Below are 912117 nucleotides of genomic sequence, written 5' to 3'. Positions count from 1 at the left end.
AGCCAGGCTGGCTGTAGCTGCAGCAACTCTGAGTGAGGCCTCGGGAGGCCGGCGCAGGCTTATATCCCAGAGAGTGATTGACACCCGACCAGGTGTTGTCCTGTCCCCTTACACTCCTGCAGGTGTAGAGATTGCCCCCTGCAGTAGACCGGTGGTGTACCACCACATTCACCCCCCTGGGTTGGGGGGGGCAGTAACAAGGAATCGCACCCACTATATACATACAATATTTATAGTTCTTTTTTTCAAAATTTATTTATAGTATCTCTATACATTCATTTCAAATTGACTTAGTATAATATTAAATAATAGAATCTAAATAATTTTCAAAATTTCACCCCCCCCCCACCTCCCCTAACCCCTTAGGAAACCACCTAGTGGTGGTTAATTCCCAAAAACCCAAATGGGTGTGGTATAAACCACAAGTGGCATATGACTTTCGGGAGCAGAAGTACCACTCCCTCTCCCCCCCCCCCCCCCCCCAGGCAGACAAAATACACGTATAAACCGAAAAATCATCATTTCTTATATCCATAAAACCCCGGTCCATCAATTTAACCAATCTTATTCATAAACTCTTTTTTTTGAAAATCCAAACTTGATATTAAATTTTGTACCCTTTCCACCCTCCCAACACTGAGTTAAACATTGTTTACAGTCAATAAAAGTTTTTTTTTTAAATTTTTTTTCAAGTCTTCCTGAATTTCATCCACTGAATTAAAACAACTCTGAACATCCCAGTTCAACACTGAATCTTCCATTCTTCTCAGTCTCAAGTTGAATTTGTAGCTTACTTTCAAAAAAAGTTTTTTTCAAATCTTTTAAAATTTTCTTGAACATAATTCCTTCGGTCTTGATCTTCTAAAGCATCAATGTTATTCATAAGTTCTTTCTTCTGTGTTTCCCAATTTAATACCAAATTTTCCACTTTGTCAATCTTCTCAATGTTAAGTTGAAATTATTGTTTATTTTCAAGAAAAACTTATTCAAAATTTTTAACTCTTCTTGGACATTGCTCCTTCGACTTTAATTTTATAAATCATCAATCTTGTTCATAGTTTCTTTCTACTGAATTTCCAAATTTAATAATAAAGTTTACGTTTTTTCCAATTTTCTCAATATTAAACTGATAGTTTAAAAAAAACCTTTTCAAAACTATTAAAATCTGTTTGCAATGTATGCATACTCACAGATATTAAATTCACTCTTCCAATATTCCATCCAAAAAAAAATCACTGATAAACCTTATTGCAGGTCAAGGAATTCCATATATATGTTTATCTTCAGAAAATATTTCAAATATTTCAAATCAACATTCGTCGCCATCTTTCAAAAAGGAGTCCGAAATCAATTTTAATAAGTTCTGTTCTTAAGAAAATTCCAGCACCAACTCCGGCTCTGTCTGGGCAAATAGGTCAAATTTCTTCCAAAGTCAAAGAATATAATTTTGTTCTGTATTTATAGATAATAAATTCATCCTTCCGATATTCCATCCAAAAAAAATCACTAATAAACTTTAATGTTATCCGGATTTTTAAAACTCACGGGCAACCAATGCCAATTACTGCAATTTATCTTCATAAAACATTTCAAATCAATATTCATCACCATCTTTCAGAGGGGTGTCCAAGACCAGCTTATCCGACAGTCCAATTAATGAGCTCCGTTCTTAAGAAAATTCCAGCCTTGACTCCGTGGTTCTATCTGGGCAAGTAGGCCGAGTTTCTTCCAAAGTCGGAGAGTGTAGTTTTGTTCTGTATTTGAACTCTATTTTCCTTAATCTTTGTTGCCATTTTAAACTAAAAACAATTGATAAACAAAACAAAGACTTTTAACAGAAAAGAAATATTCTTAAAACAGGTATTTATATAACTGCCTGGGGGAGACCGGGAATGCACGTCCGCTCCCTACGCCATCTTGCCACGCCCCCCCCAATATTTATAGGTTAAGACGACTCGGCAGCCGCCGGGGTCTCTGTGACCATCGTAGGACTGGCTCCTGGTCACTGGTCAGAGGGGAAGTGGGGGGGCTGGTGACAGGGGTGTGTGTGGCTGGTGTGGTGCCGCCCGGAGGGGTGGCCGGGGTCGACGTATGCAGGTTGTATTGGATGGGTAGGGGGGGTGGGTTTGTCTCCTAAGGCTGAAGCGGGCCCCTGGTGGTCAAGGAGGCCCTGCGTGCCCCATAGCTGCCTGGGGACGGGGATGTATGCCCGGTCAGCGTCGTCTTGGGTTGGAGGGTGGTGTGGTGGGTGCTCCTGCTGGTGCCAGGTCCCTGGTTGAGATGGTATCCTCCCTGCCACTGCCGAACCTAATGTAGGCGTAGTATTGGTTTGCATGAAAACCTGTTCTACCAAGGCTTCGGCCTTGTGTGTCCGTACATACTTACGCAGAAGCACCGGTCCCGGGGATGTGAGCCATGCTGGGAGTGACATTCCAGTCATTCCTGGGGAATGAGAACAGGCGTTCATGAGGGGTCTCGTTGGTAGCCGTGCACAGCAGTGACCGAATGGCATGGAGCGCCTCGGGTAGGGCGTTCTGCCAGCACTCAACGGCCCTCCCTTTTGACCTGAGAGCCAGGAGGACTGCCTTCCAGACCACCCCATTCTCACGTTCCACTTGCCCATTGCCTCGCGGGTTATAGCTTGTCGTGCAACTGGTTGCAATGCCCCTCGCCGTCAGGTACTGGCACAGCTCGTCGCTCATTAAACTAGACCTCCCCTCCCCGGTTGCTGTGGATGAAGAGATGGTAGCTAAACATGGTGAAAATCTGCCCCAAGGCCCTGATGACAGTGGCCGTGGAGGTGTCCGGACAAGGGATGGCGAAAAGGAAGCGTGAGTACTCGTCCACTACCGTGAGGAAGTAGACGTTTTGGTTCCTGGAAGGCAGGGGCCTTTTGAAGTCCATGCCGAGATGCTCAAAAGGCCGAGTAGCCTTTACAATGTGGGCCTGGGGTTGGGGGGTGGGGGGGGGTGGAAGAAGTGGGGTTTACACTCCACACAGACCTGACAGGCCTCGGTCATGTCCCTGACATCCCTGATGGTATAAGGCAGATTTTGGGACTTAACAAAATGGTACCTGGGGTCACCTGGTTGTTTTATGAAGATGGCAGAGAGACTCATGCAATGCCTGCAACCTGTCGTCATGCATAGACACGCAGGTGCAAGAGAGGGCATCAGGGGAGTCGTTAAACTTCCCGGGGCGGTACTAGATGTCGTGGCTGTAGGTTGCCAGCTCGATTCTCCAGTGCAGGATCTTGTCGTTCTTGATCTTGCTCTTGTGGGTAGTGTTAAACATGAACGCCACAGCCCGCTGGTCTGTGAGGTGCGTGAATCTCCTGCCAGCCAGGTAGTGGCGCCAGTGGCAGACCACTTCCACAATTGCCTGGGCCTCCTTTTCAATGGTGGAGTGCCCTAGCTTGGATCCGTGGAGGGTCCTGGAGAAGAAGGCGACGGGGCACCCCCCTTGGTTGAGGGTAGCAGCGAGGGCCACCTCGGAGGCATCGCTCTCCACCTGGAAGGGGGAGTCCTCGTCCACAGCCTGCCTCGTGGTGTCCGCGATGTCTTGCCTGATGCGGGTGAAGACTGCCTGTGCCTCAGGTGGGAGGGGAAAAGTTGTGGCTTGGGCCAGTAGGCGGATCGTTGATCTGACCCACACCAGGACCCACAGTACTTACAGGGGCGCCGTACACCTGCTGCAGTGACATTCTCCTCCCCAGCTTGACCTGGGGCTGCAGCTGCAGTGTGAGAGGTCCATGAGGGAGCCTGGGGGAACCTGGAATTGAAGGCTTCAACGTACATGGCTGCTGCTTCCAGGGTTTGGACCACTTCCACAGTTCTGATTAGGGCATAGATGTTGTCTTCCAGCAGCTTCTGCTGGATGGCCCTCGAGCGTAGCCCTCGGACGAAAGCATCCCGGATCAGCCTCTCGACCTCCTCTACACCTACCCCGGGTTCAGCCAGACACAGTCGGCCCAACTCTTGCAAGTGTCCCAAGTAAGACTCAGCCGTCTCCCTGGGTTGCTGGGCTCGGGTGTTGAGGAGGTACCTTGCATAGACCACATTCATGGGGGGCTTGTATAAGTTCTTGAGAGTGTCCATTGTGCTCTTGTATGTGGAGCAGCCTTTGGTTACCTGGAAGGCGCGGGGACCCAACTCTGACCGGAGTAGGCCAACCTCTTCCGATCTGAGTCCAGGATGTCACCCTTGTGTGCCTCGATGATTGCCTCGACCGTGTGCTGCCAGATCTCAGAGCATGTCTGGGCTTCTGGGTGGTGTGGGTTGACTTCGAGGCTCCCTGCGCACAGGTGTTTTTCTATAGCCATCGTGGGAAAATTTTGTGGATTAACTTGTGGTGCACTGTCAGCCAGAATCAAACACACACAAAGATAAAGACTGTACAACAGGCTTTAATTCACAAAGACTTCCACAGAGCCAGGCTGGCTGTGGCTGCAGCAACTCTGAGTGAGGCCTCGGGAGGCCGGCGCAGGCTTATATCCCGGAGGGTGATTAACACCCGACCGGATGGGGCTTGATCCATTCAGGCCGACTGATTGACAGCTGGCCAGGTGTTGCCCTGTCCCCTTACACTCCTCCAAGTACAGAGGTTGCCCCCTGCAGTAGGCTGTGGAGTACCACCACAGATGATTTAGCAAATGCCACAATCCTGGCCCACCCACAATCAGAGGCACCCACAGGCCTCATGGTTGATGCCTCCAATACAACAGTTGGAGGTGTATTAGAACAATTAATTGATGGACACTGGAGACCTCTAGCTTTCTTCAGTAAACTCCTGCTGCCCTCTGAAATACAATACAGTGCATTCGACAGGGAACTGCTTGCACTGTATCTGGCCATAAGACATTTTGGTTACTTACTGGAAGGAAGGAGATTCAAAGTGTTTACTGACTACAAACCACTCACGTATGTTTTCAAAAAGGTCTTGGACCCTTGGTCGGCTAGACAACAACGTCACCTTTCTTATGTCTCAGAATTTACCACAGACATTGAACATATTGCTGGCAAGGTGAATGTCGTGGCAGATGCGCTGTCATCCCCAAGCGTGCTGGCTGTTCATACCACTCCAGGCATTGATTACAAGGCCCTGGCTGAGGCACAGTACTCCAATCCCGACATTGCAGCCTACAGAACAAGGATGTTCCCTTCAGTGCAGGACATACAACTTTACTTTGCGACACTTCAACCGGTAAGCCCCGTCCCATTATCCCCATCACATGGAGGAGGCAGATATTCCAATATGTACACAATTTAGCCCATCCTGCCATCAAGACCAAGAAGGTGGCCAACCATTATTTCTGGCATGGCTTTCGTAAACAGGTCACCAATTGAGTCAGAACACAGTGCCAATTCACTCGAAAGTCCAGACACACATTAAAGCCCCACTCCAAATCTTTGAACTTCCGTGGTGCAGGTTTAGCTATGTTCACGTTACCAGTCTCCCAAGGTGTTTGTTACCTACTCACTATGGTAGACGGGTCTACCAGATGGCTGGAAGTCATTCCCCTACCTGAAATATCCCCTGAGCACCTTACATCAGACCAGGGAACCCAGTTCACCCCCAGTCTTTTGGCGGCCTTAGCAACAACACTTGGGACACAGCTGCCTCACACTACAGCCGACCATCCCCAGACAAACAGCCTATTGAAGAGATTCCATACGCACCTAAAAGCAGCTCTGATGGCCCGACTCACTGGGCCCAACTGGGCTGATGAGTTACCTCAGGTATCTGAACCATGCCGAAAGAGGATTTAGAAGTCTCATCCGCTGAAATGGTATACAGGGTGCCGCTGGTCATCCTGGGTGAATTCCTGGCCACCAACAGGGGAACCGAAGAACAACCCCCCCCCCCCCCCCCCCCAGGGAAGCGCTAGAGTGAGCAGTTGGGAACCCTGGCCCCTTTACCACCCAAAGCCCATGGCCAGCCACACACTTTTGTCCCCAGAGATTTTCAGAACTTCATACACGTTTTTGTAAAATGCAGAGCGCACGGACCCCCGCTGCAGAGACTCTATGAGGGGCCATACTGCGTTGTCTGGAACAATGGTTCAACCTGTGTAATTGACATCGGAGGCCGAGAAGAGACCTTTACCATTGACAGGTTGAAATCAGCCCATTTGGACATCACACAGCCAATTGACCACCCTCCCCTCTGCAAAAGAGGCTGGCCTTCCAAGAATAACAATATTCCGATCGCTGGTTCTTGAGAGGGGGTCGTTTGGCAGCCCTTTGCAGCTCCCCATGGGGGCTCACAAAATGAAGGACAAATGCGACAATCCAGCAGGCTGCACAAGGCCTGCAGTGCTGCCTTTCAATTGACCACACCGAAAAGAGCTCAACTGGCCTATCGGGAAAAGTGGATCACAAACACACCAATCAGTGCTGAGAAGGCTTTGACCATGCCCCTCAACTTGAGAATAAAAGCAGGGCTGTGAGCCCAATAAAGCTGAATGTGTAAACTACAACCAAGTGGATTTGTGTTCTCTCTGGGAATAGTGTGTTCTTTCTAAGCTAACCTGCATACAGCTATAACCTCCCCTCTGCTAGACTCTGTAGACCCATAGCTTGTAGCAGTTAGCTACAAATTGATAATTTTCAATGACTGTTAAGTAAGCTCTATAGGCTATACGACCCAAGGACCTCGCTGCCACGTCCCAGCTTGCTTGGCCACGGCACACGAAGCATGGGTGTAAAGGGTGGGGCCAGTACTGCGCACACTGCACTCCACCTAAAAGCTCCTTTGGACAGGTCCACGTCCTCCCCCTCCACGTCCTCCCCCTCCACGTCCTCCCCCTCCACGTCCTCCCCCTCCACGTCCTCCCCCTCCACGTCCTCCCCCCCAAAAGATGCTCACAAACCACCAGCGTTGTCTCCGCTCCATCCTCAACATCCATTGGAGCGCTTTCATCCCTAACGTCGAAGTACTCGAGATGGCAGAGGTCGACAGCATCGAGTCCACGCTGCTGAAGATCCAGCTGCGCTGGATGGGTCACGTCTCCAGAATGGAGGACCATCGCCTTCCCAAGATCGTGTTATATGGCGAGCTCTCCACTGGCCACCGTGACAGAGGTGCACCAAAGAAAAGGTACAAGGACTGCCTAAAGAAATCTCTTGGTGCCTGCCACATTGACCACCGCCAGTGGGCTGATATCGCCTCAAACCGTGCATCTTGGCGCCTCACAGTTTGGCGGGCAGCAACCTCCTTTGAAGAAGACCGCAGAGCCCACCTCACTGACAAAAGGCAAAGGAGGAAAAACCCAACACCCAACCCCAACCAACCAATTTTCCCCTGCAGCCGCTGCAACCGTGTCTGCCTGTCCCGCATCGGACTTGTCAGCCACAAACGAGCCTGCAGCTGATGTGGACTTTTACCCCCTCCATAAATCTTCGTCCGCGAAGCCAAGCCAAAGATAGGCTATAAAAAAAATTCTCAAGATAATTTTGGTCTCTCACCAAATTTTTTGTATAATTGAAATGATTATTGTATTTTGTAATTTATATAATTACATGTATGGATAAATTTTTAAATAAAATTTTCAAACAAAAAGCTAATTTTGGTGAAAAATTAAAAATAGCAACATTTATATATTTCTCTGGCTTGTTTCATTTGACCCTTTTGAATCAAATTTTAAACCAAATCCATTGAGCATTTGATGTAACAATAATTTACGCATCTCATTCATTCATAGTTTAGTTCTCAATCCTTATTTTTTTATTAGATTAAAGAGATACACTGAACTCCCACATCAAATGTAGCCCTTCTCAAATCAGCTCACAGTATATTTTATTTAAAGATGAGCTGTAAACTGTTGAAAACAATCCTTAGCACATTGATCTTATACAAAACTCCTGAGTAACTTGCATTATTGTTGATTTCATTTCAGATTATTTTTATTCCATCTGCTGAGACTGCCTGATCTATTTAAGTACTTCTGCTTATATTTCAAATTTTCACTTTCTGCAGTGGTTTGCTCATGCACCCTATACTTAATTATTTTTAATTTAGATAAAAGGTTTCCAAACTTTGTTACGTAGATCCCTGGTGGTCTACTAGATATCACTGGGGAGCCAAAGAAACATAGAGTGTAAATACTCTGGGTATAGACCTTAATTAAAGCAATTAATACAACCATCTCTTGAGATGAAGTAATGATGTTAGAATTTTTTTTAAGTGAACCGGTATGGACTTGAAGGGCCGACATGGGCTGTTTCCGTGCTGTATACGGTTATATGGTTATGGTGTGTAGAATTACACAAAGATGAAACGTTACAAAGGCTCGGGCAACTCACAATAACTATATGTTCTCAACTACAAAATAGAGAAAATGAATCCATACACTTTATCATTTCTGGCAACGGTTGCTAATGTTGATGTTGCAGTTTAAATCTGAGAAATGTTTGCTCAGAAATATGTCAAGTTATAAAAGTGCTTTAAGTGAAAGAGAAGTGTATATGATCAAGTGAAAGATTGGGGAGGATTACATTTACTGTAGTTTCGTGAGATACCTGATCAAAAGGAGAAGATCAGATTGAGGTGCTGTTGAAAAAGGAGAGCAAGATTTTTAAAAAATGGACTTTCTTGAAAACACTGCAACAAAACAGAAAATGTAGCGTTCTCATTATTTGATTCTTTCCCCAAGAAGAAACTGGTCCAGGGAGGCGCCCCGGCGGCGTGGGGGAATCCGCAGTAGTTCCAGCCTCCTACCGGCAGGCGGCGGTGTGTCTGGCCGGTGGGCGCGCTTTGGCGGCCGGACAAGGGTGGGCTCATCCTTCAGGCAGCCTTTCCTTTTTAAAAAGTCATTTGTTGTCGGCGCTGTCCTCCCGTGGCTGGAAAAATCCAGGCTGAGTGAAGTGCAAGGAAGGGAGAGCGGGCGAGCGATTGCGAGCCACCTCAGCAGGGGCAGGGGCAGGGGCCAAGTTCGGACATCATGGGGACCGAATGAGCGCCGTTTCTGTGCACCAGGAGAGCCGCGGGCTGGAGTCGGGAAATGTCCGGCAAGCTGGAGAAACAAGGTAAGCGAGAAACGTGGCTGGAGGACCGGGGAGGGGCGGCTGTGAAGGTCACAGAGCCCCGAGCGGAAGTTCGGGCCACCCCTCTCTTCGTCGGAGAGTTCGAGGCCTTTGACGATCGGTAGGCCCCGCTCGGCAGGCTTCGGTTCCCGTGCAGCTGCTCTGGCGCATCATTTATTTATTGACATCATTACAATTGTGATGTGATTCGTGGGTTTGTTTCACAAAGGCCTGTAAAGAATATTTCTCATTGGGGAAGTCGGCTCGCCGCTAACTGTTCATTTTTAAAGAGACTGCCGGGGAGCGCCAGTCCTCTAGCTTTGCATCCGTGCCATCTGGACTGGTTTTCCTGACACACGCCCCCCTGTCTGCCTGGTCCAGTGCATCACTTCATCGGAAGCAGGCGTTGGACGTCCCTTTTCTCAGAAAGAAACGTGAATGAGGGGCAAAGATGTGGTGGTAGAGGGTCTGGGAGGGTGAGGTTGTGGGGTAAGTGAAAGGGAAGAAGGGGATGCCCACCTCGCTTGCAGATTTATGAGGAGCTGGACTCAGACATTTCACTTCGAGATTCTGTGCTGCCTGTTCAAGCCCTAATGTTCTGTACAGTTCGTGTATCGCTATGTACATAGGGCAAGGTTGTTCTGTCTCCGATTCATTGTGTGGGCAGTGATCTTTCCTTACTCCCTCATACTTCAGGCATAGTTTCAGTTGCATTTTTCAAGTTCCATAAGGAACCAAGGAATGATGCAGGATAGCAAGCTGCCATTTGTAATCAATTGTTTTGCTTGAAGTTCTGCATCTTATTCATTATTCATCTCGATGGAAAATAGGTTTAATTTATTTTCCTTGTGACTTTTAAAATTTACTAAGGAATAGTGAACTCCTCTTTTCACTTGTTGAAAGATCATAGCCAGTATTCGTCAGTCAAAATTTGACAGAGAGGAAAGTCAGCTGATTTATTTATATATCTAACAGGATGACATTATGCTTTTGTATATTCATGGTTTATAAAACTTGCCATAATTTCAAAATGTATAATTTACTCCCAATAAGTCAAATCCGATCCAAGCCTGATGCTTCATTGAATCGTTTGAAGATATTGGTGTACTTTGTTGCTAGATCTACTCGTGATATTAGACAGCTGGTACAGATGTTCAAAATTGGTTGCTTTTACATTTATAAAAATTTACCAATCTGCCTGACTGCTTCAAGGAGAAGGGGGGGCCCTTAAACTTTGCTCAAAGAGTCCAACTGGAGCTTGAGAGTGTAACTGCATGTGGTCTCATGTTTATCACACTTGAGATACCTGATCATGAAAAAAAAAGGACCAAGATGCAATAAACTGATACCTCTGGATTTGCAATATTCCATTTATAAGCAAAGTATACATATAGTTTATTTAAAAATTTGACTCACAAGTATCTATTGTCATGTGGCCTCTGCAGATTATGTGGAAATGGAGCTGGCTGTAGATAATGGATGTTTATTGTTCCTTAATAAACATTCAGGTCATCATATCCATATCTAATCTATTAGAGCAACCAAATCACACAGTCCATCTTGTTAATGCTCTATATCCCTGTTTTCTGTTTTCATTTTAAATGTACTGGTATATATTTGTTCAATTTGCTTTCTTAGTAACTAAGATATTAACAGCAACTTTTAGGATGAATCATGATGTCGATGAAATGGCACTATCCTGTTAGGCCATTTTCAAGGTGGATCATAGCAACAAATTTAAGTTCCTGGCATTGTATTTGTGTTTTTATTTTATTTTTTACTTTTAAGGTTCAGTGTTTATCCAAGATAGATAGGTATTATTTAATATGCATTTAATGCAGAAAATAATTTCAAGTTCATAAATGGGAGTTGACACTGATCTTTACTGTTCCACTCACACAATTGACCTCTGGAGAATGTTGAATTCTGAATGTAAAGCTTTTGATGTCGTAGACAGTCAGAAAGGCAAGAGACAATTTGTGGGCTATTGGTGGATTGCCTGTGTGCTTATTGCCTGCTTTCTTATTTGTGGTTGTGAAAGCTCAAGTAGATGGGCCACACTGGGTAATGAGTCTTGTCAATCAGGGATGCTGTGGCTACCAATACTAAATTCTGGATAGCTCATGGAGGAAAAAGTTCAATTTGTACCATTTTTAAAATGCATTGGAGAATCAGTTTGCATCCTGATAGCCTTAAATTTCTGCAGGATAAGTCTAACATCTTGAAAATTTGGGTTAAATGTATTTAAGATATAATACATTTGTATGTCAAGTTTATTGTCATCAGATTGCACAAGTACAACCCAATGAAGCGGTGTTTTCTGGTCCTCAGTGCAAAACATGCACACACACACCAGATATAACACACATACAAACAAACAATACACATGCAGTATTCATATATACAATTAAATATTGATTTGGAAATATGAGAGTCTTGGATGGTTCGTTAGAGCATTTCCTTTAGTTGTTCAGCATTCTCACTGCCCATGGAAAGAATCTGTTTCTCATCCTGGTGGTGCTAGTTCTGATACTCCTGTATCTCTTTCTCGATGGGAGCAGCTTTATTGGCTTTATTTGGTGTGGAAGGGGTCCTCAGTGATTTTGAGTGACCTCTTCAGTCAATGATCCCAGTAGATCATGTCGATGGAGATTATGTCATGTCTAGTGATCCTCTTTGCCATGTTTATGGTCCTGTGGATTGGCCTCCAATTTATTTCTCTGCAGCAATCATACCACGATGCAGCTGGCCAGGATGCTCTCAATAGAGCTCCTGTAGAAAGTTGACATGATAGTCGCCGGTAACCTTGCCTGCTTCAGTCTTTTCAGGAGTTACTTTCAAGTGAAGAGATGTGTGTCCAGGATAGGTCACTAGTTAAGTGAACTCCAAGGAACTTGAAACTTTCCACTCTCTCCACAACAGAGTTGTTGAGGGTGGACGATCCTGGTTCTCCTGAAGTCCACAATCATCACCTTCATCTTGTCCATGTTGAAACTCAGGTTGTTTCTCTCGCACCATTTCATTAGATTTTCCACCTCTTCTCTGTAATGTAGGCTGAGCATCAGGTCACCCCAAGGTTGTGTGCTCAACCTGCTCCTGTTCACGCTACTGAGCCACGACTGCAATGCCAGATCCAGCTCCAACAGTGTAATCAAATTTGCAGATGACACAACAGTAATTGGCCTCATCAGCACTACTGAGAAGAGGTGGAAAATCTCGTGAACTGGCGTGAGAGCAATAACCTCATCTCAGTGTGAACAAGACAAAGGAGATGATTATGGACTTCAGGGGGACCAGGAATGACTACCCTCCACTACATATCAACAACTCAGTAGTAGAGAGTGGAGAGTACCAAGTTCCTTGGAGTTTATTTAACTAGTGACCTATTTGACCTATTGTGGACACTCAACATCTCCTTGCTTGTCAAGAAGGCACAACAGCAACTGCACTTCCTGAGAAGACTGAAATGGGCAAGGCTACCAGCCACCATTGTGTCACCCTTATATAGGAGCTCTGTCGAGAGCAACCTGGCCGGCTCCATCACAGGCTGGTACAGTTGCTGCAGAGAAATGGATTGGAAGTCAATTCATAGGACCTTGAGGATCCCTTCCACCCTTCTGCATCTTTCAGCCTCTCCTGTCAGGGAAGTGTCAGAGCCATCTGATTCAGAAGTATCAGCCAGTACCACCAGGCTGAGGAGCAGTTTCTTTCTGCAGTCAAAGTAACCGAGACTCTCGTTGTTCAAAACAATATTTATTTATTTTTATAGATATAATACTTGTCCTGCATATGTCTTATTTGCCTGTATGTGTGTTAGATTTGGTTGTATGCCTGTGTTGCACCGAGGACCAGAGAATGCTGTTTCATCGGGTTGTACATGTACAATCAGATGACAATAGACTAAACTCTGCTGCTGTTGTGTCTTCTGCAAACTTGATGACACTCACAGTAACTTGAACTTTTCTGACCTATTGCTTCCAATTAAATGCCTGGTATTTTATAATACAAGACTAATATTATTGGAATCATCTTCAACATTTTGCAATTGACCTGGCAAGATTTCTTCATATCAATTCAGTCCCATTTCTACTTCATAATGCAAATAGTTCTTTTTTTTTCTGATGTACTGGCCTCTTCAGTGATTTTGCATCAAAATCCACAATTGTTTTTTTTTCCCCTCCGTCACTTTCTAGCTGCACATTATCCCACAATTATCAGAGGCTTCATGATCTTTCTCATTTCCCTTTAGTTTTGTCAGAATGACCACATCCTTCCAAAACCCAGAGTGTCCACTTTACTGAACTGAGAACTTCCCAATTTGAACCTCATGATTAAGAATTGCATCTAGCTTGTAATTTATCGTTTGTTTCAAATGCTTTCAACCACACTATCCGAGATTTGAATTTGTTTCAACATCGCAAATACTGGTGGGAATGTCACATTGCTTAACGAAACATAAATTTCAACAGAACAACATGCCTTGGTAAAATTAGCAATTTGTTTAATTCAGTTTCCCTGCTGCAATATAGAAAAACATGTATTGGTTGATGGATTACAATTAGTTTGAGATTGTTGTAGATTACACGAGGTAGTTGATCCGTTATCTTTGTATTCTTGTATACATTTTTATTTGGGTTGTATGGAATTGCTCAATTCCAGTACAAGATAAATTTAGAATTGCTCTTTGTAGCTTCCTTTGCTGGTCAAGTGGCCCTTTCAGCAGCTTTCACTTTATTGGCTTTGCTACCAAATGTCTGGTGTATTCAGTTGTGAATGGCCAATTTTATTTTTTAAATGATTGTTCTAGCTTCATGACTCACCTAAGTTGTGCAATACTTGCATTGTGAATTCGTTTCTTTTCATCGTTCATTGTTAAAGCAAGTTGTTGGTTCTGGTGATTTTCATGATCCTGCTTGGAATTGCAAATGAATGCATTGATTACAGACTTTTAAAAAGAAGAGTTCTGATGAAAGGTCTTTAATCTGAGTCATTAACTCTTCTTTATACATGCTGTCTGACTAGCATTTACTATTTTCATTTCATTTGCCAGTATCTGTATTTTTTAGTTTTTAAAAACTTCTATTTGTATAATGACCCCAGATGTGTCCAGCGTTTTACCTAATGGAGTTTTTTTTTGTGCTATTGTAATGTAAGAAATATGACATCTCTGACAAATACAGGGGTAAAGTCAAAAGATCTGTTCAGTGATGTTGATTGAGGTCAGGACTTCAGCATGTTGTGTACTATCTGTGGATAAGTCATTCAAACATTATCTCAGTTCAATTTTCACTGGTGCTGATCTGCTGAGTACTTTGAGCATTTTTAATCACAGAATAATTAACAGCCCTGCTCTTTACTTTTTTTGATATATTTGGATTTTTACTGGCCATGCTCATGAATTTAAATCATCTGAGAGGATTAGCAATCAACCACATTCATCGATCTTGTATTGCTTTTTGGGAGACCTGATATAGATGTCAGATTTCTTCATCCAGAGGATTGCAAGATCTTTTGTATTTACTGAAAAAGTTAAAGGGATTTTGTTTTATGGTTTCTTTAGTAAGATGGTATTTCAGGTAGTGTACCTTGTGACCTTAAATGTTTGCTTTTGTGTTATTGGATTGGGATTGAGCCCTCAGCTTTCTTATTTAAAAGCCTGTCTATTTCCAAGTCAGCTACTGCTGACACCTGATTGACTAACATTCTGCAAGATAATAAGTGGGTATGCTTCCTAAATGGGGCTATTTGTAGTGTTTCACATCTTAAATGATTTTTTTCATTGTGTCGAATGGTTCACATTTAAATATTGTGGTTTTGTATTTAGGCTGTTGCTGGAATGCAATCTCATTCAAAAGCACAAGTTCTATTGATTGTGAGAAAAGTAGTGAAGCTCCCCTCCATTGGTGATATCCTGAATTTACCACATTTTAAATGTCCAAACTGTCATTCAATTCTGAGGCAGTTGTTAAATGACTCTTGGGTAACCTTCAAGAAGGCAGCATTTTCAAACATTGAGCTTAATTTTGATGTTCATTGTGAGATAAAAATGAGATAAAATGTTTGCTTGCCATTGCCACGGTATTTATGTATTTCTTATTCCTCTTCCGAAGATGCTGAGTGAAGCAAGAATGTTGCACTGCAGTTGATTTTTTTACATATTTCACTAAATTTACGCTAATCCCATGAGAGCAAACTTTTAAATGGTTTCTTGCTGAAGTCTGATCCATTTGTGCTCCCTCTGCATGTGTACTCAATGTATAGGCCTTTTCTGTTTATTAGTCCAGTCCAGTGCCAAGTAAACCAATTTGTTTTTTTTGAACAAAGTAAAAACCAAAGATCAAAATTCAGCTTGCTGCTGCAAACTGATAGCCTTTGTTATGTTAATGTTACTCTAGTAAACAGAACTGTTCATGTACTTGCTGTCCTTGACACCCACTTTGAAAATTCCCATGGCAGAATTAGAGTTAAACTCATAGTCAAAAATAGATTCTGTTGCCACATTCACTTACTGACCTGGAATGTGGAATAATGCTCTGACTATTAAGACAGGTATGTAAAAACTCCTGCATCTTGTACATAGTCAACGTGATTTAAAAAAAAATTCTAAATGAAAATTCAGCAAAGAGTGTATGATCAGGCATATTTGAAGATTAAGCAGCAGAAAGGAGGAATGTTGTGACTGTGAGATGATCAGACAGGTGGGGAAGATTTTTTTTAGAAGGGAGCAGCCAATTCTCCTATATAGAAAATGGGATGAAATGGAGCCAGCATTTGGTGTTAATTTATCAATATGTATGTATTGTAGGCATCAATTAATTTATCTTTGAGTGGTACACTCAGGCTTAGTCTTAATAAATCAACCTTTCACCACTTGATGGTGATGGTTCTTGACATCTTGATGAAAAGTTTCAAGGCTCTCCCTCTGGTGACATTATCCACATTTGTTAGTGGAATGTACACTCACACCCTGGTGAAATTTCCAGACATACTTCATTATATTTGTTTATATTCATAGAACTTTTGTTTGTCCTGTTTGTATTTTATGAAATTGAGTTTGAAAAATGCTGCTTAGAGTTTGATGGATTTTACTTTGGTATTTCCATGGGTTCAGAATGATTCCATACATGTTCCCGACAAGCCGCTTTGCTTGCTGAACATGAAGAAACAGGAAAGGATAAAACAGTTTAAAACTGCTACACATCCTGACCCATGATTTCCTAGTCTTCAAGAGACTATTTTCCCACAATTCCAACTATAAATTTGATAAATTAATTGACTTGTAAAATAGGAAAATGAACAGCATTTTCCTTGTAAAAAGATATTATGATATTGTTTTTACAAGAAAATTTATTTGTCAACTACCAGTATATATCCAATAGTTGGTACATTGAGTTTTTACCCTTTCTATTATATGTCAGGACTAGTATATTACAGGTATATTAAAAATGTTATTGAATATATCATTGTTGTTTTTGTAGTTTTGTTCAAATTTAAAAAAGTCTTCCTTAATTCCATTTAGTAATACCTGTATATGCAAACCATTATTTGAGCAAATTGAAGCCATGGGACCCAGCTATGACTGACTTTGGTCAGATTTGTAGTACAGTTCCTATTCCAATCCTATTTGTTAGTACCACTCCCCATTCTTTCTCTGCTACTTGACAACTGTCTCATTCTGCTTTTTGTACCGGTACATAACTCAAATATTTCATGAACTTCACTGCAAACTTTTACCCTTTCCTTAAGTTTCATTAAAGTTGTTTCTGACATTTCTTTCCCCTTTTTGTGCCTCTCTGTCTCCATCCCAGGAGTCAAATTATTCAGACATCTATTACAACTCACTAAGTTGAAGGATTGGGGTCGCATTTGGTGATCAGTGCAACATAAGAATAAATAGGAGCAGGCTATTTGGTCTGTCAAGTCTGTCCTGCCGTTCAATAAGATCATGGGCCGACCTGTCTTTTTGGAATCACCTGACATGCTTAAAGATGGTCGTATAGTAAAATAAGAAATGCAAAGGTATTTTCCTTTTCAATTAATGATTTGGATTTGTTCAATGCTCTTATTGTACTAATAGCCTTTAAATTTGGATTCTCCCCAGATGCAAACCTCTTTTTAAATATGACATGAGAGTTTATTATCATAACCATCAGTACATTGGTATAGCTTCATCCAAATTCTTACTCGCTGCAGCCACACATCTACCCTGATCTCAACTTCACTTGGTCCATCTCTAGCAACACTCTCTTTCCTTGATCTCTGTCTCCATCTCAGGAGACAAACTCTCATCATCTTTTATAAACCCACCAACTCCCACAGCTACCTTGACTACACCTCTTCCCACCCTGACCCCTGTAAGGATTCCATTCTGTTCTCTCAATTTCTCCATTGCACGTGCACTTAGGATGAGGATTTCCATGCCAGATCATCAGACTTGGCACACATCTGCATCTCCTCCATTACCCACTCATCTGCCTGCCCCCCCCCCCCCACCCCCATGCACAACAGGGACAGAATTCCTCTTGTCCTCACCTACCACCTCACCAGTCTCTGCACCCAACACATCCTCCTCCACCTTTTCTGTCACCTACTAAGTGATCCCACCAATAGACATATATTCCCCTCTCTGCTTTCCGCAGCGACTGCTCCGTCTGTAACTCCCTTATCTATTCCTCCCTCCCCACCAATCATCCCTTTGGGACCTACCCCTTTGACTGCAGGAGATGCTTCACTTGCACCCATATCTCCTCCCTCAGCACTGTTTGGGGCCCCAAACAGTCCTTTCTAGTGAAGCCACATTTCACTTGTGAATCTGCAGGGGTCATCTAGTGCATCTGGTGCTCTTGCTGTGGATTCCTCTAAATGGAGAGACTGGATGCAGACTGGGAGATTGCTTTGTTGAACTCCTCGCTCTGTCGTTGCAATAGCGTGAATCTCTCAGTGGCCACTCATTTCATTTCTCCATCCCATCCTCTTACTGACATGTCTGTCTGTGGTCTCATACTGCCAGACTGAGACCACCCGTAAATTGGAGGAACAACACCTCATCTTCCGACTGGGCATGTTCCAACCAGGTGGCATTAATATCAACTTCACTGGCTTCCGAAAATAAAACCCATCCTCTTCTTCCCCTGTCTTCTTTCCATTCCCTGTCTCCTTTCGCACAGATATGATAAATTCTACTTAGTCCCTTATCACATCCAATCCCATATCACATCCAATTAACACCTTTTGTTGGTCTGGATTCCTCCCCCTTTGTTTGAATTCTGAGACTTTCTGATATATCCTGCTTCTGCCTTTTCTGATTTTTATTCGCAACCCCCCTTCCCCTTGAAGGAAGGGCTTAGGCCCAAAATGTCAGTATATTCTCCGCCAAGAATACACCTGCAGAAGTGGAAGTGGCCCTTTGAATTGCCGATCAGGTGGCAGCGTTAAAAGTGCAGCGCTGGCCACCTGAAGGGACAACTGCACTGGATGTGCCTCTGAACACACTCCAGCTCCTGTCCCTTTGGGCTGTCAGGATTGGGATGGCTGGCTGTCAGAGCTGCGGCACCCGGCATAGGCTGTCAGCGCGGGACGTCCCCACACTGATTCCACTGCCCTGCCCAATATGTCCCCACACTGTGGGGCAGCCAGCGTGGGCTGGCAGTGTGGGGACGTCCCTCCCACAGCCCAATATCAGTCCCCACAGATATCGGGCTGTTGAGAGAGAGCAGAGTAGCGGGATCAGTGTGGGGACATTCCGTGCTGACAGCTCACGCCGGCCGCCCCACAATGTGGGGACTGATATTGGGCTGTGGGCAGAGATCGGGGTAGTGGGATCAGTGTGGGGACGTCCCGCGCCGACGGCCCATGCCGGCTGTCTGCGCCGGGGGGCTGGGGGGCAGGGGTAGTTGGGAGGGGAGCTGTTAGGCACTCGCCAGCTGACTGTCATTCCCTTAGCAGCTGCTTTCAGGCGGCTGCATTCATGTCCCGGGGGGGGGGGGGGGGGGGGGAACCTCAGTGCTCTGGCGATTATCCCTCCCGGAGGAGGGTTACAAAGTTTGCCTCACATGCGCCTCCTGCGCTTTCAAGTGGCCTCCTGACAGCCGCATATGTGCATAATATGCGGCTTTCCATCAGGGGATTTTGGCCACCTGAAAGTGCCTATTGTCTCCTATAGATGCTGAAAGAAACCAGCTGAGTTCATCCAGCATTTTGGTGTGTTTACTACAATCACAGTGTCTGAAGCATATGATGTTTCACATAAGATGCACCAACTACACTAATAGATATTAAATTACCAAGATGCCACACGAGATAGAAAATTATACAGTAAATATTAAAAAAAGATAAATATTAACAGTTGAGGTTAGTGTAAGGAAATAAAAAGTGCTGTTTCATTAATGCAGACAAATCTTTTGGTAGTCCTTGAGTAGTTTTGGGTTAATGTAGCACACTGAGGGTTCAAGAGCCCAACAGCTGTTCGTGGTGGGGGTGGAACTATTCCTAAACCAGAGGTGTTTTCACACAGAGAGTGGTGGGTGCATGAATTCACTGCTGCCAACAGTGGTGGAGACAGGTACAATAGGATTTTTAAAGAGACAATTAGATACATGGAATGGAGAAAAATGGAGGGTTATGCAGTAGAGAAATTTCAGGTTATCAGGTTGGCACAACTCTGTGGGCTGAAGAGCCTGTACTATGCTGTAGGTTTCAATGTTCTATGTTAAATCACAGCTACTTATAACCCTGTCTCTTATGAAGATGATGCCTAATATTGTCTAATTCCTCCACTGCATCTGTTCCTGGAATAATCCCTTCCTCTCCATGACATCCAAAATGTTCTCTTCAAGAAATGTGGTTTTCCCCACTGCTGTAATTAGGCAAAAAAGTCCTTTGCTTCATTTCCTCCATTCCTTGTACTTTGGTTCTCACCCCACCTCTCACTTGACAGGACAAGGATAGAGTTCCTTTGGTCCTCACTTTCTATACCCTATCCGCCTTCGCATTTGACATATCCTTCTCCACAACTGGCACCAACTTTGAGTTCCTGCAACCAGCCATACCTTTCCTGCCCTAGTTCTCATTCCTTTTTGCAGGGATCAGTCAAAAGATTAGACAACATCCGTGGATAGAAGTTGTCAGGCAACATTTCAGTCTGGGTCCTTTTATCCTGGTTTGATTTTTCCTTCCCATCCACCTTTCCACTTCCTTGGGCACTTCCCACTGCCACCGCAGAAAATACAAAGCTTGTATCTACGTCTCTCACCTCATCTCTTTCCAGTGGCACAAACAAGCCTTCTAGTTAAGGCAGAGTTTTGCATGCATCTTGTTCAACTTAATCAACTGCATTTAGTGTGGCCTCCTATATCAGTGAAACAAAATGCAGATAGGATGACTGCTTTGCTGAACACCTGAATTCTTTCTATAGATCTAAGCTAGAACTCTCAGTTGTTAGTCATTTTAATTCTTCTCACAATTCCCGCACAGACATGTATGTCATCTGCCACATCGATTGCCAGGGAAAGGTGAAACATAAACTTGAAGAATAACATGCCATATACAGCCTTAAATCCAATGGCACGAATGTTGAATTTCCGATTGTTAAGTAATTCCACCTCTATTCTGTTCCACTGTTTCCATCCCTTGTTTATCTGCTCCTATTTTCACTTTTCTCTCTAATCTTCCCTTGGCCTCCTTACCTACCTGTCTCTTGACAGGACCTTGTCAATTCTTTGCTCATCTCCTAACCTCTCTTTCTTGCCCCGCTTTCTCTTTATATACTTACCATCTTCCCTTCCCATTTAAGCCTCGATAAAAGGACCCAGACTGAAATCTTGCCTGACAATTTCTATCCACGGATGTTGTTTAACCTTTTGAACCCCTCTGACTTTTTAAAGAATTGCTGGAGGAACTCAGCAGGTCAGACAGCATCTATGAGTAGAAATGGTTAGTCAGCATCAGGACTGGACCCTTTAGATCACCGGTGGCCAACCTTTTAATTTTTAATTTGGATAATCGGCAGGGTAACAGGCCATTTTGGCCTGTGAGTCCGTATCGGGGGTGTAGGTTAATTGGGCGACGTGGACTCGTGGGCCGAAATGGCCTGTTACCCTGCTGTATGTCAAAATTAGTCTGCTTTAGACTAAAGGGAAGGATCCAGACCTGAAATGTTGACGATTTCTAACCATGGATGCTGTTGGACCTGCAGAGTTCTTCCAGCATTTCTTTGCCTTCTCAATATTCCTGCATCCGCATCTTTTGTTTCCCTTCAGTTTCTCTTTGTTCACTCGGATTCTAACAGCTGGAGTTTTTTGTTTACCTTCAGCTGTATGAACAGCATGAACTCTTATCTATTTGTGAAAGAGTACTTAAGGGATGCATTTGTGTTAAGTTTTTTTGCTTTCTTTACAATAAAAATATTGCTTGTAGCTACTGTTCTAAGTGAGTATTGTACTAACATGCACCATGAAGAGAACAAGTAGCCAGAAGGCATAAAACTAGTTGAACTGGGTGGTGCTTTGATTGGGCTGTTAAGCAACATTTCAGATAATGTGTGCATCAAACTATTTTGCCTTTCTGTAAAGAATAAAAGATGTCTTGCCCAGATTTCCCAGTTATTAAACCATACTTTTAAAAGATGTGACATTACATGTTCAGTTTATTTTTTTTTTCTCTTTGGCTTGGCTTCGCGGACGAAGATTTATGGAGGGGGTAAAAAGTCCACGTCAGCTGCAGGCTCGTTTGTGGCTGACCAGTCCGATGCGGGACAGGCAGACACGATTGCAGCGGTTGCAAGGGAAAATTGGTTGGTTGGGGTTGGGTGTTGGGTTTTTCCTCCTTTGCCTTTTGTCAGTGAGGTGGGCTCTGCGGTCTTCTTCAAAGGAGGCTGCTGCCCGCCAAACTGTGAGTTTATTACAACAATTGCTGATCTAAAAGTGTTCTATAACCATATAACAATTACAGTACGGAAACAGGCCATCTCGGCCCATCTAGTCCATACTGATTTAAGTGATCTCTAATCCCACTTAACTACACTCTGCCCATAACTCTCCAATCCCTTCACATCCATGCACCTATCCAAATTTTTCTTAAATGACAAAATTGACCTTGCTGCAACCACTTCTTCTGGAAGGTCATCCCAATCAGCTACCACTCTTGGAGTGAAGAAGCTCCCTCTCATGTTAATTCTAAACAGTTGTCCTCAACCCTTAACTCATGACCCCTCATTCTGATATCACCTACCAACAAGGGAAAGAGCTTATTCACATCTACTCTATCAATCCCCCTCATAATTTTAAACACCTTTATCCAATCCCCCCTCCCCCACTCAACCTTCTGTGCACCATTGAATAAATGCCCAGTCTAATTAATCTTTCTTTGAATTCTAGATTCTACAATTCAGGCAACATTTTAGTAAAATTTTCTACGTACCCTCTCTACCTTATTGATATCCTTCCTTTAATTTGGGGGCCAGAAGTGCACACGGCATTCCAAATTTGGCCTCACCAATGCCTTGAATAGTCTCAACATCACTTCCCAACTCCTATATTCTATGCTTTGATTTATAAAGGCCAGCATATCAAAAGCCTTCTTTACTACTCTATCCACATGAGATTCTATTTTCAAAGAATGATGAACTGTTATTTCAAGATCTCTCTGTTCCTCTGCATTCCTCAATGCCCTCCCCTTCACTGCATATGTCCTGTTTTGATTATTCTTCCCAAAATGAAGCATTTCACACTTATCGGTATTAATCTCTATCTGCCATCTTTCAGCGCACTCTTCTAAGCAGTCCAAATCCTTCTGCAATCTCTGAAAACCATCTTCACTATCCACAACTCCCCCTATTTTTGTATCATCTACATATTTACTAACCCATTTTACCACTCCATCATCCTAATCATTAATGTAAATGACAAACAACAAGGGACCCAACACCGATCCCTGAGGCACACTACTCGTCACCAGCCTCCATCCTGACGGACATTTATCCACCATGATTCTCTGGCATCTACCTTCTAGCCACAATTGAATCCAACTGACTATCTCAATATTAATACCTAGCACCCCAACCTTCCATGTGGAACCTTATCGAAGGCCTTACTAAAATCTATATAGACTACACCTACTGCTCTACTCTCATCAACCTTCCTAGTCACCTCCTCAAAAAATATTCAACAAGATTTGTCAAACATGACCTTGCCCGCACAAACCCATGTTGGGTGACCCTGATCAGTCCCTGCCTCTCTAGATACTTATACATTATTATCTATAAGAATATTCCATTAGTTTACCGATCACCGATGTCAAACTTACTGGCCTATAATTGCTGGGCCTACACCTGGAGCCCTTTTTAAACAGAGGAACCATGTTTGCAATATGCCAATCCTGCGGCACCATGCCCCCCTCTAGTGATTTTTGAAAAATCACTGTCAGAGCCTCTGCTATTTCCTACCTGACTTCCCTCAAGGTCGTGGGGAAAATCCCATCGGGACCCGGAGACTTATCCACTTTTATATGCCTAAAAAGTTCCAACACCCCCTCTTTCCTAATCCCTATATTTTCCATAATCACCCCTTTTGCTTCTCTTATCCTACACGATTCCATATCCTTTTCCCTTGAGAATACCGAAGAGAAGAACTCGTTCAATATCTCCCTCATCTCATTCTGCTCTGCACACAGTTGTCCGCTCTGATGCTCTAACTGATCAATTTTATCCTTCACTCTCTTTTTGCTATTTACATAATTTTAAAAACCCTTCGGATTTACTTTCACTCTGTTCACTATAGCCATCTTGTACCTTTTCGCTTTCCTAATTTTTTTCTTAAGCTTTTTACAATTCATGTATTTTCCAAGCATCTCATTTATATCTTGTTTCTTATATTTGATGTAGGCCTCCCTTTTAATTCAAACCAACTTTCTAATCTCCCTTGAACTTTTGGCTTTGCTTTTTAACCGAACAGGAACATAAAAATTCTGCACCCTCAAAATCTCACCTTTAAAAGACCTCCAAATTTCCTCTACCTCCTTCCCATAAAACAAATCAGCCCAAACCACTCCTTTGCAAATCCCTTCTCATTTCTTCAAATCTGGCTTTACCCCACTCAAAAACCTTAATTTTTGAACCAGACCTATCCCTTTCCATAATTATATTGAAACTAATGGTACCATGATCACTGGATCCGAAGTGCTCCCCAATACACACCTCAGCCACCTGATCTATCTTATTCCCCAACAGTAGATCCAACACTGCTCCTTCTCTAGTGGCTGCAAAAAAACTATCCTGTACACATTTTACAAATTTTAATCGATCCAACCTCATCACAGAATGTGTTTTCCAATCTATATTAGGAAAATTAAAATCCCCCACTTACACAACCCTGTGCTTATTACAAATCTATGCTATTTCCTTACACATTTGCTCCTCTATTTCTTGCTCCCCACTAGGTGGTCTATAATACACCCCTATAATTGTAACTTTTCCTTTGCCATTTTTTAATTCCACCCATACCGCCTCCTTTGACGAGCCCTCCAATCTACTTCTCATCTGCACCGCTGAAATATTTTCCCTGACAAGCAATGCCACATCCCCTCTTACCCCTCCAATTCTATTACACCTAAAACAGTGAAATCCTGGAATATTTAGCTGCCAGTCACAACCCTCCTGCCACCATGTCTCACTAATCGGCATCACATTATACTGCCAAATGTCTATCCACACCTTCAGCTCGTACACCTTTCTTGTAATACTCCTAGCATTAAAGTAAATGCATTTCAGAGATTTGCCACATCTTTCCCTCTGTTTGTCCCTATCTTTACAGTCAACTCTATTACTTAGTACCATCATCCCCCCCTCCATCACTGCATCGATCATTTTCCTTCTCGATCACCTGTCTTTCCACCCCAAACTTTGTCTACAAGCCTTCTCTATTTGTGGACAAACCGTCTCTTTGCTGCTCTCCTTTATATGGTCTCTTTCCCCCAACCATATTAATTTAAAGCCTCCTTAGTAGCCCTAGCAAATGCCCCTGCTAGGATCCTGGTCCCTTTAGGATTCAGATGCAACCTGTCCATTTGGTATAGGTCCCACGTCCCCCAAAAATGTCCCAGTGATCCAAGAACTCGAATCCCTGCTCCTTACTCCACCCCTTTAGCCACGCATTCATCCTCCACCTGACACTATTTTTGCCTTCACTATCGCATGGCACAGGAAGTAATCCAGAGATTACCCCCTTTGCTGTCCTTTTTAGCACTCTACCTAACTCCCTGTATTCATTTTTTAGGACCACTTCACTCTTCCTCCCTATGTCATTGGTACCAACATGTACCACGACCTCTGGCTCATTATCTTCCCCACCCCTTAGGATGTCTTGGACATGAGAAGCTGCATCCCGGACCCTGGCACTAGGGAGTCAAACCACCATCCAGTTTTCTGTATCGTATTCACAGAATCACCTATCTGTCCTCCTGACCATTGAATCCCCTATAATTATTGCCCTCCTCTTCCTTTCCCTACCCTTCTGGGCCACCGAGGCTGACCTTGTGCCAGAGGTACAGCCACTGATACTTTCCCCAGCTTGACTGTCCCATGCAACAGTACTTAAGGAGGAATACCTATTGTTGAAGGCTATAGTCACAGGGACCCTCTCTTGTACCTGTCTCTTCCCTTTCCTTCTCCTAACTTTAACCCACTGATCCTCCTCCCATGTCCCTGGTGTGACCACCTGGCTATAACTCCTATCTATGACTGCCTCACTCTCCCCGACCAGAGCGAAGTCATCGATCTGCAGCTCCAGTTTCCTAATGCTTCTAATTTAAAAAAAAGTATTTTCCTGGTCGTTGGCTTTATGAATGTTGGCAGTTTATTTTTGACTGGCTGATGGTGGGGCACCCTTGTGCATTGAAAGCATGTTGCAGTCAGGAGTTGCAATCTAAAGTTTTAGCTTTGGTGTTTAGATCAGGGAGTGGTGGGGAGAAAGTGTGCACGTGCAGTTAAAAATAATTTCTGAGATTGGTACAGGAAAAGCCCATGAATGTTTTCATGTTTCCTTAATTTGAGAAGTTTACTCTAAGCAAATGAGAGAATTTAGATAATATTTCAACCTTGATCCAAGATTGAGTTGTATCCCTAAACAAGAAAGACTACAGATGCTGGAAAACTGGAGCAGCATATAAAATACTGGTTAGGCAGCATTCATGGACAATCAACATTTTGGCCTTAAACCTTCATCTAATTAAGGATATGCCTTGAAGCATGATTATCTATTGTAGCCCAATGTAAACTCTCTACCCACCTCCAACTTGCCTTTTCCCTTTCCATTTTGGTGGAACTTGTAATAAAATTAAAGCATCTTTTAACAATCGCAAATGGCACTCATTTTACAGTGGTATGTCATTGCTTGACCTTTGTAATCTGCAGTACCTGATAGCATGGAACACTTCACCCACTTCAATCATATGCACTGTACTTCTTATCCTGACAACAGTGTGAGGCTGAGCCATACTGTTTATAAACTTGGTGAGACTTAACTGGTGGTACATAAAGCTTTCCCAACTGATGTGGGCTGCAATTCTGACCAAAAGATCTTTGGTAACTGATAGACAAATAGCTAAGAATTTATGTTCTCTATAAACTTACCTGTATACCTAATTAATGTTATGGGGTTTTAAATAGCAATCAATTTTGTGTTTGTATTTGAATAAATATCTAGTTTATTATAATAGAGTAAATTTGCAATATTTTGAAAAAGAAATAGTTTTCAAAATTGGATCAGATCAATTTTGAATCTGATAATTCAGTGGTGACAGTATTAATGGTGAGTTTAGCTTCAAAAAGCTGGAGGTTAGAGGAAAGAGGAGTATTAAGTATGGACTTCTTGGTCATGGGAAGTAATTAGGACATTGGAATCCTTTGGACTCTGACCATTTTTAACCTTGCTCTGGACTGGGTCCATGGGTAAACTGCAGTATGAACACCAGTGTGTGCCAGCTGGTGGTTGGGTAGAAAATAATCCCATAAAACTGAATTACAGAGTATATGTGCTTGTTGGTAGTCCCGGAAAACTGGGTCACAGAGTCCAAAGGATTAACATTGGGGATGCGGTAGAATATAAATTATGGAGAATGAGAATGATATTAGAAAGTAAAGCACATTAGATCATAAGATATTGGAGAAGAAATAGGCTATTCAGCCTATCGAGTCTGCCCTAGCATTAAATCTTGAGTTGATCCATTTTCCCACAGCCCCACTAACTGGCCTTCTCCCCATAACCTTTGATATCCTGGCTAATCAAGAGCCTTAAATACATCCAATGACTTGGCTTCTAAATTCCACAGATTCACCACCCTCTCCCTGAAGAAATTCCTCTGCTGTTTTAAGTGGATGCCCTTCAATCCTGAAGTTGTGCTCTCTTGTCCTAGACTCCCTCCATGGGAAATGACTTTACTACAGCTACGTCACAACCTTACTACATCTTCTCTGTCCTTGCCTTTCAACATTCGAAATGTTACAATGAAATCCCCACTCATTCTCCTAAATTCCAACGAGTACACGTCAAGAGCTGTCAATCGCTCCTCATATGGTAATCCTTTCATTACCAAAATCATTCTTTTTTTTAATTTTTTTATTTTTCACACCATAAACCACACTGACCAAGATGCATACATTTTCCTTTTCAAATATATAGTGTCATTTTCTCCCCCCTCCTTCCTCCCATCCCACCCTCCCTACCTCCCCCCTCATTTATTTAAAGTACAAAATCTAAAACACATTAAACCAGTCAAACAATGTTGTAATTCAATAAAAATAAACAAGAAATTCCACTGAGTCAATTCTTTTCATTTCCTTCTCCTTTCGTTAATTTAGGTGGTAGATGTCCCTGGTAGATTTTCTCTATTGTGTTTCATGTATGGCTCCCATATTTGTTCAAATATTTTAATATTATTTCTTAAATTATGTTATTTTTTCTAATGGAATACATTTATTCATTTCTACATACCATTGTTGTATTCTCAAATTATCTTCCAATTTCCAGGTTGACATAATACATTTTTTTGCTACGGCTGGAGCTATCTTAACAAATCTTTTTTGTGCACCATCCAAATCAAGTCCAAATTCTTTATTTTTTATGTTACTTAGGAGGAAGATCTCTGGGTATTTTGGTATATTGTTTTCTGTAATTTTATTTAATATCTGGTTTAGATCTTCCCAAAATTTTTCTCCTTTCTCACATGTCCAGATTGCATGAATTGTTGTTCCCATTTCTTTTTTACAACGAAAACATCTGTCAGATACTGTTGGGTCCCATTTATTTAACTTTTGAGGTGTAATGTATAGCCTGTGTATCCAGTTATATTGTATCATACGTAACCTCGTATTTATTGTATTTCTCATCGTTCCAGAGCATAACTTCTCCCATGTTTCCTTCTTTATCTTTATATTTAAATCTTGTTCCCATTTTTGTTTAGTTTTACCATTTGTGTCCTCATTCTCCTTTTCTTGCAGTTTAATATACATATTTGTTATAAATCTTTTGATTGTCATTGTATCTGTAATCACATATTCAAAGTTACTTCCCTCTGGTAACCTCAGACTACTTCCTTATTTGTCCTTCAAGTAGGATCTCAATTGGTAATATGCCAACACTGTATCTTGAGTTATATTATATTTATCCTTCATTTGTTCAAAGGATAATAATCTATTTCCTGAAAAACAATTTTCTATTCTCTTGATCCCTTTTTTCTCCCATTCTCTAAAGGAAAGGTTATCTATTGTAAAAGGGAGTAACTGATTTTGCGTCATTATTAGTTTTGGTAATTGGTAATTTGTTTTATTCCTTTCTACATGAATCTTCTTCCAAATATTGAGCAGATGATGTAATACTGCAGATCTCCTACGTTGTACCAATTTTTCATCCCATTTATATAATATATGTTCAGGTATCTTTTCCCCTATTTTATCTAGTTCTAATCTAGTCCAACCAATCTGGCTTTTCCCTTGTTTGATAAAAATCTGATAGGTATCTTAATTGTGCGGCTCTATAATAATTTTTAAAGTTTGGCAATTGTAAGCCTCCTTGTTTATACCATTCTGTTTATTTATCTAGTGCTATCCTCGGTTTCCCCCTTTCCATAAAAATTTCCTTATTATTTTCTTTAACTCCTTGAAGAATTTCTCCATCAAGTGTATTGGCAATGCCTGAAATAGGTATTGTATCCTTGGGAAAATGTTCATTTTAATACAGTTTATCCTTCCTATTAGTGTTAGTGGTAAATCTTTCCAATGCTCTAAATCGCCCTGGAATTTTTTCATTGGTGGATAATAATTGAGTTTATATAGATGCCTGTGATTTTTATTTATTTGTATACCTAAGTATCTGAATGTATTTGCCATCTGAATGGTGATTCCTTCTTAAATTTTGAGAAATCCGCATTATTCATTGGCATTGCTTCACTTTTATTTACGTTAATCTAGTAACCCAACACTTCTCCATATTCCTTCAATTTCTTATATAATTCTTTTATTGATAGTTCTGGTTCTGTTAAGTATACTATAACATCGTCCGCAAATAAACTGGTTTTATATTCCTTGTCTTTTATTTTTATCCCTTTTATATTATTTTCTGTTCTTATCAATTCTGCTAGTGGTTCTATAGCTAATGCGAACAATAAGGGTGATAGTGGGCATCCCTGCCTTGTTGATCTGCTTAAATTAAATTGCTTTGATATATATCCATTTACTGTCACTTTCACCAATGGCCCCTTATATAATGCTTTAATCCAATTAATATACTTCTCTGGTAAACTGAATTTTTGCAATACTTTGAATAAATAATTCCATTCTACTCTGTCAAAGGCCTTCTCTGCGTCTAAAGCAACTGCTACTGTTGGCGCTTTACTCCCTTCTACTGCATGAATTAAGTTAATAAATTTACAAATATTGTCTGTTGTCCGTCTTTTTTTAATAAATCCAGTTTGGTCTAGATTTACCATTTTAGGTACATAATCTGCTAATCTGTTTTCTAATAGTTTAGCTATTATCTTATAATCTGTGTTAAGTAATGATATTGGTCTATATGACGCTGGTGCGAGTGGATCTTTCCCTTGCTTTGGTATTACTGTAATTATTGCTGTTTTACATGAATCTGGTAAGCTTTGTGTTTTATCAATCTGTCCTTTTTCATCTTGGTTACATAACTTATTATTTGCCCTCTAATGAACGCTTTCATTGCATCCCATAGTATAAACTTATCTTTCACTGATTCTGTATTTATTTCAAAGTACATTTTAATTTGTCTATCAATTAATTTTCTAAAATCCTGCCTTTTAAGTAGCATGGAGTTTAATCTCCATCTATACATTGTTGGAGGGATGTCCTCTAACTCTATTGTCAATATCAAGGGTGAATGGTCCGATAATATTCTAGCTTTATATTCTGTTTTTCTTACTCTATCTTGCATACGAGCTGATAACAGAAATAGATGTATTCTTGAGTATGTTTTATGTCTACCCGAATAATATGAATATTCCTTTTCCTTTGGGTGTTGTTTCCTCCATATATCTAAAAGTTGCATTTCTTGCATCGATTTAATTATAAATTTGGTTACTTTGTTCTTTCTGTTAATTTTTTTCCCAGTTTTATCCATATTTGAATCCAAATTAAGGTTGAAATCCCCTCCTATTTATATGTTCCCTTGCGTATCTGCTATCTTCAAAAAAATATCTTGCATAAACTTTTGATCTTCTTCGTTAGGTGAATATACATTGAGTAGATTCCAAAACTCCGAATATATCTGACATTTTATCATTACATATCTCCCTGCTGGATCTATTATTTCCTCTTCTATTTTAATTGGTATATTTTTACTGATTAATATAGCTACTCCTCTTGCTTTTGAATTATACGACGCTGCTGTTACATGTCCTACCCAATCTCTCTTTAATTTCTTGTGCTCCAATTCAGTTAAATATGTTTCTTGCACAAATGCTATATCAATTTTTTCTTTTTTCAGTAAATTTAGCAGTTTCTTCCTTTTGATTTGGTTATGTATTCCGTTAATATTTAAAGTCATATAGTTTAACGTAGCCATTTCATACTTTGTTTATCTTCCATTTCCGTTTCTCCATCATCACCTTTCCTTCTTATGCATTTCTGCTTTCTTGTTTTGAACACTTTATAAGACAACATTTCTAAAACATCAAGCATTTTCCTTATTCTCTTATTTAAAACTTCTTTAACCCCATTCTCCCCTCCCCCTCCTGAGTTGCTCTTTATCCCTTGCCGGGCAACCACATCTCCCCTCTCCATTTGGATTTGCGAATTCACTCGCAAGCGTCAACTGATTTTGCAGTGACCGTAACTTCTCCCCACCCAGCCCTCCCCAGAAAAGATTTCAATTTTCACATATAACAAAGGTCACTCTTTTAATTCTCTCCTTACTTCCTCTGTTCCCTTTCATTCCCTTATTAATTCTTATCTATACTCTGTATTTTCCTCTAATTACGGATACACTCATGTACACACATATCTACATACACACCTATATATATATATATATATACACACATACATAGTTCGTGGTCATTTTTACTCTCATTACATGTCTTCATCTCTCTGCTTGTTTTGTAGTTGTTCTGCAAATTTTCTTGCTTCCTCTGGATCCGAGAATAGTCTGTTTTGTTGCCCTGGAATAACTATTTTAAGTACCGCTGAGTACTTTAACATAAATTTATATCCTTTTTTCCATAAGATTGTTTTTGCTGTATTGAACTCCTTCCTCTTCTTCAGGTGTTCAAAACTTATGTCTGGATAGAAAAAAAATTTTTGACCTTTGTATTCCAGTGGCTTTTTGTCTTCTCTTATTTTCTTCATTGCTTTCTCCAATATATTTTCTCTTGTTGTACATCTTAAGAATTTTACTAAAATGGATCTTGGTTTTTGCTACGGTTGTGGTTTCGGGGCCCTCTCTATTTCCATTTCTTCCTGTAATTCTGGTCTTCCTAGGGCCCTGGGGGTCCAATCTTTTATAAATTCTCTCATATTCTTTCCTTCTTCATCTTCCTTAAGGCCCACTATCTTTATATTATTTCTTCTATTATAGTTTTCCATTATATCTATCTTCTGAGCTAGTAGCTCATGTGCCTCTTTAACTTTTTTATTAGATTCTTCTAATTTCTCTTTTAAGTCCTCTACTTCCATTTTTACGATTATTTCTCGTTTTTCCACATTATCCACTCTTTTTCCTATCTCTGATATGACCATTTCTATTTTATTCATTTTTTCTTCTGCATTCTTAATTCATTTTATCTCATTAAATTCTTGTGATTGCCATTCTTTCACTGATTCCATATATTCTTTAAAGAAAGATATATCCATTGTCTTGCCTTTCTCTTGCATTTCTTTCTGTTCTTCTTCTTCTTCCTCTGGGTTGACCATCTGTTGTTTTCTTGTTTTCTTTTTACCTTCTTTCTTGTTGTCGTTATTTTCTATGTTCTGCAACTGTTGCTGTGTTGCAGCTGTCTCTCTCAGCTGTGGAGATCGACTCCGCAGCTGTTCCCTCCTCCTGTCAGTGTGTTTTGTTTCATGCGTATCGCGCATGTGCGACTCCTCGCGCATGCACGGTTGTGCACTTTTACTCGGCTCTGCGAGCCATTTTTGTAGTCCCGAGCCCGGGACTTCCACTGACCTGAGGGAGCGGGCTTTTCTCTCCGCGGCGGGCCTCCTCGGACAGGTAAGTCCTTCACCTTCTTCCAACGTTCTTTCATTCTTCTCTTCTTCCCGTAGTTTTTGACTTTTCTCTCTTCACTGCCATTTTCTTCTCACCTTTATTTTTACTTTGTTTTAATTTTTACTCTTGTACCTTTGTGTTTTGTGCGTTTTTTTTCAACTTTTCCGGAGAGGGCTGGAATTCCCTGACCGGCCACTACTCCATCACGTGACTCCTCACCAAAATCATTCTTGTAAACCTCCTCTGAACCCTCTCTAATGTTAGCACATCCTTTCTTAAATGAGGAGCCCAAAAACTGCTTACGAAACTCCGAGGTCTCACCAGTAGTTATAAAGCCTTTAACATCACATCTCTGCTCTTGTATTCCATTCCTCTATCAATGTTTCCATCAATTTTTAATTAAAAAAAATAGTATTCAAGAATTTTAAAATGTTGCCATTGAGTGTAAAGTCTTCACGGAATAGAATTTGGCATTGTTTGATTTCAGAGTTTCTGCTTCATTGTCTTTTCTCTATCTCTTCCACCCCACTTATGCTTAACAGGCAGGTGATATCATCTTTCTTTTCAATTAGTTCTAATGTTTGATGGTGGAAAACTATTAATTTGCTTAATGCAAAGCAAAAAAAAACTGCATATCTCAGAAGTCTGACTATAAAATTGGAAATAGGAATTCAAATGGCATCTCTGGGGAATGAAAAATAATTAAAATTTCTGGCCAACAATCCTTCAGTAAAGCCTAAAAGAGAGAATGGATAAGGGGTAGAAGAAGTGCCTGTGAGAGGGCGGAGACGAAGAAAAACTAAATTAAGCATTTGTGGTGGTGCTAGCTGAAAAAGGGTGTTGAAGCTGTAATTGCAGTGTACTTGGTGCCAGTCAAGGGAGAATTAATACTGAGAGAAAAGAGAATAGGAACAAAGAGCAGCAACGGTGAAATAGAGAACACTGCTCAAAATTTGAAATAAAAGAAAATGCTGAAAATACCCAGCAGATCAGGGAGTATATGATAGAGGGGGGGGAAAAAAGTCAACACATTTGATGATCATTCAGATCTGACACAAACTTAAAAATACCTGATATCCAAAATCATTGAATTCATATGGGGAACGAAGCATTGGAGCATGTCTGGTTGAAACATGAGATGCATTGGATTTTGATGGATATATCCACAGATCTCTTTAATCTTGCACTCAATTGATTGCAATTCCTATTTGCTTCAAGAAGGCCACCATTGTATCATTACCAAAGAAAAGCACAAAAGGAGTGAATAACTATCAACCAGTGGCTCAGGCATCCACCATCATGAAGTGCTCTGAGATGCTGGTCATGGCTCACATTGACTCAGCCTACCAGCCAGCCTTGACCCACTTCAGTTTCCTACTGTTTGAACAGTTCTTTGGCAGATACTATCTCTCTAGAACATCAGGATGTCAAATTTGCTTTTGTTAGACTAATATTCAATACCATAGACATAGAAAACTCATTCCCAAACTTCGGGATCTCTGCCTCAGTGCCCACCTCTGCTGTTGTCTAACAGATTGTAATTAATGAACCACATCTCCATGATCACACTCAATATTGTTCCTTCTTAAGGGCATATACTCAGTCTTCTACAGTACTCTCTCTAAAGTCATGACTACAGCCAAATACCTTTCCAATCTTCTAATTTGTTGAAAATACCCCAGTAGGGGGCCAGATATCATATTATGATAGAATACAGGAAAGAGACTGAAATCTAATGGCATGGTGCAAGATAACAATCTCTCTCTGGTCAGTAAGTCAAAAGAGATGATCATTAACTTCAGGAAAGGGGGAAGAGATCACACCCTCTGTTCAAATCAATGGTGCTGAAGTGGAAAGAGAAGATAACATTAAGTTCCTTGGAATAAATGTCTGATCTAACCTGGGGCAACTTGTTGACACAATCATCAAGAAAATGCACCAATCTTAGATGACTAAGAAAGTTCAGCATGCCCCTCTTGCCCCTCTGAACTACACCATTTTTTTAAATTAAATTTTTTATTTTTCACACCATAAACCACATTGATCAAGATACATACATTTTCCTTTTCAAATATATACAGTGTCGTTTTCTCCCCCCACCTTCCCATCCCACCCTCCCTACCTCCCCTCCCATTCATTTAAAGTACAGAATCTAAGATACATTAAACCAGTCAAACAATGTTGTCACTCAATAAAAATAAACAAGAAATTCCACTGAGTCAATTCTTTTCATTTCTTTCTCCTTCTGTCATTTTAGGTGGCAGATGTCCCCAGTAGGTTTTCTCTATTATGTTTCATGTATGGCTCCCATAGTTGTTCAAATATTTCAATATTATTTCTTAAATTATATGTTATTTTTTCTAATGGAATACATTTATTCATTTCTATATACCATTGTTGAATTCTCAAGTTATCTTCTAATTTCCAAGCTGACGTAATACATTTTTTTGCTATGGCTAGGGCTATCCTAACAAATCTTTTTTGTGCACCATCTAAATCAAGTCCAAATTCTTTGTTTTTTATGTTACTTTGGAGGAAGATCTCTGGGATTTTTGGTATATTGCTTTCTGTAATTTTATTTAATGTCAGGTTTAGATCTTCCCAAAATTTTTCTACTTTCTCACACGTCCAGATTGCATGAATTGTTGTTCCCATTTCTTTTTTACAATGAAAACATCTGTCAGATACTGTTGGGTCCCATTTATTTAACTTTTGAGGAGTAATGTATAGCCTGTGTATCCAGTTATATTGTATCATACGTAACCTCGTGTTTATTGTATTTCTCATCGTTCCAGAGCATAACTTCTCCCATGTTTCCTTCTTTATCTTTGTTTAAATCTTGTTCCCATTTTTGTTTAGTTTTACCATTTGTTTCCTCATTCTCCTTTTCTTGCAGTTTAATATACATATTTGTTTTAAATTTTTTGATTATCATTGTATCTGTAATCACATATTCAAAATTACTTCCCTCTGGTAACCTCAGACTGCTTCCCAATTTGTCCTTCAAGTAGGATTTCAGTTGGTAGTATGCCAACACTGTATCTTGAGTTATATTATATTTATTCTTCATTTGTTCAAAGGATAGTAATTTATTTCCTGAAAAACAATTTTCTATTCTTTTGATCCCTTTTTTCTCCCATTCTCTAAAGGAAAGGTTATCTGTTGTAAAAGGGATTAACTGATTTTGCATCAGTAATAGTTTTGGTAATTGGTAATTTGTTTTATTCCTTTCTACATGAATCTTCTTCCAAATATTGAGCAGATGATGTAATACTGGAGAATTCCTACGTTGTACCAATTTTTATCCCATTTATATAATATATGTTCAGGTATCTTCTCCCCTATTTTATCTAGTTCTAATCTAGTCCAATCTGGCTTTTCCCTTGTTTGATAAAAATCTGATAGGCATCTTAATTGTGCGGCTCTATAATAATTTTTAAAGTTTGGCAATTGTAAGCCTCCTTGCTTATACCATTCTGTTAATTTATCTAGTGCTATCTTCGGTTTCCCCCCTTTCCATAAAAATTTCCTTATTATTTTCTTTAACTCCTTGAAGAATTTCTCCATCAAGTGTATTGGCAATGCCTGAAATAGGTATTGTATCCTTGGGAAAATGTTCATTTTAATACAGTTTATCCTTCCTATTAGTGTTAGTGGTAAGTCTTTCCAATGCTCTAAGTCGTCCTGTAATTTTTTCATTAGTGGATAATAATTGAGTTTATATAGATGACTGAGGTTTTTATTTATTTGTATACCTAGGTATCGTATTGCTTGCATTTGCCATCTGAATGGTGATTCTTTCTTAAATTTTGAGAAATCCGCATTATTCATTGGCATTGCTTCACTTTTATTTGCGTTAATCTTGTAACCCGAAACTTCTCCATATTCCTTCAATTTCTTATATAATTCTTTTATTAATAATTCTGGTTCTGTTAAGTATACTATAACGTCATCTGCAAATAAACTGATTTTATATTCCTTGTCTTTTATTTATATCCCTTTTATTTTATTTTCTGTTCTTATCAATTCTGCTAGTGGTTCTATAGCTAACGCGAACATTAAGGGTGATAGTGTGCATCCCTGCCTTGTTGATCTGCTTAAGTTAAATTGCTTTGATATATATCCATTTACTGTCACTTTCGCCAATGGCCCCTTATATAATGCTTTAATCCAATTAATATACTTCTCTGGTAAACTGAATTTTTGCAATACTTTGAATAAATAATTCCATTCTACTCTGTCAAAGGCCTTCTCTGCGTCTAAAGCCACTGCTACTGTTGGAGCTTTATTCCCTTCTACTGCATGAATTAAGTTAATAAATTTACAAATATTGTCTGTTGTTCGTCTTTTTTTAAAAAATCCAGTTTGGTCTAGATATACTATTTTAGGTACATAGTCGGCTAATCTGTTTTCTAATAGTTTAGCTATTATCTTATAATCTGTGTTAAGTAAAGATATTGGTCTATATGACGCTGGTGCGAGTGGATCTTTCCCTTGCTTTGGTATTACTGTAATTATTGCTCTTTTGCATGAATCTGGTAAGCTTTGTGTTTTGTCAATCTGGTTGATTACTTCCAGGAGGGGAGGAATTAATAAATCTTTAAATGTTTTATAGAATTCTATTGGGAATCCATCCTCTCCTGGTGTTTTATTATTTGGTATTTTTTTTATTATCTCTTGTATTTCTACTATTTCAAATGGTTCTGTTAATTTATTTTGTTCCTCTATTTGTAATTTTGGTGGTTCAATTTTAGTTAAAAATTCATCTATTTTGTCTTCTTTCCCTTCGTTTTCAGTTTGGTATAATTGTTCAGAGAATTCTCTAAAGTTTTCATTAATCTCCGTTGGATTATATGTGATTTGTTTGTCTTTTTTCCTTGATGCCAATACCATTTTCTTAGCTTGTTCTGTCTTAAGCTGCCATGCTAGAATTTTATGCGTTTTTTTCCCTAGTTCATAATATTTCTGCTTTGTCTTCATTATGTTCTTCTCCACCTTATATGTTTGTAGTGTTTCATATTTTATTTTTTTATCTGCCAATTCTCTTCTTTTAGTTGTATCTTCCTTCATTGCTAATTCTTTTTCTATATTTACTATTTCCCTTTCCAACTGCTCTGTTTCCTGATTGTAGTCCTTCTTTATCTTGGTTACATAACTTATTATTTGCCCTCTAATGAACGCTTTCATTGCATGCCATAGTATAAACTTATCTTTCACTGATTCTGTACTTATTTCAAAGTACATTTTAATTTGTCTTTCAATTAATTCTCTAAAGTCCTGCCTTTTAAGTAGCATGGAGTTTAATCTCCATCTATACATTGTTGGAGGGATGTCCTCTAACTCTATTGTCAATATCAAGGGTGAATGGTCCGATAATATTCTAGCTTTATATTCTGTTTTTCTTACTCTATCTTGCATACGAGCTGATAACAGAAATAGGTGTATTCTTGAGTATGTTTTATGTTTACCCGAATAATATGAATATTCCTTTTCCTTTGGGTGTTGTTTCCTCCATATATCCAAAAGATGCATTTCTTGCATCGATTTAATTATAAATTTGGTTACTTTGTTCTTTCTGTTAATTTTTTTCCCAGTTTTGTCCATATTTGAATACAAATTAAGGTTGAAATCCCCTCCTATTAGTGTGTTCCCTTGCATGTCTGCCATCTTCAAAAAAATATCTTGCATAAACTTTTGATCTTCTTCGTTAGGTGAATATACATTGAGTAGATTCCAAAACTCCGAATATATCTGACATTTTATCATTACATATCTCCCTGCTGGATCTATTATTTCCTCTTCTATTTTAATTGGCACATTTTTACTAATTAATATAGCTACTCCTCTTGCTTTTGAATTATACGATGATGCTGTTACGTGTCCTACCCAATCTCTCTTTAATTTCTTGTGCTCCAATTCAGTTAAATGTGGTTCTTGCAGAAATGCTATATCAATTTTTTCTTTTTTCAGTAAATTTAGCAGTTTCTTCCTTATAAGTTGGTTATGTATTCCATTAATATTTAAAGTCATATATTTCAGCTTAGCCATTTCATACTTTGTTTATCTTCCCTTTCCGTTTCTCCATCATCACCTTTCCTTCTTATCCATTTCTGCTTTCTTGTTTTGAACATTTTATAAGACAACATTTGTAAAACATCAAACATTTTCCTTATTCTCTTATTTAAAACTTCTTTAACCCCATTCTCCCCTCCCCCTCCTGAGTTGCTCTTTATCTCTTGCCGGGCAACCACATCTCCCCTCTCCATTTGCAGAACAACTACAAAACAAGCAGAGAGATGAAGACATGTAATCAGAGTAAAATTGACCACGAACTATATGTATGTGTGTAAATGAACTCCACAACAGTTTCTTGATGTTAAATATTTCTTTTCATTGCAAGTCTATACCTTGTAAATTGTGCTCTATACATGAATGTATGAATGTTAGAAATAATCTGTTAGACTACTTGCAGAGGAAAGAAAACCTTTTCACTTTACCAGGTATAATGTGACAAATAATATCAAGAAGCTAAAGAGGGAAGTCAGAGTGAGAGGAAGGTGGAGTATTTATGTGGGAGGCAAATAGAAGCTTTGGGTTATCCTTTTGGCCTGGATGGAGATGTTGTGTATTGCAGACACTTGATCTTTATTGGATTTCTCGAATCTACACATTGAGCTCTGAACGTAGTATATTAGTTGGAAATGAGAAGGAATACAAGTAAATAACTATTTCACTTGGAAGGGATGTTTGGATCCCTGCACCATAGGAAGAGGAGGATAAAAGAACCAGTGTTGTATTTCCTATGGTTGCATGGGAAGTTGTTGAGAAGTGTGCTCGTGGTGATGGAATTGTGAACCAGGAAATAGCAAAGGCCATTTATTGAATGCTGATGACAGCAGGTGTTGGAGATGTATCTGATGAAGAGATGCCATTGGATGCCGAAGGAATTAAAAAAAAAAGTTCTAAGTGCATACATTACATCACATACAACCCTGAGATTCTTTTTTCCTGCAGGCCAGGCAGAATTTTTACTTAGCAGAAGGGCAAAAAACTACTAAAGAAAAGATGCATATGAAAAAGAGACAAAAGTAAACAAACTGTGCAATACAGAAGAAAAAAATAAATATTAATTAATAAATCATTTGCAAACTCCTTAAATGAACTTCTTGTTTAGGAACTTGAAGGTGGATGGGTAGCAACTGTTCCTGAATCTGCTGGTGTGACTCTTGTGGCACCTATTCCTCTTTCCAGATGGCATCAGAAGGAGCAGAGTATGCCCTGGATGGTGTGGATTCTTGATTGCTGCTGTTCTCTGAGATCTGGAGGATCTGTTGAATTTGGAGATTTTTTTTTGGGGGGGTGGAGGGAGGGAGAGGATGAAGGTATGGCAAACCATATCCTTGCTTTGAGTGGTAGGAGAATTGATTAGAGGAAATAAAATAGACATTTCATATTTTTGTCTGGTAGTGAAATGTTACAATATGGAAAATAACTGTTAATTGTCAGTAATGATTCAGGTGGTCTAGGCCACCAACAAAAGCTTGAATGCTTCAGTTTAATGACCAAAAGAGATACATTGGCCTCCACAATGTTTGGGGCAAAGAACTTTTTTACCCCTTTATTTAAACCTGCACTCCACAGTTTTAAAATTTTAATCAAACATTTCACGTTTCCAGATTTTATTCAAGGTTTATTTGTGTACATTTTGGTTTGACCATGTAGAAATAAGAGCACATTTTATACATGGTTCCCCCATTTCAGGGCACCATAATGTTTGGAATATTTGGCTTTACAGCTGTTTGTGAGTTTAATTGTTTCATTGGTGCAGGTTTGAGAGAGCTAGGCTTGCTGCTAAGGTTTTGATCACCTTTGGAGTCTGTAGTTGCCATTTTTCAACACGAGGACCAGAGTTGTGCAATGAAAGTCAAAGAAGCCATTTAAAAGACTGAAAACAAGAATAAAACAATAAGGGTCATCACCCAAATCTTAGGATTACCAATATCAACTGTTTGGAACATCATTAAGAAGAGCGTACTGGTGAACTCAGTAATTGCAAAGGGTCTGGTAGGCCAAGGAAGGCCTCCACTGGTGATGACAGAAGAATTCTCATCATAATGAAGAAAAATCCCTAAATGCATGTCTGACAAATCAGAAATACTCTTCAGTGGACAGGTGTGGATGTGTCATTGACGACTATCTGCAGAAGACTTCACAAACAGAAATACAGAGGCTACACTGCAAGATGCAAACTCCTAGTTTACCACAAAAATAGTATAGCCAGATTACAGTAATGTTAAGAGCAAAGTGTGGAGATGTAAAGGAACTGCCCAAGATCCAAAACATACCAAAACATGGTTGATGGTAAGGCCTGGGCATGTATGACTGCCATTGATGATGTCGCTGCTGATTGTAGTAGCAACATGAATTCTGGGTTGTATAGAAACATCTTATCTATTCAAATTTGAGCAAATGCCTCCAAACTAATTGGATGACACTTGACGCTACAGCAAGACAATGATTCCAAACGTATGCTAAAGCTACAAAAGAATTTTTCAAAGTTAGACTGGAAAATTCTTAAATGGCCAAGTTAATCACCCAATCTAAATCTAATTGAGCATGCCTTCCATATACTGAAGAGAAAGCTTAAAGGAACATGCTCCCGAAACAAGCAGGAGCTGAAGATGGCTGCAGTAGAGGGTTGACAGAGCATCACCAGAGAAGATACTCAGCACCTGATGATGCCTGAAACACAGTCTTCAAGCAGTCAAAGTACTAAACATGATAAACTAGTAATAGGGGATTCCATGGATGAGAGGTTCTGTGGAAGATAGTATCCTAGATGGTATGGTGCCTCCCTGGTGCCAGGGTCTGAGATATCTCCGATCAAGTTCATGGTATTCTCAGGAGGGAAGGTGAGCAGCCAGATGTCGTGGTCCATGTAGAGACCAATGACATGGATAGGAAGGGGAGGCGATTCTGCAAAGAGAGTTCAGGGAGTTAGGCACTAGGTTAGAGGAAAGCACCTCCAAGGCATTGATCGTAGGATGTTACCCATGCCACGTGCTAGTTGTGTTAGAAATAGGAAGATAATGCAGGTTAACATGTGGCTAAAGACATGGTGTAAGAGGAAGAGTTTCAGGATTCTGGATCATTCGACTCCCTTCCAGAGAAGATGCGACCTGTTCCGAAAGGAAAGTTTGCATCTGAACTGGAAAGGGATCAATATCCTTGGAGGAAGGTTTCCTAGTGCTGCTCCCTTGGGTTTAAACTAGATTTGCAAGGTGGGGGGGGGGGTGGGGGAGAATCAGAGTGCTAGAGCATTTAGAGGAGTGGAGGAGGGAAAAATGTATGCACTGTTAGAAGTCAACTTGTTGAGTGGTGGAAGTGTTCTCAGGTGCATCTATTTCAATTCAAGGAGTATTATGGGAAAGGCAGACAAGCGTAGAGCGTGGATTGGCATGAGGAATTATATCATTGAGGCCATTAATGAAACGGTGGCAGGACTGGCACCTCAGTGTTCCGGGCTTCTGTTGCTTTAGATGCAATAGAATTGGGCAGGGGGAGGATGCAGGGGGTAGGAATGGCATTGCTCATCAGGGAAAATATCACAGCTGTGCTCAGGCTGGACAGACCAGAGGGCTCATCAACTGAGGCTATAAAGGGTTGTGTTATTGACTGCCCAGTAGTCAGCAAGAATCAGAGGAGCAAATCTTTAGAGCAGGGGTGTCAAACTCAAATTCACAGAGGGCCAAAATTAAAAACTTGGACTAAGTCGTGGGCCAAACTAAATATTTATTGAAAATTTTCAATAACATCTGCATGTTTTCTCTTCTTTCAACATATGTAATGTTAAACTTTTTCTTATTAAAATAAATGTTTAATAATAGCTTTGGTTAAACTCTTTCCAGAAGAAGCATTAACAAATGAGAAATAAAATATTCAATAATATTTCTCTATAGCCTTTAAGCTCCTTTTAAATGTATCTTTTTTTTTCACAAGCCAACAAGTCAAAAAAATAACAACTTGCTTCAATGAAAATCCAATCTTTCAACTATGAACAGTCCAAAGTTAACCAAAGAAAATATGAATCCAAGCTTAGCTTGCTACACTGTGATTTACTCTGATGCACCTGGGTCTAAACCAGATACTTGGCATCTCTTCTTAGATGCAAGTTCATCAAACTGTGGGGTCAGAGTTTGCCTCCCACCTGTCTTGAAAGGTCCTGTTTTCTGTCTTTCGTTTGGCCATTTTTCGTAAGGGGTTTATTACATGTGAGTTCGGCGACAGGTCGCAGATGCTAATGAAAGTAAAGAGAGGAGGTGGGGGCGATTAGCGGGCTGACGCCAACACATTTGCAAAGCATTCTGGGATTTGCAGTATTAGCTGTGCATGCGCTATACTGGCACGGCGGCCAGCGGGCCAGCTCTAATACATATTTGATATGATCTTGCGGGCCAAATATAATTATATCACGGGCCAAATTTGGCCCGCGGGCCTGAGTTTGTGTGCTTTAGAGAGATAGCAGACAACTGCAGTAAACACAAGGTTGTGATGTTAGAGATTTTAACTTCCCACATATTGACTGGACTCCCATAATGTAAAAGGACTGGATGGCTTGGATTTTGTCAAATGTGTTCAAGAATGTTTTCTAAATCAATATATAGTGGTACCTACGAGGGAGTGTGCAATACTAGATCTCCTATTAAGGAATGAGACAGGACAGGTGACAGAAGGTTTCTATAGGTACATTAAAAGTAAAAGAATAGTGAGTGATAAAATTGGACCCCTTGAAGATCACTGAGGTAGGCTCTGTGATAAGTCAGAGGAGATGGAAGAAATTTTAATTTTTTTTTTCTCTTCGGTATTCACTAAGGAAAAGAATATTGAGTCAGATGAAATGAAGAAATTTGGTAGGAAGATCATGGATAATATAAGGATTAATAAGGAGGTAGTGTTGGATATATTAAAAAAAGATCAAGGTGGATAAATCTCCAGGTCCTGACAATATTCCCTAAGTCCCTGAAAGAGGTTAGTGAACAGGGACGTTGACGGAAAAATTTAAAATGTCACTGGCTATGGGGGAAGTGCCAGATGACTGGAGGGTGGCTCATGTTGATCCACTGTTCAAAAAAGGATCCAAAAGTAAACCTGGCAATTATAGGTCTGTAAGTCTGACATTGGTGGTGGGTAAATTAATGGAAAGTGTTCTTGGAGATGGTATATACAACTATTTGGAAAGACAGGGATTGATTCCAAGTAGTCAGCATGGTTTTGTATGTGGTAGATCATGTTTAACACATCTTGTAGAGTTTTTTTGAGGGGGTTACTAAAAAGGTTGATGAGGGGAAGGCAGTGGATGTTGTCTATTTGGACTTCAATAAAGCTTTGTACAAGGTTCCCCATAAGAGGTTAGTAAGGAAGGTGGAAGCATTAGGTATTATGTGGAAGTAGTGAAATGGATTCAGCAATGGTTGGATGGGAGATGCCAGAGAGTAGTGGTGGAAAATTGTTTGTCAAATTAGAGACCAGGGATGAGTGGTGTGCCTGAGGGACTGGTACTGGGCCCACTGCTGTTTGTCATATATATTAATGATCTAGATGATAAGGTGGAAAATTGGATTAGTAAATTTGCAGATGATACAAAGGATGGTGATGTGGATAGCGAGGAAAATGATCAAAGCTTACAGGGTGATATAGGACAGTTAGAAGAGTGGGCTAAAAGATGGCAGATAGAGTTTAATATTGATAAATGTGTGGTGCTACATTTTTGGTAGGACTAATCAAAACAGGTCATACACGTTAAATGGTAGAAAATTGAGGAGTGCAGCGGATCAAAGGTATTTAGGAGTTATGGTACATAATTCCCTGAAAGTTGAATCACATGTGGATAGGATGGTGAAGAAGGCATTTAGTATGTTGGCTTTCATAAATCAGAGTATTGAATACAAGAGTTGGGATCTTGTGTTGAAATTGTATAAGGCATTGATGAGGCCAAATTTGGAATACTCAGTGCAGTTTTGTCGCCAAATTACAGGAAGGATATAAACAGAATATAAAGTGCAGAGGAGGTTTATGAGAATGTGGCTAGGGTTTGAGTTACAGGGAAAGGTTGAGCAGGCTGGAGCATAGAAGATTGAGGGGCGATGTGATAGAGGCATTCAAAATTATAAGGGGAAAAGATAGAGTTAATGTGAATAGGCTTTTTCCATTGAGAGTAGGGGATATTCAAACAAGAGGGCATGGATTGAGAGTAAAAGGGGAAAGGTTTATGGGGAACATGAGGGGGAATTTCTTCACGCAGAGGGTGGTGAGGATATGGAATGAACTTCTGGCACAGGTGGTAGAAGCGAGATTGATAATAATATTCAAGGAAAGGTTGGATAGGTATGTGGACGGGAGAGGTGTGAAGGGGCTGAATGTGGGTTAGTCGGATTAGGTGGGAGAAGATGTTTGGCACAGACTAGTTGGGCCGAACTGGCCTGTTTCTGTGCTGTAAATGGTTAAATGGTTATAAGTACGTGTAGGTTAACATTTTGAGTCCAGTGATCATAATGTTATTAGTTTCATGTTAATTGTGGAGAAGGATGGGCCTGTGCCTTGGGTTGAGATTTTAAATTGGAGAAAGACCAATTTTGAGGAAATGAGAAAGCATCTAGAAGGTGTGGATTGGGATAAATTGTTTTTGTGCAAGGATGTGCGAGGTGAGTGGAGGACCTTCAAAGGTGAAATTTTGAGAGTACAGAGTTTGTATGCTCCTGTCAGCATCAAAGGCAAGGTAAGAAGGCATAGGGAACAACCTTGATTTTCGAGGGATATTTGGGATCTTGTTAAGAAAAAGTGAGAGGTGTATAATAGGCAACATGGAGCAAATGAGGTACTTGAGGAGTATTAAAAAAATTGCAAGAAAAACCTCAAGAAAGAAATCAGGAAGGCTCAAAGAAGACATGAGGTGATTTTGGCAGACAATGTGAAAGAAAATCTTAAGGGTTTCTACAGTTGTATTAAGAGCAAAAGGAGAGCAAGGGACAAAATTCTTCCACAGGAAGATCAGAATGGTCAGCTTTTGTATGGAGCCAAAAGAGATAGAAGAGGTCTTAAATGTTTTTTTCATTCGTATTCACTCAGGAAAAAGGCATAGTTGTGGGAAGTAAGGAAAATAAGCAGTGAGGTCATGGAACCTATACAGTTTAAAAACGAGCAAGAGCTTGCTGTCTTAAAGTAAATAAGGGTGGATATATTCCCCAGGGCCTGATAAGATATTAATTCAGACCTTGAGGGAGGGTGGTGTAGAAACTGTAGGGGCTCTGGCAGAAATATTTAAAATGTCCTCAGCCATGGGTGTGATGCTAGAGATTTAGAGGGAAGATCACGTTGTTCCATTGTTTTTTAAAAAAAAGTCTCCAACAGTAACCCTGGAAATTATTGGCTGGTGAGCCTGACCTTAGTAGGTGAATTATTGGAAGGTGTTCTAAGAGATTGGATAGCCATGGAGTGATTAGGGATAGTTAACATGGTTTTGCGTGTGGTAGGTCGTGTTTAACCAATCTTAAGAGTTTTTCAAGCAGGATACCAGGAAAATTGATGAAGGAAAGGTTGTGGTTGTGGACTCCGTGTACATGGTCCCACATGGGAGGTTAGTCAGACGCGAGGTATTCATGGTGAAGTAGCGAACTGGATTCGACAATGGCTGGATGGGAGAAGCCAGAGAGTAGTGGTGGATGATTGCTTCTCAGGCTGTTGGCCTGTGACTAGTGGTTTGCCACAGGGATCAGTGCTGGGACCATTATTGTTTGTCAACTGTTATGGTTTTTGTGAATCTGCTGCGTAACAGGAAATTTTTGGAAAATTCCTGCAATGCAAGCTGTGTAAAAAGTTTGGAATGGAAAGGAGTGACTCATTCTCATTTGGAAATTTTTCCTGCAGCACCCCTAGACATTTCTTCAGAATGCCTGCAGTCTAAATTGAGCTGCAGGCAGTCCGCAACATTGGGTTAAGGAATAGTTTGTGCTGCCTCTTTACTTACCACACTTCCAGTATTCATTGTAAACTCGCATAAGGGACCAGGAATTTTGAGTTTGGGTTGTTCGTGGGTGAACGACCACACTGGAAGGTAGGAAAAACAAATTTAAATGGGGGAAAAAAATCCATAATTTCTGGATCTGGATGTTAATGTGGTAAATTGAATCAGCAAGTTTGCAGATGATTGGAGGTGGTGTGGACAGAGAAGAAGGTTTTCAAAGCCAGCAGAGGGATCTGGACCAGCTGGAAAAATGGGCTGAAAATGGCAGATGGAATTTAATGCAGCATTTTGGAAGGACAAACCATGGTAAATGCAGATAGATAATTCCCTAAAACTGACGTCATAGGGTTGTAAAGAGATCTTTTGGCATATTGGCCTTCATAAATCAAAGTATTGAGTACAAGAATTGGGACATTATAGTAAAGTTGTGTAAGGCATTGGCGAAGCCAAGTTTGGATTATTGTGTGCAGTTTTGGTCACCTAACCAACAAGATAGGAGTGCAGAGAAGATTTACTAGGATGTTGCCCAGACTTCAGGAACTGAGTTACAGGGCAAGGTTCTTCCCTAGAGTGTAGAAGAATGAGGGGAGATTTGATAGCGGTCTTTAAAATTATGAAGAATAAATGTAGATAGGCTTTTTCCACTGAGGGTAGATGGGATACAAACCAGAGAACATGGGTTAAGAATGAAAGATGAAAAGTTAAGATGGAGCATGAGGTGGGGCTTCTTCACATAGAGAGTGGTGGGGGTGTGGAACCCACTCCCAGCTGAAGTGGTGAATTTTAACAGGAATTAGGACAGTTATGTTTATGTGAGTGGTATGGATTGCTATGGACTGGGTGCAAGTTATTGGGAATAGGCAAAAAAAAGCTTTGGCATAGTTTAGAAGGGCTGAAGAGGCCTGTTTCTGTGCTGTAATGTGTGGTTTTATAACTACTTTAAAATACATACCATTGCTCTGTCGCAATATTATGGGGGCCTAAAATGAGGGGATAATATATAAAAAGTGCTGTAAAACTATATTATCAAAGCAAAATGTACACATATACCCTTGAATAAAATCTGGAATGTGCACTTGAATCACATGTGAATTGTTTGCTTACAAATTTAAAACTCTGGAGCACAGGAGCAGATAAAGGAAAAAAGTGTCTTTGTCCCAAACATTATGGAGGGCATTATATGTGTGGTGAGAGTAAAATTCTAATTACTACACGTTTACCTCTACCAGAAATGCGATAATGTTCCTAAGCACTAGTGTGCTAACTGGAACTGCAGTACTATTTACATGTAGAAGGTATGAACATGTTTATTTTTCTATCTAAGTGAATAATGAAGATTTAAAAAAAGCATGCAGAATTATATGTTTAAATGTGAAAATCAAACAAGATTAAAGAAAAATATAAAATGACAAAAATGAACAGAGTAACAGAATTAGGAATCAAAGTGGACAAGGCAATTAGGGATGAGCAAGCTGTAGTTCATCCTACCAAAATGGGGCATTACATCCTCTTTGAAGAGTTAACCGTCTTCTCACAAAGATTTTCTCTGTGCCTGGAGATGTTGCTGAGCACATTCACTGAGGAACAACACTGACATTCTCTGAAATGGCTCCTTTCCTTTCTCAACCTTTGCAAAGCCTTTCATCTCATTATTCTGGGTTTTTTCCCAGAGATCTTCCTCCTAAGTAATATAAGAAATAAAGAATTTGGACTAGATTTGGATGGAGCACAAAAAAGATTTGTTATGATAGCCCTTGCTGTAGCAAAAAAATGTATTATGTCAACCTGGAAATTAGAAGACAACTTGAGAATACAACAATGGTGCACAGAAATAAATAAATGTATTCCATTAGAAAAAATAACATATAATTTAAGAAATAACATCACAATATTCGAACAAATATGGGAGCCATACATGAAATACAATAGAGAAATCCTACCATGGACTTCCACCACCTAAAATGACAGAAGGAGAAGACAACGAAAAGAACTGACTCAGTAAAATTTCTTGTTTATTTTTATTAAGTGACAACATTGTTTAATGGGTTTAATGTATCTTATAGATTGAACTTTCGGTGAATGGGAGGGGGGGTGAGGGAGGGAGGGAAGGGAGGGGGGAAAAAGGGGGAGAAAATGACACTATATATTCAAGAGAAAAAATGTCTATGTATCTTGGTCAATATGGTTTATAGTGTGGAAAAAAAAAGACATTCTGGGTTTTTTCAAATGGAGTTCCCAATTTAGTGTTTAGTGAATGTTTTTTGGGGTAATTACATAATACATTATTATGGTGAATATTTGAAGAAATGTTGGCACTGATAAATTTACTGGAGATGATGCTGCAACATTCATGAAAGTAAACAGAAGGATAATTATTCTGGTAAGATAACACCTCAAGGATTTTAGTATGCCTGCAACACTGCAATAGAATGGCAACCTTGGTTATAAATTAAATGACTGGCTTTGAGCATTGCCAATAGAGTCATGATGCCCTTTTATGCTAAACTCTTTGGTCACATTTATTACATTGCACCTTCTACATTGTGATTTGCTGCAAAGTTAATAGAAAATTGACTGAAGGATGAGATAAATCAGGTTTGTAATGATTACCTGGAGAAGTAAGTGGCATTTAAATGTCCTTGTTTTTTTCACCAAAATCTTCTAAACTAACGAGCATTTGGAGTATTTCCATAAAATTCTTGATTAAATAAATGTTACACCCACCCAGTTGCCTGTCATTTCTTGATGATCTGCCATTTATGACCTCAAATGCAATGAACTATTTGCAGCCAACTATTGTTGAGATTATCCATTTTAGAACATCCATCTTCTCAGACACTCCGTGTTGGAATAGGAGCAAAGACCTGGAAAACGATGATTTCCTTTGTTTTATTATCATCAAATGATTGACTCACGGTTTTTTTTTTAATCAGTACTTTAAACTTGGATCAAAGTTTTCTTAATATTAACTGTATGTTGTGGGATACCTTCAGTATTTATTTTACTTTTCCAGATACTCAACGCTCCCACCTGAGCTCATTCACCATGAAGTTAATGGACAAATTTCATTCACCAAAAATAAAACGAACACCATCAAAAAAGGGAAAGCCAGTGGAAACAACTGTAAAAACCTCGACAGAAAAACCTCCCAACAAGGTTAGTTTCTCTTATTGGGCATTTTGCAGTGGAAAAGTGAAGACAAATTCTGCTTATATCTATATTTTAACTTTAATTTACAGACCATGCATACTAAAGTTAAGATATTATTATCATAAAGGTTATAAAATTGTTTTCATCAGAAATTTTACTTTTAAGAGTATTCTAAATTTAGCTTCATTTTTGTTTCGTATTGGTTTTTGTTTTCATCTAATTCAGGCTGTACCATTGAGACATTTTATTCAGTCAGCAGCGAGGCATTTCCTGTTGCTGGTAGACGTGACTGCTACATTTGTCTTTGCCAAGTTCACTTTCTTCATGCAAGCATATGATTCTTGTGGCAGAAGTTCAGTGAAGATAACAAGGAAATCAGCTAATTGGTTCGAAGATTGGAGAATCTTTGATTGATTATGATTTGAAATCATAGCTGGCACCTGAGCAAAGCAATACAGTGTACCTCCACACAAGGACAGTTCAGGTAATGAGTAATTCACAGATCACTGCCAAAAACATTTAAGATACAAAATAAAAATGCACTCTAGTGGTATTTATCTGAAGGAAAAAACACACACCAAAATGAATTCCGAGAACTAAATTGGTTTTCAGGGCAGCAGTCAGAGTTTCAAGGACAGCATTAGTAATCTGGTTCCAGCGTCAGCTCAAGAACGAATGTAAGAGGGGGGCATTAGCGTGTTGGGTGGGGGGGGGCACAGTACAAGGCTCAAAAACTCACACTGGGGGTGCAGGGTGATGCTGTTACCATCATCCGCCCCTGCAATGTAGGAGACGGGAGCACTTCTTTTATGGCATCAACCGTCATTTGCCACAAGTGACGCTTGATTAAGCTAGTGACGCTGGAGAGGGTGGGGGCAGGTCTGAAGGTGAGCAATGGCTGTGACTGTATGGGGGGGGCACAGCAACTCGCTTGGGGGGCAATGCCTGCGGATGCCCCCACCTTGGTGCTGACCCTGGCTAGTTCGCAGCTGGAGGCCACTTCAGTTTGCTTTTGAAATTGACAAGGCAATCTCTTCTATAGATATTTGTCCATTGATAGTTTATCAATGCAAGATCCAATCTAAATATTAAGGCAGATACAGTAACAGTCCACAGTACTCTATCCACAAATGTTCTGGGAGTTCAGGAGTCTGATGGCTTGGGAGAAAAAGTTGTTGCCCAATCTGGACATAAGGGTCTGAGTGCTGCGGTACTTTCTACCAGTTGGCAGAAGGAAGAACAGTTTGCAAGAGAGGTGTGTGGAGTCCTTGACGATGCTTATTCCCATTTTCTTTATTGAGTTTTGTATATGTCCTTTGCGGTAGGAAGAGAGCCCCCAGTGACCTTCTTTGCTGACTTTACTATCCTTTGCAGGGTCTTGCAGTCTGAGGAAGTACAGCTTTCAAACCCTGCGGTGATGCAGTTGCATAGTATGCTCTTGATACATCCTCTGAGGACTGCAGTGAGGATGGAGGGTGCGAGATGAACTTTCCTCAGCCTTGACAGGAAATAGAGGCGCTGCTGTGCTTTCTTGGCTATGGAGCTTGTGTTAAGGGACCAAGTGAAATTCTCTGCCAAGTGCACACCAAAGATTGATACTCTTGATGACCTCAACAGTGGAGCTGTCACTGGTCAGCGGAGTATTGTCCCCCCCCCCCCACCGGGCCCTCTTGAAGTCAACAACCATCTCTTGATTTTTTTTAACGTTCAGATACAGATTGGCTGTACACCAGTTTGTTTGCGTTTGCATTTCATCTCTGTACGCTGACTTGTCATTCTTACTGATCAAGCCCATCACGTCGTCAACGAACTTGATGATGTGGTTCGACCTGTGTTTAGCTGCACAGTTGTGGGTCAGCAGAGTGAATAGCAGTGGACTCAGCATGCAGCCCTTGGGGGCCCCCGTGCTCAATGTGATAGTCTTGGAGGTGCTGTTACCGATCCAGAAAGTTGCAAATCCAATTGCAGAGGGAGGTGTTTAGACCCAACAGGCTCAACTTCCTTATTTGTACTGTGGTATGATTGTGTTAATGCTGAGCTGAAGTCAATAAATAGCATTCGAACATGCGAGTCCTTTTTTTTCCCAGGTGGGTGAGTACTAGATGGAGGATGGTGGTGATGGCATTGTTCATAGAGTGGTTGAGTCTGTATGCGAACTGCGGGGGATCCAGTGATGGGCAGCAGGAGCTTGATAAGCCCCATGAAGAGCCTCTTAAAGCACTTCATGAGGATGGATGTGATTGCGACAAGATGGTAGTCATTGAGGCAGGACACAGACGACTCCTTCGCCATGGGGACAATGGTAGCGGCTTTGAAGCACGTTGGGACCATGGCACCTCTCAGGGATGATGAGTTTATTGTCATATACAATGTATATGAAACTAAAAATCTTATTTGTTGCAGTTGAACAGGCATTTTGTTTAAAAAAAATTACAATGGCAAATTAAAAAAATTGTTAAATTAAGAAGTGACAGTAAGTTTAAAAAAAGATAATTAAAAAAATGACATGCAAAGTTATTTTTAAAAGAAAGTAGATAATAAATTTTAGACAAGGTGACAACCATTACTCTTCTGCCTTGGTTATAGTCAGGATTCTTCTGTTTATAGACCATGCATCCATCGGGGGCATTTTTATAAAGAGAAAAACATCCCATTGGAATACATCTCCACCTGGGTTCACGTTACATAAAATTGCAACATGGGCGTTTTTCTGGGAATGTCTTCATTGGGTTAACTTAATACTGGCGCTAGTTGTAGATACCAGTCCTAGACAGACCCCGACTTAAAAGTTCAGTGCCAATTGGTCTTGAGGTTTCCTTCAATTAATGTCTGTCTCATTACATTAACAACATTTTCAGTCTTCAGCGCTCTGCAATTGGTTTTCACTTTTTATATTGCAAGTTGTTAATGATTGTGTTTGTTCATTTTCCATTTGGATTTTGCTGAAGTTTATTCAAGTATGGTTAAGTACCATTGCACTGAAGATATGTGAATCCCTTTATACCTTGTATTATAAGCTCCTGTTTCATTTAGTGTGAGTATCACTTTAAGGACTTGCACCGGCTGCAACCATTCCCAGCTGTGGAGAGACTGGGTGGCAACAACTAGTACAGACTGGACCCTTCTCTACTTTGGAGAGGAGAAGGAACATTTGTTGCTTTTTCCAAGGACACAGTTGGTGAGAGAGCCATGTGAAATACTGAAAAAGCAGGACATTATTGACCACCAGCCATCTCATGGAAGACTGAGGTGGAGTGACTCCGTAAAATGGACAATTTGGCTGTTTCTCCCTGTCAGGGGAATTATTGAACCTCACTGTGACCAAAGGAAAGGTCATTTTGACCTGTACCTGGATTTTGGATGCATTGAGGAAGTCACTCATTTTGTTTCCCCTACGCAAGGAAAAGGGGAGTTGTGACAATTGCTCTTTTGAAAGGATCTTTTCTCTGGAAGAAACTGGATGACGATTTGTGAGTTTTTGGAAGTCTGGTCACTAGGTCTCTCCCACCTCCTTCATGATTACTTCTCTGCATCAGTTTAAAAGTCTGCGTTTTGACAATGGATTTCAAAGACTGAACTTTGGAATAATTTCCAGAATTGTGCCTCAGCTGTAATAGTTTGGGTATTAAATGTGCACACTTGGGGTTGATTTGGCTAATGTGCTATTATTAGTAGTTAGTAATAAAAATTGTGTTTTAAAAGAAAAAACATAAAATTGCCTGGGTGAATTTCTATTGCTACTGGTCTGTGATGTAACAAATTGGGGACTTGTCTGAGAAAGACCAAAATTAGAGCTTATTGATCGATTGATTTTTGATTTGATTGATAGAATTCCCTTTTGCAAGCCAATTAAAAGGCTTGTGTGGATGGGAAAACAGCAGCAATGGATATTGAGTTTTTGAAATTGTCATCCTCTGTGGGTTTGCAGAGGGTGAAAAAGGATGAGTTGGTGGTTATTGCCCAAAAGTTGTGAGTTGGTGCGATAAAACCGTCTCGGAAAAAGGCGGAGATCCGGATAATTACAATAAAAAATTGTATAGCAGCAGGGAAGTTTGGAAAGGAAAAGTTAGAACTGTTTCCCCAAGGGAAAATCCCTTGAGCAGTGGTTACTGTTGGAACAGATATGAGTTTAAAAAAAAACGTAGATTTGAGGCAGAGAGAGAACAAAGACCATTTGAGCTACATGTATTTGAATTAGAGGTAGAAAAATGTAAATTTGAGGCAGAGGAAGCAGAGAAGCAAAGGCAGTTTGTAGAGAGAGAGAATGAGAAATGGAGTTCTAACTTCTGGCCCAAGTGAGAGGTTTATGACGAGTAATGAGGTTAGGTTAGTTCCTCCATTTGATGAGGCTGAGATTGATAAATACTTCCAACATTTAGAAAGTTGCTGAGAGTTTAAAGTGGCCACAAGACCATTGGCCCCTCATATTACAAAGCATGATTAAAGGGAAAGCCCAGCAAGCTTACAACTGAACAAGCTGCTGATTGTGAGACTGTAAAGCAATCTGGTTTCAAACTTGCTGATAACATTAGGGATGAATTCAAATATTTTGTGTCAGAGGGTTTGGTTTCGGTAAAGGAAGAGTCACCACAAGTGACAGTGAAAATCCTTCAAGATGCTGGGGCTGCCCAGTCACTCTTGTTGGAGATTGTTTTGGAGTTTGGTGATGAGACTGCCACGGGTGAAATAGTGTTGAAATCAGGATTAGTTGATGGACATGTTACGATAGGGGTCCGATCAAGTTTGCCAGTGGAGGGAGTTTTGTTGTTATTAGAAAATAACCTTGCAGAGGGTAAAGTTGTCCTTGCGGTGCAGTTGGCAGCAGAGCCAGTCATTGATGAGACAAAGACAGATTCTGATATCTATCCAGCCTGTATAGTGACTCGTACTATGGCTAAAAACTTGCCAGTGCTGGCAGTTCTGTGCAGTCTGATTTAATGGGGACTGGAATCTGTGATATTACAAAACAGCATTCTGGTTGTAATGACCCATCAAAGACTGCCACCTCTTTTATTGGTCCAGAGTTCTGGTGTTAAATCCAAGTGTAAAAAATTGTCATTATTCCGAAAAGCAGGGCATAACAGGGATTCTGATCTTAATGAAGTGAGAGATAAGGCTCTCACTGATGATGAAATTAAGAAAGTGCCAATTGGCTTTTATTTTTAAGGAACAATGGGTTAATGAGGATGTGCAGTTGAATTTGTTAGATTATGTTTCAAAATTTAATGATCGTTTGCAGAAAGTCTGTAAATTAGCTAAAGAGAATTTAAAAACAGCTCAAGGCAAAATGAAGGTCAGGTATGATTTTAAAATAAGGCTAGGATGAGAACTTTTTAAAAATATTTTTATTTTAATAAAGAACTTGTACAATAAGATGATAAATATCGTTATACAAGGTTAGTAAAACTATCAGTATATTAAAAAATAGAAAAGTTGTAGATTATACAGGCAGGAGACACAGAGTGACCTTAAAGAGCGTTATAGAGTCAATGGAATAGACTGTTCTCTGACCCAAAGAAAGCCCAAGAATTTGTTGAACGTTTACAGGACTGGAGAAGAGAGGAGGAGGAGTGACAAGAAGGATGCCCGGCAAGAAAATATACAAGTGAACCGGTGCGGACTCGAAAGGCCAACATGGCCTGTTTCCGCTCCGTAAATGGTTATATGGTTATATTCATATTTCATATTCCAAGTTCTATATATTAAAATAAAAACTAATAACAAGGAAAAAAAGGAAATAGTAAAAAGGACAGACGAAAGGAAAAACGTAAAACCTTTGCCTAACAGTGTTGCCAGATGCTATATATCATTCGCATTAAATGAAAAACGAAGGTAGAAAAAAAATTGAGGAAGAACATGGAAAAAACACAAGCCAAACAATTCAATTACATTGAAATAAAATTATAAAGTAAGAAAGTGAGTCATAAATGACTCCCACAGGGTCTGAAATCTTGTATTTGAATTGTTAACTGAATAATGAATCTTTTCCATGTTCAAGCAAGACATAATGTCATGCGACCATGGATGAGTAGGCAGGGCAGCATCCTTCCATTTATGTAAAATCACACGCCTCGCCAAAAGAGGCAAAAGAAATAGTACAACTGTGAACCAGAGGCAAAGAAGAATTATTTCCTCCCATTGTACTGGAGAGGTCCACCAAAGATTCAGTATTAAATCTATATTAATTTTTTTGACAAATTATGGAAAACCTCTCTCCAATATTTTTCTAGATTAGGACAAGTACAGATCATAGGAATTAATGACGCTTCTCCACTCTTACACTTGTCACAAAAGAGATCCATATCAGAGTAAAAACAAGACAATTTAGCCTTAGGCCTGTGTGCTCTATGTACTACTTTAAATTGTAATAGACAATGATGACCTGTCTAACAAAGAGCTATTAACCAACTTAAGAATTGTGTCCCAATCCACCTTCTAAATGGTCAAATTTAAATCCTCTTTTTAATTTTAATGGATATTAAACTGTTACCAAAGATATTAAACTAAAGGACTCATCTACAATATTTGATTTAGACTCTTTTGGAAAATCAGATAATTGTGATTCATGAAAATGCTAGACTTGCAAATAATGAAAAAAAATTGAGATTTGGGCAGGTTAAATTTAGCAGAAAGCTACTTAAATGATGCAAAATATCCATCAATGAACAAATCCTAAAAACTTTGAATACCCTGTCAATCCCATCTCTGAAAGATAAAGTTGATTCGATACGATAGGGCTTGAGAGAAATTATGAAATGCAAAATATTTTCCAAACTACTTAAATTTTCATAGAAAATTAAATCATTGGATTTTCTATTAACTTAGTTGAAAATGGAAGTGAAGTGCCAAGAAGCACTGAATTAGGAATTTTTTTTTGGGGGGGTGGGGAGAATTCAGCTCGACTGATAGCCATAATGAGCAGTCAGAATCAGTATAGAAAAAAAATGGCCAAAACATAAAACTTTGTATATTGACTGCCCAATAATAAAATCAAAAATTAAGCAGACTAATTCCACTATCTCTCTTAACTCTCTGTAGAAAAACTATATTAAGACGAGGATGCTTACCCTTCCAAATGTAAGACAATATAGCCAAATCAAGTACCAGTAAGTTTTAAAAAAAAAGATTTAGGGACAAAAATTGGAACTGACTGACAAAGATATAAAAATTTAGGTAGAATATTAATTTTAATAGAATTTAACGACCAACTAAAATTGTAGACAAAGGTGACCATTCGGTCAGGAATGTTTCACTTGTTTAAGCATAGCAAGATACTTCTCCTTAAAAAGATGTTCATGATTCTTTGTAATTGTAATACAGATGCCTCACTTTTTATCCGGGATTGTCAGGACTAGACGCCTGCCTTTGTTCGAAATCTTCTGGATTTTGGAATAATTTTGATTTCTGTTCCTTTAAGCACACCCAAGTCACGCTGCCGTCTCTGTCCCCACTCACCCCCCAAGTCGCGCTGCCATCTCTGTCCACCCTCTGCCACCTGAGTCGGGCTGCCATCTCTGTCCCCTCTCACCCCCTGAGTCGCACTGTCGCCTCTCCATCCCCCCTCAGCCGCCTGAGTAGTGCTGCCTTGCCATCCATCCTTGGTCACCCAAGTCGCGCTGCCACCTCTCTGTCCCCCCCTCGACCATCTGAGTCGTGCTGCTGCTGTGCTATCTCACTTCCACTACACCCCCCTGCTGTACCAGCACCAGTAGATCGACTCACCTGTTGGTTTTCCTTCACTGGCGCAGCGGTTTCAGCTGCATGGGGTTTTATGGGTAGTGTCAAAGCCATTGAGCAGTCGCCGGGCCAACTGAAAGTGTCGCAATGTTGGATGGGCGTTCGTATAGGTGATTCAGAGGCATTTATAAAGTAGCAGAATATGACCGGGTATACGGGAGTTGAGCAAGGGTCAAGTTGGGTCATGCTTGATGCCAGACTCCATTTCTGATGAGCAGATGTCATCTACTAAAAAAAGTGCTGTTTTTGGAGGTTACCGGTTTTTGGAATTCTGGATAAAAGGTTAGGCATCTGTACCAAGATAGGCGTTGATTTTTAACAATCTTAAGAGGAGAGTCATCCTATACTGCTGTAGGGGAATTCAGTGGGAGAAGTTCAATTTTATGCACATTCAATTTATATTCTGAAAATTGACTGAATTGTGAAAGTAATGACATCATATGTTGGAAGGAGGCAACTGGGTTCGAAATGAAAAGTAAGAGATCATCCATATAGAGGAAGATCTTATGTTCCAACCCTTTCCTCCGTATCGCCAGATGTCTTTGCACTCACAAAATGCAATTGCCAATAGTTGAATATCAAGATCAAATGATAAAAGACTTAACAGGCATCTTTAATTAGTACCATATTGCAGATCGAAAGGCTGAAATTGTTGTAAATTAGTAAGAATTGTGGCAGATGGCTGTGAATACAATAATTTAACCCATGTAATAAAATCAGAACCCAAATTAAATTTTTCAACAGTTGTAAACTGATATGCCCATTCCATTCAATCAAAAGCTTTTTCTGCATCCAATGAAAGAATACACTTAGGAGTTTTTCCAGGGCAAATAAAGTATAACTCTGTTTATCTGAAAAGGTTGGATTGGACCTATGTCAGATAAATGTTTTTTTTTCCCAGAGAACTGGTCATTTTTAAATAATACCCCAGTAGCAACAGCAAATCACTTGTTGTTTGTTGTTGTTTAAACATTGATACAAGTGAAGGTTTTTAAGCATTAAAATACCGTTTAATTTTCACCAAAAAAGTTCTGGCTGCCTCCAGTCACTGAGATGAACCAAACGTGGCTGCTGATCACTATGACCTACCTAACCACTGCCACTGATCCCCGACACGAACCTGTTGCTGATCCCCGGGTAGTTTTCCCGGGCCTGTTGAACACTCAATTGCGAGTTGGCTGGCTTCTGTTCCCCCGGTCAGAGTCCCGTCTCTGAATCCTCCCCTAGGCCTACCGCACACTGGGGAAGTAGTTTGAGGGGAAAATTTGGAGTTGGCGTCCGGTGTGCTGAGGAGGGAGGGAAGGGGTGGGAACGCCACTGAGACAGAGGTCCCGCTCCTGCATGGGAGCTGCTCTCCTTGATGACGCCAGAACAAGGGATTCTTCCGACTGCTTGCAGCTAGGAGACAGTGGCAGTTTGAGAAAAGTCAATAGGGGAAGGTAAAGGAAAAAATGGAAAAAGAGAGGGAAAAGAGTTACCTCAAATGAGGACAAAATTAAAAAAAATTTTGACAAATTAGGATTTTGGAGAATCCAATTTTGGATAATTGGATTGTACTGTATGTAATATTCATTAAGCAATGAATATTAAAATGGGAATATTGGTTTTTAATAAACCTTGTCTGATCTTCAGAAATGACTAATGGTGAAATGTTTTCTATCCTATTGGCTAAAATTTTAGCCAAAAATTTAGCATCAACATTCAGTAAGGAAATTGGACTATAGGAGGAACATTTGATTGTGTCTACTTTTCTTTGCAATTGAAGATATGCAAGCTTCATTAAATGAGTCTGGAAGTTTTACCCTGTTTTAATGAATTTGCAAACACCACATTCAGATAAAGTGTGAGCAATTGAGAAAATAATTTTTAAAAATTCCACAGGAAACCTGTTGGAACTGGGGGCCTTCCATATTGTAATGAAGAAATAGCAACCATTATTTCCTCTTGCAAGATAGATTCATCCAGTCTATTTTGACCATTTGAAGTAATCTTGGGAATATTCAATCTGTCCAAAAAAATTTTTCTTCAAATTACCATCATTCATACGTTCAGAAGAGTATAGTTGGGATTAGAATCTTTTAAATGTATTGTTCATCTCAAGACAATGTGAAGTCATAATACCATTTTCTTTATGAACTTTTCTAATCTGTCGCTTAGTATCTAAACCTCTCAATTGGTTAGCCCAGTGATTCTCAACCCTTTTCTGCCTTAGGCCCCACTTTAAATTTTCAAAAAAACGTACACCCCACCATTAGTGGAAAAAAGTTGTATATTCAAAAGAAGTTTTAATTAAATCATTTACTGCAAGTGTATTTCAGTGCAATTAAGGATGGGAATACACTGGAACGCATATTTCATATTCAGCTACTACTTCAATATGTCTGCCATGTCAAAAACACATTCAACAATTGTAGTCACTTCAGTGGGAACCTTGCCCCTGACACTGGCTGCATATTTTTTTGATTCGAGGGACTAATTTTGTTAGTTTCAACCTTAAATCTCAAGATTTGTAACTTCCAGTTGGTTTCTCTTAGTTTGCAGCAAATCACTAACAGCACTGAAGCCACATTCTACTAAATAAGATGATGGAAAATATATCAGTAGTTTCCCTTGCTAAAGTAGTCGAGTTTGGGTATTTATTTTTGATCTCATTAGACAGCCACATTATGGTTCCTTTAACTTTGAACAGAGTTTTCACAGATTCATCATGTTGCAACTCAAATAACTCCTCTTGGTATTGGACTGGAACTTCAGGTCAGTCCATCAGCAATGGCTGAGTTAACTATGATAGAAAATCCATTGCCTTTAAATCACAAAATCTATCATTGAAGTCGGTAACTAACATTTTCAAATGGACGACAATGACGCTGTAGCAGCATTAGTTCCCTCACACTTATTCAACCAATAGAATTGACTGAAATTTCTTGCAGAAATATTCTTTTGGCATAATTCTAGAAGTGTCGTGAATCCAAATATCTTTGATTTTGCATCATTGAGCATCATATTTGCTTCTGAGAGTTGCTTGTTCAATGTACTTAGTTTCTCAAAAATATCCCATCAATTAACTCACATAAGCTTTGCCATCTGTTGTTAGCAAGAGCTTCATTTCAAGGTTTGTCCTTCAAAATCTTGCTGAGGAGATCAAACAGTTTCATAAACCTTTTGAAGCAGTTTCCTTTTGACAGCCACCTTACTTCAGTGTGAGGCAATAATCTCACATGTTCTGCATTTTTATTGACACTAAACTGCTTAAACAGATGCTCACATTTGGCATTAGCTTTGATGGCATTGATGCACTTTATCACAGAATGCAATATCTTGGGTAGAACAAGGGACACTTTCTTGGCAACTAAGTTTTCTCAGTGGATTACACAATGCACAACCAAAGTGTTTGGATTTTCATCCTTCATTAATTTTAAACATCCTGTTTTTTTTTATCCATCATAGCAGATGCACCATCTGCAGCATAAGGTACAATGTTTCCTTTTGGTAATTCATTTTCATCTAAATTATTTTTGAGCTTGCTGTAGATATCATCTGCAGTAGCGATTGTTTTTAATAATTCACAAAACAACATCTCTTCTTGAAACTTCCTGATCAATATATCTCGTGTATGCCAATAACAGAGCCTCACTGTCCCGTACGGTAGATTCATCCAGTTGTATTGAGAACTTTCGTGATTTCATCTTCTTAATGAGCTGTTTTTCAATATCTTGACTTGTGTCATCTATTCTGTTGCAGACAGTACTATTATTCAATGGCATTGCTTGAACATCTTTGTCATCCTTTTGCAGAACTGTTTTGAGAAACAGTGATATTGTAGGTTTAATCAGTTCCTCCCCAATTGTATGAATCTTTCCATGTTTTTCTATCAGCAGAGAAATGCCATAACGAGCTTCAAGGGTACGATTCAGGGCTGTAGTTTGCGGAGCGAATAATGAAGTGATTTTTTTGATCCATTTTCAAACTTCTCTTTCATTGATTTAAAATATTCCAATTTAAAATTGACATGGTTAGGATATTCTACCTTCAAATAAACTTCAAGATAGCCTCCTTTCATTGATTCATTTGTCAAACTCTGTTGACATAATAGATACAAATGTGCATGTTCATTGTGTACAGCAGATATAAACCCAAATTTCAAGATCTCAACTGAATATTGACAAACCTTTTGCTTGCTTGGTCTGCTCATTTTGATTACACAACAGCATGAGTTCCCTGAAACAGATTAATACAGCAGTGTGAGGTCCCTGAAACAGATTAATACAGCAGTGTGAGGTCCCTGAAACAGATTAGTCAATATTTTATCATGTCTTAGAATTTTAAAATGTAATAAAAGTAATGATCAAATCAAAGGAAGAATACTGACCCTGAAAAAAAAACTAGCACAGTTTCTGACATTTTTTTCTCAGTGTATCAAAAGTACACTAGCCTTGTACTTTACTTTAAGGGGTCCCTAATTTATTTTTTCTGATTTTTGGCTGGCACCTGGGATGGACCCACCCACTCTTTTCTTTCCCCTGCCCCCCCCCACCCCCCAATCAATACACTAGTGCACAAAGATAGATCCAGATACAGGCCTCTCCCACTACTGAACTGAAAAAGTAAAGGGGTATGGGCAGAGACATGATTGTTCAGATGATTTGGAATCCTCGTTGCCAATGAGATAATTTGGAATAGATGATAATAAGGCTGGTCAGAAAAATATTATTATTATGTTAACCAAGGATAACAACAGTTAAAATAAGAGAAACAACGGAGAAAAAACATGTTATGAAAATAAAAAGAACAAAGTGATTTTACTTGGAAGTTGCCATAATTGCGTTGTACTGACAGTGTTGCCAAGTCACATCTTTCACACCAACATAGAGTTTATTTTTTTGAAACCAACTTTTTAATTATTTCCCAAAAATAATTCCTACACCCCACTAAAATATTTTCAAGTCTCATGTCCCACCAAAATATTCCCATGCCCTACCATGAGAATCTATGGGTTAGCCAATAACTTTACAGATTTATCACCCTAAATGTAAAATTGACGTTGGATTTCAAAAGTTGGCATTTAACTGGATATGTTGAAAGAAGTCTTTATTAGTTTTCCTTTTTTATTAACAGTATACAAAATGATTTTCCCCCTAGAAAAGCCTTCATAGTATCCCATATAACTAAACTAGAGGTCTCCGAGGAGACATTAGTGTCAAAAAAAGAAAACTATCTGTCCTTCCATAAATTTAACAAAGTCCTTATCTGATAATACTGAGTTAAAGTGCCATTGTCTCTTATCTTGAGGAAAATTAGGAAGAGTCAATGACAATGTAACAGGGGCATGATCAGATGTTACAATACTGTCATATTCACAAGAATGAGTTAATGGAATTAAATGATTATCAATAAAAAAAATAATCAATAGACGAGTAAGTGTGATAAATTTGGGAAAAGAAAGAATACTGTTTATTTGTAGGATAGGAAAAAAAAAGCCAGACACCTGAAATGCCATAATCTGATAGAAAAGAATGTATTAATAAGGCAGATTTGTTTAATGTAACTGAAAGCCATTTTATGTCACCAGCCTATGCTTAAGTTACCTGACTTTGAGAAGCCATTTTCTTTAGCAGTAGATGCTAGTGATGAAGCTGCAGGAGTAGTGTTAATACAAAAGATATTGACCATCTAGCGGCTTGCTTATCCAAGAAATTCAATAAACATAAAAAGAATTATATGAAAGAATTATAATCCATTGTACTGGCTTTCCATCATTTTGAAGTTTGCATCTGCACAGCTCAGGGACCACTTGTTGTGTATATTGACCGTAATCCTTTTGTGTTCTCGAGTAAAATTAAAAACAAAAATAGATGATTGTTAAACTGGAGTCTAATTCTGCAGGAATATGATTTAATGATAACGTATTAGAGGCAAGAATAATGTAATTGCTGATTGCTTTTCATGATGTTAATGTTTTGCAGCAAATTGAAACTTATTTGTATTCGTTGCTGAAAAATGTTATATTTGTCTGCATTATATCATGTATATGCATGCCAAACTGCATGAGTTTTTCAAGCTCTGCTGGGACCAAGGAAAGCTGCCTCAGGACCTTCATGATGCCATCATCATCACCCTGTACAAAAACAAAGGCGAGAAATCAGACTGCTCAAACTACAGGGGAATCACGCTGCTCTCCATTGCAGGCAAAATCTTCGCTAGGATTCTCCTAAGTAGAATAATACCTAGTGCCGCCGAAAATGTTCTCCAAGAATCACAGTGCAGCTTTCACGCAAACAGAGGAACTACTGATATGGTCTTTGCCCTCAGACAGCTCCAAGAAAAGTGCAGAGAACAAAACAAAGGACTCTAGATCACCTTTGTTGACGTCACCAAAGCCTTCGACACCGTGAGTAGGAAAGGGCTTTGGCAAATACTAGAGCGCCTCGGATGCCCCCCAAAGTTCCTCAACATGGTTATCCAACTGCATGAAAACCAACAAGGTCGGGTCAGATATAGCAATGAGCTCTCTGAACCCTTCTCCATTAACAATGGCGTGAAGCAAGGCTGCGTTCTTACACCAACCCTCTTTTCAATCTTCTTCAGCATGATGCTGAAACAAGCCATGAAAGACCTCAACAATGAAGACGCTGTTTACATCCGGTACCGCACGGATGGCAGTCTCTTCAATCTAAAGCGCCTGCAAGCTCACACCAAGACACAAGAGCAACTTGTCCGTGAACTACTCTTTGCAGATGATGCCGCTTTAGTTGCCCATTCAGAGCCAGCTCTTCAGCGCTTGATGTCCTGTTTTGCGGAAACTGCCAAAATGTTTGGCCTGGAAGTCAGCCTGAAGAAAACTGAGGTCCTCCATCAGCCAGCTTCCCACCATGACTACCAGCCCCCTCACATCTCCATCGGGCACACAAAACTCAAAACGGTCAACCAGTTTACCTATCTCGGCTGCACCATTTCATCGGATGCTAGGATCGACAACGAGATAGACAACAGACTCGCCAAGGCAAATAGCGCCTTTGGAAGACTACACAAAAGAGTCTGGAAAAACAACCAACTGAAAAACCTCACAAAGATTAGTGTATACAGAGCCGTTGTCATACCCACACTCCTGTTCGGCTCCGAATCATGAATCCTTTACCGGCATCACCTACGGCTCCTAGAACGCTTCCACCAGCGTTGTCTCCGCTCCATCCTCAACATTCATTGGAGCGACTTCATCACCAACATCGAAGTACTCGAGATGGCAGAGGCCGACAGCGTCGAATCCACGCTGCTGAAGATCCAACTGCGCTGTGTAGGTCACGTCTCCAGAATGAATGACCATCGCCTTCCCAAGATCGTGTTATATGGCGAGCTCTCCACTGACCACCAAGACAGAGGTGCACCAAAGAAGAGGTACAAGGACTGCCTAAAGAAAGCTCTTGGTGCCTGCCACATTGACCACGTCTCCAGAATGAAGGACCTTCGCCTTCCCAAGATCGTGTTATATGGCGAGCTCTCCACTGACGACCAAGACAGAGGTGCACCAAAGAAGAGGTACAAGGACTGCCTAAAGAAAGCTCTTGGTGCCTGCCACATTGACCATCGCCAGTGGGCTGATATCGCCTCAAACCGTGCATCTTGGCGCCTCACAGTTCGGCGGGCAGCAACCTTCTTTGAAGAAGACCGCAGAGCCCACCAGACTGTCAAAAGACAAAGGAGGAAAAACACAACACCCAACCCCAACCAACCAATTTTCCCTTGCAACTGCTGCAACCGTGTCTGCCTGTCCCGCATCGGACTTGTCAGCCACAAACGAGCCTGCAGCTGACGTGGACATTACCCCTCCATAAATCTTCGTCCGCGAAGCCAAGCCAAAGAAAGAAGATATCATGTAACAATAATGAATGTGTAGTGGTAACTAAACGGAGACAGGAAGAACAAGACCAATAACCAGAGGGCTCATTCGCACTCTGGTTGTTTATTGAAACTTCCCGCACCACGCCTTATAAGGCCATGGGTAAGTCCCACCCTCGCGCTGGAAATGACATCATGATGTTACCCCGCATGCAAGCGACCCAACCCAGCCGGTGGAAAAGAAGACTCTGGCAGCGCCATTTTGACGTGGCTGCTCCACTGCCGCGATAATAACACGCAGAGCTGGTTCGCCTGCAGTCAGTGATGTGCATTGCCACAAAGGTATTATTTCAGTTATAGTAGGTTGAGTTAAAATTTTGCTCCTGCAGCTTGAAATTTTCTTTGTTGGAGGAAAGTATTACAAGTTCCCATTTCATTTAGTGTGAGTATCACTTTAAGGGCTAGTAGTGGCTGCAACAGTTCACAGTTGTGGAGCAACTGAGTGGCAACAACTAGTACAGACTGGACCTAGCTTCTCTACTTTGGAGAGGAGAAAGAACATTTGTTGCTTTTTCCAAGGACACAGATGGTGAGAGAGTTGTGTGAAACACTGAAGAAACAAGACATTATTGACCACCAGCCATCTCATGGAAGACTGAGGTGGAGTGACTGTAAAATGGACAATTTGTCTGATTCTCCCTAATTATTGAAACTCATAGTGACCAAAGGAATGATTACTTTTATTGACCCATACCTGGGTATTGGATGTATTGTGGAAGTCTATTTAAATATGTAAGGTTAGAATGCTGCCATGAAATCCACTTCTGATTAGTTTTCAGCAAGGCTGTAGAAGTTGTCTGCAGAAGTGAAATGAAATGCATTCCAGACCGGTGAACAGAATCAACTTGGATGTTATTTTTGTTTCAGGTATTGGAATTAAAGAATTTATTAATAGGTGCACATAATTGCTCTCTGTGAATAAAAATGAACTGGCATATTTCTCCATGTTGGTGGATGACAGGATCTCTACCTTCAGCAGTGTAGTGACTACTGTCTATAAAAGGCACTTAGAAGCTAGGTGAGGCTCTACTGTGGCGCATTTTGATATAATTCTCTACTAACATCAGATGAGTTTTTTAATGGATTATTAATTAACACAAAAGGACTTGTTATGTCTGTGGCAACGTTCTTAGTAATATTTAATGTGCTTTCTAACAGTAACACATAACGACCAGTCTCTTCGGTAACGTAATGTTCAATCCACTTGGTAACAATCAACAGAAAATATGCAAGCATCATTCACCCTCCTAGTCTCTGTTGATAAAGAATTCATGCCCCAACAATCCACACCTGCACCAACCGTCCCAGTACGTGAAACCCTCGTGCATGCACCAACCGTCCAAAGAGAACAGCGCACTCATGGAAGCAACATGGCACTGGAAAAGGGCAATGTCGATGGGAACAGCCACAGAAACAACGGCAGCAGCCAGACATTGCAGCCTTCAGACCCTGGGGCACTACCAATGCCCTCAACTAACCCAACAGAGGTAAACAATGAGCCTTTCAACAATAGGCCCTTACAGGTGGGCCCTCCACCTTGAGAGCAGCGGCAGGAGCGCATCTTAACTTGCAGACTAAAAGGCTGCTGCAGTGTTGCCTGGTCCATCTGAAAGGGCCTATTCATATCCAGAGGCACCTTGTAGCGCCTCCGGATCTGATGTTGGCGGGGCGACTGGTGCCACAGCACCACCAGTCATAAATATGCAGCATAACAATGGCCATCTTCCTTACCCATAATCCCCCACGCAGGTGGAACCACTCTGTTTCTCACACAGTTCCAGCTGGGTGGGGGATTATGGGTGGGGAAGACAACCATTACTATGCTACATTTTGAGCTGCAGAGAGCGGCCCAAATGCAGGAGTGGCTAGCTGGGCTGTGCCAGCCTGCACCGGCCGTTCCCCCCACCCCCGACATTCCCCCTCTGGCTGCTCCTCCCCAGAAGGGCAAGGTCTGTCAGGCAGTAGGGCGGGGGGGGGGGGTCGGCTGTCAGGTAGGGGGACTGGGGGTAGATGTCAGGCAACGGGGCGAGGTCCAGCAATCAGGCAGTGGGGAGTTGGGTCGCCAGTTGATAGAATAATCGGCCCGCTCCTGGCCCACTCTGCCGATTAACCCTCCCGGAGGAGGGTGGTGTTGGCGCCTCGGAGGTGCTTTCGGAGTATTCAGGTGAGTATGTCTAGTCGCATGGTGGGGAGATTATGTGGCTTTACAATGGGGTGTTCAGGCCACCTGAAAGGGCCTAATGACTTGAATTAGCCATGTGGCTTACCATTTTTCAGCCGTGACTGGAACAGTAATGTTTTGTGGTGCAATATATCTGAAAGTTTGTCATCCAAAACTTGATTCTCTTTAATTAAAGTCTGCCTTCATTATTTACCTTCTACTGGTGATCTTCCCTCCACCCTCTGTCTTGATACAGGGTCTGTAATGAAATATCAACCCATCTGTTTTCCTTCACAGATACTGCTTGACCTGCTCATTTCTGCCAGCAATTTGAAATCTGGCTGCTTTTTTAAAATATATTTCTTTAGTTCATCAGAAATTATACCATCTATCGTGAGCAATAGTTTAATGTGTTTAACTATTGAATGCAAATAGCTCAGTTCAATGTATTCTCTTCAGAATCATAATTTCATATTTAACAAGTAAATACTGTATCATAGAGCTATTATTTTGGATTGCTCCTCTTTGAAATCAAGCTTCTGGTTTCCAAAAAAAACAAATTGTTTGATACTTTGTCTTTTAAAATGGGGTTTTAAAATAAAAGGAATTTTTTTAAAAACTGAAAAGAAACCAGAACATGTGAAAATCCTTTCTATGTAGAAAGAGGTGTCTCTCAGGATCCTTTAAAATTATTCTACTCTCACTTTATTTTATGCCCTCTAGTTTTAAACTCCCCTACCCTGGGAAAAATAATGACTATTTGTGTTATAACCATGGCACTCATCATTTTACGTACCTCTTTAAGGTCTCCCCTTAACCTCCTACATTTCAGGGAAAAAAAGTCCTAGTCTGTCTCGCCTTTCCTTGTAATTCAAACCTGCCAGTCCTGATAACATTCATGTGAATCTTAACTGCACCCTTTCCAGTTTAATGATATCTTGTAGCGGTTCGCTGGGGGTGGTGGTGGGGGGGGGGGGGGGGAGGAGTGGGCAGAAGCAGCACTAACAGCTCCAAACTCATGATAGCTAGACACAACAGGCTCCTATCTATTGGCAACTAGCCACTATAGCCTCGAGGCATAGTAGGTCTATGGAGAAGCCCTAGCCTACTTATTAGCGTGATTGTCATGACGCCAGGTCACTTGTTGTTTGTCTATATCAAGCCTGACAGCACATCAGTAAATGCTTTTGATCTTCTCTGGCTGAAACGTGAGGTATGGTCTTGTTATTCATCCTATTTCAACATGATGGCATATGTTGATAACTTGCATCTGCCACATTGGTGACCCCGATAAGGGTCTAACTATGCAATGAACTTTGCAAGCCTGAGTAATGACTGCAAATGGCACATCGGTTTCGCTCTCCCTGCACAGTTCTACGCAATACATCTGCACTTGAACAGAACTGCTGAGCCAGTTGGTCGCTTACCACTAGTTCTGGAGGGAGCTGTGTAGTGGTACGCTGTGGGGTGGAGGGGGGGAAGTAGGGAGAACCAGCACTAACAGCTCCAAAATCATGATAGCTAGACACAACTAGCCACGAGGGATAGTGACTCAGCAGCACCCATAGATCTACGGGGAAGCCCTGGCCTACTCAATGTGAATATCATGAGGTTGTACGTACTCTAGATGTCATCTCGCCAGGTCACCTGTTGTTTGTCTATATCGAGCCTGACAGCACGTCAATAAATGCTTTTGCTCTTCTCTGGTTGAAACTTGAGGTGTGGCCTTGTTCTTCTCTTCTTCTTGACTTGGCTTCGCGGACGAAGATTTATGGAGGGGGTAAATGTCCACGTCAGCTGCAGGCTCGATTGTGGCTGACAAGCCCGATGCGGGACAGGCAGACACGGTTGCAGGGGAAAATTGGTTGGTTGGGTGTTGGGTTTTTCCTCATTTGTCTTTTGTCAGTGAGGTGGGCTCTGCGGTCTTCAAAGGAGGTTGCTGCCCGCCGAACTGTGAGGTGCCAAGATGCACAATTTGAGGCGATATCAGCCCACTGGCGGTGGTCAATGTGACAGGCACCAAGAGATTTCTTTAGGCAGTCCTTGTACCTCTTCTTTGGTGCACCTCTGTCATGGTGGCCAGTGGAGAGCTCGCCATATAACACGATCTTGGGAAGGCGATGGTCCTCCATTCTGGAGACGTGACCTACCCAGCCCAGTTGGATCTTCAGCAGCATGGACTCGATGCTGTCGGCCTCTGCCATCTCGAGTACTTCGAGGTTAGGGATGAAGTCGCTCCAAAGAATGTTGAGGATGGAGCGGAGACAATGCTGGTGGAAGCGTTCTAGGAGCCGTAGGAGATGCCGGTAGAGGACCCATGATTCATCCTATTTCAACATGATGGCATATGTCCATAATGTACATCTGCCACAATCTTACCTACAGCTGAGTGAGCAGATCTGCCCACAGAACTCCAAGTGTGGTCTCAACAATATCTTGTACAGGGTGCCGGTGCATTGTGTACAAAATCTGCCGGGGAAGGAAGTGTACAATCAATTGGTAAGCCAAAAAAGAATAATTGGCAACACGAATAAATAGTCTATAGTGCCAATCCCTACGTCTGCTAGGAAAAAGTTTAGAAGGTCTCGTAGCAGCTGAAGCCTGCAATGTCATGCAGGAGCTGGTAGGTAGCACTCTACGGAGTGATCATCCGTTGCTGCTCAAAGCTTGTGGTGTCATACAGGAGCTGGCAGGTAGCGCTCTGCGGAGTGACAGCAAGAGCCGCAAAAAATTTTCTGGCTGTCCGCCTGGCGTGTAGGCAATGCTATGTCGAGCAGGAGACCAAACCCTGTTGCAATGAGCTTTGCCTGCAGTTCGAGGTCTCAGACAGGTGGCTTTATTTAAAATGTTTTATTTCACAGGACAATACCTGGATCAATCCTTCCATCGGGGAAGTGTGGGGTGACTGTCTTCCCTCCGGAACACGTGATAGTCTCTCAGGGGAGTTAATAGTTGTCCCTCAGAACTCGGGCTTCTTCTCTTGGGTAGGGGTCGAGTAACTGGTTGAAATATGGGTGGGGGGGGCCTCCCCCCAGTCCCAGCTAACTGACATACAAACGACTCAAGGTCTGAAGAGGCAAGTTTGAAAAGCCTGTGTTGATGACAGTAGATCTTGCTTATTTATGACCCCTTCAGATACTGGAGTTCAGGGAGTGTAAACAGTGCAAAACTGTGGTTACCATGCTCTGCTTTGTCGAGCATTTACACGCAGCTTTTGATGTATACAAACAGTTTCCCCTCGTCGTTGCAGATAGTTTCCCAATTTGTGAGTCAGAAAACAACAGTTTAGGTCACATAGTTTTGTCTTTCCAAACCTGCTGCATGTTCAATCGAGCATGTAGGGAAGCACTGTCCTCTTGCTTGCTTGATGTCTTTGTTGATGACCTGCTGAAGTTGTTTGTAAAATCTATGGTTGACCAGTTTGTGGCAAGCAAGCCATGTTTTGCAGAAATGTTGCAGTTGTTGCTTAGGCTTGCGACGGGAAGAGACTGGCAGCGCGAGTCGGGCCGGCGATGGGGAGAGACTAGCAGCGTGGACCGGCGACGGGGAGAGACTGGCAGTGCATCGGGCCAACGACGGGGAGAGACTGGCAGCGCGAGTCGGGCCGGCGACGGAGAGAGACTGGCAGCGCGAGTCGGGCCGGCGACGGGGAGAGACTGGCAGCGCGAGTCGGGCCGGCGACGGGGAGAGACTGGCAGCGCGAGTCGGGCCGGCGACGGGGAGAGACTGGCAGCGCGAGTCGGGCCGGCGACGGGGAGAGACTGGCAGCGCGAGTCGGGCCGGCGACGGGGAGAGACTGGCAGCGCGAGTCGGGCCGGCGACGGGGAGAGACTGGCAGCGCGAGTCGGGCCGGCGACGGGGAGAGACTGGCAGCGCGAGTCGGGCCGGCGACGGGGAGAGACTGGCAGCGCGAGTCGGGCCGGCGACGGGGAGAGACTGGCAGCGCGAGTCGGGCCGGCGACGGGGAGAGACTGGCAGCGCGAGTCGGGCCGGCGACGGGGAGAGACTGGCAGAGCGAGTCGGGCCGGCGACGGGGAGAGACTGGCAGCGCGAGTCGGCAACGGGGAGAGAGACCGGCAGCGCGAGTCGGGCCGGCGACGGGGAGAGACCGGCAGCGCGAGTCGGGCCGGCGACGGGGAGAGACCGGCAGCGCGAGTCGGGCCGGCGACGGGGAGAGACCGGCAGCGCGAGTCGGGCCGGCGACGGGGAGAGACCGGCAGTGCGAGTCGGGCCGGCGACGGGGAGAGACTGGCAGCGCGAGTCGGGCCGGCGACGGGGAGAGACTGGCAGCGCGAGTCGGGCCGGCGACGGGGAGAGACTGGCAGCGCGAGTCGGGCCGGCGACGGGGAGAGACTGGCAGCGCGAGTCGGGCCGGCGACGGGGAGAGACTGGCAGCGCGAGTCGGGCCGGCGACGGGGAGAGACTGGCAGCGCGAGTCGGGCCGGCGAGGTGGGGGGAGACTGGCAGCATGACTGGAAGGGGATGGGGGTAGATTCAGCAGGATTCGGGTGGGTTTAAATCTGGCTTTCTGAAATCCAGAAAAATCTGAAATTCCGAACACACTGTCCCCCAAGGGTTCCGGATAAAGGATTGTGTACCTGTACCATGGTAATATGACGTTGTTCCTCCTGTACTCAATGCCCCAACAAATAAACACAAGTGCCAAACACTGCCTTAACCATCCAATCTACCCACGTTGCCACTTCCATGAAACTTTGAATCTGTACCCCAAGGTTATTTTTTGAACAACACACTCCAGGATCCTAATGTTTACTACCAAAGTAAAACACCTTTCATGATTTTAAATTTCATCTGCCATTCCTTGCCCCACTCATCCAGTTTATCGTTATCTTTTTGTAATGTCAGATAATCTTCCCTGTTCACTATGCTATTAATTTTGATGTCATCTACAAACTTCCTACATTGCTAACGACATTGTCATCAAAATCCTTAACATAGATGACAAATATCACAGCACAGATCATGGCTGATTGCCATTGGTTACAAGCATCCAATATAAATATCTATAATCTTCTGACTCAAACCATTAAGCAAGTTCGATATCCAATTGGCTATTTCACTCTGGATCCCATGCAATCTGACCTTCTAGACTATCATACCTTGTGCAGGACCTTTCTCAAATCCATAGATGACGATCTTACCCATAATCATCTTCTTGGTCACTGCATAATATTACCAACAAAATTGAATTCTGTGTAAAGGTAACACTTTTAATTGAATTTTAAATAATTTTTGATTACACATCATATTAAAATCTAAGTTAAATGTTTGAATTTCTTCATTTTTCACCCATGCTACTTTCATGGTTACCAACTGTTTCTGAATTTCATTAATCTAATTTTCTTTTATTTTTTTTTCAGACTTTAAGCCGGCTGGAGGAGCAAGAAAAGGAAGTGGTCAGTGCCCTGCGGTATTTTAAAACCATTGTGGATAAAATGGTAATTGACAAAAAAGTACTGGAGATGTTGCCTGGATCAGCTAGCAAAGTTCTAGAAGCCATTTTGCCATTAGTACAAGTGGACCCACGCATTCAACAGAGGTAAATAAATAACACAGCTTCAAGAATTGAGACATAAACAATTCATTGTTGAAAGAAAGTCAGTGGAGAGTAGAGACTTGTGTTATGTTCCTGGCACAGCAGCTTGTAGCAGATGCCTTATTTTTACAAAAAGAGATGTTTAACCTTTGTGGACCAAGAGGAGTTGTAATGTTTCCATCAAAAATTCCTGTATTTACAATGATATTCTTGTTGACCTACCTTTTATAATTACATAATTATAGTGTCCATTCTGAATAACAACTCAATTGGTATCTCTCTGGTTTTGTGAAGCTATTATAGTTCTGCTATATAAAGATAATGTAAATATTTTTATATCTAAAAATCAAAATACTATTTTGCATTTCTATTCCTTCAGTCATACTCAGTACCACACATCCAAATGCAAAACCTTTTTCCAGGCACTTGGCATGTATATCACTTGTAGGCTTGTTAGCTTTGTATTGCCAGCAAATTGTGCTACAATTCATTTGGTCCTTCATCTCAGTCAGTAGACTGTAAATAGTTGAACTTTAGTACTGATCCCTGCAAAATGCAATGGAGGACAAGATCATGGAATGTATTTGAGATCAAAGGTTGGAATTTAGAAGAGTGAGAGGACATCATATCCTGAGGGTCTTGACAGATTAGATGTTTTCTCTTGTAGGAGAGCCTAGAACTAAAGTCACTACATAAAAATAAGAGCGAAGTCTAACAAGACTTTGTTTTTCTGAATCTTTGGACAGACCCTTGAATATTTTTGACAGGACGTATTTAGATTTTTGATCAGCAAGAGGATGAAAAGTTACTGTGGGTAGAAAGGAATGAAGAGTTAAGCTCAGTCAGATCAGCCATGCCCATATTAAAGGCAGTGTATGCTCAAGCAGCTAAGTGACCTTCTGTTCCCATTCAGGATGTTTTATTTTTTTTTCATGTGAACATTTTGCCATCTTGAGAGTGGCCTATTTATTCTAGCTTTGGTTTCTGCCCCTGAGGCTCAGAAGGGAAGGAGGGATAAGAACAGGCTAATTATGGTTGGGGACTCGCTTGTCAGAGGGACAGATAGGAAGTTTGTTGGATGAGATCGGGGATCCAGGTTGGTCTGTTGCCTCCCTGATGCTAGGGTCAAGGATGTCTCTGATTGAGTTCACAGAATTCTGCAAGGGGAAGGTGAGCAGCCAGAAGTCGTGGTCCATGTGGGGACTAATGACTTAGTTAGAAGTGGGGATGAGGTCCTGAAACAGGAATACATAGAATTAGGCAGGAAGTTTAAAAAACAGGACCTCTAAGGTAGTAATCTCTGGATTGCTGCCGGTGCCACGCGCTAGAGAGGGTAGTAATAGGAGGATGTGGAGGATGAATGTGTGGCTAAAGAGCTGGTGCAGGGGGCAGGGGATAAGATTTTTGGATCATTGGATCTCTTCTGGGGAAAGTCAGATCTGTACAAAAGGGACAGACTCCACTTGAACTGGAGGGGGACCAATATCCTGGCAAGCAGATTTGCTAGAGCTGTGGGGGAGGGTTTAAACTAGTTTGGCAGGGGGCTGGGGAGCAGAGTTTGCGAGCAGTGTCTAGGGTGCATGGCCACCTAGTTTAGAATGATAAAGATAACAAAGGAAGGATGGAGGTTAAGGTAAAAGGTAGAATAGGGAATATATGTGAAGGTCATTCTCTGAAATGCATGTACTTTAATGCAAGAAGTATAGTGAACAAGGTAGATGAGCTTAGAGCATGGATTGGCACTTGGAATCATGATGTGTGGCAATTGGTGAGACCTGGTTACAGGAGGGTCAGGACTGGCAACTAAATATTCCAGAATACAAATGTTTTAGATGTGATAGAACAGGTGGTAAAAAAGGGGGAGGCGTTACTCTGCTTGTTAAGGAGGACATTACTGCCGTGAGGTGGCAGAATGGTTTGGAGGGATCGTCCAGTGAGGCTGTTTGGGTGGAATTGAGGGGTGGAGGAGGCATTAGGGTACTAATAGGGGTGTATTATAGACCACCAAATGGGCCAAGAAAATTGGAAGAACAAATTTGTAAGGAGATAGCATATATGTGTAATAAACATAAGGTAGTGATCATGGGAGATTTTAACTTCCCTCACATTGATTGGGATACCCAGACAGTAAGAGGGCTAGAGTTTGCCAAATGTGTGCAAGATAGTTTTCTTAATCAATATGTAGAGGAACCGACTTGGGACGATGTAATATTGGATCTCCTTTTAGGGAACGAGATAGGTCAGGTGTCTGAGGTTAATGTTGGAGAACAAATTGGGTCTAGTGATCACAACTCTTAGTTTTAGGGTAGTTTTAGGGAAGTGCAAAGAAGGGCCTAAAGTTGAGGTTCTGGATTGGAGAAAAGCAAATTTCGAAGGAATGAGAATGGCTTTGGGGAGTATTGAGTGGGACATGATTTTTTCAGGGAAGGATGTAAATGAAAAATGGAGAATATTCAAAGAAGAAATTTTGAGAGTACAGAGTAGATATGTTCCAGTGAGGATCAAAGGAAAGGCTTGAAGTCATAGGGAGCCTTGGTTTTCAAGGAATATTAGAAATTTGGTTAGGAGAAAGAGGGAGGTGTACAAGAGGTATAAACAGCAGGGTGATGAGAAATTGAAAGAGGACTACAAGGAGTGTAGAAAAAATCTTAAGAAATTAGAAAGACCAAAAAGAGGCACGAAGAGGCTTTGGCAGGCAGAGTAAGAATAAATCCAAAGGGTTTCTATAGGAATATTAAAAGTAAAAGATGAGTGAGGGATAGAATTGGACCCCTTGCAGATAGGGAGGGTAGGCTATGTGAAAAGTCAGAGGAGATGGGGGAAATTTTAAATGATTTCTTTTCCTCGGTATTCACTAGGGAAAAAAATATTGTACCAGTTGAAGTAAAGAAAAATAATGGTGAGGTCATGAATCATATAAGGATACTGAGGAGGTAGTGATGGCAGTGTTAAAAAAGTTAAAGGTGGACAAATCTCCGGGTCCGGACAATGTATCCCCAAGGACACTCAGGGAGACTAGTGTACAGATAGTGGGGTCATTAACAGAGATATTTAGGATGTCACTGGTCACGGGGGTAGTGCCAGAGGATTGGAGGGTGGCTCATGTTGTTCTGCTGTTTAAGAAAGGGTCCAAATGTAAGCCTGGAAATTATAGACCTGTGAGTCTGATGTCTGTGGTGGGTAAGTTGATGGAAAGTGTTCTGAGGGATGGCATTTACAAATATTTGGAAGAACAGGGATTGATAGGAAGTAGTCAGCATGGTTTTGTCAGGGGTAGATCTTGCTTAACAAACATTATAGAGTTTTTCGAGGGGGTTACAAAAAAGATTGATGAAGGGAAGGCTGTGGATGTTGTCTATTTAGACTTTAGTAAAGCGTTTGACGAAGTTCCCCACAGGAGGTTAGGAAAAAATGTGGAGGCATTAGGTATAAATAAGGAGGTAGTGAAATGGTTGGATGGGAGGTGTCAGAGAGTGCTGGTAGAAAATTGTTTGTCAAATTGGAGGCCGGTGACTAGTGGAGTTCCTCAGGGATCGGTCCTGGGTCCACTATTGTTTGTTATATATATTAACGATCTGGAAGAAGGGATGGTGAATTGGATAAGTAAGTTTGCAGATGTTACAAAGATTGGTGGTATTGTGGACAGTGAGGAAGAATACCGTAGCTTAAAAAGAGATATAGGAAAGCTAGAGGAGTGGGCTGAGAAATGGCTGATGGAATTTAATACAGATAAGCGTGAAGTGTTGCATTTTGGAAAGGCAAATCTAAACTGGTCATATACATTGAATGGTAGACAATTGAAGAGTGCAGAGCAACAAAGGGATTTAGGAGTTATGGTAAATAGTACCCTCAAAGTTGATACTCAGGTAGATAGAGTGGTGAAGAAGGCATTTGGAATGTTGACCTTCATATATCGGAGTATTGAATTCAAGAATTGGGATGTTATGATGAAATTGTATAAAGCATTGGTGAGGCCAAGTTTGGAATACTGTGTGCAGTTTTGGTCACTGAATTATAGGAAGGATATAAACAAAATAGAGAGAGTGCAGAGAAGGTTCACGAGAATGTTGACAGGATGTCAGGGTTTAAGTTACAGAGAAAGGTTGTGCAGCCTGGGGCTTTTTTCTCTGGAGCGTAGAAGATTGAGGGGGGATTTGATGGAGGTGTTGAGAGAGTCAACGTGGATAGGCTTTTCAAATTAAGAGTGGGGGATATTCAAACTAGAGACCATGGTTTGAGATTGCAGGGGGAAAATTATAAGGGGAACAAGAGGGGAAATTTCTTCACGCAAAGGGTGGTTGGGATGTGGAATAAGCTTCCGGCAGAGGTGGTTGAAGCAAGGACGTTATTTACATTTAAGGAAAGACTGGATAATTACATGGAGGGGAGAGGATTGGAGGGGTATGGACCAGGTGCTGGTCAGTGGGACTAGAAGGGTGGGGATTTGTTCCGGCATGGACTAGTAGGGCCAAACTGGCCTGTTCTGTGCTGTATTTGGTTATATGGTTATATATGGTCTGTTGGTTAGCTAATCCTTTGCTAACATTATACAGCAAAATTCCCAGTATCAGAAATTCAAGCAAATGGCAAAAGAAAAAGGAAATAAATATATTTAGAATACAGGTACATGATCCTTTATCCGGACATCTAAAATCCAGAAAGCTCCAAAATCTGGCAAGTGGGGAGAGAGGCGGGCGGGCGAGGGGGTGGGGGGAGACCGGCAGCGCGAGTCGGACGGGCGAGGGACCGGCAGCACGAGTTGGGCGAGCGAGGGGGGGTGGTGGGAGATGTCAGGGGGACTGGAAGGGGGTGGGGGTGGATACAGCAGCACAATTCAGGTGGGCTTAAATCTGGCTTTCTGAAATCCAGAAAAATCTGAAATTTGGAACACACTGTACCCCAAGGGTTCTGGATAAAGGATTGTGTACCTGTAAAAGTTTTAAATTGTGCAAGTAAAGTTCTCCGAAGAAACACACAACCACTTGGTGAAGATGGGAGCAAACATTCAGCCAACAGAGTGGCCCAGTCATGCCCCACCTGTAGCAGCAGTTTGAACAAAGTTTGAATAAAGTTGCATTTGAATAAAATGATGCCACCCAGATTAAAGAGCTGGACAATGCCGCTGCTGCCCCTCCCTTAGCAGCTGTTTGAACAAAGTTTGAGTAAAGTTGCTTTTGAATAAAATGGTGACGCCAGGGTGAAGACCCAGTCAATGCAGCTCACCATTGGGGTGACTCTTACAAGGTGTCTCCCTTAACCCTGCTTAGTAAGTCTTTATTAGTATTATGTATATTAGTAAGGCTTTCTCTATAACTGGGGAAAGATTAATTATGACAGCGCACATGGTTAACCCAATGCTGTCACTGCATCAGTAACTGTGTTTTGAATTTAAATTTAGTAAGTTATGGGAATCACCTGATTAAAGTGAACTTTACATAATTAAGGATACAATACTGACTTTTTTCCACATTAATTTACATTTTGCACTGTCATTTGTCTTTTATACTTTATTCTTTTTTTTCTCCCAACTATTTTATGCTCCTCACAATGATGTGTATGGTGCTGACTCTTCCATTACGTAATAAAACATATTTATTGGAGTTAAGCGCAATATCAGACTGTAATCCACTCACCTGGCACACCTAAACTTCTGAATTTATCTGCAACCTTCTATTGTCTTAACATCGCACTGATTTTGGTATCTTCAAATTAATTTTGAAATGCCCATCATTTCTAGGTCATTAATGAAGACCAAATCCCAGTACTCAGGGTACTACAGCATGATCTTCAGTTGTAACCTGGTGTAAGAACCCTCACTAAAAGCTTTTTTCATCCCAATGTGCATCCAGCAGATTTTCCTCCCATACTTTGCTCATAAACAAGTTCACTTCTAATGTTCTGGAAGAGATATTTCTGATTATTTGCTCATTTTCCAAAAACAGCCAGGTAGCAAACAATTATGTCAGGATACGAAAATCAGATTGATTTTTGACAGAGCAAAGATAACCACTCTCTCAACATCAGAAGGAGATGCTTTCACCACTGACCACATTAACATTGCTGAAGTGGATAGAGTAGATAGATCTAATTTCTTAGGAATACACATCTGCAATGACCTGACCTGGATCAAGCATGTTGACGATGGTCAAAAAAGCACACCAACACCTATTTACCAGTATTTAGAACAACAATGAGTTTTGCCATGTTCCCCTTTTCCTTCAACAACTTCTGCAGGTGTACCATCAAAAGCATATTTGGATCATGGGATGGGATCTGCTGTGCTCATTATGAGAAGAAGATGCAGAAAATAAGTGAACGCAGATCAGAACAGGAGTTACCTTTGGTAACCTTGATAATGAAGTAATACTACGAGTTCAGGTCAGCCTTGTATAACATATAGCCCAAGAAAGTTACTGTCCAAGTAACACCTACATTTAAAAGGATTTCAAATGGGACTTCACACTTCATAATACCAAATATAAATTCATCATTTAAGACTGATCTTTTCTGATCATAAGGGTGGCATGGTTGACGTAGCAATTAGCACAACACCTTTACAGCACCAGTGATCGGGACCAGACTGGATTTCGAATCCCGCGCTGTCTTTCAGGAGTTTGTACATTCTCCCCGTGTCTGTGTGGGTTTTCCATGGGGGCTCTGGTTTCTTTCCACCATTCAAAATATACTGGGGGTGTAGGTTAAATGAGCTGTAAAATGGGCGGTACAGACTCGTGGGCCGAAATGGTCTATTACCATGCAGTATGTCTAAATTTATATAATTGTAAAAATTCTTCTTTTTTTCTACTTTGGCTTGGCTTCGCGGACCAAGATTAATGGAGGGGTAATGTCCACGTCAGCTGCAGGCTCGTTTGTGGCCGACAAGTCCGATGCGGGACAGGCAGACACGGTTGCATGGGAAAATTGGTTGGTTGGGGTTGGGTGTTGGGATTTACCTCCTTTGTCTTTTGTCAATGAGGTGGGCTCTGCGGTCTTCTTCAAAGGAGGTTGCTGCCCGCCGAACTGTGAGGCGCCAAGATGCACGGTTTGAGGCGATATCAGCCCACTGGCGATGGTCAATGTGGCAGGCACTAAGAGCTTTCTTTAGGCAGTCCTTGTACCTCTTCTTTGGTGCACCTCTGTCTCGGTCGTCAGTGGAGAGCTCGCCATATAACATGATCTTGGGAAGGCGATGGTCCTCCATTCTGGAGTCGTGACCTACCCAGCCCAGTTGGATCTTCAGCAGCATGGAGTCTACATCACCTTTGTTGACCTCACCAAAGCCTTCGACACCGTGAGTAGGAAAGGGCTTTGGCAAATACTAGAGCGCCTTGGATGCCCCCCAAAGTTCCTCAACATGGTTATCCAACTGCACGAAAACCAACAAGGTCGGGTCAGATACAGCAATGAGCTCTCTGAACCTTTCTCCATTAACAATGGCGTGAAGCAAGGCTGCGTTCTCGCACCAACCCTCTTTTCAATCTTCTTCAGCATGATGTTGAAACAAGCCATGAAAGACCTCAACAATGAAGACGCTGTTTACATCCGGTACCGCATGGGTGGCAGTCTCTTCAATCTGAGGCGCCTGCAAGCTCACACCAAGACACAAGAGCAACTTCTCCGTGGACTACTCTTTGCAGATGATGCCGCTTTAGTTGCCCATTCAGAGCCAGCTCTTCAGCGCTTGACGTCCTGTTTTGCGGAAAGTGCCAAAATGTTTGGCCTGGAAGTCAGCCTGAAGAAAACTGAGGTCCTCCATCAGCCAGCTCCCCACCATGACTACCAGCCCCCCCACATCTCCATCAGGCACACAAAACCCAAAACGGTCAACCAGTTTACCTATCTCGGCTGCACCATTTCATCGGATGCTAGGATCGACAACGAGATAGACAACAGACTCGCCAAGGCAAATAGCGCCTTTGGAAGACTACACAAAAGAGTCTGGAAAAACAACCAACTGAAAAACCTCACAAAGATTAGTGTATACAGTGCCGTTGTCATACCCACACTCCTGTTCGGCTCCGAATCATGGGTCCTCTTCTGGCATCTCCTACGGCTCCTAGAACGCTTCCACCAGCGTTGTCTCCGCTCCATCCTCAACATTCATTGGAGCGACTTCATCACCAACATCGAAGTACTCGAGATGGCAGAGGCTGACAGCATTGAATCCACGCTGCTGAAGATTCAACCAATTGTAAAAATTAAATTTAAATTAAAAAAATTTAAGTTGAAAACTTAGGAGCACTGATCCTCCAGATTTTCTCACAAAATAAATTAAATTCAAGAGCCCTCAGGTTGTGCAGATGATGCACCTTTAAAAGGCAATATCTTTTTCTCACTACTTTACAGTAAAATAAGGCAACATGCTGCAATAATACAACTTTGTCGAGTGCTTCTTCTGGCTTACTGTGAGTAACATTACGTGAGGTCGATTAGAATTTATTATTTTGATTGAGAGGCTGCTGACTGGGACAGTTTGCAATGACCATGTGAGAAAGTTAACCTGCCAGTAATTAGCATCATAGTTCTCCCCAGCTGTACCAAATGAACACTTACATGTACAATCTGACTTAACACAGAATAAAATACAGAATGAGTATACAGTAACATGGTGCCAATAGTTGCAGCTTTACATCTGATATATCATAACATAACATATAACATAACAATTACAGCACGGAAACAGGCCATTAGGCCCTTCTAGTCCGCACCGAACCAAACACCCCTTTCTAGTCCCACCTCCCTGCACAATGCCCATAACCCTCCATATTCTTCTCATCCATATACCTGTCCAACCTTTTCTTAAATAATACAATTGACTCCGCTGCCACTATTTCTCCCGGAAGATCATTCCACACGGCTACCACTCTTTGAGTAAAGAAGTTCCCCCTCATGTTACCTCTAAACCTCTGCCCCTTAATTCTTAACTCATGTCCTCTTGTTTTAATCTTTCCTCCTCTTAACGGAAATAGTCTATCCACATCCACTCTGTCTATCCCTTTCATAATCTTAAATACTTCTATCAAATCCCCTCTCAACCTTCTACGCTCCAAAGAATAAAGACCTAATCTATCCAATCTCTCCCTATACTCTAGATGCTTAAACCCAGGTAACATTCTGGTAAACCTTCTCTGCACTCTCTCCACTCTGTTTATATCCTTCCTATAATTAGGTGACCAGAACTGCACACAGAACTCCAAATTAGGCCGCACCAACGTCTTATACAATCTCAACATCACCTCCCAACTCCTATATTCCATGCAATGATTGATAAAGGCCAGCATACTAAAAGCCTTCTTCACCACCCTATTCACGTGAGTTTCTACCTTCAGGGAACGATGTACCGTCACTCCTAAATCTTTCTGCTCTTCTGTATTCCTCAATGCTCTCCCATTTACCACGTATGTCCTATTCTGATTCTTCTTACCAAAATGAAGCACCTCACACTTATCAGCATTAAATTCCATCTGCCATTTTTCAGCCCACTTTTCTAAGCAGCCCAAATCCCTCTGCAATCCTTGAAAACCTTCTTCATTATCCACTATTCCACCTATCTTAGTATCGTCTGCATATTTACTAATCCAATTCACCACCCCATCATCTAGATCATTAATGTATATAACGAACAACAATGGGCCCAATACAGATCCTTGAGGCACACCACTGGTCACCGGCCTCCAACCTGACAGACAATTATCCACTACCACTCTCTGGCCTCTCCCTTTCAGCCAATGTTCAATCCATTTGACTATCTCAAAATTTATACCTAAAGACTGCACCTTCCTAACTAACCTTCCATGTGGTACCTTATCGAAGGCCTTACTGAAGTCCATATAGACAACATCCACTGCGCTACCCTCATCCACATTCCTAGTTACCTCTTCAAAAAATTCAATCAGATTGGTCAAACATGACCTTCCTCCCACAAATCCATGTTGAGTGCTCCTGATCAGACCCTGTCTATCCAGATGTTTATAAGTACTATCTCTAAGAATTTTCTCCATTAATTTACCTACCACAGACATCAAACTTACAGGCCGATAGTTGCCAGGCTTCCTCCTTGAACCTTTTTTAAATAACGGAACCACATGCGCAATGCGCCAATCCTCCGGCACTATCTGTGCTGTAGAACTCTATAATAATGCAAACCTCCTATTTAAATAACTAGCATTGGGAAGGTATTTTTATATGCCATTTTTTTTTAAATTTGAAGTAATAAAGCGCTAACTAATAGACTGATCAACAGACCTGAATGATGATGCCACGTTGATAATAGAGGATTCTTTGCTGTTGCAGTAATATCCTTTCTGATACTTTAGCAGAGTATTTCACTTCTTATCAAAACACAACATTCAGGATTTTGCTTTGCAGCTGTTATTTCTCTAGGATTTAAGAATGTCCTAATAGATACCAAGGCACTTCACAAAAAAACTACATGCCTTAAGAAGGTAATACGAGATATTTCCACAATGCAGGACTGGTTTCTGGATAGAGAATTCAAGTGGCCAAGCTGGTCTCTGTGGAACGCTGGGAGACAGGTCTATCTGTGAAAATCATTGAATGCTCTGGCAATGATCAGCCTCCTGACTTCACTGGTTCAACCTCCTATTTCATATAACTTAGCATCCCGTAGAAAGTGACCCATGGGGTAATCATTGATGTAGCCATTGCCATCCAGACACTGAATTCCATCCAGGGCGACTTTGGTAGCTGTCTCTGCAGCATAAAGGATTACACCTGCACAATCCTTTGCACTCATGAGGCCCACGACACAGGCTCTTGCCACATTGTACACATACTGTCTGCATGCACTCAGACGTGTATACATGTCAGCCATCTTGCCTTGTAAAAGCTAAAACTCTCCATTCTTGCCAAAAGCCTCTCGAACATGCAAGTAAGGAATGGCATTGTCTAGGACTGTCTGCATGATGCCGAGAGGGCCACCAGCCAGCACCAGCCGCTCCAAGTCCAGACCACTCATCAGCACATAAACACCTTTGTTAAGTTCTCCCAGGATGTTGCTGACTGGCACTTTGCAGTCCTCAAAGATTAGCTCACATGTATTTGAGCCTCTCATTCCCAATTTGTCAAGATTTTGAGCCATACTGAATCCAGACATACCCTTCTCAACAATGAAAGAGGTGATGCCATGAGATGGCAACTTGGCATTAATGTTTTAAACTTTATTCTTAATGCAAGTGCGTTAGTTAGGCTTTGTAAGAATGTGTCTCAGGCAATGGGAAAATTCACCTATCCAGCATCTGCAATCCCCATAGGTGCTGGATACCAGGGATTTTACGATAGTAGTGTTTCTCTATGAAGTAGCCTTTTTTTTTTAAGAGTGTCTTCTGGGAATCCAAATGCACGTTTCTAATTCTCCTTTACCTACCCTGTTTATTGTATTTTTCAAAATTTTAAAATTTGCTGAGCAACTTTCCCTTTGCTGACTCTGAACTGTATTTTAACATCTAAATGTCCTGCTGCTACTTACCAAAATATGGATACCAATAGTTTCCCAATAATGACTGTTGGGCTAAAGTATTACCTCATTCGTCCTTGTTTAAGGATGTCAGATTTTTTTGGGATATTTTCAAATGAAGAACATGTTGGAAGATTATTATTGAACGTTCCATATCCCCAATAGTATCTTTAATTTCTCTTTTTGGTGTCTGGATACTTTTTTGGCCACAGGTTGTGTTTTTACAATCTGTAGCTTCAATTTAAGGGCAACCCGCTCTTCTTCAATACGTATTCTTATCTCCATTTTAATGGTCTCTACAATGTCTTTATGAAGTTGCATCAGCACTGCTAGCTTTAGCTGCTCTAAGTCGCTTTTCTTCCTAGTCTGACATTGAGCTGCTCCAGGGACAGGATCAGGCAAGGCCCAGGGTTTAGTATGCGAGGTAGGGTGCTGCATGCTGTCTCTGCTTTTAGCCTTCCTTTCAACATTTGAAAATCCACCCCTGTAACTTCAAGTTGTTGCCAACTCTAATCAAATGGTAGAACACTGCCTGGATTGCTGTTAAATAATACTTTATTCAGAATATTTGTATTTCTCAGCATTAAATATAATCTCTGACCCATCTCTGCCTGTCCTAATTGTCTGTATCTCCAAGTCTCTTTCTATCTTGCAACTTCAAATTTTATGCCATTTGCAGATTTGGAATTTGTGCCTTCTACACTGATATCCAAATCATTAAAAAAAAAGTATATGTGTATATATATATATATATCTATATGTTTGGCCTGGAAGTCAGCCTGAAGAAAACTGAGGTCCTCCATCAGCCAGCTCCCCACCATGACTACCAGCCCCCCCACATCTCCATCGGGCACACAAAACTCAAAACGGTCAACCAGTTTACCTATCTCGGCTGCACCATTTCATCAGATGCAAGGATCGACAATGAGATAGACAACAGACTCGCCAAGGCAAATAGCGCCTTTGGAAGACTACACAAAAGAGTCTGGAAAAACAACCAACTGAAAAACCTCACAAAGATAAGCGTATACAGAGCCGTTGTCATACCCACACTCCTGTTCGGCTCCGAATCATGGGTCCTCTACCGGCACCACCTACGGCTCCTAGAACGCTTCCACCAGCGTTGTCTCCGCTCCATCCTCAACATCCATTGGAGCACTCACACCCCTAACGTCGAGGTACTCGAGATGACAGAGGTCGACAGCATCGAGTCCACGCTGCTGAAGATCCAGCTGCGCTGGATGGGTCACGTCTCCAGAATGGAGGACCATCGCCTTCCCAAGATCGTATTATATGGCGAGCTCTCCACTGGCCACCGTGACAGAGGTGCACCAAAGAAAAGGTACAAGGACTGCCTAAAGAAATCTCTTGGTGCCTGCCACATTGACCACCGCCAGTGGGCTGATAACGCCTCAAACCGTGCATCTTGGCGCCTCACAGTTTGGCGGGCAGCAGCCTCCTTTGAAGAAGACCGCAGAGCCCACCTCACTGACAAAAGGCAAAGGAGGAAAAACCCAACACCCAACCCCAACCAACCAATTTTCCCTTGCAACCGCTGCAATCGTGTCTGCCTGTCCCGCATCGGACTGGTCAGCCACAAACGAGCCTGCAGCTGACGTGGACTTTTTACCCCCTCCATAAATCTTCGTCCGCGAAGCCAAGCCAAAGAGAAAGATATATAGATATATCTATATATATCTATAGATATCTATATATAGTTAATTTCCTCAAGTCAGAAATTTGGAGATTACTACCTTTGAGGTATGACGTGATCCCTTTCCTAACTTCCTTTAATCTGCCTGCTGTACGGATTCAGACCAGGACATTTAGCTGTTCCCTCAGTTCTGCTAAAATATTCTGAAGCTGTGCACTGCCATTCTTAACCCTGTCACCAAGGAGGCAACATTTTATCCTGGAATAGAGTCTGCAACCTCAAATACCAGTCTAATTTTGTAGTTGTTGAATTTTCCTTTAACTGTTGCTTTCTTGATCGTTTCTTCTTCCTCCTTTCATCTTGGTTTTGGCTGCATTCTTGGGGGATTCTCTTCTCCAGTACTCCAGAAACACACCCCAATCACAAAGTTCTAGAGGATAAAATTGAGAGAGCAAGATATCCTCACACCATCTAGCGATCTGATTGCTCCTGTTTTGTCCTTTTCTTTATATTCTAGAGTTGTGGAAGACTGCCTCTTGAAATGTTGAAGCTTCAAACCATTCAGTCTTATGGTGAGACTATGGTGATATCAGTGATTGAGATCACTTCCTGCAGCTGTGGTTGTCCAAGACAAAAAATATTCTTGAGTATCCCGCATGGCTGCTGCTATTCACTTCATGGGTCAGATGTGATTTTACATTCCTTTGTTTATTAAATAACTATTACTGCTAAATTTATTTTGTATTTATCCTGTAAAAACTCTTAATTCCCCATTTCTATATTGCAACTAAATGCATGTTTAGATTCACTAGGGTCTGTCACCAGTGCACCTTTTACTTTACCAATTACACCCCTTGCAAATACTACTGCAATTTTGTGCCTCTGGTTCCAGCTTCAGCAATGCTCTTGGTAACCCAGTGGGCTAAACTTGGTGAGAGACCAACTGAACTCTTTACCCCATTTCATTGCAAGACTAAGGCCCAAAATGTTGGTTATATATCTTTACCTCCTATGAACGCTGCAAGACCTGCGGAGTTCTTTCAGAATTTTTGTTTTTACTACAATCACAGCATCTGTTGCCTTTTGTGTTTTACTTACAAAATATATTTCACTTTTAAATTTCCCTCTTCAAAATGCTTAAAAATAATCCTGCATGCCTTAGATTCAAGTATTATTTTTTTCTTGCTGACCTTCCCCCATTCATTGCTGGTGATATGTCCTCTCGTGAATTCCAAACACGTATAAACCTGTTGTTGGAAGCTGCACTCTTTGCTCTGCTTTAGTGAATGAGATCATTGTCTTTGTTTTCAAATCCCTCAGTAGTCTTACTTATGAATCACTATCAGCTTGTATGTCATTATTCAAGTTCCTATATCAAGTCTACCAACCCTCTTGAGTTGAACCCTGAGTTGTAGATTCCAACAAGACACTGTGGGGGCTGAATTGAACTCTCAACCCAGGCGCAGTTCATTGCAGGACAAAGCTTTTTCATGTGACAAGTATTGTTCACTAGTATCGTTTTCCTGTATACTTCCTATCTTCATAACTTTATTATATTGGATTCTTCCTCTGCATCTTTGCTTTTACAGTTTTCCTTCCTCCCTGGAGCTATCCTTAATTCACCTTCAAAATCTGTCCCTCAAATTTCGCTTCTTTAAGATCCTCTATTATAGCTCTAACCAACATTATGAAATTCTTTCTGAATTCACCTTTGTCTGAACATGCTTCAGTCTTTGGGGACTTTTTGTTTGATGTATGATGTTAAATAGAAGGCAGTGGTGGTGTTCATCTCATGCTGTGTAAAGATTCTTGAAAAGTGATTTTTCAAATTCTGTTACATTTATGCATGTTTGTATCATCTGTGGGTCAGTTGGTGTAGTCCAAGTCCCAAACAGATATTGAGTAGATTTAGTGTAATATTGAGGAACTGCTACATTAAAATATTATCTTTTGGAGAATAACAAAGCAAAGGCCTTTTTGTTGAGAATGTGAAAGATCCTGTGGATCAGAGGTGTCAGGGCAGTTCCCCCTGATGTCCTGACCAATACTTAACCCTCAGATGACATAGCTTAAAAAAACAAATGATCTTGTCTGTAGCATACCTGATTGTGCAATTTTGTGTCTTAATTGGTTGCTACATTTCCTAGGTTCGTTGTTGATTAGCTCTTTAGGACATCATGAAAGGAGCTATCCAAGATTTTTTTTAAATAAGGTGATTGCTCAACTTGCTCTGTTCTCTGGGCTATTTAATTGAATGATATTGGATTATTATTGTACTTGTATTTATACAAGTAAAAAAAAAATTTTTTTGTACTGCATTTTATGATGTTTATATAAATCTTAACCATAAATAAATTAAGTATACAAGATAGCCATTAATTAGGTAATAGTTTTTTTCTCTCTTGGTTTAATAGAAAATTTATTTTGGGGAAAATACTGAGGTCATTCAAAACCGGCTTCCGGAGACAAGAAAAATAAACTTGGCTTGGATGTTTGTGGGTAGGTGCAAAGGATAATGAAAACCATGATCAGCAACTTGGTTTGACCAACCTGGCCTGTTCCAGAAAAGTAGGGCACATGAATGTAGAATGTGTTTAGTATTGGTGGAAGGTTTGTACCCATAGACTTAAGTTTTTCTTTGTTTCTTTATTTCTCATTTACAGAAAAGACTGGATTGTGAATCTTCAAATTTATTTTCACTATTAGAATCTTTTTAAAATATTTTTGCTGATTTTAATAAATAACTTGTACAAACAAAAAGGGTACAATATCTTATTTAGTTCAAGTAACTATTCAATATTAGAATTAATGTATTCCTGCATAAAATTCCCCTTGAGTAGTTTTAAGATTCTTGTACATGAAACTTAGCTATGAATGGCTCTCAATTGAGGTCTTGGAAGTGGCACAAGGAAATAAAAATACACATTGTTGCGTGGTACAATAGTGAAAGACCCTATTATTCGATCAGGGTAAACTAGTTTTATTCAAGTGTCCATGCCATGATTGTACTTGATATTACAATTTTTCACTATCTTCAGTGTTCATTTGAATAAACTATTACAGGACCCTATTAAACTATCAGGATACTAACCAACGTGAACAAAGTAGTATTTGTGGGCTGAAGCAAATGATTATTTTGCTAAAAGTTATGCAATTCATGGTGTTCTGATGTTGAATCTGTAAGGCTGAGTGTTCAAGACAGACTGCATTTGTTATCTTGGAAGCAATAGTAAGTCTGCAAATATAGATGAATATAGTTTCTACATTATTTATAATAACTAGAAAATGCAGCTAGAAAATATAAAGGATGATTTTAATGAATTAACAATGACATTGTAGATCTTCTAAAGGAATACAAGTAGTTTATATAGAAGCACTGACATGATTGAACAGTAAACAAATTTTGAAGTACAAGGCATGAGTTTTATTTTGTGTGCTTTTGTAATTGAAGAAATGGCAAAGTGAATACACAAAATTGCCAGAGAAACTCAGTAGGCCCTGTAGCCTCCATAGGAGGCAAGGGTATAAAACCAATATTTTACCAATATTACCAAAAAGGTAGGGAGGAGAAGAGGCAGTGGGAGGAGCATTGACCAACAATCAACAGGTCATAGGTGGACATGATTGGCAGAGCAAGGGCTTAATGGTTAACTTTGTCTGGAAACAAAAAGGTTGTGGTCCAGCTTTATTTTTTGTGTAGAATTGGGAAATAAAGGCGTAAAGGATTTTCCTGGTGGGATGGGGTAAAGATGTAGACCAGGGGTGGCCAAACCACAGCTTGCAGAGGTATTTTGGTTGTTCAATGGGTGTGGCTTGCGATCACGCGACCGTGGTGCAGAGTATAAGTGTAATCCAGGCCGCAGTCTGCAGTACTGGCAAAATGGCTGGCTGCCCGCCACCCAGAGCTCTCGATGAAATGACTGGCCACTTGCCCTTCGGAGTACCCGAAGCTATGGCCGTCTTCTCTCTGGGGCATCTGACGCCTGCCCTCCCATTGTCTCGAACGCAGTCTTATCACCTAAACCTTAACAGTTGCCCATCCAAGCTCCAGATGCTTGAAACATCTCCAGTACCTACTGTGGTCAAAAGTTGTATGTGTGTAATCTTTGGCTTGGCTTCGCGGACGAAGATTTCATCCTAAAAATTGGTCCACAAAATGTGACTATTACATGAATGTATGTTGTGTACATTTTGATTATTGAAACTAATACAAATTAGCAGTTTAAAAATGACATACATGAATAAGTATTACATGCATGTATTTATTAATGTTTATAAAATTGTTTGTAACAAAATGTGCACGTAGGAGTAAAAACATGCATGTATTTTTTTCCATATCTTGCCACTCTCATTTGAAGTTTATCATATGTGCCTTTTACCTTAAGAAAGTTTGGTCATCCCTGGTGTAGAGGAATTTTTTAAAGTGGAAACTCTTATCAGTGATTTGATGAATGCATTAGTTAGAATTTTCTCCTGTTTAAAATATTCATATTTTCAAGGTATCCATTGTTTCATACTTTTTTTTTCCATCAAAAATCAAAAATTTGATTATTTTCTAAAAATGCTCAGTTTAAATTTCTTCCTAGGTGTCTGTTTGGAAAAGAGCTTGTGGACTGGTAATATTCTAGATGGAAATGCACTTCATGTCAGTCAGTATCTATAGCAAAAAGATGAATGTTTCTGGCATGCAATATTTAATTAGAACCATGTCTGACAAAGGGCTGTATAACTCCTCAGCAGATACCACCTGATATATGGATTTCCATATTTTCTGGATTGGAGCTTCACTGTAATGCAAAAATGGCATTAGTCTTTCTCCTGTTTTTCAGCTCTGCCATCACATCCTGTTTAAATCAGGTATATCAAAGCCTGGCCAATCTGATTCGCTGGTCTGATCGGGTAATGCTAGAAGGTGTGAATCTAGATGAAAAGGAAATGATTAATGCTATGATTAAGGCAGTGCTTGATGGAGTAAAGGTATGTTACATAAAATAATTAAATCTGAGTAGTTGTATCTTTTGAGTTCCAGTATTTTCATTGAGAAGTGGGAGTAGAAGACTATCACTGTTTGAATCTTTATACCATAAAAGGACATCATCCCCAGAATATTTCTGTACATGATTGCCTTCACTTCCCTTAGGCAAAATACCTGATCTTGAGGAGCAGTACCTAAAGCAGCAGGATTGAGTATGCAGTGAAACCTCATTATAACACTTCAGAATCGTTTATAGCGCGGGTGTCTGTGGACCCCAAACATTGATTTTAGGATGCAAGGCTAACAGCCACAAACTCAAAAATTGACTCTTATGACGGGCAAGGGGGGGGGGGGTGGAAACGGGCAGCGCGAATCGGGCGAGCGGTGGGGGGGAGATGGCAGCGCGACTGGAAGGGGGTGGGGGTGAGCTTAAATTCTGTTTTCCTGCTTCCTGAATCATGACATGTATGCATCTGATCTGTGACTCGGCTGTAACGCATTATGAAATCTTGGTCCCCAACTACCGTGTTCTAACGAGGTTTTACTGTATTTCTATGAATTATGGGTGGAAATGCTTCAGTTCTCATTTGCATCCATAAGAAAAATTGTAGTCGTAATTTGACATGCTTTAAAAGAAACACCGTCTTAATGATATTCATAAATTGTAAAAAAAATTCTACTTTGACTTCAATATAGTTTTAAACAAAACTCGATACATCCCCCGATCCACCTTTGCAAAACTTAAAATTATCAATTTTCTCTCTTCACCAGGTATAGCAAAGAAGCATTGATGTGAAATTTTACCTCTTTCCACAGATGCCCCCTGACCGACTGAGTGTTTCCAGCATTTTCTCCTTTGATTTCAAACACAGAGCTTTTTAAATCAATTTCTTCTAGCAATTTGTTTGATATGTTCTCCAAAATTGAAAAATTAATTGTAATTCATGAACAGAGTGAACTGATTAATCCTTTAAGACGACAAATCTATTTTTGCCATAAATGAAGATTTATTTCAACATTCTTATAACATGTACGTATCTATCCTCCCCCTCCATCCCCTATCCAATAGCCAATCTCTCTAATGCCCAATTTTGCTTTTCGTATATTTGTACCCATCTCCCACTACACTATCTCTAAACTTTCCTTTCCTCTTATCCATGGATCCTCTCTGCCCAACATCCCTCACATCACCTGGTTTCAGCTATTACCTGCCACTCCCTACCTCATCACTCCTTCTCATCTCTTCATAATGACTATCTACCCTCTATATTCCCAGTTTGATGAAGGACCTTGAAATAAAATGTCAACTATCCCTTTGCTGCTTAACTTGTTGAATTCCAGTAGAGGTTTATTTTCTACTCCAAATTTCAGATTTTGCAGTCTCTTGTCTCCAAGTCTTTTTCAGTTGCTTGTTACAATTTAATCAGACACTTTCAGAATTTTTGCACTTTCTGTGTTTACCGTATTAGTCATCTCTTTTTTGATGTAATTTTGACTTTAATGATGCTTAAATATGCGTGATGTTCTTAAGTAACTATCAGTAAAACGATGCTTGGTTTGCTGCTTTTGTATAGGAGCTTGTGAAACTGACGATAGAGAAACAAGAACAGCCATCTCCCACCTCTCCAGTGAAACCTACCCAGCCAACCTCTAAAACTGACAAGTAAGAATTAATTCATTAAGACCATTACATAGATAAGTAACCAATTTGAATCTTGTTCTTCAGCATAAATTAAAAAAAAAGTCATTGCTTTGAAAAATCTGAATTGTGAATTAAATGTACATTTTACCCATCACATCTTAGTGAAAATGCTATTTTGAATTTGTTTATCCATCTGAAGATGTTAGCTTTGAAAGTTAGCTTTGAAAATGAATGCAATTTTGGAAAAATTGTTTTCAAAAATACTTTATTTTAGATTTTTAAAAAATCTGTATGGAACATGCTGAGAAATTTGATGTTGCTGCAGATAAAATATGCATGGTACTTTGACCATTTTAGGAATTTTGTCCTTGCTTCTCACTTCAACATTTTCAATATTTGGTTTTTCTCTTTGCTTGCACCTTCCATAATAATAACTTTGTAGCTTTAAAAAAAGATGCATTTTTGAGGGTAAACCAACAGCATTGTTTCCGACATACTTACCCATTGTTCAAGCTATTTCATTACACGTTGTGCAAAATGTTCTGATTGATGAAAGTTTTGAAATTTTTTTTGAGCAGATTGGCTCAATCTCCTCTGGTTTGTTCTTTCTAATAACTTCTGATTTTGTATATTTTTATTCATCTTCCAGCTGTTTTTAAAAGAAAAACTGGTATCCTGAATTTTTCCTCTTCATTCCACAAACAAGTCTGATTTTTGATAGTTATTTTGTTGTGTGTATTCTGTGCTCTATTTATCAAAAATTAATTTGTCAACTGAATGGAAAAATATTTTGTGTTTGTCTATTGGTCAGCAGAGATTCAATTTAAATATTTCTGTGACATGTCTGATTTCGCCAGTCCTTATTTCTGAGTCTGAATCCATCTTTGATCAATGATTTTATGTTAGTCACCATATGGGAGTCCTTCTCACAACCATTAATTCTAATCCACAATGATTGCCGGCTGACATTTTTAGTTTTTTTTTCAATTATTGCACGATTGCTGATCAATTGATTAATTACATTTAAATTTATCAGTGTTTTATTTGAATGTCAAACACTTACTAAAGCGGACATAATAGCTGATTAAGACTTCAGAGTTGGGGGGCGTGGCAAGATGGCATAGGGAGCGGACGTGCATTCCCGGTCTCCCCCAGGCAGTTATATAAATACCCGTTTTAAGAATATTTCTTTTCTGTTAAAAGTCTTTGTTTTGTTTATCAATTGTTTTTAGTTTAAAATGGCAACAAAGATTAAGGAAAATAGAGTTCAAATACAGAACAAAACTACACGCTCCAACTTTGGAAGAAACTCGGCCTACTTGCCCAGACAGAACCACGGAGTCAAGGCTGGAATTTTCTTAAGAACGGAGCTCATTAATTGGACTGTCGGATAAGCTGGCCTTGGACACCCCTCTGAAAGATGTTTAAAATGGCAACAAAGATTAAGGAAAATAGAGTTCAAATACAGAACAAAACTACACTCTCCGACTTTGGAAGAAACTCGGCCTACTTGCCCAGATAGAACCACGGAGTCAAGGCTGGAATTTTCTTAAGATCGGAGCTCATTAATTGGACTGTCGGATAAGCTGGCCTTGGACACCCCTCTGAAAGATGTTTAAAATGGCAACAAAGATTAAGGAAAATAGAGTTCAAATACAGAACAAAACTACACTCTCCGACTTTGGAAGAAACTCGGCCTACTTGCCCAGACAGAACCACGGAGTCAAGGCTGGAATTTTCTTAAGAACGGAGCTCATTAATTGGACTGTCGGATAAGCTGGCCTTGGACACCCCTCTGAAAGATGTTTAAAATGGCAACAAAGATTAAGGAAAATAGAGTTCAAATACAGAACAAAACTACACTCTCCGACTTTGGAAGAAACTCGGCCTACTTGCCCAGACAGAACCACGGAGTCAAGGCTGGAATTTTCTTAAGATCGGAGCTCATTAATTGGACTGTCGGATAAGCTGGCCTTGGACACCCCTCTGAAAGATGTTTAAAATGGCAACAAAGATTAAGGAAAATAGAGTTCAAATACAGAACAAAACTACACTCTCCGACTTTGGAAGAAACTCGGCCTACTTGCCCAGACAGAACCACGGAGTCAAGGCTGGAATTTTCTTAAGATCGGAGCTCATTAATTGGACTGTCGGATAAGCTGGCCTTGGACACCCCTCTGAAAGATGTTTAAAATGGCAACAAAGATTAAGGAAAATAGAGTTCAAATACAGAACAAAACTACACTCTCCGACTTTGGAAGAAACTCGGCCTACTTGCCCAGACAGAACCACGGAGTCAAGGCTGGAATTTTCTTAAGAACGGAGCTCATTAATTGGACTGTCGGATAAGCTGGTCTTGGACACCCCTCTGAAAGATGGTGATGAATATTGATTTGAAATGTTTTATGAAGATAAATTGCAGTAATTGGCATTGGTTGCCCGTGAGTTTTAAAAATCCAGGTAACATTAAAGTTTATTAGTGATTTTTTTTGGATGGAATATCGGAAGGATGAATTTATTATCTATAAATACAGAAAAAATTACATTCTTTGACTTTGGAAGAAATTTGACCTATTTGCCCAGACAGAGCCGGAGTTGGTGCTGGAATTTTCTTAAGAACAGAACTTATTAAAATTGATTTCGGACTCCTTTTTGAAAGATGGTGACGAATGTTGATTTGAAATATTTGAAATATTTTCTGAAGATAAACATATATATGGAATTCCTTGACCTGCAATAAGGTTTATCAGTGATTTTTTTTGGATGGAATATTGGAAGAGTGAATTTAATATCTGTGAGTATGCATACATTGCAAACAGATTTTAATAGTTTTGAAAAGGTTTTTTTAAACTAAACAACAAGATCAGTTTAATATTGAGAAAATTGGAAAAAACGTAAACTTTATTATTAAATTTGGAAATTCAGTAGAAAGAAACTATGAACAAGATTGATGATTTATAAAATTAAAGTCGAAGGAGGAATGTCCAAGAAGAGTTAAAAATTTTGAATAAGTTTTTCTTGAAAATAAACAATAATTTCTACTTAACATTGAGAAGATTGACAAAGTGGAAAATTTGGTATTAAATTGGGAAACACAGAAGAAAGAACTTATGAATAACATTGATGCTTTAGAAGATCAAGACCGAAGGAATTATGTTCAAGAAAATTTTAAAAGATTTGAAAAAAACTTTTTTTGAAAGTAAGCTACAAATTCAACTTGAGACTGAGAAGAATGGAAGATTCAGTGTTGAAATGGGATGTTCAGAGGTGTTTTAATTCAGTGGATGAAATTCAGGAAGACTTGAAAAAAAAATTAAAAAAAACTTTTATTGATTGTAAACAATGTTTATTTAACTCAGTGTTGGGAGGGTGGAAAGGGTACAAAATTTAATATCAAGTTTGGATTTTCGAAAAAAAGAATTTATGAATAAGATTGGTTAAATTGATGGACCGGGGTTTTATGGATATAAGAAATGATGATTTTTCGGTTTATATGTGTATTTTGTCTGCCTGGGGAGGGGAGGGGGAGGGAGTGGTACTTCTGCTCCCGAAAGTCATATGCCACTTGTGGTTTATACCACACCCATTTGGGTTTTTGGGAATTAACCACCACAAGGTGGTTTCCTAAGGGGTTAGGGGAGGTGGGGGGGGGGGGGTGAAAATTTGAAAATTATTTAGTATCTATTATTTAATATTATACTAAGTCAATTTGAAATGAATGTATGGAGATACTATAAATAAATTTCGAGAAAAAAAAAAAGTCTTCAGAGTTCTTTGGATGCATTATTTACTTCAGCTTTTGGAAAATTATGATTTTCTTGTTATTTATCTTGAAATCTCAACAAATATTTAAATTATTCTGATTCTTGCAGTGTAACAGAGCTTCCTTTGACTGACCGTGAAAAGGAAATTCTAACTAAAACTACTCCAATGACGAGATCACTGGAGATACTTCCAGATTCTGTAGATGGGGAATGTGCTCCACCAAAGCCACCACTGCCTGGTATACGTATCTTGGAGCCTGGGTAAAGTTACACTATATTTTATATGTGTGTGTTTTGAGTTTGTGACTCTGGCATTTGCACTAGGCTCTGGACTAATATTGGATAGGCATAAGTGCTATCTTTAGAGCCAATTAAACCCATAGCTGGCCTATCCTACGTCACCATATAAATTAACAAGGGCAATAATAGAGTTTCCATCGATACCCTCAATTATTATCGTTTTTTTTCCCTTTGGGACATGAGGCAGATGGTTTGAAACTTTCCCTTGAATTTAGTTTATTTTTTGTTATGTTCTTGCTTGAGTGTGCTTTGCTGAGTGCACCAAAAAGGTGGTCACAATACCAATTGGATTTGCAAATCCACTTTGACAACTGCTGAAGGTCTACACCAGAGATTCACTGACTTTCAAATCTATTGCATGTTATTTGCAAACATGCAATAGCATTGGGGCAAATTTAAAAAAAAAATTCAAAACTACTTTTAATATTTCAACTCGTTTAGTCATTTGAAATTTGCTGATCAAAAATTACATAAGAAATAGAAGCAGGACTAGCCCCTCAAACATGCCAAATCATTAGCCCTTTTTCCACTGGCACCTTGTCCCAGGAATTAACTGGGACAGGGTCCAGTGGAAAAAGAAAAATCTTGGCACACTGGCATCAAATCACGTCAGGGATTGACTGCCTCGACCCCTACTCATATCTCCAGCGTCAGCTGATGCCAGCGTTCCGATTAAACCAGTGGAAAAAGAACAGCAGAAAGTCCTCCATTTCTGATTGAAAGTAGATGCTCCTATCTCTGGGAATGAATTATGTTCAATGGAAAAGCAGTCAGTTAGAGGTGTCCCAGTGAAAAAAGCACAAATGGCTTCCTATCCTGGGACTCTGCACGGCCAGTTAACTGGGATGCCAGTGAAAAAAGGGCTGTTCAATATGATCATAACTGAACAATAAAACTATTTTAGATGGGGGGGGAGAATTCTGGCTACTGTTTTCTCTCATTCATTTGAATGAGTACTGTTATGCTGCTGTCAGGTCTAATTTGGTGCAGACTCCACTTGGACTGCAGCTGGTTGTGGGTTGGAAGGTGCCACTAGTAGCTCAGGCCAGCTTTGGCAAGGTGCTGGTATACCTATGTATGTTCAGGTTTCAGCAATTGTGCTGGACAGATAATTTGTCCTGTTTTAATGTATGCACCCCTTGTCATGTGATTCAGCCCCCATCTTGTACCACAGAATGAAAAGTGAAAAGTATTTGCTGGTGTTGTGCATGTCTATTTGTAGAAATGATCAATACATCAGCTGCTAATTATCCAAGTTCTGTCATTAATATTTTTTTTTGGTCCACTGCGTGTCTTCTGGAAACTGTTCAGTTTTGATGCTTTTTTTTTTGCTTATTGACTATTGATTTTTTTTAAATGACTGACCATCTCCTTTATATTCTTTTTAAAACAGTGAACAGTTTGCCTATTGCTATGCTTTCATATTTTTTTTTCCCAGTTAACCATTTTATTTACTGCCCTATAGTCACAATAAGTCCAGAATGATGCAGATTAAATTATTACTTTCTTTGGCCTGCAGCAGTCATATTCCTCCAATCTTACCACCTCTACCACCCAAGAAAAGGCAGTCTGCTCCCTCCCCAACCAGAGTGGCAGTGGTACCTCCCATGAGCCGAGCTGCAAGTGGATCTAGTATACCAAATGCCAAGCAGGTATGGGAAGTTTTTGTACTTTGAGTAGCATTTGACCAGATGAAATAATTTTCACACTTGCTAAAGAACAATCAGTGAACAAAAATATGCAAAAAAATGTATGTTAAATGCTGTATCTGATCCTATTGTTGAACTAGTATTTATATTTTGATGGCTTCCAGCCTGTCTTTGAAACTATGAGCAGAAAATTTGTCATTTAATTTGTTTTCTTTTACTGCTTTGTATAATGGAAGAACATTTTTTGTTTGGCCATGGCCAAGATTATGAATAATGTTTTGCCTATATAAAGCACTTCTCAAACATCCCTATTGTTCTGCTTCTCAGAACAATGATAAATAACACAATTGTGTATGTTTGTTTGGATCACAATTTGAGCATTGAAATGTTATAAAGGAAAAAAAAACATGGATTTGTCAGAATAATGACCAATTTGTATCTGTAGAGGCTCGATCAAAAAAAAATTTCAGTGAAGCAGAAGATGTAACTTGTGAAAATGTTGTTCAATAAAACATTAATTTTATTTGCTTGGAGTTGGTGATTGAATCAAAATTGTGCACCTGATCAGAGAATCTTTTCAGTATGGGCTCAATTGACACAAGGTAATTGAATCAAGGGATCATTGCAACTTTTAAGGGTACCATTTGAGAGAAATTAGAACAAATAGAATGCCTTTATGCCTTATATTTTTGTGGTTCTTGCTGCTGAGTTAAGGATGCATCTTCTTATTTTGGTATGTCAATGACTTGTGATCACTGCACAAAGAGAGTAATGTGGGTTATATCACAGTTTTAAATTTTGCATTGTATTTGTTGATACAGTCGGTGTGCCCAATTTTCAAATTATAATAATCTGGAAGTGGTATTTTTTTTTAAACACAAAAGGATTTAATTTGTGCATCAGGAGTTTATAATTAATGAGCCACAATGTTTGCATCACATATGAAGAGAAAAAGGGAAATTGATTTGAATGTGAATTATTCTTGTATTTGAAGTGCCAAGGGTAATAGTAAAGCAATTAATGTCTTGTATGTTTAGGAGTTTGATGGCTTGGATTGTTATGTACAAAGACGGCTGTCTGGTGGCAGCCACTCCTATAGTGGTGAATCACCAAGGGTATCTCCCTGTAACAGCATAGGAAAGCTGAGTAAATCGGATGAACAGCTGTCATCACTGGACAATGATAGTGGACAGTGTTCACAGAACACAAGCTGTGAAACACTTGGTAAGTTCGCATTTTTTCCCCCCAATATATAATTATTAAATTGAAGCATTGATTATTTTCTTGGCCTTTGTTTAATTTATCTTTTCTCCATTTAAATGCTGTATTACTTATCCCTAACATCATAGATCAATTTCTAGTTGCTTTAAGTGATTGTAGGTTTCTGGTGCCATTGCTGTTGTGCTACTGCTTCAAAGCATGTTGAAAGATGTTCAGGAGGAATATTTGTTTTTATTTATATCTCCGACCCTAACCTTCTCTGCCACTAAAATTGCTTGGTATTTACATGGCTTAAATTCAATGATAATTTCCAGTAAATTAATAAAAATTATTTCCTATAATGACAGGTTAATAAAAAGCAAACACAAATTTGAGGATTGGCAAAAGGGTCAGAGAGGACCACAATGAAACTTTTTATCATAATGATTTTTTTATGATCTAGAAAACCTTGCATGGAAAGTCAGTAGTGGTAGAAATGGGGGTCAGTGGGGATAAGTATTTGAATAATCATCTACAGGTTTATGGGAATAGAATACATGAGTTTGATTAATTAGTTAACTCTCCTAAAGAGCAATGCACAGGCACAATGGACTGAATAGTTTCTCCTGTCTTGGATAATTCTGATTCTTCTATGACTATTTTAAATTTAGACTTACAGCACAGTAACAGACCCTTTGGTCCATGAGCCTGTGCTACCCAATCACATCCAATTGACCTACACCCCCTGTATGCTTTGAACAGTGGGAGGAAACTGGGGCACTCGAGGAAACCCATGCAGACATGGAAAGAATGTACAAGTTCCTTACTGACAGTGTTGAATTTGAATACCGGCCTATGGCACTGGAAAAGTCTCGTGCTAACTGCTATGCAAACTGTGCTTCCTGTTGGTCATAGTAACAAGGGCAGGGATTGTAGGAAGTAGTCTGGCTACCAGCCCAATTTTAACAGGTCCCAACTCTATATATTTTTCAGTGGCTTTATATAGGTCAAGATGATTTGCTTAATGTTAAAGTAGGTGCCCTTTGTCCTCTATGTGCAATAGCACTTTGCATTTGATCAAGTTTTTATTCCTATTTTTCTGAATATTTCCTTGGAGTGAATTGGCATTGGGCACTTCAACCTCTGTCAGGTTTGGCTCAGCTTTAGCTGATTGTTGAGGTCTGACTGGGTATAACATTAAACAGAGAGTAGTTTAATGGAAAAATAGAAAGCGATCTACAAAATATAAAGTGCAAATTGCTTGGTGGGAGCAGGTTAAAAGTTCCATAAAAAGCGATGCTAGACCAGATTCAAAATGTGCATGACTTGAGAATTGGAACTACAATTTGAAATGTTGCCATGAGCATCAAATTAGATGTATATTTAATCATAAGAAAGGGAGTGAGGAAATATAAGATGAAGTTTGCACTCATTCTGCAAAGATTTTTTCATTTCAGTTATGGTTGATAGTAATCCAGCTTTGTTAAAGGTTATAGAGAATGCATGAATAAAACACTAAAGTCTGCAGACACCGCGATTGAAGTGAAAACAATGCTGGAAAAACTTTACTTGGATCCCAAATATCTCAATTTCTGGCAAAGACATTGCAAGTTGAAACAGAATAAAACTATTATTTCAGAGGGTAGCTTTTGTTAAAATTTGGGGTTATACTGTTTGCTTTCCTTAAACACTTCTGGTTTCAATTATTGTTGCTGTTGAATCAATTATTTACATGACTAGGTATCTGATACAGAGTTAAAAGGTATCTGTGTGTCTTGATGAATCTCACTCTTCTTGATTACTTTTCACTTTTTCTTTGCAGACAATCCAGAAAACTATGATCCTGATTATGATTTCCTGCATCAGGATCTTTCAAACTTGGATCATAATCCACAGCACATTTCAGGCATGCTAAGCCCACTACCAGAATCAGCAGTAGAATCCAGTTCGCCTCTTCCGGGGCAGACATTTACTTCACAGTTTTGTACTTCACAAGTAGTGCCTGACTGGCGGTTTGGGCCTCAGACTGGTGCTCAACCTATGCAAATACCACCAGCATTACCAGAGAAGAAACGTAGGAGTGCTGTTTCATCAGACAGTTCAGGATCTAGGGTCTCGTATGAGAGATTTCCTTCACAGTATGACAATATTTCTGAAGAGGAAATGCCGAATTCTGTGGTGCCACCAGTTCAATACCCTCCATTTGCTGTTGTGTCACCAAGGCAACAAGGAGTTCCATCAGTTGGACTTCAGGGTATTGATAATACAGAAGTACCTGAGAAGCCACCTCCGCTCCCAGAAAAAAAGGCTAGGCACAGTGAGTATTTACTTGTGAATTATTTAGATGTTAACTTTAACAAAATAAAAGTGTAAAGTATTCTACCTGTGAATATGTGATGTACATTTAACACTATGCCTTTGGGCTACTCTCTGCAGATGGCATGTTTTAACATGTGCCTTGGGCATAGTATTCTGTTTCTGATAATCATAATTGTTTCTTTTTCTGGACAATTTTTGACTAAAGTGTAATTCAGTTGAGTCTTTGGTTTTTAAAAAATTTAAAATAATAATTCCAAACATGAACCCCTATTGAAGGATGAATTTTGTAGTTGGGATTTTTATAAGAACAAAAGAAATAGGAGCAAGAGTTGGCCATTCAGCCTATTGGGCTTGTTCCGCCATTCAATAAGAGCATGGTTGATTTGGCCTTGGACTCGGCTCCATCTACCTGCCTTTTCCTTATAACCCCCTAATTCCTCTACTATGCAAAAATCTATCAATCTGTGTTTGAAATCTATTCACTGAGGTAGCCTCTACTGCTTCCCTAGGCAGAGAATTTTATAGGTTTTACCTCTTGCTGGGCAAAGCAGTTCCTCCTGATCTTAGTCTAAAATGTACATGAATTGTGAGGCATTGTTCCATTTTTCTGGACTCACTTGCCTTTTAAAATTATGAAAAGAATAGATGTGTTTCTATATGATTCCCTCTGAATTCCAGCAAGTATAGCCCCAGTCAACTCAATCACTTCTTATAGGATAGCCCCCTCATCTCTGGAATCAACCTGGTGAACCTCCTGTGCACTGCCTCCAAAGTTAGCACATCTCTTCTCAAGTAGAGAGCTGCTCACAGTACTCCAGGTGCAGCCCAACCATTACCTGTTGCAGTAGAATCTTCTTGCTCTCAAACTCAATTCCATTAACAATGAAGGCCAACATTCCATTTGCTTCCTTGATAACTTGTTGCATCTAAAAAACAACTTTTGTAATTCTTGCACAAGCACTTCCATGTATTTCAAGTAATAATCTCAAGTTTTTCCGCCAAAGAGGATGACCTCGCATTTATTAATATACTACTTCATCTGCCAGACCGTTGCCCATTCACTTAAACTATCTGTATATCTCCCTACAAGCTCTCCACATCTTGCTTTTCCACCCATCTTAGTGTCATCAACAAATTTTGGTATGTTACACCCTGTCTCCTCTTCCGAATCATCAATATATACTGTCAACAGTTGCAGGACTCCTGTGGCACTCTGCTCACCACTAACTGCCAACTAGAGAAACATTAATTTATCCCAACTCTCTGCTTTGTTGGTTAACCAATCTACCATCTATGCTAATAAATTAAACTCCATGCATCCTTAACTTGTGGATTAATATTAATCTTGTATGTGACACCTAATTGTACATCTTCTGGAAATCCAAGTGCTCAATATTTACCTGTTCCTTTCCAGCCACTGCTCTGCTCAAAGAACACCAGTAAGTTTGTTAAACAGGGCCTGCCCTTCCTGAATCCATGCTGCATCTGCCTGATGGAACCATTTGTATCCAAATGTCCTGCTGTTTTTTTCTTTATAACAGTTTCAAGCCTTTTCCTGACAACAAACGTTAAGCTAATTGGCCTATAGTGAACTGTCTTTTGCTGACATGCATGTTGTATAAGAAGTTCAAAGCAGCATTATTCTTCAGTGAATCTTGATTACAATAGAAAACATAAACACTTAACCTCTAAATAGAAGAACTATAATGTGAAATAAACTTCCTACCTACTGTAATTGATAGTGTCATGTTTTAATGATTCCTGCCATGTGACTAAAGTACAGTAGTGACCATTGGCTACAGTGGAAATGACACTAGTATAAATAAAATGACATTTATTCAACAGGAAAGCTCACTTAGATTTTTTTAAAAATCCAGTGGGTTGCTTGTTGTACGTGTATTCATTTTCAAGCCTGTTTATTTTACAATAAAAACTGCACTGTTGTTTTATACAGAAGTGGTGGAGAAACTCACCAGGTCATGCAGTATCATACGAAGTAAAAGGCAGTCAATAGTTCAGGCCTGAGCCCTTCATCAGACCTGGGTCCAAATAGTCAACTTCTGTTTACATCCTATAAAAGCTGCGTGACCTGCTGAGTTCCTTGCACTTTTGTGTATTTCACTGGACCCCAGTATCTGTAGATTTTCTTCTTTACCTGCATTGATATCTTGATATTTGGATCTTTTGGATATAAAAGCATATTGCAAGTTTCTATCATATTGTGGCAGTGAGAGAGACACAACCACCACGTTGAGGGTTGTTAACGACTGTTTTTATTCAAATTCAGCGCGCCCCTTTAAGGGCAGCATGAGGTCAGTCACCTAGTGCATTGTGACATCATAATCGCTGCTCAGGGTGTGCACTGGAAGGGATGCTGGAGTCAGAGAGTAACCTCTGACGATGCCATTTCCCCATGACTACCCCAGCACATGGCGATACAAGCAGGGCCGGTTCGCCATGTTGTGCTGCCACACAACCCCCCCCCCCAGTGTCCTGTTGTTTTGGCGGCCGGCCCCAGTGCTTGGACGCAGCCGTCTGCACCGGCTGTGATAAGTCCAGATGGCGGTCCACCGTAAAAAGTTGCTGACTCCCCCCAATGTCTAGGGTGAAGGTTCCTCTGGTCCGCTGCAAGACTTTGTACAGCCCCTTGTACAGTCACTGCAACAGTGCGCCCTGCGGCCCCCCCTTTGAACGAAAACTAACTGAGTTCTTTGGGAAGGTGTATTGGCCGGGTGCCGTGGCGTGTTGGGGATGGGGGAGTCAGGGAGTCCAGTCTCCTGCAGAAGTCTGCCAGCAGGTTTGCATTGGTGGCCGCAGTGTCGGGGGTCTGAGCCGAAAGACGTACCCGGTAGGGAAAGCAGTGCACCATACACCACCTCTGCCGCTGAGGCTTGTGGGTCCTCCTTGGGTGCTGTCCTAATCCCAAGGAGGACCCAGGTTAGCTCGTCCACCCAGTCTGGTCCGGAGAGCCTGGCCATGAGTGATGCCTTCAGGTGCCTGTGGAACCTCTCCACCAACCTGTTGGAATGAGGGTGGTATGCCGTGATGTGGTGGAGCTTCAGCCCCCAGGAGTTTCGCCATCTGGGTCCACAGGGCGGACGTGAACTGTGCGCCCCTGTCGCTGGTGATGTGCGCTGGGACTCCGAATCGAGTGATCCACTGGTTGACCAGAATCCTGGCTCACATCGGGATAGCCTCTGGCCACCTTGTGGCGCAGTCGATCGCCATGAGGAGGTAACGAGCCTCCCTTAACACTGGCGGTGTCCAACAATATCGACGTGTATGTGTTGGAACCGGCGAGCCGCCGAGTCAAAGTTCTGTAAGGGAGCCTGCGTGTGTCAGTGGACTCTGGAGGTCTGGCACCTGGTGCAGTTCCTGGTGAGCTCCGCCACCTCTCTCTTGAACCCATGCCATACGAACTGCTCTGCGACCATACGCACCGTTGTCTTCACTGCTGGGTGAGCGAGGTTGTAGACTAGACTGAAGACCTTCGCTCTCCAGTGCGGCGGGACTACCAGACGTGGCGTACCTGTTGACACATCGCAGAGCAGTGTGTCCGGGCTGCTGGGCAACTGGACGTCTTTGAGTTTGAGGCCCAAGATAGCAGTCTGCAAGGCCTGCATCTCCGCATCGTTCCTCTGGGCCTGGGCCAGTTGAGCGTTATCTAGGCCGTGGGCGAGAGTGTTGATGGCGGGTCGTGAGAGTGCATCTGCTACTACATTGTCCTTACCAGCCCTGTGTCAGATATCGGTCGTGAACTCCGATACTTATAAGAGATGGCGCTGTTGTCTGGTGGACCACAGATCCTTGGCCATCGCCAGTGCCTGGTTGAGAGGCTTGTGGTCCGTGAAGACTGTGAACTGCCCTTGAGGAAGTAGCGAAAGTGGCGGATGGCGAAGTACAGCACCAGGAGCTCCCAGTCGAAGGCGCTATATTTCAGTTCTGGTGGACACAGCAGCTTGCTGAAAAAGGCCAACAGGCTCCAGTGTCCATCAAGCCACTGTTCCAGGATCCCCTCCTCCCCTCGCTGTAGCCGAGGCATCTACGGAGAGCGCATTGTGCGCCTCTGGCCGTGGGTGCACTAGTAGTGTTGGCTATGGCCTCCTTCGTCGCGATGAAACTTATTCGCCTCTTCAGGCCAGGATGGAGTCTTTGGTGGCCATCAGCGTGAACAATGGGCGCATGGTGCGAGCAGCTCTGGGGATGACATGATGGTAAAAGTTCATTATCCCCACGAACAAAGGTCTTTTAGGGTGGGGGGTTTGGGGAAACTTTCTCCGGTGCTGGTGTGGCCCTGGCCACCGATTATGGTGTGCCTCAGGAACTCAAGGGTCTCCTTGCCGAACTGGTATTTGGCCACATTGACCATGAGGCCAAAATCCATCAGGCGAGCAAAGAGGGTGCGGAGGTGGGTGTTTTGTTCGTCGCGGCTGTGACTGGCAATGAGAATATCATCCAGGTAAATGAACACAAAGCCCAAATCCCTCCCTACCGCGTCCATGAGACGCTGGAACATTTGGGCCACATCCTGCATACGCAGGAACTCGAAGAGCCCGAAAGGGGTGATAATGGCCGACTTACCCACGTCGTCTGGATGCACCGGGATTTAATGGTATCCCCACACGAGGTCCACCTTGGAGAAGATCCGTGTGCCGTGGAGGTTTGTGGAGAAATTCTATATGTGGGGCACCGGGTACCTGTTGGCTGGTGGTAGTCCCATCATGGTCTCCAACCCCCAGACAATTATGGGACCATATGAACCAGTGATGTCCAGGTACTGTCTGAGCGCCGGACGATTCCAAGTTCTTGGAGTCTGGAGAGCTCCACCTTTGCTTGCTGGAGCTTCTCAGGTGCCAGCCATCTGGGCCTAGCATGCAGCGGGGGGCCTTGAGTGGCGATGTGGTGGAAGACCCCATGCTGGGGCACAGCGGCATTGAAACGTGGCTCTAGGATGGTGGGGAACTTGTGGAGGATGTTGGCGAATTCATCTCTGGCAGTGACTATGGTGGCAATTTCAGGCTTGCAGGCATCTTTTGTGTCCAGTTGTGTGAAGAGGAACGTTCGGGCATTGACCAGCCTCTTGCCCTTCATGTCGACCAGGAGATCGTGAGCCCTCAGGAAGTCAGCCCCCAACAGTGCGGTGCCTACGGAGGCTAGGACGAACCTCCAGTGGAACTTCTCCCTTCCTAACTAGATCTGTGCCCTGCAGGTCCTGACGGTGGAGCTGTTGGCCACCTGCAGGATTGGACCGCGAGATCGGGTGTGAGTCTCTAACTTGGTGGTGGGGAAGGATGCTCAGCTCAGGAATCGACGGCTGGTGGACCTGTCCGTCACATGAAGGAGGCTGTTTGTGCAGCCAGCCGTCGCAGCCATTACAGCGGCTGGCCTGGTCGTTTCCCTGAAACCCACGGTGTTGGCGGCACTTATGGACTTGTGCTCCCCAGCGCTGGTGGTAGAAGCACTAGGGCGACTGGCCCTCCTCTGCCTTGGTCTTGGAGGCGGGCGCCGGTCTGCTAGTTCCCGGACATGCCATCAGGTTGAGGGCTGCCTCGTTCTCCCTCTTCGTGAGTCAGAGGGCGTCTGCACAAGCTCCTGCCTTTTGCGGGTCTGAGAAGTCCTCATCCGTAAGGTGCAGCCGAATGTCCTCTGGCATTTGCTCCAGGAATATTTGGCGAAAGAGAAAGCAAGCCTTGTGGTCTTCCGCCAGGGCCAGCATCTCATCTTTAAGTGCCGAAGGACTATGGTCTCCAAGCCCATCCAGGTGTAGGAGCCTGGAAGCCTGTTGCTGGGGGGAGTGAGCCCAAATGTTCCCAGCAGCAGATTTTTAAGGGCGGTGTACTTGCACACAGCCGGTGGTGGATGATGTCGTCCACCCTCGGGCTGCCATATCAGTCCAGAGCGCTCACAACGTGGTAAACATTGTGGCGTCTGTGGAAATGTTGCAGTGTTGAAACTGGGCTTCCGCCTGCCTGAACCACGTTCTCGGTCACAAGATCTAATTTTCTATACCATTTATTTGTTGCTGTTGACTGTATAAAAAGAATCTCTATTTTTAATTTAAAAAATTTCAGCTCACTCCAACTTATTTCTTTACTATGCAAGAAAAAGGAAGTTTATCATTTCTGGAACAAACTTGTAGATGGTTCTTCCCAATTTGTTTTCTCCTAAAATATTCTCCTGTAATGAACTTAGTGATTGGTGTGTTCTTTTCCCAATCAAGTGCAGTTTGTAACACAAGTTAAGATAAGAATCGGAGAGCAGAGATTTGGTTGTTGCTTTATTTTTCTGTTCCAATTTGGTGAAGTGCACCAGCCACACACTGGCTAACAAACACAAGTTGGATGCTGGGTATTATTTGGATACTGACTTATCTCCTGACACTGCATTACCTTTCCACCTCATAAAAGGCACATCAGGAGTGTTGGAATGCACTCGATTTGCCTGGAGCCATGCAACTACGTTAGCATTGGAAGTCTGACAATATCTAGGACAAATAATTAACTTATTTGGGTCTCCATCATTCTGTGTATTCATTCTTTCCTCCACTGACCCACATTTATGTTTATGCGTAGACTTTGTGTCATTTTACCAGTCTGAAGAATGTCCGACATCTCTGCATTGGTTGTTCACTCGCGAAGTTTCTTAACGCGAGTTTATGCAGCATACCAGAAGTGTGGAAAGTAAAGAGGTGGGACTTGCAACGTCACTGCCTGTTGTACGCAGAATTCCTGCAGTGCACTTTAGGCTGCAGGTGTTCTGGGAAATTGAAGAGAGAAGTCTAGGAGGTAAAATGTTGGAATGGGAATGGCATCCTCATTCCCATTCTGAGCTTTTTACAGAGCATGCACTTCAGGAAAATAGGAATATTTTCCTAGAACGTAGTGGCTTTTTTATTTTAAAAAAAATCATAATTGGTAGCAGCAAATACATTAGCTCATCAAACACACTCTGACTGTATTTCTAAGTGATGATTACTATAGTTTTGAAGCAAGGGCAGTAAGCACATCATTTGTAAGTGAACAGTGCTTCTTGGATATGGGTGTGTTTTGGTTGCAGTCTTTTGAGCACATCTAGTTTAACTTTGAGATTGTCTTTTGTATTAATGTGCCTTGATCAATCTATTGACCTTAAACATAATTCTCTGATCTAATCAAGAAATATGAAGCCAACTGTCAGTTGGACTGTTCTCTAAATGGAAAGTGTATAATTAGTGGCAAAAGAATAAACCCCCTTGGGAAGCTTTTTAAAAAAAAAAAGCCTCTGAAGCGATGCCATTTGATATATCGCATATTTTGGCGTACAAGTCAACCCCCATTTTCTGGCTGCCTGAGTTGGCCTGTTGATCGGTGTATGTCATCCCTCAAAACTTTCAATGCCTGAGATGGGCTGTTGACTGGCGTATACGTCAACTTCCAAAGGTAGTGTAGATTAATCTGCTGGCCATTGGCTGAAAGTTATTGCTATCATGGAGGGACCATCGACACAATGCAACTTGCAAAGAAAATATGAAGCGAGCTTTAAGTTGAAAGTGATAAAAGTGGCCAAGAAAACCAACAACTCTGCTGCAGCAAGAAAATTAGATGTATATGAGAAGTTGGTAAAAGATTGGAGGAAGAAAGAAGAGATTTTAAGAAAAATACCAAAAAGGCAATGTTCATTAAGAAAAGGAATCACTCGGCCAGAGTTGGAAAATCACGTTGCAGAATGGGTACGTGAACAGAGGCAAGATTGCTACATGCTCACCAAAAATAAGAACATTTGCACTGCAGTGGGCAAAGTTCCATCCAGACCTCAGTAAAGATTTTGAGGCTCTAGTTGGCTGGTGCAATCATTTCATGAACAGGAAAGATCTGGTATTACACTAAAAAAAACAAAATTTGCACAGTAGCTACCAAGAGATCTTGATCATAAAGTTGTAAGTTTTCACCAGTTTATTATACATAACTGGTAGAAACACCAGTTTGCATTTGTAAATATCTGAAAAATGGACGAAACCCCCTTGAATTTCAACACGGTAGGCAATAGAACTGTGGAATGGAAAGGTATTAAAACTGTGCAAACCAGAAGTACAGGCCACAAAAGGACCAGGTTTATTGTGGTGTCTTGCATGGCCAAAGGGATGAAGTTAAGACCCATGGTAATCTTAAAACGCAAAAGTAAATCGAAAATAAAATTCCCTGCAGGTATTTTTGTACATTTTCATGAAAAAGGATGGATGAATGAAAATGGTATAAACCTATGGATAGACAATGTGTGGAACAGGGGGTTTACTCAAAGAACGGAGTTTGTGAGTCTGGGATATGTTTCGTAGCCACTTAACTGAGAAAACTAAAAGTAGATTCGCACTAAATAACACTTACATGGCAGTTATCCTGGGTGGTTTGATATCTATATTGCAACCTCTTGATGTCTGCTTGACTAGCCATTTAAAGACCATGTGTGCGAGGAATGGAATACATGGATGTTGAGGGCAGAAAAGTCATTTACAAAGGGCAGGGCAATGCGTGCTGCATCAATTGATGTGCTATGTGACTTTAGGCTCAAGGCATGGGACAAAGTTAGGGACTGTGATAAAATCACTTAAAAAGTGTGGTATTTCTTCTGCAATTGATGGCACAGAAAATGATTTATTGTGGGTCACTGTTGACAAGGCTGGAACTGCTTCATCAGATACAGACTGGGACCCATATGATAACTATTTAAACAGTGAGAGTATGAATGTGCTTGCCGCCATCTTTTCTTCAGACGGTGATAGCAAAAGTGATTTTAAAGGATTTTAATTGTGTTGTTTTTAATAAAAATCTCAATGAAAATCTGTTGCTGTTGGGTTTTATCAAAGGTCGACTTATGTGCTGGATTGGCGTGGATTAGATTTTGAACTGAATTTAAGGTCTCAAAAGTATATCTGGTGTATAAGACAGATTTTTTGTTGAAAATTTTGTAATTTTACAGACTCAAAATTTTACAAACATCACAGAGGATCACTCCTCCTCTTACAGATCAATTTATATTGACCCTTTATTTCCTCTCCTCTCCTTCCCTTCTTTTTCCTCATCCCCTTCTTTCATTCCCCCCCACCCCCCCCCCCCCCCCCCACTCCAACATTAATAAAGAAAGACATGGAACAATTACTAAACACTCTTGGAGGGGAGAAAAAAGGAAAATGGGGAGAGGTGCCAGCCAGGCTTCTAATTTATTTCCTCATTCTTGACATTCCCAGACTTGAATGAGCCTATTGTGTGGACCTGTTGTCCACTATTTCCTTGTGAGAGTGATGTTGGGAGGGTTAATTACATTTGCACCTCAATGTTTTGCAACTATGACTGTCATGCCTTATTGAATATGTCGTGTCTCCCTCTCAAGTTGTAGATAATTTTCTCCAGGGGAATGCAGCTCAGCATCTCCGTGTTCCATTGCGTTGTGCTTAGCTGAGAGTCAGATTTCCAAGTGACCATTATGCATTTCCTGGCCACTGCCAATGGAAACTTCCTCGGACATACATTCATAATATCCCCCAACAAGAACAGCGCTGGATCCTGTCAGTCCTCCATCTCTGTAATTTTTTTCCAGAAAGTTCTCCCATTCTACCTAGAAGGGTCTCACCTTGGCACAAAGCCAGGTTGAATGCACAAAAATTCCTGTCTACGCTGCATCCAAAACAATTTTGAGATTTCTAGTTTAAACTTATACAATTTTTGCAGCATAAGGTAAGAGATTGTATTGCACCAGGTTGTATCTGGTATTAATAACTACCGTCATGCTGTCCGGACAAAAGTCAGACCAGCATTGTTCTGAAATTGTTGTTCCTAGTTCTGACTCCCATCTTTGCCTTGATTTATGGAGACCTGGATTTGGGCTCTCTTTGGAGCAGGGGATACATAGCCGAGATGAATTGGCGTGTGGTCCCCTTTTGAATTAGAGCCTCCATGTCACTACACAATGGCCTAACTTGTTCCTCAAAAAAGATCTTAACTGAAGATAGCAGAAGAAAGTCTTATTTGATAGGTCAGATTTATTTTTTAATTGTTCGAATGACATGAGCTGCCCCTTATAACAGTCCTTGATGCACCTGATCACTTTCTGGCACCAATTGTCCAGGATCCTATTACCCATGGTCATAGGAATTTATTCTGGGTTAGGGACGTTTTGGAGGACAGCCCTACTTTTAATCCAATAATCTGGTTTATCTTTTGCCACGTTTGAATTATGTGCTTTGTTTTTTGGGTTATTAATTTAATATCCCATTTATATACAATTTCTCCTGCTATCTTCTCCCCTACATTTGTGGCCAGGAGGGTTTACCACCGTCCTCAAAGAATGTGTGATAAACCTCGACTAGGCAGCCCAATAATATTTTTTGAAGTCTGGGAGCCTCATTTCTCCATGGAGACTCTGGCCACCTTATTCCTCCAGAGAAACTGTCTGACACATCCATTGTATCTTAAAGAATCTCTGGGGAAATGGCATGGGCAAAGATAGAAAAAAAGTATTGTAGCCTTGGCATCACATTCATTTTAATGCAGTTGACCCTGCCCACCAATGTTATGGGCATGTTTGTCCATCTGCATAGGTCCTCAATCTTCCTAAGAGGTGGAGGTAATTCAGTTTATATACATTTTGTAGATTTTTGTCCACTTTAATTCTGAGATACTTATTCTCCTTTTGTGCCCACTTGAATTTACTTTCCTATTGGTATTCCTCATAATTCCCTTTTGTTAGTGGCATTATCTCTTATAATTGATTTTGTATCCCCTGATTTTACCATAATCCTCCAGTATGGTCTGTAACTTGGCCAATGACCCTACTGGCTCTGTCAAATATATTAACACATCATCCGCAAATAAGTTGATTTTGTGCTCTTCCTGGCCCACTCTAAATCCCTTAATGCCCTTATTCAGGTGAATGGTTTCTGCTAATGGTTCATTGGCTATTATGAATAGAGCAGGGGACATTGGGAAGCCCTGCCTGCTAGACCTAGTCAGTGAGAAAGCTGAAGATATTTGCCCATTGGTAGCAATCTTGGCCTTAGGTTTATGATATAGTGCTTTGACCCAATTATGAATGATTGTCCCAACCCAAATTTTTCCAACAATTTAATCAAGCATTCCCACTCTTGTCTGTCAAAGGCTTTTTCCACGTTCAGTGCCACAACTATACTTGGGTCTGCCCTTGACTGTGCCAGATGTATTATGCTAAGTAATCTACATATGTTGTCTGCCGATTGCCTTTCCTGCATGATCCCCCACCTGATCTGGATTTATTAGCTTTGGCAAATACAGAGCCAATCTATTTGCCAGAGCTTTGGCTATTATTTTATAATCCATGTTTATAAGTGAGATTGGCCTATAGGAGGACAGCTTTAGTGGGTCCTTATCCTTTCTAGGAATTACTGTAATTATTGTCATTGAAAAAGTTTCCGCAAGAGTATGGGTCTCAGCCGCCTGTTCCACCACATCCGTGAACAATAGTATCACCAGGTCCTTAAATTCTGTGTAGAGTCCTGGAGGGAACCTGCCCTCTCCCGGAGACTTATTGGTCTATAGCGAGCTCAGTGCTTTTACTATTTCTTCCTCGGAGAAGGGATTATCTTTCCTGCTCCTTGGGCTCTAAATTTGATAATTCCAAATAAGGCAGAAATTCCTCCATTTTATCAAAATCACCCATTGATTTGGATTTATATAATTGCCTAATGCTTCATTTATTTATTTTGGTTTATAGGAGATTCTGTCTGCCTCTTTTTGGATTGCATTAATTGCCTTTGCAGTTTCCTCCGCCCTTATCTGCCAAGATAATACCTGATGGGCTCTTTCTCCTAGCTCATAGTACCTACGTTTGGATTTCAGTATCACTTTTTTCCATTTTATATGTTCGCATAGTGTGGTACTTGAGCTTTTAATTTTTTTAGCATTTTGTATTCTTCTAAAGAGCCTGATTTTTGATAATCCTTTTCCATTTGAGTTATTTCTTGTTCCAATTCATTGATCTCCCTCATATACCTTTTTTTAATGCCTTTAGTGTATCCAATTATTTGTCCTCTCAGATCATCTTTTAATGCATCAAATTTGTTGACAGTGGAGGTACAGTTTGCCTTGCAAAATATTTCTATTTGAGCTCCAATGGAACTACAAAATTCTGGCTTTTTCAATAGCAATGGGTTAAGGGACAACCTGTACGCCATAGTTTGTCTGTCTGGCATGACAATAGTTAAAGTCAAAGGTGAATGATCTGATAATAGCCTTTCCGTGAATTCAGTTTCTACAAATCTGCCCTCGAGTTGGGCCGAGGCTAGAAGCAAGTCAATTCTGGTATAAGAATCATGTTGCTTCAAGTAGAAAGAGTAATCCTTCCTCAGATGCTATCCATCAGATTTAACTCTTTCTTGAGAGCTAGGGTTTTTTTTTTTGCTGCCCTGACTCTTGTTGCTTTTTCTGCCAATTTATCTAATGCCAGATCCAGGCAGAAATTAAAATCCCCTCCAATTAAGACTTTTTTCCGCCCTTATGCCAAGTGTAAAAAAAATTTTGATAAATTCTTCATTGTCAAAATTGGGTGCGTATATATTCATTAGTGTCCAGGGTTCAGAATATATTTGACAGTGTACCATTATGAATCTTCCCGCTGCAATATTGACTGTGTCTTTCACCCTTACTGGAATATTTGACCTTCATTTTTTGAGAATTTTGGGGTTTCACCACTTTGCTTGTACGCCGAAGTATATGGTAGTTGTCTTTAGATTCTAAGTGAAGGTAACTTTTGACTTGGAACACTTCCATGAAGTACATATAGTTCTTCCTGCTTGGTCTTTACTATCCCCCTCTGACCCCCCCCCCCCCCCGACCGAGACAGAATGCACGGTTCTTAACAGAGTACTTACCGTCGCCCCCCTCCACCCACACCTTAATGGGTTTTGGACATGCCATGATATCATACTCTTCTTCCATCACCTCTGGCCTCACTTCCATGACCATGACTGTCTACCCTTTCCGGGGGCCCCCCCACCCAAGACTAATTCTCCCACTTTAAGCTGCCTTCCTGCTCCTGAACATCTCGTCCTGGCCAGCTTCCCACTCTGGACCTTTTTATTTCCAACTGTCAATGAGACATCAGCTGTCTCAACTTCATCACCTCCTCTTTATTCTAATCTTTCTTCCTCCAAACGCTCTTCCCTCTAGTCTCTCTGCAACAATCCCAACATCATCATCAAACCAGCAGAATAGGGTGGTGCTGTTGTAGTCTAGTGCTCTGACCTCTACTTGCTGAGGCCAGATGACAGCTCTTAGACACCTCCTCCCATCTACCTTGCCCACAGGACCCCACCAGTGCTCATCAAGCCACTGACTCCGACACCATCCCCAACCTCATCACCTCCCCCCACTGCTGCCAAACTAATTGTCTTCCATCTCTGCACTGCTTGTTTCCATGTTATACCCAAGATACACAAACCCAACCATCTGGGTGGACCCAAGTTTCTGCTTGCTCTTGACCTACTGAACTAATTTAATCTTAACCTTGACTCTATCTTTCCTCCCCAGTCCAATCTCTCCCCACCTACATCTGCAATACCTCATATCCCCTCCAACTCATCAGTAACTTTAGATTTCCCGAACTGGACTGCCTCATCTTCACGATGGATGTCCAATCCCTTTATACCTCCATCCCCCATACAGAAGGTCTTAAAGCACTTTGCTTCTTTTTGGACCAGAGACCCAACCAGTCACTCTCTACCACCACCCTCCTCCACTGGCAGAACTTGTCCTCCCTTTAAACAAATTCTCCTTTAACTTATCTCACTTCTTCCAAATCAAAGGAGTATCCATGAATACCCGCATGGGTCCCAGCTAAGTCCAGCATCTGCAGACATTGTGTTTCATTGGATTACCTAAATAGAACATTGCAACACATGAATAGACCCTTCAGCTTTCGATGTATGCTCTAAACATGATGCCCAAATTAAACAAAACCTTGACCTTTACTCTCAACACAGTTCAGGAGTTTTTATAAATTTGTTTGGCACTTCACATGGCATGCTGAAAGCAGTGAATATGACTGTTCATTCAAATATGTCAGGAATTTGTACTTGAGCCAATACAAAAAACATTAGTTGTATAAACATGATAAGTTAGGTAGCTGCTATAGTATTGAGCAATTGCTCAGGAGACAGTAGATTCTCTTCTTCACTCCTGTTGAATTAATGTTTGCAATTTTTTTGCTGTGATTAATTGTTGAGACAAAAACATTTGCTTGATTGCCTTCTCTCACAAGGATACCTGGAAAGTTTAAAACATTCCATGTGTATTTTGAGAGCTGAATATAAAGTGGTAGGAAACTGAAGCAGTACAAGCTTGAAAAATAGGAAAGGATAACTGAGATCAATTTGTATCAGTCACTTAAGATGCACTTATTTTACTGAAGTGGAGCCCTCAGAAAACTGAAAGCAAGAGTTTGTCTTGCTTTCCTGGTAGCCAGTTTGCTCATAGTTTCTTATTGGCAAAAGGTAATGTGATGGGACAGTGCAAACCCCTACTCCAATCAATAAACTAAACTAATGTGTTCTCTCAAATAGATGATGGAGCGTACGGATCAATTTTCCTTCTGTGTTCCATGCACAAGTAACCTCAGCTAACTAATTAAAAGTGAATTTATGAATCCTGACCAAATGCCAAGGATGAGTCAAATTAAGATGCATCTTCTGCTTTGGGTGTACCCTGAAACCAGAAACTGTTCTTGTTTTAATGTGACTAGTTAAGGGTTACTAAATAAATTCCAAGAAAATTAAACTACGTGTTTAGTGAGAAGAAAAATACCCAAATGATGAAATTGGCCATTATATTGCTTCGGGCTGAGAAATAAGAGAAAAATAACTGCTTGGTCCAAAACAATGTTTTGTCCGTCAAATTGCTTTGAAATACATTATATTTTGTAGTAATTTCTTAAATTCAGTTTTAAAATGACCCATTTTAACCATTGGGAAGATGTGATATCTGTTTCTAGCTTTATTATGTAAAGAAAGAAAACAGCCAACTGCATCGATGCTGGAATTGCTAAATACTGAAATATTTCTATTCTAATCCTTGGGAGCTTGACTCTTAGTGGCAAGTTAAAAATGTTCTAGGATTTTTCTTTTTAAAAATATTTTTATTAATATTTAAACAATTGAACAATACAATTATACAACGTGCAACATAATTAAAATAAAAGTTTTTTCCCAAATATGAACACCAAAAAAAACAGAGCTCATTTATCGAAACATAACATCAAAAAAATCAAACCGAAGGAGAAAAAAAGGAAAGATAAAAAAGATGAAATTATAAATTCTTTCAAGTTATAAAATTAATTTTTATATAAAAAGTTTACAATTCTCTTTATAATAATTTTATTAATGTTTACATTATTTGCAATTGAACAAAATAGTTATCTATGATCAAAATCAAAAGGAAAAAAGAAAAAAAAACCTTATAAACCAAAACCCCAACCAGTAAGCAAGGTTTAAAAAAAAAATACACAGGAATCAAGCGACACCAACCTGGAACCAGACAGTGCAGCACCAAAGCATCTAAATACTCTAATTCTTTAGGTTGTGATAATAGTCAATAAATGTGCCCCATGTCTCAAAGTATGCCTCATTATCAGATTATCAGTCAGTTTGTATAAATAAGAGGATTAAAAAAAAGACTCTAGAATTGCCAACATAGATGTGCTTTTAGTAAAATTCATTTCCATTTCTACCCATGAAGGACAGTCAACTAATTTACCAAATTAACAAAAGAAGCAAATTATGTATATGACTTGGACATTAACCCCTCCATAAATCTTCGTCCGCGAAGCCAAGCCAAAGAAAAGAATAAAATCTAAAATTAGGAAATGCCTATTTAGTTTCTGGGACTTTAATTAAAAAAAATTGTACCACATCAATTTAGGAGCTCAACGTTTTGCGTGATATTAGATCCTACAATGTTGTTCTTGTCAGTCACCTTGCATTGATGAAAGGGTTGGGCACTTAACTTTTAAAATACAAGTTGTAAATCTAATAGGAAAATCATTTAGAATTGAATTGAATGGCTCCTAACTTTTGAATTAAATTTAAAAGCCTTATAATTTGAGTTTTAGAATCAAGATTAAAAGTTTGTATCCATCAACAGTTGTTTTTCAAAATACATTGAATATTAATGGGGCCAGTTTTAAAAAATGTTAGAAGTTGTGCATTGACAGACGAATTATTCCCTCAACTCTGATACATAATTTCTTTCATTTTCCTACAATAGATATTGCTGAATATTAATGTAAGAATTCTGTGGGTACAACAGCCAGTAGATTAGGTGTAGGAGAATGGGGAAAAGATCTGCTTCCATTTTTAGTATATGTTAATATGGTGATGAGCAAAGAAATTTAATTAGTTCTTAAATTTCTCATTTTTCAGGAAACAACATCCAAGGCCCAAGTATTTAATCTGCTGATGACTGAGCATTTTCTGAGCCCAGTGATGAAGTTGCTCTAACTGACAAGTGTGTTCATTAGTTTCTCCCTGGACTATTAAAGAATATCATTCAGTATGGAGTTAAAATACTAACTGCCTGCTAATTATGATTCATGAAAGCATTTTTCTTCTTCTTAATTATAAAATAAATTGAACTGAATACATGTGGCATCTTTACATCGAGATATGTGACCTAATCAATGGATAGGAGGAACCTTTAGGGAATTTCAAAAGGGAGGACAATTCAGAGAAGCAAAAATTAGTGGAAAAACAGAGGACTGGGAAACTTTTTAAAAACTTACACAAAGAGGCAAAGTCATTAGGAAGGAAAAGATGAATTATGAAAGGAAGTTGAGAAATAACATACAAAAGGATACTGAGTTTTTAAAAAATATATGAAGAGTACAAGAGAGACACTGGTATAGGACTGATTGAAAATGACGTTGGAGAAATTATAATGAGTAACAAAGAGATGGCAGAGGAACTAAATGAGTATTTTGCATCAGTCTTCACTGAGGAAGACAATAGCGATGTACCTGATAGCCAGAGGTCTCGGGGAATAGGATTAAATACAGTGGAGATTACTAGAGAAAGAGTGCTTAGTAAGGTAAATGGACTAAAAATAGATAAGTCTCCCGGACCGGATGAGGTGCACCCACAGGCAGAGCCTCTGAGAGGAATTTCATTTGGGGGCACAAAGTTTCTTTCAGGCCCCCTTCCCTTCTCCATTATTAATCCTGCTTTTATCCATTACGATTTTATGCCTGTAAGGCCAAAAATGACAGGGAAGATTAGTGAGGGATGGAATGGAGAGCTCTGTTGATTTTCTGCATTGGAGACCTTATGCTTCTATACTCCTTTCATGATAAATATAAATAAAATAGAAGGGTCAGAGAGAAGAAAGCACATTTGTTTTGAACATATTTGTTGAGGCTACAATACAGATAAGGAGTAAGAATTCACATTGAAACATACTTTTATATGATCAGAACATTAGAGGACATAATCATTAGTAAAATTTTTGTAAAAATCTTAACAAAAAGATAGGTTTAGTGTTTGCTTTAAAAAAAATGTTTTCTTGGCTTTGTGAAAAATTTGGAATCACAGCATGAAAATTCATTGTTTTGGCAATGTTTGATTGAATACTTAGCCTAGGCAAATCCACAAGACATTCCTGAGACATTGTAGACCTTAAATAATTCTTAATCAGCTTGAGTTGTCTTCTCTGCAGAAGTTACTGTTGCTCAAATTGTTAATAGCATTCCTTTTTTTGAATATTTTATTTATAATTTTCATACAGGCTTGTAGTCAAATACCGCGACCTGCCAACGATGGCAGTTCACAATCTCCTATATATGTACATATATTCCTTTTCTCTATGTCTATAATCTATATACAAGCCCGTGTCATTGTCCTCCCCCCACCTATAAAACTAAACAATTAGTTCATACTACAATGTCGATATCAATAACAGACACTAACATTAAGAAATGAATAAGAGTACAAATAATAAAAAAAGAAACAGGGACTAACACGGCTCAACGGACGGCTTCCGGGTCGGTGCTCATTCTTGACTTTCCTTGACGGGATCAGTGCGGAAGAGAGGGAGCCTCAGCAGGGAACGGTAGAACAATCACCTCCATGCACCTATGTAGTGTATGTATGGCTGCCAAATCTTCCGAAAGGTGCTGTACTTGTTTCTCAGATTGTAAGTTATTTTCTCCAGGGAAGCCCAACTTTGCATTTCCTTGTTCCATCGCTCGATACTAAGAATAGAGTCGGACTTCCAGGTCACCACAATGCACTTCCTGGCCACTGCCAATTTGATTAACACAAATTGGATTTGAAATTTGGACAGCTTCATTGTAAGCCTTATGTCCATGATATTCCCCATCAGGAACACCTCTGGGTCCTGAGGGAACTGTTTACCTATAATTTTTTCCAGGTCTTGGACTAGATCCACCCAAAAGGACCTCACTGTGGCACATGACCAGGTTGCATGTACAAATGTCCTGGTTGCAACACCACACCTGAAGCATTTGTCCAGGAATTCTTGCTTTGATCTATGGATTTTTTGCGGCATTATGTACAACTGGTGCAAAAAGTTAGACTGGACCAGCCTGTACCTTGCACTAATGACCGTGGATGCTTTTCTGGCACAGGTCAGACCAGCACCTCTCATTAATTGTAATACCCAAGTCCGACTCCCATCTTTCTCTCGACCTATGAAGGCCCAGTTTGGGTCCCTCTGATTGGAACAGGTAATATATTGCTGAAATAAATTTCTTGCCGATCCCCCTTCGAATCAGGGCCTCTATGCTACTGCAACGAGGTAGGACTATACCTGGACCTAATACGTCCCATAGAAAAGACCTTATTTGAAGATAGCAGTGGAATGTTTTAATCGGTAAATCATATTTATTTTTAAGCTGTTCAAATGACATAATTGCCCTTGCTCATAACAGTCCTCTATACACCTGACTCCATTACAGAGCCAGATGTCCAGAATCTTGTTACCACTGTCAGTGGTATTCATTTATTCGGAGTCCAGGGTGTTTTTGGTGACAGCCCCATCTTAATATCCAAATACTGGTTAATTTTGGCCCAGATACTAATTACTTGTTTTAATATGAGGCTGCACTTCTTCCCTGTCAACAATTTATTGTCCTATTTATAAATAAAATCCTCTGCTATTTTCTCGCCCACCAGGGGCACATCAATTTGTGCCCAGGATGGTACATCTCCTCCCTGAAAAAAGGAGGCAATGTATCTCGACTGAGCCGCCCAATAATATATTTTTAAGTCGGCAATCTCAATCTGTCTAGACTATAGTCCCATGTTAATTTTTCCATAGAGACTCTTTGTACCTTACCATTCCAAAGAAACCTCCTAACCATATGTGATAACTGTTTGAAGAAACCTGGGGCAATGGCACAGGCAGTGTTTGGAAAAGATATTGGAATCTTGGCAACACATTCATTTTGATGCAGTTGACCCTGCCTACCAGTGTGATAGGCAGGGGATTCCACCTCTTTAAGTCCTCCTTGACTCTTCCCAGCAGGGGGACATAATTTAACTTGTATAAATTATTCAAGTCACTATCAATGTTAACTCCTAGGTATTTGATCCCCTTCTGTGGTCACTTGAAAGTATTAATTCATTTAAATTGATTATAATTACCTTCAGTGAGTGGCATCACCTCGCTCTTATCCCAATTGATCTTATATCCAGAAAGGTCCCCATAGTCCTCCAGTACCTCATGCAGCCTAGGCAAGGAAGTCACAGAGTCTGACAAATATTAGTACATCGTCAGCGAACACATTAATTTTATGTTCCTCCTGGCCCACTCTATAACCTTATTTGTTGAAAACCTTCATTGATTACCAACAAACCCCTTGTACAACACCCATCAACTCCTTTCCCCAACTCCTGAGCTCACCAGGAAAAACTACTATTACAGCTTTTCATTTGTTCGGTCTAATCACTTTCTCAACTTCTGTATTTATACAATTTAAATAACATAAAAAAGCATCATGTTATTAAAGTCCAAGGCATATCTATATCCCCCTATGGGTCAAATTTGTTACTTATTAAAACTACTGCAAGCGGTCCCCTGACCAGACTTTACATTCTCTTCGTGCTCCCCAACGTGGGTAATCCTGCGGCATATTCCTGGGCATTTTGCGGATCTGTAAAAAAATTTCTTTGCTCCTTCTGGCAATTATATTTTCAGGGTGGCTGGGTACCTCAACACACATTCATATTTCTTCTGCTTGAGCAGTCTCTTAGCTGGTTTAAATGCCTTCCTGGCCTTCAGGAGTGCCGAGCTAATATTTGGGTAGAAAAAGATTTTGTTCCCCTCTAACTCTAGAGGGGATCCCCTTCTCTTTGCCCCGAATGCTGCCGCTCCTAATATTTTCTCCCTGTCCTGGTACTGCAACAGCCTCACTAGAACAGAGTGTGGCCTTTGTCCGGGACCAGGTATGGGGAAGAGGGACCTGTGTGCTCTCTCCAGTATCTCCTTATCCAACACCTCAGGGATTCAGATTTGAAAGAAGCGTGCTGGGTTCTGACCTTCCACCCCCTCCCTTAGCCCCACTATTTTAATATTGTTCCTCCTGCTATAATTCTCGAGGGTATCCAGCTTCTTCCAGATGCTCTCCCTTTCATTTATTAACTTTTCTATTTTATTGAACATAATATGGATATTATCTTCATTCTTATTTATTCTTTCTTCTGCCTCAGTCACCCTGCCCATTAGCCCAGATAGGGTGCTCTGGATCCTGTCCAGTTTTCCCCCATGTCCTGGGCACTTTTGTCCACAGATAGGAAGAGCCTGCCCTCCATCTGCCCTAGCTCATTAATTACATCCTGCAGGGAGGGCTCTGAGCCTCCCTGCTTACTTTTCCTTAACAGTCCTTTTCCCCTGGGGCTCATAGCTTCACAGGGTCTCCCCTGGCCATTGGACTCTTTCTCCTCCAGACTGCAGGACCCCTCTTCACTGCTGCTGGTGCTCCCTGCCTCCTCTGATCCAGCGCTGGACTCACATGCTGCTCTGCATCCTCTGAAGTTGCTTGCTGTTGGGACTCTCGCTGATACTTGCAGTTTCACTCTTGGCCCACTGCCAGGGCAGAGGTAAGTTTCACTCTCTCCCTTAGTGCCGGCAGCAACGCCAGTTTCTTGCAGTTTCCTCTTTTGTCGGACAGGTCTGATCCCCACGGGGTTGCCACTGCTGCCCCGCACGCCAACTTCACCTCGGGCCTCACACCCGCCACGAGCGCGTCCAACTTTGCGATCCTGCTGTGGGAGGGGGGACCCAGCCCTTCTCTCCAGGGGCTTCCAGAGGGATTTCCCTCTGTACCTGTCAGGCATCGTTATTAAAAATTACTAATTAAGAGGAATGGATAAGATAGAAGAGGTGGATGGAAAATTATCCATAAATGGTTTCCAAATATTCTAAAAATTTTCAGCTCGATTCCTTAAACTATATGTAATTTTTTCCAAAGGTATACATTTTTGTATCTCATCATGCCATCTACTTCATAACACTTCTCTATCATCTTTCCATGATATCACCAACATTTATTTGCAGTTGCTACTGCAGTACTTAAAACATTTTCTTGGTATTTGTCTAATTTCAATTTTATATTCTTTTCATAAATATCTCATAGTAAAAATATTCTTGAATCCTTTGGTATCTTTATCTTACAGCTTCAGTTTTGATTGACGCTTCTAAGATGGTGTCAACTCCTGCCCAGACAGCAGGTGCCTTTCTAGTTCTTACCAAGCTAGCTATCCATCTCTGTGACCATTTCATGTTTTGGCATCCTGTAGGAAAGTTTTCGCCACTTCCTATTAGAATCCCAGCCTTCAGCAGGCTTAGACACAGAAGTGCTAGTTTTGACTGTCTTGTGTCAAAATAATAGGCGTGGAAAGCAATATAATGCTTGTTTCTGTTGACTCCAGAAAAGCCTGTCTCTTAAATGTAGTTCGTCATTGATGCTTTGAAATTTCAGTATGCTTTCTGGGAAAACATGATTGCAGGGATCTTTTGGTAATGTTTTAGGCAGAGGGTTGTGACCATTCATAACATAATTTTCCACTTCCTTTTGAGATGGAAACTCAGTTGTGATACATCCAATGTCAAGGCCTACATTATGATTATTCAAATTCACTTTCACATGCACCTGTATGTCTGTTTCTTTCTGTTTTCCATTTTCATTTTCTGCATCTGCCCCTTCATCAAAATCCTGTCCATGATTATCCAAATCATCTGCTCCTTGTTTGGGGATGAGGTTTCCAACAGTTTCTTCTTGCTCCAATTCAAGAGGTGAGTTCAAAGAAATTTTTTTTGAACCTGCACGTAATCCAAATGGAAAGAGTGTTTGTTGACCCTTTATTTCATTTTCCTCTCGTTCTTTCTGGTCTTTTCTGGGCACCTAATTTGTGAGAATACATTTTGAAGAGAGGATTTAGAAATTTATATTTTCATAAATATAAAAATAGGTACACAATCCTTTATCCGGACATCTAAAACCTGGACAGCTCCAAAATCCGGCATGTGGGGAGAGAGACGGCAGCACGTCGGGTGGGTGGGATTGGGGGTGGTGGGGAGACCGGCAGAACGAGTTGGGCGGGTGGGAGACCGGCAGCGCGACTCGGGCAAGCAAGGGGGGAGACCGGCAGCGCGACTCGGGCAGGCGAGGGGGGAGACCGGCAGCGCGACTGGAAGGGGGTGGGGTTGGATACAGCAGCACAATTCGGGTGGGCTTAAATCTGGCTTTCCGAAATCTGGAAAAATCCGAAATTCGGAACACACTGTCCCCCAAGGTTTCCGGATATCTGTAGTAGTAGTAATGTTATAAAAGTAATCTTTGCACATTTAACAAATTGGTAAAAAGTTATCCAATAAAAAGGACCAGTAAATTGTGGACATTTGAATCATGGTGACTACATGAACAGCTCTTCTTTTGTTGCTCTGCACAATGAAAACCATATCAGCACTAACATGGACATGAGGCTTGTTGTAATGGAATAATTTTGAAAAGATTTGTGTGTGAGGTCTACATTTTCTTTATCAGATTCTCACCAATAGCTGCAGATGTGGTAGCGTTATGCTTCCCACACATCGCGGCTTTGTGCGCCGCCATCATACTTCACCTCATCACGCATGCTTGATCCAGCACTCACACATGCGCACGAGAAGAAACATGGCCGCACATATCAAATTAAAAGGTAAATGCCTTTTCTGCCCCTTAATTTGTGCCCCATTTGAGAGTGTAGGGACTGCACCCCCAAATGGAGGACAAATTAACATCTGGCTCGAGGTGGCGCTGGATGGAGGACAGAGGGCTCAAAGCCAGACACTCCGGCCTAAAGCTGGACATCTGGCCATCCTATTCCCCATAGGCGAAGGGGGATTTTTTTGGTTTAGGGGATATGGAGGGGTTGATTTGCCCAAAATTTTAGACATAAAAACACAAGTATTTTCATCATTCAACAGTACACAGTGAGCACACAGTCACAGGTGCAAACTGGATGGTCGTCTGCACCGCTGGAGTGAGTTCTCGACAACATATGAGAGGGGTCTGCCACTGGTCGGGGTCTGGGAGCCGCACCTGCCACTGGTCAGTCGGACCGTATCCGCTGCAACCCGCCAACCACCACCACCACTCTCCCTGCAACCTGTCCACCACTCCCCCATCCCCCCCACACCTGACAGCACTCGCCATGTGTTGCCTTCTACATGAGATCTTGTTCTCCCTGGCTCTGACCTCAGAACCTGGCTATGGTATGCCACTGGCTCTCACCCCCCCCCCCCCCCCCCACCACTCCCTTGTTCTGGCCCTCCTCCCCTCCCTTCTTTTCTGGCCTACTTGCTTATCAGCACTACTCCAGTCGACGAGGAGTCAACAACTGAAACACTGCGACCACTGGACTTTGCGCCAGAAGTCGGTTAGGTGTGCTAACATTCCGGGTCCATCGCACATGCACCTGCCAGTTTGGCTGGAATCTGGGGAGTGGGCTCCTGTTATGAGGGAAAGAGGGAAGGTGAGATTGGGCAGAACCAGGGAGAGGGAGATCTGAATCGTTCAGATCTCCATCTCCCCAGGATTGCCTGATTTTTTCCCCCCACTGATTTGCCCAGGATCCTGGGCCCTCTTTTGTACCCTGGGCCTGCGTATGATGTACCCCCTGCACCACCCCACCCCCTCTCATAAGCACTGCCCACAGGTTCTGAAGGAGGTGACTTTGGAGATTGTGGAGGCATTGGAAATTATTTTCCAAAAATAAATAGCCTCTGCCATGGTTCTGGAGGATTGGAAGGTCGCAAAAGTAGTTCTGCTGTTTAAGAAAGGAAGGAGGCAGAAATAAAGGAAATTTTAGGCCTATTAATCTAGTTGATCCTCAAGGACAAGGTTTTGAAATACCTCGAGGTACATGACATGATGGGTCCAAGCCAGCACTGATTTCCTGAAGGGAAGATCCTGCCTGACCAACCTATTGGAATTTTTTGAGGTAATCTCAAGTAGGCTGTAGATGTCGTGTATTTGAATTTTCAAAGGGCCTTCAATAAGGTGTAGCATAAGAGGCTGCTTAATAAGTGAGAGCTCATGGAATTACAGGAAAGATATTAGATTGAGTGGAGCATCGGCTGATAGGCAGGAAGCAAAGGGTGGGAATAAAGGGATCCAGTTCTGGTTGGTTGCCGGTTACTAGTGGTGTTGCACGAGGGTTGGTGTTGGGACCGCTTCTTTTTACAATGTATATTGTATGATTTAGATTATGTATTAAATGGTACACACCATCTGTACAGAGGACTGATAGAAATATAGTTGATTTCAATATTGAATACATATTTCATTTGAATTAATTCTTGTCCCAGAACACCAGCTCTTCCAGTTTAGTAGCTGAAGAGGAATAAACATTAATAATTAAGAATTTATTGACATTCCTTAACCATATCAAATTTTGAAAATGTTTAGTTCAAGCACAGCATGTGACGTTCATATGGTATTAGTCTCACTGAATAAATAGCAACTTTAAGGGAAAAAAATGCTATTTATTCATTACTCTGAATGCTGAAATGACAGACAAAGCTAAATTTTCTCTGGTGAAATTAGTGGTGTGCAAATTTTTTTTTAAATGCAACATTTTTTTCAAATAAAGGAACTCATAATATTGTTAGATTTGCAGATTGAGACCCAACCATAAGGAAGAAATGGAAATTTACTTTCAAGATTTACTTACTCTGAAATCTAAATTAATAAATCTCAAAGTTGGAATTTTTACCACTTGAAGGGGAATTAGCGCGTAATGATCTTCCCATATTATGTGGTTCCTACATGAAACAAAAATGAACTATTGTTAGTTGTTGCTTGGGGCTGTCAATGAGTTTGGAAAAGCAGAACCCATATTTTAGCACATTATGGTGCAAGGATATTTGCCTTACTTTGTTCTAACTGATCTCTCTTTTGGATTGTGGGGAAAGGTGCAATCTGCAAAGTTGCATTTTGGGATTTCATTAACAAAAAAGAGATGGGTCTTAAAAATGCAATGACATAATTTGTAGATATGTAGCTAACGTGTACAGAATGAATAAAGGAGAATTGAGCATATTTGAGGTCTATGAGACATGGCAAAATAACAAGCAAATAGAAAGTATTCTATATTGGGGAAACAAATTTAGAGAATTGAAAGAAAATGTATGAAAAACAAGAAACGAGACTGCCAGTATCCCTCTCATTTAATTCCTCATCCAGAAATATCAAACATCCTCTCTCAAGTGAATGTAAAATATCCAGTGAGACTACAGGTATTTTGAAGAGAGGGACAGTTATCTCTGATGTCATTTCAGATATTTATTTGTCATTATTTTTCCTAAATAATCTTGTTATTATCATAAGGCTGTTTGTGAAAGTTTGATGTGTATTTGCTGTTATGTCTCCTTGTTAACAATGACTGCACTTAAAGGTCTTTGGTCATGTAAGACACCAAGTGTAACTGCATTTTTGAATTAATTTAGCAAAGCAATGAACTGTAAATAATGAAAGCTGATGGATAAATTAAAGGCTAATTTTGAATCAAAATGTCAGTCTGTCACTCCTACCACACATGAAAAACTACAAATCTGTGTTCCTCAATACACAAAAAAATATTCCATTTCAGGTACGGAAAGGGGTTATAAAAACAATTTGGAAATGGATTGTCATGATCAGTTAAGTAATCGAGACATGTCCTGAGAGGAATGCGAAAAGTAAAACAATTTGTTCTTTTTGGATTCTAATGGATTAAATAAAATAGATTATGAATGACCTTTTCTTGTTATACAGAATAATATGTTGATGCTTATGGACTGCATGTCAAAGTGCAAAGTCAAAACCAAGCAAAAAGAAAAATCTGCCCGTTAGAAATCTGAAATATAAAAAGGAAATATTAGAGTACTCAGTGGGCTTCGGGGTGGCAGAGGAGGCGAGAAGAGTTGATGTTCCAGTTGATTTGTTTCTCTCTCCACAGATTTTGCCATAGTTGATTGAAGACCAATTAGCTAGATTTTGATTTTCAGTAATCTAGCAATTTCAACAGTTTCATGTTTATGAAGCAGCTTTAATAAATGAAAAAATAAATAAAAATTGGAGATTGGGTTGATTAGTTCAACCAAAAGACATTATGGATACAAATCAGAATCTGGGTCTTTGTTATTAATTTCCCTATCTCCCTTGCCTCCCCATCCCCACATCTTTCTCCACCAACCAGTTGCAAGGTGTAGATTGTGAAGTGATGTATTTTGCAGTCAACTAATGATAAGATACAGTAAATGATCAGGCAATAATAAACAGAAACACCTTGTGTTTAAATCCATGAATCCCTGGAAATGGCAACATAGGTGCATATGTGGTTGGATTCCACTTGGAATATTGTCTGTCTTATTGGTTGCCACACTATAGGAAGGACGTAGTTGCTTGTGTCGGAGAGATTGCATTTACCTGATTTCATAAGATAAAGGATCAGAAGTTGGCCTTTTGGCCCATCGAGTCTACTCCACCATGAGCTAAACCATTTCGCTTCTAGTTCCAAAATTGGAGTTCAAGCCTGTGACACAATTCCATTGTATAATTGAAAGATCACAAGAAAAAGGAACAGAAGTAGGCCATTTGGCCCATCGGGTCTGGTCCGCAACTGCACCTTGAGCTAAATCGTTCTCATATTTAGTTCAAAATTCCAGCCTTTCCCCATATCCTTTGATACCCTGACTATTTAGATACCTATCAATCTCCTCCTTAAATTCCCCAATGATTGGGAGCTGCATGTGGCAATGAATTCCACAAATTCATAAGCCTCTGGCTAAAGGAATTTCTCCTCATCTCTGTTTTAAATGGATATCCTTTAATTCTAAGACTGTGCCTTCTTATTCTGGGATCACTCACAAAGGGAAACATCTTATTCACATCTACTCTGTCTATAGGTGACACTTTCCTTATTCTAATATATCCTAATTTCAAAGTATCATCTTCCAAACCATGAGCTGGGATACTGCAAATTTAGATTTCTTTAATCCAACAAATCAAACTCTGTGGCTGTTACTATATATAGTTTCAATTCATTGATAAAGTGGATAAACATTTTGCATAGCTTTGCATTAAGACTTTCATAATGATGAATAACAAAGTATTTACTGTATAATGATACAAAAGCCTTTAAAGAGATGCACAAATTCAAAAAAAATTTTCTTGTTCTCGTGCTTCCTTCACATCTTGTAGAATGCAAGAGCAAGCCATTAGCCTGGGTGGATATTATGACATATTACATCATAGTCACTATGGTAACACTACAAACAATAGTTCTCTTAAAGAGACAGGCACAAAATTAACTAAGAATCAAAAACCTTTACACTGTCCAATCCTTTCAGCTTTCAAAATGTTTCTGTGACATCCCCTCTCGTTCTTCTATACTCCAATGAATACAGTTCATGAGCCGCTAAATGTTCCTCTGTACTCTCTCCAAAATTATTACATCCATTCTAAGATAAAGGGCCCAAAACTGCACACAGTACTTCAAATGAGGTCTCACCAGTGCCCCATAAAGCCTCATTAACACTCTTATACACTATTCCTCTTGAAATTAATGTCAACATCGCATTCACTTTCTTGACTGCTGATCCAACCTGGTGGTTAACCTTTAGGTTTATCCTGCACAAGGACACCCTCAAGTCCCCGTATTTTGAATTTTCTCCCCTTCCAAATAATAACATGCTTGTTTTTTTTTCCCCAAAATGTACAACTGTACATTTCTCAACATTGTATCTCATCTGCCATTTCTTTGCCTACTCTCCAAAGCTGTCCCAGTCTCTCTGCAACCTTTTGGTTTCTTCAACATTTCCTGCTCCTCCACCCATCTTGGTGTCATCTGCAAACTTAGTCACAAAACGATTTAATACATAATCTAAACCATACAATATACATTGTAAAAAGAAGCGGTCCCAACACCAACCCTCGTGCAACACCACGAGTAACCGGCAACCAACCAGAACTGGATCCCTTTATTCCCACCCTTTGCTTCCTGCCTATCAGCCGATGCTCCACTCAATCTAATATCTTTCCTGTAATTCCATGAGCTCTCACTTATTAAGCAGCCTCTTATGCTACACCTTATTGAAGGCCATTTGAAAATTCAAATACACGACATCCACAGCCTACTTGAGATTACCTCAAAAAATTCCAATAGGTTGGTCAGGCAGGATCTTCCCTTCAGGAAATCAGTGCTGGCTTGGACCCATCATGTCATGCACCTGGAGGTATTTCAAAACCTTGACCCTGAGGATCAACTCCAATAACTTTCCAACTACTGATGTCAGATTAATAGGCCTAAAATTTCCTTTATTTCTGCCTCCCTCCTTTCTTAAAAAGGAGAACTACTTTTGCGACCTTCCAATCCTCTGGAACCATGCCAGAGTCTATTGATTTCTGGAAAATAATTTCCAATGCCATCACAATCTCCAAAGCCGCCACCTTCAGAACCCATGGGTGCACTTCATCCGGTCCGGGAGACTTGTCTATCTTTAGTCCATTTACCTTACTAAGCGCTCTCTCTCTCTAGTTATCTTGACTGTACTAAATTCTATTCCCTGAGACCTCTGACTATCAGGTATATTGCTATGGTCTTCCTCAGTGAAAACTGGCTCAAAATACTCATTTAGTTCCTCTGCCATCTCTTTGTTACCCATTATAATTTCTCCACCATCATTTTCAATTTGTCCTCTATCACTTGTGCCTTTTTTACTCTTCATATATTAAAAAAAACTCTTAGTATCCTTTTGTATGTTATTTCCCAACTTCATTTCATAATTCATCTTTTCTAATGACTTCAAGTTTCTTTTTGTAAATTTTTAAGTTTCCCAGTCCTCTGTTTTTCCGCTAATTTTTGCTTCCTTTAAGGCCCTCCCTTTTACCTTTATTTTAGCCTGAACCTCTCTTGTTAGCCACATTTGTTTCATTTATCCATTCATAATTTTCTTTTTTCAATTAAGAGGAGAGATTGGATAGGCTGTGCTGAATTTTTCCTGGAGCAAAGGAAGCCAAGCAGTGGACTGAAGAAGGGTAGATGGTCAGAATTTTTTCTCCGATGAGAAGGTTATCAAAAATCAGGAGACGTAGATTTAAGGTGTGAGGCAGAAGTTTTAAAGGGGATATGAGGACAGTTTATTTTTCATATAAAGTGGTTGATATTTGAAGCAAACTGAGAGGTGGGGGTGAATTAGTTACAATCATGATGTTTAGACCATAAGACATAGGAGCTGAAATAGGCTACTCTTTCCATTGAGTCTGCCTCGCCATTTAATCATGAGTAGATGCATTGTCCAGCACCACTGCCTGGCCTTCTCCCCATAACCTTTGATACCCTGGTTAATCAAGAATCTAGCAATCTCTGTTTTAAATTCAACCAATGACCTGGCTTCCACAAACGTTTGTGGCAGCAAATCCCAGAGTTTCACCACCTTCTGGATAAAGAAATTCTTACGCATTTCTATTCTAAGTGAATACCCTTCAATTCTGTATTTGTGGCCTCTTGTCCTAGATGCATGGAAAACAACCTTTCTACATCTACTCTGTACATGCCTTTCAATATTTGAAATGTTTCAATGAGATCTTCCCCCCCCATTCTCCTAAATTCTAACAAAAACAGGCCAAGAGTTGTCAAACGCTCTTCATGCTCAGAATGCTCTCAATACACCCTCTGTAGAATGAAGTGAGGATGGAGGGTGGGAGATGAACTTTCCTCAGGCTTCACAGAAAGTAGAGGCGCTGCTGGGCTTTCTTGGCTATGGAGCTGGTGTTAGGGACCAGATGAAATTCCCTGCCAAGTGCACCAAGGAACTTCATATTCTTGATGACCTCAACAGTAGAGCTGTCAATGGAGAGTGATTCTGCACACCCCCCCTCCCCCAGGTCCATCCTGAAGGTGACAGCTATCTCTTTTGTTAACATTCAGATACAGGTTGTTGACTCTGTATCAATCTGTTAGTGACTGCACCTCATCTCTGCACACTGACTCTTCATTCTTACTCCTAAGGCTCACCACGGTCGTGTTGTCAGAGAACTTAATGATGTGGTTTGAGCTGTGTTTTGCTGGATAGTCATGAGTCAGCAGAGTGACCAGCAGTGGACTAAGCACACAGCCCTGGGGTTGGGGGGGGGGTTGTGCTCAGTGCTGTTTCTGACCCGGACTGCCTGAGGTCTCCCTTGCACTCAGTGTCACTAAAACTAAGGAGCTGATTCACAATCCAATGATCAATGGGAGATCAGAGGTGGAGATAAGTTCTTAGGAGTCACTATCTCATACGATCTTTCCTGGACTGAACACGCCAAAGGCATCGTGAAGAAAGCACATCAGTGCCTCTACTTCCTCAGGAGTTTGCAGAGGTTTGGAATGACACCAAAATTCCTGCCAAATTTCTATAGCTGTGTGGTGGAAAGTGTGCTGACTGGCTGCATCACGTTATGGTATGAGAACACCAATACTCCTGAGTGTAAAGCCCTGCAAATGGTAGTGGACATCTCCCAGGACTCCACAGCAAAACCCTCCCCACTGTCGAGAGCATCTACAGTGAATACTGCTGTCAGAGAGCAGCAGCAATCATCAAGGATCCACACCACCCAGCACACTATCTGTTCTTGCTGCTGCCATCAGGAACAAGGTGTAGGTGACACAAAACCCACACCACCAGGTTCAGAAACAGCTGCTACCCCTCCACCATCAGACTCCTCCAACACCAAACTCAATCAGGCACACATTTAAGGACTCGTATTTGTGAACTTTATTAATTTTTAAAATTCTCTCTGCACATTTGGTTTTGTTTACATTTGTTATCTGTTTACAGTTCTTTATTTGTTTACATGTATAGGCTGTGTACAGTTTTTTTTTGCACTACCCAATATATAATAATTCTGCCTTGCCTGCAGAAAAAGAATCTCATGGTTGTATGTGGTATCATGTATGTACTCTGAATAAATCTGAAAATCTAATGTACAATATAAAAAGAAGCAGCCCCACCACCAACCCCTGTTGAATACCACTAGCAGCTATGATCCTTGAATTCCAACTCTCAGCTTCTTGCCAATCAGTCAATGCTCTACCTGGGCTAGTATTTTTCCTGTAATACCATGGGCTCTTTTGTTAAGTAACCTCATGTATGGCACCTTGTCAAGTGCCTTCTGAAAATCCAAAGACACAACATCCAATACATCTCCTTTATCCAGCTTGCTTAACGCTTCTTAAAAGAATTTCAATAAGGGGCATTTAAAAGGTATTAAGAAGCATTTAGACAAGCATCTGAAAAGGTAGGCAAAAAGGTTGACAAGGATTTGATCATTTTTTTTCTGAACTGTACAACTTGACTCGGACTCTCTTTGCTTTTCTTGTAACAATAAACATTTTTCTCTGTTGAATGTACCAACTGGGAACCTAATCCATTAATAAAATAATACAAGATTTCTACCATAGCTATGTTTCAGATTTCTCAGTGTTGTTAACTGGGACTGGTTTGTCTTAAAGTTTGCTGATTATGTCTTAAAGTTTGCTGATTATGTTTTTCTACTTTACCTTCTCCCCTTATTTTAGTCCTTGCATACATGCAGTTTGTGGAAGACTATTCTGAGCCACAGCCTCACGTTTTTTATCAGACACCACAGAATGAACATGTATATGAGCAGCGAAACAAACGATTTCAGGAAGTCTATGGATTCAATGAATCCTTCAACAGCACTGATTCCTCTCTGGAGATTCTGCCTCCTCCAGCTCTACCACCCAAACAAAGACAACTGGTGAGTTTAACTTTATTTTTGCCTGGAATTTGTAAAATCTCATGTCAAGGTTCAGATGCATAGCTTGTAAACCTAAGGTTTTGGCAGATGAAAGGATTGAAGTGTAGTGAGTAGAAGGATTGGAGTGTAACTGGAGAGCAATAGCTATTTCCACTGGAAAAGCTTGGCACAACTTCATCCCTTCCAGAATGTTCCTTTTTATTTTAGGGGGTGGTGGGGAGATGTTGGATATTGGATGACTAGGATTTGCATTTTTACCATGTACATACCTTTTAACTTACAATGTCTTTTGTTTTTCATGGTTCTTATATGTTGAATCCTAATTTTTCACAACATTAATTGTATATTTTGCAAATTATTTTGTTAATTTCATATGCAGAAATATTTGTTATAGAATTAACCACATGAATTGTAATTTTAGTCTTTATTTCTTAACAATTGCTTTCATGTTTTTTTCACTTCAAAGGAAGGATTTTTGAATCCTTTGATTTCCTTTCATATTCACAGTTGACCATATATTTTCTGACCACTAATTTGCATGTGGCAGAAGGACATATAATGGGGAAAAATAGATATTTAGGCAGGGAAAGGAAAGTCACCTTGGGCAGGTAACTGAACTTTGGAACTTCTAGAATAATGGCCCTTGTGGCACTTTAAAATCCTTGTTTAACTTTGACTTATCTCTTCACTTAATAGGACCTGTCTGTTGACACAAATGCTAGTAGCTGCCTTTTTGCGCACAGCAAAAAAAATGTATGGGTGTGGCGACTGCTGTGGCAGCGCTACAAAATGAAGAGATGTCCACACTGTTCGAGGGTGAATCAAAAACAGACTTTATTATTTGAATTTGCAGCGTTGCCCTGTGGGGAACGCCCACTTCTAGTGACGTATATGCTGGCTTCCAGAAGTGACATCAGCGTGATGCTGCATTATTCCTTGTTCGGCGATGCGCCACATGTAAGTGGGGGGTTCCCTTAGCTCACACGTGGAGTCAACTGTGGGCTTCTTTTCAGTTGTGAAGGAGGGCCCGCGCCATCCTGGGATGGCCAACTGTTGTGGCAATCTGGCCCATCCACCCACGTGGTCTCTTGTTCCGCTACACCACCACCCCACCCCCCTCCAAGAATTGGTGACGACCCCTGAGTAGTTTAACTTAGTCTCTTGGCATTTGGCCTCTGCATCTGACCTGGGGGACTGGGGCAGGCAGGTCGGAATCCAGGTGCTTGGCTTTGAGGCGGTCGACTGAATCTAGTACTTTGAATGAGCCTTCGTACTGGTACTGTAGGTGTGTTCCTTGCTGACCTCTCCTTACGAAAACTTAGTGGGTGGACTGCAGGTCTGCAGGGACGTGGCTTGATGGCCATCCGTGTTGAGATGGGGTTGGGATGTTCACCCTCTTGCACCCTCAACCTCTGCAGGATCCGTGTTGAGATGGGGTTGGGATGTTCACCCTCTTGCACCCTCAACCTCTGCAGGATGTCTAAGGTGGTGGATGTCCCTGGGAATGGTGAGTGGGAAACTGTACACCATCTCTGCGGATGAGGCTGGCAGGTCCTCCTTTGGTGCTGTGCAAATTTTTAGGATTACCAATGGGAGCTTATCCACCAAGTTTGAGTCATGTATCCGGGCTTTCAAGGTGGCCTTCAGGTGGTGGTGGAAATGGTCGACCAGGCCATTTGCTTGGGGGTGATAGGACGTGGTGTGGTGTATTTGACTGCTGCAGAATTTAGTCAGGTTGGACCAGAGTGAGGAGGTGAACTGTGCCTCTCGGTCTGAGGTGATGTGGGTTGGGACTCCAAAGTGCGTGCAACCCAGGATAGGAAAGACCTGGCACACGTCTCTGTATCGCACGCAGGCAAAGATATTGCCTCCGGCCAGTGGGTAAAAAGGTCAATTGTCGTGAACAAGTGCTACATTCCTGGCTCATGGGGAGTGGGCCGACGATGTCTACGTGGCCATGCTCAAACTGGCATTGCACAGGCTCAAAAGTCTGGAGAGGGGCTTTCGTGTGCCGGTCAGTGTACCTTGGTGTGCTGGCACTGTAAACAGGTTCAGGCCTACAGAGTCACGTCTTGGTGGAGGCCATGCCACATGAATTTGTTGGATAATAGGCAGACTGTGGACCTTATGAAGGGGTGGGATATACTGTGGATCTGGTCGAAAACCTGCCATCGTCAAGTTGCAGGTAAGATAGGTCTGGGAAAACCTGTGGAGACATCGCACAACAGGGAAGGGCCTCCTTGTGAAGGGAAGAAATCGCTAGCCTTCAGGCTTGTGATAGCTGTCCGGTAGGCCCAGATGTCGGAGTCCTCTGTCTGGTCCTTGGCGAGCTGGGCGACATCGAGTCCTCCTGAGGTTGTGGTAATCATGGGTCTCGACAGTGTGCGTAAGCCATCACATTAGAATTGCCTGTGATGTGGTATACTCTGAAATGTAGGATAGGTGCCACTGTTGTCTTGCCATGGGTCCGAGACCTTGCCGAGTGCGTAGGTTAGCGGTTTGTGGTCTGTGTAGTCGGTGAAAACCCTTCCCTCTAGCATGTACCAGAAATGCTGTATCGCCAAGTACGGGGCCAACAGTTCGCGAATGAATGTGCTGTATTTTAGCTCTGGCGTTCGAAATTGGTTACTAAAGAAAGCAAAAGGGTGCTCCAGCACTGTGCCCACTGCTCTGTCTGACACATCTGTTGTAAGGGCCGGGGGGAGGTAGAGTCTGGGTGCATCAGCATCGTGGCCTTTGCCAGTGCCGCTTTTGTGGCGTGGAAGGCTTCTGTGGCATCTGGCATCCACTGGAGCATCTTGTCACCGAGCTTGACGAGGTCGAACAGGGGCTGCATGAAGGTGGCTGCTCTCGGTAGGAAGTGATGGTAGAAGTTGACTATCCCCAGGAACTCCTGCAGACCTTTGGTCGTGCTCAGCCTGGGGAAATTTTGAATGGCCTTTCCCTTGTCGGGCAATGGCACCCTCTGGGGTGATATAGTGTCCCAAGAAGTCTATTGTCTCTAAGCTGATCTGGCACTTGGCTGGGTTCATCGTGAACCTGAACTGCTGAAGTCTGTTGAACAAGAGGGTCAGATGTGCCATGTGAGTGCTGGTGTCGGGGCTGGCAATGAGGATGTCATCTAAGTAGACAAAGATGAAATCAAGGTCCCTGCCGACCACATCCATTAGTCGCTGGAACGTCTGGGCTGCGTTTTTTAGTCCAAAGGGCATCTGCAGGAACTCGAAAAGGCTAAAGGGTGTGATGATTACTGTTTACAGAACGTCGCTGGGGTGTACCTGGATCTGGTGGTATCCTTTGATGAGGTCCATCTTGGAGAAAACTTGGCAGTCTTGTAGTCTCGGGGCAAAGTCCTGGACGTGTGGGATGGGATATCTGTCTGGGACTGTCACCTCATTCAGCTGTCTGTAGTCACCTGCACTATGTGGAGTGGGGAGGCCCATGGCGGCGAACTTGGCCTTGGCTTGTTGGAGCTTGCCTTGCGGGACGCTCTGGGCCCGTGTGTACACTGAGGGCCTGGTGGTCTCTATATGGTGCTCCATACCATGTGGCGGGTTAGAGCCATGAAAGTTTTGGGCCAGTAAGGCTGGGTACCTGCCCAGTAGACAGGTGTACTCATCTCGGTTCAGGGCATGGATCCCTAACAGCAGGAAGGAATGTTGCTGCAGGGTGAGTGGGAAAGACTGGAAAGTGATAGCATTCACTGACCAGCATCTTCTCATGTCCACCAGCAGTTCATGTACCTGTAGGAAGTCCGCTATGAGTAGTGCCTGTCCCATGGCCGTGATTGTGCACTCCCACTGGAAGACAGTGTCTGCGATGTGGATGGTGACCAGGCAGGTCCCATAGCTCGGGATGGAGGGTTGGCTGCTTGCAGGGGGAGGCCCTTGGGGTTGTGTCTGGCCTCAAAATACGTGGGTGGAACAAGGTTGATTTCTGCCCCCATGTCAACTAGGAAGTCCCTCTTTGGTCTTTGTTAGAGTAGGCCTTTCAGAGCGCCAACCGCCGAGGCCTCTATCGGTGGCCGGCTTGCCTGTTTTCCTTTGCCGTATTGGGTTTGGTAGTGGGGTATGAGCACGGGTGATGGGGTGGGGGGTAGTGCACCGCTGGGTATTCCAGCCCCATCGGTGGTAGTAGAAACAGTATTCACTGTGCTTCTCTGGGAGCCCGTTGCGTTGCTGCTTTGTCACAGCCACTGTTGTGGATTCCGGTGGGCTGGTCGCAATGGCAGTGGCACAGACAGTGTGGTGTAGACGGGGTGCACGTGGAGGGTGCTCTGCTCTGGGGTGCGGAAAAGCCTATCTGCCTCCTTGGCTTCCAGGTGCGGGATGCTGAAATCCATGTCTTAAACCACCGAGGAAACGTGCATCGGCAGCTTGGAGAGGAACAGGGCCTCAAAGAGGAAACAGCCTGTATGCCCATTCACTAGGGCCACCATCTTGTGCATGAGTTTGAGGGATTCCTGTCACCCAGGCCCTACATGTTTAAGATCTGAACAGCGCACTCGTGTCGACTGTGTTCTAGGAAATTAAGGAGGAACTGCCAGAACTGCTTTTACTTGTGCTCCATTGGCGGGTTCTCCATGAAGGAGCTTACTTTGGGAGCAGTGGCAGCATCCAGATCGCTGACAATGTGCCAGAACCTGGTGTCATCTGAGACAATTCCCCCGATGTGGAACTGGGACTCAGCCAGTTCCTGGGCTGGTTTGCCCAGAAATGTGGTAAATACACGCCCACCACGTTAGTTGCAGCTGTTATGATTGTAGTAGTAGCGAATTCTTGCATTCTGATGCGTTCGATGCGGGTTCCAAGACGTTGGAACTATTGGTCATCACTCTAGTGACTGCAGCAGCAGTGCTACGAAATGAAGAAACGTCCACACAGTATGAAGGTGAACCAAAAATTGACTATTATTTGAATTCGAAGCGTGGCCCCGTGGGGAACATCCACTACTGGTGACGTATGCACCGGCTTCCAGAAGTAACATCAGCGTATTGCTGCATTGCTCTTCGGCCGGCGATGCGCCACACAGAAATGGGGGGTTCCCTTAGCTTGCAAGTGGCCTTCTCAGTAGTGAAGGAGGGCCCACACCATCTTGGGATTGCCAACTGTTGTGGTGATTCGGCCCATCCACCCTCGCAGTCGCTCGGCCCACTACAATTCATTGAATTACAATTCAAAGTCTTCAAAATTACAAAATTCTGAACAATTCAGCTTTGACTTTAATAACTTATTAATGTTATTTCTACAGCCCATTCCACTATTTTAAAGGTACATCCTATGGTGGGCTAGTTGATGTTCAGTAGTAAATTTGCTTCATGTTCATGGAAGATATATTTATAATAGAATTGTTTGAAAAGGTGCAAAGGAAAGCCTAAATTCATTTAAACAGACATTAAATTTATTTATTTTGTGCCTTGTTAAGCTAGATTGTTCATTTATGAAGTGTTTCCTTGTAATTATTTTTTTCTGGCTTTGAGACACAAGTGCTGTATTTATTGTACTTGTGATTTGTAACATGAATCCCATCACTTAAGTTGTATGATTACTTGATCTTACATTTGAGAGGAAATAACACATGAGCATGTATAGTTGTCCCTTCTGTAAATATTGTGCATCATATATTTATGTTCACATTCTTGCCTTTTAATATCCCTGGATTTAAATGCATAATTTTTCCCTTGTCATATTTTTTTATAGTCCTATTGAGGCTTTTTTTATATGTATTGCAGAATCTTTCAGTGTCTTATTCTCCACACGATGTAAAATGATGCTCATTATGTCATTCTGTACAACTTGTTAAATCTGCATGGACCTTTTTGTTTTGGACATCCAGACAAAGCAGTTAAACTAAAGTAGTGGTATTTGATACTGTCAAAGCAATAGCCAGTGCATTCAAAATTGTGTCAGTATTTTTGGTTTTGAAAATTTTTAAACTGGATACAAGAATCAATTTGGACTTTATCTTACAAATTATATCAGTGATGCATTATACAAATGGGAGTCAATGAGATTGGAAGATGGTCTGTAGTCTGAGTTCTTATATCGGACAATCCGAAACTTAACCATTTCACCTTAAAACCGGTTTATCATATACAAAGAGTCTAAAATTCTTATCTTGATGACAAAATCATAATACCACTGCCATCTTACTGCTGGCTCCGATGTAATCTTGCACATGCCCCTTTAGTTATTTGCGGCGTCTCAGCATTCCTCTGCAGTGTCCATCTGCCTGGTCTGACTCCTGTTGGCTCTGTACAGGTTTTAAACATCCTGTTACAGGAGCCGACAGTGGTTTATTTTAAAATATTCAAATAAAATTTAAACTTTGAAATGATAATTTGTTATTAAAATAGATAATGGGACTACATAAAGGATTCCTTTATGATTGTGGATAATAAAGTTTCTCATTACCTGAATAGTTGTTTATTTGATAAGTAATCTTTGCATTCAATTTCCTTTGCACCTTCTAATTAACATTAGTGATTTGTGGACATTTTGAAGTTACAGTTTGAAAGTTCAAAATTGATATTTAGTTGTTGCTTGGAGTAATTCTTTACCAAGCTTGATACTTCCATCATGTACTTTCGAAGCCCTTGTTTTCTTGAACTCTTAATTAGTTTCTTTTTTAATGCTATTTATTTATTTTATTGGGAATCCATCTCCCTGTCTGCACATTTGGAATTTGAATTCTTAGGTTTCTATGGAGAGCTTTTAAAATTGATTTTTGCATTTAATTATGGTGCTATCATTCGCCTTTTTTAATCAAATGGTGCACACTTTCACTAACAATTCCTTTCTTCAGAAAACAAGGTCTAGATTTCTATGGCTAGGCAGAAAACTGTTAATTTGTGCAGCCCACATCCAGCACTTTATAACTTGATTATGCTATAGTAGAGACCCTGTCCTGAAATAATGAGGGTGCTGAAATAGTAAGATGAAATGGCTATGATCACTGACACAACCAAGTTTACAACACAACTGATGTTTCACTAAGTGAAATGTTAATCTGCTAGTGCTGGAGACCATCCAGTTTGGAGCAGAGGCATGATTTTGACCCAGTACCTGTTTTTGTAACCTTGCATACACTTTGTGCTTTCCTAAAATGTTTGTTATTTTTCTTTTCACATAGTTTTAATTTTATACAGTCAAACCAGTGTTTGATTATCAATGAGAAACCAATGCTCCAACTAAATTCAATTATTGTAAGTCTTTCAGCTTCAGAAATGAAGTGTTATGGCTAAGGGATATTCAAAAGATGCAAAATAAGATAAACATTATGGCTTGGCTTTGACCAGCTTGCTAGAACACAGCACATTTGTAAGATTTAAGTTGCTTGCTCCGTCAGTATCTTTTTTCATTTAGAGCAGCCATTTTCAATGGGGACCACAGCATATCAAAGTAAAAGCCTTGTGTTCTTTTCACCTCGCATAACAAATATTTTTTGTTTTTTTTATGTAGTTGGTAGGAGAGAAGCACCAAAGAAACCAAAACTTGACTGTTTCACAGGGAAGGGGCCATAGATGTTGAGCAGAGTCCGGGGGCGGGGCGGGGGGGGTGGGGTGGTGGGGGGGAGGAGAGGGGGCATGGCCAAAAAAAGAGGATGAGAATGGCTACATTATAGCATTGCTATATTTTGGTCGCACAGATAAAATACTAGGCTCAATAGAAGATGGATGCTTCTAGGTTCCTAAAGTGGCATAAGGAGTGACTATTGTACCATCAGAAATACTTCTACACACATGTAGATAGATTCCCATACAGATGACAAGCTAGGGCTGTTTTCCTTGGAGGAAATAGATGAGATTAAGGGGAGGTTTATCAGAGTTCAAAATTATGAGGGATTGGTTACGATAAATGCAGAAAAGTTCTGTTGGTAACCTCTGGATGTGGATTTGACACATTTGGTAAAAAAATTGGACAGATGTTAGGAAATTTTCTTCTAAAGCAATCTAGGACAGTGCCTGAAAGGGAAGTGATAACAAATTTAATAATATTTAAAATGATTTGGTGATGGTTTATACAAGCCTCAGATAAAACTACTTGGATTCAAACTACAACAGTTGCAATATTTTGGAACAGGAGATGTACTACTGGGCCTAGAAATCTTGTCTACTGATGACTAGTCATTATCTGTAAGCGTTGATTTTTATCAGTTGAGAGTCTACAAAGAATAGATGAATAGCTTCAAATAATTAGAAAGATTTCATTGAAATCATCTAGCAGCTGACATGATACTAAAGAACTTTAGCCAGCAATACAATGCCTCCATTGAGGACAATTTTATTTCAACTGAAGGTGACACGCAAAACCAAGAACTTGGCTCGGTATTAAAATTTTTCTCAAAATGCTGTTTTACAATCATTTTCTATTTTGTTTGGAACCCAGTGATGTCATTTATAATGTCAATGTGCCATCACCAAATTCGATTCGGTTGAGGAATAGTATTCCTGATCTTTTGAATTAATTGTACCTATTCAAAGTTGTATTGAATATCTAGTATATTGAACAGTTTTAACAGAAATTTGGGATTTCAAACACAAAAGTGGGTCATGTGTTAAGATTTGTATAAAGCAAAGAATGGATTATACTGCATTAAAGAAATGTTGCTAGGACCATTTCTACTTACAATGACCAAATTCTGTGTCTAATAATTTGAATAATCCCAACATTAACAGTTCTTTACTCATATTTTGAGTAAGCAATTATGTTTATACAATGAAGTTTGCAAAGTGGGAAGGTATGCCATGAAGATGAAACCATATATAAACTGTTTCAACTGAGACATTCTGGGGTAAGGTGGGGACTGAAGGGAAATTTTGAAATACCAGAATAAACGCCACAAAATCCTGTATCAAAGGATCTATAGAACACCATTTGTGACAGTCAGTGGAATTGTTACAGATTTAAAAAATCTTAATCTGCAGAATTCTGTAAGCATTTTAGATGCTATAAATTATTATGTAATATCCTCTAAATTGTAGTTTCTCTTTGCTATTGACTGTTTCTATTTCTCATCTTTCTCTTTCTCCTATTCTGTCGCTTTCTTGCTCTCGCTTTCACTCTCTCTCGCCCTGATGTTCCATTCAGGTATCCTATGCTGCAGCATCATCTTCATCCTCCTTCTCGTTCTCTTTCTCCTCCTCCTCTTTCTATCTTCAACAGTCGAAGGTCCTTGTCTTGCCTGAGGGCGTCAATACTGCTGCCAGTATCAGCATGTCCGTCTCCAATTCCTTCCTGAGTCGTCACAACTCCTTATCCTCGTCTTCGGTGAGTGTGCTGACTAAAGCTTGTGCCTTATGATCTGGTGTGTGTGTGTCTGTGTTCTTCAGCTGCCTTGACTAATCAAAACAAAGCACCAAACTTGTTTGTTGTAGTTAGGCCTTTTTTTAAAAAAAATACTATGTTTGGATCTTAGAATCTTGTTGGCTATTAATTTGGCGTGATCCAGAATGTTATTTAGGCATTTAAAAGTAAGTAATAGTGGGAGGAGAGTCTTGCAACAGATTCATATCCTAATTTTTTGATTAAAGGGAGCAGTCTTGCTGAAAACCTGCACTATATATTTTTTTTAGAATGCAGCTTTTCTAAATTTTCTGTACTTTTTTGAAATGCCATGTTACCAATGTGACCATTACTATAATAATTCCCAGTTGCACACTCTAAACATGAGCAGCATGTTTTTACATGTAACCTAATTTCTTACAAACCTTTAATATGTTGTCATGGTTGTCTCCTGAAAGTGGAGGGTTTTGCCTCATTTGAAGTCTTTTTCCTTTCAAATTTTGGATAATGGAAGCTTCTCTTTTTTTTAATTGGACTATCTAATACAGTAAGAATTTGTATCTTTTTAATGATTTGTTTATCCTTGTATTTTTCCAATTGTTTTAAAAGTTTTTATTGTATTTAGACAATTAATTGTACATAATTAACGTCTCCTACACTAAATGTTTTGTTTTCAATTTACTTTGGGTGCCATAAAGTGCAGTGAATTGAAAGCTATTCTAGATGAACTGCAAGTTCAAATATGGCTTTGTGAAATTGTGTAAGGGGAATAAAGCTGGAGCTTTTTTAAATAAGCAAGCCATTGCAGAGGACTGTTGGAGCAGAATTGCACTACAATTGTAATAAGAAGTTTATACTCAAGACTGGATCAAGATTATGATTAAAACTTCTTTCAAGAGCAACTGTTGTTTGAACTTGAGATGTTGAGCTTTATTACTTAAGAAATGACATTTTAAATTGCCATCTGTGCTTATGCATAGAACTATGCTGTATTCTAGATATTCCCTAGTAATTTCAAATTGTACACAAAATGTGAAACAATTAAAATAAAACATATCTTGGTTATTTTAAAGAAGTCCATGGCAAGTTATGAAGTCGGAGTAAGCTTGTCCACCATTTAATGAGATGGCTGCTCGGACTGTAACTTCTACTCTGGATTTCTGAGTAGCTATGGTAACCTTTCACCCCTTGGTTGCAAAACACTTTTCTATGCCTTAAGAATCTATTTGCACCACTCTTGGAGGAAGGGAGTTCCAAAAGCTTGTTACTTGCTGAGAGAAACAAATTTTGCCCTTTCATTCTGTTGAATGAGCAATCATTTAATTTTAAATAGTGACATTCAGTTTTAGATTTTTTTGCATGAGGAAATATTTTCTCCATGATCACACAGGATCATGTTTGCTTCAGTTCCTCTTTCACTTCCAAATTTGAGGATAAAGATTATTTATTCCAATCTTTCCTCAAAACATAACCTGTCCATTCTCATACTAAGTCTAATCAAATTCTCTGAATGGCTTCAAAAGCTTTAACATCCTTCCTTAAACTTGATGACCAATATTCAACATATGCTTAAAATGTAATCTCAGATGTTTTATTTTCCTTGATAAGATGAATAATTTCACACTTTCCCAGATTTTACCCTCTTACTTTATATTTCTTTTGCAACCTCATTACGTCCTCTTACTTTCCAGCTTGTCTTTGTGTCATTGATAAATGCATCAATCAGACTTGGTCCTTTCATCAAAGATATTTTCTTAATAACATTACTGTACTTAGAATTGAAGCAGTAATTAACAATATGCCTTATTTGTGTGATTTGTAATTTGTTATTGCCACAATGAGTGATTGGATTCAAAACATTCCAGCTTGTTCCAGACTGTCCATTTTGATTTCTATTTTGGATTGGAATTGAGATCTTGTCATAAGCTCATAGGAAAGTGATTGGAAAACAAATTCATTTCTGGGTTTTAGAAAGTTCTTAAAATACTTACTTCTCATATATTAAATGTTATAATTTTGCTCTGTAATTTTTTTAACATAATTTTTTAAATCTAATTTTAGCAGTAATTTCAAATTAGTAGACTTAATGTACATTATTGGAGAGAAATTGCCACTTAAAACATAGAAACATAGAAGATAGGAGCAGGAGTAGGTCATTCGACCCTTCGAGCCTGCTCCGCCATTCAACGAGATCATGGCTGATCATAAAGTTCAGAACCCCGTCCCCGCCTTCTCTCCGTAACTTTTAATACCCTTATACTGAAGAAATAGATCTAATTCCCTCTTAAATAGATTTAATGAACCTGCCTCTACTGCCCTCTGTGGCAATGAATTCCACAGATTCACCACCCTCTGGGTCAAGAAATTCCTCCTCATCTCAGTCCTAAATGGTTTGCCTATTATCCTCAAACCTTGGCCCCGGGTTCTGGCTTTTCCCATCCTTGGAAACATCCCATCTGCATCCATTCTGTCCAGTCCTGCCAGAATTTTATATGTCTCTATGAGATCCCCTCTCAATCTTCTAAACTCCAGCGAGTACAATCCCAATTTGCGCAGTCTTTCCTCATAAGTCATTCCTGCCATTCCAGGTATCAGCCTGGTGAATCGCCTCTGCACTCCCTCCATTGCAAGAACATCCTTCCTTAGATCAGGTGACCAAAACAGCACACAATACTCCAGGTGGGGTCTCACCAAGGCCCTGTACAGCTGCAGTAAGGTATCCTTGTTCCTATACTCAAACCCTCTTGATATGAAGGCCAACATACCATTTGCCTTTTTAACCGCCTGCTGTACCTGCATGCTCGCCTTCAGAGACTGGTGTACAAGTACCCCTAGGTCTCTCTGCACTTCCCCATCTCTTAGTCTATTGCCATTCAAATAGTAATCTGCCCTCCGGTTTGTATTACCAAAGTGGATAACCTCACATTTATCCACATTGTAGTGCATTTGCCATGTATCTGCCCAGTCCCTCAATTTATCCAAATCACACTGGAGCTTCCTGACCCCCTCTTCCGTGCACACAACCCCTCCTAGCTTAGTGTCATCTGCAAATTTGGAGATATTGCATCCAATCCCCTCATCCAGATCATTAATGTAAATTGTGAACAGCTGGGGTCCCAGTACAGATCCCTGTGCCACTTGAGGTGGTTGCTATGATATTTATTGCACCTGTTTTAGTTTTCTGTTTTACCATGTTTAAAGGCAGAATTTTTAGAACACTACATCTTAATCTTAACTCAACAATTTAAACACATTCCTATTTATGTTTGCCCTTCTCTTGAGCATAATTAAAATAAAATTCCCTTTTCTTTAATGCTTGAACCACAAGTGATAAATTGCCACCTGGTTAATGCTATTTATGAATCGAGGTGCTAGGTCTTTGAAGATGGTTTGGATTAGCTTTTCTCTAATAGTTTCCCCTAACTCAAATTAGAAAATGCACGCGAGTTATTTTATTCACAGAACGATTTAATGCCAGTTGGCAGTGACTAAAACCCATTTTTATTTGCCTTGGTTTGTGCTTTGTTTAGATACATAGTTGCTAGATTTTTTGAGTCATGATTGTTTTAGCCAATGGCATTAATGCGATGATAGGAATAAAATGCATGTTGTTTAGGTAAGAAAAGTGGTGCCGTATATGAGAAACTCCTGGCTTATTAAGCATCTTATTGATTTTGTTGTGGTCAGATTCTTGATTATTTAAAGTAATTTCACTTTGCTGCCTTTTTGTTCTGATTTTTTTTCACTTGTTTATTTCTTGAACTTTGTGATGCATATGATTAAAAATCTGCACAAACTATGAACAAGTTAGCTTTTGTGAACAGGTAAACTGGAGACTTTTAGCACAGAGTTGTAAATTAAGATAATTTTTGCAGTGGAGATTTTTTTAGACCTTTACGTGATTAATTGGTGTTAGTAATATATAAACGTTTGAAATTCTTAAAGGAGAAATGTATGAGGATAAGTGGAGGGAAGGGAATAACTCCATTGTCATATATTGAGGTGCCAAAATTAAATGGTTAAATGGAAACCTTTGAGACAGCAAATAAGAATTTCATTTGGTAGAGACTTGGTGCTGATGGAAGAATCGCTTCAGTGATTAAACTTAATTGATGGTTGGATCAAAGAATAAAACCACCTTTAAGTTTAGTCTTGGCACTAAAATCACATTGAAATCCATTCTTCATATTGATAAACAAAATGAAATGTGTGGAATATCTTAATGTTAGATTTAACAAGGTGAAAAAGTTATTGTATTGATACTAATAAAACTTTGGGTTTTATTATTGGGCAGTCAGTATACGAAACCTTCCTACATTTTGGTTATAATAATCACGAAGACTGCCAATATGGATATCTCTGGAATCTAATTCTGTTCCAAAATTTTCTTCTTGAATCCATCACTTCCAATATCTCTAAATAAATTGACTATATAATCTGGGAATTAAACATACTTTGAAGATATGGATACAATTTAAAAAACATTTTGGTTGCATAGATTTTCTCTCTCTTGTCCTATTTTTTCTAATTATTTATTTAATCCTTCCATAATGTAACTTTTAATGAATTGTATAGATTGGGAATTAAACGTTTGAAAGACTTACTTGTCAAGGAGAATCTCACTTCCTTTGAACAACTTTCAGTTAAATACAGTCTACCAAATACTCATTTTTTTGCATTATCTATAGATTATAGATTTTTTTTTTTTTTTTTTTTAAATTTTTTATTTTTAGATTATAGATTTTTTAATGATCTCAATTACATACATTTCCTAAGAGGACTGATGAGAATTTAATTGATGTCATTTTCAATTTACAAACTGCTTCAATATCTAACATTTCTGATCTGTTGTTGGGAATAAGAATTTTAAAACAAGCCTGGGAACAGGACCTACAACTTTTAATTCCTGAAGTAACTTGGAATGTAATTTTCAAATTGGTTAATACCTCTTCTTTATGTGCCTGCCACTCTCTCCTATAATTTAAAGTAGTCCGTAGGGCTCACAAGTCCAAAGTCAAACAGTCTTGTGTTTTTAATGTGAATATACCTCCTTGTTGTGATAAATGCAACAATGGAAATGTTTCATTAATTCATATCTTGTAGACATGCCAAAGTCTTGAGAAATATTGGATCAAAGTATTTCAAAATTTCTCTGCAATTAAAAAAAATATTTTATTTATAATAAGCACATAAATACAGTTTTCATATATCAAAGTATTATATAAAAAGTATGATTAAATACATGTTTATTTTATATAAGGAAAGGAAAAAAAAACTAATACACCCTCCCACCCCTGCCCCCTCCCCAAAAACCCCTACTACCTGCCCTCAAAAAAAACTAAAACCACAAAAAAAATAGAAGAAAAAACCCACTAAAATACTAAGAAAAATATAGTGAATATACATTATAATGTTGGATTGCTCTTGGAAACGCTTGAAGATCTCACATAAAAACATTTGCACAAAAAAACATAATTTATTGAGGGAAAACTTCATGGAACCAGAGGAATCAAAAGAATTATTTATAAATTCAATCCTAATGTTTAAGCATATGTAAATAAACCTGTAAAAAAAGTAGAATATTTACCTTTCAAATTATATGTAATTTTTTACTAATGGAATATAGCTTTGAATTTCTGTTTGCCTTCTTCCTAATGTTAAAGAAACATCTGATTTGCAAGTAACAGCAATGCACTTGCTCGCTATTTCCAGAGCTAATTTAACTTCTCTACACTTTTTAAAGTTAATTTTAAACCAAATCCCTTAACTGCTTTATTTGGTATTGTTGGAGAGAGAGATGTAACTTTAACGATATCTGAGCTACATGTATTAGCTTTTATTTCTCTCGTGGCTTGGTGGGCAGTGTTGATCAGATGTAGGGACTTTACCCTGCCTAAACATGCTCAATGGTTATGTAACATCATGTCATCTTTAAACTAAGAGAAGATTAGATGCTCAATTTCTGATTTGAATTTAAATTTTCAAACACTGGGGATGCTTTTTGAATTACTTTTATAATTGTTATGAAGGTAGAACTGTTGACTAATTAGGTAATTTACCACTGATATGGATTCTCTTTATTTTTTTGGCCAAACAGCTTCTTTCTTGGTAGTGGGTTAAGATTTTTCCTTTTTTTAAATAATAATGTAATGAATACTATATAATCTCTTTGATTAAAATGTGGAGTACCTTGGATGAAATAATATAATTAAAATGTAATGTATCTTTTTGAATTTTAACATATCTGTATGTACTTTGTACTTTTGGATGTGAAATTTCAATGTTAATAAAAATATTGAAAAAGAAAAAAGATATCATCACCAGTCAGGAATCAGGAGAGGGTTAGTGTTATTGGATGTGATTAAAATTTAGACTCGACACACTAAAACTTGGCAATGATTGGTTGAATGATCACAAAACTAAAAATGGATAGCTTGGATACTTTAATTTTAAAATTTATAATAGACACAGGTTTTTATTTAAGATAAAGTAGATGGTATATATGGAGTTATTTTCCTACTACCATTCGAGCATTTTTGGCAAATTCAAGATTTTCTATTTTTCAAAATAGGTTTGGGACAGGCAAAGGAAAGCCTATCTATATTGGCTAAAAATTGAAGGCGAAATAGATTAACTGTGGCTTATTTAAGTACACTTTAAGCAATTGAGTTAGAAGTATATTATGAGGGAAATTGCTGATAGGTTTTCTAAACAGACAAAACTGCAAGTTCTTGATCCCTTAGATGGGGAATCTGTCAATTTGCATTAGGAGAAGGCAGAGACATCAGATGCTTGATTTTCGCATTGACAGGACATAACCATATAACCATATGGAAACAGGCCATGTTGGTTCTTCAAGTCCGTACCGGTTCACTTGAACAACTCCACCTATTGGAGATTGTAGATCCATTGGAGATTGTAGATCCATTGGAGATTGTAGATCCATTGGAGATTGTAGATCCATTGGAGATTGTAGATCCATTGGTGATGATCTACCAGAAATTGATAGACTCTGGAGATATTCCAGAGGATTGGAAGGTTGCCAATGTGGTTCCGCTGTTGAAGAAAGGTGGGAGACAGAAAAAAGGAAACTATAGGCCGATTTGTCTGACGTCGGTTGTTGGGAAGATATTAGAGTCGATCCTCAAGGATGAGGTGATGAAATACCTAGAGATGTATGACAGGATAGGTCCAAGTCAGCATGGTTTTTTAAAGGGTAGATCCTGCCTGACCAATCTATTAGAGTTTTTTGAGATATTTTATTTTTCAGTTAGTGTGGTTTAATAGCTGAGTGGACATTAATTGTGTAGACTTAAACAGAACATCTAGTTTGGATGAAATTAGGTTGTAATTGCATGCAATAAGTTCAATAGGAAAGTTTCATCCCAGAGGATGAAACCAGAGGTTTCATCCCAATTCATTCATGAGGGCTTAATTGTCACAACTAACTATTGTAGGTCAATTTACATAACATTTTTAATAAACTGGGTATCATAAGGAACTTCACATGGGCAAAATTGAATAGAATTTGAAACCTGAATAAGTAAAGAAATATTAGTATAAATGACAGAGGGTGGCCAATGCAACACATTCAGAAGGCTACTTTTCATCAACTACAACTCAGCTTTCATCACCATCATACCCTCAGTACTGGTCAGCAAGCTTAAAAATCTGGGGCTCTACTCCTGCCTCTGCAGCTGGACCCTTGACTTCCTCATCGGAGGACCACAGTCAGTATGAATTGGAAACAAAGTCTTCTCCTCACTGACAATCAACACAGGAGCACCTCAATGATGCGTGCTCGCTCTATAGCCTTGAGCGTGTGGCTCGCACAATTCAAATGCCATTTACAAATTTGCATTTGACATCGTCGTCATTGGCAGAAGCATGGATGGCAATGAGCTGGAATAAGATCAGCTGGTGTAGCAAGGCTAATGAATTGATTGTGGACTTCAGGGTGGGGGGGGGGGGAATTAAGAGAACACAAACCAGTCCTTACCGAGGGGGTCAGCAGTGGAAAGGGTTAAGAACTTCAAATTCCTGATGTCAACATCTCTGAAGACTTGCCAGCGGCTATACTTCATGAGGAGTTGGAGAAGATTTGGTATGTCACCTGAGACTCACAAATTTCTACATATGTACTGTGGAAAGCATTCTAACTAGTTGCATCATTGGTATGGAGGTGCCAATGAACACGACAGGAAAAAACTATAGAGAGTTGTGAACTCAGCCAAGTGCCATCATGGCATCAGCCTTCACTCCATTAAGAACAATTGCAAGAGATGGTGTCTCCCTTGCTACCCAGCCATACTGACTTCCCACTGCTACCATCAGGAAGGAGGTACAGGAGGCCGAAGGTACTGAAACACCTTCTTCTCCTCAGTCATCAGATTTCTGAATGGACAATGAACCACAGACACTACTTCACCTTCTCTTCTTTTGCACTCATTGATTTATTAATTATTTTTTAAATGTTATTTATAGTAATTTTACATCTGTGATGCCTGCTGCAAAACAGTTTTGTTCATGACAATAAATTCTGATTCTACTGCTTGTATTGATGCGTGGTCTTTTGTGTTGATTCTCAAGACTGAACACTAAGTAAAGCAAGATCTTACAAGTGCATTTCTTCATTTCTTTCCTTCACACACTTTATAACTGATTGTAATTGAATCTGCAAACCAGTCTTTTTTGCAGGTTGTAGGCAACTAGAGCTTTAGCTATGTTCATACTCTCCAAACCTAACCATCATAAAGCAATGAATTCCCCCATTTAGTAACTATTTTTAATTCATTTGATGCAGGAAAATTATCTACACAAGTTTAATTTTAAAATTCTTTCAAGCTGTAACTGTGGTTTGTCTACAACACAATGGTAGATACATAGAACTTAATATGTGGATAAACAGTGCTGTGAGATAAGATGTTTTTGATATTCAGAGCCCCAAATCAATTAAAACACCTTAAATAATGAGTAAAACACAATAAAATCATTTGTGGGAATATGGCATACCGAGATGGCTGATAATCTTCATAAAAGTTGCATTCTTCAGGAAGTTTTTTAAGGTGATCATATCAGGATTTGAATTTCATTTTAGAAATACTTCACTGTTAATGAGAATTGTGATTAAAAAGTTGTTTTTAAAATCTTGCTCGTTAGCACAGAACTGCAGTTCATCTGCCATTTTGCTTTCACAGATTTCACAATCCTTAGTTCAATCTGGAATTATTTACAAATGTTGAGAGTTTTCTTTTTTTGACTATTATGCCTGTAAATGGTAAGTATTGGTTAACATTTTTTATTAACCAATATAATTTTAACTTTTATCAGACCTCATCAGATGTTTATTTGTCTTTGGATCTAAGATATGTAAGACTGTATTGTGATTTGCATTTCTGAAGTTATTTTGGTCAGTTTCATTTTCATAGATGCTGTTTTGCATTGATCAAATTATTTTTAATTACTTTGCAAGGTTCTTGTTGTCCAAAACATTTGAACAAATCTTCCCATTATATTTTAATGCATCTTTTACTTTGGTGTATCCCAAGGAAATTGATCATGTGATCATGTTTTACAGAAATAAGCCAATGCTCTGTCCACCATTCACTATTGGTTGATGACCTTGATCAAGTCTGCTATCTTCTACTCCTCAAACAAATGGAATCAAATGCCAGAGAATTAAATTCATTAAGCGAATGGAAGAGCACAAAATTTTCAGTTCATCCAGTGGCACCATTACATCTCCAGTCTCCACATTCAAAGGATTATCTGTCATTTCTGTCACCTTTTTTATTATAGTGGCTCCATCTTATTTCTGCTTTCCTCCTTTTTGCTTCCAGAAGTCCCTGCTTCATTCTTTTACCTTCTCCAATTCCCCTTCATCTATGACCATTAAAACAACAGTTTGCTTATACGACTTCCAATTCATTGTGTGTATAGAAGAAAAAAATTTCTTTAGGAACTCCATGTGGAACAATATCTGTGGAGATAAAGGAGAGTTAGCCTTTTGGGTTGAGATCCTAGATCAAGACCATAAAACATAGGAGCAGAAATAGGCTATATAGCCCATTGAGTTTGCCATTTGCAGTCTCTTGCATTCCCAAGGGGCGGCATAGTTGGTGTAGCAGTTAACGTAATGCCTTTACAGTGCCAGCAATCGGGACCAGGGTTTAAATCCTGCGCTGCCTAAAGAATTTGTATGTTCTCCCCCCATGTCTTTTTTAAATTTTTTATTTTTCACACCATAAACCACACTGACCAAGATACATACATTTTCCTTTTCAAATATATAGTGTCATTTTCTCCCCCCCCCCCTCCTCCCATCCCACCCTCCCTACCTCCCCCCCCATTCATTTAAAGTACAAAATCTAAGACACATTCTCCCCCCATGTCTTCGTGGGTTTTCCCCAGGTCTCCAGTTTCCTCCCACCATTTGAAACATAGCGGGGGTGTAGGTTAATTGGATGTAAATTGGGCGGCATGGACTCATGGGCTGAAATAGCCTTTTACCGTTCTGTATATCTAATTTTTTTAAATTATTTTTTAAAAATTAATTTAAAATGTAAAAAATTTAGTGTATTGCATTTGGTGCTTCCATTGTGGTGTCTTATACATTGGTGGGGCCAGATGCCAATTGGAAGGCAGCTTTACAGAGTACCATAGGGTGGTCCTCAACTGGAAGCTTTGCTTTGATTTTCTCACCCTCTCCCATTTCAACCTCTGATCCATTACACTGTTCCAGAAAGGCCCAATATAACCTCAAATAACATCTCCAAAGGTGCCTGCAATGCACAAATGTGCTAGAGATGATGCTGCTTGACCTGCTGAGTATTTCCAGTAATGGCAGTATTTTGTATCTCTGAACATCAGCCTTTTTTTAAATTCTCCATTCCTCAGTCATCTTCTGAGACCCTTCCAAGGAGTTTAGCTGTTACTTACAAGCCTTCACCACCTAGTCAGCCAGTGGCAAAATATCTTGTATCGCCTAATCTCTATCGGTCACTGCACACACATTTGCAACTTAAAATGTGTTTATTTCTAATATTTGACGAAAAGTGATCAAACTAAAATTGAATGTTTTCCCTTTTCACAGAAGCTACCTGATCTGACGACTTCCATTATTTTCTGTTTTTATTTCTTTGGCAAGATCTGCTAGATTATCCCCTGAGTGCAAGCAAATTTTCTGTGGGAGACTTTTTGAGTTTGAAAGTAACCCCAGAAAATTTAGAATAATTAGCATTTTACACATATCTGACACTACTTGGTACTTGATTGTTTGCTTTGTGTGAACCTGTGATCTGAACAAACAATGCAGGCTAAATGTTGCCATTGACTGAGGAATATGTAGTTCAATTTATTTGTGAAATTGATTATTGATGAGAAATCAAGTAGTCAGAAATGTAAGGTACATGGGAGGGGAGAAATTGCAGATGACTTGCATACAAAAGATTTGCCTGAATTTTTATGTGACCTATGAACTTCTCCTTTTTCTTTCTCTCTCCTCAGTTCAAGTCGGTTTTTAGATCCTATTCGCAGGACTTTGTTGCTCACCATCATACCTCTGCATCTCCTTCTCTTTGCACTATCTCCTCCCACTTTCCAGCTGTGCACCAATCGAGGAGCTCCGATCTAACTTTGCCAGGCTCAGCTAGCATTGTGAAAGCTACGGAACTGCTGGACTGCTCTCATGACAATGCAAAGCCTGTTCCTGTCTGCCTCCCTCCTGAATCTGCTTTCCCCACCTCTCTCCAAACTACTTCGGTGAGAATTTCTTATGATAACTTCAGTGCTTTTCAAAGCCTACACTCTTAATAAACCATCCTAAATCAGCAACAGGCATCAAAGAACTTGATTTATACCTTTATATCTATTCCCTAAACCAAATAATTGAACACTCTAAATGTAAAGCATGCAAATGAAGATGTACTCCATTGAAAATGTATTTTGGAAAAGGGTGGTTTCAAAATCCAGCTTTGTTTTTATAACAACATGGAATGTTGGTAAGAAATGAAATTTTAATGCTATTTTAATGGTTATTTCGTCAGGGCCAACTTACCATGTAAGATAGAAGTCAGTAAGACCCAAAAAGTGCATAAACTATTAATCCACTGATTTTATTTGCCACACCAAGCATTCTTTGGTTCCATGTTTGTGCTGATATGTATGGAAGTTGTAGAAGAAATAAGTAGCGCTGAATTTGAATTATGAAAAGATGTGAATTGTACTATTTTGGATTGTGATCAATAGAAAAGGTACTAAGGAGAAAGGAAATTGTAGTTAGAGTACAAGTAATAAAAGAAATAAAGGACAGGGCAATGTAAAAGTGCCAGGGTTGCAAAAGTAACTTGAAACATCTATTGCAAAAGGAGAGTAAGAGTAATGTTGTAGCTTGATAGTGGCTTGGTTTACCAAGACAATTACTTAAATAAACTTAGCTACAGCACTCCAAGGTGGCAGGATATGGTTTGATCTCTGAGGCATCTTGTTACATATAAATTATTCAGACATGAGAGAAATATTGGCATCACATTCAGTTTTGCCTTCTAGCAGGAATGTATTTAATCCTGTATCCTGAGGAAGAGAAATCATTGATGCAGTTGTCAAAAGCTGAAAAAAAGCTTTGATTATATTGGCAGCATCATGTAAATGCAATGGCCCAAAATGTCACTAAAACATAGTGTTGTGAGCAACAGGAGATTTAGGGCAGGTGGTCTAAGACCTTGGTTATGTGGTAGGTTTTAACAAGAGAGCAGGGAAAATGCATGTAATTTAGATCAAGATAGGAAGAAGTATGGTCGTCAACAATGAAGTGAAGAAATCAAGAATTGTCAGAGCAAAGATCAAGAAGACTACCTGTGCTGTTGTGGAGTTAGAAAAGAAGGGGATGGAATGGTGTATTGGATTTAACATTATGGCATTATTAGTGGGAGCCAGTGTGGGATAGAAGTGAAGGCATAAAATGTGATTCAAACATTGAACAAATTTTATAACACTAAGAGTTTTATGAGGCGAAACACGGCAGCCTGCAGTTGCTGTGATTGTAGTAAAACCACAAAATTGCTGGAGGAACTCAGCAGGTCTCACAGCGTCCATAGGAGGTAAAGATATCTAACCAAAATTTCAGGCCTGAGCCCTTCTTCAAGGTACAAAGAGCTCAGGCCCAAAATGTTGATAATATATCTTCATCCATGGATGCTGCGAGACCTGCTGAGTTCCTCCAGCATTTTTGTGGTTTTACTAAGGAGAGTTTTATGAGCTTATTTTTGTAAAGTAGATGATTATAGATTTATCAGAGGAACATGGAATGATGAAAAGATTTGAATGGTTTAAAAAAAATAATTGTATGAATAGTAGCAGAGATGAGCTGAATGTCAAATGATGTTGAAGTAGTCTACTACGGAGATGGAGAGGGTATGGATGAAAATGACGAACAGCACAGCTTTAGACAATTTCTAGATTTGGAAAAAAAAATTCTGTGCAAATGTTAATCTTTAAGTAAAATCTTGAGCTCAATAGTGCCTCTAGTCTAGATGTTTAGAGAAAACACACCACAAAGTAGCAGTTTCTAGCTATTGCTGCTTGTTCCATCTTTCCAATTTAGCAAGTGCTGGTTGTATGCAATTCAGTGCTTACAATTTTATATTGGAAGAGAGCTGCAGAACTGGTTCATATCTTGCACTGAAAATTTTCACCACCATTAGAAGAGTATTGGTTCATTGGATAAAAGACCATAAGATACAGGAGCAGAAGTAGGCCCGTTGAGTCTGCTGTGTCATTCCATCATGAGCTGATCCATTCTTCCACTCAGCTTCAGGCCTATGCCTTCTCCCCATAACCTTTGATAGACTGACTATTCAGATAAGTATCAATATCTGGCTTAAATTCCCCCAACAACCTGGTTCCACAGCTGCTTATGGTAACAAATTCTGGAGGTTTGCCACTCTGGCTAAATGCTTTAAATGGGTGCCTTCAGTCCTGAAGTTATATTCCTTGTATACTAATTCCTTCATTTCAGCCATTATTCTTCTCTAAACCCTCTCCAATACCAGCACACCCTTTCTTAAATAAGGAGCCCAAAATTGTACTCTGTGCTCCAAGTGAGGCCTCATCAGTACCTTATAAAGCCTCAGCATCACATCTATGCTCTTGTCCCCTATTCCTTGAGATATGAATGCCAACATTGAATTTGCCTTCTTTGCCATCGACTTGACCTGGAGGTTAACTTTTAGCGTATCCTGCACTAGGACTCCGAAGTCCCTTTGTATGTCTGAATTTTGAATTATCTCCCCATCCAAATAATAGCCTGCCCTTTTATTCCTTCTACCAAAGTGTAGATCTGTACACTTTCCAATATTATATTTAATTTGCCACTTCTCCCAATCTAAGTCTCTGCAGCCTCTCTGTTTCCTCCTCACTACTTGACCCTCCACCTATTTTTGTATCATCTGCAAACTTAACTACAAAGCCTTTTATTTCACAATCGAAATCATTAACATACAACTCCAAAAAAAAAATGTGGCCCTACCCCTGCGGTTCACCACTGGTAACTGGTAGTCAACCAGAACAGGATCCCTTTATTCAAACTCTCTGTTTCTTCCTGAACAGCTAATGCTCTAGTATCTTTCTTGTAATTCCATCTTGTTGTAGCCTCATATGCAAAACATTGTCAAAGGTCTTTTGTTTTGAAAGTACAAATATACAACATCCACTGCATGTCCTTTGTCTAGCCTGCTTGTTGAAGGAAACCATGCTGATTTAGGACTATCTTGTCATGTAATTCCAAATACTCCATAACCTCATCCTTGACATTGACTCCAACAACTTCCGAACCACCAATGTTTGGCTAACAGGTCTATAATTTCCTTTCTGCTGCCTCCCTCCCTTTTTAAATAGCAGAGTGAGTTTTGCAATTTTCCAGTCCCCTGGAACCATGCCAGAATCTATTGATTCTTGAAAGATCATTAGTAATGTAACCACAATCTCTGTAGCTACTTCTTTAAGAACCTGAGTGTGCATTCCATCTGGTCTGGGAGACTTGCCACCCTTGCGCCTTTTAGCTTCTCAAGAACTTTCTCTTTGGTGATCGTGACAACATCCACCTCTCTTCTCTGACACCCTTGAAAGTCCAGTATACTAATGTCTTTCACAGTGATCATTCATTTGTCATCTCCTTGTCACCGTTACAATTTCTCTAGTGTCATTTTCTAGCAGTCCTTTATCTGCTCTTGCCTCTTTTTTATTCTCAATACAAGTACACAATCCTTTATCCGGACATCTAAAATCCAGAACGATCCAAAATCTGGCAAGTGGGGAGAGAGGCGGCAGCATGAGTTGAGCGGGCGAGGGGGAGAGACCAGCAGCGCGTCGGGCGGGCAAGGGGGAGAAACCGGCAGCGCGAGTCAGGCGGCCGGGGGTGGGGGAGAGACAGGCAGCGCGAATCAGGCGGGCGGGAGACCTGCAGCGCGAGATGGGCGAACGGGAAACCAGCAGCGCGAGTTAGGCGGGTGAGAGGGGGTGGGGGGAGATGGCAGGGCGACTGGAAGGGGATGGGGTTGGATACGGCAGCACAATTCGGGTGGGCTTAAATCTGGCTTTCTGAAATCCAGAAAAATCTGAAATTCGGAACACACTGTCCCACAAGGGTTCCAAATAAAGGATCGTGTACCTGTATACTTAAAAAAGCTTTTAGTATCTTTTTTGGTATTATTTACTAGCCTCCTTTAAAGTTCATATTTTCCTTCCTAATGACGTTCTTAGTTGCCTTCTTTCCTTTCTGCTTTTAAAACCTTCTAAGTCATCTATCTTTCCACCAGTTTTTGCTTCCTTGTATGAACTTTCTTTTGTTTTAATTTTGGCTTTAACTTCTCTTGTTAGCCATAGTTTTGTCATTTTTTTCTATTCAAATATTTCTTTTTTGGAATATACCTGTCCTGCACTTTCCTTATTTTGCATAGAAACTCCAGCTATTGCTACTCTACTGTCCTCCCTGAAAGTGTTCCTTTCCAATGAACTTTTGCCAGTTCCTCTTGTATCTCTGTAGTCCCCTTTATTCCACCAATCTTGCTTTCCTGCATTTGGTCTGTAATCCCGCTATTCTTTTTCTGTTTTCTTGTCATTGCTTTATGAGCACAGTGCACGTCCCTGCCTTTACTACTTCCTTTGGCAGCTTATTCCATAAACCCAGCATCCTCTGGAAACATGCCCCTTGGATCTTCCATTTCCCGTCTCACCTTAAACCTGTATCTCTTATGGGACAAGGAGGGGGGGTAATGGGGGAGAAAAGACGGTGACTACTTGCCCTATCTATGCTTCATATTTTATAAACCTTTGAGAGCATCCCTTGGCCACTTTCAGTGAGAACAATCCCAGCCTATCCAATTTCTTCTTGCAACTAAAGCCCTCCAATTTAGACAATATCCTGGTGAATTTCTTCTTGTACTCCTTCTGGCACTACTATGCCCTTTCTATAGTATGGTAACCACAACTGCTAACACTCTCTATCTAGAAATTACTGCAGTTTCCACAGGTGACTACTGATCCCATTGGTGTAGCCCACAAATGCCAATGAGATTCAGGTTATTATCTTGTGACCTGTTAGCATGACCTATTTATTCTTGACATTTGTGTTGAATTGATTGTGGACAACCATGTATTTGATATCTTGAACTCTTTAGTAGGCTGATATTTTTAATATATGATTGACTTTGAATGTAAATTTCAAAATTAAGTCAAGAATCTACTTATTGCTAAATTATTGTAGTTTCTTATTAAAATTCATGATTCAACTTCCAAGGTTCATAGTATAGATTGAAACTCTCTAGTCTGGCACCTTTGTAATCTGACTGGTAGTGGACCACAGAATATCCAGGCTGCAGACATTTCCCCGATCATCATCCTCTGGGGAAAAGAATTGTTATTTTTAACAGGTCACGTAAGTTCTGAGAATTAACCATAACCCAATGTTTTTTTTATATATGTCTGGAGTGCTGTATGTAGGCTGAAATCATAAAAGTTGCACTGGTGGGCAAATTAGTTCTAGATTAGTACAGATCTTAGTTAATTTTAGATCTTAGTTACATTTTGGTTAGAATTAATACTACAGATTTAATACTTGTTGGTTGATGGGAGTTGTTTGGACCACAAAATACCAGACTAGAGAGTTTCAACCTGCATAATCTTTAATTCACCACATTCATTATTGATAATAAAATCTTCTGTGGATTATTTAGATATTTATAGAATGAAAATCACCTCTTCCTCTGGAATGAGGAATAGAAAAACGTTTCAATGCACTCATGTAAAATCTGTGTGTAAATTTTATTTACGATTGGGGAAAATAGGTAACCATAGCATTTAAATTGACCGTTCATTTTGAATATGATTTTGATAAACAATGTCACAAATTATGAGGACTTGAAAAATGTGCTTTATTATGCCAAATATCTGGTATCTTTGATTTGTTTTAAACTTTAATATCAGTGAGGCTTTCTTCATTTGGTTTAATTTTATTGCAAACATTGTGGAAAGTAATCATACATAATCCAGATAGAAATAATATCTAAATTAAAATGTAAAATGATAAAACAAGTGCAAATTTAACAATATTCTGGAAAAGTTCGTTAATAATTTGTGTGAAGATTATTCATCAGGACTTGAAATACAGCTACTTGAGTATGGTCTTGAAGAGAAAGCTACTTACCACGCAGCCAAGTATGTGTCACGACAAGCAAGGGAGAGGCTAAAAATGAAATAACCAGTTTCTGGTGCAAAGCTTTTGGCATTAACAGTATTGTTAGGGTAAAAAGCAAATGCATCATCTGGATGTTTTGTTCTCCCAAGTGAAATAAGGTGCATATCATTTAAACATGCTAAATGGGTGAGTGGATGGAAAAATAAACTGTGGCAGAGCATTTCAAGTGCCTTTTGGAATAAAAAGAATAAAAATGGGAGATTGAGCTCAAAATCAGAGTTTGAATAATGGGGATTAGCTAAACTTTGATTATTGTCTTGAGTTTGAATACCATTTTGCACTGAAGTGGGAGTGAATATCTTGAGACCTTATGGTCTTCTCTCCTGTAGAGCGAGAGCAATAGTGAGGATGCTGGTGAGGGTGAATATGTTAATCTGTATTCGTCCAACCAAACCAATGGAGACCTCTCTCACTCTGAAGCAGTAAGTAGCATCCGAAGCATGTTGAGTCTTTGGTGCTTGGCTATAGAAGAAAGCATGTTGGAATGGTTTTCTATTGTGCTGCTCATTTCATTGTGCTGTGATACTCATCATTAATAAAATTAACACCCAACCAACTACTCACCCAGTATTTGCCCCATTGAGCAAGTAGGATATCACATGACCAATTTGCTGGACAGCTACGATCCAAGTAGGCAGTGTTGCTTTTTTCCACCACGAAAAGTTAGCTTCACCTATTGAGATCTATTTGCCATGTCTACCATTGGCAACTGACAGAAATAAAAGATAGGCTAACTTCTGTAAATGGGTAAGAGTGCAAAATATTTTAAACTTGCATCTCCAAAGACTAGTCATCTATAAAATCACGAGTTTTGATACTTTCATTTCCAGGCACATAACTGTAACATAAATACTTCTCGAATATCATGCTTATATACTTGCAACTATAGCAAAAATTCAAAAGGGCTTATACCAGTGTGATAATGTGGTATTGGCCCAACATCTAGCTTCTTGTTGCCATATTCATTTTATTAATTTTAAGGTGTCATTTATCTCTATCTTAATTCACAAATAATTCCTTTTTAAAAAATCTCCATTGACTCAAAGTTGTGCAGTACTTCAATTAAAGGCATTAATTCTGTTTTCAATATTCTTGTGCTCTCCCATCCCTAGCTCTTTGCCAACCAAAAACTGAGTTATACTTTCCTTTAATTTGCCTACTTCTTCATCTATCAATGTAATTGCTTCACTCGTTGACCTCTTTTGCTTAAATCTTCTGCTGGAATTCTTTTCCTGGACAATTTGATCCTGCTGTCCCTTCATTATGATAGTCGAAGTCTCTTTTTGACCATGCTTTAAATTAAATGGAGTAAAAATACCCCATTCCTCCTCTTAATCAGGTTACCAAAAAGTCAAAAGGCACTATACAAGAGCCAGTTTCTGCTTTGTTTATTTGTTGGCTTGTCACGCAAAATCAAGTTGAAATAAGAAATACATGGCTATTATATTAGTACCCAGCAGGTCTATGCAGAAAATTTGTCTTGTATTACATCATTTTAGACATTTAACATAGAATAAATCTTGTTCTCTTTGGGTACACACCAATGGTTCAAAGTTTAATTACTGCCTCAGGTTCAGTTGCATACAAAATACTGGACTGCTTTTTAGTTCTCCAGTCATTAAAATTGTAGTTGTGAAGTCCATGGTTGTTGGTCATGGTGTAGTTTTCAGCTTCTAAAACATATGCCTTTAACGTGCTTCATACTGCTAAACATATAGTGCTTGTATAGAGAATCGCTATTTCTTTCATATGGCTGGAGTCATAAAAATCGATTAATTGCCATTTTACTCTAGCCTTTTTGCTTGAGAATTTTGAGAAAACTGTAGATCTTTGAAGAATAGTGAACATGTAATTTGTTACGGAGTATCCAAAGTATAATCCATTGATGTTTCTTCTATTGAATTCTAACCACCAGTTTCACTGTTGTGCATTGTTTTTCCTTGAATATGGGCCATGTTATTCTTAAATGAAACATTTCTAATTCCTTTTGAGATTGAGGACCAAATAAATGTAATTAATTTGGGACAATAATTGATTAACCTTTAGTAATTGTATAACTATTGTAAGCACTGTAGTCTTTTGTAAATGCACTCTTTTAAAGCTATGGATAAAATGCTCTCACCCTGCAGTTTGAGTATCCAATGTAATTTATTGTGTGTGATAACAGATGGTGCAAATTTCAGACCTACAAAAGTTAGCTAAGTAATTTTTCCTCCACACTACCTGGTGGGCTATAAAGCAGTAAGTTTTATGCCTCATTAGTGGCTGCTTCTACTACTAATTTTTGAAATCTATTTTGGGTACTAAGTATTTCATGGTACTCATGCAAGAACTGATGGCGATACTTTCCAAAAGTGGTTTTCTGAAAATTTACATAACATTTAAAAATAATTGAGTGATAAAATTAATGCAACAATTTTTTTTATGGATTTAGAAATATATTACTTTTTAAAGGGCTTAAATTGATTAGATGATTGACAAATTTACTGAAGGTAACCCATGAAATCATTCCATAGTATTTTCCCTAGTTTAATGTTGGGAAATTCTGTTGCTTTGAACATTTTTTTTCTAATTTGTAATCAGTACTGGATTTTTGCAGATCATATTTTTGCATATTATACAGTAGCCATTTGATACTTAGTACTTAAACTTTTAGTACTTGCTGGGAAAAATAACCCAGTGTTAGATAGTTATCGACCATTGTTATTCTTTTTTTTCTGGCTATTCAGGAAGTACCGATATATGCTGATACTGTAAGTGATTCCATCTTTAACATTTGCTTAAATTACATTATTACAACTGTGCTTAACAGCTTTTAAGCAAATTTTAGACAGTATTATCATAAATCATAGATAATACTTAAAAATCTTTGCAGATTTTTTTTTTAAAAACTGTAGGTGATGAAATGAGTGAGAGTCCATCTAATTTGAATGTGCTGCTTTCCTGTTAACCAAACAATGGTGTTCATTAGCAATAATCATTCCTAATGTTTCTTTCCCAAACATTGCATAACTGAATTAATTTCATTCTAGGAGCCTGTAGAATCCCTGAACGAAGAAGACATACATCACAGTGATTCCTCAGTTTCAACTAATGTAAAGGAAAACCAAGATAGAAGTGACAGGTAGGATTATGGATTTAAAGACCTCTGTGCTCTTGTAATCAAAACAAAATCTTGATTGTGAAATTCTTCTGGATTGTAATAATCTACTTGATCACAAGCTATCATTTATTACAGATGGAATATATATAGATAATATTTATATTTTTAAAAACATTACATAAATGGACCTCTTCATTGGGAAAATACAAGTGCCACGGATTCTGGAATTTTGAGTAAACAATGACAAGCTGGAAGGTCTCTGAGTCAGGTGGCATCCATAGATGGAAACGGTCAAATCAATATTTTGGATTAGGACCCTTTATCGACTAAAGTGGAAAGGGGAAATAGCATGAGAAAGGATTAGAAAGCTAGAGGTTATTTGTCCAGTGTCCTAACATATCTTTGCCTCTTTAATCTTGACAGAGGGTCCTGGTCCAAATTGTTCACAGACCATAACTCACCCTCTCTCTCCATGGATGCTGTCTGACTTGCAGTGTCCTTCCAACTTCTCATTGTTTACCCTTACTTAAATTACATGAATAAAAGAGTGTGGTCTCATCCAGGTTGTAAATCAGGTTGAAGGAATTGAAGCAATGAGTTGTACAGGATTGGGAGATGGCCCATTGAAGGACTGTGAAGAATAAAAAAATTGAGTTAGAATATTTATTCAGGATGACTTTTACATACATACAAACACACCAGTTAAGAGTAGGCCATTTTGTCCATCTAGCTTGATTTGTGTTTTAATAAGATTGAGTGTTATGACTGTAATGTTAACTTTGCATTCCTATCAACCCTTCATGACTTTCTCCCCTTGCATATGAAATTTCTTTCTACTTTAAAATTATTTAAACATTTCCACCACCCAAGAGGAAAAGACTTCAAAGATTTCTGAACTTCAGAATAAAGGTTTCATTTAATTTGTCTTAAATTGGAAATCCATTATTTTTATACAATAACCCCTAGTTTTAGATAGAACCATTGAACAATTACAGCACAGAAACAAGCCACCTCGGCCCCTCTAGTGTGTGTTGAACCATTTTATTTCCAAGTTCCACTGACTTGCATCCAGCCCATAGCCCTCTATACTTCTTCCGTCCATGTACCTGTCCAAATTCTTCTTAAATGTTAAAATTGATCTGCATTTACCACTTCAGCTAGAAATGTTATCCCACAAAGGGCAATATTCTCTCTGCATCCACTCTTTTGGCCATAAATATGGAGAGAAAGCAGAAATAGGGTATTGTCACATGATCAGCCATGATCACATTAAATGGTAGTGCAAGCTCGAAGGGCTGAATGGCCTACTCTTGCACCTGCTTCTTCGTCAGTTGAGCTAATGTCTTATTGTCCATGCTATTGTCCCTTACTTTAAATTGATTTTTGTTTGTCCTGGGATCAACCAATCCTGGAAGTAAAACATGAAAATCTGCAGACACTACTTGAAGTAAAAACACAAAGCTGGAGAAACTCAACAGGTCAAGCAGTGTTCTTTATATAGTAAGGGTAAAAATAAATAACTGACATTTTTGGGCTTGAGCCCTTCATCAAGGTATGGAAAAGAGTAGGGGAGAGGAGTGGTCACTAAGGCAGGAGGTGATAGATGGGGAAAGGAGGGAGGGGACAGCAGTGATCAATGGGAAGAAGGATGGCTAGGTGAAGGGAGGAGAACTGGGAAGGGGAGGAAGAGGAAAAGTTGATTAATGCCATCTGGCTGGAGAATGCCCAGATGTAAAATCAGGTGGTGTTCCTCCAAATTATGGGTGGTCTTGGGGGGGACAGTACATAAGGGCATGGATAGACACATGACACAGAACTGAAATGGGAGGTATCTGTCACTGGTGAGGACAGAGTGAAGGTGCTCAGCAAAGTGATCTCCCAGTCTGTGCCCAGTCTTTCTGATGTAGAGAAGGCCACAAAGGGAGCTCCGATGCAGTAAATCAGTTATGTGGATACACAAAATGAAGTGTTGCTACACTTGAAAGGACTGTTTGGGGCCCCAGACTGTGGTAAGGGAGGAGGGTGGGCACAAGTGTGGCACATCCTGCTACTGCAATGGGAGGTGCTGGGGGGTGGAGGGGGGGCAATTGGTGGGAAGGAATGAGTGCATGAGGGAGTCATGGAGGGAACAGTCCCTACGGAAGGCAGAGAGGGGAAGATGTGTCTGGTAGTGGGATCCTGTTGTAAGTGTCGGAAATTCAGGAGAATAATGTGTTAGATGCGGAGGCTGGTCGGGTAGTAGGTGAGGGCATTTGGGGGCAGAGGGGCCCAGGGCAGATGAGCGGGAAACGGAGGAGATGACCTAGAGATTGCTGGATTGGATAGTAATGAGTTTTCTGAACTTCCAGGCATTTACATTCAGAAAACTATGCCTGTGCAAAAAAAAAAAACATCCTATATCAAAATGACATTGAACCATCGATGTATTTGAAAAATGTACATTTACACAACATCGACTCTGAAATTGAGTTGCTAATTGGTTCAAATGTACCAAAGGCTCTGGAACCATTGGATAAAGAGTGAGAGAGTTGGACCTTATGCTGTCACTACGCTTGGTTGGATGATTAATGGGCCATTAGAAGAAAGAAGCTTGATAAACTGTGGGAGCAGCAGTTTAAAAATGACTTTCCTGAGTGTATCAAGGATGGCCAAGAACCTTTAAAAGAGGACCGGCAGTTCTTGGAATCGGTGTCGAAAGGAAATATGTATGTCTGAAAATAGAAGTGTTATCGAGCAACATACACTGAATTTAAAGAGAAGATTCGAGAAAGATTCTTCCTTTCATTCAGAGTGCATCAAATGCGTGTCTGATATGATCTCCGAAGGATATGTGGAGAAAGTTCCAGATAATATTTTGAAATGTAGAGATGGCAAAAACTGGTACTTACCACACCATGGAGTTTTGCATCCACAGAAGGAAAAACTCTGTATGGTGTTTGATTGTGGAACAACCTTTCAGGGAGTTTCACTAAATTCTCAACTCTTACAGGGTTCTGATTTGACCAATACGTTGATAGGAGTCTTAACGAGATTCCATAAAGAACCTGTCGTCATCACGACAGATATTGAAGCAATGGTCAACCAGGTGGAAGTACCAAATGAAGATCGTGACTTGTTAGAACATGGTAGGAATGTAGAATGACAGGGCATCTATTTGGAGCAACTTCATCACCAAGTTGTGCAAATTTTGCCCTTAGGAAGTGTGTTGATATAGCCTTCAAGCTATAAGCACCATCAAGAATAACTTTTATGTGAATTACTTCTATGTGGATGACTGTCTCACTTCTGCAGCTACAGTTAAAGAAGCAATAGCTCTTTAACAAGAGTTAAAGGTGATATGTTTCAAAGGAGGTGTTTCTACTTACCAAATGGGTAAGGAATAGTCACCAGGTATTGACTGCTATACCTGAAAAGGAGAGGGCAAAACAAATGAAAATTTTGGACTTCGATCATACAACATTCCCGTTGAGAGGGTGTTAGGAGTACAAAGTTGTGTTCAGGCTAATGTTTTTAGTTCAAAATAACTTTGAAGAACCGACCTATCACTAAGCGGGGGATTCTATCAACAATCAGTTCGATATATCATCCTGTAGGAATATTGGGACCAGTTGTTCTGATTGCCAAGAAGATCATGAAAGATTTGTGTAGAAAATAGATTGGTTGGGATGATGATACAAAAATGGACTTGTTGGATGCATGATCGTTGGAAGCTCAAAGACTTCAGATTGACAGACACTTCAAACCACAAATTTTGGAATTGCATCATTTTGTAGATGCACGTGAGGATGGTTATGGAACTGTTAATTATCTATTACTGCATGATTACAAAGATTACATACATTATGGATTTGTAATGGGAAAAGCCAGTGTGGCTCCATTCAAACCAGTTATTATCCCATGAACAGAGTTGACAGCTGCTACCATGGCAAGCAGGGGGTGGACATGATGTTGAAGAAAGAATTGCAAATGAAACTAACTGACTCCATATTATGGACTAATAACACCCCTGTGGTCAAATCTTTCTTCTTCTTCTTTGGCTTGGCTTCGCGGACGAAGATTTATGGAGGGGGTAAATGTCCACGTCAGCTGCAGGCTCGTTTGTGGCTGACAAGTCCGATGCGGGACAGGCAGACGAGGTTGCAGGGGAAAATTGGTTGGTTGGGTTTTTCCTCCTTTGCCTTTTGTCAGTGTTCGACGGAAGTGTGTGCATGCGCGACGGAAGGCTTGCCTGTGGTCAAATACATCAACAATAAAACCACAACGTTTTGAACTTTTTTGGCTAACAGAATCACAGAAATGAATAAAGTCTCACGTCCAATACAGTGGAACTATGCTAATACAGTTAACAATCCTGTGGATTTGGCTTCTTGAGGTTTGAAAGCCGAGTCTTTTCTGAAGGATGGGATGTAGATGTCAGGGCCACAGTTTCTTCTATGGCCTCAAAATGAGTAAACTCAAAATCCTGATAAAAGAAACTTTACAAGAAGACCCTGAAATTTAAAGCGAATACCCCCACAATCAATCTGAAAAATCGGGGGTAAAACTGCAAATGCTGTTCAAATAATGTCTGAATGAAATGATTTAGTTACTTGCTTAATCCATTACTTTTCATCCTGCAATTGGTTTGAGAAAAACAACAGCATGGCTCCTCAGATTTAAAAGATGGAATCCGAATCGTTACAAACGATGTTTCTGAAACACAAGAAAGAAGACGTCTCACAGTTAAAGAATTAATTGATGCTGAGGTGGAAATAATCTGCTCTTGCCAAAGGAAAAATTTTGCAGATGAAATTTCAAGTTTGAAAAAAGCAATGAATGTCAAAAGGACAAGTCACACTGGTAAACTCAACCCTATTCTCGTGAATGGTGGGAGCCTTAGTAGGGTAGCAGTGTCAAAAGAAATGAATCACCCTGTCATACTGGCCAAAGAATTTTGTATTTCAGAGCTAATTCTTCAACATATTAACAAAGAAATAAGTCGTGGTGGTTGTAACCATATATTCCAACTACGAGAAAAATATTGGATTTGTGGTACCACTAGATTAAGCAGAAAAATCACAACAAAATGTGTTGTTTGCTGGTGTGTAAATACTCCTCCTGGACAACAACTGATGGCAGATTTGTCTCTGGACAGTTATTCCAGATGAACCTCCATTCATATATGTTGGAGTTGATTATTTTGGACCCTTTGAAGTGAAACGAGTAAGAAGTGTTGTGAAGTGCTGTGGTCTCATTTTCACGTTTAGCCTTAAGAACAATTTACATTGAAGTGGCATCATCCCTTGAGACAGACTCTTTCATCAATGTCCTTCGACGTTTTATTGCAAGACGTGGGCAAGTGAAGGAACTATGAACTGACGATGATACTAATTTCGTGGGAGCTCAGTGTGAATTAAAAGATGCAATTGCAAACTGGAATCAAACTCGAATTCATAAAGAAATTCCTTGAATCTTCAATCCCCCCACTGGATCGCACCATTGAAGTGTATGGGAAATATTCATTAGACAAATATGAAAAATGTTTAATTCAATCTTGGATGGTCAAAATCTTAATGAGGAGATTCTTCAGACAGTTCTATGTGGAGTTGAAGCAATCCTCCACATTCATCCAATCACTACTTCAACAGATCTAAATGATCTCGAAGCACTTACCCTGAACCATCTTTTGCTTCGTAAAAGTAAACTTTCATTGCCACCAGAACCGTTTCAAAAGGAAGACACGTATGCACTCCGCAGGTGCAATTTATAATGGATTTGTTTTGGAAAAGATGGGTGAAAGAGTATCTTCCACTATTGCAAGAGCAACAGAAGTGGTTTAAGATCGAGTACAATTTCATGGTGAGAGATGTTTTGATCATCATGGACCATTCAGCACCATGGAATTCCTGGTTAATGGGAAATGTTGTTGATACAATCCAGGACAAAAGAGGACTTGAATGTCAAGTTCAGATTAAAACTGGCTTTCTAAATAGACCAATTGCCAAAATCTGTCTTTTACAAGAAGCAGAAAGCTTTAATGATTGACTTTCACTTTCTTTTGAATATTTACCTGATGTATTATTATGTTTGATTTTCTTTGTAGTGGTAATTATTATTTTTTTGATATAATAATTAGGGGCCAGTATTGTAAGGGTTAAAATTACTGCAAGTAACTTGCAAACGGTATTTATTTGCAAGAAACTAGCAGCTGGCATATTGTTTACAAATTTGTGGAATGTCTCTATAGTAACAGCGTGTAAGCCAAGTTTTTTTTTCTCTGCTTGTTTAATATAAACAACGTTAGTTTTGAATTTGCATGAAGATGCTCCAAATAATTTCTTTGACTTTGAACCTTTGAATGTATTAATATTTTATTGTCCATTTATTAATTGTTTTAAATATAGTTTATCATTTTAAGAGTTCAAATAAACAGTGGAAAAACTCCATACTACTTTGGAATGAACTTTTCATTTTTAACGAGTCAAAGCAACGAGATCTGTATGTTTCTAAGTGATTATAAGGGAAATAGCCAGAATGTAGCTCTTTCATACCCCTATATTTAATATGAAAATACCTTTTCAAAAAAATTTTTTTTGCCTCTTCTTCTCTCCCTCAAATTGAATGTGAAATCAATTATGATCACTGCTGCAGACATCACCTTCACTGTGAGATCACTAATTTCTATCAAATTGCACAGAGCCTAGAACACCTGCTCTCTGGTTCAAAACGTTCTGGTTTCAGAAATCCTGGAAATGCCTTGAGCTCATGAGGTTGGTTTTGATTTTTGCTTGTCTACCTGTAGATTAGAATATCTCACGATTATCACCACACCTTTCTGATAAGCTCCCATTTAGTTCTTCTAGTGGTATTGTATCTCTGGGAATGGAGTCCACTGGGATTAAACTGACCATAAATTCTGGAAGGTGGTGATTGTATGACAGTAAATGCACAGTTTTGACTTGCTGATTTTATGTTACAATTGAAAATCAAACCCAGAGTAGTCATTTCTTTAGTTAAACTTGCCTTGCTTTTAATTGTTATAGAGAAACAACTCCTCAACTAATTTATTCTCATCAACATGGGCCACAAGATAATCTTGCTAGATAAGTGTATATTTAGAAGGTATCAGATTCAATGAACTTTGCTTTTGAGGTAAACTGAACAATATTTTGGTGTACATTTATGCCTCCTTTTTATGGAACTTGACATTGTTTTGTCTCGTATACCTATTGAGTATTTCTGTATTGTCTTTTTCTTAGGCGAGCAAATACACCTGACTTGGATCAAAGTGATGAAACAGATGAATTGTCCCTCATCGACCATGAAGAAATTATGGCTAGATTAACACTCAAACAAGAGGTAATGCATTGCTTATCATTGCTGTTTATATTTAACAGTGAGATCCATATGGAGAAATTCCCCTGTGAGGGGACTGCTCATACCCACTCCTCATAGCAGCGAATGATTGTTTGAAAAGAAATATTTTAACCTGTGGGTCTGAAGATGGGTGATGAGGCAAATTCTCCTACAACTGGCCTTAGATTTCCATATAGCTTTGGGTCACTTTTGTTTGCATTCTCACTACTTACTACATATGCACTTTCTTGGAGTGCATCTTCTGACAGCTTCTCAAACAAATTGAGCATAATTGACCAGCATAAAAATGGCAAGCCCCAAACTCGGAAATAATCTTCTGTCACAGTGTCACTGAATCGAAACATTAACTCTGCTTCTCTTTCCAAATTCTCTCTGACATGCTGAATATTTGCCATGTTCTGTTTTTAATCCTGTGTGGCGAGCTGCGTCACTCCATTATCGAACTGGCGTTTGTAATTTCGGGCCCCTGCAAGATCAGGAGGGTGGGGGGGTGGGGGGGCATAAAGAACCCTGGGAGGCATGTGACTTCAGAGGTTGGGTGATTTTGATAATGCACCAACTGTCATTTTTTAAACTCCTGTGAAGGTTCCATAAAACAGTCTGTTGGTTCAGTTCATAGACAATTTCTGTTGTGTTTTATTCATTGCACCACTCGCTACATTGATGATCCCGACAGACATTTTGGACCTCACTATGGATGTGCAGAATGCTGTTGCACTCATACTTCCAGTATTTTGGACCTGGTTCGACTAGGCAGAATTCTAGTTCCATCTTCGCTAGATTACCATTGACCCAATGAAGTTCTACTATGTTGTTGCATCCCTGGGCCAAGACATCGCAGGGTGTATTGTCGATTTCTTATGCCAGCCTCCAGCCAACCACAGGTAGGAAGCCATCAAAGTCCTGCTCATACGTATTTTTGGCCTTTCCTGATGCAACAGGGCAGCACGATTTCTCCATATGAACGGCCTAGGTGACTGGACTCCTTCCGAACTAATGAACAAGATGCTGACATTCATGGACGGACACAAACCCTGACTGTTAGGTGGGCTCCGTAAACCAGTTCTATGGAGGATGTAGATAGATTTCCTTTTGGTGCAGTACCGATGCCTATAAGTACTCAAGGCAGTTCATCTATCCAATCTGGTCCCTTCAGACATGCCATGAGAGCAGTTTTCATATAATGGTGAAAACATTCCACTAAACCATTGATTGGACTGAGGATGATAGGCCATCATCCAATGCAATTGCGTGCCCAGCAACCGCACGACTGTGGACCATTACCCAGACGTAAACTGAGCTCCTCTGTCAGAGGAAATATGCATGGGTAGTCCAAATCACGCTATCCAATTGACGATGAGGGCTCTCATACAAGGTGAGGTGGGGGTGTCAACCTCTGGTCATCTAGTGAACCTGTCTACTATTGTGAAGAGGTGGACGGGGGCAAGGGGCTGACAATATCCACATGGATATGATCAAACCTGCACTGCATGGGTGCAAAAACCTGTAGTGGAGTTTTGGTGTGGCACTGAACTTTTGAGGTGTGGAACTAGTTGCATGTCCTTGACCAAGTGCCAACTTGCTTGCGCAGGCCATGCTACATGAATTTGCCTGCCATGAGCCTTGTTGTCTTAATTGAAGGGTGAGCCAAACTGTGTATGGCATCAAACACTCGACGTTGCCACTCAGCAGGTACAATGGGCCTTGGTTGGCCTGTGGATACATCACAAAGTAGGGAGGTATTTGCTGGACCGAAATGTATATCCTCCAATTTCAGCCCCGATATGGCCGTGTGATGCATGGCCATCTCTTCATCTTCCTGCCTAGCTGCTGCCAAAGCCGTGCAGTCTATAATGGAAGCAGTTGAATGGAGGGAAGCAGTGGTGGTGTGGGATAGCTTGCCAGCGACTAGATTGTTCTTCTCGGTGATGTGTTTTATCGTAGTTGTAAACTCTGAAATGTAGGAGAGTTGTCATTATCATGCTGACCACGGATCTGACATCTTGGCAAAGGTAAAAGCCAACGGCTTGTGATGTGTAGACCATGAACTCTCTGCCCTCTAGGAAATAGCAAAAACGCCATATAACCAAGTAGAGGGCAAGGAGCTGCCTGTCAAAAGCACTATACTTTGTCTCCAGTGGTCTCAAATGATGACTAAAAAAAGCTAGGGGTTTTCAGATGCCATTGATAAGCTGCTGTAGGACCCCGTCTACAGCAGTGCCTGACACATCCACTGTCAGTGCTGTTGGGATGTCAACCCTCGCTATCGCTCCCTTGGCAGTCTCGAATGCGACCAGGGCCTCGTCATTCCATTTCAGTTCCTTGGGATGTCTGGACAGGAGTTTGAAAAGTGGTTATCTCTAACCTGTGGTCATCTAGCCACTGACATAGTTGGCGAAGATGGGCCCAATGCTGCTGTGGTGAGTGGCTGGTGATAAGGATGTCATCCAAATAAACAAATATGAAATCCAGGCCCTGGGTATCTGTGTCCATTAGGCGTTAAAATGTTTGGCCGCACTTTTTAAACAGTAAGGCATATGGAGGAATTCAAATAGCCCAAACGTGGTAATCAAGGCAGTCTTAGGAACGTCGTTTGAGTGGACTGGGATCTGATGGTGCCTGCGCAACAAGTCAATTTTGGAGAAAATCTTAGTGCTATGAAGGATCCCGTATATGAAGAACCAGGTAACAATCTGCCTCAGTGATGTCATTCAGACGCCGATAGTCCCCACAAGATCTCCACTCTCCAGACGCCTAGGGCACCATATGCAGCAGTGATGCCCAAAGGCTGTTGGAGCGGTGAACAATCCCTATTTCCTCCATGTGTCGGAATTCGTCTTTACCCAACCGCAATTTATCCAGAAATGGCCTGCACGCTCAAGCATGCAAGGGGTGTCCATGAGTCAGATCTGGTGCTGTACTCCATGTTTCAGTTGGGCTGTCAAGAACTGCGAAGTAATAATGCTGGGGAATTCCACTAGGATCCTGGTGTATTCATTGACTGAGAGCATCACCATGTCAAGGCGAGGTGCCGGCAACGCCACAGGATGCAAGGCAAGGGACTCAAAAGTCTTCAAATTAACTAGACAGTGACCTTTGAGATCTACTAGAAAGGAGTGTGCTTGCAAAAAAATCAATTGTCGGCTTAAGGTGATTTACCAAAACCATGTTTTGCCTGCCACCCATGTCTATAACAAACATGGAGCCATCATTTTATACCAGTTTGAAAGGGCCTTCACGTGGCCGTTGCAACAGCATCCAGTGCACATCCCTGCGCAAGAATACATAAAGGCAATCCTTGAATTCAGGCGGAATGTATGAAGTTGTAGACCATGTTGGGTGGCCGGGATAGGCACCAGTGTATCACCTTCTTTCTTAAACATGTGAGTACCGAAGTGGGAGATTTCTGCTGCCCACATGCTTCCGGAATGAAATCCCCTTTTCTCTCCCATTCTCTAAAGGAAAGGTTATCTATTGTGAAAGGGATTAGTTGATTTTGCATCAATAATGATTTTGCATCAATAATAATTTTGGTAGTTGGTAATTTTTTTTTCTCCTTTCTACGTGAATCTTCCAAATGTTGAGCAGATGGTGCAGTACTGGTGCACCAGTTTTTCATCCCACTTATAAAATATATGTTCTGGTACCTTCTCCCCTATTTTATCCAGCTCTATCTTGGTCCAATGTGGTTTTTCCCTTGTTTGATAAAAATCTGATAGATATCTTAATTGTGCTGCTTGGGCATGTGAGAAAGTGAAAACATTTTGGGAAGATTTAAATCAGATATTAAATAAAATCACAAAAAGCAACATACCGAAAAATCCAGAGATCTTTCTTCTAAGTAATATAAGAAGTAAAGAATTAGGCCTCAAACTGGATGAAGCGCAAAAAAGATTTATTATGATATCCTTAGCTGTAGCAAAAAAATGTATAATGTCAACTTGGAAATCAGAAAGATTTCAGTAGAAATCAGCCTGAGAGTACAGCAATGGTACATAGAAATGAATAAATGTATTCCATTGAAAAAAATAACATAAAATTAAAAAAATAAAGTCACATTATTTGAACAAATTTGGGAATTGTACGTGGAACACAACAGAGTGGGCCTACCGCGGACCTCCACCCCCTAAAATGATAGAATGAGAAGAAGACAAAATGAACTGATCCAGTGTGTAAAAGTAGATGACACAATTTATTTTCATTGTGTGATGACATTGTTTAATGGATTTATTGCATTGTATAGTTGAACGTTTAATGGGTTTGGAGGGGGGGTGGGAAGGAGGGAGGGAAAGGAGGGGGGAAAAAGGGGAGATAATGACACTGTGTATATTCAAGAGGGAAATGTGTGTGTGTATGTATTTTGATTAATATGGTTCATAGTGTGAAAAATAAGAAAAAATTTAAAAATAAAATAAAAAAAAACAAGATATTGAAGCTTAGTAAAATGAAAAAGGGACCATATGTAAGGTTTAGGAAGCCAAAATCAGACACAGCCCTTAAAGGAAGCAGGAAAACAGTTTATAGCAGTATGAAGAGGTGGGTGTGTGGAATAGAGGCTGAAAGGTGGAACCAGATGGGTATATGATAGGGGATTGGCATCATGGACAGGCAGATGGATTAATTTAGGTTTGACATTAATATTGGTGCAGACGTGATGGCTGATGAACCTGTTTCGGTGCTATACTATTCTGTGCTTTAATTCCATGACCTACTTTATCAAATGCCTTTTGAAAAAATCATAAATATCATTTCAACAGTATTTTCTTTATTAATCCCATCTTTCCTCGAGTTTCTATTGGGGTAGTTGAGGTCTCCCAAAGTTGTAATTCTGAGGCTTTTGCACATCTTTGTGAATTCCCTGTAGATTTGTTCCACAATTAATAAAGCCTCACTGAGATGCTTCCAGGAAAGATGTTACTATAAAGAAGCTTGCCTATAACTTTGTAACACAGACAGACGCACTTTTCCCTAACTTATGACTTCTTATGAGAAGTTTTGCCACTGTCCAGAATACTCTTGTTAATAACTCTTCACTAATAAATCTATCCTGGAGTGGTCCACAACATCCCTTCTCCTCAGCATTCCAGTATTCTCATTGCTCAGTATTCCCATCCTTCCTCATCTTTTCTGAACATCTTGTATTCAGAATATTTTAGGCTTTGTCTCCATTATTAGCACATCATTATTCCATTCACCTTCAGTTCTTTACTCTTTAATATCTTTTATATGTTTATATGCAAACATTTTAACCATAATATCTCAGCCTTGGCTCTTGTCATTACTTGCTCTGATATGTTCTATCTCCACTACTTTTGGATGTCTTTATTATTCTACTGTTAAATGCTGAAATTACAAACACCATGTTAAATATCACTTTAAAATTATCATGCAGAGAAGGCAAAGATTTATGGCAATTGACAAAAGTAAGAGATAACATTGTGGAAGAAGTTGGTGGGTTTTGACATTTTGTGCAGGAAAGAATGAATTGACATTTGGATACAGACTTCATAGGGAACTGAATAACTAGTTGGAGGGGGAAAAAGTATTTGGGAATGGAAGTGGAGGTTAGGAAATTACTCCCTTGCTCTGCAGAAGCCAACTTGGATTCAATAGACTAAGACCTCGAGCAATGTACCAGGCTGAGATTCCATGATTTGGGCTCCTGCAGCAGAAATGACAATATCCAAGGTGGATATTGGAGCAGTGTAAATCCTTCAAAATGATTGTTTTGTCACAGTGTCCGAAATAATGGATTTTGATCTTCTGAATAAATCTTTTCACCTTTCTCACTGAACCCAACCTTCTCTCAAGAGAACTAATCAGGAAATACTTCACACTGAGCTCTCTAAAACAATTAAATCATTTGTGGGCGGAGGAAAAATACTTTCTTTACTACTTTGTGGTCTATTTTGAAACATCACCTTAAGTAGCACCCAGAATAGAGCAACTAATGTTTCTTATTCCACATATGGTTGAACTTTAATAAAATTATACACTTCCATGTGTGATTGGTAAGAAACAAGCTATGAGCTCACAGTATATTGATACAGCAGTGATTCATGTTGTTATAGATCGATGTAGCTGTCACATTCATGGAAAATTTGACCCCTTTGCTGGTGTGAGAAAACAGTAAAGATTTCTTACACCAGACTTCACCACAAAGTAATCTTTAGATAATATCATTACTTTTGAAATAATTTAAAATTGAGGTTCCATTTTTTTGACATTTTCAACTCTTATTCTAGGGGGAAGATGGTCCGGAGGTACGAGGAGGTTCAGTAGATATCCTTATAGTGCATGCTACTGAGACAGATCGTAAAGGTAATTAAATATATATTATAGGAAATGCTCCCATAGAATTGAGATAATTTTAGTGTTTGTGATTCAGATTTTGACAGGAAAATTAATTATCTTTTGCTTTCTACTGTTGGAATATTGTACCCAATTTATAATTTGCCATTGAACTTCTCCATTTTGAAGGCAAAGTCGGTTTGTCTTTAATTGATCATTTTAATTAATTTTTAATGCTGCTTTAAATTTAATGTAATTTTCAAAATCCTTGCTGCCTGTTGTGTCCTTGCAATATGTTTGCTCAACTTATTACATTAAGAGGTATTGTTTTTCGGTCTACAACTTGACTTGGGCTGATGGATAAGGTCAAGATTTGATTAGAGTAAACTAAAGTTATCTAAAGGAAGTCAAACAGATTCCATAAAATTAGTACCATTCTTTGTTTGGCTAAAGGAACATATTTTGTGCTTTTCAAATTAATCATAATATTGAGGTATAGTGGATAATGTGAGGCTATTCAGCATTCAAAATCTGTTTGTTTAATCCATACCTCAATTTAGCTGTCTATCTTCCTTAGATTTAGTCCTTTACTGTGAGGCGTTCCTGACCACCTATCGAACATTCATTCCACCTGAGGACATCATCAAGAAACTGCACCATCGATATCCTTTTAATAATTTATGCAAGATTCCCATTTATAACCTATCATTAAAAGAACAATAATGTAAAGCCTCACTGAGATGCTTCCAGGAAAGATGTTACTATAAAGAAGCTTACCTATAACTTTGTAACACAGACAGACGCACTTTTCCCTAACTTATGACCACTTATGAGAAGTTTTGCCACTGTCCAGACACTTTCAAAAAACGGGTGAGCAAGAATACATTCTTCGTTCTGGTACGCGTGGTGGATGAACTCTGGTGAGTAATATTGGCAATTGCTATGTATGAAGGTGATTCCTATTTTTCTCTAGCATGTTACGGAACATCAAAGTATTGTTTGTCTACAAAGCCCCCATCAGCCCTATGCTTATCAATTTTTATTAGCTTGTAGGTTTAGTGATTTCAGAAGAATTTAAATGTCTTATCTTTGTTTATAATTCTAACAATGCCTTCGTCCTCCCTGCATCTAACTCCTGGCATTGCTACAACCTTCTGAAATACGTATACTCCTTCAAATCAGGCTCCTATGCACTCCCCAGTTTTAATTACTCCCTTGACACAACTGCTGCTCCCTTGAAAGCATCCACCTGTCTGGAAACTTCCTTTTTTAAGATGCTGCTTTAATCTTTTCCCATAATATATTCTTGTGTGGCTTTCTATTGCATTTTGTTTAATTAAAGCACCCTCATAGGGATGTTTCACTATATTAATAGTAATTATCGATCAGCTAATGAACTACATTTGAAATGTAATCAGTAATTATAATGCTGGAAGTACTTGAGTTAGTTGGGAAATCAGTTCTAAAACCAGACTCTTGAATGCCATGAAAATTACAGATCGTTGTGTTGCAAGCGTTAAATAATACTAATTGCCTTGACTTACGGCTGCCTTCAGAGCATTAGCATAAATGACTGGTAGCTAGTGACGTAGGTTAGAATATGTAATATGCAAGTCACGTATGTGCCCTTTTTGATAGCTTTTTTAATAGCTCTTTTGTCTTTTACATATTTTTATTTTATAGTTTATAATTATTTTAAAGCATGGTAAATATTAAAAATCTGCACTATGGATCTAGAAGTGCTGTCTTTTATGCTATACGTTACATGTTATCTGATCAATTCAATTTTGTTTCTTTTTCCAGTCTGGTAGAGCTATCAGATGACATCCTGAAGTTGCTAATGGAACTTGTGTTCCGTTTAGTGTGTAGTGGTGAGCTGAGTCTGGCCCGGGTTCTAAGAAAGAATATTCTGGATAAAGTGGATCAAAAGAAGACTGTGAAATATGCTGGTTTGATGAAGCCATTGGCTGCACGTGGGGTAGCGGCAAGGTACAGGTTCTATTTTGTTTTATTTTGGACTGTACATACTCGTGTGTAAAAGTAAACCCCCCCCCCCCCCCCCCCCCAAATTGTGTATTTTCAGTATATCCCGTGTAAAAGTCGACCCCACTAGTTTTTGGGCTCAACCACTTGCCCCTCTGAGTTACCGATGCCCCGACCGCAGCTCCTCGCCTCAGCCACTCATCCATCTGAGATCCCAACAGCCCGACTGCCTGCCCACCAGAGCTTCCGATGCCCCGACTGTAGATCATCAACTCAGCCACCCACCCAAATTGATGGAAATGGGTAATCGCTGTTAGTTTTAGGTCCTTGGGTGAATTTGTGGTGTGAATTGCAATCTTTCCTGTAACACTTTCAGTGCTGTCTTTTTTTTCCCTGCAGGCCTGGAACCCTTCATGACTTTCACAGTCATGAGATTGCTGAACAGTTGACACTGCTAGATGCAGAGCTGTTTTACAAAATTGAGGTAATGATCTTCCAGAATAACCTGCACATTGTGCAGGTTATTACATTTTCATGAACTACACTGACATTAGGTTGGCTGTCAAGTTGAAACACAGTCTTATCTATCTGAATTATTGAAAAAAATGTGGACCAGTTGAAAATTGAATATTAGAGGATTGTGTTGAGAAAAATAATTATTTGACCAATCGTGTCTGATCCAATTTAAAAGAGAGCTGTCCAACCACTCAGTTGAAGCCTAAAGCTCCTCGAGCATACATGACTTTTTTTGTGTCAGGGTTTCTACGTCTACCACTTTTTAAGGAAGTGGAATCTAACCCCCTGCTAATGTATTTCCTATAAAGTTGATGATTATCATAGTTATTGCATTCCCTTCTTGGCTCTATCCTATTTACTGTGTATAGACCCCTCAAGATTTTATAGACATAATTAATGTCTCCCTCAGTCTCATCTGCTTCACAGAAAGCCAATTAAGTATATACAATCTATCATATCTTAAAACATTATCAGTCACGACCATGTCTGCACCTTCTCATTGCAGTTGCACCTTCCTTGTAATGTGATGACACTTTGCTCAAGCAACAGTTTTGCTGCACTTGGATCCATACATCAGCTTGTAAGGCAAAACACATGTCCTCTGTCTTTCTAGAGTGACTTCCAAATAATGTGTATTTCAATGCCATTTTACATCTTCCAAATGCATATCTTTCTCCAGATTGAATCCCTTTTGCACATCTATTCAATTGAACAAGAATCTATATCTTGATTTCCTCCTCAAGGTCAATCCTATATCTAAATCTTGAATCAATTTCAAGCTGTATTATGCTCCTTACATGTTCATTAATATATACTACAGAGAGCAAGGACTGAGGACGAAGCCCAGAGGAATCCCACTGGTAACTCAATAGCATTAGATTAATGTAAATGGACAATGTGTATTTGCATATTGGGGAAAACTGAGAATTGAGTAGAAGTCTTGGTATTGAGATTTGTAGTATAAATAATTGACTGGAGCAGTCACTGTCATGGTAATAGAGCATGGAATAGGCCCTTAGGCCCAACTTGTCCTGGCTGACCTAGTTGATATTATGGGCTAGTCTCATTTTGCCTGCGTTTTGTCCATGCTCTTCTAACCCTTGCTCGCTCTATATCTGTTGAAATGCCATTTTGGCGTTACAATTGCACTGGCTTCCTTTAACAGCTTATTCGAAATATGGACAACCATATGTTTAAAGGATGTCAAACCATTCTCCAAGAAGGAATGCTGATTATAAAATGAGTTTGTCCACAAATCAATCCTTGAGATTCTATTCTCCAAGTTAATGGCTAGAGTGTTGTAAAATTAAATTCTTTTAATGATTCCTTTGTCCTGGAGTTTACATTCTAATCCAAGCTGTATAATGTTAGACTCGCAAACTTGTCTCTGTTTTATCACATCACTTGATGACAGATCCCTGAGGTTTTACTCTGGGCCAAAGAACAGAATGAAGAGAAGAGTCCAAACCTAACACAGTTTACAGAGCACTTCAACAATATGTCCTATTGGTGAGCATTAAGCAATGTTTCTCAGCTCTTCTATATAAAAATGGGTTAAGATAAGAAGAGCCAAATTCTGTGGTAAAATACCTAAACAGTCTTGATGTCTGTGATGAGATGGAATAAAAGAGGCAGTGCAAGATTGGGAATAAGTTCTGCTAATGAATGCCATAACAGGAATGTGTGTAGTAGCTTCTAGAAATGGGATTAACGATGGCCTGGAAAACATTGATGGCTCAGTGTTTGATGAAGGGATCATAAAGCAAGGGGAGGTTTGAGGAAGTTTTGAACCGCTGGCTTCTAGTTTGGTAAAAGTTAGTCTACCAAGCAATGATCCCTCTAATCTTTAGTCGTCAGTGTGCACAAAAATCTTAAGTTGGCAAATTTTTTTCCTGTGACAAAAGTAAGTGTGCATGGAATGCTTGTGCAAATGTAAACTTTAAATTGTTTCAAGATCATTTTGGCACAGCCTATCTCTAATGGCTGATAAAAATGCATTGGCATGTTTTAATATCATACAGGTATGATGGCATTCTATGAAGTAATGCATTTAGTTAAGATTTTATTCTATATTTTGAACTACTTATGATTGTTCCATTAAATAAAACATCAAATTGAGTAAGTATTATTAATTTATTTTGGCTTCTTCGCCTTTTGTGCGCACGTTAATTTCCTTTGTGTGCTGGTAGCAAAGGGTTTGTGCCCGCACACAGCTTAGAGAAAAATGGTGCTAACAAGCTCGGCAACAGGTTTAATTTCTTTTTCAAGGTTGGATTGGAGAGAATGAAATGCTGAAGATGGCAAAGGAACTGAAATGTTTCATATGAGGCAGTAGTTTCCAATAAAAAGGTGGTGAGAGAAAGGAAATCAGGTTTTAGGTGGAGAGATGGGGGTTAGAAGGCTGCTTTTAACCAGGAAGCAGGAACAAAAAAGGAGTGAGTTAGATTTCAACATCATGTCAAGCTGTATGCATTAATATTATGAAGGATCAAAGAGGGAATAATTGGAAAGTACAGTGAAATTGATCAAAGAGCACACCAGTGTTATTGAGACCAAGACTGAACACTTTTAAAAAGCTAATGTTGGACACAGGGTAATATTTGTAAGATTCCAGATCTGAGAATTTTACAGTGGGAATAAAGTAAAAAGAGTAAGGATAAGTTTGACTGATCAGAGCCAACTGGATTCATATATCAAAACACAAAAGAAGGTTATGATGATTTGCTTGCAGTGCTGTCGCTCCTCTCAGGGAATTTATCTGCTCTAGATTTTTGTTGCTTTTAGCAGTATGTTTAAGATCGAGATTTCATTTTGTGCTGGTGCTGGCATTGTTTCTTAGAAGTAATTACACCAGCCCATCATACCCATTTTTTGTTTACTTCCTATTTTGTGTTGAATGTGTGAACTCCCCAAGAGACTTGAACAAACATAAAGCAAAGTTTTCATATTAAATTCTTTGGTCTTTCAGGGTCAGGTCAATAATTATTCAACAGGAAAAGGCACAAGATCGAGAGCGATTACTGCTCAAATTCATCAAGATTATGAAGGTTTGTAAACTGATATTCATTGTGACATTTCACTTGTGTCACAATTCTAAGCAATGTAAGATTTGCTAATGGATCAATACAATTAATAACATTTCTGGCTCCTTGGATGATCTGACTGGACAAATGTATGATTGTGTGTAGCAAAAATCTCACAAAAGTGTCTATTGAACTCTGTATCTTTGAAATCTTGCAGTCCATGCTGAAATTCAAACTTTTTCTCTCTCATTTTTAGCACTTACGCAAACTGAATAATTTTAATTCATACCTGGCTATATTGTCTGCATTAGACTCGGCACCTATCCGAAGGTTAGAATGGCAGAAGCAGACTTCAGAGGTAAACATGATTCTTTCAATTAATTCATTTTCACAATATCTAGCCTTCAATCCCTGACGTGATTAGAAAAACTTATCCACAGATTGGTGCAAAATACCTTCAGTGCATCAAAAGCTAGATTTAAGGTGAATGTCACCCCAGTTTTATGGGGTTCCTGTAACAACATGCCCATATGACATTCTGAAGATGAGTAACTTTGTGTATATTTCGATGTAAAATGTATGTTTATAAACAAACTTGGAAATGAGTGGTTTGAATAATATACTAATTACAAAATTCAACAAGATATTTGATACAATTGGACTGCTTACCTGCAGAATTGGATTTGATGTGTGTGATTTGTGCGGTTAGCATAGCGGTTAGCGCAGTGCCCTTACAGCGCCAGCAATTGGGACCAGGGTTCTAATTGCTGTAAGGAGTTTGTATGTTCTCCCCATGTCTGCATGGGGTTTTTCCGGGGGCTCTGGTTTCCTCCCACCGTTCAAAACTTACCGGGGATGTAAGTTAATTAGGTGGCATGTGCTCGGGGGTAATTAGTCAATATTGTCATTGTAGAGTGTGAATAAATCCTTTTCTGTACCTGTGTCCTTGAAATTGAAGAACAAAGTACCAGGGAGGTTATTTAACAGCAAGAGTTGAACTTGACCTTGGAACAGCATTTTTTAACTAAATGTAGTAAATTGCCTGGAATGGCAATGTGTTGCTGTTGGGAATGTGCTTCTGTTTTCACAGTTGGATTTCATTATCCACTCTTTTGAAGTAAATAGTAAGCCATGAATATTGGAATTCAGTGTTAAAAAGATACAATGATAGCCATTCTGAATTTGAAAGATAGTATTATTTGGTTTTGCTTTTCAAATAAAAACTTCAGAACTTTAATGTCCATGGAATCTTTGCTTTAGCTGATCACAACACTATTTTCATTTTATTGGCATTAAGTCGGCAAAATGGAAAATGGGACCAAACTCTGTATCAAAGTGTACTCCTTTAAATATAAGGTCTGTAACCAGACAGTTGGTACTATTCCAATGAAGGATTTCCAAATGGAAATATTAACTCTATGGTGGCCTGCAATTGCGGAGTTCGGGCCGGCACATCATGCGGCAGCAGACACGGACAGAGATCGCTAAAGCAACTCCCAGGACAACAAACCAGCGGGGGAAGAAGCTGGGGCAGCATCAGACTTTTCTTTGGCTTGGCTTCGCGGACGAAGATTTATGGAGGGGATAAAAGTCCACGTCAGCTGCAGGCTCGTTTGTGGCTGACAAGTCCGATGCGGGACAGGCAGACACGGTTGCAGCGGCTGCAGGGGAAAATTGGTTGGTTGGGGTTGGGTGTTGGGTTTTTCCTCCTTTGCCTTTTGTCACCTCACAGCATCAGACCAACAGCCCTAAAATGGCATTGGTCAAGCTGCCCAGCTAACTCAGCAGAAACAGGCTGGGGAAGAAGCGCATTCATGTGCATGGATGTTCCTGCCCTCTATTGTTATTCATATGGTTGACTCAGTCAATCAGCAAAACGGCGGGAACTTGAACAGTATAAAAGCAGCCTTACCAGCCCAAATAAAGGAGTGAGCTTAACCTGCCACACACTGTGTCTCTTTCCATGCACACTGCCCAATTCACTGAATGTTTGTCATAGAGCCCGGGAATTAAATCAAATTTAGGAAGATCTAATTGAGAAAGTAATTCCAAAAGACATGGAAATAGTTGCAGAGTATAGTTTAGGTTATGTGGATGGCCTTCCCAACACAATAAATTTCTTCACACCAGGTTGTAAATCTTTGGAATTCTCTATGTCCAGGATGTTCAGTAAATTCAAAGCTGAGATTGATAGATTTCTTAATGCTAAAATAAGCGAGATACTGAGATTGCACACCATAATGGGTTTAGGGAAAAATATCTGCCATGATCTTGTTGAATGAAGCTCTTTGGCCTCATGACTTGTGTTCTTTTGAAACCATCTTTTTTTAAACAGAAGATGAAGGTCTTAAGTTCAAGTTTATTGTCATGTGTACTGAGATACAGTGAGAAAGTTTGTTTTAGGTACAATCCAGCAAATTAACACAAATGGGTCTTTGCTAGTTCTGACAGTCGGTCAGAAACCCAAAATGTGGATTGTTCCTCTTACCTCAGTTGCTGCCTTACCTGTTTTTCCCAGTGTTTTCTGTTTTCATTATAGCAAGTGAATATACTGTCGACTACATAAATTTGATAAAGTGAGTACTGAAATATTGAGGTAAAACACAGGATTCTGTTGACACCGTGGTTGTGAAAAACATAAATGCTGGAGAAACTCAGCAGGTCAAACGGTGCCTTTATGTAGCAAAATACATCACCAACGTTTCGAACAAGGCACATAAAGTGCTACATAAAGGCACTCTTTGACCTGCTGAGTTTCTCAGCATTTGTGTGTTTTTTCACTGAAATATTGAACTTTGTTTTCCCTCCATAGTACTAAGTCAGGCACATAAGCACATTGCTCTGCCAAATGTCTTGAATAAAGACAGTAAGTAACTGGTGACAAACTTTCGTACACTGCTTTGACTTGTAATCTCCAGCATCAAGGTGTTTCTGTATTACAGGCATAGATCCTACAATCGTGGTGTAAGCAGATACTTGCCTTATGTCTGATTTTTTATTTTTTTTAAAAAACAACTGACAAAAGCACACCAAGACAGTGTTCCCCAGTGTTTGCCAAACATGACTAGTCTACAGAGATGACAAAATTTATTAAGTCTTTACTCAATAGATTAGAGAAAGAAGATTAGTAGGGGGAAGGCAAATTTTGAGATAGTGACAATGAATTTTTTTCTAACATGAGGGAAATTGATTATGAGGGGAATCAGTTGAGCATTTTCTTTGTACCTCTTTCTGTCGCACAAGTAGCTCATTTACGCTCTCCAGCAATTGCTGTACCAAATAGCTGGCAAAAAAAAATCAATTAAATAAATAGTTTGCATGAATAAGACTGGGCGGATGGACCCCGCAGGGGATTGCTGAGACTTTGTTGGTCACATAAGCTTCCCCTCTGAACTAGCAATGCCCCACAATGTACACTCATTCTTTTCACTGTTGCCACTTGTGTGGAGGTAAGCCAGATTGTCAGCGCAATGAAGGTGCATTGAGGGCCTGACCGGGACACTTGTGTGGCAGTGAATTGGGTTGCCTGATGAATATAGGAGCAAACATGCAGCACAGAGCACCCCGATCATACCCCACCCACAGCATCTTTATGAATAAAGTTGTATTGCAATGAAATGGTGGCGCCCAGGATGAAGGGCTGGCTGATGCCGCTCCCTGCTGGAGCGACTCTCCCAAAATATCTCCCTATTCCTGCCTAATAAGAGGATTTATTTTTGTTCGAATTAAATATACTAGTAAGACTTTATCTGTAAACCTGGGGAACGGAGTAAATTATGGCGGTGGCATGGTTAATATAGTGACTGGCTCAACACTATTACAGCTCCAGCAACGGGATTCTAAATTAAAATTAAATTTTACTTGACAAATTAAACTATACAAAATTAAAGATTACAATACTGATTTTTTTTTTCAAATTGCATTTTGCACTGTCATGTTTTGGAATTCTGTTGTTTCAGACCTAATGGGGGGAGGGATGAAATGAGTAGGAATGATGAAAGGGGGAGGAATGGCATTGCTAGTCAGGGAAAGTATCTCAGCTGCATGAAGTCAAGACAGCCGGGTTGGAGGGGTGGGTGGGTTTGTCGACAGGGACCATTTGGTGGAGTTGAGGAATGGGAAAGGTGTGCCCTCACTGATAGTGTTGTATTATAAACCGGCCAAGGAGAGAAGATGCAGTACTTGATCTCCTATTAGGGAACAAGACAGGTCAGGTGACAGATGTATGTGTAGGCGAACATTTTGGGTCCAGTGACCATACTGTCATTAGTTTCAAGTTAATTATGGAAAAGGATAAGTCTGGTCCTCATATTGGGATTCTAAATTGGAGGAAAGCAAATTTTGTGGAAATGAGAAAGGAGCTGGGAAGACTATATTGGGATATGTTGTTTTCTGGCAAGGGTGTGTTAAGTAAATGGAAGGCCTTCAAAAGGTAAAATTTTGTGAGTGCAGAGTTTGCATGTTCCTGTTAGGATTAAAGACAAAGTTAACAAAAGTTAACATACATATAAGGAATCCTGGTTTTCAAGGGATATTGGTGATCTGGTTAAAAAGAGGGAGGCGTATAGCAAGGATTGGCAACAAGGAACTAATGAGGTACTTGAAGAGAACAGAAAATGCAAGAAAATACTCAAGAAGGAAATCAGGATGACAAAAAGAGGAAATGAGGTTGCTTTGGCAGATAACGTGAAGGTAAACCCAAAGAGGTTCTACAAGTATATTAAGAGTAAAAGGATAATAAGGGACAAAATTGGTCCTCTAGAGCAGGGGTGTCAAACTCAAATTCACGGAGGGCCAAAATTAAAAACTTGGACTAAGTCGAGGGCCGAACTAAATATTTATTGAAAATTTTCAACAACATCTGCATGTTTTCTCTTCTTTCAACATATGTAATGTTAAACTTTAGGATATAACTTTAGGAGGATAATGTTACAGGTCAGGAGTAGGTAGCTCAAGTTCACCCTTTGCTTGACCTGAGGGAAACATATTTGGTCCCTGTGGAGATGTTGTCACCATTCACAGGCTGTGTCCATTTTGGCCTGCATCAGGACTCAGCATTTCCTGCTCACTCCTCAGGCTCTAGGCGTCTATTCACCCTCGACCCACCATCCCTCTACCTGACCAGTCCTTTACCCAACCTCTACTCACCCCTCACTCCACTCGCTCTGCCTCTACCCACCCCATCCTATACACGCCCCTCTACTGCCTCTCCCCTCAACCTGTTCCTCCCTCTACCCGTCTCTCACCCTCTAATCACCCCTCCCCTACTCACCCTGCCCCTCCCCTTTTACCTCTTCCCTATCCACCCCTCCTTCTACTCATCCATCCCTCTAACTGGCCCTTGCACCACCATAGCTTCCCCTGCCCATTACTCCTCACCTGCACCCTCTGCCCACCCCTGCTTACCCACCCACTCAGGCCCACCGCGCTGCCGATCAGCCTTTGTGGACAGCCACCATCTCTCTCTTCACGTGCAGGGCCGAAGCAGCTGTCCCTGGGGTCCGCGCGGGTGCAAGCGCTGAAGGCTGTGGCGACCGGGAGAAGTGCGCTCGCGCTGTGGAAGGGGCTCGCGCTGCCCGGGGGCCGTGCGCAGCCTGCCATGTCCGTCGCGCCGACAGGAAATCACAGGCGCTCGCCCATCCACCGCACCGCTCGACAGGTGGGAGAAGTGACTGGTTGTGTGGGGAGCCTTCCAACTGGCTTGCCGGCTGATGACATCGACAGACTTCTCGTGTTACAATTTCTCGTGTTACAATGGGGAAGGATGTCCAATGAAGGGGGAGGATGGTGGGGGTGACATTACCAAATAACAGCATCGGCTCTCGCTGCAGGGCGGGCCACCTCTAATACATTTTTGAAATGATCTTGCGGGCCAAATATAATTATATCGCGGGTCAAATTTGGCCCGCGGGCCAGAGTTTGACGTGTGCTCTGGAGGATCAAAGTGGTCAACTGTGTGGATCCTCACGTAGTGGGGGAGATCTTAAACAGTTTTTTTTGCACCAGTATTTACTCAGGAAACTGGCAGAATGCATGAGGAAGGGAAACAAAGAGAAGTATCATGGAACATGGAGATTAAGGAGGAGCGAATAAAGGTAGATAAATTCCCCTGGGCTGGATATGATAGTTCCTTGGACCTTGAGGGAGACTAGTGTAGAAATTGCAGGGGCCCTGGCAAATATATTCAAAATGTCCTTAGCCACATGTGAGGTGCCAGAGGATTGGAGGGTGGCTGGTGTTGTCCCGTTGTTTAAAAAAGGCTCCAAAAATAAACCAGGTAATTATTGGCCGGTGAACCTGATATCAGTAGAGGGTAAATTATTGGAAGGAGTTCTGAGAATGAAACATAGGTGTGTGGAGAGCCATGGGCTGATCAAAGACAGTTAGCATGGCTTTGTGCATGGCAGGTCATGTTTAATGAATTTTGTAGAGTTTTTGGAGGAGATTACCAAGAAGGTAGATGAAGGAAAGGCTGTGGATGTTGGTCTACATGGACTTTAGTAAAGCCTTTGACAAAGGTCCCACATGGGAGGTTAGTTCAGAAGGTTAAAACCTAGGTATCCATGGAGAGGTTGTAAACTGGATTTGAAATCGGCTGTGTGGTAGAAAACAGTGATAGTGGATGATTGCTTCCACTATGACTAGTGGTATGCTTTAGGGGTCTGTGTTGGGACTATTATTGTTTGTTGTCTATGTCAATGATCTGGATGATAATGTGGGAAACTAGAGCAGCATGCTTGCTGATGACACTAAGATTGGAGGCATTGTGGTCAGTGAGGAAGATTTTCATAGCTTGTAAAGGGATCTGGACCTCTGGGAGAATGGGCCAAAAAAATTGCAGATAGCGTTTAATGCAGAGGTGTTGCATTTTGGAAGGGAAAACCAAGGTAGAGCATACACAGTAAATGGTAGGGCACTGAGGAGTGTAGAGGAGCAAAGAGATCTGGAAAACGGATACATTGCTCCCTGAAGGTGGTTTCACAGGTGGACAGGGTTGTAAAGAAAGCTTTTGGCGTCCAAACTTGGAATATTATGTGCAGTTCTGGGTGCCTAACTACAGAAAGGATTGAAAGAGTGCAGAGAAGATTTACTAGGATGTTGCCAGGTCTTCAAGAGTTGAGTTACAGGGAAAGAGTAAACAGGTTAGGACTTTATTCCTTGGAGTGAAGAGGAATGAAGGGAGATTTGATGAAGGTTTACAAGATTGAGAGGTACAGACAGAGTGGATGCGAGTAGGCTTTTTCCACTTGGGTTGGGGGAGATAAATATGAAAGGTCATAGTTTTAAGCTGAAAGGAGAAAGGTTTAAGGGAAAGTTCTTCACTCCAAGAATGGCGGGAATGTGGAATGAGCTGCCATCTGATGTGGTGAAGGCGGGCACGATCTTAAGTTTTAAGAATAAATTGGATTGATACATGGATGGGTGAGGTCTAGAGGGTTATCAAATGGAACCACAGGTCCCAGTGCTTGTTTCCCTCTTCAAATATTATGCATTTAGCATGATATATCTGAAATTCTACTAATACTGAATTCCAAAATGCATTTTTCTAATGGAAATTATGCTATTTGTTCTTGAATAAGTAAACTGCTACTTTCCATTTGGAAACACACTCTACAATTATTTTGAATTTACTCATAGAACTTGGGTTGTTCCCTTTTGTTCTGCTTTTCTGGAAAAGATAAAACAGCATTTCCAGGTTGGCTTTAGAATCTACTTACAGAGAGATAGTATTCAATTTATTTTCTTCAGAGTCCACTTTCCCTCATTCTGACTCTTTAATTCTGCATCCTTCTGCATTCATTTCATGAAAAAAATTGTTTGGATCGATCAGGTATCATTGAAAATTGCCAATTGTTCACAATTTTCTCTAATAGGCCTGAATGCTAATCTTTGAAACTCCCACATGAACTACAGATAGCATTATGCTCAAATCAGCGATTCAGTAATTCCATGATAATTTTTGCAATGTTCCTTCCATTTAATTTTACGATGAAGCAAATATTTTCTTTTCCAAATTGCCTTAGATTACTGATATTTGTGGTGTTGATGGACAAATTAAGCTGCTCTATTTAATTTCAGGGTCTGGCTGAGTACTGCACACTCATTGATAGCTCTTCATCATTTCGAGCGTATCGAGCTGCTTTGGCAGAGGTGGAACCACCTTGCATACCTTATCTGTAAGTATTATAAAGCTGTTGTTCTGAAGATTACCTTAAAATGATTGTTCTCAGAATCAGGTTTTTTAGTTCAAATACTGAATGTTCATACAGTAACATTTTGAGAAAAATCGCCAATGGAAATTACTTGTATAGCATATTAGGATAACATTCATGAAACCGAGGAGCATCATTAGTTAGAATTTAAAAAGGGGCGAGGCGACAGCTAGAAGGTGATTGGATGAAGAAGCTGAATGTCACTATATCAGTGAGGGACTGTGTAACAGAGTGGTCTGATTGAGAGTGGCAAGGCTTTGGCTCAACAGGCTTCAACGAGATCAGGTAAGAGGTGAGGAATAGTAGGAGTTGAAGTAAGAAAGGGCCATCCTTTTCAAGGAACAAAAAGGATTCAGCAGGTAGGCACAGGTAAGGGCAGATTTCATATCATATATTTTGTTCCTCTAGTCATAAACAGTGGGAATGGCAGCTAAGGCAGGGGAATGAACCTCTTGCACAATGTGGAAACCAGCAGTGTCCCTGACAACTTCATCTGTGAGAAGTGCATTCAGCTGTAGTTCCTGACAAGCCAAGTTAAGGAATTGGATGAACTCCGGATCATTTGGGAGGCAGAGGGGTTGATAAACAGGAGTTACAGGGACACTAGTACATCTAGGAGGCAGGAGAAGGGTAGATGGGTGACAGTCAGGAGAGGGAAAGGGAACAGGCGGGTAGTGCAGGCACCCCTGTGACCGTTGTCCTCAATAACAAGTATGCCATTTTGGATACTGTTGGGGGAATGGGACCTACCAGGCTCAAACCACACCGATCAGGTCTCTGCTCAGAGTCTGGTCCTGTGGATAAGAGGGAAAAGAAGGAGAAGAGACAAGCTGTAGTGATAGGGGATTCAATAGTTAGGGGGACAGATAAGAGGTTCTGTGATGCCTGGGTCCAAATGATCTCAGATCAAGTTCACAACATTCTCGAGGGAGGGCGAGCAACCAGATGTCGTGGCCCATGTAGGGATCAATGATGTGGGTAGGAAAGGTGAGGATGTCCTGCAAGTAGAGTTCGGAGAGTTAGGCGCTAGGATGAAAGACAGAAACTCCAGGCTTGTGATCTCAGGATTGTTGCCTGTTCCATGTGCTTGTGAGGTTAGAAATAGGAGGATAATGCAGCTTAACATGTGGCTAAAGACATGGTGTAGGAAGGAGGGCTTCAGGTTTCCGGATCATTGGGCTCTCTTCCAGGGAAGGTGGGACCTGTTTCAATGGGACAGTTTGCATCTGAAATGGAGTGGGACTAATATCCTCCTGGGAAGGTTTGCTACTGCTACTCCAGTGTGTTTAAACTAGATTTGCAGGGGGATGGGAACCAGAGTGCCAGAGGAGTGGAAAGATGATGTAAAAATTGCATGCACTGTTAGAAGTCAATGGATTGTATGTGGTGGAAATTTTCTAAAGTGAATCTATTTCAATGCAATGAGTATTGTAGGAAAGGCAGATGACCTTAGAGCATGAATTGGCACATGGAATTTTGACAACGTGGTCATTAGTGAAACTTGCATGCAGGAGGGACTGGTAGCTCAATGTTCCGGGCTTCTGTTGCTTTCGACGCAATAGAACGGGGGTTGAAAGGGGGAGGAATGGCATTGCTCATCAATGAAAAAATCACAAGTGTGCTCAGGCAGGACAGGACAGAGGGCTCAACTACTGAGGCAATATGGGGTGGAGCTGAGGAATGGGAAAGGTATGACCACACTCATGGGGTTGGACTATAGACTGCCTAATAGTCAACAAGAATTGGAGGAGCAAATCTGTAGAGAGACAGCAGACAGCTGCAGGAAACATAAGGTTGTGATAGTAGTAGATTTTATTTTTCCACATATTGCCAGGGACTCCCATGCTGTAAAAGGGTTGAATGTCACATGTGTTCAGGAAAGTTTTCTAAATCAATATATAGAGCTACTATATGCAGAGGCTCTGATAGCTCAGTGGTTAGAGCCCTGGTCTTGTAAACCAGGGTCGCGAGTTCATTCCTGGTTGGGGCCTCATTTATGTGAAGGACTCTGGACAAAGTGGCAACTCTCTGTCATCGTTATGGTCGACAAAAATTTTTTAATTCCTGTATGTTACATTCTAAATGCAGTATTACGTGACAATAATGGAACCTTTACCAACTGGAGCAAATGAAATACTGGATCTCTTTAGGGAATGAGATAGGATAGGTGACAGAAGTATGTGTCGAAGAATATTTAGGTCCAATGATCCTAATGCTATTAGTTTAAAGTTGATTATGGAGAAGGTTAGGTCTGGGCATTGGGTTGAGATTCTAACTTAGAGAAAATGAGAAAGGACCTAGAGTGTGTGGATTGGGATCAGTTGTTTTCAGGTAAGGATGTGTGAGGTAAGTGGATTTTTAAGAGTGCTGAGTTTGTATGTTCCTGTCAGGATTAAAGGCAAGGTTTAGCAGGCATAGGGAACCTTCATTTTTGGTTTGGAAGAAGAGAGAGGTGTATAGCAGGTGTAGGCAACATGGAGCAAATGAGGAGTATAAAAAAAATGCAAGAAAAACCTCAAGAAAGAAATCAGAAAAATAAAGGTTGCTTTGGCAGACAATGTAAAGGAAAATCCTAAGGGTTTCCACAGGTATATTAAGAGCAAAAGTAACAGGCAAAATTGGACCCTGAAGAGATCAGAGTGGTCGACTTTTATATGGAACTAAAAGAGATGGGGGAGATCTTAAACGTTTTTCATCAGTATTCACTCAGGAAACTGGCAGAGTGGTGGGGAGTAAGGAAAACAAGCAGTGAGGTCATGGAACCTATACAGATAAAGAGGATGGATGGACATAAGTCGCAAGTCAGGGAGTACCTGTAGGCAAAAAATTTCCACAACTTGATATTCATTTTTTTTCTATCTTTTTGCTAATTTTAAAATGCAAAATAGGAAAATTTGTCAGAATATTGGTTTTTTAACATGACTGGCCGGCTCTGAGTTGAGTGACCAACTTTTGTGCCATACGTATTTGTTTTCTTTCCTGTAACGCGTTCAAGGTAGCCAGTGCATGTTTCCATAGCTGTGCGTGTCTGCGATTTAATAACAGTGCGACAGAAACAATACAATCACTTATCCCATTTATCCTGCTGCTTTGACCTGATCAGAAATCTCCCAGATGCCTTTTCCATTTTTCGATCCATTAATCAGATAAAATTACCTTGTCGTTTGCTGGTGGGTTGCCAAAGAACATATTAAAGGGAGCTGAAGGAGAATAGATGATAGAAAAATGAGAAGTCCCAGGGGCCAGTATGGACTGAATAGCCTGCCTACTTTGTCGACATAAATATGTAGTCTTACAGATGTTTTGCCTCGGAAGTCCCAGTTTCTAGTGCTGGTCTCGGTGTGAATTAGGTGCTCCAGTCAATTTGTTGTTGACCTTTGATAGATTTCTCAGCTAAAGCTGGAAAATATGGCTGTGAGGCTGCTCTGGGTTAAGCCTGGCAGCACACACCCTTTTTTGAATATTTTATTTAGAATTTTTCAAACTCAAACAGTGTCAACATTACATAATAAGAAAAAAAAACACACTACATTCTCCAATTATATACAAGCTTCACTGTTGAGTCCAATTTTCCCCCCTCCCACCCCCCTATTTCATAAATACTGCATATACAAAGACCAAATTAAATATATAATCACCTCAGAGAAAAAAATGCAATAAATTAGCCCGTGCCTCTTATTCTTATAACATTTATCAGTGTCCCTTTATCTTTCTGACCAGTTAGAGACATAAGGACAGTTGCAAAACAGAACCATTACACTTAATAAAAACAAATCCAAAGAAAAACCTATAATCTTAGGATTCGTCGGGACCTTACCGCCGGCCCACTGGTCTTTAAAATTTTGTGGTTCAACCTGATTAAGATGGATCCCCCCTCAGGGAGAGGGCATATAGGGGTAGATAGAGCGATGAAGCACAAGGAACCGTACTATATCTTCACACCTATATGTTGCAGGTAAAATTATAGGTAATTTTCTCCAGGGGAACATAGCTCTGTATTTCTGCATTTCAACACGCAATGCCTAGATGAAAATCAGACTTCCAGATAAACGCTATGCACTTCCTGGCCACTGGATTTAAAATTTGGACAGCTTCATCATAAGCTTTATGTCCATGATATTTCCCAACAGGAACAATTCTGTGTCCTGCAGAAACTCTTTAAGTATGATTTTCTCTAGGACTTGGCCTTGCTCTACCCAAAAGGGCCTCACCCTGATGAATGACCAGGTTGAGTCCCATCTCTATGCCGCACCTCAAACATTGATCCAAAATTTCTGGCTTGGCCTTGTTCAATCTTTGAGGCGTATATTACAACTGGGGTAGAAAGTTTATACTGCACCAGCCTATATCAAGCATTAATAATTAAGATTATGCTGTCACGACACAGGTCTGACCAGCACTGTTCGTCAAACATTACAATTAAGTCTGACTCCCACCTTTGCCTTGATGTATGAAGACCTGGTTTCAGGATTTCCGCTTGGAGTAAGAAATACATTGTTGAAATAAACGTGTGCTCCATTTTTTGCATCAGAGCCTCCATGCTACTGAACCATAGCTAGACCTAATTTGTCCCTTAAGAAAGACCTTAACTGATCCCTTTCTGGCACCAGGTGTCCACGATCTTGTTATCTATTGTCCATGGTATTAAGCTGTTCTGAGTCAGGTGTGTTTTGGGAGACAACCCCAACTTAGGTCCAATACATTGTTTAATTTTATTTCCACACATAAAGTGAATGTTTTAATAAGGGGAAATCTTTGTCACCAGATAAAAAAAATTCAGTACCATTTGTAAAAAGTCTCCTGACATCTTCTCATGTATCGTGTGCAGGCCAATTTTTGCCCAGAGTGAAGCAATATACCTCGACTGAACTGCCCGATAATATTTCTTAAAGTCTGGTAATTTCAGCCTGCCCAGACTCTAATCCCAGGCTAATTTCTGCAGGGAGATCCTGGCCATCTTCCTATTCCAAATAAATCTACTTACCTGTGAGTTAATATTCTGAAAGAGTCTATGGGGCAGTGCCATGGGCAAAGTCTGGAAGAGGTACTGAAGCCTCAGCAACACATTCATTTTAACACAATTGACTGCCCACCAATGTGATGAGCAGTATCATCCATCTGTTTAGGTCCTCCTCCATTTTCTTTGAGCAAGGGGGTATAATTTAGTTTATATAAATTTTGCAGATTATTGTCCACCCTGACTCCCAGGTACTTGATCCCCTTAAATTTACTGTTTTCTTTAAATTGAGTATAGTTCCCTTTTGTAAGTGACATAATTTTTCTATTGTTCCAATTAATCTTGTATCCGGAGACTTTCCCGTAATCCTCCAGAGTGGAGTGGAGCTTGGTCAGCAAACCTGTTGGGTCTGTCAGATATATCAGCACATCATCCGCAAATAAATAGACTTTGTGATCTTCCCGGCCCACTTTGAATCCCTTGATGTTTGGATCCTGTCGTATGGTTTCAGATAACAGTCCTATGGCCAAAATGAATAGACAATGGACCTAGATCTCAATAGTGGGAAGGCTCGAGATATTTGCCCATTGGTCACAAGTGTAGCCTTGGGCACGTGGTACAGTGCCCTAATCCAATTTATAAAAGTTAACCCTAGCACCAGTTTCTTCAGTACCTTAAACAGGAAGTCCCACTCTAACCTATCAAATGCCTTCTAAGCATCCAGGGTCACAGGTACACTTGGGTCATCCCTTAACTGTGCCAGATGTATAATACTCAGCAGTCTGCTTATGTTATCTGCAGCCTTTCTCTTTTGAACAAAGCTCGTCTGGTCTACATTTGTTAGCTTTTGCAAATACTTTTCCAATCTATTTGCCAGCGGCGTAGCAAATATCTTATAGTCCGTATTCAGCATTGAAATAGGTCTATAAGAGGACGGTTTCAATTGATCCCTGTAATAATTGCTGTTGAAAAAGATTCTGGGAGTGTATGTGTTTCAACCGCCTGATTTACCACCTCCAAGATGGGCATTGGAAGGACTTTGAATTCCCTATAAAACTCAGGGGGGGGGGGGTGGGGGGAGAAAGAGAACTCATCCTCCCCCACAGACTTGCCAACTTTTCCTATTCCTCCTTCTGTGAAGGGAGCCTTCAATCCCTCCTGATCTTCCTGATCTAAATTTGGCAACTCCAATTTTGACAGGAATTCATCTATTTTCTCAGGCTTCCCTAATGATTCTGATTAAAAAAAACTTTTCATAACATTGTCTGATGGCTTCATTTATCTCCTTCAGCTTGTATGAGATCCTGTCATCTCTTGCCTGGACTGCATTAATTGTTCTTAAGGCCTGCTCTGCTCTCAGCTGGCAGGAGAGGGCTTTATGGGCTTGTTCCCCCAGCTTGTAATATCTCTGCCTCGAACTTAATACGGCCTTCTCCATCGTATATGTTTGGAGTGTATTATATTTGTTTTATTTTGTCAAAGCCTGATATTTTTCTAGTCAGCAATCTCCTGTTCCAATTCCTCTACCTCCCTTAAATATTCTTTCAACTGCTTTTGCGTATCCAATTATTTGACCTCCCAAGTATGCCTTAAGAGTGTCCCAAAGAAGGAATTTTTCCACAGTTGAGTTGCATTTGGCCTCACAGAACATGTCTATCTGTGTTCTAATAAAGCTAGAAAATCTCGGCTTCTTCAACAATGGATTAAGGTGCCACCTGTACGCTGTCTCCTGTTTATCTGGCATTGCAGTACTCAGTGTCAAATGGGAATGGTCTGACAAAAGTTTTGCCGAGTACTCGGTTTCCATTATCCTATTTTGGCTGATGCTAAAAATAAATGATCCTGGTGTAGGAATCATGCAATCTCAAATAGGAACAGTCTCTCTCCTTTGGATGCTGCCGCCTTCATGCATCTATTAAGTTCAGCTCTGTCAGGGTAGTTTTAGCCGCCCTGACTTCAGTTACCTTTTTCGATGACTTGTCCAAGACATCTTCACCACAACCAGAATTTTTCCTCCTCCCTCTGCTAATTTCAAAAGGTATCTTGTATAAACGTTTCATCATCCAAATTCGGGGGATTATGTTCAGTATGATCCAGGACTAAGTATATCTGACAGTCATAGACGTACCTGTTTATGACCAAACTCTTCATCCTCACCGGAACATTTTTTCCAATCAAAATTGCCACCCCCCCCCCCCCCCCCCCACATTAATTAGAGGAGGATGCTATTACCTGGCCCACCCATCCTCTCTTCAGTTTTTAGTGTTCATGTTCTATTAAATGTGTTTCCTGAAGAAAAAAAAAAGCTATATCCACTCCCAATTTTCTTATGTGTGCCAAGATTCTTTTCCTCTTCACTTTCCCATTCATCTAACCCATTCACATTAAAACTAAGGTATGTTATACAGTTAGTCATTGCCCCAGTGATTTCTCCCTTGTAACCCCAGCACCCCCCCTCCCATCTGATGTTCATCTAATCTTTTATCCTTGACCATTCAGACTAGCCCACTGGTTCCATGACAAATCCTAAGAAAGAAAAAAGACAAAGAAAACACAGAATACAACAACAACAAACCCCAATCCCCCCATCCCCCAATATTCCCCTCTTCTGTTTCACCCCATCTTCTCTCCCCCACCCTTCCTTCCCAACCCAGTAATCACATCTCCCATGCCATCACCATTTCCCTCCATTGTTTGGCCTACGGTCTCTACACCTTTCCCTTCCATTTTCCCCTACCACCCTCACCGCAGAGTCCTCCCAGATCCCTCCCCATTTCTCATTTCCAATACGTTTACATAAAACTGGTGTTTACATATTTATCAAAATACTTTCCATCTTACATGTTACGTACAGTAAAATACATTAGACCCCCTTTTGCAAAATCAATTTCTGCAAACTTAATTTCTTTCCCCCCCCCCCCCCCAAATACTACTTTCAGAGTAGCTGGGTGCCAAAGGACACCCTCTTATCCCTTTTGTATGACTTGACCGGTTCAAATTCTTTTATGCACTTTAAAAGCGCTGCACTAATATCGGGGTAGGAAAAATACTTTATAACCCTCGAGCTCCATTGCCCCCCCCCCCTCCTTGCACCGACTGCCACCACCCCCAAATTTTTCTCTCTATCCTAGTGGCGCAGCAGCTTCACCAGATGGAGCAGGGTTTCTCCCTGGGGCCCGGTTTCAGAAAGGGTGACTGGTGTGCCCCTTCCACTACTACCATCTCTCCCAATGTATCTCTACCTAGCACTTTGGGATCCAGCGCTGAAAAAAACGCACAGGGTCCTAAAACGAAAATCATTAATAAAAATGACAAACAACAAAGGAACTAACATCGATCCCTGAGGCACACCACTCGTCACTGGGCTCCATCCTGACAGATAGTTGTCTACCATGACACTCTGGTGCCTATATTAATCCCTAGAGACTGAACCTTCCTCATTAACCTTTCATGTGGAACCTTATTGAAAGCCTTACTAAAATCCATAGATTTTTACCTTCATCAACCTTTCTGGTGACCTCTTCAAAAAATTCAACAAGATTCGTCGTACATGACTTTCCCCTCACAAACCCATGTTGAGTGTCCCTGATCAATCCCTGCCTCTCCAGATATTTACCCTTGATGCCCTCCACTATTTTTATATTATTCCTCTGACTATAGTTTTCTAGAAAATCCAACTTTCTCCAGATGTGTTCCCTCTCCCTCACCAATGCATTTTCCACCCTGCTTATTCTATCCTCATTTGTAGCCACTCTGTCATTCTCCCTGTTAAGCCAGAGAGGGCACTTCACATTTTATCCAATTTTCTTGCCATGACTTCCAACACAGCATGCAGAGGGCTCTGAGCCCTCCTTCTCCCTTTGCCTTGCCATGAAGTCCTTCCTAGGCCTCCTGGCTTCTGCAGCTGCAACGCGTTCTGATGCGTTCAGCGTGAGAACACTTGTCTTGGCGCTCTCGCCGAGGGAGGGGTTGCACCCATACGTTGGCTTAACAGAGAAGTAAACAGCTGTTTTTATTTAAAGTTTTGGTTAATTTTTAGATCTTAGATGTGCACATTAGCTTCGCAAATATAAAGATTTTTCAATTGATTTTTTTTTGTATGTCCTCCTATTAAAAATGTTCACAAACATTCATTAGTTTTGCCTGCACTGACAGCTTAGAAGTCCTAAGTCTTGGTGGTTGGAAGTCATTGTCTCAGCTGCTACCTGAGTGAAGACTGCACCAATGCTGCAAATATGGTAAAGTTCACATGAAACAAACATAATGTGCCCAGGAGCTGGCAAACACCATTATGGGGCAATGGCATATCTGTTCCAATTCCACGCATCATTTCTTTGGAAGGGCTTTGAGTGCCTTAATTTAAATACAATTCAATATTTCCTCATACAATTATGAAGGTTTTTAAAGCTAGAGGATGGATAGAGCTTCAAGTTCAAGTTTCATCCACAATAGCTTGGAGCACCACACCATTTGTACTGAACTGCAGCTTTTCTGTTATGTGCAACTTGACCTTTGGTGTTTTGAGCCAAGATCAGCAGCTTGTATTTGTAGCTGCCCATTAAATGATGCAACATTTTTCCTTATGAAGTAATAATGTGGTAAATTATGGAGATTGCGGAATATCTATAAGCGCTCTATCAAGTTTTCTTGTACTCTTGAACGTCCCCATTTATAATGGGAACTATACCATTATCAACAGGAAGATGCGTTTTTCAAGTTGATACAGAGAGCTTCTAAAGTGTGACTGAAATGGAGACGAAATGAGAGGGCAACGATTATATTTGTATTTATGCATCTAAAAAATAGTGATTTTTTTCAAAAAGATATCCATCTCTGTGCACAAAACAGGCAGAATATTTTTTTTCTAATGAAGAAAGATTAGGAAATGGTTTTCAAAAGAACTTGGGTGCCTTTGTGTACAAAAGTTCAAGAAAAAAGGAAAGCAAGTCAACATGAAACAACAAAGGCGGCATGTAGTTTATTGACCTTTATTATGTGAGAGTCAAAAGACTGTAGGGAGGGCCTCCAGTATCCGTACCTAAATGCCAGAGATAGTGCACAACAAATAATCACCAAAGCTGTTCCAGGAGAGTCAGGTTTGAAGAGAGAGCAAGTAGACAGAGGCTGTATGCACTAAAGGTTAGAGGTATGGGAGGTAATCTCATTGAAAGTTGCTACATTCTTGTTGATTCAACAGGTGAGACAGAGAGAGACTGTTTCTTTTTGAGGGGTTTAAAGCCAGGGACCATAGTGACACAATGGCCTTCAGAACTGAAGTATGGAGAAAATTTCAGCACAGATGTTTGGGAATATCTGGAATTCATTGACAACAGCTGGATGGTTCCATCATTCAAAACGGATTTCTGAATATTAAGAGAATCAAGTGGTGGTGCAAATAGTGCAGAAAAATAGAACTGAAGTTGATTAGTTTTGATTGTGTGGATGCGAGCAGCTAAAAAGACCAGGTTGTCTACATCTTCTGCTAATTGCTTGGTGTTTCTGTCATCTTTTTGGTGGGTCAGCATTTCCCTTTGATTGTGCTTGGCTTCAGCTGTTTTATCTCATTGATTGTCAAATAGAAATTAAAAATCCACCAGTATAACAGGGCAAATGGCAGCAGGTGACTGGAAACCTTGAAAAATCCAGCTATGTTGTAAGCTACAAAATAAGTTTTATATAACATAAACCACACTGATTTACGCAGAACTCCACTTATATTACTCCCTACAGTTTTGCCCCCTAACCCTTAACTTATGACCCCTTGTTCCAATTTCCCCTACCCTCAGGGGAAAGAGCCTATTCACATCTACTCTATCAGATCCCCTTTACCTTCTACGTTCCAATGAATAAAGCTCAATCTTTCTCCATATTCAAGATACTGAAATCCAGGCAACATTTTCATAAATCTTCTTTGCACCCTCTCAACCTTATTTATATTCTTCCTATAACTTGGAGACCAGAACTGCACACAATACTCCAAACTTGGCCTCACCAATGTCTTAAACAGCCTCAGCATTATCCCCCCAGTTCCTATATTCTATGCTATGATTCATTAAGCATAGTATGTTGGCACATACCAAAAGCCTTCTTCACAACCCTATCTACATAGGAATCCACCTTCAAGGAATGCTGAACCATTATTCCAAGATCCCTCTGTTCCTCTGCATTCCTCAATGTCCTCCCCTTCACTGCATATGTCCTATTTTGGTTATTCCTCCCAAAATGAAACACCTCACACTTATCTACATTAAACTCCATCTGCCATCTTTCAGCCCACCTTTCCAAACAGTCCAAATTCTTCTGTAGTCCATGAAAACCCTCCTCACTATCCACAACTCCCCCTGTTTTTGTATCATCTGCATTTTTGCTCACCCAATTTACCACCTGTCATCCAAATCATTAATATAAATAACAAACAACAAAGGAACCAACATCGATCCCTGAGGCACACCACTCATCACTGGGCTCCATCCTGACAGATAGTTGTCTACCATGACACTCTGGTGCCTATATTAATCCCTAGAGACTGAACCTTCCTCACTAACCTTTCATGTGGAACCTTATTGAAAGCCTTACTAAAATCCATAGATTTTTGCCTTCATCAACCTTTCTGGTGACCTCTTCAAAAAATTCAACAAGATTCGTCAAACATGACTTTCCCCTCACAAACCCATATTGAGTGTCCCTGATCAATCCCTGCCTCTCCAGTTATTTATACATATTATTCCTAAGAATTCCTTCCATTAGTTTCCCCACCACCGATGTCAAACTTAATGGTCAATAATTGCTTGGCCTTCACCTTGCGCCCTTTTTAAACAATGGAACCACGTTTGCAACCTGCCAATCCCACAGCACCAATCACATCAGGTCAGGAGACTTATCTACCTTTATATACCCCAGCAGTTCTAAAATCCCCTCTTTACTAATCCTTATCTTTTCCATAACTAACCCTTTTGCCTCACCTATCCTACACAATTCAATATCTCTTTCCCTTGTGAACATGAAAGTCAACTCCGAACTTTTTGGAATCTGTATCAATAATTTTATCTATTTTTCTTAGCCTGAAGCCACATGCCGCAGACAGCTTGTGAAAAGTTTGTAACTTTTGCCTTGGTTTTATTTCTTCAAAGGGGTCTTATTCTGCAAGATTTGACCTTTGTTCATCTTGGCAACCCAGATCTAATTGATGGAAAGATCAACTTTTCTAAACGGTGGCAACAATTCAATATCTTGGATAGTATGCGACGGTTCCAGCAGATGTAAGTATTCAGAATTGAATGAATTTCCATAAAAATATACCTCACCCTGAAGTATGTGGCCACGATATGTGCACTTTATAAATGTACTGCGATGCCAGACAGGCAAAGAAAGCTGCCTGTTCCAAGGGCTTTGTCTAGCTGTATTCTTAATTACTGGGGGAGGTTGGAGTGTGTGGAAGAGGTTCAAATGACTTTTCATTCTAAAGGAAGATTTAGCCTTGTTCCATATCTTCTTTAACCACATAATCCAGTTAAAAGTCTTGACGTGATAGCATTGAGTGAGAGTTCTCACGATTCTTTTGTTCATAAAATGATTAGAGAGGCACTGGGTTTGTATCAAAATCTTTTGCGCCTTTGGTCATGCAGTTTTTTGAGAGTAACTATTTTTTATCTTTTTCAGTCATTATGAACTAAAACGAATTGATGATATTGTTACGTTCTTCAATGATTTTGGGGACCATCTTGCAGAGGAAGCACTGTGGGATCTTTCACTAAAAATCAAACCACGTAATATTCAACGACGGAAAACGGAGCGGGAAGAAAAAACCTAAGATTCGCCTATAGAGGCTCGATCTTAGATGGCAGCTAATGAACCTCATTAAGTGACTTGCTTAATTTTGCTACAGAAGTCTGTTCATGCCATGGTGCTCCACCTTCAGAGCTTCATTTAAGCATGAGCAGTAAACAGGCAGTACCTCTCTCGGGAAATGTTCCAAGTTTAATGCCATTGCCTGCAGATTTCCTTTCCTACCATCGTGCCAAGCCGTTCCAGGTGTCCTACATTGGACCTACTCACGCAGCTCAATTTATCCAGCAGACCCAGGTTGACTTGCAGACAAACGGCTTTGGAGACTGAAATTGTTGGGTAAAAAGGTACGGCAGTTCACTGATTGGGAGCAGGCTTTTGTTTGTAGAATAGCAAATAGCGGTACTAGCAATTGCACAGAAAACCTTAAAATATTCTGTACTGTAGGAGAAATACTGGCTCACTGTAAATACTAGGTTACTCATTTGATGTGTTGTTTTTTTTTTGCATGTTTATGACTGAATGCCAGTAATTGAAGATTTGATGATGGGGTGGCAAAGCTAACTCTGCAGCAGACTGGTATTTTGGCCAGGATTGTTCAATATCTTCATACACAATATCCTCAGCAGGTGGCACAGATGCTCTTTTACATTTTCTGCACGACTTTTTTAGGGTCTGGAAAAAGCATTTTTAAAGGACTGTATCTCGGTTTATTGCTGTAAGCTGAGCTGCATTTGAAACCTTTAAAATGGGAAAAGGTTGGCGTTTGTCTAGTTTGTATATAGCAAATCTACTAATTAACTTTTTAATCCATGAAATAGTGAATTCATTTTTATTCGACAGGTTGTCTCACCAATGTGAACCATAGATGCTTCTGTGCAGAATCCCACCTTCATTGCTTTAGGTTGTTATTAATGTTGTCTAGGTTTGCACATCTGCAAGGGAAACATTGTGTGCTTGTTTAGTTTGCAGTAATCATCAGGTAAGCGATGTTACCTTCCAGCATTTAGGGGAATGAAAAGCGATCAATAAAATGCAACACAATTGCAGATAAAACAATACATAAAAACCCAAAATATAGAAATTCACTGGTAGTTTTTGGAATTACCCTGCCGATTCTATTATTGTATAGGTTAAAGCAGATGACATTTAGTTCAGCTATCACCAGTAGACTTAAAATGTGCTCATTGGTACAGGGGATGTTCTTTTAACTAAATTGATATGAAAATCATTCAGCCCAATTTTCCGTGCAGTCCCTGTTCTTTAGCTGATGATTGGGTTGCAAGATGGCCAAGTCAAAGGTAAATTAATCAAATGAGAGTTGCATGAACATTAAAAGCCTACTAGATATTTTAATAAATTAATGGTGCAAACTTTTGCTTATCACAATTATCCCACAAACATAAGAGTACAGATAATTTTGGAATTTCAATGAGATCAGCTCCATGTGAGCACTTCAATTGCTGGCCCACATTATTTCCTTGGAGAGGGTGTTCCTAAAACAATGGCTACAATAATGGACTAAGAGTTAAAATATGAATATAGAACTTGATTTCTTTACCAAATAGTTGGATGCTAGTTTTGTTTGATTTTTTAAATGAATCATGGAAAATCAAAGAGGCTAGTTCTCCTCTTCCCTGTTGGTAAATCACAGTATAATTAAATAAAGGATACATATTCCTCTTTTTGCTTGTCTCTGGGGAATAGTTGGTCTACATCAAAATAAGGAGAATGCACAAATAGCCAAATATGACCCATTATTCTAGCCAGTCATATTTTAACAATTTAAATTCATACTGATAGCTTTACAGTATCAGGAATCAAGGCAAGAATGATTCTTATACTGTCCCTGTTGGAACTTTATATCAGCGGGGACAGTTTGAGAATGAAGACCTGTTCTCCATGGGAGGTTTGTCATCACAGGGAATTGTTGGGCTATTGAGAACTTCTGTATCCAGAGAGGGGAAAGCCTTCAGTTTCCATCACATCAAACAGGTATTGAGACACGAAAGTATGTGCCAGCATGGTTGCGAGTCCCAAGCCTGACAGCTCAAATTGGAGTGGTCTTGTTGCTTGCCCCAACGCTCAGGCAAAGTTGGTCTATTCATCCTGAGCCAACAGAGATGAGGCCTGGTGCTAGATTCCCATCACAGCTGTACGATCCTGGGTTCACCAAGTTCCTATATAGCATACAACCTAAGCAGATTTTTTTTCCCTAAGTGAATGGGGCAGCCCAGAGGATGACTGCTAAAGTCAATCTACTTTATGGATATTATAAAAACTGTTTTTTTTAAAAAAAAACATGAATTCAAACAGACTTTTTTTTCTTTTGAGATTTGAAATAGTGTTCAGTTTCCTGGCCTGCAGGTTGAATGACTATGTAAAGTAAAGAATCACTTTCTGTGTTGAGCTGGATAGGGGATTAATAGAATATCCCTCACCTTTTATTATTTAACAAAATCTGTAAACCACTGATCCTGGACTAGGAAGGATTAGTTTAGTATTTCAATGAGTCTTTTATTTTCCATTAATTTTGCACATTGAACTAAACACAATTAGTTAAGAACATTTTAAAATGATCACCTATGGCAAATAGATTTATGATTATTTTCTATTTACTTGGGCATCAAAAGGGACAGTTTTGACAGGGTGGGGGATTAACATTCCCTGAAGTAATGAGTCTTTTACCATATTTTTAACCATAATCATTTCCCTTAAGTGGTATGTAATTTTAAGTTGCTGTCATCAAAAATGCTGTTCCTTCTTAAGAAGTGGAACTAATAGCTTTCTCTTCAATTCTGCTTGTGGTCTCCTTATAAAAAACCACCCCCCCCCTCCCCCCGGCTTTTAGTCATTGATCACTTTCCATTGATGTTTCTTTCATTCGTTTCTATCTAGTTGCTGTGCTCTTTCCATTAATTTTCCCATGATGAGCTGAGGACTCATCACCATCTTGTTAGTTTCCCTTCTTTTACTAAAATTGTCCTGATTGTACCTCGGTCAATAAAATATCATTGTTTAAACTTCATTTGCGAGAAACTAAAATTGAGCTTATCTGGAATGTTATGTACAATTCTGTTCTTTCCCAGGAATATTTTCAATTGAGAGAGGCCAGTGTAGATTCATTCGCTTTATTCCTGCAATTGGGGGGGGGGGCCAATACTCTTTGGACATCAGAAGAATTAATGGTGATTTTATTGAAACAAAAATAAAGTGTTTGAAGGTAGATACAGGGATAATATTTTTGCTAGCTGGAATTTGAAAAGCGTGGAGAGTCGGTCACAAAATAAGTATTCAACTCTTCATGACGAGAAATCACCAGACGTTTGAATCTGCAGGAGGATTATTGTGTTGGCACTTCTATGGAAATTTTGAACAACATGGAATGGAGGATCTATCAATGATGGTGTTCAGGAAAGTAACATGATCAGTCATTGTCTTGTTGAGTGCTGAATGGCTTTTTCCTGCTTTTGTAATAGAATGACTTCTAAACCACAGGTTTTTTCAGGTGATAATGCTAATGACATTCTTTCAACATTTATTCTTGTAATTAAAGTTTAATCCAAGCCCCTTCGTGATGGTTTGCCATTCTATCAGTGAAGACCTGCAGTCTTTCACTGGTGTGTGGTAATTGTGTATTTCAAAACCATGTTATTCTACTCTTTGTTCACAATGCAATGCTGCCAATTTTGTATGTATTCATTTTATTTGGGGGGGGGGGCATCAGCAGCAAGGAATTTATTGCCCTCCTTAATTCCCTTTGAGAAGTTGTTGGAGAGTATTCCATCATACTCTTGATTTTGTGCCTTGCAGATTGTTGAAAAGGGTGTTGGGATGTTATTTGCTATGCCTGCCCTCTGACCTATCCTTGTAGCCATGGTATTTGTGGTTTATTTAGTTAAAATTGTGGACCATAATTAAACATCCTCAGATGATGCTAATGTTATTGCTTGGTCCTCTTTGTGGCACAGTGGCCTGCCTTACTTGCCATCTATCAGTCCATGCTTGAATGTTGACGAGCTCTTTCTGCATGTGGGCATCATTTGCTGTTACAGGAAATGGAATTTAATACTGTGCAATCAACAGTTAAATGTCCCTGCCTCTGACCTTGTGATGTGCTATTTAAGAAAATTTTAAAGATAAAAACATGGAAATGCACCATCCATAGCCTGATTAACATTATTACTGCAGTCCCCTGTTGTTTTGTAAAATGGCCTATCATTTCAATTCTGGCATTGTTTTGGAACATGCCTCCAACCTCCATGTGATTGAGTGAAGTGCAAGGTGTTTTATGTTTAAGTGGTGCAGTTTGGAAAGGATAAGCTGCCAATGTAATTGTGTTGCCTTGGATCATGAGCTGAATCATGGCCCAAGTCTTTTCTTCACTATATCTAAATTATACTCCATTTGCCTTTTTTTAGAATTTCATTAAATTTTCTCCTGCCCAGCCAGGTCAAAGTATTTCCTATGGAAAATTACCTACAAACTCTATAGCAGTTTTCTAAACTAGAGGAACCGAAAATGTCTTGGTCAGATCTATATCCTCGTACAATGAATGTTGTTAATAATGCTGAGCAGTATATTAACCAGTACAATGATTGCAAATATTTAGGGCCTATCTGTGGCCAAGATCCAGATTATCCTTTGAACTTTGCTTGTGATCAGTTATTTATTTATTGTCACAGTTTTGTTGAGAATAACACAATTATATTTGAACTGTATTTTCTATTGACTACGAGATTAAACTCCAAGAGGTAAGAATTTATTCGGCCCTGTAGGAAACTTTTCTGAGAGAATGGTTGCATGGAGCAAACTTCAGTTGAATACAATGTCACATTGACAGGTTCCTAATCAGAAATGAACGTATTGATGAAGACCACTCTTCAGGGCCGTTTATTTTTAAGCTAGCCTGATCCATTGCTTGTTTTTTTTTAATGGAGTTTGAATTTTGCTAAGAGATCAACCATCTTTTTTGGAGAAAACGTTAATCATTTCCCTTAAGTGGTATGTTAATTTGGCAGTTGAAATTTTATTTTTTGTGCTGTCTTTTTGAAATGGTATTGGCAAAGCAAGAATTAAGTACAAATTGCGGATAGAACTAAAGTTGCATGATAGTGTGAAATGTGTGAACTTACAGTCTCCCACAAGGAAACAAAATGCACTTGCAAGTTGAGTTTCTGGATTATGTCCATTTTTAATTTTACTTTTGAACTAATCTTGTATATTGTGAAAAGTTGCATTGTTTGTTAAAAATAATCCTTTAATTTTTTTTTATAAATAAAAGGGAGCATAAGGCATTTTGACATGCAGGGCCGCCCACTGAGTCCTTACTAAGCACCTTACTTTAATTTGTGGTGTTGAACTTGCACCAGCTGTGGGCTGATAGTATAGATGGTCACTTAATGTTCTCAAGTTCTAATATAACATATGGCATGGCACCTATTAATAACCATGTGACCAATTGTTTGTCATAAACCATTAATAAATGATTGATTTATATGTTTTTAATCGGTGGCTGCTTTAATCTAGATGTGGGGGCTGGTTAACTTAAACCCATGCAAATACATGTTGTCTAGTCTTAGTTTAGATCTGTCTCATATTGTTACTGCACTGTTATATTGTGCTCATTGATCAAAGAATTTATAAAATCAAATTCAATGGTTGCTTTAGAAATTGTCATAAGTGCCCTAATTTGAAGAAATCCTCCCAGAGCCACAAGCTAACACTGATGCCAGCCTCAACCTTGCTTGAATATTACTCGTTTATTATAAATGTAATGTTCCTACAACCGTTTCAAATGTAACTTTTTAAAAAAAAATAAAAGCTAACATTTATGTTTACAGTGCATGCAACAGACTGCAGATTAAAGACAATCAAATTCAGTGGGAACCTGGTGCCTCTTCATTTTACAGATGTGCAGAGCTTATACTGAAGAAAACGCAAATGGATACACTTCTCCTTTGTGATCTTAGTTACCAAAAATAGTGCAATGGAGAACATTTAACATGTTACCCAAAAAATACCAATCCATGCTTTTGAGTGATCTTAAACTCCAAAAAGTAAATTGGGCTGCTTATTGCTTAAAGCAGCCATTTTCAACCTTTAATTTTGGCCTATGGCCTCTTAGGACTCTGCACTTCTCTCCTACTAACTCCATAAAAGTTATGATTTAAGTCAATGGCCCCTGTTGAGAATGGCTAATTTAAAGCAATATTATCATAGCTGGTAATGGAGTGAACTTGGAATTAATTAAAGCCCTATCCCAGTTAAAGGAAGACTTCAGATTGCTCTTGCTAGAAGACATCCATAACAGATTCTGTGCACTTAGGGGAAAATCCAGATGAAGCTACCTGAAATAAGACAGGTAGTGAATAAAATCTCTCAGTAAATTGAAAATGATAAAAGAATTGTTTACATCTTAATCACAATTATATATGGATATTCCATAACACATTTTAAAAAAATATCCTGAAACACCAAGTCAAGAGCATTTTAGACCAGTTTGCTTAAAATGTCTGGTAACAATAGAAGCAAATCAATCAGCTCAAAACAATCCTCCTGATTCGAAAGGAAGGAGACAAGAAAATATTTGCAGGGAGTGCAAAAATTATAATTGCTGTATTTTTACAGAATCCCATACTGTAGAATGTAAAAGTATTGTGTAGAAATGTCAGTATGGCCTCCAGTAACGAGTGACAATTTAGTTGCTGCCTGACAAACAAATCTAAGAAACTCGCTCAGTTCAAAGCAATTTCGATCAATTTATTCATGAATATTTAACTAACAAGAATTTAAATATTGGAATAAAGTGAAATTAAACTTCTGACCTATTGAATAAAACTGGAAACCAGGATAACAACACAATTCAAATGGCAATCTTGTAGTTCTGGTATGCAAGGTCTTGGGTATTTACAGGTAAAATGAGCAACTTGCATACACATGTGCAAATAGTGTTTCTATACAAGTATTAAACAATCACACACACTCCAAAAAATTCTTGAATAAGGGCACTAATTTAAAAAAAAATACAAACTGGATGAATCATCAATCTTCAGCATTGAGAAGTGTTAATATTTAAAAATCCAATCTACGCTGATCATCCACCAGAGTTCAAACATGAATTTCTTCTCAGTTATTTATCAAAATATCACAAAAAAGTTTAAATTTGATACAATACTGCTCAACTTATTGACTATTTTCACGCCCTTTTGCTTGTTCAAACATATTGTTAGGAATTCACGTTTCAATGAATCCAGCTTTAATTCTGGTTGGTTTCGCCTCATAGACCAATCGCAAGACATGATATTAATTCATCAACTTTCTTTTACGCAAATTAAAAATGCATATACAATCCTTTTAATTTCAATTCTACGGTGAGTACCATGAAAATACCAGTAATTTTAACCTTGGTGCCATCTGTTTAAGCTATGCATCTAATTCAACTAAAGGTGTCTTTGAAAAAAACCTGCAAACTTAAATTCCCCATTATTTGTAATTCAATCAACTAGAAACTCAAAACAGGCCAAAAAAAAATTCAAATGATTAAGACTGAGCAGATGTACCCCACAGCTGAGTCAGGTTTGCCCTGCTGAACTAGCAATGCTCCTCAATGCACACATGCTCTTTTCACTGTCACTACTTGCATGGAGGTGAGTTGGGTAGTCAGCACGAGGAAGATACGCTGAGGGCCCGACCGGGACACGAGAACAAATGTTCGGCTAGCAGAATTCCACGGCATCTGTTTGAATAAAGTTGTGTTGGAATGAAATGGTGATGCTCAGGATGAAGAGTTGGCCTATCTCTGCCTTGTAAGGGTCTTTATTTTTATTAGTATTAAGTACATTAGTAAGGCTTTATTTATCTGTAAACTTGGGGAGGAGGTTCATTATGACAAAGGCATGATTAGGCTCACAAAAAACTGCCAGTGACCGACATAATTAAAAACTACAATACTTTTTTAAAAATGGTGTATTGGTATTCCTAAGGCATGTGATTTGTTAGGCTTTGGAGGAGGAGGTCTCAGTCAACCAGAAAATTTGCATTTCTGGTGTCTGCAATCCCCATAGTGCAAAGTAGTTAAAAGTTCAGTACATCTGTGGCTTGTCCTTAGCCTTGCTGATTTGTTAGAATCTTAAATTAGGAGCCCACATAACAAAATTTTCAATATATTCCTCTATGTTTTAAATACAGACTGGCTGTTATAGAGCCACCATGTCTTGAATCAAACAATAGTCTTTCCAATTGGGTAACATAAATGATGTTCCATGATTGAAATTGTAACATGCATGCTTGAATCAAGATGTCTTCTGCTAATTTCAATGCTAGGGCATGGTAAAATAATGTTGAGAAAAATTGACTTAAATAATTTTCAGTTAAACCCCTACCATTCTATCCATTAAACACAACAGATTGTTCAAATATTTGCTTGTAATAATTTTTGTTAACATTCTTGGCGAGCCTCAAAGATAAGGCCATTTAACTTTAGGTAAATGCGCATATAATCTTCCTTAATAAAGTAATAAAGAAGTAATCAATATAAAACCCCATAGTTTCTACTTTCTCATTTTAGACCTAGCAGATGAAAAATGGTCCACTGTTGCTTTGAATCATTGTCAATTGGTACAAAATCCCTCGAATGGAAAGGGCAGTGCCTTTCAACTGCTAAAGAACATTGCTGCAGTCTTCAAAGCTCTAAAAAAAACCCATTTTTTAGTTCTGACAAAGAAATATTTTACTTATCTGAACCACAAGGCTTGCTTTCAAGTGACTGAAATTGCATTGCTGAAACATTTTTCCATCGGTCTCAGAAAAAGTTTCTGCTACTATTTCTTTGCTGTTCTTGTCAATCTATAAAATGGCAGATAACAATGAACAGTAGCAAAGCAGCTGGAAAGACGTATTCAATCTTATTTGGTAAATTCTTCAAGAAAAAAACCCAAGTGATGAAATACAGTGTGTACATATCGTAATAAATAGCTGTAAACTTTAATGGCACTACCAATGTGGAATGCAGTTTCTTGATAGCAGAAAACAGAAGTAACAAATGTTTGGAAAATTCAGGGCCAATCAGGTAACCCTTTGTTGTCATTTAACTTGAAAATGTTTAAAATCTTTAAGAAAACAAGTAGTATAAAAAATATGGCTTAGGATTTTTTTTTAACTCTGCCTTTCACACAATTCTAGAGAGAAGAAGGTTTCAAGATTTCTTGACAAGGTGTAGATCTGTCACATGCATTGATGGATGCTTTATACATTTCTTCAGTTTAGGAACAGCTGTTATTTATTCTAATAGGCTACTATGTTACATTTTGTAACTTAATTTTAACTATAGCTTTGAGGGGCAAGTGGTACTTCAAAAAATTTACACAAAAATGTGTTTTCGATAATTTACGTACCAATTATTAACACCAATCCATCCATGGAAACATTAGCTTTGGTCAGTAAAAAGCAGAATGACATTGAAAAATATTACAATTTTAAGTTATATATTTGCCCAGAGCTGCAAACAAATCTTATCATCTCTGGATTTGTCGAACAAAGGCCTGGACCAGCTGTATCAAGGGTTCCTGGCTTTCAGGACATAACTTGGACATGGAGCATGTCGATTTGTTTGGAGGAGACAGCAGTAATACTGCAGCAGGGGATGATGGTGCTCCACGACGAGAATAGCGAGAAATACTAGTCAGAACTGTACTCTGAAACAGTAAAAAAAAAGTAATTAAGTGATGAAAATTACTTAATATTTCAATAGAGCTGAATTCTAAGATGCATATATCCTAGTACTTCAGTGGCTCATTTCATATTGTACTTGTGCTACTCTAGGATTTAAATTATACCTGAGCCTATGGTATACAAGTCACATCATTAAATTGCAAGACCACTAAAATGCCATAACCATACTCCAATTTCCATGGGGAAGGGATTTATCTAATCTGACATATACAAATTAACCAACTGGAAGGATAGTTATTCTGCCTATATAACAACTTCTGCACATCTGTAAAATTAATAGAATCTCAAATCCAATGGTGTCCTCTACAGTACAGAGATTATTGTCATCCATAAACTTGTATGAGTATGACTTTAATCCCTGAATCACAATCTGGAAAAATCAAATTGTTGACCAGGATACAGAAAAATTTTCCATCCATGTGACAATAAACTGAAACCCACCACCCCAGTTATCACATTTTGGATTCAAAAACTTCTTAATCAAAACAACAATTTATTGGGAATAAACTAAGTACTTTGAAAGACGAAAGAAAAGAGCAGAGGAAGACAATAGCTTGAAATTAATTGCAGTAGAACATAAAAAAACTCAAGTTACCAGTTCCGAGCTCAGTTCCTGCTTCATTCTCTGCTTGTCCCGTGAGTGGACAGATGGATCCTTCAGATACCGCATTGCTTGTGAAATCAATGCATAGAAACAATTTTCCATGGTGAACCTCAAAAGGGCCCTTCAAAATAAATAAAAATGGTTAACTTTATTACAGAAGGAATCAATGGAACTTCCCTCTTTGAGGCTACCAATAAAGTCACAAAATTCAACCATTAAAATTGTGTTAGCTAATCTCAAGCAGAGAATGCAAGTATTTTCCTTGATTCAAACGTTTTCTTATTTGTACGGCTGCCAGTTTGCATTCTTGAAGAGATAAATGGACAGGTAATCTTTTTAGAATGATGTCAGTTAAGAACCTTCCTTATCTTTACGTGGTGCCTAAAAACTTTTACCCAAGAGGTTAAGATGTAAAGTCTCAACCAAAACAAATGATCAACTAATGTAACTCAGTCAAAAAATGGCTAATGTTCTCACATCTCTAAAACAATACCACAGCCGATGAATTTCAGGCTACAACAGATATCATATAACCATTTACAGATATTTAAAAGATATCACTATTACTGATACACAGGATTTTATTACAGTTTGAATGGTGGACCTAATGTTTACTAAATGTTGCTAATTCTTACCAAAATACTCCAAATAGAAGATAAATTAATACATAAAACTTTCAACAATTACTAACTTTGCAGAAAACCTAAGAACATCTAGTATAGATTAAATTACCCTCTTCAGTCACAAAATTCTGGCTCTCTGCCAGGTATTTTGAGCTATACCACATGTGTGGTCTGGAAACAACAAAAAAAATCAATGAATCTCCAGGTTCAAGATACCATGGAAACAAATTCATCTAATCATGAGATTTTGCTCATTGCATGAAATTAAAATAAAACTAACAGTACAATTTAATTATACTTATGTATAATTATAACTGCTGTGGCCAAGGATAAGAGAAGATACATCTTTAGGCATTTCCAGTACGCTTCTCTTGGGCACCTAAGGCATCTTTACCATCAGTTACAAACTATCAATGGGACACAAAAAAAACCCTCAGCCTGAAGAGCAGAAGTAATATTCAACTGGGAGGATGTCATGAGATGTTGAGAATCTGCCTTAACCACTTCCCAGATGAAATCAATGGATAACCACATAGTTTTTACTATGATTCATGATATAAAATTGAAACAAAGCACATCAAATCCTTTGTACATTAACTTGGAAAAATAATCTTCAATTTGTGTTATTCTCAGGGTGAACCATTGGCTGCAGTAAAAGTTTATGGCAACACAAAACTACCAAAGCAGAATTCTGGAGTTCAAATTCCACAGTAGATGTGAAACTATATCCAATAAATCTAGCAAATCACTGCTAGTGCCAGAATAAATGACCACATATGCTGGATTGTTGTTCAACAAATTTTAACTCATTCCCCACTACCAGTCAGGTCAGTGGTTTCTTGCTTCTTTCTTTCCCTCTTTAAATGGAGCCACTATTGCTACAATGTTGCACATTAGCCCAGAAGGCATGCTCAATAATAAATGCGGTATTCATTGTCGAGCATATTTCTGGGACAATTTTCACTTGCCACCTATCAGCCCATGACAAAATACTGTTCAAAGTTTGGCAAGTTGCAGCAAATGGAATTAAACATTGTGAAATCAACTTCATGCCACTGATGAGGCAGTGGAGAATGATTCTTGCTGCAATACCCTCGAGCTGATGTGATATATTCCCAACAAAGATTAACTTTCTTTGTGTGAGATATGATTCCAAAAATAAAGGATTTTATTGCAGCATTTCTTAAAATTACCTGCACAATCGAGAAATTAACTTCAGAATTTTTAAAAACGCTTTATTTTTTCCAGTAGTCAACCATGCATAAACCATTCCATCATTTGCAACCAATGCCTGCAAAATATTATGAAATTGAAGTGTTGGCTCTTCTTCTCTCAGCAAAGGTACAGCCTAACTTGCTGAACATTTTAAGGATTTTCTAATGTAAAAAAGGCTTTACTGCAAGACAGTGATACAAAGGCCATTGTTTCAATAAAAAAACAAGAAAATGCAAATAGGCAAATGCAATCAAGCTTCGGTATACAGGTGAGGCCCAAGTTATAGATTTATGGATACGATTTCCCAAAAGTCTGGCCTTATGGTAGGCTCAAACAAGCAAGCTTCCTTCAATACTGCAACAGAGGGTGAAATATTACACTTGTATTTTTAAATTAAAAAATATTTTATGAAAAACGCCCACCCTTTTCAAACTTACTTTAAAGATTTTGTCTCTTCAGATGAAGTTAATGGTATAATGTTTAACGACATAGGTTCCTTCTTCTTATCAATCTAGAAATAAAGGAAAACAAAATAGGAATTCTGCAAGCTTTGCTACACCAGAAAAAAACTGCACAAGGACTTTAAAACAATATATAATAATCCTTCAATAATTTCCACCACCTAATTTCTCCACCAGATTTATAGTGGCTGCCATTTGTTATCATGCGGTAAATATCCTTTACTTTTGTCTGAATAAATGATTCGATAGTGTAGCATCACATCTGAGTAGGTTTTGAATTAATTTAAAATCCACATACAGTTGCAAGAGGAAGTCACTTGATAACTATTCACAATCAGAAACCAGGATAGATTTTCAACCCTCTGTATCTTCCAAGGCTTTTGAAACCAATTAAAAATTTTGACCTCTTAAAATATCTGCCACAGACTTCTACCTTTATTGAATTCTTTTTTTTAGAACTAACAATCCTAAAACAAAAATGGCCTTCCAACCAGGCACTTTTGGTTCAACAATTTCAGGTAGTCGGCATTTCTAGAATATTTGTTTTTAACATTCCAATTTTCAGAGTTCCTCCCATTTACATCTTCTCCAGAATGACCTTTTATTGTGCCACCACTTTCAACTTTGCACTGACATTCCCTTTGTCCTTTAAGATCTCCTCTCATCCAACCTAATGTTCGATGGTTCTAACCTGTACTTTACAACAGGTTTCTTTTTATATTTTTTCTATTTTAGTGGAAGGTCATCAACCTGAAACATTTTTCTCTCCAAATACGCTCCTGGATCTGCAGAATATTTCCACCATTTTCTGTTTTTTTTTGTAATATTTATCATTTTAAATATATTTAACAATCAACAACTGTACAAAATACCAAGAAAATGTCAAGAAACCCCCCCCCCCTTTCCTCTATATAAATCCAATTAAACATGAAAAAAAAGAAACAGAAAAGTCCCATTGTCAGAACATACAGTAAAACAGAGACATGATGGTACCACAGTGTTAAAATCTTTACAGAGATCTGGTGGCTAGTTAGTACCCTCGTGTTGCCAGTGAAGTACCTATATGTTCTAAATAAGGCTTCTAGATTTGTAGGAAGGGGTTATATTCTTTCTTAAGAATATATGTGTCCTTTTCAAATGGAATGCATCTGTTCAATTCTGAAGACCACCTATCAATGGGAGTCAGACTTCCACGTACTGCTATACATTTCCTGGTCACACACAAGGTCATTTCTGTGAATTTAATTTGGAACTTAGTTAGCAATCTACCAACACTTGTAAAGTTCCCCAGAAGATAAAGGTCTGGGTCTAGTGAGAAGTTGACTCCTGTGATCTTGGTTAGGATGTCACAAAGGACATACCAGAAGGGTCTCCACTTCGTGCAGAGCCAGGTAGAATGTAAGAAGGAACAAACCTTTCTATACCACACCTAAAGCACATCTCTGAAAACTCAAGTTTATATTGGTGTAATTTCTGTGGGGTGAGGTATAGCTGATGGAGAAAATTATAGTGGATCAATCTATACCTGGTATGGATGGTTGCCAACAAACTTCCCTGCCATAGATCAGACCAGAGTTGTTCATCAATTGTTATGTCTAAATCTGACTTCCATCTCACTAGATTTATGCAAACCTGACTTTGGGTCCTCACTCATCAATAAAAAGTACATTCTGGAAAAAAATTTATATAAATAAATGGAATCTGAGAAAGCCTTTGACAGACTGGAGTGGCAGTATTTATTTAGTGTCTTGGCCAAGCTCGGGTTTGGGCAACTGCTTATTATCTGGCTTAAAATTCTTTATCATAGACCCAAAGCCAGGGTCGCCACTAACGGACAGATCTTGGCAATTTTCCCTTTAAGCAGATCAAGTCGACAGAGTTGTCCCTCATCTCCAGGACTTTTTGTCTCAGCTATTGAGCCCTTAGAAGAGACAATTAGGCAAGTCCCAGAGATAAAAGGTTTTATGGTGGGTCAGACTCATCACAAAATTTATCTTAAGGCAGATGATGTAATCCTGTACTTAACAGATCCAGTTAATTCCCTCACTAAATTACAGACTTTTATTAAAAGTTTCAGGATACAAGGTAAACTGGGAAAAAAGTGAAATTATCCCACTAACAAATTTTGATTACAATGACTACCAGCAAATAAGCCCATTCAATTGGCCCTTGGGTGGTATTAAATACTTTGGAATAATGGTAGATAATGATGTTCAGAATTTATACAAACTTAATTACCTCCCGTTACAGTAAAATTGAAGAAAATTTGAGTAGGTGGGTGAACTTGACCATCATTCTAATTGGAAGACTCAACTGTATGTAGACGAATATATTGACGAGATTGCAGTATCTTTTCCAGTCCTCGTCCATTCCACTACCCCAAACCTTTTTTTAAAACCCTTAACAAGCATATTGGGCAATTTATATGAACTGTAAAGTACCCATGGAAAAGTTAACATGGGATTATAGATTAGGAGGCGTCTGGATGCCGAGTTTCAAAAAACATTATTTGGCAGCCTAAATGAGATTTATTTCTTTTTTTTGAGGGTGATGATACCCTCTCCTGGGTACAAATTGGACTGCACTCCCTAAAAGAGAATGTGTACAATGATTTTATTTATAAATGGAAGTCAGAATTATAGCCAAGAGGACAGACAACCCCATTTTAAAACACTTGGTTAGAATATGATGCGAGACCTATGGAGACTCTGGACTGAAAAGAGGATCACCACCAAAAACATCTTTAAGGCAAAATGAACTTGTACTCATGACTTTAACAACAAAATTCTGAAAGCCTGATATCATATGTCTGGAAGGACTTTCATGTCATTTGAACAGTTGAAGAAGAAATAGGTCTTGCCCAACAAGACCTTCTTTTGTTATCTTCATCTACGATTCCTCAAGGCCAACTTGGGCCCTGAAATGACTGTACCGGGACTCAATGAATTCGATAAACTACTCCATGAAGGAAGTGTATATAAATTTATTTCTGCTTTTATTTCAATGCAACAATATTTGGTTGTAGGGGAAATGAATTATAATTTTAGATGTTTCTGGTACAATAAGAACCAAATTTACTGGTTATGATTAAACAAAAATCTTACCAGAATAAAGTTGATATTTTCCTAAAATTTATATGTTTTGACAAATAAACCTCAAATTAACCATACTATTTTTGTCATACAATTTTCTATAAAGCTATTGGAAAAAAAATTCCCAGGTGCATTAAATGAATATACTAATGCATAAAGATTTTGTCGAATCTCATCCATAATGACCAATTTTTCATTTTATAGAATATGGGCATTGCTGCCAAAGCCAGTATTTATTGCTCATCTCTAACTGCCTGTGAGAAGGTAAGAGTCTGTACCACTAGTCTTTCCAGTGAAGGAGCTCTTCAGTGTTGTGTGACTGAAATCAATTGAAGGCAACTTTCCAAAGTCAGATGTTTCATTTCGTAATTTTTCCACTTCAACAAAAACTTGAAAATGCCCAGCACAAAATGATTTTCTCTCTTTTAGTAAAATCTGATAGTCATATTAAAAAAGATGTAGCAGAAATTGAAAACAAATATAATTGGCAACTACCAGTAAGCTACTACATGTAAATAGCTTTTATTTATCAAAAAAGATTACTTTTGCAATTTCCCAATGGATAGTTCAGTTCACCTTCTGAATGATATTGAGCACAAGATCTGCACAAGATCTGGCCAAGTTTCCAGATCTCATCGACTATAATTTTGCCTATTGCAAAACAATCAACTTATCAAAGCTATTTAATACCTTGAAATAATAATCATCTTGTTATCCAAGGTATAAATTTACATCCACCATCATAGAATGAGAAGCATAGAAACAGGCCCCTTTGGCCATTTTTTTTAGCCTAGTTCCACCGACCCAAACCCAGTCCATACTTCTTCCATCCATGTACTTGTCCAAGTTCCTCTTAAATATTAACATTGAGCCCGCATTCACTACCTCAGCTAGCAGCTCATTCCACACTCCCACCATTCTCTGTGTGAAGATCCCCCTCATGTTCCCCTAAACTTTTCCCCTTTCACTCTTAACTCATGTCCTCTGGTTTGTATCTCACCTACTCTCAGTGGAAGAAGCCTATCAACATTTACTCTGTCTATCCCCCTCATAATTTTAAATACCTCTCTCAAATCTCCCCTCATTCTTCTACGCTCCATGGAATAAAGTCCTAACCTATTTTACCTTTCCCTGTAACTCAGTTCCTGAAGTCTGGGCAATATCCTAATAAATCTTCTCTGCACTCATTCTATCATATTGATATCTTTCCTGTAATTTGGTGACCAATACCCCAAATTTGGCCATATCAATGTCTAATACAACTTTACCATAACATCCTAATTCCTGTACTCGATACTTGGACTTATGAAGACTAATATGCCAAAAGCTCCCTTTACAACCCTATTCACCTGTGTCGATACTTTCAGGGAATTATATATCTGTATTCCCAGATTCCTCTGTTCTATTGCACGCCTCAGTGCCATAACCTTTACCGTATGTCCTTTTTTGGTTTGTCCTTCCAAAATGCAACAACTCACACTTGTCTGCATTAAATTCCACCTGCCATTTTTCCAGCTGGTCCAAATCCCTCTGCAAGCTTTGAAAACCTTCTTCACTGTCCACAGTGCCTCCAATCTTAGTGCCATCTGCATACATGCTGCTCCAACTTACCCATTATCATCCAGATCATTGATCTAGATGACAAACAACAAAAGTTCCAGCACTGATCCCTGAGGCACACCACTAGTCACAGACCTCCAGTCTGAAAAGGAACTATCCACCACTTCTCTCTGGTTTCTCCCATCCAACATGGTACAGACCATCTTAAGGTCAAACTCGCATACTCTTACCTCCCCTTGCATATTCAGAATCACATTCACAGTTGCAAGCAGAGTTCCAAATGATGGAGCAACATCAGAATCAAAAGCTGGAGTGGTAAAGCTCAGGATGAAAAGCATATCATATTCAGCCAGATCCAAGGACTGGGGGAATAAAATAAATTAGTTCAGAAATGAGGGTTCAGCTGGGGATATCTATTCTGCTCACATATTAAGGCTAAGGTTGCCCAGATTCATAATTTTTCTTAGTCCAAAAAAACACCTTCTATCTAAATGTAAGTCAAGAAAGAGCAAACTACATAAATGCATGAAAGAAATTAAAATCTTACAGCATATTTTGTCACGATTAAGGGATGCTGCAAATCTTCAGGCAATTGCAGAAATCAAAGAAAACCACAAGGCTTTTCTTTAAAGCTGACACGAATGTTAAGTGAAACAAACGTATAACGAAATCCAAAGAATACACAGTAAAAGAAACAAAAAGTGTTCTAACGAGAAAATTATTTGTTCATAATATAAGAAATGTGGCTTTAAATTGCAACTACATTAAACTGAGGAATGGGTTTTGGTCCTTCCATATTTTAATAAAGTTGATAGCACTGATTTAAACTTACTCTCCACCTGACCTGGCTCCATCTGTCCCCACTCATCGCTTTCTTTTCCTGTGATTTGTTCCACCTATCACCCACCTGTTTGCCTGTCTTCCAACTCAACCCCTCCTGCTACCTTCAGCCCTCATCCATCACCTACTTTCACCCCTATCTCCATGCCCTTTTATACTGGCTATCTTTCCTCTCTGTTCTGATGCAGAATCTCAACTCGAAACATTCGTCATTTCTTCCATTGCTGTTCCTCCAGCAGACTGTTTGTTTCTCCAGATTCAAGAATCCTCAGTCTCATGTCTGCTTTCATACTTATTTGTTTAATACTAGGAATACATAGATTAAAATAATTTACCTGGTCTAGCATTATCTGGCATAGATCTGGGGTAAAGTGTCGAATAGCTGCCAATGTTTTACTCAGAATCCTGAGTAGACTGGATTGAACTTTCAACATTGCACGTTGTTCCATTTCATCTCTTTCTGTGCTTTGCTGTTTTGTTGGTGTCTGAGCAGGTTTTGACTGCCGAGGAAGAATTGCAGGTGGAATAGTTTCTCCATTTTTCACCTATAGAATAAATTACAACCATATTTAATTCCATCATTGTGCAGATTCCCTTTAGATTTTGCCTCCAGTCATCAACATGGTCAGAACTAGAGTCATCACTCTGCAGCCCATATGGTCTGATTCAACCTCCAAACTCCTGCTCAGAACTGACATTAAAGAGTCCCTTGTTTTCACATAGGCAAGACATGAATTAAGTGTTTTGGAAGAAATATGGCCCTTTCAGGATGAAATTTAGATGAAATAAATGGAATTGTTGATTTGGCAATTGAGTTCAACTGTTGAAGACAAAAGAGCGAGCCGTCATCGTCGGAGGGGCCTGAGTCAGAGAGGTAAGGCTTTGGCTCCACAGGCTTCGACGAGAACTGGTAAGAGGTAAGGAATAGTCGCAGTTTAAGTAAGGAAGGGCCACCCTATTCAAGGAACAAAAAGGATTCACCTTTTTGTAGGCACAGGTAAGGACAGGTTTTTTAGATATTGTGTATTTTGTCAAGATAGTTGGAATGGTAGCCAAGGCAGGGGAATGCTCCTCTTGCAAAATATGGGCTGTCAGTATCCCTGACGACTCCATCTGTGAGAAGTGCATCCAGCTGCAGCTACTGACGAACCGAGTTAATGAATTGGAACTGAGGTTGGATGAATTCTAGATCATTTGAGAGGCAGAGGGGGTGATAGACAAGAATGAAAGGGACACTATCACATCTAAAAGGCAGGAGGAAGGTAGATGTGTGACAGGAGAGAGAAAGGGAACAGACAGGCAGTGCAAGGCACCCCTGTGGCCGTCCCCCTCAATAACAAGTACAGTTCAACTCCAATTGGTCAGGACTGGGCCCATGTGGGATAAACTTTTTTTTTGGATAACCAGTCATTTTTTAAAAACACCCCAGTAGCAACAGCAAATCACCTGTAACAGTGTTTAAACAACAGCAAACAACAAGGGAAGGCTCTTTAAGCATTAAAGTAATGCTTAATTCTCACCCAAAAAATGCTGGCCACTGCCAATCAACAACACCTCCTCACCAAGGCTTCGCTCATGCCAGGAGCCCGAGGTCCCCGCTGCTGCCGGAAGCCCGAGATCCAGTTAGTTTGGCTCCAAATAAATTTCGGATAAATGAGGATTTCTGATTTGTTTTGGTTATCCTCATTTATCCAACATTTTAAAAAATATTTCAGATAAATGAAGATTTCGGAGAATCTGATTTTGGATACGTTGGTGGAGGGGGGAACCTACCAGGGACAAGCATGGAGATCAGGACTTCAGCATGGAGTCTTGTCCTGTGGCTAAGAAGGGAAGGGAGGAGAAGAGGCGTGCTGTAATGATAGGGGATTCCATAGTTAGGGGGATAGATAAGAGGTTCTGAGGAAGAGATTGAGTTCATGGCATTCTCAGGAGGGTGGGTGTGCAGCCAGATATCATGGCCCACGTTGGGACCAATGACGTGGGTAGGAAGGAAGAGGAGGTCCTGCAAAGAGAGTTCAGGGAGTTGGCGCAAAGTTGAAGGACAGGACCTCCAGGGTAGTGATCACAGGATTGCTACCAATGCCAGGTACTAGTTTGGTTAGAATTAGAAGAATAATGCAGCTTAACACATGGCTAAAGTCAAGTTGAAGTCAGAGGACTTCAGATTTCTGGATCATTGGGCTCTCTTCTAGGGACGGTGGGACCTGTTCTATCAGGATGGTCCGATCTGAACTACAAGGGGACTAATATCCTTGTGGGAAAGTTTGCTAGTGCTGGTCCATGAGTTTAAACTAGATTTGCATGGCGGATGTGAACCAGAGTGCCAGGGCAGATAGAGGAGTGGAGGACGGAAAAGATTATGCTAAAATTACATGCACTGTTAGAAGTCAATGGGTTGAACATGGTAGAAAATTCCCAGGTGTTACTATTTCAAGGAAAACAGCACTGTAGGAAAGGCAGATGAGCTTAGAATGTGGATTGGCACATGGAATTATGACCATTAGTGAAACCTGACTGCAGGAGGGGCAGGACTGGCATCTCAATGTTCTGAGCTTTCCTTGCATTAGACTAGTGGTTCTAAACCTTTGAGTGAGTGGGAAAGGAAGGTTGAGAATCACTGCTCTAGACCCAATTGTTACTGAAATATTTTGCTTGAGAAAAATTGTCATTGGCCCATCACATTTGGAGATATGAAACTGTGCATATAACGAGTCAATTAGGTACGATTAAAACAGTGGTTTTCAAAACCTTTTATTTCCACCCACATACCACCTTAAGCAATCCCTTACTAATCACAGAGCCCCTATATAGGGAATACTTAAAGTGGTATCTGAGTGGAAAGAAAAAGGTTGAACCACTGCATTAAATGCAATAGAATGTGGGGGTGGGGGGGCGGTGGGGAGGGCATTGCTTGTCAGGGAAAATACAACAGCTGTGCTCAGGCAGAACAGACCAGAGAGGGCTCACCTACTGAGCCTATATGGGTGGACCTGAGGAACGGGAAAGGTATGACCACCCGATAGTGAGAAATGGAGGAACAAATCTGAAGAGAGAGAGCAGACAACTGCAGGAAACATAAGGTTATGATAGTAGGAGATTTTAACTTTCCACATATTGACTGGGACTCCCATACTGTAAAAGGGCTGGATGGCTTGGAGATAGTCGAATGTGTTCAGGAAAGTTTCCTAAATCAATATACAGAGGTAGCAACTAGAGAGAATGCAATACTGAATCTCCTATTACGGGAAGAGATATGACAGGTAACAGAAGTATGTCTAGGGGAATATTTTGGATCCGTGATCACAGTGCCATTAGTTTCAATCAAGAAAGATAGGTCTGGGCCTCGGATTGAGATTTTAAATTGGAAAAAGGCCGATTCTGAGGAAATGAGAAAGGATCTAGAATGTGTGGATTCGGGTAAATTGTTTTCAGATAAGGATGTATGAGGTAAGTGGAGGAACTTCAAAGATGAAATTATGAGAATACAGAATTTGTATGTTCCTGTCAGAATCAAAGGCAAGGTTAGAAGGCAGAGGGAACTTTGGTTTTTGAGGGATATTGGGGATCTGCTTCGGAAGAAGAGAGAAGTGTATAACAGGTATAGACAACATGGAGCAAATAAGGCACCCGAGGAGTATAAAAAATGCAAGAAAACTACAGGAAAGAAATCAGGAAGGCTAAAAGAAGACATGAGGTGGTTTTGGCGGACAATATGAAGGAAAATCCTAAGGGTTTCTACAGGTATATTAAGAGCAAAAGGATAGTAAGGGATAAAATTGGTCCCCTTGAAGATCAGAGAAGTTGGCTTTGTATGGAGCCAAAAGAGATGGGAAGGATCTTAATTGCTTTTTTCCCCCCCAACAGTATTCAATCAGGAAAAGGGCACAATCGTGGGAAGTAAGGAAAATAAGCAGTGAGATCATGGAGCCTATATTAGATTAAAGAGGAGGAAGTGTTTGCTGTCTTAAAGCAAATAAGGGTGGATAAATCCCCAGGGCCTGACAAGATATTCCCTCAGACCTTGAGAGAGGCTAGTGTAGAAGTTGCAGGAGCTCTGGCAGAAATATTTAAAATGTCCTCAGCCATGGGTGTGGCCCCAGAGGATTGGAGGGTAGCTCAGGCTGTTCCATTGTTTAAAAAAGGCTCCAAAAGTAACCCTGAAAATGAGCCTGGGTGAGCCTGACATCAGTAGTAGGTTAATTATTGTAAAGTGTTCTAAGAGACCAGATATATAATTATTTGGATAGCCGTGGACTGATTAGGCATAGTCAACATGGATTTGTGCATGGTAGGTTGCGTTTAACCAATCTGATTGAGTTTTTAGAGGAGGTTACCAGAAAAGTTGATGAAGGAAAGGCTGTGGATTTTGTCTACATGGACTTTAGAAAAGCCTTTGATAAGGTCCCGCACGAGCAGTTAGTCAGGAAGGCTCAGACGCTAGGTATTCATGGTGAAATAGTGAACTGGTTTCAACAATGGCTGGTTGGGAGAAGCCAGAGAATATTGGTGGATGATTGCTTCTCAAACTGGAGGCCTGTTCTAGTGGTGTGCCTCAGAGATCAGTGCTGAGACCTCTGTTGTTTGTCATGTGTATCAATGATCATTGGATTAGCAAGTTTGCAAATGACACTAAGATTGGAGATGTTGTGGACAGCAAAGAAGGTTTTCAAAGCTTGCAGAAGGATCTGGACCAGCAGGGAAAATGGGCTAAAAATTGGCAGATAGAATTTAATGCAGACAAGTGTAAGGTATTGCATTTTGAAAGGAAAAACCAAGAAAGGACATATACAGTAAACAGTATGGCACTGAGGAGTGGGGAGGAATAGAGGAATCTGGAGATACAGGCACGTAATTCCCTAAAAGTAGCATCACAGATGGATAGAGTTGTAAAGAGAGCTTTTGGCATATTGGTCATTAAAATTCAAAGTATTGAGTACATGAGTTGGGATGATATGGTAAAATTGTACAAGACATTAGTGAGGCCAAATTTGGAGTTTTAGTCATCTAACTACAGGAAAGATATCAATATGATAGAAAGAGTGCAGAGATTTACTAAGGTGTTGCCCAAACTATAGGAATTGAGTTACAGGGAAAGGTTAAACAGGTTTGGGCATTATCCCCTGGAACTAGAAAAATGAGGGGAGATTTGAGAGGTATTTAAAATTATGAGGGGGATAGATAAAGTAATTGTAGGTAGGCTTTTTCCATTGAGGGTAGGTAAGATACAAACCATGGGTTAAGGGTGAAAAGGAAAAAGTATAGGGAAAACATCTTCATACAGAGAGTGATGGGAATGTGGAACGAACTGCCAGCTGAAGTGGTGAATGTGGGCTCAATTTTAACATTTATGAATTTAGACAAGTACATGGATGGGACCCAGGGGTAATGGCTGAAAATGTAAAGTTTGCTACTTTTAATACCAACGGCTTAAACAGTCCAGTGAAGCAGAAAGGATCTTGGCACACATTTAAAAAATGGGGATAGATTGTCCTGATCTTGGATAACCTATTAATTTCTTTTAGTATGATAACAATTGGGAAATTGTTTTACAGACATTTTTGACTGAGCATCTTGAAATTAATTAAAATAATTGAAATTAAACCATTTATTGTTCTCAAATGAGTTTGATTTTCTTCATTTCTGAACTGGAAAAACAAATTCTACAATTAAGTGTCTGAAACCCAAGATTGATGATTCTGATAAAAAATATTTTGAAGAGGTGACCAAATAGATTGTCTACATGTGACACACTCTTGTTTGGGAGAGGAGTGTGGAAAATTAGATCACATGAATGGCATCATGAAGAAAGCCCCTACTTCCTCAAGAGTTTGCAGAGGAGCTAGTGGAGTTGTTCAAGTGAACCGGTACGGACTTGAAGGGCCGACATGGCCTGTTTCCGTGCTGTAAATGGTTATATGGTTATATATGCCCTTCCTTCAAGAGATGCATTTAACTGAGCAGGAACATCAAAGTCAGGTTATATCCTCCTTATTTGGCTCAAAAACAAGTGGAGTGACACTTCTAGAGGGGAAGAGTGTTGCAGTGAAGGTGCAGGAGGTGATTACAGATAAAATGGGAAGATTTGTTCTGGTGCACTGTCAGATATATTCAGAATTCTGGACCCAAATGAATGTGTACGCCCCCAACTATGATGATGAAAAATTTATACAGGACATTTCCCTATGATTAGCAGAGGGGAACAAAAATATTCTAATGGGGGCAACTTTAATCTATGTCTGGATCCTACACTGGATAAATCCACAAATGAATAACTAGGACCAGGGCGGCGAAAGCCACCACTGACTGCATGTGGGAGCTGAATTTGACAGATGCGTGGCGGAGAAAGCATCCAAGAGAGAGGGACTACTCATTTTACTCAAAGCATCATGACTCCTACTCTAGAATAGATCTTTTTCTGGTTTCATCCCATTTGGAAGGTAGTGTATAGGGCAAAGACTCCCTCAGACCATTCCCCCTTGGATTTGACTATAGATATGCCAGATAAGCAGGACATGGGATATAGGTGGAGTCTTAACACTTTGCTGTTGAAAAAGCTGGAGTTTTGTGGTTTTATAAGAACTCAAATAGCTCTGTTTTGTGAGGACAACTGCCCCTCTACTCCAGATAAATTTCTTCTGTGGAACACCCTTAAGGTCTACTTGAGGGTCCAGATAATTAGGTATACAAAGACAGTGAAGAAAAATTATGTGAGGGAAGTGGAAGAATTGGAAAAGGACATTACCCAATTAGAGAAGGATTTTCAGGAATCAGGCTCAGAGGACCATTATAGAGCTCTTACAAACAAGAAATTGGAATATAATACACTTCAAACGTATAATATAGAGAAAGCCATTATGAGGTCAAGACAAAAGTATTACGAGTGGGGGAGAGAGCTCACAAGGACCTTGCTTGGCAGTTGAGGGCAGAACAAGCCTCTAGAACAATTAATGCAATACAAACAGGGAATGGCCAGGTCTCGTTAAACCAAACGAAATTAATGAGTCCTTCAGGGAATTCTATGAAGGATTGCATAAATCTGAATTGACTGGGGATCCCAATCAAATGGACGAGTTCCTGGCCAGATTAAATCTTCCACATCTGAATCCAGAGGAATAGGTGGGATTAGATCTTCCTTTTACAGAGGAAGAGCTGGGTAATGCATTGTGTGTGCTACAAGCAGGGAAGTCTCCGGGGGAGATCAGATTCCCGCCTGAGATCTATCGAGAATTTAAGGACTTATTAATGCCTCTGTATATGGAGGTGATAGACCAGGCTAGGGAAACATGGACCCGCTCGGAATCATTCACAATGGTGATTGTTATGACAATTCTGAAGAAGGGTAAAGATCCTCAAGCCCTCTTCTTATCGGCCAATTTCCCTGCTGAATACTGATTACAGGATCCTAGCCAAAGCCCTGGGAAACAGATTAGCGTTGCATTTGCTGAAAATGATAAACAAAGACCAGGCAGGCTTTGTGCAGGAGAAACAAGCAGTGGACAATATTGGCAGATTGTTGACTATAATGCATCTGGCACAATCTAGAAATGAGAGGGGATCGGCCATTTCCTTGGATGCAGAGAAGGCTTTTGAAAGACTGGAGTGGAAATTTTTATTTAAGGTGCTGGAGATGGTAGGGTTGGGACCAACTTTTCAAAATTGGATCAGGATGAACCCAAGGCAAAAGTTGTAACCAATGGAAAGGTGTCTTCAGCCTTTCTCATTTACCAGATCTAGTAGATAAGGGTGCCTGCTGTCACTGGCTCTCTTTGTGCTGGCAATGGAACCTCTGGTGGAGGCCATTCATCAGGATCCAGACATTAAAGATTATAGAGTGGGCCAGGAGCACAAAATTAACTTATTTGCTGATTATGTACTGATATATCTGTCAGACCCTGCGACTTCTCTGCCTTGACTGCATGTCAAGGACTATTGGAAACTCTCTGGGTACAAGATCAATTGGGAAAAGAGCAAGGTGATGCCACTCACCGAGGGTATAGTCAATTTAAAGAAAATAGTAATTTAAAGTAGCAACACGAAAGGATCAAATACCTAGGAGTTAATATCGATGGTAACTTGAATAATCTATACAAGTTAAACTACACCCCTTTGCTGGAGAGAGTCGAGGAGGACTTAAAAAGGTTGATGTCCCTGCCCATAACATTGGTGGGTAGGGTTAACTGCATCAAAGTGAATGTGTTGTCAAGATTCCAGTTTCTTTTTTCAAACATTGCCTGTGCCGTTGCCCCGGGGTTTCGTTAAACAGCTGCTACATTCGGTTAGAAGGTTTCTCTGGAGTGGTAAGGTGGCAAGGGTCTCTATGGAAAAATTAACTTGGGACTATAGTCTAGGCAGATTGAGAATGCCAGACTTCAAAAAATATTATTGGGCAGCTCAGTCGAGATACATCACCTCTCTCTTTCAGAGAGGAGGTGTACCATCCTGGGCACAAAATTATCTGCACTTTGTGGTCAAGAAGATAGCAGAGGATTTCATTTACAAATGGGACACCAAATTGCTGTCAGGGAAGAAGGGCAGCCCCATACTAAAACAAGTGATTAGTATCTGGACCAAAATTAATCAGTATCTGAATGCTAAAGTGGAGCTATCATCAAAACCGCCCCTGACTCCTAATAAATTAATACCATTGGGTAGGTAACAAGATCCTGGACATCTGGCACTGTAATGGCATCAGGTGCATAGAGGACTGTTACGAGCAGGAGCAATTAATGTCACTGGAGCAGCTAAAAAATAAATATGCTTTGCCAAATCAGACATTGCACTATCTTCTAATAAGGTCTTTTCTACGGGACGCATTGGGTCCTACGTCGATGCAATAATATAGAGGCCTTGATTCAAAGAGGGAGCGGTAAGAAATTAATTTCAGCAATGTATTGCCTGATCCAGTCGGAGGGACCCAAACCGGGCCTTCATAGGTCGAGAGAAAGATGGGAGTCGGCATTGAAATTGATGAAAGATGCTGGTCCGACTTGAGCTGGGAAAGCATGACCATGGTCATCAATGCAAGGTACAGCCTGGTGCAGTATAACTTTTTTCATCTAATGCAACAGAAAATAAACAGGTCAAAACCTGAACTCTCGGACCAATGCTTCAGATGTGGTGTCGCGACCAGGACGTTTGTGTTCGCAACCTGGTCACGTATCAAGGTGAGGCCCTTTTGGGTAGATCTAGACCAAGTCCTGGAGAAAATTATAGGCAAACGATTCCCACAGGACCCTTTCATAAGATCAGGCAGCCATATATGCACTACATAGGCGCATGGCAGTAATTGGTTTCTCCCTTCCTTGCCGCAGCTTTCTCTCCCTCGCACTGATCCTGATCAAGGAAAGTCAGGAATGAATATCGGCCCAGAGGCCACCCACTGAGCTGCAACAATCCCTGCCCCTCATTATTTATTTTCCTGGTGTTAAAGTTTTGTTGTTATTGGTTGATGCTTAAATGAGTACTCTTGTTTCATGTGAGGGGGAAGTGGGGGGGGGGGTTAGTAGAGACACAAGCTTGTATATAGTCATGTCTTGGGTAAACTTAGAATCTTCCATTACAAGTCATAAAGAAAGTGAATACACGTACTTTCGAATGTGAGCTGCCATTGTTGGCATGACACTGTATATGGCTGTACAAGCTTGTGTGAAAATATTTTTTTAATAAGTACATGGATGGGAGTGGTATGGAGGGCTATGGGCCTGGTGCAGGTCAGTGGAGCTAGGCTGAAAAATAGTTTGGCACAGACTAGAAGGGACAAAGGACTGTTTCTGTGTTGTAATGTTCTATGGTTTTTATTCATGGACGAAGCTCAATTTAGAGAAACAACTTCATACTGACCTGTAAATAATGCTGAAGCACTTTGGGGCTATGAAGCAAAAAGGTACATGTCTGGCATAGGTAACATAGGTTCACCTGTACAAAAAGAACAAGCAGTCATCTTCAGCCTACGGAGCATCCTTTCAACAAATCTAACATTTTTGAACCCATTGGATGATTCTGTTCACTTGTCATCTACCAACAATCCATATCCTGCTAAACTGAACAGAATCAGCACCCATAAAAACCAGGGCAAGAATACAAAACTTTCTTAAAATAGTAACATCCTGACTTGCATGATACATAACATGCTACACAACATATTGATTTAACACACTCCACACAGTTATTACTTGAAATGTTTAAGCAGATTGCTATTGAATGATCTAATCTGAAAAATGCATCTCCCAGAATTAATCCAAGATTTACGCTACAGAGATGCCATAATTTTAAAAAATCTGCTTTCTGTGCTGTGTGAGGTAAATCACAATTAGTTGACCCAAGCTAGGCTAAGTAAGAGTCTCAGTTCTTGATTTACTTTTGATTAATTAGCACAGTTAAAGCACCCACAATCTTAGGATTTCACTCTCTGGTATTCTGTTAGAAGCAATAATTTCTCATATTGACAATTTTATCTTTCCTAAATGAAGTGTACCTGCACATCTCTAAGCAGCTGTGGCAGATGAAACCGCCACTCCTTGATGAAGTTGGAAAGTTGAAGAATAAACCCAACTGTATGATCAACTTCATCGAGGCAAGCCAAGCTCTGCACTTTTCGAACTGCATCCAAACACTGTAAGAGTGGGAAAAGATAATGACAGATATCCTGACATGTCTAACATCAGTATGCAATGTTTAACATAATAAAATCACATAAACGTATGGCACAGTGGATAGCTAATCATGTCCATAGTGCTGTTATTTTTAAAATTACTTAAAGACATATAAAAATAAAATAACATTCTTCTTCGGGTGTGATGGCAAGAAAATTAAAGAATAAATTTTTCCATGATTTTCATGCCAATCCTGGATGGTAAGCATAAAGTAACCTTTCAGGATCATATAACATTGAAGTCTTGGTATTATTCTGCAAAGTGCTCCATCTGGTGGCTAAGACAGATAAATCAACTGAACTACTGCATGTGAACTTGAATTACAAGCAAACAGGTGGGTCAACAGGCATTTATAATCAAGCCTTAACAAAACCACACAAAAGCAAGGGAATCACCAGAAAAATTAAAATAGCAATATGTTTTAGACATGCATACCTTTCAAGCAATTTATGATTCAACAGGTGAATTAGCTGTTCATTTACCAACCCCATGAATCAGATTATGCACAAGGCATTGAAACAAATTAGAATATTCATTTATAGAAAGGTTTTTATACTTTATGGAAGGAGTGGTCAGTCCGTCAAGAAAATATAAAGTTGGTGCAGATAAAATTTTAAAAAGCAGGACCCTACCTGAAGTATTCGCTCTTGATGGACCCCAACAAAGTCTAATGCTTCTGTAAGGAAGTTGTAACGTAGTGATTTTAAAAGTCTTTCCATCAGCGACATAGTGAGCCGATAAACACCTGGCCACGAGGGTGCATCTAGAGATTTTCGTGAAGATCCCAAAGTCTGGATTATAAAAAAGAAAAATGGAAAATATGAAAAGGAATTTAGTGGAAATTAATTCTCCACCTGAAACATCAAAAATGTATTGTACACAAAATCAATGAAGACAAAAATTGGACACCTGATACACATTATACAAGTTTCAGGGTGTTTGTGAAAGTTGAAAAGCTACCTGATTGGTTCAATTGGAAAACTTTAAGATTACAATTAAACTTATAACCACCTGCCGAAGATTTGATATGTGATACAAGCTATGAGTGAACTGAAATAAAACACCTTTCTTCCAGTAACATGCTTGTTTTGATTCTTTGCATCATGCTGACATGTTAGTTTTGAATAAAATTTTGTGACAGCTGTTGGATCATAGGATTTCTTCCACACAAAGAAAAGGATATTAATCAATCTCATCACTTGAAAGGAAAGAAATGGAACTTAGAAAGTTATAAACTTAAATAGCAGATTCGGATAGCCAAAATTGTCAAATTTAATATTCTTTTAGAAATGAATTTGTGTCTGTTGTAATGTACAATCAGAACAAAATAATTAACAAAGCAATAGTTTGAAATCAAACTATAATTTTGTCATCACACAAGGATTATCCAGAAGGGAACATATAATCTAACCCAATAATTGAATATTAATTAGTTTCATTTCAAAATATTCCTAGAACTTCCAGTAGTAGCTATGAAGTATTTGGCTTATTCCAAACCAACCATTCTCAACCTTTTACCGGCTATGACCCAACCCCACCCTCCCCCCACCCCTCCAACAGGAGTCTGCTCAAAGTTTATGGCCCCTTTCCCTTTGAAGCTGTCTGGTTTTGGTTTCTTCTGTAGTTCTCTCCTACTAACAACATTAAAAAAATATTTATGTTGCCCAAGCTGAAAACAAGGCCCTCAGACGGTGTCGGGCTCCCATTGAGAAGAGCTGCTCTCGACATTCATAATATTTTGATGTTATTATTTCTTGATATTTCCCCATGAAATTCTCAAAAGTGGATACAATTTAATATTAGATTTAATTTAAAACAAACATTCTGAGTAACACATTGAGGTGTCTGTTTTACACATACATGATACACTACTTGAATTACAAAGAAACAATTCTCTTAAGATCTTGAAACAGTTATGAGGTACAGTACCTGAGTGGTACCATTGGCACTGAGTTGATAAACACTTAGAAGTGGCAAACAAATGCTTGGTAGGACACCAGCTCCTCCCACTGCAGCTGCTCCCTTACAGAACAAAATTAGAGAAAAATTATAGAATTTAACATAAGCATATTTTGTTTTCAAAATTATCAACAATTTTTAATGGATCTTTGAGTTTATTCACATCTTTAAAACAATCACATCACTGTTGCTGTGTCTGGAAAACTCTCCATTTTCATGTTAATGTATCTTTAAACATGATCAAGTTAATTAATGTAAACAAAGAACATTTGAAAGGACTTGGAAACAATGTTTCCAGAGACTGCTAATTTCAAAATCTATTACACAGTGAACATCAACCAAGAATGTACAGACAATTCAAAATTTAATGTCAAGCATAATACACATTAAAATGAAAGCTGAAGTTCCAGAACAATTTATTTCCAAAGCATTTAAAAGTGCAACATTCTGAACTATACAACAGACTGCCCAAATATAATTTTGCCTTTAAAATCCAGAGAAACAGTAAATACAGTGAAAGGAATATCAACATCATTACCAACAAGGGAACTAAAGAGGTATCAAGATCCCAACTGCACTAATCCCATTTTATCATCCCCACACTCCCATCGACTCTACATAAATTCTACCACCAACATACAAACTGAGGGTCAATTTACAGTGAGCAATTAAGCTATCCATCCACACATCTTTAGGATATGGGAAGAAACCAGAGCGACTGGAGAAAATCTATGCTATCAAAGGGAGAATGTGTAAACTCCACAGGTCAAAACTGAACCTGGGTCGCTGGATCTGTAGCCGCTTTCAGGTGCATTCTCCACCAAGAATCCGCTTGCAGAAGCGGATACAGCCCTGTGGAATGATCTTTCAGGTGGCAGCCCTGAAAGCACTGCAATATCCACCTGAAAGGGACAGCTGCAGGAGAGGCGCCTCGGAGGGCACTCCAGCTCCTGTCAGTGCGGGACGTCGAGGCAGAGGCAGCGGGGAGAGGGGCTGTCAGGCGTGTGGAGGGGGGCTGTCAGGCAGCGAGGAGGGGGGCCCCAGGAGTGCGGATTTGAGTCGCGGGCCCGTTATTCAATTCAGATGCCTCAGGGTACTGCTCAGATGTGGAGATTCTACCTCCCAGAGGAGGGTTGGTGAGTACTCCTCCAAGCCACATCAGACTCTTTCAGGTGGCCTTCCGACAGCCACATTCGGGTAGAATATGCGGCTTTACATCGGGGTATTCTGGCCACCTGAAAGAATTGAGATTTCAACTCTACTAGAGTTCTGCTCCTCATTACTGCCCTTTTCCATTTAGGATATCATGGACTCCACCCTATCATCAGCTTTCATTTTGTTCTCTCCAAGCTTGATTTCCAACTTTGAGTTTAGATCAAAAAGTTATGAAAATTAAACTTCAAATCCCATTCCTTCTCCACAGACCCTGCCTGGCCTGCAGAGTATTAGTAACATGTTTCTATAATTTTGCTGAATTTATTGTTTTTCCTTTAGGATTTAGTAGCTCTGCTTACTTGTTGAGTTCTGGCCAGGCCCAAAAGCAAGTGCAGAGATGCCTCTGTAAAATGTAGATTCTGTTTCACTCGAAGACTAAGTTCCAAAGTGCTAAGCATTGCAGGAAGAAATGGAACCTTTCGAGTAATTGAGATTAAATGATCACCGCACTCATCCATTTCACACAGTTCCTTAGCAAGATAGAGAGCGAGCACACACACCTGGAAAAGAAAAGACTAGTTGTAACTGAGGCCATAAAATGCTTATGTTGTCAGTTCAACCCTCTGCCAGGTATACAATTAAACAGTTTTCTCCCCTTACCCCATCTTTCTGGTCCTTCTGCTGAAATCGTGGTGCACAATCCATTTCCATACTGTCTTTGTCATCGAACAAGCCGGCATCCGTTGTAAGTGCATGATGTGTTTGGTCCAATAGAACAATTGACTCATTGTGTACGGTTTCACACACAGTTAGCAGCATTTGCGAATACTGGGGGAAGTCACTAACTAAACAAGAGATTAGAGATGTTGTAAATGAGAAACACAAAAGCTGCAGATGCTGAAAGAGCGAGCAAAAAATTGCTGGAGAAACTCATGTCTGTTAGCATCAATGGGTAGAAATGGTCAATCAGCTTTGAGTCAAAACCCTTTGTCAAGACTAAGATAAAAAGGTGAAATTACATATGTAAAAAGGGAAACGAGCTGGGGAAAAAAGGTCCAGAGGTAATAGGATAAGGTTCAACATGTGGAGTAACAGATAGAGGGAGAATACATTCAGAGGAAAAGTTAGATAAAGATTTTTTTTCCCTTTTTATTCTTTGTCTGCATTAGAAACATTGCAAAATCTACAACAGTATGATAGGAATGTATTTACAAACAGTCATAAATTGGATGGATTTTCAGTTTAAGTCAATTATACTCTATTTTAATTCAGATTTATGAAACTCCCAAGCAACATTAATTCATATATGAGCATAGAAAAATCTGAATGCAGACAGCATCACACCCAAAACCAAGATGCCTGTCACATATATCATCCACATAGAGCTTTATATTAATTACATCACACACGTCCATAAAGCAGAAACAAATTACACTTCTCTTCTGATTTTATTAAGTGTTTAGTTTCACTCTTTCCTCTTGGATAACATTGCAGAATGCACATTATCATTATAAATGCAAGTCGGAACACCTAACTAACCACAAAATGGGAACACCTGCACCACAAATCTACAGTGGTTCAAGGAGACAAAATAGGAGTAATTAGGGAAATATAAACAGTTTGCCAACAAGAAAAAGCAATTGATATTGCAGATTGGGCCGGGGGGGGGGGGGGGGGAAATAAATCATTGGCCTATTAGAATAAACCTGACTACATTCCATACAGAAGCAAATAATAATGACCCAGTTTTTTGGCAAAAACTGAAATCACCATATCCATTATTTGCTCCCCTACATCCGATGACCTAAAGAGTGACCTGTTGATCTCAAATATTTTTTTGCCTCCTCAGAATGTTGATTCTTAACCACCATGCACATATCTTAATTTTTAAAAGAAAATCAAGAAAAAAGAAGTCCTACCTCGTAGATGCTTGATCTGAAGAGTAATAATAATAGCAGAATATATTTTTGCTTTTGTCTTCTCCATGAAGTACTGGTTACTCTGTGAGAGGCTTTCCAGAATTTGATCCAATGGATCCAGGATTTTGTACACATTAACAATTATGCTGAGAAAAAAACCCAGAAATTATTATTCGGTCTCATTAATCCATTATTAGACATGCAAATGAAATAGGATAACTTCCTTAAAAATAAATAATAGCATCAGATCCAGGACAATATCCAGAGCCATAATGCTTTAGGTATGCTTCTGAATCCAAAACAGAAAGAATAAATAATGTTTACTCTTCCTTTACCAAATACAGGCATACCCTATATAACAAAGCGCAGGTTTTAATATAACACAGTTTGAAATTTCTGACCCGCAGTTTTAAATTTGCAACGTTAAAGTTTTATTGTTGTTGCTATTTTAACCCCCTCATAATACTTTGCACGACTCTAGTTCAAAATATAGACGCTGAGCTGTGGAGTTTAAGTGGCTGTGTTAAAACTTATTGCTGTCCCTACTGTGATTGGACTCCCTGCACTATCCTGCAGCACGCTGGCTTACACTGATGGGAATCTGTTTTTTTAGTTTCTGCTCTGATGTGGCAGACCAGCGAGTTTCCAAACTACTGAACAACATCAGTTTGTGGGGAGGTGAACCCCTGGAATTGGCTATGGAATAAAGTTAAGTGACTGCATTGAAAGTTATTGCTGTCCCTGCTACAATCAGGCTCCCTGCACTAACCCGCAATGCAACTGATCTAACTTTGGTGAAAGTCTCATGAGGGCAATTTGACACAAATCTACATTAGACAAATATTTTCTTAAATAAACGATGTTCACTTATTGCCAATAAAGATCAGTTTTATATATCCCTTTTATAGGATTGGAAGGTATTAAGTTTGTAATAATGCTTTGAACAGTGCAGTTTTCCATTGCACTGAACGTGCTTGGAACTCATTAACCACGGTATGCCTATATACAGGATGGATAATTTTATTTTAACATTTCTAAGAGGAGGCTACAGCATGATAAAATGACATACAGTGAAACCCCTAATATCTGGCACCTTTGGGGATTGATAAAAGCTGCATAAGTATATTTTCCAGTTGCTTGAGATTGCATGTTGCATGATTGGTGAACTAACAGTGAGGAGCACCAATTTTAAACTTCCATATTTTTAACATTTATTTTCCTCAATATTTTTACAGTTGCTTGAAATCTGAATTAGATTGCAAATGTTTGTTCAAAAAATATTTAACACTTAGAAGAAATCTGATATAATTCCAAGCACATTGTACACTATCATCAGGTGGATCTTCATGTTTCGTACCTTTTCCATTGTTTCAATAGGATTAAAAGCAGTGTTGCCAGCATTGATCCCATACGCAGACATGGAGCAGATGAGGGAACTGTCAACTAACAGAAGAATATATATAATTATGAGAGTCTAGCAAAAGGATGGTCAAGCAAGCAATTAGCACACTTCCAAAAAGTCTCAGGTATGAAGTGCTCTTCTGGAAAGGTACAAGGTGATTCAAAGTGCTGGATACACACTCAAATCTCATTATCATAGCCAAGACAACAAATATGCATGCGATTCATTACAAGAAACTTACCAAAACTTTTGTTGCTTCAAGAACATCATGAAGCAATTGCAGGCGTAGTGAACAATCACATAGTTGCATCACCTCTTCCTGTGGAATAAATAAAGTTCAAATTGGCAAAGAATGCGAGAGAAGGCAAAAGAATGTTTGGCCTCAGAATTCACATTGCATTGGAGACATTGCTAACATCAGTAAAACTAGGGAACTGGTCATAAATTTCAACAAATGGGATGAAGTACACTCCTGTTCAGATGAGGATAGTAGAAAGGTTCCAGTTCATCTCCAACCACACTGATACGATGAGCAAGAAAGTGCATCAACGTCTCCTCTTCCTCAGAAGCCTCAAGAAATTTGACACATCACCTGCACCCCTCAATAACTTCTACAGATGCACTGTGCATCACCACTTAGCATGAGAACTGCTCTGCCCAAGACCACAATAAACTGCAGGAGTGTGAACACAGCTCAGACTATCACACAGACCAGACCCCTCCCTCCATCTACACTTCTGGCTGCCTCAGAAAAACATGCAAGAAAGATTAACAAGTAAAAGATTGGGCACAATAAGAATCAAGGAGAGTCTTCCCACCACCCCCCCCCATCCACCCAAACAGACAATTATCAGATTCCTGAACAAACATCACAGTAGTAAAATAATGTTGCCGTTGCTCCTGCACACTACTGTTTTTACTGCTGAACCTCGTATGGATTTTTTGAGCTAGGATACTCACAAAATGAACCTTCTAACTGTATATTATCTTGCTCAGAAAATAAAATTTCTAACTGTAGTTTGGATCATGTGACAATAGACTTAAAGTCCAATTTAATATCAGCATTCAAAAGAGAGCTAGGCAAGTTAGAAACATACCTGTATGGCTATCAGGGAAGGGGAAATGAGTGGGTCTAGACTCCTGTTATAAAGATCCAGTATAGACTTGATGGCCCAAATGCCCACCCTCCATGTTGAAACCAGTGAGTGAGACTTTGCTCCTCGTATCAGCAAATTAGAATGAAGATATTGAATTCCTTCAACCCCGATGCACAACTTCAATTCAATTGATTGAATTTATTCTGAATTAAAAGTCAGTCATAGAAACTCTGAAACTTTCAGATTGTAACAAAAAGCCCAATTTCATTTAGGAAAGAATATCTGCCATTCCTACTCTAAATCCGAAGTGATTGATTCTTATATACTCTTTGAAATGGTCCAGCAAGCCACTCCATTGAGGGTGCAATAGAGTTGGAGAGTGACCTCTACATTCCATCAACAAATATGTAAATTAGAAAATAATATAAAGCAATAGGCTTCTCCAATTTTGGAGTAACTCATCATCATACCATCAATAACTTTCTTACAAGTTTTAGCATATATCCATTGATTTAATTCTGCATTTATAATCTTTATCAGATATCAGAGCCCCGTACATAATATAGGAGATACCCATCATTCTGTGGCAAAATTTCAAACAAAGCATGAAGATCAAGGAAAAGTCCAGATTCTGACAATAATCAGTTGATTTAATTAGATGCCAACAAATGTCACTGCAGTTATGTCCATCTGTACAATAATCATTGAAGCTGCTTGTGAACATCAAGGAGCTTCAAATTTAGCATTCCTAACATATATTTGTATGCAAGATCTAAAACTTTATTCTTACATAGCTAGTAGCCAGAACAAGAAACATTCTCCACGCTGATATCAGTTTATGGAATTCAAGAAATGTGGAGGTCCCATCAGTGTCTGCATCCGCCATATATATAACAAGAGATTTGATATATTCAGACCAATATTCATATCGCTTCTTATCAAAGAACATCTTCAAAGTGTTCTGCAAGGTCTGGTCCAGAGAACCCCTGAGAGAGAAGAAAAAAAATTAAACAAAAAATCAACTCAGATAAACTCAACCAGAAATGATTCCAGAACTCAATTTATTTAATCCAATGGTTTTGGATAGTTATGAGTTCTCCAGCATTTTTTTTATTTACAGATAACTTTTCTTTATAAATATCATTGATCATAAAGGAAAAGGCTGGTATTCTTGAAATAGTAATTATTGTACCTGACAACATAGTATATTTCCAGGCAGATGATCTTCAGGGTGAATGCACAGGTTTCTAAGACACTCTTCTATAGAGGATAAACCAATATTAATTAAAGCAAAACATGTTAAAAATATAAATTGTGCAATGGCAGCAAATATGCTTCAAGTTTTAGAGAGAGTGGAAGATAAAGAGTTTTGAAAGGTGAGCTTTCAAAGCAATTTTAATATGGAAAACATCTCAAATTTTACTAAGACCACAGCAGATGTGGATAATTGCCTTTTAAGAAGTATTCATTAACACAGTTAGGAAGCTGCAACTCTAACCTTTCCAACTATTTTATTAGCTGTGAAACTAACAGCTATATCTTGCCCTTAATGTTCAGATGCTGTGTACCTCCATGGAGATAAGGACATTTTTTGGAGAGCAAAGGATTAGAATGCTGAAAATTATATCATACCTCTGTAATATCAGAAGGAGCTGGTAGTTCTCCAAAAACTACAGATGTCAAATATTCCCAGAATCGATCCCTGGAAAATACAATCAACACAATAATGAAAGAAACAAAGAAAATTCTACATCGTTATAGTACAGGTCAAGTTTAAAAATTACATTAAATGAGCTACCTGCTGTTCTGCTAGCATTCTTCATTTGAATGCATGTGAATTAATAGTAAAAACAGGAGAAAATGGATACAATCTAGCAACCAACTCAGAGACATAGGGTTTTAAATATTTCAGGATACGGTAAAATCCCCATTATCCAGCCCCTATAGGGATTGAATAATAGCTAAAGAGCCAGTAAGAAAGATTTCCTTTTCTGTTAAAAGCCTAACTGATTTGAAATTGATCAAATAAAACAAGATTTTGGTCACTGATTTACATCCTCCACACAGTTAGGCAAATTAGAATGATTGTTGATGTGGAAAAAGCTTTGTTTCAATTCTTCCTCTATTCCACTGATGACAGCTTCTATGATGTTTCCTGCTTTTACTGACTGTGAGAATGTATTTACCAATGTTTCCACTTTCCTCACATCCTTTACCAAAATGCAGTGCACCCAAGTTCTTGCCTTTCCTAATGCCATCCCTGCAAAAGGACTTTTGCATGTATATATGTTCAAGCACCAAGTACCACAGACCAACTCGATGGATTGTGCTCCATTTATTTCAATTTTTCTGCTTTGTTATTCACTGATGATGGCTTTTCTCATAAAATTAACCTAAAGCCCTTATAATTTTAACTGTCGTCAACAGGACCGCAGCTTTGTATTTTGTATCCTTTATACTTATCTTTCCATCTTCCTCATTGCAGTGGCGTACCTTCATACTAATCCCCATAACAAATCTGATAATGTTCCAGCATTTCAGTCACCCTCATGATCAAATAAAGTACCCACAAATAACAAGGAATATAAAATATCAAAAACCATCGTACCTTTCGTGTACTTTCCCAATTAACCAAAGCTAATTAACCTTGCACACAATCTAGGTACAAGATCTTACTTTTGAAATACACACTATAATATTCAACCGCAATATAAACTGCTATCATGGGTGGCATGGTTGGTGTAGCGATGAGCGCAATGCTTTTACCGCGCCAGTGATCGGGATCTGGGTTCAAATCCTGCGCTGTATGGGGGTTGTCCATTCTCCGTGTCTGTGTGGGTTTTCCCTGGAGGCTCCAGTTTCCTCCCACCATTCGAAACATACCAGGGATGTAGGCTAATTGGGTGTAAATTGAGCAGCACAGACTCCTGGGCTGAAATGGTTGTGCTGCCCGTCTAAATCTAAACACAATGATTATTCTTCCCCAAAAACTTCTTTACAACAAAATTAACAATCACAGTGGACGTACTTGGTTCGTAGGACAGTCATAGCACTGTCCCTGCGGTCCTGCCACAATGCATGCAGAAAAGCAATGGCTGCACGATGGATAAGAGGAGGACACCAGTATTTTCCTTGTTGCTTCGAATCGATAAATTCCAATACTACCTGTAGACAGCTCCATTCTCCCAAGATAAATTCCTACGAACACATGCCACAGCACAGAATATTAATTTAAAATTAAATATTGTTGCTTTGGACATTTTTAGTTATGAAGACTGTTCCCCAAAAACATAATTTTAATACATCACCTTTGATCCAACTGCACCATCTTTTACTTCTAGATTGAGGAAGAGTTCAATCAAGCCTGGCTGGGTTTGAACAGCAACAGTTAAAAATTCCAGCATCATTACTTTAATCCGCATGTCCTAAATCACAGAAAACAAAAGAGTTTTGTAACTGCACCTGGAGAATCTGTTTCTTCTTACAGTTTAGTTCATCCTTCGCTTCCCTTCAGAATGTTGATTGCCACATCAACGGAATCAATATTATAAAGGCATAAGAGAATAGATACCTCTGTCCTGCTCTGCAGCCTATTAAGAAATGCATCACGAATCGCAGCTGCATCACTTCCAAGGCAGGCATAAACTGACATTGGAGCCACCTAAAGAAATAAAAACAGGAAATATTATTTCAGTGCATGTCGGCCCTTTATTACTGTTTTCTTAATGAATCTTCCACAAGTGTGATCTTCACACTGCTCTCCATCAGCAGAAACCTTGAATTATTTTGTCCACAAATTATCGATAATGTGCATTATGCAAACACACTTACATGCAGGTAAATGATTATACCCAGCACTATTTTTGTACTCTTTGGGAAAATTAAGATAAATGTCTGCTAATTAAGTATTTGGGATTTTAGCTCTCAATCAAAATATCATCTCAAGTGATAAGATATGCATCAGTAATTCAGATTTTATCATTCAACACATTCAGATTTCATTTAAAAGGAGGACGTTAAGTTAACATGAAATTCTAAGTCATAATGCCAATAAGCTTCTTTGGCTTGGCTTCGCGGATGAAGATTTATGGAGGGGTAATGTCCACGTCAGCTGCAGGCTCGTTTGTGGCTGACAAGTCCGATGCGGGACAGGCAGACACGGTTGCAAGGGAAAATTGGTGGGTTGGGGTTGGGTGTTGGGTTTTTCCTCCTTTGCCTTTTGACAGTGAGGTGGGCTCTGCGGTCTTCTTCAAAGGTGGTTGCTGCCCGCCGAACTGTGAGGTGCCAAGATGCACAGTTTGAGGCGAGATCAGCCCACTGGCGGTGGTCAATGTGGCAGGCACCAAGAGCTTTCTTTAGGCAGTCCTTGTACCTCTTCTTTGGTGCTCCTCTGTCTTGGTGCCAATAATAAATAAGTTACAAATCACCAACAATGGACCTCTGGTCAATAATATACTCAAATGCTTTGCCAATCGCATTGCAGATACAAAAACTATTATCCAGAAAACATAACCATCCTAACAGGGACAAACATGAGCCACTCCTTTAACCTATTTCTCCCTATTTAAACTGAGCTCCATTAAACTGTCCTTTTTCAATTACACCAACCGTGAGATAGCTGGGGGGCATGTAGACATGTCTAGAATGGGCTCTCCGTGATAAGATATAGAAAGACAGTTTACAAGTTTAAATAAAGATTTTTTCAACTACGGATTTAAAAAATGACTAGCAAGAAACCGAGAATGCAAAAAAACAAAATCTGAAGAGTTACTCAGTCCACTGAGATTTTCAAGTGAAAGCCCGAAAGGGAGTGGCACAAGAGCTGCCTCTCAAGACCAGTTGAACACAGCAGTGCTGGCAAAAGATTTAAGTAAAATCCTGGAGAAGATGGAGATCTTATGTACATGTTTTACAAGTGTGGAAAATGCTATAAACAATATCAGAGGAGAATGGTGAACTCCCAGAAACAATTGATGACATTGAATAGGCCAAGTGGAAATCGGCCACTTGGTTACAAGAAGAAAAGCTGAAATCTTTACAGATGATGGGACTCGGACAGGGAAATGCTGCTGGACAAGACTGACCACAGGGAAAACTTTAGCAGACGCAAAAATGTTCAGATTATTGGATTAAAGGAGGGGACTGAAGGGAACAATCCCATGAAAGTTCGAAGAAAATAAATTTAATGAGAAGCTACAAGTAGAAAGGGCTCATCAGACCCTTGGTCCCAGAAGACCTGAGGAGCAGTGACTACGGTCAGTCCTGGTAATATTTATGAGTTACTGGGGTCAGGAAACAATTTTGAGAGCAGCATTTGATTATTCTAAACAATATGGCGGCCCATTTGAGATCAACAGCAGAAAGGTACCATTCTTTCAAGACTTTAGCCCAAGTTTGATCAAGCAAAGGAAGAAGTTTGATGATGTGAAGAGACAATTGTGGTCAAAAAATGAGATATTCAATAGTATACTCTGTGACACTGAGGGTTGAAGTAGCAGAGGGAAATCAGGATTTTTTTTTCAAGTCTAAGAAAGATGTGGAGGAATTTCTATGAAGATTATGAGAAGACTGAAGTCATGAAATAAGCAGACTGAGAAGAATGTTTATAATGGGACTAAGTAAAAGTTGTATTTTTTATTTGAATGTTATCGCAATTTGTACGGAGAGCTCAAGAAAAAGTGAGAACTTGGCAAAAATAGTAAGTCTAAGGGGGTAATGGCACCAGGAGAGGAGCATTTTTACAAGATGATGCTAAAGGGAAGGGTTCTTCTTCCTCAGAAGATTCCGCAGGCCTTTTCCATGGGATTCTGGGGTTTCTTGTTTACGTCACCATCAGACCAGGAGCACTATATGTGTTTTTTAAAGGGGAAAGATCACTATTATTTGAATAATCAAAACAGTTTTATTGCTGAACAATATTTGTTTAAGAACTGGTATGGATAGAACATTAAAAGTTTATTAGTCTTAATGTTAACAGGTTGAACAGTATGGTTAAAAAAAGGGTATTGGCACATTTTAAAAAAAACTAAAGGTGGACATAGTTTTTCTGCAGGAAACATAATCTTACTTAATTGGAACATGCTAAATTAAAAAGAGGATGGGTAGGGAAAGTAATATCATTGCTTTTAATTCAAAAGCGAGATGGTAGCAATCTTAATTAATAAAAATGTACCGGTAAGAGTAGAAGATATATCGACTGATCAAGCAGCAAGGTTTGTAATGGCACATTGCAAGGTTTATGCAGAACCCTGGACGTTTATAAATATTTATGCTCCAAATTATGACGACGAATCCTTTATGAAGGATGTCTTTTTAAAAACAGCAAAGAGAATTTTTGTTTTGATCCGATATTGGATAAATCAGCAAGGATGGTAATGAGGGCGAAAGCTGCAAATGTGACGCTATGATTTATGAAGGATTAAATTTGATTGATATCTGGAGGCAGCTCAACTCCACAGAGAGAGATTACTCATTCTACTTAAGTGTCCATGACTCACATACAAGGATTGATTTATATTTAATGTATGCAGTTACAAAGCAGAGTGATAAAAACGGAGTACTTGGCAAGACTACTCTCTGGCCTTAATCATTTTGATATTGGAAAAACAAGAAAGTGTGTATAGATGGCGTCTTAATGCCACGTTTTGAAAAGGACATACTTTTGTGAGTTTATTATGAGACAGATAGAACTGTTTTGTGAGACAAATCTCTCTTCCATCAATAACAGTTTTTTGATAAAGGATACGTTTAAGGCTTATCTGAGAGGGCAAATTATACAAAAATTCTTAAAAGAGAATATGCCATGGAAGTGGATGGTTTAGAGAAGGAAATAACAGAGTTGGAGAAAGCATATCAAAGGATGAAAATAAAAAAAATTTAAAAATCGAGATATAATTATGTTCCAAATGTACAGAACATAAAAAAAAACTTCAAATCTAAGCAAAAATATTATCAATTAGGAGAAAGAGCACATACGGTTCTGTCTTGGCATGTGAAGGTAGAGGAGTCATCGAGGATGATAAATGCAATCAAAACAGATGCAGACATGCTAACCCACAATCAGAAAGAGATCAATGATATTTTTTAGACAATATTATACAAAGCTGAAAATCAGAAATATTAGGCGATGATAATGAGATGGACGAGTTTCCTGTGACTGTTGAGCTTCCAAAATTGGAGGCCAGAGATCAGACGGAGCTAGATACCGCTTTCACAAGAGAGGAAATTGAGAAGGCTCTGAGCATTTTGCATGCTAATAAGTCTCCAGGGAAGGATGGATTCCTGCCCGAGTTCTATAGACAACTTAAGGATTTGCTGATGCCTCTTATGATGGATGTATTGGACTGGGCAGTGGAGACTCAGACACTTTTGGACTCTTTTCAACAGCTATTATTAGTGTTGCCAAAGAAGAATAGGGACCCATTAAAAACTTCATCATATAGGCTGATCTTGCTTCTGAAAGATATTATAAGATATTGGTGAAGGCTTTAGCCAACAGGCTGGAGCAATTTTTACCTAAACTGATACATTCAGATCAGGTAACAGATCAGGGATTTGTTAAAGGAAGATAGTCTGGGCAGACTATTTAATATACACATGGCCAAATAAAAATTGAATTCTATTATGTATTTTTGTATGCTGAAAAGGCATTGAACTGGTTAGAATGGCCTTTTTTATTTAAATGTTGGAGAAATATGGTATAGGTAGAATATTTATAAATTGATAAAAACTCTCTATCACAAACCACAAGCTAAAATTATAACTAATAGTCATATGCCAGCAAACTTCAAGTAGGCAGGGGTTTCCACTGTCCCCAGGATTTTTTATCCATGTGATTGAACCACTGGTGGAGATTATAAGGAGAGATCAGGATTAAAAAAAAGGCTTCAAAGTTGAACAAGTAGTATATAAAATCAGCCTATTTGTTAACAACGTGCCACTACATATCCGACGCGGTTGAGTCCTTGGAGAAATTACAAACAAAACTAAAAAAATATGGAGGAGTCTCAGGTTATAAAGTTAATATGGATAAAAGTGAGATAACGCCACTGACAAACTTTGATTATGAAAGATATCAAAGAGGAAGTTGATTTTAATGGAAGGGAGATGAAATTAAATATTGAGGAAATAATAACTGATAATAACTTGCAGAATTTGTAAATATTATACTCCTCTTTTAGGGAAGATAGGGAAGGATTTGCAGAAATGGAAAAATTTGCTATTACCTTGGTGGGAAAGGGTTAATTGTGTTAAAATGAAAGTGGTGCCAAGATTACAATATCTTTTCCAATCACTGCCTATTTCTTTGCCGAAAAATTTCTTTAAATTATTAAATAATTGTATTAGGCACTTCCTTTGGAATAATAAGATGCCAAGGCTTTTGTTGGTAAAATTAATATGGGACTATAAGATGGGGGGACTTAGGCTATCGGATTTTGAAAAATACTATTTGGCTGCACAAGCTGGATTCATCTTTCTTTGAAGAAGGCAGCCCCCACCCCCACCTCCGGATTCAAATGGGACTGTACCCAATGGGAGAGGGGGCAGCAAAAGGTTTTATTCATAAGTGGAGCATTAAGTCAATAACAAAAAGGACGGATAATCCTATATTAATACATATGATTAGAGTATGGCAAGAAATCAATGAGTGTTTTGGGGGAAAAAAAAAGGGATATCATTAAGAGCACCATTATGTAAGAATGTGTTGATGCCTATGAATCTAGGTAACAGAAATCTAAACTCATGGTGTGTCAAAGGAATAAGATACATTGAAGATCGCTATGCAGTAGGAGTTCTTATGACTTTTGATCAACTAAAACAGAGGGCCAGCGTTGGTCCCACCTGAAAGTGAAATGGAACTAATGATTTGGCTGGAGAGTGGACCTAAATTTATAACAAAATTGTATTTTGCTTTCAAAATCAGGTTTGCAGAGATCGAGATAGAGAGATGGGAGTCGGACTTAGGTGTTGTAATATCTGAAAGATGTTGGTCTGATTGATGTTTGGATAGTAATGAGATCAATTATAAATGCAAGAAATTGATGGGTTCAGTATAACTTCCTACTTCAATTATATCTTATGCCCCAGAAGTTACAAAGGTCAAAATCTGAAATATCGGATTTGTGTTTTAAATTTGGGATTGAAACAGGAATGTTTTTATATGCTACGTGGTCGTGTGTGAAGGTGAAGCCTTTGTGGCAGGATATTGCAAGTTTCAAGTTTCTGGATCACTGGGACCTTTCAGAATGGACAGGTTGTACTTGAATCCCAGGTGGACCAGGATCGTGGCAGGGACATTTGCTAAGGCTATTCAGAAGACTTTACACTAGAATGGTTGGGTGGAGGGAACAGCAAGGAGAAGGTTAGATTGCAAACAGAAAGCTTGTAGACAAAGTTTGGGGCTGGATAGGCAGGTGATAGAGAAGGAAGATGCTATGTACGAAGATGGAGGGGAAATGATAGAAAAAGAACATAATACAGTTGTTTGTAAAGATAGGGGCAAACAGAATAAGTAGTGGGAAAACTCTGAAATGCATATACTTTAATGCTAGGAGCATTAAAGGTGGATGAGCTGAGGGTGTGGATAGACACTTGGCAGTATGACACAGTAGCGATTAGTGAAACAGGGTTGCAGGAGGGATGTGACTGGCAGCTAAATATTCCTGGATTTTGTTATTTTAGGTGTAATAGAATTGGAGGGGCAAGAGAGGGTGATGTAGCATTGCTTGTCAGGGAAAATATTACAAAGGTGCTTAAGCAGGATAGATTAGAGGGCTCGTCCAGGGAGGCTGCATGGCTAATGGGGAGCGAGAACTAAAGGAGCAAATTTATAGGGAGATAGCAGATGTTTGTAATAAGCACAGGGTTGTGATAGTGGGAGATTTTAATTTTCCAAATATAGGTTGGGAAACCCATTCTATGGAAGGGATGGATGGATTAGAATTTGTAAAATGTGTGCAGGATAGTTTTTTATAGCAACACGTAGAGGTACCAACTAGAGAAGGGGCAGTGTTGGATCGTCTGTTGGGGAATGAGATAGGTAAGGTGATAGGAGGTATTTGTTGGGGAGCACTTTGGATCCAGTGATCATAGTGCCATTAGCTTCAATGTAATTATGGAAAGGGATAGGTCAGGACCTAAGATTGCTGTTTTTGAGTGGGGAAAAGCTAGATTTGAGGAGATGAGAAAGGATTCACAAGGAATGGATTGGGACAATTTGTTTTATGAGAAGGAGGAGTAGAGAAATGGAGGTCTTTTAAAGGTGAGATTCTGAGAGTACAAAATCTTTATGTTCCTGGCAGGATAAAAGGCAGGGTCCAAAGTTTGAGAGAGCCATGGTGTTCAAGGGACATTGGAAACTTGGTTCAAAAAAAGAGGGAGACCTACAATAATTATAAGAAACAAGGAATAAAGGAGATGTGTGAAGAATACATTGAATGTAAAAAGAATCGTAAGAAAGAAATTAGAAAAGCTAAAAGATATGAGGTGGCTATAGCAAATGGTGAAAATAAATCCAAAAGGTTTCAATAAATATGTTAATAGCAAAAGGAGAGTGAGGGATAAAATTGGTCCCTTGGAGAATTAGAGTGGATTGTGTTGAGCCAAATGAGACGGGGGAGATTTTGAACGTTATTTTCTTTGGTATTCACAAAGATATTGAATTGTGCGGGGTAAAGGAAGCAAAGTAGGTAATTATGGAAAATGTAGTGATTAAAAAAGAGGAGTACTGGAGCTTTTGAAGCATATAAAGGTGGATAAGTCTCCAGGTCCCGATGGGATTTTCCCCAGGACCTTGAGAGAAGTTAGTGAAAAAAAATAGCAGTGGCACTGACAGTGGTTTTTCAAATGTCAAGAGAGATGGGTATAGTGCTGGAGAATTGGCATATTGCTAATGTGGTTCCTTTGTTTAAAAAAGGTACGAGGAGCAAGTCTCGCAACTATGGGCCTGTAAGTTTGACGTCTGTGGTAGGTAAGTTAATGGAAAGCGTTCTTAGAGATAATATATATAAATACCTGGAGAGACAGGGTCTGATCAGGAATACTCAACATGGGTTTATGCGTGGAAGGTCATGTTTGACCAATCTTGTTGAATTTTTTGAAGAGGTGACTAGGAATGTTGATGAAGGGAAAGCAGTGGATGTTGTCTATATGGACTTCAGTAAGGTTTTTGGAAGGTTCATGCAGTAGGTATTAACTTTGAGATAATCAAATGGATTCAACAGTGGCTGGAAAGGAGATGCCAGAGAGTTGAGTGGATAACTGTTTGTCAGGCTGGTAACAATCAGTGTGCCTCAGGGTTCTGTATTGGGTCTTTTGCTGTTTGTCATTTACAGAAATGATCTGGATAATGAGATGGTAAATTGGATTAGCAAATATGCGGATGATACTAAAATAGATGGAACTGTGCTTAATGAAGGTTTTCAAAGATTGGAAAAGGATTTGGACTGCTTAGAAGAATGGGCTGAAAGATGGCAGATGGAGTTTAATGCTGAGAAGTGTGAAGTGTTTCATTTTGGAAGGAATAATCAAAACAGGTCATGAACAGTAAATGGGAGGGCATTGAAAAATTCAGTGGAGCAGAAAGATCTTGGAATAACGGTTCATTGTTCCCTGAAGATAGAATCTCATGTGGATAAGGTGGTGAAGAAGGCTTTTAGTATGCAAGTCTTTATAAATCAATGCATAGAATACAAGAGTTGGGAGATTATGTTGAGACTGTTCAAGGCATTGGTGAGGCCAAATTTGGAATACTGTGTGCAGTTCTGGTCCCCGAATTATAGGAAGGATATCAACAAGGTAGAGATAGTGCAGAGAAGATTTACGAAAATGTTACCTGAGTTTCAGAATGTAAATTACAAAGAAAGATTGAGCAGATTAACTCTTTATTCTTTAAAGAGTATAAGGTTGAGGGGATGGGGATATGATAAAGATATTTAAGATTATGAGGGGGATAGATAGAGTTGATGTGGATAGGCTTTTTCCTGTGAGGGTAGAAGAGATTGAAACAAGAGGTCATGAGTTGAGAATTAAGGGGCAAAAGTTTAGAAGTAACATGAGTGGGAACTTCTTCACTCAGAGAGTGGTGGCTGTATGGAATGAACTTCTGGGAGAAGTAGTGGTGGCAGGGTCCATTTTGTAATTTAAGGAAAAATTGGATAGGTAAATGTTTGGATGGGGAATGGAGGGTTATGGGCAAGGAGCAGGTAGGTGGGTCTAGAGGAGAGTACTTGGTTCGATGTGGACTAGAAGGGCTGAGATGACCTGTTTCTGTGCTGTAATTGTTATATGATTTTATATATATTATATAAACAAGGGCAACCCGGAGCTTTATCTTTTGGGTAACTTTATTGAAATAAGTAATACATTAACTAAATACCAAATTTCTTTTGTCAAAGAAGTTTTAGTAGTGGCTAAAAAGTGTATTGCAACTACTTGGAAGTACGACTCTCCCTTACTCATAGCACAATGGACTGTGGAGATGAATAGTTGTATCCCTATGGAGAAAATGACATTTAATCTAAAAAAAAACAAGTATTATATATTTGATAAGATATGACAGCCATATTTGGACCATATAGGGGCTCAATTATAATAATGATAACAATAGATGCTGTTACAATATAAGCAGATGTGACTTCCCCATAGATTTTTTATGAATAGTTTAAGTGTGAGCTCTGACAGTGTGTGGATTTATATTTGGTGGGGGGAGGGGAGGGTTTTTTCTTTGTTTTTTGTATGATAAAGTTTAATATATTGTGATATTGAAGATCTTACTATGTATATTTATGCTAAATGAAAAATAAAATATTCAAAAAAAACCATGAGATAACTAATTTCCTTTTATATCTTCAGGGGGTTTGAAATTGACAAAGACTCCTCAGTTTGAATGTATACCCTCTAAAATAACAGCTTACCATTGCAAGTCTCTTCAGAAGCTGGATGGCAAGACGTGGCAATGCAGGATCGTGCCTGTGGTAGATATACTTTGCCAAAACTGCTATCAAATTATTACCATGGGTTCCTGCAAAATAATAAACAGGAAATTAAAAAAAAAATTAAAGGACAAACCAAATATGTAGGTAAATTCTGCTGCTTGTCCTTTGTTAGCATTTTAATTTTTTTTTAAATTTGGAGATACAGTATTGTAACAGCCCATGCCTCCCAAATACACCCACATGACCAATTAACCTACTAATCCAATACGTCTTTGGAATGTGGGAGGAAACTGAAGCATCCAGAGGAAATCCACACAGACACAGGAAGAACATACAAACTCGAACCCGGATTGCTGTTGCTATAATAGTGTTTGCCTATCACTACACCAACAGTATAATTCTTGAAATTCAGTCAGATGTTAAGAGTTTACATTCCACTTCAGATAATAGAATAATCCAGTCATCCCACAGAAAAAGAATATGATTTGGCCCTGCTCCAACATTCAACATAATCATAGCTGATCATCCACTTCTGTGTCCAGTTCCAATTTTCTTCCTCTATCATATTGGCATTAAGAAATATATCGATCTCTTCCTTGAATGTTTATTGACACAGTCTCCACTCCCTTCCATTGTAAAAAATTCCATTTACTCAATTCTAAAGGCGTATCCTATACCAAGTCTACGACCCCAAATTTTAGAATCTTCAGCAACTCTGAAATCTAACCAGTATTGTGTCTCCCAGATACATTAGAATTTTATAGGTTTCTATGAGAACCTTTCTCATTTTAGTAAACTCCACTAAAATCATGTCTACCAAATGTCAGTTTGTTGTATTCCTTCCATGATTAGAATGTCTTTCATCAGATATGGAGACCATATCTGCACTCAAATGTCTTGCATTGAAGCCAACAAATCATTTGCCTTAATAACTGCCTGCTGCATCTGAATGCTTGCTTTTAGCAATTATATACAAGGATGCCACAGTCTTGTACATTCCCTTTTCCCAATCTATTGCTAAATAGAAAATGTCTTCACTATAACTTTTCGTTCCCTAATAAATGTATCATTATTAGGGTCTTCAAATGTGGAGGCAGAACCAAAATACTCAGGAAACATTGCTCTGTCGGGAGAGCTCTCTTTGTCAGATAGATGTTAAAATAGTGCCACAGAAACTTTTTTAAGAGTACAAAAGTGATGCCCTGTAAGCTGGCCAACATTTATCTCTGTACCATACTTCTAAAATAGAATTGTCTGGTCAGTATCAAATTGCCACTTGTGGGAGCTTTTCGTTCACAGCTTTGTTGCCTTGATACTTCAAGGATATTTCCTGAATGTACAATGCATAGGGATATTCTGAAAGTGATGTAAAATGTGATACATAAATGCAGTTCTGTCTTCCATGGATGATTGCAGAAGATCCAGTATCTGTTAGAATAACATGACTTTGCTCAAAGCTACTCGCAACAACCATAGAGTCTTGTTCTGTTTGCATACTGTCTATTCAAAGAAATGAATGACAAAGTTTCTACCAATAACATCAATTTCTTTATTCTTTTTTTTCAAAATGTGGTTTCATAGTTGTTTTCTAACGTGCTATCACCCAATTAATTTAAAAGATTAATTTTTCATCCAAATAGCCAATTTGATTTCTGAAAGCAGTGGAACTCCAAAATAGCATGGAATAATAAACAAATATAAAGTAGCAAAATTTGCAATACAAATTATGCTTTCTTATAATTCCACACAAAATTAAGAACATGACATTTAAGTGTGTAGAATAATGGTGTTGAATGGTTAGTACTTCAATGGAATGTTAAGAGAAGCCGTTTTCAGGTGGCCACAAAGCCCAACTGTAAAGCCGCACAGAATACCCCTGTGCAGCTGTCAGGTGGCCATCTGAAACCGGAAGAACCGGCCAGGAGGGATACTTACCTAACCCTTCTCCAAGAGGTATAACTATCCTGCTCGGAGTATCGATTGTGGCAGCTAAAAGCAGCCCAGGCTGCCAGGAGGCGGGCTGATGACATTGTGGTGACGTCGTCAGCCATTGACTCCTGAGACAAGGAAGTCAGACTGAAGTAGACTTCTTCAAATTTTATTTCGCATCCTCTCCCGCTGCTGGTTTCTTCCCCCCACCCTCACCTGCCCGACTCCTGTTGCCGCTGCCAGTCTCCCCCCTCCCCCACTTGCCTGCCCGACTCCCGCTGCTGCTTCGGGGGGTGGGGGGGGAGGGAGATCGGCAGTGGGAGTCAGGCGGGAGGGGGGGGAGGGGAACCGGCTGTGGCCATGGGAGTCAGGTGGGGGGGGACCACCGGACACAGGAGTCGGCCGGGCGAGGGGGGGGGGGGAGAACCGGCAGCGGGAGTTGGGCGGGAGAGGGTGGGGAGACCGGGAGCGGGAGTCGGGAGGGTGAGAGTGTGGGGTGGGGAACCGGCAGTGACGATGGGAGTTGGGCAGGCAAGAGTGGGGTAAACCAGCAACGGCAACAGGAGTCGGGCAAGCAAGGGTGGGGGGGAGACCGGCAGCGGGAGTCAAGTCATGCCCTGAGTTATTTGTCAGGCATGCCTTGACATGCTGCTATGACGTGAGGTCAGCGTGGGCGGGAAAGGCACCTATCCGGAGTAGCTGGCTTTCGCTGCTAGACGGCTAGCAGTCAGCTGGCACATTTAGGTGCCAAAAAGCCATCCATTCTGTGGCCACCTAAATGTGCTAGCTGAACTCCTCTAGCCCCGCCTGCAGGTGCCTAATCTTCTATCAGAACACCTGAAAGCGGCTAAAGGGGAAAACAAAATCAAAGCACAAGGTTAACAACAATTCTAACTCTTTAAAATATGATTTTTCATTATTCATTGTATATCATTACCATGTTGAGTTAGAGCCTGCTCCAATGGTGAAATCCCTTCTGATGATGGTTTCAATTTGATGACATTGTTAGTTATAGAAAATGCCAGCTTGATCGTCTGAGTGAGAGTCTGGCCTGATCCTTCTGATCCACTGCTACAGTTATATTTTTGGATGTTGGTTGGAAGGGAAAGCAAAAAAACGGCAGTTAGTTAAAGTTGATTTTTTAACAAAGTTAGAAAAGCAATAAAGTTTAAGTGGATAGTTTTGCTTTTCTTTGTTTTTCTTTCAGGTCTAGGCAACTTTGGATGAATAGCATTTCTAAATACCTTTCTCACCAAGTCTACAACTCCAATTGAAAAATACCACTCGACAATAATAAATGTCCCCATACTGCAGTAAAATATAAAATAATCCCTTGTTTTGAAGAATTGTCAGTAGAAAGATAGTGAACATGACAATTTAATTCCGTTTAAAATTTGTAAGCCCAGCGAACAAAATATTGCTTTGACTTTACAAATCGTGTCTGCTTTAAAAAAAATTATAGTCAAAAGTTAATAAAATCTGACAACTTCAAGATCTCATGAAAAACAAACACCATTAAATAAATATTTCCAGCTGCTATAAAGGATGTTATAACCATCTCCATTTCCAGACCCTCCTCATTTGAATTGGATACATTTTACAAAAGTCTGGATATTCTAGTTTAGTTAACAAACTTCTTCTTCTTTGGCTTGGCTTCGTGGACGAAGATTTATGGAGGGGTATGTCCATGTCTGCTGCAGGCTCGTTGGTGACTGACAAGTCCGATGCAGGACAGGCAGACACAGTTGCAGCGGTTGCAAGGGAAAATTGGTTGGTTGGGGTTGGGTGTTGGGTTTTTCCTCCTTTGCCTTTTGTCAGTGAGGTGGGCTCTGCGGTCTTCTTCAAAGGAGGTTGCTGCCTGCGAACTCTGAGGCGCCAAGATGCACGGTTGGAGGCGATATCAGCCCATTGGTGGTGGTCAATGTGGCAGGCACCAAGAGATTTCTTTAAGCAGTCCTTGTACCTCTTCTTTGGTGCACCTCTGTCTCGGTGGCCAGTGGAGAGCTCGCCATAGAACACGATCTTGGGAAGGTGATGGTCCTCCATTCTGGAGACGTGACCCACCCAGCGCAGTTGGGTCTTCAGCAGCATGGATTCGATACTTGCGGACTCTGCCAGCTCGAGTAGTTCGATGTTGGTGATGAAGTCATTCCAATGAATGTTGAGGATGGAGCGGAGACAGCGCTGATGGAAGCAATCTAGGAGCTGTAGGTGATGCCGGTAGAGGACCCATGATTCGGAGCTGAACAGGAGCGTGGGTATGACAATGGCTCTGTAGACGCTAATCTTTATGTGTTTCTTCAGGTGGTTGTTTTTCCAGACTCTTTTGTGTAGTCTTGGAAAGGCGCTATTTGCCTTGGCGAGTCTGTTGTCTATCTCTTTGTCGATCCTTGCATCAGATGAAATGGTGCAGCCAAGGTAGGTAAATTGGTTGACCGTTTTGAGTTCAGTGTGCCTTATGGAGATGTAGAATGATGACTATTCACATCTACAATAGGAACTCAATCCAAAATGAAAGATTATCCATACTCAAAGAAATAAAATAAATTATATTCAAGAAATAGCCATCGGATCCATTAAGCTCATTTCTTTGACACCAGTATACAATTATTCTATTGCAGGCGTAATCATTTAATTAAATAAATCCTTAAAGAACAGTGTTTTTTTTAAATAGGAAAGTAAATGGTGTTCATTTCATTACAGCCTTTTGTCCGTTCCAAGCATTTTTCTTCCCAAATAGTGTCAGCTTTAATAAAATATATTTAATTAGGAGTGTGTTCAACATATCTGGGGGTGGGGGGTTGGTATATCAATACGTTGAGACTCAAATGTTTTACTGTTTATCTAAATAGTTTCTACACCATTTTAACAAAGCTTCAATATAATGAGAGAATCTCCAAGGAATTTCACAGAAATCCAATTAATGCAAAAATTAACAATTGGGAACACGTCTGCCAAACAAGCTTTGAAAAAAACTTTAAAAAAGAAAAAGGTGTTTAGTAGACATAAAGAGTAGAAGGATGAAGATGGGCCAAAGTTAGATAAACAGTGAGACATCAAAGGTGAAGCAGAAAAACATGGTATTAGAGATGGCACAAATGTGACACCAAGATTATATTTATTCAGATTTAGACAATTACTAACAAAAGCGATACAATTACTGACAAAAGGTAGGAATATGCAGTGGTTATCAAAGACAAAGATACAAAATTCATTTGGAGAAAATCTATGTTGTTCATCTAATTCTCAATGCTGCTGAAGATCCAACTGCGCTGGGTAGGTCACGTCTCCAGAATGGAGGACCATCACCTTCCCAAGATCTTTCCACTGGCCATCTTTTTCTTCCTCTGCTTTTGACTTCTATTCCCCTTTTTTAATCTTTAGGTATCTATCTCCCTCCTTGTCCACTTTATGAACTTCGTCTTCTCAACACTTTTTTGTGCTATGTGGCAATTTGAAATTGATGATTGAGGAATTACCTATCCTCCAGTGCTTTGTGAGACTTCATGTCATGATTAAACTAAAAAATATGAATCCCATTTTCAGCAAATTGTAATCTGAAGATTAACACAATATAAATCATACTTGTTCCAATTTATATGCAAGCTATGTTTTGCAAAATCATGTAAAAGTAGAACCTTCGCAGAAGTAGCATTGCACAGCAAATTACCATACCTGCTGGGTTGTGCTGCCATCACTGTATCAATGGTGTCCACTCCAATAGCCATAATATTTACAATGGCTTGTCCTGCTTCAGTGTTTGCCAAACAATAGGTGCATATAGTCTGAAGATCGAGAGGACTAGCAATGGAAATAAAGAAAAAAAACTTTTACAATTCCTCTGAAGAATTTACTAGAAACAAATTCAGACTACAAACATGATTCTGAGCACCATACCTTCCTCGAGATTCCTCTTCAGGATTCAAATTCAAGATGGTATAAATAAGCTCAAGAATCAGACAGCCTACAGCAGATACAAAAACATGAAAGTGCAAACAGATGAAAATTAAATCACATACAGCTGTTGACACATCTATGTGCATTGCCCATTTAACTAAATCAAGATATTTTTGTAACAAAAGGGAAAAATTGCTCCAGATATTTTCTCCATAATTTCTTAATATTTAATCTCTTTCCAAAAAAATTACAGGATATTGTACTATCATGATATGTGACGTGTGTTGGCAAAGGATAATGTAAGTGGTTCAATTCCTCCCCAGAAGTCTACATTTTGCTCACATTCCACAATCTCCTGTATCTTATTTTCCCTTCAATTCCAGTTCCTTGTCTGGCATTTAATAAAATCAGAAGCCCTGCCAGGCTTCATATAGCAAGAATTCAGTCACGTTTATTGTCATCTGATTGTACAGGTATAACCCAACGAAACAGCATTCTCTATAATGCAAAACATGGAGACACACAACCAGACATAATACATGTACAGACAAATAATACATATGCAGGACAAGTATTTTATCTATATAAATAAATATTGATTTGTACAAATGAAAGTGTCAGATAGTTAGTGTGAGCAGTTCCTTTGGTCGTTCAGCATTCTCACTGCCCTTGGGAAGAAACTGTTCCTCACCCCGGTGGTGCTGGCTCAGATACTCCTGTATCTCTTCCCCAAACGGAGCAGCTGGAAGATGCTGTGCACAAGGTAGAAAGGATCCTTAATGATTTTGGGCAATCTCTTCATACAAAGATCCCAGAAGATCACATCAATGGAGTGGAGGGAGACTCCAGTGATCCTCTCTGCCACTCTTATGGTCCTGTGGATTGACCTCCAATACATTCTCTGTAGCAACCATACCATACTATGATGCAGCCGGCCAGGACGCTTTCGATAGAGCTCCTATAGAACGTTGACATAATGGTGGCTGGTAGTCTTGCCCATTTCAGTCTTCTCAGGAAGTGCAGTCGCTGTTGCACCTTCCTGACAAGTGAGGAGATGTTGAGTGTCCACGATAGGTCACTAGTTAATGAACTCCAAGGAACTACAAAGTTGTTGATGCATAGTGGAGGGTGGTCATTCTTGGCCCTCCTGAAGTCCATGATTATCTCCTCTGTCTTGTCCACTTTGAGACTCAGGTTGTTAATCTCGCACTATTTCATGAGATTTTCCACCTCTTCTCTGCAGTGTGACTCATTATGTTGCTGATGAGGCCAACTGCTGTTGCGTCATCTGCAAATTTAATGACGCTATTAGAGCTGGATCTGGCAATGCAATCATGGATCAATAGCATGAACAGGAGCAGACTGAGCACACAGCCCTGAGGTGCGCCAGTGCATAGCTTGATGGTGCTCATTATTCTGATATTGACCCGGACAGACTGTAATCTTTCCGTTAGGAAGTCCAGGATCCAGTTACAGAGAGGAGTGTTGAGTCCCAGTGACAACAGCTTCTCCACCAGTCCCTTCAATCAACAGAATCATTGCTCAACTTGCTCTCCAGTCTACCTAGAGTAAATGTTCACTCTCTATTTTGAATCGATTTCTACCTCAAAAATATTAAAAATTCTGCTTCCACTATCCTTTGAGGAAGGTTCATGGGCATTTTAAAAAAATCATCTAATTAATGTCTTAAATAGGTGAGATTTGTTATCTATTTTTTTGATACATCTTTGTTATATTACATTTTTAACACAACTGAATAACCAAATTTTATAACATTGGGATACTGTACAAGCTTCATTTTCTATGCAAATGTAAAAATAGAAATAATCTAGCTGAGGAAGATTTAGTGAGATCCACAGATGCATCTTTTGTGGAAAAATTGAAGTATCAAAAGCTGAATTGATCTGTACATTCCATTCTAGATTAAATGCCCTTTATTTGGTAAACATTATTTATTTGGTTAGACAAAATGGAGATAATACAGGAAAAAGCATACCTGAACTGGTGTCTAAAAATTTCAGTTTAAAGTCCAAAGGGACATTGAAATCAAAAGTTATATAATTTCTAAAATCAGATTTTTTTTCTAATAACATTCTGATACTTTCATTTGTTAGCTACCATCCACTTGCAGCTAACAAAGATATTAGAAAGGAATGGCAAATATCTAAGACATAGGTACAATAGTTTATGGTTATGCGAAACAATCTAATCTGTAGTTAAAAATGAAAATCTGCTGACACTGTGGTTGAAGTAAAAACGGTGCTGGAGAAACACAGCAGGTCAAGCAATGTCCTTTATATAGCAAAAGTAAAAATACATATCTAATGTTTCTGCCTGGAGCCTTTCATCAGGGCATGCAAAAATGTCCTTAAGCATCTCTACAAAAGAGATGGGGGGAGGTGTAGTCGCAAAGGCTGGAGGTGATAGGTGGAAAAGGGAGGGAGGGGACAACAGCGTTCAAGGGAAGGAGGGATGGATAGGTGAATACAAGGGGAAGGGAGGGAAACAACTGGAAAGGGTAAAGGGGAGAGGAGAGCAGGTTAGCAGAAACAGGAAAAGTCGATGTTAATGCCATCTGGCTAGAGTGGAAAATCAAGTGGTGTTCTTCTAAGTCGCATGTGATCTTGGTGGTGGGATAGTACATGAAGCCATGGACATACATATGAGTATGGGAGCATGATCCAGAACTGAAATGGTGAGCTGCTGGGAGATCTCTGTCACTGGTGCGGAGGTGCTCAGCGAAGTCATCTCCCAATCTTTGCCCAGTCTCTCTGACGAAGAGAAGACCACAAAGGGACCACCAGGTGTAGTAAATCAATCCTGCAGATACACGTGAAGTGTTGCTTCACTTGAAAGGCCTGTTTGGGGCCCAGACCGTGGTAAGGGAGGAAGTGTGGTGCAAGTGTGACATCTCCTGCAGCCACAGGAAAAGGTGCCGGGGGGGGAGTGGGATTGGTGGGGAGGGATGAGTGTACGAGGGAGTCACAGAGGGAGCAGTCCCTATGGAAGGCAGAGAGTGGAGGAGAGGGGAAGAAGTGTCTGGTAGTGGGATCCTGTTGCAAGTGCTGGAAATTCTGGACGATAATGTGTTAGATGTGGAGGCTGATGGGATGGTAGGTGAGGATAAGGGGGATTCTGTTTGTTGCATCTGGGGGCATAGGGGGCCAGGACAGATGAGCGGGAAACGGAGGAGATGCAGGTGAGGGCTGACTGGATGATGGTGAAGGGGAAGCCAAATTTGTGGAAGGCAGCAGTTATTTCGGAAGATCTGGGCTGGAAAACCTCATTTTGGAAACAGATGTGGCGGAGATGGAAAAATGGAGAGAAGGGAATAGAATCCTTTCAGAGGACAGGGTGCGTTGAAGTGTAGTCAAGGTAGTTGTGGAAGTTAGTGGGTTTGTAATATATTTTGGTGGAAAGCTTGTCTCCTAGGATGGAGACAGAGAGATCCAGAAAGGGGAGTGTTGTCAGAGATGGACCAAGTGAGTCTGAGATTGGGATGGAAGTTGGCAGGAAAGTGAATAAAGTTGATAAGCTTATGGCGGGTCCATGAAGCAGCCCCGATTTAGTTATCGATATACTGGAGGAAGAGTTGAGGAGTCTTACCTGTGTAGGCTTGCAGCATAGCCCACAAACATAAAGGCGTAGTTGGGGTCCATACAAGTACCCAAGGCTACTACTTTGATTTGAAGGAAGTGATACAAGTTAAATGAGAAATTATTTAAAGCAAGGACAAGTTCTGCCAGGTGAAGGATGGTGTGGTAGAGAGTGACTGTTTAGATCTCTGGTCCAGAAGGAAGCAAAGTGCTTTAAGACCTTCTGTATGGGGGATGGAGGTATAAAGGGATTGGACATCCATCATGAAGATGAGGTGGTCCAGTTTGGGGAATCTGAAGTAATTGAAGAGGTGAAGGGAATGTGAGTTATAATTTATATTAGTGGGGAGGGATTGGACTGGGGAGGAAAGATAGAAAAAAGGTAAGATGAAGTTAGTTCAGTGGGACAAGAGCAAGCAGAAACAATGGGTCTACCAAGATGGGTGGGTTTGTGTATCTTGGGTAAAAGGTAGAAACAAGCAATGTGGATATGGGAGACAATGAGGTTGGTGGCCATGGAAGGAGGTGACTAGAGGTGATGAGGTTGGAGATGGTGTTGGAGATGTGACAGTGGCTTGATGTGCCACGGTGGAGCCCTGTGGGATGGTAGATAGGAGGAGGTGTCTGAGAGCTGCCACCTGGCCTCAACAAAGTAGAGGCCAGTGCACCAGACTACAACAACAGCACCCACAGATTGGTGGAACACCACCAGATTTTGTGTCTAGGCACTCTCCAGCCAGATGGCATTAATATCAACTTTTCCAGTTTCTGATAACCTGCTCTCCTCTTCCACCTCCTCCTTCCCTTCCCAGTTTCCCTCCCAGCCTTCCCCCTTAATTCACAGCCATCTTCCTCCCCTTGATTGCTGCTGTCCCCTCCTTCCCTTCCCCACCTATCACTTCCAGCCTTTGTGACCACATCTCTTCCTCCACTCTTTTGTTTGGATACCTGTTGACATTTTTGCATACCCTGATGAAGGGGTCTAGCCCAAAACATCAGTTATGTATTTTTACCTTTGCTATATAAAGGACACTGCTTGACCTGCTGAGTTTCTACAGATTTGTTTTTACAATCTAATCTGTTCCATATGCTAGAAATCATAAAAGTCAGGTTACAGAGTTAAATTAATGAAATCAGTGTTGGAAAAAGTCATACTTCTCCATCTCTCCTCTAACATCTTAAAACCTCTCCATTTTATAGAAAATCATGGAAAATTGGCAGCCTGTGAGATGGTCTGTGTAAATTGGAAAAGTGTGATCCATTTTATTTTGTTATTCCAGTATTTGGTCAGTACCCATGTAGGTCATAGCTCTTTAAGTACATGTCCAATGTGATGGAGGTTCAATCAAATTTTGGACACAGGTCCAAATGCAGTAAAATCCCCATTATCCAGCACCTATGACTGAGACTCACTTTTACTACATTAAAAATACAGTGAAAAATGAAAAGTCATTTGAAAAAAATCAGTATTGTAGTTTTTAAATATGCAAAGTTAAAGTAATTCCTGTAAGTTACAAAATTTAAATTTGAATCCTGGTCACTGGTGCTGTAAGTGTTGTGATAGCTGCTAAGCAAATCATGCCACCATCATAATTAACCCCCCCCCCCTTCCCCACCCAAGGTTACAGATAAAGCCTTACTAATATACATAATACTAATGAAGATAATGATTCTTACGGGACAGGGATAGAAAGACAGGGATAGGGAGACACTTTGGGAGAGCTGCCCCAGTGGCAAGCGGCATCGGCTGGCTCTATATCCTAGGCGGTGCCTGTCCGCAGGGCAGGGCGCGACTGGGACACTTTGTTGGCTGAGCGTTTGCTCCCAAAAGGTTGCATGTTGCGTCGGAGAACATTTACAATTTTGAACTTAAAAAAAACTTTATTTATTATTATTTATTTATTTCCTCAGTTTTCTTTCCAGTTGATTAACTGCTGGAAAATGAGGATTTTACTGTATTTCCTTATGGCCAAATTCAGTTTCATAATGCTACTGTAAAGCACCTTCAATGTTATTTTACCTCAAAGAAGTTCAAATTCAAGTAGTCATCTCCCTGAACCTAGGTTCACAGTTCACAAGGATATTGCCAAGCTAAATTGTGCAGGTCCCTCTCTTTTAACCTCAAAATGAGAGAAAGTAAACAAAGGCCATTGGGAGGCAAAAATATCCCAGAATCCACTGAGTAAACACTCAAACCACAGGATTTCCAGTTTCATACAACTGCAGTTGAAAAACAATTTCTCCATTCTCAATTATTTTTCCAATTATAAACTTCAGATCAGAAACTTAGAACATTATAAATTTAGACAAAAACTTTTTTCACAATAAAATACTGCTGAACAAATGGCTAACTAAAAATAATGATTCTGATAATCTCAAAACAGATTTATTTCTATATTGCACATTATAGATCCTTGAATTATTCAAATATTTCCTTTGGTATAGACTATTAGGAAACTGTTGTATACTTGCAAATTGTGTCTAATAAATTATTAACTTGACACAATGTGAGAGGTTGGAAGAATACTCTCTATGACAGATGGACAAATGTAATATTCTGATGGACTTTTCTATGTGCATAAAGAAATAAGAAAATATAGATCACAAAGTAATAAGAGCAATTATATTTAGTCTGTGTGCTTGAAAATCAGCATCAAGAGACAATTACCGTATTTGTTGTTGCATAGAACAACCCTAGAACTTCCACTTAAAATGTTGGCTTTAATGTGATACCCTCTCTCCTTGACCCTGCCCCTCAAAAAATCTGGCATTTACAGCTGACCAGTGGATGCTGTTAAAAGAAAATCACAATATTTTAATAACAAACGATAATTTAAAGATTTTAATTTTATTTGGATATTTCAAAATAAAGCTTGTACAGAGCCAACAGCAGTTGAACTGGGCAGATGAACCCCGTAGAGGAGCACTGAGACTCTACAAATAATCTGCGTGTGCAAGATTACATCGCAGCCAGCAGGAACATGGCGGAAGTGTTGTGACTCCATTGTCAAGGTGAGAATTTTAGACTCTTTGTATAGGACAACCCCGATTTTAAAGTGAAATTTTTAAGTTTAGAGGACTGTCTTATACAATGGCATATACGGTAATTTTTGCTTGAAAAATAATTATAGCCATGCATCGCTTAATGTGCATGATGCGTTCTGTGAAATAGGACATTTTGCGATTTGGACATTGTGCGAACACCATATTATATACTTAGCAAATCTATATGGGGTACTGTAGTGTACCTGTATTGACTAAAGAGCCAAGATACTATGCTGCATTTTAGCAAATTTATCTGGCAAGGTAATATATGGGTTAAGCCAAGCATGAACAGAGTCGAACAGGACAAGCGGACTGTGTCATTGCAAACAAATGGAACAAGTTGTTCAAGTGAACCGGTGTGGACTTGAAGGGCCGATATGGCCTGTTTCCGCACTGTAAACTGTTATATGGTTATATGGTTAAGACTGTACAATAAACTTTTTATTTGTAAGTGGAGGAAAGTTCACATTAAAATAATGATAGAAAGTACAGTACATATACAAGACAGTAACAAATGTTTATTATGACTATTAAGACATATGTATTATAGGTTATATATGTACTGTATCATTATACACCAGGCGGTGCAATCACTTTGTATACAAGAGACATGGGATACACGTGTTGCATGCAGGAAGCTGTTGCATTTGCTACGTCTAGTTACCCACTCCGTTCTGTTCTCCAGTTGGGATTTCTGAACACTATTATAACCTTATGGGGCCATGAACATATATTTAGTCGGACGTTATGCGGCACATGACTGTATAGATTATTTTTACAATCATTAACTATACGATCACAGTGGACAATTCAAATAAAATTTAGTTTCATCATTCAATACCTTAGATCAGCCATTCTCAACAAGGGCCCTGGGGACCAGAGCATATTTAAGTAAAAACCTTGCTTTCTTTTCACCTCACTAAACAAATATTTTTTATATGTTTTTAATGTAGGAGAGACGTATGGAAGAAGTCAAATTTTGACTACTCAACAGTGAAGAGGGCTCAAACTTTAAGCAGAGTCCTGGAGGGAGGGAGGCACACCACAAAAAAGGTTGAGAATAGCTGCCTTAGATACTTTCAGAATATAAAGTTAATGCATTAACAACAGACTAATTGTACCAATCATGGATACACCATGATATATCTTAAGAACGATACCACAGGATGCACCAAAACACAATCACAAACTTGAATATGCCACTCTGATAATCAAACCACGAGATCTCAGAGTATACGGAAAATTAGATGGTTCAGCATGTGGCTCACCACTTCGTGTTTGATGTACACCCCTCTGATTACCCAGACCCCATTTCATTTATTAACATTCTACTTTTCTGATTGGAAAATTTATAATAGTAAACCCCCCCCCCCCCACCGGTATCTGGCACCAATGGGGATTTGTAGATGCTGGATAAGTCAATTTTCTGGATGATTGAGATTGTGTCATTGGCAAACTAACCACTAGGGGCAGCAATTTTAAACTTTTGTATTATTTACCCTTTTCTGCAGTTCTGTGATTTTTTTTGCCGGTTGCATGAATGGGGGTTTTACTGTACTATGTAACATCTTATAAAAACAAAGTCTATTGGGCACAAACCCTTACCAATTTCTTCTCGCATGCCATAGACATTATGACGCCATTTATGGTAGGTTGGCAGCAACTCTTTCAAGACAAAGACCACACAAGGCATAAGACCTCGGCTCTGAGTACTTCCCAGTTGTCCCTATTAAAATCCAAAAGAAATCAAATATCAAGCAGTTCTACTTGATCACAATAATGATAAATCTCTTCATAACTAATCAAATTAATTCCAGTAAAAACCCCTAGTATATGGCACTTATTAGGATTAGTAGAAGCCAGATAAGTGTATTTTCCAGTTGCTTGAGACTTACTCTTAAAATCCCTAATACACCTACATTTTTTGGTTATTTACTCAATCTCGACATCTAGGAAAGTGGAGGATGTTATTGTGCTGCCCAGGTAGAAAAACTTGTTGGCAGCATTGAGAAGAGTGTCATCAATGAGGACAGTTGGTTCTTCATGGCTTGAGCCAGGGGCCAGTTGGTACAAAACTACCATCTTTTTTCATCCTCAGCTTCTCTAGATGTAGAAATTGAGTCAAGAACCAGAAAGGCCTGCTTTGCCTTTGGTAAGCTCGGGTTAGGTCACAGAACATCAGGTTGGCCACCAAGTGCAAGGCGTACAGGGCTGTTGTCATATTAGCCTTGGTATATGGATATAAGACGTGGTGCCCATATCAGAGTCATTTACATCAGCTTGATCAACTGCAGCAGCATCACCTATGTTCTCTGATGAAGATCACCTGGCGAGACAAGATCTCATCGAGGTCCTTTCTTCAGATAGAATGCCAGCAGTTTCAATCTTGGTAATGTCGGCCCAACTACACTGGACAAGACATGCTGTCAGAATGCCTGATGGAAGATTGCCCAAGGGCATCTTGTACTGCCAAATGTCCAGTAGTGTACAAAAATTAGGCCGGCGTTTCTCGGTACAAGGATGTTCTGCACAGGAACCTCAAGAAAGCTGACATTGCCCCATTAACATGGGAGGATCTGATTCAAGATTCCTCGCAGTGGAGGGACGCCATCAAAAAAGGCATGTGGTCGGTGCTGAGAAAAAGATCAAAAGCACAGGAAGTGGCACAACAGAGCTTCTGATCCTGTTGCCCCTCCAGGCCTCACCTGTCAAATATGTGGCCAGCAGGGCCTGTCAAGGATGAGCTGTTACAGCTATTCAAGGACATACCTATCAAACCCCACAAACTGACTGAAAGGAATCATCATCCTCCTACGGGATTGATAACCAGAAAAAGAATAAACAGTTTAAAAGACAATAATGTTACACTGTATTTACACTGAACAAACCACTTTCATGAATATATAAACCTTAAAGCATTTTACTTTATTTTCAGTTACATTCTTTGTAAATATTTAACCATCACTGCATCAGCAGGTTCCTCCTCCTCTACAGAGCCTCCCAAATGATGAATAATAACATTATAGATAATTAACCCACCCATCCCCCCCAAAGTCTAGAATCAGAATTTATTGACATGAACAAATCACAAAATTCGGTGTTTTGCGACAGCATCATTGTGCAAACATTCATATAAACAACCTTACAACAATAAATAATAAGGCAGTATCTTTGGTTGATTGATTATTCAGAAATCTGATGGCAGTGGGGAAGAAGTTGTCCTTGTGTTGCTGAATGTTCATCTTTAGGCTCCTGTACCTTTTTCCCAATGGGAGCTGAGTAAAGAGGGCACAGTCTGGGTGATTGGAGTCTTTGAGGATAGAGGCTGATTTTTTAAGGCATGGCCTCTTGTACATACCCTCAATGGAGTGAATTCTGATGCCTGTGATGTTGCAGGCCAAGTTAACAACCCTCTGGAGTTTTTTCTTGTCCTGAGAGTGGGCACCTCCATACCAGACAGTGAGGCAACCAGCCAGAATGCTCTCTAAGGTACATGTAGACGTTTTCGAGTGACTTCAGTGACATACCGTATCTCCTCAAACACCTACAAAGTATAGCCGTGGACGAGCCTTCTTTGTGATTGTATCAACATGGAGGCTCCAGGACAGATACTTGGCAATGTTGATACCCAGGAATTTGAAGTTCTTGACCCTCTCCACTTTTGGGCCCTCGATCTTCCCCTGACTTCCTCCTGAAGTCCACAATCATCTCCTTGGTTTTGCTAACGTTGAGCGCAAAGTTGTTGGCGTGACACCACTCAACAAGCTGATCTATCTCCCTCCTGTATCCTCATTTGCCATTTGTGATTCTGCCAACAACTGTGGTGCCATTGCCAAATTTGTAGATAGCATTGGAATTGTGCCTGGCCACACAGTCATGGGTGTAGAGTGAGTAGAGCAGTTGGCTAACCCCGCTGAACAGCGGGGTGCACCACCTCCGACGTCCCCCTTTCTCGCCTCCCCCCACGGCCGGAGTGTAGATCCCGGACGATCCCCCAAATTGTCAGAAACACAAATTCTCACAAATGAGTCTCTTTAAGATCGGTGACACGACAAGCTTTATTCTCAAGACTGCAGAGTTGGACTCAACCAGCTTCTTGCCAAGTCGAGCCCTGATACATACAGTGCATTGTTTTTTATACAATTTGCTTGTCCTTCGGCATCTCCACTACACTGCTTTAATTGGTTAGTTTTTGCAGAATCATCCTGATTACTGTTAGTCACGCACACCACAATCATTCATGACCTCTGCTCACACCAAATTCTGTTTTTCACTCTTTATCAATCTTTGGCTCCTGCATGTCTCTCTGTAGTTAAATCTGTTGCAAGTCTTTTGTAACATTTTCCAGCTAAACTCCAGTGGTTAGCCCCCTTTTATGACTAATCATCACATTTTAACTTAAACCCTTTTTAACCCAAATTCTCTATCTATAACACTTTCCATATAGGTACGATGGGCGCTGCCCAATCGCTGTATTCTATTGGTTCTAATAGGCCTTCATCTTTTAGTCTATTTAACTCAGCTTCAATTTTTCCTTTCAATGCAAATGTAACTGTTCTGCCTTTGATGAACTTTGAACTTTGATGAAAATCCTTCATAAAAGCATTTATTGACTGGATAAAAACCATTTATCACAAGCAACAGGCCAAAATTATAACTGATGGTCAGATGTCATTGATGTTTCCTTTGAGTAGATCCAGCAGGCATGGGTGCCCATCATCTTCAGGTCTCTGTATTGGGCACTGAACCATTAGCAGAAGTTATAAAGGAATTCAGATTCACCAGGAAGAACATAAAATTAATCTGTTTGCAGATGATGTGTTCTTGTATTTATCAGATCCTGATGAGTCTTTGGCTAAAATACAAACCACACTGGAGAAATATGGACAGGTTTCTGGTTACAAAATTAATTTGGAATAAAGCAAAATTATGCCATTAACAAATTTTGATTGAGAAAGATACCAAAAAGGAATTCGGATTAAATGGAAACTGGAAGGAATTCAATATTTAGGAATAATGTTGAAAAATAACTTACAAAATCTGGATAGACTTAACTATTTCCCAATGCTTGGAAAGATAGAAGACAATCTACAAAGATGGAAGAACTTGCCTATTACTTTAGTTGGGAGGCTCTGCTCAAGCTAGATAGTCCGGCTCCGAATATCTTTGCAAAAGCTTTGGGTAGTGCCCAAGGGACTTCACTAATGTAGATTGTTGTTTTGAAAACCGTAGTCTGTCTGAGTGGAGGTTGCTGTTCTAAGAGGGTCATGTGGTTTTGCAAGCAGAGAGAGAAAAAAAAACAGGCTTTTCTCTGAGAGGGAGAGAGAGAATTCAGTTCAGCAGCAGCAGCTGGGACTGGAACTTGTGGAATAACCCCATTTTGAAGATGGGTTGTAAGTTCTTAGTTCAGCCTGTTCAAAGCCCTTTTGGTCCATACAAGAGGAGAAGACTAGCTGCCTGATGTTTCACTTGAAATAAGAGAAACCATTTACGGAGCGGAAACAGGCCATGTTGGCCTTTCGAGTCCGCACTGGTTCACTGATTTTGTGCGCCCTCTTCAGGCATTGGTCCCGGTAGATCTCCTGCTCCCTCCAATTCTTCATACAAAAAGGAACTATGTGGTGACCTGAAAGAAAGAGGTTTTATCATCTGGAAAACCCTGATGGGGCAAGTTTCTTTGGCAAGTTATTGACATGACTGATTAAAAGGAATCAGTTTGTGTCCAGGAATAACAAATCTCTCTCTGAAAATGGACAAGAACCTGAGCGGTAACCATTTACCTTTCAAGCACCAAAGTCTGGCGAACTTCATAAATGTTAAATGCAGTGCACAGTATAAGAATTGTCTGCAACCAAAGAACTTGGAGGAGATTGGACTGTAAATCAAATAACTTTTCTAAACTTACATACACATTACATATACGTGCACTTAGAATTAGAAGGGGGTTAAGTTAATAATAAGTTAAAGTTTGATCCTGTTGTCATATTTAAAAATAATTAAAAGCAACTTTTGTTTAAGTAACCATTTGTCTTGGCGAATATCTATTGCAGCTGGGTTTTGGGGTCATCTGGGCTCATAACAATAGTCCCGCCTTCAAGTAATGAAGTGGAAGGGATGCTTCAGCTGGGAAATACACCTTAATTTATAACTAGGATGCATTTTGTTCTCCAAGTGCTAAGCTGGGCCTAAAAAGGTCGAGAGAAATGTGGGAATCAGACCTGGGTATTATAATACCATCTGATTGGTGTTTGGACAGTATAACATCAACGATCAATGTGAGATATGGATTGGTTCAATACAATTATTTTACATCAATGATATCTCACTCCACAAAAGCTACATAAATCAAAATCTGAAATATCTGCTATGTGCTTCAGGTGTGGTGTTTACATTCTACCTGATTGTGTGCAAAGGTAAGAGCATTCTGGTATGAAATCGCTGAATCACTAACAAGAGTAACAGGAATGATCTTCCCATACAATCCAGAGCTGTACTTTCTGGGCAACCTCATGAATATGAGCTACAAACTGACTAAATTTCAAATTTACTTTGTTAAAGTAGCTCTGGCTAGGCCAAAGAAATGTATAGCAATCAGTTGGAAATCTGACTCTCCCTTTCTTTCTGCTTGATGGGCCGCGAAGTTAAGTGGTTTTTACATCCATGGAAAAAATTATTTATAAAGAAAAAAATATGACACATTCATTAAAATAAGGCGACTGTACTTGGATTATGTAGGGGTCCAATTATTAATTGGACCCCTCAATTTATGTAATGATGTGATATCCCTGAAAAAGAATTATGAAAAAATGAGCTCTAATGGTATGTGAAGTTATATTTTTGTATTTGTGGGAGGGGGAGTGAATTTTGTAAATATTCAATGTGCATAAAAGTTTAAAGATTGTGTGAATATATTTATGGAAATGAAAAATAAAATATTTGTTTAAAAAGGTACTGCTTGACATATATCTTTTGGTATGAACCAGAAATAACATGCAAGATAGCATGGTCTTGATCTCCAAAATTTAAACATATATAAACTAAAAGAGAGAAAAATTATACAAAAATTGTTTTTTTATGCTTTGAAAATTGTTATCAATGTTCGTTTGCTAAAATTTCTAGGTCTTACTTTGTCATGCCTCACCACAGAAACCTTACACATGTAATGGAACTCCATGAACTTCCTAGATATACAACTGTGAATCAAGGTAGACTGTAGCGACGTCCACAAGGAATTCATAAATCTTAGGACAAAAATAATAAGTTGCTGTTTTAGATCAAGCATTTTAACTCTAGGAAACTAGCAGAGGAGGTCCAGCAAAAACCTGGGCCCAAGCATCTTCTATTAATTAATTGATAATCTAGCCTTTTTAACCATTTGTTAATTTGCTAATAATATAGATTATGTTTCTACATTCCTCTTCCATTCACAACTCTTAGGTTGGCATTGTGGTACAGCAATAAATCTTGCTGATTCAGAGTTCCAGGGACCAAGTTTTGATCTTGACCTTAAATTTAGTTTGTTATACCATTATCAATATAGACCAGTGGTTCCCAAACTTTTTTCAGGCTGCCACCCCCTTGGCCTCCAGACCACATCCCGAGTGCCCTCCATACAATGGCGCTGGGGGAGCGGGGTGGGGGGCAGTGGTGGCACTGTGCATGGTTGGGGGCTTGTGGCAGCGCTGGGCATGGGGGGGGGCCTTGTAGTGTTGTGGCGGCGCTGAGCAGAGGAGGCTAGTGGCAGTGGTGCTGAGCTGGGGTGTAGCATTGGCGCAGAGTGGGGGGTGGTAGCGGCAGTGGTGCTGAGTTGGAGAGGGTAGTAACACCAGCATAACATGGCAGCCACCAAGACCAGCTCTCATGAGAACGTCCTCTTGCCATTTATTTTGTCCACTACTGCCACCCCAAGTCTGGCCAGAAAATTACTGCACTGGCTTCTTCATTAAACTTTGCTGCAGACTGAGTAACAAGACTGAAGGTTCGGAACATCCCCTTTTTCCTCACTGCCCCATGTCCACCCCTTGAATCTTTCCAATGTCCATGAGGGGGGTGGGGTCGGCAGCGCCCACTTTGGGAATCACTAATATAGACTTTTAGGGATTATTTAACTTCCACAGGCAAAGCTAAACAATATAAAATTTATTTTTTACCTTAACAAGCGTTATAACCAGTCGCAGAAAAGCTGTTGTGACACTGTACTCGCCCTGTGGTCTCTCAATGCTCAGCAGGAGATTACCGTAACTACCAGCTTGCATTCCTTCCGCCCTGTGTGGAGAAAAATAGAATGACTATTTTGTGTCCATTTCTTTCATCAATAAAATTCCAGCCAGAGGCAACTTTTCTCAAATAGTAATTTACAGAGAAATCTTCAATGGCCAAATATAACACCTGAGAGGAAATGATGATCCTATATCCTCAGTGCTGCCTCCCAATACAGGACAGGACAGTAATGAAAGCTAGAATAATGTTTTTTTTAAAAAAAAAACCCACTGAATGGTTAGAAATTCAATAGGAAGTTAGAGAATAAAATATGGTACAAATCCTTAATCCTGAATCATCATAGCCCATTTCTATGCTACAATAAACATTCAACCAAAGCAAAACCAAGGTACGCATAGCACCACAATCCATCTTACAAAAACCTGAAAGGATATATTCCATTCAAAGTACAATAGAAGTCCAAAAATCCAGATGACAAAATCCAGACCACCTGAGAATCTGGACTTTTTGAAAACTCTCAAACATATTAAATTTAGCAGGCATTTGTGTGTGTGCATGCATGCGTAAGTGCCACAGATGTACAATGGCAACAAGCGACCCCCCAACACAGGAAATCTTATCACAAAGAAATTCCTTTGTATACTGTATTTTTCTTTTACAATGTTCACTTTTAAAGACAATTTCAAGCATGACCTGCTTTTGTTTTCACAGTTAAAAAAATTGTTTATATTTTTGTTAAGTGTTGACTTTATTTTTCTTTAAACTGCTTGTTTTGATAAATGAAGCAAGCTATATTTGGAAATGAATAAATGTCCAAAATTTACATGTTCATCTTTTCTTTATTCCTCCTTAAATTTGAATATTAAAAGTACTGTCCGAGAGTCCTGTAAATCTGAAAAACCAGTCCGACTCAATCCCCAAGCACTCTGGATTTTAGGATTTTTACTGTAGTTTATCAAGAAGCTCCATGAGAACAATTAGAACACTTTTTTTATAGCAATCATTGTAACTAAAGCTTCTCTTTTTAGATATATCATATTAATTTAGATCCTAAAGACAACAAAATTATGTACACCTCTAATTCTGCCAAGACTTTACAATAAAAATTTCCTCCAAGCATTTTGTTTTATAACATCTGAGGTTCTGCTTTATATTCTCTCAAATATCACTATAAATCGTGCATTTATGTTTGATCTCTGAATGCACAAGTGGGTTTGTGGATGCTGGAATCTATACAAAGAAACAATCAACAAGGGTTCCAATCCAAAAAATTAGCAATTCTATTTTCCCACTAATGCTGTTCCACCTGTTGAGTTATCCCAGCAGAATATGTTTTTTGTCATTTTATCCATTCTCATTTATAAAATTTTGTATGGGAAAAATTCATGCACGAAAATCTATCAGGAAAGGTATTATAAAAATATACTGAAATAGTGGAAATAGGACAAGAAGTATCTGTGATGGTAGACTTTGGTAACATTTTCAACATTTAGAAGATAAACAATTTAAAAACAAATTATTTCCATTGTTCGCAAGATAGATGTACAAAGGCAGCACATGGTAAACAATAAGTGGAAAATAGAAAATGTAAGAAATTCATGGCATTAAGTAGTAAGTCAATAGCATTCTACATAACAGAAGTAATTTATAATCCAATACCTGATGGACTGAACAATCCCAGTGATTTGTGTCACACAGTATGGCAAGAAGCCAGTGTGCTGCAGATCTGCCCACACCTAAGAAAAATAGTTAATCATGTTATTTTTCTCTCAGGTACACAATTATCTATCTTTGTTCTTATAGGCAGTTACGCATTCTGACAACCTTGCAACCAAATTAATCATCCAATTCACTGTAATTTTTCCAACTAAATTTTAATTCATTTAACCTGTGATCTATATATTAATATTTTTTTATTTTTCTAATGCGCATTTGAAACAGTGCCAAGAGTTTACTTAATCCAATAGCAAAACTGCAGTTTAAAGAATTGTTTATTCTCAGTGACCAGAAGATTAAAAAAAAGCATATTTCAGATCAAAAGATTCATGGTTTCTCTTTGGAAACTAATAGGTCATGGAATGAGAAAATAGTGCAAAAGAAACAAAATACTTTAACACATGAGATGAGCTCATACACGCAATTCCTCCCATGGCGAGTTACTAATCTCACCTGTGCTGTCAAGAGGAGTTTGTCAAACAAGAGACTTAGTGCTTCCCCATTGATTGAACAGGATAAGAGGAAAAAAGAAAAAAAGCGAGTCAACCTCCGCTGCATCCATGACCTTCCTAAGAGTGGAACTGCAGAGGACTGGGAACAGTTAGCCTGTCCACACTCTCAGGCAGTAGAAGTTGTATGGCGCAGGGAGACCTAAAAAGATGGGAGAAAATAAAAATTCCTTGGCTTCCACAGGACCTTAACAACACACTCTACATAAAATTGCTGTTATTCCCATCAAGTCTTACCTTGGCTGGCATCCGTGTGGCCAGAACAGTTAGGGTATTTACACAAGAAGCAATCACTTCCATTGGTGGATTCGTCACTGAAGTAAGTCTACAGTAAGCATAGAAACTATTACCATCAATTAAAAAAAAACAAGTTCTATCACACATCTAACATTAAAATGCCTATATCCATGAAAATGACAAGCCCAACACTAAACAGAAGGTATATTTTTTTTTACATAACTGAGGTAAACCACAATGTTGCTCTTTGGTAAAATGTATACTCTTAAAATACCAGTCTCAATACTAAATTTTACAATAATTTTGGATTAAATGTTATATTATGGCTACACTTTTTCAACTCTTTAAAGCAATGACAGTTAAATAGCAACAAAGGAAAGACGTGTTCATGAATATAAATTTTTGAACTTTCTTACCTTTGAATTAACATGTACAAACGTGAAGTGATTGGCAGTAGACAATCAGTAATTGACCAATCTGTGCTGACTATTTTATGTACCAAATCAATAATAGGTTTGACCCTATGACAGTGAAGGAGAACATCTGATACAAAAAAAAACAAAATTATACATAAAATTCTATAGCTGCATGCCAAAAGATTTTATCATAAGAGATACTGCAAGATTTTGTAACAAAATTAAATTACTCCATATGCAAAATTAACAATTTGCTTTTCGTGACAATTAAATTAATGGAGCTACCCTTGAAATTTAAATTATCTCATGAAAATTATTTACGATGAATATCTGAAAGGAGAAGGATCATTTTACATCAAATGATAGCAATGACTTGCAATATCTTTGTAGTTCCATCAGTTCTAGACTTAAGCAAGCAAGACCAGTACCCACAAGAGGTGCTTCCAGTGTGTGAAGTAAAACACAAAAATTTGCCGACACAGTAGTTGAAATAAAAACACAATGCTGGAGAAACTCAGGTCAAACCGTGTCCTTATGTAAAAATACATCACCGAAGTTTCATACTTGAACCCTTCATCAAGGTATGGAAAAATATTGGCAGGTCTTTAAGGCAGGTGATAGGTGGAGAAGGGAGGGGTCAGCAGCGATCAAGGGAGGAGGGATGGCTGGGTGAACAGAGAGGGAGAGCTAGAAACAAGAAGGGGTATGGGGGAGCGGGAGGAGAGGAGAGCAGGTGAGCAGAAACCAGAAATATTGATGTTATTGCTTCCTGGCTGGAGAGTGCCCAGACAGAAAATTAGGTGGTCTTGTTGGGATAGTACATAAGGCCATTGACAGACATATGAGTATGGGAATGTGACACAGACCTGAAATGGTTGGCTACTGGGAGATCTGTCATTAGTGCGGACAGAGCGAAGGTGCTCAGTGAAGCAATCTCTCTAACTGAGCCCAGTATCTCCAATGTAGAGAAGGCCACAAAGGGAGAACTGGATGCAGTAAATCAGTTCTGTGCATACACAAGAGAAGTACTGCTTCACTTGAAAAGCCTGTTTGGGGCCCCAGACTGTGGTGAGAGAGGAGGTGTGGGCACGTGCAGCACCTCCTTCGGCCACAGGGGAAGGTGGTGGGGAGGGATGAGTGCATGAGGGAGTCAAGGAGGGAGCGATCCCTATGGAAGACATAGAGGAAGATGTGTCTGGTAATGGGCCCCTGTTGTAAGTGCCAATGCATATCCAACACATTATCCTCCAGAACCTTCACAGTTCACACCAGTGACAGAGATCTCCCAGTAGCCAAACATTTCAGTTCTGTATCACACTCCCATACTTACATGTTTGTCCATGGCCTTATGTACTATCCCACCAAGACCACCCCCAAATTGGAGGAATAACACTTGTCTCCACCTATCACCTCCTGCCTTTGCAACCACGCCTCCCCCACTCTTTTGTTCGAACACCTGCCGACATTTTTCCATACCTTGATGAAAGGCTCAAGCCCGAAACACCAGTTAAGTATTTTTACTTTTGCTATGTAAAGGACACTGTTTGACCTGCTAAGTTTCTCCGGCATTGTGTTTTTACTTCCAGTGTGTGAGCGACTCAATGTAGGTGTGGGTCTTTAAGGCTTTGCCTTGAGAGGCTTCAGCGATGAGGTACTAGTGCAGAGTAGCAAAGGCTTTTTTTTGTAGTGGTTATATAAAAGTAAAATTAGAGGCAATTAAATAAAGTAGGCATGCAGGATCAAATGTGTTGTACCTGCAAGATGTGGGAGCAGGTAGACCCCGTTGTGGTTCCTGATGACCACATCTGCAGCAAGTGTTGGTTGCTTGAAGAATTTAAGCTCAAAATTCATGACCTGGAATCTGAGCTTCAAACACTACAAAGCATTAGGGAGAGATACCTGGACCTATGTTTCAGGAGGCAGTCACACCCATTGGAATAGGTGCCTCAAATTTGTCCTGTGATCAGGGACAAGGGATGATGGTGAGTAAGGCAGGTCAAGGCATCCATGAGACAGTGTTGGAGGAGCCTTGGGCCTTGATCTTGTTTCACAAGTCTGAGATAAGAGTGGGGGGAGGGGGATGTAGGAAGAATGAACAACTTAACCGTGGCACCATGATTCAGGAACCCATTCAAGAGGGGGAGGAAGAGAAGAGAAATGCAGTGGCAATCAAGGATAGTACAGTTAGGGAAATAGAGAAAGTTCTCTATCTCAGGGATAGAGCGTCCTGAAGGCTGTTTGCCTGCCTGGTGCCCAGGTTTGGGACATCTTATCCAAACTGCAGAGGAATTTGCAGTGAGAGGAGTAAGATCCTGTTCTCATGGTCTTTGTGGCTACCAACAACGTAGGTAAAACCAGGAAAGAGGTTCTGCTAAGGGAATTTGAGGAGCTAGGGACCAAATTAAAAAGCAGAAACAAAAATATGGTAATCTCTGGATTACTCCTGAACCATGTGAAAATTGATATAGGGTCCAGAAGATTAGAGAGTTAAATGCGTGGCTCAAGGTTTGGTGTGGGAGAAGTGGGTTCCAATTCATGGGGAAGGAAGGAACTATTTAAAAGGGACGGGCTCCAGCGGAACTGTGATGGGACCTGGACTGTAGACAATGCTTTAATAAACTAAATTGTAGGGAAGGTGGGTTCAACAGATTAGAGAGGGATGGATGAAGTAAAAGAGATTGTGGAAAAAATAAAAGTTTTAAAAAAAAAGAGAAAGAGTAAAGGTGATAAAAAATCAAGTGCAAAAGAGGCAAAGGTTACAGGATTTTAAAAGCACAACAGGTATAAGGGCACTTTATCTGAATGCCCATAGTATTTGAAACAAGGACAGTGAACTTGTGGCACATCAGTACATGGGCGGATGATTTAGTGGCCATTACAGAACCGTGGTTACAGGGTGAATAGGATTGGGAGGAAGGCAAGGAAGGTGGGGTACAGCTCTTAGTAAAGGATGAGATCAGGACAATAGTGAGAGATGATGCAACATCTAAGGAGCACACTGTTGAGTCTATTTGGGTAGAGATTAGGAACAGTAAAGGTGAAATCACTCGTGGGAGTTGTCTATAGGCCACCCTGTAATAACATTACAGTGGCACAGGCAATAAACCAAGAAGCATCTGAGGCATGGAAGGATGGAGTAGCTGTTATTGTGGGGGAGTTTAACATGCGCATTGGGTAAATCAGATTGGTCGAGGCAACCTTGAGGGAGACTTCATAGAATGTATACGGGATGGATTTCTTGAACAGCATGTTACTGAACCTACAAGGGAACATGCTGTCTTGGATCTGGTCCTGAGCAGAAACAGATAAAATTAGCAATCTTGTGGTTAGGGATCTTCTTGGAATGAGTGATCACAGTATGATTGAGTTTATCATACAAATGGAAGGTACAGTAGTTTGGTCTAAAACAGTTGTGTTACGCCTAAACAAGGGAAACTACAAAAGGATGAGGGCGGAGTTAGCTTGGGTAAATTGGGAATGCAGACTATATGGAGGGACGGTTGAGGAACTGTAGAGGACTTTCAAAAAGATTTTTCACAGTGGTCAACAAATGTTAAAAGCAAGGAGAGAAAGAGTGGGGCAGCCAGCCTTGGATAACTAAGGAGATTAAGGAAGGCATCAAACTAAAAGCTCATGTGTTCAAAGTCGCCAAGAGCAGTGGGAAACCAGAAGATTGGGAAACCTTTAGAAGCAACAAAGAACTACATAGCAAGCAATAGAGAAAGGGAAGATAGTGTGACAGAATATAGATATGTCTTTGGGAGATAAATTGGGGCAGGTTTGATAATATAGGTCACATACAAACAAATCTTATTTAAAATACTGGAGCTCTGCTAATGCTAGACATGTCGGCCCCAGAGCCTTTGCAAAAGCTTTGGAGAGTGCCCAAGAGACTTCACTAATGGATTGTTGTTTACAAAAAGGAAACAGATGAAAGAACTTGTCAGAGCCGCATTCTGTCTGGAGTGGAACTTGCTGTTCTTGGAGGATCATGGGGTTTTGCAACCAGAGAGAGTCAAACAGGCTTTCTCTCTGAGTGAGAAAGAGAGGAATCAGTTCTACAGCTTTAAAGCAGCAGCAGCAACTGGGACTGGAACAGGACAGGCTGCCAAGCTTGTGAAAAACCCCATTTGGAAGACAGGTTGTGAGTACTTGGTTCAGCCTAGTCAAAACCCTTATGGTTCATGCAAGAGGAGAGGACTGGCTGTCTAATGTTTCACTTGAAATAAGTGAAACAAGAAGGAACTCTGTGGTGAACTGAAAGAAAGAGGTTATCATCTGGAAGTTTCTTTGGCAAGACACTGAAGTGGCTGATTGAAAAAGAGTCAGTTGTGGGTGTACAGCATACAACAAATCTCTCTGAAAACTGACAAAAACCTTCCTGAGCGATAACCCTTTACTTTTCAAGCACCAAATCCTGGTGAACTTCATAAATATTAAATTCTGTGCACTGTATAAGAATTGCCTGCAACCAGTAAACTTGGAGGAACGAGAAGTGAGATTGGACTGTGAATCAAAGAACTTTTCTGAACTTAGAAAAGTTTAGAATTAGAAGGGAGTTAAATTAGGTTAGTTAAGTCAATAGTGATAAGTTAAAGTGTGATTCTGTTTTCATGTTTAAAGATAATTAAAAGCAACTTTTGTTTAAGTAATGAATTGTCTTGGTGAATATCTATTGCTGCTGGGTTTTGGGGTCCTCTGGGCTCGTAACAATAGACTAAGAAAAGATTAGCACAAAATAGAAAAAGATAGTAAAAGTTTTTATAATTATATAAAGAGCAAAAGGGTGACTAAAGGTACACCCCATGTAGGAGATGAGATTGGAGAATTGATGAATTAAGAAATGTATTCACAGTGGAGGACACATTGAACATGCCAAAGATAAATGTGGATGGAATGGGAGGTGAGGACCTGGATGTAATAGCTATCACTAAAGAGTTCATACTCAGAGGGCCTAAAGATAGATAAATCCCCTGGTCCTGATGGAATGAATCCCAGGGTACTGATTGAAATGGCAGAAGTTATTGTCCCAGCTCAAAATTCTCTGGACCCTGGTAGGTCCCAGTGGATAGGAAGATGGCGAATATAATATCACTATTCAAAAAAGGAAGTAGGCAAAAAGCAGTGAACACTAGGTCACTAGATGCGAGGCATCTGGAGTGAAATGGATCCAACAGGTAGACGCAGCATAGATTCAGCAAAGGCAGGTCCTATTCAACAAATTTTCTGTTCTTTGATGATATGAATGAGGTAGGTAGAGGGGAGCAAATGGATGTTGTTACCTGGATTTTCAGAAGGTGTTTGATAATGTGCCTCAGTAATAGACAAATACAAAATAAGGATGCATAGAATTGGGGGTGATGTATTAGCATGGATAGATGATTGGATAACCATTAACAAACAAAAGGTTGAATGCAGGGGCGTTTTCCTGGGGGGTGATCAGTGATGAGCAGGGTTCCACAGGGCTTGGTGCTGGGCCCGCAACTGTTCATGATATACATTAACAATCTGGAAGAAGGGACAGAGTGTAGTGTATCTGTTTGCTTATGATACTAAATTGAGTGGAAATACAAATTGTGCAGAGGATATGTAGAATATCCAGAGAGATATAGATAGGTTAAGTGAGTGGGTAAGGGTCTATGCACCGTGGTTCTCAACCTTTTTCCACTCCCCACTTTAAGTAATCCCTATGCCATTGGTGCTCTGTGATTAGTAAGGGATTGCTTATGGTGATATGTAAGTGGAAAGGTTGGGAATCAGTGCTCTGGACCCAACTGCTACTGAAATATTTTGCTTGAGAAAAATTGTCATTGGCCCATTTCCTTTGAAGTTATGAAATCGTGCACATAACAAGTCAATTAAGTATGATTAAAACAGTGGTTTTCAAACTTTTTCCTTCCACCCACATACCACCTTAAGCAATCCCTTACTAATCACAGAGCACTGATGGCATAGGGAACACTTAAACTGGTATGTGAGCAGAAAGAAAAGGTTGAGAACCACTGGTCTAGCAATGTTGATAAATGTGAGGTTATCCACTTTGGAAGGAAGAATGAAAGATCAGAATATTATTTAAATGGCAAGTAATTGCAGCTTTCTGGTGTGCAAAGGACTGGGAGTGCTTGTGCATGAATCGCAAAAGTTTGGCTTGCAGGTGCAGCAGGCTATCAAAAAGGCAAATGAAATTTTGGCCTTCATTTCAAGAGGGATTGAAGTTAAGAGAAAGGAAGTTGTGCTGCAACTGTACAAATTACTGATGAGACTGCATCTGGAGTAGTGCATACAGTTCTTGTCTCCTCACTTGAATAAGGATGTACTGACTTTGGAAGTGAAGCAGAGGAGGTTCACCAGGCTGATTCCAGGGATAAAAGGGTTAGCCTATGAGGAGAGATTGAATTGTCTAGGACTGTAATTGGTGGAATTTATAAGAATGTGGGGGGATCTTGTATAAACATATAAAATTATGAAAAACATAGATTAGATTGAGGTAGGTAAGTTGTTTTCATTGGTAGGGGAGACCAGAACTATGGGACATAGTCTCATGATTCAGGGTAGTAAATTTAGGATAGAGATGACGGGGATCTGCTTTTCTCAGAGGGTGGTGTATCTGTAGAATTTGTAGCCCAGTGAAACAGTGGAGGTATCCTCAGTAAATATATTAAAGACAAGGTTGGATAGATTTCTACATTGCAATGGAACTAAGAGATATGGGGAAAAGGCAGGTAGGTGGAGATAAGCCAATCATCATTACAATGAATGGTAGAGCAGACTTGGCAGGCCTATTCCTATGCCTATTTCTTGCGTTCTTATCCAGCTGTAGCTCCTTACAGACAGAGTGGGGAATTGGAGCCAGAGATGCATGAACTCCAGATCAGTCAGGAGGCAGAGTGGGTGATAGACAGAAGCAATAGGGAGACAGTCACACCCAAAAGGGAAGAGGCAGGTAACTGGGTGAGGGAAGGGGAATATGCAGCCTGTGCAGAGCACTCCTGTGGCTCTTCCCCTCAACAACAAGTATACCATTCTGGATACTGCTAGGGGAGATGATCTACCAAGGACAAGTCACAGTGGACACTCTTTGGCACAGAGTCTAGCCCTTTGGCTAAGAAGGGAAGAGGGGAAGAAGAGGACAGCTATGGATTGGAGATTCGATAAGCAAATAGATAGGAGGTTCTGTGAACAAGATTGAGAGTCCAAGAGGGTATGTTGCCTCCTTGGTGCAGTTCGAGATTACAAAGTTTGAAGGAGAGCAGCTGAATATTGTGGTCCATGTTGGTACCAATTATATAGATAGGTGAAGGAATGTGAACCTGAAGAGTGAATATAAGAAGTCAAGAAGGAAGGTGAAAAGCAGGACCTCAGATTACAAATCTCAGGATTACTCCCTGTGCCACACTCCAGTGAGGGTAAGAATGGGAAGTTATGGGAGATGAATGAATGGCTGAGGAGTTAATGCATGGGTCAGGGGTTTAAATTTATGGATCACTGGGATCTCTTCTTGGAAAGCATGACCTGTACAAAAATAATGGGTGGTACCTTAATTGGAGAGTGACCAATATCCTGGCAGGCAGGTTTGCTAAAACTATTGGGGAGAATTTAAACAGTTTGGCAGGGGGGTGGGAACCAGAATGTGAGGGCAGAAAATAGAGCAGAAGATGAAAAGGATGACACAATGTGTTATGAGTTTATGAGAAGCCAGGCAGGGAAAGAAGCTTAAATGTAGTCAGTTGTAGGGTTTGAAATGTGTCAATTTCAATCCAAGGTGTATAAGGAATAAAGGAGATAGAGGACGGATTAGTACATGGAATCGCAATGTTATAGCCATTACAGAGACATGGGGGATGTAAGGGTGTAAGGACAAGATTGGCTGATTCAGGTACTGGGGTTTAGATATTTTAAAAGGGATAGGATGAGGGGTAAAAGAGAGGGGGTGTAACCTTACTGGTCAGACATAGTATCAAAGCGGCAGAAAGGGAGGACACTGTGGAAGGAGTCAGTGTGGGAGCAATCACTATGTATAGAGTAGTCTATAGGTCCCTAAATAGCCTTCAGACATCGAAGAACAGATTAATAGGTAGATTTTGGAATGAAGCAGAAATAACAGGGTTGTTGTTATTGGAGACTTCAACTTTCCAAATATTGACAGGCACCTCCTGACTGCAAGAGGGATAGATGGAGCAGAATTTGTCAGGTCTGTCCAAGGATTCCCAACAGACCACCCAACTAGAGAGGCCCTACTGGATCTATGAATGGGTAATGAACTTGGTCAGGTGATGGTCCTCTCAGTGGGGGAAATATTTCAGTAATAGTGACTGCAACTCCCTGAGTTTTAGCATATTACGGACAAGAATAAAATCAGACAAAATGATAAAAGTGTTTGACCATTGAAGGGCTAATTTCGATGGGATGAGGCAGGAACTAGGGAGAGTAAACTGGAAATGGATGTTTCCAAAAGAAAGCACAGAAGTCACTTGGGGTATGTTTTGAGACCATTTGCGTGGTGTTCTGGATAAGTTTGTCCTACTGAGATAGGGAAAAGATTGTAGGAAAAGGAAACCATGGATGACAAAACAGGTGAGGCAGCTAGTTAAGAGGAAGAAAGTATACATTAGATGTAAGAAGGAAAAAAAAAAACAAGGGCCATGAGAATTATATGGTAGCCAGGAAGGAACTGAAGAAAGGTCTTAAGAGAGCTAGAAAGAGGCTTGAGAAACAAGTGGAAAGTAAGATTAAGGGAAAGCCCTAAGATGATCTATGCTTAAGTGAAGAAGAAAAGGATAATAAGAGTGAAGGTAGAGCTGCTTCAGGAGAAAGGAGGAAACGTGTACCTGGACGGCGAGAAGGTTGGGGAGATCATAAATTAATACGTTGCTTCAGTATTCACAGAAGAAAAAGACCTTGGTCAAGGCGAGGTCAGAATAGAACAATCTTGTGTGCTGGACATTAAGAAAGAGGAATTGAGATTAAGAAAGAGGAACTGCTGGATCTTCTTTCAAACACTAGGATTGATAAGTCCCCAGGGCTGGACATATGAAGAATGGCAAATGTGGTCTCTTGTTTAAAAAAGGTAATAGGAAAAATTCAGGGAATTATTGACCAGTGAGTCTGGCATCGTGGTGGGCAAACTATTGGAGATGACAGGATTTATGAGCATTTAGAAAAATACAATCTTTAAGGGATAGACAGCATGGCTTTGTGAGAGGGAGGATGTGGCTCATGACCCTAATTGAGATTTTTGAGGAAGTAACAAAGAAATTGATGGCAGGGCAGTACATTTGACAAGGTCCCCCCCATGGGAGACTCATTCAGAAAATCACAAGGCATGGCATCAATGGCTGTATGGATTCAGAATTGGCTTGCCTGTGAAAAGCAGAGATTAGTAATAGACAGAAAATATTCTGCCTGGAGGTTGGTAACTAATGGAATTTGGCAGGGATCTGTTCTGGAACCCTGCTCTTAGTGAATTTTATAAATGACCTGGATGAAGAGAGGGATAGGTCAGTAACTCTGATGATACAAAGGTTGGAGGAGGTGCTTAGGGTAGTGTTAAAGGCTGTCGTAGGTTACACTACAATATAGACAGAATACAGTGTTGGGCAGAAAAGTGGCAGATGGAGTTCAATCTGGATAAGTGTGAGGTGATGCATTTTGGTTGGTCAAAAGGCAGAATACATTATTTATGGTAGGATACTTAAGAAGCTGGAAGAACAGAGGGACATTGGTGTCCAAATCCATAGATCTCTCAAGGTCTCCGCACAGGTTTAGAGGACAGTTAAGAAGGCCTATGATATGTTGGGCTTCATTAATCAGGGATTTAGTTCAGGAGTTGTGAGGTAATGTTGCATCTGTGGCAGCCCACAACCGCGGCATAACTCACTATCATCGGCATAACTCACTAACGCGACCCTTAGCATAGTGAACCAGTGCGGTTGGATTTTGGGGCAGTACAAGACCAGCAGCCCTAAAATGGCACTGGCCAGGCTGCCCAGCTAACACTAGGCTGGGGAAGAAGGGTATTCATATGCAAGAATGTTCCCATGGGAGGGAAATCCCATTTTTGTTATTCATGCAGCTTATGTCAGCCAATCAACCAAATGGTGGGAACTCGAACTGTATAAAAATTGCATTTCCAGTCTCAATAAAGTCAGAGCTTAATCTTCCCACACTGCGAATATATGTGTTTCTTCGTAGCAGACGGCTACAATTAGAGACCCCGACGGTTTAGACTGAATCTAAACCCAGTGATGGATAACGAAGCAGCCATCACCACAGTTGGCCTCAAGCTCCTGAACTTCTGGACAGTTTGACCCAGTGTGTGGTTCAACCAGGTTGAGGCTCAGTTCCAGATTCGGAACTGAGACCACATGGTATCATGTAGATCCAGAGACTACAGACAGAGTGGCCAACTTCATCCACAGGCCACCATCGGAAGGCACTTATACTGCCTTCAAAGAGCTATTGTGGAGAGAGAGAAAGGCACAGCTGCTTCTCCTGGATGGGCTAGGGGACAGATCCCCATCAGCGCTCATGAACAAGATGCTGGTCCTCCTGGGAGACCACGAACCTGGCATCATGTTCGAGCAGTCATTCTTGGAGCAGCTGTCCGAGGACTCCCAACTGCTCCCGACTGACGCGGATTTCAACGACCTCTGGAAAGTCGCAGCACAGGAACTCTCTGTGGAAGCAGAAACAGAAGTGCTCGGCTCCCATGGGGCTCATCAAGGAGTCTTGCAACCAGACCAAGGCAGGCCAAAAAAAGGAGCGGCAGGCAAGAGGCAGGGGCAAGTCCAAAGAGAGATGGTGTATCTACCACCAAAGATGGGGCACTGAGGCCCGCCGATGCCCGTCATCCTGCGAGTTTCAGGGAAACAACAAGGCCAGCGCTCACTTATGACCACAGCGGCTGGCCATCAAGGGTGCCTCCTGTCTGGAAGACGTTTCTTGGTGGATACAGGAGCGGAGGTCAGTGTAATGCTCCCGACAGGGGTTGCACACTAGACACAGGAAAGCAGGCCCTGCATTGAGGGCTGCCAACAACAGCAGCCAACAAGGCACTCATAGGGCCGAGCTGCAGTCGGAGCCAGTCACTTCTCAAGGGAGTTCATGCTGGCCACAGTGGAACAACCACTCCTTGGAGCAGACTTCCTGCGGGCCCAGAATCTCCTAATGAACCTTAAGGGCAAGAGACTTGTACACACGGAGACCTTTGAAACCTTCGCACTGAGGGGCACCTGGACTCCATCCACAGCTCAGTTAACAAGTTCTCCAAGGTGCTAGCCGAGTTCCCGACAATCCTTTCCCCTCAATTCATGGTGGAGATGCCCGACAGTGTCAGGCATCACATCCTTACCAAGCGTCCACCACTCTACGCAAGGGTGAGACGACATCCCCTGGAAAAATTCTGACTGGCCAAGGAGGAGTTCCGCAAACTCGAGGAGTTAGGTATCGTTTGGCAGTCAGACAGTCCATGGGCTTCTCCCCTGCATATGGTGCCTAAAGCATCTGGGGGCTGAAGACCGTACGGCGACTACTGGCGGTTCAACGAGATCACCACTCTGGATCATTATCCCATGCTGGCAAGCCTGCACGGAGCAACAATCTTCTCCAATGTGGACCTGGTGTGAGGATACCACCAAATCGTGGTTCACCCTGACGACATCCCTAAGACAGCCATCATCACTCCATTCAGGCTGTTCGAGTTCCTGAGTATGCCATTTGAGCTCAAGAACATGGCACAGACCTTCCAGCGACTGATGGACGTGGTGGGCTGACAGCTGGACAGCACCTTTGTCTACTTAGATGACAACCTGGTGGCAAGCAGAACCTGGCAGGAACATCTACAACACCTCCAAAACCTTTACAATCACCTACGTGAGTTCGGCCTTACTATCAACCTGGCCAAATGCCAGTTCGGACTTAGCACAATCGACTTCCTGGGCCATGGGATTACCAAAGATGGGGCTATGCCATTACGCAGCAAGGTGGAGACCATCCACAACGTCCTGAGGCCCATTACGACTAAAGAACTACAAGAGTTCACGGGGATGATCAACTTTTAACACAGGTTCATCCTTGCAGCTGCTCGAATGATGTGCCCACTTTTCACCCTGATGACTGGCAAAGCGAAGGACTTGACCTGGAACGACAACTCCACACAAGCGTTCGTGGAATCAAAGGAAGCCCTGGCTAGACGCACCCACAGCCAACAGTGATTGGTGCAGTTCTGGAGCAGCAGATAGAAGGAAATTGGCGTCTACCAGCTTTCTTCAGCAAGCATTTACGGCCCCCAAAACTAAAGTACAGTGCTTTCAACAGAGAATAACTGGCACTGTGCTTAGCCATCCACCACTTCTGGTACTCCCTTGAGGGAAGAGCTTTCACGGACCACAAGCCACTGACGTTCGCTCTGGCTAAGATCTCTGAACAGTCCGCCAGCAGAGATACTTGTCTTGCGTCTCAGAGTACACCACCAATGTGAGGCATATCAGGAAAAAAACGTGGTTGCGGATGCCTTGTCAAGACAGAGCATCCACTCTCTGGCCAATGTACTGGACTTCGTGGCATTGGTGGAGGCACAGCTCCAGGACAAGATACCTCAGTACAGGACCTGCATCAGGGGGCTGCAGCTTCAGGACATCCCAGTTAGAACAGGTAACACTACCCTCCTGTGCGACAGGTTCAACCTATCATCCCAATGGCATGGAGGCAACTTTTTTTTGACTCCATCCATGGGCTGGCACATCCATCGATCAGAACTACGATTCAGTTGGTGGCCAGCAAGTACACGTGGCATGGATTGCAGAAATAAATCAGCGGGTGGGCCAAGACATGCATGTAGTGCCAAGCATCCAAGGTACAGCATCACACAGCCTTTCAAGCCAACGGAACAGTTTGACCACATTCACGAGGACATAGTGGGGCCCTTATCAGTCTCACAGGGTTTCCGCTACCTGTTCACAGTGGTCGACTGTTTTACCCAGTGGCCAGAAGCAATCCCCCTGGCCGACACATCTAACAGGTCCTGCGCCAAGGCACTCCTCTCGTTCTGGGTAGCAAAGTTCAGATTCTTTCTTTGGCTTGGCTTCGCGGATGAAGATTTATGAAGGGGGTAAATGTCCACGTCAGCTGCAGGCTCGTTTGTGGCTGACCAGTCCGATGCGGGACAGGCAGACACGGTTGCAGGGGAAAATTGGTTGGTTGGGGTTGGGTGTTGGGTTTTTCCTCCTTTGCCTTTTGTCAGTGAGGTGGGCTCTGCGGTCTTCTTCAAAGGAGGTTGCTGCCCGCTGAACTGTGAGGCGCAAAGATGCACGGTTTGAGGCGATATCAGCCCACTGGCGGTGGTCAATGTGGCAGACACCAAGAGATTTCTTTAGGCAGTCCTTGTACCTCTTCTTTGGTGCACCTCTGTCATGGTAGCCAGTGGAGAGCTCGCCATACAACACGATCTTGGGAAGGCGATGGTCCTCCATTCTGGAGACGTGACCCGCCCAGCGCAGCTGGATCTTCAGCAGCGTGGACCACGCCACATAACCTCCGAAAGACAAGTACAATTCACCTCCAGCCTTTGGACTAATGTTGCCAACCTGTGGGATGCTCAGCTACACCACACGACAGCATACCACCTGCAGTCCAACGGGATGGTGGAGCGCTTCCACAGGCACCTCAAGGCAGGCCTTATGACCAGACTCAAGGGTTTCAACTGGGTGGACGAACTGCTGTGGGCACTGCTGGGCATTCATACAGCACCAAAAGAAGACCTCCACCATCCTCCACAAAACTCGTCTTTGGAGCACTACTCATGGTCCCCAGGGATTTCGTCCCACTGGCCAGAAGTCAACAGTAGGAAACAACCACTTTCCTGAATAGGCTGCGTGAAAAGGTTGGTAATCTGGCTCCAACCCCACCCTCCAGACACAGGCCAGCCAAATTCAACATCTCCAAAGACCTCAAAGACTGTGAGTATGTGTTCGTGCGCAGAGGGCCACACTGTCCACCGCTACGAAGGCCCCTTCTGAGTCATCCAGAATAACGGGGCCACCTTCAAAATGGACATCAGTAGCAAACCAGAGGTTTTCACCGCAGACAGACTCAAGCCTGCACAAACGGACCCAACACAACCTGTGAAGACACCAGCACCTTGACGCAGAGGCAGACCACCAAAGACATTGGGGACTCCATCTATGGACACTAGGAACTGTAGCATTGGTTCTTGGTGGGATGGGTGAGGTCACGTGGCGGCCCACAACCATGGAGATGGTGCCTGGCACAATGTGCAGTAATAAACAGCGGCATAACTCACTAATGTGACCCCTAGCATAGCGAATCAACATGGTTGGATGTTGGGTCTGTACAGGACCAGCAGCCCATCTAATAGAGCAACACCGGGCTGGGGAAGAAGGGTATTCATATGCAAGAATGTTCCCAGGGTCAGGGAATCCTGATTTTGTTATTCATGTGGCTGATGTCAGCCAATCAACCAAATGGCAGGAAGTCCAACTGTATAAAAGGAGCATTTCCAACCTCAATAAAGTCAGAGCTTAACCCCCCCCAACACTGCGAGAGTGTGTGTTTCTTCATAGCAGAATGCTGCACATCCCTAGAAATCTCAATGGAAGCTTTGGAGAGGGTGCAGAGGAGATTTATCAGGATATTGCCTGGATTGGAAAATATGTTTTATGAGCCAAAATTAACAGAGTTAGGCCTTTTCTCTTTGAAGCGAGGAAGGATAAAAGGTGACAAAAGAAGTCTAAAAGATTATGAGAGGCATAGATAAGGTACAGAGTCAGCACCTTTTTCCCCAACGCAGGAGTAGCAAACAACAGATTTAAATATCTTAACAAAGTGAAGGCAGGAAACTTCAGGGGAGATGTCAGGGTCAAATTTAAAAAAAAACAAGAGATTTGTGCCTGCCTGGAATGCTTTGCCTGGGGTAGTGGTGGAGGCTGGAACAATGGGGCCAGTTATACCATATAACCATAACCATATAACCATTTACGGAGCGGAAACAGGCCATGTTGGCCTTTCGAGTCCGCACCAGTTCACAGATTTTGTGCGCCCTCTTCAGGCATTGGTCCTGGTAGATCTTCATGCAAGAGACACTTACATAGACACGTGGATGAATGAAAAGTAGAGCATTATGAAGTAGTGAAGGTATTTATGGGTCAGCACATTATCATATGCCTATGGGCCTGTACTGTGCTATAATGTTTAAAATTCTAAAATTCACCAGTGAGTTGTTCAAATACTTAAGCAAAACATATAACCAACATCAAAATCGTTTCACATAAAAATACTTAACAAATATTAGCAATTACTGCTCCAAAAACTCAATAAAATGAAGATACTGTACTTTTTTTTGCAGGATAGATATGGAAATTATAAATAGCACAGGAAAATAAACACCTTAAAAATCAGAATTGGGGAACTATGAACATAGTACATTTGCAAAAAGCAAGGGTATGTTGATTTACCAAAATTTAAATGCAGACATTTTCCACATCGAAACAGACAGAAGACCATTTGGCTCTCATGCAAAGCAAGTGGTAGATTACCTGCTGTTGAAACCACATGTAGCAGCATCTCAATCTCACAAGTGAAAATTATCCAGGCGCTATACGAGTAATGCCAACGTACAAGGTAACCTTGCGTTGTAGGCATCACAGTTCCATAAGTACCTTGGGGCATGCGTATATTGGTCTGACCCGATCCTAAATTTAGATGAGATAATACCAATCATGTAATGAAAGTTAAAAATATTGAAGGAATATATAGCACCTATTTCAAAATGTATTCCTTCTTCATTTAACATTAAATGTCAGTTCATCAAATTTGCTGTTCCACCAACTTTTTCTTACTTCTTATTTACTCTGAAATAACATATTGACATGGTGAAGCTTAGTTTCTGTGATTAACTTTAGAATTCACCCAGTTAATCTAATAAAAGGCTAGAAAAATAAGATAACCATGGAGAAGCAGTAATGTCAATTACCAAATTAAATCTTGAGGGAAACTCTACTTCTGATTGATTTCAAAGTCACACATTATTCCCCCAGCAAAATTACCTCCGTTTATTTGAAATTGAACAGTGCAGAATTACTATATTTTCCACTCATAAAAAGTGCACACCCATATAATGCGCAGAAAATCATAAATTGTGTAAAAATATTTTTTTGTATAACATGCAAACACATATACCATGCAGGTGTAGTATTCTAAATTCCAATTGGCAAAAGCAATTTGCATTTAACATTGATAAGGAACAGTGCCCCAGCCAGAATGACTTGTTTATAGGAATACCACGGCATTCAGTACAAAGATAGTCCCAAAATCAAAATATTTCATGCCCGCTATAAATTGTGTGCATTCTTTCATTGCCACTATTACATTCTCTTGCTTGCTATAACATTCCCACACTCATTATAAATTGTTGGAGTGCCTTTGCCATGGCTACTATAAATTGTGAGCGTTCTTTCAATGTCGCTATTATATTCCCAAACTCGCTTTAAGTTGCCGGTTTGACTTTCCCAAGTCCGCTATTAATTGTGCTTGTTATTTAAACAAGTAAAAATATTCTTGTATAGCACGCACACCTATATTACGTGCAGGGGGTGCCTGATTTGTAAAAATATTCTCGTATAGTGCACACGTGCATAGAAAGGCACGTGGGGAGGTGAGTAGTTTGTAAAAATGTATACAACATGCACCTTAGATAAATGAAAATACAGTATTCTTTTGTACCCAAAAGATGCATCCCAAATATCAGATTATCCAACAATAATTATACATTCATTTTACATGTGCCTTTAATTTTAATAAATTAGATTTATTATGTTCGAGAATTGTACTAGGATTCGAGACCATCAATCCCCAGTGAGATGATGCCATCTTACACCAGCGTTGAGCTGATTTTGCTTTCACAATGGACACTTTAAAGGCCGATTGGCCGTTAATTCCTGGGGTCACTTGCAAGTGTGAAAGAGGCTTTGTATGTTCCAAGATTCTCTGAAACTTACCAAGGGGATACAGAAGTTTTGGTGTTTGCCTTCTCCACTGGGTTTCATCCTCATGTGAAAATACATCATTTGGTTTGTGCTTGTACAGCTCGGTGTAACATGACATTTTGTCCAAAAAGCTGTAAACCTTCAACAGAACACAAAAATGAGAATGAACTCGACAAGAATGTTTTGCTGTAATAATAGATTTCAAATGTAATGTAAAAATAGAAGCTGGATAAGAATCTGAAAGGAAAGAATGTGCAAAACTAAAGAGGTCAGAAGACTGCGTCAGCTGGATTGCCTTTATATTCAAGACGACGCTGATGGACCAAATGGCCTTCTTTCGTTTACCTTTGATCTCTTGAAGAAACTGAAGGTTAGTTATCAATATTCTGCATAATTTAAAACTACACAATAAACATTTCATTTAATCTTTTCATGTACATTTGGTGTTAGAGGCAGCACAGTTAGTGTAATGGTTAGTGCAACCGTGTCTGCCTGTCCCGCATCGGACTTGTCAGCCACAAACGAGCCTGCAGCTGACGTGGACATTAACCCTCCATAAATCTTCGTCCGCGAAGCCAAGCCAAAGAAAAAAGAAGAAAAGTGCAACACTGTTATGCTAGTAATTGGGTCAGGGGTTTGAATCACACATGTCTGTAAGGAGTTTATACATTCCCCCTGTACCTGCGTGGGATTTCCCTGGGGGCCCTGGTTTCCTCCCACCCTCCAAAACGTACCGAGGGTGTAATTAGGCAGCACAAGCTTGTGGGCCAAAAGGGCCGGTTACTGTGCTACATGTCTAAATTTTTTTAAATTTCAAATTTCCACATACTGCAAGAACATAAAACCATAATTTGTTACTGGATTGAGTCATCTGATTATTTTTGAATTCTTCTTTGGCTTGGCTTCGTGGACGAAGATTTATAGAGGGGGTAATGTCCACGTCAGCTGCAGGCTCGTTTGTGGCTGACAAGTCCGATGCGGGACAGGCAGACATGGTTGCAGCGGTTGCAGGGGAAAATTGGTGGGTTGGGGTTGGATGTTGGGTTTTTCCTCCTTTGTCTTTTGTCAGTGAGGTGGGCTCTGCGGTAAAGGCAATATTCTACTTCATTTCTCAGGAGTTACCCCTATTTTTCTCATTTCTCTTATATTCAGAAATGTATCACTCTTTTTCAAATGACCAAGTTTCACAAATGTTTCACTATCTTAGTATAGTGTATAAATTATTTCTGGTATCATCTCATCAAGGACCTCCTATAATTGGAGTAAGATATATTTGTTCCTGTTTAGGAATCCCTCTTGAATTCTCCCAACTGATCCCACAATGTCTGTGCTAGTCTTTGTTATTTGAAAGAAAAAAGATAGCCACGGAAGCTGTTAATTTTTGTTTTTGTTTCTTGCCAGTTTATCCTCATTCTTTCTTCCTTCATCAAATCATTGATTTTCATTTATAGTACACTATTATGCTACCAATCTAATATTCCAAAAATAATCTCAATCCTAAAAGCACCCTGTTATTATGAATTATTTCTTTAAATACTTCTCATTGTTTATCCACCTTTGTGCTTTGTCATGCAGTTACCTCATTAACTACAGCTAACTTGCCTCTCATAGGTCTCTTTTGACTAGATGATTGTTCGACATCACTTTGAAAGTCAACATAAAATGGTCATTTTTTCTCACAACCCCATTTACAAAATTATGCATTAATTCTCGCAGGGATCTAAAATAATTGTCTCCCTTGTTGGTTCCTCAACATATTAATCAAGAAAGCCATCTAGTATACAGCATACAAATTTGCCTTGCAACTTATAATCATAAATTGATTTCCCCAATAAGATCAAAATACCCCATGATTACTACATTATTTCTTCCACAATCATTTCTAATTTCCTCATTTCTGAGACTTCAGTATTACAACTATAGTGACCTATGAACCAATTTTCCAGCCCTTTGCTGTTCTTTAACTGCACTCAAACTGATACTATATCATAATCTGATGAGCCAAGATAGCTTCTTATTATCATTTATTTATAGTTCTACTCCACCTTTCCCTTTTTGCATGTCGTTCCTAAATATATTACAATTACCTGCTGTATTTAGTAAGAGCACTTCATTAGAATTGGAACCTTGCATGCATTTTTTGGGGAATCTCTTTTTAAAATATCAGTACCTTTCTAGCTGTGCTTTTGTCAGATATAAGCCCTGACAGCAGCTGAAGCAGTGGAGCCATAGATTGTGGGAACATTCCACAATTGTTGTCCAACAGAACAGCAAGACCTGTTGTGGGTTCCTTAAAAAAATACACAAGGAGAATCAGAATTGACATAAAATGAACATCTATTTTAAAAAGTACCATTCATTAGTTTACCCTTTATATCCTCTCACAGCAAGCAAGTTTGATTCCACAAACAACTGCATGATCTGAACATTTAAAATCTAACTCATGAAATAAAAGGAATAAGGTGACGATGATGAGTTTATTGTTATACACATCATAGAATGTGCATATGCATCAAAATTCTTACTTTCTGCAGAAGAACAGATATTTGTGACATGTAACAACTGTGTCACAGTGTGAAATGAAGAACAAGGAAATGATCAGACGTGGTCGAGTCAAAGTTCAGTAAAAGTCGTTTTACTCAGTCACACGCAGCTTTTTAAAACCCTATGCGTTCCAAATGATGTCATTACATCGAGACGTCATAACATCACTCGGAACCTGCCAAGCTGGTTCGATTAAGCCTACGGTGAGCCGCTACATGGCTCCCACCCCCCGTCCCCTCACCGACAACCGGAGTTAGGAGGCTAAACCTCTGGTACCATTACTGTTCTTCATTTTTGGGCGGTCGTGGCAAGGACCAATCAAGGTTGAGATGAGCAGGCTTTAGTCAATCAATCGTATATGTCTCTGGATGCCACCCAATGTCCAGTACACAAGTTATATGTTTGTTTCGTAGTACTCTGTGAAGAGGCCCTCATAAGGCCTCTGTAAGGGTGGCCCGTGTGCTCCTCCACACTGTTAGGTCTGCTTTGTTCATGAATGAGTGAGACAAACACCAGACTGAGTCGAAATCAGGGTTCTTTGTTCTTTATTACCGGATTGTAACACTTGCAACTAACAATGTTAGTTGGAGAATGCATTCTGCCGTTATCAGCAAAATGGTGATTTTTTTATACCCTTGGATACGTGCTTAGAACATCATCATATCATTACTTGTCCAATGACTAAAACTGTTGCTATCCTTTCCCTGCTAGCTTCCTGCCTCTCAATCCATCAATGTCTCTCTTATCTTGTAAGTACAAGGATGCATTCACATCTTGTTACAGCCCTGCACAGGGTAACTCCTTACACATTCCCATCTCATGATGTTTTACCTTACAACACACAAACACAAACTTACAGTCCCAGAGTTCCTTTGGCTGAAGGGAGTCATTGTCCCATCCCTGGATGTGGGAACTGGGATCAATGTTCCAAACCGCTCCCACAGCTGCCTAAGACTTCAATCAGTAGCACCTCCTAACCACGTGCTGCGGGCACGAACTCCCCAGGTATAATGTGCGGGGCTCCATAAACCAACGCAGCTGATAAGGAGATGAGATCTTCCTTGGATGCTGTTCTTATTCCCAGGAGGATCCAGGGCAGCTCATCCACCCAATCAGGACCCTGGAGGAGGGCCATCTGTGCAGCCTTCATGTGCCTATGGAATCGGTCCATCAGGCCATTCAACTGTGGGTGATAGGCTATTATGAAATGGAGCTGCATTCCCAGCAGTCACAACAAAATGTCCAAGAGTGCGGGGGTAAACTGTGGGCCTCTGTCAGAGGTGACGTGAGTGGGTAGGTCAAAGAAAGATACTCAGGCAGAAATAAAAGCTCTGGCGCATGAATCAGTCAATGAGTCCATCATAGGAACCGCCTCCAGCCACCTAGTGAATCTGTTGATGACCATTAACAAGTATCTAGACCCTCGTGACACCGAAGCGGGCCAACAACGTTGAAATGAACATGGTTGAATCTGCATTGCAATGGCTTCGCATGCCTTTGCACTTTTGCAGAATGGCAGTCCGTGCATATCTTTGCCCAGCACATGATCTGCTTTTTGAGTCCATGCCATACAAACTTATTGGGTATCAGGCAGACCATTGCTCGAATGGAGGGGTGGAAGAGTCCGTGAATGGCAAAGAAAATGCAACATCTCCATGCAGCAGGGACAATAGGCCAAGGCTGACCTGTGGAAAGGTCACACAAGAGAGTGGTAACTTGTGGCTTAAAGGCTACATCCTTGAGTTGCAGACTCATGACAGCAATTCTATAAAGCCGGGAGTTCATCGTCCTGGTGCTGAGCGCCATGTAGTCTACACCCGGAGAGAGGGCAAGTACTGCTCGAACGAAGGAGCGGGACAGGGAATCAGCCACCACAGTACTCTTATCGGAGATATGTTTAATCCTGGTTGAAAACTCAGATACATAAGATAGGTGGTGTGGCTGGCAGGCTGACTAGGGATTTGATGCCTTCGTGAAGGCAAACATTAGTGGTTTGTGGTCATTAAAAACCGTGAAGTCCCTGCCTTCCAAAATATAAGGAAAGTGTCTGACCGCTAGGTACTGCACCAGCAGTCCCCTATCGAATGTGCTATATTTTGTTTCCAGAGGGCGGAGGTAGCTACTAAAAAATGCTAGAGGCTTTCAATATCCATTGGTGTACTGTTCCATGACTCCGTCTACTGCCGCGTCAGATGTGTCTATTGACAAGGCGGCTGGGGCATCCATTTGTGGATGAACAAGCAATGTTGCCTTCACTAGGGCATCTTTGGTCTGCTGGAATGCTAGCTCGTCTCCTTTGTCCACTCGAGTTCTTTGGCACTGCTGGACACAAAGTCGAAGAGGGGTATGAGCTACAGAGGGTAGAAAGTGGCAATAGAAATTCACCATCCCCACAAATTCCAGGAGTCTTTTGATCATATCGGGCCTTGAAAGTTTGAGGATGGCTTCCACCTTGCTAGGATATAGGACAACACCCTGGTGATCTGATGTCCCAAGAACTCGATAAAGGACTGCCCGAATTTGCATTTGGCAGCGTTCACAGTTAGCCCAAGCTTTTTTTACATTTTATATAATTGTTTGTATCATTACAGGAAAAAAATGAATAAAACATTAATCAAATATCCAGAGCCAATGATACAAAAAAACTTTTAGATTTTTCTCCCCATCCCCCCTCCCACCCAAAAGAAAAGAAACACCTATCATTTAATACACAACAATATTAGCATATACAATCATTAATTGTTATTAAAAATTATGAATGAATTAATTAAGAGGCATGGATAAGATAGAAGAAGTGGACGGAAAATTATCCATAAACTTAACCCGAACTCTTGTAGGCAGCGGCAGAGCAAATTGCTGCAGGTGCTCTTTGTGGGGGTGGCTGGTGACGAGTATGTCATCCAAGTATACGAAAAGGAAGTCATGCCATGCCCCACTGTGTCTATTAGTCGCTGGAATGTTTGTGCAGCATTTTTGAGCCCAAAGGGCATTCTTAAAAATTCGAAGAGGCCGAACAGTGTTATGATGGCGGTCTCGGGCACATCCTCTAGGTACCCACGCACCAAGTCAATTTTAGAAAATATCCTTGCCCCATAAAGATTAGCTGTAAAGTCCTGAATAAGGGGCATAGGGTAGCAGTCTGCAGTGGTAGGGTCATTGAGATGCCTATAATCCCTGCAAGATCTGCAACCTCCTGTGGCTTTGGAAGCCCATGAGCTATCAGACCTGCATATGATTCCAAGTTCCTCCCTTTTGTGGAACTCTTGTTTTGCAAGTCACAACTTGTCAGGCAGCAGGCATCGGGCTCGGCCGTGCAGAGGAGGTCCTTGGGTGAAGATGTGGTGTGCGACATCATGATTGGGTGTGGCAGTGGAGAAGGACAATGTCTGGAAGCTCCTCAAGAAGTTTGGCAAATTCATTGTTCAAGTTGTTCAACGGTGTCTGTCATGATAATGAATATGTATGAGATGTACCGGAAGTCACGTGGTATGAGAGAGAGATAAGAGCACCAGCAGGAGAACAAAGGAAACTGGAGAATAAAGACTCTGAGAAGTTTACCTGATAAAACTTGTGTTCGATGTTTTATTAACTTCACATTTCGGGCCACAATGTGACATTGGCGACGAGGATGAAAGAAGCTTGAAGAAAATTAAAGACTAAAGAAGATTACAGAGGATTACAGAGAACTTCAAGGTGATAAGAATTTTCTCTTTGACTCAGTACTTTTCGGGTTGGAATATTTCCTCATGGCTGGGGCAGACGGTGACTTTCTAACACATAGTGGAATTGCTCATTTTGACCCAACGGGTGATGCAAGCACTGTAAGTGTGAAGTGGAAGGGATGCCTGGAAGAATTTGAATCCTACGCCGACAGTAGTGGCCTATTTCTAGATACCGGTACGGTTGAACAAAAAGCGCAGAGAAGGGCGTTACTTCTTTTCACTGCGGGACCCGCAGTTCGGGAAACATTTAAGACACTTTTGAATACTGGAAGAAAGGAAGAGTACCGGAAAGCGGTAGATGCATTAAATGCACACTATGTAGTGACACCGAATGCTACATTTCAACGCCATTTGTTTCGGAGAACGAGACAAGAAGATGGCCAGACAATTGCTCAGTACGTGACGAGACTACGCCAGCTAGCTGTTGGATGCAATTACATGCCAGCTGATTTGGACAACCAATTATTGGATCAAGTTGTACAGCACTGTAGATCAGATAAACTCAGAAGACGTCTACTGGAAAGAGGGAGTGAGTTGGAACTCACCGATGCTTTAGCCATTGCTGCTGCATTAGAGGCTGTTGAAGGGCAATTTCATACCATGACCCTGAAAGACAACTCAAGCCAGCAAATTAAGAGGCTCTCACATCGCCATAACCAGCCAAGATATACTTCGACACAGGACGTGGAGTGTTATCGATGTGGAAACCGAGGTCACTTTGGAAAAGACCCATATTGCCCGGCCAAAGGCAAAGTTTGCAGAAAGTGTGGAGGTAAGGACCACTTTGCAAAGAAGTGCAAAAGCAAGTCCAATGCAGACCAGAAGAGGAAGAGTACAACTTCCAAAGGCAAAGCCTGGGGGAAAGGAAAGTATCCTGGAAAGAAAGATACCATTCGCCAGATAGACGGTGATGATGATGATACCCAGGAGGGACAGAGTTGTTACCAATTTACGTTGAATGATGTACGTCATGAGAAGGTCCCAGTGATCATTGGTGGAGTGACAGTGCAGGTCATTGTAGACTCAGGCAGTGACAGTAATGTGATTGATCGACATTTATGGGAGAAGTTGAAAAGGAAAAAGATCATCTGTACCTCAAAGAAATGTTCCAAGAAACTGTATCCATACACAGAAACCAAGCCATTGCAGACCATTGGATGTTTTACTGCAACTGTTGAAGCTGAAGATAAGTACACCGAAGCAGAGTTTATGGTCATAGAAGAGAGGGGAGAACCATTGCTGAGTAGAAGCACAGCGCAAGACCTGGCAATACTTCATATTGGAGCTTGTGTCAATTCAATTCAGTCATACGAGGATATGAAGCAAGAATTCCCCGCAGTCTTCCAAGGAGTAGGAAAGCTGAAAGGTCGACAATTGAAGCTAGCGGTAGATGAAACGGTCAAACCCAAGGCACAACCAATGCGCCGAACTCCGTTTGGACTTCGTGGGAAAGTCGAAGCCAAAATTAAAGAATTGATCGAACAAGACATTATTGAACCGGTGGAACATTCGACACAATGGGTCAATCCCGTAGTGATTGTGCTCAAACCAAAGGGTGACATAAGACTATGTGTTGACATGAGAATGGCCAATGAAGCTATAATTAGAGAACAACACCCTATACCAACAGTGGAGGAAATACTTCAAGAACTAACTACCAGCAAGGTATTCTCAAAAATTGATCTGAAATGGGGCTATCATCAATTAGAGCTGGATCCAGGTTCCCGAGATGTAACAACATTTGTGACTCACTGTGGATTGTATTGTTACAAGAGACTATCATTTGGAATTAATGCAGCTTCGGAGATCTACCAGTATGAAATCCATCGAGTGATTCAAGGCATTCCTGGAGTTGCCAACATTTCTGACGACATCATAGTCCATGCACCAATGAAGGAAGAGCATGACAAACGGTTGAGGCGTGTACTATCTAGACTACAGGAGGCAGGCCTTACCGTGAATGGAAACAAGTGCCAGTTCGGTGTGTCAGAAATGGACTTCATGGGACACAGACTTACACGGGAAGGACTAAACCCTGCAGAGGCCAAGGTGAAAGCTATTGCAGAGGCACGTGCACCTCAGAATGCAACAGAGGTGAGGAGTTTCCTGGGATTGGTCAATTTTTGTGCAAAGTTCATTCCTAATTTCGCTACAGTGGCAGAAACACTAAGGAAACTAACCAGGAAAGGTGTAGCATTTCATTTTGGATCTGAGCAGAAGAAAGCGTTCACAGCGCTGAAGCAAAGCCTGACAGATGCACAAACTCTTGGATATTACGATCCGGCGGCATCAACCAAAGTCATAGCGGATGCCAGCCTGGTTGGTTTAGGAGCCGTGTTGGTCCAGATGCATGATGGAGGACCAAGAATCATTGCCTATGCCAGCAGATCGTTATCAAATGTGGAAAGAAGATACTCTCAGACAGAGAAAGAAGCACTCGGACTTGTATGAGCCTGTGAGAGGTTCCATGCATATTTATACGGCATTGAATTTGAACTCATCACAGATCATAAGCCATTGGAGGTGATCTATGCACCTAGATCCAAACCATGTGCCAGAATAGAGAGATGGGTACTCAGACTACAACCCTACAAATATAAAGTAATCCACATTGCAGGGAAAACAAACATTGCAGATCCGCTGTCTAGATTGGTGAAGGATGGTGGTCCACAATCCAAGTCAGAATTGGGAACAGAAACAGAGAGCTTTGTACGCTTCGTAGCTATTCAGGCGACACCGAAAGCTGTGACTACGAAGGAAGTCGAGAGAGAATCCGAACGTGATCCAGAACTCAGGGAAGTAAGAGAATGCATACAGAGTGGACAATGGGACAAGTGTACTCACAAGGCTTACATTCCCATTAGAGACGAACTTTGTTGCATCGGACAGTGTGTATTAAGAGGTTGCAGATTGGTGATACCGCAAAGATTGAGACCGAAGATCGTATCCTTAGCGCATGAAGGACACCTAGGTATTGTTGGTACCAAGCAAAACCTCAGGACCAAGGTATGGTGGCCAGGTTGTGATAAAGACGCAGAGAAATTTGTTAAAACTTGTCACGGATGTCAAATCACAAGTAGGAGTAATCCGCCAGAACCGATCCGGAGTACGCAACTCCCGACAGGACCATGGATCGACATAACTGTTGAGTTTCTTGGACCTTTACCGACGGGTGAATCAATTATGGTAGTGATAGATTACTACAGCAGAATCTATGAGTACGTGGTGTTGAAGTCCACAACCACTGAAAAAACAATACAAGCATTAGCAGAGATATTCACAAGATATGGATTACCTGTTACATTATACTCTGACAATGGTCCACAATTCATTTCAGAGACATTTGCGGAATACGTGAGGACCACAGGTATCCACCATCATAAAGTAACTCCGAAATGGCCGCAAGCCAACGGAGAAGTAGAGAGACAAAATCAGTCCATTGAAAAACGATTGAGGATTGCACACGCAGAAGGACAAAATTGGCGAGAAGCATTGCTATCTTATGTGGCTGTCTATCGAGCAACGCCTCATACAACCACCGGAAAAAGTCCCGCAGAAGCATTTTTTGGGAGAAAAATCCGCACAAAAATGCCAGAAATAAAGGAAATCCGAGACGACCAGGAGATGAGGGACCACGATGCTGAAAAGAAAGGTGCAGCAAAGCTGTACACAGATTCGAAACGTGGAGCCAAGTACTCAGACATCATGCCAGGAGATAATGTTCTAGTGAGGCATGAAACTGGTGGTAAGCTAGACACACCTTATTACCATCAACCCTATACTGTCGTATCCAGAAGTGGCAGTATGGTGACAGTCAAGTCTCTGACTGGAGTCCTGTATAAAAGAAATGTATCAGGGGTGTAAAAAGGTACCAGTCCAGAGATACATCGAGCGAAGAGGTTGAAAGGCCAATATGAGATGCTGAAACTGAGAGACCTGATGATGTTCCAGAGGCAGTTACCAGCACTCCTGATGAAGTGACTAGAGCGCCAGAAACACCCGAAGCCGTGGCGAGCAGTATTTCCGACGCTAAGAGTGAACAACCGAGAAGCGACGACAATATCGCAGGCAGGCCGAAACGAAACCGGAAAGCGCCCAAACAATACGAAGACTTTGTGCCATAGTTTTAATAAGAACTTTGGGACAGTATTTTAATCTTATATCATAAAGTGCATGTATGAGTGCTGTAGGAAGTAAATTTTATGTAGTTGAGTTATAGTATTACCATTAGTTACGATGTTTGTAGGTTTCCAAGGGATATTGGTAGGTGAAGGTAAAGTTTATTTCTGATTAAAGGAGGGATGTCATGATAATGAATATATATGAGATGTACCGGAAGTCACGTGGTATGAGAGAGAGATAAGAGCACAAGCAGGAGAACAAAGGAAAATGGAGAATAAAGACTCTGAGAAGTTTACCTGATAAAACTTGTGTTCGATGTTTTATTAACTTCACATTTCGGGCCACAAATGTGACAGTGTCTAGGTGCGGAGCGGGTAGTTTGGCTTTCCAAGGCAGAGAGTCTGGAACATTGTAGTGTTCACCAAGTGGCGCCCTTTTAAGTCCACTATCAGTGAGTGGGATCTGAGGAAGTCGGAACCCAGCAATGGCCGGGACACAAAAGCAAGAATGAACTTCCATGTGAACTTATTGTTACCAAATTTCAGGGGTATAGTTCATGTACCATAGTGCCCGACTCACACTCCTTGTATAGGTGTCAAAGCCTGAAGGAGGAAGGACATTAACATACAGACCTGGGTCGACTAGAAATTTGTGCTGGGAGAGTTCATCCCAAACTTAGGATGTTACAGTGGCAGCTGCCGTATCCAGAAACAACTGGCCATGGCGTTTTCCAGGAAAAGTGCAAGGGGGTCGGCAATAGCGAGCTGCAGAACCCCAGTGTTGATGGTAAAAATCATGCTTGTCCTGTACTTGTGGAGTCTGAGCCTTTGGATGTGACGCAGCACTAATTTCCTTGCACCTCGCTGTTTCGTGCACCACAAAATGTCTGCACAGGAAGCCACTCTTTGAGGGCGATCAAAGTCCTCGTCAACCAACATGAGGCAAATGTCTTCTGAAATATGCTCTAAAAAGAACTGCTCGAAGAGCAAGCAAAGCCTATGGCCGTCTGCCAGCGCCAACATGTTGTTCATTGACTCTGAAGAGGTGCGGTCCCCCAGTCCATCTACATGGAGGAGCCGTGCAGAAGCTCACTCGCATCATGAGATACTGTAAATTAAGAGAAGGAGGGCTTTTAGGGCTTCATACTTGCCGAGAGCTGGTGGGTCCCAAAGGACCCTCGACCGGCCGCGTCCTTGTTGAGGGTGCTTACCATATATTTGCGTCCACTTCTATCTTGTGAATGTGGAACTGCGCCTCAGCCTGCCCAAACTAAACTTCAGATTGAGTGGTCCAAAAGACGGGCAGTTTGAGCGTGGTCCATGTTGGGTCCAAATTCCGTTTGGCCCCACAGGGGTCATCAATGTAGCAACTGAGTCACAGTGCGAAACGAAGAACGAGAAAATAATCATAGTCGAGTCAAAGTTCAGTAAAGTCACTTATGCAAACAGTCACACGTAGCTTTTAAAACCCACGTGTTCCAAATGACATAATCTCATTCTGATGTCATGACATCACTCAGAATCTCCCGAGCTGATTCGATTAAGCCTCTGGTGAACCGCTACAAAGGGAAATTATAATAGTAAATTGATTGAATTAAATTAAAACAGACAATAAATACCTAAGATAGAAATATAGTAATCCTAGTGCAAAAGTAAATGACTTGCAATAGTGCATGATTAGTGCATCAAGGGGAGGATCAAATCTGATAATTGTTGGAAAGAAACTGTTCTTGAACCTGGAGGTGCCAGTTGCCAAGTTTCTGTACCTTCTGCCTGGAGGTAGCAGTGAGAAGAGGTTGTACCTTCTGTTGCCTGCATTCCTAGGCAGTTGAATTCCCAAACCAAGCTGTGATGCAATTAGCCAGTATACTTTCCACAGAGCATCTGTAGAAGTTTGATAAGAGCATCCAAAAAATGCCAGATTTCCGACTCCTTAAAAAGTTGCCTCAAATGTGCTGGGTCCAGGGAAGGTATTCTGATTATCTTGACCATCTCCTATCAAAACTGACAGGTGCATGGCCCCTTGGCCTCTCCTCACTAAAATCAACAAATAGCTTCTTGGTCTTGGTGAGATTGAGAGCAAGACTGTTTTTCTGGCACCACCCAATCAGGTTCCCGATCTCCATCCTGAACTCTGACTTATCGAATCCAGTTATTTGGCCAACAATTGGTCATGTCATTAGGGAATTGGTAGATAGAAATGGAGCTGAAGTTAGCTACGCAGTCATGGGGTGTAAAAGGAATAGAGTGGGAGTAATAATATTGGAGATGATGACTAGTTAAAATTGAAATGTTTTCAGCATGCATCTTTTCTGACAATGTTTGGGGATAAAGTTTGAATGTACTTAAAGATACTTAAAAAAATTAGAAAGAAAGTAGAGTAAATTTAAAATACCTAATTTCCACTACATTTTCAGAATATAAAAATAATTTAATTTTTTAGACCTCACTTGAGAATGGGCCATCAGCTAAGGTATGATGAGAAGATGCACTCAAGCCAACAGAATATCTTTCATTATAAGCAAGTGCTATTTACATTAATTTTAAAAATTATTCTATCTCAACAGGCTACAAACTACAAGTATGCGTTGTTCAGGCAACATCTGACTCCATATACATCCATCGTCCCATAATGTTATAATAGAGTTCAGAAATCCCAATTGCAGAACAGGGTGTAGCGAATATAACCGGACATGTGCAACAACTTCCCGTATGCAACATATGTAGCTCGTCTTTTGTATACAAAGGCTTATGTATGTAGGCTTTGTACTATATCATGGCTCTCAAACTCAACAAAACCAGTGCTCATGATAGCAGCAGCAAGAGGCAAAGGAGAAGTATTGATTTGGAAGTGAAACAAAAGGTTATTAAACAACACAAAGGTGGAAAAACAGTGAATGCTATTGCTCCCGATTTAGGCACGCCGCACTTGACAATCACAACGGTCCTCAAAAACAAAGAAAAAATTCTCTAAGCTATTAAAGGATTGGCTCCACTGTTAACGAAAATGCAAGAGGGACCTATATCAGATATGGAGACATTGCTAATGACGTGGATTGAGGACCAAACAAAAAAATCAGGTCCCTCTCAGCACGTTGACGATCACTGCTAAGGCAAGAAGCTTTTTCCAGATGCTTTAAAAAAAAATAGCAGGACTAGACTATGATAGAGTTTAGTGCTAGCTCTGGGTGGTTCACGCACTTTATACAACATTTTTCCGCTGCATTGCGTGAAAGTGTGTGGTGAGTCTGCTAATGCTCAAGAAGGATTTGTTGAAACCTTAGATAAACTAATTGTAGAGGGAGGCTATTTGCCCCAGCAATATTTTTTTAATATGGACGAAACCAGCTTATTCTGGAAGCAAATGCTTGAAAGGACCTTCATCCATAATCAATGCCAGACTTTAAGGCCTTTAAAGACAGAGTGACAGTGTTGTTAGGAGGTAATGTTGCTGGGTACAGGTTAAAGCCATTTTTTATTTGGCATAGTGAAAACCCCAAGGCTTTCTAGAACATTAACAAATATAGCATACCAGTTTATTACAGGAGTAATAAAACATCCTGGATGGAACAAATATTGTTTCAGGATGCCCTTCTCAATTCCTATGCCACTGAAATGGAGGAGTTGTTTGGAAGAAGGCATGCCTTTCAGGATTTTGCTAATTGTAGACAATGCTCCAGGACATCCCCCTTACATTGGTGACCTCCTTCCCAACATCAAAGTGGCATTCCTCCCATAAAACATCACCTCTTAAATCCAGCCAATGGACAAAGGGGTTATTGCAGCTTTCAAGGCAGGCCTTTGCTCAGCCTGTTGTTGCAATGGATGACACTGGTAAGACACTGATGCAATTCTGGAAGGAGTACAACATTTTCCACTGCATAAAGAACCTTGCTTGGGCCTGGGATGATATGACCAAAGAATGCATGAATGGCATATGGAAAAAAATACTGAAGCAGTTTGTATGTGCATGACTTTAAGGAATTTGAGTAAGATTATGAGATTGCAAGGATTAACAGAGCTGTTGTCGACATGAACAACAACCTGAACCTAGACATAAATGATGAGGACATTGAAGAACTCCTATAGGTGGTTCCTGAGGAACTAACGAATGAAGAGTTGCTGGAGCTAGAACAAGAGCAAATAGTTAAAGACACAAGGGAAAAGGAAACTGCAGAAGAACAGGTGCAGAAGAGATGGGACTCAAACACTGAGCACTTTTCACTAATAGAGAGGAATGCTCATCCAGTGTTTGCTGCATATAAATTTATAAAGAAATGAAAAAGTAAACTAGGCAAACAACACTGGACATATTCCTGAAGAAACCAACACCTCCCCAAGAAGAGCCTCAGCCAGGTCTCTCAGTCATTACAGAGTGACAGTTCATCAATGGGGGTTATTCGACCTGAAACTTTTTTCCAGTGGAACATTATGAGGAAGTTGAGAACAATGATGTGGATAATCCTGATCCTCTTTGTTAAACTGATTAGGCTGAGAAAGTGTTTGCATAAAAGTTTAAAAAGTGAAAAAAAAATTAATTTAGCGCAAGTTCAGTATCCCATATAGTTTTGCTAAGTATATACAGTAATATGATGTTCACACAATGTCCACATCACACACCACCCAATTTCACAGAACATATTGTGGACGTTAAGCGGTGCATATCTGTACTAACAATTATTTCTATCATCCAATTAATACAAAAATAGTTTGCTATATAATCTGTGTAATTACTTCTAGTATGCCATTCTCAAAGTAGCTAAATGATATAATAGCAAAAAACTCCCCATCCAAAATTAGATAAATATTATTGCTATTTCCAGTGGGGTTATAATGTCTTCTTTTCTATATTCAGATAATCACAAACTGATATACTCACAGTATCCCAAAAAAGTTCAGCCAGATTAGGGGCTGCAAACACTTCACAAGATAAGTTAATCAAGTGCTGGAACAGAAAAAAAAAATTATGGAGAGTGCAATAAGCATGCATCGAGGCTTGACAATAAATTATACTGCCAAACTACATATAATATAAAGAACAGCAGAAAATTTTACTCTTGATGGAAAAATATCAGGATTTTGCAGCATGGACCTCAAATAAAAATCATCATAAAGGAGTTAAGAGAAACAAAGGACTAGAAAAGCCACTTTAGACCCTGAAATAGCACTGAAGACACACCAAGGGTGGAGAATCAAATTTGTAGAGGATTAGTTGAAACTCTATTACGGCAATTTGATCATAACCAAGTAGATTTTAAATGTGATGAAAGGTTCTCTCATCCGTTTGAGCACCGTCTTGATTACAAATAAGTCTAATCTAATTTTTCTAATCCTTAACCTGAGGAAGACTGAAGCAATTTTACCAATAACAGAAATAATATTATTCAAGAATACTTTGAAAAGTTTTTTTTTAAAAATATGCCCTTTGAAAAATTTTCAAAATGAGTCTTGACAATAATATGAAATTTATTTGGGTGTCACTTTGCTCATGCCAATGGAAAATAGAGAGGCAATTTTTTTCATGGTTAAAGTGTTAGATATCCATCTGGTTAGTTTTAAATTCTCTACTGGCAAGAGTTAACATCAGAGCAGGAGGATGGAGTATGCCAGAAGTTAACAGTAATGAGGCTCATAATTGATTTCTTAAAGGGTTTACATCAGCCATTGTCAAACTTTTGTTCGGCTATGCCACCCCCCCCCCCCACCCCTTAGGAATCTGCTCAAAATTTAGGGCCTCCTTCCATGTAAAGTAAAGTTTAATTTGTTGCTTCCATGCTTCTGTTCTACTGACTACTTAAGAACATTAAAAAAATTTAATGATTTCAGTTTGTACATCCCCCCTTAATGTGCTGTGGCCCCCAGGGGAGATCATAAAGAATGGCTGCTCTACACCTTAGTCATCCAAAAGACACAAGCAGTATCTGAATAGTTGCAGGATTAGTATAGTCAAGAGGTGGTTCCAAGTCATGATTTGACTCCAGCTGGTGTAATGACCAGGCTTAAAAAAAAGATTGGCAGTTAAGTAAATACAAAAGAAGTTTATTTTCAAAAGGAATTTAACTACTGCACTAGTAAAATGTTACTTTTAAATAGAAATGGTCAATACAATTGCAAAATTTAGTACCTGTTGATCTCCCAAGGTTTCTTCTTCAAAAGATGTTAAAACAAATGATAAAAGTCCATAGATGCACATTCGTGCAGTACTTGCTGTACACTGAAACACATATAAATACAATTCTGACACTGTACGTTGCATTTCAAGAAGTCAATGTCCTTTCATTCAAAAATCAAACTAATACAGGGAAAATAATGGCAGTGTAGATCTAATGTTAAACTTTTATGAAGTGATTATAATTACACAAAGCATTCTTCCACTATTTGAGAATTATTATTTTTGCTTTACAGAATAAAACAAGTCATGAGGCATGGGATTCATGGAAACTTGGCTGTGTGGATTAAAAATTGGCTTGCATGTAGAAAGCAGAGCATAGTGGTGGACAGAAAGAATTCTGCCTGGAGTTCAGTGACTAGTGGAGTTCCGCAGGGATCTGTTCTGGGAATCCTGCTCTTTGTGATTTTTATTCATGATCTTGGTGAAGCAGCAGAAGGATGGGTCAGTAAGTCTGCAGATGATACGATAGTTGGAAGAGTTGTGGATGGTGCTGAAGGTTGCCATAGATTACAAAAGGATAGAGACAAGATACAGAGTTTGGCAGAAAAGTGGCAGGTGAGGTGATTCATTTTAGAGGCTCTAACCAGAAGCCTGAGTGCAGGGTTATGGTTGGATACTTGACAGTGTGGAGGAACAGAGGGACCTTAGGCTCCAAATCCATACATCTCTCAAGGTTGCCGCAGAGGTCGACAGGAAATTTAAGAAGGCCTCTGGGATATTGAGCTTCATTAGTCAGGGGATTGAATTCAAGAGTCGAGAGATCATGTTGCAAATCTATGAATCTCTGTTCAGTTCTGGTCACTTCATTATTGGAAGGATATGGAAACTATGGAGAGGGTGCAGAGAATATTTACCAGGATTGGAAAATAAAACTTATGATGCAAAGTTAGCAGAGCTAGGACCTTTTTCTTTGGAGCAAAGAAGGATGAGAGGAGATTTAATAGAGAGGCACCTTTTTCCCAGGACAGGAATAGCAAACACCAGGGAGGAAGCTTTAAAGGAGAAATCAGGGGTAGGTTTTTTTTAATATAATCACAGAGAGTTGTGGGTGCCTGAAATGCCCTGCCAGAGGCATTTAAGAGACCCTTAGACAGGCACATAGATGAAATGAAAATAGAGTGTTATGAGAACAGTTTTTTGGGTCAGCAAAACATCAATGGCGAAAGGGCCTGTACTGTGCTGTAATATTCTATGTTCTAATATTTCAAATTCATTTAAAATGGATTAAATACTTGTGAAATGCCTTGTGGTATTTTTTTACATTTAAGTTGTAATACAAGCACAAGTTGTTACTGAAAAATTTGATTCAATGTTTTTCCTCAGAAACATATTCCAAAAGCATGTACTGGATCTTCACTTTGTTTAAATGCTCCAAACTGAGTCGGTCAGTTCTTTCTTGGTAGAGAAATGGCAGATTGAGTTTATCCAGTTAAGTGTGACATGTTGCACTTTGGCAAGTCTAATGTAAAGAGGAAAGTATTCTTTAAATGACAAGACCCTTAGGAACACTGATAAAAAGAGGGTTATTTGGATGCAAGCCTATAACTCCCTGTAAGAGCCAGCACAGGTTGACATGAGTTACAAAAAAATAGCAAGCTTGCCTTCATCACTTGGGATGTTGAGTATAAAAGATGGGAAGTCAGATTGCAATTGTATTAAAAAACCAATTAGGTACAGTTCTGGTTCATGCACTTCAAAAATGATGTGGAGACAACTGCTCACTTCGGTAGCACATATACCAAAATTGGAACGATAGAGAAGATTAACATGGCCCTGCAAAAGGATGATATGCAAATTCGTGAAGCGTTCCATATTTTTTTTTAAATAAGAAAAAAGGATGTGGAGACTTAGATGAAGATGCAAAGAAGATCACCAGCATATTGCCTGGATTAAAGAATGTTGTTAAGGAAAATTTGGACAAACAGATTTTTTTCTCTGGTGCATCAGAAGCTGAGGGAATGGATAGGGTAAAAAATCTATTCCCCACAGTGGAATTATAAATATTAGAGAGCATAGCTTGAAGATGAAAGGGTTTTTTTTCTCTACACAGTGCTTGGAAAACCTGACCAGAAGAAATAGTGTAAGCAGAGAGAACAGCAACATTGAAAAGGCATTTAGTCAGGCACATATACAAGCAGGGAATGGAGGGATATAGACAATGTGCAGCAGGTGTCTGATTTAAATGATCATAATGGTCAGCACAGACAAAGGATCGGTTGCTCTGCTGTACTATTCTAGTTACAGTATTTTTCTAAATCATTCTCTTTCAGAGGTTTATATATCAGAAAATTCTATTAAGATTATGCTTCAAAGAATGTGGTTGGACTCTATTTGCTCATATGCATGATACTGTGAAGATTAATTGTTCTTTGTAATAGTGGTATTATTTCATTGGAAATAATATTGCTATACACTGAGCGTTCATGGACTTCAGGTTTTGCTTCCCCACCTCCATTTCTTTTACAATTGCCACTACAAATATCACATGCTGCACAATAATATCTCACATCTATGAAGCTGTTATGAGAGTGATGCCATAATGATTCTCCCTCAGTTGAATAGCAAAATACAGGTGAGCAAATGAATCTACATACAGTTTTTGAGTTTACTTAGACAGATTTTTGGGGAGAATAGGAATTAGAGATTAGGGAACAGAAAATAATGGTTGCACCATGATGCAATAAATGCAGGAGCTGGCTTGAAAGGCCATGTACCCTTCTCTTTCTGACTTCTACTCGATCAACACTGGAATCAATAATTGTACAAGCCTCATAGAATCTTTGCATGCCAATATAAACACAAGATCATAATCCTCTAAACCAAGTGCTAGAAGTTTCCATAAACAATGATATTGTAACATCCTATCAGACTACTCACATTGTTTCCACCACTGCCAAGAGCCTTAAGCATCTGTGTCATGTACTGGAAAACATTCTGTTGTATAGCAATGCTCCCCAAGCGCCTGATTATATGACTTGATTCATCCAGGCATAAAGAATGACGCAGAAGAGCCCAGGACAGTAGCACTGGAGCATGGTGTGGTATGTCACCCAATGTCAACAGCAGCTTATCCATCTCCTGCAAGATTTATTTTTGATAGAAAATAATTTCATACTAATGGGAGTACAAAATTCTTCTCAAACATTACATTGACTTATTTCAATTAATACAGTGACCACAAAATATTATTTGTTAACTGAATTTGGTTAATATAAAACAAATAAAAATCATTCACAGCTAACTAGGTTTTAATCATTTTTCTTTACCAGTTCATCTGCAGCAAGTAAGAATTTTAATGCATATATACATTGTTCAAAGTGTAAAACAATAAGATCATGATCCTTAAATTTATTCTACTCTGTCTGTAATGTTCATTACACTTTTCAAAAAGACATTTTTCTTCATATTACATTGCCCATTACATGGAAAAGAAAGAAAATGTAAATCACTGTAATTCTCTGACAGATGAATGAAACAAACAGTGGATTTGTGGACACCCTCAAACATTATTTTTTGATTCCTTACAAGAGGTCTCAATCAGTCAAAACCATATTCAGTAAAAAAAAACCCTGCTATCTGAAATTCAAGCAACTGACAAAAGGAAAATCCATTTAAAAATTGAAATAAATAAAAGTTTAAAATTGTAAAAGTAAATCTTCTTCGAAGTAACACAAAAATGTTGGTGAAGATGTGAACAAATATTCGGCCAGTGGAGTGCCTTGGTCATGCTTTGCTCATAGCAGCTGTTTGAATAACATTGCATGAAACAGCAATGGCTTTGCCCAGGATGAAGAGCTGGTTGATGCTCTCTTGATTAGAAAGAGTCTTTATCTTTATTTGTATATTATTAAGTATATTAGCAAGGTTGTATCTGTAAACTTGGGGGATGGGGGTTAATTATGATGATGGCAAAGTTAGTGCAATGCTTTTACAGCACCAATGACCAGAGTTCAAGTTTAAATTTTGTAAGTTACAGGTATTACCTGATTAAAGTGCCTTACATAATTAAGGACTACAATACTGTATTTTTTTCAAAATTACTTTACATTTTTCACTGTCTTTTGTCTTTTAAACTGTTTATTCTTTATGCTAGTATATTAGTTAGGCCATTAGTTAGTGAGTCTCAAGCAACTAGGAAAACTTGAATATCCGACATCTACCAATCCCCATAGCTGGCTGGATACCAGGGGTTTTATTGTATAAACTTTACATTTGTAAATTTTACTCTGGTTTGAGAGAATGTAAACGGAAATCCAAATGATAATTTCAAGAATTTAGCAAAATGTAACCAATATATTTCTTAGAATATCAAAAGAACAGCGCAAGGACACAAAAAATTGGATCCCTGGAGTCAGCTCTGCCATTCAGTAAGACCATAGCTAATCCAAATTTGTCCTCAACACTTTTCTCACTCGCTCCACACAACCACTGACTCTCTTACAATTCAAAAATCTACCAATGTCTACCTTGAATGTATTCAATGATTGCTCCACAACTCTGTGGTAGATGATTCCAAAGATTCACTACCCTCAAAAGAAATTCCTCATCATCTCACTTAAATGAGTGATCTCTTATGCCAAAACAGTACTCCCTAATTCTTGATCCTCCCATCAGTTGAAACATCCTCGTAGCATTCACCCTGTCAATTCCCTTGAGAACCTTTTGTCTCATTCTCAATAAGATCACCTCTTCATTCTTATATACTGCACTAAACATACTAGATCTGCTTTCAGAAATCACAGCAATTAACATACTGAACCTAAGATTAATGTGATTTCGAATTTCTGCCAGTTCCACAGTTCCCATTAATTCGCCAATCGCATCCTGTCTTCCTTTTAATGAAGTTGACGAAGCACTTAACAGATTCTTTAAAAACCATAACACATGGAACTAGTATCAGATACCTGAACCAATTATGCTTATTTGTATTTAAACTGTACAAAACATATTACTTCCTAAAATTTCACAGTGGTAACCTCCATCCACAAGCTATCTTTACACTTTGTGAATTGAATTAGCCATGCTAACAACTTCTTTGTACTATATAACATTTGGTATTTCAATCAAAGGGAAAATAGTTCACCTGGCAAACTTCTTGAGTGTTAGCAAACTGATGTCGGTCAACACTATCCTCTAGAGCACATTTGTGTAGGAAATCGATGTCCATTCCCTCCACCAGGATCAATGCACTGAAATATCTGCAGGGGAAAATGCAAGAGATAATATGCTTGTATGACCTGACAGAATTAGTCAAAGGAACTATACAATACACTACAGTATTTGGAATTTGACAAAAGCCTTTATTTATACCTTTAAAGGCTTAAAATTTCTCAGATACAAAAGAAAAACAATCAAAACAAATGAAATAAAGCTAATTATACAATTCTATTTCAATATTTACATATTAATTCTTCACATAAATTTACTCTCCTTTCCAAAGGCATTGAGAATTTACTAATAGATTCAATCAGTGCATTGTACATCCAGCAGAAACAGAACATTACAACTCCTGGGCTACTAATTCTTATTTTTGCTGCAAAAGATAACTATATAAACAAGTCTTTGCAGGTATTGCAAAACAACCCAATATTTCTAAACGTAACAGTGCATATCATCAAAAAACCTAAAATGTGTCCTCTCATTTCTTCCTAATTTTCAAATTAAGTGACCTTTCGCTCAGGACAGACAATAGTGGTGGAAGCAGATACAATAGTGGCGTTCTAGGTAGACACATGAAAATGCAAGAATGGGGGATATATAATTGGCATCAAGTTTGGTATGGGCAAAGTGGGCCAAAAGGCCTATTCCTGTGCTGCACTTTTACAGGAGGCGGCAACGCAGCGTCAACAATTGGGACCGGGGTTCAAATCCCACGCTGTTTGTAAGGAGTTTGTACATTCTCCCTGCGTCTGTGTGGGTTTTTCCCGGGGGTGGGGGGGGGGTCCTGCTTCCTCCTCTGAGGTGCAGGTTAATTGGGAGTAATTGGGTGGCACCAACTCATAGGCCGAAATTGCCTGTGCTGTATGTCTAAATTTTTTTTTTTTTAAAGGATTTTTTAAGATACCACAAATTATGTTTATTAAAATTACATCCATAAGTGTATAATTTAAACATTTAAAACAGTTGTACGATTCAGTTTACAAATCTGTAGTTCACAAAATAATTAAAGATGGAAAGTTTCCGATGCTTTCTATCAACTCTTATCTTTGGAATGATCTATCCCAGAGAGTTTTGAATGAGTTTATTAGATGGAGTCAAATTAAGACCAAGAGTGGTAATTTTTGGGCACAATGGAATGCAAAGGATATGGAAAAATAATTAACATTTATTCTCATAAAAGTAGTAAGGGCAAGAAAAATAGTTCTAGAAGACACCTGGAGTTCACATATTTATGTACAAAATTCAAGATTATTTTTGGACATAGCAATAAAACATTTGCCTGAAAGACATCCAATGGATGTCTTCTGTCATAGAATTTATATTAATTCCATATTCCAAAGATATATCAAATTTCCTACTCACAAAAGATTTAATCACAAACCCAATCCAACAACCTTGCTCTGAAGGATCAATCTGAATTGATTTTTATCCACTGATGACCATTTTGCTAAATCTTTCTGGCATTGTTCACAAGATTCCTAACATCTACGCTATTTTGCTTTCCAATAAATCTCATCAGAAATGTCATCAATCTCCACAGCTTAAAATAATATTTAATTCACATAACAGATTTTGGATTTATCACAAAATTGAATTTACTATTTCTCTAACTACATCTACCCATTCATTAAAAAAACCTGCTCAATCAAGGAAGCCCAAAAACAAAGAAATATTAGATGCCTCAAAATTTAACAAAATTGTTAAAGGTAATTTAACCATGAACCTGTTATATGCAATTACTATATTTGATAGATATAAATTTTTCACAAATCTGTTTCTGCTGTTAGAACAATTATTCTAACATTTAAAGTCGTCATTAGATGATAAAGTCAAAATTTAACAAGGTCAAAATTAGTGGAAAACATATGAATATACATCTTAAACACCTGCTCAAGCTATATCAATTTGCAAAGCACTTGTGAAAGCAAAAATATTTTGGTTAAAAGAAAGGAACAGAAATCTGAAAGAAGAAGAAATCTTACTGCCACGAGAATAAACTGTAGCATCACTGGAACATTATCCAAATGTAATTTCAAAGAATTAGAAAAATGATAAAAATCATCCTCTACTACTTTCAAGTCTGTTGCTAGATTTTTCAACAAGTATTCGCATAATACCACATTGTAAAGCCAACATATTTTGTAATTTTTCTTCAAATATACAGTTTTAATAATTTGCATTCTTTAAATTCACCAGCATATACTCACCCAATACGATCAACTAGTCCATCCATGCTTTCATCTACAAGATGTCTATTCGTTTGCCTTGCTCCAAAACCTTGCTCCTTAAATATTCTTGCAAAAGACAGGAGATCTTCCGGTCCCATTTCAAAATAGGCATAGTATAGGAAGATAATTTCTAAAATAAGCACCTGCTCTCTAAGGCATTGTATAAACCAACGAGATACCTGACGGTCTGTCTGTAGAAAAGCAATGAAAGTCAATTATAGAATGTGATCTATTTAACTTGAGTGAATTTTTTTTTGGAACAAATGGCTAAAAAAAAGAATGCATCCTTGGAAGATTTCTAAAAAAAAATTGGATGGTAAAATGAATAGACTGTAAAATAAAATACATAGGCATGCACAATCAAGCCAAAATACTTAGAGGAATGGCTCCATAGTACTGGTTACAATGTACATTGAAATATAACTGGTTTATAGGTTAACCATATAACAATTATAACACAGAAACAGGTCAGTTTGGCCCTTCTAATCCATGCCAAGCACCTTCTCCCACCTAGTCGCATTGACCTGCACCCAGCCCATAATATAAATATTAAAATCGAGACTACCTCTACAACTTTGGCTGGAAGCTCATTCCACACTTCCACCATCCTCGAAGTGAAGAAATTCCCCCTCATAATTTTCTCCCTTCAATCTCAATCCATGTCCTCTTAATTAGAAATTTGTACTTTCTTATGGAATTACAGGGATGGAGAAGAAAGCCAACTGAGCCACTTGGCCCCACAAATATACTTCTCAGCATCAAGCCATGAATAATGGCTTTAATGCTTCTCTCTTCTTAAGTATTGCAGGAACCAAAGCAACAGGATCTAATAGCTAGGATGATGGCTGAGTAAACAACATAAAAATGAATCTAAACAAATAGAAAAGCAGATTACAAACCATAAGATTTCCATGAGATTCCCAAGTTGGAGCTTCAATTCTGAACAATTCCTCAAACTGCATCCGATAATTCATAACCAGTTCCTTCTCTAGCTTGTCCACACATTTAGAGTATTCTGCCTATGAAATAAATCAAAATATATTTTCAACTGTCACAATTTAACCAGCAAGACTTTTGCTCAGATCAGATAAAATCAATGAGATGTGTGCATTGATCAGAAGCACTGCAAACAGAATGCACTTCAAATGTGAATATATTCAGCCAATCAATAGTAGATGTATATTATTGGTCAACAACTTTAGATCATCAGAGCAGTTATTTCATGCAAAATGCTCATTTGTGCATTCCTTCAACTCACCCTATAAGGATGTCGCTCATCCTGAAAATACGTCAGTAGGTATAGAACGCAACGTAGAGTATAGAGTCTTTCTTCATAATAGTATTCTGCAATCTAAACACAGCAGGACAAGACACTTGCAATTTTTTTTAAAATAAATACTTATGGTGTAAATAAAGATCTTGCAAGAATTCAGTTAATTTTGAGTAATTTTAATGTTTACAATAGACAATAGACAATAGGAGCTGGAGTAGGCCCTTCGGCCCGTCGAGCCAGCACCGCCATTTTACAAATCATGGCTGATCACTACCATCAGTACCCCTTTCCAGCCTTATCCCCATAACCCTTAACTCCTTTGCCCACTAATGTTTACTGTGTAGTCAACAAATTCTTTTTACCTTCTACAAATTTAAATTCACTGAAAAACTAAATTATCTAAACCACACTCGTAATAACCAGGAAAGACAAAAATGGTCAACCTGTATTTTTTTAAACAAAATCACAACTCTGAAAATGCTACAACTCAAAAACACCACCAAGATCCCTGAAAAATTATGGTTCTCAAATGCTTATCACAAAAAAGGAATTCTTAAATGGTTATTTTGTAGCGGGCTAAGTGGCCACATAGCGTGATGTTGTGAACTGTTGCCAGGGCAGCTCGCCGAGCGGACGTGTAGAGCCATGGGCCGGGCGCTGCTCACTCACCTAGACAAGGAACCGCGGACACACAGAGCTTTAAGCCGAGTCGTGACAAACTGGACCGTTGTACTTCTTTCTAGAGGGCATGGAACTCCCATTGTATTTACTTTAAACACACAACGTCCGCAGATTAGTGGCAGGCATGTGGTGACGTCACTCCCAGTCTCGTGGGGCCCAGACCGGGAGGGATACAAAAGGAGGAAGCAAATTCGAATAAACAGTCTTTGCTGACTAACCTGGTGTATATGTATTCATTTAGTAGCTCTACCGGAGTAGTCACTACAATTGGTGACCCCTGCTGCAAGATTCAGCCGAAGCTTGAATCTACAGTCACCATGGATGCAACAATAGCTGCTGCTGCTGCTACAGCTGCAGTTAACGCAGTGGGAGTTCATTTGCCCCCTTTCTGGACCCACCAACCTCAGGTATGGCTTAACCAGGCCAGTTTCATCTTCATGGCATAACAGCTGAGGACTCGAAGTTCTGGCACGTCGTCGGGGCGTTGGACACTGCTACAGCAGCTAAAATTAGTGAATTTATTACACCCCCCCCCCCCCCCCCTCCAGCAGACAACCAATACACCACCAGTTCCTCCTGGACACACTGGAATTAACCAGGCACAAGTGGGGCATGCGGCTTTTGAATATAGAGGGGCTAGGCAACGGGATTCCCTTTGATCTGATGAATGAGATGCTCGCGTTAGCAGATGGCCATTCTAAATGCTTATTTTTCAAGACTTTATTCCTGTCGACGATCCCAGGTCGTGCCTCCAAACCAATAGCAAACGTGGATTTCTGCCGAACCAATGACATAGCCCGGGAGGCTGACAGACTCTTCCGTATGCCAACGCAAGAGTCTGCCCACATGCAGCCTGTATTCTCTGCGGATGCACCTCCCGTGCTCTGCGTGCCAACTGTGTCTGTGGTTCAAACAAAAAGGAACATACTGACGGGCACCGAGAATAGTGTTTTTACCATTGCTGGTGGGGGGAAACGCCTGTAGATGCGTGCCCTCATGTGGCTACCACAAAAAAGTGTCAGGAAATGACAAAGCCAGCTGCCAGTAGTGGCCTCAGCAGCTGGCATAAGTACTGACCTCCTCTAACTTCAAAATGACGCTTGTAAATGCAAGTTTCTCATAGACACAGGCATTGAGCTCACTTTGAGAGGACATATAAGCCACAGGACCTTGCTCTTCAAGCAGCAAATGGGACTTTTGGAAGTTACCTGGATGACTGCAGAGGCAGAACTTGCATTCACAACTGCCAAAGACGGTCTGACCAATGCAGCAATGTTCGTTCATCCTAATTCCACTGACGCCCTGGCACTCACCACTGATGCCTCAGATACAGCAGTGGGCACAGTTCTTAAACAGTCCATCAATGTCCCGCATCGGACTTGTCAGTCACCAACGAGCCTGCAGCAGACTTGGACATACCCCTCCATAAATCTTCGTCCGTGAAGCCAAGCCAAAGAAATGGCCATTGCCAACCCCTGGCTTTCTTTAGCCATTGGAAATTAAATACAGCACATTTGATCGAGAGCTGTTGGCGCTATACCTGGCCACACGACACTTCCGATATGTTTAGAGGGCCACCATTTCACCGTTTTCATAGACCATAAGCCACTCACTTTTGGCTTTAGTAAAATATCAGACCCATGGTCGGACAGGCAGCTTCGCCACTTGTCGTACATTTCCAAATTCATAACGGATGTGTGTCATGTCTCAGGGCAAAACAATCTGGTTATGACATGCTATCCAAATTGACTGTGCATCTCATTGATATTTTTAACTTGGCGAGCGCACAGGCCATGGATCCCGATGTTCAGGCATGCAGTACTGCTATTACAAACCTGAACATACAACAGGTGGTACCACAACTACATGGGCCAACTCTGCTTTGTGACATGTCTTTGGGCTACCCCAGGCCTGTAGTTCCAGCATCTTGGAGACGACGTATTTTTGATGAAGTTCACAACTTGTCTCATCCCTACATCAGAGTAAGAGTCAAGCTCATGGCAACTAAATATGCATGGCATGGACTTAAGAAAGATGTTGCGCTGTGGGCCCGGTCGTATACTCATTGCCAAACTTACAAAATTCAGCGGCACACCAAGGCACCCTTCCAGCCTTTTCCAGTGGTATGCCGTCATTTTGAGCATGTGCATATAGCCCTGGTCAAGACCACTGCCAGTGTCTCAGAACATGAAATACATCCTGACAGTCATAGACCGATTCATGCGATGGCCAGAGGCCATCCCATTGCCATCCAGCAACACTGAGACACGTGCCAGTTTTAACTGCCACATGGATCTCGATGGTTTGGAGTTCCCACACACATCACATCAGTCTGCGGAGCACAATTCACCTCCACATTATTGACTGCCTTGTTTGCGTGCTTTTGTGGCACACAACTGCATCACACTAAAGTCCAATGGTCTTGAGGAGCGTTTCCACCGGCAGCTCAAGATCGCACTCAAAGCCTGACTCACCAGGTTCAATTGGATAGATGAGTTGCCCTGGGATCTGCTGGAAGTGTGCTCTGCCCTGAAGGAAGACATGCCAGCATCATCCGCAGAGATGGTTTATGGTTAAGTTCTCTCAGTTCCGGGTGATGTTTACTTCTCATCCAACTCCTGCTTCAGCAGTTTTGACACAACGTGGCAGTAAGGAAACCCATTCCAAACAAATGGCATGGAACCCCCCCAAGCAGCATGTGGCTCCAACTCTCCTCGACACTGACTTTGTGTTTGTGCATAGACAGGCCCCAGGAATGCCATTGCAACGGCCGTATGATGGCCCTTTCCGTGTGGTAAAAAGGGACAGGGTTGTGTATACTTTGGACATTGGGGGACATTCGAAACTGTTTAGTGTGGATAGACTCAAACCAGCACACATGGACCTTATTGCCCCCAGCCGAGAAGACGAGGGCAACCGCCCAAGGCATGTGTGGCCAGTTTATCTCTTTTGGGTGACGATTCTGGGGCGGGGCGAGGGGGTAGTGTAGCGGGCCGAGCGGCTGCGTAGCTCAGTGTTGCAAACTTTTGTCAGGGCAGCTTGCCAAGCAGACACAGAGAGCCACAGGCTGGGTCGCTGCCCACTCACCTGAGCGAGGAACCATGGACACGCGGCGCTGCAAGCTGAGTTGTGACAAACTGGACCATTGTACCTCTTTCTAGAGGGCCCGAGACTCCCATCGTGTTTACTTGAAACACACAAGCCCCGCAGATTAGTGGCAGGCACGTGGTGACGTCACTCCCGGTCTCATGGAACCTGGACCGGGAGGGTTACAAGAGGAAGCAAATTCATATAGTCTTTGCTGACTAACCCTGTGTATGTGTATTCATTTAGTAGCTCTACCAGAGTAGTCACAACAATTTAATTATTTATTTCAAAAATATTGAGACAAGTATGGAGGCAGTCTTGTGTTTCCACACTGTGCAACACTGGGTACATTCATCTCTCATGCAAGAAATAACATTAAACTTTTTGTTTTATCCAATATCACATGCTGCAAAATGACAACAGGCAACAATACTTCACAGAAAGCTCCCAAGATGAATGAACAATAAATAAAAACAAATCAATTACTGCTGAATTCATCTTTTAACACTGGGAAAAGTTGCAAAATGAAGAGCCTGGAAAACATTCCTTGAACTGCTTTAATTTTAAAAAATCTTCAAATTTATGTCCTTCTTTTGTGTCCCATTCAAGTCTACTTTACACACATCAGGAGACATGAAATTTTACACAGCAACTGCTCTTTTAATCTTCGACTCCATTGTGCAATGTCACATCTGCCTTGTACATTCTCCCAGCAGCTTAACTCAGACTGGGAACAAGGAGTGCTGATGAAAAACAAAGTGGGGGGTTCATATCGAGATTCTACATCAATATCTCTCTGGTTCTATTCCTCTCGAACTGCTAAATATCTTCTGCATTTTTTTTAAAGTTTACAAATATAACCACTTACCTTAAGCTGCAGGGCTTGGCTTTGTCTCTCATCCTGCAAAACTATCTGAAAAGGGCAAGTACAAATAAACCAGATACACCATGATAAAGTTGTGAACATGATACTTTAAAAGAAAACAGTATGATTAACTCTTGTGCAAAATTTACACAAGAACTGAGACTGAATCAGACCTCAATTCTGACCTTCAGTACTATTTCCAGATGTCAAACCATTTATCAATTACAAAAATAAAATTAAGATTATTACTTCTCCCCTTACAAATGATCTACTGTTTCTTATAAAGCTGGACTTCTCTAATTGTCTGATTAATCCATTACAATCCCCTTGCCAAAAGAGCAATACCTTTATTGAATCCTTTGTGCCCCTGTAATCTTCTTGAAGATATGATTGCAATATTTGCACACTCTGCTGCTCATCCAAACCCTGTTAAAGAATTAACCAATTATTAGAACGGACAATTATTATAAATAAATGTCATCATTCACACTTTTTATACTTACAAACAGAAGTTGTGAAAAGTCAAACACAATGGAATTGATCTCTAAACTTCTGGCTTGAAATAAAAATCACACAACATGATCTTCTCAAATACAAAAAAAAGTTATGATGGACATTGCACATAAAACTAGATTATTCCAAAATTATCACAAGCTTTAACAGTTAAGCCCCACCAATTTTTTCTTCTATTGCTATCTAATGGCCTCAAACATCCTCACCTTTATCTTCGACTCTATTGTGCAAGTGCAAGGAGCTCATAGGTTTATGGGTAATATTTGCCATTTCCTCTCCTAGCCTGAACATCTGATGCCTTCCAACCCCACACCCATCTGTTTTCTTTCACACCTTCCCTTGACCCTGCTCTAAGCATATTTTGTCCTCAAAATTCACACTCTGCTTATAAATAAATGTTTATTCTTGGCTCTTACATCAGCTATTGCTATGTAATCAGTCACAAGTTATAGTTATCCAAGATTCGCTGCTGAGTCTGAGCCATCCCGCCCCCCCACCCCCCACCCGCCCTCTGCCCCAACCCTCACAATTACATATAACATTCAAGACACCTACAACAAAGGTTGAAAACATATCAGGGATTTGTCACAGCCTGACAGCCAGTGCCCAGGCTTTTACATTTTTCTTGACCCTACATGATTGGGCTGGAATGGACATCCCTCCCACCCTTCCCTCAGTAGAAGAATAGATGGGGAAGGCAGGGCAGTGAGGCATGCAGATCCACACTGTAACTGTGTTCCCATGAAATTTAAATATGGTTGCCAAATTTTTACAAAAAAATGTTATATTTTTTCCTTATAGGTAATTTTTTTCCAGGGGAACACAGCTTTGCATTTCCACATTCCAGCACATAATGCCCAAGTGAGAGTCAGACTTCCAGGTAACCATTATACACTTTCTGGCCACTGCTAATGTGATCATTACAAATTGGATTTGAAATTTGGACAGCTTCATCTTAAGACTTACATCCATCATATTTCCCAATAGGAAAAGCTTTGGGTCTGTGAGAATTCTTTAACTATGATTTTTTTTTTTAGGACATGGCCTAGTTCCACCCAGAAGGGTCTCACCTTGGTACATATCTGGGTTATGGGCACAAAGTTTCCTGTCACAATGCCACATCTAAAGCATTGGTCTGAAATTTCTGGTTTAGCGTTATTCAATTTTTGCAGTGTCAAATATAGTTAGTGGAAAAAGTTATACTGCATCAGCCTATACCGTGCATTAATAATCGCGGACATGCTATTCTGACACAGATCTGACCAGCAGCACTCACCAATCGTTGTTCCTAAGTCTTAGTCCCACCTTTGCCTTCTGCTTGGAGTAAGAAATACATCGACAAGATGAACTTCCCTGTGCTCCCTTTCTAATCAGGGTCTTTATGTCACTGCATATTGGTAAGGTCACGGATGGACCTAATTTGCAGAGGAATGTCCTTTTTCATTTACATCATCATTAGTTCCAAACTAAAACCCTATGTTTCAATGTCCACTCAAACTTGAATGAACATATTGTAGTTTCCAAATTATGTATCACTCCCACCCCAATTAATGATCTGAATTTGTCTAATTAGGTTACTGGAAATGACCAAAAATAGCATTAATTAATTTCAGTGCTCACATCCTATTTCATTGTGAGAAAGATTATCTATTTGCCCTTGTTCTTCTAGAACAGCGATTCTCAACCTTTTGTTTTCCACTCATATACCATTTTAAGTATTCCCTTTGCCATAGGTGCTCTGTGATTAGTAAGGGATTGCTTAAGGTGGTATGTGGGTGGAAACAAGAAGTTTGAAAACTACTATTTTAATTGTACCTAAGTAACTAATAGCGTGTATGGTTTCATAATTCCAAAGGAAATGGGGCAATGACAATTTTTCTCAAGCAAAATATTTCAGTAACAATTGGGTCTAGAGCAGTGAAAAAAACACACAAATGTTGGAGAAACTCAGCAGGTCAAACAGTGCCTTTATGTAGCAAAGATCACCAACGCTTTGGGCTTGAGCCCCTCATCAAGGTGAAGGGGAACATGAGAGGGGGGAGATGAGAGGTGGAGAGGGGGGAGATGAGAGGTGGAGAGGGGGGAGATGAGAGGTGGAGAGGGGGGAGATGAGAGGTGGAGAGGGGGAGATGAGAGGTGGAGAGGGGGGAGATGAGAGGTGGAGAGGGGGGAGATGAGAGGTGGAGAGGGGGGAGATGAGAGGTGGAGAGGGGGGAGATGAGAGGTGGAGAGGGGGGAGATGAGAGGTGGAGAGGGGGGAGATGAGAGGTGGAGAGGGGGGAGATGAGAGGTGGAGAGGGGGGAGATGAGAGGTGGAGAGGGGGGGAGATGAGAGGTGGAGAGGGGGGAGATGAGAGGTGGAGAGGGGGAGATGAGAGGTGGAGAGGGGGGAGATGAGAGGTGGAGAGGGGGGAGATGAGAGGTGGAGAGGGGGGAGATGAGAGGTGGAGAGGGGGGAGATGAGAGGTGGAGAGGGGGGAGATGAGAGGTGGAGAGGGGGGAGATGAGAGGTGGAGAGAGGGGGGAGATGAGAGGTGGAGAGGGGGGAGATGAGAGGTGGAGAGGGGGGAGATGAGAGGTGGAGAGGGGGGAGATGAGAGGTGGAGAGGGGGGGAGATGAGAGGTGGAGAGGGGGGAGATGAGAGGTGGAGAGGGGGGAGATGAGAGGTGGAGAGGGGGGAGATGAGAGGTGGAGAGGGGGGAGATGAGAGGTGGAGAGGGGGGAGATGAGAGGTGGAGAGGGGGGAGATGAGAGGTGGAGAGGGGGGAGATGAGAGGTGGAGAGGGGGGAGATGAGAGGTGGAGAGGGGGGAGATGAGAGGTGGAGAGGGGGGAGATGAGAGGTGGAGAGGGGGGAGATGAGAGGTGGAGAGGGGGGAGATGAGAGGTGGAGAGGGGGGAGATGAGAGGTGGAGAGGGGGGAGATGAGAGGTGGAGAGGGGGGAGATGAGAGGTGGAGAGGGGGGAGATGAGAGGTGGAGAGGGGGGAGATGAGAGGTGGAGAGGGGGGAGATGAGAGGTGGAGAGGGGGGAGATGAGAGGTGGAGAGGGGGGAGATGAGAGGTGGAGAGGGGAGAGATGAGAGGTGGAGAGGGGAGAGATGAGAGGTGGAGGGGGGGGGGAGATACACCGTGGGAGTGGGGAGGTGTTTAGGCTAGGTGGAGAGAGAAAGGAAGTAGGAACTGGAATAACTAGTTAAAGGGTGGGGGGGGGGGGGGGGGGAGGGGGAAAAAGCAAGCTGATTAGTGGAATGCAGTGAACTCAATGTACATGCCCTGGGGTTGGAGAGTGCCCAGACAAAAAAATGAGGTGTTGTTCCTCCAATAGGCTGGTGGTTAGGGTGGGGTAGTGTGAAAGGCCATGGACCATGAGCTTGAGAGTGTGACTCAGAATAGAAATGGTTGGCTATGGGGAGGTTGCTTTTGTGGTAGATGGAGAGGAGATGCTGGGTGAAGCGATCTCCTAATCTGCGACTGGTCTCTCTGATGTAGAGAAGGCCACAGAAGGTGCACCGGATGCAGTAAATAAATTCTTTGGAGGTACAGGTGAAGTTTTGCTTCACATGAAAGGTATGTTTGGGACCTCGGACCATGGTGAGGGAGGAGCTGTGGATGCAGGTATTACACCTCTTATGACCACAGTGGAAGGTGTCGGGAGGGTGATGGATGGGGAGGGATGAGTGAACAAGGGAGTCACAGAGGGAGCAGTCCCTATGGAAGGCTGAGAGGGGAGGAGAAGGAAAAATTAGTCTGGTGGGGGGTCCTGCAGTAAGTACCGGAAATTCCGGCAGATAATGTGTTGGATGTGGAGGCTGGTGGGGTGGTAGGTGAGGACGAGAGGGATTCTGTGCTTATTGTTTCTGAGGGCGGGGGGTGGGGGTGTTAGGGCAGATGAGAGGGGAATGGAGAAGATGCGGGTGAGGGCCGAGATAAGTGGAAAAAGGGAGACATTTCAGAGGATCTGGACTGGAAAACATAATCTTGGGAGCAAATGCGGCAGAGACGGAGAATAATCTTGGGAGCAAATGCGGCAGAGACGGAGAAATTGAGAGAAGAGGATAGAGTCCTTGTAGGGATAGGGTGTGAGGACGAGTAGTTCAGGTAGTTGTGCGAGTTAGAGTGTTTGTAATATAAGAAGTCTTTTGTGGGGGGTGGCATTAGTAGCCGTGCACAGCAGGGACCTGGTAGTGTGCAGCACGTCCGGGACCCCTTCGCACAGTTCGCACAGGCAAGGAGAGAGCTGATTAGAGCCTGCAGGCAAGGAGAGAGCTGATTAGAGCCTGCAGGCAAGGAGAGAGCTGATTAGAGCCTGCAGGTGTACCGCAGTGAGTGCCTCCAAGTATGCCGACGAGCTGATACGGCACAGACTGCTGACAAACATGTTATCGACCCAGCACCATAAAACTGCATCGTTACACTTTCCAGCTGACACTGGAAGTCTAATCCCAGGATAACCGACACACAGAGTTTCGGCAATACCATGATTTTCAACCTTCCCTTCCCACTCACATACCACCTTAAGCAATTCCTTACTAATCAGAGAGCACCAATAGCATGGGGATTACTTAAAGTGGTATGTGAGTGGAAAAGAAAAATGGTTGAGAACCACAGTTCTAGACCAATTTTTACTTTAACTTAACTTATTTCTACAAACATCTAGCTGAAGTGGACTGCATTTGATTGGCTCTATTCCTCTCGAGACAGTGAAAGCAATCTGCAAGGGCATCTCTTCTGCAGAGGCAATCCCAAGGATTCATCCTCCCCCTATTTCTCATCTATACACTAGGTTTAACATTGCACCCAAAAGGTGATGACTCATCCAAAAAGGCATCTAGAATGTCTTTCCTTTAAAAGATAAAGAAGCAAATTTGCCAAATGGTTTTCATGGCCACTGGAAAATGTTAGATTAACTAAAAGATCCATGATTCAAATGCATTGATCTCTTCAGATTTCCACTCCGATTAAATTTTAATACAGTACTCACACATGAGACTGCACATTAATCCATTATGATAAAACAAAATAACAGTCATGGTACAAACCAAGAATTTGCTAATCGTAGTCCAAGTTCTTTCAATGGTGCCACCACCTCCTTATCAGCCTTTAGCTTGCTTCCAGAAGATTTACTGTAACAGAAACAATCAATGTTTTATTTCCATCAATTACTTTAATCAGTATTTGCAGTTAATAAGCCTCTTAAACTTGATGGCTATAAAAAAAAGCTTTTCCTATACCAATGTTGGTCAAACCGCGGCTCTTCAGAATCAGAATTTATTGTCATGAACAAGTCACGAAATTTGGTGTTTTGCGGAAGCATCACAGTGAAAGCATTCATATTATGAACTATCTTACAATATATATAAAAAAATAAAAATAGCAGTGCATGAAAAGTCAGGCAGTGTCTTTTGTTCATTGATCATTCAGGAATCGGATGGCAGCAGGGAAGAAGCTGTCCCTGTGTCACTGATTGACATATAACATGCAGCTTGCAGAAATAGGTTGGCTGAGACATCCGAGCTCCCAACACCCTGAACCTGGACTCTAGCCTCGGCCCCCGGCCAACCACCATCTGACCTCCCGACGCCCTGGCCACCTCCCATTTGAGCCCCCAACCTCCCAACCACAAACTCACCTTGAACCCGGCTGCCTGCCCACTGGAACTCCAAACACCCCGACCGTGAACTTTTGCCTAAGCCACAGCCGCCCGCCCATCGGAGCTCCCGACGCCCTGGCCGCCCGCCCATCGGAGCTCCCGACGCCCTGGCCGCCCGCCCATCGGAGCTCCCGACGCCCTGGCCGCCCGCCCATCGGAGCTCCCGACGCCCTGGCCGCCCGCCCATCGGAGCTCCCGACGCCCTGGCCGCCCCGCCCATCGGAGCTCCCGACGCCCTGGCCGCCCGCCCATCGGAGCTCCCGACGCCCTGGCCGCCCGCCCATCGGAGCTCCCGACGGCCTGGCCGCCCGCCCATCGGAGCTCCCGACGGCCTGGCCGCCCGCCCATCGGAGCTCCCGACGGCCTGGGCCGCCCGCCCATCGGAGCTCCCGACGGCCTGGCCGCCCGCCCATCGGAGCTCCCGACGGCCTGGCCGCCCGCCCATCGGAGCTCCCGACGGCCTGGCCGCCCGCCCATCGGAGCTCCCGACGGCCTGGCCGCCCGCCCATCGGAGCTCCCGACGGCCTGGCCGCCCGCCCATCGGAGCTCCCGACGGCCTGGCCGCCCGCCCATCGGAGCTCCCGACGGCCTGGCCGCCCGCCCATCGGAGCTCCCGACGGCCTGGCCGCCCGCCCATCGGAGCTCCCGACGCCCTGGCCGCCCGCCCATCGGAGCTCCCGACGCCCTGGCCGCCGCCCATCGGAGCTCCCGACGCCCTGGCCGCCCGCCCATCGGAGCTCCCGACGCCCTGGCCGCCCGCCCATCGGAGCTCCCGACGCCCTGGCCGCCCGCCCATCGGAGCTCCCGACGCCCTGGCCGCCCGCCCATCGGAGCACCCGACGCCCTGGCCGCCCCGCCCATCGGAGCTCCCGACGCCCTGGCCGCCCGCCCATCCGGAGCTCCCGACGCCCTGGCCGCCCGCCCATCGGAGCTCCCGACGCCCTGGCCGCCCGCCCATCGGAGCTCCCGACGCCCTGGCCGCCCGCCCATCGGAGCTCCCGACGCCCTGGCCCAGCCCGCCCATCGGAGCTCCCGACGCCCTGGCCCGCCCGCCCCATCGGAGCACCCGACGCCCTGGCCCGCTCCGCCCATCGGAGCTCCCGACGCCTCGGCTGCCCTCTATCTGAGATGCTGATGTCCCAAACTCAGACTTAGCACCAAGTCATGGCCACCTGCCCACCCAACTGAGTTCCCAATGTCCAGAACGCTGTTATGAAATCTATCCTTGAAATTACACTGGAGCTTGAAGATAAGCTCAATGGTTTATTACTACTGCAGTGTGAGATGGTTGTCAAGCGCAATGTCTGAGTAGGTTTCTTGAAAAAAAAAGATTCTTTCCTCAACTGGAAAATGAGGAATAGATGCAAGACTAATGTTCTTTACTGGCGCTCGAAGGGAAGAATAGATTGTTTCTGATCTTATTCAGACAATTTTCAGCTTTCAGATGAAATAAGTTTTTCAAAGAGAAATACAGATCTATTTAGCTTTAGTCGTGGCTAAGAAATGTATAGCACTTACTTGGAAAGATAAAAATATATTAACTTTAGATAAGTGGTATTGGAGATGAAGTTCTGTTTGACTATGGAAAGGATATCTTTTTCAATACAGGATAGGATGTCTTTTTATAAGTTAAAGTGGACTCCGTTTGCTAATTATATGCATTTTAAGTTTGATTTAAATATATGTTTAAGTGTGATATTTTAGTATTGATAATTTTTTTTGTTGTTAGTATTTTTTTTTAGGTTAAGTTTTATCTCTTTTTTTGTAAGTGGGTATTTTTTTCCAAAAATAATATTGTTATTTTATAACTCTTCACTCTTTATTTGGGGGGGGGGGGGGGAGGGTTGGACTAATTTTAGTTAGATTACTAATATTGTGTTACAATTAACGGGGGGGGGGTTATTTTGTGTAGTTTTCTGATGTAATATTGTAATCATACCATTTTAATTTTAAAAATTTTTCTTTAAATGTAATTCTCTATTGTATTCATGTTATAAATTTTAAATAAAGTCTTCAAGAAAGAGAAACACAGTATTGTCAAGAAACTTCAGTCACTTTCAAAACTCTAAAGGAGAGAGAATACATTCCCTGATATTAAGTAAAAGACCACAAACTGGAAGAATACAAAGATAAATTACAAGATTGATTGATAACTTCTTTCCCAGGTTTGAGGACTGTTAAAAGCTGAACCCTGCTTCACCTTTTTTTTAATCCATATGTGGCACTTACGTTTAGCAAGTTTGGTCACCTACATCCTATACCAATGGCTACATATATGTTATTTTTCTTATGTCAAAATATTCTAAAATGTACCAATATATTCAATAGAATAATTTATATTATTATATTACTTTCATTATTATTTATAGTACATTTCTGATTATGCAAAATGCTTGGGACCATATGTGTATCGGCTAACTGCATTTTTCAGATAACTGAGAAATGGCTTTAGGCAGACCAGTAGCATTTGTAGAATACTTGTATTGGCCGCCGTTGATCCCCGACACCTCACCCACCGCTGTCACCAATCCTGCCCAAGTCCTGCTCCTGCCCTGGGCGCCAGAAGTCCCCACTCTTGCCACTGTTGCCAACACCTCCCACCACTGTCGCTGATCTTGCCTGGGAGCCTGAGGTCCATGGTCCTGCCACTGACACCTCCCCTCCACCATCGCTGATCCTGCCTGAGAGCCCGAGGCTCCCGCTCCTGCCCAGAGAGGCCACTCTTCTTGATGACGCAGGGACAGCAGAGAACTAAGTACAGTGGAGGGTAAAGAAGAAATGGAAAGAGACAGGAAAGGACATCTCCCCATGCACTGCCTGAACTGTCCAACTTCTTCCAGCCGTTCACATCTGCCTCCCGGCTGGTTCTAAGCTCTGTTGTTACCAAACTGAGGCAAGTCGGGCGAAATTTTTTCCCCCCCCAACTTGTGACATCATGTTGCCACAGAATTTTTTCCAGATAACTGATATTTTCGGTTAAATGGTTTTCGGATAATAAGAAATATACTGTATTACTTTCATTACACTGTACAATGATGGCTGACTTATTTATTATACTAAAAGTAAATTAAGCAATCAAATTCAAATCAGAACTCAGCATAAAGAGTTCAATTTAAGTATCTCTTCATGCTGACCTTCCAGCAATATGCATATATATTCTGAGATATATTATTTTCACACGTCAAAGCAATTTACTGATCACTAATTACTGCAATGTATAACCTATCCCCACCCTCCAAATATCTCAAACTATGAGCAATGTAGCCACTTTTACAACAAACAAAAACATTCAAACTATTCAACTATTAATGAAAGCCTTATTATGACTAGATCATTTTATTTAATTAGGATAATGTTATCCTAATTATTAATAATAAGCAAAAATGTTGGTCTCCGTATTACCTGGGAGGCTTGTAGTAAGAAAGTCCAGCCAGTAAACGGTCACTATGTCGGTCCCAGTTCAGCTTCAATCTGAGCCTGAAAGAAAATCCAAACATATAGGACGGTTTCACAGACAGGAGCCAGGAGTAGGCCTTAATGTGTACTAGTTAAACTAGGACATTTAAGTAGCTTCCATTAACATGTCTTAAATTTGGCTTAGTTAGTCGAAGATGATGGAGTTCTGAATAGGGTAAGTAAAGCCTAAATGAGAACACCCGGGTTAAGCCTGATTAGGTTATGTATGAGTTATGTTGGTCAAATGATGCTCATAAAATGATGTGAATCTGTTCAAAAATTTGTTCAAAAAACTTTATTGAGTATGAAAAAAGAGTCAAACCATCCAGTTATTAAAAGTAAAAACTGTACTACTACTACTGAGCAAAGAAAAAGAGTGTTGGGCCACAATTTGCAGTGAATTCAATGTAAATGAAAATGTAACTACAAGAAGAGTACAACAATTTCAGGTGAGATATCTACATTATTATAGGTATTTCACATTTCTCTTATTAATATTTTTATAACATCACTTATATTGAATGATATGTGCCTTATAGACTCTTTATAGAACCTTAAACTGGCTTTAAGAGAGAATGCAGAATCAGAAGAGAGTGATTAAATACTGGTGGTGGGACCACCAAAAAAAGACAAGACTGATGAATTGAGTAACTTACTGTCTGGAATAATAGAGCACCAGCAACCTCTGGATGGTATACCAGACGACAACCATTTGGACAGTTCAGATGAAGAACTGAGCACAAATGGTAAATGTACCAAAGAAAGTAAATTGAAAAAACACACAAACACTGGAGAAACTCAGCATGTCAAACAGTGCCTTTATGTAGCAAAGGTGAAGATACAAATGCTTTGGGCTTGAGCCTTTCATCAAGGTATAGGGGAACATGAGAGATGTCTGAACAAAGGGGGAGTGGGTGGTGAAGGTGGGAGATGATAGGTGGAGAGGAGGGAGAAATACCGCGGGGGGGGGGGGGGGAGGAGTCTAGGCTAGGTGGAGAGAGAAAAGAAGTAGGAACTGAATAACTAGTTAAAGGGTGGGGGGGGGGGGGGAGAAGCAAGCTGATTAGTGGAATGCAGTGAACTCAATGTACATGCCCTGGGGTTGGAGAGTGCCCAGACAAAAAAAATGAGGTGTTGTTCCTCCAATAGGTGGGTGGTTAGGGTGGGGTAGTGTGAAAGGCCATGGATAGATGTGAGTTTGAGAGTGTGGACTTAGATTGAAATGGTTGGCTATGAGGAGGTTGCTTTTGTGGCGGATGGAGAGGAGGTGCTGGTGAAACTGGGTGAAGCTAATCTCCTAATCTGCGACCGGTCTCTCCGATGTGAAATTCTGCATTACCTTTGAAAGAGGTACCAGATGCAGTAAATGGGTTCTTTGGAGATACATATGATGTGTTGCTTCACCTGTAAGGTCTGTTTGGGACCTCAGACCGTGGTGAGGGAGGAAGTGTTGGGTGCAGGTATTACACCTCCTACTTCCTTTGGTAAATATATTCCACTGTCTGTACCAATCTTTATTCTTTTTTTCATTCTAAGAACCATGAGATTATTTGTGCTTCTAATGGTGTTATTTTTCCAGAGGAAAGGAATCTGAACAGGTTGGAAGAGCCAATGCCCAGTAAGTGTGTACCCTCCACATCTGCTATAGCATCCCTGAGAGAGAAGATGCTGCCACCACCTTTTAGTAGAGAACAACAAAAATGACCATGCGTGAAAAGTTAGGCAGAGAATTTCATGAGTATAAAATGAAATATCTGAAGGAATAACATTAAATGAAAATGAAAATTCTACAGTTTGAGTTAGATATGAAGTTGGAAGACAGAGCTATGATCAAAAAAAAATACAGTAATGAGACAATTGTGATTACCAGCCATGGTGAACAATGATAGGTAAAAAAATAATTTTTTTGTCATTTGGATATTCATCAGAGTGTTAGAAATTAAAGTACCTTTAAAGAAATTGCTCGAGACAAAAATTGAGAACAAAGAACATTTATTACAACAACAATGCAAAGTTGGGTGCTTCCCCTTACCCTGGGAATACACACATACACTGGGGCTCACCCAACTTTTATACAGTAAATTTCAGTATCAGAATACCCTCCCCCTTACATTCTTCTGCCCCCTAGATGGGTTTGGCATAGGTAATCCTTCCTGCCTACGTGCAGTTTCAGTACACTTGGAGGACCAGGGGGTATCCTGTGGGTGTCCCATCATGTCATTGTCCTTATTCACACCTTCCTGATTCTCGGGGCTACAATCTCTTGGTATGCGGAGTTGACTCATTCTATCTAGGGTTGGCTAATTTCATATGTATAAATCTGTGTATGGTTAGCTAATTAGATATGTAGGACTTGGTACTTCTGTCCAGGGCTAGGAGACCTTTATCTGATCCAGACTACCTCAACTTCCTACATTCTATTGTACCTTACCATTCTTTTTCTTAGTCTTATGGTGGCTCTTGTCACAAAGAGTAGAAGATTCTTATGTTAATCGTGCTGACTCTGCTTTCCTGCATCCTAATCCCCAAGCTCATTCTGTTTGTACTGGTTACAGCCATTAACTGATGTATGAATTTTAGTTTCCTTCATGTTCATAATTTTAGATCAGTTTTCCCATCTCTCACAAGAGTGAGTATTTTACTCACAACAAACTACACTTTAAACCAGCCTTGATTTAGTCATTCATTTAATTTTGCTGGAAACTATTTCAATTTTGTGCAGGATAAACATTATCAAAGCAAAAATAAGCCATAATTAATATATTCCATATTTAAATGCATCTCATCTAGTTGAAATGCTGTAATGTGAAAGCTTTTCTATATAACCCTTGGTTATCATGTCCAACATGATATTGGTATATACCAAATGAAAGGAAGAATTTCTCTTGAATTTTCTTTTCAAATTCAGCATACACTGTTCTGCAACTATTTTATTATCTGGCAGACAAATTTCTCTTTCAAAGGTAATGCTACACAGTGATGACCATCAATATGTTTCACAGAATTTCAAACTAAATCCAGAAACTGTTTAACCTCCTTCAACAGTTCTTGAATATCTGTGCGACTTTCAAGGAAACTGTTGTTCCCACAGATCATTAAGTTTGACAACTGAAATTCTGTTAACATTTACATTCGACATCTCTTGATCATTATTCATTTTTCTTCCTAATGGGCCTTTAATTGTCTATCCAAGCAACTTTCTCACGGCACAAGGTCTGTCATTTTGACTCCTTATTACTTCTAGCGGTTTGAGAGCTTTTGGTGGATCTAATCTAATTAACATCTCGATTTCAGCATCAATCTTGGGTAAGAAAACATCTTTTAGATGATCCCACTGTTTGATATCATTCTAATGTGGAATATTCTCCTTATTCACAGGCATAGTCTTCTGAGTATATACACTTGGAAGATCACAAAATTCATTACTATTCAATCCAGCAATCTGTAAACCTAAATCTATATTAGTTTCAATGTTCATCATTCATTGTTTTCAACAAAATCTGTGATCTTTTACCATGAAGATTAAGTTTATTCATTAAAACGATGCGGTATTTTTTGGATCAAGAAATGCGTAGGTCTTCAGTATGAAGCTTCCTTTTTTAGCTTTAACCTGCACATGAACTATTGAGACAGCTTTGTCACTGGCCGCAGTAAGACTGTTTGTCTGAATCGAAGCTGAAGCATTTTCTCTGATTGTGCCTTTAGTCTTGGATTCAGATTGTTTGACATCCTTCTCAACTTTACTTTGTTGAGTATGCAGTAACTTCTTCTCTTTCTCTTTGGCTTGGCTTCGCGGACGAAGATTTATGGAGGGGGTAAAAAGTCCACGTCAGCTGCAGGCTCGTTTGTGGCTGACAAGTCCGATGCGGGACAGGCAGACACGATTGCAGCGGTTGCAGGGGAAAATTGGTTGGTTGGGGTTGGGTGTTGGGTTTTTCCTCCTTTGCCTTTTGTCAGTGAGGTGGGCTCTGCGGTCTTCTTCAAAGGAGGTTGCTGCCCGCCAAACTGTGAGGCGCCAAGATGCACGGTTTGAGGCGTTATCAGCCCACTGGCGGTGGTCAATGTTGCAGGCACCATACTTTAAACTGTATATATCACAAATGAGTCGCTTATTACAAGTTTTGTTAATGTGTCCTTTACACAAGCAACAGAAACATATTCCATTCTTCTTTAAAAAGGTTAATTTCTCATTATACGAGCTTTTCTCCAATCGTGAACATTTTTCTAAAGCATGCTCATCTTTGCAATACAAACAGCTTTCCTGAACAGTCTGATCTTCTTCTTCCTTTGTTTCCTTGTTCTTTCTTGTGTTTGTATCTGACACAGCAATAACAAAGGTACCTCCCTTTGGTTTCTGTTGAGAAAATGATTTAGACTTCTCAACATCTCTAAGAACTATTGAAGTATCCTTAATATTTCCAAATACTGGTACAATATTAACATGCACATGCCATTCCAAGAATTGGACAATATCCTCAAAAGTGGCGTCTCTTCCAGGAATCATTTTAAGCTTTAGTTTCCATAAATCCTTCAGCTTATAAGGTAATTTATAAACAATAATCAACAAATTAGCAAGCAAATTCAGCTCTTGCAAATGTACACTACTTCCCATTGCATTATAACATCCTGTCAAAAAGAGTGCATATGCCTTTGTGTCGTCTGATTTTATTGATGACCAAGAAAGAATCTTGTCAATGTGGGCACTTGTAATTTAATTCATCCCCATAATGATGACCCAATAATTCTTTTGACCTTTTAAAACCTTGGTCTGGATCCATATATTGGCAACTTTTAACTCCTTCACCTGTCCTCCAGTATACTGTTCTAGATAATACAGACAATCTTTATAGTGTTTTTAGTATTACTTTCAATGTTCAAAGGATTTCATGAATGTCAGATGTTGCAATTGATCTCCATGAACACCTGGAATTTCCTTAAATAAATTATATGTTAGCTGTGCTAACGTAACTGAAATTTCATTTTGTTTTGCTATGAGTAATATATGTCTTGTCCACCATGGCTTGTGACTGAACCATATGGAACTTGAATTGGTGCAATAGCCATAGGACCTTGAGTTGTAAGTGATGGCATTGATGGAAATCCTTGATATGCAAGTGATGGCACTGGTGAAGATCCTTGACGGCACTGGTTCTTCAGCAACACGAAGTGACATCAGTGATTGAGTATGATCAACTCACACGGTTGAACTTTTTCAAAAGACTCTCCTTTTGGGAAGATTCATATATTGTGCGCTTGGAAGAGATTAAATGTCGTTAGCTCTTTCCACAGGGTTGGTCATTGACATTTGAGCACTAGCAGCACCACCCATGGTCTCCTTCTCGAGTCTACTCATTTCTTGTGTCTGTGGTACCCATTGATCTGCTGGAATGTTAGGTGCTGGCCCTTTGGGTATTTCACTTTGAGTGATAGATCTTGTAGAAGCCTGAGCTAATGCTTTTACTTTGGCCATATTCATAGCACATTGTTCCTCTTTTTTTTTCTCTTTTATTTTCCTCCCTTCAATATTCTATTTTGTTCTTCTTGCTGAATCTACATTTCAGCTTCTTGCCTTAATTGCTGATTCTTCATTTCAGCTTCTATATCTTCTAGAACATGTATTTTCTCAAACCACACATGTTGTGCACAGATAGTAGCAAAGTCTGTTAGCGCCTTAGCATACACAGCTGATATGTTTGAAGCACGCAAAGTTGTACTTACTCTAGATGCCTTTGAAGACTTTGAAGATCTTCCTGCGCTCATAACCTTGGAAATACCATCATCAGGATTCACATCTGAACTTTCAGATACCACTGATTGAGTCTCTATCTTCTGCATTTCGCTCAGTACAGCAACAGTGGGGCTTTGCAACGAACACTCATCTGTTCCAGTTCCACTAACCATTAAATCAGCTAATGAGGCCTGTAGTACCTTATTGGAGTCCTCTTCTTGCTTGGTAGTTGAAGCCGCTTCTTCTTTGGTGGCTGGGTCCAATCTCCTGCCAAGCATTGTCAGTCCACCTTGCTGATTCAACTCGTAACCAAACAGTTCTTTGAGAAGAGCTGTTTGCTCAAGGTATTAGGCCAACGAGACTACTTCTTATCCATCTTGGGTTCTTCACACCGAAACCTGGCTTCTCCTGGTTCCTGGGAACTGTAAGCAAATTTGTATCTTGCATGGTCCCTTGAAGATGATTGTTCTGAATTGTCTTGGATCTGTGGTACTTCAACAAATTCTGGGCTTCCTGCCAGATTCTGCAAACCAGAGTTGTATCTCATCTTCCCAAGGTCACATGTTTCTTGCAGTCCTTGGCTTGGTTTAAACTGCACAATTTACAGACAACATGTTCCCAAAGACTTATGGAATATTCTCTTTTTACAGTGAGAATGTCTCTTGCTTTTAACAAGTTGAGTTCTTTCAAATTTTATGAGCCTTTCAAACAAAGTTCACAATTATAATTTTCTTTGAATCAAAATATAGACGACACTTTACAGGTTCTAATCTATACTCATTTCAAAACGTGTCATCTTCAAGGAAACGCAAGGACAATATTCCGAATTACTATCTTATTAATCCAATAAACCAAACTTTGTAGATGCAACTTTATGTAGCATTAATTGGTTGATAAAATGGATAAACATTTTGCGTAACTTTGCTTTAAGATTTTCATAACGATGAGTAAACAAAGCATTTGGCTATATTTAAAGACAATGATATTCAACTTCAAAGAGATATACCGGAAGAAATAAGAATTCAAAGAAAATTATCTCAAGCTTATGTCTCCTTCATGGTTCTTCAAAGAATGAGATGCAAGCTCTTAGTCTACATGGATATTATGACATATTATGTCATAGTCACTATGGTAACACTAAAAACAATACTTTTCCTTAAAGAGATAGGCACAAAATTAACTAAGAATCAAAAACACAAGGTTTTAACCTTTACAGTAAGACCTTAACTCAGGAAAGGGTGGGGGGACCCCAGCTCACAGAACTGGCTACGGTAGCACTCATGATTAAAGCAACAAAAGGTTCGCTCCAAATTTACACATACTTTTGGGCAGTAGCGAACAGGATGGCCGTGAGGATGCCTCATTGGCATGTCATGGGCTGGGAGATTCACAATCACCCACTGTGGGGTCAGCAGCACTGGAGGTACATCTGGGAGAAGGCTGGGAGAGGGCACTCATGGTCCAACATGAAGATGCCCACACCAACAGGACCACAGCAGAGATCATACAGAATGCAGCCATGGACCGCGCAGCACAAATCTGCACAGCCTCTACCTGCTCCGATGGTGTAGATTCCAGAGTCCTGGCAATGTAGGCCCATAGGAAGAACAGTCGCTTGGGGTCCAAAAGAACACGTTAGGCAGAGAGCTTAGGGCTGGCATTAACCCAAGATCAGGCATGGATGGCAGTAGACAATTGGCCCACATGCCAGCAGGTTAAAATGTGGGGCTGGACGACGGATACACCGGGATGCATTCGGCGCAGCATGAGACTGGGCCAAATCTGGTAAGTAGACTATGTCAACCCTCTCCCACTTGAAGCATGAACAGCACCCTGGTATCAGACAACAGCCCAGAAAAACGGGACGCTCATAAGAATACTGGTACACCCTGGATACACGCTTGTCGGTCTGTTCCCTGCCTCACCAAGGAATAAAACAGCAATGGGTATCATTTGCCGTCTTTCCCCGTTTGTTTCCAGTGTGTTCAATAAAGTTACTGTTGATTATAACACTTGTGTCCAGACTCACTTTTCTGTGAATCCACTGAGCCTGATACTTTTCCAAACACAAAAGAATCAGAATATATTGCCATGGACAAGTCATGAAATTTGGGGTTTGCAGCAGCATCAAAGTAAAAACATTCATATTATAACCATCTCACAACAATAAATATTAAAACAATAAAAATAATAAATGCACAAAAAATAAACACTGACTTTGGTTCATTGATTATTCAAGAATTTGATGGCAGCAGGGAAAGAAGCTGTCCTTGTGCAATTGAGTGCTTGTCTTTAGGCTCCTATACATTTTTCCTGATGGTAGCAGAGTGAAGAGGACATGGCTTGGGTGTGGGGTCTTTTAGGATAGAGGCTGCTTTTTTAAGATACTGCCTCACGTAGATGTCCTTGATGGAGTGAAATCTGGTACCTATGATTTCATAGGTCAAGTTAACAGCTGTCTGGGGTTTTTTTCTTGTGCTGAGATTTAGCTCCTCCATACCAGACAGTGATGCAACCAGCCAAAATGCTCTCTATGCTACACCTGTATGTTTTTGAGATTTTTCAGTGACATACCAAATTTCCTCAAACATCTCACGAAGTATAGCCGCTGGTGAGCCTTCTTCATGATTGCATCCACATGGAGGCTCCAGGACAGATCTTCGGAGTTGTTGACATCCAGGAATTTGAAGTTCTTGACCCCTCCACTATTGAGCCCTTGATGAGGACTGGGTCATGTTCCCCTGACTTCCTCCTGAAGTTCACAATCATCTCCTTGGTTTTGCTAACATGAGCAAAAGGTTGTGACACCACTCAACAAGTGATCTCATCTCCCTCTTGTACGCTTCCTCATTGCCGTTTGTGATTCTGCCAACAACTTTTATGACCAACCTCTCAATTGCAAATTCTGGGGAAATATCAAAATGTTAAAGCAAAACTCAGCCGAATGAAGTAAACTTACAGTTTCTCTTAGTGCTGACCTTCCCAGTAATATTGTCCATAGCTCTCGACTGCTCCTGTTAACAAATGAACAAGAATTAAGAATATACAAAAAATTTGTACAAAATATTTGTACAATATCTCATTATCCTATGAACAAATATGCACAAGATACACACCAAAATTAAAAGAAAGCTTCAATGTTGCCTAAAGAGATAATCATTAGGCATTCACTTTACCTTTAAGTTCACTGAAACCTCAGTGATGAACTTAGTTACACTATAAACTTGCACTCGAGGAGCAAGAACACCAGTTCTCAAACTAATCTAGAGAAGACATACAGCTGGGGTGATATTGTTATCCAACTATTATGAAATTAATTCAAATGTCCATATTGCTTCTTTTTTAAAAATATATATATATGTATATATATGTATATATATATATTTTCTTTGGCTTGGCTTCGCGGACGAAGATTTATGGAGGGGGTAAAAGTCCACGTCAGCTGCAGGCTCGTTTGTGGCTGACAAGTCCGATGCGGGACAGGCAGACACATTTGCAGTGGCTGCAGGGGAAAATTGGTTGGTTGGGGTTGGGTGTTGGGTTTTTCCTCCTTTGCCTTTTGTCAGTGAGGTGGGCTCTGCGGTCTTCTTCAAAGGAGGTTGCTGCCCGCCAAACTGTGAGGCGCCAAGATGCACGGTTTGAGACGATATCAGCCCACTGGCGGTGGTCAATGTGGCAGGCACCAAGAGATTTCTTTAGGCAGTCCTTGTACCTCTTCTTTGGTGCACCTCTGTCACGGTGGCCAGTGGAGAGCTCGCCATATAACACGATCTTGGGAAGGCGATGGTCCTCCATTCTGGAGACGTGACCCACCCAGCGCAGCTGGATCTTCAGCAGCGTGGACTCGATGCTGTCGACCTCTGCCATCTCGAGTACTTCGACGTTAGGGATGAAAGCGCTCCAATGGATGTTGAGGATGGAGCGGAGACAACGCTGGTGGAAGCGTTCTAGGAGCCGTAGGTGATGCCGGTAGAGGACCCATGATTCGGAGCCGAACAGGAGTGTGGGTATGACAACGGCTCTGTATACGCTTATCTTTGTGAGGTTTTTCAGTTGGTTGTTTTTCCAGACTCTTTTGTGTAGTCTTCCAAAGGCGCTATTTGCCTTGGCGAGTCTGTTGTCTATCTCATTGTCGATCCTTGCATCTGATGAAATGGTGCAGCCAAGATAGGTAAACTGGTTGACCGTTTTGAGTTTTGTGTGCCCGATGGAGATGTGGGGGGGCTGGTAGTCATGGTGGGGAGCTGGCTGATGGAGGACCTCAGTTTTCTTCAGGCTGACTTCCAGGCCAAACATTTTGGCAGTTTCCGCAAAGCAGGACGTCAAGCGCTGAAGAGCTGGCTCTGAATGGGCAACTAATGCGGCATCGTCTGCAAAGAGTAGTTCACGGACAGGTTTCTCTTGTGTCTTGGTGTGAGCATGCAGGTGCCTCAGATTGAAGAGACTGCCATCCGTGCGGTACCGGATGTAAACAGCGTCTTCATTGTTGGGGTCTTTCATGGCTTGGTTCAGCATCATGCTGAAGAAGATTGAAAAGAGGGTTGGTGCGAGAACACAGCCTTGCTTCACGCCATTGTTAATGGAGAAGGGTTCAGAGAGCTCATTGCTGTATCTGACCCGACCTTGTTGGTTTTCGTGCAGTTGGATAATCATGTTGAGGAACTTTGGGGGACATCCGATGCGCTCTAGTATTTGCCAAAGCCCTTTCCTGGTCACGGTGTCGAAGGCTTTGGTGAGGTCAACAAAGGTGATGTAGAGTCCTTTGTTTTGTTCTCTGCACTTTTCTTGGAGCTGTCTGAGGGCAAAGACCATGTCAGTAGTTCCTCTGTTTGCGCGAAAGCCGCACTGTGATTCTGGGAGAATATTCTCGGCGACACTAGGTATTATTCTATTTAGTAGAATCCTAGCGAAGAATCCAGAATCACAGAATCATATATATATATATATATATATATATACACATACATATAAAAAAATATATATAAATATATATATATTCTATATATATATATATATATATATATATATTCTATAGAAAGGGCTTGACTTTGCAATCAACAACAAACCAATAGGATTCACAACTGACCATGAAAAAAGTATTTCAAAAGTAAAGTATTTGCTATGTTAGGAGAACAAGGATTCACCAAAAGCAGTTTTTGGATTTTTATAGAAAATGGACTCCAGAGGTCGCTGTCGGTATCATGGTGCAATGAAAGCAAATGGCAATAATTTTGCCATCACTTCATGAGCAAAATCTAAGAACATTATTACAATTTCAATAATACAATAGGGTTTTCATGGTGCTTGACTTTTTGAATGGTACTTCTATTAATCACAAAACATTTTAATTCACCCTTTTTTTTCCCAAGTTACATAGTTTTATCATAATTTTTTTACAATGAACTGGCACCACACGAATTGGGCCACCAGAAAGGTGGAAAAGAATGTGGAAAATATTACCCATTAGCAAATTGCTTTGAGACTTTCTAATAGTCATACTCTGTTGGTGCTGTGCAATTGCTCAGCAAAAGGAGGTGTAAGCCGCTCTTTCCATCCAAAAGCCTACAGGCCACTCTTGGGCAAGGTGTAGAACCTGTTTAGCCTCCCAATCAGGGCCACATGAAGCCATGGATTCAGATGGTGGATGGTTTTTACAAGCAGATTCTACAAATTGGACTTTATGGTTGTAAAACTAAAAACGCTGGGCAGATGAATCTGCTGATCAATGGCCAAGGGTACCCATCGTGTATGAACACTGCAACTGAAGAAGGCAATGGGAAACCACTTCAGTATTTTTTCCATGTATAATCATGAACTCAACATCAGCTATGGTCTCAGCTCAAAGAAGAAGACTTCATCAAAGGAGAACAGGGGAAGCAATAACAGGGTGAGAGATTGTGATGGACGGTAAGACATGATTGCCCACGCATAACAGGAAGGCCCCTGAATGATGAATCGTCATAGTGGAAATTTTACCACACTGCTGCACCAGAAAACTTTTTACATAAATAGATTCACAGGACGTGGCAGGATCAGTATACAATCTCCATCCCTCAATGCCTTCAAGATGACATTATCGACCTACTGCAGGTAAATGAAATTACTGTATATTTCGGTGTACAAGATGACCGGTGTATCAGTCGATCTCTCTCTCCCCATCCCCGCCTTTTCAGCCTCATTTTAAGGATTTTATATTATATCCGCTGTACAAGTTGATCCCCATTTTCTGGTTGCCTGAGGTGCCCCGTTGAACTTCGTACAAGTTGACCTCCACAGATCACATGGATTGATCTACTGGGTGTTGGCTGGAGGTAATTGCTATCGTGGAGGATCCATCAACACAACGTAGCTTGCGACGAAAATATGAAGTGAGCTTTAAGTTGAAAGTGATAGAAATGGCCAAGAAAACTAACAACTGCGTGCAAGAAAATTTGATGTGCACGAGAAGTTCGTAAGAGATTGGAGGAAGAAGAGGCTTTAAGAAAAAATACCAAAAAGGCAATGTTCTTTGAGAAAAGGAATCACTTGTTGTTCTGAGTTGGAAAATCACACTGCAAAATGGGTACATGAACAGAGACAAGACTGCTACATAATCACGCAAAGTAAAATAAGGACATTTGCCCTGCAGTGGGCCAGGTCACACCCAAGCCTCACTGATATTTTTGAGACTGGTGCAATAGTTTCCTGAACAGGAAAAATTTGGTATTAAGCCAAAAAACAAAAATTGCATAGAAACTACCAAAAGATCTTGATCATAAAGTTGAACATTTTCACCATTTATTATACTGAACTGGCAGAAACACCAGTTTGTATTGGAAAATATCGGAAACTTGGACAAAACCCCCATGAATTTCAACATGATAAGCAATACAACAGTGGAATGGAAAGGTATTAAAACTGTGCAAACCAGAAGTACAGGTCAAGAAAGGACCAGGTTTACCGTGGTGTTAATGTACATGGCTAACAGGACAAAGTTAAGACCCATGGTAATCTTCCAATGCAAAAACCAAAAATGAAATACCCTGCAGGTATTTTTGTACATTTTCATGAAAAAGGATGAATGAATGAAAATGGTGTAAAACTAAGTAAAACTAATGTGTGGAACAGGAGGCCAAGCTGTTTACGCAAACAAGAGTTTGAGAGCTTTTGTTTGGGTTTTACGATTCAACTTGTATGCCAAAATATACAGTAGTGTAGATGGATGCAATAGTCAGGATAGGCAAATGCTGCACAACACAATGAGAGCAGTGAGTTGCATTCTTTAAATCTTCCTGTCTGTGTGTTGGAAGTACTCCCAAGATTTTGATTCAAATACCTCCTCCTTTCCAGTATAATACAGATCTCATGCCTGCTATATTTATCCTATAACCTTGTGGTCATACATTTGTTAGGTGCTGCATGTACCAGAAATCTGAAATAAAAGAAGAAAATGCGAGGAAATTCTCAGGTTAGCAAACTTTAATTTTTAATTCTTCCTAGTTCTAATTAAACACGTTAAAAATGGGCAGGAACAGAGAGATAACAAGGGAATGCTACATCAGGGTGGTGAACAGAGAGTTTGTTCTATTCAAGGGTACATAATTCACATACAAGGACTGAACTATTTTTAAAAGTCTGCTCAGTTACAAAGTAGAGTGGTAAAAATGGAGTTTTGGGAAGACTTATCAGACTGCTCGCCGTTAATGTTACCTATTGCGATAATAGAAAAGCAAGAAATTATGCGTCTTAATGCTACATTACTAAAGAAGGATTTTTTTTATATTTTATTTGTAAATTTTAAACCACAAATACAATTATCTATTAATAATGAATTATATATTAAAAAAGGTAACATATATCCTTAATCCCTCCCTCCCTATCACCCTCCCCCCTCACACACAACTTCAAATCAACAACTGTAGAGCTGAAAACCACCATGAGGATGAATTATTGAGAGTTCTAAATCTTCAAACCAACAAACTGCAAATACAGGCAGTATATGATATTTATCACATAAACTAGAAGTTATTTTTTCAAGTGGAATAGAAGATCATAACTCTGTATGCCATCTTTGCATTCCTAAATCAATATTACATTGGAAAAGTTAACATGGGACAATAAACTGGGAGGACTTAGACTTACAGATTTTAAGAAGTATTATCTATCAGCACAAGCAAGATTTTTTATCTTTGTTCTTTGAAGAAAACAGTCCACCTTTGTGGATTAGAATAGGATGGAATTCAATAAGAGGAGATAATGAAGGACTTGTTATATGGAAGAATTAAGAAACCATTAAGAAATAAGTATGGAGTAGCTAATGGGACTTTCTTTTGCCTTCTCCAGTTAAGAATGTTCTTAAGAGAAAGATGGGGACCAAACTTGGGCCCATCTGAAATTAGTGAGATGGAATGAATTATTTGGCTGGGGAACACACCTAAATTTATATCTAAAATGTACTTCACTCTCCAAAATGAAAATGCAAAGCCAGATTTACAGAGATCACAAGAGAGATGGGAGTCGGATTTAGGTGTTGCAATAATGGAAAGATGCTGGTCTGACTGGTGTTTGGATAGCATGATGTCAATTATAAATGCAAGATACAGATTAGTACAATATCAACTATACCTCACACCACAGAAATTACATAAATCAAAATTGGAAATATCAGAGATGTGTTTTAGATGTGGAAGGTGAGCCCTTTCTGGCATGATATTACTTAAATACTAACAAGGATAACAGGGGTGGCCTTCACGGATAACGAGGTGCTTTATCTTTTGGACGACTTTATTGAAATAAGTAATAAACTTATTTCATTTGTTAAAATAGCTTTAGCTGTGGCTAAGGAATGTACTGCGATTACTTAAGTCAAACTCCCCTCTACAGATAGCACAATGGAAGACATATGTGAACAGTTGTATCTAAAGAACAAATATGATGCATTTAAAAAAATATGGCCACCATATTTGAACGATATAGGGACCCAAATATAAAAAGGTGCTATTGTAACTTTGTAGCGTGCGCACTACAACACACACACAGTCGGGCCATGATCGAAGACTGATTTATTGCTCTGCCAGCTCTGGTTAGACTCACACCCTGCCTCTTAAGACAGCCGTGATGTCATCACAGAGCTGGCCTCCGATTGGCCGGTATTCCTGCTGTTGCCCACTGTTTTGCACCGTGCGTTCATGCAGGACAACAGCCAGTCGAGGGGCTCTCGTGATCGCTGGCCCTTTTGTGAGCCAGGATGCGACTCAGTTTGTGGACCGCTACAGAACAACCACCCCTCAAGAACCGGCAATCGAGTGTCAGCTGCCACTTTGGGCGGCCTACCTCTGCTTCGTGGAGGCCGAATCTCAACTGGCTGGCCAATTCCAACATGGGCCAGTTGAGGTTGAAGGTTTCCTCTTTGCCAGAAATGTCCAATACACACGTCAACCTATTATGTCTGACAACTCTGTACGGCCCCTTGATAGCCATTGGAGGGGTGCCCAGTGTGCTTCCTTTCGCACAAAAACAGATTCGCAAGTCATTTGGGGACAAATGATTTGGGCTGGCTATGCAGCGGGGGCTGTGGAAGGGTTAAAGTATCCAGTATTTCCCTCAGCTTCAGTGGCACCATGGGGTTTTTTGGATCCTTGGCAGTGGCCAAGATCTACCCCAGGATTACCAAGGATGCGCCATAGACCAGTTCTGCTGTGGAGGCATTAAAGTCCTCTTTTCGCGGGGTGTGTATCCCCAAAAGGACCCAAGGCAGTTCATTCGCCCAGTTTGGCCCCTTGAGCCAGTCCATCAGGGCTGCTTTTAAGTGTCTTTGGAACCGTTCCACCAACCCTTTGGCCTGCGGGTTCTATGTTGTGGTATGGTGAAGTTTGGTTCCTAACAGATTGACTAGCGCCGCCCAGAGGCCTGTCGGAGGTGAGATGTTCCGGGACTCCAAATCTGAACACCCAGGTGTTGATTAGTGCCCTGGTGCAGGTCTCTGTGGTCGTGTCAGCCATCAGGACTGCCTCCAGCCACCTTGTGGAGCAGTCAACCATAGTGAGGAGGTATCTCGCTCCATGGGAAAACCAATAGCATCCCCACAATGTTAACGTGGATGTGTCTGAACCTACGCCGCGCTGGTTCAAAAGTCTGGGGAGGTGCTTTAGTGTGAGTTTGCACCTTGGATGCCTGACAGAGCATGCAGACCTTGGCCCACTGACCGATCTGCTTGCGGAGCCCATGCCAGATGAACCTGCTGGCCACCATCTTTACCGTGTTTCAGATGGCTGAATGCGCCAAGTTTTGCACCACTTTGAAGACCTGCCAACACGATGGGGCAGGGTTTGCCAGAGGAGACGTCAGAGGAGCATCTGGTTGCCAGGGACGATGACAAAAATCCACCAGCCACAGTCCGGAAAGTGCCATACTGTATGGCAGGACCTGAAGGTCATCGTGTTGTGCCCTGGCTAGGGCTGAATAGTCTATGCCCTGGGATAGGGCACAGACAGGCTCGATGGTGGGACAGGAGTGCATCAGCCACCATGTTGCTCTTGCCAGCGATGTGCTAGATGCCTGTATTGAATTTGGACACGTATTCTGCTGCCTGGCCAACCACAGGTCAGACACTTTGTGGAATGCAAAAGTCACTGGTTTGTGGTCTGTGAAGACCTTGAATTGTCTGCCTTCTAGGAAGTATCAGAAGTGCCTGACCGACAGGTAAAGTGTCAATAGCTCCCGGTCAAAGTTTGGGTGACTGGAGAACCCCTCCAACTGCTGGTGATGGAGGCATCCACCATGAGGGCAGTCAACACCTCCAGCCTGGGCACTGCAACCACCATGAGGGCGATCAACACCTCCAGCCTGGGCACTGCAACCTCCCCAATGAAGACTTTCTTTTTTAAACCCAATTGTAAGCCCTGATGATGTGTGGATTTATACTATGAAGGGGGAGGGAGGGAATGGGGTTCTTGTGTTTTGCTTTGTATGAAAAAGTTATATACATATATATTTATAAATTTTGAAAACTGAAAATTTTGATATGTATATTTATTGAAAAAAAAACAATAAAATATTTTTTAAAAAGCAAAGAATCCTATATTAAATTGGATATACAATCGTTAATTGCTACTTCAGCTGGTTGGACTGTTCAGGTTCCTAGTTACCAGGAAGAACAAGTAGAAATAGGCAGGTGCACATTTTCTGCATTTCTAAGGGAAACACCTGAGAAGAGTAGGGAGCAGATCAAAGCACTGCAGAGGAAATAGCCATTCAGAATGCTAAAGGAGATGATGGAAAGATTTACCTGATGGTGGTAGCATAACAGATAATCAGAATCTGTTGAATTAGAAGCTAGATGGTGAACAATAAAGACAAAGGGAATCTACTCTTGTTTCAGATGAAAGGAAATAGAACAAATTTGACTAAGAGCCCAATCAACCACAGAATACAGAGCTCTCAGTTATGTTTCATTTCTACTCTCATCACCTTTGCTCGCATCCTTTGTCCTCACCTTCCACTCTATCAACTTTCAATGGACAATCCTCTCTAACTTCTAGCAAGATGAAGCAATCACCAGTTTAATTTTCCTTCCCCTTTCATCGTTTCAACAGAACTATTTCCCTCCTGATGCTCTGGTTCACTCTTCCATAACCATTGCTATCTTCTGATTTTCTAATGCAATATCAAAAAAAGTAAAACCTTTCATCTCCTCCATTCTTAGGATCCAAGGAATTAAACACTCCATCCAGCAGAGAAAGTAGGAGTTGAGTTTTTAATTGAGAGAAAACAAGGTAGGACTTGAGGTTTCACCCAGGGCAAAATAAGGGCTTGAGAATTCATCAAGGGAAGGGATAAAAGTATCATCCTAGTTCCGATGCCTTGTCTTAGATGGTTGTTAAGAGGGGAAATCCCTCACGAGAAAGTCAGGGCCCTGGAGTGGGACCAGAGGAACAAAAGGACAATATGGGACAAGTGTGTGATAAATCAGGAGTAAACACTCTTTGGGTAAAATGTCAGAAATGAATGATGTGGGGACCCTGGACAACCAATGTGTTATTTGGTAAAGATTAAGGATAGACATTCATTTCTTCCAGAAGATTAAATACTTTAGAACTCTTTTTCAAAAATAAACAAGATAGAAAAGGGAACATAAATAGATATAGAATCATGTGATCACAGGAACAAATAAGTATAGGATGTTGTCATTTGTAAGTTGTACAAACACCAAGTTTAACAATTAGGTTCAAACTTTAAGTTTAATGATTCAACAATTTCTGCTGTTGTTATCCTCAGTCAACAATGTGAGCCGAATGCTAACTCAGAGAGAGAAAAAGAAACCGCCCAGCCTCACGATGCCAATCTGCTGCTTGGACCCCATCATGCGCTGGGCTCCTGCTCTAATGAGAGCCTGAACCTCCGAACAATGGTTCGAGAACTAAGTGGTGCAATCTGCCACAAGGAAGAGGATGCAGAAAAGACTGGGAAGTCCTGCAGGCTGAATGTGAAAGTAATCGGACACCAAATGGTTAACAAACAGAAGGTGAAAGCAGAAAACCCTGGGGATGCAATGTCAGGCACGGTGACCCTTTTGCAGAATGATGAAGATGAGAAATCAAAAGATTCCTTGTGGGAAAGACCACGCCAACATATACCCTAGCAGCCACAGTCACCAGTCAGGTGTCTCACTAGTTACGATAAAGAAAAGGTTTCAGAGTTAGCTGTGATGGAGAATTATTGCTCATTTTGGAAAAAAGAAACTTGAGAAAGTTTGCCTCCACCTTCAAGCACTTTTGTTTGCGTAATGAGACTATATGTGAGTGAGGAAGAAGGGATTTTTTAAAAACTTGCAGCTTCACAGCTATTGGACATTAAAATAACAGTTAAAAGTTCAACTCCTTCATTGTTATAGTCTCACTTGCAATCTCAGTTACAACCCTCCCCAAAGACATTGCACAGGAATTTTGGAAGCACACCAGATTTATACCCCTTTCACACTTGTATCCCACTAAATTGGCTGTTCAGTGTCTTGGGATAGGAATGGGGTTTGGCTTTTCACACTTGAAAAGGACCCATCCCCAGTGTTAGGATTACTCTACCTTCTACCAGTGATGTCATGATGCATCAAGCTATGGTGGACCTGGCCCTTGTTGTTATGCTGACCTTTATAAGGGTCTGTGGGAATGTGCTAGCAATAGCAAACAATTTTTAAACAGCGTGGGAAAGTTGGTTGTGCTATAGCACACAATTTATTCAGCATAAGAAATTCGGTAGTTTTTTCCCATGGTCTTTATAAATTGTGCGCTATAGCACTACCAACTTACCCACACGGTTTCAAAATTGTCTGGTATTGCTTATTTATTTCCTCTCTCTGTCCCACTGCGACTTTCCGATGGCAAAGTTTATACCTTCATTTTAATCTTTTCTTCTTTCATGTTCTTGCACCCATGCAAAAAATTGGGTCATTTCAAACCTACAACTCAATTACCCGTTTCAAACTGCCAATCCCCGATACATCTAATGCCAGTGTTGAGCTGATTTTCCTTTCACACTAGACACTTTAAAGGCTGATTGGTCATTAATTCCTGGGATCACTTGCAACTTGACAGCCTTTTTTTTTTTAAACATGGTCTCCAGATGAACTTGAAGAACCAGATTATGATTGTTTGCAGTGTAATTATCTTTTGTCTTCTGGCACAAGAAGATTTAATAGACAGTCCCATTGAGGAAACTACAACTTAGTTTATTGCCTTTGTTAATGATAAAAGTCTACACTGTACAGGTTAGGCCATTGTGAAAAATACAGATGAAGTAATAAAGACTTCCACCATCCAGATTTCCCAGCAATTTGAACTGTTTGACCTTATTAGATCCTACACAAGGAAAGGAATATTTATGGCCATACCAGAACCCTGTAGCCCTAGGGAATGTTTATGCAGATGCTGCTGTTATAAACGGTCCCTTCACTGTTTATTCAGAAAGTGATAAACTGCTTCAATATTAGCACAGTTTTGTCTGATATGGGGATGTAACATAACTTCAGGGGGACACCCCTGCCCTGCCATTTTCATTATGATCTATAAAAAGAAGGGAGTGTGGCGATGATCCAGACACTGAATTATGAACAACCTCTGCTGGACAATTTCTGTACCTAATGCAATTTTTTTTACCTGTACTGCTTAATTATATACATGCAATAATATATTTGACTAAGGAGGAATGGTAGGAGTGACACATCACTAATTTGAGAAAATAGGCATGTTTAGGAATGTATCAACTGTCAGTAAAATAATCCTGGTAAAGAAATTAAGTGTCCACAGGGAAGGACATGAATGCCTACCATTTCAGAGAATAATACATTGATTTTATAGAATTACTTGCCAGTATGATCCTTTATCTGGAACTGTTGGGGGACAGTGTGTTCCGAATTTCGGATTTTTCAGGATTTCGGAAAGCCCACCTGAATTGTGCTGCCGTATCCACCTCCACCCCCTTCCAGTCACCCGGCCATCTCCCCCAACCACGGTCCCTCGGCTGCCTCCCCTGACCGCCAGTCCCCCAGCCCCCCAAACATCTCCCCTGACCACGGTCCCTGGCCGCCGGTCCCCCCACCGCCCGCCTCCCCTGGCCGCGGTCCCTCGGCCGCCTCCCCCGACCGCCGTTTCCCACTTGCCGGATTTTGGAACTTTCCAGATTTTAGATGTCCGGATAAAGGATCATGTACATGTATAAATATTGTCTTTTTTTATTATTGATCTACCTGGACCTTAAAGAATAACTTGGCTAAGCTGTCAGAAGAAACAGGGTTGAATTGGATAAAAGTATTGCTGTTGGCTTTATCTGAAATGCATATAATCCCACATGGCAATAAGAAGACTGACGTAACATTACTTAAGATTTACATGCGTTAAGTGACAAAATGGTCACCTATGTACAGCAACTAACCAAAGCACTGTTAGTCCAACACTCACAGGTGAAAGAGACATGCAGAGGCATCCCAAGGAACCCAGTGGTGAGAAACAGATGCCCCTCCTCCAGCCCTGTGACCACATGCTTTGAAGTAGAACAATGCTTGGTAATCATTGAATATGCATCACGACAACCTAAACACTTCAATTTTTTTTAAGCTTAGGACTCTTTAAGGTCAATCATGTTCATGCAAACCATCAAAGGTAATGCAATTAATGTGGTTAAATTGAAAATTAACAAGATCATACAATTTGTGAATTCATTGAAAAGCAGCAACAGAGATAAGATAACTGAACAAAAAATGCAAACAGCAAGTTTTACAGACAAATACTCAGTTATAAGATTATGCCAGCTGGCCAAACATGTGTACAGTACTTGACATCTTTGTTACTTGATTATATGCCCAATGATACCCGCATTGGAAATGATAAATCTTACTGCAAAAAACCTTACCACAGACATGGTGGCATCCAAATTTTGGGTAAAGGCGCATGATGCCAGCAGATACGTACTTCTTGTCATTTTTCATGAACTATTTTCTTTTTATTTATTTAAAGACAATACTGCCTTGACTGTTAGTTAAGATTTTTCTTTACTGCTTTGACTAAAATTTTGTTGAGGCACTGAGTTAAAATAATAGTCCTCACTTTGTAGCCAAGATAAATGAAGAATTGTATAAGGAATTGGGCACCTTACAGTGGTTCCACAACTCGCATTAATCCCAGGCAAAAGGAATAGTGGAATGTGCGAATGAAACATTAAAAAATTAAGCTGGCAAAATTGACTGATGAAACAGTGCTAAAATTGGTAAAACAAAATGCTACTCCTAGGATTGTTTAAAATGCGGGAGACACCACAAGCTAAGTCAGGGCTATATGTTGCAGAGATGGTCCATGGACCACCCCTTGGGAGCAAAGCCTGCACCTCCAGGAGGGATGGGTTTATTATCATTAGGCAATGACATGAGCAAATATTTGAGTAATTTAACAAACTTTTTTGAGTGACGCATTCACAGGTACAACAAGCAACCTAAAGGAGGGTGATCCAACAGATCAAAATGGTGAATATCCTAATGTCAAACCTGAAAATTACATTCTGGTATAAAATTGGCATTGGAAGTGTAATGTGATAGTATTCAGAGACTTGTGTGTAACACAAACACGCTTTTATTAGCTTACAATTAATGGCCGGTATCTACAATTGTCTTCAGGTAAATTGGAGGTAAGGCAAGAAAACTGATGGGAGTGAAGCCAAGAGGGGGAGCCAGTCATCTAATCTACCCATAGACAGTCAACTCCAGTTCACTGCAGGAAGAAATTTGGAACTCGCTGGAAAGGGAAATTTCAGGACCCATTAATAACAATAACTGCAGTAAAGCTTGAAGGACAGCCTCACTATATATACCAAACAGACTAAAGGGAAAAAGCCCAACTAGACTGAGAAAAATGACCCACCTACAACATGAGAACTTTATTATTATGCCTTATGTCACCTTGACGTTTGAACTGAATACCAGAGTTGTGACTAAAAAGAGAAATTTTGGGCAGAAACATAATACCTTTTTAAATGCATCTTATATGTTGATAAGATTAATATTTATAGCTGTTGAATCTATTCCCATATTCAAACCAACTCATCAGATAGTATCCCTTCAAGACCAAGCTCCTACCCCATACAGGTAGTAATAGAATGGATGTTGAGATAGAACCGATCACAGACAAGTGAAAGTAAGGATACAAGTATGTGGAGGACAGCAAGGTATAACTTGACATCTTTTATTAAATGATGCCAAATATAACCATACCAAAGCTTGGAAAAAGTTGATGTAAAACTTCTTCTGTATACAATGAGGCTTATTTTTTTGACATAAGGCATATCTGTGGCTGACTACTAATTGGACAGGAACCTTTTAATTGGGATATGTGGTTCCCTCTACACCAATACCCTGTTTAGCCAGCTATAGCCAGATTAAAGACAAAGAGAGGTATCTCTAAGATGGAGCAGGTCTTTATGATTCTGTAGGCATCCAAAGAGCTGGTTCACCAACTCAGAAGCTGGGGCTATTGGCTAATGAAACGGCTAAGTGGCTCCAAGCAGCTAGAAAGGTGGTGTCAGCAGAAATGGTAGCCATCCATATAGTGACAATCCAGAACTTAATGGACGCTGAGGAGAACTGTAAGATTATAGGTCAAAGCTACTGTACAAACAGCTCTGACAACATCACTAAGTAGGTCAACCACATGCAAAAAGAGTGATACAGGACTCACGAGAAATTGATACGAAATGCCTGACCTTCACACATATCACTTTGCACAATGCTTTGCTACTGGATGGATCCAGTGGCTGGAGAAAAAAAACTTTTATGCTCCTATCTATCCTTGTAGATTTACTGTTTCTATACTGTCCTTTTACTAGTTATCATGAAATGATAAAAGGAGGGAATGACATATCAATATTCACTATTGAGATCCTTGGGAGCTTGCTGGGACTCATTGTATGGTGGGGGGGGGGAGGGTGAATGGTTAAAGCAATGCTATGTGTTGGTGCTGTTCTCACACTGGCGGGGACTGGAACAACCTTGGGGTACTTGGGCAGGGAGTCAAAGCAGATGGCACAGGAATGCAAGAAGAGATAAAAAGGATGTCGTTTCACTGAGTTTTAAGAATTATAAAGTCTTGTTCTAAAAACATGCTTTTAACCTTGTATTATAATCTACAGAACAAGGTTAAAAAGCAAGGTGGATTGTCACCTTGTTGTGGTGGAGAAGCTTGTGTGGTCCTGTGATCCCGAGAGTAATGCCATCTGGCGCTATGCTCCTGGTAGGTAAGGTCGAGGGTGAGGTCCCTGACAAAGAACAATCCAATCAAGACCTTAATGGTGGAAAAGGCAGACAAAGTTATTTCTAACCCAACGGCTATGAAGGCAGACGAAGACTGAAACAAATCCAAGCAGCTAGAAATCGTCGTGGTTTTCATGCCATTGGAATTAATTGATTGATTTGTGAAGCATCATGTGTTTCTTGGAGTGCAACATCAAGTACATGTTATACAAATATACGCACAGGCATCTATGGGAAGAAGAAAGGAGTGCCTATGTGTAATGCTTTATTTTGAGATCACGTAAGTTTGAGACTGATGTAACTTTTTTCCAACTTGCTTAAATGTATAAATACTTGATGCATCCCTTTGTTGGACAGAGATCCTACAAGACTCCTTCCAGTGTGATTGAAGGAGAGGGCTCTTCCAGGTAACTGCTACCTAACAAAGAGAATTCTGTGTGCTGTGCTTGATTGCATTGGGTGCGACAGAAACCCACAACAATATTATGGTGAATAGGTTATGGAAATTTACCCTTATAAAGTTCAAAATCACTACCCAAACATCTGAGTACAAAAGAAAATTTGCTCTAACTGAATTTATGTAGGAAAAAAATTTAAATAAACACAAAATACAGATGAAACAAAATAAATCTATTTTATGTTTTTAAATTCATATTTTGACCCATGTGCAGATAAAGTTGAGAGGGATAGTTCAGTGCAGTAAATTTTGCTGCCTGGCAATTCCCTCCAACTGAGTTTTCCCATGTTATTTACCCTCAAGTTTAAGTGCAAGTTGTAAACCTGAATGACAACTGTCATTTGTACCAAGCTATCTCATTAAACCATCTCATCTATATTTAATAATGTATTTAAAAGTATATCTCCATTCAAATTTAACCCATCTTCATTTTTCTGGGGATGCAAAAGATCCCATAGTATCACTTAAAGCAGTATTCTTGATCTCTCAATATTTACCTCTAAAGCAATATTGCAAAAGTATAGATTATCTATACATTATCATAATATTGTTTGTGGGAGCTTGCCTTGCACAAACTGGTTACCACATTTCCTAGTAAAAGCACTTTGGAACCCTAAGTTTATAAATGGCATCTGAAGGTTTTCTTTCTCCCATCTGAATTAATTATAATTTTGAGCTCTGCCAAAATCTTGAAAATACAATCAAAACTGCTATCACAATAGTGTTGGAGTCAAAGATTTAAACAAGTCATCTTTGTATGACAGATAAACATGAAAAAATTTTTTCACATCACTCTTAAGTGATTGGGACCTGACCAAAACATGTTCGTAACACCATCTTTTTAACTATCTCAAACAAAGCTCATTTTTTCCTATCCCTGCTGTGTTAAATGTGGATAAAGCATTAATGTTTTCCAATGAAAGAGTAATCTTAACCCAGCTAATTTTCTTTTCCTAAAACTCTGTTTATTTCTACTTCATTTCAATTTTATTCTTGTAACTCTACATTTCATAAATATTTAATATGTTTGTCATCCCAGGAAAAATTCATTCATTCAAATTCACCCACTTCCTCCATTTTTAGCAATAACAATAAGCCTTCTTGATAGCCAAATTATAAAAGTCACGTGCTATTAATGATCAAAAAGAGATAAATGGGCATGATCTGATTACCATAGTTGCTAATTCAATACTCAACGTAGGTACATGTAAAAATATGGAAGACTTAATTTTCACATAGGATTAGATTAATCACATTGGAGAGGGTGGATACTAGAAAGAACCACGTTCACGTTGACCATTATTCCAACTGCTTTTTCCCCATATAGGTTTACACTATAGTAATGGCTTGAATGAAGTGATGTATCAAATTTGTTCTTGACACAGTATAGGTGAGAAAGCAAACAAGATATGCATTACAGAGAAACATTATGATATGCAAGTGAGCAAAAAGTTGGCAAATAGAATTCATCCAGAAATTGTGAAGTTTGTCCACTTTAGAAGGAATGTATGATAGCTAAATATTTTAAATATCCTTAGTGAGATGTCGAAGGATTAGCTCATGTTGTTGTGTTGTTTAAAAAAGGCTCCAAAAGTAAACCAGGAAATTACAGGCCAGGGTATTCTGAGAGATCGGATATACAAGTATTTGGACAGCCAAGGGCTGATTAAGGATAATCAGCATGGCTTTGTGATAGTCAACATGGTTGGTCATGTTTAACAAATCTTAGTTTTTTTAAGGAGGTTACCAAGAAAATAGATGAAGGAAAGGCTGTAGATGTTGTTTACATGGACTTTAGTAAGGACTTTGACAAGGTCCCACATGGGAGTTCAGAAGGTTCAGACACTAGGTATCCATGGAGAGGTTGTAAAATGGATTTGAAATTGGCTGAATTTTAATTTTTGGGTTAAGAAGTGAAGGTTTTTTTATTATTTTTTTTAATAAATAATTTTTTTTTAACTCTTTGTTTTCTGATTGTAATTGAGAGGGAATTAGGTGGTTTTTTCTCTCTCCTTTTTTTTCTCTTTTTTTGGGGGGGTTTTCACTTTTTTCTTTCTTTTTTAAGAGGATGATGTCACAGAAGATAAGTCAAAAATTGAGGATGTTGAATTAGATGAAGAGGAAGATGAAGGGAAAGGTGATAAGAAGAAAAAGAAGAAAATTAAGTACAAATACATTGAGGGAGAAGAGTTTAATAAAATTAAGTTAATTTCGATAGAGAATTTTGAAGATGTTATAAATGAAGAATATGGAGAATTTTATAAGAGTTTGAACTTTTTTCTTTTTTTATATAAGGGGAGGGGAAGGGAATAAAAAGTTTATCTGATTGTTTTTCTAAGGGATGTTTTTGTTCTCTCGATGAATTATAAAGGAAACTTGGTATTAATGGAAATTCTGTATTTATGTATTATTAATTATGATTGTTTTGAATAACAGATATGTGGTTGATATATGATTTTAATATTTGAACTTAGTTTTAAAGTGGATTTCATTTGTTAAATACATGTATTATGTTTGATTTAAATATATGTTTAGTATTGATATTTTTTTTGTTGTTAGTAATTTTTTTTGTTGTTAAGTTTAAGTGGGGTTTTTTTCTATTTTATTTACAATATTGTTAATTAATTCTTCACACTTTATTTTGGGGGGGAGGGTTGGACTAATTTTAAATTAGATGATTCTTTGGCTTGGCTTCGCGGAAGAAGATTTATGGAGGGGGTAAAAAGTCCACGTCAGCTGCAGGCTCGTTTGTGGCTGACAAGTCCGATGCGGGACAGGCAGACACGATTGCAGCGGTTGCAGGGGAAAATTGGTTGGTTGGGGTTGGGTGTTGGGTTTTTCCTCCTTTGCCTTTTGTCAGTGAGGTGGGCTCTGCGGTCTTCTTCAAAGGAGGTTGCTGCCCGCCAAACTGTGAGGCGCCAAGATGCACGGTTTGAGGCGTTATCAGCCCACTGGCGGTGGTCAATGTGGCAGGCACCAAGAGATTTCTTTAGGCAGTCCTTGTACCTTTTCTTTGGTGCACCTCTGTCACGGTGGCCAGTGGAGAGCTCGCCATATAACACGATCTTGGGAAGGCGATGGTCCTCCATTCTGGAGACGTGAACCATCCAGCGCAGCTGGATCTTCAGCAGTGTGGACTCGATGCTGTCGACCTCTGCCATCTCGAGTACTTCGACGTTAGGGATGTAAGCGCTCCAATGGATGTTGAGGATGGAGCGGAGACAACGCTGGTGGAAGCGTTCTAGGAGCCGTAGGTGGTGCCGGTAGAGGACCCATGATTCGGAGCCGAACAGGAGTGTGGGTATGACAACGGCTCTGTATACGCTTATCTTTGTGAGGTTTTTCAGTTGGTTGTTTTTCCAGACTCTTTTGTGTAGTCTTCCAAAGGCGCTATTTGCCTTGGCGAGTCTGTTGTCTATCTCATTGTCGATCCTTGCATCTGATGAAATGGTGCAGCCAAGATAGGTAAACTGGTTGACCGTTTTGAGTTTTGTGTGCCCGATGGAGATGTGGGGGGGCTGGTAGTCATGGTGGGGAGCTGGCTGATGGAGGACCTCAGTTTTCTTCAGGCTGACTTCCAGGCCAAATATTTTGGCAGTTTCCGCAAAGCAGGACGTCAAGCGCTGAAGAGCTGGCTCTGAATGGGCAACTAAAGCGGCATCGTCTGCAAAGAGTAGTTCACGGACAAGTTTCTCTTGTGTCTTGGTGTGAGCTTGCAGGCGCCTCAGATTGAAGAGACTGCCATCCGTGCGGTACCGGATGTAAACAGCGTCTTCATTGTTGGGGTCTTTCATGGCTTGGTTCAGCATCATGCTGAAGAAGATTGAAAAGAGGGTTGGTGCGAGAACACAGCCTTGCTTCACGCCATTGTTAATGGAGAAGGGTTCAGAGAGCTCATTGCTGTATCTGACCCGACCTTGTTGGTTTTCGTGCAGTTGGATAATCATGTTGAGGAACTTTGGGGGACAATATTGTTAATTAATTCTTCACTCTTTATTTTGGGGGGGAGGGTTGGACTAATTTTAAATTAGATGATTAATGTTGTGTTATAATTATTGGGGGGGGTTATGCATCTTGGCGCCTCACAGTTTGGCGGGCAGCAACCTCCTTTGAAGAAGACCGCAGAGCCCACCTCACTGACAAAAGGCAAAGGAGGAAAAACCCAACACCCAACCCCAACCAACCAATTTTCCCCTGCAGCCGCTGCAACCGTGTCTGCCTGTCCCGCATCGGACTTGTCAGCCACAAACGAGCCTGCAGCTGACGTGGACTTTTACCCCCTCCATAAATCTTCGTCCGCGAAGCCAAGCCAAAGAAAGATTCTAATTTTTATTATCTTATTTTTTATTATTTCTTTAAATGTAATTTTTATTTTATTCATGTCATAAAATTTTAAATAAAGTTTAAAAAAAAAGAAATTGGCTGAATAGAAGTCAAAGAGTGGTAGTGGATGATTGCTTCTCAGACTGGAGGCCTGTGATTAGTGGTGCTGGGACCATTGTTGTTTGTTTATATGAACTGGATGATAATGTGGTAATTAGATCAGCAAGATTGCTGATGACACTAAGAATGGAGGTCTTGCAGATAGTGAGGAAGACTTTCAAAGCTTGCAGAGGGATCTGGACCAACTGGAAAAATGGGACAAAAATGGCAAATGGAATTTATTGCAGGCAAGTGTGAACTGTTGCATTTTGGAAGGACAAACCAAGGAAGGACATACATAATAAATGGTAGGGCACTGAAGAGTGCAGAGCAACAAATGGATCTGGGAATTCAGAATAATTTCCTGAAAACAGCATCACAGGTAGTCATGATTGTAAAGAAAACTTTTAGCATCTTGGCCTTCATAAATCAAAATATTGAGCACAGGAGTTGGGATGTTTTGGTGAGGTTGTACAAGACATTGGTGAGGCCAAATTTGGAATATAGTGTACTGTTCTGGTTGCAAACAACAGGAAGGATATCAGAGAAGATTTACAAGGATGTTGCTGGGTTTTCAGAAGTTGCATTACAGGGAAAGATTAAACAGGCTTTATTCCTTAGAATGTTGAAGAATGAGCGGAGAATTGATATGGGTTTACAAAATTATGAGCAGTATAGACAGAGTAAATGTGAGTAGGTGCTTTCCACTTAAACTGGGAGAGAGAAATACGAGAGGACAGGCTTAAGGGGAACATCTTAACTCAGAGAGTGGTAGGAGTGTGGAACGAGCTGCCATCTGAAGTGGTAAATGCAGGCTCACTCTTAACTTTTAAGAATAAATTAGATAGATACATGGATGGGAGAGGTCGAGAGATTTATGGAATAGGTACAGGTCAGTGGGGCTAGAGCAGTGTGAAAATTGGTATTTGCTATGAATCCCAAAACTTTGTAACCAATACTTGGAAAAATAGAAAACTGATGTCAAAGGTGACTATTTGGCCCTTTGCCATTCAAAAATATAAACTATCTTCATCCAATCTTCCAGCACTAGGTCACAACTGTTCAAAGACACATCAAAATAATTTTCAAATGTGATGTGGGTTTCTGCCTCAACCATACTCTTAAGGCATAAAGTCCAGACTCTGCTAGAGACTGGATGAAAAGAAAATCCTCCAATCCTTCCACTATAAAGCTATTGTTTCCCATTTTTAACCTCCATGCCATGGAAAGTGGGTCCTTCCTATTTATTTAAGACTCTTACTCTACCTCAATGAAGTTTTTGTTTAGAAAATAACCTACAACTTGTACAATAAGTTTTCATAACTTCAGTCTTACAGTCTTGGGAACATCCTTGTAATCTTTTCCTGCACCCTCTCCACTACAAGCATCTTCCTTGCAAAGTGGTGAACAGAAGTTATACATTGCTCAAGGTGTGATTTAACTAATGTCATATATGATTTTCAGACTTTTTCTTTCCACTCACATACCACTTTAAGTATTCCCTATGCCATAGGTGCTCTGTGATTAGTAAGGGATTGCTTAAGGTGGTATGTAGGTGGAAAGAAAAAGGTTGAAAACTACTGTTTTAAATTGTACCCAATTGACTCGTTATGTGCACGATTTCATAACTCCAAAAGAAAATGGGCCAATGACAATTTTTCTCAAGCAAAATATTTCAGTAACAATTGAGCAGTGGTTCTCAACCTTCCCTTCCCACTCACATATCACCTTAAGCAAATCCTTACTAATCACAGAGCACCAATGGCATAGGGATTACTTAAAGTGGTATGTGAGTGGAAAAAAAAGGTTGAGAACCACTGGGCTTAAGAAATGATATTTCAGCAAAGACTAGAAGGCCTGTTTTCTGTGGTGTAGTTTTCTATGGTTCTAATAACCCAGCTTCTGTGGGATGTTAGTTTCCATTTAGCTAATATTTCAAATTACCTGCTAATGCATCATAGTTGACTGCAAATTTCCAATATTTCAGGAATCCAAGAACAAATACTAAAGAGACACCAGATTTTAAGAAACTAAACAAACTGATTTGCCCAGAAGTATATACCAAGACAGCACAAAATCTCATGCTATTAAATATTGCCCAATAACAACCCAATATAACAACAAATGAAATCATCTTACAAAGTAGAGTGAACATTAATTTCAGATTCTGGTATTAACTAATTAGACAGACAAAACAAGGAGGAATTCCCTGTCTCTTAGAAATCTCACCCAAAATAAACTTCAGAGGAGACTGAAGCATAGCATTTGAAGGAAGAATAAAATGACAGGTCAATATTTGAGAAAATCTCTGCAAGTTCAGAAATTTAAATTTATTGTTACAAAATACCTGTGGTTTTGGTTTTTGTCGCTCCTGATGCAAACAGGCAAGGCACACAGAAATCTATGGGTTAACTCTTTATAAGTGACTGCTGTTACGGAGTCCAGAGGACCCCAAAAACCAGCAGCAATAGACATTCACAACACAGGGTTATTTAAACAAAAGTAGTTTTTAATTATATTTGAACAAGAAAACAGAATTAAACTTTAACTTATTACTTAACCTACCTAACCCACTTAATCCCCCCCTCTAATACTAAGCACAGGTGTGATTAGAAAAGTTCTTTGGATCACAGTACAACTCACTGGTTGCAGGCAATTCTTGTACTGTGCATAGAAGTTAGCATTAACAAAGTTCACCAGTCTTTAGTGCTTAAAAGGCAAATGGATACCACTCAAGAGGGTTCTTGCTGGTTTTCAGAGAGATTCCTTTTCTAGGTCATCCACAACTGATTCCTTCTCAATCAGTCTTGCTGTCGAAACTTTCCCCCTTCAGGGTTCTCCAAATGATCCTCTTTCTTTCAGGTCACCTTTCAGACTGCCAATCTTCTCCTTTGACCAGGCAGCCTTCGGGAGGAGTCACGTGATGGAGTAGTGGCCGGACGGTGAACTCCAGCCCTCTCCAGAAAAGTCGGGAAAAACAAAGGAAAACACAAAGGCACAGAAATAAAAGTTACAGAAAAGTGAGTATAAAGGTGGAAAGAAGATGGCGACAAAAAAAGAAAAATCGAAAGCAACGGTAAGAAGAGAGGAAGAGAAGACAAAAGAGGAAAAAGGTGAAGGCCTTACCTGTCCGAAGAGGCCCGCTGCGGAGAGAGAAACCCGCTCCCTCAGGTCGGTAAATAATAGACTACAAAAATGGCTCGCAGAGCCGAGTAAAAGTGCGCAACCGCGCATGCGTGAAGTATCGCGCATGCGCGATGCGAATGAAAAAAAACACACCGACGGGAGGGGGGACCAGCTGGGGAGTCGATCTACACAGCCGGCGACGACAGCTGCAGAACACCTGCAGCAAGAAGAGACCACAGAAGACAATAGAAACAAGAAAGAAGAGGAGGAAAGGGCACCAAAGAAACAACAGATGGCCAACCCAGAGGAAGAAGAAGAGGAAGAGGAAGAGTACAGTGAAATAGAAGAAGAAAAGAAAGGCAAGATAAAGGATATACTTGCTCTTATTAAAGGATACATGGAGTCATTTAAAGAATGGCAAACACAGGAATTTAAGGATTTAAGAAAAAGAATAAACAACACAGAAGAGAAAATAAATAAAATGGAGATGACCTTAACAGAAATGGGAAAGAAAATGGACAAGATGGAAGAGCGGGCAGTAGCAGCAGAAATGGAGGTAGAAGACTTAAAAAAGAAATTGGAGAAATCTAATAAAAAAAACTAAAGAGACACAAGAACTACTAGCTCAAAAAATAGATACAATGGAAAACCATAACAGAAGAAATAACATAAAGATAGTGGGCCTTAAGGAAGATGAAGAAGGCAAGAATATGAGGAAGTTTATAAAAGAGTGGATCCCTAAGACCCTAGGATGTCCAGAACTACAGCAAGAAATGGAAATAGAAAGGGGACATAGAGTATTGGCCTCTAAACCACAACCACAACAAAAACCAAGATCTATTGTAGTAAAATTCCTAAGATATACTACAAGAGAAAAGGTACTGGAGAAGACAATGGAAAAAGTAAGAGAGGGCAACAAACCACTGGAGTATAAAGGGCAAAAAAATCTTCATTTATCCAGATATAAGTTTTGAACTCCTAAAGAAGAGAAAAGAGTTCAAAACAGCAAAGGTGATTTTATGGAAGAAAGGGTATAAATTTATACTAAAGCATCCAGCGGCATTGAAAATATTTATTCCAGGACAACAAAACAGACTATTCTCGGATCCAGAAGAAGCACGAAAATTTGCAGAACAATTACAAAAATAGACTGAGGGAGGAAGACGGGTAATGAGAGTTAAAATGATCACGATTGATATGTATGTGGGTAAAGACAAAAATAGACTGAGGGATGAAGACGGGTAATGAGAGTAAAAATGATCACGATTGATATGTATGCGGGTAAAGAGGTATAAGAGTGAATAGAGACAATGAGCATACGTGAATGTATCTGTACTTAGAGGAAAATATAGATAGTATAGACAAGAATTAATAAGGGAAGGTAATAGAATAGAGAGAATAAGGAGGGAATTAAAAGAGTGACCTTTGTGACATATGAAAAGTGAAATCTTTTCTGGGGGGGCGGGGTGGGGGGAAATAGCGGTCACTGCAAAATCAGTTGACGCTTGCGAGTGGATTCGCAAATCCAAATGGAGAGGGGAGATGTGGTTGTCCGACAAGGGATAAAGGACAACTCAGGAGGGGAAGGGGAGATTGGGGATAAATAAGATAGAAATAGGAGAATAAGGAAAATGTTGGATGTTGTAGGAATGTTGTCTTATAAAGAGTTGAAAATAAGAAAACAGAAATGGAAAAGGAGGAAAGGTAATGATGGAAAAACGGAAAGAGAAGATAAACAAAATATAAAAGGGCTACGCTGAACTATATGACTTTAAATATTAATGGAATACATAACCAAATTAAAAGGAAGAAACTACTAAATTTAAATGAATAAATGTATTCCATTAGAAAAAATAACATATAGGTTAAGGGACTCAGTAGAATTTCTGGTGTATTTTTGTTGAATGACAACATTGTCTGACTGGCTTAATGCAACCTAGATTGTATACCTAAAATGGATGAGAGGGGGGGGTGGGGGGGTGGCTTGGGAGGAGGGGTGGGGGGAGAAAAAGTCACTGTATATGTGTGAAAAAGAAATAGTGTATATCATGGCTAATGTGATTTATGGTGTGAAAAATTAAAAATTTAAAAAAAAAGACCAGGCAGCCTTCCAAAGTTTGCCAGCTTGTCCCTCTGGGAACTGATTTCTGTGACTCTTTCTCTCTCTGAGAGCAAAGCTGTTCTGTCTCTGCCTGCAAAAATCACATGCTCTCCTAGGCAAGCTGTATGTTGATACTTTGTTGCCTCTTGCAAAAAGTACTCTGCAAAAGTCCTGCAAATATTCTGTTTTAAAATGTGTGTGTGCAAGCTGCTCTAGCAAACCCTCCCAAGACACCTCAAAATACTCTGTCACACTGCTATCACACTTGAAGCGGGTCTCAAAGGATCTCCATCCAACAAAGGGATGGATCAAGTATTTATACATTCAAGCAAGTTAGAAAAAGGTTACATCAGTCACAAACTCACGTGATCAAAAGTAAAGCATTACATGAAGGACAAGTAGCAACTCCTTTCCCCTCTTCTCCCTTCCCCACTTGTAGTCTCATCAAGGTTGAGAAACAAGAGGAGTCATGTGATGGAGTAGTGGTCGGTAGGGGAACTCCAGCCCTCACCAGAAAAGTAAAAAAAAGATTGAGAAAAATCAAAGGCACAAACATAAAAACCATAACAAAGTGAAAGTAAAAGTGTGGAGAAAATGGCAGCGAAGAAAGAAAAACCAAAAACAACGGGAAGAAAAGAAGAAGGAAGGACGTCGGAGGAGGAAGGTGAAAGCCTTACCGGTACAAGGAGGCCCGCCGTGGAGAGAGAAGCCCGCTCCCTGAGGTCAGTGGAAGCTGAACAAAAGTGCGCAACCGTGCATGCGCGATGCGCAAGACAAAAATAACACTGACAGGAGGGGGGATCAGCTGAGGAGTAAATCTCCACAACTGAAACAACTACAACACAACAGCAAGACTATCAACAGGAAAACATAAAAAATAACGAGAACAAGAAGGAAGAGAATAAAAATAAGAAATCAAAGAAACAACAGATGACTAACCCAGAGGAACAAGACCAACACCAAGACACTTTTAATAAAAATAAGAACATAAATATCCAACAAAATAAAACAAACAACCCAACAGGAAAACCAGAAGAGACAGAGGTAAAGGACACAGATCCTGGAGTGGACTCAGAAGAAGAGGAGGAAGAACACAGAGAAATGGAAGATGAAGGGAAGGGCAAGTACATGGATATATTTTTTTTAAAGAATATATGGAGAAATATTCATTTTTATGGTATTAATCCTCCCTAGTAAACCCAAAGGTAGATCCCTCCACCTAATCAAATCTAATTTAATCCTTTTTATTAAAAGAAAATAATTAATTAAATATAATTCTTGAAATTCCGTATTAACATTAATTCCTAAATATTTAATTTGTGTAGTCCACTTCAAATTTGTAATATTTTTATATACTGAATAATCACCTTTACAAATTGGTAAAATTTCACTTTTAGCCCAATTTACTTTATAACCAGATAATTGGCCATAAATTTCTAAACATTCTTGAATTGCAGGTAAAGAAATATCCGGATCCACCAAATATAATAAAACATCATCTACAAATAAATTAATCATATTCCTCGTTCAGAACTCTCATACCTTTAACATTTTCATTTTGACGTATTAATTGTGCTAAAGGTTCAATAACTATAGCAAATAAAGCAGGTGACAACGGACATCCTTGTCTAGTAGATCTTGTCAAATTAAAATATTCTGAAATTTGGCCATTAACAGCAATTCTAGCCTTCGAGCTACGATATAAAGCCTTTATCAACCCAATAAATGAAGAACCAAAACAAAATTTCTCAAGTACTTTGAACAGAAACTTCCATTCCACTCTATCAAAAGCCTTTTCTGCATCCAATGAAACCACTATTGGATAATTCAACTGAAATTTAGATTTATTTATCAAGGTTATTAACCGTAAAATATTATCTAACGCATACCTGTTTTTTATAAATCCCGTTTGATCATGTATAATTTTAAGCAGATATTGAGCTAATCTATTAGCCATAATTTTAGCTACAATTTTATAATCTACATTTAACAACGAAATTGGTCTATAAGAAGAAACCTGTAAAGGGTCTTTATCTTTTTTTGGTATAACCGTAATTATTGCGTTAGAACAAGACTCAGGTAATTGAAAAGTATTGTAAGTTTGTTGTAATACATCCTTATAAATAGAAGATACATCAGCATAAAAAACTTTATAAAACTCTATAGAAAACCCATCTTCACCAAGTGCCTTTCCATTCGGCATGTTTCTTATTGCCCTTTCTATTTCAACTTCTGTAAAAGGTTTATCTAACTCTTGTCTGTCTTCTTGATTCAATTGTGGCAAGTTAATATTTTCAAAGAAAGAATCTATTGTGTCTCCAGTTACATCTTTACATTCCGAAGTATACAATTGTTTATAGAAATTACAAAATTCCTCATTAATCTCCTTTTGATTAAAAGTAATACCTGATTTCTTTCTAATCGCTGGTATAATCCTATATAATTGTTCCTTTTTTAATTGCCATGACAAAACTTTATGAGCTTTCTCACCCCATTCATAAAACTTATGCTTAGTTCGATTCATTAAACATTCAAACCGATATGTTTGTAATTCATTATATTTAAATTTTAAATTAGTTAACTGATTCTTTTGCGTTTCGGTAGCATGTTTTTGAAATTCTTTTTCAGTAGCAGTTATCTTTTCCTCTAAGTCTTCAATCTCTTTAATTCTCTCCTTCTTTATTTTAGAGGCATAACTGATAATTTGGCCTCGCAAAAAAGCTTTCATTGCATCCCATAAAACAAAATGACTAGAAACAGAATTACAGTTAATACCAATAAAAATTTCAATTTGCTGTTTTAAAAAACTAATAAATTCTGGTTTTTCCAATAGCATAGTATTAAATCTCCATCTTGAAGCTTTCTGAACATCTTGTGAACTCAAATATTCTAATAATAATAGTGAATGATCCGAAACCAATCTAGCCTTATACTCCACAGATGTAACCCTATCCTGCAAATATGCTGATATTAAAAATAATCAATTCTAGAAAAAGAATTATGTCGCGAGGAATAAAAAGAAAAATCTTTCTCTGTAGGATTAACTCTTCGCCAAATATCAATTAAATTCAAATCTGCCATCATATTAATCACTTGGATTGCCATCTTAGACTTCTTAATTACTCTTGGGTACTTATCCAATAAAGGCTCCAACACCACATTAAAATCTCCCCCAATCATCACATTAGAGTTCGATTGTCCAAGTAATAAAGACATATCCACAACAAAAGCTGTATCCTCAACATTAGGAGCATAAACATCAAGCAAAGTCCATGCCTCATTAAAGATTGTACAATTTAATTTTAATAATCTTCCACCATTTTTCTCTTCACTCTGTAACTGAAATGGTAGATTCTTATGTACCAAAATTGCCACACCTTTTGCCTTAGAATTAAACGAAGAATAAAAATCTTGCCCCACCCATTCACGTTTGAGTTTCAAATGTTCCTTATCTGTTAAATGAGTTTCCCGTAAAAAAAAGCAACATCAACTTTTAATTTTTTTTAAATAAGCAAGTACTTTCTTACGCTTAATATGATTATTTAAACCCTGGACATTAAGAGAAGCAAACTTCAATTTAGACATTTCTTACACTCAATAAAACACAACAAGAAGAAACAAACAAAAATTAGGGAAAAAGAGAAAAAAAAAAGAAACCCCCAAAAAAGAAAAAAAAAACCTTAATTCCCCTTTGAAATTACAACCAAAAACTAAAAAAAATTTAAAAAGTTATATATTTTTTAAAAATTAATTATTTAAAAAAGATTTTAAAAAAGCTTCACTCCCTAACCCAAAAATTAAAAAGAAAAAAAAACAGGTCGGAGGTCACAATTACCTCCTCCTGTTTAAACCCCCTAATGCGGTAACTCCCCCAAAATATTGGGTGTGAGATAACTCACACGCAGCTGATGACTTCTGGAAATTGGTGCCCACCCACTTCCCTCTCCCAACTCCCATCACTATTTAAAATCTTCTTAACAAAAAATAATAATTTTTTTTAAAATCAACTTTGCCATTGTGACCACCGTTTCTTCCATTTCTTCCAGAAATCAGATTCCCTTCTTGCAGCTCTGCCCTCTTTGGAGACTGTGGAGGACTACGTCGTTCCTGGAATTTCTTTAGGATTATCAAAGAACTTTGGTTGATATCCATCCTGAAAAATCTTCAGTACCGCAGGGTATCTAAATGTTGCCTTATATCCTTTTTTCCACAATTATTCTTTCACAGAATTAAATTCACATCGTTGAAAACATAATTTCCTGACTCAAATCCGGATAGAAGAAAACACGATTACTCTGAACCATCAAAGGAGATCTGTTTTGCTGTGCATTTCTAATAGCCATACGTAAAATAGTCTCTCTATCACAGTAATTTAAACAGCGAACCAAAACAGGTCTTGGATTCTATCCTGAAAAAGGTCTCCTTCTCAAAGCTCTATGAGCCCGTTCCAATATTAAACCTTCAGGAAACTTATCTTGTCCCAACACTTGTGGAATCCATTCAGTAAAAAATTTTCTTGGATCTGGCCCTTCTATGCCTTCTGGCAAGCCGACAATTTTCACATTATTCTATCTAGATTGCTTCTCCAAATAATCAACCTTTTTTACTAAATTTTTATTCTGAATCTTGCAATTGATCTTGTACATCAGATAATCCTTGATCACACATCTCAAGTCTTTCAAAAGTTTCAACTTTAAAAGCTCCATAATCAGCCATCTGTTGAGTATTGACATCCACCAATGCATTAATCTTAGAAATAAGATTATTCATAGAATCACCTAAATGCATCATTGATTAAAATATCTTATGTTCAAGACTCTTGAAAAGTATATCAACATCAGTAGATCCAGACATAGAGGGATCCTGCTGTTCTTGTGAAATCAGAGGACCTTCTATCCCTTCTTTTAATTTAGTAGCTTTTCTTGCAGTTTGACTCCGTGTAAGAGCCCCTGCCACAGACCCCCCCAGAAGTGTCAGGAGGCTAATGATCAGGGTTATCTTTGATCCAAACCTCCTTTAAAAGCTTCGTTACGTCAGTATCTGGAAGAGCTGTTGTAACTAATGGTGTAGCAGTCAAATAACAACTCTTTAACTCTCCAACTGGTGGCGCCCCAGCTAATTCAGCAGTCAAAGTCTCAGTAACAGTAGACGTTGTTTGAAATACTGGCATCCGGCCAGCCCTTTGTTCTAAAGGCTGTTGAAAACGACCTTCAGAAAGACTTACGGATTCAGAGTGGAGCTCCAAGGCCGAATTCTTCGCTTCTTTTCCTGGATCCATTTCACACTGAGTCGTGGCTTTTTGTAAACAAGCAGGCTCAGATAATTTCGGAAAATATAATTTTTTAACAATCTGTTGATGTTTCCTTTTACTTTTTTTTTAAACAAATATACCATTAAGGTATTAATTCAACACCTCATACTATTTATAAACTTTTTAAAAAAGTTTTAACGGGCACTTAAAGACAAAACGATAAGTTAGAGTCAGGAGAGGACTAGAAGGCATGTCTGGTCCTTATGCCATCTTTTTAAGGTTTTGTATAAAGCGATTAGAGAATTCTTATGGAAGGGAAAATTTCCGAGAGTAGCAATGAGAAAATTGATGTGGGATTTTCAATTTGGAGGTTTAAGATTACCGAATTTTCAGCATTATTATGAAGCAGCTCAATTCAAATTTCTTAGTGCATTAATGAATATGGACGACTGACCTAGTTGGGTAAAGATAGAAATAGCGATTATTTTAGAAAAATTTCCTCATGAGTTTTTGTTTCGATGGAATAAAAATTTATTACGAACTTATGATGTGCCAATATTGAAACATTTATTGAATTTATGGACAAGTAAACTTAAAAAATTGGGACTTAAAATATATATTCTGGAAGATGCCATTATATAATAATCAACTTGTTCCTTTTACGGTCTCCAATGCCACTTTGAAACAATGGGAAAAGAAGGGAATAAAAAATTTATCTGATTGTTTTTCTGAGGGTTGTTTTTGTTCCTTTGACGAATTACAAAGGAAATATGGTATTAGTGCAAATTCTATATTTGTATATTATCAATTAAGATCTTTTGTAAAACAGTTATGTGGTCGACATATGATTTTATTGCCTGAATCTAGTTTTGAAGAATATGTACTTTCAATACCAAAAAAGGATATATATCTGATTTGTATTGTATTTTACAAGAAATTGATAGTAAAAAAAGACTGGGATAAAGATAAGTTGAAATGGGAAAAAGATTTAGGACATAAAATAGCTGAAGAAGCTTGGATGGAAATTTGTCAGAATAGTATTCGGAAATTAATTAATGCTAGATTAGGGATGATTAATTATAATTTTATTCATCAGCTATATTTAACGCCGGAGAAATTTAAAAAATTTGGTTTTAGTAAGTTGGATTCTTGTTTTCGATGTGATCAGACGGCCAATACTTTTTTGCATACTATTTGGCTTTGTGATCGATTGCAACAGTTTTGGAAAGGTATTCAATCTGTTTTTAACAGTTTATATAATATCTATCTTGTATTAGATCCCGATATATTTTTATTAGGGAACATGCAATCATTAATCGATTTAGGTTTAGAGGATTATCAGATTTCATTTATTTATTTAGCTTTAGTTGTGGCTAAGAAATGTGTAGCACTTACTTGGAAAGATAGAAATATACTAACTTTAGATAAGTGGTATTTGGAAATGAAATTTTGTTTGACTATGGAAAGGATAACTTTTTCAATTCAGGATAAGATGTCTTTTTATAAATTAAAGTGGACTCCGTTTGCTAATTATATGCATTTAAGTTTGATTTAAATATATGTTTAAGAGTGATATTTTAGTATTGACAATTTTTTTTGTTGTTAGAATTTTTTTAGGTTAAGTTTTATCTCTTTTTTGTAAGTGGGTATTTTTTTTCATATATAATATTGTCAATTTTATTAACTCTTCACTCTTTATTTTGGGGGGAAGGTTGGACTAATTTTAAGTTAGACTATTACTATTGTGTTACAATTAACGAGGGGGGGGTATTTTGTGTAGTTTTCTGATGTAATATTGTAATCATACCTTTTTAAAAAATTTTTTTCTATTTTTCTTTAAATGTAATTCTTTATTGTATTCATGTTATAAAATTTTAAATAAAGTCTTCAAAAAAAAAGAATATATGGAAACAGTAAAAGAATGGCAGTCACAAGAATTCAGTGAAATAAAAAGAATAAAAAGTGCAGAAGAAAAAGTGAATAGATTAGAGATGATCATGACAGATATAGGAAAAAGAGTAGACAAGGTGGAAGAACGAGAAACAGCCATAGAAATGGAAGTAGATGACTTAAAAAAGAAATTAGAAGAATCTGATAAAAAAGTTAAAGAGACACAGGAGCTGTTAGCTCAAAAAATAGATATAATGGAAAATTATAATAGAAGAAACAATATAAAGATAGTGGGCCTTAAGGAAGATGAAGGCGGCAAAAATATGAAAGAATTTATAAAAGAATGGATCTCCAGGGTCCTAGGAAGGCCAAAATTACAGGAAGAAATGGAAATAGAAAGGGCACACAGAACATTAGCCCCTAAACCACAACCACAACAAAAACTAAGATCCATTCTAGTAAAATTCCTAAGATATACAACAAGAGAAAATATATTGGAGAAGGCACTGAAAAAAATAAGAGAAAACAAAAAAACCACTGGAATACAAGGGTCAAAAATTTTTTTCTATCCAGATATAAGTTTTGAACTCCTGAAGAAGAGGAAGGAGTTCAATGCAGCAAAAACAACCCTATGGAAAAAAGGTTATAAATTTATTTTAAAATACCCAGCAGTACTTAAAATAGTTATTCCAGGGCAGCAAAGCAAACTATTCTCGGATCCGGAAGAAGCACGAAAATTTGAACAACTACAAAACAGACAGAGAGATGAAGAGATGTAACAAGAACAAAAATGACAACAAACTATATGTATGTGTGTGTGTATATATATGTATATATATATATATATGTATGTATGTATGTATGTATATGTGTGTATATATAAAAAATAGAGTATAGGTAAGAACTAAGAAGGGAAAGAAAGGGAAGAAAGGAAGTAAGGAGGGAATTAAGAAAGTGACCTTTGTTATATATGAAGATTAAAATCTTTTCTGGGGGGGCTGCATGGGGAAGAATTACAGTCACTGCGAAATCAGTTGACGCTTGCGAACGGATTCGCAAATCCAAATGGAGAGGGGAGATGTGGTTGCCCGACAAGGGACAAAGGGCAACTCAGGGGAGGGACTATTGGGGTTAAACAAATTTTAGATATGAGAATAGTGGAAATATTTTATGTTTTAGAAATGTTGTCTTATAATGTGTTCAAAAAAGAAAGCAGAAATGGATAAGAAGGGAAGGTGGTGATGAGGAAACAGAAAGGAAAGATAAACAAAGTATGAAATGGCTATGTTGAACTATATGACTTTAAATATTAATGGAATACATAACCAAATCAAAAGGAAGAAACTGTTAAATTTACACATCTAACTGAAGTGGAACACATGAAATTAAAGAGAGATTGGATAGGACATGTAACAGCAGCATCATATAATTCAAAAGCCAGAGGAGTAGCTATATTAATCAATAAAAATGTACCAATCAAAATAGAAGAGGAAATAATAGCTCCAGCAGGGAGATAAGATAAAATGTCAGATATATTCAGAATTTTGGAATTTACTCAATGTATATTCACCTAATGAAGAAGATCAAAAATTTATGCAAGATATCTTTTTGAAGATAGCAGAAACGCAAGGGAACATACTAATAGGAGGGGATTTTAACCTTAATTTGGACTCAAACATGGATAAAACGAAAAAAAACTAACAGAAAGAACAAAGTAACCAAATTTATAATTAAATCGATGCAAGAAATGCAACTTTTGGATATATGGAGGAAACAACACCCAAAGGAAAAGGAATATTCACATTATTCGGGTAGACATAAAACTTACTCAAGGATAGACCTATTCCTGTTATCAGCCCACATTCAAGGGAGAGTTAGAAAAATGGAATATAAAGCTAGACTATTATCGGACCACTCACCCCTGTTATTGGCAATAGAGCTAGAGGACATCCCACCAAGAATGTATAGATGGAGATTAAACTCCATGCTACTTAAAAGACAGGATTTTAGAGAATTAATTGAACGACAAATTAAAATGTACTTTGAAATAAATACGGAATCAGTGAAAGATAAGTTTATACTATGGGACGCAATGAAAGTGTTCATCAGAGAACAAATAATAAGTTATGTAACTAAGATGAAGAAGGACTACAATCGGGAAACAGAACAGTTGGAAAGGGAAATAACAAATATAGAAAAAGAATTAGCAATAAAGGAAGATACAACTAAAAGAAGAGAATTGGCAGATAAAAAAATAAAATATGAAACACTACAAACATATAAGGTGGAGAAGAACATAATGAAGACAAAACAGAAAAATTATGAGCTAGGAGAAAAAACGCACAAAATTCTAGCATGGCAGCTTAAGACAGAACAAACTAAAAGAATGGTATTGGCATCAAGGTCAAACAAATTACATATAATCCAACGGAGATCAATGAAAACTTCAGGGAATTCTACAAGCAACTATATCAAACTGAAAACTTCAGGGAAAGAAGACATAATAGATGAATTTCTAACTAAAATTGAACTACCGAAATTACAAAGAGGAGTAAAATAAATTAATAAAACCATTTGAAATAGTAGAATTACAGGAGATATTAAAAAAACTACCGAACAATAAAACACCAGGAGAGGATGGATTCCCAATGGAATTCTATAAAACATTTAAAGACTTATTAATTCCTCCCCTCCTGGAAGTAATCAACCAGACTGATAAAACACAAAGCTTACCAGATTCATGCAAAACAGCAATAATTACAGTAATACCAAAGACAGGGAAAGATCCACTTGTACCAGCGTCATAAAGACCAATATCTCTACTTAACACAGATTATAAGATAATAGCTAAACTATTAGCAAACAGATTGGCTGACTATGTACCAAAAATAGTAAATATAGACCAAACTGGATTTATTAAAAAAAGACGAACAACAGACAATATCTGTAAATTTATTAACTTAATTCATGCAGTAGAAGGAAATAAAACTCCAACAGTAGCGGTTGCTTTAGACGCAGAGAAGGCCTTTGACAGAGTAGAATGGAATTATTTATTCAAAGTACTACAACAATTCAGCCTACCAGAGAAATATATTAATTAGATTAAAGCATTATATAAGGGGCCATTGGCGAAAGTGACAGTAAATGGATATATATCAAAACAATTTAACTTAAGCAGATCAACAAGGCAGGGATGTCCACTATTTCCTTCACTGTTCGCGTTAGCTATAGAACCACAAGCAGAACTGATAAGAACAGAAAAAATAAGAGGGATAAAAATAAAAGAGAAGGAATATAAAATCAGTCTATTTGCAGATGACGTTATAATATACTTAACAGAACCAGAAATATCAATAAAAGAATTACATAGAAAATTGAAGGAATATGGAGAAGTATCGGGGTACAAGATCAACGCAAATAAAAGTGAAGCAATGCCAATGAATAATGCGGATTTCACAAAGTTTAAGAAAGAATCGCCATTTAGATGGCACCGATACCTTGGTATACAACTAAATAAATCCTCGGTCATCTATATAAACTCAATTACCATCCATTAATGAAAAAATTACAAGACGACTTAGAGCATTGGAAAGACTTACCACTAACACTAATAGGAAGGATAAACTGTATTAAAATGAATATGTTCCCAAGGATACAATATCTATTTCAGTCATTACCAATACACCTAACAGAGAAATTCTTCAAGGAGTTAAAGAAAATAATAAAGAAATTCTTATGGAAAGGGGGGAAACCGAGGATAGCACTAGATAAATTAACAGAATGGTACAAACAAGGAGGCTTACAACTACCAAACTTTAAGAATTATTATAGAGCCGCACAATTAAGATACCTATCAGATTTTTATCAAACAAGGGAAAAACCAGATTGGACCAGATTAGAACTAGATAAAATAGGGGAGAAGATACCTGAACATATACTATATAAATGGGATGGAAAATTGGTGCAACGTAGAAATTCACCGGTATTGCATCATCTGCTCAACATTTGGAAGAAGATTCAAGTAGAAAGGAATAAAACAAATTATCAACTACCAAAACTAATATTGACGCAAAATCAGCTAATCCCTTTTACAATAGATAACCTTTCCTTTAGAGAATGGGAGAGAAAAGGGATCAAAAGAATAGAAAATTGTTTTTCGGGAAATAAATTATTATCCTTTGAACAAATGAAGGATAAATATAATATAACTCATGATACAATGTTTGCATACTACCAACTGAAAACCTACTTGAAGGACAAATTGGGAAACAGTCTGAGGTTACCAGAAGGAAGCAATTTTGAATATGTGATTACAGACACAATGATAATTAAAAAGTTTGTAACAAACACGTACATCAAACTGCAAGAAAAGGAGAACGAGGAAACAAATGGTAAACCTAAACAAAAATGGGAACAAGATCTAAACATAAAGATAAAGAATGAAACATGGGAGAAGCTATGCTCCGGAACTATGAGAAATACAATAAACACGAGGATACGCATGATACAATATAACTGGATACACAGGCTATACATCGCACCTCAAAAGTTAAATAAATGGGACCCAACAGTATCAGACAGATGTTTTCGCTGGAAAAAGGAAACGGGAACAATAATTCATGCAATTTGGACATGTGAGAAAGTGGAAAAATTTTGGGAAGATCTAAACCTGAAATAAAATCACAAAAAGCAATATACCAAAAACCCAGAGATCTTCCTCCTAAGTAATATAAGAAACAAAGAATTTGGACTCGATTTGGATGGAGCACAAAAAAGATTTGTTATGATAGCCCTAGCTGTAGCAAAAAAAATGTATTATGTCAACCTGGAAATTAGAAGACAACTTGAGAATACAACAATGGTATATAGAAATGAAAAAAAGGATTCCATTAGAAAAAATAACATACAATTTAAGAAATAACATTACAATATTCGAACAAATATGGGAGCCATACATGAAACACAATAGAGAAATCCTACCGTGGACCTCCACCACCTAAAATGACAGAAGGAGAAGATAACGAAAAGAACTGACTCAGTAAAATTTCATGTTTATTTTTATTAAGTGACAACATTGTTTAACGGGTTTAATGTATCTTATTGATTGAACTTCAAATAAATGGGGAAGGGGGTGAGGGAGGGAGGGGGAAAAAAATGACACTGTATATATTTAAGAAGAAAAATGTCTGTATATCTTGGTCAATATAGTTTATAGTGTGAAAAATAAAAAATTTAAAAAAAGGTTGAGAAACATGCTGTTTAGAACAAAGTGTTCAGATTCAGAGAAAACATCATATCCCTGATCTTCTCATATCTCTTCCCATGTTTCTGCACTTTCAGCTTTGACTCCCTCCTTTGGCACTATAATTTGTGGCACGGGACTTTGTCCTGGGCAAGCACTCGGCTCCAAGTGAGGTAGGACCGATGTAGCCATCGATATACTGGAGAAAGAGTTGAGAGGTCTTGCCTGTATAGGCTTGCAGCATGGATTGCTGACTTGTTTCAATTAATTCCAGTCAGTGAGAGGCCCCAAAGCACCATGCTGCTTCTAACCTTTTCATCTCTTCTTTGACACCGAACATAGACATTAAAAAGTTTCTAAAGGTTCTAATATTTCAAAGGGTCTCTTGTACATTATCTCATACCTAGTACAGTGAGAAGGGTTCTTCTGCAAACAGACTAGCAGGTTTCTCTCACATTAACACGTGAAGAAGGGCTCAGCACCAAAACGTCAACTGTCTTTTGCTTTCCATGGACGCTGCATGACCAACATTTTTATGTATAGTACTGCACTAAACCCCACCAATTGTATATTTCTCTTTTACCGGTAACATTCATATAGCTTTATAAAGTGAACAATTACAATGAATGAAAACATCAATTAGCACCAAGCAAGGCCAGCATGATAATGCAGTTTTAGGATTCATTCAGGAGCCTAATGGCTGCAGTGAAGAAACTATCTTTAAACCTGTTGTAGAGTGCTTTCATACACTTAAGCATTCTCCCTGATGAGGGAAAATACAGCGTTTTCCTGCATAGTTGGTCTTTCAATAATGCTAATCTTTTCTTTGGCAATGCAAGATGTAGATGGAGCCCCCTCCATGGAGGGAGGAGAAGAAAGTTTTAATTGAAAGTAACATCCTGTCCTTCTTTCAGATCCACACTGCACATCTTAAAGTAAGTGTTTACAGATAAATTAAAGTATTCTGAAATTTTGAACTAGAATAAATACTGGATATGTATTGCTTTAACATGGCTGCTAACTGTAGATCTTATTCATTACATCATAATAGTTTTGCTTTAACAGTGCTAGTTTGAATACATTTCTCTCCACAGAGGATAATCAGACCAGATTTTTAAAAGTATTTTTTATCTGAAGAGTACAGCCACTAAGACGAAATTACATCAGCCTCTCCCCAAAGAGTATTTTTATTCCCACTGTAAAGATTGAGCTCAGCACACACTCTCTGATGATGTTATGAAAATTGTATTCCACTGGTAGGCGATATAAAAATATTTCACATATGGTCCATGAGCTGTAAAGAGACTAAAACTCAGATATATTGAAAAATCTTCACATTAAGTGGTTTTTTTTATGTTATTGCCATTCACAGTACTGGTCTGAGGGAGGGACTTTCCCTGGGTAATCCTTTCTCCTCAATGAGCGCCAGGAAGGACGAGAAGAAACTATTTCCTGTATATTTGGTCCCATTTGCGATAAAAATGTAAAAGCCCTAATTCAGGATGATTCCTTTAGAAATGGGATTGAAATTATCCATAAAAGACCAAATTTTCATTCAACCGCAATGAGCCATCACCCTCGTGTCTCTGAGTTTGAATGTAAACTCACGTCCAGCACGCTTTCTTCTCCCATTTATCCCCCGCCAACTCCTGACAACTCCCCTCCAGCGCGCCTTTTATGCCGCATAAATATTTATTCCGGAAAGGAGATCGATCTTTACGCAAACAAATGTCTCTGTTTGTTTTAAAAAAAAGTTTTTTTTACCTCGCACAGAGCCCTGCTGCTGCCGCCATTACAGACCCGCCTCACGTGACTAGGATCTCGAGCACGTGACCCACCGACCGCCTTCGCTTCTTGCGGCAAGAGTCACGTGATTATCCTTTCACCATGGCCGCCGCCTGGAAGGTGACTGGTAAGGGGTATTTTTGAATAGATCTCATTTTATATCGAATTTTTAAGATGTTTTATTCTACTGATCAAATACTAAAATGAGAATATCACGTGTAAATCTTCGATTCCAGTTCATTTTAACCAGCCCTTCCACATTTCTGAGCATTAACATTCCTCAAAGTGATGATTTTTTTTCTGAAATGATCTAAATTATGTGCATTACAATTGTGGTACAATGTTAGTCGTAGCCCAATATGCATTTTTGTATTTGTTTGGACATTTCCCACAAGGTAAATATAATTTATTTGTTGATCACTACTTTGTCTCTGGTGAGTTGCTGTCTATTTCTTATTTAATGCAAATTAATCCTGACAAATCTAACGCTCCTGGAATGAAATTCCACAATTTTGCTTTTAAATGTCATATAATTTGACATGCCCTTTAATCAATAGTTCAGCACCTAAATCACATCAATACCAGGTTTGGAGGCCTGGTCTTTATTCCTCAGAGCATCAGCAGCTGATGGCTGATTTGATAGAGGTATGTAAAAGTATATGGGACATGTATATGGTGAATACTCGTCGTCTTTTTTCCAGAGTAGATTATTCTAGAACTAGAGGCCATAGGTTTAAATTAAGAAATTTAAGAGGGACCTAAGGGGAATATTTTTCCATTCAGGGTAGTCTGTATCCAAAACGATTGGACAGATATATAGATAAGAAGGATTTAGAAGGATATGCCCACCTTGAAATGAAATGGGCCAAAATGCCTGTTCCATGTTGTATGACTCTAAGACATCACAGAAACAGGTCCGAGGGCCCTCCAAATTTGTACCAACCAAAAACCACCCATTTATACTAATTTTATATTAATTCCGTATTTTTTTTACCCCACATTCTCGTCAACCGCCTTTAGATTCTACCAGACATCTGATCCAATAACTCCCCAAGTACATCCGTGACACCTCACATGCCCTTCATCTTCTCAATGACTTCAGATTCTTCAAGCTGGACCACCTCATCTTCACGATGGATGTCCAATCCCTTTATACCTCTATCACCACACAGGTCTGAAAACACTTCACTTCTTCCTAAACCAAAGACCCGACCAGTCACTTTACACTGCCTAGTAGAACTTGTCCTCAATCTAAATAACTTTTCCTTTAACTCATCCCACTTCCTCCAAATCAAAAGAGTCACCATGGGTACCCACATGGGTCCCAGCTATGCCTGCCTATTTGTGGGATTTGTGGAGCAAATCTGCTGCAAGCCTATACAGGCAAGACCCCTCAACTCTTTCTTCAGTATATCGATGACTACATTGGTCCTACCTCATGCACCCACCATGAGCTTGTCAAGTTCATTCACTTCGCAGCCAACTTCCACCTTGATCTCAAAATCACCTGGTTCCATCTATGACAACACTCTCCCCTTCCTGGATACCTCTGTCTCCATCTCAGGAGACGAGCTTTCCACTGACATATTCATCCATCCATGGCCTATCCCTTGTAGCTTTTCAGCTTTAGGCACCGTGTGCCGGGGCAAGGACTTGGAGGCGAGTGCTTGCCCAGGACAAACGCCTCCTCTGGATCCCATGCCACTGAGCCTGGTGAAGTGCGAGGTATGACAGCCAGAGTGACGCGGGATTTCTCCGCAGTGGTCTGTTTCAAGACCGTGCTCGCTGGCCGTTCTTCTTACTAGTTTGCTGCTGCAGACCGCTATGGAAATTGATTTCTGCGCTCTGTCACAGCTGCCAGCCTCTGCTGCCAGATTAACATGTGCTATTTGCCCATGGCTGGGTGAGCCGAGCCCAGGGATTTGAAGTCGGAGTTGCCTTCTCCTAGCCTTTGCCTAAAGAGGCAAAACCTGTAAGGCAGCAGCAGGTGGTTTGAATTCAGAGTTTACTGTCTCTTAGCCTTTACCTCAAGAGGCTTTGCCCACAAGACAGCAGATAAGCAATGAAGAGACAATGAACAAGCTCAAGAAAATGGGACATTGGTTGGAGAACAAACAAGGGCAAGGAAAATAGTCATCAGTAGGTGAGAAATAATAGCCCCTTTAGGGGAAAGGGGTTCGAGACAAAGTAAATCCAAACTGTAACAGGAGCAACCTCCACTGGAGACAACCCCAGGCTCTGCTGTCACCCCACCTCTGTGACTTCTATCAACTGTTTCCCCTCTACCTCCAGCTGCACCTCCCACTACTCTGGCACCTGACTTCCCTCCCAGCTCCTACACTCCCCACCTCATGACAGCCACAGTTCGCTGCTGTCCCCACATTCTTCCGCAGTTACCCCCTCCACTGGATTCCCAATGACAGCCAGCCCTCGGAAACCGAGATATTATAAACCCACTAACTCACACAATTACCTGGATTACACTTCTTCACACCCTGTCCCCTGCAAGGATTCCATCCCCTTCTCTCAATTTCTCCATTTCTGCCACACCTGTTCCCAAGATGATGTCTTCCAATCCAAATCTTCCAAAATATCTGCCTTCCATTTCCTGCTTATCTGCCCTGGTCCCTTCTGCCACCAGACACAACAAGCATAGAATCCCCCCTCATCCTCACCTACCACCCCATCAGCCTCCATATCCAACACATTATCTGCCAGAATTTCCAGCACTTACTGCAGACACATTTTTCCTTCTCTTCCTCTCTCGGCCTTCTGCAGAGACTGCTCCCTCCATGATTCCCTTGTGCACTCATACCTCCTCACCCATCACACCCCCAGCACCTTACCCTGTGGCCACAGGAGGTGCAACACTTGTGCATATACCTCCTCTATTAACACGGTCTAGGGCCCCCAACATGCCTTTCAAGTGAATCAACACTTCACTTGTACATCCATCCAGTGGATTTATTTACTGCATCCAGTACTCCCTTTGAGGCATTCTCTACAATGGAGAGACTGGTCGCAGATTGGGAGATCACTTCGCTCAGCACCTCCTCTCCGTTCGCAACAACAGCAACCTCTCGGTAGCCAACCATTTCAATTCGGCTTCCGTGTTCACATGTCTGTGCATGGCTTTGTGTACAATCCTAGCCAGACCACACGCAAAATGGAGGAACAACACCTTATTTTCCATCTGGGCACCCTCTACCCAGATGGCATTAATATTGGCTTTATCGCTTTCCACTAAACCTGCTTGCCCTTTCTTTCCCTTCCCCCTTTCCTGTTTTTTCAGTTCTTCCACCCACCCAGTCATCCCTCCTCCCCCTTATTGCTGCTGCCCCCTCCATCCTTTCTCCACCTATCATCTCCTGCCTTTGCTACCTCCCCCTTCCCCTCCCTACTCTTTTGTTCGGATGCCTGCCGGCAATTTCTCCTACTATGTTGAAGGGCTCAAGCTCAAAATGTCAGTTATGTATCTTTACCTTTGCTACTTAAAGGACACTTTGACCTGCTGAGCTTTTCCAGCATTTTTTGTTTTTACTTCAACCACAGTGTCAGCAGATTTTTGTGATTTACTTCTTACTAGGGGAAATTTATAGTGGCCAGTTAGCCTACCAAGATGCGCATCATTGAGAGGTGGAAGGAAACCAGAGTAAGGGGAAAGAAACCCATGTGTTCACAGGGGGAACATTCAGATTCAAGATAACCTGAAGTCAGAATTGAACCTAGTTTTCTTACACAGTAAGGCAGCAGCCATACTAGTTGAGCTACTCTTTGAATTAACGTATATGGATTTTGAACAATTTTAAACTTCAGGTGAATATTTTGTTTGAAATTTCTTTAATAGATTGCAGATATTTTGGAAACATTTTTAAAAACACCCATTTGAGAAAAAGAAACATGAAATTCATTATTTCTTTTTACTAAGATCCGTGCCAAGAAATACATATTCATCACAGCAATATCAGTTATTGTGTGCTGACATCAAGTGTAACGTAAGCATATCTTTTGACCCAATGTTTAAAATGAAAATAAAGACAAAGTGTTTAGTTTGTATTTTATAATATAATCCAAATTTTCTAAGCAATGTATCTTTAATCCTGTTGGTATTGTTAATTCTTCTTTCCTTTTTACATATCAAATAAGGACTGTATTGACAGTTACTATATTTATAATCACTTCAAACTTTTGATTTTCAATCAATGGACAATTAAAGTCAAATTTTTTTTCTTAAAAGTAAAATTACACTATTCTTTAAGTTTGAAAACCTTGCGCTGTTTGTAGTTCTGTTCATTGAAGAGAACATTTGAGTAGGAAACCTGTTATTATTAAAGCAGTGGTCTAAACTGAACTAAACTGCCTCCTTATTGTTAGACATGTCAGAATGAAATAACCTGAAAAAAAAATAAATATCTGGAAAGTTGCAGACTCCCAACTATTTATTAAATTTGAATCTGCATTAATGATGCTGATACCAAGATACTTTGTCATGCCATATTGTACTCTAGCTGTAACTAATTTGGCACGCATTATAATCTCTGTTCCAGGTCTGGCATTGGGTTAGCTCAAACGTGTTGCAAAATGTGGAAGAAAATCTGATCAGACAGAAAAGATATTTAAAGAATAATCTTTGTCAAATGGAATGGAGAATCAAAGTTTCATGGATTCTAAGTAATTAAAGCTTTATTTTGGTATTGTATGTCAGAAGAGACATCTGCAGCAATGTTGAAAAACCCTGTCTTTGTGGAGTCATTCATTGTTTTCATTATTGTACTGTCTGTTCATGCTGTAATCTGGAACAAGTTTTCCTGGTGTACACTTGCCTTAGCCGTTCAGGCTTATTATGTCCAGCACAAATGGGACCGGCTTCTGAAATCTGGCAATGCAGTTTTTCAATACAGACCAGTTTTTAGCAGTGGGCTCCTGCCAGCCAGTGTGGTCTTACCACTATTGGGTATTGTCTTAAAGGAAAGGTGGGAAATGATTGGAAATGTGCACTTTGAGCGGTTTTGCATTGTGTGTTCAGCTGCAGGAATGGCCATTGCTCTTTTTGTCTCATTATTGGCTTTAGGTCTCACAAAACCAATTCCTACTAATACCAGCATTGTGTACGGTTTTGCAGCAAGTGCCATAATGTACACCTTTAAGCACTCTCTTTCTGTGTCTGAGATCATCGAAATCCTGGAGGTGTTATTGATCTTTGTTTATTTTTCTCTCGTTGTCCTTTATGTTATGCCCAGAAGCTTCACCCCAGGAGAAGTGATGTTGTTCTTGTCAGGGTTAAGCATAGTGACTAACCAGCTCATCAAACGCTCCTTAGCTTTTGGAGATAGCAAATGTGATCCTGTTGCATCGTTTCTATTGGTGGCTGTGGTTGGAACAGCTCTTCTGGGACTGATTTTTACTATTTTGTACTGTTTCATGGACTCAAAGACATGGATTTCATCCCTGATCTTCCACGTAATGGCAATTATTTTTGGTTTGGGAATTATAGTACCGTGGTTCTATCGGTTGACCAGGAAAGATATTTTTGATTGGCTTCTCAAGTTCCTCACCAACTCAGAAGCCAGGATCTACCTTCTCTGCTGTTGGATCACACTGGCACTTCTTGCTACAATCATTGTGCTTCACCAGAACCACAAACAACTATCTTCATCGAAAGATTACAAAGCTTCCACTGTTGCACGGAAAAGCTTTCATGTGATTATAGTGGCCACTTACATCCCAGGCCTCATCTATGATCGTCAGTTACTCTATATTGCTGCTGTGTTTTGTTTTGCTGCGTTTGTGGTTTTGGAATACATAAGGCATTTTAGGATCAAACCATTTGGTATGACATTAAGATCGATGCTGGCTCTGTTTCTCGATGAGCGTGATAGCGGTCCCTTGATTTTAACACATATTTACTTGCTGCTAGGACTGACCCTGCCAGTATGGTTGTTCCCTGGAGTGTTTGTCCCTGAAAGTTCTTTTCCAGGGGAGGTAGCATTGGCTCCATATGCTGGAGTCCTGGCTGTAGGGATTGGTGATGCCATGGCTTCTGTTTTTGGAAGTACAATGGGAGAAATTAAATGGCCTGGAACGAAAAAAACCTTTGAAGGAACAGCCACCTCCATCTTTGCCCAGATCATTGCTGTTGCTTTGATTCTGATCTTTGATAAAACAGTGAGTCTGAATGGCAGCTATACCTGGATTGTGGGATCTATTACTATTGTTTCTCTCCTGGAAGCATACACTGATCAAATTGACAATCTTTTTTTGCCTTTGTATCTTTTTATTATGCTGATGGTGTGAAAAATGTTACTGCAATGCTGACTTTGCAGTCACTGTGTTGTTTTTGCTCCTATCGGTATATTGTTAAAATCTGAAGAAAAGTGTAATATTTTGTATCGAGCTGAATTAGCATCAATTTATTTTGAAGTGATCCTAATAAATTGAGAGCTAATAATTTAAATGTAAATGGTAACAAAAAATACAAAAGAAAGTGCAAAATTAATTCCATGATGTAAACCGAGCTCACATGTCCCAGCAATTGATGCAATATTATTAATCTTCATTAGTCAACACCTCTTAATCCAAAGCTTCATTTTGCAAAACAAAAAGACTGCTGGTGGTGTGAAGATCAGATGGTCAGGCAACATTTGAAAAGTAAAACATCTTTCACTTACTCCACTTCCCCAACAATATCAAATGAAGATGAGAGGGGAGAAATAATATTAAAACAGCAACATTTTGACTAAAGAGATACATGTCATATTAATAGATCTTAAGATTTTGCAGAATAGAGAGAGCTAGTCAATACAATTTCCAGTGTATATTGTGAAGAAAAACAGAAAACTAAAAATATTTAATCTGGCATTGGTAGTGAGTGGGAAAAACTGCTGAAATCTAAACACAATCTCCTAGAGGAAATCAGCAGATCAATCGGCATCAATGGGAGGAAAAGAATAGTCGACATTTCAGGCTAACACCCTTTGAGACAGAGTTTCAGTCTGAAACATCGACCATTCTTTTTACCCACCATTCCTGTTAGACTTGCTGAGTTCTTCCAGTAGATTCTATCCAAGTACATGCTATGAGGGTAATATACTAGGATGAATGATGGATTTGTTGAAAAACAGAATTTAGAGTTGGAAATAACAGGTAATTTTTTGGGGGTTGGTAGGATGTGGGAGTGCCTTGGGGTTGGAGCTCGGGCCCTAGCTGTGTGCAGTTTGGATCAATAGTTTAGGCAAGAGCATTAAATATCAAAATGCATATTTGCTGACTATACAAAGCAGGATGCAAAATTGGTAGAAAGGATGCAAAGATGCTCTGGGGATGTGAATAGATTGGGTGAGTATAGTGTGGAAACATTTGAAGTCATTCCTTACATGACAGTCCAGAGGAGCAGAATACCAAATACTTATATCCAAGTATTTAAACCCTAAGAAATTTCCCCTCTTCTTGATCCTAAATAGCCTACCGTTTATTTTGAGATCATGACCCCTGTAAGTCCTCAGCCTGGGGAAACTTCCTTCCCTCTATGAATTCTGTCCATATCCATCAAGAGACCTCTCATTTTTATAAACTAAGATCAGTCTACTTAATCCCTAAACAAGCGACAGACTGCCATTCCTAGGAACAGGCCCTCCGGCCCACAAGCCCACACTGCACAATACACACGTAATTACACAATTAACCTATGAATCCTGTACATCTTTGGATCATGCATGGAAACCGGAGCACCCAGCGGAAACTCGGGCGAACATACAAACTCACTGCAGATAGCAGTGGATTCAAATCTGGGTCACTGGCATTGTAATAGCATTGCGCTAATCACTACGCTAACTGCCACTTTCTATGGGTCATGATCTCACACCCATTTAGTTTTCCAGAATTTGTATTTTGTTCCAAATGAATGTAGAATGCAGCAAGGATAATTTATTGCATCAATTTGTGAGAAAACCGATACATTCAGCATTATTTGAAGCCATGCTTGAAGAGCATATGAATAAAGTTAAATATTTCTGCTCTTATTTGAATTATGTTCTTTGCTGTGAAATATTTGTTGGTTTATATAGTAATTTATTGAAATTTTCAAAAGATTAATGTACATTGTTTATAATAGAATTAAATTAGGAAATGGAAGATGATACAATTTAATAATACTTGTCGTAAAATAAACCTAGTATGAATGCATTACTCAATGGTTACTTTATACTTAAAATGATGAACAAAGGACAAATTTAAAAATAAATTATTGGAAATCTGAAGTGAAAACAAATGTTACATTTCTTCTCTACATTGGAGAGATTGGGCACAGACTGAGAGATCGCTTCGCTGAGCACCTTTACTCCATCTGCACCAGTGACAGAAACTTCCCAGTAGCAAACCATTTCAGTTCTGTATCACCTGTCCGTCCATGGCCTCATATACCATCCTAGCAAAACCACCCGCAAATTGGAAGAGCAAAACATGATTTTCTGTCTGGGCACTCTCCAGCCAGATGGCATTAACATCAACTTTTTCTGTTTCTGCTAACCTGTGCTCCTCTTCCCCCCTCCCCTCTTTTCAGCTCTCCTTCCTCTCTTCCCTCTTTATTCACTCAGCCATCCCTCCTCCCCCTTTCCTCTCTATTCACCCAGTCATCTCTCCTTCCCTTCTTCTTCCACCTATTACCTCCTGCCTTTGCAACCATGCCTCCCCTCCACTATTTTGTTTGGATACCTGCTGACATTTTTCCATACCTTGATAAGGGCTCAAGCCTGAAACTTTGGTTATGTATTTTTACCTTTGCTAATATAAAGGGCTCTGTTTGACTTGCTGAGATTCTCCAGTTTTGTGTTTTTACTGCATTACATTTTCAACAGATCAGGCTGCATCTTTGGAGGGAAAAAGTTAATATTTCATGTCAATAATTTTTTCATCAGAAATGGAAAAAGAAATACATTTAAAATTGCAAAAAAATATGGGCTATTGGACTGTCCTTTGAGAGAGGATCATGGTAAGTGAACAACAAAGGTTTTGTGAAGGGAGGACTAAATAGAGGAATGAATTCTGAAATACTCCAAGGAGAGGGAGAATAATAAAAAAAAGAAAGCTGGCAGTGTATGATAGAAGACTAGAATGGCAAATTGTTGATTTATTGTGAGCTTTAAATACTGTAATCTGCCAGGTGGGAAACTGAGAAACAGATCTTCATACTTCCTTTGAGATTTTATTGAACTTCATCTGAACAGTGAAGGAGACCAAAAGCAGAGGTCAGAATTGTAATAGGTTAGAGCACAAAGATGGCTTATATGGATAGTAAAATAACTAAACTTATTTTTATATATAATGTTACAGTAATACTGGATTAATGGTATTGTCTCCTGGTATAAATTTATTTCAGACACCAACACTTCCTTCACTGAATCCTCCATTTACCTGTTTATCCTTCACATTTTATTTGTTTACATTCTCAAAACCAAAAGGTCCTATATATCATCTGATCACCTTCATTGTTATCCACAGAGGAAATTTGATGACTGGATCCGTTCATCAGACTTCAGTGCGAGGACGAGACATAGGAAAAGATGAAATTATATAGAGGTAAAACAGAAAATTCCACAGGAAATATATTCCTGATTACAAAGCATAATGGTGCATCTTTGTACATCATGCTTCCCAGTGTAAGTGATTCATAATTTTAGTATCTTCAGTCTCCTTGTGGGCATATGCCATTTAAAGCAATTAATTGAGCCTCCTAATCTCACACCATGAATTTCCCATAAAAGCAACATATTTGCTACATCTGTAACAGACTGCAGTTTAATTTAATAAAAAACCTCTTTTCCTTTTTCACCAACCTCCAACAACAATTATTTGTTTCCCACTTTGAGTATCTATTGGTCTGAGTACATGTTGTGGATGCTGTGGGGATTTTTTCTTGGAAAAAAGACTGAGGAGCTTTAGTAGAGTACAAAATCATGACAGATTGAGTAAATAGAAGCTATTAAAATTCTAACACTGGGGAACACAAATTCAGTGATGGTCAAAGGCTATACATAAAAAGAATGTGATAAACAACTTTTCTATGGAGAGGGTATTTGTAAGATGGAGTATGACTGATGGAGAGAGAAACAGAACTTTAAAAGGAAACTAGATAAGCAAAAGAGAAATTAGCTATAAGGAATGAGTGGGGACAAACCAGCCCTCTCCAGGAAAAAAGTTAGGAAAAAGCAAACCATAACAAAAATAAAATAGAAGATAAAGATACAGAGAAGAGAAAGAAGATGGCTTCCAAGAAGGAAAAAGTAAAAACAACTGGAAAAAAAGTAGAAAACTCGCTGGAGAAGAAAGAAGAAGGCCTTACCTGCAAGAAGGAACGGCGCTGCGGTGGCAAGGAGCACCCGACCCCCAAGGTCAGTGCCTGTCCTGCGGAGTCACAACTCACCAGCCAGTGGACTACAAAAATCACTCTTGGAGCCAAACAAAAGTGCACAATCAAAGGAGAAAGGTGGGAGGGGGGCTCAGCAGAGGAGTGGGCTGCCACAGAGCAAACAGCTGAGGGACGCTCAACACCAGGGTACTCAGCTGGAGGATGAGGAAGGCAGCAGAAGAGGGAGCGATGAAACAGACATGGGAGATAGATGGAGAGATGACTGACAAGAAGACCAATGTCAGGAAGCACAACAGACAATCAGCCCAGGAGGGGAGGACCAGCAACAAGAGGCCCAGCAAAAAGAGGCCGACAAAGAGATACAAGCAGCTCATCATGAAAAACAGAAGAGAAGAAGAAGACAATAACACAGGTACAGACAAAGAAGTCGAGGAAGAAGAAGACCAAGATCTTCACAGAGAAATAAAAGGTAAAACTGATGGACAAAGAGAAATAAAAGGTAAAACTGATGAACAGAATATATAGTTTTTTTTTAAGAACAAATGAGATCACTAAAAAGATGGTTATCATTAGAATTTAATGCAATTAAAAGGAAAATGAAAAGAACAGAAGATAAAAACTGGTAATCACAAAAATAGGGAAAAGAGTAGAGAATGTGGAAGAGTGGGAAACGGCTGTAGAAATGGAGGTAAATGACTTAAGAGAAAAATTGGAAGAAAGTGACAAAAAAATTAAAGAGACATGAGTTGTTATCTCAGAAAATTGATATGTTGGAAAATTAGAGTAGGTGAAACAACATAAAAATAGTGGGCTTGAAGAAGGGTGAAGAACACACACACATGAAGGAATTTATAAAAGGATGGATCCTGAAGGTCCTGGGAATGAGAAATGCAGGAAGAAATGGAAATAGAAAAGGCGCACAGAGCATTAGTTCCGAAACCACAGGCACATCAAAAACCAAGATCCATCTTAGTAAAATTTTTGAGATACACGACAAGAGAAAATATACTGGAACGGGCAAGGAATAAAGTTGGAGAAGTTAATAAACCATTGGCATACAAGGGTCAAAAAATATTTTTTTACCCAGACATGTTTTGAACTCTTAAAGAGGAGGAAGTAGTTTAATACAGCAAAATCGATTTTATGGAAAAAAGGTTACAAATTCATGTTAAGACATCCAGCCATGCTTAAAATATTTATACCCGGGGAGCAAAACAGACTGTTCTCGGATCCAGAGAAAGCACCAGAATTCGCAGAACATTTGCAGGACAGGAGAAGAGATGAGATGTAACAAGAATGAAGAACGACGATAAAGTATATATAAAGATGTAAAAACAATGTATATGTAAAGAACTAAAGAGGGAAAAGAGAAGGGAAGGGAGGGAGTAGGGGGAAAAAGAGAGAGCTTTGTTATATGTGTTTAAAAAAAAAGTGTTTTCTGGAGAGGGCTGGGTAGAGGGGGAATAACCGTCACTGCAAAATCAGTTGACGTTGTGAATAAGATTACAATCCAAATGAAAAGGGGAGTTGTGGTTGCCTGGCAAGGGATATGGTGCAACTCAGAGAGGGGGGGAACTTTTGGGGTTGTTATTAGTGGATGTGGGAACTGCAGGGGTACTTTATGTCTTAAATGTGTTGTCGTACATTAAGTGTAATAAGAGAAAACTAAGAGATGAAAATGGGTAAAAGGGGGATGGAGGTGGCAAAGAGGTGTATGCAAGATATAAGATGGCCATGTTGAACTATATGACTATAAACATTAATGGAATACATAACCAAATTAAAAGGAAGAGGCTACTAAATTTATTGAAGAAGGAAAAAATAGATATAGCATTTGTGCAGGAAACGCATCTAACTGAAGTGGAACATAACAAACTAAAGAGAGACTGGGTAGGACACATAACGGCAGCATTCTATAATTCAAAAGCTAGAGCTGTAGCCATACTAGTTAACAAAAATGTACCAATCAAAATAGAGGAGGAAATAATAGATCCGGCAGGGAGGTATGCAATGATAAAAGTGTCAGATATACTCAGAATTTTGGAATTTGCTCAATATATATGCGCCTAATGAGGAGGATCAAAAGTTTATGCAGGATTTTTTTTGAAGATTACAGACACACAAGGAAATAAATTGATAGGAGGGGATTTTAACATTAATTTGGACCCAATGTTGAATAAAACTGGACAAAAGACAAGTAAAAAGAATAAAGTAGCCAAATTTATGGTTAAATCAATGCAGGAAATTAAACTTATGGACATATGGAGGAGGCAACACCCAAGAGAGAAGGAATTTTCATATTATTCGAGCAGGCACGAAATTTACTGAAGGATTGAAATGTTTTTGTTGTCAGCCCATATTCAAGGGAGAGTTAGGAAAACTGAGCATAAAGCTAGACTACTATCAGATCATTCACCCCTATTATGAGCAATAGAACTGGAGGACATCCCACCAAGAACATATAGATGCTACTTAAAAGACAGGAATTTAGGGAGTTTATTGAAAGCCAGATTAAAAGATATTTTGAAATAAACACAGGATCAGTGAAAGACAGATTTATATTATGGGACGCAATGAAAGCCTTCATTAGAGGGCAGATAATAAGTTATGTGACTAAGATGAAAAAGCATTACAATCAGGAAATAGAGCAGTTGAAAAGGGAGATAGTAAGTACAGAAAAGGAATTAGTAAAAAGGGATGATTTAATGAAAAGGAGAGAATTGTAGGACAGAAAAATTAAACATGAAACATTTCAAACGTACAAGGTGGAGAAGAGCATAATGAAAACAAAGCAAAAGTATTATGAACTGTGAGAAAAAACACATAAAATATTAGCCTGGCAACTTAAAACAGAACAAGCTAAAAGAACGATACTTTCATCAAGGAAAAAGGACAAACAAATTACATATAACCCAACAAAGATTAATGAAAATTTTAAGGAATTTTATGAAGAATTGTATCAAACTGAGAACAAAGGGAAAGATGATAAAATAGAGGAATTTTTAGCTAAAATTGAACTGCCAAAATTGCAAGAAGAGGAATAAAACAAACTACTAAAACCATTTGAAATAGAGGAAGTACAGGATATATTAAAAAAGCTGCCGAACAATAAAACACAATAAAGAGGATGGATTTCCAATAGAATTTTACAAAACATTTAAAGAGTTATTAATTCCTCCTCTCCTGGAAGTAATGAAACAGATAGAAGAAACAGAAAGCTTCCCAGATTCATGTAAGACAGCAATAATTGGAGTAATACCAAAGACGGGGAAGGAACCATTAACACAAGCATCATATAGACCAATATCTCTACTTAACTCAGACTATACGATAATAGCGAAATTATTAGCAAACAGATTGGCCGATTGTGTACCTAAAATAGTAAAACAAGATCAAACTGGATATTTTTAAGAAAAGACAAACAGCAGACAATGTCTGTAAACTTATTAATCTAATCCATGCAGTTCAAGCAAATAAGAAACCAACAGTGGCTGTTGCTCTAGATGCAGAAAAAGCCTTTGACAGAGTAGAGTGGAACTACTTATTTAAAGTATTACAGAAGTTCAATCTACCAGAAAAATATATAAATTGGATTAAAGCATTGCATAATGGACCGTTGGCGAAGGTAGCAGTAAATGGATATGTATCGAGTCACTTTAAGTTAAGTAGGTCAACTAGACAGGGATGTCAACTATCCCCCTCATTGTTTGCCTTAGCAATAGAACCTTTGGCAGAACTGATAAGAATAAAAAATAAAATAAAAGGGATAAAAATAAAGGAGGAGTATAAAATCAGCTTATTTGTAGGTGACATCATAGTATACCTAACAGAGCCAGAGGTATCAGTAAAAAAAATTACATTAGAAATTGAAGGAATATGGAGAAATATCAGGGTACAAGATCAATGCAAATAAAAGTGGTGATGCCAATGAGTAACGCAGACTATACAGAATTTTAAAAAGAATTACCATTTAAATGGCAAGCACAAGCAATCCGATACCTAGGGATCAGGTTAGATAATAATTTAAGCCACTTGTACAAACTAAATTATCAGCCACTAATAAAGAAATTGCAGGAAGACTTAGAACATTGGAAAGAATTACCGCTAACGTTGATAGGGAGGGTAAACTGCATTAAAATGAACGTGTTCCCAAGGATACAATACTTATTTCAAACGTTACAAATTCCTTTAACAGAAAAATTCTTTAAGGAACTAAAGAGAATAATAAGGAAATTCTTGTGGAAAGGGAGGAAACCAAGGGTAGCGTTAGATAAATTAGCAGAAAGGTATAATCAAGGTGGTTTGCAGTTACCAAAGTTTAGAAATTATAATAGAGCCGCACAATTAAGGTATTTATCAGATTTTTGCCAGACAAGGGAAAAACCAGACTGGACTAAGATAGAACTAGATAAAATAGGGGAGAAGGTACCGGAACATACACTTTGTAAGTGGGATGAAAAGCTGGTGCAATATATAATCTCACCAGTACTGCATCATTTACTTAATACATGGAAGAAGATCCACTTAGAAAGGAAAAAATGAATTATCAAATACCAAAATTATTATTGATGCAAAATCCGCTAATCTCTTTTACAATAGACAACCTTTCCTTTAGAGAATGGGAGAGAAAAGAAATCAAAAGAATAGAAAATTGTTTTTTTTTTACATTTTATTAATAATTTATTAACATTTGAACAGTTGAAGTACAAATATGGAATAACTCATGGTACAATGTTTGCATATCATCAATTGATATAGGATTATGAAGGGTATGGATAGGATAGATGTAGGAAGGTTTTTTGAGCTGGCCGGGGAAACTAAAACGAGAGGACACAGTCTCAAGATTCGGGGGAGTAGATTTAGGATAGAGATGAGGAAAAATAGTTTTTCCCAGAGAGTAGTGAATGTTTGGAATTCTCTAACCAGGGAAGTGGTTGAGGCTGCCTCATTAAACATATTTAAAATTCGGTTAGATAAATTTTTACATGATAGAGGAATTAGGGGATATGGGGAGAAGGCAGGTAGGTGGAGTTAGGTCATAAATTAGATCAGCCATGATTGTATTGAATGGCGGAGCAGGCTCGATGGGCCATTTTTGGCCTACTCCTGTTCCTACTTCCTATGTTCCTATATTCCTATGAAAGCTTATTTAAAGAATAAATTGGGAAACAGCTTGAGATTACCTGAAGGAAGAAGCTTTGAATATGTGATTATAGACACAATTATAATTAAAAGATTTATACCAACATGTACATTAAGCTGCTAAATAAGGAAAATGAAATAAACTATAAACCTAAGCAGAAGTGGGAAAAGGATCTAAACATAAAGGTAAAAAATGAAGTATGGGAAAAGTTATGTTCTGGAACTATGAAGAATACAATAAATACAAGGTTATGCATGATACAGTATAATTGGTTATAAAGGGTATATTACTCTTCAAAAATTTTAAAAAAGGGATTCAACTATCGGATAGATGTTTTTGCTGTAAGAAGGCAATGGGAACATTACATGCAACTTGGGCATGTACAAAAGTGATTATGTTTTGAGAAGAACTAAATCAGATACTAAATAAAATTACAAAAAATAACATACCAAAAAGACCAGAGATATTTCTTTTAAGTAACATAAGAAGTAGAGAATTAGGCCTCAAATTGGATAAAGTGCAAAAAAAATTCATTATGATAGCCTTAACGATAGCAAAAAAATGTATAATGTCAACTTGGAAAATGGAAGAGAGCATGAGTAATCATGGAAATGAATAAATGTATTCCATTGGAAAAAATAACATATAATTTAAAAAATAAAGTCACAATGTTTGAACAAATTTGGGAACCATACATAGAACATATCAGAGAGATCTTGCCTATGACCTCCATCCCCTAAAATAAGAATGAAATCGATAAGAAGAAAAAATGACAAGATTCAGAGTGTAATAAATAGATGACACATTTTTCTTGTTTATTTTCCTTTGTGTTTTATGGTTTTATTGTATTGTATATGTTGAATATTTATGGGTTTTGGAGGGGGGTGGATAGAGGGAAGGGGGGGGAGGGAGAAAAGACCACTGTGTAAATTTAATGAGAAACGTTTGTACATATTTTGGTTGATATGGTTCATAGTGTGAAAAATAAAAAAATTTTTTAAAAAAGGAATGAGTGGGGACATGGGACTCACAGGATCCTGTAAAGAGACCCAGGTGGATTCAGTGAGCCAAATGGTGGTCTTCTGTGCTAAATGTGCAGATGACATTGACTTGTGTTCAATGGAAGTATAAAATGGTGCAGCTGGCAAAATAAATTACAAAAGTGATTATTCATGTGAGCTATGTTGTATACTTTTCTTGCATTTCCCACACCCTCACAGCTTCAATAACGAGGCCACTATAATACAGAGATCTCCAAAACATGAATAATTTTTGATACTTGAGCCAAAGCAGGCATCAAGTGAAATGCATCTTAACTCAAGGTTAAATGTTACAACTATTTGTCTTTAGACCTAGCATATAGGATCATTGTAGTTGGAGGAGGTTAGTCAACTTAGCACCAGGACATTACTTCACGTGTTCCAAGCTGAATACTTCCAGCTGCTTCATCAATGACTGACCTTTCATCAGAAGATCAGAAACTGGGATAAATGCACAGTCTCCCATTCACAATTCCACAGAGTTTCAAAACTGAAAACACTCAGCAGATCCAGCAGCATTTGTGGAAAGATAATCAGAATTAATATTTCAAGTCCTTCCCTGTTCTTTAATGAAGGGTCTTCAATATGACACATTTTTCTTTCCACAGATAGCAAGTATTTTCAGCATTTTCTGTCTTTATTTCAAATTCGTACAACATTCAACACTGGTGGCACAATGTGACTTGACCACAGATAGCTGGGTGTGATTAAATTATTTTGGGAATATTAGCCTGGGAGAGCAGATGGAGATAGCTTCATTACAAGTACTATAGTCCCCACCATCTTCTCAAGGTTTAATGAATGACCAGTAATATCCATTTACATAAAGTTTATTTCAAAAAACTATCATAGTTGAGCTTGATCTAACTCCATGTGCCTTTGATGTCATCTAGTTGTCCCTTTACAACCAGAGAGAATAAAACCAAAATAATTAAAGCATGGACCAAAAGGCAGTGCCAGAAACTTAATTTATTTTGCATTTATCTTAAGCAATACTAGTGAACATTTAGTGGTACAATCCTAGCAAGAAAGGTCTTCATTTTTCATATAGAACACAATTTTAAAATATTGTACTTTGAGATGAACAGGTTAGAAAATTTCACCTCTCATCTCAGTTCTTATTTATATTCCAGCTCCAGTTGCTAAAATAAAGTTAGGTGTAGAGAAGTGGAAAGGGGAGTTCAGGAGTGGGTTGCAACCTAGAAATGAGAGTACATTCAATTAAAAAAAAGTCCAAAGTTAATTTAGCCACATAAAGTATCACATTATCAAATTATCACGTTATCAAATGATATGGCATTGAGGGTCATCACTCCATCAAGCTTATGTTCCTTGGTTCAGCTATCCAATTAGAAGGAATTCCCTTCCTCTGGCTTTTTGGAAGTTAATATTGATATTTCCTTTTTATTTAGTGTATAACAATTCACAACTTGGTAAATATAAAATATTACTTTACCTCATACTTGTATTTGTCATACCTCATATTTGTCAATCATTTAGGGTGTGGCACCCAGAATTAAACATAAAAGTTTAGCCAGTATTTTGAAAAGCTTCCCATTTTTCAAATTTTATTCCTCTTAATAAAGCCAAACATCTCGTATGCTAAGGATGTATTGTTCTAGTTGTGACAAAAGCAAGGATGATAGTTTCAATAGGAATTGATACAGACCTAACTACACTCTTTGCCAGGTTGTTGTCGCATAACTACAGAATTGATAACGCATCCACGGATCATCATGGAAGATTGTCAACCAAGAGGGAAAATTCCAATCAAGACAATTATCAATCAATAATGTTATTAAGGCCTAAATACCAAACCTGTTCACAATTTTTCAGTTTGTATTCTGTCAGGATCAACTGATTCTAAATCTAAGTCCATTTTTGTACAAAAAAAGTCAAACTCCCAAGATTAGACAAGCTGGGAGCAAGTGCTCTCAATGCCAAGGCAACAATTTGGGAGTTCATTGAACTCAAGATTCCAGCTGTTGAATTTAACTCAACACCACTTTTTAAAAAGCAATTTGAGGTGAGCAATAAATGCAGCCGTACCAAGAATGAATATTTTCTTTAAAAATAAGATTATTGCATGTAATTCGAAAGTCTGTTTTCATCTCTATTCCACTTGGTATTTGAATTGGAATATATTGCAATGAACTTTGCAAGCCTCAACCAGGGCCTAATATTAGATTTTTTTCCTTTTATAAGTGTCACCATTAGTTTTAATAAAAAAGCACGACGGATCAGGACATTAAGTAATGTGATCGTTTCCAGAATTTGTTTACATACAGAGTCGCAAACACTACATCAGGTGAAGTTATTTTGGAATAACAGAAAACTTGTCTTGTATGCATCAAGTCAGTCAGGAACTCACTTTCCAATTCCTACCAAAACAAGATATCTTTTATGAGCTCTTTAAATGCTGATGGTATAAACACAGCTACTGGAATTGAACACAGTGTTGGTGACAAAAATACATCAAATAGATCTTACATAAAACTAAGAATATACTACTGCATCAAAATAATAGCTGTGAGGAAAAAGCCATAGATCCACTTCTCTGGCAAATAAATATTTTTTTAAAATCTCGGTTGGGGCACCAGAGGGCGCATAGCACTTCAGCAGACCTCATGCAAATCATCACCTTGACAATTAGTGGTCAACAGTGAGCAGAAATATGACAAGATTGAACTTACAGACAATGGCGTGCATTTGGTGAAAGGAAGAAAAATTCCACAGGACAAATTGGGTTATGTTAAAATTCTACACTAAAAAGTTCAACTTAATATGAACAAAATGCAGATTTTATAAATATAACTACTTCTTATACCACCAGTCACAGATTTAAAGCAATAATTCAAATTCTCACCAGTTCTCCTCACTCCATTTAGTATCCTTGGATTCCATTATGTGGAAGGTATAGGCATGGCGTGATTGATCTGATGTGTTTGAACCACTTTTGTGCACAACTTCTCCATGAATTAGGATAAGCCCTCCTGTACACCAGGGAAAATAAATCAACTAATTACAGGCCTGTCTTGTTTACACTTGCACAAGGCTCTTGATTTATTCAAATCATCATTCAAGTTAGGTTCAATTTATTTGCATAAGATTTCTATTCCAAGACTATCACAACTAAGTTAAAATTAGCCCCCATTACCTCTAATGGCATTATTACACTGGCAGTCTTGTCACTATGTACCACAATTTTGTTTTGGCTGCAGATTGACTAAGGTCTGAGCCTAACTGAGAGACTTACAAGGCAGGTTTTCATTGTGCTACCTCCTTCTTTATATCTACAGAGGAAAATTAGTATCTATCCATGTATTTGGAAACAGCCCTTCAATTGTAAAGGAGGCAAATTTGAGTCACAAATTCCAGGTACTCTCAGGATAGAAAATACTAATACCATTCAATATGAAGTAAACTTACTTTTAACTATCACAATAAAGCAATCACCTGGACTCCTTTGAGGGTGACACAAAAACAGCTTTGAACAAGATAGTGCGAACATGCCTCCTCAGTTCCTGTTTACAATTTGTTTACATCTAATGGCAAATGGATGTGCTGTTTCCTTTACGATTTCTGTTCACTGTGGTCTGTGCACCCATAGTGCAGAAAGTTAAAAGAGAATGATTTATTAGAATAATCTCAAGTCCTATCCAAATGGAAATATTCACGTGATTCAAATTATTAACATTGACTGCTTTAGTTTTATCTATTTCTACGGCATAATTCTGTAACATTTAAAACCAATATTTCATATAGAGTCGTCGTCTTACAGCAAAAATATGGGCCCAGCTTGACCATGCTAAATAATATGTCCTGCTTTAGTCCCACTTAGACTCTTTTCCCTTCAATCCCTTTACATCCATGTAGGTATCTGAGTGCTTCTCAAAGAAAGCTAACCCTTCTGACTCAACCACTTTGTCTGTCAGATCATTCCATGTGCTCATCACCCTCAGAGTGAAACACTGTCCCCTTGCATCCCTTCTAAATCCCACCTGCCCCTCACCTTATAGTTATGGCCACTTGTCTTAGATTCTCCTACTCTAGGAAAATGTCACCATTATCTAAGCCCATCATGATTTTATAGACCATAAGAACCCCTCTCAACCTCCTATGGTCCAAGGAAATCATGGCTAGTCTTTTAAGATAACTCAACTTCACTAGTCCTAGCAAAAATTTTGTAAACATTTTCTGTACCCTTTCCAACTTTATAAGATCCTTTCTACAGCTAGTCCACCAAACTGCACATCACTTCAATATTACATTTCAACACTTGGATAATATTGTCCGATGCATGAAGGCAAGCATTCCAAATGATCTCTTCACTGTGACTACCTTTGTTGTCATCTTTAAAGAGCTGTGCACCATTGGGAAATATGATAGACATAAGACTTAAGATGAAGCTGTCCAATTTGTAATGATCGCATTGGCAGTGGCCAGGAAGTGCATAGTAGTTACCTGGAAACCTGACTCTCTTGGGCATTGCGTGCTGGAATTAAGAAATGCAAAGCTGTGTTCCCCTGGAGAAAATTACCTATAACTTAAGGAAAAAATATAACATTTTTCTAAAATATTGGCAACCATTTTTAAATTTTATAGGAACACAGGTTTTAAATCTCGGTTGGGGCACCAGAGGATCTGCGCCCCTAGCCACCCTGCCTCCTCCTCCTATCCTTCTACTGAGGGAAGGGCAGGGGGCTCCATTCCATCCCAATCAAGTAAAGTCAAGAAAAATGTAACAGCCTAGGCACCGGCAGTTGGGCTGAGACAAATCCCTGATGAGTTCACTACCTTTGTTGTGGGTGTCTTGAATGTTGTGTGTAACTGGTTTGTTGAGTGTGGGGACGTGGTGGGGGGGGGGGGGGTGGGGGGTGGAATGGCTTGGACTCAATGACGAATTTTGTATGTAATTGATAACTGTAATTTCTGATTGATTACTGGAAACTGAGTTCAAGTTTGAAAATTTATAAATAAAATATTTTTTAAAAAAAGAGCTGTGCACCTGCACCCTTAGGTCCCTCTACTCCACAACTCTTTAGGACACTACCGTTAACAGAGCAAGTCCTACCCTGTTTCTCTTTAACCAAATGCATCAACTCTCATTTCTGCAAGTTGAACGGCATCTGCCATTGCAAACTCAGGCAACTTTCTTCACTCTGCATCATTAAAAAAAATACATGTTTGTGTCAAGATGAAATTTGCCTTGCCAGAAGCATCCCTGTCCAAATCATTTATGTATATAATTGCTGTGATGGCAGCACTTCTGCTCACGCAGACCCGGGACAACAGAGATGCATCGCTGCTCAAAAGGGTTCAAATGCCCAATCCTATTGCTGACAGCTCCATGCAGCCTTTAAACAGCCTGTTAAAGGGATTGAAGGTGTTTTCTATAAGCTTGTAACTGTGGGGTTCGTGTCTAAGATGATGACACCTGTATTCGGCAGCAGGCTTCAGAGGAACAGCAGACCCCCAAAAGAGGGGAGAACAAAACTCGTTGATAAGGGGAAGCAAAGGAGATGATCCAACAGAATGGTGACAGACCAGCAAGGGGCTTGGCAGCTGAAAGCAATTTGTGATCGGGGGACCCACATGGGCTGTGAGTTGCTGGAGACTGCCTCATGTGAACCAGGATTCAAGTGGATGCTAAGGGCAAGAATGGTTCCTGAAAGGCCTCGGGCGTGTCGGAGGTTTGGATCTGAAGCTCAGGTTGCCAATGAATTAAACAAGAGTCTGTGCAGCTGCAGGAGCTGCTGGAGGTGAATCCACAAATACTCGGTGACGCTAAAGGGACTCTCTTTCTCTCTTACTGTAATGCCGAGTGGCACGAATGATGACTCTTTACAATTTAATTTACAATTACCTGTTCTGTACTAAGAAAATAAAAGAATCTCAAACATTTCAAAATGCAAAGGTCCTACTACCAAACTGAGGCACTCTACTGATCACAGTCCTCCGGTTTGAAAAACTACCCTCTACAATCACTCTCTGACTCCTATCACTAAGGTAATGTTTTATCTAGTTGGTTTCTATCTCATGTGCCCTATCGCTCTGTATGAACCTACCATGTTGGACCTTTTCAAACACTTTGTAAATATCCATACAAATATCCACATCAACCATCTTTGTCATCTCTTCAAAAAATTTTATCACTTTTGTGAGACCTGATTAACCAGAGTTCTTTTGCCTTGCCATTCCTCCCATTTACCTTACTGGGAACACATTTGTCCTGGGCCTTCTTTATCACCCTCTTAAATCTCTCCCATTTGACAGTTCTGCTTTTACTCTCTAACATTTGCATCCAGTCAACTATTGCAACATCCTGCCAAATCATGTTCAAATTGGCCTTGCCCCTATTTAGGATTCTAACTTGAGGATTAGCATTATCCTTTTCTAATAACTATGTTAAAGCTAATAGAAATGTGGTTACTGATCCCAAGGTGTTCTACCGATACCTCAGTTACCTGACCAGCTTCACTTCTGAGCAGAAGGTCCAATATTGCTCCTTTCCTAGTAGGTCTGTCCACATATAGTTCTGGACACAATAAATTTCACTCCAATCCCCTAACACTTTGGCACTTCAAGTCAGTGTTGGGAAAATTAAAATCACCTTCAATAACATCTTTTGCAAACACAGAAATGCTGGAGGAAGTCAGCAAGTCTCACAACTTCCCAGAGGAGGCAAAGATATATAACCAACATTTTGGACCTGAGCCCTTCTGCAAGGTACAAGAAAAAAAGCAGACAGGCGCCTGAATTAAAAGACTGGGGATAAAGAAAGGGCAGTGGGAGGAGCACAGACCAACAGACAAAAGGTGACAATTGGTCATGGAGATGATAGGAGAAGAAAGCTGAGAATTATCGAGGAAGGGGTGGCTCTGTGAATACAGATCTGGAGGAAAGGAGACAGAGGGAAAAGGAAAGAGAGAGACAGCTAGAGGAAAGGAGAAATAAGGATAGATGGGGGTGTTGTGGAGCTAACAGAAACCAGAGAAGTTGATGTTAATGCCATCTGACTGGAGGGTGCCCAGACAGAATAGGAAGTTTTGTTTCTCCAACTTGGGGAAGTCTCAGTCTGGCAGTGCTTGAGACGATGCTCAGACATGTTTGCATGGGAATGGAGCAGGAAATTATAATGGATTGCCACTGGAGATCACGACTTTTGCAGCAGACAGAGCCAAGGTTCTTGACAATGCAATATCCCAGCTCATGTCTAGTTTCTTCAATGTAGAGGTGACCACAACTAAAGAACAGATGCAGTAGTGACCCCTACAGATTCACAAGTGTTGCTTTACTTGGAAGGACTGTTTGAGCCCCAACTGGTGGTGAGAGGCGGTATGGGCACAAGTATTGCACTTCCTGCAATCACAATTAGTGGGAAGGGAGAAGTGGACAAGGGATTCAGTGAGGGAGCAGTCCTGCGGATGGCACACGGGGGGAGAGGGAAAGATGTGAATGGTGGTGGGATCATGTAGTGGGTGATGGAAATGACAGAGAACGATACATTGGATGCAGAGGCTAGTGTGGTGGTGGTGAGGACAAAGGGAATCCTGTCTTTGTTATGCATGGGGGCGGAGATGATGGTAGTAGAGCAGCAGCCTCGTCTTTTGAAAGAGAACGACAACATCTCGGATGATCTGGCATGGGAGCAGATGTAATGGAGACAGAGGAATTGTGAGAAAGCAATTGAATCCTTATAGGGGTCAGGATGTGAAGAGGTGTAGTTGAGTAAGCTATGGGAGTTGGTGGGTTTGTAAAAAACATCTGTAAAGAGTTTGTCTCCTGAGATAGAGACAAGGAGATCGAGAAAGGGGAGAATGTTGCTGGAGATGGACCAATTAAATTTGAGGTCAAGTTTGGAGTTGGCAACAAAATGGATAAAGTCGACGAGTTCACATGGGTGCATGAGGCAACACAAAGTAGTTAATGAAGCGGAGGAACAGTCAAGGAGACTTGCCTGCATAGGTTTGTAACATTGGTTGCTCCACATAGCCAACAGAAAGGCATAGCTGAGTCTCATTCAGGTATCCATGGCTACCACCCCTTTGATTTGGAGAAAGTGGGATAAGTCAAAAGAGAAGTTATTATTAAGAGTGAGGACAAATTCTGCCAGCCAGAAGGGGATTGTGGTGGAGGAAGACTGCTTGGGTCTGCTGTTAAAGAGACCTTGCCCTCATGCCTCAGGCCCAAAATGTCCATTACATATTTTCACCTCTATGAACACTGCAAGACCTGCTGAGTTCCTCCAGTATTTCCGTGCTTTCACTACCTACAACAGCTTTGCTTTTTTAAAATAAACCAGATATCTGCAATCTCTCTCTCCATTTTTGATCATCTAGCTCCCAGTGGCTGTTTTGCAGCCTTTTGTATACACCCATCAAGGTGACTATTCCTTTTTAGTTCCTTATTTATACCCACACTGCCTCACACAATAGTTCTTTGGCAATATCCTCTCCAATGACTACTGTGTTATCTTCTTTGATTAATATTGGAACCCTCTCTCCCGACTTCTCACACCTGTAACTATGGAACACCAATACACTGAGCTCCCAGTCCTCGTCCTCCTTCTACCATGTCTCTGTTATTACTACAATATCCTATTGTTCTATACCTTTTTTCTTTGGCTTGACTTTGCGGATGAAGATTTATGGAGGGGTATGTCCACGTCTGCTGCAGGCTTGTTGGTGACTGACAAGTCCGATGCGAGACAGGCAGGCACGGTTGCAGCGGTTGAAAGGGAAAATTGGTGGGTTGGGGTTGGGTGTTGGGTTTTTCCTCCTTTGTCTTTTGTCAGTGAGGTGGGCTCTGCTGCCTTCTTCCCACCGAACTGTGAGGCGCCAAGATGCACGGTTTGAGGCGATATCAGCCCACTGGCGGTGGTCAATGTGGCAGGCACCAAGAGATTTCTTTAAGCAGTCCTTGTACCTCTTCTTTGGTGCACCTCTGTCTCGGTGGCCAGTGGAGAGCTCGTCATATAACACGATCTTGGGAAGGCAATGGTCCTCCATTCTGGAGACGTGACCCACCCAGCGCAGTTGGGTCTTCAGCAGCATGGATTCGATGCTTGCGGACTCTGCCAGCTCGAGTACTTCGATGTTGATGATGAAGTCATTCCAATGAATGTTGAGGATGGAGCGGAGACAGCGCTGATGGAAGCGTTCTAGGAGCCGTAGGTGATGCCGGTAGAGGACCCATGATTTGGAACCGAACAGGAGCGTGAGTATGACAACGGCTCTGTACATACTGATCTTTGTCTGTTTCTTCAGGTGGTTGTTTTTCCAGACTTTTTTGTGTAGTCTTCCAAAGGCGCTATTTGCCTTGGCGAGTCTGTTGTCTATCTCTTTGTCGATCCTTGCATCAGATGAAATGGTGCAGCCGAGGTAGGTAAACTGGTTGACCGTTTTGAGTTCTGTGTGCCCGATGGAAATGTGGGGGGGCTGGTAGTCATGGTGGGGAGCTGGCTGATGGAGGACCTCAGTTTTCTTCAGGCTGACTTCCAGGCCAAACATTTTGGCAGTTTCCGCAAAACAGGACGTCATGCGCTGGAGAGCTGGCTCTGAATGGGCAACTAAAGCGGCATCGTCTGGAAAGAGTAGTTCATGGACAAGTTGCTCTTGTGTCTTGGTGTGAGCTTGCAGGCGCCTCAGATTGAAGAGACTGCCATCCGTGCGGTACCGGATGTAAACAGCGTCTTCATTGTTGAGGTCTTTCATGGCTTGTTTCAGCATCATGCTGAAGAAGATAGTAAAGAGGGTTGGTGCGAGGACGCAGCCTTGCTTCACGCCATTGTCAATGGAGAAGGGTTCGGAGAGCTCATTGCTGTATCTGACCCGACCTTGTTGGTTTTCGTGCAGTTGGATAACCATGTTGAGGAACTTGGGGGGGCATCCGAGGCACTCTAGTATTTGCCTATATACCTATCCACACCCTAAACATCTAATTTTCTGGCAGGCTTCTTGCATTAAAATAAAAACACAAAGTTTACCTGTCTTATCTCGATCTTTGTCCTCCATCATCCTGTTCTGCTCCAACCCGCTTCCTTTGCCTTCCTCACTATCCTTAACCTTTTCAAACCCTCTCATTCATGGATCCCAACCCCTTGCCAGCCTAGTTTAAAGTCTCCTACCAAAATATTTCTCACCCTCCTCTTTATAGTTCCTTTGTTGAGTTTTATGATTGGTCTAGTTACTTTTTATTAATTTCAGATTTTCATGCTGTGACATATTTTCACAGTTCTGTAGTATTTTAAAGTATTTCCAAAATAATTTCAACTGCAAGGAGCTGTCACTTCTCCCAATTTACTATACTTATTACTTGCAGCAGTAAGTTTGAACAGAATTATATATTAAGTCACTCTGTACAAAAAAGAATTGTCAAACAACCCCAGCTGAAAACATAATGGTATTTACCTTTCTTAACTGGAGCAGAAATGAATTCATCATCTGAATAATTATGTTCTTGTCCAATAAATTTGAGCAGAGGATACTCTCCTTTTGGAGCACGCAGCATCCTCCGTGAGATTCCAGCTGTCAGTTAAAAAAAAGTTATGTAACCAAGTATCCCCATGTATCAATGATTGGAACCAGGCAGCTTGAAGTAATGGTGATATTCTACCCACCAGCTATCTGCCACAGTAGTACAGACGACAATGAACATGTCACATCAGAGTACATGGCTCAGTCACTTATAACATAGCAACATTGCAGCCATTACCTTTGTGAGAGCCAGGGATGAACCATAGACAGCCATTGTTCTCTGTTGCATCCTCCATTGCAATCCAAAAACCCATGATTCTCCCAAGAGGTTCTGTATATAGGAAAGTGGCGTCCTGGTGAGGCGTCACTGGAAATAGTGAGAATAAAACTGATTGGTGATTAACCAAGAATATTTGTGTAATTGGACTGAAAAATGTGAATCAGATTTCAGATTTATTGTTAGAGTACAAACATGACATCACATACAAACCTGATTTTTCAGAATTACCACTTATTGGTAGTGCCAAAAAAAAACAACACAACGTAAACATGAACAAATAAAGAACTGTAAAGATAGCAAATGTAAACAAACTGACTGTGCAATACAGAGAGAAAAAAATCAATAAAGTGTACAAGTAAGAGTCTTTAAATTAATTCCTGATTGAGCAAGTTAATGAGAACCCTGATGGTGGAGGGGTAGCAGCTGTTCCTGAACCTGGTGGTGTGACTCTCGTGGCAACTATACCTCTTTTCTAATGGCAGCAGCGAGAAGAGCTTGTGCTGCATGGTGAGGGTCTTTGATGATTGCTGCTGCTCTCCAACAGCAGTGTTCCCTGTAGATGTTCTTGATAATAGGGAGAGTTGTGTCCACTACCTATTGTAGGGCTTTTCACTCATGGGTATTGGTGTCCCCATATCAGACCGTGATGCAGCCAGTCAGCACACTTTCTACCACAGCTCTGTAGAAATTTGCCAGGGTTTCTGGTTCCATACCAAACCTCCGCAAACTCCTGAGGAAGTAGAGGCACTGACGTGCTTTCTTCATGATGCCATTGGTGTGTTGGGTCCAGAAAAGATCCTCTGAGATAGTGACTCCCAAGAACTTAAATTTGTTCACCCTCTCCACCTCTGATCCCCCAATGATCACTGGATTGTATACCTCTGGCTTTCCTTTCAACAATCAGTTGCTGGCCCTAAGAAGCTGATAGACTGGAAAATTAAAAATATATTGATCTTTATTTTTAAAAATTTTGGTAACAGTACTAAAGATTACAGAACCAAAGTAAGAATTAAGACACATCCTCTTTGAGGTGAAGAGTCCATTCTTATTTTCTATGTCCGGTAACTTAAATATCTAATAAAACCAATCCCTATGTTGATTTCTGTTTCTTCCTATTTACTTGTACAGCAATCAACACAACAGTGTTCCTCAATCAAGATTAATCAGATAGAAAGTGCCACATCATTAACATTTTCCCTTTTTTTTAATTGAATATTTTAGACTATTTCTCGTATTCAAGGAAAATTGTGTTGAAAAAGTGAATCACTTTTAAAACTTTGAGAAAGAAATGTTAAAATTCACCTCGCACTCATCAGACATCTTTATCCCATATTTATACTGCACTTCCCAATAACATGCCTTTATCTCAATTCAGAAAAATCCATTATTTTCTATATAAGCAATTTGAGAGTGGTAATTTGTTACAAATTATGTTTATTTCGGTTATCACCCCTTGCTTAACTAAAAAAAAATCCAAGGTTAATTCCATTAGAACCCACTCAGCCATTAATGCTGTCTCCGTGATCAAATTTAAATCAAGAATTTGTTTGCTAAGAATAACAAACACTTTGTGAAAGCACTGTAGTGGTGTGATTGTTCAATTTCATAGTCGGGTTAAAATGTATCAAACTAGATTTTGCTTTGGTGCATTTGACTGCAGAGTAACTCTTTCCAACCACTACATTTGGGAAGAAATCCCAAAGTAAAGGTCGGGGAAATGGGCGGTGAAGGGGAGAGACAGGAACCACCCTACTACTTGTTCTCTTAATGCTGGCAAGTCACCACACTATGTCACCAACATAGCTACTTAGAAATATGAGACAAATGGGTTGGATATGAGATTATTATTAAAGCTCATTCATTACTAAACATAATTAATCACAGTTCTTTTGATTATTGCCCTGAGGGATATAACCCTTGTAATCATTGATGCATTTATAGAGCAAACTGAAGCATAATTACGTGAAAGATTTGTTGTGCAAGACTATGTTATTTGGCCATACCTTCACCACCAATCCTTGGTTGCTGGGGAAAAAAAATAGCAAGCTTTCACCACTTTTGCAGATAGTTTAGAACATCAAAGCATCCATATATTAATTATAATCTGCTAATTGGCATGTATAATTTATGTGATTGTAAAATGAAGTTGCATGAATTCCAAGGGAGGCATGGACAGTGTAGTGGTTAATGCCACACTGTAACAGTGTCAGCAGCAGGGATCGGAGTTTGAATTCCATGCTGTCTGTAAGGAGTTTGTACGTTCTCCCATTATTGGCGTGGGTTTCCTCCGAGTGCTCAGATTTCCTTCAACCTTTCAAAAATGTACTTGGAAGGTAGGTCAATTGAGTGTATTTGAGCAGCACGGGCTCATGGGCCAAAAGGCCCTGTTACCATGGTGTATGTCTAAATTTAAAATAAATTAATAATTCTTATCTTTTTATGACAGTGACATGATCACAAGGTCAACCAACCCAATGCTTTTGTATAGCTATTTCATAGAAAATGAAGCCAGGATATTTAAATGTCATTGGAGAAACCAAATGGAACATAGATAACTGAATTACAGAACATCTCCACTCAAGGGCGGCATGGTTGGCATAGCGGTTAGCACAACGCCTTTACAGTGCAAGTGACTGAAACCGGGATTCAAATCCTGCACTGACAGGAGTTTGTAAGTTCTCCCTGTGTCTTCATGGGTTTTCACCTGTGGGGTCCAGTTTCCTACCACCATTCAAAACGTACCAGGGGTGTAGGTTAATTGGGTATAAATTGGGCGGCATGGACTCATGGGCCAAAATAGCCTGTTACCATGCTGTAGGTTTAGATTTAAAATTTTACATTTAAATGCACAAAGGCAACCCTGTACATGCCACATTAACCAATTGTCCTAATTCCATTTTGACCTCACTGACTTTTACCCCTTTCAATGTCCAATGTTAGCACAAGGAGCAACTCCTCATTTTCTTTATCAGCACACTGCAGCCCATTGAACGTAGGGAGAGGGGTTGTGTCACAACAGATGTGTTTGCACCTTTCAGATTGAATATGTTTCTTCTGTTTTTTAAGTACACATTTTTACATAAGAACACAATAGATAGGAGCAGGAGTAGGCCATCTGGCCTATGGATCCTTCTCCGCCATTCCACAAGATCATGACTGCCTACCTGCTTTTGTCCCCATAACCCTTAATTTCCCTTATCATGCAAAAATCTTAAATGTATTGAATAAGGGAGCCTCGACTGCTTCTTTGGGCAAAGATTCACTAATCTCTGAGAAAAGTAGTTCCTCCTCATCTCCATCCTAAATCTCCCCTGAATTTTAAGGCTAGTTTTACCCATCAGTGGAAACTGATTTGCTCACTCTATCTCATCTATTCCTTTTATTATTTCCATGTTTATTTTGTATCCTGATACTCTCCCATATTTTATTAAAATTTACTGTAATTTTTCCATGGACCCTGCGGGTTCAGACATATACAACAGTATATCATTGGTATACAGAATAATCGTGCTGAATTTGCCCGACCTCGAAGCCTTTAATTTCAGGATTGCCCCTAATCATTTCTATCAGAGGTTCTATTGCCATAATAAATAATGCCGGTGAGAGGGAGCAGCCCTGCCTACTCGATCAACTCAATGGAAACATTCCTGATATCTGATTATTAGTTATTATTTTTGCCTGAGGATTTTGGTATAATAACCTAATCCAGTTTATAAATCCTCGTCCTATCCCTTATTTTTCCAGTGTTTTAAATGAAAGGCCACTTGAGTCTATCAAATGCCTTTTCTGCATTCAAATATTCTACTATATTGGGGTCCTTCCGTGATTGAGTTAAATGTATTATGTTAAATTATCGCGCCAGGTTATTTGACACTTGTCGCCCCTTAACAAATCCTACTTGATCTGTATGTATTAGTTTGGGTAAATACTGTCCCAGCCTATTTGCTAGTGCTTTCGCTATTATTTTATGATATTGGTCAAAAGGATGAGGTTTTCAGAGGATCTCTTCTTTTTTAGCAACACTGATTATTGCCATTGAGAAGGAGTCCAGTAATGTCTGAGTTTTCACTGCTCACTCTATTACATCCATAACCAAAGGCATTAACAGCTCTTTAAATTCTTCATAAAACTCAACTGGAAATCCATCCTCACCTGGGGGCTTTATTAGCCTAAAGAGTTCCCAGTGTGTTTTTTCAATTTATTCCCTAGTAAAATGCAATTCTAATTCCTACCTGTCCTCATCATCCAACTTCGGGAGTTCCACTCAATCTAGAAATTTCTTTATTTCAACTTCATCTCCCGGCGAATCAGATTTATATAAATTTTTATAATATTGTTGAAATGTTTCATTTATCTCCCTTGTAACTGTATCATTTTCCTTTGGTGTAGCATTTATTGGTCTTGCTGATTCTTCAGCCTTCACTTGCCATGATAGTACTTTATGTGCCTAAGCTTCTGAATAAAGTTTGCTGTTTATCATGACATATCTACCCGTTTGGTCTATTAAAATACTTTCCAAGGCATTTGGGACATTTTTACTAATCAAGATTGGCACTGCCGCAGCTTTTGAATGAAATGATGAAGAAAAGATCTACCCCCCACCCCCCAACAATTGCCTCAGTTTATAATGTTCCACATTAATAAGATGTGGTTCTTTTATCTTTTTTAAATATGTAAGTATTCTTTTCCTTTTGACCATTACATTCGAACCATTAACATTAAAACTTATAAACTTCAGTGACTTATCCATAACAGCATATTAAAAATTCTGTGCCAATAAATAAATGTAAACAGTTTCATGATCTGTACCCCCACCCAAAGTATCATGCAACCTCCGCTCCAGTGGTGATGGGGACAGGAAGTCCCCAGGGCCTGTGAAGAAAAGCCCGTGAAAGCCTCCAGAGATAAAGAAGAACCCCACCCTAAAGCGCCATCTTTAAAAGTATACTTCCCATTGACGCTATTACCTCCCCTTAAACCAGAGTTGTACCGTGCTGTACCTTCAGTACCTTCTTTCCACTCTCCAAGTTCCCCGAGAACCGAAGATAGGATAAAACATTGACATTTCATAATAAAATTAAGACGACCTTCAAACAAAAAATATAAAACTTAAATATCTTATATATACCACCAGTCTTTGCACAGTCGATTTTCTTGTTCTTCATAACTGTCAAATAAACTCTTCCACCTCCTCCTTCGATTTAAAGTATCTTCTGTTACCTTCAGAAACTTCCATTCTCAACGTTGCTGGGTACAACATCATGTATTTAAGATTCTTTTCACAGAGTTGCCTCTTGACCACATTGAATTCTCTTCTTTTCTGAATTACCACATTGCTGAAATCCTGGAAGAACATAATCCCTGCATTGTCCCATTTTATGGGAGAAAGAGAGTTCTGTGTATTCTCATAAGCAGCTCTCAGGATCATCTCTAATTCTCACCAAAACAGATTGAGGGTGGGCTTCACCCATTCTCCTCAGTCCCAACATTCGATGAGCACATTCAATATGCACTCAATCACCGAGTTCCTCAGTGCGAAGGACTTGAGGGATCCAAGTCTCAAAGAATTTCACTGTATCTCTGCCTTCTGCACCTTCTCTCAGGTCAACTATTTGCATATTGTTCCTCTGACTGAAGTTCTCCACGTGATCCAGTTTATCCAGAAGAAGCTGCTTATCGGTGACCCATTGTTCAGCTTGTTTTTTTAATTCTTCGATTTGCTTAGTGTGTTTACCGAGATCTCTCTCGACACCATCCAATCTTTCAGATAAGTCATTAATGGCTTCACCCACTGAAGTGGTAATGGCAATTTCCACATTTGTAAATCATTGTCCCAGACTTCCAAATTCTTGCAACAGAGATTCCAGGGCCACCGTTCATTGGGAAGAGGGGGCATCTCCACCTGTATTGTCCATCAAAGCGACCGGCGAAGCCTGAGATTTTTCCATTGCAGATTTTATTTTTTTTCTGTGTGATCTTCCAGTCATCCTTCAGAAGTTTTCTTCAGAAGACATATCCACACTTTTGCAGTCAAAAATTTCTATCAAAACCGCTACTTGGTTGTCTTCTAGAGAATATTCTCAGAGAGCTCAGAGAAGCACGTCTGCTAACCACCCTGCATGGCCACACCCCCTATGATCAGCAAACTTGGATACACTACCCTTGGCTCCATCTTCCAAATTGACATATGTACATCATGAACAGTTGTAAATCTAGCACTGACCCTTGTGGATCCCATTCACAACTAGCCATCCAGAGAGACACCCATTTACCCCAATTTTCTGCCATCTAATTGTTAAGCAATTATCTATCCATGCTAATACATGATCCCAACTCCATATATTCTTTTTTTATGGACTAGTAGTTTATACAGCACCTTATCAAATGCCTTCTAGAAATCCATGTACACAACATCCACCTGTCTCCTCTATCCTCTGTGCTCATTCTATCCTCAACAAACTACTGTAAATATGTGAAACACAACTTATCCTTCTTGAATTCATGCTGAGACTGCCTGATGGAATAATTTTTATCAGAAGTCTTGCTAATTCTTCCTTAATGAGACCTTCAAGCATTTTCCTCACCACAGACATTAAGCCAACTGGTCTGTTTTTAAACCAATGTTTTGGCTCTATCTTTTTTTTTTAAACTTAACTGATATCGATTACTAACCTATTGGCATTCTCTCCGAATCAAGTGCTGTGAGCACCTCCCCCAACTACTTCAAATTGAAATTAATTGTGGGCTGAAGACTTGAGCATAGGATGCATTAGAGCGGACTCCAAATCTGTACACAACAACACTACCAACTGCAGTCAAAAGGTAGGAATCCAAACCGGTTTCCTTTCCAGTAATCCCAGGAAACCAATGCATCATCAACACTGTTTAAGTTCAATAAAAATCAACATGATCCTGGGTGGAATTGGAGCCTTTTTGACATCCACATTACTAGCATACTCACCTGCTCACCTGTGGCTCAGCTGCCAGACACCTGCTTTTGAGTTGAAGTCACTAGTTCAAATTCCACTCCGGAGTCACAAAACTCTAATCATTCATTACAAATAAGATACTGAGGCATGCTGTAGCTCTGGAGGTTCTTTTGTTGGCGGGAATAATAACTGGGGCCCAGACTTCTTTCATGTTAATGCGAAATATCCCAGGTCACTATTTTAAGGAGCAGAAGTACCAACATTTATCCTTCGATCCCAATCACCAAAACCGGTTTTCTTGTCATTATCATATTGTTTTCTGCACTATTTGTGCAAATTTGGCTGCACATTTACTGCGCTGCACCACTGAACACACTTTGACAGTTAAGTGCATTGAAAAAAATGGCAGGAAAAGGTGTGATGTAAAAATATACTTTTTTTATTTTATTTTAGAAATCTGCTAAGCTTTATACCGCATCATTCAGGGAAGTTAATACAAAATGTCTACTCTTAGGCTGCCTCTAACCCTCAACTGAAGCACTGGAAATTAGCACAGAAATTTCCCCTCGAATATGTTCAAGGAAGTTATGATAATATTGAAACTTCTAAATATATGAAACACAAATTAAACTAATATGTATTATACAATGAAAATAATAGGGTGAATATACATTTACAACAAAGTTTTGCTACTGGATTTTTTAAATCTTTTGGCCTGCAGACATGCAGAATCCAGTCCATTGAGAAAACAGAAATAATCTCTTCACATACCTTAAAGATATACATGCTCTGCACAATGACAGGTTCCTGTAAATCCAACTTCTGGGTCACTTCCTGTGACAAAGATACACACTTATTTCAAAACTGATAAAGACTACTTCTTCCATTTATATAGATCATCAAGTTTTGCCACTTCCCTTGTGAAAAGAAGGGAGTGAATCTGGCTGCTTTCATGCTTTTCAAAATATTTTATTGATTTTTATTGGGGGGGGGGGGTCATGTGATGGTGAATGTCTAGTGTTACGAGTGAGTCCAGAGGACCCCAAAATCCAGCAGTAATAGATATTCATCAAGACAAATGGTTACTTAAACAAAAGTTGCCTTTAATTAACTTATGAAAACAGGATCACACTTTAACTTATGTGTGTGTGTGTGTGTGTGTGTGTAAGTTTAGAAAAGTTATTTGATTCACAGACCAATTTCACTTCTCATTCCTCCAAGTTCACTGGTTGCAGGCAATTCTTACACTGTGCACAGAATTTAACATTTATGAAGTTCACCAGGCTTTGATGCTAGAAAGGTAAATGGTTACTGCTCAAGAAGGTTCTTGTCAGTTTTCAGAGAGAGATTCATTATTCCTTTTTAATCAGCCACTTTAGTGTCTTGCTGACGAAACTTGCCCTCTCAGGGTTTCTTTCAGGTCACCGCAGAGTTCCTTTTTGTTTCTCTTATTTCAAGTGAAAAATTAAGCAGCCAGTCTTTTCTTCTTGTATGAACCACAAGGGCTTTTACCAGGCTGAACTAAGCATCTTCCAAATGGGGTTTTTCCACAAGCTTGCCAGCTTGTCCTTTTCCAGTCCCAGCTGTTGCTGCTGACTGTAAAATTGCAGAACTGATCTCTCTCTCTCAAAGAAAAAAAACCTATTTGACTCCCTCTCTCCTTGCAAAAACCACATGATCCTCTTAGAACAGCAAGCTGCCACCCAGACAGCCTGTGGCTCTGAACCTTCTCCGAGTTCTTTCATCTGTTGCTTTCCAAAACAACAATCCATTAGTGAAGTCTCTTAGGCACTCTCCAAAGTTTTGCAAAGGCACACAGAGCCAACCTGTCTTGCTTGAGCAGAGCTCCAGTATTTTAAATGAGACCTGTTTTGAAATGTTTGTATGTGACCTGCCCCAATTTATCTCCCAAAATCATATCTATATACAATATAAAATATAACATAATCTGTCACACTTTCCCCCTACAAAGGAATTTTAACTCGAGTTAAAATTCAGTTATAACTAAACTGACTTTAAAATCACTAAAGTGATAAACAATACACAATATATAACATGTTATAACAATGTAACCCAATGTTGAGATATATTTCTATACATGATCAATTTTAACATCTTGAGAAACAATCTATCACATTATTTGTTCCTCTGATATGATTAATTTTCAGATTATATTCTTGCAATATTAAATTCCAGTTTAACAATCTTCTGTTTCTATTCTTCATTTTATTCAAAAACACCAGAGGATTGTGGTCAGTAAATATCACGATTGGTTCATGAGAGGTACTGAGATATACATCAAAATTCTGCAGAGCGCTCTTTGGACTCTTCGTGGCATGTAAGTATCACCTCCTGTACTGGGATGGGGTGAGTCTCGAGGCTAGGTAGCAGAGCCGTGTGCATACCAGTCAAGGGGTGGGGGCACATAATATCTTGATTTGATTGTTGAGTGTGTATGCTTTTGTAACTTCCCCAGTTTCTGTCAGTTTCCCCCTTGTCATCCGAAAGTGTATATTTACCCCCTGCGTATTGTGTATGTGTATAAGTTTGCTTAACATATCGACCCTGTTGTCTCAATTCCATCCCTGAAATAAACATGTGCTTTGTACCTGCAAAAAAAAAAATTCTGCAGAGCAAATATTATAGACAACAGTTCCTTTTCAATAGTGGAATAGTTCCTTTCATGAACATTGAATTTTTTTGCTAAGAAGCCAACTGGGTGGTCAATTTCATCATGCCCCCTCACTGGCATTCACTGCTAAAGAAAATCTGGAGATTTTGTGGGAAAGAAATTAAGCAATTTTTTGCGTGAGCATGTTAAACCCCATGGGGAAGTGTGCTGAAGAAGTAGTTTAAAATCAGTGGAAAAAGTCACATACACAAACAAATATTAAAAATGGTTTCTCCAAACTGGGGGGATAGGGAGTTGCAATAGCTCCTCAACCTAAGGTTGGAAGAGGAAGCCAGATACGAGTTAATGGGCACAATTAAAGTTGGGAAATTTTATGAGGGTATTGCATCAAAGCTCAGGGCAATGGGGTATCGGGGACAAAAAAAAAGGTCATTAACAAGTTAAAGACACTAAAGAAGAGGCTTTACCAGGTTATTGATCACAATGGGAGGAGTGGTGCAGACCATTGAGACTGGCCTTATTTTAATTTGGCATATGACATCTGGGGTACAAACAGGAAAGCTACACCACTCGCCTTTGTAGGCAACCTGCATGCGAGGAAGGGGGCTACTGCACAATCCCTTGAACCCACTTTGCAACCTGAGGGGGAAGGTGAGATGCAGGAACAGGATGCCCCTTGTACTTTGTCTGCTACAGATCCATCAACCATCCCCTGGTGCCTTAACTTCTCCTGGTGTCTTTCCTCCCACCGTACTCATCCCCTCCTGCTTCATCCCCTGCCACTACCTCAGCTGCCCAACAGACTGTAACTGATCAGGCGACAATAGCTGAAAAGTCAGGGATCACATCTCCTGCTGTACTAGAAGCTGGTAAGACTCATAATTAATCTGTTAAATGTCAATTCTGGTTTGAATTAATGGTCATGACATGGCATATAATTGACAGATGTGTCTCACTGCTATCCAGAAGGCAGAGGAGACAGAAACATAAGAAGCCACAAAAAGGCAAGAGGCAGCAACCAAGATGTGTGGGCTCCCATCTGAAATAGACCAGATGGACCAGGAAAGAGAATGGGACCAAAGGGAGAGGCATGTGGAGATGTTGCAGGGGCTAATGCTTGAGAAATGGCTGGCCCAGCAACAAAACAAAAGTCAGGAAAGTACCATGATAGATAGGAGCGTCAGGCTGACAACGATACCTGATAAATGAGATTAGGCAGGAAATGCAGGCAGACTGCAGTGATAACCAGACTTGCCTCATCCATCGAAGTAATTGCCCAAGTCCTGCCTTGGCCCTCCAGTCTCATTCCTCCATTGCCAGGCCTCCTGCCTCCCCCTTCCAACTGGCCTCTGCCTCCTTCCAACTATCTTCTGCCACCATGCTGCCATAAGCCTCATTGCATACCTTTCCCTCCTCTCACCACTGTCAGCCCTCTCCATTCCATTCTTCTCCCTCCTCCCACTCTACACAGCCTTTCCCCCGCTGCCATCTTCCACCTACATGCCATTTGTCAACACCCCCTCAAGTGGGGCACACGCATCACACGATGGTGTTGAGGGTTCAGCTGATCACCCCCTCATTGGCCATTATTCTGGCTCCTACATTCACCTGCTTGAGGAAGAGGATGATAATGCCCAATGAAGAGTTTCACAAAATTTGTTTATTACTGAAGTTGTTCTGTTTACAATTCTGTAGTGTATTGAACTAAAGTTTTTCAGACATCTACACGTGCACTACATTGCCACGGATCACTTGTGAAGGCTTGTTAAAGATTTATGGAAATAAAAAGATGTCAACAAAGTGTTATCAATATGTTAAAGTTTTATTCCAGAAAGTATTTGCACTGTCTTTATTGACAATTTTTGTCTATGTGTACACAAAAGTTGCACATGACGTCCCAAAGGTTAATAATGAGGTTTTATTTTCGAGTTCAGATTTTACAGTTGCACTTTGTTCCAAGACAAGCAGTAAACTTTTATTGACTTTTAAGTGAAATGACCCAGTTATTAGCTTCATTTTCGTACAGAATAGCCTCACGTAAAGCCTGCGGACCATAGCCTGTCGCATCTCTGTGAGGGATTCTTTCTGAAGGAGGGAGATCAGATGCAACAGCCCTCCACACTTCCAGGAAGTGCTCCCTGTTAATCTTGCAGATATTATGCAAGGCCCAGCAGGCAACAACAACCTGACACAAAAGCAGTATTAATAACTATTCATTTCAACAGGCAACCTCCAATGACCTTTGAGACGCCAAACGCATTCTCCACAAACATTCTTGTGGAGCTCAGACTGTAATTGAATGTGCTCTTATGGAGATCAATGATGTGATAGTGTGTGAATCCCTTCATCAGCCATTTTCTCAGTGGATAGGTGGGAACCCCGACAAATGTGCAGGTATTTCCAAACCATTCACATTTCTGGAGACCTATGAAACAATCAAATAGAGTGTGTGGGTGAGAAGAGCAGAAGGGAACAGTGGCAGTGTCTACTCACCACTTGCTTATAGCAAGGGTCCATCTAACACTTTAGATGATAACATGTACATGTTAAAGCATCATCGTGCACTGTGTAATATTCACTTACATCAATGGGGAATAGATAACCACCTGCATCCTCAGTCATTCTGTAAATGGGAGAGTTGAGAAGATCGCGAGCATCGTGGGTGCGAGCTGACCAACCCACATACACATCTGTGAAGCTGGAAACACAGGAGAAAGCTAGAGAGGCATGATGCTTACATTTTCAGGTGAGGAAAACTGATATTAATGGATAATTCATCCTTACCAGTAGTTGTGGTCGACAATGGCTTGCAGAACAATGGAGGGTCACCCTTTTTGATTGTAGTAGGATGCTGGATCATCCTGTGGGGCAATTATGGGAATATGTGTACCATCGATAGCACTGGCACACATTGGATACCCGCCTCTTCTTTCAAATGTCTCCATTGTCTCCTTAAGACGGTCCCCAGTCGGCAGCCCAGTTAAATGAGACATCAGGTTTTTTTTCCACCATAGCAGTCACCTGCCTCACCACCATTAATACAGTGGAGATACCAACACCAAAAAGAACACAGATGGAACGATAATCTCCAGGAGTGGCATGCCACCACAAGACTATTGCAAGCCTGAACTGAGGTTCCAGAGGACTTTGGCATTTCGTGTTCTTATGCCTCAGGTGTAGCCCCAGTATCCCAGCAATGAAATCAATCATAGCACAAGATATTCGTAGATTCTCATGCCACAGGTCATCAGTGTATTTTTCAAAGACTTCATTGCAAAATACAAGTCCCTGAGGTCTCTCCTTCTTCCACATCCTTCTGTTATTATGTTCCCTTTCAAGATACTTCATTATTATCAAGTTTTTTTTTTAATGGCAGACTCACAGTTCAGTCACACTCTCCTCCATAAACACATCACAGGTTATGTGCAAGATATTAAAATTCTGCCACTGAGTTCAGGTGTCCGCTGCCTTTTAGGAACAGTTATTCTTTGCACCAACTTGCAGGTAAGAAGGCTGATAAAACCTGACTGTCTAGTGATAGATTCGAACAACTTCATGATGCCCAAAGCGATCTGTCTGATGTCCGCCATTGTACAGAATGAATTGACATCACTTCTGCCTTTTGCATGTTGCGTCATTTGGACACTTCCAATTGAAGGTACAACGGAAGGTTATCCAGAACCTTCGGGGGACAGTGTATTCCAAATTTCAGATTTTTCGGCCGTTCAGTATCCCAGGATATGAATGGCATTTTTGCTTTTCACACTTGACCATTCCTAACTGGGACACTGCACGCATTCATACAGGTACACAATCCTTTATCTGGACATTTCGGGATTTCGGAAAGCCAGATTTAAGCCCACCCGAAATGTGCTGTCGTATCCACCCCCACCTCCTTCTAGTTGCACAGCCATCTCCCACCCCCCGCCCACCCGACTCGCGCTGCCGGTCTCTTTCCCCACTTGCCAGTTTTTGGAGCTTTCCGGATTTTAGATGTCCAGATAAAGGATTGTGTACCTGTATGAATGCATGCAGTGTCCCAGTTAGGAATAGTCAAGTGTGAAAAGCAAAAACACCATTCCTATCCCGGGATACTGATGGCCGATTTAGTGGGACACAAGTGCAAAAAGGCCTAGTGATAGAGGATAAAGGGATTGTTACCAACTTTGGGACAAAGAGGATGCCTCGGTTGCTGGCGGTCACTTTCTGCCTGAAAGAGTTGTTTGTGATGGAGGTAAATCAATTTGTCAAAAAATAGAATTTGTATCAAGAAAGAAATACAATGATTGTGAGCTTAATGATATTGAAATGGAGGGGTTTTTTTGCTCATCCAATTCCAGATACAAGAGAAGCAATGTGATAAATCAGTGGAGAAACTGAGCATGTTAAACGTATTGAGTTTTGAATATGTAAAACAGTGTACCTACAAATGTTCATGGGAAATTGCCGAAAGAAGATTGCTGGTGCAAAACTCAGAAGTATCTACCTTTTTCATGATTTGTTTAAGGTACTTGAAAGATAATGATGTAATCAAGTAGGATGAAGAATGTGGAGGTTGCAAGTGAAAGGATTGTTAAAACTGAAATTAACAAGAACATTATTCATTTATACCTTGCACGTGGCAATTTAAAAGAGCAAAAACAACTTCAGCTTGACTTACCTTGAAAAACATTAGGCAATACTGTTAATAAATTACCATGTTTGGAGGTTAATATGACTCTCTATCACACTGATCATAAAGTCAAGACAGACCCACCTTCACTTTAGGTGAACACGTGAGATTTTTGAATGTTGGCTCCAAGGCATGGAGTGCTATGGAGAAAATAAAGTCAAGTTAATAATAAGATTGTGTCAGAGCATGAAATGAGACATTAGAATTAAGGTCCAATCAGAATCAGTTGGAGTATGTTCTGGGTTTTACTGTCCCATAATCACATTTATTCCACTGACATCCTGTTAGCATACAGTGTTAAACGAATTTCTTTTTAAATAATTTTATAAAAGTGAGAATCTTGTCTAAGTTATTGAAAGCAATGGGAGCTTATTTATTGTTATGTATTTTCTACACTGATACTTCTAATTCATTAAATAAACATGTTTAAATTTTTTTTAAAACATACAGCTAAAAGGCTTTTCCTATTTGATGTACAATTACATTTTTATGGAAATTTTTATTTAATTTTGCACATGCATTAAAACTTATACATAAATTTATTGTTCAAAAATATTAAAAATTAATACAGTAATTTTTGAAAAAAAATTCCCTCACAACTTCCCCCCTCCTGCCCGACAGCCCAATAGAAAAGAAGGAAAATAGAGAAAGAGAACATCTGAATATTATTTATAAAAACTTACTAAATCAAATAAAATCTAACGTATCTTAATTTGTAGGAATTGGAAGATTCAGATTGGGCAATTACAACCTAATTCCTACAATTTGAAAATATGATTTCCAAATCTTTTGAAAAATTTCAAATTTGTTGCATAAATTATATGTAATCATTCAATATGCCATCTATTCATTCCCAAATATGCATCTGACTTCCAAGTTTCTGCCACACATTTTCTATCTACCGCCAAAGCTATTTTAATAAATTCTTTATGATATTTATTTAATTTTAGTTTCAATTCTGTGTCAAAAATATTTCCATATTTGGATCTTGAGGAAACAACTTTTTTTTAACACTTTCCAAAAATAAACCCAATTCTATCCAAAAGGGTCTTAATTTTGAACATTGCCACATAGAATGTAAAAAAAAAAGTACCTTTTTTTAAATTACATCTAGAACATTAATTTGAAAAATTAGAATTTAATCCATTTAATTTCTGTGGAGTGAGATATAGTTGATGTAAAAATATTGTACCATTCTATACCAGACATTAATTGTATTAGTTATACAGGTGCACAATCCTTTATCCGGAACCCTTGGGGGACAGTGCATTCCAAATTTTGGATTTTTCCGGATTTCGGAAAGCCAGATTTAAGCCCACCCAAATTGTGCTGCTGTATCCACCCCCACCCATTTCCAGTCGTGCTGCCATCTCCCCCTCGCCCGCCCGACTTGTGCTGCCAGTCTCTCCACTCGCGCTGCTGTTCTCTCGCCCGCCTGACTCGCACTGCCAGTCTCTCGCCCCACACTGCCTGTCACTCGCCCGCCCGACTTGTGCTGCCAGTCTCTCCACTCGCGCTGCTGTTCTCTCGCCCGCCTGACTCGCACTGCCAGTCTCTCGCCCCACACTGCCTGTCACTCGCCCACCCGACTCGCGCTGCCGGTCTCTCCCCCTCACCCGCCCGACTCGCGCTGCCGTCTCTCTCCCCAATTGCCGGATTTTGGAGCTTTCCAGATTTTAGATGTCCAGATAAAGGATTGTGTACCTGTACTATCCTGACAAAGTTCTAACCAAGTTTCTTCTTGAATATCTATTTTTAAATCTTTCTCCCATCTTTGTTTTGACTTAAGAACTCTTAGTTTATGCATTTCTTTTTGCAAAATTGTATACATAATTGAAATAAACATTTGAATATTTATAACTGTGATTAATTGATCCAAATAACTTTGTTCAGGTAATACCAAATCTGGACCTAAATTTTCTCTTCAATATGCCTTGAACTAATAAGAGAATATTGTATTGTTTTGTATTTCATACCTCCTTTTCAATTGTTCAAATGTCATCAGAGTTGAACCACACCATGAAAATAGTCTTTTATTGTCTTAATTCCTTTGTTAAACCAAATATTAAAAAGATTATTATTTATTGTAAAAGAAGCAAGTGGATTCTGATTCAATATCATTCCTTGTGACTGAAAATTTTTATTCCAATTTCCATATGTATTATTCTCCATATTTTAAAAAGATGTTTTAACAAAGGAATATCTCTAATAAACAACTTATCATTCATTTATATGTAAAATTCTCTGATTTATCCTCTCCTATTTTATTCATTTCTATATGAATCCATGCTGGCTACTCTCCCTCTTGAAAAAATATAGAGAGAAACATCAGCTGGGCTGCTCTATAATAATTTTTAAAATTTGCTAATTGTAGTCCTCCTAATTCAAGTTTCCACGTTAATTTTTCTAATGCAACGCTTGCCATTTTCCCTTTCCAAATAAATTTCCTTACTGTGACAGATTATAGATATGTTTTTGAGAGAAAAATTGGGGCAGGTTTTTTAATGTAGGTCACATACAAACACTTCAAAACAGATCTCATTTAAAATAATGGAGCTCTGCTAATGCTGAACATTCTGGCTCCAAGAGCCTTTGCAAAAGCTTTGGAGAGTGCCCAAGTGACTTTACTAATGGATTGTTGTTTTGAAAAGCAACAGATTAAAGAACTCAGAGGAGTAGGTTCAGAGCCGCAGGCTGTCTGGGTGGCAGCTTTCTGTTCTAAGAGCGTCATGTGGTTTTTGCAAGCAGAGAGGGGGTCAAACAGGTGTTTTTCTGAGAGAGAGAGAGAGAGAGAGATCAGTTCTGCAGTTTTACAGTCAGCAACAACAGCTGGGACTGGGACAGGACAAGCTGGCAAGCTTGTGGGAAAAACCCCATTTTGAAGATGGGTTATGAGTGCCTGGTCAAAGCCCTTGTGGTCCATACAATAGGAAAGAACTGGCTGCCTAATGTTTCACTTGAAATAAGGGAAACAGAAAGGAACTCTGTAGTGACCTGAAAGAAAGAGGTTATCATCTGAAAAACCCTGATGGGGCAAGTTTCTTTGGCAAGACACTGAAGTGGCTGATTAAAAAGAATCAGTTGTGGGTGTCCAGCAAACACTCTCTCAAAACTGACAAGAACCTTCTTGAGCAGTAATTATTTACCTTTCTAGCACCAAAACCTGAATTTCATAAATGTTAAATTCTGTGCACAGTATAAGAATTGCCTGCAACCAGTGAACTTGGAGGAATGAGAAGTGAGATTGGACTGTGAATCAAAGAACTTTTCTGAACTTACACACATTACATACACGTGTGCTTAGAATTAGAACAGGGTTAAGTTAGTTAATAGTGATAAGTTAAAGTAATGATTCCATTTTCATGTTTTAAGATAACTAAAAGCAACTTTTGTTTAAGTAACCATTTGTCTTGGTGAGTATCTATTGCTGCTGGGTTTTGGGGTCCTCTGGGCTCATAGCATTACATACTTATTTAGTTCTAGACAAAATTTTGATGGTATAAATATAGGTAACATTTAAAATAAGTACTGTACTCTAGGACATATATTCATTTTTATACAATTAGCCCTTCCTATTAATGTTATGGGTAGTATGCACAATTACTAAACAGTACTTTTACTTCAGCTGATCTCATCTCTCCTGGGTTAAAGATTAGACAAAACAATCAAGCATTCTGCTCTGGTCATTTAAGAATAAATAGCAACCATGGTTTATGAGCTTTATGTTGACATTTATAACCTTTAAAAAAATCACTAAGTGGTGTTGATTCCCTTTGCTACATGGTTCTACATCACAAACAATGAACAATGAAGTTAATGCATGTCAAATAAAACAATGTCTTTACCATGTCCAATTTTATTTAAGGATTTTTCTTTTGGTACAAGTAAGTCACCTGAATGAAAAAGAAGAAAAAAAAGAGTCAATCAAGACCTAGCCCTAATTAGCTGGTGTCAGACAATATCTTATTCAGCTAATGTTTGGACTAATCAATTGTTCACCTTTTAATGAGGACTAGTTAGGCCAGATAGAAGGTCCTTTATGGGTAGTTTGGGTAGTAGTGGGGCCCCTCCTGTCAAGAGAAAGGGGAGGAAGAAAATTATCTAGCAAAACTGCTCAATTTTGATCATCTTCATTGACTCTGGCTGAATGCCAACTAATTGATTTTTAAAAGTCAATATCCACTTTAAATGCTTGTTCATAGATGCCATAGTAGCATTCAATGTTAAAGCCTTTAAATATATAAAAAAGAAAAGAAAAAAAAACTAAAAGACACTACTAAAACAAAAAAAACCCTAACCCCCCCCCCCAACCTAAACTAATCCCAATGATTAAAATCTAAATCTAAATCCAAAATGCATAATAACATAACTGTATATTAATTTGGATTGCTTCAGATGACACTCAAGGATCCCAAAAAATATTGTTCCAGAAGTTATTATTCATTTAGGGAAAACTTCTCTGGTCAGAAGCATTCAAAATAATAAAAAAATATAATTTTAGTCTCATTATTCTAGTACATAAGCTCCAAATTTGTAAAAATACAGAATATTTACCCTTTGAATTAGAAGTAATTTTTCCAAAGGAATACAACTTTGAATCTCTATATGCCATCTTTCTAATGTTAATGAAACATCCTTGCTACTACTAAAGCTAACTTAAATTTCAATTGAATATCTGACAAATTTAGGAGAAATACTTTCAAAATTTCCTAACAATAATAATTCAGGATTTAACAGAAAAGTAACACCAATAGTTTGTTGTAGAAACTTACTAACAGAAGCCCAAAAAGGATTAACCTTCAAATAAGACCATGTAGAGTGAAAAAAAGTTCCAACTTCTTTTCCACATATAAAACATTGGTCTGATATGCTCAATTTCCATCTACTCTATTTCTGAGGTGTAATGTACAATTGGTGTAAAAATAATATATAATGGAATAATCTATATCTTACAGAGTATTAGACACAATTTTTAAAAATATTTTTTTATTTAGTTCTTCACCGTGGACCACATAACAATATATATGCAAATACTCAGTATTAAAATATACAGTGACACTTTCATTTTCCATCCCTTCCCACCACCCTCCCAATGCCCTGTAGCTTAAAGCAGGAAATAAAAGGAAGAAATAAATAAACAATATAACATTAAAGAAATCATGTTGTCCAATAATTCATATTTAATTATTTTCATAATTGTAACTTATCATGTCAAGAGATGGAGGTCTGAAATTGGTGGTTTCTAATAAACTCTATGTATGGTTTCCAAATTTGTTCAGTTAGAGCATATTTGTCTTTTAGATTGTAGGTAATTTTTTCTAATGGAACACACTTGTTCATTTCTATGAACAATTGTATTTTTAAGGTTGCTTCCATTTTCCAAGTTACCATTAAGTATTTTTTTGCTGCTGCAAGCATGATCATAATAAATCTTTTTTGAACCCTGTCTAATTTTAGACCTAATTCTTTATCTTTTATGTTAACAGAAAGATTTTTGAGTCTTTTGGTATCCTATTTTTTGTAATTCCATTTAATATTAGGTTTAAATCTTCCCAAAAGTTTTTCACTATTGTACACATCCAAATTGTACGTATTGTTGTTCCAATTTTTTGTTTACAATGGAAGCATTTGTCCAATATTGTTGGATTCCGTTCTTTTAATTTTTGAGGTGTAACATGTAGTCTATGGAGCCAATTGTATTGTATCATATGAAACAGTATTTATTGTATTAATCATTGTACCTGCACATAGTTCCTTCCCTGTTTCATTCTTTATTCATATATTTAAATCTTTTTCCCCAACCTTGTTTGGGTTTATATATTGATTCATCATTTTCCTTGTATTGCAATTTGCTGTACATGATTGTGATAACTTTTTATTATCACAATGTCTGTAATTAGGTATTCATAGCAGCTACTCTCAGGTAATCTTAGACTAGTTCCCAGCTTTTCTTTTAAATAGGTTTTCAACTGATAGTATGAAAATATTGTACCATGTGATATTCCACATTTATTTTTTAACTGTTCAAATGTCAATAAATTATTTCCCAAAAACCCATCTTTTATTCTTTTAATTCCTTTTCTTGCCCATTCCTTTAAAAATTTGATTGTCTATTGTAAAAGGAATTAATGTGTTTTGCATTAATAACATTTTTGATATTTGATCATTTATCAACTTTCACTCCAGATGTATTCTCTTCCATATTTTTAGTACATGATGTAGTATTGGTAGATGTGTTGCACCAGTTTCTCATCCCATTTATAGAGTAAATGTTCTGGGACCTTTTCTCCTAATTTATATAATTCTATCTTGAGCCATGCCAGTTTTTCTCCCATTTGATAAATATCTTAACTGTGCTACCCTGTAATAGTTTTTGAAATTTGGTAGCTGCAATCCTCCTTGTTTATATGCCCATGTTATTTTTCTCCAAAGCCATTTTTGATTTTTTACCCTTCCATATAAACTTTCTTATTAATTTGATTAATTTCATTAAAAAATCCCCTGTCAAGGTGTGATAGTACAGATTCTATCACCAATGTATATATGTACAGATTGTAGTGTAGGTTGACTGTGAACCTTGGTTTGGATCAACAAGTCTTTGGTTCTTTCGATGCGCTCTACACAAGGGAATCGGTAGAGTTTGCAACAGGTATTGTAGCCATGGAAATAGATTCATCTTGATGCAATTTAATCTCCCTATTAGAGTTAGTGGTAAATCTTTCCATTTCTCTGTCTTCCTGTATTTTCTTTATTAATGGTTGGTAAACTAATTTACACAAATGATTTAAATTATTATCTATCTTGATACCTAGGTAACATATGGCCTGTGATTGCCATTTAAAAGGGGATTCCCTTTTACATTTTGAATAATCGACTTTGTTCATTACCATTACTTCACTTTTATCAATATTAACCTTGTATTCTGATATCGCCCTTTCAATTTTGTATATAACCGTTTTATTGATTTATCTGGGTCTGTTAAATATACTATAATATCATCTGCAAATAAGTTTAAATTCCTCCTCTTTTATTTTTATTCCTTTTATCATAGGTTCTTTTCTTATCAGCTCTGCCAATGGTTCTATAACCAAAGCAAACAGGGAAGGTGATAATGGGCATCCCTGTCTTGTTGGCCTACTCAATTTAAAGTGGTCTGAAACATATCCATTTGTTACCACTTTTGCCAGAGGACCATTATACAGTGCTCTAATCCAATTAAATCATTTTTCTGGTAACTTAAATTTCTGCAATACTTTAAAATGATAACTTCATTCCACCCTATCAAAAGCTTTCTCTGCGTCAAGAGCTACTGCCACACTTGGTATTTTGTATTTAGTGCCGTATGGATCAAATTAATAAATTTACAGACATTATCTGCCGCTCTTCTATTTTTAACAAATCCTGTCACTAATTTCGGTACACAATCTATTAATCTATTCGCTAGTAATTTTGCAATTAATTTATAGTGTGGCAGATGATGTTTGTGCTCATACACCATCATGCTGAAATAACAAGACCACACCTGAAGTTGTCAGCCAGCGAAGAGAAGAGCGTTTATTACAGTGATATCAGGCTTAATATAGACACACAACATGTGACCTGGCATCATGACATCTGAAGTGCTAACGACCTCATGACATAGATACACTGAGTAGGTCAGGGCTTCTCAGTAGACCTACGGGTTCTGCTGAGTCACTATGCCTCATTGCTGTAGTGGCTAGTTGCTAGTAGATAGGAGGCTGTAGTGTCTAGCTGTCACAAGACAGGAGTTGTTATCGCTGGTTCTGCCCACTCCCTCCAAGCGTACTGCTACAATATTTTGTATTTAGTAGAAATATTGGTCTATATGGAGCCGGTGACAACAGGTCTTTTCCTGTTTTTGGAATTACTGTGAGTATTGCCATTTTACATGAGTCAGGCAAATTCTGGTCTCTTCCATCTGTTTCATTACCTCTAAGAGGGGCAGAATTAATAGATTATTGAATACCTTATAAAATTCTGTGGCAAATCCATCTTCACCTGGCGCTTTATTATTTGGAAATGTCATTAGTGTATCATGTATTTCTGAAATTGTCAGGGGTTTTAGTAATTTATTTTGATCTTCCAATTGTAATTGATGTTTGACAACAATTCACCTATTTTGTCATTCCTCCCTGGGTTTTCAGTTTGATACAATTGCTTATAAAAAAAATTTAAATTTCCATTAATCTCTAATGGGTTATGAGATCTGTTTATCCTCCTTCCTTGTTGCTATGATATTTCTTGTTGCTTGTTCTGTTTTTAGTTGCCAAGCCAAAATTTTGTGGGTTTTCTCTCCAAATTCGTAATATCTTTGCTTTGTTTTCATAATATTTTTCTCCACTTTGTATCTTTGCAACGTATCATAATTTTTTCTCTATAAATTCTCTCCTTTTCTCTATATCTTCCCTTCTCATTAAGTCTTTCTCTATAGTTACTATCTCTTTTTCCAAGTGGTCTATTTCCCAATCATATTCTTTTTTAATCTTGGTCGTGTAACTAATTACTTGTCCCCTAATCAAGGCTTTCATTGCGTCCCATAATATAAATGTCTGTTAATAAATTTGCATTTGTCTCGAAATATATTTTAATTTGTTATTCTATTTATTCCCGAAGTCTTGCCTTTTTAACAATATGGGGTTTAGCCTCCATCTATATGTTTTCGGTGGAATAGCCTCTAAAGAAATTATCAATAACAAGGGTGAGTGGTCTGATAAAAGTCTTGCCTTATATTTGGTCTTTCAAACTCTCCCTTGAATCTGTACCAACAACAAGAATATATCAATCGTAGAATAGATTTTATGTCTGTTTGAATAATATGAATAATCTCTTTCTTTTGGATGTTGTTTTCTCCATATATCAATTATCTTTGTATCATCCATTGAATTTAATTTAAATTTGGCAGCATTATTTTTTGCAGTTATCTTCCCGGTTTTATCTATTGATGGGTCAAGGTTAAAATTAAAGTCTCCCCTAGTAAGATATGTCCCTGTGTGTCTGCTATCTTTAAAAAAATGTCCTGCATAAATTCTTAGTCATCTTCATTAAATGTATAAATGTCCAACAAGTTCCAAGATTCTGAATAAATCTGGCACATCATCATTACATATCTACCCACTGGGTCTATTATTACTTTCTTTATCTTAATTGGCAAATTCTTATTAACTAATAGAGCTACTCCCCTGGTTTTTGAATTGCATGATGATGCAACTACGTGACCTACCCAGTCTCTCTTCAGTTTGCAATGTTCTAACTCAGTTAAATGTGTTTCTTGTATAAATGTTATGTTTATTTACTCCTTTTTAAGTAGTGTAAGTAACATTTTTTCTCTTAATTTGATTGTGATATATTATTATTAATATTATTATTTATAGTCATATATTTTAATATATTCATCTTATCCATCCAATTTCACCACTATTCCACCTCTTCAACCCCTCCATCTCCCTTCTTCTAAACATCACTTTTTAGATTATTCTTTCTCTTTACTATACACGATGACACAATTAGTAGGAAAATAACCTTTAATATGAGCTGTCTTTACTACCTTGCAAGACATCCACAACTCCCTTTTTTCTTGTGGGTTGTGGTGTATACTGCAAATTTCAACAGATTTTGCAGCGGGTAGATCTTTCCCCTCCCCAGCCCCAGAGAAATCACTATATATTATTCTTTAAAATATTACAAAGCCTTTTTTTCCTTTTTTCTTAAACATCTATAATCAAACTATTGACATTCAAACTTATTCATATACATTATTTTATTATTTTCTTTACTCCTCTTCTTGTTGTTTATTTGGTAATTGATCTGCAAAGCGACGGGATTCTTCTGGATCTGAAAACAGTCTATTTTGCCCACCAAGGATGAATATCTTCAACCCTGCTGGATGCCGTAACACAAAGTTGTAACCTTTTTTTCATAGTACAGTTTTTGTTAAGTTAAACTCTTTACGGTTCTTTAAAAGTTCAAAGCTGATATCAGGGTAAAAAAAAATTTCATTGTACTTCAGTGGTTCCTTGTTTTATTTCACTCTTCTAATAGCTAGTTCCAATATTTTCTCTCTTGTGGTGTATCACAGTAGTTTTATTAGTATGGAGCACGGTTTCTGCTGTGGTTTTGGCATCAATGCTCTGTGGGCTCTTTCAATTTCTATTTCTTCTTGGAGTTCTTCTACTCCCAAGATCTGTGGGATCCATCATTTTATAAATTCTTTTTTATCTGCCCTTTCTTCACCTTCTTTTAAGCCCACTATTTTTACATTTTTACGTCTGCTGAAATTCTCTAAAATGTCAATTTTCTAGGTCACTAAGTCATGTGTCTCTTAATCTCCTTATTTCTATCTTCTCTTAATTCATTCATCCCCATTTCTACTGTCTTCCACTTCATCACTTTGCTTTCTCATTTCTACCATAACATTCTCCATTCTTTGTATTTTTACATCTGTCTCTTGCATTGTTTTTTTTTAAATGGTTCTGAACTCAGCCATTATTGTTTCCATTAAAATCTTTATTTCCTTGCATTTATCTTCTTCTTGGTCTCCATTTCTTGTCACCGTATTGATCTTGCTTCTCCCATTATAGAGTCAGCTTCCTGCTGTCAGTGTCTCTTCCCTTTGGCGTCTTCTTTAGTATGCGAGGAGTGCTGGCATTTCTTTTTCTGGCTCCACAAGCCAGTATTCCAGACCGCCCATGGGACTTCACCCCCAAGCTGCCCGCTTACCGGCTTCGCAGCTCGGGCCATCCTCTTCGGGAGAGCTCCCTGTTCACGGACTCCGGTAAGGCCTTCCTCTTTTTTTTCCTGGAGATTTCTTTACTTGTCATTGTAGATTTTTTTTTCTTCTTTGGAAGCATCTTCAGGTTCTTCTTATATTGTTTATCATGCAACTTTTTTATGTTTTACTTCTCAGCTTTGTTTTTCTGCCTTTTTTTCCCAACTTTCCTAACCAGCCACTACTCCATTAGACACAACTTAGCTACATAAATCTTGCCAAACCTGCTGATCTATTGTGATATTTAAATTTTGTTCCCATCTTCCTTTTGAATTAAACAAGCCTACATTAGGTGTTTGTTCTTGTAATAACATATATGTAATTGAAATAAACTTTTTAGTCATTCCATTTGTTCTAAATCTGTTAAGATTTTTTAGAATCCTATCAGATCCTAATTTCTCTCTTGAATAGGCTCTTAATTGAAAATAACAAAATAACGTATTAGGAGGAGTATCATATTTAATTTTTAATTGATCAAATGACATCGATCTATCATTATCATAACAATCTCCCAATTTGAATTCCTTTATTATTCCAAAAAAGATATGATCTATTGAGAAAATCAAGAGAGGATTAATTAGTGGCATTTTTAATGATAAAAGATTTCCATCAATTTCTAACTTACCTTCATTCTAAATATTAGGCAAATATTTTAATATCCATTGTTACTAATTTTGGTTCCCATTTGTAAATAAACTCTCCAATTTTATTTAATTCAATTTCCTCTCAAGATGGTTTCATTTTTACAAACAAAGAATCAAGAAATCTTAATTGTGCTGTCTTATAATAATTCTTAATAAACAGGAAGTTGTAATCCTCCTAATTCATATTTCCATGTTAACTTTTCTAATGATTTTATTACCATTTTTCCTTTCCAAAGGAATTTACTAATTTGTTTATTTAAATCTTGAAAAAAAATTATGATGTATAGAAATAGGTAAAGTCTGAAAAAAATATTGAATTCTCTGAAAAAAATTCATTTTAATACAATTAACTCTTGCAATTAAAGTAATAGGCAAATTCACCCATTAAAAAAAAATCATCTATCTTCTTAAATATTGGAATATAATTTAATTTATATGAAATTTTCAAATTATCATCAATACATATACATAAATATTTAATCTTATTTGTCAAGTAAGGAGTGTGGAGTAAGGGGCAGGGTTTTAAGTTTTTGGATAACTGGGACCTTTTTTGGGGGAGATGTGACCTGTACAGTAAGGACGGGTTACACTTAAATCCCAGGGGGACCAGAATCTTGGCAGAGGTATTTGCTAGGGCTACTCAGGATCCTTTAAACTAGAATGGTTGGGGGGGAGGGAACAAAATAGTACAGAGCAGTAAGGAGAAGGTTAGAATGCAAACAAAGAAAGTTTGTAGTAAGTATTTGAATATGGATGGGCAGGTGATAGAGAAGGGAAATGCTCCGGAAGAAGATGAAGGGCAATTGGCAGGAAAAGTAAATAATGTTGTTATTAAAGATGAGGGAAAACAGGGATTAAAAATTGGGAAATCTCTGAAATTCATATATTTTAATGCCAGAAGTATTGTAAAAAAGGTGGATGAGCTGAAGGTGTGGATTGATACTTGGAAGTATGATGTGGTAGCGATTAGTGAGACATGGTTGCAGGAGGGATGTGACTGGCAGCTGAATATCCCTGGGTTTCGTTGTTTTAGGTGTGATAAAGTCGGAGGGGCAAGAGGAGGTGGGGTTGCATTGCTTGTCAGGGAAAATATTACAGCGGTGCCTAGGAAGGATAGATTAGAGGGCACATCCACGGAGGCTATTTGGGTGGAACTGAGGAGTAGGAAAGGAGAGGTTACACTTGTAGGGGTGTATTATAGACCACCCGGAGGGGACCGAGACCTAGAGGAGCAAATCTGTAGGGAGATAGTAGATATTTGTGATAAGCACAAGGTTGTAATTATGGGAGATTTTAATTTTCCACATATAGATTGGGAAACACATTCTGTGAAAGGACTGGATGGGTTAGAGTTTGTGAAATGTGTGCAAGATAGTTTTTTACAACAATATGTAGAGGTGCCAACCAGAGAAGGAGCAATGTTAGATCTACTGTTGGCAAATGGGATGGGTCAAGTGACGGAGGTTAGTGTTGGCGAGCACTTCGGGTCCAGTGATCATAATGCCATCAGCTTCAATGTCATTATGGAAAGAGAGAAGTCAGGGTCAAGGGTTGAGGTTTTTGATTGGGGAAAAGCTAGATTTGAGGAGATGCGAAAGGACTTGCAGGGTGTGCATTGGGACAATTTGTTTTATGGGCAGGATGTAATAGAGAGATGGAAGTCTTTTAAAGATCAGATTTTGAGAGTGCAAAAGCTTTATGTTCCTGTTAGGTTAAAAGGAGGGGCAAAAGGTTTGAGAGAGCCGTGGTTTTCAAGGAATATTGGAAACTTGGTTCGAAGAAAAAGGGAGGCATACATTAGATATAAGAAGCCTGGAGTTAAGGGTATGTTTGAAAGATACATTGAATGTAAGGGGAATCTTAAGAGAGGAATTAGGAAAGCTAAAAGAAGGAACGAGGAAACTATGACAAGCAGGGTGAAAACTAATCCAAAAGAGTTCTACAAATATGTTAATGGTAAAAGGAAAGCTAGAGACAAAATTGGTCCCTTAGAGAATCAGAGCGGAAAACTGTGTGTGGAGCCTAGAGAAATGGGGGAGATATTGAACAGTTTCTTTTCTTCGGTATTCACTAAGGAGAAGGATATTGGGAGATGTGAGATAAAAAAAGCAAATTGGGTAAATATGGGGAATATAGAGATTACAAAAGATGTAGTTTTAGGGCTTTTGAAGAATATAAAGGTGGATAAGTCTCCGGGACCAGACGGGATCTTCCCCAGGACATTGAGAGAAGTGAAGGAGGAAATAGCAGAGGCTCTGGCGGTAATTTTCCAAATGTCATTAGATATGGGGATAGTGCCGGAGGATTGGCGCATTGCGCATGTGGTTCCGTTATTTAAAAAGGGTTCAAGGAGGAAGCCTGGCAACTATCGGCCTGTTAAGTTTGACGTCTGTGGTAGGTAAATTAATGGAGAAAATTCTTAGAGATAGTACTTATAAACATCTGGATAGACAGGGTCTGATCAGGAGCACTCAACATGGATTTGTGGGAGGAAGGTCATGTTTGATCAATCTGATTGAATTTTTTGAAGAGGTGACTAGGAATGTGGATGAGGGTAGCGCAGTGGATGTTGTCTATATGGACTTCAGTAAGGCCTTCGATAAAGTACCACATGGAAGGTTAGTTAAGAAGGTGCAGTCTTTAGGTATAAATTTTGAGATAGTCAAATGGATTGAACATTGGCTGAAAGGGAGAGGCCAGAGAGTGGTAGTGGATAATTGTCTGTCAGGTTGGAGGCCGGTGACCAGTGGTGTGCCTCAAGGATCTGTATTGGGCCCATTGTTGTTCGTTATATACATTAATGATCTAGATGATGGGGTGGTAAATTGGATTAGTAAATATGCAGACGATACTAAGATAGGTGGAATAGTGGATAATGAAGAAGGTTTTCAAGGATTGCAGAGGGATTTGGGCTGCTTAGAAAAGTGGGCTGAAAAATGGCAGATGGAATTTAATGCTGATAAGTGTGAGGTGCTTCATTTTGGTAAGAAGAATCAGAACAGGACATACGTGGTAAATGGGAGAGCATTGATGAATACAGAAGAGCAGAAAGATTTAGGAGTAACGGTACATCGTTCCCTGAAGGTAGAAACTCACGTGAATAGGGTGGTGAAGAAGGCTTTTAGTATGCTGGCCTTTATCAATCATTGCATGGAATATAGGAGTTGGGAGGTGATGTTGATACTGTATAAGACGTTGGTGCGGCCTAATTTGGAGTTCTGTGTGCAGTTCTGGTCGCCTAATTATAGGAAGGATATAAACAGAGTGGAGAGAGTGCAGAGAAGGTTTACCAGAATGTTACCTGGGTTTAAGCATCTAGAGTATAGGGAGAGATTGGACAGATTAGGTCTTTATTCTTTGGAGCGTAGAAGGTTGAGAGGGGATTTGATAGAAGTATTTAAGATTATGAAAGGGATAGACAGAGTGGATGTGGATAGACTATTTCCGTTAAGAGGAGGAAAGATTAAAACAAGAGGACATGAGTTAAGAATTAAGGGGCAGAGGTTTAGAGGTAACATGAGGGGGAACTTCTTTACTCAGAGAGTGGTAGACGTGTGGAATGAGCTTCCGGGAGAAATAGTGGCGGCGGAGTCAATTGTATTATTTAAGAAAAGGTTGGACAGGTATATGGATGAGAAGAAGATGGAGGGTTATGGGCATTGTGCAGGAAGGTGGGACTAGAGAGGGGTGTTTGGTTCGGACTAGAAGGGCCTAATGGCCTGTTTACGTGCTGTAAATTGTTATGTTAAATGGAACTTCTTTTTGACATTGTGAATAGACTCCTTGTATAATTCCATTACTTCACTTTTATCCCAGTTTATTTTATATCCCAGGCCATAAAAACCTGATCACCATGTTTCACAGATGATGTGGTATGCTTTGGATCTTGCGGAATTCCTTTATACCTCCACACTTGGCTCTTGCCATCATCTATTACAGGTCAATCTCAGTCTCATCTGTCCAAAAGACATTTTTCCAGAATTCTGCAGGCCTTTTTAAATACTTCTTGGCAAACTATAATCTGGCCATTCTGTTCTGTGGCTAACTAGCTTGCATCTTGCAGTGTAGCCTCTGTATTTCTGTTCATGAAGTCTTCTGCGGACAGTAGTCATTGACACATCCACACCTGCCTTCTGAAGAGTGTTTCTGATCTGTGAACAGGTGTTTGGGGATTTTTCTTCATTAAGATGAGAATTCTTCTGTCATCAGCAGTGGTGATCTTCCTTGGCCTACCAGTCCCTTTGCTCTTTCTTCTTAATGATGTTCCAAACAATTGATTTTGGTAATTCTAAGGGTTGCCTAATGTCTCTTACTGTTTTATTCTTATTTTTCAGCCTCTTAATGGCTTCTTGACTTCATTGGCACAACTCTGGACATCATGTTGAAAAATAGCAACTACAGACTCCAAATGTGATCAAAAGCTTAGAATCAAGCCTAGCTTTCCTATACCTGCACCAATGAAGCAATTAAACATACCTGGGTAATCACAAACAACTGTGAAGCCAAATATCTCAAACACAATGGTGCCCTGAAATGGGGGAACTATGTATGAAAGTCCTGTAATTTCCACTTAATTTACACCAATATTTGAAGTTGTAATGCAGCCACAAAACAACAAATTTCATGACATGTTCATGACAATAAATTCTGATTTTGGGGCAACACTGTTTGATGTGGATGGGACTTTGTAGGTAAAAAATGACTAATAATGGTTACTGAACCAAAAAGCATAAAGTGTATCAAATAAGGTATATTAATGTAAATTATTGTTAGCTAGCTTGAATAGAGGTCATATTCACCTTTGCTGTCAAACACTCCTTTTTCAAAGAAGAATCGAATTTTGTCTCCACTAGTCAGGAAGTAATCTGTACTTCCCTAGAAAAAAAGATATGTAACAATTGCTATAAACTGATTCTTCCATCATTAAAAAAACTTATGAAGCAGATATCCATTTAACAACCTCTAATCAGGTTACTCACCTGTAAATTTTGCGGCCATTCTGGAATGCATTATGACAAAAAAATACTTATTTTATTCTTTAATGTCCCTGAAATATCAGGAGAATTGGACATCAATCACAGCATTAGGAAATGAATAGTCAATGAATACATTTGACCCACATCTCTCGTATATATCAATAACTATGATGATAAAGTTTATACTCTCACTGTGCATGTGGGTTTCTTTCTCTCAACCCTTTCCCTTAAACATTTACTTTGGTCCCAGTTACTTTGGAGTGGAGAAATTCTCCCTTAACAAAGGCCTGGATGATTATTTGTACTGCTAATACAACAGCCAGCAATTTAATGATGTAGTGGAATGAAGGACAATTGGGGAGGTGGGGGGGGTTAACATTGTAAAGTATCATGTTTAAAACAAGCTTCAGAATCATTAACAGATGCTCTGCCAGGATCACTGGTGATCCCAAAAGTAATTAACAGATACTGTCAGGATGGCAGGTGTGAAGGCTATCAATTGCCTTACTTGAAGAACAAGAGACATTTTTTTTAATGTGATTAAAAGTGATTAACATATGGTCTGCCCCTTTTTAAGACAATCAAAGTTTAAAGTGATTAATGATTGTTTTGCATAAAGTAATTGTGTTAAGTCAAGAACAATGTAAATTGCAGTTATCAATGTAGCCTGAAGATACAAATATGCTCAGCAGTGAGCACATTTAGTGGACAAAAAGGAAAAAGTTCAAGAAGAAAACAAGGAATTTAGTACCAGCTCCTTTATGTGATACTTTTAAAAGAATTCACTTCTTCCCAGTTCCAATTTAATTTTTCCATCTGAAACAGTGAAGTGGTGTTGGATTTTTCACCTTGGACATAAAAAGCAGTTAAAAGAGAGAAAAAAAATCTTGAAGAGTAGAGCAAATGGGAAAGTTTTAAATGTTTAAGAGAAAGACTATCATGAAATTTAACAAAATTCCTGAGCTTATTTAAAATTACAAAAAACAAGTTACAAAAAGGGATATTATTGAAGGAAAAATAGTTGATTTTCTTTCTCATTCCGGAAAGCCTGAGACGGTGACTGTCTACCCAGCAGATGTGGTGTTATTTGAAGCTATCTTGGCATTTTACCTGCAGGATATCTGGGGCCTGTTTCAGATGGAACGGTTTGTGGACACTGACACAGACACCAGATTGTCACGCAGAGTATTAAGGGACAATAGTGAAAGGCAATGGGACTTGAAACAAATTTTAATGCAGTACAGGTGTATACCATTTGTCAAGCCAGCTTTTGAAGAATTCTCCCTCCCTACCAAAAAATACATTGTCTTTGCAATAAAACACATATTTCACCAGTTATCAGAGGTGCACCTCGAATGCAAGTATAAATTCAGCACACCGTCTATGATAAAGCAGCTCTTAATTGCTCTCCAAAAACAGTGTCTTGTGGCTGCAGTGTGTAACGTCTTTAAAAAATCCTACATCAAACTGCTGAGTCTTAAGCAACACTTCGAAAATTTGTAATTTCCACAATCTAAAAGGTGAAGGCACATGGGAATACCATTACAATTCTTTCCACATTAATCACAATCCTTATTTGGAAATACTTCACTGTTCTTTCATCACCGCTGATCCAAATCCCAGAACTAATTATCCAACAGTGTTTTGGGAATATCCTTGGCACAAGGATGACTAAAAGATCTCAAACCCATTTTAAGGAACAAGTCTTTCATTATATAAAAAAAATTCTCGGGGTAATAAATGCTGGTTTTTTGCAATGATTCTGTTACGGGACATAGAAGTACTCGAGATGGCAGAGGTCGACAGCATCGAGTCCACGCTGCTGAAGATCCAGCTGCGCTGGATGGGTCACGTCTCCAGAATGGAGGACCATCGCCTTCCCAAGATCGTGTTATATGGCGAGCTCTCCACTGGCCACCGTGACAGAGGTGCACCAAAGAAAAGGTACAAGGACTGCCTAAAGAAATCTCTTGGTGCCTGCCACATTGACCACCGCCAGTGGGCTGATATCGCCTCAAATCGTGCATCTTGGCGCCTCACAGTTTGGCGGGCAGCAACCTCCTCTGAAGAAGACCGCAGAGCCCACCTCACTGACAAAAGGCAAAGGAGGAAAAACCCAACACCCAACCCCAACCAACCAATTTTCCCCTGCAGCCGCTGCAACCATGTCTGCCTGTCCCGCATCGGACTTGTCAGCCACAAACGAGCCTGCAGCTGACGTGGACTTTTACCCCCTCCATAAATCTTCGTCCGTGAAGCCAAGCCAAAGAAGAAAGAAGAAAGATTTTATATTATATATAGATATGTTTTTCAAAGAGATATTGTGGGGGGTTTAGTGTAGGTCACTTCACAAATAGACATTTTCTTTTTCTTTCTTTGGCTTGGCTTCGCAGACGAAGATTTATGGAGGGGGTAAATGTCCACGTCAGCTGCAGGCTCGTTTGTGGCTGACAAGTCCGATGCGGGACTTTTGTCAGTGAGGTGGGCTCTGCGGTCTTCTTCAAAGGAGGTTGCTGCCTGCCAAACTGTGAGGCGCCAAGATGCACGGTTTGAGGCGATATCAGCCTACTGGCGGTGGTCAATGTGGCAGGCACCAAGAGATTTCTTTAGGCAGTCCTTGTACCTTTTCTTTGGTGCACCTCTGTCACGGTGGCCAGTGGAGAGCTCGCCATATAACACGATCTTGGGAAGGCGATGGTCCTCCATTCTGGAGACGTGACCCACCCAGCGCACCTGGATCTTCAGCAGCGTGGACTCGATGCTGTCGACCTCTGCCATCTCGAGTACTTCGACGTTAGGGATGAAAGCGCTCCAATGAATGTTGAGGATGGAGCGGAGACAACGCTGGTGTAAGCGTTCTAGGAGCCGTAGGTGATGCCGGTAGAGGACCCATGATTCGGAGCCGAACAGGAGTGTGGGTATGATAACGGCTCTGTATACGCTTATCTTTGTGAGGTTTTTCAGTTGGTTGTTTTTCCAGACTCTTTTGTGTAGTCTTAACATTGTTAAGACATTAACATTGTTAGAAATGCATCGGGTAGCATTTCAATCTGAAGAAATCGTTTTTCTTCACGAATTGATGAGAAAACAATGAGATACGGCGGTGAGACCAGCGGCGACCCTCTGAGGAAGTTGGGGTGCCGTCGCTGGGAGTCCAGACCCGCAGTAAAACTTTTAAAATGCCTTCTGTTGAGTTTCAGCTGGAGCTGCAGTTACCTTGTTCTGCCACTATGTCAGAGAGAGCAGAGCTGAGTTTTACCAATTCACAGTGTATGCAATTGAATGCTATTGTTCAAGCTGTTATAAAACCTGGAATGGATTTGTTGACATCTCAAATGAATGAATGAAATGGTTCAAATGAATGCTGGTATGTTCAGAATTAAATATGGTTAAGACACGTGTGGATGCATCTTGTGAAGATTTTTTAAAATTTCAGACTGCTTTTTTGGACTGTAAACAACAAGTGACTTCTAACACAGAAAAAGTGTTGAAGGTTGAAAAATCAATCATAGAACTAGGGGGGGCGTGGCAAGATGGCGTAAGGAACAGACGTGCCTTCCAGTCCTCTCCTGACTCTAACTTATTGTTTTGTCTTTAAGTGCCCGTTAAAACTTTTTTAAAAAGTTTATAAATAGTATGAGATGTTGAATTAATACCTAATGGTACATTTGTTAAAAAAAAGTAAAAGGAAACATCAACAGATTGTTAAAAAATTACATTTTCCAAAATTATCTGAGCCTGCTTGTTTACAAAAAGCCACGACTCAGCGTGAAATGGATCCAGGAAAAGAAGCGAAGAATTCGGCCTTGGAGCTCCGTTCTGATTCCGTAAGTCTTTCTGAAGGTCGTTTTCAGCTGCCTTTAGAACAAAGGGCTGGCCAGATGCCAGTATTTCAAACAACGTCTACTGAGACTTTGACTACTGAATTAGCTGGGGCGCCATCAGTTGGAGAGTTAAAGAGTTGTTATTTGACTGCTATACCACCAGTTATTTCAGCTCTTCCAGATACTGATGTAACGAAGCTTTTAAAGGAGGTTTGGATCAAAGATAACCCTGATCATCAGCCTCCTGATACTTCTGCGGGATCTGTGGCAGGGGCTCTTACACGGAGTCAAACTGCAAGAAAAGCTACTAAATTAAAAGAAGGGATAGAAGGTCCTCTGATTCCACAAGAACAGCAGGATCCCTCTATGTCTGGATCTACTGATTTTGATATACTTTTCAAGAGTCTTGAACATAAGATATTTTCTTCAATGATGCATTTAGGTGATTCTACGAATAATCTTACTTCTAAGATTAATGCATTGGTGGATGTCAATACTCAACAGATGGCTGATTATGGAGCTTTTAAAGTTGAAACTATTGAAAGACTTGAGATGTGTGATCAAGGATTATCTGATGTACAAGATCAATTGCAAGATGTTAATAAAACAATTGAAACGTTACAGATTCAGAATAAAAATTTAGCAAAAAAGGTTGATTATTTGGAGAACCAATCCAGACGGAATAATGTGAAAATTGTCGGCTTGCCAGAAGGCATAGAAGGGCCAGATCCAAGAAAATTTTTCACTGAATGGATTCCACAAGGGTTGGGACAAGGTAAGTTTTCTGAAGGTTTAATATTGGAACGGGCTCATAGAGCTTTGAGAAGGAGACCTTTTTCAGGATAGAATCCAAGACGTGTTCTAGTTCGCTGTTTAAATTACTGTGATAGAGAGACTATTTTACGTATGGCTATTAGAAATGCACAGCAAAACAGATCTCCTTTGATGGTTCAGAGTAATCGTGTTTTCTTCTATCCGGATTTGAGTCAGGAAATTATGTTTCAACGATGTGAATTTAATTCTGTGAAAGAATTATTGTGGAAAAAAGGATATAAGGCAACATTTAGATACCCTGCAGTACTGAAGATTTTTCAGGATGGATATTAACCAAAGTTCTTTGATAATCCTAAAGAAGCTATGGATTTTGCTCAGTCTTTACCAATTACGCAATTCCAGGAACGACGTAGTCCTCCACGGTCTCCAAAGAGGGCAGAGCTGCAGGAAGGGAATTTGATTTCTGGAAGAAATGGAAGAAACGGTGGTCGCAATGGCAAAGGAAACTCATTTAATAGATAAGGAATATTTAAAACTCAAACGTGAATGGGTTGGGCACATTTTTTATTCTTCGTTTAATTCTAAGGCAAAAGGTGTGGCAATTTTGGTGCATAAGAATCTACCATTTTAGTTACAGAGTGAAGAGAAAAATGGTGGAAGATTATTAAAATTAAATTGTACAATCTTTAATGAGGCATGGACTTTGCTTGATGTTTATGCTCCTAATGTTAAGGATACAGCTTTTGTTGTGGATATGTCTTTATTACTTGGACAATCGAACTCTAATGTGATGTTGGGGGAGATTTGAATGTGGTGTTGGAGCCTTTATTGGATAAGTACTCAGGAGTAATTAAGAAGTCTAAGATGGCAATCCAAGTGATTAATATGATGGCAGATTTGAATTTAATTGATATTTGGCGAAGAGTTAATCCTACAGAGAAAGATTTTTCTTTTTATTCCTCGCGACATAATTCTTTTTCTAGAATTGATTATTTTTTAATATCAGCACATTTGCAGGATAGGGTTACATCTGTGGAGTATAAGACTAGATTGGTTTCGGATCATTCATTATTATTATTAGAATATTTGAGTTCACAAGATGTTCAGAAAGCTTCAAGATGGAGATTTAATACTATGCTATTACGACGCGAATTTAATTCTGTGAAAGAACGGTTGTGGAAAAAAAGACATAGGGCAACATTCAGGTGTTAGCCAGGGTTCTTTGGCAGTCCTGAGGAGGTTGTGGACTTTGCTTAGTCTCTACCAATCATGCAGTTTCAGGAACGATGTAGTCCTTCAAGGTCTCCAAAGAGAGTAGAGATGTAGGGTGGTATCCAGATTTTTAAAAGAAATGGAAGCAATGGTGATTGGAGTGGTAACGTTGATTTAAAAAAATAAATCTTTTATCTTTTTTTTGAAAAGAGTTTAAATAGTTTAAATAATGATGATAGTTTAATGAAATGGGAGTTGGGAGAGGGAACTGGGTGGGCACTAGTTTCCAGAAGTCATCAGCTACCTGTGAGTTATCTCACACCCAATATTTTGGGGGAGTTACCGCTTTGGGCGGTTTAAACAGGAGGAGGTAGTTGTGACCTCCGACCTGTTTTTTTTCTTTTTAATTTTTGGGTTAAGAAGTGAAGGTTTTTTTAAATTTTTTTAAAAATAAATAATTTTTTTTTAACTCTTTTTGTTTTGATTGTAATTGAGAGGGAATTAGGAGGATTTTTTCTCTCTTTTATTTTCTCTCTTTTTTTTGGTTTTTTTTTTCTTTTTTCTTTCTTTTTTAAGAGGATGTTGAATTAGATGAAGAGGAAGATGAGGGGAAAGGTGATAAGAAGAAGAAAATTAAGTACAAATACATTGATGGAGAAGAGTTTAATAAAAATTAAGTTAATTTTGATAGAGAATTTTGAAGATGTTATAAATGAAGAATATGGAGAATTTTATAAGAGTTTGAACTTTTTTTCTTTTTTTTTATATAAGGGGAGGGGAAGGGAATAAAAAGTTTATCTGATTGTTTTTCTAAGGGATGTTTTTGTTCTCTTGATGAATTATAAAGGAAACTTGGTATTAATGGAAATTCTGTATTTATGTATTATTAATTATGATTTTTCGTATAACAGATATGTGGTTGATATACGATTTTTATATTTGAATTTAGTTTTAAAGTGGATTTCATTTGTTTTTATTTATTTATTTTTTTTCACACCATAAATCACATTATCCATGATATACACTATTTCTTTTTCACACATATACAGTGACTTTTTCTCCCCCCCCCCCTTCCTCCCAAGCCACCCCCCCCACCCCCCCCCTCATCCATTTTAGGTATACAATCTAGGTTGCATTAAGCCAGTCAGACAATGTTGTCATTCAACAAAATTACACCAGAAATTCTACTGAGTCCATTCTTTTCTTTCCTTCTCCTTCCATCAACTTAGGTAATGTTTGTCCCCGGTAGGTTTTCGCTATTGTATTTAATGTAAGGCTCCTATACTTGTTCGAATATTTCAATATTATTTCTTAACCTATATGTTATTTTTTCTAATGGTATACATTTATTCATTTAAATTTAGTAGTTTCTTCCTTTTAATTTGGTTATGTATTCCATTAATATTTAAAGTCATATAGTTCAGCGTAGCCCTTTTATATTTTGTTTATCTTCTCTTTCCGTTTTTCCATCATTACCTTTCCTCCTTTTCCATTTCTGTTTTCTTATTTTCAACTCTTTATAAGACAACATTCCTACAACATCCAACATTTTCCTTATTCTCCTATTTCTATCTTATTTATCCCCAATCTCCCCTTCCCCTCCTGAGTTGTCCTTTATCCCTTGTCGGACAACCACATCTCCCCTCTCCATTTGGATTTGCGAATCCACTCGCAAGCGTCAACTGATTTTGCAGTGACCGCTATTTCCCCCCACCCCGCCCCCCCCAGAAAAGATTTCACTTTTCATATGTCACAAAGGTCACTCTTTTAATTCCCTCCTTATTCTCTCTATTCTATTACCTTCCCTTATTAATTCTTGTCTATACTATCTATATTTTCCTCTAAGTACAGATACATTCACGTATGCTCATTGTCTCTATTCACTCTTATACCTCTTTACCCGCATACATATCAATCGTGATCATTTTTACTCTCATTACCCGTCTTCATCCCTCAGTCTATTTTTGTCTTTACCCACATACATATCAATCGTGATCATTTTAACTCTCATTACCCGTCTTCCTCCCTCAGTCTATTTTTGTAATTGTTCTGCAAATTTTCGTGCTTCTTCTGGATCCGAGAATAGTCTGTTTTGTTGTCCTGGAATAAATATTTTCAATGCCGCTGGATGCTTTAGTATAAATTTATACCCTTTCTTCCATAAAATCACCTTTGCTGTTTTGAACTCTTTTCTCTTCTTTAGGAGTTCAAAACTTATATCTGGATAAATGAAGATTTTTTTGCCCTTTATACTCCAGTGGTTTGTTGCCCTCTCTTACTTTTTCCATTGTCTTCTCCAGTACCTTTTCTCTTGTAGTATATCTTAGGAATTTTACTACAATAGATCTTGGTTTTTGTTGTGGTTGTGGTTTAGAGGCCAATACTCTATGTCCCCTTTCTATTTCCATTTCTTGCTGTAGTTCTGGACATCCTAGGGTCTTAGGGATCCACTCTTTTATAAACTTCCTCATATTCTTGCCTTCTTCATCTTCCTTAAGGCCCACTATCTTTATGTTATTTCTTCTGTTATGGTTTTCCATTGTATCTATTTTTTGAGCTAGTAGTTCTTGTGTCTCTTTAGTTTTTTTTATTAGATTTCTCCAATTTCTTTTTTAAGTCTTCTACCTCCATTTCTGCTGCTACTGCCCGCTCTTCCATCTTGTCCATTTTCTTTCCCATTTCTGTTAAGGTCATCTCCATTTTATTTATTTTCTCTTCTGTGTTGTTTATTCTTTTTCTTAAATCCTTAAATTCCTGTGTTTGCCATTCTTTAAATGACTCCATGTATCCTTTAATAAGAGCAAGTATATCCTTTATCTTGCCTTTCTTTTCTTCTTCTATTTCACTGTACTCTTCCTCTTCCTCTTCTTCTTCCTCTGGGTTGGCCATCTGTTGTTTCTTTGGTGCCCTTTCCTCCTCTTCTTTCTTGTTTCTATTGTCTTCTGTGGTCTCTTCTTGCTGCAGGTGTTCTGCAGCTGTCGTCGCCGGCTGTGTAGATCGACTCCCCAGCTGGTCCCCCCTCCCGTCGGTGTGTTTTTTTTCATTCGCATCGCGCATGCGTGAAGTATCGCGCATGCGCGGTTGCGCACTTTTACTCGGCTCTGCGAGCCATTTTTGTAGTCTATTATTTACCGACCTGAGGGAGCGGGTTTCTCTCTCCGCAGCGGGCCTCTTCGGACAGGTAAGGCCTTCACCTTTTTCCTCTTTTGTCTTCTCTTCCTCTCTTCTTACCGTTGCTTTCGATTTTTCTTTTTTTGTCGCCATCTTCTTTCCACCTTTATACTCACTTTTCTGTAACTTTTATTTCTGTGCCTTTGTGTTTTCCTTTGTTTTTCCCGACTTTTCTGGAGAGGGCTGGAGTTCACCGTCCGGCCACTACTCCATCACGTCGATTTCATTTGTTAAATACATGAATTATGTTTGATTTAAATATATGTTTAAGGGTATTATTTTAGTATTGATTTTTTTTGTTGTTAGTAATTTTTGTTGTTGTTAAGTTTTATCCTTTTTTTCATAAGTGGGGTTTTTTCTATTTTATTTACAACATTGTTAATTAATTCTTCACTCTATTTTGGGGGAGGGTTGGATTAATTTTAAATTAGATGATTAATGTTGTGTTATAATTATTGGGGGGGTTAATTTGTGTAGTTTAATGATGTAGTCTTCTAATTTTTATTATCTATTTTTTATTATTTCTTTAAATGTAATTTTTATTTTATTTATGTCAAAATTTTAAATAAAGTTTAAAAAAAAATCTTAGAACTAGGAGAATGTGAGAAGGAGCTCGAAAGAAAAATAGATTACTTGGAGAATCAAAGTAGAAGGAATAATGTGAAAATTATTGGTTTGCCAGAAGGTATAGAAGGACAAGATCCTCTATGTTTCTTTAAAGACTGGATTCCGCAAATATTAGGGCAAGAATTTTTCTCTGGGGGATTGGTACTGGAAAGAGCCCATAGAGCTTTAAGAAGAACACCCTCAGCTGGTCAACCACCGAGACCGGTAATAATTCAATGTTTGAGTTATTTCGACAGAGAAGCAATACTTCGATTTGCAGTGCAAAATGCGAGACAATGACAAACCCCATTATTGATTCAGAATAGCGGAATCTTTTTTTATCCTGATTTGAGTCAAAAGGTCATTCAACATCGACGTTGATTTAATCCAGTTAAAGAAGTTTTGTGGCGTAAAGGTTATAAGTTTACTTTTCGTTACCCTGCAGTGTTGAAGGGGTTTTATGGAGATTATCAATTTCGGTTTTTTGAAACTGATCATGAAGCCATGATTTTTGCTGATTCATTGCCAGATATAAGAGGACAAAGACGTAGTCCACCATTGTCTCCTAAAGAAAAATTTGGTTGCTCTGGAAATGGAAGAAATGGCAGAAATGGGAAAAACGGGAATGGAAAGAGTCTACCTCCTTCTGAAATGGGATCTTCAAGATTGGAATCTTCTGGATGAAAAGAAGAATTTTCTTATTCTATTTTTTTCTTTTGTTATTATGATAATTTGATGTTATTGACTGTTTGGCTGGGGAGGGAGAGATTTGCACTAAGTTCTTTACTAGTCATCAGCCACTGGTGGGTGATCCACGCCCAATTTTTGTTTAGGGGATTACTACCTTTTGTTAGTTTTTTTTTGGGGGGGGGGGAAATTTTCTTTTTTTAATTTTTTTATTTTATTTTCATTCTATTTAGTTTTTAATTTGTGATTGTTTTTCTATTGGAGGGCCTATATACGTTGATTTGAGTTTTTATATAAAGATATTATTAGTATTTAGTAATAATAGTAGATATGTCAAAGTTGAGGTTTGCTACTTTTAATGTTCGAGGATTAAAGAGTCCGATAAAGCGTAAGCGAATCTTGGCGTATATTAAGAAAATAAAAATTGATATTGCCTTTTTACAATAAACACATTTGAATGTGAAGGAAAGCGTGAAATTAAAAAGGGACTGGGTTGGGCAAGAGCTATGCATAAACAGAAACGAAGACTGCCTATGGAGGCTTCACAAGTAGGTGTTAATTGGACTGATGTTGTGGAGTAAATGGACTATTGTCTTTAAAGCAACATATGGCCATGCTCAGGAAAATTTTATTCCGGTGCCAGCAATCTGTCTGGTTGCAGTTTGCTGTTCTAAGTGGGGTCATGTGGTTTTGCAAACAGAGAGACAAAAAAAATGTGATTCTTTGGAGGGGGAGGTGAGGGAGAGAGAGGGAGAGAGAGAGAGAGAGAGAGAGGAAGAGAGAGGGAATGAGTGAGAGAGAGAATGAGTGAGAGAGAGAGAAAAGACAGTTCTGCAGTGGCTTTTGGAGGCTGCAACATGGCATGCTGGAAGGCTTGTTGAAATCCCATTTTGAAGACGGGTTGTGTGTTCTGAGTTCAGCCTGTTGAAAACCCTTGTAGTCCTTACAAGAGGAAATGGCTGGCTAGAGTGTTTCTCCTGAAACAAGAGAAACTCACTCTGTGGTGACCTGGAAGAAGAGATTATCATTTGGAAAACCCATAAGAAGGCAAGTTTCTTCAGCAAGACAATGAAGTACTGATCGGTGGAAATCAGTTTGTGTGTGTCCATCGAGCAGCAAATTTCTCTCTCTGAAATCAACAAGAACCTTCCTGAGTGTTAACCATTTACCTGTAAGCACCAGAGCCTGGTGAAAATTCATAAATGTTAAATTCTGTCCACAGTATAAGAATTGCCTGATACTGGTGAACTTGGAGGAGTGAGAAGTGAGATTGGAGTGAGAGGTGAGATTGGACTGTAAAAAAAAACTTTCCTGAACATATATACATTACATACATGTGCACTTAGAATTAGAAGGGGGTTAAGTTAAGTTAATAGTAATAAGTTAAAGTTTGATCCTGTTTTTATGTTTAAACAAAATTAAAAGCAACTTTTGTTTAAGTAACCATTTGTCTTGGTAAATTTCTATTGCTGCTGGGTTTTTGGGTCCTCGAGACTTGTAACAATCCCCAGATTTAATATGAAGCAATGAAGATACAAACAAAATAGTTGGTTCCATCACACACCAACCTGTGTTTTAAGTTGCTCAGATTCATCGGTTGAGAATTCAGTTTGAAGGTGTTTAGGAACATCCATATCATCCACAACCTTTGCTATCTGTTCTCTAAGGGAGTCACATTCCTCCACTGTAAGAAATCCTTCAATAGCAACATAGCCAACATTCCAAAACTGGAAATAGGATGAAAGAAATTTGAAATTAGTTTAGAAATTGACCAGGTAAATAAGTAGTTATTTTGCCTTAAAGACCTTCCAAAGATTCAGCTTTGTCTCACTTCAATGTACTGTAGGATTTCAACATTCAACCTTCCCACACATTTGATGGATGAAAGGTGTTTTTAAGATGTGTAATTTATCAATTGTTTTTCATGCAATTTAAAGGCAACCACACCATTTTTCAGAAAAATAAATAATATCCATTCCTCAACCAACACAAGACAACGATGCACCCAGTTCAAAAGGAAAATACCATATATGCTAAAACTGAAATTTAACAGAAATTCAGTATATGCTCAAAAATACATAGTTAGGTTTTGATTCATATAAAGGCTTGATGCAGACTTCCACGTTTGGTTTTCTGATACAGATGGCCAAACTATAACAGTATTATTAAATAAATGGTTGTTAACAACTCTCCAAATCATGACTTTCAGCTCGTCAAGTGTAGATCATGAAAAATAGACAATGTACAACTAACAACAGTATCAAAACATACCATAAAGTGCACGATTCTTAAACGTACACACAATCACATACTCCAAGCTTCATAGATGGCATAGATAATTTATACTAAACATCAAGTTTGATGAAAACAGGCTTAATGCTGAGCAAATATGATATAATATGGATTAAACATGACAATGCATTTTTTGAAAATTTTATTTATCACTTGTATCAATACCAATTATTCAATTATATATAAATAATACATTAGTAAATACACAATGATACAAAAAAAATTATTTTTTAAATATTTTCTCCCAAAACACCCCCTTTCCCAAGAAAAAGATCTAGACTATATATTAATCATTAAACATTCTCTCTTGATATTGTATCTCCTGATTATTGATTGAGAGGAGTGGGTGATTTGAATAGGTTTTTTCTAATGGAATGCAATTTTGTATTTCAGTGTTCCATCTGTCCATCATTATAACATTTTCTGCTTTCCACGTCACTGCTACACATTTTTTTTGCTATTGCTATATTCAGAAATTTTTCTTGATATTTATCCAATTTCAATTTCACATCATATACAAGCAAGTAAAAATATTCTAGGATCCTTTTGAATTTTTATCTTCATAATTTGTCCTAATGATATACTCACATCTTTCCAAAATTTTCCACTTTAACACAGGACCAAACTGAATGTACAAAGGTCCCTACTTCTTTATTACATCTAAAACATTTATCAGAATATTTTGAGTTTAATCCATTTAATTTATATGGAGTACAATACAATTGATGTAGAAAATTATACTGTACCATTTGATATCTAACATTAATTGTACTTGTTACACTCTCTTGGCTCAATCCTGACCTAACTGTTTCTTGAATTTGTATATGTAGATCTTTTTCCCATCTTTGTTTTGATTTTTTTTTTCATTTTATCTTGTAATTTTATTAGCATATTTGTAAGAAATTTCTCAATGAATGTAATTAAATACTGAAATTGACTCTGTTCCGGCAGTGTTAAACTCGCACCTAATTTCCCTTTTAAATATATTTTGTTGATAGTATGTAAAAATTGTATTATTTGTATTTCATATTTCTCTTTCATTTGTTCAAAAGTCATAAAAAAGGAACCTATAAAACCTTTCATTCTCTGTAAACCTTTACTGTACAAAATATTTAAAAAAGGACTATTAAAAGTAAAAGGAAGAAGATGATTTTAACATCTTTGGTATTTGATAATTTTTAATTCCTCTTTCCCTATGAATTCCATTCCATACCTTATGCTTTAATATTGGTGCTTCTGTTTTCTTGTTCAATAACTCATTATTCTACTTATACAAAAAATACTCTGGGTTGATTTCTTGTATTTTATTCATTTTAATATGAACCCATGCTGCTTTTTCTCCAATTTGATAACAGGAGAAAAATAATCTTAATTAGGCTGCTGTAATGGAGGATTTAGACCAGCTTATGCAAGAATGTATACATATGAATCAGAAGACATAATCTAAATTCCACCATGGGGCCCAGAGATGCAGTTGTCTTTTGTTGGTCGCAGACTGTCAGGAGACCTTGAAGATAAGTAAACCATTTATTCAGGGTGATGGGCTATGAGTAAACAATTTTTGGGTAATATAAGCCGTGGTCCCGCTGCTGAAGTTTCAGACTTTCTGAGGGGTGGAAACGTCTTTCAGCATGAAGAAGAACTTCTAGAGTCCAACCAACGTCCCAGTCGGGGGAGGTGGCGAAGCTGCTACCGGCACCCTGACAACCTACTACAAGTGTGCGGTCATTGCTTTTCTTCGGCAGTTGGGACCAGTCCAGGCGTTGAGAAGTATAATTGGGAAGGGCTTGCATATTGTAGTTTGAAATCAGCTTTAGATTTAGTAATAAAGATTTGTATAAACTGAAGTGCTCTCGGCACTTTCGGTAGCTCAAACACTGTGACCAATCTAAAACGAACAAAGTGAGAGGTACAAGTTTACCAGGACAGCTGCTTTGTAATAATTTTTAAAAATTTGGTAATCTTAATCCTCCTTGTTCAAATTTCCAAGTCAGTCTTTCCAGAGCTACTCTTGGCATTTTATCTCTCCATATAAATTTACTTAGATTTTTATTTAGCTCTTGGAAAAACTTCTCTGGTATAGGGATGGGTAACGATGGAAATAAATACTGTATTCTTGGAAAAATAATAATCTTGACACAATTTACCATCCTATTAAAGTTATTGGCAAATCTTTCCATTTTTAAAAAATCTTCCTCAATTTTTTAAATAATGGCATGTAATTCAATTTAAATAAATTATTTAAATCTGTATCTATTTTTATTCCTAAATATTTAATTGCTTCTTTTTGTCATTTTTGAAAATATTTTGTGTATAATCCATATCAACCATTGGTATCATTTCACTCTTATTAACATTTACTTTATAACCTGACATTAAACCATATTCTATTAATCTTACATTTAATTTGCACAGTGATAATAGACCATAACATCATTTGCAAATAAACTAATTTTATGTTCTTTATTGTCCATCTTGAAACCTTTAATCTCATTGTCTCTTCTAATTATTTCCACCAAAGGTTCTATGACAAAAGCAAATAAAGAAGATGATAACGGGCATCCTTGCCTAGATGATCTCTCTAATTAAAAAAAGATTTTGACATTTGCCTATTTGTAACCACTTTAGCTTTTGGTTGATTATATAATGCTTTTATCCAATCTATTAAAAGTCAGAATTGAAAATATACTTAATATCTCAAATAAAAAGTCCCATTCTAATCTGTCAAATACTTTTTCTGCATCTAACGCGATCACTACTGCTGCTTTCTTTTCTTTTTGTGCTGCACTTAATAAACTCATAAATTTAACTATATTATCTACAGATCTATTTTTAATAGAACCTGTTTGATCCACATTTATTAATTTTGGTAAATATTTAGTTAATCTATTAGCTAATAATTTAGATATAATTTTATAATCTTTATTTAATAACAATATAGGTCTATGAGAAGAAGGTTGTAAAGGATCTTTCCTTTTTTTGGAATAACTTATTAATGCTGTTTTAAAAGATTCAAACATGACAAAATGTATATAATATGCACAGATAATATAATATTACTTTGGGATATAATATGGATTAATTTCATTAGAATGATGATTGAAAGTCATGTAATGAGCATGATGAGATTGTGGTGGAGAGAGTGCAGAGGAGATTCATCACAGGGTTGCCTGGACTGGAGGGATTGGATAGTCTCCTGAATGATCAATGAACTAATGACACTGCCTTACTTTGACTCTTGGACTATTTTTATAGTTAACACCTCACTGTGTAATTGGATCATGGATTTCCTCACCTCCAGACCACAATCAGTGAAGATTGGTAGAAACTTCTCCAAAATCTCCATCAGTACAGGAGCACCACAGGGCTGTGTTCTTAGCCCCCTGTTCTACTCACTTTACACCTATGATTATGTCGCTTCGCACAACACCATCATCTACAAATTTGCCTATGATAACCATAGTAGTGGATTGTATAAAGGATGGGGATGAGTCTGCATACAGGATGGAGATTAAAGACTTGGCTAAATGGTCCACCAATCACCACCTTGCACTCAATGTCACCAAAACTAAGGAGCTGATTATTGACTTCAGGAAAGGAAAGCCAGAGGTATACAATCCAGTGAAAATTGAGGGAATCAGAGGTGGAGAGGGTGAGCACATTTAGGTTCTTGGGAGTTACTATCTCAGAGGATCTTTCTTGGACCCAGCACACCAAAGGCATGGTGAAGAAAGTACGACAGCACCTCCACTTCCTCCGGATTATGCAGAGGTTTGGCATGACATCAGAAACCCTGGAAAATCTTTACGGATGTGTGATGGAAATTGTGCTGACTGGCTGCATCACTGAGCGTAAAGCTCTCTAAAAGGTAGTGGACACAGCCCAAAACATCTGCAGGGAAGCTGCCATCGGAGAGCTGGAACAATCATCAAAGACCCTCACCACCCAGTAAACGTTCTGTTCTTGCTTCTGCCATAAAGGTTCAGGATCAGCTGCTACCCCTCCACCATCACACCCCTTGACCACAAACTCAATCAGGGACTAATTTATTGATTGATTGATTTTCTCTGCTCTCCGTGTATTGCACAGTTTGTTTGTATGTGTTATCTATTGACAGATCTTTTGATTGTTTACATGTTTATGCTGTGTGCAGTTCATTTTTGCCCTACCAATTAGTGCTAATTCTGCCACGCCAACAGAATACAATAAATCTGAAATATATTGTTGTCAGCTGCCGGAAAACAATGAATTTCGTGACTTGTTCATGTCAAATTCTGATTCTGTTTTTGTTACTTTTCCTGATACAGACGGATGCAAATATCAGAGGCATAAATAGAACCAATAAGAATCTTTTTCCCCATGGTGGTAAAGTCTGAAAAAAGTAGCGTTGATTTAAGGCAATATAGAGATTTAGCACATGCTGCCAGCAGTCGTAGAAAAAGGTACAATGGATAAAGAGATAGGTGCACAGACAGTTCAACAGGTAAAGTAGACAAGGCTAACGATGCACCAGGAATGAATTAACAGAGCCAGGAACAACCGTCAGCATCGCCCAACTGGGCTGTAAATAATATGGATTGATAATTAAATGTGATATGGAAACACTTGACTGAAAGTTGGAAACCATTAAACCACATGATATAATGGATTTCAACCCATTACCCACCGCACATGGATTCCCAATGTGTTCTTAAACAAGAAAAGCTGCAGATTCTGGGGTCGAGGGGAACTCAGGAGGTCACACAACATTCCTGGGAACGAAAGGGTCGTTCAAAACACCAAAATGCTGACGGGACTCAGCGGGTCAACGCAGCGACCATAACAGGGAAAGTTAGATAACCAGATTTTCGGGCCTGACCCTTCTTCAAGGTATGTTCGGAGCCTGTGGAGTGGACGCTGCGTGACCTACCCGCTCCCTCCGGCACGTTAATGCATCGCGGTCAGCGAGTCTGCTCGCGTCTGCCGAGGGTCATTGTAACCTGGCGGGGGGGAAGGATCGGCGGTGAAATGTCACTCACCTCCGCAGCGACCTGATCGGTCAGCATGCCGGGACTGCGGGGCCTGCCGGGACTGCGGGGCCTGCCGGGACTGCGGGGCCTGCCGGGACTGCGGGGCCTGCCGGGACTGCGGGGCCTGCCGGGACTGCGGGGCCTGCCGGGACTGCGGGGCCTGCCGGGACTGCGGGGCCTGCCGGGACTGCGGGGCCTGCCGGGACTGCGGGGCCTGCCGGGACTGCGGGGCCTGCCGGGACTGCGGGGCCTGCCGGGACTGCGGGGCCTGCCGGGACTGCGGGGCCTGCCGGGACTGCGGGGCCTGCCGGGACTGCGGGGCCTGCCGGGACTGCGGGGCCTGCCGGGACTGCGGGGCCTGCCGGGACTGCGGGGCCTGCCGGGACTGCGGGGCCTGCCGGGACTGCGGGGCCTGCCGGGACTGCGGGGCCTGCCGGGACTGCGGGGCCTGCCGGGACTGCGGGGCCTGCCGGGACTGCGGGGCCTGCCGGGCCCCTCCCCTTCCCTCCCTCCACTCTCCTTGCTCTACTCCGCGGTGTCCGCGCTCACCAGGAGGAGACCAAGAAGGGTCCGAGCCTCATGGTCTGCAAAAGTAAACTTTTGTGCGCTTCCCCAGAGAGCGAGTTTCCAGCTGGTATCACTCGCAAACAAGGTCGTGTTCCCGAGAATCTTCGAGCCGATGACCCATTAAACGAGGTGTCCCAGGTGGCGGGTGCAGATTGAGGCGCTCAGGGAATGCTGTGGGCCGAAATCGTGGTTTAAGTACTTTGTTTTTAACCATTTAAAAAATGAGAGACAGCTGAACGACGTACTGAGGAGGACCGTTCCGTTCATAAGGCTGGAGCGCTGAATCGGGCCATTCGATCCATCGCTGATTTAATATCATTTTTTAAAAACTCCATTCTCCTGCCTACTCCCTGAAACTTTTGATTCCTGATACACCATTAATCACTCAAACCACTGAAGTTGAGCAAGACTGATAGGCTTTTATTCGCAATAGAATGAAGGCACATCCCTGCTGGTCTCCACCTGCCAACACCTTCCCCCCCCCCCACGGCCACGTCATCATTAGCGTGTGTCAAACATCAGTGACACAATAAAAGCAGCACCCTCACCTTCATCAGAGGGGTGGGTGGTGTTAACGTTCATCAACAAGTAGGTCCCAGCATCCAATAGCACCACCCCCCCCCCCCCCACACACACACACACACACACACACACACACACACAAGCTAATGCCACCTGTAAAGGTTAAAACCTTGTGTTTTTACTTCTTAGTTAATTTTATGACTATCCCGTTAAGGAAGATTGTTGTTTGTCGAGTTAGCATAGTAATTATGACATCATATGTTGGAATGTCCGGGCGAATGGGGAGCTTGCGTTCAGTCTTCAAAGAACCCTGGAGGCGTAAGCATCAAAATAATTTTCTTTGAATTCACTATCCCTTATATTAATCATCTTATTTCATTTTAATCATCTTAATTTGGTCTAACTGTTAAAAGAAGAATATCATTATTCAGAATGCTTTATTTACTCAAATTACGAAAATCTTGATGCGAAGTTATGCAAAATGGTTATATCAACTAATTAAAAGATACAGCTGAAAATATGAAGTTTGATTTATTGGAGTGATAAGATTGTAATTCGGAATATTGAAGCTTACATTTCTTAGATGACATTTTGAAATTGGGAAATACAAGAGATTGGAAAGTGTCATCTACATCCCCCTCTAACATTCGTTCTGGTGCCAACCCTGAGGCTGTTTGCCACATTTACCCCTTGTTTTTAAAAAGAGTCTGGTGGGGTGAAGTGTTGATGATACAATTACAAATTAAATCTTTCGGGCAGTTTGGTCGTAGTACTGTCTGTGACTGTGGTGCAGTGATGGGGTCCAGGACAGTCTGGGGTGCCTGTATGCAGAAGTCAACATTGAATTTGTGGGTGTGTGGTGACGAATCTGGTGTGTCATTTTTCGATGCAGTGGGGTGATCAGTGGCGGCCTCTGGAGTCCCAGAGGATGCCAGGTCGTTAACAGAGTCAGTGTCTTCATGCCCTTCAGGGTTCGCCACATAGGCACATTGGGGGTTGGCATGGAGGAGATGGACCCTTTCAAACAGTAGGTCGGACTTGTGACTCCTCACATGTTTGGAGTAGGGCCGGCCCTGGTGACATAGCCATGTCATAATTTGTCACAACATAATTTGCTGGCAGCATGGTCCCTGTCACCGATTTCCTGGAAAAGGAAAACATCCATTCATGCGGTGTGGCATTGGTGGCCATACATAGAGTGGAGTGCCTCAGGAAGGACCTTTTGCCAGCAGGAGACTGGGAGGCACTAGACTGCATGGCTCGGAGGACAGACTTGTAGTCTGTAGCATTCTCCTTTTGCACCTGCTCGTTCACTTGGGGGTTGTAGTTGATAGTCCTGCTCGTGGCGATGCCTCTGTCCAGAAGGTACTGGTGTGGCTCATCACTCATATGTGAGGGCCCCTCGTCACTATGAATACATCTGGGAACGCCAAACTGAGTGAAGAGACTGCGTAGGGTCTTGTCTGTGGCAATTAATTTCGGGGCAGGGATGGTGAATGGAAAACGCAAGTACTCAACAATAACATTGAGAAAGTACACATTGCAGTCTGAGAAGGGGAGGCGTCCTTTGAAGTCCACCTCAGGCTTTCAAAGGGGCAGGTGGCCTTTATCAACTGCTCTGTCTGGCTAGTAAAAGTGTGGTTTGCATTCCATGCTGACCTGGCACCTTTTAGTCATCGACCTGATCTCTTTGATTGAGTAAGGCAGGTTGCGGACTTTGGTGAAATGGAAGAATCTGGTGACTCCAGAGTGGCAGAAATCATTGTGAAGGGCTTGTTTGTGGACAATTTGTGTGCTGGCACAGGTTCTGTGGGTTAGGGCATCTGGAGGCTCATTGAGTTTCCTGGACTGGTACAAGATATCATAATTGTAGGTGGAAAGTTGAATTCTCCACCTCAATATCTTGTCGTTCTTGATTTTACTTCGCTGCTGGTTATTGAACAGGAACACAACTGCATGTTGGTTGGTTAGCAAGGTAAATCATTTCCCAGGCAGGTAGAGCCTCCGGTATCTTACTGCCTCGACAATGGCTTGGGCCTCCTTCTTGACAAAGGAATGTTAAATTTTGGGGCCTTGGAGGGTGCGGGAAAAGAAAGCAACAGGTCTGCCCACCTAATTAAGTGTAGCAGCCAGAGCGAAGTCTGACGCATCGCTCTCCACCTGAAACGGGATGAATTCATCCACCGCATGTATCGTGGCTTTGGCGATGTCTGCCTTGATGTGGCTGAAAGCTGCACAGGCCTCTAGTGTTAGGGGAAAAGAAGTGGATTTAACGAGGGGTCTGGCCTTGTCTGTGTAGTTGGGGACCCACTGGGCATTGTAAGAAAAGAAACTCAGGCACCCTTTTAGATTCTTGAGGCTCTGAGGGAGGGGGAGTTCCAGGAGCAGGCACATGCAGTCAGGGTTGGGACCAATGACTCCATTCTCAACGGCACAGCCAAGAATAGTAAGGAAGGTTGTGCAAGATATACTCTTAGCCTTATTGAGGTTAAGGAGCTTTGCAGTGTAGAGGAATTTTTGAAGAATGCTGGTATGGTCCTCATGGTGAATCTCTGCTAAGCTGTCTGTCTTCCCTCAGCTAGCCTTGCTGTACTAACATTGGCTGTGCATTATCTCCACTGTTAAAGACACTCCCCTTTGGTATAACTGTGTCTGTACCCATTGTCTTTCATTATTGTACCGTTAGTTTCTGCTAATAAAAGTCATGATTGTTGTTTGACCACATCGTCTTTGTCTACTTCATCAACTGGCACTTCAATTTTATTAGCAGGAATGAATGCAGCCCTCAAGCCAGAGTGGCTGATAATCGACCAGTCTGCCCCGAGGGCCAGAGAAATTTTCAATCACTGGATTGCTTGTTTCAATTACTACATGGCTTGAAACAATGTGGTCGATGAGGCGATACAGTGGGGCCACCTGAACTCTCTGCTGGGTGAGGTCCCTTTTGCTGTAACACAAGGAGCTACCACTCTGGCTATAGCTCAGGAATGTCTGACTGCTTACTATGTAGTGCCACAGAACGTGGTGCTTGCTCGACACCAGTTGCTGACTAGATGCCAGAAACCCGGGGAAAGTGATGCTGCCTATGCACTGGCCCTCGACTCACTGGCAAACAAATGTGATGTCAGGGCAGTTAATGTGCAACAACACTGCAATGCCTTGAAGCTGGATGCTTTTGTCAACGGAATCGACTCCATTTACATCTGTCAGAGGGTGCTGGAGAAGGAGCCCTTAACCTACGACCGGGCAGTCATTCTAGCCAAAACACTGAGAAGTGCTATGCGGTCCAGTGAAATGCTAGAAACTGAAAGGGGAACATCCTGGAGTGTTGGAACCCTGAAGGAAAGAAAAGGGCGAACCCCTGCCAAATGCTACTTCTGCGGTATCAGCTGGCACCCAAGACAGAAGTATATGCAGGTATTGCAGGTATTGTGGGAAACTCGGCCACTTCACTAAAGCATGTAAGGCAAAAATTACTCCCACTGATAAAAAGAGGAGAAGCGCCAAGAAAATTCATCCTGGGGCTGCAGGAATGGAAGACAATTGTGAAAAGGAGGAATCTTCAGACGAGCTGACTGAACTGACTTCAAGTGACAGCGAGGTGAGATCAGCACAAAGTTCCCCTGTGATAGCTCAATTGACTGTAAAGCTTGGGGGTTGTTACAGACTGGAACGGTCGACTATGAAGGGGAAGATGAACGGTGAGACTCTCGATTGCCTAATAGACTCGGGGAGTACTGACAGCTACATCCACGAGAAGGTCACCAAAGCCTTAAATTTGTGGAGATATCCAGCAACCCGAAAGATATCGATGGCTTGTAATGAACTTTCAAAAACTGTATGGGACAAGTGTAATGTTACTTTAAATTTGCAGGGACAATGCCTTGCTGATGTTTGGCTTTTTGTAATGCCCGAGCTCTGCGCTCCTGTGTTACTGGTGTTGGATATTCAATCTCAGATGAAAAGTGTAGTGTTAAATTTCGATGGGCCACTACCCACACTTGCCATCCCCCGTGCTAGTTACTGCAGTCTGTCCACATTAAGGATCAAAGCTCGCTCCCTTTTCAGTGATTTATCCCCCGAGTGTCAGCCGATTGCCACTAAGAGCCATTCTTACAGCAAAGAGGATCGTGATTTTATCAAAGCTGAGACCCAGAGATTGTTTAAAGAGGGAGTAATTGAACCCAGTAAGAGTCTGTGGTGAGCCCAGGTGGTAGATGTACAGCCAGACAATCAACCGTTACACTAACCTGGATGCCTACCCCCTGCCACGCATCAATGAAATTATTAATCAAATAGCACAATACAAAGTGTACTCCACTATTGACCTCAAAGCAGCTTACCACCAAATCCCCATTTTTTAAAAAAAGGAATGCCCCTATACGGCCTTTGAGGCTGATGGGGGGTTATACCAGTTTAAAAAGGTACCTTTTGGAGTCACTAATGGTATGTCAGTGTTTCAGAGGGAAATGGATAAGATTGTTAGAACGTATAATTTACAGGGTAAGTTTCCCTATCTGGATAATGTCATTATCTGTGGGAAAACACAGACTGAACATGACAACAACTTCAAGAAATTTTTAGCAACAGCTAAAGATCTCAACCTTGCATTTAACGAGGGCAAATGTGTTTTCAACGTGACAGAGCTACCCATTCTGGGCTACATTGTCTGCAAGGGCAAAATCCGCCCCGATCTGGAAAGAATGGTATCTGGTGTAGGCCTCGCTGACCTTTCTCCGGTACTGACCTTTCAATATGTTCCTTACCTCCAAGTACGACGCAGTGTCCCTGATCGTCGAGTACACCAGGGGCCTGACTCAGGAATGCAGTACCTGCAATTTGTCATTCTCTGACCGAACAATGGCTGATGATACCTGTAGGAACACTTCAAAACAGCACAGCCAATGTTCAACATTGGTAGACTGAGGGCTGATTTCCAGTTTCTCCGGCTTCAGGATTTGCTCCATTGTCAAGACTATTGCAAATAAAATTGAGGCACCATCAAAGACTCAAAAGACTGGAGTTGAGCAAAACTGCTAGGCTTTTATTTGCAAAAGAATGAAGGCACATCCCTGATGGTCAACTATCCCAAACTGAGGAGGGGGCTGAGGGACAGTCACCTTTATTCAGGAGCCTGTGGAGGGGCCACAGGTACAGTTGGCCAATGGTATTCAGAGGCTGTGCCCAGACTCTCCCACCATAGGAAATATCCTCTCTACGTCTGTTCTATCCAGGCCTTTCAGCATTTCTTAGGTTTCAATGAGATGACCCCTCATTCTTCGAAACTCCAGGAAGTACAATCCCAGAGCCTTTGATTGCTCCTTGTCGGAAAACCCTTTCACTCTGGGAATCATCTTTTTAAACCTCCTCTGGTCCCTCTCCAGTGCAAACTCCATTTGGTGGAGTCCATCATGACCATCACTATGTTGTTGTGTCTTGCCTGAAGTATTGCATTTGTTCAAGTTGCAAGTAGTTCAGGCAGATTTGGCACAATCAGGAGCCTGGTACACCTGTGGATGGCCCATCTCCAAGATCTGCAGAAGATGACTCACACTTCTATTATTAAAATAGCAACAATAAAGTAGTAAAAGATGTAATCTTTCTAGATGTACCCCAATCCTTTCATAGCTGACCTGTCCTAGATTTGATGAGTGTTTACTCTGCTTTGATAGGATGATAGGACAAAAAACCATTCCTGGGCATGGTATTCCAGGAGATAGGCGGTCTTTAAAATGAGAGAATTATTCTATCGTGGATGTAAAAGAGGCTAAACAGGTTGGGTGTATATTCTTTAGAGTTTAGAACAGTAGAATAGTACACAACTGAAAAGTGGCAAAGCAGCAGGTATGGATGGAATCCCCCCAGAGGTCTGGAAGGCTGGCGGCAAAACTCTGCATGCCAAACTGCATGAGTTTTTCAAGCTTTGTTGGGACCAAGGAAAACTGCCTCAGGATCTTCGTGATGCCACCATCATCACCCTGTACAAAAACAAAGGCGAGAAATCAGACTGCTCAAACTACAGGGGAATCACGTTGCTCTCCATTGCAGGCAAAATCTTCGCTAGGATTCTACTAAATAGAATAATACCTAGTGTCGCCGAGAATATTCTCCCAGAATCACAGTGCGGCTTTCGCGCAAACAGAGGAACTACTGACATGGTCTTTGCCCTCAGACAGCTCCAAGAAAAGTGCAGAGAACAAAACAAAGGACTCTACATCACCTTTGTTGACCTCACCAAAGCCTTCGACACCGTGAGCAGGAAAGGGCTTTGGCAAATACTAGAGCGCATCGGATGTCCCCCAAAGTTCCTCAACATGATTATCCAACTGCACGAAAACCAACAAGGTCGGGTCAGATACAGCAATGAGCTCTCTGAACCCTTCTCCATTAACAATGGCGTGAAGCAAGGCTGTGTTCTCGCACCAACCCTCTTTTCAATCTTCTTCAGCATGATGCTGAACCAAGCCATGAAAGACCCCAACAATGAAGACGCTGTTTACATCCGGTACCGCACGGATGGCAGTCTCTTCAATCTGAGGCGCCTGCAAGCTCACACCAAGACACAAGAGAAATTTGTCCGTGAACTACTCTTTGCAGACGATGCCGCTTTAGTTGCCCATTCAGAGCCAGCTCTTCAGCACTTGACGTCCTGCTTTGCGGAAACTGCCAAAATGTTTGGCCTGGAAGTCAGCCTGAAGAAAACTGAGGTCCTCCATCAGCCAGCTCCCCACCATGACTACCAGCCCCCCCACATCTCCATCGGGCACACAAAACTCAAAACGGTCAACCAGTTTACCTATCTCGGCTGCACCATTTCATCAGATGCAAGGATCGACAATGAGATAGACAACAGACTCGCCAAGGCAAATAGCGCCTTTGGAAGACTACACAAAAGAGTCTGGAAAAACAACCAACTGAAAAACCTCACAAAGATGAGCGTATACAGAGCCGTTGTCATACCCACACTCCTGTTCGGCTCCAAATCATGGGTCCTCTACCGGCATCACCTACGGCTCCTAGAACGCTTCCACCAGCGTTGTCTCCGCTCCATCCTCAACATCCATTGGAGTGCTTTCATCCCTAACGTCGAAGTACTCGAGATGGCAGAGGTCGACAGCATCGAGTCCACGCTGCTGAAGATCCAGCTGCGCTGGATGGGTCACGTCTCCAGAATGGAGGACCATCACCTTCCCAAGATCGTGTTATATGGCGAGCTCTCCACTGGCCACCGTGACAGAGGTGCACCAAAGAAAAGGTACAAGGACTGCCTAAAGAAATCTCTTGGTGCCTGCCACATTGACCACCGCCAGTGGGCTGATAACGCCTCAAACCGTGCATCTTGGCGCCTCACAGTTTGGCGGGCAGCAACCTCCTTTGAAGAAGACCGCAGAGCCCACCTCACTGACAAAAGGCAAAGGAGGAATAACCCAACCCCAACCAACCAATTTTCCCCTGCAGCCGCTGCAACCGTGTCTGCCTGTCCCGCATCGGACTTGTCAGCCACAAACGAGCCTGCAGCTGACGTGGACTTTTATCCCCTCCATAAATCTTCGTCCGCGAAGCCAAGCCAAAGAAGGTCCTTTGGCCCACAATGTTGTGCCAGCCTATATAAACCTACTCCATGATTATTCCCGTCCTTCCCTCCTCAAAGTCCATCATCTCCTATTTTCATCTATCCAAGTGCTTAGCTAAGAGTGTTTTAAATGTCCCTATTGTATTCATCTCAACCACCATTCCCGACAGTTCATTCCAGGTACCCACTATGCTCAGTTTTAAAAAATAAAAATAAAAAAATAAAAAAAATACTTCTGACACCTTCCAAAACATCCTCCATACACCTTAGGCATATTTCCTCTGGTATTGACCATTGCCACCCTTGGGAAAATGTGGCGGCTTTGATATGAGGATGGGACAAAAAGCCATTCCTGGACATGGTATTCCAGATGGTCTATACCCTCACTGTTTCCTGAACATTCTAACCTAGAAATCTATCTCTTATACATTTCCTGAATTCATTCTCAACACATGGCTAATTTGATTTGAGCAGTTGAGATGTAGATTTAGGTCCCCTCATAACTATTCTATTAGCTTTGTTGTATGAAGTAGTCATTTCCTGATTTACACTGTGCCTTACATTATTAGAACTATTTGGAGTCTTATGTCCAACTCTCACCAACATTTTCCTTGTATACTAAGTCCACCAAAAAGGAATCTGCATCTTGATTTTGTGTTCTTCCTGATTTTAGCATTTGTATCCTATTCTTTATCATCAGTCCTTCTTGTCTCTTTTTCCATTTGCCTGTCTCAAACAGAAGTTAAATATTTCTGAATATTTAATTCCTGGCAATGTTCACTTTGTAACCATGTCTCTATAATTACTATATATTTACATACCCACAATGAACTTGCCATTTATTTTATGTACACATGCTACTCTATTAGGAATGCCGTGTGTTTTCAAATGAAGCAGGCATGCAGGACAGGTGTTCCTTCAATTTTGCCTTTATATCACCTTTCCCCCTTCTCTGAATCTAATTTGATGTATACTCTTAATCTTTGTTTGCCCTGTCCATTCTTTATAACATTTTTGTCACCTCCAATACAGAATTGCAAGAGCATAAGAAACTAGAGTAGAAGAAGGCTAATCGGCCCCTCAGGATTTCCCTGTCATTTAGTTTGATCTCAGCACATCCGCACTTTTTCCCATTACCTCTTGGTTCCCTAACAGTTTTAAGTGTCTGTCAGTCTCAGCCTCAATGACTGCCTCCTGGGCAGAGGATTCCAAAGGTTCAATACACTTGAACAGAATAATTTCCCCCTATATCCATCTTAAATGAGTAACCCCTTATTCTGATACTACGCCTTCACTAATGGACCAACCAGTTCCTTGTTTTAAAACCTGTCTCCATGATATCGGCATCTACAGGAGTCTTTTTGAGTTATTTAGGAATCAACAATAAATGGGAATTGATCAACTCTGAAAGGTCACAAGAACTTTTTTTTCCAAAGCAAAGTCCAGTAGAGAGCCATCTGGTATAATAATATTAAGCAATAATTTGGGTTTATGCCATTGTTTTATTCAAATTCTAACAATCAATAACTAGATGAAAGTAGTTAAAGTCAAATCCTTTTTTTCATATATCAAGAATCTCTTTTCATAGGGAGGCAACATTTTTTAGATCGAAGAATTGATGTCTAATGGTTCTCATTTAACTTCCACCCATCTTCTCTCTTATTTCTAAAGGGAGTGACTCAAAAACATATTGTTCTACAATAAGACCATTAACTTTCAACAAAAAGCACTGTCCTATTTCCAGTGGGAGTTTCTCCAAGTGATTTCCTTGGAGTTCCAAATGAGAGAGTTGGGTGAGCTTTGAGATCTTTCCACTGAGGGATGAGATTAAGTTATTGCTTAGCTTCAGAGTCATAAGTTTAACACATTTGAAGAGCTGATCTGGAATGACTTCAATTCTATTATGACGCAAATCTAAAAAGTAGAGGTTTTTGAGATTCCCAATATCAGATGGAATGACAGAAATGTTGTTGTTTTGTACATCGAGATAATACAATTTTTCAATACTGAAAAGGATTTTTGGCAAAACCTCAATCTGGTTGTTGGATAAATAAAGATACTCAAGCTTTTTGATTAAATTAATTGTTGGTGGAATGACTTTGATCATGTTGAACCAGAACTTCAAACAATTTAACCTCTCTAGATATTGTAGATTGGAAATGTCTTCAATTTTCGTGAGGTTGTTCCCTTTAAGGTCCAGGACTTGAAGTTTGGATAGAGTATAAATGGCTGTTGGGATTTTATCTAATTCACAGTTGTGCAGTTCAATTTGGGTCAGGTTGACCATTTTCTTTAAGATACTTAAGCTCAGAAGCTTGGTTTTATCATTGTGAATGCAAAGCTTCAGCAAGTGAAATGCAACATCGATGATGGTGGAGGGTATTTTAGAGAGACTTGTTTTTAAGTAAAGAACTTTCAAGGAGCGGAGTCCTTTCATTGATTCCAGTTCTACAGCCTTCTTTTCAATGGCTAGCTTCCCAGTAAGATAGAGTTCTTTGAGCTGGATCAATTTGTAGATCCAATCAGGAATTTCTTCACGATTTACATATTTAACTCCCACTTTTTTGAGTTGGTTTCTCAGCCATATCAAAGCTGAGGGGGTAACTTCAGTTACACAGTGCGAGAGCCAGACTTCTTCCAGTTGGCTGAGTTGAGTGATTTTGTTGGAAATTTTAACATTACTACAAAGTTCCAGCTTTAAGACCTGTATCTCAGTAACATCATAGACTGAGTCAGGAATTCCTGATAGCATAAAGAGGTACAACTCAAATTGGTCCTTCTGAGTTTTTGTTAAATGCTTTTTCACTTTCTCCACAGTCCAATCATTATTCAAACTTAACAATTTTAGCTTTTTCTCACTCACTTCTGAGAGGAAAACTGCAAGACGCTTACAAAACAGTGTATCATACTGATCTATTAAATGCATCAAGAAGGCAAAGTCATTTGTAACATCTGGGATATCACTGAACTGACTTTCTCCTCGTTTCTCAAAAGAATATTGTTTCAGTGGTTTTCTGAAAACCCAAATTAATGTATGGATGCAGAGTAACCAATAGATAACTATCAAACCTAGATATAACAAGGCCATTTTCCCAATGAAACGAGCAGTTGTGAAAGTACATCTGAAAGTCTTGTAAAAAACCAGTGACAATGCATTAGGCTCACAAATATTGTAAAATTCAATAATATAAATATAGGCTGGAAAGTAACCAATAATAATTAAGCAATATATTGTTTTGAACAATGTTTGCCCAGCATATAATTTATAGATTGTATCTTTCTCTTCAACATGGAGTCTAAATTTCCTCACTTTCTCAAACAAAGCTTTGGCTTGCTCTGCATCCTTCTTGTCTAGGGATGAATCAGTTTCCATTGTGTTTGATTGAATGTGTGTGAGAGCTTTATTAGCTGATTGATCAATTTTAATATTAGTCTCATCAGCTTCATGTTCTGTGGTCTTCTGTGGTTCCAGGACCTTCTCCACTTCACTGGCATCAACAATGACTGCAGTTGATAATGCCTTGGATGTCCATGGTGACTGCAGACATTTCTGAAGAATGGCAAGAAATTGTTGCAGTTTGGAGCTTGTTTTAGGATATGTAAAACAGAAATTACTACACATAATCAGTCCAAGTGTATGGAATAAAATTAAGTAAGAAAAGAACCTGGTGAACCAAGGAATTTGATTGTGACACACTTGATTGATGTAATAGTATTGCCAGGTATATAACTTTGTAACTCTTCCTTGACTGATTTGAGGAGACAAGGTTGGGCTTATAATTATTTGTTGATTAGTACTGGCATGAGAAATTTCTGGAGTATTTTTCTGATTTGATTTTATCTCGCTTGCCTTGCCATCTACTTCATTAATATATGGCAAACATAAGGTATCATCCATGTAAAGCTGTATGCTGCAGCCAAAGATAGCCAACAACAACATAATGATGGTAAGATAGTCCATGAAAGTGTCCCACCAAGGTTTGAAGACTCTGAAGGCTGGTTGCTTGTTTTCCAAAGATGAAACATCAGAGACAGTAAACATATCTGAAATAAATGTAAAATAATGGTATTTGAACCAAACATTTTGCAAACACTTGAGATGGTAGTCTTTTTTCCATCATGCATTTTATTTAAAGTTCTTTCACCCAATAACGTATCTGACAGGAATTCGGTCATGCTGCATTGTAATTGAGATATTTGACATAGAAATTTAAATAGGGCAATTCAAAATAAAATTATAAACATTATATAGAAGTAACATATGCCAAGTCTGAGATGGTCTGATCTAAATTTTAACCACTTCAGCTCCACTGTAATTCCTACCTATCATGTATATGGCAATAAAATATCAAGGGTCTAAGGAAGTATGGATCTTAGCCACATGAATGGAAACCAGGTTTCATTGTAGGAACTATGACTTCGTTCAGAGAGGGAAGTTATGTAAGTCTTGTAAAACAGTATGATTATTTTTTTAAAGCAATTGACATTTGAGTATATAAACACATAAGAATAGGAACAAAAATGTGCTATGCTGTCTTTTGAGGCTGCTCTATTCTGTAAGATCCTAGTCTCAACTTGATTCCACCATGGTCAGAAATTCACCAATCTCAAACATGATTATTCTTAATGGTAGCATCCTAGTTCTTTAGACAAGGCCCACCCTTCTGAGGGAAAATACACCTTCCTGATTTAAGTGGCTATTACATTATCTTGAAACTGTTCCCCCCTTCTTTTAGAACATTGTCACAGTACCTATTTGTCAACCCCTCTCAGTTTGCTATTCAATTAAATCTCATTCTTCTAAATTCTTGTCAGAACTGTTACATTTTGTTCTCTTTTCTCCCAAAAAATCAATCTAATTAATATCTACTGCACCATATATCCTTTATTAAATATTTCATATTTTCAGGTTAACTTCATATTCAAATAATTAGATTTTTTTTTCTGCTGCATCTGTATCTAATCTCCAATGTTTATTGTACACCCAGGATTTCCAGATCCCTTTGACCATCAACATTCATTCTATTTTTTTGTTCCTCCAGTGCAATAGATAACTTCACATTTCTACACAATATCTTTCTTTTTCTTTGGCTTGGCTTCGCGGACGAAGATTTATGGAGGGGGTAGAAAGTCCACGTCAGCTGCAGGCTCGTTTGTGGCTGACAAGTCCGATGCAGGACAGGCAGACACGGTTGCAGGGGAAAATTGGTTGGTTGGGGTTGGGTGTTGGGTTTTTCATCCTTTGCCTTTTGTCAGTGAGGTGGGCTCTGTGGTCTTCTTCAAAGGAGGTTGCTGCCCGCCAAACTGTGAGGCGCCAAGATGCACGGTTTGAGGCGTTATCAGCCCACTGGCGGTGGTCAATGTGGCAGGCACCAAGAGATTTCTTTAGGCAGTCCTTGTACCTTTTCTTTGGTGCACCTCTGTCACGGTGGCCAGTGGAGAGCTCGCCATATAACACGATCTTGGGAAGGCGATGGTCCTCCATTCTGGAGACGTGACCCATCCAGCGCAGCTGGATCTTCAGCAGCGTGGACTCGATGCTGTCGACCTCTGCCATCTCGAGTACTTCGACGTTAGGGATGAAAGCGCTCCAATGGATGTTGAGGATGGAGCGGAGACAACGCTGGTGGAAGCGTTCTAGGAGCCGTACGTGGTGCCGGTAGAGGACCCATGATTCGGAGCCAAACAGGAGTGTGGGTATGACAACGGCTCTGTATACGCTTATCTTTATGAGGTTTTTCAGTTGGTTGTTTTTCCAGACTCTTTTGTGTAGTCTTCCAAAGGCGCTATTTGCCTTGGCGAGTCTGTTGTCTATCTCATTGTCAATCCTTGCATCTGATGAAATGGTGCAGCCGAGATAGGTAAACTGGTTGACCGTTTTGAGTTTTGTGTGCCCGATGGAGATGTGGGGGGGCTGGTAGTCATGGTGGGGAGCTGGCTGATGGAGGACCTCAGTTTTCTTCAGGCTGACTTCCAGGCCAAACATTTTGGCAGTTTCCGCAAAGCAGGACGTCAAGCGCTGAAGAGCTGGCTCTGAATGGGCAACTAAAGCGGCATCGTCTGCAAAGAGTAGTTCACGGACAAATTTCTCTTGCGTCTTGGTGTGAGCTTGCAGGCGCCTCAGATTGAAGAGACTGCCATCCGTGCGGTACCGGATGTAAACAGCGTCTTCATTGTTGGGGTCTTTCATGGCTTGGTTCAGCATCATGCTGAAGAAGATTGAAAAGAGGGTTCTACTATTCCTCCACACTTCGTTTTCCTGTTACTTTTTTTGAATTCTCATAACTTACTTTCCCATCTCTCTTCATATTATCAGTGAATTTTGATACCTTACATTGGTCCTTTCTGTTATATCTATATGTGATTGAGACCCCAATCATTAATCCTTCAGATAACTAGTTGCAGTTTGCCAATTTAAAAACAAACTATTTATCCCACTCTCTATTATCTCTGTAAACAAATCCCACTGGCCTTTTCCATGGGTTTGAGAGTAATGTTACAGCTTATCAAATTTTTTTAGAATCCAAATACTCCCTATTTCTTGACTCCACTAACCAGTAAATTTGACCTAGAGGATATATATAACCATGAACATGAAACATTGTGTCATGTTAAGGACATGAACTATTTATTTTCACAAAGTGTTGACCTATTGGTTTATTGTCATAAACATTGTACAATGTACCTATGAACCAAAACTTTTACTTCCCGCAGCTGAACAGATACCTCAAAGCAAAAAGAAACAACTTCGATATGTATGTTAAATTAAAAAGATAATAAATAGAAAAGATAGAATAAATGCTCACATTTACCATTGTAACAGGGGAAAAAAAAGTGGTGTTACATGGTGTAGACTAGTGGTTTTCAAACTTTCTTTCTACTCACATACCACCTTAAGTTATCCCTATGGCATAGCTGTTCTGTGATTAGTAAGGGATTTCTTAAAGTGGTATGTGTGTGGAAAGAAAATGTTTGAAATCCACTGGTGTAGACAGTCCTTTTTATGAACATAGAACAATACAGCACAGTACAGGGCTTTCAGCAATATTGAGCTGATTAACAGAAGTTAATCTGTGAACAAGGGCCATTATAAAGAAACTGTTCTTTCCAAATATGTGGTAACAATGGAACATTTCTTCAGTGAATTAGTGGGATTCTTTACAGCTGATGTGATATTAAAATACAAAGGAGGAGTGCTGGTGTTTCCACTCCGCTTTTGGTGCTTGATCCACCATTCAATAAAATCATGATCGATTTGCGATCAATCCATCCTTTCTCTAAATTCTTTAATACCTTTGATTAGCAAAATTCTGTCATCCTCAGATATAAATGAACAATTGAAACAGCAGCATTTGGAATTAGTATAATTACTTACTCAAGACAGATTTTTAGATAGGTTTTCCTGGAAAATACAGAATTTGTCTTTTACAACCTCTAAAAGTAAAAGTATGATTAGTTAAGAGAGTAAAATAAACAAGTCATGTTTCAATGGTTAATAACATTCCACTGACACCTGAGAAAATACAAAGTTCCAAGGAATGATTGGGTTTAGAATGTTTTCATTGATGACATTGAAACAAGAACTTCTGCTTGTCTTCAATATTCCATTTCTTTAAATACATCCAAGTTCTTGACCATACAAATTGAAAATGCTACTTTTGCATGTCCTGAGCTGCTCTCCATTCATTAAAAATCTATCAACTTACTCTGTTTATCTGGATGGGCTCTTCTCACCCAAAACAAGCATTTATGATTTGGCCCCTGTTCAAAATTGGAATAATTAAGTCAGAGGCAATCATCATTCTAAAAAGGGCCAGCATATGTGCCCTTGATAGATTTACTGTACATCCTACTTGGAAGCAAGTGCATATCATCATAATTCCAGTGGTTTTTAATCAATACTAATAATTATATATTTTTTAAAAATTGAAATTACCATGACAAGATTTGAACTTTCATTGCTAGATTGCGGGTCCAGGATTATCAGGCCAATAATTCAGGTGCTGCAAAGGTTAACCACTCCATCCTGACCACCTAAAGAATGATGCCTCATACTTTCAGACTATTGTTCATTGACTTCAACTCAATGTTCAACACAATTATACCTCAGAGGTTGATGGATACAATTTCCTCACTGGGACTCAGTACCCTTCTCTGCAAATGGATCCTGGACCTTGATTGAAAGACCACAGTCTGTCCAGGTTTAAAAAAAAAATTTTTTTAATTTTTCACACTATGAACCACGCTAACCAAAATACACACAAACATTTCCCTCTTGAATATACACAGTGTCATTTTCTCCCCTTTTTCCCCCTCCCTTCCCTCCCTCCCTCACCCCCCCTCCCAACGTTCAACCTATACGATACATTAAACCCATTAAACAATGTCGTCACACAATGAAAATAAACAAGAAATTTGTGTCTTCTACTTTTACATACTGGGTCAATTCATTTAGTCTTCTGTCATTTTAGGCGGTGGAGGTCCACGGTAGGACTTCTCTGTTGTGTTCCATGTACGGTTCCCAAATTTGTTCGAATACTGTGATGTTATTTCTTATATCTTATTTTTTCCAATGGAATACATTTATTCATTTCTATGTACCATTGCTGTATTCTCAGGCTCTCTTCTAATTTCCAGGTTGACATAATACATTTTTTTTGCTACAGCTAAGGCTATCATAATAAATCTTTTTTGTGCTCCATCCAAATCGAGTCCAAGTTATTTACTTCTTATATTACTTAGAAGAAAGATCTCTGGATTTTTTGGTATGTTGCTTTTTGTGATTTTATTTAATACCTGGTTTAGATCTTCCCAAAACTTTTCCACTTTCTCACATGCCCAAATTGCATGTACTGTTTTCGTTTCCTTCTCACAGTGAAAACATCTGTCCGATACTGTTGGGTCCCATTTATTTAACTTTTGGGGCATGGTGTATAGCCTGTGTAACCAATTATATTGTATCATGCATAACCTTGTGTTTATTGTATTTCTCATAGTTCCGGAGCTTAGCTTTTCCCATGTTTCATTCTTTATCTTTATGTTTAGATCTTGTTCCCATTTTTGTTTGGGTTTACAGCTTGTTTCTTTGTTCTCTTTCTCTTGCAGTTTGGTGTACATATTTGTTATAAATCTTTTAATTATCATTGTATCTGTAATCACATATTCAAAATTGCTTCCTTCTGGTAACCTCAGACTGCTTCCCAATTTGTCCTTCAAGTAGGTTTTCATTTGGTGGCATGCAAACATTGTACTGTGAGTTATACCATATTTGTCCTTCATTTGTTCAAAAGATAATAATTTATTTCCCAAAAAACAATTTTCTATTCTTTTGATCCCTTTTCTCTCCCATTCTCTATTGTGAAAGGGATTAGTTGATTTTGCGTCAATATTAATTTTGGTAGTTGATAATTTGTTTTATTCCTTTCTACGTGAATCTTCTTCCAAATATTGAGCAGATGGTGCAGTACTGGTGAATTCCTATGTTGCACCAGCTTTTCATCCCACTTATATAGTATATGTTCAGGTACCTTCTCCCCTATTTTGTCTAGCTCTAATCTGGTCCAATCTGGTTTTTCCCTTGTTTGATAAAATTCTGATAGGTATCTTTATTGTGCTGCTCTATAATAATTCTTAAAGTTTGGTAGCTGTAAGCCCCCTTGTTTGTACTATTCTGTTAATTTATCTAGCGCTATCCTCGGTTTCCCCCTTTTCCATAAGAATTTCCTTATTATTTTCTTTAGTTCCTTGAAGAATTTCTCTGTTAGGTGAATTGGTAACGATTGAAATAGGTATTGTATCCTTGGGAAGATATTCATTTTAATGCAATTTACCCTTCCTATCAATGTTAGTGGTAAGTCTTTCCAATGTTCTAAGTCGTCTTGTAATTTCTTCATTAATGGCTGATAATTTAGTTTGTATAGCTGGCCTAGATTATTATCTAGTTGTATACCTAGTTATCGAATTGCTTGTGTTTGCCATCTAAATGGTGATTCTTTCTTAAACTTTGTGAAATCCACATTATTCATTGGCATTGCTTCACTTTTATTTGCGTTGATCTTGTACCCCGATACTTCTCCATTTTCCTTCAATTTCTTATGTAATTCTTTTATTGATATTTCTGGTTCTGTTAAGTATACTATGACGTCATCTGCAAATAGACTGATTTTATATTCCTTCCCTTTTATTTTTATCCCTCTTATTTTATTTTCTGTTCTTATCAGTTCTGCCAGTGGTTCTATAGCTAACACGAACAGTGAGGGAGATAGTGGACATCCCTGCCTAGTTGATCTGCTTAATTTAAATTGTCTTGATATATATCCATTTACTGTCACCTTCGCCAATGGTCCCTTATATAATGCTTTAATCCAGTTAATATATTTCTCTGGTAGGTTGAACCTCTGTAGTACTTTGAATAAATAATTCCATTCTATTCTGTCAAAGGCTTTCTCTGCATATAAGGCAACTGCCACTGTTGGCATCTTGTTTCCTTGTACTGCATGGATTAAGATAATGAACTTACAGATATTGTCCGTTGTTCATCTTTTCTTAATAAATCCAGTTTGATCTAGTTTTACTATTTTTGGCACACAGTCAGCCAATCTGTTTGCTAATAGTTTAACTATTGTCTTATAATCTGTGTTAAGTAGAGATATTGGTATATACAATGCTGGTGTTAGTGGATCTTTCCCCGTCTTTGGTATTACTGTAATTATTGCTGTTTTGCATGAATCTGCCATGTTTTGTGTTTCTTCAACCTGGCTCATTACTTCCAGGAGAGAAGGAATTAATAAGTCTTTAAATGTTTTATAGAATTCTATTGGGAGTCCATCCTCTCCCGGCGTTTTATTGTTCAGTAGTTTTTTTTTAATATATCCCGTGTTTCCTCTATTGCAAATGATTTTATTAATTTATTTTGCTGCTCTTCTTGCAATTTCAGAAGTTCAATTTTAGCTAGAAACTCATCTATTTGTCTTCATTCCCTTCGTTCTCAGTTCAATATAGTTGCTCGTAGAATTCCTTGAAGTTTTCATTGATCTCTGTTGGGTTATATGTCCTTTTTCCTTGATGCCAATACCGTTCTTTTAGTTTGTTCCGTCTTAAGCTGCCAAGCTAGTATTTTGTGCGTTTTTTCTCCTAGCTCATAATACTTCTGTTTTGTCTTCATTATGTTCTTCTCCACCTTGTATGTTTGTAGTGTTTCATATTTTATATTTTTGTCCGCCAATTTTCTTCTTTTTGTTGTATCTTCCCTTATTGCTAATTCTTTTTCTGTACTTGCTATTTCCCTTTCTAGCTGTTCTATTTCCCGATTTCTTCATCTTAGTTACATTACTTATTATCTGCCTTCTGATGAACGCTTTCATTGCATCCCATAGTATAAATTTATCTTTCACTGATTCCGTATTTATTTCAAAGTACATTTTAATTAGTCACTCAATGAATTCTCTAAAATCCTGACTTTTAAGTTGCATAGAGTTTAATCTCCATCTATACATTCTCGGTGGGATGTCCTCCAGCTCTATTGCTAATAATAGGGGTGAGTGATCCGATAACAATCTAGCTTTATATTCCATTTTCCTAACTCTCCCTTGGATGTGGGCTGACAACAGGAACAGGTCTAACCTTGAGTATGTTTTATGTCTACCTGAATAATATGAGTATTCCTTCTCCTTTGGGTGTTGACTCCTCCATATATCCAAAAGTTGCATTTCCTGCATTGATTTAACCATAAATTCGGTTACATTGTTCTTTCTGCTAGTCTTTTTTCCAGTTTTATCTATCTTTGAGTCCAAATTAAGGTTAAAGTCCCCTCCTATCAGTATATTCCCCTGCGTATCTGCAATCTTCAAAAAGATATCTTGCATAAATTTTTGATCCTCTTCATTAGGTGCATATACATTGAGCAAGTTCCAAAATTCTGAATATATCTGACACTTTATCATTACACACCTCCCTGCTGGATATATTATTTCCTCCTCTATTTTGATTGGTACATTTTTATTGATTAATATAGCTACTCCTCTGGCTTTTGAATTATATGATGCTGCCGTTACGTGCCCTACCCAGTCTCTCCTTAATTTCTTGTGTTCCACTTCTGTTAGATGTTTCCTGCACGAATGCTATACCACTTTTTTCTTACTTCAGTAAATTTAACAGCCTCTTCCTTTTGATTTGGTTATGTATTCCATTAATATTTATAGTCATATAGTTCAACATGGCCATTTCATACTTTGTTTACCTCTCATTTCCACTTCCTCATCACCACCTTTCCTCCTTATCCATTTCTGTTTTGTTTTAACACACTAAGACAACACTTCTAAAGCATAAAATATTTCCTCTATTCCCACATCTAAAATTCCCCTAACGCCAAATGTCCTCCCCTCTCTGAGTTGCCCCTGGTCCCTTACCGGGCAACCACAACTCCCCTCTCCATTTGGATTGTGAACTCGCTCGCAAGCGTCAACTGATTTCGCAGTGACTGTTATTCTCTCCCACCCAGCCCCCTCCAGAAAAGACTTTTATCTTCACATATAACAAAGCTCACCCTCTTAATTCCCCCCTTGCTTCCTTTCTTCCCCTTCTTAGTTCTTACTTATATATTATTTTTCTTCTTTATATGAAGTTTGTCGTCATTCTTGTTCTTGTTACATCTCCTCATTTCTGTCTGTTTTGCAGGCATTCTGCAAATTCTTGTGCTTTCTCCGGATCTGAGAACAGTCTGCTTTGCTGCCCCAGGATAACTATTTTAAGCACCGCTGGATATCTTAACATAAATTTATAGCCTTTCTTCCATAGGCTCAATTTTGCTGCGTTAAACTCTTTCCTCTTCTTCAGGAGCTCAAAACTTATGTCTGGGTAGAAAAACAATTTTTGACCTTTGTATTCCAGTGGCTTTTTGTCTTCTCATTTTTTTCATTGCCTTCTCCAATATATTTTTTCTTGTCGTATATCTCAGGAATTTTACTAGAATGGATCTTGGTTTTTGTTGTGGCTGTGGTTTTGGGGCTAATGTTCTGTGTGCCCTTTCTATTTCCATTCCTTCCTGTATTTCTGGCATTCCTAGGACCCTGGGGATCCATTCTTTTATAAATTCTTTCATATCTTTGCCTTCTTCATCTTCCTTAAGGCCCACTATCTTTATATTGTTTCTCCTATTATAGTTTTCCATTATATCCATCTTCTGAGCTAACAACTCCTGTGTTTCTTTAACTTTTTTATCAGATTCTTCCAATTTCCTTTTTAAGTCATCCACTTCCATTTCTACGGCTGTTTCTCGTTCTTCCACCTTGTCTACTCTTTTCCCTATTTCTGTCATGATCATCTCTAATCTACTCACTTTTTCTTCTGTACCTTTTATTATTTTTATTTCATTAAATTCTCGTGTCTGCCATTCTTTTACTGCTTCCATATATTCTTCAAAAAATTTTCTATCTATGTATAGTCCATTCCCTTTATCTTCTATTTCTCTGTGCAGAGCTTGATGTTCTCCCTCCTCTTCCCCTGTGTCCACTCCAGGACCTGTGTCCTCTACCTCTCTTCCTTGTATCTGTGTCTCTTCTGACTTTCTTATTGGGCTGTTTATCTCAGTTTGCTGGGTTTTTTTTTTAATGGTGTCTTGATGTTGGTCCCCTTCCTCTGGGCTGGTCATCTGCTGTGTCTCTGATTCCCGTTTTTCATTCTCCCTCCCGTTCCCGTTATTTTCTATATCTTCCCGCTGGGAGCCCTACTGTTGGGTCTTTCTCAGATGTTCAAGCTGTGGAGTTCCACTCCACAGCTGGTCCCCCTCCCATCAGTGTTGTCTTTGTCGTGCACATCGCACATGCGCGATTCCTCATGCATGCATGGTTGCGCACCTCTGTTTGGGTCCATGAGCCATCCTTGTAGTCCTGCGTTCGGTGGGTCGCGACCCTTCGGAGTTTCCACTGACCTCAGGGAGTGGGCTCCTCTTTCCACAGTGGGTCCCTGTTTCTTCGTACAGGTAAGGCCTTCACCTTTCTCTTCTGGCGTCTTTCCTTCTTCTTTTCTTCCCGTTGTTTTTGGTCTTTCTTTCTTTGGTGCCATTTCCTCCACACATTTATTTTTTTTTATTTGTTGTGGTTTGTGTGTCTGTGGCTTTGCTTTTTCTTTACTTTTTTCCTTCTTTTCTGGAGAGGGCTGGTATTCTCCTACCGGCCACTACTCTATCACGTGACTCCTCCAAAGTCTGTCCAGGTTGACAGTGAAATCTCAACCCCCATCACACTGGGAACTGGCACACATCAGGGCTGCATGTTCACACTGCTAACTCATGGCTGCACTGTCAGGTTCAGCTCCAACAGAATCATCATTTGTGGATGACAAAAGAGTAGTTGGCCTCATCAGTAACAATGATGAGTTGGCTTGCAGAGAGAAGCCTGAGAGGCTTGTACAACGGTGCAAGAGCAACAACCCAAGACTCAACGTAGATAAGACAAAGGAGATGATTATGGACTTCAGGAGGATGAAGGACCACTCCCCATTATTTATCAACGGCTCCATCTTATAGTGGGTAGCAAAAATTTCCTTGGCATTCATTTAAAGGACAACCTATTACTGGACCCACCACACCTCCTTATCGGAACACTGACACTTCCTTAAGAGGATGAGGAAGGCAAGGCTACCAGCCACCATCCTAACAACGTTCTACAGAAGCACAATAGAAAATTTCCTGGAGCACAATAGAGAATGTGCAGTATGGTAGCTGCAAAGCTGATTGGAGATCAGTAGGGAAGGTGATTAAAACTGCTGAGAAAATCACTGGGGTCTCCTTTCCCTTTTTTGATGATAGCTACAGAACGTGGTGCTTAAGAGGGCTCAGAGAATCATTGAGGCACGACCTTCAAGGAAGGTCAGGAGCATAAAAAAACAGGGCTACCAGGCTGAAAAACTGCTTCTTCCCACAGGCGGTGAGATTTCAACAATCCTAGAAATCTGTAAATTATTGTTTTGTGTATTTAGTTATTTTGGATCACTATGTATATGTTGTTTGTATGTAGGTGTGTTGTGTGTTGGTGTGCAAAAAGATTCAGTGGTGCCTTTCACTTAAAAAATCTTTCATTACCAGGAAAACTTGTAATTTCCAGTTTGTAAAACAAAATGAAAGCACAGCAAAATAAATTATTTGCTCTCACTCTTGATACGATTTGCTCATGTTTGATTGGTTAAAATTATTAACTGTGTTTTATGTATTCCAATCAAAAGAAAGTAAAAGATTAAATACAACATATGCTGGGAATTGGGGACAAAGCAAAAAATGGGCACGTCAGGTATCATCTGAAAACATATGCAACCCTTTGTCAAAATATTGAAATGAAAGGTATACTCAAATGGTTAACCTTTTTTCTTTTCCCGTGGGGATGCTGTGCGACTTGCTGAGTCTTTCCTTGCTGAGCTTTTTGGGGATTTGTCAGCTATTGATTGCAAAGTCGATTTCCATATTCAGAACTTTGGAGAAAGAATAAATCAGCATGTCAGTATTTTCAAATTTTGTATGAAAATATAAAAGTTTGGGTAGAGCATTTGGAGTATAATACACTGTTTAGGAAACAGTGAAGGAAAATAGAGTGACAGCAGGAAAGACAGTAAAGTGAACTAGAAATGTTCCATTTTAATTATGCTCTTTACAATCTAATTATTTTGCTCATTTTTAAAAGGCAGTTAACGAGAATGAAGATCTCATTTGTTGTACGTACTCAAACTATTGGCCAACTGCATTGATTCTGCATGTTCAGACTCTGATCAACGGCCACATTCTTCACACTGCAGAATACCTCATTGCAGTTCTCCTGACAAAACAAATACACGCATGCTAACAAGTCTGCACAAAACAACATTCTTAGTTTGAACAAAAATACTTCTGAGAATAATGAAGCAAGTCCTTTAGGATTTCACCACCCATTTTATTTTAATTGGAATGAGTGAAAATGGCTCCTCCAGGGGTCTGGGTCACCACCAGCAATCAGTTGTAATTTTCAGCAATCATTAAACGTTGGTACTGACTGTGTATGCCTTTAAAATGAGACACACAATGTTCCCTCCTCATTAGGATTGCCGTATTAAATTAATGTAAATGCCTTGCATCCCTTTCGACATCACCGGATGATTTGGCTTCAAATTTTAATGAATTCCAAAATTCTGCTGGATTGTGTTTTCTTTAATATAATTTCATCCTTAAGATACAGAGAAGGGAAACATGACTATTCCAGCATTCACTGGTTAACAAAGGAGCGACTGAAAATTAACTCATCCAAATGAACAACCAAGAGCAATTAAAAATTTTTATTTGGTTTGCTTACATGCAAAACATTTATCTGTGAGTTTGGTTTGAGATTACAATTTAGTTTTATTCCTTTGGGATCAGAAATCAAAATGAATCTTTTATTTGATCACGCTCCATGCTTTATACAAGGTTCTCCAAATGTGGATGGGATATCTTGTTGGGAGTGATTAATCTAACATCTGGAGTAGCTTCCTGGTTAGAAATCAAATTTGCTTTGATTGGCATAGGAAGTGTCTCAGATAAGAAATCATCAATTACCAGGCCACTTTGTTTCAGTTTGTTACATTGCCCTATTTCTACTGGAAGTTCTTCCAAAGGATTCCCTTTGAGTTCCAATTTTGAAAGTAGAGAACATTGCTGAATCTTCCCACTAAGGAAGGTAAGTAAATTATTGTTTAGCTTCAGAGTCATGAGCTTCCTGCATTGGAAGAGCTCGTCTGGTAAAGTTTCCAACTTATTGGAACTCAAATTTAGAAATTTAAGGTTTTTGAGGTTTTTAATGGATGCAGGGATGACAGTCAAATGATTGTTGCTCAAGTCCAAGTAATGCAGCCTCTGATTAGTAAATAGACTATTTGGCAATGTCTCAATCTGATTGTCTGATGCATTAAAACGTCCAAGGTTACCTATGAAAGTAAAGGTATCTGGAAGGGAAGTAATTTTGTTGTTACTAAGATTTAGTGTAGTCAGTCTCGGCAGTCGTTGGAAACTTTCAAGTTCATCTACTCGGGTAAATTGGTTGCCCTGGAGGTTCAATTCTTGCAGATTGTTGAGACTAAAAATACCCTGTGGTATGTTCTCCAGATCACAGTTTTGCAGGTCAAGACGAGCTAAATTGAACATACCCCCCAAATGGAGCATTTCAAGCTTGTTCTTATTATTAAAAATTGACAGCCCAGTTAAATGGGATGCCACATACAGCATATTGAAAGGGATTTTCATGAGATTACTGTGAATCCGAAGGATTTTCAGATAACGAAGTTCTTTTAAGAATTCTAGTTCCAGTGTTTTATTGGCTATATTGATATCTCCAATCAAGGAAAGCTCTCTGAGTCTGGTTAGTTTGTTGATCCATTCAGGCAACTCCTCATGAATGGAAAATGTGACTGCCAGTGAATGCAATTGGTTGCCTAGAAAGAATAAAGCAGCTGGTTTAATAGTGACCATGCAGTTTACGATCAAAAGTTCTTCTAAATGGACAAGTTGAGTTACCTTGGTGCTTATCTTAATATCATTGCACAGTTCCATCCGTAAGGCTTGTAACTCTGTCACATCATAAACCGCTTGTGGAATTCCTGTTAACATGAAAAGTTGAAGTTCCAACTGTTCCTTGTTGTTTCTGATTAGCTGTTGTCTCACTTTGTCCACAGTCCAGTCATTATTCAGATTTAACAACTTCAACTTTTTCTCACTTGCTTCGGATAGAAAGATAGAGAAATGAGTGCAGTATAGGGGGTCATACTGATCGATCAAATGTAACAAGAAAGCAAAATCATTCTTTACATTAGGGATATCACTGAACTGGGTTTCTCGTTTTTCGAAAGAGTATTGCTTCAGGGGCGATCTCAGGATCCAGATGAGGGTGCGAAGGCAAAGCCCTGCATAGATGGCTACTAAAATCAGGTAGAGCATAATGATTCTTTGTAATAAAATGGCAATGCTAAGTGTACAAATAAAAATCTCATAACCCACCACAGCCTCTACACCAGGGCGACATATAACATCAAAGTCAACCTCTTGAATGAATACCATAAAGTAACACAAAATCACTAAGCATTGAAGAGTTTTAAAAATCAGTTGCCCAACGTAGAGTTTATATATGATGTCTTCTTTCTCGACATGGAACCTGAATGTCCTCACTTTCTCAAATAGGGCTTTGGCCTGTTCTCCATCTTTCTTATCCAGTAGCTGAAAGTGTTTCTTTATAACTGGATGATTCCGTGTTAGACCTTTAATTGATTCACTGATCCCTTGACCCATTAGCGTGCTTTTGCGCTTTTCTTGCGACCTGACATTCATTTTGCTGCTGTTCTCTGTAACTGCCAGAGAGAGAACATCAGTTGTCCAGGGAGACTCAAAACATTTCTCTAAGATGAAGATCAAATGCTCTATTTTGGAACTTGTTTTGGGATACTTGAACCAGAAGTTACTACAAATCATTAATGCAATGGTGTGGATCAATATGAAATACGAGAAGTGCTTTGGAAACCAAGGAACTGCATGAAAATGGCATGCTTGGTTGACATAGCGATATTGCTGATAGTCCAAATTCGTCTTGGTGTCTTTCACGGCGTAGACTGCGTCAACATGTGAGATTTTAATTTTTTTATTATATATTTTTCTATGAAGATCAGTTCCATTAAAATCCACAAGTTTGTCTGCCTGGCTTAAGTTAGCATCAATAGATGACAGGTCATTGTTAGTGGAATTAACTTGAATTGGTAAGCAAACAGTCCTATTTTTGTATATCTGAGTGGTGCCCGCAAACACACCAATCATTAACATTGTTATGGCCAAATAATCCATGAAAGTATCCCACCATGGTTTGAAGATCCGGAAGGATGGAGGAGATCTACTCACTGAGCTGATTTCATCCAAGGAAAACATTTCTAAATATAGAAGACAGATACCATTATTCTTAAAATAGGTTATTAGACTAAAATTAAATCTAGTATTCAAGTATATCTTAGAATTATCAAAAAATTACCAACAAAAATAGTGACCTTGAGAACATTGAACTTTGCAATCTTGAAATGCATTGTTTTGAAAGGTACCTGATTGACAGTCTTCTGTAGAGGCTACTGCAGCTAACAAAAACATTTTTAAATCATCCATTACTGCAAATATTTTTCCCACAGCAGATAATTCGACCCAGAGGATATAGGTTAAGTGAGAAGGGAGAGTCTATACCAGGAACAGGCTGCCAGAGTGAGCAATGGAAGATTGTACAATTATACTGTTCAAAAGGCATTTGGACAGATGTATGCCTAGGAAAGTCTGAGAGGGATATGGACCAAATGCAGGAAAATAGGACTAGTACAGAATGCCATCTTGGTCAGCATGAATAAATTGGGTGACAGGGTTCATTTGTGATCTAGATACAAGTTCTTGGTAAGACCATTGTTTTGCCTTCCTTAAGATGTAGCCAAAGGTTCGTTAGGCTGATTGCTGGAATGAGGAACTTTTCCAATGAAGATAAAATCAGTGACCAGGCCTACAACACCTATAGTATAAAAAACCATAAGACAGGAGCAGAAATAGGTATTCAGCCCATCAAATTTATCCCGCCATTCAATCATGAGCTGATTCATTTTCCCACTCAGTCCCAGTCCTCAGTTTTCTCCCCATAACCTTTGATGCCCTGGCTAATCAAGAACCCATCAGTCTCTGCCTTAAATACATCTGGCCTCCACAACTGTCTATGGTAACAAATTCCACAGATTGGCCATCCTCTGGCTAAATAAATCTCTGTTCTAAGAGGATAGACTTCAATCCTGAAGTTGTGCCCTCTTGTCCCAGACTCTCCCACCATGGGAATCAATTTTTCTACATCTAGTTGGTCCATGCCTTTCAGCCTTAGAAATGTTTCATTGAGAATCCCCCCCCCATTCTCCTAAATTCCGAGTACAAGCCAACAGCCATCATCTTTGTGAACTTCCTCCAAAACTTTTCCAATGTCAGCACATCCTTTCTTAAATAAGGAGTTCGAAACTGCTCACAATGTTCCAAAACACCAGTGCCTTATAAAGCCTTAAATATCACATCCTTGCCCTTATATTCTACGCCTCTTGAAATTGTTCAATTTTTATTATCATCAATTGTATAAATACAACTAGATGAAACAGCCTTCTTTGGTCCTTGATTTAAATTAAAGCATGCTGTGCTACGCTGTTAGCCAGAATCAGACACACACAAGGTAAAGACTGTACAACAGGCTTTAATCTGTAAAGACTTCAACAGAGCCAAGCTGGCTGTAGCTGCAGTAACTCTGAGTGAGGCTTCTGGAGGCCGGCGCAGGCTTATATCCCGGAGGGTGATTGACACCCGACCAGGTGGGGCTTGATCCATTCAGGCCAACTGATTGACAGCTGGCCAGGTGTTGTCCTGTCCCCTTACACTCCTACAGGTACAGAGGTTGCCCCCTGGTATGTCGAAAAGGAAGTGTGAGTACTCATCCACTACTGTGAGGAAGTAGACATTTCAGTTCGTGGAAGGCAGGGGCCCTTTGAAGTCCATGCCGAGACGCTCGAAGGGCCAAGTGGCCTTTACAACATGGGACTGGGGCGGGCGGAAGAAATGGGGTTTACACTCCGTGCATACCTGGCAGGCCTTGGTCATGTCCCTGACATCCCTGATGGTATATGGCAGATTCCGGGACTTATGAAATGGTACAACCTGGTGACACCCGGATGGCAGAGGGACCCAATCAATGCCTGCAGCCTGTCATCATGCATAGACACGCGTCCGAGAGAGAGCATCAGGGAAGTCGTTAAATTTTCCAGGGCAGTACTGGATGTTGTACCTGTAGGTTGCCAGCTTGTCTCTCCAGCGCAGGATCTTGCGCTGTGGGTAGTGTTAAAAATGAACGCCATGGCCTCCTGGTCCGTGAAGAGGGTGAATCTCCTTCCGGCCAGGTAGTGGCACCAGTGGCAGACCATTTCCACTATCACCTGGGCCTCCTTTTCAATGGTGGAATGCCCTAGCTCGGAGCCGTGGAGGGTCCTAGAGGAGAAAGCAATGGTTGAGGGTAGCGGCAAGGATTACCTCGGAGACATCACTCTCCACCTAGAAGGGGGAGACCTTATCCACGGCCTGCATCGTGGTGTCGGCAATGTCCTGTCTGATGCGGATGAAGGCTGCCTGCGTCGCAGGTGGGGGGAGAAAAGTTGTAGCTTGGGCCAGTGGGTGGATCTTGTCCGAGAAGTGAGGAACCCACTGCGAGTAATAGGAGAATAGGCCAAGGCACCTGGGGTGGGCCTTTAGTGTGGGGGGGGGAGAGGTAGCTCCATTAATGGGTGCATCCTTTCTGGATCTGAGCCGACAACCCCATCAGCCATGATGTACCCCAGGATGGCGAGGCAGGTGGTACTAAACACACACTTCTCCTTGTTGTAAGTGAGGTTCAGGTCCCCGGCCATCTGGAGGAATTTTACCAGGTTAGCATCATGGTCCTGCTGATCACGGCCGCAGATAGTGATGTTATCCAGATACGGGAATGTCGCCTTTAGCTTATGCCGGTCTACCATGCGATCCATCTCCCGCTGGAAGACAGAGACCACATTCGTGACCCCAAAGGGAATTTGGCGGAACTGGTACAGGCGCCTGTCCACCTCAAAGGCGGTGTAGGGCTTGTCCTTCAGGTGGATGGGAATTTGGTGATACACCGACTTCAGGTAAATTGTGAAAACCCGGTAGCGGGGTATTTCGTTGACCATGTCGGCGATCCTCGGCAGGGGGTAGGCATCCAGTTGGATGTACCAGTTAATGGTCTGGCTGTAATCCAAGACCATCCTCGGCTTACTTCCCCCTTTGACCACCAGGACTTGGGATCTCCAAGGGCCGTTACTGGGCTTTATGACACCTTCCACCAGGAGTCGCCACACCTCTGCCTTGAATGAAGTCCCTGCCTGCAGCGCAATAGTGTCTACTTCTGGCGGCAATCAGCTTGCAGCCTAGCATAAGATGTGGGAAGAGCGCTGGTGGGGTGATGCGTAGTGTGGAGAGGCCGCAGGTTGGCCGGGGCTGTTAGGTTGGCGTAACATGAGTGGAGGATGGAGCCTCCCGAAAGCAAGGGTGACACTCTGCAGGTGGCACTGGATATCTAGGCCCAGGAGGACTGGGGCGCAGAGTTTGGGCATGACCAGGAGCCTGAACCCTGTGTATGTCTCCCCTCCCATAGTTATATCGGCCGATCAGCGTCCGAAGGTACCAACAGTCATCCTTGGTGGCAAGGGTGATCAAGAAGGTGGTGGGGTGGACTTTTAATCTCAGGGAGTGGGTATGCTCAGGTGAATGAAGCTCTCGGTGCTGCCACTGTTGAACAGGCACTTTGTTATCTGCCCATTGACTTGCACATCCATCATAGAGTGCCCAAGGTCGTGAGGGATGTCCCTGGTCAGCGTGTTGGCAGCCAGGATCATCTCAGGGTCGGAGTCGTCGCTCTCCAGTTGTGTGCGGTGATTTATGGCATCCGGAGGCATGGGGAGCATCAGTAGGGCGGCCTGGTCATCGCCCGTGTTGACTACGTCATTCCCATTGTCATCGGGGGCCCTCTGTGTTGCCCAGTGCCTGGCCCAAGATGGCAGCGACACGTGGGGGCCCGCTGTGTAGCTGGCCTCCTTCCCCAGCCATGTTTGTTGCACTGCAGGAAGTGATGTCGTTGCGGCCGGTGGCAGTGACATCATTACACCATAAGCCGGAAGTGACATTGCTGTAGTTCCTGGCGAGGGCGGGGGCTGGTCCATATGCTCGGGCCACATGCTGTGATCGTTGCTGGTGGAGTCAGTCAGGGAAGGCAGAAGTTGTAGTGGGGACAATGGCGCCACCCGGCAAGCGCCCGTGGACGTGGAGGGGTCTGTGGGGTAGGTGGGGAGGTCATAGAGGGGTGCTGAGCTGCCAGCTGGCTTTGAGAAGCACACTTTAGCAAAGTGGCCTTTCTTGCCACTCTCTACTTACTTCACTACTGATCTATTAATGTGCAGTGGAGGATGGTTGTCCCTGGTCTTCCTGAAGTCCACAATCATCTCCTTTGTCTTGTCCATGCTCAGGCTCAGGTTGTCATTCACACCATATAATGAGATTTTCTACTTCTTTGTCGTGTGACTCATTGTTGTTGCTAACGGGGCCAACTACTATCATGACTTCTGCAAACTTGATGACTCCGTTGGAGCAAGCCAATCACACAGCTCTGAGGTGCACCAGTGTTCGATGTTCTGCTACTGTCCTGAATAGACTGTGGTCTTTCCTTTAGGAATTCCAGAATCCAGTTACAGAGAGGGGTGTTGAGTCCCAGCAAGGACAGCTTCTCCACCAGCCACTGTGGAATGATCATATTAAATGCTGAGCTGAACTCCATGAACATCCACTGCCTCTCCTTTATCTAGCTTGTTTGTGGTTTTCTCAAAAAAAATTGCAGGTTTGTCTTATCTGGCTTTAGCCTATCTTGTCATGTGCCCCCAAGTTCTCATTAACCTCATCCTTGACAATCAACTTCAACATCTTCCCAACTACTGATATCAGGCTAATCGGATGATGATTTTCTTTCTGCTGCCTCACTCCCTTCTTGAATAGTGGAGTGACATTTGTGATTTTCCAGATCTCTGGAGCCATCCTAGAATCTATGGATTCCAGAAAGATCATCACCAATACCTCCACAATCTCAAGAACTACTTCATTCAGAACCTGAGGGAGCAATCCATCTAGTCCGGGAGACATCCACCCTGAGACCATTCAACTTTCTGTGCACCTTCTCTCTTATAAATAGGAAGTGAACTCACTTCCCTTCCCTGATTCTCTTGGACATCTTGTACACTGCAAATGTCTTCCACAGTGAAGACATTTTAGCTCCTCTGCCATTTTCTTGTCTCCCATTATTTTTCCAGCAACATTTTCTAGTGGTTCTACATCTATTCTTACCTCCCTTTTACTCTTTATATATTTGAGGAAGCTCTTTGTATCCTCTTTCATACTTCATTTTTTCCTTCCTTATGAGTTTTTTTTTAGTTACTTTCTGTGTTTTTAAAAACTTGACTATCCTCTATCTTCCCACTACATTTTGCATCTTTGTATTCCCTCACTTTTACTTTTACGTTGGTTTGACTTCTCTTGTCAGCCACAGTTGTGACATTTTTCCATTCAAATTTTTCCTCTTTTTTGGCATTCATTTATTCAGCAACTTCCTCCATTTTTGCAGAGACTCCATCTATTGCTGCTCTGCTAGCCTCCCTACTAGCACCCCCTTTCCAATCCAATTTGGCAGGTTCTTCTCTCGTTGTAATTCCCTATACTCCACTGAAATATTAACATATCTGACTTTAGTTTCTTCTCCTAACCCTGTTAGGGTTAGGGTTAGGGTTAGGGTTAGGATCACTGCCCCAAGCTCTTTAATTACCTCTGGCGCATATACAACACCCAATCCAGTACAGCCAATCCCCTAGTAGAATCATAGAACATTACAGCACAGAAACAGACCCTTCTGCCCTTCTAATCTGTTCCCAACTTCTTCTGCCTAGTCCCACTGACCTGCACCCAATCCATAACCTTCCCATACATGTACCTGTCCAAATTCTTCTTAAATGTTAAAATTGAGCCTGCATTCACCACTTCAGTTGGCAGCTCATTCCACACTCCCACCAATGTGTGTGAAGGAGTTCCCCCTAACATTTTTCCCTTTCACTTATATACCATGTCCTCTGGTTTGCATCTCACCTACCCCCCCCCCCCCCCCCGTGGAAAAATCCTTCCTATACTTACTCTGTCTATACCCCTCAAAATTTTAAATACCTCTATTAAAGCCCCCCACCCCCACCCCCATTCTTCTACGCTGAAGTGAATAAAGTCCTAACCTGTTTAACATTTCCAGTAACTCAGTTCCTAGTAAATCTTCTCTTCACTTTTTTTCTATCTTATTGGCATCTTTCCTGTAGTTAGGTGTCAAAAACTGCACACAATCCTCTAAACTTGTCCTCACCAATGTCTTATACAACTACTAGAGCATCCCAACTCCTATACTCTTTACTTTGATTGATGAAGGCCAATATGCCAAAAGCTCTCTTTTCAACCCTATCTACCTGTGACACCACTTTCAGATCCCTCTGTTTTACTGCACTCCTCAGTGCCCTATTGTGTATGTCCTTTCTTGGTTTGACCTTCCAAAGAGCAAAGCCTCACATTTATCTGCATTAAATTCAATCTGCCATTTTTCAGCCCACTTTTCCAGCTGGTCCAGATCCCTTTGAAAGCCTTCCTCACTGTCCACAATGCCTCCAATCTTAGTGTAATCAGTAAATTTGCTGATCCAATTTACAGCATTATCATTGCTCTAGATAATTAACAACAATGGTCCAAGCACCGATCCCTGAGGCACACCAATAGTCACAGTTCTCCTGTCTGAAAATAAATCATTCACCACCACTCTCTAGCTTCTCCTGTATAATCCACGGTGAATCCAGTTTATACCTCACCATGAATACCGAACATTTGAACCTTTCTAACCTCCCATGGGGGACCTTATCAAAGGCCTTACTACAGTCTATCTGGTAATCTCAAAAAACTCATCAGTTTGAAACACGACCTACAACAAAGCCACATTGACTATCCCTAATCAGTGTCTGGTGTTATGAAATAAGATAATAAAATTATGTTAAAAATATATCTTAAAAGGGTAAGATTTTGAGGTTTAGTTATCAGATCACATTTCACAAACATCTCATTTGTCATACAAGAACTATACAGTTGGGTTTGCAGAGACAATGGAAATGCTTGTGAAAGTTTCACAAGTAGGTGTTTATGGACCAGCATGTTTGGACAGTGTCCAGGGTCAAGAACTGAGAACTCTTTTGCTTTTAAACTGATGCCAGGGTTTTAAATGTCTGAATGAAGTTTGTTGTCCTAAGAGGGGCCACATGGATTTGCAGAGAGAAAACATCTATTGTTTGTTAGAGTATTCTGCAATAGTTTGTGTGAAGGCTACAAGATGGCAGACCTGCTGCAAGACCCCATTTCAAGATGGGTTTTGCGTTCTGAGTTTAGCCTATTCTAAATCTCTGTAGTCAATTGTAGAGGTTGTGGATGGTTATTGTGTTTCTCCTGAAATAGGGGAAAAAGAAGGACTCCTTGTGATAACCTAGAAGAAGAGATTATCATTTGGAAAAACCCAAGAGGGTTTTTTCTGTCAGACACTTCAGTTGCTGTAACAACTTAAGTTAACGTTCCAGAGCCTGATGAATATAATAACTGTTTAATTCTGTGCACAGTAAGGAAGATTGCCTGATACCACTGAACTTGGAGAAGTGAACGATTGGACAATGAAAAATAACTTTCCTGAACACATAAGCATTACATACATGTGCATTTTGAATTGGAAGGGGGTTAATTGTAATAAGTATTGATTTTATTATTCTGTATTAAGAAAATAAAATTATTTTTGATTAAGTAGCCAATGTCTTGGTGAATTTCTGTTGCTGCTGGTTTTTGAGTCCTTTGGGCTCGTTAACACTAGATATCCAAAAACCTGTATATCTGATTTCTTAGAACACCTTACAATAATTTGCCTTCTACTGACATCTGGCTCACCGGCCTATAATTTCCAGCGTTACTTTTGGAGCCTTTTTTAAACAGCGCAACAATGTGAGCCAATCCTCTGGCACCTCACCCTTGGCTAAAGAATTTCTAAATATTCCTGCCAGGGCTCCTGCAATTTCTATGCTAGCCTCCCTCAAGGTCCAAGGGAATATCTTGTCAGGCCCTGGAGATTTATCCATCCTTATTAGCTTTAAGACAGCTCCTCCTCTTTAATCTGTATAGGTTCTATGACCTCACTGTTTGCTTTCCTATCTTCCCAGTTTCCTGAGTAAATACTGATGCAAAAAACCCATTTAAGATCTCCCCCATCTCTTTTAGCTCCACACATAGCCAACCACTCTGATCTTCAATGAGACCAATTTTGTCCCTTACTATCTTTTTGCTCTTAATAGACCTGTAGAAACCTTAGGATTTTCCTTTACACTGTCTGCTAAAGCAACCTCATGTCTTCTTTTAGCCTTCCTGATTTTTTTAATACTCCTCAAGTACCCCATTTGCTTCATTGCCTATACCTACTATACCCCTCTCTCTTCTTCCAAACCAGATCCCCAATATCCCTTGTGGGTTCAACAATAAGCTACTTGAAAAAGCCATCTTGTGGATATTTACAAATTTTCTCTCCTAAGATCTCATTCCAATCTGATTTTCCCCAAACTACTTGCATGTTAAAATCTCCGATGACAACCATAACATTATCCTTCTGTTGGAATTTGTTGTCCATGTCCCAGGTTTGTATACAACTGCCAACAGTTTCTTTTACCCTTGCAAGGACAAGAATGAGATATCTTAGTGAAACAAAAATTATCAAAGAACTTAACAGAGTAGATGTTTGGAGAATACTTCCCCTGGAGTATGGAACCAGGATTTACAGTCCTGAATAAATTATTGGACCTTCTGGAATGAGATGAAGATATATTTTATCTAACATAGGGGTGTGAACCTTATAAGTTCAAAGGAATCCTCAGTGATAGTGTTGATAATGGAGATCAGTTGATCAATGGAATAATATATACATTACCACTGTTGGAAAGTGGGCCTGATATAAATAGGCTGGCAGGTTTGGTCATGTGGTTTTCTCTTGCTCCTTTTTCTTAATAACTGTGCCCATTGATGAAGATGCTATCCGGGTAAATTGATTATAGTCATAAAGCCTCAGCAACAGAGGAACTAATAAATAAAATTTTCAAAAAAAAACCCCAGAGGAATTGATGCAAATGTGGAGAGAATAAAATGGATGCTTGATGGAGATCTCTTACTATTCTGTAGCTATGACATATATACCATAAAAATCATATTTAATGATATAATCTTTGTATTTTGAAATAACATTCATCTTTACTTTATCTCTTCTTTCTATTCTACTTTTCTGCTCTAGCCCAGTCTGCCTCTTACCATTCCATGGGTGACTTTAACAAAGCAAACGTACCTTTTGTAAGAAAATTCTCATTAATGAATGTCTACAACCTTTGGATTAAGCAGCAGGTCATTTAAACCAGTTACTATTTTTAAAAAAAACAAATCTGGCCTTCATTAACCATTCAGGAAAAATAAAAGCTGGAAATTGGTTTTCATCAGTAGTTAATTCTAACTGTAAGAAGCTTCTTGTCTGCATTTACTGTGGAACTTGGTGTTCTCTTGTTCTAGTTCAGATATCTGAAAAGTGTCTTCTAAGAGTAGTGGTAATACTGGCTGTTGTTATTTATTGCATGGAATCTACAGCTCTCTCATCAGTGTTTAGAGAACTTTCAATTGGTTCTAATACTTGTTCTGTTTAGAATGTCTTTTGTGATGTTCACTAGAACTCTGAATATTTCAATTTTTTTTAAAATGTGGATTTTGCTAGGTTCTATCAGAAGGCCAGACCTGTGATATAATTGTTTGGATATAATGGAATAGAGCAATTAGCCAAATCCTTGTTACTTCAGAAACCTAGATTCTGACCTAACTCCAACTTATTGGAGAGAAATTTCATTTACTGACAGCAGTTTTAGTGGCCTCAATTCAGTTACCACTTGGCTAGGGCCCAATAGCAGTAACCAATATTTACTTCAACACTAACTTATGATGTGACAGAAACTGACAAAAGATGTTACACTGATTGATTGACAAATTGATACAGAAGGCGATTTCCATCTTCATGTTTAGTAAAATTGTCGCGTATTACACAATTAGAACTCGGAAACATGGTTCTTAACCGTTAATACCATCAGACTAACATGGCTACTGACATACAGAGATAAATATATGGAGGGGTGACATCATGATGTAGGCATCACATCATGATGTAAGCGTCATGATTGACGGCAGGGTGGGTATATACTCTTCACCCCCGTGCAATAAATGTTGAATGGGCCCCCTCTAACTACCATTACTACATCAGGCCCATGACTACTAATGTGAATTAGGGTACATATACTCAGTGATTATAATATGGAAAGGAACAATAATAATGAAACATAGTCCCTAAAACGCTCAGGTGGTCTTCTTTTGTCTTGGACCGCCTCGGTGTGACATGCTTGGGGGTATTCTGGGTGGGACCCATAGAGAGTTGGGTTGACGGCAATTGCCAGTCTTCGCTGACCTCCGGGGTTCTACATGCTTGGCTGCTTGTCACAGTTACTGGGCTACCCATCTCAGCCCCTATTTTACTCAACCCAAGGCTGTTGGATTACTGTGGCAGGCCATGGGAAGTCTGGTTCTACCTCCTCCAGGTCATGAGGTAGCTCGTGGACTTTGGTGTCAGTCAATGGCTGCAATTGATCCAATGTGTCATTTCCACAGTCTGTCTCCCATTAGAACGGAGTATGAACAGGGGCTCAACTTTTGTAGGATCACCTCTACCATCTATGGGTCTTTGTATTGTCTGTAATCTTGTGCCAGTAATCTTTCATCCACCTCCAGTGTACTACGTAAGGTTTGTGGCGATGTGGATTTTTCTAAATGGGAGGCCCAGATCAGGGTGAACCATGGATAGTCTCGTCCACAGGTTGCGGCAAACATCAATTCCGCTGAAGTGCGCTTTGTGGTAGAATGTGGTGTGTTTTTGTACCCCAATAAAAAATCTGCAATTCTGTGAGTTCAGAAGGGGTTTAGAAGTTTCTTGGTTTTCATTGCCTTCTTGAACGTTTGCACAAAACATTCTGCCTCCCCATTAGTACTTGGGTGATAGGGTGCCAATAAAGTATGTCTGATATAGTTGTCGTACATAAATTTCTTAAAAAGTTCTGATGTAACCTGGGATCCATTGACCATGAACAATTCATGACGTCATTCGTATGTGGCAAACATGGCCCGTAGGTGTTCAATTGTAGGATCAGTTTTGGTGTTTTTCATATGCAAAATTACTAGCCATTTGGAATGTGCGACCATCGCTTTAAGGAAAGTCTCTCCCATGAATAGCCCCTCGAGGTCTACGTGCATCCAATGCCAGGGTCTGGAAGGCCATTTCCATGGGTTGGTGTCGGCCTGCAGCATTTTTGGCTGCATTGTCTGACATATTTTGCATTTTCTTACTGTTGTTTCAATGTCTCTGTCTATTGATGGCCACCAAACATGCATTCAGACCAGCGCTTTCATTCATACCATTCCTGGATGGTTGCAGTGCAGCTCTGATAATATAGCGGCTTACTATTTGGCTGGGATAATTGTACGGGCACCTTATATTAAACAACCTTCTTCAACTGATAGTTCATGGCGGTGTGTGAAGCAAGTTTTCAGGCCTTCTGGTATGACCTCAGATTCTGGCCATCCATTAAGGGTGAAGTATAAGACTTTGATAAATGTTGCTTCTTTTGGGGTTCCTTTGCTGATCACCTGAGTTGTAATGGGCAGTTGCAGATGTTCTTTGGTTGATAGCTGCTGCTTCTGCTGTCCATTTAAAAAAAAATTTTTTTTGGTTCTGTTTCGGGTGTGGCTGTTGAGTGTTCCCAATTTATATTTTACCTCGTAGTTGTATGCGACTAGTAGCATGGCCCAACATTGGATTCTAGCTAGTTAATATTGGTATCCCTTTGTGGGGGCCCAAAATCAAACTTAAAGGTTTGTTGTCAGTGATTAGGGTGAAAGTTCTTCTGTAGAGATTATTGGTGGAATCTTTTTACACCAAACATTATTGCTAATCCTTCTTTTTCCAGTTGTGCGTAATTACGTTGGCTTATAGTTAATATCTGTGAAGCACATGCCACTGGTTGCTAACCCTTTTCTGTGATATGGGATAATGCTGCTCCCAGTCCTATTGGTGAAGCATCAACAGCTAAAGTCATCTCTTTGTTTGGATTGTAGTAGATCAGAGCTTCATTTGTTGACATTAATATTTCCTTAGTTGATAATGTGATTTTTGACCTTTCTTGAGTAAGCAATTTAGGGGGCTACATTAGTGTAGACATGTTAGGGATATATTTCCAATAAAGATTTATAAGTCCTAGAAAGGACTGTAGTTCTGATCTGTTGGTTGGATATGGGGCGTTGCGAACAGCTTCTGTGGCCGCCAGATCCATTTGTACCCCCTCCTTGTCAATTGTGAATCCCAAGTATGTTACTAAGGGCAGCATGAAGACACACTTATCCTGTCATAATCATATGTTAACCTGTTGCAGTCTGCTTAACACCTCTTCAAGGTTTTATAAGTGCTCCATGTCGTTTCGGTCCATGATGATGATATCATCCAGGTAACATCCTACTGAGATTCCATGTAGTAATTTGTCCATTGTAGCTTGAAAAATCCCAGGTGTTGCTGAAATTCTATATGGCAGGTGTGTACAGGTGAACAGTCCCAGGTAGGGATTGTCACATATTGTCTTAATTCTTTCTCCAACTCTATTTGTTGGTATGCCTGTGACAAATCTAATTTTGCGAACTTTTGCCCTCCATTTATTGCTTGCAAAGCTCAGTGTATGTCTTCATCCCTAGGTCCTCCGGGTACAACAAAGTTTTAAGTAGATCAAATGTTTTGCTGCTCATTATACTGAGGAATAGACCACATTTTCGATTTACTGGGGCTTCAATAATATTATGGGCTGCGCAGTAGTGGTTAAACAATTCTATGTAATTACCCAACTTTCATCTGCTTTGTTGAATTCTCTGAACTTTCCCTCCTCCATCTTGGTGCACTTTTGCTTTGGTGGGAACACGTGGAGCTCATTAGTCACCTTTTACCTTTATCCTTTTGCTCCCTTCTCCCAGTTGGTGCATGGAGCACACATGGGGTTTGTTTCGTTCCTCGTTGCCACTGTTGTGTGTGTACTTACACAATTAGGACTCGGAGACATGGTGCTTTTCTCATTCTTTAATACCATCAGACTAATATAGTTATGGATACACAGATATATATATGGGGGGGGTGGGTGACATCATGACATGGACTTATACACAACAAAAATGTTAATAAACTTGGAGATGAAGTACTGAGTAGAAGAAAATTTCTTTAAGAATATGGAAAAAATACATTCTTAAAATGTTAACTCTTTTTCTCTATCCAATAAAATATTGTACAACCTGCTGTGCATTTTCAGTATCTTTTGTTTCCTACTTAAGTATCTGCACTGTTTAATTTTTATTCAAAGCACCATTAATACTGCAGGATTTTAAACTATCCCTTTGAGATTTCATAAAATAACACTAAAATAAAATTGAAAAGTTTTAGTGCATCATGTTATTAAAAACAAGCTGTTAAAAGTTCAAATGATGTACATTCCCATAGTTTAATACACTATGGTTGTGCATTGCCAGGATAAGATGGTTAATTGCATCAGGGTAGGAAATTCATCTAAATATGATCAATTGCTGGTTGAACAGCTTTCATCACATTAAGTTCCAGTGACCTTGGTTATCAACCCATGTGTTGGCAAAGTAATGCTAGCTGGATCTGTGAAAGAATGTTTAATGAATATGCTTAACAAAGAGTTAATGAATTGGGTGAGAATATAGTTGCCTTGTCACATCAGTGAAAATGTTACTGCCTTCTAACATGCTGTGGTGAGATAGTAACTAATACCAAGGACATCCTGGTTTTGCCTCCTTGTCTGCAGATACCACAATGGAACATATTGTTGTGAAAACAAGAATCACCAGCTGTGTGAAATTCATGTGAAACTTGTAGGGTCTCTCAAATACACCTGCTTGAAGGTGACAAAAACAGGATGTATATTCTATGCTTTGAATGGGGATCAGAGTAGAGAATGAATTACTGAACTCATTCTTTGTACCCCTCACTCTTGCTAGTGTTAACAAGGCTGAAAAAAGGAAACTGTTGATTGCTTAACTGGTTCTGCTGTTTATTTTATTATAGTGCAGGTCGACTTTCACAGATCCTTTGTATCTTTGGTCAATCTTCTTATGAAGTCAGAAAATGAGGCAGCAATATTCCTTCACAATTCTGTGTATTGTGTACATTATCCTGTGAAGGCATACTTAATGGCATCTAATTTTACATCATAAAATAAATAAATATTGTTAGTGTTCTATAATTTACCAAATAAGCTCAACTGAAATAAGATCTTTCAATATTATTTCTTCAACTGTGACATTTTAATTCAACTTTTTGCCCTTTTCTGATATCCTTTTCCCTCTTTTCTATTAACCCTTAAGAAAATAAACTTACTAGTTGAGCTTTTTCTAAACTGGAAACAATTTTCAATAATAAACCTTTCAAAAGGCTATCTTGACCATTTTGTTGCTAATTTGAAGGAGAGGTAAAAATGCAATGAGGCACATTACGTTTCTGGAATTGCTTTATAAAGTCAAACAATAAAAGCCAAAACAAAGCTATTTTGGAAATTGCTACATGAGACTAAAAATTACCATTATTGTTTGAACAAGCTTAAGCCCCTTTCACACTTGCATCCCTCTAAATTGGCTGTTCAGCATCCTGGGATAGGAATGGGAGTTTGGCCTTTCACACTATATCACTCCTAACTGGGACACTGAATGCTTTCACATTTGGAAGAGTTTATCCCTGGCATTTGGTCTGTTCTACCTTTAATCAGAAGTGCCTGCATGATGCGGCATGCAAAAGAGGGAAGTGATGTCATCTCATTCTATACAATGACCAACCTCAGACAGATCACCTTGGACGTCCAGAAGATATATTAATCCATCACCATACAATCAAGACTTATCATCCTCCTTATCTGCAAGTTGGTGCAAAGAACAGCTGGTCTTACAGGCCAAGGAACTCCTGATCTCGTGGCATAATTTCAATGACTTCTTGCGTATAACTTGTGAAGTGTTTGAGGAGAGATTGGCTGAGCTGAGAGTCAGCTGTAAAAACCACTTGTTTTTAATGAAGTATCTTGAATGGGTGCATAATAGCAGAAGGATGTGGAAGAGGAAGAGACCTCAGGGGCCCATATTCCTGGATCAAGTTTTTGAAAAATACAATGATACCCAGTGGAATGGGAATCTACGAATGTCTCGAGCCACGTGTGATTTCACTGTTGAGATATTGGGGCCACACCGGGGGTGTAAGAAGTTCTCTGGAACCGCGGGTCAGACTTGCACTAGCATTGTGTTGGTATGCCACTCCCAGAAAGTATCATTCCATCAGTGTGCTTTTTGGTATTGGTATCTCCACTGTATTCATGTATTCAGGAAACTGCAGCAGTGAAAAAATACCTCATACCACATTTCATCGGGTTGCTGATTGGGGAGCGTCTTCTGGAGATTATGAAGACATTTGAAAGAAGGAGTGGATATCTAATATGTGCTGGAGCCATAGATGGCACACATAGTCCCATCACTGCCCCACAGGATGATCCAGCATCCTACTAAATCGAAAAGGATGGCACTCCATCATTCTGCAGGCTGTTGTTGACCACAACTGCTGGCAAAGGTGATCTTTCCATTATTAGCATTTTTCCTCACTTGAAAATATAAGCATTGTGGTTTGAGCTGTCATCCTCTGTATTTGCAGCTTCGTGGATGTGTATGCGGGCTGGCCAGGTCACACCCATGATTCTTGCTTTCTTGTCAACTCTCCGATTTACATAATTGCTGAAGATGCAGGTGGTCAGCTATTCCCCAGTGACGCAAGTGATTTCTGACAGTGAATTATGATGCTTTATCAAGTGACCCTATGAAGTGTGAGTTAAACTCCAGCTTTGCCACTGATCCCTTCTGCTCCTTCTCACCCACGTACTCTATTTGATTATATCACAGGCCTTCAGAAATGTGAATAGTGTGGAAATACCTGCACATTTGATTGGGAATCCCACCTCCCATTGCGAAAATGGCTGATGAAGGGGTTCACGCAACATCACGTCATTGATCACCCTAAGAGCACATTCAACTTCAGACTAAGCTCCACTAAAAGGGTTTATGGAGAATGGAATTGGTCATCTCAAAGATTGCTGGAGGTGCCTGTCCAAACAAATACAGCATTTGTGTCAGATGTCGTGGTTGCCTGCTGTGTCTTGCACAATATCTGCAAACTTAACAAGAAGCACTTCCTGGAAGAGTGGAGGGCTGAAAACTCTGATCTCCCTTCTTCCCCTTACAGAGGTGCCACAGGCCATACATGAGGCTTTAATGAGAGTCCTATGTAGAAATGAGGACTGAGTCTAACTTTATTACTCGTCCTTGAACATTGTGCAACTGTTAAATCTGAACTTAAAAATAACGACTGTATAATAACATTGGAATTTTATGTACAGCATCAATGTAAACATGGATCATAATCGTCAATAAAGGCAATGCAAAAACTTTCTTGAATAAAACTTCGACATCTTGAAAACACATTTTTGGTTACTTTCATATTAACCTTCAACTTCAACATACTACAGAATTGTAAACATGATTTTGATGAAAAACAAATGATGTAAACTGATCATTGGACATTCTCATCGTCCAGCAGGTGAACGTAGGAGCTGAGATAATGGCTAATAATGGCTTGGTCAGCTGAACCCTCAGCACCCACCAGTGACAAGTGTGTCCCACCTGAGGGGTTGATAAGGGTTGGCATGTAGGCTGGTTGCGCCATTGGAGATTGAAGACTGTCGCAGGAAGGGGAAGGCTCTGTAGGTCTACAAGAGGGAGGAGAATGGAATGGGGAGGGGTGATGGTGGTGCTCAGCAGAAGGAGTATGCACTGAGCCTTGTAGCATCATGGTGGCAGAGGATGGTTGGAATGATGGGGAGGCTGGTGGGAAAAGGGATGCAGGAGGCTTGCCAAGGGTGGAAGGAGACTGAATGGTGGAGGGCCAAGGTTGGACGTGCAATCACTTTAATTAATGAGGCCAGTCTGCTTATAACTGCTGTCTGCCTGATCTCCTGTCGAGTTTCCGGTATCAGGTGTGCTAATCCATCATTTTCAGCCTGGCACTCCAGTCTGCCGGTGGCACGTTCCTAGCATTAACTCTGTGGTTGCACCAGTCGTTGCTCCTGCATCAGATTCTACAACATCTCAACCTGCCTCCCCCTTCTGTCTCATTCTCTTTCCTGATCCACCTGGTCTATTTTGGATAAGAACACACGCATCTCATTTGCCGCCTCTGGCTTCTTACATTTCTGGCTCCTAGACATTGGTGAGACAAATATGTGAACTAAATGTCAAACCCTCAAATTTAATTAAAACAGGAAATTTCTTTGAACAGATTAATTTTGAGTTTTATCAGCTCCCAGTACAGTAGGAGGTGTGATCGCTAGTTGATGTCGAGTCAGTTGCTGTCTGCTGGTCAGCCAATGTAGTGGCAGGTGATGAGGCAGTGGGAGGGGTTGAGGTTCTGGGGGAGGGGAGGACACCAGGAGCAGATGAGGGACTGGGGGGTGGTTGATGGATCTTTGGGAGATGAGGCACAAGGGTCATCCTGTTCCTGCACCTCACCCTCCTCATCAGGTTGCAAACAGAGTTGAGGGGATTGCCTATCAGCCCCCCCCCCCACCCCAGCCTGAAGGCTGCCTACAAGGATGAATGTTGTCACTTGCCTGCTTGTACCCCACGTCATATGCCAAGTTAAAATAAGGCCAGTCCCAACAGACTGCACCACTCCTTCCTTTGTGGTCCATGACCTGGTGAAGCTTCCTCTTGAATGTTTTTAACTTGAGTGTTTTTAGTCCCTCTGATACCCCAGTTCCCTGGGCTTTGCTGCAATGCCCTTATAAAATGGCCCATCCTTAATTGTGCCCATTAGCTCGTAACCTGTTCCCTCCTCCAACCTTAGGGTTAGGAGCTGCTGCACCTCCCTGTCACCCCAGTTTGCAGAAGCTATTGTTTTTTTGTTTCCTTTTTAATATTTTTCACTGATTTGAACTCCTTTAAAGTTAACCCAATTAAACTCAGATCTTATAAATCACAACACTCAACAAGCCCAGCCAATGTGTCTGCTAGTTTTAACTTCAGAGGAAGTGCATCACACTTCTACCCAGATCTTAATGTGATCATGCAAAATATGATGTCATTTCATTCCCACAATGCAACTGGCTGTTTCACACTCGCTTGATTGCAACGCCAGCATCTGCAGATGCCGGAAAGTCTACTGGGGGTCAAGGCCGTCAATCCCTGGGGGTGAGATGATGTCATCTGACACCGGCGTTGAGCTGATTTTGCTTTCACACTTGGCACTTTAAAGGCTGATTGGTGTTTGATTCCTGGGATCACTTGCAAGTGTGAAGGATGCTTATGTGTCTGAAACCTCCCTTACCAGTTCACACACACTTTAACATGGCTAAATCCCCTTTCGCACTTGCAAGTGATCCCAGAAATCAAATGCCAATATTGGCCTTTAAAGTGGCAAGTGTGAAAGCAAAATCAGCTCAATGCCAGTGTCAGATGATATCATCTCACACCAGGGATTAACAGCCTCAACCCCTAGTACAATCCCCGGCATCTGCAGACGTTGTGATCAGGCAAGTGTGAAATAGGCAATTGCACTGTGGAATTGCAATGACTTTTTTTTAAAATGTGATCACATCAAGGTCTGGGAGGAAGTGAGCTGCAGATATGCTGGAGTGAAGGTAATCCAGACATTCCTCCTCCATCTCTCCTCTGAAGTTAGCAGGCACATTGGCTGGGCTTGTTAAGTGCTGTGACTCACAAGATCAGAGTTTATTTGGGTTAACTTTAAAGAAGTTCAGATTAGTGAAAAAGGTTAAAATAGATTAAAAAAAAATTAATGGCTTCTGCAAACTGGGGTAATAGGGAGGTGAAGTAGCTTCTAACATTTAAGGTTGGAGGAGGCATCAGGTTACGAGTTAACGGGCACAATTAAGGATGGCTAATTTTATGAGGGAATTGCCACAAAGCTCAGGGAACTGGAGTATAAAAGGGACAAGAGACAGGTTATCAACAAATTAAAAACACAAGAGGAGGCTACACCAAGTCATGGAGCATAATGGGGGGAGTGGTGCAGACTGCTGGGACTGGCATTTTAATCTTGCTCTGTGGACAACCTTCAGGCTAGGAGGGCGGCTGATGCATAATCCCTTCAACCCAGTTTGCAACCTGAGTGGAGGAGGGTGAGTTACAGGAACAGGATGCCCCTTGTGCCTCATCTTCAATCATCCCTGGTCCCTCATCCGTTCCTGGTGCCTTCCCCACCCCCAGTACCTCAACCTCTACCACTGCCTCATCTCCTGCCACTACCTTGGCTGATCAGTAGACGGCAATTATGTAAATCAGAGAGTCGACAAGAAGGCGAGAATCAAGGGTGCGACCTGGTCAGCCCGCATAGAGATCCGCGAAGCTGCAAACACAGAGGGTGACAGCTCAAATGCTTATATTTTCAAGTGAGAATAAATGCTAATAATGGAAAGATCAACCTTACTGATAGTTGTGGTCAACAAAAGGTTGCAGAACAATGGAGTGCCATCTTTTTTGATTTAATAGGATGCTGGATCAACCTGTGGGGCAGTGATGGGACTATGTGTGCCATCTATGGCTCCAGCACACATTAGATAACCACCCCTTCTTTCAAATGCCATCATAGTCTCCAGAAGATGCTCCCCAGTCGGCAACCCTATGAAACATGGTATGAGGTATTTTTTCACCTCTGCAGTTACCTGCCTCACCACTGTGGAGATACCAACACCAAAAAGCACACTGATACTCTCTGACATGCAGGCAGTTCTGAATGAAATTAGAACAGATCAAATGCCGGAGATAAGCCCTTGCAAGTGTGAAAGCGTTCAGTGTCCCGGTTAGGAGGGGTCTAGTGTGAAAGGCTAAACCCCAATTCTTATCCCGGGACGATGAACGGTCAATTAAGTGGGATGCAAGTGTGAAAGAGGCTATAGTGTAGCAAGGTTGTAATGGAATATGTCGATGGGAAAAAGAAATTTGAAATACATACAGTTTGTTGGATTACAAAAAGTCAGGAAGACGAGGACAAGTAGGAAGTCAGGAAAAGCAGTTTGGGGAGGGTCCTAGGATTGAAGTTCTGGTTGAGAGAAATGTACAAAGGTTATTGAACGAAAGGGTTCAATCGTGGAGTATTGAGTTTGGGAAGGCATTTATATTCAGAAATAAACCATCAATCTACAAATTTAAAACTATGAATAAATTTGAAATATTTCTGCATTTGTCACGGAAAGACCAGTGTTAATAATAACAGCAACTTCATGAAGATATTTTTGAGATGATAGTTGCAATGCTTTGCCATCAGAATTTCATTACTGCTCATTTAATTTGTAATGATTATACACTATAGCCATAACAGCAAAATCTGAAACATTGTAACAAGTCACACTAGGTACTCTATCATGAAATGTTGCCTAGTTCGAGGGAGATTAGGCAACCTGTGCCACTAAGCCCCTGAAGGTTTCCAGGAAACTCAGGAGTTAAATAGCTTATCTACCAACAACTGGAAAAAGAAATGAATTAACATTCTGATGGAGGCCTTTCATTGTGGTAACTTCATGAAAAGGGACATTTACAAAATGTAAATACTTTTTGATTAAAATAAGCATCATCAGGTTTTAGGTACAAATAATATTCAAATGATCTCCGATATCTGTAATCCAATAGTCATGCAGCACTCAAACAGTCCTTTTACCTCACTAGTCCATGACAACATCAACTATTCATGCTATATTTTAATTCTGACCTTCTTTTCAACTCACACAAGATTCTACCAACTCACCCACGTCCTGGGAGAAATTTATAGCAACTATTTAACTAATTAATCCACACATATTTGGGACATAAGGGGAAATCTAAACATCCTGAAGAAATCTCCAGTGACGGGATGAACACATGGGCTCCACACAAGGTCAGGATTAAACTCATGTTATGTTAAGGTAGCAGTTCAACCAACTGTCTCACAATACTGCCCCAATATCTTGATGAGGGGCTCTGACCCATAACGTTGACCACTCTTTTTTCCCCCTCAGATTCTGGCCAACCGGCTGAGTTCCTCCAGTTGATTATAAGAGTGCTGGAGGCCACAGAGATCAGAATGGGAATGGAATAGTGAACTTTACAATCACTCAGAAGTTACAAAGGATGATCTGTTAAAAGCAGAAGCTTGTGGGTGGAAGGCAAAGATCTGGGGAACTCTGTAATTGCTCTATCCAAGAGTGGTGGGGATGAGAAATAGATGAGATTCCGTCAAGGGCTCTATTCATCTGTTGTCAAAGAAGCCATTAGAGGAAGGCAGGCATTTCAAAGGTCACTGCGCCAAAATCTCTCACCCTCAGAGGAAATGCAGCAGAGATGCAGGAAATGAGAAAATGGAGTCAGTACAGGAAGCAAAATGGCATATAATTTGGGAGTCTGGGATTTTAGTACTTTATGGTGACTGAGATGCAGAGAGGTTCAGAAAAGGAAGAGTCAAAGATGGAGCATGTGAGAAGGGTCTAAATTGCCTGCAAAAGTAATGCAATTTTCAAATTCTCCATTATGTTTGACGAGGACTGAAACAAAGTGTTCCATAGATATCACAAAAAGACCAGTCACGTGAGTAACCATAGCTACACATTTGATCTGCAAAAAATGAGCGAGTTGAAAGAGAAGTTAATTTAATGCGAGGACAATTTCAGCCAGGTGAACGAGAGTGTTACTGGAGAGGTTTGGCCGTTGTTCAAGAAGGTGGACTTTTGTTCTTTCCAACCTTGTTTCATTTCTAACTTTGCACAATTCTAATGAAAGCTTATTGACCTGAACTATCAATTGGTGATGGTGTCCGACCTACTCAGCTTCATCAGTATTTTAAAATTTCAAAATGTCTGCATTTTGCTGTAGTTTCCTTTTAGATTAAAAAAAAAGGCAATTGGCAACTGCTCACTAAACAAGAAAGTGATTGCATCACTGTGAAAACAAAAGATCTGGCTATCTACCCCTACCATAGATTACTAAATCATACAAAACATTAAAGAAATATAAACTCTGTTCTAATCTGGACACCAGCTACCTTTTGCTGAGGTAGAAATGTAGTATTGTTGTAAGCATTTCAGTAACAATCAATTTTTTTTAAAATGTGAACTTTGGTTCGAGGTAGGTGGGAGGAGTGGCACCCAGCCAGATTATACCCTGTCCACTCTCAAAGTTAGAATATTAAATAGGTCTCTTCCTACTAGCGTTAGTTAAAGCTACATTGTGCTGTAGCTTTTGATAGATCTATATCTACAGTATATCTACTAATATATACTGTATGCCAAGTATCCCAATAGTTGGCATAAACCAACTCTGCAAAGACATGGAATAAAAATAAATTTCATTAAAAACTATTTTCCCTTGAAAGGCCTTCCATTTCCATTTTAAAAAGCATTTCTGTTAACATTGCTATAAATAAAATTTAAGATGACCTTCAGAAAATATATTTTGATAACATGAAAATAGTCAAATGAAATATCATTGCCATATTGAAACTGAGAAAGAGGATTTTAATTGACAGATATTTTCAACACAAGCCTACAGTGGAAGTACAATGTTACGATTATGTTCCTATCTTAAGCAGTAATTGTCACTATTTAGAATCTAATCTTGTCAAATCCCAGATTAAATGAACATGGAAAACACTGCAGCCTTCATATCTTTTGATTCAGTTGATTGACTCCTTCATCCACTAAAATATCCCTAAATAGCAGGGTCTGATTGGGTCTAGTTGTACAGTAACATGCAAGAAAGATTCCCACAATGATACCTTTTTCATTTCAAAGATTTTCTTTCCTTCCCACCCGCACAGCCCCATCCCCCTTCCCAGTACCTCCATTTAAAAGTATTTCCACCACAGTGCTCCACCCAACTAATATCTAGATTCCCCAGCTTGGTACCATTCTTATTTGGATCTTGACTTACACCAGTGGTGAATCGCAAATATCTTGCCCCAAGCATTCAATTCCACGTCAGAGTCTGGGGCTAGCCACTGGAAAAAAAATAAAGAATCAATGAGTAACAGAGAAAGTAACAGCCTAGTTCAGTGAGTAGCCCTCAGACATCTGAGGCACAAACTGTGGGTTCTAGTTCCAAAGTTGAATTTCACCACAGGTTGACAATAAAAGGTTAATTAGAATATTAAATGTTATCCTTTCATTTGGATTCAAATAGACTTTGAACATTTGACTTTAAGCAGTAATAATAAGCTGTTATATTTATTAAACACGAGTTAAATTAAGTTTTTATATACGAAAGCTTAGATCACAGAGACATTTCAAAGAGAGCAAATTTACATGCAACTTTATCTATTTAATTTTACTTTATATAATTTGCAATCAATAAATAGAAAAATAAGGCAGAGTTGAGTGGAACATCTTATTAATTATGCTTTTTTCACACCTCCAAATTTGGACTCCCTGGTCCAGACATTCCTCCTTTTCCTGTTTGTACATCCTGGCTCTCTACAAACTTATTTCAGAATTTACCTTGCTTTGCTTAAATGTAATTCATGTGGTTGAAAAACTACTTTGAACATATTAAGGTGCTACATAAATGCAAGATTTTCAATAGAGAATTCAAACATCTGGAATTACAATATTAAATATAAAGTCAATAATTTATTCAACCCCAACATCTTTTTTGGCCACAAATGGTGGGGCGAGGAGAGGAGGAAAAACACTTTATTCACGCTGTTATTTTTCACAGTATACTTGGTAATCTAGAAAGCAGAGCAGCAGCAACATGGAGAAACTCTCCAAGATAAATGGTGAATTTTTAAACAAAGTGACAATCATGGTATTAAATATCATGACATAATTTTATCAGTGGAAATCACTCATGATTTTATATACAATTTATCAAAATTAGGTCCTTTGATACTTGTGTTTGCATGTAGTTGATATGTATGATTTGTATATTCTGATCTCGCATATTCTGTGCATTTGCAATGGATTCTATTTTAGCAACAATATATAATGCCAACAAAGCTCTTCAAACATTGTGACTAGAGCATAAATTTACATTTTGCAATTAATAATTTTACTTTTATTAACAAAGACTTAACACATTTAAAAAGGAAGATTTTTTTTCAACAGTTTCTTCCTCCCAAATTCAGCATTAAAATCGGGTCACTTTCGTGCACAAGTTCTGACAGGGAGGAATGTACCAATATGGTTATTTTTCAGTAAATTTGTACAATGCTCTTTTTTGATGTCAATGACAATAATAAATGATTATTCAATTCTAACTTCTGAATGTTTGATAACATTTGGCAACCAATTGTGACAGGAAATGATAATGTCATCATAAAAACCCAATGCTCTTTGCAAGAGACCAAAGGCAATAGAGGAAAAGCAATGGAGGCACATTTAGACAATCACTTTAATTTCTGAAAAAAAACGTGCTTCAACTAAAAACATACACTTAATACAACTCTAGAATATGAATCATTTTGCAATTTATTCCTAATAATTCAATATATTTAGATAAAAATGCCAAATTTTAGTATTCTGACAAGAGGTAAATTTAAAAAGATGTGTTTATTACTGAGATATCTCAAGATATCCCATGGAGATGCTGGAAAATATTGCAGTTTTAAAATATCGCTGTTAAGACAAATTAACATTTCTGGTTTTATTTTAAAGAGAAGCAAAATTAAAAGTTTTCAACAAAGTCGGGGGGGGGGGGGGAGAGAGCCTATTTCACAGCATTGGATAATATTTTCTACTGCTTTGATTAAATGTGTAAGCAAACCAAAATAATGACAGTCACTAAAACATTTAGTAAGTCATACAGTATGTCAAAATTATGAACCTGAGAAAATTGTTGCTACTAGAAGCATATTAACTCCTGCAGGCACAGAAATGAAGTCTTAGCATCAATTACAATTAAAAAATGAATTTTAGACAGCATTCAACTTGGTAGGAGGCAACCAGTTCCATTAGGAGCTTACTACAATAACTATTTGATCCTTATCAAGTAAATGATCATTGCAACATGAACAGTTTTTTTTAAAAGAGCATTTACAAAATTCGAACTTCGCCACATACATTTTCCTGGGTAAATAGAGATAACAATGGCCTTGATCAATTTTCTGTGTTAAATTGGTGATAGGGCCAGAACACTTCACATCTCTTGAACCCAGTTTAATTTTTGAGCTCTTCGAGATCACACATTATTTACTGCATAACACAGCACTACAACTATGCATTGCAGATCACCTCCTCTGTGAGTTTTCCAACCCTTTCTTTGTGATATTGCTGATAGCGATTATTACAACTAAAAATGTTTTCTGTGTGGCCATTCAACCACAATACACAGATTTTTTTAATATACTATTAGTTTAGAGATTTAGTGTATGTTGCAGCTGCTTTTACTTTGTCAGTCTGGACTAGATTTGAATTTGGGTACAAGTGGTCACAAAACCACACAGCTTCTTTCCAAATCCACCTCAACACCCTCGACTTCTCTCCTCCACTCCCAAAAGATAATCAGGACATGAACTTACCAATGTGCATTATCAGTGATTGAAATACCAACTAGCATTATAACCAGTGTGGTAGCAACCAAAAAGACAAAAAAAAACCTGTAGATGTCAGCAGCTCAATCAGAAATGGGAATTCCACTCAAACTGTTAAACTATTTTTCTTGCAATTGTCCCAATATAGATTCTTTGTTCCTCACTGCATATTTCTCAGGACCGCCTCCATCCTCTAAAGTCCATCTAGCACTTTAAGTTTCATTATTGCCTAATTGTTCTTTCTCTCTTTTATTTTTCAGATTATGATGGAATGGTTGAGGAGCAAGTTGGCGTGATGGGAATAGCATGAGAGAAAAGGGGGCAAAAAAAAAAAAAAAACACGAATCACTTGTAGAATCAGATGTTGGAGCTAAACAAAAACATAGCAGCAAGTTCCAGACATTTAAGTCATGGAAGCTGGCTTGCAAGATGAGTGGTAAAGATACAACTTTAGCCTCAAGTTAAATAGTGAAACCGGTCAATTAGGCATTAGGAGCAACACCACAGTGCAGCATGGAAGTTCATTATAAACGGCACCAGATTGGAAAGGTAATTTACTGGAAAAAGCAATAAATAATAAAGGTATTGAGGGGAATTTTATTTTATATAAAGCAGAAAAATATTTAATGATTAACCTTCTACATGAATTTTTCCATTTCAATTCCCCTTTCTGTCCAAATAGATTTTGGCAAGGTTTTTAACAAGTTCCTGCATGACAAGCTGATGAAAAGGAAAAGCTCATGGGATCCAAGAGAATGCAGCAAATTGGATCCAAACTTGCTTTATCAATAGAATGCAGAGTTATGATTGATGGGTATGCTTGTGACTGGAAGCCTGTTCCGATGGGATTCCACTTGGTCCTTTTAAAAAAAATATTTATATTAATGATTTACATTTAACTGCAGGCTGAATAATAAAGAAGTTTGCAGATTATACAAAAATAGGCTGTGGGATTGATAATTCAAAGGAAAGTTTTAAGTGCAAAGAATTTAGTTAATCTGTGCAGAAAAATTAGGAAATAGAATTTTATCTGGAGAAGTGCATTAATTTATTGGAGAGATGCAACAAGCAAAGGAATATAGTTAACAGGAAAGAAATTGAGAAGTATAGAGGAATTAAATCACAGGCCTTTGAAAATAGAAAGACAGGTCAATATAGTTGGATGTTTTCCCTTATTAAGTGGAAAAAAGGATCCTTTGGTTATTCGAGCAGTGGTTTTCAACTTTTTCCTTCCACTCATATGCCACTTTAAGTAATCCCTATGCCATAAGTGCTCTGTGATTAGTAAGGATTTGCTTAAGGTGATATGTGAGTGGAAAGGCAAGGTTGAGAACCACTGCTCTAGACCCAATTGTTACTGAAATATTTTGCTTGAGAAAAATTGTCATTGGCCCATTTCCTTTTGGAGTTATGAAACCGTGCACATAATGAGTCAATTAGGTATGATTTGAAACAGTAGTTTTCAACCTTTTCCTTTCCACCCACATACCACCTTAAGCAATCCCTTACTAATCACAGAACACTTATGGCATAGGGAACACTTCAAGTGGTATGTGAGTGAAAGAAAAAGGTTGAAAATATATGACACTAGTTAAATCACACCTTGAGCAATGTAGAAGTTCTGTTACCACTTTGCAAGGAAGATGTGCTTGTAACAGAGAGGGTGCAGGAAAAGATTACAAGGATGTTTCCAAGACTGTAAGACTGAAGTTATGAAAACTTATTGTACAAGTTGTAGATTATTTTCTTAAAAGCTTCATTGAGGTAGATGAAACTGTAAGAGTCTTAAATAAATAGGAAGGACCCACTTTCCATGGCATGGAGGTTAAAAATGGGAAACAATAGCTTTATAGTGGAAAGATTAGAGGATTTTCTTTTCATCCAGTCACTAGCAGAGTCTGGACTTTATGCCTTAAGAGTGTGGTTGAGGCAGAAACCCACATCAAATTTGAAAATTACTTGGATGTGTCTTTGGAAAGCTGTAACCTAGTGCTGGAAGATTGGATGAAGATAGGCTATATTTTTGAATGGCAAAGGGTCAAATAGTCACCTTTGACATCCGTTTTCTATTTTTCCAAGTATTGGTTACAAAGTTTTAGGATTCATAGCAAATACCAATTTTCACATTTTAACTGGTCACTTAACCCGTTTACAACTGGGTTCTGTACAGTTAAACGGGCAAGATTTCTCAAACCTGCAAATTTTTTTTCCACCTTCCTCAACTAGTATGCAGACCCAGCTAATCCAAGACTGATCTGGATCTGAACTTGTGAGCATGCGATGTTTCATTCAGTCACTATATTAAATGTCCATGAGTTGCACCTTCACCTTCCAAACCAAGAGAAATGTTTATTTTGTTATCTTCAATACTACAATCAGAATTGGCTTTGAAGTTTTATTTGTCATAGAAAATAGATTTTCTTTAGATTAGTATGCAAATTAAACAAATGCAATAAAATGGAACTTTAACTATCCATTAGTCTTTTACCACTTTAATTAAAAACTAAATAAATAGTATCCAAAAGTTCATCTTCAGTTCTTTTCAGGATGTGTCTAGATCTGGAAAAAAACCCTTTCTCTCTAAATGATTAGACAATTTGAATGAGGAGGATGGTGTAGCACTTTTCTCCAGTTGAAAAATAATTCCACAAACAAAAATCTGAGGTCAGCTCAATCAGCTTGAAATGAACAAGGCTTTTTTTAAAAATAAAAAGTATTACCAGTTGTTCATGCAGAGATTGTACTGCCTGCTCAGGCATATTCAGTGCCGGCCCCTAACGCAGTAATAGTTTAATAAATAACAAGACATTGGCAATATCAGTCTGTTGGTATATCATGGCTATAAATATATTAGCTTTCTTGTGATTCATTAAAGCAGAAGTATTAATTGAGATAAGATAGTTAATCCAGCTATTTAAGTGATTCTTTTAATTACTGACAGCATTCCACTTCATCTATCCACTCTCTTCCCTGTGGACAGCACCAGTTCCACAGACAGGGAATCAGATTCATTTCCATTATATAACCAACAGTGTAGCAAACCTGCTCATCATTCCAGTGCAGAAGGTTGCAAAATCTGCTGAAAATGTGGCAAGGTAGATTATTTCTTCTTTTCCCTCTGCTATACAAATAAAATTCAGGCTTGTTCCTTGTCTGCTCGCCACAGCTGCTCCTTGACTTCAGATGGGAGTGTATTAAAGAGATCATCCTCCACCACAAGAGCACTTCTTTTGAGCAGCCTACATTCTCCAAGCTCCACAGGGAGACATTCTAGTCGGTTTCCACGAAGCTCCAGCTGTGTCAAACTTGTTAGCTCTCCAACCCGGGACTGTAGTGATAGCAAACAATTATTCCCCAGATTCAGGGTCCGGAGCTTGCGACACTGGAAGAGTTCAGGTGGCAAGGTTTCAATCTAGAAGATGGGAGGGGGAAACAAAAGCAAAGGGATTAAAGATGTCAAATATTTTAAATGATATATATATATATAGCATTTATGAAGTACTTAAAATAGTGGTTTATATTCAGAGACCATTAACTCTTCCAGGTTTAATTTGGAATTTGACTTGATAAATTCAAACATAATTGCCACACTATTGTCAAATATTGGTTGAACGTTTTAAAAACAAATGCTTAACCTTCATTAACCACAGAAGGCAAACATTTCAGTGGCACAGCAGTTAGTGCTGCTGCCTTACAACACTGGGCCATGTGCTCAGTCCTGACCTCGGGTGGGTGGATTCCGAACATTTTCTCTTTGATAGGTTTCCAATAGGTGCTTCAGTTTTGTACACATTCCAGAAATAGCTGGCTGGTTGGATAATTAACCCCTGTATTACCCCTACTGGAGGCAAAAAGAACTAGGGGAAAGTTTTTGGGTGTGCAAGAGATAGGGCTGCAGGAAAATTAAAGAGATGAGACTGTCTGCCAAGAACTAGTAAAGACTCAATGAGACAAATATTCATCTTCTGTGTTGTAATATGGGAGTAATAAACTGATGAAATTATTGGTGCAAGTACCACCTTAAGTAATCAAAGCAAAAAAATATACTAGGCCTGTGTCAAAGAGAGGCCAAAGACAGTAACTGTAGGGCACAACAATTACTTGAAGCTTTAGCAGATAGACTCATAATGTTTTTGAGTTCTACATACTAATTAAGATTGGTCCAAGGTAAAATATTGCAGGCCTTCAAAGTACATGCATGTTAAATCTGAAGTTAAGTCTTCAGGGTTCAAATCTCCATCAATTTGGTGGACTCAATCAAATAAAAGGAGAATCCATAAACAGATTATTGAGATAGACAAAATAAATATTTCCAAAGGCATGTATAATGCCTAACATTGCTGATTAATAGAGAGGAGGGGAAAAATATATAAATGTAAATGAAGAGTACAAAATTGAATATGCATACTCACTCTGTTTGCAGTGACAGCAAAATATTGCAGATTCTGAAGGAATCCAATGTCTTGTGGAATGGAGGTTAAGTTGTTATGACTCAAATCTAAATACCGCAATTTGCGGCAGTAGAAAAGCTGTGTGGGAATCTTTTCAATTTTGTTTCTGTTTAAGTAAAGCCTTTCCATGTTGGTCAAAGTGCCAACCTGAATAGGGATGTAGGCAATGTGGTTATACCACAGCTTAAGGCAGACTAGACGCCGTAGGTGCTGAAAGCTGATTATTTCCTCAATTGTCTTTAAGTTGTTGTCTTTGAGATCAATCTCCTGCAAGTTATGGAGACTGAAGATAGAATGTGGTATTCGTTCCAAATCACAACGAATCAACTCTAATTCTGTCAGATTAACCATCTTCTTTAAACTATTGAGTACCATAAGTTTGGTACCTTCATTGTTGATTGACAATTTCTGGAGATGAATGCCGACATCTGTAACAACCTGTGGCAGCTTGGTCAAATTACTCTTCAACCTCAAAACTTTGAGACATTTGAGATCCCTCAAACCATCAATCACAATGTAGCGGTTATTTTCTGCACTCAGATTCCCAGTTAGATGAAGCTCTTCGAGGTTCTTCAGGCTATAGATCCACAGGGGGATCTCTTTGATGTCTGTAAACTTGATATGTAGTGACTTCAGATGCTCGCGCAAGAAAGCAAGAGCTGGTGCCTCAATCTTTGCTGGGGTGTGGTACAACCAGAGTTCTTTAAGGTTCGTAAGTTGGGCAATGATTGGAGGAATGGTGACATCCAGGATCATCTCTAGTTTGAGCACTTCTAACTCAGTCAGGTCAAAGATGGTGTCTGGAATTCCACTCAGCATGAAGAGGTGGAGTTCTAGTTTGTCCTGAGAATTTTTCATGATCCTCTGCCGGAGTTTCTCCAGGGTCCATTCATTATTCAGATTGAGCTGCCGTAATTTGTTCTCACTAACCTCAGACAAAAAGACAGCAAAACGTTTTGAGTACAATGGGTCATACTGATCAATCAGGTGCAGCATGAAAGCAAAGTCATTCTTTACATCAGGAATGTCACTGTAGCTGCTCTCCTCCCGAATGGACTCAAATGAATACTTCTTCAGTGAACGCCGGAGCATCCACCAAAGTGTGTACATGCAAATGAGTCCATAAACAATCACTAAACTAATATAAAAGGATGCCAGGATTTTGAACAAGGTGGCTAATGGATGAGCACACTGATACACTCTGTATCCTGTAAGGTTCTGAATGTCCACAATACAAGACACGTCAAATTTTATATCATCAACATAATAAAGTGAATAACTAATAATAAGCGCAAATTTGATTACTTTGATAATAGTCTGTCTCATGTAGAGTTGGTAAACTATATCTCCTTCTTCTACATGAGTGCGGAATTTCTTTACTTTTTCAAAAAGGGCCTTAGCTTGTTCTCCCTCCTTTTTATCTAGTACACCTGTTTCTGATCGATCAACTATCCCTTGTTCAATACGAGATTTTGTTCTCTGCAACATAGGTACGCTGGCTTCCACATCCTCACTCGCTGAAGAAGATTTCTTTGCCATTGAGCCATTCATTTTAGCCAACGATTGTTTTGGGTCACTTTCCTCCACCACTGTTTCAGACAGTGCCCGTGTTGTCCATGGAGAATCAAAGCATTTAAGAAGAATTGATACAAAATGTTCTAGCTTTGAGCTGGTCCGAGGATATTTGAACCAGAAATTACTACACACTAAGAACACCAGTGTGTGCAGAAGTACCAGGTAAGGAAAGTATTTTGCAAACCAGTGAAGTTTATTTTCATAGCACACTGCATCCACATAATTGTACTGGTGCCGGTCCAAGTCATATTGGATACCCGTAGGTTCATTGGAAAATGGGGGATTCGGGTATTCTGTAGTTGGCAACACTGTGGATGGCGTCTGAACAGGTTCCATGCATGTATTGTTTAAAACCCATTTGCAGGGTAAACAAATCATTTTGTCTTGTGTGACCTGCAATGTTCCCCCAAACACTGCTATCATAAGCATTACAATGGAGATGTAGTCCGTAAACACGTCCCACCACGGCTTCAAGATGCGGTATGCAGGCTGGGTGTCAGCAAAGTATCGCAGCTCCGTCACTGGAATCATCATGCAGCTGGAAATTAACAGAAATAAATTATGGTAAATACCTTCTTCCCCTGGGCTAACGTCCCCCCTGTAACTGAATAAAAATAATTCTAGGCGTTGCAGTTTTACACTACCCATTTTAATTAGACCCGTCAAACTTGGACCATTGACATACTTCCGGTCACATTTCCATCACTTTATCACCCTCACCCCCAACTTCCACCAGGGGAAACTTGGTGCCTCATTAATCGACCAATCTGCACAACTAATAGGATGTGGGTAGAAACTGAACCAGCCTTAAGAAACCCACATAGCCAGGGAGAATGTACAGACTTCGTTCAAATAGCACTAGTGGAACCTGGAGCTGTGAAACAGCAGCTCTGCTAGTTTTGCCAGTGAATCATTGACATGGAAACCTAAAGAGACAACTTGTAATTGTATACATTGCATTTCTAATGACAGAAGGTCATGGATAAGAGGGTTTAGAATGATATGAGCTAAGTGCAGGTCCAATTTTGGTCATCATGCACAAGTTGGACCAAATGGCCTGTTCGGAGCTCTAGAACTAGGACTTAGATAGATTGAGCATCAGAAACACAGACCAGCAAGGATTACTGGAGAAAAACATGCCAAGGCTTATCAAAGGATAGGAACATTATTGTGTTTCTAACCAGTAAATATATGCAACTTGGGTGGTCAGATAGCTGTGCCTAATTTGGGTGATCCAATCTTCTGGAGTGGAGGCTTGAACATAATTATAGGCCACGAAAGAATGAACCACGTGTCAAATTTGTTTTCATGATTCAATTACAAGTTCAATACAAAATCATGAAAACATTAAATAGTTGAGAATCATGTTCCATTTTAATTTCAAAAATATCCAAAACTAATAGGATTCATATGTTGGTTTGCACTTGAATTAATATTCAACAATCAAGTCTAAATACACCGTGTTTTATGTATTAAATGTGAATTCCCCCAAAAACTGCCCGGATCTTCTTTTAGCTATCTGGGTCTCATATTGTTCTCTGAATTATAGCTTCAAATTATTGCCTAGCAATAGTTCATTTTCTGCTTTTGCTGATGTGAACCTGCAGCCGATTGAAACATATTCCCAAAGTCTTCAAGAGATTAAAAGTTTCTTGAAATCATATTCAGACAACCACTATTCCATGATTAGTCTAAATTTTCAATGAAGAAATAGATACTTTCAAAATTTCAAAGTCACGTCATTAAAAAGTGGATGTCAACAGAAAAGACCAAGTATTTCAAGTGTGCACAAAGAAACTATCTTCAAATCCTTTTTCAGATTGGACACTTGGATGTCCCGTGGGCTAATTTGGATACACCACCTTTGGAAGATTCTACTTTAAAAAAAAATTTGAGTAAAGTTTCTGATGGAAATATCCAAAAATATGAGCATGATTTTTGACAACCAATGCATAATTAGTGCATGAATACGATAATGCAACGTATTAATGGTGTAGCACAAATTCTCTACAAATAGCACAAATTTTGGTTACCACATATCTTACACATCCCAATAGAAAATTTTACAAATAACATTAGAAAACATAATTGAAACAACATTATTTCATTTTCATCACAATTCAACTTTCACTTTATCAGTTTTCTAACATCTTATTTTGTGTGCAGTTTACGAAAGTGCCAGAAAAACTTCGCAGGTCACACAGCATCCATAGGATGTAAAAGGCAGTTGATGTTTCAGCCTGAGTCCTTCATCAGGAATACCTCTGAAAGTTCTATATGGTTGTCTCTACATTTAAAATCTACAACTAAAATATTGCCCAACTCTCAGATTGGTTTTAGAACCTTTCTAAAATGTTGCTCTCAGGATGATTTTTTTCCCCCTAATTCCCAAGAGGGATGAGACCTGATTAAGTGAGGAGGTTCAGAAGTCAGCTGAACTGGCAACACGAGAGGAGCCTGACCAGCATTCAAGAATAAAAACTTGTGTAAACAATACAAGGAAGGAATACAAATATTCCCACTTTGTCCCAAAATTGTTCATAGAGCTGCTTAGACTTTTTAAGTATTAACCTTGTTCTCAGCTTTATGATCAAAAGGCAAAAATCTGACCTCAAATGACAAACAAGAAAGAGACCATTTGTGCCTTCAAGCCGATATAGCAAAATTCCATCTGGTCTTAACTTTGGCCTCAACTCCCTCTTCCATAAACCTTAATCTCTTTTCTCCAAAAGTCTTTCTCAGCCATGAAAAAGTAAAAAGCATCTACAGTTTTCTCAGAGAATTACAAGGATTCCAAATCCTCAAAATACATTTTTTTCTTACTTAAATTTTAAATGGCCAGTCTCTTGCACTGTAACAAACCCCTTAGTTCTACACCCTCTCCATTTGGAAAAATAATCTCATTTTATCTATGTGGAGTGCTGTTAGACAGAATCAGACACACACAAGGTAAAGACTGTACAACAGGCTTTAATCCACAAAGACTTCTACAGAGCCAGGCTGGCTGTGGCTGCAGCAACTCAGTCTTTAATCCACAAAGATTTCCACAGAGCTAGGCTGGCTGTGGCTGCAGCAACTCAGTGTGAGGCCTCGGGAGGCTGGCAGCAGGCTTATATCCCAGAGGGTGATTGACACCCGACCAGGTGGGGCTTGATCCATTCAGGCCAACTGATTGGCAACCGGCCAAGTGTTGTCCTGTCCCCTTACACTCCGCAGGTACAGAGGTTGCCTCCTGCAGTAGGCCGGTGGTGTACCATCACGTTCACCCATTTCTTTAAAATTGTCCCGGAGTGGGAGGGTGGGGCAGTAACAAGGAATCGCACCCACTATGTATACAATATTTACAAGTTGAGACGATTCGGCGGCTGCCGGGGTCTCTGTGACCGTCATAGGACTGGCTCCTGGTCACTGGTCAGAGGGGAAGTGGGGGGGCTGGTGGCAGGGGTGTGTGTGCCTGGTGTGGTGTCATGCAGAGGGGTGACCAGGGGGGCTGGGGTCAACGTATGCGGGTCGTATTGGATGGGTGGGGGGGGTTTGGGTTCATCTCCTAAGGCTGAAGCAAGCCCCTGGTGGTCAAGAAGGCCCTGCATGCCCCATAGCTGCTTGTGGACGAGGATGTACGCCCGGTCAGCACCATCCCGGGTTGGAGGGTGGCGTGGTGTGGTGGGTGCTCCTGCTGGTGCCAGGTCCCTGGTTGAGATGGTGTCCTCCCTGCCACTGCCGAACCTAATGTAAGCGTAGTTATAGTTTGCATGAAGGAGGAAAACCTGCTTTACCAGGGCTTATGCAGAAGCACTGGTCCCAGGGATGTGAGCCATGCTGGGAGTGACATTCCAGTTGCCGACCTCCTGGGGAATGAGAACAGGCGTTTGTGAGGGGTCTTGTTGGTAGCCGTGCACAGCAGTTAACGAATGGCATGGAGCGCCTCGGGCAGGGCGTCCTACCAGAATTCAATGGCCCATCCTTTTGACCTGAGAGTCAGGAGGACTGCCTTCCAGACCACCCCATTCTCACATTCCACTTGCCCATTGCCTTTTGGGTTATAGCTTGTCGTGCGACTGGTCGTGATACCCCTTGCCGTCAGGTACTGGTGCAGCTCGTCGCTCATGAAACTAGACCCCCCCACCCCGGTCTCTGTGGATGAAGGCAGGGTAGCCAATCATGGTGAAAATCTGCCCCAAAGCCCTGATGACGGTGGCCATGGAGGAGTCCGGACAAGGGATGGCGAAAGGGAAACATGAGTACTTGTCCACTACTGTGAGGAAGTAGACGATTTGGTTCATGGAAGGCAGGGGCCTTTTGAAGTCCACGCCAAGATGCTCGAAAGGCTGAGTAGCCTTTACAATGTGGGCCTGGGGGGAGGCAGGGGGCTGAAGAAACGGGGTTTACAGTCCGCACAGACCCGACAGACCCTTACGTCCCTGATGGTGTACGGCAGATTTCGGGAATTAACCAAATGGTACAACCGGGTGATGCCCAGATGGCAGAGGAACTCATGCAATGCCTGCAACCTGTCGTCTGCATAGACATGCAGGTGTGAGAGAGAGCATCAGGGGAGTCGTTAAACTTCCCAGGGCGGTACTGGATGTCGTAGCTGTAGGTTGCCAGCTCGACTCTCCAGCGCAGGATCTTGTCGTTCTTGATCTTGCTCTTGTGGGTAGTGTTAAACATGAACACCACTGCCCGCTGGTCAGTGAGGATCGTGAATCTCCTGCTGGCCACATAGTGGCACCAGTGGCGGACTGCTTCCACAATCTCTTTGGCTCCTTTTCAATGGCTGAGTGCCCTAGCTCGGAGCCGTGGAGGGTCCTGGAGAAGAAAGCGATAGGGCGCTCCACCTTGGTTGAGGATAGCAGCGAGGGTCACCTCTGAGGCATCACTCTCCACCTGGAAGGGGAAGTCCTCATCCACAGCCTGCATCATGGCGCCCGCGATGTCTTGCCTGATGTGGGTGAAGGCTGCCTGCGCCTTGGGTGGGAGGGGAAAAGTTGTGGCTTGGGCTAGTGGGTGGACCTTGTCCGAGAATGAGGGACCCACTGCAAGTAATAAGAGAACAGGCCCAGGCACCTGCGGAGGGCCTTTAGCGTGGTGGGGGGGGGGGGGGAGGGGTAACTCCATTAATGGGCGCATCTTTTCCAGATCTGGGCTGACGACTCCATGGGCCACGATGTACCCCAGGATGGCGAGGCGGGTGGTGCTGAACACACACTTCTCCTTGTTGTATGTGAAGTTCAACTCCGCAGCCGCCTGAAGGAATTTTTCCAGGATAGCCTCGTGGTCCTGCTGGTCACAGCCACAGATAGTGACGTTATCCAGATATGTGCCGGTCTACCATGCGATCCATCTCCCACTGGAAGACGGAGACCACGTTCGTGACCCCAAAAAGAACCCAGCGGAACTGGTACAGGCATCCGTCCACCTCAAAGGCGGTGTAGGGCTTGTCCTTCGGGTGGATAGGGATTTGGTGATATGCCGACTTCAGGTCAATCGTGGAGAAAACCCGGTAGCAGGCAATCTCATTGACCATGTTGGTAATCCTCGGCAGGGGGTAGACATCCAACTGGGTGTACTGATTAATGGTCTGGCTGTAATCCACGACCATCCTCGGCTTACTTCCCCCTTTGACCACCAGGACATGGGCTCTCCAAGGGCTGTTACTGGGCTCTATAACGCCTTCTGCCAGGAGCCGCACCTCCGCCTTGATGAAGTCCCTGTCTGCAGCGCAATAGCGCCTACTTCTGGTGGTGATTGGCTTGCAGCCTAGTGCAAGGTGTGGAAAGAGTGCTGGTGGGGTGATGCACAGTGTGGAGAGGCCGCAGGTTGGCTGAGGCTGGTAGGTTGGCATGCTGTGCAATGTGAGTGGAGGTTGCTGCCTCCAGAAGGCAAGGGTGACAGTCTGCAGGTGGCACTGGAAATCCAGACCCAGGAGGAGTGGGGAGCAGAGTTTGGGCATGACCAAGAGCCTGAATCCTGTGTAAGTCTCCCCTCCCACTGTTATATCAACTGAGCATCGCCCGAGGGTACCAACAGTCTTATCCTTGATGGCGAGGGCGATCAAGCAGGTGGTGGGATGGACCTTTAACTTTAAGGAGTGGGTCACACTCGGGTGAATAAAGCTCTCGGTGCTGCCACTGTCCACCAAGCACTTTGTTACCTGTCCATTGACTCGCACGTCCATCATCGAGCACCCGAGATCCTGGGGAATGTCCCTGGTCAGCGTGGTGGCGGCCAGGATCATTTCGGAGTCGTTGCTATCCGGAGGGATGGGGAGCGTCGATGGGGCAGCCTGGTCATTGCCCGTGTTGATCATGTCGACATCAGTCGTGAGGTGCAGCACGCGGTAGCCAATGGCCTCCGGAGGCATGGGGAGCATTAGTAGGGCGGCCTGGTCATCGCCCGTGTTGACCACCTTGTTTTCAACATCATCGGGGGCCCTCAGTGTTGGGCTCTGCCTGCCTAAGATGGCGGCGGCACATGGGAAGCCGCTACGTGGCTGGCCTCCTTCCCCAGCCATATTCACTGCCCTGGGGGAAGTGACGTCATCATGGCCAGCGGCAGTGACGTCATTGCGTCAACCGGACGCGACGTCACACCATGAGTCGGAAGTGACGTGGCTGTAGTTCTCAGCGAGTGGTGAGGGCAAGTGCTGGTGCAGATGCTCGGGGTACATGCTGTGACGGTTGCTGGCCGGGCCGGATGTTGCATGGTAGAAGTTGGGGAAGGTGGAAGTTGTCGCGAGGACAATGGCGCCGCCCGGCATGCGCACATGTAGGGGGGGGGGATGTCCGCGGAGGAGGTAGGGAGGTCACAGAGGGCTGCTGAGCTGCCGGCAGGTTTAGAGAGGTACACTTTGGCAAAGTGGCCTTTCTTGCCGCATCGGGAACAGTACAGATTCCTAGCTGTGCAGTTTTGGTGCAATCATCGATCTGACCCACACCAGGACCCACAGTACTTACAGGGGTGCCAGGCACCTGCTGCAGCGACATTCGCCTCACAAACTCTGCCTGGGGCTGCAGCTGCAGTGTGAGAAGGCCATGAGGGAGCCTGGGGGAACCCGGAATCGAAGGCTTCATCGTGCAGGGCTGACGCTTCCAGGGTTTGGACCACTTCCACAGTCCTGGTTAGGGCATAGATTTTCTCTTCCAGCAGCTTCTGTCAGATGGCCTCCGAGTATAGACCTCGGATGAAGGCGTCCCGGATCAGCTTCTCAACCTCCTCTACACCTACCCCGGGTTCAGCCAGACACAGTTGGGCCAACTCTTGCGAGTGTCCCAGGTAAGACTCAGCCGTCTCCCTGGGTTGCTGGGCTCAGGTGTTGAGGAGGTACCTTGCACAGACCACATTCTTGGGGGGGGGCCTGTACAGGTTCTCGAGAATGTCCATTGCGCTCTTGAATGAGAAGAAGCCTTTGGTTACCTGGATGGCGCGGGGACCCAGCTTTGACCAGAGTATGACCAACCTCTTCCGATCGGAGTCCAGTATGTCGCCCTCGTGTGCCTCGATGATTGCCTCGACTGTGTGTCGCCAGATCTCAAAGCGTGTCTGGGTTTCCAGGTGGTGTGGGTCGACCTCGAGGTTCCTGCGCTCAGGAGTTTTTCCATGGCAACCGTGGGAAAATTTTGTGGATTAAATTGTGGTGTGCTGTTAAACAGAATCAGACACACACAAGGTGAAGACTGAACAACAGGCTTTAATCCACAAAGACCTCCACAGAGACAGGCTGGCTGTGGCTGGAGCAACTCAGTGTGAGGCCTCGGGAGGCCAGCGCAGGCCTATAATCCCGGAGGGTGATTGACACCCGACCGGGTGGGGCTTGATCCATTCAGGCCAACTGATTGGCAGCCGGCCAGGTGTTGTCCTGTCCCCTTACACTCCTGCAGGTACAGAGGTTGCCCCCTGCAGTAGGCCAGTGGTGTACCACCACAATCTACCTGCTAAACTTTTTCCAGAATCTTGTGAGTCAATGAGATTGAATGTCTAAACTGCAGAGAGTTTAGGCTCATTCTGCTCCATCGTGGAAGAAATCAATCACACCACCTGCGAGCCAGGAACGTCCTTAAGGAAACCTAATCTATATAGGGTAATGTTGGTTTAATCTTAAAGACCAGTACAGTTGTATTCTTGTAGTTAATTAGAAACTGACTTTTATTGAAAGGCTATTTGATTTAATTGGTTGCTGCACCTGAATTCAAGGTTTATTCAAGCATATCAGATCTCTTTCAATACAAAGATTCTTTAGTGTCATATCTTACTAATACTTTTCTACACCAACCTTCATTATATTCTATTTGCCATCTTCTTACCACTCTCTCACTTGTCCTCCAATAAACACTAGTTACGCCTCACAACTTGCTCATCATTTGATCCAGATTTTATACTGCACTGGTAAACTTTAACTTCACCTATAAAGAAACAAAATAACTGGAAAATAGCACTGTGGATAGCATTACATTAAAAGAAAAAAAAAAATCAGTGAAACCAATAAATTTAAATTTTATTTGATGTACTTCCATATGTCCCCATTTTTATTGAGAGTAGTAAATATGCAGAGGCACGGTTGGCATGGAGTTCAATGCTAACTGGTAAACTTTTACGATAATTAGTTTAACATCCAATCTAAAATTGTTTTCATGCAATGATGAGGCATATAGGAGTGTGAAATATAAAGTGAAATATCTATGTACAACCCTCCTCCTTCAGTAGAAAGAAACATGAGATGGTAGTGGATATGCTGAATAGAGTTGGTAAGTGGGAACCAGGGTTTGGCTGATGGGATTTATACCCCAGTAAGAAGAGGATTGGAATCCATCATCAAGCCCTCAGGGCCAGTAAAGATCACCATTGCCATTCCTGAGAGTTTTAAACCGCAGGTGATACGGTTCAATGCTTGTAGTTTAATAAAATGTGGAAGGATCGAGAGTCAGAGATGATATAGTGTTCAGGAGAAATATATGTGTCTTAATAGATATTGCCCCTATTGGAGTGATGTATGGTGGACTACCCATAAAAACCTACTCGAAAGGGGTAAATGGGAAAAATTTGGAATGAGGATAAACATCAGTGGAAAGGACCTGTTGGCGCATTGTTATAGAATAATCGTAAAAGGATCAAAGACTAATCCAACTAATAGTACCTTCACAATAATGCCCAAGATGAAACCCTATACTTCACCCAATGATCTGAAAATAGTACAGATAGTAGAGGTAGAGGACCTTAGACAGATGATTGAGACAAGATATGGAGATACAAATGCCTGGGTAGAATGGGTATAATATACGGTGAAGAGTTTAAACAAGAGCAATTGCTATGCATGTGCTTCTGGACGTCCGATAGCACAGGTGGTTCAACCTCCGTTGGGGTGGGGTAAAGACAGACAAGAAATAAGGTGCATGATGGCTTTGTGTCAGGATAGAGAGGCCTGGAGTAACCAGTCCTGTAAATCTCTGTCCTTGGTGTTCCCTCCTCTGAAGATGAAGGATGTCCGGATTCTGCCATCAGGGAATCACACAGCCTGCATTTCAAGACAAGGAAGCAAAGGACCTAGGAAAGCTACAACTATGCACAAAGGTACAAGACATGACAGAGGAGAGGGGAGGGAACCACTCAGCCTTGAATGTACCTCGAACAGATCTATGGTGGTTCTGCGGAGGCAGAATCCTTGGACCAATTCTTCCTCCCAATTGGAAAAGCACCTGTGCAATCATTCAATTGACCACCTTGGCATTTGAACGGGAGAAAGTAATAAGGATAAAGTAAGAAGGAGTTCCTTGGGATATTTTTCAATAACCAAATTTATATTGATTCAATTGGGGTGCCAAGGGGAGAACCTAATGAATTTTAGGCACGCAATCAGATAGCACCAGGGTTTGATGTAGTTTAATCAAAGATACATGGTAAAAAGAAAGAGGATGGATTGTGAAAAATGGCTGAAAATTATTAAACTAACACCATTCTGCAAAGGGTGATGGAATGCGAAATATGTAGATTAGTGCTTGAAAATATACAGCACTAACTACTGGGCCCCTTTCTTATAAGAAACTTCAAGGATGAAGGAATCTGGTTCAGACTGGCACAGTGACCTAGGATACCCCATAGTCACCATTGCACTTGCTTAATAAAGACATAAATATTAACTTAGACACCCCTAAGGATGGGACTGTCTAATTAACATAACATGCGATGTATGATGAGGGAGGGACTGTGTGGTATCTGCAGGGATGGAAGGGAAAAGGGGAAGGTTGTAAGGTATTGAAATTCTGATTGGAAGAGACTAAATGAAGGTGTGGTGATGTTGAGTGTGGGACTGTATGACAGAGTGATGATTCTGGACCTCCAGTGTTTCTTTGGACTGAGAGACACCCAGCTCTGCAGACACGAAATAAAGATGAACCTGTTCTCCAAGACTTTGTCTCCAGAGTAGTGATTGTGAACACTTTATATTTCACAGGAGGGAGATAGATCAGCTCGTTGAGTGGTGTCACACCAAGAACTTTGCACTCAATGTTAACAAAACCAAGGAGTTGATTGTGGACTTCAGGTGGAAGTCAGAAGAACACAAACCAGACCTCATTAAGGTTCAGCAGTGGAGAGGGTCAAGAGCCTCAAATTCCTCTGAGGATCAGTCCTGGAGCCCCCATGCCGATGTAATCACGAAGAAGGGGACTACAAAGCAATCATCTCAGATTTTTGCTACGCAGATATATTTGACTCTACTTCATATCTGCCACTGGATGACATAAAAGCTTAATCCAGGGGTGTGGACTTGCTAATGAGCTGAGCAGAAGTATTTTGAAACAGCTCTCCACAAAAAATATTTAAAAGACATTTTAAAAGCTTTAAAAAAAAATCAGAATTTTATCATCAAAAATGGATAAAACAAGTACTAAACGACCGAGGCAATTGAGAACAAAAACTGAGGAAATAACAGCTCAGCCAAGAACATCAAGAGGAAGCCTGATGAGGAGTGACTCAGCAGGGGCCCTGGTACCAACTGAAGCCACAGAGCTGGGGAGGTGGCTCAAGATATAGCCTCCATCCTGAGCACATTATGTAATCATTTTACGAGTATGGAATCAGTGATGAGAGATATCGAGAAGGTAATGGAAATTAAAGAAGTTGTGGAAGACTTAAGTGAACAAATTATTCAGTCAAAGGCTGAGCTGGACAAAAAACAGGCTGAAGGCACTGGAAGAAAAAGCAAAAATATGGGACACAGAAAAGACTGATGGATGAGATCGACCATATGGAAAATTTTAGCAGACGTAACAATGTAAGAATCATTGGACTGAGAGAAGGAATAGAGGGAAAAGACGCACGAGTTTCTTTGAAACATGGATCCCACAAATGCTGGGACAGGTCAAATGCAAAGCTGCAAATTGAAAGGGCTCACCGGATCCTCAGATCCAGAAGAACCAGGGAACAGCGACCACAACCAGTCCTGGTGAGACTTTTAAGTTATCAGGAAAGAGATGCAATCTTGGGAGCAACATACGAATATTCAAAAAATAAAAATGGCCAATTAGTGGTGGACAATGCAAAAGTAATGCTTTTCCAGGACTTCAGCCCTGCCTTGGTCAAACAAAGAAAGGAATTTGATGAGGTAAAAAGACAACTGAGATCTAAAAACTTTAAATATTCAATGATTTATCCAGCAATGTTGTGGGCGGATGTCTCAGAAGGTAATCAATGAATTTTCAAGAATAAAGAAAAAGTGGAAGAATTTTAAAAAAAGTAATGAAAAGATTAAAGTCACCAGCTGAAAGGGCTGAAAAGACCATTTCAAAATGGGACTAACTGAAAAATGTATATTTTTATTTATAATAATAGTACTGAGCTGTCTTTTTAAAACAGAAAAAAAAACATTGGTTTATATGGAGAGGTGGTAAGGAGAGCAGCAAGGTTGAAACTCTGACTGGGGTCTGGGGGGGGTGGGGGGGGAGGAGAGAAGAGATGGTGCCAGGAAAGGAACCTTTTTTAAAAAAAAGATGGAGCCAAAGCAAGGGTTTCTCTTTCGGAAGAACCTGCAGGCTTTTTTCACCATCAGAGCTAGGGATGAGTGTGTCACTTAAGGAGGAAATGTATGTGTTGGAAATGTCTTTTAATAGGGAAATATTTTGATAGTATTTATAAAATTGGTAAGATATTATTATACTGTGGTGGCGCACTCTCTTATGGCGAACTGGCCCTGTGTGTAATGCCTTGTGGCGGAGCAGCCATGGGAAGATGGCACCATCAGGGGTTCTTCCTGACTCAAATCTCCCTCTCAGCATGCGCCTTGGGCAGTGATTATGACGTCACCACACACGACGCCACGATGTTCTACCACATTGTGAGCGCACTGGATCAAGACACAGCAGCCAGGGTGGACAACCTCATCCATCATCCTCCAGCTGAGGGTAAATATACTGCCCTCAAGAACTTGCTCCTTGGGATATTTGGCCTCACCCCCCAGCATCGGGGTTCCAGGCTCTTGCACCTGCACAGGCTTGGGGACCACAATCCGTCAGCGTTAATGGACAAAATGCTGGCCCTGGCGAAGGATCATAAGCCTTCTTTCCTCTTCCACCAGATTTTCCTCGAACAAATGCCAGAGGATATCCAGTTGCTCCTTACAGACGAGGATTTTGCGGACCCACGTAAGGTCACAGCCCGAGCGGATGCCCTCTGGCGTACGAAGAGGGAGCACAAGGCAGGCCTCAACCAGGTTTCAAGACCAAGAACCAGTCAACCGCAAGCTGCCCCAAGCATAAACCAGAATAGAGCCATTCGACCTGGTGCTGGGGAGCACAAGCCTGTAAGTGCCGCCAACCCTGCAGCTTCCAGGGAAATGACTGGGCCAGCCGCCATTGATGGCTGGCCACGTGAACAGCCTCCTTTATGTCACTGATAAATCCACCAGCCGGCGTTTCCTGGTGGACCCAGGGGCTGAGCTGAGCGTCCTACCCCCTACAACGCTGGAGACTCGCACCCGATCTCCCGGTCCAACCCTGCGGGCGGCCAATGGTTCCACCATCAAGACCTATGGCACCCGCAGGGCGCAGATCCAGATCGGCAAAGAAAAATTCCACTGGAGGTTCGTGTTGGCCTTGGTGGGCACCACGCTGTTGGGGGCCAACTTCCTGAGGGCTCACGGCTTGCTGATTGATATGAAGAGCAAGAGGCTGGTCAACGACCGCACTTTCCACTCCGTGCTTTTGGACACCGCGAACACCATCAGACCAGAGATCGCTGCCATGGCCGCTGCCAGGGATGAGGACACCGATATACTCCATGAATTCCCCGCCATTTTGGAGCCACACTTCAATGCCGCTTTCCCCTGACACGGAGTTTTCCACCACATCACCATGCAAGGCCCCCCGTTGCACGCTAAGCCCAGATGGCTGCTGCCCAAAAAGCTATAGCAGGCGAAGGAGGAGTTTTCAAGGCTCCAAGAGTTGGGGATTGTCCGGCGTTCAGACAGTGCCTGGGCATCACTGCTCCACGTGGTCCCCAAGTCATCTGGGGGCTAGAGACCCAAGACTACCGATGGCTGAACGATGCCAAAACCCCCGACAGGTACCCAGTCCCCCATTTACAAGATTTCTTGGCCAATCTCCACGGTGCACAGCTATTTTCCAAGGTCGACCTAGTGCAGGGATATCACCAGATCCCAGTGCATCCCGACGATGTAGGAAAGACTGCGATCGTCACCCTGTTTGGCCTTTTCGAGTTCCTCTGGATGTATTTCGGGTTAAAGATTGGGGCCCAGATGTTCCAGCACCTCATGGACGCAGTGGGTAGGGACTTGGACTTTGTGTTCATCTACTTAGATGATATCCTTATTTCCAGTTGCAACTGCGAAGAACACAAAACCCATCTCCGTGCCCTGTTTGCCCGGCTGGCGGAGTTCGGCCACATGGTCAACATGGCCAAATGCCAGTTCGGCAAGCAGTCGCTGCAGTTCCTGGGGCACATCATCTCGGCGGCTGGAATCGCTCCGGCACCAGAGAAGGTGGCAGCCATCCAACATTTTCCCAAACCTTCCACCCTCAAAGGCCTGCAAGAGTTCATGGGGGATGATGAAGTTTTACCATCTGTTCATCCACAGTGCCGCTGTACCATGCATCCTCTGTTCGCACTTATCGCCACGAAGGAAAAGACCTTACCCTGGCCGGAAGAGTCGGACAAGGCTTTTACGGCAATGAAAGAAGCCCTCACCAGTGTGATGTTGCTGGTGCACCCACGCCCTGAGGCACACACAGTGCTCTCGGTGGATGCCTCAGCTACCGTGGTCGGGGGATTTCTGGAGCAATGGCTCAATGGACAATGGCGCCCGCTGGCCTTTTTCAGTAAACAGCTGCGCCCGCTGGAGCTCAAGTACAGCACGTTCAATTGGGAGCTCCTAACACTGTACTTGACCATCTGCCATTTCTGCTATTTCCTGGAGGGTAGATCCCTCACAGTCATCATAGTCCACAAATCCCTCACCCAGGCACTCACCTTGGCCAAGGACCCGTGGTCAGCCAGACCACCTCTTACGTGTTGGAATTCACTACCGACATCCGGCACAGGGCAGGCAAGGACAACGTGGTAGCGGACGCACTCTTGTGCCCATCCATCAATACGCTAGCCCCTGGCCCAACAGCACAATGCAGAGATACAAGCCCTCAGGATTGCCATCTCTGGCCTAGACCTCAAGGACATCCAGTTCTCCAACAGCCCGGACGCGCTGTTCTGCGATGTCTCTTCAGGCCCACCATGCCCAGTAGCACCACCACAGTGGAGGGCGAGAGTCTTTAGCCTAATCCATGATCTAACTCATCCCGCGGTGAAGATGACTGTGTGGATGGTTGCAGAGCGATTCGTGTGGCACGGGCTCAAGAAGGAGATGGCGGAGTTGGCTAGGAACTGCACCAAGGCCCCAATCCAACCCTTCGACTCATCAGCGCGGAGGTTCCAGCACATCCACGTTGATGTCGTTGGCCCTTTGCCGGTAGGTGCACTACCTCTTTACAGTAGTGGACCGAGCCACAAGATGGCCCACCATCCCGATCAAAGAAGTTTCGGCAGAGATGGGTGCTAGGATCTTGGTCAGTCAGTGGATCACCCGTTTCGGTGACAGGAGCGCCCAGTTTACCTCCACGCTATGGGCCCAGCTAGCGAGATTCTTAGGGGTTAAACTCCACCACAACACAGCCTACCACTCACAATCCAACGGTTTGGTGGAGAGGTTTCACCAGTACCTAAAGTGCGCCCTCATGGCCCGACTCACCAGCCCAGACTGGGCAGATGAACTGCCTTGGGTCCTCCTTGGGATCAGGACGGCACCCAAGGAGGACCTGCAAGCCTTGTTGGTGGAACTAGTATACAGCGCGCTCACTCCACTCTCTCTGCCCGGCAAGTTCTTCAGGCCAGAAGCCAACATAGCACCAGAGGACACAAACCTGCTGATGGATCTCCGCAGGTAACTGGCCTCCCTGGCCCCTCCACCCCCATCATGCCACAGCACCCGGCCATCCCACCACCCCAAGAAACTGGACTTGGCACAGTTTGTGTCTGTCCTGAGAGGACCGCAGAGGGCACCATTACAGCGCCGATATGAAGGTCCATATAAAGTCCTCCAGCGGAACTTTCACTCTGGATGTGGGGTGGGGGGGAGGGGGGGGAGGGAGGAACTTTCTCTTTTTACAGTGGACCCCTTGAAGGCAGCCCATTTGGACTTGTCGCAGCTGGTATAGACGGCCGTGCCCAAGCGGCGGGATGCGTAGCCGGTTGGGGGGGGGGTTGTGTGGCAGCGCACTCTCTCGTGGCGAACCGTCCCCGCATTAACGCCATGTGGTGGGGCAGCCATGGGAAGATAGCGCTGTCAGGGGTTCTTCCTGACTCAAACCTCCTCAGCGCGCGTCTCGGGCAGTGATTATGATGTCACCACGCACATGGTGACTGAGCAAGCGCTGCCCTTAAAGGGGCGCGTGCTAAATTCAAATAATGACCCTCAAGGCAGTGGCTGTACTTTCTTCAGCTGTGCAGAGCATCACAATACAATATTTGTGTGAAAAATGTAATGGATAAAACACTAAAGTTTATTAGTCTTAATATTAATGGGATAAATGGGAAGGTGAAGAGGAAGAGGGTCTTGGCATGCTTAAAGAAATTAAAGGCGAATATAACCTTTTTGCAGGAAATACATCTTACCAAATTGGAACATGATAAATTAAAGAGAGGATGGGTAGGACAAATAACGTTGTCTTCCTTTGGTTCAAAGGCAAGAGGGGTGGCTATTCTAATTAATGAAAATACAACCATGTTACCTCGACTGATTAAAGCTGGAAGGTATGTAATGGCACACTGTAAAATTTATGGAGAAACATGGACATTTATGAATATTTATGCTCTGAATTATGATGTGATGAAGCCTTTATGAAGGACATCTTAAAAACAGCAGAGGGAATACAAAATATATTAGATGGAGATGTTAATTTCTACTTTGTCCCAATTCTAGATAAATCAGCAAGAACAATATGGAGGGCAAAAGCAGCAAAAACAACAATTTCTTGTATGAAAGATCTAAATCTTATCGATGTATGGAGGCAATTAAATCCCACAAAGACTACTCTTTTTACTCAAAGGTGCATGACTCACATACAAGGATTGACTTATTTTAAATATGTGCCCAGATAGAGTATTAAAAACAGAATATCTAGTGAGGCTTCTATCAAGAGAATGTATACAGATGGCGTCTCAATACTACATTGCTTAAAAGAACAGACTTCTGTGAATTTATAGAGACAGAAATATTTAGTGAAACAAATCTGCTATTAATAAGTTTTCTGATATGGGACATGCTTAAAGCATATTTAAGGGGACAAATTATATCCTATATTTAAAATCTTAAGAGGGAACATACTGATGTGGGACTACGGTCTGGGAGGATTTAAACTTCCAAATTTCAAAAAAAATTACCTAGCTACATGGCTAGATTTCTCGCAGCCTTCTTCACTGAAGACAACCTCCGATATTGGGTTCAAATGGAAATGTACTCAATGGAGGGGGGAAGCAAAGGACTTTATCTTTAATGGTTTCAAGTCACTAAAGAAAAAGACAGATAACCCAGTTTTAATACATATGATTAGAACATGGCAAGAAATTAATGAATCTATAGGGAAAAAATAGGGATATCAATAAAAGCACCATTGTGCAAAAATCTGTTATTGCCTATGAACGTGGGCAATAGAATATTCAATTCATGGTATGACAAAGGTACAATATATATTAAGGTCTGTTACACAAAAGGAGCTCTTATCTTCTTCGAACAATTAAAACAAATACGGAGTGGCCAATGGGACCTTCTTGTGTTTTCTCCAGCTTAGATCATTATGAGAGAAAGATGGGGACCAACATTGACCCTACATGAAATTAGTGAAACTGAATGAGCGGTTTGGATGAGGAATCCCAAATTTATAACAAAAATGTACTATGCTCTCCAGAGTGAAAGTGCAAAACCAGGGTTGCAGAGGTCAGGGGAAAAATGGGAGTTAGACTTGGGTGTGTTGATTTCAGAAAGAAGCTGGTCAGATTCATGTAAGGACAGTATGACATCAATTATAAATGCAAGATAAGGAGTGGTTTGGTACTTTTTTTTTCTCACACCAATTATATTTTTACCCCACAAAAGTTACACAGATCAAAAACTGAAATTTCAGTAATGTATTTCAGGTGTGGGACTGAGACAGGAACTTATTTAAAAAAAACATGTCACGTGATTGTGCATGAAAGTGAGGCGATTTTGGAATGACAGTACAGAAAAATTAACCAGGATAACAGGGAGTGGCCTTCACAGGCGACCCGGAGCTATATCTATTAGGTAATGTCATGGAAATAAGCCAAGTCCAACTCCCCTCATAGCATGATGGACTGCGGAAATGAACAGCTGTAAACCTATGGGGAAAAAAAAAATCACATATAACTTAGAATAAATATGACACTTTTGTAAAGATTCAGCAGCCATATCTGGACCACATAGGAGTCCAGATACAGTAATAAAAAGGAACAAAAAAGGTATAAAGTAACCATTGTATATACAAAAATGTAGTTTCCCCAACTGCGGCTCCTAGAACGCTTCCACCAGCGTTGTCTCCGCTCCATCCTCAACATTCATTGGAGCGACTTCATCTCCAACATCGAAGTTCGCGAAATGGCAGAGGCCAACAGCATCGAATCCACGTTGCTGAAGATCAAACTGCGCTGGGTAGGTCACGTCTCCAGAATGGAGGACCATCGCCTTCCCAAGATCGTGTTATATGGCGAGCTCTCCACTGGCCACCGAGACAGAGGTGCACCAAAGAAGAGGTACAAGGACTGCCTAAAGAAATCTCTTGGTGCCTGCCACATTGACCACCGCCAGTGGGCTGATATCGCCTCAAACTGTGCATCTTGGCGCCTCACAGTTTGGCGGGCAGCAATCTCCTTTGAAGAAGACCGCAGAGCCCACCTCACTGACAAAAGACAGAGGAAAAACCCAACACCCAACCCCAACCAACCAATTTTCACTTGCAACCGTGTCTGACTGTCCCACATCAGACTTGTCAGCCACAAACAAGCCTGCAGCTGACGTGGACATTACCCCTCCATAAATCTTCGTCCGCGAAGCCAAGCCAAAGAACTCTATATACTTAAAATATATGTAACCTCTGATAATGTGAACAGATCTGTATGTATGGAAGGGGAGGAGGGAGGGACTGTTCTGTTTTTGTTTGTGAGAAAAAATGTAATATATTGTATATTTAAAATGTTACCACGTACAATTTTTTGAAATAAAAACAAAAATAAAATATTCAAGAAAAAGCTTAATCCATAATTCCCCTACAGACTCAACCTCACTGTAGATGTAAGGGGACAATCTTTCCTGCCATGTTGTAGCTTGCTGCTGACATGTGTCCTGCTGGAGTGGAGTTAATGTACAAATGAAAAATTATATAACTAGCATCACTTCCACTACGCAACCAAGGTGAAACCATATCCATTACAGAGATAGTAAAAATACAATGCTGGATAAACTCAGTAGGTCAAACAATGTCCTTTATATAGCAAAGGTAAAAATACATAACCTATGTTTCAAGCTAGAGCCCATCAAGGTATGGAAAAATATCGGCAGGCATCCGAATAAGAGAGGAGGGGGAAAGTGTGGTCACAAAGGCAGGAGGTAATAGGTGGAGAAGGGAGGGAGGAAACAGCAGCAAGCAAGGGGAGGAGGGATGGCAGGGTGAATAGAGAGGGAGAGCTGGAAGGGAAGGGGAGAGGGGGGAAAACAGGTTAGCAGAAACCATAAAAGTTGATGTTAATGTCATCTGGCTGGATGGAGAGAGCCCAGACAGCAAAGTAGGTGTTGTTTTTCCAATTTGTGGGGGTCTTGGTGGGATAGTACACAAGGCCATGGACTGACATGAGAGTATGGAAGAGTGACACAGAACCAAAATAGTTGGCTACTGGGAGGTCTCTGTCACTGGAGTGGATGAAATGAAGGTGCTCAGCAAAGTGATCTCCCAGTCTGTGCCCAGTCTCTACAATGTAGAGAAGGCCACAAAGTGAGGACCAGATATAGTTCATTAATCCTGTGGATACACAAGTGTTGCTTCACTTGAAATGCCTGTTTGGAGCCCCATACCATGATGAGGGAGGGAGTGTAGCCGCAGGAGAAGGTGCCGGGGATGGAAGGGATTAAGTGCAGGAAGGACAGGTCCCTACAGGAGGCAGAGAGGGGAAGATAGGCTGGTAGTGGGATCCTGTTGTAAGTGCCAGAAATTCAAGAGGATAAATGTGTTGGATGTGGAGGCTGGTGGGGTGGTAGGTGAGGACAAGGAGGATTCTGTGTTTTTTTACATCTGGGGGAAGAGGGTGCCAGGGCAGTCGAGCAGGAAATGGGGAGGCGGATGAGGGCTAAGTTGATGATGGTGGAGGGGAAGCCATATTTGTGGAAGAAGGCAGACATTTGGAAGATCTGGACTGGAAGACCTCAACTTGGGAACAGATGCAGCGGAGACGGAGAAATTGAATGAAGGGAATAGAATCCTTGCAGGGGACAGGGTGTGAGTAAGTGTAGTCAAGGTAGTTGTGGGAGTTAGTGGGTTTGTAATATACGTTGGTGGAAAGCTTGTCTTCCGAGATGGAGACAGAGAGATCCAGAAAGGGGAGAGTGTTGTCAGAGATGGACCAGGTGAGTTTGAGATCAGGATGGAAGTTGGCAGCAAAGTGAATGAAGTTGGCAAGCTTATCAGGGGTGCATGATGGAGGCCTGATATAGTCATCAATATAATGGTGGAAGAGTTAAGGAGTCTTGCCTGTGTAGGCTTGCAGCATGTGTTGCTCCACAAAGCTGGGACCCATGTGGGTATTCATTACGGAGATAGTATTTGCACACTTACTGAGATCTAGCTCCAAATTGTCATCACCCCAACACCCACAAAACTGTTCCTATTATACGTTATCCTCAGACAACAATGGTCCAATGTGAGAACCTGGAATAAGTGGACAGCTTCCAAAATCACATTCACTTCTTTACTGCACCAGTACAGAGCTTTCGGCTCTGAGGAAAAGTGTGCTTTTCTTTTTAAATTTTTTATTTTTCACACCATAAAGCACATTGATCAAGATACATACATTTTCCTTTTCAAATATATATCGTGTCGTTTTCTCCCCCCCTCCCTCTTCCCATCCCACCCTCCCTACCTCCCCTCCCATTAATTTAAAGTACAGAATCTAAGATACATTAAACCAGTCAAACAATGTTGTCACTCAATAAAAATAAACAAGAAATTCCACTGAGTCAATTCTTTTCATTTCCTTCTCCTTCTGTCATTTTAGGTGGCAGATGTCCCCGGTAAGTTTTCTCTATTGTGTTTCATGTATGGCTCCCATATTTGTTGAAATATTGCAATATTATTTCTTAAATTATATGTTATTTTTTCTAATGGAATACATTTATTCATTTCTATATACCATTGTTATATTCTCAAGTTATCTTCTAATTTCCAGGCTGACATAATACATTTTTTTGCTAAGGCTAGGGCTATCCTAACAAATCTTTTTTGTGCACCATCCAAATCAAGTCCAAATTCTTTGTTTTTTATGTTACTTAGGAGGAAGATCTCTGGGTTTTTTGGTATATTGCTTTCTGTAATTTTATTTAATATCTGGTTTAGATCTTCCCAAAATTTTTTCACTTTCTCACACGTCCAGATTGCATGAATTGTTGTTCCCATTTCTTTTTTACAATGAAAACATCTGTCAGATACTGTTGGGTCCCATTTATTTAACTTTTGAGGTGTAATGTATAGCCTGTGTATCCAGTTATATTGTATCATACGTAACCTCGTGTTTATTGTATTTCTCATAGTTCCAGAGCATAACTTCTCCCATTTTTCCTTCTTTATCTTTATGTTTAAATCTTGTTCCCATTTTTGTTTAGTTTTACCATTTGTTTCCTCATTCTCCTTTTCTTGCAGTTTAACATACATATTTGTTATAAATTTTTTGATTATCATTGTATCTGTAATCACATATTCAAAATTACTTCCCTCTGGTAACCTCAGACTGCTTCCCAATTTGTCCTTCAAGTAGGATTTCAGTTGGTAGTATGCCAACACTGTACATTGAGTTATATTATATTTATTCTTCATTTGTTCAAAGGATAGTAATTTATTTCCTGAAAAACAATTTTCTATTCTTTTGATCCCGTTTTTCTCCCATTCTCTAAAGGAAAGGTTATCTATTGTAAAAGGGATTAACTGATTTTGCGTCAGTAATAGTTTTGGTAATTGGTAATTTGTTTTATTCCTTTCTACATGAATCTTCTTCCAAATATTGAGCAGATGATGTAATACTGGAGAATTCCTACGTTGTACCAATTTTTCATCCCATTTATATATGTTCAGGTATCTTCTCCCCTATTTTATCTAGTTCTAATCTAGTCCAATCTGGCTTTTCCCTTGTTTGATAAAAATCTGATAGGTATCTTAATTGTGCAGCTCTATAATAATTTTTAAAGTTTGGCAGTTGTAAGCCTCCTTGTTTATACCATTCTGTTAATTTAGCTAGTGCTATCCTCGGTTTCCCCCCTTTCCATAAAAATTTCCTTATTATTTTCTTTATCTCCTTGAAGAATTTCTCCGTCAAGTGTATTGGCAATGCCTGAAATAGGTATTGTATCCTTGGGAAAATGTTCATTTTAATACAGTTTATCCTTCCTATTAGTGTTAGTGGCAAGTCTTTCCAATGCTCTAAGTCGTCCTGTAATTTTTTCATTAGTGGATAATAATTGAGTTTCTATAGATGGCCGAGGTTTTTATTTATTTGTATACCTAGATATCGTATTGCTTGCATTTGCCATCTAAATGGTGATTCTTTCTTAAATTTTGAGAAATCCGCATTATTCATTGGCATTGCTTCACTTTTATTTGCGTTAATCTTGTAACCCGACACTTCTCCATATTCCTTCAATTTCTTATGTAATTCTTTTATTGATATTTCTGGTTCTGTTAAGTATACTATAACGTCATCTGCAAATAAACTGATTTTATATTCCTTGTCTTTTATTTTTATCCCTTTTATTTTATTTTCTGTTCTTATCAATTCTGTTAGTGGTTCTATAGCTAATGCGAACAAAAGGGGTGATAGTGGGCATCCCTGCCTTGTTGATCTGCTTAAGTTAAATTGCTTTGATATATATCCATTTACTGTCACTTTCGCCAATGGCCCCTTATATAATGCTTTAATCCAATTAATATACTTCTCTGGTAAACTGAATTTTTGTAATACTTTGAATAAATAATTCCATTCTACTCTGTCAAAGGCCTTCTCTGCGTCTAAAGCCACTGCTACTGTTGGAGCTTTATTCCCTTCTACTGCATGAATTAAGTTAATAAATTTACAAATATTGTCTGTTGTTCGTCTTTTTTTAATAAATCCAGTTTGGTCTAGATTTACTATTTTTAGTACATAGTCGGCCCATCTGTTTGCTAATAGTTTAGCTATTATCTTAAGTAAAGATATTGGTCTATATGACGCTGGTGCGAGTGGATCTTTCCCTGTCTTTGGTATTACTGTAATTATTACTGTTTTGCATGAATCTGGCAAGCTTTGTGTTTTATCAATCTGGTTCATTACTTCCAGAAGGGGAGGAATTAATAAATCTTTAAATGTTTTATAGAATTCTATTGGGAATCCATCCTCTCCTGGTGTTTTATTGTTCGGTAGTTTTTTTTATTATCTCCTGTATTTCTTCTATTTCAAATAGTTTTGTTAATTTATTTTGTTCCTCTGTTTGCAATTTCGGTAGTTCAATTTTAGTTAAAAATTCATCTATTTTGTCTTCTTTCCCTTCGTTTTCAGTTTGATATAATTGTTCGTAGAATTCTCTGAAGTTTTCATTAATCTCTGTTGGATTATATGTGATTTGCTTGTCTTTTTTCTTTAATGCCAATACCATTCTCTTAGTTTGTTCTGTCTTAAGCTGCCACGCTAGAATTTTGTGCGTTTTTTCTCCTAGTTCATAATATTTCTGTTTTGTCTTCATTATGTTCTTCTCCACCTTATATATTTGTAGTGTTTCATATTTTATTTTTTTATCTGCCAATTCTCTTCTTTTAGTTGTGTCTTCCTTCATTGCTAATTCTTTTTCTATATTTACTATTTCCCTTTCCAACTGCTCTGTTTCCTGATTGTAGTCCTTCTTCATCTTGGTTACATAACTTATTATTTGCCCTCTGATGAACGCTTTCATTGCGTCCCATAGTATAAACTTATCTTTCACTGATTCCGTATTTATTTCAAAGTACATTTTAATTTGTCTTTCAATTAATTCTCTAAAATCCTGCCTTTTAAGTAGCATGGAGTTTAATCTCCATCTATACATTCTTGGAGGGATGTCCTCTAACTCTATTGTCAATATCAGGGGTGAATGGTCCAATAATATTCTAGCTTTATATTCTGTTTTTCTTACTGTCTTGCATACGAGCTGATAACAGGAATAGGTCTATTCTTGAGTATGTTTTATGTCTACCTGAATAATATGAATATTGCTTTTCATTTGGGTGTTGTTTCCTCCATATATCCAAAAGTTGCATTTCTTGCATCGATTTAATTGTAAATTTGGTTACTTTGTTCTTTCTGTTCATTTTTTTCCCAGTTTTATCCATGTTTGAATCCAAATTAAGGTTAAAATCCCCTCCTATTAGTATGTTCCCTTGCATGTCTTCTATCTTCCAAAAAATATCTTGCATAAATTTTTGATCTTCTTCGTTAGGTGAATATACATTGAGTAAATTCCAAAACTCCGAATATATCTGACATTTTATCATTACATATCTCCCTGCTGGATCGATTATTTCCTCTTCTATTTTAATTGGTACATTTTTACTGATTAATATAGCTACTCCTCTAGCTTTTGAATTATATGACGCTGCTGTTACATGTCCTACCCAATCTCTCTTTAATTTCTTGTGCTCCATTTCAGTTAAATGTGTTTCTTGCACGAATGCTATATCTATTTTTCTTTTTTCAGTAAATTTAGCAGTTTCTTCCTTTTGATTTGGTTATGTATTCCGTTAATATTTAAAGTCATATAGTTCAACATAGCCATTTCATACTTTGTTTATCTTCCCTTTCCGTTTCCTCATCATCACCTTTCTTTCTTATCCATTTCTGCTTTCTTGTTTTGAACACTTTATAAGACAACATTTCTAAAACATCAAGCATTTCCCTTATTCTTCTATCTAAAATTTCTTTAACCCCATTATCCCCTCCCCTTCCTGAGTTGCCCTTTATCCCTTGTCGGGCAACCACATCTCCCCTCTCCATTTGGATTTGCGAATTCACTCGCAAGCGTCAACTGATTTTGCAGTGACCGTAACTCCTCCCCACCCAGCCCCCCCCAGAAAAGATTTCAATTTTCAAATATAACAAAGGTCACTCTTTTAATTCCCTCCTTACTTCCTCTGTTCCCTTTCATTCCCTTATTAATTCTTATCTATACTCTATATATTTTCCTCTAAATGCGGATACACTCATGTACCCATATCCACACATACATATAGTTCATGGTCATTTTTACTCTCGTTACATGTCTTCATCTCTGCCTGTTTTGTAGTTGTTCCGCAAATTTTCGTGCTTCCTCCGGATCCGAGAATAGTCTGTTTTGCTGCCGTGGAATAACTATTTTAAGTACTGCTGGGTACTTTAACATAAATTTATATCCTTTTTTCGATTGGATCGTTTTTGCTGTATTAAACTCCTTTCTCTTCTTCAGGAGTTCAAAACTTATGTCTGGATAGAAAAATTTTTTTTGACCTTTGTATTCCAGTGGCTTTTTGTCTTCTCTTATTTTCTTCATTGCTTTCTCCAATATATTTTCTCTTGTTGTATATCTTAAGAATTTTACTAAAATGGATCTTGGTTTTTGCTGTGGTTTCGGGGCTAATGTTCTATGTGCCCTTTCTATTTCCATTTCTTCCTGTAATTCTGGTCTTCCTAGGACCCTGGGGATCCAATCTTTTATAAATTCTCTCATATTCTTGCCTTCTTCATCTTCCTTAAGGCCCACTATCTTTATATTATTTCTTCTATTATAATTTTCCATTATATCTGTCTTCTGAGCTAACAGCTCTTGTGTCTCTTTAACTTTTTTTATTAGATTCTTCTAATTTCTCTTTTAAGTCCTCTACTTCCATTTCTACGATTGTTTCTCGTTCTTCCACGTTGTCCACTCTTTTTCCTATATATGACCATCTCTATTCTATTCATTTTTTCTTCTGCACTTTTAATTCTTCTTTTTATTTCATTAAATTCTTGTAATTGCCATTCTTTTACTGATTCCATATATTCTTTAAAAAAAAAATAGACATTGTCTTGCCTTTCCCCCCTTCTTCCATTTCTCCATGTTCTTCTTCCTCTGGGTTGGTCATCTGTTGTTTCCTTGTTTTCTTTTTACTCTCTTCTTTCTTGTTCTCGTTGTTTTCTGTGTTCTCTTCCTGTTGTTGTGTTGCAACTGTCATCCTCAGCTGTGGAGATCGACTCCTCAGCTGTTCTCCCCTCCCGTCAGTGTGTTTTTTTTCCATGCGCGGTTGTGCACTTTCACTTGGCTCCGCGAGCCATTTTTGTAGTCCCGAGCTCGGGACTTCCACTGACCTTAGGGAGCGGGCTTCTCTCTCCCCGGCAGGCCTCCTCGGACAGGTAAGGCCTTCACCTTCTTCTTCCGACGTTCTTTCTTCTTCTCTTCTTCCCGTTGCTTTCGACTTTTCTCTCTTCGCTGCCATTTTCTTCCCACCTTTACTTTTCCTTTGTTTTAATTTTTATTCTTGTACCTTTGTGTTTTGTGTATTTTTTTTAAAACTTTTCCGGAGAGGGCTGGAGTTCCCTGACCGGCCACTACTCCATCACATGACTCCTCAGGAAAAGTGTGCTTGAAGAACAAAGCACATGGCAAATAGGCATTGTTAGTATTTCCTGCCTCTCTGAGCACTTCTGAGATATGCATTGTCTACAGCAGGAACACAAAGCACTGGAGAGCTACATCCAATATCACTGTCCTATTCAAGAGGGGATTGGAGTATAGGAACAGAGACGCCCTTCTGCAGTTGTACAGGGCCCTGGTGAGACCCCACCTGGAGTACTGCGTCCAGTTCTGGTCTCCAATTTTGAGGAAGGACATACTAGCTATAGAAGGTGTGCAGCGCAGATTTACAAGGTTAGTTCCAGGGATGGTGGGGTTGACATATGCTGAAAGGCTAGAAAAACTGGACTTGTATCTGATGGAGTTTAGAAGGATGAGGGGGGACATGATTGAGGTATACAAAATTATCAGGGGGATAAACAGGGTGAAGTCGGATTACTTGTTCCCAATGATGGGGGAGACGAGGACTAGAGGGCATAGTTTAAGAATACAGGGTAGGCCCTTTAGGACGGAGATGAGAAAATATTTTTTTACCCAGAGAAGTGTGAATCTGTGGAATGCTCTGCCACAGAGGGTGGTAGAGGCAGATTCGCTGATTATGTTCAAAAGAGAGTTAGATAAGACTCTAATGGGCAAAGGAGTTAAGGGTTATGGGGATAAGGCTGGAAAGGGGTACTGATAGTAGTGATCAGCCATGATCTGTAAAATGGCAGTGCTGGCTCGACAGGCCGAAGGACCTACTCCAGCTCCTATTGTCTATTGTCTATTCCAGGCCAAGATTCCCAGCATTTATACTTAGTTGGCTCCAAGAAGAAGAGCCCATCCTTTGTATGTCTGACATCAGGGTTTCAAATACAGGAACAGATTACCAGGGGAACAGAAAAAGGAAGTTCAAGGGAATTCTCAAAGCCTCACTGAAAATGTCCATCATCCCCAGTAACTTAAGAATCCCACGTTGACTCAGAGACCATCCAGGATGGCTTTGAACACTTTAGGCCCATTCATCAGGAACACAAATCCATCATAAACAAAATTATTACATTAACTTCAAAATAATCTATCCTTTTTACTTAGCCAATACAAAATGCATCTTCCCCCAGATTGCGGTATACTCCAGTCACACAAGTCTACAGAGCTTACACTTGGTAAAAAAAATTTCAAATGTGTACAGAAGTGCTTCAGATAACTGAAAAGGTAGAATTCTCCGGCTAGACCAGAGGTTGTAGACTTGACAGTGTTTGTAGCCCAAGTAAGATACAAGGTCTCAGCTTGAAAGTTGCAAGGTTTTACATGCTTAGTGCATTAAGTTTCCTATCACTTGCTTCGCAAGAAGTAATCCCAATTTGATTACAAGCTTTCACAAATATCTGAGGTAGTGCAAGCTTCTAGGACCTACTAACAAACAAGCTTAACTGGTATTTTATCAGCAGTTCATCTCTACCAACACCCTCCCTTTCCTCAATCTCTGGCTCCATCCCAGGAGACAAACTCTCGATAGACACCTGCTACAAATCCACGAACTTGCACAGCTATCTCAACTACACCTCTTCACACCCTTTCCCTTTAAGGATTCCATTCTCTCAATCCCTCTATTTCCATCATATCTGCACCCAGGATGAGGACTTCCATGCCAGATCATCAGAGATGTCCTCCTGATTCAAACAACGGGCTTTCCCTCTACCACCATCAACTTAGTGCTCACCCACATATCCTCCATTACTCACATCTGCTCTGGCCCCCTCTGCCCCCATGCACAAGGACAGGATTCCTCGTCCTCATCTACCATCCTACCAACACATTCTCCTCTGCCATTTCTATCACCCACTTTGTGATCCTACCACTCGACGCATATTCCCTTCTCTTTCTGTAGGGACCACTCCTTCCCCGACTCCTTTATACACACCTCCCTCCCCACTAATCATCCCCTTGGTACCTACCTCTGTGACTGCAGGAGATGCTACACTTGTGCCCACACCACCTCCCTCACCTCAGTCCTTTCAAGTGAAGCAACATTTTACTCGTGAATCTGCAGAAGTCATCTACTACATCCAGTGCTCTCATTTTGGAGTGCATACTGGGAGATCGCTTTGTTGAACACCTCAGCTCTGTCAGTGGCAAGAGCATGAATCTCCCAATGGCCACCTTTTTAAATTCCCCATTCCATTCCCTTGCCTTGCTGACATATCTGTCTACAGTCTAATGTACTGCCAGATTGAGACCATCAATAAATTGGAGGAACCAATGTGATGATGCAATGGGGATGGGGCGTATTACACTGACTGCTTGCTATTTTCTGTAGAGATACTCCATCCTACTGGTAAAACAGATGGAGATGCTTTCCCACTGGCCCATCTAGTGGTGGTTATAGTCTGTTAATAAAAGCCCAGTATTAGTAAAACACTTTTCAGGTCCATATCTATGGCATATCAACCACACCTCATCTTTTGACTGGGCACCCTCCAAATGGCATTAATATAGACTTCTCTGTCTTTCGTTAACCCCTCCACTTCTTCCCGCATTACCTTCCTCTAGCTTTGTCTGTCCCTTCCCTATCTCCTTTCACACAGACATGATAAATTCTCACCTCTTCCCTTTCCATATCCAATTAAAACTTTTTTTGTTGCTCTGGATTCCTCCCCCAGCCGGCACTGTCTGAATTCTGAGATTTCCTGCTTTTGGCTCATTCTGCTTGTTCCTTGAAGAAGGGTTCAGGCTCAAAATGTCAGCCATATATCTTTGTCTTTTATGGATGTTGAAAGACCAGCTTAGTTCCTCCAGCATTTCAGTGTGTTTTTACTACAATCACAGCATCTGCAGACTTTCACGTTTCACTAGGAATTTTAACATTTGGGTCAGAAACAGAATAATCAAATCAGCTGCACAGTTCCACCATGGACAATCTATTTGGCTGCCAAGAAAGGAGTCAAACCAATAGAAAACCATCAACTGCAAAGTTTTGCTATATAAAGAGCAGAATTTGTTTCAAAATAGGACACATAATTTACCTTTACATGCTTGAATCTTCAGCGCCATTTTCCTGGCCACATCACAATATATTCTAAACATTTTAAGCTCCCAGACAAATTCCTTAACAAACATTTAAAATCAAATTCTAAGTGATGTTCTTCAGAAGTAATCCCAAATCAAGGAACCTAAATTAACTTGGCAGTTTGTAAGAATATGTTAGAGAGATAAATCACTAACTTGAAATAAAAACACAAAACATCAGGCAAAGACCATGGATACAGAAATAATTAATATTTCAGGGATTTTTTTTTTTCTTTTGCAATGCTCCCTAACCTGATAAGCATTACCAACATTTTATTTCAGATTCAGCCTTTTAAAGAATACAGCAGCTAATATGGGCAGAGAAACAGTAGAAGGAGTTTAATATGGGCAAGTGCAAGGTATTATATTTTGGGAAGTCAAATACAAGGGGAAAGTATTCAGTTAATGGCAAGACTTTTAACAACATTGATACAAAGAGGAATCTGGAGGTCCAAATTCAGTGTCCTGAATGTGTTGACATATGGTGATAAAGAAGCTTGCCTTCATTGGTCAGGACATGAAATCATGTTGCAGAATTTTGATGCATCTGCACATTGTACTTACACAAAAAGGATCCTATTGATAAATACTGTTGTTACACCTTAATTAATTCCTTCCATCTTACAACATATTTTGGATACATGAACCTATTCATACAATCTAGTAACTGGTGAATATCACTTTAAAATTCACAAGTATACTTCTAATTACGCAAATATCAAGCGTAGCTTGGGTTACCCAAGAGGATCACAAATAGTTCGTTCACCTTTTAACGTACAAAAAACTGGTCTTGAGCTTTTGCCACTGAGAACCTTGATGATGAAAAAGATGTTGACATCAAGTAAATATTCATTGTGAAAAAAGTTGAGGTACACTCAGACCACTTGCTCTTTGGCAATGAGCCCACACAACTCGGTTCAATTTTAAGTAGCAATATTATTCACAAAGACCATAACTTATGAAGGAAATAGAGGACAGAAAACAATTTGACAAACAATTCGCAATTAAAATACTTTTCAAACTTTAAAGAACTTTACATAAAATACTTGGCAATATTTCCTTTTCTGTAATGGCAGCCTGTCAAGTTGCTGACTTTAAATACCCATCGCGTGGGCTCTAGGTACAACCCTATTTTTCCTTAAAGAATCTAAATATGAATTTCACAGCTGGTAAGAAAGATAATAAAGTTTTCTCTCTTATTCTCCCAGATAGGTCTGATCTCCTAGAGTCAGGAATACTTCCATGTGAGCAATGTGAAGCCTCAGATTTCTTTTAGATGCACTCAGTTCAATTTATGAGGTTTTATGAGAGCAACTGAAAGACTTTAGGTTCTTATTCAAAGTGAAAAACAACCCTAACATTGTTCTATGATTGAACAACAGTATGGTGTTTCTGGACATTGGATATTTTGTGGACAAAAGGAGAAAAAATCTTGCTCGATTTGAATAATGTACAGGTGTAGCTGGCCAAGCGACCACGCGGGTGGATGGGCCGAATCAGTTGGCCATCCCAAGATGACGTGGGACCTCCCTCACCGAGAAGGCGCCCGCAGTTGACACCACGTGCGAGCTAAGGGAAAAGCCCCGCTTCCGTGTGGTGCACCACCGGCCAATGAGTGACATAGCGACGTGCTGACATCACTTTCGGAAGCCAGCAGATAGATCGCTGAAAGTGGGTGTTCCCCACAGGGCAATGCAATGAATTCAAATAATAGTCAGTTTTTGGTTCACCCTTGTACTGGGTGGATGTCTCTTCACTTCATAGTGCTGGTGCAGCAGTTGCTACAGTGATGATGCCAACAGTTCCAAAGTCTTGGAACCCTCATTGAACGCATCAGAATGCAAAAATCCGCTACTACTACAATCACAATTGCTGCGACCATCGTGGTGGGTGTGTATTTACTGCCCTTCTGGGCAAACCGGCCTGGGAACTGGCTGAGTCCCAGTTCCACAGCAGGGGAATCGTCTCAGATGACGCCAAGTTCTGGCACATCGTCAGCACTCTGGATGCCACCACTGCTGCCGAAGTAAGCTCCTTCGTGGAGAATCCGCTAATGGAGTGCAAGTACAAGCAGTTCTGGTGTTTTCTCCCCAACTCACTGTTCAGATCTTAAACATGCAGGGCCTGGACGACAGGAATCGCTCCAAGCTCATGCACGAGGTGGTGGCCCTAGTGGATGGGCATACAGACTGTTTCCTCTTTGAGGCCCTGTTCCTCTCCAAGCTGCCGATGCAAGTTTTCTTGGTGGTTTCGGACATGGATTTCAGCACCCTGCACCTGGTAGCCAAAGAGGCATACAGGCTTTTCCACACCTCATAACAGAGCTCCCTCCATGTGCAGCTTGTCTATACTATCGGTGCTACCATTGCGACAAGCCCACTGGAAACCCCAACAACATGACGGGCGCACAGAGAAGCACGGTGAATACTGTTTCTACCACCGCCGATGGGGCTGGAATGCCCGGCGGTGCACTCCCCCCGCCCCCGTGGTCATACCCCACTACCAAACTCAACATGGTGACGGGAAACTGGCATGCCGGCCGCTGATAGTGGCCTCGGCGGTTGGCACTCTGAAAGGCCTACTCTACCTCAGAAAGGGACTTCCTAGTTGACATGAGTGCAGAAATCAGCCTCATCCCACCAACATATTCCGAGGCCAGACACAACCCCAAGGGCCTCACCCTGCAAGCGGCCAACGGATCCTCCATCCTGAGCTATGGGACCCACCTGGTCACCATCCACATCGCAGACATGCTCTTCCAGTGGGAGTGCACAATCAAAGCCATGGGACAGGCACTACTCATAGCGGACTTCCTACAGGCACATGAACTGCTGGTGGATACGTTGAGATGCCGGTTAGTGAATGCTACCACGTTCCAGTCTTTCCCCCTCACCCTGCAGCAACATTTCCTTCCTGCCATTAGGGATCCATTCCCCGGACCAAGAGGAGTATGCTCGCTTACTGGCCCCAAACTTCCATGCCTCTAACCCACCACATGGTGTGGAGCACCACATAGAGTTCGACGGGCTCTCAATGTACACAAGAGCCCAGTGCCTCCTGCAAGACGAGCTCCAACAAGCCAAGACCGAGTTCGCTGCCAAGGATGTGCTGGGGATCATCCGCTATTCAAACAGCCCATGGACCTACTCATTCCACATAGTGCAGGTGATTACAGACGGATGAACGAGGCGACAGTCCCAGACAGATATCTCATCCCACACGTCCAGGACTTTGTCCCGAGTCTACAACGCTGCCAAGTTTTCTTAAAGATGGACCTCATCAAAGGATACCACCAGATCCTGGTACACCCCAACAACATTCCAAAAACGGCAATCATCACACCCTTTGGACTTTTGACTTCCTGCAGCAGCCCTTTGGACCAAAAAAAAGTGGCCCAGACATTCCAGCAAATAATGGATATGGTTGGCAGGGACCTCTATTTCATTTTGTCTACTCAGACAATATCCTCATCACCAGCCCCAACACCAGCACTCACAGAACGCATTTGACCCTCTTGTTTGACAGACTGCCGCAGTTCGGGTTCATGGTGAACCCAGCCAAATGCCAGTTCGGCTTAGAGACAAGACTTCTTGGGACACTGCATCATCCAAGAGGGAGCCACGCCACTGCCCGATAAGGTAGAGGCCATTCAAAATTAATGCAATCCAAGCACAACCAAAGGCCTGCAGGAATTCCTGTGATGGAGAACTTCTACCATCACTTCTTACCGGGAGCAGCTACCCTCATGCAGCCTCAATTTGACAAAATCAAGCTCAGTGACAAGATGCTCCAGTGCACACCGGATGCCACAGAAGTGTTCTACACCACTAAAATGGCACTGGTAAGGGCCACGGTGCTGGCGCATCCAGATTCTACCTCCCCCCTGGCCCTTACAACAGATGTGTCAGACAGAGCAGTGGGCACAGTGCTGGAGCAATGGGTTGATGAGCACTGGCGCCCCTTTGCTTTCTTCAGTAAGCACCTTCAACCGTCAGAGCTAAAATTCAGCGCATTCAGCCGCGAAATGTTGGCCCTGTACCTGGCGATATGGCATTTCCGGTAGAGGGAAGGGTTTTCACCACCTACAGGAACCACAAACTACTAACCTACGCACTCGGCAAGGTCTTGGACCCATGGGTGAATAGACAACAGTGGCATCTCTCCTCCATTTCAGAGTATACTGTGACAGAGCATAAAATTATGTTTTTGGGAGATAAATTGGAAAAGGTTTGTTAGAGTAAGTCACATACAAACAGATCTTATTTAAAATACTGGAGCTCTGCCCCATGTTAGACAAATTGGGGCTAACAGTCTTTGCAAGAGCTTTGGAGAGTGTCCAAGAGACTTCACTCGTGGATTGTTGTTTACAAAAAGGTAGCAGATGAAAGAGCTTGTCAGAGCTGCCTTCTCTCTGGAGGGAGCTTGCTGTTCTAAGAGGATCATGTGGTTTTGCAAGCAAAAAAATCAAACAGGCTTTCTCAGAGAGAGAGAGAGAGATATCACTTTTACAGTGTTACAGCCAGCAACAGCAGCTGGGACTGGAATAGGACAAGTTGGCAAGCTTGTGGAAAACCCCATTTGGAAGACGGGTTGTGTGTTCTTGGTCAAAGCCCTTGTGGGTCATGCAAGAGGAGAGGACTGGCTGTCTAATGTTTCACTTGAAGTAACTGAAACAAGAAGGAACTCTGTGGTGACCTGAAAAAAAAGAGGTTATCATCTGGAAAACCCTGAGGAGGCAAGTTTCGTCAGCAAGACACTGAAGTGACTGATTAAAAAGGAACAACAAATCTCTCTCTGAAAACTGAGAAGAACCTTCCTGAGCGGTAACCATTTACCTTTCAAGCATCAAAGCCTGGTGAACTTTATAAATGTTAAATTCTGTGCACAATATAAGAATTGCCTACAACCAATGAACTTGGAGGAATGAGAAGTGAGATTGGTCTGTGAACCAAAAAACTTTTCAGAACTTACACACAAACATTGCATACACTTGCGCTTAGAATTAGAAGAGGGTTAAGTTAGGTTAGTTAAATCAATAGTGATAAGTTAAAGTGTGATTCTGTTTTCATGTTTAAAGATAATTAAAAGCAACTTTTGTTTAAGTAACCATTTGCCTTGGTGAATATCTATTGCTGCTGGGTTTTGGGGTCTTCTGGACTCGTAACAATACCACATCACAGGCACGTCCAACATGGTGGCTGACGCGCTGTCCAGACCCACGTCCGCCGCAATCTCAGGAGGGCTCAATGTTGCTCAGCTCGCCAAGGACCAGACGGAGGATGCGGACATCCAGGCCTACTGGATGGCCATCACCAGCCTGAAGGTTAGCGATTTCTGCCCACCACCAGGAGGCCCATCCCTGCTGTGTGAAGTCTCCACAGGTTTTCCCAGACCTATCCTACCCACGACCTGGCGACGGTGGATTTTCAACCAGATCCACGGCCTATCCCACCCCTCCATAAGGTCCACGGTCTGCCTTCTGACAGACAAGTTTGTGTGCATGGCCTCTGTCGAGACGCGACCTTGTGGGTCCAAATCTGCTTACAGTTCCAGTGCATCAAGGTATAATGGCACACGAAAACCCTACTCCAGACTTTCGAGCCAGTGCAACGCCGGTTTGACCATGTCCACATAGACATTGTCAACCCACTCCCCACGAGCCAGGGAATACAGTACTTGTTCACGGCAATTGACTGTTTTATTCTCTGGCCGGAGGCAATACCTATGCCTGTGTGTGACACAGAGATGTGTGCAGGGCTTTCCTATCCATCTGGGTCCTGCGCCTCGGAGTTCCAACACACATTACCTTGGTCCGAGGGGCACAGTTCACTCTGGTCCAACCTGACTAAATTCTACAGCAGTCAAGTACACCACACCACAGCATTTCCACTGTCACCTGAAGGCTGCCTTGAAAGCCTGGCTCCATGGCCCAAACCACCGTCTCAACATGGCTCACTGCCCAGCCACGTCCTCACAGACCTGCAGTCCATCCATTACTTTTTCATAAGGGGAGGTCAGCAAGGAACATCTCTATAGTGCTTGTAATGAAGACCCACACTCCTGTTCGGCTCCGAATCATGGGTCCTCTACCGGCACCACCTACGGCTCCTAGAACGCTTCCACCAGCGTTGTCTCCGCTCCATCCTCAACATCCATTGGAGCGCTTACACCCCTAACGTCGAAGTACTCGAGATGGCAGAGGTCGACAGCATCGAGTCCACGCTGCTGAAGATCCAGCTGCGCTGGATGGGTCACGTCTCCTTGGCTTCGCGGACGAAGATTTATGGAGGGGGTAAAAAGTCCACGTCAGCTGCAGGCTCGTTTGTGGCTGACAAGTCCGATGCGGGACAGGCAGACACGATTGCAGCGGTTGCAAGGGAAAATTGGTTGGTTGGGGTTGGGTGTTGGGTTTTTCCTCCTTTGACTTTTGTCAGTGAGGTGGGCTCTGCGGTCTTCTTCAACTACTGAGAGACAGTGTCGTGTTTACACTGGACATTGGCAGACGACTGGACAGATTCACAGTCGACTGCCTCAAAGCCACACACCTGGACTCCAACCTGCCAGCCCTGGACCCCCAGGTCATATGCAGAGGCCAATGGCCCAAAGTCTATAAGTTTAAGTGCTCAGGGGGCAGCAGGGATTCTGGGGGGGCGGGGGGGGGGGTGATGTGGCAGCCCAAGCGACCACACAGGTGGATGGGCCGAATCGCCTCAACAGTCAGCCATCTCAAGATGGCGCAGGAGGCCGTCTTCACTACCAAGAAGCCGCCCGTGGTTGAAGCCTCGTGCGAGCTAAGGGAACCCCCCGCTTCTATGTGGTGCACTGCTGACAGAGGAGTGACGCAGCGATGCACTGACATCACTTCTGGAAGCCGGTGCATATGTCACCAGAAGTGGGCATTCCCCGTGGGGCAACGTGTGGTGAATTCAAATAATAAAGTCAGTTTTTGGTTCACCCTCGTACTATGTGGACATCTCTTCATTTCGTAGCGCTGCCACAGCAGTCGCTACGTAGATTAAATACTGGCAAAAAAAAAGTGAAGGCAAATACATTTCATCTGAAAATTTATACAATGACACTAGATTAGTTTATATATAGCCAGACCCCGCACATCATCTTTCTATTGTGGAAGCAATTGCAGATTAAACTGTCACCTTACCTTGGAAATCTAAAGAATAAAAAAATAATCCCCCACCACCCCCATGCCCAACTATCTGATCATTCCAAAATGAAATTCAACAACAAAAAAACAACCAGACATGTTGAAAATGTAGCATCTTCCAAGAAAGCATTTGGGTTTTAACTCTAGGCAGCAGCTATCTAGCATTAACAATCTGGCTTCGATAAAGACTTGTCCAACAAACTTCAAACCCAATAGGAAAAAAAATTGAATTTTTGAAGGTTCTTTAATAGTGTGCAATTCACATCATTCAAATGATTTGAAGTCCAAACCACAAAAAATCAAAAACTAAAGTGTAAAAATATGCAACACTGAATTAGTACACAAATAGACATCAAAATCAAAAACAAACTAATAGTTAAAAGTAGGTTTGATTTGATCCTGCACTATTAGACAATGATAAAATGTACCTTTAAATTTAACAATACAAAGAAGCCATGATAACCATTGTTGAGGTGGACCATCCTTACCATCCTGCAAATTCAATGTGGCGTCAGTTGCCAAGACTTCATTTCAATAAACCCAGCCAGATTTCTCCAACAGAACATTCAATGTGACTAGTAAAGACTCAAGTTTCCAACCAACAAGAGTAGAGTTCTTAGTTCATTGCATGGAAATGGAGGATACAGTAAACACCCCCAAACTGGCCCTATCGCCACAGTGACACAAGTAACCAACCCCCGAGAGGAGTCACCTCAATTTCATCTTGTGACACAGAAATGTAGTCAAACAACAGGAGTTTTGAAGAGTCTTGGGAACAGACTGCAGCTGACAATATCTCACTGTGAAAGGAAGCCAGGAACAGAAAGTTTCTCAAATGAACTTGGTTAATCAAAAAAGGCTGTAAATGACAGGAGTAGTGAAATATTAAATTGCTAATTAGTAAATAATTTGTGCCAATTAGTGAACCTCTTGAGCCAAGAGCTTATTTCGCCTGCACATAGGCATGGGTCCCAATTTACTATACAAATCGCATTCGAAAATTGCAAACTGAGAAAGGACTCAGCACTAAAGTCATCAGCCTTTTCCTGGTGCCCCCTTTCTCCCATTAGCATTACCACAGTTGAAGTAATAAACTGTATTTTAAACTGGTTCTGTGGTTCTTAGTTGTATTCTTTATTCACAGATATATTCACAGTCTGGGCTGAGTTTAACAAACACAGACTACAAAAATTATTTAATTTGGTCAAACTAAACTTATGGTGCAATAGAATAAGGAGCGCTCTTTTAGAACAGAGAGGGGAAAAAATCAATTTTCAGTGAAAATGTTCAAACACAAAACAGTAAAGTGAGCAAATGCAATACTGTACATAGTACAGTACAAAAATATGCAAAGTTAAAAGGATGTTATCTTGGTCAAAAATATTATTGCTTATCTAAATGCTCGCAAGAATGTCAAGGTCACCATCTCCCATCAATTATCCATCACAATTTCATGTGTACACTGTATGAGGAATGTGATAAAATTAGTCATTTTTGCCATTTTTGATTTTACAACAAAAATGTATTGCTACAATTTAAGAAAGGACCATTTCCTGTGATTGCAGGAATGGTGTCATAAAAAGAGAAAAAAAGGCTGGACATGCAAGCTGAAAAGAATGTGAGTGAATGTGAGTGAAAAGAATGACGTTTTTTGATAAACATTTCCAACCCAAATTGCTAACTGACCATTTCTTGCCTAACCAATAGAATCCCTCTAGCTTCTCTTTAGTAACTCAATATTTCAGAAACACAGGCTTTGTGTTTCTCTAGAATAATTTTTGGCATTTGATTTAGAGGATATTTAGATAACCTTATATTGTATTCTTAGCTCACACTACAATACCAGTGCTTCATTTCTTCTTGAAAGAAAGGCAGGGAAAGAAACCACGTACTTAAAAGTAGATTCTCAAAAAGAGATGTAGGACAAATTCCTTACAGGTCTTTGAATTGGATAGAATGCCAGGCAAAGCCTCTGACTGAGAAAATGAATGACTTTACTGTACTAAGTAGAATATCACAGTGGATGATCAGGAAATCACAAAGTGAAATAACTGAATGAGCTGGCATTATGTAATCTCAAGTACTGATGCCTTTCACTGACTGGTAAATGAACCATTACATCAGGTGATAAATCACCATATATTTCATAACGGAAAAGTTCACAGAAAAATAATTAAGGGTGCAAGATGAGTATAAAACAAGTAACAAATGGTTGAAGATGATCATTGGGCATGCAGTTGAGAAGACAGCAAGCTGTTAAGAGTGTTTTGAACAAGATCATAAGATAAAGGAACAAAGCAGGCCATGGCTATGCACCAGACTAAACTCACCCCTAGTTCCAATTACCCTTACTAATGAGATACCTATCCATTTCCTGTTAAAATACTCCCAGTGATCTGGCCTCCACTGCTTTGTGCGGCAGTGAGTTCCACAGATCCATGACCCTCTGACTATAGAAGTTCTTCCTCTTCTCTGTTTTGATTGGATAACTTCTAATTTTAAGACTATGACCCCTTGTCCTCGACGCCCATCAAGGAAAACATCTTATTCACATTCACTCTGTCAAAACCTTTCAATATTCGAAATGTCTCTATGAGATCCCCCCCTCACTCTCCTATACTCCAACAAGTACAACCCAAGAGTTGCCAAACATTTCCCCATACTCCAGCCCCTGCATTCCAGGAATCATCCTGGTAAATCTCCTCTGCACCCTTTCCAACAACATCATATCTTTTCTAAGTAGGGGGCCTAAAACTATACACATCCAAATGGAGTCTCAGAAGTGCCTCATAAACACCTCTCTATTCTTATATACTATAGCTCTTGAAATGAATACTGGCATAGCATTTGCCTTCTTCACTACTAATCTAACTTTTAGATTACTCTGCACAAGGATGCCCAGGTCCCTTAGCACCTCCAAGGATTGAAATTTTTCCCCATCCAAATAGTACTCTGCCTGTTTATTTCCACTGCCAAAATGTAGAACTGAACACTTCTCAACATTGTACTTCATTTGCCATATATTTGCCCAATCTCCCAATCTGTCCATATCCCTCTGCAATCTTACAGTTTCTTCAATAGTTCCTGCTCCACCACCTATCTTGGTCACAAAACTATTTATTCCACAATCCAAATCATTAATATAAATTGTAAATAACAGCAGCCCCAAGACTGACCCCTGCAGAACACCTCTTGTTACAGGCAGCCATTCTGAATGGGATCCCAGAGTCACACACGTCAAACTCTGGCCCGCAGGCCAAATTTGGCCCGTGATATAATTATATTTGGCCCGCAAGATCATATCAAAAATGTATTAGAGGTGGCCCGCTGGCTGCCGCGCCAGTATAGCGCATGCACAGTAACCGCTGTGTTCCAGGGTGAGAGAGAGAGAGAGAGAGAAAAATCCTGGTCCTTGAAAAGTAGTGGTGGGTGGTTTTATAAACACGCTGTCGTGTCCCCCCACCCACCCCCCCACTGCAGCGCGGCCTGGCCGGTGTCAGGGGAAGCCAAGGCCGCTTCCCAGCGCCTGGAACCCCAGTGCCACAGCGTTTCTTGGAGCTGCAGATGGAGTCGGGACGCCGGAGGGAAGATTGGGGCTCCCCGCCGGGCGGTGGTGGCGCCGGCCGCCCTGCGCCTTCCCATTGGACCAGCGGCGGGTGCCCGGAGTACATGTGGAGAGCGAGGCTGGTCAGGCAGGTAGGGTGGAAACCCCCGCCAATCTCGGGAGTGGCGTGGGCTGGATCGGGATTAGCCGCGCTCACCTGCTCCTCCACTGCTGACCGGGATCCCAGCGCGGTCCTGAGTGCGGAGACTGCCCTGGAAAGGTCCTGGGACACCGGCACGGAAAGAAGAGCAGGGTCCGTAGAACATTACAGATCAGAAACAGGCCCTTCGGCCCTTTGACTTTACCTCGTGAAAACCCAACACTGGAGAAACTCAGCGGGTTAAACCGTATCCTTTATCCAGCAGAGAGGTACCTGACAATGTTTGGCCCTTGATCCCCCTCATCAATGTATGAGTGAAAGTCTGCGGTTGTCGTAAAAACACCAGAAGAGAGAAACTCAGCAGGTCAAGGGAGGTCCGGGAGAAACTCAGCAGGTCAAGGGGGGTCCGGCAGAAACTCAGCAGGTCAAGGGGGGTCCGGCAGAAACTCAGCAGGTCAAGGGGGGTCCGGCAGAAACTCAGCAGGTCAAGGGGGGTCCGGCAGAAACTCAGCAGGTCAAGGGGGGTCCGGCAGAAACTCAGCAGGTCAAGGGGGGTCCGGCAGAAACCCAGCAGGTCAAGGGGGGTCCGGCAGAAACCCAGCAGGTCAAGGGGGGTCCGGCAGAAACCCAGCAGGTCAAGGGGGGTCCGGCAGAAACCCAGCAGGTCAAGGGGGGTCCGGCAGAAACCCAGCAGGTCAAGGGGGGTCCGGCAGAAACCCAGCAGGTCAAGGGGGGTCCGGCAGAAACCCAGCAGGTCAAGGGGGGTCCGGCAGAAACCCAGCAGGTCAAGGGGGGTCCGGCAGAAACCCAGCAGGTCAAGGGGGGTCCGGCAGAAACTCAGCAGGTCAAGGGGGGTCCGGCAGAAACTCAGCAGGTCAAGGGGGGTCCGGCAGAAACTCAGGGGGGGCCTGACCTCGCCAGGACCGTTGCCCACTCCCCCTCCCTGCCGCAGGCCGACCCGCGACTCACGGTGACGGGGCCACTGATCCGCCGAGATGCCGCCCTGCAGCGAGAGCCGATGCCCCCGCACTGTCGTTGTCCAACCCGATCGCCCGCAAACCCCGCCCTCCCGCACACAGGCCTGAGTAAGGAATATGAACTTTAATCTCAGGATAAAACGATCTTCCAATAGTTTCATGTCACAGTGATAAATATATTCCTGGTTAAAAATAGTCCTGCACCTGGATACTAGCTCATTAGGCATAAAACTTGAAAAGTGTGTAAATCAAAGGATATCTGTACCAATGGAAAAAGGGCATGGCAAATAACCCTGCTAGAGTTCATGCCCACAATCAGTCACTCATTTGATTGTTTCAGGAATCATGTTATTCTCCCACATTCTCAATAGCCCTCAGATTTTACTATTCGACAGCACACTAGCAACATTTGACAAATCCTCTATAGAGAAATATTATTTATTGAATATTTTATTTCTCATTTGTTAATGCTTCTGGAAAGAATTTATCCAAAACTATTATTAAACATTTATTTTAATAAGAAAAAGTTTAACATAACATATGTTGAAAGAAGAGAAAACAAGCAGATGTTGTTGAAAATTTTTCATAAATATTTGGTTCGGCCCTCGACTTAGTCCAAGTTTTTAATTTTGGCCCTCCATGAATTTGAGTTTGACATCCCTGCCTTAAGTTGTATGGTGATCTGGTCTCCCTACTCAAAGAAATGCAGTCTGAAATTAATCAGATCAATTCCTGATATAGTGTATTTATGGTATGGGTGGAGTTTAATCTGTTTAAATCTGTACTCTCCATAGCTGAGAAGAATGTGAGATGATATAATTGCATTGTATAACATTCTTAAAGGGCTTTATAGGGCAGATACAAAGTCAGCATTTCCCACTGACTGAAAGACACAAAAAGGTTTCATCCAAATTGTGATAAATCTTTGAAATTTAGGTGGGCTGTGAAACCTTAGTTGTCAAAAATATTAAAGAGAGCAAAAGATGTAGATTTTTTTTAGATAAATCAGTGCATGAAAATGACAATGAGGTCATAGATCAGTCACAATCTCAATGACAGAGCAGGCATAAAGGACCAAATATGAACAGATGAGAGATTTCCCTTATTTCAAATCCTGTGAGAATATGCATTTTATTTCCTCATGGAATTCTGATAGATTGCAAGATTGTTTAATTTGCATACCTAGCCACATAACTTGAGTATCATCAAATATTTGTATTTTAAGAATAAATTGGGTCTGGAGGGTTATGGAATGGGAACAGGTCAGTGGAACTAGCAAGATGATGGTCAGCAGACTCGAGGGGCCAAATGGCCTGTTTTCTGTGCTGCAGCATTCGATGGTTCTAGTTATTTTGTGGTGAGATCAGTTCAAAGGAATATCAGTTCAAGAACTGGATGCAAAGTTTAATAACATTTCAGAAGAAGTCAGTATTCCATTGGAGGAGATTTACAATATTCCCACCTGAAATCTTGACCACAATCTTAAAGAGATGATAGACACCAACCCATCAGTGAACATCAACATTCATTGCTTTAAGTTCTGGAATTGCTGTCCTACATTTTTAAAATTTATTGCTTTGACAAGGTATTGAAAACCTCTTGTGTGACTATCAAATTTTACCTTGTAGTAATTCAATGAAAAAGGTTAAAAAATGACATGGATGTCATATTCATATGACATCCATGGGGAGGCAATAGTGCCTAGATTTTTTTGTCAATAAATAAGTGAATAAACAAGTAGCCATCTTCATACATTGCAAGTTTTGATAACAAGCTTGAAACGTAATATAGCCATCAATGATCCTGCACTCCTGTGAATCTGAAGGGGCAAAACTGAATACTCAAAGTAATAAAAGGTTGCACATGTGTGGTTGTCAGCTAAAGCACCAATTTCATGCAGTTTCATCAAGATGCCTACAAATTTTGGGTTCCCCTATTTGGCCATTAGTTTCTCATCTATGCCTAATCGTTCTGTGCTATTGAGCCACCTGAATAGAACAGAGCTCTCAATCTAACTACAGAACTGGGAATGCAAATCCAAAACACCTGGTTCCTTATCATAGTTCAGTTTCAATATTTAAAACAAAGAATCAAATAGGAGAATAAATTCACAATGATTTCCAGATTATATGCAACACTTGCACTGACAGTGAGTTATTTTCATTCTGCAAATTAAGAAAAGGAGAGACCAACATTTTGGTGAGCGCATATTGTGCCTTGAAGATGGAGATCCTATATAAAATGATTCATTAACAGCTGAAGAGGGCAATCGCTTTGAAGCAGGATCCTAATTAAAGAGGGAACTTCACTCAATTGTTCCTGTAATTCCACTCCCCAAGTGTAATGAGCCAAATCCAACACAATGTCTTTATTTACAGTGTTCAATACACTTTTGCAAGATGATGCACGAGAGACAGAATATAACAAGTTACTCCATAAACCATTATGCTCCCATGATTTAGGATTTCCTTTAAGCTACCTGACTGTATTTTTTTTTATTGTCAGAACATATTAAGGTTCAAGTTGTTTCTCATTATCTTTGATTGCTTTAACATGGAGGTTACGTTAGTTACATGGGCTTTTTGCTTAGAGAATTTTTTTCTCTGGGAAATAAAAAATTTAGATTTTTTTTTACTGCAATCATTATTTCTATGCTCCATTTGTGAATAGCCTATTGTGGATATTTTGTACACAAAGATGTTCTTTTTTTCTATACAGTGCAGTATTTAACGTCTCACTTACCGTGCTGCTGGCTGTTATCTGTGCTCAGTTGCTCTTTGTGTCAAGCAAATAACCTTCTGTGCTCGATTCCCATCAACTTTAGGCACCTTATACTCTCTCACGGCCATAGGAGCAGTTGCTGGCACTAAAATTTTAGACAGAAGAAAACTAAATGATGAAATGGCAAAGTATTGATGTATGTTTATCTTATAATGCACTTTCAAAAAGTGTAAATTTTATACTAACCCCAATTATCAGCAATTTAAGATTAGAGAGGCTGGGACTGGCTCTTTGAAAAGTCTGACAGGAGATTTGTTTGAATACAAGAGGGTTTTTAACAGTGTGAATAGGGGGAAGGGGGAAGGGAAGAAACTGTCCCCTTTAGTGAATGAGTCAAGAAATTAGGTCACAAGGAAAAAGCTTCCTTATGCAGCAAGTGGTTGGAACTTGGATTATATTTCCTGCAAATATGATGGAGGCAGGTTCCATTGTGGTTTTCAAAAGGGAAATGAATAGCTGAATTCTGCAGAAATTTCTGCAAGACTATGAAGAATGACGAAGTTGTTTTGGTAGCGTACCAGTTTGTATATAATGAGCTGAATGGCCTCCTTCTGTTCTATAACCTTTCAATGGTTTCCATAAGTCAGCATATTAACCTTTACCCATGTTTTTTAAAATAAACAGAAATACTTTTTAAACCTGTTACAGTATAATTATTTAATCTCTGAATCATTCTGAAATATAATTTTCTACATCTAACTAGTACTGAAATGTACAGCCTGAACATGGAGACAAATATCCAGAAGCAGTGTTTCAATTGGAAAGTAGACCCATAACAAAATAGCGGGGTCATACTGCTTAACATGCAAGGCCTGAAATAAAATGAAAAGCAGCTGACAAAAGTTCCCACATTTATCTCTTCCAATTTGCTTTATTACAACATCAAATTAACAATTTGATCACTCATAACTTCTTTACAATGTGTAACTAGTTCATTCTAAACACGTGCAAGTCACAATAAACTATTATGCAGTTTCTTTATAGAACTATTACTTGTATGTCATATATTCCAATTCAGAAGTCAAACAAAAATAAAATTAATCTTGCACTCAGATTTACTCAGAAGATGAAAGCAATTACAGTACAACTGATTATCCATAATGGTCGGGACTGAACCCATTTCAGATGACTAAATTTTTCAGATAACTGGTAATTTTTTTAAAAAACAGCCCAGTAGCAACAGCAAATCACTTGTATCAATGTTTAAACAACAACAAACAACAAGAAGGCACTTTAAGCATTAAAATAATGTTTAATTCTCACCTAAAAAGTGCTGGCTGCTGCCGATCCCTGACACATTTCCAACACCACTGTCAATCACCGAGACCTTCCAACCACCATCGCTGATCCCTGGGGAGGCTTCCTGGGCCAGTGGAACACTCACTGGCAAGTCTGTGGGCTTCTGTCTCCCCATGGGTTTGTTCCAGCAGGGGCTGTTCTGGCTTCGTGTCCTGGTTCTCAATGTTGAAGCCCAACAATGATCCAATCTACGCCTGTGCACATTCCCCATCCCAACTGCTACCTCCAATCATCAAGGATCCCCACCCCTGCCTGGGAACCCGAAGGTCCCGCCCCTGCCTGGGAGGCTGCTCTCCTCGATGACACCGGGACAAGAGATTCTTTCAACCACTTGCAGCTGGGAGACAGCAGCATGCAATTTGAGAGGGATAGTTGGAGAGAAAAGTCAATAGAAATAGGTAAAGAAGAAATGGAAGGGGGGGGGGGGGAGGTGTGGAGTTACCCAAAATGAGGACAGTCATAATTCTAATTTCATGTTGGGGGAAATTTTTTTTCAACCTGTGTAATCAGTTCAGTTCCAAAAGAATTTCGGATAATTGGAATAGTACATAAGCTTCTGAATCAGTGGTTCTCAACCTTTTTCTTTCAACTCACATACCACTTTAAGTAATCCCCTATGCCATCGATGCTCTTGCTTAAGATGGTATGTGAGTGTTACTGAAATATTTTGCTTGAGAAAAATTGTCATTGGCCCATTTCCTTTGGAGTTATGAAACCGTGCACATAAAGAGTCAATTAGAACAGTGATTTTCAAACTTTTTCTTTCCACCCACATACCACCTTAAGCAATTCCTTACTAATCACAGTCATATGAATTTTCATTTAAACATCTATTCTAACAGAATAAGACCAGAAGCATGAAAATTGATCACAGTTAAACTTCTATTTTAGAGACTAATGAGAAAATAGAATGGGAAACAAATTATTTGTGGGGGTTGGGGAATGAAAGGTAAAAATTAAAATCACTAGTTATTTCTTGGATTCAGCCATGATCTAATAATGGAAAAGCAGAGCCAGCTCAGGAGGCCAAATGGTCTATTATGTTCTTCTTTATATTCCTATTCAAAACTTTAGTTCATCTCAATAACATACATTTTTCTACTGAAGAACAGCCCAATAAGAGCTGAATCAGCATGACATAACAAAAAAATAAATCAAACTCCCATCTTTACTCAAGCATTTTCAAAAAGGTTGCCTTATGGAAAATTGAAACATTATATGTCCCAATGGCACAAAATTGATGCTAAAAGACCAGACATATTCTAGATGAAATTCCAAGAAATGCCAGATAAATGCAAGTCTACTTTCATGAAGATTATCAGGAGCACAACAGATAATGATAGTATCTAGTTGGTTATAATCACCTTGAACATTCACTGACAAGAATTACACCAAACAGCAGGATTTAATGTAACAACATGCAAGTGTAGCATGTAGAATTGCAAACTATTTTGGCAAAACAATCTTAATAGGAGTAGGAAAGGAGATTTTTACAAAAATGTTAGTAAATACATTTAATTACCATAGTCAGTGCACTTTAAAATACAATCTCCTGCACTACAAAACATGTGACATGAGGAATATAATTTATGTTAATCTATCTGACCACTATGTCTCTGGAATAATCAAACTCCTTTTCCATTTCCTACCCACTTGAGTATACAATCCTAAAATTCTGCGGCTTCCTATTCATGCCACAGTCTGCCCAACACACCACACACACCACACACACCACACACACCCCACACACCCCACACACCCCACACACCCCACACACCCCACACACCCCACACACCCCACACACCCCACACACCCCACACACCCCACACACCCCACACACCCCACACACACCTTATTTTGGTTAAATATTCTAACTCTGTTTCAGCTTTGAATAAAGTACCATATCCTTTGGCTTGGCTTCGCGGACGAAGATTTATGGAGGGGTAATGTCCACGTCAGCTGCAGGCTCGTTTGAGGCTGACAAGTCCGATGCAGGACAGGCAGACATGGTTGCAGCGGTTGCAAGGGAAAATTGGTTGGTTGGGGTTGGGTGTTGGGTTTTTCCTCCTTTGTCTTTTGTCAGTGAGGTGGGCTCTGCGGTCTTCTTCAAAAGAGGTTGCTGCCCGCCGAACTGTGAGGTGCCAAGATGCATGGTTTGAGGCGATATCAGCCCACTGGCGGTGGTCATGATTCGGAGCTGAACAGGAGTGTGGGTATGACAACGGCTCTGTATACGCTAATCTTTGTGAGGTTTTTCAGTTGGTTGTTTCCATATATACATGTGTAATAATTGATACCATGTAAAAGTCTCTATCACCTCTCCCCTTTATTTTTGGTTCAAAAATCTGCTATTTTCCATAAACGTAAAAGTAAATACCCCTTATTTTTTACCCCAAAATTTGGTATTTTCCCCAAAATTACATGTAAAATTTGACCCCCCCCATTTTTGGTTCCAGCCACCAACCATCCGAGATTCTGATGCCCATCTCAAGCCACCCTCCCATTCGAGATCCCAATGCTCCAAACACCAACTTAGTACCCAGTTTCTGACACCCTTCCACCCATCCAAGCTCTGGATACCCCAAACGCAGTTGAGACATGGGGCAGCCCATGTTAAAATATTATCAATGGAAGGCCAACACCATCTTCTGCAAAGAAATCCAGAGGCAGGGGAGTTTCATGCCATTGAAAAAGATGAAACTGCTCTGCAGGTTTGGTTTGTTCCAGGATATCACAAAAGCTGATGTCTGGTTGTATATTTTCCTTAGATCGCTTACAGCAGTCTCACAAGACATGCATTTTAGCGCATTAAAGGCTAACCCATATACCAATGTACATTCAATAAGTCTCCAAAGATTAAACCCATCACTTTTGGTCATCTTCCTTCCACAACATCCAACCTCATTGTTTCCATCCCTGCACTTTACACGTCTATCCCCATACCAAAGTCCTCAAAGCCCTCCATTTCTTCTTTGGCAACAGACCCAACCAGTCCCCCTCCACCACCACCCTCAAGCTGGCAGAACATGTCCTCACACTCAATAACTTCTCCTTTGACATCCCATGAGAAGCCATGGGTACCTGCATGGGCCCCAGCCATGCCTGCCTTTTTGTTGGCTATGTGGAGCAATCATGCTCCAAGCCTACATAGGCAAGACTAAAATCTTCCTCTGTTTCATTGATGACTACTTTGATGCTGCCTTATGCACCCATGCATGATTAACTTTATTCATTTTTCTGCCAACTTCCACCCTGCCCTCAAATTCACTTGGTCAATCTCTAGCAACACTCCCATCTTTCTTGATCGCTTTGTCTCCATCTCAGGAGACAAACTGTCGACAGACAGTTTCTACAAACCCACCAATTCCTACAGCTACCTCGACTACACCTCTTCACACCCTGTCCCCTGAAAGGATTACATTCAATTTGAGTCGTCAGCAGTGAAAAGTGCAAGAAACTTCAAATTCCTGGGTGTTGACATCTCTGAAGGCCTGTCCTGGGGCCTCCAGGTTGATGCAAAAAGACTCATCAGTGGTTACATTTCATGAGGAGTTTGAGGAAATTTGATATGTCAAAGTTGCAATGCCTGCAAATTGATTGCTTAAGTTTTCCATTTTCTCCAGGATAATATTTAGTTCTTGTCCCAACTCTCCAACTCTGCCAGGGTCCACCAGCTGCCTTTCTGGCTGAGTAGAAGCTTCCTCAATTTTTGTTCTTGGCTGTCTTGGTTTCTAGTACTTATCTATTTTTTTAGTAAAAAATTTCTTAATTTTCATATTGTAACCATCTTTTTGATACTCCACAAAGATCTCGATCATCTGTCCAAGTCCTTTGCATGGCCACGTTTCCACCCCCCCACACACTTTTATGATCTGTTAGTTGAAAGGAAACAGTTGAGTAGAGATATGGAATGGGCAAGTTATTTCACAAAGAAGGTTGGAAAGCTAATTTTGTGACTGCAAAATACAAGAAGTGCAAGAGGTGTCTTGATTGAAAATAATAAGATTCTTAGGGGTTTTGAAAGGTTGAATGTGGAGAGGGGGTTTTCTCTTCTGTGGGATTCTAAAACATGAGGCCACTATTTAAAAAAAGAGGTTAATCTATTTAATACAGATATGAAGTGAACTTCTTTTCCTTGAGTTTTTGTAATTCTCTTCCTCAAAGGTCAGTAGAAGTAGACCCTCTGAATATGTTTAAAGCAGAGGTGGATAGATTCATGATCATTAAGGGTTATTGCGTACAGAGGGAAATGTAGATTTCAGTCTATAGTATGGCAGAATAACGGTCAAGAGATAAATTGAATAAGAAAATAAAAAGATCAGAAGACCTGACTAGGGCGCACAAAATCAGTGAACCGGTGCGGACTCGAAAGGCCAACATGGCCTGTTTCCGCTCCATAAATGGTTATATGGTTATAAAGTCTGCAATTTCTACGGGTATACCACAGAGAGCATTCTGACGTTGCACGACTGTCTGATATGGAGGTGCCAATGCACAGGACAGGAAACTCAGCTAGTGCCATCATGGGCATTAGTCTTCACTCCTCTAAGGTCATCTTTAAGAGACAGTGCCTCAAGAAAGCAGTTTTTATCATCAAAGACACTCATCACTCAGGCCATGTCCTTTTCTCACTGTTATCATCAGAAAGGAGATACAGGAGTATGAAGTCACACATACATACAATGTTACAAAACAGCTTCTTCCCCATTACCATAAGATTTCTGAAAGGACAATGAACCTATGGGCACTAACTCACTTTTTCTCACTAATTAAAAAAAAATCTTCTATTACGGAATTGTAATTTATAACAATTTTACACCTTGTTCTTCACAATACTTCTGCCACAAAATGACAAATGTTCACGACAATAAACTTGGCTCTGATTCTTTTCTCACAATTCTTCAGTCTCATATGTCGCAGAACAAGGTCTTTCATGCCAGATCATCGGAGATGTCCTCCTTCAAAATACATAGCTTCCCCTCTACTATCATCAACTCAACTCTCACCAACTGCCCCATGGCAACTAGCCTTGTGACTGCAGGAAATGGTACACTTGTGCCCACACCTCCTTCCTCACTGCCATTTGGGGCCCCAAACAGTTCTTTCAAGTGAAGCAACAATTGAATAATTGGGTTGAACCTGATATCAGAAAACAGACCAGATAAAGATTCAGTAGTCTATAATGTTAAACATTAATGTTTAGATAGATGTGCAGAAACCTGCTTAACAGCCAATAAGTGGCATAGATCCCAGAAGGCAATGCTGGTCCAACTTCAGGCTTTATCATAACTGTGGTTTATAATCAACATCCTTCTCTTTACATGCTTTGTGCAGCATTAAAATATGTATTTATTTCATATTTATGGTATTTACCTTGCAAACATAAATTTTTAGCAGCACTGATAATTTCCAGTGGCAGGATAAATTAGATTACTAAATTTCCAAACAATGGAGTTGGCAATTAAGCTTAAAAGTTCCTAAATCTACAAGTGAATTTCAAAACATTAACATAAATTACTTACTACAGAAAGTTTATTCTGTAAGATATATAGCAGTTTTTAATTTATAGTCTCAAAATAACATTAAGTCAGGAAAAGGAAATATAATTACACATGGATCTTCATTTTCAAAATCTTATTTCAGAAAGGGTCATGGTTGTTACATCTCTACACCGTGAAACCTCGTGATGCTCTTGCTCACCTGAGAAAGACCTTTTCCAAGTTTCAAGAATAAAACTTTATAAGAGTTGCTTGTTCAAATGGCTCTTTCTATTCTGCTGAGTTTATAGACCTTTTTCTATTTTGTAACTTCAGTTAGTTTCTCATGATAAAATCAAAAGCATATTTGCATACATCAAAATAAAGAGTGGGGATAGCATCTAGACAGCTAGATGTGAATGCAGGAGATTTAATCAAGTTTACAAATAACATGCAAAGTTAATGTTGTTAGGAATGAAGAGAAATGTCTTGGGTTAAAGAATGCTATTAACTGCTCATCAATTAAGTCAGCAGATGGAAATTAATCCCATTCAATTAAGTATGTACTTTGGCAAGTCTAAAAAGGATAAGATGCACACTACAAATAGCAGGGCCCCAACGCGAATTGAAGTCCAAGGCCATAGATCACGAAAGATGGCAGCACAGGTAGATAACATGAGGAAGAAGACAAATGGGAGCTAGCCTCTATTAGCTGGGGAAAGAATGCAAGAGCATGACAGTCACAGTACAACTTTACAAAATTTTAGCTACACCTAGTTTGGCGAGTATGCATTTCTGGATGGCACACCATAGTAACAATGTGATTGCAATGGAGAGGATGCAGAGGAGACTCACTGGGATGATGCCTTCAAAACCACTTTCACCATTTCATAAATTATTATTTTAAGTGGTTCTTTCTTCCTAAATTACTGTCTGAACCTGGTTTCCATTGTCCCTCTTCCCCCTTCAATGCATTCAATACCTAATATGCTGATTTCCTTCAGACTGATACTCTTTGAAATTTACTTCTTTATCATGGAAAAACAACGAATTTCATGACTTGTTCATGACAATAAATTCTGATTCAAAAAGTGCTTCATCATAATAATATAGTTGAAAATGACTCTTCTGGGAGAGATCGTAAGTCTGTCCCCATACATGGCTTGTATTAAATGACTAAAACAACTGCTGTTTTTAGCTCAGTGACATGCTTCATTGAACTATTAGGTGATTATCCAACAGCAAAAAAGAAAATACAAATTGACCCTCAGTCCTCATCACATGGAAAGCTCTGCATGTATTGAGCCAATATTTTAAAAAAATTAACCAAAAAGCAAATCATACTTACAACAAAAGTTCAGTGCTAAATTTAATATTAAAAATTCTAAACAATGCAAAAGAACAGGGTGGGTAGTTGCTCAAATGCTGCACAAGACCTTGACTCCTACATTTTGTCATCAAATTCATTGCCATAGAACAATTGAAACCACAAATCTTGGCAAAGGAACATAGTACAATAGGAAGAGTCAAGTCAGCTGACGAGAAGTTTTCAATGGAACTTCCTTTCATGTCAGACTGTGAGTCGTCTTTAACCTCCATGATTTTTTCAGTAGGTTAATCCCAATGCACAGATGGACATTCCTTTTTGATTGGGAACAGACACATTTTTTAAGCTTAGTTTGTGAATCTTGCCTTGACCCTATTGTTCTTGATCTTTTGCACAATACCAGTCCCGCAGCATTCATAATCTCCAATGACATGTTTAAAGAGAAATTTAAAAATAGTTTGCTGATAAAAATGTACTAATAAGTTGCTGTAAAAAAAACACCAAACCTTTATCTACTTTATTTAGCAAATTAGTTTCAACAAACAAGAAAGAATCAAGTCAAGACTCATAATTTGTCATTAAGTTTGTTGCAAGTACCAGACTTAGCCATGGGTACTCACATGGGTCCTGTTTGTGGAGGAAAACACGCTACAACCCTACACAGGCAAGACCCCCACCCCCCAACTCTTCCTCCGGTACATTGACGACTACATTGGGGAAGGCATCATGCACCCGCGATGAGCTCAACAATTTCATCAATTTCATGGCCAATTTCCACCCTGACCTCAAACTCACCTGGTCCATCTGATAACACTCTCCCCTTTCTGGATCTCTCGGTCTCCATTTCAGGAGACAGACTCTCCACTGACATTTATTAGAAACCCTCCAACTCCCAGAACTACCTGGACTACATGTCCTCACACCCTTGTCCCCTGCAAGGACTCCATCCCCTTCTCTCAATTTCTCCGTCTCCACCACAACCACTCCCAAGATGAGGTCTTTCAGTCCAGAGCCTCTGAAATGTCTGCCTTCTTTCGCAAACATGGCTTCCCCTCTACCGCTATTAACTTGGCCCCAACTCACATCTCCTCTATTCCCCATTCATCTGCCCTAGACCCCCCCAACCCCAGAAACAATAAACACAGAATCCCCCTCGTCCTCACCTACCTCTACATCCAACACATTGTCCACTGGAATTTCTGGTACTTTCTACAGGACCCCACCACCAGACATATTTTTCCTTCTCCTCCCCTCTCAGCCTTCCGTAGGAATTGTTCACTCCGTGATTCCCTTGTGCACTCTTTCCCTCTCCATCCATTGCTCCCCCCCCCCAGCACCTTCCTGTGGTCGTAGGAGGTGTAATACCTGCACTCACACCTCCTCCCTCACTATAGTCCAAGATCCCAAAAAGACCTTTCAGGTGAAACAACACTTCACCTGTACCTCCAAATAACTAATTTACTGCATCTGGTGCACCCTCTTTGGCCTTCTCGACACTGGAGAGACCAGGTACAGATTAGGAGATCACTTTGCCCAGCACTTCCTCTCTGTCTGCAACAAAAGCAACCTCCCTGTAGCCAACCATTTCAATTCTGAGTCACACTCTCAAGCTCACACGGCCTTTACACCACCCTACCACGACCACCTGCAGATTGGAGGAATAAGACCTCATTTATCCTCTGGGCACTCTCCTATCCCAGGGCATGAACATTGAGTTCATTGCATTCCACTAATCAGCTTGCTTTCCCTCCCCCCCCCACCTTTAACTAGTCATTCCAGTTCCTACTTCCTTTCTCTCTCCACCTACCCTAGTCTCCTCCTCTCCCACCCTTTCCTGCAGTCTCCCCCCCCCCACCTATCATCTCCCACACTCACCAACCTCATCCCCCTTTTGTTTAGACATCTCTCATGTTCCCCCACACCTTGATGAAGGGCTCAAGCCTGAAATGTTGGTGATGTATCTTTACCTTTGCTACATAAAGGCACTGTTTGACCTGCTGAGTTTCTCCAGTAGTTATGTGCTTTTTCACAACCACGGCGTCAATAGAATCCTGTATTTTACCCCAGACTTACAGCCAATGTGACTTCAACATACTTCAGAACACATTCCCTTGAACAACTCTGGACGACAGCCCTGACATAAAGCTTCTAGCATTCATTAAATTCTGGATATAATGTGGAAATGCCACTGCTCACTGTAATACTATTTCAACTTTTTGGTGCTAAAGGTCCAAAATATATGATTGCTTGCTATTTCTTTTTGCTGTCAATTATCCATTAGAAAATGTTCACACAATTGTTAGTTTGACTTAACAGTATATAAAAAATATTGTACAGTCCTTATTTTCTCCCCCATTTGTATATTTTGTTTAAAACTGATGCATTACAATTCAAAAACATATTGGATTCTGATGAGAAGAGCAGATATCAACACAGATGAATTCCCAAGTCTGAACCCACCTTCACCACAGAAGCATCACATCAGCCCGAAAGTCAGTGAACAAGTCGGACAACTTCAACGCTCTAGAATGAGTCAAGTCATCAATGTAAAGAATAGATTTGGTGGATTAAAGGGTTTACTTCTGACTGTTATACAATAATAAGAAACATTGATGCATTAACAGTCAGTAACAGATACTTGGGTACATTGCAATGTACCTGCATCAATGTTTCTTCTGTTGTTATTCTGTAGCCTTCATAAATTCTATATATTTTAAAATCTGCTGAGTTACTAACAATGGAAACATGACAATTGACCAATAGAATTTAACAATAACTCAATGAAGGGGAAGTACAATGGGCAGCATTCCATTTCATATGCCAAAATGATCAAAACTTCAACATTGGTTTCCTTGCACATGAGATTTCATAATTGAAACCATTAATCAGACTCTGAACTAGATTCAACACTACAAAACCAATTGACAGCTTCCACTCTAAGCAGCCACAATTGTTCCTGCCCATAGAAGATGAATATCAGTCATTGGACTGAACTAAATAAAGTTGTAATTCCTAGCTCATGATTATTGGTCTCCCATGAGAATAAATGACCGATTACAAGATGCAAGCTGCCATTCCATTCCCAAGGCAGTCAGCAATGTCCATTCCAGAGATGCCCACAACACCATTCTGCCAGTATCCAAAAGGCAGCCCCTCATATTTCCAGAATGGTCAGACTGCACCATTCCCATTCCCCTGGCCATCACCCACACCCACTAGAGGCTACCAGCCATCTTCCTTAAACATCTAAGTTTCCAGCCATTCCCCAAACACCAGGGTCGCCATCTACGCCCCCTCCCATCCCAGACACCACCCCCTCAGGTCACCAGTTGCCCACCCTCCCAGTGTCCACCCCTCCCCCCTCCGCGCCCAGGTTGCCAGCCACCCCCGCAGTGCCCAGCCACCCACCAGTGTCCAGGTTGCCGGCCGGTGCCCAAGTTGCCAGCCGCCCTCCGACAGCCCCGATCAGCATGTAGTGTAAAAGCCCCGTTACTTTCAGCCGCTGCTCAGGGCACGAACTCAAACTCACCTCGTAACCGACTTCTTCTTCCTTTTCCCTCTTACCGAGACAGCTCAGGCTTCCTTCCCTGTCAGCTTCTCAGGTTATTTTGTGGGGGAGTCTTTTCCCCCACGAACAAAAACATTCCCCCACCCGGCCGGAAGTGGCGCCGACCGGCGACCGGAAGAGGCGTAACATCTCCTCTCCGGAGAATTCGCGCGTGTCCGACTTTCGCAAGGCTGCGAACAAGCGTCCGCATTCAAACAAAAGAAAGTACGTGACGCGGACACGTTTTTAAAAAAAACGAACTCACATTAGAAAAAAGTCCTACTGTTGGGAAGGGCAAGAGGCTGAAGCTGTTTTACGGAGGGTTGGGCGGGGAGAGAGGGGGATGACGCGCTGCGTGGGGGCAGGAGAGGGAGGAGTCCTGCCTTTGACAGAGGGGGGGGGGGGGGTCACGCTGCCTCTTCCCACCGAGCCCCATCGCCGCCTGCAGTATCAACAGGTCGAATTCTAGATCGTTAGAAGAATCGCTTGTATTAGTAAGTGTCGGATTAGTTGTAAAATGAGCCCAAGGTAGGGGAAGCTGATCTCTATTGGGAAACAGTTCACTGGATTGTGCCCATTTTCTGATGATGGGTTCAGACCCGTCACGTTGGTAAACAAGAAAAATTGCAGATGTTCGTGTACTGACAATAACCACACCAGCGGTGCGAGTATAAGGCAGCTTTAATAAACTAATATGTACACTAAGGGGTCTTGTTTCTGCAAGACAAACCTGGAAGGCTAGACTGTAGCTCTGGACTGCTTTGCCCTATAGACAAGGTCACCGGGATGACCCCTGGTGACTTACTGGTGTAATTACATATCACCACAGTTCGGGTCTAGTGTAAAAGTGCTGGTGGAACTCAGAAGGGAGTAAAAGGCAGTCAGGGTTTTGGGCCCGAGCCTTTGAAATGTTAACTACCTCTTACTTGCTATACAGATTGTCCCCGACAAGTGACAGTCCGGCTTAAAATTTTTTACTGTACTTCGAATTTTGGCTCGGATGTTCAGTGTCTCCCGACTGCGCTGTATCCGACCCCGCACTGAGGCCATTGCCTAGCTGTCTCCAATAAGCTGAGCACCTTTGCTCTGTCTGCTACAGTGATAGAAACCTCCCAGTAGCCAACCATTTCACTTCAGTGTCACACTCCATAGTCATACGTCTGTCTTTGGCCTTATGTACTATCTCACCAAGACCATCCCCAAATTGGAGGAACAACACCTGATTTTTCTGTCTGGGCACTCTCCAAACAAATGACATTAACAATGACTTTTCTGCTTTCTCCTAACCTGCTGTCCTATTCCCCCTCCCTCCTTCCCTTCCCCTTTCCAATTCTCCTCTATCCCTTCCCCCTCCCTCCTCCCCTTGATTCTGCTGTCCCCTCCCACCCTTCCCCCCTCTTGTCTTTATGACCACACCCACATTACTCTTTTGTTCGGATGCCTGCCAACAATTTTCCTTACCTTGATGAAGGGCTCAAGCCCAAAACATCAGTTATGTTTTTTTGCCTTTGCTCTATAAAGGACACTGCAGAGTTTCTCCAGCATTGTATTTTTTTTTTCACAGCCCCATGTTGGTGTCCACACTGATCCCACAGCTCCACTCTCTCCCCACAGCCCCACGTCAGTCCCCACACTGATCCCACTGCCCTGCCCACTCCTGGCAGCCCCATGTCAGTCCCCACACTGATCCCACTGCTCCACTGTCTCCCAATAGCCCTGTGTCGGTCCCCACATTGATCCCACTGCCTGGCTCTCTCTCTTTGTTTCTTGACAACCTCGTATTGATCCCCTCATTGATCCCTCTCCCCTTTTTCAACTTACGACGGGAGTGCTGGAACTTAACCCAATCGTAAGTTGATGTTGCGTGACCTGAAACATTGACTGGCTATTTGAATCCATGGATGGTTCATCCAGCAAGTCCTTATCTGCTCAAGATTCCAGTATCTGCAGAATATATGTTTCTTTAATGTGCTGTGTTTGTTTGTTATTCCCCAGGAGTTATTAAATTTTTTTAAAATTTCAAATTGTTTTGCTTTAATAATAAATGGCATTTGATCATATAATCCAGCCATTTTCATCCTTTTATTGGCAATGCCCCTTTTGGACTCTGCTCAGTTTATGAGTCCCCTTTCCTGTGAAGCGGTCAAGTTTAGTTGGATTTTTCTGTACTTTTCTCGTACCGACTATATAAAACATTTTAAATCCACGACCCACCTTTAAAAACACTATGGCCCCTGTTCTGCATTGAAATTAGGTAATATAATCCATCATCCACACCCCGTCATGTACTTTTAGTTCCCCAGATAAAATACTGCGCATGGCAGAAATCAAAAATTAAAATTAACTATTCAAGCGGGCTCAGCACATTCGGCATCAACAATGGACAGGAGAGTAGGAGTCACGTGATGAGGTAGTGGCTGGTCAGGTGGAAACAGCTCTCTCCAGAGAAAAGAAAAAAAAGTGTGACAAAACAGAGCTCAATAAACATAAAATACAGGAAGAGAAAGATAAAGTTACAGAGAAGAGACAGAAAATGGCACCCAAAAGAGAAAAAGTAAGAATAACAGAGAAAAGGGAAGAAGGAAAATTACTGGAGAAGAAAGAAGAAGGCCTTATCTGCACGTCAGAGCAGAGAACCACTGTGGAGAGAAGTGGCCGATCTCCAGTGTTGGTGAGTCCCTAGAGGAGCGGTGACCTCCCGACCGGCAGACTTCAAAAATGGCTCTCAGAGCCAAGAAGAGGTGCGCAGTGCGCAAGTAAAAGAAAAGGTCAACGCCGACGGGAGGGGGGACTCAGCTGAAGAGCGGCCGGCTGAGAGACGCCCAGTATCGGGGAGTTCGGCTGGGGGAAGTAAAGAAGAATAGTGAGAAAGAGAACGAAGGGCGGGAAGAGGATGAGCTGCAACGGGGTGACCGGCAGGGGGACGACCTGTGGCAGGAGACCCAACAGTGGGTTGGCCTGCAGCAGGGGGCCCAGCAGTAGGTCAACCTGCAGCAGGAGGCCCAACAACAGGAGACACAGCAGCTGGAGGCCCAGCAAGGAAACTGAAGCAGCTCACCAGAGAAGGATGAAGATATAGAGAAGAGAAGAAGATGACACAGACACAGAAGAAGAGGAGGAAGAAGACCAAGAATTTCAAAGGAAAGAAGAAGGTAAAATAAAAGGGCAAAGTTTAGATAAAGCCTTTTTCGAAGAACAAATGAGGTCATTAAAAGAATGGCTATCATTAGAATTTAATTCAATCAAAAGAAAAATGAAAAGAGCTGAAGACAGAATGCAAAGTTTAGAGTTGGTCATGACTGAAATAGGGAAAAGAGTAGAAAATGTGGAGGAATGAGAAGCTGCTGTAGAAATGGAGATAAATGATTTAAGAGGGAAGTTGGAAGAGAGCAAAAAAAAATTAAAGACACAAGATTTATTATCACAAAAAATTGACGTATTGGAAAACTACAGTAGGTGAAACAACATAAAAATAGTTGACTTGAAAGAAGGCAAAGAAGGGTCAGATATGAAGGAGTTTATAAAAGGATGGATCCTGAAGGTGTTGGGAATTACAGACTCACATTAAGAAATAGAAATTGAAAGGGAGCATAGAGCGCTAGTACCGAAACCGCTACCACATCAAAAACCGAGATCCATAGTGGTAAAATTTCTAAGATATATGACAAGAGAAAACATACTGGAGCAGGCAATAAAGAAGGTTAGAGAAGACAATAAGTCGTTGGAATATAAGGGACAAAAAATAAATTTTTTCCCCGGACATAAGCTTTGAACTTCGAAGGAATTCAACACGGCGAAAACAATCTTATGGAAGAAATAATATAACTTTATACTAAGACATCCAGCGGTACTCAAAGTATTCATTCCTGGGGAACGGAAGAGACTGTTCTTGGACCCAAAGAGAGCCCAAGAATTTGCTGAACATTAGCAGGACAAGAAAAGAGGAGGAGAAGTGACAAAAAGGATGATAGTATACAATATACTATCAATATTGAGATAGCAGGAAAATATACAAAAATATGTAATAAATATAAAGTAAAGATAATGTATATATAAAGATTTAAAGATGGATAAGAGAAGGGGAAGAAGGGAAAAAAGAGAGAGCTTTGTTATAAGTATAGGAAAATAGTGTTCTCTAGGGGGGGCTGGGGGTGGGAGAATAAGGGTCACTGCGAAATCGGTTGACGCTTGCGAGTAAGTTCGCAAACCGAATGGAAAGGGGAGTTGTGGTTGCTGTCAAGGGACAGGAGGCAATCCAAGGAGGGGAGATTCATTTGGGGTTAAAGGGTTATTGCTTGTGGGGATTGTTGGGTTATTTCATGTCTTAAATGCATTGTCATATATTGAGATTAAAAAGGAAAACTTAAAAAACAGTAATGGAAAAAAGGGATGGAGGTGAAAATAAAGATATAAGATGGCCACGTTGGACTAAATGACTATAAACACTAATGGAATATTTAACCAAGTTTAAGTGTATCCCATTGGGGAAAAAAAAATCACATATAATTTAAAAGACAAAGTTATAATGATTTGGGAAACCTGGGAACCATATATGGTACATGACAGAAAGAGTGGGCCTAGGACCTCCACCACCTAAAATGATAACAAGATCAACATGATCAGATTTAATGTGAATAAGTAGATGACAGGAGAGCAGCTTTGTAATGGAACTGAATTGTTATGCAAGCCTGTAATATGTTTATGTTGTGTTCATTTGTGACCAGATGCCAGGCACTTCTGTTCTTTAGGTGTGTTACTTTTTACTTTGCCTTTGCAAAATTGTAGAAATGTAAATTGACATGACAGTGAGAACAAACACAACAATCAGTTTCAGATTTCTTGTCAGAGTACATACATGACATCACACACAACCCAAAGATACCTTTTTCCTGTGGACACAGCAGAATGACCACTAATTGGTAGTGCAAAAAAATAAATATGTAAACAGATAATGAATGTAAACAAACTGATTGTGCAATACAGAGAGAACAAAAAGAAAATCAATACAGTGCACAAGTAAGAGTCCTTAAATAAGTCTCTGATTCATTTTGTTGTTGAGGAGTCTGTTGGTGGAGAGGTAACAGGTCTTCCTGAAACTGGTGGAATGAGTCTTGTGCCACCTATACCTTTTTCCTGACGGCAGCAGCGAAAACAGAACATGTGCTGGGTGGTGTGGGTCTTTGATGATTGCTGCTGCTCTCCTATGGCAGTGTTCTCTGGGGAGGGTTTTGCCTGTGATGTCCTGGGATGTGTCTACTACATTTTGGAGGGCTTTATGTTGAGGGGTACTGGTGTTTCCATTCCAAACTGTGATGCAGCCGGTCAGTGCATTTCCCCCCACAGCTCTGTAGAAATTTACCAGGGTTTCTCTTTTTTTAAAACTTTATTTAAAATTTTATGACATGAATAAAATAAAAATTACATTTAAAAAAATAATAAAAAAGATAATAAAAATTAGAATACTACATCATTAAACTACACAAATTAACCCCCCCAATAATTATAACACAACATTAATCATCTAATTTAAAATTAGTCCAACCCTCCCCCCCAAAATAAAGAGTGAAGAATTAATTAACAATATTGTAAATAAATTAGAAAAAACCCCACTTACAAAAAAAGGATAAAACTTAACAACAAAAAAAATTACTAACAACAAAAAAAATATCAATACTAAAATAATACCCTTAAACATATATTTAAATCAAACATAATACATGTATTTAACAAATGAAATCCACTTTAAAACTAAGTTCAAATATTAAAATCATATCAACCACATATCTGTTATTCAAAAAAATCATAATTGATAATACATAAATACAAAATTTCCATTAATACCAAGTTTCCTTTATAATTCATCGAGAGAACAAAAACATCCCTTAGAAAAACAATCAGATAAACTTTTTATTCCCTTCCCCTCCCCTTATATAAAAAGAGAAAAAAGTTCAAACTCTTATAAAATTCTCCATATTCTTCATTTATAACATCTTCAAAATTTACTATCGAAATTAATTTAATTTTATTAAACTCTTCTCCCTCAATGTATTTGTACTTAATTTTCTTCTTTTTCTTCTTATCACCTTTCCCCTCATCTTCCTCTTCATCTAATTCAACATCCTCAATTTTTGACTTATTATCTTCTGTGACATCATCCTCTTAAAAAAGAAAGAAAAAAGAGAAAAAAAACCCCCAAAAAAGAGAAAAAAAAGGAGAGAAAAAAACCTCCTAATTCCCTCTCAATTACAATCAGAAAACAAAAAGAGTTTTTAAAAAAATTATTTATTTAAAAAATAATAATAAAAAAACCTTCACTTCTTAACCCAAAAATTAAAAAGAAAAAAAAACAGGTCGGAGGTCAAAACTACCTCCTCCTGTTTAAACCGCCCAAAGCGGTAACTCCCCCAAAATATTGGGTGTGAGATAACTCACAGGTAGCTGATGACTTCTGGAAACTAGTGCCCACCCAGTTCCCTCTCCCAACTCCCATTTCATTAAACTATCATCATTATTTAAACTATTTAAACTCTTCTCCAAAAAAAGATAAAAGATTTATTTTTTTAAATCAACGTTACCACTTCGGTCACCATTGCTTTCATTTCTTTTAAAAAACTGGATCCCACCTTACATCTCTACTCTCTTTGGAGACCTTGAAGGACTACATCGTTCCTGAAATTGCATGATTGGTAGAGACTGAGCAAAGTCCATAACCTCTTTAGGATTGTCAAAGAACTTTGGCTAATTTCCATCCTAAAAAATCTTCAGTACTGCAGAATACCTGAATGTTCCCTTATGTCTTTTTTTCCCACAACCGTTCTTTCACAGAATTAAATTCGCGTCGTTGAAACATAATTTCTTGACTCAAATCTTGATAGAAGAAAACAGGATTATTCTGAACCATCAATGGAGATCTATTTTGCTGGGCATTTCTAATAGCCATACGTAAAATTGTCTCTCTGTCACAATAGTTTAAACAACGAATCAAAACAGATCTTGGATTCTGTCCTGAAAAAGATTTTCTTCTTAAAACTCTATAAGCACATTCCAGTATTAAACCTTCAGGGAATTTATCCTGTCCTAACACTCGTGGAATCCATTCAGTAAAAAATTTTCTTGGATCTGGTCCTTCTATGCCTTCTGGCAAACCAACAATTTTCACGTTGTTCCGTCTAGATTGATTCTCCAAATAATCAACCTTTTTTGCTAAATTTTTATTTTGGATCTGCAATGTTTCAATTATTCTATTTTCATCTTGCAGTTGATCCTGTGCATCGACTAAACCTTGATCACACATTTCAAATCTTTCAATGGTTTCAAGCTTAAAAGCTCCATTAATGACTTCCGCCATCGCATTAATCTTGGAAATAAACAGGTTCACAAAATTAGCTAAGTGACTCGATACAGAATATATCTTATCTTCAAGATCCTTAACAGACATTTCAACAGAAGTAGATTCAGGCATAATGGGGTCTTGCTGTTCCTTAGAGACCATGGGATTTTCTGACCCTTCCCTTAATTTAGTATCTTTTCTAGCAGTTTGACTTCGTATGAAAATCCCTCTCAAAGTCCCCCCAGCAATGCCAGGAGACTGAAGATCAGGGTTATCTTTAAGCCAAATCTCTTTAATCATCTTCACTGAATCGATGTCTGGAAAAACCGTTGTAGTTGAAGATGCATTTTGCAGCGCCACCACTATAGCAGTCGAATGACAACCCTTTAACTCTCCAGCTGGTGGCACCCCAGCTGATTCAACTGTCAAAGCCTCAGCAACAACACCTGCAGTGGCCACCGTGCGAAACACTGGCACCCGTCCAGCCCCTTGTTCTGAAAGCTGTTGAGTGCGACCTTCAGAGAGCCTCACCGGCTTAAAACGAAGCTTCAATGCCGAACTCTGCACGTCCTCCTCTGGATCCATTCTACGTTGAGTCCTGGCTTCTTGTAAACAAGTAGGCTCAGACAATTTCAGAAAATGTAGTTTTTTAACAGTCTGTTGATATTTTCTTTTACCTTTTTTTGCATATAAACCATTAGGCACTAATCCAACACCTCTTATTATTTATAAACTTTTAAAAGAACTTTAACGGGCACTTAAAGACAAAACAATAAATCAGAGTCAGGAGAGGTCTGGAAGGCACATCTGTTCCCTACGCCATCTTGCCATGCCCCCCAGAAATTTACCAGGGTTTCTGATGTCTTACCAACCCTCTGCAAACTCCTGAGGAAGTAGAGGCGCTGACGTGCTTTCTTCACTATGCCATTGGTGTGTTGGATCCAGGAAAGATCCTCCGAGATAGTGACTCCTAAAAACCTAAATTTGTTTACCCTCTCCACTTCTGATCTCCCAGTGATCACCTCTGGCTTTCCTTTCCTAAAGTCAACAGTCAGCTTCATATAGAGTGCAAGGTTGTTGTTGGTGCACCATTCAGCTATGTTTTCAATCTCCATCCTGTATGCAGACTCATCCCCATCATTTATACAACCTACTACCATGGTATCATTGGCAAATTTGTAGATGGTGTCATTGTTGTACTGAGCCACACAGTTGTAGGTGTAAAATGAGTAGAGGAGGCCCTGTGGTACTCCAGTGCTAATGGAGATTGTGGAGGAGAAGTTCTTACCAATCTTCACTGATTGTGGTGTGGAGGTTAGTAAATATATGATACAATTACACAGTGGGGAGTTAACCCCCCCAGGTCTTGGAGTTTGATGACATCAAATGCCATAACTGAGCATCCCGAGTATGCATCCTTGCTGTCCAGGTGTTCCAGGGCATCGTAAGTTGAGATGGCACCCACCATAGACCTGTTATTATGATAGGCGAACTGGAATATATCCATGTCACCACTGTGACATGTTTTTGGGATATATATTGGGAAAGGTTTGTTAGTGTAGGTTACATACAAACACTTTAAAACAGGTCTTATTTGAAATACTGGAGCTCTGCTAATGCAAGACATATCAGCCTCACAGCCTTTGCAAGAGCTTTGGACAGTGCCCAAGAGACTTCACTAATGGATTGTTGTTTACAAAAAGGCAACAGATGAAAGATCTTGTCAGAGCTGCAGATTATCTGGAGCTGTTCTAAGAGGGTCATGTGGTTTTGCAAGCAGAGAGAGTCAAACAGGATTTCTCTGTGTGAAAGAGAGAGACAGAGATCAGTTCTACAGTGTTACAGTCAGCAACAGCAGCTGGGACTGGAACAGGACAAGCTGGAAAGCTTGTGGAAAACCCCATTTGGAAGACGGGTTGTGAGTTCTTGGTTCAGCCTGGTCAAAGCCCTTATGGTTCATGCAAGAGGAGAGGACTTGCTGCCTAATGTTTCACTTGGAATAAGAGAAACAAGGAGGAACTCTGTGGTGACCTGAAAGAAAGAGGTTATCATCTGGAAAATCACTGAGGTGATTGAAGGAAGTACCTCAGTTGTGGATGTCCTGGAACAACACATCTCTCTCTGAAAACCTACAAGAACCTTCCTGAGTTGTAACCATTTACCTTTCAAGCACCAAAGCCTGGTGAATTTTATACATGTTAAATTTTATGCACAGTATAAGAATTGCCTGCAACCAGTGAACTTGGAGGAATGAGAAGTGAGATTGGACTGTGAACCAAAGAACCTTTGTCAGCAAGACACTGGAGTGGCTGATTAAAAAGGAACAACAAATCTCTCTCTGAAAACCGAAAAGATCCTTCCTGAGTAGTAACCATTTACCTTTCAAGCCTGGTGAACTTTATAAATGTTAAATTGTCTGCATCGTATAAGAATTGCCTGCAACCAATGAACTTGGAGGAATATGAACTAAAAAACCTTTCTGAACTTGCACACACATTACATACATATGCGCTTAGAATTAGAAGGGGATGAAGTTAGGTTAGTTAAGTCAATAGTGATAAGTTAAAGTGTGATTCTATTTTCATGTTTAAAGATAATTAAAAGTAACCTTTGTTTAAGTAACCAATTGTCTTGGGGAATATCTATTGCTGCTGGGTTTTGGGGTCCTCTGGCTCATAACACCACTCAGACAGGAGTTGATATGCTTCATAACTAGCCTTTCATTGGTCGATAGTCATTAAGGCTGTTTACTACACTCTTCTTGGGCACCAATATGATTGACACCTGTTTGAAATAAAGGTTGAGAACCACTGCTCTAGACCCAATTGTTACTGAAATATTTTGTTTGAGAAAAATTGTCATTGGCCCATTTCCTTTGGAGTTATGAAACCATGCACATAACGAGTCCATTAGGTACAATTAAAACAGTGGTTTTCAAACTTTTTTTCCACTTACATCTTTGGCTTGGCTTCGCGGACGAAGATTAATGGAGGGGTAATGTCCACGTCAGCTGCAGGCTCGTTTGTGGCTGACAAGTCCGATGCGGGACAGGCAGACACAGTTGCAGCGGTTGTAAGGGAAAATTGGTTGGTTGGAGTTGGGTGTTGGGTTTTTCCTCCTTTGTCTTTTGTCAGTGAGGTGGGCTCTGCGGTCTTCTTCAAAGGAGGTTGCTGCCTGCCGAACTGTGAGGCGCCAAGATGCATGGTTTGAGGCGATATCAGCCCACTGGCGGTGGTCAATGTGGCAGGCACCAAGAGATTTCTTTAGGCAGTCCTTGTACCTCTTCTTTGGTGCACCTCTGTCTCGGTGGCCAGTGGAGAGCTCGCCATATAACACGATCTTGGGAAGGTGATGGTCCTCCATTCTGGAGACGTAACCTACCCAACCTACGACCCAAGGACCTCGCTGCAACGTCCCAGCTTGCTTGGCCACGGCACACGAACCACTCACATACCACCTTAAGTAATCCCTTACTAGGCACACGAACCACTCACATACCACCTTAAGTAATCCCTTACTAGGCACACGAACCACTCACATACCACCTTAAGCAATCCCTTACTAATCACAAAGCACCTATGGCATGCGGATTACTTAAGGTGGTATATGAATGGAAAGAAAAAGTTTGAAAACCACTGATTTAAACGTACCAGTCAAATGAGGTAACAAGGAACAGAAGCAGGCCACTGGGCCCATCAGATCTGTTCCGTGACTATGCACCAAGCTAAACTAAACTCACACCTAGTTCCAATTACCAGCCTTTTTCCCATATCCCTTGATACCCTTATTAATGAGATACTTATTCATTTCCTGTTTAAATGCTCCCAGTGATCTGGCCTTCACTGCTTTGTGCGGCAGTGAGTTCCACAGATCTACGACCCTCTGACTATTGAAGTTCTTCCTCCTCTCTATTTTAATTGGATAACTTCTAATTTTAAGATTATGACCTCTTGTCCTCGACGCCCATCAAGGGAAACATCCACGTTCACTCTGTCAAAACCTTTCAATATTCAAAATGTCTCTATGAGATCCCCCTCACTCTCCTATGCTCCAACGAGTACATCCCAAGAGCTGCCAACTGTTACCCATACTCTAGCCCCTGCATTCCAGGAATCATCCTGGTAAATCTCCTCTGCACCCTTCCCAACAACATCACATATTTGCTAAGATAGGGGGCCCAAAATTGTACACTGTACTCCAAATGGGGTCTCACCAGTGCCCCATAGAGCCTCATTAACACCTCTACTCTTAAACACTATACCTTTCAAAATGAATGCCGGCATAGCATTTGCCTTCTTCACTACCAATCCTACCTGGGTATTAACTTTTAGATTACTCTGCACAAGGATCCCCAAGTCTCTTTGCACCTCTGAGGATTGAATTTTCTCCCCATCCAAATGGTACTCTGCCTGTTTATTTCCACTGCCAAAATGTAGAACCAAACACTTCTCAACATTGTACTTTATCTGCATATTTTTGCCTCGTCTCCCAATCTGTCCATATCCCTCTGCAATCTTACGGTTTCTTCAACAGTTCCTGCTCCACCACCTATCTTGGTGTCATCCGCAAATTTGGCCACAAAACTATATAGTCAACAATCCAAATCGTTAATATAAATTGTAAACAACAGCGGCCCCAAGACCAACCCCTGCGGAACACCTCTTGTTACAGGCAGCCATTCTGAATGATATCCCTTAATTTCAACCCTTTGCTTTTTGTCTATCAGCCAATTTTCATCCAGTCTAATAGCGTCCCTGCAATTCCATGGGCCTTCATTTTATTTATCAGGCTATCATGCAGCACCTTATAGAAATCCTTTTGAAAATCCAAGTATATAACATCCACCTGAGATTTCTTCAAAAAACTCTAATAGGTCAGTCAAACATGATCTACCCTTTAGAAAACCATGCTGACTAGGACCTATCCTGTCACGCATTTCCAGGTATTTCATCACTTAATCCTTAAGGATTGACTCTAATATCTTCCCCACCACCGACGTCAGACTTATAGGTCTATAGTTCTCTCTTTTCTGTTTCCCACCTTTCTTGGACAGCAGAACCACATTTGCAACCTTCCAATCCCCTGGAACCATGCCAGAGACTATTGTTTTCTGGAAGATTGTCACCAATGGATCTACAATCTCCAAAGCCATCTCTTTCAAACCCTGTGGGTATACCTCGTTCTGTCCAGGAGATTTATCTATCTTTAATCCATCCAATTTACCTAGCACAATTTCTTTAGTAATCTTAACTGTATCCATCTCTACTCCTTGAAGCTTCTGTCTGTCAGGGACATTACTAATGTCTTCCACAGTGAATACAGACGTAAAATATTGATTTAATTCTTCTGCCATATCTTTGTAACCCATTATAATTTCTCCAGCATCTTTTTCTATTGGTCCTACATCAACACGTATCTCTCTTTTATTCTTTATATATTTTTTAAAAATCTTAGTTTTTTTTATATTGTTTGCCAATCTCCTTTCATAACTCTTCTTTCCTTATGACTTTATTTCTTTCTGTAAGTTTTTAAGGGAATCCCAGTCCTCTGATTTCCCCCTAGTTTCAGCTACCTTATATGCCCTCCCTTTTGCTTTTATCTTAGCGTAAACTTCTTTTGTTAGCCACATTGGTACCATCTTTCCTTTGACTACTTTCCTGTTTCTAGGAATCTTCTAATCCTGGTCTGTTCCTCCTACTAGTTTGTTTTTCCAGTCGGCTTGGGCCAGTTCTTTCCTCATACCACTATAATTTCCTTTATTCCACTGAAAAATTGATACATCTGATAACATTTTAAACCTTTTCAAATTTGAAATTGAATTTGACCATGTCATGGTCACTGCATCCTAGAGATTCTAAGACGTTTAACTACCTAATGACCTCAGGTTCATTGCACGTGACCCAATCTAAAACTGCGGATCTCCTGGTGGTCTTCTCAACAAGCTGTTCAAAAAATCCATCTCTTAGGTTTTCTACAAACTCACTCTCCTGTGATCCAGTAAATTTCTGTCCTTTCCAATTCCCTGCCATTTTAAAATCTCCCATAATTATTTTGATATTATCTTTGCGACATGACCTCTGTATTTCTATTTGTATCTCATAGTCCTCTTCCTGGCTGCTATTTGGGGGCCTGTATATAACTGCTAATATAATCTTTTTACCCTTGACATTTCTTAATTCAACCCATACTGATTCTACTGCTTGAGACCCTATGTCCCTTCTTTCTATTGATTTAATGTCATTACTTAACATCAGAGCTACCCTTCCATCTCTACCCTCCTGCCTATCCTCGGATATTGAGCTCCCATTCGCACGCCTCATTGAGCCATGTTTTGGTAATGGCCACAATGTCATACCTTTTTAGTTGAATCTGAGCAACCAGGTCATCCACTTTGTTTCTGATGCTACGTGTATTTAAGTAGTTGTCTGTAAGCCCATTATTAATTATGTATGAGCTGTATTCCTGTTGAACAGCTCTTTCTCCTGTCTGCTCACCTGCCTTTCATTTATGTTGTTTTTGATTTCTTTACTATAATTCCTTCTTCTGATGTAACTCCCTGACTCACTACTATCCTATTTTCTTTGCTCTCATTATGATTTCCCTCCCCCCTGCAAAGCTAGTTTAAACCCTCCCCAACAGCTCTAGCAAACCCTCCTGCCAGGATATTGGTCCCTTTCCAGTTAAGATGCAGTCCATCCTTTTTATAGAGGTCTGACCTCCCCCAGAAACGATATCAGTGATCTACGAATCTGAAGCCTTGCCCTCTGCACCAACTCTTTAGCCATGCATTCATCCGCCATAACTTCCTATTTGTACCCTGTGTGACAGAGTATAGAGAAATATTTTGGGAGATAAATTGGGAAAGGTTAGAGTAGGTTACATATAAACACTTTAAAACATTTTATTTGTAATACTGGAGACTTCCTGTCCACAGTGGCTTTACAGAAACTTTGAAGAGTGCTTATGGAGACTTCACAAGTAGGTGTTAATTGGACTGATGTTGTGGAATAAATGGACTATTGTCTTTTAAACCATTAGAGGAGACATAAGAGACTTTCAGTTGGCTAATTGCCTCGCTTGTAAAACCGCATACTTTGGGAATATGCGGCTGTTGGGAGGCCACGTGAATGTTCAGGAGGTGCTTGTGAGGCGAACTTTGTAACTCTCCTCCGAGAGGGATAATCGCCACAGCACAGTGGCCACCCCAGCCATCTGAATGCAGTCACCTAAAAGCAGCTGCATTCAGGATGACAGTCAGCTGGCGAGGGCCTGACTGATCCTCTCCCAGCTGACCCTTCCCCGGTGCAGGATGTCAGGGCAGGGGCAGCTGGGTGAGCTGTCAGCGCGGGGACTGTGGGGCTAGAGCAGCCAGCGGGGGAGAACGGGGGCTGGAACGGCCAGCGGGGGAGAAGGGGACTGGAGCAACCGGGGGGGGAGAACGAGAGCTGGAGCGGCCAATGGGGGAGAAGGGGACTGGAGTGGCAGGCAGGGCAGAAGGGGGCTGGAGAGGCTGGCGGGGGAGAAGGAGGCTGGAGTGGCCAGTGGGGGAGAAGGGGGCTGGAGTGGCTGGGGGGGAAGGGGGCTGGCCAGAACAATGCTGGTACCTGACTCAAGTGCTGTACTCACCCGCCGGCCACTCCAGCCTCCTTCTCCCCCACCAGCTGCCCCAGCCCCCTTCTCCCCCGCTGGCCACCCCAGCCCCCCTCTTCGCTGCCGGCTGCTCCAGCCCCCTTCTCCCCCGCCGGAGGGCAGAGCGATCAGTGTGGGGACATTCCATGGGGGATGTCCCCACGCTGATAGCCCATGCTGGCTCTCCCAGCTGACAGCCAGCCATCCTAACTTGACAGCTCAAGGGGCAGGAGCCAGAGTGCGCTCAGATGCGCATCCCGGTGCAGTTGTCCCTTCACCTGAACGACAAATCAAAGGGATGCTTTCTCTTCTCCAGGTACATTTTTAGTGGAGAATACACCTGAAGAAGCCTATAGTGGCTTCTCACACCTTTTTGCAGGAGCTTTGAAGAGTGCTCAGAGAGGTCACTGATGGGTTCTTGTTTACCTAAAAGCAATAAATGAAAGAGCACGCTAGTGTCCTTTTGTCTACAGAAGACTTGCTGTTGTAAGAGGGTCATGTGGTTTTGCAAGCAGAGACGGTCAAATAGACTATCTCAGTCTCGGAGTGTATGAGAGAGAGATAGCAGTGTCAAGCAGCAGAAGTTGCTGGAACAGAAACAGAAGCTCCAGTGTGGCAGATGGCCTAGTCACAGCCCTTGTGGTTCATGCAAGAGGAGAGGATTGGCTGTCTAATGTTTCACTTGGAATAAGAGAAACAGAAAGGAATTCTGTAGTGACCTGAAAGAAAGAGGTTATCATCTGGAGAACCCTGAGGGGGCAAGTTTCGTCAGCAAGACACTGAGATGATTGAAGGAAGTACCTCAGTTGTGGATGTCCTTGAACAACACATCTCTCTCTGAAAACCTACAAGAACCTTCCTGAGTGGTAACCATTTACCTTTAAAGCACCAAAGCCTGGTGAATTTTATACATGTTCAATTTTATGCACAGTATAAGAATTGCCTGCAACCAATGAACTTGGAGGAATGAGAAGTGAGATCGGACTGTGAACCAAAGAACCTTTCTGAACTTGTATACACATTACACACACATGCGGTTGGAATTAGAAGGAGGATTAAGATAGGTTAAGTAGTTTAATAATAGATAAGTTAAAGTTTGTTTCTATTTTTGTTTAAAAATAATTATTTTTTTAAAACTTTATTTATTTGTTCAAAAAACAAATAATATATGACATATGCAACAGTTAAACATGAACATGAACTTTTTTTTAGGACCCCCCCCCCCCTTCAGCCAACTCTCCTAAGGAGAGCCATAACAAAAAGAAAAAAGAAAGAATATTAAAGAAAAAGTTAAATATACATATTGAAATCTAGTCAATATAAATTGAAATATAAATATTCTGAGTATAACAGCCACTTATTAATAAAAAAATTATAATTATCACGCAAAACATATGTTTTTTTCCATTATTAAACAATATTTCATCTCATTATGCCATCTATTAATATCAATTATATTTGTAACTTTCCACATACTAGCAATACATTTTTTCGCTACGGATAAAGCTAAATATACAAAAGCAAGCTGGAACTTATCTAATCCCAAACCTTTCAGAGGTTTCAAACTACCCAATAAAAATACTGTTGGATCTAAAACTATTTTAATCTTATACAGGTATTCTAAAAACGATTTAATTTTCTTCCAAAAAGATTGTATATGTATACATAACCAAACAGCATGAAAAAAAGTTCCAACCGTATCACCACATCTAAAACACAAATCTGATTCATTAAAACCATATTTTTAAAATTTTTCAGGTGTCAAATATAATTGATGTAAAAAATTGTAATTAATCATTGCATAACGTGCATTTATCAATCTAGTTACACTATCATAACAGATATCTAACCAATCAACTTCAGAAAAAATAAAACCAATATCTTCTTCCCATTTAATTTTAGATCTATCCCAACCCTTTTTATCTATACCATCCTGTAATATTTGATCCATAGATGAAATATGACCCTTCTCTGGTACCTTCATAAGAAAAGTCTCAAATTTAGTCATTTTAGGTAAAATCATATCTCTACCAAACATACATTTTACCAAAGATCGAATTTGATAATAAAGAAATAAAAAGTTCTTATCAATACCAAAATCTTCCCTCATCTGATTAAAAGATAAAAACTTACCCTCTTTAAAACAATCTCCCAAATTTTTCACACCTTTAAATCTCCAATGCAATAAACTTTGATTATATATTGAAAAAGAAATTAGTTGATTATTATACAACGGAGTCAAACCCAATAATTTACCCCTAGACCCTATCATTTTATTTTTCTTTATCCATAACTTCATTAAATGTTTTAGTAAAGGCACATTATATTGTTGTAACAAATTTATATTCCACATAAACAAAAATTGATGTATTTCAAATTCAGAAATACTTGCCATCTCAATTTTAGCCCAACTTGGAGGCCATACCAAATCCATCAATGAACTAATAAATTTAAGTTGGGCTGCTTCATAATAATTTTGAAAATGTGGTAAACATAGTTCCCCTAACTCATATTTCCAAGTTAATTTATTCAAAGCTACTCTTTAAAATTTACCCCTCCATAAAAACTCCTTAACCATTTTATTCAAATCTCAAAAAAAATTTATCAAGTAAATACGAAATAGATTGAAACAAATATTGTATACGCGGAAAGATATTCATCTTAATTGTATTTATCCTTCCCATTAAATTAATAGGTAAATCTTTCCATTTAATCAAATCAGTTTTAATTTTTTTCATTAACGGAGCATATTTAATTTATATAAAGATTGATAATTAACACTCAAAATTATACCCAGATATTTAATTCGATCAGTCCACTTCAAATTAATAATATTCTTATAAACTGAATAATCTCCTTCACTTACCGGTAATATTTCACTTTTTTCCCAATTAACTTTATATCCAGAAAGACATCCATATTGTATTAAACATTCCTTCAAATGCAAAAGTGACTGAGCTGGATTTATTAAATACACCAATACATCATCAGCAAATAAATTAATTTTATACTCCTCATCTAAAACTTTCATTCCTTGTATCTGTGTATTTTGTCTTATTGACTGTGCTAAAGGTTCAATCACTAACACAAACAAAGCTGATGATAAAGGACAACCTTGTTGAGTTGATCGAGTTAACTTAAAAGATTCCGAAATCGAACCATTCGTCATTACTCTAGCTACCAGTTTTCTATTTAGAGCCCTAATCCAACCAATAAAAGAACGACCAAACTTAAATTTCTCCAAAACTTTAAACAAAAAAATTCCATTCAACTCTATCAAATGCTTTTTCTGCATCTAAGGATATCACCATTGGGTGATCTAAAGATTGTCAAAATCTATTAATCAAACTAATCAAGCGCAAAATGTTATCTGAAGCATATCTATTCTTTATAAAACCTGTTTGATCAATATGAATCAACTTTGGTAAAAACTTAGCCAATCTAATCGCTAATATTTTAGCTATTATTTTATAATCTACATTTAACAACGAAATTGGTCTATATGAAGATATTTTCAAAGGAACTCTATCTTTTTTAGGAATTACTGTAATTAAAGCACTAGAACAAGACTCAGGTAATTCATAATGTTCTCCAACTTGACATAATACATCCCCGAACACTGTAGATAAATCATCATAAAAAATTTTATAAAATTCAACTGAAAATCCATCATCACCAGGTGATTTACCTTTCAGCATTTCCAGCATAGCCATTTTAATTTCTGAATCAGTAAATGGTTCTTCTAACTCCTGTATATCTCCATCCTCTGATATCGGTAAATTCAACTGTGATAAAAAAAAAGATCAATCGATCCAGTTTCTTGTTTTCCTTCAGATGTATATAACTTTTTATAAAATAAATAAAATTCGTCATTAATCTCACAAGGTTTATAAGTCATAAGAGAATTCCGTCTAACAGCATTAATAGTCCTCAATATCTGTTCTTTCTTTAATTGCCACGCCAATACCTTATGTGTTTTCTCTCCCCATTCGTAATACCGTTGTTTAGTCCTATTAATCACACATTCAAATTGATAAGTTTGCAAAGTATTATATTTCAGTTTCAGCCTAGATAATTCCATTTTCTGATCTATAGCATCTTTCTGAAATTCCTTTTCTAACCCATCGATCTGTTTCTCTAATTCAAGACTCTGATTTATCGATTCTTTTTTATTTTAGAAGTATAACTAATTATTTGTCCTCTCAAATAGGCTTTCATAGCATCCCATAACACAAACTTACTTTGAACAGAATTAGAATTTTCTTAAAAAAATTAATTTGTTTTTTCAAAAAATCAATAAATTCCATATTTTTAACAACATTGTATTAAATCTCCAATGGTAAGCTATTTGAGTTTTCTCAGAAGTTTCATATGCAAAATATAACAGAGAATGATCTGAAATCACCCTACATTTATATTCCGCTTGTTGTATTTTCCCTTGTAAATGTGCCGATACTAAAAAGAAGTCAATCCTTGAAAGCAATTCATGTCTAGATGAATAAAAGGAAAAATTTTTCTCTGTTGGATTAAGATGTCTCCAAATATATACTAAATTAAGATCTTTCATCAACGCTTGGACCTGAATTGTCATCTTAGATTTTTTAACTTTCTTCGGAGATTTATCCAATAAAGGTTCCAAAAGACAATTAAAATCACCACCAACTAAAACATTATCATTAGCCTGACCCAAACATAAAAATGCATCTGAAATAAATATTTCATCATCTGGATTTGGGGCATAAATATTAAGTAAAGTCCAAAATTCACTAAAAATCTTACAATTCAATTTAAGAATACATCCTGCCTTTTCCTCCTTTGATTGTAATTCAAAAGATAAATTGTTATGTATCAAAATTGCTAAACCTTTAGCTCTAGAATTAAATGAAGAATATACATGTCCAACCCAGTCCCTTTTTAATTTCACGCTTTCCCTCATGTTCAAATGTGTTTCTTGTAAAAAGGCAATATCAATTTTCAATTTCTTAATATACGCCAAGACTCACTTACGCTTAATCGTACTATTTAATCCTCGAACATTAAAAGTAGCAAACCTCAACTTTGACATATCTTTTTCTTTGGCTTGGCTTCGCGGACGAAGATTTATGGAGGGGGTAAAAAAGTCCACGTCAGCTGCAGGCTCGTTTGTGGCTGACAAGTCCGATGCGGGACAGGCAGACACGGTTGCAGCGGCTGCAGGGGACAATTGGTTGGTTGGGGTTGGGTGTTGGGTTTTTCCTCCTTTGCCTTTTGTCAGTGAGGTGGGCTCTGCGGTCTTCTTCAAAGGAGGTTGCTGCCCGGCAAACATATCTACTATTATTACTAAATACCAATAATATTTTATATAAAAACTCAAATCAATGTATATAGGCCCTCCAATAGAAAAAAATCACAAATTAAAAACTAAAAAAATAAAAAGAAAAAAAAAAAGAAAATCCCCCCCCCCCCCAAAAAAAACTAACAAAAGGTAGTAATCCCCTAAACAAAAATTGGGTGTGGGTCACCCACCAGTCGCTGATGACCAGTAAAGAACTTAGTGCAAATCTCTCCCTCCCCAGCCAAACAATCAATAACATCAAAATATCATAATAACAAAAGAAAAAAAGTAGAATAAGAAAATTCTTCTTTTCATCCAGAAGATTCCAATCTCGAAGATCCCATTTCAGAAGGAGGTAGACTCTTTCCATTCCCGTTTTTCCCATTTCTGCCATTTCTTCCATTTCCACAGCAACCAGATTTTTCTTTAGGAGATAATGGTGGACTATGTCTTTGTCCCCTTATATCTGGCAATGAATCAGCAAAAATCATTGCTTCACGATCAGTTTCAAAAAAACAAAATTGATAGTCTCCATAAAACCCCTTCAACACTGCAGGGTAACGAAAAGTAGTCTTATAACCTTTACGCCACAAAACTTCTTTAACTGGATTGAATCAATGTCGACGTTGAATGACCTCTTGACTCAAATCAGGATAAAAAAAAAGACTCTGCTATTCTGAATCAATAATGAGGTTTATCATTGTCTCGCATTTTGTACTGCAAGTCGAAGTATTGCTTCTCTGTCCAAATAATTCAAACATCGAATTATTACCGGTCTCGGTGGTTGACCAGCTGAGGGTGTTCTTCTTAAAACTCTATGGGCTCTTTCCAGTACCAATCCCCCAGAGAAAAATTCTTGCCCTAATATTTGCGGAATCCAGTCTTTAAAGAAACGTAGAGGATCTTGTCCTTCTATACCTTCTGGCAAACCAACAATTTTCACATTATTCCTTCTGCTTCTTCTCACGTTCTCATAGTTCTGTGATTGATTTTTCCACCTTCAACACTTTTTCTGTGTTAGAAGTCACTTGTTGTTTACAGTCCAAAAAAGCAGTCTGAAATTTTTTAAATTCTTCATAAGATGCATCCACACGTGCCTTAACCATATTTAATTCTGAACTCATACCAGCATTCATTTGAACCATTTCATTCATTTAAGATGTCAACAAATCCATTCCAGGTTTTATAACAGCTTGAACAATAGCATTCAATTGCATACACTGTGATTCAGTAAAGCTCAGCTCTGCTCTCTCTGACATAGTGGCAGAACAAGGTAACTGCAGCTCCTGCTGCAACTCAACAGAAGGCATTTAAAAAGTTTTACTGCAGGTCTGGACTCCCAGCGACGGCACCCCGACTTCCTCAGGGGGTCACCGCTGGTCTCCCCCTGCATCTCATTGTTTTTTCATCAAATCACGAAGATAACCAATTTCTTCAGATTGAAGTGCTACCTGATGCATTTCCAACAATGGAGTCGTCTTCCTGTGTGCTCCCTCCATTGAAATCGAAAGGCTTTCCAAATCTGGGTCCACTTCTTGGGAACACGCACCTTTGTCCGGAGACCGGGTAATTCCAGCGCCATCCTTCATTTGGTGAGCAATAGATTTTTTTTTCAGCCCCCACAGGCAATCTTTGGGGTTTAGACAATGAAGAGATTGAGCCTGTGGCTGTATCAAGTCGTCTAGGCCCCAAATCTTCAGCACTTCGAAAATGTAACTTCTTCTGAACTTGAGGTTCAGTCTTTTTACCATTAGTGGCCATAATAATTCCTTAATACTTTAAACTAAAATTTAAAAAGTTTAAACTTGGGAGGCAACATAGCATCTGGGAGTCTCTATGCATTCCAGCAAACCGTTTGCCCTCCTAAACAATAAGTCCCTATTATTAATGTGCTCCTCTTCTTAGCCCTTCCTTTCTAAGCCGATGAGTCAATCTCCATGCCAGAGACTTGGCCACCTCGACTCATCCCTCGTAGAATGTTCCCACCAGCAGTATCCAAATCAGCATACATATTGATGGTGGGAACGCGCACAAGGGTACTCTGCATTACTGGTCCCTTCCTTTTACCTCCCCTTACAGCCACCAATCTATCTGCATATTGTCTATGTGGGGTGACTACCTCTCTGTAATTTCTCTCTACAACTGCCTCAGCAGTCATTAAAAGCTTGTTCAGTAAGGTAGTTTTAATGGAGGGTCTTAATGCAGAAAACTTGGAGATATTTGAAGACCAAGAGATAGTGGGTGTAGCATAAATGGTAGGCAGATAATATGGATGATGTGGAGTAAACCAGGAAGCAGAGCTTTTAAATTTAACAGGCCCTTTCAGCCCATGAGCCCGTGGTGCCTAATTTACACCCAATTAACCTACAACCCCGGCATGTTTCAAATAATGGAAGGAAACTGAAACCCCCCAGGGAAAACCCATGCAGACACAGGAGAACCTACAAACTCCTTACAGAGAGCGCAGGACTCGAATCCCAATCACAATTGCTAGCGTGGTAACGGTGTTGTGCTAACTGCAACACCAACCATGCCACTCCCATTTGGATGGTCTGGCATTTATAAGGGGTGAAGTGAATGAAAGATCACATTATATTGATAATGGCATAACTAATGCTTTTCGTAAAAGATGATCTGAACAAGGCAGCAACTGGTAATGTTACACAAGTTTATGCAGGTGGTGTTTGTGATGCAAAGAACAAATAGGATTCTGAATCTAGGAAAACAATAGTACTGTAAGTGGAATGAGAAACAAGGAATCTGTTGGGGAAGTTAAAAGATGAAAGCTATTTTTTCTGAAAAGAATGATTTTTAAAAAAAATCGAATTACTCACAATTTCCTGAAGGCATTTTTGAAGTAATGAATAGTGAATATAAATACATTGTGATAATTTGTCTGAGTGGGAATTATTCACATAAGGTGCTTAACCCAAGCCTTTCTTGGGTTGGGGTGTGCATCAAAGCATCCATTATCCTCTTTCCAATCCAATAATTTGGCATTCATCAATTTTCCTCTCGCACTTTTGAATTTGTTGTTAGGATCACCTTTGTTTTAAGATGATGACTTGTATGGGCCAAGTTTAGAGCATTTTTGAATTGTTAATTCACCCACCATTGGATAAAGTCACTGAATTAAAGCTAAAGCAATAATAAATCTCAAAATAAATACTGTATACTGGATAGAGGATCAATAAGTTCATAATATTTTTTGTCATGACACCTTGTGTATATAACCCCACATCTGCATCATCATGTAACAGTCTCTTTCGGGATGCAGACGCGAAACTGATAACGCCGAACATTGAGGCAACCATAATGAAGGCACACCAGCCCCTTCATGGTATTTATGAGGTGCTGCCTCAAGAAGACAGCCAACATCATAAAAGAACCCCATAATCCTGGTGACAATCTCTGCTCATTGCTATCTTCGGGGAGAAAGTACAGAAGCCTGAACACCAGCATGTCTTGGTTCAAGAACAATCTGTTTTCAACAGTTATCAGTCTCTTGAATTTCTGCTTGGTACACTAATGATGGACTGTGCATTATTGCAAGTCACTTTTGCCCAAGGATAACTGAATATCTATTATCTACCTTGTATAGTTATTTTCACTTTTAGTTTATAATTTTCTTTATAAGTATAGTACAACACCGATTATCTGAAATGGTCAGGACCAGGCCTATTTCGGATAACCGTTTTTTATGAAGAACTGATCATTTTTGAAAAACAGCCCAGTAGCAACAGCAAATCACTTGTAACAGTGTTTATACAACAACAAGGGAAGGTTTTTAAAGCATTTGTTATGCACAAACAACCCTTTTAATTATGTTTGGGACTAAAGGGTTTTTGTTAGCATTAACGCAGGAACAACAATGGAAAATTCACCAGACAATGGTAATTTCAAAACAACAGTTCTTTATCAAACTATTAATATCATAACACTTCTCACCCATCTCCAAACTCACTTAACCACTATGCGCAAGTGTAAAATGCAAGTTTGTGTGTCTGTGCGTGATAATTTAAGGTCCCATTCAAGTTCAGCATCATTTTAGTCTTGCTTGAAAGTCTTAAATTCTCAGTTCAGAAATAGTTACAAAGTGATTTTAAACATATATCTTTAGGTCTCTTTTACTCACAATGTGGTTTTCCACATGAAGAATTTGGCCTCTTCTCAGAGACAGTGAAAGTGGCAAACTTCTTCCATGATGAAGTTACAAACCAGACAAGGATTAAATGAAGTGGCCAAACACAAAAATAGACCCAGTAGAATTCTGTCCTCTTTTCCAAAGAGACAGCAAAGTGGTCTTTATTAATTCTGTGTTCCCCTTCTTCTAGGAGTAGCACACAACAAACAACACCAATTCTGGTTACTGTAACTCAACCCTAATCTTTTACAAGGTTTCAACTCCTGCATGTTACAGGATTTTGACTTCTGTGAACTCCAAGCGGAACTGTTCCAAAACTGAACTCTAATGTCTGAATTTGGTAATATAGTTCTCCAAATCATGAGACTGTTACATCATCACCGAGGTGAATCCCAATTCTTGGAAACCACATGACCATTAGTTTTATTTCTACCAAAATTCTTTTCTTTTTTCAAAACCATTCCATAGCCATAACAACCTCTGATAGCTTCCTCAGCAGTTCTTGAATAATTAAGACCCACTTGAAACCCATTAGCTCTGTCTGTCCAAGACACGTGGACTCTGAGAATGAACAGTCTTCTCTGAAAATAATGGTTCTCTACTAATGTGCTGTGACCTGTGCGTGACCCTGTACCAACCCACAGCTAACTTACTAAGAATACAGATACAATATTTTAACTCTATATAATTTACTAAGACATTTTTATAAAATAAATATAGTTTAACATTAAATTAAAGATAACATAAATCTGTTACACATTAAAATAATTAATTCTCACCACTGATCACCGACACCTCTCCACCAAGGCCCCGCTCATGTTGGGAGCTTGGCATCCCCACTGCCACTGCCGGGAGTCCAAGGTCCACTGCCGTTGCTGCCGGGAACCTGAGGTCCGCTGCCATTGCCTCTGGGAACCCAAGATCCGCTGCCATCATCACCAGGAGCCTGAGGTCTGCTGCTGCTCGCTCCGGGAGCCCAAGGTCCCCGGTCAGTTCAGCTCTGAAAAAATTTTGGATAAATGAGGATTTGTGATTTGTTTGGGATATCCTTATTTATCTGAAATTTTAAAAAAATTTCAGATAATTAAGGGTTTGGAGTATCCGATTTCAGATAATCGGAGTTGTACTGTACCTGTTTGACTCCAGCAATTAAGAATTTCAGGCATATGTACAATGTATATGTCAATAAATTCATTATAATTTGTTGTTCACAATGTGTCCTGTACATTGGAGAAACCAAATGCAGATTGGGTTTTGTGATATACTAAAGTGCAAGAGAAACTCAGCAGGTCATGCAGCATCTATAGAAATCAAAAGGTAACCAACATTTCGGGATCTGATGGGAAAGTTGTTTTTACACTGAAAGTGGTTGATATCTGGAAAGTTCTGCCAGAAGAAGTGATGAAATTGAGTACAATTATTATGTTTAACAGCCATTTAGACAGGCACTTGAATAGGTGAGGCATAAAAAGATGCAGACCTGATGTTGGCAAATAGAACTAGGGTAAATGGATGAAAATAATTTGTGGGATGAAAGCAACATTTCTGAGATGTATGACTATCTTTCATCTGAGCACTTTGCAACTTATAGGGTCTAATATAGACTCCTCCAATTTTATGTACCTTGCTCTTTATTTTTGTTTGCCATCCCCTTTTGCCTGGGTACATCCCAGTAGATCAGACCAGACCATATTACACTACTTCACATTAGCAACACGTTATACAAAGGGATGTGTTTTCCCCTTATTGGCCACATTATTTCATCCTGTGGAGAAATTCTGTTTGTTCTACCCATTCTCATTTCCTACCTGCTCTGCTACCAAGACTAACTTTTTTATCTTTCTGACCAAAGGCATCCGACGTGAAGTGTCAACTGTTATTCTTTCTATAGATGCTGTCTAACCTGTCAAGTTTTTTTTTCCAGCATTTTTTATTTTTATTTCAGATTTCCAGCATTGGCATTTTTTAAATTTTCTTGCGTTAAAGCATATTGTATTTCTATTTTTGGCAGATGGTCAGAAGACTGCAAGGCTCTCTTTCTGGTTCTTGTTTACCTGGGAGTTAACAGTTATGCTTAGGGGACCAGCACAATTGATCATAAGAAATAACTCTGTGATCAAAAATATTCTGAGTTACCAAAAGGTGAATAGTGCTCTTTGTGCAATAACTCTTTGTTCATGAAGAACCAACTATCTATATTGGAAGGAAGATATTCCTTGTTTTGTGTATAAATGCATCGACTAATGTTAAGGAAGCACTGCAGACATTTTTGTTTAGAGCTAGCTAACACAGGAATAAAATGACTGATTCATTTGTTTTTGGTATTGATTTAAAGAGGAATATTTGGAAATCCAGGGAAAACATCCTTTGAGAAATGATTGGTTAGGTGTTTAAAGGTTAATGCCTCAAAACAAAGAGTACAACAGGAATATTAGAACAAATAACTGCATGACAATTTATGCAAGGTTGGATTGGCAAAGAATTGCAACAGCTAGCTGTGTCCTTGAAGAAAATACTTGTAAGATGAAATTCAGAGGAGTAGATTTAAGACAGAGATGAGGAAAAACTTCTTTTTTCCCAGAGAGTAATGGATCTGTAAAAATCTCTGCCCAGGGAAGTGGTTGAGGCTACTTCATTAAATATATTTAAGGTTCAGTGAGATTTTTTTATATAAAAAAAGGAATTAAGAGATATGGGGAAAAGGCAGGTAGGAATTGTTGCATTTTAGTTGGATGAACACTCAGGAAGATTTAATCTGGAGGGTACAATTCTATAAATGCTACAGGAGTCAAGGAAGCTGGGTAGATGTGCATAATTTATTCCAGGAACATGGGAGTTCAGTTATTTGGATAGACTGGAGAAGTTCGCTGTGCTCTCCTTGGAACTGAGGTATCCAATGAACTCTTTTTTTTTATTTGTGAAGAATTTAGGCAGAATAGAGAGACACTGTTCCAGTGCTGGAAAGATCAGGAATCAAAGGTCATTGGTGAAAGTGACATAAGGAGAAAACATTTTACATGATGAGTAGTTAGGGTCTGGCATGCATTGGCAGGATTATTAGTCACCACATTCTTAAAGGAGCTGGATAGTACATGAATTAAATAAAGATTGCAGGCCTGTGGGAAGAGGCTAAGGGGGTGTGACTTGCTGCATTGCACTTTTACAGTTGGTGAGGACTCAAGGGGCCAAATAACTTCCTTTTGCTTGTAGCATTTGTGATACTTCGTCATTTTTATCCATCTATTCTGATTGCCTCCTCTTTTGTTGTCATCTGCACCAGTTTTTTGTTATGTACAGTGTTAAAATATAGGAACAGGCCATCTAAGCTATGAAGATACCAAAAAAAGCACTGTGGTTATTGGCCAAGCATGCGAAGTTCAGATTTGAAGCCCAAAATAGCAGTGAGGGATTTAAATTCAAAGTAAGTAAAGGAAATAAACCTAGTCTCTCCAACAATAACCAGGAAACTATGTATTTTATAAAATTCCCCCAATTCAGCAATAGCTTCAAAGATGGAGATCTGCCGCCCTTTCCCTATCAACCCATGATCATGGTTTTTAAAAAATATTTAAAAAATTTTTCACACTGTGTACCATATCAAACAAAATATGTACAAACGTTTCTCATTAAATATACACAGTGGCATTTTCTCCCTTTTGTCCCCCTTTCCCTCCCTCCCACTTCCCACCCCCTCCAAAATCCATAAATATTCAACATATACAATACAATAAAACCATAAAACAATATCTTCACACAAAGGAAAATAAACAAGAAAAATGCATCATCTATTTGTTACACACTGAATCAATTTGTTTTGTCTTCTTATCATTTTACGGGGTGGAGGTCCGAGGCAAGCTCTCTCTGTTATGTTCCATGTATGGTTCCCAAATTTGTTCAAACAATGTGACTTTATTTTTTAAATTATATGTTATTTTTTCCAATGGAATACATTTATTCATTTCCATGTACCATTGCTGTATTCTCAGGCTCTCTTCCATTTTCCAAGTTGACATTATACATTTTTTTGCGACAGCTAAAGCTATCATAATGAATCCCTTTTCCACTGTATTCAACTTGAGACCCAATTCTTTACTTCTCACGTTACTCAAAAGAAAGATCTCTGGATTTTTTGGTATGTTACTTCCCGTGATTTTATTTAATATCTGATTTAGTTCTTCCCAAAACGTATTCACTTTCGTACATGCCCAAATTGCATGTATTGTTGTTCCCATTTCCTTCTTACAGCGAAAACATCCATCTGACAGTGCTGAATCCCATTCCCTCAGTTTTTGAAGAGTGATATATACTCCGTGCAACCAATTATACTGTACCATGCACAACCCCTGTTCACTAAACACTTCATTGTTCCAGAACATAACTTTTCCTATGCTTCACCTCCCACCTCCATGTTCAAATCCCCCTCCCACTCCTGTTCAGGTCCACAATTCACCTCATCATCTTTCCCATCTTGGAGCGCAATGTACATGCTCGCCACAAATCTCCCAACCATCACTGTGTCCGCAATCACACACTGAAAGCCGCTTCCCTCTGGCAATCCCAACCTGCCCCCCAATCCATCCCCCGAACAAGCTTTCAGCCGATGACACGCAAACATTGCACGATGAGCCACTCCATGCCCACACTTCAACTGTTGAAATGCCAATAAACCATTTCCCAAACAACAATTTTCTATTCTTTTGATTCCTTTTCTCTCCCATTCTCTAAAGGAAAGGTTATCTATTGTAAAAGGGATTAGTGGATTTTGTTCATCATTAATAATTTTGGTATTTGGTAATTCATTTTTTTTTCCTTTCTAAGTGGATCTTTTTTCATATATTAAGTAAATGATGCAATACTGGTGAGCTTTTATATTGCACCAACTTTTCATCCCACTTATAAAGTATATGACCTGGTACCTTCTCGCCTATTTTATCTAGTTCTATCTTAGTCCATTCTGGTAAAAATCTGATAAATACCTTAATAGTGTGGCTCTATAATAATTTCTAAAGTTTGGTAACTGCAAACCACCTTGGTTATTCCTCTCTGTTAGTTTATCTAACGCTCCCCTCGGTTTCCTCCTTTTCCACAAGAATTTCTTTATTATTCTCTTTAGTTCATTAAAGAATTTTTCTGTTAAGGGAATTGGTAACATTTGAAGTAAGTATTATATCCTTGGGAACATATTCATTTTAATGCAGTTTACCCTCCCAATCAACGTTAGTGGTAATTCTTTCCAATGTTCTAAGTCTTCCTGAAATTTCTTTATTAGTGGCTGATAATTTAGTTTGTACAAGTGGCTTAAGTTATTATCTAACCTGATCCCTAGGTATCAGATTGCTTGTGCTTGCCATTCAAATGGTGATTCTTTTTTAAATTCTGTATAATCCGCATTACTCATTGGCATCACTTCACTTTTATTTGCATTGATCTTCTACCCCGATATTTCTCCATATTCCTTCAATTTCTTATGTAATTTTTTAATTGATATCTCTGGTTCTGTTAGGTATACTACGATGTCATCTGCAAATAAGCTGATTTTATACTCTTTCTCCTTTATCTCTTTTATTTTATTTTCTATTCTTATCAGTTCTGCCAAAGGTTCTATTGCTAAGGCGAACAATGATGGGGATAATGGACATCCCTGTCTAGTTGACCTACTTAATTTAAATTGGTTCGATACATATCCATTTACTGCTACCTTCGCCAACGGTCCATTATACAATGCTTTAATCCAATTTATATATTTTTTCTGGTAGATTGAACTTCTGTAATACTTTAAATAAGTAGTTCCACTCTACTCTGTCAAAGGCTTTTTCTGCATCTAAAACAACAGCCACTGTTGGTTTCTTATTTCCTTGAACTGCATGAATTAGATTAATAAGCTTACAGACATTATCTGCTGTTCGTCTTTTCTTAATAAATCCAGTTTGATCTTGTCTTACTATTTTAGGTACACAATCGGCCAATCTGTTTGCTAATAATTTCACTATTATCTTATAATCTGAGTTAAGTAGAGATATTGGTCTATATGAAGCTGGTGTTAATGGATCCTTCCCCGTCTTTGGTATTACTGTAATTATTGCTGTCTTACATGAATCTGGCAAGTTTTGTGTTTCTTCTATCAGGTTCATTACTTCCAGGAGAGGAGGAATTAATAACTCTTTAAATGTTTTATAAAATTCTATTAGAAATCCATCCTCTCCTGGTGTTTTATTGTACAGCAGCTTTTTTAATATACCCTTACTTCCTCTATTTCAAATGGTTTTATTAGTTTGTTTTGTTCCACTTCTTGCAATTTCGGCAGTTCAATTTTACCTAAAAACTCCTCTATTTTATCATCTTTCCCCTCATTCTCAGTTTGGTATAATTGTTCATAAAATTCCTTAAAGTTTTCATTAATCTCTGTTGAGTTATATGTTATTTGTTTGTCCTTTTTCCTTGATGCCAATACAGTTCTTTTAGCTTGTTCTGTTTTAAGTTGCCAGGCTAATATTTTATGTGTTTTTTCTCACAGTTCATAATACTTTTGCTTTGTTTTCATTATGTTCTTCTCCACCTTATACATTTGTAATGTTTCATATTTTATTTTTTTTGTCTGCCAATTCTCTCTTTTTCGTTATATCATCCCTTTTTACTAGTTCCTTTTCTGTACTTACTATCTCCCTTTCCAACTGCTCTATTTCCCGATTGTAATCCTTTTTCATCTTAGTTACATAACTTATGATCTGTCCTCTAATAAAGGCTTTCATTGCATCCCATAATATAAATTAGTCTTTCACTGATTCTGTGTTTATTTCAAAATATGTTTTAATTTGGCATTCAATAAACTCTCTAAATTCCTTCCTTTTAAGTAGCATGGAGTTTAACCTCCATCTGTATGTTCTTGGTGGGATGTCCTCTAGTTCTATTGCTAATAGTAGGTGTGAATGATCTGATAGTGTAGACTAGCTTTATACTCAGTTTTCCTCACTCTCCCTTGAATATAGGCTGACAACAAAAACATATCAATCCTTGAGTATGTTTTATGCCTACTCGAATAATATGAATATTCCTTCTCTCTTGGGTGTTGCCTCCTCCATATATCCATAAGTTTAATTTCTTGCATTGATTTAACCATAAATTTGGCTATTTTATTCTTTTTGCTTGTCTTTTGTCCAGTTTTATCCAACATTGGATCCAAATTAAGGTTAAAATCCCCTCCTATCAATATTTTCCTTGTGTGTCTGTAATCTTCAAAAAAATATTCTGCATAAATTTTTTATCCTCCTCGTTAGGTGCATATATATTAAGCAAATTCCAAAATTGTGAGTATATCCGACACTTTATCATTACATACCTCCCTGCTGAATCTATTATTTCCTCCTCTATTTTGATTGATACATTTTTGTTAACTAATATGGGTACACCTCTAGCTTTTGAATTATATGATGCTGCCGCTACATGTCCTACCCAGTCTCTCTTTAATTTGTTATGTTCCACTTCAGTTAGATGCGTTTCCTGCACAAATGCTATATCTATTTTTTTCTTTCTTCAGTAAATTTAGTAGCCTCTTCCTTTTAATTTGGTTATACTCATTAATGTTTATAGTCATGTAGTTCAACATGGTCATCTTATATCTTGCTTACACCTCTTTTCCACTTCCTTGCCACCTCCATCCCCCTTTTTCCCATTTTCATCTCTTAGTTTTCCCTTATTAAACTCAATGTACGACAACACATTTAAAACATAAAATACTCCAACAATTCCCACACCCAATAATACCTTAATCCCAAATGCTCCCCCCCTCTCTGAGTTGCCCCTTATCCCTTGCCGGGCAACCACAACTCCCCTTTCCATTTGGATTGCGATCTTGCTCGCAAGCGTCAACTGATTGTGCAGTGACAGTTATTCCTTCTCCCCCCAGCCCCCCTCAGAAAGCACTTTTTTAAAACACATATAACAAAGCTCTCTCTTTTTTCCCCCTTCCTTCCCTTTTCTTTTCCCTCTTTAGTTCTTTACATATACATTGTTTTTACATTATATATACTTTATTGCCATTCTTCATTTTTGTTACATCTCTTCATCTCTTCTTCTGGCCTGCAAACATTCTGCGAATTCTTGTGCTTCCTCCGGATCCAAGAACAGTCTGTTTTGCTCCCCGGGTATAAATATTTTAAGCACAGCTGGATGTCTTAACATGAATTTATAACCTTTTTTCCATAAAATCATTTTCACTGTATTAAACTCCTTCCTCCTCTTTAGGAGTTCAAAACTTATGTCTGGGTAAAAAAATATTTTTTGACCCTTGTATTCCAATGACTTATTATCTTCTCTAACTTTATTCCTTATTTTCTCTTGTCGTATATCTCAAAAATTTTATTAAGATGGATCTTGGTTTTTGATGTGTCTGCGGTTTCGGAGCTAGTGCTCTGTGTGCCCTTTCTATTTCCTCCTGCATTTCTGTCATTTCCAGGACCTTTGGGATCCATCGTTTTATAAATTCCTTCATGTCTGTGCCTTCTTCATCTTCCTTCAGACCCACTATTTTTATGTTGTTTCGCTTACTCTAATTTTCCAACATATCAATTTTCTGAGATAACAACTCTTGTGTCTCTTTAATTTTTTGTCACTTTCTTCCAATTTTTCTCTTAAGTCATTTACTTCCATTTCTACACAGTTTCCCGCTCTTCCACATTCTCTACTCTTTTCACTATTTCTGTCATGAGCAGTTCTAAACTTTGCATTTTATCTTCTGCTCTTTTCATTTTTTCTTTTAATTGCACTAAATTCTAATGATAACCATTCTTTTAATGATCTCATTTGTTCTTCAAAAAAGACTTTATATTCTGTTCATCAGTTTTACCTTTTATTTCTGTTTGTCTATCAGTTTTACCTTCTATTTCTCTGTGATCTTGGTCTTCTTCTTCCTCTTTTTCTGCGTCTGTACCTGTGTTTGTGACTTCTTCTTTTCTTCTTTGTTTCTGTGTCTCTTCTCTTTTGTCAGGCCTCCTCTTGCTGGGCCTCTTGCTGTTGGTCCTCCCCTCCTGGGCTGCCCATCTGTCAGGGCTCCTGCTGTTGATCTTCTTGTCGGTCACCCCTTCATCTTTCTCCCTCGTCTCTTTCCTCGCTCCCTCCCCTGCCACCATCCTCATCCTCATCCTCCAGCTGAGTTCACCGGTGTCGGGCATCCCTCAGCTGGTCGCGCTGTGGTTGCCCGCTCCTCTGCTGAGCCCCCCTCCCGACAGTGTCTTCTTTTTCCTTTGATTGTGCCCTTTTGTTTGGCTCCGAGAGCCATTTTTGAATTCCACCAGTCGGGAGGTCGCGACTCCGGAGGGCAGGCACCAACCTCGGGGATCGGGCGCCCCTCCTCACCACAGCTTCCTGTTCCTTCGTGCAGGTAAGGCCTTCTTCTTTCTTCTCTGGTGACTTTTATTTTTTTCGTTTGTTTTTACCTTCTCCTTCTTGGGTGCCATCTTCTTTCTCTTCTCTGTAACATTATCTTCTATTTCATTTTTGTTGAACTTCGTCTTTTCCTAATTTTTTTTCTTTTTTTCTGGAGAGGGCTGGTTTTACCCGACCAGCCACTACTCCATCAAGTGACTCCTCAACCCACGATCATGGTTGACTCTTAATTGCTTCCTCAGTTCAGGAGCAATTGCGGATGGGAAGCATGTGCTGGCAACATCCCCATTACATAAACTAATTAATTAAAAAGCTTTAGCTCATCTGATTTCCATGTCAACAACTGCCCATCATAATTATCTCATACATTTGATGTATCCTTTCTCTTTTATGTACTTCATTGCATGAAGGCCATTAGTGTCAGATATTCTCATTGGATTTATTAATGGCTGCAATATTTTTATGGTCCTTTCACATGGAAACATCTTTGTCTTTTCTTAAGTCACAAAATTGTAAATTAAGTTGACATTTTCTGCAATAGCTTGATGCTTTTGTATCATGAAACCAAAAACTGAGGACAGCTCTGCAATCTTAGTTTTAACCAAAGTTCCATTAATAATTTTGCTGCTTTTTAATTCAACGTCCCCAACTGTGCATTCCCGTGCTGGCTTTTAATGATATTGTTCATTTGGTTGGTTTATTAATGTCTATCCATGGGCACATTCTAGTAGCTGCCTTATTTCTATCAAATGTTTTCTGTTGAAATTAATTTGCCATTGATATGTCAATTTTTATATGAGCTTTCAAAATTGAATTTGTTTACACGTCATCAACAGTTTTTAAAAATCTGTGTCAATTACAACTTATCCTAATCCCATCTATGCGAATATTCTGTCGAGTCCAAGCCTAACTCTCCTTCCCCTTTCTCCCTCCCCCCACCACATTCTCTTAACCTCAAACACTTAACACTTAGGCAACCAAAGAAAAAAAACACTTAAGACATTAAAATGTTCAAAACACGGGAATAAATCATATCGGGGAGTTATGGGTCTAGCCTGGCCCAGAGGCCAGAGATTGGGCTGATTTTCCTTTATTTTCCTGACTTTTCCTGGCTGGACTGAGGCAGACCCCCCGTTTCCCCTCCCCCCCAAAAGATTGAGGTGAGCCAGGCCCCGAGGCAAAGTTGACTTTTTTACAGCCATGCTCCTATATGGCTCAGATACGGCTGCCAAGCTTTTTGGAAGGTGCCAAAGCTTCCCCTCAAGTTATAGGTAACGCTCTCCAGGGGAACACAGGCTTTCATTTCTTTGGCCCATTGCACAATACTCAGGCAAGAGTCAGATTTACAGGTAACTGCTATACATTTCCTGGCCACCGTCAGTGCGATCATTACGAATTGAATTTGGAACTTAGACAGCTTCATTTTAAGTTTTATGACCATTATATTACCCAGCAGGAACAACTCAGGATGCTGTGGGAATTCTTTACCTATAATTTTCCCTTGGACTTCACCTAGTTCTGTCCAGAAGGACCTCACCTTGGTGAATGTCCAGGTCGCGTGCACAAAGGTTCCTATTTCAATGCCAAACCTAAAGCAACAATCCAATAGTTCAGACTTTGACTTGTTGATCTTTTGTACCATCAGATACAGATGGTGCAAAAAATTATATTGCACCAGTCTCTACCTCACATTGATTACCGCAGCCATGCTGGTCCAACATAGGTCAGACCAGCACCGCTCATCAATCATCATTCCTAGATCCGACTCCCATCTCTTTCTCAATTTTATGGAGACCTCACTTAGATCCTTCTGCTTGGAGCTGGAAATACACTATCAAAATAAATTTCCATGTGATCCCCCTTCGAATCATGATCTCTATGTCACTGCACTTTGGTAAGGCCATAGTTGGACTCAATTTGTCCTGCAGAAAAGATCTGAAGGTAGCAGTGGAACATTTTATTTGACAAATTGTATTTCTGCCTGAGCTGTTCAAATGACATTAATTGCCCTTGCTTGTAACCGTCTTCTCTGCACCTGACGCCATTCCTGCGCCAGGTCTCTAGGATCTTGATACCCACTGTCAAAGGTATTAGCTGGTTTGGAATCGGGGGTTTTTGAAGACAGCCCCAATTTTATTCCTAAGTACCGATTAATGTCATCCCAAATGCGAATGATCTGCTTCAGTATGGGGCTGTCTGTTTTTCCAGATAGCAATTTGGCATCCCATTTGTAAATAAAGTCCTCTTCTACCCTCTTGCCTACCAAGTGCAGATCAATTTGCACCCAGGAAGGTACCTCTCACCCCCCCCCCACCCCCCCAAAGAGTGTGGAGATGTACCTCGACTGGGCTGCACAATAATATTTTTTAAAGTCCGGCATCCGTAATCTGCCCAGACTATAGTCCCAGGTGAATTTCTCCATAGAGATCCTGGCTACCTTCCCGTTCCATAAGAACATCCTTATCTGTGAGAGCAGGGCCTGAAAGAAAACCCTGGGAAATGTCAGAGGCAAGGCCTGAAAGAGGTACTGGAATCTTGGCAGTATATTAATTTTCATGTAGTTGACCCTGCTCAGCAACGTTATGGGCAGGGACATCCATCTGTTTAGGTCCTCCTTGAGTTTTTCCAGCAAGGGGGTTTAATTTAATTTGTATAAATTGTTTAGATTATTATCTAATTTGATTCCCAGGTACTTGATCCCATTTTGTAGTGACTTTAGGTAACTATTTTTCTGACATTGACTATAATACCCTCCCGTAAGTGGCATGATCTCACTCTTATCCCAATTAATCTTATATCTGGAGACATCCCCATAGTCTTCCAGAGTAGAGTGCGGCTTGGGCAATGAGTTTATTGGGCCTGTCAAATATATCAGTACATCATCAGCAAATAAACTGATTTTATGTTCTTCCTGGGCCACTCAGAACACCTTAATGTCTGGATCCTGACGAATGGCCTCAGCCAACAGTTCCATGGCCAGTATGCAGAGTCCCTATCTGCTTGACCTTATGAGTCTGTAAGGCTTAAGAAATTTGCCCATTAGTCACAACTTTCACCTTGGGCACACGATACAGCGCCTTTATCCAATTTTTGAAAGCTGGTCCTAGCTCTATTTTCTCCAGGACTTTGAATAAAAAGTCCCACTCTAATCTGTCAAATGCCTTTTCTGCATCGAGAACCACGGTGAGACCCCCTTCATTTCTGGCTTGTGCCAAATGCATTATACTTAGCAGTCTGCCCACGTTGTCAGCCACCTGCCCACTTGATCTTTGTTGATTAGTTCTGGCAAATGCTTCACCAATCTGTTTGGCAGGGGGCTTTAGCTATTATCTTATAATCTGTATTTAATAGTGAAATAGGTCTTAAGAGGACGGCTTTAACGGGTCATTATCTTTTTTCAAAATCGTTGTTATGATTGCTGTCGAATAAGATTCTGGGAGTCTATGGGTCTCCATTGCCTGATCTATCAGCTCCATATAAAGAGGTATCAAAAGTTCCTTGAATTCCTTATAGAACTCAGGTGAAAATCCATCCTCTCCTGGAGACCTGTTGGCTTGTAACAAATTCAGTACACTCACTATTTTTTCCTCTGTAAAAGGGCAGTCTAGACCTTCTTGTCCCTCCGGATCCAAGTTTGATAACTCTATCTTAGACAGGAACTCACCAATTTTGTTTGACCTCCTTTCCAATTCTGATTTGTGTAAACCTTTATAAAATTTCCAGAAGGTATCATTAATTTCCTTTGGTTTATAAGAAATTCTGCCATCCCTCATTTGTATCACATTGATTGTTCTTGAGGCTTGTTCTGTTCTCAATTGCCATGCTAGGACCTTATGGGCTCTCTCCCCTAATTCAGAGTATTTTTGTTTAGACAATAATATGACCTTTTCAATACTATACATTTGAACCATGTTATACTTTATCTTCTTATTTGTTAAGACCCTATATTGGTCTTCTGACCCTGACATTTGAAAATCCTTTTCTAAGCGAGCGATTTTTTGCTCCAGTTCATCCACCTCCCTTTCATTTTCTTTCTTTATTGTTTTAGTACAGGTACACAATCCTTTATCCAGAACCCTTGGGGGACAGTGTGTGCCAAATTTCAGATTTTTCCAGATTTCGGAAAGCCAAATTTAAACCCACCAAAATTGTGCTGCTGTATCCACCCACACCCACTTCCAGTGGCGCTGCCATCTCCCCCCATCCCCCCCTCGCCGGCCCAACTCGCGCTGCTGGTCTCTCCCCCTTGCCGGCCTGACTCATGCTCCTGGTCTCCTGCCCACCCAACTCGCGCTGCCTGTCTCCTCCCCTTGCTCATGCTGCCGGCCTCCCACCGTCCCAACTCGTGCTACTGTATCTCTCCCCACTTGCCGGATTTTGGAGCTTTCCGGATTTTAGATGTCCAGATAAAGGATTGTGTACTTGTATATCCAATTATTTGACCCCTCAAATACGCTTTGAGGGTGTCCCATAAAAGAAATTTATCTGGAGTGGAGGTGCAGTTGACTTCATAGAACAGATCTATCTGTGCTCTTATAAAGGTACAAAACTCCAGTTTCTTTAACATCAATGCATTAATACACCATCTGAATACTGTCTCCTTTTTGTCCGGCATCTCTATCCTGATGACTAAAGGCAAATGGTCTGAAAGTAGTCTAGCCATGTACTCAGTCTCCATGATCCTATCTTCTATATAGGCTGAATTCAGGAAAAAAATCTATTCTAAAGTAGGAGTCATGCTGCCTTGAGTAGAAGGAATAATCCCTCTCCCTTGGATGCTTCCGCCATCCACATGTCTATCAAGTTCAGCTCCTTCATACCACCAATAGCGGCACAGGCTGGCTTTGTTTTCTCTATTCTTTTCATTGACTTGTCCAAAACAGGATCCAGACAAAAGTTAAAATCTCCTCCAATTAGAATATTCTCTTTTGCTTCTGCCAATCTCAGGAAAATGTCCTGCATAAATTTTTTGTCATCTATATTGGGGGCATATAGATTCATCTACACTCTCACCGAAACACTCTTCCCAATCAGAATTACCACCCCCCCTCCCCACTTTGCTTTTGAACTGAATGAGGAGGCTAGTACCTGGCCCACCCATCTTCTTTTTAACTTTTGGTGTTCTAGTTCTGTCAAATGAGTTTCTTGGAGGAAGACCAGGTCCACTCCCAACTTCTTAATGTGTGCCAAGACTCTTTTTCTCTTAATCGTTCATTCAGACTGTTCACATTAAAACTTGCAAACCTTATACTTTTAGCTATTGTCACAGGGATTATCATACCAATCTTTCCTTTGTACCTTTGTCGCCCAGAGATCCCTTCTCATCCAGCCCCTTATCATCAGCCGTTCGCCCCCAACCGCTTAAACCACGCCAAACCCTGAGGGATAAAAACAGAAAAAAAAACTAAAATAATTAACCACCTTAAAATAAAAGGGGACACACCAATGCAAACTAAGGCAATATACCTCACTTGTGGGAAATAAGGATGACAACAAAGACAGAGACAAAAAAGTAAAGAAGGACATAAACACCATCCACATGTCTATCAATGCTTTTGCTTGACCCCCAGTTACTCTCCCTTCGTCCCCCCTATTACTCTCCCTTTGCAACCCTTGTCTCACCCAGCACTCACTTGCTCAGTGATCACTCTTCTCCAGATGTCACCACCCTCCCCCCGCCACTACAGACTGTGCAGTTTGCACCTATCTTCTCCTCCCTCTGCTTCCATGACTCCCTGAAAGAAAAATTACCAATGTAATATTCGCTTATAATTGCTATAACCTCATTCTCTGTACTTTCCTCTCGCTTTAGCACTGTCCACAATAAGTCTGTATATTTTTGTGGGTTAGTTCCCGCTTCGACCTTGGTTCTTCCTTTTATCTGTTAGCTTGGGTAAATCTTCCGCTATTTGTTGTGCCCTTTCCGGGTCAGTAATAAATTTCCTTTCACCCCCTGCAGAAACTGGGTATCAGCACACACTTGTGGCCCTTCTGCTTAATTAAACTTTTTGCTGGTTCTAATGCCTTTCTGGCTTTTAAAAAACAGTGGGGCACTGATATCAGAGTTAAACAAATACTTTATTCCCCTCTATTTCCATGGGGCCCCCTCTCTTTTTAGCCCCAACTGCCACTGTCTTCAAAATTTCTTCTCTATCCTGTTATCGCAATAATTTTTATCAGGCCAAGTTTTGGAATGAGGGACCTGTGCGCCCTCTCTATCTCCACTTTCTCCCCAAGAGCACCTTCGCCCAGCACCCTAGGAATCAGGTTTGAAAAATGCATACTGGGTCTGCCCTTCAGTTTCCTCTTTTAACCCCACTACCTTATTATTGTTCTTCCTGCTATAATTTTCGAGGACATCTAATTCTCCTTCACCCGATCTCTTTCTTTCATGAGGGTGTCTTTTTTCTTCCCCATGCTGGTTATAATGTCTTTGGATGCCCTCACTCTTTCCCCAACCTCTGCTAACCTTCCCATCAATCCTGAAAGGACTCCTTGCATTTTATCCAATTTTCTCCCCATGTCTTCAGCCATTTTTTCCCATTGAGTGGGAAAGCCTATCTTCCATAAGGTTAAGTGCTTTCATTATATCATGGAGGGAAGGCTCTAAGCCTCCCTGTATGCATTGCCTCTTTAATTCTCACCCCTTGCAATCTGAAGCTCCTCATGAGCTCCCTCCCTCCTCCACCTCCAATGTTGCTTGGGACCTCAGCACCAGTCCCAGCCTCTTCACTTCCACTGCCGTCGCACTCCTCATCTGTGAACCCAGCGTTAAACCCGCTACTGGGGCTCACCTCCTCAGCCGACCTGACGCCGCTTGACCTGATCTCACCCGCTGCAGCCTGCAAGCTTGGGCTGGCTCTGCCTCCAGATCCTGTCTCCACAGCAGACCCAACGCTATCTGGCTCCCCTTGACTTGCTGCTCCATCCGACTCTGGGCTGGATCTGCCACTGGAGCCCAGGTAAGCTATGCCACCTTTCTCGGGGTTGGGACCGGTGCCTGCACCTCCCGACCTCTTCACACGCCACCCTGAGCCAGTCTCCGCCGCTTTCTGCCCCTCTGACTCGCGACCTCCGTGCTGGTTGAGACTGCTGCAGGGATTTCCCACACTACAAAGGTGCTCGATCCATCACTCCCGCTGCAGGGGGAGGATCCAAACCTCTCTCTCCCTCCATTACCAGACTTGGGGCTTCCTTCTGCCATCTGGCAGTCTAGAGTCCCCCTTCTGCTGGGAGGGCTTTTATTTTGAAGTGGCAGTTTCTTCAGCGGGCCTCGACACAGCCCCACCATTTTCTTTGCCACAAGGCTCCTCAGCTCTGGTCTTCGATTTCAGAGCTGTTTCCTCACCATTCTTGCTGTGGATTTACTCTTTTTTTCATTTTTGCACTCCTGACCCACGTTCCTTATGTGTATTCTCGCAGTTTATTTAAAACTTATCTTCCGTTAATTTTCTTTCTGTTTTGGGACCTCTGGAATCCTGCCTCCTACCCTCTCCACATCCCATTAATATATCATTTTGAATGTTTATTCATGGTTTGTATTTTCTTAGTATTCCTCATTATTAACTATTCAATTTGTTTGTAGAATGTTACTTGCTTTTATTGGGTGATGAAGTTTTTTTTTCTGGAGCCACAGGGCTGCGGACTATGTATATCCTTTAAAGCAACACAGCACCAAATTATAATTGTTTGATTTTCATCTATTTAATTCTTGTTAATAAAATCTGGCCTGTTTTATTCAGGTAAATATGTTCCATGTGAAACATTCTCAGAGAATTGAAGGATTAGACAAGAATGTTTGGTAAGTTGATTTGTGGCTTGAGAGGATGATTTACTGACTAAATGTGGATCAAAAAACCTTGTCTGCTGTGATATTTCAATGGATAAAATATCATGTGGAAAAACATTTCTGCTCTAATGATGGCATAATTTCTCACAGTATGAGATCAAACTATATGTAATGAATGGTGATTTTATTCCCTACTGTTTCATGTCTCCATAATTTTAGATTTCAGATTTATTGTCAGAGATTCCTTTATCCTGTGAGTGTGGCAGAATTATCACTAATTGGTAGTGCAAAAAAAAGCTGTACACAGCGTATACATGTAAACCAAACAAAACTGTAAACAGTTAACAAATGTAGACAAACTGTGCAATACGGAGAGAACAAAAAGAAAACCAATAAAGTGCACAAGCAAGAGTCCTTAAATGAGTCTCTGATTGAGTTTGTAATTGAGGAGTCTGATGGTGGAGGGGTAGCAGCTGTTCCTGAACCTGGTGGTGTGAGTCTTTGGTGTCTATACCTCTTTCCTTGATGATTGCTGCTGCTCTCTGATGGCAGTGTTCCCTATAGATGTTCTCCATAGTGGGGAGGGTTTTGCATGTGATGTCCTGGGCTGTGTCCACTATATTTTGGAGGGCTTTACGCTCAATGGTTTTAGAGTTGCTTTAATTTTATTGCTTAAAGTTATTGATAAGTTTTAAGAAGTAGCCCAAGTGGCCCTATGTACAGCCATGCATCAACTTGTGTCTGGGTTACATTCTGGAAATGGGGATGCAAATCAATTTTGGAGTAAGTCAATCATTACAGGTGAAATGTACTGTACAACAGAAGATACCATGACACACATACTAGACTTCTAGACTGTACATACATATCTAAATACCATAGTTAATAAAATGTTAATTTGTAACGTAAAATGTAAAATACAAGTTGTAAATTGTTTGCCAGCTTAATAGTAGCTCTGTTTATTATGGTGACGTCGGACGTATCTGTGATTGGACGTTAGTCGATCAGGCGTTATTTAAGGTTGACTATTTCAAGAACAAATACAGTGTACCCTGGTCAATTGCAGGTCCATTAGCCTTTTGAGATGTACAAATGCAGGTATTAAATGCACAAAGGTACTTTGACGAAGGGCTCAGGCCCAAAACATTGACTATATATTTTTGCCTTCTATGGATGCTTTTATGTAATTGCTACAATCACCTCATTTTGCAGAGTTTCTTGTTTCATTTTGTACAAATGCAGGTAATCCTTTTGTCCAATTTAAGGAAGAGATTGGTTTTACTGGGACAATTCTTGAACCCATTAGCAATAAGTGGTCAAGCTGATTTGCCAAAATGAGTGACCGGTCAATATTTTGCTCAGTGCCTGGAGAGAACTGTGGAAATTACTAAAATATTTCTGATGTGTGATTGTTTCCAATACTTTTAGGTTGGAATTTACTCAGCTTGCAGCTGACTACTCAGTTGTCAACCTGGGACAGGGATTTCCTGACTTCTTACCTCCAGATTTTGTGAAAGAAGCTTACACAAGGGCCATAAATGGTGGCCTGAACCAGTATACCAGGGGTTTTGTGAGTATTTGTTCCTGATAATGTAGCACATCATAGAACATTCAGTGCATTGTAGAGTTATTTTGAAAAGCAGCTTGAGAATATATTTTGAGGAATACCATGCAATGTGAAAAGGATACTTTCTTAAGGCAGTAGTTTTGATTATATGGCCTTTTCCCTATTTGTTGATTCTAATTAATATCAAATAAGCATAATAATGCAATGTTCCACACATTCTCATTTGGCCAGGTTTAAAAACTTAATATGTAATATTTTTGCTGCTCTTCTTTGGCTTGGCTTCGCGGACGAAGATTTATGGAGGGGGTAAAAAGTCCACGTCAGCTGCAGGCTCGTTTGTGGCTGACCAGTCCGATGCGGGACAGGCAGACACGATTGCAGCGGTTGCAAGGGAAAATTGGTTGGTTGGGGTTGGGTGTTGGGTTTTTCCTCCTTTGCCTTTTGTCAGTGAGGTAGGCTCTGCGGTCTTCTTCAAAGGAGGCTGCTGCCCGCCAAACTGTGAGGCGCCAAGATGCACGGTTTGAGGCGTTATCAGCCCACTGGCGGTGGTCAATGTGGCAGGCACCAAGAGATTTCTTTAGGCAGTCCTTGTACCTTTTCTTTGGTGCACCTCTGTCACAGTGGCCAGTGGAGAGCTCGCCATATAATACGATCTTGGGAAGGCGATGGTCCTCCATTCTGGAGACGTGACCCATCCAGCGCAGCTGGATCTTCAGCAGCGTGGACTCGATGCTGTCGACCTCTGCCATCTCGAGTACCTCGACGTTAGGGCTGCATGCCAAACTGCATGAGTTTTTCAAGCTTTGTTGGGACCAAGGTAAACTGCCTCAGGATCTTCGTGATGCCACCATCATCACCCTGTACAAAAACAAAGGCGAGAAATCAGACTGCTCAAACTACAGGGGAATCACGTTGCTCTCCATTGCAGGCAAAATCTTCGCTAGGATTCTACTAAATAGAATAATACCTAGTGTCGCTGAGAATATTCTCCCAGAATCACAGTGCGGCTTTCGCGCAAACAGAGGAACCACTGACATGGTCTTTGCCCTCAGACAGCTCCAAGAAAAGTGCAGAGAACAAAACAAAGGACTCTACATCACCTTTGTTGACCTCACCAAAGCCTTCGACACCGTGAGCAGGAAAGGGCTTTGGCAAATACTAGAGCGCATCGGATGTCCCCCAAAGTTCCTCAACATGATTATCCAACTGCACGAAAACCAACAAGGTCGGGTCAGATACAGCAATGAGCTCTCTGAACCCTTCTCCATTAACAATGGCGTGAAGCAAGGCTGTGTTCTCGCACCAACCCTCTTTTCAATCTTCTTCAGCATGATGCTGAACCAAGCCATGAAAGACCCCAACAATGAAGACGCTGTTTACATCCGGTACCGCACGGATGGCAGTCTCTTCAATCTGAGGCGCCTGCAAGCTCACACCAAGACACAAGAGAAACTTGTCCGTGAACTACTCTTTGCAGATGATGCCGCTTTAGTTGCCCATTCAGAGCCAGCTCTTCAGCGCTTGACGTCCTGCTTTGCGGAAACTGCCAAAATGTTTGGCCTGGAAGTCAGCCTGAAGAAAACTGAGGTCCTCCATCAGCCAGCTCCCCACCATGACTACCAGCCCCCCCCACATCTCCATCGGGCACACAAAACTCAAAACGGTCAACCAGTTTACCTATCTCGGCTGCACCATTTCATCAGATGCAAGGATCGACAATGAGATAGACAACAGACTCGCCAAGGCAAATAGCGCCTTTGGAAGACTACACAAAAGAGTCTGGAAAAACAACCAACTGAAAAACCTCACAAAGATAAGCGTATACAGAGCCGTTGTCATACCCACACTCCTGTTCGGCTCCGAATCATGGGTCCTCTACCGCACCACCTACGGCTCCTAGAACGCTTCCACCAGCGTTGTCTCCGCTCCATCCTCAACATCCATTGGAGCGCTCACACCCCTAAATTTTTGCTGCTAATACATTCATATTTCCATGTTATCCAAATTGATATAGGAATTTCTAGTGACCATAGCACCAATCCACAGAATGATTCTAGAATGAAGAGCTCTCCTTTCCACCCTGCCCTTGTTTTAAATGTATCCCCTTGTTTGTATAATGATGGTTGTCAGGATAATATGAGGGGATCCAGTTGACCTCCAGCATATCTGAGGGAAGGATTCCCTCGTGCTTCTGATTATTTTCTGATCCATCTTAAACCTATCTTTAAAACAAATCATTCAAGAGTTTGTATTATTTCAACAATGCCATTTGTCAACACAGCATTAGAATATTTTTTCTGCGACAAAGAAGACCAAAGTAGATTGTGTAATACTATATCCTGATGTGTCATATAGTTGATATGTTTTGATATAAATTTATCAATATATATCTCTTGTTAATTTTGATTTTTAACAAAAATATTGAAAATACCAGTCTGTTAATCAATTCATATGTATTATGCACAATCCTCTTGATCATCCTGTTCCTTAGTACTTGGTCACAGTTGACCATCATCCGTTTTGTTCCCAGCAACTCATTTCGGCTTATGACCATAAATACAAGTGAAATGCACAGTGGTTGATCATATTGTAAATAACTTTGGAGGATACACCCTGATAAAAGGCTTAGTATTTGATTCTGTGGTGTTTACAGCAACAGACTGAGAGCTTTGATGACATAAATTTAAGAGTAAGGAGTTGTGAAAATGGTTACTTCTGAAATTAAATGAAATTAAACAATTGCAAAACCTGAATTGTTGTAAATACCTTCCTACTTCATTGTCATTCCAGTAATCTACTCAACGAGTAATGTATTGCATTCTATGGTTGATTTTCAGTTTCCTCTGGAGTGTTTCAGAAAATAGTAAAATTAAAAACACTAGTAATAAGTAACAAATAATATTTTTGCCAGAATTATTTGTATCTTGTAAGCTGGCTCTTAAATGCACTGCTGCTCCACCCATACCCACACGTTGGAAAGTCTGCCCACCTGGTTGTGCTTCTCATCTTGTATATGGAAAGCATTAATTCATTGGAAGTGGAGAGAGTTAATGCCTTCAAGTTCCTGGTCAAAAGATCTTTCCTATGAGCCAGCACACCGAGACAACTAAAGAAGGCACACCGAGGACTCTATTTTCTGAGGAGGTTTGACATGCCATTGAATACTTCATAAAAATTCTACAGGTTCACTGTGGGAAGTATAGTGACTGGTTAAATCACAGCTTGGTTTGGTAATTTGAGTGCCCAGGAAAACAGAAGGCTGCAGAAGGTAACAAATACAGCCAGGACCATCATGTGCTCCAACCTCCTATCCACTGTGAGGCACTGTGCTCATGAATGCAGCCACGATCATAAAGCACCCCCATCACTCTTGTCACAACCTCTACCATTGAGCAGAAGGTATGAATGTCTGAAGTCCAGCATCTTTAGGTTCAAGAACAGTTTCTTTCCAATGACTATCAGGCTCTTGAACCTCTGATTGTTACACCAATCGCAGACTTTTCCGACCTCACAAAAGGTCTGTCTACATTGTTGTATGTACACTTTCTTTTGCACTATGATAACAGAATATTTATATCTATCCACCTTTTGCATTTATCTCTTTTTAATTTAATGTATACTGTTGTAGCTCTTTCATGATGTACCTATTCAGCTGCAGCAAGTAAAAATTTTGGTACATTATACAAAGGATATGACAATAAAGACATCATCATTATTTAACTCTTTATTTTCTCTTTTAACAACTAAATTTGCCCTAATTTTAAAAATAAAGCTGATATTATTTTGATCAAGCAGCGTTAGATCATTTAATGAATTAAAATATATTTGCTTCACGCCTCGTATTTATTCTTATCTTTGCACCTTTCAGGGACACCCTTCGCTGGTGAAGATCCTGGCAAAGTTCTTTGGGAAATTAATGAGACAAGACATTGATCCATTCAATGAAGTGCTGGTTACTGTTGGAGCATATGAGGCTCTATTCTGTTTCTGCCAGGCACTGATTGATGATGGGGATGAAGTAAGTAGATGCTATTGATGCCTTCAAAAGTTAGATATGTGGCAACAGCAAAATGTTGTGTTTGATAACTTTCCTAAATATCAATGCTTTGAAAAGTATTCAACCATTTTAAGTAGCTACTCCAATCTTTTAATCAATTTTTGAAAACATACATTGTTAGATTGTATTTGAGTCTATTTTAGTTAATTGATGTTCAGAGGTTGCTTTTATGACAATACATTTGAACTTGTATTAAAAGTGCATAGCAATTGCAAACCACATACATGGTCATTTTCTTTTTGTAATTCAAATATCTATTTTAAACTTAAACGTGGAGAGTTCTAATTTGGAGCTTGATCCCATGAGGCAATTGAAGCTTCTTGTATTCTACCAATTCATTTCCTTCTGTTGACTTCACATTTTGTGAATAAACCCAGCCCCTTTATCAGAAACAACAGTGAAAATACAATGTAGGTAGATATGTGCAAATGCCTGAAATTTTCAGGTTTAAAGTTTCTGAAGTGGTTCAATATCTATATCTATACCAGTGGGGTCTGATGTTCATAGATCTAGTAAAAGACCTAATTTCTTAGTTCCAAGAGTTCTTACAATTTGTTATGATTATACCATGCCCTCCATAATGTTTGGGACAAAGGCATATTTTTTCCTTTATTTGTCTCTGTCTTCCACAGTTTTAAATTTGTAATCAAACGATTCAATTGTGATTAAAGTACACATTCCAACATGAAAGTCTGACTCGCATCTACCCATGAATAGGTGGTCTTTGGAGACAAGTAGCTGCATCTCACTTGAAAAGGTCACATACAATCTCAGGAAGAGATATAACACTTTCCTAAATATCTGGCAGCCTTATTTAGAGCATATAGGGTACCTCACTGGCGCCGATATAAGGTTACGATCGCTACTGGCTAGCCAGAGAACCTCTGTAAAGATTTTAACACTGGTATTATTGTGTCTCCATATGTTTTACTGTATGCACTGACAATGGGATGATCTTTTTTTGTGTTTCTTTTTTTGTTCTTTCTCAGTTTAATAGGACATATAGAGGGGCGGAGGTGGAAGGAGGGGTTCTTTTGATGTTTTGTATTTGGTATGATTGTTGATTGTTAAATATATTTAAAATGATGAATAAAATATTACAAAAAATGTGCACATGCTAGGGTTAAAGGGTATTTGTATATATTTTGGTTCTTCCATGTGGAAATTACAGCACTTTTTATACAATTTCCCCAATTTCAGGATATTTGGCTTCACAGGTATTTGTGATTACTCAGGTATGTTTAATTGCTTCATTGCTTCATTGCTTCTAAGCTTTTGATCATCTTTCCAGTCTGTAGTTTCCATTTTTTAACATGAGGACCAGAGATGTGCCAATGAAAGTCAAAGAAGCCATTAGGAGGCTAAAAAACAGGAATAAAACAGTTAGAGCTAATGCGCAAACTTTAGGGTTACCAAAGTCAAATGTTTGGAACAACATTAAGAAGAAAGAGCAAAATAGTGAGCTCAGTAATCACAAAGGGTCTGGTAGGCCAAGGAAGAATCCACTATTGATAATAGAAGATTTCTCATTATAGTGAAGAAGAATCTCCAAATATATGTCTGACAGATCAGAGACACTCTTCAGGAGGCAGGTGTGGACGTGTCAATGACTACTCTCTGGAGATGACCATGAATAGAAATACAGAGGCTACACTGCAAGTTGCAAATCACCAGTTAGCCATAGAAACAGGATGGCCAGATTAAAGTTTGCTAAGAAGTATTTAAAAGAGCCTGCAGAATTCTGGAAAAAAGTCTTATGGGCAGAGGAAGCCAAGATTAGCAAGAGCAAACTGTGGAGGTGTAAAGGAACTGCCCAGAATCCAAAGCATACCACCTCATCTGTGAAACATGGTGATAGGGGTATAATATCCTGGGCGTGTATGGCTGCCACAGGTACTGGCGTACTTATACTCATTGATGTAACTGCTGATGGCAGTAGCAAAATGAATTCTGAGATCAATAAAAACATCTTATCTGCTCAAGTTCAAGCAAGTGCCTCCAAACTCATCCATCCTACAGCAAGACAATGATCCCAAACATATTGCAAAAGCAAAAAATAAGTTTTTCAAAGCTAAAAACTGGAAAATCCTTGAATCGCCAAGTCAGTCACCTGATCTAAATCCAATTGAGCATGCCTTACAAATGCTGAAGAGAAAACATGGGGACAAGCTCCCGAATCAAGCAGGAGCTGAAGATGGCTGCTGTAGAGAACTGGCAGAACATCACCAAAGAAGATACTCAGCACCTGGTGATGTCTATGAACCAAAGACTTCAAGCATGCAAGGGATGTGCAACAAAATACTAATTATGACTACTTTTATGTACATACCATTGCTGTGTCCCAAATATGGTGGCCTGGTATGAGGGGATTCGGCATAAAAAAGTCCTGTAATTTCTTCATGGTCAAACCAAAATATTTACACATAACCTTGAGTAAACTCTGGAATGTGCACTTTAATCACATGTGAATCGTTTGATTACAAATTTAAAACTGTGGAGAACAGGGGCAAATAAAGAAAAAAGTGTCTTTGTTCCAAACATGATGGAGGGCACAGTAGTGGTACATTAGCGTGTTTCAGCTAACTAATGATCAGAAGCCTTTAGCCTTTCAAAACCTGTTGGTGTTAATAATGAAGCGTCTACAATTGAAAGCTTTTTAAAATATGCTTCTTATTAGAGTTTTGCAAGGTACTTCCAATTCTGTATTTTATCATAAAACGGTGGTGCTGAATAAGCTAATGCAAAGTAAGTAAAAAAATCCCACAACATTACAGGAAACAAGTAATGACAGAAAAAGCCTAGATATTCTTCTGTAACTCTTTCAGTGCTTACTAATAGCACAGCATTACTCAGATCAAATGGACAAGAAGTATCAGATTTGTTTCCTTGCAGTTGCTGTTACTAAATAAACTGATTTTGGGAGACAGACACATGGCAACCAGGTTTCAGATCTGGGATTCAAGATAGTGCAGAGAGCAAGGGCCCCTGAAGGGCCTCGGGCAGTGATGGCTTCCTGATTGTATTAAATGTATGGATCTGGAGCTTAGATTGCCAACGAATAGAACAGGGGTCTGTGCGACTGCAGAATCCATAGACACCCAGTGTGTATGAGGGGGCTCAATTTTGCTTCTTTTTCTTTTACTGTAAGGGGTGCCGGGTGACTCTTTGATGGTTTGTGGTAGACAAAAGGAAATTTTGTGCAATGTAACATCTTACTGTTTTATTACATGACAATAAAAGAATCTTGAATTTTAAATTTAGCCAGGGTTCATATTTTTTTCTCTCTCTCAATACAGGTGATTATTATCGAACCTTACTTTGATTGTTATGAACCCATGGTTCGAATGGCAGGTGGGCGGCCAGTATTTATTTCACTGCACCCGGTGAGTCTGTAAAACTAAATGAAAAAGGCACAATTGACACTGAAAGAATGACAGTACGCAGTTTATAGCTAGTCCAATTTTTATTCTTGGGGTTGCATAATATTGTACATCATATGAACTCAAGAAAGTAGCCCTTAACATGTGGTGAACTCTGAAATTGAGGTACAATTAAAATGTAAATTCAGAATATTCTTATTTTAAAGAACATCTCTCACAAATATTTGTTTTTACTGATATAAGCCATGATTAAAAATTGGAAAAGATCCTATAAGCTAGTGAGAATATGATAAAAGATTTTAGTTGACCTTTGCTAATCTTGATTTGTTAACATTAAAATATGTACCTTTTTTTAAACTTATTACCAACTAAGCATATGCTAAAAAAAATTATTTTAAAATGCAGCAGGATATGTACTAGATTTATGGGTTTAGCTCATGAAGTATTTTCTCAGAATTTTGCAAGATGCTGAAGGCTGTATTCAGTTTCCATCATGTGGAAAGGATGTCCTTTCTTAGAATAACAGTTGGCTCCTCTTTAACCTTTGAGCATATTTGAGAGTGATGGCAGCTCATTTCAGAACTCTCATTTATTTTTGAGCTGCCTCTCATATTTTTCAATTTTTTTATTTCAATGGAATCTGGAAAGCTGTGTATATGGCTATCACCATTTCTATTGATATAACTTGGTTCATAACTGTCTTCCTCCAACATCAATCCTGCAAACATTTTAGTTGTTTATCAGTGGTAGACCCATCACATGAAATGGTAAAGCCTGATATTATTCTGACTAAAATTCAATAGATCTGTACAGGATAAGAGGATTCACTGAATTAGAGCTTATAATTATCTTTAAATCATCATGTTTGTGAATTTAGTGTATGAATGACTATTTAAAACTTTTGTATGGTTATTGATATCCCAAATGAATCATTAAGCAAGAATATTACTTTACACTATTGAATACTCATCTGTCTTTTTGTGCAGCTCCTGTAATATTCACTTCTGACTAACGTCAGAAGTGGTTGAAGGCGCTCAATGTTATTTAATTTAGTATGGATGGGGAAGAATTCTTGTCAATCAGACAAAGTTTGAAAGTTGCATTTTCTTTTTCAGAAACCAGTTTCAGGAAGGTTAATGACTAGTGCTGACTGGGTATTGGATCTTTCTGAATTAACAAATAAATTCAACAAGCGTACTAAAGCAATAATCATCAACACTCCAAACAACCCTCTTGGCAAGGTAAGCGTGAAGGAAAATGGTGGAGTTACAGGTTGCCTTACAACACATGCCAGTGATTAACATTTATCTGATGCTAATCAATTTGAATCCCAATCTGCTACAACAATAAAGCATTATCAGAAATCTTAGTGAATACAATATCTCATCTTTGCTATTTGATCATTACAGCATTAACTGATGCAGATATTTGTTTGAATAGTTGATATTATAAGCTGTTTCAATTATAAAACTTGTTAATATAAATGTAATTATGGATGATCTATTTCTAAATGCTGCAATGTTCAAAAAATGAATTCATGTTGACTTTGAAGTAATTCTCCTTTTCGAATTAAACTATGGAGGAAATAGGAAGTCAGAAGTATTGGGTGGGGGATTAATAATTGAATCAAGATGCGATGAAATTGCAGAAGAGGAAAGGCAATTAATGTGGCAAAATTTGCACAGCTACTGTTTGGAGTGATCCATTTGCAAAGGTAGCCTATGGAGTAAGAATGTGAAATCTAAGACCGCTGCAGAACTGCTTGGTCTATACTTTCCGTTAAATGGATATCTGTGTGCATGAAACAAGCACCTTTCTTTATGTTCCAGATTATCTCTTTCCTACCTAGCCTTTTCCATTCACCCCTTATATTTCAAATATAGTTATTAAGTCATTTTCAAGAAAACTTGGCATCCAGTCGAAAACAAATTTCTACCCTGCTGTCAAAGAGCACCAATTGAACGTTGACTCCTAACATGGAGCACCACTTTTATATAACATATAGTTAATGTTTATATTTAACAAACAGTTATTTTTTTCTCCCTAATGTGGTATCTAGTTCAGGACACTGATGTACTACTAATGCTGCTATTCTAATTCAGTTTGATTTGGACTGATAATCTGAGAAGATGTAGCTGGTCCATTGCAATGCAGTATTTTGGATGACCTCAAAGGAGTATCATGGATTCTGGGAGGAAAATATTGAGCAAATTTGAGGTGATTTTTAATTCCATTTTAGTTTCTTGGCTGCTTAAAAATGGCTAACATGTCAAAAGAAAATCCAATCCATCAGTATTCAATGAAAATAATTATTTTGTGACTGCAATTGACAGAAATTTCTGGACACAGCACCCTCTGCAGGAGTCCCAGATATTATTGAAGAGTAATGAGTAATTTTTTGTTGATTTTTCTTAAGAATCAGGCAGTGCAATTTCCAAAGAAATCAGTAATGGGGTCATTGCTTTCCTTGTTATAGAAAGATAGCTATGAGGGCATTTGATATGCTTGCCTTAATAGCAGGTACTGTGATAGACAAGGTATAGATGGATATGGGCCAAATGCAGGTAAATGGGATGAGCTTGGACAGGTATTATGGTTAGCATGGACAAAATGAGCCGAAAGATCTCATTTCTGTTCTGTATGATTCTAAACACATGGATGATTCAAAACATGGCAACTCAGCAAATAACCAGACTTAAGGTACTGAAGTAACTTTCAAACAGAGTCTGAGCACTTGCAAGTGTAGTATGACCAGCCACTTGAAATGATTAGGTAGGCATATAACCACACAAAATTAGTGGTTAACTGATGCTTTAGGAAGAACAACTAGATGAGTCCATATAATCAAAATAATACCATTTGGAGCGGGTTTGTAAAAGCAGGAAGATCTGAGGGGTTATTCAGAAATTCTTGAAGATGATAAGTTGATACAGTATAGGACTGTGATAAGCTGCAGTGAGAACAAACAAGCTCAAACTACGAAGGCTTTAATTAGCTTAAAACTTGCACACAAGGTTCAGTATTCCTTCTGGCTCCATGTGCTCTACTGTTACCCAAGGGCTGGCATGAGTCTTTATATGGGGCTGGTGATTGGCATGTTGCCTTTCTACCTCAGTGGGTTGCCCCTACAGTAGGTAGGCAGAAATGCAGGCAGTCACAGACAGTCCAGTGGTTGTATCATCACATTTACCCACTTCTTAAAATGAGTCCCTGGGGGGCGGGGGGTGGGAGAGAAGAAAAACAGTGTCCACCACCGTCTTCATGCCGAGTGTCCACTAGATACAGAGTAGTTTGGAGAGAAAATCATATTTACAGATTTACAAATTCAGGCAATCTGATGGTCACCATTGCCTTTGGGACCATCACAGTGGTCAGTGGGGACAGGTCTGCCTAAAAATTGCCTGGGTCAGGGGTGGTTGGGGCAGCTGGTGGTGCGGATGGGATGGTGCATGGTAGTGAGTCTGGCGTGGGTCCGTGGGCCATGGGGTCCCATGGTTGATGGTGGGCAGGGGGAGGATATCATCTCCAGGAGGGTTTTGGAGATGCCAGGGGTGTCTGGGATGAGCCAGGTCCCGAGTTGAGGTAGTGTCCTCACATCCCTTGGGGTACGCTGTGTAGGTGTAATGTGGATTGGCATGGAGAAGGTGGACCTGATCGACCAAGGGGTCAGATTTGTGGGTCCTCACATGTCGACAGAGGAGGACTGGTCCTGGAGACATCAGTCTTGCCGGTAGTGAGACTCCCATGGCCGATTTCTTGAGGAAGGAAAAGAGGCATCTGTGGGGGGGGCCCTGGTTAGTAGCCGTACATAAGAGTGATCATATGGCATGGAACACCTTGGGAAGGGTCTCCTGTCAGTAGTTAGTGGACCATCCTTTTGATCTAAGGGCCAGAAGGATTGCCTTCCAGATTGCCTCATTCTCATGTTCTATCTGCCCATTGCCCCATGGGTTGTAACTAGTCATGCGACTAGATGCAATGCCCTGCATCGCTAGGTGCTGGTGCAGCTCCTCTCTCATGAAGCTAGATTCCTGGTCACTGTGGATGAATGTGGGTATCCAAACATGGTAAAAATCTGTGCCAGTGCCTTGATAATGGAGGCAGTGGAGGTATCGGGGCAAGGGATGGTGAATGGGAAAGGGGAGCATTTGTCTATAATTGAGAGAGGAAGTAGACGTTCTTGTTTGTGGAAGGTAGTTACCCCTTAAAGTTGATGCTTATTTGCTCAAATGGCCTTTATTACATGGCCCTGTGCTGGGCAGAAAAACCACGGGTTGTACTCTGCACAGATCAGGCGGGACTCAGTCATGATCCAGACTTCCTAGACAGTGAAGGGGAGATTTTGGGATTTCAGAAAATGGTGCACGTGCTTGACACCCAGGTGTCAAAGGGTGTCGTGCAGTGCCTGAGATTGGTCGGACTGTGCACTGGGGCAGGTCCAGGACAGGGCATCAGGGGAGTCATTGAGCTTCCCTAGCCTGTACTGAATGTCATAGCTGAACGTGGCCAGCTCGACTCTCCAGCACAATATCTTGTTGTTTTTGATCTTGCTTCTGTGGGTGGTGCTGAACATGTCCACCACGCGCTAGACTTTGAGGACGGTGAACCTCTTGTCTGTCAGGTAGTGGTGCCAGTGGCTGATTGCCTGGGCCTCCTTTTCGATGGAGGACAAATTCTGAGCTGTGCCATGGAGGGTTCGGGAGAAAAAGGCCACGGGTTTTCCCCCTTTGTTGAAGGTGGCAGTGAGGGCAACATCAGAGACATCACACTCCTGGAATGGGGCGATTTCGTCCACAGTATGCATCATGGCTTTGGCGATATCCTTTCTGATGCTGGTGAAGGCCGCTTGCCTCGGTGGGGAGGGGGAAGGTGGTGGTGTGGGCCAGTGAGTGGATCTTATCTGAGAACCGGGGGACCCACTGGGAATAGTAAGAAAACAGGCCTAGGCACATGTGCAGGGCCTTGATCATGTGGGGGAGTGGAAGTTCCATCAGGGGGCACATGTATTCTGGGGTCAGGACCAATGACACCATGTTCCAAGATGCACGCAAGGATGGCGAGGCAGGTGATGCTGAACATGCACCTCTCCCTATTGTAGGTGAAACTTAATGGCTCTGCCATCCAGAGGAACTTCTCCAGGTTAGCATCGTGGTCCTGCTGGTTGTGGCCACAGATGGTGACATTGATTATGTTCATTTATTGTTTGATCTATCTCCCCCTGGAACACAGAGACTCCATTTATGACCACAAAATGAACCCAGTGGAACTGGTAAAAGTTCCCATCAACCTCGAAGGCAGTATAGGGCTTATCCCGGATGTGGATAGTGAGCTGATGATTGGCCAACTTTAAGTTAATGGTGGAGAAAACCCTGTACTTGATTATCTCATTGACCATGTCGGCAATACAGGTTAGTGGGTAGGCTTCTAGCTGAGTGTAACGGTTAATGGTCTGACTATAGTTGATGACCATGCTCAGTTTACTGTCCCCTTTGAACACCAGGTCCTGGGCACTCCATGGGCTAGTTGCTTGGCTTTATTACCCCTTCTGCCAAAAGCTGTTGCACCTCAGCCTTGATGTAGGCCCCATCGGCTGCACAGTAACGCCTGCTCTTGGCCACAATGGGCTTGCAGTCTGGCGTCAGGTGGTTGAAGAGGGAGGGAGAAGGTACCCATAGGGTGGACAGTCTGCAGGTGGCGTGAGGGCGGTCACTAGGTTTGGCATTGTGGATGGTGAGTGGGGAAGTGGGCCATTGAAAATTAGAGTGACACTGTGGAGATGACACTGGAAATCTAGTCCCAAGATAACCAGGGCACAGAGCTCTGGAACGACCAGGAACTGGAACCCTTTGTATGTTTCCCCTTCCACAGTCAAATTTACAGAACGGCACTACAGAGCTGTGCTGGAGTGGTCATGGGATGCAAAAGCAATGGAAAAGGGAGCTGGGTGTACTTTGAGCACCAGTGTACAGACCAAGTGTGGGTACACAAAGCTCTCAGTACAACTGCTATCGAACAGGCATCCCATTGACAGCGATGCCCATCATTGAGTGCCCAAGTCCATGGGGAATGTTACCCAACAGTATGGTGAATGCTAAGACAGACTCAGGGTCCGAGTTGTTGCTCCAAGCTGGCGGTGGCGAGTTGCAGTTAATAGGTGTAGGAATCATCATCTGGTACATAGCATGTGCCGGTGTGGAGTGTGATAAGTGTGCTGTCAGGGGCAGTTTGTGCGCACACATCTTGACCGCATTGCCAGGTCGGAGGGCGGAAGTGATGTGTTTGGCGTGGGTGGAAATTGGCCGGTCCAAGATGGTTCAACAGCCAAGCCGGAAGTGACATAACCGGTGCGAGTGGAAGAGATGGGCGGAGCAATGGCGCTGCCCAATAATCACACATGGAGGTGCCCAGAGAGTCAAGGAGAGTTTCCCACTGGTCACAGAGGGTCACAGTGCTCCTGGCAGGTTTGGAGAGGTGCACTTTGGCAAAGTGGCCTTTCTTACTGCATCGGGAGCAATTCAAGTTCTTCGCGGGGCAGTCCTTTCGGGAGTGTCTGTTGGACCCACACGAGATCCTGCAGTGCTCACAGCAGGGGGGATGCATTGATGGCGGCGATCACTTCTCCACAGTAGGGCCCCTCAGTGGCAGTGGTCGTCTGCATTGGCCAGGTCAGGGGAGGCGGTAGGCAAGCATCAAAGGCTTCTGCATGGTGGGATGCAGCTTCCAGAGAATGGATTACATCAGTGGGTCTTGAGCGGGAAGCATTGCTTTCTTCCAGCAGTCGCCCTTGATCACAGGCCTCGCACACACATCCCAGATGAGTTACTCCACTTCTCCAGCAGTCACCCCGGTCTCAGTCATTCACGAGCGCACCAGTTCACTCAGTGCCCCAAGGTAAGCCTCTAGTGTCTCACCTGGTTGTTGTAGCCTGATGCTAAGCAAGCACCTGGAATAGGGTATGTTCACTGGAGGCTGGTAGATGTTTTCCAGGATAGCCATTGCTGATGCAGTCACGGATCGCCTGGAACATGAACAGGCCCAGTTTCGTATGCAGTACCATGAGTTTCTTTTGGTCTGAGCTGATGACCGCAGCTTGAGTGCAGATAATTGCCCCAATCGCATGCTTCCAGATCTCAAAGTGGGCTGGCCATCAACCAATACTCTTAATGGAATATTTACCTTTATATATACTGGGGAATGAATCCAATGGTGGGGAATTCATGGAGACACACAGGAGACTTCAGACACTGAAATCTGAAGCAACAATCTGTTGGAGGAACTCAGCAGGTCAAGCAGCATCAATGGGAGAACAAAAATGGTCGCTGTTTCAGGTTTGAACCCTTCATCAAGATTGAGAGTGCAGAGTAAGTCTGGAAATGTGGACAGGGGCCATTTGGGGATTGGTGAAGCAAGGAGGGGTAAAGGATGACAGAGAAAGGCAGTTGATTGCCAGATGCCAAACAAAGGAAGGGAGAGGCAAGATTGGGGGGGGGGGGGGGGGATCAGGTTGAAGATTGTAAGATGGAGTAGGGTGATAAGTAGAAACAAAGACTGTTGTGCTGGAACTTGATGAGAGGAGGTGATGATAATGGTATAATGAGAGCTGTTGGGAGGAGAGCTGTTGGTAAAGGACAGATGGGCCTGAGATGGGAGAAGGTGGAAGAATCCAGGGGGAATTTGTGTGGAAATGCATGGAACTAGAGTTGCAGGGGGTGAGGAAAGAGACAAAAATGGGGCAGGGAAGAACAGAAGAAGTTTAGAAAAATTGGAAAATTCAGTGTTTGTACCTTGGGTTGGAGACTGTCAAGGCAGTACACACCACTGGCTGTAGACTGCTCAAGCACAATTGGTGCCTTGATTGGATTGTTTGGTTTCTGTTCAATCGATGAAGTTTCAAACACACAGTGAGATGCTGATTCCAAAACATTTGGCAATTCAATGTGTTTTGAAACGGAACGTTGTGACCTGCTCACTATTGTGAATTATTGTTGCTCAATCATTTTAAGAATCACATTACATTAGTTAGACAGTATTTATCAATGTATCTTTTCAGCTTTAATTCTTTGTGAATGAATAATCATAAAATCGCAAAAACTGAAGTCACTTGGTTTTAACTAAATAACTATTCAACTGAATTCTGTGAGAAAAATTCCAGTATTTATGAGGATAGTTCTGGAAATGTTTGTGGGTGGGGAGAGGAGAAGGAGCTGTGGGTAAAGAAGGGAGGAATCACTTCCCTGCAGAAAGCTCATTTTAATCCGAAAGCTAAAAGATGGCAAGGATCACTTCGTGAGCCAAATAAGTGCCTTTAGTATAGAGTTGTACAGCACAGGACAGGCCTTTCACCGTGTCAACGATGACAATTATCTCTACTTATCCCACTTGCCTGCATGAGTTCGATAATTTTCTATGCCTTGCTCGTTCAAGTATCTGTTAAAAGTTGTTACTGTTCCTGCCTCCTCCACCACCACATGCATACTGACTACATTTGCCCCTTAGATTACATTTAAAACTCCTCCCTCTCATCTTAAACCTATCCCCTCTGGTTTTAGAGACCCCTACTATGGGGTAAAGACATTGGCTACCTACCCTATCTATGTCTCTCATAATCTTATCATAATCATCTCCAGGCCTTCTTTGTTCCAGGAAAAAAAACATTAACTATCCAATCTCTCCTGACAACTCCAGCACTCCAATTCACGTTGCCTCCTTGTGAAACTTTTCTGTATCTCTTATCTTAATGATGTCCTTCCCATCATGAGGTGACCAGAATTGCACCTAATCCTCCAAGGGAAACTAACCAATGTTTTGTACAACTGCAATGCTGAACAAATTAAGGCTTCAGAGATTAGTTTTGGGAGGGTAACGTCCCACTTTCTCACCACATGTATTTCTGCTTACACGAAACTATTATTGCAAGCATCCTCCCTGGTATCACCAAGCTTACCTGCTTTCTGTGCTCCTCTTTCTCTGCCCCACTTCCCCTCACACCTTCTTAAAAATTTCCCTCCAAAAACTCCTCCCTTCTTTACCCACAGCTCCTTCTCCTCTCCCCACACACAAACTTTTCCAGAACTATCTTCATAAATATTGGAATTTTTCTCACAGAATTCAGTTGAATAGTTATTTAGTTAAATAAACATTGCAGAAGAATTTTGTTACTGGTTAGTACTGCCAAATGCATACAATTAGCATAGCAGTTAGTGTAATGCTGTAACAGCGCCAGCGACTGGGGTTCAAATCCGGCGCTCTCTGTAAGGAGTTTGTATTTTTTTCCTAAGTCTGTATGGATTTCCTCTGGGTGGTCCAGTTTCTTCCCATCCTTCAAAATGTACCAGATCGTAGGTCACTTGAGTATAATGGGCTCAAGGTCTGAAAGGGTCTGTTACCGTGCCGTATGTCTAAATTTAATTTTGTATTGACCAAGACTTATGTTCATGTCATATTCTGATGGTTTTGATGTCAGAAATAGTACCTTTACAACTTACCTATAATTTATAATCACCAATGCTGAAAGTAATTTTTGTGAAACAGAAGAGTTGCATTATGTTTTCCACTAATAGGAATCAATTTGTAATAAATTTACTTTGTTTTCATCAGTCTAAGACAAACTTGGAATTTCCCAATTGATAGCTCATAGGTTAAGTAGATCCTTTCTGAAGGCCTTGATGAAGGGTTCCAACCGGAAATGTTGACCATTCTTTCTCCCCACTGATGCTGTTGAACCCATAATCCACACATGTCAAACTCTGGCCCGCGGGCCAAATTTGGCCCGCTATATAATTATATTTGGCCTGCAAGATCATTTCAAAAATGTATTAGAGGTGGCCCGCCCTGCAGCGAGAGCCGATGCTGTTTTTTGGTAATGTCACCCCCACCATCCTCCCCCTTCATTGCACATCCTTCCCCATTGTAACACGAGAAATTGTAACACGAGAAGTCTGTCGATGTCATCAGCCGGCAAGCCAGTTGGAAGGCTCCCCGCACAACCAGTCACTTCTCCCACCTGACGAGCAGTGCGGCGGACGGGCGAGCGCCTGTGATTTCCTGTCGGCGCGACGGGCATGGCAGGCTGCGCACGGCCCCCGGGCAGCGTGAGCCCCGCGCGACTGGCACCAGATGGCCCTTCCACAGCGCGAGCGCACTTCTCCTGGTCGCCACGGCCTTCAGCGCTTGCACCCGCGCGGACCCCAGGGACGGCTGGTTCGGCCCTGCACGTGAAGAGAGAGATGGTGGCTGTTCGCAAAGGCTGATCGGCAGCGCGGTGGGCCTGAGTGGGTGGGTAAGCAGGGGTGGGCAGAGGGTGCAGGTGAGGAGTAATGGACAGGGAAAGCTATGGTGGTGCAAGGGGCAGTTAGAGGGAGGGATGAGTAGAAGGAGGGGTGGATAGGGAAGAGGTAAAAAGGGAGGGGCAGGGTGAGTAGGGGAGGGGTGATTAGAGGGTGAGAGACGGGTAGAGGGAGGAACAGGTTGAGGGGAGAGGCAGTAGAGGGGCGTGTATAGGATGGGGTGGGTAGAGGCAGAGCGAGTGGAGTGAGGGGTGAGTAAAGGTTGGGTAAAGGACTGGTCAGGTAGAGGGATGGTGGGTCGAGGGTGAATAGACGCCTAGAGCCTGAGGCGTGAGCAGGAAATGCTGAGTCCTGATGCAGGCCAAAATGGACACAGCCTGTGAATGCTGACTACATCTCCACAGGGACCAAATATGTTTCCCTCAGGTCAAGCAAAGGGTGAACTTGAGCTACCTACTCCTGACCTGTAACATTATATCCTAAAGTTTAACATTACATATGTTGAAAGATGAGAAAACATGCAGATGTTGTTGAAAATTTTCAATAAATATTTAGTTCGGCCCTCGACTTAGTCCAAGTTTTTAATTTTGGCCCTCCGTGAATTTGAGTTTGACACCCCTGCCATAATCCATCAGATTAAAGTTCCTTTCTGCCTATGTCAGTAATTCAGGTTGATAGGAAGGATTAGACCCCTGAGTCTAGTGGAAGAACACAAATGTTCATTTGGCTTTACAGTGAAAATGATCAAAACATTTCCTTTGCAATTTGAAACACCTTGTTGTGGGTAAAACAACAGCTGCATTTAATTACATCACAAGACATTTTAATATTCTTTTACTGTAAAGCTTTTTGGAATGTTCCCAAGATATGAATTATTCTACAAATGCAGTCTGCTGCATTTTAATTCTGCAATATGGTGCATTATTGCCCATATCATTCAGTCACAAAATACTATGGTTTACAAAAAAAAAATTTTCCTCTATGTCAATGAAAGCTGGAGATAATTTTCAATAAAATATTGTTGCAGTGTAAACAATTATAAACAGTATTGCCAGGAACAGAAAAGACTCAAAAACAACATGTTCTGTTTTGTGACTGACATTCCTCTCTAATGAATAAAAGGAAATGCGTCATTTCCGTGACCTGATTAAAAAGGGGAATAATGAGAAAGATGAAGGAATGATTAATCTAGTGGGACAGAGTACAAAGAATGAAGGACATTTAGGTTGGTTTCCGTTTGCTTCAAACATGTTGCTGAACAATTCTTTATTTTACCCCAACAGGTCTTGAACTGTGAAGAATTGCAGGTGATCGCAGAACTCTGTGTAAAACACAATGTCTTGTGTATTAGTGATGAGGTGTATGAGTGGTTGGTATATGATTCTAAGGAGCATGTACGAATTGGTAAGAAAGATTCATATAAATCATTTTGACTATGTACTTAAGTGTTGTTAATTCTAACAATGCAATCTAATCCACTTAATGGCCTGAGCACCTTCAGAGAGAGACTCCATTATTTTATCTCTTTAAATGTTGTTCACACAATTCTTTCTCTTTCTGGACTAGATAAACACTTGTCCAGAGCATCAACTAATCAAGTTGTTCCAAGTGGATCAGTGACCGACAGGCCTTTGATTCAAAAGTTTCTTTATTTTGTTCTCTTTAGAAATGTTTATTTGAGGTTCCCCTCACCATGAATGTGCAAAGGACTGTAACTATAAAAATGTATGCTTCAATGCATTGCATAACTTCTCACTAATTAATATTTTGGTGGGATCCAACAAGATTACAGAAAATAGGAAGTCTTTTATTGCAGAAGTCCTGAAAATTTTTGGAAGGTTCAATTTACTGAAATGATGAAAGCACCTCGACTCAACCTACTCTGACACTCTCCAACCATTCTGCCCATGTCTTTTTGCTTCATTGACAATAGTCACTTTTAAGCTGCAACACCTGGGTAGCCCTCCTGGGACCCAGGTGCAATTACTGGGGCAAAGGTGCTTCCAGCAGGGGATCAACCCATTAAATCGCCAACCTGACGAATCCCACCCCCTTGATGATGCGGTAAGTGATGCGTCACGCACTCAGGGGAACTATCATTAAGTCTCCCCCGCACCCCCAGCGGCCTTAAGTCACCCCTGACCCCTCTCCTCTCCCCTCTGCGGCAGCGACCTCTCTCCTCCCCCACCCCCCCCCCCCCCGGGGCACCAACCCCTTTCTCCTTCCCAACGGCAATAACCCCTCCCCTCTCCCCCGCAGCAGCGACCCCTCCCTGCTGATCGTGACCACTCTCCTCCCCCTGCGATGTCGACCTCTCTCCCCATGGCAACGACCTCACACCCCCGATTGTGGCCCCCCTCTCTCCCCCTCACTGCAGCAACCTTCCTTCAACCCCCCTTCCATCCCAGGCCCTGCGGTAGTGACCCCTCTCTCTCCTCTCCCTCCCCATTGTGGCAGGCGGTTCACCCAGGGGTTTCCCTGTGACCCCTGCACACAAGCACTGACGTCACAGGAGTAACCGAGTTGGCCATTTTGCTGATCAAGCCACCAGTGGACATGACCTAGGCAAGTTTAATTGGGTTCCCTGACCACCTCTGAGGTAGGTCAGGGACCCGGTTGAATTTGCAACACGCTGACTGGGTCAGACCTTTTCGAGCTGCCGTGTGAGTGGGATGCTAACTGGACAAATTGTCCAATTGACCCCATTTTACACGGCAGCTAGAAAGGGCCTATTGATTTCACTGGCTTTCATTAACACCCCCCACCCTCCCACCCCCGTCACCTTTCCTATCTCTGTCTCTTCATTCCGCTTCCTTTCACACAAACATGATAAATTCTTACCTCATCCCTTTATCATATCCAATTAACATCTTTTGTTGGTCTGGATTTCTCCCCCAGCCAGCATTTCTGAATTCTGAGATTTCCTGCTTCTGGGTTATTCCTTGAAGAAGAGCTCAGACCCAAAACATCGGCAATATATCTTTGTCTTCTATAGATGTTGAAAAGACGAGCTGAGTTCCTCCAGCATTTTGGTGTGTTTTTACTACAATCACAGTGTCTGCAGACTTTCATGTTTCACTCATGTCTCATTGATGTACTGTCCTAACACCAAATGTCCAAGATCATTTTTATTGTATCATTACTTTTTGTATTAATTGCTACATAAGAGTTAACATTGTAGAATGGCTCCTCTCTCCCCTAGGCTCTACTATATTTTTGGCATTTTAACCTTGAGTCCCTTGTTGCTTTCAGTACTGTCAGTCTCCTTACTAATTAAATTCTGATCCTTTCCAGGTATTTGTTTGGCTGATATTTTCAATAGTTCTCTTTCATGGGGTACAATCCTGTGCCTAGCTCTGAAGCCTCCAAAGCTGTTCTTTCCCTGTTCACCATTCAATATGCCTATTACAGAACTATAGAAGGAAGCTTAGCAACTTTGTGCTGTCTCTGTGCAGGAAGAATACAGGTTGTCCAACTCTTTTGCTCTATCTATAGTCGTGTAATTTTTAAAAACTTATTTTTAAGGACTTTAGTTCTGCTTTGAATGCCATGATTGAACCATTGCTTACTCCTGCATGACAACTCAGATCTTAACTACTTACAGCATATGTAAGTTTTTTCAGCCATTGCTTCATTTTCATCTGGTCTTAATATTTCTGCCAACGTTAGCCTTATCTCACTAACTACGCTGTCTGAAATCTATCAGATCTCACTCACCCACTTCTGATGAGTACTCATGTCTTCCCATATCCCCATCCCAGGAATTATTGTAGTCAATCTCCTTTGCACTGATAGGGGGCTTTCAAATCTCCCCTTTAGTTTTGAGCTCAGACACATTCATTCAGGTGTGGTGGAGGCAATACTTTTTATAAATGTTTACCATGACTTCTTTGCTCTTGTTTTTTTATGCCCCAGTTTATACAGCTCAGGATATTAAGTGCTTTTTTTTAGCCTCTTTCTCAGTCTGCCCTACCCCTTTCAAAAATATAAATACATAATACCCTGATCTCTCTGCTCCTGTACCCTTTTAGAATTGTGCCATGCAGTTATGCTGCCTGCTCTCTTCCTACCAGAATGTAATTTTTTTTACTATAAATTTCATTTACCTTGTCAGCTTGTTCCACCGCTTTCTCCTGATGTCTTTTACTGTCCTGTTTACAGTTAAGTGTCATCTGCAGATTTGGAAAATTGTACATAATGCACCCATATAAATTGTTGAAAATATATATATTAAGAAAAATAGTTTCCACTGTACTCTACCCTCTAATATGATAATCAGCTCTTCACTTTAATTTCCTGTCACTCAACCATTCTTTTATTCATGGGCTGCAAATCTTGTTTCATTCTTCCTTCCAAGCTTCTAAACACACACTCTTACCTCCATTCTTCCCAATTCCCTGAATATGCCTTTCAATAATTTATTTTCTCATAAAAATTCTGACATATTCCAGAGTTTGGCTTCCATGAATCTCGGGTACTGGGGTAATGCTATACAAATGAAGAACAGTATCCTTTGTGACTTTGTAAGAAGCTTGACAAGGAAGAATCAGTGTTTGACATGTTTAATGTGAATCTTCCTCTTGCATAGCTCCCTGCTGTACCAGATCAATGATACTTCTCAAATCATTATTTTCCTAGCTCTTATAACATAAACATTTTCATTGACAGGTTCTCTTACTTTGCTTTCTTCTCTGAATGCTGGTCCTGACAACAAAATTCCAAGCCACAAGTTTTGTTTAGGTTGATGACACCCAACTCTTTCCACTACTTAATGCTTTTTAAAAATATTTTATCCAAATACAGAAAATGACAATCATATGTTAAAATCAGTTATACATGCTACAAATTATACCCCAATAAACCCCACCAACCCCTTCCCCCCAAATAATAATCCCCAAAATAAAAAGAAAAAAAGATAGAAACAAAAATACAGAAAAGTTAGAAAAAAAACCAAACCTGGTTACCAAAATATCATCACCATTCACACAACCTTTCCTTTAATATCATCATTTATTTATCCCAAGGAGTTAGCAAGGTTTCATGAAGTTCAGGGAAAGCTCTTTATAAATTCATACCTATTTTATGTAAGTATAGGACCAAATTTTCAGAAAAATATATTTATTCTTTAAATTATATGTAATTTTCTCAAGAGATATTCAACGATGTATTTCTGTATGCCATCTTTTCATTCCAAAATGGGAATCTGATTTCTATGCCACTGCTATATATTTTCTTGCAACTGCTAACGCAATTTTCATAAATTCCTTTTGGAAAATAATTCAATTTTAATTTTAGTCTTACTGCTAAAAAAATTTGCCCAACAAAAAGAGCATTGGATCTTGTGGAAGTTTAACTCCTGTAACTTGTTGTATAAATGTTCTTAATTTTATCCAAAATGGTCTCAATTTTGAACATGACTATGTAGTATGCAAAAAGAGTGCCTGCCTTTGGACTACATCTATAACATTTTTCTGATAGATCTGCTTTCAATCTATTTAATTTTTGTGGAGTAAGGTACAATTGATGCAAAAAATTATATTGAACCAATATACATCTAACATTTATTGTATTTGTCATGCTATCATAACATAATTCCTATCAATTTTTCTCTGCAATACATATTCAAATCCAATTCCCATCTCTGTCTAGATCTATGTATTCCCTGCTTCAAAGTTTCTTTTCGCAATAATATATGCATAGCAGATGTAAATTTCTTAGTAAATCTATTCACTACTTCATGCTTGTATTCCCTTTGTTAACTCGTTTGACATTTAATCTTGAATAACTTTTTTTCACCTTAAGGGAAATTGACTGTTTGACTCCATTCTTATGCCATTGATTTCAGAATAAATACAGAGGTGGATTTTTTAAAGCTAAATGCAGATTGGCATCTTTGGCTTCCTGGTTGATCTGCACTTTCCATTACTTGTGCTGCTTTCATCCCCAAACTGCTTCCACTTATGCCTCAATCCATTCCTTCATTATTGAAATGGCAGCACATTCTCCAGGTTAGAATCATAGACACTCTTCGGCCCAACTTCTTCCTTTGTTTGCTCTGTAAAGGCACACAAAGAGGCACAACTAGTCTAGAGCCACTATCAAGACATGAAAGAGAAGCAAAAGAAAGCCGCTGCAGAGACATCACATGTCCATGGATCCTACTGCCTTCTCTGATGTTGCTGCCTTCTGCACTTTCGTAACCTCAGTAGCGGCATCCCCTCCTGTCTGATCCAGTGGTGTACCTGAGCTCAAGTCATCCAAATCACCCTCTTTGGCCTTGGTTCTGAACCCTAAATCAATTAAGAAGCTGTCGGTGCCCGTTATTGAAATGTAAACTGTTTAGTAAATGTAAATGATTTGCTGTTTTTTTTATTTGATTGACTCAATTGTCTCAAGTCTGACCCAATGATTATCCATGTAGAAATACAAATAGATTTACCATTAATTATAATTAAATAATAATTTTTAAGCTTTCACTATGTTATGGAACCTACTAATAACATACCCTGTTTAGAAAGTCTAATCACACAGTTGTAAATTATGTTTAACCACTGCAACATATCTAATGTACTAATGAATCTCCACACTGGTGGGCAGATGTGCAAAGATCACCCTTTTTAATGGCTCTTTTTCCACTGCTTATACTTGCCCACATTTCTACTTACATTTGTATTCCCAGCCACCATGCCAGGGATGTGGGAGCGAACAGTTACAGTTGGAAGTGCAGGAAAATCCTTCAGTGCTACGGGATGGAAGGTGAGAATAGAGAAAGTTTTGAAATTGAATAAGGTATTAACAAACCTTGGAGATGATTACTGCAATTTACTTGTTGGTAGCTAGTCATAACATAAAATCTTAGGTTGCTAACCGAGGAAATTATTGATTTGTTTTGAAATCAAATACTTTTTTTTTCAGTTCCTATAATTAAATTGGCTTCAACTGGACAGCTGCCAGAGCTTTATTCAAATTTAGGATCTGTTTCAATGAGATTGGGTTGAAATCAACTGAATTCCTACAAATTTAATACCCAGTTCTCAGGCACTGCAACTTAGCCACTGTCATTAGAAATAGTCAACTCCCCAGTATCTGACACCTATAGGGATTGCAGATGCTGGATTGTGAATTTTCCAGTTCCCTGAGATGCACTCTTACAATGCCTACCTAATAACCTGCATGAAGAATAAACTGTTTTAAAGACAAGACAGTTCAAAATATAAATAATTTGAAAAAAATCATTATCATCACTTTAATTAGGTAATTCCTGTAATTTACAACATTTAAATTCAAACCCCTGATCACTGTAACAGCATTATGCTAACTGTGCCTCTATCACAATTAACCCTCCTCCTCCAAGTTTACAGATAAAACCCTTACTAATACACTTAATAATATATAAGCAGGGATAAGGAGACACTTTGAGAGTCACCCCAATGACGAGCAGCATCAGCCAGCTCTTCATCCTGGGCAACACCAGGATGAAAAGCTTTATTCAACCAGCTGCTGCTGGCAGGGCACAACTGGGGCACTCTACTGGCTGAATGCTTGCTCCAATGCTCACCAAAGGTATTGCTTTGGAGATCATTTAAATTATATATTTTTAAAATCTAGACTACAGCACAGTAACAGACCCTTTCAGCCCACGAGCCCGTGCTGCCCAATGTACACCTAATTAACTTATGCCCCCCGGTATGTTTTGTACGGTAGGAGGAAACCAGATCCCCCAGGGAAAAGTCACACAGACACAGGGAGAGTATACAAACTCCTTTCAGACAGCTTGGGATTTTAACCCCAGTCTGTTCCCAATAGTTGGCGCTGTAAAGGTGTAGTGCTAACCACTTTACCAACCGTGCCGTCCCTTTTACAATTTTAAACTTTTATTTAAATTTTTACTTATTCTTATTTATTTTAACTTCATTTATTTATTTTCTCGGATTTTTATTTTGCTGGTTGCTTGGGATTGCCAGTTACTTGAATTCCGGATACCGAGGATTTTACTGTACCAGTCATAAAATTAACCTTCAGTGCCAATATTGCTTCTTATTGAGATATTGCACACAGTTTGTTTGTTAGTTGGTTTGTTGACAATAATTAACTTAGTTAAACATTTGGAATAAAATTAGCTGTTTTCAGTAGGAATTCTATACAAGATAAATCTGTTGAAACCAGTTACATTTTAATTTTTAAAATACTACTAGATGTTATTGATTTTGCACACTGTACAAAACATTGTAGATTGGATTTATTGCAGATTGGATGGGCAATTGGACACAAAGGCTTAATCAAACATTTACAGACCGTCCATCAGAACTCAATCTACCATTGTGCTACTGGACCACAGGTGAGAAGTACCAAAGGATTGTTTTGCACACCTGCAAATGTAATTGAGAGATGGAATCAATGCCATGTATTCACAATAATGTACTTACCCTGATCCACAAGGCCTCCTACTCCTTTCCTGCAGCACCAGTATATCCATAGCTTCTTTGTCTGCACTTGTTCTCAAAGCAATTCCATCAATCCCATTCTACCAATTATTTCCTCTTTGCTCGGACTATTACAATATTCATAAACATCCCATCAATTCTCCTACCAGATAGCTACAATATGGGCAATTTATTGTAACCAATTCATCTATCATTCAACTTTTGGATGTGGAAGGAAATTGGAGCACCTATGGGAAAACCATCAAACTCCTCAACAGCAAACTCAATCAGGGACTCATTTAAGAACCTCTTTCTTTTGCACTTCATTTTTTCCTCTCTGTATTGCACTGTTTGCATTTCCTTATTTGTTTACATGTTTACATTGTGTACAGTTTTTTTTTGCATTAACATTAAGTGGTAATTCTGCCTTGCCCACAGGAAAGTGAAACTCATGGTTGTGATGTCATGTATGCACTCTGACAATAAATCTGTTTCTTTTATTTTTTTTTAAGATTCAAGATTATTGCCATGTAATACTACAGAATATGTAATATTTACATGAAATTGCCTTCTGCCAACCATAAGGCAAACAAAGAGTCTGCATTACAAACCAACTTTTATCAATTAATTGTCAACTAATTGTCCAAACATGATCTTTGTCATGTACCTTTTGTACTTTTCATTGCCCAAACCACCATCCACTTATATTTTCCCCTCTCCTCTGCCTTCTAATTTCCTGACCTTGGATTTTTCCAGTGTTAAAAGCTGCCCGGAAAGAGTTTTTATACAGGTTGGAAAGGCCTAATGATTTTGAACCTTTGATTGTGTTCAAAATTGGTAAATCATCTGGTTAAGACCATCTTAACCATTTAGACATTAATTTGAAGAATTGTACATGGGTGAGAGTAATCCTAGATCTAGTTCGAAATCTACCTTTTTTTTGTCAAGTCAGTTAACAATACACCCACAACTGGGTTGAAGTTGCCTGGTTGAATTATAAGCATTCTAATTCAGCCATTCTCAAAGGAAGCCAGAGCACATTTAAGTAAAAGCCTTGTTTTCTTTTCACCTCATTTACATAATTCTTTTAATATATGGAGTCAGAAGGAGAAACCAAAACTTGTTTGCTTCATAGGAAAGGGTTGAGCAGAGTCCTAAGGGGACCATAACCAAAAGAGGGTTGAGAATGAGTGTTCTAAATTTACCACAGATTAGTTCTAAATGAGCCGAGTTACCTTCCTCCATACCTTCGCAAGGTTAATCAATGTTTTTTTATTAAGAGATGCGTATAACAAAGTGTGAAAATAATTATTGAATTTGAAGTGCCAAGTTAAACTGTATTGAAGTTGATTGCTCTTCATAAAAAGGATAACTTTTTTCACCCACAGCAAGCAGTAGCAGAAGGATTTGAGAGAGAATTTCAATGTTTCGGATCACCAGAAAGTTATTTTATCAGATTGTGCAAGGAGGCACAGTTAAAGAGGGATCGACTTGTTGGCTGTCTTGTGTCTGTGGGGCTGAAGCCAGTTATACCAGAGGGAGGTTACTTCATGATCGCAGACATCTCAGAAGTTGGTAAGTAACCATTTGGATATTACCACAAGCCATCTAATAGTTGGATCTAGTTTGCTTTTTTTTTAAATGGTATTGCTATATCTGTATAGATGTTCCAGAGAACAGATATGAAATATATATATATATATATATATATCCTTGAGACTCATTCTTACAATGCCTAATTAAAACACCACCATTAAGAATAAACAATTTAAAAGACAAAAGTCAATGCAAAATGTAAAGTAATTTGAAAAAATATTAGTACTGCAGTCTTTAATTATGTAAAGTTCACTTTAATCAGGTAATTTCCATGATTTACAACATTTAAATTTAAATTCAAACCATAGAACACTACAGCACAGAAACAGTCCCCTTCAGCCCTTCTAGTCTATGCCAATTTTGCCTACTCCCACTGACATGCACCCAGTCTATAGCCCTCCATACCCCTCCCATCCTTGTGCCTGTCCAAATTCTTTTTAAATGTTAACATTGAGCCCGCATTCACCACCTCCGCTGGCAGCTCTTTCTACATTCCTACCACTCTCTGTGTAAAGAAGTTCTTCCTTAAACTTTTCCCCTTTCACTCTTAACCTATGTCCTCTGGTTTGTATCTCACCTACCCTCAGTGGAAAAAGCCTATCTACATTTAATTGGTCTATTCCCCTCATAATTTTAAATACCTCTCTCAAATCTCCCCTCATTCTTCTATGCTCCAGGGAATAAAGTCCTAACCTGTTTAACATTTCTCTTTATCTCAGTTCCTGAAGTCTGGGCAACATCCTAGTAAATCTTCTCTGCTCTCTTTCCATCATATTTAGATCTTTTCTGTAGTTTGGTGACCAAAACTGCACACAATACTACAAATTTGGCCTCACCAATGTCTTATACAACATTACCATAACATCCTAACTCCTATATTCAGTACTTTGATTTTCATAGGCCAATATGTCAAAAGCTCTCTTTACAACCTTATCCACCTGTGATATCACTTTCTGGGAATAATGTATCTGTATTCACAGGTCCCTCTACCACATTCCTCAGAGCCCTACTATTTACCGTTAATGTCCTTTCATGGTTTGTTCTTCCAAAATGCAACACTTCACATTTGCCTGCATTAAATTTCATCTGCCATTTTTCATCCATTTTTACAGCTGGTCCAGACCCTCTGCAAGCTTTGAAAACCTTCTTCGCTGTCCACAACACCTCTAATCTTAGTGTCATCTGCAAACTTGCTGATCCAATTTACCACATTATTATCCAGATCACTGATATAGATGGCAAACAACAATGGTCCCAGCACTGATCTCCGAGGCACACCAGTAGTCACAGGCCTCCAGTCTGAGAAGCAATCATCCACCATTACTCTCTGGCCTCTCCTGTCCAGCTATTGTCGAATCCAGATCATGACTTCACCATGAATACCTAATGTCTGAACCTTCCTGACTAACCTCCCATGCGGGACCTTGTCAAAGGCCTTACTAAACTCAAAGTAGACAACATCCACAGCCTTTCCTTCATCAACTTTCCTGGCAACCTCCTACAAAAACTCTAGCCCAGTCACTGGCGCTGTAACAATGTCGTCCTAACTGTGCCGCCATCATAATTAACCCCCTTCCCCAAGTTTACTGATAAAACCTTACTAATGTACTTAATAATATACAAATAAAGATAATGACTCTTACTAAGCATAGATAAGGAGACACTTTAAGAGAGTCACCCCAATGACAAGCAGAAAGAACCAGCTCTTCATCATTGGTGAAGCCATTTTATTCAAACACAACTTTATTCAAACAGCTGCTACATGCAAAGCACAATGGAAGCACTCAACGAGATGAATATTTGCTCTCATCTTCACCAAAGGTTTATGTGTTACTTCATTTACAATTTTAAACTTTTATTAATTTTTAAATTTGTTCTTATTTATTTATTTTTCTCAATTCTTTTTTGCCAGTTGCTTGAGGTTGCTTGAATTGCGTATAACAAATGTTTTACTGTATCTGTAGATAGAAACAAAAAAAAAAGTTCTATTTGGTTCTATTTTCAAGTTTGATTCTTCCTTTATCATGATTTTTTTTGACCAAGAGAATGGTGACTGGTTCCATCTTAATTATGGTCATTAACTTGGCTGCTAAGATGAATGCAAAGGTTGTATGAAACTGAGTTTTATGGTTTATATCTTCACCTTTTCAAGTGAGGAATGTTTGGCCATCATTAATTTAATTTGCATTTTGTACTGTGCATTAATAGGATAAGATCAAATTGCACAGGATTATTGTTTTCTGAAGTACATGTAGCCAACTTTCTATGTTCTACATTTTCCTTTCAGATGTTGACTTGCCGGAATCCACCGAGACCAAGCAGCCATATGATTATAGGTTTGTGAAGTGGCTCACAATCAATAAGGTAGGGAGCAGTAAAATTGAGTACAGTTGACTAAAATCTGTAATTGTTTTTGAATGTGAAGATATTTTTTTCCTCTGACTAGCTATTTATTATCAGACATTGTGTCTATTATGCAAAAGATTTTTGGGGGAATTTTCAAACATTGTACATTTCTGACTTGTAAGGTTCAAGCAATGGTTCATTCAGGTCACCCATCTCTTATCCACTCATTGTCTAGTTATATTGTATGCTGTAAGCATTAAATCATAATTTTGCCTTTAATCATCCTGTAACTCTCGAGCTGTTCAGTGGAATTTGTGATACTCGGACATTTAAAATAGTATGAGGTTGAATTAGCTAGGATCTTTTTAAATGGCAGATCAAACTTAAGTGGTCATATAGTCTACATCTATTTTTTTATGTTATAATTACGGTATATTTTACTACTGAATGGTTTGTTGACATATACAAAAATACAATGTACAGATGCAGTCTAAATCTTAGCTTGGTGAAAATACTCTTTTGCTACTTTTTTTTCCCCCAGGGTTTGGCCACAATTCCAGTATCTGCTTTCTACTCTTCTAATAGCAAAAAAGTCTTTGAGAATTTCATCCGAATTTGTTTTGTTAAGGTGAGCTACAGTAGGAATTATGTACTTTCTAAGGACTTCGCCATGTGTATATTTACTGCTGTGGAAAACTGAAGACAGCATAGCTTAGATGTTTCATGTGGAATTTATAATAGGTAAACTTTACATGCAGTAATATACAATTAATAGTGCATAATTTGCCCCAACTTCACTATTTTCCAGCTATGCTTTAAGCTGTCCTCTCCTAAGACTCTACTACCAGCTAAATAATAGTTTTTTTTCCAGTTCATGGTAGATCCAGCATCTCTCTCAAGAAGTCACATGTTCCATCACTTGTGTAAAGACTTGAGCATGGAATTCATTTAGTGCTGAGAGTGTCTTGTTGGTACTGCCTGTCAGATGAGAAGTAAACACAAAATCTGCTTTCTGCTGAGTTGGACATTAAAACATTTCTGGCACTATTTTTTTTAAAAGTTCTCGTTCTAACTAGTTAGTAGAATGTTTCTTTGTTCCAAATGACTGCACAGCTTTTTGCTTGACGATAGTGACTAATATTGGCAGTCCATTTGAACTGCAGATACTGTTCCACCCATTGAATCGATCCATCAATATGTTTATTTTTATATTTTATTTTTGATTTTTTTCAAAAATATACATAATAAAATCTTCAATAACACAATATATTAAACTTTTCTTACAAACAACAACAAAAACAAAACATTCCCTCCCTCCCTTCCCCCTTCTATACATACAGATCCACACACTGTCAGAGCTTACAAAACTTTTAAATATATAGAATACAGTTGGGGAAATCACTTTTGGGTATGCATAATAGCAGCATTTATATTCCTTATGTTATTGTATTTGAGCCCAGGTATGGCTCCCAGATCTTTACAAAAGTGTCATACTTGCTCTTTAAATACAGGTACACAATCCTTTATCCAGAACCCTTGGGGGACAATGCATCCACATTTCGGATTTTTCCAGATTTCAGAACAAAAGCCAGCTGCCTCAGATTTAAGCCCACCCGAATTGTGCTGCTGTATCCACCCCCTTCCAGTCGGGCTGGCGACTCTCTCCCCCTTGCCCACCTGTGTTGCGCTGCCATCTCTCTTCCCCCCGCTCACCCGAGTCGCACTGCCGTCTCTCCCCTGCCCACCTGAGTCACGCTGCCATCTCTCTCCCCCTCGCCCACCCAAGTTGCACTGCTGTCTCTCTTCCCCCCCCACCTGCTTGAGTCCTGCTGCCGCCTCTCCCCCCACCCGCCAAAGTCGTGCTGCCATCTCTCCTCCCTCACCTGCCTGAGTCGCATTGCCATCTCTCTTCTCCCACCCGCCTGAGTTGCACTGCCATCTCTCTCCCCTTGCTCATCCGAGTCACGCTGCCGTCTCTCCCCCGCCCATGCAAGTCGCGCTGTTGTCTCTCCCCCCACCCACCCGAGTCGTGCTGCCATCTCTCTGTCTCTCTCTCTCTCTCTCTGCTGTACCAGCACCAGGAAAAAAAATGCCAGATTTTGGAGCTTTCCAGATTTTAGATGTCCAGATACATGAATGTGTAACTGTAATATGTGATTTTTTTTTCCCCATAAGTATACGGGAGTATAAGTTAATTTCCACAGTGCATCCTGCTATAAGTAGAGGGGAGTCAGACTTCCAAGTGATCGCAATACATTTTTTTGCTACCATCAGTGCTATTTTTAGAAATTAGATTTGATATTTGGTCAATTTGTTGCTTATTTCAATAGAATTGCCTAGTAGATTTTGCTCTGGGTTGCCCATGAAGGCTACTCCAGTTATCCTGCTTAATTTTTCTGTGATATCTTGCCAAAATGGCTTCACCTTTACACATGACCATGTAGCATATAGAAAAGTTCCTATTTCATTCCCACTTATGAAACACATCTCTGAAATTTCTGCTTTTGATCTATGTAACTTCTGTGGAGTAAGATATAATTGGTGTAGAAAATTATACTGAACTAGTCCATATCTTCCATTTATAATTGATGTCATATCGACCGTACACCAATCTGACCAGCTTCTTTCTGAGATTACTACACCCAAGTCCAACTCCCATCTTGATCCAGTAATTTGTTTTTCTCTAGATTATAGCATTTGCAATCTCTTGTGTTTCCATTTATCAGGATCCCATTGACATTGGAAGAGTTGGATTACTAACATTAAATAAGTATTCTTGCATAAGGAAAACAACATTTAATTCATACATTCTTAATTGGTTTAAATTGATCTGTATTGAATGAAGATATATTTAAAATTAATTGGCAGAATATTCAACTATCTCAGACAGCAGCTGGCAAACACACATGGACATGTCTCCCTCAGATGGTCTTGTGAATCTATTGCAAATGCTTACTCATTTGCTTTTAAACTATCTTCCTGAATGAATCTAACTGGTACATTATTTCATTAATGGCAGAACTAGTTTGGGAGAACAGAAGGAAGCCTGTAATTCTATAAATGTGGTGTTTAGGCCCTTTTACTTGCTTTATTTTGTCTTTAAATATCTCCAGTGACTTTTTTTTACACAAAAGGAGGTGGGTGTCTGGAGCATATTGCCAGAGGAGGTAGTTGAGACAGGTACTACTGCAATGTTTAAGAAACACTTGGACTGTCACATAGATAGGGTAGGTTAAGAGGTATATGGGCAGGTAGGATTAGTGTTGTGACAGATTATGTTATATTTTATATAGATATGTTTTTGGAAGATAAATTGTGGGGTTTTTAGTTAGGTCACACACGGATACAAACACTTCAAAACAGATCTCATTTAAAATGCCAGAGCTCTGCTCAATCCAGACAGTCCAGGCTCTGAGTGCCTTTGCAAAAACTTTGAAGAATGCCTATAAGGATTTCACAAGTAGGTGTTAATTGGACATGCTGTGGAGTAATGGATTATTGTTTTGGAAAGCAACAGATGAATGGACTCAAAGATTAGGTCTGGTGTTGCAGTTTGCTGTTTGCTGTTCTAAGAGGGTCATGTGGTTTTCTCAGAAAAAGAGAGAATTCAGTTCTACTGTTCAGCAGCAGCAGTAGCTGGGACTGGAACATGACAAGCTGGCAAGCTTGTGGAAAAACCCCATTTTGAAGACAGATTGTGAGTTCTTAGTTAAGTCTGGTTAAAGCCCTTGTGGTCCATACAAGAGGAGATGGCTGGCTGCCTAATGCTTCATTTGAAATAAGGGAAACAGAAAAGGAGTTCTGTGGTGACCTAAAAGAAAGAGGTTATTATCTGGAAACTCAAGTTTCATTGGCAAGACACTAAAGTGGCTGATCGGAAGGAATCAGTTGTGTGTGTCCATTGAGCAATAAATCTCTCTGAAAACCAACAAGAATCTTCCTGAGGTAAAAGGTAAACCATTTACTTTTCAAGCACCAAAACCTGGTGAAATTCGTAAATGTTAAATTCTGTGCACAGTATAAGAATTGCCTGATACCAGTGAGTGAGAAGTGAGATTGGACTGTGAATCAAAGAACTTTTCTGAACTTACACACACATTACATACACATGCGCTTAGAATTAGAAGGGGTTTAAGTTAGGTTAAGTTAATAGTAATAAGTTAAAGTTTGATCCTGTTTTCATGTTTAAAGATAATTAAAAGCAACTTTTGTTTAAGTAACCATTTGTCTTAGTGAATTTCTATTGCTGCTGGATTTTGGGGTCCTCTGACTCCATAACATTGTGGGTGGGTTGATGTGGGAACTTGGATCACAGTGTTTCTACACTGTGACTCTATGACTACATTCAAAATTGATGCATTTAAAATCGATTCATTGGCTGTGAAATGCTTTGGTGGAACACATATTCTGGTGGAGGTATGCTGAGGGTCAAGCAGCATCAGTAGGAGGTTTTGACCCAAAATGTTGGCCATTCTTTTTCTCCCACTATTGCTCCTTGACCCACTGAGTACCTCCAGATGTGTGTTGTTGTAGATTCCAGCATCTGCAGTCTCTTATGTATCAAATATGTGGGTCTGTCTTTCAGTTGTAGAAGTTACTGCAAGTTGCATCTTTCTTGTAATAAAATAAGCAACTTGTCTCTAATGATCTTTTATTTGCTATTTGTTTGATTCATTTTTCTGTTAATGTTTTTGTGAGGAAGATTTTAAACTGAATGCCGAGTTTGGGTCAAAAATGTTTAAGTGCAAGTTCAATTCATGCTCAGCCTTGGAAGATTAGAGCCTATCCTATCACAACCTGTTGTTTATTGTTACCATACTACCATGCACTTAATTTAAGGACACATATACACTATTAGATATTTACGATGTTTTGTAAAAGCCTTTGATATATTTATGTAGAGGCCATTTCAATCCAGATTCATCTGGTTAGGAAGAGAAGTGATGGGTAAATTTAAGGAAATAGTTTGCATAGAAGTTGCTTTAATAATTTTCCTGTATTTAATATCTCCAGGAGGACACCACACTAAGCAAGGCAGAAGATATTCTTCGAGAGTGGAGCAGGACAAGAAAGATTCAGTGATTATATAAAATGAATTTATTAAAAAGTGATCCTAAGTGATGCATAAAATAGATAATTCTCTCTATATTTTCAAATACTGATAAGCATTGAACAAATGAAGCCGAAGGAGAATTGGACTAAGTGTCCCCTTCATGTCCTTCATTCATTAATATCATGTTAATCCTGTGGCACAATATTACTGAATTGCCTTAGTGTCCAATAAAAGCTCCAATGAATATATTTGATGATTGATATCTCAGCTATCTGATACTGAGAATTTCAAAAACCCACAACCCTTCAAAAAATTAAATTCTTCCTCAGTCTTGTGTCACTGCATCTCTCCTACTCTTCCTCTTCCATTCCCTCCCCCCCATCCCCGCCCCCCAAAAAAACCCTCGTTGCCTAATTTTGGAGACTTATACTAGAGGAAACAGTCTCTTAGCATTTGCCATGTCTCAATGAGATAATATCTTCCTCCTCTTAACTCCAGTGAATACAAGTTGGTTATACTTTTTGCTCTCAAACAAGAAATCAATCTGCAATTCACTCACTTCAAGGCAAATGTACCTTTGAATAAAGAAACCAAAACTGCACACTTTACTCCAAATAAAATCTTGCCAGTCCCTGGTATAATCTAGAAGATTTCCTTATTTTTGTGCTCTATTGCTTAAGATGCTCTAGTTTGATAGTCATGAGGCCATGATTAAGAGATTTCTGATTTCAATTGAACCAGTAAATTAGAGCTTGGGTTTTACTCCCTTGTAAAGAAGGGAAAATCAAATGATAATTTGTACTTCTGTGGCAATCAATTTTGATCCAACCCAGCAGACAGCTTGCATAGAATTGATGGGAATAAATTGCCTCATTGGCAAATGACAAAGAATGGCTAAGGTCTTTATCAAAGAATGGAAAATTTAAGACAAGGTTTTAATGGTGTTTAATAAGTAATTTGTGTGTAAATACTGAATACTAACTTTTCTGTTTGAGTTTGTCATTTTAGATGAATGCTTTACCATTTGGTGATGTCAGGGTTTGCCTAATCTTGGTGGTCATGCCATTTCTGTGTAGCTGTAACCTGTCACCGTGATCGTCAAGATGGTTCTGGCACTGAATTAATTAATAAAATTAAAAATTGAATTTATTTCTCTTGTTGAGTATATTAAGTACTGTGATGTGCTAATGTCAGAAGGCTAAATATGAAAAAAAAACTCTCCTGTTATAATTGAGTATACTGTAATTACGTATGCTCTTTCTATATTTTCATATATTTGCCTGGCTTGGTTAAGAATTTAAATGAATCGTGTTGTAACTAGGAGATAACTTATTCTCATGACTAAGGCAGCTTTCCTGGCTCCAACTCTTGAATAGGAGGTTTGTGGGTGATGGTAAGGGAAATTAGATAATTACACAAACTAGCAAAGTACTTCAAGAACATTTCTTTATCTCACTGTACAATAAATATTTAGAAAGGTGAAAAATAAAGAATTTTTAAGGAGACCTGAAAATTCAAAAACACCCTCTAATGCTACAAGACTACTCTCACACTTTGATCTTTTTATAATTTAAATGCATACAAAGAACTTATTCTTTTCATTATTACTCACTGATAACTATCTTTAGTCATTTCCCTTTTCAGTTCCCTTCTGTATGTTCTTTAGGAATGAGTCAAATTTGTATTTGAATATCACAATTTTGCAAGTCTTTGATTCTACACACAGGAGGCAGTGAGATTATGGAATGAGCTGCCAAAGTGGGAGAAGCAGGTACATTAGCTCCCTTTGAGAAACATGTATGGTTTTTAGACTGCAGGCATGTAACAACACAATCAAGGAATTTTGCCAGTACACGGACAATCTATAAAGGAATGTGCAGGAATTTTGAGTCAATTCCTGTTCCACAATTTATCCAGCAGGACCCCTACAACTTTTTGGAGGAAGCCTGCAGTGTAAATCGTACCAGAAAAATTCACTGATGGTCATCCACTCTACTGCACGTCCAACCACCGGGACAGTTGCACTCAGATACTTGCAGTCTAAAAAGGCATCCAGTATGAACGACCACACAGGCAGTAATTATGTTAGTTTTTTTCTGTGTTTTTCCCGACATTGCAGTCTAAAACCCATAATGGATAACTGCTGTACATGGATGGGAGTGGACTGGAAGGGTATGGCTCAATGAGGACAAGAGGTACTAAAGCAGGGAGCCACATTATTTGGTGTATAAATGTTGGGCCTGCGGGCTTGTTTCCATGTTATAGAACTCTATGATCATGCTCTTCTGATATTATATTGGAATTCAACTCAGGGCATATCCCTTTTTAACTTGTTGAAATTGTTCCTCTTAGTTCTGGGTATAGACAGAGAGCTGACAAACAAATAAGAGATACAGGAATAAGTTTCTGGAGCAAGATGTGTATATCCTTTGTCCTTTCTCAGCCCAATATTGCCATCATTGAAACATTCAATTACTTCTGGTTTGAACCAACTGATTGTAATTAATGTTTGTGTGTGCTCAATCGTAAACTCCAAAATTAGGTGCTCTGAGTTGCATCACCGTAAAAAATTACAAGATAAACTAATTCAAAATTCTTTTAATGTCATGTAATTAAAAAAAATAACTTTCTTTAGTCCTCAGTAAGGCAGACAAATATTCACCATCAGCACAAATTGCCAGGCACCCTTTACAATGAGAGAAATAGAACAAAAAGAGAGACCCCCCCAGAGTCACTGAGTGTCCACGGATTTGCCTCAAGTGCTCCTGTAGCCACACAGTTTTCAGTCCAAATCATCGGCAACCCGAGCTTCAGATACAAACCTCTGAATAGGATACCTGATCAGGAAGGTCTCAGCTCCCTCAGCACCCTCTTGCATCTTGGTTCTGATACCTCATACCCCTTCAACTGGTCTTAAGCCAGACTCCAGTAGTCCCAGACTCCAGTAGTCCACAGCTTGATGCAAGTCCCTTGGCTACAGTTCCCTGCAGAGTGCATGGCATTCTTCGCCTCGAGTCACAAACAGGCTGCCGTCTGTGTATTCTTCATCCTCAGAGCCCCTCGCTGTCTTCCGCCGTGATCATCATTCCGTGGGTCGCTTCCTCTGATTCTCCTCAAAGAGGGATGGGGGAGTTATCTCCCCACACCAGTTTTAAAGTGCCCTGCCCCAATCCTCTTCTTCCCCGAAGTCTGAAAACCCTCGTGGCCGCTGCCGATCATAGGCACTGCCATCTTAGGCCCAGGCCCTGGGGTTGCAGGATTCTAAAATAAACCACCATCAGTTCCTTGAACAGGTTATTTAGCAGTCGGACTGGGTAGTTGGGCCTCATAGGGGAGCGCTGTGTCTCCACTTCCTGTGGTAGCACTGCCTTTACAGCTGCTCTGGCAGTGGCTCCATTTTTATCAGAGAAAATTATTCCAGGATATACTCAAACCTTTCTTGAAATTTTTGGGGCAGAATTTATAAGGTGTGTCCAAGAAGGATTCCTGACACAGTATGTGGACCAGCTGACTAGATGAGAGGCCATACTGGATCCAGTACTGGGTAAGGAACCTGGTCAGGTGACAAACTTCTCGGTGGGGAAGCATTTAAGAGACAGTGACCACCACTCCCTGACGTTTAGCATAGTTATAGACAACGATAAAAGCAGACAGAATGGGGAAGTGTTTAATTGGGGAAGGGCCAAATATGATGGGATGAGGCAGGAACTAGGGAGAGTAAATAGGAACAGATGCTCACAAGAGAAAGCACAGAAGTAATGTCGAAGATGTCTAGGTATCACTTGCATGGGGCTCTGGATAGGCAAACAGGTGAGGCAGCTAGTTAAGAGGAAGAAAAAAGCAAACAACAGGAAGAGCTCATGAGAATTGTATCATAGCCAGGAAGGAATTTAAGACTTAGGAGAGGTTGAAGTGGGCATGAGAAGGCTTTGGCAAGTAGGATTAAGAAGAACCCCAAGGCATTCTATGCATGTGTGAAGGACAAATGGATGACGACAGTGAAGGTAGAGCCACTTAAAAGTAAAGGAGGCAACATGTGACTGGAGGTGGAGGAGACTGAGGACGTCCTAAATGAATTGATTAGTATTCACCAGAGAAAAGGACCTTGGTGAAGGTGAGTTTGGAATAAATCAAACTTGTGTGGTGGACCATATTGAGATTAGGAAAGAGAAAATGCTGGATCATTTTAAAAACATTAAGATTGATGTTTCGGGGGCCATGGCAAGATGGCGTAGAAGGAAGATGTGTATTCCACCTCTCCCCAGCTGGATCATTAAATATCTGGTTTTTCAATAGTATAAAAGTGATTAAAAATAAGGTTTACAGTTATTTAAATAACAGTGCTTTATGATGGCATCTAATGTGAAAAAGTTTAAACCTCAGCTTCAGAAAAAAACTACCATATAAAAGTGCGGAAGAATTGAAGTCTACCTGCATAGCTGAATCCACTGAGTTGTTGCTGGGAGTCTCCAAGCCTCAGAGGACTCCAGCCTGTTCGAGTTTGACTCCAGCACCGATCCTGCATCCACAAGATGGTGCCAGCACATTGGTGAGTTTGGCTGTTGCCAACCCGTGTTCACATGAAGCTGTGCGCACGGGTGGCACGGCCGATAAGGGGACCCACAACCTCGTTGGGCGGCCCGGTGGCACGCAGGGTAGCATCGGAAGATGCCTCTGTGTGTCCGACGGCCTTGCCTGGCCTGCGTGTTGCATCGCGGGCCCGAGAGCTATTGGAGAAAATCTGTGCTGTGGGGGAGCCTGAACGCCGGCATCCCGAAGAGGTTGGGGTGCCGGCATCGAATATCCAGACCCGCAGCCGTTCAGTCAAAGGACCTACGGTGACTGAGGAAGAAGAGAAACTCACCTTATTGGAATTCGTCCAGGAGGAGGAGCTTGTAGTTAAAGAAGGTGAATCTCAAAAAGTGGAAGTGGAATCTGGACTCGATTCAGTGTTCACTGTTTTGGAAGGGATTGCTTGTCAAATACAGCAAATGCATAATATGTCAAAACAAATATCAACTCAAATGACTCAAGGATTTATGGAGATGAAAATAAAAATGAATACTTTGTGTGATGAAATGTCAAATGTGAAACAGGAAATGACTAGTTAAAAGTGATATTAATAAATGTATAAAATCAGTTGACACTGCAAGATAATTTTAAGAAAATTGAAACAGCTTACCTCAGCAAACTCAGGTAGAACGTAATAGAGAAAAAAATGGAAGGTTCTTTTGTAGATTGGGGGATTCAGAAAAGAGATTTATTGAAGAAGATTGATTCATTGGAAAATCAAAGTCGGAGGAATAATAGTGTGCCCTTTCTATTTCCATTTCTTCCTGCATTTCTGTCATTCCCAGGACCTTCGGGATCTATCCTTTTATAAATTCCTTCATGTCTGTGACTTCTTCACCCTCCTTCAGCCCCACTATTTTTATGTTGTTTCACCTACTATAATTTTACAACATATTAATTTTCTGAGATAACAACTCTTGTGTCTCTTTAATTTTTTTGTCACTTTCTACCAATTTTTCTCTTGTCATTCACTTCCATTTCTACAGCCGTTTCCCGCTCTTCCACATTCTCTACTCTTTCCCCCATTTCTGTCATTACCAGTTCTAACCTTTCCATTTTATCTTCTGTTCTTTTCATTTTTCTTTTAATTGCATTAAACTCTCATGATAACCATTCCTTTAGTGATCTCATTTGTTCTTCAGAAAAGACTTTATCTATATTCTGTTCATAATTTTTATATTTTATTTCTCTTTGTCCATCAGTTTTACCTTCTATTTATCTGTGAAGATCTTGGTCTTCTTCTTCCTCTTCTTCTGAGTCTGTATCTGTGTTTGTGTCTTCTTCTCTTCTTTGTTTCTGTGTCCTTCTGTTTTTCCTGATGAGCTGCGTGTATCTCTTTGTCAGGTCTCTTGTTGCTGTTCCTCTTGGGCTGCTTGTCTGTTGTGCTTCTTGACATTGGTCTTCTTGTCGACCTTTCCTCCGTCTGTCTTCTACGTCTGTTTCGTCGCACCCTCTTCTGCTGTCTTGCTTATCTTCCAGCTGAGAACCCTGGTGTCGGGCGTCTCTCAGCTGTTTGGTCTGTGACAGCCTGCTCCTCTGCTGTGCCCCCTCCCACCGGTGTCCTTTTTCTCCTCTGATTGCGCCATTGTGTACTTTTGTTTGGCTCCGAGAGCCATTTTTGAAGTGTGGGTATTGACTCTGCAGGGCAGGTATTGACCTCGAGGGTCAGGCGCTCCTTGACACCACAGCATCTTGTTCCTTCCTGCAGGTAAGGCCTTCTTCCTTCTTCTCTGGTGACTTTTTACTTCTTTTTCCTGCTGTTCTTACTTTCTCCTTCTTGGAACCATCTTCTTTCTCTTCTCTGTATCTTTATCTTCTATTTCTTGTACTTTATTTCTGTTATGCTGTGCTTTTTCCTGACTTTTTTTTCTATTTTCCTGGAGAGGGCTGGTTTTCCCAACTGGCCACTACTCTATCACGTGACTCCCTCAAAAATTATATACTTCTGAGGGGGAAACAGGATAATGGTTCTATTGGTTCTTACTTATCTAAATTAAAGTTACCAGTATTAGATGGAAATGATGTTCAGGAATTGGAATCTCCATTTATGGATTTTGAAATTAAGGAAGCTATTCAGGAAATGCCAAACAGAAAGTCCCCAGGGGATGATGGATTCCCTGTGGAATTTTATAAACTTTTTTATGATGATTTATCTAATGAATTTGGAGAAGTATTGAATCAAGTTACTGAAGATTAGAAGTTACCAGAATCATGTTCTAGTGCTTTAATAACTGTCATTCCAAAAAAAAGATAGAGATCCATTAAAAGTGTCTTCATATAGACCTATTACTTTATTAAATGTGGATTATAAAATTATAGTGAAAGTATTAGTTAATAGACTTGCTACATATTTGCCTAAATTTGTACATATTGATCAAACAGGTTTTATTAAGAATAGAAATGCATTAGACAATATATTTCGATTAATTACTTTGGTCAATGCATATCGAAAGCAACCTAACCATCCTATGGTGGTTGCATTAGATGCAGAAAAAGGTTTTGATAGGGTTGAGTGGGATTTTTTTTATTTAAAGTGTTAGAGAAATTTAAATTTGGCCCTTTTTTTAATTGGTTGGATTAAGGCTTTATATACAAACCCAATTGCTAGGGTGGTGACAAATGGACAGATTTCTTTACCATTTAAATTGACTCATTCAACTCGACAGGGCAGCCCATTTTCACCAGCCTTATTTGCATTGGTTATTGAACCGTTAGCTCAGGTTATTAGACAAAATGAAGAAATTAGAGGGATGAGGGTTAAGAATGAAGAATATAAATTATCTTATTTGCGGACGACATGTTGGTACACTTGACGGAACCGGATCGGTCATTGAAACAATTGCAAGAGTGTTTGTTGAAATTTGGAGAATTATCAGGATATATATTTAATTGGGATAAAAGTGAAATTTTACCAGTTGGAGTGGGAGATTATTCTGAATTTAAAACATTTACAAAATTAAGGTAGACAAATAAAATTAAATATTTAGGTGTGTTTATGGATACGAATTATCAATCATTATATCAAATATTAAGATGGATTAAAGCAGATTTTATTAAATAGAAAGATCTTCCATTAACTTTGATTGGTCAGGTTAATTGTATTAAAATGAATATTTTTCCTCGATTTCAATATTTATTCCAGTCACTACCTTGTTTACTTCCTAAGGGCTTTTTTCAAGATTTGAATAAAGCAGTGCGAGAGTTTTTATGGAAAGGTAGATTAGCTTGAATGGCATTGCATAGACTTACATGGAAGTATACATTGGGTGAACTACAACCACCACATTTTCAAAATTATTATGAAGCGGCCCTGTTGAAGTTAATTAGTAGATTGATGGACTTAGATCAGCCTCCTAACTGGGCTAAAGTGGAGATGGTGTGTATTCCTAGGGTTTGAAATACATGAATTTATATTTCTTTGGAATTCAAATTTGTTACAGCAATATAATATGCTGATATTGAAACATTTATTAAAGATTTGGTTAAAAAATAGCGTGTTAGGGTTGAAAGATAAATTATTTATTTTAACTCCATTGTATAACAATCAGCTTATTCCTTTTTCAATGTTTAACAATCATTTAAATATTTGGGATTCTAAAGGTATAAAGACAATACAAGATTGTTTTGTAGAGGGGCAATTTCTTTCTTTTAACCAAGAGAAAGATTTGATATACCTGTAAATTCTTTGTTTGTGTATTATCAATAGAGAGAGATAATTTTACCTACTTTGTCGAGATTTGAATCCTTGATTTCCTCTATACTGAAAAAGGGTTATATTTCAGTTATGTATAATTTGTTACAAGATAGTATGTATCAGGGACCCGGTGGATTCTGACGGGGTTGACCGAGTCACACCCTTTCTTACTGCTGTGTAACTGGGGTGTAAAATGTAAAAAGCGAGGGGGAGGCGGAGGCCCTGGTCTGGGCAGAAGCGAGGGGGAGGCGGTGGCCCCGGCCTCGGCAGAGTGAAGCAGGCGGTGGCCCTGGCCTCAGTCGAGTGAAGCAGGCGGAGGCCCCGGTCCGGGCAGAAAGAAGGAGACGACAGCCAACAGCCCTTAAGGCTAGACCTGGATGAGGTCCTCACCTGGGAAGAGACATATAAGGCAATTGAACAACTGAAAAGTGGCAAAGCAGCAGGTATGGATGAAATCCCCCCCCAGAGGTCTGGAAGGCTGGCAGCAAAACACTGCATGCCAAAGTGCATGAGTTTTTCAAGCTCTGCTGGGACCAAGGAAAGCTGCCTCAAGACCTTCGTGATGCCATCATCATCACCCTGTACAAAAACAAAGGCGAGAAATCAGACTGCTCAAACTACAGGGGAATCACGCTGCTCTCCATTGCAGGCAAAATCTTCGCTAGGATTCTCCTAAATAGAATAATACCTAGTGTCACCGAAAATGTTCTCCCAGAATCACAGTGCGGCTTTTGCGCAAACAGAGGAACTACTGACATGGTCTTTGCCCTCAGACAGCTCCAAGAAAAATGCAGAGAACAAAACAAAGGACTCTACATCACCTTTGTTGACCTCACCAAAGCCTTCGACATCGTGAGCAGAAAAGGGCTTTGGCAAATACTAAAGCACCTCGGATGCCTCCAAAGTTCCTCAACATGGTTATCCAATAACCTTTCCTTTAGAGAATGGGAAAAAAAAGGGATTAAAAGAATAGAAAATTGTTTTTCAGGAAATAGATTCTTATCCTTTGAACAAATGAAAGATAAGTACAATATAACTCAAGATACAGCGCTGGCATATTACCAATTGAGATCCTACTTGAAGGATAAATTAGGAAGCAGCTTGAGTTTGTCAGAGGGAAGTAACCTTGAATATGTGATTACAGATACAATGTTAATCAAAAGATTTATAACAAATATGTATATTAAACTGCAAGAAAAGGAGAATGAGGAAACAAATGGTAAAATTAAACAAAAATGGGAACAAGATTTAAATATAAAGATAAAAAAGGAAACATGGGAGAAGTTATGCTCCAGAACGATGAGAAATACAATAAATACGAGGTTACGTATGATACAATATAACTGGATACACAGGCTATACATTACACCTCAAAAGTTAAATAAATGGGACCCAACAGTATCTGATAGATGTTTTCGATGTAAAAAATAAATGGGAACAACAATTCATGCAATCTGGACATGTGAGAAAGTAAAAAAAATTTGGGAAGATCTAAATCAGATATTAAATAAAATAACAGAAAACAATATACCAAAGAATCCAGAGATCTTCCTCCTAAGTAACATAAAATACAAAGAATTTGGAATTGATTTGGAGGATGCACAAAAAAGATTTGTTAAGATAGCTCTAGCCGTAGCAAAAAAATGTATTAAATTGGAAGATAATTTGAAAATACAACAATGGTATATAGAAATGAATAAATGTATTCCATTGGAAAAAATAACATATAGTTTAAGAAATAATATTGAAATATTCGAACAAATTTGGGAGCCTTACATTAAATACAATAGCGAAAACCTACCGGGGACAGTCATTACCTAAGTTAACGGAAGGAAAAGGAAATGAAAAGAATGGACTCGGTAGAATTTCTGGTGTATTTTTATTGAATGACAACATTGTCTGACTGGTTTAATGTATCCTAGAATGTATACCTTAAATGGACGGGAGGGGGGAGGTAGGGAGGGTGGGATGGGAGGATGGGGGGGGGGAGAAAATGGCACTGTATATGTGTGAAAAGTAAAAAGTGTGTACCATGGTTAATGTGATTTATGGTGTGAAAAATAAAATTTTTTAAAAAAAACATGGTTATCCAACTGCACGAAAACCAACAAGGTCGGGTCAGATACAGCAATGAGCTCTCTGAACCCTTCTCCATTAACAATGGCGTGAAGCAAGGCTGCGTTCTCACACCAACCCTCTTTTCAATCTTCTTCAGCATGATGCTGAAACAAGCCATGAAAGACCTCAACAATGAAGACGCTGTTTACATCCGGTACCGCACGGATGGCAGTCTCTTCAATCTGAGGCGCCTGCAAGCTCACACCAAGACACAAGAGCAACTTGTCCGTGAACTACTCTTTGCAGACGATGCCACTTTAGTTGCCCACTCAGAGCCAGCTCTTCAGCGCTTGACGTCCTGTTTTGCGGAAACTGCCAAAATGTTTGGCTTGGAAGTCAGCCTGAAGAAAACTGAGGTCCTCCTTCAGCCAGCTCCCCGCCATGACTACCAGCCCCCCGACATCTCCATCGGGCACACAGAACTCAAAACGGTCAACCAGTTTACCTATCTCGGCTGCACCATTTCATCGGATGCAAGGATCGACAACGAGATAGACAACACACTTGCCAGGGCAAATAGCGCCTTTGGAAGACTACGCAGAGTCTGGAAAAACAACCAACTGAAAAACCTCACAAAGATTAGCGTATACAGAGCCATTGTCATACCCACACTCCTGTTCGGCTCCGAATCATAGGTCCTCTACCGGCATCACGGATCCTAGAACGCTTCCACCAGCGTTGTCTCCGCTCCATCCTCAACATTCATTGGAGCGACTTCATCTCCAACATCGAAGTACTCGAGATGGCAGAGGCCGACAGCATTGAATCCACGCTGCTGAAGATCCAACTGCGCTGGGTAGGTCTCGTCTCCAGAATGGAGGACTATCGCCTTCCCAAGATTGTGTTATATGGTGAGCTTTCCACTGGCCACCGTGACAGAGGTGCACCAAAGAAGAGGTACAAGGACTGCCTAAAGAAAGCTCTTGGTGCCTGCCACATTGACCATCGCCAGTGGGCTGATATCACCTCAAACCGTGCATCTTGGCGCCTCAAAGTTCAGCGGGCAGCAATCTCCTTTGAAGAAGACCGCAGAGCCCACCTCACTGACAAAAGACAAAGGAGGAAAAACCCAACACCCAACCCCAACCAACCAATTTTCCCTTGCAACCGCTGCAACTGTGTCTGCCTGTCCCGCATCGGACTTGCCAGCCACAAACGAGCCTGCAGCTGACGTGGACATTACCCCTCCATAAATCTTCGTCCGCAAAGCCAAGCCAAAGAGTATGTATAAACCAGATTGGGAGAAATCTAAACTTAAATAGGAGAGTGATTTAGTATTTATTTTTCCTGTTGAAGATTGGGTGAATATGTGTCAAGACAACGTAATTAAATTAACTAATGTGTGATATGGAATGGTTAATTATAATATTTTACATCAATTATATTTGACCCTGGAAAAGTTTTTAAAAAATGGGTTTAGTAATTCAGATTCTTATTTTAGATGTGGTTCATGTATTGGAACATTTTTTACATGCTGTATGGAATTGTGTGAAAGTTCAATCATTTTGGCAAGGAATTAAAGTAGTTTTGGAGAAATTATATAATTTTATACTACCGTTAGATCCAACGATTTTCTTGTTGGGAAATTTATATTCGTTAAGGGGAATAGGATTGGACAAAATTCAAATTGCTTTTGAACGTTTGGTGTTATCAGTAGTGCGTAAATGTGTTGCTAGTACTTGGAAAGATGATACTGAAATTAATATAGCGTGTTGGCATAATGAATTGAAAATATGTGTTGTTATGGAAAAAATTACTTATACTTTACATGATAATTCTTCTTCTTTTGTTAATAAGTGGTCTCCATATTTGAAATATATGAATTTAGATATACTTTGAAAGGTTGTTAACATTTATAATTTTTTAAATATATATAATCAATTTTTTTGCTCCCCTTAAGGGAGCTGGCTGTAGGGGTGGGGGGGATGGGTATTAATGAAACATTTTCTTTGACTATTTTTATATTGTATGTTATGTTTCTGTTATCTTTTAAATAAAGTTTGGAAAAAAAAGATCGATGTCTCCAGGGCTGGATGAGATATACCGAAGGTTGCTGTGGGAAAGAAGGAAAGAGATAGCTAGGGCATTGGCAATGATCTTTACATCATCCTTGGCCCAGAGGAGGTGCTGGAGGATTGGAGAATGGCAAATGTGGTCCCATTGTTTAAAAAAGGTAATAGGGAGAATCCTGGGTATTATAGACTGATGAGTCTTATATCAGTGATGCACAAACTATCAAAATGATTCTCAAGGACAGGATTTCTGAGCATTTGGATAAATACAGTCTTCTCTGGGTTAGTCAGCATGTCTTTGTGAAGGAAAGATCATTCCTCACGAGCCTAATTGAGTTTTTTGAGGAGGTAACAAAATTGATGAAGGTAGGGTGGTAGATGTGGTGCATATGGATTTTAGTAACAAATTTGACATGGTCTCCCATGAGAGACTTGTTCAGAAAATTATGAGGCATGGGATCCATGAAACCTTGACTGTGTGGATTCAGAATTGGCTTGCCTGTAGAAAGCAGTCAGTAAAAGTGGACGGAATGTGTTCTGCCTGGAGGTCAGTGACTAACGGAGTTCTGCAGAGATCTGTTCTAGGACCCCTGCTCTTTGTGATTTTTATCAATGACCTAGATGAAGAAGTGGAAGGATGGGTCAGTATGTTTGATGTGTCAGTAGTTTGCGGATGATACAAAGGTTGAAGGAGTTGTGGATAGTGTTGAAGTTTGTCGTAGGTTATAAAAGGATATAGACAGGATGCAGAATTGGGCAGAGAAGTGGCAGATGGAGTTCAATCCAGACAAGTATGAGGTGATTGACTGTAGAAAGTCAAACCTGAAGACTGAGTACAGTTTTAATGGACAGATACTTAACAGACATCTCTCAAGGTTGCTGTGCAAGTTGAAAGGATAGTTAAGTAGGGCTATGAGATGCTGGAGTTCATTAATTGGGGGATTGAATTCAAGAGTTGAGAGGTCATGTTGCAACTCTTAAAATCTCTGGTGAGACAACACCTGGAACATTGTGTTCAGTTCTGGTTGCCTTATTATTGGAAGAATGTGGAAGCTATGGAGAAGGTGCAGAGGAGATTTACCAGGATGTTTCCTGGATTGGAAAATAAGTCTTATAAGGCAAAGTTAACAAAGCTAGGGCTTTTCTCTTTGGAGCGTAGAAGCATGAGAGGTGACTTGATAGAGGTTACAAGATTCTGAGAGACATAGATAAGGTAGACAGCCCGTGCCTTTTTCCTAGAGCAGGAGTAGCAAACACTGGAGTACATTTGTACAAAGTGAAGGGAAGAAAGTTTAGGGGAGACATCAGGAGTAAGGTTTTTTTACACAGAGAGTGTGGGTGCCTGGAATGCTTTGCCAGGGATGATGGTGGAGACTGAAACTATTTAAGGGTTTAAGAGACCCTTAGATAGGCACATGGATGATAGAAAAATAGAGGGCTTTTTTTGGTATTAATATATAGGTTGGCACAACATTGCGGGCTGAAAGGCCTATATTATGCTGTTTTGTTCTATGTTCTATGGTTGACTTGAAAGAGGAAGGAACATACTGGATTACAGGTCTTGAGAAAATGTGGAAAAATGCCCTACCCCTCAGACTACCCAACTCCCAAACTATTCAGTCATCAGCCATCTTAGTACATGCAGAATAGAATGGAAGCAAGTAATCCTTGACTCTGCTGGACTACCCAAGAGAATATATGTTGATGAAGCAACTTCTATTGAGCACTTTTCAGAACTTCTCCAATCTATGTTAGGATCATTGAAGCCCATGCCACCCCTATTATCACTATTGTTCTGGATTATTGTAGATCAAATCATACTTCATTTTCCCCCTCTAACTCTTTTCCACCATTTGACAGTGTTTGGTAAATAATTACCTCTGTAAAAATTTGACATCTTCCTTTAACTCAATTTAAGCAGGTTGTTTTTTAATCCAAGAAATATCAATGATCTATGGGACAGGAGCAATATCTTTGACCACATTTTCGTCTTTAATTTTCTTTCTAAAAATGTTGCACTGTAAACTGTTTCTTGTTTCTCTACTTGTTTGCTCTCCATATTGGAAATTACATCATAATCGCCTATAGTATCTTGCACCTGAGGGCTCAACCAATCTTGCTGCGTTGCATGCATTTTCTCATGCATTTCAAGCCCAACATAGCCAAAATATTTATGATTTGTTTCATCCATTATATTTATTAATTACTGTTTATTTTAATTTTGTTTCATTTCACTGTGGATCTTGTTCTTGATTCTTTGGTCTAGTTTGTCACCTGTCAAATTAGTTTAAAATGCTTGTTGGGCATTTCCCGCAGCCTGGCTAATAACATATTACACATGCCCAATTACATATTTTCTTTACCAAACTTTTCCCCATCTTCTTTGCCACTGAAAACTAACTGTTTACCCCCTCACATTCACAGTTCTGATTAAAGGTTCTGAATCTGAAATGTTAACTGCATCTCTTTCCATAGATGGCGCCTGACCTGCTGAGCATTTCAAGCATTTTCTGTTTCTGTTTCTATTATCTAAAATCCTTGGTCTATTTATTCTCGCATTATAATTGACCTATTTGCTTGTTATAATGATGACAATATTAGAAAAAGGAAAAGACTGTAGAAGTATAATTCTTCTTTTTCTTTGGCTTGGCTTCGCGGATGAAGATTTATGGAGGGGGTATAATTAATATTTTTAAAAATGAAGAAGTTATTGAAACAATCAAATTACATCAAATAACTCAAAGTTAGTCCTTGAAATGCAATAACCATATCTTGCAGACCACTTTCTGAAAATAATAAAAAAGCAAGGAAAAGGATTAATTATTTTTAAATTCCTTCCACTGCTTGAGGAAAACAAAGCTGTTAAACACAAAAACAGCTAATTTTACTTTGATAACAGATCTAACAGTAATGTCATTCATCAGATTTGAAATAAAATTCTATAAAATCAGGTCAATGGAATGACCTGCAATCTGATTAACAGAAAGCAGGAAAAGAATAAACATCTAAGTCATCTGTTTCCTATTTTTCCCTTTCCCTCATCAATCAATTTTTCACTTTCCCTCTGTTGTGAAGCAGGCATCCTGTGGCATTATGAAACACAGTGGTCTGAAATTTGCTTTCAAATTGCTACAACTTGCATATTGGAATCGATGCATCTATGTAATCAACAGCACATTAAAACAAAAGTTAAAAACAAGAATAATCAGACTCAGGAATTCACTAGAAATGCTAGATTTTCATAATTCAGTATTTCAAGACTTTGGCAGCCCATGAGATTTAAGGATGACTTGCTTCCTCTGCTCTTTGTGGGTTCCAAAGTGATGGAGGAATCCCATATCCACAGACTCTACCATAAGTGGTGCTTGTAGGGATTAGCAGATATGTGGGTAATATGGAATGTTCCATCAAGAACCATCATATGTCAGAGATACCCATGAACCAATGGGGATTTTGCACATTTTTCTCCCAGTCAGAACAATTTTTCTGACCTTGCAGTTTCTTACTACATTTGGGTTCAGAGTACACTTGTTCCCAGAATTTGGTATCAAGTAAGTGGACAATTTGGCTGACTACCAGAACTGGTTGAGCACGACCAAGGCCTCAATGCTGAAATGTTGTCCTTGAAGAGTATGTTGATGTTGGTTTGCTAACCCGGCAATTGATAAATATGATTTTGTGGATATGATTTTAATGGTATTTATCAAGTGCTTTGTAGTTTCTGTAGATTGTCCATGATTCTGAAGTGATCACAAGAGTTAGTTAATACCACTTGACTGTACTTTTGGGAAGAACTTCCATTACTTTGCTGATACAAAATGGTACTGATTGGATGATGATTAGGATGGGTGATCACTTTTATGATCTGAACAGACCTGTGATGTTTTCCATATTGTTGAGTAGATGCCAATGCTTTAAAAATACTGGAACAGATTGCTTGAGGGCAGCTGGTCTTTAGAACTACAGCTAAGATTCTGTGAATGTTGTTGTATACTTTGTTGTAACTGGTGTTCACAGCAATTTTTTGTTATCATGTGGAGTGAATAGAATTTTTAAAAAAATTAAGTTAGAGACGCAACACAATAACAGGCCCTTCTGGCCTATAAGCCTGTGCCACCCAAGTTCAGCCCATGATCAATTAACTTACTAACCCCTTGTCTTTTTTCAAATTTTATTTTATTGACTCATGTTTTCAAATTACATACATAGTCAAAACTTAATCTAGTCAAAAACATACATGCTTTTTCCATTTTTCTCCCTCCCACCCACTCCCTCCCACAGAAATACCCCCAAAGAAAGAAAACGAAAAGAGAAGAAGAAAGAACTAAACTAATTTAACAGTGTTACTGGATATCATTATACAACTACATGTTAATAGCAATCTAACAATAAAGATATATATATGTATATAAATATATATATATATATATATAAATATCAAAAATTCTAATAAATGCAGTTATACCTACTATTAAATAAAATATAATATAAACATGTCACATCATAGGATGAGGCCAGGAAGTGACAAATTACCCAACATTTAGCCAATAATTATAATATAATTCATTATAAAGTAACAGCACCAATCTTTTGCATATATGGAAACCAAATTTTCAAAACATCTCCATATTTATTCCTTAAATTATGTAATTTTTTTCCAAAGGTATACAACTTTGAATTTCATTATGCCATCTAATACTAGATCTGTTTCCAATTTCCATGAAACTGCTATACATTTTTTAGCAACTGCCAATGCAATCTTAAGCCTCTGTGGCATAAGATATAACTGATGCAAAAAATTATATTGTACCATTCTATAACATTTATTGTATTTTTCATGCTATCATGACATATCTGGGCCCAATTTTTATCAATTATAACTATACCTAAATCATCTTCCCACCTCTGTTTGGATTTATGAAAATCTTTTTTCTTAACTCCTCCTAAAAGTAAAAGATACATAACTGAAATAAATTTTTTAAGGTTTGGATTCATTATAATATTTTATCTTCTTGTGGTAATAAATATAATGGAGTCAAATTTTCCCATTAAAAATCCTTTAATTGATTTTATCCAAATATTGTATTATTTTGTATTCCATAAGTAATTTTCAATCAGTCAAACATCATTAAACATCTAACTTGATAACAATCTTCAATAAACTTTATTCCTTTCTTTGACCAATCAATAAAATTCTTATTGTTCAATGTAAAAGGCATCAGTCTATTTTGTACCAATGGCATATTTGCTTATCCATATCCCTGCATTCCCATCAATCTATGAACCTTATGCCATATGCTTATCAAATGTCTCAATATTGGTGTATCTACTTCCCCAGTCAATAACACCTCATTCCATTTATATATCTCTTCACCTATTCATTTCAGCATTGACCAATACTATTTATCCCCTTCCTAAAAAAGAAGAGAAATTGTAATTGTGCTGCTTTATAATAACATTCAAAGTTGGGAAGTTGTAGACCACCCGATTCAAACCTCCAAGTCAATTTTTCCATAGAAATCCTTGGCATCTTACCTTTCCATAAAAAGTTCCTTATAATTTCATTTAAGTCCTTAAAAAAACTTCTTGGGTACACCAATAGGTAATGATTGAAGCAAATATTGAATCCTTGGAAAAATATTCATTTTAATACAATTTACTCAACCTATTAATGTAATTGGTAAATCAATTCACAATTGTCTGAAACTATGGCTGTAATTAATTTTATAAAGTGTATCTAAATGACTATCAATCCAGACACCTAAATATTTTACTACTTCAGGCCACTTAAATTTTGTATTTTGCCGACATTGAGTATAGTCACCAAATGTCAAAGGCATTATTTCACTTTTATCCAAAATCACTTTATAACCTGACACTCTACCATATTGTTCTAATTGTATCTGTAATCTACATAATGATCTTTCAGGAACAGTCAGATATACAATTACATCATCCGCAAATAAACTTAATTTATGTTCATTAGTGCCTATCTTAATACCATTAATATTTGAATCTATCCTAATTAATTCAGCCAAGGGTTCAATTACCAATACAAAAAGGATGGGTGATAATGAACAATCTTGCTTGGTTGATCTAGTCAATTGAATATAGTCAGACATAACACCATTTGTCACAACCCTTGCTCTTGGATCTTTATATAATGCTTTTATCCAACTTATAAACATTTGACCCAATCCAAATTTAGCAAGTGTTTTAAAAAGAAGTCCCACTCCACTCTATCAAAAGCTTTCTCTGCATCTAATGCTACTGTGACACCTGCATTTTCTTTTGAATAAGGTGAATTAGGCTAATCAACCAAGTCACATTATCCACCCATTTCCTGTTTTTAATAAATCCAGTTTGATCTTTATTAATCAATTTTGGCAAAAAAAATTCCAACCTATTGGCCAACAATTTGGCTAATATTTTATAAAGATATTGGTCTATAATATAATGGCATTAACGGGTCTTTAGGTTTTTTTTAGGAATAATCATTATAATAGCTGTTTTGAAAGAAGCAGGTAAATTTTCCATCTGGTCCAATTATAACAGTCCTTTCATAAATACTGGAATCAAAACATCTTTAAATTCTTCATAAAATTCAGATGTAAACCTGTTTTCACCAGGAGATTTGTTATTTTGTAATGAGGATATGACTCTCACAACTTCAGCAACCAAAAAAAAAGTGTCTAAAATTTTTTGCTACTCTACACTTAATCTTGGTAAATTAATTTGATCTAAAAATCCCTCAATTTTACCCTCTTCCTGTACCGAACCCCATGAATCTTTAGAATGTAAGATGAAACTGGAGTGCCCAGAGGAAACCCACACAGACTCAAGGAGAATGTACACACTCTTTACAGAAAGCATTGGATTGGCTGGAGATTGGGTTCTGTTGTTATTTTTGCTGAACATAGTTTGAATTTTGAATTTAGACATACAGGACTGTATAAAGCCATTTTAGTTCATGACCCTGTGCTGCTTAATTACACCCAATTAACCTACATCCCTGGTACATTTCAAGCAGTGGAAAGAAAGTGGAGGCCCAGGGAAAACCCACACAGACACGGGGAGAATGTACAAACTCCTTATAGACAGTGATCCCAATTGCTGGGCCGGTAAAGGCGTTGTGCTAACCACTACACCAACCGTGCCACCCATAGTTACAAGTGCCTCAGCCTTTTCTCACACATTAAGCCCTAGCATTGTTGATGATGGGGGTGTCTTGAATCCTCATTTGCCAATTAACTGTTTAATTGTGCATTCAGGTTCAAAGTTCTCACTCCTCAACAACAAACTCAATCAGGGACTCATTTAAGGACTCTTAATTGTGCACTTTTTAAAAATTCTCTCTGCATTGTAGAGTCAGTTAGTTTACATTCATTGTTTGTTTACAGTTCTTTATTTGTTTACATGTATACGCTGTGTACAGGTTTTTTTTTGCACTATTAATAAATGGTAATTCTGCTTCACCCACAGGAAAAAAAATCTCTGGGTGGTATGTGATGTCATGTACGCACTCTGACTAATAAATCTGAAAGTTCCCTTTATCATCACATAATAATGCACTAACATATAACATACAGGAAATACTTTAACTTTTGCCTACTGTAAGGCAGACAAAGGGTCACCATTAGTCTTGCTTGGCGCTCCTTACAGTATGAGAGAAAGTGAAGCAAAAGAAAGTCCCTTCAGAGTCACTGAGTGTCTGTGGATTTGCCTCCAGTGCTCCTGCAGTCTTTGCAACCACACAGACTTCAATTTGATCCATTGGCAACCCATGCTCCAAATCCAAACCTCCAATAAGATCAGGAAGCCTTCAGCACCCAAGACTCTTTCGGAGCACTTCTTGCCCTCAGCATTCTCTCAAATCCTGCCTCTAATACCTAGTTCCCAAAAGCCAGTGTCTCACAACCCGTGCGGGAACCCAACCACGTCCCCCACAGCCCATTGCCTGTGCAGGTACTTCAACCACTTCGCCCCTTGCTTGTCTGCTGCCATCGTCATTGTCCTGCAGGGTCCTTCAGCTGCTGAGCCCCTCATTGGTCCATTATCATTGGCACAGTCCTTTAGGCTTGTCTCCCATACTTCTCAACATGGGGCATTCTCCCCGTTTCTGGTGCTCTGTCGCTCCCCCAAATTCTGCAACCCCTTGTGGCCACTGTCGGCCACAGGTACCACAGTTCTTGCAGTTGCAGGATATTACTTACAAACACTGTCGGCTTCTTTAACAGGCTGTTTAAAGCATGTATGGAGCCACCGGGATTAGGATGAGATGGAGCAGTACTGTGTCTCCACTCTTCTGAGTCTGCACCATCAGTAACACTGTATTTCTAGATGTGATAGAACTGTGGATGCTCGATCTGAACCACTCTTTGTGGGATCCCTTCGATCTTCCTATTGTATACTATTTTTGTTGTTTAGTAGTCTGGTCTTGCCAATTTCATTAAGCTGGTGCCTCATCCATTTCATATGTATCTGGTGCTGTTGCTTGCAAGCTCTTCTGCGCTCCTCATTGAACTAAGAGCAATTGCCTGGCTTGTTAATGATAGAATGAGAATATGGGAAACTCATTTTAGTTTTGTTGATTGCTTTCTCCAACCTAGGATGTCCCTTAAATGCTTCACAGTCATTCAAGATAACTATACATTGTTCACTTAATTTTTAAATAAAGTATATAAATGTTAATCTTCACAATTTCATGCTAGTTTTAAATAGTCACGAATCACAATTTACACAATATTACGAGGCTATTATTTACAATTCTTTGCGACTTGGTAAATAACTAAAGCAGCAGCAGTGTCGGCGCCAGAATGAATGGGAGACATTAGCATGTTGGGGGGGAGGCACAGTGCGATGCTCAAAAACTCACTCAGCAGGAGGGGCGGGGGTTGCTGTTACCATCCAATGTAGGTGCCAAGAGTGTCGCTTTTATGGGAACGAGTTATTAGCCACTAGTGACGCTTGACACATGCTAGTGACACCAGAGGAGGTGGAGGCTGGTCTGATGCCGAGTGATGGCCACAACCGTATGGTGGGGGGGGGGGGCATAGCGGTTGTTTGGGAGGGGCAATACGCATGGATGCCCCGGCTTGGTGCCAACTCTGAGCAGCAGAGATTTTGAAACTGATTTCTGTGTGTAATTTGGAGTGTTAAGTTGTCTGTAAAGACTTAACAGATGTAAGATCATATTTCACCATCCATTTAGATGTTTAGATATGCTTTTCATTCAATATAAAGATAAGCCCCAGAAATTGCTGTTTTACACAGAAACAAAGAGTCACAGAAAAGTTAACACTATTTTGCTTTTATATCCAATTGGACATGAAATTGTGACATGTTGAGAACTTCAGTTTTTGACAACTCTTACCCAAGGCAGTTATAATCTTTATCTGCATTCATATGTATACTCTTGAAAGGACAGTTGAATAGTTATTTTGAGTAGGGAAACTAGTCAAATTTACCATTTCCTACCAAGAGACAGATCCTCAATGGCGTAAATCGGGAAACTCAAAGACCCAATTTCAGATGTTGGAGCTTTACTAGTCCAAATCATTTAGCTCCATTCTAAAATTGTGCCACTCAGCCCTAAATATAAAAACATTTCCTAAGACTAGTGAAAAATTCTGAAGATAAAACTGATAAATTAAACTGCTTAACGAATACAATCTGCAAATAATCTTAATTTAGAAAAGTATGTGTGCAGCAAGTAAAACAGCTGTTCAATTTTCAGAAGAGAAATACATTGGATAGCTGATAACTATTGGATGTGTCTTTCACCCACCAACCTACCAGTAAGTCGATGATAATTGACTTTTTAAAAAATGAAGTAACAGTGAAAGTTAATTTCTGAAGTGAATGCAGTGGGTCTTAAAAGTCATTGGTCAAAGTATCACAAAAAGGCTGGCTAACAAAACTGAGTTTAATATAATAGTAGGCTGTGTCACCTTAGATTTTTTAAAATGTGTATAAAATTGGAAAATAACATGTTTTCTCATTGACAAATAATATTTAACTTTCAAAAAGGAATGACATATCTACAAAGAGCAGGAGAACAAATTAATTGGACTGCTCTGCAAAAGAGCTGGCCTTGGTATTGTAGGCTTGAAGACATCTTATGATCGTCCTATTTAATGGAAGAATAAACATCCCACATGCAGCAATATCTGAATGAACTGTATAGCAAATAAAGTACTTATGAATTATTCTCAGTGTAAAGTAGTAGAAAATCGAGACAATTACTTGAGCCCATGATTTCAAACACCATTGTTTGATTCAATAAAAAAAAGCAGGAGAAAAAGAAACTTAAAAATTGGTAACATCTTTGTGAACAACAGAAAAGTATTGTCCTTTCTTTGAGCTTCACATCAACACTTAATTTGTTGAGAATGGAACTAATTTTCTTGCCATTCTCTGCAAAGCAAAATATCTTAAATTGTGAAAAAGTCTCAAATGTGAACATTTGGAAATTTAGTTTACGAACTAATTCAATATAATGACTTAGATTAACTCTTAGGATATATTTTGTTTGTTGAAGTTTAATCAAGAACTAAAGGATTGAGATAAAATCTAACCATCCACATTTTTGTTGAGGTGCTATTATAGGAAAAGTGAATAAAGTTTCCATTAGATATGTTACCATATCTAATATGCAAACTTAATGCATGCATATTACCATTTCAATATCTATTTTCTCTTTTAATATTTTTATTGAGTTTCAACAATAAATGATACATAGGTAACAATAATAATAGTAAATATCCAACAAACTAACTATATTGGTACATATAACTATGAATAACCTATGATACATAATAAAAAGGCAGAAAATAAAATTATACTAATAACGTAACCCCCTTAGGAAGCTGTTGGTTGAGCATACATGCTCCACTACTGTAAAAAAGGAAACAGCCAAATCACTAAACAGGATCTACGTAGCCTTACAAATTATGAAAATAATTAAGAAAAGGACCCCATAAACTTACAAAGTTAAAATTCATTTCAGTAGTAGAACATCTCATTTTTTTTTCCAAAGTCAGATATGGCATCACATCAGACAGCCACTGGGTATGTGTAGGAGGGATGGCATCTTTCTATTTCATCGATATAGCAATAAGAGAAACAAAGACAACTACATGGGATTGTGACCCAGACAACTTCAAGTCAATAGCCTTATTTGCTCCAAAGAGTCAAATTAATATTAAGAACTAAAGAAAAGGTATGAAAAATACTTCCCCAATAATTGGAAAGAGAAGAATATGACCAAAACATATGAAACAGTTTGCCTTCTTCAGTCTTATATCTATCACATTTTGAAGAAAAATTAGAATAGAACTTACCCTATTGAATTTTCGAGAAGTAAGCTCGATGTACTACTGTAAATTGTAATAATAAGTGTTGGGCACATATATAAGATGAATTTACCAATTACAAAATAGAATCCCATATAGCATCAGAAAATAATTGTTGAAAATCTTGCTCACATAATTTCTTAGTCTTATCCAAGAAATTACTGCTAGACAACAATAAGTCATAAAGAACTGATATCAAATTTTTATGATTCAGTTTAAAGTTATAAATCTTCCCTATCATATTTGATCCCAAACTTTGAGGGAGATTCAATACTAAGGAGTTCAAGAAGCTCCTAATCTGTATCTAAAGAAATTATGTTTAAATAATTTAAACTTAGAAGATAATTGTTTAAAAGAAGCCAAATTTTGGTCAGTAAAAAGATCCTGAAAAGATTGGATACCTAATTCAGACCATTCATGAAAACCAAAATCTTGTACTGAAGGTAAAAAAAAAAGAAATAGTTAATAGGGAACTAGTAAAAATCTATGATAACCAAAGTGTTTTCTAAATTGAAACCAAATTCTCAACAGATGTTTAACAACAAAATTATCTGTTAATCTAGAGGCAGAAAATATAATGTGGCTCCAACCAACAAAATAAGAGAATACCTCTTAGTAGATTTGATTTCTATATTAATCCAACTTGCAGCATCCAGTCTATCCCTATGACGAATCCAAAAAGTAATATATCTAATATTAGCTGCCCAATAATTAAATCTAAAATTAGGCAGTGCCAAACCCTTTTCATTTGAGGGTCTTGAAGGAAAGTTTTATTAGGACAGGGGCACTTATTTTTCCAAACAAGAGATTGTAGTGGCAACTATGGTAGAGCTACTGAAGTAATACAAACACATGCCAGATTAGTCAACTCAAGACTGACTTTATTCAGTTTTTACAATCTTCTTTTATACCTCGCATGTCCTGGGCTCCACGGGACAAGGCGGGACATTGCTACTGGAGTGCTTCCAATCCACGGGACCGGCAGATTTAAATTGATTCTTGTGGGTGTCCTGCGCCTTCCTGCAGGATACTCAGCAGGACAATGTGCCATTCTCCAGCACGCAGTACTGCTCTGTTAGGTGAGTATTCACCTGTTTGATTGGCCCGCAGAACCATGCCAGTGACGGTCCGTGGCACCACGCTGTACACTCGCTCAGCCCGCTACACAGCCACTACAAGATAATTGTATCAACTGAATCAAAAAACATTTTGGGAACAAAAACAGGTTCAGCTTGTAAAATATATAAGAACTTGGGTAGGATATTCATCTTAAAAATATAATGTGTCTAATTAAGGACATTGAAAGAGGAGATCATTGAGCTAAGGACTTATTAACATGATTTATTATGGTAAGAAAGTTCTCATTGAACAAATTATCCAAGTTCTTAGTAACAGTAATACCTAAATAATTAAATTAATTTTTAGCAATTTTAAAATGAATAGTAAAGTCTGGAGCAGTGGTTCGCAACCTTTTTCTTTCTACTCACATACCACTTTAAGTAATTCCTATCCCATCGGTGCTCTGTGATTAGTAAGGGATTGCTTAAGGTGGAATGTGAGTGGGAAGGCAAGGTTGAGAATCACTGCTCTTGACCCAATTATTACTTAAATACTTTGCTTGAGAAAAATTGTCATTGACCCATTTCCTTTGGAGTTATGAAACTGTGCACACAATGAGTCAATTAGGTACAATTAAAATAGTGGTTTTCAAACTTTTTCTTTCCATACACATACCACCTTAAGCAATCCCTTGCTAATCACAGAGCACCTATGGTATAGGGAATACTTAAGTGGAATGTAAGTTTAGTGGAGCAGTTTGAAAACCAATGGTCTAGAGAGCTAAAGTAATTCAAAACAAACATCTCACTTTTGTTGACATTTAATTTATATCCTGAAAATTGTCCAAATTGATGAAGGAGTGATAAAATGGCTGGAATTGAACAGACAAGGTCAGATATTTACAATAGAAGGTCATTTGCATATAGAAAGACCTTATGAACATTCCCACCTCTTATAATTCCAGAAATATCAACAAATTGCCAAAAGGCTACCACTAATCATTATAATTACAAATTAAATAATAATGGACTTAAAGGTAAACCCTGTATAGTTTCATGGTGAAGCTTGGAAGGTTTGGATTTCATCGAATTAGTAAAAATTGAAGTAGTAGGAGATAAGTTATTAATTTAACCCAATTAATGAATTTAGGACCAAAGTTGAATTTCTCTAACACATTAAATAAGTAATCCCATTCTACTCTGTCAAATGCTTTTGCAGCATCCAATGAAATAATACATTCAGAAGTAGAAATAGTGGGAGAATAAAGGATATTTAACAGGCAATGGATATTAAATTGTGAATATTGTCCTTTAATAAAGCCAGTTTGATCGTCAGAGATAATAATGGGCATAATATTTTCTAACCTATGGACCCAAAAACTAATACAATATCTTAGTATTGGCATTCAAGAGAGAACTTAGCCTGTAGGAAGAACAATCAGAAGGATCTTTATTCTTTTTAAAAATAAGAGAGATTGAAGCTTCATAAAAAGTATCCAGTAATCTCCAAGCAGCCAAGAATTCAAAACGAACCAAATCCAATAACATCTATTTTAAATTTAATTACTTAGGTTTATGTATCTCCTTGCTTGTAGAATCGCATCTTTCATTTTGCATATTGTCTTTATACTTTAAATTAAACCAGAGGCCACAAAATCAAAACTGAACAATAAAAACAGATCAATAATGAATTCAACCTCCAAAATATTAATGTCATAAGCATTAGGTTGGAAAATTAATTATTTTAATTGTATGTGAGTGGTAGTAGGATCATATTGGGAATTGATGGGCATGTAAGAAAGAATTGGTTACAAGGAAATAAGTGGGAGAATAGGAACAATAGGATTGTTCTGAAAACTAGCAGAGAATCAATGGAACACATGACCTCTTTCTAGATCACAGAAAAGTGCAAGAATGTTAATACAAATATCACAATAAAGCTGGGAACATCAATTGTCCATGTACGAGGAGGAGTCACGTGATGGAGTAGTGGCCGGTAGGGGAACTCCAGCCCTCTCCAGAAAAGTTAAAAAAAAGATAGAGTAAAAACAAAGGCACAAACATAAAAACCATAACAAAGTGAAAGTAAAAGTGTGGAGAAAATGGCAGTGAAGAAAGAAAAACCAAAAACAACGGGAAGAAATGAAGAAGGAAAGACGTCGGAAGAAGAAGGTGAAGGCCTTACCGGTACGAGGAGGCCCGCCATGGAGAGAGAAGCCCACTCCCTGAGGTCAGTCGAAGCCCTGAACTCGGGACTACAAAAATGGCTCACGGAGCCAAACAAAAGTGCACAACCGCGCAAGACAAAAATAACACTGACGGGAGGGGGGACCAGCTGAGGAGTAGATCTCCACAGCTGAAACAGACAACTACAATACAACAGCTCGAGGAAAACAGAAAATAACAAGAACAAGAAGGAAGAGAATAAAAATAAGCAATCAAAGAAACAACAGATGACCAACCCAAAGGAAGAAGACCAACACCAAGACACTTCTAATAAAAATAATAAGACCAAAAATACCCAACAAAATAAAACAAACAACCCAACAAGAAAACCAGAAGAGATAGAGGTAAAGGACACAGATCTTGGAGTGGACTCAGAAGAAGAGGAGGAAGAAGACAGAGAAATGGAAGATGAAGGGAAGGGCAAGTACATGGATATATATATTTTTTTAAAGAATATATGGAAACAGTAAAAGAATGGCAGTCACAAGAATTCAGTGAAATAAAAAGAAGAATAAAAAGTACAGAAAAAAAGTGAATAGATTAGAGATGATCATGACAGATATAGGAAAAAGAGTAGACAAGGTGGGAGAACGAGAAACAGCCATAGAAATGGAAGTAGATGACTTAAAAAAGAAATTAGAAGAATCTGATAAAAAAGTTAAAGAGTCACAGGAGCTGTTAGCTCAGAAGATAGATATAATGGAAAATTATAATAAAAGAAACAATATAAAGATAGTGGGCCTTAAGGAAGATGAAGAAGGCAAAAATATGAAAGAATTTATAAAAGAATGGATCCCCAGGGTCCAAGGAAGACCAGAATTACAGGAAGAAATGGAAATAGAAAGGGCACACAGAACATTAGCCCCTAAACCACAACCACAACAAAAACCAAGATCCATTCTAGTAAAATTCCTAACATATACAACAAGAGAAAATATATTGGAGAAGGCAATGAAAAAAATAAGAGAAGACAAAAAACCACTGGAATACAAGGGTCAAAAAAAATTTTTCTATCCAGATATCAGTTTTGAACTCCTGAAGAAGAGAACCCAGCGGTACTTAAAATAGTTATTCCAGGGCAGCAAAACAAACTATTCTCGGATCCGGAAGAAGCACGAAAATTTGCAGAACAACTACAAAACAGACAGAGAGATGAAGAGATGTAACAAGAACAAAAATGACAACAAACTAAATGTATGTGCGTATGTAGGTATATATATATATATATATATATATATATATATGTATATGTGTGTATGTATATATATGTGTGTATATATAAAAAATAGAGTATAGGTAAGAACTAAGAAGGGAAAGAAAGGGAAGAAAGGAAGTAAGGAGGGAATTAAGAGAGTGATCTTTGTTATATATGAAGATTAAAATCTTTTCTGGGGGGGCTGGGTGGGGAAGAATTACAGTCACTGTGAAATCAGTGGACGCTTGCGAGCGGATTCGCAAATCCAAATGGAGAGGGGAGATGTGGTTGCCTGACAAGGGACAAAGGGCAACTCAGAAAGGGGAGGGACTATTGAGGTTAAAGGAATTTTAGATATGAGAATAGTGGAAATATTTTATGTTTTAGAAATGTTGACTTATAATGTGTTCAAAAAAAGAAAGCAGAAATGGATAAGAAGGGAAGGTGGTGATGAGGAAACAGAAAGGAAAGATAAACAAAGTATGAAATGGCTATGTTGAACTATATGACTTTAAATATTAATGGAATACATAACCAAATCAAAAGGAAGAAACTGTTAAATTTACTGAAAAAAGAAAAAATTGATATAGCATTCGTACAAGAAACACATCTCACTGAAGTGGAACACAAGAAATTAAAGAGAGATTGGATAGGACATGTAACAGCAGCATAATTCAAAAGCCAGAGGAGTAGCTATATTAATCAATAAAAATGTACCAATCAAAATAGAAGAGGAAATAATAGATCCAGCAGGGAGATATGTAATGATAAAATGTCAGATATATTCAGAATTTTGGAATTTACTCAATGTATATTCACCTAATGAAGAAGATCAAAAATTTATGCAAGATATCTTTTTGAAGATAGCAGATACGCAAGGGAACATACTAATAGGAGGGGATTTTAACCTTAATTTGGACTCAAACATGGATAAAACTGGGAAAAAAACTAACAGAAAGAACAAAGTAACCAAATTTATAATTAAATCGATGCAAGAAATGCAACTTTTGGATATATGGAGGAAACAACACCCAAAGGAAAAGGAATATTCATACTATTCGGGTAGACATAAAACATACTCAAGGATAGACCTATTCCTGTTATCAGCCCACATTCAAGGGAGAGTTAGGAAAACGGAATATAAAGCTAGACTATTATCGGACCACTCACCCCTGTTATTGGCAATAGAGCTAAAGGACATCCCACCAAGAATGTATAGATAGAGATTAAACTCCATGCTACTTAAAAAACAGGATTTTAGAGAATTCATTGAATGACAAATTAAAATGTACTTTGAAATAAATACGGAATCAGTGAAAGATAAGTTTATACTATCCGAAGCAATGAAAGCATTCATCAGAGGGCAAATAATAAGTTATGTAACTAAGATGAAGAAGGACTACAATCGGGAAACAGAGCAGTTGGAAAGGGAAATAGCAAATATAGAAAAATAATTAGCAATAAAGGAAGATACAACTAAAAGAAGAGAATTGGCAGATAAAAAAATAAAATATGAAACACTACAAACATATAAGGTGGAGAAGAACATAATGAAGACAAAACACAAATATTATGAGCAAGGAGAAAAACGCACAAAATTCTAGCGTGGCAGCTTAAGACAGAACAAACTAAAAGAATGGTATTGGCATTAAGGAAAAAGGACAAACAAATTACATATAATCCCACAGAGATCAATGAAAACTTCAGGGAATTCTACGAGCAATTATATCAAACTGAAAACGAAGGGAAAGAAGACAAAATAGATGAATTTCTAACTAAAATTGAACTACCGAAATTACAAACAGAGGAGCAAAATAAATTAATAAAACCATTTGAAATAGAATAATTACAGGAGATATTAAAAAAACTACCGAATAATAAACCACCAGGAGAGGATGGATTCCCAATAGAATTCTATAAAACATTTAAAGACTTATTAATTCCTCCCCTTCTGGAAGTAATCAACCAGATTGATAAAACACAAATCATACCAGATTCATGCAAAACAGCAATAATTACAGTAATACCAAAGACAGGGAAAGATCCACTTGCACCAGCGTCATATAGACCAATATCTTTACTTAACACAGATTATAAGATAATAGCTAAACTATTAGCAAACAGATGGGCCGACTATGTACCAAAAATAGTAAATCTAGACCAAACTGGATTTATTAAAAAAAGACGAACAACAGACAATATCTGTAAATTTATTAACTTAATTCATGCAGTAGAAGGAAATAAAACTCCAACAGTAGCGGTTGCTTTAGATGCAGAGAAGGCCTTTGACAGAGTAGAATGGAATTATTTATTTAAAGTACTACAAAAATTCAGCCTACCAGAGAAATATATTAATTGGATTAAAGCATTGTATCAGGGGCCATTGGCAAAAGTGACAGTAAATGGATATATATCAAAACAATTTAACTTAAGCAGATCAACAAGGCAGGGATGTCCACTATCTCCCTCATTGTTCACATTAGCTATAGAACCACTAGCAGAACTGATAACAGAAAATAAAATAAGAGGGATAAAAATAAAAGAGAAGGAATATAAAATCAGTCTATTTGCAGATGACGTTATAATATACTTAACAGAACCAGAAATATCAATAAAAGAATTACATAGAAAATTGAAGGAATATGGAGAAGTATCGGGGTACAAGATCAACACAAATAAAATTGAAGCAATGCCAATGAATAATGCGGATTTCACAAAGTTTAAGAAAGAATTACCATTTAGATGGCAAACACAAGCAATGCGATACCTAGGTATACAACTAAATAAAAACCTCGGCCATCTATATAAACTCAATTACCATCCATTAATGAAAAAATTACAAGACAACTTAGAGCATTGGAAAGACTTACCACTAACACTGATAGGAAGGATAAACTGTATTAAAATGAATATTTTCCCAAGGATACAATACCTATTTCAGTCATTACCAATACACCTAACAGAGAAATTCTTCAGAAAATAATAAGGAAATTCTTATGGAAAGGGGGGAAACCGAGGATAGCATTAGATAAATTAACAGAATGGTACAAACAAGGAGGCTTACAACTACCAAACTTTAAGAATTATTATAGAGCCGCACAATTAAGATACCTATCAGATTTTTATCAAACAAGGGAAAAACCAGATTGGACCAGATTAGAACTAGATAAAATAGGGGAGAAGATACCTGAACATATACTATATAAATGGGATGAAAAATTGGTGCAACGTAGGAATTCACCGGTATTGCATCATCTGCTCAACATTTGGAAGAAAATTCATGTAGAAAGGAATAAAACAAATTACCAACTACCAAAACTAATATTGACGCAAAATCAGCTAATCCATTTCACAATAGATAACCTTTCCTTTAGAGAATGGGAGAGAAAAGGGATCAAAAGAATAGAAAATTGTTTTTCGGGAAATAAATTATTATCCTTTGAACAAATGAAGGATAAATATAATATAACTCACGATACAATGTTTGCATACTACCAACTGAAAACCTACTTGAAGGACAAATTGGGAAACAGTCTGAGGTTACCAGAAGGAAGCAATTTTGAATATGTGATTACAGACACAATGATAATTAAAAAGTTTGTAACAAACACGTACATCAAACTGCAAGAAAAGGAAAACGAGGAAACAAATGGTAAACCTAAACAAAAATGGGAACAAGATCTAAACATAAAGATAAAGAATGAAACATGGGAGAAGCTATGCTCCAGAACTATGAGAAATACAATAAACACGAGGTTACGCATGATGCAATATAACTGGATACACAGGCTATACATCACACCTCAAAAGTTAAATAAATGGAACACAACAGTATCAGACAGATGTTTTCGCTGTAAAAAGGAAACGGGAACAACAATTCATGCAATTTGGACATGTGAGAAAGTGGAAAAATTTTGGGAAGATCTAAACCAGATATTAAATAAAATCACAAAAAGCAATATACCAAAAAAACCCAGAGATCTTCCTCCTAAGTAATATAAGAAACAAAGAATTTGGACTCGATTTGGATGGAGCACAAAAAAGATTTGTTATAATAGCCCTAGCTGTAGCAAAAAAATGTATTATGTCAACCTGGAAATTAGCAGACAATTTGAGAATACAACAATGGTACATAGAAATGAATAAATGTATTCCATTAGAAAAAATAACATATAATTTAAGAAATAATATTACAATATTCGAACAAATATGGGAGCCATACATGAAACACAATAGAGAAATCCTACCGTGGACTTCCACCACCTAAAATGACAGAAGGACAAGATAACGAAAAGAACTGACTCAGTAAAATTTCTTGTTTATTTTTATTGTGACAACATTGTTTAATGGGTTTAATGTATCTTATAGATTGAACTTTAAATAAATGGGGAAGGGAGTGAGGGAAGGAGGGAAGAAAAATGGGGAGAAAATGACACTGTATATATTTAAGAAGAAAAATGTCTGTATGTATCTTGGTCAATATGGTTTATAGTGTGAAAAAAAATGTCCATGTACCATGCTGGAAAAAAACATTCCATTAATTGAGTGATGCCTATGTATTAATCAGACCCTTACCTCACCAAAAAGCGAATAGCCTCATAATCAATTAATGAAATATTCTTTTTACCATCATGATCAAGTAACATTTCTATTCAGGCTGCAACTGATATTGGTTTGCCCAATGTTATTTATATTGTAATATTTTTCCATAAATTGTTACTTCCTCTCTGCCTCTTTTTTTCTCCTTCTTTAAGACTTGTTCAAATCTGCCTGTTTGTCCAAACTCTTAAATTGAATCATATTTTGTTTGATAATGCATTGGGATTCTTTCCCATATTAAAGATACTCAATAGGTATTGTTTGTTGATTTTGAAGCAGAACCCATAGATTAATTTTAAAAGGGAGATTTGCTTCCTTCTGGAGCTTAAAAATGTTATAGCTCTTCCATTCATTCTATCTATGAATTTCTGTACCATTAGTGTTCAGCTCCAAGGTTAAATGAGTAAAATCTTCACATTTAACTGTAACTACATGAACTGAGAGAACTACTGCATATTGCCTCACATTATTATAGTCATTTCTGTGATAACTAACCAGTTGTATACACTTAGATAACTAACTGCTCTCATCTCCTCACTTTTCATCGTTATCAAGTGATGATAGATGTTTAGATTGAAGAAAGGGATCTTTCTTCTTCTTTGGCTTGGCTTTGCGGATGAAGATTTATGGAGGGGTAATGTCCACGTCAGCTGCAGGCTTGTTTGTGGCTGACAAGTCCGATGCAGTAATGATAGATGTTTAGATTGAAGAAAGGGATAGGATTAAATAAAATAGTAAGATGCAATAAATGCGATGGCTCAGGCAAAACAGATTAAGGAGGAATAAGAATTCAATACATATGTTTGCAATAGTTCTTGCCTATATTTAATCAAATTTTTGTTTTTTCTACATTATACTGGAATAGTGCAGAGAAGCATACAATAAAGTCCACAGGATGTAACTGGGGAAAAGGATTGCCTCTATCAAGAACTTTAATGAAGGACGATTGACTTGTTTTCTTGTGCACGTTTTCTGTTTTTCAAAGCTGCTGGGCTCAGGGAATGTGTTTCCCAACAGCTTTATGAATTCAGGAGCCACAGCAAATCAACTTTAAGCTGCAGTGAACTGCTCAAACCACTGATCTCATCAAAAATTATGTAATGTAATCCTACATAAACAAGAATTTTCTACAGTGATCTCATATCACATAGCACTAGGGTGTTTCAATTGACCTCAGGAAGCCTAGTTTAAGGAAAGGAAATGGCACAAAATTATCTGTCAATTATTGAGAAACCCCAGCTACAAACTTGTGGATGTATCAGTCAACGACTAGATTGGGATTTTTTTTTTGCAAAGATCTTGACAGCATCATCTCACACTCAATATGAGGTTCACATGCTAAAATGATGGAGATACCAGATTGTCAGTGCCTGTTGCGCTGTTTGAACCTCCAGAAATTCAGAAGAAAAAAAAAGGGAAAATTAAAAGAAAATGAAAAGCACCAGTCCAAGGAGAAACAATGAGTCAGAAGAAAGCCAGAGTGAATCTTGTTTATGTATGGGAGCAAAATTTCTGCAGCACCACTGGTCAAGTTATAGCAATAGAATTAGTCTACCTTTGAGGAAACAGCTGGTGATAGAAAAATGCTGAATTAGCTTTTTACGGTGAATGAAAAGCAATGGAGTTAATATAAATGCTAGGATATTTTAATTAATTTTGATATAGAGAGATAGTAAAATAAAAGCCCAACACTGCCCAAATACACCCATATGATCTACTAACCCTGTAGGTCTTTGAAATATGGAAGGAAACTGGAGTGCCTGGAGGAAACAAACACAGACCCAGGGAGACATAAAAACTCATTACAGACAGTGCCGATTTCTCTCCAACATACAATTATTTTCCCAACACACTCCCAAACAAGCATTTTAGAGGCCAATCAGCTGTATGTATGACTGCTGTCTTTCCACCTCTCCTAACTGTTGATAAAACCAGATTAAGCTGATTCAAACCACGCATTGCTGCGAATGTCACAATCCCAAAAGCTTCCACTGCCTAGTTGATGGACCATAAACTCCCCACAAATTTATACAGGTTGAAACCAGTGGCATAGCTCGATGGGGCGTGGTGTGCAGGGGGAGTGACTGCTCTCCCTGGGAACACTCTTCGGAGGTGGCACCTGATTGAGCTGTGTGCTCACAACTGTTTGGTCTTCTATGGTACACTAGTGGACTGCCAGCACATTGCAGGGATCCTGTGGTGCGCTTACACTGGTGGCCCATCAGGGTGGGGTGGGGGGGGGGGTCTGGGCAGGGAGCACATAATTTGGGGGTGCCACTTTTGTGGAATACACTCAGGGGGTGTGGTCTGGCTGCTGACATCTGGAGAGGAATAGCTCTGAAGGTATTTATTTCTCCTTGGCTTTCAAAATTATAATATGTTAGTGATAAAAGGTGTAAGTGCAATAAAAATAATATAATGTTGAAAGAGTGGACAGAACATCATATTATAGACAACCCATGAATTTTAGGTAAATAACCTTTTGTGTACACATTAATTTCCTCTGCGCGCTGGTTGCAGAATGTGTGTGCGTGTCCTGTGAACCCCTGGTTGAAACTCTCGGGTCCAGAATTCTGAAGTCCAGCACCTCCTGTGGTCTGACTTGTTTGGAATCTGTAATACAAATCTGTGCTATTGAACTAATTCTAACTAAGAGCTGACTAAGATTTAAAATTAACCACGATTTGTACTAATTGGTAGCTATCTAAAAGTGTAGCTTTTGTGATCTTGGCCAACTGTGTTTCCAACATCATGTTCTCAGAATTCTCCAGCTTCCATTTACCACAACTCTCCCACTATAATGAAAATGAATAGTTCTCCTCCTCAGAGGAAGGTGATCAGGGCATTTCTGAGGTCCGACACCTGTCAGGCCCCAAGGAAAGCAGACTGGAGAGTTTCAATTTGTATATTAGAAAAATACATGAGAATACCTGTATAAGAAATAAGAGCTAGAGTGGGGAATTCAGCCCCTTTTGCCTGCTCCACTGTTCAAAATGATTGTGGTTGATCCTCTACTTTGAACTACATTCCTGCCTTAATTCCATCTCCACTGCTTCCTTTAATAACAAGAAATCTATCCACTTTTGTTTGAATGTATAATTGGCTGAACCTTTCAACTCTATGGGATAGAGATTTCAAAATGTTCTCCACTCTCTAAATGGCCTATCCCTTATTGTGAGATCTTTAAGCCCAGTTTTAGACCTCACAGTCACTAGTATATCCTCTTGACATCCACTCGATTGAGCCCTCTAACAATCTTGTGTTTTAATTAAATAATCTTGCATATTTTAAACTGTCAGGTTTAGTTTACACTATCTCTTTTGTGAGCAGAATATTGATATAATTATTTTCTTTCTGTGTTATAATCATGCCAGAATTTGTCATTTTCTATTCTGATATTTGTTGGGACCTGAAAAAAGCCATGCAAGTTTAGTTTATATAGTTCACATTTTTTGTCAGTTCAACCACTAAGTGGAGCTCTGTGATAATACCAGAGGAAACAGTGCATTAATTGCACTTTCTTCTTATCGACAATTTTGGAATTGTTGAATGGTTTTGCAATGTAATTCTAGTAACTATTGGTGCAGGGATGAAGGAGCTAGGGAACCAGGATGAGAGGAATTTTAACTTTCAAATAAATGGAGTAGGGAGATTCAACTTTTGTAACAGTATACTTGTTGAAATTGATTCAATTCAGCTGCTTGATAAATATGTTAGTTCCAGAGTATGTGGGATGTAACATGTTCAAATTCATTTCATTCACCTTAAGGTTTTCAGAGGTACATAGCAAACCTTAAATTTAAATGAGTCCTAATGTTGCCTAAAGTGCAAAGAAAAATGGATACTGGATGTGCCAAGGCTGCCTAGATTCACTGACAGATGTCATGCTAATGGCTGTTAAGGTATGCAAAAAGATTCTGGTCCTGAGTGATAAAAGTAAGAAACTGATCAATTTCAAAGAATGGTCTTTCTGTCCTGGATTTGGTGATGCAGTCAGTGTAATGAGAGTATCAGATAAGAAAGGTTGAGCAATTGTCTCATATTCACTTACATTTTGATGTGCATATTAATGTGACTCTCTCATTCTTCCAGTTTTAGTCCAGCACATCATACTTTACACCAACTAATCTTCCACCCATTCCTTTTGGTCTTTGACCTTCCTCACATCTGATAATATCTTTATATGTTCCATCATAATCATTGTTAACAAATAATATTTTCCCATCTGTTTGTTATTGCATACTGAATAACAAGATGACTATTGAGGGTAATGTTAAGCAAACTTTACTTTGTACACATAAGAGGGAGCTTCTTATATGGTGTTCACTTCATCCCAAAGCCTGTTTTTTTCACTGCTGAGCCTTCGCAGAACTCACGCATGTGCAGAGCGGTGTTGGGAGTATGGTGGCTGCAACACAATTGCTGTGGGTGCAGAGCAGTTAATGGCAGCAGCTGTTTACATCCCCTTTCTTGAGCAACCTCCCACGTACCACAGTTCAACCTAATGCTATACGTTACATTGATTACATTCAAGTGACAAAACAGCCAACCTAGTTCAGTCTTTGTACTTGGGGTTAGGTTTACAGCTACGCCTGAAGCATGTCCTGTAGTAGCCTTCTGTGGATGTGGAGTTTGAGATGCCTCAGCCTGAGAGTATGTGTCACCTATTGAGGGAGTCCTGCCAATCTCAGGATCACTTTTCAAATCCTGGAATAGAGTCTCATCAGCATTAGTCTGGGATGGGGGTGGCTCCCTTACTGGAAGGATGTGTTGCCAGTTTCTTCTGTGCACCCTCCCTTCTGATTGGACCAGGTATGGCCTGGGGTCCTGGCAGCTTCCTTCAACTATGCCCATGTGGTTGTAGCCCTGTGGAGTCTGCATTCTGATGGCCTGCTCTTCTGCCAATCGTTCAAGCAGTCGGCTTGTTCCGTTGTAGCACCTCTTCTGCATTAGTCTTTTGCTCAGCAGCTGGGCCTTGATTTCTTGTAGGTTCTTCAAATGAGGCTTCAGAAGCCTCCTCGCCACTGGTAGAGTCATCCATTTCTATCTTGACATTAGTCTTTGCTCTGGAGAGCTCAATGTGGTGTCACAAGAAATGTTCATCAGGTTAAGCAGACTGAGGAATACGTCTGTCTTCTCCCTGTGAGACTTTTCCATGAGTTGCTTTGCGCTTCTTACAACTCTCTCTCAGCCAACCCATTTGACTATAGATATTCTGGGTTGCTGGTGATGTGGGTGAAGTCCAAGGCTGCTGCAAAGTCTCTGAATCTTTTCCTGGTGAATAGCCTGCCATTGTCTAATAGCAGAATGTGAGGTGCCCCATGCACCAAAAAATGTCTTTTTAGCTTGGTTACATCTGCTGCGGAGGTACATCGTGTAACAGGTTTATTTCAAATCATCCCGAGTATGAGTACTTGATTAGTACCAAGTATTGTTGACTTCACCATTCAAAAATGTCCATTGCCATGGTTGACCAGGTTAGGTCTGGCACTGGGTGAAGCTACAGTGGCTCCTTCTGCCTAGTGTGGCTTAGTGCTGTTGCACACCGAGCAAGCTTGCACTTCTTGATCAATATTTTTGGTCATTCCAGGCCAAAAAACTATCTTGCACTCTTCGTTTTGTTGCCTTTGCACCCAGATGCCCTCTGTGCAGGATGCCACCGTATATGTTTTGCAGTGAACTTGGGATTTCTGCTCTCAGGCCCTTCATTACAATTCCTTCATCAATAAGTTGGGTCCTTAATGTGGTGTCTTCAGCTGTGTATCTTAGTTCCTCCAACCAGAATGAGGAAATATGCATGACTGTCATTATGTCAAAAGTGTCCTCTTTCTCAACCTGTTAGACTGTGGATTTTCTGGGGGCAAAGGATTGCACATTGGCTAGGTGAGTAATGTTGTACTTCTGAAGTCTGAGCATCATTCTTTGCAACCTCGCTGGTGCTGCATGTATTGGCTTCTTCAATATTGTGATCAGTCTCTATGCTCACTGGTCTACCATAGACATAGTTGTTGAACTTGAAAATTTTATTTATTAGTATCAAAAATACATTTCAAATTAGCTCACATTGTCATTACGCAATAGGTACTAAATAATTTTCAATTTTTACTTCCCCACCTCCCACCTTCCCTAACCCTTACAGACAGAAAAAGAAAAAGAAAGAAAAAAGAACACATTCATAGTAATATTTGTAATTACGTTAATAATACCACATATATATTTCTTGATGTAAACACATTTTCAAGGGGAGAGTTGGATAAGAAAGTCTGGATTAATCTATTTCCATAAATCTCATAATAAGGCTCCCAAATTTGACAAAAATTGTCATATTCATCTCTCATATTATAATTAATTTTTTATAATGGGAGAAAATGTTTTATTTCATTAAACCATTCTTCTATTCTTACATTACTTTCCATTTTCCACGTTATAGCTACATACTTTCTCGCTACTGCTGTGGCTAAATTCAAAAATATTTTTTCATACTTGTCTAATTCCATATATTACCCAACAAAAAGATTCTTGGATCTATTTTAATCTTTACTTTTAATATATTTTCTAACACATAATTCTTTCCAAAAATTTTTGACCTTTTCTCACAACCATAATGTGTCCAAGAAATTACCAACCTCTTTTTTACATCTAAAACATTGAGTAGAGAAATTTTGGTTAATTTTATTCAACTTATACTGTGTATAGTACATTTGATGTAAAAAATTATAATGAATCATTTGATATCTGATGTTAATTGTACAGGTATTAGTTGCACTGTCTCTACATAGTTTCATCTATATTTCCTCTTGAATTTGTATATTTAAGTCCTGTTCCCATTTCAATTTAATTTTATACAGATCATTTTTTTCATTTGTTTCTTGTAGTTTATTATACATGGTAGTTATAAATCTAATAATAAAGGTATCTGTTATAACATATTCAAATTGACTGTGCTTTGAAAGTCAGGCGTAGTCATTGAACTTGGAACAGGAAAAAACCACTTGCAATAATTCCTTTTCAATTTGCGCATACAGTGAGTGACCTTGATGCGTAGTTCACTGGTGTCCTGTCTTGCAGGCTTGCTGCATCTAGGCCATACTACAATGCATCACAGGTCAGCAGGACTGGTCTCCGTACATCGTAGTATGACAAAAGTAGTGAACGTGATATATGCCTCTTTAAAGCGTCAAATATGTTCTGTTGCAGCTTGTGCCATGTCCACTTTATACATCAGCTGTTGCAATGGAGCTGCGAGTTCGCTTGAGTTTTGGATGAACTTGCTCAGGTCTGCCGGTGCTGGCATCTCGCTGATTGCCTTGGTTTTCGAGTGGTCTGCCTTCAAGCCTCTGCTACTAAACACATGGCCTATGTATCTGACCTGATTCAGCTGGAATTTGCACTTCCAGGGGGCTGAGCCTAAGGTTCATCTTCCTGTCTCGGTCAAGTATCTTCTTTAAATTGGCATCGTGTTCCTCTAAATTCTTGCCGCCCACAAATATGTTGTCGACTATGATGGCACAGGAGTATCCGGCCAAAATTTTCTCCATGGATCTCTGGAATACTTTGCTGGCCAAAATGATCCTGAATGGCATTTGAAAAAATCTGTATCAGCCAAATCCAGTGCTAAATGTGGTCAGTTGTGACAATTTGTAGTTAAGCTTAATCTGTTAAAAGGAGTTTTTTTGTGTCCAGACTGAGAACACAGTTGTGCCAGCCATTTGTGTGGCAACTTCCTCCACAGAGCACATCAGATGGTGCGGTATCTTCAGGGTTGTATTGAGATTTATACATATCCGGATCTTTTGACCGTCTTTCTTCTTGGCAGCCACCATGGAGGTCACCCATTCGGTCGGCTTGGACTTGGCCTTGTCTTTCATTTTCACCAGTATACGGTGTGCCAGATGGACCACTAGTCTCATTTCTAGAGTATGTTACTGGCAACATCCCCAGCTTGTCACCGTATTCTGAAAAAAATTCTCTGGGACACATCATCTTTGGAGGGGCTTATTTGGTGTACTTCTCTGCTGAACAAGACCCATGACCATGCATGCATTCAGGCCCAACAGAGGCATGACATCTTCATGGACTACGAAGAACATTAGTACATGTAACTGTCCTTAAATGTAGCACCACAGCCACACCGTGTCGTTGGTTTTGATCCTGCTACCTCCATACGCCATTATGCTCATTGACTTGTTCCATTTGGCGACATGACATTGCACTTTGCTCCTGTGTCGATCTTCAATTCTGCTATCTTGCCATTGACTTTCATAGTGACAAAGGCTTCATTGTTTCCTCTGATTTGCATTTCTGCTGAATTCCTTGCCATCCACAGGGTCAGCCCATCGATGTAGTACTCATCAACTGGGTTGCTTCCTCCTTGTTCCAGCTCCAGCTGGTCGATGGTCCTCCTAGGTCTGGACCTAGCATTGGTTTGCTGCCTGGCTCTGCAGCATCTGCTGAAATGGTTCCATTTTCTGCAGGCTCTACACTGCTGGCCAAACGCTGGGCACATTTCTCGTCTTTCCATTTGGTCACCTCCACAGTTGCTGCATTCTACCCTCGCCGAGAGTATACCATGGCCTGGCTGGCTTTTCCTCCTGACCTCCAGCCATTGTCTGTTTGTAGGTGCTGCCTGGACTGCGTCAATGCTTGTGGCATGTTGGTATGGAGGGGCTAGCTCCCTGCTATTCTCCTCTGTGGTTTCGTAAGCCAAAATAGATAGAGATGGCTTTGTCATAGTCTTGCAGAAGTGTCTTCCTCATACTGTCGTCATGAATGCCACATACCATCCTGTCTTTAATTTATTCATCACAGAGCATTCCAAAGTTACAGGTCTTTGCCCTGATTTTCAAATAGCTGACGTATGAGTTAATTGACTCATCAGTTTTCTAGTGTTAAACTTGTGTCTTTCCATTGTTACATTTCTCTGTGGATTGCACATTTTCCTGAATTTTCAGTTTAGACACATGGGGTCCTCTCTTGACGTAGCTGGGCTGGTAACGAGTTCCCTTCATGCACTTTGTCTGTGTACAAGAATGACCTCTCCCTTTCAATGGCTTCTGGGCCTGCCAAATTCAATAAAATATATGCTCTGGTGCAGGTAGGCTTGTCGCTGTGTGCTGCCACAATAAATATGTCACTCTTGCTCAAGGATACACCAGTTCTCAGCAACATTGGCCTCGAACTTAAGTGGGTCGGGCCATCTAAATTCGTCCGCCATTATGGCAACTGCTGCAACACTGCAACATGGTGTTGGTTACTTACTTTTGGTCGGTTGGCAGGCCTCAGGCTTGGGACACTCGTGATCCCACTTCTGACACCATCTAGCTCCATCCATCAAGCATCTGCTGAGGAAGCAGCATTGGAAATAAATGGCTATTGGTTGATGAGGAGATGGAGAGATCCAGACCTCAGGTGTCAGACACATTGCATCCAACATTCATTAGTCTGGATGTGAAAAGCAAATGAAGAGCTATCATGTGTACGAGACAATTTTTTAAATGTCTGAAACATACCTGAAAATTTATCATTAAGTGAAATTCTGCACATTGTAAAGACAGATAAAATGCATGAAGAGTATTTTGGTCCTATATTCCTGCACTCTGAATGACAGGACTAATCATTATAACTGAGAGGAGCATAACAAATCAAAGGCATGTACCCCAAAGATTCAATGGTGACATGACAGCAATTTGTAAACCAAATATTTATAATTCAAAGAACTACTATTACCTTAAGCATTCTTACCTTCAATGTTTTGAAAAGCAACAAAAAGAGTGCATGAAAAGACATAGAGTCATCGAATCACAGAGCATGGAACAGACCCTTAGGCCCAACTCATCCAGCAGTGACACTGCTAAATGACTGCTAAAACAACTCTCCGAGATTCTACTATTTATCAATAATATTTATTTTAATAAATGAACTGTGTATATGTATTATTTGTCTATATGTGTGTTTGCACTATTCTGCACTGTGGACCAGAGAAACTTAAATTTAATTCCCATTTGCCTGTATTGTATCCATACCCTTTAAACCCTTCCAAGGCGTATATCTGTCCAATGTCTTTTGAATGTTATGATTGTACCCACGTCTATAGCTTTCTTAAGCAGCTCATTCAAGATATGGAATATCTTCTGAGTGAAGGATTTAGCTTTCATGTCCTTCTTAAATCTATCCCCTTTCACCTTAAACCTATATCCTCTAGTTCTATAATTGTTTCTCGGGAAAAATACCATGAACATTCACTTTATTCATATCCCTACAACTTTATAAAGCTCTACCAGGCTTATATGGGACCCCTCAGGCTCCTATATTCTAGGGGAAAAGTCTCAACCTTTCCAACCTATCCCTATCAAGATCTCCAATCCTGGCTATATCCTGGTAAATCTCCTTAACCTTCACCAACTTACTGATATCCTTCTTATTGTTTGACAAACAGACTGCACACAGTACTCCCTGTGGTCTTACCAATGCCTTGCACCATTGAATCATGAGGTTCCAACTTTTGTACTCAATACCCCACCCAATGAAGGCTCGTGTGTAAATGCCTTTTTTCACCACCTTATCACCTGAGTTGCTACTTTCAAAAAAGTATGCACCTGTACCTCTCGGTCACTCTGTTATACAACAGCCTCCAGGATCCTGCCAATTACTGTCCAAATCCTACTTTGGTCTGATTAACCAATGTGCATCACCTCATTCTTGTCAAAATTAAATTCCATTTGCCACTCTTTGTCCCACCTTCCCAACTGGTCTAGATCCTGTTAGAAATTTAGATATCCTTTCTCATTGTTCACTACACCACCAATTTTGGTGTCATCTGCAAATGTATTAATTAACCAGACTGCCAATCATAGATGGACCCAGGACCAACCTTTGCAGCACAGCACTGATCACAAGGCTCCAATGAGAAAAGCAACTCTCCACTATTATCTGCCTCCTTCAACTAAGGCAGTTTTGAATCTAATCGACCAACTCACTTTGGATCTCATGTAATCTAACTTTGCAACTAAGGTGCCATATAAGACTTGTCAAGGGCCTTGCTAAAATCCATATATACAATGTCCACCATGCTCTCCTCATCAATCCTCTGGTCACCTCTTCAGAAAACTATCAGATTCATCATTCATGATCTCCCACACACAAAGCCATACTGACCACATCGAACCAGTCCTTTACTATCTAAGTGCTGATAGACCCTGTTCCTCAAAAGCCTCTCCACAACTTCCCCCACATATCAGGCTCACTGGCCTGTTGTTCCTTGGCTTGTCCTTTTTGGGACAACATTAGCCTCCCTGACACTTCACCAAAGATGATCCAAGGATTTGCTATTTCTTCTACAGCTTTTAATAAGGTCTGAGGATGGTCTTGATCAGGTTCTGGGGATCTGTCCACAGAAATGTTCTCCAAGGCCATCAACATTTCTGAATGACAGGACTAATCATTATAACTGAGAGGAGCATAACAAATCAAAGGCATGTACCTCAAAGATTCAATGGTGACATGACAGCAATTTGTAAACCAAATATTTATAATTCAAAGGATTACTATTGCCTTAAACATTGCATGAAAAGACATAGAGTCATTGAATCACAGAGCATGGAACAGACTCTTAGGCCCAACTCATCCATGTCATCCACAAGCAGTGAGACTGCTGATTGACTGCTAAAACAACTCTCCGAGAGTAGCTCAAACATGGTCCAGGACATCACAACCATTTCCTTCAATTTCTTAGCTTCCACAAATCTCTCCACAGTAAAAACTGATAAGGAATATTCATTTAAAATCTCACTAATCTTCTGTAACTCCACACGACAGTGTTCCTGTTGATCTTATATGGGACCCATGATCTTCTTTGTAACTTCTACTTTTAACATACATTTGTTCCCTTCTGATTTCCCACAACATGGTCACAAAAATTTGGTAGCATGGGCTGAAGGGCCTGTAAATTATAAATTAATGAACTTCCCTCTCAATATAGAACCACCACATGCCTCATCTCTCCGAGTTATCTTATTGAAAGGTACGATACTTACCAGCTACAATGGATTCCTTCCAACCAGACTGCTATTTTGTTTCTGATAATTTTCTGATGTTTTAATAACGCATCAAAAGTAAACCATATATACACTGTCACCCATTATTTTTTTGTAAACCCATGTTGACTCTTACCAATTAGTTATGTCTCCCAAAATGTTGCACCAGCTTGCGATTACTAAAGAAAATTATTTTAAAAATCCTGAAAAGACTGAATTGCTGTTCTTTGGTAATATTAGATACCTTAATAACCCATCCAGTTTGGATGATGAAGCATCCTCAAGGACCAATTGGTAATTCTCCTGTTCCTTATATTTTAATGAAAGGTGTGAATGCTGTGGACTTCCAGCAAGAGCAAGCTCTGCCACTGGACTCAATGATAGAGCACAGATGTGATGTCATCTGTCACTCAGTCCTGGTCTCACATTGGTCTGTATTACCATGTAAGTCTTGCATTTACTATTTACTTATTTTATTTATTTCAGATTTATTGTCAGAGTACATACATAACATCACATACAACCTTGAGATTCCTTTATCCTGCAGGCATGGCAGAATTGCCCCTAATTGGTAGTGCAAAAAATTAATTTGACACAGTGTAAACAATCAAAAAAACTGTAAACAGATAACAAATGTAAACAAACTGACTGTGCAATACAGAGAACAAAAGAAAATCAATAAAGTGCACAAGTAAGAGTCCTTAAATGAGTCTCTGATTGAGTTTTTCATTGAGGAGTCTGATAGTGGAGGGGTAGATGCTGTTAATGAACCTGTTGGTGTGAGTCTTGTGGCACCTAGACCTCTTATCTGTTGGCAGCAGTGAGAACAGAGTGTGTGCTGGGTGAAGGTCTTAGATGATTGCTGCTGCTCTCCGACGCCTGCACTCCTTGTGGATGTACTCAATAGTGCAACACAAATGATAGAAAACTGACAATTATGCAAAAGTAACATGATTTGACCCAATATCCAAGTTTGTAATTGAAAGAGCTTTAACCTTTTGTATTATTTTAATAAAAATATAATTTAATTCAATATGATCTAATATAAATTAGACTTTGCTGTACAATCACATAGATAATTTTCAAAAAGTCATCTATTTAAGATAACACAAAAAAAGAAAGCAGAAAGCAGTAGGGGAATTTCCTCTAATTCTGTAACTTGATAATGCACTTGAGATACCAGGAAATGATTTAAAAATAGAAAGAATATGAGATAATGATGAATGGGAAAAGGAAATGGATTAAAGAAATAGGAATGTGAAATACAAAAAACAAATCATATTTTTAATACAAAACTGAAATGGGGCTAAATTAATTACTGTGTGGCAAGAGAAAAAAATTCAGAATTATAATAAAGAGGATTGCACAACAACATGGGCTGAAGGGCTGTTCTGTTCTATGTTCAATCTGGAAAGTAAATGGGTTAGAAATAAAAGGAACAGTAAGTTGTTCATTGTTTAAAGGTCCTGTGGCTAATGTTCAATAACAGTTGCACGACAATACACAAGAAGCTTGTCACTGGATTCTTTGTGGTTCAATGATGGAGCAGAGTCTCAGAGCATAACCCATTTAATATGGTTAAAAATCTCAAAAGTAGTTCATATCATCTCCACCAAACCAACTTATTTGAGTTACCTAATATATTAAATAATCAAAAACTTGGTCAGATGGAAGTCTTAGGGTGCCTATTAAAGGGAAAGGGAAACTAAAAAGGCAGAAAGAAGTAATGAATTCCAGCTCTTAAGGATTTGGAAGTTGATGGAAAGGCTGCCAAAAATTAAGCAATTAAATTTGGGGATAGCAAGTGGTTAGAATTGCAGGAGCACACAGAACTTAGTGATAGGAAGTGCGAGTTCCTGGGGGATTTGAAAATAAAGGTAAGTTATTTTTTCCTACAATATAATAGATGAGCAAATAACCTATTTTGATAATTGAAAACAACCTGTGCTGTGAGCTCAGTTTTTCTTTATGCATGGGTGCTTTCTGATTTGATGATTATTTCCAGCATTCTACTTTAGCTTAGATTTCTGGTGACAGTTTTGTTTCTCACAGTTCCAGAACTGTTCTCTCATCATCTCCTATTACAGATAATTTGTAATTAACAAGTCCTTGCCACTTTCTATCAATTGACACCAATATTTTCTGTGGCATTCAGTCTTTCTTGGACTCCAGTCTACTTCAGATATTGCTGTCTTTGCTGTCTTCATTCCTTCCCCTTCTCTTCAACTGAAAATATCTTTGATATCTGACTTCTTGATCTGGTGAGAGGTCATCATCCTGAAATATCAGTTGTTTCTCCTTCCACAATTATTGCCTGATTGGTAGAATATTTCCAGCATTTTATGTTTTTATTACCATTTTTGGCAATATTATTAAGAAATTATTGTTCCCTTTGTGTTCTTTTTTGGATTATTGTGGAATGTGTCTATGAGCTATCAAGAGTGCAGACCAGATTTCAGTTCCACATCTTAAATAAAATAGAGCTCATAATTGTGCAGTTCAACGGTAGTTCACTGAAAAAGCAGACTATCTGATTTGCTGAAGTCTGTATGGTGCAGTGAAACTGATAACTAGTAACTCGAGAACTGTGTTCAATCAAAAACTTAAAATGTTTCTTAAAGTAATCTTTGACTCAGTATTAGCAATTTCACCTCCAAATTATACGATTGTAGGTTCAGGCCTCATTCCAAAGACGTGAATGAAGCACTTGTGAAAGAAGTTGAAAGTTGGAAAGAAAATGTTGTTTTTCTAAGAAGAAAGTCACTTTTCCGATTCCTATTATTCACGAGGACACAACTACTTCTGCAATCTATTTTTCTATTTTTTGAGCCAGTGACTGTTCTGAAATTAATCATATAATTTACAAGATTTCCGTCTGCAATATTTTGCTTTTTGCCTGTAATGTATCAATTATTTCATGCTCAGAGCCTAAAATATTTGAAGGGAGTCAGACCTGTTTTCAGATGTTACCAGTCCTCTCCACTTCTTTCCAAGAGGGTGTGTAGTTTGTAAGTTTGAATTATTAGAACTTTTTTTGTGGTTGCAGGCTAATTTTGGAGAAGGAACATGACTCAAATGCCCCTTCCTTAACTAGTTCAGTCCATCAGATAAAAAATAAAAATGCGAACTTTTGACTATTTTGTGATTAAAGAGTTAAGATTTAAGTGAGGGAGTTACAAAGCTGAAAAAGATCAACAACAGAGACAAAGGAAATAATTTATATTTGGTGCTGTCCAGAAAAATAATCCAGGCAGAAAATAAACTGACACTGCTGACTCCTTTCTTCTCAAGTATGTCACCACCCTTTGTGCATTTCTAAGACTTTGCCCTTTATGTCACTGTGACTCCAAACAGCTTTTCCAGTGATATACTCCAGTCTTGTCTGCTTCCTATTTCCAAGGTTGTTTGGCTACATAATTCCTATCAGTTGATCTCATACCTTCCTGTTTTTTTTAAAAAAAGTCTGTGAGTCTGCACTTTAAATGTAATTACTGTCATGCCTTCTCATTGTCTTGAATGTAAGCTTGTTAACAATTTTCCTGACCATATATTGCACATTCTGTAATTCGTTATGCATAAAACATAACATGGAATTAAAATTTGCATTCTTGATGTGTACTATAATAAATAATTTGTAGCACCAAGTGTGTAAATTTTCACCTCATCTTTTTAACACATCATTTCTCATAATGATTTGAAATTTCTACTGTGGGATAAATGTGGCTTAAATTGAATAGCCAGTTAAGGAAATGGATCCAAGATCCGTTCTAGCAAATTTGCTCCTGTCATACTTTTTGAAAAAGTGGGGGCTACATTTAAGCATTTATTGGGAGTTCACATGCTTTGAAGGTTAATTCTTTAGGACCATCAGAGCCAACTAGTAAGTTATTTTCATTAAATAAAACATGCTGGGGGTGAGTGGGAGGGGTCTAAACAGATAGCGTTACATATTTGGCTGAGATATAACGATGACTCCAGATTCCAGTACTTTTAATTAGCAATACCTATAGGAAAAACTTGAATAGGCCCAAGTCAGAAAACAATAAGATGCATAGTTGCACCATGTGTTGAAAAGATATCATCAAGTTTCATGGCTTGAAAGACTGAAATATCAATTAACTGTAAGAGACATTGTGGATCCTTGGAGTTATTTTGCAAGAATAATAATGAGTAATGACTTTAATCATCAACTCTGACCTCATGCATGTAATTTCCACTTAAGTAGCTTTCAAGTAAGTTAATTGAAATGCTAACCACATGCTTCATCTTGGGTATGTTTTCCTTTCAATTTCTCTTTGCTGCTGTAGAGTTGGTATAGCTGTTAAGATTATTCATACACTTTTTACTATTTCTTACATTTTTTTTGTAATTTGTCCATACCTTTCAAATGAACATATGCATGCAACTTTTGCAACCATTTCTAGAATGCATTCCAGCAATGTAATGTTGCATATGAAGTTGATGGCAAAACATACATTGTTTGCGAGAGAAAAACATGACTCCGCAGGAGAGGATTTGGGCATGAATTAGTTTAAGAGGTTTGTAAAAGATGAAAGATACAATTATCTATATCAAAGACATATGAATTATAAGAAATTACTGTAGCTTTGTTCGTAGCACTCTTGGGGCCGAAATAGGTTTTGAAATCAAGTCACAATCCAGGTATCTGGACTGATACTCCAATGCAATACTGAAGGAATGCTGCACTGTCAGAGAAATTCTTTGTTCTCACACATAATTTTATTTCAAAGGAGAGGGAATTATATCTCCAATGTACCGATTAACATTTATTTTTCAATCAACCACTAACAATGAGATCAGTTGGTCATTACGTGGAGGAATCTGTTTTTTTAAAAATTACTGGCTGCATTTCCTACATTAAAACAGCAACTGTATTAAAAAAGTATTTCAATGGTTGTAAGCCACTTGAGATGATATGACAGAAATAACTGCAAGTTTTTATGTAGTTGGCTTCTGAACTGGGGAAAAGCAGATGCAAGGTCAAAAGGTATTTGGAAATCTTATTGTATACTGGCATTGAAATTCAGACACAAACAAGTTATAACACAAGTATAAACTGTGAACAGTCAAGTGAATTATAAATAGCATTTCCTTTGTCCTAAAATCATTTGGTTATTTGCAAGCATATTAATTCAAACTAAGTATCTTGTCACAAATTTAAAATTCTGAAATTTTCACCTACATTATGGACAGCACAGTGATGGAGTTAGTAAAAGATTGGGAACTACTGCTATAGAAGTTTAAGTTGTGCTTGTGAAGTATTTAAGATGACAGGTTGTGTGCAAAAGAAATTTCTCATATCACCAGTGATTCTTTTTCCAATACAATTCCAATAACTGTAATCCACACTTATGAACTCTTCTGCTAAAAGAAATGGATCTATTTTAATTAATTTGCAAAATCATTCATAATTTTGAACACAATTCCCTTTCTCGATTCTTAATCAGCCTTTCACAATCCACAACAATCCTCTTCTGAAACATGCGCCTTTCCCAGTTCCCATCCACCCTCTCTCTATCCTCACTCATTCTCTTGTCATTACAAACCATGGATACAGTGAAATGGAGGTCAAGGTTCTGAATGCTGCCTGATACCTGGATTATGGTCTGGAGATGTGTCCAAATTCCATCAATGTTGATTGGTAATTTTAATCCAAGTAATAAATAAATCCAATTGTTGTGAAAATATATATCACCAATAGTGACAAGGAAACTTGCAGATTGTTGAATAATTTATCTGGTTTATTAATTTTCTTCAGAGAAGCAAATCTGCCATTAAATTATATACATGCACACATAACCAAAATTCAGCCAATGCAATTCACTCTTAACTACAATTGACCGGTAAATCACAATCATGGATGGACACTGAACGCTATCAGTGCCAGAAATATTACATCCTGTGAATACATTAAAAATCTCTCCTTGTTCCATCTCCTGGTTCTTCTCCACTCAGTTAATTTTCTCCATATTATTTTTAAAATTTGTGACACCCTTCATTTTTCACTGACCCACTGCTTGTTTTTCATCCTTCCTCACTTTGTATATCCATCTCTCCTCTCTCCCTGTGCTCGCCACTCCACCCCTTTCCCCTTCATGCCTTACTTCTCTTGCTCTCCCCACCTCCATCACATACCCCTCTCTTCCCATCTCCTATTTCCTAATTCTTCATCCAAGCACTCCTTTGTTTTTCTATTGCTTAAATCTGTTCTTCAAACAGCCCAACTCAAACTTTCCACTCTTCTTCCCGCACCTTAACTATCTTCTTCTCCACTCCAACTCTCTCCTGCACCTTCCTCATCAAACCTAAATATGCCCTTCTCTCCAACCCATTATCTCCACTTCTTGCCCTTCCCTAACTGTATGCAATTTCTACATTCTATCCCCAAACTCCATTCTACTCTGAGCCCCATTCTCTTTTCTTCTCCTTCCCACATCTCCTCCTTCTCCCAATCCCACAAAGTATTCTATCTCCTTCTCTGCCCAAAGGAACCTTTTCACCCTACCAGCTCACTCCTCCCCATCTCTGAATCATTCTCTCACATGACTGACTCTCTCTTCATTCCCTAATTTTAACTCACTGCACTCTGATCTCACCCCTCCTACCCCAATTTTCCCCCCACACCCTCTCTCCTCCCCTGTGCCCCCATCTGTCTCCTCCTCCCTTCATGAGCATCATCTCTACTTTTCTTCCCTCTCTGACCACAATTCTGGTCCCCCTGAGCCCATTCACTTCAGTTCTTCCCTCCTTTTTCCTTTAACACCCCTTCTCTCCCTTTTCTCCCCCAAATCCCACCACATTTCTACTCACTTTGCCCTCCTCCTCCCCAATTTATTTATTCTTGCCTTTTCCCATCAACTTTTGCCCACTCGACCCCAACTCATGCCCTTCACCCCTCTTGCTCCCTCAACTTGCAGCCCGTTTCTCTCCCACTCAATGATGCCCCCTTCTCCCCTCCACCTCGAGGCCTGATTCCTCCTCTTTCCCTCCACCTCAATGCATACTCCCTCTTCCCCTTGACCACAATGCATGCTCCCTCCTCCCCCCTCCACCTCAATACATGTGCCCTCCTTCTCTATGCATGCATCTCCACCCCAGCGCATGCCCCCTCCTCCTTCCCTCCACTTCCACGCATGCCCCCTCCTCCCTTCCACCTCAATGCATGCTCCTTCTCAATACATGTCCCCTCCTCTTCCTCTCTCCCTCAAGGCTTGCCTCCTCCTCCTCACACTGCAATGCATGACTGCCTCCTCCTCCTGTCACTTCAACGCATGCCCCCTCCTCCTTCCCACCACCTCAGCGCATGCCCCCTCCTCCTTCCCACCACCTCAGCGCATGCCCCCTCCTCCTTCCCACCACCTCAGCGCATGCCCCCTCCTCCTTCCCACCTCAGCGCATGCCCCTCCTCCTTCCCACCACCTCAGCGCATGCCCCCTCCTCCTTCCCACCACCTCAGCGCATGCCCCCTCCTCCTTCCCACCTCAGCGCATGCCCCCTCCTCCTTCCCACCACCTCAGCGCATGCCCCCTCCTCCTTCCCACCACCTCAGCGCATGCCCCCTCCTCCTTCCCTCCACCTCCATGCATACCCCCGCTTCCCCTCGACCACAATGCATGCTCCCTCCTCCTCCCCATCACCTCAATACATGCTCCTTCTCTCCTCCTCCTCAACGCATGCCCCCTCCTCTCAAGGCATCTCCCTCCTTCCTTCCACCTTAACACGTCCCCCCCCCCCCTCATTCTAACCAATTCCCCCGTCCCCCAGTTCCTCCCACCCTCCCACCCACCGCGCCCTCCTCGCGACGGTCGGTCCGTGCGCTGCTGCCCTCCCCGCGCCCCCAACGGTCGCCGCCCTCCCCCGCGCCTCTCAGTCCCCACGCGACGTGGCTCCAATCGGATTTCCCGGCGCCGGCTGGAGACGTTTTTTTTCTTCTCTTGCCTTTTCCGAGACAGGAGGTGAAGGAGAAAAACAAGTTTACACACAGGGCATGACGAAAGGAAGGCAGTGAACAGGAACCCCCCCCCGCCCCCGCTCCCGGCCGCAGGGAAAAACACAGCGCACACAGATCCCTCACCGCCATTTCAGACCGTTAAATTTGTCTCCAGGGAAGGGCAAACAAATTGGGAAATTCATCACATCCCTCAGTTGAGGTAAGACTTTTGGCAACTTGTCTTCACCACTGGTCTCATTTGTTATGGGTGCAATGTTTTCCATTCTTATACAGTTCGAGTTGAAATAACAGAAATCAGGAGGAAAAAAAAGACATCTTTTATATTTATCACGAATCTCAATCGTTATGAATCTTTACATATTCATAATTGTTATATTACTTTTATATGTAATTAAAATGGGTAATTGCCATACTTGACGAGAAACGTTTTGCTCTGTTCTTCCACTGTTTGACAAGAATAAGATTCGGTTTTCCTGGATCAGCCGTTCACTCGTCTATCCTTCAGCTCACCCGATCTTGATGCCTATTGGCCAACTCTTTAGATGAGAGGCGGGTCATAGCGGCAGTACTCGCACCTGATACGTCCGCCCGCCCGCTTGCCTGTCATCTGATAGGGCGGCTACAATGTAGCGTTTCCTTCAAGCGGAAAAAAAAACTTCATAGTTTATTGAAGGATTGAAAACTTGAGTGAGACGGATAACTTTTAGACTTCCATCGCCATTCGGGAGTAATAACGGAAAAGGTGATCTCTCAGCTCTCTGAATTGTAATTTTTGGCTGGGGAGAAGATTGTAGAAACTCTTGAGTCACTTTTTTTTAAAATGTAAGATTTCAAGGTTTGTTCATATATACTAAAGATTTGTTGGGAGATTTAGCGAATTTATGTGATTAAAATAACCCAGTACTCGTCGTAAGAATGCCGGTCCGGGGGCTGTATTACAAATTACATTTACTATACTGGTAGAAATGTGCAATATAAATATGGTTTAATTCTGTGTGTGATGAAGAGTGTTAGTGTTGGGGGGGGGGGGGGGGGGTGAATGCGTAGTTTCAAGAAATAAAATATTTTGGTGGTTATGGAAATCAATCTTGCGTTTGTAAATCGAGGTCCTAATCATAAAGGAAAAAAAAAACCCCAGAGCGTGGCAAACATCTTTGAAAACCGAATTTAGCACTCCTGCTGATAGCCTTCTTTATTTCCTGAATTCATTATTTTTTGTGCAAGTGAGATGAAGTTTAATAAACAAATTGCGGAACCACTCGAATATGGTTGCCCTCGGTTTAATGCCATCTTTCAAACACACAGCGTCATTTAAAGTTGACAATGTATTCCTGCAAAGAGAGTTTTGTGTATTTGATTGAAAAACGCTTGAAGCCTGATTATATGATCTGCAATCAATATGAATAAAGATTTTTCAAAGAAGCTTCAGTTGGTGGAACTCTTGCCCTTGATTTTGGACCATGGTTCGTTTGTTGGCATGACACATGAAGTGTCATCCTTTCCGTTACGCTTAACCCTATTTTTCTATATTAGTAGTGCAGAAAAATATTCCCCAGGAGTTATGGATTATTCTGGATGTTCTATGCAGGTTCTCGATTCGGGTATAGAAAAATTACTTCATGGTATGAGAAGTGGGGAGATTAGATAAACAGGTTTTTCTTTCTACCTTTTTCATTCGCCTTTGATATTCCTTGTGTAGGAAGTGCTTTTTTTGTGCTCTATAAAGTAAGGAAAATAGATTTCGGATGTTCTGAGACGTGGGTTTCTAGCTCAGTTGTTTAACGGCATTGGATAGTTAAGCGTTTGAATAGATCGACGATGCAGATATTCGGGGTGGCACACGCTTTGTTTAAAAATTATTCTGAACGCATGGTACAATCAATTTTGTAGCTACAAGTCGTCATTGGAGATTTTCTGCAAAATGAAAACTACCGGAGGAATTCAGTGGGTCAAGCAATATCTCTAGAGGCAGAGGGATAGTCGATGTTTCTGATGCAGAGTTTGGACCTGAAAGGTCTCCACAGATGTTGCTCTGTGTTCCTTCAGCAGTTTGTTTTTTCTTGCGCTCCAGATTCCAACATCTGCCATGTCCCCTTTAGAAATCTGTCTATTTGTCTTTGAGATTCAATTTGTACACATTAATTTAAGGCTAGATTACAAAAATAACACAATAATAAACGAATCTGCAGTTGCTGGAAATCTGAAATAAAATAAATCCTGGAAAAACTCAGCAGGTTAGCAGTATCTGTGGAAAGATAGTTGCTGTGTCCAATGGAAGACTTCATCATTCAACTTGTTTTGAAGGTCTTTGATATAAAATGTTAACCGTTTATCTTTCTATAGAAGCTGCCTGATCTGCTGCGTTTTGCCGATATTTTCTGTTTGCTATTACAATATTGATTTTGAAAAAAAGATTTGCAGAATAATATTGTAGTGTGAATGTAATTCAGAATTATTTTGAAAAGTTTAGCTGCTGAATTCTCTTGGAGATGAAGACAGTTTACACTAATTATTGAGCAACAGTTAATTGATTTTTTTTTTACTTTTCTGATAGACTTCCAAGACTGGATTTGAAAAGTAACCTCTTCATTTATTTCAAGATTCCTCCAAAAAACAATTCACAATAAATTCCTATTTCATTGGGAGAAGAACAACCTCTGGTGTAACGTCATCCATATACAGAGTAGAAGAATTATTCACAAGGAAACAATGGAAAAAAAATTACTGATGATCATTTTGATTGCATTGGGATCACAAAATCAAGCAGGTAAATTAACATTAAATATTTCTTATCAGTGATGATAAGAAAACATTTTTGAAATACACAAGTACTAAACCAATGATTGTCAAAGGCATTAATCTGTTGTAATTTCCTTCAAAAATTCTGAGCTTTCACGATTTAACATAGTCTCAAATGGACAAATAATTACATAAAGCAGAAGTCCAATCTTTCAGAGTTTGATGACCACATTTTTCTTTCAATTTTCTAAGAGGAATTTAAAGCTGGGAGAATTCTTGCACCAAAATGTGCTAAAACCTTAAATGAATTTAAAAAAGGAATAATTTGTCTATTAGCATGCTCTGTTGTAATGTCAAAGCTGTCGTAATTCAAAATGTATTACCTTTTAAGAGATCATTAGTGATTTTTGTGCTTGGGTTTTAAAAACATCAGATAGAGAAGCAGAAGTTGGTCAAATATCCTGGATCAAAAATCCCTGTTTCTTTCCAATTCCATATCCCATGATTTCTTTACTAACTTTTAAAAAAAACAGTCCTAACCTTGAATAAACTTTTACCATTGTAACTCTAAATACCTGATGTTTATTCTTAGGATTGATCTCCTCCAGATTTCTCTGCCCTTGGAAACAGATTAATAGGAAGCACTATGCGAGCTGTTCTGTGTTTCATTGTATATTACAATGAAATTTTAATCTCTCGTGACTCTATGAATATGGCATTATGATAAATACTTTCTAATTCTTGACTGAAGCAAGTTGTAATGTTGACATTTAATTTAAAAACCTGACTTGAGTTTGAATGCAGTCAAAATGGGGAGTGATTCCTTGCTTTAATGGATAGGACTCTTCACTTTGGACTTGAACTGCAATTATTCAAATCAAAGTTCCTGAAGATTAAGACTATGCAAGTAGGACAGACTGTGTTGCAATCTAATGCTATGGGAGTGCTGCATTGTTCGAATTGGTGTCTTTCAGATAAAATATTAAACTTGGGTCCTGGTGCTGATACAGGGACATAAAAGATCTCAAGAGTTTCAAAATTCATCTGGTTTCTTGATTGATAATTTTCTCCATAAATACAAATCATGGAATATTATAACATAATACAGGACCTTTGGCCTGAATGTTGTGCAAACCCATATATACCTACCAAAAAAAACCGAAACCCTCCTTACTTCATAAGCCTCTTTTTTCACCAAAGTGCCAGTCTAGGGAATCTTTCAAATGCCAATATTGTTTCAGCCTCCTTCACCACCACCACTATCTTTTGTAATTAGGTGACCAGAACTGAACACAATATTCTAAGTGTGGTCTCATCAGAGATTTGGAGAGCTGCATCATTACCTCACAACTCCTGAACTCAATCCCCCGATTAATGAAGCCCAGTATATCATAAACCTTCTTAACTGTCCCACCAACCTGCACGGCAACCTTGTAAGATCTATGGATTTTGACCCCAATGTCCCTCTGTTCTTCCACATTGTTAAGTATCCTGTCATTAACCATGTACTCTGCCTTGAAGTTTCAACTACCAAAATGAATCACCTCACACTTAACCAGATTGAACTTCATTTGCCATTTTTACATCCAACTCTGCATCCTGTCTACATTCTGTTGTAACTTTCAACACTATCCATTCTTTGTACCACCTGCAAACCTGCTGACCCACACCTCTACTTCTTCGTCCAGGTTGTTCATTAAAAAAAAATCACCAAGAGCAGGGGTCCTAGAAAAGATCCCTGCAGTTATCCACTAGTCACTGACCTCCAGACTGAATACTTCTTGTCCATTACTACTCTTTGCTTTCTCCATGCAAGTCAATTCTGAATCCATGCAGCCAAGGTTCCATGGATCCCATGCCTCACGACTTTCTGAACAAGTCTTGCATGGGGGACCCTGTCAAATGCCTTACTAAAATCCATTTACACCACATCACAATCACTACACCCCAATCATTGAGGGGACACCAATACCCCTGAGCATAAAGCCTTCCAAAAGGTAGTGGATGCAGCCCAGGACATCACAGGCAAAACCCTCCCCACTATTGAGAACATCTAAAGTGAACATTGCTGCAGAGAGCAGCAGCAATCGTCAAGGATCCACTCCATCCATCACATGCTCTGTTCTCACTGCTTCCACCAGGAAAGAGTTATAGGTGGTAGAAGACTCGAACCACCAAGTTCAGGAAAAACTGCTATCCCTCCATTATCAGACTCTTCAACAATAAGCTCAATCAGGGATTCATTTAAGGACTCTTGCTGCGCATTTTATTCATTTTTATTCTCTATGTTGCACAGTCTGTTTGTTTACATTGTTATCTGTTTACAGTTCTTTATTTGTTTATATGTGTATATAAAAAAGCATCTCAAGGTTGTATGTGATGTCATGTATGTATTCTGACAATAAATCTGAATCTGATCTGCCCTACCTTAATCAATTTCTTTTATTACTTTCCTCAAAAATCTCAATTTGGCTCATGAGGCATGAGCTTCACCTCACAAAGCCATGCTGGTTATCCCTGAGAAGACTGTACTTCTTCGAATGCTCATATATCCTGCTTTAAGAATCCATTAGTTGTCCACCACTGATATAAGACTGACTGGTTTATTATTAAACAAGGGGACCACATTTGCCATTCTCCAATCCTCTAACACATCCCCTCTGGCCAAGGAGGTCACAAAGATCATTGCCAATGCCTAAGCAATCCCTTCCCTCCCTTTCCATAGAATCCTGGAGATATATCTGGTCCAGTACTGAGACTTATCAATCCTAATGTTTTTAAGAAGATTCAACACTTCCTCTTTCTTCATCTCAACCTGGACCAGCACATAAGCTTGTTCTATTCTGACTTTATCTTGACCAAGGTCCATTATCGTGCTGAATACTGAAGCAAAGTATTAATTTAGGGTCTCCTGAACCTCCTCCACCTCCAGGCACATGTTGCCTCTTTTATCCTTGCCTTCATCCTTATCATCCTTTTATTCTTCACGAAAGCATAGAATGCCTTGAGGTTTCCCTTAATCCTACTTGCTAAGGCCTTCTTGTGCTCCCGTCTAGCTCTCCTAAGCCCTTTAAATTCCTCCTGGCTACAAAATAATTCTCATGAGCCCTTCCTGTTTTTTTGCTTCCTACATCTAATGTATCTTCCTTCTTTTAACTAGCTACTTCACCTGTTTTGTCAACCATGGTTCCCTTTTCCGACCATCTTTTCCCTGTCTCAGTGAGACAAATCTATCCAGAACCCTGCGCGATTGGTCCCTAAACATTCTCCATGCTACTTCTGTGCTTTCCCTATGAAAATATGTTGCCAATTGTAGCGTGACAGAGAGCACTCAAAACCAGAGAGAGCACAACATCCTTTTATTCAGTAAGAATGGCACATATGGTCTGTGGACTGAACTGGGGTTTTGGCGGGGGTCCAGGGTTTATATCGGGATATGCGGGGAGCAGAGTCAGGGGAGGAGCCAGTAGTGAATTCCCAGTTCACTACATTCACCCCTTCCTTTTGAATGAAACCTGTGGGTGAAAACAGAGAACATCGGATAGTCAAAAAAAGTTTACAATATTTACAAGTTCAATCTGTCAGGAGGTCTGGAAATGTGGGGAGAGTGCCGCAGTGTCTACTGGCCCTGGGCTTCCTGATCCTCCTGTGGTTCCAGGGCCTTGGGGTGTGGGTGATCTGGCTCTGGTTAAGAGGTAGCTGGAGCCAATTCTTGCGACAGCTCACCTGAACACCTTGGTATTTCTTTGGAAACCCTGAGAAGGTAAGATTCCTTGAGGTGGACTCTCACTTTTGGCAGGTGCCAGGTCCCTGATCGAGACAGTGTCCTCCCTGCCATCTGGATATACCATGTAGGCGTAAGTGGGGTTGGCATGGAGTAGGTGCACCTTCTCGATCAGGGGGTCAGATTTTCTCCTCCTCATGTGCTTTCGGAGCAGCACTGGAACTGGTGCTATAAGCCAAGCTGGGAGGGTTGTCCCTGACGTTGACTTTCTCTCAAAAGAAAACATCAGCTCGTGAGGAGTCGCATTGGTCGCAGTGCAAAGTAGCGACGTAATGGAGTGGAGCACCATTGGTAGGACATGCTACCAGTCCTTTGGCTGGAGGGTCAATTTTATGGCCTTCCAACCCATAGTGTTCTCTTTCTCAACCTGTCCATTCCCCCGGGGGGTTATAGCTAGTCATCCTGCTGGATGCAGTGCCTTTCACCAGCAGAAACTGGTGTAACTCTTCACTCATAAATGATGCCCCGGTTACTATAGATATAGCTGGGATACCCGAACAGGCTGAAACAGAGTCTAGGGCCCTAGAGACAGATGGTATGGATGTGTCTGGACAGGTAATGGCGAGCGGGAAACAGGAGTACATGTCAATGACAGTGAGAAATTACACGTTCCCGTTTATGGAGGGGAAGGGTCCCTTGAAATCGACACTGAGCCGTTCGAAGGGCCTCAATGCCTTTATCAGGTGCACCTTTCTGCGCAGACCTGGCATGACCTGGTCATTTCCCTGACATCCTCAATCGAGTTGGGTAAATTGAGTGCTTTGACAAAAAGAGCCATGCGAGAGATGCCTGGATGGCAGAGCTCATTGTGCAATGACCGCAACTGGCTGGTGTATGCAGAGGCACAGCTCCCCCTGGACAGGGCATCTGGAGGTTCATTGAGAGATCCAGGTCGGTAGACTATGTCGTAGTTGTAGGTGGAGAGTTTGATCCTCCACCCAGCAATTTTGTCATTTTTAATTTTGTCTCATTTTGTGTTGTTGAACATGAAAGCCACTGGTCTCTAGTCTGTGAGGATGGTGGATTTCCTGCCCACTAGGTAGTGCCTCCACTGCCTGATGATCTCTACAATGGCTTGTGCTTCTTTCTCCACTGATGGATTCTGAAGCTCGTGGCCTTGTAAGGTCCTGGGAAAAAATGCAACTGGCCTACCCATCTGATTAAGGATTGCTGCCAGGGCTACATCTGAAGTGTCGCTTTCCACCTGGAAAGGTATATTTTCATCCACTGTGTGCATGGTAGCCTTACAATGTGGCTTCTGTCAGTAGAAAAGAAGTGGTCTTTAGGAGGGGATGGACCTTGTCAGGATATTGAGGGACCTATTGGGTGTAATATGAGAAGAAGCTCAGGCACCTCCTCAAAGCCTTCATGGTCCTCAGGATTGGGAGTTCCAACAGGGTGTGCATTCTGTTAGGGTCGGGGCCAATGGCACCATTCTCCACCACATAGCCCAAGATGGCTTGGTGTCTAGCCCTGAACAAACACTTACTGGTGTTGTAAGTGAGATTCTGTGCTTTAGGTGCATGGAGAAAGTTACGGAGGTTGGCATTGTGCTCCTCCAGAGTGCGGCCACAAGTGGTAATGTTGTTAAGGTATGGCAAGGTGGCATTCAACTTAAATTTAATCTACCAATCGGTCCATCTGTCTCTGGAAGATTGAGACCCCATTCTCAAATGGGACCCTCTGGAACTGATAAAGTCTCCTGTTAGCCTCAAAAGTGGTGTAGGGATAGTCCTCGGAATGGATTTGCAACTTTAGGGTCGATGGCCGAATAGACCTTGGACTGCACAATTTCATTCACCACATCTGAAATGCGAGGAAAGGGGTATGCGTCCAGGAGTGTGAAGCGATTAATAGTTTGGCTATAGCCATTTAGTAGCCTGGACTTTTCTTCCCCTTTTACGACAACCACCTGTGCTCTCCATGGGCTGGTACTGTGCTCTATAATGTTATCATCAAGCAGTCATTGTGTCTCAGCCTTAATGAATGCCTGGTCCTCTGTGCACCTGCTTTTTGTAGCAATTGATCTGCAATCGGCACTCAGATTGGGGAACAGAAGAGGTGGATATATATTCAGTGTGGAGAGACAGCAAATGGCATCAGAATTTTGAGACCTTCCATTCAGAACTATAATGGGAGGGAGAGGACCAGAATACTCCAGGGTCAAGTTTTTAAAGTGACACAAGAAGTCAAGACCCAGCAAAACTGGAGCACATAAATTCTTAAGTACATACAGTTTGAACTTACAGAATTTCTCCTCCTGTAAAGATAAATGATCCATACAATGTTCTTGAATATTTACATACTGCGTATGGGACACTAAATAATAATGATAATTAGCGGGATACACTTCGAGATTGAGATTTTGGGCGGTCTCTGTGTCTATGAAACTCGGTCGAGCCAGAGTCAATTAAGCATTTCAGTTTATGCCTGTTAACCCACACCTTTGTCATGGAATTGTTCAGTTGGTGTGGTATCTCCTGGTCCAACACCATCACTGCAAGACTCCGGAGACGCTGTCATTTCCCTCGCTGGAGTCACTCCCCTGGTTCGGATCCTCGTGCAGGCAAGATGGCTGCCATCCTCCTCCTCCTCCTTCCACTGTTGTAGATGGCATGGAATTTGAACGCTGGCAAGATGGCTGAGACCACATGGCACTGCAAGATGGCTGCGCTCCCTCGTTGGATGAAGCTGGCGCTAGTTTTGAAACACAGCAGGATGGCCACCAGGTTTTCTCGTGTCGCTGCTCTCGCCACGAGGCCCTGCAGGAAGGCCATGGTATACAACATTGACACTGGGAGGCTGGGTGTTTGGGTTTTGAGCTCTTCTCAGTCAGCCAGTCAGGGGTCGCACATGCGTTAAACCTCAGCACTTCCCTTAGCTCTGCAGACTTTCACCCAGTGCCCCTTCTTACCACAACTGGAGCAGATGGAGACTTTAGCTGGACATTGAGTTCTTGGGTGCTGTTGCCGACTGCAGGAGAAGCGTCCCTTAACACCTGAGGCAGCCGTCATCAGAGCCGATGCAGCGTGTGGCATCGCTCCGGGACCCAGGCCTTCATGAAGGGTGCTGCTGCCTTCCAAATTATTAGCCCTCATTTGGGCCATCTCCAGTGAATTGGCCAGTAGTACGTTGTCAGACAACGCCACGTTGCCTTGCTCCAGCATCTGCTGCTGAATGTATTTGGACCGCACTCCAGTGACCAGAGCTTCCCGAATCTGCTCATCCTCCCATTTTCGGGCCGTGCCATCCTCATACCTGCAGTTCCTTGTGAATGCTCGTAGGATGAGGACGTAGTGCTCAATGGACTCACCAGACTGTTGCTTCCATTGCGAGAGTTGATGCCTCACTAGGATGAAGCTTTGGGGCCTCGTGTAGTGGGCCTTCAGCTTCTCAACAGCTGCTGCATAAGTCGTACAGTCCCTGATGATTGGGAATCATTTAGGTCTGATGTGCGAGAGGAGCGCCGACCTCTTGAGCTCATCTGTTGAGTAGACCTCTTGCGTGGCCGACAGGTACATTTGGAAGCACTTCAGCCAGGACACGAACCCTTCCGGGGACAGAGCTTCCATCCTGTTATTTATTGAATAAAATTGTAGTGTGACAGAGAGCACTCAAGACCAGAGTACAACATGCTTTTATTCAATAAGAATGGCACACAAGGTCTGTGGACTGAACTGGGGTTTTTGGAAGGGGTCCAAGGTTTATACCTGGATATGTGGGGGGAGGAGCCAGTCCTTAGAGTATCGCACCAGTAGTGAATTCCCAGTTCACAACACCAATTTAGTCTCCCTAGTTCCTGCCTCATCCCTTAGCAATGAGCCATTTCCCAATTAAACACTTTACCCTTTTGTCCGCTTTTATTGTTGTTCATAGCTAAGCTAAAGCTCAAGGAGTTGCGGTCACTATCACTGAAATGCTTCTCCACTGAGAGGTCTGTCACCTGACCAGGTTCATTGCACAGTACGAGATCCATAATGTAAAATATGAAAGTCTGATACCTTGATGAAGGGCTCAAGCCTGAAACATCAGTTATGTATCTTTATCTTTGCTATATAAACAACACTGTTTGACCTGTAGAGTTTATCCAGCATTGTGTTTTTATGAGATCCATAATGGCCTCTCCTCTAGTCGGCTGGTCCACAGACTGTGTCAGGAAAATTCTGCACCATCTATCCCTTTTGTAGTAAGGAGTTGCCAGTCAGGATTTGGGAAATTGAAGTCTCCTATAACAACTCTTATTATTGCCCATTCCAAAATCTACCTACTAATCTGTTCCTCAGTGTCCCAAGAGCTATTTAGGACCCTTTAGACTACTTCCAATGCAGTGATTGCTCCCTTCCTATTTCTGACTTCCACCCATACCCGACTCAGTCGACATTCCCTCCACAGCACCCTGACTTTCTGCAGCTGCAATACTATCCCTAACCAGTAATGCTACTTACCCCTCTCTCTTTTGTCCCTCATTATATCCCTTTGAAAACCTCTAAACCAGTGGTTTTCAAACTGCCCCCCTAAACACTCACTCCACCTCAAGCAATCCCTATGTAATAAGGGCTTTGTGATTAGTAAGGGATTGTTTAAGATGGTATGTGAGTGGGAATAAAATGTTTGTAAACTTCTGTTTTACCCATGCCTAATTGACTCGTTATGTGCACGGTTTCATAACTCCAATGGAAATGGGCCAATGACAATTTTTCTTTAGCAAAATATTTCAGTAACAATTGGGTCTAGAGCAGTGATTCTCAACCTTTCCTTCCCACTCACATACCATCTTAAGCAATCCCTTATTAATCACAGAGCCCTTATGGGATTGCTTAAGGTGGAATGTGAGTTTAGGGGGCAGTTTGAAAACCACTGACTTAAACCCTGGTACTTGCATCAGTTAATCTTGTCACATCAGCCAAGTCTCCGTAACAGCATCTTAATTCCACGTACTGATCCTTGCTTTAAGTTCATCCCACTTATTTCTAATACTCCTTGCATTGAAATAGACATATTTCAAACCCTTCATCTGACTACATTTATGCTTCCTCCCATGTCCTTCCTCACAAACCCAAAAGACATTGCATTATCCTTTCTATATTCTGCCCTCACATTCTTGTTTCCATTACCCTGCCAAACTAGTTTAAACTTTCCTCAACAATTCAAGCAAACCTGCCCAGCAGGATATTGGTCCCTCTTCAGTCCAGGTGCAGCCTGTCCTTTCTGTACAGATCATACCTTCCCCAGAAGTGATCCACAAATTTGAACTTCTGCCCCCTGCACCAGCTGTTCAGCCATGCATTCATCTCCCACAATTTCCTGTCCTTACCCCCACTGATGTGTGGCAGAGGTAGCCATCCCAAGATTACCAGTTTTGAGGTGCTGCTTTGTACAGGTCATACCTTCCCTAGAAATTATTCCAATGATCCACAAATTTGAACTCCTTCCCCACCCCCCACCCCACCTGCACCAGCCCTTCAGCCATGCAGTCATCTCCCACAACTTACTATTCTTACCAGAGATGGTGTGTGGCGCAGGTAGCAATCCCAACATGACCAGCTTTGAGGTCCTTCTTTTCAGCTTCCTTCCCAACTCCCAATATTCGCTCTTCAGGACCTCATCCTTATACCATGTTATTGATACTAACGTGGAGCACGACATTTGGCTGCTTAACCTCGCTATTGAGAATGTTCTATGTTCTCTGTTTTTTCATGGCAACTCTATTCTCTATAATTGTGCTCTTACCGTACTTTCTTGTGTGGAAGTACGAATGTTAGAGTTGACCTCTTAGACTGTTCGTGGAAGAGCCCATCTCAGTGCAGCAAGTATAATGTAACAAGTAAATGAAGAATGTAATTTACATTAAGATTCATTAATTAGATAAGATACTGGTGGCACATAATTTTCCTCTGAAGGGCTTTTAGATCAATACAGTTTTCTTATATCAGAAAGTATGGCATGATTTATTGGAATTCAGTTTCATAACTTGATAGAATCTGACTTCACACTTAAATTTCAATATTCTTTAAATAACCTTTCTTATTCCCATTGTGCTTGTGATTATGAGAACAATTTCAAAGGGTTCAGGAAACATGTTATTAGTAAACTATCTTTTATTTATGCGCTGGGGAATTTGCAACGGGGAACACACTCATACATACAAAGGAATAACACACAAATTCATGCGCATTGGACGCTGGATAATAACTTATAATTACAAATTCTGATTGTGATGCAGAGTTAAACGAATGATACCTGCCACCCCCTGAATAACAAGAATGGTACATCAATGAGCAAAGGAACACAAATTAACTACTATCTACAATGAGTGAAATGTCTCCTCTGTGTGTTTGCCACTATAGTCTTCTTCCTTTACTGGCACACACCTTTCAATTGGTCCTCCAGCATCTCCCACGGCTCGCAGTCTGGAGTAGAGCTCAGTGAACCAGCCCATGTGCTAGGTTTTTTAATCATGCAGCTGGCAAAGGGCCAGCTCAGATAGGGCTGTGTGTCCTTGGGGCCTAGCCCAGGTAGGCCTGTGTGACTTTAGATGAGGACTAATTGGAAGGTGTCTTTACCTGTGGGTAGATCTGACCTTGATTGACATGGGGGAATGGCTTGTGACTTGCCTTCTACCCGGGTGGTCAGATAACTCTCCAGGTACAAGCACATGGAAAATCCTTTGTTCTGACCAGTTTCCTGACTGACCTGTTGGATAATCTTCTGAATAACAAGGCTCTGATTGCATTATGTGTCTAACTTGGGAATAAACTGTATCTCTACCTATGTTGTCCCAGAAAAATTTTGATACTGGTTTTTAACCAACAATGTGGAAAATCTTTGATCAAATGGTTATATGGTTATGGTTATACGTCTTGTACACAAAATCCAGGACAAGTTGAATCTGCAATCATCACATTTTCACTCTGTTGTCAATCTTCAGAAAATAGACAAATTGTCCTTGACACTGATGTTGGACATGTGTTTTCGCTAGCAACTTGTGTCTGATGTTAGCTTGGGCTTTGCCTGGAGAATAGATCTTGCTTTAGCAAATGTAGACAGCTTTATTAAACATGGTGAAATCATTAACATCCCATTATCGCAGTAATGTCATTTTTGACATGAATGAAGATGATTGACCATCTTCCCTTTGTAAAATATAACTCAATTTAGTGGAGTGTTTTGTTTTTGATCTCCATTGACTTTAGTTTTATCAATCCTCTCTTTGTTATTCCCCTTGGTCAGAAAATGTCATAATTTCAAGGGCCTTCACTAGGTTTGGACTATGGGAGATCCAGTTTCACTTGCTGCACTCAAACTAAGCATCATTGAGTAAATATTGAGTGTGTTGCAACGCACAAATTACCGCGACGAACCAGCCCCGCTTGTTCCGTGTGATTGATGGGTCTGTCACGGCAGAGATGGTGACACTCTTCCATCTCTTCCACTCCACAACGGAAGTTGGCATGCGCACTCCGAGCATTCTGCTGAAAACCAAGCGCACGAAGTTTAAATAAACATTCCTGCTGCAACTTCAGAGCTCACAGTCTGTGTTTCCAGTCTGTTCACTCACTCGCATTCTGCACGCTACATTTGATGACCCCAATGAGTCTCCACATTCTGTAGACTCTTGCTACATGTATCCTGCAGCGGTTGGCGCCGTAGCGCTCAAGCTACCCACATTCGGGACCAACTGGCCCTGCACCTGGTTCGACCAGGCGAAGACCCAGTTCTAGCTCAAGCAAATCTCCTCGGACTCCACCAGGTACTTCTATGTTGTCAATTCCCTTGACCAAGAGACCACTGGCCTTGTGGACGACCTCATCCATATTCCATTGGAGGAGGGGAAATAACTGGCCTTAAAATAAAACCTCTGGTCTCTTGTGCCACAAAAGGGCAGCCAGGCTCTTGCACCTTGATGTTTTATGGGACCGCATGCTGTCCGCTTTAATGGATGAGTTGCTCGCACTGGTGGAAGGACATAAGTCATGCCTTATTTTTGAACAGGCCTTCCTGGAGCAAATGTCCAAGGACATTCACCTCCTGCCTACTGACGCCGATTTCAGCGACCCTAGGAAGGCAGCTGCTAGGGCCGACGTTCTATACTGCACGAAATGTGAAAATCCAGAGGCCCTGCACTGAATAATCAAACCACCACAGCAACCGCCCTGCAAACCAAGCCCCCCAGTAGATAAGCGCCCTTCCCACCAGCCTCAAAGTTCCATGGAGCCTCTCCTGTGCTTCTACCACCAATGCTGGGGGTTGGAGCATGAAAATGCTGTCAACCATGCTCATTTCAGGGAAACGAGCGGGCCAGCCGCCGTTAGTGGCTGTGACGGCTGGCCAGCTGAACAGCATGCTCCATGTGTGGGACAACATCTCAGGCCGTAGGTTCCTGGTCAACACGGGAGCTGAGATAAGTATCATACCTCCCACTTTGCATGAGATTCTCATGAGACCGCGCGGCCCCTCCCTTTGTGCAGCCAACAACTCCGCCATCTCGACTTTCGGCCACAAACACATTCCTCTGCAGTTTGATGACACAACTTTCCACTGGCATTTTACCCTGGCTGCAGTCGACAAGCCCCTGCAGGGAGCGGACATTCTTTGGGCGCATTCCTTCCTCATCATGCTGCAGAGCAGATGGCTGGTACACGCAGAGACATTTCAAACCATCCCCCTCAGAATGTCAAATGAACAGGCCACTCACTTTGTCGTGGTGCAGACAGCTACAAACCGCTACTCATGCCTCCTTGCTGAGTTCTCAGCCATCCTGCAACCACAGTACTCAGCTACTCAGCCACCCCATGGGGTGCTGCACCACATTTTAACCAAAGATCCGCCCATTCACTTCCAGGCCCGTTGACTGGCACCCTACAAGCTCAAACTCGCAAGGGAGGAGTTCACACGCATGAAGGAGCTGGACATTATCTGCAGGTCAGATAGCCCATGGTCCTCACCTCTGCACATGGTACCAAAGACCAATGGCAAATGGAGACCCTGTGGTAACTATGGGAGATTAAATGTTGCCACCATCCCCGACCGCTACCTGGTCCCACACATACAAGACTTCACTGCCAACCTCGACATTTTCTCCAAGGTTGCCCTCATTAGGGGCCACCACCAAATACCAGTTCACCCCGACAACATACAAAAGACGGCCATTATCACCCCTTTCAGCCTTTTTGAATTTCTATGGTTGCCCTTTGTCCTTAAAAATGCTGATCAAATGTTCCAGCAACTAATGGACGCCATAGGGCTTGATATACCTGACCTCTTCATCTATTGTCGTCCATCTCCGCCAATTCTTTTCCCATCTGTGCCAGCTTGGCCTCACTATCAATCCAGCCAAATGTGAATTCAGCAGCCAACAGATTAAATTCTTGGGCCACGGCATAACCAAAGATGCCACAATGCCCCTCCCAGACAAAGTAGACCCCATTTGCTGATTCCCACAGCCTACAACACTGAAAGGTCTACAGGAATTTGTAGGAATGGTCCATTTCTACAACAGGTTCATTCCCCAGGCTGCTGCTATTATACAACCCCTCTTCAACCTCATCTCTGCCTCCATGAAAGCACTCCATTGAACCACCAACACTACGGTAGCTTTCCAGAAGACAAAGAACATCCTCGCCAGCTCAACCATGCTCATGTACCCGCAGATGGAGGCCCCAACCGCCCTTACAGTTGACACATCCTCAACAGTGATAGGAGCAGTGCTCCAGCAGTTCATGGAAGCCACTTGCCTTTTTTATTCTCCATTTGTGCCTGCCAGAGCTCAAATATAGTGCTTTTGACCGAGAAATCCTGGTTCTGTACCTAGCCATACACCATTTCCACTATTTCCTCAAGGGCCGAGACTTCATGGTCTTCATTGACCACAAACCACTGACTTTCACTTTCACCAATGTCTCAGACCCCTGGTCGGCTCGTCAGCAGAGACACCTATCGTACATCTCCGAATTCAGCACCAATGAATGCCATCTTTCTGCAAGGGTAACTTTTTTGTGGGATGCCCTCTCCAGGCCAGCCATCTTCCCCTTGTCGCAGGGTGTGGACAACTATGAGTTGATCCGTGCACAGGAGTCAGACCCAGACACAGTCTGTTACCTCACAGCCCTGACTGGTCTCCAACTGGAAGACATGCTACTCAATGATGGCAAGACCACTATCCTCTGCGTCATCTCCACTGACATTCCTCACCCGGTGGTCCCAGCAAAATGACACAACGAGGTGTTCCATCTAATACATAATTTGTCTCACCCCTCCATTCGTACCACAGTCCATATGGTCTTAACCAGATTCGCCTGGCAAAGCCTATGCAAATGTGTCACAGAGTGGGCACAGCCATACCCCAACTGCCAACTGGCAAAAATCCAGACCCACACCTGCCCACCAGAGCAGGACTTTAAGCCCACCATACGCTGTTTCCAACATGTCCAGTGGACATTATCGGGCCCCTTCCCATCTCTAGAGGACAGAGGTACCTCCTCACCATGGTCAACAGGCACACCAGGTGGCCCGAGGCAGTTCCCCTCCTTGACATAGCTGCGACACACGCCAGGGCATTCCTCTCCTTCTAGATCACCCGTTTTGCTGTTCCCTCACACATCACCACAGACTGGGGGGCCCAATTCACGACATTTGTTTGGTCTGACCTGGCTAAACTCTTGGGCACTGACTTGCACCACACCACCACATATCACTTCCAATACAATGGTTTGGTTGAGAGGTTCCATCATCACCTCAAGGCTTCCCTCATGGCATGCCTAGATGGCCCCAAATGGGTAGATAAACTTTCCTCGATCCTCCTTGGCATCAGTATAGTCCCCAAAGAGGACCTGCAGGCCTCCACCGTGGAACTGCTCTACGGCAACACCCTCACAGTGCCAGGTCAGTTCCTACCCCCCTCCACACAGCAGCCCCAGGACCCTGCCAGGGATCTGCAGTATCTCCACCAGAAACTGGGTACTCTGGCTCCATCAGCCCCGACCAGACATTGTAAATCCCCCAATCATGTGACCTCAGATTTAATGACTTGTGCTTTTGTGCTTGTGTGTAGAGGTGGCCACAGGGCACCACTCCAGTGGCCCTACGAGGGACCCTACAAGATGCTCTACCACACCACCTCCACTTTCACTTTGCAGGTCAGCGACAGAGAGATATTCATGGTGGACTGCCTGAAAATGGCCCATTTGGACCAGACACAGCCAGTCCCTGTGCAGAGGCAGGTCTCCTACATGCCAAGTCACTACTGGTGCCAGTTGTGGAGGGGGGGGTGGGTGTTGTTTGGCAACACACAAATCTGCTGCGACGAACCAGCAACGGTTGTTCTGCGCAGTTGGTGGGGCAGTTGCAGCAGAGATGGTGACGCTCTTCCATCTTTTCCACTCCATGACAGAAGTTGGCATGCGCCCTTACATCAGCGTGACGCAAATGGCAGAGCGTATTCGTGGCCACTCCGCTGAAAAGCAAGTGCGTGAAGTTTAAATAAATATTCCTGCTATGACTTCAGAGGTCACAGTGTGTGCCTTCAGACTGTTCATTCGCTCGCATCTAGCACACAAGTTAATTGTTTAGAGTGCATGAAAATAATGTTTTTGTTGATGGGGCCTGCAATCCTAAATCTCCTCCCTGACTGCAAGAGTGGTGTCAACATTCAACTGTTGATTAAAAGAGAGGAAGGGATAAATGACTAATTACATGTCATTTCTTTTAAATTGAGTGCTTGCAAATTCTTGGAGTGACACAGGTTAATAAATGATGGTCAATTAAGATTTTTAAGTGAAAGTCATGTTTAGTTAATTTGATGAGAGCAGTCTGATGTAGACTTCCTGGATTTTGACAAGGTTGTGCATGTAAGGTTTGTCAAAAAAGCAAAACCCCATGGGATCCCAGGAAGAATGGAAAAATTTCAATACAAAATTAACTCAATGACTGAACTCAAAGATTAATATTGTTGGCTATTTCAGTGACTGGAAAGCTAGTACTAGTGTGGTTCCACAGGACCTGTGCATTTTGTAATGTATGTTGATTCTATGCTTGGTGCAGACTGCATGATAAAGTTTACAAATGATAAAGAGTTGGTCTATGGTTGATAGTGAGGAGAAAAATAGGAATGGTCTGTTCATATGGAAAAGTGGCAAATGGAATTCCAGTTAACTGGGAGATGATTTCAGGGAGCTGCAAGAATGCAGGGGAATACACAGCAAAGGGACATTATTGAAAAAGAGAGAGCAGAATTGGTAAAGTGGTTAAAGGGCATAAGGAATGTTTTGATTTATTAGCAGAGAAGAGAGTTTGTACTGGAACTAATTATATTGAGTACTGTGTTTAGACAATATGATTACATTGGAAGGGAAAGGGAAGTTTGAGGATGATGCCAGTACCTGAAACTTGTAGGAATGAGGAAAAATTATAAAAGTTGCCTTTGTCTTTGGAACAAAGGTAGCTGAGGGGAGTTGTCATTAAGCTGTATTAAAAATTTTGAGGGAATTTCTGATGGATTAAATAGAAGGGAGTTTTTTTTCCTTTACTTAAGACATAGATTTCAAAGAGATAATTGAAGGATTACCAGGGAGGTGAAGAAAAATCTTTTCACCTAGCTTGTTAGATAGGTAAAGAACCCTGATAATGTTTAAAAAAAATCATTGGATATGTACTTGGGGCTGTAGTGTTACACATCAAGTTTAAAAGGTTAGCTTAGCAGAATAGTTTCTTCGACAATTGCCGTGGGTACATTGGGTGTAGAGGTTTCCTGTGACCATCATTTTACATGAATCTATGACACAAGTGCAGTGTTCCACATTGACAGATAGATGCCAGAGTTGTAATTATACTGGAACATCTTGTCTAAAGGCAATACTGGTCAGGAGCAATTCTTCAGCATTATAGTCGGGATTTTCTCTGGTCTGTCATTTCTAGAACTCTTATCCATTTTGTTTTGTGGTATGGAGTGCTTCACATTGGTTGCAGTCTGGCTTCTGTGATGGTGGAGATCTGGAAAGGAAGTTTAGCTGTACATTCTATTTGGTAATTCTGACCAAAGGCATAGATGTAATAGACAGCAGAGGTTTGATTTGCCTATTGTGAAGTTGCTTTTGCTGTTTATGTGTATTGTAGCAAACGTTGCTTAGCACCACATTTTTAGATGAGCCTTGTGCTGCTTTCCAGTATGTGCTATATGCTTAATTTAACCATGGTTGATTCCCTGCTTGATTGTTAAAGGATTATAGAGCACAAAAACAGGCTCCCCCCCCCCCCCCCAACTTTGCTTGCTGCTTAGAGTAGCTATAAATGCTTGTGCTTAACTCACCATGTTCCCATCAATTTTCCCAGATTCTACCACTCACTTAGACATTATGGGCAGTTTACAGGGATCAATTAACAATCCAACTTGAATGGTTAGGCCAAATTTGCAGCATTGTCTGCAATTCTGGTCACCACACTGTAGGAAAGATGTGAAGGCATTTGGGTGATGGAGAAGAGGTTTACTAGAATGCTGTCTGGATTGGAGTATATTAGACATACAAGAAGAGTTTGGACAAACTTGTATTGTTTTTCTGGAGTATTGGAAGCAGAGAAGTATCCTGCTAAGAATGTATAAGTGAAAGTCCTCAAAAGAGTAGACCAGGATGGAACTTTTTACACCTAATGTGATAGGTATCAGGATCATGCTGCCATGGGAAATTTTAGAAGCAGATACCACAGCAATGTCTAGGAGGCATTTCAACAGATACTTGAACAGTCAAGATTGAAAAGTTACAGTTCATTATTAAGGCATATGGGATTGACTTAGATTGGCTTCATGCTTGGCACAGACATGGTGGGCTGAAGGGTCTGTTCCTATACTGTACTATGTGTGGGGTGTGGGAGAAAATTGAAGACTGGAGGAAACCCATGCAATCACAGAAAGAACATTAAAAACTCCTTGAGCATCAAATGTCAGGATGGAATCTTGGTGCCCCCCTACCCTAGGAGTGCCATTATGCCCTTTCTTCTATTGGCAGAGTGAGGAACTTGGAAGGACCTGGGACCTTAATTTGTGTTGGAATCCTTGTGCAGAAGATGAATTTCAATGGTTCATGGATGCCTAGTTTTAAGCTGACTTGTTTATTTTGAGTTCAACAATCAATGAAAAATTTTAACGAAAAGCTGCAAGGAATCTGAACTAAAAAGAAAATAGCTAGGCAATATCTGTGGAATGAGAAACAGAGTTTTAGTTTCTAGATTGTTTGGGAGGAAAAAAGAGAAAACAAAGGAAATAACTTTGGGGAGACTAGAGACTACAGATGCTGGGATCTGAGGCAAAAAAAAAAACAATCTGCTGTAGCAAGTCAGCAGGTTGAGCAGCGTTAGTGGGGCTGGGAAGGGAATTCTCAATGTTTCAAAACCCTTCCTGAAAACTGATCCCAACTCAATGTTAGGAGCAGATTGTAGACTTTAGGAAGGGAAAACGGGGGGTGTATGATCCAGTGAAAATTGGGGTATCAGAAGTGGAGAGGATGAACAAATTTAAATTTTTGGGAGTTACTATCTTGGAGGACCTTTCATGGACCCAACATGCTAATGTCATCATGAAGAAAGCCCATCAGCACCTCTACTTCCTTATGAGTTTGGGGAGGTTCATTATGATATCGAAAACCTTAGCAAACTTCTACAGATGTGAAGTGGAAAGTGTGCTGACTGGCTGCATCACAAAATGGTATAAGGGTATCAATATCTGAGTGGAAAGCCCTGCAAAAGGTGGTGGACACAGCCTAGTTCATCACAGCCAAAACTCAAGTCAAGTGTATGGTCAAGTGTATAATCTGACAAAACAGTGTTCTCCTGTCCTTGGTGCAAAACACGCAGACACACAACCGGACATGACTCGCATATAAACAAACAGTACATATGCAGGACAAGAATTGACATATAGAAATAAATAAATAGCATATGAGGAACTTTTTTTGGCTCTTAGACTGTACTCGGAGTACAGAAGGATGAGGGGGGACCTCATAGAGACATTTCGAATGCTGAAAGGCTTGGGCAGAATAGATGTGGCAAGGATGTTTTCCATTGTAGAGGAGTCCAAGTCAAGAAGGCACAACTTCAGGATAAAAGGTCGTCAATTTAAATCAGATGCAGAAACATTTCTTTAGTTTGAGGTCGTGAGACTGTGGAACTTGTTGCCACAGGTGGCTGTGGAAGTGAGGTCTTTGAGTTTATTTCAGCCAGAGAGTGCCAGATAATTTGTTTATAGTCAATGCATCAAGGGTTACAGGGAGTATGCTGGGAAATGGGGCTGAGTGGGAGGATGGATCAGCTCATGATTAGAATGGTGGAGCATCCTCAGCGGGCCCACTCCTGGTCCTATAATCTTGAGATCTTGTGACCTAGTTTGCTTTGCCAGTGGCCTGTATGCCGGGGTTAGCAGGATGGATATATGATCCAAGCTTTGTATATGGCATTCATCAACCTCACCAAAACCTTTGACTCGGTATCAAGGGAACTTCTATGGGATGTGACATCCACCTATGGATTTCCTGAGAAGTACATTCGAATCCTGAGTCTCCTCCACGATGGCAAGTTTGCCACAGTCATGGTCAGGAACAGCAGCAGTGAGCCTTTTCAAGTCAAATATGGAGTAAAACAGGGATGTGTGATTGCCCCAACTTTGATATGGATGTTGTTTGACCTGCTGGGTGTTTACAGCATTTTCTGAGTTTAGTACAATGGTAGAGTATATTCTATAAAGACAGTGTTATTTCCATGAGAATTAGGCAGATGCATATAAATGGGGTTTTCAACTGTACACAGTTATGGCAGTTTTCAGGATATGACACAGCTGGTATTGGGTTATTATTTGTGAAAATAAAAAAAATACTGCAGTTGCAGTAATCTAAAATAAAAAATGGTGAATTTTTTTCTGAACATGTCTGGCTGCTTCTGTGGGAAGAGAAACCTGCGTGATGCGCTGTGGTGCAGCAAACAAACAAAAAACATGAGGAGACTGTACTACAGGCATTAATCAGCTCAAACTTTGTACACACCAGTCTTAATATCTTTGCTGCCTTCACATGTGCCAGACTGTCCTTTGCTGGCTCCACATGTCCGACTGACCCGGGGAGGGGCCAGCTTGACTCTATATACAGGCCGGTGATTGACAGATGGCCAGGTTGGGCCAGCCTCCCAGGTTGCCTACCTACATGTACAGTGGTTGCCTCCTGCAGTAGGCTGCTTGGAGTGTGGCCAGTGTTGTGGTTGTATCGCCACATTCACCCCTTTCTTAAAATGAGACTGAGGAGGGGGGTGGGGGGTTGGGGTTGGGTGTCCTTTGGCACCAGGTAGTGTTTACAAGTACAGGCAGTTCAGAGGTCATCTGTGCTCCTGGTCAATTGTTGGCAGGGATGGGGCCTCAGGGTCGAATGGGTCCAGGGTGGCTGGTGGTGTGGGCAGGATGGTGTCTGGCAGCAAGGGGCTGTAGATGTAGGGCTAGACTATGAGGAGTGGGGCCCTCTGGAGAGGCAGAGGGAGGGGGTCAGCTTCTGGGGAATCCTGGGTGGGCCAGGGACGCCTGGGTGGGAAAGTTGGGCCCCTGTTGGTGCCAGATCCCTGATTGAGACAGTATCCTCACATCCATTGGTGTACCTGACATAGGCGTAGTTTGGGTTTGAATGGAGAAGGAGCACCTGCTCGACCAGGCAGTCGGACTTGTGGGTCTGCACGTGTTTGCAGAGGAGTACTGGTCCCGGAGACATTAGCCATGTTGGCAGGGAGATGTCAATTGCTGATTTCCTAGGAAAGAAGAAAAGATGTTCATGGGGGGGGGGGGGTCTGATCGGTAGCCATGCACAAGAGCGACTGTATGGTGTGGAGTGCCTCAGTGGGGGGGGGGGCTCTTGCCAGTAGTCAACGGACCAGCCTTTCGACCTCAGGGCCAGGAGGACTGCCTTCTAAATTACCCCATTTTCATGTTCCACCTGTCCGTTGCCCCTTGGGTTGTAGCTAGTTGCGATGCCTCACACTGTCTGTTAGTGGTACAGCTCCTCACTCATGAATCTGGTCCCCCAGTCACTGTGGATGAAGGCCAGGTTTCCGAACATGGTGAAGATCTACGTCAGCGCCTTGATAATGGAGGCAGTGAAGGTGTCGGGGCAAGGAATGGCGAAGGGAAAATGGGAGTATTTGTCTATGACTGAGAGGAAATAGATGTTCTTATTTGTGGAAGGCAATGGTCCCTCAAAGGGCCGAGTGGCCTTGACTACATGGACCTGCGGCAGGCGGAAGAAGCATGGTTTGCACTCTGCAGGCCTCGGTCATGGACCGGACTTCTGGACGATGAAGGGGAGGTTCTGGGACTTAATGAAATGGTACAGGCGTGTGACTCCTAGGTGATAGAGGGTGTAGTGCTATGCCTGCGGTTGTTCAGACTTCGTATCAGAGGAGTAATTGAACTTCCCCAGCCTATAATAGATGTTGTAGTTGAAGGTGGCTAACTCAGCTCTCCAATGCAAGATATTGTTGTTTTTGATCTTGCCTCTGTGGGTGGTGCTGAACATGAATGCCACTGTGCGCTGGTCAGCGAGAAGGTGAACCTTCTACCTGTCAGGTAGTGGCACCAGTGGCAGGCTGTTTCTACAATTGCCTGGGCCTCCTTTTCAATGGTGGAGTGTCCGAGATCTGAACCGTGGAGGGTCCTGGAGTAAAAGGCTACGGGTCTGCCCCCTTGATTGAGGGTGGCAGTGAGGGCGACATCAGAGGCATCGCACCACCTAGAATGAAGGGTCCTCATCCACGACCTGCATCGTGGCATTGGCGATGTCCTGTCTGATGTGGGTGAAGGCCACTTGTGCCTCGGGGTTGGAGGAGGGGAAAGGTGGTGGCTTGGGCCAGTGGGCGGACCTTGTCCAAGAAGCGGGGACTTACTGGGAGTAGTAAGCAAAGAGCCCTAGGCACCTGTGGAGGGCCTTGAGCATATGGGGGAGGGGCAGTTCTATTAGGGGACGCATGCGTTCAAGGTCGGGATCGATGACACCATGTTCCATGATGTACCCTGTCGGGTAGAGCCAGCTGTTGGCAGCTATGGGCTTACAGTCTGGTGTCAGGTATTTGAAGAGGGATGGAGGGGGCACCAGTAGGGTGGAGAGCCCGCAGATTGGACTGGGGGCGGTCACTGGGCTTTGTTCTGTGGATGATGAGTGGGGGAGTGGGCCACTGAAGGCAAGGCTGAGGCTGTGGAGGTGGCACTGGAAGTCTAGCCCCAGGATGACAGGGGCACAGAGCTTGAGCATGACCAGGAGCCTGAACCCTTGATATGTTTCCCCCCCACCCCCCCCCCCCCCACACTGTCAAGTCCACTGAACAGCACCTAAGTGCCATGATGGAGTGGTCCTGGGCCGTGAAGGCAATAGAGAAATTTGCTGGGTATACCTTTAACTTCAGAGTACAGTTCACATTCGGGTGCACAATGCTCTCAGTACTACCGCTATCAAACAGGCATTTTGTTACTTTCCCATTGACAATTATGTCCATCATCAGTGCCCAAATCCATGGGAAATTCCCTCCATTAGTGTGATGGATGCTAGGACCACCTCGGAGTCCGTCGCAGCTCCCTGACAGTGGCCAATGGGTGTGGGGTAGAGCATGGGGTGTGGCGGGTGCACGGTTCTGCACACATGCATGTTGATCATGTTGTCCGGTCAGTGAATCAAGCGAGTTGGGGTGATCAGGGGCTGGCTGGCCCTTGATGGCGGCGCCCAGGGTACGCACATGGTATCGGTGCAATCGGGCAACCCGACTGGAAGGGAAAACGGACATGGCATAATTGGTGCAGGCGGATGTGACGTCTTCAGTGAGGGCGAAAGTAGGACGATGAAAGATGGCGGCACCCATGGTGAGCACACTGCGGCAGTGTGGGTGGACGGCCAGGTCGGAAGTTGCATCACCAGTGCAGATGGAATTGGCGGTCAGAGTAATGGCGCTGTCCAGCATTCGTTTGTGGTGGTGTCCAGGGGGGCTCCCAGTTTGGTCGTTGAGGGCTGCAGGGCTCCCAGTAGGTATGGAGAGACACACCTTAGCCAAGTGGCCTTTCTTGCCACATTGGGAGCAATGTGAGTTCCTCGCCAGGCAGCTTTTTTGGAAGTGCCTGTCTGACCCACACCGAGACCTGCATTACTTTCAGTGGTGGACTGCGTCGGCGGCGGCGATCGTCTTTTCCAATTGGGGCTCCTTAGCGTCTGCTGTCGCCGGCATCAACCAGGCTGGAGGTTGGGGGAGTTGAGCATCGAAGGCCTCTACGTGGTGAGCGGGAGCTTTTAGGGACTACCTCCATGATTCCGGTAAGGGAAGCATTATTCTCTTATAGTTTCTGTCGAGTCACTCTCGACTGCAAGCCTCCCACGCAGGCATCTCGGATGAGTCGCTCCACCTCCCCTTCAGTCACCCCAGCTTCAATATCGCATGGGTGTGCTAGCTCCCCCAGTGTCCCCAGATAAGTGTTGGCTGTTGAGCAGGTACCGGGCATAGAGCATGTTCGTCGGGGGGAGGTATATGCCCTCCAGGACAGCCATTGCTGGCTTGAAGTCCGTGCAGTCTCAGATAGCCAGGAAAGCATAGGGACCTAGTTTGGTGTGAAATACCATGAATCTCTTCTGGTGCATGTCGATGACCTCAGCCTGTGTCTGGATGATCGCCTCAATCACATGCTTCCAGATCTCAAAGTATGCTGGGGTGTTCGGATGTTGAGGGTCGATTTACAACCTCTCGATGGTGAGGAACTTTTCCATGGTCCTTTAAATTTTGAGCTGATTAAATTGTGATGTGCTGTGGTACAGCAAGCAAACACAAAACATGAGGAGATTGTAATACAGGCTTTAATCAGCTCAAACTCTGTACACTCTGTATACACCAGTCTTAATATTATTACTGGCTCCATGTGTACCTGACTGTCCTTTGCTGACTCCACGTGTCTGACTGACCCCGGGAGGGGCCGGCCTGAATCTATATACAGGCCGGTGATTGACAGCTGGCCTGGTGGGGCCAGCCTCCCAGGTTGCCTACCTACATGTACAGTGGTTGCCTCCTGCAGTAGGCTGGTAGGAGTGTGACCAGTGTTGTGGTGGATCACCACAACTTGAAATGTTAATTCTGTTTCTTTTCCCAAAAATGCAGTCTGACCTCCTGAGTATTTCCAGAATTAAAAAAAAAAACTTTTGATGGTGGACAATGTAGTCATGCACCCAGGGTACTTTCTGCATCCTTCTTTGTTCTGCATTTCTTTCCACTCTTGTTCAATATGAAGGAGCACTAATTCCATCAGTTAAAGGAGAATGGTCAGTGGCAATCAGAAGGATGGGTCTTTATTACTTATAACATTTCATTTTTATGTATCTGGAGTTGATGCTTAGGGCGTCCATGGGCTTGCTCTTCCCAGCTGCACACAGTTATTGGAGCTTTTTTGGTTGTGTGACAAATTGGTTTGAGAGATTTTGAAGTTGGTATCTGGGATAATGCGTCTAGGTGTGCCTTTGTTAATTGACCATTTTGTAGGATAATTTAGCCTAGCATCTGGGATCCTGCTTGTAGATTAAGGAGGGGATCTTTCCAAGATTAATTGAATGGGGAACATACTTTATGTATCAGAATTTGATCAATTTGGCTTTCAACTGATCTATTATATTTTATTCAACTGAATAGCTTGGTTATAAATATTTAACCATTTTATCTGAAATAAATACAGAAAGAATGAAAGAAAATCCGATTTCCCAGTTTCAATGATGAGATATGAATTAGTGTTCTGTAGACTGCTGGATCTTTATTTGCATAGTGACTAATATTAGGAAATGACCAACTCCATCAAGAGACTTTGGCAACCTGTCCCTGATCTTCAATGAAATTTCTTTTGGTAAATTCCCACAATCAACTTCCTGGGGATCACTATTGACCATTGATTTAAGTAGACTGGCCACAAAAATATTAGAATCTTGAGAAGGTCGGTGAATGAACATGCTCTAGTGTCTTTCCTATAATAAACCTAGAGAGTAATGGAATACTCTTTTCTTCCCTGGATGATTGCACCATATCCCAAGAAGTTCATTATCATTCCAGACAAAGCAGCCTGTTTGATAACTTTCACTTTCACAGTATAGTGAGGGTATGTACCGTCTAGAAAGTGAAAGGCAGTTTCTTGCCAAGACCTAAATGTCCAAGCATCTTCCCCATTACAATCTAAAAGGAGAAGTTCAGCAGGCCCTATCACCTCCTGCAAATTCTTCATATTATTGTAACTTAGAAAGATACTGTTTTTCTTTCATTTTTACTGGGTCTTAAGTACTGGAGCTCTATACAAAACAGCACTGTGTGAATTCCTTTACCAGACAGATTGTAGTGTCTTACGGATACAGTGGCTAACCATCACCTTTTAAATTAGGCTTAACAAATGCACACCATCCTTTAGCAATAAAGGTTGCATCCCATAAATAAATGGTTAAAGAACACACTACAATCATACTACATAACTTATCATTTATTACTTGTGCATTGTTGTGACATAGTAGGAGGTCATTGGGCCCATTGAGTCTATGCTAGCTTTCTGTACTTTATTCCTGTAGCCAACGCACAAGGTTATTTTGTTTTTAAAATTAGTGATAATTTATGATTCTACAGTTCATGAGAATTGTGTTTCATTCCCTGCAGCCATCAAGTCTGTATTGCTTCCCCTAAACCTTCTGCAAAAATACATCACTTTAACTTTGCTCATTTTGGTAGTCTATCTATAGCCTTGCTCGTCTGTCCTGCTCCAGTCCCTTCCTATAATTTTCACTATTTGCCATATTTCTAAGTGAGGGATCATTGCCAAATTAAAAATTTTACCCTATATACAAATGTCTTGGATTTTAAAATGCTTTAATGCAGCTGTATTTTTTTTACTGACCCTGAAGAACCTGTCTATCATCCTCTAGTTTGAAAAACAAACATTTGCCACACTCATCATTTTCTATTCTTGAGTTTTTAATTCTAACTAGCACTTATCCTCCTATTCCAAAAATCACAATAAAAAATAATTTTGCTAAGTGTCAATAGGACAATCAATGCTTCAGTTGTTTTTTAGGGAAACTTGCCCTTATTCAGCAGTTGTGATATCACAGCCAACTAGCACATGTAAAAGACCAATGAAGATAAGAATCTTTCAGTTCAGGCAGTTGGGAGACATTTTGGTGCAGCTTGTTGCCAGCCAGTCTCGCCTTGTTTTTTTTTAGTTTTATATTTACAAATCATATTGTGGTTCACACCCTGGTGTCTTGTTTAATGCCACAGACAGTACTGCCCATTTATCCAATAGCTGTTTAATACTTGACCTGAATCACTTTGTTTAAGACATGGAGTTGCTATTATCCTTTGTTTATTTGTACTTATTTGTTTTAATCAGATTTGAAAGAATTTTTTTTGTATTCATGCCTTTTATCAGTAAAATTAAATAATGGAAGTAGATATTGGCAAGCATTACACCCATTTCTTGAGCATAAAACAACACAATGCAAGTCCATTTAGTAGGGAGGCAACATACACTCAAACTGAGCAGGCATTTGAAATTCACTGCAAAATATATGGGATCCATGTATTTTGTGTCCTCTCCTTTGCCGTTAAGACTTGCACAAAATAAGATTGCCTTTTATTTACTTTTGCAGAATTGTTCACAGCTGCTTTTAAGGAGCTTACCATATCCTTAACCACACTATTATTATCCAATTATAATTATAAAAGCTCAAGAAACATTTAAAAAATCAATTTTCAGCTAATTCTAGATTCACCACCCTCTGGGAAAAGCCATTCCTCCTCATCTCCATCCTAAATTCACTACCCCGAATCTTGAGGCTATGTCTCTTAGTTTAAGTTTCCCCCACCAATGGAAACAATTTGCCTATCTCTATCTTATCTATGCCTTTCATCATTTTATACATTTCCATAAGATCCTCTCTCTTCTAAATTCCAGTGAGTGCAGTCCCAGATGACTCAATCTCTCCTCATAGGCTAACCCCTCAAGTCTGAATCAACCTGGTGAACCTTCTCTGCACCACCTCCAAATCCAGTTCCTCAAATAAGGAGACTAAAATGACTCACAGTACTCCAGATGTGGCCCCACCAGTACCTTGTACAGTTGCATCATAACTTCCCTGCTCCTAAGTTCAATCCCTCTAGCAATGAAGGCCAACATTCCCAACCTTTTGTAATTCACTCACAAGCACTCTCAAGTCCTTTTGCATGGCACCATGCTTGCAATCACTTGCCATTTAAACAATAATCTGATCTTCCATTTTTCCTTCCAAAGTGGATAACCTCACACTTACTAACATTGTACTCCAACTGCCAGATCTTTTCCCATTTATTTAACCTATCTATATCTTTCTGTAGACTCTCTGTATCTTCTGCACAATTTGTGCTTCCACTCAATTTAATGCCATCAGCAAACTTAGATAACCTATACTATGCCCCTCTTCCAGATTCTTTATGTATATTGTAAACAGTTGTGGGCCCAGCACTGCCCCCTGCAGCACCCTGCTTACCACCGATTGCCAACCAGAAAAACACTCCTTTATCCCAACTCTCTCCTTTCTATTGGTTAACCAATCCTCTATCCATGCTAATACATCACCCCCAACACTATGCATCTTTATTTTGTGTATCAGTCTTTTATGTAGCACCTTGTCAAACACCTTCTGGAAATCTAAGTTAACAACATCCACATGCTCCCTTCTATCTACCTTGTTTGTGAGTAATCCCATCTATCAAATTTGTTTAAATACTTTTGTGAAATTCCAAAAATGTTCTTTTTGAGATTGTAACTGATCAAGCTTTATTTATACAGCTTTTGAAGTAAGTGTTTTGACTAGCTGCAATAAAACTATTTTGAAATATTTTCTAATTGTAGGAATTAAAAAATGATGGATTCTGAAAATATAATGATTAGAATTACATTGTATTGCTCACCCTATTTAATTATAAATTTAAATGATCTTATCTGTAGAATAGTACCTTTTATATTGAGTGTTAATTACCCAGATTTATTTTTCTGAAAAATATAGTCAGTTACTGACATTTTTAGTATTGCAATCTGCCTGCAGATTAAATTTTCTTTTCTGGTTGAACATAATCTACTCCAGGAAGTCTCCTGTAACAGTAAATATTTGGTGAAATTTTTCTCATTCCATTAAACTCTCTGGAAAATAACCCTCTAATCATGGAAGGTTATTTTTATTCTGAGGAAATGTTCTTGGACTACATCTTTAATGTGGAAATATGAAAGTACCCCTCTTGTGCTATATTGCATGAATAGTTGTGAGATTAGAAACTTAGGGTAATGAAAATATTTTTGAGATTGCATATTCCTCATAGAGCTAGATATGATGTAGATCTTTTAATGTTGGGCATTGTCTTCCTTTATAGGTAGGAAGTTATTTTATCAAGGGAAATGTAAGTGTGGTTGGTTATTGCATTTACATTTACTGGAGATTAGTTTTGAAGCAAAAAGAAGCCAAAATTGGCCTGTTGTCATGACATAAATAATCTAAATAAATAAATGTTCTATTTCCTTCAACCACAATTACCAGAAGTAAATTATCCATCTCAATGATCATATGGAATCTTCCTAAATGCAAAACCACTGCTACGCTTGAAATTGGCAGAATAACATGAAAACAATTTTCAAAGATTTTTCATCAATATTATAAGTATAAAAATATCAACTTGTAGCAGGCTGCACTTACCCGCAAGCGAGCTGGGTCTTGGAGGTGAAGGCTCACACTGGGCTGATGTCACAACGGTCCAGGTGGTGAGGAATGGGGACCGCAAAGGAACATGGGAGTGGTGCTGTTAAGCTCTTGAAGAGTTACAATAAAGTCAGTTGGTTGATGCCACTCACTCACAGCTTCAGTGTTGGTTTTTTTCTTTCATTCACTTCGCACACACACCGACCACAGTGGTGCCCCTGGTGATCAAAATGGCACTTTGGACCCATGATGAAAGACATGAGTGCTCAGAACACAATCTTGCTGAAGCTGCCAATCTTTAGGATCTCATAGCAGCTAGTCTGGTTCAAACAGGCTGAGACCCAGTTTCAGGTCAGGCAGATCACTGCAGACTCCACAATTTATTTCTACATGGTCAGTTTGCTCGACCAGGAGACTGCCGGATGAATCATCGACTTCTTGCATCAGCCATCAGCCACTGACAGGTAGAAGGTCCTTATCTGCACCTTCGGCCTTTCCTGCCATGATAGAGTGGCACGACTGCTCCACATGGATGGCCTGGGTGACTGCATGCCTTCCGCCTTTATGAACGATATGGTGGAGTTAATGGACAGCCATGGACCCTGCTTACAGTTCGAGCAGATATTTCTCAAACGGATGCTGGAAGACATCCGCCTACTCCTTGCGGACAATGTCTTCAGCGACTCACGCATGTGAGCAGCCCATGTGGATGTTTTGAGGCATGCCAAGCAATATGGCGGGGCCTCTGTTGACCTAGATGCTGCGTCACATCCAGTGACTTGTTTCTCTCCCACTTCATCAAGGAGGCTGGCAACAGCCACAGCAGGTGGAGACTCAAATTCGGAGCTGTGGTGTTTCTATAATCAGAAATGGGGTTCTGGAGCCCACTGCTGCTGTCCACCTTGCTCCCATTTGGAAAATGTCAGGCCCAGCCTTTGCTAATCGCTATGACGGTCGGCCACTGAGACAGCCTCCTTTATCTATGGGACTGGCACTCAGGGCAGTGCTTTCTTGTGGACACAGTGGCAGAGGTCAGTGTCTTTCCCCCCCCACAAACTGAGACAACTGCACTGGGAAATTGGAACTGTCCCTCACAGCTGCCAACAATAGCAGCATTCGCACATATGGGCGCAGACCGTCCCACTTGAGTTCGGCTCCTGCTCTTTTACCCATACCTTCTCTTTGGCTGATGTGTCTCAGCCCCTACTGGGCACAGACTTCCTTTGAGCCCACTGCCTTCTGGTGGACTTTGGTCAATTACAGGACCTTCCAGACCTTCACCCTTTAAGAAGCCAAGTTCCTGACCCCCCCACCTTGACTTGGTAACCTTATCAGGCAACAAGTTTACCAGAATTCTGGCAGGTTTCCCAGCTATTATAACGCCACAGTTCTCCACCTCGGTCTAGAAACATGGTGTCCAGCACCACATCCCCACTCCAGGACCACCGGTATACGCTCAGGCATGCAGACTTCTGACAATCTGTGGCTTGCCATGGAAGAATTAGGAAGATGGAGGAGATGGGAATCGTTCAGTGCTTGGATAGCCCATGGACCTCTCCACTACACATGGTGCCGAAGTCTTCTGGGGGATGAAGACCTTGTGGGGACTACCGCCGGCTCAACAACGCCACGACAGCCAACTGGTACCTGATTTACCCATATCCAGGACTTCATGGCCAATCTACACAGAGAGACGATCTTCTCAAAAATTGACCTGGTCTGGAAATACCACCAGATCACCATCCACCCCAGCAATGTCCCCAAGACGGCCCTCTTCATTCCATTCAGCCTTTTTGAGCATGCCATTTGGCTTCAAAAATGCAGTGCAGACTTTCCAGAGACTCATGGACTCGGTGGACCGTAGCTTGGATTTTGTTTTTATCTACCTAGACGTTCACGACAGGAGCACCTAACACACCTAACACACCTGCAGATGCTCTGCCAATGCTTGTGTGACTATGGTGTAGCCATCAACCCAGCGAAATGTCAGTTCGGCCTGACAGCCATCAATTTCCTTGGGCACCACATCGATTGACATGGGGTGGTCCCTCTTCCATCAAAGGTTGAGGGCATTCATAAATTCGTCAAGCCATCTACGTTGCAGGAGTTCGTTGGGATGGTTAACTTCTACCATCAGTTCCTGGCATCATCTGCCAGGATCATGCGACCTCTTTTTAAAGCCACCCTCACAGTCAATGCATCCAACACGGCCATTGGTGGTGTCCTAGAGCAGCTGATTGATAGATATTGGAGACAGTTCTCTTTCTTCAGCAGACATCTGCGGCCCCCAGAGCATTAGTATGGTGTGTTTGACAGGGAGTCGCTAGCTCTCTACCTTGCTGTATATTATTTCCACTATTTTCTCAAAGGACAGGATTTCATGGTCTTCACTGATCAAAAGCTCTTTACTTTTGCCTTCGCCAAGGTGTCAGACCCGTGGTCGGCAAGGCAGCAGCGTCACCTCTCTTTTATCTCAGAGAACATGACAGCTATTAAGCACATTTCCGGCAAGAACAACCTCATGGCTGACACTCTGACCCATATATCTGTCCTGTCTGTCTTTCCTGTCGGTGCACTCTGTCCCCCAGAATCGACAATACAGCTCTTGCAGTGGCCCAGCGGCATGATGGCAAGATACCAGCCTACCGCACTGCAGCTTCAGGACTACAGCTGGAAGACGTGCATTTCTAGCCATCCAAAGACACACTGCTCTGTGATGTATCCACCAACCGACCTAGGGTCATTGTTCCCACTGTGTGGAGTGTCGCGTCTTCGACGCGCTACATGAGTTGGCCCATCCATCTATCTGGGCAAAAACTCAACTGGTCGCAGATAGTTATGGCATGGCTGCATAAACAGGTTGGCCATTGGGCCAGAACTTTCCTGCATTGTCAGACATCCAAGGTGCAAAAGAACGTGAAAGACCCTCTTCGGTTCTTCATCCCGACACAGACTTTTTGACCACATCCACGTGAACATTGTCAGACCGCTGCTGGTTTCCAGAGGCGTGATGTAAGATGGCCGGAAGCTGTCCTGTTCTCAGACACTTCCACTACATCCTGCGGCAGGGCCCTCATTGCCAATTGGATAGCCTATTTTGGCTTTCCTTCCAATATCATGTCAGATGGAGGGCACAGTTCACGTCCAGCCTATGGGCAGTGCTGGCACAGTTCCTAGGGACTGAGTTACAACACTCCACGGCCTACCACCCACAGTCTAATGGGCTGGTAGAAAGGTTCCATTGGCATTTGAAGATGACCTTCATGGCGTGGCTCTGAGGCCAAGATTGGGTGGACAAGCTCCCTTTAGTGCTCCTTGGCATCTGTACAGTGCTGAAGGAGGATTTGGCCATGTCCTCTGCTGCATCAGCCCCACTGACAGTCCCGGGAGAGATTGTGCCATTGGCTCACGGCCTGGGGGAAACACCTACAGTGCTGCTACTTCACGAGAAGGTGGGCGCCCTGGTCCCCATCCCAACCTCAGGCCATAATCCAGCTCCATCCTCTGTCTTGAAGGATCTTGAAGACTGCAAGTACATCTTCATGAGGAGAGGCACGTACCAGGTGTCCCTTCATCACCCATGAGGATCCATACAATGTGTTATATGACACAACGGAATTATGTGCCTTTTGGACATTGGGGGTAGGCAGGAAACATTCATGGGCGACAGCTTCAAAACAGCATACCTTAATCTCGACCAACTGGTAACTGTTCCAGCCCCACTGCAGAGAGGTCAGCCTCCCAAACATATGAACTGTTTACGAACTGTAGACTCGGTACCTCTGCACACCAGTTCTTGGTGGGGGGGGGGGTGAGGGGGAGAGGAGGATCATGTAGCGGGCTGCACTGATCCGCAAGCAAACTGGGTCATGGAGGTGCAGGCTCGCACTGGGCTGACCTCACAATGATCCTGGTGGAGGGGCCACAGAGGATCATGGGAGTGGTGCTGATAAGCTCTTGGAGAGTTCCAGTAAAGTCAGTTGGTTGGTTCAAATCTCTCTCAGCTTCTGTCTGGTTTTTTCTTTCATTCGCCGCACACACACTGACCACAAACTATGCTTTTTCATAAAGAATACAGAACCAAAAGACTTAACAAAGGGAAATAAACGAGTTTCAATCCTTGGCAAAATGCTACAATCAAACATCCTATTCTTTCTAAAGTTTTCATCTAAAGAGGATTAGGCTCTCCTTATTTAGATTTTTCTTGCCCTTTCAAGCATTTGCTCTTGTTCCTGAAAGAAGGGAAATATTCTTAATTTGAATAAAGCCATCAGTATGATTTGAGGAAGGATGAAAGTTGGTCAGTATATAGAATTTGCAAGTTTACAAATATAAATACAATATTCTGTGTTTGGAAATGGGAATTCAAAACTTTAAATATGTAAAATCTAATATTTGTTTTAAATGATTTAGAGGGTTAGGATGAATCCGGATGGAAAGGGAAAATATGGCATTTTTGTCTCTGATAAGAGCTTGTTTTATGTTAAAACGTGTTACTAGATATTTAATGTTGATTTGTTCTCTTGAGGAAATGTAGGTCAATATATAAATGAAAAATGATTGTAGACATTAGTCCTTGGATTGAAAGTTTTTATTCATTTGTTGAGTCTTGGATCCTGAAATCTTCAATGACTGACTGTGGGACTATTTTGTAGTTTGTCCATGGATCTGTGATGTAATTAACATTTTTGGTAAACAGCACCAATTAAGAACAACTAACTTATTATAATGGCATCATATCAATTGAAATTCTCTCTGACCTCCACCATGGCCCAGTTTAGTAAGGAATAGGATATGTTTTTTTTAACTTTATTGTCCAAAAATATTGTGGAAATGCTGAACTGAAATGGGAAGTAAAAACTGGAATAATCTCACTGCAGTGAGATCCTAAAAAGTGAGAGGCCACAGGGCATCATGCCTGTGGCCACTCTGAGACCATAGAATCCCAGGACTTATCGGCTAAAGAACTGACCCAATTGGCGATCGGTACCGGCAGCGGCTGGGGATGCACCTAGCTGCATACTGCTCCAACTGTGGGTCGAGGGGTCCCCCCCCCCCCCCAATATGTTTCACTTACCAGGAAGTGAGCATCCTGGGTACCCTGTCTGAATAGATGCTAAAAATGATTCCAGCAGTAAAGAAGGTAGCAAATGAAACCACACTATTTAAGAGAGGAGGAAGGGTTAGAGTTGGGAACTATGACAGTTAGGCTAATATTATTAAGGAAGTCAAAATGGGACTCTTAAAATAAATAGAGACTGGAAAGAGTGAACATTGATTTATGAAAAGAAAATAATCTTGAGCTCATTTGTTTTTGCATTATTTATCTATCTGTTTGGTTCCAATGTACAAGGACACTAATACTGTTCAATCACCATTGTTAGTGCATGATTGAATATTTTTCCACTTTTTCTTATTACATTTGTCATATTCTCATCTACTCCCTTAGTCTTGTTAAATCCCCATGAATTTCCTCTGCATCTCTGTACTGTGGCTGTTGCTTGATCAGAAGGCACACCACCTGCTAATCAAAGTATGGTGCTGCCCCACCCATCAGTGTACACCCAACTATTGGCCCCTTTAAATACCTTTGAATTTGGCCTTGGGCCATTGCCCTTTGCAATCAATTAGATTTTGCTGGCACCAAGCCTGGGCTGGACTTGCCTCTCTTTTTTTTGCCATCTCCAAGGGATCACCCTCCTTTACTCCAGGCCAAGTTCTGTGGAACGGCACTGGAGAAATTGTATGATAAGGTGTGCACTAGTAAAGGGTTGAGAGCATCTTAGTGTCTCAAGTAACATTGAGCCATGCCTGCACCGAGTCAAGGGGTGGCAGGTATTTTATTGTTTCATTTCCTTGATTGTATGTAACAGCACTGTGTACTCTGGTTCAATGTTTTCTGTTTGTGTATGTGTGCCTTATCCCTGTTATGACATTCACATGCATGTCTCTGTAAAGTAATTTATTGTCACATTGTGTTCAGAATCCTTGCTTTTGAGACCCATCAAATTTGTTCCCTCACTCAGAATAATTGGTGCTGTGAACAGGGTCTCCGAGGTCTTGGGTGCACACAGACGAGGGGGGATGTTTAGGAACAGGGGCAAGAGATCCAGCGCAGGTACCAAGGATAGTATTCCCAGGTGGACTGATGAAAGGGAGGAATTTGGGAGCTTGGCCAGCATGCTGGTGGACCACAGTAAACCAGTGGACAGGTCAAAGCAGTTAGACCCACGTGGTGAGAAAATGGGGCACCACATGGTTTCCCTTCTTAAGTTGGGGTTTTCCAAAGCTAAGGGGAGACAAAGGGAATCCCTCCTGACCAGCAGAGCGTTAACAATGCCTTGGGCAACCGCAGGAAAGGATCTGGAATGGCACTACCCTGTGGGATCAGGTGGTGACTGCTGTGGTTCAGTACCCTATCCTTCTTGAGTGGGATTTACATGGGTGGCGACAATGGAACACGATCATTGAGAGCACCATTGTCATTAGGAAGTGGGCACTGGTGAATGCCATATACGAGGGAGCCTGCGATCATAACATTTTAAAGAACATCAGGGTGACCAACATGCTAGCGGAATACTTGGTCACTATCGATTTTAGGTTGTTGGTCCTGCCCCTCATGGGACTGGCTAATGGGAAGACCATGCGGGTTGCCATCACCCTCCTGGAAGGATTAAAATATATGCAGTGGGGAGGCGCCTGGCCAAGTCTATAGGGCGGAGACGAGGGTTGGAGATACAGCCTCTCGTTTCAGAAGTAAATAGATATACCTGGACTTGTTGCATGCCGGGACATGTAAACAGTTATAACGCAACCTGGGGTGGAAGCGCCAACATTGATGGGATTCCAACCCCTGCCATTTACACACTGGAAGGAGCATTGCCGGGGGTGGGGGGTGTGGAATCTTGCCAAGCAAAAGCCTACACCCACCCTGGGATCAAGCATGACAAAGGGGACATCCCCAACCTCCGGACCACATGGGCTGCCCCCGCCGACACTAACACAGCCTCTGCCCCTCCCCCACTCAAAACAGTCTCTACTGCCCTCAAGGCTGAGATCAGAGACCTGCTGAGACAGGAAATGTCCCATCACTGCCGGCAGGAAACCACCCTCACCTCCTCTCATCGTATGAAGGCCAGGGCCCCCAGGGCATATGTTCCATTGCTCACTTTCAACTGGGGGATCTGAAGCCACACATACCCATAGCTATACAAAGGGAAAGGAAAAAGATACAGAGGTGGACTGCACTCGTCGACACAGGTGCACAACACACCATCGTTTTGGGAAACCCCGCTGGGTGGAAAGGAATGCAGAAGGGATTCCCTTTTACCTGTGAAGAAAATCACACTTCACGTGGCCATCAGGAACCAACTTCACATGGCCATTGGGAACCAACCTCACTGACTCGTAACAGTTTTAATAGCAGCATTGCATAAATATATTCTGGGGATCAATGTCTTAAAGGGACAGTCCCTTTATACTAACGGGAAAGTTACAGTGTATGATGCAGGAGCTCAAAGTATCATTTTTATTTAAAAGATCTTCCATACCAAATTTAAAAAAAAAATATATTTTTAAACTAAAGACATTCATGCCAGTAATTTCCAAGCTACTTCTACTGAGACCAATTTTAGGTAGATTTTCTTTCTGCTGGTTACTCCATGCTCTAAGCTAATTATAAAAATGAATAGGAATAATATGTTACTGTACAGAATATTCAATAAAATGTTCCATCAAACACTTAAAATAGTTCATTGGTGAGAGGGTCAAAGAGTGATGCCAAAGATTGTGGAGAAAGGAGTGAAAAGCAGCTGTTTAAGTTTGACTGCTTCTAGCTCTCCAGCTGGTCCAGGTATTAATGATCAATCTGGATTAAGGTAAACTACAGTCAGTTTCAGAACAATGCAGAAGATGTGATTTGACTTTGGATCTAGAACTGTGGGAGATGGAGTCCCAGAAGTAAACTGGTTTTGAACCAGTCTTAGTAGCAGACCAGTGATATAAGATAAAATCTTCTAGAAAAATGTACCTGCTGGATGCTTCAACTATAGAAGTTAGTTGAGATGGGAATAGTTAGGGAGGGGGCCCTAGCCATGTGATGATTATCAAAGTCAATAAGCTGTCATATTGATCTGGCATGTTTAATTTTTAACATGATTCAATTCTTTCATTTTGAATTTGAATTCTTTGCTTAATTTCTAATAATTGTATTTTGGAATAAATAAAGTATTGTTTTTTTTGTGTTTTAAAGGTGCGGCTCCAACCAAAGAATGTAAAGTCGGGAAAATTGGAAGAAACCATCCTGTTGCTGTCTCACAAGCGGTACGATACTGCATGTGTCGTGGAAACTCCACAACTAATGAAAGTGTATACTTTGTTGATTCGATCATTCCTCCCAGAAATTTCCCTCAGGTAATTTCAAGGATTTATATTAAATTCTTTGGAATTATTTAAGATTGTGAGGAATATTTTGATGATTGGGCACTTTGCAAAGAAGACTTATTTAAAGAAATACTCCAACATTCTTTGTGTAGATAGTTTCTCGATGTTGCACATTGAGAATCGAAACTAGACAATGAAATATTTAGAATGCTTGATATAAATAATATATTTGGGTATCATTCAGACCTTATATGCAACAGGCTTTCAACCAGCTGTCAAGTGCATGTTTTGATGTGTAGGAAAGGTGTAAAAGAAAGTTAAATCAAAATTAATAAGCTGCGATAAAAGAAAGTCTTTGGACCATCCTAGTTCATTCATAAAAGTTTTTTTTCAAAACCTGATTTATTATTTTCTTATCTCAAAACCAAGTTTAAAAGAATGTTTAAAATTCATCATTACATATGCATTTACATTGCTGCTTTTGGTAGGTGCAAAATGAGTTTGGGTACATATTACTTCAAATGTAATATTTTAAAACTAATTAGATCTGAGACCTGAGCACTGGAGCCTTATTTCAGTTTGAGATTTTGCCAGTAAAGGAGGGGATAAAGCCTAATCTGAAACTGCATTTTGAAGTAGTGAGAGGAGTTTGTGCTTTTAAACTTTAGAATCATTGATACTATTTATTAAATTTTAATGAAGCATCAGAACAATTTAGTTTTGAATATTCACATTAGACAATATAATATGTATTGATTGGCTCAGATAATATTATTAGCATGAGAATTTAAAGTTTTAAATGTTAAGTTTAGACATACAGCTCGCTGACAGGCCCTTCTAGCTGCCCAAATATCCCAATTAACCTACAACCCCAGTACATTTTGAAGGGTGGGAGGAAACTGGTGCACCTGGAGGAAACACACGCAGAATTGGGAGAACATACAAACTCCCTTCTGACAGCGTTGGATTCGAACCCACATTGCTGCCACAGGAATAGTATTGAGCTAATCACTACAATTACCTTGCTGACCTTTGAGAATTTTAGTTTAATCACAATCTATTAGATATCTTGAACTTAACATTTTCTACATTGAAAGAAAAATTTGGATCTCATCAATACTTTAACAGAAAATTTGTCACTTTTCTGTATTTCTTGTGAAGAATCACAGAACATTTGAATATTTTAATTTTTCAAAGACTCATAGAACATTATTACATACCTCATATAAATAGTATTTTAAAATTACAGCCTCATATGATTGCCAAAATCTCACCCCCCCAAATGTTAACATTAAAAAAACCAAAAACATTGTCTAAAAAAGGGGTGTTTGAGCATGCCTTCATTAATTAGTCCATATCTTCAGGAATTCAACATTATTAACCTAACTATATTATTTAAACCTTTTTGGGGAAATTAATTATATCCTTAAGCCAGTATGATTCAAATAAGATTGCCATATTTTAACAGACATGTCATATTTCTTTTTAAGATTGTTATCTTTTCCAAGGTGGCACAATTTTGTATTTCCATATTCCAGTAAATAATAAGTAGGGAGTAGTCAGATTTCCCTGTAATAGCTATACATCTCCTGGCTACCGCTAGTGCAATCTTCATGAACTTTATTTGATATTTTGATAGTTTCTATTTATTGCTCAATAAATACAGAAAACCCATTTCTATAATTTTTGTCGACATTTCTGCCAAATTATACCAAAAGGATCTTACTTTCATATATAGACAGGTTGAAAGTATAAATGTTCCAACCTCTATACCACACCTAAAACACGAGTTTGGAATTTCAGATTTTAAACCATGTAAAGAGCCTCCATGTCACTACATATTGGCAGGGTCATGGCTTGTCCTAAACTATCTCTTAAAGATCTAAATTGAAGATAGAAGAATGAAGTTCTATTTGAAAAATTATATCTATTTTTTAGCTGTTCAAATGTCATAAATTGTCTTTGTTCATAACATTTCTCAATACACTTGATCTCTTTATGGTGCCAAGTGTCCAGGATTTTATTCCTAATATCATTGGTATTAACTCATTTTGATACAAGGATGTTTTTGAAGATAATCCCACTTTCAGACCTATATATTTATTAATTTGTTGCCATATTCAAATTATGTGTTTTAGAATGGGGTTATCTGTTTTTTTTCACACAATAATTTAATATTCCATTTGTAAATGAAATCTTCTGATATCTTCAGTTTGAACCCAATCAGGAATATCCTCTCTCTCAAAAAAAAGCTATAAATTTTGATTGGGCATCCAAATAATATTTTTTTAAAAATCAGTTAATTATAGTCCATCCAATGAATAATTCCAAGTAAGTTTTTCCATGGAGACTCTTGGCATCTTAGAATTCCATATAAATTGTTTGACATTGCCTGTTAAGTGCATTAAAAATTTTTGTTGGTGTAAGAATGGGCAAGGATTGAAAGAAATATTGCAGTCTTGGCATCACTTTCATCTTAATGCAACTCATCCTACCTATTAAAGTAATGGGCAGGCTCCCCCATCAATGTAAATTCTCTTCAATCTTTCCAAACAAGGGGAGGTAATTCAATTTATATAAATACTATAGGTTATTGTCTACCCTTGTCCTGAAATATTTAATACGCCCTTGTGGCCAATCAAATTTACTTCCTTGTTGCAACTGTCTATAATCTCTTTTTGTTATGGATATAATTTGGCTTTATCAACATTTATTCTATACCCAGAAACCTCACCATAATCTTCCAAGATATCTTGCACCTTAGCCAGAAATTCGATTGGATTTGTCAAATATATTAATACATCTTCAGCAAATAAATTTATCAAATGTTCTTTCCTGTTCACTCTGAACCTCCTTATCCATCGAACAAATCCTGCTAATGGTTCTGTGGCTAAAATAAATAGAGGTGGAGATAATGGACAGCTTTGTCTACTTGACCTACTGAGTGGGAAAACTTGAGACATCTGCCCATTGGTAACAATCCTAGCTCGAGGTTTACAATAAAGTGTTTTTACCTAATTAATGAATGATTGTCCCAATTCAAATTTCTCAAGTACTTTGAATAAAAAAACCCCACTCTAGTCTGTCAAATGCCTTCTCGGCATCCAAAGCCACTGCCACACTCAGATTCCCCTTGGACTGTGCCAAATGTATAATATTAAATAGTCTACTCAAGTTGTGGGCTGATTGTTGTTTTTTCACAAAAGCAGCTTGATCTGGATTTGTCAATTTTGGTAAATAATGAGTCACAGAAGATTTAGTCAGAAAATTGACATGGAGCTATTGAGAGGAGGATTAGTGAATTTCAAATACAATTTATGCTTGGTCATTTTTAAAACTTGCATTTTTTTCTTTTTTAATTCCTTTTGGTTAGAGTAAACAAATAAATTAAATGCATAAAGCTATCCTGATATCTGTATTGCATTGTGTAAAAACAGATCTGCTAGACAGATCTTAAAATATACTGAGGCTATGGCAGTGTAAAATGTCTGGCAAGCACATAGATGGCAGAAAGCCCAATGTAGGATGGAGCCGTCTCTATTAAAATGGAACCAAAGAATTACGGGAAATCAGTTTATAAAATCACAGCATATGAAAATAAAATGTTCAAACAGAAAACAATTATATCTACAACAAACACAAGTAAAAATAGTAACAGTGGCATTTTATTTTAATTGTTTTGTATATGCTGAGTTTAATGACCCAGTTGTAGAGGTGATTTGATCAAAAGAAAACCTCAGATAAAATTTATACCACAATTCCAAAGTTACTAGTTTTAGACTAATATTTATTTTAAGCTACGAGTTGGCATAAAATTTCTCAAGCATCAAAACAAAAATAATTCTTTATGTAAAGCCATGTAATTGGATGTAAAGTAAGAAACATTCCATTTTTAAAAATTATCTTGTAAAATGAATTGTGAATGGCTGAAGGTTTAGGTAGGAATTTATTTGTTGTAGTTTTATAACTTGTGAGCAAACATCCAGTTGCACTACTATATAAAAACTTATTTGCACACTTTCTCCAGTGTCCTATGTAAAAATTTGCTCACCCATTTATTTTGTATCATTTTCCAAAAAGTTAATGTAGGTTATAAATAGAGGTAGAATATAGAACCGTAGAGCACAGGAACAGTCCCTTCAATCTACACATTCCTGTTGAACATGATGTCCAAATCAAACTGAAACTCTGCTGTTTGTACTTGAATGATATCCCTCCATCCACTTCATATTCATGTGTCTATCTGGAATCATCTTTAAATTGTATTAATGAAACTGCTTCCAATAATTCCCCAGCTATTTCTTCCAGGCACCTACCACCTCTGTGTGTTTTAATTTTTTTTTGTTGTATAGCATAGTAACAGGCTCTTCTGGCCCATGAACCTGAGTCCTCTGAATACACCAATTAACCTACAACCCTTATAGGAGCACTCAAAGGAAATCCACGCAGACACCAGAAGAATGTACAAATTTAGGGGTCCGCTAACCATGCTGGCCATATGCCCCACACATCTCCTTTAATTCCTCTTCCCCAAATTTAAACATTTGATGCTTTTATCCCCCTCCTCTCCTCCGTGTCTCCACTCATCCCCCCCCACCAATTGCTCCCCACTCCCGGCACTTTCCCCTGTGGCTGCAGGAGGTGCCACACTTGTGCCCATATCTTCTCCCTCACCACAGTCTGGGACCTTAAACAGGCCTTTCAAGTGAAGCAATACTTCACTTATATATCCACAGTGCTCCCTTTGTGGCCTTCTTTACATCGGAGAGACTGGGTGCAGATTGGGAGATTGCTTTGCTGAGCACCTTTGGTCCGTCCCGCTAGTGACAGAGACCTCCCAGTAGGCAACCATTTCAGTTCTATGTCATACTCCCATACTCACATGTTAGTCCATGTCCTTGTGTACTATCCCACCAAGACTACCCGTAAATTAAAAGAACCACACCTGATTTTCCATCTGGCCACTATCCAGTCAGATAGTATTAACATTGACTTTTCTGGTTTCTGCCAACCTGCTGTCCTTTCCCTTTCCCTTTTCAGCTCTCCTTCTTCCCTTCCTTCTCTACTCACCAACCCATTCCTCCTCCCCATCTTTGCTGCTGTCCCCTCCTTCCCTTCTCCACCTATTACCTCTTGCCTTTGCAACCACGACTCCCCCCCCCCCCCACTCTTTTATTTGGATGCCTACAAATGTTTTTCCATACCTTGATAAAGGACTGAAACCTGAAACTTCAGTTATGTATTTTTACCCTTGCTATATAAAGCATATTGTTTGACCTGCTGAGTTTCTCCTGCATTGTGTTTTTACTTCAATCATGGTGTCTACAGAGTTTTGTATTTTACTTCCAAGCTTATCCTTGTCCATGACTATCTTGAAACTTCAGGAAGAGTGATCACGATTTCAAAAATTTCCCCCCACTGGAACTCCGATCATTTGGTCGGGCTGATTTGTCAATATGAGGTTTCGTATGGCCCCTTTCTTGGTTGGTCTATCTACATGCTGCCTCAAGAAACCCTCCGGGATGTGATTAAAAAATTCTGTCCTACCTAAAGCCCCTTTCAAACTTGCAAGTGGTCCCAGGAATTAATGGCAAATCAGCCTAAAAAGGGTCTAATGTGAAACGAAAATCATCTCAATGCTGGCATGAGATGATGCCATCTCAATGCTGGCATGAGATGATGCCATCTCATGCCAGGGTAGACTGCCTTGATTCCTAGTATAATCCCTGGCATCTACAGATGTCAGCGTGGCAACGGGCAATTATATTCTGGGATAGAAATTATGCAAATTTTTGTGCGAGTGCAGGAACATGAAGGAAGAAAACATTAATATGAAGGTATAAACTTTGTTGTGAGAAAGTTGCAGAGAGAGAGAGAGAGAGAGAGAGAGGAAATAAAATGGCAATGAACACAGAGAAACCCTTCCATGAGTCCTCTGTGCTTGCAGCCCTTTCTCTGCTGCACAGAATTCTGGGAGGGCAGATCCGCCATCACTTTTTTTCCACGGTATTTGTATATTGTGCGCAATAGCACTATCAACTTTCCCACGCTCTTTAAATTGTGCGTGATAGTGCTACCAACTTTCCCACACTGTATGAATTATCCACTATAGCGCTACCAACTTTCCCACACTGTATGAATTATCCACTATAGCGCTACCAATTTTCCCACACTGTATGAATTATCCACTATAGCGCTACCAACTTTCCCACACTGTATGAATTATCCACTATAGCGCTACCAACTTTCCCACACTGTATGAATTATCCACTATAGCGCTACCAACTTTCCCACACTGTATGAATTATCCACTATAGCGCTACCAGCTTTCCCACACTGTTTAAAAATTGTCCGCTATTGCTATTTATTGCAATATTTCCCATGGTCCATTATAAAGGTTTATATAGGTCAGCACTTCAACAATAGGGGTTGAAGGGCTCATACTGTGTTGTACATAAAGCTTAATTATGTTATAATTAGGCATGATTAATTTTGTTCAAATATAAGATCATAAATACATTGATCAGGTCCACCATTGCACAATGTGCCATGATATTACTGGTAGAAGGTAGAACAGTCCAAACCCCAGGGATGGCTCCTTGCAAGTGTGAATGCATGCAGTGTCCCAGTTAAGAGTGGTCAAGTGTAGCCAATGCAAATAAAAATGGTGATAATGGGCATCCTTGTCTAGATGACCTTTCTAATGGAAAAGGTTTAGATATTTATTTGCCTATATATGACCACCTTAGCTTTTGGATGATAATACAAAGCTCTTAACCAATTTATAAAATAATTTGTAATTCCAAAAACATTCAATACTTCTATCGAACGCTTTTTCCACAGCTAAAGTCACCACTACTGCTGGTATCTTTTCTTTCTAGACTACATTAAGTAAACATAAATTTAACTATATTGTCCACGAATCTTCTATGTTTAATAAAGCCAGTCTGGTCCATATTTATCAATTTAGGCAAATTTAGTTAATCTGTTTGTTAATAATTTGGATACAATTTTATAATCTGTATTTAATAATGATATCGGTCGGTCTATAAGAGGATGGTAATAAAGGATCTTTCCCTTTTTTTGGAATAACTGTTATTAATGTGGTTTAAAAGATTCTGGTAAGTTGTTAGATCCAAAAGTCCCATAAAAACAGGAATTAACAACTTGTTAAATTCTTTATAAAACTCCAGAGAGAAACCTTCCTCTCCCTGTGCCTTATTATTTGGCAAAGTCATCAATATATCATATACTTCAACATCTGTAAAGAAATTGGATATTTCTATTTTTTCATTGACATTTAATTCAGGCAATGTAACGTGAAAGATATTCATGTGCACCACCACAGAGGAAAAAAAAACATCTCTGTGAGCGAACTGGCCTCACTTACACCACCGTGGTGGCGGGACAGCTGCAGAAAGATGATGCTGTTGGGGCTTGCTCATTGCCTCGTGGCTTAGGCCACAGCTCGCACCCCAGGCAATGTGGTGACATCACCGCTGCGTGGGGCAGAACTCCAGTTGGCCTTAATGGGACGCGCATGAAATTCAAATAAACAGTTCAACTGAAACCTCCACCATGTACAGTGGTGTGCTTCTGGTGTGCAGCAGCTGCTACATTGGTGATGCTGCAGAGCCCAGACGATATCTGGTCTCCCAACATGGATTAGTCGATGATCAGCATTGTCTCCGTGAAACTCCCCCTGCCCCCCTCCCCCTTTTGGACCCATTGACCTCACACATGGTTCGGGCTGGTGGGTGGAGGCGCAGTTTCATCTCAGACAGATCACCTCTGACTCCATGATGTTCTATCATGTGGTGAGAGCCCTTGACGAAGAAATTCCGGCCAGAGTGGATGACCTGATCCAAGATCCTCCAGAGTAGGGCAAGTATGTCACCCTCAAAGCCCTCCTCCTTGGCACCTTCGGTCTCTCCTGCCGGAAACGCCTGGCCAGGCTGATGCACCTCGATGGCCTGGGGGGGGGGGGTCAGAGCCCCATCCGCGCTGATAGACGAAATGCTCGCACTGGCAGAAGGTCACAAACCCTGCCTGATGTTTGAGCAAGCCTTCTTTGAACAAATGCTGGAAGACATCCAGTTCCTATTAGTGGATGAGGACTTCTCGGACCACCAGACGGTTGCGCCGATGTGCTGTGGTGAACCAAACAGGAGAACGAGGCCACCATGAACCAGGTCGCCTGCCCTGGACCCAGCCGACCACAGCCCGCCCCCAGGCAGAAACCAGAGGAACACCAAACCACTTGGTGTTTATACCACCAACGCTGGGGAACCCAAGCCCGCAAGTGCCGACAGCCCTGCTCATACCAGGGAAATGACCAGGCCAGCTGCCGCTGATGGCTGTGATGGCTGGCCACACAAACAGCCTCTTTCACGTGGTCGACAAGACCAATGGGTGGTGTTTCCTCATGGACACCAGAGCAGAATTGAGTGTGCTTTCCCTGACCACCCTCGAATCTCGCATGAGAGCATGAAGCCTGACCCTGCAGGCAGCGAACAGCACCAACATAAAGACCTTTGGTACACAGACCATTCAGGTACACTTCGGGCCAGACAAATATTGTTGGAAGTTCCTGCTGGCCACCATGAGAACTATGCTGCTAGAAGCCGATTTCCTCCAAGCACACAACCTGCTGGTCGACTGAAGGACAAGAGACTCGTACATGCCCGTACCTTCCAGTCCCTTTGACTCGAGCTGTCCAGTGCGCACAGCTCGGGGATAGCCACCATCTGCACGCCCAGGAATGAGTACTCCCACATCCTAGACAAGTTCCCTGCCATTCTACAGCCACAATTCACTGCCACCATCCCCCAGCATGGCATTTGTCACCAAATCGCCACACAGGGCCCCCCACTCCATGCCAAAGCCAGACGACAGCCGCCGGAGAAACAGCAGCTCATAAAAGAGGAGTTCTCCCGTCTCCAGGAACTCGGCATAGTCCGCAGGTTGGACAGTCCCTGGGCCTCTCCCCTGAACGTGGTCCCAAAGGCCTCTGGGGGTTGGCGCCCTGTAGGGACTACCACCAGCTCAATGACGCAACCGCACCTGACCGATATCCCATCCACAACATACAGGACTTTACGGCCAACCTACATGGCACCAAGGTTTTCTCTAAAGTCGACTTGGTGAGGGGCTGCCATCAAATCCCCATACACCCAGATGATATTGGCAAAACCGCTATCATCACTCCGTTCGGCCTTTTTGAATTCCTGTGGATGCCTTTTGGCTTGAAGAATGCAGCCCAGACCTTCCAGCGGTTCATGGACACAGTGGGTAGAGACCTGGACTTCGTGTTCATCTATTTTGATGACATTCTCATTGCCAGTCGAGATCACAATGAGCACAAGACCCATCTCCGCGCACTGTTTGCCCACCTGGCTGAATTCAGCCACACCGTCAAAATGTTAAATGTCAGTTCGAGAAAGAGTCGGTGCTATACCATCACTGTGGATGGGGCAGCACCATCACAGGTCAAGACCATTCAGCAGTTTCCCAAGTGTGATAGTACAGACCTATCACCAATGTATATAGTTACAGTATCTAGAGTATGTAATGACTGTGCTTACAGCAATTGGCTGAGAGCTTAGCCACACCTACTGTCTGGGCCTTAAAGGGTTGTGTCCCTAGCCAGGTCGGATCATTCCGGACTGGTCGGCCATCTGTGAAGAGCTCCTGTCTTTTGCTAATAAAAGCCTTGGTTTGGATCAACAAGTCTTTGGTTCTTTTGACAAGCTCTACACCAAGCCAGACACTCTCAAGGGCCTACAGGAGTTCCACCGGGATGGTTAACTTCTACCACTGCTTCATCCTGGGGGCTGCCCACTGTTTGTCCTGATCTCAGCCAAGCAAAAGACACTCGAGTGGTCGAAAGTGGCTGAGACAGCCTTCACACAGACCAAGGCCACCATCGCTAGCGCCATCCTACAGGCCCACCCATGGCCCGACGCCCACACAGCACTCTCAGTGGACGTGTCCACCACAGCCATCAGGGGCGTCCTTAAGCAAGAAGTCAACAGGCAGTGGCGCCCACTGGCGTTCTTCAGCTGACACCTCCAACCACCTGAGCTGAAGTACAGTGCATTTGACAGGGAGCTCCAGGCCATATACCTCTCGATCAGGCACTTCCACTACTTCCTGAAGGGCAGACCATTCACCACCTTCATGGACCACAAGCTGCTTGCTCAGGCCCTTTCCATGGCTAAGGATCCTGGTCGGCGCGCCAGCAGTGACACTTTTCTTACATCTCGGAGTTCACCACTGACATCCACACCGGGCAGGTAAGGATAATGTTGTTGCCGATGCTGTCTCCAGACCTACCATCCACAACTTGTCCCCTGGTCTGAACTACGCCCAATTAGCTCAGGCCCAGAGGGAGGATGAAGAGACGCAGGCCTTCTGAACCGCCATCAGCAGCCTGCACCTCGAGGACCTGAAGCTGCCGGGATTCACGACACGGTCCTGTGTGATGTCTCGACAGGCTCGCCGTAACCGATAGTTCCCCCTGCAGTGGAGGCAGGAGGCATTCCGGATGATTTATGACCTGTCCCACCCCTCAGTCAAGATATCGGTATGCACGGTGGCGGAATGATTTGTCTGGCACGGATTAAAAAAACAAGTGGCCCAGATGGTGAGGAATTGCATGCACTGTCAATTCTCCAAAGTCCAGCGCCATGTTAGAGCCCCGATGCAACATTTTGACCTGCCAGCCAGGAGGTTTGACCATATCCACATCAATATAGTAGTCCAGGATGCCCGCTACATCCTGACTGTGGTCAACCGGATGATGAGGTGGCCGGAAACCATCCCCATCAGAGACACTTCTGCTGAGTCCTGCGCCAGAATCCTGTTCGCTAACTGGGTCGCCCAGTTTGGTGTTCTAGCACACATGACCACTGACAGGGGCATCCAGTTCACCTCCGCCCTCTGGGCACCACTGGCAAACCGCTTGGGGATCAAGCTCCACCATACCATGACATCATCCTCAGGCGAATGGACCCAGAGAGCGCTTCCACCGGCACCTCAAGGTGTGGGTCCTGCTCGGCATTCGAACGGCTCTAAAAGAGGACCTTCAGGCTTCATCTGCAGAACTCGTCTACGGTGCACCACTGTTGCTACCAGGGGAATTTTTTGGAGTGGGTGCAGAATCCGGAGGTGAGATCCTAACCCTTCTTGCGGACCTCCTCAACAGACCTGCCTCGCTGTCACCCCACCACTGACCCACCATGGCAAGCACCTGCCGAATGTCCCCAAAGAGCTGGCCTCAGCTGAGTGTGTGTTCGTCCGGCAAGGCCTACACCTGGTCCCCCTGCAGCACCTGTACAGGGCCCGCACAAGGTCCTTCATTGATTGGGAAAGACTCACTCTGGACATTGAGGGCAGGGAGGAACTCTTCACTGTCGACCGACTGAAGCCGGCGCACGTGGACTCCGACCAACCCATGCAGGCGGCCCAACCTAAACGGAGGGGTCGGCTGTGCAAGTGGCGGGACATGTAAGCCAGTTCTGGGGGGTTTGTATGGTGGCACACATCTCTGAGCGAACCAGTCCCGCTTGAACTGCCACACTGGTGGGGCAGCTGCAGAAAGATGGCGTTGTCAGGGTTTGCTCATTGCCTCATGGCTTAGGCCACAGCTCGCATTCTAGGCAATGTGGTGATGTCACCGCTGCACAGGGTGGAACTCCTGTTGTCCTTAAAAGGGCACGTGCAAAATTCAAATAAACAGTTCAACTGAAACCTCCACTGTGTCCAGTGGTGTGTTTCTGGTGTGTAGCAGCCACTACACCTCATCCTTTAAAGATTCAAACTGATATCATTGTTTATAAAAATTCATTATTTAATTTCTTGTGCTTTATTTGTAATTTGACCAGTTTCTCTTTTTGTTGCTATTATTGTTCTTGATAATTGCTCCACTTTGAGTTGTCATGCTAAAACTTTATGGACTCCATCATCTAATTCATAATATTTCTGTCGTGTGCACAGGACACATCTTTCTACTTTATAAGTTTGTTTTATATGAAGTTTCAATTATTTTTATTCCAATAATCTTCGTTTCTCTTCATTTTTATGAATATGCAATTCCTTTTCTAAATACATCTTTGTCTAATTGATCTACTTCTTTCATATATTCCTTCTTTATTTTAGATGTGTAACTTATTATTTGTCCTCTTAAATAGGCTTTCATAGAATCCCATATAATAAATTTATTTGCTATTGAGTGTTTATTAATTTCTAGAAAAAACTGAGACAACAGATAAATACACAAAAATACTTATTAAATCTCCATCTATAACCTACATTTTGTTTTTCTTCCAATGCAATTGACATCACTAAAAGTGAATGATCCAATAATATTCTTGCTTGATATTCAATCTTCTGAACTCTAGCCTGTAATTGTGAATTGACTAAAATCATATCAATACATGAATACGTCTTATGTCCAAAAGAATAAAAAGAATAATCCCTATCATTAGGATGAACTTTCTTGTAACTATCAACAAGTCTCATCTCGTTCATTAAATCTGTCATGATTTTAACTAATTTATTTTTAACAATATTTCCATCTGATCTATCTAGTTTTGAATCTAAATTAAAATCTCCACCCATTATTATTTTCCCCTGTGCACTTGATAATTGCATTAAAATATCTTGTATAAATTTCCCATCATCTACATTTGATGCATGTATATTCATTAATGTCCAAGATTCTGAATAAATTTGACAATTAATCATTACATATCTCCCTGCTTTATCTGTAGTTGTATCCAATATTTTAATTGGTCTTTTTATTTATTTATTAATATAACTACTTGACTGGCCTTGGAATAAAATGAATAAGCCAATTACTGATACAACCCAATCTCTTTTTAACTTCCCATTTTTATTTGCATTGGTTATAGAACCATTGACAGAAGTGATAAGAAGAGATAATGAGATTAAGGGCTTTATGACAGAAGATAGAGAACATAAAATTAGCTTGTTTGCAGATGATATTGTATTATATCTTACAGAACCAGAAATAATCTTTGAAGAAAATAAATGTACGATTGACAGAATATGGTTTGATATCAGGTTATAAAGTCAATGTGGAAAGAGTAAAGTGATGCCTATGAATAATGGGGACTATACAGTAAGTAAGCAGGTGATGAAGTTTAAGTGGCAAAAGGAAGCAATTAAATATTTAGGAATTAATATTGATAAAATTTTTAATAATTTATTTAAATTGAATTATCTACCATTAGAAAAAAAATAATGATGACTTAAAGAGATGGAAAGATGTATCAATAATAGGAAGGGTAAATTGTATAAAGATGAATATTTTTCTGAGGTTGCAATATTTATTTCAGTCATTAAGTTTTTCAAGAATTAAATAAAAGTGTAATAAAATTTATTTGGCGAGATAAAATACCAAGGATAGCTTTGGAAAAACTAACTTGGAAATTTGATCAGGGAGGATTATGGTTGCTGAATTTTAAAAATTACTATAAAGCTGCTCAATTAGGATTTCTATCCTTCTGTTATCAAATTGGGGAGAAGACAGCATGGGAACATATTGAAATGAATAACGAAGGAGAAACTAATCCAGCACATTTTTTGTATCAATGGAACGAGGAACTTTTAAAAGGAATACCAATTTTAAAACATTTATTCAAAATATGAAATGGAATTCATAAAGAAAGAGGAATTAAGAACTATCAAATAGCTAAGATGATGTTAAAGCAGAATTCACTTATTCCTTTTACTTTAAATAATCCTTTCTTTGATATCTGGCCCAATAATGGGATAAAGAGGATAAAAAATTGTTTCTTAGGTTCTTTTTCCTTGACTTTTGAACAAATGAAAGAAATACAATATACTGTGGCAGCGCACATCCTCATGGCGAACTGGCCCCGCTTGTATTGCCACGTGGCAGGGCAGCCATGGGGAAATGGCATCATAAGAGGTTTCTCTCTGACTTCAGCATCCCTTCCAGCGCACACCCTGGGCAGGAATTATGATGTCACAATGCACCAGGTGACTGAGCTCGTGCTGCCCTTATAGGGGCGTGCTGAATTTGAAGAAAAAGAGTCATTAATGACCATCAATGAGGTGGCTGGGTTTCTTCTACTGCTCACATCGCCACAATACCAAATAATACTATTTTTTCATACTATCATCTTAAATCATATTTTAAAAAGAAATTAGGTACAAATTTGAGTATTTAAAAATCTGTACATTTATTGAGAAATTTATTACTAATTACTAATACAATTACAAGACACAATTCATAAAAAGGAACTATAAAAGTCACAAAAAAAAAAGGAAAAAGACTTAAATATAGAAATTCATGATGAGGCCTGGTCAAGATTGTGCCAGAAGAGTGTAACCAATACAATTAATGTTAGATATCAAATGGTACAATATAATTTTTTTTACACCAATATACTGTACTCTGTATAAATTACATGGGTTTAATTCAAATTGTTCTGACAAATGTTTCAAATGTAACAAAGAAACAGGAACTTTATTACATGCAGTTTGGTCTTGTGAAAAAGTGGGAAAATTTTGGAAGGCTTGAATATATTATTGGGGCAAATTATGAAGATACAGATACCAAAAGACCCCAGAATATTTTTACTTGGTGATTTATATAACACTGATATTAAATTGAAGTTAGACAAATATCAATGAAAATTTTTGAGTTTAGCAATAGCAGTGGCACGGAAATGTACAGCAGTAACATGGAAGTCAGGTAATTTTATAAGGTTGAATAGATGGCATACGGAAATTCAAAATTGTAGACCATTGGAAAAAGATTACTTACAATTTAAGGAATCGACCCGAAAATTTTTATGATTTGGAAACCATATATGGATTTCATCAGTAAGAGTCCATCCACATTGTCCATAACACCTGCTCCTCTCAATTAATATGTACAGGATAGAATAATATGTTAGGAATATATGAATAGTGAATGATAAATACATTCAGTTTTTTAAATTTTTTTCTCTTTTTCCTTTTGGGGAGGATGGAGTATAAAAATTTATTTATAATTTTGTGTCATTTTTATTATAATTGTATTTTTATATGATGAAGAATTATATGTATGTATTGATGCAAATGAAAAATAAAATTTTCAAAAAAAAAGTGGTCAAGTGTGAACAGAAAAAATGCCATACCTATCCTAGGACACTGAATGGCTGATTTAGAGGGATGCAAGTTATTTTAGTCTCTCCCAATTGATATTGGAGAAATTGAAGACTCCCATTACGACAACCTTGTTGCTTTTGCAACTTTCCATAATCTGTCTACACATCTTTTTCTCCACTTCCTGCTGGTTGTTGGGAGGCCTAATTAATTGCCAGTAATTAATTCCCATTCTTTTGAATAATAGGTGATTTGCACAAGAATTCCACACAATGATCACTTGAGTATCTTTGGTTTTGGTTACTTCCAAATTAACTTAACTTAAAGATTTAAAGTGCATCAATACGATTGGAGAAGGCTGGGACTTTATAGAATAATATATACACTAAGAAAAGAGCAAATGAAGACATAGGTTATGAATGATTGTCAATTAAGTGTTTTCTTCTAGATTAACAAAAAAATCAATGTTCAATGCCTTACTGCTTCAAAGAATAACAAGCATTTTATAAGAGTAAAACATGAATGTCTGCTGAAGTAAAAACACAATGCTGGAGAAACTTGGTAGGTCAAACAGTATATTTTATATAGCAAGGATAAAAGGTACATAACCAATGTTTCAAGCTTGAGCAAAATGCTAGGGGTGGGGAGGGACAGAAGAAGGAGCACAGTTCCTCAGTCATGAAGTAATAGGTTGATAAGTGTCTCTTGTTATGGAATGCAAATTGTTTATTTCACAGAAATGGGAACTTTTATCCTTGTGCTAAACATGAATTTCCACTTCTTGAAGCACTTTTCATAAAGCCATGAAAAATATTGTGTATTTTGTACTTAAGACCACTGTTGATTAAATATTGTTTACATCAGCTAACTATTTGTCTTTCCAGATTACATTGATTGTTCAACCTAATCATATCAACAAGACAATGGCACTTATTCTTAACAGCAACCGACCTGTATTTTGGAATTTGAGTTCTATCAATATGTCATTCACAGTCTCTGTGAGTATTATATGATGATTCATTTATATGATGAATTGGTTACTATAATTACAGGCATTTAGACCTGCAAAGAAAATTTTTGTATATCATGCATTTATGTATGTATTATCTTGGAATAATCTAATAGATATATTTGAACACTCAATTAAAAAAATTAAAATTTTCATAAGAAAATTAGCTATTATAACATTTCAATTAAAAAAATATATATTTTGTATAAAACAAAAGAAAGCCATACAAAAAAACTTAACTCTACCACCTTCTATTCTCCCCCCACCCCCACACTTTTATGAAATATCTTTTTGTACACCATCAGAGCTCACAGTTTAGATTAACCTCAAGATTCAGGGAGAGATCACTTTTGAATTTAGCAGCATTATTAGGGTTAGGCACCAACATGGTGAAAATATGGTTGTCATATTTTAAGAAATGTACCGTACTTGATCCTTAAATTGAATGTTATTTTTTCCATTGGTATACAGCTATCCATCTCACCAAGATAACTGGAAAGTCTGACTTCCACATGATTGCAATACACTTTTTGGCCACTGCTAGTGCAATTTTAACAAACAAAATTTGAAGCTCTAAGATTATTACTTTTGTCTAAAAAGTTGCCTAACAAATAAAGTTCTGAATCATCTGGGAAGATCACCCTTATAATTCTTGTTAATACTTCAGAAATTTCTTGCCAAAAAGGTCTAACCTTCACACATGACCAAGTTGAATGAAAGAATGTTCCTTCCTCTATTTCACACCTAAAGCACCATTCTAGTCTTTCTGGCTTGGATTTGTGCAACTTCAGTGGAGTAAAATACTGTGTTCAAAAAAATTATATTGAATTAACCCATATCTCGCATTAATAGTTGGAGTTACACTATCCACACACCATTAAGACCAGGACAATTCTGGTATTGCAACACCTAAGTCAGACTCTCATCTTTCCCTTGATCTCTGCAGACCAGGTTTTGCACTTTCTAACTAAAGAGTAAAATGCATTCTAGTAATAAATTTGGGCATATTACCCATCCAAAGCGTTCGTTTCATTTCAACAACTCCTGGAGGAGTCGATGCCTGTCCTCATTGCTCCCTCAAGAAAGCTCTCAGTTGAAGAAAACATAGAAATGTTCCATTAGGTACACCATAGGTGTGTCTCATTTGTTCAAATGACATTAAAATACCATCTCTATAACAGTCTGCTTACAACGTATACCCTTTTGAAACCATATCTTTAGAATTCTGTTACTCATATTCATAGGTTACAATACATTGTTACATAATGAAGCTCTTAGCAAAACGTTAATTAATTTCCTGCCATATTTACCAAGATAGGGTTACTTGTTTTTATTGATTTAGTGCCCCATTTATAGATAAAATCTTTAGCTGTTACTTCATTCATAGGAGGTAGCTCCAAACGAACCCAGTTTGATATCTAACATTAATTTTTTTTAAGAAAGCTAAAAATCTTGCTTGTGCAGCCCAATAATTTTAAAATCTGGAAGTCTCCATCCTCCTAATTATAATCCCAAGTTAGTTTTTCCAGTGTAATTCTAAGTACTTTTTTATTCCATAGGAATTGTCTTACTTGATTGTTTTACAATTTGAAAAATTTTTAGGTAAAGCTATAGGTAGTGATTGGAACAAATATTGAAGTCTTGGAATCATTTTCATTTTTACACAACTCACTCTTCCTATTAGTGTTATCAGCAGATCCTTCCATTTTTTGTAGGTTCTGCTCTACTTTATTAAACAAAGGAACATAATTAAGCTTATACAGATTTTGTAGATTGTTGTCTGTTAATACTCCCATATATTTAATCCCATCTGATTTCCATTTAAACCTACTGCCTATTGTATATCTTTCATAATCATGGTTTATTAAGGGCATTATTTCACTTTTTTCCATGTTAACTTTATAACCAGATACTCTACCATATTTTCTGAGAGTATCCTGTAACTTTTCCAAGGATCCTTTCAGATCTGACATATATAATAGTACATAATCCACAAGTAAACTTATTTTATGCTCATCATGTCCAACCACGAAGCCCTTAATCTCAGGATCTCTTCTATTAATTTCAGCCAGAGGTTCAGTTGCCATTATGAACAATGCTGGAGGCAGGTCATCCTTGCCTACTCAGTCTACTCAAGGGAAATACTGTTGACATTTGACTATTCACAGCTATGGACTATGATATAACACCTTAATCCAATTAATGAATCCTCTTCCTATACAAAATTTCTCCAATGTTTTAAACAAAAGTGTCCATTCTATGGGGTTCAAACACCATCTGTAAACATCTTCCTGTTTCTCTGCTATTGAAATGGTCAGCATAAACAGTGAGTGATCAGAAAGTAACCTTAATATGTATTCTGACTTTATCGCCCTATCTTTTGGTCCAGCCGACAGTAAAAATAAATTGATTCTTGTATGTGAATCATGTACTTTAAAGTAGAAAGAATATTCTCTCTCCTTTGGGTTGAGCTGCCTCCTTCATATAACGTCATTTTAGCAGCCTTAGCCCTAGTTACTGTTCTTGCAGCTTTATCCAATGTCAGATCCAGACAGAAATTAAAATCTCCTATCAAAATATTTTGTCTCCCTTCAGTAGCTTTCAAATATATATCTTTGGTAAAGACTTCATCATCGTAGTTTAGCACATAAATGTTCATAAGCGTCCATGATTCTGAATAAATCTTATAATTTACTATCTCGTATCTACACACTTAGTCTTTTGATATATTCTCTACACTAGCTGGAACATTTTTATTTATTAAAATCGCAACCCCTCTTGCCTTAGAATTGAACGACGTAGAGAAGACCTGCCCCACTTATCCTCTTTTTAACTTGTCATGTTCCACCTAAGATGTGTTTCCTGTAAAATGACCAAATCTGCCTTTAACTTTTTCAAGTGAGCAGAAACTTTCTTTTTCTTGATTGTCCCATGTAAACTTTAAAAATTATAAACTTTAACATCTTATTTACATTTCTGGTCAACAATCCATCTTGGGCATCACGAGCTTTGGGGGTGGACATACGCCAGATATACCATAAAACCCTTAAAATGAGGCTGAAAAAGGGTGGTCAACTTGCACGCTGATCTACTTGTACACTGAAATATAAAATAGTTATCATTGGATTCCTAATTGTAGGCTCTCCTGGGAAAAGCCCTTCTTCCATACCTTCTTTAGTATTCTCTGAGATGTTGGCTTAACATTAGATGTGCATATTATGCTGCTGGCTGTACTGTAGGGTTAGCAGGACTACCTCTGAAATAGCCATGTCAAAATAACTAATAACATTAAATCATTGTATTGCTTGGTGTTCAACAACACTCTTTGAAAAAGAGTTCAACTGAGCTGATCTGCTTTTGATTTTCCTTCCCTCCCAAAAAAAATGTTGCTTACCTTTGACAAAATGGGGACAGTGCATTGTGGCCACATTAAGACTAGAGGTTGGTTGTTTGTGGGTGGCTTTGGTTGGCACTGGAGTGTGTCAGAGTTTGTATATGTGCAAGCTAGTGTGAAAGAGAGCACATGTGTTTGAGGTACAGTGGGAATACAGGCATACAAAGAGAGAGTTGACATGTTGGGGAAATAAATTGTGGATCAGAGTTGGGTTTATTGTGGTTGAGTTTAAATTGTGGTTGGGTTTAAACAGGCCATGGTTAGCCTACTCAGGATCTGACTGTATCCCAAGTAGACCTTGATTGAGAAATAGAAAATCTGCAGCTACATGTAAATTTGAGGAACAACACATCGTATTCCTCCTGGACAACCTTAAACCTAACAACACGAATATCGATATTTCTAATTTTAAGTTACCCTTTACCCCTATCTGATTTGCCATCTCTTCTTTACCTACTCCTGTATATTTTTCTCTTACATTTCTTTCACCATCTGCTTCCTAATGGTTTCTCCCTCCTCCAGTCTCTCCGCCTCTCACAGCTGTCCTATACTATTACCTCTGGGCCCCTCCTCCAGCTTCTTTTATCCCTTTATATATGTAATCTCACCTAATCTATCTTGGTCTTGATAAGGGTTAATTCCTGAAATGTTAACTGACCACTTTTATCCATGGATGTTATATGATCTGCGGAGTTCATTCAGCAATTCTTTGTTTCTTCGAGTTGATGCCCTGCTTTCTTGTGGGATGCTGAAGTTGAACCTTGATCTGACTTACAAAATAGAACATCAGTAGGTGGACTTCAAATGAATTTTGCTCATTTATGACAGCCACTCATGGTCTGTATACGTCTTTTCTTGAGTACAGATGGCTGGATTATGCACATGGAAATGTGAAGAATTTTTTTAAAAATAAGTTCAGTGCAGACTTGTTGTAGAATTGTGAATACATAAACTTTGTTTTTCAGTTATGTAATTCTTAAAAAAAAAAAGGAGGAAGATAGGATTTCAAGGCCTAATTCCTTTCACACAATGACTTTCTTTGTTTTCTATTGCCAATTATAGCCTCATAATTTAACATTTTCTAAAATCTTATATGACCATTTGCACCATTGCTTTTGAAAGCTTTTAAAATTAATAATTTTATTTATGATCCATTATCTTGCACACTTTAAATGCAAGAATGAATGCATTAGACTAAATATAGTGTTTAAAATAGTACATAGATTAGCAACTATTTTTGTTTACATTAATAAACCATAATTGGCAATATATATCAAAATAATGCCAATATCGAAAACAGCTTGGGGAGTTGTGTGTCAGTAGCAGTTAACTTTTCATCCCTTGCACGAATTCTTTTGTTGTAACTTCAGGTTATTAAAGGACCTTTAAATGGTTCAATTGAGAGCTGCTAACACATAAAAGTAAAAAAGGCTTTGTTTCCTGGCCTGCTGATAGGAAGTTTAGGAAAAGTTTGGTTCCAAACTGTTCAGCTGAAACTCTGGGTTCTGTTAGGAAAATAAACATTTTTTTTCTCATTGATTCCAATAATAAATTGTCTGTAAGTGACTAATTCTTTTCATTTCTCTTCATATAAATAGTTTCATTGACAAATTATTTCAAAGGTCAGCTTTCACTGTCTACTTTATGTTTTAATTAAACTCTCATTTAGAAGCTGTATTTCTTGCTGAGGGGATGGCTGTTGACTATTATGGCTGAGCGACTGTATTGCAACGTTTCAAGAGCATTGGACTTTTCCCTGACTACTTCCTTGAGGATAATCTATGGGAGGAGACATAAAATAAGGATTGGACCTGTGACCAGGTTGTCAAAGAGGGTAAATAGTCAGTTAACAAGAGGGGGTGACTCCCAACAAGGATTGATGTTTGGAGGAAGAACCTTCATCAAGGACTATGGTTTATTGTTTTATTTAGATCAGAAGCCTTTGAGGGATGTATGGTGCGTTACGGGTTCAGGGCCTGGGCTGAATGAAATGTCCATAGCAGGGGTGCAGTGCTAATTTTTAGGTGCCGGAGCGCACCAAGAACGGCGACAAGGAGATGCCAGAGCTGCCCCCTGAGACGCCGGAGCGGCACTCCGATGAGCTCTGGCAGCACTGTGCTCCTGCTCCATAGGGTTGAAAACAGTTGGAGAAGAGGGCTGGGAGGGTCAGAATATCAAAGTTTGGAGGGATCAGAAGATTGGGTCCTTCAGAAGGAGAGAGATGTAAAATGATCTTTTAATTAAAGTCTTCTAAACTGAATTTTCTTGCTCTACTGTTCTATTTTAAACACTATATTTAGTCTGATACAGTCTCTCTTTTTAAACAAAGTATCTGTTCAGCTGCAGAAAATACGAATTTTGATGCATTTGTACATAATACAATCTATATGACAATCATATTATCTGAATGCTAAGATCTTGAATGGTAACATTTTTATTTGCACTTTGCCAAATGCATTTTGGAAATTCAAATAAGCTACACTTGTATGGTAATGTTGTCCTCCACAGACATAAGCTCTTTTTTTTAATAACCAGAACCAGGTCCATAGAGCATTACTAGGCATTAATCAATCTGGTCACCACCTCCCTTTTGGATAGCATCCTGGACTTCAAGCTGTAACGATTTCCTTCTTGGCATCTATATCTTACACGAGTGAAATAGGGTGCAACTGCTTGTTGACACATCAACAATGAGCTGTGGTTGGAATTTGTGGCCATTTCACTTTTGAGAAATGCAGACAATACATCAATTATGGCTGGTTAGCATTAGCATGTGTGTGGTACTCCCGAAGATGCTAATTTTTTATGGGTAAAAAAAATATAATTGGTACTTTCTAAGTTCACAGATTCTTGCATGCTAGGCTCACAGAGCAAACTTGCACTGCTTCCCACATCTGGCATAATTTAGATATTGTTTTGGGATATGTTGTCTGCTGTATTTGAATAATGGTGTGTATGTAATTGGAAGTTTATCTTTGATTTAATTAGAATAGGCAACAAGATATTCCTTTAGAAATATTGATTAAAAGAAATCTCACTTATAAACATGGCAGCAAATTATCCTATAAAATCACATAGAAAAAAAAATCTATGTTACTTAATCCATTCCTGAAGTAAATGTACTCTTACAAAATTCTTAACTCAGTGTAAAACAATGTTTTTACATAAAGAATGATTATAAATGTGTTGATTATCTAAGCCTATTTTTGTTCTCCACAGCTTCCTACATATTCCATTGCCTCACCTGACAATACAAACACAAATTCAAATTCAATGCATCAGTTAAAGCAATTTAAAGGAACCTGCACTTCATTCATGTCTTTTGATAGGCATGAAAATAGTGAAACAAATATTATAAAAATGAAAGAAGGTAAGTGTGCAGAGCTAATTTAATACTTGTGTAATGTTTCTCTTCTGTTGTCCAGAAGTTGGAAAAGTTTAGTGTTGTATTGAGAGATAAATTAGAGTTGCAAGGATTTACATTTCTTACCTGACTACTGAAATTAAACATCCACTTAGAATTTCTATGGATGCATTTATAAATATATACGGGACTGCAGCATCTGCAAAGACTAGTTTTGATGATTGTTAACCCAGTGTTCACAATACTGCATAATTGTATTTTTTCAGATTTTATTTCTGCTTTTATCTTAGAGAAAAATGAGCTTGTTGTATTTTTGGTAATAATGTTCCTAAATTTAGTCTTGTACTCGAATAATTATCTGACTTTTTTTATTTACATAAATGCTGATTTTTTTTCAGCATTTTCTGATGTTCAGATTTTCAAAATGGTTCTTTAATTTTCATTATCTCTTTCATGGGGTGAGAAGAGTGGAAGGAAAGACTTTAGTGTGCATGAGATCAGGATCCAACATGGTATGAATTTAACTGAGGGTCTAGGTTTGGATTGTTTCCAGAATTTTATCAAAACACTTTTTATTACCTAACTCTCCATGCTCAGTAAAGATCTATGCACTTGAGCAAAAAGAAGCTACTTGCTGCTGTTCTGTGTTTATATCACTTCATTGAAGCTTGATTGATTTCATTGCTGGAAGATAGGAATGTGAATATACATTTCACAAAATGCAACAGGTCATTATTGAGACTAAGTTGACTATTGAAGAGTATAACAGAATTCTACTTTTCTTTCGGGCTTATGAACCTTTGTAATGTGCAAATCAGTATGGGGAGAATAAAAATTTAAAAAACAAAATAACTCACAATTTTCATTTCTGTTAAGATTTTACTTAGAATTATTTTCTTATTTTTTAATTAAATAGTTTTAAAGTGAGAAATGTTTTCAAAGATTTTATCTCCAGTGGTATAACCAGTACTGGAAACTATTGTTTAGTCTCTTGTTCAATTTATCCTTTTTTTAACAAAATAGATGAAATGAACCTGCCTAATTGTGAACAACAGCCTCGTATTAATTCTGAATATTATCAAGATTATGAATTCCATAAAGATTTGAAAGGTTGTGTGACATCTGATCAACATGTAATTTCTCAACTCCACATCATAAATCTAATTGCCATATCGAGGTACTGATTTATTAGATGGTCTCTTCTTGGTTTTGTAGTTTTGTTACAGATCTGAAATGATTATTGCCTTGTATATAAATGATAATTAAATGTAGTGAAGATCCAAGTCCAGCTATCCTAGTTAGAAAGTTAATAATGGAATCTGTAAATAGACATTATCTAAGAAGAAACTTTCTCATTTATATTTTGTACTTTTAAAAAAAATTATCCCACTAAAAAAACATGGAAATATAGTATTATTGAAAAATATTCACCTCTTGAAAATCCAGTAAGTGTCTGCGTGGGTTTTCTCTGTTCTAAACTTAGCGGAGGTGTAGGTTAATGGGGTATAAACTGGGTGGCATGGACTTGTGAGCCAAAATGGCTTGTTCCCATGCTGTATGTCTAAATTTAAAAAAAAAAGAAATTACAAATATCCATGAACACATCATGTTTCTTTTTTGGGACCCTCCTAAAAATCCACCTCTTTTTCAAAGTTCAGATTTATTGTCAGAGTACATACATGACATCGCATACAACCTCGAGATTCTTTTTCCTGTGGGTGAGGCAGAATTATCAAAAAAACTATACTTGAAGATACGTAAACATGTAAACAAACTGTGCAATACAGAGGAAAAAAAATAAAGTGAAAAAATAAGAGTCCTTAAATGAGTTTCTGATTAAGTTGGTTATGGAGGAGACTGATGGTGGACCTATTCCTGAACCTAATGGCACAAGTCTTATGGCACCTATTATCTCTTTGTCAATGGTAGTAGTGAGAACAGAGCATGTGCTGGGCGGTGTGGATCCTTGATGATTGCTGCTGCTCTCCGATAGCAGCATTCCCTGTAGATGTTCTTGATGGTGGGGATGGATTTGCCTGTGATGTCCTGGACTGTGTTCACAACCTTTTGCAGGGCTTTCTGCTCAGGGTTAATGATGCCCCCATAATAGACCATGATGCAGCCAGTCAGCACACTTTACACCACAAACCTGTAGAAATTTTCCAGGGTTTCCAATGTCATACCAAACCTCCAGAAACTGCTGAAGAAATAGACATGCTTTCTTCACAATGCCATTACTGTGTTGGGTTCAGGAAAGATCCTCTGTGATAGTGATTCCCAAGAACTTAATTTTGCTCACCCTCTCCACCTGATTTCCTCAATAATCACTGGATCATGTACCTCTGGTTTTCCCTTCCTAAAATGAATAATCTGCTGCTTGTTTTTGGTGACATTGAGTGCAAGGTTGTTGTTGCACCATTCAACAAAGTTTTCAATTTCCCTCCAAAATGCTGACTCATCACCCCTTCAAGCTTTGTCATTCAACCTTGTAATATTTACTTAGATTCAGCATCCAAAAGTGTTTAAACACTACTTTATGATCTAATACTGAAGAGAAGAGCAAATGGAAATCTTCAAATGCTTAGTTAGACTTTCAAAGGTCTGTATTGTCTTGAATTCACATTTACCACCTGTGTGTCTGCCCACTTACAATTTTTTTGTCCAGACCAAGACAATTGGCCAGGATTAAAATTGAAAAATAATGCACGTTGTAATATTTAAGAATTTTCACTTGTGATGTGGTTTGTAATGATGCTCTTGTTTGTAATGATGCTCTTGCCGAGATGCTCTTGCTCTTGCCGAGATGTGGTTTGTAATGATGCTCTTGCTGAGATGATTAATTTAGAAAGTCAATGCTTGTGTTAGTAAATATTGAATCAGATTCTGTCATAAGCCAGGGTTATAAAATGTGAATGAGTATCAGGCTGGCAACCTAATGTAACAATTCACATTGATCCGTCAGTAATTCATATTAATGCACCGTAGTGGAACAATTCACATTGATCCGACAATAATACATATTAATCCACCCTAGTGGAACAATTCTCATTAATCCAACAGTAATACATATTAATCCACTCTAGTTGAACAATTCACATTGATCCGACAGTAATACATATTAATCCACTCTAGTGGAACAATTCTCATTAATCCAACAGTAATACATATTAATCCACTCTAGTTGAACAATTCACATTGATCCGACAGTAATACATATTAATGCACCGTAGTGGAACAATTCACATTGATCCGACAATAATACATATTAATCCACCCTAGTGGAACAATTCTCATTAATCCAACAGTAATACATATTAATCCACTCTAGTTGAACAATTCACATTGATCCGACAGTAATACATATTAATCCACTCTAGTGGAACAATTCTCATTAATCCAACAGTAATACATATTAATCCACTCTAGTTGAACAATTCACATTGATCCGACAGTAATACATATTAATGCACCGTAGTGGAACAATTCACATTGATCCGACAATAATACATATTAATCCACCCTAGTGGAACAATTCTCATTAATCCAACAGTAATACATATTAATCCACTCTAGTTGAACAATTCACATTGATCCGACAGTAATACATATTAATCCACTCTAGTGGAACAATTCACATTGATCCGTCAGTAATTCATATTAATGCACCGTAGTGGAACAATTCACATTGATCCGACAATAATACATATTAATCCACCCTAGTGGAACAATTCTCATTAATCCAACAGTAATACATATTAATCCACTCTAGTTGAACAATTCACATTGATCCGACAGTAATACATATTAATCCACCATAGTGGAACAATTCTCATTAATCCGACAGTAATACATATTAATCCACCCTAGTGGAACAATTCACATTAATCCGACAGTATATGGTTGCATTTTCCCTTCTGCAATTTTCTTCTGATTTTTCTCAAAAACAAATGACTGACTCAATGTGAGTAACAGGCTGTGATTTCATTTTGTTTATTATTAATGATTTGTTTTTGGAGAAATTCTTCATACATCCTAAGGTGGCACAGTTAGCGTAGCAGTTAGCTCAACATTTTTACAGCGCCAGTGATCAGGTCCGGGATTTGGATCCCATGCTGTCAATAAGGAGTTTGTACATTCTCCCTGTATCTGTGGATTTCCCCCGGGGGTTCCTGTTTCCTCCCACTGTTCAAAACTTACCATGGGTTGCAGGTTAATTGGGGGTAATTGGGAACCATGTGCTTGTAGGCCGAAAGGGCCTGTTATGATGCTGTATGTCTAAATCAAATCCTCTTTTATGCCTATAATTCTGAATGTACCCCTTTGCAGCATTCATGAGTTTAGTAACTTCAATACTTCTGAACTCCTCTCCTAATAACCTGCTCTACTGCATTACAAACAGTTTCAAATTTAATTTTTTTTCCAAACCCAGATTTTTTTTTCTCAGTATCATCCTGATGCATCACTATTTTACTTCTACTCTTTTCTCTTTAAGGGTTTTCTTCTCATACCTTTGTTCACTTTGTTAATTTATTTTTTTATGTAAAACTAATTGATCCTACTAGTAATTTTCTTCACTCAATCCTGCTTTGAAAGATTTGTGTAACTACACCAGTTATAATTTTTATTTTCTATCATTTACCAAAATGTTCTATTTCATATCATAGCAATATAGATTTATATTTACTGGTCTCCATGTGTTCCTGGTCATCTGCAGATTTTTAGTTGATTCCAAGTCCATCAAGTTGAGTTTATTAAACAAGTATTGGCTTAGGCAAAAATGGAATTAATTTCAAGAGGAAAATTAAAAATGAAAAATCATGTGGCAAAACTGATTGTTGCTTTTTGTTGTGCAACATTGATGTTATCTGGACAAGTTCACAATTATATTTCATAATATGTAATGATTACAGCATAGAAACAGACCAACATGGCCCTCCTAGTCTATGCCTAACTCCACTGACCGACATTCAACCTGCTACCCTCCATTCCTTTCCAGTCCATATATATATCCAACTTCACCTTAAATGCTAATATTGAGGCTGCCTCCATCACTTCGTCTGGAAGCTTGTTACACACACCCACCACTCTGAGTAAAGAAGTCCCCCTTTCTCCTGTTTCCTCTAAACTTTTCCCCCAACTCTCAACTCATGTCCCCTTGTTTGTATCTCCCCCTTTCTTAAATGAAAAAGCCTCTCCACATCAATTCTATCTATACCCCTAATAATTTTAAATACCTCAATAAAATCCCCTCGCAACCTTCTATGCTTCAAAAAATAAAGACCTAACTTATATAACCTTTCCCTACCACGTGGATCACGTAACCTCAGCAACATTCTAGTAAATCTTCACTATGCTTTTTCCAATTTGTTGATATCTTTCCAGTACTTTTGAGACAAAAACTGTACACAATACTCCAAATTTGGACACACCAATGCCTTGTACAATTTTAACATAACATCCCAGCTCCTATCCTCAGTGCTCTGATTTATAAAGGCCAACATACCATAAGCTTTCTTCACCACCCTATCCACATGTCACTTCACCTTCAGGGACTATGTACCATTATTCCAAGATCCCTCTTCTACTATATTCTTCAATGCCCTACCATTCACCATGTATGTCCTATTTTCATTAGCCCTACCAAAATCTAACACCTAACACTTTTCTGCATTAAACTCCATCTTTCAGCCCACTCTTCCAACTGGCCTAAATTCCTCTGCAAGCTTTGAAAGAAACCCTTCTTCACTATCCACAGATCCACCTATTTTAGTATCATCCACATACTTACTAATCCAATTTACCACCCCATTATCCAGATTGTTAATGTATATGACAAATAGTAATGGACCCAATATTGATCCTCCTCAAAAAATTCAATTAGATTTGTCAGACATGATCTTCCCCTCACAAATCCATGTTGACTGCCTATCCAAATATTTATATATACCATCTCTAAGAATACTTTCCATTAACTTACCCACTACTGATATCAAACTTACAGGCCTATAATTACTGGATTATACTAGATAATTACTGTAATGATTAAACAGAACTAGCTACTTTGTTCAAATCTGTTCATTAATGACAAATATTTTTCAATATTTAAAAGATGTATAATTAAATTATAAACTGACTTTCCATTTTTTTCTTTTATCAAAGTAGTGAATCCTTTTTGATGACCAGATTTAATTTTTTTAAATTTTGCTTTCTAAATCTGGCCCATTCTATTCTACAATTTAATAAGATTATGGCTATTCTGACTGTTCTACCTGGCTGCCTTTCCCCCATGACACTTAATGAGTCAGCCTTAATCCTCCCTAGGCAGAGAATTCTATAGATTCACTCCTCTCTGAGAAAAGCAGTTCCACTTCATCTCCATACTCAATCTACTCCCTCAAATCTTGAGGCTAGTTCTAGTCTCCAGTGGAAATAACTTCCTGCCAATATCTTTTCTATCATTTTTATAATTTTATATGCTTCTATAAGATGCCCTCTCATTCTTACGAATATCCATGAGCATGGTACTAGGGAACATGATCTTCCCTCAATCTGAAGGAAATATTGGATGATCAAGATATATATTTATATTTTTATTCATTGATTTTGTAGGCCTTTCATAATTTTCCTGTTGAACAGTTAAAATATTGTGTCTTACATTTTCTCAACATTATTCAATATTTGCATTACTAAAAAGGAATACAACAATGAAGTCCATTAACATGGATGTAGAATTTACTCATGGAAAGAACTGCCATAAATGCAGAATCTTGCTGATTATACAGAGCAAGCAACCCATGACCTTGAACATCATCGGAGAAGTTCCTTCATTAAATCTTAAGGTAATAAATCAGCACAGAATCCTTTATCATCAAAGTTACAGTAATCATTCAAGACACATTGAGAAGAATTCAGAAAGTATCCAACGTCATGTGCTAAGGACAGATGCATTTCTATCTGGTAGTCTTTATTGGCATTGCCCAAGGTGGAATGGGAAAGTAAAATATTACCACTGCTGAAATATATACAGAAAATGCTGAAAATGATTGAAAAATGAATAAAGTTATGATCCCAAAATGCTCCTTCACTGACAGGTCAACCACAAACCCAGGCTCATTTCTGAAGAGGAGGTTGAGAGCTGCCTTTTCTCTTATCAGTTTTGCTTAGAAAACTTTGCTGGTTATGTAACAAATTATACCCCTTCTAGTCCCTGTGATAGTACAGACCTATCACCATTCAATGTGATAGTACAGACCTATCACCAATGTATATAGTTACAGTATCTAGAGTGTAATGACTGTGCTTACAGCGATTGGCTGAAAGCTTAGCCACGCCTACTGTCTGGGCCTTAAAGGGTTGTGTCCCTAGCCAGGTCGGATCATTCCAGACTGGTCGGCCACCTGTGAAGAGCTCCTGTCTTTTGCTAATAAAAGCCTTGGTTTGGATCAACAAGTCTTTGGTTCTTTCGACGAGCTCTATAGTCCATTAGCTCTATATCAGTCAATATTACGGATGTCAAAATTACCTACTATTTCAACCCTATTATTCCTCCACCTATTTGTGATGTCATACCATATTAGTTACTCTAATCCCTGGTGAATATTGGAAGGGGGTTTTAGCAGAAACTCATGAAAGTGATTATCCCCTTCTTATTTCTAAGTTCTACCCATAGAACATACCTCAAGAATATTCTCTAAAAACACTACCTTGATGTTTGTTTTAATCTCTATTGTAACTTCACCACCTTTCTTACCTTGACTTCTGTCATGCCTGTGGCATCTATACTGTAGAACACTGAACGGCCAGTTCTGCCCATCCCTCAACCATATTTCTGTTACATCTATCATATCATAATCCCCTGTGCCTATCTATGCCCTGATTTAGTTTGTTTTGCCTGTCTGGCTTCTTGCATTAGTCTATCAGTCCTTGCTCCCTTACTCATATTATACTCTGTTGGCAAATATATAATCTTCACATTTGTTTAATGGAATGTAATATGTTCGCTCCTCGAACAATAAACCATTTTTACTATTTGCGAAAATAATTTTAGAAAAAGAATGGTATGATTTCATGGATAGTGGCATTTGAAAGTGGATGTTATTCTAAATTAAGTGACAATATTGTATAATTTCTCAGGTATCTCATAAAACCAATAAAACTTGGCCAGGACCAATAGAAGTTGATCCTAACCTCCCAACAACCTCAAGAAATCTATTGATGTGGGCCAAAAAACATGAATTTCCTGCTACATCTTTGACTGAGGTTCCATTAATTGATAATCTTGAAATTAAAATTAATCTCAATGGTAAGTGGAATTAAAGTTTTAAAATAACCATTTAAATGCTCATGAAATATTTGCTGTGATGCTGCTGGTCCAAGTTTGTTAAGCAGAGGCATCACTGAAGCTGACGTGGTATATTCTTAGTGTGCACTGAAGGGGAGATTTAATTATGCTGTTAGTAATACAGATTGGCTTTATTAAATAATTAAAATTTGTTTCTAGTGACAGAAGTGTTGGAAGGAAAAGACACTCATTTTGGATTGTTAGAAAAGAAAGTAGAGATGAGATGAAAGGCAAAAATTTACAGATGTAGGAAATAAAGACAGAACAAATTTGAAATGCTCAGCATATATGAAGAGCAAAACAAAGTGAACTTGGTGATCTTTCATTTGTAAATTGTGAGCAGGTTGGGCTAGTGGTATGGTGAAAGTGGGTTCAGAGTTGACCTTCAAAAGGAATAATTAGGCAGATTATTTTAGTTTTGGGGAGAAAACAAGCAGAACATGAGATTCAACTGACTAATTTTTTGGAGGTTTATCACAAGTGTGATGAACTGAAAGGTTTCCTTTGTTCCACAGAATTTTATGATAAAATAATTTGTTCTATTATTGAAATGATAATATTGAAAAATATTACTCTAAATGAATAACATTTGATTTATTATGGGCCCAGAGGACCCCAAAACCCAGCAGCAATAGAAACTCACCAAGACAAATGGTTACTCAAACAAAAGTTGCTTAAACTCCAAGTTTCTTAAACATGAAGAAAATTAACTTTTTACTATCAACTTAACCCCCTTCTAATTCTAAGTGCATGTGTATGTAACATGTTCAGGAAAGTTCTTTGATTCACAGACCAATCTCACTTCTCACTCCTCCATGTCTTATACTGTGCACAGAAAAGGTAAATGGTTACTGCTCAGGAAGGTTCTAGTTGGTTTTAGAGAGAGATTTGTTGCTCGTTGGAAACACATAAACTAATCTACTTCCATTAGTCACTTCAGTGACTTGCCAAAGAAACTTACCCCATCAGGGTTTTCCAAATGATAACCTCTTCTTTCAGGTCATCGCAGAGTTCCTCTTGTTTCCCTTATTTCAGGTGAAACACTGGAGATGAGCTGTCTTTTGAAAAGATTTACATTTATAACTACTTTCAGAAATGTCTCAAACAGTTTGATAGTCAATTAAGTAATGGAGGAAGCATGGCAAATAACTTGCATAATTGGGAGTGTAATTAATGATCAGATCATTTGTAGTCTTCTGCTTCTCTTCAAAGTGACCTTCACCTAAGAATGTAGATGTTCTCAATTTGACAATTCATTCAAAAGGCAGCATCTGTAGAGCTCTGGAGTTCATGCACATGTGGTGCAGCTCAAACCTGGAAAATTGCTTCCCCACATTTTTCACTTAAAAAAAAAATCTGTTGGATCACCAAATCACTGTGGGAAAACAAAACTGAAATAGGAATCAGTTATTAAATTATTTTTTTAAATGGATCACATTTTTACTATTTTATATCAATATTCTATTATTGAGCAGGAAAGGCTATATCAAATCATAGAATTATAAAATAAATTACACATAGTGAAGCTATTTGGCCTATCTAGCTACTCCCAATTGATAAAGAGTTCTCCAGCCTAATACCACCTACCATCATCAAGGGAGCAGTGATCGTCGGAGTGGGCTGAGACAGAGTGGTAAGGCTTTGACTCAACAGGCTTCGGCGAGAACAGATAAGAGGTGAAGATAGTAGGAGTTTAAGTAAGAGCCACCCTTTACAAGGAACAAAAAGGATTCTGCAGGTAGGCATAGGTACGGTCAGGTTTTATTTATCATGTACTTTGTTCCTCTTGTCATAAACAGTGGGAATAGCAGCCAAGGCAGGGGAATGCTCCTCTTGCAGAATGTATCCCTGATGACTTCATCTGTGAGAAGTCCATCCAACTGCAGCACCTGACTAACCGAGTTAAGGAATTGAAGCTGTAGTTGGATGAACTCTGGATCATTTGGGAGGCAGAGGGTGTGATAGACGGGGGTTACATGGACATTATCGCACCTAGGAGATAGAAGGAGGGTAGATGGGTGACAGTCAGGAGAGGGAAAGGGAACAGAGGCAGGCAGTGCAGTGTATTTTGGATACTGTTGGGGGGGATGATCTTCCAGGGACAAGCCATGTTGATCAGGTCTCCAGCATTCTTGTCTTGTGGCTAAGAAGGGAAGGGAGGAGAATAGGTGAGCTGTAGTGATAGGGGATTCCATAGTTGGGGGGACAGATAAGAAATTCTGTGGAAGAGATCGAGTATCCCAGATGGTACGTTGGCTCCCTGGTGCCAGGGTCCAAGATATCTCAGATTGAGTTCTCGGCATTCTCTGGAGGGAGGGTGAGCAGCCAGATGTCTTGGGCCATATGGGGACCAATAACATGGGTAGGAAAGATGAGGAAGTCTTGCAAGGAGAGTTCAGGGTGTTGGGCACTAGGTTGAAGGACAGGACCTCCAGGGTTGTGATCTCAAGTTTGCTATCCGTGCCATGTGCTCATGAGGTTACAAATAGGATAATGCAGCTTATGGCTAAAGAGATAGAACAGGAGGGAGGGCTTCAGGTTTCTGATTGTTGGGCTCTCTTCCAGGCAAGGTGGGACCTGTCATACAGGATTGTTTGCATCTAAACCAGAGGGGGACTAATATCCTTGCATATGTTTTCTAGCGCTTTTCCAGTGGGCTTAAACTAGATTTTCAGGGGATGGGAACCAGAGTGCCAGAGGAGTGGAGGAGGGAAAAGCTGATGTGAAAATTGTATGCAACGTTAGAAGTCAACGGGTTGTACGTGGTGGAAATTTTCTAAAGTGTATCTATTTCACTGCAAGCAGTATTGTAGGAAAGGCAGATAAGGTTAGAGCATGGATTGGCACGTGGAATTATGACATTGTGGCATCAGTGAAACTTGGTTGCAGGGGGGGCAGGACTGGCAGCTTAATGTTCCGGGCTTCCATTGCTTTAGACATGATAGAATGGGGGAGGGGAATGAAAGGGGGAGGAGTGGCATTGCTCATTATGGAAAATGTTACTGCTGTGCTCAGGCAGGGCAGACCAGAGGGCTCATCTACTATATGGCTAGAGCTCAGGAATGGGAAAGGTATGACAACATTCTTGGGGTTGTATATTATAGACTACCCAATAGTCAATGAGAATTAGAGGAGCAAATATGTAGAGGGATAGTAGACAGCTGCAGAAAACATAAAGTTGTGATAGTAGTGGATTTTAATTTTACACATATTGGCTGGGACTCCCATTCTGTAAAAGGCCGCGATATCTTGGAGTTTGTTAAATGTGTTCAGGAAAGCTTTCTGAATCAATATATAGAGGTACTAACTAGAGAGAATGCAATACTAGATTTCCTTTTAGGGAGCAAGACAGGACAGGTGACAGAACTATGTGTAGGGGAACATTTTGGGTTCAGTGATCATAATGCCATTAATTTCATTAATTATGGAGAAGGATAGGTGTGATCGTCGTAGTGGGCTGAGACTCAGAATGTAGGCCTTGGGTTGAGATTCTGAATTGGAGAAAGAATCTAAAATGCATGGATTGGGATGAGTTGTTTTCAGGCAAGGATATGTGAGGTAAGTGGAAAACCTTCAAAGGTAAAATTTTGAGAGTACAGTGTTTGAATGTTCCTTTTAGGATTAAAGGCAAGGTTAGCAGGCATAGGGAGCCTTGATTTTTTAGGGATATTGGGGATTTGGTTTGGAAGAAGAGAGGTATATAGCATGTATTTACATTTAAATATAAATTTTATATTTAAATGTAGACATACAGCACTATAACAGGCCAATTCGGCCTTACGAGTCTGTGCCACCCTGTTTACACCCCATTAACCTACACTGCTGATAAGTTTTGAAGAGTGGGAGGAAACCGGAGTCCCCGGAGAAAACCTATGCAGACACTGGGAGAACATACAAACTCCTCACAGATAGCATGGGATTCAAACCCAGATCTGATCCCAATCGCTGGCGCTGTAAAGGTGTTGTGCTAACTGCTATGCCAACCGTACCGCCCTCTACATGGAGCAAATTAGGTACTTGAGGAGTATAAAAATGCAAGAAAAACCTCAAGAAAGAAATCTGGGAAGGTTGAAAAAAGACATGAAGGCTTTGACAGACAATGTGAAGGAAAATCTTAAGGGTTCCTACAGGTATATGAAGAGCATGAGGATAGTAAGTGAAAAAATTGGTCCCCTTGAAGATCAGAGTGGTCAGCTTTGAATGGAGCCAAAAAGATGGAGGAGATCTTAAATTTTTTTAAAAATAATATTCACTCAGGAAACAGGTACAGGGTCATGGGAAGTAAGGAGTGAGGTCATGGCACCTATACAGATTAAAGAGGAGGAAGTGCTTGCTGTCTTTTTTAAAACTTTTATTTAAAATAAAACCACTTAACAAACATATTTCAATATTTCAAACTTAATACAAATACATGAGTATTTTATTAAAAAAAGTAAAGAAATTAAAAAGAAAAACCTTATTAATCCCCTCCGCCTCAACCCCCAACACACTTAAAAAAAGAGGAAAAAGGGACAAGAAAACTACAACAGGAGAACTTCACTTTCTGAGACAGTTAAATGTCTAAATACACATAGAGACCTATAAGAGAAAGGAAATGTTTGAGATTCATTTAAATTTTAATATCAAGTTTGTAAATATGGACTCCATATTTTCTGGTGCTTGCTTTATTAAAGCAAATAAGGGTGGATAAATTCCATGGCCTGACAAGATATTCCCTCAGACCTTGAGGGAGGCTAGTGTAGAAATTGAAGGGGCTCTGAAAGAAATGTTTAAAATGCTCTTAGCCATGGGTGCAGTGCCAAAGGCTTGGAGGGTAGATCACATTGCTCTATTGTTTAAAAAAGGCTCCAAAAGTAACCTGGAAATTCTAGGCCAGTGAGCCTGATGTCAGTGGTAGGTAAGTTATTGGAAGGTGTTCTCAGAGATCAGATATACAATTATTTGGATAGCCAGAAAATGATTAGGGATAATCAATATGGCTTTGTGCATAGTAGGTCATGTTTAATCAATCTTGTAAAGTTTTTTGAGAAAGTTACTAGGAAGGTTGACAAAGGAAAGGCTGTGAATGTTGTCTATATGGACCTTAGTAAAGCCTTTGACAAGGTCCCAGATGGGAGATTAGTCAGGAAGGTTCAGATGCTAGGTATTCATGGTGAAGTAGTGAACTGGATTTGACGATGGCTATACGGGAGAAGTCAGAGAGTAGTAGTGGATGATTGCTTCTCAGATTGGAGGCCTGTGACCAATGGATTGGTTTTCATTAGCTTGCAGAGGGATCTGGACCAGATGGAAAATAAACTGAGAAATGGCAGATAGAATTTAATGCAGACAGGTGTGAGGTGTTGCATTTTGGAAGGTCAAACCAAGAAAGGACATATATGGTGAATAGTAGGGCACTGAGGAGAGCAGTAGAACAGAGGGACCCAGGGATATAGATATATAATTCCCTGAAAGTGGTGCAACAGTGGATCGAGTTGTAAAGAGAGCTTTTGGCATATTGGCATTCATAGATCAAAGTATTGAGTTTAGGAGCTGGGATGCTATAGTAAAATTGTATAAGGCACTAGTGAGGCCAAATTTGGAGTGTTGTGTACAGTTTTGGTCACCTAACTACAGGAAAATTATCAATAAGATAGAAAGAGTGCAGAGAAGATTTACTTGGATGTTATCCAGACTTCAGGAACTGAGTTACAGGGAAATGTTAAACAGGTTAGGACATTATTCCCTGGAGTGTAGAAAAATGAGGGGAGATTTGATAGAGGTATTTAAAATTATGAGGGGGATAGACAGAGTAAATGTTGATAGACTTTTTCCACTGAGGATGTGAGATACAAACCAGAGGTCATGGGTTAAGAGTGAAAGGGGAAAAGTTTGAGGGGAACATGAGGGGGAACATCTTCACACAGAGAGTGGTGGGAGTGTGGCGAGAGCTGCCAGCTGAGGTGGTGAATGCAGGCTCATTTTTAACATTTAAGAAAAATTTGGAGGTACGTGGATGGGAGAGGTATGGAGGGCTATAGACTGAGTGCAGGTCAGTGGAACTAGGCAAAAAAATGGTTTAGCACAGACTATAAGGGCTGAAGAGCCCTGTTTCTGTCCTGTAGTGTTGTATGGTTCTACCAATTCTTGGTTTTTAACCAAATCATGTCAAATATCAATTTGGTGCCATACCATTATTAAAGAGAACATATTGACATTCCATGAGAATACATTTCATGCTCATTATATATTATTTTATCATTCTACTATCTAGAGAATATGGATTTTCTTTTGAAAAAGTACAATTGATTATGAGCTAAATTTTTTCCTCAGCAAATGGCGCCCATATTCCTACATTGCAACTGGAGTCTTCAAATAAATTTGTTAAATCCGTTCACTGTGGAGAATCAGGAATGGAAATCACTGTTGGTAAATTTAAGGTACTGGTATACATTTATACTGCTCTTAAGATGAGGGAGAAGGATTTAGATTTGTACCTCAAGAGCACAAAGTCCTTGACTTTCTTGTTGAAGCAGCATTCTGTCTGAAATAAATGATAGGCAGTTCATCATTTCCAGATCCATTCAGTAATTCATTCTGTAAGGCATTCTACCCAAGATCTATCTATGAACATTGGTTCAATTTTAAAATCAAAACTAGAATGTAGATAAATTCAGAATGTTTAGAAGTTTTCATTCAGTAGTTGTCAGTTCAAACGATTCTTAACCTGTGGTAAATTTAGAAGCCTTTATAGAATGTTATCTGAAATGTGACGTTCAAGTCACTGAACATGGAATTATTAATTAATATTTGAATTTATTTACATTTTTCTCTTTTCAGAATTCAATTCAGGAAATTACATTATTGGATGACAACTGTAAAGGAAGCAGTAATGAAACACATTTCTTTCTAAAATACTTCCCTTACACTGAATGTAAAACCACAGAAAGTATGGATGGTCATAACTACATTAACAAGGTATTAAGTTTCAAGTTTATTATCATCCGATTGAACAAGTATAACCTGACAAAACAGTATTCTCCAATTCTTGGTGCAAAAATATGCAAACACCCAATCAGATGTAACACACATACAGAAAAATTATGCATACACAATACATATTTATTTATTGTTATATATGTGTACCTTGTTTATTATATAGTAAAGTCTCGAAAGATTAGTCATTCAGCAGTCTCACTGTCTGTGGGAAGAACTGTTTCTCAGCCTGATGGTTCTGGCTCTAATACTCCAGTAATTTTTTCCCGATGAGAGTAGCTGAAAGATGCTATGTGTGAGGTGATAGCGATCCTCGACGATTTTGTATTCCCTCTTCAAACGCAATCCTGGTAGATTGTGAACATGGGTTGGGAGGGAGACACAGGTGATCCTTTCTACCACTCTTTTGGTCCTGTGGATTGACCTCTGAATCAATGCTCATCATCTCATCATTAACCATACCATAAATGATGTTGCTGGCCAGGTGTGGCGTCTGCTGCAGCAGCACCACTAAATCAATGCACCAGGCACAATAGATAGTTAGGAAGAACATTTATTCAAGCTTCCCTCTCTTTTTAAGTCACTTCTGGCCCGGACACTCAGGTCCAAAGTAGAGTCATTACAACCCCGTGATGCATGCAAAGAGTGTGGGGCTTTAAGTTGAGACAACGGGAGCCTCGTGCCATCTTATCGGTAAGTCCCTAACCACTTTGTGTGCTGCAATTCGGACTGCGGTGTTGCATGGCCATTTGGCCAGCTGCACAAGTGACAATTAGGCTCGCGGTGTTACGTGGCCACTCGTCCCGCTTCACAGGCTGCATAATAATAATCTATTTTGCCAAAACATTTCCAAGGCAAGTTAAATATTGCTAGCATTTTGGATTTTTAATGTTATTATCAGAATAATTGCCATCTAGTTCAGAAAAATGTTTATTTGATTATAATATTGAATAGAATAAAGTGAAATAATTTGTACACTATAACATGCATACCAAGCCTAGAATTGCACTGTGACTCCCTTATACTTATCCATCTCTCTTGTTTGTTTGTTTAATTATTTATCACTTGTTAACTTTCAGTTTGTCTTCACAAGATCCTTCTGTACATTAAAATTTACCAATTTCTTACCAGTTTTTAAAAAATTCTGTTTTTCCATTCTGTGATGTCTCATTACCCGTCTTAAACTCCATCTGCTATTCCATGATGCTTTATTCTAGTTGCCTATAAGCTTTTTAGACTTTTTGAAATTTTCTTAATGTTCACTTTCTATTCTATCTTTGTATGTTCTATTCTATCTTTGTATGAATAGCAGAGTTGGATAATGATGTTGACTGCCTAATCACAAGTTTACCATCTCCTTAACAATAGATTTCAGCATTCTGATCTGATGTTGCACTGTAATTTTTTCTAAATCAGTGGGGTTTTTTTTGTTTCCTATCTGCAGTGATTGATTGATTGTTCAGAATTATAATTTTACCATGGGTGAAGAGTGTTGTTTGATTTAAAGGAGGAAAGGCAAAAGAAAACAGACTAAAATATTCCTACACCATAACATCACCTGTGAAAGTATACTTTAATAGTAGTTCCAATAAAATAGTAATATTTGAATTAGCCTATCTGAATCGGTGATAGTAGACAACTTGAAATTGTCTAGACTGGTACTCTTGGATCCTGACTGCTGGCAGATTGGAAATAAGGATTACAGAAATCTCCCCAGTTACATTCCTCTGAGCAGAACTTTTTTTAAATATAGACAGCCCCTTGATCAAATAAGGGTTTCAAGAACTGTCTGGAACACAGTTTTCAGTTAGTCAGAAATGCTGTTGGCTGAGATCATAAAACATGTACTGATAGGTTAATTATTATACAGATTAGTACAGAACTTGGTTAATTTTAGATCATAGAATGCCACAAAAATCACAAGATAAAGGAACAGAAGTAGGCCATTCAGCCCATCAAGTCTGGTCCAGAAATCCACCCTGAGCTAAACTGTACTTGCATCTAGTTCTAAGTTCTGGCCTTTTCCCCATATCCCTTGATACCTTTACTAATTAGTAAATTAGTAATCTCCCCCTTAAACTCCCCCAATGATCTGGCCTCCACAGCTGTATGTGGCAATGAATTCCACTAATCCACGACCCTCTGGCTAAAGAAATTTTTCCTCATCTCTGTTTTAAATGGGTACCTTCTAATTCTAAGACGGTGCACTCGAAATCCACTTTCATTCTTCTATACTCCAATGAATGCAGTCCAAGAGCTGCTAAATGTTCTTCATATGTTGGCCCTTGCAATCCAGGAATCACCCAGATAAATCTTCTCTGTACTCTCTCCAACATTATTACATCCTTTCTCAGATAAGGGGCCCAAAAATGCACACAGTACTCCAAATGAGGTCTCACCAATGCCCCATCGAGCTTCATCAACACCTTTTTACTCTTATACACTATTCCTCTTGAAATGAATGCCAACATAGCATTCACTTTCTTTACTGCTGATCCAACCTGGTGGCTAACCTTCAGGATATCCTGCACGAGGGCCCCCAAGTCCCTTTGTATTTCTGAATTTTGAATTTTCTCCCCATCCAAATAATAATCTGCCTGTTTATTTCCTCTTCCAAAATGTTCAATCGTACATTTTGCAACATTATATCTCACCTGCCATTTCTTTGCCTACTCTCCCAAGTTGTCCAGGTCTCTACGCAACCTTTTGGTTTCTTCAACACTTCCTGCTCCACTACCTATATTGGTGTAATCTGCAAATTTCACCACAAAACCATTCAATCCATAATCTAAATCATCAATATAAATTGTAAAAAGAAGCAACCCCAACACCAACCCCTGTAGAACACCACTAGTAACCGACACCCAACCAGATAGGATCTCTTTATTTCCACCCTTTGCTTTCTGCCTATCAGTCAATGCTCTAACCAATCTCTTTCCTGTAATCCATGGGCTCTCATCCTATTAAGTAGCCTCTAATGTGGAACCTTATTGAAGGCCTTTTGAAAATTCAAATACACAACATCCACAGCCTCTCCCTTGTCCATCTACTTGTGATTTCCTTTAAAGATTTCATTAGGTTGGTCAATCAGGATCTTCCCTTCATGAAACTTGGACCTATCATGCCATGCACCTCAAGGTATTTCATAACCTCATCCTTGAGAATCGACTCCAATAACTTTCTAACAACCGATGTCAGACTAATATGTCTATAATTTACCTTTTCCTTCCTCCCTCCTTTCTTAAACAGTGGAACTACATTGGCGGCCTTCCAATCCTCCGGAACCATGCCAGAGTCTATTGATTTCTGGAAAATCAATTCCAACGCCTCCACAATTTCCAAAGCCATCTCCTTCAGAACCTCTGGGTGCACCTCATCCGATCTGGGAGACTTGTTTATCTTTAGTCCATTCAGTTTACTAAGCACTATCTCTCTAGTAATCCTGACTGTACTTAATTCTATTCCCTGAGACCTCTGACTATCAGGTATATTGCTATGGTCTTCCTCAGTGAAGACTGACCCAAAATACTGTTAGTTCCTCTGCCATCTCTTACCCTTTATCTCCAGCATCATTCAATTGTTTCTACCTGTGTCTCTCGTTTACTCTTTATATATTAAAAAAAAACTCTTGGAATCCTTTTGTATGTTATTTCCCAACTTCCTTTCATAATTCATCTTTTCTTTCCTAACTAACTTAGTTTCTTTCTAAGTATTTAAAGTTTCCCTGTCCTCTGTTTTTCCACCATTTTTTTGCTTCCATGTATGTTCTCCCTTTTGCTCCCTTAACCTCTCTTGTTAGCCACATTGGTGCCTTTTTTCATTCCCTCCATCTAGATTACTTTTCCAGTCAAATTGGACCAGTTTCTCTCTCATAACACTGTAATTTCCTTTGTTCCACTGAAATATTGACACACTTGATATCAGCTTTTCCTTTTCAAATTTGAAACTGAACTCTGTCATGTTATGATCACAATTTCTGAAGAGTTCCATTACCTTTAATTCCCTAATCACCTCAGGTTCATTACACATCACCCAATCCAAAACCACTGACCTCCTGGTGAGTTTATCGACAAGCTGCTCCAAAATGCCATCCCATAGGCATTCTCTCTCTCCTTGCAATCTAGTACCTTCCTGATTTTCCCAATCACCTTTCATGATAAACTCCCCCATAATTATTTTGACATTTTCCTTCTGACACGCCTTTTCTATTTCCACCTTTAACTTGTAGTCCATTAGTCAATTAGTATAGACATGTACTGCAGATTCAAAGCAGGCTGGATTATGGGAATACAGAATGCTGAACTCGATAGTTTCAACTATAATTAGCGTCAGCATCTTTGAGTTGTTGAATGTTTGTAAAAAATTAAGCAGTGTTCTCATAACCCTGTTGCAGTCTTTATTAAGCAACATTATCCAAAAGCAATAATTGGTTTGGCTTTGGTTGCTTTTTTTCCCCACTGTCTCCCACCCTCCTTACCCTGCCATGGATAAATAATAATCCAGCAGAAATCACATGATGAAGGGAAATGAGGTTGTTCAAGTTTATTAAATAGCAGTGAAATACGTTGGTGCCATCAGAAGATCACTAAAGATTAGGAGGAAAACGAAGTGCTAAATAAGTGAAAATACATGAATAAATGGCCATCTCACTGACCTAGTAATGCTTATTATCAAATGTTCTAATAGCTGCAATGAGAAAATCAACTAATAAAATATTATTTTCCACACAGCTAAAAGTAAAGTTATACAATGGAGATGAAATAATTCATGATGTAAGTAATATTTTGAACTAGTTTTTCTAATGAAAATAGATATTCATTGCTGAGTACAAACATTGTAAATAATCCTGAATTCAACTTGCACATTAGATTACTGTAATACTATCAACAAAATTTAGCAATAAATAAATCATTAGCTGCAACCAAAATGCTCCTCTGCCTTAAAAATGAAGGAAAAGTTGGAATGGTTCTAAATGAAAATGGTTCTAACAGGTGGTGGAAAATCTGAATTAAAGAAAACAGAAAATGCTCGAAACACTCAGCAGGTCAGACCGCCTGTGGATCATTCCAAGTCCGAAACTCTTGTTAAATAGTATCATTAGTGATGTTTACAGCAGTGGTATTGAAAAAAGTCTCAGTTGTAAGTGGGAAGTCCTAAACTCGTGTCATATAATTCTAAAATCTTGTCTTGAGCACCTTGTGTACAATTGTCCACCATAGTGGAAAAATTGCACTATAATCAGTGAGAGTAGCTATCACAATTTTTCAAATGCTGTTCCACAAACATTATAGAATATGTTACAGGCACGCTGACAAATAGTAGAGAAAAAAATTATTCCTTTTCAAGACTCTGTTGGAAGTGTTGGTTGTAGGTAAACAATTGTCACTATTTGCAGCTCTTGGTAACTATCATTTACTGAAAATACATGCTAATTAATTTGTAGCTTTCATGCATATATGGAGTAAGTTGCAGAATGTTGTGTCTTCAAAATGGAATGTGATAGCAGTCATTAATCAGATGGCCATGAAGTTATGCCATACTTGTCACAAATACCTTTGTACTAAAACTTTATTAAATATTTGCTCACATGGCATTACTTTTTCAGCACTCCACACATGAAAACTTACATTTTGGGCAACACGGTTGGCATAGTAGTTAGTGCAACGCCTTTACAGCACCAGTGATCGGATACGGGGTTAAAATCCTGCGCTATCTGTAAGGAGTTTGTACATTCTCCCTGTGTCTATGTAGGTTTTTCCCAGGGGCTCCAGTTTCCGCCCATCATTCAAATGTACTGGGGTGTAGGTTAGTTGGGTGTAAATTGGCCAGCATGGACTCATGGGCCGAAATAGCCTGTAACTGTGGTGTATGTCTAAATTTACAATTTTCTGAAGTAGGATACAATTACATGGTTCTTCAGGTTAAACCTTATGACTACAGAAATTTGATCAGAAACATCTTGTTACATATCATGCTTGCTTAGATGTGTAGCTTTCTTTCCATTTTGTACTATTCTAGTGCAATGTTTGCTTAGTATACCTTTGATAGATCTTGAGAATTTTTGATCCAAAGTGCATTGCTGTCTCAAGAAAACTGCATACCTTCTTCAAGCTTCCCATCCTTCTCAAAGTTACCAAATCCCACAAAATCTCAATTTCATGACATTTACCTAACCCCCACCCCATCGTAGTCATCAATCAACACGAGCTCCCCTCTCATCCTGACCAGCAACTGTTGATCCCACCAACACAAATAACTTGCAACTGATGCTCTTTCCAACTTACACTGATATTTCTTTCAATACCACTACTGTCAATACCACCCATGATCCTACAGCTTCTGAATGAGAGGGGGGATGGTTCATTGACCTCATTGACACATATTATGTGCTGCTGAATCTCATTTTAATCTATCCTTCTGATGTATAACCACTCATCCCTCAGCCCCATGACCTGATTGGCCCAGCCCCAGACTTGCCACTTGTCTTATGTTCTGGTGCAACAAATGAAAGAAAAGTCTTTCCTAGTGTAATGCTGATGCAAAAGTGTATCAGGGCTTTGGATTTTAGACTTACTAAATTTCTAAGTGGTGAAACCATGAAAATAGTCAGCCGTCCACTGAGTTTTTAACACACCAGCAAAAGTTGAGAAAATTTTACACACGTTTTCATACTTAATGCTGCTTATTCCATTGGGGAATGGCTAAATCGGGATTTATCATCTTGACTAGCCTATTATTGTATTCCTTGTCTTGTAGGTTGTAACACTTTCAGTTCTGAATTTGGAAGCTGTGTTTTCAAGTCTCAACCCAGAGATTTGATTACTGAATTTAAGGTAGATTGGAAGCTGCACACTCAGGAGCCAGCTACGTGATGAGACTTTAGCCAGCTAAATTCAGAGATGGACTTAAAAAGCTAATACTATACAATGTATTTGAAGAAGAGCAGAGTTAATGTTTATCTGTCAACCAATGTCCCTGAAACTGATTATTTGGTCAGTTATCTCATTGCATTTGTGGGATCTTGCTGTATGCAATGAGTTATCTGCAATAAGTTCCATCATTGACCATAGATGGGAGCTATATTTAAATATTCAAGTTGCTGCAGAGTACTTTAAGGTGTCCTGCATCATAAAAAAGGATAAATAAAAGTGTTTTTTATTTATTAATAATTATTATCTGACTACTCATCTAGCTGGCACAACATTTTGTTCACGAGTTAATGAATAATGAGACTTTATCGTCATATATGTAAGCACAATGTACAGATGCAACAAAATTCTTTCTTGCTGCAGCCAAACAAGTACACAAGATATACAGACTTCAATAATAAACATTAACTAATAAACATTAAATTACACTATATATTAAGACAGAAATAAAGATAATAAATATATACAGATTGATAGATAATTATTCATAGCTGCATTTAGTGCAAGAAAAAAACTGATACCTCAATAGAGTAAACAGATCATTTAGTTGTCCCAGGGTATATAGTTAGTCTACTATAGACTATAGAGGTTCAAAGGTCTGACAGCTGTTGGATAAAAACTGCTCTTGAACCTAGAGGCACTGGACTTCAGACCTTCTACCTGAAGGTAGCAAAACGAGAGGAGGTGATGGTAGTTCTTTATGTTGGCTGCTGTCTTGAAGCAACATCTCACATAAATGTCTTCGTTATCATGTTGGTGCATGTGATAGACTTAGCCAGCTTTCCCACTTTCTGCAGTCTTCTGCATTCCTGGGCACTTGAGTTATCAAAGCAGACCATGATGCAAATGGTCAGTATGCTTTTCACAGTACACCTGTTGCAATTTGATAGAGTATTTGATGGCAAACTAAATCTTGTCAGACTTTTTTTTATAAAAGACATTGATATGCTGCCTTCGCGTTACTTTGATTTTTAAACGAAATTGACATTCCAATTCATAATAAATTTCTGTTCGTTGTGATTTACATGTTATATTCTCTTCTAAACAGATAATTTGTCCACGTGTACAAACAATTTGTGATATCCTTAAGCTAAACAGTATTAATGACGGAAGATACATTAGAATTCACAAGCTTCCTAACTTTAAAAAGCCATCCTCAAAGCTTTACAACTGCACAACTGTTTATGGAGAGGTACACTGATTTTAAAAAAAATATTTAACTTTTACCTGATTGTGACTGGTAGTTCTTATATTTATTTACCTTTAAATACCTTGATTAAAAATATGTTATGTGATTTGTCATATTTGTGCTTCTATCAGGAATTATGAGTCTGTAATATTTAGAATGTAGAACATTACAACACAGTACAGGCCTGCCAACCCATGAAATATGCCGACGTGTAAACCTTGCAATGTAAATCATAACAATCTAATCCTTCCCTACCACACCCTCTATTTTTCATACATCCATGTGCCTATCAAGGAGTCTTTTGAATGTTCTTATAGTACCAGCCTCCACCACCACCCCAAGAATTTACCTGTAATTTCTCTCAGATGTTTCCTTTGCACACAGTAAAGTCTGAATGTTTCTAATTAATCTTCAAGTATTATATTCTCAGCACCAGAGCTATTCAAATAGTGGGAGGCTTGGTCAGAGCACCCTGTGAATTCTATGTCTGGAATTACATAATGTGAAAGAATTGAATACAATATTCAATTACCTTTGTTATGTTTTGATGATATAAACATAAAATTTACCTAAGAGTTTAGCACAGAGCCTAAAAAGACTTCAGGTAACTTCCACTTTATTAATTACTGTTTCACATCTTTCATCCAACTTGCAGGTAGTATTTGTCTTATTTATCTGGATTGTCCTGAGTAAGGCCCATTGCCAGCATTCCCATGTGATAGTACAGATTCTATCACCAATGTGTATATGTACAGATGGTAGTGTAGGATGACTGTGATTGGCTGAGAGTGTAGCCACACCTACTGGCAAGTCTTAAAGGATTGCTCCTAGCCAGACCAGGTCATTCTGGACTGGTTGACCTACTTGTGATATGTTCCAGTCTTTTAGTTAATAAAAGCCTTGGTTTGGATCAACAAGTTTTTGGTTCTTTCGATGCGCATTACATTCCATTCCTCCTTATTTGCCACTTTCTGAATCCTAGAGATGGTCTCAGGTGGCCTAGATTGTCTTGAAGCCTGGTGAGAGTGGGCCAGAGAAAGCTCTATCCAAGAAACTCCTTTTTAGGCTTCTGACAAATAACAAAGCTCTTCCCACAGATATACCTTTGTCAAAGCAGTTAAATTTTTTCAATGCTTCTGATATTTAGAAACATTAAAAATAGTAAAGATATAATAAAGAATTACAAAGCATTAATAAACAACTACAGTGCTCTCTGTAATGTTTGGGACAATAACACTTTTTTCCTTTAATTGCCCCTGTGTTCCACAATTTTAAATTTGTAATCGTACATTTCACATGTAATTAAAGTGGACATTCCAGATCTTATTCAAGATTATTTGTATACATTTTGGTTTGACCGTGTAGCAATTACATTACATAATCACCTCATTTCAGGACATCATAATGTTTGGGAAATTTGACTTCACAGGTGTTTGTCAATACTCAGGTATGTTTAATTATTTCACTGGTGCAGGTATGAAAGGTAGGCTTGCTTTTAAGCTTTTGATCACCTTTGGAGTCGAGTTGCCATTTTTCAACATGAGGACCAAAGGTATGCTACTGAAAGTCAAAGAAACCATTATGAGGCTGAAACCAAGAATAAAACAGCAAGAGACATTACCCAAATGTTAGGATTACCAAAATCAACAGTGTGGAACATCGTTAAGAAGAAAGAGACAAGAATGGCCAAAGGGGCCTGTTTCTGTGCTGCAGTGCTCTATGGTGAGCTCAGTAATCACAAAGAGACTGGTATTCTAAGGAAGTCCTCCAATGCTGATGAAAGATGAATTCTCATCATAATGAAGAAAAATCCCCAAACCTATGTCCAATAGATCAGAAATACTCTTCAAGAGGCAGGTGTGGATATGTCAATGACTACTGTCTACGGGGGTTGTGGCAAGATGGCATAGAGGGCAGACATGCAATCCTACTCCTCCTCAGCCAGTTTTTTAAGCACCCGTCTTTAAACTTTATCTAAGTGAATAACAGTTGTATTTGTATTTTTGGGAACATTAGTAGGTCACAATGGCAACTAATGTTAAAAAATATGAAAGCTCAATTACAGAAGAAACTACCTTTTAAAAGTGCTGAAGAATTGAGGCCTACCTGTCCATTTGAAGCCACGGAATTGTTGTTTGGAACCTCCAAGGCTCAGAGAACTCCTGCCAGTCTGAGTATTACACCGGCGCCGACCTTGTCTCCACAAGATGGCGCCGGGATGTTGACGAGCTCGGCCAGAGTTGGTTCGCGATGTTGGATGCGCGGGCAACCTGGCTGAGATAAGGGCTCTTGAACCCGGGATGCCATTGGGTGAACCAGGGACATGCAGAATGGTGTTGGAAACTGCCTCTGCGTGGTCCCTGACCTTGCCGGGCATGCGTGGTGCCTCCAGGTCCGTGAACTACTGGACCGTGTGTGGGCTGTCGGGTGTGCAAACTCACAGCCGCACCGGGAAGGGCCTGACAATGTTGGAAGAAGAAGAAGAAGACTTACCTTTAATGAGCAGTTCACAGGAACAATTGGAGGTGGAGTCTAGAGAAGGTAGGCCTCAAGATGTAGAACTGGAACCTGGAGTGGAGTCTGTACAGTTTTGGAAGGGATTGCTTATCATATGGACAATATGTCTAAACAAATGACTCAAGGATTTTTGGATGCGACAACTAAAATATCTAATATGTCTGAAGATATATCTAATATGTCTGAAGATTATATTTACACTTAAGAGTGATGTCAGTTAATGTATTAAATCGGTGGATACAGTCCAAGAAATTTGTTTTAAATTGAAACAGCTTTTTCTGAATGTAAAATTTAAATTGTACTTAATAAGGAAAAAATAGAGAAAGTGGAAGATTCGTTTGTGGATTGGGGAATCCAGAAGAAAGACTTACTGAAAAAAATTGACTCATTGGAAAATCAAAGTCAGAGAAATAATGTGAAAATAGTGGGTCTTCCAGAAGACATTGAAGGGTCTGATCCAATAAAATTTTTCAAGAGTTGGATTCCCGAGGTGTTGGGTAAAGAGTTTTTCTCGGGAAGTTTAGTATTGGAGAGGGCACATAGAGCGTTACGAAAGAAACCGTTACTGGGACAACCCCACCATGAGTGGTCTTAGTTCGGTGTCTGAACTATCAAGACAGAGAAATGGTTGGTGGTACAGAAGGCCCGACAAAGTCAATCTCCAATGATGACTCAAAATAACAGAGCATTTTTTTAATGCTGATTTGAGTCAAGAAATTATTAGGCGACGACGGGAATTTAATTCGGCTAAAGAAGTACTGTGGCAGAAGGGTTATAAATTTGCTTTTTGATATCCTGCTGTGTTAAAGGTCTTTTATGGTAACTTTCAATCTCAATTTTTTGAGAATGATCATGGTGCATTAGTTTTTGCTAATTCATTACTGGATTTTCGAGGACATGGAAGAGTTTCGCCATCGTCACCCAAAAAGAGGGCAAATGGAAATGGAAATGGGCAGAATGGGAAAAATGGAAAGAAAGAGGTTTTAACACAAAGTCATATTGACATTGAAGATCCGGAACAATCATTGGGAATGGAGTCATTGGGTTGAATATATTTACAGTATTGAATTGTATTAATATGAATGATGTATTTCTGGCTGGGGGGGATGGACAGCACTGAAATCTTTGATAGTCATCTGCCACTAGTGGGGTTTACCACACCCAGTTTTTTAGGGTGTTACTACCTTTGCGTAGTGTTTCTTTTTTTTGGGGGGGGGAAATAATTAAAATTTTTTCTATATATATTTTCTTTAAAAAAAAAATATTTAGGGGAGGGAGAGTGGTTTTCATTTATTACAAGGGGACCGATATTTTGTAGTAAGTGACTATATTGTTAGTGTGTAAAGATGTCTAGTTTGAAATTTGCAACTTTTAATGTTCAAGGGTTGAATAATCCGATTAAGGGAAAGCGAGTTTTGGCTTATATCAAGAAAATGAAAATTGATATTGCCTTTTTACAAGAAACACATTTGACTGAAAAAGGACATTTGAAATTGAAGAGAGATTGGGTTGGGCATGTTTTTTTTTATTCATTTAATTCTTAAGGCAAGGGGTGTAGCAATTCTAATTCATAAGAATTTGTCTTTTGGATTGCAAACTATGGAAGGGAATGCTGGAAGGGTTTTAAAGGTGAATTGTAAAATTTTTACTGAATTTTGGACTTTGCTTAATATTTATGCATTAAATGTGGATGATGAGTGTTTTATTTCAGATGCTTTTTTGTTATTAAATCAAGCTAATGAAAATATTTTAGTTGGGGGAGATTTTAATTGTATCTTGGATCATTTGTTGGACAGATCCCCAAAAAGTATAAAGAAATCAAAGATGGCAATACAAATTGGGGCCTTGATGAAAGATTTAAATTTGGTGGATATTTGGAGAAAGGTTAATCCTACAGAGAAGGATTTTTCTTTTTATTCGTCTCGACATGATTCATTTTCTAGAATAGTTTTTTTTTAGTATCGGCACATTTACAAGGAAGAGTATCACAGGCAGAATATAAAATCAGGATTATATCAGATCTCTTTATTATTTTTTTCTTATGTAAGTTCAGAAGTGGTACGTTCATCTTATAGATGGAGATTTAACACAATGTTGTTGTAAAAATCAGAGTTTGTTATTTTTGTTAAAGAACAAGTTACCTTTTTCTTGTCTGAAAATGCTAATTCAGTAAAAAGTCATTTTGTGTTATGGGATGCGTTAAAAGCTTATTTAAGAGGACAGATTATTAGTTATACCACTAAAGTTAAGAAACAGTATGTGGTTGAGAGCTTTGAATTAGAAAAGCAAATTGATGAATTGGAGAAGGAATGTCAGAAGGAAGTGACAGAAGGTTAAAAAAAAGTGGCTTTGACTAAATTGAAACTGCGTTATAATACGTTGCATTCTTATCAATTTGAATGTTTAATTAATCGATCTAAGCAGCGTTATTATGAGTTGGGTGAGAGGGCACATAAAGTACCTACATGGCAGTTAAAGGAGGAACAGGTTTCATGGATTATTAATGCTGCAAAAAAAGAATTAATATAAACCTATAAACCTCAGGAAATTAATGGCCAGTTCTATTTATTTTATTAAAAATTATATACTTCTGAGGGGAAACAGGATAATGGTTCTATTGATTCTTTTTTATCTAAGTTAATGTTATCAGCATTAGAAGAGAAGGATATTATGGATTTGGCTATGTTGGAAATGCCCAATGGGAAGTCACCAGGTGATGATGGGTTTTCGGTGGAATTTTATAAATCTTTTTATGAAGATTTATCTTCGGTGTTTGGGGAGGTATTACAACAAGTGACTGAAAGGTATGAGTTACCAGAATCTTGTTCTAGTGCTTTAATTACTGTAGTCCCAAAAAAAGATAGAGACCCGTTGAAAGTGTCTTCGTATAGACCTATTTTTTATTGAATGTTGATTATAAAATAATAGCAAAAATGTTAGCAAATCGACTTGCTAAGTATTTACCTAAATTGATACATGTTGATCAAACAGGTTTTATTAAAAATCAAAATTCTTCAGATAATATTCTTTGATTGATTAGTTTGGTCAATGCATATCGACAGCAGCTTGATGTGGAAAAAGCCTTTAATAGATTTGAATGGGATTTTTTAATTTAAAGTACTGGAGAAGTTTAAATTCAGCCCTTTTTTTATTGGTTGGGTTAAAGCTTTATATACGAACCTGACTGCCAGGGTGGTGACAAATGGTCAAGTTTCATTATCATTTAAATTGACACATTCAACTCGACAAGGCTGTCCATTGTCACCAGCCCTGTTTGCATTGGCTATTGAACCATTAGCTCAAACAATAAGACAGAATGAACAGATAAGAGGGATGCGAGTTATGGATGAAGAGCATAAGATTAATTTGTTTGCAGATGATGTTTTGATATATTTAACAAACCCAGAACAATCATTGCCACATTTATGGGAATGTTTATTACAATATGGAACATTATCTCGATATAAAGTTAACTGGGATAAAAGTTAAATTTTACCAGTTGGAGAAGGAGATTACTCAAAGTATAAAAAATATTATAAAATTGAAATGGTCTGATAAAATTAAATATTTATGAATAATTGTAAATACTGAGTATCAATCTTTATATAAGTTAAATTATGTTCCATTATTAAAAAAGATTAAAGCAGATCTAATTAAGTGGAAAGATTTTCCATTAACTTTAATTGGTCGAGTTAATGTATTAAGATTAATATTTTTTCTCGTATTCAATATTTATTTCAATCAATACCGGGTTCTCTCTCAATGAGTTTCATTCAGGATTTAAATAAAGTTATGAGAGAATTTTTATGGAAAGGTAAACTACCACAGGTAGCATTAAATAAACTTACTTGGAAGTATGCATTAGGTGGGCTTCAATTACTTCATTTTCAAAATTATTATGAGCAGCCCAGTTGAAATTTATTAGTAGATTGATGGATTTGGACCATCCCCCAAGTTGGGCAAAAGTTGAGATGGCATGTATTCCTGAAGTTGAGGTGTATCAATTTATATTTTGATGGAATGTAAATTTGTTGAGGGATTATAATATGCCAATATTAAAACATTTATTAAAATTATGGATTTTTTAAAACTAAGATTTTAGGATCAAAACGTAAATTGTCAATTATATAATCAGCTTATTTATTTTTCAATTTTTAATAGTCATTTAAAGAGTTGGGATTTTAAGGGTATAAAAACATTACAGGATTGTTTTGTAGAAGGTCAGTTTCTTTCAATCAATTGAAAGAGTGTTTTGATATTGCTGAAAATTCTTTATTTGTTTATTATCAACTTTGATCTTTGATGAAAAATATGTATGGTAAAGAGATGATTTTACCTGTATTGACGGAATTCAAGTCTTTGATTTCTTCTATACCAAAAAGGGGTTATATTTCTGTTATGTATCAAGTATTACAAGACAATATGGATAAGTTGGAATGGGAGAAATCTAAGCTTAAATGGGAAAATTATTTAGCTTTTGTTTTTCCTGAAGATTACTGGGCAGATACGTGTCATGATAGTGTTACTAAAATGATGAATGTATGGTATGGAATGGTTAATTATAATTTTTTACATCAATTGTATTTAACACCATAGAAACTGAAAAAATATGGTTTTAGTAATTTGGATTCTTGTTTTAGATGTGTATGTTCTGGAACTTTTTTTTACATGCTGATTGGTCTTGTGTGCATGTACAACCATTCTGGGATGAAATTAAGTTAATATTGGAAAAATTATATAATTTTAAGTTACCATTAGATCCATCTATTTTTTTAATGGGTTATATGATTCCTTTAAGAGGATTAGGGTTGGATAAATTTCAAATTGCATTTATATATTTAGCATTGTCTGTAGCTCAAAAATGTGTAGCAAGTACATGGAAAGATAATATAGTGATTAATATAATGTGATGGCAAAATGAATTGAAAGCTTGTATTATTATGGAAAAAATTACATTAAGTTTTTAAATACATACTCATAAAATTTTCTTTATGGAATGTACTTTGTATTACTATTAATGATTCTTCAAATAAATAAAGTTTAAAAAAAACAAAAAAAAAACCTACTGTCTACAGAAGACCATGTAGAGACATGCAGAGATGCAAGATGCAAACCACTAGTTAGCCATAGAAAGGATAGCCAGCTTACAGTTTTCCAATAGGTATTTTTAAAAGACCCTGCAGAATTCTGGAAAAAAAGGTCTTGTGATGACAAGAGCAAAGTGTGGAAAAGTATAAGTTCTGCCCAAGATTCAAAGCATATCACTTTTTCCATGGTTTGCATCTTGCAACATAGCTTCTGAATTTCTGTTCAAGAAGTCACCTGCAGATAGTAGTCATTTAGATATCTACACCTGCCTCCTGAAGAGCATTTCTGATCTGTTCAACATATGTTTGGGGATTATGATGAGAATTCTTCTGCTATCAGCAGTGGAAGTCTTTCTGGAAATACCAGTCCCTTTGCAATGACTAAGCTTATCAGTACACTTTTTCTTCTTAATGATGTTCCAAACTGTTAATTTTGGTAATCCTAAAATTTGGGTGATGTCTCTTACAGTTTTATTCTGTTTTTTTTAGCCTCCTTATGTCTTCTTTGTCTTTCATTGGCACAACTCTGGTCCTCCTGTTGAAAAGTAGCAACTACAGACTCAAAAGGTTATCAAAAGCTTAGAAGCAAGCCTAGCTCTTTTATACCTGAACTAATGAAGCAATTAAACATGCCTGAGTACTCACAAACACCTGTGAAGCCAAATGTACCAAACATTATGGTGCCCTGAAATTAGGTTACTTTGAGTAAAAAGTGCTGTCATTTCAAGTGCTCTCATTTGAAATTATTTTATTTAAGTAACCTTAAACAAAATCTGAATGTACGCTTTAATTACTTGTGAATTGTATGATTACAAATTTAAAACTGGAGCAGAGGGGAAAATAAAGGAAAAAAAAGTCTTTTTTCCCAAACGTATGGAGGGCACTGCATGTAGATTTTTCTAGTCCTCCATGAATCTTCAAATTTATCTAATTGTACATTGGTTTAATCCCTGTTTGGATGAGTGAAGAATCATTTAAAAGCATTTTCAAAGTGGCTTTTTAATAGGTGCTTTACTTGTGCATTAGTGGTAATATTGATGCACACTAAGATGATAAATAGCCCTAAAATGCCCTCAAAGGGGAACATAGGCTTCCTTATATAAGACATAGAGCCACAAGTCTTGGAAATGATATTTTTGACCCAACTTGACCATGCTGACCAAAGTGTCCCATCCACAAGAGATAGAATTGCTTCTGCTTGATGCATATTACTGCTATCCCATCCTATCCATGTATCTGTCCTATTTTTTCTTGACCATTGCAATTGTAACTGCCTGAATCACATCCTCTGGTGGTCCATTCCATACACACACCACACACCATCCTCTGTGTTTTTAATAAAAAGTTATCCCTCTGGTTCCTATTAAATCTCTTCCCACTCTTTCCCCCCCCCCCTCCCCACTCACCATAAACCTACATCCTATTATTACCGATTCCACTATCCAGGGCAAAAGACCCTCTGCATTCTCCTGATCTATTTCTCTCATGATTTTATATATACCTCTATGAGATCAACCCTCATCCTCTTGTACTTCAAGGAGTGAAGCCCTAGCCAGCTCAGGGCCTCTCCTGATGGTTCAGGGCCCCAAATCCTGGCAACATCATTATAAATCTTCTCAGTACCCTCTCCAGCTTGAAAACCTATTTCCTGCAGAATAGTGACCAAAACTAAACATATACTCCAAATGGAGCCTCACCAACATCTTGTACAACTCCAACATTACCTCCCAATTTATACGCATACCGAACCACAATGCGTGAAAAGCCTTTTTGGCCATCCTATGAATCTGTGGCACTTCTTTAAAGGTACTATGTACCTGAACTCCTGGATCCCTCTGCTGTTCAACACTCCTCAGATCCCCACCATTCACTGTGTAGGTCAAGACACACGTTAGACCTCCTTATATGCAACTCTTCACATTTATCTATATTAAATTCCATCAACCATTCCTCTGCCCACTTGCTCAATCAATCAAGATCTTGCTGCAATAAAATTTTAGAATATAGTGCTCTTATTTGCTTTCAAGTATTATTAATTTGACGTTTATATAAAATGAAATTATTAGTTGTCTGTGCCAATATATGAATAATTTTGTTTTACAGGAAATATCATTCAATAAAAATCAGATAGTTTTAATTACTTAGGTTGTCTATATTAAATGCATTTCAAATGTGAAATTCCAATTCAGCCACTTACAGCCACATCCATTTTTCGATCTTTCTCTGTATACATAGCTTGATTTCAAAATCCCATCTGATTGATGTGGTTGAAGGGATGTGTGTGACATTTTGTTGAAAGAAAGGATGATACACAGTGAGTTAGCAAAGAATGACGTAATTGATTGTTCATAATGTTCAGAAAATGTCTTTATTTGTATTCTACCATTCTTTGGTCTCTTTTAACATTTATGTTTGCAGGGAAATTAGTTTTTTTTATTGATATGTTCTCTAAAATATCCATTTAATCATATATACTATTTCATTTTTGTACTTGAGCTTTGATACAAACTAAAAGAAAAATAATAAAACCTGGAGGCCTGTTTTATCAGTTAGTACATTTCATAACATTAATTATAATTTCATATTTTTACAGATTTTAGCTGCTTCGCTGGTTTTGGCTATGTTTAAACAAATAGAACATAACTGCTCCCTCATCCCAAGGTATACTACCAATTCATTAAATAAAGGACTTGGTCCTCGTGACATGCCGTTGACCCTTACTAATCTAGAGCCACACCAAGCTAAGTGTGGTCAATCTGAAATACTGTACAACCGCTTCCAGTTCAAGTTTCATAACTTCTGGAGCCCAGATGTTGAGGATGTAGTCATGGAATGCAATACAAGTTATTGTACTGAACCAGTAAGTTATTGTTGATCCGCTTTTAAAAGTATTTTAATATCTTTTTAATATCTTCATTCTTGGATGTTGGTGTTAATGCTTGGTCCAGATTTTACTCTATATTTTAGTTATTGTTTGAACCAATCCTGTCAACCTATCCCTTTTTTGCTAGTACATTTGCATGCAAAATATTGATGTTAAAAATTCTCAACTTTAGTTTCAAACTGTACCTTTGCAATACTACCTCTGCAATATCCTCTGTCCCTATGGTTTCAAGATCTCAATATGCTTTCAAAGTCAACTTTTAATTGTACCAGAATGTATTTGTTTTGTAGCTGTGCCTTCTTCATTTGTATATAACTAAAGGCCTGGAATCCCCTTCCATTTCTCTTTACCTTCCTTTCCTCTAAAATACACTTCAGAGTTTTTTTCTTTATTTTTTAAAATCTCTGTTCATTTGCATACTTTTTAAATATTAAGGTAAAAAATGAAAGAAACCTTGAGTTTTCTGATAAAATCTGAATGAAAATACTAGTTATTGTGTCAATATTACAGCTTTGTGATGGCTTCAAGTAAATTAGAATTTTTTTGATGTAATAAAGAGGTATAATAAATATACTGCTTAAATATTTCTTGTCAAAATAATGTAAGGGGTAAAAAGAAATGTAAATGCAGTTTAAATACATGAGGGGAGTTTTGCACAGAAGCATTATGTACAATTTTTTTTTCAGAACAAATGCCACTTCGTGGGAAATGTAACTAAAGCTTTGAAAATAGATAACAGTAGTCCTAAACAAAATGGTAAGCTCGACTTTTTGATGAAGAGCATTTGCTATTTTTGTGTATCTTTATTATTAAGCTATTTAACGTTTATTGTTTTGCACAACATTACTTTGAATTTGTGGAATGAAAAATATAAAAAGGATATAAAAGAAGATAAAGCATTAAAGAATGCACAAAGCACAAGGTTGTAGGTTTGACGGACTGGTCTGATAGTATATATCTGTTCTCTTTAGGCAGATTTTATGGAGATTAAAATAAATAAAATTTTTAATAGAAATTTCTTCAAAACAAATAAGGATATCATCTGACACTCAAAAGGAATTAGTCTTTTGAAATGTGGCAAGGTTTTTCTCAGATATGTAACAAACCCATTTATTGTGTAATAATTTGATTTATGAGCTTAGGGAAACGTATCATGTACTTTTAGCAATAAAGAGAGCTTTATTTGACACATTCCATGGTTAAAGATAATGTCAAGTTTACAATATATTTTCAAAAAAAGGTATGTTGTATAATGCTAACATTGGATGCACTGAAGTTTAAATACAACTTTTTTTTCAAACTAAAGTTTGAAACATATTTAAATACAACTTTAAAAGCACATGTTGACAGTATAAATATTTGATTGATAGCATCAAATTGTTTCCATATTAACTTGGTTTTCTGTAGGTCTTCCTTTATTCTCTTCATATCAATGATCCTGGCGCATTTTCCATTCATTAACAATATTTTGTTAATTATTCCTTCACCTATATCTTTTCAAAATTTTTTTATTGCTCACAATTGTTGGGAATTTAAGAATATGTCAATTTGTAAATAATACAGATTTTAAAGACAACTCAAATACAGAAGGGTGCAAGAGATAGAACATAATTGGAAAGAAATTAATCTTTGGTCACCAGTGTAAAACACATGAGGTACCAGCTACCTATTAGAATTGACTATCATCTTTGGTTACCTTGACTGACATTCTTGGATGCATTTAAAATTAAATTTTTTTCAGCAGCTGGCAGAAACTATTGGGTCAAAAATCCACTTTCTTCAATCCATAATTCTTTCAATAAATGAAATACTACATTTCTTCTCTGGGTATTTCTCAATCAATTTGCTCTTGAATAGCATTGAACAGAGTTATGTTACTTAGTTGACTTTTAAAAAATATAATGGAGGGTGCCTAGAACAGGTTCCCAGTGGTAGTGGTGGAAACAGATTCTGTGGTTAATTTGAGATGCTTTTAGATAGACACATGAATATGAGGGGAGCTGGATCATGGATAGTCAGGGATCATGTACAAGCAAAAGGAATTTGATTTAATTTTGGCATAGTGTTCATTGCAGATATCGTGGACTCAAGGGCCTGTTCCTGTGCTGTATTGTTTTCTCAAAAGTTCTGAAACAAAGACCATTCCATGCATCTCACAAAAGACAAGCTAGACTATGCATGCCCATGCCCCATCTGGAGAAAGTTGGTGACATTGAAGAAGCAGTGTAAGGGCAAGTTCAAGCAAATAAATGGAGGGAACTGGTTGGTCTCTGTTCAAGAAACAAGCGAAGGGCTTTTGGACCCTTTTAATGTGGGATGGTTTTGGATGATTGTATGTCCATGGTGAAGATGAACTTGTTGGGTCAGGAAATTGAAAAATGTCAGTGACTAATATTCAAAAGTTACATGTATAAGCAGGAAGGAATTGGACCAAGGAGAATGGATGAAGTTAAGATAAGAAGAAATAAATTCAGTGGGGCAAGAGCAGGCTGGAACGATGAGTTTGCTGGAGAGTCCTACTTGTGGATTTTGGACAGAGGGATCACCTAATTCCATTTGCAGGAGAGATCAAGCTTCTGATTGCCTGCCACTGTAATTCACCACCCTCTACTGTGACCTTTCTATCTGTGGCTTCCTGCATTGTAACAATGAGCAACAGCTTGAGCTTGAGAAATAACATCCTATCTTCACAACTGATTAAGGGTTATTGACTGAAACCTTTAACAGTTTCTCTTTCCCCAGATGCTGTATGATCTGCTGAATATTTCTGATTTCTGGCATCTGCAGTTTTTTTGCTCTAAATTTAATAGTTGCCTTGGTTCAAAGCCCCCTTTCTATTAAAAATAATAGACATGGGATTTTGGACAACTAAATTTGTCATAATTTTGCCCACTTTATTCCTGATATTACCCCCTAGTGCCAACAGGAAAGATGAAAGAATAGGAGGAGGGGAAATAAAATGAGATACATTTAGAATTTTGTTATATAAGTAAACAGAGCCCCACAGTTTAATGTAAAGTTTATTCAAGGTTAGCGGTTTTGTATTTACTTATTTGGTTCCATCGTTGTAGGATAATTGCACTACTCTAGATTAGAAAAAGTAAAATCAGCTGTAAATATCAGAATAGTGTGCCTCGATTTTAGCCATGCAAAGCTTCAAATAAGCAGTCTGAATTTTTGCATCTAACTTCCTTTTCTCTCGCATCTTGTGCCACTAAGGTCCTTTCATTCTATTTATTTCCCCAGCAATACAGTTGGTGATGAACTTAAAATGCTACATTGAGTCAGGGTGGGATTATACTTGGGAAGGAGTGGAGGGTGACCTTATTGTCAAGCTGTCAAGCATTCCAAATATATTATGATCGGAGAAGGGATGGAGGAGATGCATTTGTTTCATCTATACGGTTAGATTCCAGCAAAAACAAAGGGATGAATCCTAATGTGACAAGAGCAAGTAAAGCTTAGTGCTTTCATGACTTATATATTTTCAATTAGAACATCAAATATTGGAATTCTGAAAGCTTACAGAGGTCTTTCCTATTCCGTTTAAGGCTCCATTCTAGCAGTTCTCTAACAGCCACATCAACTGGACATCCTTTGGAATACAGTTTTAATCTCATTTTTCTCAGACCAGGAAAATATTTGTTAGAAATTCATGTTTGAAACTAATTGTCACTATCTGTTGGAAAATGATCAGAAGCTGGAGAGCTAATCCAAAATAACTGCAGGTATTGGAAATCTAAAGTAAAATTAGAATACTGGAATCATTTCAAGGGTTAGACAGCTCATGTAGAGAGAAATAGAATTAACATGTCAGTTCTAATTAAAGTTTTGAAAAGCATGTTTCCTTTCCATGGGGACTGTCTGATCTGACTATTACAACATCCTTGTCTTTATCTCTGTGCATTCTGTACTGACAATAACCACACCAGCAGTGCGAGTATAAGACAGCTTTAATAAACTAGTATGTACACTAAGAGGTCTTGTCTCTCTGCAAGACGAATCTGGAAGGCTGGACTGTAGCTCTGGACTGCTTTATATTACAAGGTCACCAGGGGTACTTACATATCACCACATTCACCCCCCCCTTAAAAAAATTGTTATTCCCCCTGCCCCCTCCCCTGTCCTCCTTCCCTCGTTTGTAAGTTCATAAGTCCAAAATTATTCGTGGCTTCCATTGCCTTCTGGACCTCCTCGGTATTGATATAGGGGTGGGGAGTGCAGTCTGCCTTTCGGCCTTTCTTGGTGGAGGTGTGGGAGTGGGAAGTACTAGATGGCCACGTGGCAGTGTGGGCTGGGGATCCTCTTGTATGGGATTAGGTCCTGCCATCAAGTCTAGGGTGGTGATATTTTGTGGGGCGGGCGTACCCAGGATCCTGATTTCCAGGGTGGGTGGTATAGTCCTCTGTGGTGACTCGATGGTCGACTGTTCTAGTGACTGCTGCTGCACTCCTTGTTGATCTGTAGACATCTGTGTTTCCTCCACGTTGTTCACACATCCAGCCGGCGTGAGATCTCTGGTGGCCAACGAGTCTCCTCTTCCATCTGGGAATGTGACGAAGGTGTACTGAGGGTTCGCGGGCCTCGCCTCCACTTGATCCACCAGCGGGTCTGCTTTGTGGGGTCTGCAGTGCTTCCGGAGGAGAACAGGTCCCGGTGTCATCATCCATTTAGGCAGCACTGGGCCCATCATGGCTTTCCTTGTGAAAGAAAAGATACGTTCATGTTAGTGGCAGTACACAACAAAGAACGTATAGAGTGTAGGGCTTCTGGCAACATTTCTTGCCATCTAGTAACAGGCAGGTCTTTTGCTTTTAAGGTCAAGAGGACTGTTTTCCAGATAATGGCATTTTCCATTTCGACTTGTCCATTCCCCTGAGATTGTAACTTGTAGTGCGGCTGGTAGTAATTCCTCTCTCGTGTAGGTACTGCTGTACTTCTGCGCTCATGAACGCAGCACCCCTGTCTGTGTGTATGTAGTTCGGGTACCCAAATATGCTGAAGATGGATTGGAGGCATTTTATAACAGTGGCTGCTGATACATCAGAACACGGGATTGCGAAGGGGAAACGGGGATATACATCTATTACGTTTAGGAAATAGATATTTCTATTACTGGATGGGAGTGGGCCTTTAAAATTGAGGCTGAGATGCTCAAAACGTTTGGTAGCTTTTATCAGGGTGGCTTTGTCTAGCCGGTAAAATTGCGGTTTGCATTCTGCACAGATGAGGCAGCTCTTGTTCACTGACCTCACTTCCTCTACCGAAAATGGGAGGTTTTGGGTTTTAATGAAGTGAAACAGTCTAGCAACCCCCGGATGGCCCAGCTCACTGTCCAAGCTCTGCAAATGGGATGGCAAAGGATGGCACAAGTGCCTCTGGACAGTGCATCCGGGGACTCGTTGAGTCTCCCGGGGTGATATAGAATGTCATAGTTAAATGAAGACAATTCTATACACCAGCGCAGGATTTTGTCATTCTTAATTCTCTCCCTGTTCTGGTTATCGAACATAAAAGCCACAGACTGTTGGTCCGTGACGAGGGTGAAGTGTTTGCATGCCAGATAATGTCGCCGGTGCCTAACTGCTTTCACAATGGCTAGGGCCTCCTTCTCTACTGCTGAGTCTCTTGCCTCTGACCCCTGTAGGGTTCGCAAGAAAAAGACCACTGGTCGTCCATCTTGGTTTAGGGTGGCTGCCAGAGCCACATCGGATGCATCCGTTTCTACTTGAAATGGGATTGACTCATCTATGGACTGGATGGTAGCTTTAGCAATATGGTCCTTAATGTCCCTGAATGCTCTGGTGGCTGCTGGGCACAGTGGGAAAACTGAGGCTTTTTTAAGTGGGCGGGCCCTGTCGGCGTAGTTGGGGACCCATTGGGCATAGTAAGTGAACAGTCCCAAACACCTTTTTAGTGCTTTCAGCGTGTGTGGCACTGGGAGGTCTAGGAGAGGGCACATACGGGCTAGGTCTGGGCTGATTTCCCCATTCGGCACTATGTAGCCCAGGATTGGCAACTTCCTGGCGCTAAAGAAGCATTTGTCCCTATTGTACATTAGGTTCCTTTCATCGGCTGCCTGGAAGAAGCGTTTTAAATTCGTGTCATGATCCTCCTGTGTGTGGCCACAGATTGTCACGTTCTCTAAGTAGGGGAACCTGCTTTCAGATGGAATTCATCTACTATTAGGTCATTTCTCTCTGAAACAGGGACACTCCATTGGTGACACCGAAGGGGAGTCACAGAAATTGATACAGCCTGTCGTTTGCCTCAAATGCCGTGTAAATGCGATCGCTGTTTCTAATGGGCAGTTGGTGGTATGCTGCCTCCAGGTCTATGGTGGAGAATACCTTATACTGCGCAATGTTGTTGACCATGTCTACTATGTGTGGCAGGGGGTAGGCATCTAGCTGTGTAAATTTGTTGATTGTCTGGCTGTAATCCACTACCATGTGCAGTTTTTCTCCTGACTTTACTACAACCACCTGGGCTCTCCAGGGACTGGTGCTCTGCTCTATGATGCCCTCCTGTAGTAGCCTATGGACCTCTGTCCTAATGAAGGCTCTGTCCCTTAGGCTGTACCTCCTGCTCTTTGTGGCTATTGGTGTGCAGTCTGGGGTCAGGTGTGTGAACAGCGGAGGGGGTTCTATGTTCAGGACAGACAGGCTACAGTGTTGTTTCTTCATAAGGTGTAGTACTAGTAATCTGAACCCTTTGTATTTTGTGCCCTGGATTTCTAGAGTTACCCTGCAAAACTGTTTTGCCTCAGCCGCAAGGCTGCTGGCTGCTAACAGGATCTAGTGCTCACTCAGGCATGTGGGGAGGGCAAGGCGGTTGACTAACCCCTGGTCAATAAAACTTTCGGTGCTTCCACTATCTATTAAGCAATTTACTCTCACATCATTAATTTTGATGCACACAGTGGCATCGGATAAATTGTGTGGACTCGCCTGATTCATGCGTAGGGAAGCAAGTCTGGCGTGTCCTTCGTGTCTTTCCATCCGATAGTACTCAGTGTCACATTCATCTCCTGAAGACTGTGTCCTCTGCTTCGTAGCATTTGTCCAAGACGGCCGGCTGCACATGGCATTCTTCTTCTTCTGTTTGTCTGTGAAGAAAGAAGAGCTTTCCAGCCTCTCATTAGCATGAGAATGGGCCCTGGCTGTGGCCTTGGGGCTTCTGCATAATGCCCAAGTTTTCCACAGTTGGAACAGACACTTTCTCTGGCAGGGCAGAGGCCTCTGGGGTGCTTTCTTTGACCACAGAAAAAGCACTTGGGACCCTCAAGTTGTGCTGCTGCTGCTGTGAATTCCTGTGAGGCAGCATACTTTTCTTTTCGTGGGGCTACAGAGTCCAGAAGTGTGACGTTTGTCCCAGCCCCAGGGTCCTGTGAGTACCATATAACCATTTACGGAGCGGAAACAGGCCATGTTGGCCTTTCGAGTCCACACCGGTTCACAGATTTTGTGCGCCCTCTTCAGGCATTGGTCCCGGTAGATCTTCATTCAATAACGATGGGAAAAGCTATGCTCCAGAACTATGAGAAATGCAATAAACACGAGGTTATGCATGATACAATATAATTGGTTACACAGGCTATACACCATGCCCCAAAAGTTAAATAAATGAGACCCAACAGTGTCAGACAGATTTTTTCATTGTAAGAAGAAAAAGGGAACAACAGTACGTATAATTTTTAAAAAAACTGGGGGCAGGGTTCTGTGAGAGGCAGCAAATGCTACGTTACTGCACTACAAAGCAGCTCAGTGTGATAGTTATTCAACTCTGGTTCGGTCATTCAGAAATCTCTCTGAGGCTCCTAAAACAACTTAGTACATTTTACTTTTCACATATTGTTGGAAATTGTTCATGGGTCCTCTCTCTAAAAAGCACAAGTACTTGTATGCCACCTCTGTTCTCTCGGAAAAGTTTCACACAGCCTAATTCATTCCACCCACATCTTGCAGCCAGTGTAAGCTCTTTGCCAATAATATGCTTTAAGAGCAATATCCCTTCTATCATTACAAGATTTTTTAAAAATAAAGAAACTTGGTAAAACTAAAAATGTCAGATCAACTGACTTTTATACGCTAGAGTACAAGAAATTAGGTGCAGGAGTAAGTCATCTGGCACCTCAAGCCTGTGCCACCGATCAATATAATCATGACTGATTTGCCTCAGTTCTCTGTGCCAGATCAACATTGATCTCAATCCTCCAGTCTTTTAAAAATGTATCCACATACACTTTAAATACTTCTAATGATCTCACCTCAGGTAGTTGGCCTCATCGGTAACAACAATGAGTCGCACTACAGAGATACTTTTTAAACCAGGGTAAAGTGGATGAAATTAGAGGTTATTTTAGATAAGATTCAAAATAATCATGAAACAAAGTAAAATCAAATTAAAAACTACAGTAAATAACAGGATTTGGTCAACCTACTACTCACAGTAAGGTAAAGGACCCAATAAGATGTTTTTCTGATTAACTAAAACAGAAAGTCATTTAGAGGAAATTAAAATCCTCAAGAGGCAAGAGATTCTAACCACGGCTAAATAAGAGGATTCATCCCAACTGCCAACAGAACTGAAAATACCAAGAACCACACCACTTGTTTATTCTAGACAAGACTGAGACCCACAAAGGCCCCCCAACTTGAATTGTTGTCTGATCATTTATTTCCATAGATATTGCCTGGCCTGCTGAATCTCTTCAGCTTTTCTTTGTTCACTGCAAGATCCTGTAACATGAAGATATAAAAGCTGGGAAATGAAAAATTACACTATTTTACAAAAAGATTCCACAATTTGAATGGAGAAGCAAATTGTGCAGGGGATATGGAGAGAGATGCAGATAGGGTAAGTGAGTGGGCAAGGGTCTGGTAGATGGAGTACAATGTGAGGTTAGCCACTTCAAAAGGAAAAATGGAAGATCATATTATTTAAATGGAAGCGATTGCAGCATGCTGCCATGCAGAAGGACTTGGGAGTGCTTATGCATGAATCATAAAAGATTGGTTTGCAAATGCAGCAGGCTCTCAAGTACTCTTCTAATTCTTTCCTGGTGCTTTCTAAAGCTTCTGCAATAGTCTCTGCCTCATCTAGCCCCACCATTCCTTTCTCCAGCAATCGATGTCTCGTCTCAATGGACCGTATGCCTGCAACAATTCTGTCCCTAATAAGGTCCTCCACATTCCACCATGATTTCACTACAGTGGTCCCTCGCCTTCTCTGTCTTCAGATACGCATGCGTGCTGGTTGTCCCCCAGATTCCATTCCTCCAGAAGAGTCTCCAGGTGGTCGGGAATGCACGTTGGAGCAGAAGCAGTTTCCATCCTAGTAGCTATGATATTAATGTATTAAATTGTACTGACAATAACCACACCAGCAGTGCGAGTATAAGACAGATTTAATAAACTAATATGTACACTAAGAGGTCTTTCTCTACAAGACAAACCTGGAAGGCTAGACTGTAGCTCTGGACTGCTTTATATACAAGGTCACCGGGATGACCCCTGGTGACTAGTGGTGTAATTACATATCACCACACATTCCAATGTACATTGTTATTTGCTCCATTTTATCGACTCAATGAGTACATAAGAAACAGAAGCAAGCCATTTGACTCCCCCTGCTTTTTATGCAAATCAGTAACATCATGGTTGATCTTTTATCTGCATTCAATTTTGTTGCCTTGGTTTATCTTTGCAGCATTTTAAGAATATTCTGATAAACATAGAACTACAAACGACTACAGCACAGAAAACAGGCTATTTGGCCCTTCTAGTCTATGCTGACCATTGTTCAGCTAGTCCCAATAACCTGGTCCCTTTGCATAACCCTCGAGACCTCTTCCATCCATGTATCTATTTAATTTATTCTTAAAATTTAAGATGGAGTCCACACTCACCACATCCGATGGTAGCTCATTCCACACTCCCACCACTCTCTGAGTGAAGAAGTTCCCCCTAAACCTTTCCTATCACTCTAAAGCCACATCCTCTCATATTTATCTCTCCTAATCTCAGTGGAAAGAGCTTACTCGCATTTACTCTATCTATGCCCCTCATAATTTTGTAAACCTCTTCCAAATCTCCTCTTTTTCTTCTTCTCTGCACTCTTTCAATCTTACTGATATCCTTCCTGCAGCTAGGTGACCAGAACTGCACACAATATTCCAAATTTGGCCTTATCAATATATTATATAATTTCAACACAACATCCCAACTCCTATACTTTGATTTATAAAGGCCAAGATGCCAAAAACTTTCTTTACAACTCTGTCCACCTGCGCCACCACCTTCAGGGAACAATGTACCTATATCCCCAGGTTTCTTTGCTCCTCTATACTCTTCAGTACCCTACCATTTACAGTGTATGTTCTTCCTTGATTTGTTCTTCCAAAATGCAATACCTCACACTTGTCTGCATTAAACTCCATCATTCATTTACTGGTCCATTCTCCCATTTGTTCCAGATCCCTCTACAAGCTTTGAAAATCTTCCTCATTGTCCACTATGCCTCCTATCTTTGTGTCACCGGCAAACTTGCTGATCCAATTTACCAACTATCATCCAGATCATTGATATAGACAACAAACAACAATGGTCCCAACGCAGATCCCTGAGGCACACCACTCATCACGGGCCTCAGTCTGAGAAGCAACCATCCACTACCACTCTCTGTTTTCTCCCACACAGACAATTTTGAATCCAGTTTACAAACCCTTAATGTATACCTAGTGCCTTAACCTTCTGAACTAACCTCCCATGTGGGACCTTGTCGAAGGCCTTATTAAAGTCCATGTAGACAACATCCACAGCCTTTCCTTCATCTACCTTCTACAAGATTTGTTAAACACAACCTACCACTCACAAAGCTATTCTGGCTGTCCTTAATCAGCCCATGGCTTTCCAAATACCTATATATCCTATCTCTCAGAACCCCTTCCAATAATTTATCTACTACTGATGTCAGGCTCACTGGCCTATAGTTAACTAGTTTACTTTTGGAGCCTTCCTTCCTTGGCCCTCTCTCATGGCTAAGGACATTTTGAATATATCTATCAGGGTCCCTGAAATTCCAACACTTGTATCCTCAAGGCCCGAAGGAATATCATATCTGGCCCAGGGGATTCATCTACCTCTATTCGCTGTAAGACAGCAATCACCTACTCCTCCTTCATCTCCATATGTTTCATGACACTTCTATCTGTTTCCCTTCCATCCGTATGCATGCACCATGCCAGTTTCCTGAATAAATACTGATGCAAAAAAACCTGTGTAAGATCTCCCCCATTTTGTGAGGCTCCATACATACTTAACCACTCTGATCCTCTAGGGGACCAATTCTGTCTGTTATTATCCTCTTACTCTTAATATACTTGTAGAAACCCTTTGGATTTACCTTCACATCATCAGCCAAAGCACTCTCGTGCCTTCTTTTTGCCTTCCTGATTTCCTTCTTTAGTATTCTCTTACATTTTCTATATTCTGAAAGTACTTAATTTGTTTGTTGTTGCCTATAGTGGTTATACACCTCTCTCTTCTTCTTAATTATATCACCAATATCCTTTGAAATCCAAGGTTCCCTATGCCTGTTAATTTTGCCTTTAAATCCTGGTAGGAACATACAAACTCTGCACCCTCAAAATCTTTCCTTTGAATGCCTTCCACTTGACAGAAAACAGCTTATTCCAATCGACTCTCCCGCGATCCTTTCTCATTTCCACAAAATTGTCTTTTCTCTAATTTAGAACCTCAGCTCGAGGACCAGACCTATCTTTATCCATAAGTAACTTGAAACTAATGAGATTATGGTCACTGAACCCAAAATGCTCACCTACACAGACTTCTGCCACCTGCCCTGCCTGGTTCCCTAATAAGAGATCAAGTATTGTATCTTCTCTCATTGGTACCTCTACATATTGATTTAGAAAACTTGTATATTTGACAAACTCCAAGCCATCCAGTCTTGTTACAGTATGGGAGTCCTATTCAATACGCGGAAAGTTAAAATCTCCTATCACTGATACTATTGTGCAGTCTATAATACAAGTGCATTATTAGTGTGCTCACACCTTTCCCATTCCTTCGCTCCATCCATATAGCCTCTGTCGGCGAGACCACAGAGCTGTCTTGTCCTAGCACAGTTGTGATATTTTCCTGACTAGCAATACCACTCCTCCCTCTTTCATCCCTCCCCCTCTATCACTTCGGAACCCAGAAACATTGAGCTGCCCAGTCGTATCCCTCCTGCAATCTTACTAATAGCAATAACGTCATAATCCCCTGAGCAAATCCATGCCCTCAGCTCATCTGCCTTACTGACAATACTCATCGCATTGAACTAGATACATACTTTTTATCATGTACAAATCTGTTTTCTGCCTTTACATACAGTCCTTGCATGACCCTTATTTCCTCCCCTTCACTATCTGCTCTATCACTCTGGTTCCCTTCCCCCTGCAAATCTAGTTTAACCCACCCCCACTCCCCGGGGCAGCACTAGGAACCCACCTGTAAGGATGCTAGTCCCCCTCCAGTTCAGGTGCAAACCATCCCATCAAAACAGGTCCTACCTTCCCTGGAACAGAGCCTAATTATCCAGAAACATGAAGCCCTCCCTCCTGCCCATTCTTTAGCCACGTGTTTCGCTGCATTCTCTTCCCATTTCTAGCCTCACTAGCACATGGCACAGATAGCAATCCTGAGATTACCACCTGGGGGTCTGGCCTTCAACTTTGCACCTAACTCCCTAAACTCTCCGAGCAGTATCTCCTCGCCATTCCTACCCACTTCATTGGTCCCTACGTTGACCACGACATCTGGCTCCTTAGAATTGGGAGAACTCAATCTGAGATATCTCGGACCCTGACACCAGGGAGGGAACAGACCATCCGAAAAACTCAATCTCTTCCACAGCACCTCCTACCTGTCCCCCTAACTATTGAATCCCCTATCACTACTGTACTCCTCTCCGCACTCCTTCCCTTCTGAGCTGAGAGCACAGTCTTGGTGCCAGAAAGTTGTGTGCTTTCTTTATTTTGAGTAAATGTTAACATCTCGTGCTATTAAGAATTCAGTCATACATTGTGCAGCACTGAAAAGGAGGCCTTCAGCCCACCATATTTATGTGAACCTTTTTGCCCATCTATACATTTTCCTGCCTTAGACACTTAAATAGGCAAGACAAAGACCCATCTCAATACCTCTTAAAGGCAGTATTTCTAGGCTATTCCAATACTTCCTATGATAGATCATTTGTGTGTGTGTGTTTTAAAAGAAAATTCCCCTCAGATCCTCTTTCAAATTCTTGCCTCTCTCCATAAGCCTAAGCCTTATTGATACTTCCACCACTGGTAAAATATTCTGCCTATACCTCTTTTTAATTTGCCATTCCTGTCACTGTCCACCTTCTTTGCTCCAGGATAAACAAGTCCCCTGGATCCATAAATAGATCATCTCTTTGGTCTCCAAGGGGCATATTCTTCCTAGGCTACCCTCTTGCTCTTGATATAAAATGTCTTGGGATTCTTATTAATCTGACTTGCCAAGGATGTTTCATGGCTCTTACCCTCCCACCTCCTTGCTTCCTTTCTCAAGTTCTTTTCTGCAACTTATATATTTCTCTTGAGAAACTCATTCAATTCCAATCATTTATAACTGTCAAGTATTTCCTTTTTGTTTCCTGATTAAATCTTTAATTGATTTGTCATCCAGGTTTGCACCATTATGCCACCTCTCATAATCTTGTACTTATTAGCTATTTATGATCTGACTTTAATAGCAATTTTCTGCAAATCCTATTGACAGAGGAGCCGACATATCCAATCGGAGTGCTGAGCTTAAAAAAAAATTCCTTATCTTATTTGGGTATATCAGCCAAGACAACTTTTTAAAAAAGGACAAAATTCACCATCAGACAAGTATAAGTGGAGATACTGTACTTGAATCCAATTAAGTATCTTTAATTGCTTCCTATTGCTAATTATTTTACAACCTGAAATTCAGCAGGTTATATCTATTTAAAATAATAAATAAAGGCAAAATTATTCCTCCATGTAGCCTGTACTTACCTCTCATAATTTAACAAATACCTAATTGATAAATTATAAGGCATAGATAAATCATGATCTTATGGAAAGCTGATAAGGTTCTGCAAGGCTGCTCTGGAAGGTTAGCTGGCATAGGATCCACGGAGAAATAGCAGAATTGACAGAAAAATTAGCTTCATGGAAGAAAGCAGAGGATGGTAGTGGAAGGTTATTTTTTGGACTGGAGCCCTGTGATTAGTGGCATGCCATAGGATTTGGTGCTGAGCTCAATGCTATTTGTCATCTATATCAATGATTTAGATGGAAAGTACATAGCATGATTCGCAAGTGTGTGGATGACACTAAAGTGTCTGATATCGTAGATAGAGGTATACGATTTTTTTATCCGGACACCTAAAATCTGGAAAGCTCCAAAATCCAGCAAGTGGGGACCAGCGGTTGGGGAAGGCGGCCAAGGGACTGGTGGTCAGGAGAGACGTCCGGTGGCCAAGGGACCGGTGGTCGGAGGAGGCGGCCGAGAGACGGGCGGTTGGGGGAGGCGGCCAAGGGACCGGTGGACAGGAGAGACGTCCGGTGGCTGAGGGGAGACATCTGGTGGCTGAGGGACCGGCGGTCGGGGAGACGGCCAAGGGACCGGTGGTCGGGGGAGGCGGCCAAGGGACGGGCGGTTGGGGGAGGCTGCCGAGGGACCGGCGGTCAGGGGAGACGGCCATTGGGGGGTGACTGGAAGGGGGTTGGGGTGGATAGGCAGCACAATTTGGGTGGGCTTTCCAAAATCCGTAAAAATCCAAAATTCAGAACATACTGTCCCCCAAGGGTTCCATATAAAGGATCGTGTACCTGTAGTGAAAACAGAAATTGCAGCAGGATCTTGATTGGTTGGGCAGCTGGGCAGAGGAATGATTGATGGAATTTGGAGAGAAACATGGAGTGTTGCATTTTAGAAAGTATAAGGACCTGAGGAGTGTTGTAGAGCAGAGAGGTTTCAGAATACAAGGTTCCTTGAAAGTGGGGTCATCAAAATGCCTTTCAGCACATTGGGCTTCATCAGTCAAAATATTGAGTATGGAAGCTGAGAAGTCCTGTTGCAGGTGTATAGGATGTTTTTGAAGACCCCATTTGGAGTATTGTGTAGCATTTTGGTCACCATGCTGGAGGAAAGATAATGTCAAGTAGGAGACGGTACAGAAGATTTACGAGGATGTCGCCAGTACTCATCATAGATAGAACACAACAGCACAGTACAGGCCCTTTGGTTCTTGATGTTGTGCCAATCCATATATTCCTTCCTAAAAAAAAGTACAAAAGAGATACTAAACCATTCCTACACCGTAACCTTCTATTTTTCTTTCATCCATGTGCCTAAGAGTCTCTTAAATGCCCCTAATGCTTCAGCCTCCACCATTCCAGGCACCATCAACTCTGTATTTAAAAAAAAACTTACCCAATATCTCCCCTAAACTTCCCTCCCTTAACTTTGAACATGTGTCCTCTGGTGTATGCTGTTCCTGCCCCAGAAAACAGGTGCTGGCTGTCCAGCCTACCTATGCCTCTTATAATCTTGTATACTTTTGTCAAGTCTCCTCTCATCCTTCTACAATCCAAAGAGAAAAGTCCCAACTCTGCTAACCTTGTTTTCCAATCCAGATAACATCCTGGTCAATCTCCTCTGCACCCTCTCCATAGCTTCCATATCCTTCTTATAAGGAGGTGACCAGAATTGAACACAATACTCTAAGGGTGGACTTACCAGAGATTTGTAGAGTTGCAACATGACCTCTCTACTCCTGAACTCAATCCCCCTATTAAAGAAGCCTAGCATCCCATAGACTTTTTAACTATCTTATCAACCTATGCATAAACCTTGAGATGTATGGATTTGAATCCCCTCTGTTCATCCACACTCTTAAGTAACCAATCATTAATCCTGTACTCAGCCTTCTGATTTGTCCTTCCAAAATGCATCACCTCACACTTATCCAGATTGAACTCTATCTGCCACTTTTCTGGCCAACTCTGCATCATGTCTATATCCTCTTGTAACTTTCGACAACCTTCAGCTCCAACCACAACCCTTCCAACCTTTGTGTCATCTGCAAACTGACTGACCCATCCTTCCATCTCTTCATCCAGGTCATTTATAAAAATCACAAAGTGCAGGGGTCCCAGAACAGATCCTTGCGGCGCTGACCTCCAGGCAGAATACTTTCATTCCACTCCTACTCTCTGCTTTCTTCCTACAAACAAATTTTTTATCCACACAGCCAAAATTCCACTGATCCCATGCCTCATGACTTTCTGGATGAGTCTCTTGTGGGGGACGTTGACAAATATCTTGCCAAAATCCATGTAGACCATATCTACTACCCTACCCTCATCAATTTCTTTTGTTACCTCCTCAAAAAGTTCAGTCAGGTTCAAGGGATACGACCTTCCCTTCACAAAGCCATGCCTGACTATCCTTGAGTATACTGTACTTCTCCAAATGCTTATAAACCCTATCCTTAAGAATCCTCTCCAGTAGTTTGCACACCACTAACATAAGACTCATCTGTCTATAATTCCCAGAATTCTCCCTATTACCTTTTTTTAAAACAAGGGGACTACATTTGCCATTCTCCAATCTGTTGGCACCTCCCCTGTGGCCAAAGAGGATTCAAAGATCATAGCTACTGCCCCAGCTATCTCTTCTCTCACTTCCCACATCAGCCTGGGGTTTGTCGCGTCCAGCCCTGGGGACTTAGCAATCTTGATGTTTTTAAGAAGATCCAAAACTTCCTCCTCCTTAATCATTAATGATTAATGATCCAGCACACAGGCCAGCTCAATTTTGACATTACCATGATAAATGTCCTTTTCTCTTGTATATACTGAAGCAAAGTATTAATTTAAGATCTCCCCAATCTCCTTTGCCTCCAGGTACATGTTGCTTCCTTTATCAGTTCCACCTTCATTCTCTTCATCCTTCTGTTCTTCAAATATGCATAGAATGCCTTGGGGGGTTCTCCTTCATCCAACAAACCAAGGCCTTCTCATGCTCCCTTCGAGTTCTCCTAAGACTTTAAGTTCCTTCCTGGCTACCATATATTCCTCATGAGCCCTATTGCTTCCTTCTTCCTCTTGACTAGTTACCTTACCTGTTTCGTCAGCCACAGTTTCCTTTTCCTGCCATCTTTTCCTTGTGCCAGTGGGACAAACCTATTCTGAACCTTGCTCAAGTGGTCCCTAAACTTCTTCCACATTACTTCTGTGCTTTCACCCTTAAACATCTGTTTCCAATTTACTATCGCTAGTTCCTGCCTCATCCCTTCATAATTAGCCTTTCCCCAGTTAAGCTCTTTTCCATTTTTACTGTTTTTATCCTTTTTCATAGCTATGCTGAAGCTAAGGGAGTTATGGACGCTCTTGTTAAAATGCTCCCCCACCAAGAGGTCTCCCACCTGACCAGACTATAGGGAGAGGTTGAGCAGACTAGGACTTCATTCCTCCCAGTGCAGGAGGATAATAGGTGATCTCAAAGAGGTATACAAAATCAAGAGAGGAATAGATCAGGTAATCACAGACTTTATCCCAGAGTAGGAGTAGGGGAATTAGTAACAGGGTGGTGGTGGTGGGGGGAGGGTGTGGTAAAGATTTAATAGGAACCTGAGAACCTGAGGGGTAACTAATGTATGGTGGTGGTTGAAACAGGTGTTTAAAAAAAATTGGACAGATAAAGCCAAGCGCAGGCAGGTGGGACTACTATGACTGGGACATTTTGGTTGGCATAGGCAGGTTGAGCTGAAGAACCTATTTCCATGCTGTAAGACTTTGAATCTATATATTTGTGGCAGATGTAGTTTGCTCATACTCAATTTGTTAATAATTGATGTGCCCCATTTACCTCATTAAATTTCATTCTGAAGACAAACAAACCAGCTTCTTGTGCAGGACCAGCAGAGAGCTCATAACGACCATGGGTGCAGTGGAATAATGTTAATTTTGAGCCCACCTCACTGACAAAAGACAAAGGAGGAAACACCCAACCCCAACCAACCAATTTTCCCTTGGAACCACTGCAACCGTGTCTGCCTGTCCCGCTTCGGACTTGTCAGCCACAAACGAGCCTGCAGCTGACGTGGACATTACCCCTCCATAAATCTTCGTCCGCGAAGCCAAGCCAAAGAAGAAGTTATAGATACCCTATTACCCTGGCCAGAGAAGGATGAAGATTATTGATAAGCTCTTAAATATAGTATATTTCTAGTCTCTCAAACATCTTTGTTTTACGCAAAATACACAAGTGGCAAGTTTTTAAGTTCATTTTTGTAGCTGTTAAAGTACTAAGTTACTTTAAAAATCGGCATGTTTCAATTATCTGTTTTTTTGCTGAATTGTTTATAGTTACAAAGTTGTCACGTACATCTGTGACATCCTCCTTCCTGTTTTACAATTGTTTTGCATTCTTCCCAAGGTAAATTTCCTACCCTCAACAGCTGTGTGAGAGCTGATATTTTCCTACATTCTTGATTGCTGTGTCAACAAGATGTGCATTCTCTTTTAAAACTGCCTTATAAATTTTTTAAAGTGTGCATCTAAGGTGAATTGATTAGATGAAGCAGTCTACAGAGCCTGCAAATTATAGTTGTACGAAAAAAAATCTGCTGCTCCGTACAGTACCAGCAACCGCTGAGAAATCCTGACTGCTAAATTCCTTAATGAGATCCTTCAATGGAGAATAAGCTAATTTAAATACTGAAGGGCTTTAATGCCACAATGCCTGTAATTATGGATTAAAGCCAAAATGAAGAGTGACACAATGCTAAATTGGCAAGTTTTACATCAGAAAAACAAGTGAATTGGAACTAATTTTATTGAATCATATTTTGTAAGAAATCTGCCACTACCTACTCTGTTTTATCCCTTATTCATACATATTTCTATGACCCCCCCCCCCCCCCACCCCAACATTCTACCCAATCATTGTTGAGTCACACAGTTTGTAGAAGCACAAGGAAGTAATTTGGTCTTTCCATTTGTTCAGTTGTTACTTGAGGAATTCTTCCCTTTACTAAATCTGTATTTCTTAATATCAAAATATTTATCATCACTGGCTTGATTTGGTTAAGAATTCTGGATAATGAAATTTCTTTCCACCATGATTAAACTTGGTGGCTGGGAAAACATTTGTTATGTGAATAATTGATGGTATTGGCAAAAAATAAGCTCAAATGAAAATAAGTGCTATATGATTTTTTAAAATATTCATGCTTAGCCCTGTTACGCCTCTGTTGGGTTCCAAGCCATCATTCCATTCCTCTTTCCCATTGGCCACCACCTTAACTGTATCAGTGCCTGGTTTCAAAGACTCCAAAGATCTTTTTCTTCCTATAAATTGTTCTCCTTAACCAAGTCAAGCTTTAGCTGTGTGAAGTGCTTTGGGATGCTTTTTTTAAAAATCATGCATAAATAATTAATGAAAATTTAATTGATTTCTTAACTAGACAACTGATTGCAGTTATCCTAGAAGTCTATGGTTTTAGCAGTATTCATATCCCACTTTATTTAAAATAGTTCCCTTGATCTACAAAATCAAACTGAATACAGAAGTTCTGTCATTATATTTAAGATTAGTTGTTGAGCAGTAATGTTAATTTAGAAACCATTAAATTGATGAAAGCAGAAAACTAATAACATTTATAATGACTTTTAAGATATTAGAAAAGTGTTTAAAATAATTTAATTAACTTAATTTTTTTTCCAGGATGCCCAAAATCCCAAGACCCAAAAGATAACCAGTCAGGAGGTGAGTCCTTTGCCACGTTGTTTCTACTACACTTGAAAAGTTTCTCCTAATGAATGGTTGGTTAGTCTGTTGAAGGAAAATTTGAATGGGGTTGGAAAAGTTTGCAAACATATAATAGTTTGAATGACTATTACACATTACACAGAGAGACCAATGTTTCATGTAGGATATTCCTTTTATGAATTGTGCAGGATAAATATGTAAAAATATATTTTGTTTAATAAACAGTAGTATTAGTGTGAGTAAATTTTTAGTTGTTCAGCATTCTCACTGCGCATGGGAAGAAACCGTTTCTTAGCCTGGTGGTGCTGGTTCTGATACTCCTGCATCTCTTTCCTGATGGCAGTAGCTGAAAAATGCTGTGTGTGGGGTGGTAAGGTTAGGGAGAACATATTACAGCTTTTCATTTCGGCATTCCAAATCACTAAATTTCTTTCTTTGTTGCTTTACTTTCTCGCAAACTAACGTATGCTAGAATTAACATGTTTAGAATGGGCTTTATTTTGTTTATTCCTGACTTTTTAAAAAAACTCAACATGGTCAGCAGTAGCTTCAAGATATCTGGTATTGTAACTTGCCATTATAATTAGGCTACCCTCCCTTCAAATTTTGCAATTGCCCTTTCCAGCTGCTCAAATGAGGACCCATTTTTCACTTTACTCCTTTCTATGTAATCATGCCTGTGTGATTCCATACATGACTATATGTGACTCCATGTGTTAACCAGCACCAGGCCCAGATAATGAAAAAGTTGTACATTTCTTTTCCTTTTAACAGAGATAATGATGATGGATTGAAAATTTTCATACAGGATGCAATTGACTGAAAATACATTGCTTGTTTTTAAAATTCTATTTAATGTATGGGTAGAGGTAGTGAATGGCCTGTATTCTGGGGGAGTCCACTGTTGCACCTTATATAAACAAGCTCTGGTGTGTCAAATGCTGTCCAGTGATCCACAATGTTTTTATCCCTTCATGATTTGGCTTACAACTAGAGTCCATGCAATCGCAGAACGCATCCAATATGGTCAGTATATCAGTCTATCCAGCAAAGACACAGAAGGGGCAGCATGGTTGGCATGGCGGTTAGTGCAACGCCAGTGAAAGGGACCGGACCCGGGTTAAAATCCCGCACTGTCTAGGGATTTTGTACATTCTCCCCATATCTGTGTGGGTTTTCTTCCCACTATTCAAAATGTAACATAGGTTAAATGGGCTATATTAGGAAGAACGGACTTGTGGGCTGAAATGAGCTGTATGTCTAAACGTAAATGTAAGAGTTTTGTCATTATTTGCAATCAAGGGGTTATTATAATGAATAACCACATCACTGATGCTCACCTTGGGTTCCATCAGACCTCATGAGCTCCAAATCTCATAACTACTGTGGACCAAAAGTAGTTGCTCTCAGTATTAGGGCAGCATAAGAGTGGATCTGACTTGAGGAACCTAGAAAAAAGGCAAATTTGGTAGGATTTGGGAATCAGATGCTTCCTATAGATTGAATTATGCCCAGAACAAATTAAGATGATTGTAAATTCTGAAGGCTATCACTACCACAGGATTTGCTCAGCCAATCTTTGATACAATTTTACATCCACCATTGCCAGTGATTTCAGCATTGATGGACTTTGCTGCACTCAATCCCCTCATCTTAATGAGCTCCAAAGTGATAACTGTAAGAATAAAATTGAATTATGGTGTCTCTTCATTGTCTTCCCCTTTAACTAGTTCTACCTCTTTGGTATCTTAAACATAAAAGTGAAATTGAGGTGACAGAATGACCACAGACAACACTATGAATGTAAAGAAAACTATGCACTATTTTTAATTTTTAAATAAATTTTATTTGTAACTGCTGCATGTAGCCTGCTCTGCCTTTCACCAAATGATAGTAACATTGGCAAGAGCTTAAGAGCTACATGGTCCCTAAATCTCAGTGCAGCTGCAGAGCTAATGCAGTAGGCATTCTAAACCATGAGCTGTGTCAACAACAACCTGGTCCATTGTATTTTAGCTATCAATAGCACTTTTTTTTGTGTTTTAAATAATGTAAATCAATCTATTTTTATTTTCTCCATTATAGGTGCCTCTGAGATCCAAGGACTGCAGATGTCAGCTGTATTAGGAATTATATTTGGTGCTTTTGTAATTGGAGCATTGCTAATTGCAGCTCTATGGTACATTTACTCACACACTGGTGAGTAGGAATTTTATATTATCCTCATTGTACTTTTATGGATACTTTAATTTGACATCTTACCAGTACCTGTTCTATGCCAGGACACATGGGGAAAAAAATGGCAGAGCTGCTCTTTCAGCAGTGCTGTCGCGGACCCACAGGGAGCAGACACAGCATTCCCGTGGGATTCGACTGCCATCAGGTCCGTACGGGCTTTGAGTCGCGGACCCACAGGGAGCAGACACAGCATTCCCGTGGGATTCGACTGCCATCAGGTCCGTACGGGCTTTGAACAACTCACTAAAGGAGCTGACAGTAGTTTTATTTAAAATACCGTGACCTCAGGGTCTGGACCCAAGACAGCGGTGCCTATGATTGGCAGCAGCTGCGAGGGGTTGCAGACTCCAGGGAAGCGGAGGACTGGCACAGGGCACTAGAAAATGGGAAGACCACACCCCCCCCCCAAGCCTAAGAAGGAGAAGCAGAGGAGACTACTCACAGGATGGTGACCAGAGCAGCAGACCAGTGATGGGGGTTCTGCAGCATACGGATCACAGGCAGGGGGCTACTAGTAACTCAAGGTGAGAAACCCAGAGACTGAGGGCTGCTGGATACTGTAGTCAAGGAACTTGCACCAGGCTGTTGACTGCCAGGGAGTGGCCCAAGAATGGCCAGGTATTGGATCCAGGATGTGAGGAAAATGCCAAGGTCATTGAAGGGTTCCTAGTGGTATCGGAGGTTCGTATCTGGAGCTAATGGCTTGGACTGGACTGTGTGGCTATGGGGAACGCTGGAAGCGAATCCATGGATACTCATTGACTCTAGGTGGGGGGACGATGACTCTCTTTTGCTTCCCTTTCTCTGACTGTAAGAAATGCTCCAGGCAATTTCTGCCGATGGCGATTCTGTCTGCCTTACAGCAGGCAAAAGCAATTTCGTATAATATGGCACTTAATTACATGACAATAAATTGAAGGTTGAAACTAGTTCTCTTCTTCAGTTGCAGTTTAGGCTGTTTCCACAAGAATTGCATTTCATATTTAACAACAAACTTTGTTTGATTCTCAACAACCTAAAACATGCAGAATGTTAGGAAACAAAAATCAGTAAATGCTGTAATTGTTTTAGCACGACATGGAAGCATCGATAGAGAAAAATTGTTAACATTTCAGGTTGATGAATTTTTTTGTCAGAAATGGTATGACATGGTCTCAAGCAGCCATTCTCAACTTTTTTCTGCTATGGCCCACTAGGACACTACTCAAAGTTTATATGCCCCCTTCCCTGTGAAACAGTCAAGTATTGGCTTTGTCCCTTCTCTCCTACCATCTATGTAAAGAAAAGATATTTATGTCACCTGAGGTGAAAAAAAAAATAAGGCTTTTACTTAAATATGCTGTGGCCCCAGGACCCCTGTTGAGAATGCTTGGTACAAAGCTTGATTCCTACATATGGGAAAATTTACGTTAAAATTATCAGAACAAAATAATTTCTGGAGAAAACAAATTTCTGTTTTGAGTGTAGATTTTTTAATCAGACATAATTTATGATCAAATTTACAGTTGACTAGAGATGGTAGCTGGTACAGGAACTAGTAGGCTTAACATATTTAGAATCATAAATTCAGTCAGGCTATGATAAATTGATTGTAAACAAAAGTAGTCATTAGTGGAATTAGAGATCTTCAAATTGGGTACAAACCTGAAGCAAATGAGGGTATCTGAATTCATTATTCACTGGATGGCTCAAGAAATGACAAATTAAAAAAGGTAGGTTATGATAAATGTCAGATTCATAATACAATAGGAAACTTGATATAGATATTTCAGAGGGAACATTAATCAAGATTCAATTTATTGTCATGTAATAAAGACAGTGCCCTGTTACATGAAATTTGTTTTGGTCTCCGGTAAGGCAGACAGATTTGCCATCGGCAGAAATTGCCTGAAGTGCCTCTTACAGTCAGTAAAAGAGAAGCAAGAGTCTCAGAGTCACCGTGTTTTATGGATTCGCCGCCAGTACTCCTGCAGCCACACAGAGTCCAGTCCAGAGCTCAAGATCCAAATCTCCAACACAACCAGGAACCCTTCAGCGCTCTCACATCCCAGTTCCAATACTTGGTATGCCTTGAACCAGTCTCTAGCAGTCCACTGCTTGGTGTGAATCACTCAACCGCAGTCGCTAACAACCTGCCGCCTGTGTGTTGTTCAGCCTCAGAGCCCCTCACTGGGTTCTCCACCATGGTCTCTGCCTTGTGGGTTGTCTTCTTTGCTTCTCGAATCGGGGTGGTATCTTTGTTTTCTGCGACCCCCTTGTGGCTGCTGCCGATTATAGGTGCTGCTATGTTGGGTGAAGACCCTGCGGTTGCAGTATTTTCAAATAAACTGCCTGTAACATGGAACCCACGGTGGTTTTAAAGTCTATATAGAGCAGACGGCAGTCAGACTGGGTGGTTGGACTCCACGGGAGGGCTGTGACACCCCTCCCCACGGGCAGCAGCAGCTCTGGCATTTTTCTTACAGTAGTTTACTGGGTACAAGTACACAAATATAATAAAGTTCTTTACAAACATTTTAAAGCCAACATTTCACTGGCAGACATAAAAAAGACCTAATTTGCCTTTTCAGGATCCTCTGTTAAGTGTCAATGCAATCCTCAATTGCAAGGTCCCTGCACCGCAGCAAGCATAGGTGAATGCAATCATGTGAGGTGGGTGAGAGGCATGTAGGAAAAAAAAAGACATAAAATAGTTTGAAGTAAATGACACCCATTTACATAGATCTCCTGGTAAGTAAACCCTTATTGCCAAATATAATATTTTCAAGCCCAAGCAAAAATGATTTAAGCATTAAGGAAGATGACCATTCAAACATATTTAACTAAAGTCATTAACATTAAAAAAAAACTCTTAATCCTAGCTCTCTGACGTCCTTTGGCATTTCTCTGAAAAAAAAAATCCTTACCTTTGGCAGTATTTGTCATTATAGTAAGCATTTATTCATAGGAAGAGTGGGATTCTTTTGTGGCTAAAACATAAATCTTGAAGAGGAAGAGGGCGTGTCTGTGATTCTAAAAGACTGCTTTGCTTCCATGTTCACAAAAGAATTAGCTGCTTTCATATAAAGTAAAAAAACATTCAACTACATTGGTTCAATTCTTCTCGGATAAGTATGTTACCAGAGAACTAATTGGTTGCATATATCCTATTGATTTTAAAAAGTACAAACCTGGTAATGATAAGATAGACAGCTAATATCAATCAGTGTTGGGAATATATTTGGAATCTATAATCAAGGCCAAAATGAATTGTTTGGAAAGTGCATGTGTTAAAGAAAAGTCAACAAAGGTAAGATCAAAGAAACATTGATGAAGTTAGTGTAACTGATGTGCATTTAAAGGCATTTGATAAAATGTCACTAAAATAAATGCATTTATAACATGAAAGTGATGACGGAGGTGGACATGATGGTGAAGGCAGTAGGTGAGGCATACTGGTCTTCATTGGGTGGTGTTTTGAGTACATTGAGGGGACACGATAGTGTAGCAGTTAGCGCAATGATCCGGGTTTAAAGTATTTAAATCCATCTACTATTTAGTGTGGATTGGATGGGAAATTAATCTACACCAAAAAATTCAGAGATCAACTTGGTCTGAATTGGAATCTAAAATCATCCACTTGAAAATAGGACTAGGTTAACAGCAATTTTTGGAAATTAATAAAGGATATTGTCATATATACAAACACACAACATAATATTGCTGGTAGAGAATTATTAATTTAGACCTGCTTCTGCTTTGTAGGTTCTTCTGAAAAGAAACAGGCTCTCCATTCCAATCCACCTGCATCTGAGAACAGCAGCACTAACCACAGTTTTGGGAGCACCCAAAGTACCCCATGTTCCACCAGCAGTGTTGCATAGCCATCGTTGACAAGACTTCCAACAATGGTTAAAATGTACTGTCACATGAAAACCATATTTAAAAAGTTCTGTGCAATCTTTGATGAACTCAAACGTTATTAGCTTTTTAAGAAAGTCTAATTGGTAGTATTACATTACATCAGCAGTTTGGATAGAAGTACTACCTATTAAAGGTTACCTAGAATCTACAGAAAAATGATACAAGATTGTGAACAATTATCGAATTGTAGGCACTATCGTTTCAGGTGATGTTTTTAACCACAGGGATAGATAATTTAATTCTGTTCCCTGAACGCAAGACTAGAATAAAAGTTCTGAAAATTGTTATTGTATTTGGATACAATTTAAATTATTATATGGGGATTTCATGCCAGAGAGTTTATTAATGGCGATGCCAATTACCTGTGGCTCACTTCCATAAATTTGCAATCTTAAATCTAATCCATTAAAAAATCTAAACAAAGCACAATTTTTGGACACAAAGAATATTAATAATTAGCAGATATGATTGCAGCATAGAAACATAAAAAACCTACAGTACAATGCAGGTCCTTCAGCCCACAAAGTTGTGCCAAAACATGTCCCTACCTTAGAAATTACTAGGCTTGCCCATAGCCCTCTATTTTTCTAAGCTCCATGTATCTATCCAAAAGTCTCTTAAAAGACCCTATCATATCCACCATTGTCATCAGCACATTCCATGCACTCACCACTCTCTACGTTTTAAAAAAAAATTGCAATTGACACCTTCCCAGTACCTTAAATGTGTCCTCTTAGGACAACCATTTCAGCCCTGGGAAAAAGCCTCTGATCATCTTATACACCTCTATCCAGTCACCTCTTATTCTCCATCGCTCCAAGGAGAAAAGGCCGAGTTCATTCAACCTATTTTCATGAGGCATGCTCCCTAATCCAGGCAACATCTTTGTAAATCTCCTACACCCTTTCTATGGCTTCCACTTCCTTCCAGTAGTGAGGTGACCAGAAATGAGCACAGTACTTCAAGTAAGATCTGACCAGGGTCCTATATAGCTGCAACATTACCTCTCAGCTCCTAAATTCAATTCCACAATTAATACACCATATGCCTTCTTAACCATAGGATCAACCTGCAAAGCTGAGCGTCCTATGGACTCAGACCCCTAGATCCCTCTGATTCTTCACACTTCCAAGAGTTTTACCATTAATACTATATTCTACCATCATATTTGACCTACCAAAATGAACCACTTCCCACTTATTTGGGTTGAACTATCTGCCACTTCTCAGCCCAGTTTTGCGTCCTATCAATGTCCTGCTGCAACCTCTGACACTATGCACAACATCTCCAACCTTTGTGTCATCAGCAAACTTACTAACCCATTCCTCCACTTCATGCAGATCATTTATAAAAATCAAAAAGAGCAAGGGTCCCAGAACAGATTCCTGAGGCACACCAATGGCCACTGACTTCCTATGAACCATCTATAACCACTCTTTGCCTTTTGTGAACAATCTGGATCCTCAAAGCAATGTCCCCTTGGATCCCATGCCACCTTACTTTCTCAATAAGCCTTGCATGGGCTACCTTATCAAATGCCTTGCTGAAATTCATATACACTACATCTAATGCTCTTTCTTCATCAATGTGCTTAGCCATATCCTCAAAAAATTAAATCAGGCTTGTAAGGCACAATCTTCCCTTGACAAAGCCATGTTGACTATTCCTAATCATATTATACCTCTCCAAATGTTCATAAATCCTGCCTCCCAGGATCTTCTCCATCAACTTACCAACCACTGATGAAAGCAAGTCTCACTGGCCTCTTATTTCCTGAGCTATCTCTACTCCCTTTCTTGAATAAAGGAACAACATTCACAACCCTCCAATCCTCCGGAACATCTCTCATCCCCATTGATGATTCAAAGATCATCGCCAAAGGCTCAGCAATCTCCTCTCTTACCTCCCACAATAGCCCGGGGTACATCTCATCTGGTCCTGGCAACTTATCTAACTTGATGCTTTCCAAAAGCTCCAGCACATCCTCCCTCTTAATATCTACATGCTCAAGTTTTTCAGTCTGTTGCAAGTCATCACTACAATCACCAAGATCCTTTTCCATAGTGAATACTGAAGTAAATACCTCTCCTATTTCCTCTGGTTCCAAACACCTTTTCAAGTCTTACCCTCTTGCTCTTCACATTCTTGTAAAAGCCTTGGGATTTTCCTTAATCTTGCCCATCAAGGCCTTCTCATGGCCCTTTCTGGCTCTCCTAATTTCCTTTTGAAGCTCCTTCCTGTTAGCCTTATAATCGAGATCTCTAACATTACCTGGCTCTCTGAACCTATTGTAAGCTTTTCTTCATTTCTTGACAAGATTTATTACAGCCTTTGTACCCCACGGTTCCTGTACCCAACCATAACTTCCCTGTCTCTTTGGAACTTATCTATGCAGAACTCCATAAAAATATCCTCTGAACATTTGCTACATTTCTTCTGTACTTTTCCCTGAGACTATTGATTCCCCATTTAAGCTTCCAATTTCCTGCCTGATTGTCTCAATTTCCCTTACTCCAATTAAACACTTTTCTAACTTGCCTGTTCCTATCTCTTCAATGATATCGTAAAGGAGATAGAATTAAGATCACTATCTCCAAAATGTTCTCTCACTGAGAGATCTGACACCTGACCAGGTACATTTCCCAATACCAAATTAAATACAGTCTTGTAGGCTTATCTACATATTGTGTCAAGAAACCTCCTGAACACACCTAACAAACTCCACCCCATCTAAACCCCTTGTTCTAGGTAGATGCCAATCAACATTTGGGAAATTAAAATCTCCCATCACAACAACTCAGTTATTATTACATCTTTCCAGGATCTGTTTCCCTATCTGCTCTTCGATACCCCTGTTCCTATTGGGCAACCTATAAAAACACATAGTAAAGTTATTGACCCCTTCTTGTTCCTAACAGAGTCTCTTCCTGTTCCACAGAGTCTCTGTAGACAATCCCATCGAAACTCCATTTCTGATCAACAGTGCCACTCTTGCTTCCCTCCCTGTCCTTTCTGAAACATCTAAAATCTGGCACTTGAAGTAACCATTCTTGTCCCTGAGCCATCCAAGTCTCTGTAATGACCACCACATCGTAGCTCCCAAGTATTGATCCACTCTCAACTGCTTTGTTCGCAATACTTATTGCATTAAAATAAACACGTCTCAAACCATCCATCTGAATGTGTCCCTTCTCCATCACTTTCCTCTCCTCTCTCACATACTGACTCCAAACTTTCTCTATTTGTGAGCCAACCACTGCTTCCCCAGTCTCTTCAGTTCAGTTCCCACCATCCAACAATTCTAGTTTAAACTCTCCCCAGTAACCTTAGCAAACTTCCCTGCCAGGATATTGGTCCCCCTGGGATTCAAGTGCAATCTGTCCTTTTTGTACAGGTCACACCTGCCCCAAAAGAGGTCCCAATGATCCAGAAATCTGAATCCCTGGCCCCTGCTCCAATCCCTCAGCCATGCATTTATCCTCCACCTCATTCTATACCTATACTCAATGTCACTTGGCACAGGCAGTAATCCTGAGATCACTACCTTAACTCCCTGAAGTCTTTGTTCAGGACCTCAGCATCTGAAAGGCAAATTACCAGATGTATTCTGCATCCACAGAATTGCCTGTCTGACCACCTACCTATAGAGTTTTCTATCACTACTGCCTTCCTCTTCCTTTTCCTACCCTTCTGAGCCACAGGGCCAGACTCTGTGCCAGAGGCACGACACTGTTGCTTCCCCTAGGAAGGCTCCCCCCCCCCCAACAGTATTCAAGGGGTACAGTCAAAGGGGTATTCTCTAGTATCTGACACTTCCCCTTCCTTCTCCTGAATATGACCCACTTGTCTGTCTCCTGTGGCCCTAGTGTGACCACCTGCCTATAACTCCTTTCTATCACCTTGCTCTCCCTCACCAGACAAAAGCCATCAAGCTGGATCTCCAGTTCCCTAACGTGATCCCTTAGGAGCTGCAGCTCAACACACCAAGTGCAGATATGGCCATCCGGGAGGGTGGGAGACTCCAGGACCTCCCACATCAGACACCGAACACAGAACACCAGCCTCACACACATACTTCCAGTCCGCAAATAACACAGGTAAACGACCTCACCTCGTTACTGCCTAAGCCCGTTGATCAAAAGACCTCCAACTCTGCTGCCCACTCCAAACGCTTCCCGCTGGATGTGGCAGTCTTTTTAATCTCTTCCTGCTCTACTGGCTGACATCACGCGCCCGTGCAGTCTTGCCTCTCTTACCCTGAGTAGAAAAATGCCTTGGCTCCGAATCCACTCCAATGATGAATGCTCCCTCGATGTCTGCATACTGTTCCCCCAGCTTATTGTTCAGATGTATATTGTTTTCATTCGTCCTAGCAGGGATCTGCATTGCAATCATACAGCAAATACCATTTTTAGTAATTTTAGCAAGGTTAGTTGTTGGAATTTAATTATTGTAATTTCAATACCCTGTAATCTTACATTGCAGCAATACAAATAGCAATGGTTTTCCTATGAATGGAAAACTGAAAGATTTTTTGAAATAATAAATAATTTTTAAATGTTAGTGATGTTATATTTTGCAAAGTATCCGGAAAGTTAAACCAGCTTTAAAGATTACTAAATTTATTTATGTAAAATAGTTTAATAACCTGTTGCAGGTTATTTTTCAGGAATGCTATTATGCATCCTCAGAATTTTGTTTTGCAGCTTGTGTGAGCTCAAAAGAATATTTGTCCTATCAATGGGACCAAAAGAGATAATGATTAAAGAGTTCAGTTTTAAGTGCTGTTTACATGATTTCTTCTTCTTTGGCTTGGCTTCGCGGACGAAGATTTATGGAGGGGTAATGTCCACATCAGCTGCAGGCTCGTTTGTGGCTGACAAGTCCGATGCGGGACAGGCTAGAATATAACAGTTATTTCTAAAAATTCACCAACAGATCTAATTTTAAAATATTTTGGCCTGAACCTCTTACTTTCTAAACCTATAGTATTTAAGGAAATGTTTGTCTCAGTGTAGACTATGGTTTTATTATATCAGACACAAACCTGTTTTCTACAATGACCAAAATAAAATTAAACCACAATAATGTTTTAATATGAAAGGAAAATGAGAAGAGATTTTTCTTAAATTAATAAAATCTGCCATCATATTCATGCCAATTGGCATCTGAGGTGGTTTTGTGCTTTCCCTCTGGGAGCTGGATTCCTCCAATTTTAGCCTAGTTTCTCTGACCCATTTTAGGCTGTTTATACACAGCCCAATTTCTGTGGTCTGGTATTTTGTATCTATCATTAATACACTTCAAACCAACTCTTTAGCTCCGTATCAACATTTATCTCATTATTTTCCTGCCCCTTATTTAGATGTTTTATATTAAAGATGCTGATCAGGCTGTTTTTGAATAGATATTTACCAATTATACACCATGCAACATACAAAATTGAGAAAAGTTGAGGACATTTCTGCAGTTTTTCTCTACTTAGACAGCTGTCTTATGAGTAAATAATGTTAAAGTTAATTTTTTAAAAGTTTAGCATATTGAAATTATTGATAATACATATTAAACTGTGCAAGTTGGATATTATTGAATTACAATTTCCACAGAAAAGGTCATTGCATATATCTTCCAAAAGATGCAGATTTTTTTTTCTCTTGCAACTTCATAGCCACCACAACTGATGAGAACTTTATGCCTGAGAATCACAACAATTTTTTTAAAAATTGGATGCAAGGATAATTTCTGGTTTTGAACACATGGAAGATTTTGAGGAATAAATAAAAAAATAGACCTTGTATGGTAGCTAAATCCTGTACATTGTAGTATGACAGATTAGAGACAAATTGTACAAATTTATGGGGAATAGCACTTAACTCCATGAATGGAGATAGAAATGCTCACACAACATGAATCAAGTAAAATTAGCAAAACGTGAGCCAAGTAAAATATTTCACAAATGCTAAAGTTTTCTTGTAAATTTCCATTTAAACAGCATTTATGGACTTCTGGAGAAATTAATGATTGTCAATAAATTAATTTACTTTAGTTATGGAGATCTTTGTTCAATACAGGAATGACTGAAGGACAGCACAAGAAATTTCATTAATGTATTTTGTTACACAGTGTTATTACGATTCCATTTTTAGATGATATATCATCAAAAATTATGAGATTTGTATAAAAGTATTTCTATAATATTAATCTCTGGAGCTTTTGCATTCTTTTTTTTTAAACCTTATCTGTTAGTAATTATAGAAAAATCAGCTGGAAAGTAAAGTTACACAAAACAGTTTTGGTTCCCTGATACTTCAGCTGTTCAATTGTGAGAATGTCTAAAGGAGCATTTGTTAGTCCTTTCAAAGTGTCATTTAAAAATAAGCATTCAGATCATTTTCAAAATAAGAACCAACCCTTTTTCACAGTTTATCACTCTATTCTTGTAACCCTCAGCCCCATTCAAACAGTAATGAGAAATATTTTGCTTACCAAAATGATGCAGTTCAATCCACTTAAAGACGTTAATAAAAGCAGGATCAAATGAGGAAGATTAATTAAGTGTTAAATTGTTAGGACTGGGAATTAACATTAAAATATTGAAAGCACATAAACAAATAATTTATTTTCTAAACCTGAATTAAGATGCAGAATTCAAATTTGGGCCATTATAAAAATGTTGAAATAATTAAAAAGATGTACTAAATATGTACAAATGCCTACCTATTCAAAGTAACCAATAGCATAACATTTTATATTGAAGTTATAGGACAGGAAGACAATTTAGTCTAATAGGCTGTGTTTGCGTTTACACTCCACATAAATCTCCTCCCATCTTTCCTTTTGGCAAATTCTTCTATTTCTTGTTTATGTCGATCTCCCTTAAATAAATTTGCTTAACTGCTCTTTATCCTGAATTCTCAAATGGATTTTTTAGTTCCAATCCCTAATTTGGGGTTCCCCTTAATTGAAAAGATCTCCCAAGTTTACCCTATCAAATCTTTTCATCATGTTTCCTGTACTCTATTTTCAGAACACATTCCAGGAAGCAGATGGCTCTGAATTTTCCATTTTTTAGGACTCTCATGTGTTTTTTTTTTTCCCCCCTCCCCTTAGTTTATAACTTTAAAAACAATCACATGATTTTAACTTTTTGTAATATCTACACAATTTTTCATCGAAATCATTTTAAGAATTGGTGATACCTGCATTTCTTTGAAGTGCAAATTATGTTTTCACAACTATAACAAAAATTAAACAACTTAACATATTACTCTGTCAATATATTAATTCCCATCTGTGTAGTTACAAAAGGAAATAAGTATACTTTATGTATATGGCTATTTTCAATTTTATCTGACTGGCAGACCAGAAGGGGAATAGCATTTAATTAAGACCAAGAAAAGTTGTTCATTTTTTTTTAAATCAAAATTATTTATCTTATTTCTCTTAAAATACTTTGTTTAATATTTTACTTTGAATAATAATTGGATGTCAATAATGGATTAAAAATGAACAACAGAATATCCACCTACCATAACATTCATTGAAATGCTGATCTTAAATGTTTTGTTCATGTAAACTGTTTATAGAAATGATTATAATACGTATTTTCTGCAGTTACAAGTGATTTTATTGTCTTCGGAGAAGACTGAAAATTATTGACCTGTATCAGTCTTGTACAAGATATATATAACTGTTAGTGTAATGTTTGTTTTAACTACACTGGGATTGAACTCAAAATTATATAGACTAAATAAAATTGAATCATGTAAAACTCATTAAAATATTGTAAAGTAAACTGAAAAGTTTACAGAGGACCAAATACTCTCATTAAAGTGCACCGGAAATCAAAAAGGATCTTGATCTGAGTGAATCTTTCGCAAGTTGATAAAACATGGGCAGTGGAAAAAAAATGGCTAAAGTTGGTTACATCAAAAATATTTTAAAATGTTATAAATTAATTCCATAAATAAATGAAAGCAAGGCACTTGCTTTTGAAAGACAAACCACCATCCCCTACCCACTCCAAGGTGTATCATTTCCATGTATTTTGTTTAAACCAAATTACTAGACTAAATGTAGAATCCTTTCATCAAGAATCTCAGATGAGAATGAAGGCCCCAGAATTCACTGGGAGTGCCAACACACATTCTCCTTTCATCCACATCCTCCACAATCTTCTATTTAGCTGAACATGGAATACTGATCTCACTTATGAGGAGGGTCTCAGAAATGAGCATCAAGATCCTGAGAGGGGACAGGATCTTGAACAACATAATAGTAGTTTAATAAGGACAAGCTGGAGCAGGTCCCTTTCCAATGAGTTGACAGCAAAGCATTACTTTCCGTTTTGCCAGATGCTAAGACACTAGTGTTGCTGAATGGCCCCAATTTTGGAAACATCTACATATATGAAAATAACAATAAATAATGGAAGGGATTCTGCATCAGATCCATGAGTCACATTCCACAGAATAAATATTGTGAACTGTGAGCAAGATACAGACTCCATGGGGAAATTGGCAGAATACAGCCAAGAAATAGTTGGCTCTACATGTTCTGAAATTGTGACATCTTAGCAAAATCTAAACAATTATGTACATATAATGATTTACATGCATTGATAAGTGCATTTAATTAAAATATCAATTAGCACTCTCCCCATTTCTAAACTGAAATCTCAAGATATTTGGAATAAAGGTGAGGGAATCACTGACCTGGTCCCATAATGAACTAGTTTTACACAGATCGAGAGAATAAATTCCTGAGGGAAATATTCCAAACTAAAATTTTGTAATAAAAGTTCTTTACTGCTAAGACTGGTTTGGCTAAGAGGGAAAGAGATTATCTAAAACAATTACAACCTCAACCAAAAAGAATAATTGCATTTTTGTCTGCGATGGTTTTTAATGAGCCAACTAATTGCACAAAAGGGCAGCCAACAGATCTCTTGGTCGTGTATCACTGTTAATACACAATTTTGTAAGCAATTTGTGTTAAAAGAATTCAAATCCTTGGCTCAATATTATTCTTTTCTCTACATCTGATCCAGGAGTTATTTTAAAATTAAAGAGGCATTTTGCTAACTTTGTACTTTTTGTCATTGGTTACAATTTCAGCATGAAACTTAATGATCAACCAGGTGTTCTTGCCACATACAGGAGTTTTATTCTAGGATAACATTGTGTTTGGAAAGTATCAAGTGCGATGGGTTCATAGAGAGATAAGTCTGGTCACAAAAGATACAATCAAAGCTAATTTTATTGAACAGAGAAGAGACAAATGGGAAGATAGGAACATAGGAAGTAGGAACAGGAGTAGGCCAAAAATGGCCCATCGAGCCTGCTCTGCCATTCAATACGATCATGGCTGATCTTATTTATAACCTAACTCCATCTACCTGCCTTCTCCCCATATCCCTTAATTCCTCTATCATGTAAAAATTTATCTAACCGAATTTTAAATATGTTTAATGAGGCAGCCTCAACCACTTCCCTGGTTAGAGAATTCCAAACATTCACTACTCTCTGGGAAAAACTATTTTTCCTCATCTCTGTCCTAAATCTACTCCCCCGAATCTTGAGACTGTGTCCTCTCGTTTTAGTTTTCCCGGCCAGCTCAAAAAACCTTCCTATATCTATCCTATCCATACCCTTCATAATCCTATATGTTTCTATAAGATCTCCTCTCATTCTTCTGAACTCGAGCGAATACAATCCTAGATGATTTAATCTTTCATCATAAGTCAACCCCTTCATCCCAGGGATCAACCTAGTAAACCTCCTCTGGACCGTCTCCAAAGCCAGTATATCCTTCCTCAAATATGGAGACCAGAACTGGACACAGTACTCCAGGTGCGGTCTCACCAGTACCTTATACAGTTGCAACATTACCTCCCTACTCCTGAATTCAATTTCTCTAGCGATGAAGGCCAACATTCCATTTGCCTTCTTAATAACCTGTTGCACCTGCAACCTAACTTTTTGCGATTCATGCACAAGCACTCCCAAGTCCCTCTGCACAACAGCATGCTGTAGTTTTTCACCCTTTAAATAATATTCAGCTCTTTTATTTTACTTGCCAAAGTGGATAACCTCACACTAATATTGTACTCCATCTGCCAGACCTTTGCCCACTCATCCAGCTTAACTATATCCCTTTGCAGACTCTCCACCTCCTCATTACAATTTGCTCTTCCACTCAATTTGGTGTCATCCGCAAATTTGGCTACACCACATTTTGTCCCCTCCTCCAAGTCATCAATGTAAATGATGAACAGTTGTGGGCCTAACACTGACCCCTGCGGCACCCCACTTACCACTCTCTGCCAACCTGAAAAGCTCCCATTCATCCTGACTCTCTGCCTCCTGTCAGACAACCAATTTTCAATCCAGGCCAATATACTTCCCCGGACTCCACTTTCCTGTAACTTACTGAGAAGTCTCTTGTGCAGCACCTTATCAAACGCTTTCTGGAAATCCAAATATACAACATCAACCTATTCCCCTCTATCCACTGCACCCATTATATCCTCAAAGAATCCTTACAAGTTTGTCAAACAAGATCTTCCCTTTCTAAAACCATTGTGCATCTGCCTGATTGAACCCTTACGTTCCAAATGTTTCACTATTTCATCTTTAATGACGGCTTCAAGCATTTTTCCAACCACAGACGTCAAGCTAATTGGCCGATAATTTCCAGTCTTCTGTCTACATCCCTTCTTAAAAAGTGGTGTGACATTTGCTGTCTTCCAGTCTGCTGGGACCTGCCCAGAATCCAAGGAATTTTGGTATATGACCACCAATGCATCAACTATAACTTCTGTCATTTCCTTCAGAACCCTTGGATGCATATCATCAGGACCAGGTGATTTGTCTGGCTTTAGTCCCATTAGTTTCTCAATCACTACTTCCTTTGTAACAACTATTTTATCAAGGTCCTCCCCAACATTCGCATCCTTAACTCCACACTTGGGCATGCCGGACGTGTCTTCCACTGTGAAGACTTACACAAAATATTTGTTTAATGCCTCAGCCATTTCCTCATTTTTTGCTACCAGTTTTCCTTTCTCATCCTCCAAGGGTCCTATGTTAACTCTGGCCACCCTCTTCCATTTTATATATTTATAAAATTTTTTGCTTTCTGTTTTTCTATTTTGTGCCAATTTACTTTCATAATCCTTTTTCCCATTTCTTATTACCCGCTTTGTAACCCCTTGTTGTCTCTTAAAGTTTTCCCAATCTTCCAGTTTCCCACTGCTCTTTGCAGCTTTGTACACCTGCGCATTCAATTTTATACTCTCCTTTATTTCCTTTGTTAACCACGGTTGATTTTTCCCTCCCTTGCTGCCCTTTTTCCTGACCAGAATATATTTTTGTTGAGCATTACAAAATATTTCTTTGAAAGTCTTCCACTGTTCCTCAACTGTTTCATCAATTAGCCTGTGCTCCCAGTCCACTCTGCCCAATTCCTCCCTCATCCTATGGTAGTCACCCCTGTTGAAGCATAATATATTAGTTTTAGATCTAACTATTTCCCCTTCCATCTGAATGAGAAATTCAATCATACTATGATCGCTATTTCCCAGATGGTCTCTGACTATTACATCATTTACTCTACCTATCTCATTGCACAACACTAGATCCAGGAGAGCATTTTCTCTTGTGGGTTCCTTAACATGCTGCTCAAGAAAGCTATGGCGGATACATTCTATGAAGTCCTCTTCCAGACTCCCACGACCAACTTGATATTCCCAATCTATGTGGAAGTTAAAAGTCCCCCATGACGACTGGCGTATCATTATTACATGCCTCACTTATCTCTCTATTTATTTCCTGCGCCACTAAACTATTGTTATATGGTGGGCGATAGATAACACCCAGCAATAATTTTTTCCCTTTGTTATTCTTTATCTCTACCCAAATGGACTCAACATTATGCTCTTTAGATCTTGTATCATTCCTCACTACTGCCTGGAGCTCATCTTTGATTAAGAGTGCAACTCCACCTCCCTTACCATCCTGTCTATCTCTTTGCACCACCTGATACCCTTGAAAGTTTAATTCCCATTTAGGGTGACCTTGTAGCCATGTTTCCGTGATGGCTACCAAATCATAGGCATGGGTACCGATTTGCGCCTCAAGTTCACTAACCTTATTTCTAATACTGTGGGCATTCAGATAAAGTGCCCTTATGCTCTTTGTCCTTTTAATATCTAGTGACTTCTGTAACCTTTTCTTTTGATTTTTCTGCCCACTATTTTTCTTCGTAATTTTCTTAACACTATCATTGACCCGAAAACTCACTGCACCATCTGATTTTTTACTTTCTCCTCCCAACATTACTTTTCCCATTTTACTTTTCCTGGCCATTACTTTATCTTCCCTACCCTTTTTCCTATCACTCTGGTTCCCATACCCCTGCCAAATTAGTTTAAACCTTGCCCCACTGCTGTACCAAACATACTTGCCAAAATGTTGACACCTTTTGGATTTAGGTGCAACCCGTCCCTCTTGTAAAGATCATGCCTTCCCCAAAAGAGATCCCAATGATCCAAGAAGCCAAATCCTTGCCTTGTACACCAGCACCTCAGCCACACGTTCATTTTCCTTATCCTTACATTCTTTTCATCACTTGCATTTGGAACAGGTAGTAATCCCGAGATCACCACCCTAGCGTTCCTGTCTTTCACCTTTCGTCCCAGCTCACTGTAATCCCTTTTCATTACCTCCTCCCTTTTCTTGTCAATGTCGTTTGTACCCACATGTACCAAGACTTCAGGCTGCTCTCCCTCTCCTCTCAGAATATTTTGGACCCGATTTGTGATATCTCATACCCTTGCACCAGTGAGGCAGCACACCATGCGGGTATACTTATCTGGCTCACAGAACCTCCTGTCTGTACCCCTGACAATGGAGTCCCCAATAACTACTGCATTTCTCCTTTTCTTTTGCACCAGTCTGCCAGGCTCATTGCCATTGACCTGGTGCCCATGGCCATCTTCTGACCGGTCATCTCCCTCAACAGAATCCAACACAACATAACTGTTGCTGAGTGGGATAGTCTCTGGTGCGCTCTCCGTTTTTCTCACCTTTTTCTTTCCCCCCCTGACGGTTTCCCACTTACCTGACACGGGTTCTGGAGTATTTATCACCCTGAAAGTTGAGTCGATTAACTCCTCACTCTCCCTTACAAGCTGCAGGTCATCAATCTGCAACTCCATATCCCTAATTTGCTCCCTTAGTAACTGCATCTTGTACACCTGGTGCAGATGTGGCCATTTGGGAGGGTGGAGATCATCTATTGTTCCCACATCTGACACCCAGTACGGAGCAATAACCCTATTGGCATGACTCTGAACATGAAGGCAAATAACTCAGCTTACCTTTTCTCCTTGCCTGCTTTCGCCGAAGCCTGATAAGCCAAAGCCAGGAAGTTTCACTCCTTCACTGCTCCACTCACTCACTGAGCCACTCCTCGCTGGCCGCTCCCTCCCCTTTCATTCCTTTTATTGGCCCCTTGACCAATTAACCCAGTCACTTTCAGCAAGCTCTTCCTCCTCTGATTCACAGCCCGACTCTCTCCAAGCTCTTCCTCCGACTCCCAGCCGAACCAAGATGTCAAACAATACTTAATTACTCTTCTACAAAACATTTACATCAGACCCAGGTTGGACTCTGATACCAGTAGCCACCTATCTTCTACAAGCTCCCACCCATGTACACATTTCACAAATGGGGTCTTTCAAACACATTCCCCATTCCCTGCACCAAATGGGGTGCGGCTCTACAACCATTATCTATCACACAGCACTATGGCACACTTTGCCCATGACTCCTCCAGTGATGTCCACAGTAGCAACCTGGTGTGGAGCAATGTTCGGGGCTTGGACTAAGAGGAAGAGAGAGAGAGAAAATGTTTATACTGTTTTGAGTTGGGCATATGGCCATTGATGACACAGAGTCATTTAAATGAGCCAACAACAAGGTGTGTATTAATGGGTGGTCGAAGTCCAACCTTGATCTACAAGTGATGCAATAAGTTTCAGACAGGGAGGTCATATGACCCTCCGCAATCCACAATGTTCCAGAAAAAGGCCATGTGTTCCTCCACAATCCACTTGCAACAAAAGTGATGTCAGGAGATATTGTGAAACAAAATATAAACATTATTAGGGATTATAAACATATTTAATTACCTACAACATACAGAGGATAGCTTAGTAAATGTAATTTATTGATGACATACTAATTGTGTCGCAATTTAACACCAGACTGAAACCTATCAGCCCTTGGTTAATTGTCCAAAATTTCATCTCTGACTTGTGTTCCCATTTACACGACAAATTATTCTTTTAAAATCCACATTTCCATTAATCTTAATATCGCAAACAGTTTATTTTAATGGAACAGGTTTATGACAAAACCACAGCACTGACCATAGCAGTTGAAGAAAGATACCCAGCCAGATCCCATTCATGACTCTGCAGAAAATAAAGTACAAGCCAACAGGCAGAAGACAACATTCAGTCAAGCTGACAAAAGGCAAGTAACACATATACCAAACCAAGTACTAGACAATGGCCATTCCCAACAAGAATCCAATCATGGAATGCCATTACAATCATGAAGTTCCCCATTAACATTGAGTAAGGGAGGGGGTAGAAGTGGTTTATCATGGGACAGAAACTCAACTTGACCAAGCCACTTAATACTTCTAAGTTAAGAAGCAAGTAATCACCTTACACTAATGAATATTAATGCAATAGAATATTCTCTGCTTGGCAGAATAATTGAAATGAAGTTTAAAATTATCCAAGACAAAACAGCCTACTTTTTGGAAGCCCAGTCTAAACATTCAAATGCTCCATTTTCTGTGCACTGCCATCTGCACAATGCATTGCAAATCCTTGCCAAGGCTACTCCGATAACACCACCTAATGCAATTTCTACCAAGCATAACCATGTGCACAGCACCTCAACTTGGAAATATGCTTTTATTTTTGGTGGTGGATCCAAACTCTAAAATTCTCCATATTTTGGTAGTTTCTTTGCCAGAAGGTTCAAGATACTGGTTTAGTAATTTCACAAAGGGAATTGGGAATGGTCAAAATAAAAATTCTGGTTTTATCAGCAATGCTCATATCCGGAAAAAAAATCAAACTCTCCAAGATCAGCAATACCAAGGGAGGACAAGTAAAATATTTAAATTTCCTTCATTGAGGCAACCAATTCATTTGAAATTAATTCTCCTTTGTCAAAACCACATTTACAAGCCACTCCACTTCCTTAAATACACTGGATGCCAAAATCTGAGGCTATTTCTATAGCCAATTATTGCTGAGATACCAATATAAAGTTTTGTAGTTACAAGATGCCCATTACATATCTGGTACCTTTTTCCTAGGATGTGGAAGAATATAAACTACCTGCAAGCACAGAATCAGACCTTTCAAACATGATGACCATCAACTATCCTTTTAGGCCAATCCATTCTCCCGCTATTACTCATCTATACCACAAGGGCATCATATAGTGGCCACTTAATGTACCAATGCACACATTCGCTTGTGGGAGGAAACCAGAGCTCTTGGGGGGGGGGGGGGGGGGAAACAAGCTTAATCACAGGAAAATTATGCAAACCCTGGTCACTGCAATTGTGAAGCTGCAGCTCAACCAACTGCAGCTCAGTCCCTCGGCAATTTCTTTCCTCTCCCTGATTTGTTTCAAGTAATTCCTCTGTAAATCCCACCTCAAAATGGCAGAAAAATAAGCATAAGGGGGTGAAAGCATTAACCCTACAAGTTAAACTTGTATTATGCACTGAGTAGATGCACAGCTAAACTGAATAGATTGGCAGCACAAAGCCCTGAATTTCTTCACATCCACTGATCCAGATTTTTATGCTGCCCACATAATTACATGAGTTAATCTGCATGTGAAGAGATGACATTCAACAACTACTAGTGGAAAGGAATTGCAGTGGATTTTTTTTCTCCTGACCACTTGTCCCCTTAATGTGTGAGCAGTTCTTGGACAATTTCAGATCTGCTTTTAACAATAACTTTGGATTTCTGACAGGAAGACCAGAAAGATCCATGAAGAGGTGGAAAACAGGAAGAGATTCAGGAAGTCACTGAAGGATCATAACCACATTTGGAGGAAAATGACACTTGCAGTCATCGCCATATCCTGCAGCTTTGTACTCTTTTGTTGACAGAAGTACAGCCAAAGAATGTTACTCATTCAATACAAAATGGTTTGGGATAGAATGAAGGAATAGATGAAAGTTGTAGTGTTATAGGTAGAGGTTCCAGTTCAAGTCTAATGAAGCAACAAATGAGTGTTCAAAGGCCAGAGCTTTGTTTTTAAGCTTCTTTCTTTCAAGAAACATAAGGTATACTGCACCCTCCATAATGTTTGGGCCAGAGACTATTTTCCTCCCTGTGCTCCCCAGTTTTAAATTTGTAATCAAACAATTCAAATGTGATTAAAGTGCATATTCCAGATTTACTTAAAGGGTATTAGTGTACATTTTGGTTTGACCATATACATAGACCCCTCATTTCTGGGCACCATAATATTTGGGACAGAACAATGGTATATATATGAAAGTCATCATGTTTAGTACTTTGTTGATTATCCTTTGCAAGCAATGACTGCTTGAAGTCTGTGATTCAGACATTATCAGGTGCTGAGTATCTTCTCTGGCGATGCTCTGTCAGGCTTCTACTGCAGCCATCTTCAGCTCCTGCTTGTTTCGGGAGCATGTCCTTTTAAGCTTTCTCTTCAGCATATGGAAGGCATGCTCAATTAGATTTAGATTGGGTGACTGACTTGGCCATTTAAGAATTTTCCAGTTTTTACCTTTGAAAAACTCCTTTGTGGCTTCAGCATATGTTTGGAATAATTTTCTTGATGTAGCGTGAAGTGTCGTCTAATGAGTTTGATGGCATTTGCTCAAATTTGAGCAGGTAAGCTGTTTCTATACACCTCAGAATTCATTGTGCTACTACAATCAGTAGTGACATCAAAAAAGATAAGTGCACCAGTACATACATGCCAAGGACATAACACCCCCATCATGGTATGCTTTGGATCTTGGGCAGTTCCTTTATTACTCCACTTTGCTCTTGCCATCACTCTAATGCAGGTTAATCTTGGTCTCATCTATCCACAAGCCCTTTTTCCAGAATTCTGCAGGCTCTTTGAAATGCTTCTTGGCAAACTGTAATCTGGCCATCCTGTTTCTGTAGCTAACGAGTGGTTTGCAACTTGCAGTGTAGCCTCTGTATTTCTGTCCATGATGTCTTCTGCAGACAGTCGTCATTGAGACGTCCACACCGGTCTCCTGAAGAGTGTTGCTGATCTGTCAGACATGCATTTTGGGATTTTTCTTCATTATGAAAATTCTTGTCATCAGCCTTGGTCGACCAATTCCTTTGCAATTACCGAGCTCACCAGTACGCTTTTTCTTCTTTTTTAAAAAAATATTTTTTTACTTTTCACACTATGAACTATATCAACCAAAATATGTACAAATGTTTCTCATTAAATTTACACAGTGGTCTTTTCCCCTTTTTTTCCCCCTTTCCCTCCCTCCCCTCTACCCAACCCCCCCTCCAAAACCCATAAATATTCAACATATACAATACAATAAGACCATAAAACAATATTTTCACACAAAGGAAAATAAACAAGAAAAATGCATCATCTATTTATTACACACTGAATCTAGTCATTTTGTCTTCTTATCATTTTCATTCTTATTTTAGGGGATGGAGGTCATAGGCAAGCTCTCTCTGATATGTTCCATGTATGGTTCCCAAATTTGTTCAAACATTGTGACTTTATTTTTTAAAATTATATGTTATTTTTTTCCAATGGAATACATTTATTCATTTCCATGTACCATTGCCTTGTACTCATGCTCTCTTCCATTTTCCAAGTTGACATTATACATTTTTTTGCTATCACTAAGCCTATCATAATGAATTTTTTTTTGCACTTTATCCAATTTGAGACCTAATTCTCTACTTTTTATGTTACTTAAAAGAAATATTTCTGGTTTTTTTTGTAATTTTATTTAGTATTTGATTTAATTCTTCCCAAAACATATTTACTTTTGTACATGCCCAAATTGCATGTAATGTTGTTCCCATTTCCTTCTTACAGCGAAAACATCTATCCGATAATGTTGAATCCCATTTTTTTAATTTTTGAGGAGTAATACATACCCTGTGGAACCAATTATACTGTATCATACGTAACCTTGTGTTTATTAAATTCTTCATAGTTCCAGAACATAACTTTTCCCATACTTCATTTTTTATCTTTATGTTTAGATCCTTTTCCCACTTCTGCTTAGGTTTACAGTTTATTTCATTTTCCTTATCTTGCAGCTTAATGTACATGTTGTTTATAAATCTTTTAATGATCATTGTGTCTGTAATCATGTATTCAAAGCTGCTTCCTTCAGGTAATCTCAAGCTGTTTCCCAATTTATTCTTTAAATAAGCTTTCAATTGATGATATGCAAACATTGTACCATGAGTTATTCCATATTTGTACTTCAACTGTTCAAAATTAATAAATTATTTCCCAAAAAAAATTTCTATTCTTTTGATTCCTTTTCTCTCCCATTCTCTGAACGAAAGGTTGTCTATTGTAAAAGGGATTAGCGGATTTTGCATCAATAGTAATTTTGGTATTTGATAATTCATTTTTTTTTCCTTTATAAGTGGATCTTCTTCCATGTATTAAGTAAATGGCGAGATTTATATTGCACCAGCTTTTCATCCCACTTATAAAGTACATGTTATGGAACCTTTTCCCCTATTTTATCTAGTTCTATCTTAGTCCAGTCTGGTTTTTCCCTTGCCTAGTAAAAATCTGATAAATACCTTAATTGTCTGGCTCTACAATAATTTCTAAAATTTGGTAACTGCAAACCACCTTGATTATACCTTCCTGCTAATTTATCTAATGCTACCCTTGGATTCCTCCCTTTCCACAAGAATTTCCTTATTATTCTCTTTAGTTACTTAAATAATTTTTCTGTTAAGGGTATTGATAATGTTTGAAATAAGTATTGTATCCTTGGGAACACATTCATTTTAATGCAGTTTACCGTCCCTATCAACATTAGCGGTAATTCTTTCCAATGTTCTAAGTCTTCCTGAAATTTCTTTATTAGTGGCTTATAATTTAGTTTGTACAGGTGGCTTAAGTTATTATCTAACCTGATCCCTAGGTATTGGATTACTTCTGCTTGCCATTTAAATGGTGATTCTTTTTTAAATTCTGTATAGTCTGCGTTACTCATTGGCATCACTTCACTTTTATTTGAGTTGATCTTATACCCCGATATTTCTCCATATTCCTTCAATTTCTGGCTCTGTTAGGAATACTATAATGTCATCTGCAAATAAGATGATTTTATACTCTTCCTCCTTTATTTTTAACCCTTTTATTTTATTTTCTATTCTTATCAGCTCTGGTAAAGAGTTCCATTGCTAAGGCAAACAATGAGATAGTAGACATCCCTGTCTATTTGACCTTAATTTAAAGTGACTCGATACATATCCATTTACTGCTACCTTCACCAATGGTCCATTATACAATGCTTTAATCGAAATTATAGATTTTTCTGGTGGATTGAACTTCTGTAATACTTTAAATAAGTAATTCCATTCTACTCTGTCAAAGGCTTTTTCTGCATCTAGAGCAACAGCCACTGTTGGTTCCTTATTTCCTTGAACTGCATGGATTAGATTAATAAGTTTGCAGACATTGTCCGCTGTTTGTCTTTTCTTAATAAATCCAGTTTGATCTTGTTTTACTATTTTAGGTACACAATCAGCCAATCTGTTTGCTAATAATTTCACTATTATCTTATAGTCTGAGTTAAGTAGAGATATTGGTCTACATGATGCTGGTGTTAATGGATTCTTCCCCATCTTTGGTATTACTGTAATTATTGCTGTCTTACATGAATCTGGCAAGTTTTGTGTTTCTTCTATCTGGTTCATTACTTCCAGGAGAGGAGGAATTAATAACTCTTTAAATGTTTTATAAAATTCTATTGGAAATCCATAATCTCCTAGTGTTTTATTGTTCGGCAGCTTTTTTAATATATCCTGTACTTCCTCTATTTCAAATGGTTTTATTAGTTTGTTTTGTTCCTCTTGCAATTCCGGCAGTTCAATTTTAGCTAAAAATTCCTCTATTTATCATCTTTCCCCTCATTCTCAGTTTGATACAAATGTTCATAAAATTCCTTAAAATTTTCATTAATCTCTGTTGGATTATATGTAATTTGTTTGTCCTTTTTCCTTGATTCCAGTATCGTTCTTTTAGCTTGTTCTGTTTAAAGTTGCCAAGCTAATATTTTATGTTTTTTTTTTCTCCCAGTTCATAATACTTTTGCTTTGTTTTCATTATGTTCTTCTCCACCTTGTACGTTTGTAATGTTTCATAATTCCTTTTCTGTACTTACTATCTCCCTTTCCAACTGCTCTATTTCCCGATTGTAATTCTTTTTCATCTTAGTCACATAACTTATTATCTGCCCTCGAATGAAGGCTTTCATTGTGTCCCAAAATATAAATTAGTCTTTCACTGATCTGTGTTTATTTCAAAATATGTTTTAATTTGGCATTTAATAAACTCCCTAAATTCCTGTCCTTTAAGTAACATGGAGTTTAACCTCCATCTCTTGTTCTTGGTGGGATGTTCTCCAGTTCTATTGCTAATAATAGGGGTGAATGATCTGATAGTAGTCTAGTTTTATACTCAGTTTTCCTAACTCTCCCTTGAATATGGGCTGACAACAAAAACATATCAATCCTTGAGCAAATTTTGTGCCTACTTAAATATGAAAATTCCTTCTCTCTTGGCTCTTGCCTCCTCCATATATCCATAAGTTTAATTTCCTGCATTGATGTAACCATAAATTTGGCTACTTTATTCTTTCTACTTGAGTTTTGTCCAGTTTTATCCCACATTGGGTCCAAATTAATGTTAAAATCCCCTCCTATCAATATATTTCCTTGTGTGTCTGCAATCTTCAAAAAAATCCTGCATAAACGTTTGATCCTTCTCATTAGGCGCATATATATTGAGCAAATTCCAAAATTCTGAGTATATCTGACACTTTATCATTATATACCTCCCTGCCAGATCTATTATTTCCTCCTCTATTTTAATTGGTACACTTTTGTTAACTAGTATGGCTACATCTCTAGCTTTTGCATTATAGGATCCTGCTGTTATGTGTCGTACCCAGTTTCTCTTTAGTTTGTTATATTCTGCTTCAGTTAGATGAGTTTCCTGCACAAATGCTACATCTATTTTTTCCTTCTTCAATAAATTTAGTAGCCTCTTCCTTTTAATTTGGTTATGTATTCCATTAATGTTTATAGTCATATAGTTCAACATGGCCATCTTATATCTTGCAGACACCTCTTTTCCACTTCCTCACCACCTCCATCCCCTTTTCCATCTCTTAGTTTTCTCTTATTACACTTAATGTACGACAACACATTTAAGACAAAGTACCCCCACAGTTTCCACATCCACTAATACCTTAACACCAAAAGTTCTCCCCCCCCCCTCTCTGAGTTGCCCCATATCCCTTGCTGGGCAACCACAACTCCCCTTTTCATTTGGATTGCAATCTTGTTCACAGCATCAACTGATTTTGCAGTGAGTTATTCCCCTTCTATCCAGCCCTCCCCAGAAAACATTTTTTTTAAAAAAACACATATAACAAAGCTCTCTCTTCTTCTCCCCCTTTACTCCCTTCCTTCCCTTCTCTTTTCCCTCTTTAGTTCTTTACATATACATTGTTTTTACATCTTTATATATACTTTTATCACAGTTCTTCATTCTTGTTACATCTCTTCTGTCCTGCAAATGTTTTGCAAATTCTTGCACTTTCTCTGGATCCAAGAACAGTCTGTTTTGCTCCCTGGGTATAAATATTTTAAGCACGGCTGGATGTCTTAATATGAATTTGTAACCTTTTTTACATAAAGTTGATTTTGCTGTATTAAACTCCTTCCTCCTCTTTAAGAGCTCAAAACTTATGTCTCCCTTGTATTCCAATGGTTTATTATCTTCTCTAATTTTACTTCTTTTGTCGTGTACCTCAAAAATTTTACTAAGATGGATCTTGGTTTTGGATGTATCTGTGGTTTCGGAGCTAGTACTCTGTGAGCCCTTTCTATTTCCATTTCCTCCTACATTTCTGTCGTTCCCAGGACCTTCGGGATCCATCCTTTAATAAATTCCTTCATGTCTGTTCCTTCTTCACCCTCCTTCAGCCCCATTATTTTTATGTTGTTTCACCTACTATAATTTTCCAACATATCAATTTTCTGAGATAACAACTCTTGTGTCTCTTTAATTTTTTTGTCACTTTCTTCCAATTTTTCTCTTAAGTCATTTACTTCCATTTCTACAGCGGTTTCCTGCTCTTCCACATTCTCTACTCTTTTCCCTATTTCGGTCATTACCAGTTCTAACCTTTGCATTTTATCTTCTGTTCTTTTCATTTTCCTTTTAATTGCATTCTTTTAATGATCTCATTTGTTCTTCAAAAAACTTTATCTATATTCTGTTCATCAGTTTTACCTTTTATTTCTCTTTGTCCATCAGTTTTACCTTCTATTTCTCTGTGAAGATCTTGGTCTTCTTCTTCCTCTTCATCTGTGTCTGTATCTGTGTTTGTGTCTTCTTCTCTTCTTTGTATCGGGGTCTCTTCTGTTTTTCCTGATGAGCTGCTTGTATCTCTTTGTTGGGCCTCTTGTTGCTGGTCCTCCCTTCCTGGGCTGTTCATCTGTTGTGCTTCCTGACGTTGGTCTTCTTGTCGGTCATCTCTCTGTCTATCTCTCGTGTTTCATCGCTCCCTCTTCTGTGGTCTTCCTTGCCCTCCAGCTGAGAGCCCTGGTGTTGGGTGTCCCTCAGTTGTTCACTCTTTGACAGCCCACTGCTCTGCTGAGCCTCCTCCTGCCGGTGTCCTCTTTCTCCTTTGATTGCGCACTTTTGTTTAATGGCTCCGAGAGCCATTTTTGTAGTGCACTGGCTGGTGGGTTGCAACTCCACAGGGCAGGCACTGACCTCGAGGGTTCCTTTGTGCAGGTAAGGCCTTCTTTCTTCTCCATTGACTTTTCTACTATTTTTCCCAGTTGCTTTTACTTTCTCCTTCTTGGAAGCCATCTTCTTTCTCTTCTCTGTATCTTTATTTTCTATTTCTTATATTCTATTTTTGTTATGCTTTGCTTTTTCCTATTTTCCTGGAGAGGGCTGGTTTTCCTGACCGGCCACTACTCCATCATGTGACTCCTTCCATGCTTTTTCATGTTGTTCCAAACTGTTGATTTTGGTAATCCTAAGGTTTGGGTGTTGTCTCTTACTGTTTTATTCTTGTTTTTCAGCCTCATAATGACTTCTTTCATTGTCACAACTCCGGTTCTTGTGTTGAAAAATGGCAACCACAGACTTCAAAGGTGATCAAAGGCTTAGGAGCAAGTCTAGCTCTCTTAAACTTGCACCATTGAAGTAATTAAACATAGCTGAGTATTCACAAACACCTGTGAAGCCAAATGTACCAAATATCACAATGCTCTGAAATGAGAGTAATATGTATAAAAACTGCTGTCATTTCTACCCGGTCAAACAAAATATATACAAATAACCTTGAATAAAATTTGGGATGTCCACTTTAATTACATGTGAATTGTTTGATTACAAATTTAAAACTGTGGCACACAGGGGCAAATAAAGGAAAAAAAATGTGTCATCTCAAAAATTAAGGCAGGCACTGTATAATGAATACATTCTCAAATGCAACCATATCACTGGCCAAAAATCTTCAGGGTTCCATTAGATTGAAAAATAGCAAATGTAACTCCATTAAAAATCAGTTAGAATATGGAAAACAACAGGACAATTAGCTTAATGACAGAAGACGCTCAGATTACAACAGTTCAGAAATTCACCGAATGGAATTCATAAATCAGTACCCAAATATCTGAGATACAGGATAAAAATATGCTCTGAAGAATGAGTGTTAATTTCTGTTTGATTTTTAGCTGTCGTTCATTGATACACATTCAGCTATGTGGTTTTTTTAATTCTACAAAAATCACGATATGGTTTTCTGGGAGCTTATGCTTCAGTTAAATTCTAAAACATTAGTCTGCCACACTCAGATCTTTGGTTGTTCCAGACTAACAGACCTCCTGCTCCATTGAACGTTATTCCTATTGATAGCAACCTCGGTGTCATGGTCCATCAGTCATTGAAAGTTGGAATGCAGATACAGCAAGTGGTGAAAGAAACCAGTATATTAGCCTTTATTGTGAAAGGTTTTGGTGAGGCCACACCTCGAGTATTGTGCACATTTTTGGTACCCTAATCTAAGGACATTCTTGCCCTTGAGTGGGTGCAGTAAAGGTTCACCAGACTGATTCCTGAGATGGCAGGACTGACCGATGAAGACTGGATAGACCTGAATGTTACTCATTGGTGTGGAACATGGAAGTCTGCAGACACTGTGAGTGCAGTAAAAACACTGAAATGGTGGAGGAACTTCGCAGGTTTCACAGCGTCCACAGGAGGTAAAGATACATAACAGATGTTTTGGGCCTGAGCCCCTCCTCAAGGTATGAGTAAAAACAGGCAAGGGGCCAATATTAAAATGCTGAGGAAAAAGAATAGGCGGGGGGTGGGGGGAGGATCACAGACCACAGGACAAAAGGAGTCAATTGCATAAGAGGACAGGAGAAAGGAAAGGTGAGAATTGATTGGGGGAAGAGGGTGGGTTTTTTGCATCTGTGAAAGGAGACAGAGGGAAGGGGAGGAAAGCTAATGGAAGCAGGAGAAATTTATATTAATGGCATCTGATTGGAGGGTACCAGAAGGAAGTGAGCTGCTGTTTCTCCGATTTAAGGGTAGTCTCGGTCTGGCAGTGCATGAGACCGTGGTTTGACATGTCAGCAAAGGAATGGGGTGGAGAATTGAAATGGTTGGCCAATGGGAGATCCACACTATTGCAGTGGACAGTGAAGGAGCTCAATGAAGCCATCTCCCAGTCTGCATCCAGTCTCCGAGGTAGAGGAGACCACAAGGGTAGCATCAGATGCAGTAAGTGATTCCTGCAGAGACACAGTGAAATGTTGCTTCACTTGGAAGGGCAATTTGGGCCCCAAATGGTGGTGAGGAAGTGTGGGTGCAAGTGGATTGGTGCTAAGGGGACAATTGGTGGAAAGGGAGGAATGGACAAGGGAAGTCACAGAAAGAGCTGCTCCTGCAGAAGGCAGAGCAGGGAAGAAGTGTGGTAGGATCACGTTGTAGGTGGAAGATGGTGTGTTGGATGCATAGGCTGGTGGGGTGGTAGGTGAGGACAATGGGAATCCTGAACTTGTTCAGCATGGGGACAGAGGGGGCCAGGGCAGATGTGCAGGCAATGGAGGATATACCGGTGAGGGCCAAGTTGATGGTGGTAAAAGGAAAGCTGCATTGTTTGAAGGAGGACATCTCTGATGATGTCACGGAAGATCTCGTCCTGGGAATAGATGTGATGGAGATGGAGGAATTGAGATAGAGAAATGGGATCCTTACAGGGGTCAGGGTGGAAAGAGGTATAGTCGAGGTAGCTGTGGGAGTTGATGGGTTTGTAAAAAGATGTCTGTACAGAGTTTGTCTCCTGAAATGGAGACAGAGATTAAAAAAGGGGACAGTGTTGCTCAAGATTTACCAAGTAAATTTTATGTCAGGGTGGAAGTGACAGCGAAGTGGATAAAGTGACGAGCTCATCATGGGTGCATGAAAAAGCGCCAAAGAAGTCATCAGTGTAGTGGAGGAAGATTTGAGGGGCCTTGTCCGTGTAGGCTTGTCGTTAAGACTGCGTCAAACAGCCAACAAAAAAGCAGACATGGCTGGGATTTACGTGGGTTCCCATGGAAACCCTTTTGAACTGGAGAAAATGGGATGAGTACGAGAAGCTATTGAAGGGGAGGACAAGTTCTGCCAGCTGGAGGAAGATGGTGGATGGGGGAATGGTTGGATCTATTGTCGAGAAAGAAACAAAAGGCTTGAGGCCTTTGGTATGGAGGTGCATAGTGACTGGATGTACATGGTAAAGATGAGGCCGTTGAGTTTAAGGAACTGGAACTTGTTGAAATGATGGAGGGAATGTGAGGTATTGTAGACTGGACCAGGAACAAAATGGATACCAGTTCGGTGTGGCAGGAGCACACAGAAATGATAGGTGTGCAGGACAATTTGGTTTGTGGATGTTGGGTAGTAGGTAAGACCAGGCAGTGTGGGGTTGGGAAACCATGAGGTTGGAGGCTGTGGGAGGGAGATGACAGGAAGTGATGAGTTCAAAGATAGTGCGAGACAGGTCCTGTTGGAGGGTAAGTGAGAAATGTCTAAGAGTTGTCATTTGAATTCAGACAGATAGAGGTTGGTGGGCCAGACCACAATAGCACCACCCTTGTCTGCAAATTTGATGAAGTCGGGATTAGTGCAGAGAGTGGAGGACAAGGCGTTCTGGGATGGGGGGGGGGGGGTAAAGAAGAATGAGAGGGGAGCTCATTTGAGACAAAAAAAATCTTGACAGGACCAGACAGGTTAGAAGAATGTTCCCCTTGTTGTGAAAGCCCAGAATGAGGGTCAGGATAAGGCCAAAACCTTTTTGGACTGAAATGAACAGATACTTCTTCAATCAGAGTCGTGAACACCCTATTAAAGTTGTTGAGGCCAGTTAGATATATTCAAAAGAAAGTTGGATGTGGTCCATCTGACTAAAGGGATTAAGGGTTGTGGAGAAAAAGCAGCAATAGGTGACTGAAATCACATGATCAGTCATTATTGTATTGATTGGAGGTGCTGGCTGAAAGGAATGGCCTAATCCTGCCCCTATGTTTTTATGAAGGGGGCTTAATTTAAACATACAAGATCGCACATGGACTGGATGGTGGGAGGGAGAGGATGATTTCCCTGATGAGAACATTTACAACTAAAAAATAAGGGGTCACTCTTAAGAAAGAGGAGGTGAAAATGTCTCTCCCAGAGGATGTCTTTGGAAATCTGAGACATAAGGCTTTTTCAGGTGCATTCTACACTAAGGATGCGCCTGAAGAAGCAGAAGTGGCCCTTTAAATTGCTGTTCAGGTGACAGCGTTTAAAGCGCAACGCTGGCCACCTGAAGGACATAGCTGCATAGGATGTGGCTCTGAGAACACTCTGGCTCCTGCCCAGTGTCAGCTGTGATCAGCAGCCTGACCCTTTAATATCCGCTTTCAGCCAACTACATTCAGGTGGCCACTGAGCTGAGCTGATTATCCCCCTCGGAGGAGGGTTATGTAGCTCGCCTCAAGAGCGCTTCCTGCACATTCAGGTGGCCTCAAAACAGCCGCATATTACCTAAACGCGGCTTTACATGCGGAGCAATTGGGCACCTGAAAGTGCCTAATGAGTCCTTGAATATTTTGAAGAGGTAGATAGATTCCTCAGCAAGTGGATGGAAGATTAGTGGAGGTAGATTGAAACAGAGTTGAAGCTGCAGTTAGATTAGCCATAATCTCATTAAATGGCATCACACACTTGAGGGGCCAAGGTGGGCCTATTCTCCCTCCCAACTTGCATGTTTGGAAAAGTATTAATTGCTTGCATAATGAAAATTGGAAGGACAATTTTATGATTGTATTAAATATTCCAGTAAAATATAATTTACAGCAAAACACAATGACCCAAGATTTCCTTCATCATCATTTATAGTTCAAATTCATTTAGACCATTTATACAGAAGCCTCAACCTGATGATGCATTAAACTTCCTGATTTGTGAATCATCTTTTTAAACAGAAATTTTAACAAGATAGAAATGCAAAAATAAATGTCTTTTAAGACCTGGAAGTTCATTTATACATTTTTCAATATCATTAAAAGTTGTGCACTCAAAAAAGAATTATGGCACTTAGAATAATTTCATCCTTCCTAATAGCTGCAGCTCAGCCCCACCCACAGATTAGAATTTTTGTACGGATTCTTTGTGGTGTTACTCTATTCCCATCAAGGGAACTCAACTATAGAGACAGCAATCTACTTAAAGACCAACCTGAAATCATTTAGTGACTTAAAACGACAAATCAAGGAAATAATTTTCACACAAAAATTTAGGGGCATACTCGTTCTTCACTAAACCTGTAGTTTTAAATTATTTTCCCCAACCAGCAACCACATTTTGCAGACAAACAAATGCAATCATGATTCTTACAAATGACTGATTATTTTGCTTCAATGGATACTTACAGCTGGAATTCTATGTCAATTTTGGATGGCAAATAGCTCGTTTCATGTGATGGGAAGGGGATTGGAATAGAACAGGACATTTTCAAATACGTATAAAATAAATGTTGCAGGATCTTTATCCATGTGTTGGCCATGTGTAGAGTATTAGTTTAATTATTTAGATTTTAATTCAACTGGAAGGAGGGAGCCACTATTTCTTAAAGCACATGAACAATTTAAGATGACCTTCCATAACTCGGCAGTCTTTATTTATTTAAGCAAACAGTGATTTATTATATTCCCACTTCAGAATTAGAATTTGAAATTTACCCTTAAATAGTTTCCGGTTTCTTCAGTCAATATTTAAACCCATCTACTCCAGCTGGATGTCTTTGGAAGAAACCGACATTTCTCTTTCACTGCCAACCACACAATCACAGCCACTTTTCACCCCTCACCCAGTTTTTTTTTTAAGAGACCGGAACAGAAAGTACATTTTTTTTTGGATTTGCGGATCATCCTATTCATGTCACTAATCTAAACTGTTAGACCAATCTGGAAACTTCTACCAAAAGGACGTTTAGATTTGCAGCAGTTTGAATTGTGTTTGTTTATATTGTTATAATTGTTATGTTTATTTTCTCTTTTGTTTAACACATCAGGAAAGTTGTGTTTGTGGATCGTGAGTAGGAGATCAAAGGCAGTATTTACTACCTCCATTTCAGTATGTGGCCTTTCAGCCATTTTATCGTAATCAGGACCCAAACTCATAATTCCACAAATTTAATGTTCCTTCTTTAACTGTGCATTTTACCCTCAGCATGTAAAACACTAACATATTTTTTGTAGATTATGCCAAATTCTAAAACATCTGGAAAAACATTGCTCTGTAATGAACCACTAAGTGATACACGAGTCATGCCATTTGATAGCTCCAGCAATCTCATTTTGATTTATTTGACCCCCCTCCATGACGCTGCTGAAGTTATAAATATACTGCACAGTGGAATTACAATTACAAACCTTTGTCAAGCCACCTGGTACAATTTATTTGGCACTTCACATACTTTGTTCTAACTGGAATACGAAGATATTACGGGAAATGACATTTCTAGTTATAAACTTGTTTGTTTTGAACTGGACAAGGTACATGACCACATCCCAACACAAAATTTCTTGAAGTTCTCAGAGCTCTGGAATACATGAACAGAACCATTTAAATATTTTTATTGCATTTGCTGCTTCTGTTGATATTTATACAGGTAAAAGGAAACATCATGACATTGGACCAGATGTCCTGACCAAGTCCTATAGATATGTGCTGGGGAAACTCAACAGCTCACGTAGCAACAATAGGGTATTCAACGTTTTGGGCCTGGGCCCTTTGTCAGCTATCATACATTGGTTACCTTTATTTCCTGTGGATGCTGTGTGACCTGCTAAGTTTTTCCAGCAGATTTGTGTATTGCACTCGACCCCAGCTTCTGCAGACTTTCTTGTTAAAACTCCTGACCGAGTCATCCTTGAGCTGACAATGTTCCAGTTGATTGGCTATCCTACCTCTGCCCTTCAGATCAGGTCTGATTACAATAAAGTCAGGGCACTATTTCAGCTCTCACCTCAAGGTGACATGTCAAAATGAGGGGTGCTGTGATATCACATCAGCCAAACCTGTTTAATAAGGAAATAGCCCCTCTTCACATTGACTACTTTGCTTCTGGTTTACAATTCACTGATATTGTTGGTTGCGTGAATTAGTATTTTCCATTTCAGTGCAGATTATAAAGCCATTTTTAAGATTCAAAATAAATTCTGATTTTAAAAAAAAGCTACAAAATTCATTGAAGCATACAGCTCCCTCACATAGAGCTAGTTGAGTAATGTATTGCTCAGAAGAAAACCAAGAATAATCTACAGTCGAAAGGTCTCAGGCATTACATGTAGCCACCATCAGCCACTTATAAAAGCACCATTGGGCATATCACTGCTCCGGGTCACATTCTACTTACTTTCTGCATTAATTATAATCATTAAGATTTATTTTAATAAATAATTCATGTGCAAATATTTAAACAGTAGATATTATTAGATCAGAAAACCTGATGTTCATTTCACCCACTAAATATGCCAAAGAAATTCTCAGATCCATTCACATAATCTACCTTTAGACTAAATGAAAGCATGGCTCATTTAAGATTTTACTTGATCGAGTAAATGCCATCACTTCATATTTAAAGTTATGGTTCTTAAACACTGTCAAGTATAATAGGTATCATTGTGGACTATTCTCCAACCCTCACCTTAAGACAAAACAATGTTTATTTTGTATGTGTGTCAGACAGTCAGCTTTTACTGAGACAAAGACTGGTCTAGAAGTTTCAGGCACCCACCTACGAGGTGCAGGCTACCTGTGATCAGGATCTGGATGGTGGAAGCTTCCTTCAACAAAGTGGCTCCTGCCAGATGGAGCCGATTGGCCAAGGCAGGCTGGAGGCTGGGGTCACGACCTTGAGTTATCCACTGCAAGCCTTTGTTGATGCAGGGGAAGACAAGTGCACGAGCAGACACCAGGTCACAATCCAATTCATTAAACAGTAATGCTCCCCGATCTAAGCCACCCTTCTTAACCAATGCATTTGAGTTCTCCAGAGTACTTCCTGAAAGGCTCCACAAATTGTCGTGCTTCATCTCTGTCAGCTTGCACCAGGTACGGTGATTTTCAAGGCAACGGCTCAGCATATTTTCCAAAGATACCGTGTAATTTTTCTGGTCTGAAACATTAAGAACAACATGCATCAATCTTTCTCATTGTTAAGCATTTCTGTTCATTCTTGTGAAGGATGCCAAGGTTGGACTTAGAACATTACAGGACAGTACAGGCCCTTCACCCTCAATATTAACAAGTACTAAACCCCTACTACCTCGTAACCCATTTCTGTTCAATCTTGTGAAGGATGCCAAGGTTGGACTTAGAACATTACAGGACAGTACAGGCCCTTCACCCTCAATATTAACAAGTACTAAACCCCTACTACCTCGTAACCCATTTCTGTTCAATCTTGTGAAGGATGCCAAGGTTGGACTTAGAACATTACAGGACAGTACAGGCCCTTCACCCTCAATATTAACAAGTAGTAAACCCCTACTACCTCGTAACCCATTTCTGTTCATTCTTGTGAAGGATGCCAAGGTTGGACTTAGAACATTACAGGACAGTACAGGCCCTTCACCCTCAATATTAACAAGTACTAAACCCCTACTACCTCGTAACCCATTTTTCTTTCATCCATGAGCCTGTCTTAGAGCCTCTAATGCTTCAGCCTCCAATCACCATCACACAATGCAACAAAATCTTCCTGGAGTGACACATCCGGTGGCAGGATTCTATACACAGCCACGAGGAATAAGTCGCTCAATTGATTTTAGTGGCTTAAACGTCAGTTGGTGGGAATTTTAACATTCATCCAAGAGTTGAGAAGGGAACTTAACCTCACTCTCAATAATGGCATCTCCAACATGTGGTACAATTTCAATTTAAGTTGCCGGTGACTAAGACAGTGACCCAGCCTACTTAGTGGCGACAAAATGGGCCTAAACAATTAAGTGCACTGGTTACTAGAAATTTACACCCTGGTTTAAGTTAGTTCCTAAGCTGATAAGCACAAGGTCAATCCTGAGCATCTCAGCACCACTCCACTAACACCACCACTGCATTAAAGCTCAGTAAGCCTTTCCTCCGACATGCTTACTGTATTTTTATTTGCCTACAATGAATTTTAACAATAGAACTTCAATCCTTCTGACCCAAGAGCCAAGGTTCAAATTAAGCCACAGTTCCCAAGTGAAATGTTTCTTAATGTTCACCATGAGAAATCTTTCACTATTTGATATTTCAAACCAGACCACTCATTGGATTCAAATGGCTAACTCCCTCTAGCCTTTCCTAATTCAGTGAACGCAGCAACTTTTTATATTTTTCTCCCAAATCACTCATTATGAGCTAAAAATAATCATGTGGCAGCTTCCTTGAACAGATTAGATATTGCTACTTATCCAGGCTCCAGCCAGATTGGATGGCAATCTTTTCAAAGACAAGCCAGCTGTCCTCATGTTCCACTATGCTGGTCCAAGAGCTGGTACCCCAACACAGACAAAAAAAGAAATCACCAAATACCACACAACATTTCATGATGTTCTTCACCCACATAATAAAACCCCAGATATATTTATCAACTGAGTTTTCCAAGGAGCCAAAAAAAGTTCTACTTTCCAGACAGACATTCTAACATAAGGTTTATGAAGTCTGGACTTACCAGGATTCGGGTTCTTCGGTGCTATATCCAAGATATTGGGACAGAAAACCACAAAATCAAATTGACATAGCTGAAAGAAACCACAAGTTCGGTTACTGTTTGAGCAGCAAACAACACTTTTACTTTTCTCCCTGCTTTGGTCTGGGTAAGCCAAACACCAACCTTGGCTAAAGAGGGCTATAACGTCACTGCAATCTCCATATCTAATCTGAACAATGTGAAGCTGGAGGATCTCAGCCAGTTCAGCACCATGCACAGAAATGCTCAACGTTTCATGTTGAGAAACATTTCTCGACATTGTCCATTTCTACCCATGGATGCTGCCTGACCCACCAAGTCTCTCCAGCTTCTCATTTGCCCCTTTCACATTTGCATCCCATTAAATTGGCCGTTCAGTGTCCTGGGGGTTTGGCTTTTCACACTTGACCACTCCTAATTGGGGCACTGAACGCTTTCACACTTGCAAGGAGCCATCTCCAGGGTTAGGACTGTTCTACCTTCTACTGGTAATGTCATGACGCATCGAGTGATGGTGAACCTGCCCTAAATCCTGATCAGTGTATTATGATCTTTTATTTGAACAAAATTAATCATGTCTAATTATAACATAATTAAGCTTTATGTACAGCACAGTATGAGCCCTTCAGCCCCTGATGTTGTTGTGCCGATCTATATAAACCTTTATAAGGAACCGTGGGAAAGTGCTAGCAAAAATAGCAATAGCAGGCAATTTTTTTTTTAAACAGAATGGGAAAGTTTGTAGCTCTATAGGGTTTAATCTATATAGTGTGGGAAAGTTTGTATGCAATAGCACACAATTTATATAGCGTGGGAAAGTTGGTAGCACTATCACATACAATTTATAAATGCTGTAGGAAAAAGTGATGGTGGACCTGTCCTCCCAGAATTCCATGTGGCAGAGAAGGGCTGTATGCTCAGCTGCATACATGGAGCATTCATAGAGGGGTTTCTCTGCCGCATGGCATCCTGGGAAGTCAGGTCTGCCATTGCTTCCCCCCCCCCCCCCCACCCACCCCACGGTCTTTATAAATTGTGTGCTATAGCACTACCAATTTTCTCATGCTGTTTAAAAATTGCCTGCTATTGCTATTTATTTCCTCTCTCTCTCCCCCACTCCGACTTTCCCATGGAAAAGTTTATACCTTCATTTTAATCTTTTCTTTCTGCACTCACGCAAAAACTTGGGTCATTTCAATTCCACAATGCAATTACCCGTTTCACACTTGCCTGATTGCAACGCTGGTGTCTGCAGATGCAGGGGATTGTACTAGGGGTCAAGGCCATCAATCCCCGGTGTGAGATGATGTCATCTGATGCTGGCGTTGAGCTGATTTTGCTTTCTCACTCGGCACTTTAAAGGCCGATTGGTGGCTAATTCCTGGGGGTGAAAGGGGCTATTGTTTGCTCTCTTCCAGCATCAGCAGTTTTTAATGAAACATAAAAGTCTGCAGATGCTGCGATTGCAGTAAAAACACAGAAATGCTGGAGAAACTCAGCAGGTATTGCAGTGACCACAGGAGGTAAATATATATAACGTTTTGGGCCTGAGCAAAAATTACACAGATGCTTGAATTAAAAGGGTGGGAGAAGGAAAGAAAGGGCAGGGAAAAGCAGAGACCAACATTACCAAACAACAAAGATGATCATTGGATGTGGATAGAACAGGAGAGGGGAAAGGTGAGAATTGATTGGGGGGAGGGGAGCAGGGTTAGTTCTGTGAGTGAGCTTGAGAGCAGGAGGGGGTGCAGAGGGGGAGCAGTTAAAAAAGTCTCACAGAACTCCGTTCAAGGAGAGGAGAACTTCCTCAGGGTAGGCTTTCCTCTGATTTCACAGTGGAGCAATGAAATGGAGTGAAACACGAAAGCCCAAAACATCAGTCATCCATCTTTACCTCCTACAGACACTGTGAGACCTGCTGAGTTCCTCCAGCATTTGTGTTTTTACTACAAGCACAACTTTTCCAGACTTGTGTTTCACTCCATTCAGTTGCTCCAGTGTGAAATCTCTTCGAGCGATGCCTACCCTAAAGATGTCCTCTCTTCAAAGGGAGTTCTGCGAGCCTCTCTCACTGCTCCCCCTCTGCACTCCCTACTGCTCTCAAGCTCAAGATATGTATACATAAGAGAAATGTAAACAAACTGTGCCATACATAAAATAAATATTTAATAATAAATGATGTGCAAAGTAAGAGGTTCTTAAATGTGTCTCCGATTGAGTTGGTTGTTTAGGAGTCTGATGGTGGAGGGATAGAACAGCTGAAAATGGATAGTGCAACAAAGGATTATGCGAGAATCTGCAACTTGTTTATATCTAAAGAAGTCCCCTACCCAGAAACACAGTAACAGTTTATTTTTATTCATTCCTGAGATCTCAGCATAGCCAACAAGGATAGGCAATGAAAAACTGTCTTCCACTGACATCTTCAACCAATAAATTCCTATGTACCAGAGAAGAACCACTGTAACCTGGGTAGTGAGGAAAAACCCACAGTGTTGGTGGATATGGAGTCTAACGATTTAGTCCCAACAATTATGATGGGATGAGAATACATTTTGAGGTCAAATTGAAATGATAGAGTGATTGTGGTACAGCATTGGTGGCTAAATACGATACAGTTTTAAATTTGGACATACAGCACAGTAACAGGTCCTTTCTGCCCACAAGTCTATGCCGCCCAATTTACACCCAATTAACCTGCACCCCTGGTATGTTTTCAATGGTGCAAAGAAACCGGAGCCCAGGGGGAAAACCCATCTGCTTGTTGATGACAAACACCACAACTGTGCTGTGGCAATAGAAGAAGTATTTGAAGAAGAGGATGGGGTATTAATCTGGGGGAGTTGCTTTGTCAGGATGATGGATACCAAGTATTATAGCAGCTGCACTCATTCAGGCAAATCACATTCTCATTTTGTGATTTTGTGTTGTGAATAATTGTGGGGGGGGGGCAATTGCCACAGGACTTCCAGCCTCCAAATTGCTCTGGCATCAGCTATATAAGGGCCTGGCTGAGTTAGATTTCCAGTTAGTTTCTCAATAACCTTGCACACTGGAAGAAAACAGAGTGGAAATCAAAGGTCCAAGTTCACATAATGCCATTCTTCAAAGTTGTCTCTGAAGCAACCAAACTACACCAATGAGAGGAAGACTCTCTCTAGCTGACAGCACACTGCACAGACAGAGCTGCAGGAACGGAATGCCTGAGCCGGGACCAAGTATGCATGGAGATTGGAAACTTGGAGCAAGGGTTGAATTTGCATCGCTGGCTCCCTGGAACGATTTCTATTCACATTTTACAGATATTCAACACCTTTCCTGTTAAGACGTATGTAAATCTGCAGGCACTGATAGACACACATTTGACATTTGATATTTTATAGTACTGGCTGCATCTGCTGACATCAATCCAAGGCACAATTTCTCATCCACAACACCATTTCAACTATCAAGGCAAAAATTGGAGATCGTAAGATAATACTCAAGTGTTTCAGGAGGCCAATTAACTCCCAGAGTTGCCTCAAAAAAAAAGGCATTAAGAATAACACTTTTGTGGTAAGTGAATGGGGAAGGGGAAAGAAAGATGATCTTCTCAAACAAGAGATCAAGAAATAGGAACAGGAGGGGAGGAGTTATCATCTTGCTGTTGCTTCAGCACTCAGTACTACTATGCTCATCCACTGCTGGATTCCTCACCCAGGGGGGTCATGTTCCTGGGAGGTACTGAACATGTTTAGTCACAGCACACCTGACTACAAATCAGGCACAACACTGGAAAAAGCTATTTGAACTCTCATACCTAATCCTCACATTCCTGAATTATTCGCTGATATCTACTGATTGTTATCTTACATTCAGAAAGTTCTACAACACTGAAACAGGTCTTACAGCCCAACTTGTCCATACGACTAAGCTTGTCCCATTTACCTTGTGTCCCTTTCAACAAGGAGTTGGCAAAGTGGTCTACGTTGACCCCTGGGGAGGGGGGGGGGAGACTATCTAAGGGGTCGACAAATGTCGAGGCTATAGAGAAATTTATCACTGATAATATTTATTTATTTTACATGCTTTGGGGTTGATGAGAGATCAAAGATTCCATGAAGAGGTCAATGGTTTAAAAAGTTTGCCAACCCCTGCTTTAAACCTTACTTATACATGCATCTGTCTAAATGTCTTTTAAACACCACAACTGTCCCCATCTCAACCACTTCCTCTAGCAGTTCGTTCAGTATACCCACCACCATCTGAGTGGACATGGCCCCCCCCTCAGGTCTCTATTATCTTAAAATCTATGCCATCTAGTTTGAGTTTCCTCTACTCTAGAAAAAAGGCCCCAACTATTACCCAATAAATGCCCTTCATGATTATACAAACCTTTTTATAGTCTCCCATAGCCTCCCTACACTCCAAGGTCACCAACCAGAAAGCAATGATGCCATGTAGTAATGTTCAATCATGTGGTGTGAACACCAGTCCACCTGGAATCTGTTCCATTGCATTCACTCCCTCTCAGCAGCAGAATCAGAATTTATTGTCATGAACAAGTCGCGAAATTTGTTGCTTTGCAGCAACATCATAGAGCAAACGTTCATATAAAGCACCTTACAAAAATAAATAAAAACAGTGCACAAAAATTCAAAGGCAGTGTCTTTGGTTCATTGGTCATTCAGGAATCTGAATCAGTGGGGAAGAAGCTGTCCTTGTGCCGCCAAGTGCTTGTCTTCAGGCTCCTGTATCTTTTTCCTGATGGTAGCAAAGTGAAGCGGGCATGGCCTGAGTGGTGGGGGTCCTTGAGGATAGAGGCTGCTTTCTTGTAGATGTTCTTGGAGTGCCAACTGGTGCCCGTAATTATATAGGCAGAGTTAACAACCCTCTGGAGTTTTTTTTTTTGCCCTGAGCGTTGGTACCTCCGTATAAGATAGTAATGCAACCAGCCAGAATGCTCTCTACAGTACACCTGTTTAAGTTTGAGAGACTTCGGTGACATGCATCGACATGCACAGATCCTCAGAGATGTTGACACCCAGGAATTTGAAGTTCTTGATCATCTCCGCTACCGAGCCCTTGATGAGGACTGATTTCTGTTCCCCTGACTTCCTCCTGAAATCCACAATCATCTCCTTGGTTTTGCTAATGTTGAGTGCAAGGTAGTTGCGACACCACTCAATGATCTAATCTATCTCCCTCCTGTAAGCTTCCTCATTGCCATTTTAGATCCTGCCGACAACTGTAGACCAAGTTTGTAGATAGCATTGGAATTGTGCCTGGCCACACCGTCATGGTTGTAGAGTGAGTGGAGCAGTGGGCTAAGCACGGATCCTTGAGGTTGACATTCAGTGAGGAGGAGACGCTTCAAAATTCATACTGACGGTGGTGTTCTGATGAGCAAGTCGAGGATCCAGTACAAAGGCCCAGGGTTTGGAGTTTGTTGACCAGCAGTGGTATAATGGTATTGAAGGCTGACCTGGTTTCCACATCCCAGCAGGCAAGCCTGCCTCAGCAGCCAGTGTTACTCAGATATTAGGATAATTTCCTTACAAAATTTTACTTTTTAAATTTAGACATACAGCACAGAAACAGGCCATTTCGTCCCACAAGCCTGAGCTGCCAAATTACATCCAATTGACTTACAAAACTCCCAGTATGTTTTAAATGGTTAAAGAAAACTGGAGAAAACCCATGCAGACATGGGGAGAACATAGAAACTCCTTACAGAGAGCTCAGGATTTGAACCCCAGTCCCGAATCCTGGTGCTATAACAGTATTGTGCTAACCGCTTCGCTAACCGTGCCGCCCTTGTATGTGGCGGGGTGCTTATATGTGGAGCTCCATAGCCAAGAAGACCCAGCAGCACCTCTACTTCCTGCAAAAGCAGAGGAAAGTTCATCTCCCAACCTCTATCCTCACTACGTTCTACAGAGGATGTATTGAGAACATCCTGTGCAACTGGTTTGGAAGCTGAACCTCCTCTAGCCACAAGACCCTGAAGAGGATAGTGAAGTCAGCGGAAAGATCATTGGGGGCTCTCTTCCTACCATGAAGGGCATCTACAATGCTTGATGCAGGCGAAAGGCAATAAACATTGTGAAGGACTTCACTCACTCCTCATGTAAACTGTTCTCCCTTCTGCCATCTGGTAGGAGTTACCATAGCACTCAGGTTGTTACATCCAGATTGGGCAAGTTTTTCCCCCAAGCCATCAGGCTCCTAAATTCCCAGAACATATATGGATAGTGTTCCATGGACTTTTACTGTATACTGTATCTATATTTTAATGTGCTTAACTTCTATTCTAACTTATATTTATGTAAATATGCTCCGGGTCCTGGAGAAATGCCATCTCATCTTTTCCATGCGAGCATGATATGAACAATAAAGGTGACTTGACATGTGTGTGGAGGGGTGGAGAGAAAAATACTGCAAGACCTTCAACACTGCAAACTAGCAGGACAAACACCTCTCATTCCCAGGATTTTACTTACCACCAGCAGCTTGAGGAGGGCAGCAGCATCTCTTTCGCCTGTGGTGTTGAAGAGCAACACTTGTATCACAGGGCCCCTGTCAGAAGAAATCAACAGTTAGAAACCAGGAAAAGCAGCATCATCCCAGTTTCAGAGCAGGGAGAAGTGGCAGGTGATCCCTATTACCCACCACTCAGAGTGCAGCAAGTTCCCTTGTTCTGCCCCATCTCCACCTCAGGGTCTGAATAGCATGTGCGCATATGCTCCCCCCCATCCAAACTCCTACTGTTCACTCTTTACTGCATCTTCATAATATACTCCCGGACATCACAGGAGAAGAGAACTTTTGGATGTTCTTTGTACAGCATATTAGATCTTTTCACAAATAACATCCAGGAAAGCTGTGCCAGACTACTCCAGTAACCTTCAGTAAGCTCATAGTGTGTCTGACAACAGGCACAAAGAATGGTGCTCTACTTTTTTTTTAAAAAAAGCTTCTTTCCATCACCCTCGTGCCTCCAGTAAGCATTCTGCCCAGTAGATGGTCACTGACACATCAAAACCTGGTAATGATGCAAAGGACTTGCTGATACAAGGTGCACAAAAACAATTTTATGGCTACTTACTTTACTGATGAGGCCTCCTTCAATGACTGCTCTCGAAACCATTTGACACAGGCCTGAAATGAGGAGAGTTAAATGTTCACATTACAGCCACACGAGTAATTTATGTGCCTCCCTTTATTGATAACAAAAAAAACTCCAGCTCCCCTGTTTTGCAAACACTTTCATCTCCCAAGTTTTTGACCATATTTCCTCTGGGCATGGAAAGCTATAGAGGCCAAGTGTTGGAAGATGGGATTGATATGGAGGGTAGACTAGGATGTGATGGGCCAAATGGCTTGTTTTGAATGTTCTACGACTCTTCAATGTCTGCAGGCAAAATCATTTAACTAGTTTAACACAGTAACAACATTGAACTTTTATCTGCAAACAGAAAGGGATAACAAAGGAGCACAAGAGAGAACAAGGGTTGGTGCTCTCAGTGATTTTTACACTTATTATTGGACAATGAGAAAGCATTAATAAGTAATATTTTAATTACGTGGCCTTTAATGAACATTCATTATAAAAATTCTACTGTTATGATCAAAGGCAGAAAGTGATTTAGTTCAATCCAAAACTAGGGTCGTCAAACTAGACAGGACTGAGGCACAAGTCAACTGAAGAAGATCAAGAAACTGGCTTAAAATTAAAAAAAAAGCAATAGCTAAAATTAAAAAAATTAATACATCATTTTTATCCTTTGGAGGAATATTAGCCCTAAACGGAGTGGAAAATGGTTCAGACCTAGCAAACAAAGTAGGTTAGATTTAGCATTAGATTGAAGGAAAAGGTTAAAGATATTGTCAAAAACAATTGGCTGTGTGGCCTATAATGAGAAGGCAGAGGTTTCATTTGGATATTCACCTGATAAGTGAAGACTCGGCAGATGAAACTTAATGTGGGGAGAAAGAGAATCCCAACCATTTGGTTGAATGAAAAGGAGGAATGTAGAGTATTCTTTAGATAGTGAGAGATGCCAAGGGAGTTGATGTTCAGAGAGCCCTGGCGTCCCAAGTTACATAAAAATACTTAGCAATTAAGAAAGCAATCAGCTCGTTGGCTTTAGAAAAAAGCAAAAATGCTGGAGAAACTCAGCAGATCACGCAATGCCCCTAGGAGGCAAAGACATATAACCAACACAAAGATATACAAGCAACATTTCGGGCCTGAGCCCTTCTAGAAGGGCTCGGCCTGAAATTTTAGTTATGTATCTTTACCTCTTATGGACTCTGCAAGTTCCTCCAGCATTTTTATATTTTTGCTACAATCACACCATTTACAGACATTCAGTTTCACTCCAGTATGCTTTTTTTTTAAAAAAGAATATTTTGGGTTTTTTTCCCCATAAATATACCTATCAAAATTTTCCATTTTCAAAATATATAAATATAAATGTATACAACTTTTTTTTTACTTACAAAACACAACCCTTCCCTCCTTCTTCCTAGTATAAATCCATACTGTCAGGGCTTACAACTGGGTTTAAAGAAAATCTTCATTGGGGATGTCACATATTTTAATAATAATAGCGCCTTTTTATATGGGGCCTCTAAGCAGAGTGGAAATGGTTGCCATATTTTTATAAATATGTCATTATATATTTTTTAGACTATATGTGATTCCCCCCCCCCCCCCCATAGATATACAACTATTCATTTCCACAGTCCATCCATGCTATCTGTAGAGGGGTCAGACTTTCAAGTAATCGCAACACATTTTTTTTTGCCACAGCTGAAGCTATTTTAACAAATGAAATTTGGAATTTAGTGAATTACTCATTTCAATAAAATTGCCCAAAAGATAAAGCTCTGGGTCATCTGCGAAGGCCACCCATTATCCTTGTTAGTATTTCAGTGATATCCTGCCAGAAAGGTCTCACCTTCACACATAACACATACAAACGTTCCTATTTCTGTTCCACACTGAAAACCCGTCTCCGATATTTCGGATTTTGATTTATACAACTTCTGTGGTGTGAAGTATAATTGCTGTGGGAAATTATATTGCACTAATCCGTATCTTGCATTTATAATTGATGTTATATTATCAGACCAACATCTTTCTATTATTGTGAACCCTAGAACCAACTTCCATCTCTCTCTTTTGATCTCTGTAAACCTGGTTTTGCACCTTCATTTTGGAGAGCAAAGTACATTTTAGATAAATTTAGGTGTGATTCCCCAGCCAAATCATTCATACCATCTCACTAATTTCAGATTGGGCCAAGTTTGGTCCCCATCTTTCTCTTAAGAACAATCTTAACTGGAGAAAGCAGAAGAATATCCCATTAGCTACTCCATACTCATTTCTTCATTGTTCAAAAAGACATGAGATCTTTCCATATAACAATCATCAACATCTTATTCCTTTGTCAAACCATGAATTCAATATTTTGTAACCCAGATTATTCATAAGCAGAATTACATTTTTACATAATAGTGTCCTCCGTGAATATACCTTTTATTTTTCCCCTTGATACATTCATTTATTTCTTGCCATATTCTAATCATGTGTATTAATATAGGATTTTTTTTTTGTTTTTGACTTAACATTCCACTTATAAATAAAGTCCTTCATTGTCTCCTCTTTTATTGAATTCTGTCCCATTCAGATCCACAAAGGGGGACTGTTTTCTTCAAAGAAAGATGATAAAAATCTTGCTTGTGCTGATAGATAATACTTAAAATCCAGAAGTCTAAGTCCTCCCACTTTATAGTCCCATGTTAACTTTTCCAGTGCAATTCTTGGTACTGTAGCCACTGAAAACACAGTGGTGGCTGATGAATGCGAAATAATGACACACACAATTGCAGGTAAATCAGAATTTGTTTACTTGAGTCACGCATGTATTCTTTTAAAATATTGAACTGCACGCAACACGCCATGATGCCACGTGCCGTTTGCTAGACTTCTGGGAGTTGTAGTCTATCTATAGTGCGCTACAGAACTTTATTCCATAGCAATTGTCTTATACAATTATGTAATAATTTAAAGAAATTTTTAGTTAGTACAATAGGCAACGATTGAAAGAGATGCTGTAGTCCTGATATTACTTTTTTTAAAAAATATATATACAATTTACCCTCCCTATTAATGTAACCAGCAGATTTTCCATTTCTGTAAATTTGTTTCTCTTTTTTTCTAGTTGAGGGTACAAGTTCTGTAAATTATTATGTCATTATTCCTAAATATTTAATTCCATCTTCCTTCCATTTAAACCTACTATCTTTTTGGCATCTTTCATAATCAAAGTTTTGCATAGACATTACCTCACTTTTAACAACATTTATTTGATATTCTTCCATATTTTTCTAACATTGTAATTTTATCAGTGATTCAGCTGAGTCAGACATGTGTAATACCACATCAGCAAATAAGTTAATTTTATGTTCTTTCTGTCCAACTTTGAAGCCCTTAATATCTGGATCTCTTCTTTTAATCTCCACCAAGGGTTCAATAGCTAGAATAAATAGCGGTGGTGATAGGGGACACCCCTGTCTACTTGATCTACTCAAGGGAAAAATAGATGACATTTGGTAATTAGTTATAATTTTAGCTTGTGGCTTATGATGAAGAATATTCTACCTGCACCAAATTTTTCCTACATTTTATATAAGAAAGACTTCTAATCAGTCGAATGCCTTTTCCGCATCTAAAAAAAAATGTTTGGGTTCAACCTTGATTTTTCCATATGTATCATATTGAATAATCTACCTAAGACTATTTGAAGAATGTCTTCCTTCAACAAACCCTACCTGATCTGGATGTATTAATTTTGGTAAATATTCACCCAACCTGTTAGTTAGTGCCTTTGCTAGAATTTTGTAATCTGCATTCATGATGAGGTTTTTAGTGGGTCTCTACCTTGCTTCAGTAGCTCTGTAGTTATTAGCAGTTGAAAATGTTTCCGGGAGGGTTTGGGTCTCCATCACCTGGTCTAATGCATCCATCAAAAGGGCATCAACTAATCTTTAAATTGCCAATAGAACTCAGGAGGGAACCCATCTTCCCCCGGGGATTTATTAGCTTGTAAAGTACTCAGAGCTTTCTCTATTTCTTCCCTTGTAAATGGAGCATCTAAATTAACTCTTTCTCTCTCTTCTAATTTAGGAATTTCAACTTTTGTTAAAAATTCTTCCATTTCATTTTCATCTCCTACTAATTCTGATCTATATAGTTTTATATAGTATTGTCTTAATGTACTATTTATTTTTCATTATATATTATAGCATCCATTTCTGTTTCTATGGCATTTATCATTCTGAATGACTCCTCTGCTTTAACCTGCCACACTCTATGTATCCATTCTCCGAGTTAATAAATTTTTTTTGTTTTCAGAATCTTTTTTCCCGTTCCATATGTTTGTAGTGTATTATATTGTAACTTTTTATTCTCTAATATTCTGTATTTTTCTTGTATTCCTGGTATCTGATAGTCCTTTTCCAATTTTCTTATATCCTTCTCTAAACATTCTAATTCTCTCAAGATTTTTAGTATAAGAAATAATTTGTCTCTCAAGTAAGCTTTAAACATATCCCATATTAGAAAACTTGTCAGAAGGAAGAATGTTTTCATACAATATTTCTGTCTCAATAAATTCACAAAAATCCTTTCTTTTTAATAATCTAACATTAAGGCATCATCTATACATACTTTCTTGCTTTTCCGTTATCGCAATAGTTAATGTTAACTCCAAGTGGATTGATAAAGTCTTGCCAAATGCTCTGTTTTTACCACTCTACTTTGTAGCTGAGCAGACATTAAAAATGTGTAAATCCTTGTATGTGAATCATGTACCCTTGAATAGCCACCTCCATATATCAATTAAATTTAAAGCCTTAATAAATGATAATGTTGTTTTTGTAGCTTTCACCCTTGTTTTTATTCTCGCTGATTTAAACAAGAATTGAAATTTCCTCCAATCAATATATTTGGTCTTACCCTTCATAAAGGCTTCATTATAATTTGGGGTATAAATATTCATAAACATCCATGATTCTGCATAAATTCTTCAATGTGCCATTACAAATTTTCCAACTTGATCGGTTAATGTCTTATTATTGGTATATGTTTATTAATTAAAATTGCAACACCTCATGCTTTTGAACCAAATGAAGACAATATTACTTGCCCCACCCATCTTCTTTAATTTTGCATGTTTCAATTTGGTAAGATGTGTTTTTTTAATATTTTATTTAATATAAAACCACTTACAAACATATCACAATATTCCAAACTTTATCCAATACATGTGGTATTTTATATAAAAGTTTTTAAAAAAGAAAAACCTTCTCCAAATTCCCCCCATCCCCCTCCCCTCGACCACCTACAAACTAAAAAAGGAAAAAGAAAAAGAGACAAGAAAACCTCAACACGAGCACTTCATTTTCCAATACTTTTAAACTTGTGTATATATTCATAGAGACCCACAAGAGAAAGGGAATATTTGAGATTCATTAAAATTTTAATACCAATAGTTTGTAAATATGGGCTCCATATTTCACAAAATGTATGATATTTATCTCTTAAATTATAAGCAATTTTCTGAAGTGGAATACAACTCCGAACTTCTGCATACCATCTCTCCATTTCCAAATCAGTATCTGACTTCCAAGTTATTGCAATATATTTTCTAGCTAGTGCCAAGACAATTTGAATAAATTTTACTTGATACATATTCAGTTTTAATTTAGTTTCAATTCCTCTAACATCTCCCAGTAAAATTAACATTGGATCCTGTGGGAATCTTACTCCAGTTATTTGTTCTAATAAATTACCCAAATCAAGCCACAAAAGGTTTAATTGTGGATGCTTACAAGACGAGTTGGGTTTTTTTTGAATATTTTATTTAAAATTTTCCCTTTAAGAAAAACACACAAAGTCCCTGTCCCGACAGTGACATGTATAGAGCCCCGAAAGCCAACAAAAAAACAGCACGGAATCTTGAGGAAGAACTCCTCCTCCTTTTAGCGTCATCTTTTTTGTAACTCCTTTACATGCACCATTCTCCCCCTGAGATCGGAGTCTCCACCCTGCTACCACTTCTCCCAGATTATTTTCCCCCATTTACTAAGCTCCCCGTGAGCATTTCCATACATTTTACTTTTAAACAATAAATACAAGATGGTTTAACAAAAAAAAATACAACTCTTACTTAGTTCCATTATAAATATTTTCACTATCTTCTCCCTCAACAACATTAATCCTTTTTTTTTTTATAAAAACTTCACAGAAAATCTTCCACCTCATTCTTGGGAAAGAAAAAAAAAACACTAGTTCCCTTCTGCTACTTCGACCCGCAAAGTCACAGGATATATTATCGAATATTTTTTCAAGCATGTAGTTGTCTTTTCACATCTTCAAATTCTTTTCTTTAATTAAGGTCAGGCTAAAGTCTGGAAAAAAAAAACCTTTTCATGATCAACCTCAGGCAGGCCATTATTCTGTTTGGAGTAATCATATGCTGCTCCCAGAATTATCTCCCATTCTCGGTAGCTTAAGTCTCACCAGAACTGGCCTTGGTCTGATCGTGGATCTTCTGGGTCTGAGCGTTTGGTGAGCTCTCGCGATATGCAGTTTTTCCTCCAAATTGGTCTTCTCCCAACTCTTATGGGATCCATTTTTGAAAAAAAATGTTCACCAGGTCTCTTCCCTCGATTCCTTCCTTCAGTCCAACAATTCAGACATGATTGCGTTGACTAAGGTTTTCCATATGATCAATTTTGTCAAGCAGTCCTTATTTATTGGACTCCCATTCTTTGCCCCCCCCCCTCCAAAGCCTCAAATAATTCCATGTGTTTTTGTCAATTTAATTTCTGCTCGACCCATTCAGATATTCAATAATCTCTTATTTCATTCATTTTCTCCATCATATCTCTCATTACCATTTCAACATTTATGAATTGGTTACTCAGATTCTCCATTTTTTCAGGATGATACTCAATTCTTGACCTGATTCCCCAGTTTGACCCAGTTCGGGCCTGGAGAGATTGCACCTTGCATACTGTCTGCAGATCTGGTTGTACATCTAAGAAAGGATATGCCAGCAATAGAATGAGTGCAGCAAAGTTTTATTGGAAGGATTCCTGCAATTGGGAATGGGCGTGGTTGTCCTATAAACAGAGATTCAAAAGACTAGGTGTGTGGACTTCTGTTTTGGAGAATGAGGATTCCACAGAAATTTCTTCACCTGGTGATGAATCTTAAACTCTATACCCAAGAGGACCGTGCTGTCTTTTCATGTATTCAAGACACAGATCAATAGATTTTTGATTATTATAGGAATCAAGGGAAATGGGGTTAATGCAATAAAGTGGTACTAAGGCAAAAGATGTGTCACTGTCATATTGAATGGTGAAGTGAGAGCAAGGGTTCAAATGGCCTGCTGTTACTTGCATTCTCATCTGTCTCCAAACCTTCACTTGGACCTGTAGATGTTGTCGTTGTTCACCTACCCTTCCCTCTGCCCTTCACAACTGCAACTTTATCAAAAAGGATTTTCTTACTGGGAGCCCTAGCACTTTCATTGACAAGTTTAGGAGGGAATGTTTCCACATCTCCACTTCCATTCAGAACAATCATTTTGTAAGGACACAAGCAAATTTTCTGGAACTACTCCTCTGCTCCAATGGAGAAATATGGATGTTGCTTCACAAGTATCCATGACGAGGTGGAGCTCAATATGTTAGCAATGGAGGTGTGGATGGAAAGTGTTAGAGTAAGAGGCTCTGGGGGTGGGAGCTGCAAACGATATCTAAGTTACCTTATCTAAGGAAGGATGTTCTTGCAATGGAGGGAGTGCAGAGGCGATTCACCAGGCTGATACCTGGAATGGCAGGAATGACTTATGAGGAAAGATTGTGCAAATTGGGATTGTACTCGCTGGAGTTTAGAAGATTGAGAGGGGATCTCATAGAGACATAAAATTCCGGCAGGACTGGACAGAATGGATGCAGATGGGATGTTTCCAAGGATGGGAAAATCCAGAACCCGGGGCCATGGTTTGAGGATAATAGGCAAACCATTTAAGACCGAGATGAGGAGAATTTCTTTACCCAGAGGGTGGTGAATCTGTGGAATTCATTGCCACAGAGGGCAGTAGAGGCAGGTTCATTAAATATATTTAAGAGGGAATTAGATATATTTCTTCAGTATAAGGGTATTAAAGGTTACGGAGAGAAGGCGGGGACGGGGTACTGAACTTTAAGATCAACCATGATCTCGTTGAATGGTGGAGCAGGCTCGAAGGGTCGAATGACCTACTCCTGCTCCTATCTTCTATGTTTCTATAGCAGCACTTCAAGGCTATCCACATAAGGTAGGAATCGTGGCCCTTAACAAAAATTAGTGACACACTTGCAGGCTTAAGGTAACACTAAGAAGGTAAACACTTGGTTATGCTAACACACCTTTATACTGCCGGTTGTATGAGCGCCATCAATGTAATATGTCACAGGCCCATGCTTCAGAATCAGTGATCGACCAAGCCATTCTGTATCACGTAATCCTGGTGAAAAGATCAGAAACAAAAGGAATTCAAATGTCAAGTAAAATCCCAAATAAACTGAAGATACAAGTCTCAAAAGAAATATATTCATAAATCACGTTCATTATTTGTCATAAAAATCACATCACATAAAAAAAATCTGCAGAGGCTCAGGTAGCGTATCCTCAGTCCCTACCCATAAAACTCTCAATTGATAAGTTTATTCTAGTTAACCTCTCTTCCTGCGCAGCAAGAAAGGACCCTTTTCTTTCACCCAACCCATTTTGGGTTGCTGTCACTCAATCTTCTTTGAATTTTTCCCCCTCTATTCCCCTAGTGGTAGGGATGCCCCTCCTTGAGATATTCAAACCTTCCTTTTGTACACACAAGCCAAAAATGACATACAATTAGTTTATTCACACATTAAACAACTCCAACAATAACTTGTAGAAAGAAATCAGCAAATACATAGGTCATTTGGCCATTCCATTCCACTGCCATTTGTTTTCGACAAAAAAACTTCTCCTACCCTCTTCATCTAACTTGCAACATGTTACTGGTCTATTAATCAAGCAGCCATAATGGTCCAAAATAATATAGCATCGCATTCAAATCCCACCATGGCAACTGGATAATTTAAATGCACCTAACTAAATAAATCTGAAAATTTAAAAAGCTTGTGCCTGTATTGGCAGCTGTGGAACCAATGGATTGTTGGATACAACCACCTGACTCATCAAATTCCTCCAGGGAAGAAAATGTGTGATTTTTACCGAGCCTGGCCCATATGTAATTTCAGACCCACAGCAATGGAACCAATTCTCAGTTGCCCTTCAAAATGGCTCTGCTGGCCAATGAACACTATAGCTTTGCAGCAGATTAAGGCCATTGAAGGAAGAACAAAGGGTAATCCTACTAGCAAAGCCCATGTCACTGGAATAAGCTTGAAAGCCTCAAAACATCCTTTGAATTCATAGACCCTACTGCTCAGACATTGGCAACTGGATCATCAAATGCCCACATATGTAACTAATTTCAGACAAGAATATAATGATGCCAAGCCTTAAAGATGAATTATGAGAAACTGATAATTTACACTATTTAGAGTAAAGAAAAGACTAATTGTGATCTAACAAATTTAGAACTATTTCTTTTGAGAGGTGGTTTCAAAACTATGGGACACAAGCTTAAAATTAGACCAGTTGGAAATCAAAACAGGAAAACTGTATACAGGAATTAGCTTGGACTCAGAAACCACCTTTGGGCAGCACTGTTTCATGCACCACTGGTATAACCAAAACCACTGCAAGTCAATATAATGTAAATATGCCCTGATATAAATAACTTTGCTTTTCTAACTGAATGAAATTCTATAACTCAATACTTTTCCCAACCACACTGAATTGCATTTCTGCTTGAACTCAATGTCCTAAAGTGCTCTACAGTCCTTTTCAGGGCTTAATGAACTAATGGGCTGAATTGTCTTCTGCTTTAGCATTTGATCTTTGCTGGAATTAAGCTGTTGTTACATTGTGTTTACCACTAAAATCCACCAGGAGGCAGCACCAACACAACTTTATTGCAGTAGCTACTGGAAATCTGCCTACTTTGCAATCGTGCACTCGGAGACCAGTCTTGGCTGTGACTACCTAGGCCACAGACCATTCTCAAATGATTTCAGAATTCAGATTTATTGTCAGAGTACATACATGACATCATATACAACCCTGAGATTCTTTTTTCTGTGGGCGAGGCAGAATTACCATTTATTGGTAGTGCAAAACAACTGAAGTCTATACATCTAAACAAATAAAGAAATGTAAATAAACCAAAGGTGCAGTCCAGAGAGAATTTTTTTAAAAATCATTAAAGTTCACAAGAGCCCTGATTGTGTTTGTTGTTGAGGAGTCTGATGGTGGAGGGATAGCAGCTGTTCCTGAACCTTGTGGTGCCAGTCTTGAAGCACCTAGAGCAGTTACCAATAAGACCGGTGGGGCGAGTCGGGCAGGCGAGAGACCGGCGGCGCGAGTGGAAGGGGGTTTTGGTGGGTTTAAATCTGGCATTCCGAAATGCCCAAGAATTCCGGATAAGGGATTGTGTACCCGTACCTCTTTCCTGATGGCAGCAGTGAGAACAGAGCATGTGCTGCGTGATGGAGATCTTTGACGATTGCTGCTGCTCTCAGAGCCTGCAGATGTTCTTGATGGTGGGGAGTGGTTTTTTTAAACCTTTGATGACCTAGGTTGTATCCACTACCTTTTGGAGGGCATTAAGCTCAGGGGTATTGGTGTTCCTGTACCAGACTGTGATGCAGCTGGTCAGCACACTTTCCACCACACATCTGTAGAAATTTGCCAGGGTTTTTGGTATTATCTCCACAAATTTAGATGCTGGGCTACTAATCCAAAAGATATGGTTCACAGAACCAGCCTGATAAATGGTAAAATTAGAAGTCATCACCAGGGGATGGGAAGGGTAGGTACAAGAGATAATCTCATTAAGCTTGTTCAATTGTCAAAAGTACTTCAAAAGTTCACTACATCCTTGGAATAAAAAAGTCTGCATGTTTATACACCTCTTCCATTTCTTTCAGAAATGTAACCCTACTTTACAGCAAAATACTTTTTAAAGTGTAGTTATTGTTGCAATGGAGTAAGTATCAGAGGTAGTTAATGCACAGCAAGCTCACATAAACCACTGTAATAATAACTAGCGTTACGTAGAATGGGGACAAATACTGGCGGGGCAATGGGGAAACCACTCCCCTGCTGTTCAAATTAGTCTCAAGGAATTAAAAACAAAAATCCACTGGCGAGCAGAGCGTGTCAAACATCACCGAGAAGATGGGATTTCAGTTAGTCACACTGAGAAGCTAGAGGGACCTAGTTGGTCAGGATGCATTTAAGAGAAAAAGACAATCAACATTTATTTCTCAATGTTTGAGTCTTGAAAATGGCTCGGACCCAAAAATGTTTTTCTCCATTAACGTTGCCAGACTTGCCAAATCCCACCTGCTTCTCATCGTTCACTCAAGATAAAAGTATCTGCAGTTTCTTGCATCTCCAGTAGGTGTAGCAACCCCCAAAATTGCTCTGGGGGCAACTGTGCTTGGTTCTTTGAGGAAACCTTAGCAGGTCTATTCCAACAAGCCCATATCACATGATTGCCTCCCACAGCTTTCTGAAATGTTACAGTGAAGATCACACTGCAGATGAACAAGACATCGACAGAAGAATGATTAAAAATCTTTAGCACTACTCCTTTCCGTGACAGGTTCTAAGCAGCTGGCTCTCCCACTCCTACACAGGCCCTTTAATAAGTGTACTGATTTTTAATTCTTCAGAAATGCTAATCTTCATCACCAATGGTAACAAGCTAGTTTGTTGTCTCTGATGGCTGAGAATTAATCTGAATATTTAGACTTTTGATTCAACCACACTCTCAAATGAAGCAGAGACTGACAGATCTGTAGGCATGTGGATAAAGGGTTGTAGAAGCCACAAATATAAGTCTTGAAGTTTTCAGTCTAAATTTTTTATTCCAACCCAGCAAGTGAAAATCCTCCCTGAGCCATCAAGGCTGAAAAGAAAAAAAAAAATCAATAAAACTTCACTTTTTCCCCATTCCAGATAGACAAGATTCCAGCAGAATCCCCAAAATCCCACTGACCCTAACAGATCAGGAAGCAAAAATGCTCTGGAAAGAAATGACCTCATTCCTACATTTTAATGCAGGTAGGAGTCTCCCTGATTAACTAAGAGGCATTAATCTTCAGATGTTTTTCTGTCCAAATGCAGAGATGTTGCTGTTCAATTAAAATCAATGCAGACAAATAGGGTTTTTCCTCTCTCTCCATGTTCCAAACTGCAATCCAAGCAGCCAGGGACACAATGCCTCGAAACTCAAAATGAAGCTCAGTCCACCTTTCACAGTCATTCAGAAGGTAGCGTGGGAACTCAAGCAATTGGATGCTCCTGGGAAAGGGAGTAGCTACCAATAAATAAGACAGTTGGAGTTCCCATTCATGAAGCCCAATGACAAATCCAAGCAGGATGAAGCAGACAAGCAGAAGACATTCTATCTCATTGGCTTAATAGCTGGCATCACAATCAACAAATGATTTAGAGAGAGTGGGCAGAAGCATACTGGGTGGTGTTGCTCAGCCTCCGTAGAAGCAAGCAGGTGCAGCCCCAACAGGCCAGAAATGCAGTGTCATTTTATAATTCCACTGAGCAATGGATCTTGGAATCTAGCAATTATAGTGCAAAAGGTTCAAGGTGGTAGGGACAGCTTCACGAAAGGAATTAGCAATGGTTACCTTCCACCATGGCAGTACTCGGGCAGAAGGCCGGGCTGATAGGTGGGTTCTGTGTCAAGAGCTGCTTGGAACGGTGCTGTGTACCTTGGACTGGAGGGAAATCTGAAAGAAACAAATGATTTCAAGACATCATTTGGCAGTTCAACTACAGAAAATAATGTTAATATCTTCCAGGCTTCTACAAATTAAATCAAAACCTAAATTTCTTAACACTGCCTATTGGCATTCCTCCCATGTCATTCTGAAATCCCACCTGCTTCTCATCGTTCACTCAAGATAAAAGTATCTGCAGTTTCTTGCATCTCCAGTAGGTGTAGCAACCCCCAATATTGCTCTGGGGGCAACTTGATCAAATTTGATCAAATTAACAAGACATGAACAATCAGCAATTTCTCCCTATTTGTTTGTAAAACACATCTGGTGTGGGACAAGTCATAAAAGTTTCAAGAATCTCAGCAGATAAAATTAAAAGCACCCAGAACACAACACTATAACATAGGCCTCCTGCTTACACTTTTCATGCACTCTCTCTGGATTGCAGATAACTTGCTTCACTTCAGTTCTGAAATGACTAGTGAGGCCAAAGGTTAAACTTGCAGAAAGGCAGGAGGTGCCCTCTGGGGTGGACAGGTGAGTGGGTAACAGGGTTTCTGTGTGTTCCTGACTCATGAATTCTACAATCCCAAAATCATCCTGAAAGTTCCACCACACCTGGAACAATCAATGCCCAGGGATTCCTTGGGCTCGGTGGGAATTTTACATAACCTCAAGGAAACTTTGAGCTCCTACTCCACCCTTTGGGTTATGACAGAAATCGGAAGTGTGTCTACATTTGGAGCGCATTAAGCAGCATTGCCTGATCTTGTTAAACATCTCAGGTCCGTTACGAGGAGAGGAGGGTGGGACTCTAGAGAGCTGGGACTGTCGGAAGCCAGCTGGAGGTGGGTGCCTTTAAATAGAAAAGTGATTGGTAAGACAATGGGTAGTGACAAATAAAAAGAGAGGTAGCACAAGTGGAGCTGCCAGACGAGCTGGATTCCAATAAGGTAAGGTCTTTGAATTTAAATAGGAAGGGTTAATGGAGTCAGCAGCTAGGGAAGTTGAATGTCTCAATTGCAGGATGTGGGAAATCTGGGATACTACAATTGTCCCCGATGAGTACACCTTACAAGAGGTGCATCCAGTGCAGCTCTTGGGAAATCGTGTTAAAGAAATGGAGCTGGATGAACTCAGGATCATTCAGGAGGCAGAGTCAGTGATAGAGAGGAGCTTCAGGGAGACAGTCACTCCTAAAGTCAGGAAGCAGGTAACTGTGAGGAGAGGGAAGGAACCCCTGTGGTCATTTCCCTCAACAACAAGCATATTGTTTTGGATACTGGTTTTTTTGGGGGAGTTGGGGGGGGAAGAAACAATCTACCAGGGACCAGACATGGTGGTCATGTCTCTGGTGCAGAAGCTGGACCCGCAGCTTGGAAGGAAAGCGGGAAGAAGAGGAGAACTATGGTAATTGGAGACTTATTGGTTAGGAGAGCAGATAGGATGTTTGGTGAACAAGATGGTATGGTGCCTCTCAAGTTCCAGGTGTCAGGGACATCTCTGATAGAGTTCATAGCATTCAAGAGGAAGAAAAGCACATGTTAGATAAAGGAAAGCGGAAGGGCCCATGAGAAATGCCAGGAAGGAATTTAAGAAAGACTTGGGAGAGCTAAGGAAGGGGCATGAAAAGGCCTTGACATGTAGGATTAAGGAGAAATCCAAGGCATTCTACGTGTACGTGAAGAACAGAAGGATGACGAGAATGAAGGTGGGGCCACTAAAGGATAAAGGAAGCAAAGTGTGCCTGGAGGAAGAGGAGGATGGGGAGGTCCTAAATGAATACTTTGCTTCAGAATTCACAAAAGTGCAAAATAGAACAGGTTTATGTGCTGGATAAGGTGGAGATTAGGAAGAGGAAGTGTATCTTCTTAAAAAGATCAAGATTGATAAGTCCCCAGGGCTGGAAGTGAGAGAATTAGATAGTTGGGGCAGTAGCTATATTTGAATCCTCTTTGGCTGTAGAGGAGGTGCCTGAGGATTGGAGAAAGGCAAATGTAGTCCCCTTGTTTAAAAAGGTAATAGGGAGAATCCTGAGAATTGTAGACAGGTGTGACTTACGTCTGGTGTTTAAACTATTGGAGCAGATTCTTAAGCTCAGGATCTATGAGCATTTGGAGAAGTACAGTCAGTATTGCTGTGTGAAGGGAAGGTCATGCCTCATGAGCCTAATTGAGATTTTTGAGGAGGGAACAAAAGACATTGATCAGGGTAGGGTGGTAGATGTGGTCTACATGGATTTTAACAAGGCATTTAACAAGGTCCTTAACGAGAGACTCATCCAGAAAGTCATGAGGCACAGAATCAGTGGAATCTTGTCTGTGTGGATAAAAAATTGGTTTATAGGAAGAAAGCAGAGAGTAGGAGTAGAATGAAAATATTCTGCCTGGAGGTCAGTGACTAGAGGTGTGCCGCAAGGATCTGTTCTGGGACCCCTGCTCTTTGTGAGTTTTATAAATGACCTAGATGAAGAGGTGGAAGGATGGGTCAGTCAGTTTGCTGATGACACAAAGGTTGGAAGAGTTGTGGTTGGAGCTGAAGGTTGTCGAAAGTTACAAGGGGATATAGACTTGATGCAGAGTTGGCCAGAAAATTGGCAGATGGAGTTCAATCTGGTAAGTGTGAGATGAGTACAGGGTTAATGGTTTGTTACTTAAGAGTGTGGATCAACAGAGGGACCTTAGGGTTGAAATCCATACATCCCTCAAGGTCGATAGGAAAGTTAAGGCAGCCTACGAGATGCTGAGCTTTATTAATAGGGGGATTGAGTTCAGGAGTAGAGAGGTCATGTTGCCACTCTACAAATCTCCGGCAAGTATTGTGTTCAGTTCTGGTCACCTCATTATAGGAAGGATGTGGAAGCTATGGAGAGGGTGCAGATGAGATTTACCAGGATGTTGCTTGGTTTGGAAAACAAGTCTTAGGAGGCAAGGTTAGCAGAGCTGGGACTTTTCACTTTGAAGTGTAGAAAGATGAGAGGAAACTTGATAGAAAGAGGGCTAAAAGATTATGAGTGGCATAGATAAGGTGCACAGCCAGCACCAGTTTCCCAGGGCAAGAACAGCAAACACCAGAGGACACATGTACAAAGTTAAGGGAGGGAAGTTTAGAGGAGACATTGGCTTGAGTAGCACTTCCATCATTTAGGGAATAAGCGAATAAAATTGTAGAGCGAATAAAAGCTCTCACGACGAGAGGGAGAACAAACACTTTTATTAGCTTATAACTATGGGTAGGGTCTCACAGTTGTCTTCAGAAACTGTTCTGGGTTTAGGTGGGAAACCAGGGTTGTATGTGAGCAGATGGGGGTGGAGCCAGCCATCAGCACAACCTACTACCAGTGAATCCCAGTTCACTGCATCTGGCATCTACCAATCCCCGTAGGTGATTTATACCAGGGTTTTTACTGTATAATGATCACATTTCTACTGTACCAATTTCCAGACTGTTGCTACATCTGTACTCCACAGCAGGCAATTCTCAGCAGGACCTTTAGATCAATGAAATTTGTTTGTATTCCAATCCAACACCTTTCACACAGCAATTTAAAAGTATTAGTCTCCCTAACAGCAATCACAAAACTATCTCATTGTCACATAAACCCAAAGGGGCTGATTTCTAACTTTCCCCCCTCTCCAGCACACAATCTACAAGGCCACCTATTGCCCAATCCCTTTTCCATTTTAACTCAAACCAGCTAACTCATCAAATTATATTTCCCAACACCCATCTTATTACCGAAGGAGAGTATATTTTACAATCGTCATGTGGGTCAGCAGTTTAATAAGTTATTGAGTAGTCAAAACTTTCTTGGCTCGATTATGAATCAAAATTGTTCTGAGATACCAGAGGAACTAAACCATGGGCTTATCATTAACTTTAGATAAAGTCAGGATAGAGGGGCCACATTAGGCTTTCATTGGACTATGTCATGCTCCCTTCTGACTGCCTCCTGTCACTGTTTAAATAAACCCAGGCATGCCACAAGAATAAACAGACATACACATAAAAATGTTAATCAACAACTCCTCTAACTGGAAGAATTATTCTCACTTGTGTTGCAACCATCAGAGGCTAACTTCTGGGTTCACGTGCAGAGCAAAGATTAAACTCTCGTCTCTCTGCTGGTCATAGGAGCTGTATATAAAACAAGTCTGTGGCAGTTTGTATCCAGTTCATACAGGAACTAAAACTGACCTATGGAATGATTTGTCAAACTAATTTGGTAGACCAAAAAAGCTGCTGCTCCAACTCAACGTTCTGGATATTGCATTCACAGCTTACAGATATTATCCAAATCATTTTATATTCTCGTTCAATGACTTCTGGACATGTTTTGATATCCTTTACCTCAAGCCCAAGTTCTTGAAATTGGAAGCCCACGTACATGAAGAGTGCTGCACAGATGAGGACACAGCTTAGGTTACCCCGTGGTTACCAATTTTAGTGGCAGCACAGCAGCTTCGAACCAAAATAGGAGAGATCCATGCAAGCAGGACTCAGTGCTCCCAAATGTATAATGGGGGACTACAGGTGAGAGTAATTCAGATAGCCTACAGCAAATGCCAGGGGTGATGTTTATCACAATGCTAAGTGAAGGCTAGAGAGAAATCACATCAATCATCTAGAACAAACCCAAAGGTTCTAACAATCATTGTTTTCCACATTCTATCTGCAATTAAGAAACCACAAAACAAAGGGAGTTCCACACCTGGATGGTGATGATGCTGGAGCCATGTACGGCACAGCTGCAATGCCAAAGATGCATTTAATTTCTGATGGTCTCCTGCCAAACCTAAAGTCAGCTTCTCCCTCTCAAACTGGAAGTCCTCCAGATCTGGACACAGTTGCAGGGAACTCTAGGAAAGAATTCAAAAAGAGCTGATTGGATGATAATTAGTCTCAATTACTAAAGCCTCTCATGGTCAGATGCCCGAAAGTGCTTTACCATCACTCAAGTACTTCTCAAATGTAATCACGACTAATGTAGAACACACAACAGTCAATCTGCACACTCAATAAGATTCCAGAAACAACATGAAAATAGCCTGTTATGAGCCCAGAGGACCCAAAAACCCAGCAGCAATAGATATTCACCAAGACAAAAGGTTACTTAAACTAAAGTTGCTTTTAATTATCTTTAAACATGAAAACAGAATTACACTTTAACTTATTAACCCCCCCCTTCTAATTCTAAGCGCATGTGTATGTAACATGTATGTAAATTTAGAAAATTTCTTTGATTCACAGTCCAATCTCACTTCTCATTTCTCCAAGTTTACTGGTTGCAGGCAATTCTTATACTGTGCACAGAATTTAACATTTATTAAGTTCACCAGGCTTTGGTGCTTGAAAGGTAAATGGTTACCACTCAGGAAGGTTCTTGTCAGTTTTCAGAGAGAGAGAGTGTTATTTGCTGGACACCCATAACTAATTCCGTTTAAGCAGCCACTCCAGTGTCTTGCCGAAGAAACCTGCCCCATTAGAGTTTTCCAGATGATAACCTCTTTCTTTCAGGTCATCAGAGTTCCTTTTTGTTTCTCTTATTTCAAGTGAAACATTAGGCAGCCAGTCTTCTCCTCTTGTATGAGTCACAAGGGCTTTGACCAGGCTGAACTAAGCACTCACAACACATCTTCCAAATGGGGTTTTTCCCCCACAAGCTTGCCAGCTTGTCCTGTTCCAGTCCCAACTGCTACTGCTGACTGTAAAACTGCAGAACTGATTTCTCTCTCACTCTCTCTCGGAGGAAAAAACCTGTTTGACTCCCTCGGTTTGCAAAAAAAAAAAAAAAAAAAAACCACATGACCTTCTTAGAACAGCAACCTGCCACCCAGACAGCCTGTGGCTCTGAACCTACTCCTCAGAGTTCTTTCATCTGTTTCTTTCCAAACCAACAATCCATTAGTGAAGTCTTCTGGGCACTCCCCAAAGCTTTTGCAAAGGCTCTTGGAGTCAGACTGTCTAGCTTGAGCAGAGCTCCAGTATTTTAAATGAGATCTGTTCTAAAGTGTTTGTATGTGACCTACACTAAAAAACCTGCCCCAATTGATCTCCAAAAAACATATCTAGAATGTCACAAGCCAGACAACTTATTCACGCAACGATGAGAATGGACTAAATATCGTATTTGAAACATCTGATGTCCACCTGAGAGCAGACAAGGGCTTGATTCAACATTCTATTTAAGATAAAGCGCTTTTCTCAGTATGATAGCAGAGCATTAACGGAGACAAAAATACTGAACTTGGTCAAAGGACTGAAATTCCCTTCTGACTCAGTGAGAGCTAATCACAGAGGTGCAAAGAGGAAAAAGTTGCAGTCTGTAAACTTTATAGCATTTTGAAGCATGAAATAAACAGTTCAATTTAAAAGCTACAACCAGTAAACAAGGAACACGTAACAGAAGGACTATTATAACAGGATCTAGCAACCTGAACAAGGAATTCAGAAGTTGGTGATGGGATACCCATTCCTTCTGAAATCCTAACTGTATCAACAAAAATAAAACAATATGCCAAACAAATGTTGAATCAGATTAGATGAGGTCATATCCATACTAAAGTGTCTGGGAATACCAGAGAGCAATAAGTAGTACTGCTAGTCCTTAGCAAAAATAGCGAAGGAAGATTCCAAGTCACACAAACAATTACACTTGAAGTCTAGGCTGCATCAGATGAACCTGGGAGGAGTCACGTGATGGAGTAGTGGCCGGTCGGGGAACTCCAGCCCTCTCCAGAAAAGTTAAAAAGATAGAGAAAAAGCAAAGGCACAAACATAAAAACCAAAGTGAAAGTAAAAGTGTGGAGAAAATGTCAGCGAAGAAAGAAAAGCCAAAAACAACGGGAAGAAGGAAAGACGTCGGAAGAAGAAGGTGAAGGCCTTACCTGTACAAGGAGGCCCGCCGTGGAGAGAGAAGCCCGCTCCCTGAGGTCAGTCGAAGTCCCGAACTCGGGACTACAAAAATGGCTCACGGAGCCAAACAAAAGTGCGCAACCGCGCATGCAAAGACAAGAATAACACTGACAGGAGGGGGGACCAGCTGAGGAGTAGATCTCCACAGCTGAAACAGACAACTATAACACAACAGCAAGAGGAAAACATAGAAAATAACGAGAGCAAGAAAGAGAGTAAAAATAAGAAATCAAAGAAACAACAGATGACCAACCCAGAGGAAGAACACCAACACCAAGACATTTCTAATAAAAATAAGAACAAAAATACCCAACAAAATAAAACAAACAACCCAACAAGAAAACCAGAAGAGACAGAGGTAAAGGACACAGATCCTGGAGTGGACTCAGAAGAAGAGGAAGAACACAGAGAAATGGAAGATGAAGGGAAGGGCAAGTACATGGATATATTTTCTTTTAAAGAATATATGGAAACAGTAAAAGAATGGCAATCACAAGAATTCAGTGAAATAAAAAGAATAAAAAGTACAGAAGAAAAAGTGAATAGATTAGAGATGGTCATGACAGATATAGGAAAAAGAGTAGACAAGGTGGTAGAACGAGAAACAGCCATAGAAATGGAAGTAGATGACTTAAAAAAGAAATTAGAAGAATCTGATAAAAAAGTTAAAGAGACACAAGAGCTGTTAGCTCAGAAAATAGATATAATGGAAAATTATAATAGAAGAAACAATATAAAGATAGTGGGCCTTAAGGAAGATGAAGAAGGCAAAAATATGAAAGAATTTATAAAAGAATGGATCCCCAGGGTCCTCGGAAGACCAGAACGACAGGAAGAAATGGAAATAGAAAGGGCACACAGAACATTAGCCCCTAAACCACAACCACAACAAAAACCAAGATCCAATCTAGTAAAATTCCTAAGATATACAACAAGAGAAAATATATTGGAGAAGGCAATGAAGAAAATAAGAGAAGACAAAAAACCACTGGAATACAAGGGTAAAAAATTTTTTTCTATCCAGATATAAGTTTTGAACTCCCGAAGAAGAGGAAGGAGTTTAATGCAGCAAAAACGACCCTATGGAAGTCTAGGCTGCATCAATGATCTTCCTTTCATCATTAGGGTAGAAGTAGGGATATTTTATTATGATTACAATGTTTACCGGTAATTCCATTCACAACAAATGAAACAGCCTGCACCACCATGCAGCCTTTCTTTTGCTATGGCCTCCTTAGAACTCTGCTCCAAGTTTATCGCCCCCCTGCTCTGTGAATCAGACAAGTTTAGATGGTTTCTTCCATAGTTCTTTCCTACAGATTGCATAAAAAAACAAAATATTTTATGATTTGTCCACAGCCCCCCACCCCCATTGAGAATGGGTGACCTTGAAAACATTTAGATATGGGCCAATTAATATTTATACCACAAAACTACCTGCCAATGGAGACCTCCAACAAAAGTCCAACCATCTATCCTTGACATTGAATGGCATTGCAGTTGCTGATCACCTATGATAAATACTAAGAGTCACTAACCATTAAAAACTTAACTGGAGGAGCCATAGAAATATTATGGTTACAAAGGCAGCTTAGAGGCAGGACATGCTACACCAGTTGAACTTCCTTATGATATTTCAAGGCCTTTCAAGCATTTACAAGGCACAAATCAGGAGGACAGTGGAATGTTCTCTACTTGCCTGTACAAGTGCAGTTCTAACACCTCAAGAATCTAGGACAAATCATTAATTCTGAATTTGTCATAGTTTATCATCTACAAGTATTTGGGTGGCAAGGGCTTGTTGGCCGGAAGGGCCTGCTAAGATTGCATGTCTAAATTTTAAAAACACATACTCACCTAGGCTACTCATGACACCCCCTCCCAAACCTACAACCCCTGCAATAAAGATGGACAAGAGTAATGGGAATTTCAACACCTCAAAACTGTACACCATCCACACTTTGAAATGTATTACCTGTCCTCCATCAGCACTGAGACCAAATCCTGGAAAATCCCATCCAACATGTTGGGAGTAACTTCACCAGAAGAATTGCAATAATCCAAACAGATGTTTACCACCATCTTCTCAAATGTAATTGAGAAAGGATAGTAGATACTGAGCTTGCCAGCAAAAAAAGTAAATTGAGCACTCCTCAGTTTGAATTTCTCTCCCAACCACTCCAATTTTACTTACTCCAATCTCTTTTGCTCTTTCAACAAGGACAGCCATTGGCCCACTAGGCTGTGAAACTGTGAATGCTGGAACTCCCGGCTAGAAAACAGAAGGAAAACTTGACAGTTTATCCTGGAAGTGGAGATCAGTGTTACAAAGAAATGAAAAAAGGTGTCATGTGCCACAAAGGTAATGGGGAGATGATGGAAAGGCAAGAGGAAAGAATGTGGATTTACTGAGGACACCCCAAATTGTTCCATTTCTTTTAATTCAAAATACATTTAGAGCATCAAAACAACTTTGTTCACATCATTAAAAAAAAATAAAATTTAGACATACAGCACAGTAACAGGCCATTTGGGCCATGAGTTCATGTCGCCCAATTACACCCAATTAACCTGTATGTTTCAAACAGTGGGAGGAAACCGGAGTCCCTGGGGAAAACCCATGCAGACTTGGGGAGAACGTTCAAACTCCTTACAGACAGCGTGAGATTCAAACCTCGGTCACGATCACTGGCGCTGTAAGGGCATTGTGCTAACCACTACGCCAACTGTTAAGCATTTTTTTTTTAAATATAGAAAAACCAACATATATACATAGATATTCTCATACAATCCCAGGACACCCCCAACCCTGAACCACCTTTGCTGACAGTATCACCGCTCCATTTTGAAAAAGGCCAAATATCCTACAATACCAAAAGCAATTTTTAACATTTTAAACAAAGTGTTCAGTAGAAGGAGAGAGACTCAGCTTTCAAGGAGTCTACTCTAGTTGGGTGCCCAAATTTGCAGGGCAACTGTCTGTGCAGCCCTCACAGGCAGGTTGGACTCATGTGACTGCCACATTCAAGGCAGTTACAACCATTTGTTCCTTTTACCTTGAATATTCCTCCTTTCTGCCATGCTATTTTCTCCATGGTGTCTCCTAGGATACTGACATGATCGATCCCTAGTGATGATACTCCACACACGATGGGACGCCTAAACATTTCCAATAAACAGATCAGAAAAATATCTCAGCGTTAACAAGTTAGACTAAATACCAAACTCAACTGTACTCAGAGGAGCTGTAGTAGGCAAGAAAGAGGAGGACCACAGAATGGAACTGAATAAAACTATCAACACAGACATATCCCCGAACAAACTGAATTCTATTACCTGATTATATTGGTACAATCATAAGCTCCACCAATCCCGACCTCCAATATTGCTACGTCAATCTGAAGGTACACACATAGCAATATTTAGAAAATGACCAATATTTATTTTACATACCAAGTTGCACTTATAAATATTCGTAACTAACAGGTTATGTCAACTATTGAACATTCACCAAATCTCAAGACTACTCTCATCTCCTCCCTGCTGAATATCTTACCTTTTCATGCAAGAAGACATGGAAGGCAAGGATGGTGAGAAATCGAAAGTATGCAGGCATGGTTCCAGAGTCACCGGCCTAGGTCCGGCATCAAGCAGGGGTGGAGGAAAAGAAGAAGCCAATTTAGTATTGTTTCATATTGCATCCCCAGAGTACCCTTCCTTATCAGGTCACATAGCAACCTTCTCTCTGCACAATCTGCAAGTCAAAATAAATATATATATATATATATATATATTTTTTTTTTTTAAAAAGTCACAAACAAATTTAGTCATCATCCAAGGTGCAGCACATCTTTGATGCCGTGTGCTACCAGCAAGATGCTCTCCAGCAACTTGCTAAGTCTTCTGTAGTAGAACTACCCAACATTTACCACTTCTGAATGATCGCGAGCAGCACCGAGTGCACAAGAGCGCATTCCCTACAATTCACAAATCATCGCAACCTGAATGAATGATAGCTAATCCTTTAATGAAGGACCGCAAATATCCTACCTAACCATACTGCAAGTACATTCAAAACATAACATGCAATGATTCCTTATATCAAGAATCCTAACGAATGGATGAACAAAAATAGAAAAAGGAAACTGAAGTTTCTCATTGGTGTTGTATAAATATTACAGCTAATCTCAATGTAGTGAGAAGCATTCTTCAACAACACAAATACTGTGTCAGAAATATATATTTTCAGAAAGACTAAAAAATATAGGAACATAAGAAATAGGAGTAGGACCATCTGGCCCATCGAGCCTGCTCTATCATTCAATAAGATCATGGCTGATCTAATCTAAACTCCACCTACCTCCTTTTTCCCCCCCATATCCTTTAATTCCTTATTTTTAAAATTGTAAAAATATATCTAACTGAACCTTAAATAGGTTTGATAAAGGAGCCTCAACTGCTTCCCTGGGTAGAAAATTCCAGATTCACTACTCTCTGGGAAAAACAGTTTTTCTCATCTCTGTCTTAATCGACTCCCCTGAATCTTGAGGCTGTGTCCCCTAGTTCTGGTCTCACCTACAGTGAAAACAATTTTCCTACATTTATCCCTTTCATAATTTTATGTTTCTATAAGATCTCCTCTCATTCTTCTAATTTGAGAGAGTATAATCCCAGATGATTAACCCCCTCATCTCTGGGATCAACCTGGTAAACTTCCTCTGGACTGCCTCCAGGGCCAGTATATCCTTCCTCAAGTATGGAGACCAGAACTGCACACAATATTCCAGGTGTGGCCTCATCAGTACTTTGTTCAGTTGCAGTATGACCTCCCTGGTCTTGAATTCAATTCCTCTAGTGATGAAGGCCAACATTCCATTTGCCTTCTCAATAACCTGTTGTAACTGCAACCCAACTTTCAGTGATTCATGTACAAGCACTCCCAAGTCCTTCTGCACTACAGCACGCTGCAGTTTTTCACCATTTAAATAATAATCTGCTCTTCTACTTTTCCTGCCAAAGTAGATGACCTCACATTTACTAACGTTGTACTCCATCTGCCAGACCTTTCCCACTCACCTAACTTAACTATATCCTTCTGCAGCCTCTTCACATCCTCTGAACAATTTGCTTTTCCATTCAGTTTGGTATCATCTGCAAACTTGTCTACACTGCACTCTTTCCCCTCTTCCAAGTCATCAATGTAAATGGTGAACAGCTGTGGGCCCAGCGCCAACCCTTGTGGCACCCCACTTACCACTGTCTGCCAATCCTGACTCTCTGCCTTCAGTCACTTAACCAATCCTCAATCCAGGCCAATATACTTTCCCTGACTCCATTCATCAACACCTTATCAAACACCTTCTGGAATATACAACATCAACCTGTTCCCCTCTGTCTACCACACCCATTAGATCCTCAAAGAACTCCAGCAGGTTTGTCAAACAAGACCTGCTCTTTCTGAATCCATGCTGCATCTGCCTGTTGGAACTCCTTCATTCTAAATGTCTTGCTATTTAATCCTTAATGACAGCTTCAAGCATTTTCCCCGACTACAGATATTAAGCTGACTGGCCAATAGTTACCATTCTTCTGCCTACATCCCTATTTAAAAAATGGCATGACATTTGCTATCTTACAATCTGCTGGGACCTGCCCAGAATCCAGAAAAGTTTGATAAATGACTACTAAAGCATCGACTATAACTCCTGTCATTTCCCTCAGTACTCAGGGATGCATCCCATCAGGACCAGGGGATTTGTCTGCTTTCAGTCCCTTTTTGCTCATCACTATCTCTTTGGTAACAATTATTTTTCAAATCAAGGCCCTCACCTCCCTTCACATCCCTATCACCACTCTTTGGCATGCTGGACGTGTCTTCCAGCGTGAAGACTGACACAAAGTATCTGTTCAATGCCTCGGCCATTTTCTCATTACTCAACATCAATCTATCTCTCTCATCTTTCAAGGGACCTATGTTGACTCTAGTCACCCTCTTCTGTTTTATTTATAAAATCTTTTGCTGTTTTTATATTTGTGCTAATTTACCTTTTATAATCCTTCTTCTCCATTTAGTTCTCCTTTGTTGCCTTTTAAAGTTTTCCCAATCCTTCAGTTTCCCACTATTCTTGGCTACTTTGTACACACGAGCTTTTAATTTTATACTTTCCTTTATTTCCTTAGTTAACCAAGGCTGACTTTCCCACTCTTCCTGTCCTTATTTTTAAACAGAAAAATTCCCTGACCAAAAATTTTCAGACCCTTACCTTTGTTTCTTCCAATCGGTTATACACTTGCCAGAAGTACTTCGTAAAGAGATCTTTGCTGATTGGTTTGCCATTGATCCGAATTCTCTCCCGCACTTGCACCAGGTGGGGAGAACTGTTTAGGAGAGATGATTAGAAAAGTTCATCAAATTTATTGGCAGAGTACATACCTGACATCACAAACATCAGAGATTCTTTTTTTCCTGCTGGCCAGGCAGAATTTCTAATTACTGGTAACTGTAAAATAAATTGAAAGAACAGCAAGCAAATACAAAAGTATGAATATTTAGTAATAAATACGCAAGTTCTTAAAAGAGTCTGGTTCAGGGGTCTGATCGTTGAAGGGGAGCAACTGCATGTAAATAGACAAAATGACAAAAGCAGTAAGCTCACAAGTACAAAACAAAAGCAGTGAGCCAGACCTGCAACTCCACTGCTCCTTTTCCCAACATGGCAGCATGTCCCAAAGCACCTCACATCCAATGAAGTACTTCTGCAATGCTGCCCTTGTCACAGTGCAAGAGGTGCAGTAATCAATTACCACATTTCAAATACCTACAAATAGCAACATATTAATTAACTAAATCTGTTTCTGTAATAACTATCCCTTGGTAGTCAGGTTTTTTTTTTAAATTTAGACAGAGCACAGTAACAGGCCCATCTGGCCCACAAGCCCATGTCATCCAAAAACTTCAATTAAACTGCAACCCCTGAATATTTTAAGGGTGGGAGGAAACCAGAGCATCTGGAGAAAACCCAACTCTTTACAGACAGCATCAGGAAAATAGCTCAGATCTTCTTGAAAATTATACCACAGATCCACCTTGAGCAAAAGCAACCTTGGTGTAAATGTCACCTGAAAGAAGGCACCTCCTACACTGCAACATTCCTTCTGTATACCAGTAGAGTACCATGCTAGATACATGTTTGACATATTGAACAGGAACAGAAAGACTTGGGTAAAGTGAATACCAGGATGGTGAGATAGGAAAGGACAAAAGCCAGATAGCAAGAGCAAGGTAGATATAGATCAGGGGCAAGAAAATGCATAGAAGGAATGAAAAGAGAATAAAAAGAAAAAAAGGAATAAAGCATGTGGATGTTTTATAAAATAGCAATTGTGATTAATTACTCCCTTGTAACTCATTCTAAATATCTAAATACACAGCAGGTCCAAAATAAAATTAGACAAGATAGTGAGATTTCACCATCAATAAAGTAGGAAGAACCCATTTTACAAACTAATTATAGCCACAAGCAACACAATTGTTCAACTGTCTAGAAACAAACAACCTCCCCAATCCCCTCTGGCAAATTAGCATCAAATTCGTGATCATTAATGAAGCAAAGGAAACTTCATCCTCACATGATCAGTTCATATGACCAATAACTTCTGTTCAAACAGCTCATTTTTGTTTAAAATATTGAGATGAATATCACCATTAGAGGAGGGAGAAGGCAGAAAAATGGGGTTAAAAGCAAAATTACATTAGCCATGACTTGAATGGCAAAGCAGATTTAATAGTCTGAATGGCCCAATTCTGCTCCTATATCTTATTTTTGTATTAATTTCAAACAGGACATAGCTCAAGTCAGATTCAAGCTTTCTACACCTTCATCCCCTCTACTTCAAATATATAGATCTACCAATATGACTTAACAGTTTTCCTCACAAATTGAGGCCAAGATCAATTTCCAAAAATACCTTTTACCCGTGTTCTGTAAGAATTGGAGAGAATGCCATAGCTCCAGGTTTTATTTGAACCCAAAATCTAGAAATGCTCTGTTCCTGTGATACACAGTCATTAATCTGTGTATTTCATCGGTTTGCAACAACAATGAATCTTTCTCTTTAAAGATAGATACTCATCAGCTGAAAGAGAAAACATTAGAGCCTGTTGAGAGTACAGTCCATTCAAATACATTACTCTGATGCAGCATTTCTCAACACCTACCAAATAACATTGATTAAAAGCCAAGTTTTGGACAGGGTGAGCCAAGTCTGCAAGAATCACTGAAAACATCAAGTGTAAGCAATGCTCAAGGAACAGACAGGAAAATGGAGCAGAGGCCATACATGCTCAGCTCTACTCTTACTGACTAATGAACAAGGCTCCACAGACCATGTGACTTGCACTGGTCCATTGTGTTTTTTTTAATTTAAAATGTTCAGTAGCTTACTTTTTAATTAATTTATTTTTCCAGATTTGGGTATTGCTGGCATTCATTGACTAACCCCAAATCCTCTTCAGAAGATATAGTGCACTGTACTCTGGTCTTCTGGAGTGCTTCTAGTGAAAGTAGCCAATAGTACTCTTGGGGAGGAAGTTCCAATTTACATCCATTAACAACATATTTTCATGTGTATGATGGGAAAGGAAACTTGTTGATGGCATAACACAGAGGCTGCTGTCACAGAATTGTACAACAGAGAAGGAGCCCTTCAGCCCACCACATCTATGCCAACCATCATGTTGATCTATACTCATCCCACTTGCCTACATTAGTTCAATATCCCTCCAAGTCCTGCTCACTTAATTTTGACATAGCATGGCACCAGGCCCTTCTGGCCCATGCTGCCCAATTAGATCCAAGTGACCAATTCACCTACTAACCCATGTGTCTTTGGAACATGGGAGGAAACCAGAGCACCCGCTGGCACTGAAATAGCATTACGCTAATTGCCGCGCCAACTTTGCCACACTCAACTATCAGGGTTTAACACGTCAAAACGAATAAATTTAAAACAGAACTGCACCTTACCTGTAAAATCCAGTCTTTAGTCCATAATTACGTAATATCTTTTCACAAAATGCACATGTGGAACCCTGTCATAAGCCCAAGAAAATCAAGTCACCAACAAACAAAACAAATGTGAACCATTAACTTCCATAATAGTTTTCTGCAAATCATCAGCTGGACATCAAGGAAAAAGAAGATGCAGATCCCATCACTAAATACACTGCACAATTAAAAATTTGGTACTTGAACACTTTTGGGTGTATTTTATGATTTTGGGCTGTTGAACATAAAAATCACCTCAAAATTTTATTATCATGTATAGTTGTTTAGATGTAACTTCTTTTTGTTATTTCCTGCTTTATTTCAAGTCTTCAAGTCTACAAAACCATGAAGCACGACATGTCATTGAAAATTCATCTTCTGCATTCACATTTGGACTTATTCCCTGCTAATCTTGGTGGATACAGTGCAGAACATGGTGAAAGGTTTCACCAGGACACTGTGACCATGGAAAAGCAGTTTCAGGGCAACTGGAATCCATCAATGCTGGCCAACTATTGGTGGACACTGACACAAGAGGCATCAGATGCTGAGTACAAATGAAAATCAGCAGCAAAACAGTTTTAGGTCAGTTGAACCGATATAATGTGTCAGCATCATTATACGATTAAACATGCTAAATTCAATTAAAAGTTAATTTAATGTTTCTCCAACTTCCTACGTGATACAGCAAATCTGAAATTATTTTTGTGTTCAGCTTGAAGTTGCCAAACATAATCCCAATTTTTTTTCAGGAAGAGAACCTTTTGAAAAAAAATTGTTCCCTGTGATATTAATCCAGCAACCAACGAGAAAACAATTGTGGAGAAGCTCCATGATTTCAACAACAGCCCAAAATGAGAGTGCATCTAGTAAAAAGGAGAGTTTTTCTCCCTCATTTTGCAATTCACCTCAACTACATCTCAATTATTAGTCTTTCTTCTGCTGAGATACACCAATTGGGTTGTATGCCAATCTCTTAGCAAAAAAGAACAAACATCCTACATCACCCTCCCATTGTATTAAATCATCAAACACACTCTTGCAATGGATTGCCTCCTCAGCAGGGGAAGAAATAAACATCAGGAAGCTTAATCACAGATTTTGAACCCTGGAATTGATTTGGATCAGGATCATCAAACCAGTTAGAAATCCAGTGAGTTCCAGATCATAGAAAAACAAAATAGATATTGCATGGTGCAAGGTCGTATCATATTCTTTTAAATTTCATTTTAAGCTCTGACCTTGCCTTTTGTCCCAGTCACATGAATAATGGCAAGCTGGTCCAGTTCCTCGATCTGCCAACACAAGATGTAGGTTATACACAGCTCCAAACGAACAGGCCATGTGGATGGCTTTGTTAATCAAGGATGATACCAAGGCACTGGTGAGTCCTGATGATAGAAGCAGTGGATAGTGAAGTTTGGGTAGAAATCACAAATAGCAAAATACAGGTGGGAGTAGTCCATAGTCACCAAAATATGACCACTCAATACATCAGACATAAATGTGTCGAAGGGAACTAAAATATAAATTAAATTTTATTATTTTTTAAATTTAGATTTAAACATTCAGATAGCACGAGCCCATGCTACCCAATTACACCTAACTAAACCCACCAGTACATTTTGAAGGGTAGGAGGAACCTGTAAATGTAGAGTATATAGATTTGCAAAACACATCTGAAAAAGGGATACATAAGCTAGTTTACCAATGATATAGCAATAAATGGTAGTGTGAGCTAGGATAAAGATAGCGATTCTGTAACTAAATACACAATAAAATTCCCATTATCCAAAATTCAAGCAACTGGCTAAAAAAAAATAAATAGGTAAAAGAAAAGGAAGTTTAAAACTGGCACCTCCAGTAGTTAGTTTGCCAATCATGCAACATGCAATTTCAAGCAATCAGCAAATTCACTTAACTAGCATCTACCGATCCCCATTGGTGCTAGATACTGGGGGGGGTTTGGGCTGAGGTAAAAGACTGGCAAATAGTTTAATCCATGGAAGCACAAGGTCGTATTCTTTGATAAGGAGAATCAAAATGCTGATTATCTAGAGAAAGTCAGAGAGACATAGTACTAGCATTCCATATTTTCTAATGTATAAATCTGAAATAGCTAGCAGGCAGGTCCAACAAGTACAGTAGAATCCCCATTATCCAGCACCTATGGAGATCACAGATGCAACATATGCAAATATTCCTGTTAATTAAGACATTGTTATGATGCCTAACTAATACACTTGCATTAAGAATACACAGTTTAAAAGACAAAGGAGAGAGCAAAATGTAAAGTACCTGTAATTTGAAAAAAAATCAGTATTCTATTTAATTATGTAAAGTTCAATTTAATCAAGTAACTCCTGCAACTTACAAAATTTAAATTCAAATCCTGGTTGCTGGCGATGTAACAGCGGTGCACTAGCCGCTACGCTTACCATGCTGCCATATAATTAACCCACTCTCCCTCAAGGTTACAGATAAAGCCTTACATTATAACATACCTAATACAAATAAAGATACTTACTAGGTAAATGGTAGTGCATTGAGGAGTGCGGTAGAACAGAGGGAACTGGAAATAGATGCACAATTCCCTGAAAGTGGCGTCACAGGTAGATAGGGCTGTAAAGAGAGCTTTTAGCATATTGGCCTTCATAAATCAAAATACAGGTATTGAGCATAGAAGGGAAGTTGTACGACATTGGTGCAACCAAATTTGGGGTATTATGTGCAGTTTTGGTCACACAACTACAGGAAAGATATCATTAGGATAGAGTGCAGAGAAGATTTACAAGGATGTTGCCCAGACATCAGGAAATGAGTTACAGGATTTTATTCCCAGGAGTGTAGAAGAATAAGGAGAAATTTGATAGAGTTACAGTATTTAAAATTATGAAGGATATAGTCAATGTAGATAGGCTTTTTGCACTGAGGGTATGTGAAATACAAACAAGTGGACATGGGTCAAGAGTGAAAGGGGAAAAATTTAGAGGAGACATTAGAGGAAACTTCTTCACACAGACAGCGGTGGGAGTATGGAACGAGCTGGCAGCTGAAGTGATAAATGCGGACTCAATTTTAAAATTTAAGAATTGGATAGGTGGGGTACGAAGCGCTATAGGCAGAAAATTACTGTAGTTCGGCACAGACTAGAAGGGCTAAATGGCCCGTTTCTGTGCTGTAATGTTTTATACAGGGATAAGGAGACACTTTGGAAGAATCACCCCAGTGGTAAGCAGCATAGGCCGGCTCTTCATCCTGTGTGCAGCCATTTTATTCAAGCACAACTTTATTCGAACAGCTGCTGTGGGTGGGGCACAACTGGGGTGCTCCACTGGCTTAAATTTTGCTCCCATCTTTACCAAGGGGTTGTGTGTTGCTTTGGAGGACATTTACTTTTAAAATTTAAAACTTTTATTTAAAATTCCATTTAAGCACAAATCTATTTATTTATTTCCTCTGGGGTTTTTTTTTGCTGGTTGGCTGGGTTTCTAGTTGATTGAATTCCAGACAATAGGGATTCTACTATATTTAAGAATACAAGTAGCCTCATTGCAAAGGGTTTGGTGAGCTTAAAAATAATGAAGTTTGGTTGCAATTGTACAGGATGCTGGTGATTCCATATTTGGAATACTGCCAATAGTTTCGGACCCTTTACCTTTAGAAAAGGTAAAGTAACAATGAAAGTAGTACCAAGGAGATTCACCAAGCTAATTTTAAATATGAATGTCCTACCAAGATGAAATAGTCTGTGCCTGTATTTACTGGATTTAAAAGAAAAAAAATGGTGACTTTATTTAAACAAAATGGCGACACAGTTAGCACAACACTACCACAGTTCCAGCGACCCAGGTTTGTGACCGGTGCAGTCTGCAACGAGTTTGAACTTTCTCCCTGTATATATATGGGTATTCTCCAGGTGCTCTAGTTTCTTCCCACCCTTCAAAACATACGATGTTTTAGGTTGATTGGTATATTTGGACAGCACGGCCTCGTGGGCCATAAGGGTTTGTAACCGCGCTATACATCTAAATGCAAAAAATTTTAAAAATACAACAACCTCAGGGACCTTAACACAGTAGATGGTTATGACATTTTCTCTAGTGGGAAAGTCTTGAACAAGGATACATAACGAAGAAATGTGTCTTTTAATACTGGGGTATATAGGAATTTCTTTGAAATTTTCAGACCTGGCAGGTGGTAGAATTTGGATCATTACAAGTATTTAGTGGTGGATAAATGCTTGATACATCAAGGAATAAAGGGTGTGGAGAAATGGAAGAGGAGGCCTACATAGATCTGCCATGAATCATACAAGGGTGCCACGGGTGGCGTAGCAGTTAGCGCAAAGCTTTTTACAGTGCCAGCAATCGAGACCGGGGTTCCGATCCTGCACAGTCTGTAAGGAGTTTGTACATTCTTTCCACGTCTGTGTGTGTTTTCCCCGGGGACTCCGGTTTCCTCCCATCATTTAGACAGTAATTGGACATCACGTACTTGTGGGCTGAAATGGCCTGTTACTGTGCTGTATGACTAAATTTTAAAAATAGAAGGCCCCGATGGCCTTCCTCAGTTTAATTTGAGTTCTTGCAACATTTAGCTTTGAAAGCTGGTTCTATTGCATCATGAAGAAACATTCTGATCCTGGATCGTTGCCTATGTAATCTTTCACTTGCTTCACACTAAAGGTGGTGACTCAGGCAAGATTCAGTTGCAGAGGTCCAATATCCCCAGCCATAATTCAAAAGCTATTCTTTCCATGAAAATCTAGCAAGCGGATGCCTTTGCATACACATCCAACCTTTTCTCACACCTTTACACTTTCTGCAGGTGAACAGCAATCCGATGTAGAAAACAGAAAAATACAGAACAATACAGTTCCTTTGACCCTTGATATTGTGCCAGTCCATATATCCCTTCCTTAAAAAAAATGTTCCAGACCCTTGCTATCCTATAACCTTCTATTTTTCTTTCATCCATGTGTCTTATAGTTTCTTAAATGCCTTCAATGTTTCAGCTTCCACTACCATCCTGGCAAGGCATTCCAGGTACCCACAACTGTGTTTTTTAAAAAAACCTTACCCCTGATGTCTCCCCTAAACTTCCCTCCCTTCACTTTATACTCATGTCCTATGGTGTTTGCTGTTCCTGCCCTGGGAAACAGGTGCTGGCTGTCCACCCTATCTATGCCTCTCATAATCTTGTAGACCTCTATTAAGTCTTCTTTCATTCTTCTACATTTCGAAGAGAAAAGTCCAGCTCTGCTAACCCTGCCTCATCAGATGCATTTTCCAATCCAGATAACATCCTGGTAAGTCTCCTCTGCACCCTCTCCATAGCTTCCACATCCTTCCTATAAACACTGCTCAATGATTTTCCCCTTCAAACACCAAGAGACAACAGGAGCATTGCTCTGGCTGAGATCCTTCATGGATAAAGATTCAGATCTTGGTTACTACCTTCATTCGAACAACCTTACATAACACACCACAATGTTTGGTTCTAATTGCCTGCCATCAAGAAGCATGCAAATTCAATAAGATAGATTCAATTGCTTAATAACTCTACCCCAGAGCCAATGGGTTGATTGGACTCAACAACTGGAGAATTATAATTGGTTGGAGTATACCGATGTCAATTCAAATATAAAATACCATAGTAGATGGCCAGAGGCTTTTTTCTTCCTCAGGTTACAAATGTCAAATATCAGATGGCATGAATTTAAGATACTAGGGGAAAAATGTAAAGATTTATTAGGCAGGATTTAATAAAACAGAGTGGTAGGAGCAACAAACAGTGTCAAGGGAAATGGAGGAAGCAGACACAATAGAGGCATTCATAGTTTAGCAGAGAATGGAGGGATATCGATCACATGCAGGCAGATATGCAGTTTAAATTGGCATCATAGTCAGCACAGACAAAGTATATCGTAAAAACTTTGCCCCACACTGTTCTTTACCGTCATGCCAACTCGATGTACAAAGGATTTCATTGCTTCTAAGCTTCCCTTTGTTTGTCCACGCTCCCGATCTCGACGGATCTGCTCCAAAGTGCTGGCATTGGTCTGCAAAGTGTTCAGTGTCTGTACTGCATCCTGGAATTCAACACAAAGCCAAAGGACAGCTTAAAATAAGCATCCCCACTGATTTTTATTCCAAATGGAATCATTCAAACAAGACCATTCAATCCAAAATCCAGACTGCACCTATCAGCTCCAAAATGCCACTTCAAAAGATGAAGGGCATTCTGTTCTCCTTCTTTACTCAATGCAATGGGCTACTTTACAGAACCCCATTCAAACCAAATAAAAACCAAATATCATGGATGAGAACAGCTAAAAATACAATGGTCTAACAGCACGCATTAGAACACTAATTCAAACTCTGAAAGGATTGAATTTTCTTCCCATTCTCCAGCTGTTCAGTTAGAGCTCTAAAATTTGGTAGATCATTACAACACTTGATACCCATCCGTCTCTTCTTGGAACTGCTGAGGAAAGCATTTTCAACAGCAAATTAAGCATGTAATTGAGAGCCTTGCCAGCGATGCAAAGGGACAGTTGTTGGAAAAGTACCTTTTAAAACTGGAACATAACAGGAAGAAGGCCTTTTCTTAGCAATGATCCAATTAAAACAATTTGCCTCAAACAGAACCCATAAATGCACAATGTTCATCACTGTTAATACAAAATGGTCAGGTGATTGTAATAGATTTATTTTGAATTAATCTGATTTAACGCTGAGCCATTCAAGATTCAAGGTTCCTTTATTGCCAAGTGCACAAAATTTGTTTTTCTTTGTTCGCCATGTCAAGGTGCAGAGGTTCCACTCATCTAGTGCCCAAATCAAGTAGCAAAAGAGACAGTCTGTGATCCTACAACTTCCTCCACTCTTGTAACCTCCATAGCTGCATGACCTCCAATCCATTCCAATGATATGCCCGAGATTGAGCCATCCATGTCACCCTCTTTGGCTCTTGGTTCCAAACACCCAATGCAATAAAGAAATTGTCAAATATCCAAGGCCATTCAGGAGCCCTGCTTGCCATCTGTACCCTCATGAATTCCAGTGCTGCCACCTGGTTTCCTTGACACAGTCACCAGCAGCCCAGTGTGAGTCCTTTGACTGCCGAGCATTGAGCTGGTCTGCTGCTATGGTCTCCTACCCTGTAAGTCCTCTCCCAGGCTTCTCCTCAGTTGATTGGTGTTCTTCCACTAAGGATACCCTGCACCAGTCTGTTGCTCACCCGTAGCTACAATTATTGTGGTCTAGACTGCCAAGAATGGTGCTGCCAGCTTGGCTATGGACTTTCGTGTATCGAATATAAATTTTGCTAACCCCATTCTAATGGCAATTTAAACTTGCACATGGCTGAAGGATTGAAAGATGAGCCTCCACTCCACTCTGGACCACATCAGTGGCTACAGCAGCTTTGCTATCCTGATTCTGACCAAATAAACCATGTTGCTTCTTGGTATTTTATGATCAAATATCATGATGCCTAGAACACCAAATAGGCAGGGTATGCAACAAAGTGGGTCCTCATACATTCAATTGGAGGTTTTGTCAAGGGACGTCAATTGGAGGTTTTGTCAAGGGACGTCAATTGGAGGTTTTGTCAAGGGACGTCAATTGGAGGTTTTGTCAAGGGACGTCAATTGGAGGTTTTGTCAAGGGACGTCAATTGGAGGTTTTGTCAAGGGACGTCAATTGGAGGTTTTGTCAAGGGACGTCAATTGGAGGTTTTGTCAAGGGACGTCAATTGGAGGTTTTGTCAAGGGACGTCAATTGGAGGTTTTGTCAAGGGACGTCAATTGGAGGTTTTGTCAAGGGACGTCAATTGGAGGTTTTGTCAAGGGACGTCAATTGGAGGTTTTGTCAAGGGACGTCAATTGGAGGTTTTGTCAAGGGACGTCAATTGGAGGTTTTGTCAAGGGACGTCAATTGGAGGTTTTGTCAAGGGACGTCAATTGGAGGTTTTGTCAAGGGACGTCAATTGGAGGTTTTGTCAAGGGACGTCAATTGGAGGTTTTGTCAAGGGACGTCAATTGGAGGTTTTGTCAAGGGACGTCAATTGGAGGTTTTGTCAAGGGACGTCAATTGGAGGTTTTGTCAAGGGACGTCAATTGGAGGTTTTGTCAAGGGACGTCAATTGGAGGTTTTGTCAAGGGACGTCAATTGGAGGTTTTGTCAAGGGACGTCAATTGGAGGTTTTGTCAAGGGACGTCAATTGGAGGTTTTGTCAAGGGACGTCAATTGGAGGTTTTGTCAAGGGACGTCAATTGGAGGTTTTGTCAAGGGACGTCAATTGGAGGTTTTGTCAAGGGACGTCAATTGGAGGTTTTGTCAAGGGACGTCAATTGGAGGTTTTGTCAAGGGACGTCAATTGGAGGTTTTGTCAAGGGACGTCAATTGGAGGTTTTGTCAAGGGACGTCAATTGGAGGTTTTGTCAAGGGACGTCAATTGGAGGTTTTGTCAAGGGACGTCAATTGGAGGTTTTGTCAAGGGACGTCAATTGGAGGTTTTGTCAAGGGACGTCAATTGGAGGTTTTGTCAAGGGACGTCAATTGGAGGTTTTGTCAAGGGACGTCAATTGGAGGTTTTGTCAAGGGACGTCAATTGGAGGTTTTGTCAAGGGACGTCAATTGGAGGTTTTGTCAAGGGACGTCAATTGGAGGTTTTGTCAAGGGACGTCAATTGGAGGTTTTGTCAAGGGACGTCAATTGGAGGTTTTGTCAAGGGACGTCAATTGGAGGTTTTGTCAAGGGACGTCAATTGGAGGTTTTGTCAAGGGACGTCAATTGGAGGTTTTGTCAAGGGACGTCAATTGGAGGTTTTGTCAAGGGACGTCAATTGGAGGTTTTGTCAAGGGACGTCAATTGGAGGTTTTGTCAAGGGACGTCAATTGGAGGTTTTGTCAAGGGACGTCAATTGGAGGTTTTGTCAAGGGACGTCAATTGGAGGTTTTGTCAAGGGACGTCAATTGGAGGTTTTGTCAAGGGACGTCAATTGGAGGTTTTGTCAAGGGACGTCAATTGGAGGTTTTGTCAAGGGACGTCAATTGGAGGTTTTGTCAAGGGACGTCAATTGGAGGTTTTGTCAAGGGACGTCAATTGGAGGTTTTGTCAAGGGACGTCAATTGGAGGTTTTGTCAAGGGACGTCAATTGGAGGTTTTGTCAAGGGACGTCAATTGGAGGTTTTGTCAAGGGACGTCAATTGGAGGTTTTGTAATTAGAAACAATGTCTCTTCTTCACTGATTATCAACACAAGCGCACCCAAGGATGCATGCTTAGCCCACTGCTCTACTCTTTATACACTCCTGACTGTGTGGCCAGGCACAATTCCAATGTCATCTACAAGTTTTCCAATGAAACTAGTTGTTGGTCATATCACAAATGGCAATGAGGAAGTATACAAGAGGGGGATAGATCAGATCTTGGAATGGTATAACGACAACAACTTTGGGCTTAACGTCAGCAAAACCAAGGAGATGATTGTGGACTTCAGGAGGAAGTCAGGGGAATACTACCCAGTCCTCAATGAGGGCTCAGCAGTGGAGAGGGTCAAGAACTTCAAATTCCTGGGTGTTAACATCTCCAAGGATCTGTCCTGGATTCTCCCAGTTGATGCTATCACAAAGACGGCACACCAGCGGCTATATTTGTGAGGTGTCTGAGGAGATTCAATATGTCACCAATGACTGGTAAACCTCTACTCTGTACCATGGAGAGCATTCTGGTTGGCTGCATCACTACCTGGAATGGAGGCGCCAACTCTCAGGACAAGAATAAACTCCAGAGGGTTGTTAACTTGACCTATGACATCACAGACACCAGACTTCACTCCATTGAGGACACCTACATGAGGTAGTGTCTTTAAAAAAAACCCTCAGACTCCCACCCTCTTCACTGTGCTATTGTCAGGAAAAAGGTACAGGAACCTAAAGACAGGCACTCAACAGCACAATGACAGCTTCTTCCTCACTGCCATTAGATTCCTGAATAATCAAAGACCCGCAAACGTTGTCTTACTTTTCGTACAACATTATTTTTACTTTTTTTAGTCATGTGGTAAGATGGTTATAATGTGTATGTTTGCACTACGACACTGCAGCAAAACACAGAATTTCATGACTTGCTCATGGCAACATTGCCCCTTCCCACCAACAGACATAACTCAGTGTTATACATTAACTTGTATCTTTTTAAAATAAATGCTAGGAAACAACTGTCCTACATTCATGCTGTCACTGCCAAAGCAGGAAGGCCCATCCATCAGACCTTGGAAATGCAGAATTCTGAGAAACAGGTGGTTAAAATATACATTCATTTGATTTTTGAAAAATAATTTTTAATAATGTGGTCATGTAAACATTAGGGAAGCCCCCGTTTTGACCATTGGTCTGTGCAAAATGAATTAATTGGATTAGGCATGATAATCCAATTTTGAATGGCATTCAATCATCCATACCAAAAAGCAGGTTAGCTGGGCATTAAGAATCATACAGCCACAAAACCGAGCCATCCGCACCAGAACAATAAACAAGTTCAGGTATATCCAACTGTAACTCAAGGCTAGTGTTTTTTTTTACATCTCACTCCACCTTTCTTCACATTCCTCTATCCCATTTTCACCCAAGGTCTTGAGATAGGAAATACTCTCTCTCAATGAATTTCAGCAATCTTTCTTTTCCCAGTTCTTCACCCCCCATCCCCATCCCCCCCCATCCCCATCCCCATCCCCCCCATCCCCATCCCCCCCATCCCCCCCCATCCCCATCCCCCCCATCCCCATCCCCCCATCCCCATCCCCATCCCCCCCATCCCCATCCCCCCCATCCCCATCCCCCCCATCCCCATCCCCCCCATCCCCATCCCCCCCATCCCCATCCCCCCATCCCCATCCCCCCCATCCCCATCCCCCCCATCCCCATCATCCCCCCCATCCCATCCCCCCCATCCCCATCCCCCCATCCCCATCCCCCCCATCCCCATCCCCCCCATCCCCATCCCCCCCATCCCCATCCCCCCCATCCCCATCCCCCCCATCCCCATCCCCCCCATCCCCATCCCCCCCCATCCCCATCCCCCCCATCCCCATCCCCCCCCATCCCCATCCCCATCCCCCCCCATCCCCATCCCCATCCCCCCCCATCCCCATCCCCATCCCCCCCCATCCCCATCCCCATCCCCCCCCATCCCCATCCCCCCCCATCCCCATCCCTCTCCCCCTCCCCCTCCCCCCCCATCCCCCTCCCCCCTCCCCCTCCCCCCCCCCAAGAGGCTGGGATACTTGGTACCGAACTAAAACAGCCAGCCTACATGGTATAACGACTACTCAAGGGAAGGAATAGAAGAACCAAAGTTTGTGTTGGAGCTCAGTCCCAAAATAACTCACCTGGGTTGAGTAAGCAATGAGAAACAGCTTCCACCCAGGAGCACGGACCCACCAACTTTTGGGAAAACTGCAAACCACTTTGGAATAGAAAGCCCAATCTGGTTGGCATCGGGGGCACCTGGAGCGAGCGTCTCCCTTTCCCTGCCGATCAGGATGTGGACAAAGAGGGATTTGCTCCCGAACATTGGAGCAAGCAGCTGCCCTCGTTACTCCTGTGCCCCGTTTCAATTGAACCGGCCAGTCACCACTTGGCGCCAAAGTGCCGGCTCACCCGCGCACACGCTCCCTCAACCTCCGGCTTGGTCCGAACCCACCCCCCACTCACTGGCCCTTCTTTACCCCCACCTCGTATATCCACGGGGGCCGGCTCCGAGGTTTACACCGACTTTTCCCCCTGACGGTCACCTCCTCACTCTCAGCCTCCCCTCCCCTCCCCTCCCCTCCGACGAGACTCTCGCTGCCGGCGTCGGCACGGACCCCGCTGCTCTTGCCCCAGGACGTGGCGGCTGGGCTCACCTGATAATCCATGCCGGGGATGCGGAAGGCCAGTTTAGTGGGGGCCGTGCTGTAACTCGGCGCCCAGGCGCGGAATGAACTGCCGAGCACCGCCCCTTTCCTCCTCTCCCCAGGAATCAAACGCCGCCTGATTGCCTTTATCAGAGCGCGGAAGAACCGCGCCATCGTGAGCGGCGCACACCAACACGTGGCTCTCCCTCCAGCCTTGACTTCTGACCTACTGGCACGCAGTTGGACGTAGACTTAGGCCGCCATCTTTGACGCGGGCACCCGTCCACTCTGGTCAAATTGATTGCCATCTGTTTGTAGAAGGACAGCACGACCAATCAGTTCTCTGTCCTCAGTGCAAAACAAACAGAACAGACCAACAGTACATACGTGGGACAAGTATTTCATCTATTGGGTTTGTGCATTTGTGGTGAAAGGCATTTGCATTGATGTATGGACTGGGCAGTCCAAACCTCCCTGACCTTCCCTAACTTCTCCCCCAGACTTGTCCCCTCCTGGAACCTGGCAAAGTAGTGTATCAATAATGCTCAGGTTTTTCGTAATTAAAGCCATTTAATCATTCCATCATGTTGACGTGATTATTGTGTGCTCCACAGCAGATGAGAGTCTCAAAATGTTAGTGTCAACAGTTCGTTTGGTCATTCAGCATTCTCACTGCCCATGGGAAGCTGTTGTGCCTGGTGGGGCTGGCTCTGGAACTCCGTAAAGAGCAGCTGAAAAATGCTGTGTGCAAGGTGGAAGGGTTCAGTGAACTGAGATTCACTGGTGGTGTATTATACTGATGGCTGGCTCTGCCCCATCTACCCATATATTACCCTGGTTTCCCGCCTAAACCCTGAGCCCTTCTGAAGACCACTATAAGACCCTTCCCTCAGTTATAAGCTCATAAAAGCATATGTTCTCTTCCATCCTAAGAGGTTTTATTCACGCTACAATTTTATTAGCTTATTCCCTATAAGATGAAAGCACTACTCAAGCTAGGTATGCTACTGATAGACTCTCTGTCCCCCGACACAGCTAAATTGTTCACGTACTGGCTAGACTGCTTCCAGGCCTACCTGAACGTGACTAGAGGCATCTTCCATAACGATGAATTCAGGAGATCCACACTTATTTCAAATACACATTTGTCTTTGCGTAAACGGACATTTGTTTGTTGTAGTCAGGTTTGGACCTTTTACAAGTTTGATCGACACTCTGTGTCACCCCAGCTGTAATAATGATGCCATCAAGGTAACATTCCATATTTATTTTGTGTAATAATTTGTCCATAACTGCTTGAAATATTGCAGGAGCTGTTGATATTCCATATAGTATAAGTGAACAATCCCAAGTGAGTACTGATTGCCACATACTTTTTTTTAAACCTTATTGTAATGCGCGTCGAAAAAACCAAAGACTTGTTGATCCAAACCAAGGCTTTTATTAACTAAAAGACTGGAGCATATCACAAGTAGGTCGACCAGTCCAGAATGACCTGGTCTGGCTAGGAACAATCCTTTAAGACCTACCAGTAGGTGTGGCTACACTCTTAGTCAATCACAGTCATCCTACACTACCATCTGTACATATACACATTGGTGATAGAATCTGTACTATCACATTCACACCTTCTTTGAGAACCGATCCCAGAGTGAATGGAGGTTAGGTGCTGTACCGGTCAGGGGGTCTGACTGCTGTGGCGCCAGGATTGGGGTCGCAGGAGTCGTGTCGCCGGCAGGCCTGTAGGGTGCGGCCACTGCTTCGCTCAATTCCCCAATGCCGTTGTCGACAGTCTGGCCTGAGCTGGTGGGGTGTTGCTAGTCCCTCTGTTCAAGCACATGACCTGGGGAGAAGGAATAGGGGGAGGTTGGGTTAAAAGCACTGCTGCATCTGATCCGGCTTGGGCTAGGTTTCTTACCGAGACTGTGGCCTCCCGTCTGTCTGGGTATTCAATGTAGGCATAATGCGGGTTCGCATGGAGCAGAGTCACTCGGTCAACCAAGGGGTCGTTCTTAGAGTACCGGATGAGGCGTCGTAAAAGGACTGGACCGGGAACTGTGAGCCATGCCGGTATGGTCGTACCCGACTCAGATTTCCTCGGGAAAGAGAACATCCTTTCATGGGGGGTGGCATTGGTCGCGGTGCATAAGAGGGTGCAGATGGAGTGTAGGGCACTAGTGAGCACATCCACATACTTTTTTTTAAACCTCATCCAATTCGATTTGCTGATACACCTGTGATAAATCCAGTTTTGTGAACTTTTTTCCCTCATTTTGGGCTTAAAACAATTCCTCCGGTCTGGGCATGGGATGTTCAGGTATTTGCAGAGCTTGAAAATTCTTTTCTTCTTCTTTGGCTTGGCTTCGCGGACGAAGATTTATGGAGGGGGTAAAAAGTCCACGTCAGCTGCAGGCTCGTTTGTGGCTGACAAGTCCGATGCGGGACAGGCAGACACGATTGCAGCGGTTGCAGGGGAAAATTGGTTGGTTGGGGTTGGGTTTTTCCTCCTTTGCCTTTTGTCAGTGAGGTGGGCTCTGCGGTCTTCTTCAAAGGAGGTTGCTGCCCGCCAAACTGTGAGGCGCCAAGATGCACGGTTTGAGGCGTTATCAGCCCACTGGCGGTGGTCAATGTGGCAGGCACCAAGAGATTTCTTTAGGCAGTCCTTGTACCTTTTCTTTGGTGCACCTCTGTCACGGTGGCCAGTGGAGAGCTCGCCATATAACACGATCTTGGGAAGGCGATGGTCCTCCATTCTGGAGACGTGACCCATCCAGCGCAGCTGGATCTTCAGCAGCGTGAACTCGATGCTGTCGACCTCTGCCATCTCGAGTACTTCGACGTTAGGGATGTAAGCGCTCCAATGGATGTTGAGGATGGAGCGGAGACAACGCTGGTGGAAGCGTTCTAGGAGCCGTAGGTGGTGCCGGTAGAGGACCCATGATTCGGAGCCGAACAGGAGTGTGGGTATGACAGCGGCTCTGTATACGCTTATCTTTGTGAGGTTTTTCAGTTGGTTGTTTTTCCAGACTCTTTTGTGTAGTCTTCCAAAGGCGCTATTTGCCTTGGCGAGTCTGTTGTCTATCTCATTGTCGATCCTTGCATCTGATGAAATGGTGCAGCCGAGATAGGTAAACTGGTTGACCGTTTTGAGTTTTGTGTGCCCGATGGAGATGTGGGGGGGCTGGTAATCATGGTGGGGAGCTGGCTGATGGAGGACCTCAGTTTTCTTCAGGCTGACTTCCAAGCCAAACATTTTGGCAGTTTCCGCAAAGCAGGACGTCAAGCGCTGAAGAGCTGGCTCTGAATGGGCAACTAAAGCGGCATCGTCTGCAAAGAGTAGTTCACGGACAAGTTTCTCTTGTGTCTTGGTGTGAGCTTGCAGACGCCTCAGATTGAAGAGACTGCCATCCGTGCGGTACCGGATGTAAACAGCGTCTTCATTGTTGGGGTCTTTCATGGCTTGGTTCAGCATCATGCTGAAGAAGATTGAAAAGAGGGTTGGTGCGAGAACACAGCCTTGCTTCACGCCATTGTTAATGGAGAAGGGTTCAGAGAGCTCATTGCTGTATCTGACCCGACCTTGTTGGTTTAGTGACCTTGTAATCACCACAAATTTGAATTTCTCCTTTGGGTTTTCAGACAGGCACGATGGGAGCTGCCAAATCACTATATTGAGGTTTTTTAAAAAATATTTTATCGAGTTTAATCGAGAACATATACATAATAAGTTCCTAAAGAACCAAATACAATATATATTACGATGATCATATTGTACATTAATGATAGTACATGAAATATCAATCAAACCCACAAGTATTTATTGTGCCAAGAGAAAAATGAAAAAAAACTGAAAAAAATTACTCTAACCCCTCCTCCTATACAAGGTTGAATTAATAATATTAATTAGAATCAAGTGGCAACCTCCAGAGGTCCAGCAAAACATACCTCTCTATCGCATTCATGCACCTTAATTATTCAAATTGTGGTAATAAACCATAAATGGACCCCATGTCTTATGTCTAATTTTCTCTAAACTCTAAAAAGGACATGGTATTCATTAACCATTGCAAGTCTTTCTATTTTAACAGCATCTCTCTTCAAGCCAGCAATGTAGAAAATGCTGATTTGTGGTTAAATTTATATTCTCATCCTTGGAGAAACCAAATATTGCTCTTTACACACAGGGTTCAAGATTGATCCTGAAAATATCCAAAAAGGTTTTAAAAATATCTGTTCAAAATTTTCCTAATTTGTGACACAACCAAAACATGTATCAAAGACAATGGATAGGGTTCAAATGCGCAGCATGGCGACTAGAGAGGACATTTTGGTACCTGAAGATGAGGAAGAAGAACAAATTGAATACCTGGACGAAGAAGATCAAGAGCTATTATTGATGGCAGCTGAAGCAATGGAAGGTAGGCCCAGAACTACAAAAATGGCTTCTCTTTTTAAATCTGTTACTTCACCTACTTCTAATCCTTCACCTGGACCTGATGTGGTTACAATATTTGAGGAGTTAACAAAACAGAATGAAAATATTATGACTTATATAACCACTAGTTTTCATAATGTTGATGAACAACTTGTGAATGTAAAAAGTAAAATATCAGATCTGCATGGAGAAATTGCAGCTATGAAAGAAGATCTTAATAAATGTCTGTTGCAGTGGATGAAGTACAGGGAAGAAGCAAGAATGTGGAAGGTAGAATGGATCAAGTGGAAGAATCAGAATCTGGGTGGGATATGCAAAAGAATTTGTTAATGCAAAAAATTGATTCTTTGGAAAATCAAAGTCGAAGGAATAATGTAAAGTTAGTTGGACTTCCAGAGGACTTTGAAGGTCAAGACCCCATGAAATTTTTTCATAAATGGATTCCAGAAATATTAGGGGTGGAAGCGTTTCCTGATGGATTGGAATTGGACAGGGCTCATCGAGCATTAAGAAGAAAACCTTTTCCTGGACAACCTCCAAGAGCAGTTTTAATTAGATGTTTAAGGTATCAATATTGGGAGACGATTTTATGTCTTGCGGTGCAGAAAGCCCGAATTGATCAGAATCCAATAATGGTTCAAGGTAGTAGAGTTTTCTTTTACATGGATTTAAGCCAGGAGGTTATACAGTGACGTAAGGAGTTTAATCAAGCTAAGTCGGTGTTTAGATATCCAGCTGTTCTGAAAGTGTTTTATGGGCCATCTCAATTTCAATTTTTTGAGAAAGCTCAAGGTGCTTTAACGTTTGCTAATTCTTTACCAGATAATAAGCTGAGTTTTGATCTTTCCAAGAATCCAGCAGTCAACGTTCCTAAAGTCAAGAATAGAAATGAGAATGAACTGCAGAAGATGGAGATGTTACAGCTGATTGATGTGGTGGAAGATATTATAAGACAGACTGGACAATAACTTTATGATTTTTTTCTATTATTTTTAGGTCCCTTTAGGGAGAGGCAGATGACCCACTGAATTCATTCTGCCACTAGTGGTATTGACCACACCCGGTCGACGAGGGGTGTACTGCTTAGCAGTTTGGGGGCGGAGGAGGGGAATTTTTGTGATTGTATTTGATTGTTAAGTTAGTAAGTAGGGGAGAGTTTTTGTTGTTTTTCTTTTCTTTCTTTTCTTTGGGGATTTTTATTAGTTTAGAGGGGGAGCCGGTTTAATTGTAAGAATAAATTTTGTTAAGTGCCACTCTATAGGTGATAATGAATAATTTGACTTTTGCGACGTTTAATGTTAAGGGGTTAAATCATCAAATAAAATGGAAACGTGTATTGGATTATATTAAAAAGATGAAGGTAGATATAGCATTTTTGCAAGAAACTCACTTAACTGAGAAGGAACATTTGAAATTGAAAAGAGATT

At 40.1% G+C, this 912117-nt stretch overlaps 9 protein-coding genes, 4 long non-coding RNA genes, 1 other non-coding gene and 1 pseudogene across 42 annotated transcripts; 6 read left to right on the top strand and 9 right to left on the bottom strand.

Moving 5' to 3' along the window:
- The first annotated feature begins 8735 nt into the window (after window positions 1-8735).
- LOC138736679 (rap guanine nucleotide exchange factor 1-like) lies at window positions 8736-210668 on the top strand. 5 transcript variants are annotated; one of them, XM_069886608.1, is made up of 25 exons: window positions 8736-9026; window positions 49768-49910; window positions 73077-73255; window positions 91212-91359; window positions 92932-93020; window positions 96872-97024; window positions 98583-98715; window positions 99750-99936; window positions 101735-102229; window positions 134324-134526; window positions 143616-143795; window positions 164289-164312; window positions 164592-164683; window positions 171901-172000; window positions 178264-178339; window positions 178887-178971; window positions 179137-179229; window positions 180113-180298; window positions 180692-180776; window positions 182223-182317; window positions 183777-183855; window positions 184088-184189; window positions 191911-192008; window positions 204132-204260; window positions 204661-210668. In XM_069886608.1, the coding sequence occupies exons 1-25, from the start codon at window positions 9002-9004 to the stop codon at window positions 204809-204811; spliced, it is 3330 nt and encodes a 1109-aa protein (XP_069742709.1). In that variant the 5' UTR covers window positions 8736-9001; the 3' UTR covers window positions 204812-210668. The 5 variants fall into 5 exon arrangements, with proteins under 5 accessions (XP_069742709.1, XP_069742682.1, XP_069742677.1 ...); XM_069886581.1 differs by lacking the exon at window positions 143616-143795; XM_069886576.1 differs by lacking the exons at window positions 143616-143795; window positions 164289-164312 and adding an exon at window positions 161889-161981.
- Window positions 83790-85166, bottom strand: LOC138754061 (isovaleryl-CoA dehydrogenase, mitochondrial pseudogene; annotated as a pseudogene).
- nup188 (nucleoporin 188) lies at window positions 210046-381873 on the bottom strand. The gene is given in 46 exon segments (XM_069886944.1): window positions 210046-214481; window positions 215114-215243; window positions 217398-217471; window positions 222304-222435; window positions 223249-223458; window positions 232757-232831; window positions 233391-233528; window positions 234201-234359; window positions 235498-235590; window positions 237042-237242; window positions 237343-237527; window positions 238602-238747; window positions 239959-240044; window positions 240245-240322; window positions 241891-242086; window positions 242293-242360; window positions 242733-242802; window positions 244129-244298; window positions 244409-244525; window positions 244672-244761; window positions 254015-254121; window positions 256902-257035; window positions 259640-259765; window positions 259862-259928; window positions 268108-268228; window positions 274653-274767; window positions 276382-276458; window positions 277185-277272; window positions 277601-277727; window positions 293152-293307; window positions 294613-294739; window positions 296771-296890; window positions 309867-309932; window positions 311112-311201; window positions 314037-314237; window positions 316243-316357; window positions 318527-318738; window positions 319447-319566; window positions 319806-319898; window positions 324457-324501; window positions 324799-324879; window positions 330004-330091; window positions 334021-334073; window positions 334075-334095; window positions 342762-342816; window positions 381823-381873. Coding segments are annotated over 46 exon segments (5232 nt in total). The 5' UTR covers window positions 381852-381873; the 3' UTR covers window positions 210046-214301.
- On the top strand, window positions 312874-312977 carry LOC138752138 (U6 spliceosomal RNA). The gene has a single exon (XR_011350405.1). It is a non-coding gene; the product is annotated as a U6 spliceosomal RNA (small nuclear RNA).
- Window positions 381145-400610, top strand: dolk (dolichol kinase). 3 transcript variants are annotated; one of them, XR_011340536.1, is made up of 6 exons: window positions 381145-381314; window positions 381832-381970; window positions 385772-385838; window positions 386391-386514; window positions 391339-391416; window positions 400079-400610. XR_011340536.1 is itself a non-coding variant. In XM_069886713.1 (4 exons), exon 4 carries the CDS (start codon window positions 386542-386544, stop codon window positions 388135-388137), a length of 1596 nt encoding a protein of 531 aa, XP_069742814.1. In that variant the 5' UTR covers window positions 381150-381314; window positions 381832-381970; window positions 385772-385838; window positions 386391-386541; the 3' UTR covers window positions 388138-390603. The 3 variants fall into 3 exon arrangements, 2 of the variants coding, with proteins under 2 accessions (XP_069742814.1, XP_069742825.1); XM_069886713.1 differs by lacking the exons at window positions 391339-391416; window positions 400079-400610 and having other exon boundaries at window positions 381150-381314; window positions 386391-390603; XM_069886724.1 differs by lacking the exons at window positions 385772-385838; window positions 391339-391416; window positions 400079-400610 and having other exon boundaries at window positions 381150-381314; window positions 386391-390603.
- Window positions 399339-457474, bottom strand: phyhd1 (phytanoyl-CoA dioxygenase domain containing 1). Of its 8 annotated transcripts, none has more exons than XM_069886882.1 (12): window positions 457371-457474; window positions 451629-451787; window positions 439610-439685; window positions 427226-427273; window positions 423465-423520; window positions 416848-416910; window positions 411151-411172; window positions 409106-409234; window positions 408802-408918; window positions 402854-402935; window positions 401256-401382; window positions 399339-399588 (listed from the first exon to the last, which is right to left on the bottom strand). In XM_069886882.1, exons 1-11 carry the CDS (start codon window positions 457395-457397, stop codon window positions 401274-401276), a joined length of 888 nt encoding a protein of 295 aa, XP_069742983.1. In that variant the 5' UTR covers window positions 457398-457474; the 3' UTR covers window positions 399339-399588; window positions 401256-401273. The 8 variants fall into 8 exon arrangements, 6 of the variants coding, with proteins under 6 accessions (XP_069742983.1, XP_069743026.1, XP_069743017.1 ...); XM_069886925.1 differs by lacking the exon at window positions 457371-457474 and adding an exon at window positions 457262-457355; XM_069886916.1 differs by lacking the exon at window positions 457371-457474 and adding an exon at window positions 457019-457223.
- Window positions 420512-421481, bottom strand: LOC138736853 (uncharacterized). The gene is made up of 2 exons (XR_011340629.1): window positions 421292-421481; window positions 420512-421133 (listed from the first exon to the last, which is right to left on the bottom strand). It is a non-coding gene; the product is annotated as an uncharacterized lncRNA (long non-coding RNA).
- Window positions 457475-457829: 355 nt separating the features above from the next.
- LOC138736857 (uncharacterized) lies at window positions 457830-533094 on the top strand. The gene is made up of 4 exons (XR_011340630.1): window positions 457830-458768; window positions 510704-510992; window positions 511126-511257; window positions 532950-533094. It is a non-coding gene; the product is annotated as an uncharacterized lncRNA (long non-coding RNA).
- LOC138754052 (uncharacterized) lies at window positions 467506-494326 on the bottom strand. The gene is made up of 6 exons (XM_069917801.1): window positions 494049-494326; window positions 488996-489356; window positions 486843-487042; window positions 482447-484929; window positions 473730-473784; window positions 467506-470067 (listed from the first exon to the last, which is right to left on the bottom strand). Exons 2-6 carry the CDS (start codon window positions 489079-489081, stop codon window positions 467660-467662), a joined length of 5232 nt encoding a protein of 1743 aa, XP_069773902.1. The 5' UTR covers window positions 489082-489356; window positions 494049-494326; the 3' UTR covers window positions 467506-467659.
- On the bottom strand, window positions 508941-572428 carry lrrc8aa (leucine rich repeat containing 8 VRAC subunit Aa). 3 transcript variants are annotated; one of them, XR_011340516.1, is made up of 5 exons: window positions 572196-572428; window positions 560525-560648; window positions 514856-517007; window positions 513486-513855; window positions 508941-511303 (listed from the first exon to the last, which is right to left on the bottom strand). XR_011340516.1 is itself a non-coding variant. In XM_069886621.1 (4 exons), exons 3-4 carry the CDS (start codon window positions 517001-517003, stop codon window positions 513580-513582), a joined length of 2424 nt encoding a protein of 807 aa, XP_069742722.1. In that variant the 5' UTR covers window positions 517004-517007; window positions 560525-560648; window positions 572196-572428; the 3' UTR covers window positions 508941-513579. The 3 variants fall into 3 exon arrangements, 2 of the variants coding, with proteins under 2 accessions (XP_069742722.1, XP_069742733.1); XM_069886621.1 differs by having other exon boundaries at window positions 508941-513855; XM_069886632.1 differs by lacking the exon at window positions 560525-560648 and having other exon boundaries at window positions 508941-513855.
- On the top strand, window positions 572420-651657 carry LOC138736743 (kynurenine--oxoglutarate transaminase 3-like). 6 transcript variants are annotated; one of them, XM_069886752.1, is made up of 14 exons: window positions 572614-572707; window positions 598642-598772; window positions 613754-613812; window positions 615229-615370; window positions 619236-619385; window positions 622721-622807; window positions 623920-624045; window positions 634374-634494; window positions 639770-639846; window positions 641339-641428; window positions 642902-643088; window positions 645397-645473; window positions 645997-646083; window positions 650469-651657. In XM_069886752.1, exons 2-14 carry the CDS (start codon window positions 598701-598703, stop codon window positions 650535-650537), a joined length of 1344 nt encoding a protein of 447 aa, XP_069742853.1. In that variant the 5' UTR covers window positions 572614-572707; window positions 598642-598700; the 3' UTR covers window positions 650538-651657. The 6 variants fall into 6 exon arrangements, with proteins under 6 accessions (XP_069742864.1, XP_069742853.1, XP_069742874.1 ...); XM_069886763.1 differs by lacking the exons at window positions 572614-572707; window positions 598642-598772 and adding an exon at window positions 572420-572438; XM_069886773.1 differs by lacking the exons at window positions 598642-598772; window positions 613754-613812 and adding an exon at window positions 618279-618511.
- A 23465-nt stretch (window positions 651658-675122) lies between these two features.
- Window positions 675123-703924, bottom strand: LOC138736860 (uncharacterized). Its single transcript, XR_011340631.1, has 2 exons — window positions 703754-703924; window positions 675123-675430 (listed from the first exon to the last, which is right to left on the bottom strand). It is a non-coding gene; the product is annotated as an uncharacterized lncRNA (long non-coding RNA).
- On the top strand, window positions 702983-833648 carry LOC138736713 (transforming growth factor beta receptor type 3-like). 8 transcript variants are annotated; one of them, XM_069886678.1, is made up of 18 exons: window positions 702983-703539; window positions 705895-706107; window positions 742852-743012; window positions 759008-759121; window positions 765746-765896; window positions 766914-767067; window positions 772585-772729; window positions 774024-774192; window positions 780544-780650; window positions 781051-781188; window positions 785937-785978; window positions 789184-789327; window positions 799522-799788; window positions 800499-800568; window positions 819612-819653; window positions 821742-821855; window positions 825639-825792; window positions 829715-833648. In XM_069886678.1, the coding sequence occupies exons 2-17, from the start codon at window positions 706050-706052 to the stop codon at window positions 825755-825757; spliced, it is 1995 nt and encodes a 664-aa protein (XP_069742779.1). In that variant the 5' UTR covers window positions 702983-703539; window positions 705895-706049; the 3' UTR covers window positions 825758-825792; window positions 829715-833648. The 8 variants fall into 8 exon arrangements, with proteins under 8 accessions (XP_069742779.1, XP_069742791.1, XP_069742747.1 ...); XM_069886690.1 differs by having other exon boundaries at window positions 742852-742922; window positions 825639-833648; XM_069886646.1 differs by having other exon boundaries at window positions 702984-703539; window positions 825639-833648.
- LOC138736864 (uncharacterized) lies at window positions 721521-738434 on the bottom strand. The gene is made up of 3 exons (XR_011340633.1): window positions 734598-738434; window positions 726484-726630; window positions 721521-722850 (listed from the first exon to the last, which is right to left on the bottom strand). It is a non-coding gene; the product is annotated as an uncharacterized lncRNA (long non-coding RNA).
- A 19912-nt stretch (window positions 833649-853560) lies between the features above and the next one.
- fpgs (folylpolyglutamate synthase) lies at window positions 853561-906504 on the bottom strand. Of its 2 annotated transcripts, XM_069886560.1 has the most exons (17): window positions 905749-905913; window positions 900309-900443; window positions 896877-896971; window positions 895591-895644; window positions 894329-894393; window positions 891566-891680; window positions 888859-888936; window positions 888639-888700; window positions 888359-888461; window positions 887497-887574; window positions 883099-883246; window positions 878295-878396; window positions 873900-873997; window positions 865513-865565; window positions 864908-864983; window positions 858408-858477; window positions 853561-856865 (listed from the first exon to the last, which is right to left on the bottom strand). In XM_069886560.1, exons 1-17 carry the CDS (start codon window positions 905855-905857, stop codon window positions 856444-856446), a joined length of 1863 nt encoding a protein of 620 aa, XP_069742661.1. In that variant the 5' UTR covers window positions 905858-905913; the 3' UTR covers window positions 853561-856443. The 2 variants fall into 2 exon arrangements, with proteins under 2 accessions (XP_069742661.1, XP_069742669.1); XM_069886568.1 differs by lacking the exons at window positions 896877-896971; window positions 905749-905913 and adding an exon at window positions 906265-906504.
- Between the last annotated feature and the right edge of the window lie 5613 nt (window positions 906505-912117).

Source organism: Narcine bancroftii, chromosome 1, assembly GCF_036971445.1.
Source record: "Narcine bancroftii isolate sNarBan1 chromosome 1, sNarBan1.hap1, whole genome shotgun sequence".
Lineage (NCBI taxonomy): Eukaryota > Metazoa > Chordata > Chondrichthyes > Torpediniformes > Narcinidae > Narcine > Narcine bancroftii.
This window is presented reverse-complemented; position numbering and strand designations above follow the sequence as displayed.

Bases quoted from the DNA above. Each gene is read 5' to 3' on its own strand.
- LOC138736679 (XM_069886608.1), top strand. From the start codon at position 9,002: ATGTCCGGCAAGCTGGAGAAACAAG. The intron at 93,021-96,871 runs GTAAGAATTAAT...TGATTCTTGCAG, and splicing joins CCAACCTCTAAAACTGACAA to TGTAACAGAGCTTCCTTTGA. The intron at 192,009-204,131 runs GTAAGTATTATA...ATTTCTTCAAAG, and splicing joins CCACCTTGCATACCTTATCT to GGGTCTTATTCTGCAAGATT.
- dolk (XM_069886724.1), top strand. From the start codon at position 386,542: ATGTCAGAAGAGACATCTGCAGCAATGTTGAAAAACCCTGTCTTTGTG.
- phyhd1 (XM_069886882.1), bottom strand. From the start codon at position 457,397: ATGCTGACCGATCAGGTCGCTGCGGAG. The intron at 411,173-416,847 runs GTATGTGAAGAG...TTTTTTCCCCAG, and splicing joins AGAGCATGTATATCTTTAAG to CAACCAAGGATTGGTGGTGA. The intron at 408,919-409,105 runs GTAATGGCTGCA...TTTAACTGACAG, and splicing joins CATCCCTGGCTCTCACAAAG to CTGGAATCTCACGGAGGATG.
- LOC138754052 (XM_069917801.1), bottom strand. From the start codon at position 489,081: ATGGACAAGACAAAGGAGATGATTGTGGACTTCAGGAAGACCAGGGAC. The intron at 487,043-488,995 runs GTAAGTAGAGAG...TTTCTCCTCTAG, and splicing joins ATTAATAGATCAGTAGTGAA to GACCCTCCACGGCTCCGAGC. The intron at 470,068-473,729 runs GTAAGTTGATAG...CATTTATTTCAG, and splicing joins AGCCCATCCAGATAAACAGA to ATATGTTTACTGTCTCTGAT.
- lrrc8aa (XM_069886621.1), bottom strand. From the start codon at position 517,003: ATGATGATTCCAGTGACGGAGCTGCGATACTTTGCTGACACCCAGCCT. The intron at 513,856-514,855 runs GTGAGTATGCAT...CCCATCTTCTAG, and splicing joins TTGCTGTCACTGCAAACAGA to ATTGAAACCTTGCCACCTGA.
- LOC138736743 (XM_069886752.1), top strand. From the start codon at position 598,701: ATGCTTAGGGGACCAGCACAATTGATCATAAGAAATAACTCTGTGATC. The intron at 622,808-623,919 runs GTGAGTCTGTAA...TTTCTTTTTCAG, and splicing joins TATTTATTTCACTGCACCCG to AAACCAGTTTCAGGAAGGTT. The intron at 643,089-645,396 runs GTAAGTAACCAT...TTTTCCTTTCAG, and splicing joins CGCAGACATCTCAGAAGTTG to ATGTTGACTTGCCGGAATCC.
- LOC138736713 (XM_069886678.1), top strand. From the start codon at position 706,050: ATGGAAAAAAAATTACTGATGATCATTTTGATTGCATTGGGATCACAA. The intron at 759,122-765,745 runs GTGAGTATTATA...TGTTCTCCACAG, and splicing joins ATATGTCATTCACAGTCTCT to CTTCCTACATATTCCATTGC. The intron at 789,328-799,521 runs GTACACTGATTT...ATATTTTTACAG, and splicing joins GCACAACTGTTTATGGAGAG to ATTTTAGCTGCTTCGCTGGT.
- fpgs (XM_069886560.1), bottom strand. From the start codon at position 905,857: ATGCCAACCAGATTGGGCTTTCTATTCCAAAGTGGTTTGCAGTTTTCC. The intron at 895,645-896,876 runs GTAAGTATCTTT...TTGTGTTGGCAG, and splicing joins AATGCACTACCATTTACCTA to ATCGAGGAACTGGACCAGCT. The intron at 887,575-888,358 runs GTAAAAGGAACA...TCTGTTTTCTAG, and splicing joins AGAAAGGAGGAATATTCAAG to CCGGGAGTTCCAGCATTCAC.